General features: G+C 47.9%; 1 protein-coding gene and 1 pseudogene across 1 annotated transcript; one reads left to right on the forward strand and one right to left on the reverse strand.

Moving 5' to 3' along the window:
- The first annotated feature begins 214,470 nt into the window (after positions 1-214,470).
- Positions 214,471-918,834, forward strand: HP1BP3 (heterochromatin protein 1 binding protein 3). The gene is made up of 12 exons (XM_078642573.1): positions 214,471-214,656; positions 260,074-260,186; positions 368,044-368,203; positions 438,573-438,732; positions 503,612-503,755; positions 539,267-539,347; positions 661,437-661,594; positions 762,375-762,465; positions 820,893-821,052; positions 866,771-866,882; positions 876,115-876,252; positions 917,305-918,834. Exons 2-12 carry the CDS (start codon positions 260,093-260,095, stop codon positions 917,636-917,638), a joined length of 1,632 nt encoding a protein of 543 aa, XP_078498699.1. The 5' UTR covers positions 214,471-214,656; positions 260,074-260,092; the 3' UTR covers positions 917,639-918,834.
- Positions 354,818-355,383, reverse strand: LOC144753174 (NALCN channel auxiliary factor 1 pseudogene; annotated as a pseudogene).
- Positions 918,835-1,153,433: the final 234,599 nt, after the last annotated feature.

A 1,153,433-nucleotide genomic window follows, 5' to 3' on the forward strand; every position in this document is an offset into this window, starting at 1 on the left:
ACCTGTAGTGTTGTCGTCTGCAAGGACCTACTCATGTGGTTTGAGTTATGGAAGGGGGACCTGTTTTACATTTAACATGTTGCATGTCCTGCGGACGTCCAAACATTACCACAGTCTGACGTCCTCTCGTGTGGGGCCCAACAAAAGACAGGTGCATTTTTGGTGTGGCCAGTTGATAAACCATACCAGCAGTGATCACCACATTCGTGACAAGGTCGCCCTTAACCCTGTGTACCATTAGCCACCTCCCGTGCCTGTCGGTAGCAGCTTTATGAGGTCTCATCGCGCCTCCCGGCACCCAGAGTGGTGACACATTGTTGGTGAGGCTCTGCTGCTCGATGGCTCTTTTTCAGTACGCCTTTGCGGGCTCAGTGGCCCTTCCCACAGCTTTCTTGTCTACTCCTGAGATGCGTGGGCAAGCGGCGGCTCACACCAAATTTCACTCAGTGGTGGCCCTGCCTAGCAGCGGCCTCGCTAGCGGGCCTCAACGGTCGAACAGACATGTGGCACCTCCGGGCTCATCAGGCCAGCCCATCGCTGCTTCTGGGCCGCATGGGTGCAGAAAGGGTTTTTGCTCAGCCGTCCTGCTATAGTTGCCCCGCCCAACTGAAAGCTGCCTTGTGTGTGGGTCTACACCACAGAGAGACACAGGAGTGCAGAATTTCCAAGCCATCTGCCTGGACTTGGCCCCTTCTTCCCAAGGTGTGTGGCTGGACTGGAGCCTCCGGTTCTGGCTGCATGGGACTACTTAGCGGCCGGCTTCTGGGAGCCTGGTGAGTTGCTCCCTAGCTCTGCATTCCCTCACTGCCCCACGTGACCACTGGCTTTGCTGCCCAACTGCAAACCGCCTTTACTCCTGTGCTGGTAGCTCGTGCTACCGGGGCCTCACCGCCAGCCACCTGCCGACACTTGTGATGGTACCCTTCTGCCCCAGCACACCAGCCCCATCCCCGCTCCAGGGAAGACTACATCCAAACCGGCTCTGGAACACTTTTCTGTGATGTGCCATCCGCCAACTAATGCCGCAAGGTGGAAAGCATGGGTCAAGCGCCTGGAAACACACTTTGAGACTATGGGCACTGCAGATGAGAGGGAGCGGCCACTGATCCTCAATCTGGGAGGGGCAGAGGTGCATAAGATCTCCAAAATGATTGTAGACGTTGGGCCCCCCCTCATTTACTTGACACTCCAAAATGCAATAACTGCCCATACTGAACCGCTTGCAAACCCAGACTACAAATGCTTCCTACTCTGGCAAGAACTCCAAAAACATGATGAATCTGTATATATCTTTTACACCTGTCTGAGAGACCTGGGTAGCACATACACCCTGCCAGATAAAGTCAGAGCGTAATTTATACAAGGGTGTGCCTCAGTAATGCTCAAGGAACAAGTCTTGCAGATGTCAACATGTCGATGAAGGAGACTGTTGGCCTGGAGCGGTCTAATGACATGTCCAAGGCACAAGCGGCACAACTGGAAACAGTCCTGCAACAACCGATCAAGGCAAAGCCAGTAAACGCTGTTAGCAAAGAACCTCAATGACCAAAGTCAGAGACGCCTAAGCCAACCAGCAGGCCCTGTAGATGGCGTGGGGGGGGGCATTTTTCCATCAAGGTGACTGCCCAGCAAGAGGATAAAACTGTGGGGTCTGCGGAAAATTTAACCATTTCTCCAAGGTATTTCATTTGAACCCAGAGCAACCCAGTCCCCAAGCAAACGGAATGTGCGCACCGTCAAGACCCACTCTGAAACAGCGGAAGGGAGTGATATAAACAATGATCAGGGCTCGAAAAAACCCCAAAATGTTACTAGAGCTGCAGGTCTAGTGACTTAAATAATCTACTCGACCTAATTATAATGCTCTTGACCCATAAACTGGTTTCAAATTATGTGATCCTGGGCAAGTATTTTAATTCACTGAGATGCCATTTTCTTCTTTATCACATATTAGCACCTTCAAATAAGCAAGTTCAGGACATCTGCTGTGCCGAAAACGCTTTTGTTTGATTTAATAGACTAAACATTAACTCCATATAGAATGCAAATCTAGCCACATATAATATACACTTGACTGCAGACTTGTCTCTTAGTTCATTAAATTCATTGTCATCAGGCTTGGACAGGAATGTCTCTCACATCATGTTTGAAAACTATCACTATTAATAAATACAGAACTAAAGCATAAAGTAGCAGCCCACTGTTATTTGCAGTCAGCAGATTTTACATTGAAATGGTCACAAAATGTGTCACTGAAATGTGGTGTACAATGTTTGGAAATAAAGTTTCTGCAAATATTTGTCATCTGCACATCAACAAGTAAAGTGTTCTGATTTGTTTTCCTTCAATTTAAATCTTTGTTTGCATCACACTTCTGAATTACAAAAAAAAGTTCTTTCACAATTTCTGATCTACTTGTACTATTAATTTAAAAGCTGTTCAAATGTTGTTTTAGAGAAAAAAAGAGGACATTTTACTGCATTTTGTTTCACAATTATTGTCAAATAGCTCACTTGCCAAAAAAACATTAACGGTAAAAAGAGAAACAAAAGTAAACACCATTTTCCAGGAACACATGAGCAACAATTAGTAAAAAGACAAACTGACATTTGACCTCTGTCCTTGAGCAGTTGGCAAATGTGTCAAGATAAAACAAGATTTAAAGGCATTTTAATTGCTCATTCACTTTCTGAAGAAACAGAACAACTGTTTCTTCCAGCTTCAGTTTACTCAACAGCAGGGTCAAGTAAGTGCTAAAAATAGCTCGACCTGCAATTGCGAATGGATTTTTTGAGGCCTGATGATGAACAGCAAACCATTCACGTAGTACATGCAATAGAGCAGCAATATGCCTCTGCCCATGCCTCCCCCAAGTGCAATGTCAAAATACAGAACCACTCAATCATCGCACTGATCGACACAGGGGCCTCTATCAATCTCATGGCTGCCGATCTTTCCCATGAACTGCCTACAACTCCCAGGCTAGGCTCCACCGAAGTCAAGGTCTAAACTTTTGGCAAGTGATCACCTCTAAGACGCATAAGCAAATGCCACGCAAACTTCGACCCCCACGATGCCTCCACAAAAGCCAAGATCTAATTGTCTTATGAAGGCAGCAGATTTCTTATAAGTTGCTGGACAACCCAAGAACTCGGTTTAGTACGTTTCGCATTCAGTGTCCATGTGCCATTGAGATGGACAATCTCACGCAAGAGTTTACGCCACTGTTCAAGGGAATCAGTGCGCAAAAGGCCAAGCAATCTGACTCCACAATGACAAGCTGGTTGAGCCTGTGGCCCTCCACCACTGATGCGAGGCGTTTCACCTCTGCCCCAAGATGGAGCAGGAACTGCGAAATCTCGAAGCAGCTGGTATTATTGAAAAAATATTCGGCCCACCGCTTGGGTCTCCCTCATTGTTGTCGCCAGGAAGCTCAAATAGCCAGACGCAGTGCGGATCTGCGTAGACATGAGGATGACCAACGTGGCAATCAAGCAAAAATGCTATCTAAGCCCACTATAGACAACATTGTTGGGATACTCGCAGGTTTTCAGTGGTTTTCTAAGATGGATCGAAGGTCGAGATACCACCAGTTTTCCCTCCATCTGGACTCCTGACCCATAACTATCGTCTCAACCCACATTGGCCTCCAGAGGTATTCCAGGCTGAATTTCAGCATCTCGAGTGCTGCAGAAGTTCTCCAGAACATTACAAGAGACATACTGGCTGGCCGCCCTGGTGTCCTCAATCTGAGTGACAATGTTTTAGTTAATGCACCGACCCTTGACAGTCACCTCACACGCCTCTGCACAGTGTTCATGAGACTCCGAGACAAAAGCCTGATGTTAACATTGGGGAAAAATGTGAGTTTCTGCAAAAGAGCATCAGCTTTTTCAGCTATCAGTTTTTAAGGGAAAGAGATCGGACCAGCCCCGGCAAAAGTATAACAGTCACCCCTCTCTTCAGTGTCAGGAGTCTGGAGTTTACTGGGCAAGGTGACATATTGTGACCGTGTTATGCAGAACCTGTCAGACATCATGGGCCCCTCTGTGAATTAACAAAGGTGCCCAGCCCCTTTGTATGAGGCAATGAGCAAGAACTAGCATTCATGAAAGCAAAGACGCATTGTCAGCCAAAACTAACCTCCTAAATTTTGACTTGCAAAAGGAGTCTCAACCGGTGGTGGATGCAAGCCCTACAGGATTGAGAGTGGTGCTGTCGCAACGCCAGAGCTCTGGAAAATGGGCCCCAGTCACCTATGCGAGCAAGACCATAACACCCACGGGACAGCGATACTCACAGCCAGAGAGGGATGCCATTGCGATCAACTGGGGCTGCTTCTATTTCTATGTTTACCTATATGGCCATCCTTTCATTGCCTATACAGACCACAAGCCATTGATCCCACTCTTTAAGGGAACAGTATCCAAACTACCCCCATGGATCGAAAAATGGATCCTTCAGTTGCAAGAATTTTAACTTCACTGTTGTGTACAGACCAGGCACCTAAAACCCAGCAGACTACCTGTCACAACATGCCAGGCCGGCCACCCCAATGGAAACTAGTGAAGCACAGGACACTGAAGAGTATATTAGTTTGGTGGTAGAGAGGACCAAGCAGTTACCTATGTCCCTGTTGGATGTCATAGCAGCTACCAAACAATACGACTGTCTATAACTAGCCATTAGGTGAGTGCAGGCCAGTGAATGGAAGGCGCTAAACAACCGCTCAGCCCTAAGGACTGAAGGTGTCAAACTGACTCTAAAAGCTCTTTACCTAATGAGGCAAGAGCTCTCCATAACCATGGAGGGTTGTCTGATGCAAGGACCATGCCTAGTGTTACCCAGCAGCCTCCAGCAGCTAGCAAATCAATTAGCTAAAGGGGCACACCAAGGAATGGTACAAACAAAGAGCAGCCTCCAACGCTAAGTTTTCTGGGCTGGATCAGAGCGTGGAGAAGGCTGTGAGAGACAGCACTGCATGCCAAGCAAGTAATTCCCCAGAGCCACCCACCCCAGTCCTCACAGAAGATTGTCCAATGACCCTGTGTTGCATGCAAGCGCCGACTTTGGAAGCCTCCCCAATGGCACACACATGCTCATCGTGATAGAGGTCTTCTCCCACTACCAGAAGGTGGAAATTGTGGGCTCCACCTCTGCATCAGAGGTGATACCGAAAATAGAAAAGGCCATGGCGACTCATGGACTAACAGGAAAACTTCGCACAGGCAATGGACCCCCTTCAACAGCCGTGAGTGGGCCTAATATCTTCGGTCATGCAGCAACAAACATAGGCAAATTACGCCAAGATGGCCTCAGGCGATATTTGTAAGAAATGTGACTAAAGTTATCTGGATAGCGACAGCAGAAGACAGAAGAAATGTGGAGGGTGCCATCTACTTGTTTCTACAGGAAGACTGTGTGACCCTGCACTGTACCACGGAGATAGCGCCTAGCAGGCTATGCCTCTGGTAGATGATCAATTACACTATTCTTCACCACCTTATGTGGGTCAAGGACCCAGAGATTTTGTCTCCACGAAGAGGCGTGCAAAACAGCACCAGACCCAACCTGAATCATGCTTGTGCAAGATCGATACCCGGGAGGGGGGAGGGGAATTCAGATTACCTTTTAAAACAGCCCCTTGGATCGTCACCGCTGTGAAGAAGACCACGATCATTGCCAAACAAGGGACCGAAACTGTTACTCAGAACACTTCAGATTTTAGGAAAGTGTAGGGGTCTTCTGGTTGTGGTCTGTCTGACCAGTGTCCTCAGGGAGGCAGCCAGGAAGAGGAGTTAGATTTACATTCCGAACTAACCACTGCATAACAATGCAAAGCAGGTAGCCAGGCAAGGGCGTAACAAAGGCCCCCGCAGCCCCCGCGGTGCGGGGGGGTTCCAGGCTTCACTACATTTGAAGGGGCTCCCTCGGCCCCACACTGAAGTGAGTGCTGAAACACAGGCCTGATTAATGCGCATCAGGTCTGTTTAGCTTCAGCCTTTCTTCCCCGCAGGTTTAATAGCTTTAGTTTCTTGACAGCTAGAGAGGCTGGAGTGCAGAAAGAAACATTCAAGAGAGCGACAAACAGGAGAGGTCAAAGGGCAGTTCAATGGAAGAAGCAATGCAGAGGGGAGAGAGAGATTATAGAACTCTGTGTGAATAGGGGGCACACAGAGGGACTTGGTGCAGGAGGCCTTAGGACCCTTCAGCCTTGCACCTTGCGTGGGGCGTAACAAACACCCCCCCCCCCAGCCCCTGTGGTGGGGGGGCACTCTATAGTAAATGAAGGGGGCCCCCTCAGCTCTTTGGCTTGCTCCTCTCTCTCAAGCAGCCTGCAGCTCTGGCCCAGGACTGAAAAGAAACAAAGTAACAAGTTAAATTGTTTCTCTTCAGTCAGAGAGTACCAGGCCTGGAAAAAGGATGGGGGTGGGGGCCCCAGAGAGAGCATTCCCCACAGAGCACAGCCTCTGAGACAAGAGAGGACAAGGATTGGGGTGGGGGCCCCAGAGAGCAGGAGGCAGCACAGAGGAGAGCTGACAGGGGAAAGGATGGGGGTGGGGACCCCAGAGACAGCATTCATCATCATCAAAGTTTCTTTATTCGGTTAAAAAGTTTAAAACCATCAAAGCACAGTACAGTATTTCAATCAACAGTTTTCACATTTTAGATGATTATATACAGACAACAGGTACCTCTAAATACATTACAAAATTACAAATGTGGCTGAAATAAATACAATTAAAAACACTTAGTCACCCGCAGAAACTTACTCAAAAAGCACCCAAACACAGGGGGGCTGTAGCAAAATTAGGGTAACAATGTTTTGTTTCGGCTCCTGATCGCCCCAATAATGTAACTTGCCACCCCAAAACAGACCACCCGAGACCCAAGCATTTGTAAAAAGGTCAGAGCCGGTCTGACTTGTTCAAAATTTTGGCCCTGAAACAGTGGGACAATGAATTTTTTACGATGGGGTACATAAAACTTGCAAAAAAAATCATATGAAGGGTATTCTGATCAGAACAATTATCACATGAGAAATTCCCCAAAGTCTCAACTTTCGCAAAACCTTTTGGGTAGGATAACAACCATGGGAGCATATTGTACTTAAACCTTATCAGCACATAGCGATGGAACGGCTTGTTTATATAAGTTAAGTACGGCTGAATGTCTTTACATATACTCAACATTATAAAACTCCTCACCGATGGTTTCACCAGTTCCTCTTCTTCTCTCTGTGACTGTGTCCTGTTCAAAAACAGGGCCTTTACAGCCTTAATGGCAGTTTTGCTTAAAGCCGTAGGATTCGTAAACAGTTCGGGACAACCCATTAAATCAGTTTGAGTTTTAATATAACTGATCCAAGGGATGTCCAGGGCCCTGTCTAGAGACAGACAGTCTTGGATAATTAACTGGTTTAAATTCGGAGCTTGCTGCGCCTATACTCTGAGCCACCCCAACAACGGGGCTACAGCAATCTGATCTGAAATATAACCCACCCCTAGATCTTCATGAACATTAAAAGCAGCTACAGTTTGAGGGAGCGACAACAATTTTCTTAAAAAGACATTTTCTGTGGTTTGGATCTCAGACATGTTCAAATAACCCCAGAATTAGTCCCGTAAAGGACCATGGGTACGCACTTGGCATCGTAGATTTTCACAAGAGCCGGTAAGGGCTTACAACCCAATCGTTTTGCAAACCCCAACAGGGCGCCTGTTGCTCTCGCTAATATATTCTTTTTCAATGCACGTAGTGCGACCCACGACCTTCTATCATCAAAGACAACACCTAAATACGGGAATGTAGGTACTTTAGTGAGAACCTGACCTTTACAGAAAAAAGATGCCTTCTTTGCCCGCCCTCCACCAATTGACATAGCGTGTGATTTTTTAAAATTTGTTGTTAAGTCTAGAGAGTCCATAAAATTGATAAAACAATCTAAAAGAGATTGCAAGCCTCTTGCCGTTCTTGCTAGCAAAACAGCGTCATCCACATAAAGTAAAGCTGGAATTATTTATGAACCAACTCTCGGAATGTCTTTATTTACTAGGGTTAAAGCATTACCCAAATTGTTTATATAAAGCGTGAACAACAGGGGCGCCAGAATGCTGTCCTGCCGTACCCCCCCGCTCTACAGGCCATGCATCGGTCAGACTTCCATTCTCGTTGTAGCGGACTGCTGCAGTAGTATTCTCGTGGATTTCTGCTAGGAAGGATATTAATACAGGATCCAGCCCCATGTCACACAAGGAAGTCCATATTTTTTGTCGATTTACAAGATCGAAAGCAGTCGACAGATCCATAAATGCTAGGTGTATGTCCCCCTGCTTTGCGACTGTATATTTCCCTATGACAAGATGTAAATTTTGACATTGGCTAGCAGTACCTCTTCCTTTTCTAAACCCGTACTGCAGGTCCGAGACAACATTATTCTCTTCCAACCAGTCTGACAATCGATTTAAAACAGCTTTTCCCATAATTTTCGCAGCCGAGTCTAAGAGTGAGATCGGCCGATAACATGCCGGATCTTCCCTCGAGCCCTTCTTGAAAATTGGGACAATAACTGCTCTACCCCAGGAAGCTGGTAGGCCAGCATTAACAGCTGCATTAAAAACAGAAGTTAAAATCTTTACCCAGTAATTCGGGTCCGCCTTGTACAAGTCCGCAGGGACCCCATCCGGGCCTGGAGCTTTCCCATTTGCAGTGGACTCAATTGCCTCTAATATTTCCTCCTCGGTGAAAATGATTTTCCCAGCTTGTATATTCACCCGACTAGATGTAACAGAGGATGTGGTTATCTCAGCATAGTGGACTCAATTGCCTCTAATATTTCCTCCTCGGTGAAAATGATTTTCCCAGCTTGTATATTCACCCGACTAGATGTAACAGAGGATGTGGTTATCTCAGCATAAAGACCACTAAAATGCTCCACCCATTTTTCTGGGGGAATGAGACAGTCCTTCTTTTTATTATCTGTCTCATTAAACAATGGACTGTTTATCACTTTCCAAAATTGAGTGCTGCTTTTCAGAACACTCGATTTGGTTAGTTCTTCCCATGCCATATTTTTTAGCTCATTTTTTCTCTGTTAGGTGGCATTTTTATAGGCCCTTCTAGCTACAGCAATCCTATGTGGGTCCCTATTAGACTCTTTCAGAGCCTCTAACAGGGCTACATGCGTGCTACTGCAAGCCTGATCAAACCGACTTTCCAATTTTTTCTTTCTAGGTTTGCTTTTCCTACTTAGCTTTTCTGCTACATGAGTTGTTATACGATTAAAAGCACCCAGAATTTCAATTGGGTCTGAATTTACTCCTATACATACATTCAGTTCCTCCGCATTACACCTATACAGATCCTCTAAAAAGTCCATATAGGTAACCGCTTCCCACCTTATTCTCCTCCCCTGACATATAGAAACTATATTTGAATTTTTAATAGGAGCCAGCGCATTTTCCCCTTTAAGGGCCCTGATATTAATATCCAGACTAAGGGGATTATGATCACTAAATCCATTTTGTATTACACTGAATGAACCTATGCTATCCATCAGAGGGGATGAGACAAAGATATAGTCCACAGTGGTCTGGTGACCTTGACCAACAAAAGTCGGGACAAGGCACAAAACGTCCCCTTGTGATAGGGCAACCAGATAAAACTCAGATAAAAGACTCTCAAGATACATCCCGCTTCTGGTGTGCTCAAAATGAGTACCACCCCACGGGTCAACTTCATAATCAACATTCTGCAAACACTTAAGGGGACAAAAGTGGATATTAAAATCGCCAAGAATTATAAGATTATAATGTACCTCATTACCCGTATTATAATCCTGACAGTGCTCTCAAATGTTCCATTTCATCAATCCTGGTGAAGGAATTATAAAAGTTTACCACCAGAATTTTGGGCAAGTTTTCACCTTCCAATCTAACCGCCAAAATATTTGGGGAGCTTGACACCACTAACTCAGCTCTATACAGTAATTTAAGGCTAAGTAGTAACAGCAGCCCCCCCCTGGATCTCCCCATTGGTGACGGTATTGCAAATGTATTAAATGATTGATAACCGTCCAGATGATAACCTTCTTCGGGGTCCCAAGTTTCTTGCAGTGCAATTATATGAAAAGGAGATAACGTAGCCTCCCAATTTGGGTCCTCCCTTTTTTAGCGCAACCCCGCAATGTTCCAAGATAGAAACGCAATCTTATTCTTATTCAAGTTGGTTCTATACTTCTTAGAGTCACCAGCTTCAACAACCCCCCAATTTAATGTCGCTGAGTTAGTAACTCCATAAACCTCTGTGGACCTTAAGGTCTGAACAGCCATTTCATCAAAAGACCCGTCTCCTACAAATTGCACCTCATGGTTAACTCTTTCAGGAACCACCTCATTTGGTTCAGAAATTTTAAATCTGTCAGGAGAGAAAGTAGTCTTATCTATCATTTGGGTGCGAAATCGATCCTGAAAATCCAGTTCTGTGGATAAGCGCACTTTACGATCATCAACCAAGCTGGTTGATTCTGGGTCTAGGGTCTCCGCACCACAGAGTCAATCATTTGTATTTAAGCCACTTAATGCCTCATACCTATTGGTCAGCTCAATGGGCCCAACGAGGGGAGCTAACTGAGTAATTTCCCTGCATTCCCCATACCCTCCGAAATTCTTTGGGGGATAGAAAAAACCCAGGGGAAAAACATTAACATAATCAGGATTTATCCTATGTGAGCCTGCTTGCTTCAGAATATGGTCAACCAATATTGGGCAGCCAAAACTTACAATTACACAGTCACCACTGAGAATTTTCTTTGTTTTCCCCACCCAGGGTACCCTTCTCACCATTTTAAAATTGTTAAACAGGTCTTCACCCAAAACAGTTTTAACACTCAAATATTGCAGGGCCTTATTTCTAAGGGTGGTCCAGTGTTCCTCTTTACCATCCTTTGTTTTCGGAACATTTGCCAAAAATTATTGAGTAAGGACTGGCTTCTGGGGGGAGGTGCAGCGGTGCTTCGCGAGGAAAGGCCCAAACAGAAGGGCTTATTCTCCCTGACTGGCCTAATGGCCCTTGTTTTGATCCTTGACTGTCCCCCCCACCCACAGCCAACGCAGGAATAGTTGGCACTACAACTTGGGGTACAGTGACCATCATAGAATCTACAAGGTCAGTTACCTTCGCTGTTATTACACTTAAAGAAAGCGTATCATGTTGACTTTCCCCTTGCATTGGAACTTTCTGTTTAGTGAGATGTTTTTCAATAGTATCTAGTCTTCCGCCTATTTTCTCCAATTTAACCATGACTGGGGTAAGAAATACTTTCAGCCGTTCTTCCATTATTGCAATAAAGTGGCCCATATTGTCCCCCGTCTTGTCATTTACATGATTACCTAACTCTGGACCTCCCTTCCTACTATCTTCCATAGTCGGTTTTGCAATTCTTCCAGCCTGTCTACCCATCCCAGACGAAATACCTTTGTTTTTACTGTTCCTGGGCTGTTTAGCTTTTCGCCAAGTACTTTTAAGGGGGTCACTTGCCTTTCTTTTCCCTGGCGCATCATTATTGTTGGTAACTAAGGTAGATCGTAACTGCCTAGTACATGTGACTATGGGAGAGGCTAGTAAGCTAGACACATGAGATGAATTAGAGGCAATAGACAGACTAACATCAACAGCCGCCCCGTTTGTAACATGGCGGATAAGGGGAACATTAGTGTCTGGGGGGCTCTATGGTTACTACGGGCAAAGGTATTTGACAAAGTGGTTCTAACGATAGCCTTCTCTCAACGAGTTCACTTTCTTTGGCCACAACTGTTTCTGCACGTTTCAGGAAAGCGTCCAAAGTTCCAACACCCCCAGATCTTGCTTTAGATAAAGATTTAGCCATCTCAGAGGATATATTATTCCTAGTTTAGAACAAACAGTCTTGTCAACCAAGTATATCAATCCGTAAGCAAAGTCAAAATAATGTTGATGATAATGGCTCACCCCCTGGTAGTGGCGATGTCAGAGAGGGGGCCCAGCCCGGCCTCCTCTGGCCTAAGAGGGCCCGCCCTTTGCCCGGGCTTTGCCCGGCGTCCGGCTCCGCGGGTAGTGCGTGCTTTTAGTAGCGCCTCCGGGGCTGGGAGATGACGTTGGCGGCTCCTGCCGCTATGCCCCCAGGGAGACGTAGTCCTCCTCTCGGTGGCCGCTGGTGGAAAGAGCGGCGGCGGGAGGACTACAGGTGGGGATGAGGCTGGTTGGTGGCGTCTTGGCCGGAGGGAGCAGGAAAAGCCAGGTAGTTCAGACAAAGTATCCCCAAAACGCTAGAAGTTACACCCGCTCCACCGGTAGTGCGTGCTTTTAGTAGCGCCTCCGGGGCCGGGAGATGACGTTGGCGGCTCCTGCCGCTATGCCCCCAGGGAGACATAGTCCTCCTCTCGGCGGCCGCTGATGGAAAGAGCGGCAGCGGGAGGACTACAGGTGGGGATGAGGCTGGTTGGTGGCGTCTTGGCCGGAGGGAGCAGGAAAAGCCAGGTAGTTCAGACAAAGTATCCCCAAAACGCTAGAAGTTACACCCGCTCCACTGGTAGTGCGCGCTTTTAGTAGCGCCTCCGGGGCCGGGAGATGACGTTGGCGGCTCCTGCCGCTATGCCCCCAGGGAGATGTAGTCCTCCTCTTGGCGGCCGCTGATGGAAAGAGCGGCGGCGGGAGGACTACAGGCGGGGATGAGGCTGGTTGGTGGCGTCTTGGCCGGAGGGAGCAGGAAAAGCCAGGTAGTTCAGACAAAGTATCCCCAAAACGCTAGAAGTTACACTCGCTCCACCGGTAGTGCGCGCTTTTAGTAGCGCCTCCGGGGCCGGGAGATGACGTTGGCGGCTCCTGCCGCTATGCCCCCAGGGAGACGTAGTCCTCCTCTCGGCGGCCGCTGATGGAAAGAGCGGCGGCGGGAGGACCACAGGCGGGGATGAGGCTGGTTGGTTGCGTCTTGGCCGGAGGGAGCAGGAAAAGCCAGGTAGTTCAGACAAAGTGTCCCCAAAACGCTAGAAGTTACACCCGCTCCACCGGTAGTGCGCGCTTTTAGTAGCGCCTCCGGGGCCGGGAGATGACGTTGGCGGCTCCTGCTGCTATGCCCCCAGGGAGACGTAGTCCTCCTCTCGGCGGCCGCTGATGGAAAGAGCGGCGGCGGGAGGACTACAGGCGGGGATGAGGCTGGTTGGTGGCGTCTTGGCCGGAGGGAGCAGGAAAAGCCAGGTAGTTCAGACAAAGTATCCCCAAAACGCTAGAAGTTACAGCATTCACCACATGGCAGGGTACTGCTTAGGACGCTGAGAAGGAAGAGGGTGACGGCCCCAGAGACAGCATTCACCACAGGGCAGGGCACTGCTCAGGAGTCAGACCCTGAGAAGGATGGGGGTGGGGGCCCCAGAGACAGCATTCACCACAGGGCAGTGCACTGCTCAGGAGTCAGACATTGAGAAGGATGGGGGTGGGGGCCCCAGAGACAGCATTCACCACAGGGCAGGGCACTGCTCAAGAGTTAGACCCTGAGAAGGGTGGGGGCCCCAGAGACAGCATTCACCACAGGGCATGGCACTGCTCAGGACCCTGACAAGGATGGGGGTGGGGGCCCTCAGAGAGAGAATTCACCACAGGGCACAGCCTCTGAGAAGCTTTGGATAAGGCAGCACAGAGGAGAGTTGACAGGGGCTGGAGAAGGATTGCAGCTTCCTCCAGGAACAGGATCTGCTGGGATGCATTGGAAGGTAAACAAGCATTTGCAATATATGGTTTTGCAATATATGCATTTGCATATATGCAAGTCATATATGGTCTGGATTGGAATAGTTAGCTGTGGAATTGTGTTGTGTAGATTGGATCTGTGTAGTGAAATAATGTGGTATGGTGTGTAGTGTAATTATGTGGATAGTAATTGTGTGGTATTGAGTGTACTAGAATTATGTGGAGTGGTATTGTGTGTCATGGAGTGGGATTGTGTGTCTTGGAGAGAGATTATCTGCAATGGTATTGTGAGCTGGCTGTGGAGTGTAGTGGTGTTTACTTATGTGCTGTGCTGTTAAATATTGTAGCATGATGTGGAATTTTGTGGTGTAGATTAGATGTATGTGGTGTGTTGTGTAATTGTGTCGTTGGTATGAATTATGTAGTTTGTTGAATGATGTGGTGTGGAATGGAAATGTGTAGAGTTCAATTTGTGTGATGTGGAAGTGTGCGGTGTTGAGTGAAAATTATGTTGAGTGGTATTAGGAATGTTGCTACGTGGTGCTGAGTGGTATTATGTGTAGTGTAATTATGTTGTGTGATGAATTGTGTGGGGATGAATTGTGTGACGTGTGGAATTATGTGGCATGGTGTGGTGTATAATTGTGCGGAGTGCAATTATGCAGCATGTTGCAGAGTTGTATTTTGTGCAGGGTAATTATGTGTTTCGTAGTGGAGTGTAAATATGTTGTTTGAAGTATAATTATATAGGTTGAAGTGGAATTCTGTGTAGTTGATTTGTGTTGTGTGGAGTATAATTATGTGGTTTGGAGTGGTATTACGTTGTGTGGAATGTTATTATGTGATGTGGAATTATGTGTTATGGCGTGAAGTGAAAATATGTGTTTTTTAATTTTTAGGATTGCAACTATGTGGTATGGAATGTTGTAGGGTTAAATTATTTATAGTAGAGTTCTGTGGCATGGAATTGTGAGATGTTCATGTGCTGTGTGTGGTAGACTTAGCATAGCGGCCAAGGTTTCAGATTGCGATGTGTGACATTTTCATAATTTCAGTGTAATTACGAGTGACATTTTCAACATGACAGGGGCGTAACTATCAACCACATTCCAAATAAATTAAAGGAAAATGGTATTTAAAAAATGTGTTTAAGAATTACTTAAGATCTTCAGGTTAAGACATAACAGAGCTGGCTCTAAAAGGGGCCCCCTAAAAAGGCTGGGGCCCTGGGCCAGAGCCCACTTTGCCCATGTCTTAAAACGTCTGAGTGGCTGGCACTGTCCCTTGTGGTGATCTGGCTAGAAGTGCTGGTACGGTCCATTTAACGCTCTGGTGTCCCTTGAGAAATGCTGCACTCTCCTTTTAGGCGCTATGGGGTAGGGTTCAGAAGTGTCGCCACTGTCCATGAAATGCTTTAGGACCTGTATGTACTGCATATGAAATGTTACGAAGTCTGCACGGATTTATGTATGTACTGTCCGATTTGTGTATGTACTTCGCATTGGAATGCTGTGTGTCTTTTTAGAAATGCGGTTCTGTCCTATGAAATTGTCTGAGATCTTTTTGGGTGTGCCTATATTATCCCTTGAAACGTTTGGGATTTTCTAATTTGTTTAGATCTTTTTGTACTGCCACATGAAATTCTTTGGAATCTGTTGATACTGTCCAAAGAATTGTTCTGGGAACTGGTTGTACTGCTCCATAAAATGCTCAGGGATATGTTTGTACCCCCTTGGAATTCTCAGGGATATGTTTGTACTGCCCCATGGGATGCTCAGGGATATGTTTGTACTGTCCAATGGAATGCTTAGGGATATGTTTGTTCTGCCACTTGGAATGCTTTTGGATCTGGTGGTGTAACTGACCCGTGGAATGCTCAGGGATCTGCTTTTACTGCCCCATGGAATGGTGTTAGTTTTGTTGGTGCTACTGCCCTGTGGAATGCTCAGGGATCTGTTTGTACTGCCCCGTGGAATGATCTTAGGTCTGGTGGTGCAAGGTTCTCTTTGTAGTGCCTATGGAATGTTCTGGGATACATTTGTATACTGTCCCGTAAAATGCTATAGGATCTGTCTATGCTGTCACACGAAATGCTGTGGAGTCAGTTGGATGTATTGATACTGTCCCATAAAGTTCCGTTGAGAAGTGCTGCTTCGTGTCCTAGAAGATGCTCTTAGACCTGTTTGTGTTTTTACTAGACTCGCAGAGATCGGCATAATTCGTACTGCCCCATCAGCAGTGGCGGATGCCTGCTGAGACTACTGGCTCTGCCTCTGCCCCACTAAATGTAATCAAATTCTTCGGAAAAGTGCTTCTGCCGGTCCGTGGAAAGCATTGCAGGTATATAGAGACATGCCCGGGGTGTTCAGTTAAAAGTGTGCTAAGCGTCAGGCGCGCACTGTCCCTTTGAACGTGATGCACCGTTGTAGATGCTAAGTGCTGCTACTATAACATAACATGTGTATTTGTAAATCACACGTTCACCTGGAGGTATCTTGGCGCTGATTAACAGATGTTTCTTATTACCCAACTCAATGGTACTCATTTTATCAACCTCAGATGGATGAAAGGCTGAGTGGACCCACCGGGATTTGAACCTCTGACCATGAGGTCAAACACTGTCCCATTGGTGCGGGTACAGGTTTTGGTTGTGAATAGCCAGCAATTTGGCTGTTTTATTCTAGATTTTAGTATTTCTACTGGTGATTGTCTAATCTCACATTGGGGCTCTAACGGAGTCAGTATATATTGATGAACATCATGATCCCTGTAATAGGCAATGTTTCCTTATTTCACTTACTGCTTTAATTTGTTTATCTACTTTAGTTGATCATTGTCGTACTAAATCCTATTTTACGTCATCAGTGACATTCTAAAGTCTTTAATGTGTCTTTAAGTTTGGCTGATATAATGTTTGCTGTGCTCTCATTTCTCACGTATGTCTCGGTCATGTATTAGTTATTCTTGGAAGACATTCCGACAGTTTGGCCATTCATCCTCCAAAACTTAGAGCTTCCTTTATCAAATGCCTTAGAGCATTCTGCGAGGAGCAATGTGTATATATACCTATCTGTGATAAACGCGGTACTTCTACCACTTGTGAGTTTAACCTGAGGAATTGATGGACTGAGATATCGAGATGATATACTGTAGGTGGTGGGCCAGGCTGCTGGGGGGGGGGGCCTCCATGAGCTTTGCAGGGGGGCCCTTTCAAGTTTCGTTACGCCACTGCAGCCAGGCTCCCATTTCAGGCAGCCGTCAGGGATTGTTCCGCCCTCTCATCTCCATGCACAAAGCCCCAGATCAGGGTCACACCCTGCTAATTGCACCACGTCCTCATGTTTGATCCAACGAGGGAGGGCTGGACGGTATCACCTCAGGGCAAATCCAATCCTGTGGCAGCGACTCAAGAACTTTGTTTCGGACTAGCAACTGCCACCACATTATTGTCTCTGTGAAGCAGACTGAAGTTTGTTATCAAAGGCCAGATGTAGGAACCCTAATACCGGTCGGTAACGGCCGAAATTACCGAATTTCGGCCGTTACCGACCGGTATTAGGCATTTAGGATGTAGGTGGCTACATTTCAGATTCGGTAATTTACCGAATCGGTATTTAAGAATTCGGTAAATTACCAAATTCTTAAATACCGATTCGGTAAATTACCGAATCTGAAATGTAGGAAGCACTCAAGTGAGTGCTTTTCACCTGCAAGGATTCGTTATTTACCACCAACTATAAGTTGGTGGTAAATAACGAATACCTTTGAAAATACAAATCTGTGCATTTTCAACTGTGCCATGTGGCAGACATGTATGTGTGCCACATCTGCACACAAGCACGATTCAGGGGTATAACAGGGTGTCAAAGTGACACCCTGGCACCCTTGAATGGTTCCCCCATTTTACCGAAAGGGTATTTACCGATTCGGTTCCAGGCCCATAGGAATGAATGGCAATTACCGAATCGGTAAATACCGATTTGGTAAATACCGAATCTTAAATATTCGATAAATTTTACCGAAAATGTATCTACATCCCATTTACCTATTCTTAAATACCGAATCGGTAAAATTTGGTATTTAAGAATAGGTAAATTGGGATTACCTACATCTGGCCCCTAGTGTTGGTTTAGGTTTCGAAAGATATTTGAGTTTTTTGTTACTCCTAAATAAGGGAGGAATGTAATGTGGGCTGCAAGGACTCACTCATGTGGTTTGTGTTGCGGAGGGGGGAACCTGTTTTACATTTAACATGTTGCATGCCCTGGTGGCATCCAGATGTTAGTGCAGTCTGGCATTCTGTTGTGCAGGGCTCAATATAAGGCAGGCGCCTTTTAGGCGTGGCCAGGTGATAAACCATACCAGCGGTGTCCGTGTGTTTATCCCTGCTAGCGAAAACACGGACCACCACAACACACCAATCTCCCTTGACACACTTTTGCCTCAAACACCATAGATCTTCTTGCCAAAGACCTTTCCTCCCTGAAGGCCACCACTCTGTGAAGGCAAATATACGTACTACCTTCCTCTACTGTGTAGTGTTTTACCGAAAGGGTATTTACCGATTCGGTTCCAGGCCCATAGGAATGAATGGCAATTACCGAATCGGTAAATACCGATTTGGTAAATACCGAATCTTAAATATTCGATAATTTTTACCGAAAATGTATCTACATCCCATTTACCTATTCTTAAATACCGAATCGGTAAAATTTGGTATTTAAGAATAGGTAAATTGGGATTACCTACATCTGGCCCCTAGTGTTGGTTTAGGTTTCGAAAGATATTTGAGTTTTTTGTTACTCCTAAATAAGGGAGGAATGTAATGTGGGCTGCAAGGACTCACTCATGTGGTTTGTGTTGCGGAGGGGGGAACCTGTTTTACATTTAACATGTTGCATGCCCTGGTGGCATCCAGATGTAAGTGCAGTCTGGCATTCTGTTGTGCAGGGCTCAATATAAGGCATGCGCCTTTTAGGCGTGGCCAGGTGATAAACCATACCAGCGGTGTCCGTGTGTTTATCCCTGCTAGCGAAAACACGGACCACCACAACACACCAATCTCCCTTGACACACTTTTGCCTCAAACACCATAGATCTTCTTGCCAAAGACCTTTCCTCCCTGAAGGCCACCACTCTGTGAAGGCAAATATACGTACTACCTTCCTCTACTGTGTAGTGTTTTACCGAAAGGGTATTTACCGATTCGGTTCCAGGCCCATAGGAATGAATGGCAATTACCGAATCGGTAAATACCGATTTGGTAAATACCGAATCTTAAATATTCGATAATTTTTACCGAAAATGTATCTACATCCCATTTACCTATTCTTAAATACCGAATCGGTAAAATTTGGTATTTAAGAATAGGTAAATTGGGATTACCTACATCTGGCCCCTAGTGTTGGTTTAGGTTTCGAAAGATATTTGAGTTTTTTGTTACTCCTAAATAAGGGAGGAATGTAATGTGGGCTGCAAGGACTCACTCATGTGGTTTGTGTTGCGGAGGGGGGAACCTGTTTTACATTTAACATGTTGCATGCCCTGGTGGCATCCAGATGTAAGTGCAGTCTGGCATTCTGTTGTGCAGGGCTCAATATAAGGCAGGCGCCTTTTAGGCGTGGCCAGGTGATAAACCATACCAGCGGTGTCCGTGTGTTTATCCCTGCTAGCGAAAACACGGCCCACCACAACACACCAATCTCCCTTGACACACTTTTGCCTCAAACACCATAGATCTTCTTGCCAAAGACCTTTCCTCCCTGAAGGCCACCACTCTGTGAAGGCAAATATACGTACTACCTTCCTCTACTGTGTAGTGTTGTGTAAATAAAGCATGACTGAACTCTTTTGGCTCCTGATAGACTTTGTAAACCCGTGACTTAGTTTTTAAGGGTAATGAAGTTACTGCTGATTTAGAACGTTGAGTTCTTGCTTACACGCTGAAGAATAAAGACATGATTAATTACTCTCTGTGTGTGGCGTACTCATTGGCGAGAACAGGCTGGGTAAGATGCTAGAACTGATGACGAGTAGTGTATAGGGGATAAGTAACCTGTAGATCAACAGTGCCCTCCCAGAAAGTTTGCTGTGGCCCAGAAAACTGCTTGTGCATGCCAAGTGCGCCGCAGTTGAAGTGCAGAATTGACGCTGGCAACTGTGGAGTCTCAGTGGAACGCCAGCCTGTGGAACAGAGCTACTACGCAAATTAATAATATATGTCATACGGAGTGATCATGCTAAAGATGGATGCAATCAGGTTTTGGAAGGTAGTGTATGGTTATGATCCAGTGTAAATGAAGCTGTAATCTGATGTGCTATGAAGCAGAGATCTGCCAGGTGGTTATGAAGAAGCATTTAAGTGCAAAGTCAATTGAATATCATAATGTTATCTGCTTATCAAACCATTTGAATACGAAAAGATGTGTCTACTTACTGAAGCAACTTAAATGAATCCTTGTAATACGACATGCTGTGAAGCAGTCCCAGAGAGAGGATCGGGGTTGTGCTTGAGGAGCTGTCCCTAAACGAATTGGCCCACCAGCAAAGCTGCTGCCTAGGGGCCTAGAACAACTCCTCAGATCTCCATCAAGATAAAGAGCTCTAATGGAGTGCAAGGGTGAGGTCAAAGTTCCTCAATCTGTCAAAGATGACCCTGAAGCCAGCTTGTCGCAAGGACTTATAGATGGGGTGAATGGAATAGGCCCAAGTGAACAGTGCATACTCTCACCGTCAGTAAGAGCCACAACTGATTACACTGCTGCTGCATTTTTGGTTTAAGATCTGTTTATTGTCATCAATAAGTCAAAACAGAACAGTTACTGCTCACCTACATCTGTCACATGGTGGTAATAGAAGCAATTATATGTGCCTGTGAGCTAGACAGGAATAGAACATGTCGAACAATTGAGACGGAAAGAAGAGAGGGGGACATTGGACGGCAAGGAAGAAGAAGGGGTAGAGGGATGTGGTGCCCTGCGGGATGTGGCCTCTGCCTAAAGATGTAGAAAGATAACCAGCCCCTAAAGGGGATCTGTGGAAGAAGATTGCTTCTGTTGGGTCAATCTGAGGACCCGCAAGTATAGGGGGCATGTTAATTCTCGTAACTCACAAAGAGGTATCTAATACAAGGCTCCCATGTCTTGCCAGACTGAGGAAGGATGTGTTTCGCCGCTGCTTTTAGCTTTTCTGAGCCAGAAATCTCCCAAAGTTTGTGTAACCAATGGGAATAATATCACTGCCACATTTGGAGAGAAGGACTTGATTTGCGGCTCCCAAAGCCAATGTAATTGCTCGACCTTTATCTGATTTAAGGAGATAAGTTAAGGGGTTGGGGAGCCCCAAAAGAATATATCTGGGGAATTTGGGAATGTCTGTGTCGAACATCGTGTTTATTGCTCCTAGTACCCCGTCCCAAAAGATGGCAATTCTGGGGCATTGCCATAGTATGTGCGTGAGTGTACCAGTATGCCCACAGTGCCGCCAGCATGTGCTATCTTTATTCATGTTCCATTTAGCAACCCTAGCCGCGATAAAGTACCAGTAGTGAGCAGTTTTCAGGATCATTTCTTTGCCGGGCGTGTTGGGGGCAAAGGCTCGATGGAGAATGTCGCTCCACTCTTTGTCAGTAATTGTGCACTTACACTCCATCGCCCATCTAAACCGCACAGCAGATTTCACTGGTTTCCACTGGGTGACGAGGAAGGTATAGATGTCAGCTAGATATAGTTTGTCTGAAAAATGGGTGATGAGCCACTTCTCAAATGTGTAAGAGCCCGACTAGCATGAGGTCGGAGCCAGGACTGTGTTAGCCAGTGGCGGATAGCGATGTATTGCCAGTAGACCATGAGGGAAGTCCAAACACCAATTGGAGCTGTGGGAAATCCATGAGGCCATCTGCATCCAACAGATCTCCCACACGCTTACAGTTAGCTTCTCGCCAAACCACAAAGGCACTGTGTGCCAGAGGAAAGTCTGGGTTTCCTAATATCGGGGTCTGCGGCGACAAAGGGGTGGACAGGCCGTGTCGTAGCTGTACTTTGGCCTAAACTCCCACAGTGGCATGCAACACTGGGGAATGTACACCCTCTGCAGTCGATGAGATATTGGTAGCCAGGGCACCTTCCAAATCAGAATGCCTGCCACAGCTTGGTCGATTAAGCACTTGGGTGTTTCAGTGCTAGTAGCGACCACTCTACCATGTACCTTAGCTCTGCAGCCTGGTAATAACGTTGCAAAACAGGGACCCTCCCCAACCCACCATCCGCCTGCAGAACATATGTCTAGGATTTAGCCATTCGTGCAATTTTGTTGTCCCCTAAAAAGTCCCACATGAGGGACTGTAGCTTGGTCAGCATCCATGTTGAAGCAGCAGTGTTTGCATTATGTAAAGAGTTTTGGGTAAGTGTCAGCTTAATCCGCGGCTAGGCGACCTAACTGGGAAAAGGCCTTTCCAACGACTCCTTGACAATGAAAGACCTGAACCCCGACTCCTTAAAAACGACCTGAACCTGAATCTTTTACCCACTAATGCATTTACAACTACCAAGTCTAAACAACAAATATTACGTTTCCATTTACCTCATAAGGCCAGTAGAAGGCACACTTGGATTGTATATGACAGATGTATTACTATTGATAATATGGCTGATGCCGTATTTTATATGGTTTTGTAGAGTGGATGTTTTTGTTTTTTTTACAAAATAAGTTTAGGAAACCGTTTTCTAAAATAGTGTTTATTATGTGAAAACTTGTTTGAATTTCGTTGTAAATGCATTAACGGTAAAGGCATACTCGTAATAAAAAAAAATCCATTAAAATGTAAGTATCTTGGTAAGTATTAAAGGTGTTACGTGTAATATATATTCATCAGATGCCTTCTTTAGACCTTATGCTCAGAGTTCACTGGTTTGTACAGAGCGCCTCACTAACGATTGGTAGAGGCACTCTGTCCAGCGTGGAGGGGAGGTTTCTCTGGAACTCGTTGTTCTGAGCTCCTACTGCAGGCACAATCCCGTAAGTACAGACCCAAGTGGGCGGGGTCTGCAGCTTCACTCCATCCACCTGGAACCTTGATGAAAAATCCAAGGTGCGCCTTGTCTAATCCATCGTCCCGCCGCTTTCTGCCACCGCAATCAGGATAACAACAAGTAAGTAGATGTCGCTATCGATGTGAAGTCACATCCCAGGAATGAGCCCGTTTCATTTTTATTGCGGCGGCATGTGGCGGTTCGGCGTACTCCCAAACGGTGAGATAGTCCAACTAACTTTGCCACTGCTACGCCGAACAACTTGAAGGACGGGGGCTCCTGGGTACTCGTGGCCGCACCCTCACATCTTCCACCAAAATCTTTTCAAGAAAAGACCAGAGCCACCTCGGATTTTGACACACGTAGCACCTTTAATTTTCATTCAGCGGCAATGAGCGCGTTTCAGCTTTGTGTGCTTTCATCAGATAATAATAATAATAATAATAATAATCCACATTTGTAAAGCGCACAATCACCCGTAAGGGTCTCTAGGCGCTGGGGGACATCGGGAAGATTAAGCAAGCTATTGCCCAGAGTCACATGGTGCCTGGCTAATCTGCCGCCGGCGCTGGGGATCGAACAGTGATCCCCAGATTCCAACGTCAGTCGCCCTGGCCGCGGCGCCACACCTCTCCCTCCCTGGCCGCGGCGCCACACCTCTCCAGATGCCAGACCACACCAGATGCCTTCTTTAGATCTTATGCTCAGAGTTCACTGATTTGTACAGAACGCCTCAATAACGATTGGTAGAGGCACTCTGTCCAGCGTGGAGGGGAGGTTTCTCTGGAACTCGTTGTTCTGAGCTCCTATATATATCTCTCCAACGAGTTGAGAGAGGTAGAACGCACACTCAAAGGTCCTGGTGCAAGGTAGAATGCTCTTTATTGCTCTTAATGAATGTCTTGATCACACGAAGAGTCATTCGGGAAGTGCGTGCATAAATCAACATAAGAAATGGACAAAGGACTATACTGCGTCACTTTCAAAGAGTAAGTAAACCATGTCGGCCATTTTGTAAAGTGCATTCATCAATACAAATATGAACAGTCTATTATTACTGCGGGCATTGTAATACTTCACAACATCATAATGACAGGAAATCATAATAAACAATTGTCATAATAATGAGACCAGATTTGATATTGCGCTAGTGGCTGGAAGATCAAAGTGCTCTGTTGTACCGAAGGACATCGGGCTACAAACGATTGGTGGGAGTCACGCTCATTACAACGCTATATTGAGGTGGGTCGAATCCCACGTGGCTTGCGCATTTTAACTGCACCAACATATGAGGAACTGAACCCCGACCTCATGCGTGAATGGGCAGAGTGTAACTTAGTTACTCTCATCACGAAAACTCACTCTGATACTCATCAAATATGCTGACATTGATAGAGCACGACTATTAACGGAAATAGATGCCATTAATGAGGAACTTGATACCCTGGGGGTAACTGAGGAAACAACGAAACTACGGACTGAAATGCTTAGCAGGTTGAAAAAGGAGGAAGAAAAAATAAAAGAACGGAAAGCCCATAAGTTTCTTAGAGACAAAAATTATTATGAACTTGGGCAGATTTTCTCTTTTGCCAGAATGTATGACGCTCTAAGGAACTAGAGATCAAAGAATGGAGCCAGTGCTATGGGCAGTCAACACAAGAAACCAGACGCTAACAATGAAGCATCACTCTCAGACCTAAGTTCCGCAGCAGGAAGTGAGTCGGAGCTGGAGTTGCGCGATCTCCACGCTGGTGCACCCTAAAATAAACCCTCACCTGGAGAAAAGTTAAATTTTTTATGCGAGGAAAGAAGGCTCACTCTCAGACCAAGGCCCCAAAGGAAGGTAGCAGGAAAATCGCAAACTTCAAACGAGGGCAAAGGCGCAAAGCCAACAGAAAATGTAGGAGGAAACAACAAAAGGAGCAAAGGTAAATGATGAAGCAAGGTGAGGAACAAGATTTAGTTCAAACTTGCGAAGTTAATCTCCCAACTAATAGGCATGTGGTGAAGTTACTAATCAACTTAGTTTAAAATTACATTCATTGATATACACGGGGAAAACTAATGCGCTTTATGTTGCAAACGCAAAGAGAAAAATAATGTATTAATCTTGTCTATTGTCTTTGTCAGTATTAAATGCGGCTGTTTAACTAATGGCATGTGCTTATGTTAGGTCCTTTCTGTGATCAATGCAAAAAAGAGTTCGCATGATTCCCAAAGGAGAGGTGAATATAAAATCTGCCTGTTTGTGCTTTGCTAGGTAACATAATTAACGGAGTTAATTAGAAAAGGGGGTGGTTAACAGAATGGGTCTCAATTCTTTAAATAATTGATGTCTTGTGTTTGTTTAATAATAGTTTCCGAGGTGAGGCCTAAAGGATGATTTAGAAAATGGCTGGCAGAGCTGCAGACGTGAAAACTTGAGCAGAGTGAAGACTTCACACATGCGCAGATGTGGAGATTTTTGCTGTTCAGTCATCATTAAATGGGGAAACAGTTTTTGGTCGAGTTAAACGTGCTCATGGAGAGAAGGCTCAAGGACAGAAACAATAAGCCTCTGCCAAGATTAGGAAGTAATGTTGAACTCGGGAGAAAGTATCACTTTCGAGGAAGCTAGGAGGATGTAGAAGTTAGGAACAATAGGGCTTATGTGAAGCCGGGACTTGGTCAGAATCGAATGACCTAACGGTGGACTGATATGGCTCAGCCAGTGACAAGCCTGGATTTTCAAGAAAGAATGCAAAATGTAGATAGTTTAGCTAGAAAGAAAGGCATAAAAACTGCCACAAAGGGCAGGGAAAAAACTCTTGCTTTCCGATTCCTGATTGACGTGACATGCTGTTGGACTTTTGGCGCACGTAAGGACAGCAGATTTTAAATGATTTTTCCTTTCTAGGTGGAGTGAGAATTAGACAGGGAAATAGGATTTAGGGAATGGAAACGGTTAATCTACTAATAATTCATGTTCTTGAGCTCGCCTTCATGTTGCCAGAATATTAATTCAATTTCTTAATAAAATGCTGCTTTCTTGATTGCTTATGAAATAAAGACTTTAAATCTTTAATGCTATTCTTCTTTATGAATAAAGTTAATAAAATTAGATTTGAAATGACAAGCTGGTCTTGTTTATTCATGGTCTAGTTTCCATTAGTTGATCCATTCGCCTTTGTGACCTGATTAATATGATGAATGCTTATAAACCAAGGTAAGAATAGATAAACTGCAATTGTGTATATATGTGTAAATAGTTTGTGAATAGTTTAGTTTAATCAGGCCACATGATTCAGTCGCTCAAAAGTTGTCTCATTGGTTTATGGGCCTTTGTAAATGATTCATGATTAATGGTGAGTAATGTGGTGTTAGGTAGCGTTGGTGAGGCAGTTTTTCAATCAGAGCGCTGGATCAATTTCTTGGTAGCAGAGTTTGGTTACTATGGTAACTAACATGTTACATGGTAGTACATAGGATACATGTCTAAAACAGGTTAAGTTTGTTCAGTTGTTATATGTAGTCGAAAGGTTTTTTCCAGCAGTGTGAAAATTCCTGGTTTGCCGGCATAAGAAGTGTGACAAGTGAAGTTACACAGTGCATTTGTTCTGTTTCAAAATAGTGGTATCATCGTATATCACAGGGGTTGTGGATGTACAGCACAAGTTTAGGGATTTTAGGTGTGAAAGGTAGAATGTGATAGTGAGGATTGTCTATGAAATTGTAGCTTTCGAGTATAGGGACTTATGTCCTGCTCTAAAACTCACTGTGAAAAGAGTAGTAGATTTATCTAAGCTTGAGTGAAGGGTAAGGAAGTGTCGTCTATCTTACTGGCGAGTGAGGATTTCTATTGGTGGGTTAAAGTCCTACTTAAGAATTATATATGCATGGTTAGGGATTTTTCTGTATGCATGTGCGTAAATGAATTTGTAATATACGACCGAGTGAAACTCTGAATTGTTTTTATATATGCATTCAGAGAGAAACAAGTTCGTTATTACCTGTTAGAAGGGTAGAGTAGCCTTACTTCATCAACGAATCTAAATATTCTGTGAAAATAGCGTCGTCTATTTCACGTGAAAAGAATACTTGAATGTTTGGGAAAGCTATCACTTTATTTTAGTGAAACAGACAAATGGTTTGTTTTTGTGGAGTTACTAACGGAATCCGATTGAAGGATTTGTAAATATGGCGCTGTGAATTTTTTTTTTAAAGGAGGTGTGAGTTTACGGAGCGAGGGACAGAGAAGCTGCCGCAGCAGCATACGTCACAAGAGCCGCGCTGTGATTGGCTAACATACGTCACAGTAGTCGCGCACTGATTGGTTCACGTGACTAAGACGAGCTGTCAGCTGATTGGCTCATCCTGAAAACAGTAATCCTATTGGTTGAGCAAAATAGTGACGTGGCTTAACCTGATTGGTTTGTTGGTGAGTTTCGAGCACGGATTGGTTGGTGTTGCGGAAAAACAACTTCCTTGTTAAAAGTAGTTACGATCATTACCGAAGTAAGGGAAATTGTTTAAAAACATGGATTATTATTATATGAAAGAGAAAAAGAAGCTTTCATGATTTCAGAAATTGAAAAACAAGATTAAACCTGACAAGAAAATTTCTACGCGAGGTGGAAAATTACTTCATAAGTAAAAAAACACCTGCAGCTTATATGTTAGGAGAATATGGTTATCATACTTGCCTTTGGATTGAAAATTGGATGGAATATACCAAAAATGATGGTGTTTTAGCCTGGCCGGAAGATGGATCATTTAACATAGCGGTTTTGAAAAACTTAAGAGAAAAGATGATGAGATCTGTGCCGAAGCCTAGGCCTACTCAATTTGAAGCTTTAGCTGAATGGGAGGATGAAATGTTTGAATTAGAGCAATAAAATAGAGGAATACCAAGAGGTACTGGATTAAGTCTTCATAGAGAAACACATGAGGATAGAATGCGTCGTTGGAGACGTGCAGATATGTGTGATGGTTTGTACCCAGCAAGATTAGTTGGTGAGGCAACTGGACAAAAGAGTGCCCAAAAGAAAAAGAAAAATAGTGAGGAAAGCGATTCTGAGGATGTGGTTTTGGAAGAAATTTTTATTAGAAAACCACCACCTTATCAACCAGTTTGTACATGGACTTCCCCAAGTGCCCCTCCAAGAGAAATCATTGATGAGACTTCTCCCAAAACAAATTCGAATAATAGAGAAACACCCGAAAGAGTATAAACAAGATGTAATTCTAGTATATCAGGAGAAAATAGAAATTTTATTGAAACTCCTAGAAATAATTCTGAAACCCCGATACAGACAAATGAAACCCCAAGAAATGTAATGAGAACAGAGAGGTGTGAGGAATTACCAAATACTTCAGAATATTTTTGTTCAAAAGATGAATTAATACAGCAGTTAACTAAAAGTATGGAAGCAGTAACAGTACCTGTAACGATTGGACCTGTTCTTCCAGTATTTGATCATAGGGAAGTTAGACATTCAGCTTTAACTGTTCCATTAAATTCAGAAATTCAGAAAGTGGGCAAAAAATGTTATTCAGATTTGTCTGAAGTACATCGAGAAAAAATTATGCCTGATTTAACTTTTAACCAAGGTTCGTCATGTAAAACTCCGTCAGGTGCAGAATCTGACTCCGGAACTCCGGAAAAGAGCCTGAATAAAATAGATTTAACACAAAGCCCAGAATCTAAATTACTTGATGTTGCAAAATTGAAAGCAGATATAGAGGAATTAATAATTGGAACAATTAGAACTGACAGTTTGAAGGCAAATCAGGATGATGAATTATTGTTTATTTGCAAAAGTATAACCTGGAAGACGAAAAACAAATATGATCAATTAGAGGAAATAGCTTTTGAATTAGAAGTAGATTTGAGTAAGCAGAAGAACGTGCAGAAAACTTATAGAGTGGATTTCTCTGAAAAAGACATCGAAAATTTGAATACAATAGGAAGAATAACACATATAAAAGAATTAATTCTGATTTTGAGAAAATGGGGCGAATTAAGCAAATGGAGAATAAAATGGGCAAAGAAAAGAGAGGAAGACAGAACAAGCTTAGCTTTTCCTGCCAGAGAAAAAGGAGAAGTAGTAAATGAGTTTCCAATGAGAGAAATACCGGGAGGAGGGTATGTGCATGTCCCATGGACGAGACAGGACATTTTACTGTTTACAAATAATTTCCCCCGATTGAGAGAAAAACCTGTAGAATGGTATCGACAGGTAGACAGGTTTGTGAAGGTTTCAAAAGTTTTGTCGGTTGATCTTGATGGATTCTTTGACATAGTTGTCCCATCAGATCTATGGACAGAATGTAAAATTTCTATAGATTGGTCTAAAGAAGAACCTCCTCGACATAAGGTGACAGGTGCTCCTTCATCAGATGTAATAAAAGTGTACGAAAAGGTAATTGTGTGGTTGAAAAACAAGATTCCCCCAAAAGAAGTAGATTGGGTTAAAATAGATAGAACAACCCAAGAGCCAAAAGAATCAGTACATTCATTTTATGAAAGATTGCTGTTGGTATTTAAACAATACAGTGGTTATGAAAATTTAAGTGAAAAAGATATGAGCCATTTTATATACAGATTTGTATATGGCTTAAGACCTGAAATTGTTGAAATGATAAGATCTGGAATAGTTGGCTGGCAATCACTTACAGTAGATGATATTTTGAGAAAAGCAAAATATTGTAGTGATGAATTGGATGCTAAACAAAAGAAGCTGAAAGAAAAGGCTATGTGGGCACATGTAAAAGTAGCTGAACAACAAATAGCAACATTAGGAAATAAAAATTTGACCAGAATCAAGGGAAATTTAAAGGTAATTACAATAAACCAAAATCTTTTATTTTTTTATTTTTATTGAAAGAAGAAAAATAAAACAACAAATAAACCAAAATTGATGGGAAATATAGAGGAGTTAAAACAGAAACTCCCATGTTTTAATTGTGGCGAAATTGGACACTGGAAGCGCGAATGTAAGAATTCGCCCAGAAATTTTAAAAATGCATTATTAAATCCAGAGATGCAGGATGAGATAAATCAGCAGCAACAGCTACAGCGACAGGTAGTGAATCAGCAAAGTCAAATTCCACAACCACCACTTCCGAACTGTGTAAATGTGCAGAGATACAGTGCAGAAACAGGATTCAGCGGAGGTGAACAGGTAAACAGATCGCCAAGAGTGAATGTGTCAAATGTTTCTCAACAATATTGGTTGAAAGAAGATGGAGGGAGTGAATCTGAGGATTACTTCTGATGGTGCCTGAGAGAGGAGGAAGAGTGTGTGCTTGGAGCCACTCTTGAGGTAGATCAATCTGGTCCATTTGTAAATGGTAAAGTGAATGATGTAGAAATTACTTTCCTAGTGGATACAGGTGCTACCCGTTCTACTGTTAGATCAGTGGAAATAGAAAACCTCCCTCTCTCTGGTGAAAAAATATCCAAGTAGTAGGTGTAGCTAATCAACAAATTTAACTGAACCAGTTGAAGTCAAAATTGGTAAATTTAAGGATATGCATAGATTTGTAGTTTGTGACAGCAGTCCTGTAAACTTGTTAGGAAGGGATATACTCTGCAAGATGAATTGTAAAATATATTGCTCACCGGATGGTATGGAGCTTCAAACTCCAGAAGAAGATGGGCTTTACAAATTAACAATGTTATTGGTTGAGTCAGAAGAAAGTAAATTATTTCCTGTATTTGATAAAAGTAATCTACCTGAAGAATTAAAAGAGACAGTGAATGTTAAAATTTGGTATTTCACTGGAGATGAAATGGGTTTGATGAAAAATGTAGACCCAGTAAAAATAACAGTAAAACAAGGAGCAGATTATCCAAACATTCCTCAGTATAAGATGAAAGCAGAAGTGATCGAAGGTGTGACTCCTGTAATAGACAAATTCATTAAACAAAGTGTTCTAAAAGAAATTGAGAGTAGCCCATGTAATTCACCGATTATGGGAATTTTAAAGCCAATGGAACGTTCAGGATTGTTCAAGACCTGAGAAAAATTAATACAATTGTTGTTCCATGTTGCCCAGTTGTACCAAACCCAGTGATAATTTTATATCAGATTCTGCATGATGCAGAATGGTATACAGTTATTGATTTATGTAATGCATTCTTTACTGTTCCATTGCATCAAGAAAAGTCAACAAATGTTTGCGTTCCGGTTCAAAGAGCGTATCTTAGCATGGTGTCGCATCCCTCAAGGGTACACAGAAAGTCCATCTAATTTTAATCAGTTGCTAAAGAAATCCTTGGAAAAGCTAGATTTACCTGGAAAATCTATGTTAGTGCAGTACATAGATGATCAAAAACAAGAGATAATTGTGTAACAGATACCATTATTCTTTTGAATCATCTGGCAGATGAGGGACATAAAGTGTCTCCTGCAAAATTACAGTTTTGCAAACAAGAAGTAAAATATCTTGGTCACAGAATTGCAAAAGGAGTCAGACAAGTGACAACTGAAAGAATAAAAATGATTCAGGCAATGCAACCTCCAAAAACACAGAGACAGGTTAGAATGTTTCTAGGAATGGTAGGTTATTGTCGTCAATGGATTAGTGGATTTTCAGTAATTGCAAAGCGACTGCAGAGACTGAAAAAAGCAGACATAAAAGACCCAATTAGTTTAACAGAAACTGAATTGCAAGCTTTTGATCAGTTAAAGAAAAGTTTGTGTGAAGCACCAGCATTGGGAATGCCAGATTATGAAAAGAAATTTGAGCTGTAGTGCAGTGAGAGAGAAGGATGTGCATTATCAGTTCTGATTCAAAGACATGGAAGACTGAGAAAGCCAATAGCATATTTCTCAGCAGTTCTTGACCCTTTTGCAAAAGCATTACCAGGTTGCTTGAAAGCGGTAGCTGCAACAAGTGTAAGTTTGGAACAGAGTGAAGGAATAATAATGGAATTTCCTGTAAAAGTATATGTTCCACACTCAGTTGAAATTCTCCTCACAAGAAGCAAAACACAGCATTTGACAAACAATAGACTAACGAAATATGAGATAGTTATCCTTGGTTCAGATAATGTATCAATTGCGAGATGTGTGAATTTAAATCCTTCCACATTATTGCCTGATGGTACTGAAACAGAAGTCAGGGATGAAGTTGATCATGAATGCCTGGATGTATTAGAATATTACACCAAACCAAGGCAGGACATTAAAGATGTCCCATTACCTGAATCAGATTATGTTTTGTTTGTTGATGGTTCATGTTTGAGAACAGATGGTGGAAATCTAAATGCAGCATATTCAGTCTGCACAGTTGCAGATGTAGTTGAAGCCTCCTGTCTCAAAGGAATTCGTTCAGCTCAAGTAGCAGAATTGATTGCTTTGATTCGTTCATGTGAATTGGGAAAAGAGCAAAGGATTACCATAGTGACTGATAGTCAGTATGGATATGGTGTAGTCCCTGACTATGGCCAGCTCTGGTCTCAAAGAGGTTATTTAACTTCTGCCGGATCACCAATAAGAAATGCCCAATTGATCAAAAGACTAATAGATGGAATTCAGCTCCCAGAAAAAATTGCAGTGGTAAAGTGCACAGCACACAAAAAAGGAGAAGATTACATAACAAAAGGAAATGCATATGCTGACACAATAGCAAAATTTTGTGCAAAAGAAAATGTATCAATTAATCGGGAAAAAGATAATGAACATGTTTTGAACTCACTTATGCTAACATCTGTAGTTGAAACTTGGCAGGGAGTAAAACAGTTGCAGGATGAGGCAGATGATGAGGAAAAGGACATGTGGTTAAAAGCAGGATGCAGGCAGAGAGAAGAAGATGGTTTGGGTTTACAAAGATGACAGAGCAGTAATGCCAGATAGTATGATTTCTGACATGGCACACATGTACCATGGTCCAGGACATATTGGCAGAGATTCAATGATTAGGTTGTTTAGACAGACATGGTACAATCCAAAATTCAGAATAATTGCAGAATCTTTTTGTCAGAGGTGTTTAATCTGCCAGCAGATCAATCCAAACAGAAAAACTGTTGTAAGCATGGGAACCATAGGACGGGAGGGTGGTCCATTTACCAGAATACAGCTTGATTTCATTGGCATGCCACCACACAACAAACTCAGATATGTCTTGGTGATAATCTGTCTGTTTTCAAGATGGGAAGAAGCATTCCCAACACGTCACAATGATTCAGTTACTGTGGCAAAATTGCTTTTAAGAGAGATCATACCGAGGTATGGATTTCCAGTGACGGTCGAGACTGATCGTGGTACACATTTTGAAAACAGGTTGCTAAAATTGATTTGTGAAGCACTGGATATAAAATAAAAACTGCATTGTGCTTACAGACCAGAAGCATCAGGTGTTGTTGAGCAAGTGATTGGTATAATAAAAAACAGAATAGCAAAAATGTGCTTAGCGACAGGAATGAAGTGGACTGATGCACTTCCACTTGTCTTAATGTCTTTGAGAAGTACTCCAGGTAGAAAAACAGGTTTGAGCCCTCATGAGATCCTTATGGGCAGGGTCATGAGGCAAGCATTTGTTCCAGGTGATAAACTGTTGAGCGTTAATGATAGCGTCATTATGGATTACTGCAAAAATCTATCTGATGTGGTAACTTCTGTGTTCCATCAGGTGGGAACTGAAGTAATAACAAAAGAGAAACAACAAGCTCATGATCTGTTACCAGGAGACTGGGTGAGGACAAAAGTTCATCGAAGAAGAAACTGCCAGTACCAAGGTGGCAGAAGGCAAGACAGGTGATATTAGTCACAACAAATGCAGTAAAGTGTAGGGGATTGAAGAGATGGATTCATGCTAGCCACACTATTCGTGTGCCAGCTCCTGAGAATCCCGACGAAGGTGATACAACAGCTGATTCAGATTCTGAAGAAGAACCTGAAAGAAATCCAGATCCTGAAGATCGACAAGAAAGTCGACATCTGGAAAATTCAAATGTGAATGAGGCATTGACTGAAGAAAATGAAGAGATTGTGATACAAGACTCTGAAAATGATGATGGAGATCTGCTAGATCAAGAAGCAGAAAAGGAGTCTGAACAAAGAGTAATTCAAGATCAAGATCAGAAGAGTATTGAAAAGCAGATTGGAAGCTCTGGAAGCAGGAACGAAGATTCTGAAACTGGTAAATTGAAGGTAATTGAAGAAGAAGAAGAAGAAGAAGAAGAAGAAATTCCAAGTACCAGCTATAAGGATGATGTACCTAACAGGGTGAAACTGCCGAGTAAAGAAGTACCTGGATCTAAAGCTGATAACACAGAAAGTGAAACAGATGAAAGTGGAGATGAATCAAAAGTGAAAAGATCAAGAAAACGAGCTTGGAGAGTGGAGTATAATCTAGCAGAACCAAAAAGGAAATTATCAAGAAAAGGAGATAATTGGCCAAATGAAAATGAAGGTCTAAAATTCAAATTAGTGAATAAGGCAAAAGATCAGGTGAACGAGATCACAAGTCAAAAGGAAGAAGACTCAAATAAGAAAAAACAAGCAGGAAAGAAAATCGAAGTGATAAATAGCAGAGCAAAAAGAATAATAAGGCCAAACCAAAAGTACAAGTCCCCTGAGTGGACTTACATCATCATTCCACCAGTAATTGAAGTAAATAGTAGTAGTCAAATAAATTTAGTTGTTGCCAGTGATGATGATAATGATTGATTTTATTCATTAGGTGACACAAGGTTGAAGAAATTGTGTTAGGAGACAAAAGGTCGAAGAAACTGTGTTAGCTGATAAAAACACATTGATGTATGACATAAGGTCGAAGAAAAGTTGTTAGAATCTGTTAAAAATAAAAAATAAAAATAAAAAAGAGGGGAGTATATTAGTAATTTTTTATTTAGTTTTTTTTTCAAAGATGCCTTTTTCTAATAATAATTCGAGATGCTCAATTTTCAGAAGATGTTGCAAATTGTCTTCAATATGTGTAATCTTGTTAATTTTAGTCTAGTTAATTCTAGCTGTCATTTTTCCTTTTGGAATAGATAAAGAGGTGTATAAATCTAACATGACTAGTAAAATTGTGGTTAAAAATGAAAAAGTTGAAAAGACTGATAAAATCATTGTACATAGACCAGAGATTCACCAAGATAGATCTGTAGGTGATTTTTCTAGTAATACCTTTTCAAGACTTTTATCTGAATATGTCAAGGTGATGGATGTAAAAGATTGCTACATTTGTGTAAAGTTACCTACTTCTGTGTCTGAAGGTGTTACATATAATATGCTTCCTCTTACTTATGGCATAACCTGTAGCGTAATAGCTAGTTTGTTTTATCAAACAGGTCGTTTAGAGTATTATTACTCAAATTTTGATGACATTTTTGCTAATTTAAAAGTTGAAAATAGCTTGAATAAATTGAAACATGCTAAACAGATGAGGGAATTTTTCCTAGTAACTAGTGAACTTACTTATGAGTATGCTTTTAGAAATAATTTAACATGTAAATTGAGAACTGAAGAGAAAACGTTCTTAAATATGGTGGAAGAGAGAAGGGCAATCTACAAGCGAAATGAAATGATGAAACATACTAAGTCTAAATTTTGGCAAATTGAAGATGAAAAGCTTAATGGCAAAAATGAAAATGTTGCTATTCATATAGATAGTCCTGTTGGTGGAAAATTTTGCATAAGAAGAGATAATACTTTGTTTGATTATTATTGTGTAGGTGCTAGTCAATGTGAAGACACTTATCGAATTATGGGGGGATGGGGATTTAAAGGAGGCAAAGATCCAATTTTTCCTGGAATATATTTTGTTTGTGGGAATAAAGCTTATTATAATCTTCCTGACCACTGGTATGGGACTTGTTACATAGGTTTAGTTTTTCCAAAAACTTTTCATGTAGATAGAAATGCAAAGGTTTCATTTGAAATTGGCAGTCACCTGAATAGGTTTAGAAGAGAAAGTGTTACAGAAATAATGGTGTAGTGTAGTTCCTATATTCCCAATAGGCTCTGCGCATTGGAATAATATAAACAGCAGTGTAGACGTAGGACTGAGGTCGACTAGGTCTCTACTGACTATATTAGACTTAATTAGTTTTGCCAGCTAGCTCAGAGGTCACTAGAAACTTTCTCGAATGTTCAGGACAGAGTTAACTCTCCTGATTTAGACAAGAAGGGATTAGCTTCTGACAACCGCATAAACATGACAACTTTGCTCCCTCAGAATAAAGAGTGTATCTCTAGAGTCGTGTGAAAACAATAGACGGTTATTTCACTCAGTCAATCGTGCATACTTAGTTTCACCAGAGTGCAGAGAAATAGAGAGATGGGCGTTTTCAATCAAAGGTGTTATTTATTAAGCAGTCTTCTTTCTCATGCAAGAGAAATGAATTGCCACAATTGCAATACTTATCATAAAGTAAAGTGCGTACAGTAAAAGGAGTATTATGAAATAATACTGTAAAAGCATTGATATGGTTTCTTAGCCATATGATACTTTAAATTGGATAAAATATATACATACATAAAAACATTAACTAACGTACTCAACTGGTGCTTCTAATCTACGCCTACCCCGGTGTACCTGACCTAAGCCTAATACGCGGGAAGGAGTAAGTAAGTAGCAGTTTTAAGTTAAGTTGGTTTTTGCCAAGGAATCTGAATCAAGAATTCTCTCAAGGGTTTAGTCAGCTCCGTACCTTGGTAATAGAATGTAGGTGGGCTTGTATCTCTCTCTCTCAGGACTTGATCTCCCAGCAACCCGCAAGGATGACTGGAAACACTGGAGCTGGATTTTCTCGGCTGGAGAAAAAGACAGCGTCTTTCTCAGTGCATCAAAAGGGAGGGGCGGAGCTCTTTGGCTTCTCGCATCAGCTGGGCTTCCGGGCAAGTAGATAGCCGCTCTGCTCCAAACCACCGTGTGTTTGCTTAAGGCAACGTTGCTATATTTATACCTGAAAAGTGCCGGGTTTGACGTAAGGTTGGACATAAGACGTCACCAAGAACTAACAGTTCTTTCTGACTCTAGGAGTTCTTGTGCAAATCAAAACAAGAGCAGGGGGATTTCCCGGGCTGCTGGAGGCTTGGTTTGATTAAAGAACGCGTTGTACTGTCTAGGAGTCTAGGGGAGTAGCCTTGCCGTATTTGGACTGCATGCGCTATTACTAAATATGGATATGATTCTTATGCCTCTATAAGGATATTATTTATTATAGCCATATAAGGGCATAAATCGGGAATATCGAATTAGGGTCCTAGATAGAAACACAACACCCACTCCACGTATTAATGTCCATCATTACTAAAACTAAGCAATATTAAACATATAACGATGCATGTGTGTTTTCCAACCCACCCCAAAATACATAAATCGCATTTGAAATGGTATATGGTAAATACACGAAAATGAGTATTGGTACTGTACGTTTTTCAAGTAGTGGCATCATTCAGTTAAATGCATATATATATCAGCTGTGAAAATTACACATGAAATGGCTCTAAATACAGAAAAGAAGGTCGAGACCATTTCATCACATATTTATACAAATGCTGTACATGTGCTAGAGGCTGAGGTAACATATTGTCTCTAGAGTTCCTAAATTAGAAGCTCTGTTCTCTAAGAATAGTTCTACTTTAAGCAGATTACCATGTGCCAGAAAAAGGTAAATATTTTGGAAGTGAAAAAAAAATAATTTTGCTTTCAGGGGAAAAAATAGTTCCAAATGTTTTCAGTAGTTTTGTTTATCAAAAACTGAAGGCCGAATTCAGAGTACAGGGAACGCTGTGTGCTCGTTGTTTTAAAAGTTATTCTCGTTGACTGGAGAGAACATCATTTCAGACAGACTTGCAAAAAATTGGTCTACGACATCAGGTGAAAGTTCGACCAAGTTTGAAAAAGTTGAAATTGTGCACATGTGAGAATGATTGCTATCATCGATGTCTGGATCAGCAATGCTCACAGAAGGTTGTACCTGTTTGGTGCTGCTTTCCTCTCGTACTTCACCGCCACCTACTCGTAATGGTGAAGTCTCAACGAATGCCGTCATCATAATAGGTAGCCCTGGGGACAACACGATGCATGAGTCGTTACCTAGCAAGGTATCGATATCCATTGGTACTGTTGATGGTAGTGTAAGACAGATGTCCAACGCGCATTCTTCTCCGCATAGCAGACATCGAAGCACAGGTAAGATGCAATTCTGCCAGATTGGTCTGAATGAAAGAAACCATGTTGTATTCAGATCTCTTAGCCGTGCTAATCCGATGACTTTAGTGATTCGGTCTCTGTAGCGTATTGCTAGGATCGTTTCTTCCATCGTAGCGGGAGCTTTGTGTGTGGCTTGGCTTGCCATATCGGAGCAGAAGGATCAAAAATAAAATTCCTGCTACGAGTCCCAAAAGAAGAGGCAGGCCGCCGAAAAATGAATGAACAAAATTCGGGAATATGCCCAGAACTGTTTCAAAGGGTGCTAACAGTCCCGAAAAAATTGTCTTAAATACATGTGCGATGCCACTGGTATCAGACATGTTTAAAATTTGACCTAACATTTCTACAAAATGCACGGGGCAATTTGTTGATAATAGGGAATGTATCTCTGCCGCTGTCCTTGCAACTTGCAGATCATACGTTTCTTTGGACGAGGTTAAAGGCACAGTTGTCTGTAAAAGAACTGACTTCATTCTGCTTAAAGTATCAATTCGAATAGAAGAGATATTCAAAGAAGGCCATATTGCCGCCTCCATGTCTGGATTTCTGTTTGGATACAATACTTGCATACAGCAAGTGACCATGGAACTAACGCTCACGAGATAGGCTTTTCATGGCACCATGCCACAACAGCTGTGGTCACTTATTAGAACGTAGCTGCCGTTGGAAAGCTGTCTGAAAAATGGCTCTATCTGTGTTGCAGGAGTACCATGCAGGTGACAAGAAAGGGTATTTGATGAACCTTTGCATGCTCCATGCAAGTAAATACCTTGACACAGAAGTGTACCGCTTAGTGATTTTTTACAATTGTTACCACTAAGTAATACCTCCTTTTTCCCTTCACTATAACATTTGTGTGTATAAGGTAATTCCCATGTTGACTTGATGTATCCTTTACCCAACCTTTCATACAGGCCTGCTGGTATATATTCTTGGCAATACTTAAACTGGAAAGTTGTTATCGGGATTGTAATTGTTCCGTGTATTATCCATTCAATGACAGGTCTTTCTGACATTGTCAATGGTAACCTCTCAAGTTTTTCAATGCTCAGAATCGTATAGTCTGCTCCTTTTTGTGCCAAACTGATTTGTTTATCAGTAAGGTTAAAGATAGAGAATAATGACGTTGTGTTGATTAAACGCCATGGCACGTAGCCTGAACGCAGATTTTGCAACATCCAGCCAAGTTGTACAATAGAACGCAATTGAGACTGACCATGTTGTAACATTAGTAAGTCCTGCTCTATTATATCAATAGCAGATGATACAATGCTGTCCAGTGAATATATTCTGGAGGACAGAGTCATTAACCCATTGTCCACTACAGAAAGTGATTTTTCCAAATTAATACGATCAATTTCTCGTATTTTTTCAGCTGTTTCAATTTGCGTTACTTTCCAAGCCTCGTTGTAAGCAGCGTATATACCGGCATATATGAAATGTTTTTGACGCTGTTTGCGTGGTCCCAGTATGAAATCACGCAAGTCAGTTTCGTCTTTAAGTAAAGTCAAGTGTTGCTTAATTTCTGCCAGTGTGGATCTTTGTAGCCTTTCAAGGCATAGTTTCCCTACACTGTATGTTGTAACTATCCCTGGATGTTGTCTCTGGGAATATCTTGGGTCTGGCCTGTTCTGTTTGAACCCCTGTATTTTGTTCAGGAATCTATCTTGACAGTTATTTGTGTCTGTGGGCCAGATCAACCATTTTTCCAATCAGGATTTGTTCTGTTTTGGTGAAAAATATGGGATACGTCTATCTCCACATCTGTAGTGCTATTACTATCAGGTATGGGCTTCGGAATAGACGGTTTATTTAAGTCTTTTATCTTGGCTAGACCAAGACAGGTTGTTTGCTGAATGGTGTCATTCAGGAATATTAATTGTTCTGGGATCATGCAGGCTCTAAATAATGCTTCTAAACCTTGGACCTGCCATTCTTTTGTACCCCAGATGGTTTTTGTTTCAATGTTGTTTTTCCAGAATTCAAACCCAAATGTAGTAATTTTTTCATAACATGTTTCTGAATAAATCAATTTAGTATTTGTCAACATTGTTTTCATGCCTGTCTTATTTAACATTTTAAAATAAAAACGTTTCTGCATCACTTGTGTTAAACCCTGAGAAGTATGGGAATTTCTCATAAAATGTGTTCGAGCTGCCTTTAGGCGGTGTTGCACAATGTTCCCATTGGTTATAATTAAAAACATTTCTAGGCTGTGCAGTTTTATGCAAATAGTGATGACCAAAATGATTATAACAATATAACTCTTCATAATTTGACGAACCCTGTAAATAATCATGTTCTATAAATTTAGCTGACATTACTAAATCTGACATCATGTTATTAATATTTTCAAAGTCCCAATCATCAGAGAAAGTACTTGGTTTTACAAAGTCACCTAATGAAACCTTGAACTGGTGTGGATATTTCAAGAGCTCGATCGGGCCATAAATTTCATAATCCGTTTTGTCCCATGCTACCCCACCGGGTATTGGATTGGCCGTGATGTTCACTGATGACAGTTCTCTTTTCTCGATGTGAGATGACTTGTGAGGCTTTAGGACCAAGTTGATGGTCTGACTTGCTGTGTCCATTGTACTGTATTTTCCTTCAATGAATTTTCCCAAACATAGAACCATGATGAGCCAAAGCAAGAGAAAAAGTACACCTAACACAATCCAAAATTCAATCCATGGAGAAATCAGATAGGTTTTTTTAAGTTGATGAAAGAGTTCAGTTACTTTGTCTTTGAAAGTTTTTGTTGCTGGCGTTTCTTCATGTTCACCTGGATCATCAGAAAAGTCATCGAAATTGATGAAGTAGCCAGATGCAGTTCTGTCAATTGTTGGAATTGCTTCCGGATTTTCATTTGTCTTTCGATCTTTCTTTGTTACATTAGTATAGTCTGAAGCTACATCATTGTAGACAGGTGTTTCTTGACGAACTGTTGCAATTTGGGTTTCAAGAGGCACAAGTTCCACGGCTTTGTTGCATAGTCCTTTTTTATTCACTGCAGGTTTATCAAAAGTGATTAGTCTCTCAGTTTGAACCTCTTGGATTGTATCAAGATTTGGTCTTCTGCTATTTCTTGGGAGTCCACTGGGCCTACTACTTATTATTGGCCACATGATTGTGGTTTTACCAGGTCGATGGATACAACTCGGTTCTCCTTTTAACAGCAAGGGGCGGTAGTAGAACTGATCTTGTTCCGCTGACAGCTAAGACAGGTACTGCTTTTCTGTAAGAAGACCCAAATTCCTTCTTTACCGCGATCCTTTCTCTGACCGGATTCCCAATCTTTAGAATCCAGACAGGTCTTGCTGGGACAGGTGGTTTCTCTTCAGTGGCTTTGATATCAAAGGCTTTTTCTTCTACCACTGAAGTGTGACAATCAAGATCCTGAATATGCATTCTAGTACCGAACAATAGTTCGTATGGAGTGAAACCTTTTAGAGAATTTCTTGGCAGATTAATAAGACTACGTTGGACACTTGTTAAATGCTTGACCCACCCATCACCCGAACCTAATACCCTCGCCGTTATAGATTGCTTTATGTCACGTTTATTTCTTTCCACTACCGCATTTCCCTCAGGATGGAATGGAGAAGAGTACCGCAATGCAATGCCCATGCTGGCCATGGCCTCCTTGTAAGCCCTAGAGCTAAACGCAGGAACCTGGTCAGAATGTAGCATGGCAATTGCGTATGTGCCGATAAAGACTCGCAAATCTTTTATAACAGTTCTGGCGTCAGCCGAGTGCTGGTGTCTGCATTTTAAGTGAATCTAGTCTTAATATTTATGGGATCGCATTTCTCCTGCTGGATTTTTGCGTATAGATAGTCTTATGCTTTCTAATAATGGTGTCCTGGCACTAGTCTGGTCCGGTTCACGACTGCGATCTCTGTTGCAGTTTGGACAATCCTTTGCAAATTTATGTTTATGTTTATGTTTATGTTTATTTTTTTATTTTTATTTTTTTTATAGTTTTTATTAAGACCAAAAACAGTCACACAGCGTCATGCCGACAACCCTGGGGCAGGCCGCTATCAAGCAAGAAATCAACATTAAGGATGAATTATTGTCCACAGTATGTAGTGGACAAACAGCAGCAGCATCTCAGAAGCATCAACAATAAGCATATGCAACAGCAGAAACATAATTGTATACAGTTTTCGGTAGATAGGCATGCAGCAGTCAGTTACAATGAAAAGGATAGCAGGTGAACTCTATATATACGAATGCCCAAGGAGCGGAAAACAGCACCTTTCAATTCAAGGGACGTCTATCCACCAATTTCTCCCTCCCCCCTTCCTCTCCCGCCCTCTCCCCAAAAGGAAAAACATTGATAAAACCAAACTCTGGTGCATAGGATAAAACTTCAAACGGGCATTAGGTCAGATGTATGAAAGCATTGATGTCTTTGGGCGGGGCGACACAGGGCGAACATACCGGCATATTCAGTAGGCCACACAGCAAAGGGGACCATGGAGGCGCAGGGGGGGGAGGGGTGCAGTCACACAGGGGGGGGGGAGACACAGTGTTCGGGAGGCGCAGAGCAGACCCCAGACATGCATGACCCCAACATATCAGGAGCACTTACATAAAATGCGGCCACTCTTCAGGGCATGCTGTCACAGAGGAGTACAGCCGCAGGGAAAGTGGGGTCATCCCATATCATCAGATATAGCTCCTGGCAGCGATTGTGCAGAGGCGGGAGAGGACGCACGCTCACGCGTCCATCGCGTAAAGGGCTCCCAGATGTCTCTAGGTCTGGAAGCGGAGGGCATCAATTCCCAGTAGCGCTCAAGCTGTGTGTTTCCGTATGTCACATCTCGAACCCATGCAGCGAAAGAAGGAGTCGCCCGCCTACCCCAGTGCACCGCCACCTGTCGCTTAGCATAAAGGAGTAGTATCGCATGCAGCTTTCTGTGTGTGGGTAATGTGTCATGGACCCAGCCCAGTAGCCCCAGTAGCGGGGACGGTGTGTCTGACCTATGAAGTATCTGGTTAATAGCAGTGAAGATGTCTAGCCAGTATTGCTCTAGATTAGGGCAACTCCATGCAACATGTATAAAGGAGGCATTTTCGTGGCCACATTTCCAACAATCAGAGTTATGTTTATGTTTATTAAATTTGTATTGCGCACAAATACCCGAAGGTGTCTCGGCGCAGAGGATTGTCAATTGACATATTTCATGATGAAGGAAGTCATTGGTCAAAAAGCCAGGTTTTCAGTTGTTTATGGAAAATTAAAAGGGTTGGACTGGTCTTGATGATAAAAGGAAGAGTATTCCAAAGCCTTGCAGTAGCTACTAGAAAACGTATGTCTCCCCAGGCGACTGTTCTAGTGCGAGGGAGAGGCAGAAGGTAATTGGATGCCGAGCGAAGGGGCCTGCTCGGAGTGTAGGTCTTGAAGGCCTTTATTAGAAATAGTGGTCCAGAGTTGTGGATGGCCTTATACGCGATACAGAGGGCTTTACATTTTATGCGGCTTCTGACTCTCAGCCAGTGCAGTTGACGTATGGCTGCAGAGACGGAGTGATGCTTGGGGATGGAAAGTAGTACTCTTGCCGCCGCATTTTGGACCGATTGCAATTTGTCCAAAACCTGCTGCTGGGCATTCAGCATTGCAGTAGTCCAATTTTGAAATTATTAGAGTGGTTATAAGAGTTTTTCCTGCCGCAGGCGGTAAATAAGGGAGTATTTTTTTTATTTTCCTGAGAGTGAAAAAGGAGGATGAGATCACTGTATTAACATGATGGTGAAATGTTAATTTGGTGTCGAATATGACCCCGAGATTTCTGACCTTGGCAACCGGTACTGGCAGGGGGCCCAGGTCGATAGGGCACCAGCTTTCTGGCCATACCGGAGACAAGTTGCCAAAAGTCATCACCTCCGTCTTGTCCGAGTTTAATTTTAAGCAGTTCATCGACATCCAGGACCCTATGGCTAGCATAGCCTCCTGGAATCTCGATGCAACTGCCAATCCATCCTTGTGAACAGCCAACACCAATTGGGTGTCGTCTGCATAGGTGGTTAAACTCAGCCCATATGATTTTATGACCCTCGCCAAGTCCGACACATAGATATTAAATAGTGTCGGACTTAGCGATGATCCCTGGGGCACCCTGCACGGCAACATGGATGTGAGCGAGTAAAAAGTGCCCAATTTCACCGATTGGGAGCGGTTAGCCAAGAACGAGGCTATGAGATCTCTGGCTAGATGGTTGACCCCCAGTGTTGAGACACGGTCGATCAAGGTGGAATGATCGACCGTGTCAAAGGCGGCGGAGAGATCTAACAATATGAGGGCCGCCGCCCCACCATGATCTAGAATTGTCCTGATCTCTTCAGCCGCCATTATAAGTGCCGTTTCTGTCCCATGGCCTTGCCTAAACCCAAACTGGGTATCATCCAGCAAGTGATGTTGGTTGATATATTCTGAAAGCTGATGGTTCATAAGTGATTCAAAAATTTTAGCTGGGAAAGGGAGGCAGGGTATGGGTCTGTAACTGGCTAGTGTTAGAGGGTCTAGAGAAGGTTTTTTTAACAGAGGTTTAATTATTGTTTTTTTCCATATCTCTGGATACTCACCCACGAGAAACATGGAATTACAGATATCAGTAAGAGGCGGAGTGATAGTCTCGCAAAGCAGATTAAGTACCGAAGGTGGGCAAGGGTCTAGGGGGGAGCCTGAAGTGATGGTTGCTGTATATTTACTGATCGTGTCAGCTGAAAAGGGGTGAAAAAGAGGGAAGGTTGAGCCCGCTGGTGTAGGCACAGGTCGAGGGTCCAAGCCTTGTGAGTGAGTTGATGAAGAAAATGTTGAGTAAATATCGGTAACTTTGGTGGCAAAGTAATCCGCCAAGGAGTTGCAGAGGTCTTGAGATGGCTCAATAGCAGAAACTGATGGAGGAATCGATAAGATGTTAACTGTTTGGAACAGTTTTTTGGATGAGTTTTGTGCAAGTTCAATTTGAGATAGATAGTAAGCACTCTTATGAGAGATTATGGCACGTTTGTAAATGGCTATGGCAGCTTTATAGCAATGTTTGTCATGAAGGCTATAATGTTTACGCCAATGTCTCTCGAGGTTCCTGCAGTGCTGCCTCTGCAGTCTGAGTTCCTCCGAAAACCATCTCGCAGACTGGGTGGACCGATTAGGAAAAATTAATTTAGTGGGTACAGCCGTACTGAGTGCGTCCAGGAGCCAATCCTGGTACCTGATAGACGCCTGGGTAGGGGTAATGTTGCAGGCTCATCCCCGGCCACCAGTATTCTGATTGTAATTCTTTTAGAGATTTTCCGATCTCTAAGTGTCTTAGACCCATTCCCATGTGTTCGTCTTCAATCAAGAAGATTCTCCGATTCGTGTTTGGAATTACTCTATCCCCCACTCCTGGGATTTGAGCAAAAGGAACGGAGTTTGCATCTATTATGTATGTATAATTGAGTGGATAGCCGAGAGGTAATGCTGCATAGTCGCCTTTTAATGATGCTTTTACCGCTAGCATGGTTTCTCCGTCTATGTATTTTTTAGAACGCTTTTTTGTGGCTACGGAAGCCGGTTGAACCGCTTCCGCTGTGGCTCTGTTAGCCAATGAATTCCCTGCAACGTGAACGCCATCACGTTGATGACTCAGTGTATGTATCACGTGAGTCTTTCGTAGTTCTTTCTGCAAAAGAACTACTTGTTCCCATAGCTTTTTATGCTTTATTGTGGCACTTGTGTCATCTTTGTAATTGTTTTGAACCCAGTTCTGCAAGTCATTATTGTAAGACTTGACGCAGTATTGCGAATCGCACACTATTAGTGTGGGGAATTCGCGATCGGCATTTTCAAGCGCCATCTTTAAAGATCTTATTTCAGCTCGCTGAGCTGAACAGTTTCTGAGTGATTCAGTTTTGGTTATTATTGGTCTGAATTTACCAAAGCGCCAACGACCTTTAACAATCGCGCACGCTGCGTTGTAGGATTTTTTCTCTACATCGTAGTGTTGTGCAAATCTGTCCATGTAGATTACACATGTGTATTGTTCGAGAGGCAGAATTTCGATTGGCAGAGGATATTCGTCTTCATATTCTAGATCTTCTAGTTTTTTCATTTTCGGGTCAAAATAGTATTTCACGTCTTCTGCAGCAAGAGAATTTTCCCATTGTATCCATTTTGGATCTAATGCCACAGCAGTCAAATTGCGTGGGCTTGTTAATGCCTCAAGGGCTGATTCTGCTGTTAAAACAGTTATCTTCCTGCCTTGGGCTTGGGCTCTTTCTTTTGCTACAGCAGTTTGAACCGCTATTAGAATTTTTTCAGTTGAACTGAATTTCATTTCAGCTTGTGTGTACAAGTGAGATTTGTAAGCTATTGGTACCGTTTCTCCCTCATTAGAGGTTAGGTACGTGAATCCGCATCTTTCTGGGATGACTCGGATTACAAGGTTGCGTACGTTTTCGCGTGTTTGCAATTTTGTTTTAGCTAACATGTCTGTTTGCAATGATCTTAAAATTTCTTTGTGTTTCTGAGTCCAATGTATTGGTTTGAAATCAGGTTTTATTAATTCATAGAGAGGTTTAACCCTCTCTGCATAATTTAGAATGTATGTTCTTCCGAAATTCAGGAAACCTAGTATTGATTGTAAGTTCTTCAGCGTTTTAGGTGCTTGGAGTACAGCACACTTCTCTAAGAAGTTGTCTGCTAGGCTTTTGCCTTCACTTGATAATTCATATCCTAAAAATAGGACAGTTAGATGGGCAATTCGTGACTTTTTAAAGTTGAATTTGTAACCCTCAGCTGCAAACCCAAGTATTATGGTGTTCACTCTTTTCAAGTGTGTCTCCAGGTCATCATCTGTGAGATAGATGTCATCGACATAAGATAATGCCTCATCATCATATATTTGTAGTAACTCTGTTACTCTTGCTGAGAATAATCCTGGGCTATTCTTGAATCCCTGTGGGAGTTGACAGAAGTGTTTATGTGACCCCATTATTGAGAAAGCGGTCAAATACCTGCTTTCAGGTGCAATGTTTTGACAAAAGAATCCATTAGAGATGTCTAATGTCGTTTTATATTTTTTGCGTACAATGTTATTCATTAGTGCTGCACTGTGTGAGTTTTGCACTGCAAATGTTTTGCAACAGGAGTTTAGGTGTCTGTAGTCCAAAACTAGACGATATGAATCGTCTGGCTTGGAGACAGGAAACAAAGGATTGTTCATTTGTGAGGTGCATGTTTCAATCACCCCCTGGTATTCAAGTTGATCTAAAATCTCCCTGACTTGCTTTTTAGCTTCTTGCTTAACTGGGTACTGCCTTTGTGCAGTGGGCTGATTTTTTAACTGGATTTTGTGAGGAGGAGAGTCCTCATCCGATCCTACATGATTTTTGTATAATGCAGGGGCTTGGGCCACTGCCCATTTTCTTGCAAGTGTATATTTTTTATGAATTGGAATATGATTTGAGAAGGCAGGCATAATCATTTCTTCGCCATGAGGGCACTCCCTGACAAACTCTGGTGGCCAGTCTTTCTCAGCTAACAGGATGTCATAGCCTTTTGAAAGGTTATCCCAAAGAAGACCCCTTACTTTCCTAGTCTTGTCCCCCTCTATAAGCAATGTTATTTCTTATAATTTATGGGGTTTGCTAACTCTGGTGTCTGCAGTTTCACTTGAATGTATTCATTCGTGTCCACTGTCTCCAGAAGATTCATCAGGATCTTGCGAGCTATTGTCACTTCTGCTGCGCTGTCTAGCATTGTCTGGGCCCACTCTCCGTTTTTCAGTTGTGTCCTCAGTATCCTCGGCATGTTTTATTATTTTAATACTGGCTACCTTCTTTCTTGGAAATTGTATTTTTTTATTTTGATGAGCAGGTTCCTTGTCTTTGGACTTGACGTGCTCTTCCTTGTGTTCTGACCGTCCTCTTCTTTCCGATTTCTGTGAGGAAGTCTGAAAAGATCGAGAGGGACGTGTATCAATATCTTGATATCTATCAGGTTTTCTCAATTTATCCCTATCTCTAAGGTTGTATCTTTTCTCAGAGGGCTCCCTCTGGGGAGATTTGTGTCCTCGGTCCGGAGATCTTTCTCTCCGTTGAGGAGACCTTCCTCTGGACTGGAATCGTTTTTCTCTGGGAGTGGATTGTTTATTACCATCCCAACTCTTTTTCGGAGTATTTAGATTATTTTTAATAAAGGTTTTTTCAGAATTTTCAGTTAGTTGGGGTTTTACTGGTTTCCCACCCAAACTATCTCTTCCTAGTTCTTCATAGGATTTTCTATGATTCTGGCAAGTTCAAAAGGTTGTTCTGCTATATCTGTTTCTTTCAATTTCTGGAGATATGTTATGTCGTCCATTGCCAATTTAACTAATTCTCTATATGCTTTTGTTAATTCTTTTATTTTTACTAAAAGTTCTTCGCTTGACATTTTTTCTATGTCCGATTCTGGTGTGTAGCTGGCTATGTGGCTCCTGGTCTACCCAGTGGACCGAGCCTGGTAATGTGATTTTGATGTTTTAGGGCGCCATTAAACCAGAGCAGGTGCTCTTGGTAAGTTAGTGGGATTTCAATGTCCTCGAAAGGAGTGTATTCATCCGGAGGTTCCCCTATTCTGTAATAGTGGAATTTGTGTGTCACAGCGTGTGCTGCTGGAAAATTTATCCATGAATAGAATACCTCTTTCTGCCGATATTCATGGGCCTCTACCACGAATATGACTGTACCACCTCGTGATGATACTCCATTTTCTATACGTTTTTTAGTTATAGTTCTTCTTACATTTACCGGAATGATAATAGCATTCGGGTCATTTTCTTGGAGACTTGTGTCAACCGCTAGGAGTTGAGCTGCTATTCTAGCTCTCTCTGTTTCATCATCACTTTCCACCATTTTACTGACAGAAAGTTTTGTTGCAGATCAAGTTTCAAGGAAACAAAGATTAGGTGCACAATATTTTGGAACACTGTATCCTTCAACGTTGACTAAACCAAAAACTATACATAGGAATCTCTTCCTACTAAGTTCCGGCGGATTTTAACCTTTTACCCACTCCAGACGTCTTTTGGAGTTTTTACGGGAAAAGGGTCTGTGTGAAAAAGCACAACTGAGTTACTCTAATGTCTTGCGTTAGATTATCGCCTTACCAAACGTTGGGCGCCATGTAGTGTAGTTCCTATATTCTCAATAGGCTCTGCGCATTGGAATAATAGAATCAGTAGTGTAGACGTAGGACTGAGGTCGACTAGGTCTCTACTGACTATATTAGACTTAATTAGTTTTGCCAGCTAGCTCAGAGGTCACTAGAAACTTTCTCGAATGTTCAGGAAAGAGTTAACTCTCCTGATTTAGACAAGAAGGGATTAGCTTCTGACAACCGCATAAACATGACAACTTTGCTCCCTCAGAATAAAGAGTGTATCTCTAGAGTCGTGTGAAAACAATAGACGGTTATTTCACTCAGTCAATCGTGCATACTTAGTTTCACCAGAGTGCAGAGAAATAGAGAGACAGGCGTTTTCAATAAAAGGTGTTATTTATTGAGCAGTCTTCTTTCTCATGCAAGAGAAATGAATTGCCACAATTGCAATACTTATCATAAAGTAAAGTGCGTACAGTAAAAGGAGTATTATGAAATAATAATGTAAAAGCATTGATATGGTTTCTTAGCCATATGATACTTTAAAATGGATAAAATATATACATACATAAAAACATTAACTAACGTACTCAACTGGTGCTTCTAATCTATGCCTACCCCGGTGTACCTGACCTAAGCCTAATACGTGGGAAGGAGTAAGTAAGTAGCAGTTTTAAGTTAAGTTGGTTTTTGCCAAGGAATCTGAATCAAGAATTCTCTCAAGGGTTTAGTCAGCTCCGTACCTTGGTAATAGAATGTAGGAGGGCTTGTATCTCTCTCTCAGGACTCGATCTCCCAGCAACCCGCAAGGGTGACTGGAAACACCGGAGCTGGATTTTCTCAGCTGGAGAAAAGGACAGCGTCTTTCTCAGTGCGTCAAAAGGGAGGGGCGGCGTCCTTCGGCTCCTTGCATCAGCTGGGCTTCCGGGCAAGTAGATAGCCGCTCTGCTCCAAACCACCGTGTGTTTGCTTAAGGCAACGTTGGTATATTTATACCTGAAAGGTGCCGGGTTTGAGGTAAGGTTGGACATAAGACGTCACCAAGAACTAACAGTTCTTTTTGACTCTAGGAGTTCTTGTCACAATAGGAGGTCCGATAGGAGGCACGGACTGTGAAACTGCGTACAGTCACCTACAGACTCGCATTTTAGGAGCCCTTGATAAAACCGCTCCCATTCGTAATGGGAGAAACTCCAAAAACACGAGGAAAACCACTTTGTGGTATACTCCTGAACTTCAAACATCTAAATCTGCCTGTAAAAAGCTGGAACGTGAATGGCGTGTTAACTTTTGCCCAGTGATTAAAGCACAATATAAAAAAATGCAAAGGGATTATTATAAAGAAGTTCGCATCTCCAAAGCCGCCCACTATAAAAATCGGATTAATGAGGCAGAGAACTCTTCTAAGGAGCTTTTTAAAATCTTTAAAGAGATCTCTGTACTCTCAAATGATAATAGGTCCTCCAACGATTCAGTGGAAACCTGCAATAGTATCGCGAAGTATTTTTCTGGGAAAATCTCGGACATCTATGCCAACTTCTCTGGAAACCTGACCACAAGCCATGATCTCAGGGAAGACAGTGAGGCCAGTTCCACGGGGTCATGTTTACATAGCTTCCTGGTTCCTTCATCTGATATATTAGTAAACGTATGCAAAAGTGTCAAATCTGGCTCCCCTCGAGATCCGGCCCCTCCGAAAGTACTGACTGCTAGTTTAGAAGTACTGGAGCCCTATTTTAGACACATTATCCAGCTATCGTTTTCTTCGGCCTCTCTTCCGGGAGACTGGAAGAAAGCAATAGTGCTGCCAATAAAAAAGAAACCCAATGTAAGCCAGGACATACTGGAGAACCTACGTCCTATCTCCCTCCTACCATACCTTGCGAAAGTGACCGAAAAACTAGCCAACACACAGCTCATGGATCACTTAGAATCTAATAAAGCATTGCACAGCTCCCAATCTGGCTTCCGGAAGAATTATTCGACCGAGACGGCCCTCCTGAGAGCGACCGAAACTCTGCGGATTGGAGCTGATGAAGGTCACACAATGGCTCTTATTATGCTGGACCTCAGCGCTGCGTTCGACACTGTGGCTCATTCCATCTTGCTACAGTGTCTGAGCAGTGCTGGGGTCACCAAGGCGGCACTGGGTTGGCTTAAGGCGTTCCTCTCTGACCGCAGTTTTCAGGTTCAGAGAGGCATGTTTCTTTCAGACAGCGTAGCCTTAGAACAGGGGGTGCCTCAGGGCTCCGCCCTGAGCCCCACCCTGTTCAACCTTTATATGGCTCCGTTGGCAGACGTGGTCCAATCATACGGCATAAAATTAGTATTTTATGCCGATGATACTCAACTGCTCATCTCCCTATCACAGACACCCACTTTAGCAGCTGCCAACTTTAAAACCTGCATGCAGGAGCTTGCAGGCTGGATGAACCAACACTGCCTGAAGCTCAATGGCTCAAAGACCGAGGTTCTAGTGATAGGGGGAAATGATGCCAGTTGGACTCAGGAATGGTGGCCTCCTTGCCTTGGCCCTACACCTATCCCTGGCAAGGAGGCTAAAAACCTGGGGGTCTGGGTGGATCCCAAACTCTCTTTTGAGAGTCACGTTAACAAAGTAGTAGGGAAATGTTTTGGGGTAATGAAGACCTTAAACCGTACGTTGGACCTTCTGCCTCTGGAGGCCAGACGCACCATGACCCAAGCATTAGTCACCTCCCGCATAGACTATGCTAACGTATTGCTACTAGGGACAACTGGAAAGAACATAAGACGGCTCCAGGTGCTACAAAACACGGCAGCACGGCTAGTTCTCAGACTCCCCAAAAGAACGGCATTTAAACCCACTCTGGCTGCCCTTCATTGGCTTCCTATAAAAAAAAGGATCCTATTTAAAGCACTCTTAATCTGCTATAGGATAACCGCTCTGAAAGCCCCTGAATATCTGAAGGACCTAGCCATCCCTTACCAGCCCAACAGAGCACTTCGCTCGATGGGCATGGGTCTTCTTAAAGTACCTCGCATAAAGAAGGCCAGAATGGGTGGCCGCTCCTTCCGAGTGTTAGCAGCCAACCAATGGAACACTCTTCCTGCCGAAATTAGGCTAGCCAAGACTGAAACTAGTTTTAGGAAGCTTTTAAAAACACATCTGTTCACCCTTTAGGCCTGTCAATGCCCCTTCTGCTACTCTCTCCACAGCGCGGGGATACGCCGGGATGGCGTCACCAAGAGCTTTACAAGCCCCTTTATTATTATTATTATTATTATTGTGCAAATCAAAACAAGAGCAGGGGTATTTCCCGGGCTGCTGGAGGCTTGGTTTGTTTAAAGAACGCGTTGTACTTTCTAGGAGTCTAGGGGAGTAGCCTTGCTGTATTTGGACTGCATGGGCTATTACTAAATATGGATATGATTCTTATGCCTCTATAAGGATATTATTTATTATAGCCATATAAGGGCATACATTGGGAATATCGAATCAGGGTCCTAGATAGAAACACAACAATGGGAGACATATTTGGTGCAATAATCCCAATGGTAGGGATAACCCTGAATGCAAACAAAATCAGAAAAGTGTCTACAATTGTTGATAGACTGTCCACAGATACAGCAAGTGGTTTTCAATTAGTGAATACAGAGCTTATTTCTATGAGGACAATGGTTATGCAAAATCGTCTTGCATTAGACATTTTGCTAGCAAAAGAAGGCGGAGTCTGTGGAATTCTGCATGTCCAACATTGTTGTACATATATTCCTGACAAGAGTCAGAATATAGAAATGTATATAAAGAATATTACTGAATTACATAGTGAGATAGAACCTTTAGAAGATGATAGTTTTTCAGAACATCTAAGTAAAAGATTTGCAGCAATCAAACACTGGTTTCTAGAGATTGGTAGTTCAATCATAGGTAAAATAGTTTTTCCTTTAATAGTCATAGTTATAGTGATACTTTTGTTAAAAATTAGTTGCATGATACACAAGAGGAGAAAACACGTCATGGAAAAGAAAAGAATTTACAAGCTGAGAAAAGAAAAAGAAAAGGAAATAGAATTAGAGGAGTTTCGTAGAACTCAATATGAAAGTTGCAGAAATACAGATGAAACTAAAGTTTAGAAACACTAATATTAAGAAAGTCCAAAACATGTTCGAAGGTTGAGAATTTATAAATTTTGGGTATTGTTTGGTGATTTTAAAATCACCAGATGAGGGAGTTGATGAAGCAAGGTGAGAAACAAGATTTTGTTCAAACTTACGAAGTTAATCTCCCATAATAATAATTGAACTAATAGGCATATGGTGAAGTTACTAATCAACTTAGTTTAAAATTACATTCATTGATATACACGGGGGAAACTAATGCGCTTTATGTTGCAAACGCAAAGAGAAAAATAATGTATTAATCTTGTCTATTGTCTTTGTCAGTATTAAATGCGGCTGTTTAACTAATGGCATGTGCTTATGTTATGTCCTTTCTGTGATCAATGCAAAAAAGAGTTCGCATGATTCCCAAAGGAGAGGTGAATATAAAAGCTGCCTGTTTGTGCTTTGCTAGGTAACATAATTAACGGAGTTAATTAGAAAAGGGGGTGGGTAACAGAATGGGTCTCAATTCTTTAATTAATTGATGTCTTGTGTTTGTTTAATAATAGTTTCCGAGGTGAGGCCTAAAGGATGATTTAGAAAATGGCTGGCAGAGCTGCAGACGTGAACACTTGACCAGAGTGAAGACTTCACACATGCGCAGATGTGGAGATTTTTGCTGTTCAGTCATCATTAAATGCGGAAACAGTTTTTGGTCGAGTTAAACGTGCTCATGGAGAGAAGGCTCAAGGACAGAAACAATAAGCCTCTGCCAAGATTAGGAAGTAATGTTCTGAACTCGGGAGAAAGTATCACTTTCGAGGAAGCTAGGAGGATGTAGAAGTTAAGAACAATAGGGCTTATGTGAAGCCCGGACTTGGTCAGAATCGAATGACCTAACGGTGGACTGACATGGCTCAGCCAATGACAAGCCTGGATTTTCAAGAAAGAATGCAAAATGTAGATAGTTTAGCTAGAAAGAAAGGTATAAAAACTGCCACAAAGGGCAGGGAAAAAACTCTTGCTCTCCGATTCCTGATTGACGTGACATGCTGTTGGACTTTTGGCGCACGTAAGGACAGCAGACTTTAAATGATTTTTCCTTTCTAGGTGGAGTGAGAATTAGACAGGGAAATAGGATTTAGGGAATGGAAACTGTTATTCTACTAATAATTCATGTTCTTGAGCTCGCCTTCATGTTGCCAGAATATTAATTCAATTTCTTAATAAAATGCTGCTTTCTTGATTGCTTATGAAATAAAGACTTTAAATCTTTAATGCTATTCTTCTTTATGAATAAAGTTAATAAAATTAGATTTGAAATGACAAGCTGGTCTTGTTTATTCATGGTCTAGTTTCCATTAGTTGATCCATTCGCCTTTGTGACCTGATTAATATGATGAATGCTTATAAACCATGGTAAGAATAGATAAACTGCAGTTGTGTATATATGTGTAAATAGTTTGTGAATAGTTTAGTTTAATCAGGCCACATGATTCAGTCGCTCAAAAGTTGTCTCATTGGTTTATGGGCCTTTGTAAATGATTCATGATTAATGGTGAGTAATGTGGTGTTAGGTACCGTTGGTGAGACAGTTTTTCAATCGGTGTACAGTCATAATATCGAGTCAATTATTTCGACTGGACAGAATATCGAGTAAAAAATATAGAATGGACATAATATCGACTAGACATAATATAGACAACAAAAATATCGACTAGAGAAAATTAATATCGAATAGAATGGACATAATATCGAATCAAAAATATAGAATGGACATAATATCGACTAGACATAATATAGACAACAAAAATATCGAATTTAAGGTAAGTTAATAATAATTTTTATTTTTTGTGTAATATAAGTCTGTAGCGGGTTGTGGGTTTATAGGGGAATAGGGTGGGAAGTAATTTAATTCTAATTAATTAAATATGTTAATTTATTTATTGATATATATTTAGAATTAATTGTTAATTAATTATTAATTGGTAATTAATTAAAATATAATTGGTAATAAATTATAATTGATTAATTGATAAATATTTTAATTTTTGTAATTTATTTTCTGTAGCGGGTTGTGGGTTTATAGGGGAATAGGGTGGGAAGTAATTTAATTATAATTAATTAAATATGTTAATTTATTTATTGATAATAATTTAGAATTAATTGTTAATTAATTATTAATTAAAATATAATTGGTAATTAATTATAATTGATTAATTGATAAATATTTTAATTTTAGTAATTTATTTTCTGTAGCGGGTTGTGGGTTTATAGGGGAATAGGGTGGGAAGTAATTTAATTATAATTAATTAAATATGTTAATTTATTTATTGATATTTTTAAAAAATTAATTGTTAATTAATTATTAATTGGTAATTAATTAAAATATTATTGGTAATTAATTATAATTGATTAATTGATAAATATTTTAATTTTAGGGTTCAGGGTCAGTTGTCAGTTTTTGGGTAAAGGGGTATTTTTAGGGTTCAGGGTCAGTTTTCAGTTTTTGGGTAAAGGGGTATTTTTAGGGTTCAGGGTCAGTTTTCAGTTTTTGGGGTAAAGGGGTATTTTTAGGGTTCAGGGTCAGTTTTCAGTTTGTAGGTAAAGGGGTATTTTTAGGGTTCAGGGTCAGTTTTCAGTTTTTGGGTAAAGGGGTATTTTTAGGGTTCAGGGTCAGTTTTCAGTTTTTGGGTAAAGGGGTATTTTTAGGGTTCAGGGTCAGTTTTCAGTTTTTGGGTAAAGGGGTATTTTTAGGGTTCAGGGTCAGTTTTCAGTTTTTGGGGTAAAGGGGTATTTTTAGGGTTCAGGGTCAGTTTTCAGTTTGTAGGTAAAGGGGTATTTTTAGGGTTCAGGGTCAGTTTTCAGTTTTTGGGTAAAGGGGTATTTTTAGGGTTCAGGGTCAGTTTTCAGTTTTTGGGGTAAAGGGGTATTTTTAGGGTTCAGGGTCAGTTTTCAGTTTGTAGGTAAAGGGGTATTTTTAGGGTTCAGGGTCAGTTTTCAGTTTTTGGGTAAAGGGGTATTTTTAGGGTTCAGGGTCAGTTTTCAGTTTTTGGGGTAAAGGGGTATTTTTAGGGTTCAGGGTCAGTTTTCAGTTTGTAGGTAAAGGGGTATTTTTAGGGTTCAGGGTCAGTTTTCAGTTTTTGGGTAAAGGGGTATTTTTAGGGTTCAGGGTCAGTTTTCAGTTTTCGGGTAAAGGGGTATTTTTAGGGTTCAGGGTCAGTTTTCAGTTTATGGGTAAAGGGGTATTTTTAGGGTTCAGGGTCAGTTTTGGGTTTTTGGGGTACAGGGGTACTTTGTAAAAATAAGGTAAAATTACATTTAAATTACATTTATTTAATAAAATTAAATTATATTAAATTATATTATAATATTTTTTATTAATTTATATTCAAAAAATTATTATATACTTACCAATACTTATGTTGTAATGGTATGCGTTGTAAAGGTATATGCGTTGTAAAATCTTGCGTTGTAAATGTATGCGTTGTAAAAGTTTTTGCGTTGTAAAAGTTTTGTTGTAATGGTAGGCGTTGTAAAAGTATGCGTTGTAACGTCATACATCCCTGGAGTGGGAATAGTAATTTTAACCTCTACGCTATCCAGCGCTTTCCCTACTGTTGCACCCACTGGAGTGGGAGTAGTAAATTTTACCTCTACGCTATCCAACACTTTTGCTAATGTTGAACTCACTATAGTTGTAACAATAAATTTTAAACATTTTCTAAAATGTTATATATGTTTATTTAATAATATGTTTAAATATATATATATATATATATATATATATATATATATATATATATATATATATATATATATATATATATATATATATATATATATATGTGTGTGTGTGTAATTTTTGGTGATATAATTTTTTTAATTATATAAATTATTTATTAAAATTATATTTTTTTAATATTTATTTCTAAGTTTATATTAAATATATTTATTACTATATTAGTTTTAACTTACTTTTAAGACATTTTAAAAAATCGATATTTTGACAGTCTATATTTTTGTAAGTCGATATTTTGGAGTCGATATTTTGGTACTTACCTGTTTGAAGATAGGGAGTCGATATTTTGTCAATCGATATTTTTGACTCGATATTTGTGTATCTCGATATTTGTGTCGTCGATATTATGTCAGTGATCCTTTCAATCAGTGCGCTGGATCAGCAAACAACACTGTTATCAATTTGTCTGCTGTTACTTTGACAGCAGAAGAAACAAAGACCTTACGCCTGGGCCTCTCTTCTGTCCTGCAAACAACTTTGACTATGCCAATACCAGGATGTATATTTACAAGGGAGTACGCAAGCTCAAGCTTAAAAAATTCCATATCCTCAAGAATGCACAAGATAAACAAAATTACAGTAATATCGGAGTGGATACGTCAAGCCAGTCGGAGGGCCCCATGGTGGACTCCTCCCTTGTTCGGGGATTAGAAGACCTTTGGAATGATAACCCAAGCCAAGAATCTAGGTCTACCCTCAATTTGAGCACGACTGGCTCAGTGCCAGAAAAGAGTAATTTACCAACTTCAAACCCAAATCCACCTTCACGCCTATTGCATTATGTGAGATCTGGGGGTCCCTAGTTGGCAATGGAGTTCACCTTTGTCCAAATAAGGACCCTTACTTCTAAGTCAGGATAAGGGGATTACACTCCTTGATAACTCCTGCTCACCCCCTTGGTAGCTTGGCACGAGCAGACAGGCTTTTCTCAGAGGCAGTGTGTTAAGCATTTGTGAATATACACAGTAATACAGTGAAAACACTACAGATGGACACAACACAGGTTTTATAAAAATAAGTATTCTTTATATAGACTTAAACACAAGACCACAAACGACAAAAATCCACAATACTACACTTAAGATTATTTAAAAGATGATTCAAGTTGCTTAGTTCAAGTGGTTGGTAAATGCGACAAAGTTATCAACAAAGTAACTGGATGCGTAACGCAAAGTAAACAAAAGGCTCGCAAAAGGGGAGATGCGTCGGTTCCGTGATCCGGGGGAACGGTTGCGTCCTGCCTCAATGCTTGCGCAGAGTAGGGGACTCGTCGTGAGCCTTACCGGTGCGGAGGTGATGCGTAGATTCTCGGCCTGCGGGCCCGTTGTGGTGCGCAAGATGGCACCTTGATGCGATGCGATGCGAGAAGATGGCGCCCTTGATGCGGCGATGTGATGACGATGACCCCCTGGCAGCCTTGTGACGACTCTGTACTTTGGAGCAGCGACAGGCCCTGCGACACGCTACTCCGGTGATGCGATGGCGTCTCTCATGATGGCGTCACGCTTCTCCGGTGATGCGACGGCAGGCAGCTTCGATGAACACACGTTTTTAGGGAGATGCGGTGAAGGCTCGCTTCTCCGGCGTTGCGATGATTTCAGCTGCGGCGGCGACACCCTTCCTCTCGATGCGTCGCGCTTCTAGCTCCCAGCGGCACGCAAGTGACTGGTATCAGAATTCCCAGCAAGAACATTCAGGAGGGAGCTGGAGGTGAAGTCTTTTGTCCCTGAGACTTCAGCAGGAGGCAAGCACAGTTCAAGCCCTTGGAGAATATTCTGTAGATGAAAGTCCTTACAAAGTTCCTTCTCCTTTCCCTTGGCAATGAAGCAACCACTGCAGGCCAACCCAGCAAACAGCACACTGGCAGAGGGGCAGTACAACTCCTGCAGCTTCCTTGGTTCTTCTCCTTGGCAGAAAGGTTTCTTGTCCAGAAGTGATCTAATTTCTTGGGATCAGGGTCCCAATATTTATACCCCAAAATCCTTTGTTCTCTGAAGGCAGAGAGGCCTCTGCCTGGTGCAAACCAGTTCCTGAGCACTTCGTTTACATGACTCTCTTCTTCCTTTCACTGTGCAGGGCAGCGATATCAGCCGCCCCACAGGAGGTGGAGCCAGCACAGGAGAGGGAAGATACAGCTCTGGAGCACTCTGTTGACATGATCCTCCTCTCCTTTCACAGTACAGGGCAGAGACATCAGACAAGCCACAGGAGGTGGAGCCAGCATTGTAGAGGGAAGGCCCAGTCCTATTCAGGTCCCAGGTGCAACTCCTCCCTCCCCATCTAGATGCAGATCTCTCTATTCACCACCGGGCTGCCCCAGCCTGTCTCCTGGAATCCCCCAGCCCTGTCACTCACAAACCCAGACAAGGAATACACAACCCAGCAGAGGCAGGCCTGGATAGTTAGGCAAGAAAATACCTACTTTCTAAAAGTGGTATTTTCAAACACAGAATATTCAAACCACCTTTACTAAAAGATGTATTTTATTATTCTGAGTTCAGGCATACTAAATTCGAGTTTCTACCGTGTTGCCTGAGTCAGTTAGGATTATAAGAATTTAATAATCTAACTGCCCATTCTGGCCTATGGGAATAGGTAGCCTTCAATAGTGAAAAAACGAAAATGGCTGTAATTCACTATTAGACCATGCTACATACATCAGAGCATGTCCTACCTTATACTTACAATGCACCATGCCCTTGGGCCTATGATAGGGGTGTCTAATATGAAGCAAGGGGAAGGTTTAGCGACTGGAAAGTGGGTGCACTTGGCCAAGTTGACATGGCAGTGCTAGACTGAACACAGGCCTTGCAATGGCAGGCCTGAGACACACTTTACAAGCTGCTTCTGTGGGTGGCACAACCAGTGCTGCAAGCCCACTAGCAGCATTTGATTTACAAGCCCTGGACACACATGGTGCACTGTACTAGGGGCTGACAGATAAATCAAATAACCCAATCATGGAATAACCAATTAGTACATTAATTTAACATAGGGAGCACTTGCACTGTGGCACTGATTAGCAGTGGCACAGTGCCCAAAGCATAAATCCAGCAAAAACATATCAAAACAGAGGAGGCAATCCGTCAAAAATTGAAGGGAGACTCACTCCAAGGATGCCAGGTCTAACAAATTACATGACTCCATCGATGCGTTCCACGAGATAGTGACGAGCAAAGTTAAAAAACTCAACAAGTCAGTCAACATAGCGAACAACATAGCGAAACAACACTATTGTGAAATTTCACAAACTGCTGATTAAATTGAAAACCAAAAAATATCTGGTTATTCGCAACAGCGTCAAAGGGGGCAACATAGTCCTGTGGTCCCAGCAGGACTACAAAACAGAGGCTTTAGGTCAACGATCTTGCTCGCACGAATGCAACAAATCTGAAATCAACATATCAAACATTTCACAATAAACTGACAATGTGGTGGAAAAAGGACCTTATTTGTGAAGACGAGTACAAATTTTTAAAGAAAGATAAACCAACTACTCCATCCATTTATGTATTCCGAAGGTCCACAAAAATGTCCCCAAGCCGCCAGGCCATCCTATTATTATAGCTAGAGATGGCCTTCTAGAAAACACTTCTATTTATGTTGATTTCTTTTTTCAAGATTTTGTGAAAGCACTACATTCATATGTGCGCGACACCAGTGAAGATCAAACATGTGGATTTGTGTACTGATTACTTGTTGATTGCACTTGATGTATCTGCTCTTTACACGAGTATCCGACACTATGATGGCATCAATGCTGTTCAGTTTTATTTGTCCCAAAGGTCCGCACTATATAGGCAACACAATGAGATGCTTATCTAAATGATTGAGTTTTGTCTTCACAACAACATCTTTATGTTTAACAGCCTCCTCTATCAACAAATTAGGGGAGTTGACATGGGGGCCAGCTTCTCCCCCAGCTATGCATGTCTCCATATGGACTGGTGGGAGGAGCTGGTCCTTAAGGCGGAGTACACTCACATTATGGAACACAATGTTAAAATCTGGCTCCACTTCATAGATGACCTGTTTTTAGTGTGGCACGGGACCAAACAACAGGCGGTACAATTTGTTGAAAACATTAACTGTAATTTCTTCAATCTGCATTTCACAGCCACTATCAGTGAGACTAGTGTTAACTTTCTTGACACACAGGTGTTCATGCAGAACAATAAACTTGAAACCCACCTGTATCGTAAAGAAACAGCCTGTAATTCTACTCTGCACGCGACTAGCTCACACCCAGGACACGTAGTGAATAGCATCCCATATGGCGAGATGCTTCGGCTTAAAAAGATTAGCAGTACCGAGGGATATCTCAAGATTGCACAGGAATCGAGCAGGCAGAGGTTTCTAGAAAGAGGTTATTCACCTAAAATTCTTAATCAAGCAATAGCTAAAACCAGGATGCTTGATAGGGGTGATCTTCTCAGAGACAAGCAGGTGGCAAATACTCCCATCGCAGTTGTCTCAGACTCAAACCCCAATGCCATGCAGGAATTCCGCCTCATTATGCGATACAGCAGACAGCACAAAGAAATCAACAAGATTATACAATATAGTTGGCCACTAGTACTGAATGATCCGGTGATAGGACCCCTGCTCCCGCAGAGGGTGTCCCTCAACCACAGTAAAGCTCCCTCCATGAGAGACTGTCTGGTTACCACCATTCCAGAGATTATTGGAAACACTTTCTGGTCACAGACACATAAGGGTTTAATTTTTTGCAAAACATGTAAAGCCTGCACTCATGGTGTCAATACTGTATCCTATACTACCCCTTTCTGCCAAAGAAAATTCAAGATCACGAAACTGTTGACATGCAAAACAGAATATGCAGTATAAGTACTTACATGCTCATGTTGCTTAAAATATATAGGGAGTACAAAACTCCAAGTACACAAGTGTATTCTTCAACACCTACGCGCCATCACAAACCAGGATAGTACCTATCCAGTAGCCAGGCATTTTAGAGAAGTACATCAATCTAACAACAAAGGTTTGAGCTACTATGTGATAGACGCAATCTCTCCTAGCAGAATGGGTGGAGATAGAGATTGTGAACTCAGGAGGTTAGAAACCCGTTATATCCTGCAAGTTAGACACCAAGCATCCTAATGGGCTCAACGTTACAGAAGACCTTCACACATGTTTATAAATCTTTTAAGTGCAAGGAGCAAAGGGTCACTTTGGTACATGTGATCATCAGTGCTTGGTGATGACTATACACCATGTAGTCTGATTACACATGCATGTAACCGACCATAGATAGCAAGTGTACATATTTTGAAAGCTCTATTTTCTGTGGACAATTCTAGCAAAAAATTCAACTATATACGTGTATTTATATATGCATATGTTTCCATATATATTCATACATTCATGCTTAAACATGACATTTTATTCAGAAATGTTATTCACATATATTGTATATTATGTGTATATGAATTATTGTTCATTAATTTATATATTTATGTATTTATATATTTATATATCGAGATATTTCCTCTTTTGATGAGGCAGCATTGCATTTGTGATACACTTTGCCCTTATATTATATATTTTATATGCGTATATATATATGATGCAGGCAACATTTGCACTTTACTATGTACCATTTAGCTACCTTATGCACATGCTATTTTGCACAATCCTTTGACCCGCATATTTGCACACCTATAGATGAGAACCCAACAGCACTAGTACTTTATGTTTACCTGGAGGCAGATTCATGATCTTGTTCAGTAACAAATTCAGTTGAGAGTCTTTTGGGCCATGTTAGCCTACACCTTTATGACTCCTGTTCAGATAAAACTACATTTTCCGCATGCTAGGGAAATACAGGTATTTTACCGTCATAACCCTCATACATATAGAGTAATATACATTACCTAGCGAAAATCTTTTCCATCTTTCCGTGCAGAAAAGCACAATTAGTGAAACCATGTTCAGATAGAAAACACACTTTGGAACATAACACGGAGTTTTAAATATTCCAATGTTTAAATTAATGTTTGGTGCCATTATGGTGAGATTCATAGTCCTCTTTGTAACAGCTGTTATTTATGAAATCATATATTTATTTTGCACTTTGCACATTTTACACTTATGCACTGAATTTGGACCACGTGACTTAATGACATGACTCGGCTTTATCCAAGAGGAACAGGTTATTTAGGTCCTTTGAAATTACGAGTTACATATGAAACAATACGATGTATTTTATTGTCATTTAGTTACCTCCATGTACCATTTTAATCAGCCTGAACGTTTTATTGGAGTTATTTGTATTGCCAACTTCATGCTACCATATTTTACGAACCTACAATGTTTGGAGGCTTTACATAAATGATTTGTATGGTACTTAGCTTTGCGACGATTTTCTCCAGTTCTATTGGTCTGCTGGCCACGTGGCCATTAGATTTCTGTTGCATTGTCACTTTAAAAGCACTGAAAACTGTCTTGCTATGTCGAGTGAACAAGGCTCGTGTGAGCTGAGAAGCGTCTTGACATCAGGAAATAAAAATTACTAAGCACGAATTTGGGTCCGTGTCGGCCGTTTTTTGAATCTGATGATTTGGATTCAGGCTGGAATTTCGTTTCCTATATATATATATATATATATATACATACATATACACAAATGGGTTGCCCCTTGAGAGAAGACGCACTCCAAGGTGAGTTTAGACTCTTCAATGGAAATTGTAGCGAAGTCAGCAGTGTGTATTGGATCCTTTAATCAGCAGCCTGACGCATTTTGGGCCAACGCCCTTGTTCACAGACCTACAATGAGAAAAGCGGCATTATTGCAGTCCTCTGATTTTAAACAGTTCCACCCAAAGTGGGCCTCAATGTGAGTAAGATGCATGATGGTCATAGTGGTTCTGCATTTATAATACCCCAGTGGGTTTGCCGCCGCTTTCCAATTCGTAACAGTTCCTACCTCAGTGAGTTGATTCCAATGCCGCCTTTCTGAGTCTGCTACTTATAATTCTTATTCCATCATGAACTCACTGTTCTGCCTTTAGTTCCATCTCAATGTCCCCACAGATCCGCCATATGGAAGCGGCAAATGCGTCTCCACGGCTGGACCGGCCATTGTAATACTATGGAAATGGGTTACCCCTCGAGAGAAGATGCACTCCCAGGTGAGTTTAGCCTCTTTAATGCAACTTATAGCAAAGTCAGCAGTGCGTACTGGATCCTTTAATCAGCAGCCTGACGCGTTTTGGACCATTGCCCTTGTTCACAGGCCAATGAGAAAAGCATCATTATTGCAGTCACCTGATTTTAAACAGTTCCGCCCACAGTAGCCCTCCTTTTGAAGGAGTGGTCTGAAAGTAATTTGGAAGCATCAATGTGCCTGGTATGTTTGTTGGTAAAATATCTCATAAATCAATTAGAGGGAGGGATCATTTGTCCTGCTAACCTGGGTGTTCAGGTTGGTTGTATGTCCCTTGGTAAAAAACCCTCATGCACGTGAGTTGGTGTTCGTCATAGCGGTATATCTTGGTTCTTCCCTTCTTTACTCGCGTGACTGCATAATCATAGGGTTAGTTGGTATGCAGCCTCCACCTGGAGGTGATTTCCCAAGGTTAAAAGCAGTAGTGTCCAGTGATAAGTGGTGATTGTGAGATTTAAAATAACTCGGACAGCCATATGGATGAACTTATTGTCCTGGATTCGAGTTAAAGGTGAAAATATTACAGATATGCGTGAGGAGAATGATTAAGATTCTTACTCTATCTATTTTCGTGATCTAAAAGGTTGACATGTTTCAGCCCTAATTGCCTAGGTAGGTCGGTTGGGCTTTCTTCAGGACCATGTGATGTATGAGTGGTAAAGTAACGTACTAGTCCTTTATTCCATGGAGGTCAAACTTGTGCCTGTAAATATAAACAATGTGGGTAACCAAGGGGAGGGTTGTGGGACATAAATAAAATAAATTCATATAGTTATGTACTACATTTAGATTCTAAATGCAACACATACGAATGGCAATACTTTATCGATCACTTCGTCCTGCGGTCAGAAACCACATACTTGCACTCCTGGTGACAACACTCGTGTCGTCTAGTTTTAAAAAAAACAACTCATGTAGTTCTCATTATCAATTCTCATTGGTTTGTTGACAAGTTTCCCTACTCATTATCAAATGTATCGTACAAGTTCCAATGCAGATGGTCTACATGTTTAAATACCATGTGACCCGTGTGCATCAGAGGTAGAGTTCTCATATATAGAGGCTATCTGCTTGTTCACGGTGTCACAATGTCAGGCAGATTGACTAACCTTAAGCACAGGTACAGCAGGAGCGATGTCGTTGCTAGTTTCTCTCCTCCTTGGGAACGGCACCCCAAGTGAGTCGTATATATAAACACTCCCCTATGAGGACCTCACCCAGGGAAGGGGAAAAAGTGGAGAAATAAAACATAAAGGACTGGCAGACAGAAACCATCTACAGGGCTCGACAACAGGAGAGACACCATACGTTGGATCTGTGTTCTGATTCCTGCATAGAGACACAATGACACAAATACATGCACTCCTCCTCGGACTACTATATCAGTTATATATTAATGTGTGGAACTACACTTACTCAAATAAGCTGCCACATTCATCCAAGTAGACATGGGCAAAAAAGGAAAAAAAATAAAGCAAATTCAAAATAGGAGCTGCCCAAGCACCACAGTTCTGGAAAGCTAAAGTTTCTTTGTAGAAAATGCTGCACAGTCACATGAATGAAAAAACTACTTAGCTTCACGAAAGTAGTCTCTTCCTGCACAGCAGTGTGGAACACGAAAGGCAATGATTCTTGCTTCCGGTAACTTCCAATGAACTACATGCTGGCGCTCCAATAATCCAATATCCAAAACATCCGAGTTTATGCGCGATACTGTTACCAAGGTCAAGGTAGAAGCATTCGTGGAAGCAGAGAGCCTCTCACCCGGCTCACACAGCGCGGCTCCCAGATGGGGTCAAAGGTTCCCAAACACCGCAGAGACTGCAAACGAAGGCTCAATTCACATTCACTGCTCTTTTCAGCACGTCTCCACGTGATAACGAAACATCCCAAAGCAGAGTAAAACAGAACGCCGATATCAAGATTCCAGGTCCGATCAGAGCTAGTGAAGGGCAACACCACAGGTGACAAGCACCGAGGGCTTACTGAGAGAGACAGATATAGAAAGCAGGAGCGGAATTGAAAGAAGGAAGGGAGGACAGACTACATAGCAGGCATTCTGGGAGATGTAGTCCATAATGAAGCGCCTAAAGCGTGATAGAACCCCCTCTCAATGATCGACGTCTCGGCCGTCTGCCAGGTTTAGAAGGGTACCTGGAGTGGAAACGCCTTAAAAGCCCAGGACAATGTAGATTAGCGAGCGGTTCCCAAGAGCGTTCCTCAGGCCCATACCCCTTCCAGTCAATCAGATACTGTAGGGCACCCCTCACTCGTCTGGAATCAAGCACTGCCCTTACCTCATACTCAACATCCCCTTCTCTTTCCAAAGGCTGAGGTCTTGCTACAGCCCTGGTACCCTGCACATATGGTTTCAGTAGGGACACATGGAACACGGGGTGGATGTGCCAAGACGAGGGAAGTTTCAATTTCATGGCTACGGGATTAACTACCGCCACAATGGAATACGGACCCACAAACTTAGGTTGTAAACGTGTATTCCCCTTAAATTTCAAGTGTTTGGTACTCAACCACACCTTATCTCCCACTGAGTATGCTGGCTCAGGAGTTCTCTTTCTGTCGTCCTGTGCTTTGTCGCGGTTTCTGGCTGCCGCCAGATGCTCTTTGGTATCCTGCAAAACGGAAAGAAGGTGATCATGGTGTTGTATGGTAGGATGAGAAGAAAGACATGGTTGTTCAAAAGGTAGTGAATTGGGGTGATAACCGTTAAGGCAAAAGAAGGGCGAGCATCCCAAAGAAGAATGAGTAGCGTTGTTATAGGCGAACTCCGCCATCCACAACAACGTTCTCCATTCCTCATCCTGCTGGAGGGTAATACACCTTAGATACTGCTCTAGAGTCTGGTTAAGTCTTTCTGTTTTGCCATCCGTCTGCGGATGATAGCTTGTTGATAATCGAGCATCGATTTTCATAATGTCACACAGAGCCTTCCAGAATTTAGAGGTGAACTGTGTTCCTCTATCCGTAATGAGAACAGAAGGAACACCATGTACGCGTACCACGTTTTGCAAAAAGACTATGGCTAATTCACCTGACGTGGGCAACTTAGTTAGTGCAATAAAATGACCCATTTTGGTTAGATGGTCTACAACCACTAAGATGGTGTTGTTGCCGAAACTGAGAGGCATTTCCACGATGAAATCCATGGACACCGTGTGCCATGGTGCTGGAGGTATCGGTATGGGACGTAGTAATCCACTGCTTCGTTGATGCTGTGCTTTAGCTTGAATGCATATGGGGCATCTGGCCATGTACTCTTCGATGTCCTTCCGCATCGATTCCCACCAAAAGTATCTGGAAATGGTCAGTAACGTCTTGTGTACTCCCAGGTGTCCACTCAAGAGTAACCTGCCTCTCAATATTCTCTGTAAGGGTTCTTTGGCTATCCAGGATTGTGCATCTACAGCTTCGCTTTCCTCTTCGACTTGCTTCAGGAATTCTGAGGAACATGTGATGACCGAAACAGATGGATTGAATGAAGCTTTGTGTAGAATGAGGGGAGGGTCTTCAACATCTGATGTTTGATCCCTCAATACCGATTCTGGTCTTGATAAGGCATCTGCTTTGCCGTTTTGTGGGCCTGGACGGTATTTTATCACAAAGTCAAAATCCGAGAAAAACAAAGACCACCGTAACTGGTGTGGTGTTAATGCTTTCACACTTTTCAGGAAAAGGAGATTTTGGTGATCAGTAAAGATTTTAACAGTGTGTCTGGCCCCCAGAAGATGATGTCGCCATTCCTCGCATGCCCGCTTTATGGCCAGCAACTCTTTATCCGTGATGCTATAGTTTATTTCACTGGAGGACAATTTCGTGGAAAAGTAGGCCACAGGATGGAGTTGGCCAGTGTCGGGGTTTCTTTGCGATAGAATGCCTCCAATAGCATAATGAGAGGCATCGGTCTCCATCACGAAAGGCTGACTGGCATCCGGATGCCGTAAGATGGGTGCGGTGATGAAGCGGGCCTTCAGAGCCTGGAAAGCACGTTCGGCAGGGTCAGTCCACTTGAAGACAGCTCCCTTCTTCAATAGATGGGTTAAGAGCTGGATGATCCTGGAGAAGTCTTTAATGAATCGTCGGTAAAAGTTTGCAAAGCCTAGAAAGCTTTGCAAAGCTTTCACCCGAGAAGGAGATTCCCATTGAATGATTGCTTGTATCTTTTTGTGGTCCATCCGTAACCCATTCGGGCCGATGATGTATCCTAGAAATTCCACTTCTGTGGTATGAAACAAGCATTTCTCCAGTTTGGCGAATAGCTCATGGCGTTGCAACCGTTCCAAAACTTCCATCACATGCTTAACATGGTCTTCTCGAGTGGGAAAGTAAATCAAAATATCATCGATATAGACGATGCATGAAACGTCCAGCAAGCCCCTCAACACCTCATCCATAAAGAATTGAAACGCCGCTGGGGCATTGCACAGGCCGTATGGCATGACCTGGTACTCATAGAGCCCGTATTTGGTGCGGAAAGCCGTCTTCCATTCATCTCCACGGCGGATTCTCACAAGATGATACGCACCTCGCAGGTCAAGCTTGGTAAATATTTTTGCGTCCTTCAATTGGTCCAACAGGACTGGTATTAAAGGGAGAGGGTACCTGTTCTTCTGGTTACTCTATTAATGGCTCTATAATCGATGCATGTTCGCAACCCCCCTTCCTTCTTTGAGATGAAGAATAGAGGCGACGATGCAGGGGATGTAGAGGGACGTATGAATCCTGAATCCTCTGTAAGGGCATATATCGTGCTACAGGGAATACTGGCCCCTGGTTCCAACTCTATTACACAGTCATAATCACTGTGTGGGGGTAACTTGCTGGCTTCTTTCTCGTTGAAGACATCCTGGTACCTCCTGTAGACCTCAGGAAGGGTAGTGACAGCGTTAACGCTCAAGGTTCTCCCTCCGCTTGCCAGAGTGTTTGCAGGGGTTTCCATCCGAATTTCCTCATGAATGCAGGGAAGGGTACAATGGTCAGCACAGTAATTCGAACTGAGGGTGATCGTACGAGCAGCCCATTTCACTACGGGATCATGTTGCGTTAACCACGGCATTCCCAGGATTAGCTTAAACTGAGGGGCATCGATTAAATCAAAGGAAATTAGTTCGTAATGGTTTTGTCCTACTTGCATAACCAACTGGCGTGTATGATAACATACCGGTCCTGGCGTTAAATCCGACCCGTCCACAGCTTTCACGCTTCAGGAATTTCCTTCTGGATACACGGGACTGCCAATCTCTTGGCGTATTGAAGATCTATGAAATTGCCTGTAGCTCCGCTATCCAGCATTGCGTGTACCATCACAGGTGTTTCTCCTGGCCATCTTATGGTAACACACAAGTTCATATGGGGCACAGACGGTTGCATCGTGTTCGCTACAGCGTGGTAGACCTCTTTCTCCATGCTTTGGCTCAAACAAGGGGTCTCTGACTTGTTTGAGCATTCTCGTTTCCCAAAGCATTAAAGGGATATTCAACTGCGGGTATGTTTCTTGCACTTTTGTTTTTTGCTCTACAGTCTTTGATAAAGTGCCCAGGCTTTCCACAATACATGCAGAGTTTCTGATTGCGTCTCCGAGTTCGCTCTTCAAGACTCAAAGGACCCCTTATTCCTCCTATTTGCATAGGTTCGGTAGTATCGGTAGATGGAGCACCCTCCGATACAGCTCTAGGTTTGGATGTTGGAAAAAGTAACTCATATCGATGTTTATCGCCTTTTCGTTCCTGCAGTCTGTGATCCAGTTGTACTGTAAGATCAATTAGCTCCTCACAAGTAGTAGGCATAGTCACTACCTGGGCCAAAACATCCTTCAACTCCCCTCTCAATCCTTGGTAGAACAAGGAGACTCTCTTTTTGGAAGGCCAATCAGTTTCAACAACAAGACGGTTAAAATTAGTTATATAGGACAAGTCTTGTGATCCCTGTTTGAGCGTAATCAGCTCCCTATCTAGGGATAGCATGTGAGCCTTGCGGTCAAAATGTTTATGCATTTCTTCACAAAACTCATCAAAATAATTCAATACTGGATCATTTCTATCGATCAGAGGAAACGACCAACTTGCCGCGTTACCTCCTAAATATGACAACATAAACGCCGTCTTGGAATGATCGTCAGGAAAGACAGTGGGTTTGCACATAAAATGCAACTTACACTGTCCCAGAAATGTGCCAAATTTCTTAGGATCCCCTAGAAACCTTTCTGGGGGTGCCAATGGTAACTGCACTGGTTGTATAACCTGAATGGTGGAAGGACCTTGGGCTCCCTGAGTTATAGGGGACTGTGTCTGTACAGGAGGAGGTAAAGTAGCGTCCCGGATGTAATGGGCTCCTCTGGAACTGGTGGGACTGGATCGTGCTATTCCAGCTACCTCATGTCTAAGGGTACTCATTTCGGTCCTCATATCGTGATTCTCAGCTCTCACTGCGTCTACTTCTACACGTAGCGCAGTAAGGGCTTCCAGCACAGACGTCAGGACTGTGTTGGTGTCCATCGCTCAGGCCGTATTAGTACGTGGGCTTGTCACTCTGTCACAATGTCAGGCAGATTGACTAACCTTAAGCATCAGGTACAGCAGGAGCGATATCGTTGCTAGTTTCTCTCCTCCCTGGGAAAGGCACCCCAAGTGAGTCATATATATAAACACTCCCCTATGAGGACCTCACCCAGGGAAGGGGAAAAAGTGGAGAAAGAAAACATAAAGGACTGGCAGCCAGAAACCATCTACAGGGCTCGACAACAGGAGAGACACCATACGTTAGATCTGTGTTCTGATTCCTGCTGTCAGGCTCGGCGTTGGTTCTCTTCGGGGCTGTGTTGAATGTCCTATAACCACCCCCACACGACTCCCCTAGAGCCCGGAATAAGAACCACAGACTGCCAGAAGGGGTCCCGTGAGGGCGGGAAAGGAAGGGGACAGCGGGGAGGGAGATCTGAAACGACAAGCACAAAAGGTTTAGAAAAACACCCTCCCAACAACCCCACAATCAACTACTACACAATCCTTCCTTACTATATACACTTTTCTATCTACTCCCCTACCTGAAAAGGAAATAACAGGAAGCTTTGTATTTCGGGAGGTATGACGGGTGCGATCAGGGATGGAAACCAACTGTAACAACAAATGCGTAAAACCACAATGAGCTACTGTGTCAGGAGAGGCTATAATAATCACCTAGGATACTTTCCACATACCACTCATGTAACTTGTTCTTCTTCAGGTTAGACCGATCCTCAGATCACGTACCCCTTGGCTCCTCTCCCTGTACAGTTAGATACAAAGTGCAGAAAACATGTTGGGGCAAAGGAAATCACAAAGACAGATATGGCAGGCTATGGTACGATCTCCGTTAAGCAGGAGTCCTGCCCCTTTATACTGGTTATCCTAGAAGGAAGGAGTCTGCTTCCGAACACGTCCGTGTCTAAGCCCAGGACAACGTAAATTATACAGTCATAATCCAAACAACTCCAAATCTCTTTCTGCGAGTCAAAACTATACAAGTGTCTTTGTTGAATTATGAAGACCGTTCCGGTCTACCTTGACCGTGAACAAACCTCTCCCCGCATCGAGGACGCGGAACGCCGTCTCGGCCAACAGGGAGAGAACGAGAGAGAGAACCCTTGTTACCTCCAAGGTTCTCCGATGTCAATGATGATGCACGCAGCTGCGTACAAGGACAGTGAATCAATCCTTACTTCCTCCAACCCAGCACGGGAAGAAGTAATGCGGATGGACAGCAAAGAACAGTACAACAGCTTACCGCTATCCGCGTTACCGATCTGACAAGCCTCTTGACTGGAATTATCGGCACCGCTCCCGCGACTCAGCAGAGTCTTAATTTCCGGGTTGGTGCGCGACTGACGTCGCAACGTGACGTCGTCTCCCGGTCTTCTGGGAAATGTGGTCCAGGCCGCTACAGTTGCCATTTGTCCCGCATTAGGCGGACAGCGACCCTACATTGTCGATACTTGACAGTACATCCCCCCTCACAAGGGGCGCTGGCCAGCAGCAGGCTTCTCAGGAAACAAGCGATGGAACTTTGCCACCAGACGAGGAGCATGAACCATACGTGCAGTCTCCCAGGAGTTCTCCTCCTGCCCATAGCCCTTCCAAGAAATCAAGTACTGCAGACGACCCCTCACCCACCGGGAATCAAGAACCCCCTGAACTTCATATTCATTATCATGATGGACCCATAGAGGAGACGGGGTACGTCGAACTGGGCAAAGAGAGGGTTTCAGCAGGGACACGTGAAAAACAGGGTGGATCCTCAAGTGCGCAGGCAGGCGCAGCCGAACCGACACATGGTTCACATAACCTACAACTCTATAAGGACCAATGAACCGAGGATTAAACACGCTGTGCCTCTTGAACCTGATATACCTGGTAGACAACCACACCAGGTCACCCGTCTTATAGACCGGGCAAGGCTTGCGGTGTTTGTCGGTCTGAGCCTTGTACCTACTCTTGGCACGAACAAGATTCTTGCGCGCGTCCATGAGTATTCGGCGCATGCGCAACAACCTGGTTCTGACGTCTGGCAGCCTTACATTGTCACTTGGGAGCAACAAGGGACTAAGCTGAGGATGGTGACCGTAGGAACAAAAGAAAGGGGAATGGAGTGTGGAGGAATGCTGTGAGTTGTTGTATGCCACCTCCGCCACCCATAACCAATCCACCCACGAGTCCGTATTGTTCTGCACATAGCAACGTAGGTATTGCTTCAGGTTCTGGTTCAACCTTTCCGTCTGTCCGTCGGTTTGGGGGTGGTAGCTATTCGACAGGGAGGAGGAGACCCGTAAGGCAGAACACCAAGTTTTCCAAAACCGAGCCGTGAATTGGGCCCCTCTGTCCGACACTATCACCCTCGGGAGACCATGTAACCGAACCACGTTCACAAGAAGAAGGTGTGCCAATTGAGCTGCAGTAGGGACCTGTGTACAAGCTATAAAATGCCCCATTTTGGTCAGATAATCCACCACCACCAGGATAGCTGTCTTTCCCTGATCCTTGGGGAGACCGACAATAAAGTCCACGGAAAACCTTTCCCACTGTGTTTCGGGTGTGGGTAAGGGTTGTAACAAGCCCTGCGTTTCATATATTTCTTTCCCCAAAGAGTCAGGTCAGATCTTATCGACGGCCACCAAAACTGTCTCAAGGCTTTTTCAAGTGTCTTTACCGCTCCCATATGTCCTGCACACGGAGCATCATGACACCACGTGTATACGGTCTTCCGTAGCGCCTTGGTGGGTACCAATACTTGTGACCCCCTCATAGGCACACCGTGTCTTGTTCTCCATTCCGGGTGATGTCGAAGCCAGGTTCTCCACACGCAGGTTTGTACACCCTTGCGGACGCTTTGCAGAAAGTCTTTCATCTGAGTCACACCCACAACATTAGCGGGATTGATGATGGCTCTGTGAGGCGTTAAAGCATGCATGGCAGGGTTTTCTTGTCTTGTCAGAGCGTCAGCCGTCTTATTCTCTATGCCGGGGCGAAACGTGACAATGAATCGGTACTCCTCAAAGAACAACATCCAGCGTAGTTGTCTGGGTGTCAGATGACGAGCCGCTCGTAGAAACTGAAGGTTCCGATGGTCTGTGTAAACCGTGACCCGATGAGTAGCACCCAATAACCAGTGTCTCCACTCCACAAAGGCATCACGTATGGCCAACAGCTCCTTTTCGGCGATCGTGTAGTTTGTCTCAGCGGAACTGAGCTTTCTTGACATAAATGCTATGGGGTGTAGCATTCCAGTGGATCCTTCCCTTTGCGACAACACAGCCCCTATAGCCACTTCGGAGGCGTCAGCTTCCACCAGGAAAGGTAAGTCAGGATTGGCGTGGGTTAGAACAGGAGCCGTGGAAAAAGCGTTTTTCAATCCTTCAAACGCACTTTGTGCCTCAGCATCCCAGACGAAAGGCACGTCTTTCCGTGTGAGACGGGTCAACGGTGTTACCAGAGCAGAGAAACCACGGATAAACCGTCGGTAGAAATTAGCGAATCCTAGTAGACACTGGATGTCCTTCACTGTGTTCGGACACGGCCACTCTTTCACCGCTTTCACTTTCCTCTCGGCCATGATCTGACCGGAGGGAGTGAGCATCACTCCCAAAAATTCGACCGTGGTCATGTGGAACTCACATTTCGTGATTTTACAGTACAGATGATGGAGCAGCAATGCCTACAATACTAGGCTCACATGTTTCGTATGTTCTTCGAAGGTGTTGGAATACACCAGAATGTCGTCTATATATACGACAACGAAACGATCAAGATATTCTCTTAGTACCTCGTTTAGGAAGAACTGGAAGGCGGCCGGGGCATTACATAGCCAGAAGGGCATCACTAGATATTCAAAGAGCCCATACCGCGTCTTGAAGGCCATTTTCCATTCGTCTCCGTGCCGTATTCGGACCAGATGATAGGCCCCACGCAAATCGAGCTTAGTGTACACCGTGGCCGATCGCACCTGTTCTAGCAACACTGGAATCAACGGCAATGGGTATTGATTCTTAATCGTGATGGTGTTTAGGGCACGATAATCGATACAACACCTCTTTCCTCCATTGGCCTTGGGTATAAAAAATAACGGCGAGGCTGCTGGTGATCTTGACGGCCGTATGTATCCTATGGCCAGGTATTTGTCCAAATACGCCTCATTTTCGGGTACCGTAAGGGCATAGAGTCTCCCATTGGGCACCACCGATCCTGAAAGAAGGTCTATCCGACAGTCATAGGCCCTGTGTGGTGGAAGCACTTCGGCCTGTACATCGCTAAAAACCTCTTTATACGCTTTATAGCATGATGGTAACACAACATCTTTTTCAGCAGCTGTGGCTACTTCGTGAATCGAAGCCAGAGCCCTGGAAGGGCCTTCTGAGTCGAGTACACAATGCGTTCGACAGTACTCTGATGTGAATCGCACCGTCTTGGTCGTCCAGTGTATGACAGGTTCATGTTTTTGGAGCCAAGGAAGCCCCAAAATGATGCCATATTGAGGCGCTTGGATTATATTAAACGACAACGTTTCCTGATGGATCCCATTATGGAGAAGGACACATTCGGGCGTATGGGAGGTGATAGGCCCGGCTATAAGCTCACTCCCATCCACGGCATATACCATTTCTGGTTTTTTCTTGGTGATGAGCCGTACCCCCAGTCTCTTTGCTTCAGCAAAATCCTTAAAACATCCCGTTGCACCGGAATCCACCATGGCCTTGATGCCGTGTTCTCTTGAATCTACTATCAGCGTCATGGCCAAAAACAGATGGTTGTTTTCTTGATCTCGACCAGGCGTCACTGAAGGGATGACAATCCTGCTTGATAGGTCCCCTTCTTTCACCTTCAAGCACTGGAGTTTTCCGACTTCTTCTCGCTAGTTCCTGCTGCAGCTAGTCCTGTTCTGGTCTTCCCGGATTTGGGCTTCACAGGACAGTCTCTCAAGTAGTGCCCTTTCTTGCCACAATATAAACAAAGACTGAATTTTCTTCGGTGTTCTTTTTCATTGGCTGTTAGAGCTGCCCTTACCGCTCCGATTTCCATGGTCTCTGTTGAGGAACCTGCTTTCTCCCCGGGTCCCCCTTTCTCATAGGACATAACGAGTTGTTATTTTTTCTTGGTTTCTCCATTTTGCTCTCTTATTCTGTGATCTAATCGTAATGTTAGCTCAATAAGAGCCGAGTAGGAGCGAGGCTGTGGATCAATGTGCGCCAAAACGTCCTTCATCTCCTCGTTTAAGCCTTGGTAAAACAAAGCAGATTGTTTGATTTCTGGCCAGTCAGTTTCTGCTACCAGGCGACGGAAACTGTTTAAGTAGGTTACCAAGTCGGTGTTACCTTGTTTCAGAACCAGCAGTTCCCGGTCAGCAGAGAACGTCTCGGCTCTACGGTTAAATGTCTTTTCGAATTCTGTTCTGAACTCGTCCCAATCGTATAGCAGAGGATCATCGCGCCTAACCACAGGAACCGCCCATTGTGCCGCCTCCCCTCCCAGATAGAAAATAAGAAAAGCAACCCTAGCCTGGTTGTTGGCGAACATCTTGGGCTTACACATGAAATGCAGTAACACCTGTGTCATGAATACCTGAACTTTTTTGTTGTCCCCATAAAACCGCTCAGGAGGTGCCAGGGGTATTTGTGTGGGCATTTCAACCACCACGGAGGTGGAGGGAGGAGGACCCGACCCAGCGTCAAAGGAGTTCCCCTGTATTCGATCAAGTCTGGCCTTTAGTTGAGCGTTCTCAGATCTAGAGGCAGCCACTTCTCTATTGGATGCCGCTAGCTCCGTTTGAACCAAAACCAGGGCCGCCAGAACGTCGTCTAAAGAGGCCATGGTTACTTCAACACAGCCAAGAAGAGAAAGAACAATCGTGGGCAGATAATTCTGTCAGGCTCGGCGTTGGTTCTCTTCGGGGCTGTGTTGAATGTCCTATAACCACCCCACACGACTCCCCTAGAGCCCGGAATAAGAACCACGGACTGCCAGAAGGGGTCCCGTGAGGGCGGGAAAGGAAGGGGACAGCGGGGAGGGAGATCTGAAACGACAAGGACAAAAGGTTTAGAAAAACACCCTCCTAACAACCCCACAATCAACTACTACACAATCCTTCCTTACTATATACACTTTTCTATCTACTCCCCTACCTGAAAAGGAAATAACAGGAAGCTTTGTATTTCGTGAGGTATGACGGGGTTCGATCAGGGATGGAAACCAACTGTAACAACAAATGCGTAAAACCACAATGAGCTACTTTGTCAGGAGAGGCTATAATAATCACCTAGGATACTTTCCACATACCACTCATGTAACGTGTTCTTCTTCAGGTTAGACCGATCCCCAGATCACGTACCCCTTGGCTCCTCTCCCTGTACAGTTAGATACAAAGCGCAGAAAACATGTTGGGGAAAAAGAAATCACAAAGACAGATATGGCAGGCTATGGTACGATCTCCGTTAAGCAGGAGCCTGCCCCTTTATACTGGTTATCCTAGAAGGAAGGAGTCTGCTTCCGAACACGTCCGTGTCTAAGCCCAGGACAACGTAAATTATACAGTCATAATCCAAACGACTCCAAATCTCTTTCTGCGAGTCAAAACTATACAAGTGTCTTTGTTGAATTATGAAGACCGTTCCGGTCTACCTTGACCGTGAACAAACCTCTCCCCGCATCGAGGACGCGGAACGCCGTCTCGGCCAACAGGGAGAGAACGAGAGAGAGAACCCTTGTTACCTCACAAGGTTCTCCGATGTCAATGATGATGCACGCAGCCGCGTACAAGGACAGTGAATCAATCCTTACTTCCTCCAACCCAGCACGGGAAGAAGTAATGCGGATGGACAGCAAAGAACAGTACAACAGCTTACCGCTATCCGCGTTACCGATCTGACAAGCCTCTTGACTGGAATTATCGGCACCGCTCCCGCGACTCAGCAGAGTCTTTATTTCCGGGTTGGTGCACGACTGACGTCGCAACGTGACGTCGTCTCCCGGTCTTCTGGGAAATGTGGTCCAGGCCGCTACAGTTGCCATTTGTCCCGCATTAGGTGGACAGCGACCCTACATTGTCGATACTTGACACCTGCATAGAGACACAAGGACACAAATAAATGCACTCCTCCTCGGACTACTATATCAGTTATATATTAATGTGTGGAACTACACTTACTCAAATAAGCTGCCACATTCATCCAAGTAGACATGGGCAAAAAAGGAAAAAAAATAAAGCAAATTCAAAATAGGAGCTGCCCAAGCACCACAGTTCTGGAAAGCTAAAGTTTCTTTGTAGAAAATGCTGCAGAGTCATATGAATGAAAAAACTACTAAGCTTCACGAAAGTAGTCTCTTCCTGCACAGCAGTGTGGAACACGAAAGGCAATGATTCTTGCTTCCGGTAACTTCCAATGTACAAATCCGAGCTGCTCACCAGCTCTGAAGTAAGCCAAAATATTCAGCGGAAATCCGTGCCCCAGAAAGAAGAAAAAATAAACACAAAATAAAGGAGCATCGAGCATGAACTACATGCGGGCGCTCCAATAATCTAATATCCAAAATATCCGAGTTTATGCGCGATACTGTTACCAAGGTCAAGGTAGAAGCATTCGTGGAAGCAGAGAGCCTCTCACCCGGCTCACACAGCGCGGCTCCCAGATGGGGTCAAAGGTTCCCAAACACTGCAGAGACTGCAAACGAAGGCTCAATTCACATTCACTGCTCTTTTCAGCACGTCTCCACGTGATAACGAAACATCCCAAGGCAGAGTAAAAAAGAACGCCGATATCAAGATTCCAGGTCCGATCAGAGCTAGTGAAGGGCCACACCACAGGTGACAAGCACCAAGGGCTTACTGAGAGAGACCGATATAGAAAGCAGGAGCGGAATTGAAAGAAGGAAGGGAGGACAGACTACATAGCAGGCATTCTGGGAGATGTAGTCCATAATGAAGCGCCTAAAACATGACACCCTGTGACTGTGAACAATGCACTGGAGTGACTTATGTTCAGACATATATGGGGTACTCAGGAGTTATGCTCTCATTGTATGGGCAAGTACCTTTAATTGACTCCATAGTTATGAAGTCAGTTCGTCATGAGGTGTGGGTGCGGGGCTCTAGTTACGCCGCACTATTCAGATTCGATTCAGTATTAGTGAGTACGTTCATATTGATATCAGCTCGGTCTCAACGATTATCTCGCTATGGCCTGAATAGTCTGCACATCCAACTCGTGCATGGTATTTGTGCATTCATACGCATTTACAACATTCGTTGTGTGTACCGGTGTAAGACTCATTCCACATACCTCTGCGCGCTGTCTGGTGCGCTTCTACAGGTGCCAGGGAGTCTGGGGGAGGGGGCGCTTTCTAAGAATAAATGGGTTCAAGTTAGTAAAGGGATGCAATACTTATCCAATACTGAGGCGACTCCGATTCCGCTCCCGCTGCTACCTGTAGCTCGTGGCCTCTCGCACTACTTGTGCTGACTCTGCTGTTCCTGGACCCGGTAGGGGTGTTCACCTCCGGGGCTTGCTATATTGCTTTTAGGCTATGGAAACTAAGAACAGACTGTGGACGTCGCTTATTTATGGATATTTATGCAGAATCTCGTTAAAAAGAATATTATTTACATTCTTACTGTGTTGGAAAATTGACACTTACTCAAAATATCACTAGATGTTTATGAATGCTGTAAGTAATATATTCTTGCGATCGTATAGTTCCATATATTACAGCAGTGTTGTGATGGTGGAGTTCAATCAAAAAGATGTACTGCATAACCTGTACTTGCCGCACTAAGCTTAATGCGTCTCTGCTGAAACGGCTTGTAGATGCTAAACGGCTCCTAGGTGTTATAAACAATAATTTTGGTGGTAGTGTGGAATTTATAAGCTATGTAGCTTATATTAAGCGTGATGAATCTTTTCTATGGTGTTGGTAACTTGCCTTAGGTTTGATCCTGCTCATCTTTCTGGTGCATGTTCAACGATGGTTATAGATAGTCATCTACCTATTCAGGCTTGCCCACGGAATATTCTCATTCAAACCCCTTACATCAGTGCCCAGTCTATGTACCCACCTCTGTTCTTTTTCGAACAGGATGCGTTCCACGTTGTGATCCTTGACATTCAGTGTTTCCAGAATTATCCATTGTAGGTCATTCACTGTATGGCCTTGTTCCAAATAATGGCTCGCCATCTTGGTTGTGGTTTTTCTACATTTTACATTACTACGGTGCTCGCAGATTCTCTGTTTCGTTTTTCTGCAGGTCATGCCTATATAGTTCATATTACATGGACATGTGATCATGTATAGTACATGGCTGGTGTTGCAGTTTGTATGGCTCCTCATAGTCCCTTTCAAGTGCTGCAGGAGTTGTATTTCTTTTGTAGGTCTGGTCAGTGGGCAGACCGAACAGGATCCGCATGGAAAATGACCCATGATCGGTGGGAGGTTCCATAGGGTCATCTGATTTCGTGAAGTGGTGGGACTGGGTCTGGTGTGGACTAAGAGATCTTTCAAATTTCGGGTTCGCTTATTGGCAAAACGTGGCTTGGGCCATGAGATATTCGCAGAGGTTAGGATGCGCCAGTTTTTATTTATGATTTTCTTTACATTGTTCGATGCTGGACTGTACGTCGTAACACACGTAAGTAGATCTTCCTGTGGGGCTCTGGTCACTGTTTCTAATAGGCCTTCACGATTTTGGTTTCTGGATCTCTTTTGGCATTTTTTAATCACCTTCTTAGGGTAATTACGTGCCTCCAGTTTTTTACAGAGGTCCTTTGCTTGTAACTTGTAATCTTCTGTCTTGCTGCAATTCCTCCGTAGACGGAGGAATTGACTGTAGGGGAGATTCTCCCTCAGTGGACGCGGGTGATAGCTATTGAAGGACAGAAGACTGTTTTTGGCAGTGGGTTTAAAAAACGTTTTGGTATGTAGAAGGTCATTCTCTACATAGATGGTTATGTCCAGAAAATCGAGGCTTTTCTTATTAACAGTGTATGTAAATTTTAGCCACTCATCTTGTGTGTTCAGCCATGTATGAAAACTTCTCAGGCTTTCCATTTCTCCTTCCCAAATGAGAAGGATGTCGTCTATGTAACGCTTCCAAAAATAGTTGGTAAGGGTTATCTCTGTTGTTGACAAACATTCTTTCAAAGTTACTGACATATAGCCTGGCCACACTGGGGGCAAATGTACAGCCCATGGAATTCCTGTGGCATTGTCTGTATATGATATATGATATGACCAGGACAGAACAAGAGGCCCTGAATGAATTGAAAAATGATGTTGAACTCGTAATCAAACCGGCGGATAAAGGAGGCGGGATAGTCCTCTTCACAAAAGAAGGCTATCACAAACAATGTTTGGACCTCCTTTCAGACCGGAAGTTCTACCAGATCATAACAACTGATCCGACACCAAGATTACAACGGACTATCACCCTAATGGTAGAGGAGGCGGAAACCAATAATTGGATTTTAAAAAAAGAGGCGACATTCTTAGAAACCAAAACACCTAGAACGCCCTATTTCTACTCCCTACCAAAGACTCACAAAGCACGGACTCCTCCCCCAGGCAGACTAATTGTATCCGGCATAGGATCTGTCCTGGAACCTCTTTCCCAACTTGCCGACGAATACTTGAAACCTCTCACACAAGAAACTCCTACCTACTTGAGAGATACAGAGACCTCCTCAATCAATTGACACAAGTAACTTACTCAGAAAGCACTATGATCCTGGTAGCGATGGATGTAGAGAGCCTCTACACCAGCCTGCCACAAGAAAAGACTCCGAACACCTTAGAGAACCTTCTCTTCAATATGGACTGGCACTACAAAACCCCTCGACATTTCGTCTTGGAGTGCTGTAGGCTTGCATTGACCGAAAACGTTTTTCTGTACGAAACAACCATGTACAGACAATGCCACGGGACTTCCATGGGCAGTACATTTGCCCCCAGTGTGGCCGGGCTATATGTCAGTAACTTTGAAAGAATGTTTGTCAACAACAGAGATAACCCTTACCAACATCACATCTATTTTTGGAAGCGTTACATAGACGACATCCTTCTCATTTGGGAAGAAGACATGGAAAGCCTGAGAAGTTTTCATACATGGCTGAACACACAAGATGAGTGGCTAAAATTTACATACACTGCCAATAAGAAAAGCCTCGATTTTCTGGACATAACCATCTATGTAGAGAATGACCTTCTACATACCAAAACATTTTTTAAACCCAGTGCCAAAAACAGTCTTCTGTCCTTCAATAGCTATCACCCGCGTCCACTGAGGGAGAATCTCCCCTACAGTCAATTCCTCCGTCTACGGAGGAATTGCAGCAAGACTGAAGATTACAAGTTACAAGCAAAGGACCTCTGTAAAAAACTGGAGGCACGTAATTACCCTAAGAAGGTGATTAAAAAATGCCCAAAGAGATCCAGAAACCAAAATCGTGAAGGCCTATTAGAAACAGCCACCAGAGGCCCACAGGAAGATCTACTTACGTGTGTTACGACGTACAGTCCAGCATCGAACAATGTAAAGAAAATCATAAATAAAAACTGGCGCATCCTAACCTCTGCGAATATCTCATGGCCCAAGCCACGTTTTGCCAATAAGCGAACCCGAAATTTGAAAGATCTCTTAGTCCACACCAGACCCAGTCCCACCACTTCACGAAATCAGATGACCCTATGGAACCTCCCACCGATTATGGGTCATTTTCCATGCGGATCCTGTTCGGTCTGTCCACTGACCAGACCTACAAAAGAAATACAACTCCTGCCGCACTTGAAATGGACTATGAGGAGCCATACAAACTGCAACACCAGCCATGTAATATACATGATCACATGTCCATGTAATATGAACTATATAGGCATGACCTGCAGAAAAACAAAACAGAGAATCTGCGAGCACCGTAGTAACGTAAAATGTAGAAAAACCACAACCAAGATGGCGAGCCATTATTTGGAACAAGGCCATACAGTGAATGACCTACAATGGATAATTCTGGAAACACTGAATGTCAAGGATCACAATGTGGAACGCATCCTGTTCGAATAAGAACAGAGGTGGGTACATAGACTGAGCACTGATGTAAGGGGTTTGAATGACAATATTCCGTGGGCAAGCCTGAATAGGTAGATGACTATCTATAACCATTGTTGAACATGCACGAGACAGATGAGCAGGATCAAAACTAAGGCAAGTTACCAACACCATAGAAAAGATTCATCACGCTTAATATAAGCTACATAGCTTATAAATTCCACACTACCACCAAAATTATTGTTTATAACACCTAGGAGCCGTTTAGCATCTACGAGCCGTTTCAGCAGAGACGCATTAAGCTTAGTGCGGCAAGTACAAGTTATGCAGTACATCTTTTTGATTGAACTCCACCATCACGACACTGCTGTAACCTATGGAACTATACGATCGCAAGAATATATTACTTACAGCATTCATAAACATCTAGTGATATTTTGAGTAAGTGTCAATTTTCCAACACAGTAAGAATGTAAATAATATTCTTTTTAACGAGATTCTGCATAAATATCCATAAATAAGCGACGTCCACAGTCTGTTCTTAGTTTCCATAGCCTAAAAGCAATATAGCAAGCCCCGGAGGTGAACACCCCTACCGGGTCCAGGAACGGCAGAGTCAGCACAAGTAGTGCGGGAGGCCACGAGCTACAGGTAGCAGCGGGAGCGGAATCGGAGTCGCCTCAGTATCGGATAAGTATTGCATCCCTTTACTAACTTGAACCCATTTATTCTTAGAAGGCGCCCCCTCCCCCAGACTCCCTGGCACCTGTAGAAGTGCACCAGACAGCGCGCAGAGGTATGTCGAATGAGTCTTACACCGGTACACACGACGAATGTTGTAAATGCGTATGAATGCACAAATACCATACACGAGTTGGATGTGCAGACTATTCAGGCCATAGTGAGATTATCGTTGAGACCGAGCTGATATCAATATGAACGTACTCACTAATACTGAATCGAGTCTGGATAGTGAGGCGTAACTAGAGCCCCGCACCCACACCTCATGACGAACTGACTTCATAACTATGGAGTCAATTAAAGGTTCTTGCCCATACAATGAGAGCATAACTCCTGAGTACCCCATATATGTCTGAACATAAGTCACTCCAGTGCATTGTTCACAGTCACCGTGTGTCACGTTTTAGGCGCTTCATTATGGACTACATCTCCCAGAATGCCTGCTATGTAGTCTGTCCTCCCTTCCTTCTTTCAATTCCGCTCCTGCTTTCTATATCTGTCTCTCTCAGTAAGCCCTCGGTGCTTGTCACCTGTGGTGTTGCCCTTCACTAGCTCTGAACGGACCTGGAATCTTGATATCGGCGTTCTGTTTTACTCTGCCTTGGGATGTTTCGTTATCACGTGGAGACGTGCTGAAAAGAGCAGTGAATGTGAATTGAGCCTTCGTTTGCAGTCTCTGCAGTGTTTGGGAACCTTTGACCCCATCCCTTGAAAGACCAAAATGTATTCCGCCCAATATGATTACTATGTATATTATTCATGTTTATATAAGATGAGATAACAACTTTTTACAAGAAGACCGATGTAAAATGACTTTGCTAACAAAATGAGGGGTATTGTGTAAATTGGACGGTAACAAATGTAATGTTAACTATGTAAATGGGGAAAATGAAAATGTGAGGTATGATCCTATGTTCATCTCTGAATGTGCTAATGCATTACTGTGTAGATAATATTTCCAAACCTTAGTCTAAAACTAACCATTTTATGTATAGGCTGATGAAACGGATCTAAAATCGATTTTGATGTGATTACTTTAAACAATTTGGAGAGAATCGTATATTATTGTACTCTATTTAAAATAGGAGTGGGATAGACGGACGTGTTAGTCCATTTTCGGTGTCTACAACTTGCGGGCCAAAAAATATTGGAACTACAACTATACCTAAAAACTACTATAATGGCGGACCCTATGTTGCGATATGACCAGTAACCGAGTACGATCTATCGAATATATTGAGAGCGTTCTTTAATTAAATTTAACCTGTTCTCGCTCGCACATACATATATGCATAAAAAGTTATGACACGCTGGATGTCTAGATAAAATCTGATACGCGAAGCTTGTATTCGTGGGCGCCATTAAGCATAAGTCCTTTCTTCACTGTGGACTTTGAAATGATATATAAAAACTACAACTATGGCGGCCAGACTCTATCTATATTGTTTAATGGAACTACATCTAACAACTATTAAAATGGTGGACATTATGTTGCGACTTGATCGGCAAACTAAAACTTTCTTTTGAATATAATCATGTTTAACCCGCTCCATTTTTTTCGCATAAAGATATATATATATATATATATATATATATGAAATACCAATAATTCACCGCACACGCCTTGATGTAGGTTGCAGTTTCTTTATTTCAAAACGTGACAAACACCTACGCGTTTCGAACCGTAGTTCGTGTTCACGGTAGCTATACTGTGTGGTCCCTTCATTATTTCAATGCACATTGGCCTATGGCACGCCTCCATTTATTTGAGGCATGCTGGGACATGTAGTGTTAACAAAAATATATGTGCCCATGTACTATTTGTTGGAGTCCTGGGTGTATGCAGTATTGGGGCGACATTCGGCGTCACTGCATTTAAAGCGTGTCCCCAGTTAACTAGGACATTGGCGCTTAGTATCACACGTGATGACACGTGCGTATATAATCAGCTCTCTGTTTACCCGAGAGTTGATTAAAATGCGTGACTATATGGATGCAATTCCATTGTTACAATTATGGGCTGAGTGCCCTACGTCCCCAGTACTGACATTTACCCACGACTTATGTTACTTTAAATTCAATTTCTTGGCACTGTCAGAAGGAAAAGAAATTCTCAATACAATTCAGCTTAGGTAATTGTGAATTGCACAAAATGATTATGAACATTCTTGGTTTGGGTCATTTGTTAGAGTCTTTCATAGTCAAAAGAGGATACCTATATACAGGTTTACTGCTGGGTGCCAATTCAATCTGTGTCATCGTTCTCATAGGTGGACATGAAGTTCCTCATCGCCATTGAGGCCAGCAGGTTGTTTGGTTCTGAACCTCATGATTAATTTCGATTCAAGCCTTCTCAGTTTTTGAATCCGGTTGCCTCCTCTTTCATGTTGAGGTACCATCGCCAATCCAAAGTATCTGACATCAAGCCACGTTTTGTTCTCATGATTGGCTAAATGTTTGGCAATGGCATAGGAGTGGTCACGATTCTGAATGGCTCGAATATGTTGGAGTATGCGGGTTTTGATGGAACACGTTGTGCTGCCGATATAAGATTTTCCACAGTAACACTGGATCATGTACACCACAAAGGAAGAATCACAGTTGATGTTATTTGTGATTGTAAAGTTTTTACCAGCTGCATCTTTGAGATTTTTCATGTTGCGTCCTATTTTGCACGCCTTGCAGACTGCGCATTTGTTAAATCCTTGTTTTCTGATATCAAGCCAGGACTTAGTTTTCTTGATTTCAAAATGACTTTGAGTTAGTTCATCCGCCAAATTACGTGCCCGTCTGTAGGAGACAAGAGGGTAGTTACCTATCGTTGTCCCAATATCTGGGTCTTTGCGTAGTATATGCCAATACTTCATCATCGCTTTCTGTATTTTATAGCTCTCTTTGCTGTAAGTCATTATCATCCTGGGTTGATCAGTGGTTTTGTTATCTTCAACTCCTTGCGTGGCATTAGAACTTTTCTTGATGATTAGAGTTTGTTCTCTTGATTGGCTTCTTGCTCTTGTTTCACATGCGGTTAGATCTGTACGATTGTATCCTCGCTGCTTGAAGCGTGCTTTGGTTTCTTTGAATTTCAATTCCATTTCTTTTTCCTCAGAGCAATTCCTTTTCATCCGTAGGAGCTCACCGTACGGAATGCTTTTTATCAGTTTCTGCGGGTGAAAACTTAGACCGTGGAGAATGCTGTTGGTTGCTGTTTCTTTCCTATGAACGGTCGTCTGAATCTTGCCGTCAGCTATGTACACCTTTGTGTCTAAGAATACAATTTCGTTAGGACTGATGGAATATGTGAATTTTAATCCCACTGAATTCTGATTGAGGATATTGAAGAATGTCAGGAATTCCGTCTCCGTGCCTTTCCACAGGAGGAACAAATCGTCTATAAAGCGTAGCCAAAGGGCTACCTTTGCCATATGATGGTCGTTTTCTTCTCCCCAAGCTACGGTTTTCTCCCACCACCCCATGGTGAGATTCGCGTAGCTTGGAGAGAAGGAAACTCCCATGGCTGTGCCACAACATTGTTTGAAGATGGTTTTGTTGAAGAGAAAAATGTTATTATATAGACACATTGTCATCATTTCCATGATCATTTTTGAATGTTCTCTCCGGGTGATTGGTTGTTGGTCCAAAAAATATTTTATGGCTGTCAGTCCAGTATCATGATTTATTGACGTGTACAACGACACCACATCGATCGTCACTAACATGTAATCCGGTTGCCACTCAGTTCCCATGAGGGTGCGTAGGAAGTCACCCGTGTCCTTTATGTAGGAGCTTAAGGTTGGTACCAGTGGAGCTATAAAATAGTCCACGTAGTTGGAAACGTTTTCATAGAGGCCCCCACAGCTTGAAATTATTGGTCTTCCGGGGGGATTGTGGAGGGTCTTATGTACTTTCGGTAAAAAGTATATGGTTGGAAGGATGGGATTTTCAACCATCAAGAATTTCCTCTCTGTGTCTGTAATTAGACCATTTGCTTGCCATGCACTCAATTTTGTTTCCAGTTCCTGTTTCATTGCTTCTGTTGGGTTTCTATTTAGTACCATGTAGTTGTTGGTGTTGTTTAGCTGTCGCATTGCTTCTTGTACATAAAGTTCTTTGTCCATGATTACAATATTCCCGCCTTTGTCCGCAGGTTTTATTTCTATTTGGACGTTGTTTTTCAGGCTAGATATTGCTTGTCGTTCTCCGATAGTTAGATTTTCTTTTCTTTTTTTATTGTAGTTTTTGGGCATGTCCTCAATCTCATTTATAACCAGTTCATAAAAAGTATCGATTTTATTTCCTGGGTACAAGAACGGGCAGAATTTAGATTTTGGTTTGAAATCCGTCGGTTGTCGTTTATTTGATTCGATGTTCATTTCAGAAAGTACTTGGGTGTCTGTGATTTCGGATTGATCTATTTCATTAGCCAGTTCATAGGCTACTCTTAATTGTGGAACCTCCGATGTCCGGTATTCTAGATTTGTCTCAATTGAAGTGTTTTCTTGTGGCGTTTTGGGTTTGTTGGTTGGTTTCTTGGAAAAGAATTTCTTAAGTTTCAGTTTTCTTGTATATTTATACAAGTCAATTTTTGTTTCCGTTGCATCATGATGGGTTTCAGGACAAAAGGAAAGCCCCTTGTTTAGTAATCTTGTTTCTGTGATTGTTGGATTGTATTTAGACAAATTTATTACTAAATTGGGGGTGTCCGTGCATGCTTGATCTATTTCCTCTTGTTCGTGCGGACCCTGAGGTTGTATCTGCTTCCATCCGCGTTTGCCGCGTCTTGTTTTACGTTTGCGTTTCCTGGAGCTTGTGTTCTTCTTCCTCTCGATCGGTTGCGATATTGCCCTCTGCCCCTGTTGGTACTTTGTGGTGTTTGCTGCACACGATAGAGCAGCTGAATTTCGTCTAAAAAAGACATTTTACGAAGACCAGGGCGTCTTTGCTCTCCTTCACTGAAATCTGATTCAGAACCGCTGGTTAGTTCTCCGGGTGTTAGTGTTCCCGTTGCCCATTGTTGCTTGTATATATCGTATTTCCTCGCAAAGGTTAAAATGGTACCATATTTGTAGTCGTCTTGATCCCTACAAAATTTACGTTGCTTACGGTTCTGTACATCCTCTTCATGATTATCTAAATTCTTTTCCATGTCACTTCTCAGTTTTTTGATGATGCCGGAGTCTTCATTTAAAGCTGTTATTCTCGCTTCCACTTCCGCTATTTTCTTGTGTAATTCTTCAACTTCAATTCTTGCATATTTGATAATTATAAGCATCATATTGTTAGAACAGCCCATGTTGTTGTTGCCCCATTCTTCAAGCATTTCGGGCTTGGTGTCTGGGTGGTTGGGCAGAGTGAAGATACGAAGACCTCTAGGTACCATTTTCAGTTCCACATATTTTTCCAATGTTAGGATTTCCCATTCTCTTGAGATTTCTTTTCTCATTAATTTTTCTAGTTGAGTGAATAACGTTTTACAGGTAGTAGGAATCGTTTGTGGTGTTGTTACAGGTTCCTCTCTGTTTTCCCGGGTTGCATCTGTTTGGAAAATGCTTTCTGCTTTCGTCACTCTTTTGACTCTCCTTTCCTCCATGTTTTGTGCTTACTTATCACAGTCACTGCGTGTTGAGTTGTACTGGATTATTGAGGCTGTTCTCAGGGGCCGGTTTCACTTTAGCTTTAGTTTACGTTTTTTGAAAGGTGGGTAGATTTTTAATGTACCCCTTGTCACTATGAAGTGCTGCTATCAAGGGAGAGAGTCGCTACACAAGTAAGTAAGTCTGTTGATTTCTCTCGTTGTGAGCGTTGCTATTCAATGCACTGCAGACGACTCTTATCACTGCGTCTTCCTCACAAGTATTAATGGCGTGTCTCTTACCTGGGAGACTCCCGGATCGCGCTGGGTCCTCCGACTCGGCGCGTTCGGCGCTCGACCTGGTATGTGCACGCTGCTGTTGTTTGTTCTGCCGATTGGAAAGATTATTGCAGAACCGCTTCTCCGCTTGATGTTGCCTCTTCTGCGGTGTGTGGGAAAAGACGGGCTCTCCGCTGTATGTGAATACTGCATACAACTTGTCCTGTCGCAGCGGGAGCACTCTTCAGTCGGTGCCAGCGAAGGGACCAGGGCAGTGTCCCGTTTTGATGAAATACCAATAATTCACCGCACACGCCTTGATGTAGGTTGCAGTTTCTTTATTTCAAAACGTGACAAACACCTACGCGTTTCGAACCGTAGTTCGTGTTCACGGTAGCTATACTGTGTGGTCCCTTCATTATTTCAATGCACATTGGCCTATGGCACGCCTCCATTTATTTGAGGCATGCTGGGACATGTAGTGTTAACAAAAATATATGTGCCCATGTACTATTTGTTGGAGTCCTGGGTGTATGCAGTATTGGGGCGACATTCGGCGTCACTGCATTTAAAGCGTGTCCCCAGTTAACTAGGACATTGGCGCTTAGTATCACACGTGATGACACGTGCGTATATAATCAGCTCTCTGTTTACCCGAGAGTTGATTAAAATGCGTGACTATATGGATGCAATTCCATTGTTACAATTATGGGCTGAGTGCCCTACGTCCCCAGTACTGACATTTACCCACGACTTATGTTACTTTAAATTCAATTTCTTGGCACTGTCAGAAGGAAAAGAAATTCTCAATACAATTCAGCTTAGGTAATTGTGAATTGCACAAAATGATTATGAACATTCTTGGTTTGGGTCATTTGTTAGAGTCTTTCATAGTCAAAAGAGGATACCTATATACAGGTTTACTGCTGGGTGCCAATTCAATCTGTGTCATCGTTCTCATAGGTGGACATGAAGTTCCTCATCGCCATTGAGGCCAGCAGGTTGTTTGGTTCTGAACCTCATGATTAATTTCGATTCAAGCCTTCTCAGTTTTTGAATCCGGTTGCCTCCTCTTTCATGTTGAGGTACCATCGCCAATCCAAAGTATCTGACATCAAGCCACGTTTTGTTCTCATGATTGGCTAAATGTTTGGCAATGGCATAGGAGTGGTCACGATTCTGAATGGCTCGAATATGTTGGAGTATGCGGGTTTTGATGGAACACGTTGTGCTGCCGATATAAGATTTTCCACAGTAACACTGGATCATGTACACCACAAAGGAAGAATCACAGTTGATGTTATTTGTGATTGTAAAGTTTTTACCAGCTGCATCTTTGAGATTTTTCATGTTGCGTCCTATTTTGCACGCCTTGCAGACTGCGCATTTGTTAAATCCTTGTTTTCTGATATCAAGCCAGGACTTAGTTTTCTTGATTTCAAAATGACTTTGAGTTAGTTCATCCGCCAAATTACGTGCCCGTCTGTAGGAGACAAGAGGGTAGTTACCTATCGTTGTCCCAATATCTGGGTCTTTGCGTAGTATATGCCAATACTTCATCATCGCTTTCTGTATTTTATAGCTCTCTTTGCTGTAAGTCATTATCATCCTGGGTTGATCAGTGGTTTTGTTATCCACGCAAGGAGTTGAAGATAACAAAACCACTGATCAACCCAGGATGATAATGACTTACAGCAAAGAGAGCTATAAAATACAGAAAGCGATGATGAAGTATTGGCATATACTACGCAAAGACCCAGATATTGGGACAACGATAGGTAACTACCCTCTTGTCTCCTACAGACGGGCACGTAATTTGGCGGATGAACTAACTCAAAGTCATTTTGAAATCAAGAAAACTAAGTCCTGGCTTGATATCAGAAAACAAGGATTTAACAAATGCGCAGTCTGCAAGGCGTGCAAAATAGGACGCAACATGAAAAATCTCAAAGATGCAGCTGGTAAAAACTTTACAATCACAAATAACATCAACTGTGATTCTTCCTTTGTGGTGTACATGATCCAGTGTTACTGTGGAAAATCTTATATCGGCAGCACAACGTGTTCCATCAAAACCCGCATACTCCAACATATTCGAGCCATTCAGAATCGTGACCACTCCTATGCCATTGCCAAACATTTAGCCAATCATGAGAACAAAACGTGGCTTGATGTCAGATACTTTGGATTGGCGATGGTACCTCAACATGAAAGAGGAGGCAACCGGATTCAAAAACTGAGAAGGCTTGAATCGAAATTAATCATGAGGTTCAGAACCAAACAACCTGCTGGCCTCAATGGCGATGAGGAACTTCATGTCCACCTATGAGAACGATGACACAGATTGAATTGGCACCCAGCAGTAAACCTGTATATAGGTATCCTCTTTTGACTATGAAAGACTCTAACAAATGACCCAAACCAAGAATGTTCATAATCATTTTGTGCAATTCACAATTACCTAAGCTGAATTGTATTGAGAATTTCTTTTCCTTCTGACAGTGCCAAGAAATTGAATTTAAAGTAACATAAGTCGTGGGTAAATGTCAGTACTGGGGACGTAGGGCACTCAGCCCATAATTGTAACAATGGAATTGCATCCATATAGTCACGCATTTTAATCAACTCTCGGGTAAACAGAGAGCTGATTATATACGCACGTGTCATCACGTGTGATACTAAGCGCCAATGTCCTAGTTAACTGGGGACACGCTTTAAATGCAGTGACGCCGAATGTCGCCCCAATACTGCATACACCCAGGACTCCAACAAATAGTACATGGGCACATATATTTTTGTTAACACTACATGTCCCAGCATGCCTCAAATAAATGGAGGCGTGCCATAGGCCAATGTGCATTGAAATAATGAAGGGACCACACAGTATAGCTACCGTGAACACGAACTACGGTTCGAAACGCGTAGGTGTTTGTCACGTTTTGAAATAAAGAAACTGCAACCTACATCAAGGCGTGTGCGGTGAATTATTGGTATTTCATCAAAACGGGACACTGCCCTGGTCCCTTCGCTGGCACCGACTGAAGAGTGCTCCCGCTGCGACAGGACAAGTTGTATGCAATATATATATATATGTATATATATATATATATATATATATATATATATATAAGAAGTTGGAGCGTGCTAGATGTATGTAAAAAGTTAAAATACGGCAAGTATCATACATTGGGGTGGTAGTTTTCGTAAGTCCGTTTTCCATTGTGAACTACAAGATACACACAAAAACTACAACTATGGCGTTCATATCAAACTAAATACTGTTTGATGGAATTCAGGTGAATGCCATTGTTCGCTAATGATAACCAGATCGGGTATAAAAAGTGAGGGCTCAGTGCAGCATTTATCTGACACGGGCAACCAAGGAGACCGGGCAGGCGGAGCGTTTCGTTCTCTATGAGAGGTAAGACTAACTCGAATCGAAACTCTGGAAGAGGGGTTAACTTGCTGTTGAAGTTCTTTCTCCTTAACTGCCTCTAGATACTTTTGTACTCCATGTAGTTCACCCCATAAGTGGGAGCTGTAAATAATTACTTCAGACGAAGTTAGTTGGCTCGGTAACTAAAAACAGTGTATGCCAGCCACAGAATTTATTTAACAGCTATGTTTAATCGGGAATCAGTAGGGAATCTACCCGTTCACAGACTTTATCTAATATCTCAAATCCGGTTGGGAAACAGCAGGAAATTTATTCGCTTATTTTCTATGTGGATCGCAAGCACTTGCGCAATACAGCATATCCACAAATTTGATTAGGGGTTTAACTGTATGCATTACCTCTAGAATGATACAATATTCCTTCTGATACTACATATTGTTTATTTAGACGCTGCTGATCCCCTCAAATAATAAAGAGGCAGGATCGCTGTGCGAACCCATGAGGAACAAAGGAATCCGATTGGCCAAGTCAAATAAGGAAGCAATAAACCTGAAAGTCTGTGAAAGTACAGCCCTTGCCACGGAGCGTGGTGTTCCTACGCTAAGTACAAGTAAGCGACAATGCAAAAATGTCCCTGTTCATTAAACATTCAATCTAACAATTGTTTATTGAATCTTAAAACCATATCACTTTATGTACAGATTGTCTGATGATATAACAGAGTGGAAGCGGAGGTTCAACACTCATTACAACCCCCGGAATAAATCTGGTACCGCAAAGTAAAATTGTTACGAATGTAAGATATATTCAAGACCTTTCTCTCCAACAGTTTATGAAATTTTTTTTAACTTCCCCGTTCACTATAAATTGACTAATGTTATGTATCTATTTTTAGAAAGAAGATGTTTTTAAAATTGTCCTGAGGAAGGTGTTCTAAAAAACGAAGCACTGAAACGCGTCGACACACGGATTTTTTAATTGTTTTTTGAATGTCTTTTATTATGTACTAAGAAGCTTGTATTGGGATATGGGAAATATGTGTAAAATGTTGTTTTGAAAAAAACTACATGATTTTGTTTTTATTAAATTGTTTATACTGAATATATGAATAACTTTTTTAACAATAAAAAACTATATAGTTACATATAATCTTATGTTTTGATTCTAAGTCAATTTATGGGGAATATGTGGATGAAATTGGTCAAGATAAATGTTGTTGTTTATGAAATAGACTAGTGCCTAATTGATATACACAGAAAGGAATTCTTTTTTGGTTGTGATATTTCCCGGTCCTTTTTGGGTTTATTTGGGAAAACTCTCTCTTTTTAGAGTTATACCTCGGCTCCTGTAGCTGGAGAGTTCCAATTAACAATATGGATACATTACGAACCTTTGGGTTCTCTGAAGACCAATGTAAAAAACTTCTAGGGGGATCTTCGAAAAGTATTAATACCGTAACCCTGTCAAAAGGAGATGATGATAGGTGGAATAAACTGTGGAATCTTAAGAAAAAATTGATTTGAACTGAACTCCATGCAGAATTTATTATCCAGTACTGCAAGAAGGGGGTTATTCCCAAGGGTTTACAAATCACCAATGAACCTGGGTTATTTGTTAAAGATGATAAGTTTAAAGATAATTGGACCCTAATCGCGAACCGATGCAGTCGCGATTGGATGTTATTGATAATCGATACTGCACAAGGACTTTTAATAATCGAACGTGAAGAGATAGAGAAGCTAGAGAAAGAGCTGAATGAATCTACAGCCCTGGATGATGCTATAAAAAAATTTAGCGGAAATAAAAGAAGATATCACTGGATACCAAGAGTATATGATAAACAAAAAAACAAACAAACTGAGAAAAGATATAGCTAATTTCAAGTTTGAATTGGGTTACCCATATCTCCAAAAAGATTATTATGACCAACCTGTTCCTAGTGAATACAATAATCGTCCTTACAAATATAATAGAAACAAATTTTTTAAGAAAAATGTGACCTTCTCAGACACCTCCTATAATACCAGTGACTCAGAAGCAGAAAGAGTGCTAGAAAACCATAAACGCAATGAGTCTAGGGAAGAAAGTGCAGAAGATTTTCATGATTAGCAAGTTTTTTTAGGTCAACAACAAAAGAGACAGACCCGTGGCTTCAGGACGCGGGGGAGGGGCCGTCAGGGCTTCCGCCAAAAGGAGGGAATAATGAGAAGACCCTACATGAGGACTCGCAGTCACAAGGACTGGGAATAAATATTAATATTCAAAAAGCACCAATAATAAACCTATCAGATAAGGTATTAACTAAAGATGAGGTGGCTATTTTAGAAAAAGGATTAGGATTTGCCCCCAGCACTGGAGGTTGTAGGTATTCAATCGAAAAGGATGTACGTGACCTTTTTCGTAAAATTAGAATAAAAAGATTCTTTGAAAATAGAGAAAATAGGCCAAAAGAGAACAAATCAGGTTTGAAACCCCCTTCTACTTGGACACCTGACATTACAATGGTCAGTCAGGAAGTCGATACATTTGAAAAAGTGGTATCCATAGGACTAGAAAAGTTATTAGCAGAAAAAGTCTGGACCGACAACAATCTATCTAAAAGCGAGAGGGAAGCACTTACAAATCTATCAGATTGTGAGGAAATAACAATAAAGCCGGGAGATAAAGGTGGAAGTGTCGTAATCCTCAATACTAAAGATTATAATCAGAAGATTTATTCCCTCCTTAATAACAAATCTCATTATAGGAAATCCAGTTTGGGAGAGTGGAATAACCTAAAAAAGAAAGTAAGAGATGTAGTAACCCTAGCAAAGGAAGATTCAATTATATGTGAGGAAGAATTCAGATTTCTTGTTAATAATCACCCAAAAATACCAGCCCTTTATGGGCTACCGAAAGTCTACAAAGACATGAGGGACCCGCCAATGCGGCCAATAGTATCTGGAATAGATTCGATTACTGAGCCGCTTAGTAAATATGCAGATCACTTTATCCGCCCCCTAGTTGAAAAATTACCTTCTTACATAAAGGATACCACTGACATGATCTCAAAAGTCGAAGGCATTGATTTTGATAATGAAACTCAATGGTTAGTGTGCATGGACATTGAGTCCTTGTACACGAACATACCTCAGCAAGATACAATAACTATGATGAGAAATATTCTGTGTGATGAAGAAGGTGATCTCACGGCACATACATTTTCATTGTTGACTGTATTGAGATTGTTCTTATAAACAACATTTTTTTATTCAATAAGGGTTTTTTTGTCAGATAAAAGGCACAAGCATGGGAGCTACATGTGCTCCGAGCCTAGCCTGCTTGTATGTTGGAAAATTTGAGGAGCAACATATCTACAATGAGGTCAGCCCTTTTTATGAAAATATCAAACACTGGTCTAGATTCATAGACGATGTGTTTTTTATCTGGGAAGGGAGTGAGAATGACCTCAATGTTTTCTTGGACTGGCTCAATTGTGGAGATATAAACCTTAAGTTTACAGCCAACAAGAGTCAAGTGGCAGTTGACTTCTTGGTCATTAAAATCATGGCACATGAGGGCATGTTATGTGTGGAACTATACGTAAAACCTTCGGACAGGAACACACTACTCCATCATACTAGTTATCACCCTAAAAGCCAAAAGGATGGTATCCCTTATAGCCAGTTCATAAGAATCCGACGAAATTGTACGGATAAGACCACTTTTGAGAAACATGCTGAGAATTTGAAAGTTAAATTGCTCCAAAGGGGCTACCCTAAAAGACTAATAAGAGAAAGCTACAAACGGGCCAAATACCAAAATAGAGAAACACTATTTGAACCCAAAAATAGGGTGCAACAACCAGATACCAATATTGTAATGGTGTCGGATTTCAATGGCATGAGCTTTAAACTCAAAAACCTCATTAACAAAAATTGGTCAATCTTAAATAAAGAGGGACAGAAACCTTTACCTAAACCCACCTTTTCATACAGAAGGAATAGAACTATCCGTAACTGTCTAGTTCAATCATACAGAGAGCCTAAAAAAAGTTGCCAACTCAGTATTGATCAGGGCAAACCCATTTGCGGTAATTTACCATGTGGAACTTGCTCTCATTGTAAATCCATCATTAAATCCGACAAGATTGAACTTAACGGTATATCGCATTGGATGAATGAACATGTAAATTGCAGAACATCGAATGTTATATACCTGTTGATATGCCCCTGCCAAAAGGGTTACATTGGAGAAACTGGCCGAGAGGTGCGATTACGTCTATCAGAACACAGATCAGCCCTCAAAAATCAAAAGAAAAATGCCCCATTAGTTGAACATTGGGTGGCAAAAAACCACAAAGAAGACGAATTTAAATGGTTCATAGTGGAAAAAATTAAGACATCTATGAGAGGAGGTGACACTGAAAAAAGACGTAAACAGAGAGAACAATTTTTTATGTCTAAATTTAGAACGTATACCCATGGCCTGAATAGTAGAGAACAATGGGAAAGACTGGTTAGGTAAACTGTATCGGCTGCTAATATATACATTAGATTAACCTTATTAGCTAATAGATGTAAGTAAAAAGATTAGGAAACCATAATGGATAGATAGGACCCTACGTGGGGACTCTATGCATTATTGTAAAATCATTAAATTGAACAAAGTAATGTTTCCTGTGTTATGCATTGTTTAATATTGTCAAATGTGGGAATATGTAAACACAGCACTAAAACACTATTTGAAATTGTAAATATATATATAAAAACAAATAACTGTAACCAAGTGGTTTATGTAATAGAGATAGATGTGTTTTTTTAGAGAGACCGAATGTACTCCCTTGAAAGACCAAAATGTATTCCGCCCAATATGATTACTATGTATATTATTCATGTTTATATAAGATGAGATAACAACTTTTTACAAGAAGACCGATGTAAAATGACTTTGCTAACAAAATGAGGGGTATTGTATAAATTGGACAGTAACAAATGTAATGTTAGCTATGTAAATGGGGAAAATGAAAATGTGAGGTATGATCCTATGTTCATCTCTGAATGTGCTAATGCATTACTGTATAGATAATATTTCCAAACCTTAGTCTAAAACTAACCATTTTATGTATAGGCTGATAAAACGGATCTAAAATCGATTTTGATGTGATTACTTTAACCCCTTCCATGCGGCCGCGATTCTGCGCCTGTGCGGCAGAATCTCGAGTGGGCGGGTTTATGACGGCCCCCAGCCGTCAACAGCACACGAGCCCCGTAGTGCATGACGGCTGGGGGCCGTCATCAGCATAGAAGGGGTTAAACAATTTGGAGAGAATCATATATTATTGTACTCCATTTAAAATAGGAGTGGGATAGATAGACGGACTTGCGGGCCAAAAAATATTGGAACTACAACTATACCTAAAAACTACTATAATGGCGGACCCTATGTTGCGATATGACCAGCAACCGAGTACGATCTATCGAATATATTGAGAGCGTTCTTTAATTAAATTTAACCTGTTCTCGCTCGCACAGACATATATGCATAAAAAGTTATGACACGCTGGATGTCTAGATTAAATCTGATACGCGAAGCTTGTATTCGTGGGCGCCATTAAGCATAAGTCCTTTCTTCACTGTGGACTTTGAAATGATATATAAAAACTACAACTGTGGCGGCCAGACTCTATCTATATTGTTTAATGGAACTACATCTAAAAACTATTAAAATGGTGGACATTATGTTGCGACTTGATCGGCAAACTAAAACTTTCTTTCGAATATAATCATGTTTAACCCGCTCCATTTTTTTCGCATAAAGATATATATATATATATATATATATATATATAAGAAGTTGGAGCGTGCTAGATGTATGTAAAAAGTTAAAATACGGCAAGCATCATACATTGGGGTGGTAGTTTTCGTAAGTCCGTTTTCCATTGTGAACTACAAGATACACACAAAAACTACAACTATGGCGTTCATATCAAACTAAATACTGTTTGATGGAATTCAGGTGAATGCCATTGTTCGCTAATGATAACCAGATCGGGTATAAAAAGTGAGGGCTCAGTGCAGCATTTATCTGACACTGGCAACCAGGGAGACCGGGCAGGCAGAGCGTTTCGTTCTCTATGAGAGGTAAGACTAACTCGAATCGAAACTCTGGAAGAGGGGTTAACTTGCTGTTGAAGTTCTTTCTCCTTAACTGCCTCTAGATACGTTTGTACTCCATGTAGTTCACCCCATAAGTGGGAGCTGTAAATAATTACTTCAGACGAAGTTAGTTGGCTCGGTAACTAAAAACAGTGTATGCCAGCCACAGAATTTATTTAACAGCTATGTTTAATCGGGAATCAGTAGGGAATCTACCCATTCACAGACTTTATCTAATATCTCAAATCCGGTTGGGAAACAGCAGGAAATTTATTCGCTTATTTTCTATGTGGATCGCAAGCATTTGCGCAATACAGCATATCCACAAATTTGATTAGGGGTTTAACTGTATGCATCACCTCTAGAATGATACAATATTCCTTCTGATACTACATATTGTTTATTTAGACGCTGCTGATCCCCTCAAATAATAAAGAGGCAGGATCGCTGTGCGAACCCATGAAGAACAAAGGAATCTGATTGGCCAAGTCAAATAAGGAAGCAATAAACCTAAAAGTCTGTGAAAGTACAGCCCTTGCCACGGAGCGTGGTGTTCCTACGCTAAGTACAAGTAAGCGACAATGCAAAAATGTCCCTGTTCATTAAACATTCAATCTAACAATTGTTTATTGAATCTTAAAACCATATCACTTTATGTACAGATTGTCTGATGATATAACAGAGTGGAAGCGGAGGTTCAACACTCATTACAACCCCCGGAATAAATCTGGTACCGCAAAGTAAAATTGTTACGAATGTAAGATATATTCAAGACCTTTCTCTCCAACAGTTTATGAAAAAAATGTTAACTTCCCCGTTCACTATAAATTGACTAATGTTATGTATCTATTTTTAGAAAGAAGATGTTTTTAAAATTGTCCTGAGGAAGGTGTTCTAAAAAACGAAGCACTGAAATGCGTCGACACACTGATTTTTTAATTGTTTTTTGAATGTCTTTTATTATGTACTAAGAAGCTTGTATTGGGATATGGGAAATATGTGTAAAATGTTGTTTTGAAAAAAACTACATGATTTTGTTTTTATTAAATTGTTTATACTGAGTATATGAATAACTTTTTTAACAATAAAAAACTATATAGTTACATATAATCTTATGTTTTGATTCTAAGTCAATTTATGGGGAATATGTGGATGAAATTGGTCAAGATAAATGTTGTTGTTTATGAAATAGACTAGTGCCTAATTGATATACACAGAAAGGAATTCTTTTTTGGTTGTGATATTTCCCGGTCCTTTCTGGGTTTGTTTGGGAAAACTCTCTCTTTTTAGAGTTATACCTCGGCTCCTGTAGCTGGAGAGTTCCAATTAACAATATGGATACATTACGAACCTTTGGGTTCTCTGAAGACCAATGTAAAAAACTTCTAGGGGGATCTTCGAAAAGTATTAATACCGTAACCCTGTCAAAAGGAGATGATGATAGGTGGAATAAACTGTGGAATCTTAAGAAAAAATTGATTTGAACTGAACTCCATGCAGAATTTATTATCCAGTACTGCAAGAAGGGGGTTATTCCCAAGGGTTTACAAATCACCAATGAACCTGGGTTATTTGTTAAAGATGATAAGTTTAAAGATAATTGGACCCTAATCGCGAACCGATGCAGTCGCGATTGGATGTTATTGATAATCGATACTGCACAAGGACTTTTAATAATCGAACGTGAAGAGATAGAGAAGCTAGAGAAAGAGCTGAATGAATCTACAGCCCTGGATGATGCTATAAAAAAAATAGCGGAAATAAAAGAAGATATCACTGGATACCAAGAGTATATGATAAACAAAAAAACAAACAAACTGAGAAAAGATATAGCTAATTTCAAGTTTGAATTGGGTTACCCATATCTCCAAAAAGATTATTATGACCAACCTGTTCCTAGTGAATACAATAATCGTCCTTACAAATATAATAGAAACAAATTTTTTAAGAAAAATGTGACCTTCTCAGACACCTCCTATAATACCAGTGACTCAGAAGCAGAAAGAGTGCTAGAAAACACTAAACGCAATGAGTCTAGGGAAGAAAGTGCAGAAGATTTTCATGATTAGCAAGTTTTTTTAGGTCAACAACAAAAGAGACAGACCCGTGGCTTCAGGACGCGGGGGAGGGGCCGTCAGGGCTTCCGCCAAAAGGAGGGAATAATGAGAAGACCCTACATGAGGACTCGCAGTCACAAGGACTGGGAATAAATATTAATATTCAAAAAGCACCAATAATAAACCTATCAGATAAGGTATTAACTAAAGATGAGGTGGCTATTTTAGAAAAAGGATTAGGATTTGCCCCCAGCACTGGAGGTTGTAGGTATTCAATCGAAAAGGATGTACGTGACCTTTTTCGTAAAATTAGAATAAAAAGATTCTTTGAAAATAGAGAAAATAGGCCAAAAGAGAACAAATCAGGTTTGAAACCCCCTTCTACTTGGACACCTGACATTACAATGGTCAGTCAGGAAGTCGATACATTTGAAAAAGTGGTATCCATAGGACTAGAAAAGTTATTAGCAGAAAAAGTCTGGACCGACAACAATCTATCTAAAAGCGAGAGGGAAGCACTTACAAATCTATCAGATTGTGAGGAAATAACAATAAAGCCGGGAGATAAAGGTGGAAGTGTCGTAATCCTCAATACTAAAGATTATAATCAGAAGATTTATTCCCTCCTTAATAACAAATCTCATTATAGGAAATCCAGTTTGGGAGAGTGGAATAACCTAAAAAAGAAAGTAAGAGATGTAGTAAGCCTAGCAAAGGAAGATTCAACTATATGTGAGGTATTCAGATTTCTTGTTAATAATCACCCAAAAATACCAGCCCTTTATGGGCTACCGAAAGTCCACAAAGACATGAGGGACCCGCCAATGCGGCCAATAGTATCTGGAATAGATTCGATTACCGAGCCGCTTAGTAAATATGCAGATCACTTTATCCGCCCCCTAGTTGAAAAATTACCTTCTTACATAAAGGATACCACTGACATGATCTCAAAAGTCGAAGGCATTGATTTTGATAATGAAACTCAATGGTTAGTGTGCATGGACATTGAGTCCTTGTACACGAACATACCTCAGCAAGATACAATAACTATGATGAGAAATATTCTGTGTGATGAAGAAGGTGATCTCACGGCACAGAACATTTTCATTGTTGACTGTATTGAGATTGTTCTTATAAACAACATTTTTTTATTCAATAAGGGTTTTTTTGTCAGATAAAAGGCACAAGCATGGGAGCTACATGTGCTCCGAGCCTAGCCTGCTTGTATGTTGGAAAATTTGAGGAGCAACATATCTACAATGAGGTCAGCCCTTTTTATGAAAATATCAAACACTGGTCTGGATTCATAGACGATGTGTTTTTTATCTGGGAAGGGAGTGAGAGTGACCTCAATGTTTTCTTGGACTGGCTCAATTGTGGAGATATAAACCTTAAGTTTACAGCCAACAAGAGTCAAGTGGCAGTTGACTTCTTGGACATTAAAATCATGGCACATGAGGGCAAGTTATGTGTGGAACTGTACGTAAAACCTTCGGACAGGAACACACTACTCCATCATACTAGTTATCACCCTAAAAGCCAAAAGGATGGTATCCCTTATAGCCAGTTCATAAGAATCCGACGAAATTGTACGGATAAGACCACTTTTGAGAAACATGCTGAGAATTTGAAAGTTAAATTGCTCCAAAGGGGCTACCCTAAAAGACTAATAAGAGAAAGCTACAAACGGGCCAAATACCAAAATAGAGAAACACTATTTGAACCCAAAAATAGGATGCAACAACCAGATACCAATATTGTAATGGTGTCGGATTTCAATGGCATGAGCTTTAAACTCAAAAACCTCATTAACAAAAATTGGTCAATCTTAAATAAAGAGGGACAGAAACTTTTACCTAAACCCACCTTTTCATACAGAAGGAATAGAACTATCCGTAACTGTCTAGTTCAATCATACAGAGAGCCTAAAAAAAGTTGCCAACTCAGTATTGATCAGGGCAAACCCATTTGCGGTAATTTACCATGTGGAACTTGCTCTCATTGTAAATCCATCATTAAATCCGACAAGATTGAACTTAACGGTATATCGCATTGGATGAATGAACATGTAAATTGCAGAACATCGAATGTTATATACCTGTTGATATGCCCCTGCCAAAAGGGTTACATTGGAGAAACTGGCCGAGAGGTGCGATTACGTCTATCAGAACACAGATCAGCCCTCAAAAATCAAAAGAAAAATGCCCCATTAGTTGAACATTGGGTGGCAAAAAACCACAAAGAAGACGAATTTAAATGGTTCATAGTGGAAAAAATTAAGACATCTATGAGAGGAGGTGACACTGAAAAAAGACGTAAACAGAGAGAACAATTTTTTATGTCTAAATTTAGAACGTATACCCATTGCCTGAATAGTAGAGAAGAATGGGAAAGACTGGTTAGGTAAACTGTATCGGCTGCTAATATATACATTAGATTAACCTTATTAGCTAATAGATGTAAGTAAAAAGATTAGGAAACCATAATGGATAGATAGGACCCTACGTGGGGACTCTATGCATTATTGTAAAATCATTAAATTGAACAAAGTAATGTTTCCTGTGTTATGCATTGTTTAATATTGTCAAATGTGGGAATATGTAAACACAGCACTAAAACACTATTTGAAATTGTAAATATATATATAAAAACAAATAACTGTAACCAAGTGGTTTATGTAATAGAGATAGATGTGTTTTTTTAGAGAGACCGAATGTACTCCCTTGAAAGACCAAAATGTATTCCGCCCAATATGATTACTATGTATATTATTCATGTTTATATAAGATGAGATAACAACTTTTTACAAGAAGACCGATGTAAAATGACTTTGCTAACAAAATGAGGGGTATTGTATAAATTGGACGGTAACAAATGTAATGTTAACTATGTAAATGAGGAAAATGAAAATGTGAGGTATGATCCTATGTTCATCTCTGAATGTGCTAATGCATTACTGTGTAGATAATATTTCCAAACCTTAGTCTAAAACTAACCATTTTATGTATAGGCTGATGAAACGGATCTAAAATCGATTTTGATGTGATTACTTTAACCCCTTCCATGCGGCCGCGATTCTGCGCCTGTGCGGCAGAATCGCGAGTGGGCGGGTTTATGACGGCCCCCAGCCGTCATCAGCACACGAGCCCCGTAGTGCATGACGGCTGGGGGCCGTCATCACCATGGAAGGGGTTAAACAATTTGGAGAGAATCGTATATTATTGTACTCCATTTAAAATAGGAGTGGGATAGACGGACTTGCGGGTCAAAAAATATTGGAACTACAACTATACCCTAAAACTACTATAATGGCGGACCCTATGTTGCGATATGACCAGCAACCGAGTACGATCTATCGAATATATTGAGAGCGTTCTTTAATTAAATTTAACCTGTTCTCGCTCGCACAGACATATATGCATAAAAAGTTATGACACGCTGGATGTCTAGATTAAATCTGATACGCGAAGCTTGTATTCGTGGGCGCCATTAAGCATAAGTCCTTTCTTCACTGTGGACTTTGAAATGATATATATAAACTACAACTATGGCGGCCAGACTCTATCTATATTGTTTAATGGAACTACATCTAAAAACTATTAAAATGGTGGACATTATGTTGCGACTTGATCGGCAAACTAAAACTTTCTTTCGAATATAATCATGTTTAACCCGCTCCATTTTTTTCGCATAAAGATATATATATATATATATATAAGAAATTGGAGCGTGCTAGATGTATGTAAAAAGTTAAAATACGGCAAGCATCATACATTGGGGTGGTAGTTTTCGTAAGTCCGTTTTTCATTGTGAACTACAAGATACACACAAAAACTACAACTATGGCGTTCATATCAAACTAAATACTGTTTGATGGAATTCAGGTGAATGCCATTGTTCGCTAATGATAACCAGATCGGGTATAAAAAGTGAGGGCTCAGTGCAGCATTTATCTGACACGGGCAACCAGGGAGACCGGGCAGGCAGAGCGTTTCGTTCTCTATGAGAGGTAAGACTAACTCGAATCGAAACTCTGGAAGAGGGGTTAACTTGCTGTTGAAGTTCTTTCTCCTTAACTGCCTCTAGATACGTTTGTACTCCATGTAGTTCACCCCATAAGTGGGAGCTGTCAATAATTACTTCAGACGAAGTTAGTTGGCTTGGTAACTAAAAACAGTGTATGCCAGCCACAGAATTTATTTAACAGCTATGTTTATTCGGGAATCAGTAGGGAATCTACCCGTTCACAGACTTTATCTAATATCTCAAATCCGGTTGGGAAACAGCAGGAAATTTATTCGCTTATTTTCTATGTGGATCGCAAGCATTTGCGCAATACAGCATATCCACAAATTTGATTAGGGGTTTAACTGTATGCATCACCTCTAGAATGATACAATATTCCTTCTGATACTACATATTGTTTATTTAGACGCTGCTGATCCCCTCAAATAATAAAGAGGCAGGATCGCTGTGCGAACCCATGAGGAACAAAGGAATCTGTTTGGCCAAGTCAAAAAAGGAAGCAATAAACCTAAAAGTACAGCCCTTGCCACGGAGCGTGGTGTTCCTACGCTAAGTACAAGTAAGCGACAATGCAAAAATGTCCCTGTTCATTAAACATTCAATCTAACAATTGTTTATTGAATCTTAAAACCCTATCACTTTATGTACAGATTGTCTGATGATATAACAGAGTGGAAGCGGAGGTTCAACACTCATTACAACCCCCGGAATAAATCTGGGACCGCAAAGTAAAATTGTTACGAATGTAAGATATATTCAAGACCTTTCTCTCCAACAGTTTATGAATTTTTTTTTAACTTCCCCGTTCACTATAAATTGAGTAATGTTATGTATCTATTTTTAGAAAGAAGATGTTTTTAAAATTGTCCTGAGGAAGGTGTTCTAAAAAACGAAGCACCGAAACGCGTCGACACACAGATTTTTTTATTGTTTTTTTAATGTCTTTTATTATGTACTAAGAAGCTTGTATTGGGATATGGGAAATATGTGTAAAATGTTGTTTTGAAAAAAACTACATGATTTTGTTTTTATTAAATTGTTTATACTGAGTATATGAATAACTTTTTTAACAATAAAAAACTATATAGTTACATATAATCTTATGTTTTGATTCTAAGTCAATGTATGGGGTATCTGTGGATGAAATTGGTCAAGATAAATGTTTATGAAATAGACTAGTGCCTAATTGATATACACAGAAAGGAATTCTTTTTTGGTTATGAGTCTTACACTGGTACACACGACGAATGTTGTAAATGCGTATGAATGCACAAATACCATACACGAGTTGGATGTGCAGACTATTCAGACCATAGTGAGATTATCGTTGAGACCGAGCTGATATCAATATGAACGTACTCACTAATACTGAATCGAGTCTGAATAGTGCGGCGTAACTAGAGCCCCGCACCCACACCTCATGACGAACTGACTTCATAACTATGGAGTCAATTAAAGGTACTTGCCCATACAATGAGAGCATAACTCCTGCGTACCCCATATATGTCTGAACATAAGTCACTCCAGTGCATTGTTCACAGTCACCGTGAACAAGCAGATAGCCTCTCTATATGAGAACTCTACCTCTGATGCACACGGGTCACATGGTATTTAAACATGTAGACCATCTGCATTGGAACTTGTACGATACATTTGATAATGAGTAGGGAAACTTGTCAACAAACCAATGAGAATTAATAATGAGAACTACATGAGTTGTTTTTTGAAAACTAGACGACACGAGTGTTGTCACCAGGAGTGCAAGTATGTGGTTTCTGACCGCAGGACGAAGTGATCTATAAAGTATTGCCATTCGTATATGTTGCATTTAGAATCTAAATGTAGTACATAACTATATGAATTTATTTTATTTATGTCCCACAACCCTCCCCTTGGTTACCCACATTGTTTATATTTACAGGCACAAGTTTGACCTCCATGGAATAAAGGACTAGTACGTTACTTTACCACTCACACATCACATGGTCCTGAAGAAAGCCCAACCGACCTACCTAGGCAATTAGGGCTGAAACATGTCGACCTTTTAGATCACAAAAATAGATAGCGTAATAATCTTAATCATTCTCCTCACGCATATCTGTAATATTTTCACCTTTAACTCGAATCCAGGACAATAAATTCATCCATCTGGCTGTCCGAGTTATTTTAAATCTCACAATCACCACTTATCACTTGACACTACTGCTTTTAACCTTGGGAAATCACCTCCAGGTGGAGGCTGCATACCAACTAACCCTATGATTATGCAGTCACGTGAGTAAAGAAGCGGAGAACCAAGATATACCGCTATTACGAACACCAACTCACGTGAATGAGGGTTTTTTTACCAAGGGACATACAACCAACCTGAACACCCAGGTTAGCAGGACAAGTGATCCCTCCCCTCTAATTGATTTATGAGATTACATTCCAAGGAAATTGGATGGATCATATTTTTCCTTCTCCCTCCCCAGTGATTCAGGAGTAATTAGCTGCGCACAGCAGTGGGAGTTTTCAATACACTATTTCGATAGGTATCTGTAACATCATATCATTGAGTAACTTTGACTAAACACAATCATGGCGGAAAACTTCGGCCTCAGTTACTCTATAGAAGAAATCGATGCAATACTTGCTAGACCACCGCTCCTAGTGGACAGTAACCTGACCCAAACCCTGGCAAACACTAATGAATGGGACGAACTGACTGAATTAAAGAAAGAACAGGTCAGAACAGCAGTCCATGGAATCATCATGACTGAGTATTTAAGGGTAAATGCGGCACTCAGAGGCCTCTGGGTGACTAACACGCTACGCATCTTTCTAAAAGACCTGGCATTTCGAAAGGATTGGTCCGCGATATCTTGGAAATGCACAAGAGACTATCTGGTCCTCATCATTAAGACAGCGACCAAACTAACAGAGGAACTAACTATCAAAATAAAAGTGATTGAATCCAAACTAAACAATATGGTACACATCACGGTCTACAAGAAGAAGCTAGACAAAATAAATAAGGAAATGAGTGACACACAGGAGTATCTTACCCAGACAAAATTACAAAAACTAGGCAAAGAACTAAAAAGATTCTCCATACAACGGATCCATCCGTATAGTAGTAAAGATTACAAGAGCAATGATAACGCCTCTAATTATGGCTCAAACAGCGGCTCATCAGGAGATGGTACAGACTCCAGCGGGGATGAATACCCCACCTTTGTAAGGAGAGGATACCAGAATAGAAGGGGCAATCGCAGAGGACGTGACATGTGGCCCCATTACCAGATGGGCCCCCCAGGAATCCCATTCCAACCATTTAATCCTCACTTTCAAGGATGGATGAACCCATATTTCCAAGGACCTCCACCAATGAATCACCAACAACAACACCAATCAGGACAGAATTTCCATCAACGTCTTCCTTTTTTAGGAGGAGGCCAGGCCCCACAGAGACAAATACGAAGAGGAGTAACATGGTCAGACCAGACACGACAGGTACAAACCAGGAGTGTCACGAAAGCACAGGCAGGACCGAGTACAACACCCTCATCGTGAACCTAACGGATAAATCACTGTCAGCCGATCAAACAAAAGTCCTAAACAAAGGCTTAGGATATGTACCAACACCCAGTCTAGACATCTTCAAGACTAAATGTGAAATAGAAGAATTCTGCCGTAAACTGAAGCTAAAAGCCTTCTTTAAGAATCAAGAACCCCCATTGACAGATGGAGATACCTCACTATGACAGAAGTCAAAATTCTGCCCTATGAACTCCCAGGTACCTATTGAAATCACAACCTTTGAACAAGCTGTAATAAAGGAACTAGATGACTTGATTGATCATACAGCAAAACCCTTCCAGAATATGACCAGGACAGAACAAAAGGCCCTGAATGAATTGAAAAATGATGATGATATCGTAATCAAACCGGCGGATAAAGGAGGCGGGATAGTCCTCCTCACAAAAGAAGGCTATCACAAACAATGTTTGGACCTCCTTTCAGACCGGAAGTTCCACCAGATCATAACAACTGATCCGACACCAAGATTACAACGGACTATCACCCTAATGGTAGAGGAGGCGGAAACCAATAATTGGATTTAAAAAAAAGAGGCGACATTCTTAGAGACCAAAACACCTAGAACGCCCTATTTCTACTCCCTACCAAAGACTCACAAAGCACGGACCCCTCCCCAGGCAGACCAATTGTATCCGGCATAGGGTCTGTCCTGGAACCTCTTTCCCAATTTGCCGACGAATACTTGAAACCTCTCACACAAGAAACTCCTACCTACTTGAGAGATACCAGAGACCACCTCAATCAATTGACACAAGTAACTTACTCAGAAAGCACTATGATCCTGTTAGGGATGGATGTAGAGAGCCTCTACACCAGCCTGCCACAAGAAAAGACTCTGAACACCTTAGAGAATCTTCTCTTCAATATGGACTGGCACTACAAAACCCCTCGACATTTCGTCTTGGAGTGCTGTAGGCTTGCATTGACCGAAAACTTTTTTCTGTACTGTTGGACCTAGGGGTACCCAGGTTACATAGGGTAGCCTGGCTCAGAGTGGAAACAGCTAACCTCCGAGGCTTTAGTGTAATGCTTACAATTCACTCACAGTGACTCAATGACCTACCACTAAAAATAAAGGACACCACACCAATTTTATAAAAAATACCGGTTCCTTTTATAAAACTCTTTGGTATATGTTTCTTTCCTTTAAGCAGGTTTGCAAATTCAGTTCAATACATCTCCAGCATCTTGGCAACCTCACCATGGATGCTAGCCTTCACCTTGTCGGACAGCCGGTAGGTCTTTGACTTCACTGGTGGGCTGTCCCCTGTGTCCACATCATGGGTACACAGGTGAGTCCTTCCCGGGACAAGGGAGAACAGCCTAGAATATTGCTCCAGTATCTGGCGACAGTCCTCCCGCTGTTCAGGAGTTAGGGTTGGAGAGAGAATCACTCCCTCCACTGACCCATCCTTTTCTTGAGACGAGAACAAGTCTGGGAGAGGTTCGCTTTCCGCTTCCTCTTCCCCATCAGTCACCATCATTAAGATGACCTCGGGCCTCTCATGGTGGAGCTGTCGAGGGGTCTTAAGGTCCACCAGGTATGTGGCCTTACCCTTCTTTTCTAACACCTCAAAGGGGCCTGTCCAGCGATCCTGGAGGGCACTAAGCTCTCCAGGCTCCATCACCCACACTTTCTGGCCAGGCTCCAATTCCACCTGGTGAGCGTTGTGGTCATACCACTCCTTCATCACCGCCTGGCTGGCCTCCAGGTTGTCAGAAGCTTGCTTCCACAACTTCGCCATTTGGCTCCTGAAGGCCAGCATGTAGCTCACCACATCCTGGGGGGGTTTCCTGGGAGACTTCTCCCATCCATCCTTCACCAGGCTGAGAGGACCGCGTACAGGGTGCCCATACAGAAGCTCAAAGGGGCTGAAGCCCACTCCCTTCTGTGGCACTTCCCTGTAGGAGAATAGCAGACAGGGTAGGAGGACGTCCCACTTCCTCCGCAGGCTTTCAGGCAGACTTCTGATCATGCCCTTCAAGGTCTTGTTGAACCTTTCTACCAGTCCATTGGACTGGGGGTGATAGGGAGTGGTGAACCGGTAGGTCACTCCACACTCCTTCCACATTGCCCGCATGTATGCTGACATAAAGTTGGTCCCCCTGTCGGACACAACTTCCTTGGGGAATCCCACTCGGGTAAAGATCCCCATCAGGGCCCTAGCCACCACAGGTGCAGTGACAGTCCTCAGAGGTATTGCCTCTGGGTACCGTGTGGCATGATCCACCAGAACCAGGATAAACCTGTGACCAGCTGTTGTTGGTGGATCCAATGGCCCTACAATGTCGATGCCCACCCTTTCAAAGGGGGTGCTAACGACAGGAAGTGGTTCCAGGGGAGCTTTCAGCTTCACCCCTGTTTTCCCACTGGCTTGGCAGGTTACACACATCCGACAGTAGGTGTTAGACGCCACTTTCATCTGAGGCCAGTAAAAGTGGGGGACAAGCCGAGCAAAGGTCTTTTCCTGACCTAAGTGTCCTGCCAAGGGAATTTCATGAGCCAATTCCAGCAGAAAGGCTCGGTACCGTTGCGGGACTACCAAGGCCCTTGATGAACCAGGTAAGGGTACCTTGGGTTCACTGTAGAGGAGTCCATCCTCCCAGTAAATGTGGTAGTGTCCCGCAACGTCCCCTGCTGCCTGGGCTTCAGCCTGTCGCCTCAGTCCCTTAAGGGTAGGGCACTCCTTCTGGCCCTTACAGAACTCTTCTCTGGTAGGCCCCCCCTCCACATGCCACTCAGCAGGGAGGGGCAGGTCCTCCAGAGAAACTACTCCCCCCTCCACGGACTCCTGGTCCACCACCGCAGGTGGCCGATCTGTCACATGGGGTGTGGAAACCGAAGCAGGCTTCTCCTGTCTTCGGGTCTGTCCCTTTTTGGCAGCGGGTTGGGCCATTGTTCCAGGCTCCAACCCAGGCGAACTCCCTCTCCGGGCAGTCGCAGACCTTGTGCTTACACAGGCCCAGTCAGGTGTACCTAGCATCGCTGAATGCGTCCGGTATTCCACCTCTCTCCAAGCATTTTGCTCCATGTCATTCCCCAGCAGACAATCAACTGGCACGGCAGGGCTTACGGCAACTCGAAGTGAACCTGCAACTCCTTCCCACTCAAAGGGAACCTCAGCCACAGGATAGTGGCCCATTCTGCCGTCAGCCATCGTGGCGGGGTGGAGTACATTGGGAACCACCTGCTCTGGAGACACCAGCTGACTTCTCACCATAGTCATATTGGCTCCTGTATCTCTCAGAGCCTCCCCTCTCTGGCCATTGATGGTGATCCACTGCCCATACTTGGTAGTATTTGGGGGCACCTGGATCTTAGGAACCATCTCCCGTTCTCCCAGGGACACTAAGGGGACACCCGCCCACTCACCCCCCTTATCTAAGGGCAACTCCTCCCGAGCGCTACACTAGCTACTCCCGGGGCTTTTCCTCCGGTGGGAGGGGGTGGTCTCTTCGGGCATCTGACATCTCCCTTATAATGTCCAACACCACCACACTCGAAGCAATGGACAACCCTTGGCTGCTGGCTTTGGCCAGGATGAGGGTTCCGGGGTGGGTTTGCCTTAGGGGTGAAACCTGTTCCCTTTCCCTGGAAACTGTTTTGGGGACCTTTAGAGAACTCCCGCTTTTTATCTCCCCCCTCCTTCCTCTGAGGGGCGCCCTGTCCGGCCTTTTGGGAATCCCCTCCAGTCCCCTTTGAGGACACCCGGGTACTTGCCCAGATGTCCGCCTCCTCTGCAAGCTTCCGGGGGTTGGTCAGCTTGCTGTCCACAAGGTGCTGGCGCAGCTCGGGAAAACATTTCTCGAGTAGATGCTCTTTAAGAAAAAGATCATACAACCCCTCATAATCCCTCACCTCACTGCCCTGTACCCAGCCCTCCAATGCCTTCCTCGCATAATCCAGGAAATCCACCGAGTTCTGGGTGCTTAACTTGTGGCTCCCCCTGAACTTCTGGCGATACTTTTCTGGGGTTAGCCCAAACTTCCTGATCAATGCTAGCTTCATGGGGGGGTAGTTAGTCTGCTCCTCTGGCTCTAAAGCTAACAAGGTGTCTCGACCAGTGAAATGAAATGAAATGAAATGAAAAATTGCATTTGTATAGCGCATAACTGCCCTAGGGCCTCGCAGCGCTTAGGAGGCATATACTTATACAACCCACCCCCCCAGTGTTTTTCCTGGATCCCATGGGCTCTTAAGGAGACCTCATAGGCAGCCAGCCATTTGGCTATATCATCCCCCTGACTATAGCTGGCAATTATATCCTTAGGCAGGTAGGGTCTGGACTCCCTGGTTGGTTCTCTGGTTTCCCTGCCACCATTTGGAGTTGGAAAGGGTCCCCGTTGCAGGGCCTGGAGTTCTAACTCTTTTAGTTTGAATTCATGAGCCATTCTCCGCTCTTCCTTCTCCTGTTCTAATCTGGCTAACTCCCACTTCAGCTTCCTTTTTTCCCTCCTGTCTGTGAGCTCTGCTTCGGTCAAGCTTCCCCCGGAGACACTACTGCCCCTCCTAGAAGAGGTCATTGGTTCGGGGAGTAGGTTTCCCACCTCTGGATGGAACAATCCCTCTACCCCTATGACCGTGGCCCGGTCTGTCTCCTCATCCTCCTCCTTCTCTTCTCTGCGCGCTTCCACCCAAGCCCTCAAACTGGTCTGGAGTTCCCCCTTCTTGGCACCACGCTTAAAGAACACTCCCATTTGTTGACAGAAATCTTTTAGCTGGGCCAATGGATAAGTGTCCAGTTTTTCCAGTGCAAATTCCATTTTGCAAAAGGCAATTCAAGGTCAAGCACACAAAAAGGATAGAGTTGCAAGGGCAACCTGAAGCTACCTCCACCCCACCACCAGGAATAAATTTGGAAAAAGCAAAAGTAAAAATTAGGAAGTCCGCCAGGAGAAAACTCCAGGTGTAGGTCCGTGGTAAACACTGTGTCACTAATAAGTGGTTGTAAGCACAAACCCGTATCCCACCGCTGAAGCACCAATTATGTTGGACCTAGGGGTACCCAGGTTACATAGGGTAGCCTGGCTCAGAGTGGAAACAGCTAACCTCCGAGGCTTTAGTGTAATGCTTACAATTCACTCACAGTGACTCAATGACCTACCACTAAAAATAAAGGACACCACACCAATTTTATAAAAAATACCGGTTCCTTTTATAAAACTCTTTGGTATATGTTTCTTTCCTTTAAGCAGGTTTGCAAATTCAGTTCAATACATCTCCTCACATTCAATTATTAGTTCTTTTCAAAGTTCATATGACAGTTCCAAAACTTCTCTTCCCCCAAATGTAAAGATCACGTAGAAAACCCGTACAATTTAAATGTGCAATATTCATTCACTTCCCCGCTAAGGTATTGATGAACAATCAGGCTTCTTTACAGCAAATCAAACTGATACATTACATTTAATAGGATGCAGCTTTCCCCCACAGTTTCACACCTTCCCGCGAGGCTCTGGTGCAAGCAGTAGAGTAACTGAAGGAGACAAGGAAATTATCACTTTACTGTGGTTCAATTCTTAATACAGGCTACAACCTTGGAAAACTACTGGACCCCGGCGGAGTTTTCATAGGCCCAGATAAGCCTTCCGTTACCAATTACTCCCATCACCAAGGTTGCTTACCGTGACATTAAGGATCTCCCCGCAACCTCCTGTGAACCCAACTTCACTCTTTACCTCAGCTCACGGTTCACTCTCCCTCCCCGGGCTTGGTTTGGGCTATCGATTTCACTTTTGGAGAGCCCCCTCCCCCAAGAGCGGATTGTCTCAGGTTCGATGATTCAAATGGAATTGTCAGTCATATAAGTTTACGGGCTCTTCAACAGTCCCCGCGCCATTCAGTTCGATGAGGGTTACGGCAGGGCAACAGTCTCTCCTCCCCGCCCGACTACTTTCCCTCGCTTACTTGGTTAATGTAGGTCTTCTCGAACCTCTTGCGCTGCTCTTCAAGGTTGCCAACAACCGCTGACACACGCTCGCCTTGCTACCCCGGCTCTGCTACCACATCACGAAGCGTCGAGCCGTCGCTGGATCTGCAAGGGCGTTCTCCTCAGTCACGGTGGGCTCCTCCCACGTCCGGCCTCCTTCTGCAGACTCTCCGCCTCTTCCACCGTCACCTCGGGCGGACTCCGGAATGAAAACACGGATCAGCTGGGCCCGCTTCCTCCGACCCCACGACAGGGTTCTCACACGGCGATCAGGGTTCACTTCTTGATGAGTTGTCAGCTGCTTCTGCTCACTGTGAGTAACTTTTCCTCATACACTGCAGTTGCGGATGATTGGATCTCAGTCCCCTGATTCTTTCTCACTCAAAGGTTCTCAGAGAGGGTAACTGGATTCACTTCAGCCGCGCTCGTGCCCTCAGCGCAATTCCTCACAGTCTCTTAGTAATCACACCGCTAGAGTCACCAACGGTTGTGAAATTCGTCACAGAGTCTTCTGGCCTTCAATCCGAATTCTATGGTAGTGGGGTTTGGTCAGCTCAAGGGGGGTCAATTCTGAGCAGAGAACAGCCGGCCCACAGGTCGATCGTGTCCCCACTAGAGTATTATCCTCCACCTTAAGTCGCCTCCCTCCGCACTGGTCAGTTCTCTCACTGCACAAAATGGCTTCCTTGCCCCTGCCCTATTTATAGGCTGGCCACCCAGGGTCCAGCAGAATCCAGAAGATTCTAGAAGGCCTCAATGCTATCCTATGCGACAGGTCTCAGGTGTGACAGTTGTAACAGTTAAAAACCACCATTTTGTAGATCTGGGTGGATTCTAGTCAGAGAAAAGGCACCTGGGCCTGAGGTAAAAAACTATGAGGGCAAAAGAGCATCTATCCCCCAGGACAACACCCTAAAAATCTAGTGGACTCAAAAAGATAAAAAATGTATGAGGGGCAAAAAGGGGGCAAAATAAATAATTATTAGGAGGGGCTACGCAAAAAGGCCAGACAGGTCTAACACGTACGAAACAACCATGTACAGACAATGCCACGGGACTTCTATGGGCAGTACATTTGCCCCCAGTGTGGCCGGGCTATATGTCATTAACTTTGAAAGAATGTTTGTCAACAACAGAGATAACCCTTACCAACATCACATCTATTTTTGGAAGCGTTACATAGACGACATCCTTCTCATTTGGGAAGGAGACATGGAAAGCCTGAGAAGTTTTCATACATGGCTGAACACACAAGATGAGTGGCTAAAATTTACATACACTGCCAATAAGAAAAGCCTTGATTTTCTGGACATAACCATCTATGTAGAGAATGACCTTCTACATACCAAAACGTTTTTTAAACCCACTGCCAAAAACAGTCTTCTGTCCTTCAATAGCTATCACCCACGTCCACTGAGGGAGAATCTCCCCTACAGTCAATTCCTCTGTCTACGGAGGAATTGCAGCAAGACTGAAGATTACAAGTTACAAGCAAAGGACCTTTGTAAAAAACTGGAGGCACGTAATTACCCTAAGAAGGTGATTAAAAAATGCCAAAAGAGAGCCAGAAACCAAAATCGTGAAGGCCTATTAGAAACAGCCACCAGAGCCCCACAGGAAGATCTACTTACGTGTGTTACGACGTACAGTCCAGCATCGAACAATGTAAAGAAAATCATAAATAAAAACTGGCGCATCCTAACCTCTGCGAATATCATGGCCCAAGCCACATTTTGCCAATAAGCGAACCCGAAATTTGAAAGATCTCTTAGTCCACACCAGACCCAGTCCCACCACTTCACGAAATCAGATGAACCAATGGAACCTCCCACCGATCATGGGTCATTTTTCATGCGGATCCTGTTCGGTCTGCCCACTGACCAGACCTACAAAAGAAATACAACTCCTGCCGCACTTGAAATGGACTATGAGGAGCCATACAAACTGCAACACCAGCCATGTAATATACATGATCACATGTCCATGTAATATGAACTATATAGGCATGACCTGCAGAAAAACGAAATAGAGAATCTGCGAGCACCGTAGTAACGTAAAATGTAGAAAAACCACAATCAAGATGGCGAGCCATTATTTGGAACAAGGCCATACAGTGAATGACCTACAATGGATAATTCTGGAAACACTGAATGTCAAGGATCACAACGCGGAACGCATCCTGTTCGAAAAAGAACAGAGGTGGGTACATACACTGGGCACTGATGTAAGGGGTTTGAATGACAATATTCCGTGGGCAAGCCTGAATAGGTAGATGACTATCATAACCATCGTTTAACATGCACCAGACAGATGAGCAGGATCAAACCTAAGGCAAGTTACCAACACCATAGAAAAGATTCATCACGCTTAATATAAGCTACATAGCTTATAAATTCCACACTACCACCAAAATTATTGTTTATAACACCTAGGAGCCGTTTAGCATCTACGAGCCGTTTCAGCAGAGACGCATTAAGCTTAGTGCGGCAAGTACAAGTTATGCAGTACATCTTTTTGATTGAACTCCACCATCACGACACTGCTGTAACCTATGGAACTATACGATCGCAAGAATATATTACTTACAGCATTCATAAACATCTAGTGATATTTTGAGTAAGTGTCAATTTTCCAACACAGTAAGAATGTAAATAATATTCTTTTTAACGAGATTCTGCATAAATATCCATAAATAAGCGACGTCCACAGTCTGTTCTTAGTTTCCACAGCCTAAAAGCAATATAGCAAGCCCCGGAGGTGAACACCCCTACCGGGTCCAGGAACGGCAGAGTCAGCACAAGTAGTGCGGGAGGCCACGAGCTACAGGTAGCAGCGGGAACGGAATCGGAGTCGCCTCAGTATCGGATAAGTATTGCATCCCTTTACTAACTTGAACCCATTTATTCTTAGAAGGCGCCCCCTCCCCCAGACTCCCTGGCACCTGTAGAAGCGCACCAGACAGCGCGCAGAGGTATGTGGAATGAGTCTTACACCGGTACACACGACGAATGTTGTAAATGCGTATGAATGCACAAATACCATACACGAGTTGGATGTGCAGACTATTCAGGCCATAGCGAGATTATCGTTGAGAAGGAGCTTATATCAATATGAACGTACTCACTAATACTGAATCGAGTCTGAATAGTGCGGCGTAACTAGAGCCCCGCACCCACACCTCATGACAAACTGACTTCATAACTATGGAGTCAATTAAAGGTACTTGCCCATACAATGAGAGCATAACTCCTGAGTACCCCATATATGTCTGAACATAAGTCACTCCAGTGCATTGTTCACAGTCACCGTGAACAAGCAGATAGCCTCTCTATATGAGAACTCTACCTCTGATGCACACGGGTCACATGGTATTTAAACATGTAGACCATCTGCATTGGAACTTGTACGATACATTTGATAATGAGTAGGGAAACTTGTCAACAAACCAATGAGAATTAATAATGAGAACTACATGAGTTTTTTTTTTTAAAACTAGACGACACGAGTGTTGTCACCAGGAGTGCAAGTATGTGGTTTCTGACCGCAGGACGAAGTGATCGATAAAGTATTGCCATTCGTATATGTTGCATTTAGAATCTAAATGTAGTACATAACTATATGAATTTATTTTATTTATGTCCCACAACCCTCCCCTTGGTTACCCACACTGTTTATATTTACAGGCACAAGTTTGACCTCCATGGAGTAAAGGACTAGTACGTTACTTTACCACTCACACATCACATGGTCCTGAAGAAAGCCCAACCGACCTACCTAGGCAATTAGGGCTGAAACATGTCGACCTTTTAGATCACAAAAATAGATAGCGTAAGAATCTTAATCATTCTCCTCACGCATATCTGTAAAATGTTCACCTTTAACTCGAATCCAGGACAATAAATTCATCCATCTGGCTGTCCGAGTTATTTTAAATCTCACAATCACCACTTATCACTGGACACTACTGCTTTTAACCTTGGGAAATCACCTCCAGGTCGAAGCTGCATGCCAACTAACCCTATGATTATGCAGTCACGTGAGTAAAGAAGCGGAGAACCAAGATATACCGCTATTACGAACACCAACTCACGTGCATGAGGGTTTTTTACCAAGGGACATACAACCAACCTGAACACCCAGGTTAGCAGGACAAGTGATCCCTCCCCTCTAATTGATTTATGAGATTACATTCAAAGGAAATTGGATGGATCATATTTTTTCCTTCTCCCTCCCCAGTGATTCAGGAGTGTTGGTAAAATATGCCAAGATAGATCGTGACAAGAATAATAACAATCAACAATGAACTGAGTAAACCGGAACATCAAAGCAGTAAAGAGTACATTTACAAAAGTAATAAAGATATGAAAGACCACCTAAAAAAAACAGGAAAACGTTATAAAAACCAGGAAGGCGTTTAAATTTGCCTGGGATAAAAACGACTACGACCAGGGACACATTTTCTCGTTTGCACGGAAGTTCGATAGTCTGCGGAAATAAAAGGGCAGTTTTACTAACAAATGAGCGGCAAATGCAAGAAAACCAGACTTGGCAGCAAGCGATCCAATATATCTACCTCGGATGCTAGTTTGATCCCAAGTGAGGCGGAGTCTGATATGACAGTAACCCTGGTTCAGAGCGAGGGGATTTGGGCCAACTAACATTAGCAGAGGAGCTGGACTACATCAGAATGGAAAGCAAGCAGTCATTACGGCCGCGCAATCCAAACGCCTCAATTAACAAAGGCGAAATGTAAGGAGGGGCAAGCAAGGGAAATGCTTCAGGAACAAGGGGAAGGTGGCAACACAATCGCTATTGGAAGAAAAACAAATAACAGACGATAATACAATTGTCAACCTCACGAACATCGACCTTGACCAAGCAGAGAAACAACTGAGGCTTTGGGTTTGTCTTTCTGCCCCGAAAGCAACTTTGGATATTGTAACACCCGTATAGATATAAGTTCATTAGAAAAATCAAATTAAGGAAATACTTCACAATAAAAAACAACTTGGAGCATGGAACTAAAAACAGACAAGAGCGCAATGTCAACACAAACATACAAGGACTACAAGTCAAAGACATGTCACTTGTTCAGACCCTACATGCCCTAAATGAAGTAGACATCCAAATAGGTAGCACACAAGAGGTAGCAGAGGCAGAAGGAATCAATATATCTAAACCAGGGCACATTCCTTTTAAGCCAGTTTTGACGTTTGTCCCTACAATGCCACATGATGCAATTGACATCTACCACGATCGTGTCACAAATGAGTTGAAAAAATTGCAACGTAGAACCAAGGCACAACATATTCCGCCCAATGAACAAATGAAACAGTATACGGTATTAATGAACAAATTAAAAAGAATAACACCATTGTCATCAATAAATTGGACAAAGGGGGCAATGTTGTGCTATGGGACAAGAAAGACTACATCAAAGAGTCATATTGACATCTCAATGATGGAGCATGTTACAGCAAAACAAATATGGCACAAGTAAGAGCAAAACAAAAACATTATAAGGATGAATTGAGTACATGGAGAAAAGAAGTTCTCATTTCACGTGATAAGTTTATGTTTCTTTTTTTTTTTTTGTATATATTTTATTTGGAAAACCACAGACATATCACGTTGGAAAGCACAGACAAATGATTACAACCCTTAGGGCCGGCAATAAAGAGCAAATCATACAAACCAAATGAGCACAGCACATTAGCTATCAGTCCTAGGGTGTAGCACATCATAAAATTAGGATTTACATCAAAGTGCGTCTGTGAAACAACCGGATGTGAGAGGATTCCATTTTATAATAAGGGAATGAGGATCTTAAGAACATACAATCTAGCAAGATCTAAATTGAAGCAAATTATGTAACAGGATGAAAGCATTAAACAGGAAACGATAGGGAGGTAATTCAAAGACACTAAAAGCAAGAGATGTAAGCATATATGAAACGCACGTCAACCCAGTGCTCCCCTCGATAGGACGACAATCAATGTAAAAACAAGCAGCGCGCATGGCAAAAACCTCCCAGATCGGACTAAACTCAAACCCCCAACTGAGGAGAAAGGAGAAAAAGGAAAGACAAAAAGAAGAAGGCCATAGAAATAAAGAAGAAAACAAAACCCCATCCCCCCACCCCGCATACCAGCAGAAGGCTACGGCCACCCCCCCCCATAGGCATGCCTGTCGCCCTAACAAAGAAAAACCCCAGACTATAGAGAGAGAGTGGAGGAGGAGCCCTCGCGTCCGCCCCTTGTGCCCGCCCCTCTCCGACCCATTAATCACAGAAGAGAATGTAAACCCTCCCAGAAGAAAGCATCCATTTCAACATTATTCAACACGTCCCCCCCACAGTTGCACTATCAGATCAGGTCCCGCTTCAACACCGGAATCACCAACATAGTAGAGTCATCCTGCCCCGCTCATCCTTGGCCAGTTCGAGCACGAATAAAAACCGTCCCCAGCTCCCCGGTTCCACAGGCAAACAAGTCAGGTGGCCATAACTGCCCCCCATAAGCCACGCCAGTAGTCTGAACGGACAGCCCCACTGTAACGACTACCATATTCCAGCGTTCGCAATCAGACACAGGAAGTATCTGGCTCTGATGGTCAGCAGCGATCAGTTTAATCAGGGAAACAAAGGAGCTGTCCTCCGTGCAAACATGGCCGATGTACGCACTGTCCTCAGGGTGCAGTCCACAGCACCTCCGATAGTCTTCAACCACTACCAATGGAACACAGCCGTCCAAACAGCCCATCCCTGTCTCCTCCACGGCGTCCGGCACCATATCCGAGGCAACAATCACCCGGGAGTCAGGGACGGCCAGCAGTCCATGGCACAGGGAGGTACAACAGTCCTCAATAGCCAGGAGAACGTCCCTCGGGGTACAGTCCCTCTCTCCGCCTTCAGTGGTTGTCACACTCCTCACCCCCGAGGGCCCCCCAGACCGGAGGGTACACATCCTGTCGTGCGCTCCGGGTCGCATTACCCCTCAGCAGTAGACGTTGCAAGTTATACTGGAGCCATGCAGGCCAGTACGCACTTCAGCGCCCCAAACAGCCAAGCAACCGTGTAGAGGGAGGGAGTCAGAACCACGACACTGGAGACTGCCAATCACACCGAGAACCAGGTCTCCTCGGGGCAGCCCAACTGTCCCACGCCTGCGGCCGCCAGCAAAATCGAGCGAGCCGCAACTCACGCCGGAGTTCACCGGTCTTTGTTGCCTAGCCACTACCGCCGCAGTACGTCTCACCACCGGCAGCGCAGCCACTGGAGGCCCTGGAGTACAATCGATTCAGGCCACAGCCCTTGCGCCGACCTTTCTCAGTCATCCGGGGCGAGCGCGAGCTCGGAATTGCGCGGCTGGGCACCGCTTCGTCTCAGCAGCAAGGGGATGGGGGTTTAGCGCAGGATAGATGCCAGGATGTTAGGGAGGGAGAGGGCGAGCGGCGGAGCCGGGCGCCTATGCGGCCATCTTGGTCGACGTCTTGGCTCCTCCCTCAAGTTTATGTTTCTTAATAAGAAATTTCCAGTTTTACCGAATATATATTTCATACCAAAGGTGCATAAAAATGAATTACCTATTCCAGGAAGACCTATTGCTTCATCGATTAACAGCATCTTTAAGAACACATCTAAATATGTTGACTTTTACCTCCAAGAGTTTGCTATCAATTTACCAGCATACATTAAAGACAGTACGTTTTTTTTGTTTCAATTGAGCAGCTTAGAGTGGTCGGAGTAGTACCTTTTCCTTACCATGGATATTACCGCTTTATATACAAGCATTGCCCATCCAGATGGTTTAAGAGCTGTGGAGTATTTTTTGGGCAAGAGACCTATTGAAATGTACTGCCATAATCAAATGTTAATCAAAATGATCGATTGGTGTCTATATAACAATGTGTTTATGTTTGATAATGCAGTATTTCAACAACTAAGAGGAGTGGCTATGGGGGTATGCTTCTCCCCCAGTTACACATGTCTCCATGTGGGCTGGTGGGAGGAGCATATCCTCAGGGCACAATATACTCCAATATGGTCAGCATACAATAGCTAGCATTCCATATGGCGAATGCATTTGCATACATTGGGCATGCAGCACACCAAAAGCCCGGACACATAATCAAATGGAGGCCAAAAAGAGACTGGAAGCCAGGGGACATGAATCCACCAAATTGGATATTGCTATGAGGAAGGCTAACTTTATAAATCGAGCAGCCTTACTTGACCCCAATAGGCATGTAGCACAAGTTAGAATTGTTTCGAGTGAAACCCAAGACAGCGATAATGTAGGACTGAGGCTTATCACAGGCTATTGCAGACAGGCCAAAAGTATTAAGACCAATATTAAAGAGAATGGCCGATTGTCCTGACTGATCAAACTTTGAAAGGGGTTCTCCCGACTACTCCTACAGTTGCTTTATGAAGAGCATATTATACGCACAGTGACTTAGTGATGAACAGCCCAGAAACTAACAAAACAAAACAGAAAATGGGTTTGCTCCTAGAAAGGGTTTCTTCAGGTGTAGTTCATGCAGGGCCTGTAAGTTTAGCACCAATACTGCCACATATTAGACTCCTTTATCTGACAGACCTATCGCACTGAAAGCACATTACACCTGCAGAACTGATTATGCTGTTTACGTATTAAATGTAGCTGCAATTTGTGTTACGTGGGCAGCACGAAACTGCAAGTGTATGTGGGGATCTTACAACATCTTCGTGCGATAGTGAAATCCGACCCAGCCTACCCGGTGGCCAGGCATTTTAAAGCAATACACAACAACAACTTGAATTGCTTGCAGTATTTTGTAATTGATGCCATGGCACAGAACAAGCGGGGAGGCAATAGGAAGAGAATATTGCGCCAGCTCGAATCCCGATACATTGTCGAGCTGGACACCAAGACCCCTATGGGTTTGAATATCGGAGAAGATCTGTACGATTTCCTGTGAGAGAGAGCCCAGTATGATGATGTATCTGGGGGACTGTCTGAGTGATAGGAGTTCATATCAGGATCGCAAATAAGCAATGTCTGGGAGGTGTGCAATAGAGGATTAAAAGATGGATCCTATGAGCACTATCATATCCATTAGGATATGACGATTTGATCTTTAGCAACTAACAGTTGAGCTGGAATAAGGTTAGTGCCATTTATTTTTAGTAGTGTCAGGGGGGTCCCTGTTCACTAACTTCCCTGTGGCCTTGTGGTTCTTTATTGTGGTCCAGAGTCTAGCTGATGAGTATTTATAACAAGCATTTATACCAATAATATATAGATGTAACTCTCAGTTGACTAAAGGATGAGAATAGGGATGTAGTTTATTTATAACAGAAAGAACTGCTGCCACAATACCGGGATTTTTATCGTATTTTTTGCACATATATTGGACAATTTTGCACGCACTTCTATGCGCTTTAGAACTATGACTGGCACTCACACTGGCACTTTTTACTACAGATCTGCTATGGTATTTGTCAATCAATAAATCAATCAATCAATCAATCAAGGGATTTGTAAAGCGCACTACTTACCCGCTAGAGTCTCAAGGCCCTGGGGGGGAGGTGGGCAGCTGCAGCTAGTGGTCGAAGAGCCAGGTCTTGAGCAGTCTTCTGAAGGCCGGGAGGTCTGTGGTGTGTCATAGGTGGAGGGGGAGGGCATTCCAGGACTTGGCGGCACGGTGGGAGAAGGATCTGCACCCCGAAGTGGTTCTGCGAATGCGCGGGACGGCGGCCAGGGACAGGTCGGCGGAACGGAGTTTCCTGTTGGGTACGTGGAAGGCGAGTCTTTTGTTGAGATAGGCAGGGCTGGTCTTGTGGAGTGCTTTGTGTGCGTGGATCATGAGTTTGAATGTGATTCTTTTGTCGGCAGGGAGCCAGTGTAGGTCTCTCAGGTGCGGGGTGATGTGGTACCTGCACGGGACTTCAAGGATCAGGCGTGCTGAGGCGTTCTGTATTCTTTGGAGTCTGTTGATGAGCTTGGACGGGGCTCCGGCGTAGAGGGCGTTTCCGTAGTCAAGTCGGCTGCTGACGAGAGCATGGGTGACGGTTTTCCGTGTGTCCGTCGGGATCCATCTGTAGATCTTGCAGGGCATGCGGAGGGTGTGGAAGCAGGAGGAGGAGACTGCGTTGACTTGGTTGGTCATGCTGAGTTTGGAGTCGAGGATGACTCCTAGGTTGCGTGCATGGTTGGTTGGTGCCGGGGGGGTTCCCAGTGATGCTGGCCACCAGGAGTCGTCCCACGCTGAGGGTTTGGGCCCGAGGATGAGGATCTCCGTCTTGTCCGTATTGAGCTTGAGCCTGCTTGCCTCCATCCAATCGGCGACGCCCTTCATGCCCTGGTGTAGGTTGGCTTTGGCGGTGACGGGGTCCTTGGTGAGGGAGAGGATCAGCTGGGTGTCGTCGGCATAGGAAATTATGTTGAGGTCGTGTAGTCTGGCGATGCGAGCGAGGGGGGCCATGTAGACGTTGAACAGCGTCGAGCTGAGGGAGGATCCCTGGGGGACGCCGCAGATGGTTTTGGTAGTTCCGGAATGGAACGCGGGGAGGAGGATTCTCTGGGTTTTGTCGGTGAGGAAGGAGGTGGTCCAGTCCAGGGCCTTGTCTCGGATTCCTGCGTCGTAGAGGCGTGTGCGTAGTGTGTGGTGGCAGACGGTGTCGAAGGCGGCAGAGAGGTCCAGGAGGATGAGGGCCGCTGTCTTGCCATTGTCGAGTAGGATTCTGATGTCGTTGTGGAGGCAATGAAGGAGGTCTCGGTACTGTGATTGCTGCGAAAGCCTGACTGGGAGGGGTCCAGGATACTAGTGTCTTCTAGGTAGCGGGTGAGTTGGGTGTTTACGATCTTTTCCATGACTTTCGCTGGGAACGGAAGCAGGGAGATGTTCTTGAGGTCGCTCGGGTCAGCCTTGAGTTTCTTCAGGAGGGCGTTGATCTCGGCGTGCTTCCAGCTCTCCGGGAAGGTCACTGTTTCGAAGGAGAGGTTGATGATGTTACGCAGGTGGGGTGCGATGAGGCTGTCGGCTTTGTTGGCGATGTGATGGGGGAGAGGGTCAGACAGGGAGCCTGAGTGGATGGAGCTCATGGTCTTAGTTATGTCTTCGGTGCTCACGTTGGTCCAAGTGGTCAGAGGGTTGTGGTCGGTGGGGCTTGGGGGGTTCATAGTGGCGGGGTCTGTAGGGTGCGTCCGGGGATTGAAGCTGTTTTGGATGTCGGTGATCTTGCGGTGGAAGAAGGCCGCGAGGGTGTCGCACAGGGCTTGCGATGGCGGGATGTCGTTGGTGCAGGAGCTAGGAGTGGAGAGTTCTTTCACGATATTGAATAGCTCTTTGCTGTTGTGGACGTTGTTGTCGAGGCGGTCTTTGAATGAGGCTCTTTTGGTGGTCCTGATGAGGTGGTGGTGGTTGCGGATGGCGTCTTTGTAGGCTGTGCGGTTGGCGGGAGTTCTATCGTTGAGCCAGATGATCTCGAGTTTCCGGCAGGTGCGCTTGGAGGCTAGGAGCTCCGGGGTGAACCAGCTGGCTCTCTGGCTGGTGTCTCTGTCGGTGGGTTGTTTCATAGGTGCTATGGTGTTGGCGCAGTCCTCCATCCAGAGCCTGAGGGTGCGGGCCCCCTCCTCGGGGTCGGTGGGGCTGAGATACATATTGACTTGATTATTGTATTTGCACATGACCAATGCTTTTTTTGCACATATCAATATATTTGCACACTTTACAACAAAAAAATGCCCTTTTTGCTCAAATGCGTTCTTTGCACATATTCAAATGTTTTTTTAATGTAACATATTTATTGGTTTTATCTATCGTTAATAATATCGTTAATAATATCAGATGTTTGTAGTTGATTAATTGAATATTGCACTTTGCACTTTCATTATTGTGGCCTTGGACCTGAAGGCAATAACGATGTGATAGACCTGTATAATATGGCAATACATGAGAATATAAATTATAGCGAGGGAGTAATATAACGGGGCCTATAACATACGAATAGAATGTATTAAAACATATCATATGGTGTGTGATATATAATGTGTATTAGTACACCGACTGAACGCTTTATAATTAAATATTCAAAATTTAAAAATCATGATCAATATGGAAGTTGTTCTGTTCCTGTGAACAGGATACATGTACGATATTTTTTCTATGTTCACCAGTGCCTCAATACGTCATTGTAAGCGCCAAAGTTTCCTTTAAATTCTGTTTCTGATACCTGTTTGTCATGTGATCAAGGACACCGTCTTGTGTCCAAAACGAGCCAGAGACAGCACCGTTTTCTATTCACCGCAATAAAAAAACCTGGCACCAGTTATATACCAAGTCTGTGTTCGTTTTGGATATATATATATATATATATATATATATATATATATATATATATATATATATATATATATATATATATATATATGAGATATCACCAGATGCAGCAAGCGCTCGCTTTCCTCCTCGCGCCACCTGCCGCAAAGTTGGACACAGACCCGGGTTTGGTGCTTAAAGATAATTTATTGAGCTGGCAACGTCAAGACGCGTTTCGCAGCCTCAGCCGCTTGTTCACTCAACCATATATATATATATTCACTAAAAAATCATAGGTTTCACACACGTTATAGTTAGGAAGTAGCATTTAAAAAACCGTAGAAATTCACTGAAAAAAAGATAGGTTTCACACATGTTATAGTTAGCTGGACATTACACTCATACAAAACCATTGAAATTCCTCCGTTATAGTTAGTTCAGCTAACTATAACTTGGGTGCCCGCAATGCACTGCTGATGACGTCACATATAACATCACTCATGACATGGTCAGTGACATCACTCATGACATCACTGATGACATCTCAAATGACATCACTGATGACATCACTGTGAGATAAAAAGCAGTAACTAAATAATAAAGAATAGGTAGAAAAATCAAACAGTCTTATTCAACCAGCGTATAAGCACAGTATGTAGCAATAGCCTCCAAGAGGAAGTCATTGTTCTCTTCTGAAAACATTTTAGCCATCCAATTTAATAGTGGGAATGAACATACATGTTCCTCAACGACCGGAGCCTCTATCACCATCGGAGGAAAACTCGGGTCATCTTCAATGTAACTGCGTGCCAAGAAGTCATGCGCCGCTGCAAAAACATTCCAATGTCCCATTATTCCATTTATCGCTGCTAAGGCCATAATCCTGCCGCCAGAACAGAGCAAGTCATGAACCACTAAGGGGCTCATCAGCTGGTCATAATCCGCATTGGGAGACACCGTACTGCAGAGATACAAATCCAGGGCCCAGTCGAAATCGCAGCTCAGGCAATGGAAGACAGGTTGAACGCATGTGAAAAAGGAGAATCGAAATGTTAATCCATATGCTGTGCTCAATGTAGCCAGAGGCAGCGCTCCGTAATAACTAAACATTCGGTTGCGGACCAGCAACAACCGGGACATATTGTCGTCTGCTGCAAGATGTGCATCCATATTTAAGTAAACAAATTAATACAAGCACACCGGCAACTAATGTGAGCATTAAGGACAATCCACCAAAGATGCTGGAAAAAATCGAATGAAAAAACACCGACAAGACACCAAATTAAGGGGTCCATTAGGATGGCGGAAGGATCGCCACCGCCATGCAGGCGGTGGCGATCCGTCCGCCATCCTTGCCCATCCGCCACCTTTTTTCCCCCCGCCATATTACAATGGCGGGGGGACCGTGGCCTCTTTTCCGCTGGGGTCGGCTTGCGACCGTGGCAGAAAAGCTCTAATATGGTGGCGGTGACAGACACCGCCAGCCATATTAGGATGGCCTGAGGGGAATGACTTTCCGTTGTGGCAATGCTGCCACGAAAAGGCATACGGTTCCTGCTTTGGGGGCCCGTTGCGGGTGAAGGGGGTGGTGGGGGGTGCACATGGTACCTATGGTACCCCCCTGCGTTTCACAGCACAACATGGTAGGCACCGCGCGGTGCCTGTCATGTTGTGCTGTGAAACGCACAACATGTATTTTTCACATTGCGGCGGCAGGTGCTTTATGTACCGTCCGTCGTAATGTTAAAAAGGGCGGAAGAACCGTGCCCCCAATTAGGATGCACCCGCCACAGTAGCGGGTGCATCCTAATTGGGGGCACGGTTCCTCCGCCCTTGTGGCGGACGGTACCTGCCCCAGACAGGATGGTGGACGGACTTTGTCCATCCGCCATCCTATTCGACCCCATAGTTTCTACAGAAGTCACAAGGCCACTGCTTATAACTTTAAAAAAGTAAGCTAACCCCCTACTCGAGGACGCATTAAAGATAGTCTAAATTAACTCCCTAAAATTCCGGGGCACGTCTGTATTTAATAAAGCATGCACTTCTGTGCGGGTGTTTGCTACATGAAGGACAAATGTTTCTCTAGCAGATGTAAGAGCAACCTCTTTTTGAGACAATAGCGCTCTTATACGGCTCATTTGGTTGACTCTGCTTTCAAGGTCGGAAAAGACGGCCAGAGGGAAACATCCAGCTTCCCATGCAGAGGAGTCAACACAACTTTTTTATAGCAAACCACACGCTCAGTTACCGTAATCATGTAAGCGATGCCTGCTAACATCGCACAACAATCTGCATTATTTCAAAGTAAATAACTTCCGTTTGCCAGTAAACTGAACGTTGTTATGATAGCAGGTGTCGGAGTGCCTTTCAAAACTCAGGCCAAGTTAGCCGCATCTTGATTACAAGAGCCATGCAATTGTATGTTTCCACAAAGTAAGGAGTGATCTGGTGCTATTGAGCAATCCTCGCCATTCTGACAAACTTATTTTCCCTCCCTCAAGCACCTATATATGAATGGTAATAACCAACCTTCATGGAGATAAGAGCTCCCTAAAGATCCATATCTGCCTATAGCATAGTATTTCATACAAACCTCAACTTAAACAGTCTTAAAAAGTAACATTATGATACCGTGGATAAGCCACACAGCTGAATCGGATCTCCAATAAGTGACCACTTGTAACAATTCTCATAGCGTGCCTTGTGCTCTGATTTGACAGTGAGAGAGTGATCGCACCATAGTTTGTCTGCTAATCATTCTCAGCATACGCTACGAATACGCTTTCACGTTACGCGTCGCATCAAAGCTTACGTATGACGTCACGTACTGCGCCCCGTACGCAAAAAGACGCAAATGTTTTTAATTGTTTAAAAACATATATTTATGTATTTAATGAACATACTAATAGAATACATTATGTAGGATACTTATGAAAATAGTTTTTTAAAACTTTGAACAATCGTATATTACTTTTAAAAGCAATTACACAAATCGCGCAGAAACGTCATACAAACCCACATCGTAAGCGTACGCAAAGCCATGAGACTTTAAAAGAAGAAATTTCATTGGTTCATAACACTTCCTATTCCAACTGTTGAAAGTTCTGTCCCATTTTAATCATTCTACTTTCACTTTCTAAGAAGAAGCATCTCTTCTGAGAATATTGTCAAATAGAAGGAAAATTACCATAACACCAATGGACTCATCTTCCACCCATTCTTCAGAGGGATATTTAATTCCTAAAGAACCTCCAAAGAAGAGGAAAGAAGCTCTGATTTGCAAGTTTTTTACTTTCCCTGAAGGGCAAAAAAAGGTTAATGCTCCGTTAGTAACCTGTAAAATTTGCCAAACAACTCTTTCAAGGGGTGATCCATCTAAAAAATACTCCTTTGGCACAGCAAATATGGAGCGACACGTGAAGAACTTGCACCCCAACAACTTTGCTTGAGCTGCAACATGGAGGTTGCAGGACAACCCACCTGCTGCAGCACCAACCACATCAACTGCTGCACCAGCAGTTTCAGCAAGCAGTCCACACCCACAAATTAATCCTGATTTTGCTAAACTTAAAATTCTATGAATTTATTGCAATAAACTTTTGTGTTATGGGAACAGTCTATTGACCTGATAAAACGCAGGAAGCAGGAGCATCGCTGTCCTCGACATTAGTTTTTTTTTTTCATTTTTTTGTTCCTGTTGGACATTTTTGGAGTTCCAGTTCAATTTTTTTGCTTTTAAAAAACACTTGTTCACAAAACACAAAAAAAAATAGAAAACTAAAAACACAAAAAAAACAGAATTATAACAATCTCCTCCTAATAACCACACGGACACAGAGATAAGAATTTAAGCATTTAATGTCCCATTGCTAGACTCGCGGCAACTCCCGTGCCCGCCTACATTCCCAGAATGCAGTGGCCGCACGCTCTGGTAAACTAGAGCGCGTCGCCACATGAATGTTTAAGGAGCTACAAAGGGACCCCATCCCCCGGGACTCAAAAAATAACATTTGGGACCGTGTGGGGAACCCCACTACCCCCACGGTCCCAGCCAGCTCCCCGCATCGTTCGAAAGCCGGCATTGCTTTGTCAGAGAGACCAGTTTATATGCTCCTCTCTCTAACAAAAAGCATTCTGCTTTCCTACTTAAAAAAGACAGCATATTAACTTGCTCTCTCTTTCAAATAGAAGAGCTCCAGGAGGGAGGCCGCGCGACCCCTTCCCAACATTAAAAAGCCCCGAAAAATGGTGGTCCCCGCGGCTGGTGGGTCTGTGCCGTCACGGACCCCCCAATTTTAAATATTACTGCCCCAGGAAGGTGGCGGTCCCCGGCGCATGTGGGGGGGCCGTAAACCCCCCCGCATACTTCAAAATAAAACCCCGGGGGTGGCATTCCCTGGGGCTCAGGGGACCTTTCAACCCCACATTATAGAAAAAAATTGCCCCCGGGATTTGGCCTTGCCGGGAGCTAATTAAGAATAAAACGGACTTCTAGTTTTTATTTTTCCTTTTCCACCCTGCGGTTTTTAAAATTTGAAAAAAAATTGGGGGGGGCCTAAAGACCCATGTGCCACCCCCTCAGCAGGCCTAGAGGGTCAACATTTTTCTACCCTGCCCCTTTCCTTATTTTTCAACTTTGTTTTATTGTTTTCTTGTGACTTTGTGCTACCGAGGCACAAGATGGCTGCCAACACTTCCTGGTTTCGAGTGTTGACAGACAGTTGACAGCCAATCAGCATACAGCTCGCGCTTGTAATTGAACGGATCTCCGTCCCCGTATAGAACTCTGTCTCTAGATATCGCTATGATTTTACTTGTAATTTTCTCAGAAACTACTGAACGGATTTACACCATTTAACAAAAAGCACAATCTGCGAACCCAACTCTACCTCTCTGCCAAATTTGGTGTAATTCCGTTCAGCCGTTCGGGCTGTAGCCCTGGCTAAAGGTCCCTATGGAAAATTGCATGGAGAAAACACGTTTTGGGACCCCCCTTTTTTCTCGGCCCCCACTTGACGAATCACCCCCAGGGAAGGAGCGGAACCGAGCAGGCCATTTTCTTGGAGAAATTTGCGAAGATTTCGTCCACCGGCGCCAAAGTTATTCCAAATGGCATGTTGTGGATTTCCTATGGAAAGTAGGCCCTCTCTATAACTACCTACTGGCGAATGCCAGTAGGTAATATATATATATATATATATATATATATATATATATATATATATCAAAGCTCCAAAACTGCCCCCAGGCAGAGATGCACTCAGAAGGAAACTCGCTGCAAAGGCGTTTAAACAGGTAAAACTGATCTGCACACCAAACTCGGCCACAGCAGGATGCCGTCAACAGCCTGACGCGTTTCAGAGCCCTTCGCTCTTTCTTCAGAGGCTCGGCATTACCCTGTGCCCTGACACACCCACATTTTAAATACCCTCCAATTGGGCTAGCTTGAATAAGCAAAACGCACAGTCTTATGGACTTTGTAGTGTGTGTCCTTTATTAACAATCCTGGATGGATGCACTAATAATTTTCGCTGTATCCGATTAAAAGTTCTGAATGAACCTCGGGGTGCTGCACAGTCATAAATCCTTAGTTTCCTTCCCACATGGTGCGCTTGCCTGAATGTCAAACATGTGGCTCCAGTCCTAACGAGGTGGTGCATCTCTCGCGGCGGGACTGCCGCGTAACATCAAAGGTTCTGAAACGCGTCAGGCTGTTGACGGCATCCTGCTGTGGCCGAGTTTGGTGTGCAGATCAGTTTTACCTGTTTAAACGCCTTTGCAGCGAGTTTCCTTCTGAGTGCATCTCTGCCTGGGGGCAGTTTTGGAGCTTTGATGTTACGCGGCAGTCCCGCCACGAGAGATGCACCACCTCGTTAGGACTGAAGCCACGTGTTTGACATTCAGGCAAGCGCACCATGTGGGAAGGAAACTAAGGATTTATGACTGTGCAGCATCCCGAGGTTCATTCAGAACTTTTAATCGGATACAGCGAAAATTATTAGTGCATCCATCCAGGATTGTTAATAAAGGACACACACTACAAAGTCCATAAGACTGTGCGTTTTGCTTATTCAAGCTAGCCCAATTGGAGGGTATTTAAAATGTGGGTGTGTCAGGGCACAGGGTAATGTCGAGCCTCTGAAGAAAGAGCGAAGGGCTCTGAAACGCGTCAGGCTGTTGACAGCATCCTGCTGTGGCCGAGTTTGGTGTGCAGATCAGTTTTACCTGTTTAAACGCCTTTGCAGCGAGTTTCCTTCTGAGTGCATCTCTGCCTGGGGGCAGTTTTGGAGCTTTGATGTTACGCGGCAGTCCCGCCGCGAGAGATGCACCACCTCGTTAGGACTGGAGCCACATGTTTGACATTCAGGCAAGCGCACCATGTGGGAAGGAAACTAAGGATTTATGACTGTGCAGCACCCCGAGGTTCATTCAGAACTTTTAATTGGATACAGCGATAATTATTAGTGCATCCATCCAGGATTGTTAATAAAGGACACACACTACAAAGTCCATAAGACTGTGCGTTTTGCTTATTCAAGCTAGCCCAATTGGAGGGTATTTAAAATGTGGGTGTGTCAGGGCACAGGGTAATGCCGAGCCTCTGAAGAAAGAGCGAAGGGCTCTGAAACGCGTCAGGCTGTTGACGGCATCCTGCTGTGGCCGAGTTTGGTGTGCAGATCAGTTTTACCTGTTTAAACGCCTTTGCAGCGAGTTTCCTTCTGAGTGCATCTCTGCCTGGGGGCAGTTTTGGAGCTTTGATGTTACGCGGCAGTCCCGCCGCGAGAGATGCACCACCTCGTTAGGACTGGAGCCACGTGTTTGACATTCAGGCAAGCGCACCATGTGGGAAGGAAACTAAGGATTTAAGACTGTGCAGCACCCCGAGGTTCATTCAGAACTTTTAATCGGATACAGCGAAAATTATTAGTGCATCCATCCAGGATTGTTAATAAAGGACACACACTACAAAGTCCATAAGACTGTGCGTTTTGCTTATTCAAGCTAGCCCAATTGGAGGGTATTTAAAATGTGGGTGTGTCAGGGCACAGGGTAATGCCGAGCCTCTGAAGAAAGAGCGAAGGGCTCTGAAATGCGTCAGGCTGTTGACGGCATCCTGCTGTGGCCGAGTTTGGTGTGCAGATCAGTTTTACCTGTTTAAATGCCTTTGCAGCGAGTTTCCTTCTGAGTGCATCTCTGCCTGGGGGCAGTTTTGGAGCTTTGATGTTACGCGGCAGTCCCACCGCGAGAGATGCACCACCTCGTTAGGACTGGAGCCACGTGTTTGACATTCAGGCAAGCGCACCATGTGGGAAGGAAACTAAGGATTTATGACAGTGCAGCACCCCGAGGTTCATTCAGAACTTTTAATCGAATACAGCGAAAATTATTAGTGCATCCATCCAGGATTGTTAATAAAGGACACACACTACAAAGTCCATAAGACTGTGCGTTTTGCTTATTCAAGCTAGCCCAATTGGAGGGTATTTAAAATGTGGGTGTGTCAGGGCACAGGGTAATGCCAAACCTCTGAAGAAAGAGCGAAGGGCTCTGAAACGCGTCATGCTGTTGACGGCATCCTGCTGTGGCCGAGTTTGGTGTGCAGATCAGTTTTACCTGTTTAAACGCCTTTGCAGAGAGTTTCCTTCTGAGTGCATCTCTGCCTGGGGGCAGTTTTGGAGCTTTGATGTTACGCGGCAGTCCCGCCGCGAGAGATGCACCACCTCGTTAGGACTGGAGCCACGTGTTTGACATTCAGGAAAGCGCACCATGTGGGAAGGAAACTAAGGATTTATGACTGTGCAGCACCCCGAGGTTCATTCAGAACTTTTAATTGGATACAGCGATAATTATTAGTGCATCCATCCAGGATTGTTAATAAAGGACACACACTACAAAGTCCATAAGACTGTGCGTTTTGCTTATTCAAGCTAGCCCAATTGGAGGGTATTTAAAATGTGGGTGTGTCAGGGCACAGGGTAATGCCGAGCCTCTGAAGAAAGAGCGAAGGGCTCTGAAACGCGTCAGGCTGTTGACGGCATCCTGCTGTGGCCGAGTTTGGTGTGCAGATCAGTTTTACCTGTTTAAACGCCTTTGCAGCGAGTTTCCTTCTGAGTGCATCTCTGCCTGGGGGCAGTTTTGGAGCTTTGATGTTACGCGGCAGTCCCACCGCGAGAGATGCACCACCTCGTTAGGACTGGAGCCACGTGTTTGACATTCAGGCAAGCGCACCATGTGGGAAGGAAACTAAGGATTTATGACAGTGCAGCACCCCGAGGTTCATTCAGAACTTTTAATCGAATGCAGCGAAAATTATTAGTGCATCCATCCAGGATTGTTAATAAAGGACACACACTACAAAGTCCATAAGACTGTGCGTTTTGCTTATTCAAGCTAGCCCAATTGGAGGGTATTTAAAATGTGGGTGTGTCAGGGCACAGGGTAATGCCAAACCTCTGAAGAAAGAGCGAAGGGCTCTGAAACGCGTCATGCTGTTGACGGCATCCTGCTGTGGCCGAGTTTGGTGTGCAGATCAGTTTTACCTGTTTAAACGCCTTTGCAGAGAGTTTCCTTCTGAGTGCATCTCTGCCTGGGGGCAGTTTTGGAGCTTTGATGTTACGCGGCAGTCCCGCCGCGAGAGATGCACCACCTCGTTAGGACTGGAGCCACGTGTTTGACATTCAGGAAAGCGCACCATGTGGGAAGGAAACTAAGGATTTATGACTGTGCAGCACCCCGAGGTTCATTCAGAACTTTTAATTGGATACAGCGATAATTATTAGTGCATCCATCCAGGATTGTTAATAAAGGACACACACTACAAAGTCCATAAGACTGTGCGTTTTGCTTATTCAAGCTAGCCCAATTGGAGGGTATTTAAAATGTGGGTGTGTCAGGGCACAGGGTAATGCCGAGCCTCTGAAGAAAGAGCGAAGGGCTCTGAAACGCGTCAGGCTGTTGACGGCATCCTGCTGTGGCCGAGTTTGGTGTGCAGATCAGTTTTACCTGTTTAAACGCCTTTGCAGCGAGTTTCCTTCTGAGTGCATCTCTGCCTGGGGGCAGTTTTGGAGCTTTGATGTTACGCGGCAGTCCCGCCGCGAGAGATGCACCACCTCGTTAGGACTGGAGCCACGTGTTTGACATTCAGGCAAGCGCACCATGTGGGAAGGAAACTAAGGATTTAAGACTGTGCAGCACCCCGAGGTTCATTCAGAACTTTTAATCGGATACAGCGAAAATTATTAGTGCATCCATCCAGGATTGTTAATAAAGGACACACACTACAAAGTCCATAAGACTGTGCGTTTTGCTTATTCAAGCTAGCCCAATTGGAGGGTATTTAAAATGTGGGTGTGTCAGGGCACAGGGTAATGCCGAGCCTCTGAAGAAAGAGCGAAGGGCTCTGAAATGCGTCAGGCTGTTGACGGCATCCTGCTGTGGCCGAGTTTGGTGTGCAGATCAGTTTTACCTGTTTAAATGCCTTTGCAGCGAGTTTCCTTCTGAGTGCATCTCTGCCTGGGGGCAGTTTTGGAGCTTTGATGTTACGCGGCAGTCCCACCGCGAGAGATGCACCACCTCGTTAGGACTGGAGCCACGTGTTTGACATTCAGGCAAGCGCACCATGTGGGAAGGAAACTAAGGATTTATGACAGTGCAGCACCCCGAGGTTCATTCAGAACTTTTAATCGAATACAGCGAAAATTATTAGTGCATCCATCCAGGATTGTTAATAAAGGACACACACTACAAAGTCCATAAGACTGTGCGTTTTGCTTATTCAAGCTAGCCCAATTGGAGGGTATTTAAAATGTGGGTGTGTCAGGGCACAGGGTAATGCCAAACCTCTGAAGAAAGAGCGAAGGGCTCTGAAACGCGTCATGCTGTTGACGGCATCCTGCTGTGGCCGAGTTTGGTGTGCAGATCAGTTTTACCTGTTTAAACGCCTTTGCAGAGAGTTTCCTTCTGAGTGCATCTCTGCCTGGGGGCAGTTTTGGAGCTTTGATGTTACGCGGCAGTCCCGCCGCGAGAGATGCACCACCTCGTTAGGACTGGAGCCACGTGTTTGACATTCAGGAAAGCGCACCATGTGGGAAGGAAACTAAGGATTTATGACTGTGCAGCACCCCGAGGTTCATTCAGAACTTTTAATCGGATACAGCGAAAATTATTAGTGCATCCATCCAGGATTGTTAATAAAGGACACACACTACAAAGTCCATAAGACTGTGCGTTTTGCTTATTCAAGCTAGCCCAATTGGAGGGTATTTAAAATGTGGGTGTGTCAGGGCACAGGGTAATGCCGAGCCTCTGAAGAAAGAGCGAAGGGCTCTGAAACGCGACAGGCTGTTGACGGCATCCTGCTGTGGCCGAGTTTGGTGTGCAGATCAGTTTTACCTGTGTAAACGCCTTTGCAGCGAGTTTCCTTCTGAGTGCATCTCTGCCTGGGGGCAGGTTTTGGAGCTTTGATGTTACGCGGCAGTCCCGCCGCGAGAGATGCACCACCTCGTTAGGACTGGAGCCACGTGTTTGACATTCAGGCAAGCGCACCATGTGGGAAGGAAACTAAGGATTTATGACTGTGCAGCACCCCGAGGTTCATTCAGAACTTTTAATCGGATACAGCGAAAATTATTAGTGCATCCATCCAGGATTGTTAATAAAGGACACACACTACAAAGTCCATAAGACTGTGCGTTTTGCTTATTCAAGCTAGCCCAATTGGAGGGTATTTAAAATGTGGGTGTGTCAGGGCACAGGGTAATGTCGAGCCTCTGAAGAAAGAGCGAAGGGCTCTGAAACGCGTCAGGATGTTGACAGCATCCTGCTGTGGCCGAGTTTGGTGTGCAGATCAGTTTTACCTGTTTAAACGCCTTTGCAGCGAGTTTCCTTCTGAGTGCATCTCTGCCTGGGGGCAGTTTTGGAGCTTTGATGTTACGCGGCAGTCCTGCCGCGAGAGATGCACCACCTCGTTGGGACTGGAGCCACATGTTTGACATTCAGGCAAGCGCACCATGTGGGAAGGAAACTAAGGATTTATGACTGTGCAGCACCCCGAGGTTCATTCAGAACTTTTAATTGGATACAGCGAAAATTATTAGTGCATCCATCCAGGATTGTTAATAAAGGACACACACTACAAAGTCCATAAGACTGTGCGTTTTGCTTATTCAAGCTAGCCCAATTGGAGGGTATTTAAAATGTGGGTGTGTCAGGGCACAGGGTAATGCCGAGCCTCTGAAGAAAGAGCGAAGGGCTCTGAAACGCGTCAGGCTGTTGACGGCATCCTGCTGTGGCCGAGTTTGGTGTGCAGATCAGTTTTACCTGTTTAAACGCCTTTGCAGCGAGTTTACTTCTGAGTGCATCTCTGCCTGGGGGCAGTTTTGGAGCTTTGATGTTACGCGGCAGTCCCGCCGCGAGAGATGCACCACCTTGTTAGGACTGGAGCCACGTGTTTGACATTCAGGCAAGCGCACCATGTGGGAAGGAAACTAAGGATTTAAGACTGTGCAGCACCCCGAGGTTCATTCAGAACTTTTAATCGGATACAGCGAAAATTATTAGTGCATCCATCCAGGATTGTTAATAAAGGACACACACTACAAAGTCCATAAGACTGTGCGTTTTGCTTATTCAAGCTAGCCCAATTGGAGGGTATTTAAAATGTGGGTGTGTCAGGGCACAGGGTAATGCCGAGCCTCTGAAGAAAGAGCGAAGGGCTCTGAAACGCGTCAGGCTGTTGACGGCATCCTGCTGTGGCCGAGTTTGGTGTGCAGATCAGTTTTACCTGTTTAAATGCCTTTGCAGCGAGTTTCCTTCTGAGTGCATCTCTGCCTGGGGGCAGTTTTGGAGCTTTGATGTTACGCGGCAGTCCCACCGCGAGAGATGCACCACCTCGTTAGGACTGGAGCCACGTGTTTGACATTCAGGCAAGCGCACCATGTGGGAAGGAAACTAAGGATTTATGACAGTGCAGCACCCCGAGGTTCATTCAGAACTTTTAATCGAATACAGCGAAAATTATTAGTGCATCCATCCAGGATTGTTAATAAAGGACACACACTACAAAGTCCATAAGACTGTGCGTTTTGCTTATTCAAGCTAGCCCAATTGGAGGGTATTTAAAATGTGGGTGTGTCAGGGCACAGGGTAATGCCGAACCTCTGAAGAAAGAGCGAAGGGCTCTGAAACGCGTCATGCTGTTGACGGCATCCTGCTGTGGCCGAGTTTGGTGTGCAGATCAGTTTTACCTGTTTAAACGCCTTTGCAGCGAGTTTCCTTCTGAGTGCATCTCTGCCTGGGGGCAGTTTTGGAGCTTTGATGTTACGCGGCAGTCCCGCCGCGAGAGATGCACCACCTCGTTAGGACTGGAGCCACGTGTTTGACATTCAGGCAAGCGCACCATGTGGGAAGGAAACTAAGGATTTATGACTGTGCAGCACCCCGAGGTTCATTCAGAACTTTTAATCGGATACAGCGAAAATTATTAGTGCATCCATCCAGGATTGTTAATAAAGGACACACACTACAAAGTCCATAAGACTGTGCATTTTGCTTATTCAAGCTAGCCCAATTGGAGGGTATTTAAAATGTGGGTGTGTCAGGGCACAGGGTAATGCCGAGCCTCTGAAGAAAGAGCGAAGGGCTCTGAAATGCGACAGGCTGTTGACGGCATCCTGCTGTGGCCGAGTTTGGTGTGCAGATCAGTTTTACCTGTGTAAACGCCTTTGCAGCGAGTTTCCTTCTGAGTGCATCTCTGCCTGGGGCAGTTTTGGAGCTTTGATGTTACGCGGCAGTCCCGCCGCGAGAGATGCACCACCTCGTTAGGACTGGAGCCACGTGTTTGACATTCAGGCAAGCGCACCATGTGGGAAGGAAACTAAGGATTTATGACTGTGCAGCACCCCGAGGTTCATTCAGAACTTTTAATCGGATACAGCGAAAATTATTAGTGCATCCATCCAGGATTGTTAATAAAGGACACACACTACAAAGTCCATAAGACTGTGCGTTTTGCTTATTCAAGCTAGCCCAATTGGAGGGTATTTAAAATGTGGGTGTGTCAGGGCACAGGGTAATGCCGAGCCTCTGAAGAAAGAGCGAAGGGCTCTGAAACGCGTCAGGCTGTTGACGGCATCCTGCTGTGGCCGAGTTTGGTGTGCAGATCAGTTTTACCTGTTTAAACGCCTTTGCAGCGAGTTTCCTTCTGAGTGCATCTCTGCCTGGGGGCAGTTTTGGAGCTTTGATGTTACGCGGCAGTCCCGCCGCGAGAGATGCACCACCTCGTTAGGACTGGAGCCACGTGTTTGACATTCAGGCAAGCGCACCATGTGGGAAGGAAACTAAGGATTTATGACTGTGCAGCACCCCGAGGTTCATTCACAACTTTTAATCGGATACAGCGAAAATTATTAGTGCATCCATCCAGGATTGTTAATAAAGGACACACACTACAAAGTCCATAAGACTGTGTGTTTTGCTTATTCAAGCTAGCCCAATTGGAGGGTATTTAAAATGTGGGTGTGTCAGGGCACAGGGTAATGCCGAGCCTCTGAAGAAAGAGCGAAGGGCTCTGAAACGCGTCAGGCTGTTGACGGCATCCTGCTGTGGCCGAGTTTGGTGTGCAGATCAGTTTTACCTGTTTAAACGCCTTTGCAGTGAGTTTCCTTCTGAGTGCATCTCTGCCTGGGGGCAGTTTTGGAGCTTTGATATATATATATATATATCCACAAACGACCCGGATTACTGAAATCTGTGGCCCATTGACAAGTGGTGAGTCACGCCGGGCAGGTCTCCCGGCAATATTTATCTACACAGACGTCTTCTTCAAATAAGGACTCACTCTCAGAAGATAAACCAGAATTTATTCGTGAAGGTTACGCGTTTCGACAGACATGCTGTCTTGATCACACAAAGTAACACAGAGTCAGGAGGCAATACATATGTGCTGACATAAAAAAACAGACTCAAAATTGACAAGTGGTTGCAATAACCACGGCAGCCATTTCTAAGTGTACAAAAAACCTTAAGCGTTAATACATCTTACCGATTACTCAAGTAAGTAAACTCATGATTAATCAAATAAAAGCATATATATTATATCAAAAGTAAAAAACCCATGTCCATAGATGCTAATCAATACAATAGTTTGTAATCGGTTGCTGTATAGTAGGGTATACATGTGTTGTTGAGCGCGTGAGCCAGTAGCCAGCTTGATTATACAGTAAAGGCAGCGCGTACCTAAAGAGGCCAATACATAGCTGTAAACGGTGGAGACTAACCACCATGGTAAAGGTGCATGTGAATAGTGCGTTTTAAAGTAGATGCAACATAGTGCCATACGTGTAGCCTATACTTGCACATTAGATGTACTACATCCCCAAAGTAGATGATACCCATAGATCATAGATTCAGCAATAGTGCCTAAATGTATCCAAAGGTGAATATTACTATTTACAAATGTGCAGCATGATTGTAGCCGATTGGCAGCAATTGACCAAAAGGGTAGTTGCTCACTAGGGCATGACTTGAGAAACCTTAGTGGTTAAACATTTTCATTACGGTTTGCTTGAGAAACCATGTGCATCGTAAGACCAAAATTAAAGCTGGCTGCAATCGGCCTCCCTTCCTGTGGCTGCAGCAAAACGGGAGGGGTTGATGATGGAGGAAAAGCCCTTCAGAGAGTCGTGTTAATTTCCCACAGAACCCTACCAGAGAGGCCACCTCAGAACGGAGGTCAGCCACCTTGGTGTGGAACCCGGCCACCTCAGTGTGGACCCCACCCACCTCAGTGCATAGACCGCAACCTCAGTGTAGATACCGCCCACCTCCATCTGTATCCCGGCAACCTCCTGGTATGTGCCATTTTGTAGCACTTTCATTTCCCCCATCTCTGTCACGACCTGGCCCAACACACTATGGGAGTCCTGGTATAGTCCCAGGACTTGTGTGATGGTAGGCTGGGTGTCCGTACCCTCAGCGGGCTCCCTCTGGGGGCCCACATTTACCCTTCCACTGTGGCTACCCCCACTTCCCTGTGCCCTAGGCACTGACTGCACCCTTCCACTGGGTCCTGGCTCCTCGCTGACTGGGGTGTGGTGGCGGCCATCTGAGAGGCAAGGACTGGCGGGCAATGGATGGTACTGACGGTGGTAGGTGAACTAGTTGTGGGGCAAGTGATTAGCTGTTTTGTGGTTGTTGTGGTGAGAGGTTACGACCTAGTGAACCCAGCTGTAGGAGTCTGCCCAGGCTGACCACATTGGCCAGTACGGTTGTGGACGTCCACCGCTTAAGGAGCATTGGCATCAAAGAGGGCTGCATCTTGGTCATGGGGCGGAGAGGGACTTTGGTGGCTTTCCTACTTCTGCTCGGATGCAGAGGTGGATTCACCTGTTGAGAAATACAAATCCATGGTCAACAGTTGAATTAAGGTACGTACATCGAAGTTGTTTGTGTCTGGTTAATTGGGGAGCTAAAAGGGCTTAAGAGTAATTACTTCAGCCAGCGATTTGTTCAGAGTTGTTTTTGGTTACTAGACATTAGTTGACATTCAATCTATATATCCGATTTCATCAGCACATTGGTTGTTGTACTATGGGGCCGATTACGATGCAGCACGGAAAGGCTCCGACCAACAGCCGTGCCCTTCTGGGCGGCATCTCGGTTTACTTTCTGACTGCTGCATTAGAGTGCTGGCGGTTGTAAACTAAACCGGCCTGTCATTCTGGCTGGCTTATGATGGGCTCAAGGAGCCCGTCCGCCAGTCGGAGGCCGGCCCGTAATCCCAAAGGGCGGTCTTTCTACCCTTGGGATTATGATGCATGGTTTCTGGCAGGGTTTCCATGCCGGTCTTTCCGACATGGTAACCCTGTCGGAAAACGTGTTTGGGGGCACTAGGCAGGACCCCATGTGTGCGCGGCCTCCGGTTGGGGGCCCCCTGTTAATCCCTGCACGCCATGACAGGCACTTTGAGGTGCCTACCATGGGTGTAAGGACCAACACCACCTCCCATTTCCCTATGGGAGCATGTTCTACGGACGGTTTACTGCCATAATACATGCTCCCATAAGGAAATGTCGAAATGCAATTGAACAGTGTTCGGTGGCATCCTAATCAGGGGGTCGGTCAGTCCCAGTTCCGAGATTGGATCCGCCCGACATCGTAATAGGCCCGTTTATGTTCTTCGGGCTTTGGGGACAGACGTAACATCTCCAACACTCAGCTACACACACAATGTAGCCATATCATGTGTATTTGTCCATTCCAAGGCATCTTTAGGTTGAATTCAGACAAACAGGAAGATTGGTTGTTAAAGTGGCATTGTTCATCTTGTTAGGAATCTATAGTCAAGTGGTCACCTGGCACTGGAAATGAACTGTGTGTCTTTCATAGCTGACATATATTAGAGGTACTCCGTAGTTATGGTTAACTCAGTCCAACAATAATTTGAGTTGATGTGTCCAGGACACCATCAAGCAAAGTTTGTAGATGTGTATTTGTGATGAACATTGTCTGTACTTTACACATTCCATGGCTAGTGTAGCTCAGTATTATGATGTCTGAGAGGGGAGAAGGGGGTAAGGAGTGTTGCCTCCTAGTTGTAATGACACGGTCTCATGGTAGCTGTAGTCAGTGCAATGTGGCTTTAGCCAGACTTGATATTTGCTAAGCTGCATGAGTAGTATAGCTCAGTAGTGAAATGGCCGACAGGTGAGAAGGGGTGTCGCCTATGAGTGACAAGGCCTCATGGTAGCTGTCGTAGCTTAAATAGAAAACACACTTTAGCAACAGTTGAGAAAAGGTAAGCTGCATGACTAGTGTAGATCAAAAGTAAGATGGCCGACAAGTGAGTGGGGCAAAAGGAGTCTAGCTTCTTGTTTCGAGTTGGTGTGACAAGGACTCATGGTAGCTGTAGTTAGTTCTAAGTCACTTTTGCAACACTTTACGAACGTTAAGTGTACCATAGCTGTTTACTAAATGCATTTGTGACGGACCATATATTTCCATATTGCCACATTTCATAGGCCCTGGCTTCTTATCTTGATGATGATGAAATGAACTTACAGACTGCATTGCAACATGTGGCAGTTCAAAGATTTGTAGGCATATGGTGTCATATGCACTAATACTCAATGCCACAGACAAGCAGATATCTCAGATACTTTCTATGTTGCATGTTATGAGAGTAGCTACAGGAGACGATTGCAAAATCAGATTGTTAGTAAACAGGACATTGTGATGTTGTATCACTTCTTGAAATGTAACATACCAGAGTCCAGTCCCCCAGGTATTTCCGACAAGCCTGTAGCATGCAGGATGGCAAGACATTCTCCTCCCAGGGCCACCGCGAGTCCTCTATGCCTTTTGGTGGTAGCTGGTGTACTTGTCATGCACCTTGTGCTTGAGGTCGTTCCACCTCTTCCTAATATCTTCCCGTGTGCGCAGGGTGATACAAGCAGCATTCACTCTGTTGACTATTCTGTCCCACATTTCTACTTTCCTATTGTTAGAAGTTAGCTGGAATAGGGCTCAAAATATTTGGGGTCCTACTCCAAGGATTTCACCCAACATGACTGTCAACTCTTGTTCAGTGAAGGCAGCTTTTTGGGGGCGGGGGGATGGCGATAAAAAAACCAAAATTAAGTGTGAGTGGGTTTAAGGAAGCAATAAAGACAAGGGTTGTCACAAAACGGTGCAACCCCCCAACCCCCCCAATAAAAAATTTAAGTTGTTGGTTGATGCTAAATGGGAAGATGAAAAAAGGGGTGCAAATTTTTGCGAAGTGTCTTTTTCCACAGTCTGTAAATAATCAATTCATTACGAAGGCTTGTGAAACTACCTTGCCTTTACATTGATCCATGTGATTGCTACCGGAACACCTGTTTGTAAAGATTTTTTCTAAATATGGATAAAACTTTACTACTTCCAGATTCTCATTTCCCAAGAACCAATGCAAGTTCTTTCTGACTCTACATCCCGATAGCTAAAAAACCATAACTTTACTCTTTAAAATATATATATATATAATTTTTTTTAAACAAATTTCATTGACAGATCACATACATTTCGCAGAGCTCTGTACCCCAGAGGTATCTGCAGGGCAATTATGGCACAGCAATGAAATTGCAATCTGCTGTTTGTTTTCCCCCCGTAAACAAGAAAATGCAAACTATGCAACGACCAGCCCCCCCATCTCCCCCCCTCCCAAACCCCCCCCACCCCCCACCCCTGCCGCACGATATCCATCTCACTTCTCTTGCTCACCATACATTTATCTGACCATATGCATACACCCGTTATCAGCCCAACGCTTCCAGATTTTAAAATGCTTTCTTGGGCATCCCCGGGCAATACAAATCGGCCGCTCCATACCCATGCAGAAGTCAAGCCCTCTCTTCCACGCTACCACAGAGGGGGCCCGTGTGTCTTTCCATGCTCTAGCCACATCCCTTTTCGCCAATGTAAGTCCCAACAGTAATAGGTGTCTCTTATATATGTTACCCCCTACCCCATCCATTACATGCAATAGACCCAGCTGTGGTGTACGGGGGAGCACCCACCCCAGGGCTCAGACAGACCATCCCACACTCCCTTCCAGAACCTGTCGAGAGAGCTACAGCTCCACACTGTGTGCAAAATCGTCCCCACTTCCTGACCACATCCGAGACAGTCCGGTGAAGCTATGAGTCCTGCCCGCCACAGTCGCTGTCTGGTAAAATATACCCTGTGAAGGTATTTAAATTGGATAAGTCGCAGGCGGATTGCAATGGCAGCACCCCTGGGGGCGGCCAACGCCTCCCTCCAATCCTCTTCTTCTAAAGTTCCAATATCGCTTTTCCAGGCTTCCCGCAATTTCTGTAGTGAAGAGGAACAGTGTGTGACCAGGGACTGATAGATGCACAATATTTTTTTTGTCTCCAAATCCCCCATGAATATCTTCGCTTCCAGGGGGCTAAACTTGGGGAGAGAGTCTAGGCCCTCCAGACTCGGGACAAGGGCGTGGCGAAACTGAAGGTATTTAATAAATTGAGATCGGTGCATATCGTATTCGCTACTCAAGTCTTGAAAGGACTTAAGGGTCACGCCGGACAATGCGTCCCCCAGTGTTGATATCCCTATATTGTCCCATCCCCGGAAGCCCCGCAACGTCGCCAACCCAGGCAGCCGTCCATTTTGCCAAAGGGGGGTTTCCCCTGTCAGAGTGTTCCACCATCCCATTCGACGTAGAGCCTGTTTCCAGATCTCAAAGACTACCTGCGTGACCGGCGGCAGTGCCCTCCGCGTATGTGTCGCATATAGGATGGTGTGTAGCATATGAGGTCTCATTAGGTAGCGCTCCAGGGCATACGCTGGGTCGCCCCTGTCCGCATACCACCACTCATTTAAGACTATGAGGTGAGAAGCTTGATAGTCGGACAGCACGTCCGAGGTCGCCAGACCACCACAATATGTTGACAAAAAACAGGTGCGCAACGCCACTCGGACCGTACCACCCGCCCAGAGGAATTGCCCTAGCACTGAGTCCACCTGTCGGAACTAGTTAGGTGAAATGTGAAAGGGGTGATTCTGCAAATGAGCAGCCTGGGAAGGGCCACCATTTTAAAAATGGCAGACCGACCGTATATCGTCAGGGGCATACGTGACCATGTCTTGATATCCGCTCGGACCCGCTCCCAAACCGGCACTATGTTCCGCTCCCATGAAACCGTCGGAACTTCGGACACGAACACCCCCAAATATTTAATGCCCCCCACTGCTACCTGAAGTGCTGAAGCCCAGCTCGCCACCCTCGACCGCTCGCCCAAGACCCATAAAGTGGATTTGCGTGGGTTCATATATAGTCCTGAAGTCTCTCCAAAGATCTGTAAGATGCGTAGGAGGCGCGGCCCCGACCTATTGAGGTCTGTAAGAAAGAACAGGACATCATCGGCGTATAACGCAATTCTATCCGATGGCCCCTGCTCCCATTCAAGCCCTCGCATCTGCGCATCTATACGAACCCATGCAGCCAGCGGCTCCATAGCTAGAGCAAATAGGTACGGCGAGAGGGGGAAGCCCTGCCGGGTACCCCGCCCAATGGAGAAGCTCAAGGATATAGCCACAGCCACTCTAACCGAGGCAGTCAAATCTGTATATAGTAATCGCAGATATGACATGAAACGGGGTCCAAAATTGAGTCGAGGCAGAAGAGCGAACAGGTAGACCCAGCTCAGGGAGTCAAATGCCCGGTCCATGTCTGCCAATAAAAGTGCCGCTTGCAGCCCCGCTGTCCGCACCGCCGCCACCGCTACATTAGCTCGCCGAATGTTGTGTCTGGTCGCCCTCTGCGGCATAAAACCCGGCTGGTCAGGGTGGATGAGGTCAGTGATATAAGGCAACAACCGATTGGCCAGAGCCTTGGCCAAAATCTTAGCTTCCACATTTAACAGGGAGATCGGACGATATGATGCATGCTGTTCCGGGGCCCGGCCCGGTTTGTGAAAAACTACCACTTCTGCATGCCTCCAGTCTGGGGGGAGGCAAAATATTTATTTTTAAGTAGTATTCTTCTTTATACCTAATCAACTTAGCAAGGTGTCTTTGAAGTCCAATTGGAGTTAAATCCATTAATATGGGATCATCTGCATATAGCAAGCAGCTCAACTTTAAGTTTCCTAGTTTAAGGGAATCCCCTTTGCTGAGCCCCACTCTTCTTGGCAAATCATTAACATAAAAGGAAAAAAGAAGAGGGGCCAGTAGACACCCTTGCTTCAACCCATTTTTAGTTTCTATTTTTCTTAAAAAGGCCCTGTGTTCCCCCCAATAGAACCTGCGTCCAAGTAGAGGAGTGCCATGCAATAACCAATCGTAATAGATTCCCCGGTATCCCCAAGGTGACCAGTTTTCTCCACAACGTCCCCCGATCTACCCGGTCAAATGCCGTTGAGAAATCTATAAAAGCCGCATATAACGGCATTTCCCGGCTCACTGGATATTTTTCAGTTAAAGTTTGCAAGGCGGTGATGTTATCCAGGCTACTACTGTTTTTGCGAAATCCTGTTTGCTCTACGGGGAAGAGATCGTTTCCGAAGGCCCAATCTTGCAGAGGGGTAAGAATGCTCTTCACAAATAATTTACCAGTCGCATCCAGGAAAGAGACCAGTCTAAAAGTGGCAGGGGAATTTTTTTGGACCCTTTTTATATAATGGAACAATTAGAATTCCCTTCCCGGATTGTGAGATGGCGCCTTGGGTATAACAGTGGACAAACAGTGGATGTAAAAATTCCGCCCATGCTTCGCCATCCTGTTTGATTATGGCTATTGGTACATCATCTGGGCCCATCACACTAGGGTATCTTGCCCCTTTAATATAACCCTCTATTTCAATGCACAAAGGTGCTCCATAATCGCTCCCCATGGAAGAGGCAGAGCCAACATCGTGATTCCATCCAACTGTGGATTTTAAAGCATACAGCGGGGAAATATACGTAGACCATTCTGCATCTGAAATCAAAATGGGCTTTGACTTCTCTCTCACATCACAAAATTTTGCTATCAGCGCCCAATAAGTCCTAGTGTCACCAGTTTGAGCGACCTCTCGAAGTTTAACTCAGTTTGAGTCTTTGACCCTTCTATGTTCTGATACCATTTTCCTTTTCCGTACCTGTTTTAGTCTATTGATTTCCCTTTGCATTGGTATTGTGGACAGCCTAAATTGTTCTCTAATTAAGGCATTAATTTCCCAATTTCATTTTTTGATTTCCCATGATTTAGTCTCTGGTGGTGCAGAACTGGCAACTTGCTTTTTTCTTCCGCATGATCTAATTGCAGCCAGGATTCTCTCAAACTTGTCAATAGGGGTTTCTAGAGTGCAAATAAAGGCCATATTTTCAAAGACTCTCTTAAAACTTGGGAGCAAATTATTTGACCAACAAGTGCGCCCATTACTGCAATTATATGAAACCTTTTTGTCCCTATGATTCCAGAGTTCAGGCTTCTCGATTTCTATGTCAACATTAATAGCCAAAATTCTGTGATCACTCATGCTTGTTGGAAGTACCTTACATTTTGTACATACACTAAAAAGTTGGTAAGTGTGACGTGGGTGTATGGAGGGACCGGAGACTTTTCCTGGTTAGATAAGGTTTTATTTTGGACAGAGTCTTTCTTTGGCGTGATGTTAGTCTCTCACGGGCAAGACTGGCGACTCCGTGGTAGTGCCCTCTCTACCAGGTTTTTCTATGCTGTTCGTTCCTTGGCTTCTCTTGGGCCTTCTTTCCCTCTTCGCTCTGGGTTGGCTCCCCTCCAGGCAGGTATGAAACATAAACAAACAGAGGAGACGCCGTCAGGGCTCAAGGTCTCTACTGATTCGCCCAAGAGGAACCGGGAAGTGCAAGGGTCACCACTTCTAAGTGATATATACAGTACAAGGGCTGTGTGGGAGGACAAAAGTGAGGATAGGGCGTTTGGGGAATGCGGTAAGAGAGGGAACGGTTTGGTCTATCTACAGGGGTGTTTACGGATATATACAGGTATATACACAAGGCAGTAGTAGCTCGGTCGCAGCGCTAAGGAGGAGAGTCTCCCCGCCTCCCTACCCAGCCTGCGAATCGCTGCCGTACCTGTTTCAGCCACATTCCTCCCTCGGGAGTGTGGCACGGAGCTCCGCAGGGTCGTTGGCCTCCTGGCTCACCTTCCTTCTCGGTTCTCTCGTTCTTCCGCACTCCGCTCCCGTCTCCGTCTTCCTCGCCTCTCCGCCACGCTCCTTCGCCAAACTCTTCCAGGGTGTCGTCACATGCCGGCTCCTGGTCTTCCCGAGTTTTCACCAATCCGACTGTCCTGACGACATGTGGGGGCACGGCTTCCTCTTCGTCAAAGGCCCCGTTAAAGGCGCCCTCCTCGCATTCTTCCTCTGCCGGGGTTGTCAAGGGATACAAACTCCAGTCGCTCTGGAGGGAAGGAGGGGAGGTAGAGTCAGCGACCCACCAGTCGCAAGAGGGGGAGGGCTCTTCCACCCGCCTGTCTTCCTCCCACCTGGCTTCCCCGTTACACTCCACCCCCCCTGGTTTCTCCCGATCGGGGAGAAAAGAGGTCCTGGACAAATAGTCTGCATTGCCATTCTCCGCTCCCTTCTTGTGTTTTACTATAAACGAAAAGGGTTGGAGAAACAAGAACCATCTGAGGATTCTGGGGTTTTGGGCTTTTGCATCCATTGTAGGGGAGCATGGTCAGTGTACAGTATAAAGGACCGTCCTTCTAAGTAGTATTTCAACTTGTCTATGGCCCAACGAATGGCTAAGCATTCCCTCTCTACCGTGGGATATTTACATTCCCTAGGGTGTAACTTTCTGCTAAGGAACAAAATGGGATGTTCCATCCCATCGTCCCCTTCTTGAGACAAAACAGCTCCTATACCTGTGTTGGAAGCGTCTGTGGCCAGTGTGAAAGGTCTGTTAAAGTTGGGGGAATTAACACTAGACTGATTGTTATGGAGTGTTTTAGGTGTTCAAAGGCCTGCTTCGCACTTTCGGGTGGGTAAAGGATGTGTGCGCTTTTCACATTCTATTTTAGAAGTTCTGTCAGGGGACTGGCTGAAGTTATCTATGAATCTTCTATAGTATCCTATTAGGCCTAAAAAAAGCTCTCAACTCTTGTTTGGTGGATGGAAAGTGGTATGCAGTATGGCTTTGATTTTTTCCTCTTGGGGAGCTATGACTCCTTCGCTTAACATGAAGGCCAGGTACTTTACTTTGGGGTAAGCGGCTCGGGACGTTTTGGCGTTAATGTGTAACCCTGCAGCCTGCAGGGCCTTCAAGATTGCTCTTATGTGTTCTAAGTGTTCACTCCAGGAGGTACTAAAAATTACGATATCGTCCAGGTACACTGAACAATATGCTGTATGTGGAGACAATACGTCATTCATCAGTCTCTGAAAGGTTGCTGGGGCCCCATGGAGGCTGAAAGGGAGGACATTGAATTCAAACAGGCCGTCTTCTGTGGCGAAGGCGGTTTTTCGCTTGTCCTCTTCTCTAAGAGGGACCTGCCAATAGCCCTTAGTCAGGTCTAACGTGGTTATATAGCGGGCTTCTCCTATTCTTTCAATTAACTTGTCCACCCGTGGTATGGGGTAGGCATCAAAAGAAGATATGGCGTTTAAGGCCCGGAAGTTCATACAAAACCTGGTCGTTCCGTCAGGTTTCAGGACCATCACTATAGGGGAGGACCAGTTGCTCCTTGATGGCCTGATAACCCCTAATTTGAGCATATCCTGTATCTCACGTTTGATGTCTGGTCTTCTAGCAGCTGGTATTCAATATGGTTTCTGCTTCACACTTTTCCCTGGTTCGGTCTCAATTTTATGCTCTATTCTATGGGTTCTTCCGGGGGTGTCCGAGAACATTTTGGCAAAGGGCTGTAGGGATTCTAATAGGTCCCTTCTTCTTTCTTCAGGTAAATCTTTGTTTATGGGCAGCTGTTCTAGGGTCGAATGGTCAGCCTTTGTGGGTAGGCCAAAGTGAGTTGACTTCGGTAAGGGTCCTATCCATTTTTTTAGCATGTTTATGTGAAAACATTGTTGTCGCGAAGGAGACATCTGAATCCTGTATGTTGTCTTGCCCAAGGTCTCGTAACAGGGTATGGACCTAACCACTCGCTTTGGAATTTTTTTGATGAAGAGGGAAGAAGTACTAAGACCCAGTCTCCTTTCTCTAACTTCCTCCACCTTTTTCCCTTATCATAATGTTGTTTTTGTCTTTGTTGGTTCTTTTCTAGATTGGAGTAGGCGAGATCTCTTAATTTACCCAACTTCGATCTTAACTGTTGTGTGTATTTATTTATTTATTTATTTATTTGCTGGTTTGTATAGCGCTTGAATCGACTCCTAATGGAGTATCTCTGCGCTTTTGGAGCTGGTCGAAAAAGAGGTATGAATCAGTGGAGGCTAGATCTCATTTCTGAACAGTACGGTTTTCAGGTGTTTTCTGAATGTGAGATGCTCTTTACATTGTCTCAAAGACAGATGGAGTTTGTTCCATAAGGTAGGTCCCGTGATTGACAGTGCTTTGCTCCCATGTCTAGCTTTTTTTGCACGGGGGACCACTAAAAGAAGATTGCTACTTGACCTAAGCGATCGAATTGGGATATAAGGGACACATTTATTTTCAAGGTATGTGGGCCCTTGTCCATTTAGACATTTGTGGATCAGACAGCATATTTTAAATTTAGTTCTCTGCCGGATTGAGAGCCAATGCAGTTGCTCAAGAAGGGGCTTAGATGGAGTTCTAGGGGGGACATTGAGGACAAGGCGAGCTGCCGTGTTCTGAATGACCTGAAGCTAAGCCAACACACCTTCGTTGGCAGAAAGCAGCAGGCCATTACAGTAATCAATCCGACTTAAAACCAGTGCCTGAACAAGAGTTTTCCTAACAGAGTCTGGTAGAAGGGGGAAAACTTTACGTAACAGGCTAATGGTATGGAAACATATTCCTGAAATATAGTTAATATGTTGTTTAAGTGACAAATCTTGGTCCAATCGGATCCCTAGATTCTTCACGACCTGTTTGGGTTCTGGAACTGCTCCCAAGTCGTGCGGCCACAGATCTGGCGTCCATAGCATTTTGGCTTCTCCAAACAGCATTACCTCTGTTTTACTGACGTTGCACTGAAGGTAGTTGGAAGACATCCAATTTGCCACTGCCTTCATGCCTGATGAGAAAGAGCTTCTTACATCAGTATTCTAACAGGGACCTTTGTTCTGCCCCTCCTTCCTGTTCCCAAGCTTCTTTTGTTATCTCCAGCAGAGATCGGGGTTGTCGGCCATACAGCATTTTAAATGCCGAACAGCCAAGGCTACTCTGTACCTGTGCTCTGAGTACATACAAGGCCATGGGTAACAACCTGTCCCAGTCTTTGTTTTCAACCGACAGCATCTTTTTCAAGGTGGCCTTAAGGGTGCGGTTATATCGTTCAACTAGGCCATCCGTTTGAGGATGGTATGACGAAGTGCGTATGTGATGCAGGTCTAACATCTTGCATACCTCTTTCATCATGCGGGACACAAAGGGTGTCCACTGGTCTGTTAATATCTCCCTTGGAAATCCTACTCTTGAGAATAGTTCTAATAGTTTCTCAGCCACGTTCTTGGTTGTAGGGGCACGCAAGGCAAAAGCCTCGCGGAAACGGGTGTTGTAGTCCACTATGACCAGAGCATACGTATGGCCTTTGGACGTCCTCGGAAGAGGGCCACTCAGGTCCATGCCTACCCTTTCGAATGGATTCCCTATTATGGGTAGTGGTTGGAGGGGAACGGCAGGGGGTCTATACAGGTTCCTTTTCTGGCAGATCTTGCATTGCTTACAATACTCCACCGCCTCTTTATATATACTTGGCCAGTAGAAATGTTTTGTTATGTTTTGTGTCGTCTTCTCTGCCCCGGAGTGTCCGGCCGTCAATTGAGTATGCGCATAAAAGAGGATCTGCTCTCTGAAGATTTTCGGTACCACCAGTTGTAGGGGTTCATGGAGTTTCCCTTCCCTATAGAGTAAGTAGTTCTTGATTGAGAATCGAGGGTAGGTTTGGGAAGGGGATGTTTGGGACACATGAGCTGATTCCCAAGCATTGAACAGAGTAGCATCATTGGATTGAGAAAATTTAAAGTTTCGATCCAATAACCACGGCTCTGTAGTTAATAAGGCAGAACGTGGACGGTTATTAACTCCTTTCCCTTCCCCTATTTCTGACCTAAATATTGTCAGGAAGGTAGGATTATCCACCCCTATGATCAGATCTTCAGGAAGAGACTCTACCACTCCTACCTTCACAGAACATGGGGCTCTACCTAGGGGTTGTATAGTGATCTGTGCCAATGGGTAGGGCTTCACGTCTCCGTGTACACACCTTATGTGTACTAGGGCATTAGGGAGTATTTGAGACGTCAGTACTAAACTCCTTTGAATGACGATTGCCTGCAACCTGAATCTAACAGTGCCCTGATACCCTTGTTGTTAACCTGCACATGTACATAGAAGGAGGGTCCCATTTCAGCTGTATACATCACCGCTTTAGGGATATACCCCACTTCCATAGGCTCTTTAGTGTTTTTCCTTCTTGGGACTAGCCGGGCAATATGGCCCCACTCGCCGCATTCAAAGCATTGTGGGCCTCTCATAGGAGTGGGGTCCATACGGAAGGGTTTGGGTTTTGGGGGCTCTGGGGCGCTCTTGATTTTCTTTTCCTGTTTAAGGACAGGGTTCTGTTTGGCTGTTTTCTCAGTGTCCCAAGGAAAAGAGCGCAGTTGGGCCCTTGAATAGTTAGCGGCAATTTCTATGGCTTGGGCGGCAGTGAGCCCGGAGTGCTGCTTTAACCATCGCTGAGTCCCGTAGGGAAGAGCTTCCATAAATTGTTCCAGGTAAATGCTTGTCATGATCTCCTCCTTGCTTCGGGTTTCTGGTTTAAGCCATTTGTCAGGGGCCCTCTTGAGTCGTAGGAACAGAGTCTTTGGATTTTCCACAGTAATTCCTTTTTCTTTTCTGAACCACAATCTATAGGCTTCGGAATCTAGCCCCAAGTGTTAAAGGATAATTTCTTTTATCTCCCTATAAGGGGTATTTCCTGTGCTGTTGGCGACTTGGTAGGCTGCCTGCGCCTCTCCAGACAACAACAGAGCCAAAAAAAACGTCCATTTGTCTTCGGGCCACCCACAAGCCCGGGCTGCCCTCTCGAAATTGGTCAGGATCGCGTCAGGGTCTTCTCCCGTTACATACTTTTGTAGAGATACTCCGGCTGGATGTGATACGGGGATCGTTCTTTCTATCGTTGGAACTGCACCCGGGTCATGGATTACTTTTTGTAGCCCCTCGATTTGTGCGGAGATAGTATTTTTGAACATCTCACGATCAGCATCTGCTGTAGTCATTTGGCATTCTATAGCCCACTCAAGTTTTTCCTGTCCCTTTATCAAATGCTGGATTAGCTGATCCATCTGTCGTTGCTGGATGGAAGTGGAAAATCCCACTTCTGACACCAGTTGTGACGTGGGTGTATGGAGGGACCGGAGACTTTTCCTGGTTAGATAAGGTTTTATTTTGGACAGAGTCTTTCTTTGGCGTGATGTTAGTCTCTCACGGGCAAAACTGGCAGACTCCGTGGTAGTGCCCTCTCTACCAGGTTTTTCTATGCTGTTCGTTCCTTGGCTTCTCTTGGGCCTTCTTTCCGTCTTCGCTCTGGGTTGGCTCCCCTACGGGCAGGTATGAAACATAAACAAACAGAGGAGACGCCGTCAGGGCTCAAGGTCTCTACTGATTCGCCCAAGAGGAACCGGGAAGTGCAAGGGTCACCACTGCTAAGTGATATATACAGTACGAGGGCTGTGTGGGAGGACAAAAGTGAGGATTGGGTGTTTGGGGAATGCGGTAAGAGAGGGAACGGTTTGGTCTATCTACAGGGGTGTTTACAGATATATACAGGTATATACACAAGGCAGTAGTAGCTCGGTCGCAGCGCTAAGGAAGAGTGTCTCCCCGCATCCCTACCCAGCCTGCAAATCGCTGCCGTACCTGTTTGAGCCACACTCTTCCCTCGGGAGTGTGGCACGGCGCTCCGCAGGGTCGTTGGCCTCCTGGCTCAGCTTCCTTCTCGGTTCTCTCGTTCTCCCGCACTCCGCTCCCGTCTCCGTCTTCCTCTCCTCTCCGCCACGCTCCTTCGCCAAACTCCTCCGGGGTGTCATCACACGCCGGCTCCTGGTCTTCCTGAGTTTTCACCAATCCGACTGTACTGACATCATGTGGGGGCGCAACTTCGTCATCGTCAATGGCCCAGTTAAAGGCGCCCTCCTCGCATTCTTCCTCCGCCGCGGTTGTCAAGGGATACGAACTCCAATCGCTCTGGAGGGAAGGAGGGGAGGTAGAGTCAGCGACCCACCAATCGCAAGAGGGGGAGGGCTCTTCCACCCGCCTGTCTTCCGCCCATCTGGCTTTCCCGTTACAGTAAGATACCATTATGTAATCAATTAATGAATGACCATATGGGCCCGGTAAGTATAGGAGGCTGGGGAATCCTCTGGGAATCTGCCATTTAACATTACTAGGTTGAACATTCTCAAATTATGCAAAAGTAACAAGCTTCGTTTATCTGATGATTGGGCAGTAAAGAATCTGGACTGGACCATACTTCCTCCAGCTCGAGATTTGAAAAAGACATGACAGAACTGTTGGATATTTTAGCATTAAAATCACCCACCATCATAATCCGTGAGTGTTGGACCTGGCCTCGTGGCGTGGTTCCCCCCGTTCCTCAGCACCCCGTTAGCTCAGCCCTGCACCCCGAAACCCCTGGTCGTCCCGCTCCCTGTCCGCCCGCTCCCTACACGACCCTACCAACGGACGACCATCCCCGCACGCTCCTCCCGGTACCGGGCGCCCAGAACCTGCATCACCCCACAGGGCCACGGCAGCCATTACCCTTCCTGAGGTCCCTGACTCCATAGCCTTTGCCTGACCCCGGGCCCAGCGAAACTTAGGCTTCAGTCGCACCATGCCCAGCTGGGGGGTAGAGGGCTCCCTGAGTGAGATAGGACCAAAGAGTTTCTATTGCACCTCCGGCCTCACCTGGGAGACTGGTTTCTCTCACACCTCTGGCCTTCCCTTGGGGGCTGGTTTCGATCACACCTCTGGCCTCCCCGAGAGCTGGCTCCAGACCCTGCTGGGCGTCTGGGAATCCCCGTACGCATCTTCTAAAGCATGGGTACTCACAAACTTTCTCTCAGGGGCCAAATTTACAGTTTGGTTTGTGTCCGAGGGCCGCACCGATGGGGGCGGGGTCAGTGGGGGAGGGGGCGGGGCTAGAGCAATAAAAAAAACTGACCATGAGGTTGATCACAGGACCCTGCAGCCGACGCCTCCGTCCACTGAGCCACCAGACCTGGCATACACACATCTCTCGCTCTTTCTCTTTCTCTCTTGGTCTCCCTCTCCCTCTCTCGCTCTAGCTCTCTCTCTCTTTCTGTCTCTCCCTCCCTCCCTCTCTCCCTGTCTCCCTCTGTCTCACTCCCTTTCACTCTCTCTCACTCCCTCTCACTCCCTCTCACTCTCTCTCACTCTCTCCCACTCCCTCCCTCTCACTCTCTCTCACTCTCTCTCTCTCCCTCTCTCCCTCTGTCTCACTCACTCTGTCTCACTCTCTCTCTCCCTCCCTCTCTCTCCCTTTCTCTATCTCTCTCCCTCTCTCTCTCCCTCCCTCTCTCTCTCCCTCTCTCCCTCTCTCTTCCTCTCCCTCCCTCTCTCCCTCTCTCTTCCTCTCCCTCTCTCTCCCTTTCCCTCCCTCTCACTCCCTATCCATCTCCCTCCTGTTCCCTCCCTCTCACTCCGTCTCCCTCCCTCTCCGTCACCCTCCCTTTCCCTCCCTCTCACTCCCTCTCCGTCACCCTCCCTTTCATTCCATCTCACTCCCTCTCCGTCTCCCTCTCCCTCCCTTTCCCACCCTCTCCGTCTCACTCCCTTTCCCTCCCTCTCACTCCCTCTCATTCTCCCTCCCTCGCCGTCCCCCTCCCTCTCATCTCACCCTGCCTGTGTGTCAGCCGGGGCAAACACACACTCACAGCCGCAAACAGGGTTGTGAATAGATAACACCTACAAAAACATAATATTTTTTAAAACAAATATAGCGCATCATTTCTGGAAGCCATAGGGTCAAATCTAGAACTAATAGTCGGCGCTGAATCAATAGTACATACACTACTTTAACCAAATATAAGCTGGGCAATCCTTCTTAGTAAAACCTGACCTGTGCTATAAATGTGTTGCTGAATATGAAAGAGTATTCGAATTCTTACAGGCATCCAGGATAGGGAAAGTGCTAAATTACCTTGTTTGGGTTTAAAACCCGATTACATGCAAGAAGGTTACTCAAAGCTGCAGTAGCATTTGTTAGCGCTCATTATTTTTGGACAAAAATTTAAATCGGAATTTTCTTTTGGGTGGTCTTGCATTCCATGGTAGACCCTGAATGTAGGGCAATAGACTGAGCGAGTGAGAAGCGCCGATTAAGTAGGTAGTTTTCCAGCTAAAGAATGTGCTTTTCTTTTGAGGTGTGCATATGTTTATAAGAAAACATGTGGGAATTCGCCTGCCAACTTCAAGACAGTTATCAGGGCTACAGTGCCTAAGGTAGCTGCTCCGATATTCATACTCGCTAACGAGTGCTTGGCAGCTTTCCTGAGAAGAAATACAGTGTGCGGGAAAATGAAGCACTGGCTTTTCGATTAATTAAAAAAAAGCGTCTTAAAATACTGACTGCCTAATACTTTGAAAATAGTTGGCTGGTGCGTGGTTGGGAACTGTTTTTGCTAATTTCACCTGAGGATTGAATAATTACCAAATACAAAAGGGGTTTCCTCCCTCTCACTCACTCTCCCTCCCTCTCCGTCCCCCTCCCTCTCATCACACCCTGCCTGTGTGTCAGCCGGGGCACACACACACACTCACAGCCGCACCCGAGCACTTAACAGGTCTTTAAAAGACCATTTTCATGTTAATGAGGCCTTGTTGTATTTCACCTCTTCTTAGGCCCCTGCAGCTTTACTCTGGCTATCGCTGGATTCGCCCGGCCCCCACAGAGCAGCAGAGTCTCTCGCGCTGCTGCAGACACTCTTAAACAAAATAATTTCAAACACGGGTATGATGTCTCAAGGTCCGCGGACCGCCACAGAAGGCTTGCCGGGCCGCCACTGGCCCGCGGGCCGTACTATCAGTACCCTTGTTCTAAAGGATCAAAGGGCCTGCCGACAGACACTCCGGCGACCAGCCCCGAGGCATGAGATCTCCACCTGCGAGAATCCGGACATCAAAGGACCACGGTGCTATATCAAGGCCCGCCCAAGAACTAGCAGGCAGCTGTATCCTGGACAAGAGAGCCCTGCTGATCTGATCGCAGCTCAACCCTTGGGGAGAAGACTGAACGTTGGAACTTAGCGAGCCCTGCTGACGCTGTTGCTGCTCATCCTTGAAACTCGAAGGACCTTTCTTGAAGTACCCGGAGCCCTGCTGACCTCGTCGCGGCTCATCCTTGAACTCTAAAGGACATTCGTGGAACACCCTGAGCCCTGCTGACGTGGTCGCGGCTCCTCAAGAACTGACAGACACTCTGTTCACTCCGGATCGAGCCCTGCTGACCTCGTCGCGGCTCGAGGAGTACTCTGGTCCAGCTGGACCATCGACGCTACCAACCCGATCTGGTTCAAGAAGAAGTGAGTAGAGCAGCCAGTACGACTTCCATCTCCCGTATCCCCCGGCTCGAGGATTAAGAGCTGTGCGCAGGGTACGCTTCGTACTGGCCTAAGACTGAGACTGTCCCGCTACCCTATTCCTTCCAACCGAGACTTTACGATCCTTTGATCGCTTGTAAATACGTGTTCATTTTGCTTCAAATTCTACTGCTTGATAAAGAAATTGCTTACTGAATCCTACGGTGTGGTGTCCGTACCTAAGTGTGGTGTGAGCTCAGTATGTACGTTGTTACAACGCATGCTTTTACCACGCATGCTGTTACAACGCAAGTTTTACAACGCAAGCCTTTACAACGCATTGCTTTGGGGGGTTCTGGATAGTGAATAGTTTAATTTACTATTCCAACTCCAGTCCCCGTGGATAGTAGGGAAGGTGTTGAATAGTAAATTAAAACTATTCCCTATCCTGGAGCGCCCCCCAGTGCAATGCGTTGTAATGGTTTTCGTTGTAAAACCTGCGTTGTAAAAGAACTGCGTGGTAAAAGTTGCGTGGTAAAGGATGTTTCCCGTGAGCTCAGTGTGTAGGATCTTAGACCCGGAGTCCTCCCCGGTGAGGACCTCCCGGTAGGACTTGGCTGTATTCCAGGGAGGGGTGGGTCACGGAGTGACTGGGAGAGCATTTCCTGGTCCTCTGGGATCGCCCCTTCTAACATTGGTGGCAAGCGACCGGATAAGAGCCTACGTCTAGAGATCGTACAGTAAAACGACTGACACACTACCTGAACGAAGACACAAGAAAAGAGCAATCATGAGTTCCACCGGAACGAGCGAGAAGCCCACATTCCAAAAGGACCTTTTGGAGGACTACACCCACAGAGAACTAAAACAATTCTGCAAGGAACTTCACATCGCTACCACAGGTTTGAACACCAAGGAAGACTTCCAGAAGGCCCTAACAGCCTGGGTGGATTCCGGGACCCCCAGCCCCCCACCAGAAGGAGACGGAGGAGAAGGGGACCGCCGACCGTACCCAGCGCCCAGGAAGGTGAGAGAACCGACTCCCTGGCACGGAGTCCCAGCACAGAAAGGGGTCTGTCACCAGAAGAGCTGACAGACCGAGAGCGAACCCGGATCCACGAGCTAGAACTAGCACGCCTCAAGATAGAGGGAGAGCTCAAGCTGGCCGAGAAAAAGCTGGCCGTCGAGCAACTACGCTTACAGGGAGAACTAGAAGAAAAGAAGCCCCAGAGGGAGCATGAGGGAAAGAAACTCCAGCTCGAGCACGAGCGCAGCCTAAAGGAAATTGAGCTGAATGCACGGAGTGAAGAGACCCGACCCCCGGGGAACCGAGAGACCCCTTCCCCGGTGGAGGCCAAAGTACACATCCCAAGGATGTAGTCAAAGAGTACTACAAGGGGGACGACATCCAGCAGTGGTTCAAAGCATACGAGGTCGCCATGACCGCCCACCGGGTGCCCGAAAAGGACTGGGGGGCCGGGCTGTGGGGACGCTTCCTCAGCGAGGGAAGAGACACCATGCTGGACCTGCCCTCCACCGTCATGACCTCTTACACACATATGAAGGACGCTCTGCTGTCCCGATATGGGCACACTCCCGAGATGTATCGGCAACGGTTCCGAGACTGCAAGAAGCTTCCCGGCACCACATGGGTAGAATATGTAAATTTCTACAGCCGGGCCTTGGAAGGGTGGATCAAGGCCAGCAAGGTTACCACCTTTGAAGAACTATTCGACTTAATCGCCTATGAACATCTATCCACAAACTGTTTTGTGGAACTAAGACAGCACCTTCTGGACAGAAAATTGACCGACCCACGGAAGTTTGCTGTCGAGGCTGATCGTTGGGTGAACACCCGAGTCCCTAGGGGGCCCATGGGGGACTATGGCCGAAACGAACAAGGATCTTTCCGCCAGAGAGGAGGGGGAGGTCAAGGTAGGCAGCGAGGGTCCCAGTCCGGGACCCAGCGTAGCCCCCCCCCGAAACCAGTCTGGAAGCTCTCCTCCAGTGACTAGAGCAGGGCCCCCCTTAAGCAGGCAGGGACCCCTAGCCAGCATAGCCTGCTACAGATGTCAGCAAACAGGGCATTATGCCTGTGATCCCCAATGCCCCCTGCTTAGGAAACCAGCTGCTGCGAGTCCCCCCGCGCGCCAGATAGCCACAGTGGCCCTAGAAGGGGAAGAGATAGAGGACCCAGAGGGGTGGGAACCCGCAGCCATGTCTTTAGTTTCCCTCTGGGATAGGGAGATGGTCCCAGGAGCTCCCCTGCCCAACAACACTGAGAAGTACCGCCAACAGGTGACCGTCAACGGCCACCACATAGGAGCCCTCCGAGACACAGGAGCAAGCATCACCGCAGTGCGATGTCGCCTAGTCACAGAAGACCAGATTATCCCCCACGCCTCCTGCAGGGTGATCTCAGCCGACAATTCCGTCCGCACCTGCCGAATAGCTCAGGTCCCGTTTGAGTGGGGGGGGGTCTCCGGTGACTTACGGGTAGCAGTCCGCGCCGACATGCCCGTGGACTGTCTACTGGGCAACGATCTGGAGAGCTCCCCGTGGAAGCAGGTGGAGCGAAGGACTCACCTAGAGATGGTGGGCCTGCCAGAATGGGCCTGCGTGAGCACATGAGCCATGACCGCCAGAATGTCCACCCCCAGAGGGGTGGAACCAGAGACCCCTAGCCCGGTCTCTGCCGACCCGAAGGTCAGCGAGCGACCCGAGGTCCTTGAACTACCCCCCGGCGAAGAAATTGACCCCGACGCAGGCCCCCTAGGCCCTCCCGTCGAGCAGACCCCAAACTTGGACGACCTTCCTGAGTTAGCCCAGTGGCGCCAGGAAGGAGGACCTTCCCGAGAGGAATTCTGCCTGGAACAGACCTCCTGTCCTTCTCTAGTTGGGCCGTGGCAGCAGGCCGCCGCCAAGGCAGCCGGCGACTAGTCCGGCTCCCACTTTATCTATTGGGAAATAGCCTTTTGTATAGTGAACAGAAGTCCGCCGAGCTAGGGTCAGCCCGGGTGCTGGTGGTACCCCTATGCTTCCGCGGCTTCCTCCTGAACCTGGCCCATGGCGGGACACCAGGGACAGGAGAAAACCTATCACCGCCTGGTCGCTCATTTTTATTGGCCCCGTATGCGCGCCGATGTGGAGACCCACTTCAAGTCCTGCCCCACGTGCCAGGCCAGCGGGAAGAGCGGGGGGGAAGCGCAAGGCTCCTCTCCAACCCTTCCCCGTTGTCAGTACCCCCTTTGAACGGGTGGGAAGAGACATCGTGGGGCCCTTGGACCCCCGGACCTCTATAGGCCACCAGTTCATCCTCGTCTTAGTGGATCATGCCACCCGGTACCCCGAGGCCATTCCCCTCCGGACGGTGACGGCCCCCGTAGTGGGGCGGGCCCTCATGGGGATCTTCTCCCGGGTGGGATTCCAGACAGAAGTGGTGAGCGACCGAGGAACAAACTTTATTTCCAAATACATAAAGTCCCTGTGGCAACAGTGTGGGGTGACGTACAAGTTCACCACCCCATACCACCCCCAAGGCAATGGCCTGGTTGAACGATTCAACCGTACCCTCAAGGAAATTATCATGGGTCTCGAGGAGCCCCTGAGGCGCAAGTGGGACGTCCTCCTACCCTGCCTCCTGTTCGCCTACCGGGAAGTTCCCCAGAAGTACTTGGGGTTCAGCCCCTTCGAGCTGCTCTACGGGCACCCCGTCCGGGGACCCCTCAGCCTGGTCAAGGAGGGTTGGGAAGCGGCATCCCCGGGTACACCCCCAGATGTATTTCGATACATTCTGGCCCTCCGCAACCAGACCCGGAGGTTCCGGGAGCTTGCCGAGGCAAACCTCGAAGCAAGCCAAGAAGAAATGAAACATTGGTATGACCAGAATGCCACTCTGGTCGAGTTCCAGCCTGGCCAGCAGGTTTGAATGATGGCCCCGGTGGAAACTTGTGCCCTTAAGGACAAGTGGACCGGGCCCTTCAAAGTGGTGGAACGCAAGAGCCAAGTCACCTATCTCATAGACATGTAGTCTCCCCGGAGCCCCTTGAGGGTCCTCCATGTGAACCGCCTCAAACCCCACTTCGTTCGGTCCGAGTTGAGTTTGCTCCTCGCCACCGACGACGGAGCGGAAGAAGACACGGAGCCTCTCCCCGATCTCCTGAGTGCGAAGGAGAAAGATGGCTCCGTAGAGGGAGTGAGCCTCTCCTTCTCCCTCACCCCCGAGCAACGCGAAGACTGTCGCCAGTTACTGGTACAGTTCTCTGACCTGTTCTCTCTTGTCCGCAGCGTCACCAGTTGGTGCGTCCACGATGTGGACACCGGAGACAGCCCTCCGGTACAGCACAGAGCCTACCAGTCCGGGCCTGCATCAAGGCCGAAGTCTCCAAGATGCTAGCTCTGGGAGTGGTCGAGGCCTCTGACAGTCCATGGGCCAGCCCCGTTGGTCCTGGTTCCGAAGGCGGCTGCCCCCTGCGCTGTTCCCGAGCTGAGGTTCTGTGTGGACTACCGGGGGCTCAACGCAGTCACTAGAACCGACGCACACCCCACTCCCCAAGCAGACGAGCTCATTGACCGCCTAGGGTCTGCTCGCTATCTCAGCACCTTCGACTTGACCTGCGGGTACTGGCAAATCGCACTCACGGAGGGAGCCAGGGAGAGATCCGCTTTCTCCACCCCGGATGGCCACTACCACTTCCGGGTGATGCCCTTCGGGATGAAAAATGCCCCCGCCACCTTCCAGAGGCTGGTTAACCAGGTACTGGCTGGGTTGGAAGGATTCAGCGCCGCATATCTCGATGATATCGCGGTGTTCAGCTCCCACTGGACCGAACACCTACAACACCTCTGGGAGGTGTTGATGGCCCTGCGTCGAGCGGGCCTCACCATCAAAGCCAGTAAATGTCAAATCAGACAAGGATCATTGGTCTACCTGGGGCACCAGGTCGGGAGCGGCCTAGTGGCCCCCCTCCAACCCAAGATCGATGCCATCGTTGCCTGGGAAGCCCCCACGACCCAGACGGAAGTGCAGGCTTTCCTAGGGCTCAGTGGGTACTACCGAAGATTCATAAAGGGGTATGGCAGCATCGTAGTCCCCCTCACAGAATTGATCTCCAAAAAGCAGCCGTAGGAAGTTAACTGGACCCCCGCCTGCCAGAAGGCGTTTGAAGCATTAAAAGTTGCCATGTGCACTGCCCCCGTACTACAGGCCCCCGACTACTCCCGAGAGTTCGTGGTTCAGACGGACGCGTCCGAGCATGGCATCAGAGCGATCCTGTCTCAGATGAACGAAAAGGGCCTGGACCAGCCAGTGGCATTCATTAGCCGGAGGTTACTCCCTCGAGAGCAACGGTGGAGCACCATCGAGCGGGAGGCCTTCGCGGTGGTTTGGGCCCTGAAGAAGTTGAGGCCCTACCTGTTCGGTACTCACTTCCGGGTCCAAACCGACCATCGGCCCCTCCGGTGGCTAATGCAAATGAGAGGAGAGAACCCCAAACTGCTACGCTGGTCTATCTCCCTCCAGGGGATGGATTTCTCAGTCGAGCACCGGCCTGGTGCTGACCACGCCAACACGGACGGCCTGTCCCGGTTCTTCCGCCTCAGTAAAGAGATCCCCCAAGGGGATGGGTAGTTCTCTCTGCCTTTCAGCTGGGGGGGACGCGTGATGGACCTGGCCACGTGGCGTGGTTCCCCCCGTTCCTCAGCACCCCGTTAGCTCAGCCCTGCTCCCCGAAACCCCTGGTCGTCCCGCTCCCTGTCCGCCCCGCTCCCTACACGACCCTACCAACGGACGACCATCCCCGCACGCTCCTCCCGGTACCGGGCGCCCAGAACCTGCATCACCCCACAGGGCCCGGGCCGCCATTACCCTTCCCGAGGTCCCTGACTCCATAGCCTTTGCCTGGCCCCAGGCCCAGCGAAACCTAGGCTTCAGTCGCGCCATGCCCGGCCTGGGGGGTAGAGGGCTCCCTGAGTGAGATAGGACCAAAGAGTTTCAATTGCACCTCCGGCCTCCCCTGGGAGACTGGTTTCTCTCACACCTCTGGCCTTCCCTTGGGGGCTGGTTTCGATCGCACCTCTGGCCTCCCCGAGAGCTGGCTCCAGACCCTGCTGGGGGTCTGGGAATCCCCGGACGCATCTTCCAAAGGATCAAAGGGCCAGCCGACAGACACTCCGGCGACCACCCCCGAGGCATGAGATCTCCGCCTGCGAGAGTCCGGACATCAAAGGACCACGGTGCTATATCAAGGCCCGCCCAAGAACTAGCAGGCAGTTGTATCCTGGACAAGAGAGCCCTGCTGATCTGATCGCGGCTCAACCCTTGGGGAGAAGACTGAACGTTGGAACTTAGCGAACCCTGCTGACGCTGTCGCGGCTCATCCTTGAAACTCGAAGGACCTTTCTTGAAGTACCCGGAGCCCTGCTGACGCTGTCGCGGCTCATCCTCGTGAAGAAGGAACTGGAACCTCGGAGCCCTGCTGGCCTCGTCGCGGCTCATCCTTGAACTCTAAAGGACATTCGTGGAACACCCTGAGCCCTGCTGACGTGGTCGCGGCTCCTCAAGAACTGACAGACAGAGGATGAGCCTAGCTCGAGGACGGAATGGCCGCCTTTTAGCTCGGCTCCGTCGGCCCTCCGGCTAACCTCGACTATCCTGTAATATATCCTGCACTGCTACGATACTTCAATACAGAATTTGAAATTTAAAGATCCACTCTTACTCACCGTCTGGTCCGGAGGTTCCTGTGTGCTGTGGGTCCGCAGCTGTGCCCTCGGTGAGATTGGGGCCTCCGGGCACCCGAGACAGGGACCTCGCCTGCGGGACCCGACCGGCGGAGAAGAGATTGCCGGTCCCGGCCGCGAAAGTGAGCCACTGGTGGGAACCGTTCTGCGTGTGCCCCGGAGATCCTGAACCGGCCCCGACGACTGGGCCGTGCGGCTGGAGGGGGACGAGATGTGTTGGGGGCTGACCGTGTGAAGGGGTCCCTTCGCCTTTGTCCTGTCCGGCGGCCCTGAACCCCGCGCCTGGCTCTCGCCTGTGGGGCCTGCCACTGTTCGGAGGGGACCCCCCCATCGGGCGCTCGCCCATCCTGTGCCGGTGAGGCCGTTGTTGGGAGCCTCCGGAGGTCTGTAAAGTCCTCCATTTGGGAACTGTTTGGGGGCCCACGGTGGAGTGTGGGGCGGCGAAACTCACAAGATGGCTACCGACAACGCGGGGGATGCTCCGCTCTGCATCGGCGCTCCTTACCGGTTGGACTGTGCGGAGGCCTGGGTGTGTACTCGAGCGCCCACGCCCGGAGATGTCCTGGACGCCTTGATGTCATTGTACGCTGTCTTGGCCCCCGGTGCCTCTGCCGACCCCATGCGGCTCGCCGCCATTTTGGGCCGCCGCTCTTCCATGCACCCCTATCGTCCTGATGCCGCCATTGCTTCGCCCCCTTCGGCTGCGCCAGGAGTTGCTGTTGTTATTCTTCGGCCGACTGATGGGCCGGTGACTTTTGACCCTCTGCCTTCTCACCGCCTGGATTTCGAGGACTTCCACACGCCGCGGAGATCTGCTCCTTCCCGGGTACCTGGGACTTATGGTGGGCCGCTGTTTGATCCCGCTTCGTTGGATTCGAACTTTTGTCCTGGAGGGGTACCTTTTTATTGTCGAATTGCGCATCTGGACTCCGGCTTGCCTTTGCTTGCCCTGTCGTTGCTACTACAATTGACTTGCTTTATTGACTTTTTGTATTCCCTCCGTACGAAGGCTCTCCCTGATTTATATCACTGCCGTGACTCTGGACAACATTACGATTATTTTGTGCTGGGTGGTCCGCTCCACACTCTCCTTTATTGGGTTGGTTTCGTGGTTAGGTGTTCCTCTAACCTGACTTGCAGCTTGGCTTCCTGCCCGAGGACGGGCTTGTTACCGCGCTTTCCCGCACTTGCCAGCACTTTGCCTGCACCAGTGGAAGGCTGACCGGCCGGGCTTCGCTCCGTCGGTCAGCTAGCAAACTACAGTTCCCAGCTGCCCTTGGGCCACGAGACCCGTCACCGGAGCGCGCCAGGAGGCGCATAAAGCGGTGACCGGTGCGGAGTCCTTTGTGTTCCTCTAACCTGACTTGCAGCTTGGCTTCCTGCCCGAGGACGGGCTTGTTACCGCGCTTTCCCGCACTTGCCAGCACTTTGCCTGCACCAGTGGAAGGCTGACCGGCCGGGCTTCGCTCCGTCGGTCAGCTAGCAAACTACAGTTCCCAGCTGCCCTTGGGCCACGAGACCCGTCACCAGGAGGCGCATAAAGCGGTGACCGGTGCGGAGTCCTTTGTGTTCCTCTAACCTGACTTGCAGCTTGGCTTCCTGCCCGAGGACGGGCTTGTTACCGCGCTTTCCCGCACTTGCCAGCACTTTGCCTGCACCAGTGGAAGGCTGACTGGCCGGGCTTCGCTCCGTCGGTCAGCTAGCAAACTACAGTTCCCAGCTGCCCTTGGGCCACGAGACCCGTCACCGGAGCGCGCCAGGAGGCGCATAAAGCGGTGACCGGTGCGGAGTCCTTTGTGTTCCTCTAACCTGACTTGCAGCTTGGCTTCCTGCCCGAGGACGGGCTTGTTACCGCGCTTTCCCGCACTTGCCAGCACTTTGCCTGCACCAGTGGAAGGCTGACCGGCCGGGCTTCGCTCCGTCGGTCAGCTAGCAAACTACAGTTCCCAGCTGCCCTTGGGCCACGAGACCCATCACAGGAGCGCGCCAGGAGGCGCATAAAGCGGTGACCGGTCCATCGTCCCGCGAGGGCGCGCGCGGGAGCGACCGGGAGAAGCCCGGGACAAGGGCGGGACAGTCTAAGACAGTCCAAGACTGGCCACGACTGGACTGGGCCACAACCCCTGATTGAACACTATTCTTCGTTGTGAGGTATTTAGACAACATTTCCTCCTTCCATCTAAGTGAGTGTACTAGGGGGAAGACGGGTTGAAGTGTTGTATATCAATACTGGTAAGGGTGTTTAGGGGCGTTCTACTCCATCTTGGTACTTGTGTTCATCAGACCCATACATGTCAAAACAGAAGACCCCCATTGCCCCAGCCAACACCATGGACAATTACTTGGTGCAGGTGGTGGCAAAAATTAATAATGAGCGTAGATCTTCTTTGGGTCTTAGTAATTCCTCAATATCATCTCAAGGGGGAAATATATGCATGAATCTCGTAGATATAGATTTAGGAAACACCACAGATCCATTCATTCAGCATTTTGCGGATGATTTAGAGCCGAATGTTTCTGTGGATTTGTTAGCTAAAACTAACCCTGACATAATTGACAAAGGTGGCAGAGAAATAGATACCCTTCAAGAGGACATAGAACTTATTGAGTGCCATTCTTCACCATTGGCCCCCGTCCCCGCCCCTAGAGCAACCGGTGGGGGCTCTAATGTTCTCCCTAGAAGAGAAGGGTTGAGATCAAATAAGAAAAGACCAGCAACTCCTCCTAGAAAGAACCTCGGAAAAGGTAAAGGGGGAGAAGAAACAGGGGACTTAGGCTGGAATGACGCACTCATAAAGAAACTTATGGATCTGATGGATAACAAACTCAACAAGATAGTCAAGCCATTGTTATCTAAAATCGACCACCTCACCGATAAAGTTAATAAAATGGAGATCCTCTTGAAAACCACTAATGATAATGTGGGGGAGATACCACATTTGGTGCTGGATAAAATTAAGGAAATAGAAACAGCAGGTACGATATTTAGGGGAGTAGTAGATGTTGTAGCCCCTACACAGACAACTAGTCTAATTCCTGATACACAAAGACCTCATCCAACCAATCCTGAACTGTCATCCATTCCAGGGAAAACAGTTGACCCAGGCCCAAACATAGAAATAGGACCTGTAGAGCTGGTTATAGAAGCGTCACCTTTGATCCTCGTTCTTGCTAATGTACCACCTCTGAACGAAGGACAGATTGAGCCTCCAGAAACATTGTTAAATAAAGCATTCAATTGGCTGAGTAATAACATGCACATCTCTCCCTGGGGAAAAGAAAAGCTGATAGATGACTTGACTTCAGCTAGAAGAGTGAAGTGGATAGGGAGCAAAGCTAAGAAATTTGCGGGGGACTGTGTGGTGTTAAATTTAAAGGGCCCAGAAGTGTTATCAGAAATTTTGCTTAATCTATACCCACCACAACGAAGAACAGCAGAACTCATACCACTTACACTAGACTTCTTTTATAGTAGAAGAGGTTCAGGGATAAAGCCGAGTGTCTTAAGAACCAAGTGGTCTGTCGTGGGTAACAGAAGTGCTAGGGAGAGCACAAGACATGATTGGGGGCTGCACCTGGAAAACAGATTCTCGGCATTATCCAACTTAAATGAGTGCGATTGACTTACAACGCACGAATATTCCTCAGTTCCTCACAAAGGAAGGCAAAATATGGAAAAGCAAGTTGTTTTCCCATGTATGCAATTGTCCAAACAGCCAATACAGCTCAATGGAACCCAAGATCTAAAATCCGGGGGGGCAGATGAAGACCAGCAGGGGGGAAATATGGTGAGAGCAGAAAATGAGGAGGGTTTGAAGAGGGGTAAAGCAATGAGTAATGTTTGTGTGGAAAATTCTGAGGAGATGAGCCTTTTAGGATGTAAACCAGGAACAACTTCTGTGACCATTATCTCGTGGAACATAGCGGGCATACTTAATAAGATATCATCTTCCGAATGGGCTGATTTCATTGACCAATTCAACATCATTTTGTTGCAAGAAACTTGGGCACTAGAACCAGTCTTTCACCACGGTTATCTAAATTATTTTATACCAGCAACTAGAAATCAGACAGGACGCCCTTCTGGAGGCCTATTAATCTGGATTGACCAGAGGTTGAATTTTCTATAACCCAAAGATCCTCCCCCTCAAATGATATTCTATCAGTGATCATTAGATGGGGCAATGGTCAAGAACTAGCTTTGTTTAATGTATATGCTAGGGGTGTTGGCAGAGGTAAAACCTCAGAAGTGGTAACAACTTTAGAAAATGAACTGGAATTATTGGACCCACATTCCCACGTAATTGTGGGTGGGGATTTTAATTCCACTTTTGAACCTATGGGTGAAGAAGACAGGTTTCTGTCTGAGGAGGAGGACAGTAAATGGGGCATACCCCAGTTGGAGGTGCCAGCAATTAGAAGATGGAGTGCTGTAGCAATACAACTAAAGAGCTTTTGCCTAGCAAGAGGCTTGAGAGCGGCAAATGGGCGTACGCCCTCAGATATAAATGGGAACAACACATTTGACAATGGACGGGCCACCAGCAGAATTGATTACCTTCTGATAGACATAAGGGCATGGAGTAAATTGGTAGATATGTCTGTGGAGACAAGAATGGAAAGTGATCACAATCCCTTGTGTTTGACCCTCCGCACCTATCACAAGACCATGGATGATGTAAATGAAACTGAACGGGTCACCCAAGATGGTGTCTGCTCGAATAACCAGCGCCACTTGAAATGGAGAATGCTGATTGAGGACACATCGAGACTTGAGGACCTTAAAAAAGTAGTGATAGATGAGGTAAATAACATTAAGCCCTACTGTGAGAAACCCAACTTCCAGGCCCACATGATGGAGAGATATAAAAAAAAAATTCCAAACTCCAGGTTTTTTTTGTCAAATCTGTAAATCCCAGAAGAGATAAAAAAGGAACACCCTAGGCAGGGCTGGTATGATACGCATTGTAGACAGGCACGCCAAAATTTAAGCATAGCACTAAGAACGGGCAACCCCACGTTAGTTAGGAAGGCGAGAGACGCCTATAGATTAGCCCAAAAACATGCTAAAAAATGCTGGGACGAAGAAAGCTGGTGCGAGCTGAAGAAGGCTTGCGCAGCAAAGGATTCTAAACTTTTTTGGGCCACAGTTAAATGGGACAGGGGCGGGATAGCTGAACAGCCACAAAATTATGTAGCAAAAAAAGACTGGATTGAGTTTTTTAAACCACAGTACGCATGTAACCCAATTCATGCCGAAAATCCCCCCCCTTTTAACACTTATTTCAAACATAACACATTTACTGAAAGAGATGTCAGCCTGGCCATGGATTGCGTATCAGGGGGAAAAGCACCGGGTATGGACGGAATTCCGGCAGATGTGTTCTTATCTGACAGGAATTCATGGTGCACCTACTTCACATGGTTGGCAAATGCAGTGGCGATGGGAGGGGAAGTGCCCGCTTCATGGAAGGGAGCAGAGATCATCCCTATATTTAAAAAAGGTGACAAAACACTGGCGAAAAATTATAGACCCATCAGTCTTATTGACACAGCGCAAAAGTTAATGGGGCGATTAGTCCAGAATAAGCTGCAGCAATGGATTGATGGAAATAATATACTGTCACCTTACCAAGCAGGGTTTCGCCCATTGACCAGTAGTGTTGATCAAGTTTTCTACTTTATAACAATCTTTTGGAGAAATGTCACTCTAAAAAAGGGCCCATTATATGCTGTCTTTGTAGATCTGAAAGCAGCTTTTGACTTGGTCCCAAGAGGAAAACTTTGGCAGACCCTGGCCGCAAATGGGCTAAGTCAGGAACTTCTTTCACTCCTAGTACGCCTCCATGAAAACAACTTTGCTAAAATCAGATGGGGCAAACAGGGAGAAGTGACTGAGTCCTTTCCAGTGGAGCGAGGGGTGAGGCAAGGCTGCGTCTTGGCCCCAACCTTGTTCTCAATTTACATTAATGGTATTGTTGACCACCTGAAGAAATTTCCTACTGATGCGCCAATTATTGCAGGTTCACGCGTACCCGTATTAATGTTTGCGGATGATACGCTTCTACTCTTGCGTACACCGAGTGGTCTCCAAAAAGTGGTTGGTGCCTTTGGTGAATTTTGTGATGAGAGGGGCCTTGAATTGAATACAACTAAGACCAAATTCATGTGCCTTAATCATCACTCTAAGTTCAAGGGTGTGATCACGTACAAGGGCACCCCACTTGAGGAAGTAGATGCTTTCTCTTATTTAGGAATAATCCTTCAGGGAGACATGAAATGGAAATCACACATTAGCACGGCAGTCCTAAAGTTTAACCAACTAGCAGGGGTGGTAGCCCGTAAACACCGTGCCTCATTGTCAAAACCAATTAATTGTGCTCTTGAAATCTATAACATGAAGGTACTGAGCTCCTGTCTGTATGGCTCCGAGTTATGGGGCTTTTCAAACTTGAGTGACTTGGGGAGAGCAGAAAATAGATTTCTTCGAGGACTTGTAATGGCCCCACAGAGTACAACCACAATTCCTTTAAAATTGGATCTTGGCAGAAAAAATGTAGAGGACATAGCTCGGCTACGGCCTTTGTTATATTGGAGGCGCCTGATGGTGACACCAGAGTTATCCCATTATTTAACAGCATTATTAGATGTAGTAAAGTGTGATCAATTCCATTGTATTACATGGCTAAAAGAACTACGTGCTACTCTTGTAAAGCTGAAATTGGAACATTTGTGGGGCAATATGGATGTGGCTGATTTTCCAACGAAAACCAAATTAAAAGAATTGTATTGGGAGATGGTGTATTCAACAATGTATCAAAAAAGCACTGTATCAAATCTGTCATCTCGCTTTTTGGACATTAAGATGTTTCCATCATGTGAAGATTATTGGGACTTAATCGAACGTCCTTATGACAGGAAACTATATTTTCAATTCCGGATTGGAACACTTCCTGTGAATATCTTTACGAAACACTGGAACCCATTACGGGACGATCACTGTCATTATTGTAAGGACCAATTAGAGCACATATCCCATTTATTATTCTATTGCCCACTATATGCCAGTCCAAGGCGTAAATGGTTAAAGCCAGTCTGTGTAAATATGGGAACTCGTTGTCAATCAACTGCACTAAGAATATTAAAATCTGATTGTTCCGCTTTAGTGGTGATTGCGGTAGCAAAATTTCTTGCTTGGGCTTGGGTAATCCGTTCACGCTGACTACTGTCAAATGTAATACAATGAAATATGGCTGTCCTGTCTATATGGCTCTAATTATATGAAATAGATGTACATTATAACTGTTATTTTAACTGTGTTTTTACAACTTGACAATAATTTTTAAATGTAAAAAGCATTCGACTGTCACTGTTTAATATGTTTTTTAACCGAATTTTTTTTTTTTTTAGCTGTAGTATTTATTGTATAGGATAGGGATTGATGCTTTTATGACAAATGTCGAATAAAGCTTTGAAATTTGAATTTGGTTAGGAAGGGTTTGGGGTGAGTTGTACGACATGATAGTTTGCTGGTTTACCTGCCCGTTGCACTGATGTATGTACTCCCTGATACGGTGAATCGTTACAATCTCTTCCTCCTCCCCCTCCCTGTGATTTTTGCTGTATGTGAAGATGTAGTATTGACTTTGTGGTATATAAATAAATAATACCGGATCTAGGTTTGACTGGACATAGCAATAACAGATAGCTCAATAAATAAGAGTCAAGATTCGAGGTAGTAGGAGTTTGCAGGTTTAATACAGCATAAAGGACAGGAACAGGACAACCTGCACGGGAACAGGATGGCAGGGCCCTGCAGGGGGGACAGGGAATGAGCGCGCTAACTTTAATAACAGTACACAAGCATATATACTAAAACAGTTGCATTACAATACATACGATAGGCGGAGCAGTGGGTGTGGTCAATAGCAGTCGCGAAAGATAAGGGTGAAAGTAGGTGTAACAGGAGGCGTATACATAGACATGTGATGTAAACGTAACAGAATATGTCATAAATAGGGCGGAAACATGGAGGGGGCTACCTAAGGAGCCGGGACCTCTAACCTAATGGTGCGCGCAAACTGACAATGACGTGTTACTAGGAGAAGCTGGGGGCTATGAACTCTGTGCTAGGAGTAGAGACTGAAGTCTGGAGAGTCAGGGCGACATGTACCTAAACCCTATCTAGTATCTAATGTTTAGAGGACATGTTGATATAAACTAAGAGTCAGGAGGGGAGAGGCTAACAGACTCTAAGACTGGAGCATGCATTATTCTACATGTAGTGCGTGCTGAGGAATATTAAATGACCATTAAATACAGTATTTCCCTTACATGGAGACGTAAAGGCTAGACAATGACGGAAACTATTGATGCGATTCAGTAGCTTAGGAATGCAGAGAAGGAGGGTTGGACTGATAACTAGAATCATAACATACTCTTGGCAGACTAACAGGCAGAGCCAGGCCGAGCCGGGCACTGTGGGGCAGGAAGTAAGTGAAGGGTCGAGGATACAGGTGGGGGCTGTATCGCTCCTCAGCGAGGGTTCAGGAGACAGGAGCTGAATCTGGTGTCCGGGCCCTTTTGAGGCCTAGAAACGGGGACTTTTCAATGAAATAACGTGCACACTGGGAAACGTGGCAACGTAACTTTACATAGGCCTGATATTCATAGTATTCACGAGAACTGGAAACTGACATACTAGAGATGGACACAACTGTAATTGCGTCTTTAATCGATCATGGGGAAATACATATGCATATTAATCATGCACACATAACATAGGATGGGGAACACGTAGGGACACAGAACATGGCAAAATTTACTTTTCCACATTCCCTCCTTGTCACTACGTTTCCATCAGGAAACATCAATATTCATGATACCATCTATCATTTCATACAGTATCATTTGCTCGTCTCGAATTTTCTCGGAACGGGATTTAGGACGGGACTTGGGACTAGGAATACAAGAGGTAGCACAAATGCCACAAATCGCAGGGCCACATTGTATACAGAGGCAGCAACTGAATATGATCGCTACTGCAATACCCAGAAATGACAATACTTTCCATCCCCAAGCGGAAATTATATTCCAGAACCAACCGGACCATGTCCAGGTGCCTGGATCTTGGTGTAACATATGGGCAATTTTATGGAGTCTGGTTATAGCTGAATAAACAGACGGCGCGTTATTTGGAATGAAAATGCAGCAACTAGATCCGATGACTCTACATGCCCCGCCCCTATCGGCCAGTATGACGTCAAGGACGAGACGATTCTGGAGCACGACAATTCTCATAAAGGATTGCTCTTCGGTCAAGTTACCTAGAGCAGAGGTAGTCTCAATCACTACTGCTTCAAGGGTTCTGGTTAATCTACGTATCAGTTTACTATTCACGACAGTACCTAAATAGGGAAAGACACCTTTATTGATATCTATGTATTGTTCTAGAGCAGTTTCAGTATAATCGACAATCGGGAGGTCTCTTTTGTGTCTCGTATGTACTAGGTGGGAATTCCTATGATAGTCAGGTGGGGCTAGAAAAACTGGTGGCAGTAGGAAGGCAATGTAACAGGTACCCTCCCACTCGAGGGGCAGACGAACATATGCGGTCTGACCACAAACAAAATAAGAATGACGTGAAGCTTTGAAAATAGATTTCCTACTGTCACTATACTGGACAATAGTAGTACAATCACTATGGCCTACATGTACGGAACCATTCTTTCGGACACATAATTCACCTTTGACTGGTAATACTGACATAGCAGGTAAGTCTGGAGTAGTATCAGACTGAACATTCAGGACCATGAAATTCGAAGAATAATTACCCAAATTGTAAACTTCATTTTCTAGATCTAACCCTGTTCTGTGGGGAAGACCTTGCTTGTCTGGGAAACATGTACTGTTAAGAAAAGACATATCTGTTAAGGATGACGTTAACGTGGACCATGCTCCACACGAACCGTTATGTGAAAATGGATAAGGAAAGAGTGGCAGAACTCCCTTCGGTGTCTGGAAAGGGGGGAGTCGACCACACACCCAACAATTTGTGGCATTGCTGGTCTGGTGTGAGTAATGTAACATGCGGATAAAGGAATTATTACGCATAGCAAGACGATAAGAGAGTTCATGAGGAGGCAGATCACTAAACGTGTGCTCTACTGTAACATTAGAAGACTTATTTACATGAGAAACTGGAAAATACAAATAAAATGCATAACTTGTGCAGGTAATCATAAGGCTGAGATATAGCAGAAAACATAAAATAATAGTGCAACTTTTAGAGTTCTCACTAACTCTCTCTCTGTGGGGGTCTATTATATACATGTCAGGAACCGGTCTAACCGTTTCACCTAGGGGAGGACTTAGACAATCAAACTGGCTGACTTATTTTACTAGACCTTAATTTTAGCTTGTACTCCTGCTGCGGAGTTTTCTCTAACAGGGAGGGATCTGTATCATTGTCTTTTGCGGGACAGTCCTTGAGAATAGTACTTTGGCAATCCTTAAAATCCTCGGAAATGTTCTTGGAGACAGTCTTTAGTCCATAAAATTTTTTCACATGAGACAGGTGGACCCAGCCCTTCCTGCCTTCCAGCTTGACGGCAGTACGGGTGGCCAGGAGGACCTGCTTGGGCTCCTTCCAGCGGGGCTCCAGCGGACTTGAACGATCAAAATTCCGGACAAGAACCATGCATCCGGGAACGATTTCATGCGGTGCCACCTCGGTATTGTCTGGAAATGCGGCGGCAACCTGTGAACGACAAGAGTGTAGGGCAGACATCAAGGAAGCTAGGTAATCTGTCAGCATATTACTTGAAACATCTGTAATACTTCGGGGTCTAGGTGTACCCCACATATTAGGGGGGCGGCCGAATACGACCTCATACGGGGACAGACCTGATCTGGAATGTGCGACCATGCGCATATAAAACAAAGCGACTGGCAGAGCTACTAGCCAGTCCACACCTTTCTCTTTACATATTTTGGCAATGCGGATTTTCAGGGTCTGATTATGTCTCTCTACGAGACCGGCTGCTTCAGGATGGCGTACACAATGGAACTTCCACTGGTACCCTAACAAAAGGGAAACATGTTTCATGAGTTCAGATGAGAATGGCTGGCCGTTGTCAGAATATACGACTCTAGGGAGTCCGTAGCGGGGGAAGAATTCACGAACCAACTGCTTGGCAGTGGTCGCGGCTGTGTAATCTGGGACCGGATATGCTTCTGTCCATCTGGACAAAGCGCATACAACTACAAGGACATACTTGAAACCTCGACATCGCTCCATCTGAATATAATCCATTTGGAGGACTTCAAAAGGGTGGTCAGGGGGCTGGAATCCACCTTGTTCCACCGGGACACTTTTACCTGGATTAAACTGGCAACATATCATACAGGTACTGACTTTCTGCTTGGCTGCAGCTCGTAAATGCTTGTTGAACCAAATGTTCTGGATACTGTCTAACATAGCTTTTTCTCCTAAATGTGCTGGACTATGTGCGGTATTGATAATGACTTGAACCATTGAGTCGGGGAGAAACCATGTGGCTTTTCCCTTCGTTACCCATCCCTGATCTGTCTGGACCCCTCCTTGTTCGGACCATTTCTTAATTTCATCGGGAGTAGCATGTAACTGGATATCTATGACATCTTGAGTAGGGTCCTTAACTGTCATGCATGTAGTCGGATCTGGAGTATGGGTCTGTGTTGGATTAACTGAAATGTCTGGAGTCTGTGCTGTAAGCTTGGCTGTGCGATCTGCTAGATCATTACCTTGAGAAATAATGTCAGTAACTTTCGTATGTGCTTTGCATTTCATGATAGCAATAGATGTCGGTAAGTGTATGGCATCTAACAGAGCTTGAATAAGGAGACCATGCTGAATCTTGGTTCCATGAGAAGTCATGAAACCTCTCTCCTGCCAGAGCACTCCAAAGTCGTGTACGACTCCGAATGCGTAACGTGAATCTGTGTAGACATTGACTTTCAGGTTCTTAGCGTGTATGCAGGCTTGGGTCAGAGCAACTAGCTCTGCTGCTTGAGCAGACAGGGTGTCAATACGGTGTGTTTCTATAACTTCAGTGTCAGTAGTCACTGCATACACGGCTACTAGTTCTCCTGTACTTGTTCTCATACATGAACCATCCACATAAAGTGTCAGGTCGGGATCTGGTAATGGAATATCTGTCAGATCTTGTCTTGGCTTAGTCATAGTGTTAACTACTTCCACACAGTCGTGTGTGGCAGGATTCGAATTAACTGACGGTAACAGTGTAGCAGGATTTAGAACGTTGCAGCGTCTGATTTCTATGTGTGGCTGGAACAGTGTCAGTTCATAACCTGTTAAACGTGCAATTGTCAAGTGTTGAGTCTGTGTACGGTTTAAAAGAACTTCCACAGAGTGTGGAACTTGTACTGTCAAGGAATGTCCTAATACTATGGAATCACTTTGTCTGATAGCTAGTGCTGTGGCTGCAACTGACTTGAGGCACGCAGGCAGAGCCTGGGCTACAGGATCTAGTGTGCTCGAAAAATAAGCACAGGGCTTGTATTGTCCTGCTTGATCTTGTGTGAGAACAGATAATGCTGTACCTTCACGTTCAGTGACGAAAAGTGTAAAAGGCTTACTGTAGTTCGGTGTAGCTAGAACTGGAGCTTGGCATAAAGCTTTCTTTAACTCATTGAAACTAAGTGTATGTTCAGATGTCCAAGGGAGGACAGTCGATACGGCTGCCTCCTGTGTCGTTAACTGTATCAGTGGCTTAGCTAGAAATGCATACTGAGGAATCCATTGTCTGCAATAAGAAGTAAGGCCGATAAAAGCACGTACCTCCTTCTGGGTCTTGGGCTGAGGAAGACTCGCTATTAACTGGATACGGTCGGGTGTCAACTGCCTACCCCTCTTGGACAGTAAGTGGCCTAAATAGATCACTTGCTGGACACAGAATTGAAGCTTCGAAGGGGACACCTTGTGCCCCATCTCGGCAAGGAAATACAGGACTGTAAGTGATGCTCGCTCGCAAGCACGTTCAGAACGGGCTGTGATCAGTAGATCATCGACATACTGGAGCAGGGCAGTGTCAGTTGGCATGTGAATATTGTCTAGTTGTCTCTTAAGCGCTTGACTGTAAATACTAGGACTTTCTGTGAAACCTTGAGGAGCTCGTGTGAATTTATAGCTCCTTCCATTTAAACAAAATCCGAAAAGAAACTGGCTGTCTGGATGAATGGGGACACTGAAAAACGCGTTCTTGAGGTCTATGACTGTAAAAAATGAGGCTTCGGAATCAATGGCTGTCAATAGGGAAGAGATATCTGGGACAACTGGGTACTGGGGAATAATACATTTATTAAGTTCTCGAAGGTCAATCACTAATCGATATACTGGGGGTGCATTTGGATCAGTACGTTTCATGACTGGAATGATCGGAGAATTACATACATTGGAGTCAGTTTCTACAACTACTCCTTGAGCCATGAGCTCGTCAATAATTTTGGATAAGGCTGCTACAGCCTCAGGTGGCAATCTGTACTGTCTGATTCGTGGTAACACTACACCTGATTTGAGAGTCACACGATGGGGTGTGATTTGCATATAACCTACATCAGTTGGACCTTGCGCCCATAGATGCTGCGGAACATTAGACAATCTCGGATCAAAATCTCGTAATACATAGTGACCCTTGAAGTCACGTAGAAACAGGCGTATTCCCTCTGGGGAGCAGCAAATAACTGCACCTAATTCTTTCAGTGTTTTAATACCTAACAGATTTTCTGGACATGACTTCGTAAGTAACAGATCAGTAGTGCGGGACAATGGACCTACTTCTAGAGTAACTGGCTTAGATATCTCGTTTACAATAGGCTTTCCTGAAAATCCAAGGGAAACATTTCTAGAGCCTGAGAGCGGAGCCCCTGGAACTTCGGCGTGACTAATGGTGGTCCTACTTGCCCCTGTATCAATCAGAAACTTTCTGTCTTTCCCTAATACTTGACTGTGAACATAGGGACCCCCTTGATCTACAGGTATCTCGATGAGAGGCAAGCCTACCTCCCTCTCTAGGCTGTTTCATGAATATGGCTGATACTCTGGATACTCGGACTGTGCATACTGGTACATCTGCTGTGTAACATGCTGTGTTGCAGCAATAGGCTGCGGCGCTGGAACTGTCTGTTGTGCATTCTGTGGCTGAGAAGTCTGTGAAACTTGTTCTTGTCTAGGCGGACGTGGTCTTTCTTTAGTCTTACCGGTAGCTATGTTGTGTTTCAGAACTGCACACTCGTTTATAAAATGACCTGGCTGTTTACAATAATTGCAGGTCCCTTTAACGGGAACTGCAGGATGACTGGCTTGATTCGGACCCCTCTTCTGACTGTCTTGAGGAACAGATTGTGCAACTAGTACTTTCATTTTCGTGTCTTTCATACGTTTTCTTTCATGATCTTGCTCTTCTCTGATTCTATTCTGGTGATACTGAAGCATCTGTAACATTTGGGACGGGGTATTAGCTTGCCAGGTACTTTCGACTTTCAAAACTCGATTCTTAACTTGTGGACTTGAATTCTCGACTAATTTAGTAACAAAAAGATGAGGGTATGACTCGCTACTCGTCTTGAGGCCACTGTTTATAATAAAGCATTTCTCAAATCTAGAATAAAAATCACTAGTGTCTTCGTCTTGTTTCTGTTTACAGGCTGAGATTGCATCCCAGTCTTCCTTTTTAGTGGCTAATAATCTTGGCAAAACTTGTATCAATAATTCAGGTAATTCTTTACATTTCTCTCCAAGACCGGTACCTGGTACTCGTATCTTATCTTCAGCTTCTAGAACTGCCCAATCGATCTTTTTCTCTCCCACCTCCCATTCTTTTTCCTTGAGTTTTTCATATGTGCCTGCGGGCAACAGGACTTTTAACATTTTAATTATATCTGGATACGTGTATTCTCCCATACGGAGCATGTCTTTTAATTCTCGGTGGAACCCTGCTGGATCTTTGTCATGACAGGGAATTAGTTTCTTCATCTCTAAGAGTTCCATCTTTGTAATCGGAGTGTAAACAAACACTCGTTGCATTTCACCATCCGCTGTCCTAACTGGGTGTACTTCTCGTAACGGATTCTGTCTGTCTATATAAAAGGGTTTACTTTCTGGAGGTGAGACATGAACAAAATGCGGGTTCAGGAACGTTCTATATTTGTGGCGCTGTTCTAGAATAACACTAATTAAATCGGTACCTAGACCTTTCCATCTATACTGGAGTAACTCGTTCAGGACATCATGTAACGGACCTGGATCGGAATGTTGACCCTCATACAATGTAATAAGGTGCTGGATCATATACATACCCACCAGTCGTTGCTCGGCTGGGGGCAGTTTCAGAAACATTTGTGCCACTATTTCATCTGGAAAAGTGGTAGAATCAGTAATCCATCGGACTGCTGATCGGGCTAGTTCTTGTTCATGCATAGTACTTAACTCACTATAACCGATTCGTGATTTCAGAATGTGATCGGTAGCTTGAAATACTTGTTCTAGGGAACTTTGTTCTGGTGCTGGATGAGGAACAGTTTTCTTGTAGTCTAGACGTGAATGTCGGTCGGAAAGTCTAGTTCTACCTACATACGCTATTCTGGCGGGATTCTCGTCCTCTACCTCTTCAGTAGAAGAGTCATTTTCTTTCTCGCTTACTTGTGCTGCTTTACGTTGTTCATGTAACTTTATTATTTCCTTACGAATTCTCTTGTACATACTCTCTATACTACTGATAGTTCTGTGTTTACCCTCGGCTATATTATCACTCCACCTTGTCAGGATTCTCATTTCGGCCGGATCTTTGGTCGGATAATCTTGTTCCCTTATTAAACAATTAATCAGAAACTTTAATATCATGAGCTGGATCTCAGCTTTCCTTTGAGACATGGCTTCGCCAATACTTTCTGGATCATCCCCTGTACGGATGAAACGATATATTCTGTCTAGATCTTCTTTCATATTCGGTAGGGTGTCCAGATACCCGGTCACCCGTCTTACACGGATGGAATATATGACCGTACTATCATCACCTGTGACTGGATCATAGCGGCATTCAGTAAGAGCTCGTCGGATATCTGCAACGGACTTATATTTGGGCGTACGCTGTAACGCACTTTCATGTAACTCGACTATCGTTACTCGTTGGTGTGGTGGCGGGGTACCAGGAGGACCTCCTCCTGCGGCCCCTATACTGGAATCGTCGACTGATACTCTTCGTGCTGGCGCGGCGGGAAATTGTAATGTGGACTGGACCGGGGGTACCGTAACAGGTACTCCGGTGACTGGAGGAGCAGGATTTACATTATTTACAGGGACTGGCGGAACAGGATTTGCATATTCTGGAACCGTGTCGTCCAAATAGGACGAAATGAAAATATCAGCTGCGGTCGGTTTGTGACGTAGCTTGGTCGGAACTAATGGTGGCGGAAAATTACTAGATGCCTCCGGGGTTGCTTTTGGCAAGCCCTCGGCAAGAAGAGGGTACATACCCTTAATAAGGGCATTCCTCTGTCTGTCTGACTGTTCGGTTTTAACTCGTTCACCTATCTCGATTAGTTCCCTTTCTTGGGCTCGTTCTAAGGATTCTCTACTTAATTCTGACTTTCTGATTTCTTTTTCGGTTCTTTTATGAGATTCTTTGCGCCATAACTCGATGGCATCTTTCTGTGACTGTCTGGCTTTCTTTTTCCATAGTGCTTCTTCTACTCGCATGATGCACTCGGCATCCCATGTGCCTGATACAGGCCATCTATACTTTTCTTCTAACTCTTTGGTGTACTCCACCCATAAATCTAGATATAATATGGCACTTATGCCATGCTTCTGATACATAAAATGACCTGGACTGTCCCTAGGCGGGACAGGAACTGCTGCTTCTAACAGACCTTTTCTAGTTTTTAACTGACGTAATTTAGAAAATAGGGGCATGACTGAACTGTAATCTAGACACAATACAATACAAAATGAACACGATAATTACACCACTTTCATACCACGACATTAAAATACATGAAGAACATTTAAAATAACAGTTCGAACAGAATACCACCTGGAATACTGAATACATGAATTTCCTCGAGAACAGAACTGACTAGAACAGAAACTAGATGCACTGCTAAAACAGTACGAAACTTACCGGTCTCATAAAGAGACACGTCAGGACCCGCATCCACCGAAGTGGACACTTCGTTTTGGGTCTGTGTACCACCAAAACCCACGGACCAGAGACAATTAGATTGACCCTGTCTAGATACTACCCCAGCAACGGTACTCACCGGGCAGCAAGAACGGAAGGCCTCGGACTGGACTGGACTGCTTCGACGCCGGACGGACGAACTTCGGACTTCAGTTACGGGTGGGCCTCCGGATACCTCGGACCTTGGACTCTCGGCTTGGGCTCTGGTCGGGACTCGCCGCATTCCTCCACCGCCTCGTCTGGATGCTGGACCGCCACCTCCGTCTCCTCCGTGGGCCTGAGGGATACTTGAAGCAGAAATATCTGCATGTGCACGGTATGATTCCGTCACGGCTGCAGAGGGTCAGGGGGCCGGCGTGGCTTCACCGGCGCGTGGGGAAAGGGCAAGTCCCTATTCGGGCGCCATTATGTGGTATATAAATAAATAATACCGGATCTAGGTTTGACTGGACATAGCAATAACAGATAGCTCAATAAATAAGAGTCAAGATTCGAGGTAGTAGGAGTTTGCAGGTTTAATACAGCATAAAGGACAGGAACAGGACAACCTGCACGGGAACAGGATGGCAGGGCCCTGCAGGGGGGACAGGGAATGAGCGCGCTAACTTTAATAACAGTACACAAGCATATATACTAAAACAGTTGCATTACAATACATACGATAGGCGGAGCAGTGGGTGTGGTCAATAGCAGTCGCGAAAGATAAGGGTGAAAGTAGGTGTAACAGGAGGCGTATACATAGACATGTGATGTAAACGTAACAGAATATGTCATAAATAGGGCGGAAACATGGAGGGGGCTACCTAAGGAGCCGGGACCTCTAACCTAATGGTGCGCGCAAACTGACAATGACGTGTTACTAGGAGAAGCTGGGGGCTATGAACTCTGTGCTAGGAGTAGAGACTGAAGTCTGGAGAGTCAGGGCGACATGTACCTAAACCCTATCTAGTATCTAATGTTTAGAGGACATGTTGATATAAACTAAGAGTCAGGAGGGGAGAGGCTAACAGACTCTAAGACTGGAGCATGCATTATTCTACATGTAGTGCGTGCTGAGGAATATTAAATGACCATTAAATACAGTATTTCCCTTACATGGAGACGTAAAGGCTAGACAATGACGGAAACTATTGATGCGATTCAGTAGCTTAGGAATGCAGAGAAGGAGGGTTGGACTGATAACTAGAATCATAACATACTCTTGGCAGACTAACAGGCAGAGCCAGGCCGAGCCGGGCACTGTGGGGCAGGAAGTAAGTGAAGGGTCGAGGATACAGGTGGGGCCTGTATCGCTCCTCAGCGAGGGTTCAGGAGACAGGAGCTGAATCTGGTGTCCGGGCCCTTTTGAGGCCTAGAAACGGGGACTTTTCAATGAAATAACGTGCACACTGGGAAACGTGGCAACGTAACTTTACATAGGCCTGATATTCATAGTATTCACGAGAACTGGAAACTGACATACTAGAGATGGACACAACTGTAATTGCGTCTTTAATCGATCATGGGGAAATACATATGCATATTAATCATGCACACATAACATAGGATGGGGAACACGTAGGGACACAGAACATGGCAAAATTTACTTTTCCACAACTTGATGCTTATTCATTCGTTGGTCGGGGGAGGGTCGCGGCCGAATGTATTTGCTCATATCCTCTAGCTCCTCCCTCACATTTATTTTTGTTTTGTATTTCCTCTCCTCCTCTTTTTGTCTTCTTTCTCTACTTTCTTTTTTCACTATATTTCGGGTTTCGGATTAGGGCGACAGGCACGCTGTTTGGAGGGTAGGCCGTAGCCTTCTGCAGGGGTGCGGGGTGGGACGGGTGGGTGGGGTCTTTCAGATGTTTTCTTTTGGTTCTATGGCCCTTTTCTATTCCTTTATAGCGGTGCCGCTTCTGTCCTCGCTTCTCAGGCATGAGTGGGTTGGGGTCTGTTGCTATGCCACTTTTATCGGTTTCGATGCTTCGTCGTGACTGCCATGCCCTTCTTTTCGCCAGCTCTCCACTTTCTTCTGTACTATTAGCCGCGGGTTGCCTGGCCCGGGGTGGCGCCCATCTTGCACGATTGTGTTTCTCCTTTTATATTTTTTTGTTTTGCTCTTTCTCCTTCCTTTCCCCCCCCTTTCTGTCCCCCTCTTTTTGGCTTCCTCCCCTTTGTTTCCCCCCCTATTTTTCCCCCCTTCCCCTTCCCTATCCCCTTCCCTATCCCCTTCCCCCCCCCTTCCCCCCCCCCCCTTTTTTCCCAGGCTCGTATTGTTAGAAGTGGGTTCGGTTCGTACAGTTTATCCGTTCCCCTTGCCTCTGTTAGCGTGTTATTGGGTGGGGGGACATAAGATCTTGGTAGCACTTGTATGCTTATCCACTATATTTTACGTTTATTTTGTGCTGCGATCGACTCGTGCCCTTACATCCTCCTCCCCCCCTAAACCCCCCCCTCCTTTCGTTTCAGCATGGATGTATTCCTGTTTCTGGGTTATCCCTTGTTTGTGAGTCAGTCATGAGCCTTGTCCCCTTATCATAAAATGGACCTCATTGATCCTGATATTGGGCCGTTATTGCCGCTTATCCCATTTCTAGCATTGTTTAATTATGTTTGCTTGCCTGCCAACTGGCCTTGTGTCGCTTATTTTGATTTCTTTGATCGTCTTTGATTTGTGGCCGGCCGGATTGGTTGTAGGCCCGCACATGTTTATCCTAATGATGCAAATAAAGGTCTTCAAAAAAAAAAAAAAAAGAACTGACAGACACTCTGTTCACTCCGGATCGAGCCCTGCTGACCTCGTCGCGGCTCGAGGAGTACTCTAGTCCGGCTGGACCATCGACGCTACCAACCCGATCTGGTTCAAGAAGAAGTGAGTAGAGCAGCCAGTACGACTTCCATCTCCCGTATCCCCCGGCTCGAGGATTGAGAGCTGTGCGGAGGGTACGCTTCGTACTGGCCTAAGACTGAGACTGTCCTGCTACCCTATTCCTTCCAACCGAGACTTTACGATCCTTTGATCGCTTGTAAATACGTGTTCATTTTGCTTCGAATTCTACTGCTTGATAAAGAACTTGCTTACTGAAACCTACGGTGTGGTGTCCGTTCCTAAGTGTGGTGTGAGCTCAGTGTGTACGACCTTAGACCCGGAGTCCTCCCCGGTGAGGACCTCCCGGTAGGACTCGGCTGTATTCCAGGGAGGGGTGGGTCACGGAGTGACTGGGAGAGCATATCCTGGTCCACTGGGATCGCCCCTTCTAACAGTGAGCATTCTTCTGTGCCACTTATCCTTTGCACATAGGTACAGATTGAATTAACCAGTGAGTTGGATGCTCTACCTGGGGGAATGTACAGCTTGCCCTGATTTATCTTCACCCATCCCCAACTTCACTCCCATACAACACTTTGAGGGGTGAATGTAAATCACAGGATCCCATCTTATGGTACAGCTAAGTAAAATAGCTAAACCACAACTAGCATGCCCTTTTACAGACGATTTTGCTGCACAACAGTATACATAGAAATTCTTGAAGTGGAAATCCCCACGATTTCAGGTTTCCTGGAGGACAACTATTTTAGGGTCATATTCTAATAACGATTTGAGCTTACAATTAGTTTTTCCTACCCTCGCTAGATTCCAGGATAGAGTTCTTCCCAGTTGGCTACCTCCGCAACAAGGGCAGTTTTGTAGATTCTTTTGAGCCATTCAGGGTACCGGGCACCCAGCTCCACTGGGCCATCTAATTTCTCTATTTCCTAGGTTTCTCCCTACTGATATTTTAATGCTCAAACGCTCCGTCCATCATCCCCTTTTGTATCGCTTTGTTCGCCCTAAGTGTGGCAGGGTATGCTTAGACGTGAATCCCTTGCTCACTTGGCCACTGGATTCAAGTAAGCCTGGCTGATGAGGATTATGAATCCGAAACCGGTCCCAGGATGCTTGTTTCCGGTCCAGGGAAGACATGGCTTGGCAGTTCGGGCTGGACTGTTCCCATGAGGCACAGGGTCAGACTGATTTGCATATGGCCATGTCTGAACTGGGGTGGCTGAGTGGGCTAAAGAATGGTGATGGATTAAACCCAGATCAGTTGACTGGGGGTGAGTGTTTGATTTGCTCAAACGCTCCGTCCATCAGCCCCTTTTGTATCGCTTTGTTCGCCCTAAGTATGGCAGGGTATGCTCAGACGGGAGTCCCTTGCTTACTTGGCCACTGGATTCAAGATAGCCTGGCTGATGAGGATTATGAATCCGAAACCGGTCCCAGGATGCTTGTTTACGGTCCAGGGAAGACATGGCTTGGCAGTTCGGGCTGGACTGTTCCCATGAGGCACAGGGTCAGACTGATTTGCATATGGCCATGTCTGAACTGGGGTGGCTGAGTGGGCTAAAGAATGGTGATGGATTAAACCCAGATCAGTTGACTGGGGGTGAGTGTTTGATTTGCTCAAACGTTCCGTCCATCATCCCCTTTTGATCGCTTTGTTCGCCCTAAGTGTGGCAGGGTATGCTCAGACGTGAGTCCCTTGCTCACTTGGCCACTGGATTCAAGATAGCCTGGCTGATGAGGATTATGAATCCGAAACCGGTCCCAGGATGCTTGTTTCCGGTCCAGGGAAGACATGGCTTGGCAGTTCGGGCTGGACTGTTCCGATGAGGCACAGGGTCAGACTGATTTGCATATGGCCATGTCTGAACTGGGGTGGCTGGATGGGCTAAAGAATGGTGATGGATTAAACCCAGATCAGTTGACTGGGGGTGAGTGTTTGATTTGCTCAAACGCTCCGTCCATCATCCCCTTTTGTATCGCGATATTTTAATATCTTCAGGATTTATAGGGTTTACAATGTCCATGGGAGTAGGGATCCTGCAACCTGGCACCTGATGGGTCTTCCCTGAGGATTCAGACGGGAGAGGCCAAGGATTTACATAAGAGAGCACGTCTATTCCAACTAGCATTGAAGCTACCCCTGACGTGAATGTGACTCTAGTGTTTGGAGGGTCCCTCTTCAGGTCTAAATAGACCAACTCGAGGTCTTTGTTTGTGTCAAGGTTCGGCTTTAGACTTCCTCGGGGCTGAGTTGAGAGTCCAATACCCGGCCCTACTAAACTACCCCAATGCTCGATATGCAACGACACGAACAAATGAAGTAATTCAACGGGGCGCGGGAAAGGAAGGGAACAGCGGGGAGGGAGATCTGCAACGACAAAGAACACCAGATTAGCACACCCTATCTCCCTCACTCTAACAAGTATTCACAGTGCCCTTTACTAAAACAGTGTACTTCTCTTTATGCTTGAATAATACCTGTAAAGGAAAATACACAAGGCTTTATTCCTAGCGGAGACACTGCTGTGGAGGAGGTATGAGGACTTGTACCCAGCTGGAAAACAAAACATACACGGTATAACATATACTGGTGTAAGGTAACCTGATTAACTGTGGTATACCAGTAAATACCCTACACATACCCTGAATACTGTTTTATATCAGATTGTATGGGTATTACACAAGCCCCTCTCTCATGACCTCTCCTGTCTCCTGCAGAAATGAAAAGAATAGAAGAACCATAAATTTTGCTTCTTGTGGAACCTCCCTTGAATGCACCAAGATACAGGCTCCTATTTCTTGTACGGAACGCAGTGTTGACTTCACACCGCGATCCCCCCGAGTTATTGTGCCCTGTCTCAATAAAGGAGTCGTAGTTATACTCCTACAGGGCTAATGGAATAGCGAGGCTCAGAGTCCTGGTGTAAGTGAGTCCCTTCGCTTTTCCTTGTTCTCAGAATATACAGATATATGCAATAATGTTTGGCTACACAGCAGCGCCAGGTTATTGCTGCTCCAAACTGCCCTTGAAATGACAAACAGAGCTCAGAAACATTGGCTACGCAGCAGCGCCAGGTTATTGCCTCTCCAACCTGCCCTTGAAATGACAAACAGGGCTCAGAAACATTTATCACTGCTGGGAGCTGTTGGAGGCGGCCGGCCGGTGTGCTGTTGGGATCGATGGAACCAACGCCTCACACCGCCGCCTTAAAGCCCCTTACTCACGGTTCTGACGGACTATGAAAACAAGTCAGACACTGCCAAAAGGACCGTAGCTCCGCACTCTCTTCTGGGACTTCGGAATTATCGGCGTTGCACGGCCGTTAGTTCCGCTTCTTTATTTCCTGGCATGCGTGCGCACATGACGTCCTGCGTGCATTACGCGCAGCATGCCGGGAACTGTAGTTTTCGTGCTTCCGTCTCCAGCCCGGGACCCGTGCACACTGATTTACATCGCGGGACATGACAGTTTGTTAGCAGTCGCAAGTCCTCTATTTCTGATGACAACTGAAAAAGAGCGCTTCTATTCAGTAAGATTGAGTCAGTGTCGAACAGGGAAACAAAGAGCAAAGTCCTGTTCACTTGCCCGATACCGAGCCCCGTGTGTGTGCCCTATGTGCCTCTTACCAATTGGCCCCAAGACAGATCCCCTCTCAGACCTAACCCTCTTACTGCTACAAACTGTGATTAAGTCCCCCTCCTCAACTCTCCCCTGGTCGGGATCAAACCGTACTGAGAATGTATCCCGTCCAAAAAGAGGAAGAGGGGCACCTTCGCTAACTAAACCCTGTTCTAACACAGAGACATATGAATTTGTCAGTATATTTCCTGGTGTAGGGTCTCTACTTGGACCTTGATGAGCTAAAATAGTATTGCAGGGGAAACTCTGAATCTCAATGTCACCCATGATGACTTTGGGAGACCCTATTTCCTCCTGACCCTCTTGGCTCCGTGGCTTATTCGGCAGCGAGTCCGAGCAGGTTGGTTAATTACCATTATCTAGCCTTGCGTTATGACCAACATTCAATATAGATTGCCCCATGGGCCCAGGGACCTTCCTTCTTGACGGTGATTATGTAGTATTAAACTCAATTATGGTCGTTTTTTCTGTTTCCATATAGGGATAAGTCGAATCCTGTTCTTCTTCTTCTCCCTCCGACTTTGTTGGGTGTTACTTTCTCTCAGTGGGGCAACCTCCCCTAGGGGTGCAGTGACGAAAATATTAGCAGTATCTTCAGTAAACTGTTGTTTAATTGAGGGACCTGCCATGCGCGAGTTGTTTAAGATACATTTTCTAAAAATAGGGTATACCTGCAATGGGGACGTAACTGGAGTTACATTTAAATTTCCCCCAAAACTAGTGGTCTGGGTACTCTCTCTATGTTGTTTAACTGGGGCTAAACTTACCAGGGGACTACCTCTAGGCGGTGCAGTTATAGAAGCCTCCTTAACTTCCTACTCCTCTAACTTAATTCCCTGTATGGACACCCCGTTATATGTCTGGCATGAGCGACAATCTGTATCAAGGACCTTTGCTAATTTGTTTATTGCTTGATTAACCAAGTTAAGTTCTTGGATCCCCATTAAGATAGGAGAGAGAACCTCCAATATATGATCAGAATTTAAAGTTGTTTTCTCCAACAAGGATAAAATTGATGAGAATTCTCTCCAATGCATAAAACATCTCCAAGATACCCCCGTACATTCGCGACTGAGTTCAGAATGTAATTTCCCCCCTTATCTAGAAATGCTTCTGGAGTCCCCACATCAGACAATTCTAGTGAATGAACATGAGAAAAACTAGTCGGGGTACTACTGTACAGGGCGGGGATATTGGAGCAACCAACTAATAAAACGGGAGACAGTCTCGTTTCCGGGTTCAGATCCATGGTGCTTGATTTTCTAAACTGAGCCTTCAAGACTTTGGGCCAGATGTAGGTAAATATCATTTACCGATTCCAAAATACCGAATTTTACTGATTCGGTATTTTAGAATTGGTTAATGATATGTAGCTAATGATTAGGTAAATTTAACCAAATCGGTAAAATTCGGTAAATACTGATTCAGTATTTACCGATTCGGTATTCCCCATTCATTCCTATGGGCCTGGAGGCCCATAGGAATGAATGAGAATTACCGATTCGTTAAATACCGAATCGGTAATAGGGGGTAGACCTACAAGGGTAGCAGGGTGTCACATTGACACCCTGTTGCACCCCTGTATAGTGCAGGGTGCACATGTGGCACACATACATACCCTAAGGGCATGTATGTCTGCCACATAGCACAGTTGAAAAAAGCACAAAATTGCTTTTTTAAATTTTTTCTATATTTACCACCAACTATTAGTTGGTGGTAAATAACGAAACCTTACAAGTGAAAAGCACTCACTTGAGTGCTTCCTACATTAAGGATTCGGTAATTTACAGAATCGGTATTTAAGAATTCGGTAATTTACAGATTCCTGAAATTACCGATTCGGTAAATTACCGAATCCTTAAATTAGGCCCCTACATCTCAAATGCCTAATACCGGTCGGTAATGGCCGAAATTCGGTAATTTTGGCCGTTACCCACCGGTATTAGGCTTCCTACATCTGGCCCTTTGTTTTTTTCCGGTAGGGTATAGTCCTCAATTTTTACCAGTACAGGGCTACGACCTATAAGCTGTTGCACCTGTGATGCCTGCTCGCACAAGTTCAGCGGGGAAGCACCAGAATGACACTCAATGATTTTTCTGGAGGTGGTTTGGGGTTTATCAAACAAGGATACTAACCCTGCCTATGGGGATAATGATGACAATTCCTTTCTGTCCAAGCTCACAACCGGAAAGACTTCTGCTTTGCCCTCAGCTAGATCCATTTCCATCTTGCTGTCCTCCACTCCTGCTTGTAAAGCATTTCCACCAAGAGGCTGTGTAAATTAGGGTGACTGAGGTTTTTGCCTGTGTTCTGATGGTGAATAATTAGGGTAGGACAAGGAGGCACTTAAACCTCTAGGAGAGCAGACTGAATGCCCTCCACATTCTCCGGTTTTACATGGGTGTCCATCTCCTGGTCATCCTGGGCCTCCTTTGCCCCTTCCTTTGCCACCTTACCCCGGTTGGAGCTCCTTACACCCTTCATAAGCATTGACATCACTGATAGATAGGTTTTCAAATGTGAAAGGTGCTCCCCATTTCTCCTTCGCTTGATAGTTTTTGGGAGTTTTAGGGGACTATGGTGATCCATGGAGCGATGTGCTGAACTTGCAGGTGGCCCTGACCATCCTGTGGCTGAATCTATTGGTGCGTGCGAACGCAAGCACCTGGATGGCATCACAAAAGATTTAAATCCTTCTATGTGTTATTTTTTGGGGACCAGAGAGATTCCGAGTCAACCTAACAACTTAACGAACAGAGTAGCCAGGTGGTTGAAAATTGCTTTGAACTCTGCGGCCCCTTATCTCCTCGCCTTTCCAGACTCCTTGATTCCTATACAGCTCTCCGTTTCTTCCCTCCGCACTCACAGTGGACTGTGCGTAACACTCTGCTCCTGCTGTGTAATTTAACTTTGACTCGACCGCCGACCTCCAGCGTCTCGTGGTAAACACCCGCACCCACAAGATTCTATGTGTGAGAAGTTAGCCTGGCACATGATGTCCACTAGTTCTATTGGGCAACTTGTACCAGTCTAATCGACCCCTATTGATGGTGGTTGTAAAGTCAACCGTATAGAAATCTATCCTAGTGGTAGCGTGAACCAGCAGTCATCAGGCTAAGACTTCAGTAGGCGAGTTAAGCAAGTTGTTTTACCAACTATAATCCTTTGAATACCAAATGAAAGGACACCACACAAGGTATATATCAAATATATATGTATTTAATCTAACCACAACCCCTCTGCACTCTTTATGAGTTCAGAGGTAAAAATACAATACAAGTCACACAATTAATATACGATAAGTTGCACAGTATACGTTATGCCCTAGGGGCCTCACAAACCATATACTAAGTAAGCGGTATAAGAACCACAAGAGAATTAGAAAGCAGGCCTGGGGCCTGTGGAATCACTGGGGCTACTCTAATCGACCAAAGGTTAGGAAGTAGGAGGCCCACGGGAGACGCGTGCAGTGTCTAAACACAGACAGGGGTTACCACTGACTTTCTCTGGTGATCATAAAAGTTACAAATATACAATTTAAGGACACTTCCGGATGGACTAGGATGGAACCCTTTTAAACTAGGACACTTCGAGAGTCAAGACCCACGGGAGCACCAAAGTACTCATGTTACCTCACCCAGGGAAGCCGGGTGCATAGGTGTCTTTACGTGTCGGGTTTTGTCGTTGTTTTCTATGGAGATCTGCAAAGACGTGCTGCAGGCGACCAGAGGAAAAGTGTCCGGGTGGATCGAAGATCTGAAGAACCTGAAAGCAGTAGGAACAGAGTCTGGGTCACTAGCCAGTGACCAGGAAGGCACCAGGCGATGTCGGGTGATTTTAGGTGAAGTAGTCGAACTTGTCTCTTCAGCCACGAGGTCCAGGAGGCATCGACGATGACCAGGTGCGGGATTCGAGCTGTCCCACGATGGATCTAGTTGACTGCGGTGTTGGTATCCGGATTAGACCCAACAAGCCTTGGCAACCGCAACCCACGCAGGATGTCGAGATTGGCTCTGTTGCAGACCAGCAAGGTCTGTGGCGCTTCTCCTTTGCAGGGAAGCTGGAGCAAGCCTGGAGCAACCAGACAAGCAAGTTAAGTTCAAAGAAAAGTCTTCAGGGGGCTCACTAGCCAACGGGCAAGGAACCAGGAAGACGCGTCGAGCTCAAATGCAAAAGCGGGACCCACGGAACACTCGCGGAGTGTGGAGGCCTGGGCTTCGGTGCAAATGGTGCTCAGGGCTGGGGCTTCAAGCACCCCAAAGCACAACTTCGAGATACCTCGTTGAAGGAGTGCAGCTTGCAAAATGCAGGATGTCCAGGAGTTCCGGTCCCAAGTCTCTCGTCTCCGCCACGTGTCTCAGCTTTGCTGTGGATGTGGGTCGGGGTCAGAGATGTCTGGAAGTCCTTTACAATCTACAACTTGGTTTTTCAGCTCCTGCACTAAATAAAATAAGGTGGCAGCTCCACGTCTATCAATAGATCGGTTAGACCAATCAAATCCTCTTAAACAATAGCATGGGTGTATTCAACCAACTTCGAATACTGATCTCTCTAGAACACTGATCTCTCCATTAACGCAATGTTTTTGCATCATGTTGGGGAACCAGTCCTACTTTTTATGTTTAACTGAATTTTTGTTATAGAAAAAGATACATTGCATACATTGGGCACCCTCGCACCCCGATCCCATTATATCCCCCTCCCTCCAGTCCCCGTGAGCAAAGATATCCATGCAGGAGTACCCGAAGGTCTGCGAGGTGCGGTCAGGAGAGTGATCTTCGTCAGAGCAGGATACGAGGTTGGACCCTGCCTAAGCATATAAAAAAACGAACTACCCCGAAACACCCTCCCTCCCCCGAATTGGTGTGCTTAGGGTCTGCCCCTTTAGGTCTCTGGTCAGAGGATTGTCGTTTGACAGCCGATCAGGTAGCCTCAGTTGTTCCCTTTGCCTCTGTGAACCAGAGAAGTTGAAGGTATTTCGGGCAGGTCACCTCACTCAACTCCATTGCCAGTAGGGACATTAGGGGTCACCAGGTAGCCCTGAAGGTCTCTTTAGAATTCGTAAAGGAGGCCTGTATCCATTCCTAGAATGTACCATAGTTTGTGTAACCATCCCATGTATGTCCGTCGGGTCTGCGTGCCTCAGAGTGAGAGGATGTGTTGGACAGCCGCCCCCGGCGCCAAACCCATTTGTTTCCCCCTGATGGATTACAACGGATAAGTGATCGGGTTGGGGAACCCCAGCACTGTGTAGGCCGGGAAGCATGGGATTTCAGTCTTGAACTGTCTATCAATGTCGTCTAAAATCTTGGTCCAGTACCCAGTCAGTTCCTTGCAGTCCCAAAGTAAATGGAGTAGTGTGCCCTCTTCCTTGCAACCTCGCCAACATGTCGGACTGCAGTCCGGGTTCCCTTTATTTAGGCGGGTTGATGTCAGGTACCAATATGTGGCTTATTTGACCGCGGTTCCCCTGCTGGCCGGGTTACGGGCCGTGTGATTAGCTCTATAGTAGATATCTCGCCACTCTTTCTCAGTCAGCTCCCTCCCCAATTCCCGTGCCCATTGTTTCTGGCCCGCTGAGGGCAGTGAAGGAGCAGATGGTCTCAGCATGGTGTACAGTTCAGAGATCATTTTCTTATCCAAGTGTTTTGTCCATAACCATTTTTCGTATTTTGTGAGTTTCCTGTTCACAAGAGGTCTTACTTCTGGCTGAAGGAGCCAGTGACAGAGTTGGAAATATTGGAACGGATTAGATTCCGAAATGGCGTAGGATTGTCGCACTTCTGAGAACGGGAGGATCCCATCCAGATCAAAGATGTGCCCCGCAGCTTTGCAGTTCGAGTCCCGCCATTGTGAGAACGCTCTTTGTCCATCCCCAGTTTAAACTCCTGGTTGTCGAACAAGGGCATCAGCGGTGAGGGGAAAGACGTGAAGCCTCGTCTGACAGCCACCCCATCCCAGACGCGTAGCACGGAGCTCGTATTAGGCGAGCTCCTGAGATTCGATGGCCTGTCCCCTCTCTTCAAGAAAGGAACCTTCCATAGGGAAAGTTTCACCAACGCTCTATCCTGAAACAGCCACTGCTTTTCAGATTCAGGTCGGCTCCATTATACTAGATACCCAAGTTGTGCCGCTCTAAAATACTCCAGTACATTTGGTATACCCATCCCTCCCTCCTCCGGTGATTTGTGGGCAAGATCCCTGCGCATACGAGGTCGCGCCCCCGCCAATATAAATTGTTGTATTGCCAATTGTAGTTTGTGAAGCATCCCTGGTGGGGGCCAGGCCGGTAAGGTCTGAAATATGTATGGTGCCCTGGGTAAGATAGGCATTTTTATGGCTGCGACGTGTCCGAGCAGTGACAGTTGGTGGTGTTGCCATTGCCGGAGGTCCCTCATGATTTGGGAAAGGAGCCTGGAATAATTATGCGTGGCCGTTTGTGCTATGGAAGGGGCTATGTCTAGTCCCAGATATGGGACAGTATCCCGAGCCTGCAGCCCTTCAAAGGACGCCTGTCCCCCCCCTCCTCCCCCGATAGCTCTTCCCGTCGGCCCAACCGTAAGATCATGGACTTACCCACATTCACCCGAAAACAGGAGACCTGTCTAAAGGATTCCAGTTCGTGTAGAAATGCTGGTACGGCCTGCTCAGGTTTCTCCAGGGTTGCTAGGATGTCGTTGGCATTTAAGCTCACGGAGTGTCTCTCCCCGCCAAATGGGATGCCCAGTATATCAGGGTTGTCTCTGATCTTCTGGGCCAATGGTTCCACATAAAGCGCGAAGATGAGGGGGGATAGTGGGCAACCCTGCCTCGTACCCCTCTGGATCTCAAAGGGTCGAGAGGTTATCCCATTGACCCTAATCGTTGCCATGGGCCTATCGTAGCAGCTCGCTACCCAGGCCCGGAACCGGTCACCAATGCCAAAGTGAGCTAAAGTCTAGTCCAAAAAGCCCCAGTCGACTCTGTCAAAGGCCTTCTCGGCATCGACGGACAACAGTAGAGCATCCATTTTCGTACGATGGGCTTTGTCAATAAGGCGAAGAATGCGTTTGGTGTTGTCACTGCTCTGTCGGTTGTGTATGAAGTCGGACTGGTCCTGTTCGATGAGGCCAGGCATCCGTGGACCTAGCCTGGACGCTAAGACCCCCGTGAACAACTTCAGGTTGAGATTAAGGAGGGATATTGGGTGGTAGGAACCGCATTGAGTCGTATCTTTCCCAGGTTTAGGGATTACTACTATGTCGGCTGCCAACATGTTGGGGGGCTCGTACCAGGCCCTGTGAACGAGTTAAAAAGCAGCGTCAGGACAGGGCAAGGAGTGGGCAAAAGGACTTATAAAAACCAGCTGAAAAGCCATCAGGCCCCGGTGATTTCAGGAGCTTGAGGCGAGAAATCGCCCCTATCACCTCATCGATCCTGATCGGTGCATTTAAAGCGCCTGCCCCTACTGTATTCATCGCCCTCGTGTCAGCCCCCTGTAGATAGGAGTCCACCTCTGGACTTAGGTGCAAGTCTTTTCCGTACAGCGCCGAGTAGAAGTCCCGGAAGGCGCCTGCTATTTCAGCGTCGCTTTCGATTGTCTCCCACCTAGCATTCAGGAGAGCTTGGACTTTCATCCGTTGGGTGCGGGCCCTGAATTTACTTGCTAAGAGACGCCCTGTCTTGTCCCCTTCAACATAGTAGGAGTGTTTGAGCCGAAGGGCCGCGTATTCGGCCCTGTCCAGTGCGAGTCCTGTCAGTTGTGCCCTTGTGCCCCCAACCACTATCCGTCGTTCCTGCAAGCTTAGGACCTCCGAGATGGATGTAGTAAGAAATCTCTCCTGGCCTGACATGGGGGCGTAGAGGGAACCCACCACTAGGGGAGAACCCCCCGCCCACAGTTTGTAGGCTAAGAGGCGACCCTTTACTTCTGTCACCTTGTCCCCCACTGTCCCCTGGAAGTTTCTGGAGACCAGTATTGCCGCTTTCTTATCTGATGTGGAGGAGAAGAATTGCTGGGGAAAAGCCCAGGATTTCATCCGGTGCCAATCGTTGGGGAGGAGATGGGTTTCTTGCAGAATACACACCTCTGCCCCAGGTTCTCCAGAAAAGATAGGATGGCTCTCCGTTTTATGGGGCTGTTGAGCCCTTTCACATTGTGCGTAACTATCTGGAGGGTGGACCGTGACATGTGGCAATCGTAGGCCCTATCTGCTGTGTCTGCGTATTCTCATTCCCTACCATTGTGTGTGTATGCTCTGCCGCCCCTATTTCTTGTACCTCTGCTCCTGATCCTTGCCGGTTCTCACCCCATGGTAGCACACCAGTTTGCCCCTCCCTAACCCCAACTGAGAAGCCCCAAACCCCAGAAACTGTCCAGTGCCTGTCACCCGAAAATGCGGGCATTTGGAAAACAGGTCATTCAGGAGCATATACGGTCCAAGTTTCCCGGACTCCCCTCCCCCAGCCACCTCCCTGGGCCAAGGTAATTACCATGCGTAGGTGCCCCTGATGAAAGTCATGGGCTATCTGAGGATGCTGTGTCCTTTATTACTGTTCCTAGGGCAGCCTGTCGCTCATGTGCCATAGTGTTAGGGTCCAGTACCGGCCCTGGAGCGGGTGATCGCCTCCGCCCCACTCTCTGCCATTTTGCGCCTGAGGGTTTTCGCTCTCGAGTACTCGCCTCCTCTGGGCCCTGATGTTCCAGACTGAGGACCCTGCATGTTTGCTGGAGGGAGCGGAGCTGGCACAGCTTGCCGTTCCATTTGAAGATCAGCCAAAAGGGAAGGCCCCACGAGCAAGCCACCCCTTGCTTTCTCAGGTGTGCAGTTACTTCTTTAAACTCCCTTCTTTTCTGCAGTTATGGCGGCCAGGTCTTGGAAGAGGACAATGGAGTGTCACCACTTTTGGGACTCTGTCCAATAAGATCCAGAGAGTGGTTAAACGCCATTGGTCCATTTTGAACTCTGATGAGTCCACAATTCAGATGCCGCTGTTTTCCTTCAAGAGAGGCCCAAACCTGAGGGACCGTTTGATTCACACCAGACCACGCAACAGAGAACCCAGGGCTCTGGGTACATTATGGGACCTTCCTCCGGTGACAGGTCACCACCCATGCGGTTCTTGTCATTCTTGCCCGCAAACGAAAAAATCTACAGAAATTGATATAGGATCAACACGACCGTGGATCCAAAATAAGTTCACAAACTGTAACAGTGACAACTTAATATATCTGATTACATGTCCCTGTGGCTTGAAATATGTGGGGATGACCACTCGGAAGATCAGAGTGAGGATATCGGAACACAAGAGCACCATCAGATGCAAGAGGCAAGCCACTAAACTGACAAATCACTTTCTTGAGGCACGCCATCCATCTACTGCATTCCAGTGGACTGTTATTGAACAGCCCAACATTCCGTCACATATCACCGACATAGGCAGATTTCTGTTTCTGAAGGAACAGAAATGGGTATTGAAATTGGGTACCAACCATGGTGGGCTGAATGATGATATACCATGGGTCAGCTTATGAAGTCTTCCTCAGCGGATGGCACCATCCTTAGCCCAAACGGCGCCTTTTGCTCTGGTTCCTCAGCGGTCATAGACCTAAGAAATCAAACTGTACATACTATTCCCTCTCTTGTCATCTATAGTTTGGGGTACATGGTCGGACATGACATATCTTGAAACTCTCAACACAACACCCAGTATTCAAAACACAAAGCGCTGCCATGGTGGGCTGAATGATGATATACCATGGGTCAGCTTATGAAGTCTTCCTCAGCGGATGGCACCATCCCTAGCCCAAACGGCGCCTTTTGCTCTGGTTCCTCAGCGGTCATAGACCTAAGAAATCAAACTGTACATACTATTCCCTCTCTTGTCATCTATAGTTTGGGGTACATGGTCGGACATGACATATCTTGAAACTCTCAACACAACACCCAGTATTCAAAACACAAAGCGCTATTTCACCAATAATAGTCCTCAGAGTCTTTCTCTGCTGCAAACAGCCAACACCTAAAGCGACATAACACGTGCGTTACTATCTAGGCAACAGTAATGCTATGCGTTGTGTATCCTCTGCCGAACTAGCACGGACTGGGTTGTTCAAATACTGTTTCAAATACTGTTTATATGTGTAAGGAAGAAGGGGTATCCCCGACTAGAGTTCCTAATTCGGGATAGGTATAGTATTTGGAAGGAAAGTAATTAGGAACTGGTTACAAATGGAGGGCAAGGACGGACAAGTGACAGCAAAAACTCTTGAGGGACAGAGTGTATGATACAAAAATATGGCTTTTATTTTACTTTATTCAAATATTGTTCTGATAAAAAGCATCATTAATTTATTACAGGTAATTATTGTGTGCATACCTCCAACATACATGTGACTGTCAATCTACATATATATACACTTATTATTGCATCCTGTACACATTTCAAGATAATGAGTTTGGGTTTGGAGGTTGTGTGGAAAATTGTTTCAGCACACTGTACATAAAAACATGGCTAAATATGACATCTACGCGCGTTTCGGCTGGGGGCCTTCATCAGGGAGCCATGTGAGTATCCAAATGGACCTCAGTGATTAGATGTTGCCGGTTCTCATAGAAGGATAGGGAGATCTTGACCTATAAGGGGTTTGTTTTTGAGACCTGGGCACTGTATTGTAGTTTATTGTGCTTGTTTTATTTCTCTTTCAGTCGGTATCCAGTAAACTGAATGTGGACTTCGGACTTTAAGCTGTAAAGGCGGTCTTGTACAGTTGCTAGGTGGCGTGCTCCTAGCACGGTAGGGGTGTTGTACAGTTAACCTGTCGATGAGGTTAATAGGTGCTCTAAGTCGGGATCTCTGGTCGTTTTCTCGTGGCGCTGACTGTCTTTGGTCTGTGTCCACTGTGTTTACACTGGGGGGTCTATGAGCTTTTGGCTTTTAACCGGCGGTTGTCGTCATATTAGTGGCGGTGCGAGGACACTCTCTTACGGTTATCTTTTCTTCGCTATTCGATCGAGGGGTCTGCCGGCGTCTGAACAGCGTTTCTCGTGGCCGGTAGTTGTCGTCATATTAATGGCGGTGCCAGGCTCTACATGTTCAGACGCCGGCAGACCCCCCGATCGGAAAGCGAAGAAAACATAACCGTCAGAGTGCCTTTGCACCGCCATTAATATGACGACAACTACCGGCTAAAGTCTAGAAGCTCACAGACCCCCCAGCGTAAACATAGTGGACGCAGACCAAAGATAGCCAGCGCCACGAGAAACGCTGTTCAGACGCCGGCAGACCCCTCGATCGAATAGCGAAGAAAAGATAACCGTAAGAGAGTGTCCTCGCACCGCCACTAATATGACGACAACCGCCGGTTAAAAGCCAAAAGCTCATAGACCCCCCAGTGTAAACACAGTGGACACAGACCAAAGACAGTCAGCGCCACGAGAAAACGACCAGAGATCCCGACTTAGAGCACCTATTAACCTCATCGACAGGTTAACTGTACAACACCCCTACCGTGCTAGGAGCACGCCACCTAGCAACTGTACAAGACCGCCTTTACAGCTTAAAGTCCGAAGTCCACATTCAGTTTACTGGATACCGACTGAAAGAGAAATAAAACAAGCACAATAAACTACAATACAGTGCCCAGGTCTCAAAAACAAACCCCTTATAGGTCAAGATCTCCCTATCCTTCTATGAGAACCGGCAACATCTAATCACTGAGGTCCATTTGGATACTCACATGGCTCCCTGATGAAGGCCCCCAGCCGAAACGCGCGTAGATGTCATATTTAGCCATGTTTTTATGTACAGTGTGCTGAAACAATTTTCCACACAACCTCCAAACCCAAACTCATTATCTTGAAATGTGTACAGGATGCAATAATAAGTGTATATATATGTAGATTGACAGTCACATGTATGTTGGAGGTATGCACACAATAATTACCTGTAATAAATTAATGATGCTTTTTATCAGAACAATATTTGAATAAAGTAAAATAAAAGCCATATTTTTGTATCATACACTCTGTCCCTCAAGAGTTTTTGCTGTCACTTGTCCGTCCTTGCCCTCCATTTGTAACCAGTTCCTAATTACTTTCCTTCCAAATATCAAATACTGTTTATATACCACTTTAATAAACATGCCGAGTTTCCCTATGTTTTCATTGTTTACCTTTCGAATCACGAGAATACTTCATTATGATTGGTCCGTAATCTAGCCAATCATGTCTCATGTAGTAACCCACGTGACACGCATCTGTCCAACGATGCACGCCGTTATATACAGCAGCCTAAGCGAACTCCCACACCTCCCCGATCGGCTTGGACGCCGACTCGAAGTACCGACGGATAGGTGAGATGTGTGTGGGTGTCCGTGCGTTATGAGCGCTGCGAGCTGACAATTCTTTGCATACTTTTCTGCATTTACATCCAGCGAGAGCTTTTTTCATTCGAACCAGGTTACGTACTGCGAAGCGCAAGTAAATCTCTGTGCTCCCAGCAAGCTGTAAGGTCTATCTTTTGACTGGGTGCATAATTAACGCTATTATAATTAACGCTATTGCAGTTGAGAATATTTTTATAAAATACGATAGCTCAGTAGAATCCTCCTTAAAGGCCAATCATGATATGTGAGTGGAGCAATAGGCAGCGCCATCGGAGCTTTCATGTGACTGTCTGATAACACTAGAAACAAGTGGCTTTTTCAGCTTGGCTGTTTTTTGCCCTTTTTTCAGAGCGGTGCTTCCCCTTCATCCTGAGCCGTGGCCAGGTGGGGTGAGGTCCATACATCTTCCAAGTGGGGTAAGATGTTAATCTCCTTTGGTTATTTTGAAAATTCATTCGAAGGTTGAGATCAGTGCACTATATATAAAATGGTTCTATGACTGTGCCTGGAAGAACGTTACTTTCCACTAGGATTCTATAAGTGTAACCTAGTATAGATGTACAAGTACAGGAATGCTATGTTTTCTCTAAATGACTACGATATAACAACTTCATGTTCTTACTATTTCTAGCAATATCCTTACTGGAATGGTGAAACTACCGATAAAGACATCTAGTGGACACAGGTGATCTTAGTATCGAGTTTGAAATGTATTTATAATTTTTAGCACTTTTTCGTTAAGAGCACAAGTTCGTAGTAGTAAATATTGTATAGTGGTCCTGATGAAAGCAATGGCAACTTATGTCAATTATTGCAGAAACATGTTGACCCCAGAATACATTAGATGATCCAAGATTAATTGGGTTGTCCTTGTCTACTTTTTAACATTGGCGGAGCGGGTAGCAACAGAATAAAGCTACGTTCAGCACCCCCTCATCCAATTTTATTTCACATACACTTATTCTTGTTTTGTTTCACTAATTTTTGCACTACGAAATCAGTCCCCCCTTATAACATCCTCTCCGCTTGAGAAGTGAGACCACGTTAATCTATCTGACCATGAGAGGGTTTTTTACTATCATAGCCCTCCATGAGAAATAGAATAGATAACATCATCAGTGGTCTCAAGAGGAACCCAAATGATGATGGGCGGTTCCGTGTGGTGACTGATGGGAATCCTCATATGATCACCAGCTAGATTTCATGTGAGGGTGACCCTTATTTCCCTTGTTTGTTTATGAAGGTAGTCACTGTTAGTCCTCTGTAGATGTACATATAGCGCTCCTCTTCTTGTTAATTTAGACCCTCTGACACTCCTGTTCGTCCGACAATGGAGTGTCCCTGCTATTTGATCGGTTATTTTGCCCTAGCCTCACGCAAGATGCGCTCCTTGAGGGTGTAATCAGGAAGAAAGACTAAGATGTCCAGTAGGAGAGGAGGAGCCCATCGCCTCAAACCCACTCGGTGAGCTCGGTCAATGCGGATTTCGAAGTCTTGTTGTGAGAAAGTGGCTCTATATGTACTGGACCAAAGTAAGGTACAGTGTGTATAGAGGCCACCAACCCCAGAGGTATAACAGAGGTTAAAGTCAGGGCTGACCTTACTCTCAAAAGTGGTAGCTTGGTCGAGCAGTAAGGCAGTACCAGAGGACAGTGTAAAGCCTTTGTTGTACACACTCAGTCAGCAAAAGGTTTCACACACTCAAGGACTAAACTCCAGGCCAATTGTTTTAATATCAAAATATATAGTTGTTTTATTTTTAGTACCTACAGGTATCAAAATATACTTTTCTGAATTATGAGTGATCTCAGGTAATTACTTTGCAGAAAGGTAATAACTTTGTAAACACAATAGGTACAGGGGTTGCAGTAGGCAACACAATTCTAAACACAATTTAACATTGAGCATAATGGGTTTTTCTACAAAAATGCAGTTAATTACTTTGTAGATTACTTTTGTAATTCCAGGACTGGATCCTAGATTCAGTCCTGGGGTGTAAGCTGAAAACAGTTTAGTAAAAACGTTTTGGTTATTGCAATGCTTTTTAAGGAATATAAAGGTATTTTAAAAGTTCACACTTAGAAACTTTTAAGTGAAAATCTAGCAATGTTATCCAATGGGAGAATATTCAGGTTACAGGTAAAGTACGTTCTCATTACTTTTGTAATCCAGTACTGGGCTCCTAGGTCCAGTACTGGGATCTCTACTTAAGACAGTTAAGTAATTACGTTTCAGTAGTTGGTACGATTTTTAAGGAATATTTCAAGTTTTCAAAAGTAGACAGAAGAAATTTCACAGAAAAGCAGACAATGGATTCCTATGGAGAATATTCAGGTTACTAGCAAACCCGGCTAGGATTACTTTTGCGGTTCAGTACTGGGCTACAAGGTATAGTACTGGCTTCTCTCCTGATCACAGGTGAGTACTTCGGAATTCGGTATTCGGCTGATTTTATAGGAATATTTTAGAGTTTCAAAACTTCACACTTAGAAGATTTCTCGAGTCAAACCAGTCAATTTTCTCCTATGGCAGGAAAGTGAGTTATCGGTTTTCAGGTGAGTACTCGACCAGTGAGGTTAATGTTCTGGGCACAGACTAAGAAGGGGTCCCCCAGGGTCAGGTAGATTCAGTTGGTACACCCTCAGCGGGCACATGGGCAACCGGGTGCAGAGGTAGTTAGGCCCAATGTTATCCAATGAGAGGCAGGGGGCCTTCGGTTGGTGGCTGCTGGCTAGCAGGCCACGTGGCTGTGGGAGCTGGGCTCCTTTTCACTTGCTCAGGGCAAATGGGGAAGTAGGATAGGACACAGGGTGCACGGCCAGAGACATTGCGGCTGGGTGCAGGGTGCTTTTGAGCCGTTGGGGCGCTCAATGTTATTCAATGGGAAAGGTAACAAGCATTTACAATGCAATGGTCTCGTCTTTGTTAAAGTTAGAGCTATTGGCATTGCAAATGTTTTTTTTTTTTTTAAACCAATAAATATATGGTATTGTCATTTACAATGGCAATAGGTAAGCATTAGAGAGTAGTAGAGGGTATTAGCAGTTATTAATAGTTAGTAGAGAGTGACTAGTTGATTAACCACTTCAGCGCTAATGACAAGGGTAACTCGTCATGGACTTTCCATTGATTTCAATGGAAAGTCAATGGAACCCCTCGCACACCCCTTAGCAGCCAAGTGGTTAATAGAGAGTGTACTTGTATAGAGTACAGTAAGAGTGAATTGTAGGCAATAGTAGTTAGTGAGTAGTGGAGAGTAGTACAGTGTGAGTAGTAGATAGTGTGTAGAGAGTATGTAGGATTTAGTGAGTAGTAGAGACAGTAGTAGTGAGTAATGAAAAGTACTAGATAGAAATAGATGTAGTGTAGTGAGTTATAGATCGTATATGGAGTAGTATATCTATTTAGTAGAGTGAGTAGCGAATTACTTTTAAAATAGAGTATATATTAGAGAGCAGTAGTTAGTTAGTACTTTTTAGTATTAGAGTGTAGTAGAGAGTAGTAGAGTGTGAGTATAAAATTGTGGATAGTGTAATTTAGTGAGTTGTCAGGAGTGTGACTTGTATGTAGTAGAGAGTAGTTAGAGGGTGTATTAGAGTGTGATTAGTTGAGTTAGTAGTAGAGTGTGAATTGAGAGTATTAGAGAGCAACGGTCTCGCCTTTGCAAAAGTTAGAGCTATTGGCATTGTAAATGACAACATTTTGATTTATGTGTTGGTTTTGAAAACAGATAAATAAATGGCATTGTCATTTACAATGCCAATAGCTTAATCTCTCGCAAATGCCACACACAAACACACAGACCCACACAGAGCCCCACACACATACACACCTAGAGTGCCACACACACAGCCACCACAGCCACACACACACACATATAGCCACACACACAGCCACACACACACACACACAGCCACACACATACAGCCACACACACACCCACACACACAGAGCCTAATTCCAAGAGCCAAGCAGAATCCATCCATCCAGTCAACTAGTGGCTGACTCAATCTATGCATCCACCCACTGGCCAGCTCCATGAAACCACCTGTTGACTATATGCACCAACTGACTCTTTCACCCATCCATTGGCCAGCTCCATCTTCTATCCATTCACCCATCCACTTACCACATCCAGACATATACCCACCAACTGAATTGTCCATCCAACATGCAAATCCAGTATCCACCCATCCAACACCTAACTCACTTCAACCATCCACTGGCTCAATCCAACCATAAAACTCCTTGCGGCCACCCAGTGACTTGTGCATTCCACTAACTCTATCAATGTAACCACCATTCAACTCCAACCACCCACTACCTCATGCATCCACTGAACTCCTTCCACCTACTGACTCCATCCACCCAACCACCACTGACCTCCTTCCACCCACTGACTCCATACACCCAACCACCACTCAACTGCGCCCACCCATGACTCATACATCCACCCAACCACCACTCAACTCCACCCACCCACTGATTCATACATCCACTGACTGTTAATTTCTCGATCACAAGCATTGCCTGCAGCAAACACAAACGCATGATGTCTCCTATATCTTGCAGATTGCACAATATCTACGCATTGTGTCTTTACACGTTCACAAGTGGCCCGGTTTGCCTATCTGGGACTCTTTAGTCATCCGGTTCACTAATGGGGGCCACTTTGATTTTAGTGCCCGGGTCTATTTTTTGTCCTAGTCTCACACTGCCCACACCCCCTTCACACTCCCCCCTCACACTCACGACTGAACTCTCCCCATCTAACAGTTTGAGCCCCGCAGCCGCTCCATTCAGTCCCAAAAATTCCCCAACTCACCTTTACCAGTACCCTCTGGGGGGCCCATTGGAACCGCGCAACAAGTTTGGTAAACTTTGCGCACTCCCCGTTCGGCGCCAAAGGGATGACAACTCAGCAAAGCATGTCCTGCCTGCTGTCCTGTGGACGACGGACCAGTGCCTGCAAACATCCACGTTTCACAGTAGTAGCCAGGGCAAGGGAGGTCTGCACTCACCTCATCTGTCCAAGCTGCGCCCCGGCCCCCTCCTGCAACGGGGCTCCTCTCCTCGGCCCCCCTGTCTACCCCCCTTCCCTCCTGTCGCTCCTCCGGGTCGCTCTCCGTGCTCCAGGTGATTCAAATCAAACAGTCTCTCTCACACGCCCTCCCACCCAAAAAAAATGAGCAATAGTAATGTGGTAATCGTTAACTCCTTAAATGCGAAATGTGCTCTTCTTGACTTTTCCAGATTTCAAAGTAAGAAGCCAGGGCAATAATGCACTGGCCGAATGCCCTGCCCCGCCCCTTTAAAAAGGTACGTCCTCCTCCAGCGAGCCTAACAAGTGACGCATCCGTCCGCCGAGTAACGTTTATGACAGCCCTACTGCTGTGTCAGAGGCTGAGCAGGGGCACGTCAAAGGTGACCTTATTTTCTAAAAGTCCTATTAGTGTAAGTAACAAGCATTTACAATGCAACGGTCTCGCCTTTGCAAAAGTTAGAGCTATTGGCACTGTAAATGACAAAATTGTTATTTATGTGTTGGTTTTGAAAAAAGATAAATAAATGGCATTGTCATTTACAATGCCAATAGCTTAATCTCTCGCAAATGCGAGACCTGTTGCATTTACACCCCCACACACAGAGCCACACACACACAGCGCCACACACACGCACACACACACACAGAGCACCACACACACATAGCGCCACACGCACACACCGACACACAGAGAGCGCCGGGTGTGAGGGTGAGGGTGAGGGGATGGGAGGGTAAGTGAGGGTGTGTGAGGGTGAGAGAGGGTGTGTGATGGTGAGAGAGGGTGAGTGAGGGTGGTTGAGGGTGGGTGAGTGAGGGTGTGTGAGGGTGGGTGTGAGGCTGAGGGGGTGTTGAGGCTGAGGGTGTGTGTGAGGGTGAGGGGTGGGTGAGGGGGAGGGTGAGGGTGTGTGTGAGGGTGAGAAGGTTGTGAGGGGGGGTGAGGGTGAAGGGGTGAGGGGGGTACGGGGTTGCGAGGGTGAGGGGTGAGGGGGTGTGAGGGGGTGAGTGAGGATGTGTGAGGGCGAGAGGGTGAGGGGGTGTAAGGGTGAGTGAGGGTGGGTGAGGGGGTGTGAGGGTGAGGGGGTCTGAGGGGGGTGAGGGTGTGTGAGAGGAGGGACAAACTTAAGGGGTGGGATAGCCACAATTTGGGCAAGCCAATGGCTGTCAGGTAAGCGAAACCTAAACATGATTTGTACATTTTGCGACATGATGAAACGTGAATTTGCATGACCTTTTTTTTTTAACTGTCTCCAATACCTGTGGCTTTTAAGCTAATTGTTAACATAAATTGTGCCGAAAAAGTCCCTGTTATACCAGAGCATTTCAGTGTTGTCTTGAGGAGGGTGATAACCCCGGGCTCTTCAAGGGAGGGTCTCAGAGTCTTGTTTAACGCACCATGAATGAAAGTTTTGAAATATTTCAGAAGTGCCCCTTATTAACCTATGGCATTTTAGCAGGTTTTTGGGGTGACAAGCGTGCCTCAAACTGCGTGCTTAAGTCTCTTGGTGAATTCGAGGCTGGCAGCTATTCCACACCGTGTTCAAGGTTCAGAAACTCTGCTCTGTTTTGGCTCACCATTCTCCATGGGACAGTGGTTGAGCGTGGCAAGAGCCCGCATCGAGCCTTGCCTGAGTTGCATATTTCTATTTTAAAGCAGGGGAATATCTCCTTCCTTATTATCGTTGTGAGGGCACTATTCTTGTAGAAGTAGGAATCCACAGGCTGCCCGATCAAGAACTTAAAAGTACCCCCTGCTTTGCGACGAACCTGTTTTACCGGGTCCAGTGGCTCGCACGCATCCATCCTGTCATTATACGAAGCACTTTTGTTACTTGGTAGCGATTACTCACCGTTTTGGGTAGGTTCATGCTGCACAATTGGATAAACATGTTTCCTAAAAGTGCAGGTCTAAGAAGCCCTCTTGCCAGGTGCACTCAGTGTCCCCAAGGAGCCCCTGGCTGCGGCCTGCTCCTCTGGATCTCTGAGGGAGTATGTGGTTTGAGGCTGTGGAGCCTTTCTGGTGGCGTGTTTACACGTGTTGGGAGGCAGCCAGGTGTTTACCTTCCTGCGGCTGCTCGCTCCCTCCTCATGTCTTGTGGTGACGTCTCTGGGGGGAGGGGGGTGCTGCTGGCGCAGTCTCCCCGAGGGGGTCATGCCTGTAGAGGGAGGCATGGCCCGCCAGCTTGCCGCAGAAACAAATAACCAGGCAAGTTCTTGGGACGGCTTCATCTCGGCAACGATTCGGGAAAGATGGAAAGGCACCAGACAGCATCTTACAGCCTTTGTGTAAACTGGCTATTTAAACTGCTCTTATTTTTGACGCATCGTTTAGAATTCTGAGGCTGTGCTCTAAGAGCAGGCACAAGTTGAGCGAGAAAGGCACTAAATAGGACCGGGGGTGGGGGGGGCGGAGAAAACACAACTGGGAGAAAATAAGAAAGAACAAGAGGGTGTAAGAGGGATAAGTAGAGGAAAATGTGGATAAAGACCGAGAGAAGGAGCGGGCCAAAGACTGAGTAAAATTGAGCGAGACAGACAATGCGAGCGAGAATAGGGGGCGGGGAGGGGGTTTACAACCGACAGAGGGACGCTCAGCTGCAGCCCTGCTGCCATTCAGCTCCAGTGGGTGTGAAGTGCCGGCGCCTGTGAGCGGGACTCTCCACGCCCTCGGGACAGCCCCCACCCAGCAGAAGACGGCAACCCCCCGCAATTGCCAAGATAAAACATTTTTTAATCTCGACACTAATAAAAACGACACAGCGGTGTTATGCTCTAGACCTCACTGATGAGCCATAACTCTTCAGTACACGAATGTACACAAAGCAAGCCACATGTCCCCGCAGACGAACACTATCATTTTCCACTTCAAATTTTCAACCGCGCGCAAGAGCTGAAAAACGGCGCATGATTACAGCCAGCCCCGATGTTTTGTAGCCAGAGCGCAACAATTATAAAAATTTGCATTTCGGCATCCTCTGTCGCGTTTCCATTGAGCAGAAAAGAACGAACATTCTAGTACCCGATGACGTGTGTAACCCGCTCCAGCAGTCACCTCGCCGTTTGTTTTTGTCACGCGTTTCACTAAAATAATTGTTCAGTGTGGGCAACCGTGGAAATCTGGATGCAGACTCAGCAAGCAAACTGCACTTTCGCATCATCGACCTTACCTATACTGTCAACAGTCCGCACCTGGATGTTCAAAAGCCTAAATTCTATTATGAGGTAGTCAAGAAAAAGAACGTCAATAGCACCATGAAACACACGTAACCAACACGTCAGCTCTGATACAAGCGCTCGCCGTGCTCTGTAAACCCCGTCCTTTTCGGACTGAGGGGCGTGTTTTCCGAGGAGAGAAAGAAACGAAAAAATCAAGCCCCTCAATCCGAAAAGGACGGGGCTTACAGTGAGACAATGATGTCACAGAGACCTCTTCTCCAATGGCTGGCCGCCGTTTAGGAGGCCAGCCAATGGAGAAGAGGGGCGGGGTTTACCCTCGCTACTCTGAGACATGAAGTCTCGCTGCGAGACTGCGCATGCGCGCAGCCTACGCTAGTCTCGACCTAAAAACAACACATATGGTCCTACTTGAAGGGCAATGCTCGGACTTTCTGCACCAATCCCATTTCTGGTATGGAAAAAGCTCCTGGGAATAGGATTCGGGTGTGCTCGGAGGGAGGAGAAAAAGTAGAGTCAGTGGAGGCGAAAGTGGCCAATGTGCTCCCTGCAAAACCTCTCACGGTTGGGCAGCATGACCCAGAGTAGAGTTAACCAATACTGTTACAACTGAAGGAAGTAGTCGTATGCGTCTGCCAGTTTATGTCAGACACCAAAACACGCGCACGCCTGGAAACAGTAAAATTGAATGAAAGACGCAATAACGGCGAAAAGGAAAAAAATCATTTTGGCTCCGAACGACGCACATGGAGCTGATTCCACAGTCAAAACGAAAGTCGTTAAGTTTGCATGCAATCGGGTTCCGCCATATGCTCGTTAAATAATAACTACTATGCTCCAAAGAGAGGGTCGCCTCGCTATCCCTGCCGAGTTGGAGTGCGTGGCATGACCAGCGTGTTTGAAAGAGCTGACGGGTGTGGGGCTCTGGCCCCTGGCACCGAGGGCAAGCCTCGCAGCGCTCAGAGAAGTAAACAACCTGCTGCTAGGAGCACGGCATCTCCTTTGCATAGGTGAGCGGGCCGGGGGCGCCGGTTCCACCCGCCGCGCACTGTAAGTCTGCCATACGGCGCACGTCAACAGTGCCACCGCCTTCAAGCACGTCTCGCACTCCCAACCCACAGACACGCAAACCACAAACCTGCTGAGGAGAAGCACCGGACTGGCGCAGTTGGGTGTGCAGTGGTGATCACGGCTGCCCCCCGCCCAGGGACATGTTGCACTCTCCTCCCAGGAGGGCAGGAAGCTCGCAAATCCGATGCCAATGACCCTGTAACACGCCCTCAATTCCTCAGGGTTTCAGCCAACAAGCTCCCCCCCCCCAGCAGGAACCTTCCTGTGTGGCTTGTGTTTCCCCCGGAAGCTGTCGAGGTGGAACTAGAACAGAGAGTGAGCGCGGCCTCTGAGGGGCTGAGAGGCTACAAACCGGCAGAGACCCGAGCGGAGCAGCAAGAGGGGCGGGAGCCCGCGAGGTGAGTGGGTGCAGACATGGCGAAGGATAGAAGGGGAGTGCAGACACGGGGGCAGCAAAGGAGGGGAAGAATACCGTGGCCAGTCAAAGCACATCAGCAGTTTAGCAAAAAGTGGGGGCATATCAATTCAAGAAAGATGGCACTTTCTCACACTTGTGGCACTCCTAAGATGTCCCGAAACATCTCTTGTAGATACTTGGCTATGCCAGGCCCCTCTGTGTCCGAAGGCACCCCCCTCACATGGATGTTATTCCACCTCAAGCGGTTTTCGAGGTCTTCGGTATGTGCCTGTAGGTTGATTTGTTGCTCCCGCAGGCGTATCACCACTTGTTGGAGCTACTCCACTTCCTCGTCTCTGGCCTATTCGGGGTCTTATATGGCCACTACTCTTTCGCTGATCGCATCCACATCGCGGCATATCTCTTTTACTTCCCCGGCAACCTCCTTTTTGAGTGTTTGGAAGTCACCTCTTAACGTACTGAAGAGCGACTCCAGAAAAGAGCGAGTGATCGGGATATCCTTTCCTTCCAGATCTATCTGCGAGTACGGTGCTGGGAGCAATCGGCCCTCTTTCTCCACTGATAAGGGGCCTTTAGAGAGCATGTCTTTCAATGTCCGCTCCTTCCTCCCCTTCGCCAAGGACATAGTGCTAATCCGGGTAGGCCGTAGCAAAGATCCGAGGCTCTCCTCCACCAACGTCGTTGTCTGTGCCCTGGGTTATCTCAGGTCTTCTAACTGTTCCCGCCCGTTTGCTTCTGCCCTCCATATCTGGCCGAGTGGTGGCTCTTCAGGGGGGCTCTCGGCGCACCTCCACCAGGTGATATCCCTGGTCGAGACTCAAGCGGCACTATTAGGCGGGAGCCGGCCTTACTCGCCGCTGTTCCCTTTTGGAGCTCCTCCTCATGCTGCCAGGATCGCAGTTTGTACCAGGCCTCACTGCCAGCTGCTCCCCTCGTTATAGGGTTGTCGGTGTAAGGTTCCTGGCGGGCCAGGCGCTAGACGCGGTGGGGGCCCGGTCCGGATGATTGTAGGCCGCCACCAGTCTCTGCAACGCTGTTTCCCCTCCCTTGCACTCACCTATGCGCGGCCATCTACCTGGCGCACTCAAGCAACCCCATAGCTCCGCTAGGGGGTATCCCTGGCCGATTGCGTGCTTCTGTGGGTCGCTGTCCAGGGCCCTTTATGTAGACGCTACTGTGCCAAAATCTAAATCCCTGCAGCCCCCTGGCCCCAGGGAACGCAGGCACACCCGGCTCACCGCAATGGCCCGTTGGGCCTCCAGCCCGGGCAGGCACCGTCGCCTTGCATCTGCCTGGGCTTCTCTCGTTGCCCTCTCGGGCGGGTGAAAGAAGCTGGAGTCTGGTGACCCGTCCGTGGGCTGCTGCTCTACGGTGGTTCTGGCTCTGCCAGGCGAGCCCTCTGGCCGAATTCCTGCTGCGTCTCGGGAAGCCTGGTTGCTCTCGGGGCCTCACCGGTCGCATGGACACCTTGCTGTGCCCGTTGGCTGTTAAGGCGTCCCAGGCATCCTGGGTTTACCCAGTCGCCGCCGCTCCGCTGCCGTAGGTACCATTCACAAGGTAGGGCTCTCTTGTAGCAGGCCGCAGCTAGACGGGGTGGCGGACCTCGGCAGAGTCAGGCGCCATTTTGTCTCTCCACTGCGCAGTTACACCGAGCCGCCTACCGTCGCCGATCCGGCACCCCAGTACATGGTGTGTACCTCTAGGGCTGCCTCATGGAGGTCGCTCGCTGTTGCGCCAGCAAAGGTGACGTTTACGGGGGTGAAAAGCACTGGTTTGACCGGGCAAAGTAGCCGGGAGCCGCCGGGAAGTGCGACTCACCAGTCCGCCATCTTGGCCACACCCCTCAGTAATCCTTTTTGCACAAACCGCTGCAATCGGGTACTGCTGTGAGACCAACAGTATGACTGTGTAGTCGTAATACGCTTAGCAGTAGGACCGCAGACCTGGCGGCGACCGCCAACAAGAAGGCAACATTTTGGACTGTACGGGGTTGTTTTTTTCCCCAGATTTATATAGCCCCAACTCGACCTGAAGGTATTGGATCGCTTTACATGAGCACCAGTTACGTTACACAAGGACACATTCATTATTTGGTAGGCGCTGGGAGGTTAAGTGATTTGCCCAAGATCACAGGATTTTCAGCCGAGACTTGAACCAAGTTCCCCAGCTCCAAAGTCAGCAGCTCTAGCCATAAGGCTATATCCTCTACCCAAGACCGTCTGGGTTTCAGACTACACAACTAATAATATGGCGGTAGGTGGGGCATTGGCGCAGCAGGTCGTGGACACGGCAGCCGGGGTTTGCTGGCAGTCAGACCGCCAAACTCATAATCAGGCCCTTAATCACCACTTTGCAAACTATTTAGCCCCCCTTCAGCACACCTCTATGTTGCCATATACTGTTTAATCCTCTCACAACCGAAAAAATGCACATTTCAAGTGATTTCAAAAGGATCCTCTTCAAAACACATCATCATTCTTGGAAAAGGTTGCGAGATAGGTTAATTAACTTATTGCGGTCTGCTTTTAACATCATTAATTTTGTTTACCTGTGCAATATCTCGAAAAAGATATGCAATCATCAAAATAAATATTTTTTCTTGACAACTAGGACAAAAATAATAAGCCTCGGACGTTTCGGAGGAATATAATTTATGAAAATCCAATATGGTAACTGTGTTTGTGCCTTTTACGTGGGCAGCACCATGCAACTCTGTAGACGTGCGCGCTTGAGCTCGGTTGGAGCCATGTTCAACTGGATTGACAGCTAATTGATCATGCTCGCAAAACGACCACGTTAAAGTCAGGCAAAACGTTCTACACCACTATTTAACGTCTAACGCCCGAACCTATCTGCAGAAAAAAACATATATTTATATATATATATACACAACTATTTTTGCAAGCTTTCAAACTAACCGTCCTAGTCATAAACGCGTAGTTTCGAATTCATATAATGCAGTTGGCTCACTGCGTGAAAGCGCGCACGCGGGAGCTGAGACGCAAACTCGGGAACGCGCGACTCACCTGCACGCGCGCTGAGGGGGCGTGGTGTGGTGTGGTGTACGCGCGCTTGGTACAATCTAGCGAATGTTGAGGGGGCGTGACCGTTTGTTGTAGGCGCGAGCGAGGTGCAGAGCGCTGAGGTACCACGGAGAGAAGCAATACGTACCATAGGATTGTGAGGTGGGCCGTGGACAAGAACGGTGGGACGGACGTATTCCAAATAACGAATAAACGTGAGTTAAGAACGTAAATGCGTCGACGTTTCTAGTCTCGCGCGGGTAATTGAGAAGGGGAAAAGCACCGTATAACACAATTTTTAGTGGGCTTGTGATAGCCGTTGGCTTTGTGATCCGCCTTTTGTACCTTATTTACCCCGAGAGAAAAACGTAACCCCTAAGCGCCATGGTACGTTGTTTTTTCAGTTTGCGCATGCGCCATTCCTGTGCTGGGCTTTCTGTCGACGGTTGTATTGTTTTTTTTTCCTTTCACCGTTCGAAAAATAAAAGATAGATTTGGTTGGTGGTAGTAATGATGGTACATGAATCCGATTGGTTGAGGTGCGCAGCAGGAAAAATGCCGGACGATGCCAATTGGCTGGGAACCGCGGGAGTTTGCGTGTCCCCTCCTCCCCTCTTTGTGTTCACCCCCCCTCGTTCTTAACCCTGATTGGTGGGTTACCCCTGTTGCCATTGTCCTCTTCTGCTCCCGAGATGCTACTAGGTCCATAGAGCTTGCTTTGGGACGGTGAAAGCTCTGGTGGGGGATGGGGTCCAAATAACCCTGCCCTTCAGGTTTCCAAATGGAATGTCAGATTCGCACGGTATCCCATCTTGTTCCACCCAGACACAGACCTCGTACTGAGCTTTGACATTTTGTTGGTACATTGTCATAGCAGTAAAACAGAATTGTATCCACTGGTTATGTGACTATTTGATGTGACAAGAAGAAGGCGCACTGAGTTGCCCTCTGCGGATGGATATAAAACTATCCAGACAAAGGTGCTTGAAGATCGCCAGATTATTCTGAAGTGGGAGTCATGTTGATGCCACAGAAAGGGATGGGTTTTAGCCAGACATTCCCATGCATGTTCTCTGCACATAATATTTTCTACAATAATCTGATCGCACTTCCTCGTTAGTGTCTAACATCCTTCCAGTATGAAATTGTAGTAGAAAATGATTGTGTTGTGGCGCCTTCTGCCCAAAGACAAAAAGTGGTACTGTCTGTTCTAGTGTTCCGAACGGCGTGTCTCCGACACTGGCGTTTTATCGAAATTGTATTTTAAGACCTGACAAATGAGATTCTAGAATCTGTGTATACCCTTGACTCGTGTTCAATGTGGGTGGTTATTTTCCCCATTCTGGTATTAGGAGGTCCAGCCCGTATTAAATCACCAGGGCATGTACTGCATGTGAGTTTATTTCCGACGCACCCACCATTTTGCCTTTCTCGCATTAAAAAGAAATGCATTGCGGGCTACAATGTTTGTTCTTTTGCAATTTTGTGTAGGTATGTGCCCCCCCCCCCCCGTTTATAAGGCTGAAAGTGCAAGTGCCTCGTTTTCAAGTTAAAGATTAGTAAACACCAAGATGATTTGATTTGCTCCTCTGGAGCCAGTACCATCGTCTGATCTAGGTCGGGGTTGATATCGTGAGTCTCACATGCCTTTACCTTTCAGTAGTTAGAGTGAAATGGCGACTCTCTCTAATGGATACTTAATGTTCAGGCCATATCCTGTTAATTTATGCTCTCTGGTACAACAAAAACTAGTAGTTGATGGATGGATGGATAGCTGTTGCAGACTACTTCTGCAGTGACATTGGAGTCCTCTGCACAACCGCCGCAGGACGTTGTAGAAGACTCCACCATCTGTGTATTTGCATCCGCAGAGCTGCAACAGAAGTGGAAGTTCTACCTCCACACTATGGTGTCACTGATTGAAACCAGTGTGCCCCCCTACCACTAAGTATATTTCTAACACAAGTGCACCAAATATAACCAAACTGAATAGTGCTCTGACTGCATATGCCATGGCATTTTTGTTGTGCCTAAATGGTTTTAGTCATACTCCTTGAACACATCACCACATACATTACAAACCAGCCACACATTCTGCCAATTGGTAATCCGCATTTGCGTACAACATGCAATACAACATAGGGAGCTGCGGGGGGGTACTCCTTTACCTACTGATGTGACACCCAAACTGTTGTTGATTCAACATCTATGCTTTGTCCCTGCCGGAGAGCTGGATCTATTTTTGTTACTGCATCTGATTTTAGGAGCCGCCTGTCTTGTCCCATGGGATCCATCAACGTGAGAAGCACAAGAAAAATGAAAAAGAGGAGTCCATGGCGATTTATGGTTATAACACAATGCCAGTAGAGCACAAGCCTTTGTAGAATTCTTGTTCCCTACATTGTGATTGCTCTAACAGATACGTAAACTTTGGTGGACAAACATTGAATAATTTAATTTTGTCTTTTGTTAGCATCAAGATGATTGTCCATAAACAGATGTCTGGTTGCTTTTTCCAATAATGTTTCACACGCTTTTGTATTGTTACAGTATTAGCTTTTCGTAATTACTCACTTTTCTGAGGTTCTCCTTTGGACCGCCACGTGGTTTAAAAGTAGATGAGACAAGTTAGGAGTTTTTACTGTTTGAAGTTTACGTAGATTGAATTGATTGTGAACATTATATGTTTTTGTACAAATAAAATATACACATAGATAACATTTAAAGAAAAGGGTAGCTCTTTAAAGTGTTTTAGGAGTTTGGGGAGACATATTTCGAGAGGTAATTAAGCTGTATGTGTAACTGCACGTTGCAAATTATACAAAAAACACCAGTAACATCAGTAAGAGGGACACCTTTGTGAATCCAGTCTGGATTTTCATTTTATACTGCCAAACTGGTAATCTTTGATTGGGCAGTTATGACATATGCATCATGCGAGCTCCATCTTTGGGTTAAAGTTGTACAGAAGAGACACTTTTGAGATTACTGTGCTTGCAAATAGTGTGTTTTAGGATACATGGTGTGTAAAAAGGCAAGAACTTTACTTTATGAGAAAACAAAGGTGTGAACTTGGAATATGTTGAACATCTTGGAATTCTCAGGGCTGTGGAATTTGATAAACTATCAACTTGACTATGGGACGGGTTGCTTCATAAATCTACTTGCACTGTAACAAAATCCACTTGTCCCTTTCGAGCCATGTAGTGCAGTGAAACCTTATGGCAGCAATCTCATTATATAAGAGCTCTGATATAGCCTCTCTGATTATGCCAGGGCTCAGACCATATTATTGAATACTACCAATTCCCTTATTTTGCCACCTTTCCGCTTATCTGCATCGTGGGGCTGAAGGTAGTGGCAAGCAATAGTTCCAGGATTAGAATGCTCTTATGAGTCTGTGCAAACCTGTTACCTAGCATGTTTTAAGGGTTTTCACCAGTTCTTCTCTAATCTTTTCCCATACTGAGAAACATTGTAAATTTACTCCAGACAATGACAGATGTAAAACTTCCTCCAGGACAATGTTCGAAATTGTATATAGCTTGAAGATGCCTACCTTCACTGTAACCTTATTTGTGCCCATGCCACACTGTACTATGTTTCTTGCAACACTGCTATGTCGTGTATGTGTCTTTGTATAGCTGATTCTTGATTGTCCATGTGCTGCTCCAGGGTTAGGAAAAAAGTGATTGGAGGGAAAGTGAGCCTGCAAACGCTCAACACATTTTTGCATGAGCAAATCTACACATGCTTGTTTGCTTATTCTATAATGCAGTTCACAAATATTCTAGGACTGCGATTTCTTGACCTACTTATGTGAATTCATGAAAGGTGTAAATCTGCACTATGCAAGGACATATGGTTCACTTTTGAGATTTTTTAAATAATTGGGTTCCCAATTAGTCTGGCGTTAACCAAGACCTTTTTTGTTTATTAAAATTCTATCTCTCTCGACTGGCTTCACTATGAGTGACATCATTCTGCTCCTTCACGAGGAGCATATTGGCACACAAAGTAGTTTTGTTCAGTGCCAGTTAACTAATGTGGCAATATGTGGTTTTTGAGACCATAATCTTTTTTGTTGCAGTTAGCCAATGCTTATAATGATGAGGGCTTGGCATCTCCCACGCCAATAAGGTTTTACAAAAACCATGCCAAAACAAGACCCACATTGACAAATCCAAAAGGCTGGCCATCAATTTCAGACTTACTGACTTTGTCAATGCTAGTTAATTTTTATGTTTCCCATAATCTATTTGAAACTGGTTACACCAATTTTCCATTAGGGGTATTTTTTTGGAAATACTAGCATGCATCAACACATTTTATAAATGATGCTGGAAAGAAATGGTACCTACAATTTTACAGTAGTTTAATGTTTTTATCCTAGTTGCTTTTTTTTGTGAACATCTTATTTTGAAAGCATCTTGCGTTCAAGCTTCTGCAAATATTTGCATATAATCAGAGAGCATTCTGGGAGCATTATACAATGCTTCATACTGCTAAACTTTTGAAAGCACATGTTTACACTAGAACCGCTGTCAATAGTGCAGTCCGAGCATACAACAGTCCTTTAGAACTTTCACCCTAATAATAAAGGCTTTGCATTAACAAACCATAAATACAAGTTCGAACAGCATTAACATAGGACTACAAGAAATACCTTAACTGCTGACAGTGGCTTATCTAGATCCATAATGTGGGACTGTAAACTGTCAGCCAAAGAGTTTGTGCTTCAGGGGGTTAGGCTTACTTGTCCCAAGGACAAAATACACATGAAAACGTGTGGTTCTTGACCCCAAACAATATGTCCTGGGTGTCAGGCTATAGGAATTCCACACCCCTTACCGCTACATGTTAAATAATTACATGTTGCCCATAATGCCTTCTATAATGTTGAAATCACTGCACTTCATAACACAAAGTACAACAAACTTTCCATTAACTCCTGCACACTCAAAATATGTTGCTGTGTTAAGCTCAACTACACTGCTCTGTCCACTTGACTCGAGTCCTCTACAATTCCATTCACACTTCAGAACTGTGGAAAGCCATTCTCATGTTTCAATCCTGGAAGGTAAATTGTTTCTTCAACATACCCACCTACAACCTAAAACATCCAGTGCCAAAAACATTAAGCTCTGATTGGTTAGAAGCTATTATTTTACTAGCAAAATATATCAAGTTACTGAACATGTTCTTTAATTATCAAATTGATTACCTCCATTGGATAATTATCATTAAGTGTTTAAAAGCTTGTGAAGGGGAAAGCCAATTCTAAGATGTCTAGAGACATGCGCCTAGGCGCCATGCTTGTTACAGGCGAAACAAAGCCTTTCTGCCTGTGTCCGCTGCATGCCAAATGGCCCCTGCTCAAAGCATGGATGACCACTCTAATGAAGGGTTAAAAATGCACAGCTCAGAAACCTGTAGTGTTGCCCAGCATGTGTGAACCGATGAGCGAAGGTCCCAAAAATGAGCCTGCATCCAGATCACTGTCTGCACCCACCTTTGGCTCTCTGTCTGACCCTCCTGTGCTGCAAGAAGGCTGCCCAGTGGGAACATAAACCACCCTGAAAGGGATGAGAGGAAGACAGCTCCTGAAAGGTACTGCGAGGGCTGAGCAGGAAATACAGGGCATACCCCTGCTGGGATGCTGGGAAGAGGAGACCCGCTCCGGAGGCATCTACCCTATTCCACCATGGCTGTATGAAAGCCCAACAGTAGCCTTGGGGCTGTACCAAAGGGTCTGAGGAGGATGTAGAGAAAGCATGGCTGACCGAATGATGGTTCTTGTCCAACAAAAAACTGGAGCACCTTGAAGGACAGGTCTGCGGTAATAGATGAGGGCGAGTCCCAGGAGGTTACCCACATATGGTACATGGGAGAGGAGTTGGCCTAACCGCTAGGACGGTCGACCTCGAATCTGGGGAACCGGGTTCGAGTCTCGGCAATGCCGCTGAACAGCCTGTGATTCTGAGCAAATCACTTAACCTCCCCGTTCCTAACAAAAATGTATGTGTCCTCATGTAACGCAACTGATGCTATGTAAAGCACTCTGATACCCAATACCGGGTCAAGTTCGCGCTATATAAAACTCCGTTAAAAAAAAAAAGAATACCGTAGACTTGTGGAGGTCCCGGAAACAAATATAGAGAGGTAAACAGTTGAGGCTCTGGGTGTATGCTCTGAGGAACCCTCTGCATATTAGGTTAGATTGAAGAGTGTTGCCAACAAGACCCATAATACTGATAATACCCCTTTACCTCTTCAAATGACAGCCCTCCAAGGTTAGACAGCTGTACGCCACCACGCACAAGACAGGTGACTTGCTCACATCAGATAACTACAAAATTGTGGAGTGGGATAATGGCACTTGTACGCCTCTTTTCGAGAGGCCAGGATAATCCAAGTAAGTGACACCATTCCAAGGGGCACTTATTAGACAAATTACAGCGAAGTCGAACCTCAGGGTCCCCCATCAACACACATCTGAAAATAGTGGCTTAGCGTTTATGGGAGAAACCATCCCACGACAAGACAAAAAGCGTCAACACAAAAGGAAGTGTGAATAAAGAGGGTCAATAAAGGACCTACTGCATCACACTGGAACGGGGGAAGTACGAACAAGGAGGTAGATATGGTAAATGTCCAGATCAAGACTTGCAGATTTTGGTGAACACCTAGGACAAAGGTAATGGTAGGGTAACTAGAAGCTTCATGCAGGAGTTCCTTAAATCCGAAATAGTAGCAGTTTGTGTTGAACTGATTCATAATCTAAGAGACACAAACAATTACATTACAGAACAGGGTGCAGGAGGCAACATGCTTGATGGCACCTTGGATGAAAGAGCCTTGAAGTTGGAGGAATACATGGAATTCATTTGTCGCTTGAGAACAAAAAGTCCTATTGCAAGAGAAGCAAGAAGATTTAGAAACCAGCTCAAGGCAGAACAGTGTCTTCATATACGGAGTCCCATAAGTGGTGGAAGGCAAAGACATTAGAAAATACATGCATATGTGTTTGAAGCTCTGCTAGAAATACAACTAATGTCCAACTGAGCATCAACATACTAGCACCCAGACGAACCAAACACTACCTCCTAGATAACGTAGCCATCCTCCACAGGTATGAAGGCAAAGGGAGTATTTTGCAAATCGTAAGATTTTCCAAACCCGCCTCATACAATGGCATCTAGATTCAAATATTTTAAGACCTTTTTCCTAATGCTGCAGATAAGACCTTGTTTTTTGACCAACTAAGATGAGTGGTGTTGATGGGTACATCGGTTTCCGATCTCCTTTAATTAGTCGATCAGTGGTCAATGAAATCATTGGCTAAAGCAAGCAATATTCTGGATTTAGATGTGGACACAGAGGGAATCAGTAAACCAGCCCAAGTGAGGGGCTTCTACCCTAAATGCACTAAGTGGAAGACGGTGATTAGAGGATAATGTTCTGGAGCTATAAAAAAAGACAATATTCTCGCGGGGCATCAAGAATCTTAAGAACACCCCCAGAAGACCACATCCGCTTCTATTAGATCAGCCTGAGGCCTACTAAGTTGACTCCATTTAGAAGAAGGGTAACGCTAGGGGGCAAATAGGGATAGACTTAGTGTGGAAGCCAGGCATCATCATAGAAAGGGCAAGTATTTGGACCTGAATGGAATATTGATAACCATTTTTTAAAATGTATTAATTTATTTTACAAACACATTAATCAAATGCAGATAATGTTACAGCATAACATCGAGAGGTCAGTTATCATATTTCTGAATCTTAGCATCTATTACAACCGATGGCCATCATTTTCCAAGTTGTATGTTACGTTTGTGCATGGGTTAGCAGCCTCACTTCTGTACAGTTTTACCAACAACTAGCCAGTCAGTCAAAATATCTTTATTCGGCTGACTATCAGCCATAAAAGAATGCATCAAAAAGACATTTAGAACATGAATTAAAAAGGTAATACAGACCATAAAAAAATGTGTTTCGAAGCAATGACAATTCATAATCAGGATTATCATAATAATAATCAGTGAATTAGCACACAGTAGCAGTATAAATTAGGGACAGGGTATAAATATTTATAACAATCCCCTGTCCAAGTAAACAATAGGGCCCAGAGATGAATCATTAAAACAGATAAAATAATTTCTCAGCAATGTCATGCAAACTAACAGCCGAATAAATATATCTATAAATCATTAGACAAGTAAATTCGTCATTTAAAAGCGGGAGATGATATAAAGCTGCCCAACACTTCCTGATGTTTAAAAACTTTACAAGAGGGATGATAAAATCACGCCTTGGCTTAATGTAAAGTTGACAAAAGAACATGAAATGAAGTGTGCTCTGAGTCGACTTGGAATCGCAAGGGCACAGATCCAGTTTGGAGTCACAATAAACTGGCGGGGATAAGGGACCAAAAAATGCGAAATGCCAAACCTGAATCTAATGACGTAAAACCATTTGGTATGACTAAAATAAAAGGAGAGATACGGCTCATTGCCTAAGGAGCGTACTTGGAGCGAGTGTTCTAAGACGCTCTTTTTTTGCCATCTTGAAATTTCCTCTAGTTCAGTTTTGCTTTTGGGATCTTGGCAATATTAGCTTATTATGATAACAATCCAGTTTAAAACAGTCTAAGATAATTGCACGGTTAAGGGCTCGTTCTTCATTCGCCCAGATAGAATGCCACAATAGAGTCAGTGCTATTTGTTTGCGGAAGGACAAAGGGATCAAGCCAAGTTCGCTATGACAGACAGTAGCTGGGGGCGATTGGCGACTGTCAACAAGCGTCTCATAAAGATTTTCTCAGGTCTTTGTAGTCCCACAGGGTTACAGAAACCCCATACTCCAGCCCTATACAATATGACGGAACTAGAGCGAGCCATGTAGATGTTAATTATTGTATTAATCGGTCTTGAACCTAGCTTTTTCGTAAATCTGAACACTGCCTTCAGGTTTTCGTTGAAGCTACTGATCCTTGTTTTCAGCTAGCTGGTGCCAGGTGCTTTTTTAGTCAAACGGGATTCCCAAGTAAGAAAAAGTAGGGACCTAAGAAAGCTTTTCATTTTTGATAAAACAGGATTTTAAAATGGTGGGGGATTTACCTACCACCATACAAGATTTCCCAATATTGGTCTTTAGACCCCGTCCATTCATAAAATCATTAAACCTGGTCACAAGCTTCTGCAAACTCAATGTTCTAGACATTAGGGCACAATCATTTGTGTAAAGTAATGCAGGGAGATTTCTGGTACAGATCTTGGGGGCATCCACATTCTCATGATTAATGTAACTTTCTAAATCATTGATATATAAACAAAATAAAAAAGGGGCAAGGACACAGCCTTGGCGAACCCCACGATTCATTTTTATTGGAGCAAAGAGTTCCCGCCCACTGCATATCTGACCCACCCAGAGGTAAGCCCAGATGTGATTGTTTGGGCAATTCTGTCGCCAAATACACCTTTAAATATCTGGGCATACAAATCTACAGAAACGCACCAGATCTCATAGAGGGAACCCTGAACAAAACCATCCGGACACTCCGGTCACAGATGACACTCTGGATTGGGTGTCGAGGTCCCTTTGATTGGTTTCTTGAGGGAATTATACTCGAATGCCTCCGCGAGGGTACGTTTTGGTGTAAAAGGTGAGCTATCTGAGTCGTTTAGGGTAGAGGGTGGTGTCCGGGAGGGTTGCGTCTTGGCCCCCTTTCTTTTTTCACTTTATACAAATAGATTGGAGGTGGCAATGCTGAAGGGGGGGTCAGGACCTACCGCAAGTTAGAGACCGCCTGATACTCGCTCTGGTCTATGCGGACGACGCCGTGATACTGGCCCGCACTCCACGCGAATTACAGAAGGCTTTGGATAGGTATGCTACTTTCATGGGGTACCTTGATCTGCGAATAAACGTAAAAAAGACATATGTAATGGCAGCAGGCTCAGGGAAAAAAGGGGGAAAAGCTATAATCCTTGATAAGGAAAGACTCGAAGTCACTGGCCAATACCCCTATCTAGGCATCCTAATCGATGATAGATTAAATTGGAAACCCGCAATTGAGGCCAGGAAACATCATTTTATGTGAGCAATTGCTGCGCTCATAAGTTTTTCACAAAAGCTGGGAAAAAGGCAACCCGTAGAATTGTTACATATCTATAGAGCCAAATGCCAAACTATAGCCCTGTATGGGGCTGGATTGTGGGGATATACCAATACTAGTTCCTTACAAGTAGCAGAGAACACTTTTTAAAGATTTCTATTAGCAGCACCTAAATGCGTTTCTACGTTTGCGTGCCATGCGGAACTGGGGATCCCGCATCTGGTGGATTTAGCAAAAATACAACCGCTTTTATTGTGGCGTCGAATTTGGACATCAACAAAAAATTCATTAACTAAGCAAATAGTGGCGGATTGCATGTCATTAGACCACTCAGTTAAAACCAGTTGGCTAAGGTATGTGAAAAAGTTCTTGACCGACATGGGGCTCGGAGACTATTACTCCGATCCTGACAGGATTTCTGAAATATCCAGAAAGGAATTGAAAGTGAGGGCATTGTAGAAGAAATGCGTATCGTCATAGAAGCAAGAAAAGCTTCTGTACAACACTCGATGGCGATACAGATTACCCTTTCAATTCAGCCATATTTAACTTATGTTTTGTCGCAATTTGAGCGTTTTCTGTTGGTAAGATTTAGATTTAACATCTTCCAACGATTGGTGACCTTTCCGGCTCAAAATAATTGGGATCAAATTCTAATACCATGTCCATGTGATAGAACATCAGTACAGTCAACAATCCATACTGTTTTGTTCTGCAAATTCTATGATGGCCACCGTAAGCTTTGGTTGTTGCAGATGTTAAAAAAAATGGGCTTTAGAAGATGTCGCCCAGCCATGCTGCGACTCCAGTTTCTAGAATCTGAATGGATTTGTAAATACATTGTGACATTTCTGAAATGTATTTTTAAAAACAGAGTAAATCTTTGATAAGTTTTTATCACATGGAAAATGTGCGAACTTCAGAAATCATTATTACTAATGTATTAGCTACCACGGCATAGGGCTCCCTAACGTTTCGCATGGATATCACGTTTTCTTATGAATTGTAATAGTTTTTTTATATTGATGTATAATGATGCTTTTTTTTATACTGCTTTTATGGTTTTTATGTACCTTAAAAACCGAATAAAGAATTAACTAACACACACTCTGGACGTCCCTGCCACTCTCAGTGATGGGCTGAGTTGCGATCTTAAAAATGATGGTCCTGCCCCGCCTACTATACTTTTTTTTAACTAACTTACCAATAGTAATTCCAACACATATATGCACCTCTCTTTCAACAAGCGACTGACTGACCTGATTTGGGGCAACACCCGTCACAGAGTGAGCCTTGCTAAATTACAACATGATGCAGATCAGGATGGTCTGGGGGGGGGGGGTCCCAGACTTCCGCGCCTATTGTTGCGCGAGCCAACTGCAGTGGCTATCATACTGACTGGCAAGGCGTAACTTACACAAAATTGAATACACAGCCTCCGAATTTGACCGAGGGGAACTACACACACTATTGCTACCATGGGTCGGCCTTCCCCCAAACGCCCGACACTCCTGTGCACCACGCTCACATATTGGAAAAAATCTCTCCACTACACCCACCGCTGTCCTCCATACTCGGACAACATGCCTCTATTGGGAATCCCTACTCCTACTGGTTTGCTTACCAAACAGAAAATCCTGGCCTTGGCTAAGGGCAGGGTTGTCACGTGGGGGCACTGTTTGACAATGGCACCCTCATGGACCATGGAAACTTCATCCGGCACCACGGGGTCACGGACAGATTATATACATCACACACGCTATGGTTCTCCAATATGTGAAAAAACATTGGACCCCGCACAGGGAAGCACCTGCCCAACACGCATTGGTTCAGATGACATATCTTATGGGGAATAGCCGACACCTCACTAAATGGCTATACAAAGGCATCAAAACACATACTGGTACCCCCCTGACAGACATACAAAGCAAATGTTCCAGGGACCTAGATTAAAGAACTGACAAAGAATGGTGTTAAATTTTAGAATATCCCAGGAAAATCCCACGGAATACCAAATTTAAATTTATCCAGTACATGGTAGTACACAGGGCAAATCTCACCCCACAGTGCATGTACCCGACTACACAACACCATTGCACCAGATGCAGGACAGAAGAGGCGGGCCTAGCCCACATGCTATGGCTATACCCGGTACTTGCAGCAGCGGCAATTGTTGCCTCATCGACAGGCATCCCTGCGCCGAGTACCGCCAGCTTCTGTCTGTTAGGACTGACCTGGAGCTGTAAAGCGCAGAAGGTATGCTTCACTTTGTGGATCTGGCCCTGCTTATGGCTAAATGTTCTATCACCATGCAGTGGAAATCAGCCAAACCTCCACCACTTCATGGCTGGCACGGGGAAGTAGTGAGATGGGGGAAGCGCTGTGATTAGGCGCGCGGAAGCCTGCAAAAAAGTAATTTACATGGAAGGGAGGGGTGGGGTGGGGTGGGAAGAGTTTTAAAGCATAATGTCAACTATTATCGTCCCAGGTTTCCTAGTACAAATGCGACACTGTCAAGTAGCCCGCTGGATACTAAAAACGTACAATTTTAACTATCGGAGCGGCCTAGCACGACTGTGTATTGTTGTATAAAATGTACGATACTGCACCCAAGACCGTCCAAGGATGCATTTACATTTGACTGTACTGAAAACCTGATGAAAAACATATATATATATATATATGCTGGTTTATACATGATGCTAAATGTTTAAAATTAATAAGGTAGGTTTAAAAAATGGGGCATAATTTAATTGTCCCAGAGGGGTCACCAGTTTGAATCTCAATATGAATAGACAGTGGGTAACGATCACTAAAACAGACCGTAAGAATAGAAAAGGTCTCGACTAAGGTTTAAAATGTTCAGAAATGGCAATAAAATCAACTGGAGTCCCTTGGCTCTACCCATGAATGAAATTAGGTCCATTACCTTCTGGTTGAATAAGATCAACTGCGAGAAAAAGAGAATTTAGAGAGCAATTAATTAAAAATATTCCCACAGGGGTTGTGATAAAAGTGGCAACCACCATCCCTGGCCCGCCCTAGCAAATAACATTCAGACTAGACTGCTTTGATAAGGGGCATCATTTACAATTGAAAGCACCCCCCCAGAAAACAATGAGATCTGTATGTATCTACTTTGTGTCTGCATAATGAATTCTCTAGGTCTTTGGCAATGGCGGTATTACTGGGAATAAAATTGTTATGATAAAAATCAACAATGACCAGCGTCACAGTCTGTCTAAAAAGAATGTTAATAATTTGGAAATGTGGTGAATGAAGCTGGGTCTTGCCTACTCTGTCTGATAGTGTTGTCGCCACCAAAGTTAATAGACCACTCATTGTAAATTCTGGCAACATAGCTTGCAGCTCACCAGGTGAGCCCCAGCATTGTATACATCCTGCTCAAACGCCCTATATTGTCTGCTCTTGGGCTACGGGGCTACCATGCTTCTGACTTCCATTGTTTTCCTGTTCTCCTTCAACCTCCCTGTCTCCTTCCACCGACTAAGTAGGTCTCATATGGGCTTTGGGGGGGGGGGGATTTACAATTCACTAGAATCATCTGTCTGTGTGCTGCAAAACACCAGGTCTATATGCCATTCCTTTATGGTGGGTGCTGGACCTTTCTCCCAAACCATTGCTCTTCGGCGCTTGGTTAAGAAAAGTCCTATGGATTCCAGCTTTATATCATTAGCTTTGATCCCCTTGTCGTATTCCAGTAGGGCAAGCATGGGGTCTAACTCTAAGGTTGAACAAATAATGGCTTCCAATTCACAGAACACCCTTCCCTAAAAGTTGGCTAACGGTGGGCAGGTCCATGCCACATGCATGAAGTCTGCCATGTCTGTGTGACATCTAGAGCATTCCTTTGTGTCGCGCAGGCCATATCTGAAAAGCATCTTGGGTGTAGTATGTTCTCTTGATATTTTTTTACTACCCTCCAGACTCCTGACCCAGTGATTGCGTCACAAGAGCTCTGTGATAACATAGCTGTCTTTTTTTCAGTCTGAGATCTTGGACATCTATACCGCCTTGGAGTCACAGAGATCTGGTACCTCCAAGCCCACTGTCCCTGCTGCCCTGGACCTTGCTCTCTCAGAGAAACCTCCGACGGGGTGCCTGGATTCCTTCCCTTCTCTCTCTTTACAGGATGCAGAGATGCTCCTTAACAAAACCAAATCTGGCTCTCCTTTAGATGTCTGCCCGCTTAAGATCCTAAAGCAGTGCAGGAATTCTCTTCTACCCCCCCTTGTAGACATCATGATTAGGGCCATGAGGGAGGGTACTTTTCCTCAGGAGTGGAAAAATGCAGTAGTAAAACCTTTACTCAAGAAACCCTCTCTTGACCCTGGGGTATTAAAGCATTTCCGTCCCATCTCAGTGCTCCCAGCCCCTGCGAAGATGTTAGAGACACATCTGAATAAACATCTCGCTGCCTTTGTGGAAAATTCGGGCTCTCCCAGCATGGATTCAGGAGGGAACATAGCACCGAGTCTGCCCTCACCATAGTACTGGATAATATCCATATGTGTGTGGATGGAGGACAGACCTCCCTCCTGATCCTTTTAGACCTTACAGCCGCCTTCGATACCCTCTCTCCCTCAGTTTTAACATCTCGCCTGAGGGAGATTGGACTTCAGGGGGAGGCACTAGCTCTACTCACCTCTTTCCTCGATCAACGAGAGCAAAGAGTGAAGCTGGGTAAATTTCTATCTCCATCCCTGTCTGTGCAATGTGGGGTCCCACAGGGGTCGGCATTAAGTCCGACCCTCTTCCACATCTATGTGACTCCTCTTGCCAGACTAATTAGATCTTTTGGGATGGAGGTAGTTTCCTATGCGGATGACACGCAGATCCTCGTCTCTCTCTCCCAGTCAGTTATTTCGACTGCCTCCAATTTTAGATCTTGTATGGAGGCAGTCGGACAGTGGATGATTCACAATTCGCTGAAACTGAATGGAGAGAAGACTGAGGTGATGGTGTTTGGAGGTAAGGAGGAGATATGGTCAGCCGACTGGTGGCCAGACTCACTGGGAGCTTGTCCTGCCCCTGCTTCATCAGCCAAAAACCTTGGGGTAGTGATCGATCCTACCCTCAGTATGTGTCAACAGGTAAACAGGACCATCTCTACCTGTTGGGGCATCATGTGCATACTGAGGAAGATCAGGCACTATCTTTCACAGCAGGCTAGGAAACAACTGGCTGTTGCTCTCGTTGGCTCTCGTCTGGACTACTGTAATGCGCTGTATGCTGGACTGAATAAAAGACTGCTGCAGCGCCTACAGGTAGTCCAGAATGCAGCGGCCAGGTTTGCTTTGGATTTACCTCGGCGCACCTCGGCTACTTTGGCCAGAAAACGGCTACACTGGCTCCCTGTGGAGGATCGTATCTTGTTTAAAACCATGTGCCTGATCTATAGGGCCTTGGCAAAAAGTAGTCCCACTGGAATTGGATCTATCTTGTCCCGTTACAGTCCCTGTAGGAACCTACGTTCCTCAAACAAATCTCTGTTATCCGTCCCACGTATTCGAAAAACCAGATGGGGTGGTAAAGCCTTTTCCAACTTGGCACCCATATGGTGGAATGCTCTTCCTTTGGAATTAAGGTCCCTTCCCACCCTGCAGCTATTCAGAAAGGCCCTGAAGACCCGTCTTTTTGTGCGCGCATTTCTGTAGTTTGATTTGCCTTTTTGATCTTTTTTTAGGCGCCATGACACCTTAGGGTTTTAGTTGCGCAATATAAATTATTTTCAATCAATCAATCAAATAGATTATCCTGTGTCTGCCGTTCAGTGATACCATTCGGGTCACAGAACAACAGTGTTTCCATCGTCTATAACCCCATCTAAGTCTCTCTGCCATTCTAGTCTTGTCTTTGTGATCTTTGGCCTGCGAGCTTCCTGTACTACTGCATATATTTTTGATACCAGTCTAGCAGGAGATTCTGCTTGTATTAAGGCAGTCTACGCAGTGATATCTAGGGGTTCTTGCATGTCTTCCCCTAGCAGTTCCCACAAAGAATGCCTGACTCTAAAGTACTTGAAACAAGTTATTGTTTTTTAGGTCGAGTAATTTATTACTCGAAACCTATTACATCTGACCAAAACCTTCTTGAACAAGCCGGATTTGCTACAATGTATGTTAGCTTTTTAAGCGGGACGCTTGGCCAGGCGCGCACTTGGCCTCACTCACACCCCATGCTGGTTCCCTCCACTCACTCGCTCGCCTGCTCCCCCGCCAATCCCCTACCACCCCCATCCGCCTCGCACACCACATCAAAGGGCACACAACATCAAAGGCTGCTGCTCCGCCGGTCACCCCCCCACCCCACACACCTACTCGTGTTGCTGTTTGCCTTGTGTTCTTCTCATTTTCCCCATGTTGTCTCCCTTGTTAGATATGCTGGAAACGCTAGTTCGTTCTACAACTTTTTGTTTTTTTTAATGTATTTATTTATTTGGTATTCTTGGTATTGCGAACAATTGTCACATTTCAAAGTCGCATTCATCCCACAATAATTACATCAGCAATTTGCTGAATTATCACATCCAGTTCTGGCCCCTTCTTTTTCAAATCAATGATCTGCTGTCTCGGTCTATTGGTCAATTAAAAGGAACCAGGACCACAACTTCTAGAATGCACAGAACTCTTAAAAGAAAATCCTGGACCACAGAATTGCGCTCTTGCTGACCAGGCGTAATCTATGGACTTAAACAAAGGTAGGAAAATGCACGTGTACCACTTGGGTCGTATATCCTCGAACTTGCTGCAAACTTGTGACCGAAGAGCTCCTTCCACCTCAAAAAACGTTTCTAATGTCATCTGCGTCACCTTTTTTTTCCCTTCAATTTAACACTGACAAACGTGTAGTGTTGCAAAGTGACTCCATGTCACAGCGTCCCCACTTGTCCTCTGGAGGAGGAGGAGGAGGAGGAGGAGGAGGAGGAGGAGGAGGACGACCCGACAGATAGGCCCTCTCTGATGTAAATGTAATTATAAAATTCAGCCCGCTCCCATTGGACACACTTTCACCCTCTGCACCTCCCTAATCCCCTTCCCCGGGCGCTGCTACCTCGGGTGTGCAGGGCCTGACCTGCACTTTATCTGACTGCGATTGAGCTGCTAATTGCCGAGCCCGGGAGATCAGAAGATCTGGGGGCCATCTGCCGGAATTTCATTATTCCAAAACTGTTTGCTTTTTCCCCTTTCTGCCCCTCTTGCTTCCTGCCCTCCCAGTCCCCGCCCCCCAGTCTTTATTCACCAGCCCCCCGCCCCCCCCCCCCCCCCCCATCGCTGGACCTCTGTCTCTTTGGCTTTGCATGCGAATAGCCTGCTGATGGCAGCAGCTCCTCCGGGTCCTCCGTGATGCCTTGTAGTTTCTGATCTGCAGAGGCTTACAGGGATCCGAGAGGCTCGCTGGCTGAGCCGGGATCGGATGCCAGGGTGCCCGTGTCACCCCTTCCACTTCCCACGGGTGAATTTCAATACAGAGTCCAGGTATTTATATGGACGCTGATACTCCTGGCCCTATAGCATGTGTCCCCTACAGCCATGAGACCCTAGTGGGTATGTAGTGCGCTTTACAAACTCCACCCTCTAACTCAGACTTCGCCCTCAGACTTCGCCCTCAGACTTCGCCCTCAGACTTCGCCCTCAGACTTCGCCCTCAGACTTCGCCCTCAGACTTCGCCCTCAGACTTCGCCCTCAGACTTCGCCCTCAGACTTCGCCCTCAGACTTCGCCCTCAGACTTCGCCCTCAGACTTCGCCCTCAGACTTCGCCCTCAGACTTCGCCCTCAGACTTCGCCCTCAGACTTCGCCCTCAGACTTCGCCCTCAGACTTCGCCCTCAGACTTCGCCCTCAGACTTCGCCCTCAGACTTCGCCCTCAGACTTCGCCCTCAGACTTCGCCCTCAGACTTCGCCCTCAGACTTCGCCCTCAGACTTCGCCCTCAGACTTCGCCCTCAGACTTCGCCCTCAGACTTCGCCCTCAGACTTCGCCCTCAGACTTCGCCCTCAGACTTCGCCCTCAGACTTCGCCCTCAGACTTCGCCCTCAGACTTCGCCCTCAGACTTCGCCCTCAGACTTCGCCCTCAGACTTCGCCCTCAGACTTCGCCCTCAGACTTCGCCCTCAGACTTCGCCCTCAGACTTCGCCCTCAGACTTCGCCCTCAGACTTCGCCCTCAGACTTCGCCCTCAGACTTCGCCCTCAGACTTCGCCCTCAGACTTCGCCCTCAGACTTCGCCCTCAGACTTCGCCCTCAGACTTCGCCCTCAGACTTCGCCCTCAGACTTCGCCCTCAGACTTCGCCCTCAGACTTCGCCCTCAGACTTCGCCCTCAGACTTCGCCCTCAGACTTCGCCCTCAGACTTCGCCCTCAGACTTCGCCCTCAGACTTCGCCCTCAGACTTCGCCCTCAGACTTCGCCCTCAGACTTCGCCCTCAGACTTCGCCCTCAGACTTCGCCCTCAGACTTCGCCCTCAGACTTCGCCCTCAGACTTCGCCCTCAGACTTCGCCCTCAGACTTCGCCCTCAGACTTCGCCCTCAGACTTCGCCCTCAGACTTCGCCCTCAGACTTCGCCCTCAGACTTCGCCCTCAGACTTCGCCCTCAGACTTCGCCCTCAGACTTCGCCCTCAGACTTCGCCCTCAGACTTCGCCCTCAGACTTCGCCCTCAGACTTCGCCCTCAGACTTCGCCCTCAGACTTCGCCCTCAGACTTCCCCCCCTCAGACTTCCCCCTCTCAGACTTCCCCCTCTCTGACTTCCCCCTCTCTGACTTCCCCCTCTCTGACTTCCCCCTCTCTGACTTCCCCCTCTCTGACTTCCCCCTCTGACTCCCCCCCCCTCTGACTTCCCCCTCTGACTCCCCCCCCCTCTGACTCCCCCCCTCTGACTCCCCCCCCTCTGACTCCCCCCCCTCTGACTCCCCCCCCTCTGACTCCCCCCCCTCTGACTCCCCCCTCTGACTCCCCCCTCTGACTCCCCCCTCTGACTCCCCCCCTCTGACTCCCCCCCCCCCCTCTGACTCCCCCCCCTCTGACTCCCCCCCCCTCTGACTCCCCCCCCCTCTGACTCCCCCCCCCCTCTGACTCCCCCCCCTCTGACTCTCCCCCCCTCTCCTACCTCGAAATAACTCTCAAGCCTCGCTCAACGCCGCAGCCTCGCTCAACGCCGCAGCCTCGCTCAACGCCGCAGCCTCGCTCAACGCCGCAGCCTCGCTCAACGCCGCAGCCTCGCTCAGCGCCGCAGCCTCGCTCAGCGCCGCAGCCTCGCTCAGCGCCGCAGCCTCGCTCAGCGCCGCAGCCTCGCTCAGCGCCGCAGCCTCGCTCAGCGCCGCAGCCTCGCTCAGCGCCGCAGCCTCGCTCAGCGCCGCAGCACCACTCAGCACCACTGAAGGCCACAGCATCACTCAGCACCACTGAAGGCCACAGCATCACTCAGCACCACTGAAGGCCACAGCATCACTCAGCACCACTGAAGGCCACAGCATCACTCAGCACCACTGAAGGCCACAGCATCACTCAGCACCACTGAAGGCCACAGCATCACTCAGCACCACTGAAGGCCACAGCATCACTCAGCACCACTGAAGGCCACAGCATCACTCAGCACCACTGAAGGCCACAGCATCACTCAGCACCACTGAAGGCCACAGCATCACTCAGCACCACTGAAGGCCACAGCATCACTCTGTGCAACCATTTAACAACAACTGGTTCTAATATGTTCTCTCAATGTTTCAAGCTTTATTACAAATGTCACAAAAAGATGTTAATATTTCACTGCTGTTCTTCGATTTTCAACACAATAAAATACAATGAACATAATCTTCCCAAAAGTTATTTACAAAAGTTTAAGCTATTGCCATTATAAATTACAATAACTTTTATGTAAGTATTAATTGTTAAAAAAATAAAAGCCATTGTTATTTGTAATATTAATACATCTAAGTCATGTAAATATAACCCATATTGCATTACAAATGCTATAGGTGTCACGTTTGCGAAAGTTAAAATTATTGGCATTGTAAATGACAAAGCTATTAATTTCGCTATTTTAAAAACCAACACATAAATAAAATATTTGTCATTTACAATACCAATAGATCAAACTTTCTTTTTTTTTTTTTTTTTAAAACCTTTATTGATATCAAAAGAAGACAAATCGAGGCCCACAACCAAGCCGGCCGGCCGCAATGTACAAAACAGTCAGGAGTCATCAGGCAAATAGTACATAATCAATCAATACAAAGCAGAGGCCGTACAATCGCAATAGGGGAGAAGAAATACAGAAACTAAAGGGCTAAAACACAGGAGTAAAGAAGGCTTAATTTTACAATAAGGGGAGAGGACGTATGACAGGCACACTTGCAATACGGAGGCATCCGACATCCCGTAATCAACCTCAACAGGAAGAAGGGGGCATGGGGCAAAATATCAGGGGGACAACACAATGCAGTCAAGAAATCAGGATATGTGAGATACAGTCAGCCCCTGAGCATTATCCTCGTAACACGCCCACCACCCGGGACACTACCAAGCCAGAACAGAGGGATCGGAAGACAATGCATGAAAACCCGCCCGTCACAGTACCCTCTGGGACGCAGGAAAGAAAAAGGGAAGGGGGACTAGGTAGGGGGGGGGAGAGGAAGGAAAAGGAGAATGGAGGGAAATAAAACCAAACAATAAAAAGGGGATAAGGAAATATGAAAAAAGAAAGGTAAAAGACACGCCGACCCGGCTCCCCGTGGTGGGAGGACAGGAGACAAAAGGATTAGCGGCCCAAGTGGGGCATGGCAATCGGATGAAAAGACAGCCGAAATGTAGCAGGAGGAGTAACGATGCCATACCCCCACCCGAAACACACCATAGGAGGTCGGGACAGACGCGGCCTCACGAAAAAGAGATACAAAAGGGCCATAGAACCAGAAGACAAACAAAAAAATAGAACCCAACCCACCCGTGCCCACCCTGCACCCCTGTAGAAGGCTACGGCCTACCCTTCAAACAGCGTGCCTGTCGCCCTAAACCAGAACCCGAAATATAGCAAGAAGAAAGAAAGAAAAACGAGACAAAAAGCCACAAAAGCGGAGAAAGAAAACAGGAGGGAGGAGCAGAATAACTATAATACAAACGGTAGGCCACAGCCCTCCGCCCAACCCGACAAGTACAATCAAAAACAGACCAGGACGACACCCCATCACGCGCCACAAAATATTAGGAGAAGGGGACCTCCCACCCCTCTACGATCAGAGACAATTGTGCAACGAAATCGCATACCGGGAATCGAGCAGAAGTCGTACATTTCACCCCCAACCCTTCCGAGCGACAAACCCCACCCACCACATGGCAATGTACAACCACATACTAAATACGAAATCAGCATATAATCGAGTGGAATGGTGACTAGCATAGCTACGTGGGGGGTAGATAGATCGAAAAGTGAGCAGTAGTCCAAACTGAAAGTATCGATGCATCAACAATCGAAGCACGAGCCATGAGAAACAGGAGTTCAGTTGCGCCACTTGAGCGGGCGAGGTGGTCCCAATTTTAAACACAGGCAAAGTCATCGAAGCAGGCGCAGGAGGAAGTCCACCCATAATTACAGGCAACAATGTCGAACAGGGTCGCAGTACAGCATCCGAGTCCCCGGGGTCCGAACCTTGAAAAGCAGGGCGCCCCAAAGTCACCAGCACACTACACGATCTTCGATCAGTGGTGGAGACACTCAGGTCAATCGAGGGGGGTGAGGCAATGGAGACATCGAAACAAGAGGGCGACAAGAAGAAACGGCCGCCCAAAATGGCGGCGGATAGTGGCGGACCCACCGAGACGCCCAGGGCCAGGGAAGCGTGCAGGGATCTGAGGGCTTCCAGGATATCTCTGACTGTCGGCTCACGCCCACCAGATCCGATCCCCACACAATCAGGCAACTCGGGCCCGCCGCCACAGGGCGACTCTCGTTCCAGAGGGCCGGCCGCCATTTCGTGAATCAGCCCAATCGCCGCCCACGAGGACTCCCGGAAATAACAGTTCTCAAATGTAGGACTTTACAAGCGCCGGGGGTCCCAGCAAGGGCGGCTTCGATGCCAAAAGGATGTCCGCCCAAAACGGGTCTCCGCCCGCACCAGCACCGGTGACCCAAACAAGCGGAGTCCGGGCCCCGAGGACCAGGGCCGCCGGACAAAGCAGCGGCGGGGGGGGACCCCCTCTCAGAATCAGGTCCCGGGGCTTCTCACCCACGCTGGCCACGCGACCACCAGGGCAGGTCCGGGTCAGGATCGCCGGGATCTTCGCACATCGGCTCCCAACACTGGTTCTCGCTCTCGGCCGGGGCCGAGAGCCGTCGGATCCCACCGGCCAGGTCCCGGTCCAAGTCTCGCAGAGGCCCCGATCTCTCGGAGGCCAGAACTCCGGAGCCACTGCACGTCGAGACCCCGGGGTCAGATGGTAAGCACAAACAAGCCGTAATGTTTCCAATTCCCCAAAAGTGTGCCGTCCCGGGACAGGATAAAAGACAGGATAGGCAGTCAGGATGGAGGGCTGCGGGAGCCGAGCTAAAGGGCGACCATCACGGCCGCGAGCTAGGCTCCTCCCCCCAGATCAAACTTTCTTAATGCAAGACCTATTGCATTGCAAATGCTTGTTGTATCTTGGTAACCTCTTGGAAGGATTCCTACTCTTACATATCTCCTTGTTTAAATAGGGCTCCCATTTTTGTGTTTCCCAGTGTGCAAAGTCTTCACTCAACTTGAACCAAGAGCGCCTTGTTAGGTCTAAATGTGGTGAATATATAGCAAGGAGCCAGTGTAGTATTCTTGGAACTTTACTGTCTCCAAGCGTGAAACGTGGAGTTGAATGAATCCAAGTCTCCATGGTGTATTGTTGGATTGCGAAATAACGTTCTGGGGAGAGTGTATGGGGTGGCCACGCCCCTCTCAATGTACACGTGTGGTAAGTCGAAGGGTTCTTGTAGCCAATGTAACACTGGTGCTCCTTGTGCTGACCTGTGGTATAACTTCATGTCTGTGGCATTGAGACCTCCAATATCATACAGTAACACCAGGGTATTCCTCTGCACCCTGGGTTGCTTCCCAGCCCATGCCAGTCTAAGCAACAGGGATCACAGGGTTTTGAAAAAAGAACGGGGTAGTGACATTGGTATATTTTGAAAAAGGAATACAAATCTTGTAAGTACTACCATCTTTATGATTGCCACACGCCCCATCATAGATAGTGGTAGTTTGATCCACCTATTGATGTCTTCCTCCAATTTTTGGACCGCTTTGCCATAGTTTTCCCTAAATACCTGGACTGAGTCAGTGTGCATTTGAATTCCTAAGTACCTGACCGAGTCTGTTGACCATTGAAGAGGGAATTAATATCTTATTTGTATCATAGAGGAGGTGAGAGGGAATATGATAGATGTGTCCCAGTTTATATGGAGTGATAGACCCCTAAAATGGACGACCTCTCTCCGCACTGGGGAGAGATTCCTTTCAGGATCATGAATGTATAATAAGGTGCCGTCTGAGTATGATGACATTATAAGTCTATAGCCAGGGAATCGTATATATCTCTATGCCCATGATATTCCCTCTGGGCACAAGCCAGTGGCTCAGCAACAATAGTGTACAGTAGTTGCGTTAGCAAGCATCCTTGTCTGGTGCCTCTGGTAATCTCGATATGGGTTGTTACTATATTTCCTACGCTTATTCTAGCAGTGGGCCTGTTATATAGGACTTCTATTAACTTGAGATATATCCCTTCCACTCCTATTCTGCGAAGCACTGCCATAAGGAATGCTGACTCTACCAAATCAAACACCTTCTCGGCGTCTAAAACACAGCTGCAGCCTTCACGTCTGGATCTATGCACCGGATAGTGCCAAATAGAGTTCCAAGATTATGCATTAATGTTCAGCTGGGGACGAATCCTGCATGTTCCGCTCATACCATTCCTGGCAATAAAAGGGCGAGTCTGTTGGCGAGGACCTTCGCATATATTTTGGTGTCCATATATAACAGAGACAAGGGTCTATACGAGGAGCATTTCTCTTGGTTCCTGCCGGGTTTAAGAAGAGCAACTATTAATGCTTCACGCATTGATGTGGGCATAGTTCCTGTCTCTGCCATTTCTTCATACAGTGTGACTAAAGTGTGGGACAAGGAGATCTTGGAATGCCTTGTAGAAGGCCACTGTTAAGCTGCATGTTCCTGCGCTTTCCCCGCCTGCATTCCGACTAGTACTGCCCCTATTTCAGAGCGGTTCAGAGGCGCCTGTGTTCCGTTGTGGCCAAGTCATCGCTATATGCTCTAGGTAGTCTGATGTTGTGGGTTTGTCTTGAGTGAGGCGTGTGTGATATAGCTCGGCGTAATAACGCCGAAATCTGAATGCGATTTGTTAGGTGTCCGATAGTAAGTCTTCCTCTTCATCTAGTATACCTGTGAGCGCTGTTTGCTCTCTATTTGTGCGGGAGAGTGTCGCTAAGGCGGCGCTGGGCACTCTCCCTCCGTTCTCGCAGTAGTATATTTACCCAGATGTTTAATCTTATTTGCAGTATCTTGATATTCCTCCATTTTAGACTTAATTTCCCCCAGCTCCTTTGTATCATCTGTTTGCTTAAGCTGTAATTCTATTTCGTTGATAACCCATTTTTAATATGTAGACCCCAGATCTCCCCACCCCAAGGGTGAGGACCACACTTCTACTAGAGGGTGAAACCCCCCCTCCTCCAGCACCATGAGTCTCTCCCGGGTGAGTAGTGCGCTTCACAAATCCCTGATTGATTGATTATACTGAGCAGCTGGAGACCGATTATTGTATAGTTAGGGAGGGCTGATACTTGAGGCCCGTTATTTCGTTTTAAGTTTGTTGCAAGTTGTGCAGGTGGCGGGGGGTGGGCTTGAGAGAGGATGGGAAGAATGTTTATCACAACTGACATTAAATTTACATTTTTTGGAACTGGGCCCATAGCCCAACATATTATTATTCTTCGCTTGGCGAGTGATAAATCCAAGGCCACCAGCCGTCTGACATCCTTATTTAGATTTTTAGTATAACCAAATAAAACGAGAAGCAGATCTGGTGTTAGTGAGAGCCCTGTGACTTCGTTAAGCGCGCTAATGACCCTGTCCCAAAACCCAGCTATCTTCGGGCATTGCCAGGCTACGTGTAAGGAACCCAGCCACCCCCCACTGCAGCAGTACAGAGTCAGGAAGGCCATAACGATATAGCCTCTCCAAAGTGTTTTAGACCCTATTAACCACATCGGTGCTCGATGAGGTCCGCTCCTGCGCTGAGTTTTTTAAAAACCCATTATTCATGACGAGCTGGGCTCGTCATGAGCGTGCTGGGAGGCTACTGCATGACGAGCCCAGCTCGTCATGAGCGTCGAAGGGGTTAAGGAATTTAAAATGGATATGGCGATGTCTGCCATTCAGGGAGACTAGTTTAGTTGGTTCACCGCAAAACCTCCAAGTGCTATCATCCAGATCTATCCCCAGATCGCCCTGCCATTCTAGTCTGATTTTAGTGAATTGCGTCCTCCTGGTCTCCTTCACCAAATCGTATATAGTGGTAATATTCTTTGAATGGGAGGCGGAACGCAGTGGAAAAGTGAGGGATAGAAATTCTCGGGGTTCATGCATGTCATCCCCAAATAGCTTGTGTAAAACATGCCGAATTCTGTAAAAGTGGTATTGTGTAAGTGGTGTGACATGTCCCTCAACCTATAGATCATCCTACACACGCATCCTGCTGTCTACAAATAATTCTCCCATCTTGTTAATTCCTAGCTTTGTCATTATTGTATGACTTCTTTGTCCCTACTAACTGTGAGCCAGGGGCACCACTCCATAGGTACCAGGGGAGAGTACAAGAGTGCTCCAGCTTGCCTGTATAATAAGTCATGCCAAGCAGGTACTGTGGAATTAATAGAGTCAACAGTCCCAGGTCTGCTAATGGGGGTTGTGAACAGCTTTTGCAGGAGAGTAAGAGGGTCAGCTGCCACCTTATCAATCTGTAAGTGGGAGATTCTGTGGGCCATGAATCCAGAAAGGTGCATGGGTGCACTGCTCAACTCTATAATATAATTCTAGATCTGGCACATTGAGGCCACCCATGGAATAGGGCAATGTAAGGGTGCTCCATTTTACTCTAAGTTGCTTCCCAGCCTAAGCGAGCCTTATTAATAATGAACAGAAAACCTTGAACAAATGTTACAGGAGTATTATTGGTATGTTTAGGAACAAAAATAGAAACCTAGGTAGGACAATCATTTTCATATGGGAAATGCGGCCTATAAATGATAATGGGAGTCAAATCCAACAATTAATATCGTCGACAATCCTGGAGACTGCTTTTCCCATAGTTCTCATTTAGCACCAGTTCTGAGTTTGTGTGGACTTGTATACCTGGGTATCGGACAGGGTCTGTGGCCCATTGCAATGGGAATTTCAGTGCTATTGGGGACATGGAGGGGGTCAGAGGGAAAATAACGGATTTGGCTCAGTTTACTTTGAGGCCTGATGCAGCGCCAAATCGCTTGACCTCATTAAGTATTGGAGTTAGGTTGGTGTTTCTGTTGGCAAATCTGCATTTTAAAATGTTAATCCTTTGGAGACTTTTTTAACTGTTTGTGTTGTGCCTTGCTATTTTGCACTTGCCATTTGCACCGAGCCTCTTTGCTCTCACCTCTTTGGAACTTTGCTCCCCTGGTAGCGCGTCTTAGAGCTCTGCCTGTGCCCCAGTCCACCGCAGGCTTTCTCTCCAGATGCCATTTCCCGCTGGTTGGGGGCAGAGCCAGGGCTCAGCGCTCCAGTGCACAGTGACTATTTAACAAGCATGGCTTGCTCGTCGCGCAGCGTACGCGCGCAGCGGGCGTGCCAAAGGCAAGCCTGTCTGCGCCCGTCCGCGCCAAGACTGCGCCTTTTGCCAGGGATGCTGGCATTTTCCAGCCAGACTGGCTGGTATGGACTAAATACACTGGGAAGGAACTTCTAGACCTTCCGACGGTAGGGGCTCCTTGCCACCATACTATGCACCTCGAAATCCTAGCTAGGAAACAGTGCCATGCCTGCTCCTCCTGCAGTGTCCACATGACACCAGCAAGTGTTGGGAGCCCCACCGCTAATAAGGAGGTAACCCTGTCCCCTTCTAATGAGCACACAGTTCAGGGCTATCTTATCAACGTAAGATCCCTGAATAAGAACAAGGTGGCCTTCAGAGATTTTGTCTCGTTAAGGAAATCAGACTGGGTTTTCATCACAGAGACATGGGCCTCGGGCTGTTCTGGTCCTGACCTTGCAGAAGCAATCCCTTCCGGGTATAGCCTGGTCAGATTGGATCGGGTAGGCCGGCGGGACGGGGAGGTGGGCATTCTCCATTGGGAGGCTTTTACTTGCCGTTCAGAGCCACCAACCACACTCTATGATCTCTAGCAGGTTCTATACTTTTCAATAAATATTCATCCTACAGAAAGTTTCTCTGGTGTCCTATGCTATCGGCAACCGGGTTCCAGGGCATCTTTCAGCCAGGACTTCAGTAGTCTTTTAGAGCCTTATTTGAAAAGATCTAATCTTACGCTTATGGGTGATTTTAACATCCATCTAAATAAGACACTATGTAACGACACACAAGGTCGTACGCATCTGAGACCCCCACACAGAAAGTCACAACAATATAAAAAAAGAAGAAAAGAAACAAAAAGAATGGAAAATGTATAAATAAAAAGTGAAAGAATCTGAATATTTGACTTTGAAAAATCCATAGGGGACCTTCAGTATTCTTTTTGTTGAATTTATGTCTCATATGTTAGTCTTCGTCTGTTAAGAGGTTGGGTAGTGAGTGTAGAAGTATGTTTGGTGGAATGAGTGAGATGTATTTATGGTGACGTTATGGGGTTCTTCTTATCACAAATAGTTCTTTTATAAAATATATGTCACACAAACTGGTCCATATGAAATGCTGATATAATCTGTGTATATAAAGAAATGAATATGTATAAAATATGACAAATGAAAAAATGGAAAAGTTAAAAAATAACATGTTTAAATAAAACAAAAGTCTTTTCCTATATATTGCATCCCCTGTGAAATATTTTGTGTGATTTAATCATTTGATAAAATTATATAGGTCAGACTAGAGGTATTTGTATTTTACTGTTGTCTCTTTCTCACTCCTCTAGACCTTAAACTGTATTTGGGAGTACTCTTTAGCATTATTGTTCATGACACACAAGGTCTCCTGGAAACTATGAGCTACTGTGGGTTTACGCAGCTGGTCAGGAGTCCCACCCACACGGCGGGGCATATTCTAGATGGCATTTTCTTCAATGATCCACAAATCAAGGTGGGAGAACTGATGCCTCTCGTCTGGTCAGATCATTTTGCCATCCCTTTTGACTTGCGGACTTTGGCATTAGGGTCTGTTTTATCTGGAAATAGGAATTTGAAGGAAAGGAGAAATCTCAGACTTATTAGTAAGGAGGCACTCACTAACCTCTTTAATAACTTTCAGCTCTCCGGGCACCAGGATGCAAATCTGGCAGCAGCTGATCTATCTGAACAGCTGTTAGTAGCCATTGACACCCTGGCGCCTGTGAGCAAGCATTGTTCAGCAAGAAGAAGGCCCTCCGCTTCCTGGTTCTCTGATAGACTCAGAAAATTGAGACAGGTGTGCCGTAAACAGTAGAGGCTTTGGCGTATAAATTTAGCGCTGGCTGGTAGAGAATTGCACAAACAGCGTTTGAAAGAATATAAAGCAGCTATCATGGAGGAAAGGGGAATTTATTCCTCAAAAATAACAGTCAATGAAATCCTCTAGCGATCTTTTTAATGTTATTAATTCCCTCCTCTCTCCCCAGTCACAGATTCTTCAGAGTTTTCTCAGAAGTTCTGTGATAGAATATCAGATTTCTTTCATACCAAAATCACAGATATTTATTCCTTGCTGGAAGCCTTCAACTCTAAAGTGTGGCCGCCTGCTCAGTCTACTTCCCACCTTAACGAAGGTGTGAATATGGAGGAGACACCCAGGCTACTTGCGTTTCCTTGTATGTCGCCAGATGTTATGGATCGGCTACTGGAAATAGTTAAATCTGGTTCCCCTCTGGATTCGTGCTCCCAAAAGGTGCTGAAAATTGGTTGAGAAGTTATTATCCCCCATATTACTTCTGTACTGAATGTAGCTATCTCAGAGGGGCAGTATCCTATTTTGTGGAAGACTGCAGTGGTCGAGCCGCTTTAAAAAAAAAAAAAAAAAAGCCTTCATTGAACCCTCCGGAATTGAAAAATTATCGTCCGATCTCTCTGCTACCAGTCCCAGCCAAGATTTTGGAAACTTATTTAAACTCTCACCTTAGTGTCTACTTAAAGGAGCACCAGCTACTTGATAAGTCACAACATGGCTTTAGAAGCCATCACAGTACGGAAATAGCATTAACCACCGTATTCAATGACATCCGTACTCAGGTGGACGCGGTGCACACCACATTGTTGGTTCTACTTGACCGTACCGCTTCTTTTGATACCCTATCTTCGCTGAGGCTGGTTGAACGTCTCAAAGACATAGGAATCGGGGGCTCAGCTCTGGGGCTTCTTGCTTCCTTTCTCAAGGATCGGGCACAGACTGTCAAATTTGGCTCATTTTACTCGGCCTCAAACCCCCTGTTGGGCTCCTCCCTGAGCCTGACACTTTTTAAAATATTTATGTCGCCCTGTTAGCAAAGGTGGTGAGGTCCTTTGGGTTGGAGGTGTTGTCCTACGCTGAGTTCACCCAAATAATTGTGCCCGTCACTCCCAGTATCAGGGACTCTGCCACTAACATTAGAAACTGTATGCTGGCAGTCTCCTCCTGGATGATGGAAAACTTCATGAAACTGAACGGGGAGAAGAATGAGGTCCTGATCTTTGGCAGCAAACTGGGCATTTGGTCCAACGATTGGTGGCCGGACACGCTTGGCAGCTGCCCCTGCCCTGTATCCCATGTTAAAAATCTAGGGGTCATAGTGTACAACTCTTGCTTTGAGCCTGCAGGGTAGTAGGACAGTGTCCACCTGTTTTGGGATAATCGGGATCCTAAGAAAAATTCCCCCTTCATTTAATTTACCGCACACAAACAGGCTGTTATTGCCATGGTAATGTCCAGATTGGACTATTGTAATGCCCCCTATCTGTGCATTAACAAAGGCTTTGTGCGACGCTTGCAGCTTATGCAGAACGCTGCGGCCAGGCTGATGATGGGGCTCTCGAAATACCACTCAGTCTTAGCTTCTTTCAAGACGCTCCATTGGCTTCCTCTGGACCGTAGGATCCTTTTTAAAACTCTTTACCCGACCCATAATGCCTACTATGGCTTAGACCCTGATGATATTAATGTAATATTCCATCGCTATGTCCCTACTAGGCAGCTCAGGTCCTCAAATACAAATCTATTAATAGTGCAGAGGTTTAAAAAGGTGAAATGGTGAGGTAGAGCTTTTTCTACTGCTGCTAAGTTGTGGTACTCTCTCCCGGAAGATCTTTCTGGTCAGGTGTCATTCTCTCTTCTGTAAAGCCTTGAAGACCTGGCTTTTTACACAGATCCTAGTCTGAGCATATCATCTTGTCTGCACATTTGGTCCCACAATAGCGCTTTGACGCTCTTGGGCAAAGTTTAGCGCTCTACAAGTCGCAGATAGAATGAGATTGTAACTAGATGGAATCGAATTCCCCTATGCCCATGGTACTCCCTCAGAGCACAGTCCAAAGGCTCTGCTACTATGGCATACAGCAGGGGAGACAATGGACAACCCTGTTGCATGCCCCTCGAGATAGCAATGGGAGATGGGACTGCGTCACCAACCCTAACTCTAGCTACTGGCATATTATATAAGGGTGTTACCAATTTGAGGAAGACTTCCCCCACCCGTCGTAGTACTGCCATCATAGACGCCCATTCCACAGAGTCAGATGCTTTCTCCGCGTCTAGAAAGACAGCGACGGCTTTGACGTTTGGACTAAAATGTTGAATGGCCCCGAATACAGTTCTCTAATTATACGTTCGTGTGTGTCCCGGTACGAAGCACACTTGCTCCGAACCGAACAGGTACGGGACCAGCGAAGCAAGTGTGTGTGCAAATATTTTGGTGTCTACATTCAAGAGTGACGGGGGCCTTTAGGACAGGCTTTCTTTTGAGGGCTTCCCCTGCTTCAGCAAGGTCACTATCATCGCCTCCCTCATAGAAGGGGGCATTGCTCCTGCCTCTACCATTTCCTCAAATTGAGTGTCTAAATGTGATATGAGTAAGTCCTGAAATGCTTTATAGAAGGTCACTGTAAGCCATCTTGTCCTGGAGCACTGTCATGTCCCATAGCTCAAAGAGCTTATACAGATTTCATTAGGATCAGGAGGGCCCATACAATGCTCTCTGTGAGTGTTAGTGAGCCAAGGCATTTGTATATGCTCTATGTAGCAACACCATCGGGAACAATCTTAGAGCTAAACAGCTCTGCGTAATACCTGCGGGATCTCTTCGATCTCCCTCAGCTCATGCAATACGGCCGCATCCTCACACCGCAGCTCCACTATCGAGGCGGACTCTGCTTCGCCTCTGCAGATCGGCCAGGACGCTCACCCTCTCCATACACCCTAGCAGTTGCATACTTGCCATGTGCTTCATCTCGCTGTTTGCGACCTCATGATATTCTTCTGAGACCTCCGAGTCCTTACCCTTCAGTAGGTTTTGCTTCATCTGAGCCAATTGCCCTTTGAGTGATGACAGTCCATTCCTCAAAGAACGGAATACCCTTGCATGTTTAGAGATGGTAACTCCTCTAATAGATAGTTTAAACGTTTCCCACACCGTGAAGAAATGGTCAACCGACCCGATATTTGTGGTGAAAGAGTCTTCAATGGATGTGACCAGCTCGGTTTTAAAGACTGAGTCTAATAAAGAATATGTGAAAAACTCCATGTAAAGGGAGTGCGTTTCTTGGGGGGAATGTCAATGTCCAACAGAACCGGGGAGTGATCAGAAAAATTGGTGGGGGAGCGGCTTGCAATAGGTAAAAGCGATTTGGAAATCAACCAGTAATCAATTCTGGTGTGGATGTTGTGTGGTGCCGAATAATGGGTGTAACCCTCTGCTCCAGGAGATCTGGCACGCCATGCACCTATACGGCTTTAATGTGCTGCCGAGGTGCGACGGGAGACATTTTCCCCGGAGCGATCCAGGACACAGTTCAAATCACCCCCACCCCAAATCTGTGGAATATTCGCTATTTTCAACATACGAGCGGGTAGTGCATGATAAAAGAGCTTATCATCGTAGTTTGGGCCATTGATGTTGACTACGTGTGCGTTTCGCCTTGCGCATGACACATTGAAATCACATATCTTCCATTGGGGTCGATGTCTAATCCTTCCAGAGCAATGCCACTCTTTGGCCTACCCATGTTAGGACTCCCCTTGCATGAGGAGTGAACTCTGCTGCATTGAAGTGACCTTGCAGTCTCTTATGTGTAAACATCTTACTTTTGAGGAATAAATGTGTCTCTTGAATGAATGCAACATCCACCGATTGTCGCCTAAGATATGCTACAACTTTACGCACTTTTCGAAAGTCGTTAAGGCCCCTAACGTTCCAGGTCATGAATCAAATACTATTGCATGTGTCGTGCGTTGTTATATAAGTTGTTGTGTAGTTAGCCATCTCCCTATTATCCACCGCCTTTCTCCACCCGACCTCAGACATATCTGAGCTTTACGTATATCCAGGGTAAACACTGAAAAGTTAACAGCAATCCCCCCCAGGCCATGCACACCCCAACTTGGCATAGTCCATACATTACCCACCCTCCATTGACAAAACATTACCATGATTAATACAGAAATAACCGGTAAAAAACCCGACGTCCTGGTCATAAAGTGTGTAACACACAGGGGTGGATGTTATCTGAGACATTTGTTCCATTCTGCCGGCACCAGTCCCATAGTGTAATGAAAGCCTAAATATTTTAACGCAGTACCATGGGGCACTGAGGAGAAGAAGCAGCACCCCGATCCATGGTGAGAACGGGCTATAACTTGTGGTTAATGGAGCAGAATATAAAGGAGGGACTCAATCCCTAGTATATTGTGTAAACACCAACATCGGATAAGCATAAAACTAAGCAATCACTTGCTCTGTCTACGGCTCAGTTCGTACAGGGCAATAGCATAACAACAAATAATTAAACTGCTCCTTTCCTGTATTAGCCCTACATGCCCTGTTACCCAGATAGACAGCTACAGTGATTCAGGCAGGCAGTCCTCTTACAATATACAAAGAAGTTATGTCTGTCAACCCAAAGACAGGAATTGCAGAAATAGGTAATAAACGGTATGCTTGTATGGATTATTGTTCATCTTTGTCCATTCCTTTTGCGGTCCATGCTAGGTCTGTTTTTCCCTTAAGAGGTTTATCATGTTCCTGTTTCTTCAGGAAATGCATTACTTGTTCGGGTCTGTGAAGATATGTGATTTCTCATCTACCTGAATGCATAATTTAGCGGGGTACATCATGTTATAGTCTAGATTCAGGTCACACAGCTTCCTCTTAATAGGCAAAAATTGTCGATGGGCATCCTGGACTTGTTGTGTAAAGTCAGGGTATAATGAGATGGCCATGCCTTCAAATTGCAGCTCTTGAAGTTCCCTGGCCATGCGAAGAGCTGCATTCCGATCCCTGTAATTAAGTAGCTTAGCTATGATTGGTCTCGGTGGTGCCCCTGAAACCGGCCTGGGGCCAATGACCTCCATGAGAAGGTGTCCCTGCCCAGCAGATTGACTAAAAGGTGCTCCAAAATAGTTCCATGCTTGGGATGTTGGTGGATTCTGCAATACTTATTAGCCTAATGTTATTGCGCCTGGATCGCGCCTCCAACATCGTCCCCCTTACTTTGTACGACCTGTAGAATCTTGTTCGTATTTGCCTGGGCGAGCAACCCTGAAGCCACTACATCTTCTGCATCTGAGACCCTTTTTTTAACAGTATCAAGTAGTTCCGTGTGCTTATCGAGGCGTTCAGACATTCTATCCATACGGAATATTGGTGCGTTGATTTTGCCATCATTTTTGGTCAAACTGTGGTGCATTGCGGATAATATATGCTTCATGTCCGGCTCAGCCGTGGCATCCCCTGCCTCAGAGCCAGATTCTGATGCGTTTTTATCCAGCTCTTCCCGTCTAGGCATTTTACGGGGCTCAAATTGTAGCTTAGATTGGGATTTGTCCGTGCGCCCCATCGTATCCCAAGGCAATGCACACCCTTAACGGACAGACCATGCCAAGTTGTGAGGTAGGGGCACACTTGGCAGTTCACGTCCACTAAATCAAGTGATCGATGTGCCTGAATGTCAACTAGTTACCAGTAGGACTCAGAATGGTTATTTCCCAGCGCCAATTGCTGATCTCTTGGCGGCTCTGGCCTGAGCCCCCTGCTGAAGATTTGCACAATAGTCACTCTCTGGACACATCAACAGCACCCTTTATAACAACCAGGAGCTGCCTGTGCGAAGGATGAAGTGTAGAATACACCTATATTCAATGCACCTCTGGGGGTGGGAGGAGAGCGCTCACAGTTCCACTCAGGGTGGCCTCCACGATCCCATTCTCTAGTCCATGCAGTTGATTACCAGGGAACCAACCCCCAACAAGGTTTTTTCCTGACTGTGTCTCACCAGTGACCGGACCTAACTCAGACAGACACCAGCAGTGTTTCCCAGCGCCCCTTAGACCTCAAACAGGATTGCTGGGATCATTGTGTGCCACCAGTGAAGCTCAAAGCACCATATTGGTCGCCTCGTGGCCCTCGCGTTACGCTCCCTTCACAAAGGGACAGAAGTGATGTGCATATTCTGGGCAGGTGTCCGGTTCCGCCGGGCTCCGATCCTTCTGTGGGCCTCTGGGGCGTGGAGGTGGTAGATTTACCTTGATGGCAGCCACCGTCCACGCGGCTCGCAACACCCACTCAGAACCTTGCTAGAATACAGACCCTGATATTCTATGGGACCTAACATAAACAAAGAGGCTATTATAAGTTCTGATATAATGAGCATGATGCCTTAATATGTCACCTCAATGCATGACTCCAAGAGGGACGTAGATATTTATATTTTTTTTAGCGGACTAATTATTTTTGGTCATATTTGAAAACAAAAAAATGCCCCCACCCCTCTCCCCCAGCCCTCCTGAATTTCAGGGTCCGGGGTATTGATGACAGAGGACAAATGCTAGTAAATCCATGTTTTCCTTTAGAACTATAAGACGGCCGTTTGGTATCTGCAACCCTGAAATGTTTTAATTTGAGCAAGGACCTTTTTCCATAAAGTCTCATTCACCACTCATGAAACCTTTCTCATTGGAAATCCCAGTATGTAGCATAAATGAGGCATTTTTGTTTAACAACCAGTAGTTTGACCCAACTCCTTATGCAGCAGCCAGTACAGTTACTGGTAGTGGGACCATAAAAGTAAAAGATACTTGCCTGCACAGGTCGAACTACTACCTCCTGTGTAGCTGCTAAAGGATAACTCCGAGTAGTAGACTGAAAGACAGTGCCTTGGGAAAGGTAGATATTTAATAGCGCTTCATTTATGAACCAGATATTAGTTTACTCTAATATTCTGTTTTAATGGTAAGTGAAATGTGATTTTTAACTGAACCTCGAAGTTCCCTCTCAGCTAGGAGTTTTCTTTCTGTTTAGTTTAGTGTGGTAGAATAGTAGCCCCCGTTAAATCAATGGTGTTCTTACCCCGTCAAAGTAATGGTTCCTCCGTCACCGCCCCGCCCCTCTTTTTTAGGTCTTGCTGAGCCAATGCGCTTGCGCATTGCTCCGGCGAAATTATAGTAAGCGGTCCGAAAAGTCTGCCAAAGCGGCGGATTAGACACAGATCATGTGAGACAGGCGCGTGCACGAGGCCAGCCACGTCAAACACCACCATTTGTCTGTGCCTCGGCATCAGACTTAAAAGGCTGCCGCCCCCCCAATCAGACTTCAAAGGCTGCCGCTCCCCCCCAATCAGACTTGAAAGGAATGCGATCCCGCTCCCCCGCCCCCTCCACAGCAATGCCGAGAGCTTGCTTGTAATTGCTCACATTAGCAAACTCACCGTTTGCACGATTACTGCCCGCACCTAGCCGCAACACTCTCCCTGCTCGCACTAAACTATTACTCCCTCTTAGAATAACCTCACCTTCCACACGATCCCTTTTAGTAAGCTGATTATACAATGCCCATACCTAGCCGTTATTCTTGCACAAATGCGCCTACCATCACGGCACAAAATCCTACCAGCCCAATATTTGACTTGCCCCCTCACAACCCTATTATAGCAGCACCCTTTTGAATTCCTCGTTAAGATACCGCATAACAACCGTCACTCACAAAAATGCACCCATAACACTTACCCAAACAATCTACCACTCTGCTTTGATAATATAACGACAGCTCGTGCATTACTCCTGCACTTATGTGTTTTAAACGTTTGTGATAGTTTTATTACACTATCTCTCTGCCCGCAAGCGCACCGTGGATGCTTGAGTAGTGCTCCCTTTCCTTCTTCGTAAACGGCATATTGTTTACGTATCCCGGCTCATGCATGACTCCTTCACTTATGTGTTGTTATAAACCTTTGTGATAGTTTATTGACACTATCTCTTTGCCCGCAAGTGCATCGTGTACACTGGATTAGTGCTCACTTTCCTCCTTTGTATACGTCATTGTTTTCACGTATCCCCGTCTAAATCAGTCTCGCTCTTCTTCCCCTTCTCCCATCTCGATGCCCACCCTGCCCACCTTTGGATCCTACATCGGGAAAACAACAAACTGTAAATATATGGCTACGTCTGTTTAAATTTCTGCTTGTTATGCCACATGTGGCATCTTTTCTGACATGCTCTTTCTCTGCAACGCTTCTATCTCTTGTCACCAACGTTTTTATTGATTCATTGTAACCAACTGTTGAATGTGATTACTGCCGCATATTGGTTCCCTCTCTTTTTTCCTCATGCTCGGGCACAAATGTTTTATGGCGCCCCTTCCACCCCATGCGCTTGGAAAACCTCTTGAACCTTACATGAAATCTGCCGCACTCCTAAATAATTTCTTTGCGACCACTCGCAACACAAATCTCGGGGATATATATAATCAAAATGCAACCTATCAATGTATAACCTTAATGTAATGCCAATATGGTTTTTCCGTCATGTACTTAGTTGCTGTCCATATACCTCCTTCTGATGTTGTCTATATAACTTCTACATGGTTGAATGCCTATGTCACTCTATCTTCACACCCAATATTCCATCCGATAACGTTTGCACTATCCTGTACCTTCCGTTTCCTATCTAAATTGACCTGATCAAATATGTACTAATATGATACACGTAACGCATCGCTGATCCCAGCTCACCATGTCCAGAGCTGCCTCCCGCCCCCGGAGGGGCCCAACGCCAAGGGACTTGCCGCGTTCCTCTGCTGTGGGGACGACTTAGCACACTGCACGGGACTCCATTGACCAGGAGTCCGTGCGTGATACCACCTGTGCTGAGGACCGCCCTCACACCCACCGGCACCTGATATCTTCTCGCGGAACCCGCTGGCGCGGGTCCCGCATCGCTGATCCCAGCTCACCGTGTCCAGAGCTGCCTCCCGCCCCCAGAGGGGTCCAACGCCAAGGGACTTGCCGCGTTCCTCTGCTGTGGGGACGACTTAGCACGCTGCACGGGACTCCATTGACCAGGAGTCCGTGCGTGATACCACCTGTGCTGAGGACCGCCCTCACACCCACCGGAACTATTTAACATCTTCCGTCTCCCGCGGCGCGGGACGCGCTGGGCGAAGCCCGGGAAAAGGGCGGGCCGTCTGTGGCCGTCCGTTGACGAACGAGGACGGGCCGGGCAACACCACTAACATTTTCACCTGATTTCCCTATCGTACAGTACCTAGAGGGGCTCACGCCATTTAAAAGGTATTGAGCGTATTGCCATTATATATCCATTCAGGTGTGTAGGTTTTACAAGTTGATTTGATTGTGAAAAGGTTGGACAAGGGATGGGCAAACATAAATCTATGAAAGGGAAAGTGGGGGGGTTATTGAGGCTGCCAAGCGCCCAAAGCAGAGCAAAAAGAAGAAAGCAAAGGGAGCGCCTAAACACGCCGCTATGAACTGTATTATGGACAGAATTGCCTCAATTGTTGATGATTGCCAGGAAATTTTGTCTGATGACTTGGGGACCTCTGAGGTGTCGGGTCCCGTTTTGGTGGCTGGGGGCCTGAAGTCTGTCACGCAAGAGACAGAAGTCCCATCTATTACAATCCCTGAAATGTTTCGATCCCAGGCTAAACCACTGGTGATTAGATCTTTACAACCAGGGCAAAAAGGTCGTTCGGGGGGAGGATAGGAAGATTGGTCTTCCAAGTGATGAAAGTGTTGGAAAACCCCCGGCTTCAACTGTAATCGATAATGACCCTATTCTATGTTCTAACAGATTCACGGTATTAGCAGAGATACAGCATGAGGATAAAAATGTTAACCCTAATCGTGAAAATAATATCCCCCTATGCACATGTATAAGAGATGTTTGTGATTCCACAAGCCCCCGAGACAACCCAGGAACTATTAGTGATTTAGTTAACCTAGTCTCTCTACTCAGGGATGAGATTGAGGCTATGAAAAAACTAATTATTAATTTAACTTCAGCTATAAAACCAAACCCGGGTGACCCACGGTCCCAATCGGGGGTTCCTCAAAAGAAAGCTACAGCTTATCCAACTAAATCCACCCAAGGTACCCTCCCACTAGTAGGGAAAAGTGACTCTACAATCAGTAAAACATCCCTGACTTGTTTTGTAGAAGGGAGTGCGAAACGTTCTGCAAATATCCCCACAACCACCAGTAATAGGGCTCAATGCTCCATGAGGGAAAATGAGAAAGTAAATCAGCCTAGCGCTGGCGAGCAGAGGATGCAGAGGGGCCCTAATGGGGGCAGGGGATCGCTAGAGCCTTCTCAAATAAAGGAGACAAGATCGATGGAAGGGGTACAGCACAATGGCATCCCTAAAAATCCAAATAAAGGGCCATTAACCCCTTCCATGCTCATGACGAGCTCAGCTCGTCATTCACTACACTGCTTGTGTGCTCCTGACGAGCTGAGCTCGTCATGAACAATGGGTTTCAAAGTAGTCCAGCACCCAGCAAGAATTGCTGTAGCATTGATAGTGTTAAACTTTAACTTAGAGTCCAGCAGGGGTCAGGCACATACAAAGGGTAATTTTGCTACAAATATAATATTTATGACGAACGTCCTTAAGCATGAAAGGAGGACTGACTGCCCCAGGGAAGGGGTAGACTCTCTGACGAACAAAGCCATTCATTGGCTACGGTACGTCAGAGGGTGTAGATCGGTCATAAGGGACGATATAGTTAAAGCAAGGAGAATGAGCCACCCTGGGGCTACACATGATGCCATCAATCTAACTTTGATCTCTGAAGACCTAGCGGAGAATCTATTCCAGCTAGAATTTAGATCTAGCCCACCCATTCACTCGGGTATACAGCTTAGGAAGATGCCCCCTCTTCCATTCTCGCTTATCTCTGCCATGTCCACAAGTGAAAATAGGCATAGGTATAACAGCTCTAGGCTCGACTTCATAGATTGACCATCAAGTAATGGGACTGGCAAAATATTAATTGAGTACTAGGGGCCTAGAGATAGTGACCATCAACTAATATGTAGTATGGCAGAGGGGACTGATTATATGGGTCTGACAGAGTTTGCCCAGTAAATGATGATGTACCCAGCTATAGTGTTGGGGTAGTATCTGGCGAATCTCACCCAGCGGCATTGAGGGGACTGGAATCCCCAAGTGTAAATGGTTTGAGTACTCATGCTTTAGTCACCCCAGTGCTGTTGTGCGAAGCTAGTAGGGCTGGGGGTAGGATAGTATCCTGGAATATAGCTGGATTGGGCTCTAGATTGCATTCACCTGAATGGGTTTCTTTTATAAACGGCTTTGATGTTTGTATTTTTCAAGAGACCTGGGCCTGCGAGCCCCTGTTCCTCCTGGGTTTTTTGAACTTTTCTGTTCCGGCACTTAAGGGTCTCAAGGGCCGGCCGAAAGGGGGGCTAACTATCTGGGCACGACAAGCACTCTTTGATAGAGCGATAGAGCTCCCAACTGGCAACAGTGATATCCAGCTGATCATGTTAAACATGGGAAAAGGGGATATTTTAGATATCTATAATTTGTACGTGAGAGGGTCAGGTGGTGGGAAATCTCAGGTTCTGGTAGCCCTAGACCACCTGATTGGCTCACAGCCATGTGAGAACAACATAATCGCAGGAGACCTGAATATGACCTTTGAGCCTCTTACAGTAGGTGACTGGTATTCAGGGGAATCCAGCGCTGGGATGCTCAAGAGTAGCCATGCGCTATAGAAGAAGGTATTCATTCAAGAAGAGGATTCTCAGTGGGGGATCCCTAAACTGGACTTTAAACCTATAAACAGATGGACAGCTAGCATAATCCAGATTAATGCAATATGTAGCGAAAGAGGGCTTGACATTAAATGGAAGAACGGTGAGTGACGGTGAAGGTGAAAACACTTTTGACAACGGTCGCTCGCAAAGTAGGATTGATTATGCTATCTGCAATATGGCAATCTGGCATCTGATCAAGGACATGAAGGTAGTCGGTAGGCAATAGAGTGATCATAACCCCCTATGTATCACTCACCTCCTATGGGGTAGGGATCCAGAGGGGCTAATTAATAACGAGGAGGCCCTAGCTGAGATCGTCCCAACAAATGACATGAGGTGGGTGAGGTGGGCCCAAATCGCGATGAAGAGGGAGGTGTTAGAGAGTATCAGCGATGAACTAGATATAACCATTTCTGCTATGGGAACCATAATGAGGTTAGGAAATGAGAATGTAAAAGATCTTGAAGAAATTACTATTTTACACGGTAACGTTTTCGAAACTATAAAGGGGCATTTTTACAGGGTAGCATCTAAACCCATAGGTAATAATATACGTCCAAAAAGAATGGGATGGTATAACGAGGCTTGCAGATTTGCAAGAATATCCCTGGGAACGGCAATCAAAAGAAGAGATCTGACGGCTGTTAGGGAAGCTAGACAGGAATACAAGACTAGTATCTACAGGGCTAAGAAACAATGGGATGAACAGTACTGGCAAGACTTAAAAGCCGCCAGTACTGCAAAGGATTCTAGACTATTTTGGAGTATCGTTAAATGGGGGGGGAGGAGGTCACCCTGAACCACCATCAAACTATGTAACGCAGAGTCGTTGGTTAGACTACTTTGGTCCCCAATATGCATGCCGCCCTGAGGATAAGATCAGAGATTCTGTAGATACTACCATATACTTAGTCCCTCCCTTCAATAATAATGATGTAGTAGTGGCCCTTGATTCAGTCTCGAGGGGGAAAGCACCCGGACCTGATGGGGTCCCTGCGTATGTTGACAAAACGCGATGAGGCCGATATATAATTAACTTGGCCAATGCTGTGGCGCTAGGGGCCCCAGTACCAATATCTTTGCAAGGGGCCGTAATAATCCCTGTGTACAAGAAAGGTGACAAATCACTGCCTGGGAATTACAGGCCAATTAGCCTACTAGAGACGGTACAAAAGGTGATAGGAAAAATGACTTTAGAGAAAATAATGGTCTGGGTAGAAGAAAACATTCTGTCCCTTTTCAAGCAGGCTTCCGCAAGCTAGCTAGCACCACAGACCAGATATTTCGTTTCACTTTACTTAATTGGAAGACGGTACAGCTAGGGAAAGGCAGCCTCTATGCTGCTTTTATCGATTTACGAGCAGCTTTTGACCTAGTCCCTCGGTCCCAGATGTGGAATGTGTTAAGGGAAATGGGTATGCCGTTGGAAATTCTAACGCTAGTGATGAGGCTACACGAGTCAAATTATGCGAAAATACAGTGGGGGAGGCATGGGCAAGTGACCACTGAATTTTCGGTAGAGCGTGGAGTACGCCAAGGCTGTGCCATGGCCCCCACTCTCTTCTCATTGTACATTAACGGATTAGTGGAGCGTATGCTGTTGGGATCCGTAGATGCCCCTACCTTGGCCGGAGTGAGAACTCCGATTTTACTATTTGCAGATGACACCCTCATTATATCCAAAACCCCTAGTGGATTACAGCGAGCTCTGAAGATCTTTGAGGGTTTTTGTGTTGACCGTGGGCTAGAAGTCAAAGTAACAAAGACAAAGCTCATGGTATTCAATCCTCACCCCAGTTTTAAAGGGAATTTTTACATGGACGGTCAAAAGGTGGAAATGGTATCGGACTTTGTCTATCTGGGCATTCATGTAGCAAAGGGCGTAAAATGGGGGAAGCACACAGAAATGGCGGCTCTCAAACTTCGTCAAAATGCAAGTACTATAATTGTCGAGCATAAAAAATCTTTGACTAAGCCGATAAAACCAGCACTCCAAGTGTACGAGGCGAAAGCCCTTAACTCAGCACTTTATGGTGCTGAAATTTGGGGCTACGAAAACCTTGCCTCATTAACAATTGCTGAAAACAAATTTCTGCGAAATCTCATTGGCCTCCCTAAAAGTACACTCATGAAACCATTGCGCTATGAATTAGGCAGGAAAGCCCTATCCGATATGGCCAGACTAAGACCTATTTTATATTGGTGCCGTATCTGGGTTACTCCTGAACTTGCGCACTACGCCCAGGGTTTCTTGGATGTAATTAAAATTGATAAATTCCATAAGATAGGCTGGCTAAAGGAATTGTGCAAAATACTGGGGAAATGAGCATGGAGTTGTGGGAGAACCCAGAGCTAGCTCAGTTCCCATTCAAAGACATTTTAAAAGAAAAGTACTGGGAAATGGTAGCTTACCGGAATTGGAACGATGCTGATCCCTCCTCCATGGAAGGTCGCTATCTGGAAGCGAAAGTCTCGCCCAGTCTAGAGCCCTACTGGGATGTCATTAGTAAGCCTGGGGATAGGAAACTATATTTCCAGCTTAGAGTAGGGTCGCTCCCAATTAGATCGCTAACAGGTAGATGGGCTGAAGCTAATTTTAACGTCTGTCCGGCTTGCAAAAATGAAACTGAGACCATTGCCCATTTTCTTTTTGTTTGTAGGGCCTATTCAATCTCCCGACGTGTTTGGCTGAGAACGATGTGTAAATCGCTAGGCACGAGGGATAGCAAGGTGGCTCTAAGATTAGTTTGCACTAGCACTTTACCGGTCATCTCTGTGGCGGTCGCCAAATTCTTGGGGTGGTCATGGTCCATTAGACAGAAATACTTACTGTGAATGAACTTTTGCTGTGATTAAATTATGCTTCCTGGTTCTTATCTATTTAGATAATCGGAATGCTTAGATTATGCTATTTGGGCACCCATTGGAATCATCTTGCAATTATATGTACTTCGATTGTTTTAATCTTGACTTTTAAAATAGTGTTGTCAAAACGCTTAATCTTAACTATTCTTAGTAAATTGTTTTTTTTGTTTTTTTGTGGTTCCATCAAAAACGATAAGCATTGGAGTTTGTAAATGTATTTTAACACAGAACAACATTGCTTTTTTTAATAATGTATTATGCTTTTATGTGTTTTATCTCGAATAAAGCAAACTTGACCGACTGACTGATACACGTCACTACTGTTCTCATGCTTCCCACCACCACTTCTCCACGTCTCTTTACTCTCCTCACCCCCTCACCCACCTTTGCACCCCCTCACACCCCCTCACACCCCCTCACACACCCTCACACACCCTCACTCACCCTCACCCTCCCACCCACCCACCCACCCACCCACCCCCTCACCCCCCCACCCCCCCACCCCCTCACCCCCCCCCCCACCCACCCCCTCACCCCCCCACCCCCTCACCCCCCCTCCCACCCACCCACCCACCCCCTCTCCCACCCACTCACCCCCTCTCCCACCCACCCCCTCACCCCCTCTCCCACCCACCCACCCACCCCCTCACCCCCCTCCCACCCACCCACCCACCCCTCCCACCCACCCACCCCCTCACCCCCTCACCCCCCCACCCACCCCCTCACCCCCCCACCCCCCCAACCCCTACTCACCCCCCCTCACCCACCCCCCTCCCACCCCCTCTCACCCCCCACCCCCCTCACCCCCAACCCCCCTCCCTCACAAAACATAGCATAACAAAACATAGCATAACATAGCATAGCATAACATAGCATTGCAAAACAAAGCATAGCATAACAAAACATAGCATGTCATAACAAAACATAGCATAACATAACATAGAATAACAAAACACAACAACACATAGCATAACAAAACATAGCAAAACACAACAAAACATAGCATAGCTTAACAAAACACAACAAAACAGCATAGCAAAACAAAACATATAATAGCAAAGCAAAACATAGCATAGCATACCAAACACAACAAAGCATAGCATAGCATAACAAAACATAGCATAGCAAAACAAAGCATAGCATAATACACAACAAAACATAGCATATCATAACAAAACCTAGCATAACAAAGTATAGCATAGCAAAACAAAACACAGCATAGCATAACAAATCAAATCATAGGATAGCAAAACATAGCATAGCAAAAGAAAACATAGGATAGCAAAACAAAACATAGCATAGCATACAGCATCACTCACCACCACCACAGCATCACTCAGGGGCACCGCAACATCACTATGTGCTACCACAGCATCACTCGTTCGCCATCACAGCATTACTCTGCGCCACCACAGCATTACTCTGTGCAACCATTCAACAACAACTGGTTCAAATATGTTCTCTCAATGTTTCAAGCTTTATTGCAAATGTAACAATATTTCACTTCTGTTCTTGGATTTTCGTCACAATAAAATACACTGAACATAATCTTCACAAAAGTTATTTACAAAAGTTTAAGCTATTGCCATTATAAATTACAATAACTTTTATTTAAGTATTAATTGTTAAAAAAAATCAAAAGCCATTGTTATTTGTAATATCAAAACATGTAAGTCACGTAAATACAACACATATTACATTACAAATGCTATAGGTGTCACATTTTGCGAAAGTTATAACTATTAGCATTGTAAATGACAGAGCTATTAATTTAGCTATTTTCAAAAACAAAACATAAATAAAAAATGTCATTTACAATACCAATAGCTCAAACTTTCCTAATGCGAGACCTATTGCATTGCAAATGCTTGTTTTTAAGAGGTATGGTAACTTATGGTTGTCTTGGTGGAGCCTCTACAAGGGCTTCACTGGTGCACAATAAATGAGATCAAGCTTTAAAGTGTTTTTACAATTAATTTCCCCTCTGACAAGAATGTATAGCTATTCTTCGTTTCACCAAAATGAGAGGACTGATGGATTTATTTCACAGGGCACAGTGACATTACATGCATTTGCTCTGTTTGTTATAAAATTTAACACATTTATATGCAACCCTTGTTGATGATCTTTTGTAGATTCTAGAAACCAGGAACCATGCCAATCCGTAGAGCTGTAAACTCCAAGAAGGAGACTGCCCCCAAAAACCGCCCAGCTGAACCAGAAGTTGAACCTGAAGAGGAGAAAAAAGGTAAGGATTAAGATTTATATTGTGTGTCCGAGTGAAAACTTGAGTTTTAAAAAACATTTTTAATGAAATAACATACAATATTAAGCTAGATTTCAAGCTGAAAACCAGTGCAGTCCAGCATCATATTACACAGATACATAAGTTGAGAATGTTTGGCCATCAGACTGGAAATTGGAGAAATTAAATTTTTTATTTTAAAATGTAATTGTACAAAATGTTTTCTTCACTTAACCGCACTTTAAGAACTTTTTTGAAAGTGGGGAATAAAATTCATTGTTTAACACTGCAGCATCCACAAGGAGTGGTTTGCAGCATACAATGGCGGATGCCATATAGGCTACCATGCAGGCACCATCAGTTCGGCAATATTCTGCCCTTGCTGTCAATTATGGGAGCAGCAGTGTATATCCTGGGTGTTGCTATTGCCTGCGATCGGCAACGAGTGGCGAGTGACCGCTGAGGGAAGAAACAAGAAAAGTCGGCTGCACCTCTGTAGTGAACTGGTGTGCCAAGATGATGGCATCTCCTTGCTTCCTAGGAGGCTTGTGACGCTGGCTTTTGCTGCTGTTGTTTGCCTTTGTGACTAGCGGGCAATGAGGAAACGTTACCAGAGTGTCTGGCCAGATTCAGATGGCTGCTGATAGGAAAGTTTAGTGGGGCCTGGTCGGGCGACAGCCTGCAGAACTCCAGGAGGGGGTTTGCATAGATTGGCAGTGTTAAAAGAGACCTACACCTCCCCTGCTCCAGAAAAAGGCGCCACACAAGGTTAAACAAAGTAGACGACAATGCTCAGGTAGATGTGGTGTTGGTAGGAGGTGATTGACTGGACGGTCAAGGTCACACCTGTTGTTGTGACCATGTGAAGAGTGAGTCGCTGGCGTGAGTCCTTCCATCCCCATCCCCGGTTGACTGCACTGATACAGCTGAGTGATACCATTGCCGAGTGGTTGTTTATAATCTCACCTGTCATCCTGAGGTTAATTGATGGCAAGGCTCTGCTGTCCACAAAAGGAGATGAGAGAGTGAAGGCACATGGTGTAACACCACATCTAAGGATTTTGGTGTTGATGTTTTAAGTCCGTATCCGTTGTAGAGCTGAGAACTCTCTCCTCCATCACAATTGATGAATACTCTGCTTCTTTATGTGCACATAACAGACAATGCTGCATGGCTCGTGCCCTTTCTGAATTCGCTCTGCCACAGTGATTGGGGGATACAAAGGAAGGGAAAAATTGGAAATATAATTGCTAGACCTCAAGAATGATTGTGCTGGAAGAGGAAATCTGGATCCCTCAGGCAGTCCTCATAACTAACTTCTTTGTGTGCAAGTCTGTATGCTTTGAATGCGTGGATGGACTACATGTGCGCCTGCACCAGGAGGGGCTTCCGGTCGGTGTCTATTCCTGAATTTATTGCCCAGCCATGCATCACGTAAGAGATTCCTTTATATCAGGACATTTCTTGTAGGTATGTTTAAGGGTCTGCACAGTCTGCTGCTGTTGGGACTGGGCTTCCTTTCCACTTTCTTATGGCAAAAGACAAAGCTGGATTGAAATCCCAACAGGGGAAGATGGACAAATCTTTCAAGGCTCTCTTCTGCACCTGGGCGATGTACCAGTGCCCCCTGTGGACTACCCCATGAGACTATCCAATCATCAAGACAGGTGCTGAAAACTAATCTTAGCGAAGTTTGGCTGAATGTCTTTCTCCTGTGTCAAGGCCTTTATAATGCTGTAGAATGAGTCAGACGTTTGCATCGCTGAAATGGAGCATACTGTGAAGTGGCTAACATCCAAGGTACAGAAACAAAACTGGAGGTCACATCTAATGCAGGTGACACCCGGAAGCAAGCTCTTGATAGGGGACTCTAGAGCTTCCTTTCCAAAATATGATTTTCCCCTGCTTTTTAATTGAATGCTCAGTGTGCTCTATACGCAAAACCTCTCCTGCTAACCTCTGTGGCGGCTAATAACTAGGTTTTGCAGCATGAATCTTTCCTGGATTTGCATGCTGTTCTATGTTCTGCTATTTAATGGTTGCAGCCATCATATTTTCTAAGTCCTCTGACTCTCTCTCTCTCTCTCTCTCTCTCTCTCTCTCTCTCTCTCTCTCTCTCTCTCTCTCTCTCTCTCTCTCTCTCTCTCTCTCTCTCTCTCTCTCTCTCTCTCTCTCTCTCTCTCTCTCTCCTCGCCCCGCTGCTCTCTTTCTCGCTATCTGTCTCTCTCTCTCTCTCTCTCTCTCTCTCTCTCTCTCCTCGCCCCGCTGCTCTCTTTCTCGCTATCTGTCTCTCTCTCTTTCTTTCTCCCCTGCTCCTCTCTCCCTCGCTCTCTCTACCCCCCTCTCTCCCTTCCCTCTCTCTCCCTTCCCTCTTTCCCTCGCTCTCTCTACCCCCCTCTCTCCCTTCCCTCTCTCTCCCTTCCCTCTTTCCCTCCCTCTCTCTACCCCGCGCTCTCTCCCGCCCTCTCTCTCCCTTCCCTCTTTCCCTCCCTCTCTCCCCCGCGCTCTCTCCCGCCCTCTCTCTATTTCCCTCCTTTCACATTTACTGATATGTCCATCCCCATGCTCCAGCTGTTTGGTCTTTAAGCAGCAGCTGGCTCTCCATTGACACTGAAAAAGAAGCAAAAGATTTTGACTGATTGTCAAGAGGTTCTTGAGGAAAAGGAGTCTACAGATGCAATCCGCAGAGAAAAACGTAAAAACCACCTAAGAACACCTAAAAAAATAGGTGGACCACATAGATGACAGACTGTGTAGTTGGATGCACTTTGACTTGACTTGATGTGCCCTGGGTTCCTGCCTATCAGGTTCTCAGGTCCTGTTTTGGAACCTCTCTGGCCACATGCAAGTCCCTTGTAAAAGGTACCATGGGTACCAAAGGCACTGTGTAGGAAGGTTGACCCCTGACTATGGTTGCCCCCAACTTTTTGCCTGGTGTTTTGCTGGTTTTCTGACTTAGTTGACCTGAGGCCCTGCTGTTCAGGACCTCAGGCCCACTGCTCTCTCTGTAAAATGGATTCCATGTACCTTAGGTACATATCTAAATCGGATACTGAGTCACCTTATCAGTCCCTGTACCGTGTACCTTAGGTACCCAGGGCCTAGGTGTACCCAGGGCCTACCAGGGGCTGCAGCATGTATTATGCCACCCCTGGATGGCCATCCAAATCTGACACAACTGGCTGCACGACAGCTGGGGCAAGGTGGTGTACTCACCCTTTGCTTTAGATATAGTATACCTATATCTAACCCTAAAATGGACACACAGATCTCCTATCAGTCACTCCTATGGCAGGCCTTAACAATCCTGAAGGCAGAGTGCTTGGAATCGTGTGAGATGGTGCTCTGGCATGAGCTGAGCCTGTCTGCGGCTTTCGGGATCCATCCCTTAGCCGTTTCCATGATATCGCATACCATATACTCTTAAGTGCATTATAATCCTCGCGGTTATGTGCCAACTCTGGTATCGCTTTATCATACATGCCAACATTTAAGGACAAGGAAGCGGGAGATTTAAAAGAAAAAATCGGGAGAATGAAAATTCCCCATTGACTTCTGTTGTAGAAAATGCAATTTCAGGCGGGAGACTGCTAAAATAAAGCCATTTTTGGCTTTTAAAATCGGTAGTCTCCCGCCTGAATCGGGTCTGTTGGCATGTATGCTTTATCAAAACATGTCGAGTAAGGTGTCATACGAATTGGAATACTAACCCCTCGCCAATTCTGGCGACGGGGTTAGCATTCCACCCTTCTAGAGGGACACGACATGCCTGTAACCTATAACCCGGTTAAAAGTCAGACAGAGCCTTAGCATCCACAAAATGGATGCTGCCACCGAGACACAAGTCTGCCCTCCTGCTGCTGGGAGTCCTCCCAGAGCAGGAGATAAGGACAAAGGGTTTCCTGCCAGGGGCGGTGCCAGCACCGTCCCAGACAGGGTTTTGTGTATTGTAGGTAGGCAGGGCTTTAGAGGAAGGTGACTGCAAGTGGCACCCCGGTGCTCACTGTGCATAGGCTGGCTGGAACCAGTTCCAGGGTCACTCCAGACCCTGTGCTGGGGAAAAGCCCGCCAAGGAAGTGGGTGTAACCACCCCCCTCCTAGTCCCACCCATAGGGCAGGACTTAGTCGCGTGCCAGCCCCTTTTTACAGGATAAAGGTAGAGACTGGCCCCCTTCCAAATCAGATCATCTTTGAATCCTGAAACTACTTTCTGCGAAAGGAACTCAAGACTTCTTCCTAAGATTTCTCCCTTGTGACTAAGGAGTAGTCACCCTGCACCCGCAGGCACCATCTACAGAACACTGCGGTCTGCTGCACGTCCTTCCTCCGGAATCCGACTGCCCAGCTCGACGAGACCCGGCTTCCCTGGCACCTCTGACCTCTACCCACCTCTACAGCACAGCTGAGAACCGTGGGTGCGACGAGACCTCGAGGGACCGGCCATCGCCAAGACTGCACGACTTCTGCACAGCAAGCCCGCCGAGTATTCCACTGGTGAGTGCTTTGGGGTCCGAGAAGCCCCGACTCTGAGCAGCTCCAGCTCCGAAGTGCAGCCCCCCAGCATCTCCACGATCTGCGTGGGGCCCTTCTGCTTTCCGCTGCTCACCGCGTTGTTTGGCTACTAGCCCGTTGGCTTGTGGCCTTCCTGACGACGCCCGACGACAATTCTGCTGCTGGTCTGGTTGCTCCAGACTGGCCCTTGCTCCCTCCCAGAAGAGGAGCACCCTGGACCCTCCTGGTCCACTCAAGACGCCATTTTGAGTCCACCGCGTGGGCTTGAATTAGCCAAGGCTTGTTGCCCAATCCTGGGTAACTTCGACGCCAACGACTTCATCCTTCGTGGGACAGCTCGCACCTCCATCCTGGTCGCCGACAACGCCTCCTGGTCCGAGAGACTGCAGAGCCCAGCAGCGCCCACTCACCTGACTGCGGTGACTTCGCCCGGTGCCATCCTGGTGCCCACTTAATCACTGGCTAGTGATTCAAGAACTTGGTCCCCTCTGCTTTCAGGTTTCTTCTTCCTTGATCCAGGCTTGGATCCATCGAACTTTCCTTCACTGGTCGCCTGCCAGCAACTTCTTCCTTCCAGGCTCCCGGTCCGGCAACGAGATCCCCGACGTCTTTTCAGGCCTATGCAGCTGCAGCCCCTGGGCTAGGTAACTTCGGCACTCCGGTGTCCCAGCATAGCCTCACTATCCAAGGGTCAGGATCCACTGTCGTTTTCTTCCTACCAGGTCGGGTTCGCCCGTGAACACTAACTTTGCCTTTACTAGCCTCCATAGACTTTGTCCCGCATCCCGCGTGAGAGTGCACACTCTGCACCCGAGTCCCCTGGGCCTCCTAGTAGTAATCTAACGATTCCCTAGTCCAGTCCTAGCGATTCCAAAGCCCATTAGAACTGTTACTTACCTGCTAGTAATTCGCATTCCACTTTTAGTGTATATGGTTTTTCGTGCCCCTCGGGCATTTGTGTAACGTGCTAACTTAAAAGTATTTTCGTAAGAGTTTTGTTGTGTGCTTAGCACCCTGTCCTCATAAAGAGTACAGGGTTGTTGTGATCCTAATAAATACATTGTTTATTTTCATAACACTTGTGTGGTGTCCTTTCACTGGGTGTTCAAGGGGTAATGTGATGGTAAAACAGCTGGCTTAACACGCCCTCTAGAGTCTTAGCCTTAGACTGCTCGTATCCATGCTACTAGGATAGCTGGTCTATAAGGTTGACTTACAACCAATCATCAATAAGGGTTGTTTGGACTGATATATAGTGATCACTAGAATAGTGAGCACTGCACATCAGGCCAACTTCTCACATTGGTGAGCAGCGGTTGGGATTTGAGCTTGCTGTTGTTTTACCACACATGCCCTAAGAATATCTTGTGAAAGATCACATAAGTACTAAAGGTACATATAACTTAGCTTAGAATACTCTGAGTTCTACTGAACCAGCTGTTGTAGCTCCTAGGGCCTAGCACACCCTAAACTACAACTCTAGCAAGGGATCAGTAGGCAAACATATAGTGTAGGTAAGTGCACCACTTACACCTCACTAGAAAAGCATGTCGACTCAGGGGGACTCTGCTGAGACTCCCCTGGTCAGTGTTGACCCTCCACAGGTCACTTCAAGATATGCAGCTCTCAATTTTCAGGAGATGAGGCAACTCTGTGTCTCCAGGAAACTGAAACAGGGGTCTAACCCCACCCTACCCTTTCTGATAGGTCTCTTAGAGACATATGATGCCAGAAAGCTCTCTCAGTTACATGAGAGCATGCCAGCCTTAGAGGGAACCTCTGGGGATCCAGACCTCCCCAACACTGATTCAGCAGTTGAGGAGGAGGATGAGGAGGTACTCTCTGGGGATGAGGTAGACAAGGGTCTTGAGGTAGTCAGAAGGCTAACTAGGACCAACTTAGACTTACTTGGGCTAGGATCTGGGGGCCCCCCAGTACTAACCCGAAGTGGGCCTAACCTTGGAGTTAGGAGAGATAGATCTCTTTCTAGGGACTCCAATAGATCTCTGCACTCTAATGCCTCTTCTCAGGGGAGAAGGAATCCTCCACAGAGGAGATTTACTTCCCCTCAGAGAAAGGAGCATGAGGCTAGGATGAGACAAGCTGAACTGAGGATTGAAAGGGAAGAAATTGCCCTGGCCAAAGAGAAGCTTGCCCTGGCAAGAGAGCAGCAGATGAGTGGGCTAGCTCCCACTGGTGGCAGCAATCTCCCAAGAGATAGAGAGAAGGGTTTAGATACTAAACACCTGACTAAAATAGTGCCCCCCTTTAAGCAAGGGGATGACATCCAGAAATGGATGGCTGCTCTGGAGAGGGCCTGCACTGTGCAGTGCATTCCCCAGAGTCAGTGGGCAGCTATACTGTGGCTCTCCTTTGATGGTAAAGGTAGAGATAAGCTCCTCACTACAAGAGTGGAGGATGCTAACAATTACCAGGTCCTGAAAAATGCACTGGTTGATGGGTTTGGTTTAACCACTGAGCAGTACAGGTTGCTGTTCAGAGACACCCAGAAAACTCAGTCTCAGGACTGGTCAGACTTTGTTGATTGTGCCACTAAGGCTTTGGAAGGCTGGCTACTGGGTAGTAAGGTTACTGATTTCAAGGGATTGTATAATCTAATTATGAGAGAGCAAGTCTTAAATAATTGTCAGAACCAGTTATTACACCAGCACCTGGTAGACTCTGATCTGACCTCTCCACAAGAATTGGGTAAGAGGGCAGACAAATGGGTCAGAACCAGGATTAGGCCCAAGAACCAAGGTGGTGACCAGAAAAAGGAATCAACCAAGCCTCAAGAGAAGGGTGGGAATAAATCTACAGATCAAACCACATCAGGGCCCCAAAAATCCTCTGAGGGGGGTGGGTCCCAGAATCCTTCCAACAACCAGAAGAAACCTTATTGTTATCCCTGTAAACAGGTGGGTCATTTAAAAACTGACAGCAGTTGCCCCAAGAATAACAATAAGGAAAACATACCCCCAAGTAACATTCCCAAACCTCCTGTTACTACTAGTAGTAATCCCCCAGGTGGTGGGAGTGCCCCCAAGAATTTGGGTGCATTTACTTTGGGAGTTCCTGGGGACTCTGGCCTAACCAGGTCCCCAAACTTAGATACTCTTGTCTGTGAGACTGGCATGGGGTTTGCCAACTTCACAACTTGTCCCAACACTTTGGGCAAGTACAGACAGGAGCCCCTCATCAATGGTATAAAAGTTGAGGCCTATAGAGATACAGGGGCTAGCATCACTATGGTGACTGAGAGTCTAGTCCCCTCAAGGCAACTTTTACCTGGTGCCACATACCAGGTGACCAATATTGATGGAGTACAGAGAGATCATCCCATGGCAGTGGTCAATCTCAGCTGGGGAGGTGTCACTGGCCACAAGAGAGTGGCAGTGTCACCAAACTTGCCTGTAGATTGCCTACTGGGGAATGATTTAGAGCTCTCAGCCTGGGCTGAAGTAGAGCAAGAGACCCATTCTAGAATGGTGAACATCCATGGTAAGGTTAGTGGGGCAGTGGTAGCCACAGCCCCAGTCCAAGATATCCTCCCTGAACAGGTCAGGAGGGTTGTGCCAGTCACAACCCAATCTCAGACAACTTCCTTCCCAGAACAGGTTGTCAAGGCTGTCATGGTAACAGCCCACACCCAAACTGAGCCCCCTCCTGAAAAGGTTGGGAGAGTTGTGATGGCCACAGCTCAAACTCAGACAGATGATAGTGTTGTGAAGCCTGAAACTATGGATCACTCCACTCAGACAGAGAGCATTGAGGAGGAAGAGAAATCTCCCTCCCACCAGACTTTAGGAACAGATCAGCCTCCTCAGGGAACTGATCTGACCCCTTGTGAAGCAACTGCCACAGAGGTAGTCAGGCCTAGCCTGGCAGAACCCCTGATGTCAGTGGACCCTTCCAAGGTGGGACCCAGTCTGGAGCAGGTAACCTGCCCCTCTCTACCCTGCCTCAGTCAGCCCAGGGCTGTAGAGGTCAGGGAGGCCAGTGTTGGACCCCAAAGGGCCCCCTGTCCAAAAGAATTTCCCAATCAGCAGATTAAGGGCACTGAAGCTAGTAGTCCTAGCCAAGTGAAAATAAAACATACTCCTGAGGGATCCCCCTTAAAATTAGTTAGGGACCTCCCACAGATGGACATTGTTGGGCACAGCCAAACTTGGGACCTGAGGGCCCCAGACCTGACCTGTCCCTCCAGTAAGCCACACAGAGGGACCCAACCTCCAGCTGTAGGTAGCCAGAGGTTGACCCTGAGAGCCCAAAACAACTCAGTCTTGGAAAGAAAGGCCTATATGGTGGAAAATGATTGGAGGAAGCTGAGCCCAAAATTAGTGGAGCCTCACTTCAGTACTCCATTTCAGCACCAGCCTTTTTCTTTGACAAAACACACCACAGGTAGAGATTCCCTATGGTGGAGACCCTCAGACACCCTTAGGGTGAGGGATTGCTTAGTGGACCATGACATAGGGGGTAACCATGCCAGTGCTGGTACTTCCTTAAATGGCCACTTAGGCAATATAGGCTTACCTGGACAAGGATAGCCTTATCTCCTTTCGTTTGGGGGGGGGTTATGTAGGAAGGTTGACCCCTGACTATGGTTGCCCCCAACTTTTTGCCTGGTGTTTTGCTGGTTTTCTGACTTAGTTGACCTGAGGCCCTGCTGTTCAGGACCTCAGGCCCACTGCTCTCTCTGTAAAATGGATTCCATGTACCTTAGGTACATATCTAAATCGGATACTGAGTCACCTTATCAGTCCCTGTACCGTGTACCTTAGGTACCCAGGGCCTACCAGGGGCTGCAGCATGTATTATGCCACCCCTGGATGGCCATCCAAATCTGACACAACTGGCTGCACGACAGCTGGGGCAAGGTGGTGTACTCACCCTTTGCTTTAGATATAGTATACCTATATCTAACCCTAAAATGGACACACAGATCTCCTATCAGTCACTCCTATGGCAGGCCTTAACAATCCTGAAGGCAGAGTGCTTGGAATCGTGTGAGATGGTGCTCTGGCATGAGCTGAGCCTGTCTGCGGCTTTCGGGATCCATCCCTTAGCCGTTTCCATGATATCGCATACCATATACTCTTAAGTGCATTATAATCCTCGCGGTTATGTGCCAACTCTGGTATCGCTTTATCAAAACATGTCGAGTAAGGTGTCATACGAATTGGAATACTAACCCCTCGCCAATTCTGGCGACGGGGTTAGCATTCCACCCTTCTAGAGGGACACGACATGCCTGTAACCTATAACCCGGTTAAAAGTCAGACAGAGCCTTAGCATCCACAAAATGGATGCTGCCACCGAGACACAAGTCTGCCCTCCTGCTGCTGGGAGTCCTCCCAGAGCAGGAGATAAGGACAAAGGGTTTCCTGCCAGGGGCGGTGCCAGCACCGTCCCAGACAGGGTTTTGTGTATTGTAGGTAGGCAGGGCTTTAGAGGAAGGTGACTGCAAGTGGCACCCCGGTGCTCACTGTGCATAGGCTGGCTGGAACCAGTTCCAGGGTCACTCCAGACCCTGTGCTGGGGAAAAGCCCGCCAAGGAAGTGGGTGTAACCACCCCCCTCCTAGTCCCACCCATAGGGCAGGACTTAGTCGCGTGCCAGCCCCTTTTTACAGGATAAAGGTAGAGACTGGCCCCCTTCCAAATCAGATCATCTTTGAATCCTGAAACTACTTTCTGCGAAAGGAACTCAAGACTTCTTCCTAAGATTTCTCCCTTGTGACTAAGGAGTAGTCACCCTGCACCCGCAGGCACCATCTACAGAACACTGCGGTCTGCTGCACGTCCTTCCTCCGGAATCCGACTGCCCAGCTCGACGAGACCCGGCTTCCCTGGCACCTCTGACCTCTACCCACCTCTACAGCACAGCTGAGAACCGTGGGTGCGACGAGACCTCGAGGGACCGGCCATCGCCAAGACTGCACGACTTCTGCACAGCAAGCCCGCCGAGTATTCCACTGGTGAGTGCTTTGGGGTCCGAGAAGCCCCGACTCTGAGCAGCTCCAGCTCCGAAGTGCAGCCCCCCAGCATCTCCACGATCTGCGTGGGGCCCTTCTGCTTTCCGCTGCTCACCGCGTTGTTTGGCTACTAGCCCGTTGGCTTGTGGCCTTCCTGACGACGCCCGACGACAATTCTGCTGCTGGTCTGGTTGCTCCAGACTGGCCCTTGCTCCCTCCCAGAAGAGGAGCACCCTGGACCCTCCTGGTCCACTCAAGACGCCATTTTGAGTCCACCGCGTGGGCTTGAATTAGCCAAGGCTTGTTGCCCAATCCTGGGTAACTTCGACGCCAACGACTTCATCCTTCGTGGGACAGCTCGCACCTCCATCCTGGTCGCCGACAACGCCTCCTGGTCCGAGAGACTGCAGAGCCCAGCAGCGCCCACTCACCTGACTGCGGTGACTTCGCCCGGTGCCATCCTGGTGCCCACTTAATCACTGGCTAGTGATTCAAGAACTTGGTCCCCTCTGCTTTCAGGTTTCTTCTTCCTTGATCCAGGCTTGGATCCATCGAACTTTCCTTCACTGGTCGCCTGCCAGCAACTTCTTCCTTCCAGGCTCCCGGTCCGGCAACGAGATCCCCGACGTCTTTTCAGGCCTATGCAGCTGCAGCCCCTGGGCTAGGTAACTTCGGCACTCCGGTGTCCCAGCATAGCCTCACTATCCAAGGGTCAGGATCCACTGTCGTTTTCTTCCTACCAGGTCGGGTTCGCCCGTGAACACTAACTTTGCCTTTACTAGCCTCCATAGACTTTGTCCCGCATCCCGCGTGAGAGTGCACACTCTGCACCCGAGTCCCCTGGGCCTCCTAGTAGTAATCTAACGATTCCCTAGTCCAGTCCTAGCGATTCCAAAGCCCATTAGAACTGTTACTTACCTGCTAGTAATTCGCATTCCACTTTTAGTGTATATGGTTTTTCGTGCCCCTCGGGCATTTGTGTAACGTGCTAACTTAAAAGTATTTTCGTAAGAGTTTTGTTGTGTGCTTAGCACCCTGTCCTCATAAAGAGTACAGGGTTGTTGTGATCCTAATAAATACATTGTTTATTTTCATAACACTTGTGTGGTGTCCTTTCACTGGGTGTTCAAGGGGTAATGTGATGGTAAAACAGCTGGCTTAACACGCCCTCTAGAGTCTTAGCCTTAGACTGCTCGTATCCATGCTACTAGGATAGCTGGTCTATAAGGTTGACTTACAACCAATCATCAATAAGGGTTGTTTGGACTGATATATAGTGATCACTAGAATAGTGAGCACTGCACATCAGGCCAACTTCTCACACACTGTGACAAATGAAGGCCTCTAAGTGCTGCAGCACACATTGTGCCACCCTTAGATGTACTGTACCTTAACACACACACTGCTATTGCAGGCTGCGTGTTTTGTGCAGAGCAAAGTGAACAGTCGACATTGCACACATCTCTGTGTGCCATGCCTGCAACCCACTGCCTATGGTATAGTCAAGACACCCCTCTAAATGGGTGCACTATACCACTGGTGAGGGTACAGTTTTGTGAGCACTGTACCCCAACACTGTCTGAGTCGATTCTTTTTTTTATAAAATCTTTCTTTTATTAAAAAATCTACATAAAAACATACAACAAAGACAGGTGCAGTAATCAACATTTCCAGGTAGTCGTAATAGAATGGTACAATAATCAAAGCATAGTGCAGGGTCCACAGTGCAATCACATGTTACGCAGTTTCCATAGTATTCCACAAATTAAATGTCTTCTTTATCGATCAACGCTGAAGGGGGATCACTGAAAGGAGTACATAGCAAACCCCTACTTTCATTCCATGGGCCCCAGATTCTCATCCATTTATGCAAGCAGCCCCTGCTTTCGTAAATTACCCTCTGCTTGCATACACCAATCCATACCTGACTCACAGTCAGTGTATCGTAATGGAACCCCTCCCTTCCAAGTTCTGGCTAAATTGCGTTTTACTACCATGCAGCCCAAAGAAACCCATAGCCTCTCAGATCGGAACAAGTCTGTAGCTTCCCAGACATTTAAAAGACAGACGTCAATAGATGCCTTACTGATCCAGGACATAACTGATATAACCTTCTCCCAGTACTTCTGAAGGCTTGGGCATTCCCACCATTGGTGTATGTTGGTGCCGGTGTGACTGCATCCTCGAGGACAGGCCGGGGAGTCTAGTACCCCCATTTGAACTAGTACGGAGCTAGTATAGTAGGCACAATAGAGCAGTTTAAGTTGAATGAGTTTAAAACAAGAGTGGATTGCCACCTCGCGAGGGGAGGCAAGAGCCTCCCGCCAGTCATCACCGTCTATGTCTCCTATTTCATCTACCTATTTTGCGCGATTTTTCTCCTGGGTATCTGGCGTGGTGTTTTTACGGTAGGTCAATGAGATAGGCTCTTGGATGATTATCTCGAGGAGAAGCCTATCTTCTAGGGGCGAGGAGACCGGCAATTCTGTCCCTTTGGGGATTGCTCTTCGAAGAGCATTGCGGGCCTGGAGGTAACGAAAGGTCCCCCCCGCCCACCTGCAACTGGTAATCTCTCTGCAGGTCAGTGAATGGAATCACCCCATCCGTTTTCCACATATCTCCAACCTTCGAGAGGCTGAACAGGTCCCACTTATCCAACCCTGGTTGCTTGGACAGCACCCCCAGTCGACAAGAGTCAAGCAACGGAGTGACATGCATAATTTTATCCTTCTGTCCAAGAGCAGCTGTAGCCTTATGCCATAGGGCGACAGTGGTTGAAGTTGGGGTGAATATGGATTTGTGGTCTGAGTCCATTCTTAGACATTGTAAGTGCAGTAAAGCCGTAAAGAGTATATGGTTTGGGAGTTTGTCATTAAGAACTACACAGCACCATAATGGCTTTATTGAATCCTGGAAAGTTTGATCACCAACTTCTCAGCATAATAAGCCCACACTGATGCGAGTGTGAGATTTATTATACTATGTACTCAGAGGTGATGTTAGAGATGCCCCCTGAAAAATGACCAGCCTATGGTGTCAGGAGTAGGCCCCCTTCCTGTCTCCCCTCCTGTTCGGCGGGAAGATAGGTGGGAAAATTAGAGCAGTCCAGAAGGTGTGTCCACCTCTGCCAACACCACCCCTTAGGTGGGGGAGGTGAGGTGAAGCCCACTCTTCAGTGCTCGCCATCTTGCAGATGGCAGGCACTTTCCAATCAGTGTTAGGGATTGTGCCCCCCTCCCCCATGTGGGGTAAGCACACAAAGGGTGAAGTCACCCTAATGTCAGTTGCCATCGGCGACTGATGTTGAGACCCCTACAACGTCCCCTAAATGTCGTATTCAGGGGGAAGACCTGAACCAAGAAAACAGATTCCCGCAACCTATGAAGAAGGACGAAAGAAGACGCCCAGCAGAGGAGACTGAAGAGAACAACGGAATTGGCCCCAGCCCGTCTGCAGTTTCCAAAGATCCTGCGTCAAAGTCCCCTTGTCATGCAGCCAGCGACCTCCAGAACCCCTGGGTGGACTGACTGCTTTCCAAAAAAGACCAGACCTCCTGTGAACAGCAGCTCTGTTCAAAAGAAACAGCCAAGAAAGACTCCGAGCCTAATAAGGACAAAGAAACCTGACGCCTGAAACCACCACTGCATCCTACGGCCCGAGTCAGAGTGGCCCACCGGGCTCAGCGAGGTCCCCCAGCGTTCCAGAGTCCAAGACCCTCCAGGATTCGCCGACGTCACCTACAGCGTCTGCACAGAGACACCCCCCCCAACTGCGAGTGGCCCAGTAAGGTGAAATCCGACCTCCAAAGACACCCCTGCATCCAGCCGCCCTGCACCCTGGAGAAGAGAACCAGAGGTGCACCTAAGGCTGGCTAGGGAATCTCCTTCTAAACACTGGTTTAATTCGGCCCTTAAAGCTGCGAAGCATGACTGTAAGATTCTTCAGCGGGCTTGGCGCAAGAGTGGTTCTCATCCAGGGGATACTCATCAACAGTCATAATTTATGAATAATCCCCACCCGTGTGCGGGATCATGGAGCATATAGAAAATACATATATATACCTATATATGCATCTGTGAAAACATATATATGCAGCCTAAAATATTTCCACAATAACCAAAATGCTGAAATTACATAGGTTTGTATAGTAGCAGGAAGACAGAGTGCAGTAAACATTTGTCATACAACAATGCTTTATTGCCATAGAGAAACCTGTCATTGGAGGCATTTGCCAGTAGGCTGCACTATAGTATAAAGAAACAAAGAAAACTCACACCCTGCCTTTAAGGCATTAGAGTAGGGGTACCGTGCCTTTCAGACCTGCAGGAGACCCCTTGCTCCCATGATGCACCACAGGTGGCAGTTAGGTCAGTTCTTTTTTCCGGCTCTCTGAGAGGATCCTGGAGCTTGAGCTCTTCAGTTTTGTGACTAAAACTGATTTTTGAGAGATTTTTTCAGAAAATTCGATGTTTTCTGTTTTCTAAAGGCTTCTGCTGCTAGTTTTGTGGAATTCCATACATTTTTTCCAGTCAGAATGCCAGCCTTATTCATGAAATGTCCTTCCTGTGACCAGAAGATGACACAGGCAGATCCACACTCCGTGTGTATTGTGTGTCTTCCATCCTCACACAATCTTGACCAGTGCCACCATTGTCAGAAGTTCTCCAGGCGGACCCTACGCGACAGGGAACGCATAAAACTCCATGCACTGCTGGAAAAGGACAAGTGTCATCAGGGTGGTGGCCATGGAGGCCCCAGGACATCATCTTCCAGCAAACAACATCAAAAGCGGCGACATTCCACCTCTCCTGACCCCAGAAAGAGGAAGGGGACCAGCGATTCACAGTCGACGTCGAGGTCGCCGTCGAAGAGGCCCAGATACTCTTCAGGAACACCATCTCGACGTCGAGAGTCTCTGCCTCCTGCAAGTAAGTCAGCGTCAAGGCACTACACTTCGGGCTCGAAGGCTGTAGGTGCTGAGAGACCTAAGTCTCCGTCGAGGCTTCCATCGACGTCGAGACATTCTCCGCCGCCCTCAAGGGGGGGTCAGCATCGAGAGTCGCGACGGCTAATATCGCGCCACCAGTGGTCGTGCCATCGTAGAGAGGGTCGTTGAGGTCCTACCACTTGACGTCAAGATCGACGTCGACACGTCAGCATGGAGGATCGGTGTCGACACGACGTCATGAAAGATCGCCGTCGACTCAACGCCATGGCAGATCGACGTTGAGTTCTCCAAATCGACAGCCATGGTCGACGGCGAGGTCACCTCATCGCCGTAGGCAATCGACGTCAAGACCACCACCGAGACCTCATTCGACGCCGATGGTGACTCAGACCTCATCGCCGTCGAAGCACTCGACATCGAGGGAAAAGGTTACAGGAGTTACAGAGTCCCCGCGGCAGTCCAGGGAGTAGGCCCCCCCTTCCTGTCTCCCCTCATCGTCATCTGGAGACCAATCATTTTCTCCAGGACTGCATATTGTGGAGATTTCACCAGAAGTATCCACCAAACCTGCAGAGGGGAGGGCCCACGGTCTGTCGCGTCGCTGTCCGCAATGTGCCGGTTCAGGTGGCCGCAGTAGTCCGGACTCGGATTACTCCCGCACGTACTCGCCATCCAGGACCACCCCTCGGAAAAGCACTCCAGCTGGACCCTCGAAGTCTCCCCCTAGGAGACAAAGATCACCTCCCAGACCAAGATCACCTTCTACACGTCTGTCTAGGTCCCGGGGTCGTCACAGCCGTCATCACGACAGGCCCCAAAAGAGGAGGCACACAAGATCACCCACATGGTCTTTCTCTACAACAGAGGTCTTCAAACTTTTGTAGGTTGAGCCCCCCCAGCTGATTTTTTTTTTAGATGTTGGGCCCCCCCCACCACCTGACAAATTTCTGGAATCGACCGCCACGCGCACATTTCGGGCATATCCAGCAAATAATGTTCAATACAATAAGAGTGTTTAGTAAACTGCAGGTTTGTGAGTGAGTGTGGTGAAATGACAGAGGCTTATTACACAGCTCAAAAAACCACTTTCAATGATAAAATGTTCACAAACTGTTTTTACTAAGATGCTTTGTACACAAGACATGGATTGATAATAACACCACCAACATAAGTGTGCCTGATCACTGTGAGTGGAGGGTAAGTGGGTGAATAGTGTGAGTGCAGGGTGATCAGTGTGAGTGCTGGGTGAGGGTGAAAGTGAAGGGCGAGAATGAGGAGTGAGTGGTCTGAATGTAGGGTGCATTACCAGACACTTGAAGTAACTCAGCATGTTATTGGTGGCAGTGTAGGGTTTGAAATGTGTTAAACTATTGCTATTATGGCAGTAACTAGGATCAGGGTGGAGGAAATAATGTACTGATCCCTCAACAAACTTCCAGTCATATGATTAGGGTTGCCAGCTCATTATTTTGATGTCACAGATGGTAAAAAAATAAGCAGTCACCTAAAGCTGTATTTTCAGCACTTGTCTGAGCATACTTTGAACAGCAAATATAAATTGAAAGAACTTTTAATTGATTTCTAGAGCTGCCTAAATGATCCATGACTGATAATAAAAGGGAATAAAGACAGAAAAGTAACATAAAAAAATGAATACATACTTCTTATTTATAACCAGTTTAAACAACACATGGCTGGCTGGCATTTTGAGTGCCTGCCAATTTAATTTTAAAAGAAACTTTCAGGGACGTTATAGGGATTTTGGGGGCTCTCGGCCAAATTTATTTTGGGGGCCCCTGTTCGGACCAGCTTTGATTTAAAGATCCAGTCTCCGCTCTTTCATGACTTCTTTGGTCAAATACTAAATGTGTGTACATCTAATATTCAGGGATAGTGATGTGTGTTTTCAGTAGTAAACACAACAGCAGTTCACTAATATTACTGCAAATAATCTGTCACACCCTCCCATTTCTCATATGTGAGGTCCTGTATTGAGCTAAAAGAAACTTTTTTAATGGATGTTGCATGACACATAAACACATTTTGTCTGCAAAATGTCTGTAATAGACTCTTACATGTTAAAAATGAATAATAGTAAAACGCTATTTCCAACATTGTGTTTGAAAATTATTCAAGGTAATGAGGGCAAGACTGTAGAACAGAGCTGGCTCTTTCAACGCCCCCCCCCCCCTCCCCCCCCCCCCTTGAAAGGCTGGGGCCCTGGGCTGCCTTAAAACTTCTACGGAAACTTTGTCTGCTTTCTGGGAAGATAACTCTCCCAGGAGGGGGTTAATTCTTACAGCTGAAATGCTTCAGCTGCAGTGGGAGCCAAGGGGTCTCCTCTGCTAAAACCGAAGTTTTTAGCAGAGGAGACTCCTTGCCTCCCACTGCAGCTCGAGCCTGTCAGCGACGAATTAAACCCATCCTGGGAGAGTTATCAAGTCAAAAGAACAGGTCGATTTCCCCTCCCTCCCCCCATACCGGCTCTAAGAAGGCTTGCGAGGGACAGATGCAGGAAACAAAGATAAGATTGGTGTGGAGTGAGCGCCCCCCCTTGGTATGGTGTCACGCCCCTCCCCAGGGGGGCGCGCCCCACAGATTGAAGAACGCTGCTCTACAAGATCTTCAGTCCGGGACTACTCCCCGAGCTTCTCCTCAACGCCTCCATCACGGGTGTCGCCCATTGATGACATCTCGACTTTCACAGATGTTTTGGGTAGGTATGCAAAGAAACTCAACATCACTTTGCATACCCCAGTGGTTCCCAAGTCCGTCATCTTTGATACCCTGTATCACCGTACAGCTCCTAGACCGCTGCTACCACTGGTGCCAGGATTTTTGGAACGTCTATGGCCACCTTCTGCACCCCTGCGACGGTGGGTTCCGTTCCATCCAGAATTGGCAAAAAATACAAGGCTCCAGCAGAGGACCCCTTGTTTCTCAGGGCTGACCCACCAGCGGACTCTGTCATTGTGTCAGGTAATCGTAATCATAATCATACGCTCTTGTATAGCGCCTTATCACCGTAAGGTCTCAAGGCGCTTGCTTTGGGAACCCATCCTGGTCTTTCCCTGCGAGATTACCCCTACTGGGCATCCCCAAGGTGAAGACCAGGCATCCCATCGCGGTGGGGCCGTAGTGGAGATTAAGCAAGCTATTGCCCAGAGTTGCAGAGTGTGAACCCACGATTCGAGTAGGCACCGAGGCGAGAATTATCGAGTCCATGGACATTATGAGCTCAAGACCCTGCCGCGTCGGGAATTGAACCCTGGTCCCGGGTCTGACCTCTGCATCAGGGTCTGCCTCCTCTAACCGGTGAGCCACACTTCTCCAGGTTCGACATCATCCTCTGTCCCTCCTGAGAAGGATAGAAAACAGATGGACTCATATGGAAGGAAGATGTGCAATACTTCAGCGTCATCAATGAAGGTTGCGAGTGCCTCTGCCCTTCTCGGGAGATATGACAGATCTCTTTGAGACTCCCTGAAACGATTCACCGAGAAGCTTCCCTAAGAAGACGGCAGGATTTCACAGAAATTCTGCAAGAAGGGGGGCTAGTAGCCAATCCGGTGATAAGTGCTGCAGCGGACGCTTCAGATCTCGCCGCTCATGGCTATTCCCATGGAGTCTGTACACCACATTCAGCCTGGCTGCGCCTCACAGGCCTCAAGCCTGATGCCCAGAAGAAGATTCTGAATCTTCCTTTTAATAGATCGTCTTTGTTTGGGGCTCACGCTGACGACGAGATGACAAAATGAAGGCAGAGATGGACACTGTCAAGGCTGTTGGTCTGGAAAAGCGCAAGGAGTTAAAGAAACGTTTCCGTCAGGGCAAAAACGTTCCTTTCAACAGAGGGTTGAAACCCCTCAATGTCCTCCCAGGACCAACAAAGATCCCAGTTCCAACAAAGGTGCCCTGGAAGAGGAAGAGGCAATAACAAGCAGCAGCCCACTTCTAAGCAGTCTCCCAAGCCTTGAGTCGTTGCTTCCTCCGCAACTCCGGTGGGAGTGAGTGTAGGTTTTCACCTGGAAGAGTGGGAAGCCATAACAAGAGACAAATGGGTGCTGAATATTGTGCAGCATGGTTACTTGCCGACGTTCAAGTCTCCTCCGCAAGTGCCTCCCAAGTTCAAGTGCCTTCCTCATATTCAAAGTCAGCTGTTAAAGGACGAAGTATCTATTCTTCTGGGAAAGGTCCCTCCCCTACAAAGAAATCCGGGGGTATATTCCCGTTACTTCCTAGTACAAAAGTGAGGAGTAGCCAAAGAGTACAGACCTATCCTTGACCTGCGCATGCTGAACAGGTTTATTAGGAAGGAGAAATTTCGTATGCTAGCCCTGCATCAGATCTTCCCGCACCTTCACCAAGGAGCTTGGATGTGTGCCATCGACCTGCAGGACGCCTACTTTCATATACCTGTCTCAGTAAAGCATCGCAAATTTCTCAGGTTCCAGATAGCTCGTCATCAGTATCGAGTGCTTCTGTTCTGCCTCAAATCCACCCTGCGGACATTCTCCAAGTGCATTGCGGTGGTGGCTGCCTTCCTCCACAGACGGAAGATATTAGTCTACCCATATCTAGACGACTGTCTCCTGAAAAGCTCCACACCTGTTCTTCTCCAGAGCCATCTCTCATAGTGCCTCAACCTGATGCATTACTTAGGGTTGCAAGTCAACTACAAAAAGTCGGTCCTCAACCCCACCCAACGAATACACTATCTGGGCGCCTCCCTGGACTCCGCGGAGGCAAGCATGTGTCCTTCAGAGGAGAGGTTGTCATCAATGCTTCTGAAGTGCCGCACCCTTCTCGACACCCAAAGTCCTACAGCTAGACAAGGGTCGTCACTACTGGGATCGATGGCCTCGTGCATCTACATTGTGCCCAATGCACGCCTTCACATGCGACCTCTGCAGCAGGCACTCGAGGATCAATGGTCTCAGAGGTCCGGTCACTGGGAAGATCGTGTCTCTCTCCACCAAGTTGCCAGAGACTCCATCTGATGGGGGATGAAACGCTCTCACCTGCTGCAAGGGGTTCCGTTTCATCAGTTGCCTCCAACGCAGACAGTGGTCACAGATGCTTCAATGCAAGGCTGGGGAGCTCATATGGACCAGCTTCAGGTACAAGGTCTCTGGTCCGAGACAGAAAGAAGTTATATCAACTTCTTGGAGCTGCAGGCGGTCTATCTGGCACTCAAGTCCCTGTACCCGTCTCTTCAGTCCAGCCACATTCAAGTTCAAACAGACAACACAACAACGATGTTCTATCTGAACAAACAAGGAGCCACCAGGTCACGAGTTCTGTCTCTGGAAGCTCAATCCATTTGGCGGTGGCTTCTGGCGAGAGGTCTCTCCATCGTTGCAGTTCACCTTCCAGGGATCCTGAATGTTCCGGCAGGCGGTCTAAGCAGAGACTTCTTAGAAGTGCACGACTGGGTGCTCAACGAAGACGTCGCTCAGGAGGTGTTTCAGCAATGGGGAGTGCCAGACTCGATCTGTTCGCAGACGCGGCAAACGCGAAATGCCCCGTCTTCGCAGCCAGATTCCCCCCAGCAGGGATCATGGGGCAATGCACTTTTGATCAGCTGGTCTCAGACATTGCTGTACGCTTTTCCTTCACTCCCTCTTATCCGGCGGTGATACAGAAGTACCACAGGAACAACACCAGGATGATCCTGGAAGCAACAGAGTGGCCACGCCAGTGGTGGTACCCAGATCTCCTCCAATTGTTAGAGGTCCCTCACCGGAGGCTGCCCTGCCGTCCAGATTTACTGACCAAGGACGAGGGGAGGGTGTTTCATCCCAATCTCCCTTCCCTTCGATTGACCGCATGGCTCCTGAGGTCATCCAGTATGGCCACCTAGACCTTTCGGCTGACGGTATGAACATTCTTAGAGAAGCGAAGAGGCCCTCCACCAGAAAGTCTTATGCTTTCAATTGTAAGAGGTTCTACATTTGGTGTATGGCCAATGCTCTTGATCCGATTCAAGGTCAGGAGCAGGTGATTCTCCCATACTTATTACACTTGGCAAGATCAGGCCTGAAGTACCCCTCGATCAGGGTTCACTTAGTGGCGATCACAGCGTATAGGAAGTCTCCTTCCCAGACCTCATTTTTCCTAATGCCTGTGGTCAAAGATTTCTTAGAAGGGCTTAAGAAAGTGTTTCCTCCAGTGAGGTCCCCCTCTCCTCCCTGGGAGGTTAACATCTTACTTACCAAGTTGATGGGTGCTCCTTTCGGGCCTATTCATAAGGCATCTTTACAGCACTTGACCTGGAAAGCTGCTTTTTTGGTAGCCATCACCTCAACCCGTAAGGTGAGTGAGATTCAAGCCCTGTGTTGCAAGGAGCCTTACACAGTTTTTCACACCAATAGAGTGGTGGTGAGAACACATCCAAGCTTCCTGCCCAAGGTGGTCTCGGATTTCCACATCAATCAGACCATCACACTGCCTACTTTCTTCCCTCAGCCAACCTCTTCCCCCGGAGAGATCTTTCTGTAGTAGGGGATCTCTGTTATAGTCATAATCTAGTGAATAGTCCCGCCCATGTGCGCGGACCCCGGAGCAATAAAAAATAATCTCTTAAGCTGTCAAAACATGCAGACCTGCATAGACACTTAAGAGAATTTAAAGACAGATAATGCAGCCTATATCCACAGGCTACACTGTCCAATACTTCAACTGGAAATTCCACCAAAAACCACAACAGCACAGCCTGTCCAGGGTTTTCCACAGAGAAAAACCTTGCTTTTAACAGCAAAACCCTCTGGAATGATAGAGAGGAAGGAGTGGACAGACAAGCCCCATAGGCTGCCATTATGTGGCTCAAAACAGGATACTGTGCCTTTAAGAGAACCCTCCAGAAGCCTCACAGTATCCCAGAATGCAGTGCAGGTCCCTCTCACCTTCAGTTCTTTTTTCCGGCTCCTGCTAGCAGGACCCTGGAGCATTAGCTCTTCTTTTCTGAGCTTTTTCTATGCTATTTTTGTGATATTTTTGGATTTTTGTAGCTTCACTCGACGTCTTTGGCCTTTATCTGCATTCTGCTGTGGTTTTTTGGCAGACTTTCTGCAGTCTTCTTGTCTTCAGACTATTTGTAGTCTGACATGTGCTTGTCTGCAGCTGAGCTGAAGGCCGAAGCTGAAGCTCACAGGGTTTGTACTCTGTGCTTGCCTGTGTCTTTGGACACCTGTCTTCTCTGTACCTTCTTTTCTAGGGGGCTTCGGCTTCCAGGTTTCAAACAGAGGAGTGTGAAGGCATCTTCAGCCTCTGGGTGAGGTGAGGGTAGGTCCTCTACCGAGTCCCATGCTGTAATCTCTGGGGTTCTCCCCAGTAAGGGCACGTCTGAGCTATGACGCGGTTCCAGTCGGCGTTGGGGCCGTCGTGGAGTGCCTGGACGTCATGTAGTGCCTCGACGTCGACGTCATGTAGTGCCTCGACGTCGACGTCATGGAGTGCTTCGACGTCGACGTCATGGAGTGCTTCGACGTCGACGTCATGGAGTGCTTCGACGTCGACGTCATGGAGTGCTTCGACGTCGACGTCATGGAGTGCTTCGACGTCGACGTCATGGAGTGCTTCGACGTCGACGTCATGGAGTGCTTCGACGTCATGGAGTGCTTCGACGTCGACGTCATGGAGTGCTTCGACGTCATGGAGTGCTTCGACGTCATGGAGTGCTTCGACGTCATGGAGTGCTTCGACGTCATGGAGTGCTTCGACGTCATGGAGTGCTTCGACGTCGACGTCATGGAGTGCTTCGACGTCGACGTCATGGAGTGCTTCGACGTCGACGTCATGGAGTGCTTCGACGTCGACGTCATGGAGTGCTTCGACGTCGACGTCATGGAGTGCTTCGACGTCGACGTCATGGAGTGCTTCGACGTCGACGTCATGGAGTGCTTCGACGTCGACGTCATGGAGTGCTTCGACGTCGACGTCATGGAGTGCTTCGACGTCATGAGGTGCCTCGACGTCATGGAGTGCCTCGACGTCATGGAGTGCCTCGACGTCATGGAGTGCCTCGACGTCATGAGGTGCATCGACGTCGACGTCATGGAGTGTCTCGACGTCGACGTCATGGAGTGTCTCGACGTCGACGTCATGGAGTGTCTCGACGTCGACGTCATGGAGTGTCTCGACGTCATGGGATGTCTCAACGTCGACGTCATGGAGTGTCTCGAGGTCGATGTCATGGGTCAGTGAGGCTAGACGTCATGGAGCGGTGAGGCTCGACGTCATGGAGCGGTGAGGCTCGACGTCATGGAGCAGTGATGCTCCTTTTGGGGCATTGGTCTCTTGGGCTCTGCCCTCTTCCGTTGGGTCCGGCCGTCACCGTTAGGGATGGCTCGGCGTCTCCGTGTTTGACACCTAGTGACATTTTGACGTCTGAGTGTTGGTTGTCGTAGAGACAGTCACTATCTTAGTGATGGTGACGTCGTAGTGAGGTCGGCGTCATGGGTTACAGCCGCAGAGTACTGCCGGCTCTTGACGCCTGGGTCTGGTTCCAGGCCTTGCTCCTTGGTGAGCCTCCCGTCGTAGAGGGGACTTTGTGTTCCCGGCACCTTCCACTCACGACGCAGAGCAGTTGATCAGCGTCGAGGAACCCTTCTGATGGGGAGTTGGTGGTTACTCACCACGTGTACGCGGTGGACGTTTGTCCTTTTGCTTAGTTTTGAGTGCTTGCATGCCTGCACGTCTGCTAGGTCGCCTCCTGCTCATCCACTACTGGTGAGACCACCGGGGATGTTTCAGAATCCTCTCGGTTCCCTCTTCCGTCCACCACCCCAGGGGCCTTTTGCCCCTCAGTCTGCGAACCTCCGTGTCTTGATGCCAGGGATGCATCTGCCATGAGTACGGGGAGTCCCTCTCCGACTCTTTACTGGTTGGCGGGACTTACCTTTCGTCCACTACCGCTTGGCAGGAGGTTCTGGCTCCGACCGTGCTCCTGACTTGGTCGCAGGGGTGGCGGCATGTGGACCTCGCGCTGTGGCCCGCTGTTGTTGGACCGTTGTTGTGAGATCCCTCTGTGGGGGGGTTTTCTTAACCGATTTGTGGTTCCTCTGCCGAGAGACAGGAGGGAAGCCTTACATGAGGTGGTCTAATGGCCTGATAGTTTCGGTTTTAGGCATCGGTGTCGGAGCGAAGTTTTTCTCTCCTGCCGACCCCCAGGTATTGTGGGTTTGTCCTACGTTGCCATACTTTTCTTCGCCTGACGTCCCTGCAGCCTGCGGCTCAGCAGTGTGCTTCTACTCTCCTGTTCTTTGGGCGGCCCTTGGGTTGCCATCAGAGTAGTGAGTGGCCCGCACGAAGTCTGAATCGGAGACTTTTGGACGGCTGTAGGTTTGGGGCGCGGAGAACGGCCTGAGGCCTTCTGCCCTTTCTAGCGGCGTTTTCCTCCCAGGTTTTGCCGGTGGTCCCGGGCCGCCATTTAATGCTTTACAAGTATGTTGTGCGCATATGCGGGAGAGCTTGTGGCTCCTCGGCGAACAAAGGCCGGCTGGGTCTGAGTCAGTCTTCGATTCATCGGCCCTCCTCCAGCACTTCCTCCGGTTGGCTCGCGGTTTCAGCGGTGCGAGCTCTAAGCAGAGGCCGTTGTCCTGTTTAGGACAAGGGCGGTAGAGGGCGTACCTCTGTCCCAAAGGGGGAGAGGTCTGTGCTCCCGGTTCTTCTGGTTCACGAGAAGGACAGGTACGAGTTCAGGCCCATTCTGGATTTGCGACAAGCAAACAAGTGGATTCGCAGTAGAGGAGTTTCGCATGCTGTCGTTGCATCAGGTTTATACTCAGCTGCAACAGGGAGATTGGCTTGGTGCCATAGATCTACGGGATGCATACTCCCATGTGCTCATTGCACACAGGAAGTTCCTGCGATTCCAAGTCGGCGCTCATCATTATCAGTACTCAGTACTGCCAGTCGGGCTGAGGTCTGCGCCCAGACTATTCTCGAAGTGCATGGCAGTGGTAGCTGCACGCCTGTGGAAAAACGAGGTGGCTTCTCTAACCGTGCCTGGACGATTGGTTGGTCAGGGCCTCCTCCTTCTCGGAAGCTCAGGCGCACTTCAAGAGGACGTGCGTTCTCTGGAGCGAGCTGGGGTTGCACATCAACATGTCCAAGTCTGTCCCCATTCCGGTCCAGTGCATACAGTACTTGGGAGCCTCCGTCGATACGCTGTCAGCAAGTATGTCTTCTTCGGAGGAGAGTCGATTATCTCCCCTTGGAAAGGCTCAGGCTCTTGTGACCGCCCCATCTGCGGCAGTGGAGACGGTGTCTTCTCTACTGGGGTCGGTGGCCTCTTGTATATTCCTCACGCCACACGCACGGCTGCTCATGAGACCTTTGCAGGAGTGCTTGGAGGATCAGTGGGATTAGAGGAAAGGATCCTTGGTCGATAAGATACGACTGTCTCTGCGTGCTCTTTAGTCTCTGAAGTGGTGGTGTTCAGCTGAGAATCTCCTAAGAGGGGTTCCCTTTCACAAGGACATTTCCGCACAGACTGTCGTGACGGGTGCGTCTCTCCACGGCTGGGGGGGGGGGCGCTTTCCGGAGACTTGCAGATACAAGGTACGTGGTCCCCGAGGGAGTCCACGTATCACATCATTTTCTGGGAACTCAGAGCTGTTCCCTTGGCATTGAAGGCGTTTCTTCTGTCCCTCCAGACCAACTCTCTGCTTGTACAACGGACAATTTGACCACAATGTATTACCTCAACAAGCAGGGGGGTTCGAGATCGCGCACTCAGTCGCAGGAGGCGCGGGCGATCTGGCGACTGACTCTAACGGCTACCCATCTGCCAGGTGTGCAGAATGTTCAGGCAGACGTGCTGAGCAGACTGATTCAGGAAAGCCACGAATGTGTCATAAACGACGAAGTACTAGGAGAAGTCTTCGGCGAATGCCGAAACTTCGCCTCCAGGTACTGCCTGTGGGGGAGCTGCGGAATGCGTTCTGGATTAACTGGTCGAACAGCTTTCTGTGCGCCTTTCCACCCTTTCCCTTGATTACGGCGGTGTTCATCAAGCTGTCCCAGTCCAGGGCGCGGATGATCCTGATTGCCCCGGAATGGCCCAGACAGTGGTGGTTCACGGACCTGCTTCACCGGTCTCTCCGTCCTCTCCTACGGAAGCCTTGCAGGCCGGACCTTCTCGCAAAGGTCAGGGGGCAGACGTTGCACCCCAATCTCTCGTCTTTGAGTTTGGCTGCATGGCTCTTGAGATAGTGTGATATGGCCATTTGAATCTACCAGAAGTTTGTATGGATATACTGAAGGAGGCTAAGCATCCTTCCACTAGGACTTCTTATGCTTACTAGTGGAAGAAGTTTTTGCTTCTGGTGCAAGTCCAGGGACCATGACCTGTCGACGTGTAAGGAAGATGTCTTCCTTCTGTATCTTCTACGCCTGGCGCAGTCGGGCCTTATGTCTAATCCATTACGGTTCATTTTGCTGCGCTGACTGCCTACAGGAAATGCCCTTCAGACTTCCTTCTTCCAGATCCCTGTGATCAAAGTTTTTTTTTGGAAGGCTGGAAGAAAGCATTCCCTCCTGTCTGGCTTCCTTCGCCTTCATGGGAATTGAATGTGGTGCTGTCCAGATTGATGTAGGAGCCTTTTGAACCTATTCATAGGGCTTCGTTGCAGCATTTGTCCTGGAAGGCGGCGTTCCTCGTGGCCATCACATCGGCCCGCAGGGGGAGTGATATTCAGGCGTTGTGTTGCCAAGGACCTTATACTGTATTTCATACTGCTGAGGTTGTTACGCATACTCACCCTTAATGTCTTCCTAAGGTTATTTCTGGTTTTCATGTCAACCGGACAATAGCTTTGCCTACGTTCGTTCAGAATCCGGCATCTCCAGCGGGAAGGTCCCTACATTCCCTGGATGTTAGGAGGGTGTTGGAATTTTATCTGGCTAAAACCAGAGAGATTCGTGGTTCAGATCTATTGTTTGTCAATTATGGATCAGTCTGGACCGGTCTTGCTACCTCAAAACAGTCCATCTCTAGGTATATTGTGTCCTGTACAATATTGTGTTACCTACAGACTAATACGACCTTAGGAGGTAAACCTAAGGCTCATTCCACCAGGGGCAAAGCTGCCACGACTGCTTTGCTGCTTAATGTTCCGATTGCAGAAATCTGCAAGGCCGCCACTTGGAAGACGGTCCATACCTTGGCTAAGCATTTCTGTCTGGACACTGTTACCAGGGCAGATGCTCAGGTTGGGCAGGCTTCGCTGCGAAATTTGTTCGCACAATAGTGGTGTTATTTCTCGTTTCTCCACCGCCGCTTTGGTGTGGGGATGGGCTTGCCATTCTATTCACTAGATTATGACTATACACAGAGATCCCCTACTACAGAAGGAGTAGTTTCTGTCCTGTAACTCCAGTTCTGTAGTAGGGGTATCTCTGTTATAGTCATAAGCGCCCGCCCTCCTCCCCGGTGGAGAGAGATATTCATGTAAGGAATGCTACAGGTCTGGCGTGTTGCGCCTTCAAAAAGAACTGAAGGTGAGAGGGACCTGCACTGCATTCTGGGATACTGTGAGGCTTCTGGAGGGTTCTCTTAAAGGCACAGTATCCTGTTTTGAGCCACATAATGGCAGCCTATGGGGCTTGTCTGTCCACTCCTTCCTCTCTATCATTCCAGAGGGTTTTGCTGTTAAAAGCAAGGTTTTTCTCTGTGGAAAACCCTGGACAGGCTGTGCTGTTGTGGTTTTTGGTGGAATTTCCAGTTGAAGTATTGGACAGTGTAGCCTGTGGATATAGGCTGCATTATCTGTCTTTAAATTCTCTTAAGTGTCTATGCAGGTCTGCATGTTTTGACAGCTTAAGAGATTATTTTTTATTGCTCCGGGGTCCGCGCACATGGGCGGGACTATTCACTAGATTATGACTATAACAGAGATACCCCTACTACAGAACTGGAGTTACAGGACAGAAACTACTCCTTACGCTCCCTAGATCTCCGGACGGCTTTGATATTTTACCTGGCTAGAACTCTTCCAGAAAGTCTAACATGCTCTTTGTTAATTATGGTTCAACTAATACCGGTCTGTCTGCTTCGAAAAGGTCTAGATGGATAGTCTCCTGTATAGCTCTGTCTTACCAATTAGCTGACAAAGCTTTACAGGGCAAACAACGTGCACATTCCACTAGAGGGAAAGCTTCTACAACAGCTCTCCTTCGCAACATTCAGATATCTGAGATTTGCAAGGCTGCTACATGGCTCTCAGTACATACCTTTACCCACCATTACTGCCTAGATTCAGATGCAGAGGCCGATGCCCAAGTGGGACAGGCCTCTTTGAGGAATTTGTTTGCATAACTGCATTGTAAATGTGATATTGATTCATGTTTTTCTGTGTACTTGGTTGCTCGTCCGCGAGATTTTGGGTATGGGCTTGCTACTCTATTCACAGGTTATGACTCTTGATGAGTATCCCCTGGGTGAGAAGGATTAGTTACTTACCTGTAATCCTAGTTCTCATCCAGGGGTATACTCATCAAAGTCATAAGCGACCCACCCACCTCCCCGGACGAGCATTACTTGAAGCTTATTGTATGATGATTGCGGATTTACTCAGGTGCTTATACACCTCCAAAGAGAACTGACCTAACTGCCACCTGTGGTGCATCCTGGGAGCAAGGGGTCTCATGCAGGTCTTAAAGGCACGGTACCCCTACTCTAATGCCTTAAAGGCAGGGTGTCCGTTTTCTTTGTTTCTTTATACTCTACTGCAGCCTACTAGCAAATGCCTGCAATTACAGGTTTCTCTATGGCAATAAAGCATTGTTGTATGACAAATGTTTACTGCTCTCTGTCTTCCTTAGGGGTTGGGAGAGTATAGGTGCTACTACACAAACCTATGTAATTTCAGCATTTTGGCCATTGTGGAAATATTTTAGGCTGCATATATATATGTTTTCACATATGCATATATAGGTATATATATGTATTTTCTATATGCTCCGGGATCCCGCACATGGGCGGGGATTATTCATAGATTATGACTTTGATGAGTATACCCCTGGATGAGAACTAGGAGTTCGAGGCATGTGGGCTGCTAAATTCATATCTTAGCATTAGATCGCCGCCTAGTGTTGGGCTCGGATGATTGCACATTGTTGTCCTGGAAGAGTCTTCGAAGTATCCTGAGATAGGTGGCTCCTCCCCTGGACTACAGTGCGCATGGGCATCGGCTCCATCCCCAGATTGTTTTTTTCCGCCATTGGGTTCGGATGTGGTCTCGACGTCTTACTGTCGGAACCAAGTAAAACTACCTTTTAGCGGCCAAAAGGCCTCGATTTTCTTGCGTCGGTATTGTCTGCGCACGGTCTCGAGTCTTCCGTCTCTTGGAGCCGGAAAAAGTGGAGTTTTCTTCGCTCTCTGAACTTTGAGGCCTTCTCATCGCGACACGACTGCAAGCCTTTACGGACATGGAGCGGAGCCCGTTTAAGTACTGCCCGCTCTGTGGGTCCAAGTACCCACACATCGATCTACACCCCGTGTGTAACAAGTGCCTTTCGCCGGACCACGACGACGGCAAGTGCAAGGCCTGTGCACAGTTCCGCTCCAAGAAAACTCTCAAGCTTCGGCGCGCGGTGCGCTTGGAAGCTAGGCAAGCGGCCCCGGATCCGGAGAACATCTTCGGCGACCAGGAAGAAGAGGTCCAGGGTCACCATCTACAAATCTCCCCATCACAGACGGAGGTCGAGGCGAATCCGGGAGACGACGACGGAGTCGCGGGTCAAGTCCTCGAATTCGTCGAAGAGGTAGGAGACGACGATGAGATTTATGGGGCCGCGGCAGACAGCTCGGGGGACGAGCTCTGCCCTGAAGGTTACGAAGATACCGACCGGGACACGGGATCGCCTGTCGGCCTTACCCAGGACCCGTTGCCGCAAGCCACAGCCCCGCCTTCAGGCCCGGCTACGGACTCACTTGCTGGGCACGCTGTTTCGAAACCGAAACTGAAACCATCGGGGTCGTCGACACCTAAAATGGCCGACCCGAAATCGAAACTGAAACCTAAGGACTCGAGTGTCCCTAAGATGGCTGCCGTGCCGGTGAAGAAATCGGTGCCCGTCGCCCCATCGGCTCCGTCGACCTCCGGTCCGCAGAAGCCGAGGAAGTCTGTCGATTCCGATGCTCCAAAATCGAAACCGACGCCCGAGGAAGGGGCCTCCAAGAAAGACGGTCGGCACGGATCAGCGGCTACGGCGCCGTCCAAGCCCGCCAAGGTCGGCTCCAAAGAGGCTACGCACAAGAAGTCTGCGCCCCGGCCTCAAGTATCGGAGGTGCCGAAGACTGTTTCCGCGCCCAAACCGCACAAGGCCCACGAAGAAGTCGGATCCGAGGGACCGCTCCATGCATCCTTGTCGGCGTCGAAACCTACTGACAGTGTACCGTCCCCCATTGCGGAGTCACTGCAGTGGATCAGGGAGAAAGCCTTTGCTCCTTCGGCTCCAAAACCATCACCGCAGCCGCAAAAGGACACTCCGGCAAAGCCTTCTGGAAAACTCCTCTTTCTCTTGCCACCTCAGGAGGCGCCGAGAGCGTTTTCGACGAAATCGGCTCCGAAACAGGGTTCCTCGCTGGCTGACCCTCTTCCACGTCGTGTACTCGATTCGGAAGACGATTCAGAGCGTGTCATCGATGCTGCCACCGGCAAGCTGACACTCTATAAAAGGAAGATCACTTCTGAGCCGGTGGACTCCTACATCATCCCACTGAAGAAAAAGAGGGTGCCCCTTGACGCCTCGGGCCTCACGGAACCGATCCAGCCTCCTCCAAGACGGAGCCCCACTCCCTCCCCAGAACACTCTGTGGGTGAGGGGTATGATGAGGATGAGCAGTACAATTTCCCTATCGATGAACCTGATGTACAACCGGATTCATACGATGACACTGGTGACCAGAACACCCAAGGTGTGGGCCAAGACCCGCAGACCTTTAATGCACGTGCATCCCCGACTGAGGACTCATGCACTAATTGAAAGGGCGGCGGCCAATCATGATGTGGACATGCATGCCGACCCGGTTGAGGAAGACTTCCTTTTCGACACATTTGCAATATCTGAAAGGACAGTAAAAACACTTCCTATGCTGAAAGGTGTCCTCAAACATGCTGGGGACATTTTTAAGGAGCCTACTAGGGCGAGAGTGGTCAACCCTCGCATTGAAAAGAAGTACAGGCCTGCTCCTGCGGACCCCGCCTACATCCGGGGACAACTGCCACTGGACTCTCTTGTGGTTGCCAATGCCAGGAAACGTGCCAACTCACAGACGACGGGTGAAGCTCCTCCCCCGGATAAGGAGTCCAAAGTGCTAGAGGCAGGGGGCAAAAGAGTGGCTGCGCAGGCAGCAAACTTTTGGCGCATCGCCAATACACAGGCGCTCCTGGCGCGTTACGATAGGGCGCACTACGACACCCTAGAACAGGTTATACAACACCTGCCCCCACAGTTCCAAGAAGGCACAAAAATGCTTATTGAGGAAGGAAAGCTAATATCAAACGCAGCCATCAAGTGTGCACTTGACGCTGCGGACACAGCTGCTAGGGCTATCAACACTAGCGTTATGCTGAGAAGACAAGCGTGGCTCCGCATCTCAGGGTTTAAGCAGGATATTCAGACTACAATTCTAAATCAGCCAGTCAATCCTGATAGTCTGTTTGGTCCGGATGTTGACACCACCCTAGAGAAAATAAAGAAAGACACAGAAACTGCTAAGTCTATGGGGGCCCTACAGTCCCAACAGTTTCGTGGCAGCAATTTTCGTCGCTCAGGTGCACGTGGCGTCACCAGAGGACAGATGGGCCAACAATCCCAGTTCTCCAAAAGTGGGGCGCAATCCTCGTTCACTAAACAGAACAAGGGAGGTTACAGGAATAACAGCAACAGAGGTCGCGGCAGAGGAAACAACAGCTCCCGCACCTCTACTCCAAGCAAACAGTGACTCTCTGTCACTGCCCCCCGACCACCTAACACCTGTCGGGGGGAGACTGCAGCAGTTCCTGCCCGTCTGGAGAAACATCACCACAGACAGGTGGGTGCGACAACTAGTTCAGTATGGTTATTGCCTAGAGTTGAAATCCACTCCACCCAACATCCCACCAAGGCAAAGGCCTATGTCCGCAGAGCACTTGCACTTATTGCAGCAGGAAGTAGTGGCGATGCTGCAAAAAGGCGCAATCGAGCTCGTGCCGGTGGGGGAGGAAGGCACAGGGGTATATTCCCTGTACTTCCTTATTCCAAAGAAGGACGGTTCTCTCAGGCCCATTCTCGATCTACGTCCCCTCAACCTGTACATACTATCGGAACATTTCCACATGCTTACACTGCAGCAGATTCTTCCCTTGCTAAACCAGGGAGACTTCTTAGCAACCTTAGATCTCAAGGATGCTTATTTCCATATTCCACTACACCCGTCACACAGGAAATACCTCAGGTTCACTATTCAAGGCAGGCACTACCAGTTCAAAGTCCTACCCTTCGGAGTCACAACAGCCCCGAGGGTGTTCACCAAGTGTCTAGCGACAGTGGCGGCGCACCTCAGGAGGCAGAATATCCATGTCTACCCCTACCTAGACGACTGGCTCGTACAAGCCAAGTCGGAGCAACAGTGCGCCGCAGACATGTCGACTACAATTCGCCAGCTTCACGATCTGGGTTTCTCCCTGAACTACCCAAAATCGCATCTTCAGCCGGCACATGTCCGGCAGTTCCTGGGTGCTACGATCAACACCCTGACAGCCATGGCTCAGCCAAACCAAGTCAGAATCGACAGCATTCAGTCGCTGATCCAACGATTCAGACCACGACACTCCCTGCCAGCGAGAGTGTTCATGCAGTTGATAGGCATGATGGCCTCCTGCATCTTCATAGTCCCTCACGCACGGTTGCATATGCGCCCGCTCCAGGAGTGCTTAGCGAATCAGTGGACACAGGCTCGTGGGCAATTGACAGACCTAGTGTTGGTTACCAGTCGGGCATACGACTCTCTGCATTGGTGGACTCCACACAACCTTTGCAAGGGCCGACTGTTCCAAGAGCCTGTGCCGCAGATTATCCTGACAACGGACGCGTCTCTCCAGGGATGGGGAGCTCATGTGCTCACTTACACAGTGCAGGGACTATGGACGACGCAGCAACAAAAGATGCACATCAACTATCTGGAACTGATGGCAATCTTCATGGCGCTCAAGTCCTTCATTGTACATCTGAGCAACAAGGTCGTGCTAGTCCGGACGGACAACATGACCGCAATGTACTACATTCAAAAGCAGGGAGGCACCCACTCGCCACAGCTGTCTCATCTGGCTCAGAGCATGTGGAAGTGGGCCATTCAGAGGAACATTTTCCTCATGGCAGAACACCTCCCAGGAAAGGACAATCAGATGGCGGATCTGCTCAGCAGATACAGCCATCAAATGCACGAGTGGGAGATACACCCTTCTGTTCTCCACCCGTACTTCCAGCAGTGGGGTCATCCGGAGATAGACCTGTTTGCCACAAAGGAGAACGCAAAATGCCGACTCTTTGCCGCCAGGTTCCCTCACCCACAGTCGCAGGGGAATGCGATATGGATGAACTGGTCAGGCAAATTTGCGTACGCTTTTCCGCCAGCCCCTCTAATACCGCTGGTCGCAAGAAAGCTAAGGCAGCACTCCATGACTCTCATCCTGGTTGCTCCAACGTGGGCACGCCAGGCTTGGTACACCACGTTCCTCGAACTCTCAGTGGTGCCGCATCAAAGACTGCGCCTCACGCCCAGTCTTTTGACGCAGAACCATGGAGACATTCAGCATCCAGATCCACGACAGCTCAACCTGGCGATCTGGCTCCTGAAGTCCTAGAGTTTGGATACCTTAACCTGCCTCCGGAATGCATGAGTATCATCAAGGAGGCGAGGAAACCAACTACTAGAGCATGCTATGCTGCTAAATGGAAGCGTTTTGTCATCTACTGTACGTCCAATGACATCAACCCACTAGATGCATCTATCCCCAACATCATCTGCTATCTGCTACATCTCTACAAGTGCAATCTGGCGTACACTTCCATTAGGATACATCTATCAGCCATAGCGGCTTATCTTCAAAACAGGCAGCACCTCTCTGTCTTCAGAGTGCCCGCCATTAAAGCCTTCCTTGAAGGTCTGAAGAGAGTCATTCCCCCAAGGACGCCACCAGCTCCGGTGTGGAACCTCAACGTCGTTCTCACCAGACTGATGGGACCACCATTTGAGCCACTACACTCGTGTGAGCTCCAATTCCTTACGTGGAAGGTGGCTTTTCTTATAGCTATTACGTCTCTGAGGCGTGTCAGTGAGCTGCAAGCGCTCACAATACAAGAGCCATTCATTCAAATTCACCCGAATAGGGTAGTGCTACGCACTAACCCTAAATTCCTTCCTAAGGTGGTGTCACAGTTTCATCTAAATCAGACCATTGACTTACCAGCATTCTTTCAAAACCCGCAAACGGTGGCGGAAAGGATGCTCCATACCTTAGATGTACGAAGGGCGTTGATGTACTACATAGACAGGACACAACCCTTTCGAAAGACAAAGCAACTCTTTGTTGCCTTCGCACCACAACACAAAGGCAACCCAATCTCCAAGGCAGGGATAGCCAGGTGGATTGTTAAGTGCATCCAGATATGTTATCAGAAAGCGAAGCGCACGTTAACAATACCCCCCAGGGCGCACTCCACGCGCAAACTGGGGGCATCCATGGCTTTCCTGGGAAACATTCCTTTGGAGGACATTTGCAGAGCAGCCACGTGGGTCACACCACACACCTTCACAAAACACTACTGTGTTGATGTGCATTCCAAACAGCAAGCTGCTGTAGGACAGGCTGTTCTCAAAACACTTTTTCAGGTTTCTGCAGCTGGCACGGGCAACCGCCGCTGATGGAGGGACTGCTATGTATTCTATGCTAAGATATGAATTTAGCAGCCCACATGCCTCGAACTGAATATGCTACTTACCAGTATGCATCTGTTCTTGGCATGTAGGGCTGCTAACATTCATATCGCCCGCCCTCCTCCCCGGTGCCTGTCGCAGCTGCAGATATACTATTGTATTTATTCATTAGCATGGACATCCTTTACACTTTCACTCCATCTTCTGCCACAATGGCGAAAAACAATCTGGGGATGGAGCCGATGCCCATGCGCACTGTAGTCCAGGGGAGGAGCCACCTATCTCAGGATACTTCGAAGACTCTTCCAGGACAACAATGTGCAATCATCCGAGCCCAACACTAGGCGGCGATCTAATGCTAAGATATGAATGTTAGCAGCCCTACATGCCAAGAACAGATGCATACTGGTAAGTAGCATATTCATTACATGTAAGTAACTAATCCTTACTGCCCAGCAGCCAAGCGGAAGCTCGGAGACATGCAAAAAATATATCATGAAGCCATCGTACTGGCTAAAGGGCAATTCTATGCAGCCTGCATCGAATCTGCCAGTAACCACTCCGAATACATTTTTGCTATAGTTCAGAGCTTCACTTCGCCGTTGGCCCAAGCGAGTGTGACTCCATCTTCACCTACCTGGTGTAACACTCTCCTGCTTCTTTAGGGAGAAGATTCAGACTATCCAGGCGGCGTTCCCACCCTGCGACGGTAGTAGTGGGGGTTCTCCGGTTATGCAACTTGCTGCTTCCGCTCATTCGCTGTCAGTGTTCAGACTGGTTGACCCTTTGGAATCTCTCAAAATTCTCAAGGGGCTTAAGTCTCGTTCGCCCTCGGACCCCTGTTTGGCCAGGCTCCTGGCAGCAGTGGCAGAGAGCACGAACCTAGAAGTGAACTCCATTATCAACATGTCTCTGCAGATAGCTGTTGTACCTCCGGTTTGGAAGTAGGCAAAGATCCTGCCACTCCTTGAAAAGCTTTCTTTGGATCCGCTTAGCCCAGGGAACTACCGGCCTATCTCCCTCCTTCCGGCTCTGGCCAAGGTATGCAGGAAGGTGGCCAATAAACAGCTTACAGACTTTGTGGAAAGAGAGGCACTCCTGCACCCAGCTCAATCAGGGTTTCGAGCTTCTCATAGCACTGAGTCTATTTTAGTGGAGGTGTCGGAGGCCATTCTGGAGTGTCTTGACGCCGGCGGGAGAGTAGCATTAATTTTGCTGGATCTCTTGGCGGCATCCGACACAGTCCCAAATTCACTTCTTCTGACACAACTGGCAGGGATTGGTGTGTCGGGGGCCGTCTGGGGTAGGCTTAGGTCCTTCCTGGAGGAGCAGGCTTAGCAGATTTGGCTTCCTCCGTCCTCCACCTCCCCTCAGTCAGTAACTACTGCAGTTTCGCAGGGATCCTGCCTTAGCCTTTTGCTTTTTAATATCGATGTCACTCCATTGATATATTTGGCAGATGAGCTTGGGGCCAAGGCGATGGACTATGCGGACGATACCCAGCTGCTCTTTACCTGGGACAAAGTAACGGACTCTGTTTCAGTGGCATAACACTGCCTAGCTTCTGTTTTTAAATGGCTGGCGGATGCACAGCTCAAGTGTAATGAACAGAAGTCTGAGATCCTGTTATTTGTTAAATTTCTTCCCAATTTCTGAGAGCAGCTGTGGCCGCCTAATTTTCCACTGTCCACCATCATAGGGAAGCCCGTTAAAAACTTGGGAGTATGGTTCGATGAGTCTTTCTCAACACATATCAAGAAACTCGCCGGTTGCTGCTTTGGCCTTCTCAAGACTCTCAGAATTTGTTTTCCTTTTCTACCTCAGGCAGCGAGGAAAACAGTTTATGTGTGCACTGATTCTGTCGTAGCTGGATTACGCCAATGCCCTTTATGCTGGTATTTCTTGCTACCTGTTGAAAAGGCTACAGGTGGTTCAGAATACGACGGCCAGACTGCTATTGGGCATTTCGGCGAGGAACAGTGTTCACCATCAGCTACGATCTCTCCATTGCCTCCCCTGGCGAACAGAGTTCAATGTAAATCATTGGTTTTGGCCCACCGTGCTCTCCACGGGTGCGGCCCTCTCGATCTGCAGAGACGCACCCTTCGCGAGCCCTTCGATCCATGTCCCTTCGTTTTGCCCAGGTCCCTCGCTTCAAGTATCAGAGGCTAGGGGGCAGCTCCTTTGCGGTGAAGGCCGCTGCGGCTCGGAATGCCCTTCCGTCTATTCAGTATCCAGCTGTGTTTAAAAGGAAATTGAAGACTCACTTCTCTGCCTGATAGTCTCTCTCCATGCCCCTTTTGGCTTCGCGCCAGGACACTCATGAGTACGTGTGCGCTATAAATATATGTAACATAACTTACCTGCCCTGCCGTTGGTCCCTCCTGGAAGTCTTCCTGGACTGCATTCGAACACTCCTTAGCACACATTACAGTATTCAGCACAAGTTTGCATATTTGTATTCCACTCATACATAGGTTACGCAAATTAAACAAAAACTTTTGAGGTCCTTGTAATTAAGGTTGTTCTGCAGGTGTTGTTTATTATTTTGATCGATGTCACAGCCAACACGTGTTTCGTCAGTAGGGAATGTAACCCTTGACTTTTTTCAAGGCTATTTTCCTCGAGTGTTCTTTTTTCTTCCTTGAGGTGATAATTCCAACCCTCGAAGGGGTATCTGTTAGGGGACCTCGGTTTGTTTGTAGATTGATCTTCCGTTATATGCCACAGTATCGGTTTGTTTAGAGGCAGCTTTCGCTTTTCTTATTATCGAGTCCTCGAGTGTCCCCGCTGCTCCGTATTTCGGGTGCACCCGAATTATCACCTCAAGGAAGAAAAAAGAACACTCGAGGAAAATAGCCTTGAAAAAAGTCAAGGGTTACATTCCCTATGCAAACTTGTGCTGAATACTGTAATGTGTGCTAAGGAGTGTTCGAATGCTGTTTAGGCTTGGCCTAATTTAGAAGAGGAAGTGTGGTTCTCTTCTCCTTATAGCACCATTCCCGAGATAGAATCAACAAACACAGTAAGGTGTACAGTCCCCTGAGGCGCCGTATCCTAGTACAATACCACCAACCTAACCTTAACTCTTCCTGGACTGAGCCTGAAACCAAAACCGGCAATCCCCATTGAAAACAACAGGGCACCCGACGCCAAAACAGCACCTTGCACCCGCCCGCCACTGTGGGTGCACTTTGTGTGCTAACTCTGAACCCCCTTTGCCCTGATCTTAAGTCCAGGAGCTTTGCAGCCACCAACCAGAGGCCCCCTATCCCCCATTGAATAACATTTTACTTCCGCACTCCTAATACAATTCTCCATTGGTTTAGGTTACATCCACTCTTTGTTGCACATAGATTCGGCTCTTACATGGAGTTAATTTGCACATAATAAGTACATTGTACATGTCAAACCCTTGGTCATTATGGCTCAGTGCGAGTGGTTCAATGAGTCCACATCCGTGCTGTCATGTGAGCATCAGCTGTGGGGGTGTCTCATCGGTATTGGGCTAGTGCGTGAGTTGTGGGACGGTCTGCTAACTCAGGAGGTGGGTAAGTCTTGTTCGGGACAACAATACACTTTCTAACTCTAACTGGAGCAACCCTTCCCGTTCCCCATTTCAGTGGATGCTTTCTTGCCTCTCTGTCGCGGTCTGCAAGTATACGGTGCCAGGTCCACATCTGGTGCTATCTAGCTGTGAGTCTCAACCCTACACATTGGGTATTAACATGTGTCATCTACTTCTCGCTGTGTGTTGGTTATGTGTGCCAATTTGTCGCCAATGGCAGCATCTTGCCTCTGCAAGTCACACAAATTTGTGCCCCAGTATGTTGCAATGGTAATTTTACGCAGACCTAGTGTGTCCTCCCTGTGCAGCGCAACACTTTCCGCTTTAGCCCATACCTGCAGGGAGCGTTTCCCAGCCAGCGCTTTGGGGGTTCAGGGGACTTCCACATTTTTGTGATTAGCCGTTTTACCACTACTAGCCCTAGTGTGATAAAGCGAGAGGTCACTTTTTGACTTTTGTTCATGTGATAAATGTGCACTCTATGGGTACGGATCGTTCTGTGCAGCGGGTCAGTGCATCAGTTACTATTATCTAGTATTCTCCAAGTCGTGGACAGCTCCACAGCATGTTGTAGGCCCAGTCTGTGGTATGGTATAGTGGGCACCCAGCGTCCGCATGGTTGTAGCATTTAGTAATTTAGGCTTGGGTGAGGTAAACGCTTTATGCGTAATGTAATATTGTATTAATCGGAAGCACATATTTCGCTGTATGCTTATAGGACTTTCTAATACAATGGCCCACTCAGTCTGTGAACGGGCGCTAAAGATACACCTCCTAACTCTGTCGCAAGGACAATAGTGCTATCGCTGTGTGGCACCTAAGGGATGCGGTGAACCACTTTGTGAGATGCTGGCCTTGCCCCATAACATGTTTGTATTTTATGTTCTAGGCATGTGCGCTGCTGAATTCATATCTTAACATAGATCGCCGCCTAGTGTTGGGTCCAGATGTTTGCACCTTGTTGTCTTCGAAGTATCACGAGATAGGTGACTCCTCCCCTGGACTACAGTGCGCATTGGGCATCTTCTCCATCTTCAGATTGTTTTTTTCCGCCATTGGGTTCGGATGCACTTTGGCAGCCCCAACTTCGGGACCGAGGTTTTCCAACTTTCTAACGCTAAAACCTTCTACATTCAACAGTATTGTTTCCGCTCGGTATCCCTCGACTCGACAAAACTTCCATTTCTCTCCGGTCGTCGACGCGGGCCATTAGGCCTTTTCGACGCCACGTGGACCTCCTGCTGATGGAAAGGACCCCGTTTCAAAAATGCCCGGAGTGTGGAGCCAAATTCCCACACAGCGACAAACAATAGAGTATGCAACAGGTGCCTATCTCTGGAGCACAACGAAGAACACTGTCCAGCTTGTGCGCTGTTCCGGTCCAAAAAGACTGTCCGGAACCGAAGAGCTGCTCGACTAGAAATGCAGCGGCAGGCACCAGAAGCGGAAAACATTTTCAACGACAAACATGAACTCCCAGAGGCAGAGGGCTCTGAAGATCTCGAAATAGTCACCGTAGAGGACTAGTCGGACTCCGATGACCAGATTACAGCGGGGCAAACCGTGAGTACCTAAGCCCCTACCCCGCCTCCACCTCCACACAAGGCTCCGGCCAAAGCATCGCCTAAAAGCCTTAGCTGCGACCGAAACACCGCTTCAGAAGCCCCGCCTTCCGGCTCGGCTCCGAAGACCACACCCAAGCCTTCCGGTACCCCGGGACCTAGCAAAGCCAGTCAACCCAAAAGTGTCGTCGACCCCAGTAAGGTCGTCGATCCGAACACTGCAGACGAGCCGAAGAAGGGCGTCGAGCCAAAAAAGGCCTTCGAGCCAAAAAAGGCCTTCGAGCCAAAGAAAGCCGTCGAGCCGAAGAAGGTCGTCGAGACTAAAAAAGCCGTCAAACCGAAAAAGGCCGTCGACCCGAAAAAGGTTGTCGAACCGAAAAAAGGCGTCGAGCCAAAAAAGCCGTCGACCCGAAAAAGGTTGTCGAACCGAAAAAAGGCGTCGAGCCAAAAAAGCCCGTCGAGCAAAAGAAGGCCTCACATCATAAAGACGTCCAGCCTAAAGAGACACTCGACCCGAAAAAAATCCGTCCAGCCGAAAAGGCAAAATCTTCGGCACCACAGCCACTGACAGAGGAGGAAGAACTCTTTCACCCAGATCCACAACAAAGACTATATATGACCCTGAGACAGGACATATAGTCTACAATAAAAACAAAAGAAGACTGGACACTGAAGCCCCTTCTCATGTTCCTCCTAAAAAAAAGGACTTTGGCACATCCCCCTTCAAGACCTTACACACCTCCTCCTTTCACTCCCAACATGCCTTATGTTCCATATTCTCCTTCACTTGTAGATTATGATCCGGAAGAAGACATGGGGGGGAAGATCCTCAGTATGACTTTATACCACCTGACGATCCGGGGAACCCAGATGACACATGGAGTGACCATAATGATCCTGATGACACAGATTATACGCAACCCATACCCGATCCCACTACATTTATTTATTTTAAGACTTTTATATAGCGCTGCTAGACCCGGAGGTATCGGAGCGCTTTACATGAGGAATTTAGCATATTATAAACGTTACAAAATTTACATGAAAGATCGATGCGAGGAAGAGGAAAAACAAGGTTATACAAATACATCTAATGATTAGATCATTACAAAACCAGAAGATATTAAGGAGCAATGGGAGCGAGGGAAAATGGGGGTAAGGGAAAAGAGGGAGAAGGGAAGCGTGGGAATGAGTGGGAGCAGGGAGAAAGGAACTGACAAAGGACGGAACAAGACGGCAGGTCAGGATCAGAGAAGAGGGTGAGAAGGAAGATGGGGACAAGAAAAGGGGTTCTGAGAGAGGGAGAGGAGGTCATCGGAGGAAGATATAAAGAGACAGCAGCAAAAGGACGAGGAGTGCCATGCACCAATGTCCGGCTGGGTAGGTGACGGCCGCGGGCGCCAGACTCCTCTATAGCCGAACCAAGCGGCTCCACCGGGCATCGGCCATGTTGTCTCAACGTCTTTACATAAGTTTCCACAAAATTATAGAATTACACCAGTTACAAGTTACATGAGGAATTTAGAATTTAGCATATTACAAACGTTACAAAATTTACATGAAAGATCGTTGCGAGGAAGAGGAAAAACAAGGTTATACAGATGCATCTAATGATTAGATCATTACAAAAACAAAAGATATTAAGGTACAATGGGAGCGAGGGAAAATAGGGGGCAGGGAAAAGGGGGAGAAGAGAAGGGAAACGTGGGAATGAGTGGGAGCAGGGAGAAAGGAACGGACAAAGGACGGAACAAGATGGCAGGTCAGGATCAGAGGAGAGGGTGAGAAGGAAGATGGGGACAAGAAAAGGGATTCTGAGGGAGGGAGAGGAGGTCCTCGGAGGAAGATATAAAGAGACAGCAGCGAAAGGACGAGGAGTGCCATGCACCAATGTCCGGCTGGGTAGGTGATGGCCGCGGGCGCCAGACTCCTCTATAGCCGAACCTAGCGGCTCCATCGGGCAATGGCCATGTCGTCTCAACGGCTTTACATAAGGTTCCAAAAAAAACAGATGAACATGAAAATCAAGATCAGAAAGAACGGGGAAAGCTGGTAAACCACAGGGGGAGACAGCAGCTGGGAAAAAAACGAGGCAAATGTCCAAAGTCCGGCTGGGTAGGTGACGGCCATAGCGGTGTGCCAGAGCCAGTCTCCCCTATAGCTGTCGGAGCAGCTCCACCGGAAGTCGGTCATGTATGCGTTTCGGACTCCGCCAGAATAGAGTGAGGATCAGGAGGTGATCAAAAAGTCTAGTCTTTGGGGTACCTATGTGAGAGATCAGTCTAAAGCAATGTAATGAGGACATTGCAAGATGGCCGAATCCTTAGTTTGACTTGTTGCCCGGATATATAGTCCTTTGTTAGTGTCCAGCATTGGTGAGTCCTATTACTCTGTTTAGTGATTGTAGGGACTATGGTCCTCTTTCAGTTGTCATAGGGTAGTGGGAACGCACCAGCAAGCAGCCATTTTAAATTAAACAACTATGTTAAGGAGTCCATAGCATTTAAATACATACAGGGCCAGTAAAATAAATAAAGTGAAAGTAAAAAATAAAAGTTACCGACTGAAGTTCGAGTTATCAAAATGCAAGGCAGCCATGGTGGAGAAAAAAAGAAACTTGCCTTAGTTGTCAAAAGTGCCTGTGGTGTGAGCAGGACGGTGATGGCGCTGTGGATCCTCTCTGGGATCTTCGTGAGGGCCCATGAAGTCGGCATAGGTAGGGAACCAGATCTTGACCTGAGTGTCCTTCAGCTGCAGGGAGTTGGCGATCTCGATGCGCCTGGCCCGGGTCAGGTACTTGTTGAAGTGGAACTCCTTCTCCAGCTTGGTCAGCTGCTTGGTGCTGAAGTTTGTGCGCATGGTGCCGGCGGGGCTGAAGAGCCCGTACTCGGCCGCCGTGTTTTTCTTGGGAGGGCTCCTCTTCATTTTCATCCACTCGAAGGTGATGACGGCCTGGGCTTCGTGGGCGGGGGTGTGGGGCCAAATCGCCATGCAATCCATGTTGTTGGAAGACCCCTCGTTTCTTGAAGTTGAACAGAAGCCAGGGCCGTAGAACTTGCGGCCCTTGGTCACGTCGAACACCTTCCAGTTGACCGCTAGTAGGATGCGGCGCTCTCCTACTGACGAGACTGTCGCTTTTAACCAACTAGTGGACAGAGCAGCTCAGTATCATGGTGTACACATGCACACTGACCCTATAGAGGAGGATTTCCTATTTAACACCTTCCCAACATCAGAGAAGAGTGTACGTGTACTCCCTATGCTAAAAGGGGTACTAAAGCACACACCAGACATCTTTAAAGACTCAGCCAGGGCGTGTGTCCTCAATCCAAGGATTGAAAAAATATATAAACCGGCCTCTACAGACCACTCTTATATCGGGTCCCAGCTACCACTAGACTTCCTAGTTGTGTCTAACGCTAGGAAAAGAGCAAACTCACAAACCACGTGTGATGCTCCCCCTCCTGACAAGGAGTCAAAAATTTTAGAAGCATCAGGGAAAAGAGTGGCCTCTCAGGCAACAAATACCTGGAGGATTGCCAATACACAAGCTCTCCTAGCACGCTATGACAGAGCACATTATGATGAACTGGAGGGATTATTACAACACCTACCAGAACCTTATAAGGCAAAAGCAAATGACCTGATACAGGAAGGGAAATTCATCACTAACGCATCCATAAAATACGCCTTTGATGTAGCTGATACAGCCTCAAGGTCTGTCAACAGTAGTGTACTACGACACCGGCATGCCTGGCTTCGCATTTAGGTTTTAAAAATGAAGTGCAATCTTCCATACTCAATCAACCCATTAACGAAGATTTCTTATTTTGCCCTGCTGTGGATACCATCTAATTAAAGATGAATAAAGATACTGACACTGCTAAGTCCATGGGTGCACTTCAATTTAAACAGTCCAGAAGCTCTTTTCTTCGCTCATCCTTTCGAGGCACAGGCAGAGGCAACACATCACAAACATCTTCATCATTCAAAAGCACTACACAAGGCACCTTTAATAGAGGCTCCAATAGAGGAGGTTATAGAGGAAACAATAACAAGGGCAGAGGACATGGTAATAATAACACCCGAGCCTCCACCGCCACCAAACAGTGACTTTCTCACACTCCCTCCAGACCACTTAACACCAGTCGGAGGAAGATTAACACAATTCCTACCAGTCTGGAATGCCATTAATACAGACAGGTGGGTGAGACAAATTATCCAGTGTGGTTACTGCCTGGAACCCACTACTACTCCACCCAACATACCACCCAAGCACCGTCCAATGTCCAAAGAAAACATCACGCTGTTACAACAGGAGGGGACATCCATGCTAGAAAAAGGTGCCATAGAGCCAGTCCCATTACAAAATCAAGGGACAGGGGTATACTTTCTATACTTCCTCATTCCCAAAAAAGACGGCTCCCTCAGACCAATATTGGACCTCAGACCTCTAAACCAAAATATTCACTCAGATCATTTTCATATGATCACTCTACAACAGGTACTCCCACTACTCCAGCAAAACGACTTCCTTGCAACATTAGACCTCAAGGATGCATACTTTCACATACCCATACATCCAGCTCACAGGAAATACCTCAGGTTCATAATAGAAGGTCTGCACTAATAATTCAAAGTCCTCCCCTTCGGGGTAACCACAGCACCAAGGGTGTTTACAAAATGCCTAGCAGTAGTGGCAGCACACCTCAGAAGGCAACACATCCATGTGTTCCCCTACCTCGACGATTGGCTCATAAAAGCCAACTCGTACGTACAGTGTGCCAGCCATACCTCTCAGCCAATCCAGCTACTGCACAATCTAGGATTTTCAATAAATTACCCAAAATCACATCTGCAACCCTCCCATATACAGCAATATCTGGGAGCAACCATAGACACCTCAGTAGCAAAGGCATATCCAAACCCTGCCAGGATAGCCAGCATACAATCTCTCATTCATAAATTTCAGCCACAACACTCCCTGCCAGCTCGTGTGTTCATGCAGCTCATAGGTATGATGGCCTCCTGCATATTCATCGTCCCTCATACTCGGCTTCAAATGCGTCCCTTACAAGAATGCCTAGCACGCCAGTGGAACCAAGCTCAAGGACAATTAAAAGACCTAGTGTTGGTAGACAGTCGCACTTACCGCTCTCTGCATTGGTGGAACCCACAAAACCTTTCCAAGGGGCGACTTTTCCAAGAGCCAGTTCCACAGGTAGTATTAACAGCGGACGCATCACTGACAGGTTGGGGAGCCCATCTCCTTCAATATACAGTCCACGGTCTCTGGACAGCCAAACAACCACTTAGAGTTACTAGCAGTAGTCCTAGCAAGGAGAGCTTTTCAGAAATACTTGCGCAACAAGACTGTCTTAATCCGGACGGACAACATGACAGCCATGTACTACATCCAAAAATAGGGGGGCACACACTTTCTGCAACTATCTCACCTAGCACAGATCATATGGAAGTGGGCAATTCCTCAGAACATTTTTCTCCTGGCAGAACACCTCTCAGGGATAGACAACCAGATAGCAGACCTACTAAGCCGACACAGTTAGCAAATACACAAATGGGAGATTCATCCTCAAGTTCTCCAACCATTCTTCCAAAAGTGGGGACATTCAGACATAGATCTGTTTGCCACAAACGAAAACTCAAAATGCCCGTCCTTCGCCGCCAGGTTCCCACACCCGTTGTCACAAGGCAATGCGATATGGATGAACTGGTCAGGCAGATTTGCGTACGCTTTTCCACCAACCCCAATGATTCCATTAGTGGCACGCAAGCTAAGGCAACAATCACTCACAATGATCCTGGTTGCTCCTACATGGGCAAGACAGCCATGGTACACAACGCTCCTAGAACTCTCAGTAGTTCCTCACCAAAGACTGTGCCTCTCGCCACAACTGCTAACGCAGAACCATGGAAAAATCAGGCACCCAGATCCCAATCAGATGAACCTAGCGATCTGGCTCCTGAAGTCTTAGAGTTCGGATATCTTAACTTGCCTCCAGATTGTATGAACATTATCAAAGAAGCAAGGCGTCCCACTACCAGAGCACGTTACGCAGCTAAATGGAAAAGATTTGTCATTTATTGTAATAATAACCAAATCAATCCATTGGATGCCTCCATCCAAAATTTAATCTGTTACTTGCTACATCTTCAAAGATGTAACTTAGCATACTCATCTATAAGGCTACACCTTGCTGCTTTAGCAGCATATCTTCAAAACAGACAACACGTGTCCCTATTCAGAATCCCACCTATCAAAGCTTTTATGGAGGTGTGGTAAATAAATAAATAATACCCTATTTTTGACTAGACATATATCATAACAGATAGCTCAATAAATAAGAGTCAAGATTCGAGGTAGTAGGAGTTTTGCAGGTTTAATACAGTATAAGGACAGGAACAGGACAACCTGCATAGGAATAGGATGACAGGGCCCAGCAGCTGCTGGGGCTGGATCTGGGATGAGCGCGCTGACTTTTAATAACAATACATGAGCATATATACATAACGCAAACACATAGCATTACATTGCAGTAGGCGTAGCAGTGGGTGGAGCAATAGCGGTGATGCGTAGCAGTCGCGAAAGATAAGGGATAAAGAAGGTGTAACTCAGACATGTGATGCAAACGTAACAGAATATGTCATGAATGGGCGGGAACATAGGAGGGGGCTACCTAAGGAGCCGGGACCTCTAACCTGGTGGTGCGCGCAAACTGGCAATGACGTGTTACGAGGAGAAGCTGGGGGCTATGAACTCTGTGCTAGGAGCAGAGACTAAAGTCTGGAGGGTCGGAGCGACATGTACCTAAACCCTATCTAGTATCTGATGTTTAGGGAACATGTTGATATAAACTAGAAGTCATGAGGGGAAAGGCTAACTTGACTCTAAGACTGGACCATGCGTTATTCTACATGTAGTGCGTGATGAAGAATATTAAATGACCATTAAATACAGTATTTCTCTTATCATGGAGCCGCATAGGCTAGACAATGACGGAAACTATTGATGCAGTTCAGTAGCTTAGGAATGCAGAGAAGGAGGACTAAACTGATAACTGGAATCATAACATAGTCTTGGCAGACTCAGAGACTGAGCCAAGCTGCACCGGGCACTGCGAGGCAGGAAGTAAGTGAAAGGTCGAGGATACAGGTGGGGGCTGGATCGCTCCTCAGCGAGGCTTCAGGAGACAGGAGCTGAATCTGATGTCCGGGCCCTGTTGAGGCCTGGAAACGGGGACTTTATAATGAAATAACGTGCACACTGAGAAGCGTGGCAACATTACTTTACATAGGCCTGATACTCATATTACTCATGGAGACTGGGGAATGACATACCAGAGGTGGACACAACTATAATTGCGTCTTGAATCGGACATGGGGAATAACATATGCATATTGGTCATGCACACATAACATATGATGGATGACACGTAGGGACACAAAACATGGCAAAATTTACTTTTCCACATTCCCTCCTTGTCACTACGTTTCCATCAGGAAACATTAATATTCATGATACCATCTATCATTTCATACAGTACCATTTGTTCATCTCGAATTGTCTTGGAACGAGATTTAGAACGGGGCTTGGGACTAGGAATACAAGAGGTAGCACACATGCCGCAAATCGCAGGGCCACATTGTATACAGAGGCAGCAGCTGAATATGATCGCTACTGCGATACCTAGAAGGGACAGGACTTTCCATCCCCAGGCGGAAATTATATTCCAGAACCAACCGGACCATGTCCAGGTGCCTGGATCTTGGTGTAACAGATGGGCAATTTTGTGAAGTCTGGTTATAGCTGAATAAACAGACGGCGCGTTATTTGGAATGAAAATGCAGCAACTAGATCCGATGACTCTACAGGCCCCGCCCCTATCGGCCAGTATGACGTCAAGGACGAGACGATTCTGGAGCACAACAATTCTCATAAAGGATTGCTCTTCGGTTAAGTTACCTAGAGCGGAGGCAGTCTCATCTACTACTGCTTCAAGGGTTCTTGTTAACCTACGGATTAGCTTACTGTTTACAACTGTACCTAAATAAGGGAACACACCTTTATCAATATCAATGAATTGCTCTGCAGCAGTTTCAGTATAATCGACAATCGGGAGGTTTCTCTTGTGTCTAGTATGTACTAGGTAGGAATTCCTATGGTAGTCAGGTGGGGCTAGAAAAACAGGTGGCAGTAGGAAGGCAATGTAACAGGTTCCCTCCCAATCGAGGGGCAGACGAACATATGCGGTCTGGCCACAAACAAAATAAGAATGACGTGAAGCTTTGAAAATAGATTTCCCACTGTCACTATACTTGATAATAGTAGTACAATCACTATGTCCTACGTGTACAGAACCATAATTACGGACACATAATTCGCCTTTGACTGGTAATACTGAAATAGCAGGTGAGTCTGGAGTAGTATCAGACTGAACATTCAGGACCATGAAATTCGAAGAATAGTTACCTAAATTATACACTTCATTTTCTAGATCTAAACCTGTTCTGTGGGGGAAACCTTGCTTGTCTGGGAAGCATGTGCTGTTAAGAAAAGACATATCTGTTAAGGATGACGTTAACGTGGACCATGCTCCACACGAACCATTATGTGAAAAAGGATAAGGAAAGAGTGGCAGAACTCCCTTCGGGGTCTGGAAAGGGGGGAGTCGACCACACACCCAACAATTAGTGGCATTGCTGGTCTGGTGTGAATAATGCAACATGCGGATGAATGTATTATTTCTCATAGCGAGGCGGTAGGAAAATTCATGAGGGGGCAGATCACTAAACGTGTGCTCTACTGTAACATTAGAAGACTTATATACATGAAGAACTGGAAAACACAGGAAAAATGCGTAACTAGTGCAAGAAATCATTATGCTGATGAATAATATGAAACTTAGAAAAACGATACATCGAATTGAGTTTTGACTGACTCTCTCACTATGGGGGTCTATTTTATACATGTCAGAAACAGTCTAACCGTTTCACCTAGGGGAGGACTTATACAATCAAACTGACTGACTTATTTTACTAGACCTTAGCTTTTGCTTATACTCCTGCTGCGGAGTTTTCTCTACCAAGGGAGGGGTTGTATCAATGTCATTTGCGGGACAGTCCTTGAGAGCAATATTCTGGCAATCCTTCGAATCCTGGGAAATGTTCTTAAAGACGGGTTTCAGTCCTTTAAAAAGTTTAACATGAGAAAGGTGCACCCAGCCCTTGCGTCCTTCCAACTTCACGGCTGTACGGGTGGTGAGGAGGACCTGACGGGGCTCCTTCCAACGTGGCTCCAGCGGACTTGATCTGTCAAAGTTCCGGACGAGCACCATCGAACCTGGAACGATTTCATGCGGTGCCACCTCGGTATTGTCTGGAAATGCGGCGGCAACCTGTGAACGACATGAGTTGAGGGCAGACATCAAGGAAGCTAGGTAATCTGTCAGCATATTACATGAAACATCAGTAATACTTCGGGGTCTAGGAGTACCCCACATGTTAGGGGGGCGGCCGAATACGACCTCATACGGGGACAGACCTGATCTGGAATGTGCGACCATGCGCATATAAAACAAAGCGACTGGCAGAGCTACTAGCCAGTCCACACCCTTGTCTTTACATATTTTAGCAATTCGAATTTTCAGGGTCTGATTATGTCTCTCGACTAGACCGGCTGCTTCAGGATGGCGTACACAATGAAACTTCCACTGGTACCCCAACAACAGGGAAACGTGCTTCATGAGTTCAGATGAGAATGGCTGACCGTTATCAGAATATACGACTCTAGGGAGTCCATATCGAGGGAAGAATTCACGAACCAACTGTTTGGCAGTGGTCGCGGCTGTGTAATCTGGGACTGGATATGCTTCTGTCCATCTGGACAAAGCGCATACAACTACAAGAACATACTTGAAACCTCGACATCGCTCCATCTGAATATAATCCATCTGGAGGACTTCAAAAGGGTGATCAGGAGGCTGGAAACCACCTTGTTCCACCGGGACACTTTTACCTGGATTAAACTGACAACATATCATACAGGTACGGACTTTCTGCTTGGCTGCAGCTCGTAAATGCTTGTTGAACCAAATGTTCTGGATACTGTCTAACATTGCTTTTTCTCCTAAGTGTGCTGGACTATGTGCGGTATTAATAATGACTTGAACCATAGAGTCGGGGAGAAACCATGCGGTTCTTCCCTTCGTCACCCATCCTTGATCTGTCTGGACCCCTCCTTGTTCGGACCATTTCTTCATTTCATCGGGAGTAGCATGTAACTGGATATCTATGATATCCTGGGTGGGGTCCTTAACTGTCATACATGTAGTCAGATCTGGAGTGTGTGTCATGTTAACTGGACTGTCTAGAGCCTGTGCTGTAAGCTTGGCTGTGCGATCTGCTAGATCATTACCTTGAGAAATAATGTCAGTGACTTTCGTATGTGCTTTGCATTTCATGATAGCGATAGATGTCGGTAAATGTATGGCATCTAACAGAGCTTGGATAAGGATACCATGTTGAATCTTGGTTCCATGAGAAGTCATGAAACCTCTCTCCTGCCAGAGCACTCCAAAGTCGTGTACAACTCCAAATGCGTAACGTGAATCTGTGTAAACATTAACTTTCAGGTTCTTGGCGTGTATACAGGCTTGTGTCAGAGCAACTAGCTCTGCTGCTTGAGCGGACAGGGTATCAATACGGTGTGTTTCAATAACTTCAGTGTCAGTAGTCACTGCATACGCGGCTACTAGTTCTCCTGTACTAGTTCTCATACATGAACCATCCACATAAAGTGTCAGGTCGGGATCTGGTAACGGAATGTCTGTCAGGTCTTGTCTTGGCTTTGTCGTAATGTTGACTACTTCCACACAGTCGTGTGTGGCAGAATTTGAACTAACTGATGGTAACAGTGTAGCAGGGTTCAGAACGTTGCAGCGTCTGATTTCTATGTGTGGCTGGAACAGTGTCAATTCATAACCTGTTAAACGTGCAATTGTCAAGTGCTGTGTTTGTGTTCGGTTTAAAAGAACTTCCACGGAGTGTGGAACGTGTACTGTCAGGGAGTGTCCTAAAACTATGGAATCACTTTGTCTGATAGCTAGTGCTGTGGCTGCAACTGACTTGAGGCACGTAGGCAACGCCTGGGCGACTGGATCTAGTGTGCTAGAAAAATAAGCACAGGGCTTGTATTGTCCTGCTTGATCTTGTGTGAGAACAGATAATGCTGTACCTTCACGTTCAGTAACGAAAAGTGTAAAAGGCTTACTGTAGTTCGGTGTCGCTAGAACTGGAGCTTGACATAAAGCTTTCTTTAACTCGTTGAAACTAAGTGTATGTTCAGATGTCCAAGGGAGAACAGTCGATACGGCTGCCTCCTGTGTCGTTAACTGTATCAGTGGCTTGGCTAGAAATGCATACTGAGGAATCCATTGTCGGCAATAAGAAGTAAGGCCGATAAAGGCACGTACCTCCTTCTGGGTCTTGGGCTGAGGAAGACTCGCTATTAACTGGATACGGTCTGGTGTCAACTGCCTACCCCTCTTGGACAGTAAGTGTCCTAAGTAGACCACTTGCTGGACACAGAATCGAAGCTTCGAAGGGGACACCTTGTGCCCCATCTCGGCTAGGAAATACAGAACCGTCAGTGACGCTCGCTCGCAGTCACGTTCAGAACGGGCTGTGATCAATAGATCATCGACATACTGGAGCAGGGCAGTGTCAGTTGGCATGTGAATGTTGTCTAGTTGTCTCTTGAGTGCTTGACTGTAAATACTAGGGCTTTCTGTGAAACCTTGAGGAGCTCGTGTAAACATATAGCTCCTTCCATTTAAACAAAATCCGAAAAGAAACTGGCTGTCTGGATGAATCGGAACACTAAAAAATGCGTTTTTAAGATCGATTACAGTAAAGAACGTGGCTTCAGAATCAATGGCTGTCAATAGGGAAGAGATATCTGGGACAACTGGGTACTGAGGAATAATACATTTGTTAAGCTCTCGTAGGTCGATCACTAATCGATATACTGGGGGTGCATTTGGATCAGTACGTTTCATGACTGGAATGATCGGAGAGTTACATACATTGGAGTCAGTTTCTACAACTACTCCTTGAGCCATGAGCTCGTCAATAATTTTGGACAAGGCTGCTACAGCCTCGCATGGCAATCTATACTGTCTGATTCGTGGTAACACTACACCTGGTTTCAGGGTCACACGATGGGGTGTGATTTGCATATAACCTACATCAGTTGGACCTTGCGCCCATAGATGCTGCGGAACTTTAGACAGTCTGGAATCAAAATCTCGTAAGACATAGTGACCCTTAAAGTCACGTAGGAACAGACGTATTCCCTCTGGGGAACAACATATAACGGCACCTAACTCTTTCAGTGTTTTAATGCCTAATAGATTTTCTGGACATGACTTAGTAAGTAACAGATCAGTAGTGCGGGACAATGGACCTACTTCTAGAGTGACTGGCTTTGAAATCTCATTAATGATAGGCTTTCCTGAAAATCCAAGGGAAACATTTCTTGAGCCTGAGAGCGGAGCCCCTGGAACTTCGGCATGACTAATTGTGGTCCTACTTGCCCCTGTATCAATCAAAAACTTTCTGTCTTTCCCTAATACTTGACTGTGAACATAGGGACCTTCTTGATCTACAGGTATCTCGATGAGAGGCAAGCCTACCTCCCTCTCTAGGCTGTTTCATGAATATGGCTGGTACTCTGGATACTCAGACTGTGCATACTGGTACATCTGCGATGTAACATGCTGTGTTGCAGCAATAGGCTGCGGTACTGTAACTGTCTGTTGTGCATTCTGTGACTGAAGAGTCTGTGAAACTTGCTCCTGTCTAGGCGGACGTGGTCTTTCTTTAGTCTTACCAGTAGCTATGTTATGTTTCAGAACTGCACACTCATTTATAAAATGACCTGGCTGTTTACAATAATTGCAGTTCCCTTTAACGGGAGCTGCAGGATGACTGGCTTGATTCGGACCCCTCTTCTGACTGTCTTGAGGAACAGATTGTGCAACTAGCACTTTCATTTTCGTGTCTTTCATACGTTTTCTCTCGTGTTCTTGTTCTTCCCTGATTCTATTCTGGTGGTACTGGAGCATCTGGAGCATCTGGGACGGAGTATTTGCTTGCCAGGTGCTTTCGACTTTCAAAACTCGGTTTTTAATTGGTGGACTTGAATTCTCGACTAATTTGGTAACGAAAAGGTGAGGGTATGACTCACTACTTGTCTTGAGACCACTGTTGATACTAAAGCACTTTTCAAACCTAGAATAAAAATCACTAATATCTTCATCTTGTTTCTGTTTACAGGCTGAGATTGCATCCCAGTCTTCCTTTTTCGTTGTTAATAATCTGGGTAAAACTTGAATCAATAATTCTGGTAATTCTTTACATTTATCTCCGAGACCAGTACCTGGTACTCGTATCTTATCTTCAGCTTCTAGGACTGCCCAATCTATCTTTTTCTCTCCCACCTCCCATTCTTTTTCTTTAAGCTTTTCATACACCCCTGCGGGCAACAGAACCTTTAACATTTTAATTATATCCGGGTATGTGTATTCTCCCATACGGAGCATGTCCTTTAATTCTCTATGGAACCCTGCTGGATCTTTGTCATGACAGGGAATTAATTTCTTCATTTCGAGGAGTTCCATCTTTGTGATCGGAGTGTATACAAACACTCGTTGCATTTCGCCACCCGTTCCTCTGACTGGGTGGACTTCTCGTAACGGATTCTGTCTGTCTATGTAGAATGATTTACTTTCTGGGGGTGAGACATGAACAAAATGCGGGTTCAAGAATGTTCTATATTTGTGGCGCTGTTCTAGAATGACACTAATTAAATCGGTACCTAGACCTCTCCATCTGTACTGGAGTAACTCGTTCAGGATATCGTGTAACGGACCTGGATCAGAATGTTGACCCTCATACAGTGTAATGAGGTGCTGAATCATATACATACCCACCAGTCGCTGCTCGGCTGGGGGCATTTTCAGGAACATTTGTGCCACTATTTCGTCTGGAAAAGTGGTAGAATCAGTAATCCATCTGACTGCCGATCGGGCTATTTCTTGTTCATGCATAGTACTTAACTCACTATAACCGATTCGTGATTTCAGAATGTGATCGGTAGCTTGAAATACTTGTTCTAGGGAACCTTGTTCTGGTGCTGGATGATGGAAAATTGACTTGTGTTCTAGACGTAAATGGCGATCTGGAAATCTGGGTTTTCCTACATACGCTATTCTGGCAGTATTCTCATCGTCTTCCTCTTCAGGATCAGAGGTACTTTCTTTCTCGCTTACTTGGGCTGCTTTACGCTGTTCGTGTATCTTTATTATCTCTCTACGAATTTTCTTGTACATACTTTCCATGGCACCAATGGTATTGTGCTTTCCTTCGGCTATATTATCACTCCACTTTGTTAGAGTTTTCATTTCTTCCGGGTCTTTAGACGGGTAATCTTGTTCTCTTATTAGACAGTTAATTAAGAACTTTAATATCATACGCTGAATCTCGGCTTTCCTTTGAGACATGGCATCACTAATACTTTGTGGGTCATCTCCTGTACGGATGAACCGATATATCCTGTCTAGATCTTCTTTCATATTCGGCAAGGTGACTAGATACTCGGTCACTCTCCTTACGCGTACGGAATATAAAACCATATTAAACTCGCCTGGAACTGGGTCATAGACACATTCGCCAAGGGTTTGCCTGATTTCTGCAACAGACTTATTACTCTTGGGAGTACGCTGTGATGCTTGAGCATGTAATTCGAGTGCTGATAAACGTTTGTATGGCGGCGGGGTTTGAGGAAGACCTCCTCCCGCGGCCCCTAAACTAGAATCATCAACTGATGCTTTCCGTCCTGGCAGGGTCGGTAATTGTAACGTGGGCTGGACTTGTATGGCGGGCTGACCCGGGGGGGCTGTTAAGGGCACCCCGGTGTCTGGAGGAGCAGAAATTACCTGGTTTACAGGGACTGACGGAGTGCGAACAGGGTTTGCATATTCGGGGACTGTGTCGTCCAGATAGGACGAAATAAAAATATCAGCTGCGGTCGGTTTGTGACGTAGCTTGGTCGGAACTAATGGTGGCGGGAAATTACTGGATGCCTCTGGGGTCGCTTTTGGCAAGCCCTCAGCAAGAAGAGGATACATACCCTTAATGAGGGCATTCCTCTGTCTGTCTGATTGCTCAGTTCTAACTCGTTCACCTATCTCGATTAATTCTCTTTCTTGGGCTCGTTCTTGGGATTCTCTACTTAGTTCTGTCTTTCTGATTTCTTTTTCGGTTCTCTTATGAGCTTCTTTGCGCCATAACTCGATGGCATCTTTCTGTGACTGTCTGGCTTTCTTTTTCCATAATGCTTCTTCTACTCGCATGATGCATTCGGCATCCCATGTACCCGATACGGGCCATCTATACTTTTCTTCTAACTGTTTGGTATACTCTACCCATAAATCTAGATACAATATGGCACTTATGCCATGTTTCTGATACATAAAATGACCTGGACGGTCCCTGGGCGGGACGGGAACTGCTGCTTCCAGCAGACCCTTTCTAGTCTTTAACTGACGTAACTTGGAAAATATGGGCATGACTGAACTGTAATCTAGACACAATACAATACACAATGAACACGATACTTATACTCCATTCATACCACGACATTAGAATACATGAAAAACATTTAAAATAACAGTTCGGACAGAATACTTCCTGGAAGTACTTGAAATTTCTCGAGAACAGAACTGACTAGAACAGAAACTAGATGCACTGCTGAAACAGTACGAAACTTACCGGTCTCTTAAAGAGACACGTCAGGACCCGTATCCACCGAAGTGAATACTTCGTTTGTGGGACTGTGTACCACCAACCCACAGACCAGAGTCAATTAAATTGACCCTGTCTAGATACCACCCCAGTAACGGTACTCACCGGGCAGCAAGAACGGAAGGCCTCGGACTGGACTGGACTGCTACGACGACGAACTTCGGACTTCGGACTTCAGTTACGGGTGGACCTCCGGATACCTCGGACCTTGGACTCTTGGCTTGGGCTCTGGTCGGGACTCGCCGCGTTCCTCCACCGTCTCGTCTGGATGCTGGACCGCCTCTTCCTTCTCCTCCGTGGGCCTGAGGGATACTTGAGCAGAAATATCTGCCACTGCGCAGAAGAGTTCCGTCACGACTGCAGAGGGTCAGGGGGTCGGCGTGGCTTCACCGACGCGTGGGGAAAGGGCAAGTCCCTATTCGGGCGCCATTATGTGGTAAATAAATAAATAATACCCTATTTTTGACTAGACATATATCATAACAGATAGCTCAATAAATAAGAGTCAAGATTCGAGGTAGTAGGAGTTTTGCAGGTTTAATACAGTATAAGGACAGGAACAGGACAACCTGCATAGGAATAGGATGACAGGGCCCAGCAGCTGCTGGGGCTGGATCTGGGATGAGCGCGCTGACTTTTAATAACAATACATGAGCATATATACATAACGCAAACACATAGCATTACATTGCAGTAGGCGTAGCAGTGGGTGGAGCAATAGCGGTGATGCGTAGCAGTCGCGAAAGATAAGGGATAAAGAAGGTGTAACTCAGACATGTGATGCAAACGTAACAGAATATGTCATGAATGGGCGGGAACATAGGAGGGGGCTACCTAAGGAGCCGGGACCTCTAACCTGGTGGTGCGCGCAAACTGGCAATGACGTGTTACGAGGAGAAGCTGGGGGCTATGAACTCTGTGCTAGGAGCAGAGACTAAAGTCTGGAGGGTCGGAGCGACATGTACCTAAACCCTATCTAGTATCTGATGTTTAGGGAACATGTTGATATAAACTAGAAGTCATGAGGGGAAAGGCTAACTTGACTCTAAGACTGGACCATGCGTTATTCTACATGTAGTGCGTGATGAAGAATATTAAATGACCATTAAATACAGTATTTCTCTTATCATGGAGCCGCATAGGCTAGACAATGACGGAAACTATTGATGCAGTTCAGTAGCTTAGGAATGCAGAGAAGGAGGACTAAACTGATAACTGGAATCATAACATAGTCTTGGCAGACTCAGAGACTGAGCCAAGCTGCACCGGGCACTGCGAGGCAGGAAGTAAGTGAAAGGTCGAGGATACAGGTGGGGGCTGGATCGCTCCTCAGCGAGGCTTCAGGAGACAGGAGCTGAATCTGATGTCCGGGCCCTGTTGAGGCCTGGAAACGGGGACTTTATAATGAAATAACGTGCACACTGAGAAGCGTGGCAACATTACTTTACATAGGCCTGATACTCATATTACTCATGGAGACTGGGGAATGACATACCAGAGGTGGACACAACTATAATTGCGTCTTGAATCGGACATGGGGAATAACATATGCATATTGGTCATGCACACATAACATATGATGGATGACACGTAGGGACACAAAACATGGCAAAATTTACTTTTCCACATTGGGACTTAAAAGAATTATCCCTCCAAAGCATCCACCTTCTCCAGTCTGGAACTTAAACATAGTACTTATCAGACTCATGGGACCACCCTTCGAACAACTTCATTCATGTGAACTACAATTCTTAAGATGGAAGGTGGCATTTTTAATTGCTATTACCTCCCTCAGGCGAGCGAGTGAGCTACAGGCACTAACCATTCAGGAACCTTTCATGCAAATACACCACAATAAGGTAGTGCTTCGTACAAACCCTTACATTTATGCCAAAAGTTATATCCACTTTCCTCATCAATCAGTCCATAGAATTGCCAGTTTTCTTTCAAAATCCGCAATCCGTGGCTGAAAGAGCTCTGCACACACTAGACGTTAAAAGAGCTCTGTTATATTATGTTGACAGAACAAAATCATTCAGAAAAACAAAGCAACTATTCGTCGCATTTTCACCACAACATAAGGGTAATCCCATTTCCAAGACAGGAATAGCCAGATGTATAGTTAATTGCATTCAAATATGCTATCAAAAGGCAAGGAGCACTTTAACAGTTCCCCCAAAAGCCCACTCAACACGTAAAATGGGGGCATCCATGGCTTTCCTAGGAAATATTCCCGTAGAAGACATATGTAGGGCAGCTACATGGTCTACCATACACACTTTCACTAAACACTACTGTGTTGACGTGCAAGCTAAGCAACAAGCTGCTGTGGGCCAGGCTGTCCTTAAAACTCTTTTTCAAACCACTGCAGCTGATACAGGCGACCACCGGTAGAGGAGAAACTGCTATACAGTCTATGCTAAGATATGAATTCAGCCGCCCACATGCCTGGAATGGCAAATGCTACTTACCAGTATGCATCTGTTTTTGGCATGTAGGGCTGCTGACATTCATATCGCCCACTCTCCTCTCCGGTGTCTGTCACAGCTGCATGGTTATCTTCTTTACATACATTTACATCTCTTACTTTCCTATACTCCATCTTTGCCACAATGGCGAAAAACAATCTGAAGATGGAGAAGATGCCCATGCACCCTGTAGTCCAGGGGAGGAGTCACCTATCTCGTGATACTTCGAAGACTCTTCCAAGACAACAAGGTGCAAACATCCGGACCCAACACGAGGCAGCGATCTATACTAAGATATGAATGTCAGCAGCCCTACATGCCAAGAACAGATGCATACTGGTAAGTCGCATTTGCCTTATTAAATGCATCAGAGGTTCCCCCCCTCTCAATGTTGTAACTCCAATGATGTGACGGCTGTCACGGTGCCCAGCAGCGGTAACGCAGGTGCATATGGTTTGCTTTGTGTGATGTATAAGCACCTGCTGTAGCAGGAGTATGCTTTGTTGAGTAGTAGTGGGTTTGGCGCTCTCTGTTTCTTACATGGGTGGAACAAAGTGAGGAGAACGCTAAGGGACCATGGCGGGGAGATTTGTTGCTGTGTCAGGCAGTTGATGCCTGGAGAGCCATCGGTCCACCCTTTGCAGCTGCTCAGCAACATAATACTGCTCTAGATTGGGTAGTGCCAGTCCTCCTCAGTTTGTCAGTAGAAAGAGTTTCTGAAGAGCCACTCTGTTACGAGAACTTCCCCGGATGAAACCCATCATTGCTCCCTCGAGGGTTCAGAAGAAGGGCGGTGATATATTTCATGGGTAGATTAGTGAAGTAGGATAGAAGCCGTGGTAAAACACCATTTTAATCAAAGCCTCACAGCCGGTAATCGTCAGGGGGTGTGTGCGCTCCAAAACGACATCTGTGAGCATATATGTGTCATCGCCCTACCCAGGTTGCTGTCAAATAGGTATTCTTGCTGATGGAAGACTCTGAACCCAAGGTATCGAAATGTTTCGGTCTATCATTCTGTGTAAACATTATTGAGCGCGTATCTATGGTTGGGGCACGTTCTATCAAACGGATATTGACACGACCTTGATACGTTCACTTTTTTCCCTGACAGAGCAGCAAACTCCTGCAAAGTGTGTGCCGGTGACTGTGGAATGGACTGTATGTACCTGATGTATACAAGGAGGTCATCTGCGTTCAGTGAGATTGCAGTGTGTCGTCTCCCAACGGGATTCCTTAGTCCACCCCCTGCACTCAAATGGCTGCTGCCAAGGGCGCACTGGCCAGCAAGAACAGCAGCCCTCGTTTTACTCTAATTGAGGCCAAGGTGTAAAGACCTATCTGCACTCTCACAGTCGGTTCCTTATATAACAGTTTAAAGGAAGGTGCCCCAATTCCATAATGCGGTAGCACAGCAAACCAGTATCTCCAATGTAGGGTGTCAAATAGACAGTCGGAATACGGCCATTGACCTACTGAGGTATTTGGCCACCCTGGAGAACCGTTGCAAGTACAATGAATTGCTGCAGGCCGGTACGACCACGTTATGGGCAGCGTGAACTAGGGACGGAACCAGAGGTGCTAACCGGTTAGACAGTAATTTTGCTAATATTTTGTAATGTTTATTTAGTAGGGTTATGATCCTGGTTCTATTGGATCCCTGTCCGGTTTGGGGAAGGAGACCAAGCGGGCCACATTTAGTGACTTGGGGAGAGCGAGTCCCTCTAAGGCCGTGGTATAGAGAGCGTGCAGGTGTGGGGGTCAGAGATACTGCATAGGCTATATAGTATTCTGCAGGTAGGCCATCGGGCCCAGGGGTTTTACCAGTCGCCTGGGCTGCGATGGCTTCCCGGATCTCATCAGGGGCAATCTGGACAGCCATAATTTTGCGCTGCTCCGGTGTTATGACGGACAGGCGCACTGAGTCTAGAAAGGTGTCCACAAGCCCTTGGTCGTGTTGTGTGATAGATTCGTAGAGTGTGGGATAGTGTCTCCTCATTTATGTATGTATCTCATGCTGCGTATGTACTGTGTGAATTGCATGTATGAAGTGTCAAGGTTGCTCCTGGCGTAATAGCCACACCAACAGTTCCCCTGGTCTCTCTGATGCTGCATGTGTGCGTGCTGAGTGCGCAGTGTAGTTTAGGCACCTCCTCCGTTCTAGTAGGGCCACATGTTCTTCATGCACCTCGTGTAATCGCCACATGTCACCGAAGCCACCAGAATTTCATGCTGTTCTCTTCCAGGGGATCCTCATCAGTGGTCATAAGCACTGAATATTCCTGCCCATGTGCGGGGACCCCGGAAATAATTAAAAAAAATAACACACACACACACACACACACCACACACACACCACACACACACACCACACACACACCCCACACACACACACACCACACACACCACACACACACACACACACCACACACACACACACACCACACACACACCACACACACACCACCCACACACCACCCTCTCTCCTCTCTCTCTCTCTCTCTTTCTCTCTCTCTCTCTCTCTTTCTCTCTCTCTCTTTCTCTCTCTCTCTTTTCTCTCTCTTTCTCTCTCTCTCTTTCTCTCTCTCTCTTTCTCTCTCTCTCTTTCTCTCTCTCTCTCTCTCTCTCTCTCTCTCTCTCTCTCTCTCTCTCTCTCTTTCTCTCTCTTTCTTTTTAATAAAAAAATTCTAAGCATATGTTCCAAATCCTCCTTCGTAATAGGCCAAAGTATATCTTCTGCCCATTCCTCCTCTAAGGCTCCTAGCTTAGTCTTGGATTGATTAATTATATCAAGGTATGTACAGACTTGACCGCCATCACTTTAAACAAAATCAACCTAGGGAGGTCGGCACAGTGTGCCAAGTGTGGACCTGATGGAGAAGCTTTTCTGCACCTTGATTGGAGCGGTCAGGGATGGGTCCACAATTTGGTGGGTCGGTCACAGTGCCTACAGACAACAATGAAGATAAGTTGAATTTTTCTTCTAAGCAGTGTCTATTACAGTTGTCATTACTACCAGCTAAGAGACTTGGGGTCATTGGCTGAGTGGGCACAACTTTCTCAGTATTGACACATGGGTCAGATACTTGTTGGAGTGGGCACTAGCAGAAGAGCTGTTTGTCCCAGATTGGCTTCCTCTAGACAAACAGTAACAAAGTGGATAGTATTGTCTCCTGCTGGCAAACCACTAAAAGACCATTTCCAAGAAGTGGAAGGCATTCCCAACTGCTCTCACAAGGACTGTACCTACCCATGCATTTGCTGAATTTTTACCTGGTGATAAGGGTATACATTTCCTCAGTGTAGCTGCAGAGTTTGGTAACAGAATAGTTTGCCCCCCACACCACAAAGGGAGTTTTGGGACTTTCTTGATGCTTTCTTCTGTTGCAAGTAAATTTATTGTATTCATCAAATGATTGCAAAAAGTATAGAATTGTATCAGCTAGGAAGTACGTAAAGACAAATAGTAAATTATATTAAAAATCAGTCTAGATGAGGCATTGTAATGGGTGTAGGAAATGATTGAGAAATTGATTAAAACCCAGTGCAAACAAATACATCAGCTAACTGAATGTAGGAAGCTATTGAGGGTATTATAAACAAGATCTAAAAATGTCATTAATGTGCTGAAACAGTAGTTAGTTGCGTTGTAAAAGTCATATGTCCAAAGATGGGAATTGAATACTTCCTTATTATGTTACACAAAATAAACCTCAGCCAACATCAACAGCTCCTTCTTCTGTTTTTTTCTAATCATATCATGTTCTACTCCTACATTCCAATGAGAGGCTCTAGGAGCCATCATGCGATGATATACTGTAGGAAAGTGCCCCTTTTTGCATGGTCACCCCCTAATATTTTGCCTGATATCTGATGCACTTTGAGTGTGCCCTGGGTCCCTGCCAATCCGGTTCCCAGTGTCTGTGTTTTTCCCCAAAACAGTGCCATTGCTCCCACAAGACAATCTTGGATATGGACACCCTATGAATTAATATTCAAAGACAAGTAATAATCAGCAGTAGTTCAAAAGAATACGGATCAAATAAGGATCACTCATAATCCTGCTGTGATGAGGTGTACCTGTTGAATTAGGAATGCTCCTTAGATAATAGACGATAGAGCATCCATTTAAGTAGTTTGGGCTATTAGAAATAATGAACAAATGTTCAACCTAATTTTCCAATGTTTTGTAGAAATTTGTATGTGTGATTCTTTGTTTGTAAATGGTGTAATATAGATGTTTATACTATACAAAAGAAAGTAAAAAAATGAAACACAAGATACTGTGAAAATACATTAAAGCTCCAAAAAAGGAAGACATATCCGGTGATTTTAATTCATTTATTGAGGGAACGGCGGGTAACAGACATATTTGAATTGTAGAGATTGCTTCTAGAATAAGAAATATGATCGGATAGGTAATTTGTAAACCTGTTTGAGCATTGTTTGAGATACAATTGGTCCCATAGCATCATACTTTTGTTCGTGCATTGCTCCCACAATTGGCACACCCCTGACCCACTTATAAGTCCCTTGTAAAAGGTCAGCTTCAAGGCATAGATCTATTATGTTGAAAAAGGTTTAGATGTCGTGGCAGACTCCTTCGTTGCAGCCCACATGACGGCGCTCAATGTAGAGGCCTAGATCGATGGTTTCAAGAGGTTCGAAGTCGAGAAGACTCTCACCAGCATCTCGTTCGACGTTGAGGCTTACTACTCCGTTGGGTACTCCTCTTCCGACGTCTAAGCACAAGTCGCCGATGGGGCATCGGTCGATGTCGAGGCCAAGATCTCCGTCAGTGGACTCACAGGTCTTAGTGGCGCATAGCCGTTCGACGTCGAGACACTCATAGCTATCGATGTCGACACATCATTCGACCTCAGTGAGGCACCTCTCTGCATCAAAGGGCCTCTCTGAGCCTTCAGTGTCCAGGGCAGGATCTCCACAGGTTATCTCTACATCGAGACTCTCCTCTTCTCCGTCTCCAGAACGTCAAGTGCAGAAATCCACTCCGCAGATCACTGTTCCCCCTTCACAACAAGAAGACCACAGATCTCCTTCTGTTAATTTCTCTCCCAGGTGGCTCCTCCCAGTCCATCACTGGCAGAAAGCGACATCAGCACAGGTGCAACAGCCTTTGGAATTTTCAACTCCTCTCCATAGATCTCCTCTGGCTTGGCAGGCAGTGGATTGTTCACGTACTACTTCATCCATCTCCATCTTCATTGTGTAGTAAATCCACTTCCCATGGCCGTCTGAGACGAAGATCACCTTCTTGGTCGAGCTCCTCGATTCATACCTCCAAGAGGGATTACTCACCTGCATTAACGGACAGTCCACCCTCCAGAGTGTCACCTGTCGAGAGGGGCACAAAAGGTCAACATAGAGATGTCCGCACCTCAAACGTGTATGTCTGTCATTTTTGAGACAGCATCAAAGGCCTTTGTCGAGACCTCTGCTGCCGTTGGTTCCTGGACTTTTGCAACCAGTCATGGACATTTTTCTTACCCTGCAACGATCAAAACGGCTCCTGCAAGGATCTTCAATATTGAACAGCAGAGCAAGATCCCCTGTTCCTCAGGTCAAACCCCCCAACAGATTCAGTGATTATTGCTGTTGCAAAGAAGACCCATGCAGTAGTCTCTTCCTCAGAGGTCCCTCTGGACAAGGAGAGCAGGGCTCAGGATTCTTTGGGAAGGAAAGCTTGCAGCTTTACAGCTGCATCTTTGAAAGTGTCTAGTGCTGCAGCCCTGTTGGGTCGTTATGATAGAGCATTGTCGGATTCGCTAGAAAGTTTCAAAGAAAAAACTGCCCAAAGAGGATCACCAAGATTTTGGGGAGAATCTCCAGGAGGAAGCCCTTGTTACGAATCAGATGATCAGCGTGGCAGCTGATGGAGCATCTCTAGCTGCGCACTCGTACCCTCATGGCATATGCCAAAGAAGATCCTCCTGGTTATGGCTTACAGCCTTGAAGCCGGAAGCCCAACAGCGCACCTTGAAACTACCATTTACTGAAAATTCCCTTTTTGATTCTCACACAGATGAAGAGATAGCCAGGATGAAATCTGAACTCAACACTCTTAAGGCTGTGGGTTTAGAAAAAAGAAAGGAATTCCAACGTCGGTACAGGCCTTTTGATCGTAGAGCGTTCCATCATAGGGTTCAAGCCCCTCAATGGTACCAGAGGCAATACCACCAGTCCAAGTCTCACTATCCGGTACGTCGACCTTTCCTGGGTAGAGGTGGGTCCCGATGGCCCTCTTCCATGGCCAAGAAAACTGGCAAACAATGAACATTCAATTCCTCTATCGCCGTTGCCCACTCCGGTGGGAGGAAGTATCGCCGACCATGTAGAAGAGTGGAACAGCATCACAAACAATCAATGGGTGCTGAATATACTGCAAAATGGATATGCACTATGTTTTTGTTATCCTCTAAAGTGCAACCCCCCCCCCCCCCGTAAAGACCAGAGTTCACTAACTGCCGATGTTGCGTCAAGAGGTATCCACTCTCTTACAGAAATTGGCCATTGAAGAGGTTCCTCCATCACAACGAGGAAACGGAGTGTACTCCAGATACTTCCTGGTACAAAAGAAGGGTCAAAAAGCGAGTTTCAGACCTATTCTGGATCTTCGTTCCCTCAACAGTCATCCAAAAAGAAAAGTTTCATATGGTGGCGCTCCATCAAATATATCCACATCTTCAGAAAGGGTATTGGATGTGCTTGATACACCTCGAGGATGCTTACTTCCATGTTCCAATTGCTCCACAGCACCACAAGTTCCTGCACTTCATGGTAGGCTCAATGCATTATCAGTACAGTCCTTCTTCTGTTCGGTCTAAAATCTGCACCTTGAGTATTCACAAAATGTATGGCAGTGGTAGCTGATGCTCTACATCCCCAAGGTCTGTTCGTCTATCAATACTTCGACGACTGGCTTCTAAAGACCTCATCTCCTCCAACAGTGAAAGACCACTATCGAATCTGCCTGAACGCTTGGGCCTTCAATATAAATATGGAGAAATCAATCCATCAGCCCATTCAAATAATTCACTACCTGGGGGCTTCTCTGGACTCCAGCACAGGAAAAGTGTTTCCTTTGGAGGTGAGACTATTATCAATCGAGCTGAAGTGGAATCTTCTTCAAGTTCATCAGCCCTCAGTTAGGCAGGTTGCATCGCTCCTGGGGTCGATGGCATCTTGCATTTTTCTTGTCCCATACGCCGGACTGAGGATGAGACCTCTGCAGCAGGACTTGGAGGACAAATGGGATCAGACGTCGGCACAATGGGAAGACCGGATTCTTCTTTCCCATTCTGCGAGATCTTCCATCCCATGGTGGACTCATCGAAAAAATCTCTTGGTAGGAGTGCCTTTCCACCAACCTCCTCCGACACAATTTTTTATGTCAGACTCCTTGTAGGAGAGTGGGGTCTGCAATCTCATGGCCACCCCAGATTTTTGCTTTTTGCTTCACTGGTTTATGACTTTCCCTGGCTGTGGGCCTGCTAATCAGACCCACAGCCTAGCTATTCTCTCTCTAAATTACAACCATGTACCTTAGGTGCATTTTACCAATTGGTACTGGGCCACCTTATCAGTCCCTGTACAGCATACCTTAGGTATCCAGAGCATAGGTGTACCCAGGGCCTACCAGGGGCTGAAGCATGTATTATGCCACCCCTGGCTGGCCACCCAAACAGACACAGCTGGCTGCACGACAGCTGGGGCAAGGTGGTGTAAACACCCTTTGCTTTAGATATAGTATTCCTATATCTAACCCTAAAAATGGACACATATATTCCTATCAGTCACTCCTATGGCAGGCCTTATCAATCCTGAAGGCAGAGTGCTTGGAATCATGTGAGATGGTGCTCTGGCATGAGCAGAGCCCATTTGCAGCTTGCGGAACCAAGTCCTGATAGCTGTTCCATGATAACGCTATACCATATACTCTTAAGTGCTTTATAATCCTCGCGGTTAAATGCTAACTTTGGTATAGCATTATCAAAACTTGTCGAGTAAGGTGTCATACGAATTGGAATACTAACCCCTCGCCAATTCTGGCGACGGGGTTAGCATTCCACCCTTCTAGAGGGACACGACATGTATGTAACTGTGAACCCCGGTTAAAGTCAGACACAGCCTCAGCTCCACAAAATGGATGCTGCCACCGAGACACAAGTCTGCCCTCCTGCTGCTGGGAGTCCTTCCAGCAACGGAGGCCTGGACAAAGGGTTTCCTGTCAGGGGCGGTGCTAGCACCATCCCAGACAGGATTTTGTGTATCCCAGGTAGGCAGGGCTGAAAAGAAGGTGACTGCAAGTGGCACCCCGGTGCTCACTGTGCATATGCCGGCTCAAACCAGTTCCTGGGGCACACCAGCCCCTGAGCTGGGGAGAGACCGGACAAAGGAGAGGGGTGTAACTACCCCCCTCCTGGTCCCACCCATAGGGCAGGAACTAGTCGCGTGACAGCCCCTTTTCTTTGGATAAAGGTAGGAGCAGACCCCCTTCCCAAATTAGATCATTCTGAATCTTGAACTACTTTCCACGAAAGGAACTCTTGACTTCTTCTGAAGACTCTCCCTTGTGGCTAAGGAGTAGCCACCCTGCACCAGCAGGCACCATCTAAGCGCTTGCGGTTTGCTGCACGTCCATCCTCCGGATCAAGACTGCCCAGCTCGACGAGACCCGGATTCCCTGACATCTCTGACCTCTACCTGCATCATCAGCCCAGCTGAGATTCGTGGGTGTGACGAGACCTGAGGGACCGGCTATCTTCAGGACCAGCACGACGCTTAACCAGCACGACCACCGAGGGACCCTCGAGTGAGTGCACTGGGGTTTGAGAAGCCCTAACCCTAAGCAGCTCCAGCACCGAAGTCCAGCATCCACGAGGTCTGCGTGGGGCCCTTCTGCTTCTTTGCTGCTTGCCACGTTGTCCGGTCACTTGCCCGTTGGCTAGTGACCCTCTTGACGACGTACCACGACGTTTTCACCGCTGGTCTAGGTCCCCTAGACTGGCCCTTGCTTCTTGCCCAACAAGAAGTGCCCTGGACCCTCCTGGTCCACTCCTGACGCCATCTTGACTCCTCCGCGTGGGCTTGCCTCTGCCAAGGTTTGTTGCTCAAATCCTTAGTCCAGCATCGCCGACAGCCTCGTGGGACAGCTCGCACCTCCAGCCTGGACGCCGACAACGCCTCCTGGCCCGTGTGACTGCAGAGTCCAGCGTCGCCCACTCACCTGGTCGAGGTGACTTCATCCGGTACCATCCTGATGCCCACATAATCACTGGCTAGTGATTAAGAACTAAGTCCCCTCTGCTTTCAGGTCGTCTCCTTCACTGATCCAGCCCTGGATCACACCGAACTTCTTCGCCTGCCAGCAACTTCTTCTTTCAGGCTCCATAGACTTCAACGAGGATTCCCGACGTCTTTTGAACCCTATGCAGCCGCGGCACCTGGGCTAGGTAACTTGAGTATTTCGGTGCTCCAGCACAGGTTCACTATCCAAGTGTCCAGATCCTTTTTCGTTTTTAGTCTACCTAGTCGGATTCGTCCGGAAACAGTGACTTTAGAAACGCTAGCATCCATAGACTTCTTCCCGCATCCCGCGTGAGAGTGCACACTCTGCACCCGATCTCCCTAGGCCTCCTGCTCCTAACCTTAGGGTTCAGTAGTGTAGTCCTAGCGATCCTGAAGCCTCTGGATCTTGTTACTTACCTGCTAGTATTTCGCATTCCACTTTTTGTGTATATGGTTTTTCGTGCCCCTCGGGCATTTGTGTAAATTGTGCAACTTGAAGTATTTTCATAAGAGTTTCGTATTGTGCTTAGCTCCCTGACTCATAAAGAGTTCAGGGTAGACTTGTTATTAATAAATATCCTATATTTTTATAACAACTTGTGTGGTGTCCTTTCACTTGGTGTTCAAGGGGTATATGTGATGGTAAAACAGCTGGCTTAACACGCCCTCTAGAGTTTAGCCTTAGACTGCTCTTGTCCACGCTACTAGGATAGCTGGTCTAATAAGGTTGACTTACAACCAATCATCAATAAGGGTTGTTTGGTATGATATATAGTGCTCACTATTCTAGTCATCACTTTGTATCAGGCCAACTTCTCACACTCCTCATTTCAGGGTTGGGAAGCACGCATGTGTCTTCTGCAGACTCCGGGCAGGTGGTTGAGCAAGGAACAAAACATATCACATAAACATGCTAGAGCCACGGGCAGTGCATCTAGCCCTCAAGGCTTTCTACCCATCCATACAGTCCAAGTCCATTTTAGTACAGATGGACAACACGACCACCATGTACTACCTGAACAAGCAGGGGGGAACTCGCTTGCGACCTCGGTCCCTGGAGGCTCAGGCGATCTGGCATTGGCTTCTGGCCAGGCAGCTCTCAATCACTGCTGTCCATCTGCCAGGGGAGCAAAATTCTCAGGTGTACTCTCTAAGTCGTCATTTCGACGATCAACAAGAGTGGGTATTAAACGATGAAGTGGTGGCGGACATTTTTCAGCAAATGGGTCATACAACCATCGAGCTGTTTGCGGCTGAATCAAACAAAAAATGCCACACCTTTGCGTTAAGGTTTTACCGACCAGGATCGATAGGGAATGCCCTTTTGATGGACTGGTCAGAAGCCTTTGTTTACACTTTTCCGTCTCTTCATCTCATCCTGAAGGTCATAGCCAAACTCACACGCTCCAGGATGAGGATGAGTCTAATAGTACCAGACTGGCCAGGGCAGTGGTGGTACCCGGACCATCTGCATCTCTCGAAGTATCCACACACCAGGCTTCCGTGCAGACCGGACTTTCTGTCCAAAATGAACGGGAGGATCCATCATCCCAAACTTCCCTCGTTCAACTTAGCAGCATGGCTCCTGAGGTTATCCAGTACGGCTACCTAATCCTCCCTCAGGTCTGAATGAACATTTTGAGTGAGTCCAAAAGAACTTCCACAAACCATTCCTATTCTTTAAAATGGAAAAGGTGGGGGCGTGGCCAGGATGAGGAGTGAGGAGTCGCATTCTCCGTGAGCCCCTCCGATGTAAGTCTCCCCGGGCCACCTAATACCACGCATCTCCCCCCCACAGAGCTGCAACGGGGGCGGGAGAACAGAGAGACTTACCCCCGCCGTTCCATGAGCCGGTTCTGCTGCCTCTGAACCAGTGGGACTGCAGCGGCCTGACGTGAGAAGCGAAGGAGAGTTCCGGCGGGCCCGAGACCGCAGCACAGGCAAGGCACGGAGGGACGTCGAGACACGGGATTGCCGTCGCAGCCATAAGGGGTGCTGGGCGGCCCCCGGTGGTGCTGCTGAGAGAGGGGCCTGGCGAATCGACCCAGAAGCGACAGGTGCCCGGTGAGTGGATGCGCTGCACCTCAGTCCGGGGTGCGGCCTACGCAAAGACAAAGTGCGGCCCCCCGCCGAGCCCGACCGGGTGCCCCCGCACTCCACAGTGGCCTGTGCAGAGACTCCCCTGCACTCGGTGGCGCATCAGGCAGAGAGCAGAGAAATCGAGGCCGAGGATCCGGCCCGAGCCAGGGAGCTTTGAGCCCCGCCCACTGGGCCTACACAGCGGCGCGCTGGCGCGGATTACCGGCTAAAAGACTGTGGCTCCCACATCAGAGGGGAAGCAATTGGCCCCACCCAGCGTCAGCGCTACAGCGGCACAACGGACTTCGACCAAGCCGGGGACAGGGGTGCTACCTAGGCCTCGGCCCGCGAGCACCTTGGCAGCTGAACACACGGGTGGACAGGGGCCCCCACGAGATCGGTCCCCCCCACCCCGCGGCTGTGAGGGGCCGCCGCACTGCATGGGCAACGCCGCGAGCCTGAGGAGACACAGGGCACCCGGGAAGGAGGTGAGAGGTGCTTAATCGGCTAGGCTAGAGCCACGGGGGGCCCCTGCGCCCTCCGGTACCGGACACGAGAAGGGAACTTGGGAGGCCCTCTCCCAATCCATCCCCACGTATACCACGGCTGACCGGAAACAGGTTGCCCGACTGAAAAGGGTTCCGTGTCGCGCTCTTCCCTCCCCACCACCTAGGGTCTGGTGCGGCGGCCACTGAGGAGACCGCGGAGAGAGGGGCCCTGGCCGCATCAGGAAGGTCGCGGTGCCTTAATCCCCACCACAAGGAACAAAATGCCGGGCCAAAGAGGGAAAAAGGGAGACCACACCCTCCCTGAAATGTTGGGCAAAGGACAACTGAAAGTGGACAGGGGTCTGTCTTCCTCAGGAACGTTTAAACCCCAACCAGAGGCCAGCGACGAGGCGGCACCCATTACCAAGTCCTTCCTGGAATCCCTATTCAATTCGCTTCGTGAGGACTTTCATACCTTGAAGCAGGAGGTCGCGGGGGAAGTCCGGGAGATCAGAAGAGAAGTTGACGGGCTCGGTGAAAGGGTGTCCACTATCGAAGACGCGGGACGTGCTGGAGATGAAGAAGTGGAACAACTGCAGCAAGAGGTCATACGCCTGAAGGAACAACAAGTAGATCTCCAAGCCCACGCCGAGGATTTGGAAAACAGGTCTCGGTCGAACAACATTCGGGTACGGGGAGTCCCATCAACAGAGGAAGGTGCAGACATCACGGGGTATCTACAGGCCCTGTTCCGAGAAATCCTAGGGGAACTGGCGGACTTTGTCATCAGGATTGACAGGGCACACAGAGTCGCCACCGGACATATTGGCCTTTTTTCCAGATTATCCCGTCAAGGAACGTATCCTCACAGAGGCACGTCGACAGCAGCTCCTGCGGTTTCGGGGTCACCCGGTGGCCCTATTTCAAGACTTGTCAGCGATCACGCTCCAAAAACGCAAGGCCTTAAAGGTGGCGACGGATTTCTTGAGGTCCAAGGAGAGCCCATACGCTTGGGGACACCCGTTTGCCTGATTTTCTGGTGGAACGGCGTCCTGCACCAGATCCGCTCCCTCCAAGAGACTTGCACGCTCCTGAACATTACCCAGCCCGAGGAGGGTGCAGCACCGAGACCCTCTAGGCGGACATCTAGGGATGGCTGGTAGCAAATTGGTAATCAACGGTCGCCGGGAGCTAACTCACGGCCCGATGCGCACACCATCTAGACAGAGATGGACAATGCCATCCATGCGGTGGCCAAAGACACCACTACTGCAGACTGACGTACCTCCGGGGGGTGTTACCACTAGCATCAGTCATTTCGCAAGCCCTGGGAGTGGGTTGGGGGGGGGGGGCAACGGGGAACGATGTGGCAGGACGTCCACACAGGTAATCCACCACAGGCCTGCACTTCAGGGATGCAGGACTGGGACATTGTTCGTTGGTTGGGGCACCGCAAGGGGGTTGCAAGGGGTGGGGGGGTGGAGGTTGAGGTTTGGGGTTCTGGGTGGGAAGGGGACCAGGGGGATTGGGGAGTAGAGGGTCTGTTGGAGTTGGGGAGGGGGGTGATGGGGGGGTGGCCGGGAGGGTTGTTCTGGGGGGAGGGGCTCCCTTTTTCCACTTTTTCAACCTTTTTGTTTTGTTCCCACCCGCTACACAGTGCTTTGGACTACACCCTGGCGCTCTATGGCAATCCACAATCTTAAAATTCTCTCCCTATATGTAAGAGGGCTCAACAACCCAATCAAGCGCTGAGCTGTCCTCTCCCTTCTGGGGCATTCCTCGGCTGATATTTGCCTCCTCTAGGAGACTCACTTGTTGCCCAAGGATCAGCACAGACTTAAAACACAAGCCTTTCCCACGCAACTCTTCTCGTCCTCTCCCAGTAAAAGGTGGCTGGGGTGGCAATACTGGTATCCAAAGCCTTTACAGGCAGGGTCCTTCAGCAGGAGACAGAGTTAAAAGGACGACTTCTGGTGCATCGCTTTCTGATAGCGGGACTGACACTACTGGTGGGCTCCATTTATGCGCCTAACGAGAGACAGGAGCCCTTCCTCCAGACAGCGTTGGCGGCAGCTACAGCCAACACTGAACGACATCTACTACTCGGGGGCGACCTCAACCTAGTCTTCCATAACACGGCTGACCGCTCCTGCCACAGGTCAGACCAGGTGGGAGCCCTCTCCAAATCTGGAAATGCATACCTTCAAGATCTAGGCCTCACAGACTTGTGGCGACACTTTCACCCACGCAGCACCGCTTATACCTACCACTCTGGGGCCCACAAATCCTACGCCAGGCTCGACTACTTCCTATGCGCCTCGGCGATGGTCCCACGTGCGCGAGAGGTAGAAGTATTACCAGCTTTACTATCCTACCACTCACCGATGGTGGCCACGTTCCTCTTCCCAGCTGCATCGACTCCGCAGTGACACTGGCGTCTTCGGGTGAACCTTCTTCATACCCAGTCAACAATAGATCGCATCAAAACCGCCATTACAGACTTCCAGACACACAATAACAACACAGACACTACACGGGCCACTCAGTGGGCAGCCCTTAAAGCAGTCCTACGAGGCGAATTTATCTCCATCGCCACAGCCAACAATCGCGAGAGGGCGCAGAAAAGGGCTGAAATAATGCAACGCGTGACAGAACTGGAGCAAATGCACCAACGCACGGGGGCGGCGCGCGCCTGGCGTCAACTATGCACCGAGCGGAAGATGCTGGCCGTGATAGATCAGGAAGCCACAGAGTATGTGGCCTTCCGTCTCCGGCACGCTTATTACGCAGGGGGGGGGGGGACAGGTGCGGACGACTGCTGGCAAACAAGCTGCGCGAACATCGCCAGAGGCAAGGGGTGCAGGCTATACAAACGGACCAGGGAGAAGTGGTCGCAGATGACGCTGCGATAGCGGAGACCTTCGGGGCCTTCTATAAATCCCTATATGCAGGCGACACTCTCGACCTGCAGGCGAGTCAGTCGTACTTACACGGGGCGCATCTACCGCCCTTGAACCCAGCACAGGCGGAGTTTCTGGATCGGCCCATAGGCCTGGAAGAGGTGGTGTCAGCGATCTCACGCTTGAAACTGGGGAAATCCCCAGGCCCTGATGGGTATCCCGCGCTCTTCTACAAGACGTTCTGTCACCAGGTGGCACCCCTCCTACGCGACCTTTTTAATTCCTTCGCCCAGCCAGGCGCGATCCCCGCAGACCTTCTAGAAGCCGCCATTTCGGTCATACCGAAACCTGGCAGGGATAAGACCCGCTGCAGCTCATACCGGCCGATCTCGCTATTGAATATTGATTTCAAACTGTACACCGGAATCTTAGCGAACCGGCTTGCGCCTTACATGCAGCAGTTGGTGGAGCCAGACCAGGTAGGCTTCATACCGCAGCGGCAGACCAGTGACAACACTAGGAGGGTCCTCCACCTCATTGAAGCGGGATCACGGACGCGGCCAGATTGCATGCTCCTCACTATCGATGCCGAGAAGGCCTTTGATAGGGTGCACTGGCCCTACCTGGAACAGGCCCTACGCCATTTTGGTCTGGGAGACACCCTCTGTACTCGCATCTTAAATTGCTACGGGCTACCCACGGCCACTGGCCGCGTCAACGGGCACACCTCCTCCCACTTCCCGATTGGCAGGGGGACCCGGCAAGGATGTCCCCTCTCCCCGATCTTATTTGCTCTCTACATGGAATCCGGTAGCACGCCCTTATTAAGGTTATTCCGTTCGGAGGGGACGTCCACAAAATCAGCCTTTACGCTGACAATGTCTTACTTTCTCTCACCGATCCGGTCCAATCCCTCCGTGCGCTTTTCATCGAACTCCATGCCTTTGCACTCGCCTCCGGGTTCAAAATCAATGTAGACAAATCGATTGCCCTTAATGTGTCCCTGTCCCCGTAGACGTTGGCAGAGGTTCAAAGTGAACATGATACAATGGTCCTGAACCACGGTCCCCTATCTCGGAGTCCTTCTGGGCCCCACCATTCCTGCCACCATCGAGGCAAATTATACCAGACTCCGCACTCGGCTCCGTGACGAACTCAGGCGATGGAAGCGCCATTCCCTCTCATGGCTTGGGAGGACAGCAGCCATGAAAATGACCCTTCTGCCGCAGATACTATATCTGTTCCAGACCCTCCCTCTACGGCCACCGAAAGGCTGGATCCAACACACAATCAGATCTGGCACGCTTCATCTGGCAGGGACGCCGTCCACGCTTTTGACATGATATCGCGGTCCTCCCACCTGGCCATGGTGGGGTGGGCGTGCCCGATCTCCAACTTTACTTTAACGCCACGCAACTCTGAAGCTTAGTGGAGTGGTATCGACTGGAATCCGGAAAGATCTGGCTATTCCAGGACCAAGCAGTAGCAGGCATGCCCCTTCAGGGGATCCCTTTTCTTCCCAGGCGCCATCGGCCGCCCAACCTTTACGCGTCCCAGATAACAGGCACGGTAATGGAGGTATGGGACAGGGTTGACATCGTTCCCCTCCCCTCTGACGCTGCTCTTTGCCAACCCCGACTTCACCCTGGAACTAGCCCATAAGGCCTTTGCAGCCTGGAGGCAGTCCCCCTGCAAGGCCCTGGGACATCTCTTTAATCTTAGCGGGATCCTCTCATTCCCACAGATAAAGGAGGACTATGGCATCCCGGAGGAAAGCAGGCTATACTATCTACAGGTACGTCATTGGGCGCTCCACCTTGAAGTGCGCCCAGGAGCACAACGACACCTAACCCCCTACGAGAAATGGCTAGTCACATGCACCTCCGAGAAGAAATTGATCTCTGACCTGTATCAACATCTCCTCCTCACGAATACTCACACATACAATGCTGGCAGATGCCGGTGGGAGCGGGAACTGGGGAGGGCCCTCACACATAAAGAATGGGGAGGCATTTATCACAGTGGTCACCTACTGGTATCACACGCCCGAACGCCTGCATTGATTTGACCCCCACATCAGTGATCGCTTCTGGAGAGGATGTGGGGAGTTGGGCACACTAGAACATCTGCTTTGGAGCTGCAACCACATACGGGGCTACTGGGACACGATATTGGATGAAATAGACTCACACTTAGACACCCAACTGCCCCGATTCCCTGCTTACATCCTGCTGGGTTTGCCGAATACCCTGATGTACCCTTTGAAGTCGCGGAGGGGCCGCCTGATCGTCATTGCAGTGGGGGTGGCTATGCAGAACCTCCTAGCACACTGGAGGACATCACAAGCCCCCCCACACACGGGCTGGTTGCATAGGCTGTGGATGGTGCTCTGAATGGAGAAGCTATCCCTGGTTCAGGCTGGGCGAGGGGACGAGTTCCCGGAGCTGTGGACGCCATTCTTGACGCTCCTCGCAGGGGAGTTCCGTGAGCTAAGCTGCCCTCGGTATTTGCGCCTTCTCCGATTGGCAGACACCCCAATTCCGGATCAGAAGGCGCCCAAGCGCAAACAGAAACCACACACTGATGTTACTCTCAATCATTGATTTCCCTTTTGTAAACAGGGTTACCCTTTTGCTTTGTGGACGGGGGGGCGGGGAGGGGAGAGGGCCTGTTTTGTTTTTGGGTGCTGTTAGTGCCCATTGCCGACCTACTCCTTCCAGCACCAAGCTTATTCATTGTCATTGTATTGATGCTTATCGCACCACACATCCTCGACAAAAGGAGGTCATATTGTGTTGATTTTTGTGAAAACTTAATAAAAGATTTAAACCATAAAATGGAAAATGTTTTTTTGGTGGTGTAAACGTAATGGTTTCCAGCCTACCAGGGGGCAAGACGAGGTAATTTTGCCCTATCTACTGCATTAGGCAAGTCCGGTCTAAAGTTTTCATCCATTAAGGTGCACCTGGCGGCTATTACTGCTTACAGAAAGTCTCCAAATCAACGTTCTTTCTTCTAGCTCCAGGTGGTTAAAGATTTTCTTCAGGGTTTAAAGAAAGTTCCACCCCTGTCCGGCCTCCTTTACCTGCTTGGGAGTTTAACCTGGTTCTTTCTAAGCTTATGGGTCCCCCTTTTGAGCCTATTTACAAAGCGACCCTTCAGCACCTTACATGGAGAGCCGCCTTTTTGGTGGCGATTACTTCAGCTCATAGAGTAAGCGAGATTCAAGGGCTCTGTTCCTCCAAAAATTTATCAGGGTTTTCACCACAGAGTGGTTTTAAGAACCCACCCCTCCTTCCTTTCGAAGGTGGTGTCGGATTTTCCTGTCAATTAGAGCTTTTCACTAACTTCTTTCTTTCCAAATACCTCTACTCCAGCTGAAAGGTCCAGGCGTTCCATTTCCAGATGGATAGTGTCTTGCATCAAGCTAGCTTATTAGTTGGCAAATAAACCCCTTATGGCTTCTCCCAAAGCGCATTCCACTAGGGGGAAAGCGGCTACAATAGCTTTTCTACACCGCGTATCGATGGCTCAGATCTGCAAAGCAGCCACTGGAAATCGTTCTATATTTTCACGAGACACTGTTGTCTCGACTCTGATGCCAGAGCAGATACTCACGTAGGCCAAGCCTCCCTAAGGAATTTATTTCAATGCTAAAGTCATTTGAAGTGATTCTTTGATGTTACTGTCATTATGGTACTCATTTAGCGGCAGGAAGAGGGGTTGGGCTTCCTACTCGATTCAAGTGCTTATGACTGTTAATGAGGATCCCCTGGAAGAGAAGGATAAGTTACTTGCCTGTAATCCTATTATGTTTTTTTTTCCTGGGAGGTTGTATTGATTGTTTTAAAAATTATATGGATATATAGAGAGCTGTATACATATGTTTTCATGTTTAATCTTTATATATTTTCCGGGGTCCCGTGCATGGGCCGGAATAGTAAAGTGCTTATGACTTTGAGGATAGTTATTTATCCTTCCTCATTTAAAGCTCCAACAGATTATGGAAATTTAGGTTCTTGGGGTATGATGATGTTATTAAACCGTAGTGTATTATTCACCGGCTAGTTTTCTTTGACAATGAAGTGCAAAATTTTGATCTTGAGCTAAATCCAGTTTGATCAATGGCTATTATGTCGGAATGGGTTGAGTTTGGTCATGCCAAATCAGTCATTAGTGGATTTAAGGTTGGAGATAGGAGATCATTGTTCAAATTTCCCTGATCAAAGTTCTCAAAGGTTTAGTGTGCCACAGCCCTAGAGATTGTAAATCCACTGTCACTGTTGAATGATTAGAATGCTTACTAGTAGAATTTGCAGATTCGTGGTATCTGGTTTTCATGTTATGTGTAGGTGCCCAAGACGTTGCTAAGTGGATAAGTGCATTGGTCCTTTCAGACTGGCTTCCTTTAACTACTCACTGCTGATGTTTAATTGCTCCATACATAAATGTGTGCATGTGTGTGTTCTTGGGGAGGTCGTCAAACTTTGCATAAGATTTTAACCTTCTGCTGTAGTAATGCAGTTAAAAGGCAGCTGGTCAGGGGTAGTGAAACACTTCAGGAGAATTCTACAATAAAATCTCTAAGAAGAGCTCCAGTAGCAAAGTAATGGGGCTAGGTGGAAGACATGGCTAGGTTTACAAACTAAAAAGGAGAAAGTCCAGTAAAGAGCCAAGCTCCCTCTGCCAATTATATAACACTATTGTGCTGCTTAAGGTGGAGTGCAGAACAGCACTACAGCTGGATCTCACACCCACCTGCGCTTTTGGTGCCGTCACCAGTGCCACACTAATCCAACCAAGTAGCTTGGCGTCCCAGCTGTTACAGGTAAGGGGTTAACCCAATACGAGTTTGTGGACCTGGGTACAGTTCGTTTTGCAGCGTGAATCTTTCTGGATTAACTATGCTGTGCATATTCCGCAATCTGGTGGTTGGGTCCGGAATCGTAGTCTTTTTTTCTTTTTTTTTTTTGTCGTAACCCAGGTGAGCGTCGACGTCCCACCATTTGGTGTACCTTCGGTGACGTCGGCGTGCTTCCGGCGGAAGCTACCACCCTCGGGCGCCATCTTCAGATTCTTTTTTCCGCCGTTGGGTCTGGATCGTCGCGTGAAGCTCCAGATCCAGAAGTTTTGGAGGAGGAAAGGAGAAAATACAGCAAATCTTCAACGGTGAAGACCTGAGAAGATCGAGAGAAGAGGACCTTTATAAAAGAGACGACGAAGAAAGGAGAGAACTTCCTTGGAGGAATGCGCACACGGGGCCCCCTGAGCGCAGGGATGTACAAGACGCCCTTTAAATTCTGCAAGAACTGCCACCACAAGTTCGCACAGAAGGACCAGCACCCAGTCTGCAACCTATGCCTGCCAATCGACCGCGAGAGCAGAGACTGCAACGCCTGCTCCGTCTTCAAGCCGAAGACACTCCGAGTTCGAGAAAGACAGAGGACGGCTCACCACACGATGCAGGGCAAGGGTCAAGCCCCGACGCTTTATGAACTTGGCCTCTCCACCGACGACGAGGACAACATCGCCGAAGGCCCAAATGACTTCACGGTCGCTGAGACCGATAAGAAAACGCCTGATAAGGTAGGAGAGTCTACGACCCCGAAAACTCCCACACGGCCTTGAAAACATGAGGCAGACTCTTGAAAGTCTGAGCACAGAGCCTCGAAAGGAGCGCCGGCGCCGAACAAATCGACGACCGAAGCTGCATCCTCCGAAGAAGAGCCCAGCGGATCCTCCGAGAAGGACTCTTGGAGGCCGAAGACCAGCGAAAAGCAAAGGTCATCGAAGCAAGCCTTCGACTTTGACGTCGAAAGAAAAAGAGCCGAAGAAAGCTCCGCCGCCGAAAAGAGCGGCCGAAACGCTCGACGACGAACAGGCCGCAGAGATGCAGAGAAAGAGAAGAAGGCTCGAGGCCGAAATGGAGAACATCCTTCAGAGAAAGAAGGACTTCGATGAAAAGATGAGAAGTAACAAGATCCCCTCGAAGCCGGCACCGACCGTCGCTGAGTTACAGGAGCTAGAGGAGTTCGACGTCGAAGAGCCGCCGAAAACTCCGGAACCTTCGGAGCACGAAGAGGAGGAAGACCTCTACTACACAGAAGGGGATTACGGGGAACAGCAGTCAAGCTACGGCTCAGGTTCCTCGACGGCCCAAGACCAGGAATGGCAGGACATCGAGGCCGAAAACCCAGAGGAGGCGGTGGAAACATACCCCTCGAGGCCTTCGCCACCGGATGACATTGGGGCATACAAGGAGGTGGTAAGAAAGGCGGCAGCAGCTTATGGAGTTAAGCTGGAAGAGGAGAAGCCAAAAGCAGACTTCCTGCTCGAGACATTGCTCCCCATACAGACAAGAAGCCAGTTCCTGCCCAGGCTCAAGAGTATCACAGACCAGGGGAAGGAAGCCTTCAAGGACCCGGCTACATGCAGATCAGTAACGCCGAGGACGGAGAAGAAATACAAATTCTCCTCCCAAGACCCAGCTTACATCAAGGGATCCGTCACAGCAGATTCTATAATCGCTGCAACGGCCAGGAAAAGGGCAAACGTCCCAACAACGTCTGGACCTCCACCTGACAAAGAAAGCAGGAGGATGGATCTAACTGGCAGGAAAATTGAGAGGAACGCCGCAACGCACTGGCGGATGGCGAACTCCAACGCCCTCCTGAATAGGCATCAATACCAGCACTGGGATGAGACGGGACAGTTGCTCAAGCACCTCCCGGAACAATACCGCGAGAGGGCATCACACCTTCTGGAAGAGGGGAAGAGCATCGCCAATTCGTGCCTGAAGACAGCCTTGGATGGGGCAGAAACATCAAGCAGACTGATGGCTATAGGCATCACAGAGAGAAGGCAAGCCTGGCTCAGGATCTCAGGCTTCAAGGCTGAGGTTCAGAACAACATCCTGAACACACCCTTCAACGGCGAAACACTATTCGGAGCCCCAGTTGATGAAAAGCTCACTCAACTGAAGGACAACGAGACGGCAAGGTCCATGGGGGCCCTGCAGTTCAGGGGGATGAGAAGGGGCACTCCTACACGGAGGCCGAACGGCAGAGGTGGAAGTCAGCGAGGAGATTCTCACCAGAGTTTCCACCAGGGGCAACAGGGTGACAACCAAGGCCACCAGGGCCAGCAGAGGCAAAGCTGGAACTACCAAAGCAGGGGCCAGTCCTTTCGGTCAAGAGGAAATGGACGGGGCCAGAGAAGGAGAGGCGGTGAACAACCCCCCTCTAAGTGACTTCACACGGGAGAAGGTGCTCCACCACCCAAACCCTCCGGGGGAGGAGCACGGAAAAACAAAGAGGAGAGGGCTACACGGACAAGACACAAAGGAACATGTGCCGCCGGTAGGAGGAAGATTGAGATTTTTTCTCCAGGAGTGGAGAAAAGTAACAACAGACAAGTGGATACTCAATATTATGCAGTTCGGATACTGCATAGAGTTGGAAAAGAGGCCACCAAACAGAAGACCAAAGAAAAGACAGCACTCGGGAAGAGAGCTGCAACTACTGCAAGAGGAAGCCCAAGAACTCCTCCTCAAAGCGGCCATCGAACGAGTTCCTTTCAAAGAACGGAACAAGGGAGTGTACTCAAACTACTTCCTAGTGCCAAAAGTGGACGAAAGTCTAAGACCCATCCTGGACCTACGGTTCCTAAACAAATACGTCAAAACTCAAAAATTCAAAATGACGTCCCTACAAGAGGTCATCCCACAGATAAAGGCCGGGGACTTCTTGTCCACCATAGACCTCAAAGATGCGTACCTGCACATCCCCATGAACAGGCAGCACAAGCACATGCTAAGGTTCACAGTAAACAAGGATCACTACCAATTCACGACCCTGGCTTTCGGCCTAAAGTCCGCACCAAGGGTGTTCACCAAATGCCTCGCTGCTGTGGCCGCACACCTAAGAAGAAAGGGGATACACGTGTACCCCTACCTCGACGACTGGCTGGTAAAGGCAGGACATGCAAAGAGCATGCAGAACAGGTGACAAGAACGCTAGCAAACCTGGGTTTCTCCATACACTGGGGCAAATGCTCGATGGAACCAGAGCAAGTGAAGATCTGCCTGGGAGCCCAGATAGACCCCGTCCAATGCAGTCTTACAGAGCGAAAAGAGAACGCTCAGCCTACTGAGGGAGAAACGCCACTACCAGAAGGGGCGGGCTCTGACAGTGAGGACTGTGAGCAAGATCTTGGGGATGATGGCATCATGCATACACCTGGTCCCCAATGTACGCCTACAAATGAGACCAATCCAAGAGTGGCTGCAACAGCAATGGTCACAAGCTACAGGAAGTTGGGAGGATCTAGTGGTTGTAACGCACAGGGGGCAGGAAGAGATAAGGTTGTGGACCAAGGAGAGAATAACAGAAGGGAAACCTCTAACACCACCGGACCCAACAGTGACCATCACCACAGACTCATCCCAGAAGGGTTGGGGCGCACACATGAACAGGCTCAGAGTGAGGGGTCTGTGCAGCCCTACAGATGCAGTCAGGCACATCAACTACCTGGAACTGAAAACTGTGTTGCTAGCCCTCAAGGCTTTTCAGAAACACCTGTACAACCTGAAGGTGCTAATACAAACAGACAACACCACAACGATGTTTTACATAAACAAACAGGGGGGAACTCAATCGTTCCCTCTGTCGGACTTGGCACAGGAGATCTGGAAATGGGCTATACCACTAAAAATAGACCTGCTAGCCATACACCTGCCAGGGAAGGACAATGTAGAAGCGGATTGGCTCAGCAGGCAGACTTCAGCGTCCCACGAGTGGGAACTCAACAGTCAGGAAACAGAGAGGCTATTCAGGAAATGGGGCACTCCAACAATAGACCTATTTGCAACACACCGGAATGCAAAATGCCAATACTTTGCATCCAGGCAACCAGAGGCACTGTCCCAGGGGAATGCCCTATGGATAAGCTGGTCAAAAACATTTGCCTACGCTTTTCCCCCCGATACTGCTGATCCCCAGGGTTCTCAACAAATGCATGAAGAGCAACATGACGCTCATCCTTGTGGCACCTCAATGGGCCAGACAGACCTGGTATTCTCAGATAATGGAGATGGCGCAGGGGCCACCCCACAAGTTCTCAAAAAGAAGAGACCTACTCTCCATGGAAAACGGAGAAATTTTACACCCAGAGCCAGAGAGCCTCAACCTCTCAGCCTGGCTCCTGAGGACTTAGAATTCGCACACCTAAAACTACCAGAGAGCACCCTGCGGGTGCTGCGAGAGGCAAGAAGGCCCAGCACACGCAAGTGCTATGGGGAAAAATGGAAAATGGTGTTGCAAGAAACAGCTCCAAAGGAAACTGACCAAGGAATCCACGGTGCTAAGGTACCTCACGCACCTAATTAAGGCTAAACTAAGCTCATCCTCGCTGAGGGTGCACCTGGCAGCGATTGTGGCATACACAAGAGGAGAAACAGGGAGAAGCTTCTTTACATCCCATGTCGTAAAAAGACTCCTGGAAGGAGCTAAAAGAATAGCACCGCCAAAGAGAATGCCGCCACCGGCATGGAACTTAAATGTGGTACTGACGGAGCTCATGAAAGCACCTTTCGAACCCATCCACAAAGCATCACTGCAAATGTTAACAATGAAGACGGGCTTTCTGGTAGCAATCACCTCGCTACGAAGGGTGAGCGAACTGCAGGCACCCACACTGCAGGAACCCTACATCCAGATACAGTGACAGGGTCGTGATGAGAACAGACCCACACTTCATGCCAAAGGTGGTGTCAAGGTTCCACATGAATCAGAGTATTCAGATCCCTAGCTTCTTCCAAAACCCCACCACAAGCGCTGAGAGGTCGCTCCACACCCTAGACGCAAGAAGGGCTGTGATGCACTACATTGAAAGAACGAAGGAACACAGGAAAACAAAACAGTTCTTCGTATCTTTCGCAAACAGTTACATGGGCAAACCAGTGACTAAAAACACCATAGCTCGATGGATCGCACAGACAATACAATTCTGCCACAAACAAGCTGGCCAGGAGCTAACAGGAGGGGCACAGGCCCACTCCACCAGGAAGAAAGGAGCAACAATTGCCTTTCTGGCCAACACACCAATTCAGGACATATGCCTGGCGGCAACATGGGCTTCAGTGCACACCTTCACTAAGCACTATTGCGTGGATGTACAGATGAACAAAGAAGCACAAGTAGGACAAAAAGTGCTTCAACATATTTTCAACAACCAACGCTCATCTTCCACCCAACCGCCACAAAAGTAATGAAAACCGCTACAAAATCTATGCACAGCATAGTGAATCCAGAAAGATTCACGCTGCAAAACGAATAGTTTCTTACCTGTCGGTGTAGTTTTACAGCTTGAATATCTTTCTGGATTCACTAGCGAACCCGCCCACCTCCGCCAGAAAGATGAGGCTGGAGAAGAGGGTGGAAACACATAGGAAAGAAAGCAAGTTTAAGCATTAGAAGATACGTGAAAAAAAAACTATTACAAGTTACGTGAAAAGAATTACGTTGAAAAAACGATTAACAAACATAGCCATGGATTCACTACAAAGACAAAAAAGAAAAAGAGACAGAAAAAAGAATCCGAAGATGGTGCCCGAGGGTGGTAGCTTCCGCCGGAAGCACACCGACTTCACCGAAGGTACACCAAATGGTGGGAGGTCAACGCCCACCTGGGCTACGACAAAAAAAAAAAAAAAAAAAGAGAGAAAAAAAAGACTACGATTCCGGACCCAACCACCAGATTGCGGAATATGCACAGCATAGTGAATCCAGAAAGATCTTCAAGCTGCAAAACTACACCGACAGGTAAGAAACTATTCGATATAGAATAACAATGGTCCTCAAACCAATCAATCATTAAAGTAAAAATAATTACAGTTTCTTTTGTGTTACGAGCGTAAATAAATTCCACGCTCTTGGAGAGAACAATACTTCCACATAAGGAAAAAGGATGTGCAGCAACTGAATTTGTTATGAAACAAGATAGATTTTTTATTCCAAATCATACATTTTAGCAAAAAATGTTTGATAAGGTTGCTCCAAAGGGGAACATGCAAAGGAGAGAAGGTGCTCAAAGCTTGGTGGGTGAGTGGGAAGATAATCCCAGAGTGAAGGTGTAAGAAAATTGGGAAAGTTCAGTGTGGGGTTGATTAAAAGTATCAATCTTATTATCCTGGCCCAACAGTATTTTACATGGTCTATTTACATCAATTCTTTACAATCACAGAGTGTTATGTGAGGCACGTAATAGAGAAGAGGATGGATGGGTCCAGGTGTATGAGTATATATTCGTCGACGTTTCGACTCGGCTTGTGGCACATAGGGAGGTTGAGCCTTGGCCTGCGAGTCTTCTTCAGGACTGGGATGTAGGGGATTAGGAGGCAACCAACACGTGGTTTGAAAACCTCATCCGCACGTGACAACTGGCGGGAGTGATAATTCAATTAGTTGCGCAGGAACAGTCCTTTCACTGCCATGCTATTATTTACATCGGAAGCAACATCTAGGTCAGTTCGGAAGCAACCAAATTGCACAAGTTCTGTGGTACGTCGGCGCGGCCACGGAGCGTCCTCGCGGTCCCAGCTGGCAAGCTTGAGGTTAACTGTAGACACCTGTCACAAGATACTCGAGCCAAGCACCCACCTTAAACTTCTTGGCAGATGATACTGTGGATGCTGTTAACAGAGCAACACCCAAATGCCCAACCGGGGTAATCTGGACGCCTGCCCCTACTTAAGTGCAATGCGGGAATGCTTTGACCTCTAGTCTGGTGACTGCGCCAGCAAGCCAGAGAGCTAGAAAGAAATGACCGCAAATAGAAATCAGGAGGCAGGGCGCAAATGCTCACACACTGTGCTGCTTGATTGCTAAGCGAGTTAACATTGAAACTGAATTGCACTTGCAGCCAAGATAATCCACCATTCCCATAGCTCAAGCTTTTAAAAAAAATGTGTTTATGAATATCAGTGAACCTTCCACAAGGGAGAGATAAATATGTGGATATTGAAGGGGTCGAGCTATTGGGCTTTGCTCTAAAAGGCCAGGGGCACCGGGTGCTGACATGTATTATCTGTTATATGCCCCTTGGAGTAGCCAGCCTTCTTCAACAGAAAACCCTGATTGATGTGTTTAGTAATATGGCTCTCTAACATGCCAGGCTTCTTATATTAGGGGATTTCAACTTATAGGCTAACGGGAGTATGGGCCCAGGGTATTGCAATCTCCTACAATCTTGTATGGATCTGTCCCTTACTCAATGAGTGGTAGAACCTACACATACAGGGGGACATATTCTGGACCTGATATTCGCCAGGGAAGATTCACTGGAAGTGGTGAATGGTTTACCGGTTGGCTGGTCTGATCACCATCTGATAAAATGTGATGTGTTTGATATTAAGCGGAATGATACTGCTAGGAAGGAGATAAGATGCTTTCCTAGAAGGGACTGGAAAGGTCAGCTGAGAAAAGCCAGTACTTCCCCAGTATTCCATCTTGAAGGTTCTTTTGACCCGGGGAAACAGGTGGAGGATAATTATGCCACCTTCTGCTCACACATTAATGATCAACTCGACCTGCTCGCCCCTCGAAAAATGATTAAAAGAGGTGGTAAGCCCTCAGTGCCCTGGTATAACACAGTTTTGCAAAATTTAAAAATGTGGCTGTAGACAGTCAGAGCGGAAGTGGAGGAAGGGGTACTCTGATACAGTGAAAGCTATCTGGAAAGAGAATTTCTAGTTATAAGAAAAGTATTGTCTGTACTAAAGCGGAGTACTTCGCAGATGTAATTCTGAAGGCCCCTAATAGCTCCAAAAGCGTTTTTAAAATACTGAATGATATTGCCAGCCCTGCCTGCACTGAAAATAAAGTCCTCCCCACATAGGACACAAACCACATGTCCTATGCACACTGCAATGAGGTTCAGTAATAGGATTGTATCCTGATAAGTCAAAACATATTTGAAACACAACTGCCAAGAAAATACACAGTTCCTTTAGAGTAATGGAATTTTCATTTAATGATTCTTGCAAGCCAGCGACACGTGTTTCGTCGCAATTGGAATATATCTTCCGCGACTCCTCAGGGCTTCTGGAAAAAGAAAGATTTGTATGGAGGTCGCTAAGCCGGTGATATTTCCGACCCGGCTTTGCCCAAGACCGGGTGCAGTTGGAGAGAGTCCACGTCAAGGACCCTTGGGATCGGGTAACAAGAGCTAGTGTGTAAGATCTTGTTCTCTTCCAGGGGATACTTATTAATAGTCATAAGCACTGAATTATCTCCGCCCATGAGCGGGAAACCGGAACACATAAACAATATACATATATATGTGTAAATATACCAAAAAGTACGTAGTACTAAACTAATTATACACATATACATGTATAAAACCCATAATATGTAGCCTAACATATATACATAGGCTAATAAAGCCAAACTTACACACGTTCTGTAGCATGAAAATATGCTATATATCAATGCAATAAACAGGCATGAGCCTAAAATGCATTTCATAACCATGAAAACCTTTTATTTTCATCAAAGAACCTGTTGTAAAACAGTTATTAGCCTAAAAGGTTGCATATGAAAAATGTCTGTGTACAGAAAATCAGACTGGCACCCTGCCTTTAAGGCCCCAGAGAATCTGCACACTTTGCCTTTAAGGCCTCCAGGAGAACTCTGTTCCCATAATGCCCCACAGGTGACAGTTAGGCCAGTTCTTTTTTCCGGCTTGTTCTGTGAGGAACCTGGAACTTGAGCTCGACTAATTTTTGGCGGTTTTTCTGTCAGAAGTTTGTTTTTTCTTGTCTTTTTTGACAATATACTACTATATTGGTGGTTTAATACCTTTTTCTGACTAAACTGTTGGTGTTTTTTTAGTCAGAATGCCACCTTTATTTTACAAATGTCCTTCCTGTGGGAAGATGTCAAAAACGGACCCACACTCTGTGTGGTTTGTCTTCCAGCTTCTCATAAGGTGGAAGTGTGTTATCACTACCTCAACCTTTCTAATAGGACTTTAAGAGAAAGGGAGAAAATGAGGTTGCTGGGCCTTCTGGAGAGAGAAAGCCGTGGTGAGAAGGGCTCCAAGAGCTTGTTGCCATCTGCTAAGCCATCTTCTCAACCCGAAGAACAGCTTCTCCTGAAGGTAGAACTAAGAAACATCGATTCCAGGGAGCGTCACCGTCAAAAAAGGTGCGCTCAGCGTCGAGATCCAGATCGCCGTCAGCCTTGTCGGCGTTGAAGAAGGCTCCATCGACGTCGAGGACATCGCCGGTGAGGCAAGGTTCAGCGTCTAGACAGTCGCCGTCGAACTCCTTTTCGACGTCGAGACATCTGGTGTCGATTGCAGTAAGGACGACGTCGGGGGTGCAAGGTTCGACGTCGAAGGATCTTAAGAGATCGACGTCGAGGGAAGAGAGGCGTCCGACTTCGAAGTGTCGACGTCGAAGGATCCAGTGTCGACATCGAGAGAGAGTCATCGGTCGACGTCGATGGGGAGACGACGGTCGACGTCGAGAAGCGAAGGAGAGTTCGACGTCGAGACCTAAGAAGAAAAGAAGGTCGAGGTCTCCATCGCGACGTAGGTCGACGTCGAAACATGCTTCGGGCTCGAAGCATGGAGTGTCAGTCTAGGTCTCCCCCACCCGATGAAAGGTCGGTTTCGAGACTATCAAGACCCGCCTCTCGGACCTCACTTAGGTCTTTGTCGAGGTCAGAAATAAGTCCACAACCTTTAGTGGATTCTACACCGTAGGGTCAGCAAAAAGACAGGCTTGCGACGGGTCAAGAGGCAGCGCACCAGGAATCTTCTGTGGTGGCGCATTCTGGCTCAACCTCAGGGCACGTGTCAGATGACAGACAATTGGTGCCCAGACAACGGATTCCATCTGGCTCATCTAAATCTGAGCGGAGTGTAGTCTCCAGAGCCTCCAAGTCTTCAGCAGGACTGCATATTGTGCAGGTTTCACCTGAGGCTTCACCTTAGCGTGCAGAGCGGCCTCTTAACATGTCACTGAGGTGGCTGGAAAGCCTGAGACATTGGAAGATGCGTCCAGATGCAGGACTGATGGGGATGAGGGCACCGGTCCCTCAGACGGAGCTGCATAGAAGATCACGCTCGAGATCCCTCGTGAGAGAGAGATCACGTTCGAGGGAGCGTAGGAGACAGCGATCGGCAACTCCTCAGAGGCGACGTAGAACCCCTTCTCCATCTTCTACGTCATCTTCGTCCTCTTCAAGGTCTTCATATAGAGACTATTCTCCCACTATATCATCTACTCCGCCTTCCAGAGTGTCTCCCGTAGATGATTTGAGCACATTTAATGATGTACTATGTCGTGGGGCGAATAAGTTCAACATCAAGATGGCAGTTCCCCAACTGACAACGTCAGTCATCTTTGAAACCCTGCATCACAAGACGACTGGCAGGCCTCTTATGCCGTTAGTGCCCGGTTTGATAGAAGCAGCAATGAGAACATTCTTGACGCCGGCCACGGTGGGTTCAGGTCCTTCTAGGATTGCAAAAAAGTACAAGGCTCTAGAAGAAGATCCACTATTTTTGCGCTCTGACCCACCTCCAGACTCACTTATTGTGGCGGCAGTCAGAAAAGCGCATTCTGCAGCATCTACCTCATCTGCTCCACCTGAAAAGGATAGCAAGAGTATGGATTCCTTGGGGCGAAGAATGTGTAACACCTCGGGGTCGGTCATGAGAGTGGCCAGTGCGGCAGCCTTACTGGGCCGCTATGATTGTCTGCTATGGGACTCGGTGTCTCGTTTTGCGGATAAACTCCCTAAGGAAGACCAAAAGGATTTCCTGGAGATTGTGGAAGAAGGCGGACTGGTGGCTAGCCAGAGCAATAGCGCGGCTGCTGATTCGGCGGATCTGGCAGCGCATGGCTATGCGCACGGTATTTGTGCTAGGCGTTCAGCTTGGCTGCGCCTTACTGGGCTAAAGCCTGAGGCCCAGAGGAAAATAGTGAATTTACCGTTCAATGGTTTGACTCTGTTTGGATCTCATGCTGACGATGAGATGTCCAAGATGAAAGTGGAGTTGGACACTCTTAAGGCCGTAGGTCTTGAAAAGAAGAAAGAATTTAAACATCGGGGTAATTTTCGACCCTATGACAAGAGATCTTTCCAGCAGAGGAGCCAACAGACGAATTGGTCCTCGCAAAACCAAGGCCAGAATAAACAGAGGTCGCAATTCCAACAGAGGCGACCTGGGCGAGGCAGAGGGAATGGAAATAGGCAGCAGTCATCCGCTACCAAACAGCCTCAAAAACAATGAACGGAGGCTTCCTCCACAACCGTGTGCCACTCCGGTTGGAGGAAGTATTGAGTGGTTTCTGGACGAGTGGAAACAGATCACAAAGGACAGATGGGTGCTAGGTATCATTCAGAGCGGGTACCTTTTGAGATTCAAGAAGCCACCCCCTGTCATGCGTCCTCTAAAGATGTTACAGTGGAATGTAAAATGTTTACAACAGGAAGCGAACATCCTTCTGAAGAAGAAGGCCATAGAACTAGTTCCATCTCAGCAGAGATATCAAGGCCTGTACTCTCGATTTTTTTCTCGTAAAGAAAAAAGGTCCAGCTACAGAGTTCAGACCCATTCAGGATTTAAGACTGTTAAACAGATTCATTCGAAAGGAGAGGTTTCGAATGCTGGCTCTTCATCAGATCTTCCCCCAGTTACATCAGGGGGATTGGATGTGCTCCATCGATCTGAAGGATGCTTATTTTCATATTCCGGTATCCAGAAAACATCGCAAGTTTCTCAGGTTTCAAGTAGCTGCTCATCACTATCAGTACGCAGTACTCCCATTCGACCCGAGATCAGCTCCCAGAACATTTTCCAAATGTATGGCGGTAGTTGCGGCTTGTCTTCGAAAGAGACGGATTTTCATATATCCGTACTTAGACGACTGGCTTCTGAAGAGTTCATCCCTATCTCTACTGGAAGAACATCTATCGATATGCCTCCACCTCATGTGCAAGTTGGGTCTTCAAGTCAATTACAAGTAGTCCATCATGAACCCCACCCAGAAGATCCACTACCTGGGTGCTCAACTGGACACGGAAAAAGAAAACGTGTGTCTTTCGGAGGAGAGGTGGTAATCTATCAAGGCGAAGTGTATTCTTCTCCTCCAGTCTGCACATCCGACAGTTCGGCAAGTGTCCTCTCTCCTGGGGTCCATGGCATCGTGCATCTTCATCGTTCCAAACGCACGTTTGCATATGCGTCCTCTACAACAGTGTCTGGAAGAATAGTGGAAGCAGAGGACGGGATGCTGGGAGGATCGAATTCCATCCGGTGGTGGATGAAGAAGACACACTTGATGAAGGGAGTTCCTTTTCATCAGGACCCACCAACGCAGAATCTGATCACAGACGCCTCTCTCCAAGGTTGGGGGGCGCATATGGGCCCTCTGCAGGTACAAGGGCTATGGTCAGACTTCGAGAAAGGATATCACATCAATCTACTCTAACTCAGAGCGGTCCATCTTGCTCTCAAGTCCCTGGCTCCATCTCTACATACTCTGTCCCTCCTGGTGCAAACAGACAATACAACGACAATGTATTACTTAAACAAGCAGGGGGGTTCCAGGACTCTGTCCATAGAAGCCCAGACCATCTGGCATTGGTTGCTAGCACGAGACCGGTCAATAACAGCGATTCACCTGCCAGGGAGTCTCAACTCACAGGCGGACGACCTCAGCAGAGACTTCGTCGAAGCGCACGACTGGGTTCTCAACGAGGACGTCGCGCACAGCATTTTCCAGGCTTGGGGAACACCAGACGATCTGTTCGCAGACGCGGCAAACACAAAATGCCCTGTCTTCGCGTCCAGGTTTTCCCAGAGAGTGTCTCAAGGGAATGCCCTTTTGATAGACTGGTGTCAAAATTTGCTGTACGCTTTTCCACCGACACCGTTGATACTGACAGTGATCAACCGGATGTACAAGACCGACTCCAGAATGATATTGATTTGCCCAGAGTGGCCACGCCAGTGGTGGTTCCCAGATCTCCTCCAGTTGTCAGAAGTGCCACACAGGAGATTGCCTTGTCGCCCGGATCATCTTTCCAAACAGGAGGGGCGAGTGTTTCATCCCAATCTGCCCTCCCTGCGCTTGGCAGCATGGCTCCTGAAGTCATCCAGTACGGGCACTTGAACATCCTTAAGGAGGCAAAGCGGCCTTCTACAAGACAATCCTACGGATTTAAGTGGAAACGCTTTTACCTTTGGTGTCAGAGTAAGGGTCTTGACCCTATTCATGGTCAAGAACAGGTGATCTTACCTTATCTGCTTTACCTTGCTGAATCTGGTTTGCAGTTTAGTTCCATCAAAGTCCATCATGCTGCAATAACTGCTTATAGAAAATCGCCAACACAGATATCTTTTTCGGATGCCTGTGGTGAAGGATTTTTTGGAAGGTTTAAGGAAGGTGTATCCTCCAGTCAGGTCTCCTTCTCCACCTTGGGAGCTAATGTGGTGTTGACCAAGTTAATGGGTCCCCCCTTTGAACCCATACATAAAGCGTCTTTACAACACTTATCTTGGAAAGTAGCGTTCCTGGTGGCCATCACTTCTGCTCGTAGGGTGAGCGAAATCCAGGCTCTGTGTTGCAAGGAACCGTACACTATGTTTCATGGAAAAAGAGTGGTGCTTAGAACTCATCCTGCTTTCCTGCCCAAGGTGGTGTCGGATTTTCATATTAATCAAACCATAACATTGCCTACTTTCTTCCCAAACCCTTCTAGTCCGGCTGAACGGGCTCTACATTCGTTAGATCTGAAAAGGGTTTTGAAATTTTACTTAGACAGAACAAAGTCTTTGAGGCACACGGACCGTCTGTTTGTGAACTATGGTCCTACGAATACTGGTTTGGCAGCGTCCAAGAGGTCCATTTCTAGATGGATAGTGTCATGTATCCTACTGTCTTATCAGCTAGCCCACAAGTCTTTATCAGGTAGACCTAGGGCGCATTCTACGAGGGGGAAAGCTTCCACCACAGCTCTCCTTAGGAATGTGGCTATGTCAGAGATATGTAAAGCAGCTACTTGGCGTTCAGTGCATACGTTTACACGCCATTACTGTCTAGATTCTGATGCGCAGGTTGATGCACAAGTGGGACAAGCATCCCTCAGAAATTTGTTTGCTAATTCTAGCTGAACACTATGGTTTAAAAGTGTGGTTATGCACTTATCTGTTCGCCCGCTTCTGGTGGGTATGAGCTTGCTACTCTATTCAGTGCTTATGACTATTAATGAGTATCCCCTGGAAGAGAAGGATTAGTTACTTACCTGTAATCCTAGTTCTCTTCCAGGGGTATACTCATTAAAGTCATAAGCACCCTCCCGCCTCCCCGGGCGAGCAGTAGCATTGAGTTTTCGGTAAGTTATTATTGTAAAGGTTTTAAAGTGCAGATTACTGCTAAGTTTAAGGTGCCGTGCAAAAGAACTGGCCTAACTGTCACCTGTGGGGCATTATGGGAACAGAGTTCTCCTGGAGGCCTTAAAGGCAAAGTGTGCAGATTCTCTGGGGCCTTAAAGGCAGGGTGCCAGTCTGATTTTCTGTACACAGACATTTTTTCATATGCAGCCTTTTAGGCTAATAACTGTTTACAACAGGTTCTTTGATGAAAATAAAAGGTTTTCATGGTTATGAAATGCATTTTAGGCTCATGCCTGTTTATTGCATTGATATATAGCATATTTTCATGCTACAGAACGTGTGTAAGTTTGGCTTTATTAGCCTATGTATATATGTTAGGCTGCATGTTATGGGTTTTATACATGTATATGTGTATAATTAGTTTAGTACTATGTACTTTTTGGTATATTTACACATATATATGTATATTGTTTATGTGTTCCGGGTTCCCGCTCATGGGCGGAGATAATTCAGTGCTTATGACTTTAATGAGTATACCCCTGGAAGAGAACTAGGATTACAGGTAAGTAACTAATCCATCCTTGTCTTTGGTTAGAATCCGGGTCGGAATTATCACCGGCTTAGCGACCTCCATACAAATCTTTCTTTTTCCAGAAGCCCTGAGGAGTCGCGGAAGATATATTCCAATTGCGACGAAACACGTGTCGGCTGGCTTGCAAGAATCATTAAATGAAGATTCCATTACTCTAAAGGAACTGTGTATTTTCTTGGCAGTTGTGTTTCAAATATGTTTTGACTTATCAGGATACAATCCTATTACTGAACCTCATTGCAGTGTGCATAGGACATGTCGTTTGTGTAATTTGATGTGTTGGTTTGCAACACATTGAGGGGTTATAGGGCTCATCCCCTTGTCCTTTTTGCACCTCTGCTGAACCACCTTCGCTGACCCTTACTTTGCGAGAAAATAGTTAGCTGAGCGTCCAGTATTTCCCCTAATTACTAAAAACCCTTTTTCTGGTGACCCTCCCCACATAGGAACTTTGTGACAGCTTGGCTGCTTTTTAGGTCGAGCTAGAGGTGCAAGCAATGCGAAGCATTGCTTGCTGTGTGCTCGAAACCTATTGCTGTCCGTTTCTGGGAATGTAGACACGAGTCGGACGCGCGCTTCTCCAGTGTCAGTTTTGTCCGTGTGAGCGCGCATCTGAGACGCGCTTGCGCAGACGCACACACAGCCACACTCACGCATGCGCACATACACAGCCACACGCATACACAGGCACACACACTGCATACACACACGCACCCCCCCTTAAACAGACCCCCGCGCGCACACAGACAGACACACGCACAGACACACTCGAACACACACACAGACACACGCGCGTACACCCCCTCGCCTCCACTTACCGGGCTCTTTCCGCGTGTCCCTCGGCAGCCAGCATTCAGCGTGCAGTGTGCCAGGACGTTCTCCCGGCAGTTCCTTCCTGTTTGTTTGCAGGCCCCGCCCACGTCCCAACGAAGGCTGCCTGACTTCCGCTAGCTCTTTCGGTCACGAAGCAGACAATGCCGGACACGGGTGAGTGACGACAATGGCTGCAGTTAAGTGTCCGGGTTCGAGAGCCCGGCGAATAGATCTGAAAGTGTGTAGGAATTACAAAAGGTATGGTAAAAATCGCTTAGTTCCAGGCGGGTGGCCTTACTGGCCGGCCGCACGTTCAATGTCCTACAGACCTAATCAGCATCGTCCACTCTGAAGCACTAATCAGAATACGGGCTAAGGGGGTAATCGGAGTTTTCTAGCTGACACACAGGTTTGGTAACATTTCTTAGAAAAATATCCTTTTTGCCTATTGTGTGGTTTCTCCGTGAGGAGGAGCTGGGGGTGGGTGGGAGGAGGTGGGCAGCCGCAGGTGCAGGGGGAGAGGGGCTGCCACCCATCGCGGCCAGGGGCCCCTGCTCCTTCTCCTGGGTCCTCGTCAGGTTGCCTCAGCGCAGAACCACAGGTGATCAGATAGCAGGACGGCGAAGAAGAGCAGGGAGGCCAGCGAGAGTCGCCATTTCTGCGCCCTCTCCGAATCAGTGAAGGGCTTCTCGTTTTCCTGCGGTGCGAAACAGATCCGCAGGCCGGCATCGTACTGTCAACACATCCAGACGCCCCTGCCCATATTTTGGGATCGGGCCGACTCCACCGCCAGGGCTACGCTGCTCCCAATGGCTCCACAATATTTATTGGTCCGGGTGTATGTGGCCACCATCTTTGTCCTGAAACTCTTTTTGGGGGGAGCTGCCTCTTCTACGTCATCCCTGGCACCGAGTGCCCTCTGCCCCTGGCGGCTATGCTTCATGCTTGAGGAGGAGAGGGAGAGGGTGGGGGATCGCGGGCAAACACATGTCAGTTGCCTCATCATTTCGGCGTTTCTTTGAAATCCCCCCATTTACATAGTGCGGTGGAACGGCGAGGAACAGAGAGGGTCCCCAGGCATGCGTTAATGGAGTGCTGTGACTGGCAGCGAAGGGGATGGTGGGCAACTCCTGTCTTCATTAAAACCCCAACACAGACCAGGAAACAGGGTGCTGGCGAGTTTTATTCACGCTCACATGCATCAGCTATGACTCTTAGCACCCGCAATTTTATGGTCCCTCTGACCACCACAGTTCCTAAAAAGCGATGACAAAAGCAACGGGATGTGCAGATGAACCAGCCTCGGACCTTTCGAGCATGCAGACACCCACTCAAACATCTGCAACATTTCCCATACAAAAACCTGCATTTGTGCTCTTATTGCCCTTCTGCAGCACGCGTGCCACAAAAGGGGAAGATTTCTAGAAGTTCTTGTGGTCCCATTGTCCTGGTTACCACTGAACCCGTCGTTACTCCCTTGCGCTGTTTTTTTCTGAGCGCCTTTCCCTCGTATAAGTTATAAGTTCACTTCTGCTTTAACCGGTTACTGGTGTATTTCCCTGCTGTAGCCCAGATCTCTGGTGCCCCTTAGTGTTAGCGTTTTGAAGCCCAGCATAACAAACAAAACCAGCATTTGCAATGCAATAGGTCTCGCATTGGCGAGAGTTGGGGCTATTGGCATTGTAAATGACAATGCTTTTTATTAATTTGTTTATAAAACCTGCAATCGGTGCATAAATACGCACTTTGAACGTATAGTCCTTGCTTACGAGAAGCAAGGCTGGTAGTAAAAGACTGCCAGCCTTGCTTTTCATAAGCATGGACTATAAGTACAAAGTGCTTGTTTACGCAGAGCTTGCAAGTTTTCAAACGCATAAATAAAAGGCATTGTCATTTACTATGCCAATAGCTCAAACTTTCGCAAATGCGAGACCTATTGCATTGCAAATGCTTGTTTTGATCGTAAGATCAGTAAAATCATTGATGGGCTAGAGCAGAACAGTATAGTTGTTGAGGCTATTGGCCCCACACAGGATGGGCAGGAGGACCTGAGAGTGATGAGGAAGGCCTAGGTTCAGATGCCTCCTCTAGATTATTTTGATGTTCCTTCTGTTGAGGTTTTTGAGCAAATTGCTCTTGGAGTTTCCTCTGGCTCATTTTCGACCTTTTTCCCCATAGGTGTTGGAAAGCGCTAGACCCTGAACTGTTTCCTCCACTAAGGCAGTTGTGTAATCAATCTCTGCATATTGGGGTGGTTCCCTCTTGTTGGAAGCAAGCGGTTGTTTCCCCCTTATTGAAAAAACCCTCACTTGACCCAGCCTGTTTTAGGAACTACAGGCCTATTTCACTCCTTCCATATCCAGTGAAGATCATTGAGCGCCTTGTGAGCAGGGCACTCTCCCAGTTCCTGGAGGCAAATTATCTATTGGATGATGTTCAGTTTGGATTCGGCCCTGGACTTGGGACGGAGACTGCCCTGTTGACTGTGTTGGATGATCTTCGTTTGCGTGCAGACAAGGGTCATCATGCCATCCTGATCCAATTAGACCTGTCTGCCGCATTCAACACGGTCAATCACAAGGTCCTCCTGGAACGATTGGAAGGAGTGGGGGTAGTTGGTCCGGCACATAAATGGTTCCACTCATATCTATCTGATAGATATCGGGCTGTGGCTCTTCCCCCTTTTCAGTCCGAGTTTACCAAGATCCACCCTAGTGTGCCGCATGGATCTGCAATAAATCCCATTTTATTTAACGTCTATATGCGTCCCATGGTGGATGTCATTAAACCCTACGGCATAGGCCTGGTAAACTATGCAGATGACACCCAGTTGATTTTATAACTGGAGGGAGAAAAGACATCCACACTGGAGAACTTCCATGTCTGCATTCAGAATGTGGTTTATTGGCTAAGAAACAACTCTCTGCAATTTAATGCAGATAAAACTGAAATCCTCTGTATTGAGGGTGGGAGAGTGCCCTATTCCCTTCCGGCCGACTTCTGACCCATTCCTGCTGATCCCTCCCCCCCCATTGGTACCATCCAAGTCGATTTCCAATTTGGGAGTTTCTTTTAATGAGAAGCTGACCTTGGAAACTCACGTTAACAAAATCGCGGGGAGCTGTTTTTCCCTTATTAGCATTTTGAGGAAAAGTCTCCCTCAGCTCCCGGCTCATACACGCTCCTAGGTAGTTAGGAGCGTGATTCTGAGCTGGTTGGATTATTGTAATTCTCTACTGTTGGAGTCTCCCACTTTTTTAGCTGGGAGACTGCAGAGAATTCAGGATATGGCAGCCAAGCTGGCTTTGACGCGTCCTCGCCAATCTTCCTCCTCTCAGGCCCTTGCAGAGCTTCACTGGCTTCCTATAGTGCAGAGGATTCATTTCAAATCCCTCTGTGTTGTGTTTAAGGCACTGTACGATTTGGCGCCCATAACACTGCAAAGTAAATTCTGCTGGTATGTCCACCCGTTGCCTCTGGTCCTCCTCCGCTACTGGGTGAGAGTACCCCTGACTAGAAGAGCTAAGCTGAGGGACAAGCTTTCAGTGTTGCTGCCGCAAGACTTTGTAATAAGCTACCCCCGGAGTTGCGACAGATAAAATACCTTTTGCCTTTTTGTAGAACACTAAACCCCCCCCCCCCCCCAGCCAATGGTACACAAATATTGCTTAGTCGATCTAAATAGACCTTTTCTGGAGCTGACCTTAAAAACTGAGCTACCTGACTAATGCTGTAGTACGTGATGAGTCAAGGTAGCTTTTCTAATTCTTATGTTCGAGGCATGTGGGCTGCTGAATTCATATCTGTGCATAGATCGCCGTCCGGATGATTGCACATTGTTGTCCTGGAAGAGTCTTCGAAGTATCACGAGATAGGTGGCTCCTCCCTCGGACTACAGTGCGCATGGGCATCCTCTCCATCCTCAGATTGTTTTTCTCCGCCATTGGGTTCGGATGTAATTTCCTAATCTCCAAGTTCGAAATCAAGAAAAACTTTCCCAAAGGGCCAAAAGGCCTTCGGTTCCGTCGGTATTGTTCAGCGCTCGGTGCCGCTACACTTTTTTCAAACTTTGTTGCACTCCGGTCGTCGAATCGGGCCGTGAGGCCTTCTCGACACCACGTGGACCGATCGTCGATGGAACGAAGTCCATTCAAGTTCTGCCCGCAGTGCAACTCGAAGTTCCCGCACACAGACAAGCATCCAGTGTGCAACAAATGCCTATCTCCAGATCACAATGAAGATAGTTGCCTAGCCTGCGCTCAGTTCAGATCGAAAAAGACTATTCGGAATAGACGGGCGGCGAGGCAAGAAATGCAACGGTCGGCGCCAGAGCCAGATAACATCTTCGATGACAAAGCAGATCTAGCGAGCGCGGAAGACTCGGATCAAGGCGACAGATAATACTCGGAGCCCGACTCCGAATATTACCCCGAGGAGGGAGAACTGATCGTCGATCTCGAGGCCTATGATCAGGACATCTTAGCAGTTGAAGATGACTCTGATGACGACATTGGGCGAACCGGGAGTACACCGCCCCATATAGACACTGCACCTCTATCAGAGACTCAGGTCAAGGCATCGCCAGCAGGCCTTAGCCGAGATCAACCTCCTCATTCTACAGCCCGCTATACCGCCCGGCTAAGAACATATCAAAAGAGCCCTCTGAGACACATCACAAGACATCGGTTCCACCGAAACGGACCGACAATACAGTCTTCGGACCGAATTAAGTCGAACCGAAAGTATTGACGCCAAAGAGCGTCGAACCGAAGGCCGTAATACCACTACAACCTTCGAAAACAAAGACCGTTGAGTCGACATCGAAGAACAAAGCAGTCGAGTCGAGCTCAAAATCAAAGGCCGTCGAGTCAACCTCGAAGCTGAAATACGTCAAGTCGACACAAAAACAAAAGCACGTCGAATCGACCCCAAAAAAGAACATCGATTCGAGCAAAACAGCCTCAGGTATCGACAAGGGGAAGAAACCGTTCGACGCCAAAACAAGGCCTACGCCCAAAACTAGCGTCAAGCCAAAACCGAAACCGAAGGTGGACGAAAGAAAACTGTCGCGCCGCAGCCCATCGAACCGAAAAGGGGCATCGAGCAAAAACAGCAGGCTCCAAAACAACATAAAGACACTGCCGAACCGACAAAAATACTCGGTCCGAAACAAGTTGTGAAGCCAGCAAAGGACGTTCAAACAACAAAACCTGTTGAAAAATGGCCAAAACCAATCCAACCACTAAAAGCAGTCGATAGCACAAAAAGCATCGACCCAAAGACAACAAAACCAAAGGTTGCAGCGCCAAAAACAAAGACTGTGGAAGAGGTACTTCTTCACCCAGATCCCTCCACAGAAGACCAGTCAAAAATCTACATTGACCCAAAAACTGGCAAAGTGTCTGTCTATACCAAAAAGAAAAGACCTCTAACAACTGAAGATCTTTCTACGATCCCCCTCAAGAAAAAGAGACTGTGCTACCTCTCCCATTTTCTTTGAACCTATCACTCCTGCTATGCCTGCTACTCCTTATACCCCTAACATCACCGGCACGCTCTGACTACGCCCCTGATGAAGATCAGGACGTAGATGTAGGTTTTGGTTATCCACAAAACCCTCTTCAGGAGCCAAACACACAGCCATGGGGTGAAGGAGGGGAACCAGACACTGAAGGGACTCTACCCATTACAGACCCTGCAGTATACCCTACTAAGCCATCGCCCACAGAGGATACTGTAGCATTCAATTCACTACTGGATAGAGCAGCAACCTACCACAATGTAGAGATGCACTCTGATGCTGTGGAGGAAGACTTCCTTTTTGATACACTCACAACGTCTGAGAGACACGTTAATACACTCCCAATGTTAAAAGGGGTCTTAACACATGCAAGTAACATTTTTAAAGACACTATCACATCATTAGGCTGGACAGGTCTCCTGGCAAGACGGGCGGGGGAATTGCATGCATTTTTAGAAGCAACCTCTCCATTACTCAAGTCACCTCCCCCTCCCTTTCCTCCTGTGAACTCCTCTGCCTCGACATCACCAGTGAGGGCAAACAAGTCTGTGCTTTACATATCATCTATCACCCGCCTGGTGACAATCTCATATTCACCCAACAATTCATGGACTTGATCACTTCCAATGCCGGTCGGCAGACCACTCAAGTGGGTGACTTCAATCTCCACTGGAACGATCAGAAAGACACCGTGGTGAATAGTCTCAAAACTTTCCTCAATGCGCTTGACCTCACCCAATTATGCGATAAACCAACACACGACAAAGGCGCGATACTCGATCTCATCATTGCCAAAGAGAACGCTATTCAACTGGAGGCGATTCTACCCTGCGATTGGTCAGATCACCACATTATCACCTTCTTTATCAACGAAAAAGTTAAACCTAACCCTACTCAACCAATCAAATCCAAAACATGGAAAAGGGATTTGAAGAATCTTAACCCCTCCACCCTACCTCCCCACATCGGCAGCCTCCTCCTTCCCCCTTCAGGTGCCTCAGATGTTCAATCACTGACTGACCATTACCTTGACTCTATGAATACAATAGTCAATGAAGTCGCCCCTCTGCAACTGAAGAGAGTCTCCACCAAAATTTCTAACCCCTGGTATGATGACAGACTCAATGACGAAAGGCGTAATATGCGAATGGCAGAGCGCACCTGGAGATCGGACCCTTCAGCACTGCATCTCAAAAAGCTTAAGAACAAGAGAAATGCCTACTTTAGGAAAATAAAACGCACAAAGTCGGACTTCTTCAGCCGCCAGTTGGAACAAGCGAAGAACAGGCCAAGAAAGCTGTTCGAGCTAATCAAGACCCAAACAAAGGCACAACCCACACAATCAAACAGCACAACAAATGACACCCCACACTGTGAAGCCTTCTCTGCTTTCTTTAAACTAAAGACTGACAACATAAGAAATGACCTCATCATGGATGTAAGCCGATACCCCAACCACACCAGAATGGCAGACACTCAGCCTAAAAACAAGGCATCCTGGCAGTACTTCGATACCTATTCGGAAGAAGCAATACACAAACTGCTCTGCACCTTGAAGCCCTCTAATCACCTCACAGACCCTCTACCTGCTAATGCTGTAAAAGACTTTATCCCCTTGCTCCTCCCTCTCTGGACCAAGATCATCAACAGCTCTTTGTAACAAGGACACATTCCAGACTCCCTTAAGGTGGGGCAAGTCACACCTATACTCAAGAAACCTACAGCTGATCCGTCTGACCTAAACAACTATCGGCCCATCACCAATATCCCCACCCTGGCCAAACTGCTGGAGAAATGTGTCCAACTCCAACTAACAAAACACATTGATCAATTTGACCTCCTCAACCCTCATCAATCAGGCTTCAGAGCGAAACATAGCACGGAAACAGCTATGACACACATAATTGATGACGCCCTCCAAATTCTGGATCGCAATGAGTCCTGCCTCCTCATCCTTCTTGACCTCTCGTCAGCATTTGACACGGTCAAACATGAGAACTTGCTGGAGCTGCTAAGTACTAGAATGGGGCTATCGGGAACTGTTCTCAAGTGGTTTTCGTCCTTCCTTCACAACCGGTCTCAGAGGTTCAAGATCGACAATGTGCTATCTACACCTGTGCCTGCAGATCTAGGGGTTCCACAAGGATCCACCCTCTCCCCTACACTGTTCAACCTCGTTATGGAACCGCTCGCCACCTTGCTTCATGCATCCAATGTTCAATTCCATATGTACGCCGATGACACACAACTCTACCTAAAGTTACAATCCCCGGAAGATATCAAACATCTGAATTCCACGCTTATCAACACCCAATCTTGGCTGGCCGATAATCACCTCAAACTAAATGCTCTGAAAACTGAGTTCCTACTCATCTCACCCCCGGCGAAAATCTCCACCACCCAAACCTGGCTCAACAACCTAACAGCACTCAATGTCCAACCTACCATCATGGACTCGGCGAAATCCCTAGGCATCACACTCGACGCCAAGCTCAACATGCAGCAGCACGTCAGCAAAGCCACAAAAGCAGCTAATTTCCAAATTAACACGCTGAGGAAAATTAAACCCTTCCTCCCGGCCAAAGACTTCCAAACTGCTGTACAAGCTTTAGTCATCCCTCGAATAGACTACGGAATTGCGACCCTCAGCGGTCTCCCGCTATCCACAACAGCACCCTTAAGAGCCTCCCTGAACGCTGCCGCGAGACTCATTACTGGCTCTAGAAAGCATTCGCACATATCCCCAGACTTAGTCTCTAAAATGGCTGCCTCTTGAAGCCAGAATACAGCTAAAAATTGCAATTATGACACATGCGGCCGTGCACCACAAGGCACCCAACTACCTCGCTCAAAAGCTGTCTATATCAGGAGGTTCGAGATCCAATAGGAGCACAAAAAATCTACTCCTGAAACCTCGTAGATTCCGGAAAGTGAAAACTTACAAGCGCTCCTTCTCAGGAATGGCACCCAGGATCTGGAATGCGCTCCCTCCTGAAACCAGGCTGATCTCCTCCACTGCACTCTTCAAGAAAGAGGTGAAAACCATCCTTCTGGCCAAGATCTCCTGATCGTTATAGATGTTGGTTCAGAGACTCTGCATTGCTTTGTATCACTGCTCACCCTATCCCCTGGCACTATACTCTACTTGTTGGGGGCACTACTACGCTACTCTCTTACTACCGACCAAGATATGATACACGTTGGTTTACTGATCCACCTGTACACCTCTGTAGTGGGATCAATGACTTGTGCTGTCCTATCTTACTTCCTTACCTGATTGTAATTGGATTGGTTTTATGTATGTTTTTATTATCCATGTTATTACCATGTTATTGACTATTATACTGTTCCCATTATCTCTGTTGACTCCTACTGCCCCTTCCCTGTCTTTGTGAAGCGCTCTGATATCTGTAAGGATCCTGTTCGCGCTATATAAAACTTAGAATAAATAAATAAATAAATAAACCCTAGAATTGAAAAAAAATACAGGGCTGCACCTATAGATCCTACATAATCAAAGGGCAGCTACCCCTAGATTCCTTGGTTGTATCCAACGCATGTAAGCGTGCAAACTCACAGACTACTGGTGAGGCTGCACCACCAGACAAGGAGTCTAAAATCTTTGAGGTATCAGGCAAAAGAGTGGCGGCTCAAGCAGCAAACTCCTGGAGAATAGCCAATACACAGGCCTTGCTAGCCAGATATGATAAAGCGCACTACGACAGTTTGGAAGAAGTTCTCCAACACTTACCTGATCCATATAAACAGCAGGCAGATGAACTCATACAAGCAGGCAAGCTCATCACCAATGCATCCATTAAATGTGCCCTGGACGCAGCAGACACAGCTGCCAGGTCCATCAATACAAGCGTGCTACTAAGGCGCCACGCATGGCTTCGTATATCAGGCTTTAAGAATAAAGTCCAATCTACAATTCTTAATCAGCCAATCAACCCAGACTTTTTATTTGGTCCAGCAGTTGATTCAATCATGGACAAAATGAAAAAGGATGCAGAAACTGCAAAGTCTATGGGAGCTCTTCAGTCCCAACAACACCAGGGCTTCTTTCGTCGCTCCAATTATAGAGGAGGAACACGAGGAACATCACAGCAGTCCTCCAACTACAAGACTAACCCACAATCCACATATAACAAAAACACCAGTAGGGGTGGTTATAGAGGAAACAATACCAAAGGAAGAGGTCGTGGAGGCAATGCAAATAGATCCTCCACTAACACAAAGCAATGACTTCTTCACACTACCCCCAGACCACATAACACCGGTCGGGGGAAGAATACAACAATTTCGACATGCCTGGTTAAATATCACCACAGACAAGTGGGTCAGGCAAATTATCCAACATGGCTATTGCCTAGAACTCACCTCAACTCCACCCAACATACCACCCGTGCACCAAAAGGGGGCCATAGAACCAGTCCCACTGCAACATCAGGGAACAGGAGTATGCTCCCTATACTTCCTAATTCCAAAGAAGGACGGGTCTCTCAGACCAATATTGGACCTCAGGCCCCTCAACATGTACATTCTGTCGGAGCATTTTCACATGCTCACTCTACAGCAAGTCTTACCATTGCTTCGCCAGGGAGACTTCCTAGCAACCCTAGACCTCAAAGACGCATACTTTCATATTCCAATACACCCTGCTCACAGATAGTACTTGAGGTTCACCATTCAAGGGCAACACTACCAGTTCAAGGTCCTGCCATTTGGGGTGACAACAGCTCCAAGAGTGTTCACCAAATGTCTAGCTACAGTGGCAGCACATCTCATAATGCAACACATCCATGTGTACCCTTATCTGGACGACTGGCTAATACAAGCGCCAACAGCCCAGCAGTGTGCCGACAACATGTCAAAAACCATACACCTACTGTACAATTTAGGATTCTCACTAAACTATCCAAAGTCACATCTACAACCCTCCCACGTCCAACAGTACCTGGGAGCAACAATAGATACACTGTCAGCAAAAGCATATCCCAACACAGCACGGGTTCAGGGAAGGAAAACGCTAATACAAAAGTTCAGACCCCAACACTCACTACCAGCTCGAGTGTTTATGCAGCAAATAGGCATGATGGCCTCGTGCATATTCATAGTCCCTCACGCCAGACTACATATGCGTCCACTACAAGAATGCCTAGAGAGGCAGTGGAACCAGGCTCATGGGCAATTAAAAGACCTAGTGTTGGTGAACAGTCGGGCATACAACTCTCTACATTGGTGGAATCCACAAAACCTTTGCAAAGGACGACTGTTCCAAGAGCCTGTTCCACAAATAGTTGTAACAGCGGACGCATCCCTATTAGGATGGGGAGCCCATGTCCTACACTACACAGTACAGGGACTCTGGACTATACAGCAAAAGAAAATGCATATCAACCTCCTAGAGTTGATGGCCATATTTCTAGCACTGAAAGCTTTTGCGACACACTTACGCAACAAAGCTGTGTTGATCCGGACGGACAACATGACAGCTATGTATTACATTCAAAAGCAGGGAGGAACACACTCGCCACAGCTGTCGCACCTGGCTCAAGCAATGTGGAAATGGGCCATTCAGAGGAACATTTTCCTCATGGCAGAACACCTCCCGGGCAAGGACAACCAAGTTGCAGACCTATTAAGCAGGCACAGCCAACAGATGCACGAATAGGAAATTCACCCCAAAGTGCTCCAACCATTCTTCCGGAAGTGGGGACACCCGGAAATAGATCTGTTTGCCACAAGCGAAAACGCAAAATGCCAGTACTTTGCCGCCAGGTTCCCACATCCGCAGTCGCAGGGCAATGCGATATGGATGAACTGGTCAGGCAAATTTGCGTATGCTTTCCCCCCAGCTCCATTAATACCGCTGGTGGCACGCAAAATGCGCCAACATTCCCTGACGCTAATTCTAGTTGCTCCCATGTGGTCGAGGCAACCATGGTACACAACGTTCCTAGAACTATCAGTGGTGCCTCATCAAAGACTGCGACTCACACCCAGTCTTCTAACTCAGAGCCATGGCGAAATCCAACACCCAGATCCGCAACAGCTGAACATGGCGATCTGGCTCCTGAAATCCTAGAATTTGGATACCTCAACTTGCCTCCACACTGCATGAACATTATCAAAGAGGCAAGGAAGCCCACTACCAGAGCATGCTATGCAGCAAAGTGGAAACGTTTCGTCATTTACTGTAACAACAATGACATTAACCCACTTGATGCTTCCACTCAAAACATCATCTGTTACCTATTGCACCTCCAACTGTGCAATTTAGCCTTTTCTTCCATCAGAATACACCTAGCTGCGTTAGCAGCATATCTACAACACAGGCAACACCTTTCACTATTTAGGGTGCCAGCAATTAAAGCGTTTATGGAAGGACTTAAACGCGTAATTCCTCCAAGACACCCACCTTCACCAGTCTGGAATCTACACGTTGTCTTAACCAGACTAATGAGACCACCTTTTGAACCACTACATTCATGCGACCTACAATTTCTTACTTGGAAAGTGGCTTTCCTTATTGCCATTACTTCGCTTCGAAGAGTTAGTGAGATGCAAGCCCTAACTATTCAAGAGCCATTCATCCAAATACATGCAAATAGAGTAGTTCTTAGAACAAACCCTAAATTCATGCCAAAGGTGGTATCTCATTTCCATATAAATCAAACAATAGAACTGCCAGTGTTCTTTCAGAACCCACAAACGGTAGCTGAAAGGGCCTTGCATACCCTAGATGTCAAAAGAGCTCTGCTATATTACATAGACAGAACTAAAAAATTTCGGAAGACAAAACAATTGTTTGTTGCCTTCTCTCCACAACACAAAGGTAATCCTATTTCCAAATCAGGTATAGCCAGATGGATAGTTAAGTGCATCCAAATATGTTATTTGAAGGCAAAACGCACCTTAACAGTTCCCCCTAGGGTGCATTGAACACACAAGCTAGGGGCATCCATGGTTTTCCTAGGAAATATTCCTTCACATGAAATTTGTAGAGCAGCCACACGGTCAACCACACATACATTTACAAAACACTACTGTGTAGATGTACATTCAAAACAGCAAGCTGCTGTAGGACAGACTGTTCTCAAAACTCTTTTCCAGACTGCTGCAGCTGTCACAGGTAGCTACCGCTATGGAAGATACTGCCATACATTCTATGCACAGATATGAATTCAGCAGCCCACATGCCTCGTACGGAATATGCTACTTACCAGTATGCATCTGTTCTGGGCATGTAAGGCTGCTGACATTCATATCGCCCACCCACCTCCCCGGTGCCTGTCGCAGCTGTAGCATTCACTCTTTGCATGGACATCTCTTACTGTACTATACTCCATCTCTGCCACAATGGCGAAAAACAATCTGAGAATGGAGAAGATGCCCATGCGCACTGTAGTCCGAGGGAGGAGCCACCTATCTCGTGATACTTCGAAGACTCTCCAGGACAACAATGTGCAATCATCCGGACGGCGATCTATGCACAGATATGAATGTCAGCAGCCCTACATGCCAATAACAGATGCATACTGGTAAGTAGCATATTCCTTATAGGGGCAGCCTTCATTACAGTTTCATTCAGTTTTTAGTTCACAGTGCTTTTGAGTGGAGTTTTAGCCAAATATACCTTACTATGACCAATGGAGTATGAATTTAGGGTTCCTAATAGTTTGCTATGGTTATAGGTAAGGAATTATTTCTTATTTTGACAATTTGAAGTGTATATGTGTCATGGATGAAAGAGGGGGGCTGAAGAAAGGGTGAGACAGATAATGGACCTAAGGCAATTCTGAAATGTAGGTATATAACATCCGGTCTCATTGTATGTCTGTCACATTTTACATCTGAATTCCTCTCACATTTCTGATCTTAATTTGTATCCATCAGATGCTGAAGTTAGCTCTGAGGAATCTGCTTCCACTGGCGAGGACCAGGAAACTGAAACTCCCCCTGCAACATCAAGTGAGACTGAACAGCCTAAGGACCCAGAGACTGAACCTGGGGAGGGAAAGGATGAAGGCAAGCCCGCCGAGGATACGAAAAAAATGTAGGGCAATGGACATATTTGGTGAATGCTACATTTAACTGTAACTTGCTTGAAAGTCTGATTTTTTTCACCTGGCTCTTAATTTCCTACTGTATACTCTGCTATCTTGCTGCCAAACAACCTTTTTTAGGCTGTAAGTAGCCTATAGGATACAATATTTTGGTTGACTAACAGACACAGCAAAATTTGTTTAACCTGTTTGACTATTACTAGCCACAAACCTGTGTTGTAAAGGCAAGACCAGATCCTCAATAGTATGTGGCAATTGTGTTGCTACTACATAAGCATATTCCTTTCGCGTATTAACACTAGCAGCCCATAGAAGCATGTCAAGTATGAGGATTTTTTTCCTTTTTTTTTTATATTAAACTGCATCGCTTTTGCTTCCTCAAAAGTAAGTTCTAGCATTGGGGCAAAGAAGATTTTACTTGAAAGAGGTGTGTGTGTGTGTGTGTGTAAGGGTGGGGGGGTATGGAGATGTCAGTCAGTGGCAGTCGCCACTGAGTAGTTATGTAGTTATAGTTAGGATCGTGTTTCCATAGGTATTGCCTTTTTTGTATTTCTAATAACTTTACTTTAGAGACGTTTGACAAATCTCCATGAAACTCGCTCAAAAAAGGTGCTTCTTTTTGATTAGTTTGCGCATGGGAAGTTTCGGAGTGATCCGAGAAGGGGGGTGCCCCAAAATACATTTCCCCATTCATTTTTCGATATGAGCTTTAGACACTGCTACTGCCCAACCTGCTTACTAGATTCACACCATATTTGGCAGAAAGCTAGATCTTGGTCCAGAAAGAGGGCTTTTTGTGTTTTGGTGTAAAGCTGTTCAGTTGTTTTGCAAAAATGAAGGTTAAAAAAATTGTAAATATCATGCCGCAGACCTGACAGATCTCATCCTGAGTTCTGATTGGCTGCCACCCCTTGAAACAAAGAAGTGGTGGCAGCTATTTTCAGACTCCGGCGGATAAAAGAAAAAGTTTATTTAAAAGACGCGGGGGAGGGTAGGCATACCCTGACTCCCTAGATCTGATAGTTTTTTTTACCGCAAAGTTGCAGAGGACCTGTGTGAGAGAGTGCCATCTTTCTTGCATTGGTATGCCCCCACTTTTTGCTGAACTGCTGATGTGCTTTGACTGAGTGTGCCCTGGGCTCCTGCCAACCAGGTACCCAGGGCCTGTGTTCCTTCCCTAAAGCTGTGTTCAAACAAAACCCAATTGGCATCTCTGGACACCTATCAGCCCCTAGTAATTGGTACCCTAGGTACTCCGGGCATGGTGACTAGAGAAGGCCCCTAAGGGCTGCAGCACTTATTGTGCCACCCTTAGGGGCCCTGTACCCTGACACCCACAGGCTTTGCAGGCTGAGTGTCTGAGTACAGAACTAAACAGAGAGTCGACATGGCACACATCCCTGTGTCAAATTGTAAGTGACAGCCTGATCACTGTACCCTTCCTGCACTGCTAGTGCTAACCGACAGGTTAGCTCTGTTTTCTTTTTCTCTTGTCTGACAAATTTAACAAATGATAATAATTTATACTCAACCAATTATTCTTTGCATTCTTCCTTTCAGTATTTATTAACCAAATAATAAAAGCATCTGTGCTTTAACCACAAAATCAATTCAGTAACATATGAATGAACATGAAATGTTTCAATCACTGATCATTAACAATATAATGTTGTCAATCCCAATGCATTTCGAGATCCTCCGATCTCTTCTTCAGGGGAACTGCAATGTAAAACGAAATCATATCAACTAAATGTTGTCAAACAAAGTGGAACAATACATTTTGTTCATGACTTTCAATGTATAACAACAGTTACATCTATGAGTCAGTTTATGGTATGTTGGATTGATAATTCTGTCATATAATGTTACGTTAACATAGGTTAGTAACCAGTGTGGAGTTTAGACAGTCAAAAGACCCTTTAATCAGCTTAAAAAATGCCATATGGTGAAAGGGAAGTAAGATGTTGAATGTCACTTACCGATGATGTAAGAGTATTCTAATTGAGATTCTGATAAGGTCCACCTAGATCGCGTAAATGTGGGACTAGGAAAGCTGAGAACAAAAGTGAAAAGAGTATCGTATTCAACATTGCATCTAGAAGCCTTGAAATTGATTAGAGCTGTCTGGCAGAAAAAACAAGCTGAACATGTCTAAAAAACTTGATTAACCAGTCAATCAATTCATAATCTGGCAGTGTCGGTTTAGATTGGAAAAATGAGATTTTGCAGCGTGAATCTTTCTGGATTCACTATGCTGTGCATTATGCCGCGGTCTTGTGGTTGGGTCCGGATTCGTAGTCTTTTCTTTGTTTTTTTTTTTTTTTTTCTTAGCCCAGGTGGGCGTCGGCGTCACACCCCCTTGGGTGTATTTCCGGTGACGTCGGCATGCTTCCTGCGGAAGCTCCCACTCTTGGGCGCCATCTTCAGATTCTTTTTTTCCGCGGTCGGGTCTGGATCGTTCCCGTTTGGGCTCCAGACATTTTTGGAGAAAGAAGAACGAAAATACAGAAAATACGAGGAAAAGTCATCTGAAGACTCCAGGGGACTTCATCGACGAAAAACCAGCAAGGATAAGGCGTTTTCCATCGAGATCTTCGACGACCGTCGACGAACACGCGACCAGAGAGGCCCTGGACGCTCAATGATGGACAACACGCCGTTCAAGTTCTGCCGTAACTGCCACCACAAGTATGCGCAGAAGGACCAGCACCCGGCAAGACCCCGAAAGCGCCGACGCCAAAAAAGGCGGCGTCCGCGACTACTCCCAGGCCCAGCGGATCCTCCGATAAGGAGTCCCCGGCGCCGAGAGCTGCTGATCAGCAGAAAATGTCGAAAATCGTCCCCGAAAAGGATCGATCGACGCCGAGGGAGAAAGACCCAAAACTGACGACGACGACCAGAGACCCAAAATCCGGTTCGACGTCGAAAACTTCGACTCCGAGAGGCACGGCGACAAGCCATCCGCCGAAGAGAGCGGCTGACCCATCCGACGCGGAACACACGGCCGAGATGGAGAAGAAAAGAAGGCGCCTCGAGGCAGAAATGGAGAACATCATGCAGCGGAAGAAAGATTTCGACGCAAAGATGAAAGCCTTCACGATCCCTCACAAGACCAAGCCACCGGTGGTGGAGGCGGTCGAGGAGGAAGAGGAGATCGCCGAAGTCACCGAGGAACAAGACCAGGACGTCGAGGTGATCGACGACCAGGAGGAGTACGAGAATCCCTACGATAGTTACAACTATGGGGAGGAAGAGGATGGCAGGACAGACACAGAGTCGGCACCCTCGGACCTTCAGGAGGTAGATTACATCGATGTCGACACCGACAGCCCGGAGGAGGTGGTCGACACTTACCCCTCGAGGCCCTCGCCGCCGGACGACATCGGGACCTACAACTCGGTGATACAATCTGCCGCAGCAGCTTTCAAGCTCAAGCTCGACGAAGAGAAGCAGAAAGCAGACTTCCTTCTAGAAACAATGCTCCCAACACAAACGAGGAGCCAATTCCTTCCAATGCTCGAAAGCGTCTTGGCTCAGGGGAAGGAAGCATTCAGGGAGCCCGCAACATGCAAAGCAGTAACTCCCAGAACTGAGAAAAAGTACAAACATGCCGCAAGGGACCCGGCCTACATTCAGGGCACGGTCTCCGCAGACTCCATTATCACGGCCACAGCAAGGAGGAGGGCTAACGTACCCACTACCTCGGGCCCGCCACCGGATAAGGAGAGCAAAAGGATGGATCTGGTGGGCAGAAGGATCGAACGGAATGCCGCGACCCACTGGCGTATGGCTAATTCCAACGCCCTGATAAACAGGCACATGTACCAGATCATGGAGGGGCTGGGGCAGTTGGTGAAGGACCTGCCCCAGGAGCCCAGGCAGAAGGCCGAAAAGCTGGTTGAAGAGGGAAAGAACGCAGCTAATTCTTGCCTTAAGACGGCCCTGGATGGGGCAGACACAGCCAGCAGGCTCATGATGATGGGTGTCACGGAAAGGAGGCACGCCTGGCTCAGGATTTCAGGTTTCAAACCGGAGGGGCAACACAGCATCCTGAACACACCGTTCAACGGCAGCACGCTTTTCGGGACAACAGTTGATGAAACGCTCAGCCAACTGGAAAAAGATAACGAAACAGCAAGATCCATGGGAGCATTGCAGTTCAGAGGGAACAAGAGGGGCACCCCGTCACGGAGGCCCGGCGGGAGAGGCGGAAACCAGCCAGGTACATCACACCAGGCTTTCCAGCAAACGCACCAGTCAGACCCGCAAGCTCAGCATGGTCAGCAGAAGCAGTCCTGGCAGTACCAACAAAGAGGCCAGTCCTTTCGAGGGAGAAATGGACGGGGACAAAATAGGAGAGGAGGGCAGCAGCCCACCTCTAAGTGACTTCAATAAACTCCGTGTGCCCGCCCACAAAAAAGGTCCCAGGGGGCAACACGTACAGATGGGTCAAGACAAACTAGACACCTACGACCACATGACACCAGTGGGAGGAAGATTAGGATTTTACCTCCGAGAGTGGAGAGAAATCACATCAGACAAATGGATCCTCAACATTATCCAATTCGGATACTGCATAGAATTGGAGGGGAGACCAATAAGCAGAAAACCAAAAAGAAAGCCACTAGCAGGCAAGCAGCTGCAGTGTCTTCAGGAGGAGGCGAAGGAACTCCTGCGGAAACAGGCCATAGAACGGGTACCCTTCAAGGAAAGAAACACAGGAATATACTCAACGTACTTCCTGGTACCAAAGGTAGACGAGACAATGAGGCCCATTCTAGACTTACGGTTCCTGAACAAATTCATAAGAACGCAAAAATTCAAAATGACCTCCCTGCAAGAGGTGCTCCCACAGTTGCAGACCGGGGACTTCTTGGTCACAATAGACCTCAAAGACGCCTACCTGCACATCCCAATGAACAGAAAGCACAAACACATGCTCAGGTTCACCATTGGAGAAAGCCACTACCAGTTCACGACACTGGCCTTCGGACTAAAATCAGCACCAAGAGTTTTCACAAAGTGCCTCGCAGCAGTCGCAGCGCACCTACGAAGGCAAGGTATACACGTATACCCTTATCTGGACGACTGGCTGGTGAAAGCAAACTCATACCAGAAATGCAAGCAGCACGCACATACAGTGACGAGCACGCTCATAAACCTGGGGTTCTCCATCCATTGGAAAAAATCATCAATGGAGCCGGAACAGGTAAAAATCTTCCTGGGAGCACAGATCAACACCTTACAGGGCAAGGTGTTCCCCAGCGAGAAGAGGGCGAGGGCGCTGGTGAAGGAAACTCGCCTCTACCGGAAGGGACAAGCTCGGACAGTGAGGACTGCGAGCAAGATCATGGGCATGATGGCATCATGCATCCACCTGGTACCAAATGTACGACTCCACATGAGACCCATTCAAGAATGGCTGCAAGAGTAATGGTCACAAGCCACAGGCGGTTGGGAGGATCTAGTGGTTGTAACGCACGCAGTGCAGAAGGAGATGGCATGGTGGACCATGGAGAACATAACAAGGGGAAAGCCTCTAACGCCCCCAACGCCAACAGTGACCATCACCACAGACGCATCCCTGAAGGGATGGGGCGCTCACATGGAGAAGCTCAAGGTGAGGGGACTGTGGACGACAACAGATGCGGCAAAGCACATCAATTACCTAGAACTGAAGACGATCTTCTTTGCGCTGAAAGCCTTTCAAACAAGACTGTACAAACACAAGGTATTGATACAAACAGACAACACCACTGCAATGTTCTACATCAACAAGCAGGGGGGCACACAGTCAGCACCGCTTTCAACGCTGGCGCAGGAGATATGGAGATGGGCCATCCCTCTCAAGATAGACCTGCTAGCCATACACCTACCAGGGAAGGACAACATACAAGCCGATTGGCTCAGCAGGCAGACATCGGCATCCCACGAGTGGGAGCTCAATGCTCAGGAGACAAGGTGCCTGTTCGACAGGTGGGGGACACCATCGGTGGACCTGTTTGCTACACGCCAAAATGCAAAATGCCAAAACTTCGCATCCAGGCAGCCCCAGGAGGGGTCACTGGGGAATGCCCTATGGATAGATTGGTCAAGGACATTTGCTTACGCCTTTCCCCCGATACCACTGATGCACAGAGTGCTGAGCAAGTGCAGAGCGAGCAACATGACACTGATACTGGTCGCACCACAGTGGGCGAGGCAGACATGGTACTCGCAGATCATGGAGATGACACAGTGTGCACCCCACAGATTCAGCAGGAGGAAAGACCTACTCTCCATGCAGAACGGAGAGGTGCTACATCCAGAGCCAGAGAACATGAGCCTAGTGGCGTGGCTTCTGAGGACATAGATTGCGCACATTTGAGACTACCAGAAAGCACCCTGAGAGTACTTAGGGAGGCACGAAGGCCCAGCACTTGAAAGTGCTACGTTGCGAAATGGAAAAGATTCACAATATGGTGCAGACAGGAAAGACTACACAATCGAATGAAGAGGGACTCCACAGTGCTAAGGTACCTGACGCACTTGCTGGAGAAGAACCTTAGCTCGAGTCCACTTGGCAGCGATAGTCGCCTACACAAGGGGAGAAACTTGCAGGAGTTTCTTCACATCACAAGTGGTGAAGAGATTCCTAGAATGAGCGAAAAGGATCGCACCACCCAAGCGGGTGCCGCCACCTGCATGGAACTTGAACACAGTCCTAACGGAACTCATGAAAGAGCCCTTTGAACCACTTCACAAGGCCACCCTAAAATTGCTAACTATGAAAACTGCCTTCCTGGTTGCAATAACGTCCCTACGAAGAGGAAGCGAGCTTCAAGCGCTGACGCTACAAGAACCATACATACAAATACACAACGATAGAGTTGTGATGAGGACTGACCCACACTTCATGCCGAAGGTGGTATCCAAATTTCACATGAACCAGTCTATACAGATACCGAGTTTTTTCCAAAAACCTACAACCAGCGCAGAGCGAGCTCTGCACACCCTGGACGCCAGAAGGGCAGTCATGCACTACATTGAAAGGACAAAGGGACACAGGAAAACAAAACAGTTTTTTGTGTCATTCGCAAACAGCTTCATGGGCAAAGCAGTAACCAAAAAGACCATTGCACGGTGGATCGCACAGACAATTCAACTCTGCCACAAACATGCAGGACAGGAACTGGCTGAGGGGAGACGTGCCCACTCCACCAGGAAGAAGGGCGCTACAATAGCCTTCCTGGCTAACACACCCATAGAGGACATATGCCTGGCGGCAACATGGGCTTCGGTGCACACGTTCACGAAGCACTACTGTGTGGACATACAAATGCTAACAACAAAAGAAGGTGACCAGGTCAAGGGAAGTATGTCGACATGATGATACCAAAAGGATCATAGGGTAGTGTGTGCCAAAGAGTAGAAAGAGTCACTGATGGCTATTAGAATTCCCATCTGACCACCCTCATGGCGGAATTTCTTCATGTGGGAATAGTAAATCGACTTAGGCACCGTCCAAACCATGAGGTAGCGGTGCGGAGGTAAATGTCGATACATTGGCCATATTAGTGCTCAAGGAATCATGTTAATAAAGTGCAGTGCTCAAATGAAAATGTGTGGATAAAATTGGCTACCTAGAACAAAGAAAATATTCAATGTGAACTGTCTAAGTGACAAACATAAAAACCCGCCTGGTTGTCAAAGCATGGGACAACATTATGGCGATGTGAGATGGTCAACATGTTTCAGCCTGATGGAGCATTACTCCGGCTTTCTTCAGGACCTAAATAAATAAAATGCTACTGCAAACAGGTTTCACTAAACACTCAAGGATGTATAAGCATAAAGTTACTATTTGGTATCTGTTATATCTACCAGGACCTCGGAGACCCAATGTCCACTGGAGACAGTAAGAGTTCTTCTCCCCAGCATTGTGTGGGTGACGGCCTCACCTCGCCCGGCAACCGCTCGGGACAACTGAGGCCCCGCTCTGTCCGTCGGTACCTCGCGCTCTCATCGAGCGGAAGTGGACCTCCACTTAGACAGTTCACATTGAATATTTTCTTTGTTCTAGGTAGCCAATTTTATCCACACATTTTCATTTGAGCACTGCACTTTATTAACATGATTCCTTGAGCACTAATATGGCCAATGTATCGACATTTACCTCCGCACCGCTACCTCATGGTTTGGACGGTGCCTAAGTCGATTTACTATTCCCACATGATGAAATTCCGCCATGAGGGTGGTCAGATGGGAATTCTAATAGCCATCAGTGACTCTTTCTACTCTTTGGCACACACTACCCTATGATCCTTTTGGTATCATCATGTCGACATACTTCCCTTGACCTGGTCACCTTCTTTTGTTGTTAGCGTAGTAGTAGGGGCACAAGGTGACAGGTCATTAAACAACACCCCTTGACCCTCCACACACCTGTTTTTGTTGATGGACATACAAATGAACAAGGAAGCTCAAGTGGGACAGAAGGTGCTACAGCACATATTCAACACCCAACACTCATCTTCCACCCAGCCGCCACAGAGATGAGAAACCGCTACAAAATCTATGCACAGCATAGTGAATCCAGAAAGATTCACGCTGCAAAACGAATAGTTTTCTTACCTGTCGGTGTAGTTTTGCAGCTTGAAGATCTTTCTGGATTCACTAGCGAACCCACCCACCTCCGCCAGAAAGATGAGGCTGGAGAGGGAAGAGGTGGTTAACTAAAGAATGGACTTTGAAAGTACAAAGCGGTAAATACAAACTATACAAATACAAACTAAATAGAACATTGCCATTACTTCGGAAACGAAAGAAACACGGAAAAAAAGAACCCGAAGATGGCGCCCAAGAGTGGGAGCTTCCGCAGGAAGCATGCCGACGTCACCGGAAATACACCCAAGGGGGTGTGACGCCGACGCCCACCTGGGCTAAGAAAAGAAAAAAAAAAAACAAAGAAAAGACTACGAATCCGGACCCAACCACAAGACCGCGGAATAATGCACAGCATAGTGAATCCAGAAAGATCTTCAAGCTGCAAAACTACACCGACAGGTAAGAAAACTATTCGATTAAGGTGGTAAAATCGAGCTATCTCATAGAAAAAGCGAGCTGAACAAGTTTAAAACCTAATCAATTAGAAACCTGCGTTATCTATCTGAAAGAGACACGTTAGTGATAGATTCCTTACCTTAGAATATCCCCAGGCGTCAGACTGGATCCGTAAATTTTTTGCGTAGCAGTACCCATGCGCGTCGGTAGGCGTCGTCCGCGGCTTCGCGTCCGTCGTCGTGGCGCCGTGATGACGTTGTCGGAGTACTTAGACGCCGCCTCCGCGTGCTGACGTCAGTTCTTCTTTTTTCCGCACCAGCTAGCGCAGATCTGGAAAAAGTTGTACCCTAGTCACTTTTTGACTAACCTTTTGAGATCCTTTGTGATCCTTTTTCGAAGTCTTTATCGACTCCGACGGTGCCGGTAGGGATGCCGGGGTTCAAGCCCTGCGCCGACTGCAACCGAATGATGTCGGTTACCGACCCCCATCGCCGGTGCCTGCACTGTTTAGGCCTGGACCACGACGACAAGTCCTGCTCCGACTGTCGGGCCCTGACGTCTAAGGCTAGACGGGAGCGGTCATGTAAGCGACTCGAGCTTCGGCAGTCCGCCCCGTGCCGCTCGAGGTCCTGGTCCGAAAGGAGGTCGAGGGACCTGTCGCAGGGCCGGAGCCACCACAGTTCCAGGAGTCATCATCGGTCTTCGGGCTCGAGGTCCTCCGGTAAGAGGCACAAGAAGTTGAAGAGGCATCATCACTCTTCTGACTCCCCCCGACGCTCGCGCGACGCGGCCGGGGCGACACGACCCACGCGGCTCCGCTGGAGCCGCAGGTGTCGCGACCTGCTCCACACCCGCCGGTCCCTGGGCAGGACGCGACGCCGGGGGGAGATTGCAGACTTCCTCATGGCCATGAGGTCGCTCGCTCCTCCCCACGCGGGCCGGGTGCTCCGTCCCCGACTTCGGTCCCGACGCCGCAGGGCCCCTCTGGGTCCGGTTCCGGATCCGGGTCGCCGCCGGTCGACCTCACGACCTCACCGGCGTCGGCCCACGGGTGTCGCCCCTGGCGCCGACCCAGGACGACGTCGTCCCTGCTCCTGCCCTCGATTCGGGTCCGGCGCTGGAGCGGCGCCGCTCTCGACGCCGATGGGAGATTTTTATTTCTATGACCCGGCCCCATCTTTTGAGCCGGAGTACCAGGCGGTGGGTGATGAGGAGGATTGGGAGGGGTCTGAGGACCCTCTGGCACGTGAGTGTCAGTCTTCTGCGGACTGGACAGGAGAGCTTGGGGAGGCCAGTGGTCTGGACACTTCGCCCGACACTGGTTTTGTCTCCCCTCCTAGCGTGACTACGGAGGAGGGGGCTGCTTATAGAGTGGTGCTGATGAGTGCGGCCAAGGACCTGGGCCTTGAGCTCCCCGTCGCGGCCGTGAGGACTAACCTCCTCACTGAGGTCCTTAAACCGCAGTCAAGCTCGGCCGAGCCTCTGCTGCCGTTTAATGAAGCCTTGTCAGACGTTCTTTTGGGCACTTGGTCCAGGCCCGCCACAGGGCAGCCTGTGGATAGGAACGTGGCCAGACGCCACCGCCCGGCTCCGGGTGACCCTTGCTTTCTGTCTACCCACCACACCCCAGAGAGCCTGGTTATCCAGGCCTCCAATTCCCAGACCGCATTCCCGTCGGCTCCCCCCGACCGGGAATCCAAGAGGTACGAGACTTACGGGAAAAAGCTATTCTCCTCTTTGAGTTTGGGATTGCGGTCAGTCAATAACGCGTGCCTCTTGGGCCGCTACATCCACTCTCTTTGGGACACGGTCGCGGCCGTGCTGCCAGAATGCCCGTTGGAGGTACGGGCTAAACTCGGCCAGGCCCTTTTGGAGGGCCGAGATGCGGCACGGTACTCCATCCGATGTGGGCTGGACACTACCGACTCTCTAGGCAGAACGATGGCAATGACGGTGGCGATTCGTCGTCACGCCTGGTTGAGGTCCGCCAATTTCTCGGCCGATGTCCAAAACACACTTATGGACATGCCGTTCGATGGCCGCGCCTTTTTGGTGACAAGGCAGACCATGCGCTTGAGCGCTTTAAGGACTCCAGGGCTACGGCCAAGTCCTTGGGCCTCTCGTCCCCTCGCCAGCAAACGGCTGCTTTTCGCCCCTTTCGTGGCCAAGGAAGGGGCGCCCCCACACGTTCTGCCAGCCACGTGCCGCAGACTACCATCCAGCGCAGTGGCGGACGTGGAAACCACCGTGGCGGCGGTCGGGGACAACGGTGAGGCCAGTCCACACCTGCCCCTGCAGCATCTGCCTCAAAACCCTCCTAGTCCGTGCTTTCAGGCCCATGTGACGCCAGTGGGGGGCAGGGTTCGCCATCATCACCTCCACTGGCGCACTGTCACATCGGACAGGTGGGTGCTGCAAATCGTCCGAAGGGGCTACTCCCTCCCCTTCGAGGCCACCCCTCCAGCCATGCCACCGCGTGTCGGGGGATCACTTGCAACTTCTGCAAGAGGAAGTTACGGCCCTCTTGGCCAAGGGGGCCATCGAGCGCGTTCCTGGGCCAGAAGTAGGTTGTGGTTGTTACTCCCTCTACTTTCTGGTACCCAAGAAGGGCAAAGGGGGCCTACGCCCTATCTTGGACCTACGGAACGTCAACGGCTTCCTCCGGAAGGAGAAGTTCAAGATGCGGACTTCGGCCCAGGTCTTAGCTGCCCTGGACCCCGGAGACTGGATGGTAGCGTTGGACTTTCACCTCCTCGTCCTGCCGGCCCACCGGCATTACTTGCGATTCACGGTAGGCCACGAGCACTTTCAGTTTACCATGCTCCCCTTCGGCCTTACAAGCGCCCCACGGGTGTTCACGAAAGTGATGGCGGTGGTCGCAGCTCATCTGCGCAGGTTAGGGGTGTCAGTCTTCCCCTACCTAGACGACTGGTTGTTGAAGGTGGGCTCGCCCCAGACAGTCGTCTGCCACCTCCAGACAACGGCCGATCTCCTGCACCTGCTGGGTTTCTCCATCAATGTGCCGAAGTCACACCTGTGTCCCTCTCAGAAGCTCCTCTTCATCGGAGCGGTTCTAGACTTGGCGCAGTTTCGGGTTTATCCTCCCGAACAGCGGGTTCAGGATATTCAGGCTCTGATTCCCATCTTTCAGCCTTTATCCCGAGTCTCGGTCAGGTTGACGCTGCGGCTTCTGGGGCTGATGGCCTCCTGCATCTTTCTGGTTCATCATGCCCGGTGGTGAATGCGGGCTCTGCAGTGGGACCTGAAGTTTCAGTGGGCCCAGCATCAGGGCAACTTGTCCGACCATGTCTTGATCTCGGAGGGCACTGCAAGACAGTTGCAGTGGTGGCTCACGGACCGCGATTGGGTCAGCGGCAGATTCCTCTCCCTACCCCAACCGGAGCACGTAGTTGTGACGGACACGTCCCTCCAGGGCTGGGGGGCCACATGGGAGAGGCGGAGATCAGAGGCCTCTGTTTTCCGGCGGAGTCCCAGCTCCACATCAACCTTCTGGAGCTGCGGGCGATCCGTCTTGCACTGAAGGCATTCCTCCCCTATGTCTGGGGGTGTGTAGTGCAGGTGTTCACGGACAACACCAACCGTCAAGTGGTACTGCAACAAAAAGGGCGGGGTGGGGTCGTGGACCCTATGCCAGGAGGCTCTGCGCCTCTGGCAGTGGCTGAAACATCAGGGCGTGACCCTGGTGATTCAACACCTGGCAGGTTCTCTGAACGCCAGGGCGGACGAACTCAGCCGTCGGTGCATGATGGATCACGAATGGCGTCTGAACTCGGACGTGGCGCAAGGTCTCTTTCAGCAGTGGGGAGAGCCTTGGTTAGATCTATTGGCCACACAAGAGAACGCGCAATGTCATCAGTTCTGCGCGTTGGAATTTCTAAGGCGGTACTCGCTCGGCGTCACTTTTCGTCGCGAGTGGAGTTGCGGTCTATTGTACGCCTTTCTGCCTATACCACTTCTGCCAGAGTGCTGAAGAATATCAGGCGCGACCGGGCCCAGGTTATCCTTGTGGCTCCGGACTGGGCACGAAGATACTGGTATCTAGAGCTACTCAGCATGTCTGTCGATCCCCCGATTCATCTGCCTCTTCAGGAGGACCTTCTGTCGCAGCAGCAGGGGACGGTCCTCCACCCGAACCTGTCCAGTCTCCACCTACAAGCTTGGAGATTGAGCGGCGACAGTTGAGGCCATTTGACTTGCCTCCTGAAGTCTGTAATGTCATTCTGGCAGCCAGGCGTCCCTCCACAAAGTCGGTTTACGCCTGCAGGTGGAACAGATTTGTGGCATGGTGCGCAGCAAAGGCTGTGGATCCACTCTCTGCCCCTCTTTCTGAGGTTCTCCTCTTCCTTCTTTCTCTTGCCCAGCAGGGCTCTGCCCTGGGCACTCTCAAGGGCTACCTTTCTGCCCTATCCGCCTTCTTAAGGCTACCTGATCAGCCATCTTTGTTCAAGTCCCCAATTGTAAATAGGTTTTTGAAGGGCATCACTCACATGTTCCCTCCTGTTCCATTCGTGATGCCGCTGTGGGACTTGAACCTTGTACTTACCCATCTCATGTGTGCTCCCTTTGAGCCGCTCCATAACTGTCTACTCCGTCTTCTTACCTTGAAGACTGCTTTCCTGGTTGCCATCACCTCTGCCAGTAGAGTGAGTGAGCTCCAGGCTCTTTCTTCCACATCTCCTTTCCTCTCTGTCCAACCGGACAAGGTTGTGTTGCAGACAGGACCCTCTTTCCTGCCCAAGGTTGTCACGGCCTTCCACATCGGGCAGTCCATCACCTTGCCCACCTTCTTTCCGCCTCCGCACCCCTCTAAAGAGGTAGAGCGGCTCCACGGTCTGGACCCAAAACGTGGGCTCTCTTACTATCTGGATCGCACACGCCAGGTCCGGGTGGATGACCAACTCTTTGTTGGTTATGTGGGCGCGAAGAAGGGACGGGCGGTGCACAAGCGGACCATCTCTCGGTGGATCATCTTGTGCATCAAGGCGTGTTACTCCTTGGCTAAGAAGGAACCTCCTGTTGGGCTGAGGGCTCATTCCACTCGGGCCACGGCGACTACAACTGCCCTGGGCCGAGGTGTGCCCTTGCAGGACATTTGTCAGGCAGCTACGTGGGCCTCGCTGCACACGTTCGCAAGACACTACTGCCTGGACAGCCAAGTCCGGAGGGATGACTTCTTTGGCCGTTCCATCCTCCAGGACTTTCTGGTGTGTTTATTGGTTCGCAGACCCACCACCGGGGTTGGTATTGCTGGGGTATCTATTCTAAGGTAAGGAATCTATCACTAACGTGTGTCTTTCAGATGCACAAGTTACTACTTGTGTAACGATATATCTGTAAGAGACATTAGTTAGTGATGGATTCCTTACCGACCCACCCATCTTCCCTGTTCTGCGAACCGATATCTAGGGTTAAGGTCATCCCCTTTCAGAGCCCTAGTTTCATGGCACCAGTGTTGGTTCTATCATGGCTCTGCGTATCTGGCGCGGAAAAGCTGTGTATAAGAACTGACGTCAGCACGCGGAGGCGGCGTCTAAGTACTCCGACGACGTCATCATGGCGCCACGACGATGCCGACGACGGACGCTGAGCCGCGGACGATGCCTACCGACGCGCATGGGTACTGCTACGCAAAAAATTTCCGGATCCAGTCTAATGCCTGGGGATATTCTAAGGTGAGGAATCTATCACTAACTAATGTCTCTTACAGATATATCGTTACACAAGTAGTAACTTCTGCGTCACCGCCAGTCCTATGTTAGACCCGTGTTTAAAGTAAAAAGACATACCTCTAAATAGTTCCAAGCGATATTGCAATGTGTCAATGACGCTAATAACTATGAGAGCACCCTGCGAGCAAAAAAGGACCTAATTAACAAGGAGCATGAAACCACAACGTAAGGCTTTAAAACTGTACTTTGACTCTGGCTAGTCGAGAGTGAAACGAACAAAAGAACGTTGTAATGAGGTGCTCGACTTGAAGTGGTGGAATACACTATCCGAATGCAACAGTGTTTAAGACCTGTACAGATCAAATAATGCTATTAAGTCCATAGGTAATCTCGGAGATATCGAGTAACTAACAATCTTAAGCGTGCAAAAATGTACCTTGTCGATAATATCTGGATTTCACACGAGTGCTTCAGCGTACCCGGGAACACGAACAATTTCGTGCCGGGTGTGTATTTAATGTGGAGCAAAAAACAGGGGTTATGTCCACATTACCCTCCCATACCTGGACAAGGAGCATCAAAAGATGAAAAAGTAGAACAATCTAGTATAGAGGGATAAATTCAATTTATAATTTTAGAACATGAAAGGTAAATTATCCTGTTCTATATAACTAAATATATAACAAATCAATCACAACATTCAGAGGACGTATAAACAAATACAAAAAGGGGAATGGCGCAAAACAATTATGTATAAAGAGAAACCAAATTCACTATATACACACAAAACAATGCATTATATACAAATCACAAATACAATCAATACATTACATATATATACAAAATACAAAACGTGTACCCAACGATAGATCTCAATAGATGACCTATCACACACTCTATACACACTCCTAACTTCGAGTGATATAACTCTATAATGGAGATCCCAATACGCCTGAGATATCTCTTCTCTCAACGCTCTCTTTTGCATAAGGCGCCTGAATATACAAACAAAGTTAAACTAAGCAGGGACTCCTAATCACAAGGGTGTCGACGCTGTCGCGGTCGTGTTTCAGCCACTGAGGTCTTTAAGGCTTCATCAGGACAAGGGTACTGAAAGCAAAAAACACGCGCTCATCCAACAGGTGGTCACCCAGGGAACAAGGGTGAATTAGATCCACTGGGCACCAGCGCCCATAGAGCACATAACGGGACAAGCCGATGTCCCTCAAGCAGATATCAGGCTTCGGCAGGGGTAGTAGGCTAATCCAAAACCGAGGTCGAGGCTACTGCACTCGTTCAACCAACAGCAAAAGGCGGCCAACGCAAGTTAATGGTCCGTCCACATTGGGAACCGGGGAAGCACTTCTGTGTATTTAAGGCTTCCATATCCTGTCATGAAACCAAAAAGAGGACTAATCTTGCGGGAGATAAGGGATCGGCCATCTTGAAAGTGCTGGATGGTAGATGGAATGAATCCTGAGAAACATGAATGATACGCGAGGACTATCAAAGATGTAAGCAGCACAGTTACATACCGCACTAACCCGTTAAAGTTTTTGATGAAAGATGTAAAAAAAAACAGCCGGTGACTCGGCGTACCCAAGCTTATGACATCAGCTCTTCAAACACACACGTGTGTGGGTCCAAGAAAATGGACTTATATTAAATGATGATCTGAATAGAAGAGAGGCATTTATATGGAAGAAATTGTGATACCGGGAGAGTCGGATCAGATGCAGCGGTGATCAACAACTGCGGTCATTTTGGTACGGTCGACAAAGCAACCTACGATCTATATGAACAAGACAGACCGGTATAGCGCAGCGTTTATGGTTGCTAATTAACGGCATGGGATAAAACTGAATCTCACTCCAAGTGTGTGTTAGTGATGTAATCGAGAAATTGTTCTCTGGAAAAAAGAGTTGAATAAACACTTCTTCAGATAATTGCTTAAGCATATTACATTACAATGGTATCAAGTTTACAGCATTGACATGCCATATTTATCACATATCTAGATGCTAGCAGGTCTATTCTAATACATTTTCAAAATGCGTTGATCTCTTCGTGTATGTGTATGGATCTCGGGACTCTGTGTATGTATGGATCTCTTGGCGATATTGAGAATTCTCTGCTTAAGAACATGTCTGGAATTAGATGGGGAACTGTGTTGGACGATGAGTAGTAAGTGATGGGTCGACTGTCTTTGTAGATAAATGAAACGGACGTGGAATTATAGGTTTGTCAGTGAAAGAATATATTGCCAATGATGGTATGCTTCCACAATCTGCCTGGTTCTGAACTCATTACAAGAAGCAGACCATATCAAGTTTATCATTGAGGCCTTTGGGTATCATAGTGTCCATGTATTTAATCCACCATATTTCTCTTTGCGACAACCATTTGCTGTTGTCCCGGTCTGGAACTTGATTAATTACTTCCAAAACTTTGAATCTTAATTGAGGTATGGTATTCTTCATTTCCGTTCAATGAGACGCTAGACTGGAAGTTGTTTATTTATTGCGGATGCGGCTCTTGTGTTCTGAAATCCTGATTTTGATTTTTCTGTCTGTTTTTCCTATATATAACTTTCCACAAGGGCATTTGATACTGTATACTACATTTGTCGAATTGCAGTCTGCTTGATGACGTATTTTAACGATCTTGCCAGTTTGTGGATGTTGTACAGAATTGCCAACTATTACGTTGTTGCAGTGAACACAATTTGTACAATTTTTCATTCCTGACTGTGTTATGGGTGTCTGTTGTTTGGAAATCTTTGGTTTAGTCACCAGTTCTTTCAAATTCCTGCTGCGTTTATATGCAAACAATGGTTGATCTTTAAATAATCCTTTGAATTCATACTCTGTAACAATTCCCACCTTCCCTGTGTGCCATGCCCACAAACTACACTGCCCTGGCAGACATCAGTCACCCCTCTAGCTGGGTGCCCTATGCCAGTGGTGTGGGCACAGGTGCATGAGCTCTGTGCCCCTACAGTACCCAGGGCCATTCCTGGGCACTGTAAGTGCAGTGCTGCCATTTAAGAGTATATGGTGCTGGGAGGTCGTCATTACGAACTCCACAGCACCATGATGGCTTCACTGAAGACTGAGAAGTTTGGGTTCAAACTGCTCAGCACATTAAACCCGTACTGATGCCAATGTGAGGTTTAATGTAAAATGCATAAGAGGGCATCTTCGAGATGTCCCCTGAAACCTAACCTACAATCCACGTCTGGACTGAGTGGCTGCCCAGGCTGCCACACAGCCGATACGTTGCTGGACCCCTGGGTGGAGAGCCCCTCGCTCTCCTGGGCCTGCAACAATGCACATCCTGGGCGAGGTGCTAGGTCTCCTCCCCCAGGTTGGGCAGGGGGAAGCTTCAAAGGCATGCCGCCTCTGTGAGCTTCTCCAGACCATTTGCTGTACCCAGCAACTAGCCCCCACCAGTTCTGACCCCCACGCTGGCGGGAAGACTGGCGGGAAACCCTACGTCAGGAAGGGGGGGGGGTGCCAGCCTGTGCCAACCCCACCCCTCAGGTTGGAGAGGCGAGGTGAAGCACCACACCGGGCTCCGGCCATCTTGAAGATGGGGAGCCCTGCCCAATCACAGCTAGGTTCCTGCCCGTCTCCCAACGGAGAGGAGCAGGCTAGTGGGTGTACCCACCCCAGAACAGGGACCTATTGGTCCCTGCCCTTGCCCTACCTGTAACGCCCCTAAATTCAGTATTTAGGGGCTCCCTGAACCTTCCTTCCTCAGATCCGTATAAGAAAAGAAGAAAGAAGATCAAGAAGAAGACCCGCCGTGCAGCTGCTCACAACAGGATGACACCCACTGACTTGGCCCCAGCCCTACCGGCCTGTCGATCCTGGAACCTGCTCCTGCTTAATCCCGGCGACTCCTGCGGACAGCAACCTTGGGACCCCCGGAGAACCTGCCTGCATTGACCCTCTTAAAGACTGGGACTCCCATAAGCAGAGGCTCTGCTTCAATAACCAACCCCTGGTGCCAATCAGGAAGCTCAAGACCTGCCCACTCTGCACCCACCAAGCCCAGCCCATGTGACCCAAGACCACGAGGACATCCCCCTGGCGACTGGGACCCGAAGTTCAGCGCCCAAAGACCCGCCTCGACGAACCAGACGACTCCTGCAGCCTCAGAACCAGGGACCCCTCCAACTGCGACCAGCCGAGGGTAAGATTTCCCGACAACCAAAGACAACCCTGCACCGGAGCCCTGCGGCTCCCTGTGCCTCCCTGTGGGGTACCTACCTCTTCTCCAGGATCCCAACTTACCTCTTGAAGTGGTGGTCGCACCTGAAGAATCAATGTCCCCGTGTCTGCAGCTTTTGTTTCCTTTTCACCTTTCCCATTGAATAACATTGAGCGCCCGACGGCTCAAAAGCACCCTGCACCCAGCCGCCCAAGTGCCTCTGGCATAGCAACCTTTGCCCTATCCTACTTCCCCATTTGCCCTGATCAAGTGACCAGGAGCCCAGCTCCCACAGTCGCGTGGCCTGCTAGCCAGCAGCCTCCAACCGAAGGCCCCCTGCCCCTTGTTGGATAACACTGGGTCTAATTACCTCTGCACCCAGTTGCCCCCTGTCCCGCTGAGGGTGAACCAACTGTACCTTCCTGACCCTGGGGTCCCCTGAGTCTATGCCCAGAACCCTAACTTCACCAGTCGAGTACTCACCTGGAAACCGGTATCTCACTTACCTGCCATTGGATAACATTGACTGGTTTGACTCGAAAAATCTAAGTGTGAAGTTTTGAAAACTTAAAATATTCCCATAAGAGGGGGCGTGGCTTCGAGGGCGAAGATGGTGGACGTGGCTTGTTAGAGCTCCCACCAGCCCGCTACAAATCCGTCATATTATCCTGGCCCCCGAACTCGTATACTGACCCACACTTGCGGCGGAGGTAGAGACTGGCGAGGGGTGCCCTCCGGTGTAGGATCCAGATCGCCCGGATCTTTGGTGGCGGAGATAGCGGCGGCAACACCCCGGGGCCTACTCGCGGCGTGGACAGCCGGGGCCTCAATTTTGGCGGTCTCCGGCCGGGAGCTCCCGGAGCCGGCAGGCAGTGGCAGCGGTGGGACCCACAACCTGGGGTCTGGACCTGCGGCGGAGCAGAGGGAGAGGGAGTGGCTGTGCCCCGTGGCTGAGGAGTGAGTGCAAGCTCTGCCGGGACCCTGGAGGAGGACCGCGGCCGGCGTGGAGGCCCGGAGACCGGGGCCTCGATTTTGGCGATACCAGAGGTGAGGCGCGAGGGAGCCCTGGGCCGCGCAGCAGCGGGACGGGCAGTGCTGCGGCCCCCCGGTGTGTGATCCTGCTCGCTCCCCGGCCCGAGAGCTATCAAGCTTGCCTAATCTTCTGGCCGGTGGGGGCCCCCCTGCCTCGGATCTCCCCGGAGGTGGTGCCTGACATCAGGGATGCATATAGACACTGGCGGCGAGGTGGGCAATCGGCCCGTAGGGAGCGGCGACCCTGCCTGAGCAGTGGCTTGACCTGAGGAATCCTGCATGTGCCCCCCCCCCCCCCCCGGTGGCGGTCTGAGGCGGTCTGCTGGTCCGAGACTGTGTGACTCCCTTGGCCGTTACTGGCGACGCGGAATACCTGGCTGAGAGGACCGGTGCCTGCTCCGAGAACAGGGGCCCCGAAGAGAGCATCGCCATGACCAGAGGGGGTGGGGGGGTGGGCCTGCCAAGCAGGGCCCCATCGACAAGTATACTGGACCGAGTGGGGGTCCGGGGGCGTCCAGTGGCCAGGGGTCGGGTCCGGACAACGCGGCGCTCATGGCGGCGATCATCCAGTCTAGGGACATGCTCAATGCCAAGATTGGGGCAGTTGGGGCGGACGTGACCCTATTGCGCCAAGACCTGCGCAACGCTGTTGCGCGAATTACAGAGACCGAATCTAGGATCTCGGTGGTGGAGGACGATGTTGGGACCCTGAAGAGGATATGGCGGCGATGGAAAACATTCAACGGGGCCTGGCGCTTCGTGTCGAGGATGCTGAAGGGCGCGCGCGCATAAATAACCTACGCTTTGTGGGCTTTCCGGAGGGGTGTGAGAGGGTAAAATGGAACAGTTGCTGACCCAGTGGTTGGAGAGTTGGCTCCCCCCGGATGCCCTGTCCTGCTGTTTCGTGATCGAGCGCGCCCATAGGGCCCTGACGCAGAAGCCGCCGGCGGGAGAGAGGCCTGACCTGTGATTGCTAAACTCCTGAACTTTCACGACTGAGATACTATATTGCGGGAAGCGAGGGCCAAAGAATCTCTTTTCGAAAATCAGAAAATGATGATCTTCCCGGACTACACCAGACTTGTACAACAACAGCGGCACTCCTTTATTGCCGCCAAGGCGAAACTTCGTGGTCTGAAGATTCAGTACTCCTTGCTCTACCCAGCCCGCCTACAGGTGGTTTTTCAATCACGAACTCATTTTTTTGATACCCCGGAGGACGTTTTCAAATGGACCGATGAGACGGTGAGAGTCAGGCCGCATGCTCAACCTGGATTGAACCCGGGGCGCTCGAGGGAGCCGTCGCAAGACCGGGGGGGACCAGACTGCCCGAGCCAAAAGGAATAGGAGGTCAAGATCTCGGAAACGATCTGCTTCTCGCAGTGGATCTCCTTCTGCTGCGCCTACTGACTCTGATCATTCTGGAAAAGGCCGCTGAAAGACTGTGAGGACATATGCCCTTAAACGTATATCATGAACTCCGTCTGAGAGGAGCTGTGCCGCTGTGTTCCACTATACCGAAGATTGACTGCTGAGTATACTGCCAAGGCTAGATTTTTCTGTACCATTGTGTGGGGTTGTGGGGAAGGGTTCGGGGTGCTCCTGTATAGGGGCTACCTGCCTCCTACGTAAGTGGGAGTTGTCTAGGGAAGGGGGGGGGAGTTTCTATTGTTTGCAGGGGTAGTTGGGATCCATTGGTATGGTTGGCCTTGGGCGCTCTGTTTTGGGCCCGAGGTTGCCCATGCCGCGACAGATACTTCAGAGTTCAGTGAGGTATAGGGGTGGAGCGCAAGGGGCAGAGGGGGGGTGGGTGTGGGGGGGGTGTAGTTTGGGGCACGGTGGGCAGAGGGGCTGTTGTGGTTTTTGGGGGGCTCGGGGGTGGACGGGGGGATTGCACGTGATTTCAAATGCTTTACCAATGATGGTGCTGTGTGCTTGGGTGTGGCGCCAGGGTGCTGCCAAGATCGTTACCTTCGACTATGGCTGACGCGCCGCTCCAAGGGCTCCCCAGGGAGTCCATGCGTGTGATAACTTGGAATGTCAGGGGGATGCTTGACAAGATCAAACGGGGGCGATTCTGAGATGGAGGAAGAGGGAGGTGGCGGATGTATTATTGTTGCAGGAAACACACATGCTGGGAACGAAAGTGCTTAGCCTGCTGAGGTTTGGCTACCAACAAGTCTACCATGCCGGGTTTTCTAGGGCGTCCAGGGGAGTTGCTGTTTTGGTACATCGCAGGTTGGCCTATATCCACGAGAAACAGTGGACAGATCCACAGGGTCGATACATTTTTATTAAAGGGATGGTGGGTGCTGAACCTGTGGTTTTTGGGAGTGTCTACGCCCCTCCACCATTGCAGTGGTCCTTGTCCGAGAAACTGTTTGCGGTGTGGGCGGATATCCCAGAGTCCTTGGCTGTGCTGGGAGGCGATTGGAATGAGGTGATGGATGTGTGTATGGATCGTTGGCGATTGCAGGGGATGTTGACGGCTGCTGCCCCTACCCGGTTGAATGAGATGGTGGAGGGAATGGGCTGGGTTGATGTGTGGCGTCATATGCATCCCAAGGCCCGAGAATACACCTATGTGTCGGCTGTACATGGTTCCTTCTCGCGCCTGGACTATGATTTTGTGCCCCATGCGTCCCTGGATAGGGTGCGGGAGGCTGGGATCTTGCCTAGAGGGCTATCTGACCACTCTCCGGTAGCCGTTAGGGTTGAACTGCTTACGAAACGTCAGCCGTTCCGGTGGAGGATGTCCTCGTGGCACCTTCAGCAGGCCGGCTACGTCCAACACATGTGGGGTGCGATTGCACATTACTGGCAGGAGAATCTAGTGGAAGATATAGACGCAGTTGTAGTCTGGGAGGCCATGAAGCCCACGATTCGAGGGATAGATATCGCATGGTGTGCAGCGGCCCGTCGGAAACGTAGAGAGGCCATCGCTGCGGCGGCCACACAGGTGGAAACTTTAGAAGAACGGTGCCGGGGAGGGGGGAGATGAAGTGGCATTGAGGTTGCTCCTGCAGGCGCAGCAGTCGTATGCGTCTGTGCTAATCGATGAGGCAAGGCTAGCGTGGCTGGCCACGCGGAGTAGAGTCTATCAGTGGGGGGACAAGTCTTGTACCATGCTCCATAGGTTGTGTCAACGTACTATCCAGCCGCACTCGCTGCCGGGTCTCACTGATGGGGATGGAGTGGCGATCATGGACCTGGCTGCTCTGGCGGCGAACTTCGCCTGGTATTATATGGAGCAGTATGCCCCGCGGGACTGTCTGTCGGCGGACGCGATTGATAAATTCATTGGAGACTTGCCACGGAAGGCGGTCTCTGATGAGACCAAAGCAGCGCTGGACCTTCCCCTGACAGCGGAAGAATTGGGAGAAGCGTTGGGACAGCTCAACACAGGGAAGGCACCTGGGCCAAGTGGTTTCCCAAGTGAATTTTATAAGAAATTCCAACTCCAATTGGGGTCCCATTACCTGAGTGCACTGGAGGCGGCGTGATCACAGGGCAGACTGGCAGCTGACTGGCGACACGCCGAAGTTGTGGTCTTCCAAAAACCCGGCAGGCCCCCGGACAGGCAGGACTCCTATCGCCTGATATCCTTGCTCAATATCGAGGCTAAGCTGCTGGCTAAGGCCTTGGCGAACCGCCTTCTCCCATATGTGACTGACCTGGTCCATCCGGACCAGGCCGGTTTCATGCCACATAGGGCGACGCGGCACAATATCAGGCGGGCGCAGGCGGCGATTGATGCGGTGGGGGACACAGGGGAACGGGCGGCTCTACTGCTAGCGGATATAGATAGGGCATTTGACTCAGTCAGCTGGACGTACCTGTTCGCGCTCCTGCCTCGCCTCAACCTAGGCCCGGTGTTTATTTCCTACATCAAGCTACTCTACACAGATATCACGACATCTGTACGTGTCTCCGGAGCGGTGTCCGAGAAGTTCTCCATCGGTAGGGGGACCCGACAGGGGTGCCCGCTCTCCCCATATTTATTTGCGCTAGTTATGGAGCCCCTGGCCTCCTGGGTGCGTATTGCGCACAGATGCGGGGATTTGAATAGGGCGGTGCACTCACTGATAGAATTGCACTATATGCAGACGATGTCCTCTTCTTCCTTACAGATTTAAACAGATCGGGCCCCCGAGTCTTGGAGATTATGCGTGTCTTCGGGGAGGTTTCGGGCCTCTATCTAAACCCGCGTAAATCCACCCTATGGGTGTTGGGTGGCAGGATAGTGGCGGACTCCTGAGCGTCGGAGTTGCAGGTAGCTGTCTGGGCTTGAAGTACCTGGGAGTGTTCCTCTCCGACTCCGCGGATATTGCATGGGAACGTAACGTGGTTCCGGTGTGGGAGAGGGTGCAGACAGATGTTAAAACGTGGTCCCGGATGCCCTTACTATCTTCGGTCGATCCGCGATCTTCAAGATGGTCGCGCTTCCGCGCCTCCTATACCAACTGCAGAACCACCCACACCTTATCGCTCCCCAGTGGTTTCGGCAGGTTAATTCGGTCCTGGGCCGTTTCCTGTGGGCTGGGGGTGCTGCCAGGGTGGCGCTGCGGACCTGCTTCCTGTCCACGTATTGTGGTGGCCTGGCCACGTCGGACCTATTGTCTTATTACCAGGCCTCCCACCTGCTTGTACTCAACGAATGGTGGTATGGGGACAGAGGAGACCCGGCTTATGCCCTGGAGCGCTCACTGATGGGTGACAGCACGCTGCACACGATTTTATACTCAGCCAAACTACAGAGAAAGCTCCCATGTGCCACGCGCGTGGTTTTTGCTATATGGCGACAGGCGCTGCGTCGCATGGGCTGGTGGGGCAAGTTGACGGCGGAGACTCCGCTGTGGCAGAATGGACGGCTTCCCGGGCTGGCCTCATTGACCGGGTTCGGTGGGTGGGATGCCATCGGGATCTCGTCACTGGGACATGTACTGTCCGGGGTCACCTTAAAATCGTTCCAGGAGCTCAGGACCGAGTTCCAAATGCCCACAACCCAATTCTATCGATACCTCCAATTTCGCCATGCGCTGGCACCTAACATTGCTGGCTTGGAGTCGCTGCCGGAATTCAGTCCGGTGGAGGCGAAAATCTTCATGGGATACCTCGGCGATAAGAACGTATCCTGAATTTATCAAACACTAGTAACTCACTGTTCCTCCTCCCTACTTCCCCTTAAAGATGCCTGGGAGAAAGACATTGGACCCTTAGACGACGATGATTGGTGGGAGGCTCTGGAGTCCCCGCGAGGGACTGCCATTGCGATACGACTCAGACTCATCCAGTTCAAATATCTACACAGAGCCTATTACACCCGGGAGCGGTTGTGGAAGGCGGGCCTGATTGTATCCCCAGAGTGCCTGCGCTGTGGAGTTGAAAGGGGTACGCTGTTGCACACCGTGTGGTCTTGTACTGGCCTCACCAGATTCTGGAGTGGTGTCTGGACTTGTTTGTCTGAGGTATTGGGGTGGGACCTGCCCCGCACCCCTTGATTAGGGATTCTCCATGTACTGGAAGGTGTAGGGGGGGAATATATACAAACGTCATCTCTTACTGCTGGGACTGGTTGTGGCCAAGAGGGACCTGGCACGAGCATGGAAGGGAGTGCGAGCCCCCCCACTGTGTGCATGGAAGGCTGGCTTAGACTACTTTATGGGGCTGGAACGCCCGGTGTTTGAGGCCAGAGGATGCCCCCGTAAGCATTATAAAATCTGGAAAAGGTGGGCGGAGTATAGGGGACTGCACCCAGACCCTCCGACAGAACAGGAGGATGAATGGCAGGAGGAGAGTGACCCGCAGACCTAGGGAGGTGCGCAGTACCGGGCATACTAAGACCAAGTGTTGAAGGTTTACTATGATCACGTGCAAAGGGCTAGGGAGGGATAAGGGGTGGGTAGTTGGGAAGTTGGGTGGTTGGGGATGGGGGTGGAGGAAGGGGGGGGGGGTTTGCCTTACTCTTTTCATTGATTGAGATTTGTGATAATGCTGAAACATGTCATGATATTTGGTGGCACTCTCCTGATTGTGGAGAGCCACCTATATGCTTCTATCTGATCAATCAATAAAAATGTTGTTGTGAAAAAAAAATATTCCCATAAAATCAACCGAATTCCGAAGTACTCACCTGTGATCAAGTGAGAAGCCATTACTGCATCTTGTAGCACAGTTCTGAGCGGCAAAAGTAATCCTATTCGGGTTTACTAGTAACTTGAATTTTCTCCATAGGAATCCGTTGTGTACTTTTCTGTGAAATTTCTTCTAAGTGTCTACTTTTGAAAACTTGAAATATTCTTTAAAAATCAAGCCAAATACTGAAACATAAATACTTACCTGTTTTAAGTTGAGACCCCAGTGCTGGACCTAGGAGCCCAGTACTGGATTACAAAAGTAACGAGATTGTACTTTAACTGCAACCTGAATTTTCTCCCATTGGATAACATTGCCAGATTGTCATTGAAAAGTTTTTAAGTGTGAACTTTTAAAATAGCTTTATACTCTTTAAAAATCACTGCAATAACTAAAACGTTTTTACTAAACTGTTTTCAGCTTAGATCCCAGGACTGAATTTAGGATCCAGTCCTGGAACTACCAGAGTAATCTACAAAGTAATCAGCTGTATTTATATAGAAAAGTCCATTGAGCTCAATGCTAAATTGTGTGTAGAACTGTGCTGCCTATTGCAACCCCTGTACCAATTGTGTTTACAAAGTCATTGCCTTTCTGCAAAGCAATAACCTGATATTACTCATCACTGAGAAAAGTATATTTTGATACATGTTGGTTCTAAAAATAAAACAACTAAATCTTTTGGTATAAAAACAATTGGCCTGGAGTTCAGTCCTTAACCTCTACCACGCTAGCGGGTTTTCCCGCTGTGCGCTGAAATTTGAAAATTGCGCGGTTTGTGACAAAGCCAGCTCGTCATCCGCGTAGCGCAGGTAACGCCCATGACGAGCTGGCTTTGTCATCAGCGCTGAAGGGGTTAAGTGTGTGAAACCTTTTGCTGACTGTGTACAACAACTGCTTTACACTGTCCTTTGGTACTGCCTTACTGCTCGACCAAGCTACCACTTTTGAGAGTAAGGGCAGCCCTGACTTTAACCTCTGGGGTTGGTGGCCTCTATACCCACTGCACCTTACTTTGGTCCAGTACATATAGAGCCACTTTCTCACACGATTCCCATCATTTGTAATGAAGGGCTAAAATTATGAAAACGCCTGCCTCTATACCTGCGGTCCTCCCGCGCATTGAGAAAAAGTACTGTGCTCCTCCGGATACTCCATCTGGTCTGATAGGTCATCCACGACCAGATTCAGTTATAGCACAGGCTGCCCATCAAAGATCCAAAAATACAGCTACGCCAATTTCAACGCCGCCGGATAAGGAAGGAAGGAAGGAGTTTGGACTTAATAGGAAACAAGTTTTCCACTAAAGCAGCAGCCTCCATTAAAGCAGCAAATTTGCTGGCCATTCTCGGTCGTTACGACCGTCAGATGTGGTCAGATTTGACAATTTATGGACCTGATCCTGGAAGACCGTAGACAAGAGGCAAGGAAAATTATTTTGGAAGGGGAGCGAGCCGCATCCGAAATTATAGACTGCACTCTAGATATTGCTAACACGAACTTTAGGCAACTCGCCAGTCCTGCAGTACTTAGATGCAAAGGAAGGCTTAAAGCAACATCTTTTAGGCCAGAGGTACAAACAAAGGTTTTAGACATGGCCTATGACGGTGATTCCTTATTCGGAAAGCACATAGACGAGGCCCTTCTAGCCATTAAGACTGATACTGATACAGCGAAATCATTGGCTGCTCTTCAATACAAGTGTGGATCTTTCGGAGGAGCCAGAGGTCGTGGCTTTGCATCGAGAGGAGGATATCAAAATCAGCAGAATAGACAATATCAGTCACAATATAGACAGCCCTACGGCCAATCGTCTTCCTCAAATAGTTTCTCTCGCCAGGGCGGACGAAGGCGATCAAACAATCAGGGTCACGATACTAACAGGAAACCATGAGTTCAGCAGGACGCCAGTAATCCCTCCCTCCCTCCCTCCCTGTAGGCGCAAAGATCTCAGCCTTTGATCACCAGTGGCACCAGATCGCTTTGGATCGATGGGTTCTCGACCTAGTCAACAATGGTCACACGCTGGAATTCGTCAAACAACCACCCACTACCCCGCCCAAGGGTCTCCCTCCCCCTCGTCTTCACTTACTTTTCAAAGAAGCCTTAAAAATGCTCCACAAGAATGCAATAGTGAAGTTTCCATTATCTCAGAAGGGAACCAGGTTCTACTCTCGTTTCCTCCTCATACAGAAGAAATCAGGGGAGTGGCGCCCGATTCTCGACCTTCACAAGCTCAACAAGTTTCTGAAGAAACAGAGTTTTCGGATGGTGACGCTTGCCAAAGTTTTGAGCTGTCTAAACAAAGGGGATTTTATGGCTTCTCTGGACTTGGAGGACGCATGCTTCCACATCCCAAGCATCTCAAATACATGTGATTCACAGTGGCTGGCGTCCACGATCAGTTCAAGGTGCTTCCGTTCGGACTGAAAATTACACCATGGATCTTCACGAAATGCCTCGCACCAGTGTCCGCAACTCTGAGATCTCAAGGAATACAAATGTTTTCATATCTCGACGATTGATTGCTCAAGGGTCCTTCGGAGCAGGTAACCGAGGATGCTATATAAACATGCCTGCATCTCTTTTCAAGGTTGGGACTCACTCTCAACGAAAACAAGTCACAGTTACGTCCTCTCCAAGTGATTCCTTTTCTGGGAGCAATGCTAGACACCATACAGTGCAAAGCATTCTTGTCAAAAGATCGCCAACTACGTCTGCAAAAAAATTGGCAATATCAATCTCAATAAGAAAGTCAGTTTCTGTCCGGACATTCGCTTCTTTTCTGGGATTGTGCTCGTCTGCAATAAACCTTGTACCGTTGGCACGACTCAGAATGAGACCTCTGCAAGAGGAGTTGCATCTGCAATGGCAGCAAGCCGTAGGGTCATTCGACGACTCCATCAAAGTCACATCGCGCATGATAGACTCTACATTGGTGGTCTCAGAAAGCGAACTGGACTCCTGGTCTTACTTTCCTGCTAACTCCGCCAGAGTTTGTTCTAACAACGGACGCCTCCATGGAGGGTTGGGGAGGCCATCTCCAGGACTTACTGATTCAGGGACGATGGTCCCAAGAATACCGTCTACAGCACATCAACAGATTGGAACTGCGTGCCCTCTTTCTCTCTCTGCAGGCATTCCTCCCGAGGATTGCGGGCTCCTCGTGTTGGTCCGTACAAACAATACGACTGGCATGTATTACATCAACAAACAAGGGGGAACGAGGTCACTGTCTCTGTCACAGGAGGCTCGGGAACTGTGGGAGTGGGTTACAGCCCACAAGATAACCCTAAGAGCAGAACATGTCGAAGGGCTTCAAAACACCTTGGCCGACGCCCTGAGCAAATCTCTCTCGGGTTGTCACAAGCGGGAATTGGAACAGAAGCAAGTGGAGAAGATCTTCCACATTTGGGGCCTACCAAAATTGGATCTGTTTGCGACAAGAGAGAACAGGAAATGCCAATACTACGCCAGCAGGTTCCCTCAAGGGGGAATGCTATGTCAATGCGATGGTCAGGGATTTGTGCGTACGCTTTTCCCCAAATACTGTTGATTCCGAAAGTGCTTCAAAAGATGAAGAGGGAGGGCTGCCGTCTCATCCTAATTGCACCCCGCTGGCCAAGGCAATATTGGTTTCAGGAACTGCTTCTGCTATCCCAGGAGGATCCTTTACGTCTAGTTCCAACACTCACGATGTTGACAAGAGAGAGGGGTCAAATACTTCATCCAGATCCACAGTCGCTGCACTTGCAGGCATGGCTCCTGATTTCTTAGAATTCAAAGATCTGAACATATCTCAGACTGTCGTGAAATTCTAGCCACATCTCGTGCTCAGAGTACAGTTAAAGTGGAAGCGATTTTGTCATTGGTGTGAGGCATCCTATCCAAGCTCCAGTGGAGGATATTCTTCCTTATTTATTATCTCTGGCCAAAGCTGGGCTTGTGTTCTCCTCTATCAAGGTTCATCTTGCTGCGATTTCCAGATTCCGGAAGAGTTCTAACAAACCTTCACTTTGTTCCTCTTCTCTTATCAAACAATTTATGAAAGGACTCGAGTTTTTCCCCCAGTACGTGCACCTCCTCCAGAGTGGGAGTTGAACACAGTGTTGGCTCAATTAATGAGAAGACCGTTTGAACCCATGCACAAGGCTGAGCTCAAATTCCTAACATGGAAAGTGGCACTTTTATTAGCTCTTACATTGGCTCGAAGGGTTAGTGAAATTCAAGCTTTTACTATCTCAGAACCCTTTTGGCATTTCTCCAGGGATTACGTAACTCTACGGACAAATCCCAAATTCATCCCTAAAGTACAGTCTCCATTCCATTTAAATCAGCATGTGAAGCTTAAAACTTTCTTCCCGAATCCAGCTACGTCAGCGGAAAGAGCTTTACACTCACTTGACGTCAAGCGTTGTTTTAAATTCTATTTACAGAAAACTAAGGACATCAGGCGATCCAATCAATTATTAGTCTCCTATGGTCAAGCCACACTTGGGACTGCTGTAACTAAGGTAACAATAGCCAGGTGGCTTGCTTCTACAATTAATTTCTGCCATGACAAATCCAACAAACCTTTGCAGAGAAAGGACAAAGCGCATTCCACCAGAACTGTTTGCTGGAGTTACATTGGAAAATATCTGTCGTGCTGCGACATGGAAAAATGTCCACACGTTCACGAAGCACTACTGTCTGCAATCTGCGTCGCAGGACGATGCAGCTGTAGGACAAGCTGTTCTTCAACATCTTTTTCAATAAGGTTAGAATTACGTATTTATTTATGCTGCATTGTATATGTATGTATCTTATGTTTATGGATTTCAATTTATGCTTATACTTGTATTTCAAACTTGCCTTTCCATAGGTATGGTTTATTTATATGCATTGTTTGATCAGAAACTGTATATACCTTGTTAATGTTCTAACCTTCCTGGATGTGTTTTGGGAGTATATATATATAAACCCTGTTACTTACCTGTAACTACAGTTCTCCAGTATTAGGGGTGTCTTTCATAGATTCACATGCTTGAATATTCCCCGTCGTCGAAGTGGGAGTCCCACGGTACATAAAAATAGCAATATTGCTAATATAACATAAATGATAATATCATAGAATAATAATAATAGAGATAATACACTGTAAAACCTCTAAATGGTAACTTCCATAGTAAGACATTACAAGAGAAAAAACTCATTTGTAACATATCAGTGTCATTATGTTGGTCCAAACTGCAGCCAATCAGGCTCAAGCACCCTCTAGAACCTTCTCCTCAGAAGCTCAAGCCCTCAGATTTTCTACCGCACGTCGTGTGAAGGGAGTCTCCCTGAGCTCTGCTCAGTTTTTTTCTTCAAACTTTGTCTTTTCAACTTATTTCTTCCAGAATGTCAAGTAAGAAGTCTTTGTTTAGAGCTTGCTCTTCATGTGGGAAACTACGGTTGTTTGAGAAGGACCCCCACCAAAAGTGTATTTACTGCCTGTACCCTGACCACAAGGTGGATGAATGTAAATTCTGTAGAGCTCTTCCTTCTAAGACTCTCAGAGACAGGGAAGGTCGTCTTCTTATATGGTTGAAGCGCCTCCAAGATAAAGAAGATGTTCTGTCAGACGCAGTAAGTCTTCAGTCAGGCTGTTCCACTGTCCCTTCCAAGCGTGGGAGTGCTCAGGACTTACCTTCTCCTTTTCTACAGAAGAAGAAAAAGCTGGCTTTACCTGTGGCACAATCTTCAGGTCCTATGACTTCTGTGTCAACGCCCACGAGACCTGGCTCTCAGGCGTCTTGTCCAGGCTCTATCAGTATTCTGACAGTCTTGACTCCCAGGTCGTCGACGGGCTCGTCGACGACCGTTCCGTCCACAAGATTGGCTTTGCTGTCTTCGTCGACGACCTCTGTGACGACGACGTCTGCTTCCTCGTCGTCGACGATGGTGATGTCGACGTCCTCAACGTCGACGAGAGCTCCTACGATTCCGTCGACGATCCCTATTGTCTCGTCGGCGACGAAGTTGCCGTCGACGAAGAAATCCTCTTCGACGTCGAAGGATTCATCGTCGACGAAGGTCCCGTCGACGTCAGCCTCTCCGTCGACCACCTCGTCGACGTCGGCTTCGTCGACGAAGAAAGCAACGGTTCCGACGACGAGATCCCCGTCGACGTCGGGTGCTCCGTCGACCAGCTCCTCGACGACGGCGTCGTCGTCGAAGAAGGCGACGCCGGTTCCATCGACGAAGGTACCGTCGACGAAGGTACAGTCGACGACGATGCCGTCGACTAAAGTATCGTCGACGAAGATACCGTCGACGAAGACACCGTCGACGAGGCTGACGTCTCCGCAGATCCCAGCAAAGAAGTCTCCGTCGACGCACGTTTCGTTGACGACGATACCGTCGACGGCGAATCCCTCAGTGGGCCCTACCTCGTCGACGATGGCGATTTCCTCAGCGGCATGTTCAGATTCCTTCTCAGGATTGGGTTCTTTTGCCACCATGCCTCTGGTACCACTGCCTTCCTTGACCTCTGGCAGGGATTCTTCTCTGCAGTTGCCACCTCCTGATCTCCAATTACCCTCACCTTTGATGGCTACTGATCACGAGACTGGGTCTATGGGGGACGATGTTAACGATGAAGCTCACAGTCCATCGGAGTTAATCATAAAATGTCAAGACTCCAGTTCTGACCAAGAGGAGGTGGAGGAAGTGGTCCAACCGGATGACCAATTTGTCCAGTTTCCTATGGCATCTTTCCCAGTTTCTTTGTTTTCAAACCTCCAGCATATGCTGGATGACTACAATCGAAGGTTTCCGCCTACCCCTCAAGGTACTCCAAGCCACGCTCCTGCGGAGGACTCCGGCCCTGCCACCCATCCGCAGTCTTTGGAGCAGCCTGTTTTGACAGAGCTTCCCCGCCCTAACCCCCCTCTTATTCCGCAACCTGGTGCGCACGGGGTGGATGAGTCGGACAGTGAAGAGGGGGAATTACACCAGGATACTGACGATGAGCAGGATCCAGATGTGGCGGAATACGACGACTATAGGATACAGACACCTTCTCCGCAACAGCCAGAGGCAGGTGATTCGCCTTCCATTGATACAGCAAGCTTCCATGTGCTGATGAATAAAGCGGCGGACCGCTTTAAATTGCCGAGAGAACAGCGGCAAGAAGATTGCTTTCTCTACGATTTCAAGAACAAACCGTACAAACAAATTCACACCATACCAATCATAGAATTTGTATGGAAAGAAGGGATGAGGATTATGCACTCTCCTAACTCCTTGCCGGCACAAGTCCCTCGCCTGGAAAAGAAGTACAAGGCTCCGGCTGGTTCACCTGCTTGTTTGCTGTCACATCCCAAACCAGACTCGGTGGTCACACAGGCGGCACAGCGACGATCCCGTAATCCGGCAACTCCTCTCACTACTCCACCTGATAGAGAGGGTCGACGTTTGGACGCCATTGGGAAGAAATTTTCCACCATGTCCTCTACGTCTGTACGCGCTGCAAATGCATTGGCCATTCTAGGTCGTTTCGACAGGCAAATGTGGTCTGATATTTCCGCATTCGTTTCACTAATACCGGAAGCGTCCAGAGCGGAAGCCCAACAAGTTCTCCAGGATGGCATGAGGGCGAAATGATTGACTGTGCGATTGATGTGGCGAGTACGGGATTTCGCATCCTCGCCAGTGCTGCGGCCCTCCGCCGCCAGGGCTGGCTTAAATCCACTTCTTTCCGGCAAGAGGTCCAGTCGAAGATACTCGACATGCCCTATGACGGTGAATCTCTTTTTGGCGCTCACATTGACGAGGCGCTTGTGTCAATTAAAAAGGACACCGATACAGCAAAATCGCTAGTCTCCTTACAATTTAAGAAGCAGCCCTTTCGTTGCGGCCGTGGAAGAGGTTCGTCTTCCACAACTTTTCGAGGAGGACACACTCAGTACCGCCAATTCAACCAAGGCAATCAACGTTACTCCTCCCAACAGTCTACTCGCCAAAATCAGTCAAGACCCTATAAAGGAAAACCTACTTATAGGGGTGCCAACAACAAACGCCAGTGACTCTCATGTCACACAAGGAGTTGGAGGGAGAATCTCGCAGTTTTATTCCCAATGGTCTCTGATAACATCGGACCAATGGGTATTGGACATTGGTCGCAAGGGTCATGCCTTGGAGTTCACAGAGATTCCTCCTCATTCTCCGCCATCAGGCCCGCCACCTCCCCATTTTCTAGAATTGCAACATCAAGTTCGTCTTCTCATACTAAAAGGTGCAGTCGAAGTGGTTCCTATATCACAACAAGGGACAGGTTTCTACTCACGTTTTTTCCTCATTGCCAAGAAGACGGGAGAGTGGCGGCCTATACTGGATTTGAGGGCGCTCAATTTCTTTCTGAAACAGCAGTCTTTCCGCATGCTCACATTGTCAGAAGTCTTGCGGCTTCTCTGCAGCGGAGATTTCCTGTCCACGATAGATCTGCAAGACGCCTATTTTCATGTGCCGATTCTTCAACAGCATCGCCAATTTCTAAGGTTCAAGGTAGGCACTGTCCATTACCAATTCAAGGTGCTGCCTTTTGGCCTGCGCTCGGCGCCTCGTGTTTTCACGAAGGTCCTGGCCCCAGTCATGGCTTATCTACGTCTTCAAGGAGTGCAGATTTTTCCTTATCTGGACGATTGCCTCCTGAAATCTCCGTCTCCTCTACAGCTGGCTCACGACACAAGTCTCTGCCTACAGACTTTCGAGTCACTGGGGTTGACCATCAACGTGGACAAGTCACATTTAACACCATCACAAAGGAGAAACTTCCTGGGTGCCATTCTCGACACGGAATTATCAAAAGCCTTCGTTTCCCAAGAACGACAGGTGAAGATAGTACGTCTGGTCACCCTCATCCGTTCAAAACAGTCCGTTTCTGTCCGCATGTTGAAGTCCTTTCTAGGGATGGCGTCGTCCTGCATCGCTCTACTCCCGAACTGCAGGCTCCGCACTCGCCCTATTCAGGAGGAACTAGACCTGCAATGGCGCCAAGTGTCAGGATCCTTCAACGATCTAGTGAGAGTCTCGTCTCGCATGAAAGACAGTCTCCTTTGGTGGAGAGAACCATCCAACCTAAACGAAGGAGTTTCCTTTCTGGCCCTTCCTCCGGATCTAACACTGACCACAGATGCATCCATGGAGGGTTGGGGAGCTCATCTCCTAGACCTTTCAATCAAAGGAAAGTGGACACCGTCACAACGAACATGGCATATCAACAGATTGGAGCTGCTGGCGATCTTCCTTGCTCTCAGATCTTTTCTGCCTGTAGTGCAAGGAGAGTCCGTGCTGGTTCAAACGGACAACACAACCAGCATGCACTACATGAACAAACAGGGCGGCACAAGATCTCAGCCCTTGTCTCGGCTAGCTCAGAAGATCTGGAACTGGGCTCTTCGTCATCGAATCTCCCTGACGGCGGTCCATCTGCCGGGGGTTTCAAACATCCTAGCGGATTCGTTGAGCAGGTCCACATCATCGACCCACGAGTGGGAGCTTCATCAACAAACTCTGGACATGGTGTTCCGCCGTTGGGGTCGTCCCCTGATGGACCTTTTTGCCACTCCACTGAATCGGAAGTGCCCCGCCTTTGCGAGCTGGCATCCTCATCCGGGGTCCAGCGGCAACGCCCTTCTCATGGACTGGAGCGGCCTGTTCGCCTATGCATTGGTGCCGAGGACATTGTGGAAGATGCGCAGGCAACCCTGCCACTTGATACTGATCGCACCTCGTTGGCCCAGACAGGCTTGGTTCTCAGAACTTCTTCTGTTGTCCCAATGCACGCCCATTCGTCTACATCCACGTCCAGATCTTCTGTCCATGGACGAGGGCCAAGTCTGCCATCCAGACCCGACCACTCTTCAGTTATGGGCATGGAACCTGAATACCTCGAATTCGCGAATTTAGAGATGCCCCAGGAATGCAGAGAGATTCTGGCTTCTGCTAGAGCTTCCTCAACTGTTCAAACGTACAAACTAAAGTGGAAACGGTTTTGCCATTGGTGCGCAGAAGCAAATGTCCATCCACTCACTTCTGCCCCGGAACAGCTGTTGCCTTTCTTTCTAAGCCTTGCTCAGTCTGGCCTCTCTCATGCCACCTTGAGGGTCTTTCTGGCAGCTATTTCACGTTTCAGACATGATGGCTCAACCTCTCTCTGCTCATCCAGAATTATCCGACAATTCTTTAAAGGTCTCTTCAGGAAGTTTCCTCCTATCCAGACGCCCGCCTCCGGCATGGCAGCTCAACGTGGTATTGTCACAGCTCATGAAGCCTCCTTTTGAGCCAATCCACAGAGCAGACAACAAGTTTCTTACCTGGAAGGTCGTTTTGCTTTTGGCCCTAACATCTTCTCGCCGTGTGAGCGATCTTCATGCTTTTACAATCAAGCCTCCTTATTTGCAATTCAAAGCAGATGGAGTATCTCTTCGTACCAATCCCTCTTTTTTGCCAAAAGTGCCTACAGATTTCCATCTGAACGAACCTGTCTTCTTGAAGACTTTCTTCCCGAATCCACAGTCACCGGCAGAACAACGCCTTCATTCCTTAGACATCAGCCGTTGTCTAAAGTTTTACATTTCAAGAACTGCCCCTTTCCGCAAATCAGATCAACTTTTTGTAGCATATGGAAGAATGCGAAGGGGACATTCAGTGACAAAACAAACACTTGCAAGATGGCTCTCAGCAGCCATATCCTACTGTCATCAACAAGCTGGCAAGCCTTTACAGTGTCCTGTGAAGGCACATTCGACGAGAGCGATGGCGTCTTCCACCGCCTTGTTTGCCGGAGTGCCTCTACACCAGATTTGCCGGGCGGCAACGTGGTCGAATAGGCACACCTTTACCAGACATTACTGTTTGGATTCTATCAACGAGGCGGATACCGCAGTGGGGCAAGCAGTGCTTCGCCATCTCTTTAAATAAGGTGAGCCTCTGTTCCCTCCTCCTTTTTCTTCTGTGATTGCTATATGCTTTTAAGCTATGTGTTTACTTCTTGTGAAGATGCTTGCAATCCCAGTGCTAAGGAGTTACTGCTATCTATTCTATTCAAGCATGTGAATCTATGAAAGACACCCCTAATACTGGAGAAGAACTATTGTTACTTACCTGTAAACAGGTGGTTCTCCAGTATTGGTGTCTTTCATAGATTCACATGCGACCCACCCTTCCTCCCCTCAGAGGCTCTCTTCTCCTCATACGCTATTATTACTAGTGCTACGAAAATCTGAGGGCTTGAGCTTCTGAGGAGAAGGTTCTAGAGGGTGCTTGAGCCTGATTGGCTGCAGTTTGGACCAACATAATGACACTGATATGTTACAAATGAGTTTTTTCTCTTGTAATGTCTTCCTATGGAAGTTACCATTTAGAGGTTTTACAGTGTATTATCTCTATTATTATTATTCTATGATATTATCATTTATGTTATATTAGCAATATTGCTATTTTTATGTACCGTGGGACTCCCACTTTGACGACGGGGAATATTCAAGCATGTGAATCTATGAAAGACACCAATACTGGAGAACCACCTGTTTACAGGTAAGTAACAATAGTTCTTATCCAGTATAGGTATCTTTCATAGATTCACATGCCTGAATCAATCCCCGTCGGCCGGGCGGGAGTCCCACGGTAAAAATATACAAAAGCAGTGCCTTAGTAAAACAGTACTAGGATACAAGAAAAGCCCAAAGGCCTAAAACTTAGTAGCTTGTCTACCTCATTATATGAAAATAACAAAAAAATAGTTCTAACCAATCAACTACCAGCACCCTCTAGAACGTTCCCAGCAGAGGCAGTTCTGCTCAGATTTTCTTAGCACAAGTGGGAAGTAGGGATCCCAAGTAAAGAACTGTCTTGCTGGGGAGGAGGGTGGGTGCATGTGAATTAATGAAAGATACCAATACTGGATAACTGTAGTTACAGGTAAGTAACTTGTTTTTTAATCTCCTCTGGCTCGTTTGGTGCAGGCAATGGATCGTTCCCCTACCGCTCCTTACAGGGGTCACCAATGGAACTGATCCCCATCATGTCAGGAATCCATTTCCCATAGCTGTCACAAGAGGCGAAGACCGCCTTCTTGGTCTTCCTCCTCTACTCATTCTTCCAAGAGGGATTACTCACCCACACTGACAGACAGTCCACCCTCCAGAGTATCACCTGTGGACGACATCAATACCTATCGTGATGTGCTGGCAGAGGGGCACACAAGTTGAATATCGAGATGGCCGCTCCTCAGACGTCTATGTCTGTCATCTTTGAGACGGTTCGTCAGAGGTCAGTGTTGAGGCCTCTGCTGCCATTGATTCTTGGCCTTTTCCAACCAGTCATGGACATTTTTCTTACCCCAACAGCGCTCAAAAAGGCTCTGGCAAGGATCCTAAAGAAGTATAGACCATCGGAGCAAGATCCTCTTTTCCTCAGTAGCCTCTTCCTCAACGGTCCCTCCGGACAAGGAGAGCAGAGCACAAGATTCATGGAGGAGGGAAGCTTGCTTGTGAGAAAGTAGCTCTATATATACTGGACTAGAAGGGAGTACAGTGTGTATAGAGTTCACCAACCCCAGAGGTATAACAGAGATTAAAGTCAGAACTGACCTTACTCTCCAAAGTGGTAGCTTGGTCGGGCAGTAAAGCAGTACCAGAAGACAGTGTAAAGTATTTGAGGTACACACTCAGTCAGCAAAAGGTTTCACACTCTCAAGGACTGAACTCCAGGCCAATTGTTTGTATATCCAGAAATATGGTTGTTTTATTTTTAGAACCAACAGTTATAAAAATATACTTTTAACATTACGAGTACTCTCATGTAAATACTTTGCAGAGGAGCAATAAGTTTGTACACACAATAATCACAGGTTAGCAAATAAGCAATATAGTTCTGAAATATTCTCTAGCATGGAGCTCAATGGGTTTTCATAGGAAAGTACAGTTCATTACTTTCTCCAGTATTAGGGGTGTCTTTCATAGATTCACATGCTTGAATATCCCCCGTCGTCGAAGTGGGAGTCCCACGGTACATAAAATAGCAGTCATATATGCATGTATACATGAAAAATATAACTAATAAAAATATACATACATATAGTGCAGTAAATTGTAAATTCTAAAAGTACCATAGAACACAATAGGCCCATTGAAAAGCCTAAGGGAGAACTCACTTTAGTAGCATATCAGAGTCATTATGTGTTGGATCACATTCCAGCCAATCAGGCTGTAGCCTCCTCTAGAACCTTCTCCTCAGAAGCCCAAGTCCTCAGATTTTCTACCGCACGTCGTGTGAAGGGAGTCTCCCTGAGCTCTGCTCAGTTTTCTTCAACTTTACCTGTTTTTTCTTCAAGAAAATGTCTTCAAACAAGAAATCTCTGTTTAAAGCCTGCCCTTCATGTGGTAAACTGCGCCTTTTCCACGAGGATCCACACAGTAAATGCATTTACTGTCTCTACCCAGACCATGAGGTGAAAAACTGTAAGTACTGTCGCACTTTCCCTCCTAAGACTCTGAGAGATAGAGAGGCCCGTCTCCTTCTGTGGCTACAGAAGTTGAGGACTTCGGAGTCTGTGGTTTCTGATGTGGAGAGCCTGTCATCTTTTGCTTCAAAGTCCTCTCAGAAGCGTGGGTCTGAGACCGAGGCTCCTTCTCCTTTTCTCAAGAAGAGTAGACTGTTGGAGTCCTCTAGGATTGTCTCCCCACAGGATTCGCTTCAGGGCACGTCTACGGGACCTGGTTCTCTGACGTCTGCGCCCAAAGCCTTACCTACCAGTAAGAAATCTGGTTTTGGCTCGTCGACGGGCTCGTCGTCGCGCCCGTCGACGTCTTCAGCGTCGACGAAATCCATTTCTACCACCTCCACGTCGACGACGACATGTTCCATGTCCACCGGCGCTACGTCGACGACGACCACCTCGTCGACGGCGACCTCGAAGGTGAGACCCATCTCTTCAGTGGTGAAGATCTCGTCGACGACCGTCAAGGATAGACCGTCGACGACGAAGCCGTCGACGCATACACCGTCGACGAAGACCAAGCCTCCACTCGGCGCATCCATCGTCGACGAAGACCAAGCCTCCACCCTGCACCCCGTCGACGGGCCCGTCGACGGTCCCCCCGTCGACGACGTCTCTGTCGACCAGCATTACTTCGTCGACGGCCTCGTCGACGACTCTCATACCGTCGACGCCTTCGTCGTCGACGACCAAAGCTCCACTCTCGTCGACGAACAAAGCCCCGCTCCCGTCGACGGGCCCGTCGACGGGCAAGGAATCCTCGTCGACGAAGAAAATCCCGTCAAAGTCGCCTCAGGGCGTTGCTGACGGTGCCGCATTTACGCCAACGGGCTCGTTGGCGTCGCACCAACCTCTACCAAAGACGGCTTCCATCTACACAGTGGTTACTGCTTCTTCTTTGCGGACCATACCACTCATCCAACTGAGTCCTGTGAGGAGTGGTGCTCGTCTTCCAGACAAATTATTCCAGTCTGGTGAGGAAGAATCCGGAAACGATTCGGAAGTGGAAGGCTTATTTAAACAGGCAACAAGTCCTTCGGATTTGAACATTAAGTGCCAGGAATATAGTGACGAGGGTGATGTGGTGGACAATGTCGAAGATGGGACTGACTTGTTTCCTGTTGATACGTCCGAACCGGTGCCTTCAGAGCCTGTTACCCAGATACCTCTGTCCCTGGTGATGAACCTTCAGCACATGCTGGATGATTATAACCGCAGGTTTCCTTCTTCTACTCCTGCTTCTCCAGCACCACTGCCTCCTCCGCAGCCTCAACCGCAACTTCCTCAGGCACCTACACCAGTTTCACCGGCTTCACCGGATGGTACTCGCCCTGACACTGGCGACGAGGATCCGGATCCTCACAACACAGATGACGACGACAATGACGCCGACATGGCTGAGTGGGACGATTATAGGGCTCAAACACCTTCCACTCCGCCCACCTCGCCTCTACATTCGCCCCCAGTGGACATGGCACATTTCCACAATTTGATGATCCGGGCTACAAAACGGTTTCATCTCAAAGTCGAACAACAACAGCATGAAAGTGATTGCTTTCTATACGACTTTAAAGACATCTCACAGAGGCAATCCCACACTATACCAATCGTGGAATATATTTGGAAGGAAGGCCTTAAATTGATGGAACGTCCCAATTCTGTTCCTGCGGTCTTACCCAGATTGGACAGGAAATACAAAGCACCGGCGTCTTCTCCGGCCTGCTTAGTGTCTCAACCGAAGGCAGATTCGGTAATTACTCAGGCTGCGCAAAAAAGATCGCGCAATCCTGCTACGCCACTCACGTCTCCTCCTGATCAGGAAGGCCGCAAATTGGATTCCATAGGGAAGAAATTCACGACCATGGCGGCTACTACAGTGAGGGCGGCAAACACTCTGGCTATACTGGGCCGTTATGACCGCCAGATGTGGTCCGAGATTGCTGCATTGATTCCTCAGCTGCCTGAGGCAATCCGGACAGAAGCACAGGCGATTATTCACGAGGGAGAGCTGATTTCTTCCGAAATCATTGAGTGTGCACTCGATATTTCCTCCACGGGATTTCGACAATTGGCGGGGGCTGCAGTCTTGAGGCGTCAAGGCTGGCTGCGCTCTACCACTTTCCGTCCTGAAGTACAGGCAAGAGTCCTAGATTTACCTTATGACGGAGAATTATTGTTTGGCAAACATGTGGATGATGCCCTTGAGGCGATAAAAAAGGACACTGACACTGCGAAATCCTTGGCGAGCCTACAATACAAGAAACGGCCTTTTCGGGGTGCACGGGGTAGAGGCGGAGGCTCCTCTACTTTTCGTGGCTCAAGTCAATATCGTTCATTCAACACCTACAACGATAACAGACAGCGGGGTGCCTATCAATCTCAAACTCGACAATCCACCTCCAGGCCTTACCAAAGGAAATCCACTTATAGAGGTGGATCAAACACCAAAAAGCAGTGACTGCCTCAGACCCTTCCTTTTGCCGACCGTACATCTTGGAGGTCGCATCTCGAAATACTTTTACAAATGGTCTACAATCACCTCCGACCAATGGGTCCTGGACGTTATATCCAAAGGACATACCCTGGAATTCACAAAATTTCCACCCAATCATCCACCTTCGGGGCCACCACCCCCTCATTTCAAGGACCTTCTGGCCCAGGTGAATTTAATGATCAAAAAAGGAGCCATCGAACTAGTGCCGCAAGACCAACGCGGCAAGGGGTTCTATTCCCGCTTTTTCTTAGTCAAGAAGAAGTCGGGGGAATGGCGTCCAATATTGGATCTACGAGCTCTAAACAAATTTCTAATTTCAAAAACTTTTCAGATGTTAACCCTGATCCAAATTCTGAATTTTCTCAATCCAAGCGAGTTCTATTCCACAATCGACCTTCAGGACGCTTACTTCCATGTGCCAATCCACCCCAGACACAGGAAGTATCTCCGCTTCACGGTCGGGCAGCTACACTTCCAATTCAAAGTCCTGCCATTCGGCCTCCGCTCGGCACCAAGGGTTTTTACCAAGATCTTGGCCCCCGTAGCTGCCTTCCTACGTCTCCAAGGTATCCAATTTTACCCATACCTGGACGACTGCCTCATCAAGGCAAGCACTTTTCACCAGACGGAGCAGCACACTCAAGTTTGCGTCTCCCTTTTCCACGCCTTGGGGCTTTCAATCAATTGCCAGAAGTCACACTTTCAACCTTCGCAACGGAGAAATTTTCTCGGAGCCTTGCTAGATTCTCGGCAGGGAAAAGTGTACGTTTCCCAGGAAAGACAAGACCGCATGTTAATGATGGTGCGCTCCCTCCAATCAAAACTGTCCGTTTCTGTCCGAATGTTCAAATCATTCCTTGGCATGGCATCCTCGTGCATCCACCTCATTCCAAATTGCAGATTGCACATGAGGACTCTCCAGGAGGAACTGGACAGGCAGTGGAAACAGGTGTCGGGGTCCTTCGAGGACAAGGTCCTTTTAACACCTCGCATACAGAAAGCGCTGGAGTGGTGGGCTCACCCTCCACACATATCTGCAGGCCGTTCATTCCAGGACGAACCCCCAACTCTGACGCTTACGACAGACGCGTCTCTCGAAGGCTGGGGAGCGCATCTCGACGGCATGTCTGTGAAAGGGAAGTGGACAGCAATACAACGAACTTGGCACATCAATCGTCTGGAACTCTTGGCGATTTTCTTAGCCCTCAAATCTTTCCAGAGGTTAGTGCGGGGACACACTTTGCTGGTGAGGACGGACAACACCACCAGCATGCACTACCTCAACAAGCAGGGCGGCACGAGGTCTCTTCCACTTTCTCAACTAGCACAAGAAATATGGGATTGGGCGATCCGACGTCAAATTCATCTCACAGCCATTCACGTGCCAGGCGTGGCCAATGTTCTGGCGGATTCACTCAGCCGAGCGTCATCAGACAATCACGAGTGGGAACTCAATCAGCCCACGGTCGAGTACATCTTCCGGCGGTGGGGCCAGCCACGGATGGATCTGTTCGCGACTGCTGTCAACAAGAAATGCCCACGCTTTGCAAGTCGGCATCCCCACAGAGAGTCGAGCGGGAATGCATTTTCGATCGATTGGTCGAACGATTTCATCTATGCTTTCCCTCCACTTCCTCTGATCCCTCGTTTGTTACACAGGATGAGGTTCCAACCTTGTCGCATCATCCTGATCGCACCCAAGTGGCCGAGACGTCCATGGTTCACGGACCTGCTCCTCTTCTCCCAGTCCGATCCGTTGCCACTCCATCCTCTGCCGCACCTCCTCACGATGCAGCAGGGACTAATTTGTCATCCGGATCCAGCATACCTTCAACTCCATGCCTGGAACCTGAGTACAATGAATTTGCACGTTTAACTATTGACAAGGACTGCAGGGAGGTGTTAGCGCGGGCTCGCGCTCCCTCCACCATAAAAACGTACCAACTCAAGTGGAAACGTTTCTGTGTCTGGTGCCGCACCAAGGATTTGGACCCAATGACTGCAAAACCTGAACAAATTTTACCTTTCTTTTTATCCCTGGCAAAATCAGGTCTGTCCCACTCAACTCTTAAAGTGTTTCTGGCGGCGATTTCCCGTTTCCGCCATGATGGTTCCACATCTTTATGTTCTTCAAGGATCATTAAACAATTTTACAAGGGCCTTTTTAGGATGTTTCCACCTATCCGTCGCCCTCCGCCTGCCTGGCGTTTGAATTTGGTCTTGTCTCAACTACTTCTACCACCATTTGAACCTATTCACTCGGCAACTCTTAAATTTCTCACGTGGAAAGTTGCTCTTTTACTCGCCTTAACGTCCTCAAGACGTGTCAGTGACATCCAGGCGTTTACCATACAGCCTCCTTTCCTGAAATTCTCCAAAGAGGCTGTGACATTACGAACTAATCCTAAGTTCATCCCGAAGGTTCCCAGTGACTTTCATCTCAACGAACCTGTAATTCTGAAAACTTTCTTTCCTGCTCCGCAAACTCCAGCTGAGCGGTCATTGCATTCATTAGATTTGAAACGTTGTCTCAAATTCTACATTCAACGAACTGCACCTATCAGAAAATCGGATCAATTGTTTGTGGCATATGGTCCAACTTGCAAAGGACAACCTGTTACCAAGCAGACTATAACCAGGTGGATCTCCTCTACCATATCCTTCTGCCACCAACGGGCTGGAAAGCCCCTTCCTGCTCCTGTTCGAGCTCATTCAACTAGAGCAGTGTCTACTTCGGCTGCCCTTTTTGCGGGGGTACCCTTACGCCAGATCTGCAGAGCTGCTACTTGGTCGAGCAGCCATACTTTTACTAAGCACTACTGCCTGCAATCAACAGACGCCGCGGATGCGGCAGTGGGTCAAGCGGTGCTGCGGAATCTTTTCCAGTAAAGGTGAGCCTCTGTTGCTACCCGCCTCCAGTCATAAAGGTTTTGTTTTTTAATAATAATGTTTTGGTATTTATTGCTTATTGCCATATATATTTACCTTCTTTGCTTGATGTATTACCTTTATGACTTGTGTGATCATTTACTGCTTTCTACTCTATTCAAGCATGTGAATCTATGAAAGACACCCCTAATACTGGAGAAGAACTATAGTTACTTACCTGTAAACTGTGGTTCTCCAGTATTGGTGTCTTTCATAGATTCACATGCGACCCTCCCATCCTCCCCTCAGAGGCTCTCTTCTCCTCAGGCACTTTTATTTACTCTGTGCTACGAAAATCTGAGGACTTGGGCTTCTGAGGAGAAGGTTCTAGAGGAGGCTACAGCCTGATTGGCTGGAATGTGATCCAACACATAATGACTCTGATATGCTACTAAAGTGAGTTCTCCCTTAGGCTTTTCAATGGGCCTATTGTGTTCTATGGTACTTTTAGAATTTACAATTTACTGCACTATATGTATGTATATTTTTATTAGTTATATTTTTCATGTATACATGCATATATGACTGCTATTTTATGTACCGTGGGACTCCCACTTCGACGACGGGGGATATTCAAGCATGTGAATCTATGAAAGACACCAATACTGGAGAACCACAGTTTACAGGTAAGTAACTATAGTTCTTATGGATTACTTTGGTAGTTCCAGGACTAGATCTTGGATTAAGTCCTGGGGGCTAAGCTGAAACCAGATTAGCAAAAACGTTTGTTACAGTGATGATTTTTCCTGAATATAAAGCTGTTTTAAAAGTTCACACTTAGAAACTTTTCGAGGTGATGCTCACAATGTTATTCAATGGGAGGAAATTCAGGTTACAGGTAAAGTACGATTGCGTTACTTTTGTAACCCAGCACTAGTCTCCTAGGGCCAGCACTGGGGGCTTAACTCAAAAAAGGTAGGCAATTGCGTTTCAGTATGTCGTACGATTTTTAAAGAATATTTGCAGTTTTCAAAAGTAGACACTTTGAAGAATTATTATTTTTTTAATTAGTTTATTTATTAGCATATCAAAAAAGGAAAAATAAAAAGGATTACAATCAATTTGGCAATGACATTGACAAACACATTTCGTACGATTTTTAAAGAATATTTGCAGTTTTCAAAAGTAGACACTTTCATAGAAAAGCAGACAGTGGGTTCCTATGGAGAAAATACAGGTTACTAGTAAACCCGCTAGGGATTACTTTTGTGGTTCAGTACTGGGCTGAAAGGTACAGTACTGGCTTCTCTCCTGATCACAGGGGGGTATTTTCAAATTCGGACTTTGGCTGATTTTATAGGAATATTTTCAGTTTTCAAAACTTCACACTAATGGGCCAATGTTATCCAATGGCAGGTAAGTGAATTACCGGTTTCCAGGTGAGTACGTGGTTGGTGAAGTCAGGGTTCTGGGCATAGACTCAGGGGTCCCCCAGGGTCAGGTGAGTACAGTTAGTTCAGTCCCAGCGGCTCAGGGGCGGCCAGGTGCAGAGGTATGTAGGCCCAATGTTATCCAATGAGGGAAAGGGGGCCTTCAGTTGGTGGCTGCTGGCTAGCAGGCCACGCCGCTCTGGGAGCTGGGCTCCTGGTCACTTGCTCTGGGCAAAGGGTGAAGTAGGATAGGGCAAAGAGGTCACAGCCAGCGGCACTCGGGCGACTGGGTGCAGGGTGCTTTTGAGCCGTCGGGCGCTCAATGTTATCCAATGAGGATCTTAAAAAAGGAACAATGGCTGCAGGCTCGGGGACGGTGTCTCTCCAGGGGCGACCAGCACTTCGAGAGGTAAGTTGAGATTTCGGAGCACAGGTAGGTATCCCAAAGGGAGGCACAGCGGGCTCTAGGGCGCCGGGTGCAGGGGTGTTTTTGGGTGTCGGAAAAGCTTACCCACGGCTACTCGCAGTTGGGGGGGGGGGGGGGCTGGTTCTGAGTCTGCAGGCGTCGGCTGGTTCGTCGAGGAGGTTCTTTGGGCACTGGACTTCGGGTCCCAGTCGCCGGGGGGACGTCCTCATGGTCTTGGTTTGTGTTGGCCCAGCCTGGGCTCGGCTGGTGCAGAGTGGGCTGGTCCGGAGCTTCCTGGTGGGCTCCAGGTGGGTTGTTGCAGCAGAGCCTCTGCTGATGGGAGTCCCAATCGTCGAGAGGGTGAAGGCAGGCAGGTCCTCTGGGTGTCCCAAGGTTGCTGTCCGCGGATGTCGCCGGGTTTAGGCAGGCGCAGGTTCCAGGATCAACAGGCCGGTAGGGCTGGAGCCAAGTCAGTTGTTGTCCTGTTGTTAGCAGCTGCACGGCGGGCCTTCTTCTTTTTGATCTTCTTTCTTCTTTTTGATATCTGGATCTGAGGAAGGAAAGGTTCAGGGAGCCCCTAAATACTAAATTTAGGGGCGTTACAGGTCGGGCAAGGGCAGGGACAATGGGTCCCTGTCCTGAGGTGAGTACACCCCCTAGCCTGATCCTCACTTGTGGGAGGGGGGCAGGAGCCTAGCCTAGCTGGGATTGGGCAGGACTCCCCATCTGCAAGATGGCCGGAGCCCGGGGTCGTGCTTCACCTCGCATCCTCCACCTGAGGGGTGGAGTTGGCACACCCTCCTTCCTGACGTAGTTTTTCCCGCCAGTTTTCCCGCCAGAGTGGGTGTAGGGCTGGTGGGGGGCGGGTTGCTGGATACAGCAAATGGTCTGGAGAGGCGGTATGCCTTTGAAGCTTTCCCCTGTCCATCCTGGGGGAGGAGACATAGCACCTCGCCCAGGATGTGCTTTGTTGCAGACCCAGGAGAGCGGGGGGCTCTCCACCCAGGGGTCCAGCAACATGTCTGCTGTGTGGCAGCCTCTGCAGCCACTCAGCCCAGACGTGGAATGTAGGTTCGGGTTTTTGGAGGGCATCTCTAAGATGCCCTCTCGTGCATTTTACATTAAATCCCACACTGGCATCAGTGTGGGTTTAATGTGCTGAGAAGTTTGGTACCAAACTTGTCAGTCTTCAGTGAAGCCCTTATGGTGCTGTGGAGTTCGTGAATGACCACCTCCCAGCATCATATACTCTTAAATGGCACCACTGCTCTTACAGTGCCCAGGAATGGCCCTGGGTACTGTAGGGGCACAGGGCTCATGCACCTGGGCCCTCACATCTGGCATAGGGCACCCAGCTAGAGGGGTGACTGAAGTATGCCAGGGCAGTGGGTTCTGTGGGCATGGCACACAGGGATGTGTGCCATGTCGACTCTTGCTTTAGTTTTGTACTTAGGCACTCAGCCTGCTTCAGGGATCTTCTCTGGTCATCATGCCCTGGGTACCTAGGGTACCATTTACTAGGGGCTGACAGGGACCAGAGATGCCAATTGGATATTTTGTTTCAGCATAGCTTTTCTTTGTAGGGAAGGGAACACAGGCCCTGGGTACCTGATTGGCAGGGACCCAGGGCACACTCAGTCAAAGTACATCAGCAGTTCAGAAAAAAAGTGGGGGCATAACAAGGCAAGAAAGATGGCACTTTCTCACATTGCGGCTCTGCAGCTTCATCCTTAAAAGTATCCAGTACTGTAGCCCTTTTGGGTCATTATGATAGTGCTTTGTGGGAGTCACTAGAGTGTTTCAGAGACAAACTGCCCAAGGAGGGCCTCCAGAATTTCGCAGAGATTCTCCAGGAGGGGGCTCTCATTGCAAATCAGATGATCAGTGCGGCAGCTGATGGAGCGTCTCTAGCTGCGCCCTCGTACTCCCATGGCATCTGCACCAGAAGATCCTCCTGGTTGCAACTTGCAGTTTTGAAGCCGGAGGCCCAGCAGCGCATCTTGAACCTTCCGATTTCTGGGAATTCTCTATTTGGTTCTCACACAGATGAAGAGATGGCCAGGATGAAATCGGAACTGGACACTCTTAAGTTTGTGGGTTTAAAAAAGATTAAGGAATTCAGATGCCGATACAGGCCTTGTGATCGCAGACCGTTTCATCAGAGGTTTCAAGCTCCTCAGTGGTCTCAGAGGCATTATCATCAGTCTAAGAGACGGTATCAAGGACGTCTACCTTCCCGGGGGAGGCGTACAGCCCTCCTCCACGGCCAAGAACACTGCCGAGCAATGAACAATCACTCTACCCTTTACCCTCTCCGGTGGGAGGAAGTATCGCCTACCATGTAGAAGAGTGGCGCAGCTCTCCAAATGATCAATGGGTGCTGAATATACTGCAAAATGGATATGCTCTATGTTTCCGTTCTCCTCCACAATACACTCCTCGGGTGAAGACAAGCAATGACCAACTGGCATTGCGTCAAGAGGTGTCCCCCCTCTTACAGAAATTAGCCATAGAAGAGGTTCCTCCCTCACAATGAGGAAAAGGAGTGTATTCCAGATGCTTTCTGGTACAAAAAATGGGTCAAAAAGCAGGTTTCAGACCTATTCTGGATCTTCGTTTCCTGAACAGCCAATGAAAAAGAAACATGTTCACCAAATGCATGGCAGTAGTAACCGCTGCTCCACCTCGCCAAGGTCTGTTAGTCTATCCATACCTCGACGACTGGCTCCTAAAGATCTCATCTCCACAAATGGTGAAAGAGCACTATCGAATCTGCCTGAACTTCAATGCTTGGGCCTTCATGTCAATATGGAGAAATCAATCCATTAGCCCACTCAAAGAATACATTACCTGGTGCTACTCTAGACTCCAGCACAGGAAAAGTGTCTCCTTCGGAGGAGAGGCTATAGTCAATCAAGCTGAAGTGCAGTCATCTTCTTCAGGTAAGGTCAATACCGATTATCAATTACCTATAGTCAGAAGGGGTAAGGGTCATGCAGAACCCCTCCTCTGTATCACCAGGGATCCCTCAGTTGGATAAGAAGTATAGGGCGCCAAATACAGCACCGGCGTGTTTAACAGGACATCCTAAGCCGGACTCCGTAGTGACACAGGCGTCCCAGAAGAACTCCAGGAATCCTTCGGCCCCTTTGTCGCTTCCTCCTGATGATAAGGAAAAAGAGTGGACAACATTGGGAACAGGTTTTTCTCAATGTCGGCAATGACGATAAAGGCCGTGAACGCTCTAGCGCTCTTGGGACGCTGTCATGGACAATTGTGGGCACACATAGCCCCATACCTGTCGGAATTGCCAAATTCATCCAAAGAGGAAGTAAAAAGGATTCTGCTAGATGGTGAAGCATCGGCGTCAAACTATAGACTGCGCGATGGATATCACTATGACAGGGTTCCGCCAGTTGGCTGGAGCAGCAGTCTTGCGGCTCCAAGGATGGCTAAAGGCAACCTTTTTCAGTCCTGAGGTGCAAACAAAGATTTTGGACATGCCATATGATAGTCAGTTACTATTTGGCAAAAAAAAATTGACGAAGCAGACACTGCGAGAGCTTTGGGCACTCTTCAGTATAAGAACCAGTCCTTTAGTAGAAATAGAGGAAGAGGACAGTCTTCCTACAGAGGAAATTATCAATACAAGTCTTCCTGCTCTTTAGGCCAGAGTAGACCGCAATACCAACAGCGCCAACAACAGCAAAACAAGCAATCCTCTTTTGGGAGGTCATCCTTTCAAGGTACAGGGCAGCGGAAATGACAAAAATCTACGTCTGCTTCTATGACCTATCTCGGTTATGCTAGAGATAGGAGCAATAGGGAGAGTACCTCCATCTCGGAAGGGAAAAGAGTTTTATTCCCGCTTCTTTTGATCCAGAAAAAAGACAAGAAGTGGAGACCAATCTTGGACCTCAGAGCCCTCAAAAAATTCCTAAGAAGCAGTCGTTTCGCATGGTAACCATCCAGGTGGTCTTGCGACTACTGTAAAGAGCAGGATTTTAGGGCGTCCGTAGACATACAGGACGCTTACTTCCATATCCCAATTCACAGGAATCACAACAAGGTACTTGAGATTTGCAGTAGCGGGCAGACACTTGTAGTTTTGCGTTTTGCCCTTGGGGCTCAGGTCAGCACCGAGCATATTCACGAAATGTCGTACCACGGTGGCGGCATATCTCAGACAGTGCCATCACCAAGTCTTTCCGTATCTAAATGACTGGCTGGTCAAGGCTTCATCCTTAAAAGACGCGTCCAGGTCTTCCAACGCCTGTTTAAAGCTTTTAGATTGCTTGGGTCTCACACTCAATCAGGAAAAATCGGTCCTACAACCTTCTCAGTGCATCAGTTTCCTAGGTGCAACCCTGGACACACGGTCGGCAAAAGCTTTCCCATCCAGAGAGAGGATGAACAAGCCCCTTGCACTAGCTGCTATAGTAGCCTCGAAGAAAGTCTTGACAGTCCGCCTCTTCAAATCCCTCCTGGGGATGATGTCAGCGTGTATCCTCCTGATTCGTCACTGTCGACTACAAATGAGTAATCTACAGGAGGCGCTCTCAAAGCAGTGGGTCCAATGCACAGGGTCATTCGAAGGCCACATAAAAGTGAATCCTCAGATGGTCGGAGCCCTTCAATGGTGGATGTCATCTCAAAACCTGTCTCAAGGCTTGTCATTCCTGCTTCCGACTACTCCTCATATTGCCACAACAGGCGCCTCCTTGGAAGGCTGTGGAGCTTTTCTGCAAGAGCTACAAATAAGCGGGTAGTGGTCTCCTATGGAGAAGAAACTACATATCAATCTGCTCGAATTGCGGGCGGTCTTCCTGCCCCTTCATGTTTTCCTGCCAAGAATCAAATATTCCCTGGTGCTCGTCCGGACAGACAACACCACGACTATGCACTACCTCAACAAACAGGGAAGGAACACGCTCGCTGACACTCTCTCGCGAGTCGCAAAAAAATCTGGAATTGGCTCATACTCCACAATGTAACCCTAAGGGCGGAATATGTCCCAGGCGCGGAGAATCTTTTTTCATGGTACTCCACCTCTCGGAGACTACGCTCCTCCTCGGCGTATCTGGCGACGGTTCCCAGAGTTCAGAGGGTAAGGATGGGTGGTCGGTCTTTCAGTTTTGCAGCTGCAAGACTTTGGAACTCTCTCCCGATATCATTGAGGAGTCAGGGTGACTTTTTACCTTTTTAAGAGAGGTCTGAAGACCCAACTGTTCCCGAGAGCAGTGTGATTTCGCATTGGTGGTTTCGGCTTGCTGAATCAAAGCGCCAGGATACCCTTTGGGTGACAGTACAGCGCTATATAAATATGCCAATACATACATACATACATACATACATACATACAATGTGCTCGCTGACGCGTTGAGCTTGCAGAAAACATCGTCACAGAAATGGGAGCTAGATCAACAAATTATCGACCAGATCTTCTCCAGATGGGACACGCCGCAAATCGATCTATTTGCGACGAGAATGAACGCCAAATGCCCACACTTCGCAGGTTGGCATCCCCAGTCAGGGTCTCTAGGGAATGCGTTTTCCATCGCATGGCGCAAGCGTCTTTGCGTACGCCTTTCCGCCGTTCCCGAGGCTTCCTAGAGTCCTTAGGAAAATTTCGGTGGAGCCTTGTACTCTGATTTTAATAGCCCCAACTTGGCGAGGCAACATTAGTTCAGAGCTCCACCGTCTATCCCTGGAGCCGCCGATCCACCTGCGGCAGTATCCATCTCTGCTCACAGTGAACAACATCCGGATCTGAAGTCTCTCAGGTTAGCTACCGGGCTCCTGAGTTCCGAGAGTTCCACAATCTGAATATTCCACAAGACTGTAGGGACATTCTTGCCAGAGCAAGGGCAGATAGAACGACCAAAACGTATTCCCTGAAATAGAAGCGCTTTTGTGTTTGGTGTGCAGATCAAAGCATTCCGCTTTTCTCCTCCTCACCGGAGCAAATCTTACCTTCTCTATTACATCTGGCACAGTAGGGCCTAGCCCACTCCTCCATTAAAGTACACTTAGCAGCAATATCTCGTTATAAAAGAACTTCAACAAGTCAATCTCTCTGGTCAAGCAGGTCGATTAAGCAATTTCTAAAAGGATTATACAGATCTCTCCCGCCAGTAAGTGTGTTGCCACCTGCCTGGCATCTCAATGCAGTTCTTAACCAGCTCATGAAACATCCGTTCGAACCAGTACACAGAGCTGACCTAAAGTATGTCTCGTGGAAAACAACAATCCTCCTGGCGCTCACATCTGCAAGGAGGGTCAGTGAGCTACAGGCGTTTTCAATCCAGGATCCTTTTCTACAGTTTTAAAAACGACCGAGTAATCCTGAGAACCAATCGTAGGTTTATCCCAAAAGTCCCGTCGGACTTCCACCTAAATGAACCTGTGGATCTGCGTTCCTTCTTTCCAAACCCAAGCATGGCAACTGACAGATCGCTGCATTCTAAGGATCTCAACAATGCTTGAAGTTTTACATTGGCAAAACGAAAACATTCAGGTAATCTAACCAGCTCTTCGTAGCTTACAGCAGACCTAGGAAAGGTCTACCACTTACCAAGCAGAGCATCTCCAGATGGTTTTCTGCAGCCATTGCTTTCTGTCATGACCAAGCTGGACAGCTATTGCATTCCAAAGTGAGAGCGCACTCCACGAGAGCTATGTCCACTTCTATGGCCCTCTTTGCAGGGGCGCCAGTCATTGGCATTTACAGGGCGGCAACATGAAAGTCGCCGCATACATTCACTAGGCAATACTGCCTGGATACGGAGCTGAGGAAGGATGCAGTAGTGGGACAAGCAGTGTTCAGCTATATATATTTCAGTAAGGTGAGCCTTCCTCCGTCCCTCCATCCTACTCTGGTATGCACATTTCTTTACTAATACTTATTGTGGATGTCTAATGATGGTTCATGCTCGCATGATGTGTATTATCTAAGGAATAGTATATGCTGTTCCATCAGAAATGTGCACTCTGCATTGCTTGCTACTCTGATTCAGGCATGGGAATCTATGAAAGACACCCATAATACTGGATAAGAAATGCGTTACTTACATGTAACTGCAGTTATCCAGTATTGGTGTCTTTCATAGATTCACATGCAACCCTCCCGCCTCCCCTGGAAGGACTCACCTAACTCTCTGTGTCACGCCTACTTAGCTTAGTGCGTACGAAAATCTGAGGGACTGAGGCTCCTGCCAGGAAGGTTCTAGAGGGAGGTGATAGCTGATTGGCTCTTGTTTAGAGTTTGGTCCTTTTTACAAAAGGACATGGATATGTTACTAAGGTGAGGCCTTTAGGCCTACTATTCTCTATGTATGTCTATAGGACATTACTTTTCTATGTACCGGAGACTCCCGTCTCGACGACGGGGAATGATTCAGGCATGTGAATCTATGAAAGACACCAATACTGGATAACTGCAGTTACAGGTAAGTAACGCATTTCTTTTCCATGGTCCCTGCACATTGGCGGGAATATTCAAGTGCTTATGACTTTGATGAGGATACCTCTGGACGAGAACTAGGCTTACAGGTAAGTAACTTATCCTCTCTAAATATGAATCTACTAGAGGAGCCATCAGGAAGCTACACTGGCTACCAGTTGGGCAACGCTGTAGATTCAAGGCTCTTTGTCTGGCTTATAAATCACTGCATGGACTTGGGCCAACGACTTCAAGGAGAAGTTTAAATGATATGTTCCAGCGAGGATGCTTTGTTCAGGCTCTGCTATGAACCTGGTTGTCCCCCCCCCCCCATTCAGGAGGACTACCTGGGGTGGGAAGAGTTTTTTAGGACCACAGCTGTGCTTTGAACAGTCTGCTATTGACACTAAAAGCTGCCTCCTCTTACCTTCAGAAAAGCCTTAAAGACTTTGCTTTTCACACAGGACTGAGAGGCATTTGCTCACCTCCTTGACTCGTTGCTGACACTGCTGTAGCCAAATCAGTTTTCTAGAGCACCAAGACGCCCCCGGGCATAAGTTTGCACTTTATAAATTATATTTCCATTATATTACATTGGGCCCCCCTTTGTTCTTACCTCAAATACTGAAGATTATTCTCCAAAGCCGCTTTACCTGCCCGTGAGCAGCCTCCAACTTGTGTGCTCCTAGTCCCCATATCTAGCATTGGCACCCCTGCACTCTGCACCCAACCACCCTAGTGCCGCTGGTGGTGCAACTTGAGTGCAGAGTTAAACCTTGGGGAACCTTTGTTCTACCCCCAAAAGGAACACACCAAAAGTCATTGGTCATTGTAGCTACCTGCAAGTACCAACTTTGTTTTTCCCATAAGGTTGCATGGTGTGGCCTTTTTCTGAAAAATGTCCTAGTGTTCACTCTTCCTTACATTGCAATAAAGTAACTTTTGCAGCGTGAATCTTTCTGGATTCACTATGCTGTGCATTATTCCGCGGTCTCGTGGTTGGGTCCGGATTCGTAGTCTTTTCTTTTTTTTTTCTTCTTAGCCCAGGTGGGCGTTGGCGTCACACCCCCTTGGGTGTATTTCCGGTGACGTCGGCATGCTTCCTGCGGAAGCTCCCACTCTTGGGCGCCATCTTCAGATTCTTTTTTTCCGCGGTCGGGTCTGGATCGTTCCCGTTTGGGCTCCAGACATTTTTGGAGAAAGAAGAAAGAAAATACAGAAAAGACGAGGAGAAGTCATCTGAAGACTCCAGGGGACTTCATCGACGAAAATTCAGCAAGGAGAAGGCGTTTTTCATCGAGATCATCGACGACCGTCGACGAACACGCAAACAGAGAGGCCCTGGACGCTCGATGATGGACAACACGCCGTTCAAGTTCTGCCGTAACTGCCACCACAAGTACGCGCAGAAGGACCAACACCCGGCATGCAACCTTTGCCTACCGGTGAACCACGAAAGCGGAGACTGCAACGCCTGTTCCGCCTTCGCCCCGAAGACCCTTCGTGTGAGAGAGAGGCAGAGGGTAGCACACGCCACCCTGCAGGGGAAGGCCCCGACTCCGTCCCTCTACGAGCTGGGGATGTCCTCCGAGGAAGAAGACAACGCTGCCGCCGAAGACGACAGCTACACGGTCGTAGAGACCGATTACACGAAGACTTCTGACAAGGTAGGAGACTGTTCGCCCCCCAAGAACCCGAGAGACTCTGAGTCTAGAAAAATCGAGGGCAAGACCCCGAAAGCGCCGACGCCAAAAACTCCCAGGCCCAGCGGATCCTCCGAGAAGGAGTCCCCGGCGCCGAGAGCTGCTGATCAGCAGAAAACGTCGAAAATCGTCCCCGAAAAGGATCGATCGACGCCGAGGGAGAAAGACCCAAAACTGACGACGACGACCAGAGACCAAAAATCCGGTTCGACGTCGAAAACTTCGACACCGAAAGGCACGGCGACGAGCCATCCGCCGAAAAGAACAGCCGACCCATCCGACGCGGAACACGCGGCCGAGATGGAGAAGAAGAGAAGGCGCCTCGAGGCCGAAATGGAGAACATCATGCAGCGGAACAAAGATTTCGATGCAAAGATGAAAGCCTTCACGATCCCTCACAAGACCAAGCCACCGGTGGTGGAGGCGGTCGAGGAGGAGGAGGAGGAGATCGCCGAAGTCGCCGAGGAACAAGACCAGGACGTCAAGGTGATCGACGACCAGGAGGAGTACGAGAATCCCTACGATACTTACAACTATGGGGAGGAAGAGGGAAGCAGGACGGACACAGAGTCGGCACCCTCTGACCTACAGGAGGTAGATTACATAGATGTCGACACCGACAGCCCGGAGGAGGTGGTCGACACTTACCCCTCGAGGCCCTCGCCGCCGGACGACATCGGGGCCTACAACTCGGTGATACAATCTGCCGCAGCAGCTCTCAAGCTCAAGCTCGACGAAGAGAAGCAGAAAGCAGACTTCCTTCTAGAAACATTGCTCCCAACACAAACGAGGAGCCAGTTCCTTCCAATGCTCGAAAGCGTCCTGGCTCAGGGGAAGGAAGCATTCAGGGAGCCCGCAACATGCAAGGCAGTAACTCCCAGAACTGAGAAGAAGTACAAGCATTCCACAAAGGACCCGGCCTACATTCAGGGCACGGTCTCCGCAGACTCCATTATCACGGCCACAGCAAGGAGGAGGGCTAACGTACCCACTACCTCGGGCCCGCCACCGGATAAGGAGAGCAAAAGGATGGATCTGGTGGGCAGAAGGATCGAACGGAATGCCGCGACCCACTGGTGCATGGCTAATTCCAACGCCCTGATAAACAGGCACATGTACCAGATCATGGAGGGGCTGGGGCAGTTGGTGAAGGACCTGCCCCAGGATGCCAGGCAGAAGGCCGAAAAGCTGGTTGAAGAGGGGAAAAACGCGGCAAATTCTTGCCTTAAGACGGCCCTGGATGGGGCAGACACCGCCAGCAGGCTCATGATGATGGGCGTCACGGAAAGGAGGCACGCCTGGCACAGGATCTCAGGTTTCAAACCGGAGGTGCAACACAGCATCCTGAACACACCGTTCAACGGCAACACGCTTTTCGGAACAACAGTTGATGAAACGCTCAGTCAACTGAAAAAAGATAACGAAACAGCAAGATCCATGGGAGCATTGCAGTTCAGAGGGAACAAGAGGGGTACCCCGTCACGGAGGCCCGGCGGGAGAGGCGGAAACCAGCCAGGTACATCACACCAGGCTTTCCAGCAAACGCACCAGGCAGACTCGCAGGCTCAGCATGGTCAAGAGAAGCAGTCCTGGCAGTACCAACAAAGAGGTCAGTCCTTTCGAGGGAGAAATGGACGGGGACAAAATAGAAGAGGGGGGCAGCAGCCCACCTCTAAGTGACTTCAAAAAACTCAGTGTGCCCGCCCACAAAAAAGATCCCTGGGGGCAGCACGTACAGATGGGTCAAGACAAACTTGACACCTACGACCACATGACACCAGTGGGAGGAAGATTAAGATTTTACCTCCGAGAGTGGAGAGAAATCACATCAGACAAATGGATCCTCAACATTATCCAATTCGGATACTGTATGAGTTGGAGGGGAGGCCAACAAGCAGAAAACCAAAAAGAAAAACACTAGCAAGCAAGCAGCTGCAGTGTCTTCAGGAGGAGGCAAAGGAACTCCTGCGGTAGTCTTTCTATCACTGACAAGGACAGTGTTCAGACCGCAGTTGGTCACTTTGAACAGGTTATTACGGAGGCCTTGAATGAATTGGCCCCAGTTCAGACCCGCCGCCGGGCTAGAAAAAAACCATCTGCCCCTTGGTTTTCTGAATCCCTCAGGCAAGAAGTGAAGAGGATGGAGAGGCTCTGGCACTCAGGCTGGGACCTTAAGAACAAGGAAGCTCACAAACTCCTGGTCAGGAAATACAAGGCTGAGATCGTCCGGGCCAAACAAGATTACTTTGTGGACGTGACAACTTCGCTCTCCTCGCCGAAGGAGCTTTTCAGAATTGTTGACTCTTTAGTCAACCTACAAACCCCTGACCCTGTTGTACCCTCTCAGGACCTTTGTAATAAAATTGCTTCCTTCTTTCACACCAAAATACAGGATATTTATTTGGCTCTTGAGGAACAAAGAGCATCTATCAGGGAGCCCCCTGCTCGGGCTGAGATGAATATGACCACTACAGACATCTCCCCTCGGAGCACCTTGGACTCCTTCCCCCCCTCTGGTCTTACAAGATCTGGAGACCTTGCTTAATAAGACCAAATCCGGCTCCCCTTTGGATACCTGTCCACTGAAAATCATTAAGCAGTGTAGGGAAACCCTCCTACCACCTCTGCTAGAAATTATGAATCTAGCTATGAGAGACGGTGTTTTCCCCACGGAATGGAAGAGTGCAGTAGTGAAATCCCTGCTAAAGAAGGCCTCCCTTGATCCGGAGGTCCTAAAAAACTTCCGTCCGATCTCACTGCTTCCAGCCCCTGCGAAGATGCTTGAGGTACATCTAAACAAGCATCTCGCTGCCTTCGTGGAAGAGTCGGGATGTCTGGACTTCTTCCAGCACGGTTTCAGGAGGGAACGCAGCACTGAGTCGGCCCTCACTATTGTGCTTGATAAGATCCGCACGAAAGTGGATGGTGGCCAGACCACCCTCCTGGTCCTGTTAGATCTAACTGCGGCCTTTGATACCCTCTCCCCCTCAGTACTTACAGCTCGTCTGAGGGAAGTGGGGGTGAGGGACGCAGCTCTAGATCTTCTGATTTCCTTCCTTGACGGAAGGGAACAAAGAGTCAAGCTGGGTGAGTTCCTATCTCCATCCCGACCGGTGCTGTGTGGGGTCCCGCAAGGGTCGGCTCTTAGTCCGACCCTATTTAACATCTACGTGACCCCACTAGCCAGACTAATTAGAACTTTCGGGATGGAGGTAGTTTCCTATGCAGATGACACCCAAATCCTCGTCTCTCTTTCCCATTCAGATGTGCCAACTGCCTCCAAATTTAGATCTTGCATGGAGGCGGTTGGTCAGTGGATGATTCAGAATTCACTTAAACTGAATGGGGAGAAGACTGAGGTGATGGTGTTTGGAGGGAAAGAGAACATCTGGTCAGCCAGTTGGTGGCCTGACTCGTTAGGAGAATGCCCTTCCCCCACGACATCTGCTAAGAATCTTGGGGTGATGATAGACCCTGCCCTGGATATGGGCAGACAGGTTAGTAGAACCATCTCTACCTGCTGGGGCTTAATTCACACCCTTCGAAGAATTAGGAAATATCTCTCCCACCAATCCAGAAAGCAAATAGCTGTTGCATTTATTGGCTCACGACTGGACTACTGTAATGCGCTGTATGCGGGGCTAAACAGGAGCCTGCTGCAGCGCTTGCAGGTAGTCCAGAATGCAGCGGCCAGATTTGTTCTGGATGTCCCCAGACGCTCCTCGGCCACGATGGCTAGGAAATCGCTGCATTGGCTACCGGTAGAGCACCGAGTCCGGTTTAAGGTCCTATGCATGACCTATAGAGCCATTGCAAAGAATTGTGACACGGGAATTGGTTCTATCATCTCCCACTACATTCCTGGAAGGGACTTGCGCTCTTCCAGGAAATTGCTCTTCACAGTCCCCCGTATACGAAGAGCCAAGTGGGGTGGCAGGGCCTTCTCCACCCTGGCCCCTAAGTGGTGGAATGATCTCCCTCTGGATCTTAGGTCCCTACCCTCCCTGCAGAAATTTCGAAGTGCCCTTAAAACCCGCCTCTTCCTGCAAGCCTATGTGTAATGATACATGTCCCCTTTTTAGATGTTATTGTTAGGCGCCTTGATACCTGCGGGTTATTGTTTTGCGCATTATACATTTTTTATCAATCAATCAATCAATCAATCGGAAGCAGGCCATAGAACGGGTACCCTTCAAGGAAAGAAACACAGGAATATACTCAACGTACTTCCTGGTACCAAAGGTAGACGAGACAATGAGACCCATTCTGGACTTACGGTTCCTGAACAAGTTCATAAGAACGCAAACATTCAAAATGACCTCCCTGCAAGAGGTGCTCCCACAATTGCAGACCGGGGACTTCATGGTCACAATAGACCTCAAAGATGCCTACCTGCACATCCCAATGAACAGAAAGCACAAACACATGCTCAGGTTCACCATTGGAGAAAGCCACTACCAGTTCACGACACTGGCCTTCGGACTAAAATCAGCACCAAGAGTTTTCACAAAGTGCCTCGCAGCAGTCGCAGCGCACCTACGAAGGCAAGGAATACACGTATACCCTTACCTGGACGACTGGCTGGTGAAAGCAAACTCATACCAGAAATGCAAGCAGCACGCACATACAGTGACGAGCACGCTCATAAGCCTGGGGTTCTCCATCCATTGGAAGAAATCATCAATGGAGCCGGAACAAGTCAAGATCTTCCTGGGAGCACAGATCAACACCTTGCAGGGCAAGGTGTTCCCCAGCGAGAAGAGGGCGAGGGCGCTGGTGAAGGAAACTCGCCTCTACCGGAAGGGACAAGCTCGGACAGTGAGGACTGCGAGCAAGATCATGGGCATGATGGCATCATGCATCCACCTGGTACCAAATGTACGACTCCACATGAGACCTATTCAGGAATGGCTACAGGAGCAATGGTCACAAGCTACAGGCGGTTGGGAGGATCTAGTGGTTGTAACGCACGCAGTGCAGAAGGAGATGGCATGGTGGACCATGGAGAACATAACAAAGGGAAAGCCTCTAACGCCCCCAACGCCAACAGTGACCATCACCACAGATGCATCCCTGAAGGGATGGGGCGCTCACATGGAGGAGCTCAAGGTGAGGGGACTGTGGACGCCAACAGATGCGGCAAAGCACATCAATTACCTAGAACTGAAGACAATCTTCCTTGCGCTGAAAGCCTTTCAAACAAGACTGTACAAACACAAGGTATTGATACAAACAGACAACACCACTACGATGTTCTACATCAACAAGCAGGGGGGCACACAATCAGCCCCCCTTTCAACGCTGGCGCAGGAGATATGGAGATGGGCCATCCCTTTCAAGATAGACCTGCTAGCCATACACCTAACAGGGAAGGACAACATACAAGCCGATTGGCTCAGCAGGCAGACATCGGCATCCCACGAGTGGGAGCTCAATGCGCAGGAGACAAGGTACCTGTTCGACAGATGGGGGACACCATCGGTAGACCTGTTTGCCACACGCCAGAATGCAAAATGCCAAAACTTTGCATCCAGGCAGCCCGAGGAGGGCTCACTGGGGAATGCCCTATCTATAGATTGGTCAAGGACATTTGCTTACGCCTTTCCCCCGATACCACTGATGTACAGAGTGCTGAGCAAGTGCAGAGCAAGCAACATGACACTGATACTGGTCGCACCACAGTGGGCGAGGCAGACATGGTACTCTCAGATCATGGAGATGACACAGTGTGCACCCCACAGATTCAGCAGGAGGAAAGACCTACTCTCCATGCAGAACGGAGAGGTACTACATCCAGAGCCAGAGAGCATGAGCCTAGTAGCGTGGCTTCTAAGGACATAGAGTTCGCACATTTGAGACTACCAGAAAGCACCCTGAGGGTACTTCGGGCGGCACGAAGGCCCAGCACTCGGAAGTGCTACATTGCGAAATGGAAAAGATTCACAATATGGTGCAGACAGGAAAGACTCCACAATAAAATGAAGAGTGACTCCACAGTGCTAAGGTACCTGACGCACTTGCTGGAGAAGAACCTTAGCTCATCCTCTTTAAGAGTTCACTTGGCAGCGATAGTCGCCTACACAAGGGGAGAAACGTGCAGGAGCTTCTTCACATCACAGGTGGTGAAGAGATTCCTAGAAGGAGCGAAAAGGATCGCACCACCCAAGCGGGTGCCGCCACCTGCATGGAACTTGAACACAGTCCTAACGGAACTCATGAAAGAGCCCTTTGAACCACTTCACAGGGCCTCCCTAAAGATGCTAACTATGAAAACAGCCTTCCTGGTTGCAATAACGTCCTTACGCAGAGTAAGCGAGCTACAAGCGCTGACGCTACAAGAACCCTACATACAAATACACAATGATAGTTGTGATGAGGACTGACCCACACTTCATGCCGAAGGTGGTATCCAAATTTCACATGAACCAGTCTATACAGATACCGAGTTTTTTCCAAAAACCAACAACTAGCGCAGAGCGAGCTGTGCACACCCTGGACGCCAGAAGGGCAGTCATGCACTACATTGAAAGGACAAAGGGACACAGGAAAACTAAACAGTTTTTTGTGTCATTCGCAAACGGCTTCATGGGGAAAGCTGTAACCAAAAAGACCATTGCACGATGGATCGCACAGACAATTCAACTCTGCCACAAGCGTGCAGGACAAGAACTGGCAGAGGGGACACGTGCCCACTCCACCAGGAAGAAGGGCGCTACAATAGCCTTCCTGGCTAACACACCCATAGAGGACATATGCCTGGCGGCAACATGGGCTTCGGTGCACACGTTCACGAAGCACTACTGTGTGGACATACAAATGAACAAGGAAGCTCAAGTGGGACAGAAGGTGCTACAGCACATATTCAACACCCAACGCTCATCTTCCACCCAGCCGCCACAGAGATGAGAAACCGCTACAAAATCTATGCACAGCATAGTGAATCCAGAAAGATTCACGCTGCAAAACGAATAGTTTTCTTACCTGTCGGTGTAGTTTTGCAGCTTGAAGATCTTTCTGGATTCACTAGCGAACCCACCCACCTCCGCCAGAAAGATGAGGCTGGAGAGAGAAGAGGTGGTTAACTAAAGAAAGGACTTTAAAAGTACAAAGCGGTAAAATACCAAATAAATACAACATTGCCATTACTTCGGAAACGAAAGAAACACGGAAAAAAAGAACCCGAAGATGGCTTCCAAGAGTGGGAGCTTCCGCAGGAAGCATGCCGACGTCACCGGAAATACACCCAAGGGGGTGTGACGCCGACGCCCACCTGGGCTAAGAGAAAAAAAAAAAAAAAAAAAATAAAAGACTACAAATCCGGACCCAACCACAAGACCGCGGAATAATGCACAGCATAGTGAATCCAGAAAGATCTTCAAGCTGCAAAACTACACCGACAGGTAAGAAAACTATTCGTTAGTGTCTACAAGTGAGTGGTCCTGCTTACTAACGTACTGCAGTCCCTAACCTGTATTATTTGTTTGTTTTGCACTAAGTCAGAAAAGCAACTGAAAAGTATCTAGAAAGTAATCTGAAGTAACTTCCAGTATTCCAGAGTTTACAACTTATTTCCTATTCTGCGAAGTAACTTGTGTGCTTCTGCAAAACCAGTTCACACCCTATTTTGAACAGTTTTGCTACTTTGAAAGTAACACTTAACTGCAACTAAGTAATTCTTGGTTCTAGTATTAAACCATAACAAAGTAACAACTTTTTTATTCAAACAATTGGTCTGGATTCAGTGTTTGAGTGTATGACATCATTTCTAGTCTGAGTGTGTGCAACAAATGCTTAACACTACCCTCTGATAAGCCTAACTGTTTAGCCCAGCTACCACTAACTTGAGAGTAAGGAATTATCTACTGTAACCTCTGGCTTACCTTTGGGGACTCAGTGGACTCTGTTCACACTATACCTCTTTTTGGTATAGTGTGTACAGAGCCAGCTTTCTTTAGTCCCAATCTACCACAGGAGTACATTTCTAAAGCCCTGCTCCCCAGGACCTCAGGGGAAGCACTAGCAGGGTTGCAGGCAGAGTCCAGTCCAGGTCCATTTGCCACAGATAATTTAGTCAGTGCAAGAAAGGCCTGTTGTAGCGTCCTTGTAGCTTGAACAGGAGAGAGAAAGTCCAGTCCTTCAGGGCTCGTCTCAGTTTGCAGACAGTAGGTTCAGTCCTCTTCTGATCTTCCTCCGGTCCAGAGGTGTTCTGATGTGGGTGCCTGGAAATGCCACATATATGCCTGGTACAACCTTGTGGTGGAAATGACCCTCTGGGGACGCCCTATCCAATGGGGTAGGGTTTCTTGGGCTAACCCTAACTACTTTGGCCATCTTGGAGGCCTGTCAAAAGAGGTTATTTTGATAGGTCAAATTTTCAGTTAAAACCTGCAGAGCCAGTTCACCTGGCGGCATGCTTGCTGTCACCTGTAACATTTAACTTACAGGCCCTGGGTACACCTTGCTTCCATATGGTAGAGGCTTATAGTTAAGTTAAACATGCTGTAAGAAACTGGCTCTATATATATACTGCACCAAAGTGAGGTACAGTGTGTATAGAGTCCAAGGGTCTCCAGAGGTCTGGCAGAGGCTAAAGTTAGATAGAGCCTTACTCTCTAAAGTGGTAGCTTGGTCGAGCAGTAAGGCAGTATCAGAGGACAGTGTAAAGCATGTGATGTACACACTCAGACAGAAAATGGTCTCACACACTCAAGAACTGAACTCTAGGCCAATTGTTTTGTATAAAAAAATATACTGTTGTTTTATTTCTAGAACTAAGCAAGCCTGGTGCAGGTAAGCATAAAAATACTTTTCAGTTTTAAATTACTTGTATGAAAACAGTTCAAAATAGCAGTGTTACTTGTACTGGTTTTGGTTACAGTTTTAAGAAAGCAGTTTGCAACACATTGCAGGTATAGTACATTCAATTGAATGGGCTTTTTTTAAGTAAAATGCAGTTAATTACTTTTCAGATTACTTCTACTAAAACAGGACTGGATCCTGGATTCTGCACTGGGATATTTCCTGAAATCAGTTGAGAAAATGCGTTTTGGTTATTCAGCTGATTTTTAAGGAATATTTGCAGTTTTCAAAAGTCGACATGTGGAAACTTTTTGCGGAGAAAAAGTGTCAATGTTATCCTATGAGGAAATGTGAGTTATCGGTTTCAAGGTAAGTAATCGGTCTTTTGAGTTAGAGTTCTGGGGTTAGACTCTGGGGTCTCCCAGGGTCAGTGATGCACTGTTGCACCCTCAGCGGCACTCGAGCAGCCGGGTGCATTGTTGAGGCCCAGTGTTATCCAATGGGGGATAGGGGGACTTCGGTTGGTAGCGGCTGGCAAGCAGGCCACATGGGTGTGGGAACAAAGCTCCTACGGTTAAGCTCAGGGCTCGTTGGGGACCAAGTTAGCACCAATGGGGCACCCTAAGCGGCGGTAGGGCAGCTGGGTGCAGGGTGCTGTTTTGGGGTCGGGTGCCCTGTTGATTTCAATGGGAAGTCTCCGGGACAAAAACACTGCAGGCTCGGGAACGAGGATCTTCCAGGAGTGACCACCACTTTGAGGGGGATGTTGGAATGTAGAGGGATAGTTAGGCACCGCTGGGTTGGGCACACAAGGCCGTGGGACGTCGGGTGCAGGGGTGCCTTTGGACGTCGGAATTTATTACGCGCTCTGGTTGCAGTAGGGTGACCTACTAGATTGAGGCTGCAGGCTTCGTCTGGAGGCTTGAGGCAGGTCAGGCGTCACTGGATCTCGGGTCAGGATCGCCGGAAGGACCTCCTCGTGGTGTTTGTTCACTCAAACACTGGCCTGGCTCGGCGGGTGCAGAGTGTGCTGGATTCGCGGTTCCTGGCTAGCACCAGAAGCTGCTGTTCAAAAACGTCCAGTGTTCACGGGAGAAACAGCTTGGGAAGTGAATGCAGGCAGGTCCTCTGGAGTTTGTGAGGTGGCTGGCCGCTGGGATTTCGCAGGAGCAGGTTCGAGGGGAGACAGGCCTGTAGGGCTGGGGCCATGTCAGTGGGCGTCGTCCTCTTATTAGCTCTGCGCGGCTTCTCGTCCTTCTTTTCTTGTGGTTGCTGGATCTGAGGAAGGAAGATTCAGGGTGCCCCTAAATACTAAATGTAGGCGTGTTACAAGTAGGTAAAGGTCAGGGACCAATGGGTCCCTTCCCTGGGGTGTGTACACCCCCTATTCTGCCACTCTCCAGTGGGAGGGGGGCAGGAACCTGTCCCTGGTTGGCTGGGTCCCCCCATCCTCAAGATGGCGGGGACTCGAGGTTGTACTTTACCTCGCCTCCCCCCACCCTAGGGGTGGACTTGGCAGAGGTGGGCACACCTCTCTTCCTCACTTTGTTTTTCCTGCTGGGTCCCCCGCCCTACTTGGGAGGGAGAACCAGTGGGGTCTAGTTGCTGAGTACAGCAAGTGGTCTGGAGAGGCTCACAAAGGCGGTATGCCTTTGAAGCTTCTCCTTTGTGAACCCTGCCCATCCTGGGGGAGGAGGCTTGGCACCTCATCCAGGGATGTTTATTGTTTCAGGCCCCTGAGAGCGGCAAGCTCTCAACCCAGGGTTCCAGAAACATGTCTGAGGGTGGCAGTCTTGGCAGCCACTCAGTCAGGTCACTGGGAGTTGGTTGAGTTTCAAGGGGCATCTCTAAAATGCCCTCTGTCCATTTTACATTAAATCCCACACTGGCATCTGTGTGGGTTTAATGTGCTTAGAGGTTTGATACCAAACGTCTCAGTCTTCAGTGTAGACATTATGGAGCTGTGGAGTTCATAATGACAACCTCCCAGCACCATTTGCTCTTAATGACAGCACTTACAGTGCCCAGGAATGAACCTGGGTACTGTAGGGGTACTGGGTACAGGGCTCATGCACCTGTACCTGTACCCTCACCATTGGCATAGGGCACCTGGCTAGAGGGGTGACTGATGTATGCCAGAGCAGTGTTTAGTTCTGCACCAAGGCACGCAGCCTGCCATGTCAGTGTGTGTTGCAGTGCACAGGGGCCTCTAAGGGTGGCACAATAAGTGCTGCAGCCCTTAGGGCCTTCTCTGGTCACAGTGCCCTGGGTACCTAGGGTACCATTTACCAGGGGCTGACATGTGCCCAGAGATGCCAATTGGGCTTAGGCTTCAATGAAGTATTAGGGAAGGAACACAGGCCTTGGGTACCTGATTGGCAGGCGCCCACGGTACACTCAGTCAAAGCGCATCAGCAATTCAGCAAAAAGTGGGGGCATACCATGCAAGAAAGAGGGCACTTTCTCACACGTGCCAATCAAAAGTATACCAATTTCACCTTGTTGAGAGGAGAGGCATAATCACTTTACTATTGGTTAGCAGGATTGCATAACCAGGAAACACTACTCGTAGACATTGTATGCGCCTGAGACCTACTTCTTCCTTCCACATTAATCGCATTTGTAAAAAGAGAAGGCATTCTGTCCGAAAAACATTCCTAGAGTGGGTGAAAACTACTAATGAATGTAAAAAATCTGAGTGAAGATGACTGACATTTCTATCACAAAACTGGAGTGATACCCGACATGCACTCTGGGATCCTACTCACAGGAGCCAGAAAAAAGACAAAACTGGTCCTTGGGTAGCCTTTTTCACAGTTTACACTTCGGCCCCTTTTTTTGTTGCAACAAAGATGCTGTGATGCAGATTTGACATCTGTATTTTTTCAGGTTTAGAAGCTACATTCAAGAAAACCATACAGCTGATCGGCCCCTCAAGGGTTCTGTTCATCATGAATGAGGGGATTTGTATAGTGCACTAGTACTACTCAGGCGTGCGGCCAAAGAAGAGGTTGACATAGTTAATCTTAAAAAAGATGAGTTTTCATTTGTTTCTAGAACAGCCGTTTATCAGGAATGCTTCTGGGGGGATAAGGAAGATTATCGAATGTTAAGTCCCCAGAACCGAGCAGGCTGAACCGCCCCACTTCCTTTTGATGAAGGGGATGGACAGAAGACAGGCCGACTGTGAGCGGAGAGATCTTCCTTGGCAGTGCAAGATTAGTCTTTTGTGTAGGCATGTGGGACGGATGTTCTAAAAAGCTGAGTGTGCTATGGTCAGGGCTTTAAAGATGACCCTTTTCTTCACTGGAAGCCAGTGTAACTGGTTGCAGGGCTGAGTGATTGAGGCAGACTTTGGAAGGATAAATAGTATGCGGACTGCTATAATCTAAATCTTTTGCGGTCTATGAATAAGGTAGTCAGGGAGTCCAATGTATAGGACATTGGTATAGTCCAACCTTTGCAGTATTAGTCCCTGTACTACTATTTTCTGGGCTTCCCATGACATGGATTTTAGGAATAACCTCCACGTTCTTAGGTTCCAACATGCAGACTTGACCTCAGCTGCAATCTGTAATTGGAGGTATAAGCGTGTAACAGTTGGCACCCGTGGTCCTGGCCAATACAGTAGGGGAGGGAGCAGGATGGTACCTGGCTGGTCATGCCCCTGACTATCGGGGAGAGGATTGGCATCAAATAGCTGGATCTCCGTTTTTTCAGGAATGCATTGTATGAAGTTGGTTTTTAGCCATAATTACAGTCCTGCATGCTGCAAATTTAGTCTTACCTTCAAGTTCATTGTTATTATAGGTCAGCAGCAGTTGAGTGTCGTCTGTGTAAGAGGCCACCTAGATGTCAAAGGATTCAATTGGATAAGCCAGTGGGGGGGGGGTCAAGTATATGTTTGAGAATGTGGGGGACAGAGCTGAGCCCTGAGGCACTCCATACTTAATACGTTTGGCTTCAGATAAGAAAGGCTTGAGCCAAACCGCTTTTTCCTTGTGTTCTAAAAAAGAACCTAGCTAGGCCAAAGCTTTTCCCTCTACCCAGATGTCTGCAAGGCAGTGTAACAGAATCTCATGTGAGATTGTTTTGAATGCTGCAGAGAGGTCTAACTAGATTAATGCAGAATTCTGGCCTGCAACCGATGTGAATTTGACGGTGTCTGTGATCTACATAAGTGCTGTCTCAGTACTGTGTAAGGACCTAAAACCGGTCTGACACAGGTGGAGGAGTTTAGACGTTTCCAGGAAAGATGTCAGCTGGGTGTTAACGATTTTTTCCAAAATCTTGGTAATCCTCAGGAGCAAGGAGACTGGTCTAAAATGGGAGTGCTTTTAGCGTTAGGTTTTTTTTCAACAAGGGAATAACATCGGCCCTTTTCAAAGCAGGCGGTAGAATCCGTGAAAGTAATAAAGTAGAAAAAAGCTCCCTATATTTAGGTGCTAGGCTTTTCCCTACTACTCTCATAATTTGAAGACGCTAGTGCCTATATTGCTCTGGGGTCCATGCAGCACAGAATTATTCAAGCTTTTATTATTTCAATGAAGACTGCTATGATGCAGAACCACCAGGGAAAGAAAGTAAGTAACCTTTTCTTCTCCAGCATCATTCAGTGATTCACAAAGGTCAAGCCCTCCTCCCCAGTTGAGGCTCACTTAATGGCTGTGTATGCCTGCTTGCTCATATACTTCAAAATCTGAGCTATGGTGGCATCTAGGGAAATGGTTCTTAACCCTTTGACTTACTGTGAAACCCCACTGATTACCATTGAAAGCCGCCACTTCTCACCCAAGCAATTTCCACGATTTCAACTTCAAACCAATACACAAAAATATGGAAACAAGTATACATAAAAAATTAACACATCATTAAATGTTGTATTTAATTGACTAACAACCACGCAAAATCGAACTTTTAATAGGAACATTGTATATGTAGTTTTATTTGTAAAAGATGGAGCAATATTCTAGCATATTACTTTGTATTTATTCTCCAAATGCATGTTCTTTTTATCGGCTCAATTGCAATACTCTTGCAGCTGCCACGAATCAAGATAAGTTGTCAGCTTTCAGTTTGTTGCGGACTCCCTGAGTAGGCATTAAGAACCGCTGCTCTAAGGGGATAGAGTAAATAACGTTTTAGTTCATTTCCTGACGTTTTGGTCATTTACAATGAAGTAGATGTGCTATTAAATCTAACGCTGTTTAAGTATCTATGGCTACTTTCTGTTCAGCACTACTTTATTTCACCTAGACAACTGGGGATGATTCAAACATGTTAATCTATGAACGCTTCCTAGGCTGTTGAACTGTTGTTACAGATAAGTATATTTATTTCCTTCCGCAGACTATCTTTTTAAATGTTGATAGTAGTTGGTTTTGATGTTAACATTATTGTTAATTAGGTTGGCTTGACACACTCTTATTTAGTTTTTCCTCCTCACTTTATATACTAAATTTGACACATGTATATAATGTGCATTCTACCATGATTATTGCTTTAGTGTACGGTACAAACTAATCCAATCACCAGAAATGTAATAACAAGACATCTTATAATTTTTTTTCATCCTACAGTGAGAAGGACACTTCTAAAGAGAAAGAGAAAAAAGTGAAGAAAACTATACCCGTTTGGGCTACATTAAGTGCCAACCAGTTAGCTCGTGCACGAAAGGTGACACACCTAGCTTCATCTTCACGTCCCAAGATGGATGCGATTCTCATCGATGCCATAAAAGTAAGAGGAAGTGTTTTTCAATTCGTGGTCACTTCTGCTTCTGTGGTTGCCTGCATGCTCTATTTTAAAGACTGAACTGGTTTACAACTAGACTGTTTCACTTGTGATATTTTGTTCCCACAAGTATTTAAGATTTGATAATTTGGTATGTCCTTAAATTGAACCCTGTTATAAAAGTTTTTTACTTTAAATTTCCTGTTTCATGTGATGTTGAAAATATGCATTATAAAAGTAAGATCTCATTTTAATCAAGATGCTTTTAATAATTGCCAAAACTTCAGCTTCCAGTTATACAGCTTTCAAAATCCTCTTTTCCAGGAACAAAGCTCAGTTTTATGTTCCATTCAAACTGAGAGCAACCCTGAACTCTTATCGAAGGTACACTCATAGCACACAATTTCATTACTGTGAAATTTGCTTGTGTAGATCCTTAAAGTTGTGCAGCGTGAATCTTTCTGGATTCACTATGCTGTGCATTATTTCGCCATCTCGTGGTGGGGTCCAGAATTGTCGTATTTTTTTTTCTGGCCCAGGTAGGGTGGGCTTCGACGTACCACCATTTGATGTCCTCTGTGACGTCGGCGTGCTTACGTAGGAAGCTTCCTCCTGTGGTCGCCATTTTCAGATTCTCTTTTCCGCCGTTGGGTCTGGATCGTCAAACTTAGTGACCAGAGGAACAGTCAACTAACCGGGACGTCGAAGAAGGAGAAAAACCAATCCTTCGACATGTCACCGACTATGCGCTCACAGGGGGCCCCTTGAGCACCGTGATGAACAAGACACCGTTCAAATTTTGCGAGAACTTCAGACACAAGTACGTGCAGAAGGACCAGCATCCAGTTTGCAACCTCTGCCTTCCGCTCGACCACCGAAGCGAGGACTGCAACGCCTGCGTGGTTTTTACGCCTAAGACACTTAGGGTGAGAAAGAGAGAGAGAGAGACAGCGGATGGCGAAGCACACCATGCAGGGACAAGAAGCACCTCCATCGCTCTGAGACTTGGGCCTCTACAGTGAAGAAGAGGATAACATTGCTGAAGGGCCAGAAGACTCGACGGACGTCGAGGTTGAAAACAGGAAGGAGGTAAGAGTCTTTGACCCCTAGACCCTTGACGGACACTCGAAGAAATTAGTCCAAATCGTCCCAAAAAGGGCACTGCCGTCTAAGTCCTCGACGCTAGCAGCCGCTCCCAAAGATAAACAGCCCAGCGGATCCTTGGCTAAGGACTCGCAGCCGGCGAAAAACCTGGAAAAGGCAAGGCTGTTGAAAGCGGTTCCAGAAAAGGAATACTAGACATCGAGGCAAGAATCCCAAAAGCAAGGCCCAACGTCCAAGACCGCGACATCGGCGACAACTGCAAAACGGAGGCCGGAGAATCTTGACGCCGAACAAGCGTCCGAGATGGACAAGAAAAGGAGAAGACTCGATGCTGAAATGGCGAGTATTCTCCAGAGAAAGAAGTATTTTGACGAAAAAATGAGCCAGTGCATGATTCCATTGAAACCCGTTCTCGAGGTCGAACACTTCAGAACCCGCCGAAGAGTAGGTCGAAAAAGACCTGTATTACTACGGCGAGGAGGAAGAAGAATTGTACAAGGCCTCGACAATTTCGGAGTCTCAAGATCTTCTGTGGCAGGATCTCGATGCTGAATCGCCGGAAGAGGGCGTAGAGTCCTACACTTCGAGGCCTTCGCCGCCAGACGACATTGGAATGTACAACCAAGTCCTAAAGAGGGCGGCAGAGACATACAAGGTGAAGCTGGAGGAGGAAGAGCCTCAGGTATATTTCCTGCTGGAAACACTTTTGCCAACACAAACAAGGAGCCAGTTCTTGCCAATGCTTCCTAGTGTGCTGGAGAAGGGAGGTGTTCAAAGAACTAGCTATATGCAGATCTGTCACCCCTAGGTGTGAGAAGAAATGCTAACACTCCTCACATGACCCCATGTACATCAGGGGGTCAGTACCATCTGACTCCATCATCGCAGCCACGGCCAGAAAGAGGGCTACCATCCCCACAAATACAGGACCATCTCCTGATTAGGAAAGAAAGAGGCTGGACCTGACAGGGAGGAAGATGGAAAGGAGTGCGGCAATACAGTGGCGTATCACAAACTCCAATGCCCTCATCAATAGGCACGCGTATCAACACTGGGAGGAGGTCAGAGAACTATTCAAGCACCTTCAAGCACCTACCAGACCAATACCAGAAGAGGGCCAGCCACCTGGTAGAGGAGGGGAAAAACATGGCTATACATGGCTAATACATGTTTGAAATCAGCTCTATACGCAGCGGAAACATCAAGTAGACAAATGATGATAGGGGTAACGGAGTGCAGACATGCCAGGCTCCGTATCTCCGGCTTCAATGCCAAAGTACAAAGTAACATCCTTAGCACACCCTTTAATGGTGAACAACTGTTCGGCAGCACAGTGGACGAAAAATTAAACCAACTGAATTACGAAAGTTAGACTGCAAGGTCAATGGGAGCCCTGCAATTCAGGGGAATGAGAAGGGGGGTACCTCGAAGAAGGCCAGCAGGCAGGGGTAACAACCAACCAGCCACTTCTCACTAATCCTTTAACCAAGGCTTCCAAGGGGAAACCAGGGTCAACAGCAGACATGGCAATGCCAGCCTAGGGGCCAGTCCTTTCGTGGGCGCACAAGAGGACGAGGTAGCACACCCAGAGGAGTCCAACAGCCCGCCTCCAAGTGACTCCACAAAAATTTCAACACACACTCAGCCAACATCAACAGGGGTGTGACATATAATAAAAAAACCAAAAGTTTGTCAGTTCCTCCAACATGCAACACCATCAGGAGGCATAATAACGGACTTCCTCCAGGAATGGAGGGAAATTACCACAGACAAGTGGATACTAAACATCATAAAACACGGCTATTGTATAGAACTGAAAGGACATCCCCCACACAGAGAGCCAAACAGAAAGGTTCACTCAAGAAGAGAACTATCACAATTGTTACAGGAAACAAAGGAACTTCTAGACAAACAAGCCATAGAAAGGGTACCAGCACATCAGAAAGGGGAGGGAGTCTACTCCACTTACTTTCTCGTACCAAAGGTGGACGAGACGCTACGTCCAATTCTGGACTTAAGGTACCTAAACAAGCGCAAAAAATTTAAATGACCGCTCTATAAGAAGTAATTCCCCAGATACAACAAGGGGGATTACAGGACAACAATAGATCTAAAGGATGTGTACCTGCACTTACCATTGAACAGAAAACACAAACTCTTACTAAGGTTCGTGGTAAAGCATACACACTACCAGTTCACAGTGCTAGCCTCAGTCTAAATTCAGCGCCAAGGGTGTTCATAAAATGCCTGGCAGCAGTGGCAAAACAACAATGGGTTTGGCTCTAATCAGTAAGGCTGAGCCCATTCAAAACCAAAACAATGAAAATGCCAATACTGATAATTCTTTCTAAAAAAAAGTTATACAATGGCGCATGACCTCTTATCACTGACAGCCGGAAATATTAAATACATTTTATTTTAAAACGTTTTGCTGTATCAAAGTAATCTTTTTTGTGATTTCACAGTTCACCAATTATGTACACAAATTCCAACACCACGACCACATTTCTTCACGAAAAACAATACCTAAACATAAGGCTCAACAATCTGAACTTTTCTCAACAGATTTATTCACAACCAACACTGGTATCATACCACACATACACACTACTACTCAAACACACAACCTTGGCCTCATACCACCTTTATCACTTTCGTGGACCAAGGTACCACACCAAAGAACATCTAATTCAAACTACTACTTACTGTGCATAAACACAAAATGAAATAAACTTCTAATTTAAACAGTGACAATTTTACATTAATGCACAGAACAAATGACTAAACAAGATGTTTGTATGGGAATCAAAGAGCCGCAGTTGCGGCACACTTGAGGAGACCGGGGATACACATATACCCGTATCTAGACGACTGGCTGGTAAAGGCACACTCAAACGACGCCTGCAAAGAAAACACTCAGACAACGATATAAAAACGGTCAAGATTGGGGTTCTCCATCCGCTGGGGAAAATCCTCCGCAGAACCAGAGCAGGTGAAAGTCTTCTTGGGAGCAGAGATCAACACCCTACAGGGCAAGAACCGTGGCAATTCTGAAGGAGACACAGAACTACCGCAAGGGGCAAGCTCTGACAGTGAGGACGGTGGGAAAAATGATAGGCATGATGGTGTCTTGCATACACTTAATTCCCCACATCCGACTACATATGAGACCGTTCCAGTAATGGCTTCAGCAGCAATGGTCACAGGCTACAGGGAGCACAGAGGACCTCGTGGTTGTCACCCAAACAATACATCAAGAGATGACGTGGTGGAACTAGAGAAACCTTACACTGGGAAAACCATTCACACAATCGGCTCAATCAGTGAAAACCACAATGGACGCATCCGAGCTGGGATGGGGAGCACACATGAACAACCTCAAAGTGAGAGGATTGTGGAAGCCCCAGGACACAGTCAAACACATCAACTATCTAGAACTAAGGACAGTCTTCCTAGCGTTAAAGGCATTTCAGGAGCACCTATATGGAAAGAGAGTGTTGGTTCAAACAGACAACACCACAACAATGTTCTACATAAACAAACAGAGATACTCATTCGGCGATCCTGTCATCACTAGCACAGGACATTTAGAAATGGACTATTCCGAAACAAATAGACCTACTAGCAATACATCTCCCAGGAAAGGACAATGTGGAAGCAGACAGGCTGAGCAGACAGTCGTCAGCATCCCACAAGTGGGAGGTCAACCATCAGGAGTTACAGAAAATATTTAACAAATGGGGGACACCGCAAATAGACCTATTTGCAACACTCCAAAATGCCAACACTTCTCATCGTGGCAAACGTGCAGTCAATCCCTGGGGAATACCCTATGGATAAGTTGGTCAGGGACATTTGCCTACACTTTTCCACTGCTACACAGGGTACTTGTGAGAAAGTGCCATCTTTCTTGCCTTGGTATGCCCCCACTTTTTTTCTGAACTGCTGATGTACTTTGACTGAGTGTGCCAACCAGGTACCCAGGGCCTGTGTTCCTTCCCTACAAAGAAAAGCTATGCTGAAACAAAACACCCAATTGGCATCTCTGGCCACCTGTCAGCCCCTTGTAAATGGTACCCAGGGCATGATGACCAGAGAAGCCCTCTGAGGGCTGCATCACTTATTGTGCCACCCTCAGGGACCCTGTTCCCTGGCACCCACACACTGCCTTTGCAGGCTGAGTGCCTAAGTACAGAACTAAAGCAAGAGTCGACATGGCACACATCCCTGTGCCATGCCCACAGAACCCACTGCCCTGGCATACTTCAGTCACCCCTCTAGCTGGGTGCCCTATGCCGAGGTGAGGGCACCGGGGCATGAGCCCTGTGCCCCTACACTACCCAGGGCCATTCCTGGGCACTGTAAGTGCAGTGATGCCATTAAGAGTATATGGTGCTGGGAGGTCGTCTTTATGAACTCCAAAGCACCATAATGGCTACACTGAAGACTGTCAAGTTTGGTACCAAACTTCTCAGCACATTAAACCCGCACTGATGCCAGTGTGGGATTTAATGTAAAATGCACGAGAGGGCATCTTAGAGATGCCCCCCAAAACCCGAACCTACAATCCACGTCTGGGCTGAGTGGCTGCAGAGGCTGCCACACAGCAGACATGTTGCTGGACACCTAGGTGGAGAGCCCCCCGCTCTCCTGGCCCTGCAACAATGCACATCCTGGGCGAGGTGATATGTCTCCTCCCCCAGGATGGACAGGGGGAAGCTTCAAAGGCATACCTCCTCTGAGAGCTTCTCAGGACCATTTGCTGTACCCAGCAACCAGCCCCCACCAGGCCTACCCCCACCCTGGCGGGAACACTGGCGGGAAAAACTACGCCAGGAATGGGGATATGCCAACTTGTTCCAACTCCACCCCTCAGGTGGAGGAGGCGAGGTGAAGCAACGACCCCGGACCCCGGCCATCTTGTAGATGGGGAGTCCTGCCCAATCCCAGCTAGGCTCCTGCCCCCCCTCCCACAGAAGAGGAGCAGGATAGGGGGTGTACTCACCCCAGGACAGGGGCCCATTGGTCCCTGCCCTTGTCCTACCTGCAAGACCCCTAAATTCAGTATTTAGGGGCTCCCTGAACCTTTCTTCCTTAGATCCCGATATCAAAAAGAAGAAAGAAGATCAAGAAGAAGACCCGCCGTGCAGCTGCCAACAACAGGACACCAACAACTGACTTGGCCCCAGCCCTACCGGCCTGTTGATCCTGGAACCTGCTCCTGCCTAAACCCGGCGACCTCCGCGGACAGCAATCTTGGGACACCCAGAGGACCTGCCTGCCTTGACCCTCTCGACGATTGGGACTCCCATCAGCAGAGGCTCTGCTGCAACAACCCACCTTGTGCCCACCAGGAAGCTCCGGACCAGCCCACTCTGCACCAGCCGAGCCCGGGCCAACCCGAACCAAGACCACGAGGACGTCCCCCCGGCGACTGGCACCCGAAGTCCAGTGCCCAAAGACCTTCCTTGACGAACCAGCCGACGCCTGCAGACTCAGAACCAGGGGCCACACCAACCGCGACCAGCCGAGGGTAAGCTTTTCCGACTCCCAAAGACACCCCTGCACCCGGCGCCCTACAGCCCCCTGTGTCTCCCTTTAGGGTACCTGTAGGAGAGTGGGGTCTGCAATCCCATGGCCACCCCAGATTTTTGCTTTTTGCTTCACTGGTTTACGACTTTCCCTGGCTGTGGGCCTGCTAATCAGACCCACAGCCTAGCTGTTCTCTCTCTAAATTGACAAGCATGTACCTTAGGTGCATTTACCAATTGGTACTGGGCCACCTTATCAGTCCCTGTACAGTATACCTTAGGTATCCAGGGCATAGGTGTACCCAGGGCCTACCAGGGGCTGCAGCATGTATTATGCCACCCCTGGCTGGACACCCAAATCTGACACAACTGGCTGCACAACAGCTGGGGCAAGGTGGTGTAATCACCCTTTGCTTTAGATATAGTATTCCTATATCTAACCCTAAAATGGACACATATATTCCTATCAGTCACTCCTATAACAGGCCTTATCAATCCTGAAGGCAGAGTGCTTGGAATTATGTGAGATGGTGCTCTGGCATGAGCTGAGCCCGTTTGCAGCTTGCGGAACCAAGTCCTTATAGCTGTTCCATGATAACGCTATACCATATACTCTTAAGTTTATTTATTTATTTATTTATTTTGAAAGTTTTATATAGCGCGGACAAGATCTTTGCAGATATCAGAGCGCTTTACAAAGAGTAGTACATGAGGGAGTATAGTCAGACACATAAATCAATAGGTCAAAACAGTACAACTAGGTGGCTACAAAGCCAATCATGTGAGTGATAAAACAGCTAATACAGATAATCAAAGGGGTCAAACATGTAGTACAAATCGATGCAGAGTATTAACAGTGTCTGAGATAAAAGCTCAAGTGTATTTAGCCATGAGGATGGCTTTTACTTCAATTGTTCAATGTGTTTAGTCAATTGTAGTTGCGCACATTTTTCCAGCAGTTTGGCGAGAGTGGGAATATTGGTAATGGGACGGTAATTGTTGAGATCAGAGGGGTCGGCTGTAGGTTTCTTTAGCAGTGGTGTGACCTGGCCAACTTTGAGGGAATCAGGTATGCTTCCTTGTTGGAGAGAACTGTTGATAATTTTAGTCCAGAGAGGGAGCAGCAAAGGGGTAAAGTCTTTTACTGCGTGCTGAGCAGTTTGCCAATTTCTTCTTCCGAGTATGTGCCAAAGGTTGACCAAGTAGCATTGTTTTTTGGTTCAGTGGGTGCTAGGCACTGGGGTTTGGAGTAGAGGCTTGCATCAATGAGTAGATCGCTCTTTATGTTGTCAGTTTTTTGGATAAAGAAAGCAGCGAAGTCTTCACAGGAGGGTGCCTCACGCCCAGTGTTGAGTGGTTGGGGTTGATCCTTGGATTGTGTTCTAATTATATCAAACAGTTTTCTCGGGCGGTTTTTTGCTTGGTCGAGCTGGAGGCTGAAGAAGTCTGATTTTGAGCGTTTTATTTTCCTGAAGTAGGCGTTTCTCTTTTTCTTCAGATCTTTTAGGTGCATTGCAGAGGGAGCTGATCTCCAGGTACGCTCTGCCAGTCGCATGTCTCGTCTATCCTCATTGAGACTCCCGTCGTACCATGGATTGGAGATTTTAGTAGAAAGTCTTTTTAGCTGCATAGGTTCAGCCTCATTAATTATTGAGGTCATAGCGTTGAGATAATGGTCAGTCAGGGTTTGAACGTCCGTAGCGCCTGGTGGTGGGAGTAGGAGGTTGCAACTATTAGGGGGCAAACTTCCTGCTTTGAGTTTTTTTCAAGTCTCTTTTCCAGACTTTGGGCTTGGAGAGTTGAGCCGGGTAAGTGCATTATAATCCTCGCGGTTAAATGCTAACTTTGGCATAGCATTATCAAAACATGTCGAGTAAGGTGTCATACGAATTGGAATATTAACCCCTCGCCAATTCTGGCGACGGGGTTAGCATTCCACCCTTCTAAAGGGACACGACATGTATGTAACTGTAAACCCCGGTTAAAGTTAACTCGAGCCTCAGCATCACAAAATGGATGCTGCCACCACAGACACAAGTCTGACCTCCTGCTGCTGGGAGTCCTTACAGCGAGGGCGGCCTGGACAAAGGGTTTCCTGCCTTGGGAGGTGCTAGCACCACCCCTGACAGGATTTTGTGTATTAGGTAGGGCCAGGCTGAAAGGAATGAGACATGCCTGGGGCACACAAGGTGCCCTGTGCATACACCGGTTCCAACCAGTTGCTGGGGCACTCCAGCCCCAGCTCTGGCGGGAAACTGGACAAAGGAAAGGGGGTGTAGCCACCCCCCTTCCTGGTCCCACCCAGGGGAGGGACCTAGTCGTAGTGCAGCCCCCTTTAGCCGGATAAAGGTAGGAGCTGGTCCCATTCCAAGTTAGATTAATCTTGACAACCTTCCACGAAGAAACTCTTGACCTTCGACCTCCTGAACATCAGAAGACTGAAGAATCTCCCTTATGGTCAGGGAGTGACCATCCTGCTTCGCAGGCACCATCAAGCTCCTGTGCGGTTTGCTGTAAAGTCCTTCCATCCCGGAATCCGACGACCCAGCTCGACAAGACCCGGACCTCCAGACCTCTCTGACCTCTACCCACATCCACAGCACAGCTGGGACCCGTGGGTGCGACGAGCAACGTGGAGACGGCCATCTTGAAGAAACCTGCACAGCGCTTCCTGCACGACCCCTGAGGGTTCCTCAAGTGAGTGCATTGGGGACTGAGAAGCCCCACACCGACGCAGCTCCTGCACCAAACACCAGCCCCCCAGCATCCTTGTAAAAGAGGAGCCCCCCGGACCCTCCTGGTCCACTCAAGACGCCATCTTTGTTTCACCGCGTGGCTTGCATTAGCCAAGGCCTGTTGTCCAGATCGACGATCCAACACCGCCAACAGCAGCAGACTACGTGGGACAGCTCGTGCCTCCAGCCTGGTCGTGAAGAACAGCTCCTGGTCCGCGCAGCTACAGAGAGAAGCGACCCTTACTTCACCTGAACGCGGCGACAGCATCTGGTTCCCTCCTGGTTCCAGCACCGTCACTGGCTAGTGACCAAGACTCTGTCCCCTTCCTTTTCAGGTCTTCCTTCTTCCTAGTTCCATCCTTGGAACCACCGGACTCCTCCATCTGGCTGCCTGCCAGCAACTTCTTGTTTCAGGCATCACCGGGATCAACGCAGCAAACCCGACACTACTTCAGCCCTATGCACCCGCAGCCTGTGGGTTAGGTAACTAAAGATTTTAGATCCTGAAAACTGTGTCCACTATCCTAGTGTCCAGGTCCACTGTTGTTTTCCCTCCATCCAGCCGGGTTCGTCCGGAATCCGTAACTTTGTAAACTGTTGCATCCATAGATGTTGGTACGCATCCCGCGTGAGAGTTCCCACTCTGCACATGAGTCCCGTGGGCCTCCTGCTCCTTACTTACCTAGTTTGTAGCGTAGTCCCACCGATCCTCCAGCCTCTGGATCTCCTTACAGTATTTTCTTTCCTCGCATTCCATTGTTTTGAGTATATGGTTTGTCGTGCCCCTAAGGCACTTGTGTAAATATTGTGCGAACTCATATTTCCTTTTTAGTATTGTCATGTGCTTAGCCCTCTGATCTCATAAAGAGTTCAGAGGTGTTATTAATAAATAGACTGTTTATTTTCATAACAACCTGTGTGGTGTCCTTTCACTTGGTATTCAAGGGGTTATACTATGGTAAAACAGCTGGCTTCACATGCCAAAAGAGATTAGCCTAAAAGACTGCTTTTGTCCACGCTACTAGGATAGCTGGTCTATACGGTTGACTTTACAACCAATCACCATAAGGGTTGTTTGGACTGATACAAGGTGAACACTAGAACTAGTGAGCATCATATATTAGGCCAACTTCTCACAGTACCTACCTGTGCTCCAACATCCCAACTTACCTCTCGAAGTGCTGGTTGCCCCTGGAGAGTCACCGTCCCCGAGCCTGCAGCCTTTGTTCCTTTTTCAAGATCCTCATTTGATAACATTGAGCGCCAGACGGCTCAAAAGCACCCTGCACCCAGCCGCCCGAGTGTCGCTGGCTTTGACCTCTTTGCCCTATCCTACCTCCCCCCTCACCCAGAGCAAGTGACCAGGAGCCCAGCTCCCAGAGCAGCATGGCCTGCTAGCCAGCAGCCACCAACCGAAGGCCCCCTTTCCCTCATTGGATAACATTGGGCCTACCTACCTCTGCACCCGGCCGCCCCTGCGCCGCTGGGACTGAACTAACTGTACTCACCTGACCCTGGGGGACCCCTGAGTCCCCTGAGTCTATGCCCAGAACCCTAACTTCACCAACCAAGTACTTACCTGGAAAGCGGTAATTCACTTACCTGCCATTGGATAACAATGACCCATTAGTGTGAAGTTTTGAAAACTGAAAATATTCTTATAAAATCAGCCAAAGTCCGAATTCGAAAATACTCACCTGTGATCAGGAGAGAAGCCAGTACTGAACCTCAAAAGTAATCCCTAGCGGGGTGGCTAGTAACATGTATGTTCGAGGCATGTGGGCTGCTGAATTCATATCTGTGCATAGATCGCCGCCTAGTGTTGGGTCCTGATGATTGCACATTGTTGTCCTGGAAGAGTCTTCGAAGTATCACGAGATAGGTGGCCCCTCCCTCGGACTACAGTGCGCATGGGCATCCTCTCCATCCTCTGATTGTTTTTTTCCGCCATTGGGTACGGATGCATTTTCTTTTACTCGAAGTTCGGAATAGAAACTACACTTTCTAGAGGCGAAAAGGCCTTCGGTATCGTCAGTATTGTCTCGAATCGATGCCGACAGCTTATTTACAAACTTTATTCAACTTGGGACGTCGAATCGGGCCGCGGGCCTTCTCGGCGCCACGCGACCAGTCGTGGATGGAACGGAGCCCATTTAAAAGATGCCCTCTTTGTAACTCTAAATAACCACATATCCATAAACACCCTGTATGTAACAAGTGTTTATCTCCAGAACATAATGAATCCGACTGCCTAGCCTGTGCCCAATTTCGTTCCAAAAAGACACTTCGGACTCGACGGGGCGCTGAACTAACCATGCAGAGACAGGCGCCAGAGCCAGAAAATATCTTCGTCGACGAAGAAGATCTTGTCGAAGCCGGAGAATATAAACAACAGTCGGATCAAGGTTCGGAGCATGATTCCGACTACTACATCGACGAGGAAGAAGACATCGTCGAGGTAGGGGACGACGAACAAGGGATCGGAGCATTAGAGGACGACTATCAGGTGTCAGTAGCGCCAACAATACTAAGCCACTAACCTTCAGAACGGCCAGCAGGAACGACGCCGTGAAGAGTAGTTCCCAATGTCCCCTAAACACTACACCCACCACAATGTAGCTGTGCACTATGGGTAGTGAAGTATTCTAGGGAAAAGGGGAATGGGACAAAATAATAAAAGAAGCCTGTTCCGTCACAGGAATAGGAGACCTTTTTCTATACTCCCTCTGGGACCCCTGCAGTAGGAAGAAAACAAGAACAGAAATGAGTAGTACCGCAATCACTCTCCTAATCCTGCACAGACAAACACCATCCGTACGCACTTACATGAAATTGTCCTGGTTATCGTTCCACAGGACTGTTTTTAGTGCAGAGGGGTGTCTTGTAAGGAGAGCACCGTTAAGCGCTGGTCTTTGCGTGTGGTGAGAAAAGAACGCAGGCAGGCGCAGTCTCTGTCTCTCCAGTGGCTCCTATCTCCGGAGCAACTGCGGTACACGAAGGGTGGCTTGCCAGGTCCTTGGGGTCACCGGTAAATCCAATGGAAGAAATGCGTGCCAAAGAAAACAAATGTCAGCAGTTCAATGTCTCTACGGTTCGGTTCCAGAACCGGGACTGCTAGCTAGAGAAATAATGTCCCGCTGTAGGGAGGTTAACTACCACGCTCCCACACAGCGCAAAGGGTCGGCGTCTCCTGTTCGGCTCCGGGGAACAGAGACGCGGCTCCTCCCTCGGTTCCGCGGAATTGGCCGCGAACAAAGGCAGGAAATCTGAAAGCGCGGTTGCGCTTCAAGGAATGCGTTTTTAATCCAGGCAGAAACGCAAGTCGGCAGGACTTCGGGAAACGTAGCAAGGAAACGGCAATCAGGATCCAAGCTCCGTAGGCAGATTGTCAAGCCCCGTTTCATTTAGAGGCGGGACCTAAATAGGAGTGTGCTCCTTCCTGTCAGTCTGCGATCTGCCTCTTGGCCTTATGGGAGATGTAGTCCCTGATACATTCATACGTGTCAGGCGCAACCGGGAAAGGTGAGGGTTGGGGGCTGCATTCCGACTCGTGACCATGACACGACTCCAGTGATGAAACGGGCCAACCGTGAGTACGGCGCCCCATACCTATACCTCCATGGTTCCACAGGCTCAGGTCGAGGCATCGCCACGAGGCCTTAGCCAAGATCTCGAAAGACTTTCTATAGCCCCGCAATACAGCTCGGCTAAGAATACTACAAAAGAGCCATCGGATCAAAGTACTCCAAAATTGGTAATATATAAACCAAAAGTGGTACAACCAAAACCGAAACTCATCGACTACACGGTCTTCGGACCACACTACTTCGATCCATCGGAGTCGAGACCGAAGAAACTCATCGACAATACGGTCTTCGGGCCAAACTATGTCGATCCATCCGAGTCGACTACAAGGGTCGTCGAGCCGAAAACCAGCGCCCCTATATCTACTCCGAGAAAAAAGGTCGTCGAACCGAAAACATTGGCGTTGACAGCCGCCATCACAAAAAAGGGACTCGATCCGAAGAAGGTCATCGAACCAAAACAAAAAGGCGACAAACCAATGGCTCTGCAAAACAAAACAGCCGAGCCAAAGAAAATCGACCCGAAAAAGGCCATCGAACCGAAACAAAAGGGCGTCGATCCGAAACCACAGGTTCCAAAATCGACACAAGGACACAAAGCCATAATCGAAAACGAAAAAAACTGTCCAAACAGAAAAAACTTCGGCTCCGAAGAAACAGGCACTACCGAAACAGACTGTAGTACCACAGAAGGACATCGGACCGATTTAAGTTTGGCCTCCCACCTTCCTCGAAAACAAAGGCGGTCGACCCAAAAAGCAGCATCGAACCGAAGCAAACCAAATAAGACATTGGCAAAAACACCCAGAACTGCTGATCAGGAAGTCTGACATCCAGACCCTGAACAGTCAAAACTTTACATTGATCCTAACTCTGGAAAACTCACTCTCTACAAAAGGAAGATCAGACCAGAGACTGAGAAAGAAACTTATACTATACCACTCAAAAAGAAAAGGGACTGTTCTACTTCACCTATTCTATTTGAGCCTATTCAATCAACTAGGCCTAACTCATACTCATATACACCCACACACTCAGATGAATAGGTGGATGAGGATTATGATCAGGAATACAACTACCCAGTAGACACTGACCAAGACAGTAACAATCAACCATGGGTTGACCCAGTACATCCCGGTGACTCTCAACCCATTCTTGATACATCTGCATACCCTGCTAGGCCTTCTCCTACAGAGGACACAGCTGTTTTTAATTCACTAATCGAAAGGGCAGTCCACAATCACAATGTAGACATGCATGCAGACCCTGTGGAGGAAGATTTCCTCTTTGACACTTATGCCACATCAGAAAGATCTGTTAAAACACTACTAATGTTAAAAGGGGTACTTAAACATGCAGGAGACATATTTAAAGATACCACTAGGGCAAGGGTCATTAACCCAAGAATAGAGAGGAAATACAGGCCAGCGCCATTAGACCCTACATATATTAAGGGACAACTGCCTTTGGATTCTTTGGTGGTAGCAAATGCACGTAAACGTGCAAACTCTCAAACAACTGGAGAAGCTCCACCGCCTGACAAAGAATCAAAGACCTTCGAGGCATCAGGGAAAAGGGTAGCCACACATGCAGCTAACATATGGAGAATATCTAACACGCAAGCCCTGTTAGCTAGGTATGACAGGACACACTATGACACCTTAGAAACACTTCTCCAGCATTTACGTGACCTTTACAAGCAACAAGCTGAACTACTAGTACAGGAGGGAAAGCTAATCACTAACGCCTCCATTAAATGTGCCTTAGATGTAGCAGACACTGCTGCCAGGTCTATTAACACCAGTGTTATGATCAGGAGACATGCGTGGCTACTTATCTCTGGTTTCAAAAATGAAGTCCAGTCCATTTTGTTAAACCAGCCAGTCAATCCTGACTACTTATTTGGTCCAGGGGTAGATACAATACTGGACAAAATGAAAAAAGACACTGAGACAGTTAAGTCTATGGGAGCCCTACAGTCACAACAACATAGAGGCTCCTTTCGTCGCTCAAATTACAGGGGTGCTGCAAGAGGCAACTCATCACAGCAGACCACAAACTACAAGGGAAACACACAAACCACCTACATTAAAAACAATAGAGGTGGATACCGCGGCAATAACAACAAAGGCAGAGGACGAAGGAATAACACCACCAGATCCTCTACCAACACAAAACAGTGACTCCTTAGCGCTACCCCCAGACCACATAACACCGGTCAGGGGACGATTACAGCAATTCCTACCAGTCTGGCAAAACATCACTACAGACAAATGGGTAAGGCAAATTATCCAGAATGGCTATTGCCTAGAGCTAACCTCCACACCACCCAACATACCTCCAAAACACCGTCCTATGTCTGTAGAACACCTCAACTTATTGCAGCAAGAAGTCATCAGCATGCTGCAAAAAGGGGCCATAGAACTAGTACCATTAGAACATCAAGGTACAGGGGTATATTCACTATACTTCCTCATCCCCAAGAAGGACGGGTCGCTCAGACCAATATTGGACCTCAGGCCCCTAAATCATTACATCTTATCAGAGCATTTTCATATGCTCACTCTACAACAAGTGTTACCACTTTTGCAGCAAGGAGACTTCCTCGCAACCTTGGACCTCAAAGACTCATATTTCCATATCCAGATACATCCTGCTCACAGGAAGTATCTCAGGTTCACGTTACTAAATCAACATTACCAATTCAAAGTCCTTCCATTTGGTGTAACAACAGCTCCAAGAGTGTTCACAAAATGCCTAGCGACAGTGGCTGCACATTTAAGGAGACAACATATTCATGTCTATCCGTACCTGGACGACTGGCTAATACAAGCAAAGTCAGCCCAGCAGTGTGCCAGCCACATGTCAAAAACAATTCACCTACTGCACAGCCTAGGCTTCACGTTGAACTACCAAAAATCCCACCTTCAGCCATCCCATGTACAGCAGTACCTGGGAGCAACAATAAATACTCTAACAGCAAAAGCATACCCAAACGCTGCAAGAATAAACAGTATGCAGCTACTAATCCAAAGGTTCAAGCCCCAACACTTGCTCTCTGCCAGAGTGTTTATGCAACTCATAGACATGATGGCTTCGTGCATCTTCATAGTCCCTCATGCCAGACTACACATGCGTCCGCTACAGGAGTGCCTAGCACGGCAGTGGAACCAGGCTCAAGGACAATTGAAAAACCTAGTGTTGGTCACCAGTCGTGCATACAACTCTCTGCATTGGTGGAATCCACAAAACCTTTGCAAGGGACAACTGTTTCAAGAGCCTGTATCACAAATAGTGTTGACAACGGACGCATCCCTGATAGGATGGGGAGCCCATGTCCTTCAGTACACAGTGCAGGGCCTATGGACAGCACAACAAAAGAAAATGCACATCAACTTGCTAGAAATGATGGAAATTTTTCTGGAAATGAAAGCGTTCAAAGTACATTTATGCAATGTACTACATACTGAAACAGGGAGGAACACACTCTCCACAGCTATCACATCTAGCACAAAGCATGTGGAAGTGGGCCATCCAAAGAACATTTTTCTCATGGCAGAACACCTCCCAGGCAAAGACAACCAAGTAGCGGATCTGCTCAGCAGACACAGTCAACAGCTGCACGAGTGGAAGATTCATCCCACAGTGCTCCAACCATACTTCCAACAGTGGGGACAACCAGAGATAGACCTGTTCGCCACAAAAGAAAACGCAAAATGCCAGTACTTTGCCGCCAGGTTTCCACATCCGCAGTCGCAGGGCAATGCGATATGGATGAACTGGTCAGGCAGATTTGCGTACGCTTTTCCCCCAGCACCGTTAATACCGCTAGTAGCACGCAAACTACGCCAGCATTCACTGACACTAATCCTTGTTGCTCCAACATGGGCAAGGCAACCATGGTACGCAACGTTCCTAGAACTTTCCGTGGTGCCTCATCAAAGACTGCGGCTAACACCCACTCTACTCACTCAGAGCCATGGAGACATACAGCACCCAGATCCGCAACAACTGAACCTTGCAATCTGGCTCCTGAAATCTTAGTGTTTGGGTACCTAAATTTACCTCCTGACTATATGAACATTATCAAGGAGGCAAGAAAACCTACAACCAGAGCTTGTTACGCTGCAAAGTGGAAGCGTTTTGTCATTTACTGCAATAACAATGACATAAACCCACTAGATGCTTCAACGCAAAATATCTTTTGCTATGTTTTGCACCTACATCGTTGCAGTCTAGCATATTCGTCTATAAGAATACACTTAGCTGCCATTGCAGCTTATCTTCAGAACAGACAGCATCTTTCGCTATTCAGAGTACCTGCGATTAAGGCATTCATGGAGGGACTCAAAAGAATAATCCCCCCAAACACCCACCTTCACCTGTCTGGAACCTAAACATCGTTTTAACCAGACTAATGGGACCACCATTTGAACCATTGCATTCGTGTGAATTACAATTTTTAACATGGAAAGTGGCTTTTCTAGTAGCAATTACTTCACTTAGAAGAGTTAGCGAGCTACAAGCCCTAACTATTCAAGAGCCATTCATCCAAATACATGCAAATAGAGTAGTTCTTAGAACAAACCCTAAATTCATGCCAAAAGTGGTATCCCATTTTCATATCAATCAAACAATAGAACTGCCAGTGTTCTTTCCAAATCCACAGTCAGTACCTGAAAGGGCTCTACACACCCTAGATGTCAAGAGAGCACTTCTATACTAGATTGATAGAACTAAGGAATTTCGAAAGACTAAACAACTGTTTGTTGCCTTCTCACTACAACACAACACAAAGGCAACCCCATTTCAAAATCTGGGTTAGCCAGATGGATAGTTAAGTGCATCCAAATATGTTATGTAAAAGCAAAACGCACTTTAACAGTTCCCCAAGAGCGCATTCTACACACAAACTAGGGGCATCCATGGCTTTCCTAGGAAACATTCCCATAGAGGAAATATGTACAGCAGCCACATGGTCAACATACATAGTTTCACAAAACACTATTGTGTAGACAATATAAAACAGAGTTCCTTCTGATCTCACCTCCCGCGAAGATCTCTACCACTCAAATTTGGCTTAAACACCTAACTGCACTTAATGTCCAACCCACCATCGTGGACTCAGCAAAATCTTTAGGCATAACACTTGACACCAATCTCAAGATGCAGCAACATATGAGCAAGGCAACTAAGGGAGCGAACTACCAAATCAATACCCTGAGGAAACTTAAACCCTTCCTCCCAGCCAAAGACTTCCAAACTGCAGTACAAGCACTAGTCATCCCTCGAATAGAATATGGCAGCATCACCCTCTGCGGACTCCACCTAACTACTACCGCACCCCTAAGAGCTTCTCTAAACGCTGCAGCGAGACTCATCACTGGGTCAAAAAAACACTCACATATTTCCCCTGACTTGAAATCCCTGAACTGGCTGTTGTGTTTATTAATAAAGTACTTTCCTCTAATGTATTGCTCTCGTGCCATGTCTCTGCACGAGCGACCTGCCGGTGCATTGTGACGTCAGTGTGTCTAACTGACCACCGGCAGGTTGACAGTTTATTGTCAGTTACTGAGTTATGGTGGCAGCGAACAGATGTGCCCTGGTGTCAGGTTAAGATAATAAAGACCTTACACTTACCTGCTGTGTTAGTCGTCTTTACAACTTGGCGACGAGGCTCCTGACACCACGAAGAACCCACAGGGAGGCCATCTGACCGGTTTGTGTTGGGTACGTCTGGCGCAGATTTGTTCACCAGTTTATCGTTTTCCGCACTCCGCGGAATTTCCAGGATGCAGCTTTTCAATACATGCTCGTTGAGCATGTGGAAGTGAGTCGGGGTTCGGCGGACGGCTTTGCTGTTTTGTGTTCATTTCAGGAACACGCCTGGAAGAAAGGAAGGTCTGGAGGTCTTGCTGAACGCCATTAAACAGGGGTGAGTCAGAGTTTCCCAGCCTTCGGTGCCAGCGCTGTGAGCGTTGTATGTTTGTGGAAGATTCCGCATTTGTGATCTTCGGTGAGAAGTTGAAAAAACGGTCCTTCTCCCACATCCCTGTGCTGTTGTTGATCTGTAGTGCATAGGAGTGCACTTGAGAGGGAGGATCCATAGAACGACTACGTGTGGAGAGTTGAGGAGAGCGAGTCAAGCTTCTGGCGCGTGAGAAGCGCTGGAAGATTTCACCTCAGCGTGTGTGTTCTGCGCAGACACGGTAACCTGAGGAGAGATTCCTGTCAGCCGAAAGTGTGACGTCAGTGGAACGCAACGCAGGACGACGTTGGGCGGCCATTTTGTGCGTGTCAATCATCCGGCAAAGGAGATTCAGTCAGTTTCACGAAGAAAAAAAGAGAAAGGAGGCGTTTTATTAAGCAAATAACACGCCGTTTTCAAAGAATGATTTAATTGCGTGTTACTGACAGCGGTGACACGCACACCATTGAAGGTTATCCTTGGTATAGGCTATGTGAACAGGGAACACATGGGTTTTTGTTAATTGAAGAACTTTAAAAAAAAAAAAAAAAAAACGGAGGACTACTATCCTCATTTAAAAGAGTTTATTGTTCTCCAGCAAAAAGTTAAAATTGGAAATTAAATACTTACCGTCTAATATTAGGTATTGACCATGGCTTCAGGAAATGTTTGGAATCTATCTCCACCTTTACCTTTCATACCGTCTACTGGGGATGACGCCCTAAAATGGGAAGAATGGAGAGAGTATTTTGAAAACTATTTATCCACCTTTGAGGGAGAGGAAGAATTGACTCCTGAAAAGAAAAAAAAGATTCTTCTTCATTGTTTGGGGGCAAAGGCTATGAAAATCTACAATCGCATAAACAAAAGAGCAAGACCAGGAGATGTTTATACTATTGCTCTGGAAGATTTAACGATGTATTTTAAACCTACTATTTCCATTTCTGTGAATAGATTCAAATTTTTTCAACGCAAGCAAACACAGGAAGAGTCTGTAGAGGATTATGTTGCTGCGCTGAAAAGTTTGGCACTGACATGCAGGTTTGGGGCTTTACATGACGAGCTGGTTCGTGACCAGGTCGTTATGAGATCCTCAAATAAACATGTCCAAGAGAAACTGTGGGCGAAGGGAGAATTACCATTGGAGGAGGTTGTGGAGATAGTTAAATGTACAGAATTAACTGGAAGGTGTGCCAAAGCTGTTTTACAAGAGGAAAAATCCTCTACTGAGGATAAGTCCATGGTAGCAAAAGTGATTAGTTCTAAAAAGTCCAGTAGTATGCCGGGTTCAAGGTATGCACAACGTAGGGATTCTAGCAATAAGAGTAAACTCTCAGATGACAGGAGGTGTTACAGATGTGGCAGTAGATACCATTTGGCGAATGACAGGTCGTGTCCAGCAGTGAGACAAAAGTGTTCAAATTGTAGTATAGTGGGGCATTTTGGTGCTATGTGTCCAAAGAAAGAAAAAGGAGGGAGAAATGTAAAAGCTGTAATTTATGAGGAAGAAGATTGTACATCCTCAGATGAAGATGACATGAATTTGTTTGTGTTAAATGTTGAAGACAGTGTTACTAAGAAGAAAAAACCTATTTGTGACATGAACATTGGCGGGGTTGACATGTCAATTGTGGCGGATTCAGGCTCGCCGTATACTATTGTAAATGAAAAAGTGTGGTTAGAGAAATTTGTTCCAACCATTGGAACAAGATTGCAGAAGCCTGCTATTTTCCCTAAGTCATTTAATTACGAACCAATTGAAATGCTAGGTTACAGGGAACTAGAGTTCATATCTAAATCCCGCCAAACTACGGGCAAGCTTTATGTATCCAAGGTCGGTCCATCAGTGTTGGGGTGGATGGACCAAGGGGAACTAGGTATAATACTTGATCCGAACAGTCCTGATCCAGTTCTCATATTACAAACTGAGGAAGAATGTAACAATTTTTTTTAAAAAAGGTATCCTAAGGTGTTTTCAGAATGCATAGGGAAACTAAAAGGGTTTGTACATGAAATCAAGCTAAAGAAAAATGCCATACCTTGCATACACAAGTCTAGAAACATACCATTTTCTATAATTAGTGAGGTGGAGGATGAGTTGAAAAGATTGCAAAGGGAGGGCATCATTGAGCCAGTTGAATCGGCTGAGTGGGTTTCACCTTTAGTTATCGCGAAGAAACCTAACGGCAAGCTCAGGCTATGCATTGATCTTCGCGATCTAAATAAAAACATATTGGTGGATCAATTTCCCTTGCCAAAAATTTATGAGATGCTGTCCCTTACTAATGGTGCAAAGTGGTTTTCAACAATCGATCTTAGCTCTGCTTACCACCAGGTGGCTTTGCATCCCAAGAGCAGAAGCCTAACTACATTTGTAACCCCACTGGGGTGTTTTAGGTTTAAAAGAGTACCTTTTGGACTGGCCTCTGCTGCGGCCATGTTTCAGAGGTTAATGAGTGAAATATTCAAGAAGGAGAAAAACCTACTAATTTTCCAAGATGACATCATGATTACTGGCAAAAGTAGAGGTGAACATGATGCTAAATTAAACAGAGTCCTAGGGTTGCTAGAGCATCATGGACTTACAGCTGATCTGCGTAAGTGCAGGTTTGCGACTAATAAAGTCACATATCTGGGACACGAGATTGATGGGAATGGCATTAAACCAAAAAAAGAACTACTATCAGCCATCAGGGAAGCTCCCTCACCTAAGAATAAGGAGGAAGTTAGAGCATTCCTAGGTTTATCAGAGTTTTATGCCAAATTCGTGAAGAATTTCTCATCTAAGACCTTACACCTCAGAGAACTAATAAAACAGAAAAACAAGTTTGAGTGGAATGTTGTGTGCGAAGAAGCATTCAAAAAGATAAAAGAGGATATGTGTGAGGCTCCACCCCTTCAAGGGTTTAACCCCTCTCTAAAAAGCATAGTGACAACTGATGCAAGTAACAAGGGTTTGGGTGCAGTCCTGTCACAAATTGATGAAAGCGGGAAAGAGGTTACTGTTGCTTTTGCTTCTCGTTCTATCACTACCACAGAGGAAAAATATTCTGTGATTGAGAGAGAAGCACTAGCCTGTGCTTGGGCTTTGAACTATTTCAGGCAATACATTTGGGGGTACAAAATCACCCTTAGAAGTGATCATAAGCCTTTGGTGAAAGTGCTTTCTACCAAGGGTCTTCAGGTTGCTTCTCCTCGCTTGTCCAGAATTTCAATGAAATTGTTAAAATACAACTACGAGGTTGAATACCTTCCGGGTGTGAGAAACAAGGTGGCGGACTGTCTAAGCCGTCTACCTCTTCCAATCAGAGATGACCAGATTCAGGACATTGACACCTTCTGTGTAGCTAATATCACGGAAGAAGTACCATGTATCTCGGGGGCAGAGTGGAGTGAACAGATGGGAAAAGATGTCATTCTAATGGAAGTGAAGGAGAAAATAAGAACAGGGTGGCCAGAAAAGAAAAAATTGTCTCCCCTTTTGCGGCCATTTTGGGAAGTAAGAGATGAGTTATCTGTAGAGGGGGATCTTATCTTGAGAAATGGAAGAGTAGTTCCACCTAAGAATTTACGTGAAAAACTGTTGGAAATTTGCCATGAGGGACATCTTGGCATTGGAAAAACCAAGAGCAGGGTCAGGAATTCTTACTGGTGGCCTGGGTATGACTTGGAAATCGAAAGGGGTGTCAGAGATTGTACAGCTTGTGAAAACTCGGACAAGACAAAACACACGTTGAGACCACCCCTTCAACCGTTGTCATGTCCTGATATGCCTTGGACAAGATTGGGAATTGACATTTGTGGGCCCATTCATGAACATGGTGAGATGCTGTATCTAATAGTGCTAGTAGACCATTTCTCAAAGTGGCCAGAGGTTGAGGTGGTGAAGGAAGCTGATGCTAAAAGTGTTGTAGGATTTTTGAGGAAGCTGTTCCTTAGAGAAGGCCTTCCCAATTGCATGGTGTCAGATAATGGTCCACAATTCAAATCTAAAATTTTTAAAGAGTTCCTGAGAAACCAGGGAATAGAACATAAAACCACGTCTGTGTATCACCCGGCAGGGAACGGAGCAGTAGAAAGGTTTAACCGGGTGATCAAAGGCATAATTCAATTGGCTAATCAGAATGACATGTCATGGAGGAAACAACTTATGAAAAACCTTTGGTCATTCCGAGTTACGCCATGTGTGTCTACTGGTACTAGTCCTTTTGTGATTCTGAGAGGGAGGACCCCCATTACAAAAGATAATGTAGGATGGGCTACTCCTAAAAGAGAAATGTGGTCTCCAGAGGAGATAAAGGAGAATGTAAGAAAGTGTCAAACCATAGGGAAAAAATACTATGACAAAAAACATTCATGTAAAGAGGTTAACATTAAAGCAGGAGACTATGTGAGGGTGAGGAATAACAAAAGTGGCATCAATGGGAGACACCACTACTCACAACCATTGCAAGTTAAGGAAGTGTTTTGTAATTCCGCCCTTTTGAGTGATGGGAAAACTTGGCATTTTTCTGCTTTATCATTATGCAAAGAAGGGAAAGGAATGATTGACTTTCAATCCATTTCTGATGAGGAAGGGGTTTCCGGTTCTCAAGACTGAGTGGATTCTAGACCGAGAGGATAGGGAAAGTTCTCAACCGAGTGGTACCAATATTGTATCTCTGGGTATGAATGAAGTACCTTCGGGTAGTGAGAATTATTCGGATGCCTCTCGGGTAGAAGACAGTGGTAGTAGTCTGAGTAAGGAGGCAGGTGAAGAGTATAGGTACCAGACCAACAGTGAAGCAGATTCTGATTCCGATGACTCAATTTATGAAGATGTTACGGCGCAAGACGCCAGTTGTCAGGATGAACCTTCTATGAGCAAGTATGGAAGGGTGGTGAAACCACCAGCTAAATTACAAGATTACATTTGTGATTAGCAGTGGTCATCCTCCTCTTTCTCATGTTCAATCCGGACATCCTCTTTCTGTCCAGTTGCTTTGGGAAGGGAGATGTGTTGTGTTTATTAATAAAGTACTTTCCTCTAATGTATTGCTCTCGTGCCATGTCTCTGCACGAGCGACCTGCCGGTGCATTGTGACGTCAGTGTGTCTAACTGACCACCGGCAGGTTGACAGTTTATTGTCAGTTACTGAGTTATGGTGGCAGCGAACAGATGTGCCCTGGTGTCAGGTTAAGATAATAAAGACCTTACACTTACCTGCTGTGTTAGTCGTCTTTACACTGGCTGCCTTTTGAAGCCAGAATACATCTGAAAATCGCCTGCATGACGCACAAGGCTGTACACCTGAGCTCACCCGGCTACCTCACTTAGAAAGCTGACAATGTCTGGCGGCTCTAGAATCACTAGAGGCACAAACAATCTTCTGCTGAAACCTCGAAGATTCCGGAAGGAAAAAACTTATAAACGCTCCTTCTCAGGAATGGCACCCAGGATCTGGAACTCACTCCCTCCTGAAACCAGGCTCATCTCCTCCACTACACTTTTTAAGAAAGAAGTAAAAGCTATCCTCATGGCTAAATACACTTGAACTATTATCTTGGACTCTTTAAAGACTCTGCACCGATCTGTACTACTTGTTCGATCCCTTTGCCTTTTTGTATTACTTGTATTATCGACTTACCTGATTGTCTATGCTCCCACTTGTTTGTACTATTGCACTATTGACGTACCTGTTTGACTATGCTCCCTCATGTACCTACCCCACCCATTACCTACAACTACGCTATGCCCAATGGCCTGTTATTTACTTTCCTGTTTGTACCCCTTCTTTGTAAAGCGCTCTGATATCTGCAAAGATCTTGTTCGCGCTATATAAAACTTTCAAAATAAATAAAAATAAATAAATAAATGTGCATTCCAAACAGCAAGCAGCTGTTGGTCAGGCTGTTCTAAAAACTATTTTTCAGACTGCTGCAGCTGGCACAGGTAGCCACTGCTAAGGGAGAGACTGCTATACATTCTATGCACAGATATTAATTCATCAGCCCACATGCCTCGAACGGAATATGCTACTTACCAGTATGCATCTGTTCTTGGCATGTAGGGCAGCTGATATTCATATCGCCCACCCTCCTCCCCGGTGCCTGTCGCAGCTGTAGCATTCATTATTACTTTCTTGCATGGACATCTATTACTGTAACATACTCCATCTCTGCCACAATGGCGATAAACAATCTGAGGATGGAGAGGATGCCCATGCGCACTGTAGTCCGAGGGAGGAGCCACCTATCTCGTGATCCTTCGAAGACTCTTCCAGGACAACAATGTGCAATCATCCGGACCCAACACTAGGCGGCGATCTATGCTCTGATATGAATATCAGCAGCCCTACATGCCAAGAACAGATGCGTACTGGTAAGTAGCATATTCCCTTCACCATAGGAACCCACTGTCTGCTTTTCTATGAAATTTCTTCTAAGTGTCTACCTTTGAAAACTGAAAATATTCTTTAAAAATCGTACAACATACTGAAACGCAATTACCTACCTGTTTTGAGTTAAGCCCCCAGTGCTGGCCCTAGGAGACTAGTGCTGGGTTACAAAAGTAACGTGATCGTACTTTACCTGTAACCTGAATTTCCTCCCATTGAATAACATTGTGAGAATCACCACGAAAAGTTTCTAAGTGTGAACTTTTAAAACAGCTTTATATTCAGGAAAAATCATCACTGTAACTAAAACGTTTTTGCTAATCTGGTTTCAGCTTAGACCCCAGGACTGAATCCAATATCTAGTCCTGGAACTACCAAAGTAATCCATAAAGTAATCAACTTTACTTTCCTATGAAAACCCATTGAGCTCAATGCTACAGTGTGTTTCAGAACTGTATTGCTATTAGCTAACCTGTGATTATTGTGTGTACAAACTTATTGCTCCTCTGCAAAGTATTTACCTGAGAGTACTCGTATCTCAAAGTATATTTTTATAACTGTTGGTTCTAAAAATAAAACTACATCTAAGGATATAATAACAATTGGCCTGGAGTTCAGTTCTTGAGTGTGTGAAACCTTTTGCTGACTGAGTGTGTACAACAAATGCTTTACACCGTCCTCTGGTACTGCCTTACTGCTCGACCAAGCTTCCACTTTGGAGAGTAAAGTCAGTTCTGACTTTAACCTCTGTTAAACCTTTGGGGTTTGTGGACTCTATACACACTGTACTGCCTTATTGTCCAGTATATATAGAGCCACCTTCTCACAGTACTGAACAAGTGCAGAGCCAGCAACATGACTCTGATTCTAATTGCACCGCAGTGGGCCAGACAGACCTGGTTCTCACAAATAATGGAAATGACGCAGGGCCCAGCTCACAAGTTCCCAAAAAGAAAGAATCTGCTAAGCATCCAAAACGGAAAGGTTTTGCACCCAGAGCCGGAGAGCCTCAACCTGGCGGCATGGCTCCTGAAGACTTAGAGCCCACTTAGAGTGCCAGAGAGCACTAGAGCAGTGTTGCGGGAGGCACTAAGACCTACCACAAGAAAATGCTACGCAGCCAAATGGAATAGATTCTCGCTATAGTGCGCCAAGGAGAAACTTCAAAACAGGAGAACAAGGGAATCCACAGTATTAAAGTACCTAACTCAGATACTGCAAAGCAAGCCAAGTTACACCTCTCTCAGGGTGCACTTAGCAGCAATAGTAGCGTACACAAGGGAGAAACAGGGAGAAGTTTCTTCACCTCACTAGTGGTAAAAAGGTTTCTGAAAGGGGCAAAAAGACTAGCGCCCCCCCCCCCCCCCGCCCAAGAGGGTACCACCACGAACATGGAACTTCAACGTGGTACTGGCGCCACTAATGAAGGCGCCGCTCGAACCCATGCACAAGGCCACACTCCATATGCTCACGCTGATGACAGCCTTTCTAGTGGCGATCACGTCACTACCTAGGGTAAGCGAGCCGCAAGCACTCGCATTACTAGAAACCTACTTACAAATACACAGTGACAGGATTGTAATGAGAACGGACCCAATCTTCTTACCAAAGGTGGTTTCTAAGTTCCACATCAATCAATCTATCCAAATTCCAAGTTTTGCAGCGTGAATCTTTCTGGATTCACTATGCTGTGCATTATTCCGCGGTCTAGTGGTTGGGTCCGGAATCGTAGTCTTTTCTTTCTTTATTTTTTTTTCGGTAGCCCATGTGGGCTCTGTGAGAAGTTGGCCTGATATGCAGTGCTCACTATTCTAGTGATCACTATGTATCAGTCCAAACAACCCTTATTGATGATTGGTTGTAAGTCAACCTTATAGACCAGCTATCCTAGTAGCATGGATACGAGCAGTCTAAGGCTAAGACTCTAGAGGGCGTGTTAAGCCAGCTGTTTTACCATCACATTACCCCTTGAACACCAAGTGAAAGGACACCACACAAGTTGTTATGAAAATAAACAGATATTTATTTATAACAAGTCTACCCTGAACTCTTTATGAGTCAGGGAGCTAAGCACACAACAAAACTCTTACGAAAATACTTTAAGTCGCACAATTTACACAAATGCCCGAGGGGCACGAAAAACCCTATATTACAAAAGTGGAATGCGAATTACTAGCAGGTAAGTAACTATTCTCATAGACTTTAGAAACGCTAGGCCTACAATACTAAACCCTTAGATTAGTAGCAGGAGGCCTGTGGATGTCGTGTGCAGAGTGGGAACTCTCACGCGTAAGGCGGGAAAAAGTCCATGGAGGCTAGCAAAGACAAAGTTACTGTTCTCGGGCGAACCCGACTAAGTGGGTCGAAAACAAGAGTGGATCCGAACACTTAGAGTGTTGGACTATGCTGAAGCACCGGAGTACTTGGTTTACCTAGCCCAGGGGCTGCGGCTGCATAGGGTTCAAGTTGCGTCGGAAACCCTCGTTGAAGATCCAGGAGCCTGAAGAAAGAAGTTGCTGGCAGGCGGCCAGTGAAGGAGTTCGTGGTGATCCAAGCCTGGATCAGGGAAGAAGAAACCTGTAAGCAGAGGGGACCAAGTTCTGAATCACTAGCCAGTGATTTGAGTGGGCACCAGGATGGCACCGGACGAAGTCACCTCAGCCAGGTGAGTGGGCGCTGCTGGGCTTGCAGGCTCTCGGACCAGGAGGCGTTGTCGGCGACCAGGATGGAGGTGCGAGCTGTCCCACAAAGGTACTTGCTGTCGACGTCGCTGGACCCAGGATTGGGCAACAAGTCTTGGCAAATGCAAGGCCCACGCGGTGGACCTAAAATGGCGTCTTGAGTGGACCAGGAGGGTCCAGGGTGCTCCTCTTTTGGAGGGGAGCAAGGGCTAGTCTGGAGCAACCAGACCAGCAGTGGTTGTCGTCGTGGAGCGTCGTGAGAGGGCCACTAGCCAACGGGCAAGCGACCTGGACAACGCGGTGAGCAGCAAAGAGCAGAAGGGCCCCACGCAGATCTCGTGGATGCAGGGGAACTGAACTTCGGTGCTGGAGCTGCTCAGGGTCGGGGCTTCTCTTACCCCAAAGCACTCAGTCGAGGGTCACTCGGTGGTTGTGCTGGACAAGCGTCGTGCAGTTCTGAAGATGGCCGGTCCCTCGAGGTCTCGTCGCACCCACGGATCACAGCTGGGCTGATGATGTAGGTTGAGGTCAGAGGTGCCAGGGAAGCCGGTTCTCGTCGTGCTGGAGCAGTCTTGATCCGGAGGAGAGACTGGCAACAAACCGCGATGCTTGGTTGGTGCCTGCTGCTGCAGGGTGACTACTCCTTAGTCACAAGGGAGAATCTTGGGAAGAAGTCTTGAGTTCCTTTCGTGGAAAGTAGTTTCAGGATTCAAAGATGATCTGATTTGGAAGGGGGCCAGTTCCCACCTTTATCCTGCAAAAAGGGGCTGGCACGCGACTAAGTCCTGCCCTATGGGTGGGACCAGGAGGGGGGTGGTTACACCCCTCTCCTTTGGCGGGCTTTCCCCAGATCAGGGGCTGGAGTGCCCCTGGAACTGGTTCAAACCGGCCTATGCTAAGTGAGCACCGGGGTGCCACTTGCAGTCACCTTCCTCTAAAGCCCTGCCTACCTAGAATACACAAAATCCTGTCTGGGACGGTGCTGGCACCGCCCCTGGCAGGAAACCCTTTGTCCTTGCCTCCTGGGCTGGGAGGACTCCCAGCAGCAGGAGGGCAGACTTGTGTCTCGGTGGCAGCATCCATCTTGTGGAGCTAAGGCTCTGTCTGACTTTAACCGGGGTTACAGGTTACATACATGTCGTGTCCCTCTAGAAGGGTGGAATGCTAACCCCGTCGCCAGAATTGGCGAGGGGTTAGTATTCCAATTTGTATGACACCTTACTCGACATTTTTTGATAAAGCGATACCAGAGTTGGCATATAACCGCGAGGATTATAACGCACTTAAGAGTATATGGTATGCGATATCATGGAAACTGCTAAGGGATGGATCCCGAAAGCCGCAGACAGGCTCAGCTCATGCCAGAGCACTATCTCACACGATTCCAAGCACTCTGCCTTCAGGATTGTCAAGGCCTGCCATAGGAGTGACTGATAGGAGATCTGTGTGTCCATTTAGGTTTAGATATAGGAATACTATATCTACAGCAGAGGGTGAGTACACCACTCTGCCCCAGCTGTCAAGCAGCCAGTTGTGTCTGATTTAGTTAGTCAGCCCAGGGGTGGCATAATACATGCTGCAGCCCCTGGGAGACTTCTGGGTGCACCTCAGCCCTGGGTACAGGGACTTGGAGAGAGCCCAGTGCCAATGCAGTACCTGGGTACAATTTGGAGTAGAGAGAACAGCTAGGCTGTGGGTCTGATTAGCAGGCCCACAGCCAGGGAAAGTCGTAAACCAGTGAAGCAAAAAGCAAAAATCTGGGTGATCATAGGATTGCAGACCCTACTCTCCTACAGCGATAGTCGCCTACACAAGGGGAGAAACGTGCAGGAGTTTCTTCACGTCACAGGTGGTGAAGAGATTCCTAGAAGGAGCGAAAAGGATCGCACCACCCAAGCGGGTGCCGCCACCTGCATGGAACTTGAACACAGTCCTAACGGAACTCATGAAAGAGCCCTTTGAACCACTTCACAAGGCCTCCCTAAAGATGCTAACTATGAAAACAGCCTTCCTGGTTGCAATAACGTCCTTACGCAGAGTAAGCGAGCTTCAAGCGCTGACGCTACAAGAACCCTACATACAAATACACAATGATAGGGTTGTGATGAGGACTGACCCACACTTCATGCCGAAGGTGGTATCCAAATTTCACATGAACCAGTCTATACAGATACCGAGTTTTTTCCAAAAACCAACAACTAGTGCAGAGCGAGCTCTGCACACCCTGGACGCCAGAAGGGCAGTCATGCACTACATTGAAAGGACAAAGGGACACAGGAAAACAAAACAGTTCTTTGTGTCATTCGCAAACAGCTTCATGGGGAAAGCAGTAACCAAAAAGACCATTGCACGATGGATCGCACAGACAATTCAACTCTTCCACAAGCGTGCAGGACAAGAGCTGGCAGAGGGGACACGTGCCCACTCCACTAGGAAGAAGGGCGCTACAATAGCCTTCCTGGCTAACACACCCATAGAGATCATATGCCTGGCGGCAACATGGGCTTCGGTGCACACGTTCACGAAGCACTACTGTGTGGATATACAAATGAACAAGGAAGCTCAAATTGGACAGAAGGTGCTACAGCACATATTCAACACCCAACGCTCATCTTCCACCCAGCCGCCACAGAAATGAGAAACCCCCACAAAATCTATGCACAGCATAGTGAATCCAGAAAGATTCACGCTGCAAAACGAATAGTTTTCTTACCTGTCGGTGTAGTTTTGCAGCTTGAAGATCTTTCTGGATTCACTAGCGAACCCACCCACCTCCGCCAGAAAGATGAGGCTGGAGAGAGAAGAGGTGGTTAACAAAAAAGAAAGGATTTTTAAAAAGTACAAAGCAGTAAAATATCAACTAAATAGAACATTGCCATTACTTCGGAGACGATAGAAACACGGAAAAAAAGAACCCGAAGATGGCGCCCAAGAGTGGGAGCTTCCGCAGGAAGCATGCCGACGTCACCGGAAATACACCCAAGGGGGTGTGACGCCGACGACCCAACCACAAGACCGCGGAATAATGCACAGCATAGTGAATCCAGAAAGATCTTCAAGCTGCAAAACTACACCGACAGGTAAGAAAACTATTCGTTCTGTAGTAGGGTATCTCTGTTAGTCATAAGTGCCCGCCCGCCTCCCCGGTGGAGAGAGATATTCATGTAAGGAATGCTACAGGTCTGGCGTGTTACGCCTTCAAAAAGAACTGAAAGTAAAAGGGACCGCAGTGCATTCTGGGATACTGTGAAGTTCTGGAAAGTTCTCTTAAAGGCACAGTATCCTGTTCTGAGCCACATAATGGCAGCCTATGGGGCTTGCCTGTCCATGTCTTCCTCTGTATCATTCCAGAGGGTTTTTTGCTGTTAAAGCAAGGGAAATCTGGACAGGCTTTGCTGTTTGTGGATTTTTGGTGGAATTTCTAGTTGAAGTACTGGACAGTGTAGCCTGTGGATATAGGCTGCATTATCTGTCTTTAATTCTCTCTTAAGTGTCTGTGCAGTTCTGCATTTTTCGACATCTTAAGAGATTATTTTTGATTGCTCCGGGGTCCACGCACATGGGCGGGACAATTCACTAGATTATGACTATAACAGAGATACCCCTACTACAGAACTGGAGTTACAGGACAGAAACTACTCCTTATCACTGTAAAAATAAAGTGTGTCCACGTTGTGTTATGAGCTGTTTGCTGTCGCGGGCACTAGGTCTACCCACACAAGTGAGGTACCATTTTTATCGTGAGACTTTGGGTACACAGAATTGTAGACCAACACGTTGTTACCTATTGACTTTCGATGCATTTCTGCCTTCCAAATGAAAGACCATATGTATAAAAAAAGTCACTTTGAAAAATGTCCTAAAATTCTCATGCTACTATGGGTACTCACAATTTCGGAAATGTGCAAATAGCTACTGTTGCTAAACTCTATAGTTCGAGGCATGTGGGCTGCTGAATTCATATCTATAGCATAGATCGCCGCCTAGTGTTGGGTCCGGATGATTGCACATTGTTGTCCTGGAAGAGTCTTCGAAGTATCACAAGATAGGTTGCTCTTCCCCTGGACTACAGTGCGCATGGGCATCGACTCCATCCCCAGATTTTTTTGTTCCGCCATTGGGTTCGGATGCATATTTGATCACTCAAGATCGGAATCGATAGAAACTTTCCTTCAGGCCCGAAGGCCTTTCCTATAGCGTTGGTATTGTCTTGCGTTCGGTGCCCAGCTCTGTTCCGGCTCAGTTCCCGAGTCGGACATCCAGAGGAGTCGCGTGGCTCTTCGGTGCTCGAGGCCCAGTCAACGCAACCAGACTTATTCGACGACACATCATGGAACGGAGCCCGTTCAAGAGGTGCCACGTGTGCAACTCGAAGTATCCCCACATCGATGTCCACCCGGTGTGCAACAAGTGCCTGTCGCCGGATCACGACGAAGCCAACTGTATGGCTTGTTCCCGTTTTCGCTCCAAGAAGACGATTCGACTTCGGCGCGTGGCGCGCCAGGAGTCCCAGCAGACGGCCCCTGACCCGGTGAACATTTTCGAGGGGGAAGAAGCAGACGAGCAGGAAGATCGGGAGCCGATTTCAACTCCAGCGGTGGAGATCGACTCCAACTACGACGCAGACGTCGAAATGCTCGATACAGAAGACGTCGTCGACCAGGTAGGAGACGACAATGAGGCCTATGGGGCCACGGAAGATAGCTCAGGTGAAGAGCTATGCCCCGTTCGAACAATCACTAAGGCTCACGTCGAGGGATCGCCACATGTCCTTACCCAAGATCTTGCACTGGGATCCACGGTCTCGCCTACGGGCCCGGCTACGGACACTTCTACAGAGCCGACATTGGTCAAATCGAAGCCGAAAGTGAAAGCTTCGGTCTCGACAAAACCGAAAGTGATAGAGACGCCGTCGAAACAGAAGACGCCTGTCGCTTTGGTCGCCTCCACGTCTTCAGACATGTCGGGGCAGCCGAAGAAGGTTGTCGATCCGGTGAAGTCGCTCAAGGGCGTCGAGCCGAAGTCGCACAAGGGCGTTGAGCCAAAGACTGGGGCACCAAAACCGATTGTCAAGGCCGCCGACCCGAAACCGTCGGCGCCGAAGGCCGTCAACACAGACAAAGGACTCGGAGCTCCGAAAGCTGTCGATCCTGCACGTCGGCCGGAAAAGGCCAAAAGTACTGTTACACTCGAGTCAGCACATGCTGGTGGACCGAAAACACCTGTCGGGTCGACGAAACCGTCCGCATCCTTCACGAAGCAGGTGTCTGACTCTTTGCAACGCATCAGGAACAAGGCTTCCGCGGTCGATCCGAAGGATACTTCCACCCTGAAGCCCGCTGCCAAACCGCCAAAGTCGACGGCGCCGATCCAGTTCACGCTGCCGCCGAAAGTGGTGCCGAAGGCGTTCGCGCCCAGGACGGTCGACGACGCGCCCATGAAGGTGTCCACGGGGCCGAAGCCTCCTCGTGCCGTCGTAAGCACAAAACATCGACAACCCCTACTGGAGGAGCAGTCGGAACAATTTATCGACGCCGACACCGGTAAACTTTCCTTCTACAAGCGAAAGATCACGCCGGCACAGCCTATGGAGTCCTACACAATTCCTTTAAAGAGGAAAAAGGCTTCTACGGATTCCCCAGTTCTGGTTGAACCGATTAATCCATGACCTCAGGACACTGCTCCACCCTCACCCACTTACTCGGATGTGGAGGCTGGGGAAGGGGACGATGAGGAGTACAACTTCCCTGCCGACACTGATCCTGAGGATCACCATGACTCATGGGCAGATGCTGGGGACCCATGGGGTCCGCAAACTGCCCCGGTCACTTCAGTATATACTGTCAAAACCTCATCTACTGAGGATTCTGCGGCATTTAATGCTCTAATTGAGAGGGCAGCTAAAAATCATGACGTCCAGCTGCATGCTGGCCCCATTGAAGTGTACTTTCTGTTTGATACCTTTTCCACTTCTGAAAAGACTGTCAAGACTCTGCCAATGCTGAAGGGTGTTTTAAAACATGCTGCAGACATTTTTTAAGAACCCACACGTGCCCCCACACGTGCCAGGGTTATAAACCCCAGAATTGAAAAGAAGTATAAGCCAGCACCTGGCGACCCTACCTACATCAAGGGCCAGTTGCCGTTGGACTCTCTAGTTGTTTCTAATGCCCGGAAGAGGGCGAATTCACAAACTACTGGTGATGCTCCTCCCCCTGACAAGGAATCTAAAGTGCTAGAAACATCAGGGAAGAGGGTGGCGGCTCAAGCGGCCAATATCTGGCGTATTTCAAACACTCAGGCACTCTTGGCCAGATATGACAGGGCACACTATGATACACTTGAGACCCTGTTACAACACTTGCCAGATGAGTATAAAGAGGCAGCGGAGATGCTCATTCAGGAAGGGAAGCTCATCTCAAATGCTTCTATTAAATGTGCACTGGATGCAGCGGACACCGCGGCCAGAGCCATTAACACAAGTGTAATGTTGCGGCGTCAGGCCTGGCTCAGAATCTCCGGGTACAAACCATAGATACAAACCACCATCCTCAATCAGCCTGTAAACCCTGATCACTTATTTGGACCTGAGGTGGATACCACCCTGGAAAAAATAAAGAAAGACACCGAGACTGCAAAGTCCATGGGGGCTCTCCAGTCCCAGCAGTTCAGGGGTAGTACTTTTCGTCGCTCAAGCATTAGAGGTGTTTCCAGAGGCCAGATGTCCCAGCAAACACAATACACTAAAGGTGGTGCGCAAACCTCTTACAACAAACAGAATAGAGGCGGCTATCGCGGCAACAGCACCAAGGGCAGAGGTCGTGGAAACAACAACTCACGATCCTTCGCCACCAACAAACAGTGACGCCTTGTCACTGCCCCCCGACCATACAACACCTGTCGGGAGGAGACTCCAACAGTTCCTGCCAGTCTGGAAATCCATCACCACAGACAGGTGGGTCAGAAAACTTATACAGTACGGTTATTGTCTGGAGTTAACGTCCAATCCACCCAACATCCCACCAAGGCACTGTCCTATGTCAACAGAGCATTTGCACTTATTGCAGCAAGAGGTGCTCGTCATGCTGCGCAAAGGGGCAATTGAGTTTGTGCCAGTGGAGCAAAGAGGCCCGGGAGTGTACTCCCTGTACTTCTTGATCCCAAAGAAAGACGGGTCCCTGCGGCCCATACTGGAACTCAGGCCCCTAAACAAGTACATTCTCTCAGAACACTTTCATATGCTCACGCTGCAGCAGGTTCTTCCGTTGCTTAATCAAGGGGATTTCCTCGCAACATTAGATCTAAAAGATGCATATTTTCACATTCCACTTCATCCGTCACACAGAAAATACCTCAGATTCACCATTCAGAATCAGCATTACCAATTCAAAGTCCTCCCTTTCGGAGTGACCACAGCGCCCAGGGTGTTCACGAAGTGCCTGGCGACAGTGGCTGCGCACCTCAGGAGACAAAACGTTCACGTCTATCCTTATCTGGACGACTGGCTTGTCCAAGCAAAGTCGGCACAGCAGTGCGCTGCCAACATGTCCCACACCATTCACCTTCTTCACGATCTGGGATTCTCACTGAATTATCCAAAGTCGCACCTTCAGCCAGCCCATGTGCGGCAGTATCTGGGCGCGACAATAGATACTCTGAAATTCAGACCGCAACACTCGCTTCCAGCACGAGTGTTCATGCAGTTGATAGGCATGATGGCCTCCTGCATCTTCATTGTCCCGCACGCGAGACTACATATGCGTCCGCTTCAAGAGTGCTTGGCACATAAGTGGAATCAGGCTCAAGGACAGTTGAACGACCTAGTGTTGGTGACCGGTCGGGCATACAACTCTCTGCATTGGTGGAATCCACACAACCTTTGCAAGGGCCGACCGTTCCAGGAGCCTGTTCCACAGATCATCCTAACGACGGACGCGTCTCTCCAGGGTTGGGGAGCTCATGTACTCCACTACACAGTGCAGGGACTATGGACAACACAGCAAAGAAAGATGCACATCAACCACCTAGAGCTGATGGCAATCTTCATGGCAATGAAGGCATTCAAGGTACATCTGTGCAACAAAGTTGTGTTGATCCGGACGGACAACATGACAGCCATGTACTATATTCAAAAGGAGGGAGGTACAAACTCTCCACAGTTGTCTCATCTTGCTCAGGGCATGTGGAAGTGGGCCATTCAGAGGAACATCTTCCTCATGGCGGAACACCTCCCGGGCAAGGACAATCAGATGGCGGATCTGCTCAGCAGGTACAGCCACCAAATGCATTAGTCGGAGCTACATCCATCAGTACTCCACCCGTACTTCCAGCAGTGGGGTCATCCAGAAATAGACCTGTTCGCCACAAGGGAAAACGCCAAATGCCAAAGCTTTGCTGCCAGGTTCCCGCACCCACAGTCGCAGGGCAATGCAATATGGATGAACTGGTCAGGCAGATTTGCGTACGCTTTTCCCCCAGCACCTCTAATACCGCTGGTGGCACGAAAGCTAAAGCAACACTCGATGACACTCATCCTGGTTGCTCCAACGTGGGCACCCATGGTACACCACGTTTCTGGAACTTTCCGTGGTACCGCATCAAAGGCTGCACCTCACACCCAGACTTTTGACGCAGGGCCATGGCGACATTCAGCACCCAGATCCGCAACAGCTCAACCTGGCGATCTGGCTCCTGAGGTCTTAGAATTTGGCTACCTTAACTTGCCTCCCGACTGCATGGATATCATACGGGAGTCGAGAAAGCCCACCACCAGAGCATGCTATGCGGCAAAATGGAAGCGGTTTGTCATTTACTGTGCAGAACACAATATCAACCCGCTAGATGCATCTACTCACAACATCATTTGTTATTTGTTACATCTTTACAAATGTAATCTAGCATATGCTTCCATTCGGATACACTTATCCGCCATAGCGGCTTATCTCCAAAACAGGCAGCATCTCTCAGTTTTCAGAGTGCCTGCCATTAAAGCTTTTCTAGAAGGACTGAAACAATTCATTCCTTCCAGGACCCCGCCAGCTCCTGTATGGAACCTTAATGTGGTCCTCACCAGACTGATGGGTCCACCTTTTGAGCCCCTACATTCATGCGAGATTCAGTTCTTAACGTGGAAAGTGGCTTTCCTAATAGCCATTACGTCACTGCGACGTGTTAGTGAGCTCCAGGCGCTCACCGTACAAGAGCCATTCATACAGGTTCACTCCAACAGGGTGGTGCTGCGCACTAACCCTAAATTTCTTCCTAAGGTGGTTTCACAGTTCCATGTCAATCAGACTATTGAACTGCCTGTGTTCTTTCAAAATCCAGAGACAGTGGCTGAAAGAATGCTCCACACTCTTGACGTTAAACGAGCTTTGATGTACTACATTGATAGGACCAAAGATTTTAGGAAGACGAAACAACTCTTTGTTGCCTTTTCTGCCCAACACAAAGGCAACCCCATTTCCAAAGCAGGTATAGCCAGGTGGATCGTTAAGTGTATTCAAATTTGCTATCAAAAGGCTAAGCGCACTTTACCGATCCCCCCGAGAGCCCACTCCACCCGCAAGTTGGGGGCCTCCATGGCTTTCCTTGGTAATATCCCTTTGGAAGACATTTGTAGAGCAGCCACATGGTCTACCCCACACAGATTTACTAAACACTACGGTGTAGATGTGCACTCCAAACAGCAAGCAGCTGTAGGGCAAGCTGTTCTAAAAACACTTTTTCAAACGTCTGCAGCTGGCACAGGCGGCCGCCGATAATGAAGGAACTTCTATATATTCTATGCTATAGATATGAATTCAGCAGCCCACATGCCTCGAACTGAATATGCTACTTACCAGTATGCATCTGTTCTTGGCATGTAGGGCTGCTGACATTCATATCGCCCGCCCTGCTCCCCGGCGCCTGTAGCGGCTGCAGAATTTACACTTACTCTTAGCATGGCCATCGCTCACACTGTTACACTCCATCTTCACCACAATGGCTAAAAAGAATCTGGGGATGGAGTTGATGCCCATGCGCACTGTAATCCAGGGGAGGAGCCACCTATCTCGTGATACTTCGAAGACTCTTCCAGGACAACAATGTGCAATCATCCGGACCCAACACTAGGCGGCGATCTATGCTATAGATATGAATGTCAGCAGCCCTACATGCCAAGAACAGATGCATACTGGTAAGTAGCATATTCATTATGCCACGTTATTTAAAAAAACATTTTTTGATCCCTCCTTGGACATATATTTGGCTGGTGCTTTTTGGTGTATACCTTTTTATGTCAATTGGTTTTGTGTTTTATTTTTTTCGCCTTATCGAAGGACAATATGTTGAAGAACGATCTTGCATTCGACATCTTAATGGAACATTGACCCCCCTTTCCTCGTCCCATGCAACACATCGTCTGAAGAGAGACTTACATTTTGTTAACATCACAGCTTGGCCTGTTCTTGATGGGATTGTGTGGGATGCGGTTAAATTTCAGATACATGGCCCTACTGAAGTGGTTAATGTCCCAAATGTTCTCTGAGTTAACATGGGAGATGTGGTGAAACAAAACATACGTTCTGATGATTGGGATGTTCAGGCCGTTGAAACATTATTTTCTGATTTGAAATATTATGCTGCCTTTGATGCTGAGGATTTATACTTAGATTCTGCTAATTATGGTGAATTGTTTTGCTTCCAACATTTTGGCAATTATTATCTGCATAAAGCAAATTCCAAAAGGGATACTGTAAATTACACTCAGTGGGAACATTGCCCAGCCCCTTTACAAGGCAGTTCGAGTACTTTTTTGAAAAAGTACACTTATTTTACCGACTTTAATCAGTCCAATCCCGAGTCCTTTTATTTCAAAATGACACAGAAGCCCATGTCCAAGGTTAGACTTACCGATACCAAATTGTTGTATTCGAAGTCCTTTCTAGACGAATTGGCTGTAGAAGGCTACGAGCTATGGAAGGAAACCATTGACCTTAAATCAGTTTGGGGTTCTAAAAATTGGCAGGTACAATGCACTGAGGCTTTGCACAGAGCATGTCTCGTCCCAAATCATATGTTGTTTTTGAATTCTACTATTTCACAGACTACATGCTTTGGATTGGCTACTTCTAAAAAATTAAATACACCTACTGTCCCTGATTTAAAGGAATATTCCGGTTGGAATAATATTACGCAGTTTTCCATTAATGAATTGCAGGCCTTATTGCAAAATGAGTCCTTTAACATTTCCAGTTTGGATCCAAAAGGTTGGCTGATGTGGCACAGAAGTTCAGATTCATGCCAACATCGCTTTCTGGGTTTAGTTGATGGGTTTACACATATTAGGCCTGATCCCCACTTTGGTACAGACCATTCTGTCACCACTTATTCAGTAGGTAAATTATGTCAGAATTGGCTGAAACATTCTACATTGGCTGCAGTCAAACTGCATCTATCAAATCTCACTGATGACGTGGATCTAAATGATTTTATTAAAGGCCCGGCGAGTGGTAGATCTAAAAGAATGATATATGCGATTTACAATGAGATCTGGAAAACTTCACAAATTGAGGCTGCTACACGCCTTAGAGCTATTGATCAAGCTACTTTAGAAAAAGTGCTTGCAGGTGTGGATAACAGTATTAACATGCTTTCTTCCCGCATCTACACGTTAAACAACATTATGTCTTCTGTTGTTGATATTGTGCAAGATGAGGTGTCTGTATTACACCATGGTCAGAATCAGTTGCGTTCTATTATGCAATTTGCTTGGACCCTACAAACGCTTAAGTCTGGGCGGGTGCCTTGGTCTTACATGAATGTCTCCTCTCTCTTTGCCCCTTTTAATTTAACTGACAAGCAGCGCTTGCTTTCGATGCGAGATGCATCTTTTTCCATGTTACACATTGAGAGATTGGAGTCTTTACCGTTCTCTGTGGCAGAAGCCACTGCTGCGACGTGGCTTATCCACGGGTTAATTACATTACCATTTGCTTTATATAAATTTACCAATTGTATGCGCTATATTGCAATAGGTAGAAATGAACCGTTGGGAAGTTCATTTCTCCATGAGGTGTGGTCCCTTCCATTCACATACCGTTTCCTGAAAGACGAAAAAGAGGTTTATCTTAAAGGGGAGGAGTGCACAGAATCACCAGATCACTCATTAATATGTAGACACATTCAGTTGCACGGTTCTTGCAACCAGGACCGGCCTAATTTAGCCTGTGTTTTGAAAGGCACTCCAGTTCCCGCAATCGTTCCTACTTTCACATTACTGGCAAATGGCAGTTATTTACTTTTGAATAACGAAGACTGTTGTGGGTTAATTAGAGGTGTCGCTTATGTGGTAACCGTCTCAGAACGTGTGGTGTGTTGCAAAAACGTTCTGTATCCTCCTACACATGGGAATTCAGATGTTTCCATCTGGCAGCGTATCCCAACCTTGAAAGCAGAGTTCAATGTATGAGTACAATAAGAGCCCTTTTGTCTCAAAAAGAGGTGGCCCTGAGTTCGGCTCGAGAAACATTCGTCCTTCACATAGCTAACACGCGCACAGAGGTGCAAGAGCTATTAAATACTGATTTGCCATTGCATTTCAGCGAGCTGGTCCATCAAATCTTTAATGCCTCCCCCACTTCTGGCCTGCCACATTTTTTAAAAATAGTTAGCAGTGGTCTCGTGACTTCTTTTGAGAAAATATTTGGGGTCATCCCTGCTTTCTTCCACAGTATATTTTCAAGCCTTTTTGGAGGCTTTCCGGTTTTGCTGGCGCTGGCTGCAGGCGTTCTGGTGATATTTTGTTTTATTAAAAATGGATGCCCCTCCTGTGTTAGAGGCCGCTCAGCCAATCCTGGCACTGTTTCGCAACCGGATGCTTTAATACTATGGCACACTGCCGCTTGCGACTTTAAGCACGGCATTTGGATTATCTTTTCGATTTTCCTATTTTACATGTGTCCAGCCTGTGTTTCATTGCCTGAGCTGCGATTTCGACTGGGCCCTTGATTTGTGTCTCTGCAAGACGGTATCTCCTGACGTTGATTTTAATCATCTGATGAGTCCCGTAGTTACTCACGAGTTGGTTTGTTCTGGCGAAAGGATTATGGCCTTGGCAGCGATGCATGGACTAATGGGTCAATGGAACGTACTTGCAGCGGCGCAATATTTCTTGGCACAGAGCTATGTTGAGAACCCCCGAGTTGTCCTCTGATGATGCTAGAGGCTCCGGTGCTGGAGGAGCACGTATGTTCTTTCCCACTAATGAATTGGATGGCTGAACTGTTTTCGGATGATGACAGTGATTTCATGCTGGAGGCTGTTGCTGCATATTTTGCGTATTCAGTCCTGTCCTAAAAAGACTTTTGTAACTTTTATGATGGCCCCTTCATATTTGCAGAATTTTGGAACGATTTTGTGTACAAGATTATATCCACCAAGACCTATTGACTTGAGTTATAGTGAATTTTGGATTGAAATGTTTTAGAACTTTTTCCTTGACCTCCTATTACAGATTTTTCACCGGATGTTATAAATTGACCTGACTAGTTATTATTGAACTCTGTTTTCATGATGTGCCCCTATTCTGGTCTTAGAAATTCCCGCTACATGGTACATGTAGCTACATGGCTACATTCCTTATTTTTTCCGTGCTCGGAACATTGGGGGAGGGTGTCGTATAGATACTGCTTACCTATATACAGTGTTAAGTTAGCATGAGCTTATTAAAGTGTTTAAACGCCATTTTTCCTTTTGCTGCTTTTGCACACGACACATAATTGTTATTTTAGCTTTCAACCTAGAAGAGCGTTGTGATTTACATGACAATAATATGTTATTGCTCTGATATCAGCTTTGTTTGGTAAAATATGTCTGCACAGTGAGTGCTGAAGTTTCCCAGGATAACTCGACACAGTGTTGTAAGGTCTGATCTTCGCACCTTTCTAGACATAACATGAATGCAGCTGCTCCCAAATTCTGGCTTTACGCGCGTTTTATATTGCTTTGCTGAGAACACACGTTAGACAGTGAATGGTGCTTCGCATGCAGAGAGCTGGTGGAAGATGATGTGATCCTCTGCCACTGAGATTTTGAGGTATGGGCCCGCCCTGCTAAAACCCAAAGAGACCCTCATAGATATTATTTTATGCTAGTTAGGGAGGGTGAGAATCAGGTGTTGCTAAAGCCTATTCATTTAAGCATATTAGCATGCTATCACCTTTCGCATTTTATGGACTGTTAACTATGCTGATTACTTTGCTTGTGATTATGTTTGCTAGTATTATCTAAGATACTGCATTTGAGAACCCTGCATTAGTAAATAAATATTTCAAATGTGCACGTGTCCTCTTTTACTCCACGTTCTGGGTTGAAATGATTGCATAACGAAAGTGTGTTCATGTGTTCCACGATGCCTGAGGTATTCTAAGTTCATGTTCTGGTCTGTCTAAACATTGGGAAGTCATACTGACCAGTGAGAAACTGTAGCTAGCTCGGTAAGGGGATTTTGGATACTGAGGTGAGTTTTGGGGCATCCTAATTCACTGAGGTTCCGAATCTCTACGCACAGTTCTGTAGGAGAACGGAATTCCCGCTACAGTATATATTTTCCAAAATTAATTGGTATATACCCAGTACATAATAAGCAAGCATTTACAATGCAATGGTCTCGGCATTGTTAAAGTTAGAGCCATTGGCATTGCTCATGACATTTTTATTTGTTTTTGTTTTGAAAACATAAATAAATTACATTGTCATTTATAATGCCAATAGCTTAATCACTCGCAAATGCGGGACCTATTGCATTTGCACCCACACAGAGCCACCCACACAAAGCCACCCACACACACACACATACAGAGCCGCCCACAGTCATTCACATAGAGCCACCCCCACAGAGCCACCTACACACAGACAGCCACCCACGCACACACAGACCGAGCCACCCACGCACACACAGACCGAGCCACCCACGCACACACAGACCGAGCCACCCACGCACACACAGACCGAGCCACCCACGCACACACAGACCGAGCCACCCACGCACACACAGACCGAGCCACCCACGCACACACAGACCGAGCCACCCACGCACACACAGACCGAGCCACCCACGCACACACAGACCGAGCCACCCACCCACGCACACACAGACCGAGCCACCCACGCACACACAGACCGAGCCACCCACGCACACAAAGACCGAGCCACCCACGCACACAAAGACCGAGCCACCCACGCACACACAGACCGACAGAGCCACCCACGCACACACAGACCGACAGAGCCACCCACGCACACACAGACAGACAGAGCCACCCACACACAGACGCTGGGTGGCATGTAAACCAGCAGTGAGTGCAGCGCACAGTGAACGCATGGCGCGGGGGATAAAATTAACAAACAAGGAGCTTTTTCAGCCAGGCGTAGGGGGTGGAGAAAACATAGAAACAATTAACAGCGCAGCGCGCTGAATATGTATAATTAACAGCGTGGTGCTCGGAACTCATGACGAGCACCGTGCTGAATATGTTTAATTAACATCGCGGTGCTCGTCATCATTTTATTTATTTATTTTAGAGGTTTTATATAGCGCTGGCTGGACCCAGGGGTATCAGCGCTTTACATTTTTGAGACAAGAGGGTCAATAAGACAGGGAATATACAAAGCATCAATGTATATATATATATATATGTAGGAAGGTAGATCCCTGACTATGGTTGCCCCCAACTTTTTGCCTGGTGTTTTGCTGGTTTTCTGACTTAGTTGACCTGGGGCCCTGCTATTCAGGACCCCAGGCCTACTGCTCTCTCTGTAAAATGGATTCCATGTACCTTAGGTACATATCTAATTGGATACTGAGTCACCTTGTCAGTCCCTGTACAGTGTACCTAAGGTACCCAGGGCATAGGTGTACCCAGGACCTACCAGGGGCTGCAGCATGTATTATGCCACCCCTGGCTGGCCATCCAAATCTGACACAACTGGCTGCTTGACAGCTGGGGCAAGGTGGTGTAATCACCCTTTGCTTTAGATATAGTATTCCTATATCTAACCCTAAAATGGACACACAGATCTCCTATCAGTCACTCCTATGGCAGGCCTTAACAATCCTGAAGGCAGAGTGCTTGGAATCGTGTGAGATAGTGCTCTGGCATGAGCTGAGCCTGTCTGCGGCTTTCGGGATCTATCCCTTAGCCGTTTCCATGATATCGCATACCATATACTCTTAAGTGCATTATAATCCTCGCGGTTATATGCCAACTCTGGTATCGCTTTATCAAAACATGTCGAGTAAGGTGTCATACGAATTGGAATACTAACCCCTCGCCAATTCTGGCGACGGGGTTAGCATTCCACCCTTCTAGAGGGACACGACATGTATGTAACCTGTAACCCCGGTTAAAGTCAGACAGAGCCTTAGCATCCACAAAATGGATGCTGCCACCGAGACACAAGTCTGCCCTCCTGCTGCTGGGAGTCCTCCCAGAGCAGGAGGCAAGGACAAAGGGTTTCCTGCCAGGGGCGGTGCCAGCACCGTCCCAGACAGGGTTTTGTGTATTCCAGGTAGGCAGGGCTACAGAGGAAGGTGACTGCAAGTGGCACCCCGGTGCTCACTGTGCATGGGCCGGCTGAAACCAGTTCCAGGGGCACTCCAGCCCCTGGCCTGGGGAAAGCCCGCCAAAGGAGAGGGGTGTAACCACCCCCCTCCTGGTCCCACCCATAGGGCAGGACTTAGTCGCGTGCCAGCCCCCTTTTCCCAGATAAAGGTAGGAGCAGGCCCCCTTCCAAATTAGATCATCTTTGGAATCAAGACACGACTTTCTACGAAAGGACATCAAGATTTCTTCTTCAAGATTCTCCCTTGTGGCTAAGGAGTAGTCACCCTGCATCCGCAGGCACCACCTTAAGAACACTACGGTCTGCTGCAAGTCCTTCCTCCGGAATCCGACTGCCCAGCTCGACAAGACCCGGCTTCCCTGGCACCTCCGACCTCTACTCACCTCTACAGCCAAGCTGAGAACCGTGAGTGCGACGAGACCTCAAGGGACCGACTATTGCCAAGACTGCACGACTTCTTCACAGCAAGCCCGCCGAGTAATCTCCTGGCGAGTGCTTTGGGGTCCGAGAAGCCCCAACCCTGAGCAGCTCCAGCACCGAAGAGCAGCCCCCCAGCATCTCCACGATCGGCGTGGGGCCCTTCTGCTTTTTGCTGCTCACCGCGTTGTTTGGCTACTAGCCCGCTGGCTTGTGGCCTTCTGAACGACGCCCGACGACTTCACTGCTGCTGGTCTGGTTGCTCCAGACTGGCTCTTGCTCCTTTCCAGAAGAGGAGCACCCCGGACCCTCCTGGTCCACTCAAGACGCCATTTTGAGTCCACCGCGTGGGCTTGAACTAGCCAAGGCTTTGTTGCCCAATCCTGGGTTCTTCGACGCCGACAGCTTCATCCATCGTGGGACAGCTCGCCCCTCCATCCTGGTCGCCGACAACGCCTCCTGGTCCGTGAGATCTGCAGAGCACAGCGTCGCCCACTCACCTAGCCGAGGTGACTACCATCCGGTGCCCTCCTGGTGCCACCTGACTACTGGCTAGTAGTCACGAACTTGGTCCCCTCTGCTTTCAGGTATCATCCATCTTCGAGATCCAGGCTTGGATCACTTCGAACTCTCTTCACTGGTCGCCTGCCAGCATCTTTCTTCCAGGCTCCTGGTTCGTCTACGAGGATTCCCGACGTCTTTTGAGACCTATGCAGCTGCAGCCCCTGGGCTAGGTAACTTCGGCATTTCGGTGCCCCAGCATAGCCTCACTATCCAAGGGTCAGGATCCACTGTCGTTTTCTCCCTACCAGGTCGGGTTCGCCCGTGAACACTAACTTTAACTTTACTAGCTATCATAGACTTTGTCCCGCATCCCGCGTGAGAGTGCACACTCTGCACCCGAGTCCCCTGGGCCTCCTAGAAGTAATCTAACGATTCTATAGTCAAGTCCTAGCGATTCCAAAGCCTATTAGTACTGTACTTACCTGCTAGTAATTTCGCATTCCACTTTCAGAGTATATGGTTTTTCGTGCCCCTCGGGCATTTGTGTATACTGTGCTAACTTAAGTATTTTTATAAGAGTTTTGTTGTGTGCTTAGCTCCCTGTCTCATAAAGAGCCAGGGTAGTCTTGTTATAAATAAATACACTGTTTATTTTCATAACAACTTGCGTGGTGTCCTTTCACTGGGTGTTCAAGGGGTAATGTGATGGTAAAACAGCTGGCTTAACACGCCCTCTAGAGTCTTAGCCTTAGACTGCTCGTATCCATGCTACTAGGATAGCTGGTCTATAAGGTTGACTTACAACCAATCATCAATAAGGGTTGTTTGGACTGATATATAGTGATCACTAGAATAGTGAGCACTGCACATCAGGCCAACTTCTCACAATATATATATATATAACATATAAGTCTCAGTCTAACAGATTACAAAACGATAAATATGGGAAGTAAGCATATCAGAATGTGGAAGAAGTGATGATCAAAAACATTTAACTATGCTGGACGTAGCCTGCTAGTCTCCTATAAAAACCTAATAACTAAACTAGGAACCTTTTTCTGCAAGAAGCCCCGGGGGAAATCACGGTTTAACCATGAATCCTCTAAGAGTAACCCCTGGTATACGGCAAATTGTAGGGAAAAAAGGAAAGCGATCACTCTAGCGATAAAAAGCAAGGACCCTGTGGCTGTTCGAGTGGCCGGAGAGGAGTACTCTGATAGTATAACATCAGCAAAGAAATATTGGGAGGAGGAGCAGTGGCAGCAGCTTAAGGCCGCAGCCTGCGGGAAAAATTCCATTAATTTCTGGAAATTAATTAATGCATTTGACAGACGGGGGGCAGCACCAATTTTAAACCATATAACCGAACAGCAATGGTATTCCCATTTTTTAAATTTATATTGTGAGGACAGTTTGAAAAGCTCGACAATATCCCCAGCTAATGAACCACAAAATAAGTTTTGCTTGAAGCCAGGTTCTAAGGTAGACCTATTCTCCCAGCGAGAAGTTCAGGACGCTATCTCAAAAATATTACCAGGGAAGGCAGCCGGGCCAGATGGCCTCCCGGGGGATTTCCTACTGCATGATCCCAAACTATGGGCAGAGTTCATAGCATGTTTGATGAATTTGATTCAGTATGGTCACCCTGTCCCAGAATCCTGGAAGGGCGCAGAGGTCATTACCATACATAAGAAGGGTGAAAGAGATGACCCTGCCAACTACAGACCGTTAAGTCTAATAGATACCATCCAAAAGGTAGTTGGCAGGGTCATCATAAATCGTACCGAAGCCTGGCTTGTGGACAAGGACATTCTGTCCCACTACCAGGCTGGGTTTAGGCGCAGTGTCGGTGCAATGGACCAGTGTTGGAAGTCAGTATTAATTGCCAAGGGTAGTTTATACTTGGCTTTCATAGACTTGAAAACAGCATTCGATGTCATCCCACGCGCCAAACTCTGGTCAGTCCTATTTGATATGGGTTTCCCCAGCTATTTGTTGCAGTTTATTATTAAACTTCACGAGGGGAACTATGCAAGGATTCGTTGGCGAAGTCAGGGCCAACTGACAGAGAGGGTGCCGGTCAATAGAGGAGTGAGGCAGGGATGCGTGATGGCTCCAACCCTGTTCTCCCTCTTTATAAATGGGGTGGTGGACCATTTGAGGGAGGACCCCGCTGATGCCCCCGTCCTTGCAGGCGAGAAAACACCTACACTCCTCTTCGCAGACGATACCCTTTTGATGTCTAAATCCCCCATGGGTTTGCAAAAACTGCTCGATCGTTTTTGTATTTTTTGTAAAGATCGAGAGTTGTCGGTAAATACCTCCAAAACAAAGCTGATGGTATTGTCCGCCAATAAAAAACATAGGAAGGTTAACCTCTCGTTGAGTGGCACTCCTCTTGAGGTGGTGGACGAATTCGATTACCTCGGAGTGAGACTTAGCAATAATATAAGTTGGAATTCCCATATCTCTAAAATGGTTTTAAACCTTAAAACGGTCTCTGGAGTGATATTAAAGAATCAGCGGCTCTCTATTAGCAGACCCATAGCTCCAACCTTAGTAGTCTATGAGGGGAAAGTGTTAGCAGCGGCAGTATATGGCTCCGAACTTTGGGGTGCGGAGAACACTAAAGCATTGGCAGTGGCTGAAAACAAGTTAATAAGAGATATAGTCTCGCTGCCTTTATCGACCCCCCTGAAACCATTATTTTTAGATTTGGGCAAAAGAACGATTACTGACTTAGTCCAAATCCGCCCCTTGTTATATTGGGTACGGCTTAGAAGGACCCCCAAACTTTCCAATTATGCTTTAGTGTTGGATGAGCTAATTAGTTTGAATGTAGCTAATAAAATAAAATGGCTCAACAATTTGAAGAAGTTGGTGGTATGTATAGGTCTAGGGGATTGTTGGACTTCCCAAACCCCCCCGTCAAAACAAATCGTTAAAAAACTTTATTGGGATTGGGTTGTGGCAAAGGAATTAAAGAACCCAAATTGGGGCCCCTTGACGAACATCTTCCTTGACCACAAGCCCCTCAGTAAACTAGAGTCATTTTTGGACTTTATTCAGACCCCCCGTGATAGAACTTTGTTTCTGAAACTAAGATATGGTATCCTGCCCCTTAATTCATTTAAGGGAGGGTGGAAGGGATGGAGGGAATCTGACCAAAAATGTCCAGCCTGCTCTTGTCCGAAAGAATCTCTTGGTCATTTTTTGTTTGCATGTGTTGCATATAAACAGACGAGAGCAAAATGGCTGAAACCTGTTTGTAGGGAGCTTGGAATTAGGGACTATAGATCAGCAATGCGTATAATTTTAACCAACGCTTCTTCAATGTATATTGTTTGTGGGGTAGCCAAATATTTGGCGAGTGCTTGGCTTATCAGGTCGAAATTGCTATCCGATGTTTGATTAGTTCCTCTAAGAAAAGAATCTTTTATCATGTCCCTTTTTAACGTTTTATGGATCTGTAATACTTGTAAACATTGTTTTATGTATTTTGTATGCTTGAATGTTTGTACTTTTATGAAATATCTTTCGAATAAAGTATTACAACATACATGATAATCAAAAATATGATAAGGCACAAATTGAAAAAAAAGACCAGGAAATTGCAGAGTCAGGATAGGGAGGTTAGTGATCAGGTAGGTTGGTAAGGAAGAGAGAGGGAGGGGGAGAAGTAGGGGGGGGGTTTGAGGGGAAATGACGAGAAGGAAGGGCGAGTAAGGATGATAGAGAGAGGGCGGATGCAAATTGGGTAGGACAGGAGTGGCCAGTGGAAGAGAACAGATAGGGATTAGGGTCCCCAGTATTTATTGAGGAGATGTAGTTTGAGTTCTTTTTTGAAGCTAGAGTAGGAAGGGTTGCACCGAAGGGCATTCCAAATGCAAGGAGCGTTGCCGGAAAAGGAACGTGACTGGGTGGTTTTCTTTTTTAGAAGGGGGGGATAAGAAGGAGGGTGTTAGTACTTCTCTGGGAACGGGAGCAACCGGCTTTAGTGAGTTTGTTAGCGAGGTAGGTCGGTGTGTTTTGATGGAGAATTTTATGTGTAATGCAGGCTGTTTTGTAAGTGGACCTACCTTCAATGGGGAGCCATTTAAGGGTTTTAAGGGCAGGGGAGATGTGGTCGAATCGCTTGCAGTCAGTGGTAAGTCTAGCTGCAAGGTGAAGCACAGATTTGAGAGGTGCTAGGTGGATCTTGGGAGTTCCGGTGAGAATGGCATTACCATAGTCGATGCGCGAAAGGACAAGGGATTGTACTGCTAGTTTGAAATCATCGATAGGGATGAAGGGCTTGATTTTCTTAAGGTGGCGGAGAGTGAAGAGGGCTCCTTTGGCAGAGTTGTTGATGTGTGTCTTGAGTGTAAGGAGATTGTCAATGGAGATCCCTAGTGATTTGACTGAGGAGGACAAAGATCAGGAGTAGTTGAGGGCATTAAGGTCAGAAATCCAGTTCTGAATGGGGAGCTTGTTATTTTTGGGGGAAAAAAGAATAATTTCTGTTTTTTAGGGTTGAGTTTGAGGTGGTTAATGTGGAACCAGGCTTGAATCTTGATGAGTGTTGTTGAGGTGAAGGATGTCAGTATGGGTTTTAATCTTATAATAGATTTGTGGGTCATCGGCGTAAAGATGGTAGTTGATCCCGGCTTGTTTAAGAATGAGTGTGAGGGGTTCCATGAAAAAGTTACAGAGAGAGGGAGAGAGGATGGATCCTTGCGGAACTCCTAAGGAGATGGGGGTAGGGTTAGAAAGGCAATTTTGAATTTTAATTTGTTGAGAACGGTGTTGTAGGTATGAGACGAACCATTTGTGTGTCGTACCGTTCAGTCCGAATCGATCTCTAAGAGCATTGAGTAGAGCAGAGTGGTTAACAGTATCAAACGCTGCAGAGAGATCAAGGAGGATCAGAAGGCTAGATTCGCCATTGTCAAGTGAGTGGTGGATGTCGTCAACAATGTTTAGCATGGCGGTTTCAGTGCTGCATCCTTTCCTAAAGCCAGATTGGAGGGGGGTCAAGTAAATTAAAATGTTCAATGTGTTTATCTAGTTGAAGAAGGACACATTTTTCCAGGGCTTTAGTAAGAAGAGGAAGGTTGGAGATGGGACGAAGGTTATTGAGGTCGTTTGTGTCTGCCAAGGGATTTTTTATAATGGGGGTAATTTGGCCTAGTTGCAATGAAGTGGGGACACAGCTGGTCGCAAGGGAGCTGTTGATGATAGAGGTCCAGGAAGGGGTGATGATGTGTTTGAGGTTTTGGACAAGTATGGAGGGGAGAGGGTCTTTGGTGTGGGAGGAAGGCTTGAGTTTGGTAATGATGTTAAAGACGTCTCTTTCAGTGACAGGTTGAAAGTTAAGCCATGCAGCATTGTTTTTAGGAAGAGAATTAAGATTATTGGAGTCCAGGAAATTGGGGGACAACGGGGGGTGAGGGAGATCAGAGTTATGGTGGGTAGTAGTGGGTGTAGAGGGAGTTATGTTGGAGGGGGGATATTAAGAGATGTTCGGATTGGCGGTAGGGATTCCAGTAGAGTGGAAGGTTTGCTCAATTAGTTTAATTTTGTCAGAGAAAAAGAGAGCGATTTCTTCACATCTAGTCGTCGAGGCCAGCGGGACAGGGGGAGCGGAAGCGGTTTGATTGCGCACAATGTTGAATAGTTCTCTAGGCCTGTTCTGAGCTCGATCTAGTTGAGTCCTGAAGAAGGAAGTTTTTTGTCTAAAGATATGTTTTTTGTAGGACGACCTAACAAGTCTGAGTCGGGCCAGGTTAGAAGGGGAGGGGTGCTGTCTCCATAATCTTTCCGTCAGTCTGAGACTGCGTCTTTCATTATTAAGCTCTGTGTTAAACCATGATTTAGAGGGGATATTTCTTTGTTTTTTGAGCTTGAGAGGGGCCAGAAGGTCAAGGGTATCGATGACTGCTTTGTTATATTGTTCGGTAAGTTCATTCGTGTTAAGGGAGGGAGGGATAGCGAGAAGTTGAGCATGAAGTTTGGATTCAAGTAAGTTGGGGGGGGATCTGACTGAGATTTCTAATCTGTTTCATGGGTTTAATAGTTTTGGTAGGAGGGGGGAGGCAGAGGTAGTTATAGAGAACAGGATAAGGTAATGGTCGGACCAGTCAATGGGAATGATGTTAGATAGGAGGGCTAGATCCTTGCTGGTGGTGATAGCGTCGAGGGTGGCTCCTTTGGAATGGGTTGGTGACTGACAGATTTGTTTGAGGTCATTAATTTCGAGAAGGTCAGAGAGGAGGGCGATTGAGGGATCTTTGGAATCATTCCAATGGAGGTTAAAGTCTCCCAGGAAGATGTTTTTAGAATTGGTAATTGAGGATTGGGTAAGAAGGTTGGATAGCTCGTCAATGAATAGGTATTGGTTTCCGGGCGGATTATATATATTGTGAAGGCGGATGGCGGGGGAACCCTGTATTTTGAGTTCAGCTACAAGGTATTCAAAGGAGGCATATTCGGTGTTATTGATAAGGGAGAGCTGTAATTCGTCTTTGAAGATGATAGCTACACCATCGCCTTTTCGGATGGGTCTATCTTTCCTAATGATGGAGTAGCCCGGGGGTAAGAGTATGTCTAAAATGCTTGTAGAGTGGTCATTAAGACAGGATTCTGTAAGGACCGCGATGTCGATGGATTCGCTAAGGATGGTTTCAGAGATTTCTATGGCATGGCGGGCAGCGGAGCGGCAGTTAACAAGCATGCAGGTGAGGGGTTTGGGAGAAGGGAGGGCAAGGATGGAGGTGAGATGAGGAGGGGGGTCTAGGTGAGACAGGTGCGAGGGGAATACGACTAGTCCCCAATATGACTGGGATGTTTGAGAAGGTGGGAGGCGTGTTCATGGTCAAAGAGTATGGAGGGTAGGAATTTTGAATGTCGAAATTTCCCGGTGAGAGAGGGTGAAAGTGGTACGGAGAGGTCTTTGGGCCCGGCAAAGCAAGGGAGTTGTTTTCCACTGTTTGGAGGTGGTGGGGTTTATTTGACCAGGGCTAGCGGTGTTTCTTCGGGGAGGGTGGTCGCTGGATTTGAGGTTGTAGAAATCATTACTAAGACGCGAGAGATCTCTGGTGAGGGTGGAGAGGTTAGGTTCGATGTTGCGCAGGGAGTTTGAGATAAGAGTGAGGGGGGAAATAGGGTGAGGGAGATAGGAGGATAAATGGGGTTCGGAGTTAGCTGCAGAGGGAGATCTACTCTGAGGAGGCAGTGAGCAGATGCAGGCAGGAAGCCTGTTCTGAAGAGGCGATGAGCCGATGCAGGCAGGAGAGCAGGTAGGGCTGTAGTTGAAGGGGAGAAGGATCGGCATGGCGGGATAGGGGGGAGATGAAACCTCTGGGGATGAGTAGTTTGCAGATAGCAAGGAGGTACAGTTGCAGTGTGGTGAAGGAGTGCGGGGTGGGACAATGGGAAGAGGGTGGTTAGGGGGGGAGACAATGAGTTGGGAGAGGAAGGGTGGGGGGTAGTGTGATTCAGAGGGTGTGAGGCTGAGTTAGGAGAGGAGGAATGAGGGGGGAGGAGGAGAAAAGGAAGGGGAATCCAGGTGAGGAGTATTGTGATTTGGAGGGTGTGAGGATGAGTTGGGAGAGGAGGAGTGAGTGAGGGTTGGAGAAGGAATGGAAGGGGTGGCTGTGAAAGAGGGCCAGGAGGGAGGAGTAGAAGGGAGGGGAATGGGTGGGCTGATTGGGTGCAAGGGGGATTGGGGGTGAGGGGAGGGTCATAGTGAGGAAAGAGGGGATGGGTGACAACGTTTGCATAGTTTCATTGGATGTTGAAAGGTCAGGGGCGAAAGAGGTGGACTGGTGGGGCGGGGTAGGTGGGAAGAGAGGAGGTGGAGAGTATGGGGGGCTGTTGGTGGAATTGAAAAGTTGCATGGCCAAGGCTCTGAAATGGAGTTGAAAGGTGTTAAGATGGGGTACGTCCGCTTGGATGAGGATGTTACCCGTTTTGAAAATGGAGATGTTGATTTCCCCATAAAAGGTTGGAGAGGGAGTGGTGGAAAGTTTGTGGCCATGGGGTATTATGGAAGTTTTTGTGACTGGGAGATGTTGAGTGAAAATGCTTTTCTATTTAGAGGGGTGTTTGGAGTAGAAAATATAATTTGTTTTGATGGGGGCGGTAGGGCTGTAGTAGTTGTCAACAATAAGTGTTTCTGGATTTCGAATGAGGAGGTTGTGTTTGAGTTTTTTTCTAGCGTTTTTAGAAAGATTGGGGGGGGGTACGGAATGGTCCAGGAGTAGGGACCATGTTTAGATAGAGAAAGGTCCTGGGTGGGGGAAGAGCTATTGAGAGGAGGCATATTAGGCAGAGAAAATTGTAGGGGGGAGGAAAGTCAGATAGTCACGTGAGTAGTCAAGGTAGGGTAGTGGGTTGGGGCTGTGAAGGAAGACACGTGGAAAGGGAGGAGGGAAGGATGCGGTGTTGGGAAAGGGTAAGGGGAGGATTCGGTAGAGGAAAAGAGCCAAAGAGAGAGCATGTGAGATGATATGAGATAGAGGGTCCAGAGTCAAGAGAGGATGCGTTAAGTAAAATATGAAGAAAGTGAGCAAAAGAAAGAAAGGAGGGGAGATTGGCACAGTCCAGCAAAAACAAACAAAACACAGCACAGCTAGCATATAGGGGAGCTCTATTAAAGCAATGTTAAAAAATCCCCAGCAAAGCAAACAAACAAGCAAGGTTACACAGTGTGAGGTGAGTCATAAAAAACATTCAAAAGTAGAGACCAAAAAGCATATGAGGGGATCATAAAAAGCACATGAGGGGAACAGAACATGTAGGATAAATAAACGTAGGGGGGGCAAAGTTCGAAAAATTAATTAACAGCACTTGTAGGATAAATAAACATAGGGGGGGGGACGAAGTTCAAGATTAGGCCACTGGGTGGAGCTCCAGCCAAAGGAAGGGAGCAGTTTGTAGTTCAAAGGAAAAAAATAGATCCGGAGTGTTTCTGTTTAAAAAGTGGCGCTGTTATTCTAATGGCAACGCGTCCATCTTGAATGGCCTCGAAGTCGTCGGATCTCGGCATTAGCACCATTTTGTAAGGCTGGTTTGATCAAGCCATTTCAGGGCAGCAGTTACAACTCCAATAATGTAGAGTTCCCCTCAAACACAAATACAATACAAGCATTGTCAGAGCCGCCCCCGTGGGAGCACAGGGAGGAAACTGCGAGCGGGCGGGGAGCTGGCACAGACTGACGAAAAAACAGCCCTGGCAAAAAAAAAAAAAAAAAAAAACCAAAAAAAAGGAAACTCCCACAATGGGCCACCTCTTCATGACGAAACAAAGTGGGCGGGGCTTAAAAAACACAAACGCCCACGAATCTGCTCCGAGAATGATTGCCACATCTCTCTTCCAATGGCTAGCCTCCATTTACGGAGCTAGCCAATGGAAGAGAGAGGCGGGTTAAAGCCCCACTGTTGAAGTCATAACATCTTCGGCTCCGCCCACTGCTTCGCAGTGCGACGGTAGCCTCGACCTAAAAACCATTGCATTGATCTTTTGGATCAGGGCACAGAAATATTCTCAGAACCCCTTTGCCGGCGCACTAAGTAGACGCTACTATATCTTCGTCACTCACACAGTCTGAAGTTGATATTTTGTAAGTGTCTGCAGTGAGTACAGGCTACAGCAGGTAGTGATCCATGTTTGCAGTCTTTATTTTTAAGGCGCTGTGTAAGGAGAGGTGGGGGCCAGAGATGAGTGCGTGCCCGTTAGTGCACGGCAGCTGCGTGGGCCTCTCTAGAACAGTGCAGAGGGCCCCACAAACTTTGTTTGGAAGGCCATGGGCATGAGGGGGTTCTCCCGTTTCAACCCTCTTTGCGAATACCGTGCCTGCATGTAGGTAACTCGGTGGGTGCTGTAAACATCCACACATTACAAGTTCAGACCATGACTAGCCTTAGATACTTCCAAAGCCGGTATTCTCAAACTGTGACTCGAGAAATATAGAGGCCTAACCACCACCAATGAAATGCTGAAATTGGCTGAGTCAGTCAGGAAGCATTATCTACACACTCAGGCTAGGATGAAAGAGGGGGGTGGGTGCTAGCGGTGGCAAGGGGAGTTCACATAAGGCCCTGTCTGCTCCATTATCAGTCAGCACTAAATACACCGTGAGTGGCTGCTGATTGAATTACAACCCAGCAGGAATGGCTGGGGAGGTGCCGAAGGCCCGGGCCTTTAAAGATAGCGCTGCGTTTCCTGGAGAACCAGTAGTGGTAACAGAGCACTAATCTCGGTTTCAATTGTGTGATCCTGGCTAAGCGCTGCAGGCCCTGACATTTTACTGCAGCTAAACAAACCTATCGTATTTCCAGTGAAGCTGCCAGGGGGCCTTTAGTAATAACGAGGTGCTGTATAAGGAGAGGTGGGGGCCAGAGATGAGTGCGCGCCCGTAAGTGCACGGCAGCCGCTTGGGCCTCTCTAGAACCGCGCTGAGGGCCCCACGAACTTTGTTTGGAAGGTCATAGGCACGAGGGGGTTCTCCAGTTTCAACCCTCTTTGCGAATACCATTCCTGCTTGTGGGTGATGCGGTTCAACACTGCAAACTTTTGTGTACCATAAATTCACAGAGGAGCTTACTAAAGGGGGAGGCAGGAAAGAGAATTGAGCTCAGCAGGGCAGTCAACTTCATAGCGAATAACGGTTGTGCGGCTTTGGAGCTTAGTGTAGAGCAACCTAGTGCACATCACGCTTATTAAAAGTAAAGAAAACAAGCTTTGAGCAGCAGCAGGTACAACCAATCGGCGCTTTTGTTGCTCAAGTGGGCTGTGCCGTGGATGTCAATGGACGCCATGGTGGGCGTGTCTCCAGGCCCCTGCCAGAGAACCCGGACCCCGGGGGTACGAGAGGCGGTAGCATGGCGGTCGCGGGTATGAGGCTAGGTGATTGTGACCGCAGCAAGAAAACAGCATGCCACCACCCCATCATCGACAGTGCCTCCTGACAAGGAGACGATGTAACCTGTAACTATGATCTGATGCTCATGTAAAGCGCTCTGATACCTCCGGGTCTAGCCAGCGCTATATAGAACTTTTGAAATAAATAAATAAAGGAGGGCCGCTGGATGGATTCGGCAGGCAGGAAGGTCTGCGGGACGGCCTCCACATCGATGAAGGCCGCGAGTGCCTAGGCCTGTTGGGACGTTACGATCGGGCTCTGTGGGTGTCCCTCCAAGAGAGAGTTTGCGGAACACCTTCCCCGGGAGAAGAGGGAAGATTTCCAAGAGATCCTCGCTGAAGGGTCTGCTTCCAACCAGGTGATAAGTTCGGCTGCGGATTCTTCCCTCTTGGCAGCCCACGGGTACTGCCATGGGGTCAACTGAGGCGCCACGCCTGGCCGAGTCTTACATCCTTGAAGCCCGAGGGCGCAGCAGAGAGTTGCTAACCTACCCTTTTCGGGCGAGACACTCTTAGAGAAACATGCGGACGACGAGATGGCCCGCATGAAGGCGGAGGCGGAAACCCTGACGGCTGTCGGGTTGGAAAGGCCTAAGGAACAGAAAAAGACCTTCGCCCGTTCCAGAGGCGGTACGGGGCGCAAGGCAGAGGGCAAGGTCGGCAGGCTGGACAGCAACAACAACAGCAGCAGTTTCAGCGGAAAACGTTCCAAAAGCGCCAGAGGGGCCGAGGGGGTCAACAGTCTTCCTCCGCAACCAAAGGCCCGGCTGGCTCTAGGCCCTGAGGTGCTTCTTCCCCCTCATCCGTTACCCGCTCCGGTGGGGTGAAGCATTCAACATTACCTGGCAGAGTGGAGAAACATTACTCAGGACATGTGGGTGCTGAATATAGGTCTGGATCTTCACCGAGAGGTTCCATAGTTTTTGGAGAAATGAAAAAGATAAAGACTGAAAATAACGAAACATTTTGGAGAATACAACTCGAAAAACAAGACCACTGAACCGGGACAACGAAGAAGGAGGAGAACATCGAACACCACAAATACGCGCAGAAGGACCAGCATCCGGTTTGCAACCTCTGCCTGCCGGGCGACCACGAAAGCAAGGATTGCAACGCCTGCTACGTTTTTACCCCGAAGACGCTCAGGGTAAGAGAAAGACAGAGGAGAGCCAACTACAAAATGCAAGGCCAAGGTCAACCTCCGTCACCCTGGGACTTGGGCCTCTCCAGTGGGGAAGAGGACAACACCGCCGAGGGACCCGATGACTACACGGCCATAGATACCGAAATGAAAACTACAAAGGAGGTAAGAGAGACGTCGCCCCCCTAAGACCCCGACAGACTCTCGAAAATCAGAGTCAGACTCTCGAAAAACAGAGTTTAAGTCCTCGAAAGGAGCACTGGCGCCAAAACATTAGATGGACGCAGCTGAATCTAGGGACAAACAGCCCAGCGGATCCTTTAGAAAGGACTCCCAGTCGGCAAAAACCAAAGACAAGCCGAGGTCGTTGAAGCACGTCCCCGAAAAAGGCATGCTCAACGCCGAAGGACAAGGACCCGAAGGCAACTTCGACATCGACGAGATCGGCCGAATCCCTCGACGCCAAACAGGCTGCCGAGATGGAGAGGAAGAAGAGAAAGCTCGAGGCTGAAATGGATAACATCCTGCAAAGGAAAAGGGATTTCGACGAGCGGATGAAAAGGTTCACCATCCCGTCGAAGCCGACGGCGATCGTCGAGGTTGAGGACGAAGAAGAGTTCGACGCCGAAGAGCCGCCAAAAACTCTGGAGCCCCAGGAACACCAAGAGGAAGAGGGCCTATACTATTACGAGGGAGATGAAGACCAGCAAACAAGTTTGGGGTTGGCATCTTCGGTGGCGCAGGACCTGGATTGGCATGACCTCGATGCCGAAAGCCCGGAAGAGGCCGTGGAAACTTATCCTTCGAGGCCTTCGCCTCCAAATAACATTGGCATCTACAATATGGTCATCGGGAATGCGGCAGCAGCATATGGGGTGAAACTGGAGGAAGAGTACCAAAAGCCTGCTTCCTCTTAGAGACACTACTCCCCACTCACACTAGGAGTCAATTCCCGCCCATGCTCCAAAGTGTCCTGGGCCAGGGAAGGAAAGCATTCAAGGAACTATCAAGCTGCAGGTCTGCCACACCGAGGACAGAGAAGAAGTGCAAACATTCCTCCAAGGATCCAGCATACATCCAGGGATCCGTCACGGCTGACTCCATCATTGCAGCAACAGCCAGAAAGAGGGCCAACGTCCCCACAAACTCGGGCCCACCTCCAGACAAGGAGAGCAAGAGGATAGATCTCACTGGGAGGAAAATAGAGAAATGCAGCAGTACACTGGCGCATTGCCAGCTCTAATGCCCTACTCAACAGACATACGTACCAGCATTGGGAGGAGGTCGGGCAGCTACTCAAATACCTCCCTGAACAGTACCAACAGAGAGCAACACACCTGGTGGAGGAAGGGAAGAACATAGCAAACTCATTCCTAAAATCAGCCCTGGATGCGGCAGACACGTCCAGCAGGCTCATGATGATCGGGTTCACAGAAAGAAGGCATGCCTTGCTGAGGTGCTTCGGTTTCAAGCCGGAAGTCCAGAATAATATTCTGAACACACCCTTCAACGGAGAAACTCTGTTCGGAGCACCAGTGGATGAGAAACTGACGCAACTTAAGAAAGAGAATGAAACTGCAACGTCCAACGTTGCAATTCAGAGGAATGAGAAGGGGCACCCCGACACTGAGACCAAACGGAAGAGGGGGAAACCAGCCGGGAATGTCACATCAGACATTCCAGCAGAACTACCAAGCACAGCAGGGCCAGCAAAAACAAACCTGGCAATACCAGCCTCGGGGCCAGTCCTTTTGCGGGAGAGCAAATGGACGAGGACAAACAAGAAGAGTGGGCCAGCAAACCATCTCTAAGTGACTCCGCTCCACAAAACATGCCCACCCACACAACACCTTTGGGGGAGGGGCACAACAAAATAAGCAAAGAAGTTTTACACGCACTCAAATCAGGGATCAACGAACATGTAACACCAGTAGGAGGCAGACTAAAACACTTCTTCCAGGAGTGGAAGAAAATGATATCAGTCAAATGGATACTGAACATCATACAGTTCGGATACTGTATAGAACTGGAAAAGAAGCCTCCAAACAGGAAACCAAAAAAGGCACGCTCAGCAAAAGAACTTGCTTTACTCCTAAAGGAAGCACAAGAACTACTGCACAAGGAGGCGATAGAAACAGTACCATTCAAAGAAAGAAACAAGGGAGTGTACTCAAACTACTTCCTTGTACCAAAGGTGGACGAAACGTTAAGGCCCATCCTCGATCTACAGTTCCTAAACCAATACATAAAGACTCAAACATTCATAAGACATCCACAAGAAGTCATCCCTCAGATAAGGAACGGAGACTTTATGGCCACCTTAGACCTCAAAGGTGCCTACCTACACATTCCCATGAACAGGCAACACAAACATCTACTGAGATTTGCCATCGACCAGCTCAATACCAGTTCACAGCCCTAGCCTTCGGACTAAAATCCTCACCAAGGGTCTTCACCAAATGCCTCGCAACAGTAGCAGCGCACCTACAGAGCGAAGGGATTCATGTATACCCCTACCTCGACAGCTGGCTGATAAAAGCGAGTTCCTACAAACAATGGCAAATACATGCACAGCAGGTCACAGAGACACTGACCGAACTGGGATTCTCAATACACTGGGGGAAATTCTCGATGGAACCAGAACAAGTCCAAATCTTCCTAGGCACACAGATTAACACCATACAGAGCAAGGTGTTCCCCAGCGACAAGAGAACACTTGCCCTGCTGAAGAATATACGTCAATACCAGAAGGGGCGAGCTCTGACAGTGAGGACAGCAAGCAAGATCATGGGGATGATGGCGTCCTGCATACACCTAGTCCCCAACATAAGACTCCACATGAAGCCATTCCAGGAATGGCGCCAACAACAATGGTCACAAGCTACAGGGAGTTGGGAAAATCTAGTGGTTGTAACTCACGCAGTGCAGGAGGAAATAGCGTGGTGGAACAAGGAGAACATAACAAGGGGGAAGCCTTTAACACCACCAAACCCAACAGTGACCATCACCACAGACGCTTCCCAGAGGGGATGGGGAGCACACATGAACCAGCTCAAGGTGCGGGGTCTGTGGACTCCCACAGATGCGATCAAACACATCAACTACCTGGAACTAAAGACTGTGTTCCTTGCCCTAAAAGCCTTCCAGAAACAACTGTACAGGCAGAGAGTGTTGGTACAAACCGACAACACAACAACAATGTTCTACATCAACAAACAGGGAGGAACACAATCAGTTGCACTATCCAACCTAGCGCAAGAGTTCTGGAGATGGGCCATCCCACTAGAAATAGACCTCCTGGCTATACTCCTACCAGGAAAAGACAACGAGGAGGCAGACGGGCTCAGCAGACAGACATCAGCATCCCTCGAGTGGAGCTCAAAGCACAGGAAACGCAAAAGCTATTCAAAAAGTGGGGGACACCAAAAATAGACCTATTTGCAACACACCAGAATGCAAAATGCCAATACTTCGCATCCAGGCAACCAGGGGAACAATCCCTGGGGAATGCCCTATGGATAAGCTGGTCAAAATCATTTACCTACGGTTTTCCCCCGATACCACTGATACACAGGGTACTCAGCAAATGCAGAACCTGCAACATGACTCTGATTCTGGTGGCACCACAGTGGGCCAGGTAGTCCTGATTCTCTCAAATAGTGGAGATGGCACAGGGACCACCCCACAAGTTCACAAAAAGAAAAGACTTGCTCTCCATACAAAACTGGGAGGTAGTTCACCCAGAGGCAGAGATCCTCTGCCTAGGTGCATGGCTCCTGAAGATGTAGAGTTTGCACACCTAAAACTCCCAGAGAGCACACTGCGGGTGCTACGGGAGGCAAGGAGACCTACCACACAGAGGTGCTATGTAGCGAAATGGAAAAGATTCACACAATGGTGCATCAGGGAAAAACTACTCAAGAAAATGACTAAGGAATCAACAATTGCTAAAATATTTAACACACCTGCTAAAAACAAACCTAAGCTCTTCGTCGCTTAGAGTACACCTAGCAGCGATAGTAGCCTACACAAGAGGGGAGACGGGAAAAAGCTTCTTTACATCACAAATAGTAAAGAGATTGCTTGAAAGGGCTAAAAGGATCGCCCCACCCAAGAGTATGCCGCCACCGGCATGGAACCTTAATTTAGTTCTAACCGAGCTGATGAAAGCACCTTTTGAACCCATCCATAAGGCCTCACTACAAATGCTCACAATGAAGACAGCCTTTCTAGTAGCATTCACCTCGCTACGCAGGGCAAGCGAACTACAAGCGCTGATGCTACAGGAACCCTACATTCAAATACACAATGACCGGGTGGTAATGAGAACGGATCCACCCTTTATGCCAAAGGTGGTGTCAAGGTTCCACAGGAACCAAACAATACAGATACCAAGTTTCTTTCAGAAACCATCCACAAGCGCGGAGAGAGCACTAGACACACTGGACGCTAGAAGGGCAGTAATGCATTACATGGAAAGAGCTAAAGAGCACAGGAAAACAAAGCTGTTCTTTGTGTCTTTCGCAAGCAGTTTCCTAGGAAGACCAGTAACAAAGGGCACCATCGCACGGTGGATCGTACAGCCTAAACAATTCTGTCCCAAGCAGGCAGGTCAAGAACTACTAGGAGGGGCACAAGCCCACTCTACCAGGAAAAAGGGAGTAACAATAGCCTTCCTGGCTAACGCACCCATTCAAGACATCTGCATACCGCAACATGGGCTTCAGTGCACATGTTCACTAAGCACTACTGTGTGGATATACAAATGAACAAGAGCTTCAACATATATTCAACAACCAACGCTCATCTTCCACCCAGCCGCCACAAACATAACAAACCGCTAAAAAGTCTATGCACAGCATAGTGACTACAGAAAGATTCACGCTGCAAAACGAATAGTTTCTTACCTGTCGGTGTAGTTTTGCAGCTTGAAGATCTTTATGGATTCACTAGCGAACCCACCCACCTCCGCCAGAAAGGAGGAGAAGGAAATACAAAGACAATATACAATCAGACATTGTAAAGAGACAAAACTGTAATTCCTTACATTAAGGAAAAGCTTGAAAAGATTGGAAAGTGATGAACAAACATAACACAAAACAAGAAAAGAATAATCCGAAGATGGTGCCCAAGGGTAGGAGCTTCCGCAGGAAATGCGCCGAGGTCACAGGAAGGACACCAAAAGGTGGGATGTCGACGCCCACCTGGGATACGGAAAAAAAAAGAATAAAAAACTACGATTCCGGACCCAACCACTAGGCCGGGGAATAATGCACAGCATAGTGAATCCAGAAAGATCTTCAAGCTGCAAAACTACAACGACAGGTAAGAAACTACTCGTTTTTCCCTAAAGGAAATGGGGCTGCTTCTATACAAGCATTTACAATGCAATAGGTCTTGCTTTACTGAAAGTTTGAGCTATTACCGTTGCAAATGATAATATTTGTTAGTTTTTTTTAGGTCTCGCCTGAGCCAGCGCATGTGCTGCTCTGCGAAACATTTAGTTAGTGGCTTTTCAAAGTGCTACCAGAGGCTTTAGCTGGCCTCAAGCTTGGGGTTACGCGCGCAGCTGCCATCTACCTTTCTTTCATGGCTCATTAAGCCTTACAGCATGCTCCTCCACCCCCCGTGCGCGCTCCTCGCTCTGCCTCTCTTGTGTTGCTAGCCCCTTCCCCATCCCCACCACAGAGCACATCTCGCGGCAGCGCATCTTTTTCTCTTTCCCTTTTGTGTGTCTCTTCAAAGTTCGTTTACCCACGTGTATTCTTTCCTTTTCCATCCCCTATTTCTGTCAGCCCTCCCCATGTGTCTCTCCCGTGTCCCCTTATTGATCACTTTGCCTTCTCTCCCACGTGTGGCCTGTCTGTGTCCTTCTAAATGTCTGCATCCCCAGCTTCCTAGGGTTTCTTCCTCTTGCCTCACCTCCATCCGTATATGTGTGTCTTCTGTGCCCACCTCTAGCCTCTCCAGTTTTACCGTTTCCCCATAGTTTTCACTCTTGTTTTCTTAAGTCTTCTGCATATCCATCTTCTTCCCCTCCATTTCTGTCTCTCCAGTTTCATTCTGCCTACAGATTCAGTCACCCCCACCCCTATCCAAGTGTCTCCTACTCCTCCGCATGCCTCGTCTATCCAGTCTGTTTCTCCCTCCTCGCCATCCCATGTGTACATCTCATTTCCTCTCGCTCTTCAACGTCACCCAGTCTTGCTTTCCAATGCTACTAGTAGCGCACATCTCAGTTACAACTTGATATTTACAGTTGCGGGAGAGAGTGCATCATGTACAGCTTTCATTCAGCCACCTCTTGCTTAAGGGAGCGATCCTTCTCACCTTGCAGTGCACCCAGCAGCCATTTATTAAGCCATCAAAGTCTCTCGTTATGCTGAGGAAAATGTTTTGTTTGCAGCATGTGTGGTATTGCTGAGTAAAAAAGAGGATCACATCACTTGGGATGTGGAAGCATTGACAGAAGTACAGAACTGAAGCCACAAGGTGTGGCCGCCTCACAGTCTGCACGATGTAGTCGCACACACACACACACACACGAGGTGGAGTTTTAAAACTCGTTGCTGGGATGCAATTGGGGACAGACTATTTTTAATTTGCCAGCCTGGGAGCCTTATCACACAGACAACAGATGGCACCAGAGGATGCCCTGTGGCTTGCACGCGCAGATCTGGCGACTACAGAGCTAGAAAACCAGTTCAAATCTAGACGTCGGCACAACATCCTGTGATCTTGAGCAAATCATTTAATCTCCCTGTTTAGACAAAAAGAATGTGTCCTTTGCATAAAGTAACTGGCACTTACGTTAAAGCATTCTTTCGACGTTGGAGCAACATCCTGTGATCTTGGGCAACTCAGCAAATTACTTTATCTCCCTTCTACAAAAAAGAACATGGTCTTGTGCAGAGTAACTGGTGCTCATATAAAGTGCTTTAATAGTACATTGGGGTGGGGTTCACGCTATATAAAACTGCATTAAAAAACAAACCACAAGCACTGTATGGAGTGTCACGAGGCAAAGAAAACAAGCATTTGTATAGCCAATAGGTTTTGCCTTTGGAACCTTATAAGTGTTTACCCATGCAACAGTTGATGTTGTTGCACCAAGGATATTGTGCTGCATAACTAAATACTTATAAGGTCCCAAAAGCGAGACCTATTGGCTCTGCCAATGCTTGTTAGGTGTGGCAGCAAGAAGATGACTAAAACTGGAGATGAAGTGGTATCTCAATTCTTGGAATGAATCTGGTTTTTACATGTTATCTGTCGATTTACAAATCTTCAGACTTCAAACATTAAGTTAAAATGAATTCTGTTTTATAGGCATGTTTCCATAAAGGTGGTGCCTCTGTGGTGGCGATCCGAAAGTATATCATCAAAAAGTATCCATCGCTGGACCTTGAGAGGAGGGGATATCTGTTGAAGCAATCTCTGAAGCGCGAGTTACAGAGGGGCATTATACGACAGGTAATGAATGAGCTTGTTATTGCTTATGCATCTAAAAAAAAAAAAAGTACTGCAAAATGTGTATAGCAGTTTCTTATGTTAGTGGTTGGGTTCCTGTATACATTTCTAAATTCATGATACTTTAAGATAAGATTCTACTCTGCGGCTGAAAAGAATCCTCAAAGCTGTCCAAATTTTTTATACTCTCTACTGCTTGGACTCTTATCCCATAATAGATGCCCACGGCAGTCAAGCATCCATGTGAAACTGTTTTTGATAAATGTGCTCCAATATGTCATTCTTTTTCTCAAATTGTGCTTTCTTTCATACAGTTTAGAACAACCTTGCCATTCTGTTAATTTATTCTGTTAAGTTTTTTACTTGTGATCTTACATCTCCATTGAAATTCTAATAACCTCCCAATTATAATGAAAGTTATAAACATCTGAGAGCTTAAAAATAAATGTCGATTGAGCACAATTCTGTTGGACAGGAAAGGTCAGCCTGAAGTTTTACATTGCAAATCTTTTTTTATTGAAATACATGGAATGCATCAGATACAGCTCATTTTCCTACACCAAGAGTTCTCTTTGATACTCATGAAAGGTTTAATATCCCTGAATATGTGCGAGATTCTGGTGCATATATCAGTAAAATATTCTTTGCAGCGTCAATCTTTTCTGTATTCACATGCTATGGCTTATGATGCCATCTAGAGTTAAGAGCCGGAATGGTCTGTTTTTTTGTTTTTCTTACTATTTGGCGCTTGTCCTTTTTTCTGTGATATCAGATGAACATCTTGTAAGCCCATATGTGTCATCCCCATCTTCAGATTCATCTTTTCATTGTTGGGTCGTGAAGCAAAAGGCTGAGCTAAAGAAGAATCTGGGAATGAGGATAATTAACTAAATAAGGATTCCGATGTTTAGATACAGAGGGGCGTCAAAAAATTCAGAAAGCACAGGGAAAACTAGACCATACACTGAAAACTTAAATTTAAAAAAAAAGGCTGAAAGCCAAAACATGTTTTGAGTTTTAAAAAATACACATTGCTGCAGTTGTCCCAGGCACAGAAGGGATTTCCTTTGTGTCTGGATTTGATCTTGTGAAAGAGAAAAATAGGTCACAGTGAAGTTAGCCAATGGCTGCAGGGGGTCGACCTATTGCCTCGTGCCGTGGTGGGTTGTATGAAAATGTGAATGACACAACAACAGACCAGTAGATGAAAAGTGTGACTGAAGGCCTTTATAAGTATACTATATAAAGTATATATGTGTTGGATGCCATGTGTGGCTGTAGATACGTATGCTTAGCATAAGTCCGCCATCTAGTGTTGGACTCTGAATTGTGCAAGTTGTTTTTCTTCGAAGAAGTCTTTCGAATCACTAGGTTAGTAACTCCTCCTCTTGCATGTAGTGCGCATGGTCATCGACTCAATTGTTAGATTGCTTTTTTTCCGCAATCATGTATGGTCGTGTGCTCCTCTGTTACGGTCGACACAGTCATTAGGATACTTTCTAATACCGTTCATATTGTTTGCGATCGCTGTTTTTGGGAATATTAGATTAACATTGAATTTGTCCAGTGGAGACTATTCGATCCCGCCTTTCATGGCGGAAATTCTCTACCACATTCTTTCTGAAAAAACAACCAAGGGGTGATTGAACGGATACCTTTTAAATAGCCTTTTCATAGCGCGGGGACACGCCGGTGGGCGTACATCCAGGCGCTTTACAAATGCCCAAAATGAAATGAAAAATAAATGGTATCCTTCATATCACGGAAATGTTCCACCCACAGATTTACACATCGTGTGCACTTAGTGTTTTTGCATCATGAATCCATGTCCAAGCATGTGAGCTGTAGATCACATGCTTTGCATACTCCTGCCATCTAGTGTTGGGTCCGGTTGGGTATGTGAGAAGTTGGCCTGGTATATGATGATCACTATTCTAGTGAACACCTTGCACCAGTCCAAACAACCCTTATGGTGATGGTTGTAAGTCAACCTTATAGACCAGCTACCCTAGTGGTAGCGTGGACAGAACAGTCTTAGGCTAAAAGACTCTTGAGGGCGTGTAAAGCCAGCTGTTTTACCTTATGTAACCCCTTGAATATCATATGAAAGGACACCACACAGGATATATATAAAATATATATGTATTTTTGCAGCGTGAATCTTTCTGGATTCACTATGCTGTGCATATTCCGCAATCTGGTGGTTGGGTCCGGAATCGTAGGCTTTTTTTTCTCTTTTTTTTTTTTGTAGCCCAGGTGGGCGTCGACGTCCCACCATTTGTTGTACCTTCGGTGACGTCGGCATGCTTCCGGCGGAAGCTCCCACCCTTGGGCGCCATCTTCATATTCTTTTTTCCGCCGTTGGGTCTGGATCGTCGCGCGAAGCTCCAGAAGTTTTGGAGGAAATACAGCATTTCTTCGACGGTAAAGACCTGAGAAGATCGGGAGAAGAAGACCATCAGAGAAGAGACGACGAAGAAAAGGAAGAACCTCGATCTTCGACTTCCTTGGAGTAATGCGCACACAGGGGGCCCCCTGAGCGCAGGGATGTACAAGACACCCTTTAAATTCTGCAAAAACTGCCACCATAAGTTCGCGCAGAAGGACCAGCACCCGGTCTGCATCCTCTGCCTGCCAATCGACCACGAGAGCAGAGATTGCAACGCCTGCTCCGTCTTCAAGCCGCAGACACTCCGAGTTCGAGAGAGACAGAGGACAGCTCTCCACACGATGCAGGGCAAAGGCCAGGCCCCAACGCTTTCTGAACTGGGCCTCTCCACCGACGACAACATCGCCGAGGGCCCAGATGACTTCACGGTCGCAGAGACCGATAAGAAAACGCCTGACAAGGTAGGAGAGTCTACGACCCCGAAAACCTCCACAGGGCCTCGAAAGCCAGAGGCTGACTCTCGAAAGTCAGAGTCCAGAGCCTCGAAAGGAGCACCGGCGCCGAAAACTTCGACGACCGAAGCTGCATCCTCCGAAAAAGAGCCCAGCGGATCCTTCGAGAAGGACTCCCGGAGGCCGAAGACCGGCGAAAAGCAAAGGTGGTCGAAGCAAGCCCCCGAAAAAGGGTCTTCGAATTCGAAGGAAAAGGAGCCGAAAAAAGCTTAGACGTTGATGACGCCTTCGAAGAGAGCAGCCGAAACGCTCGACGACGAGCAGGCCGCAGAGATGGAGAGAAAGAAAAGAAGGCTCGAGGCCGAGATGGAGAACATCCTTCAGGGAAAGAAAGACTTTGATGAGAAGATGAGAAGTTACAGGATCCTCTCAAAGCCGGCGACGGCCGTCGCTGAGGTGCAGGAGCACGAGGAGTTCGACGTCGAAGAGCCGCCGAAAACTCCGGAGCCCTCGGAGCACGAAGAGGAAGAGGACCTCTATTACACAGAAGGGGATTATGGGGAGCAGCAGTCAAGCTACGGCTCTGGATCCTCGACGGCCCAAGACCAGGAATGGCAGGACATCGAGGCCGAAAACCCGGAGGAGGCTGTGGAGACATACCCCTCGAGGCCTTCGCCGCCGGATGACATTGGGGCATACAATGAGGTCGTCAGGAAGGCAGCAGCAGCTTATGGGGTTAAGCTGGAAGAGGAGAAGCCAAAAGCAGATTTCCTGCTGGAAACACTGCTCCCCACGCAGACAAGAAGCCAATTCTTGCCCATGCTGATAAGTATCACAGACCAGGGGAAGGAAGCTTTCAAGGACCCGGCTACATGCAGATCAGTAACGCGAGGACAGAGAAGAAATACAAATTCTCCTCCCAGGACCCTGCTTACATCAAGGGGTCCGTCACAGCAGATTCAATAACCGCTGCAACGGCCAGAAAAAGGGCCAACGTCCCAACAACATCTGGGCCTCCACCTGACAAGGAAAGCAGGAGGATGGACCTGACGGGCAGAATAATAGAGAGGAACGCCGTAACGCACTGGCGGATGGCTAACTCCAACGCCCTCCTGAATAGACATCAATACCAGCATTGGAATGAGATCGGCCAATTGCTCAAGCACCTCCCGGAGCAATACCGTGAGAGGGCGTCACACCTTGTGGAAGGGGGGAAAAAGCATTGCTAACTCGTGCTTGAAGACAGCCTTGGATGTGGCAGAAACATCCAGCAGACTGATGGCTATAGGCATCACAGAGAGAAGGCAAGCCTGGCTCAGGATCTCAGGCTTCAAAACTGAGGTTCAAAACAACATTCTGAACACACCCTTCAATGGTGAAACACTGTTAGGAGCCCCAGTTGATGAGAAACTCACCCAACTAAAGAAAGACAACGAGACGGCAAGGTCCATGGGGGCCCTGCAATTCAGGGGGATGAGATGGGGCACTCCTACACGGAGGCCGAACGGCATAGATGGAAACCAGCAAGGACAATCGCACCAGACGTTCCACCAGGGGCATCAGAGTGACAACCAAAGCCACCAGGGCCAGCAGAGGCAAAACTGGAACTATCAGAACAGGGGCCAGTCCTTTCGATCAAGAGGAAACGGACGGGGCCAGAGAAGGAGAGGCGGTGAACAACCCCCCTCTAAGTGACTGCACACGGGAAAAGGTACTCACCCACTCGAACCCTCCGGGGGAGGAGCACGGAAAAACAAAGAGAAGAGGGTTACACGGACAAGACACAAAGGCACATGTAACACCAGTAGGAGGCAGACTGAGATTTTTTCTCCAGGAGTGGAGAAAAATAACCACAGACAAGTGGATACTCAACATCATGCAGTTCGGATACTGCATAGAGTTGGAAAAGAGACCACCAAACAGAAAGCCGAAGAAAAGAGAGCACTCGGGAAGAGAGCTGCAATTGCTCCAAGAGGAAGCTCAAGAACTCCTCCTCAAAGAGGCCATCGAACCGGTCCCATTCAAAGAACGGAACAGGGGAGTGTACTAAAGCTACTTCCTGCTGCCAAAAGTGGACGAAAGCCTAAGACCCATCCTGGATCTACGGTTCCTAAACAAATATGTAAAGACCCAAAAATTCAAGATGACGTCCCTACAAGAGGTCATCACACAGATAAAGGCCGGGGACTTCTTGTCCACCATAGACCTCAAAGATGCATACCTGCACATCCCCATGAACAGGCAGCACAAGCACATGCTAAGATTCACAGTAAACAAGGATCACTACCAATTCACAACCCTGGCATTCGGTCTAAAATCCGCACCAAGTGTGTTCACCAAATGCTTAGCAGCAGTGGCCGCACATCTGCGAAGAAAGGGGATACACGTGTACCCCCTACCTCGACGACTGGCTCATAAAGGCAAGCTCTTACAGGACATGCAAGGATCATGCAGAGCAGGTCACAAGAACGCTAACAGGCCTAGGATTCTCCATACACTGGGCAAAATGCTCAATGGAACCGGAGCAGGTGAAGATCTTCCTGGGAGCTCAAATCGACACCATCCAATGCCGGGTGTTACCCAGCGAAAAGAGAACACTCAGCCTACTGAGGGAGAAACGTCACTACCAGAAGTGGCGAGCTCTGACAGTGAGGACAGTGAGCAAGATCTTGGGAATGATGGCGTCATGCATACACCTGGTCCCCAACGTACGCCTACAGATGAGACCACTCCAAGAGTGGCTGCAACAGCAATGGTCACAAGCTACAGGAAGTTGGGAGGATCTGGTGGTTGTAAAGCACAGAGTGCAGGAAGAGATAAAGTGGTGGACCAAGGAAAGGATAACAGTAGGGAAACCTCTATAACCACCGGACCCAACAGTGACCATCACCACAGGCGCATCCCTAAAGGGATGGGGCGCACACATGAACAGGCTCAGAGTGAGGGGTCTGTGGAGCCCTACAGATGCGGTCAGACACATCAATTACCTGGAGCTGAAAACAGTGTTGCTTGCCCTCAAGGCCTTTCAGAAACACCTGTACAGCCAGAAGGTGCTGATACAAACAGACAACACCACAACGATGTTTTACATCAACAAACAGGGGGGAACTCAATCATTCCCTCTGTCAAGCTTGGCACAGGAAATCTGGAGATGGGCAATGCCACTCAAAATAGACCTGCTGGCCATACACCTGCCGGGGAAGGACAATGTAGAAGCGGATTGGCTCAGCAGGCAGACTTCAGCATCCCACGAGTGGGAACTCAACATACAGGAAACAGAGAGACTATTCACGAGGTGGGGCACTCCGACAATAGACCTGTTTGCAACACGCCGGAATGCAAAATGCCAATACTTTGCATCCAGGCAACCAGAGGCACTACCACAGGGAATGCCCTATGGATAAGCTGGTCAAAAACATTTGCCTACGCTTTTCCCCCGATACCACTGATCCCCAGGGTTCTCAACAAATGCCTGACGCTTATCCTGGTGGCACCACAATGGGCCAGGCAGACCTGGTATTCACAGATAATGGAGATGGAACAGGGGGCCCCCCACAAGTTCTCGAAAAGAAGAGACCTACTCTCCATGGAAGACTGAGAAGTTCTACATCCAGAGCCGGAGAGCCTCAACCTCTCAGCCTGGCTCCTGAGGACTTAAGAGTTTGCACATCTAAAACTACCAGAGAGCACCCTGACGGTGCTGCGAGAGGCAAGAAGGCCCAGCACACGCAAGTGCTATGGGGAAAAATGGAAAAGATTCACTCAATGGTGCTGCAAGAAAAATCTCCATAGAAAACTGACCAGGGAATCTACGGTGCTAAGGTACCTCACGCACCTAATAAAAGCTAAGCTAAGCTCATCCTAGCTGAGGGTACACCTGGCAGCGATTGTGGCATACACAAGAGGAGAAACAGGGAGAAGCTTCTTCACATCTCAAGTCGTAAAAAGATTCCTGGAAGTGGCTAAAAGAATAGCGCCACCAAAAAGAATGCCGCCACCGGCTTGGAACCTAAATGTGGTACTGACAGAGCTCATGAAAGCACCTTTCGAAGCCATCCACAAAGCATCACTGCAAATGCTGACAATGAAAGCGGCCTTTCTGGTAGAAATCACCTCGCTACGCAGGGTGAGCGAACTGCAGGCACTAACACTGCAGGAACCCTACACCCAGATACACAGTGACAGGGTGGTGATGAGAACAGACCCGCACTTCATGCCAAAGGTGGTGTCAAGGTTCCACATGAATCAGAGTATCCAGATTCCTAGCTTCTTCCAAGACCCCACGACAAACGCTGAGAGGGCGCTCCACACTCTAGACGCAAGAAGGGCAGTGATGCACTACATTGAAAGTACGAAGGGACACAGGAAGACAAAACAGTTCTTCGTATCCTTCGCAAACAGTTACGTGGGTAAACCAGTGACTAAAAACACTATAGCTCGATGGATCGCACAAACAATACAATTCTGCCACAAGCAAGCAGGCCAGGAGCTAACAGGAGGGGCACAGGCCCACTCGACCAGGAAGAAAGGAGCAACAATTGCCTTTCTGGCCAACACACCAATTCAGGACATATGCCTGGCGGCAACATGGGCTTCAGTGCACACGTTCACTAAGCACTATTGCGTGGATGTACAGATGAACAAGGAAGCACAAGTAGGACAAAGAGTGCTTCAACATATATTCAACAACCAACGCTCATCTTCCACCCAGCCGCCACAAAAATAACAAAACCGCTACAAAATCTATGCACAGCATAGTGAATCCAGAAAGATTCACGCTGCAAAACGAATAGTTTCTTACCTGTCGGTGTAGTTTTGCAGCTTGAAGATCTTTCTGGATTCCCTAGCGAACCCACCCGCCTCCGCCAGAAAGATGAGGCTGGAGAAGAAGGTGGTAACACATATAAAAGAAAGCAAGTTGAAGCTTACAAGATACGGGAAAGAATTACGTTAAAAAAGGATTAACAAACAGAGCCATGGATTCACTACAGACACAGAAAAAAGAGACAGATAAAAGAATCCGAAGATGGCGCCCAAGGGTGGGAGCTTCCGCCGGAAGCATGCCGACATCACCGAAGGTACACCAAATGGTGGGACGTCGACGCCCACCTGGGCTACAAAAAAAAAAAAAAAAGAGAAAAAAAGACTACGATTCCGGACCCAACCACCAGATTGCGGAATATGCACAGCATAGTGAATCCAGAAAGATCTTCAAGCTGCAAAACTACACCGACAGGTAAGAAACTATTCGTTATTTACTAACACACTCCTCTGAACTCTTTATGAGATCAGAGGCTAAAGCACATAACAAGTTACTTAATCAGGATACGTTAAGTTGCACAATTTACAGTTAGGCCCTGTGGGCGAAGCAAACCATATATTAAGAAAGTGGTATAAGTACCACGTCACGAGAAAAGGAAAGGCCTAGGGAATCGCTGGGGCTACACTATCTGAACCTTAGTTTAGAAGTAGGAGGCCCACAGGCGGCGCGTGCAGTGTCTTTACACACACACGTGAGTCAATGTAAAGTCAATGGGAACTTAGAAGTTAGATAAAGAAGGATTTAGGACACTTCCGGTTTAGCTAGGAGGAAACAACTAAAAACCTAGACACTTGGATAGTCAATACCCTTGAGAGCACCGAAGTACTCGCGTTACCTCACCCACAGGAAGCGGGTGCATAGGTGTGAAGATGTGTCGGGTTTCGCCGTTGAAGCCTATGGAGCCTTTGAAGTAAGATGCTGCAGGCGACCAGGAGGAAGATGTCCGGGTGGATCCAAGGGTGGATCGAGGAAGAAGAGGACCTGAAAGCAGAGGGGACAGAGTCTGGGTCACTAGCCAGTGACCGGGTGGAACCAGGATGGAACCTGACGACGCCGAAGAGCAATCATTTGCTGTCTTGAAGCTTGTCTCTTCAGCCACGCGGACCAGGAGGCGTCGAGGACGACCAGGTGCTGGAGGCGAGCTGTCCCACGAAGGTTCTCGCAGATGGAGGGGTCGACTGCCGGATTGGAGTCAACAAGCCTTGGCAAAGGCAACCCATGCAGGATTCAAAGGCTTCTGGTGCAGACCAGCAAGGTCTGAGGTGCCTCACCTTTGCAGGGAGGCAAGGGCCAGTCTGGAGCAACCAGACCAGCGAGTTGGTTCAAAAGGATTGTCGTCACAGAGGCTACTAGCCAACGGGCCAGCAACTGGACAACGCGTCGAGCAGAACACAAGCAGAAGGGCCCCACACAGAACTCATGGAGTGTGGAGGGCAGGTGGAGCTCGGATTCGGGGCTTCTCAATCCCCAGTGCACAGCTTCGAGGATACCTCAGGAGCTGCACAGTTAGCAAGTTGCAGGCTTTTCAAGATGTCCGGTCCCACGTGTCTCGTCGCCTCCACGGATCTCAGTTATGCTGCAGACGTGAAGAGAGGGTCAGAGAGGTCTGGAAGTCTGGGTCTTGTCAGGCTCTGTGCTCGGGTCCCGGCGGGAGCGTCGACAAAGCAAGCCGTTGATTTGCTGGATGGTGCCTGGTTGCCCAGGTTGGTCACTCCTTGGCCACAAGGGAGATTCTTCAGTCTTCAGTCTTCAGCTTCAGCAGAACGTCGAAGGTCCAGAGTTTCGTGTCAAGTTTCGATTCCAGGATTAATCTAAAGCCCTAGGACTCAGCTCCTACCTTTATACAACTAAAAGGGGCTGGATTACTTTCTAGGTCCCTCCTATGGGTGGGACCAGGAAGGGGGTGGTTACACCCCCTCTCCTTTGTCCAGTTTCGCGCCAGAGCTGGGGCTGGAGAGCCCCACCGGTTTGAACTGGGGTATGCATGGAGCACCTAGTGTGCCCCAGGTAGTGTCTCAATCTATTCAGCCCTCCCTGTCCCAATACACAAAGTCCTATCTGGGGTGGTGCTCGCACCTCTCCAGGCAGGAAACCTATTGTCCAAACCTCCGTGACTAGAAGGACTCCCAGCAGCAGGAGGTCAGACTTGTGTCTGTGGCAGCAGCGTCCATTTTGTGACGCTGGGGCTCTGGTTAACTTTAACCGGGAGAGTCAGCAACAACATGTCTTCTCCCTCTAGAAGGTTGGAATGCTACCCCCGTCGCCAGAATTGGCGAGGGGGTAGTATTCCAAACTGTATGACACCTTACACGACATGTTTAGATAAAGCCAAACCAAAGTTACCATTTAACTGCGAGGTTCATAATGCACTTAAGAGTATATGGTATGGCAATATCATAGAACAGCTATAAGGACATGGTTCCGAAAGCTGCAGACAGGCTCAGCTCATGCTAGAGCACCATCTCACACAGAACCAAGCACTCTGCCTCCAGGATTGTCAAGGCCTGCCATTGGAGTGACTTATAGGTTACTGTGTGTCTATATATAAGGGTAGATATATGAATACTATACCTAAGCGAGGGGTGATTACACAACATTGCCACAGCTGAGTGATCAGCCAGTTGTCAGGTTGAGTGGCCAGCCAGGGGTGGCATAATACATGCTGCAACCCCTGGTAGGCCTTGGTTACAGCTATGCCCTGAGTACGTAGGGTACACTTCTACAGGGGTTTACAAGGTGAACCAATTCCCAATGGTGGATGTACCTAGAGTACATGGTGTGAATTTAGAGAGAGTGCATCTGGGCTGTGGGTCTGATTAGCAGGCCCACAGCCACATCTAAGTCGAAAACCAGTAAAGCAAAAGCAAAAAGTGGGGGTGACCATAGGAAGCAGACCCTACTCTCCTACAGAGTACAAAAGAGATAAGGAAGACCGATCAATTGTTTGTTAATTATGGCGCCATGAGAACTGGATTCTCAGCCGCTAAGAGATCCATTTCAAGATGGATTGTTTCATGCATTACCTTAGCTTATCAGCTGGCGAAAAGGCCCTTACCTTTACCTCCCAAGGCTCATTCCACCAGGGGGAAAGCAGCCACCGTTGCATTCTTGCATGACGTCCCTATGTCAGAAATTTGCAAGGCCGCAACCTGGAAATCAGTTCATACTTTTACGAGGCACTACTGCCTAGAGTCTGTTCCAGGACTGATGCTCAAGTAGGCCAGGCCTCTTTGATGAATCTGTTCGGATAGTGGTGTTTTACTCTATCCTAGATTGGTGTTTTTAACTAAGCTTACTGATTATATTTACTGTGTTTTCCTTTGCCCGCAGGGAGATGAGGTGAGGCTCGCTATTCTATTGTAATGCTTATGACTATTGATGAGGATCCCCTGGAAGAGAAGGATTAGTTACTTACCTGTAATCCTAGTTCTCTTCCAGGGGTATCCTCATCAAAGTCATAAGCAACCCTCCCGCCTCCCCGGGCAAAGGACTATTTTAAGTTGGAGATATTGTTAACCTCTTAGTTTTCATGGTTTTTCAGTCTCCGCAAAGAACAACTGACCTAACTGTCACCCCTGAGGCATGATGGGAAGCTGGGGGTCAGGAGTTCCTTAAAGGCACGGTGTCAGTTTATTGCATGCAGCTACAGGTTAGCTTTTCAGTCTTTTTAGACTGTGTGTTTGCACTGCAGCCTGGGAGCTTCCTATGCTTTCAGTGTTTTATAAGAATTTCTACTGTTTTCTGAGCATTAAAACCGTTCCAAAACAAACTTTATTGTTGTTTCTCATGTAGGTTATTCATGTATGGTGGAAATTCTTTACAGCATGATTCAGCTCTAGTGTTTTAGGCTGCAATTGCTGATATATATATATATATATATATATATTTATTGTAGCAAAAGCCCTTGAGCTTTGAGAGGGCACACTACGCTGACTCTCACCTTCCGGCGCTGCTGGCCTCGCAGTAGCTTGGCTGCTGAAGTCTGTGTTTGAAATGATTAGCATCCGACGCGTTTCGAGGCTTGGAACGCCCCGTATTCATGGACAAAGCTTAACTGAGGAAAAGACAACTCTGTGCATTCATTCGTTTTTATTTTGACGAATGGGAACACCCTAAGTGGGTGTGGCTTAATTTGAAGGCTCCAGGAATGCTGGTACATATAGTTCATATTGCACAGAGTGAGTTGAAACCTTGAGTAGGCTCTGTTTCTCAGTGTTCATTTCGCGCTTGTTCCGTGGGGAGGAGCACCAGTCCCTCTTATGACTGCAAGTAGAATGGGGAACGGCTTTGGAGAAGAACCTATCCTTTCCTACAAGCACGCTGACTCAAGGGGGATAATGCAAGGCTGCTGAGCTCTTTTCCTACTTAAGGATGTGAACAAGCGCGAAATGAACACTGAGAAACAGAGCCTACTCAAGGTTTCAACTCACTCTGTGCAATATGAACTATATGTACCAGCATTCCTGGAGCCTTCAAATTAAGCCACACCCACTTAGGGTGTTCCCATTCGTCAAAATAAAAACGAATGAATGCACAGAGTTGTATTTTCCTCAGTTAAGCTTTGTCCATGAATACGGGGCGTTCCAAGCCTCGAAACGCGTCGGATGCTAATCATTTCAAACACAGACTTCAGCAGCCAAGCTACTGCGAGGCCAGCAGCGCCGGAAGGTGAGAGTCAGCGTAGTGTGCCCTCTCAAAGCTCAAGGGCTTTTGCTACAACAAACATTATCGCACGGCTGCCCTGGCCGTGGGGAGGAGCACCAGTCCCTCTTATGACTGCAAGTAGAATGGGGAACGGCTTTGGAGAAGAACCTATCCTTTCCTACTAGCACGCTGACTCAAGGGGGATAATGCAAGGCTGCTGAGCTCTTTTCCTACTTAAGGATGTGAACAAGCGCGAAATGAACACTGAGAAACAGAGCCTACTCAAGGTTTCAACTCACTCTGTGCAATATGAACTATATGTACCAGCATTCCTGGAGCCTTCAAATTAAGCCACACCCACTTAGGGTGTTCCCATTCGTCAAAATAAAAACGAATGAATGCACAGAGTTGTCTTTTCCTCAGTTAAGCTTTGTCCATGAATACGGGGCGTTCCAAGCCTCGAAACGCGTCGGATGCTAATCATTTCAAACACAGACTTCAGCAGCCAAGCTACTGCGAGGCCAGCAGCGCCGGAAGGTGAGAGTCAGCGTAGTGTGCCCTCTCAAAGCTCAAGGGCTTTTGCTACAACAAATATATATATATATATATATATATATATATATATATATATTTCTCCAGTATTAGGGGTGTCTTTCATAGATTCACATGCTTGAATATCGCCCGTCGTCGAAATGGGAGTCCCACGGTACATAAAATAGCAGTAAAATATGATTGTATACATGAAAAATATTATAAATAAAAATATACATACATATAATATAATAAAATGTAAATTTCAAAAGTACCATAGAACATAGTAGGCCCGGTGAAAAGCCTAAGGGAGAACTCACTTTAGTAGCATATTAGTGTCATTATGTGTTGGTTCACATTCCAGCCAATCAGGCTGTAGCCTCCTCTAGAACCTTCTCCTCAGAAGCCCAAGTTCTCAGATTTTCTACCTCACGTCGTGTGAAGGGAGTCTCCCTGAGCTCTGCTCAATTTTCTTCAACTCTAACTGTTTTTTCATCAGAAAATGTCTTCAAATAAGAAATCTTTATTTAAAGCCTGCCCTTCTTGGATCCACACAGTAAATGCATTTACTGTCTCTACCCAGACCACGAGGTGAAAAACTGTAAGTACTGTCGCACTTTCCCTCCCAAGACTCTGAGGGATAGAGAGGCCTGTCTCCTTCTGTGACTACAGAAGTTGAAGACTTCAGAGTCTGTGGTTTCTGACGTAGAAAGTTTATCATCTGGTATTTCTAAATCCTTTCAGAAGCGTGGGTCTGAGACTGAGGTCCATCTCCTTTTCTGAAGAAAAGTAGACTGTTGGAGTCCTCCAGGATTCTCTCCCCACAGGATTTGCTTCAGGGCACGTCTACGGGACCTGGTTCTCTGACGTCTGCGCCCAAAGCCTTGCCTTCCATTAAAAAATCTGGCATTGGCTCGTCGACGGGCTCGTTGACGCGTCCGTCGACGTCTTCAGCGACGACGAAGTCAGTGACTGTAACCTCTACGTCGACGACGATCACCTCCGACGACGATCACCTCGTCGACGGCGGCCCAGAAGGTGAGACCCATCACTTCTATTGTGAAGATCTCGTTGACAAGCGCCAACGCGAACACCGTCGACGAAGATCAAGTCATCTAAAAGCAGCTCGTCGACGGGCCCATCGTCGTCGACGGCGCCTCCGTCGACGACCATCATAACATCGTCGACGGCTTCGTCGACGGCTCTCATCCCGTCGACGTCTACATCATCGTCGACGGCTCCGTCGACGGACAAGAAATCTTCGCCGACGAAGAAAAAGCCTTCAATTTCAGCGCCGATTACCTCTATGGTGACGACGCAGACGCCTCAGGTTGATTCTAACACTGCCACATTTACGTCAACGGGCTCGTTGACGTCTCATCAACCTTTGCCAAAAACAGCTGCCATCTATACAGTGGTTACTGCTTCTTCTTTGAGGAGAGTACCTCTCATTCAACTGAGTCCAGTGAGAAGTGGAACTCATCTCCCAGATCAATTGTTTCAGTCTGGTGAGGAAGAATCCGGAAGCGATTCAGAGGTGGAAGAACTATTTAAACAGGCATCCAGTCCATCTGATTTGCACATTAAGTGCCAGGAGTATAGTGATGAGGGTGATGAAGTGGATAACGTCGAAGATGGGAACGAATTATTTCCTGTTGATGAATCAGAACCAGTTACTTCGGAACCAGTTACACAGATACCTTTATCTTTGGTCACGAACCTACAGCACATGCTAGATGACTATAACCGCAGGTTTCCTCCTTCTACACCTGCCTCTCCAGCACCACCACCTCCTCCACAGCCTCAACCTCAACTTCCTCAGGCACTTGCACCAGTTCCACCCACGTCACCGGGGGCTACTCGTCCTGACACCGGCGACGAGGATCCTGATCCTCACAATACTGATGACGACAATGACGTCGATATGAATGAGTGGGACAATTACAGGGCTCAAACACCTTCCACTCCGCCCACCTCACCTCTAGCATCTCCTCCAGTGGACATTGCAAATTTCCACAATTTGATGATCCGTGCTGCAAAACGTTTTCATCTCACGGTCGAAAAACACCAACATGAAAGTGAATGCTTCTTGTATGATTTTAAGGACCTATCACAAAGGCAATCCCACACAATACCAATCGTTGACTATATTTGGCAGGAGGGCCTTAAATTCATGGAACGTCCAAATTCTGTACCTGCAGTTTTGCCCAGATTGGACAGAAAATATAAGGCTCCGGCGTCTTCCCCGGCCTGTTTGGTGTCACAACCGAAAGCAGATTCGGTTATAACTCAGGCAGCACAGAAAAGATCACGCAATCCTGCTACACCACTCACGTCTCCTCCTGATCAGGAAGGCCGCAAGTTGGACTCTATAGGAAAGAAATTTACAACCATGGCGGCTACTACTGTGAGGGCGGATAATACTTTGGCTATTTTGGGCCGTTACGACTGCCAGATGTGGTCCGAGGTTGCCGCACTGATTCCTCAACTACCTGATGCCATCCGTGCAGAAGCGCAGACCATTATACAAGAGGGGGAGTTAATTTCATCCGAAATTATTGATTGCGCACTCGACATTTCCTCCACGGGTTTTCGTCAATTGGCTGGGGCTGCAGTCTTGAGGCGTCAAGGCTGGTTAAAGTCTACCCCCTTCCGCCCAGAGGTACAGGCAAGAGTCCTGGACTTGCCGTACGACGGAGATTTGTTGTTTGGCAAACATGTTGATGATGCCCTTGAGGCGATAAAAAAGGACACCGACACTGCAAAGTCTTTAGCTACCCTCCAGTACAAGAAGCGGCACTTTCGGGGGGCACGAGGTAGAGGTGGAGGTTCCTCTACTTTTCGAGGATCAGGTCAATATCGTTCGTACAACACCTACAACGATAACCGGCAGAGGGGTTCCTTCCAATCCCAAAATTGTCAGTTCAACACCAGACCATACCAACGAAAAACAACATATAGAGGTGGCTCAAACAACAAAAAGCAGTGACAGTCTCAGTTCCTTTCTTCTGCCGACTGTAAATCTTGGAGGTCGAATCTCAAAGTACTTTTGCAAATGGTCAAAAATCACCTCCGACCAATGGGTCCTGGACGTTATCTCCAAGGGACATACCCTGGAGTTTACAAAATTCCCTCCCACTCGTCCACCTTCGGGGCCACCCTCTCCCCATCTCAAAGAACATTTGGCCCAGGTAAAATTGATGATCAAAAAAGGAGCCATCGAGGTAGTGCCGCAAGGTCAACGCGGCAAGGGGTTCTATTCCCGATTCTTTTTAGTAAAGAAAAAGTCAGGGGAATTTTGGATTTATGGGCCCTGAATAAATTTAGCATTTCGAAAACTTTTCAGATGTTAACTCTGCTTCAAATTCTAAATTATCTCAATCCAAGGGAATTCTTTTCAACGATCGACCTCCAAGACGCATATTTCCATGTGCCAATTCACCCCAGACACAGGAAGTATCTACGCTTCACAGTCGGACAGCTGCACTTTCAATTCAAAGTCCTACCATTCGGCCTTCGATCAGCGCCGAGGGTCTTTACCAAGATCTTGTCCCCAGTAGCTGCCTTCCTGCGTCTGCAAGGCGTCCAATTTTATCCATACCTGGACGACTGCCTCATCAAGGCCAAGACTTTTCAGCTGACGGAACAGCACACTCAGGTCTGCGTCTCCCTCTTCCAAACTTTGGGGCTTTCAATCAATTGCCAGAAGTCACACTTTCATCCGTCGCAAAGGCGAGATTTTCTCGGAGCCTCGCTAGATTCTCGACGAGGGAAAGTGTTCGTTTCCCAAGAAAGACAGGACCGCATGGTAAAGATGGTGCAATTTCTGCAGTCAAAACTGTACGTTTCTGTCCGAATGTTCAAATCATTCCTTGGCATGGCTTCCTCGTGCATCCAGCTTATTCCCAATTGCAGATTGCACATGAGGACTCTACAGGAGGAATTGGACAAACAGTGGAAACAGGTGTCAGGGTCATTCGAGGACAAAGTCCTTCTAACACCTCGCATCCAGAAAGCGCTGGAGTGGTGGGTGTAGGAGAGTGGGGTCTGCAATCCCATGGCCACCCCAGATTTTTGCTTTTTGCTTCACTGGTTTACGACTTTCCCTGGCTCTGGGCCTGCTAATCAGACCCACAGCCTAGCTGTTCTCTCTCTAAATTGACAAGCATGTACCTTAGGTGCATTTACCAATTGGTACTGGGCCACCTTATCAGTCCCTGTACAGTATACCTTAGGTATCCAGGGCATAGGTGTACCCAGGGCCTACCAGGGGCTGCAGCATGTATTATGCCACCCCTGGCTGGCCACCCAAATCTGACACAACTGGCTGCACGACAGCTGGGGCAAGGTGGTGTAATCACCCTTTGTTTTAGATATAGTATTCCTATATCTAACCCTAAAATGGACACATATATTCCTATCAGTTACTCCTATGGCAGGCCTTATCAATCCTGAAGGCAGAGTGCTTGGAATTATGTGAGATGGTGCTCTGGCATGAGCTGAGCCCGTTTGCAGCTTGCGGAACCAAGTCCTTATAGCTGTTCCATGATAACGCTATACCATATACTCTTAAGTGCATTATGAACCTCGCGGTCAAATGCTAACTTTGGCATAGCATTATCAAAACATGTCGAGTAAGGTGTCATACGAATTGGAATACTAACCCCTCGCCAATTCTGGCGACGGGGTTAGCATTCCACCCTTCTAGAGGGGCACGACTTGTGTGTAACTGTGAACCCCGGTTAAAGTTAACTCAAGCCTCAGCATCACAAAATGGATGCTGCCACCACAGACACAAGTCTGACCTCCTGCTGCTGGGAGTCCTTCCAGCGAGGGACGCCTGGACAAAGGGTTTCCTGTCAGGGGCGGTGCCAGCACCATCCCAGACAGGATTTTGTGTATCCCAGGTAGGCAGGGCTGAGAGGAAGGTGACTGCAAGTGGCATCCCCGGTGCTCACTGTGCATATGCCGGCTCAAACCCGTTCCAGGGGCACACCAGCCCCTGAGCTGGGGAGAAACCGGACAAAGGAGAGGGGTGTAACCACCCCCCTCCTGGTCCCACCCATGGGCAGGACCTAGTCGCGTGCCAGCCCCTTTTTTTAGAATAAAGGTAGGAGCGGGCACCCTTCCCAAATTGGATAATCTTGAAACTTGAACTACTTTCCACGAAAGGAACTCTTGTCATTCTCTGAAGACTCTCCCTTGTGGCTAAGGAGTAGCCACCCTGCACCAGCAGGCACCATCTAAGCGCTTGCAGTTTGCTGCACGTCCATCCTCCGGATCAAGACTGCCCAGCTCGACGAGACCCGGACTCCCTGCCATCTCTGACCTCTACCTGCATCATCAGCCCAGCTGAGATTAGTGGGTGCGACGAGACCCGAGGGACCGGCTATCTTCAAGACCTGCACGACGCTTAACCAGCACGACCACCGAGGGATCCTCGAGTGGGTGCACTGGGGTTTGAGAAGCCCCAACCCTGAGCAGCTCCAGCACCGAAGTCCAGCCCCCCAGTATCCACGAGATCTGCGTGGGGCCCTTCTGCTGCCTTGCTGTTTGCCACGTTGTCCGGTCACTTGCCCGTCGGCTAGTGGCCCTCCTGACGACGTACCACGACGTTTTCACCGCTGGTCTAGGTCCTCTAGACTGGCCCTTGCTCCTTGTTCAACAAGAAATGCCCTGGACCCTCCTGGTCCACTCCTGACGCCATTTTGACTCAACCGCGTGGGCTTGCCTTTGCCAAGGTTTCTTGCTCCAATCCTGGATCCAGCATCGCCGACAGCAGACACCATCGTGGGACAGCTCGCACTTCCAGCCTGGACGCCAACAACGCCTCCTGGCCCGTGTGGCTGCAGAGTCCAGCGTCACCCACTCACCTGATCGCGGTGACTTCATCCGGTGCCATCCTGGTGCCCACACAATCACTGGCTAGTGATTGGGAACTGAGTCCCCTCTGCTTTCAGGTCATCTTCTTCACTGATCCAGCCCTGGATCACACCGAACATCTTCACTGGTCGCCTGCCAGCAACATCTTCTTTCAGGCTCCATAGACTACAATGAGGATTCCCGACGTCACTTGAACCCTATGCAGCCGCAGCCCCTGGGCTAGGTAACTCGAGCATTTCGGTGCTCCAGCACAGGTTCACTATCCTAGTGTCCAGATCCTTTTTCGTTTTTAGTCTACCTAGTCGGATTCGTCCGGAAACAGTAACTTTAGAATTACTAGCATCCATAGACTTTGTCCCGCATCCCGCGTAAGAGTTCCCACTCTGCACCCGGGTTCCCTAGGCCTCCTGCTCCTAACCTGAGGGTTCAGTAAGGTAGTCCTAGCGGTCCTGAAGCCTCTGGATCGTGTTACTTACCTGCTAGTATTTCGCCTTCCACTTTTAGAGTATATGGTTTTTCGTGCCCCTCGGGCATTTGTGTTATTTGTGCAACTTGCAGTATTTTCGTAAGAGTTTTGTATTGTGCTTAGCTCCCTGACTCATAAAGAGTTCAGGGTAGACTTGTTATTAATAAATATCTTTTATTTTTATAACAACTTGTGTGGTGTCCTTTCACTTGGTGTTCAAGGGGTATATGTGATGGTAAAACAGCTGGCTTAACACGCCCTCTAGAGTTTAGCCTAAAGACTGCTCGTATCCACGCTACTAGGATAGCTGGTCTAATAAGGTTGACTTACAACCAATCATTGTAGGAAGGTAGATCCCTGACTATGGTTGCCCCCAACGTTTTGCTGGTTTTCTGTCTTAGTTGACCTGGGGCCCTGCTATTCAGGACCCCAGGCCTACTGCTCTCTCTGTAAAATGGATTCCATGTACCTTAGGTACATATCTAATTGGATACTGAGTCACCTTATCAGTCCCTGTACTGTGTACCTTAGGTACCCAGGGCATAGGTGTACCCAGGGCCTACCAGGGGCTGCAGCATGTATTATGCCACCCCTGGCTGGCCATCCAAATTTGACACAACTGGCTGCTTGACAGCTGGGGCAAGGTGGTGTAATCACCCTTTGCTTTAGATATAGTATACCTATATCTAACCCTAAAAATGGACACACAGATCTCCTATCAGTCACTCCTATGGCAGGCCTTAACAATCCTGAAGGCAGAGTGCTTGGAATCGTGTGAGATAGTGCTCTGGCATGAGCTGAGCCTGTCTGCGGCTTTAGGGATCCATCCCTTAGCCGTTTCCATGATATCGCATACCATATACTCTTAAGTGCATTATAATCCTCGCGGTTATATGCCAACTCTGGTATCGCTTTATCAAAACATGTCGAGTAAGGTGTCATACGAATTGGAATACTAACCCCTCGCCAATTCTGGCGACGGGGTTAGCATTCCTCCCTTCTAGAGGGACACGACATGTATGTAACCTGTAACCCCGGTTAAAGTCAGACAGAGCCTTAGCATCCACAAAATGGATGCTGCCACCGAGACACAAGTCTGCCCTCCTGCTGCTGGGAGTCCTCCCAGAGCAGGAGGCAAGGACAAAGGGTTTCCTGCCAGGGGCGGTGCCAGCACCGTCCCAGACAGGGTTTTGTGTATTCCAGGTAGGCAGGGCTACAGAGGAAGGTGACTGCAAGTGGCACCCCGGTGCTCACTGTGCATAGGCCGGCTGAAACCAGTTCCAGGGGCACTCCAGCCCCTGGCCTGGGGAAAGCCCGCCAAAGGAGAGGGGTGTAACCACCCCCCTCCTGGTCCCACCCATAGGGCAGGACTTAGTCGCGTGCCAGCCCCCTTTTCCCAGATAAAGGTAGGAGCAGGCCCCCTTCCAAATTAGATCATCTTTGGAATCAAGACACGACTTTCTGCGAAAGGACCTCAAGATTTCTTCTTCAAGATTCTCCCTTGTGACTAAGGAGTAGTCACCCTGCATCCGCAGGCACCATCCTAAGAACACTGCGGTCTGCTGTAAGTCCTTCCTCCGGAATCCGACTGCCCAGCTCGACAAGACCCGGCTTCCCTGGCACCTCCGACCTCTACTCACCTCTACAGCCAAGCTGAGAACCGTGAGTGCGACGAGACCTCAAGGGACCGACTATTGCCAAGACTGCACGACTTCTTCACAGCAAGCCCGCCGAGTAATCCCCTGGCGAGTGCTTTGGGGTCCGAGAAGCCCCACCCCTGAGCAGCTCCAGCACCGAAGAGCAGCCCCCCAGCATCTCCACGATCGGCGTGGGGCCCTTCTGCTTTTTGCTGCTCACCGCGTTGTTGGGCTACTAGCCCGCTGGCTTGTGGCCTTCTGAACGACGCCCGACGACATCACTGCTGCTGGTCTAGTTGCTCCAGACTGGCTCTTGCTCCCTTCCAGAAGAGGAGCACCCCGGACCCTCCTGGTCCACTCAAGACGCCATTTTGAGTCCACCGCGTGGGCTTGAACTAGCCAAGGCTTTGTTGCCCAATCCTGGGTTCTTCGACGCCGACAGCTTCATCCATCGTGGGACAGCTCGCCCCTCCATCCTGGTCGCCGACAACGCCTCCTGGTCTGTGAGATCTGCAGAGCCCAGCGTCGCCCACTCACCTAGCCGAGGTGACTACCATCCGGTGCCCTCCTGGTGCCACCTGACTACTGGCTAGTAGTCACGAACTTGGTCCCCTCTGCTTTCAGGTGTCATCCATCTTCAAGATCCAGGCTTGGATCAACTCGAACTCTCTTCACTGGTCGCCTGCCAGCATCTTTCTTCCAGGCTCCTGGTTCGTCTACGAGGATTCCCGACGTCTTTTGAGACCTATGCAGCTGCAGCCCCTGGGCTAGGTAACTTCGGCATTTCGGTGCCCCAGCATAGCCTCACTATCCAAGGGTCAGGATCCACTGTCGTTTTCTCCCTACCAGGTCGGGTTCGCCCGTGAACACTAACTTTAACTTTACTAGCTATCATAGACTTTGTCCCGCATCCCGCGTGAGAGTGCACACTCTGCACCCGAGTCCCCTGGGCCTCCTAGAAGTAATCTAACGATTCTATAGTCAAGTCCTAGCGATTCCAAAGCCTATTAGTACTGTACTTACCTGCTAGTAATTTCGCATTCCACTTTCAGAGTATATGGTTTTTCGTGCCCCTCGGGCATTTGTGTATACTGTGCTAACTTAAGTATTTTTATAAGAAATTTGTTGTGTGCTTAGCTCCCTGTCTCATAAAGAGCCAGGGTAGTCTTGTTATAAATAAATACACTGTTTATTTTCATAACAACTTGTGTGGTGTCCTTTCACTGGGTGTTCAAGGAGTAATGTGATGGTAAAACAGCTGGCTTAACACGCCCTCTAGAGTCTTAGCCTTAGACTGCTCGTATCCATGCTACTAGGATAGCTGGTCTATAAGGTTGACTTACAACCAATCATCAATAAGGGTTGTTTGGACTGATATATAGTGATCACTAGAATAGTGAACACTGCACATCAGGCCAACTTCTCACAATCATCAATAAGGGTCGTTTGGAATGATACAGAGTGATCACTAGAATAGTGAACACTATATATCAGGCCAACTTCTCACAGTGGGCTCACCCTCCAAACATATCTGCGGGCCGTTCATTCCAAGACGAACCTCCGACTCTGACGCTTACAACAGACGCCTCTCTCTAGGGATGGGGAGCGCATCTCGACGGCATGTCTGTGAAAGGGAAGTGGACGGCGACCCATCGTACTTGGCATATCAATCGCCTGGAACTCATGGCGATTTTCTTGGCCCTAAAATCTTTTCAGAGGTTAGTGCAGGGACATACTCTGCTGGTGAGGACAGACAACACCACCAGCATGCACTACCTCAACAAGCAGGGCGGCACGAGGTCTCTCCTACTTTCGCAACTGGCACAAGAAATATGGGATTGGGCGATTCAACGTCAAATTCATCTCACAGCCATCCATGTGCCGGGCGCGGCCAATGTTCTGGCGGACTCACTCAGCCGGGCGTCGTCAATCACGAGTGGGAACTCAACCAACCAACCGTCGATTTCATCTTCCGGCGGTGGGGCTAGCCGCAGATGGATCTTTTCGCGACTGCTACCAACAAGAAATGCCTACGCTTTGCAAGTCGGCATCCCCACAGAGAGTCGAGTTGAAATGCATTTTCGATCAATTGGTCGAACAACTTCATCTACGCTTTCCCTCCACTTCCTCTAATTCCTCGCCTGTTACACAGGATGAGGTTTCAACCTTGTCACATCATCCTGATTGCTCCCAAATGGCCGAGGCGTCCATGGTTCACGGACATGCTTCTATTCTCACAGTCCGACCCGATACCGCTTCATCCTCTACCTCACCTCCTCACGATGAAGCAGCGACAAATCTGTCACCCAGATCCGGCATACCTTCAACTCCATGCCTGGAACCTGAATACAATGAATTTGCACGTCTGAATATCGACGAGAACTGCAGGGAGGTTTTAGCATGAGCTCGCACTCCATCCACCATTAGAACCTACCAGTTAAAATGGAAGCGTGAGCACTGCATATCAGGCCAAGTTCTCACAGCATGGACAAAGCTGTCTTAGGCTAAACTCTTTTGGCATGTGAAGCCAGCTGTTTTACCACAATATAACCCCTTGAATACCAGATGAAAGGACACCACACGGGTTGTTATGAAAATAAACAGTCTATTTATTAATAACAACACCTCTGAACTCTTTGAGGTCAGAGGGCTAAGCACATGACAATCTCTTACGAAAAATACGACAAGTTGCACAAAATTACAATGGTGCCCTAGGGGCACGACAAACCATATACTTAGTAAGTGGAATGTGAAAGTCAATAGAAGGAATGGAGCTGTCCAGAGGCTGTAGGATCGTTGGGACCACACTAACACTAGGTAAGTAATAGGAGGCCCACGGAACGCGCGTGCAGAGTGCGAACTCACACGCGAGATGCGTAACAACGTCTATGGACAGTACAGTTCAAGTAAAAGGTAAGTACGGACAATCTTGCCTAGTTAGGACAACAACGACTGTGGAATTGGACACTAGGACAGTTAGACTACCCTTGAGCACCGAAATGCTCTCGTTACCTCACCCACGGGCTGCGGGTGCATAGGTGCCAAAGTGTGTCGGGTTCTCGCGTTGAAGTCAATGGAGCCTGAAAGAAAAGATGCTGCAGGCGACCAGGAGGAAGATGTCCGGTGCAATACAAGGGTGGATTGGTGAAGAAGGAGACCTGAAAGCAGAGGGGACAATGTTCACAGTCACTAGCCAATGACTGGAGTGGAACCAGGAAGGAACCAGATGTCGACGTCGCGATCAGGTGAAGAGTGGACGCTTGACTCTGCAGCCGCGTGGACCAGGAGGTGTGTTCGACGACTAGGATGGAGGCACGAGCTGTCCCACGCAGGCTCTCGCTGTCGGCGGTGTTGGATCCGGAATTGGCGTCAACAGGCCTTGGCAAAGGCAACCCACGCGGTGAGTGAAGAAAGCGTCTGGTGCGGACTAGGAGAGATCGGGGTGCCCCTCTTTTGGAAGGGAGCAAGGGCCAGTCTGGAGCAACCAGACCAGCAGTGAAAGTTCAAAGGTTCGTCGTCTAGGAGGCCACTAGCCAGCCGGCAAGTGACCAGACAACGCGTCGAGCAGGAACCAAGCAGAAGGGCCCCGCGCAGATCTCGTGGATGCTGGAGGGCTGATCTTCGGTGCAGGGGCTGCTCGGGGCTGGGGCTTCTCAGTCCCCAAAGCACTTGGTCGAGTTTACCTCCGGAGTCGTGCTGGAAGCGAAGTGCAGTTTCTTCCAAGATGGCCTGTCCCACGTGTCTCGTCGCACCCACGGGTCTCAGCTTTGCTACAGATGTAAGTTGAGGTCGGAGAGGTCTGGGAATCCGGGTCTCATCAGGCTTTGAAGTCTGGATCCTCGAGGGAAGACGACAAAGGGAAGCCGCTGGACGCTTGATGGTGCCTGCTTGTGCAGGGTGGACACTCCTTGCCCACAAGGGAGATTCTTCAGTCTTCTGTGGAGCAGAACGTCGAAGGCCAGAGTTTCTTCTTGTTGAATAGTTCAGGATAATCTAATTTGGAATGGGACCAGCTGCTACCTTTATCCTGCTAAAGGGGGCTGCCCTACTGACTAGGTCCCTCCCCTGGGTGGGACCAGGAAGGGGGGTGGTTACACCCCCTATCCTTTGTCCGGTTTCCCGCCAGGGCTGGGGCAGGGATGCCCCAGCAACTGGTTTGAACCGCTGTATGCACAGGTGGGACCAGGAAGGGGGGTGGTTACACCCCCTATCCTTTGTCCGGTTTCCCGCCAGGGCTGGGGCAGGGATGCCCCAGCAACTGGTTTGAACCGCTGTATGCACAGGACACCTTGTGTGTCCCGGGCACGTCTCATTCCTTTCAGGCCTCTCTACCTCAATACACAAAATCCTGTCGGGTGGTGCTAGCACCTCCCAAGGCAGGAAACCCTTTGTCCAAGCCGCCCTCACTGGAAGGACTCCCTGCAGCAGGAGGTCAGACTTGTGTCTGTGGTGGCAGCATCCATTTTGTGATGCCAAGGCTCGAGTTAACTTTAACCGGGGTTCTCAGTTATATACATGTCGTGTCCCTCTAGAAGGGTGGAATGCTACCCCCGTCGCCAGAATTGGCGAGGGGGTAGTATTCCAAATCGTATGACACCTTACTCGACATGTTTTGATAATGTTATACCAGAGTTAGCATTTAACCGCGAGGATTATAATGCACTTAAGAGTATATGGTATAGCGTTATCATGGAACAGCTATTAGGACTTGGTTCCGCAAGCTGCAACCGGGCTCAGCTCATGCCAGAGCACCATCTCACATAATTCCAAGCACTATGCCTTCAGGATTGATAAGGCCTGCCATAGGAGTGACTGAAAGGAATATATGTGTCCATTTTAGGGTTAGATATAGGTATACTATATCTATAGCAAAGGGTGTTTACACCACCTTGCCCCAGCTGTCGTGCAGCCAGTTGTGTCAGTTTTGGATGGCCAGCCAGGGGTGGCATAATACATGCTTCAGCCTCTGGTAGGCCCTGTGTACACCTATGCCCTGGATACCTAAGGTATACTGTACAGGGACTGATAAGGTGACTCAGTATCCAATTAGATATGTACCTAGGGTACATGGAGTCCATTTTAACAGAGAGAGCAGGAAGCCTGGGGTCCTGAATAGCAGGATCCCAGGCCAAGTAAGTCAAAAACCAGCAAAACACCAGGCAAAAAGTTGGGGGTAACCATAGTCAGATATCCACCTTCCTACAACTTTCTTGCTCCGCAAACTCCAGCTGAGTGGTCCTTACACTCATTGGATGTGAAACGTTGTCTCAAATTTTACATTCAGCGAACTGCTACCGTCAGAAAGTCAGATCAATTGTTTGTGGCATATGGTCCAACTTGCAAAGGACAACCTGTTACCAAACAGACCATAACCAGGTGGATATCCTCTACCATATCCTTTTGCCACCAACGGGCTGGGAAGCCCCTTCCTGCTCCAGTTCGTGCTTACTCAACTAGAGCGGTGACTTATGTGATGATTTACTGCTTTCTACTCTTATTCAAGCGTGTGAATCTATGAAAGATACCCCTAATACTGGAGAAGAACAAAAGTTACTTACCTGTAAACTGTGGTTCTCCTGTATTGGTGTCTTTCATAGATTCACATGCGACCCTCCCATCCTCCCCTCAGAGGCTCTCTTCTCCTCAGGCACTTTTACTTACTTTGTGCTTCGAAAATCTGAGGACTTGGGCTTCTGAGGAGAAGGTTCTAGAGGAGGCTACCAACACATAATGACACTAATATGCTACTAAAGTGAGTTCTCCCTTAGGCTTTTCAATGGGCCTATTATGTTCTATGGTACTTTTGAAATTTACATTTTAGTATATTATATGTATGTATATTTATAATATTTTTCATGTATACATGCATATTTTACTGCTATTTTATGTACCGTGGGACTCCCACTTCGACGACGGGGGATATTCAAGCATGTGAATCTATGAAAGACACCAATACTGGAGAACCACAGTTTACAGGTAAGTAACTTTTGTGTATGTGTATATATATATATATAGATATATATATATATATGTATATATATGTGTATATATGTGTGTGTGTATATATATATATATGTATATATATATATTCAACAAGAATTGGTATCTGCATTGATAGCCCACTAGGGCAGGACACCTATCAGTCTCTAGTTGAGAAATGGTTATTATTTTCAAAGATTCTGATGTTAGGTACGATGAATCTAAGATATAGTTAGAACATGTGTACAAACCAATTGTGATGTTACCGGCGGTATTCTGGATAAAGTTTTGTTGAATGAAAACCTACAAAGAAATACCGAATGAACAGTATGATGAAAATTAATGGCTAAAGAGAACTCCCAACTCGAAATAAGAGAGAGAGTATAAATGTAAATAATTTAAAAACGCATTGAAGTGTAGTTGAAATAATTCTAATGAGAAAGTCTCTGTTTTCCGTTTGATCGATTCACTTTATGATGTAGCAGCGCTAGTCTGCTTTCTATTGTTGTTTAAAAAACTGTCACATGTTTATTTAAAGCCTATCGAGAATGAAACACTGTTACTCGTGAGCAAGGGAGGAGAGTTCCCGAAACGCGTCGAGTTTTGGTTGCCTTGTCACTGCAATAAAGGCTATTTTTCCCAGAAAAAGGCGTTCGGAGCTCGGCGGCTGCCGAGCCGTATGTATGTATATATGTATATATATATATATATATATATATATATATATATATATATATATATATATATATATATATATAGCACATATAATATAGTGTTTCCGGGGTCCCGCGCATGGGCGGGAATATTCTAATGCTTATGACTTTGATGAGAATACCCCTGGAAGAGAACTAGGATTACAGGTAAGTAACTAATCCTTCTAGCAGGCCTCGCAACCTTACAGCAGGGTGCACCATCACACAGGTGAGGGCATAGCTGCAGTAGCAATATGCTTTTACAGTGTCTTAGCCATTCACAGACATTGTAAGTGCCAATAAACAAATTAAAAAAAACTGCTCTGGGCCCTCTCGCAAATTCCAGCATTGTGATTGGGAAGTGCAGCGGAGAAAGCCCCAGCCGTGCGCCTAATGGGAGGCCCTTTTCTCCATGTAAGCTGCATGCAGCCTACAGAGAAAAAGGAGAGTGCGCATGACTGCTTTTTCCAGACCCAGGCCGACCAAAGCAGTCAGGGCCCAAAGCATCGGGCTAGCCAGTCCCCCCTGCCCTCGAGCCGGACCGCCCACCCTCCCACCCACAACCAGGAAGCTTTTCTCTTCTGCACCACATTGTGAATCTTTTCCACTTCGCAACATAGCACTTCCGAGTGCTGGGTTTTCGTGCCTCCAGAAGAACCCTCAGGGTGCTTTCTGGTAGTTTTAAATGTTCAAACTCTATGTCCTCAGGAGCCATGCCACCAGGCTCAGGCTCTCTGGTTCTGGGTGCAGCACTTCTCCGTTCTGCATGGAGAGCAGGTCTTTTCTTTTGCCAAATCTGTGGGGTGCACACTGTGTCATCTCCCAGTTTCAGAACCTGGCTGTATGCAAATTAGTCTGTCCCTGGCCCAGTGCATCATGGGAACAGGGCAGACCAGACTACAAAAGCCAATTCTTACACTGGGAAGGAAACAAGCTTCCGGGGACCGGTTTCTGGCATTTCAGCCGTCTTCGGCCCGGCTTGCTTGAATCCTGATGGTGCAATGAGCAAGGGACTCACATCTGAGTATACCCTTCCACGCTTAGGGTGGACAAAATAATTTACAACAAGGGGTGGTGATGGACAGAGTCTCTGAATTAAGCAGAGTACTCTCACCCAGTCAAGAGATCAGGGCTAGATCCAACACCGGTTTTTAGCTCATTGCACCATCCCAGTTTCAGAACCTAGCTGTATGCAAATTAGTCTGTCCCTGGCCCAGTGCATCATGGGAACAGGGCAGACCAGACTACAAAAGCCAATTCTTACACTGGGAAGGAAACAAGCTTCCGGGGACCGGTTTCTGGCATTTCAGCCGTCTTCGGCCCGGCTTGCTTGAATCCTGATGGTGCAATGAGCAAGGGACTCACATCTGAGTATACCCTTCCACGCTTAGGGTGGACAAAATAATTTACAACAAGGGGTGGTGATGGACAGAGTCTCTGAATTAAGCAGAGTACTCTCACCCAGTCAAGAGATCAGGGCTAGATCCAACACCGGTTTTTAGCTCATTGCACCATCCCAGTTTCAGAACCTGGCTGTATGCAAATTAGTCTGTCCCTGGCCCAGTGCATCATGGGAACAGGGCAGACCAGACTACAAAAGCCAATTCTTACACTGGGAAGGAAACAAGCTTCCGGGGACCGGTTTCTGGCATTTCAGCCGTCTTCGGCCCGGCTTGCTTGAATCCTGATGGTGCAATGAGCAAGGGACTCACATCTGAGTATACCCTTCCACGCTTAGGGTGGACAAAATAATTTACAACAAGGGGTGGTGATGGACAGAGTCTCTGAATTAAGCAGAGTACTCTCACCCAGTCAAGAGATCAGGGCTAGATCCAACACCGGTTTTTAGCTCATTGCACCATCCCAGTTTCAGAACCTGGCTGTATGCAAATTAGTCTGTCCCTGGCCCAGTGCATCATGGGAACAGGGCAGACCAGACTACAAAAGCCAATTCTTACACTGGGAAGGAAACAAGCTTCCGGGGACCGGTTCCTGGCATTTCAGCCGTCTTCGGCCCGGCTTGCTTGAATCCTGATGGTGCAATGAGCAAGGGACTCACATCTGAGTATACCCTTCCACGCTTAGGGTGGACAAAATAATTTACAACAAGGGGTGGTGATGGACAGAGTCTCTGAATTAAGCAGAGTACTCTCACCCAGTCAAGAGATCAGGGCTAGATCCAACACCGGTTTTTAGCTCAATGCACCATCCCAGTTTCAGAACCTGGCTGTATGCAAATTAGTCTGTCCCTGGCCCAGTGCATCATGGGAACAGGGCAGACCAGACTACAAAAGCCAATTCTTACACTGGGAAGGAAACAAGCTTCCGGCTTGCTTGAATCCTGATGGTGCAAGCCGGGCCGCAGACGGCTGTAATGCCAGAAACCGGTCCCCGGAAGCTTGTTTCCTTTCCAGTGAAGAATTGGCTTGGTAGTTTGGTCTGCCCTGTTCCCATGATGCACTGGGCCAGGGACAGACTAATTTGCATATAGCCAGGTTCTGAACTGGGATGGTGCAGTGAGCTAAAAAACGGTGATGGATCAAGCCCTGATCTGTTGACTGGGTAGGAGTGTTCTGATTAACTCAGATACTCTGTCCATCACCACCCCCTTTTTGTAAATATTTTGGCCACCATGAGTGTGGAAGGGTATGCTCAGACATGAGTCCCTTGCTCATTGCACCATCAGGATTCAAGCAAGCCGGGCCGCAGACGGCTGTAATGCCAGAAACCGGTCCCCGGAAGCTTGTTTCCTTTCCAGTGAAGAATTGGCTTGGTAGTTTGGTCTGCCCTGTTCCCATGATGCACTGGGCCAGGGACAGACTAATTTGCATATAGCCAGGTTCTGAACTGGGATGGTGCAGTGAGCTAAAAAACGGTGATGGATCAAGCCCTGATCTGTTGACTGGGTAGGAGTGTTCTGATTAACTCAGATACTCTGTCCATCACCACCCCCTTTTTGTAATTATTTTGGCCACCATGAGTGTGGAAGGGTATGCTCAGACATGAGTCCCTTGCTCATTGCACCATCAGGATTCAAGCAAGCCGGGCCGCAGACGGCTGTAATGCCAGAAACCGGTCCCCGGAAGCTTGTTTCCTTTCCAGTGAAGAATTGGCTTGGTAGTTTGGTCTGCCCTGTTCCCATGATGCACTGGGCCAGGGACAGACTAATTTGCATATAGCCAGGTTCTGAACTGGGATGGTGCAGTGAGCTAAAAAACGGTGATGGATCAAGCCCTGATCTGTTGACTGGGTAGGAGTGTTCTGATTAACTCAGATACTCTGTCCATCACCACCCCCTTTTTGTAACAATCTATCCATAGGGCATTCCCCAGGTATCCCTCCTCGGGCTGTCTGGAAGCGAAGTTTTGGCATTTTGCATTCTGGCGTGTGGCAAAAAGGTCCACCGATGGTGTTCCCCATCTGTCGAACACCCACCTTGTCTCTTGTGCATTGAGCTCCAACTCGTGGGATGCCGATGTCTGTCTGCTGAGCCAATCTGCTTGTACGTTGTCCTTCCCTGGTAGGTGTATTACTAGAAGGTCTATCTTGAGTGGGATGGCCCATCTCCATACCTCCTGTGCTAGCTTTGAAAGCATGGCTGACTGTGTCCCACCCTGCTTGTTGATGTAGAACATTGCTGTGGTGTTGTCTGTTTGTATCAATACTTTGTGCTTGTACAGCCTCGTTTGGAAAGCTTTCAATGCAAGGAAGATTGTCTTCAATTCCAGGTAATTGATGTGCTTGGTCGCATCTGCTGGTGTCCACAGTCCTCTCACGTTGAGTTCCCCCATGTGAGTGCCCCATCCCTTCAGGGATGCGTCTGTGGTGATGGTCACTGTTGGTGTTGCGGGCGTTAGAGGCTTTCCCCATGTTATGTTCTCCATGTTCCACCATGTCATTTCCTTCTGCACCGAGTGCGTTACAACCACTAGATCTTCCCAACGGCCTGTAGCTTGTGACCATTGCCCCTGTAGCCATTCTTGAATGGGTCTCATGTGGAGGCGTACATTTGGTACTAGGTGGATGCATGATGCCATCATGCCCATGATCTTGCTCGCAGTCCTCACTTTCCGAGCTTGCCCCTTCTGGTAGAGCCGAGTTTCTTTCACTAGCGCTCTTGCCCTCTTCTCGCTGGGGACCACCTTGCCCTGCAAGGTGTTGATCTGTGCTCTCAGGAAAATCTTCACTTGTTCCCGTTCCATTGAGGATTTCTTCTAATGGATGGAAAACCCCAGGTATATGAGCGTGGTCGTCACTGTTTGTGCGTGCCACTTGCATCTCTGGTATGACTTTGCTTTTACTAGCCAGTCGTCCAGGTAAGGATATACGTGTTTTCCTTTCCTTCGTAGGTGTGCTGCGACTGCTGCGAGGCACTTTGTGAAGACCCTTGGTGCTGATTTTAGCCCGAAGGCTAGCGTAATGAACTGGTAGTGGTTTTCTCCGATGATGAATCTGAGCATATGCTTGTGCTTTCTGTTCATTGGGATGTGCAGGTAGGCATCCTTGAGGTTTATTGTGACCATGAAGTCCTCGATTTGCAATTGCGGGAGCACCTCTTGCAGGGAGGTCCTTTTGAACTTTTGCGTTCTTATGAATTTGTTCAGGAACCTTAGGTCCAGAATGGGTCTCATTGTTTCTTCTACTTTTGGTACCAGGAAGTACGTTGAGTATACACCTTTGTTCCTTTCCCTGAAGGGTACTTGTAGGAGAGTGGGGTCTGCAATCCTATGGTCACCCCAGATTTTTGCTTTTTGCTTCACTGGTTTACGACTTTCCCTGGCTGTGGGCCTGCTAATCAGACCCACAGCCTAGCTGTTCTCTCTCTAAATTGACAACCATGTACCTTAGGTGCATTTACCAATTGGTACTGGGCCACCTTATCAGTCCCTGTACAGTATACCTTAGGTATCCAGGGCATAGGTGTACCCAGGGCCTACCAGGGGCTGAAGCATGTATTATGCCACCCCTGGCTGGCCACCTAAAATAGACAACTGGCTGCACGACAGCTGGAGCAAGGTGGTGTAATCACCCTTTGCTGTAGATATAGTATACCTATATCTAAACCTAAAATGGACACATATATTCCTATCAGTCACTCCTATGGCAGGCCTTATCAATCCTGAAGGCAGAGTGCTTGGAATTATGTGAGATGTTGCTCTGGCATGAGCTGAGACCGTTTTGCAGCTTGCGGAACCAAGTCCTTATAACTGTTCCATGATAACGCTATACCATATACTCTTAAGTGCATTATAATCCTCGCGGTTAAATGCTAACTCTGGTATAACATTATCAAAACATGTCGAGTAAGGTGTCATACATACTACCCCCTCGCCAATTCTGGCGACGGGAGTAGCATTCCACCCTTCTAGAGGGACAAGACATGTATGTAACTGAGAACCCCGGTTAAAGTTAACTCGAGCCTTGGCATCACAAAATGGATGCTGCCACCACAGACACAAGTCTGACCTCCTGCTGCTGGGAGTCCTTCCAGCGAGGGAGGCTTGGACAAAGGGTTTCCTGCCTTGGGAGGTGCTAGCACCACCCCAGACAGGATTTTGTGTATTGAGGTAGGGAGGCCTGAAAGGAATGAGACATGCCCGGGGCACACAAGGTGTCCTGTGCATACACCGGTTCAAACCAGTTGCTGGGGCATCCCTGCCCCAGCTCTGGCGGGAAACCGGACAAAGGATAGGGGGTGTAGCCACCCCCCTTCCTGGTCCCACCCAGGGGAGGGACCTAGTCAGTAGTGCAGCCCCCTTTAGCCGGATAAAGGTAGGAGCTGGTCCCATTCCAAGTTAGATTAATCCTTAACTACTCTACAAGAAGAAACTCTGGACTTCGACGTTCTGCTCCACAGAAGACTGAAGAATCTCCCTTGTGGGCAAGGAGTGTCCACCCTGCAACTGCAGGCACCATCAAGCGTCCAGCGGCTTCACTTTGTCGTCTTCCCTCGAGGATCCAGACTTCAGAGCCCGACGAGACCCGGATTCCCAGACCTCTCCTACCTCAACTCACATCTGCAGCACAGCTGAGACCCGTGGGTGCGACGAGACACGTGGGACCGGCCATCTTGAAAGAAACTGCACTTCGCTTCCAGCACGACTCCCGAGGTATACTCGACCAAGTGCGTTGGGCCCTTCTGCCTGTTTGCTGCTCGACGCGTTGTCTGGTCACTTGCCGGCTGGCTAGTGACCTCCTAGACGACGATCCTTGAAATCTTCACTACTGGTCTGGTTGCTCCAGACTGACCCTTGCTCCCTTCCAAAAGAGGAGCACCCTGGACCCTCCTGGTCCACTCCAGACGCCGTTTCCACTCACCGCGTGGGTTGCCTTTGCCAAGGCCTGTTGACTCCAAATCCGGATCCGACACCGCCGACAGCGAGAACCTGCGTGGGACAGCTCGTGCCTCCATCCTGGTCGTCGAAGACACCTCCTGGTCCACGTGGCTGCAGAGACAAGCGTCCACTCTTCACCTGATCGCGACTACAGCATCTGGTTCCCTCCTGGTTCCACTCCGGTCACTGGCTAGTGACTTTGAACACTGTCCCCTCTGCTTTCAGGTCCTCTTCTTCCTTGATCCACCCGTGGATCGCACCGGACATCTTCCACTTGGTCGCCTGCAGCATCTTTCTTCAAGGCTCCATTGACTTCGACGCGGAAACCCGACACACTTTGACACCTATGCACCCGCAGCCCGTGGGTGAGGTAACAAGAGCATTTCGGTGCTCAAGGGTAGATTGACTCCTAGTATCCAGATTTCCAGTCGTTTTAGTCCTAGATAGTAAAGACTGTCCTTACTTACCTTTTTCGTAAACTGTACTGTCCATTGACTTTGTTCTGCAACTCGCGTGTGAGTTCACACTCTGCACACGCGTCCCGTGGGCCTCCTATTACTTACCTGAGGTTAGGATAGTGTAGCCCCAGCGAATCTACAGCCTCTGGACAGCTCCATTTCTTCTATCGATTTCCTTATACCATTTACTTAGTATATGGTTTGTCGTGCCCCTAGGGCACCATTGTAATTTTGTGCAACTTATCGTATTTTTCCTAAGAGATTGGCATGTGCTTAGGCCTCTGATCTCATAAAGAGTTCAGAGGTGTTTGTTATTAATAAATATACTGTTTATTTTCATAACAACCTGTGTGGTGTCCTTTCATCTGGTATTCAAGGGGTTATATTGTGGTAAAACAGCTGGCTTCACATGCCGAAAGAGTTTAGCCTAAGACTGCTTTGTCCATGCTACCATTAGGATAGCTGGTCTATAAGGTTGACTTACAACCAATCACCATAAGGGTTGTTTGGACTGATACAAGGAGATCACTAGAACTAGTGAGCATCATATATCAGGCCAACTTCTCACAACTGTCACCTGTGGTGCATGATGGGAACAGAGTTCCCCTGGAGGCCTTAAAGGCAAAGTGTTCAGATTCTCTGAGGCCTTAAAGGCGAGGTGTCAGTCTGATTTTCTATACAGGGATAGTTTTTCTGTATGCAGCTTTCTTAGGCTAATTGCCTTTTATTACAAATTCTTTGATTAAAATAAAGGTTTTCTGCTGATTATGGAATGCTTTTGAGGCTCATGCCTTTTTATTGCATTATTTATATGATTTATTTTCATACTGCAGAAAATATGTAATTATGGCTTTATTAGCCTATGGGTTATGTTGGGCTGCATTTTATTGGTTATACATATATATGTGTATAAATTATGGCTTTATTAGCCTATGGGTTATGTTGGGCTGCATTTTATTGGTTGTACATATATATGTGTATAATTTGTTTAGTACTATGTACTACTATTATATGTATTTACACATATATATATATATATATTTATTATTATTATATGTTCCGGGTTCCCGCTCATGGGCGGAGATTATTCAGTGTTTATGACTTTAATGAGTATACCCCTGGAAGAGAACTAGGATTACAGGTAAGTAACTAATCCTTACAAACTATTAAGCAGTACTAAATATCATTCTAATCGAAAGTGAACTGTTTTCTTTTGTGTACTTTAGGTAAAAGGAAAGGGAGCTTCTGGGAGCTTTGTTGTTGTTCCAAACGCAGGCAAAGCAGCACCAAAATCCAAAGGCCGAAAGGTAAAATATATCCATCAATTTAGAACATGATTGTACGACATTCTTTAACTCTGTAAATATTATGTTGTTCATGGTAATTTTGAGGAAGGTCTTTGTGTATGTGTTTGTTAAATAGCAATCTGGGTGACATGTGTTTGAAAGGAATATTCATAAGATTGGCTTGGAAAAGATTACAGACCTTCCCTGTCTGTGGGGATACTAACGATGGTATAGCAGTGAATTAGTAGTCAATGGGCAGAGATCTTTTTACTTCTATTCTTGCGGTGAGAATACCTACTATCCCGCATATAGCATGCTTTATTAGAGCTGTGCGATAATTAAAAGATAAAAATATATATTTTTTTCACCTACCCAAGGGAAATCAATTTTCTGTCCTATTCCTTTTCTCTTACTGGTCTGTAAGGCTGCATTGGTTATTTAGTTCGAAAATATGAAAACAATATAAAAAGCGGCATTTGGCACCTTGGGCACACATTAAAATGTCCCAAAACACACAGGGTGATGTCACAAGCTCAAGTACTGTCGTTAGAAATTGTTCTTTCTAATTTGACTCAGTTTGAATTCCCTGTGTGGGGTGTGCCCAAATCTGAATCCAGAGTGATTTGTGATTGAGTAGAGCTGTCATGAGGGTCTCACCGGACTATAAGTCAGCTCATTACGATAATGTGCAGCACAGTAGACACAACTTCCTGAACGCAAACATTCCCTCACAGAGTTTCAAAGTATCTAGGTCATGTTTAATGGGAACATCTCTGGTATATAGCAAGTGTTTAAGGTCCCCCTCTGTGCATGTACAACAGTTTAAATGTATGGTAAGGACAACTCCTTAGCACTCATCGATCTCCTTGTAAGACTGTCACTTTTCACTGGCTACGTGTTGCAGAATCTGCAACCCTATTAAGAACTACAACAAAATTGTAAAAGTTGCAAGCGTTTATTCTAAGAGTCCCATCATTCTCTGTATTGAATTTCTGTGTCTGAGACATTGCTGTCCATTAAACAATAAGTATGTGTTGCAGCCCACTCTGTCTTGTCAGATTTATGGCTTCAGGTTGGGGACGGTGAGTGTTTTTACAAAGTGACTAGGTTTTTACCAGGCACAGCTGACAATTGACCTGCTGACCTTGGCAGTATCTAGATAACCAAGAATACATTAGTGAAGTTAGCGCTAAACAGAGGTACAGCATGCAAATTTGCTGTCACAGCTGTTAGGAGTATGGAATTCCTATCGCCTGACACCCAGGACATATTGTTTGGGGTCAAGGACCTCAAGTTTACATGTTTATTTTATCCTTTAGAAACGTAAGCCCAATCCCTTGCAGCACGCCAGTTGCCAGTTTACAGTACCACTGGTTCTGTGATAGGGCATCATCTGCAGATAAGGTAAGATTTGTATCCATATGTTCATATTTATCAAGCTTGTATTCATGGTTCAATAATTGAACTCCTTTATTAACCTAACTGATAGAGACTTCTAGATGCAGATTCTTTGCCTTTGAATTTCCCAGGCTGGATCTGGAAGCTTTTGCTGAGCAATACCCCTTGTGCGCTCTGTCAGGCGACTCGATTTGGCTTCGTGTGACTTTGTCGGCGTTAGTTATCACGTCGCAGCCACCTATATAGGTGCCACCCAGAAGTCCGTTTTTCTTTCCGTGCTAGTTAACCGCCGATCCGGTAGGAACTACTACTCTGTCACTTTTTGATAGGCCTCTTCTCGACTTTTTGTCAAGTTCGGAATTTTTTCCAACTTTGTGTGCCAGGATGTCTTCGAGGCCGATAGGGTTCAAGCCATGCATGCCTGCCACTGTATGATGTTGGTTACTGACCCCCACTTCGTCTGTCTCTGGTGTCTGGAGTGCGACCACGATTCGTAGTCCTGCTCGGACTGTCGGGCTATGGCTCCGAAGTTCTTGTGGGAGCTGGCTATGAAGCTCCTTGCGGCCCAACAGTCGACACCATTCAGCGAGACTCCGCCGAGGTCCTGGTCCCCGTTGAACAAGAGTAGGTCTCAGGACTGCTCTCAGAGCCCTAAGTCCTCTTCGACCCAATCGAAGTCTTAAGGAAACTTGGGGAAGAGGCACAAGAAGGCGAAGAAGTTGTCCAAGCGGTATTTATCTTCGCCTCTGCTGTTGTCCGTCAACGAAAGAGATAAGGAGCTTTGGTGCTCTAGGCCCAGTTATGCTGAGCCGGAGCCAGTGTCGACTTCGCGCCTCCCTCCCTTTCCGGGAGCCAGAGCGACCCCCGCTCAAATGAAGGAACTTTGAGGCCATGTGCTGTGTGGGGGAGCAGGCTGACCCGTCTGGTGTGCCCTCAGGAACCATGGGGTTGGAAGTTCCCCATCGGATTAGACGTAGTTGACTTCGGCCACGGCCTCAGTGATCCGATCCCCGAACCGTGTCAACGCCGGTCGTACCATTGCGACCTCCTCCGGAGTTTGTGCCTTCGGCACCACCGGTGCCCACCGGCAGTGCCAGCCCCATCCTCATCCTCGACGGCACAGACTCGGAACAGCGTCACTTGACGCATATTCAGATGCTGATTAAACCCACGTGTTCTATGTTGTCGCCTGAACACTTTGAGGATGTGTTAGGCTCTGGAGGGGTCTATGGACCCTTTGGAACACCATGATGACTCTGCAGAGCAGTTGGACTTGTATGGAGAACTTGGGGAAGCCAGTGGACTGGACACTTCTCCAGATACTGACATGATCTCTCCGCCAACTGTTGCAATGGAGAAAAGGTATCTAATGCCATGGTGGTTAAAAGGGCGACCGAGGTCATCGGTCTAGAGCTGCCTTCCATGCAGGGCAGGACTAATCTCCTGACCGAAGTACTCCAGCCTAGGGCTTCCACCTCCGAACCCCTTTTGTCCTTTAATGAAGCACATTTATGTCCTTACAGGCACATGTTCTAAGACTAGCACAAGGGCTCCTGTGAATAGGACAATTGCAAGCCACCATTGCCATGCTCTGGGCAACCCTAAGTTCCTCAGCCAGCACCCCATCTCCGATGGTTTGGTGGTGCTGGCCTCCACATTCTAGGGCCTGCACCATCCCCTTCGTCCCTCCGGATAGGGAATCCAAGAGGCTGGATTCACTTGGTAAGAAGATGTTTTCTTCCTCCAGCCTGGTATTGCAGTCGGTGAATATCGCATGCTTATTGTGCCGTGTCTCCCACTCCCTTTGGGAGACTGTTTCGCAAGTGCTGTCACAAGTCCCGAAGGAGGCCTGGGTGTGCTCTTCCAGGCTGTTAAGGACGGGAGAGATGCAGCAAAATTTGCCATCAGGTGTGGCCTTGAAACATCAGATTTGCTGCACAGATCGATTTCAAACACGGAGGTTTTGGGCTGCCACACCTGGCTTAGGATAACTGGCTTCTTGGGCGATGTCCAGGCAAATTTAATGGACATGCCATTTGATGGAACCAGTCGATTTGGGGAGAAGGAAGATTTGGCCCAAGTGACGTTCAAGGACTCTCAAACTAGGCCCAGATCCAAGGGCCTCTCTTCTACACCTTGTGGCTAGTCTTTCTTTCCCCCTTTCATGGCAACGGAAGAGGTTTCCAGCAGTCTCAGCCCTATCCCAGCCACCGTTCTCTGTAGGCTTCCCAAGCTGTGCAGTGATGTGGTTTTTCGACCTAGAAATGGAAGCCAGAAGTCGTCGGCCACCCTACCCTCAGCGGCCGCAGCCTCCAAACATTCCTAGTATAACTCTGCAAGACCACACCACTCCTGTTGGCGGGAGATTCCTTATCTCCCCCACTGGTGGTCCATAACATTGGACAAGTGGGTCTTGCAGATCATTTAGGAGGGCTATTCTCTGCCTTTACTTTCTTTTACTCCTCCATTTTGCCAAAGCAGTAACGACCGACAGAGGATCATTTAAAATTGCTCCAGGAGGTTTCAGCTCTCTTGGCCAAAGGAGCTATAGCGAGGGGCCTGGTTCAGAGGTAGGCAGTGACTGTTCTTCCCACCACTTTCTTATTCCGTAAAAAAAAAAAAGGGTTGCGGCTCATTTTAGATCTTCGGCCCGTCAGTCCCTTCTTCAAGAAGGAGAAGTTCAAGATGCTCACCCTAGCTCAGGTCTTGTCTGCCCTAGACCAAAAAGACCGGATGGTAGTTTTGAACCTGCAGGATTCGTATTTTACATCCCCATCCTGCCGGGCCACAGGCGTTGCCTGCGCCTCAAGGTAGGCCGTGAGTACTTTTAGTTTACTGTGCTCCCCTTCGGCCTTACCAGTGCCCCTCAAGTGTTCACCGAGGTGATGGCTGTGAGAAGTTGGCCTGATATGCAGTGCTCACTATTCTAGTGAACACTATGTATCATACTGGGGAGAAATCATTCTCCTCTGGGAAGAGGCATGAGAGTGCACAGATCTATTGGAGTCCCTAGAATGAGATCTATCTCTTCTAACTCCAAGGTTAGGCCTCATTAGGGTCAGTACTGGGGGTCCCCCAGATCCTTCCCTATGTAGGTCTAAGTTGGCCCTAGTAAGTCTGCTGACTAACTCAGACCTTTTGTCTGCCTCATCCCCAGAGAGTTCCTCTTCTTCCTCCTCCTCAACTGCATTTTCAGTGTCAAGGAGGTCTGGATCACCAAGGGTACCCTCTAAGGCTGGCATACTCCCATCTGTATGAGAGGCTTTCCTAGCATCATATGTCTCTAAGAGACCTAACAGAAAGGGAGTGGTGGGGTTAGACCCCTGTTTCAATTTCCTGGAGGTACACAAGTGTCTCAACTCCTGGAAATTGAGAGCTGCATATCTTGAGATGACCTGTGGAGGGTCATTAGCCACTAGGGGAGTCTCTGAAGACTCTCCATGGGTAGACATGCTTTTCTAGTGAGGTGTAAGTGGTGCACTTACCTACACTATTTGTTTGCCTACTGATCCCTTGCTAAGAGTTGTAGTTTAGGGTGTGCTAAGCCCTAGGAGCTACAACAGCTGGTTCAGTAGAACTCAGAGTATTCTAAGCTAAGTTATATGTACCTTAGTACTTATGTGATCTTTCAAATGATATTCTTAGGATACGTGTGGTAAAACAACAGCAAGCTCAAATCCCACCGCTGCCACCAATGTGAGAAGTTGGCCTGATATGCAGTGCTCACTATTCTAGTGAACACTATGTATCAGTCCAAACAACCCTTATTGATGTTTGGTTGTAAGTCAACCTGATTTATTTATTTTATTTATTTATTTATTCAAAGTTTTATATAGCGCGAACATGATCCTTACAGATATCGGAGCGCTTCACAGAACAGGGGTAGGGGCAACAGGAATGAACAAGATAATGGGGGCAGCATAGTAATCACTAACATAGTAGGATAACAATCATGTACAGAAACATATCAAAAAACAATCAGGTAAACAAGTAGTATAAGACGGCACTAGTCATTGCTCCCACTACAGAAGGGTTTAGGTAAAGCCTTGGATGTGTAGATGGCTTATACCAATTTCTTAGGATAGAGAAAGCACTGGGTGGGGGCATCGGGAGGGTGAGTCAATACACCAAAGTGTAACATATATTGGTCGGTAGTAAGAGAGTAGCGTAGTAGTGACACCATATGGTAGGAGTATAGTGCCAAAGAACAAGGTGATCAGTGATACAGAGCGATGCAGAGTCTCAGGTTCAGTATCTATAAAGTTCAGGAGATCTTGGCCAGAAGGATTGTTTTCACCTCTTTCTTGAAGAGTGCAGTGGAGGAGATAAGCCTGGTTTCCGGAGGGAGCGCATTCCAGATCCTGGGTGCCATTCCTGAGAAGGAGCGCTTGTATGTTTTCTCTTTCCGGAATCTACGAGGTTTCAGGAGTAGATTTTTTGTACTACGATTGGATCTCGACCCTCCTGATATAGACAACTTTTGCGTGAGGTAGTTGGGTGCCTTGTGGTGCACGGCCGAGTGTGTCATTACTGCAATTTTTAGCTGTATTCTGGCTTCAAAAGGCAGCCATTTTAGAGATTTTAAGTCTGGGGATATATGCGAGTGTTTTCTTGAGCCAGTAATGAGTCTCGCGGCAGCGTTCAGGGAGGCTCTTAGGGGTGCTGTTGTGGATAGCGGGAGTCCGCTGAGGGCTACAATTCCGTAGTCTATGCGAGGGATGACTAAAGCTTGTACAGCAGTTTGGAAGTCTTTGGCAGGGAGGAAGGGTTTAAGTTTCCTCAGTGTGTTGATTTGGAAATTAGCCCCTTTTGTGGCTTTGCTAACGTGCTGTTGCATGTTGAGCTTGGCGTCGACTGTGATGCCTAGTGATTTCGCTGAGTCCACGATGGTTGGTTGGACATTGAGTGGTGTTAGGTTATTGAGCCAAGTTTGGGTGGTGGAAGTTTTCGCCGGGGGTGAGATGAGTAGGAACTCAGTTTTCAGCGCATTTAGTTTGAGGTGATTATCGGCCAACCAAGATTGAGTGTTGCTAAGTGTGGAATTCAGAAGTTTGATATCTTCCGGGGATTGTAGCTTTAGGTAAAGTTGTGTGTCATCGACGTACATATGGAATTGAACATTGGATGCTTGGAGCAAGGTGGCGAGCGGTTCCATGACTAGGTTGAACAGTGTGGGGGAGAGGGAAGATCCTTGTGGAACACCTAGATCTGCAGGCACTGGTTTAGATAGCACATTGTCGATCTAGAACTTCTGCGACCGGTTATGAAGGAAGGAAGAGAACCATTTGAGAACAGTTCCCGATAGACCCATTCTAGTGCTTAGCAGCTCCAATAAGTTCTCATGTTTGACCGTGTCAAATGCTGAAGATAGGTCAAGAAGGATGAGGAGGCAGGACTCATTGCGGTCAAGGATTTGGAGGGCGTCATCAATTATGTGTGTCATAGCTGTTTCCGTGCTATGTTTCGCTCGGAAGCCTGATTGGTGAGGGTTGGTGAATGTGTTTTGTTAGTTGGAGTTGGACACATTTCTCCAGCAGTTTGGCCAGGGTGGGGATATTGGTGATAGATTCCAAAAAATGGGATGGGCAATGCACTGCTGTTGTCAATTGGGAAAGTTGAACTCTTCGTCTTATTTTTAATTGAGTATAAAGGTGCTCCAACTGGAGGCGTAACCGTCCGTTTACGCCGGAGTGTAAACTAAAGATATGTGTGAGCAAATCAATGCGCACATCCCAGTATAGTGGGCACTCCCTCTGGTTCACAAAAAGGACTCCTCTGTTTTTGTTCAAACATTTATTGGTTTGAATTGAAATTCATATTTTCATTAATGGATTGTTTTTCATCCAGGTTTATCCTTTACACAAAAACAACATTGCTCCAATGCATTTCGAGTTGAAAACTCTTTCTCAAGGAGCTCTGTGAAGGAATGAGAACGATCTAAGTTTGTACCAGCATAGCATTAACAGGTAAATCAAGTGAAAACGACATTCTCAACGGTGAATGACAGCAAAATTAAATGAATGTAAACAATCTGTGCATAAAAAGCCAGTGTGACTTTTGAACCAAAAGTGACTTATCACATTGTTTCACATGCGTGATCAAATTATGTAAGAGGATGGTCAGTGCACCCAAAAAGGAAACCAAGATATAAAAGCAGATAGTAGGAGAAAGCGGTAGGCAAATGAAAATTTGCTCACGTGTGTGCCGGGCAGAAACTGCCGTGCTGGATGGGACGGAAAGAAAAAGCAGGTTAGGGGAACGCTCTGTGGGCGGGTACTAGCGCGTTTGAGACACACTCGAAAGTGTTGTCAAAGCTTACCAAAGCTGGATTCTTCAAGGGACTACAAGGGTCTCCGGGTTGGTTAGTAGCGACGTGAAGTCGCTGGCTTGCAATGCGGGGTCTCATGCGAGGCTGACTCTGTTATGAACGCGCGGCGGGCTGACTGATCATGAAGATCAAGGAAGGACTAACTCGGAGCGACTTTGGGCGCCATATTGGAACGGATGTTTGCCGCAAGGGAAAGGATAGTGAAAAGCTAAGAAAAGAGTCGTCAAACAGTGTAAAAAAATGTAAAAAAATGGTAGAGGACACAACAAAGAGTAAGACAAAAGGGTTGGTGCAACAAACCATGAATTAATAATCAAAAATAAGTAGTCAAAAAAATGCAACAATAGATTCATGTGTACACAAATATGTAAACATATATGTAAACTCGCACAATTATTAATGTGTCCTTGTATACCCAGCCGGGTATTTATAGGAAGCAACTCAGTTCAATGCGGTCATTGAGACCGAACGGTTTATAAGATTGCAAACGGTAAATCCATGAAGTCTCTCTTTGGAGAAGGAACTTGCTGTTATCTCTTCCTTCTTTTTTATCCACAATTTCAAGAATCATGAATTTCAACTGTGCCACTGTATGATGGTTTTCCATGAAGTGTACAGCTACACTTGATTTTGCTTGCTTTGTCCTGATATTAGATTTATGTTCATTCAATCTGACTTTCATTTTTCGCTCAGTTTTCCCTATGTAGATTTTCCCACAAGGACACTTGAGAAGATAAATTAGGTTAGACGAGTCGCATGTTGCATTGACTTTTACCTTGATTTCTGTGCCTCTCATTGGGTGGTTGATTTTGTTACCACTGATAATGTTGTTACAATTGTTGCAGTTAAGGCACGGTTTTGTGCCTTTGTAGATGGGTTGAACAGGTGTTGCTTTCGATAGGATTTCCTTGAGGTTGTTGGCACGAGTGTATGCAAAAATTGGAGGATCTTTAAACATATCTTTGAAATCTGGTTCCAAAGCCAAAATTCTCCAATGCTGTAAAATAATCTTCTTGTATCTACCACTTAGTGTGGAATATTTCGAAACAACTACCATCCGGTTTGTTTCTTTTTTCGTTGTCTTTTTAAGAGCTGTTTCACGTGTGATTGCAGATGCTTTTCTTCTTGCTTCCACTGTGGTGTTTGCCGGATAACCTCTGGCTGTGAATCTTAGACTCATTTCGTCAATCCTTTGAATGTATGTATCCGGATTGGATACTATGCGTTTTAATCGTAACATTTGACTGTATGGGAGATGGCGCTTCAATGATTGTTGATGAAAACTTGTGAAATGCAACGTATTATTGCGATCGGTTGGTTTCCTGTAAAGGTCTGTGATTAAACCAGTTTCAGATCTCTTGATCAGTACATCCAAGAAGTTGATTTGTGTATCATCCAGATTCCATGTGATTTGAATTCGATCATCTTTAGTGTTTAGATTGTTGAGTTCATTTTCCAGCATGGTTCTAGTGCCTTTCCACACAAAAAATAAATCATCGATGTACCGAACGTACATCAGTAGGTTGTTGGTCCAAGTTGGGTTTTCATAGATGTACTGTTGTTCAAAATCAGCCATGTAAATATTGGCGTACGCCGGTGCGGCGCAGTTGCCCATAGACATCCCAGATGATTGTTGGAACCAGTTGTTGTTGTGACAAAAATAGCTATGGTATAAAGTATAAATCATGAGCTCCATGAGGAATACTTTCAAAGTTTCTGAGATGTTGCTGTGTGCTAGGCTCTTTTCAATTGCTTCAATTCCACCTCCGTGTGGAATTGAGGTGTACAAACTATTCACATCTGCGGTGCAGAAGAAAATCTTGTCATTTTTATCTATTTTGATTTCCGACAATTTGAGAATGAATTCCGTTGTGTCTTTTACATAACTTTTCAATTCTTTCACGAATGGTTGCAAATGCCGATCTAGAAATTTTCCCACAGGCTCGTGGAGGGATCCCTTGGTGGACACTATTGGCCGCATGGGTGGGTCCATCAGATTTTTGTGGATTTTCGGTAACAGGGTTATGGTGGGACTTCTTGGAAAATCTACCAATAAGAATTTCCTGGTACGATCATCGATGGTTCCTTTGTCGTGGGCTGCGTTGATAATCACTGTTAGTGTGGTTTTATATAGGTTCGTGGGGTTAGAATCTAATGGAATGTAAGTATCGGTTTTCCCGATATGTTCATCCATTTTGGCGTTGTACATGCTAGAATTCATGACGACGAGAGCCCCGCCTTTATCAGCCTTAATACATTTGATCAATTTGTTATTGGCAATTTTTTTCAATGTATCATTATCTTTCTGTGTTAAATTTCTGTTCTTAGTTTTTTTCCTGAAATTGATTTTTCCCAAATCCTGTTTGACTAAAGTCTCAAAAGTGTCTATACTTTTGTGGCTAACGGGTGGTATATATGAACTTGTGGGGCGTAGTCCACAGAGAAGATCCACTTTCTGATCTGATGATGGTGGAATTACATTTTCGAAGAAGTGGCGTAGTCTTAACTTTCTAGTTAATTTGAATGTGCTGGTCTCCAATTCCAGTTGATTGGTAAATGAAGTGGGGATAAAAGACGTGCCTTTCTGTAAGAGTTCAATCTCATGTTGCGATAATTCAATATCCGAGATATTAATGACTAACGATTCTGTTTCTTTTTGTCCTTCTTGGAGCCTCTTGTGTTTGGAACATCTGGTTCCTTGTCTCTTACTTCGCCTGGGTCGTCGGTTGCCGCGGGGCCCTTCTCTAAAAAAGGACCGCTATTGGATGTAGAGGCGCTCTCATTTGCTTGTGCTCTATCTTGTTGTTGACCCCTGGTGGTCTCATGGGGTGTTTTTCTAGGTTGCCTACTCGAGGTATCGCTTCCAGAGGAGGAAGTATCAGTGTTTTGGCTCGTTGGTTTGTTTCGACGACGTTGGGCATAGATGTCAGCCCAGGTATATACCTCATCCAATTGGTAATCCAAAGTGTCACGTTTGAATTTCCTCAGTTTCCTGTCGTTGATTTCTTTTGTGTGTTTTTCTAGTTGCGTTTTGATATCTTCTAACATTTGTGAAATGTCTTCAGTTGATTTGATAGTTTCGAGTTCTTTTTCTACCTCCGAAATCTCAATGGTTAGTTCAATCAGGATGTTGGACAACTCTTCTACGATAAGTAATATAAGGTCCAGGCTACATTTGTTGAGGATAGCGTTCCACTTGGCTTGAAAGTTCTTTGAGTTTTTGCACAAGGAAGGTTTGAGTGCGATCCTCAATCCACGTGGGATGCGGAGGGCTTGATGGTATTTAACCAAAGTTTTTGCATGCAATTGTTGATTAATACGACGTTTGGATAGATATAAGAGATGTTTGACACATTGTTCTCTTGTGCGAGTACTGGATTCTTGTGATACATCATCCTGAATTAATGCGTAGATACGTTCCTTTTCCTCATCTCCATATGCTAGGATGTTGGCTCTTGCTTCAGTAGACTTGGAGATATTGTCGTATTGCATTTTGAATGCGTGCTATTGCCTTTGGGGCGGAAGAACTGTTAGATTCCAAAAAATGGGATGGGCAATGCACTGCTGTTGTCAATTGGGAAAGTTGAACTCTTCGTCTTATTTTTAATTGAGTATAAAGGTGCTCCAACTGGAGGCGTAACCGTCCGTTTACGCCGGAGTGTAAACTAAAGATATGTGTGAGCAAATCAATGCGCACATCCCAGTATAGTGGGCACTCCCTCTGGTTCACAAAAAGGACTCCTCTGTTTTTGTTCAAACATTTATTGGTTTGAATTGAAATTCATATTTTCATTAATGGATTGTTTTTCATCCAGGTTTATCCTTTACACAAAAACAACATTGCTCCAATGCATTTCGAGTTGAAAACTCTTTCTCAAGGAGCTCTGTGAAGGAATGAGAACGATCTAAGTTTGTACCAGCATAGCATTAACAGGTAAATCAAGTGAAAACGACATTCTCAACGGTGAATGACAGCAAAATTAAATGAATGTAAACAATCTGTGCATAAAAAGCCAGTGTGACTTTTGAACCAAAAGTGACTTATCACATTGTTTCACATGCGTGATCAAATTATGTAAGAGGATGGTCAGTGCACCCAAAAAGGAAACCAAGATATAAAAGCAGATAGTAGGAGAAAGCGGTAGGCAAATGAAAATTTGCTCACGTGTGTGCCGGGCAGAAACTGCCGTGCTGGATGGGACGGAAAGAAAAAGCAGGTTAGGGGAACGCTCTGTGGGCGGGTACTAGCGCGTTTGAGACACACTCGAAAGTGTTGTCAAAGCTTACCAAAGCTGGATTCTTCAAGGGACTACAAGGGTCTCCGGGTTGGTTAGTAGCGACGTGAAGTCGCTGGCTTGCAATGCGGGGTCTCATGCGAGGCTGACTCTGTTATGAACGCGCGGCGGGCTGACTGATCATGAAGATCAAGGAAGGACTAACTCGGAGCGACTTTGGGCGCCATATTGGAACGGATGTTTGCCGCAAGGGAAAGGATAGTGAAAAGCTAAGAAAAGAGTCGTCAAACAGTGTAAAAAAATGTAAAAAAATGGTAGAGGACACAACAAAGAGTAAGACAAAAGGGTTGGTGCAACAAACCATGAATTAATAATCAAAAATAAGTAGTCAAAAAAATGCAACAATAGATTCATGTGTACACAAATATGTAAACATATATGTAAACTCGCACAATTATTAATGTGTCCTTGTATACCCAGCCGGGTATTTATAGGAAGCAACTCAGTTCAATGCGGTCATTGAGACCGAACGGTTTATAAGATTGCAAACGGTAAATCCATGAAGTCTCTCTTTGGAGAAGGAACTTGCTGTTATCTCTTCCTTCTTTTTTATCCACAATTTCAAGAATCATGAATTTCAACTGTGCCACTGTATGATGGTTTTCCATGAAGTGTACAGCTACACTTGATTTTGCTTGCTTTGTCCTGATATTAGATTTATGTTCATTCAATCTGACTTTCATTTTTCGCTCAGTTTTCCCTATGTAGATTTTCCCACAAGGACACTTGAGAAGATAAATTAGGTTAGACGAGTCGCATGTTGCATTGACTTTTACCTTGATTTCTGTGCCTCTCATTGGGTGGTTGATTTTGTTACCACTGATAATGTTGTTACAATTGTTGCAGTTAAGGCACGGTTTTGTGCCTTTGTAGATGGGTTGAACAGGTGTTGCTTTCGATAGGATTTCCTTGAGGTTGTTGGCACGAGTGTATGCAAAAATTGGAGGATCTTTAAACATATCTTTGAAATCTGGTTCCAAAGCCAAAATTCTCCAATGCTGTAAAATAATCTTCTTGTATCTACCACTTAGTGTGGAATATTTCGAAACAACTACCATCCGGTTTGTTTCTTTTTTCGTTGTCTTTTTAAGAGCTGTTTCACGTGTGATTGCAGATGCTTTTCTTCTTGCTTCCACTGTGGTGTTTGCCGGATAACCTCTGGCTGTGAATCTTAGACTCATTTCGTCAATCCTTTGAATGTATGTATCCGGATTGGATACTATGCGTTTTAATCGTAACATTTGACTGTATGGGAGATGGCGCTTCAATGATTGTTGATGAAAACTTGTGAAATGCAACGTATTATTGCGATCGGTTGGTTTCCTGTAAAGGTCTGTGATTAAACCAGTTTCAGATCTCTTGATCAGTACATCCAAGAAGTTGATTTGTGTATCATCCAGATTCCATGTGATTTGAATTCGATCATCTTTAGTGTTTAGATTGTTGAGTTCATTTTCCAGCATGGTTCTAGTGCCTTTCCACACAAAAAATAAATCATCGATGTACCGAACGTACATCAGTAGGTTGTTGGTCCAAGTTGGGTTTTCATAGATGTACTGTTGTTCAAAATCAGCCATGTAAATATTGGCGTACGCCGGTGCGGCGCAGTTGCCCATAGACATCCCAGATGATTGTTGGAACCAGTTGTTGTTGTGACAAAAATAGCTATGGTATAAAGTATAAATCATGAGCTCCATGAGGAATACTTTCAAAGTTTCTGAGATGTTGCTGTGTGCTAGGCTCTTTTCAATTGCTTCAATTCCACCTCCGTGTGGAATTGAGGTGTACAAACTATTCACATCTGCGGTGCAGAAGAAAATCTTGTCATTTTTATCTATTTTGATTTCCGACAATTTGAGAATGAATTCCGTTGTGTCTTTTACATAACTTTTCAATTCTTTCACGAATGGTTGCAAATGCCGATCTAGAAATTTTCCCACAGGCTCGTGGAGGGATCCCTTGGTGGACACTATTGGCCGCATGGGTGGGTCCATCAGATTTTTGTGGATTTTCGGTAACAGGGTTATGGTGGGACTTCTTGGAAAATCTACCAATAAGAATTTCCTGGTACGATCATCGATGGTTCCTTTGTCGTGGGCTGCGTTGATAATCACTGTTAGTGTGGTTTTATATAGGTTCGTGGGGTTAGAATCTAATGGAATGTAAGTATCGGTTTTCCCGATATGTTCATCCATTTTGGCGTTGTACATGCTAGAATTCATGACGACGAGAGCCCCGCCTTTATCAGCCTTAATACATTTGATCAATTTGTTATTGGCAATTTTTTTCAATGTATCATTATCTTTCTGTGTTAAATTTCTGTTCTTAGTTTTTTTCCTGAAATTGATTTTTCCCAAATCCTGTTTGACTAAAGTCTCAAAAGTGTCTATACTTTTGTGGCTAACGGGTGGTATATATGAACTTGTGGGGCGTAGTCCACAGAGAAGATCCACTTTCTGATCTGATGATGGTGGAATTACATTTTCGAAGAAGTGGCGTAGTCTTAACTTTCTAGTTAATTTGAATGTGCTGGTCTCCAATTCCAGTTGATTGGTAAATGAAGTGGGGATAAAAGACGTGCCTTTCTGTAAGAGTTCAATCTCATGTTGCGATAATTCAATATCCGAGATATTAATGACTAACGATTCTGTTTCTTTTTGTCCTTCTTGGAGCCTCTTGTGTTTGGAACATCTGGTTCCTTGTCTCTTACTTCGCCTGGGTCGTCGGTTGCCGCGGGGCCCTTCTCTAAAAAAGGACCGCTATTGGATGTAGAGGCGCTCTCATTTGCTTGTGCTCTATCTTGTTGTTGACCCCTGGTGGTCTCATGGGGTGTTTTTCTAGGTTGCCTACTCGAGGTATCGCTTCCAGAGGAGGAAGTATCAGTGTTTTGGCTCGTTGGTTTGTTTCGACGACGTTGGGCATAGATGTCAGCCCAGGTATATACCTCATCCAATTGGTAATCCAAAGTGTCACGTTTGAATTTCCTCAGTTTCCTGTCGTTGATTTCTTTTGTGTGTTTTTCTAGTTGCGTTTTGATATCTTCTAACATTTGTGAAATGTCTTCAGTTGATTTGAAAGTTTCGAGTTCTTTTTCTACCTCCGAAATCTCAATGGTTAGTTCAATCAGGATGTTGGACAACTCTTCTACGATAAGTAATATAAGGTCCAGGCTACATTTGTTCACACGTGAAACAGCTCTTAAAAAGACAACGAAAAAAGAAACAAACCGGATGGTAGTTGTTTCGAAATATTCCACACTAAGTGGTAGATACAAGAAGATTATTTTACAGCATTGGAGAATTTTGGCTTTGGAACCAGATTTCAAAGATATGTTTAAAGATCCTCCAATTTTTGCATACACTCGTGCCAACAACCTCAAGGAAATCCTATCGAAAGCAACACCTGTTCAACCCATCTACAAAGGCACAAAACCGTGCCTTAACTGCAACAATTGTAACAACATTATCAGTGGTAACAAAATCAACCACCCAATGAGAGGCACAGAAATCAAGGTAAAAGTCAATGCAACATGCGACTCGTCTAACCTAATTTATCTTCTCAAGTGTCCTTGTGGGAAAATCTACATAGGGAAAACTGAGCGAAAAATGAAAGTCAGATTGAATGAACATAAATCTAATATCAGGACAAAGCAAGCAAAATCAAGTGTAGCTGTACACTTCATGGAAAACCATCATACAGTGGCACAGTTGAAATTCATGATTCTTGAAATTGTGGATAAAAAAGAAGGAAGAGATAACAGCAAGTTCCTTCTCCAAAGAGAGACTTCATGGATTTACCGTTTGCAATCTTATAAACCGTTCGGTCTCAATGACCGCATTGAACTGAGTTGCTTCCTATAAATACCCGGCTGGGTATACAAGGACACATTAATAATTGTGCGAGTTTACATATATGTTTACATATTTGTGTACACATGAATCTATTGTTGCATTTTTTTGACTACTTATTTTTGATTATTAATTCATGGTTTGTTGCACCAACCCTTTTGTCTTACTCTTTGTTGTGTCCTCTACCATTTTTTTACATTTTTTTACACTGTTTGACGACTCTTTTCTTAGCTTTTCACTATCCTTTCCCTTGCGGCAAACATCCGTTCCAATATGGCGCCCAAAGTCGCTCCGAGTTAGTCCTTCCTTGATCTTCATGATCAGTCAGCCCGCCGCGCGTTCATAACAGAGTCAGCCTCGCATGAGACCCCGCATTGCAAGCCAGCGACTTCACGTCGCTACTAACCAACCCGGAGACCCTTGTAGTCCCTTGAAGAATCCAGCTTTGGTAAGCTTTGACAACACTTTCGAGTGTGTCTCAAACGCGCTAGTACCCGCCCACAGAGCGTTCCCCTAACCTGCTTTTTCTTTCCGTCCCATCCAGCACGGCAGTTTCTGCCCGGCACACACGTGAGCAAATTTTCATTTGCCTACCGCTTTCTCCTACTATCTGCTTTTATATCTTGGTTTCCTTTTTGGGTGCACTGACCATCCTCTTACATAATTTGATCACGCATGTGAAACAATGTGATAAGTCACTTTTGGTTCAAAAGTCACACTGGCTTTTTATGCACAGATTGTTTACATTCATTTAATTTTGCTGTCATTCACCGTTGAGAATGTCGTTTTCACTTGATTTACCTGTTAATGCTATGCTGGTACAAACTTAGATCGTTCTCATTCCTTCACAGAGCTCCTTGAGAAAGAGTTTTCAACTCGAAATGCATTGGAGCAATGTTGTTTTTGTGTAAAGGATAAACCTGGATGAAAAACAATCCATTAATGAAAATATGAATTTCAATTCAAACCAATAAATGTTTGAACAAAAACAGAGGAGTCCTTTTTGTGAACCAGAGGGAGTGCCCACTATACTGGGATGTGCGCATTGATTTGCTCACACATATCTTTAGTTTACACTCCGGCGTAAACGGACGGTTACGCCTCCAGTTGGAGCACCTTTATACTCAATTAAAAATAAGACGAAGAGTTCAACTTTCCCAATTGACAACAGCAGTGCATTGCCCATCCCATTTTTTGGAATCTAACAGTTCTTCCGCCCCAAAGGCAATAGCACGCATTCAAAATGCAATACGACAATATCTCCAAGTCTACTGAAGCAAGAGCCAACATCCTAGCATATGGAGATGAGGAAAAGGAACGTATCTACGCATTAATTCAGGATGATGTATCACAAGAATCCAGTACTCGCACAAGAGAACAATGTGTCAAACATCTCTTATATCTATCCAAACGTCGTATTAATCAACAATTGCATGCAAAAACTTTGGTTAAATACCATCAAGCCCTCCGCATCCCACGTGGATTGAGGATCGCACTCAAACCTTCCTTGTGCAAAAACTCAAAGAACTTTCAAGCCAAGTGGAACGCTATCCTCAACAAATGTAGCCTGGACCTTATATTACTTATCGTAGAAGAGTTGTCCAACATCCTGATTGAACTAACCATTGAGATTTCGGAGGTAGAAAAAGAACTCGAAACTTTCAAATCAACTGAAGACATTTCACAAATGTTAGAAGATATCAAAACGCAACTAGAAAAACACACAAAAGAAATCAACGACAGGAAACTGAGGAAATTCAAACGTGACACTTTGGATTACCAATTGGATGAGGTATATACCTGGGCTGACATCTATGCCCAACGTCGTCGAAACAAACCAACGAGCCAAAACACTGATACTTCCTCCTCTGGAAGCGATACCTCGAGTAGGCAACCTAGAAAAACACCCCATGAGACCACCAGGGGTCAACAACAAGATAGAGCACAAGCAAATGAGAGCGCCTCTACATCCAATAGCGGTCCTTTTTTAGAGAAGGGCCCCGCGGCAACCGACGACCCAGGCGAAGTAAGAGACAAGGAACCAGATGTTCCAAACACAAGAGGCTCCAAGAAGGACAAAAAGAAACAGAATCGTTAGTCATTAATATCTCGGATATTGAATTATCGCAACATGAGATTGAACTCTTACAGAAAGGCACGTCTTTTATCCCCACTTCATTTACCAATCAACTGGAATTGGAGACCAGCACATTCAAATTAACTAGAAAGTTAAGACTACGCCACTTCTTCGAAAATGTAATTCCACCATCATCAGATCAGAAAGTGGATCTTCTCTGTGGACTACGCCCCACAAGTTCATATATACCACCCGTTAGCCACAAAAGTATAGACACTTTTGAGACTTTAGTCAAACAGGATTTGGGAAAAATCAATTTCAGGAAAAAAACTAAGAACAGAAATTTAACACAGAAAGATAATGATACATTGAAAAAAATTGCCAATAACAAATTGATCAAATGTATTAAGGCTGATAAAGGCGGGGCTCTCGTCGTCATGAATTCTAGCATGTACAACGCCAAAATGGATGAACATATCGGGAAAACCGATACTTACATTCCATTAGATTCTAACCCCACGAACCTATATAAAACCACACTAACAGTGATTATCAACGCAGCCCACGACAAAGGAACCATCGATGATCGTACCAGGAAATTCTTATTGGTAGATTTTCCAAGAAGTCCCACCATAACCCTGTTACCGAAAATCCACAAAAATCTGATGGACCCACCCATGCGGCCAATAGTGTCCACCAAGGGATCCCTCCACGAGCCTGTGGGAAAATTTCTAGATCGGCATTTGCAACCATTCGTGAAAGAATTGAAAAGTTATGTAAAAGACACAACGGAATTCATTCTCAAATTGTCGGAAATCAAAATAGATAAAAATGACAAGATTTTCTTCTGCACCGCAGATGTGAATAGTTTGTACACCTCAATTCCACACGGAGGTGGAATTGAAGCAATTGAAAAGAGCCTAGCACACAGCAACATCTCAGAAACTTTGAAAGTATTCCTCATGGAGCTCATGATTTATACTTTATACCATAGCTATTTTTGTCACAACAACAACTGGTTCCAACAATCATCTGGGATGTCTATGGGCAACTGCGCCGCACCGGCGTACGCCAATATTTACATGGCTGATTTTGAACAACAGTACATCTATGAAAACCCAACTTGGACCAACAACCTACTGATGTACGGTCGGTACATCGATGATTTATTTTTTGTGTGGAAAGGCACTAGAACCATGCTGGAAAATGAACTCAACAATCTAAACACTAAAGATGATCGAATTCAAATCACATGGAATCTGGATGATACACAAATCAACTTCTTGGATGTACTGATCAAGAGATCTGAAACTGGTTTAATCACAGACCTTTACAGGAAACCAACCGATCGCAATAATACGTTGCATTTCACAAGTTTTCATCAACAATCATTGAAGCGCCATCTCCCATACAGTCAAATGTTACGATTAAAACGCATAGTATCCAATCCGGATACATACATTCAAAGGATTGACGAAATGAGTCTAAGATTCACAGCCAGAGGTTATCCGGCAAACACCACAGTGGAAGCAAGAAGAAAAGCATCTGCAATCACACGTGAAACAGCTCTTAAAAAGACAACGAAAAAAGAAACAAACCGGATGGTAGTTGTTTCGAAATATTCCACACTAAGTGGTAGATACAAGAAGATTATTTTACAGCATTGGAGAATTTTGGCTTTGGAACCAGATTTCAAAGATATGTTTAAAGATCCTCCAATTTTTGCATACACTCGTGCCAACAACCTCAAGGAAATCCTATCGAAAGCAACACCTGTTCAACCCATCTACAAAGGCACAAAACCGTGCCTTAACTGCAACAATTGTAACAACATTATCAGTGGTAACAAAATCAACCACCCAATGAGAGGCACAGAAATCAAGGTAAAAGTCAATGCAACATGCGACTCGTCTAACCTAATTTATCTTCTCAAGTGTCCTTGTGGGAAAATCTACATAGGGAAAACTGAGCGAAAAATGAAAGTCAGATTGAATGAACATAAATCTAATATCAGGACAAAGCAAGCAAAATCAAGTGTAGCTGTACACTTCATGGAAAACCATCATACAGTGGCACAGTTGAAATTCATGATTCTTGAAATTGTGGATAAAAAAGAAGGAAGAGATAACAGCAAGTTCCTTCTCCAAAGAGAGACTTCATGGATTTACCGTTTGCAATCTTATAAACCGTTCGGTCTCAATGACCGCATTGAACTGAGTTGCTTCCTATAAATACCCGGCTGGGTATACAAGGACACATTAATAATTGTGCGAGTTTACATATATGTTTACATATTTGTGTACACATGAATCTATTGTTGCATTTTTTTGACTACTTATTTTTGATTATTAATTCATGGTTTGTTGCACCAACCCTTTTGTCTTACTCTTTGTTGTGTCCTCTACCATTTTTTTACATTTTTTTACACTGTTTGACGACTCTTTTCTTAGCTTTTCACTATCCTTTCCCTTGCGGCAAACATCCGTTCCAATATGGCGCCCAAAGTCGCTCCGAGTTAGTCCTTCCTTGATCTTCATGATCAGTCAGCCCGCCGCGCGTTCATAACAGAGTCAGCCTCGCATGAGACCCCGCATTGCAAGCCAGCGACTTCACGTCGCTACTAACCAACCCGGAGACCCTTGTAGTCCCTTGAAGAATCCAGCTTTGGTAAGCTTTGACAACACTTTCGAGTGTGTCTCAAACGCGCTAGTACCCGCCCACAGAGCGTTCCCCTAACCTGCTTTTTCTTTCCGTCCCATCCAGCACGGCAGTTTCTGCCCGGCACACACGTGAGCAAATTTTCATTTGCCTACCGCCTTCTCCTACTATCTGCTTTTATATCTTGGTTTCCTTTTTGGGTGCACTGACCATCCTCTTACATAATTTGATCACGCATGTGAAACAATGTGATAAGTCACTTTTGGTTCAAAAGTCACACTGGCTTTTTATGCACAGATTGTTTACATTCATTTAATTTTGCTGTCATTCACCGTTGAGAATGTCGTTTTCACTTGATTTACCTGTTAATGCTATGCTGGTACAAACTTAGATCGTTCTCATTCCTTCACAGAGCTCCTTGAGAAAGAGTTTTCAACTCGAAATGCATTGGAGCAATGTTGTTTTTGTGTAAAGGATAAACCTGGATGAAAAACAATCCATTAATGAAAATATGAATTTCAATTCAAACCAATAAATGTTTGAACAAAAACAGAGGAGTCCTTTTTGTGAACCAGAGGGAGTGCCCACTATACTGGGATGTGCGCATTGATTTGCTCACACATATCTTTAGGATATTGGTGATAGGCCAGTAATTGTTCAGGTCAGACAGGTCAGCTGTGGGTTTCTTGAGTATAGGTGTGACTTGCCCCACCTTGAGGGAGTCTGGGATGAGACCTTGTTGAAGGGAGCTGTTGATGATTTTGGTCCAGAGAGGGAGGAGCAAGGGGATGAAGTCTTTTACTGCATTAGCAGGTAGGGGGTCTGTGAGGTGATTAGAGGGCTTCAAGGTGCAGAGTAGTTTGTGTATTGCTTCTTCCGAGTAGGTGTCGAAGTGCAGCCATGATGCCTTGTTTTTAGGTTGAATGTTAGACATTCTGGTGTGGTTGGGGAATCGGCTTAAGTCCATGACGAGGTCATTTCTTATGTTATCGGTCTTTAGCTTAAAGAAAGCAGAGAAGGCTTCACAGTGTGGGGTGTCGCTTGTTGCGTTGTTTGATTGTAAGGGTTGTGTCTTTGTTTGAGTCTTGATTAGTTCGAACAGTTTTCTTGGCCTGTTTTTTGCTTGGTCCAACTGGCGGCTAAAGAAGTCCGACTTTGTGCACTTTATTTTCCTAAAGTAGGCATTTCTCTTGTTTTTTAGCTTTTTTAGATGCAGTGATGAGGGGTCAGATCTCCAGGTACGCTCTGCCATTCGCATAGTACGCCTGTCGTCATTGAGTCTGCCATCATACCAGGGGTTAGAAATTTTGTTGGAGACTCTCCAGTTGCAACGGAGCGACTTCATTGACTATTAATTTCATAGAGTCAAGGTAGTGGTCAGGTAGTGGTCGGTCAGTGATTGAACATCCGAGACACCTGAAGGGGGAAGGAGGAGACTACCGATGTGGGGAGGCAGGGTAGTGGGGTTAAGATTCTTAATGTCCCTTTTCCAGGTTTTGCATTTGGTGGGTTGAACCGGGTTATGTTTAACTTTTTCGTTAATAAAGAAGGTGATAATGTGGTGATCTGACCAGTCGCAGGGTTGGATCGCCTCGAGTTGGGTAGAGTCCTCTTTGGCGATGATGAGATCGAGTATCGAGCCTTTGTCGTGTGTTGGTCTATTGCATATTTGGGTGAGGTCAAGCGCATTAAGGAAAGTTTTGAGACTATTCACCTCTGTGTCTTTCTGATCATTCCAGTGGAGGTTAAAGTCACCCAGGTAGACTTGGGTGATCTGCCGACCGGCATTGGATGTGATCGTGTCCATGAGTTGTTGGGTGAATGAGATTGTCACCAGGCGGGTGATAGATGAGATGTAAAGCACAAACTTGTTTGCCCTCGCTGGTGATATCGAGGCAGAGGAGTTCACAGGAGGTAAGGTAGGGGGAGGCGGCTTTAGTAACGGAGAGGTTGCTCCTAAAAATGCATGCAATTCCCCCGCCCGTCTTGACAGGCCTGTCCAGTCTAATGATGTGATAATTGGGGGGGACTAATATGTCCATTATCGGGATAGAGGCTTCAGTAAGCCACGTTTCAGTCAGAAAGGCTAGGTCCAGATCCATTGCTGAGACGAGATCAGCGATGTCAGAGGAGTGTCTCTGGGCCGATCTGCAGTTGAGTAGGATGCATTTGAGTTTGGGAGTGAGAAGGGTGGTCGAGCCTTCTAGAGAGAGGGCGACTTTTCTGAGGTTGTTAGGGATGGAACCTCTGTTGCTATGGGTTGGGAGCCTCAGAGGATTTGAGCGAATTGTGGGTATGGGGATGTGTGTGTTGGATATGTGTTTTACCGGACCTGGGCCATAAGAGCGTAGGAGAGAGCATAGGTCGCGGTCAGACAGTGAGTTGAGGACACGGCGGGGGCGGTGGGAGTTATTGCGAACGGGGATAGTCGGCCATCTCGGGGATCGTTGGAGGCGAGGGTATGTAGGGAGGGTGCGTCATTTGTAGGGTAGTGGGATGGTGGGAGGTAGACTGGGCTGTGAGAGGAGAAGGTCTTTGATATCGTGGACATCTTTTTTGACTTGTAGGAGATCCTCTTTGACTTGTTGGAGGGTAGATAAGGTCAGGTCAAGAGGAGGATTGGAGATGGCGTTGGTGGTGAGAGCCATTGGTGAATGGTTGAGTAGTGAGCTAGAGAGCGTGCAGGGTATCGAGGGGGGGGATAAGCTAGCGTTGTTGGAAGGTTCTGCGGTGATAATGAGTGGGAAGGCATTCGAAGTGTGGGCGTATTTGTGGACGAGGGGTGTGGGTGAAGTAGGTGGAGGGTGGGAGACATAAGTAGTGTCGTCAGTGGGAGACGGTGTCGGTGAGTTGAAGAGAGAGTGAAGGCTGCAGACAGTGGGGGTGGCAGGAAGGTAGTGGGGGCTGAGAGTGGGAGGGGGGAGAGGGGGGGATGCTAAGGTAACAGAGGCGGTATGTTCTGCGGGACTAGTTGCGAGGGTGGGGGTGTCGTGAGTGAGAGTGGGGAGGGAGCTGGGGAGGGAGATGGATCTGCCTTGGGGGGGGGGGGAGATAAACTCCGGACGGTGGCGTGTTCAGAAGCGTTCATGGGGGGTGTAGCGTGGGGGGAAGGGGGCGTGGGGGAATCGAGGATGTGGGTGTTTCGAGGATGTATGGGGGGGTGTACTCACATGGGGACTGAGAATGGGGGGGAACAAAGGGTAGGATTTGTCATTGCGCGTGCTGTTCTGGTGCTGATCTAGGTATGAGGTGTTGTGGGTGGGGGTTGTTATGTCAGGGGAGAGAGGGATGAGGGAGGTATGAGTGGGGGTATTGTTAGAGGGGCGGCTAGTGTATGAGGGGGAGAGATTGGTGACTGCGCTTGGGGAGTGTGGGGCGGTAACAGCAGGTGGGCGATTCATTAGGGTGCTGGGGGAAGAGGTGAGGTGCGTGTGGATCCGGCGCTGTGCTATGTTAGTAGTGTTGTGGGTGGGGGCTGCAACGTCAGGGGTGATGATAGTGCTGGTGGAGTTCAGGGTGGAGGTCCGCATCTTGGAAAGGTGCTCTTTGAACTTGGGGAACAGGTTGTCTAGTATTTCCAGGTTCTTGTCCGTGGATTGAATTAGGACAGTCCCATTATTGTAGATGGTGATGGTGGTTCTGCCATGGAAGAGTTGGGAGGGTGTGATAGAGAGGGTTATGCCATGAGCTGTTTTCTTGGTGGTGTCGACGGTGAGTTGGGTTAGAAACGCTTTTCTCCATTGGGCTGTGCGTGAGGTGTGGAAGATGATATCAGTGTTCAGGGCTCCATTGCCCGGTGAGAAGTAGGTGTCGGCAAAGGGTGTTTCAGGGTGCGACCTCAAGAAACTATGTTTAAAGCGTTTAGCTGCTTTTTTGGTGAGAGTGGAAGGGTAGTTGATTCTGTATGTGTGCTTACCGATGAGATCCATGTTAGGATGGCTGTAACGTTGGGTGTGGGAGGAAAGACCACAGTAAACAGTCAGCAGTTGGTTACAGGGCACAGGAGTGACGCTAGTGAATGGCCAAAAGTAGTCAAAAGTATAAGAGGTAGCATTCGATGCAATCCAGGAACAAACAGTGCGTAGATGCAGCTTACACAATGTACAATAAATGAGAGGTAGCAATCAGCTTACATCATGTACAGTATGAGAGGTAGCAACCAGTTAGGTGGAGCCAAATTGACACATCATAATGTACGAAGTAGCAGCGGTGTAGTACAGGTGTAGAAAGTGGCTGGGTGCAGTTTACATGACGTAAACGAAGTAGATGAGGTAGTAATCAGTGCATCATAGTGATAAGTGAGATGGAAGTAGTTTACAATAATAATCAAATAGTTGAGGTAGCTATCAGTGAGTGATAGGGATCAAAGTGAGATAGGTGCAGCTTACCACAAATACAATATACAAATAGGATTAGAACTACTAATGAAATTACTAGGTCCAATATAGGTGCAAACAAATTACAGCAATGAAAAAGTATGGCACTAGTGAGCAGCCAGTAGAATATGAGGTAGCAGTCAGTGCCCTGTCGGTGAGGAACAGTGAAAAAGGGTGTAGGTTACATTAGGTGTAGAGCACCAATAGTCATATAATACTGCAGTAACAGGCAGACACTTAAGCACGTCAAGAACACCAGGTTATATAAAGTGCAAAATACCAATAGTAAAATAATACTGCAATAAGAGGCAGACAGTTAAGCACATAGAGATTTAAATACAGAGCTATGTAGAGTCTGTGGTACCGATAGTAACTGATAGTAAGAAAGACTAATCCATGATGATCGCCACAGAGAGAAAGAGTAGTCTAGCAATGGCCGCCACGTAGGGAGGACCGGGGCTCCAGTGAACAATGACTAGTCCAAGATGGCCACGCGAGAGAGAGACTGGACAAAAATGGCCGCCACATAAGAGTGAGGGAGACAGTAGTCCTCTCTTTGTTGTAGTTGCTCTGTGGACAGTGAGGGCAGTTTCACTTTCAAACTAGCCAGATTCTACATTGCTGTGAGGGCGTCTTATCTTGCAGGAGCCTCGTGGGCATCTGGAGGCACAGGAGGTGATTTATTGCCTTAGTTTTTTGGTTTTTTAGACCCCCGCCATTTTGAACAATGGAAAGGAGTATAGGCGAATTCAAAAGAGTAAATACCTTTTTTACGGTGGATGGCTGTGATTAGCTCTCGCTGTCCGCTGCGAGAGATTGAGTGAGTCCCCTCTGTGTCTGCATCAGGATAGGGAGGGAGGGATGCTGGTGGGGCGTCCACCGCAGCCCAGGTCTGTAGGGCTCCCGGTGCAGCAATCAGCAATTAGCGTCCCCAGGCCCCTCTCAGCCCTACAGACCGCAGGGATTCATCTGCTGTGGTGCGGGCGGGAGGGGGGAGGGGGTGTTCCGTTGTCTTGATTTCGTCCCGCGCTGGTCCCGGTGCAGCAATCAACGCCTCTGCTGCCGACGAGTGGGAGAGGGGTCCGGTGTTCGTCCCGCTTTGGTCCTGGTGCCGGCTGTCCGCTGGGGTGCCTGATAGACCAGCTATCCTAGTAGCATGGACACGTGCAGTCTTTAGGCTACACTCTAGAGGGCGTGTTAAGCCAGCTGTTTTACCATCACATATACCCCTTGAACACCAAGTGAAAGGACACCACACAAGTTGTTATGAAAAATAAAGTATATTTATTTATAACAAGACTACCCTGGCTCTTTATGAGACAGGGAGCTAAGCACACAACAAAACTCTTAAAGAAATACTTAAAGTCCCACAATTTACACAAATGCCCGAGGGGCACGAAAAACCATATACTATACAAGTGGAATGCGAAATACTAGTAGGTAAGTAACTATTCTCATAGGCTTTAGAATCGCTAGGACTGGACTACTGAACCTTTAGATTGCAAGCAGGAGGCCTAGGGACGTCGTGTGCAGAGTGGGAACTCTCACGCGTAAGGCGGGAAAAAGTCTATGGAGGCTAGTAAAAGCAAAGTTAGTGTTTTCGGGCGAACCCGACTAGGTAGGTCAAAAACGAAAGTGGATCTAGACACTTAGAGAGTTGGTCTACGCTGGAGCACCGGAGTACTCGGTTTACCTAGCCCAGGGGCTGCGGCTGCATAGGGTTCAAATGTCGTCGGATTTCTTCGTTGATGAACCAGGAGCCTGAAGGAAGAAGTTGCTGGCAGGCGACCAGTGAAGAAGTTCGTGGGGATCCAAGCCTGGATCGGGGAAGAGGAAGACCTGTAAGCAGAGGGGACCAAGTTCTGAATCACTAGCCAGTGATTTAGGTGGGCACCAGAGTGGCACCGGACGAAGTCACCTCAACCAGGTGAGTGGGCGCTGCTGGGCTCTGCAGTCTCTCGGACCAGGAGGCGTTGTCGGCGACCAGGATGGAGGTGCGAGCTGTCCCACGAAGATATCTGCTGTCGACGTCGCTGGACCCAGGATTGGGGCAACAAGTCTTGGCAAATGCAAGCCCACGCGGTGGACTTAAAATGGCGTCTGGAGTGGACCAGGAGGGTCCAGGGTGCTCCTCTGTTGGAGGGGAGCAAGGGCCAGTCTGGAGCAACCAGACCAGCGGTGTTTGTCGTCGAAATTCGTTGTCAGAGGACCACTAGCCAACGGGCAAGCGACCTGGACAACGCGGTGAGCAGCAAAGAGCAGAAGGGCCCCACGCAGATCTCGTGGATGCAAGGGGGCTGAACTTCGGTGCTGGAGCTGCTCAGGGTTGGGGCTTCTCTTACCCCAAAGCACTCGGTCGAGGGTCACTCGGGAGTCGTGCTGGGCAAGCGTCGTGCAGTCTTGAAGATGGCCGGTCCCTCGAGGTCTCGTCACACCCACGGGTCTCAGCTGGGCTGAAGATGCAGGTAGAGGTCAGAGGTGCCAGGGAAGCCGGTTCTCGTCGAGCTGGGCAGTCTTGATCCGGAGGAGAGACTTACAGCAGACAGCGATGCTTGGATGGTGCCTGCTGCTGCAGGGTGACTACTCCTTAGTCACAAGGGAGAATCTTGGGAAGAAGTCTTGAGTTCCTTTCGTGGAAAGTCGGTTCAGGATTCAAAGATGATCTAATTTGGAAGGGGGCCTGCTCCTACCTTTATCCTGAGAAAGGGGGCTGGCACGCGACTAAGTCCTGCCCTATGGGTGGGACTAGGAGGGGGGTGGTTACACCCCTCTCCTTTGCCGGGCTTTTTCCCAGATCAGGGGCTGGAGTGCCCCTGGAACTGGTTCAAGCCGGCCTATGCATAGTGAGCACCGGGGTGCCACTTGCAGTCACCTTCCTCTAAAGCCCTGCCTACCTGGGATACACAAAAATCCTGTCTGGGATGTTGCTGGCACCGCCCCTGACAGGAAACCCTTTGTCCAGGCCTCCGTTGCTGGAAGGACTCCCAGCAGCAGGAGGGCAGACTTGTGTCTCGGTGGCAGCATCCATTTTGTGGAGCTGAGGCTTGAGTTAACTTTAACCGGGGTTACAGCTACATACATGTCGTGTCCCTCTAGGAGGGTGGAATGCTAACCCCGTGGCCAGAATTGGCGAGGGGTTAGTATTCCAATTCGTATGACACCTTACTCGACATGTTCTGATAAAGCGATACCAGAGTTGGCATATAACCGCGAGGATTATAATGCACTTAAGAGTATATGGTATGCGTTATCATGGAACAGCTATTAGGACTTGGTTCCGCAAGCTGCAAACGGGCTCAGCTCATGCCAGAGCACCATCTCGCATGATTCCAAGCACTCTGCCTTCAGGATTGTTAAGGCCTGCCATAGGAGTGACTGATAGGAATACATGTGTCCATTTTAGGGTTAGATATAGGTATACTATATCTAAAGCAAAGGGTGATTACACCACCTTGCCCCAGCTGTCGTGCAGCCAGTTGTGTCAGATTTGGATGGCCAGCCAGGGGTGGCATAATACATGCTGCAGCCCCTGGTAGGCCCTGGGTACACCTATGCCCTGGGCACCTAAGGTACACTGTACAGGGACTGATAAGGTGACTCAGTATCCAATTAGATATGTACCTAAGGTACATGGAATCCATTTTACAGAGAGAGCAGTAGGCCTGGGGTCCTGAATAGCAGGGCCCCAGGTCAACTAAGTCAGAAAACCAGCAAAACACCAGGCAAAAAGTTGGGGGCAACCATAGTCAGGGATCTACCTTCCTACAATTGCGGTGTTGGCAGCTTATCTGCGAAAGTTAGGGGCGCCGGTCTTCCCCTACCTCGCCACAGGCTGTTGACTCCTACCTTCAGACTAAGGCAAGCCTCCTGCATTCGCTGGGGTTCTCTTTAAACGTGCCGAAGTCACACCGGACTTCTTCTCAGACGCTCCCTTTCATAGGTGCTGTTCTGGACACAGTGCAGTTTTGGCGTGTCAAGAATATTAAGGTTATGAGTGAAGTTTCAGCCTCTACCCTGGACCCTGAAGCTGTTGGGCCTTATGGCCTCCTGCATCCTGTTGGTAAGGCATGCCAGGGGACCTATGCAGGCTCTGCAGTGGGACCTGAAGTTCCAGTGGGCGCAGCATTGAGGAAATCTTTGCGACGTGGTCAAGATCTCGGAAGGAAGTGCAAGAGATCTGCAGTGGTGGTTGACGAACCGCGTTTGGTTCAATGGCAGACCTCTGGTCCTGTCCCAAACACGTCTCACAGTTGTGACAGATGTATCACGTTTGAGATAGTGAGGCCATCCGGTAGAGGTGGAGATCAGGGGACACTGGTCTCCAGCGGAGTCAGGGCCCCACATTGATTTGTTGGAGTTTTGAGCGATTTGGTTGGTATTGAAGGCATTTCTTCCCTCTGTCAAGGGGAAGTTAGTGCAGGTGTTCACGGCGATGTGATACTGCAACACGCAGGGCAAGGTGAGGTCTTGGACCATTTGTTGAGAGGCCCTGCTTCTCTGGATATGGCTGAAACAGCAGGGCATAACCCTGGTGTTTCAACACCTGGCAGGTGTGAGAAAATGCCCTCTTTCTGCATGGTTGCCCCCACTTTTTCCTGAATTGCTCATGCGCTTTGACTGAGTGTACCCTGGGCTCCTGCTAATCAGGTACCCAGGGCCTATGTTCTTTACCTAAAACTGTATTTAAGCCTAAATCCAATTGGCATCTCTGGCCACAGGTCAGCCCTTGCTAAATGGTACCCAGGTCACTGTGACCATAAAAGGCCTCTAAGGGCTGCAGCACTTACTGTGCCACCCTTAGAGGTCCTGTACCCTGACACCCACACACTGCCTTTGCAGGTTGCGTGTTTTGGTGCAGAACAAAGTGAAGTGTCGACATGGCACACCTTTGTGTGCCATGCCTACACGACGAGTCGACCTGCACAGCCTGTGCCTCCTTCCGATCGAAAAAGACCATTCGGGATCGGAGGGCCTGTCGACACGAAATGAGGTCAGCGCCAGCACCGGAGGCCATCTTTGAGGAGGAGATCGTAGAAGAAGACTTCTCCGAGGACGAAGATCCAATCGAAGATATCTCCGAGGACAAGGCTCCACTCGTCGCCGAGGAAGACTCGCCTGATATCCAGATCATATCGGGGGCAGAGGACTCAGACGATTCGATTCCATCTCGACAACCCGTGAGTACCACTGCCCCTGCACAACATACACTACCCAAGACAAAGGCGGCGGTCGGCACTCCGCCCATGGGGCCCAGTCGAGACCGAGATTTACCCTCCGACGCCCCGCCTTCAGACTCTGCTCCGAGGAAAAAGACTACGCCTTCCGGTGCCTCGGCGCCGAAAAAACAACATGTGCCAATTCCACCTCCTCCATTGGCACCGAAACATCCTTCGACACCGAAGGACTCTTCGACACCGAAGCCAAAACACCCTTCGGTGTCCAAAGACAAAGACCCTTCAGCACCCGAACCAAAACACACATCGGTGCCGAAGCCAAGAACCGTACCAGACCCAAAAGCTTTGACTCTGAAACCCTCTGGTTCCAAAAATAAAGAAGGGAAGCCAGATTCCGGCGCCGCAGGCCCAACAAAACCTGTCTCCGTGCCGAAATCTCCAATATCGGTACCAAAGACTCCAAGGCATGATACAGACACACCTAAACCCTCTGACAAGCCTACTAAGCCTAAACCACCTTCGGCACCGAAAAAATTGCCACAGGACTCAATCACTCCTCCTAAGGCAAAGAACACTAAGCAACCCCTATCGGCACAGAAAAAATCGACGCGGAAGAAGATTATAGAACAAGAAGAACTGTTTCGACCAGATCCTAAACAGAAAACTGTCTATATTATTCCAAAAACTGGTCATGTGGAAGCAATTCCTTATAGGAAAAGACCAGCAGACACACCACTTCCACCTGTGGTTCCTGCCAAAAAGAAGGATTGTGCAACTTCTCCAATGCACCCTTCCTCTCCTTCACCTTCTTCCTCGCCTATCCCTCCTCACATTGAACCTATACCTTCTCCTGTTCAATCTCCTGCATCATCACACCACACTGACGAGGAGTATGATTTAGGTGGGGGCAATGACGTAACATACCCTTTAGATGAGGATGTCAACCCCCTATATACCAAGGATGACGAAGCCTATGGTTTTCCACCAAACAATGCACCAGACATCCCTGATCCTCAGTACTACCCAACAAAACCTTCCCCTTCAGAGGATAGTATTGGGTTTAATCATCTATTAAACAGAGCTGCCCTTTACCATGGAGTGTCAATGCACTCTGATGCCATTGAGGAGGATTTCTTACTAGACACATTTGAGCAGTCACAAAGGTCTACTCAAATATTACCCATGATCAAAGGAGTCATTAAACATGCTCCGGACATTTTTAAAGATCCAGTAAGATGTAGGGTGCTAAATCCCAGAATAGAAAAAAAGTATAGACCAGCCCCAGCTGATGCGGTCTATATAAAGGGACATCTGCCACTAGACTCTTTGGTAGTGTCAAATGCACGCAAAAGAGCCAATTCCCAGACTTCTGGTGACACGCCCCCGCCTGACAAAGAATCAAAGATTATTGATGCGTCGGGCAAAAGGATTGCTGCACAAGCAACAAACATATGGCGCATTGCAAACACACAAGCCTTACTTTCACACTACGACACGGCTCACTACGACCAACTAGAAAAATTAATGGAACATCTCCCAGATCGATACAAAGATCAGGCAGCAGAGCTCTTACAAGAAGGCAAACTAATATCTAATGCCTCAATTAAATACGCACTAGATGTAGCTGACACAGCATCCAGAGCAGTGAATACTAGTGTTATTCTCAGACGTCTTGCATGGTTACGCATTTCAGGTTTCAAACCAGACGTACAAACTACCATCCTGAACTAGCCCTTCAATCAGAACCAGTTGTTCGGGCCGGAGGTAGACAACACACTAGAAAAAATGAAAAAAGACACAGACACAGCTAAGTCTATGGGTGCATTACAATTAGGGCTCCCGGTTTTATGGTATTTATTTTTGGGCCAGTTCCGTCTGTATTTATCCATATTTATTTTTTGGGCATTTTTTCTGTATTTATCCACATTTATTTTTGCCACAAAGTAAGACCGACGCTACAGCTAGTATTTTTCCACATTTATTTCAGTCCCAAAAAACACATGTGCAACTGCTTGTAAACGGACACAAGAGCTGAAGGTTTGTCAACTGTGTATTCACCATGGATGGACTGACCATCCAACTATTCATTCATTTATACAACACTTTAGACATGGCTTCAAACAGTGAATATAATTTGCCATGTGATTAAATGAGAGGGACATTTTTTGGGGGTTTGAGGGTAAAAGCGCTGCTGCATTTGTTTTGTCTGTGTTACTGAAGCTTGCACTGCAACCATCTGGCTATGGCTACCCTTTGCCTTTCGAACACCTATGACTGGTGGTGTCCATGCATTCTTTTCTTCTGTGGGCAAATTGTCTGACATTAAAAAAGACAAAAGTACTGCCGGTGGCAACCAGCGTTCAATGTTGCTTACTATTTACTGATGTAATTTCGAGCTTTTAAGCCCCTTTTTTGAGAGACGATATCCCACACAAAGTGTCGGTTCACAGGTGTATTGCACAGCCAGTATACCAACAAACAAGGCCTCTGGACTTTTAACGAACAGAACACAAGCTCTAAAAATATCAACCAGCACCTTTCCTCAGAAACATCGGATCATTAGTTTACTCTGGTGAATTAAAAGTCATGGAGTTGTCTTTTCTTAATCCTGCTATCTGATATTTCCTTGGCAACGCATCCCTGTTCATTTCCCGAACTCTGGACGCCTGGTGTCTGAGGAAGCATTAATAGACATGCACGTAAATGATCAGGTAGTAATGGTGAACAAAACAGGCAGGATGTGAACTGAGCGTTATTTTAAGTGCCAGACTAACAAAACTATTAAATGTATCATCTTGACTATTTGAAAGCACAGCTCGCAAAATACAATGCACAATCCCTGAGCTGCAGTTCTCCTAATCCGTCACATCAGTGAACGTTAATTGCTGTTTTAAACAAACAAAATAACGATACCAACCCCCCCTGGTGCTGCCGGTTCATACGGGTGGGGGGCCGGAGCCAGAGTCCGAAGCTGCAGTGGGACAGACATTATGCGGAGCAGCATTCAAGGGCTAGTGTCCTGGGTCGCTGTGAGGCCGTCATTAATCTGTCCCCTGAGGCCACAGAAAAACACTTAACTTGCGAAATGGCGAGGGGCTGGCACAGAGCTCACACGAGCAGCGGAGCCCTGGAGTAACAAATTCAAAAGAAGGGCTGGGGCAGCAAGAAAAGGAACAGGGGCTTGGCGACTCTGGGCAGAAGCACGGCAGCGCGGTCAAATTTACTAGCATTTTGCCGTTTCTACATATAAATACAGACAACGGAAAAATCATGTTCGAGGCATGTGGGCTGCTAAATTCATATCTTAGCATTAGATCGCCGCCTAGTGTTGGGCTCGGATGATCGCACATTGTTGTCCTGGAAGAGTCTTCGAAGTATCCTGAGATAGGTGGCTCCTCCCCTGGACTACAGTGCGCATGGGCATCGGCTCCATCCCCAGATTGTTTTTTTCCGCCATTGGGTTCGGATGTGGTCTCGACGTCTTACTGTCGGAACCAAGAAAGACTAACTTTTAGCGGCCAAAAGGCCTCGATTTTCTTGCGTCGGTATTGTCTGCGCACGGTCTCGAGTCTTCCGTCTCTTGGAGCCGGAATAAGCGGAGTGTTCGAGGCATGTGGGCTGCTAAATTCATATCTTAGCATTAGATCGCCGCCTAGTGTTGGGCTCGGATGATCGCACATTGTTGTCCTGGAAGAGTCTTCGAAGTATCCTGAGATAGGTGGCTCCTCCCCTGGACTACAGTGCGCATGGGCATCGGCTCCATCCCCAGATTGATTTTTTCCGCCATTGGGTTCGGATGTGGTCTCGACGTCTTACTGTCGGAACCAAGAAAACCTAACTTTTACCGGCCAAAAGGCCTCGATTTTCTTGCGTCGGTATTGTCTGCGCACGGTCTCGAGTCTTCCGTCTCTTGGTGCCGGAATAAGCGGAGTTTTCTTCGCTCTCGGAACTTTGAGGCCTTCTCATCGCGACACGACTGCAAACCTTTTCGGACATGGAGCGGAGCCCGTTTAAGTACTGCCCGCTCTGTGGGTCCAAGTACCCACACATCGATCTACACCCAGTGTGTAACAAATGCCTTTCGCCTGACCACGACGACGGCAAGTGCAAGTTGTGTGCACAGTTCCGCTCAAAGAAGACTCTCAAGCTTCGGCGCGCGATGCGCATGGAAGCTAAACAAGCGGCCCCGGATCCGGAGAACCTCTTCGGCGACCAAGACGAAGAGGAACAGGGTCATCATCTCCAAATCTCCCCACCCGAGACGGAGGTCGAGGCGGATCCGGGAGACGACGACGGAGTCGCGGGTCAAGGCCTTGAATACGTCGACGAGGTAGGAGACGACGATGAGATTTATGGGGCCGCGGCGGATAGCTCAGGGGACGAGCTCTGCCCCGAAGGTTACGAGGATACCAACCGGGACACGGGATCGCCTGTCGGCCTTACCCAAGACCCGTTGCCGCAAGCCACAGCCCCGCCTTCGGGCCCGGCTACGGACTTACTTGCTGAGCAGACTGTTTCGAAACCGAAACCGAAACCATCGGGATCGACAATGCCTAAAATGGCCGACCCGAAAACGAAACCGAAACTTAAGGACTCGAGTGTCCCTAAGATGGCTGCCGTGCCGGTGAAAACGACGGTGCCCGCTACCCCATCGACTCCGTCGACCTCCGGTCCGCAGAAGTCGAAGAAGTCCGTCGATTCCGATGCTGCAAAATCAAAACCGACGCCAGCGGAGGGGTCCTCCAAGAAAGATGGTCGGCACGGGTCAGCGGCTACGACGCCGTCCAAGCCCGCCAAAGTCGGCTCCAAGGAGGCTACGCAGGCACACGGAAAGAAGTCTGCGCCCCGAACACAGGAATCGGAGGCGGTAAAGACGGGATCCGCGCCCAAAGCGCACAAGGCCCACACGGACGTCGGATCCGAGGGGAAGCTCAGACCATTCTCGTCAGCGCCTAAACAAACTGTGAGTGAGCCGTCCCTCATAGCCGAATCGCTGCAAAGAATCAGGGAGAAGGCCTTTGCCCCGTCGGCTCCGATACCGTCGCCGCAGCCGCAAAAGGACACTCCAGCGAAGCCATCTGGGAAACTTCTCTTTATTTTGCCGCCGAAGGAGGCGCCGAAAGCATTTTCAACCAAATCGGCACCGAAACAGGTGATTTCTTCACCGACTGGCCCGCTTCCACGTCGGGTACTCGAATCCGAGGACGATTCAGAGCATTTCATCGACGCTGACACAGGCAAACTGACCCTCTATAAGAGGAAAATCACTTCGGAGCCGGTTGACTCCTATGTCATCCCACTAAAGAAGAAGAGGGTGCCCCTTGACGCCTCAGGCCTCACGGAACCAATCCAGCCTCCTCCGAGACGGAGCCCTACTCCCTCCCCAGAACACTCTGCGGGTGAGGGGTATGATGAGGACGAGCAGTACAATTTCCCAATCAATGAACCTGATGCACAACCGGATTCATATGATGACACTGGTGACCAGAACACCCAGGGTGCGGGACAGGACCCGCAGCTTTTTAATGCACGGGCATCCCCGACTGAGGATTCAGCAGGATTTCATGCACTACTCGAAAGGGCGGCAGCCAATCATGATGTGGACATGCATGCCGACCCGGTTGAGGAAGACTTCCTTTTCGACACTTTTTCAGTCTCAGAAAGGACAGTAAAGACACTGCCTATGCTTAAAGGAGTCCTCAAGCATGCTGGGGACATATTTAAGGAGCCTACAAGAGCGAGAGTGGTCAACCCTCGCATTGAAAAAAAGTACAGACCTGCACCTGCAGACCCCGCATACATTCGGGGACAATTGCCACTGGACTCTCTTGTGGTCGCCAATGCCAGGAAACGTGCCAACTCCCAGACAACGGGTGAAGCTCCTCCCCCGGATAAGGAGTCCAAAGTGCTAGAGGCAGGGGGCAAAAGAGTAGCTGCACAGGCATCAAACTTTTGGCGCATCGCCAATACCCAGGCACTCTTGGCGCGTTACGATAGGGCGCACTACGACACCCTAGAACAGATTGTGCAACACCTGCCTCCACAGTTCCAAGAGGGCACCAAACTGCTTATTGAGGAAGGAAAGCTAATCTCAAACGCAGCCATCAAGTGTGCACGTGACGCTGCGGACACAGCTGCTAGAGCTATCAACACTAGCGTTATGCTGAGACGACAAGCGTGGCTACGCATCTCAGGGTTTAAACCGGATATTCAGACAACAATTCTTAATCAGCCAGTCAATCCTGATAGTCTGTTTGGTCCAGATGTTGACACCACCCTAGAGAAAATAAAGAAAGACACGGAAACTGCTAAGTCTATGGGGGCCCTACAGTCACAACAGTTTCGTGGCAGCAATTTTCGTCGCTCAGGTGCACGTGGAGTCACCAGAGGACAAATGGGTCAACAATCCCAGTTCTCAAAAGGTGGGGCACAATCCTCGTTCACAAAACAGAACAAGGGAGGTTACAGAAATAACAGCAACAGAGGTCGCGGCAGAGGAAACAACAGCTCCCGCTCCTCTGCTCCAAGCAAACAGTGACTCTCTGTCACTGCCCCCCGACCACCTAACACCTGTCGGGGGGAGACTGCAGCAGTTCCTGCCCGTCTGGAGAAACATCACCACAGACAGGTGGGTGCGACAACTAGTCCAGTATGGTTATTGCCTAGAGTTGAAGTCCACTCCACCCAACATCCCGCCAAGGCAAAGGCCTATGTCCGCAGAGCACTTGCTCTTATTGCAGCAGGAAGTAGTGGTGATGCTGCAAAAGGGAGCAATCGAGCTCGTGCCGGTGGGAGAGGAAGGCATGGGGGTATATTCCCTGTACTTCCTTATTCCGAAGAAGGACGGATCTCTCAGACCCATTCTAGATCTACGTCCCCTCAACCTGTACATACTATCAGAACATTTCCACATGCTTACACTGCAACAGATTCTTCCCTTGCTAAACCAGGGAGACTTCTTAGCGACCTTAGATCTCAAGGATGCTTATTTCCACATTCCACTACACCCGTCACACAGGAAATACCTCAGGTTCACTATTCAAGGCAGGCACTACCAGTTCAAGGTCCTACCCTTCGGAGTCACAACAGCCCCGAGGGTGTTCACCAAGTGTCTGGCGACGGTAGCGGCGCACCTCAGGAGGCAGAACATCCATGTCTACCCCTACCTAGACGACTGGCTCGTGCAAGCCAAGTCAGAGCAACAGTGCGCCGCAGACATGTCGACTACAATTCACCTTCTTCACGATCTGGGTTTCTCCCTGAACTACCCAAAATCGCATCTTCAGCCGGCGCATGTCCGGCAGTTTCTAGGTGCGACGATCAACACCCTGACGGCCATGGCTCAGCCAAACCAAGTCAGGATAGACAGCATGCAGGCTCTGATCCAAAAGTTCAGGCCACAACACTCGCTTCCAGCGAGAGTGTTCATGCAGTTGATAGGCATGATGGCCTCCTGCATCTTCATAGTCCCTCACGCACGGCTACATATGCGCCCGCTCCAGGAGTGCTTAGCGAATCAGTGGACACAGGCTCGTGGGCAATTGACAGACCTAGTGTTGGTTACCAGTCGGGCATACGACTCTCTGCATTGGTGGACTCCACACAACCTTTGCAAGGGCCGACTGTTCCAAGAGCCCGTGCCGCAGATTGTCCTGACAACGGACGCATCTCTCCAGGGATGGGGAGCTCATGTGCTCACTTACACAGTGCAGGGACTATGGACGACGCAGCAACAGAAGATGCACATCAACTATCTGGAACTGATGGCAATCTTCATGGCGCTCAAGTCCTTCATTGTACATCTGTGCAACAAAGTCGTGCTAGTCCGGACGGACAACATGACCGCGATGTACTACATTCAAAAGCAGGGAGGCACCCACTCGCCACAGCTGTCTCATCTGGCTCAGAGCATGTGGAAGTGGGCCATTCAGAGGAACATTTTCCTCATGGCAGAACACCTCCCAGGAAAGGACAATCAGATGGCGGATCTGCTCAGCAGATACAGCCATCAAATGCACGAGTGGGAGATACACCCATCTGTTCTCCAACCGTACTTCCAGCAGTGGGGTCATCCGGAGATAGACCTGTTTGCCACAAAAGAGAACGCAAAATGCCAACTCTTTGCCGCCAGGTTCCCTCACCCACAGTCGCAGGGGAATGCGATATGGATGAACTGGTCAGGCAAATTTGCGTACGCTTTTCCGCCAGCCCCTCTAATACCGCTGGTCGCAAGAAAGCTAAGGCAGCACGAGATAACTCTCATCCTAGTTGCTCCAACGTGGGCGCGCCAGGCTTGGTACACCACGTTCCTCGAACTCTCAGTGGTGCCGCATCAAAGACTGCGCCTCACGCCCAGTCTTTTGACGCAGAACCATGGAGACATTCAGCATCCAGATCCGCAACAGCTCAACCTGGCGATCTGGCTCCTGAAGTCCTAGAGTTTGGATACCTTAACCTACCTCCGGAGTGCATGAACATCATCAAGGAGGCGAGGAAACCAACTACTAGAGCATGCTATGCTGCAAAGTTGAAGCGTTTTGTCATTTACTGTACAGCCAATGACATCAACCCGCTAGATGCATCTATCCCCAACATCATCTGCTATCTGTTGCATCTTTACAAGTGCAATCTAGCGTACACTTCCATTCGGATACATCTATCCGCCATAGCGGCTTATCTCCAGAACAGGCAGCACCTCTCTGTCTTCAGAGTGCCTGCCATTAAAGCCTTCCTTGAAGGTCTGAAACGAGTCATTCCCCCAAGAACACCGCCAGCTCCGGTGTGGAACCTCAATGTCGTTCTCACCAGACTGATGGGACCGCCATTTGAGCCACTGCACTCGTGTGAACTCCAGTTCCTTACGTGGAAAGTAGCTTTCCTTGTAGCTATTACGTCTCTGAGGCGTGTCAGTGAGCTGCAGGCGCTCACAATCCAGGAGCCATTCATTCAAATTCATCCAAATAGGGTAGTGCTACGCACTAACCCCAAATTCCTTCCGAAGGTGGTGTCACAGTTTCATCTAAACCAAACTATTGACTTACCAGCGTTCTTTCAAAACCCGCAAACGGTGGCGGAAAGAATGCTCCATACCTTAGATGTACGGAGGGCGTTGATGTACTACATAGACAGAACACAACCCTTTAGAAAAACAAAACAACTCTTTGTTGCCTTCGCACCACAACACAAAGGCAACCCAATTTCCAAGGCAGGGATAGCCAGATGGATTGTTAAGTGCATCCAGATATGTTATCAAAAAGCCAAGCGCACTTTAACAATACCCCCCAGAGCGCACTCCACACGCAAACTGGGGGCATCCATGGCTTTCCTAGGGAACATTCCTTTAGAGGATATTTGCAGAGCAGCCACGTGGGTTACACCACATACCTTTACAAAACACTACTGTGTTGATGTGCATTCCAAGCAGCAAGCTGCTGTAGGACAGGCTGTTCTGAAGACACTTTTTCAGGTTTCTGCAGCTGGCACGGGCAACCGCCGCTGATGGAGGGACTGCTATGTATTCTATGCTAAGATATGAATTTAGCAGCCCACATGCCTCGAACTGAATATGCTACTTACCAGTATGCATCTGTTCTTGGCATGTAGGGCTGCTAACATTCATATCGCCCGCCCTCCTCCCCGGTGCCTGTCGCAGCTGCAGATATACTATTGTATTTATTCATTAGCATGGACATCCTTTACACTTTTCACTCCATCTTCTGCCACAATGGCGAAAAACAATCTGGGGATGGAGCCGATGCCCATGCGCACTGTAGTCCAGGGGAGGAGCCACCTATCTCAGGATACTTCGAAGACTCTTCCAGGACAACAATGTGCGATCATCCGAGCCCAACACTAGGCGGCGATCTAATGCTAAGATATGAATGTTAGCAGCCCTACATGCCAAGAACAGATGCATACTGGTAAGTAGCATATTCATTTCTTCGCTCTCGGAACTTTGAGGCCTTCTCATCGCGACACGACTGCAAAACATTTCGGACATGGAGCGGAGCCCGTTTAAGTACTGCCCGCTCTGTGGGTCCAAGTACCCACACATCGATCTACACCCCGTGTGTAACAAATGCCTTTCGCCTGACCACGACGACGGCAAGTGCAAGTTGTGTGCACAGTTCCGCTCAAAGAAGACTCTCAAGCTTCGGCGCGCGATGCGCATGGACGCTAAACAAGCGGCCCCGGATCCGGAGAACATCTTCGGCGACCAAGACGAAGAGGACCAGGGTCATCATCTCCAAATCTCCCCACCCGAGACGGAGGTCGAGGCGGATCCGGGAGACGACGATGGAGTCGCGGGTCAAGGCCTTGAATACGTCGACGAGGTAGGAGACGACGATGAGATTTATGGGGCCGCGGCAGACAGCTCGGGGGACGAGCTCTGCCCCGAAGGTTACGAGGATACCGACCGGGACACGGGATCGCCTGTCGGCCTTACCCAAGACCCGTTGCCGCAAGCCACAGCCCCGCCTTCGGGCCCGGCCACGGACTTACTTGCTGAGCAGACTGTTTCGAAACCGAAACCATCGGGATCGACAACACCTAAGATGGCCGACCCGAAAACGAAACCGAAACTTAAGGACTCGAGTGTCCCTAAGATGGCTGCCGTGCCGGTGAAAACGACGGTGCCCGCTACCCCATCGACTCCGTCGACCTCCGGTCCGCAGAAGTCGAAGAAGTCCGTCGATTCCGATGCTGCAAAATCGAAACCGACGCCAGAGGAGGGGTCCTCCAAGAAAGATGGTCGGCACGGGTCAGCGGCTACGACGCCGTCCAAGCCCGCCAAAGTCGGCTCCCAGGAGGCTACGCAGGCACACGGAAAGAAGTCTGCGCCCCGAACACAGGAATCGGAGGCGGTAAAGACAGGATCCGCGCCCAAAGCGCACAAGGCCCACAAGGACGTCGGATCCGAGGGAAAGATCAGACCATCCTCGTCAGCGCCGAAACAAACTGTGAGTGAGGCGTCCCCCATAGCCGAATCACTGAAAAGAATCAGGGAGAAGGCCTTTGCCCCGTCGGCTCCGATACCGTCGCCGCAGCCGCAAAAGGACACTCCAGCGAAGCCATCTGGGAAACTTCTCTTTATTTTGCCGCCGAAGGAGGCGCCGAAAGCATTTTCAACCAAATCGGCACCGAAACAGGTGATTTCTTCACCGACTGGCCCATTTCCACGTCGGGTACTCGAATCAGAGGACGATTCAGAGCATTTCATCGACGCTGACACAGGCAAACTGACCCTCTATAAGAGGAGAATCACTTCGGAGCCAGTGGACCCCTATGTCATCCCACTAAAGAAGAAGAGGGTGCCCCTTGACGCCTCAGGCCTCACGGAACCAATCCAGCCTCCTCCGAGACGGAGCCCTACTCCCTCCCCAGAACACTCTGCGGGTGAGGGGTATGATGAGGACGAGCAGTACAATTTCCCAATCAATGAACCTGATGCGCAACCGGATTCATATGATGACACTGGTGACCAGAACACCCAAGGTGCGGGGCAGGACCCGCAGCTTTTTAATGCACGGGCATCCCCGACTGAGGATTCAGCAGGTTTTCATGCACTACTCGAAAGGGCGGCAGCCAATCATGATGTGGACATGCATGCCGACCCGGTTGAGGAAGACTTCCTTTTCGACACTTTTTCAGTCTCTGAAAGGACAGTAAAGACACTGCCTATGCTTAAAGGAGTCCTCAAGCATGCTGGGGACATATTTAAGGAGCCTACAAGAGCGAGAGTGGTCAACCCTCGCATTGAAAAGAAGTACAGACCTGCACCTGCAGACCCCGCATACATTCGGGGACAATTGCCACTGGACTCTCTTGTGGTCGCCAATGCCAGGAAACGTGCCAACTCCCAGACTACGGGTGAAGCTCCTCCCCCGGATAAGGAATCCAAAGTGCTAGAGGCAGGGGGCAAAAGGGTAGCTGCACAGGCATCAAACTTTTGGCGCATCGCCAATACACAGGCGCTCTTGGCGCGTTACGATAGGGCGCACTACGACACCCTAGAACAGATTGTACAACACCTGCCTCCACAGTTCCAAGAGGGCACCAAACTGCTTATTGAGGAAGGAAAGCTAATCTCAAACGCAGCCATCAAGTGTGCACTTGACGCTGCGGACACAGCTGCTAGAGCTATCAACACTAGCGTTATGCTGAGACGACAAGCGTGGCTCCGCATCTCAGAGTTTAAACCGGATATTCAGACGACAATTCTTAATCAGCCAGTCAATCCTGATAGTCTGTTTGGTCCGGATGTTGACACCACCCTAGAGAAAATAAAGAAAGACACAGAAACTGCTAAGTCTATGGGGGCCCTACAGTCACAACAGTTTCGTGGCAGCAATTTTCGTCGCTCAGGTGCGCGTGGAGTCACCAGAGGACAAATGGGTCAACAATCCCAGTTCTCAAAAGGTGGGGCACAATCCTCGTTCACAAAACAGAACAAGGGAGGTTACAGAAATAACAGCAACAGAGGTCGCGGCAGAGGAAACAACAGCTCCCGCTCCTCTACTCCAAGCAAACAGTGACTCTCTGTCACTGCCCCCCGACCACCTAACACCTGTCGGGGGGAGACTGCAGCAGTTCCTGCCCGTCTGGAGAAACATCACCACAGACAGGTGGGTGCGACAACTAGTCCAGTATGGTTATTGCCTAGAGTTGAAGTCCACTCCACCCAACATCCCGCCAAGGCAAAGGCCTATGTCCGCAGAGCACTTGCTCTTATTGCAGCAGGAAGTAGTGGTGATGCTGCAAAAGGGAGCAATCGAGCTCGTGCCGGTGGGAGAGGAAGGCACGGGGGTATATTCCCTGTACTTCCTTATTCCAAAGAAGGACGGATCTCTCAGGCCCATTCTAGATCTACGTCCCCTCAACCTGTACATACTATCAGAACATTTCCACATGCTTACACTGCAACAGATTCTTCCCTTGCTAAACCAGGGAGACTTCTTAGCAACCTTGGATCTCAAGGATGCTTATTTCCACATTCCACTACACCCGTCACACAGGAAATACCTCAGGTTCACTATTCAAGGCAGGCACTACCAGTTCAAAGTCCTACCCTTCGGAGTCACAACAGCCCCGAGGGTGTTCACCAAGTGTCTGGCGACAGTAGCGGCGCACCTCAGGAGGCAGAACATCCATGTCTACCCCTACCTAGACGACTGGCTCGTGCAAGCCAAGTCAGAGCAACAGTGCGCCGCAGACATGTCGACTACAATTCACCTTCTTCACGATCTGGGTTTCTCCCTGAACTACCCAAAATCGCATCTTCAGCCGGCACATGTCCGACAGTTCCTAGGTGCAACGATCAACACCCTGACGGCCATGGCTCAGCCAAACCAAGTCAGGATAGACAGCATGCAGGCTCTGATCCAAAAGTTCAGGCCACAACACTCGCTTCCAGCGAGAGTGTTCATGCAGTTGATAGGCATGATGGCCTCCTGCATCTTCATAGTCCCTCACGCACGGCTACATATGCGCCCGCTCCAGGAGTGCTTAGCGAATCAGTGGACACAGGCTCGTGGGCAATTGACAGACCTAGTGTTGGTTACCAGTCGGGCATACGACTCTCTGCATTGGTGGACTCCACACAACCTTTGCAAGGGCCGACTGTTCCAAGAGCCTGTGCCGCAGATTGTCCTGACAACGGACGCATCTCTCCAGGGATGGGGAGCTCATGTGCTCACTTACACAGTGCAGGGACTATGGACGACGCAGCAACAGAAGATGCACATCAACTATCTGGAACTGATGGCAATCTTCATGGCGCTCAAGTCCTTCATTGTACATCTGTGCAACAAAGTCGTGCTAGTCCGGACGGACAACATGACCGCGATGTACTACATTCAAAAGCAGGGAGGCACCCACTCGCCACAGCTGTCTCATCTGGCTCAGAGCATGTGGAAGTGGGCCATTCAGAGGAACATTTTCCTCATGGCAGAACACCTCCCAGGAAAGGACAATCAGATGGCGGATCTGCTCAGCAGGTACAGCCATCAAATGCACGAGTGGGAGTTACACCCATCTGTCCTCCACCCGTACTTCCGGCAGTGGGGTCATCCGGAGATAGACCTGTTTGCCACAAAAGAGAACGCAAAATGCCAACTCTTTGCCGCCAGGTTCCCTCACCCACAGTCGCAGGGGAATGCGATATGGATGAACTGGTCAGGCAAATTTGCGTACGCTTTTCCGCCAGCCCCTCTCATACCGCTGGTCGCAAGAAAGCTAAGGCAGCACGAGATGACTCTCATCCTAGTTGCTCCAACGTGGGCGCGCCAGGCTTGGTACACCACGTTCCTCGAACTCTCAGTGGTGCCGCATCAAAGACTGCGCCTCACGCCCAGTCTTTTGACGCAGAACCATGGAGACATTCAGCATCCAGATCCGCAACAGCTCAACCTGGCGATCTGGCTCCTGAAGTCCTAGAGTTTGGATACCTTAACCTACCTCCAGAGTGCATGAACATCATCAAGGAGGCGAGGAAACCAACTACTAGAGCATGCTATGCTGCAAAGTGGAAGCGTTTTGTCATTTACTGTACAGCCAATGACATCAACCCGCTAGATGCATCTATCCCCAACATCATCTGCTATCTGTTGCATCTTTACAAGTGCAATCTAGCGTACACTTCCATTCGGATACATCTATCCGCCATAGCGGCTTATCTCCAGAACAGGCAGCACCTCTCTGTCTTCAGAGTGCCCGCCATTAAAGCCTTCCTTGAAGGTCTGAAACGAGTCATTCCCCCAAGAACACCGCCAGCTCCGGTGTGGAACCTCAATGTCGTTCTCACCAGACTGATGGGACCGCCATTTGAGCCACTGCACTCGTGTGAACTCCAGTTCCTTACGTGGAAAGTAGCTTTCCTTGTAGCTATTACGTCTCTGAGGCGTGTCAGTGAGCTGCAGGCGCTCACAATCCAAGAGCCATTCATTCAAATTCATCCAAATAGGGTAGTGCTACGCACTAACCCCAAATTCCTTCCGAAGGTGGTGTCACAGTTTCATCTAAACCAAACTATTGACTTACCGGCATTCTTTCAAAACCCGCAAACGGTGGCAGAAAGAATGCTCCATACCTTAGATGTACGGAGGGCGTTGATGTACTACATAGACAGAACACAACCCTTTAGAAAAACAAAACAACTCTTTGTTGCCTTCGCACCACAACACAAAGGCAACCCGATTTCCAAAGCAGGGATAGCCAGATGGATTGTTAAGTGCATCCAGATATGTTATCAAAAAGCCAAGCGCACTTTAACAATACCCCCCAGAGCGCACTCCACACGCAAACTGGGGGCATCGATGGCTTTCCTAGGGAACATTCCTTTAGAGGATATTTGCAGAGCAGCCACGTGGGTTACACCACATACCTTTACAAAACACTACTGTGTTGATGTGCATTCCAAGCAGCAAGCTGCTGTAGGACAGGCTGTTCTGAAGACACTTTTTCAGGTTTCTGCAGCTGGCACGGGCAACCGCCGCTGATGGAGGGACTGCTATGTATTCTATGCTAAGATATGAATTTAGCAGCCCACATGCCTCGAACTGAATATGCTACTTACCAGTATGCATCTGTTCTTGGCATGTAGGGCTGCTAACATTCATATCGCCCGCCCTCCTCCCCGGTGCCTGTCGCAGCTGCAGATATACTATTGTATTTATTCATTAGCATGGACATCCTTTACACTTTTCACTCCATCTTCTGCCACAATGGCGAAAAACAATCTGGGGATGGAGCCGATGCCCATGCGCACTGTAGTCCAGGGGAGGAGCCACCTATCTCAGGATACTTCGAAGACTCTTCCAGGACAACAATGTGCGATCATCCGAGCCCAACACTAGGCGGCGATCTAATGCTAAGATATGAATGTTAGCAGCCCTACATGCCAAGAACAGATGCATACTGGTAAGTAGCATATTCATTCCCGTCTGTATTTATATGTAAAAATCCGTTTAAACGGAAAACCGGGAGCCCTAATTACAATCCACCCAGACTAGAAGTTCTTTTCGCCGCTCCTTCTATAAAGGAGGCTCCAAGCAGATCGGCACAGATAACACATCATCTTTTAAGACAAATACACAAACCTCCTTTAACAAGGGCTACTTTAGAGGAGGATACAGAGGCAACAACAATAAGGGAAGATGTAGAGGTAATAACAACAACCGCTCCTCTTCCACTCCCAAACAGTGACTGCCCTCTGCCTCCCCTACATCATTCCACTCCTGTAGGGGGCAGACTTTCACAGTTCCTACCTGTCTGGAATTCCATCACAACAGACAGGTGTGTAAGACAAATTATCCAATATGGCTACTGCCTAGAACTCATAGCAACCCCCCCCCCCCAAACATACCACCCATCCATAGAACACATAACTCTGCTTCAACAGGAGGTTCTAGCACTTCTACAAAAAGATGCTATTCAAGTAGTTCCTTAGAGGAACAAGGAACAGGAGTTTACTCCCTGTACTTCCTAATTCCCAAAAAGGACGGGACATTAAGACCAATTCTCGACCTCAGGCCCCTCAACCACTACATACAATCAGATCATTTTCGCATGTTCACTTTACAACAAGTACTCCCATTACTACAACAGGGAGACTTTCTTTCCACACTAGACCTAAAGGACGCCTATTTTCACGTTACTATACATCCTGCGCACAGGAAGTATTTAAGGTTTGTCATACAAGGACAACACTATCAGTTCAAAGTCCTTCCATTCGGGGTCACAACAGCACCACGAGTGTTTACAAAGTGCTTAGCAGTAGTAGCAGCACATCTCAGAAGACAACAAATACATGTCTTCCCTTACCCCGACGACTGGCTCATAAAAGCAAGATCGTTCAACCAGTGTGTACAACACACAAAACAAACAATTCAAACATTGCACAACTTAGGGTTTACAATAAACTACACCAAGTCGCACCTAGAGCCTTCGCACGCTCATCAATATCTAGGAGCTACCATAGACACAGCTGCAGCTCTAGCGTATCCTTATCAAGCCAGGATTCAAAGTATTCAGAACTTAGTTTCCCTTTTTCAATGCCAGCACTCTCTCCAAGCCAGAGTGTTCATGAAACTAATAGGAATGATGGCGTCTTGCATCTTTATAGTTCCTCACGCAAAACTGCAAATGCACCCACTACAAGAATGTCTAGCACAACAGTGGAATCAGGCTCAAGGTCAGCTCACAGACCTGGTGTTGGTAGACAGCCGTACATATCGATCTCTGCAATGGTGGAACACCAAAAACTTAACAAAGGGACGGCCGTTCCTAGACCCTGTTCCACAGATAGTGCTCACGACAGATGCATCCCTCACAGGATGCGGAGCCCATCTCTTGCATTATACCAAACAGGGCAAATGGAACAATCAACAGAAACAGTTCCACATCAACCATTTGGAGTTGCTAGCAATTTTCCTTGCATTCAAAACTTTTCAAGTACAAGTACAAAACAAAGCTGTCCTAATCCGGACGGACAATATAACAGCCATGTATTATATACAAAAACAGGGGGGGACACACTCTTTGCAACTGTCCCAGCTTGCACAGAACATTTGGAGATGGGCCATCCCTCAAAACATACACCTAACAGTAGAACACCTTCCAGGAATTCACAACCAGATAGCAGATCTGTTGAGTCGTCAGTCACAACAGATTCACGAATGGGAGTTGCACCCACAAGTTCTCCAACCATTCTTCCAAATGTGGGGGCATCCACAGATAGACCTGCTTGCCACCCACGAAAACGCAAAATGCCCAACCTTCGCCGCCAGGTTTCCACACCCACGGTCGGAGGGGAATGCAATATGGATGAACTGGTCAGGCAGATTTGCGGACGCTTTTCCGCCTCTCCCACTCCTTCCACTAGTAGTACGCAAGCTCAGACAACAGTCTCTCAAACTAATACTAGTGGCCCCCACATGGGCACTTCAGCCGTGGTTCACCACGCTACTAGATCTCTCACTGGTTCCACATCAGAAATTACGGCTCACGCCATCCCTGTTAACGCAGAACCATGGAGAAATAAGGCACCCAGAACCAAGCCAACTGAATTTGGCGATCTGGCTCGTGAAGTCCTAGAGTTTGGTTACTTAAACTTACCACCAGACTGTATGAATATAATTAAAGAAGCTAGAAGAGCCACTACCAGAGCATGTTATGCTGCTAAGTGGGAAAGAGTTGCGATATACTGTAACAACAATCACATTGATCCACTGGATGTTTCCATCCAAAATATTATCTGCGATCTTCTACACCTACAAAGGTCCAATTTGGCTTATTCTTCCATACGCCTGCATCTAGCAGCAATTGCAGCGTATTTACAATATAGACAGCATCTATCTCTCTTTAGAGTACCTGTAATAAAAGCATTTGTGGAAGGATTAAAACGAATAATCCCACCTAGGTTACCACCTCCTCCAGTATGGAACCTAAATGTGGTCCTTACAAGACTCATGGGTCCCCCTTTTGAGCCTTTACATAAGTGTGAACTGCAATTCCTAACATGGAAAACTGCCTTCCTTGTTGCCATCACCTCTCTCAGAAGAGTTAGTGAAATACAAGCATTCACAATAGAAGAACCATTTTTCCAGATACATCCTAACAAAGTGGTTCTTAGACCCAATCCTAAATTCCTGCCAAAAGTTTAGTCCTTTTCACCTTAACCAGTCAGTAGAGTTACCAGTGTTTTTCCAAAAACCGGACTCTGTTGCAGAAAGGGCTTTACACACCTTAGATGTTAGAAGAGCCTTATTATACTACACAGACAGGACTAAATCCTTCATAAAGACAAAACAACTTTTTGTATCTTTCTCTCCCCCACAAAAAGGTAATCCCATCTCTAAAGGAGGAATTGCCAGATGGATTGTGTAGGAGAGTAGGGTCTGCAATCCTATGATCACCCAGATTTTTGCTTTTTGCTGCACTGGTTTACGACTTTCCCTGGCTGTGGGCCTGCTAATCAGACCCACAGCCTAGCTGTTCTCTCTATCCAAATTGTACCCAGGTACTGAATTGGCACTGGGCCCTCTCCAAGTCCCTGTACCCAGGGCTGAGGTGCACCCAGAAGTCTCCCAGGGGCTGAAGCATGTATTGTGCCACCCCTGGATTGACTAACTAAAACTGACACAACTGGCTGCACGACAGCTGGGGCAAGGTGGTGTACTCACCCTTTGCTTTAGATATAGTATACCTATATCTAACCCTAAAATGGACACACAGATCTCCTATCAGTCACTCCTATGGCAGGCCTTAACAATCCTGAAGGCAGAGTGCTTGGAATCGTGTGAGATGGTGCTCTGGCATGAGCTGAGCCTGTCTGCGGCTTTCGGGATCCATCCCTTAGCCGTTTCCATGATATCGCATACCATATACTCTTAAGTGCATTATAATCCTCGCGGTTATGTGCCAACTCTGGTATCGCTTTATCAAAACATGTCGAGTAAGGTGTCATACGAATTGGAATACTAACCCCTCGCCAATTCTGGCGACGGGGTTAGCATTCCACCCTTCTAGAGGGACACGACATGCCTGTAACCTATAACCCGGTTAAAAGTCAGACAGAGCCTTAGCATCCACAAAATGGATGCTGCCACCGAGACACAAGTCTGCCCTCCTGCTGCTGGGAGTCCTCCCAGAGCAGGAGATAAGGACAAAGGGTTTCCTGCCAGGGGCGGTGCCAGCACCGTCCCAGACAGGGTTTTGTGTATTGTAGGTAGGCAGGGCTTTAGAGGAAGGTGACTGCACGTGGCACCCCGGTGCTCACTGTGCATAGGCTGGCTGGAACCAGTTCCAGGGTCACTCCAGACCCTGTGCTGGGGAAAAGCCCGCCAAGGAAGTGGGTGTAACCACCCCCCTCCTAGTCCCACCCATAGGGCAGGACTTAGTCGCGTGCCAGCCCCTTTTTACAGGATAAAGGTAGAGACTGGCCCCCTTCCAAATCAGATCATCTTTGAATCCTGAAACTACTTTCTGCGAAAGGAACTCAAGACTTCTTCCTAAGATTTCTCCCTTGTGACTAAGGAGTAGTCACCCTGCATCCGCAGGCACCATCCAAGAACACTGCGGTCTGCTGTAAGTCCTTCCTCCGGAATCCGACTGCCCAGCTCGACGAGAACCGGCTTCCCTGGCACCTCTGACCTCTACCCACCTCTACAGCCCAGCTGAGAACCGTGGGTGCGACGAGACCTCAAGGGACCGGCCATCTGCAAGACTGCACGACTTCTTTCCAGCAAGCCCGCCGAGTAATCTACTGGTGAGTGCTTTGGGGTCCGAGAAGCCCCGACTCTGAGCAGCTCCAGCTCCGAAGTGCAGCCCCCCAGCATCTCCACGATCTGCGTGGGGCCCTTCTGCTTTCCGCTGCTCACCGCGTTGTTTGGCTACTAGCCCGTTGGCTTGTGGCCTTCCTGACGACGCCCGACGACATTTCTGCTGCTGGTCTGGTTGCTCCAGACTGGCCCTTGCTCCCTTCCAGAAGAGGAGCACCCTGGACCCTCCTGGTCCACTCAAGACGCCATTTTGAGTCCACCGCGTGGGCTTGAATTAGCCAAGGCTTGTTGCCCAATCCTGGGTAACTTCGACGCCAACGACTTCATCCTTCGTGGGACAGCTCGCACCTCCATCCTGGTCGCCGACAACGCCTCCTGGTCCGAGAGACTGCAGAGCCCAGCAGTGCCCACTCACCTGACTGCGGTGACTTCGTCCGGTGCCATCCTGGTGCCCACTTAATCACTGGCTAGTGATTCAAGAACTTGGTCCCCTCTGCTTTCAGGTTTTCTTCTTCCTTGATCCAGGCTTGGATCCATCGAACTTTCCTTCACTGGTCGCCTGCCAGCAACTTCTTCCTTCCAGGCTCCTGGTCCGGCAACGAGATCCCCGACGTCTTTTCAGACCTATGCAGCTGCAGCCCCTGGGCTAGGTAACTTCGGCACTCCGGTGTCCCAGCATAGCCTCACTATCCAAGGGTCAGGATCCACTGTCGTTTTCTCCCTACCAGGTCGGGTTCGCCCGTGAACACTAACTTTGTGAATTCTAGCTTCCATAGACTTTGTCCCGCATCCCGCGTGAGAGTGCACACTCTGCACCCGAGTCCCCTAGGCCTCCTAGTAGTAATCTAACGATTCCCTAGTCCAGTCCTAGCGATTCCAAAGCCTATTAGAACTGTTACTTACCTGCTAGTAATTCGCATTCCACTTTTAGCGTATATGGTTTTTCGTGCCCCTCGGGCATTTGTGTAACGTGCTAACTTAAAAGTATTTTCGTAAGAGTTTTGTTGTGCGCCTAGCACCCTGTCCTCATAAAGAGTACAGGGTTGTTGTGATTCTAATAAATACATTGGTTATTTTCATAACACTTGTGTGGTGTCCTTTCACTGGGTGTTCAAGGGGTAATGTGATGGTAAAACAGCTGGCTTAACACGCCCTCTAGAGTCTTAGCCTTAGACTGCTCGTATCCATGCTACTAGGATAGCTGGTCTATAAGGTTGACTTACAACCAATCATCGATAAGGGTTGTTTGGACTGATATATAGTGATCACTAGAATAGTGAGCACTGCACATCAGGCCAACTTCTCACAGATTGTAAAGTGTATTCAAATATGCTATCAAAAAGCTAAACGTACACTAACAGTTCCTCCTAGAGCACACTCCACTCGCAAACTAGGAGCCTCTATGGCTTTCTTAGGAAACATACCACTAGAGGACATATGCAAGGTAGCAACATGGTCTACAATACACACCTTCACTAAACACTATTGTGTTGATGTGCAAGCCAAGCAGCAAGCTGCAGTGGGCCAAGCTGTCCTTAAAACACTATTTCAGTATGCTGCAACGGATACAAGCGACCACCGCTAGGGGAGACACTGCTGCACAATCGATGCTAAGTGTAGGATCTGCAGCTAATATGCCTCGAAAGAAAAATGCTACTTACCAGTATGCATCTGTTCTTGGCATGTAGAGCTGCAGAGTCCCACACGCCCTCCCGCCTCCCGGGACTTGTATCTGTTCCAGTACTCATCTTACTTAGATGCACACGCATGGACATCCTTTCTCTTTACTTCTACTAACTCCATCATTTCCCATCATGGCGAAAAACAACAATCTGAGGATGACGTCGATGACCATGCGCAGTATTGTCCAAAGGAGGAGTCACCTATCTCGTGACTACAAAGACTTCTTCCAAGAAGACAACCTGCAATCATCCGAGCCCAACACCAGGTGGCGATCTATTGCTAAGTGTAGGACTCTGCAGCTCTACATGCCAAGAACAGATGCATTCTGGTAAGTAGCATTTTCCATATATATATCCATATATATATATCTATCTATCCATCTATCTATCTATATCCATCTATATCCAAACAACAGTTGCCTGCTGTGAGAAAGTTCCATCTTTCTTGCCTTGGTATGTGAAGTGAGTACAAGCGTCTTTAATCTGTCACCCACTCTCCGCAGATCATGACAAAGCCAACATTCTAATGTGAACTCCCATAGAACATTCCAACAGGCAGGATAATGCGGGGAGGGGGGAAGGTACCAAGTGGAGAGGGAAGAAGGAAAAAGAAGAGGAAAAAGAGAAAGGAGATGAACATAAGTTTTGCAGCGTGAATCTTTCTGGATTCACTATGCTGTGCATTATTCCGCGGTCTTGTGGTTGGGTCCGGATTCGTAGTCTTTTCTTTGTTTTTTTTTTTCTTAGCCCAGGTGGGCGTCGGCGTCACACCCCCTTGGGTGTATTTCCGGTGACGTCGGCATGCTTCCTGCGGAAGCTCCCACTCTTGGGCGCCATCTTCAGATTCTTTTTTTCCGCGGTCGGGTCTGGATCGTTCCCGTTTGGGCTCCAGACATTTTTGGAGAAAGAAGAAAGAAAATACAGAAAATACGAGGAAAAGTCATCTGAAGACTCCAGGGGACTTCATCGACGAAAAACCAGCAAGGATAAGGCGTTTTCCATCGAGATCTTCGACGACCGTCGACGAACACGCGACCAGAGAGGCCCTGGACGCTCGATGATGGACAACACGCCGTTCAAGTTCTGCCGTAACTGCCACCACAAGTACGCGCAGAAGGACCAGCACCCGGTATGCAACCTTTGCCTACCGGTGGACCACGAAAGCGGAGACTGCAACGCCTGTTCCGCCTTCACCCCGAAGACCCTTCGTGTGAGAGAGAGGCAGAGGGTAGCACACGCCGCCCTGCAGGGGAAGGCCCCGACTCCGTCACTCTACGAGCTGGGGATGTCCTCCGAGGAAGAAGACAACGCTGCCGCCGAAGACGACCGCTACACGGTCGTAGAGACCGATTACACGAAGACTTCTGACAAGGTAGGAGACTCTTCGGCCCCCAAGAACCCGAGAGACTCTGAGTCTAGAAAAATCGAGGGCAAGACCCCGAAAGCGCCGACGCCAAAAAAGGCGGCGTCCGCGACTACTCCCAGGCCCAGCGGATCCTCCGAGAAGGAGTCCCCGGCGCCGAGAGCTGCTGATCAGCAGAAAACGTCGAAAATCGTCGCCGAAAAGGATCGATTGACGCCGAGGGAGAAAGACCCAAAACTGACGACGACGACCAGAGACCCAAAATCCGGTTCGACGTCGAAAACTTCGACTCCGAGAGGCACGGCGACGAGCCATCCGCCGAAGAGAGCGGCCGACCCATCCGACGCGGAACACGCGGCCGAGATGGAGAAGAAAAGAAGGCGCCTCGAGGCAGAAATGGAGAACATCATGCAGCGGAAGAAAGATTTCGACGCAAAGATGAAAGCCTTCACGATCCCTCACAAGACCAAGCCACCGGTGGTGGAGGCGGTCGAGGAGGAAGAGGAGATCGCCGAAGTCACCGAGGAACAAGACCAGGACGTCGAGGTGATCGACGACCAGGAGGAGTACGAGAATCCCTACGATAGTTACAACTATGGGGAGGAAGAGGATGGCAGGACAGACACAGAGTCGGCACCCTCGGACCTTCAGGAGGTAGATTACATCGATGTCGACACCGACAGCCCGGAGGAGGTGGTCGACACTTACCCCTTGAGGCCCTCGCCGCCGTACGACATCGGGGCCTACAACTCGGTGATACAATCTGCCGCAGCAGCTTTCAAGCTCAAGCTCGACGAAGAGAAGCAGAAAGCAGACTTCCTTCTAGAAACATTGCTCCCAACACAAACGAGGAGCCAATTCCTTCCAATGCTCGAAAGCGTCTTGGCTCAGGGGAAGGAAGCATTCAGGGAGCCCGCAACATGCAAAGCAGTAACTCCCAGAACTGAGAAAAAGTACAAACATGCCGCAAAGGACCCGGCCTACATTTAGGGCACGGTCTCCGCAGACTCCATTATCACGGCCACAGCAAGGAGGAGGGCTAACGTACCCACTACCTCGGGCCCGCCACCGGATAAGGAGAGCAAAAGGATGGATCTGGTGGGCAGAAGGATCGAACGGAATGCCGCGACCCACTGGCGTATGGCTAATTCCAACGCCCTGATAAACAGGCACATGTACCAGATCATGGAGGGGCTGGGGCAGTTGGTGAAGGACCTGCCCCAGGATGCCAGGCAGAAGGCCGAAAAGCTGGTTGAAGAGGGAAAGAACGCAGCTAATTCTTGCCTTAAGACGGCCCTGGATGGGGCAGACACAGCCAGCAGGCTCATGATGATGGGTGTCACGGAAAGGAGGCACGCCTGGCTCAGGATTTCAGGTTTCAAACCGGAGGTGCAACACAGCATCCTGAACACACCGTTCAACGGCAGCACGCTTTTCGGGACAACAGTTGATGAAACGCTCAGCCAACTGAAAAAAGATAACGAAACAGCAAGATCCATGGGAGCGTTGCAGTTCAGAGGGAACAAGAGGGGCACCCCGTCACGGAGGCCCGGCGGGAGAGGCGGAAACCAGCCAGGTACATCACACCAGGCTTTCCAGCAAACGCACCAGTCAGACCCGCAAGCTCAGCATGGTCAGCAGAATCAGTCCTGGCAGTACCAACAAAGAGGCCAGTCCTTTCGAGGGAGAAATGGACGGGGACAAAATAGGAGAGGAGGGCAGCAGCCCACCTCTAAGTGACTTCAAAAAACTCCGTGTGCCCGCCCACAAAAAAGGTCCCAGGGGGCAACACGTACAGATGGGTCAAGACAAACTAGACACCTACGACCACATGACACCAGTGGGAGGAAGATTAAGATTTTACCTCCGAGAGTGGAGAGAAATCACATCAGACAAATGGATCCTCAACATTATCCAATTCGGATACTGCATAGAATTGGAGGGGAGACCAACAAGCAGAAAACCAAAAAGAAAGCCACTAGCAGGCAAGCAGCTGCAGTGTCTTCAGGAGGAGGCGAAGGAACTCCTGCGGAAACAGGCCATAGAACGGGTACCCTTCAAGGAAAGAAACACAGGAATATACTCAACGTACTTCCTGGTACCAAAGGTAGATGAGACAATGTGGCCCATTCTAGACTTACGGTTCCTGAACAAATTCATAAGAACGCAAAAATTCAAAATGACCTCCCTGCAAGAGGTGCTTCCACAGTTGCAGACCGGGGACTTCATGGTCACAATAGACCTCAAAGACGCCTACCTGCACATCCCAATGAACAGAAAGCACAAACACATGCTCAGGTTCACCATTGGAGAAAGCCACTACCAGTTCACGACACTGGCCTTCGGACTAAAATCAGCACCAAGAGTTTTCACAAAGTGCCTCGCAGCAGTCGCAGCGCACCTACGAAGGCAAGGTATACACGTATACCCTTATCTGGACGACTGGCTGGTGAAAGCAAACTCATACCAGAAATGCAAGCAGCACGCACATACAGTGACGAGCACGCTCATAAGCCTGGGGTTCTCCATCCATTGGAAAAAATCATCAATGGAGCCGGAACAGGTAAAAATCTTCCTGGGAGCACAGATCAACACCTTACAGGGCAAGGTGTTCCCCAGCGAAAAGAGGGCGAGGGCGCTGGTGAAGGAAACTCGCCTCTACCGGAAGGGACAAGCTCGGACAGTGAGGACTGCGAGCAAGATCATGGGCATGATGGCATCATGCATCCACCTGGTACCAAATGTACGACTCCACATGAGACCCATTCAAGAATGGCTGCAAGAGCAATGGTCACAAGCTACAGGCGGTTGGGAGGATCTAGTGGTTGTAACGCACGCAGTGCAGAAGGAGATGGCATGGTGGACCATGGAGAACATAACAAGGGGAAAGCCTCTAACGCCCCCAACGCCAACAGTGACCATCACCACAGACGCATCCCTGAAGGGATGGGGCGCTCACATGGAGGAGCTCAAGGTGAGGGGACTGTGGACGACAACAGATGCGGCAAAGCACATTAATTACCTAGAACTGAAGACGATCTTCTTTGCGCTGAAAGCCTTTCAAACAAGACTGTACAAACACAAGGTATTGATACAAACAGACAACACCACTGCGATGTTCTACATCAACAAGCAGGGGGGCACACAGTCAGCACCGCTTTCAACGCTGGCGCAGGAGATATGGAGATGGGCCATCCCTCTCAAGATAGACCTGCTAGCCATACACCTACCAGGGAAGGACAACATACAAGCCGATTGGTTCAGCAGGCAGACATCGGCATCCCACGAGTGGGAGCTCAATGCACAGGAGACAAGGTGCCTGTTCGACAGGTGGGGGACACCATCGGTGGACCTGTTTGCCACACGCCAAAATGCAAAATGCCAAAACTTCGCATCCAGGCAGCCCCAGGAGGGGTCACTGGGGAATGCCCTATGGATAGATTGGTCAAGGACATTTGCTTACGCCTTTCCCCCGATACCACTGATGCACAGAGTGCTGAGCAAGTGCAGAGCGAGCAACATGACACTGATACTGGTCGCACCACAGTGGGCGAGGCAGACATGGTACTCGCAGATCATGGAGATGACACAGTGTGCACCCCACAGATTCAGCAGGAGGAAAGACCTACTCTCCATGCAGAACGGAGAGGTGCTACATCCAGAGCCAGAGAGCATGAGCCTAGTGGCGTGGCTCCTGAGGACATAGAGTTCGCACATTTGAGACTACCAGAAAGCACCCTGAGAGTACTTAGGGAGGCACAAAGGCCCAGCACTCGAAAGTGCTACGTTGCGAAATGGAAAAGATTCACAATATGGTGCAGACAGGAAAGACTACACAATCGAATGAAGAGGGACTCCACAGTGCTAAGGTACCTGACGCACTTGCTGGAGAAGAACCTTAGCTCATCCTCTTTAAGAGTCCACTTGGCAGCGATAGTCGCCTACACAAGGGGAGAAACTTGCAGGAGTTTCTTCACATCACAAGTGGTGAAGAGATTCCTAGAAGGAGCGAAAAGGATCACACCACCCAAGCGGGTGCCGCCACCTGCATGGAACTTGAACACAGTCCTAACGGAACTCATGAAAGAGCCCTTTGAACCACTTCACAAGGCCACCCTAAAGATGCTAACTATGAAAACTGCCTTCCTGGTTGCAATAACGTCCTTACGCAGAGTAAGCGAGCTTCAAGCGCTGACGCTACAAGAACCATACATACAAATACACAACGATAGAGTTGTGATGAGGACTGACCCACACTTCATGCCGAAGGTGGTATCCAAATTTCACATGAACCAGTCTATACAGATACCGAGTTTTTTCCAAAAACCTACAACCAGCGCAGAGCGAGCTCTGCACACCCTGGACGCCAGAAGGGCAGTCATGCACTACATTGAAAGGACAAAGGGACACAGGAAAACAAAACAGTTTTTTGTGTCATTCGCAAACAGCTTCATGGGCAAAGCAGTAACCAAAAAGACCATTGCACGGTGGATCGCACAGACAATTCAACTCTGCCACAAACGTGCAGGACAGGAACTGGCTGAGGGGACACGTGCCCACTCCACCAGGAAGAAGGGCGCTACAATAGCCTTCCTGGCTAACACACCCATAGAGGACATATGCCTGGCGGCAACATGGGCTTCGGTGCACACGTTCACGAAGCACTACGGTGTGGACATACAAATGAACAAGGAAGCTCAAGTGGGACAGAAGGTGCTACAGCACATATTCAACACCAAACGCTCATCTTCCACCCAGCCGCCACAGAGATGAGAAACCGCTACAAAATCTATGCACAGCATAGTGAATCCAGAAAGATTCACGCTGCAAAACGAATAGTTTTCTTACCTGTCGGTGTAGTTTTGCAGCTTGAAGATCTTTCTGGATTCACTAGCGAACCCACCCACCTCCGCCAGAAAGATGAGGCTGGAGAGGGAAGAGGTGGTTAACTAAAGAATGGACTTTGAAAGTACAAAGCGGTAAATACAAACTAAATAGAACATTGCCATTACTTCGGAAACGAAAGAAACACGGAAAAAAAGAACCCGAAGATGGCGCCCAAGAGTGGGAGCTTCCGCAGGAAGCATGCCGACGTCACCGGAAATACACCCAAGGGGGTGTGACGCCGACGCCCACCTGGGCTAAGAAAAGAAAAAAAAAAAACAAAGAAAAGACTACGAATCCGGACCCAACCACAAGACCGCGGAATAATGCACAGCATAGTGAATCCAGAAAGATCTTCAAGCTGCAAAACTACACAGACAGGTAAGAAAACTATTCGTTACTTACCTGTAAACTGTGGTTCTCCAGTATTGGTGTCTTTCATAGATTCACATGCTTGAATATTCCCCGTCGTCGAAGTTGGAGTCCCACGGTACATAAAATAGCAGTAATATATGCATACATAAGTAAAATTATTATAATTATAAAATACATATACACATAAATATATATATATATATATATATATATATATATATATATATATATATATATATATATATTATATATAAAATATAATAAACTCAAAAGTACCATAGAACTGAATGAATGAATGAAATAAAATGTATACCGCGCAACTAAAACCCGAAGGCATCAAGGCGCCAGCCAATCAGGCTGCAGTTCCCTCTAGAACCTTCTCCTCAGAAGCCCAGGACCTCAGATTTTCGTAGCACAGAGTAACCAAAAGTGCCTGAGGAGAAAAGAGCCTCTGAGGGGAGGAAGGGAGGGTCGCATGTGAATCTATGAAAGACACCAATACTGGCGAACCACAGGTTCGAGGCATGTGGGCTGCTAAATTCATATCTTAGCATTAGATCGCCGCCTAGTGTTGGGCTCGGATGATTGCACATTGTTGTCCTGGAAGAGTCTTCGAAGTATCCTGAGATAGGTGGCTCCTCCCCTGGACTACAGTGCGCATGGGCATCGGCTCCATCCCCAGATTGTTTTTTTCCGCCATTGGGTTCGGATGTGGTCTCGACGTCTTACTGTCGGAACCAAGTAAAACTATCTTTTACCGGCCAAAAGGCCTCGATTTTCTTGCGTCGGTATTGTCTGCGCTCGGTCTCGAGTCTTCCGTCTCTTGAAGCCGGAATAAGCGGAGTTTTCTTCGCTTTCTAAACTTTGAGGCCTTCTCATCGCGACACGACAGCAAGCCTTTACGGACATGGAGCGGAGCCCGTTCAAGTACTGCCCGCTCTGTGGGTCTAAGTACCCACACATCGATCTACACCCTGTGTGTAACAAGTGCCTTTCACCGGACCACGACGACGGCAAGTGCAAGGCCTGTGCACAGTTCCGCTCCAAGAAAACTCTCAAGCTTCGGCGCGCGGTGCGCTTGGAAGCTAGGCAAGCGGCCCCAGATCCGGAGAACATCTTCGGCGACCCGGAGGAAGAGGTCCAGGGTCACCTTCTACAAATCTCCCCATCACAGACGGAGGTCGAGGCGGATCCGGGAGACGACGACGGAGTCGCGGGTCAGGTCCTCGAATACGTCGAAGAGGTAGGAGACGACGATGAGATTTATGGGGCCGCGGCGGACAGCTCTGCGGACGAGCTCTGCCCCGAAAGTTTCGAGGACGACCGGGACACGGGATCGCCTGTCGGCCTTACCCTGGACCCGTTGCCGCAAGCCACAGCCCCGCCTTCGGGCCCGGCTACGGACTCACTTGCTGGGCACAATGTTTCGAAACCGAAACTGAAACCGTCGGGGTCGTCAACACCTAAAATGGCCGACCCGAAATCGAAACTGAAACCAAAGGACTCGAGTGTCCCTAAGATGGCTGCCGTGCCTGTGAAGAAGTCGGTGCCCGTCACCCCGTCGGCTCCGTCGACCTCCGGTCCGCAGAAGCCGAGGAAGTCTGTCGATTCCGATGCTCCGAAATCGAAGCCGACGCCCGAGGAAGGGGCCCCCAAGAAAGATGGTCGGCACGGATCAGCGGCTCCGGCGCCGTCCAAGCCCGCCAAGGTCGGCTCCAAAGAGGCTACGCCCAAGAAGTCGGCGCCCCGGCCTCAAGATTCGGAGGAGCCGAAGAAGGTTTCCGCGCCCAAACCGCACAAGGCCCGCGAGGACGTCGGATCCGAGGGACCGCTCAAAGCATCCTTGTCGGCGACGAAACCCACTGGCAGTGTACCGTCCCCCATTGCGGAGTCACTGCAGAGAATCAGGGAGAAAGCCTTTGCTCCATCGGCTCCGATGCCATCAACGCAGCCGCAAAAGGACGCTCCGGCTAAGCCTTCTGGGAAACTCCTTTTTCTCTTGCCACCTAAGGAGGCGCCGAAAGCGTTTTCGACGAAATCGGCTCCGAAACAGGGTTCCTCGCTGCCTGACCCTCTTCCACGTCGTGTACTCGAATCGGAAGACGATTCAGAGCACTTCATCGATGCTGCCACCGGCAAGCTGACCCTCTATAAACGGAAGATCACTTCGGAGCCGGTGGACCCCTACGTCATCCCGTTGAAGAAGAAGAGGGTGCCCCTTGACGCCTTAGGCCTCACGGAACCGATACAGCCTCCTCCTAGACGGAGCCCTACTCCCTCCCCAGAACACTCTGTGGGTGAGGAAGTTGATGAGGATGAACAGTACAATTTCCCCATCGATGAACCTGATGTACAACCAGATTCATACGACGACACTGGTGACCAGGACACCCAAGGTGCGGGCCAAGACCCACAGACCTTTAATGCACGTGCATCCCCGACTGAGGACTCAGCAGGATTTCATGCACTAATTGAACGGGCGGCGGCCAATCATGATGTGGACATGCATGCCGACCCGGTTGAGGAAGACTTCCTTTTTGACACCTTTGCCATATCTGAAAGGACAGTAAAGACACTTCCTATGCTGAAAGGTGTTCTCAAACATGCTGGAGACATTTTTAAGGAGCCTACGAGGGCTAGAGTGGTCAACCCTCGCATTGAAAAGAAGTACAGGCCTGCTCCTGCGGACCCCGTCTACATCCGGGGACAATTGCCACTGGACTCTCTTGTGGTTGCCAATGCCAGGAAACGTGCCAACTCCCAGACAACGGGTGAAGCTCCTCCCCCGGATAAGGAGTCCAAAGTGCTTGAAGCAGGAGGCAAAAGAGTGGCTGCACAAGCGGCAAACTTTTGGCGCATCGCGAATACACAGGCGCTCCTGGCGCGTTATGATAGGGCGCACTACGACACCCTAGAACAGATTATACAACACCTGCCCCCACAGTTCCAAGAAGGCACCAAGATGCTTATTGAGGAAGGAAAGCTAATATCAAACGCAGCTATCAAGTGTGCACTTGACGCTGCGGACACAGCTGCTAGGGCTATCAACACTAGCGTTATGCTGAGAAGACAAGCCTGGCTCCGCATCTCAGGGTTCAAGCAGGATATTCAGACAACAATTCTGAATCAGCCAGTCAATCCTGATAGTCTGTTTGGTCCGGATGTTGACACCACCCTAGAGAAGATAAAGAAGGACACGGAAACTGCTAAGTCTATGGGGGCCCTGCAGTCCCAACAGTTTCGTGGCAGCAATTTTCGTCGCTCAGGTGCACGTGGAGTCACCAGAGGACAGATGGGTCAACAATCCCAGTTCTCCAAAGGTGGGGCGCAATCCTCGTTCACTAAGCAGAACAAGGGAGGTTATAGGAATAACAGCAACAGAGGTCGCGGCAGAGGAAACAACAGCTCCCGCACCTCGACTCCAAGCAAACAGTGACTTTCTGTCACTGCCCCCCGACCACCTAACACCTGTCGGGGGGAGACTGCAGCAGTTCCTGCCCGTCTGGAGAAACATCACCACAGACAGGTGGGTGCGTCAACTGATCCAAAATGGTTATTGCCTAGAGCTGAAATCCACTCCACCCAACATCCCACCGAGGCAAAGGCCTATGTCCGCAGAGCATTTGCTCTTATTGCAGCAGGAAGTAGTGGCGATGCTGCAAAAAGGCGCAATCGAGCTCGTGCCGGTGGGGGAGGAAGGCACAGGGGTATACTCCCTGTACTTCCTTATTCCAAAGAAGGACGGTTCTCTCAGGCCCATTCTCGATCTACGTCCCCTCAACCTGTACATACTGTCAGAGCATTTCCATATGCTTACACTGCAGCAGATTCTTCCCTTGCTAAACCAGGGAGACTTCTTAGCGACCTTAGATCTCAAGGACGCTTATTTCCACATTCCACTACACCCGTCACACAGGAAATACCTAAGATTCACTATTCAAGGCAGGCACTACCAGTTCAAGGTCCTACCCTTCGGAGTCACTACGGCCCCGAGGGTGTTCACCAAGTGTCTAGCGACAGTGGCGGCGCACCTCAGGAGGCAGAATATCCATGTCTACCCCTACCTAGACGACTGGCTCGTACAAGCCAAGTCAGAGCAACAGTGCGCCGCAGACATGTCAACTACAATTCACCTTCTTCACGATCTGGGTTTCTCCCTAAATTACCCAAAATCGCATCTTCAGCCGGCACATGTCCGGCAGTTCCTGGGTGCTACGATCAACACCCTAACAGCCATGGCTCAGCCAAACCAAGTCAGAATCGACAGCATTCAGTCACTGATCCAACGATTCCGCCCGAGACACTCCCTGCCAGCGAGAGTGTTCATGCAGTTGATCGGCATGATGGCCTCCTGCATCTTCATAGTCCCTCACGCACGGTTGCATATGCGCCCGCTCCAGGAGTGCTTAGCGAATCAGTGGACACAGGCTCGTGGGCAATTGACAGACCTAGTGTTGGTTACCAGTCGGGCATACGACTCTCTGCATTGGTGGACTCCACACAACCTTTGCAAGGGCCGACTGTTCCACGAGCCCGTGCCGCAGATTGTCCTGACGACGGACGCATCCCTCCAGGGATGGGGAGCACATGTGCTCACTTACACGGTGCAGGGACTATGGACGACGCAGCAACAGAAGATGCACATCAACTATCTGGAACTGATGGCAATCTTCATGGCGCTCAAGTCCTTCATTGTACATCTGAGCAACAAGGTCGTGCTAGTCCGGACGGACAACATGACCGCGATGTACTACATTCAAAAGCAGGGAGGCACCCACTCGCCACAGCTGTCTCATCTGGCTCAGAGCATGTGGAAGTGGGCCATTCAGAGGAACATTTTCCTCATGGCAGAACACCTCCCGGGCAAGGACAATCAGATGGCGGATCTGCTCAGCAGATACAGCCATCAGATGCACGAGTGGGAGATACACCCTTCTGTTCTCCACCCGTACTTCCAGCAGTGGGGTCATCCGGAGATAGACCTGTTCGCAACAAAGGAGAACGCAAAATGCCGACTCTTTGCCGCCAGGTTCCCTCACCCACAGTCGCAGGGGAATGCGATATGGATGAACTGGTCAGGCAAATTTGCATACGCTTTTCCGCCAGCCCCTCTGATACCGCTGGTCGCAAGAAAGCTAAGGCAGCACTCCATGACTCTCGTCCTGGTTGCTCCAACGTGGGCACGTCAAGCTTGGTACACCACGTTCCTCGAACTCTCAGTGGTGCCGCATCAAAGACTGCGCCTCACACCCAGTCTTTTGACGCAGAACCATGGAGACATTCAGCATCCAGATCCGCGACAGCTCAACCTGGCGATCTGGCTCCTGAAGTCCTAGAGTTTGGATACCTTAACCTGCCTCCAGAATGCATGAGTATCATCAAGGAGGCGAGGAAACCTACTACTAGAGCATGCTATGCTGCTAAGTGGAAGCGTTTTGTCATCTATTGTACGTCCAATGACATCAACCCGCTAGATGCATCTATTCCCAACATCATCTGCTATCTGTTACATCTCTACAAGTGCAATCTGGCGTACACTTCCATTCGGATACATCTATCCGCCATAGCGGCTTATCTTCAGAACAGGCAGCACCTCTCTGTCTTCAGAGTGCCCGCCATTAAAGCCTTCCTTGAAGGTCTGAAGAGAGTCATTCCCCCAAGAACTCCACCAGCTCCGGTGTGGAACCTCAACGTCGTTCTCACCAGACTGATGGGGCCACCATTTGAGCCACTCCACTCGTGTGAGCTCCAATTCCTTACGTGGAAAGTGGCCTTTCTGATAGCTATTACGTCTCTGAGGCGTGTCAGTGAGTTGCAAGCGCTCACCATACAAGAGCCGTTCATTCAAATTCACCCAAATAGGGTAGTGCTACGCACTAACCCTAAATTCCTCCCTAAGGTGGTGTCACAGTTTCATCTTAACCAAACTATCGACTTACCAGCATTCTTTCAAAACCCGCAAACGGTGGCGGAAAGAATGCTCCATACCTTAGATGTACGGAGGGCGTTGATGTACTACATAGACAGAACACAACCCTTTAGAAAAACAAAACAACTCTTTGTTGCCTTCGCACCACAACACAAAGGCAACCCGATTTCCAAAGCAGGCATAGCCAGATGGATTGTTAAGTGCATCCAGATATGTTATCAAAAAGCCAAACGCACTTTAACAGTACCCCCCAGAGCACACTCCACACGCAAACTGGGGGCATCCATGGCTTTCCTAGGGAACATTCCTTTAGAGGATATTTGCAGAGCAGCCACGTGGGTCACACCACATACCTTCACGAAACACTACTGTGTTGATGTGCATTCCAAACAGCAAGCAGCTGTAGGACAGGCTGTTCTCAAGACACTTTTTCAGGTTTCTGCAGCTGGCACGGGCAACCGCCGCTGATGGAGGGACTGCTATGTATTCTATGCTAAGATATGAATTTAGCAGCCCACATGCCTCGAACTGAATATGCTACTTACCAGTATGCATCTGTTCTTGGCATGTAGGGCTGCTAACATTCATATCGCCCGCCCTCCTCCCCGGTGCCTGTCGCAGCTGCAGATATACTATTGTATTTATTTCATTAGCATGGACATCCTTTACACTTTCACTCCATCTCCTGCCACAATGGCGAAAAACAATCTGGGGATGGAGCCGATGCCCATGCGCACTGTAGTCCAGGGGAGGAGCCACCTATCTCAGGATACTTCGAAGACTCTTCCAGGACAACAATGTGCAATCATCCGAGCCCAACACTAGGCGGCGATCTAATGCTAAGATATGAATGTTAGCAGCCCTACATGCCAAGAACAGATGCATACTGGTAAGTAGCATATTCATTTACAGGTAAGTAACGTATGTTCTTCTCCAGTATTAGGGGTGTCTTTCATAGATTCACATGCTTGAATAAGAGTAGAAAGCAGTAAACACCATATAAGTCATAAAGGTAACAGTAAATTGAAGCATATCATAAATATATATATTTTAAATAGGAAAAACCTTTATGACTGGAGGCGGGTAGCAACAGAGGCTCACCTTCACTGGAAAAGATTCCGCAGCACCGCTTGTCCGACTGCTGCATCAGCGGCGTCTGTTGACTGCAGACAGTAGTGCTTCGTAAAAGTATGGCTGCTCGACCACGTAGCAGCTCTGCAAATGTGTCATAGAGGTACCCCCGCAAAGAGGGCAGTAGAGGCTGACACAGCTCTAGTGGAATGAGCACGTACTGAAGCTGGAAGAGGCTTGCCAGCCCGTTGCTGACAAAAGGTAATGGTGGAGGAAATCCACCTAGTAAAAGTTTGTTTGGTAACAGGTTGTCCTTTGTAGATCGGGCCGTAGGCCACGAACAATTGATCAGATTTCCTGATGGATGCAGTGCGCTGAATGTAAACTTTAAGGCAACGTTTCACATCCAGGGAATGTAATGAACGTTCCGAAGGGGTCTGTGGATTAGGAAAGAAAGTTCTTAAGATGATTGGTTCGTTGAGATGGAAATCACTGGGAACTTTCGGAATAAATGTTGGATTAGTACGTAATGTAACAGTGTCTTTTGAAAACTGAAGAAAAGGAGGCTGAATTGTGAATGCCTGAATGTCACTGACACGCCTAGATGATGTCAAGGCGAGCAATAGGGCAACTTTCCACGTGAGGAATTGTAAGCTTGCTGAATGGATGGGTTCAAAAGGAGGTAGGAGGAGCTGAGACAAAACCAGATTCAAGCGCCAAGCAGGCGGAGGACGCCGAATGGGTGGAAACATACGGAAGAGACCTTTGAAAAACTGTTGGATGATTCTAGATGAATACAGTGAAGTCGAACCATCATGGCGGAAGCGGGAGAGAGCCGCTAAAAATACTTTCAGAGTGGAGTGGGAAAGTCCTGACTTTGCAAGGGATAGGAAGAAAGGCAGGATCTGTTCTGGTTTGGCGGTCATCGGATCCAAGGCTTTGGTGTGACACCAGACACAGAAACGCTTCCACTTCAACTGATAGGTTTTAATGGTGGAAGGAGCACGGGCGTGCACCAACACCTCCCTACAGTCAGCGTCGATGGTCAGACGCGCAAATTCATGGAGTTGAGGTTCCAGGCATGGAGCTGGAGGTATGCCGGATCCGGATGGCAAATCTGCCCCTGCTGCATCGTGAGGAGGTGAGGCAGTGGATGATGCGGAATTGGCTTGTTCTGGGAGAACAAGAGCAGATCCGAGAACCATGGGCGCCGTGGCCATTTGGGTGCAATTAGGATGGTGTGGCAGGGTTGAAGCCTCATTCTGTGTAGTAAGCGTGGTATCAGAGGAAGCGATGTGAGAAGTTGGCCTGATATGCAGTGCTCACTATTCTAGTGATCACTATGTATCAGTCCAGACAATCCTTATTGATGATTGGTTGTAAGTCAACCTGATAGACCAGCTATCCTAGTAGCATGGATACGAGCAGTCTAAGGCTAAGACTCTAGAGGGCGTGTTAAGCCAGCTGTTTCACCATCACATTACCCCTTGAACACCAAGTGAAAGGACACCACACAAGTTATCATCAAAAATAAAGTATATTTATTTATAACAGGACTACCCTGGCTCTTTATGAGACAGGGAGCTAAGCACACAACAAAACTCTTAAAGAATTACTGAAAGTCGCACAATTTACACAAATGCCTGAGGGGCACGAAAAACCATATACACAAGAAGTGGAATGCGAAGTTACTAGCAGGTAAGTAATACTTTTCTAGACTGTAGAAACGCTAGGCCTACAATGCTGAACCCTTGGATTAGAAGCAGGAGGCCTAGGGACGCCGTGTGCAGAGTGGGAACTCTCACGCGTAATGCGGGAACAAGTCTATGGATACTAGCACTTGCAAAGTTACTGTTCTCGGGCGAACCCGACTAGGTGGGTCGAAAACAAGAGTGGATCCGAACACTTAGGGTGTTGGACTATGCTGGAGCACCGGAGTATTCAGTTTACCTAGCCCAGGGGCTGCGGCTGCATAGGGTTCAAGTTGCGTCGGAAACCCTTGTTGAAGATCCAGGAGCCTGAAGAAAGAAGTTGCTGGCAGGCGGCCAGTGAAGAAGTTCGTGGTGATCCAAGCCTGGATCAGGGAAGAAGAAAACCTGTAAGCAGAGGGGACCAAGTTCTGAATCACTAGCCAGTGATTTAGGTGGGCACCAGGATGGCACCGGACAAAGTCACCTCAGCCAGGTGAGTGGGCGCTGCTGGGCTCTGCAGTCTCTCGGACCAGGAGGCGTTGTCGGCGACCAGGATGGAGGTGCGAGCTGTCCCACGAAGGTACTTGCTGTCGACGTCGCTGGACCCAGGATTGGGGCAACAAGTCTTGGCAAATGCAAGGCCCACGCGGTGGACCTAAAATGGCGTCTGGAGTGGACCAGGAGGGTCCAGGGTGCTTCTCTGATGGAGGGAAGCAAGGGCCAGTCTGGAGCAACCAGACCAGCGGTGTTTGTCGTTAGAGTTCGTCGTCAGAGGGTCACTAGCCAACGGGCAAGTGACCTGGACAACGCGGTGAGCAGCAAAAAGCAGAAGGGCCCCACGCAGATCTCGTGGATGCAGGGGGGCTGAACTTAGGTGCTGGAGCTGCTCAGGGTCGGGGCTTCTCTTACCCCAAAGCACTCAGTCGAGGGTCACTCGGTGGTCGTGCTGGACAAGCGTCGTGCAGTCTTCAAAGATGGCCGGTCCCTCGAGGTCTCGTCACACCCACGGATCACAGCTGGGCTAATGATGCAGGTTGAGGTCAGAGGTGCCAGGGAAGCCGGTTCTCGTCGTGCTGGTCAGTCTTGATCCGGAGGAGAGACTTAAAGCAGACCGCGATGCTTGGTTGGTGCCTGCTGCTGCAGGGTGACTACTCCTTAGCCACAAGGGAGAAATCTTGAGAAGAGTCTTGAGGTCCTTTCGTGGAAAGTTGGTTCAGGATTCAAAGATGATCTAATTTGGAAGGGGGCCAGTTCCTACCTTTATCCTGCAAAAAGGGGCTGGCACGCGACTAAGTCCTGCCCTATGGGTGGGACTAGGAGGGGGGGTGGTTACACCCCTCTCCTTTGGCGGGCTTTTCCCCAGATCAGGGGCTGGAGTGCCCCTGGAACTGGTTCAAGCCGGCCTATGCACAGTGAGCACCGGGGTGCCACTTGCAGTCACCTTCCTCTAAAGCCCTGCCTACCTAGAATACACAAAATCCTGTCTGGGACGGTGCTGGCACCGCCCCTGGCAGGAAACCCTTTGTCCTTGCCTCCTGGGCTGGGAGGACTCCCAGCAGCAGGAGGGCAGACTTGTGTCTCGGTGGCAGCATCCATCTTGTGGAGCTGAGGCTATGTCTGACTTTAACCGGGGTTACAGGTTACCAACATGTCGTGTCCCTCAAGAAGGGTGGAATGCTAACCCCGTCGCCAGAATTGGCGAGGGGTTAGTATTCCAATTCGTATGACACCTTACTCGACATGTTTTGATGAAGCGATACCAGAGTTGGCATATAACCGAGAGGATTATAATGCACTTAAGAGTATATGGTATGCGTTATCATGGAACAGCTATTAGGACTTGGTTCCGCAAGCTGCAAACGGGCTCAGCTCATGCCAGAGCACCATTTCACATTATTCCAAGCACTCTGCCTTCATGATTGTTAAGGCCTGCCATAGGAGTGACTGATAGGAATATATGTGTCCATTTTAGGGTTAGATATAGGAATACTATATCTAAAGCAAAGGGTGATTACACCACCTTGCCCCAGCTGTCGTGCAGCCAGTTGTGTCAGATTTGGATGGCCAGCCAGGGGTGGCATAATACATGCTGCAGCCCCTGGTAGGCCCTGGGTACACCTATGCCCTGGGCACCTAAGGTACTCTGTACAGGGACTGATAAGGTGACTCAGTATCCAATTAGGTATGTACCTAAGGTATATGGAATCCATTTTACAGAGAGAGCAGTAGGCCTGGGGTCCTGAATAGCAGGGCCCCAGGTCAACTAAGTCAGAAAACCAGCAAAACACCAGGCAAAAAGTTGGGGGCAACCATAGTCAGGGATCTACCTTCCTACAGCGGAGGAAAAGCGTAGCTGAATGCGTTCAACCAGCTGATCGAAAATGCATTTCCGCTCGACTCTCTGTGGGGATGAAGACTTGCAAAGCGTTGGCATTTCCTGTTGGTGATAGTCGCAAAAAGATCCATTTGCGGCTGGCCCCACTGGCGGAAGATGAACTCGAGAGTTGGTTGATTGAGTTCCCACTCGTGATTGTCCGAGAATGATCTGCTGAGTGAATCCGCCAGAACATTGGAAACACCCGGCACATGGATGGCAGTGAGATGAATTTGATGACAAATCGCCCAATTCCAGATCTCCTGTGCTTGTTGGGAAAGCAAAAGGGACCTGGTGCCGCCCTGCTTGTTCAGGTAATGCATGCTGGTGGTGTTGTCTGTCCTCACCAGTAGAGATTGACCTTGAACAATCCTTTGAAAAGACTTTAGGGCAAGGAAGATCGCCAGAAGCTCCAGGCGGTTTATGTGCCAAGTGCGCTGGACCGCAGTCCATTTTCCTTGTACTGATAGGCCTTCAATATGTGCACCCCAGCCCTCCAAGGATGCATCGGTCCTAAGCGTTAGAGTCGGAGTAGTGTCTTGAAAAGAACGACCCTTTGAAATGTTTGGAGGGTGAGCCCACCACTCTAGAGCCCTTAGGATGCGGGGCGTGAGAAGGATCCTGTCGTTGAATGATCCTGAGATCTGTTTCCACTGCTTGTCCAACTCTTCTTGGATGACCCTCATATGTAGTCTGCAGTGAGGAATCAACTGTATGGCAGAAGAGGCCATGCCAAGGAATGATTTCAACATCTGGACTGAAACGTACAGGTTTGACTGGAGTGATCGTACCATCTGGAGCATACGGTCTTGTCGTTCCCTAGAGACAAAAACCATTGCCAGATGAGAATCTAGCAAGGCTCCTAGAAAATCTCGCCGCTGAGATGGGCGAAAGTGTGACTTCTGGCAATTGATGGAAAGACCCAAGTCTTAAAACAGGGAGAAGCAAGACTGTGTATGCTGGATTGCCAGTTGAAGATTCGGAGCCTTTATGAGACAGTCGTCCAGGTATGGATAGAATTGTATGCCTCGTAGGCGTAGAAAGACAGCTACCGGGGCCATGATCTTGGTAAAGACCCTCGGTGCTGAACGGAGGCCGAATGGTAGGACCTTGAATTGGAAGTGCAGGTGTCCGACTGTGAAGCGCAGATACTTCCTGTGTCTGGGGTGAATTGGCACATGGAAATATGCGTCCTGGAGGTCTATCGTTGAGAAGAATTCCCCTGGATTGAGGTAATTCAGGATTTGAAGCAGAGTTAACATTTGAAAAGTTTTGGAAAGGATGAATTTGTTTAGGGCCCTCAAATCCAAAATTGGACACCATTCTCCCGACTTTTTCTTAATTAAGAAAAAGCGGGAATAGAATCCCTTGCCGCGTTGACCTAGCGGCACTACCTCAATGACTCCTTTCAGGATCATTAATTTCACCTGGGCCAAAAGTTCTTTGAGGTGGGGAGAGGGTGGCCCCGAAGGTGGACGAGTGGGAGGTAATTTTGTGAACTCCAGGGTATGGCCGTTGGAGACAACGTCCAGGACCCATTGGTCGGAGGTGATTTCGGACCATTTGCAAAAGAATTTTGAGATGCGACCTCCAAGATGCACAGTTGGCAGACGAACGGAACTGAAACTGTCACTGTTTTTTGTTGTTTGCACCACCTCTATAAGTTGTTTTCCTTTGATATGGTCTGGAGGAAGACTGACGATTTTGGTTTTGGTATGAACCTCTCTACCGGTTATCGCTGTAGGTATTGTATGAGCGATACTGGCCTGATCCACGAAAAGTAGAGGAGCCCCCGCCTCTACCTCGTGCTCCCCGAAAGGGCCGCTTTTTATATTGGAGAGTAGCTAAGGACTTTGCGGTGTCGGTGTCCTTTTTGATCGCTTCAAGAGCATCGTCCACATGCTTGCCAAACAAAGAATCTCCATCGTACGGCAAGTCAAGGACCTTTGCTTGTACTTCTGGGCGAAAAGTTGTAGATTTCAGCCAGCCTTGACGCCTCAAGACTGCAGCTCCAGCTAATTGGCGAAAGCCCGTGGATGAAATGTCGAGCGCGCATTCGATAATTTCAGACGAGATTACCTGGATAATGGCCTGTGCTTCTGCACGGATGGTCTCAGACATTTGAGGAATCAATGCGGCAATCTCGGACCACATCTGGCGGTCGTAACGGCCCAGAATAGCCAAAGTATTTGCCGCTCTGATAGTAGTGGCCGCCATTGTTGTAAACTTTTTCCCTATAGAGTCCAGCTTGCGGCCTTCCTGATCAGGAGGAGATGTGAGTGGTGTTGCCGGATTACGAGATCTTTTCTGTGCTGCTTGAGTAATAACCGAGTCTGCTTTTGGTTGTGATACCAAACAGGCTGGAGCGGACGCTGGAGCCTTATATTTTTTGTCCAATCTGGGTAAGACTGCAGGCACTGAATTCGGACGTTCCATAAGTTTAAGGCCCTCTGTCCAAATAAAGTCAATAATTGGAATTGTGTGTGATTGTCTTTGCGAAATGTCCTTAAAATCATACAGGAAGCATTCACTCTCATGTTGCTGTTTCTCTGCAGTGAGATGAAAGCGTTTCGCAGCACGGACCATTAAATTATGGAAGTTTGCAATGTCCACTGGGGGCGATGCAAGAGGGGAAGTGGGCGGAGTGGAAGGTGTTTGTGCCCTGTAATTGTCCCACTCATTCATATCGACGTCATCGTCGTCATCAGTGTCTTGAGGAGCAGGATCCTCATTGTCAGTGTCAGGACGAGTTCCTCCCGGTGACGCGGGTGGAACCGTAGCAGGTGCTTGTGGAGGTTGTAGTTGAGGCTGGGGAGGAGGTTGTAATGCCGGGGAGGCAGGTGTAGATGGAGGGAATTTGCGTAACTGGTTCTGAAGTTCCAGTTTCTGCTTCGTCAACAGGAAATAAATCATTCCCACCTTCGACGTATTTCTCTTTGTCACCCTCATCACTGTATTCCTGGCACTTAATGTGCAAATCAGATGGACTAGATGCCTGTCCAAACCGTTGTTCCACTTCAGATTCATGGCCAGATTCTTCTCCACCGGATTGAAACAATTTGTCTGGAAGATGGGCACCACTCCTTATTGGACTTAGTTGAATGAGAGGTACCGTTGTAGGAGAGTGGGGTCTGCAATCCCATGGCCACCCCAGATTTTTGCTTTTTGCTTCACTGATTGACGACTTTCCCTGGCTGTGGGCCTGCCAATCAGACCCACAGCCTAGCTGTTCTCTCTCTAAAAACACAACCATGTACCCTAGGTGCATTTACCAATTGGTACTGAGCCACCCTATCAGTCCCTGTACAGTATACCTTAGGTATCCAGGTCATAGGTGTACCCAGGGCCTACCAGGGGCTGAAGCATGCATTATGCCACCCCTGGCTGGCCATCTAAACAGACACAACTGGCTGCACGACAGCTGGGGCAAGGTGGTGTAATCACCCTTTGCTTTAGATATAGTCCCCTATATCTAAACCTAAAATGGACACATATATTCCTTTCAGTCACTCCTAGAGAAGGCCTTATCAATCCTGAAGGCAGAGTGCTTGGAATTATGTGAGATGGTGCTCTGGCATGAGCTGAGCCCGTTTGCAGCTTGCGGAACCAAGTCCTAATAGCTGTTCCATGATAACGCTATACCATATACTCTTAAGTGCATTATAATCCTCGCGGTTAAATGCGAACTCTGGTATAACATTATCAAAACATGTCGAGTAAGGTGTCATACGAATTGGGATACTACCACCTCGCCAATTCTGGCGACGGGGGTAGTATTCCACCCTTCTAGAGGGACACAACATGTAAGTAACTGTGAACCCCGGTTAAAGTTAACTCGAGCCTCAGCATCACAAGATGGATGCTGCCACCACAGACACAAGTCTGACCTTCTGCTGCTGGGAGTCCTTCCAGCGAGGGAGGCTCAGACAAAGGGTTTCCTGCCTTGGGAGGTGCTAGCACCACCCAGACAGGATTTTGTGTATTAGGTAGGCCAAGGCTGAAAGGAATGAGACATGCCTGGCGCACACAAGGTGCCCTGTGCATACACCGGTTCCAACCAGTTGCTGGGTCACTCCAGCCCCAGCTCTGGCGGGAAACCGGACAAAGGATAGGGGGTGTAACCACCCCCCTTCCTGGTCCCACCCAGGGGAGGGACCTAGTCGTAGTGCAGCCCCCTTTAGCTGAATAAAGGTAGGAGCTGGTCTCATTCCCAGTTAGATTAATCTTGACAACTTCCACGAAGAAACTCTTGACCTTCGACCTCCTGAACATCAGAAGACTGAAGAATCTCCCCTATGGTCAGGGAGTGACCATCCTGCTTCGCAGGCACCATCAAGCTCCTGTGCGGTTTGCTGCAAGTCCTTCCTTCCCGGAATCTGACGACCCAGCTCAACGAGACCCGGACCTCCAGACCCCTCTGACCTCTACCCACATCCACAGCACAGCTGGGACCCGTGGGTGCGACGAGCAACGTGGAGACGGCCATCTTGAATAAACCTGCCCAGTGCTTCCAGCACGACCACCGAGGGACCCTCGAGTAAGTGCATCGGGGACTGAGAGGCCTCACACCGACACAGCACCTGCAACCAAGACCAGCCCCCCGGCCTCCACGAGATCTGTGTGGGGCCCTTTTGCCTGGTTGCTGCTTTTCCTGTTGTCTAATCACTTGCCGGCTGGCTCGTGACCTCTGAGACGACGACCCGAAGATTTCAACACTGCTAGTCTGGTCCCCCAGACTTGCCCTTGCTTCCTTGTGAAAGAGAAGCACCCCGGACCCTCCTGGTCCGCACCAGACGCCATCTTTGTTCCACCGCGTGGCTTGCACTAGCCAAGGCCTGTTGACCAGATCGACGATCCAACACCGCCATCAGCAGCAGACTACGTGGGACAGGTCGTGCCTCCAGCCTGGTCGTAAAGGACAGCTCCGCGCAGCTACAGAGAGAAACGACCCTTCCTTCCCCTGAACGCGGCGACAGCATCTGGTTCCCTCCTGGTTCCAGCACCGTCACTGGCTAGTGACCAAGACTCTGTCCCCTTCCCTTTCAGGACTTCTCCTTCCTAGTTCCATCCTTGGAACCACCGGACTCCTCAATCTGGCTGCCTGCCAGCAACTCTTTGTTTCAGGCATCACAGGGATCAACGCAGCGAACCCGACGCCACTTCAGCCCTATGCACCCGCAGCCTGTGGGTTAGGTAACTAAAGCTTCTAGGTGCTGAAGTCAGTGTTCACTATCCTAGTGTCCAGGTCCACTGTTGTTTTCCCTCCATCCAGCCGGGTTCGTCCGGAATCCGTAACATTGTAAACTGTAGCATCCATAGACGTTGGTACGCATTCCGCGTGAGAGTTTCCACTCTGCACGTGAGTCCCGTGGGCCTCCTGCTCCTTACTTACCTAGTTCGTAGCGTAGTCCCAGCGATCCTCCTGTCTCTGGATCTCCTTACAGTACTTTCCTTCCTCGCATTCCATTGTTTCTAGTATATGGTTTGCTGTGCCCCTAAGCCACACGTGTAAATATTGTGCTAACTCGTATTTCCTTCTTAGTATTGTCATGTGCTTAGCCCTCTGACCTCATAAAGAGTTCAGAGGTGTTGTTATTAATAAATACATTGTTTATTTTCATAACAACCTGTGTGGTGTCCTTTCATCTGGTATTCAAGGGGTTATATTGTGGTAAAACAGCTGGCTTCACATGCCAAAAGAGTTTAGCCTAAGACTGCTTTGTCCATGCTACCATTAGGATAGCTGGTCTATAAGGTTGACTTACAACCAATCACCATAAGGGTTGTTTGGACTGATACAAGGTGATCACTAGAACTAGTGAACATATCAGGCCAACTTATCACAACAGTCTTCAAGGAAGAAGCAGTAACTGTAGGAGAGTAGGGTCTGCAATCCTATGATCACCCAGATTTTTGCTTTTTGCTGCACTGGTTTACGACTTTCCCTGGCTGTGGGCCTGCTAATCAGACCCACAGCCTAGCTGTTCTCTCTATCCAAATTGTACTTAGGTACTGAATTGCCACTGGGCCCTCTCCAAGTCCCTGTACCCAGGGCTGAGGTGCACCCAGAAGTCTCCCAGGGGCTGAAGCATGTATTATGCCACCCCTGGATTGACTAACTAAAACTGACACAACTGGCTGCACGACAGCTGGGGCAAGGTGGTGTACTCACCCTTTGCTTTAGATATAGTATACCTATATCTAACCCTAAAAATGGACACACAGATCTCCTATCAGTCACTCCTATAGCAGGCCTTAACAATCCTGAAGGCAGAGTGCTGGGAATCGTGTGAGATGGTGCTCTAGCATGAGCTGAGCCTGTCTGCGGCTTTCGGGATCCATCCCTTAGCCGTTTCCATGATATCGCATACCATATACTCTTAAGTGCATTATAATCCTCGCGGTTATGTGCCAACTCTGGTATCGCTTTATCAAAACATGTCGAGTAAGGTGTCATACGAATTGGAATACTAACCCCTCGCCAATTCTGGCGACGGGGTTAGCATTCCACCCTTCTAGAGGGACACGACATGCCTGTAACCTATAACCCGGTTAAAAGTCAGACAGAGCCTTAGCATCCACAAAATGGATGCTGCCACCGAGACACAAGTCTGCCCTCCTGCTGCTGGGAGTCCTCCCAGAGCAGGAGATAAGGACAAAGGGTTTCCTGCCAGGGGCGGTGCCAGCACCGTCCCAGACAGGGTTTTGTGTATTGTAGGTAGGCAGGGCTTTAGAGGAAGGTGACTGCACGTGGCACCCCGGTGCTCACTGTGCATAGGCTGGCTGGAACCAGTTCCAGGGTCACTCCAGACCCTGTGCTGGGGAAAAGCCCGCCAAGGAAGTGGGTGTAACCACCCCCCTCCTAGTCCCACCCATAGGGCAGGACTTAGTCGCGTGCCAGCCCCTTTTTACAGGATAAAGGTAGAGACTGGCCCCCTTCCAAATCAGATCATCTTTGAATCCTGAAACTACTTTCTGCGAAAGGAACTCAAGACTTCTTCCTAAGATTTCTCCCTTGTGACTAAGGAGTAGTCACCCTGCATCCGCAGGCACCATCCAAGAACACTGCGGTCTGCTGTAAGTCCTTCCTCCGGAATCCGACTGCCCAGCTCGACGAGAACCGGCTTCCCTGGCACCTCTGACCTCTACCCACCTCTACAGCCCAGCTGAGAACCGTGGGTGCGACGAGACCTCAAGGGACCGGCCATCTGCAAGACTGCACGACTTCTTTCCAGCAAGCCCGCCGAGTAATCTACTGGTGAGTGCTTTGGGGTCCGAGAAGCCCCGACTCTGAGCAGCTCCAGCTCCGAAGTGCAGCCCCCCAGCATCTCCACGATCTGCGTGGGGCCCTTCTGCTTTCCGCTGCTCACCGCGTTGTTTGGCTACTAGCCCGTTGGCTTGTGGCCTCCCTGACGACGCCCGACGACATTTCTGCTGCTGGTCTGGTTGCTCCAGACTGGCCCTTGCCCCCTTCCCGAAGAGGAGCACCCTGGACCCTCCTGGTCCACTCAAGACGCCATTTTAAGTCCACCGCGTGGGCTTGAATTAGCCAAGGCTTGTTGCCCAATCCTGGGTAACTTCGACGCCAACGACTTCATCCTTCGTGGGACAGCTCGCACCTCCATCCTGGTCGCCGACAACGCCTCCTGGTCCGAGAGACTGCAGAGCCCAGCAGCGCCCACTCACCTGACTGCGGTGACTTCGCCCGGTGCCATCCTGGTGCCCACTTAATCACTGGCTAGTGATTCAAGAACTTGGTCCCCTCTGCTTTCAGGTTTCTTCTTCCTCGATCCAGGCTTGGATCCATCGAACTTTCCTTCACTGGTCGCCTGCCAGCAACTTCTTCCTTCCAGGCTCCTGGTCCGGCAACGAGATCCCCGACGTCTTTTCAGACCTATGCAGCTGCAGCCCCTGGGCTAGGTAACTTCGGCACTCCGGTGTCCCAGCATAGCCTCACTATCCAAGGGTCAGGATCCACTGTCATTTTCTCTCTACCAGGTCGGGTTCGCCCGTGAACACTAACTTTGTGAATTCTAGCTTCCATAGACTTTGTCCCGCATCCCGCGTGAGAGTGCACACTCTGCACCCGAGTCCCCTGGGCCTCCTAGTAGTAATCTAACGATTCCCTAGTCCAGTCCTAGCGATTCCAAAGCCTATTAGAACTGTTACTTACCTGCTAGTAATTCGCATTCCACTTTTAGCGTATATGGTTTTTCGTGCCCCTCGGGCATTTGTGTAACGTGCTAACTTAAAAGTATTTTCGTAAGAGTTTTGTTGTGTGCTTAGCACCCTGTCCTCATAAAGAGTACAGGGTTGTTGTGATTCTAATAAATACATTGTTTATTTTCATAACACTTGTGTGGTGTCCTTTCACTGGGTGTTCAAGGGGTAATGTGATGGTAAAACAGCTGGCTTAACACGCCCTCTAGAGTCTTAGCCTTAGACTGCTCGTATCCATGCTACTAGGATAGCTGGTCTATAAGGTTGACTTACAACCAATCATCAATAAGGGTTGTTTGGACTGATATATAGTGATCACTAGAATAGTGAGCACTGCACATCAGGCCAACTTCTCACAGTAACCACTGTATAAATGGTAGCTGAGGTCGGAGGAGGACGAGATGCCGACGAACCCGTTGATGCAACAGCAGTAGTTGTACGACCTACCTGAGGAGTTGAAATTGAAGATTTTTCCATCGTCGACGAAGATGTCTTATCCGTCGACGGGATTTCGGAGCTTTGATCGTTGATGACGAAGTAACCGTCGACGAGATAGCCGTCGACGGAGTCGTCGGCGCTGATGTTACGGCCATCGACTGAGGCGCCGTCGACGAGGCCGTCGACGAGCTTCTTTTAGATGACTTGGTCTTCGTCGTCGGTATTCGCGTCGACGACGGGACCGCCGACGGTGTTCGCGTCGACGAGAGAATCGTTGACGATGATTTCTTCGTCGACGGTACTGACTTGACACTAGTCGACGAGATCCTAACAATCGACGTAATGGGTCTCGTCTCCTGGGCTGCCGTCGACGAGGTGATCGTCGTCGACGCGGCCGTGGATGACATAGAACATGTCGTCGTCGGCGTAGAGGTTACAGACTTCGTCGTTGAAGACGTCGACGGGCGCGTCGACGAGCCCGTCGACGAGCCAATGCCAGATTTTTTAGAGGAAGGCAAGGCTTTGGGCGCAGACGTCAGAGAACCAGGTCCCGTAGACGTGCCCTGAAGCAAATCCTGTGGGGAAACAATCCTGGAGGATTCCAACAGTCTACTCTTCTTAAGAAAAGGAGATGGAACCTCAGTTTCAGACCCACGCTTCTGAGAGGATCTGGAAATACCTGATGAAAAACTTTCCTCATCAGAAACCACAGACTCTGAAGTCTTCAACTTCTGTAGCCACAGAAGGAGACGGGCCTCTCTATCCCTCAGAGTCTTGGGAGGAAAAGTGCGACAGTACTTACAGTTCTTAACCTCGTGGTCTGGGTAGAGACAGTAAATGCATTTACTGTGAGGATCCTCATGGAAAAGACGCAGTTTGCCACAAGAAGGGCAGGCTTTAAACAAAGATTTCTTATTTGAAGACATTTTGAAGAAATAACAGCTAGTAGAAGAAGAAAACTGAGCAGAGCTCAGGGAGACTCCCTTCACACGACGTGCGGTAGAAAATCTGAGGTCTTGGGCTTCTGAGAAGGTTCTAGAGGGAACTGCAGTCTGATTGGCTGGAATATGGACCAAAACATAATGACACTGATATGTTGCTAAGTTGAGTTTCTCCCTTAGGCTTTCTATGGGCCTATTAAGTTCTATGGTACTTTTGAGTTTATTGTATTTTATATATATATATATATTTATGTGTATATGTATTTTATAATTATAATAATTTTACTTATGTATGCATATATTACTGCTATTTTATGTACCGTGGGACTCCCACTTCGACGACGGGGAATATTCAAGCATGTGAATCTATGAAAGACACCCCATATACTGGAAAATACAACACATCTCCCTACGGAGGGAAAGAAAAAGAAAAGACAAGGCTAGGGACCAAGAAGGTAGAGAACTGGGGTGGAGAAAAACAAGGCAAACCGAGGAAAGAAGTAAGGAAAGGAGAAGGAAGTGAGAGCAGAAGAATACAGAGAGGGAAAATGAAACCAAACAAGGAAAAGAAAACCCCTTGAGTGGAGGCGGAGCACGTGCATAAATTGTAAAGGAGGAATAGATACATGAACCATTATGAAGAATACACTTAGCACCAAGGCTGAATGGATGGCAAATCAGGGGGTAAAGATTTGGCAATTTGATCTCTTCCCCTGATGGAACCGAAAGGGGAAACTCCTGTTATCAAGTCGGGAGAGGTGTGATATGCCCAAATATTTTCTCTTAACCTTTTTTCTACATCCATGTTGTTGGTACAAGCTAGTTGAGTGAAATTTTTGATCGAGCATTGCCATCCGCATGGGGTCATTGTCACCTTGACTAGATACCGTAGATTCCACATGCTTGTTGCCCTGCTCACCCAGGAAAGACTTCATTTCCTTGGATGAGAATTTGATGTCCTTGTTAGTGACCATGTAAGCTGGTATTCCTTCACATGCGAACGCGTCTCTTAAGAAGTCAATGAGGATTTTTGTAGATAAACACGAGACACACTTGTATTTAATCCAATGAGATGTGTAGTCCATGAGAACAATCAAAAATGCATTCAGGGTTCCTGAGGAATTATTGAGACATATTATCTCCAACGCCACCTTAGACCATGGAGTATTTGGTACTACTGTGGGGTTATCAGATAAGTTTCCCAAATTCACCACACGACTCTTAACACAATCAGTTCCTGATGTAGGACAATCACTTTCAGGCACCCCCTTTTCAACTGGGATTGTGGTGTTTTGTATGGGAATGATGTTGACACCTGAAAAGGTTACGTCACTAGTACTAGTAGTGCTATGACCTTCTACAGAGCACAACTCCTCACAATTGTTTAAGTCCTTGCTGCTTTCCTCCGTCTCTTCAACTCCGAGAACTTGATTTTTATTGTTGGGGTCAAGTACAATTCCCAGTTCTTTTTCATGCTGCCAGCCTAACAGATTAGAACCTTTGCTTACCATGTACACTTTGCCCCATGTAGATCTACTTTTGAATTTAATACATGCACTCATCATTCCTACTAACGGAATGTTCTCATCGGCATACCCTATAGCTGAGATGTCAGTTATCAACATTTCGAAACTGTGGGCATCACACTTGTTGGTTATGGAGTTGATATTAAGCAAGGTAACCGGGGCACACGAATCAGCAAAAACATCTATGGGTTTACCATTCACCAAGATTGTGCATTTGGGATATTCAGTAGGCCTTAGGTTATTGGATAGCACATGATCCCTAGCTTTTACTTGAAAAACATACTTTTGGGCCAAGTCTTCTTCACTGTGCACTACTTTAACTTGGTAATTTTCACTGTTGTTGCACACTCTACCTAGGTGCCTCTTCTTGTTACACTTCGCACATGTGACATTACGGGCAGTACACCGTACGTCATTTGCAAGGTGATTGGTGCTGCCACATCTATAGCATTTCAACCTTCCCTTTACACTAGTAGACTGGTTATCTTTGTCTTCTCTGGATCTAACCTTAAATACATCCTTGTCAATGGAATTGATCTGTGCCTCCCTGCTATTACAGACATTGGCTACTAAATCATTTGGGGTCTTCATTTCTTTGATACACTTAGCAGTGTGTTCTACAGAAACTGCTATATTGACTGCTTCTTTTAATGTGGTTTTTTTTGCCAGGAGCTTTTCTTGAATACGACTATTGTTTGTACATCTGACAAGTTGGTCCCTGATAAGTGAATCAGTAAGCTCACCAAAATCGCACAGTTGAGTCAGGCCTCTAAGTGCCGCTATGTAATTGATTACAGATTCCTGTTTGCCTTGGATGCGGGTAAAAAACTTATGTCGCTCCAAAACAACATTCACCCTGTCACCAAAATGTGCCTCTAATTTTAAAAGGGTTGTTTTAATCTCATCTGTGTCATCCTCCTCATCATCTAACTCAGGCTCAGGTAATGTGTCCTAAATCTTTCTACCTTGAATACCAAGGTTATGCGACAATATATGCTGTTTGTGAATCGCCCAATACCTTTCACCTCCAATGGCAATGAGGTAGGAGGCAAATATATTTATCCATTCCTTCCAGGGAGTTTCTGGTTCCCCAATCTCGTTAAGGAATGGAGGAGGTTGATTCATAGCTTGCCCCGCCTAAGCTTAACAGATAAGTTATGCTACAGACAACAAGGAGAAAATACCGTGGCTGTAAGGGGAAAGGTAGGACGTTAGCTGGGGAGGGGGAAGAGTCCTCCAGGAGTGGGATAACTAAATTGCTTTCCACAATGCATAAGAATATAGGAACGTTAAGTACAATCTGTGCAGAACAGAGTATGAACGGTAGCAATCCCACAATATACTTTAATACACTCTAAATAAATGAAGCATGCGGGACGACTTTGCTTGTAAGACATACACAGTTAGCATTATACTTTGTATAGACTCTTAATAAATGAAGCATGCAGGCAGTTTGCTTTTAAAGTTGTACCCAGAAGAAAAACACCTCAGAGACTCTAAACATACATGGTAATAGTTTTACAACTTCAAAAACCATTAACCTTAGAGAACATATCAGTAAAGAAGGCTTTCCACAAGCGACTTTAGATTTCGACAGGTTGACACTCATATACTGTAAGGCTGCTAACACCAAACTTTTGCCTGCTAACATCAATGTTGTGCACAATAAAAGTAAAATGTAACACAATTGTAAAAGCCAAAGCTGTAAGTATTATAATGTTCTCTTCCAGGGGATACTCATCAATAGTCATAAGCACTGAATAGTCCCGCCCACGTGCGGGACCCCGGAGCAATAGCCAATAATATGCATATATCTACATATATATATATATATAAATACGCATAAAGTAACCATATATATATAGATAATATGCATATACATATACATATGCAGCCCAAAATAACCATACTAGGCTCAAAAAACTGCCATAATAGCCTGTAAAATCTTTACATTTGCTAAATAAAGACATATAAAACACATTATATGATAATGTAGAGAAGAAAACACTGCCTAGGTTTTCTTTGAAACACAAAACCTTTATTTTCAAAGGTAAAAACAGGCAGGATCATAGAGGCAGCTTTAGCCTAGATAGGCTGCATTGTAACAACAGAAAAATCTGGCGCCGTGCCTTTGAGACCTCTGTGAGCCTCCAGGCTCCCATCATGCACCACAGGTGACAGTTAGGTCAGTTCTTTTTTCCGGCTCCTTCTGTGAGGATCCTGGAGCAGTGAGCTCGCCAGTTGGTGATATATTTTCACTTTCTTCTGTTTTTCTCTAATTTTTTCGTCTTTACTCGACGTCTTTAGTCATTTATCTGACTAATCCAACAATTTTTTGCTGTTTTTTGCCTATTTTTCCAGTCACAATGCCGGCCTTATTTGCTAAGTGTCCGGCCTGTGGTAAAAAAATGGCTAAGACAGACCGTCATTCGGTCTGTGTAGCTTGTCTACCATCCTCTCACAAGCCAGAACTTTGCTACCACTGCAGCAAGCTTTCAGGTAGAACTTTGAGAGAGAGAGAAAAGAGCAGGCTTCAGTCCCTGCATGACAGAGGAGAAACTGTGAGTGGAAGAGAAGATGTTCACTCCAGGAAGCCTTCTTCTCAGCGCAAAGAGCGCAAGGACAAAGGGGAGAAGAGAAAACATCGGTCTCCTTCAACTTCGAGGGACAGATCTTCTTCCAAGGTGCCTGTGTGCTCAAAATCAGCATCGAAATCACCGTCGCGGCATATGTCGACGTCGAAGCATCCCTCGCCGTCAAAGAATACGCCGTCGAAGCAAGGTGAGAAGCGACATGAGTGTAGGCGGTCCCGTTCTGGCTTGCCTATGACTGCAAGAGGACGGGACTCGACGTAGTCTCATCGCCGTCGACGGTCGCCGTCGAGAGGCTCGAAACATCAGTCAAGGTCGCCGTCAAGAGGTGGCATGACGTCAACGTCGAACCGGGCAGTAGAGGTTTCGACGTCGAAGAGCCCCAGTCATGCGACGTCGAGGCACACGACGCCGAGAAAATCATCGCCGTTGAGGCGCCTGATGTCAACGCCGAAGAGGCATTCGTCGTCGAAGAGGTCGCCGAGGAGGTCGTCGCCGAGGAGGTCGCCGTCGAGGAAGTCGCCGTCGAGGAATTCGCCGTCGAGGAAGGAAAAATCGACGTCGAAGAGAATATCGTCGACGTCTCCTGCTGCAAAGAGGCCTAGAACGGTATCCAAAGACCGGTCTAAGGTTTCTGTGTCTTCGGGGAGGTCCTCTTCCTCCCCTGGGCTGCGGATTGTACAAATCTCTCCAGAGCCCTCAAGAGCGCCTTCACCTACAGGGGCTAATATCTCGCCACGATGGCTGGGGGAACTCAGAGACTGGAAGATAAGAAAAATTAACCTTCCAAGGTCGCGTTCCAGGTCTCCGGTGTCTGTAAGATCAAGGTCACCTCTGGTACGGGTGGTACACTCTCCAAAAAGACGTGAGCGTACTCCGCCGAGAAAGTCTCCATCGGAGAGGAGGCGAATTTCACCATCTCCCAAGTCTTCTCGTCATCACTCTTCTAGAAGACGCGATACTAGATGTAGGAGAGTGGGGTCTGCAATCCTATGGTCACCCCAGATTTTTGCTTTTTGCTTCACTGGTTTACGACTTTCCCTGGCTGTGGGCCTGCTAATCAGACCCACAGCCTAGCTGTTCTCTCTCTAAATTGACAACCATGTACCTTAGGTGCATTTACCAATTGGTACTGGGCCACCTTATCAGTCCCTGTACAGTATACCTTAGGTATCCAGGGCATAGGTGTACCCAGGGCCTACCAGGGGCTGAAGCATGTATTATGCCACCCCTGGCTGGCCATCTAAACAGACACAACTGGCTGCACGACAGCTGGGGCAAGGTGGTGTAATCACCCTTTGCTTTAGATATAGTTACCTATATCTAAACCTAAAATGGACACATATATTCCTATCAGTCACTCCTATGGAAGGCCTTATCAATCCTGAAGGCAGAGTGCTTGGAATTATGTGAGATGGTGCTCTGGCATGAGCTGAGCCCGTTTGCAGCTTGCGGAACCAAGTCCTAATAGCTGTTCCATGATAACGCTATACCATATACTCTTAAGTGCATTATAATCCTCGCGGTTAAATGCTAACTCTGGTATAACATTATCAAAACATGTCGAGTAAGGTGTCATACGATTTGGAATACTACCCCCTCGCCAATTCTGGCGACGGGGGTAGCATTCCACCCTTCTAGAGGGACACGACATGTATGTAACTGAGAACCCTGGTTAAAGTTAACTCGAGCCTTGACATCACAAAATGGATGCTGCCACCACAGACACAAGTCTGGCCTCCTGCTGCTGGGAGTCCTTCCAGCGAGGATGGCTTGGACAAAGGGTTTCCTGCCTTGGGAGGTGCTAGCACCACCCCAGACAGGATTTTGTGTATTGAGGTAGGGAGGCCTGAAAGGAATGAGACATACCCGGGGCACACAAGGTGTCCTGTGCATACACCGGTTCAAACCAGTTGCTGGGGCATCCCTGCCCCAGCTCTGGCGGGAAACCGGACAAAGGATAGGGGGTGTAACCACCCCCCCTTCCTGGTCCCACCCAGGGGAGGGACCTAGTCAGTAGTGCAGCCCCCTTTAGCAGGATAAAGGTATGAGCTGGTCCCATTCCAAATTAGATTATCCTGAACTATTCAACAAGAAGAAACTCTGGCCTTCAACGTTCTGCTCCACAGAAGACTGAAGAATCTCCCTTGTGGGCAAGGAGTGTCCACCCTGCACAAGCTGGCACCATCAAGCGTCCAGCAGCTTCCCTTTGTCGTCTTCCCTCGAGGATCCAGACTTCAGAGCCCGACGAGACCCGGATTCCCAGACCTCTCTGACCTCAACTCACATCTGCAGCAAAGCTGAGACCCGTGGGTGCGACGAGACACATGGGACCGGCCATCTTGGAAGAAACTGCACTTCGCTTCCAGCATGACTCCTGAGGTAAACTCGAGCAAGTGCTTTGGGGACCGAGAAGCCCCAGCCCCGAGCAGCCCCTGCACCGAAGATTAGCCCTCCAGCATCCACGAGATCTGCGTGGGGCCCTTCTGCTTGGTTCCTGCTCGACGCGTTGTCTGGTCACTTGCCGGCTGGCTAGTGGCCTCCTAGACGACGAACCATTGAATTTTCACTGCTGGTCTGGTTGCTCCAGACTGGCCCTTGCTCCCTTCCAAAAGAGGGGCACCCCGGACTCTCCTAGTCCGCACTAGACGCTTTCTTCACTCACCGCGTGGGTTGCCTTTGCCAAGGCCTGTTGACGCCGATTCCGGATCCAACACCGCCGTCAGCGGGAGCCTGCGTGGGACAGCTCGTGCCTCCATCCTGGTCGTCGAAGACACCTCCTGGTCCACGTGGCTGCAGAGTCAAGCGTCACTCTTCACCTGATCGCGACGTCGACATCTGGTTCCTTCCTGGTTCCACTCCAGTCACTGGCTAGTGACTGTGAACATTGTCCCCTGTGCTTTTAGGTCTCCTTCACCAATCCACCCTTGGATTGCACCGGACATCTTCCTCCTGGTCGCCTGCAGCATCTTTTCTTTCAGGCTCCATTGACTTCAATGCGAGAACCCGACACACTTTGGCACCTATGCCCGTGGGTAAGGTAACGAGAGCATTTCGGTGCTCAAGGGTAGTCTGTCATAGTGTCCAATTCCACAGTCGTTGTTGTCCTAACTAGTCAGGATTGTCCGTACTTACCTTTTACTTAGAACTGTACTGTCCATAGACGTTGTTGCGCATCTCGCGTGTGAGTTCACACTCTGCACACGCGTTCCATGGGCCTCCTATTACTTACCTAGTGTTAGTGTAGCGTGGTCCCAACGATCCTACAGCTTCTGGACAGCTCCATTCCTTCTATTGACTTTCACATTCCACTTACTTAGTATATGGTTTGTTGGGCCCCTAGGGCACCATTGTAATTTTGTGCAACTTGTCGTATTTTTCGTAAGAGATTGTCATGTGCTTAGCCCTCTGACCTCATAAAGAGTTCAGAGGTGTTGTTATTAATAAATAGACTGTTTATTTTCATAACAACCTGTGTGGTGTCCTTTCATCTGGTATTCAAGGGGTTATATTGTGGTAAAACAGCTGGCTTCACATGCCAAAAGAGTTTAGCCTAAGACTGCTTTGTCCATGCTACCATTAGGATAGCTGGTCTATAAGGTTGACTTACAACCAATCACCATAAGGGTTGTTTGGACTGATACAAGGTGATCACTAGAACTAGTGAACATCATATATCAGGCCAACTTCTCACACTAGATCTTCGACAAGATCTACGAATTCAAAGAGGAACTACTCTCCAACGCTGTCATCAACTCCGAGTAGGATATCACCCATTGATGATGTGATTACTTTTAATGAGGTTCTCTATCGTGGTGCAGCAAAACTTCATATTGAGATGCCTGTCTCTACGGCCAAGACAACGGTCATTTTTGAGACTTTACATCAGAAGTTATCATCAAGACCTTTACTTTCTCTGGTTCCAGGTCTGTTGGAACCTGCGGAGCACAAATTCTTAACCCCGGCATCCTTGGGAGCGGTTCCTTCACGGATCGCAAAGAAATATAAAGCTCCGGACAATGATCCGTTATTTCTAAGGTCTGAGCCACAACCTGATTCAGTCATCGTCTCTGCGGCTCGTAAAAATCAGACGGGAACGGCATCATCCTCTGTGCCTCCCGATAAAGACCACAAAGCTATGGACTCAGTAGGAAAGAAAATGTGTGCCACTTCTGATTCCTACATGAAGGTTGCCAGCGCCTCCGCTTTACTGGGTCGCTATGATCGTTCTCTTTGGGATTCCTTGGCTCGCTTTGCAGAAAAACTTCCAAAAGAAGACAAGCATGATTTTCTGGAAATCCTTCATGAAGGTGGGCTAGTGGCTAACCAGGTGATTAGCGCAGCTGCAGATGCTTCCGACTTGTCTACACATGGCTATGCCCATGGACTCTGTGCAAGACGCTCAGCTTGGCTAAGGCTTACGGGTCTTAAACCTGAAGCTCAACACCGAATTCTGAATTTGCCGTTCAATGGTAAATCGCTCTTTGGGTCTCATGCTGACGATGAGATGTCAAGAATGAAGACGGAGCTCGATACTGTGAGAGCTGTTGGTCTTGAAAAGAGAAAGGACAGCTTTAAGAAAAAATACCGTCCTTATGATCGGAGACAGAACCAGCAGAGGGTTCAAACCCCTCAATGGTAGTCACAGCAGAATCAGGGAAGATCTCCGTTCTCCCAGCGTCGTCCTGGTAGAGGAATAGGGGGCATTTCCAGACAGTCTGCACCTGGAAACAAGCAGCAGCAACAAAAACAGTGAGTGCTTGCTTCCCCTGAGCCAGTTACCCACTCCGGTGGGGGGGAAGTGTTCGTTTTTACCTGGACGAGTGGAAAAACATCACAAACGACAAATGGGTGCTGAATATTGTGCAAAATGGATATGCAATCAGATTCAAGTCTCCTCCACCTTCCATTCCTCCTCAAAAGTCTGTGTTCCATCGACTTCATCTTTTGAAGCAGGAGGTTTCTACGTTAATTTTAAAGAAAGCCATCGAGGAGGTCCCGAGGGCACAGCGTCGACAAGGCATTTACTCCCGATAGTTTCTAGTTCCAAAGAAAGGTCCAAACAAGGAGTTCAGGCCCATACTAGATCTCAGGCGCCTCAATCAGTTCATTCGGCGAGAAAAGTTCAGAATGCTGGCGTTACATCAAATAATTTCACTTCTGCATCAAAGGGACTGGATGTGCTCCATAGATCTTCAAGATGCTTATTTTCACATCCCCATCGCCCCAAAGCATCGGAAATTTCTAAGGTTTTGCATACAAACCAGCCATTACCAGTTCGCAGTCTTGCCCTTCGGGCTAAAGTCAGCTCCTCGCACCTTCTCAAAGTGCATGGCAGTCGTAGCGGCTTTCCTAAGGAAGAGACATATTTTCGTCTATCCCTATCTAGACGATTGGCTGTTAAAGAGTGCGTCCCCGAGTCTGCTTCAACAACATCTCACGTTCTGCATACATCAGCTGCGGATGCTGGGCCTGCACGTGAACTTCAAAAAGTCTATCCTCAATCCCACACAGAGGATACACTATCTGGGCGCACTTCTGGATTCAAAGGACGCAAAAGCGTATCCTTCGGAGGAGAGACTATCCTCTATTCTCCTCAAGTGTCAAACCTTACTAAACAATCCTCGACCAACTGCCAGACAGATCTCGTCTCTCCTAGGGTCCATGGCGTCTTGCATTTTCCTCGTTCCGAACGCCAGGCTGCACATGAGACCTCTGCAGCAGTCGCTGGAGGATCAGTGGTCCCAGTTTTCAAACCGTTGGGAAGACAAGCTGTCACTACCTCTGTCAGTACGGATCTCCATTCAATGGTGGATGCAGCGGAGTCATCTGATAATGGGAGTGCCTTTTCAAGAGGACATGCCCAGACGATCGCTGGTGACAGATGCGTCCCTGCAGGGATGGGGCGCCCATTTGGGGTCCCTTCAAGTTCAAGGAGTGTGGTCAGAGAAAGAAAGACTGTATCACATAAACATGTTGGAACTCAGAGCGGTCCATCTGGCTCTCAAGGCTTTCTTTCCAGCACTCACGTCATCCTCTCTGCTTGTAAAGACGGACAATACAACAACGATGTACTATCTGAACAAGCAGGGCGGAACAAGATCCACACCTCGGTCGCTGGAAGCACAAGCAATCTGGAAGTGGCTTCTGGCTCGGGGTATGACAATTTCAGCTGTCCATCTGCCCGGTGTCCTCAACGTCCAAGCAGACGACCTAAGCAGACACTTCGCAGAAGCACACGACTGGGTCTTAAAAGACGAAGTGATAAGAGATGTCTTCCAGGCCGGGGGATCACCAGAAATCGATCTCTTCGCGGACGCCGACAACGCAAAATGCCACGTCTTCGCGTCCAGGTACCCACAACGAGGGTTCAAGGGGAATGCTCTATGGATGGACTGGTCAGAAAATTACTCTACGTATTTCCACCGATTCCACTCATTCCCTTGGTGATCAAGAAACTGTACAAGTCGAAGACAGACATGATTCTAGTGGCTCCGGATTGGCCTCGCCAATGGTGGTACCCGGATCTCCTGCATCTATCCAAAGTGCCGCACAGGAGGCTTCCTTGTTGTCCGGATCTGCTGACGAGAGAGAACGGCAGGGTGTTCCATCCCAACCTGCCGTCCCTGAAGCTAGCAGTATGGTTCCTGAGTTCGTCCAGTATGGACATCTAGGCCTCTCGCAGGACTGCATGCACATTTTAAGAGAGGCAAGGAGAGCTTCTACAAGAAAGACGTATGCTTTCAAGTGGAAGCGTTTTTTAATGTGGTGTGCTGCTGAATGACATGACCCGATTCGAGGTCAGGAACAGGTACTGTTACCATACTTACTTTCTTTGGCCAAAGCAGGTTTACAGTATTCCTCTATTAAGGTCCATCTGGCAGCAATAACAGCATATCGAAAGTCCCCTACCCAGGGGTCTTTCTTTCAAATGCCAGTTGTGAAGGATTTTCTCAAGGGTCTCAGGAAAGTGTATCCTCCCGTGAGGGCTCCGTCACCTCCTTGGGAACTTAATGTGGTTTTGTCTAAATTGATGGGTCCTCCATTCGAACCTATACATAAGGCTTCCCTTCAACATCTGTCGTGGAAGGTGTCCTTCCTTGTAGCGATCACTTCTGCGTGCAGGGTGAGCGAGATTCAGGCTTTTTGTGCTACAGAACCCTATCTCGTTTTCCATGCGAATAGAGTGGTGCTTCGGACTCATCCCAGATTCCTTCCTAAGGTAGTCTCGGATTTTCAAATTAACCAATCAGTGACTCTACCTAAATTTTTTGCTAATCCGAGCTCTTCAGCTGAAAAAGCTCTACACTCTTTGGATTTGAAAAGAGTTTCGAAGTTTTACCTTTATAAAACTAAGAGTGTTCGAAAGACTGATCATCTGTTTGTGAACTACGGTCCTCTGAATACGGGCTTGCCTGCATCTAAGAGGTCCATTTCTAGATGGATTGTGTCATGCATTTTGTTATGTTATCAGTTGGCACGAAAACAGCTCCCGGGTAGACCGAGAGCGCACTCCACTAGAGGAAAGGCTGCTACTATAGCAATGCTTAAAAATGTTCCTGTTCATGAAATTTGTAAGGCGGCTACATGGCGTTCAGTTCACACCTTTTCTCGCCATTACTGCCTTGATTCTGATGCTCAAGCGGATGCCCAAGTTGGTCAGGCATCCCTGAGGAATTTGTTTGGGTAATATCTATATGAGTGTACCGTTTAGAGAGTCTGGTATTGGTCCGCAGGGTATGGGATGGGCTTGCTACTCTATTCAGTGCTTATGACTATTGAAGAGTATCCCCTGGAAGAGAAGGATTAGTTACTTACCTGTAATCCTAGTTCTCTTCCAGGGGTATACTCCTCAAAGTCATAAGCACACCCACCCTCCTCCCCGGACGAATACCAGAACTGTCTCTTTTACATGTTACCCATGCAGTTATCACACTGTTATACGCCGTCCAAAAGAACTGACCTAACTGTCACATGTGGTGCATGATGGGAGCCTGGAGGCTCACAGAGGTCTTAAAGGCACGGCGCCAGATTTTTCTGTTGTTACAATGCAGCCTATCTAGGCTAAAGCTGCCTCTATGATCCTGCCTGTTTTTACCTTTGAAAATAAAGGTTTTGTGTTTCAAAGAAAACCTAGGCAGTGTTTTCTTCTTTACATTATCATATAATGTGTTTTATATGTCTTTATTTAGCAAATGTAAAGATTTTACAGGCTATTATGGCAGTTTTTTTTAGCCTAGTATGGTTATTTTGGGCTGCATATGTATATGTATATGCATATTATCTATATATATATATATGGTTATTTTATGCGTATTTATATGTATTTATATATATATATATATATGTAGATATATGCATATTATTGGCTATTGCTCCGGGGTCCCGCACGTGGGCGGGACTATTCAGTGCTTATGACTTTGATGAGTATACCCCTGGAAGAGAACTAGGATTACAGGTAAGTAACTAATCCTTATTACTTTGTGTATGGGTAGGAGCACTGGAGATTTATAAGCTGTGCTTGTCAGCGAAGAGATGATAGGATATAGGGTAAACACTCCCTCCTGTGTAAATTGACAAGCAAAGAGATTAAGCTGTGCCTGTCAGCGATGTAAAAGGCTGGCAGGCAAAACGATATGTTTAGCACATGGCCCTAATGTAAAAGCGAAATACTTTGTTGAAGAGATAGTACACACAGCCACGCTTGACTGACCTCAAATTTTACCGTGAAGGACAATGACTCAAAAGATTGCACTGCTGGAGGGAAATTCTCTCCCACTGAATGAAAATGCACACAGGAAAACACAGAACTGAGGCAGTACGCTCCAACTTCAAGTTCCAGCTAAAACATACTGGATAATGGCTTAAGATAAAGGAGCTGAGCAGGAGGAACAGCTGAGGCAGTTCACTAAAAAAAAAACTTCCAGTACACCAGTAATTATGGTAACTGTGCTTGAGCAGGTCTCCTCGCAGAAATGAATACTCTCCCTCGAATGAAATGCCAACAGGAAACAACAAGCATTTACAATGCAATAGGTCTCGGGTTAATTAAGTTTGAGCTATTGGCATTGCTTAATATTGCAACACTAATTGCACTAAAAGTCTATAAATTGTAGGCCAAAAAAATGTGTATGTATTTTTGTAGCAGTGGTGGCATGCTGCGCTTTAGATGAATATGTTTGAAAGTAAAGTGCGCCATACTGCGATTGCTACAATAGTTATTTGTGGATGCGTTAACAATTGATGTGTGCACCGATGGCTGGTGGTGTGTGTGAGAAGTTGGCCTGATATATGATGCTCACTAGTTCTAGTGATCACCTTGTATCAGTCCAAACAACCCTTATGGTGATTGGTTGTAAGTCAACCTTATAGACCAGCTATCCTAATGGTAGCATGGACAAAGCAGTCTTAGGCTAAACTCTTTTGGCATGTGAAGCCAGCTGTTTTACCACAATATAACCCCTTGAATACCAGATGAAAGGACACCACACAGGTTGTTATGAAAATAAACAATATATTTATTAATAACACCTCTGAACTCTTTATGAGGTCAGAGGGCTAAGCACATGACAATACTAAGAAGGAAATACGAGTTAGCACAATATTTACACGTGTGCCTTAGGGGCACGACAAACCATATACTAGAAACAATGGAATGCGAGGAAGGAAAGTACTGTAAGGAGATCCAGAGACTGGAGGATCGCTGGGACTACGCTACGAACTGGGTAAGTAAGGAGCAGGAGGCCCACGGGACTCACGTGCAGAGTGGAAACTCTCACGCGGGATGCGTACCAACGTCTATGGATGCTACAGTTTACAATGTTACAGATTCCGGACGAACCCGGCTGGATGGAGGGAAAACAACAGTGGACCTGGACACTAGGATAGTGAACACTGACTTCAGCACCTAGAAGCTTTAGTTACCTAACCCACAGGCTGAGGGTGCATAGGGCTGAAGTGGCGTCGGGTTCGCTGCGTTGATCTCGGTGATGCCTGAAACAAAGAGTTGCTGGCAGGTAGCCAGATGGAGGAGTCCGGTGGTTCCAAGGATGGAACTAGGAAGAAGGAAGTCCTGAAAAGGAAGGGGACAGAGTCTTGGTCACTAGCCAGTGACGGTGCTGGAACCAGGAGGGAACCAGATGCTGTCGCCGCGTTCAGGGGAAGGAAGGGTCTCTTCTAGTTGCGCGGACCAGGAGCTGTTCTTTACGACCAGGCTGGAGGCACGAGCTGTCCCACGTAGTCTGCTGCTGATGGCGGTGTTGGATCGTCGATCTGGTCAACAGGCCTTGGCTAGTGTAAGCCACGCGGCGGAACAAAGATGGCGTCTGGTGCGGACCAGGAGGGTCCGGGGTGCTTCTCTTTCACAAGGAAGCAAGGGCCAGTCTGGGGGACCAGACTAGCAGTGTTGAAATCTTCGGGTCGTCGTCTCAGAGGTCACGAACCAGCCGGCAAGTGACCAGACAACAGGAAAGGCAGCAACCAGGCAAAAGGGGCCTGTGAGAAGTTGGCCTGATATATAGTGCTCACTATTCTAGTGATCACTCTGTATCATTCCAAACAACCCTTATTGATGATTGGTTGTAAGTCAACCTTATTAGACCAGCTATCCTAGTAGCGTGGACAAGAGCAGTCTTTAGGCTAAACTCTAGAGGGCGTGTTAAGCCAGCTGTTTTACCATCACATATACCCCTTGAACACCAAGTGAAAGGACACCACACAAGTTGTTATAAAAATAAAGGATATGTTCGAGGCATGTGGGCTGCTTTATTAATAACAAGTCTACCCTGTGTCAGGGAGCTAAGCACAATACAAAACTCTTACGAAAATACTGCAAGTTGCACAAATAACGCAAATGCCCGAGGGGCACGAAAAACCATATACTCTAAAAGTGGAATGCGAAATACTAGCAGGTAAGTAACACGATCCAGAGGCTTCCGGACCGCTAGGACTACCTTACTGAACCCTCAGGTTAGGAGCAGGAGGCCTAGGGAACCCGGGTGCAGAGTGGAAACTCTTACGCGGGATGCGGGACAAAGTCTATGGATGCTAGTAATTCTAAAGTTACTGTTTCTGGACGAATCCGACTAGGTAGACTAAAAACGAAAAAGGATCTGGACACTAGGATAGTGAACCTGTGCTGGAGCACCGAAATGCTCGGGTTACCTAGCCCAGGGGCTGCGGCTGCATAGGGTTCAAATGACGTCGGGAATCCTCGTTGTAGTCTATGGAGCCTGAAAGAAGATGTTCGGTGTGATCCAAGGCTGGATCAGTGAAGAAGACGACCTGAAAGCAGAGGGGACTCAGTTCTCAATCACTAGCCAGTGTTTGTGTGGGCACCAGGATGGCACCGGATGAAGTCACCGCGATCAGGTGAGTGGGGGACGCTGGACTCTGCAGCCACACGGGTCAGGAGGCGTTGTCGGCGTCCAGGCTGAAAGTGCGAGCTGTCCCACGATGCTGTCTGCTGTCGGCGATGCTGGATCCAGGATTGGAGCAACAAGCCTTGGCAAAGGCAAGCCCACGCGGTTGTCAAAATGGAGTCTGGAGTGGACCAGGAGGGTCCAGGGCGCTTCTTGTTGAACAAGGAGCAAGGGCCAGTCTAGAGGACCTAGACCAGTGGTGAAAACGTCGTGGTACGTCGTCAGGAGGGCCACTAGCCGACGGGCAAGTGACCGGACAACGTGGCAAACAGCAAGGCAGCAGAAGGGCCCCACGCAGATCTCGTGGATGCTGGGGGGCTGGACTTCGGTGCTGGAGCTGCTCAGGGTTGGGGCTTCTCAAACCCCAGTGCACCCACTCGAGGATCCCTCAGCGGTCGTGCGGGTTAAGCGTCGTGCAGGTCTTGAAGATAGCCGGTCCCTCGGGTCTCGTCGCACCCACTACTCTCAGCTGGGCTGATGATGCAGGTAGAGGTCTGAGATGGCAGGGAATCCGGGTCTCGTCGAGCTGGGCAGTCTTGATCCGGGGGATGGACGTGCAGCAACCCGAAAGCGCTTAGATGGTGCCTGCTGGTACAGGGTGGCTACTCCTTAGCCACAAGGGAGAGTCTTCAGAGAATGACAAGAGTTCCTTTCGTGGAAAGTAGTTCAAGTTTCAAGATTATCCAATTTGGGAAGGGTGCCCGCTCCTACCTTTATTCTAAGAAAAGGGGATGGCACGCGACTAGGTCCTGCCCATGGGTGGGACCAGGAGGGGGGTGGTTACACCCCTCTCCTTTGTCCGGTTTCTCCCCAGCTCAGGGGCTGGTGTGCCCCTGGAACTGGTTTGAGCCGGCATATGCACAGTGAGCACCGGGGTGCCACTTGCAGTCACCTTCCTCTCAGCCCTGCCTACCTGGGATACACAAAATCCTGTCTGGGATGGTGCTGGCACCGCCCCTGACAGGAAACCCTTTGTCCAGGCCTCCCTTGCTGGAAGGACTCCCAGCAGCAGGAGGTCAGACTTGTGTCTGTGGTGGCAGCATCCATTTTGTGATGCTGAGGCTCGAGTTAACTTTAACCGGGGTTCACAGTTAAATGCATGTCGTGTCCCTCTAGAAGGGTGGAATGCTAACCCCGTCACCAGAATTGGCGAGGGGTTAGTATTCCAATTCGTATGACACCTTACTCGACATGTTTTGATAATGCTATGCCAAAGTTAGCATTTGACCGCGAGGTTCATAATGCACTTAAGAGTATATGGTATAGCGTTATCATGGAACAGCTATGAGGACTTGGTTCCGCAAGCTGCAAACGGGCTCAGCTCATGCCAGAGCACCATCTCACATAATTCCAAGCACTCTGCCTTCAGGATTGATAAGGCCTGCCATAGGAGTAACTGATAGGAATATATGTGTCCATTTTTAGGGTTAGATATAGGAATACTATATCTAAAGCAAAGGGTGATTACACCACCTTGCCCCAGCTGTCGTGCAGCCAGTTGTGTCAGATTTGGGTGGCCAGCCAGGGGTGGCATAATACATGCTGCAGCCCCTGGTAGGCCCTGGGTACACCAATGCCCTGGATACCTAAGGTATGCTGTACAGGGACTGATAAGGTGGCCCAGTACCAATTGGTAAATGCACCTAAGGTACATGCTTGTCAATTTAGAGAGCGAACAGCTAGGCTGTGGGTCTGATTAGCAGGCCCACAGCCAGGGAAAGTCATAAACCAGTGAAGCAAAAAGCAAAAATCTGGGGTGGCCATGGGATTGCAGACCCCACTCTCCTACAGGGCCCCACGCAGATCTCGTGGAGGCTGGGGGGCTGGTCTTTGATGCAGGTGCTGCGTCGGTGTGGGGCTTCTCAGTCCCCAATGCACTTACTCGAGGGTCCCTCGGTGGTCGTGCTGGAAGCACTGTGCAGGTTTCTTCAAGTTGGCCGTCTCCGCGTTGCTCGTCGCACCCACGGGTCCCAGCTGTGCTGTGGATGTGGGTAGATGTCAGAGGGGTCTGGAGGTCCGGGTCTTATTGAGCTGGGTCGTCGGATTCCGGGAAGGAAGGACTTGCAGCAAACCGCACAGGAGCTTGATGGTGCCTGCGAAGCAGGATGGTCACTCCCTGACCATAGGGGAGATTCTTCAGTCTTCTGATGTTCAGGAGGTCGAAGGTCAAGAGTTTCTTCGTGGAAGTTGTCAAGATTAATCTAACTGGGAATGGGACCAGCTCCTACCTTTATTCAGCTAAAGGGGGCTGCACTACGACTAGGTCCCTCCCCTGGGTGGGACCAGGAAGGGGGGTGGTTACACCCCCTATCCTTTGTCCGGTTTCCCGCCAGAGCTGGGGCTGGAGTGACCCAGCAACTGGTTGGAACCGGTGTATGCACAGGGCACCTTGTGTGCCCCAGGCATGTCTCGTTCCTTTCAGCCTTGGCCTACCTAATACACAAAATCCTGTCTGGGGTGGTGCTAGCACCTCCCAAGGCAGGAAACCCTTTGTCTGAGCCTCCCTCGCTGGAAGGACTCCCAGCAGCAGGAGGTCAGACTTGTGTCTGTGGTGGCAGCATCCATTTTGTGATGCTGAGGCTCGAGTTAACTTTAACCGGGGTTCACAGTTACATACATGTCATGTCCGTCTAGAAGGGTGGAATGCTACCCCCGTCGCCAGAATTGGCGAGGGGGGTAGTATTCCAATTCGTATGACACCTTACTCGACATGTTTTGATAATGTTATACCAGAGTTAGCATTTAACCGCGAGGATTATAATGCACTTAAGAGTATATGGTATAGCGTTATCATGGAACAGCTATTAGGACTTGGTTCCGCAAGCTGCAAACGGGCTCAGCTCATGCCAGAGCACCATCTCACATAATTCCAAGCACTCTGCCTTCAGGATTGATAAGGCCTTCTCTAGGAGTGACTGATAGGAATATATGTGTCCATTTTAGGTTTAGATATAGGGGACTATATCTAAAGCAAAGGGTGATTACACCACCTTGCCCCAGCTGTCGTGCAGCCAGTTGTGTCTGTTTAGATGGCCAGCCAGGGGAGGCATAATGCATGCTTCAGCCCCTGGTAGGCCCTGGGTACACCTATGCCCTGGATACACCTATGCCCTGGATACCTACGGTATACTGTACAGGGACTGATAAGGTGGCCCAGTACCAATTGGTAAATGCACCTAGCGTACATGGTTGTAATTTTAGAGAGAGAACAGCTAGGCTGTGGGTCTGATTAGCAGGCCCACAGCCAGGGAAAGTCGTAAACCAGTGAAGCAAAAAGCAAAAATCTGGGGTGGCCATGGGATTGCAGACCCCACTCTCCTACAGTGTGTGTGCCTGTAGAAATTGTGCACTGATGGCTGGTGGTGTGTGTGCCTGGTGGAAGTGTGTGTGCCTGGTGGAAGTGTGCACTGCCGGCTGGTGGTGTGTGTGCCTGGTGGAAGCGTGTACTGACGGTTGGTGGTGTGTGTACCTGGTTAAAGTGTGCACTGACGGCTGGTGGTGTGTGTCTGATGAAAGCGTGCACTGACAGCTGGTGGTATTTGGGGCCGGTAAAAGCGTGAACTGATGGCTGGTGGTGTTTGTGCCCAGTGAAAGCGTGCACTGACGACTGATGGTGCCTGTGCCTGGTGTAAGTGTACACTGACAGTGTGGTTGTATGTGTGTGTGTGTGTGTGGTGGTGTGTGGCTGTGTGTGTGTGTGTGGCTGTGTGTGTGTGGCTGTGTGTGTGTGGCTGTGTGTATGTGGCTGTAAGCACTTGAACTTGTTCACCAGCTACACGTTGTTCAAATCTGCTCCCAAAACTTTGTTGTCAGCCGTAAACGAGATCAGAGCCAACGTTGAGTTTTGATCTTAGCCGGTTAATAGGGTGCAGTTTCTGATTATTGTTGGATTGGTGTTGATGGCGACAACCCTGTACTAGCACATCAGTTACTGAGCGATGCACACAAGCAAATGTTCACAACCAGTCCACAATCTGACGCAGATTAACCAGAAGTGCAATGAAAATATACACGCAAAAGTCTGCAGAATCCAGAGCCCTGATTTCATGGTGGCTGCCCAAGACCTGTCAAAATTAAAGTCACTCTCAAACCACATTCCTTACATACCAGCAACTGGAAAGCAACAGAAAATCACCTCTACAAATCAGCCTTCAACTTGACAACCCCTCAACCCGACTGCAAATCTCAGGGTACACACTGCACTCCCTCATCACTAGCTAATAAAATGTAAATGCCCATAACCCACTGATTTAATTCCACAGATACCAGTGTAGTGCATTACATTGCACTATAAAAAGCTACACTGAACAAATAAGTTGTCTTTGTTTTGAAGTACTAATGCACAAATCGACAAAAGACAAATTGCTTTCATATTGTTCTCAGTCACGACTCTAGGTTGAGACTACGTCCTCTCCTGATTTTTCCATGTCTGATGCTTCCTTACTATAAGGCCACATTGGAGAGAAAACCCACAGCTGTTGTACTTGTCCCTCGAGCTAATATAATTCAACAATTGGGGCGGCAAGGGCCTTTCCTATCACATAGGGAGAGAAGAAACCCCCGCAATGCATAAAAGGTGCTGTGTATTATACAGTGGGTTTCAGACAACACAGCAAAAGAAGCGATGTAAGAGGAAATGAATATTACGTGTGTTATCACATACACGTAAGAGTTCAAACAGGTGCCCCATAAGCTATAAAGCCATTGAGGTGCTGACCAAATCTTAAATGCCCCTGCGTACCACTAAAGCAGAAACTGCGTAAAGGTCCTTACTGCCATCAAACTAAATAAGACTTTTAATGCAACCCTTACAATAAGGGAATTTAGAATATAAATTAAGAGCATACGATAATTAGCACCTTCCCTTACATTAAAAGAATTCAAAAGGCAGTATTCCAAATCGTATGGGGGCTGTAAGTGTGGAGACATGTTATAAATGCTGATTATAGAGGGGTTAATGAAGAGGCGTTTTAAGTTTCCATATCAAACTCAATGAAAATATGACAAAAGTGTGCGCGCCGTTGTTACAAAAACGCATTCAGCGGGCCTGTGCAAGGAACTGCTTCTTGTTATGTCACCCTGATTCACCCACCAACAACATGTACATGCGACTAACACAGCATGAAAAGGCAGCAGCGAATCCTGACACAACCTGATTTGCTGCTGGTTCTCCCTAGGGGTAAAGGATGTAGAAGCATCGCATGCTCAGTACGGGTCCCTCTCTTGGGATGCGCGTTGGGTAGGAAGAGGGTGAAAGGACAGGAGGAGGAAGTTTCAGGTCATCACCAACTAACAAGACGACGAAAGAGAAAAAAAAAAATCCAAGCAAGGAATGGGAGGAGGCTGCTCCACCATAGGAGGGCCTTAGACAGAAGCTGAGGGAATGAAGACAGGATGGGCAGACAGGTAGACATTAACAGCAACATGTACTTATTTACAGTACGCTTGCTTCAGGATGAGGGGGGACACATTAAAGCAAAGACTTGCAGTAAACCAGAGATCATTTATAGAGAGGTACGGTTCAGAGCAAAGGTGATGAGCATTTTGGTGGCACTGCACTGAGAGGAGTGGCGCACAGCGAACATGTGCATTAAACAGTAAGTGGTAATTTGTAGGGAGGGACAGAGCATTTGGAAGGTGTACTGGGACGTAAACACGTAAGAATAATGGCATGGGACTATAAGGGGGGGCGTACAGTACACAGTGAGGAGAAACAATACACTGGGAGAGACACGGAACAGCGATAATGCACTGCTTAGGGTGGGGAAGTGGAAAGGAGACGAGTGTATAGGCTGGGGGCAGCAAAGGAGGTCAGTGAAGATGAGAAGATAAAGGTCTGAAAGGAAGGGCAGTGGAAGTGAAAAGGGATACTGCACTGAGGAAGTGGATGTGAAATGTACAACAGAGGGAAGTGGATGTGCTGTGCATAAGGAAGTGAATGTGAAGAGCATGAGTACTCAAGACTGTCGAGCACTTATGGGTCACAGCAAAACACCCACCCCACCGTAGCAATATTTACAACGCTGAGCTCCAACTGACCATAACACCACAGCCCGCACAACTTATGATGGATGGGGAAGGGGGCGGCTGGACGCAGAAATTGTATCGTAAAATGCCTGTCACCATCCCCTCCTTCCGTTCCCCGTGCAACTGACTGTGTACTCACCCATGGTGTCCCCCCGGGTGGAGGGCGGCGGTTCCCGGTGTGCAGAGAGGGCAGCAGAGAATGGCAGCGGCTGGGGAGGAGAAGGAGGAGGTGTGTGATTACTCCAGGCTCTGCTGCGCAGCGAGCACAGACTCAACTGCAGTACACATGATGTCATAACGAACTCGTGCCGAGTGCGTGCAGGGACACAGCAGTGCTACTTACATAGATGAGGTGCTCCTTGAATCGCTTCCGGAGGTTTTCAATGAACGCTGCTTTGCTGGTGAAGTTCTCCAGCAGGACGAAGTCTTGAATTCCGACCCGGTCCCGGGCTGTCAGGGCGCTCTCCATGGTTAGCCGGATCCCGTTACTCGCTGGCACATGCAATCAGGAAGCATGTAAAGTCACAACGGGCCCGGTGGACTTAAACTCCAGCTCTATTCCTAACCCAACAAAGTATCATAACATGTGGAGAGGCCGCATCTTATCCATGCAAGCCTGCACGCTTGGGTGTTAGCAAAGCAACCCGCTTCTCCCCACGTACCGGCGACCTTAAGCCTGCTGCCTCAGCTGCGGGGCCGCGCGCGCAGCCGTGGACGACGGCTGCGCGCGAGCACTGGCACGTGCTCCCATCATGAGGTAAGGGGGAGAAGCTCCAGTTACAGGGCGAGGAGAGCGCGCACGTACGGCTGCGAGAGAGGCAGAGGCGGCACGCGACTGAGGCAAGCCTGGTGTGTTCGGTTGAGAGAGGGTGCCCCTCCTTAGGCGCTTGGGGACTTGTTGGGGGCCTGTAGACGACTGTGCACCTGCCCGTCCTTGTGCAACACAGTCTCCCCAGTGCTCACCCACAAAACAGTGCGGCCCGCCTACTGTTCAATCTCTCCCGTCGGCAGTCGGCGAGGAAGGCTCTGAAAGACCTCCACTGGCTCCCAATGGCTGCCAGAGTGCAGTTTAAAGCTTTGTGCATTATGCACAAATCCTTTCACCGTGTAGGCCCAGCGATTCTGCACCCTTTGGTCACGCCTTATGTCCCAGCACGCCCCCTTCGGTCTGGTACCTTGCAGCTGGCCACCTCCTCTAAAATTAACAAAGCCCGTTGGGGTGGCCGCTCTTTTTCCCATTCGGCGACCAGACTTTGGAATGCCCTCCCCTTTGCCATCCGAGGAAATAGCAACCTCCTCTCATTCAGAAAGGCCTTGAAAACGCATTTGTTTGCTAAATCCTGCTGATCTGCCCCGAGCCTGCGCTAAACCATTTTATCTTCAAGCGCTGCGAGGCCCTAGGGCAGTTATGCGCTATACAAATGCAATTTTTCATTTCATTTCATTTCATTTCATTTCATTTCATTTGGCGAACGTCACCATACTTATATAAGGGAGCGCGAAGACACGCCGAGACGAGGTAGGAAGGGGGGGTCTCTGTGTGTGCGTGCGTGTGTGTATGCGGGGGGGGGTTCTGTGTGTGTGAGTGTGTGTATGCGCGGCGAGGGGGGGTCTGTATGTATGTGTGTGTGTGTGTGTGTGTGTGTGTGCGTGCCCGTGAGTCTGCTTCCAAGGAGCCATTGGAGACAGGAAGCGCGCGCGACCTGATCCCAGTTCCAAGGTTGCGCGTGCACCTCACTTGTCTCCTGTCTCCCTTGACTCCTTGAAAGCAAGAATGATTGCAATAGAGTCTCGGAACGACAGATCGCTTCGCGATCTGTTCGCAGTTCCGAGACCTAAAAATGACTGAGGCAGACGCTCCAAATGAAATTTCAGCTAAAGCAGGCTGGATAATAGCTTGAAGTTTACGAAGAGCTGAGCAGAACAACGTTTGAAGCAATACAAATAAAGAGGCTCCTGTGCATCAGTAATTATGCTGAACAGGTTTCCTCACAGAAATGCAGTGAGAGGAACGTTTGTTTCAGCTGAGGTAATTAACTCCGTAGATACAGAAGCTCCCAGACATGAATCTCGAGGAGCGACGGTGACATAGATGAGGAAATGCCCCTGTGAGAAGTTGGCCTGATGTGCAGTGTTCACTATTCTAGTGATCACTATATATCAGTCCAAACAACCCTTATTGATGATTGGTTGTAAGTCAACCTTATAGACCAGCTATCCTAGTAGCATGGATACGAGCAGTCTAAGGCTAAGACTCTAGAGGGCGTGTTAAGCCAGCTGTTTTACCATCACATTACCCCTTGAACACCCAGTGAAAGGACACCACACAAGTGTTATGAAAATAAACAATGTATTTATTAGAATCACAACAACCCTGTACTCTTTATGAGGACAGGGTGCTAAGCACACAACAAAACTCTTATGAAAATACTTAAGTTAGCACGTTATACACAAATGCCCGAGGGGCACGAAAAACCATATACTCTAAAAGTGGAATGCGAATTACTAGCAGGTAAGTAACAGTACTAATAGGCTTTGGAATCGCTAGGACTGGACTACTGAACCTTTAGATTACTAGCAGGAGGCCTAGGGAACTCGGGTGCAGAGTGTGCACTCTCACGCGGGATGCGGGACAAAGTCTATGGGAGCTAGAATTCACAAAGTTAGTGTTCACGGGCGAACCCGACCTGGTAGGGAGAAAACGACAGTGGATCCTGACCCTTGGTTAGTGAGGCTATGCTGGGACACCGAAGTGCCGAAGTTACCTAGCCCAGGGGCTGCAGCTGCATAGGTCTCAAAAGACGTCGGGAATCCTCGTGCCGGACCAGGAGCCTGGAAGGAAGAAGTGGCTGGCAGGCGACCAGTGAAGGAAAGTTCGATGGATCCAAGCCTGGATCAAGGAAGAAGGAAACCTGAAAGCAGAGGGGACCAAGTTCTTGAATCACTAGCCAGTGATTAAGTGGGCACCAGGATGGCACCGGGCGAAGTCACCGCAGTCAGGTGAGTGGGCGCTGCTGGGCTCTGCAGTCTCTCGGACCAGGAGGCGTTGTCGGCGACCAGGATGGAGGTGCGAGCTGTCCCACGAAGGTTCTTGCCGTCGACGTCGCTGGACCCAGGATTGGGCAACAAGTCTTGGCAAATGCAAGGCCCACGCGGTGGACCTAAAATGGCGTCTTAGCCGGACCAGGAGGGTCCAGAGTACTTCTCCGATGGAGGGAAGCAAGGGCCAGTCTGGAGCAACCAGACCAGCAGCAGTGTTGTCGTCGGGCGTCGTTCGGAAGGCCACAAACCAGCGGGCTAGTAGCCAAACAACGCGGTGAGCAGCAAAAAGCAGAAGGGCCCCACGCCGATCGTGGAGATACTGGGGGGCTGCTCTTCGGTGCTGGAGCTGCTCAGGGTGGGGGCTTCTCGGACCCCAAAGCACTCACCAGGAAATTACTCGGTGGGCTTGCTGTGCAGAAGTCGTGCAGTCTTGGCGATGGCCGGTCCCTCGAGGTCTCGTCGCACCCACGGGTCTCAGCTGTGCTGTAGAGGTGGGTAGAGGTCAGAGGTGCCAGGGAAGCCGGGTCTCGTCGAGCTGGGCAGTCGGATTCCGGAGGAAGGACGTGCAGCAGACCGCAGTGTTCTTGGATGGTGCCTGCGGATGCAGGGTGACTACTCCTTAGCCACAAGGGAGAATCTTGAGGAAGAAATCGTGAAGTCCTTTCGTGGAAAGTGGTATCTTGATTCCAAAGATGATCTGATCTGGAAGGGGGCCTGCTCCTACCTTTATCTGGGAAAAGGGGGCTGGCACGCGACTAGGTCCTGCCCTATGGGTGGGACCAGGAGGGGGGTGGTTACACCCACTTCCTTGGCGGGCTTTCCCCAGGCCAGGGGCTGGAGTGCCCCTGGAACTGGTTTCAGCCGGCCTATGCACAGTGAGCACCGGGGTGCCACTTGCAGTCACCTTCCTCTGTAGCCCTGCCTACCTGGAATACACAAAACCCTGTCTGGGACGGTGCTGGCACCGCCCCTGGCAGGAAACCCTTTGTCCTTATCTCCTGCTCTGGGAGAACTCCCAGCAGCAGGAGGGCAGACTTGTCTCGGTGGCAGCATCCATTTTGTGGATGCTAAGGCTCTGTCTGACTTTAACCGGGGTTAGGGGTTACATACATGTCGTGTCCCTCTAGAAGGGTGGAATGCTAACCCCGTCGCCAGAATTGGCGAGGGGTTAGTATTCCAATTCGTATGACACCTTACTTGACATGTTTTGATAAAGCGATACCAGAGTTGGCATTTAACCGCGAGGATTATAATGCACTTAAGAGTATATGGTATGCGATATCATGGAAACGGCTACGGGATAGATCCCGAAAGCCGCAGACAGGCTCAGCTCATGCCAGAGCACCATCTCACACGATTCCAAGCACTCTGCCTTCAGGATTGTTAAGGCCTGCCATAGGAGTGACTGATAGGAGATCTGTGTGTCCATTTTTAGGGTTAGATATAGGTATACTATATCTAAAGCAAAGGGTGATTACACCACCTTGCCCCAGCTGTCAAGCAGCCAGTTGTGTCAGATTTGGATGGCCAGCCAGGGGTGGCATAATACATGCTGCAGGCCCTGGTAGGCCCTGGGTACACCTATGCCCTGGGTACCTAAGGTACACTGTACAGGGACTGACAAGGTGACTCAGTATCCAATTAGATATGTACCTAAGGTACATGGAATCCATTTTACAGAGAGAGCAGTAGGCCTGGGGTCCTGAATAGCAGGGCCCCAGGTCAACTAAGTCAGAAAACCAGCAAAACACCAGGCAAAAAGTTGGGGGCAACCATAGTCAGGGATCTACCTTCCTACAGCCCCGCGCCCTCTTTAACAAAATAAACTGAGAGGAAAAACTCCCGGTGTCCCCACAGCTGATCTGAGGCGCTGATAGAGTTAAAAATGATTCCTCAGGAGATTGCAGAGAGGAAACATTTCAAAACTTGTGAGGGAAAGAACACGTCCTTTCAGCCCACTTGGAAAGGCAGCTGAGGCACACCAACAAATAGTCATTAACGAGCGGAGACGATCTTTCATAACACTTGATAGGAACAGCGCCTCATGGTGCCCAGTGCAGAGTAATATAGGTGTAGCTTAAAGATCAGCTGCTTTGCCGGAATGAAAAGAAATAGAATGATCCTACCAGAAATATGCAGTCCCGAACAGCGCCAAAGGCAGAATTTTAAACAGGCACTTCCACAGCAACTTGCGGAAAATGGGTTACTCTTGATGAAGCTGAAATCCGTTCTTTAGCTGGTACAATAGCAGGATGGAGAGAGCACTGAAAGGGGAAATGACAGAACTGGCCCCCTTCGCCAATTCATCGCCAGTGTTGAAAAGAAGTACTCTGAGGCAGAAGTGAGTACAGGCGTCTTTAATCTGTCACCCACTCTCCGCAGATCATGACAAAGCCAACATTCTAATGTGAACTCCCATAGAACATTCCCAACAGGCAGGATAATGCGGGGAGGGGGGAAGGTACCAAGTGGAGAGGGAAGAAGGAAAAAGAAGAGGAAAAAGAGAAAGGAGATTACAACAGTATGCCCCCACTTTTTTCTGAACTGCTGATGTGCTTTGACTGAGTGTGCCCTGGGTCCCTGCCAATCAGGTACCCAGGGCCTGTGTTCCTTCCCTAAAAAGAAAAGCTATGCTGAAACAAAATACCCAATTGGCATCTCTGGCCACCTGTCAGCCCCTAGTAAATGGTACCCTAGGTACCCAGGGCATGGTGACCAGAGAAGACCCCTGAGGGCTGCAGCACTTGTGCCACCCTCAGGGGCCCTGTACCCTGGAACCCACTCACTGCCTTTGCAGGCTGAGTGCCTAATTACAGAACTAAAACGAGAGTCAACATGGCACACATCCCTGTGTTCCATGCCCACAGACCCCACTGCCCTGGCATACTTCAGTCACCCCTCTAGCTGGCCGGTTGACGTTGTAGCGGAACAGCACAAGTGCAGCGGGCCTCCTCGCGGCTCAGGCGAGGCCTGCTTGAACATTGCCTTTCCTTCAACTGAATAAAGATGGCAGAAATTGTACCTACCTGCTGTGGGCCTCCTTATTCGCAGGCAACTGTTGTATGGGTATGTTTGCGGCCTCGCCTGAGCCGCGAGGAGAAACCGCTGCACTTGTGCAATTCTGCTACGACGTCAACCGGCGCTTAAGCTTTGGGTCAGGTTCGTCGCCGTTGAAGAAAGTTACAGGCACGTCAGACCACCGCATTGGATTCGCCACCCATTGGGATTATTGCGCTGCAGAGAGGTGATTAGTCACGGCGTTCCACTGTGATCAACAATGTTGGGACTTCAAGTACCATGAGGCCATAGAGATAGACACGCCCACCTGGGCAGGATGAGCACCTTCAAGATGGCTGTGATTCCTCTTTGCAGTAAGGCCCGCTGCCAGTGAGGAAGTGATCGTTGTCACGAAACGCGTAGGGCACAGACTGTAACAGCAGGCAGTTGCCTGTAGGTGGCATAGCATAGCAATAATAAAACAAAGAAAACTGACACCTTGCCTTTAAAGGCTTCAAAGGGTTAGGGTACCTGCTCCCATCATGCACCACAGGTGACAGTTAGGTCAGTTCTTTTTTCCGGCTCCTTCTGAAAGGATCCTGGAGTTTGAGCTCTTCAGTTTTTTGACTGAAATTGATATATTCGACATTTTCTTTGAAAATTCTACATTTCTTGATTCCTAGAACTATATGTTCGAGGCATATGAGCTGCAGATCCTACATTTTGCAATAGATCGCCACCTGGTGTTGGGCTCGGATGATTGCAGGTTATTGTCTTCTTGGAAGAAGTCTTTTGTAGTCACGAGATAGGTGACTCCTCCCTTGGACAATACTGCACATGGTCATCAACTCCATCCTCAGATTGTTTTTTTCCGCCACTGGGTTCGGATGAAAGTTTTCCGCTCCGGCTAGAAAAAGACCTTTTCTGCTTTTTTCGAAACGAGAAACTTCAAACAAACTTCTTTCGACATCGAATAGACTTTCGACGTCACCAGCTACATTCCAGTGCGTCGACGCGGGCCGTTGGGCCCATTGACGCCGTGCGGCCTACGCCTCATGGAAAGAACTCCATTCAAGAGATGCCCGGTATGTCGAGCAAAATTCCCTCATAGCGACCATCACGAGGTTTGTAACCTCTGTCTCTCGCCAGAACACGACGAGTCGACCTGCACAGTCTGTGCCTCCTTCCGATCGAAAAAGACCATTCGGGATCGGAAGGCCCGTCGACACGAAATGAAGAGATCAGCACCTGCACCGGAGGCCATCTTTGAAGAGGAGATCGTCGAAGAAGACGTCTCCGAGGACGAATATCCAATCGAAGATATCTCCGAGGACGAGGCTCCACTCGGCGCAGAGGAGGACTCGCCTGATCTCCAGATAATATCGGGAGCAGAGGATTCGGACGATTCGATCCCATCTCGACAACCCGTGAGTACATCTGCCCCTGCACGACCGACAGTACCCAAACAGAAGGCAACGGTCAGCACTCCGCCCATGGGGCCCAATCGAGACCGACGTTTACCCTCCAACTCCCCGCCTTCGGGCCCGGCTCCGAGGAAAGAGAATATGCCTTCCGGTGCCTCGGCACCGAAGAAACACCATGTGCCAGTTACAGCTCCTCCATTGGCACCCAAAAATCCTTGGACACCGAAGGACTCGTCGGCACTGAAGATAAAACACCCTTCGACGCCCAAAGACACTCCGGCACCCGTACCATCGGTGCCGAAGCCAAAACCTGTACCAAACCCGAAAGCTTCGACTCCGAAACCTTCCGGTTAAAAAAACAAAGAGACAAAGCCATTTTCCGGTGCCACAGGAACAGCGAAACCTGTCTCCACGCCGAAACCTCTAGTATCGGTGCCAAAGACACCAGAAAAGGATAAACAACCTTCGGCACCGAAAACATTGCCAAAAGGCTCAACCACTCCTCATAAGGCAAAAAGCACTAAACAACCTCTATCGGCTCCGAAAAAAATCGACGCCGAAGAAGATTATAGAAGAGGAAGAACTGTTTAGGCCAGATCCTAGACAGAAAAAGGTCTATATTAATCCAAAAACTGGACATGTGGAAGCAATCCCTCATAAGAAAAGACCAGCAGATACACCACTTACACCTGTGGTTTTGCAGCGTGAATCTTTCTGGATTCACTATGCTGTGCATTATTCCGCGGTCTTGTGGTTGGGTCCGGATTCGTAGTCTTTTCTTTGTTTTTTTTTCTTTTTTTTTTCTCATAGCCCAGGTGGGCGTCGGCGTCACACCTCCTTGGGTGCATTTCCGGTGACGTCGGCATGCTTCCTGCGGAAGCTCCCACTCTTGGGCGCCATCTTCAGATTCTTTTTTTCCGCGGTCGAGTCTGGATCGTTCCCGTTTGGGCTCCAGACATTTTTGGAGAAAGAAGAAAGGAAAATTCAGAAATCACAAAGGAAAGTCATCTGAAGACTCCAGGGGACTTCATCGACGAGGAGTCGGCAAAGGAAAAGGCGAATTCATCGAGATCCTCGACGACCGTCGACGAACACGCGACCAGGGAGGCCCTGAGCGCTCGATGATGGACAACACGCCGTTCAAGTTCTGCCGTAACTGCCACCACAAGTACGCGCAGAAGGACCAGCACCCGGTATGCAACCTTTGTCTACCGGTGAATCACGAAAGCGAGGACTGCAACGCCTGCTCCGCCTTCACTCCGAAGACCCTTCGTGCGAGAGAGAGAGACAGAGGGTAGCGCATGCCACCCTGCAGGGGAAGGCCCCGACTCCGTCCCTCTACGATCTGGGGATGTCTTCCAAGGAAGAGGACAACGCTGCCGCCGAAGACGACAGCTACACGGTCGTAGAGACCGATTACACAAAGACTTCTGATAAGGTAGGAGACTCTCCGGCCCCCAAGAACCCGAGAGACTCTGAGTCTCGAAAAAACGAGGGCAAGGCCTCGAAAGCGCCGACGCCGAAGCACCAGGCGTCCGCGAGTACTCACAGGCCCAGCGGATCCTCTGAGAAGGAGTCCGCGGCGCCGAGAGCTGTTGAACAGCAGAAGTCGTCGAAAATCGTCCCCGAAAAGGATCGATCGACGCCGAGGGACAAGGACCCTAAACTACCGACGCCAACCAGAGAACCAAAATCCGGTTCGACGTCGATGTCGAAAACTTCGGCACCGAAAGGCACGGCGCCGAGCCAACCGCCGAAATGAGCGGCCGAACCATCCAACGCGGAACACGCGGCCGAGATGGAGAAAAAGAGAAGTCGCCTCGAAGCCGAAATGGAAAACATCGTGCAGCGGAAGAAAGAATTCGACGCAAAGATGAAAGCTTTCACGATCCCTCACAAGACCAAGCCACCGGTGGTGGAGGTGGTCGAGGAGGAAGACGAGGTCACCGAAGAACAAGACCCGGACGTCGAGGTGGTCGAAGACCAGGAAGAGTACGAGAATCCCTACGATAGTTACAACTATGGGGAGGAAGAGGACAGCAGGACGGACTATGGGGAGGAAGAGGACAGCAGGACGGACGCAGAGTCGGCCCCCTCTGACCTACAGGAGGTGGATTACCTGGATGTCGAGACCGACAGGCCGGAGGAGGCGGACGACACGTATCCCTCGAGGCCCTCGCCGCCGGACGACATCGAGGCCCACAACTCGGTGATAAGGTCTGCCGCAGCGGCATTCAAGCTCGAGCTCAAGCTCGACGAAGAGAAGCAGAAAGCAGACTTCCTTCTAGAGACATTGCTCCCACACAAACAAAGAGCCAGTACCTGCCAATGCTCGACAGCGTCTTGGCCCAGGGGAAGGAAGCATTCAGGGAGCCCGCAACATGCAAGGCAGTAACTCCCAGAACAGAGAAAAAATACAAACATTCCTCAAAAGACCCACCCTACGTTCAGGGGATGGTCTCCGCAGACTCCATTATCACGGCCACAGCAAGGAAGAGGGCTAACGTACCCACTACCTCTGGACCACCACCGGATAAGGAGAGCAAAAGGATGGATCTGGTGGGCAGAAGGATAGAACGGAATGCCGCGACCCACTGGCGCATGGCTAACTCCAACGCCCTGATAAACAGGCACATGTACCAGATCATGGAGGAGCTGGGGCAGTTGGTAAAGGACCTGCCCCAGGATGCCAGGCAGAAGGCCGAAAAACTGGTTGAAGAAGGGAAGAACGCGGCAAATTCTTGCCTTAAGACGGCCCTGGATGGAGCAGACACCTCCAGCAGGCTCATGATGATGGGTGTCACTGAAAGAAGACACGCATGGCTAAGGATCTCAGGTTTCAAACCAGAGGTGCAACACAGCATTCTGAACACACCGTTACACGGCGACACGCTTTTCGGAACAACAGTTGATGAGAAGCTCAGCCAACTGAAGAAGGATAACGAAACAGCAAGGTCCATGGGAGCATTGCAGTTCAGAGGCAACAAAAGGGGCACCCCGTCACGGAGGCCTGGCGGGAGAGATGGAAACCAGCCAGGTACTTCACACCAGGCTTTCCAACAAACGCACCAGACAGACTCGCAGGCCCAGCAGGGTCAGCAGAAGCAGTCCTGGCAATACCAACAAAGAGGCCAGTCCTTTCGAGGGAGAGGAAATGGACGTGGCCAGAATAGAAGAGGGGGACAGCAGCCCGCCTCTAAGTGACTTCAAAAAAACTCTGTGCCCACCCACAGAAAAGATCCCAGGGGGCAGCACGTACAGAGGGATCAAGACAAGCTAGACATCTACGACCACATAACACCAGTGGGAGGAAGGTTAAGATTTTACCTCCAGGAATGGAGAAAAATCACATCAGACAAATGGATCCTCAACATCATCCAATTCGGTTACTGCATAGAGTTGGAGGGGAGGCCAATAAGCAGAAAACCAAAGAGAAAACAACTAGCAAGCAAACAGCTAGAGTGTCTTCAGGAAGAGGCAAAGGAACTCCTGCGGAAGCAGGCCATAGAACGGGTACCCTTCAAGGAAAGAAACACAGGAATATACTCAACGTACTTCCTGGTGCCAAAGGTAGACGAGACAATGAGACCCATTCTGGACCTAAGGTTCCTGAACAAATTCATAAGAACGCAAAAATTCAAAAAGACCTCCCTTGAAGAGGTGCTCCCGCAATTGCAGATTGGGGACTTCACGGTCACAATAGACATCAAGGACGCCTACCTGCACATCCCAATGAACAGAAAGCACAAGCATATGCTCAGGTTCACCATCGGAAGCCACTACCAGTTCACGACACTAGCCTTCGGGCTAAAATCAGCACCAAGGGTCTTCACAAAGTGCCTCGCAGCAGTCGCAGCGCACCTACGAAGGCAAGGAATACACGTATACCCTTACCTGGACGACTGGCTGGTGAAAGCAAATTCATACCAGAAATGCAAGCAGCAGGCACATACAGTGACGAGCACGCTCATAAGCCTGGGGTTCTCCATCCATTGGAAGAAATCATCAATGGAGCCGGAACAAGTGAAGATATTCCTGGGAGCACAGATCAACACCTTACAGGGCAAGGTGTTCCCCAGCGAGAAGAGGGCGAGGGCGCTGGTGAAGGAAACTCGCCTCTACCGGAAGGGACAAGCTCGGACAGTGAGGACTGCGAGCAAGATCATGGGGATGATGGCATCATGCATCCACCTGGTACCCAATGTACGTCTCCACATGAGACCCATTCAAGAATGGCTACAGGAGCAATGGTCACAAGCTACAGGCCGTTGGGAGGATCTAGTGGTTGTGACGCACGCAGTGCAGAAGGAGATGACATGGTGGACCATGGAGAACATAACAAGGGGAAAGCCTCTAACACCCCCAACGCCAACAGTGACCATCACCACAGACGCATCCCTGAAGGGATGGGGCGCTCACATGGAGGAGCTCAAGGTGAGGGGACTGTGGACGCCAACAGATGCGACAAGGCACATCAATTACCTAGAATTGAAGACAATCTTCCTTGCACTGAAAGCTTTCCAAACAAGACTGTACAAACACAAGGTGCTGCTACATCAACAAGCAGGGGGCACACAGTCAGCCCCGCTCTCAACGCTGGTGCAGGAGATATGGAGATGGGCCATCCCTCTCAAAGTAGACCTGCTAGTCATACACCTACCAGGGAAGGACAACATACAGACCGATTGGCTCAGCAGACAGACATCGGCATCCCACAAGTGGGAGCTCAATGCTCAGGTGACAAGGTACCTGTTCGACAGATGGGGGACACCATCGGTGGACCTGTTTGCCACACGCCAGAATGCAAAATGCCAAAACTTCGCATCCAGGCAGCCCGAAGAGGGGTCACTGGGGAATGCCCTATGGATAGATTGGTCCGGGACATTTGCTTATGCCTTTCCTCCGATACCACTGATGCACAGAGTGCTGAGCAAGTGCAGAGCGAGCAACATGACCCTGATACTGGTCGCGCCACAGTGGGCCAGGCAGACATGGTACTCGCAGATCATGGAGATGACACAGTGTGCACCCCACAGATTCGGCAGGAGGAAAGACCTACTCTCCATGCAGAACGGAGAGGTGCTACACCCAGAGCCAGAGAGCCTGAGCCTAGTAGCGTGGCTCCTGAGGACATAGAGTTTGCACATTTGAGATTACCAGAAAGCACCCTGAGGGTCCTTCGGGAGGCACGAAGGCCCAGCACTCGGAAGTGCTACGTTGCGAAATGGAAAAGATTCACAATGTGGTGCAGGAAAGAAATACTTCACAATAAAATGAAGGACTCCACAGTGCTAAAGTACCTGACACACTTGCTGGAAAAGAACCTTAGCTCATCCTCGTTAGGAGTACACTTGGCAGAGATAGTCGCCTACACAAGGGGAGAAACGTGCAGGAGTTCTTCACATCACAGGTGGTGAAAAGATTCCTAGAAGGAGCGAAAAGGATCGCACCACCCAAGCGGGTGCCGCCACCTGCATGGAACTTAAACATAGTCCTAACGGAACTCATGAAGGAACCCTTTGAACCACTTCACAAGGCCTCCCTAAAGATGCTAACTATGAAAACAGCTTTCCTGGTTGCAATAACGTCCTTACGAAGAGTAAGCGAACTTCAGGCGCTAACGCTACAAGAATCCTACATACAGATACACAATGATAGGGTTGTGATGAGGACTGACCCACACTTCATGCCGAAGGTGGTATCCAAATTCCACATGAACCAGTCTATACAGATACCGAGTTTTTTCCAAAAACCAACAACTAGCGCAGAGCGGGCTCTGCACACCCTGGACGCCAGAAGGGCAGTCATGCACTACATTGAGAGGACGAAGGGACAAAGGAAATCAAAACAGTTCTTCGTGTCATTCGCCAACAGTTTCATGGGGAAGGCAGTAACCAAAAAGACTATTGCACGGTGGATCGCACAGACAATTCAACTCTGCCACAAACGTGCAGGACAAGAGCTAGCAGAGGGGACACGTGCCGACTCCACTAGGAAAAAGGGTGCTACAATAGCCTTCCTGGCTAACACACCCATAGAGGACATATGCCTGGCGGCAACATGGGCTTCGGTGCACACGTTCACGAAGCACTACTGTGTGGATATACAGATGAACAAGGAAGCACAAGTCGGACAAAGGGTGCTCCAGCACATATTCAATAACCAACGCTCATCTTCCACCCAGCCGCCACAGAGATGAGAAACCGCTACAAAATCTATGCACAGCATAGTGAATCCAGAAAGATTCACGCTGCAAAACGAATAGTTTTCTTACCTGTCGGTGTAGTTTTGCAGCTTGAAGATCTTTCTGGATTCACTAGCGAACCCACCCACCTCCGCCAGAAAGATGAGGCTGGAGAGAGAAGAGGTGGTTAAAAAAAGAAAGGACTTTAAGAGTACAAAGCGGTAAAATATCACCTAAATAGAACATTGCCATTACTTCGGAAACGAAAGAAACACGGAAAAAAAGAACCCGAAGATGGCGCCCAAGAGTGGGAGCTTCCGCAGGAAGCATGCCGACGTCACCGGAAATGCACCCAAGGAGGTGTGACGCCGACGCCCACCTGGGCTACGAAAAAAAAAAAAAACAAACAAAGAAAAGACTACGAATCCGGACCCAACCACAAGACCGCGGAATAATGCACAGCATAGTAAATCCAGAAAGATCTTCAAGCTGCAAAACTACACCGACAGGTAAGAAAACTATTCGTTCCTGCCAAAAAGGACTGTGCAACTTCTCCAATGCACCCTTCCTCTCCTTCACCTTCTTCCTCTCCTATTACTCCACATGTGGAACCTATAACTTCTCCTATTCACTCTCCTGCATCATCACACCACACTGATGAGGAGTATGACTTGGGTGGGGGGGGGGGATTATGTTCCAGAGACACATACATACCCTTTAAATGATGATGGTAACACAGAATACCCTAAGTATGATGATGCATATAATTATGCACCAAATAACGCACCAGACATCCCTGATCCTCAGTACTACCCAACAAAAGCTTCACCTACAGAGGACAGTATTGGTTTTAATCATTTATTGAACAGAGCTGCACTTTACCATGGGGTTCCTATGCACTCTGATGCCATTGAGGAGGACTTCTTGTTAGACACTTTCGAACAGTCACAAAGATCCACCCAAATATTACCAATGATCAAAGGAGTCATTAAACATGCTCCAGAGGTTTTTAAAGATCCAGTAAGGCGTAGGGTGTTAAATCCTAGAATAGAGAAAAAGTATAGGCCAGCACCAGCTGATCCAGTATACATTAAGGGCCATCTGCCATTAGACTCCTTAGTGGTGTCAAATGCACGCAAGAGGGCTAATTCTCAGACTTCTGGAGACACCCCCCGCCTGACAAAGAGTCCAAAATTATTGATGCGTCAGGAAAACGAATTGCTGCTCAAGCAACAAATATATGGCGCATAGCAAACACACAGGCTTTACTATCACGCTACAACAGGGCTCATTATGATCAACTAGAAAAGTTAGTGGAACACCTACCAGATCAACACAAGGATCTGGCAGCAGAACGTTTACAAGAAGGCAAAGTAATTTCAAATGCCTCAATTAAATGTGCACTAGATGTAGCTGACACAGCATCCAGAGCAGTGAACACTAGTGTTATTCTCAAGCGTCACGCATGGTTACGCATTTTGGGTTTTAAACCAGAGGTACAAACTACCATCCTAAACCAGCCCTTTAATCAGAACGAATTGTTCGGGCCGGAGGTAGATAATACATTAGAAAGGTAGATAATACTTTAGAAAAGATGAAGGACACAGACACCGCTTAGTCTATGGGGGCATTACAATCCACCCAAACTAGAGGTTCTTTTCTCCGCTCCTCCTATAGAGGAGGCTCCAAGCAAACCGGCGTAGACACAACATCATCTTTTAAAACACACACGCAAACCTCCTCTAATAGAGGATATTTTAGAGGAGGATACAGAGGCAATAACAACAAGGGAAGAGGTAGAGGTAGTAACAACAACCGCTCCTCTTCCACTCCTAAACAGTGACTTCCCTCTGCCTCCCCTACAGCATTCCACTCCTGTGGGGGGCAGACTTTCACAGTTCCTACCTGTCTGGAACTCTATCACAACAGACAGGTGGGTAAGACAAATTATCCAACATGGCTACTGCCTAGAACTCACAGCAAGCCCCCCAAACATACCACCCAGGCAGCGTCCAATGTCTGCAGAACACATAACTCTGCTTCAACAGGAAGTTCTAGCACTTCTACAAAAAGATGCTATTCAAGTAGTTCCATTAGAAGAACAAGGAACAGGAATCTACTCCCTGTATTTCCTAATACCAAAGAAGGACGGGAACTTAAGACCAATTCTCGACCTCAGGCCCCTCAACCACTACATACAATCAGATCATTTTCACATGATCACTTTACAACAGGTACTCCCATTACTACAACAGGGAGATTTTCTGTCCACACTAGACCTAAAGGACGCTTACTTTCACATTCCAATACATCCTGCGCACAGGAAGTATTTAAGGTTTGTCATACAAGGACAACACTATCAGTTCAAAGTCCTTCCATTCGGGGTTACAACAGCACCACAAGTGTTTACAAAGTGCTTAGCAGTAGTGGCAGCCATCTCAGAAGACAACTACTTCCCCATCTTAGACGACTGGCTCATAAAAGCAAGATCGTACAACCAGTGTGCACAACACACAAAACAAACAATTCAAGCACTGCACAACTTAGGGTTTACGATAAACTACACCAAGTCGCACCTAGAGCCTTCGCACGTTCATCAATATCTATGAGCTACTATAAACGCATCGGTAGCTCTAGCATATCCCAGTCAAGCCAGGATTCAAAGTATTCAGAACTTAGTCTCCCTTTTTCAATGCCAGCACTCTCTCCAAGCCAGAGTGTTCATGAAACTGATAGGCATGATGGCGTCTTGCATCTTCATAGCTCCCCACGCAAGATTGCAAATGCGCCCGCTTCAAAAATGTCTAGCACAACAGTGGAATCAGGCTCAAGGTCAGCTCACAGACCTGGTGTTGGTAGACAGCCGTACATATCGCTCTCTGCAGTGGTGGAACACCAAAAATTTGACAAAGGGACGGCCGTTCCTAGATCCAGTTCCACAGCTAATGCTCACGACAGATGCATCCCTCACAGGATGGGTAGCCCATCTCTTGCACCATACCACACAAGGTCAATGGAACAATCAACAAAAACAGTTCCACATCAACCATTTGGAGTTACTAGCAATTTTCCTAGCACTCAAAACCTTTCAAGTACAAATACAAAACAACGCTGTACTAGTCCGGATGGACAATATGACATGTATTATATACAAAAACAGGGGGACACACACTCTCTGCAACTGTCCCAACTTGCACAGAACGTTAGAGATGGGCCATCCCTCGAAACATACATCTGACAGTGGAACAGCTTCCAGGGATCCACAACCAGATAGCAGATCTGTTAAGTCGCCAATCACAACAGATTCACGAATGGGAGTTGCACCCACAAGTACTTCAACCATTCTTCCAAATGTGGGGGCATCCACAAATAGACCTGTTTGCCACCCACGAGAACTCAAAATGCCCAACCTTCGCCGCCAGGTTTCAGCACCCACGGTCGGAGGGGAATGCAATATGGATGAACTGGTCAGGCAGATTTGCGTACGCTTTTCCGCCTCTCCCACTCATTCCACTAGTAGTACGCAAGCTCAGACAACAGTCCCTCAAACTAATACTAGTGGCCCCCACATGGGCACGTCAGCCGTGGTTCACCTCGCTACTAGATCTCTCATTGGTTCCACATCAGAAATTACGGCTCACGCCATCCCTGTTCACACAGAACCATGGAGAAATAAGACACCCAGAACCAAGCCAACTGAATTTGGCGATCTGGCTCCTGAAGTCCTAGAGTTTGGTTACTTAAACTTACCAACAGACTGTATGAATATAATTAAAGAAGCTAGAAGACCCACTACCAGAGCATGCTATGCTGCTAAGTGGAAACGATTTGCAATATATTGTAACAACAATCACATTGATCCTTTGGATGTTTCCATCCAAAATATTATTTGCTACCTTCTACATTTACAAAGGTCCAATTTGGCTTACTCTTCCATACGCCTACATCTGGCAGCTATTGCAGCATATTTACAAAATAGACAGCATCTTTCTCTAATTAGGGTACCTGCAATAAAAGCATTTATGAAAGGATTAAAAAGAATAATCCCACCCAGGTTACCACCTGCTCCAGTATGGAACCTAAATGTGGTCCTTACAAGACTCATGGGACCCCCTTTTGAGCCGTTACATAAATGTGAACTGCAATTCCTAACATGGAAAACTGCTTTCCTTGTTGCCATTACCTCTCAGAAGAGTCGGTGAAATCCAAGCATTCACAATAGAAGAACCATTTTTTCAAATACATCCTAACAAAGTGGTTCTTAGACCCAATCCAAAATTCCTGCCAAAAGTGATTACTCCTTTTCACCTAAACCAGTCAGTAGTTACCAGGGCTTTTTTCAAAAACCAGACTCTGTTGCAGAAAGAGCTTTACACACCTTAGATGTTAGAAGAGCTCCGCTATATTACACAGACAGGACTAAATCCTTCAGAAAGACAAAACAACTATTTGTATCTTTCTCTCCCCCACAAAAAGGTAATCCCATCTCTAAAGGAGGAATTGCCAGATGGATTGTAAAGTGTATTCAAATATGCTATCACAAGGCTAAACATACACTAACAGTTCCTCCTAGAGCACACTCCACTCGCAAACTAGGAGCCTCTATGGCTTTCTTAGAAAACATACCATTAGAGGATATATGCAAGGCAGTCACATGGTCTACTATACACACCTTCACTAAACACTATTGTGTTGATGTGCAAGCCAAGCAGCAAGCTGCAGTAGGCCAAGCTGTTTTTAAAACATTATTTCAGTATGCTGCAACGCATACAAGCGACCACCGCTAAGTGAGACACTGCTGCACAATCGTTGCAAAATGTAGGATCTGCAGCTCATATGCCTCCAACGGAAAATGCTAATTACCAGTATGCATCTGTTCTTGGCATGTAGAGCTGCAGAATCCTACGTGACCTCCTGCCTCCCCGGGACTTTTATCCGTTCCAGTACTCATCTTACTTAGATGCACACGCATGGGCATCCTTTCTCTTTACTTCTACTAACTCCATCATTTCCCATCATGGCGAAAAACAACAATCTGAGGATGAAGTCGATGACCATGCGCAGTATTGTCCAAGGGAGGAGTCACCTATCTCGTGACTACAAAAGACTTCTTCCAAGAAGACAACAACCTGCAATCATCCGAGCCCAACACCAGGTGGCGATCTATTGCAAAATGTAGGATTCTGCAGCTCTACATGCCAAGAACAGATGCATACTGGTAAGTAGCATTTTCCTTCATCTTAATCAGTGGAGTTGCCAGTGTTATTTCAAAACCAAAACTCTGTAGCAGAAAGAGCTCTACACAACCTAGATGTGAAAAGAGCCCTTCTTTATTACATTGACAGAACTAAATCATTTCGCAAAACAATTGTTTGTAGCTTTCCCTCCACCACATAAAGGCAATCCCATCTCTAATCTGGTATTGCAAGGTGTATTGTAAAATGTATCCAAATATGCGATCAAAAAGCAAAACGCACATTAACAATTCCTCCTAGAGCGCACTCCACACGCAAACTAGGAACTCTTATGGCTTTCTTAGGGAACATTCCCCTAGAAGAAATCTGTATGGCAGCAACTTGGTCTACAACACACACTTTCACTAAACACTATTGTGTTGATGTGCAAGCCAAGCTGCTGTAGGCCAAGCTGTCCTCAAAACTCTCTTTCAAACTACTGCAACAGATACAGGTGACCACTGCTAGGGGAGATACTGCTGTATAGTCTATGCTGAGTTTGAGATCTGCAGCTCATATGCCTCGAATGGAAAATGCTACTTACCAGTATGCATCTGTTCTTGGCATGTAGAGCTGCAGATTCTCACACGCCCGCCCGTCTCGACGGGACCTGTATCTGTTCCAGTTCTATCTTAATTGGATATACATACATGGACATCTTTTTCTTTCTACCAAATTCATCATTTCCCATCATGGCGAAAAACAATTTAAGGATGGAGTCGATGCCCATGCGCACTTTCATCCAAGGGAGGAGTCGCCTATCTCGTGACTACAAAGACTTCTTGCAAGACAACAACAAGGTGAAACCATCCGAGCCCAACACCAGATGGCGATCTAATGCTAAGTGTGAGAATCTGCAGCTCTACTTGCCAAGAACAGATTCATACTGGTAAGTATCGTTTTCCTTCTCTCCATAGGAATCCATCGACTGTTTTTCTCTGAAAAATATTCTAAGTGTGCAGTTGATTTGAATGGAAACCTGAAAAATAACAATTGTGCAAAACTGACTTTACCTACCTTTTCTTTATGAAATGTCCCAGTGTGATATCTACGCATGTCACACTGAGTAGATAAAGTAATATAAAAAGTAATCTCAAAAGTAACGTTAAAGTAACTTACCTGTAATTTTCATTGCAAGATCAATACAAAGTATATGTACAGCATTTCACAGTTTTGCATTACCCCTTATCCAAAATGTAACCTTACAATTGCATTTCAAACTGTATATTTACTGCAAAGTATTTATCAACTTACCAGTGCCAGGCTTGCTTGGTTCTAGAAACGAAAATAACTTGAAAAATATTTATATACCAAAATCAATTGGTCTGAAGTTTAGTCTTAGAGTGTGTGAACTCATTTGCTGATTGAGTGGGTACAACAAATGCTTAACACTGTCCTCTGATACTGCCTTACTGCTCGACCACACTACCACAAATAGAGAGTGAGGTGCTATCTAACTTTACCTCTGCCTACCTTTGGGGACTCACTGGACTCTGTGCACACTATAACTCACTTTGGTATAGTATATACAGAGCCAGCTACCAACAGGAGTCTTTTCTTAACTGCTGTCACATCAGAAAGTATGCCTAGGTTAAGATTTCATGCTTTCCCACACCAGTTTAGTTTAAAAGTTCCATGTGACTAGTCTCAAAAATAGCGAGTTGGGCGCTCGGCCTGGCTGATTGCTGTGTGCAGCGGGGGTGAGCCTCCCAGGGTGGGTTAAGCGCATGCCTGGGATGCCAGTGGTAAGTTTGACACTGGACCTTGTCAAAAGCCTTGTCCTGTGGCCTAACACATTTGTTCATGGCTGTAGGCCATGTTCTGTGAGGATGGGCTTCCTAAAGCAGTGTGTGCATGAGTCTGGCGAATCTATGGCCTACGCCGGCTGCACACATCAAATCAGTGATATCGTCCGTTATGTCATTTGGAGTGTTATCAGTCATGTCATGAGTTATGTCATTTATCTTGTCATATGAGAGGTCGGAAGCAGTGCATGAATAGGGTGTAAGTTATTGTTATTCTATGGAATCATAACTTGTGAATTTCAGTGGTTTTTAGAGTTTGTTTTGTAGAATAACAAAGCTTTTACTGTGTCACTGACTGGTCTTTTTTTTAGCTCATGTTAAGGTTCTTATAACCAAAGCTAATCATAACTTTATATTCATTTTTCAGGCTGTTCTCCTAAGCATCACATTAATGAAAAAGTATTTGTTTCAGAATGTTTTTATTGTAAATGCACCACTAATTTTTTATGTCCCCTACAGAAGAGCAGTGCATCGACCCTGCCAGAACAGCAAAATGTTAAACTCGAAGATATCCTTCCCCTTGCCTTCACCCGCATCTGTGAACCCAAAGAGGCTTCATACGGCTTGATCAAGAAATATGTGGCTCAGTATTATCCAAAACTGAATGTTGATGCCAGGTAGGTGTGTCTGGTGTGTAGTTTTCTTTTCCTTGTTCGTACGCCCTAAATTACAAGTGTTTGCAGGCGTGCGAGATTACCTGTTATCCAGCTGTTAAGGGCAGCAGCTACTCCTTTGAGTACATAGTGTGCAAGTACCACAGAGGCCATAAATGTGACAGTCGGTGGTGGCAGGGTGATTGTAGTCCACTGGCATAGGTAGGTTCGAGGCATGTGGGCTGCTGACATTCATATCTATTTTTTTTAGGGAAACAAGGGGGACCCGAAAAGTAGCCTAGGACCATGGGTATCAGTTATTTAAAGGAACAAGGGTCCTGAGCAAAGTCAACAAATATCAATAGTTGCAGTATATAGAACACGATGGAAACTATATAGTTCACCTGTCCAGCCGGACCAGGGATTTATTATATGAAGATGACAAGGTAAAATGTGAGTACAAACATTAAGGATAGGGCACAATCCTGTACCGTATTCAGAAGTGAGGACAGTTTGATAAGAAAATAGAAAAGAAAGAAGTTTTCAGGCAAAAGGAGGTGAGCAACCTGGACACTTATTATATACATACGTCAAGTGTGATACCAGGGTAGAACATACACAATATTTACAAAATCGTTTATATGCATGTCTACATATAACAGTCGACGACGTTTCGATCCATAGCTCTAATACATGAGGATCATCTTCAGGACTAAAGAATATATTAATGCCTGAGTTAATTGTTAAGCCGGTCGGAAATCGAGATTTGCAAAATCGGTTTGCAGATTTATCCGTTTTGGGGCGGTTGCGGCTGGTAGAGACTTGATCAGGATGTCATGTGAGCGCGGACCCTTGAGAATCACAGTTACGTGCTCGGCAATCGAGATTTGCAGAATCGCCACGGACCCTGCCTTCTTATCCTGACAACATTCAGTTAAATTGCGGATTTTCCACACCCGGAAACCGCCTTGAAAACGGACAACTATCGAACATCGGGCAACCGCCCCAAAACGGAAAATTCTCCAAACCGATTCTGCAAATCTCGATTGCCGAGCGCGTAACTGTGATTCTCAAGGGTCCGCGCTCACATGACATCCTGATCAAGTCTCTACCAGCCGCAACCTCCCCAAAACGGATAAATCTGCAAACCGATTTTGCAAATCTCGATTTCCGAGCGGCTTAACAATTAACTCAGGCACTAATATATTCTTTAGTCCTGAAGATGATCCTCATGTATTAGAGCTATGGATCGAAACGTCGTCGACTGTTATATGTAGACATGCATATAAACGATTTTGTAAATATTGTGTATGTTCTACCCTGGTATCACACTTGACGTATGTATATAATAAGTGTCCAGGTTGCTCACCTCCTTTTGCCTGAAAACTTCTTTCTTTTCTATTTTCTTATCACTCTGTCCTCACTTCTGAATACGGTACAGGATTGTGCCCTATCCTTAATGTTTGTACTCACATTTTACCTTGTCATCTTAATATAATAAATCCCTGGTCCGGCTGGACAGGTGAACTATATAGTTTCCATCGTGTTCTATATACTGCAACTATTGATATTTGTTGACTTTGCTCAGGACCCTTGTTCTTTTAAATGACATTCATATCTATAGCATAGATCGCCGCCTAGTGTTGGGTCCGGATGATTGCACATTGTTGTCCTGTTAGAGTCTTCGAAGTATCACGAGATAGGTGGCTCCTCCCCTGGACTACAGTGCGCATGGGCATCGACTCCATCCCCAGATTGTTTTTTTCCGCCATTGGGTTCGGATGTATATTAGACATCTCCAGTTCGGAATCGATATAGACTTTTCTTAAGGCCCGAAGGCCTTTGCTTATACCGTCGGTATTGTTTGCGTTCGGTGCCCAGCCCTGTTCCGACTCAGTACCCGAGTCGGACGTCTAGAGGAGTCGCGCGGCTCTTCGGTGCTCGAGGCCCAGTCGACGCAGCAAGACTTTCTACGACATCATGGAACGGAGTCCGTTCAAGAAATGTCCCGTGTGCGGATCTAAGTACCCCCACATCGACGTCCACCCGGTGTGCAACAAGTGCCTGTCGCCGGACCACGATGAAGCCAACTGTATGGCTTGTTCCAGGTTTCGATCAAAGAAAACGATTCGACTTCGGCGCGTGGCGCGTCAGGAGGCCCGGCAGTCGGCCCCGGCAACGGTGGACATCTTCGACAGAGAGGAAGCAGATGAACATGAAGTTCACATGCAGATTTCCCCTCCAGCGGAGGAGATCGACTACGAATACGACGTGGACGTCGAGGTGGTCGATGCAGAAGAAGTTGTCGACGAGGTAGGAGACGACAATGAGGCCTATGGGGCCACGGAAGATAGCTCATGTGAAGAGCTAAGCCCCGCTCAAACAATCACTACGGCTCAGGTCGAGGGATCGCCACATGGCCTTACCCAAGACCTTCCACCCCAATCCACGGCCTCGCCTACGGGCCCGCTACGGACACTTCTGCGGAGCCGCCGTTAGTCAAACCGAAACTGAAACCTTCGGTGTCGACGACAACGAAAGTGATGGAGACGCCATTGACACAGAAGACGTCTGTCCTTCCGGCCGCCTCCTCGTCTTCCGATACGTCGGGGCAGCCGAAGCCGAAGAAGGCTGTCGACACGGGGAAGTCGGTCAAGGGTGCCGAGCCGAAGTCGGTCAAGGGCGCCGAGTCAAAGTCGACCAAGGGCGTCGAACCGAAGTCTGGGACCCCACACCAAGTGGTCAAGGCCCCCGACAAGAAAACGTCGGCGCCGAAGGCCGTCGAAACGAAAGGAGGGCACAGCGCGTCGAAAAGGGCTGATCCTGTGCCTCGGCCGGACAAGAACAAGGCATTGACGCTCGAGTCTTCACTTGCTGGTGGACCGTAAACGTCTGTCGGGTCGACGAAACTGTCCGCTTCCTTTACGAAGCAGGTCTCGGACTCTCTACAACGCATCAAGAACAAGGCTTCCGTGGCCGATCCAAAGGATGCTTCCACACCGAAGCCGGCTGCTGCAACGCCGAAGTCTTCGACGCCACTCCTGTTTACGTTGCCGCCAAAGGTGGCACCGAAGGCCTTCGCACCACGCTTGGTCGCCGAGGCGCCCGTGCCAGTGTCTACAGCGTCAAAGCATTCTCAGCCGCTTGGGAGCTTAAAGCATCGACAACCCTCGGTGGAAGAGCAATCGGAACACTTTATCGACGCCGACACCGGGAAACTTACCCTCTACAAGAGGAAAATCACAGCAACCCAGCCTCTGGAGTCCTACACGATTCCTTTGAAGCGCAAAAAACCTGCTACAGACTCCCCAGTTCTAATGGAGCCGCTTGCTCCACGGACGCCAAGAGTGGCTACACCCTCACCCACGTATTCAGAGGTGGAGGGTGGAGAAGGTGATGATGAGAAGTATAACTTTCCTGCCAATACTGATCCTGAGGATCAGCAAGACTCATGGACAGATGCAGATGACCCAGTGGATCAGCATACTGCCCATGACCCTCAGGTCTACAATATCAAGCCCTCTCCTACTGAGGATTCAGCTGCATTTAATGCTCTAATTGAAAGGGCGGCCAAAAACCACGACGTGGAGCTCCATGCCGACCCTATCGAAGTGGACTTCCTCTATGATACCTTTTCAACAGCAGAATAGACTGTCAAGACTCTCCCCATGCTGAAAGGGGTTCTAAAACATGCTGCAGACATTTTTAAGGAACCCACACGGGCCAGGGTGGTCAACCCTAGGATTGAAAAGAAATATAAGCCGGCACCTGGCGACCCTACCTACATCAAGGGCCAGTTGCCATTGGACTCTCTGGTAGTTTCTAATGCCCGGAAGAGGGTGAACTCCCAGACCACTGGTGATGCTCCTCCCCCTGACAAGGAATCTAAAGTGCTGGAGGCATCGGGGAAGAGGGTGGCAGCTCAAGCAGCCAATATCTGGCGTATTTCGAACACTCAAGCACTCCTAGCCAGATATGACAGGGCGCACTATGACACGCTAGAGACCCTGTTACAACATCTTCCAGACCAGTATAAAGAAGGAGCTGAGATGCTTATTCAGGAAGGAAAGCTTATTTCCAACGCTTCTATTAAATGTGCCCTGGACGTGGCGGACACCTTGGCCAGAGCCATTAACACCACTCTCATGTTGCGACGTCAGGCCTGGCTCAGAATCTCCGGGTTCAAGCCGGAGATACAGACCACCATCCTCAATCAGCCAGTAAACCCAGATAGGTTATTTGGTCCAGAGGTGGATACCACCTTAGAAAAAAAAAAAAAGGATACCGAGACTGCGAAGTCCATGGGGGCTCTACAGTCCCAGCAGTTTCGGGGCAGTACTTTTCGTCGCTCAGGCAATAGAGGTGTTTTCAGAGGCCAGATGTCCCAGCAAACGCAATACAATAAAGGTGGGGCGCAGTCCTCTTACACCAAGCAGAATAGAGGCGGCTATTGGGGCCACAGCGCCAAGGGCAGAGGTCGCGGAAACAACTCCCGCTCGCCGAGGAGCTTTTCACTGTGAGGACCCTGGGATTATTGTGCTGCTTTGCCTAACTGCCAGGAGCCCCGGAGGGCATTGAAGCTGCGTGGGTGTACAGGCGCCGGAGGACGGGACTGCGAGGCCCAACAGGCTGTGCGTGCTACACCGAGCACACCTGTTGCCTCTTCCCGTGTCTCCGCCCCCCTGCCTGCGCCTTCTTACTCCTCGCGGCCCCCGCTCCGCGGGTGACGCTCGCCGAGGAGCTTTTCACTGTGAGGACCCTGGGATTATTGTGCTGCTTTGCCTAACTGCCAGGAGCCCCGGAGGGCATTGAAGCTGCGTGGGTGTACAGGCGCCGGAGGACGGGACTGCGAGGCCCAACAGGCTGTGCGTGCTACACCGAGCACACCTGTTGCCTCTTCCCGTGTCTCCGCCTCTACGTCAGGATTTGTATTTCAGTTGGGCTAACCACGCGTTAGCGGGACGCGTGTGCGGGACCAATCCCGGGACAAAGCCCGGACTAAGGGCGGACCCTCTGAGACCCTCCGAGAACCGAGGAGCCCGGCCCGGGCACATCCCCTTGCCCAAACAGGTATTGGATGTTCTATCATTGCCCCGTACTGTCCTGAACCCTTGTGCTGCCTCCTGTTTGTAAATGTCGACTGTGATTATAGACCAGCCCATGTCTGACAAAGCGGGTGTGTTGTTGAATGGTACTTTGGACAAATACGTTTCCAAGTCGTCCCCTGATATCGCAAGGGAAAACATTTTGGCAGAGAAGCGAGCGGACCGTCGCCGCTCTGTGGAAAGTATGAAGAATGGGTCCATTCTCCTGCCATCATCCCCTGCTCTAGGGCCGATTGACACTGTTACCGAAATGCCACCCAGCGAGTCGATAAGTCCATTAGAAAATCACCCCTTGGAAACAAATGTGGTTGTGCTCACACCCAATATGACAACTATGATAGATGTGAATAGACCAACCTCAACTCCCGAAGCAAATAGTCTTTGTATGCCACAGGGAAATGCGCTGCCATCCGCAACAATACCCCGTAACAGGGTTACAAAACAAATAACCCCTGAGAAAAGTTATGGCCCACCGCCTATTAAGAAACAGCGGAAAAGGAGGGATCCGTTACAACCTAAGCTGAGTTGTCGAGACTTTGGAAAAAAGGCAAATACTGTCATGAAGGGACCCCACACTCCACAAGGGGAACGTGAGGGGATCTCCATAATGCCTCCAGTACCAACCCAGCTAAATTCACTGATGGAAAAAGAGGATAGCATGGACACCAGTGGGGTCGAGAACTTATCAATAGAGCCCAAGGGTACTGTGACACTTCTGGACATAGAGGGTTTGATTAAATCATATTCTGTCAGTATTCTAGAGAGGCTGAGGGAAATGGAAAGTAGACTGTGTAAGATCGAGTATGTATTAGGCAGTAAGGACGTTGTAATTGACCCTGGTCGAAATAATGAAGGTAAAATTAATCAGAACATTATATCAAAAAATATACCGACCATTGTGCAAGCGCCCAAACAGATTCCTAATCATACCACAATTCCTCCTTCAATTGTTCCGTCAGTAAAATCTAAGGGGAATACGATAACAGCAATGGTCCATCACCATCCCCCTCCTAAGCCCCCCCAAGTAAAAACTGTTGATCAATCCACCTTAAATGTCACAAATAAAACCAATGATAACACCAATCCTAATACATCTGTGGGAAAACAAACGAGGATGATGGGAGATAGCGGACATACCTGGGGGAAACCTAGAAGGACCCCCTTGCCCGAACTTCCACCTGAGGCTGTACCCTATGTGGTAATTCTAACGGGGGTGCCTGTGCTCGGCAACAATAAGCGGGAGGGCTTTGCCCAATTAAAAAACAAAATTATGCATTGGCTGAGTATTTACAGGCCAATTGCTAATCACATTAACGGGGAAATTACTCATGTTCGTCGTCTACAATGGTTAGGGGGTAAACCCAAAGACATTGAAGGCGACATTGTGGTTGTGAATTTTAGAGATCCGATTGCGGTACAATTTATTTTGAATTGGCAGATGGGAAACTCTAATAATTCAATAATTCCCAAACCACTAACTTACTTCTACCCCAGGGCATTGGTGTTTTCATCTCAACACCACCCGCCCCAGTATTACCCTCCACAACGCACTCAGCAACCACAGCCAAATAACCATTTTAGTATTTGGGATACTGTGGGTAACCAGTATGCTTTGTACCCCCCTTCTTTCCAAAATGCAAATAACATGTATCAAGCACCGTACCCTGTGGAATCATCAGATCATAGGGTTTGGAATCATGTAATGCCCAAAACATACAATCCCCAGAATGGAAGGATGGATCACCTAAAACCCTTCACCCCTTTAGAAACCTTTAATAGGTTCGACATCTTTAGTGGTCTTGATGACTGTGATTGATGCCATTCGACCCGGGGGGATGAGGGTATAGACAAAATGGCTTTGGGTGATGTGGGCATTTCAGATAAGCTTGTTGTACATGATAACACCATGCTCTCCTGTTTAGATAAAACCGTATACCATGTCAGGAATGAATTTGGAGATGTAAATGTTATGGAAGAACAGGTATTAGCCACGACCATCTTGGGGAGTACCCTAACTGCAGAAGTAACATCTTTGGTACCCCTACCTGTGCCTTTCACTAATCTTGATGAGATGTTTGGGAGTGTTGTTGAGAGGCCATCTAATCTCATTAAGCCGATTAAAATGGTCTGTTGGAATATAGCTAGAGTTGTAAAAAATCGGAGGGATCCCGAGTGGTCAAATTTCATAAAATCTTTCGACTTTTGCTTCCTCCAGGAAACCTGGGCTGTGGAGGCGCCTCATAGGGTGGGTTACAAGACATATGGAATTGGTGCGACTCCCTCTAGAAGTGGAAGGGCATCTGGGGGCCTTTTGACATGGGTGAAAATAAATTTAAAGGTAAAGATTGAGGTTATACCCACTAATTGTGTTGACATATTGGCGCTAAAAGCTACTGTATCCAACGGGAAGAACCTATTTCTTGTAAACATTTACAATAGGCCCTCGCCTTCCTCTGGAGAATCGCCAACTATTGCAAAATTAGACTGCTTTTTGAGTAAATTGGATTCCAGGAATGATCTTGTTATTTTGGCCGGAGATTTAAATTGCAATTTCGAGCCAGTTCAGGGTCTAAGTGAAATTTTTGAGGAGGAAGACCAAGCAAATAAAATCCCCACTCTGGAGAATGTTAAACCAGTTAGATGCTCAACTTTGGGTCTTCAACTGATGAGTTTATGTGTAGAACATTCTCTTAGGGCTTGCAATGGAAGGTTAGGTAAACACACATTACAACGCATTTTTTACAACGCACTACCATTACAACGGAACTTTTACAACGCAAATACCATTACAACGCATTTATTTACAACGCATGTTTTTACAACGCAGGTACTTTTACAACGCATACCATTACAACGTAAGTATTGGTAAGTATATAATTATATTTAAAATGTTATATGTTAGGTTTTTTTTAAAGGGGTATTTTTAGGGTTCAGGGTCAGTTTTAGGTTTTTGGGTAAAGGGGTATTTTTAGGGTTCAGGGTCAGTTTTGGGTTTTTGGGTAATGGGGTATTTTTAGGGTTCAGGGTCAGTTTTCAGTTTTTGGGTAAAGGGGTATTTTTAGGGTTCAGGGTCAGTTTTCAGTTTTTGGGTAAAGGTGTATTTTTAGGGTTCAGGGTCAGTTTTCAGTTTTTTGGTAAAGGGGTATTTTTAGGGTTCAGGGTAAGTTTTGGGTTTTTGGGTAAAGGGTTATTTTTAGGGTTCAGGGTCAGTTTTCAGTTTTTGGGTAAAAGGGTATTTTTAGGGTTCAGGGTCAGTTTTCAGTTTTTGGGTAAAGGGGTATTTTTAGGGTTCAGGGTCAGTTTTCAGTTTTTGGGTAAAGGGGTATTTTTAGGGTTCAGGGTCAGTTTTCAGTTTTTTGGTAAAGGGGTATTTTTAGGGTTCAGGGTAAGTTTTGGGTTTTTGGGTAAAGGGTTATTTTTAGGGTTCAGGGTCAGTTTTCAGTTTTTGGGTAAAAGGGTATTTTTAGGGTTCAGGGTCAGTTTTCAGTTTTTGGGTAAAGGGGTATTTTTAGGGTTCAGGGTCAGTTTTCAGTTTTTGGGTAAAGGGGTATTTTTAGGGTTTAGGGTCAGTTTTCAGTTTTTGGGTAAAGGGGTATTTTTAGGGTTTAGGGTCAGTTTTGGGTTTTTGGGTAAAGGGGTATTTTTAGGGTTTAGGGTCAGTTTTGGGTTTTTGGGTAAAGGGGTATTTTTAGGGTTCAGGGTCAGTTTTGGGTTTTTGGGTAAAGGGGTATTTTTAGGGTTCAGGGTCAGTTTTGGGTTTTTGGGTAAAGGGATACAGGGTAAAAATAAAATAAAATAAAATTAAATTTAAATTAAATTAATTAAATGAAATTAAATTAAATTAAATTAAATACAATTACATTACATTATATTAATTTTAAATAATATACAATTAAAAAAAATATATATACTTACCAATACTTACGTTGTAATGGTATGCGTTGTAAAGGTACCTGCGTTGTAAAAAAATGCGTTGTAAATACATGCGTGGTAATAGTATTGGCGTTGTAAAAGTCCCGTTGTAAAGGTATGCGTTGTAAAAACATGCGTTTTAACGTCATATATCCGGAAGGTTACCATCTGACATCTCTAAGAAGCCAACATTCACCAGAAACACCTATAAAAGTAACTTAGATTTTGTCATTGTTTCCATTTCGCTTTGGCCAAACCTCCTAGACCTTGAAGTAATGGAACGGTTCGAAAGTGATCACTTCCCCCTAACTTTAACTGTAGACGTCTTACTTTTCAATAATATGGTCGAACAAAGTACAATTGATGAAAGGGCCAATACCAACCTCGAGATCCATATTAGTAACAATAGAAGATCTCTGAAATGGCCACTCATATTGGACCATAGTGACATTCTCAGCGAAATATATTTACTTCTGGCCGGGACATTTGGACCCTATCTGGCGACAATGGATGAAGATGTAATAAAAACTACATTTCTACCAATACATCAGAAATTTTTTGATGAAATAAAATTATTAGTCACCAAGATGCCCAAAAAACCCCAACAGAAAATTCAGAATCTGTCCCATAGTAAACCTTGGTATGACAGATCCTGTAGAGAGTCAAAGAGGGAATTATTAACTGCAATCAAAGCTAAATCTCCCTTAGAGGTAAAACAAGCAAGGAATAAATACAAATCTGTTCAAAGAATAGCAAAAATGGCATGGGAGGAAGACAAATGGGCCGATTTGCTGCTAGCCGCCAGGGCGCGTGATAATTTCACTTTCTGGAGGTTGGTGGCAAATGGGAATAACGTGGGCAGGGTGGTCAAGGATGTTTTTCTGGATGAACAAACCTGGGTCACCCATTTCACGAACCTATACAAAAAATATGATGACCCAGATTTGGATATGCATGGAATAAACTGCGAATCCTCGGTAGACCAGTTGTCTTTCACTTTAGGCGAAACAGAGCTGGCAATATCCCAGATTAAACCAGGGAAAGCTCCAGGCTTGGACAAAATTCCGGGGGACCTATACAAGCACGACGTAGCAGTATGGGCACCCTATATTAACTTCTTGTGTAATGTATTTTCCAGCACTTTGGACTTTCCCGAGAGCTGGAAGGGAGCTGAAATCGTTCTAATTTTCAAAAAGGGTGACAGGATGGACCCTTGTAATTATCGGCCAATAAGTTTAATGGACATTTTACAAAAAATTTATTCACGCCATATCTTATTACGAGTGACCAACTGGCTAGATGAAAATGCAATACTCACCAAATTCCAAGCAGGGTTTAGATCTAAAATCAGTACAATAGATCAGATTTTTAGATTCTGCTGCCTCTATTGGAAGTGCGTGGTGATTAAAAGGTGCCATTTATATGTTGCCTTTGTCGATCTAAGGGCAGCATTCGACTTGGTGCCTCGCAATCTCCTATGGAAAACATTGAGTGCAGCAGGTATGCCAAATAATCTTGTCACTCAGATTAAGGAGCTACATGCAGGGAACTTTGCGAAAATCAGATGGGGTCCAAATGGTGAATTAACCCAGAAGATACCCATTGAGCGTGGAGTTTGCCAGGGCTGTGTCCTGGCCCCCACGCTATTCTCTCTTTTCGTAAATGACATTCCCTTATTTCTGGAGAGATGTAAGAACGATTCTCCTAAACTGAATGGCGAGAAGGTGTCATCGCTACTATTTGCTGATGATACCATCCTGATTTCCCAAACGAAAAACGGCTTGCAGACAATAATAGATACTTTTAATGATTACTGCAGCCAGAAGGGGCTGGAAATCAACGTGAAGAAGACCAAATACATGGCCCTAAATCCTATAAAACCAGACAGAGGCTGTCTAACACTAAAAGGCGAAAAGCTGGAATCCGTCCCTCATTTTTCATACTTGGGGGTGACTTTGGATTCAAATTTTACTTGGAAAGCCCAAATGGATAAAAGCAAATTAATTTTTGCCCAGAACGTCAAACCTATTCTTAGGGAGCAAAGTTTAAGTACAAGTAAAGCAGCCTCTCCTGTGATGGAATTATTTAAGGCCAAGGTCCAATCAGCGGTCCTTTATGGGGCAGAAATATGGGGACCCGGCTCAAAGGAAACTTTTAGTCTGCTAGACAATAATTTTATGCGAAGTTTGACAAGGGTTCCTAGAGGTACTCCACTAGTGCCCCTGGAACTTGATCTAAACTTCAAAAGAACCGACCACCAAGTTTTGATCCGACCACTGATGTTGTGGGTCAGACTATGGCATGTCCCTGAACTTCAAGACTATAGAGATGGGATAAAAGAAGTTATGTTACTTGATAGTCAGGTTGACACTCCATGGTTAAGACATATCAAGATTTGGTTGGGCAAAATTGGGCTGAAACATTTTTGGGAGAACCCCGAACAATTACCCACCAACCCCAAAATAATACTGAAAAGGGCCTTTTGGAGCTTCATCCTAAATAGGACCACAAGTAATAGAAGCAATGGGACCCTGGTAACAAGGTTCTTAAACTTCAAGGACGAACCTTTGTATGAGACCTTCATGGATGAAATAGAGCCCCCGCTTGCCAAAACTTTATTTTTAAAGTTTAGATATGGAAATTTACAAATAAAAACCACCTTGGCCCGCTGGGATGGGAACCGTGATGCAGGAACCTCGTCAACGGATGTAAATTGCTCTATGTGTAACTGTAATCAGATTGAAAATGAGCAACATATCCTCCTTTTCTGCCCCTGTTACATTCGGGCAAGAAAGAGATGGATTAAACCCATCTGCCTTCTTTTAGGCGTGAGGTCAAGTTTACAGGCTCTGAGAATCCTAACAACTAATACATCCCAACAAATTATATTTAGTGTTAGTAGATTCCTACTTTACATATTCTATTTAAGGAAAAAAATGGGAAATCGACTGTAATGGCATTGGTTTAATTGGAATTGATGAGATGTTGCCTAACTTGATTTATGAATGAAACGTTTCTGCTCCATACATTTCACAAATTGCTTGTATTTTTGTTTTTTTTTAAAAACTAATGTTTTATCAATTGTAACGTTTTAACATAATGAAATGTAATATGATATATGCATTGCTCTTTTATGGCATTATGTGCCGAAATAAAGATTTAATGAATGAATGAAACTCCCGCTCCTCCGCCACCAACAATCAGTGACGCCCTTACACTGCCCCCCGACCATACTACACCTATCGGGGGGAGACTCCAGCAGTTCCTGCCAGTCTGGAAATCCATCACCACAGACAGATGGGTCAGGAAACTTATCCAGTTCGGTTATTGTCTGGAGTTAACATCCACTCCACCCAACATGCCACCAAAACACCGTCCTATGTCCACAGAGCATTTGCACTTATTGCAGCAGGAGGTACTCGTCATGCTGCAAAAAGGGGCAATCGAGCTCGTGCCGGTGGAGGAAGAAGGCACAGGAGTGTACTCCCTGTTCAGTGTCGTGCTGGTTCTGATGATCGCCGGGTCCTCTGGTCTCGTCGCACCTACGGGTCTCAGCTGTGCTGTAGAGGCAGGTTGAGGTCAGAGAGGGCAGGGAGTCCGGGTCTCGTCGAGCTTGGCAGTCTGGTTCCGGAGGAAGGACGTTTCAGCAAACCGCAAGATACTTAGGTGGTGCCTGCTGCTGCAGGGTGACTACTCCTTAGTCACAAGGGAGAAATCTTGAGAAGAAGTCTTGAGTTCCTTTCGTAGAAAGTAGTTTCAGGATTCAAAGATGATCTAATTTGGAAAGGGGGCCCGCTCCTATCTTTATACTAAGGAAAGGGGCTGGCACGCGACTAGGTCCTGCCCATGGGTGGGACCAGGAAGGGGGGTGGTTACACCCCTCTCCCCTGCCGGACTTTCCCCAGCTCAGGGGCTGGTGTGCCCCTGGAACTGGTTCAAACCGGCCTATGCACAGTGAGCACCTGGGTGCCACTTGCAGTCACCTTCCTCTATAGCCCTGCCTACCTGGGATACACATAACCCTGTCTGGGATGGTGCTAGCACCGCCCCTGACAGGAAACCCTTTGTCCGCGCTGGAAGGACTCCCAGCAGCAGGAGGGCAGACTTGTGTCTCGGTGGCAGCATCCATTTTGTGGAGCTGAGGCTATGTTCAACTTTAACCGGGGTTACAGGCTACCAACATGTCTTCTCCCTCTAGAGGGGTGGAATGCTACCCCCGTCGCCAGAACTGGCGAGGGGGTAGTATTCCAAAGCGTATGACACCTTACACGACATGTTTAGATAATGTCAGACCAAAGTTACCATAACCGCGAGGATTATAAGGCACTTAAGAGTATATGGTCTGACGCTATCATGGAAACGGCTAAGGGATAGATCCCGAAAGCCACAGACAGGCTCAGCTCATGCCAGAGCACCATCTCACACGATTCCAAGCACTCTGCCTTCAGGATTGTTAAGGCCTGCCATAGGAGTGACTGATAGATCTGTGCCCATTTTCGGTTTAGATATAGGTATACTATATCTAGAGCAGGGGTGATTACACCTCCTTGCCCCCAGCTGTCAAGCAGCCAGTTGTGTCTGTTTAGTTAGTCAGCCCAGGGGTGGCATAATACAGGCCCAGTGCCAATTCAGTACCTGGGTACAATTTGGAACAGAGAGAACAGCTAGGCTGTGGGTCTGATTAGCAGGCCCACAGCCAGGGAAAGTCGTAAACCAGTGAAGCAAAAAAGCAAAAATCTGAGTGATCATAGGACTGCAGACCCTACTCTCCTACATTGGCTACCTTGACTTGCCTCCTGAATGCATGGATATCATACGGGAGGCAAGAAAGCCCACCACCAGAGCTTGCTATGCAGCAAAATGGAAGCGGTTTGTCATTTACTGTACTGAACACAACATCAACCCGCTGGATGCATCCACTCCCAACATCATCTGTTATTTGTTACATCTTTACAAATGCAATCTAGCATATGCTTCCATCAGGATACACTTATCCGCCATAGCGGCTTATCTCCAAAACAGGCAGCATCTCTCCGTTTTCAGAGTGCCTGCCATTAAAGCCTTCCTAGAAGGCCTGCAGCGGGTCATCCCTCCCAGGACCCCGCCAGCTCCTGTATGGAACCTCAATGTAGTCCTCACCAGGTTGATGGGCCCACCTTTTGAGCCTCTACATTCATGTGAGATTCAGTTCTTAACATGGAAAGTGGCTTTTCCCATTGCCATTACGTCTCTACGACGTGTTAGTGAGCTACAGGCGCTCACTGTACAAGAGCCATTCATTCAAATTCACTCCCAACAGGGTGGTGCTGCGCACTAACCCTAAATTTCTTCCTAAAGTGGTTTTGCAGTTCCATGTCAATCAGACCATTGAACTGCCCGCGTTCTTTCAAAACCCAGAGACAGTAGCCGAAAGAATGCTCCACACTCTTGATGTCAAACGAGCTTTGATGTACTACATCGATAGGACCAAAGAATTTAGGAAGACACAACAACTCTTTGTTGCCTTTTCAGCCCAGCACAAAGGTAACCCCATTTCCAAAGCAGGTATAGCCAGGGGGATCGTTAAGTGTATTCAGATTTGCTATCACAAGGCTAAGCGCACTTTAACGGTCCCCCCCAGAGCCCACTCCACCCGCAAGTTGGGGGCCTCCATGGCTTTCCTTGGTAATATCCCTTTAGAAGATATTTGTAGAGCAGCCACATGGTCTACACCACACACATTTACTAAACACTACTGTGTAGATGTGCACTCCAAGCAGCTGTGGGGCAGGCTGTTCTTAAGACACTTTTTCAGACGTCTGCAGCTGGCACAGACGGCCGCCGTTAATGGAGGGACTGCTATTTATTCTATGCTATAGATATGAATTCAGCAGCCCACATGCCTCGAACTGAATATGCTACTTACCAGTATGCATCTGTTCTTGGCATGTAGGGCTGCTGACATTCATATCGCCCGCCCTCCTCCCCGGCGCCTGTAGCGGCTGCAGAATTTACACTTACTCTTAGCATGGTCATCGCTCACACTGTTATACTCCATCTTCGCCACAATGGCTAAAAACAATCTGGGGATGGAGTCGATGCCCATGCGCACTGTAGTCCAGGGGAGGAGCCACCTATCTCGTGATACTTCGAAGACTCTTCCAGGACAACAATGTGCTATCATCCGGACCCAACACTAGGCGGCGATCTATGCTATAGATATGAATGTCAGCAGCCCTACATGCCAAGAACAGATGCATACTGGTAAGTAGCATATTCATTTTACTCTACCCATGGAGAGAGGCTGCGAATTAGCTATCCTTTATAAATTTTGGTCTATTCTTTCTTATCTGCCTCTAATAAGGTATAGCACATGTTATAGGGTATATGTTAGTGTTCCACTTTTATAAAAAAAGTATGAATGGTGATATCAGTTGTGACAGAACTGCATATATGAATGAACTAGATAATAGTATGTTCGAGGCATGTGAGCTGTAGATCACATGCTTTGCATACTCCTGCCATCTAGTGTTGGGTCTGGATGTTTGCAGGTTAATTTTCTTCGAAAAAGTTTGAGGCATGAGCGCTGCAGATCGTACACTATGCAATAGATCGCCATCTGGTGTTGGGCTCGGATGTTTGCATGCTGTTTTTGTCTTCGAAGAAGCCTTGTAGTCACGAGGTTGGTGACTCCTTCCGTCGACAGTGTGCATGGGCTTCGGCTCCATCGTTAGATTGTTTTTTTCCGCCATCGGGTTCGGATGTGACTTGCTGCGCTCCGGATCGGTATTGTTATCGAACCCCCTTCGACGGGCAATCGCAGTTAACCTACGGTATTTTTCCGATTGTGTGCCTTGGACGCGCACCCTCGACAACTTTCGATTACACTTCGACGAATGCGAACCTCCATGTGGGCCATTGGGCCTACCTGCGCCGATAGAGACTGACGTGGATGAAACGGATTCCCATTTAAAAAATGTCCACAGTGTAGTGCGAAGTTTCCACACTCTGACCTCCATTCTGTCTGCAATCTGTGCCTCTCCGGAACATCGAGAGGACAATTGTGAAGCTTGCCTCTCATTCAAATCAAAAAAGACCATCCGGAATCGTCGAGGTCGACGCCGTGACAGGCAGCGAGGCACAGGTACCATTCTGGACATCTTCCATCCAGGTCCCGACAACCTTCCGGACTCTGAAGCAGATATCTCCAACGCCGAAGATTACATCACCCCTGCTCAAAGGGACGTGATTACTGAAAACCCAGTTCCAACCATTCCCACACCAATGGCACCAGTAACACCTTTGCCTTAGGGCTCAGGTTCACACCGTACTAAGACTTCGAATGCCCCGCCCTGGTCCCGGCACCGAAGGACAAACAAAAGCGATCCGGCTCGAGCCAACCATCCGCGACCGAAAAAACATCCTCGGCACCGAAAGCTCAGTCGTCCGAGTTGCCACGCCCTCTTCCACCGGCACCAGGAAAACATTCGGCACCGAAGCACTCCGATAAAGCATCAGCACCGAAGATAGCATTGACGCCGAAGCAGCCGGATAAACCATCGGCACCAAAACAGCTGGATAAAACCTCGGCCCCGAAGCAAACAGACAAGTCCTTGGCACCGAAACACACAGGAAAGACTCTAGTGCTATCAAAAGATAAAGCACCGAAAGCTTTGGAATCGGGAAATGATGCTGTACCGAACAATGTCCCAAAACATCCAAAAACAGTTCCCAAAGACAAATCTACGATGCCAAGCAAGCCTATCGATTCCAAGGAGTTTTTTTGCCGGATCCAAATCAGACTACTATCTTTATCCACCCAAAAGCTGGTCACATAGTCACCAAACCACCTACAAAGAGGAAACCAGATCATTTACCACAAATTCCAGTTCCTCCAAAGAAGATTCATATAGCAACTAACACTTTACCACCACCTTCACCTCCACCACTGTTAACCATAATTTAATTATTTCGCCACCACACTCTCCACAATCAGAGGATAGTGACGATTAACAAGGGCATGGGCAATTAGATGAAGACATAATGCCATTAGATCCTGATTCACAACAGGAACCAGACCCATGACATGATTAAAACACTGATCCTGATCTAACAAATGATCCGGAATTCTACCCCTCAAAACCATCCCCACCGGATGACAAGGTGGGATTTGCCCAACTAATCACAACTAAAGCTACAATCCCCGGAAGATATCAAACATCTGAATTCCACGCTTATTAACACTCAATCTTGGTTGGCCGATAATCACCTCAAACTAAATGCTCTGAAAACTGAGTTCCTACTCATCTCACCCCCGGCGAAAATCTCCACCACCCAAACCTGGCTCAATAACCTAACAGCATTCAATGTCCAACCGACCATCGTGGACTCGGCGAAATCCCTAGGCATCACACTCGACGCCAAGCTCAACATGCAGCAGCACGTTAGCAAAGCCACAAAAGGAGCTAATTTCCAAATCAACACACTGAGGAAAATTAAACCCTTCCTCCCTGCCGAAGACTTCCAAACTGCCGTACAAGCTTTAGTCATCCCTAGAATAGACTACGGAATTGTGGCCCTCAGCGGACTCCCGCTATCCACAACAGCACCCTTAAGAGCCTCCCTGAACGCTGCCGCGAGACTCATTACTGGCTCAAGAAAACATTCGCATATAACCCCAGACTTAAAGTCTCTAAAATGGCTGCCTTTTGAAGCCAGAATACAACTAAAAATTGCAGTTATGACACACGCGGCCGTGCACCACAATGCACCCAACTACCTCGCTCAAAAGTTGTCTATATCAGGAGGTTCTAGATCCAATAGAAGTACAAAAAATCTACTCCTGAAACCTTCTAGATTTCGGAAAGAGAAAACATACAAGCGCTCCTTCTCAGGAATGGCACCCAGGATCTGGAATGCGCTCCCTCCTGAAACTAGGCTTATCTCCTCCACTGCACTCTTCAAGAAAGAGGTGAAAACCATCCTTCTGGCCAAGATCTCCTGAACCTTATAGGTGCTGGATCAGAGACTCTGCACTGCTTTGTTTCACTGTTCACCTGTCCTTTGGCACTATACTTCTACTTGATGGGGACACTCCTATGCTACTCTCTTACTACAGACCAATATATGATACACTTTGTTTTACTGATTCGCTCTCCCGATGCCCCCACTTAGGGTTCTCTCTATACTAAGACATTGGTGTTAACCATCCACACACCCAAGGTGTACCTGAACACCTCTGTAGTGGGATCAATGACTTGTGCCGTCTCATACTACTTGTTTACCTGATTGTATATTGATATGTTCTATGTATGTTATTATTATCCTACCATGTTAGCGACTATTATACTGCTCCCATTTTCTCTGTTCTTTCCTATTGCCCCTACCCTGTCTTTGTGAACCGCTCTGATATCTGTAAGGATCTTGTTCGCGCTATATAAAACTTTGAATAAATAAATAAATAAATAAATAAATCAACAGAGCAGCCACATATCACAAGGTCAAACTTCATTCAGACCCTGTCGAAGAATATTTTTTATTTTATTGGTGACTTTTGCCCAACCACAAAAATCTACTCATGTCTTTTCCATGCTACAAGGCCTCCTTAGACATGCTCCTGAGGTGTTCAAAGACCCAGTTAGAGCTAGGGTTCTTAACCCCAGAGTAGATAAAAAATACGAAGCAGCTCCTAGTGACCCTATTTACATAAAGGCCCAACTTCCCTTAGATTCACTAGTAGTTGCCAATGCACGCAAAAGGGCAAACTGCCAAGGGTCAGGTGACACACCACCTCCTGACAAAGAATCAAAGTTATTCGACGCATCAGGTAAACATATGGCGTCTCAGACTGCTAATTCTTGGAAAATAGCAAACACATAAGCCCTTCTAGCAAAATACAATAGGCTCACTATGAAAAGCTCATTCAACATCTGCCCCAAGAATATATGGACAAAGCAAATGACCTTATACAAGAAGGCAACCTTATAACTAATACCTCAATCAAATGTGCGCTCGACGCAGCATTGGTATTGCCCGGAACTCACTTTTACACCCCCGACATTTCTCCAAGATAGTTTCCAATGTCATTAAAACACCTAACACTCCTCAAACAAGAAGTCTTAGCAATGTTACAAAAAGATGCAATAGAGTCAGTTCCTCTAATTCATCAGGGGACAGGAGTCTACTCCCTTTATTTCCTAATCCCAAAAAAAGGAAGGCTCTCTAAGACCAATACTGGACCTCAGACCGCTCAACTTTCACATTCAATCAGACCACTTCCACATGGTTCTTCCACTACTACAGCAAGGCGACTTTCTTTCCACTATAGATCTAAAAGACGCCTACTTCCACATTCCAATACATCCTGCTCACAGGAAGTATCTCAGATTGGTGGTAGATGGTAAACACTACCAGTTTAAGGTGCTCCCATTAGGAGTCACCACAGCACCCAGGGTTTTCACCAAATGCCTCGAGGTAGTTGCAGTCCATCTCAGAAGAAAACAAATTCACATCTTTCCCTACCTAGACGATTGGCTTATAAAAGCAATCTCCCTCAGCACCTGGGTTCAACCCACACTTCGGACAATACAGTTGCTTACATACAAAAACGGGGGAGGACACACTCTGTTCAGTTATCCCATCTAGCACAGAGCATCTGGAGGCGGGCCATTCCACGGAGGATATACCTCCTAGCAGAACGCCTACCAGGAGTACACAATCAAATAGCGGATCTGCTCAGTCGTCAAACACAACAGATCCACGAATGGGAGCTTCATCCTCAAGTTCTTCTTCCATTCTTTCACATGTGGGAACAGCTAGAAATAGATCTGTCCGCCACACACCAAAACGCAAAATGCCCAAGCTTCGCATCCAGGTATCCACACCCATTGTCCAAAGGCAATGCGCTTTGGATGAATTGGTCAGGCAAATTTGCTTACGCTTTTCCGCCTCTCCCACTCATTCCATTGCTAGTGAGGAAACTCCAACAGCATTCCCTCACAATGATCCTCGTTGCTCCAACATGGGCAAGGCAACTGTGGTTTACAACTCTGTTGAAGCTATCAGTAGTACCACATCAAAAGCTGCACCTCTCACCCAAACTTCTCACTCAGAACCATGGAGACATAAGATATCCAGATCCCAATCAGCTCAACCTTGCGATCTGGCTCCTGAAATCCTAGAGTTTGGCTACCTTAGTCTCCCGCTAGACTGTATGAACATTATCAAAGAAGCATATACAGCCCTACAACAAGGGCATGCTATGCAGCAAAATGGAAGAGGTTCATCATTCATTGCTCTCACAACAAAATCGACCCACTGGATGTTTCCATTCAAAACATCATCTGTTACCTTTTGCATCTACAACAATGTAACCTAGCGTATACATCTATAAGACTACATTTAGCGGCCTGCCTGCAAAAGACAACATTTGTCTTTGTTTAGAGTTACAGCGATCAAAGCTTTTATGGAAGGACTTAAAAGAATAATTCCACCTAGAGCTCCACCCTCTCCAGTGTGGAATCTCAATATAGTCCTTACCAGACTAATGGGTCCCCCATTTGAACCTTTACACAAACGTGAACTACAGTACCTTACTTGGAAAGTAGCAGTTTTAGTCGCCATCACATCTCTCGGAAGAGTGAGCGAACTCCAGGCATTAACCATACAAAACCCATTTTTACAAATCCATCAGAACAAACCCAAAAGTATTAACCAAAGTAGTATCTGCCTTCCATTTAAACCAGTCTGTTGAACTACCAGTATTCTTCCTTAAACCAGACTCAGTTGCAGAAAGAGCACTACACACCCTTGATGTTAAAAGAGCATTACTTTACTATATTGAAAGAACAAAAACCTTTAGGAAAACCAAACAACTTTTCGTTGCTTTCTCCCCACCTCATAAGGGCAATCCTATATCGAAAACAGGAATTGCAAGGTGAATTTTAAAATGCATACAAATATGCTACCTTAAAGCCAAACACACGTTAACCGTTCCCCCTAGAGCTCATTCTACACGTAAACTAGGGACATCTATGGCATTCTTGGGGAACATTCCCCTTGGTGACATATGCATAGTAGCAACTTGGGCCACACCACACACCTTCACAAAACACTATTGTGTAGATGTGCAAGCAGAACAACAAGCTAGTGTGGGCCAGGCTGTATTTGAAACACTTTTTCAAACTACTGCAACATTTACAATTATCCACCGTTAACCCCTTGCCTGGTTCTGTCGTCCATTGGCCGACGGCAGCACTACCTCGCTAGTGCTGCCCTGCCGATTTTGCGGAAGTGCCGCAAAATCGCGGCTGCAGGAAAGGGGTTAAGGAGGATACTGCTATATAGTGTATGCATAGTGTACAACCTGCAGCTCAATGCATAGTGTACAATCTGCAGCTCATATGCCTCGAACGGAAAATGCTACTTACCAGTATGCATCTGTTCTTGGCATGTAGAGCTGCACAGTTGTACACGCCTATCCTCCTCCCCGAATACCTCTATCTGATCCAGTATTATCTTAATTAGTTACATCACGCATGGACATCTTTCTATTTCTTAATACTTCATCTAACCCTACTGGCAAAACAATCTAACGATGGAGCCGAAGCCCATGCACACTGTCAACCGAAGGAGGAGTCACCAATCTCGTGACTACAAGACTTCTTCGAAGACAAAAACAACATGCAAACATCCGGGCTTAACACCAGATGGCAATCTATTGCACAGTGTACAACTCTGCAGCTCTACATGCCAAGAACAGATGCATACTGGTAAGTAGCATTTTCCTTTCCATTCACACGGTAGGCGACTCCTACTTTTGGTGATAGTATGCATGGGCATTGACTCCATTGTTAGATTGTTTTTTTCCGCCATCGGGTTCGGATGCGAACTGCTGCTCTCCAGTTTGACACCTTTCTCTGGTTCCCCTTGGTGTGCAATGCACTCACACTCAACAGTATTGTTTACTCCATTTAAGTTCTGCCTTCGGTGCCACGCGAAGTTTCCGCTCACCGACTCACACCAAGTGTGCAACCTGTGCTTGTCTCCGTAGCACAGAGAACAGGACTGCGATGCATGTAAGGCTTTCAGATAGAAGAAAATGCTTTGCGACTGTCGGACTCGAGCCAACACACCGGTTCCATTCTGGACCTCTTCGGAGAAGATTCGGAACAGGAGACCACAGACGCCATAGGAGCCGAGGAATAACCAGACCCGTTCTCCATCTCTGACTACTGCTCCGAGGGGGGCAAAGACATCCCACAAGGGCAATGTACTGTGAGTACACATCCTCCTTGCCCCAAAGTCCACCTCAGCACAAGGAGGCGGCTCCGGTCCAACCCCCGCATCCGGGCCATGGTCGGCACTGAGAACATGTTTCCGATGCCCCGCCTTCCTGCTCGGCACTGAAACTTACCCCAAAGCCTTCCGGCTCCGTAACAGAGCCATGCGAACTCTGGCACCAAGCCGAAATCTTCGGGATCGAAGTCAAAGTTATCATTCGCCCTGTAAGAAGTTGGCCTGATATGCAGTGCTCACTATTCTAGTGAACACTATGTATCAGTCCAAACAACCCTTATTGATGATTGGTTGTAAGTCAACCTGATAGACCAGCTATCCTAGTAGCATGGATACGAGCAGTCTAAGGCTAAGACTCTAGAGGGCGTGTTAAGCCAGCTGTTTTACCATCACATTACCCCTTGAACACCAAGTGAAAGGACACCACACAAGTTGTTATCAAAAATAAAGTATATTTATTTATAACAGGACTACCCTGGCTCTTTATGAGACAGGGAGCTAAGCACACAACAAAACTCTTAAGAAAATACTTTAAGTCGCACAATTTACACAAATGCCCTAGGGGCACGAAAAACCATATACACAGTAAGTGGAAGGCGAACTTGCTAGCAGGTAAGTAATACTTTTCTAGACTTAGGAACCGCTAGGCCTACAATTCTAAACACTGGGATTAGATGCAGGAGGCCTGTGGACGTCGTGTGCAGAGTGGGAACTCTCTCGCGTAAGGCGGGAAAAAGTCTATGGAGGCTAGCAGTTGCAAAGTTACTGTTCTCGGGCGAACCCGACTAGGTGGGTCGAAAACGGGAGTGGATCCGAACACTTAGGGTGTTGGACTATGCTGGAGCACCGGGGTACTCAGGTTACCTAGCCCAGGGGCTGCGGCTGCATAGGGTTGAAGTTGCGTCGGAAACCCTCGTTGAAGATCCAGGAGCCTGAAGAAAGAGTTGCTGGCAGGCGGCCAGTGAAGACAGTTCGGAGTGATCCAAGCCTGGATCAGGGAAGAAGAAACCTGTAAGCAGAGGGGACCAAGTTCTGAATCACTAGCCAGTGATTTGAGTGGGCACCAGGATGGCACCGGACGAAGTCACCTCAGCCAGGTGAGTGGGCGCTGCTGGGCTCTGCAGTCTCTCGGACCAGGAGGCGTTGTCGGCGACCAGGATGGAGGTGCGAGCTGTCCCACGAAGATACTTGCTGTCGACGTCGCTGGACCCAGGATTGGGCAACAAGTCTTTGCAAATGCAAGGCCCACGCGGTGGACCTAAAATGGCGTCTTGAGTGGACCAGGAGGGTCCAGGGTGCTCCTCTTTGGGAGGGGAGCAAGGGCTAGTCTGGAGCAACCAGACCAGCAGTAGTTGTCGTCGTGGAGCGTCGTGAGAGGGCCACTAGCCAACGGGCAAGCGACCTTGACAACGCGGGTGGCAGCAAAGAGCAGAAGGGCCCCACGCAGATCTCGTGGATGCAGGGGGGCTGAACTTCGGTGCTGGAGCTGCTCAGGGTCGGGCTTCTCTTACCCCAAAGCACTCGGTCGAGGGTCACTCGGTGGTCGTGCTGGACAAGTGTCGTGCAGTTCTGAAGATGGCCGGTCCCTCGAGGTCTCGTCACACCCACGGATCACAGCTGGGCTGATGATGTAGGTTGAGGTCAGAGGTGCCAGGGAAGCCGGTTCTCGTCGTGCTGGAGCAGTCTTGATCCGAAGGAGAGACTGGCAACAAACCGCGATGCTTGGTTGGTGCCTGCTGCTGCAGGGTGACTACTCCTTAGTCACAAGGGAGAAATCTTAGGAAGAAGTCTTGAGTTCCTTTCGTGGAAAGTAGTTTCAGGATTCAAAGATTATCTGATTTGGAAGGGGGCCAGGTCCTACCTTTATCCTGCAAAAAGGGGCTGGCACGCGACTAAGTCCTGCCCTATGGGTGGGACTAGGAGGGGGGTGGTTACACCCCTCTCCTTTGGCGGGCTTTCCCCAGATCAGGGGCTGGAGTGCCCCTGGAACTGGTTCAAGCCGGCCTATGCACAGTGAGCACCGGGGTGCCACTTGCAGTCACCTTCCTCTAAAGCCCTGCCTACCTAGAATACACAAAATCCTGTCTGGGACGGTGCTGGCACCGCCCCTGGCAGGAAACCCTTTGTCCTTGCCTCCTGGGCTGGGAGGACTCCCAGCAGCAGGAGGGCAGACTTGTGTCTCGGTGGCAGCATCCATTTTGTGGAGCTAAGGCTCTGTCTGACTTTAACCGGGGTTACAGGTTACATACATGTCGTGTCCCTCTAGAAGGGTGGAATGCTAACCCCGTCGCCAGAATTGGCGAGGGGTTAGTATTCCAATTTGTATGGCACCTTACTCGACATGTTTTGATAAAGCGATACCAGAGTTGGCATATAACCGCGAGGATTATAATGCACTTAAGAGTATATGGTATGCGATATCATGGAAACGGCTAAGGGATGGATCCCGAAAGCCGCAGACAGGCTCAGCTCATGCCAGATCACTATCTCACACGATTCCAAGCACTCTGCCTTCAGGATTGTCAAGGCCTGCCATAGGAGTGACTGATAGGAGATCTGTGTGTCCATTTTAGGGTTAGATATAGGTATACTATATCTAAAGCAAGGGGTGATTACACCATATTGCCCCAGCTGTCAAGCAGCCAGTTGTGTCAGTTTTGGATGGCCAGCCAGGGGTGGCATAATACATGCTTCAGCCCCTGGTAGGCCCTGGGTACACCTATGCCCAGGATACCTAAGGTATACTGTACAGGGTCTGATAAGGTGACTCAGTATCCAATTGGATATGTACCTAGGGTACATGGAATCCATTTTAACAGAGAGAGCAGTGGGCCTGGGGTCCTGAATAGCAGGGCCCCAGGTCAACTAAGTCAGAAAACCAGCAAAACACCAGGCAAAAAGTTGGGGGCAACCATAGTCCGGGATCTACCTTTCTACACGCCCCACCCCCTTCGACGACGAAAACGCCTTTGGATGCGAAATCCTCCGCATCCAAAACACTGGCACGAACCTTCGGCACCGAAAAACAAACAGATGTGCTGATTCCATAAAGAGAGCACAATTTCGATGTTCCGCCCTCCAAACCGAATCCGAAGCACCCCGAGCTCTATATTCATCCAACAACTGGACATATTGCCACAAAGGTAACAATAAAACACACACCTGAGACTGAAGAAGCCTAACACATTCTTTTAAAAAGGAAAAATGTTGGTACTAAACCTTCTCCTCCTCCATCATATCCCTCTCAGTCGTAAACCATTGAAGCAAAAATCTGGGTGATCATAGGATTGCAGACCCTACTCTCCTACATGACCCCCCCCCCCAAACTTTGGGACAATAAGCTAACCTTGACCAGGTGAGTCTTCTTGCTCTAAGTGGAAATACCTGGAGAGCCCATCAGCATTGCCATGATCAGTACCAGGTCTATGCTCCACTGTAAAATCCATCCCCTGTAGGGAAATGGACCACCTAAGTAGTTTGGGGTTTTCACCCTTCATCTGATTTAGCCATAAGAGGGGCTTGTGGTCGGTCTGAATCTTAAAGTGAGTGCCAAACAAATATGACCTCAACTTTTTCAGGGCCCACACCACAGCAAAGGCCTCCCTCTCAATAGCTGACCAATTTTTCCCTCTGGGGGTCAGCCTTCTGCTAATAAAAGCAATGGGCTGGTCGTTGCCATCAAAATTCAGCTGAGATAGAACAGTTCCCACACCCAACTCAGAAGCATCTGTTTGGACAATGAAGGTCTTGGAGTAATCTGGACTCTTTAGGATAGGTGCTGTGCACATGGCCTGCTTTAGGTCATTGAATGCTTTCTGGCAGCTTGCTGTCCACTGAACTTTCTTTGGCATCTTTTTACTTGTCAGGTCATTAAGTGGAGTCACAATGGACCCATAATTCTTGACAAATTTCCTATAGTACCCAGTCAGGCCCAAGAAAGCTCGAACCTGAGTCTGGGTGGTTGGAGGAGCCCAGTCCTTGATGGCCTGTATCTTGCTCTCCAAGGGTTGAACCTGGCCTCCACCTACAAGGTGGCCCAGGTATACAACCTGTGTCTGCCCTATCTGGCACTTAGTGGCCTTGATAGTGAGGCCTGCCTTTTGCAGGGCCTCTAACACTTTCCTCAGGTGGACCAGGTGATCCTCCCAGGTGGAACTAAAGACCGCTATATCATCAAGATATGCTGCACAGAAGTCATCCAACCCAGTGAGAACTTGATTCACCAGCCTTTGGAAGGTGGCAGGTGCATTTTTCAAACCAAAGGGCATTACCACAAATTGATAATGCCCACCAGGGGTAGAAAATGCTGTCTTGGGCTTGGCCTCCTCAGCTAACCTGATTTGCCAATACCCAGCTGTCAGGTCAAATGTACTTAAGTAGTTGGCAGAAGCCAATCTATCTATAAGTTCATCTGCTCTTGGTATTGGGTGGGCATCAGTCTTAGTGACTGCATTGAGTCCTCTGTAGTCTACGCAAAACCTCATCTCTTTCTTACCACCCTGGGTGTGAGGCTTCGGCACTAGAACTACTGGGCTAGCCCAAGGGCTATCTGAGGGTTCAATGACTCCCAGCTCCAACATTTTCTGCACTTCTGTCTTGATGCAGTCTCTGACATGATCAGGCTGTCTGTAGATTTTACTCTTAACAGGCAGACTGTCCCCAGTGTCCACTTCATGGGTACACCAATCAGTTTGACTGGGTTTCAGAGAGAACATATGCCTGAAGGATTGCAGAACTTGTCTACAATCCTGTTGCTGATGTTCAGAGAGGCTGCCACAAAAGACAACACCATCCACTGATCCATCATCAGGATTCTGAGTGAGCAGGTCTGGGAGAGGGTCACTCTCTTCCTCCTGTCCCTCATCTGTGGCCATGAGCAAGCTCATGTCCTTCCTGTCGACATATGCCTTGAGCCTGTTCACATGGAGCACCCTGAGGGGGCTCCTGGGAGTTCCAAGGTCCACCAGGTAGGTAACCTCTCCCTTTTGCTCAATGATGGTGTGGGGCCCAGACCATTTGTCTTTGAGTGCTGCTGGGGCCACTGGCTCCAGCACCCACACCTTCTGTCCAGGCTGGTACACAGTCAGGACAGCCTTCTGGTCATGCCAAGCTTTTTGGAGTTCTTGGCTGGCCTCAAGGTTTTTAGTTGCCTTCTCCATGTATTCAGCCATCCTGGAGCGGAGACCAAGTACATAGTCCACTATGTTGGTTGCAGGCTTTTTGAGAGGTCTCTCCCATCCTTCCTTCACCAAACACAGGGGTCCTCTTACAGGATGCCCATACAGAAGTTCAAAAGGGCTGTAGCCAACCCCCTTCTGTGGGACCTCTCTGTAAGCAAACAAGAGGCAGGGTATCAGGACATCCCATCTACGCCTGAGCTTTTCAGGTAGTCCATGAATCATCCCTTTGAGGGTCCTGTTGAATCTTTCAACAAGCCCATTGCACTGTGGATGATAGGGTGTGGTGAACTTGTAGTTGACACCACATTCCTTCCACATTGCAGTCAGATATCCTGACATGAAGTTTGCACCTCTGTCAGAAACAACCTCCTTAGGGAAGCCCACTCTGGAGAACACTCCAACTAGGGCCCTTGCCACTACAGGTGCTGTAGTGGTCCTAAGTGGAATAGCTTCAGGATACCTGGTGGCATGGTCCACCACCACCAGTATAAACTTGTGCCCTGATGCTGTCTGGGGTTCCATTGGACCAACAATGTCAATCCCCACTCTTTCAAAGTGAACCCCCACCACAGGTAGTGGCATGAGGGGGGCCTTTGTTGTGCCACCTGACTTACCACTGGCTTGGCAAATGACACAGGAGCGACAAAACTCCTTGGTATTGTCACTCATGTGAGGCCAGTGAAAGTGTGAGACAAGCCTGTCCCAAGTCTTTGTCTGGCCTAAGTGACCTGCAAGGGTTATCTCATGGGCCAAGGTGAGAAGGAAACCCCTCTGAGACAAGGGAATGACCAGCCTCCTGGTTGCACCAGGCTTGGGGTCTCTTGACTCAGAGTACAGGAGTCCATCTTCCCAGTATACCCTGTGGGCACCTGTGGCATTCCCTGCAGCCTCAGCAGCAGCCTGCTGTCTGAGGGGTTCAAGGGAAGGGCAGTCTAACTGTGCCTTCCCCAGGTGTTCTCTGGAGGGTCCCCCTGAGCCCAGAAACTCAACTTGATCAAGTTCAAGCTCTTTAGGCTCAGTTTCCCTCAGCTCTCTCAGATCAGCCTCCTCAGAGACTTGATCATCAACCTGGGGCAAGGGGGAAGGCAATGCCTTAACCCATCTGCTCTTCTTCTTGGAAGGTGTCTGGTCCATGGTTCCAGGATCCAGCACCTGTTCAGTGGGGCATCTTCTGGCCTGTGACCTAGTCACAGCAAGCACATGTGCTGGCAAGCCTAACATTTCCATGTGAGTCCTCTGCTCCACTTCTGACCATAGTGATGACTCCAAATCATTGCCCAACAAACAACCCACTGGGAGGTCTGAACTAACCACAACTTTCTTTTGGCCACTTACCCCTCCCCAGGAGAAAGCAACAATCGCCATACTATGACTGGTAGTGACGTTGCTGGCATTGGTCACCAGGAAATCTGTACCTGGCATGATCTGTCCAGGGTCCACAAAGTTAGGTGTCACCATTGTGACACTGGCACAAGTGTCCCTATAGGCCTGAGCCATTTTGCCATTTATCAAAGGTGTCTGCCTGTATTTGCCCAAAGTATTGGGACTTACATCAGGGGACATATCCATATCCCCTGTACAGACAAGGACAGCCTGAGTGAGTGTGCCAACTAAGTTGTCAGACTCCTCAGTTCCCAAGGTTAACCCAACTAGTCCCTTGGGAGGTGCACTACCACTACTGACTGTACTAGGGGGTGCAGTTGCCTTAGGGGCTGTAGTGGTAGGAGTTTGCCCTCCTCTTTTGGTGCACTCACTAAACCAGTGAGACTTACTTTTACAGTACTGGCACCACCTTTTTGACTGGCCTTCTTTTTCTGCTGTGAAGCCTGACCCCCACCCTCTTTGGTTTGTAGGGGACCTGTTGAAGACTTCTGGTCATTTTGTTCACTCTTGGTATTACCCTTCTGGTCTGCTTTCTTCTGACCACCCTGGTTCTGGTTCTGGTTCTGCTTGATCCTTGTTCTGACCCATTTGTCTGCCTTCTTTCCCAATTCTTGGGGAGAGGTCAGATCTGAATCAACAAGGTGCTGGTGCAACAACTGGTTCTGACAATTATTTAAAATCTGCTCTCTCATCATGAGATTATACAACCCTGTGTAATCAGTAACCTTGCTACCCAGCAACCAGCCCTCCAAAGCCTTAGTGGCACAATCCACAAAGTCAGACCAGTCCTGAGACTGAGTTTTCTGGGTGTCTCTGAACAGCAACCTGTACTGCTCATTGGTTAAACCAAACCCATCAACCAGTGTATTTTTCAGGACCTGGTAATTGTTAGCATCCTCCACTCTTGTAGTGAGGAGCTTATCTCTACCTTTGCCATCAAAGGAGAGCCACAGTATAGCTGCCCACTGACTTTGGGGAATGCCCTGCACAGTGCAGGCCCTCTCCAAAGCAGCCATCCATTTCTGGATGTCATCACCTTGTTTAAAGGGGGGCACTATTTTTGTCAGGTGTTTAGTATCTAAACCCTTCTCTTTTTCTCTTGGGAGATTGCTGCCACCAGTGGGAACTGTCCCACTCATCTGCTGCTCTCTAGCAAAGGCAAGCTTTTCTTTGGCCAGGGCAAGTTCTTCCCTTTCAATCCTCAGATTAGCCTGTCTCATCCTTGCTTCATGCTCTATTCTCTGAGGGGAAGTCAGTCTCCTCTGGGGAGAATTCCTCCTCCTCTGAGAAGAGGCATTAGAGTGCAGAGATCTATTGGAGTCCCTAGAAAGAGATCTATCTCTCCTAACTCCAAGGTTAGGCCTCATTAGGGTCAGTACTGGGGGTCCCCCAGATCCTTCCCTAAGTAGGTCTAAGTTGGCCCTAGTAAGTCTGCTGACTAACTCAGTCCTCTTGTCTGCCTCATCCCCAGAGAGTTCCTCTTGATCCTCCTCCTCAACTGCATTTTCAGTGCCAAGGAGGTCTGGATCACCAAGGTGTCCCTCTAAGGCTGGCATATTCCCATCTCCCTGAGATGCTTTCCTAGCATCATATTGTAGGAGAGTAGGGTCTGCAATCCTATGATCACCCAGATTTTTTCTTTTTGCTTCACTGGTTTACGACTTTCCCTGGCTGTGGGCCTGCTAATCAGACCCACAGCCTAGCTGTTCTCTCGAATCCAAATTGTACCCAGGTACTGAATTGGCACTGGGCCCTCTCAAGTCCCTGTACCCAGGGCTGAGGTGCACCCAGAAGTCTCCCAGGGGCTGCAGCATGTATTATGCCACCCCTGGGCTGACTAACTAAATCTGACACAACTGGCTGCACGACAGCTGGGGCAACGTGGTGTAATCACCCTTTGCTATAGATATAGTATTCCTATATCTAAACCTAAATGGGCACACAGATCTCCTATCAGTCACTCCTATGGCAGGCCTTAACAATCCTGAAGGCAGAGTGCTTGGTATCGTGTGAGATGGTGCTCTGGCATGAGCCGAGCCTGTCTGCGGCTTTCGGGATCCATCCCTTAGCCGTTTCCATGATATCGCATACCATATACTCTTAAGTGCACTATAATCCTCGCGGTTATATGCCAACTATGGTATCGCTTTATCAAAACATCTCGAGTAAGGTGTCATACGAATTGGAATACTAACCCCTCGCCAATTCTGGCGACGGGGTTAGCATTCCACCCTTCTAGAGGGACACAACATGTATGTAACCTGTAACCCCGGTTAAAGTCAGACAGAGCCTTAGCTCCACAAAATGGATGCTGCCACCGAGACACAAGTCTGCCCTCCTGCTGCTGGGAGTCCTCCCAGCCCAGGAGGCAAGGACAAAGGGTTTCCTGCCAGGGGCGGTGCCAGCACCGTCCCAGACAGGATTTTGTGTATTCTAGGTAGGCAGGGCTTTAGAGGAAGGTGACTGCAAGTGGCACCCCGGTGCTCACTGTGCATAGGCCGGCTGGAACCAGTTCCAGGGGCACTCCAGCCCCTGGCCTGGGGAAAGCCCGCCAAAGAGAGGGGTGTAACCACCCCCCTCCTAGTCCCACCCATAGGGCAGGACTTAGTCGCGTGCCAGCCCCTTTTTGCAGGATAAAGGTAGGACCTGGCCCCCTTCCAAATCAGATCATCTTTGAATCCTGAAACTAATTTCTTCAAGAAGGAACTCAAGACTCTTCTCAAGATTCTCCCTTGTGACTAAGGAGTAGTCACCCTGCAGCAGCAGGCACCAACCAAGCATCGCGGTTTGTTGCCAGTCTCTCCTTCGGATCAAGACTGCTCCAGCACGACGAGAACCGGCTTCCCTGGCACCTCTGACCTCAACCTACATCATCAGCCCAGCTGTGATCCGTGGGTGTGACGAGACCTCGAGGGACCGGCCATCTTCAGAACTGCACGACGCTTGTCCAGCACGACTCCCGAGTGACCCTCGACTGAGTGCTTTGGGGTAAGAGAAGCCCCGACCCTGAGCAGCTCCAGCACCGAAGTTCAGCCCCCCTGCATCCACGAGATCTGCGTGGGGCCCTTCTGCTTTTTGCTGCTGTGAGAAGTTGGCCTGATGTGCAGTGTTCACTATTCTAGTGATCACTATATATCAGTCCAAACAACCCTTATTGATGATTGGTTGTAAGTCAACCTTATAGACCAGCTATCCTAGTAGCATGGATACGAGCAGTCTAAGGCTAAGACTCTAGAGGGCGTGTTAAGCCAGCTGTTTTACCATCACATTACCCCTTGAACACCCAGTGAAATGACACCACACAAGTTGTTATGAAAATAAACAGTGTATTTATTTATAACAAGACTACCCTGGCTCTTTATGAGACAGGGAGCTAAGCACACAACAAAACTCTTATAAAAATACTTAAGTTAGCACAGTATATACAAATGCCCGAGGGGCACGAAAAACCATATACTCTGAAAGTGGAATGCGAAATTACTAGCAGGTAAGTACAGTACTAATAGGCTTTGGAATCGCTAGGACTTGACTATGGAATCGTTAGATTACTTCTAGGAGGCCCAGGGGACTCGGGTGCAGAGTGTGCACTCTCACGCGGGATGCGTGACAAAGTCTATGATAGCTAGTAAAGTTAAAGTTAGTGTTCACGGGCGAACCCGACCTGGTAGGAAGAAAACGACAGTGGATCCTGACCCTTGGATAGTGAGGCTATGCTGGGGCACCGAAATGCCGAAGTTAACTAGCCCAGGGGCTGCAGCTGCATAGGTCTCAAAAGACGTCGGGAATCCTCGTAGACGAACCAGGAGCCTGGAAGAAAGATGCTGGCAGGCGACCAGTGAAGAGAGTTCGAAGTGATCCAAGCCTGGATCTTGAAGATGGACTATACCTGAAAGCAGAGGGGACCAAGTTGTGACTACTAGCCAGTAGTCAGGGGGCACCAGGAGGGCACCGGATGGTAGTCACCTCGGCTAGGTGAGTGGGCGACGCTGTGCTCTGCAGATCTCACGGACCAGGAAGCGTTGTCGGCGACCAGGATGGAGGGGCGAGCTGTCCCACGATGGATGAAGCTGTCGGCGTCGAAGAACCCAGGATTGGGCAACAAAGCCTTGGCTAATTCAAGCCCACGCGGTGGACTCAAAATGGCGGGTCCGGGGTGCTCCTCTTCTGGAAGGGAGCAAGAGCCAGTCTGGAGCAACCAGACCAGCAGCAGTGATGTCGTCGGGCGTCGTTCAGAAGGCCACAAGCCAGCGGGCTAGTAGCCAAACAACGCGGTGAGCAGCAAAAAGCAGAAGGGCCCCACGCCGATCGTGGAGATGCTGGGGGGCTGCTCTTCGGTGCTGGAGCTGCTCAGGGTTGGGGCTTCTCGGACCCCAAAGCACTCGCCAGGAGATTACTCGGCGGGCTTGCTGTGAAGAAGTCGTGCAGTCTTGGCAATAGTCGGTCCCTTGAGGTCTCGTCGCACTCACGGTTCTCAGCTTGGCTGTAGAGGTGGGTAGAGGTCGGAGGTGCCAGGGAAGCCGGGTCTTGTCGAGCTGGGCAGTCGGATTCCGGAGGAAGGACTTGCAGCAGACCGCAGTGTTCTTAAGGTGGTGCCTGCGGATGCAGGGTGACTACTCCTTAGTCACAAGGGAGAATCTTGAAGAAGAAATCTTGATGTCCTTTCGTAGAAAGTCGTGTCTTGATTCCAAAGATGATCTAATTTGGAAGGGGGCCTGCTCCTACCTTTATCTGGGAAAAGGGGGCTGGCACGCGACTAAGTCCTGCCCTGTGGGTGGGACCAGGAGGGGGGTGGTTACACCCCTCTCCTTTGGCGGGCTTTCCCCAGGCCAGGGGCTGGAGTGCCCCTGGAACTGGTTTCAGCCGGCCTATGCACAGTGAGCACCGGGGTGCCACTTGCAGTCACCTTCCTCTGTAGCCCTGCCTACCTGGAATACACAAAACCCTGTCTGGGACGGTGCTGGCACCGCCTCTGGCAGGAAACCCTTTGTCCTTGCCTCCTGCTCTGGGAGGACTCCCAGCAGCAGGAGGGCAGACTTGTGTCTCGGTGGCAGCATCCATTTTGTGGATGCTAAGGCTCTGTCTGACTTTAACCGGGGTTACAGGTTACATACATGTCGTGTCCCTCTAGAAGGGTGGAATGCTAACCCCGTCGCCAGAATTGGCGAGGGGTTAGTATTCCAATTCGTATGACACCTTACTCGACATGTTTTGATAAAGCGATACCAGAGTTGGCATATAACCGCGAGGATTATAATGCACTTAAGAGTATATGGTATGCGATATCATGGAAACGGCTAAGGGATGGATCCCGAAAGCCGCAGACAGGCTCAGCTCATGCCAGAGCACCATCTCACACGATTCCAAGCACTCTGCCTTCAGGATTGTTAAGGCCTGCCATAGGAGTGACTGATAGGAGATCTGTGTGTCCATTTTGGGGTTAGATATAGGTATACTATATCTAAAGCAAAGGGTGATTACACCACCTTGCCCCAGCTGTCGTGCAGCCAGTTGTGTCAGATTTGGATGGCCAGCCAGGGGTGGCATAATACATGCTGCAGCCCCTGGTAGGCCCTGGGTACACCTATGCCCTGGGTACCTAAGGTACACTGTACAGGGACTGATAAGGTGACCCAGTATCCAATTTAGATATGTACCTAAGGTACATGGAATCCATTTTACAGAGAGAGCAGTAGGCCTGGGGCCCTGAATAGCAGGGTCCCAGGTCAACTAAGTCAGAAAACCAGCAAAACACCAGGCAAAAAGTTGGGGGCAACCATAGTCAGGGATCTACCTTCCTACAGCTGCTCACCGCGTTGTCCAGGTCGCTTGCCCGTTGGCTAGTGACCCTCTCACGACGCTCCACGACAACTACTGCTGGTCTGGTTGCTCCAGACTAGCCCATGCTCCCCTCCAAAAGAGGAGCACCCTGGACCCTCCTGGTCCACTCAAGACGCCATTTTAGGTCCACCGCGTGGGCCTTGCATTTGCCAAGACTTGTTGCCCAATCCTGGGTCCAGCGACGTCGACAGCAAGAACCTTCGTGGGACAGCTCGCACCTCCATCCTGGTCGCCGACAACGCCTCCTGGTCCGAGAGACTGCAGAGCCCAGCAGCTCCCACTCACCTGACTGAGGTGACTTCGTCCGGTGCCATCCTGGTGCCCACTCAAATCACTGGCTAGTGATTCAGAACTTGGTCCCCTCTGCTTACAGGTTTCTTCTTCCCTGATCCAGGCTTTGATCACTCCGAACTTTCTTCACTGGCCGCCTGCCAGCAACTCTTTATTCAGGCTCCTGGATCTTCAACGAGGGTTTCCGACGCAACTTCAACCCTATGCAGCCGCAGCTCCTGGGCTAGGTAACCTGAGTACTCCGGTGCTCCAGCATAGTCCAACACCCTAAGTGTTCGGATCCACTCCCGTTTTCGACCCACCTAGTCGGGTTCGCCCGAGAACAGTAACTTTTGCAACTGCTAGCTTCCATAGACTTTTTCCTGCCTTACGCGTGAGAGTTCCCACTCTGCACACGACGTCCCTAGGTCTCCTGCTAGTAATCTAAAGGTTCAGTAGTCCAGTCCTAGCGATTCTAAAGCCTATGAGAATAGTACTTACCTGCTAGTAATTTCGCATTCCACTTACTGTGTATATGGTTTTTCGTGCCCCTAGGGCATTTGTGTAAATTGTGCGACTTAAAGTATTTTCTTAAGAGTTTTGTTGTGTGCTTAGCTCCCTGACTCATAAAGAGTTCAGGGTAGTCTTGTTATAAATAAATATCTGTTTATTTTCATAACAACTTGTGTGGTGTCCTTTCACTGGGTGTTCAAGGGGTAATGTGATGGTAAAACAGCTGGCTTAACACGCCCTCTAGAGTCTTAGCCTTAGACTGCTCGTATCCATGCTACTAGGATAGCTGGTCTATCAGGTTGACTTACAACCAATCATCAATAAGGGTTGTTTGGACTGATACATAGTGTTCACTAGAATAGTGAGCACTGCATATCAGGCCAACTTCTCACATTGGTGAGCAGCGGTTGGGATTTGAGCTTGCTGTTTGTTTTACCACACATATCCTAGGAATATCTTGTGAAAGATCACATAAGTACTAAAGGTACATATAACTTAGCTTAGAATACTCTGAGTTCTACTGAACCAGCTGTTGTAGCTCCTAGGGCCTAGCACACCCTAAACTACAACTCTAGCAAGGGATCAGTAGGTAAACATATAGTGTAGGTAAGTGCACCACTTACACCTCACTAGAAAAGCATGTCTACCCAGGGAGAGTCCTCAGGGACCCCCCTAGTGGTGATTGACCCTCCACAGGTCAGCTCAAGATATGCAGCTCTCAATTTCCAGGAGTTGAGACACTTGTGTACCTCCAGGAAATTGAAACAGGGGTCTAACCCCACCACTCCCTTTCTGTTAGGTCTCTTAGAGACTTATGATGCTAGGAAAGCATCTCAGGGAGATGGGAATATGCCAGCCTTAGAAGGGCACCTTGGTGATCCAGACCTCCCTAACACTGAAAATGGACTTGAGGAGGAGGATCTTGAGGATCCCTCTGGGGATGAGGCAGACAAGAGGTCTGAGTTAGTCAGCAGACTTACTAGGGCCAACTTAGTCCTACATAGGGAAGGATCTGGGGGACCCCCAGTACTGACCCTAAGTAGGCCTAACCTTGGAGTTAGGAGAGATAGATCTCTTTCTAGGGACTCCAATAGATCTCTGCACTCTAATGCCTCTTCTCAGAGGAGAAGGAACTCTCCCCAGAGGAGATTGACTTCCCCTCAGAGAATGGAGCATGAAGCTAGGATGAGACAGGCTACTCTGAGGATTGAAAGGGAAGAACTTGCCCTGGCCAAAGAAAAGCTTGCCTTTGCTAGAGAGCAGCAGATGAGTGGGTTAGCTCCCACTGGTGGCAGCAATCTCCCAAGAGATAGAGAGAAGGGTTTAGATACTAAACACCTGACAAAAATAGTGCCCCCCTTTAAGCAAGGGGATGACATCCAGAAATGGATGGCTGCTCTGGAGAGGGCCTGCACTGTGCAGGGCATTCCCCAGAGTCAGTGGGCAGCTATACTGTGGCTCTCCTTTGATGGTAAAGGTAGAGATAAGCTCCTCACTACAAGAGTGGAGGATGCTAATGATTACCAGGTCCTGAAAAATACACTGGTTGATGGGTTTGGTTTAACCACTGAGCAGTACAGGTTGCTGTTCAGAGACACCCAGAAAACTCAGTCTCAGGACTGGTCTGACTTTGTGGATAGTGCCACTAAGGCTTTGGAGGGCTGGTTGCTGGGTAGCAAGGTTACTGATTACACAGGATTGTATAATCTGATGATGAGAGAACAAATTTTAAATAATTGTCAGAACCAGTTTTTGCACCAGCACCTTGTTGATTCAGATCTGACCTCTCCCCAAAAATTGGGAAAGAAGGCAGACAAATGGGTCAGAACAAGGATCAAGCAGAACCAGAACCAGGGTGGTCAGAAGAAAGCAGACCAGAAGGGTAACACTAAGAGTGAACAAAATGACCAGAAGTCTTCAACAGGTCCCCAACAAACCAAAGAGGGTGGGGGTCAGGCTTCACAGCAGAAAAAGAAGACTCAAGAAGGCCAGTCAAAAAGGTGGTGCCAGTACTGTAAAAGTAAGTCTCACTGGTTTAGTGAGTGCACCAAAAGAGGAGGGCAAACCTCTACCACTACAGCCCCTAAGGCAACTGCACCCCCTAGTACAGTCAGTAGTGGTAGTGCACCTCCCAAGGGATTAGTTGGGTTAACCTTGGGAACTGAGGAGTCTGACAACTTAGTTGGCACACTCACTCAGGCTGTCCTTGTCTGTACAGGGGATATGGATATATCCCCTGACATAAGTCACAATACTTTGGGCAAATACAGGCAGACACCTTTGATTAATGGCAAAATGGCTCAGGCCTACAGGGACACTTGTGCCAGTGTCACCATGGTGACACCTAACTTTGTGGACCCTGGACAGATCATGCCAGGTACAGATTTCCTGGTGACCAATGCCAGCAACGTCACTACCAGTCATAGTATGGCGATTGTTGCTTTCTCCTGGGGAGGGGTAAGTGGCCAAAAGAAAGTTGTGGTTAGTTCAGACCTCCCAGTGGATTGTTTGTTGGGCAATGATTTGGAGTCATCCCTATGGTCAGAAGTGGAGCAGAGGACTCACATGGAAATGTTAGGCTTGCCAGCACATGTGCTTGCTGTGACTAGGTCACAGGCCAGAAGATGCCCCACTGAACAGGTGCTGGATCCTGGAAGAAAGGACCAGACACCTTCCAAGAAGAAGAGCAGTAAGGGTAAGTCTTTGCCTTCCCCCCTTGCCCCAGGTTGAGGATCAAGTCTCTGAGGAGGCTGATCTGAGAGAGCTGAGGGAAACTGAGCCTAAAGAGCTTGAACTTGATCAAGTTGAGTTTCTGGGCTCAGGGGGGCCCTCCAGAGAAGACCTGGGGAAGGCCCAGTTAGACTGCCCTTCCCTTGAACCCCTCAGACAGCAGGCTGCTGCTGAGGCTGCAGGGAATGCCACAGGTGCCCACAGGGTATACTGGGAAGATGGACTCCTGTACTCTGAGTCAAGAGACCCCAAGCCTGGTGCAACCAGGAGGCTGGTCATCCCCTTGTCTCTGAGAGGTTTCCTTCTCACCTTGGCCCATGAGATTCCCCTTGCAGGTCACTTAGGTCAGACAAAGACTTGGGACAGGCTTGTCTCACACTTTCACTGGCCCCACATGAATGAGAATATCAAGGAGTTTTCTCGCTCCTGTGTCACTTGCCAAGCCAGTGGTAAGTCAGGTGGCACAACAAAGGCCCCCCTCATACCACTACCTGTGGTGGGGGTTCCCTTTGAAAGAGTGGGGATTGACATTGTTGGTCCAATGGAACCCCAGACAGCATCAGGGCACAAGTTTATACTGGTGGTGGTGGACCATGCCACCAGGTATCCTGAAACTATTCCACTTAGGACCACTACAGCACCTGTAGTGGCAAGGGCCCTAGTTGGAGTGTTCGCCAGAGTGGGCTTCCCTAAGGAGGTTGTTTCTGACAGAGGTGCAAACTTCATGTCAGGATATCTGACTGCAATGTGGAAGGAATGTGGTGTTAACTACAAGTTCACCACACCCTATCATCCACAGTGCAATGGGCTTGTTGAGAGATTCAACAGGACCCTCAAAGGGATGATTCATGGACTACCTGAAAAGCTCAGGCGTAGATGGGATGTCCTGATACCCTGCCTCTTGTTTGCTTACAGAGAGGTCCCACAGAAGGGGGTTGGCTACAGCCCTTTTGAACTTCTTTATGGGCATCCTGTAAGAGGACCCCTGTGTTTGGTGAAGGAAGGATGGGAGAGACCTCTCAAAAAGCCTGCAACCAACATAGTGGACTATGTACTTGGTCTCCGCTCCAGGATGGCTGAATACATGGAGAAGGCATCTAAAAACCTAGAGGCCAGCCAAGAACTCCAAAAAGCTTGGCATGACCAGAAGGCTGTCCTGACTGTATACCAGCCTGGACAGAAGGTGTGGGTACTGGAACCAGTGGCTCCAGCAGCCCTCAAAGACAAATGGTCTGGGCCCCACACCATCATTGAGCAAAAGGGAGAGGTCACCTACCTGGTGGACCTTGGAACCCCCAGGAGCCCCCTCAGGGTGCTCCATGTGAACAGGCTCAAGGCATATGTCGACAGGAAGGACATGAGCTTGCTCATGGCCACAGATGAGGGACAGGAGGAAGAGAGTGACCCTCTCCCAGACCTGCTCACTCAGAATCCTGATGATGGATCAGTAGATGGTGTTCTTTTTTGTGGCAGCCTCTCTGAACATCAGCAACAGGATTGCAGGCAAGTTCTGCAATCCTTCAGACATATGTTCTCTCTGACACCCAGTCAAACTGATTGGTGTACCCATGAAGTGGACACTGGGGACAGTCTGCCCGTCAAGAGTAAAATCTACAGACAGCCTGATCATGTCAGAGACTGCATCAAAACAGAAGTGCAGAAAATGTTGGAGTTGGGAGTCATTGAGCCCTCAGATAGCCCTTGGGCTAGCCCAGTAGTTCTAGTGCCAAAGCCTCACACCCAGGGTGGTAAGAAAGAGATGAGGTTTTGCGTAGACTACAGAGGCATCAATGCAGTCACTAAGACTGATGCCCACCCAATACCAAGGGCAGATGAACTTATAGATAGATTGGCTTCTGCCAACTACTTAAGCACATTTGACCTGACAGCTGGGTACTGGCAAATCAGGTTAGCTGAGGAAGCCAGGCCCAAGACAGCATTTTCTACCCCTGGTGGACATTATCAGTTTGTGGTAATGCCCTTTGGGTTGAAAAATGCACCTGCCACCTTCCAAAGGTTGGTGAATCAAGTTCTCACTGGGATGGATGACTTCTGTGCAGCATATCTGGACGATATTGCTGTCTTTAGCTCCACCTGGGAGGATCACCTGGTCCACCTGAGGAAAGTGTTAGAGGCCCTGCAAAAGGCAGGCCTCACTATCAAGGCCACTAAGTGCCAGATAGGGCAGACACAGGTTGTATACCTGGGCCACCTTGTAGGTGGAGGCCAGGTTCAGCCATTGGAGAGTAAGATACAGGCCATCAAGGACTGGGCTCCTCCAATCACCCAGACTCAGGTTCGAGCTTTCTTGGGCCTGACTGGGTACTATAGGAAATTTGTCAGAAATTATGGGTCCATAGTGACCCCCCTTAATGACCTGACAAGCAAGAAGATGCCAAAGAAAGTTCAGTGGACAGAAAGCTGTCAGAAAGCATTTGATGACCTAAAGCAGGCCATGTGCACAGCACCTATCCTAAAGAGTCCAGATTACTCCAAACCATTCATTGTGTGGTAAATAAAATATTACCCTGGCTTAATTTCTAGGCATTAACAATTATCATGCATCAAGTGAGAAGCAGAGTCTGTGGTATCTGAGTTAAAATGGGCTTTATTCCAATAACTCGAGTCAAAGGGAGAATATGTTCCATCACCACTGAGGTTCAGGAAGAGTAATCTAACATTTAATAACAATGAACAGCATATATACATTTTACTCCTTGTACATAGGGAGGAGCGCTCCAGGCAGAGCAAGAAAGAAAGAGATAAGAGCATGTGGGCGTACACTTGATGAGTCATAGGTAGATGATAGGTAGATGTCATAGGTGGGTGGGTACTTAGGGGAGGAGTTTGCATGACCAACTGGAACTCTGCCCTAATTGTGCAACTTTGAGCATGGCGTGCAATTGACGTGTAACTGGGAGGAGAGCTGACTTTCAACCTAGCAGAGACATCTCTTGTGTCAGGGCGAAAAGCACATCTTGTACAATCTGATATGATAGGGGATGTATTGTCTGAAGCAAAAGGTTGTTCACCACTAAGAATCAGAAAAACATATATTTCTCCGTTCATTGCATGGGGGCTGAGACAGAGAGCTAGGCCTTATCTGTCGCGAACGGGTTCTGTTTACATTTCCTCACCGGGCAGGGATGCCACTCTGTACAGCAAAACAGATAACTGTTATTCATAACACTGTCTTGGCAGAAGTTCAGAAAGTGGTTCAACCACAAAAAAATAAAGGGCTCAGTACGATATTTATTTAAAAATGCACAATGCAGAATGCAAAATACATGGGCCTTTATTTTAGCTTAACGTTTGGGAGACTTTGATGACTTGACTTGCAGGACATGTTTGCAGAGGCCTAGTGATTCAGGCCACTATGAGAAATATGCATGGGTGACATGCACATGAATGTAACATAGGGTATATGTAGTGGACATTATTTGGTCAGGCAAAATATCATTTTCCACATTCCCTCCTTGTCACCTACATAACCCTTCAGGATACATCTATATTCATGAGACCGTATAGCTGATCATACAGAATCATTTCTTCATCTTTATCCTTTGTACATATGGATGGGGAACGCAAGCAGTGGCACAAAGGCTGCAAATCGCCAGGCCACACTGCAGACAGTGATAGTATCATGGCAAACTGCTCCTGGATCAAGTCGCCAGGGCAGATGCAGTCACATTCACTACTGCTTTAAGGGTTCTTGTTAATTTGCGTATCAGTTTACTATTTTGGATGGGGCCAACAAAGAAAAAGAAACCTTTGTTGAAATCTGTATATTGCTCCCACGCTGTTTCTGTCTGCTATATAACAAGTTCCACCCTAGTCTAAGGGCAGATGTACATAAGCTGTCTGACCGCAAATGAAATAGGTATGGCGTAACGTTTTGAAAGAAGAAAGTCCTTCTGAGAGTGAAGTTTCCTGTAAATAGCTCCTTGTAAATATGGTTTATGAAGAGCATGTCATTATTATAACTTGCTGAGTTTCTTGTAAATATGGCTTGTGAATAGCGCCATGTGGTCATGGTTTGTGCAGAGTATGTTGTCATTACGTTAGGCAGGAGAGAGCTGGATCTCTTTCAAGTGCTTGGAGAAAACGTTTTGAAGATGTTTTGTTTTAACATGCTGCTTAACAAGGTGTTGAGGGATTTTGGCGTTGTTTGGCGTTTTCGGGGGGGGGGGGGCATGTTTTTGAGCGGAAATTCGTACCCGTTCCAGTGGAGGGATTCGGCTGCTTTTTGGTGAGGATGTAGGGCATCGCTTGGACTACTGTGATGCCAAATTTGAAAAGATTCTGAGCTGTGGAAGTGGAGGAAAAAGCATGTCTTGTGCGGAGGCGCGATTTGCCATGTTATCCAATGGGCGTGTTTTCCTAAATCTATTTCGGCAGAACTCCCTTTGTTTTCTGATAAGGGGGTAGTTGGCCACATACCAAGCACCCAGTTGCATTGCTGGTCTGGCTGGTCACGTATGCATACTGGATGAATGTATATGTGAGGAAATGAAAAAGAAAACATGTAGCAATAAACTAACACCGATTATAACAATGCACAGAATAAAATAATGATCAAGGTAACAATCCATCTGCTGCGTAATGTCTTGCAGTATTATTCCTTTGTTCGAGGCATGTGGGCTGCTAAATTCATATCTTAGCATTAGATCGCCGCCTAGTGTTGGGCTCGGATGATTGCACATTGTTGTCCTGGAAGAGTCTTCGAAGTATCCTGAGATAGGTGGCTCCTCCCCTGGACTACAGTGCGCATGGGCATCGGCTCCATCCCCAGATTGTTTTTTTCCGCCATTGGGTTCGGATGTGGTCTCGACGTCTTACTGTCGGAACCAAGTAAAACTACCTTTTAGCGGCCAAAAGGCCTCGATTTTCTTGCGTCGGTATTGTCTGCGCACGGTCTCGAGTCTTCCGTCTCTTGGAGCCGGAAAAAGCGGAGTTTTCTTCGCTCTCTGAACTTTGAGGCCTTCTCATCGCGACACGACTGCAAGCCTTTACGGACATGGAGCGGAGCCCGTTTAAGTACTGCCCGCTCTGTGGGTCCAAGTACCCACACATCGATCTACACCCCGTGTGTAACAAGTGCCTTTCGCCGGACCACGACGACGGCAAGTGCAAGGCCTGTGCACAGTTCCGCTCCAAGAAAACTCTCAAGCTTCGGCGCGCGGTGCGCTTGGAAGCTAGACAAGCGGCCCCGGATCCGGAGAACATCTTCGGCGACCAGGAAGAAGAGGTCCAGGGTCACCATCTACAAATCTCCCCATCACAGACGGAGGTCGAGGCGGATCCGGGAGACGACGACGGAGTCGCGGGTCAAGTCCTCGAATTCGTCGAAGAGGTAGGAGACGACGATTAGATTTATGGGGCCGCGGCAGACAGCTCGGGGGACGAGCTCTGCCCTGAAGGTTACGAAGATACCGACCGGGACACGGGATCGCCTGTCGGCCTTACCCAGGACCCGTTGCCGCAAGCCACAGCCCCGCCTTCTGGCCCGGCTACGGACTCACTTGCTGGGCACGCTGTTTCGAAACCGAAACTGAAACCATCGGGGTCGTCGACACCTAAAATGGCCGACCCGAAATCGAAACTGAAACCTAAGGACTCGAGTGTCCCTAAGATGGCTGCCGTGCCGGTGAAGAAATCGGTGCCCGTCGCCCCATCGGCTCCGTCGACCTCCGGTCCGCAGAAGCCGAGGAAGTCTGTCGATTCCGATGCTCCAAAATCGAAACCGACGCCCGAGGAAGGGGCCCCCAAGAAAGACGGTCGGCACGGATCAGCGGCTACGGCGCCGTCCAAGCCCGCCAAGGTCGGCTCCAAAGAGGCTACGCACAAGAAGTCTGCGCCCCGGCCTCAAGTATCGGAGGTGCCGAAGACGGTTTCCGCGCCCAAACCGCACAAGGCCCACGAAGAAGTCGGATCCGAGGGACCGCTCCATGCATCCTTGTCGGCGTCGAAACCTACTGACAGTGTACCGTCCCCCATTGCGGAGTCACTGCAGTGGATCAGGGAGAAAGCCTTTGCTCCTTCGGCTCCAAAACCATCACCGCAGCCGCAAAAGGACACTCCGGCAAAGCCTTCTGGAAAACTCCTCTTTCTCTTGCCACCTAAGGAGGCGCCGAGAGCGTTTTCGACGAAATCGGCTCCGAAACAGGGTTCCTCGCTGGCTGACCCTCTTCCACGTCGTGTACTCGATTCGGAAGACGATTCAGAGCGTGTCATCGATGCTGCCACCGGCAAGCTGACACTCTATAAAAGGAAGATCACTTCTGAGCCGGTGGACTCCTACATCATCCCACTGAAGAAAAAGAGGGTGCCCCTTGACGCCTCAGGCCTCACGGAACGGATCCAGCCTCCTCCAAGACGGAGCCCCACTCCCTCCCCAGAACACTCTGTGGGTGAGGGGTATGATGAGGATGAACAGTACAATTTCCCTATCGATTAACCTGATGTACATCCGGATTCATACGATGACACTGGTGACCAGAACACCCAAGGTGTGGGCCAAGACCCGCAGACCTTTAATGCACGTGCATCCCCGACTGAGGACTCAGCAGGCTTTCATGCACTAATTGAAAGGGCGGCGGCCAATCATGATGTGGACATGCATGCCGACCCGGTTGAGGAAGACTTCCTTTTCGACACATTTGCAATATCTGAAAGGACAGTAAAAACACTTCCTATGCTGAAAGGTGTCCTCAAACATGCTGGGGACATTTTTAAGGAGCCTACGAGGGCGAGAGTGGTCAACCCTCGCATTGAAAAGAAGTACAGGCCTGCTCCTGCGGACCCCGCCTACATCCGGGGACAACTGCCACTGGACTCTCTTGTGGTTGCCAATGCCAGGAAACGTGCCAACTCACAGACGACGGGTGAAGCTCCTCCCCCGGATAAGGAGTCCAAAGTGCTAGAGGCAGGGGGCAAAAGAGTGGCTGCGCAGGCAGCAAACTTTTGGCGCATCGCCAATACACAGGCGCTCCTGGCGCGTTACGATAGGGCGCACTACGACACCCTAGAACAGGTTATACAACACCTGCCCCCACAGTTCCAAGAAGGCACAAAAATGCTTATTGAGGAAGGAAAGCTAATATCAAACGCAGCCATCAAGTGTGCACTTGACGCTGCGGACACAGCTGCTAGGGCTATCAACACTAGCGTTATGCTGAGAAGACAAGCGTGGCTCCGCATCTCAGGGTTTAAGCAGGATATTCAGACTACAATTCTTAATCAGCCAGTCAATCCTGATAGTCTGTTTGGTCCGGATGTTGACACCACCCTAGAGAAAATAAAGAAAGACACGGAAACTGCTAAGTCTATGGGGGCCCTACAGTCCCAACAGTTTCGTGGCAGTAATTTTCGTCGCTCAGGTGCACGTGGCGTCACCAGAGGACAGATGGGCCAACAATCCCAGTTCTCCAAAAGTGGGGCGCAATCCTCGTTCACTAAACAGAACAAGGGAGGTTACAGGAATAACAGCAACAGAGGTCGCGGCAGAGGAAACAACAGCTCCCGCACCTCTACTCCAAGCAAACAGTGACTCTCTGTCACTGCCCCCCGACCACCTAACACCTGTCGGGGGGAGACTGCAGCAGTTCCTGCCCGTCTGGAGAAACATCACCACAGACAGGTGGGTGCGACAACTAGTTCAGTATGGTTATTGCCTAGAGTTGAAATCCACTCCACCCAACATCCCACCAAGGCAAAGGCCTATGTCCGCAGAGCACTTGCACTTATTGCAGCAGGAAGTAGTGGCGATGCTGCAAAAAGGCGCAATCGAGCTCGTGCCGGTGGGGGAGGAAGGCACAGGGGTATATTCCCTGTACTTCCTTATTCCAAAGAAGGACGGTTCTCTCAGGCCCATTCTCGATCTACGTCCCCTCAACCTGTACATACTATCGGAACATTTCCACATGCTTACACTGCAGCAGATTCTTCCCTTGCTAAACCAGGGAGACTTCTTAGCAACCTTAGATCTCAAGGATGCTTATTTCCATATTCCACTACACCCGTCACACAGGAAATACCTCAGGTTCACTATTCAAGGCAGGCACTACCAGTTCAAAGTCCTACCCTTCGGAGTCACAACAGCCCCGAGGGTGTTCACCAAGTGTCTAGCGACAGTGGCGGCGCACCTCAGGAGGCAGAATATCCATGTCTACCCCTACCTAGACGACTGGCTCGTACAAGCCAAGTCGGAGCAACAGTGCGCCGCAGACATGTCAACTACAATTCGCCAGCTTCACGATCTGGGTTTCTCCCTGAACTACCCAAAATCGCATCTTCAGCCGGCACATGTCCGGCAGTTCCTGGGTGCTACGATCAACACCCTGACAGCCATGGCTCAGCCAAACCAAGTCAGAATCGACAGCATTCAGTCGCTGATCCAACGATTCAGACCACGACACTCCCTGCCAGCGAGAGTGTTCATGCAGTTGATAGGCATGATGGCCTCCTGCATCTTCATAGTCCCTCACGCACGGTTGCATATGCGCCCGCTCCAGGAGTGCTTAGCGAATCAGTGGACACAGGCTCGTGGGCAATTGACAGACCTAGTGTTGGTTACCAGTCGGGCATACGACTCTCTGCATTGGTGGACTCCACACAACCTTTGCAAGGGCCGACTGTTCCAAAAAGCCTGTGCCGCAGATTATCCTGACAACGGACGCGTCTCTCCAGGGATGGGGAGCTCATGTGCTCACTTACACAGTGCAGGGACTATGGACGACGCAGCAACAAAAGATGCACATCAACTATCTGGAACTGATGGCAATCTTCATGGCGCTCAAGTCCTTCATTGTACATCTGAGCAACAAGGTCGTGCTAGTCCGGACGGACAACATGACCGCGATGTACTACATTCAGAAGCAGGGAGGCACCCACTCGCCACAGCTGTCTCATCTGGCTCAGAGCATGTGGAAGTGGGCCATTCAGAGGAACATTTTCCTCATGGCAGAACACCTCCCAGGAAAGGACAATCAGATGGCGGATCTGCTCAGCAGATACAGCCATCAAATGCACGAGTGGGAGATACACCCTTCTGTTCTCCACCCGTACTTCCAGCAGTGGGGTCATCCGGAGATAGACCTGTTTGCCACAAAGAAGAACGCAAAATGCCGACTCTTTGCCGCCAGGTTCCCTCACCCACAGTCGCAGGGGAATGCGATATGGATGAACTGGTCAGGCAAATTTGCGTACGCTTTTCCGCCAGCCCCTCTAATACCGCTGGTCGCAAGAAAGCTAAGGCAGCACTCCGTGACTCTCATCCTGGTTGCTCCAACGTGGGCGCGCCAGGCTTGGTACACCACGTTCCTCGAACTCTCAGTGGTGCCGCATCAAAGACTGCGCCTCACGCCCAGTCTTTTGACGCAGAACCATGGAGACATTCAGCATCCAGATCCACGACAGCTCAACCTGGCGATCTGGCTCCTGAAGTCCTAGAGTTTGGATACCTTAACCTGCCTCCGGAATGCATGAGTATCATCAAGGAGGCTAGGAAACCAACTACTAGAGCATGCTATGCTGCTAAATGGAAGCGTTTTGTCATCTACTGTACGTCCAATGACATCAACCCACTAGATGCATCTATCCCCAACATCATCTGCTATCTGCTACATCTCTACAAGTGCAATCTGGCGTACACTTCCATTAGGATACATCTATCAGCCATAGCGGCTTATCTTCAAAACAGGCAGCACCTCTCTGTCTTCAGAGTGCCCGCCATTAAAGCCTTCCTTGAAGGTCTGAAGAGAGTCATTCCCCCAAGGACGCCACCAGCTCCGGTGTGGAACCTCAACGTCGTTCTCACCAGACTGATGGGACCACCATTTGAGCCACTACACTCGTGTGAGCTCCAATTCCTTACGTGGAAGGTGGCTTTTCTTATAGCTATTACGTCTCTGAGGCGTGTCAGTGAGCTGCAAGCGCTCACAATACAAGAGCCATTCATTCAAATTCACCCGAATAGGGTAGTGCTACGCACTAACCCTAAATTCCTTCCTAAGGTGGTGTCACAGTTTCATCTAAATCAGACCATTGACTTACCAGCATTCTTTCAAAACCCGCAAACGGTGGCGGAAAGGATGCTCCATACCTTAGATGTACGAAGGGCGTTGATGTACTACATAGACAGGACACAACACTTTCGAAAGACAAAGCAACTCTTTGTTGCCTTCGCACCACAACACAAAGGCAACCCAATCTCCAAGGCAGGGATAGCCAGGTGGATTGTTAAGTGCATCCAGATATGTTATCAGAAAGCGAAGCGCACGCTAACAATACCCCCCAGGGCGCACTCCACGCGCAAACTGGGGGCATCCATGGCTTTCCTGGGAAACATTCCTTTGGAGGACATTTGCAGAGCAGCCACGTGGGTCACACCACACACCTTCACAAAACACTACTGTGTTGATGTGCATTCCAAACAGCAAGCTGCTGTAGGACAGGCTGTTCTCAAAACACTTTTTCAGGTTTCTGCAGCTGGCACGGGCAACCGCCGCTGATGGAGGGACTGCTATGTATTCTATGCTAAGATATGAATTTAGCAGCCCACATGCCTCGAACTGAATATGCTACTTACCAGTATGCATCTGTTCTTGGCATGTAGGGCTGCTAACATTCATATCGCCCGCCCTCCTCCCCGGTGCCTGTCGCAGCTGCAGATATACTATTGTATTTATTCATTAGCATGGACATCCTTTACACTTTCACTCCATCTTCTGCCACAATGGCGAAAAACAATCTGGGGATGGAGCCGATGCCCATGCGCACTGTAGTCCAGGGGAGGAGCCACCTATCTCAGGATACTTCGAAGACTCTTCCAGGACAACAATGTGCAATCATCCGAGCCCAACACTAGGCGGCGATCTAATGCTAAGATATGAATGTTAGCAGCCCTACATGCCAAGAACAGATGCATACTGGTAAGTAGCATATTCATTATCTCTCATCTTGCTATTCTCATATGTGATCTTATACATGTCAGAAACTGGTCTAACCGATTCACCACCGGGTGGGCTTAAACAATTAAACTACGTCTGACTTACTAGATCTAAGTTTAGACCTATACTCTTGCTGAGGGGTCTTTTCAAGCAAAGGCGGCACAAAGTCTGTTGTGTCATTAAAGTCAATGTTCTTTTCGAATGTTCCACATTGTCCAAAATAGCGCTTAACGTGATGGGCATGGATCCAGCCCTTGCGTCCCTCCACTTTCAGTGCGGTCCTCGTGGTAAGAAGCACCATCTTCGGGGTCTTCCAGCCCGGCTCGAGGGGGCTGGAACGATCAAAATTCCGGATGCACACAAAGTCCCCTGGGACTATGGCGTGTTCCTTGACCTGTGTGTTGTCAGGGAAGGCGGCAGCAACCTGTGAACGACAAGAGAGTAGTGCAGACATCAAGGAAGCCAGGTAATCTGTCAGCATGTTACTGTCAACATCAGTTATCTTTCTGGGCATAGGCGTACCCCACATATTTGGCGGTCTACCGAAGACCACTTCATACGGAGATAGGCCTGTTCTGGAATGTGCTACCATACGCATGTAAAAAAGGGCAACCGGCAAGGCTACCATCCAATCCACGCCTTTCTCTGCACAGACCTTTGCTAATTTTGTCTTGAGGGTTTGATTATGTCTCTCTACAAGGCCTGCTGCTTCTGGGTGTCTGACACAATGGAACTTCCATGTGTAACCTAACAGAAGGGACACTTGTTTCATTAATTCAGAGGAGAATGGCTGGCCGTTATCTGAATAGACCACCCGAGGTAATCCATACCTGGGGAAATACTCGCGCACTAACTGTCTGGCTGTTGTTACAGCAGTATAATCTGGAACTGGATAAGCTTCTGTCCATCTAGATAGTGCACACACTACCACCAAGACATACTTGTAACCTCTACATCTGTCCATTTGGATATAACCATCTGGAGAACCTCAAAAGGGTGGTCAGGAGGATGGAATCCGCCTTGTTCCACCGGGATGCCTTTACCTGGATTGAACTGACAACAGATCATACATGTTCGTACTCTCTGCTTCGCTGCGGCACGCATGTGCTTGTTAAACCAGATGTTCTGTAAGCTGTCTAACATTGCTTTTTCTCCCAAGTGTGCTGGACTGTGTGCTGTGTTGATGATTACTTGTACCATAGAATCTGGTAGAAACCATGTGCCTTTTCCCTTAGTCATCCAACCTTGGTCAGTCTGGACCCCTCCTTGTTCAGTCCATTTCTTTATCTCATCTGCAGTGGCATGTGTCTGTATGTCGAGCACGTCTTCCTGACTGTCATACATGTTGTCAGTAATGGTACCTCTGTCCTTGTCGTGTCTGTTGGTGTCTGGGCTGTAAGTCTAGCTGTTCGATCTGCCAGGTCATTACCCTGGGAAATGGTGTCTTTAACTTTGGTGTGAGCTTTGCACTTCAGGATAGCAATGGCTGTAGGTAAATGTATGGCTTCTAACAGGGCTTGAATAAGCTGGCCATGCTGAATCTTGGTCCCATGGGAGGTCAGGAAACCTCTCTCCCTCCATAAGACCCCGAAATCATGAACAACGCCAAAGGCATATTGCGAATCAGTATAAATGTTTACTTTCAAGTGCTTAGCTCTTATGCAGGCTTGTGTCAGAGCGATGAGCTCTGCTGCTTGTGCTGACAATGTGTCTATTTTCTGTGTCTCTATGACTTCTTTATCAGTGGTCACAGCATAGGCCGCTACTAACTCTCCTGCACTCGTTCTCATGCATGATCCATCTACATAGAGCGTTAAGTCTGGGTCTGAAAGTGCAATATCTGTCAGGTCTTGTCTTGGTTTCGTCACTATATTCATTAGTTCCACACAGTCATGTGATGGTGCATTTACTGTACTTGAGGGCAAAAGTGTTGCAGGATTCAGAATATTACAACGTCTGATCTCTTATGTGTGGTTGAAATAATGTCAGTTCATATCCTGTCAGTCTTGCTACAGTCAAGTGTTGTGTTTGTGTTCTGTTTAAGAGAACCTCCACTGCATGTGGAACCTGTACTGTCAGAGGGTGGCCCAATACTATTGAATCACTTTGTCTTATGGCTAGGGCTGTTGCTGCAACTGATTTCAGGCATGCAGGCAGAGCCTGGGCCACTGGGTCTAGCGTGCTAGAAAAATAAGCACAAGGCTTGTGTTTTCCTGCTTGATCTTGTGTGAGAACAGATAACGCTGTTCCTTCTCTTTCAGTTACAAAAAGCATGAAAGGTTTGCTGTAACATGGAGTCGCTAACACTGGCGCTTGACATAAAGCTCTTTTTAATTCCTCAAATGCCAAGGTGTGTTCTTGTGTCCAAGGGAGGACAGTCCCCCCTGCCTCCTGTGTAGTTAACTGTATGAGTGGTTTGGCTAGAAAGGTATACTGGGGAATCCATTGCCTACAGTATGAAGCGAGGCCAATAAAGGCACGTACTTCCTTTTGTGTCTTGGGCTGTGAAAGGTTAGCAATGAGCAGTATACGTGCTTGTGTTAGCTGTCTCCCCTCTTTGGAAAGCAAGTGTCCTAGGTACACTACTTGCTTTTCACAGAACTGCAACTTCGAAGGGGACACCTTGTGCCCCTTGTCAGCCAGAAAATGTAAGACTGTCAGTGATGCATTTTCACATTCTTTTTCTGAACGTGCTGTAATCAGGATATCGTCCACATACTGTAGTAACGCAGTGTTGGAAGGCATGTGAATGCTGTCTAGCTGTCTTTTTAATGCCTGACTGTAAATACTAGGGCTTTCTGTAAAACCTTGAGGAGCCCTTGTAAAGACAAAGCTACGACCTCTTAATGAAAATCCAAACAGGTACTGGCTGTCTGGGTGAATGGGAACACTAAAGAAAGCGTTCTTCAAGTCGATAACAGTAAAGTAAGTAGCCTCTGAATCAATAGCAGTCAACAATGAAGAAATGTCTGGCACCACTGGATATTGCGGTACTACACATTTGTTCAATTCTCGCAGGTCAATAATCAATCGGTACACTGGCAGTACACTAGGATCAGATCTTTTAAGGAATGGAATGACAGGCGAGTTACATACATTTGAGACTGTCTCTACCACTACCCCCCGTGCAATAAATTTGTCAACTATTTTCAGTAATGCTGTTTCGGCGTCTGGTGGTAACTTGTATTGTCTAATACGTGGAAGTACTACTCCTGCTTTGAGTGTGACATGGTGAGGCGTAATGTCCATGTAACCTACGTCAGTCGGTCCTTGTGCCCACAGGATCTGTGGCACGTTCTTGAGTCTGTGGTCAAAATCAGTCAGTACATAATGTCCCTTAAAATCACGTAAGAACAGGCGTACTCCTTCTGGAGAACAGCAGATAACTGCTCCTAGATCTTTTAATGTCTTCATACCAAGTAAGTTTTCTGGACATGACTTAGTAAGTAGCAAGTCAGTGGTACGTGACAGTGGACCAACCCCTAGGGAGACTGGTTTTGATACTTCATTAACAATAGGCTTTCCTGAAAATCCCAGGGAAACATTTTGTGAGCCCGAGAGAGGTGCCCCTGGAACCTCGTCATGACTGATGGTAGTTCTGCTCGCTCCTGTGTCAATCAGAAACTTTCGATCCTGACCTAGAACACGACTATGTACATACGGACCCTCTTGATCTACAGGAACCTCAATAAGGGGCAAGCCTACTTCCCTCTCGAGGCTGTTTCATGAGAACTGTTGATATTCTGGATAGTCAGACTGTGTGTGCTGATACATTTGTGGTGTGGCATGAACAGGCGGTGGTGGAGGATAATTCGCTACTGTCTGTTGCGTGTTCTGTTGCGTGTTATTCTGTCTAGGAGTGTACTGTCGCTCTTTTGTCTTGCCTGTAGCAATGTTGTGTTTCAGAACAGTGCAGTCCTTTACAAAGTGACCTGGTTGTTTGCAATAGTTACAGTTCCCTTTGACAGGTGTCGTGTTATGTTTGTTTGAAGTCGCCGGTACCGTCTGGGCAACCAGCACCTTCATTTTTGTCTCTTTCATGCGTCTCTTTTCATGATCCTGCTCTTCTCTAATCCTATTCTGATGATACTGTAGCATCTGTAACATTTGTGAAGGGCTGTTTGCTTGCCAAGTACTCTCAACCTTCAGTACTCTATTCTTGATCTGGGGTAAGGAATTCTCTACTAATTTGCTCACAAAAAGATGTGGAAATGACTCGCTACCAGGCTTAAGGCCACTATTAATAGTAAAACATTTCTCAAATCTAGAATAGAAATCACTAGTGTCCTCGTCTTGCTTTTGTTTACATGCTGAAATAGCATCCCAATCTTCCTTTTTAGTAATCAATAATCTTGGCAAAACTTGTATCAGGAATTCAGGTAGTTCTCTAGCTCTATCTCCAAGACCAACTCCTGGGAGCCTGCCCTTCTCTTCTGTTTCCAATGCATCCCAACTTAACTTTTTCTCACCCACTTCCCAGTCTTTTTCCTTAAGCTTTTCATAAATCCCTGCAGGTAACAGTACTTTTAATAGCTTCAGAATGTCAGCGTACGTATAATCTCCTATGCGGAGGATGTCTTTTAATTCACGGTGAAATCCCCCTGGGTCTTTATCATGACAAGGCAACATCTTTTTCATTTCAAGAATCTCTAATTTTGTTAAGGGGGTGTAAACGTACACTCGTTGTAACTCATTGGCCGCATTCTTAACGGGATGAACCTCTCGTAGGGGGTTCAGTCTGTCTATGTGTATGTTATGTCTGTCATGGTGTAAGACTGGAGGCATGTATGTAGTCAGAGAATCTATGTACTTATGTCGTTGATCCAGGATTACATTAATTAATTCAGTACCTAAACCTGTCCATCTATCTAGTAAAATGTCGTCAAGTATTTTATGCAAGTGACCAGGATCAGAATGCTGACTTTTATACAACGTTATCAAGTGTTGAACCATGTAAATACCAGCCAAACGCTGTTCGTTCGGTGGAAGGCTTAAGAAAGTCTGAGCCACTATATCACTGCTATATATATTGGCATTGGACACCCACTGGGTGGCTGACCGGGCCAACTCTATTCCGTGTTGTGTGGGAGGTGTCTCTCATTCCCTATCCATTATTTCAGTGCGTTCTCAGTAGCTTGGAATAGAGCTTCAAGGGAATACCTTTCTTTTATAGCTGGCCCTTGTTTACGGTAATCAAGGCACTTGGGTCTGTCAAACTGTCGCGCTTTTCCTACATAATTAATCTTGTCTTTTGGTTCATCTACTTCTTCTGTTGATAACTCACCATTTTCCTCAGACTCTTTTCTGTGCCTTTCTATTATTTCCTTTCGTATTTTCTTGTACATGGCATCTATCTGTCCCTGTTTCTCATGTCTACCGGCATCTATGTGATCACTCCATTCTATCAAACCTGGCTTTACATCTCCGTCTCCTTCGTCTTGTTCCCTGATCAGGCAGTTAATAATAATACGCAAGACATGGTTCTTAACCCCTACTTTTCTCTGTGCCATGGCTTGTGCTATACTATCTGGTCCCTCCCCCGTTCTAATAAAACGATACATGCTATCTAGGTGATCTTTCATGTCTGGTAATGTCTCTAGATATGCAACAGCTTGTCTTAGTCTACGTGAAATCACGACCATTGAACCCTTTCCTGGTTCTGTATCATATACACAAAATAGAATGGCTGCATCTACAGTAGGCACCCCTCCCACTGCCCCGGGACCTACGTCATCTTTTGCTAGCTGCTGCTGAAGTTGCTGGAGCTGATCTGCTGTTGGGGGTGGAGGAAAACCTGCATTAACGTAGTCCGGGAGGGAATCTTCTAGATACGAGGAAATGAATGCTTCAGATGCTGTCGGCTTTATTCTATGTACTCTATATGGTACAGGTGGTGGCGTTCGAGACCTACTGGATCTTTCTGAGGTGGTCACTTTAGCTAGTTCTTCTGACAGAACGGGATAAATACCATTAACAACGGCGTTTCTTTCCCTATCAGTCTGTTCTGTTTTGACACGTTCCCCCTCCTCCCGCAGTTCCTTTTCTCTGGCTTTTTCCCCAGCTTGTCTAGTTCTATCTGCTTTATTCAATTCTTTCTCTGTTCTCCTATGTGACTCTTTGCGCCACAATTCGATGGCATCTTTCTGAGAGGGTCTTGACTTCTTTTTCCATAGCGCTTCCTCCACCCTCATAATACATTCAGGATCCCATGTACCCGAGATTGGCCATCTATACTTTTCCTCCAGGTCCTTGGTGTAGTCTACCCATAAATCTAAAAACAAAATGGCGTCTAGCCCATGCTTATTATACATATAATGACCAGGTGTGTCTCTAGGCGGGATGTTAACTGATTCCTCTAGTATACCTTTTCTGGTCCCTATCTGACGTAACTTTGAAAACAGTGGCATGTTTGAAACCAATATTCACAAAAATAGACTGAAACAATCAACAATCATTCACACACAAACAAATATTAAACACTAAAACAGTTCCAACCTAAACTGATACAGAGAGCTAAACATGTACTTGAAAAACTTTATGCACTGAAATACAGTACAACCATACCGGTCTCAGAAATGAGACACGTCTTGACCGTTCCCACGTTTAACCGTGGGCCCGTACTTTACCGGTCTCACGTGAATGAGACACGTCTTTACCGCACCCACGTTTACCATGGACACGTCTTTAATCTTGATGCATTCCCCATAGTGGTACTCACCGGGAAGCAGAATCTTGAAACTTGAAGGCCTCGGACTTCTACGCATGCGCCTTGGAACAGGTGGACCTCTGGAGACCTCGGACCTTGCTCTCTCATGGGCTGGGCTCTGGGTTGAGACGATCCGCTTTCCTCACCGCCTCACATGGATGCCTGGTCGCAGTCCGTCCTCCTCCTGGGCCTGAGGGAGTAGCGGGTAATCCCAATGGCGTGTACACTTTAAAGTCCGTCACGGCTGTGGAAGGGGGCAAAGACTAGACCTACAAACTCCGGCGAGTGGGGAAAGGGACATAGTCCCTATTCGGGCGCCAAATAATGTGGTAAATAAAATATTACCCTGGCTTAATTTCTAGGCATTAACAATTATCATGCATCAAGTGAGAAGCAGAGTCTGTGGTATCTGAGTTAAAATGGGCTTTATTCCAATAACTCGAGTCAAAGGGAGAATATGTTCCATCACCACTGAGGTTCAGGAAGAGTAATCTAACATTTAATAACAATGACCAGCATATATACATTTTACTCCTTGTACATAGGGAGGAGCGCTCCAGGCAGAGCAAGAAAGAAAGAGATAAGAGCATGTGGGCGTACACTTGATGAGTCATAGGTAGATGATAGGTAGATGTCATAGGTGGGTGGGTACTTAGGGGAGGAGTTTGCATGACCAACTGGAACTCTGCCCTAATTGTGCAACTTTGAGCATGGCGTGCAATTGACGTGTAACTGGGAGGAGAGCTGACTTTCGACCTAGCAGAGACATCTCTTGTGTCAGGGCGAAAAGCACATCTTGTACAATCTGATATGATAGGGGATGTATTGTCTGAAGCAAAAGGTTGTTCACCACTAAGAATCAGAAAAGCATATATTTCTCCGTTCATTGCATGGGGGCTGAGACAGAGAGCTAGGCCTTATCTGTCGCGAACGGGTTCTGTTTACATTTCCTCACCGGGCAGGGATGCCACTCTGTACAGCAAAACAGATAACTGTTATTCATAACACTGTCTTGGCAGAAGTTCAGAAAGTGGTTCAACCACAAAAAAATAAAGGGCTCAGTACGATATTTATTTAAAAATGCACAATGCAGAATGCAAAATACATGGGCCTTTATTTTAGCTTAACGTTTGGGAGACTTTGATGACTTGACTTGCAGGACATGTTTGCAGAGGCCTAGTGATTCAGGCCACTACGAGAAATATGCATGGGTGACATGCACATGAATGTAACATAGGGTATATGTAGTGGACATTATTTGGTCAGGCAAAATATCATTTTCCACAATTGTCCAAACAGATGCTTCTGAGTTGGGTGTGGGAGCTGTTCTATCTCAGCTGAATTTTGATGGCAACGACCAGCCAATTGCTTTCATTAGCAGAAGGCTGACCCCCAGAGAGAAAAATTGGTCAGCTATTGAGAGGGAGGCCTTTGCTGTGGTATGGGCCCTGAAGAAGTTGAGGTCCTACTTGTTTGGAACTCACTTCACAGTTCAGACCGACCATAAGCCCCTCTTATGGCTAAGTCAGATGAAGGGTGAAAACCCCAAACTACTTAGGTGGTCCATTTCCCTACAGGGGATGGATTTTACAGTGGAGCACAGACCTGGTACTGATCATGGCAATGCTGATGGGCTCTCCAGGTATTTCCACTTAGAGCAAGAAGACTCACCTGGTCAAGGTTAGTTTATTGTCCCAAAGTTTGGGGGGGGGGGCATGTAGGAGACTAGGGTCTGCAATCCTATGATCACCCAGATTTTTGCTTTTTGCTTCACTGGTTTACGACTTTCCCTGGCTATGGGTCTGCTAATCAGACCCACAGCCTAGCTGTTCTCTCTAATCCAAATTGTACCCAGGTACTGAATTGGCACTGGGCCCTCTCAAGTCCCTGTACCCAGGGCTGAGGTGCACCCAGAAGTCTCCCAGGAGCTGCAGCATGTATTATGCCACCCCTGGGCTGACTAACTAAATCTGACACAACTGGCTGCACGACAGCTGGGGCAAGGTGGTGTAATCACCCTTTGCTATAGATATAGTATTCCTATATCTAAACCTAAATGGGCACACAGATCTCCTATCAGTCACTCCTATGGCAGGCCTTAACAATCCTGAAGGCAGAGTGCTTGGAATCGTGTGAGATGGTGCTCTGGCATGAGCTGAGCCTGTCTGCGGCTTTCGGGATCCATACCTTAGCCGTTTCCATGATATCGCATACCATATACTCTTAAGTGCATTATAATCCTCGCGGTTATATGCCAACTCTGGTATCGCTTTATCAAAACATGTCGAGTAAGGTGTCATACGAATTGGAATACTAACCCCTCGCCAATTCTGGCGACGGGGTTAGCATTCCACCCTTCTAGAGGGACACGACATGTATGTAACCTGTAACCCCGGTTAAAGTCAGACAGAGCCGTAGCTCCACAAAATGGATGCTGCCACCGAGACACAAGTCTGCCCTCCTGCTGCTGGGAGTCCTCCCAGCCCAGGAGGCAAGGACAAAGGGTTTCCTGCCAGGGGCGGTGCCAGCACCGTCCCAGACAGGATTTTGTGTATTCTAGGTAGGCAGGGCTTTAGAGGAAGGTGACTGCAAGTGGCACCCCGGTGCTCACTGTGCATAGGCCGGCTGGAACCAGTTCCAGGGGCACTCAAGCCCCTGGCCTGGGGAAAGCCCGCCAAAGGAGAGGGGTGTAACCACCCCCCTCCTAGTCCCACCCATAGGGCAGGACTTAGTCGCGTGCCAGCCCCTTTTTGCAGGATAAAGGTAGGACCTGGCCCCCTTCCAAATCAGATCATCTTTGAATCCTGAAACTACTTTCTTCAAGAAGGAACTCAAGACTCTTCTCAAGATTCTCCCTTGTGACTAAGGAGTAGTCACCCTGCAGCAGCAGGCACCAACCAAGCATCGCGGTTTGTTGCCAGTCTCTCCTTCGGATCAAGACTGCTCCAGCACGACGAGAACCGGCTTCCCTGGCACCTCTGACCTCAACCTACCTCATCAGCCCAGCTGTGATCCGTGGGTGTGACGAGACCTCGAGGGACCGGCCATCTTCAGAACTGCACGACGCTTGTCCAGCACGACTCCCGAGTGACCCTCGACTGAGTGCTTTGGGGTAAGAGAAGCCCCGACCCTGAGCAGCTCCAGCACCAAAGTTCAGCCCCCCTGCATCCACGAGATCTGCGTGGGGCCCTTCTGCTTTTTGCTGCTCACCGCGTTGTCCAGGTCGCTTGCCCGTTGGCTAGTGGCCCTCTCACGACGCTCCACGACGACAACTACTGCTGGTCTGGTTGCTCCAGACTAGCCCTTGCTCCCCTCCAAAAGAGGAGCACCCTGGACCCTCCTGGTCCACTCAAGACGCCATTTTAGGTCCACCGCGTGGGCCTTGCATTTGCCAAGACTTGTTGCCCAATCCTGGGTCCAGCGACGTCGACAGCAAGAACCTTCGTGGGACAGCTCGCACCTCCATCCTGGTCGCCGACAACGCCTCCTGGTCCGAGAGACTGCAGAGCCCAGCAGCGCCCACTCACCTGGCTGAGGTGACTTCGTCCGGTGCCATCCTGGTGCCCACTCAAATCACTGGCTAGTGATTCAGAACTTGGTCCCCTCTGCTTACAGGTTTCTTCTTCCCTGATCCAGGCTTGGATCACTCCGAACTTTCTTCACTGGCCGCCTGCCAGCAACTCTTTCTTCAGGCTCCTGGATCTTCAACGAGGGTTTCCGACGCAACTTCAACCCTATGCAGCCGCAGCTCCTGGGCTAGGTAACCTGAGTACTCCCGTGCTCCAGCATAGTCCAACACCCTAAGTGCTCGGATCCACTCCCGTTTTCGACCCACCTAGTCGGGTTCGCCCGAGAACAGTAACTTTTGCAACTGCTAGCTTCCATAGACTTTTTCCCACCTTACGCGTGAGAGTTCCCACTCTGCACACGACGTCCCTAGGTCTCCTGCTAGTAATCTAAAGGTTCAGTAGTCCAGTCCTAGCGATTCTAAAGCCTATGAGAATAGTACTTACCTGCTAGTAATTTCGCATTCCACTTACTGTGTATATGGTTTTTCGTGCCCCTAGGGCATTTGTGTAAATTGTGCGACTTAAAGTATTTTCTTAAGAGTTTTGTTGTGTGCTTAGCTCCCTGACTCATAAAGAGTTCAGGGTAGTCTTGTTATGAATAAATATCTGTTTATTTTCATAACAACTTGTGTGGTGTCCTTTCACTGGGTGTTCAAGAGGTAATGTGATGGTAAAACAGCTGGCTTAACACGCCCTCTAGAGTCTTAGCCTTAGACTGCTCGTATCCATGCTACTAGGATAGCTGGTCTATCAGGTTGACTTACAACCAATCATCAATAAGGGTTGTTTGGACTGATACATAGTGTTCACTAGAATAGTGAGCACTGCATATCAGGCCAACTTCTCACACATATGTCTCTAAGAGACCTATCAGAAAGGGAATGGTGGGGTTAGACCCCTGTTTCAGTTTCCTGGAGGTACACACTTGTCTCATCTCCTGGAAACTGAGAGCTGCATATCTTGATTTGACCTGTGGAGGGTCAATAACCACAAGGGGAGTCTCAGTAGACTCTCCATGGGTAGACATGCTTTTCTAGTGAGGTGTAAGTGGTGCACTTACCTACACTATATGTTTACCTACTGATCCCTTGCTAGAGTTGTAGCTTAGGGTGTGCTAGGCCCTAGGAGCTACAACAGCTGGTTCAGTAGAACTCAGAGTATTCTAAGCTAAGTTATATGTACCTTAGTACTTATGTGATCTTTCAAATGATATTCTTAGGATATGTGTGGTAAAACAACAGCAAGCTCAAATCCCAACCGCTACTCACCAATGTGAGAAGTTGGCCTGATATGCAGTGCTCACTATTCTAGTGATCATTATGTATCAGTCCAGACAACCCTTATTGATGATTGGTTGGAAGTCAACCCGATAGACCAGCTATCCTAGTAGCATGGATACGAGCAGTCTAAGGCTAAGACTCTAGAGGGCGTGTTAAGCCAGCTGTTTTACCATCACATTACCCCTTGAACATCAAGTGAAAGGACACCACACAAGTTGTTATCAAAAATAAAGTATATTTATTTATAACAGGACTACCCTGGCTCTTTATGAGACAGGGAGCTAAGCACACAACAAAACTCTTAAAGAATTACTGAAAGTCGCACAATTTACACAAATGCCCGAGGGGCACGAAAAACCATATACACAAGAAGTGGAATGCGAAATTACTAGCAGGTAAGTAATACTTTTCTAGACTGTGGAAACGCTAGGCCTACAATGCTGAACCCTTGGATTAGAAGCAGGAGGCCTAGGGACGCCGTGTGTAGAGTGGGAACTCTCACGCGTAATGCGGAAACAAGTCTATGGATACTAGCAATTGCAAAGTTACTGTTCTCGGGCGAACCCGACTAGGTGGGTCGAAAACAAGAGTGGATCCGAACACTTAGGGTGTTGGACTATGCTGGAGCACCGGAGTACTCAGTTTACCTAGCCCAGGGGCTGCGGCTGCATAGGGTTCAAGTTGCGTCGGAAACCCTTGTTGAAGATCCAGGAGCCTGAAGAAAGAAGTTGCTGGCAGGCGACCAGTGAAGAAGTTCGTGGTGATCCAAGCCTGGATCAGGGAAGAAGAAAACCTGTAAGCAGAGGGGACCAAGTTCTGAATCACTAGCCAGTGATTTAGGTGGGCACCAGGATGGCACCGGACGAAGTCACCTCGGCCAGGTGAGTGGGCGCTGCTGGGCTCTGCAGTCTCTCGGACCAGGAGGCGTTGTCGGCGACCAGGATGGAGGTGCGAGCTGTCCCACGAAGGTACTTGCTATCGACGTCGCTGGACCCAGGATTGTGGCAACAAGTCTTGGCAAATGCAAGGCCCACGCGGTGGACCTAAAATGGCGTCTGGAGTGGACCAGGAGGGTCCAGGGTGCTTCTCTGATGGAGGGAAGCAAGGGCCAGTCTGGAGCAACCAGTCCAGCGGTGTTTGTCGTTAGAGTTCGTCGTCAGAGGGTCCCTAGCCAACGGGCAAGTGACCTGGACAACGCGGTGACCAGCAAAAAGCAGAAGGGCCCCACGCAGATCTCGTGGATGCAGGGGGGCTGAACTTCGGTGCTGGAGCTGCTCAGGGTCGGGGCTTCTCTTACCCCAAAGCACTCGGTCGAGGGTCACTCGGTGGTCGTGCTGGACAAGCGTCGTGCAGTCTTCAAAGATGGCCGGTCCCTCGAGGTCTCGTCACACCCACGGATCACAGCTGGGCTGATGATGCAGGTTGAGGTCAGAGGTGCCAGTGAAGCCGGTTCTCGTCGTGCTGGTCAGTCTTGATCCGGAGGAGAGACTTAAAGCAGACCGCGATGCTTGGTTGGTGCCTGCTGCTGCAGGGTGACTACTCCTTAGTCACAGGGGAGAAATCTTAGGAAGAAGTCTTGAGTTCCTTTCGTGGAAAGTAGTTTCAGGATTCAAAGATGATCTAATTTGGAAGGGGGCCAGTTCCTACCTTTATCCTGCAAAAAGGGGCTGGCACGCGACTAAGTCCTGCCCTATGGGTGGGACTAGGAGGGGGGTGGTTACACCCCTCTCCTTTGGCGGGCTTTCCCCAGATCAGGGGCTGGAGTGCCCCTGGAACTGGTTCAAGCCTGCCTATGCACAGTGAGCACCGGGGTGCCACTTGCAGTCACCTTCCTCTAAAGTCCTGCCTACCTAGAATACACAAAATCCTGTCTGGGACGGTGCTGGCACCGCCCCTGGCAGGAAACCCTTTGTCCTTGCCTCCTGGGCTGGGAGGACTCCCAGCAGCAGGAGGGCAGACTTGTGTCTCGGTGGCAGCATCCATCTTGTGGAGCTGAGGCTATGTCTGACTTTAACCGGGGTTACAGATTACATACATGTCGCGTCCCTCTAGAAGGGTGGAATGCTAACCCCGTCGCCAGAATTAGCGAGGGGTTAGTATTCCAATTCGTATGACACCTTACTGGACATGTTTTGATAAAGCGATACCAGAGTTGGCATCTAACCGCGAGGATTATAATGCACTTAAGAGTATATGGTATGCGTTATCATGGAACAGCTATTAGGACTTGGTTCCGCAAGCTGCAAACGGGCTCAGCTCATGCCAGAGCACCATTTCACCCTATCCCATGCACTCTGCCTTCAGGATTGTTAAGGCCTGCCATAGGAGTGACTGATAGGAATATAGGTGTCCATTGTAGGTTTAGATATAGGAATACTATATCTAAAGCAAAGGGTGATTACACCACCTTGCCCCAGCTGTCAAGCAGCCAGTTGTGTCTGATTTAGTTAGTCAACCCAGGGGTGGCATAATACATGCTGCAGCCCCTGGGAGACTTCTGGGTACACCTCAGCCCTGGGTACAGGGACTTGGAGAGGGCCCAGTGCCAATTCAGTACCTGGGTACAATTTGGAGTAGAGAGAACAGCTAGGCTGTGGGTCTGATTAGCAGGCCCACAGCCAGGGAAAGTCGTAAACCAGTGAAGCAAAAATCTGGGTGATCATAGGATTGCAGACCCTACTCTCCTACAATATGCAAATCAGCTCTGACCCTGTGCCTCATGGGAACAGTCCAGTCCGAACTACCAAGCCATGTCTTTCCCAGACCGGAATCAAGCATCCAAGGACCGGTTTCTGGCTATCAGCCTTCATCAGCCTGGATAGCTTGACTCCAGTGGTGTGGAGAGCCTGGGACTCACGTCTAAGCATACCCAGCCCACTCGGGGTGAAAATTGCAAAAAACACAGTTGATGGACGGAATGTAGAACAATGTCATACATTCACCCCAGTACAAGGATCTGGGCCTAAATCCATCGTTTTTTTGCACTCCACACCACCCTGGGTTAGACGCTGGCTATATGCAAATCAGCTCTGACCCTGTGCCTCATGGGTCCAGTCCGAACTACCAAGCCATGTCTTTCCCAGACCGGAATAAAGCATCCAAGGAAGGAAGAGCGGTCCATAAGAGGACTTTGTCAAGATGGATCGTCCTCTGTATTAAGATCTGCTTCTCTTTGGCCGGTAAGGAACCTCCAGAGGGTATAAGGGCTCATTCTACGAGAGCTAAATCATCAACCTCAGCGTTGGCTAGAGGTGTGCCTGTTGAGGATATTTGTAGAGCGGCAACTTGGTCTTCCCTCCACACATTCGCAAAGCATTACTGCTTAGATTCCGAGGTGAGGAGGGAAGGTCATTTTGCACGCTCTGTCCTTCAGGATTTCCTGGTCTAGAAGAGTGGACACCCTCCGGGAGTGGGGACTGCTGTGGGACTCTATTCACAAGGTGAAGAATCCACACGGCAGATGTATCTATCAGAAGAACAAGTTACTTACCTTCGGTAACGCTTTTTCTGGTAGATACTTTATCTGCCTGTGGATTCCTCACTGACCCACCCGCCTCCCCATTGTCCACTCTTCTATGCCAGAGTTTCTATAATGTATTATTTTATTGTCAAGGAGTTGTTTATTTCAAATGTTTTATTGCATTTGCTTCACACTGTGTGTGTTACCTTGATTTCTATACTGCGTATACTGTGTATATGTCTACTGTCATCGGTCCGTCCGTGTGCCTCGAAGGCACGGAAAAAAGGGCGGAACTGATGTCATCACGCCGGCGTGGGCCTATTATAGGCGTCGGTGACGTCAGCGGAGTCGCGAGCGGTGCCATGCCTCTGTGACGTCCGGATCCACGTCGGCGCGAAGCTACAAAAAGAATTTCCGAATGTTGCTGACGCAAGGGGATATTCACAAGGTGAGGAATCACAAGGTGAGGAATCCACAGGCAGATATAGTATCTACCAGAAAAAGCGTTACCGAAGGTAAGTAACTTGTTCGTTAGTGTCTCATCATCATTATCGGGCGAGTCCCCGGTCGGGGCGTTCACGCTCGGAGAGGTCCGCATTCAGAGCGTCCTCCCCGAGGCCTGCTCGTAAGAAGAGGAGAGTTCTTAAGTCACCGTACTCTGATTATTCCCGGACCTACTCGTTCTCAAGGCCCAGGACGCCTACTCCTCCTCCTCTTCCGCAACTTCCTCCTCCACCACCTCCGCCTCCTCCTCATCCACCTCCCCTTCCTCCACCACCTCTTCGGCCTCCGCAACCGAACCCTTTGGTTCCGGCTCAACCTCTTCCGTTTCTGCAGCCTCTTGGGCCGGTGGTTCCTGCAAGGCCCAGAAAGTCAAGGTCAAGATCCAGAGGGAGGCATTGCTCTCGCAGTGAGCGTAGATCATCGAGGTCACGTGATCGTCGTCGGAGGGAAAGATCACGGTCCAGGTGTACGGACTCGTCCAGTGACGGGAGATATTCTCCCACTTTGTCGGACTCTCCTCCGACGAAAGTGTCACCAGTGGATTACATTCTGACGTTCCAGGATGTGCTGCTGAGGGGGGCAGCAAAGTTGGGGATCACATTGACTGTGCCCACCCCTTCCACTTCTGTGATTTTTGAGACATTGCAGCGCAGGCACCTCTCTCGCCCTTTGGTGCCCGGACTGGAAGAACCGGAGCTGTTTCTGACGCCGGCCTCGGTTAAGTTGGCGCCATCTAGACTTCAAAAGAAGTACAGGCCCCCGGATTCTGATCCCGCGTTCTTGAGAGCAGATCCTGTGCCGGATTCTGTCATTGTGACAGCGGCCAAGAAGCAGCATTCCACTGCCCCTTCGTCTACGGTCCCGCCAGACAAGGAGAGCCGTCACCTGTATTCGGCAGGAAAAAAAGTCTGCAGTACAGCTTCCACTGCGATGAAAGCGGCTAGTGCATCAGCGCTTTTGGTTCGTATGACCGCTCCTTGTGGGAGTCCCTGCAGCAATTCATTGAGCTCCTCCCGAAGGACAGGAGGGAGGACTTCCAGGAGATCTTGAATGAGGGTATGATGATCTCTAATCAGGTCATCAGTTCAGCGACGGATGCCGCTCTCCTGGCTGCGCATGGGTACTGCCATGGCATAAACTTGAGACGACATTCCTGGTTGCGCCTTACCGCTCTTAAGCCTGAGGCGCAACAGTGGATTGCTAACTTGCCTTTATCGGGATCTACCCTCTTCGGGGCTCAAGTGGACGAAGAGATGGCCGGCATGAAGGTGGAAGTGGAAAGGCTGAAGGTTTGGAGAAACCGAAGGACCAGCGAAAGTCATTCCGTCCCTTCCAGAGGCGTTACTCTTCCCAGAGATATCAGCAGGGGCAAGGTCGCCAAGCTGGCCAACAGCAGCAGCAGCAACAGCAATACCAGCAACAACCCTTCCAGAAACGTCAGAGGGGCAGAGGCGGACAGCAGGCCTCCTCGGCGAATAAGTGCCCGGCCGGTTCTAAGCCCTGAGGAGTTACTTCCCCCTCGTCCGTTACCCGCTCCGGTGGGGCGAAGCATACAGAATTACTTGGCAGTGTGGAGAAAGATTACTCAGGACAAGTGGGTACTGAATATTATTTGCAATGGATACAGTCTTCAGTTTGTCAGCCCTCCTCCAGCTATTCCACCGGTTCCTTCGCACTACCAGCTGCGAGTACTCAAGCGGAGGCCGATACCCTGTTAAGAAAAAGGGCGATAGACGTCCATCTGTCTCAAAGGGGAAAGGGTCTATACTCGGGTTCTTTCTGATACGCAAAAAGGACAAAAACTAGTTCAGGCCCATTCTGGATTTGCGGCAAGCAAACAAATGGATTTGCGGGGAGTAATTTTGCATGCTGTCCTTGCACCAGATTTATCCTCAGCTGCAACAAGGAGACTGGCTTTGCGCAATAGATCTGTAAGGTTGCCTACTTCCATGTGCCCATTGCACGGAAACACAGGAAGTTCCTGCGCTTCCTAGTCGGCACCAATCATTATTAGTACACCGTACTACCGTTTGGTCTGAAGTCTGTACCCAGGACTTTTTAAAAATGCATGGCAGTGGTGGCAGCGCACCTGAGAAAGAACAAGGTGGTTGTCTAACCGTACCTGGACGACTGGTTGATCAAAGCCTCCACCTTCCAGGAAGCACAATTGCATTTCTATAGGACGGCCGTCCTGTTGAATCAGCTGGGTTTGCATATCAGCATGTCAAAGTCCGTCCCGACTCCGGTTCAGTGCCTGCAGTACTTGGGAGCCTCCATCAATACTCTGAGCAAGTGTGTCTCCTTCGGAGGAGCGACGCTTATCGATCCTTCGGAAGGCTCAGGCTCTCATGTCCGTTCCATCAATGACAGTGAGGACGGTGTCTTCTCTTCTGGGGTCGATGGCCTCTGCATCTTCCTCACACCAGATGCACGCCTCCACATGAGACCGCTGCAGGAATGTCTGGAGGATCAATGTAACCAGAAAGGAGGGAGCTGGGATGACAGGATCCACCTGTCGCTACACGCTCAACAGTCCCTCAGATGGTGGTTGTAGGAAGGTAGATCCCTGACTATGGTTGCCCCCAACTTTTTGCCTGGTGTTTTGCTGGTTTTCTGACTTAGTTGACCTGGGGCCCTGCTATTCAGGACCCCAGGCCTACTTCTCTCTCTGTAAAATGGATTCCATGTACCTTAGGTACATATCTAATTGGATACAGAGTCACCTTATCAGTCCCTGTACTGTGTACCTTAGGTACCCAGGGCATAGGTGTGCCCAGGGCCTACCAGGGGCTGCAGCATGTATTATGCCACCCCTGGCTGGCCATCCAAATCTGACACAACTGGCTGCACGACAGCTGGGGCAAGGTGGTGTAATCACCCTTTGCTTTAGATATAGTATTCCTATATCTAACACTAAAATGGACACATATATTCCTATCAGTCACTCCTATGGCAGGCCTTAACAATCCTGAAGGCAGAGTGCTTGGAATCATGTGAGATGGTGCTCTGGCATGAGCTGAGCCCGTTTGCAGCTTGCGGAACCAAGTCCTAATAGCTGTTCCATGATAACGCATACCATATACTCTTAAGTGCATTATAATCTTCGCGGTTATATGCCAACTCTGGTATCGCTTTATCAAAACATGTCGAGTAAGGTGTCATACGAATTGGAATACTAACCCCTCGCCAATTCTGGCGACGGGGTTAGCATTCCACCCTTCTAGAGGGACACGACATGTTGGTAACCTGTAACCCCGGTTAAAGTCAGACATAGCCTCAGCTCCACAAGATGGATGCTGCCACCGAGACACAAGTCTGCCCTCCTGCTGCTGGGAGTCCTCCCAGCCCAGGAGGCAAGGACAAAGGGTTTCCTGCCAGGGGCGGTGCCAGCACCGTCCCAGACAGGATTTTGTGTATCCTAGGTAGGCAGGGCTTTAGAGGAAGGTGACTGCAAGTGGCACCCCGGTGCTCACTGTGCATAGGCCGGCTTGAACCAGTTCCAGGGGCACTCCAGCCCCTGATCTGGGGAAAGCCCGCCAAAGGAGAGGGGTGTAACCACCCCCCTCCTAGTCCCACCCATAGGGCAGGACTTAGTCGCGTGCCAGCCCCTTTTTGCAGGATAAAGGTAGGAACTGGCCCCCTTCCAAATTAGATCATCTTTGAATCCTGAACCAACTTTCCACGAAAGGACCTCAAGACTCTTCTCAAGATTTCTCCCTTGTGACTAAGGAGTAGTCACCCTGCAGCAGCAGGCACCAACCAAGCATCGCGGTCTGCTGTAAGTCTCTCCTCCGGATCAAGACTGCCCAGCACGACGAGAACCGGCTTCCCTGGCACCTCTGACCTCAACCTGCATCATCAGCCCAGCTGTGATCCGTGGGTGTGACGAGACCTCGAGGGACCGGTCATCTTTAAAGACTGCACGACGCTTGTCCAGCACGACCACCGAGTGACCCTCGACTGAGTGCTTTGGGGTAAGAGAAGCCCCGACCCTGAGCAGCTCCAGCACCGAAGTTCAGCCCCCCTGCATCCACGAGATCGGCGTGGGGCCCTTCTGCTCTTTGCTGCCACCCGCGTTGTCCAGGTCGCTTGCCCGTTGGCTAGTGGCCTTCTCACGACGCTTCACGACGACAAACACCGCTGGTCTGGTTGCTCCAGACTAGCCCTTGCTCCCCTCCAAAAGAGGAGCACCCTGGACCCTCCTGGTCCACTCCAGACTCCATTTTAAGGTCCATCGCGTGGGCTTGCATTTGCCAAGACTTGTTGCCCCAATCCTGGGTCCAGCGACGTCGACAGCAGAGACCTTCGTGGGACAGCTCGCTCCTCCATCCTGGTCGCCGACAACGCCTCCTGGTCCGAGAGACTGCAGAGCCCAGCAGCGCCCACTCACCTGGTCGAGGTGACTTCGTCCGGTGCCATCCTGGTGCCCACCTAAATCACTGGCTAGTGATTCAGAACTTGGTCCCCTCTGCTTACAGGTTTTCTTCTTCCCTGATCCAGGCTTGGATCACCACGAACTTCTTCACTGGCCGCCTGCCAGCAACTTCTTTCTTCAGGCTCCTGGATCTTCAACAAGGGTTTCCGACGCAACTTGAACCCTATGCAGCCGCAGCCCCTGGGCTAGGTAAACTGAGTACTCCGGTGCTCCAGCATAGTCCAACACCCTAAGTGTTCGGATCCACTCTTGTTTTCGACCCACCTAGTCGGGTTCGCCCGAGCACAGTAACTTTGTGATTGCTAGTATCCATAGACTTGTTCCTGCATTACGCTTGAGAGTTCCCACTCTGCACACGGCGTCCCTAGGCCTCCTGCTTCTAATCCAAGGGTTCAGCATTGTAGGCCTAGCGTTTCTACAGTCTAGAAAAGTATTACTTACCTGCTAGTAACTTCGTATTCCACTTCTTGTGTATATGGTTTTTCGTGCCCCTTGGGGCATTTGTGTAAATTGTGCGACTTTCAGTAATTCTTTAAGAGTTTTGTTGTGTGCTTAGCTCCCTGTCTCATAAAGAGCCAGGGTAGTCCTGTTATAAATAAATATACTTTATTTTTGATAACAACTTGTGTGGTGTCCTTTCACTTGGTGTTCAAGGGGTAATGTGATGGTAAAACAGCTGGCTTAACACGCCCTCTAGAGTCTTAGCCTTAGACTGCTCGTATCCATGCTACTAGGATAGCTGGTCTATCAGGTTGACTTACAACCAATCATCAATAAGGGTTGTCTGGACTGATACATAGTGATCACTAGAATAGTGAGCACTGCATATCAGGCCAACTTCTCACAGTGGTGTTCAGCAGAGAATCTCCTCCAGGGGGTTCCGTTCCACCAGGACATTCCCAAACAGACTATTGTGACGGATGCTTTTCTCCACAGCTGGGGAACGCATTCAGACCATCTACAGATCCTAGGAACGAGGTCCCAGACGGAATCCACGTACCACATCAACTTTCTGGAACTCAGAGCTGTTCATTTGGCGCTGAAAGCCTTTAATCCGTCCTTCCAGACCAACCCCTTGCTTGTACAGACGGACACTATGACCACAATGTATTACCTCAACAAGCAGGGGGGCTCGAGATCGCGCACACTGTCCCAAGAAGCGCAGGCGATCTGGCACTGGCTGCTAGCCAGTGGACTGACGATTACGGCTACCCATCTATCAGGTGTGCAGAATGCTCAGGCGGACGCACTCAGCAGGCTGGTCCAGGAAAACCACGAGTGGGTCCTAAACGACGAGGTACTAGGAAACATCTTCGGAAGATGGGGCACTCCAGACATAGATCTGTTCGCCACCGCCGAAAACAGACAATGCCTAGACTTCGCATCAAGGTTTTATCAACCGGGACTCTGGGGAATGCGCTATGGATCAGTTGGTCGAACCGCTTTCTGTATGCTTTTCCACCCATTCCCCTGATTCCGGCAGTGCTCATCAAGCTGTCTCAATCCAGAGCACGAATGATCCTCATTGCTCCAGAGTGGCCTCGACAGTGGGGGATCACGGACCTGCTCCACCGGTCTCTCCACCCCACCTACGGCCGGACCTTCTAACGAGGTTCGGGGGGCAGATGGTGTAGGGAGGTGGATACCTGACTATTGTTACCCCAGCTTTTTTGCCTTGTGTTTAGCTGGTTTTCGACTTAGTTGGTCTGGGATCCTGCTAATCAGGGCCCCAGTCTATCTTCTCTCTCTGTAAAATGGACTCCATGTACTGTAGGTACACACCAAATTGTATATTGGGTCACCTTTGTGAGTCCCTGTATAGTGTACCATAGGCACCCAGGGCATAGGTGCACCCCAGGCCTACCAGGGGCTGCAGCATATATTATCCCACCCCTGGCTGGCCACCTAAATTGACACAACTGGCTGATCACTCAGCTGGGGCAAGGTCGTGTAATCACCCCTTGCTTAGGTATAGTATCCCTATACCTACCCTATATATAGACACATAGTAACCTATAAGTCACTCCTATGGCAGGCCTTAACAATCATGGAGGCAGAGTGCTTGGTTATGTGTGAGGTGGTGCTGTAGCATGAGCTGAGCCTGTCTGCAGCTTTCGGAACCATGTCCTTATTGCTGTTCTATGATATTGCCATACCATATACTCTTAAGTGCATTATAATCCTCGCGGTTAATGCTAACTTTGGTTTGGCTTTATCCAAACATGTCGTGTAAGGTGTCATACGCTTTGGAATACTACCCCCTCGCCAATTCTGGCGACGGGGGTAGCATTCCACCCTTCTAGAGGGAGAAGACATGTTGAAACTACTGTACCTGGTTAAAGTTAACCAAAGCCCCAGCATCACAAAATGGATGCTGCTGCCACAGACACAAGTCTGACCTCCTGCTGCTGGGAGTCCTTCCAGTCAGGGAGGCTTGGACAATAGGTTTCCTGCCTGGGGAGGTGCGAGCACCACCCCAGACAGGACTTTGTGTATTGGGACAGGGAGGGCTGAATAGATTGAGACACTGCCTGGGGCACACTAGGTGCTCCATGCATAGTCCAGTTCAAACTGGTGCTGGGGCACTCCAGCCCAAGCTCTGGCGCGAAACTGGACAAAGGAAAGGGGGTGTAACCACCCCGCTTCCTGGTCCCACCCATAGGAGGGACCTAGAAAGTAATCCAGACCCTTTTAGTTGTATAAAGGTAGGAGCTGAACGCCAGGACTTTAGATTAATCCTGGAATCGACTTGAAACAAAACTCTGGACCCTTCGACATTCACCTGAGCTGAAGACTGAAGAATCTCCATTGTGGCCAAGGAGTGACCACCCTGGGCAACCAGGCACCAACCAGCAACTCGACGGCTTGCTTTGTCCCCGTTCCCGCCGGTACCCTGAGCACAGAGCCTGACAAGACCTCGACTCCCGGACCTCTCTGACCCCACTGCACGACTCCAGCACAGCTGAGCCCTGTGGAAGACGTCGGAACCCGTGGAACCAGGCAACTTGGAAAGTCTTCAACTTGCTAACAGCGCAGCTCCTGAAGCATCCTCGAAGCTGTGCCCTGGGGACTGAGACACCCCGACACCGAGCTCCACCTGCTCCGAAGACCAGCCCTCCACACTCCACGAGATCTGCGTGGGGCCCTTCTGCTTGTGTTCTGCTCGACACGTTGTCCCGGTTGCTGGACAGTTGGCTAGTAGCCCGGTGACGACGATCCTTTTGAAAATCCATTGCTGCTCTGGTTGCTCCAGACTGGCCCTTGCTTCCCTGAAGAGGTGAAGTACCTCAGACCCTCCTGGTCTGCACCAGAAGCCTTTTGTGTATCCTGTGTGGGTTGCCTTTGCTTAGGCTTGTTGGCTCCGATCTTAAAGTCGACCCCTCCATCTGCGAGAACCTTCGTGGGACAGCTCCTCTCCAGCACCTGGTCGTCCTTGACGCCTCCTGGTCCGCGTGGCTGCAAAGACAAGCTTCACGACAGCACCTGATTGCTCCTCGACGACGTCTGGTTACTTCCTGGTCCCACCCGGTCACTGGCTAGTGACCTAGACTCTGTCCCCTCTGCTTTTAGATCTTCTTCAACTCCGATCCACCCTTGGATCCACCCGGACATCTTCCTCCTGGTCGCCTGCAGCATCTTCTTCCAAGGCTCCATAAAAATCAACGAGAAAACCCGACACACTTTGACACCTATGCACCCGCAGCCCGTGGGTGAGGTAAGACTGTGATCCATGGTCAAGCCCTCTCTCTGATTGCCGATGCTAAGAAAAGGAAGAATGAGGAGGTAGAAAGATTGGAGGCTGACCTCAGTAGCTTGGAGAGAGAGTTGGAGTCTGGTGCGAAACAAGAAAAACGGCACGCGCTCCACCTTAAACAGTCGGATTATCGTGCCCTAGTGACAGACGCTGCCAAGGCTATGAGCCGGGAGCATTGGGGACGATTGTATGATGTGGGGGATAAAGCGGGAAAGTTGATTGCCTGGTTGGATAAGAAAGAGAGGGTGAGTCGTGTTGTGCCTGTGGTAGAACGTGCTGATGGAGTGCGAGTGGTTGACCCAGTTGACATAGTGGAGAGTTTTGCGTGTTTTTTCCAGAACGTGTATGCACCAGTCTCAGACAGACCGGAGGACGACTCGCATCTGTTGCTTAGGGATATCGCCTTGCCCTGTCTGTCTGATTCGGACAAAGAGCTCATGGAGTCGGAATTCTCCAATGATGAAGTGGCGCTCGCTATCCGCTCCATCCGCTCGGGGAAGGCCTTGGGATCGAATGGTATCCCCATCGAGCTGTATAAGTTACGTCCGGATAAAATGGCGCCTTATCTCCGCGAGATGTTCCTGGAGTCGCGTGAGATTGGGTCACTCCCACGGGACCAGCGACTTGCATCCATCGTTGAGATTCACAAAGAGGGTAAACCCCGGGATTTATGTGCCTCATATAGACCAATATCACTTTTAAATGCCGAACCCAAAGTCTTGGCGAAACTGTTGGCTAATAGCCTCATAAAGGTGATTGGCGACTTGATACACCCGGATCAGTCCGGATTTATTCCGCAACACAGCGCTCAACTTGCGTCGTCTTTATGGCGTCCTGGCGAGGGCGGGGTCCTTACGTGAGCCGGCCATCTTGGTGTCCTTGGATGCCACGATGGCCTTTGATACCGTAGAATGACCGTATTTGTGGGCTGCCTTCGCGAAGTTTGGGTTCGGCCCTGGGTTTATCGGTTGGGTTAAACTCCTGTATGCAGAGCCGCTTGCCCAGGTTGTGGTTAATGGTAGGGTCTCGAAGTCCTTTGTGTTTGGGAGGGGTACACGACAGGGATGCCTGTTGTGAGAAGTTGGAGTGATATGCAGTGCTCACTATTCTAGTGATCACTATGTATCAGTCCAAACAACCCTTATTGATGATTGGTTGTAAGTCAACCTTATAGACCAGCTATCCTAGTAGCATGGATACGAGCAGTCTAAGGCTAAGACTCTAGAGGGCGTGTTAAGCCAGCTGTTTTACCATCACATTACCCCTTGAACACCAAGTGAAAGGACACCACACAAGCTGTTATGAAAATAAACAGATATTTATTTATAACAAGTCTACCCTGAACTCTTTATGAGTCAGGGAGCTAAGCACACAACAAAACTCTTACGAAAATATATTAAGTCGCACAATTTACACAAATGCCCGAGGGGCACGAAAAACCATATATTACAAAAGTGGAATGCGAATTACTAGCAGGTAAGTAACTATTCTCATAGACTTTAGAAACGCTAGGCCTACAATACTAAACCCTTAGATTAGTAGCAGGAGGCCTGTGGACGTCGTGTGCAGAGTGGGAACTCTCACGCGTAAGGCGGGAAAAAGTCTATGGAGGCTAGCAAAGACAAAGTTACTGTTCTCGGGCGAACCCGACTAGGTGGGTCGAAAACAAGAGTGGATCCGAACACTTAGGGTGTTGGACTATGCTGAAGCACCGGAGTACTTGGTTTACCTAGCCCAGGGGCTGCGGCTGCATAGGGTTCAAGTTGCGTCGGAAGCCCTCGTTGAAGATCCAGGAGCCTGAAGAAAGAAGTTGCTGGCAGGCGGCCAGTGACGGAGTTCGTGGTGATCCAAGCCTGGATCAGGGAAGAAGAAACCTGTAAGCAGAGGGGACCAAGTTCTGAATCACTAGCCAGTGATTTGAGTGGGCACCAGGATGGCACCGGACGAAGTCACCTCAGCCAGGTGAGTGGGCGCTGCTGGGCTCTGCAGTCTCTCGGACCAGGAGGCGTTGTCGGCGACCAGGATGGAGGTGCGAGCTGTCCCACGAAGGTTCTTGCTGTCGACGTCGCTGGACCCAGGATTGGGCAACAAGTCTTGGCAAATGCAAGGCCCACGCGGTGGACCTAAGATGGCGTCTCAGCCGGACCAGGAGGGTCCAGGGTACTTCTCCGATGGAGGGAAGCAAGGGCCAGTCTGGAGCAACCAGACCAGCAGCAGTGTTGTCGTCGGGCGTCGTTCGGAAGGCCACAAGCCAGCGGGCTAGTAGCCAAACAACGCGGTGAGCAGCAAAAAGCAGAAGGGCCCCACGCCGATCGTGGAGATGCTGGGGGGCTGCTCTTCGGTGCTGGAGCTGCTCAGGGTGGGGGCTTCTCGGACCCCAAAGCACTCACCAGGAAATTACTCGGTGGGCTTGCTGTGCAGAAGTCGTGCAGTCTTGGCGATGGCCGGTCCCTCGAGGTCTCGTCGCACCCACGGTTCTCAGCTGTGCTGTAGAGGTGGGTAGAGGTCAGAGGTGCCAGGGAAGCCGGGTCTCGTCGAGCTGGGCAGTCGGATTCCGGAGGAAGGACGTGCAGCAGACCGCAGTGTTCTTGGATGGTGCCTGCGGATGCAGGGTGACTACTCCTTAGCCACAAGGGAGAATCTTGAGGAAGAAATCGTGAAGTCCTTTCGTGGAAAGTGGTATCTTGATTCCAAAGATGATCTGTTTTGGAAGGGGGCCAGTCTCTACCTTTATCTTGGAAAAGGGGGCTGGCACGCGACTAAGTCCTTGGCGGACTTTTCCCCAGCACAGGGTCTGGAGTGTCCCTGGAACTGGTTCAAGCCAGCCTATGCACAGTGAGCACCAGGGTGCCACGTGCAGTCACCTTCCTCTGAAGCCCTGCCTACCTACAATACACAAAATCCTGTCTGGGACGGTGCTGGCACCGCCCCTGGCAGGAAACCCTTTGTCCTTATCTCCTGCTCTGGGAGGACTCCCAGCAGCAGGAGGGCAGACTTGTGTCTCGGTGGCAGCATCCATTTTGTGGATGCTAAGGCTCTGTCTGACTTTAACCGGGGTTAGGGGTTACATACATGTCGTGTCCCTCTAGAAGGGTGGAATGCTAACCCCGTCACCAGAATTGGCGAGGGGTTAGTATTCCAATTCGTATGACACCTTACTCGACATGTTTTGATAAAGCGATACCAGAGTTGGCATATAACCGCGAGGATTATAATGCACTTAAGAGTATATGGTATGCGATATCATGGAAACGGCTAAGGGATAGATCCCGAAAGCCGCAGACAGGCTCAGCTCATGCCAGAGCACCATCTCACACGATTCCAAGCACTCTGCCTTCAGGATTGTTAAGGCCTGCCATAGGAGTGACTGATAGGAGATCTGTGTGTCCATTTTAGGGTTAGATATAGGTATACTATATCTAAAGCAAAGGGTGATTACACCACCTTGCCCCAGCTGTCAAGCAGCCAGTTGTGTCAGATTTGGATGGCCAGCCAGGGGTGGCATAATACATGCTGCAGCCCCTGGTAGGCCCTGGGTACACCTATGCCCTGGGTACCTAAGGTACACTGTACAGGGACTGATAAGGTGACTCAGTATCCAATTAGATATGTACCTAAGGTACATGGAATCCATTTTACAGAGAGAGCAGTAGGCCTGGGGCCCTGAATAGCAGGGTCCCAGGTCAACTAAGTCAGAAAACCAGCAAAACACCAGGCAAAAAGTTGGGGGCAACCATAGTCAGGGATCTACCTTCCTACAGTGGCGCAAACGCAATGGGCTACACTTGGCAACATGGTGGCTAAAAGAGACATAGCACAGCTATGGGGGTCCCAGAGGGCACCTACGACTTCTGCGTGGGAAGAAAATATGGACTGGTGCATGTTCAGGGAAAAAATGGTATATGTTGCACGTGGTAGACCCAAGAAGTGGGGTAGGGTCTGGAACCAGTGGAATTCGTATCGTGGGGAGATTTGTGCCCCCCCCCCGTTCGCGGAGGCCCCGGCACTGCCACAGTCCCCGTGACCTGACGTTCCTACCAACATTTAGATTTTCGTATTACATGCCCGATTACCCGGAGGCCCCCCCCTCCCACTTTTCACTTCATCCTTATTTCTACATGTTTGCTTGATATGACTCTTCCCCCATGAGAAGCATATTTGCCGCATTGCCTCTTGTTTCGTGTGTTATTGTTGTTTCTTCTTGTTTTCATAAATGATTAAAATAGTAAGACCTTCACTATTTCCTACACCACTATTCTGCTCCTGTCGAAACGACACGTTGAATTGCTGCTGGGCCTCCGGGCTGTCAGCTGAAAGCTGTGTAAATCGGCACTACCAACTGCTCTATTGTTTTAGCGACGGCCGGCCCCTGTGGTTGTAGGCTCGCAAATGTAATACTGCAATTGAAATAAAGGTTTAAAAAAAAAAAAGGGTTCAGAGGAGTGTGTTAGTCAATAAATACATATATATTTTATATATATCCTGTGTGGTGTCCTTTCATTTGGTATTCAAGGGGTTACATATGGTAAAACAGCTGGCTTTACACGCCCTCAAGAGTCTTTTAGCCTAAGACTATTCTGTCCACGCTACCACTAGGATAGCTGGTCTATAAGGTTGACTTACAACCATCACCATAAGGGTTGTTTGGACTGGTGCAAGGGGTTCACTAGAACAGTGAACATCATATACCAGGCCAACTTCTCACATTGGTGTGCAGTGGTTGGGATTAGAGCTTGCTGTTGTTTTACCACTTGTAATCTTGAGATATCATTTGAAAGATCACATAGGTACCTGTAAGTGCATATAAAAACAAGTCTTAGTATACTTAAGTTCTACTGCACTTAGCTGTTGTAGAGCCTGGGCCTAGCACACCCTGACTACATCTCCTAGAGAGGTTCTGTAGGAAAACATATAATGTAGGTAGGTGCAACACCACACCTCACTGGAAACCATGTCATCCTGAGAACTTCAGTGGTTCTTTGCCTGCAGAAGTAGATCCCTTGAGGACTGCTTCAAGATATGAAGCCTTAGCCTTCCAAGAATTTAGACAATTGTGTACTTCTAGAAGGCTGAAGCAGGGTTCAAACCCTACCCTCAAGTTCCTGGTTGAGCTCTTAGAAGAGTATGATGCCCAACAGCCACCTAAGACAGGTGACATAGGTCGTGCAGATGAAGTCTTTCCCTCTTCTGATGATAATACTGATACTCCTGTACCAGAAGAAGAAGAGGGGTTAGAAGAAGATGATTCTGATCTTTAGGTAAACAGCCAGGTCCCAGTCAGAAGACTTAGCCAGGCTAACTTAAGCATACATGGGAGTCAGTATGGGCAGAAAATGTTCAAAAGAGCAGCACTCCTATTTTAAACTTAATTTTTCTGAGCTTTTAACTAGAATAAGAATTTTTAATTATGCGTGCTACAGTGGTGACACGTTTGTCCTCACGTGCCTACTAACTGAACCTTCCTACCTCGAGTGTGAGCACACTCGACCTCTGTGCACTGTTGCTGGAATGTGTTTTCCAATTGAATTTTCAAGAACACTCTGTAAAAGTACAATAGTAACTTACATTTTTTATTCTGATTTCAAGAATCATTAGGTAACTCTGTAATATTTTCGAGTATTTAGAACTTATACATAGATCCGGCCATAGGTCCGGCCCTTCCAGCCGCATCCTAATTATCGTTTTGCAGCGTGAATCTTTCTGGATTCACTATGCTGTGCATTATTCCGCGGTCTTGTGGTTGGGTCCGGATTCGTAGTCTTTTCTTTGTTTTTTTTTTTTTTTTTTTCTTAGCCCAGGTGGGCGTCGGCGTCACACCCCCTTGGGTGTATTTCCGGTGACGTCGGCATGCTTCCTGCGGAAGCTCCCACTCTTGGGCGCCATCTTCAGATTCTTTTTTTCCGCGGTCGGGTCTGGATCGTTCCCGTTTGGGCTCCAGACATTTTTGGAGAAAGAAGAAAGAAAATACAGAAAAGACGAGGAGAAGTCATCTGAAGACTCCAGGAGACCTCATCGACGAGTAACCAGCAAGGATAAGGCGTTTTCCATCGAGATCTTCGACGACCGTCGACGAACACGCGACCAGAGAGGCCCTGGGCGCTCGAGGATGGACAACACGCCGTTCAAGTTCTGCCGTAACTGCCACCACAAGTACGCGCAGAAGGACCAGCACCCGGTATGCAACCTTTGCCTACCGGTGGACCACGAAAGCGGAGACTGCAACGCCTGTTCCGCCTTCACCCCGAAGACCCTTCGTGTGAGAGAGAGGCAGAGGGTAGCACACGCCGCCCTGCAGGGGAAGGCCCCGACTCCGTCACTCTACGAGCTGGGGATGTCCTCCGAGGAAGAAGACAACGCTGCCGCCGAAGACGACAGCTACACGGTCGTAGAGACCGATTACACGAAGACTTCTGACAAGGTAGGAGACTCTTCGGCCCCCAAGAACCCGAGAGACTCTGAGTCTAGAAAGATCGAGGGCAAGACCCCGAAAGCGCCGACGCCAAAAAAGGCGGCGTCCGCGACTACTCCCAGGCCCAGCGGATCCTCCGAGAAGGAGTTCCCGGCGCCGAGAGCTGCTGAGCAGCACAAAACGTCGAAAATCGTCCCCGAAAAGGATCGATCGACGCCGAGGGAGAAAGACCCAAAACTGACGACGACGACCAGAGAACCGAAATCCGGTTCGACGTCGAAAACTTCGACTCCGAGAGGCACGGCAACGAGCCTTCCGCCGAAGAGAGCGGCCGACCCATCCGACGCGGAACACACGGCCGAGATGGAAAAGAAGAGAAGGCGCCTCGAGGCAGAAATGGAGAACATCATGCAGCGGAAGAAAGATTTCGACGCAAAGATGAAAGCCTTCACGATCCCTCACAAGACCAAGCCACCGGTGATGGAGCCGGTCGAGGAGGAAGAGGAGATCGCCGAAGTCACCGAGGAACAAGACCAGGACGTCGAGGTGATCGACGACCAGGAGGAGTACGAGAACCCCTACGATAGTTACAACTATGGGGAGGAGGAGGAGGGCAGGACAGACACAGAGTCGGCACCCTCGGACCTTCAGGAGGTAGATTACATCGATGTCGACACCGACAGCCCGGAGGAGGTGGTCGACACCTACCCCTCGAGGCCCTCGCCGCCGGACGACATCGGGGCCTACAACTCGTGATACAATCTGCCGCAGCAGCTTTCAAGCTCGACGAAGAGAAGCAGAAAGCAGACTTCCTTCTAGAAACATTGCTCCCAACACAAACGAGGAGCCAGTTCCTTCCAATGCTCGAGAGCGTCTTGGCTCAGGGGAAGGAAGCTTTCAGGGAGCCCGCAACATGCAAGGCAGTAACTCCCAGAACTGAGAAGAAGTACAAGCATGCCACAAAGGACCCGGCCTACATTCAGGGCACGGTCTCCGCAGACTCCATTATCACGGCCACAGCAAGGAGGAGGGCTAACGTACCCACTACCTCGGGGCCACCACCGGATAAGGAGAGCAAAAGGATGGATCTGGTGGGCAGAAGGATCGAACGGAATGCCGCGACCCACTGGCGCATGGCTAATTCCAACGCCCTGATAAACAGGCACATGTACCAAATCATGGAGGGACTAGGGCAGTTGGTGAAGGACTTGCCCCAGGATGCCAGGCAGAAAGCCGAAAAGCTGGTTGAAGAGGGAAAGAATGCGGCAAATTCTTGCCTTAAGACGGCCCTGGATGGGGCAGACACCGCCAGCAGGCTCATGATGATGGGCGTCACGGAAAGGAGACACGCCTGGCTCAGAATATCCGGTTTCAAACCGGAAGTGCAACACAGTATCCTGAACACACCGTTCAACGGCAGCACGCTTTTCGGACCAACAGTGGATGAACAGCTCAGCCAACTGAAGAAGGATAATGAAACCGCAAGATCCATGGGAGCATTGCAGTTCAGAGGGAACAAGAGGGGCACCCCGTCACGGAGGCCCGGCGGGAGAGGTGGAAACCAGCCAGGTACATCACACCAGGCTTTCCAGCAAACGCACCAGGCAGACTCGCAGAGTCAGCAGGGTCATCAGAAGCAGCCCTGGCAGTACCAACAAAGAGGCCAGTCCTTTCGAGGGAGAAATGGACGGGGACAAAATAGAAGAGGGGGCCAGCAGCCCACCTCCAAGTGACTTCAAAAAACTCCGTGTGCCCGCCCGCAAAAAAGACCCCAGGGGGCAGCACGTACAGATGGGTCAAGACAAACTAGACACCTACGACCACAGGACACCAGTGGGAGGAAGACTAAGATTCCACCTCCAGGAGTGGAGAGAAATCACATCAGACAAATGGATCCTCAACATTATCCAATTCGGATACTGCATAGAGTTGGAGGCGAGGCCAACAAGCAGAAAACCAAAAAGAAAGCCACTAGCAAGCAAGCAGCTGCAGTGCCTTCAGGAAGAAGCAAAAGAACTCCTGCAGAAGCAGGCCATAGAACGGGTACCCTTCAAGGAAAGAAACACAGGAATATACTCAACGTACTTCCTGGTACCAAAAGTAGACGAGACAATGAGACCCATTCTCGATTTACGGTTCGTGAACAAATTCATAAGAACGCAAAAATTCAAAATGACCTCCCTGCAAGAAGTGCTCCCACAGTTGCAGACCGGGGACTTCATGGTCACTATAGACCTCAAAGACGCATACCTGCACATCCCAATGAACAGAAAGCACAAGCACATGCTCAGGTTCACCGTCGGAGAAAGCCACTACCAGTTCACGACACTGGCCTTCGGTCTAAAATCGGCACCAAGAGTTTTCACAAAGTGCCTCGCAGCAGTCGCAGCGCACCTAAGAAGGCGGGTGTGAGAAGTTGGCCTGATGTGCAGTGTTCACTATTCTAGTGATCACTATATATCAGTCCAAACAACCCTTATTGATGATTGGTTGTAAGTCAACCTTATAGACCAGCTATCCTAGTAGCATGGATACGAGCAGTCTAAGGCTAAGACTCTAGAGGGCGCGTTAAGCCAGCTGTTTTACCATCACATTACCCCTTGAACACCCAGTGAAAGGACACCACACAAGTGTTATGAAAATAAACAGTGTATTTATTAGAATCACAACAACCCTGTACTCTTTATGAGGACAGGGTGCTAGGCACACAACAAAACTCTTACGAAAATACTTAAGTTAGCACGTTATACACAAATGCCCGAGGGGCACTGTGAGAAGTTGGCCTGATGTGCAGTGCTCACTATTCTAGTGATCACTATATATCAGTCCAAACAACCCTTATTGATGATTGGTTGTAAGTCAACCTTATAGACCAGCTATCCTAGTAGCATGGATACGAGCAGTCTAAGGCTAAGACTCTAGAGGGCGTGTTAAGCCAGCTGTTTTACCATCACATTACCCCTTGAACACCCAGTGAAAGGACACCACACAAGTTGTTATGAAAATAAACAGTGTATTTATTTATAACAAGACTACCCTGGCTCTTTATGAGACAGGGAGCTAAGCACACAACAAAACTCTTACGAAAATACTTTTAAGTTAGCACGTTACACAAATGCCCGAGGGGCACGAAAAACCATATACGCTAAAAGTGGAATGCGAATTACTAGCAGGTAAGTAACAGTTCTAATAGGCTTTGGAATCGCTAGGACTGGACTAGGGAATCGTTAGATTACTACTAGGAGGCCCAGGGGACTCGGGTGCAGAGTGTGCACTCTCACGCGGGATGCGGGACAAAGTCTATGGAAGCTAGAATTCACAAAGTTAGTGTTCACGGGCGAACCCGACCTGGTAGGGAGAAAACGACAGTGGATCCTGACCCTTGGATAGTGAGGCTATGCTGGGACACCGGAGTGCCGAAGTTACCTAGCCCAGGGGCTGCAGCTGCATAGGTCTGAAAAGACGTCGGGGATCTCGTTGCCGGACCAGGAGCCTGGAAGGAAGAAGTTGCTGGCAGGCGACCAGTGAAGAAAAGTTCGATGGATCCAAGCCTGGATCAAGGAAGAAGAAAACCTGAAAGCAGAGGGGACCAAGTTCTTGAATCACTAGCCAGTGATTAAGTGGGCACCAGGATGGCACCGGGCGAAGTCACCGCAGTCAGGTGAGTGGGCACTGCTGGGCTCTGCAGTCTCTCGGACCAGGAGGCGTTGTCGGCGACCAGGATGGAGGTGCGAGCTGTCCCACGAAGGTTGAAGTCGTCGGCGTCGAAGTTACCCAGGAGTGGGCAACAAGCCTTGGCTAATTCAAGCCCACGCGGTGGACTCAAAATGGCGTCTTGAGTGGACCAGGAGGGTCCAGGGTGCTCCTCTTCGGGAAGGGAGCAAGGGCCAGTCTGGAGCAACCAGACCAGCAGCAGAAATGTCGTCGGGCGTCGTCAGGAAGGCCACAAGCCAACGGGCTAGTAGCCAAACAACGCGGTGAGCAGCGGAAAGCAGAAGGGCCCCACGCAGATCGTGGAGATGCTGGGGGGCTGCACTTCGGAGCTGGAGCTGCTCAGAGTCGGGGCTTCTCGGACCCCAAAGCACTCACCAGTAGATTACTCGGCGGGCTTGCTGGAAAGAAGTCGTGCAGTCTTGCAGATGGCCGGTCCCTTGAGGTCTCGTCGCACCCACGGTTCTCAGCTGGGCTGTAGAGGTGGGTAGAGGTCAGAGGTGCCAGGGAAGCCGGTTCTCGTCGAGCTGGGCAGTCGGATTCCGGAGGAAGGACTTACAGCAGACCGCAGTGTTCTTGGATGGTGCCTGCGGATGCAGGGTGACTACTCCTTAGTCACAAGGGAGAAATCTTAGGAAGAAGTCTTGAGTTCCTTTCGCAGAAAGTAGTTTCAGGATTCAAAGATGATCTGATTTGGAAGGGGGCCAGTCTCTACCTTTATCCTGTAAAAAGGGGCTGGCACGCGACTAAGTCCTGCCCTATGGGTGGGACTAGGAGGGGGGTGGTTACACCCACTTCCTTGGCGGGCTTTTCCCCAGCACAGGGTCTGGAGTGACCCTGGAACTGGTTCCAGCCAGCCTATGCACAGTGAGCACCGGGGTGCCACGTGCAGTCACCTTCCTCTAAAGCCCTGCCTACCTACAATACACAAAACCCTGTCTGGGACGGTGCTGGCACCGCCCCTGGCAGGAAACCCTTTGTCCTTATCTCCTGCTCTGGGAGGACTCCCAGCAGCAGGAGGGCAGACTTGTGTCTCGGTGGCAGCATCCATTTTGTGGATGCTAAGGCTCTGTCTGACTTTTAACCGGGTTATAGGTTACAGGCATGTCGTGTCCCTCTAGAAGGGTGGAATGCTAACCCCGTCGCCAGAATTGGCGAGGGGTTAGTATTCCAATTCGTATGACACCTTACTCGACATGTTTTGATAAAGCGATACCAGAGTTGGCACCTAACCGCGAGGATTATAATGCACTTAAGAGTATATGGTATGCGATATCATGGAAACGGCTAAGGGATGGATCCCGAAAGCCGCAGACAGGCTCAGCTCATGCTAGAGCACCATCTCACACGATTCCAAGCACTCTGCCTTCAGGATTGTTAAGGCCTGCCATAGGAGTGACTGATAGGAGATCTGTGTGTCCATTTTAGGGTTAGATATAGGTATACTATATCTAAAGCAAAGGGTGATTACACCACCTTGCCCCAGCTGTCAAGCAGCCAGTTGTGTCAGATTTGGATGGCCAGCCAGGGGTGGCATAATACATGCTGCAGCCCCTGGTAGGCCCTGGGTACACCTATGCCCTGGGTGCCTAAGGTACCCTGTACAGGGACTGATAAGGTGACTCAGTATCCAATTTAGATATGTACCTAAGGTACATGGAATCCATTTTACAGAGAGAGCAGTAGGCCTGGGGCCCTGAATAGCAGGGTCCCAGGTCAACTAAGTCAGAAAACCAGCAAAACACCAGGCAAAAAAGTTGGGGGCAACCATAGTCAGGGTTCTACCTTCCTACATAACCCCCCCCCCCAAACGAAAGGAGATAAGGCTATCCTTGTCCAGGTAAGCCTATATTGCCTAAGTGGCCATTTAAGGAAGTACCAGCACTGGCATGGTTACCCCCTATGTCATGGTCTACTAAGCAATCCCTCACCCTAAGGGTGTCTGAGGGTCTCCACCATAGGGAATCCCTACCTGTGGTGTGTTTTGTCAAAGAAAAAGGCTGGTGCTGAAATGGAGTACTGAAGTGAGGCTCCACTAACTTTGGGCTCAGCTTCCTCCAATCATTATCCACCATAGAGGCCTTTCTTTCCAAGACTGAGTTGTTTTGGGCTCTCAGGGTCAACCTCTGGCTACCTACAGCTGGAGGTTGGGTCCCTCTGTTTGGCTTACTGGAGGGACAGTTCAGGTCTGGGGCCCTCAGGTCCCAAGTTTGGCTGTGCCCAACAGTGTCCATCTGTGGGAGGTCCCTAACTAATTTTAAGGGGGATCCCTCAGGAGTGTGTCTTATTTTCACTTGGCTAGGTCTACTAGCTTCAGTGCCCTTAATCTGCTGATTGGGAAATTCTTTTGGACAGGGGGCCCCTTGGGGTCCAACACTGGCCTCCCTGACCTCTACAGCCCTGGGCTGACTGAGGCAGGGTAGAGAGGGGCAGGTTACCTGCTCCAGACTGGGTCCCACCTTGGAAGGGTCCACTGACATCAGGGGTTCTGCCAGGCTAGGCCTGACTACCTCTGTGGCAGTTTCTTCACAAGGGGTCAGATCAGTTCCCTGAGGAGGCTGATCCTTTCCTAAAGTCTGGTGGGAGGGAGATTTCTCTTCCTCCTCAATACTCTCTGTCTGAGTGGAGTGATCCATAGTTTCAGGCTTCACAACACTGTCATCTGTCTGAGTTTGAGCTGTGGCCATCACAACTCTCCCAACCTTTTCAGGAGGGGGCTCAGTTTGGGTGTGGGCTGTTACCATTACAGCCTTGACAACCTGTTCTGGGAAGGAAGTTGTCTGAGATGGGGTTGTGACTGGCACAACCCTCCTGACCTGTTCAGGGAGGATATCTTGGACTGGGGCTGTGGCTACCACTGCCCCACTAACCTTACCATGGATGTTCACCATTCTAGAATGGGTTTCTTGCTCTACTTCAGCCCAGGCTGAGAGCTCTAAATCATTCCCCAGTAGGCAATCAACAGGCAAGTTTGGTGACACTGCCACTCTCTTGTGGCCAGTGACACCTCCCCAGCTGAGATTGACCACTGCCATGGGATGATCTCTCTGTACTCCATCAATATTGGTCACCTGGTATGTGGCACCAGGTAAAAGTTGCCTTGAGGGGACTAGACTCTCAGTCACCATAGTGATGCTAGCCCCTGTATCTCTATAGGCCTCAACTTTTATACCATTGATGAGGGGCTCCTGTCTGTACTTGCCCAAAGTGTTGGGACAAGTTGTGAAGTTGGCAAACCCCATGCCAGTCTCACAGACAAGAGTATCTAAGTTTGGGGACCTGGTTAGGCCAGAGTCCCCAGGAACTCCCAAAGTAAATGCACCCAAATTCTTGGGGGCACTCCCACCACCTGGGGGATTACTACTAGTAGTAACAGGAGGTTTGGGAATGTTACTTGGGGGTATGTTTTCCTTATTGTTATTCTTGGGGCAACTGCTGTCAGTTTTTAAATGACCCACCTGTTTACAGGGATAACAATAAGGTTTCTTCTGGTTGTTGGAAGGATTCTGGGACCCACCCCCCTCAGAGGATTTTTGGGGCCCTGATGTGGTTTGATCTGTAGATTTATTCCCACCCTTCTCTTGAGGCTTGGTTGATTCCTTTTTCTGGTCACCACCTTGGTTCTTGGGCCTAATCCTGGTTCTGACCCATTTGTCTGCCCTCTTACCCAATTCTTGTGGAGAGGTCAGATCAGAGTCTACCAGGTGCTGGTGTAATAACTGGTTCTGACAATTATTTAAGACTTGCTCTCTCATAATTAGATTATACAATCCTTTGAAATCAGTAACCTTACTACCCAGTAGCCAGCCTTCAAAAGCCTTAGTGGCACAATCAACAAAGTCTGACCAGTCCTGAGACTGAGTTTTCTGGGTGTCTCTGAACAGCAACCTGTACTGCTCAGTGGTTAAACCAAACCCATCAACCAGTGCATTTTTCAGGACCTGGTAATTGTTAGCATCCTCCACTCTTGTAGTGAGGAGCTTATCTCTACCTTTACCATCAAAGGAGAGCCACAGTATAGCTGCCCACTGACTCTGGGGAATGCCCTGCACAGTGCAGGCCCTCTCCAGAGCAGCCATCCATTTCTGGATATCATCCCCTTGCTTAAAGGGGGGCACTATTTTAGTCAGGTGTTTAGTATCTAAACCCTTCTCTCTATCTCTTGGGAGATTGCTGCCACCAGTGGGAGCTAGCCCACTCATCTGCTGCTCTCTTGCCAGGGCAAGCTTCTCTTTGGCCAGGGCAATTTCTTCCCTTTCAATCCTCAGTTCAGCTTGTCTCATCCTAGCCTCATGCTCCTTTCTCTGAGGGGAAGTAAATCTCCTCTGTGGAGGATTCCTTCTCCCCTGAGAAGAGGCATTAGAGTGCAGAGATCTATTGGAGTCCCTAGAAAGAGATCTATCTCTCCTAACTCCAAGGTTAGGCCCACTTCGGGTTAGTACTGGGGGGCCCCCAGATCCTAGCCCAAGTAAGTCTAAGTTGGTCCTAGTTAGCCTTCTGACTACCTCAAGACCCTTGTCTACCTCATCCCCAGAGAGTACCTCCTGATCCTCCTCCTCAACTGCTGAATCAGTGTTGGGGAGGTCTGGATCCCCAGAGGTTCCCTCTAAGGCTGGCATGCTCTCATGTAACTGAGAGAGCTTTCTGGCATCATATGTCTCTAAGAGACCTATCAGAAAGGGAATGGTGGGGTTAGACCCCTGCTTCAGTTTCCTGGAGACACAGATTTGTCTCATCTCCTGAAAACTGAGAGCTGCATATCTTGAAGTGACCTGTGGAGGGTCAACACTGACCAGGGGAGTCTCAGTAGAGTCCCCCTGAGTCGACATGCTTTTCTAGTGAGGTGTAAGTGGTGCACTTACCTACACTATATGTTTGCCTACTGATCCCTTGCTAGAGTTGTAGCTTAGGGTGTGCTAGGCCCTAGGAGCTACAACAGCTGGTTCAGTAGAACTCAGAGTATTCTAAGCTAAGTTATATGTACCTTTAGTACTTATGTGATCTTTCACAAGATATTCTTAGGGCATGTGTGGTAAAACAACAGCAAGCTCAAATCCCAACCGCTGCTCACCAATGTGAGAAGTTGGCCTGATGTGCAGTGCTCACTATTCTAGTGATCACTATATATCAGTCCAAACAACCCTTATTGATGATTGGTTGTAAGTCAACCTTATAGACCAGCTATCCTAGTAGCATGGATACGAGCAGTCTAAGGCTAAGACTCTAGAGGGCGTGTTAAGCCAGCTGTTTTACCATCACATTACCCCTTGAACACCCAGTGAAAGGACACCACACAAGTTGTTATGAAAATAAACAGTGTATTTATTTATAACAAGACTACCCTGGCTCTTTATGAGACAGGGAGCTAAGCACACAACAAAACTCTTACGAAAATACTTTTAAGTTAGCACGTTACACAAATGCCCGAGGGGCACGAAAAACCATATACGCTAAAAGTGGAATGCGAATTACTAGCAGGTAAGTAACAGTTCTAATAGGCTTTGGAATCGCTAGGACTGGACTAGGGAATCGTTAGATTACTACTAGGAGGCCCAGGGGACTCGGGTGCAGAGTGTGCACTCTCACGCGGGATGCGGGACAAAGTCTATGGAAGCTAGAATTCACAAAGTTAGTGTTCACGGGCGAACCCGACCTGGTAGGGAGAAAACGACAGTGGATCCTGACCCTTGGATAGTGAGGCTATGCTGGGACACCGGAGTGCCGAAGTTACCTAGCCCAGGGGCTGCAGCTGCATAGGTCTGAAAAGACGTCGGGGATCTCGTTGCCGGACCAGGAGCCTGGAAGGAAGAAGTTGCTGGCAGGCGACCAGTGAAGAAAAGTTCGATGGATCCAAGCCTGGATCAAGGAAGAAGAAAACCTGAAAGCAGAGGGGACCAAGTTCTTGAATCACTAGCCAGTGATTAAGTGGGCACCAGGATGGCACCGGGCGAAGTCACCGCAGTCAGGTGAGTGGGCACTGCTGGGCTCTGCAGTCTCTCGGACCAGGAGGCGTTGTCGGCGACCAGGATGGAGGTGCGAGCTGTCCCACGAAGGTTGAAGTCGTCGGCGTCGAAGTTACCCAGGAGTGGGCAACAAGCCTTGGCTAATTCAAGCCCACGCGGTGGACTCAAAATGGCGTCTTGAGTGGACCAGGAGGGTCCAGGGTGCTCCTCTTCGGGAAGGGAGCAAGGGCCAGTCTGGAGCAACCAGACCAGCAGCAGAAATGTCGTCGGGCGTCGTCAGGAAGGCCACAAGCCAACGGGCTAGTAGCCAAACAACGCGGTGAGCAGCGGAAAGCAGAAGGGCCCCACGCAGATCGTGGAGATGCTGGGGGGCTGCACTTCGGAGCTGGAGCTGCTCAGAGTCGGGGCTTCTCGGACCCCAAAGCACTCACCAGTAGATTACTCGGCGGGCTTGCTGGAAAGAAGTCGTGCAGTCTTGCAGATGGCCGGTCCCTTGAGGTCTCGTCGCACCCACGGTTCTCAGCTGGGCTGTAGAGGTGGGTAGAGGTCAGAGGTGCCAGGGAAGCCGGTTCTCGTCGAGCTGGGCAGTCGGATTCCGGAGGAAGGACTTACAGCAGACCGCAGTGTTCTTGGATGGTGCCTGCGGATGCAGGGTGACTACTCCTTAGTCACAAGGGAGAAATCTTAGGAAGAAGTCTTGAGTTCCTTTCGCAGAAAGTAGTTTCAGGATTCAAAGATGATCTGATTTGGAAGGGGGCCAGTCTCTACCTTTATCCTGTAAAAAGGGGCTGGCACGCGACTAAGTCCTGCCCTATGGGTGGGACTAGGAGGGGGGTGGTTACACCCACTTCCTTGGCGGGCTTTTCCCCAGCACAGGGTCTGGAGTGACCCTGGAACTGGTTCCAGCCAGCCTATGCACAGTGAGCACCGGGGTGCCACGTGCAGTCACCTTCCTCTAAAGCCCTGCCTACCTACAATACACAAAACCCTGTCTGGGACGGTGCTGGCACCGCCCCTGGCAGGAAACCCTTTGTCCTTATCTCCTGCTCTGGGAGGACTCCCAGCAGCAGGAGGGCAGACTTGTGTCTCGGTGGCAGCATCCATTTTGTGGATGCTAAGGCTCTGTCTGACTTTTAACCGGGTTATAGGTTACAGGCATGTCGTGTCCCTCTAGAAGGGTGGAATGCTAACCCCGTCGCCAGAATTGGCGAGGGGTTAGTATTCCAATTCGTATGACACCTTACTCGACATGTTTTGATAAAGCGATACCAGAGTTGGCACATAACCGCGAGGATTATAATGCACTTAAGAGTATATGGTATGCGATATCATGGAAACGGCTAAGGGATGGATCCCGAAAGCCGCAGACAGGCTCAGCTCATGCTAGAGCACCATCTCACACGATTCCAAGCACTCTGCCTTCAGGATTGTTGAGGCCTGCCATAGGAGTGACTGATAGGAGATCTGTGTGTCCATTTTAGGGTTAGATATAGGTATACTATATCTAAAGCAAAGGGTGATTACACCACCTTGCCCCAGCTGTCAAGCAGCCAGTTGTGTCAGATTTGGATGGCCAGCCAGGAGTGGCATAATACATGCTGCAGCCCCTGGTAGGCCCTGGGTACACCTATGCCCTGGGTGCCTAAGGTACCCTGTACAGGGACTGATAAGGTGACTCAGTATCCAATTTAGATATGTACCTAAGGTACATGGAATCCATTTTACAGAGAGAGCAGTAGGCCTGGGGCCCTGAATAGCAGGGTCCCAGGTCAACTAAGTCAGAAAACCAGCAAAACACCAGGCAAAAAAGTTGGGGGCAACCATAGTCAGGGTTCTACCTTCCTACAGGCACGAAAAACCATATACTTTAAAAGTGGAATGCGAATTTACTAGCAGGTAAGTACAGTACTAATAGGCTTTGGAATCGCTAGGACTTGACTAGGGAATCGTTAGATTACTGCTAGGAGGCCCAGGGGACTCGGGTGCAGAGTGTGCACTCTCACGCGGGATGCGGGACAAAGTCTATGGGAGCTAGTAAATGCAAAGTTAGTGTTCACGGGCGAACCCGACCTGGTAGGAAGAAAACGACAGTGGATCCTGACCCTAGGATAGTGAGGCTATGCTGGGACACCGAAGTGCCGAAGTTACCTAGCCCAGGGGCTGCAGCTGCATAGGTCTGAAAAGACGTCGGGGATCTCGTTGCCGGACCAGGAGCCTGGAAAGAAGAAGTTGCTGGCAGGCGACCAGTGAAGAAAAGTTCGATGGATCCAAGCCTGGATCAAGGAAGAAGAAAACCTGAAAGCAGAGGGGACCAAGTTCTTGAATCACTAGCCAGTGATTAAGTGGGCACCAGGATGGCACCGGGCGAAGTCACCGCAGTCAGGTGAGTGGGCGCTGCTGGGCTCTGCAGTCTCTCGGACCAGGAGGCGTTGTCGGCGACCAGGATGGAGGTGCGAGCTGTCCCACGAAGGTTCTTGCTGTCGACGTCGCTGGACCCAGGATTGGGCAACAAGTCTTGGCAAATGCAAGGCCCACGCGGTGGACCTAAAATGGCGTCTTGAGTGGACCAGGAGGGTCCAGGGTACTTCTCCGATGGAGGGAAGCAAGGGCCAGTCTGGAGCAACCAGACCAGCAGCAGAAATGTCGTCGGGCGTCGTCAGGAAGGCCACAAGCCAGCGGGCTAGTAGCCAAACAACGCGGTGAGCAGCAAAAAGCAGAAGGGCCCCACGCAGATCGTGGAGATGCTGGGGGGCTGCTCTTCGGTGCTGGAGCTGCTCAGGGTGGGGGCTTCTCGGACCCCAAAGCACTCACCAGGAATTCACTCGGCGGGCTTGCTGGAAAGAAGTCGTGCAGTCTTGCAGATGGCCGGTCCCTTGAGGTCTCGTCGCACCCACGGTTCTCAGCTGGGCTGTAGAGGTGGGTAGAGGTCAGAGGTGCCAGGGAAGCCGGTTCTCGTCGAGCTGGGCAGTCGGATTCCGGAGGAAGGACTTGCAGCAGACCGCAGTGTTCTTAGATGGTGCCTGCGGATGCAGGGTGACTACTCCTTAGTCACAAGGGAGAAATCTTAGGAAGAAGTCTTGAGTTCCTTTCGCAGAAAGTAGTTTCAGGATTCAAAGATGATCTGATTTGGAAGGGGGCCAGTTCCTACCTTTATCCTGTAAAAAGGGGCTGGCACGCGACTAAGTCCTGCCCTAGGGGTGGGACTAGGAGGGGGGTGGTTACACCCACTTCCTTGGCGGGCTTTTCCCCAGCACAGGGTCTGGAGTGACCCTGGAACTGGTTCCAGCCAGCCTATGCACAGTGAGCACCGGGGTGCCACGTGCAGTCACCTTCCTCTAAAGCCCTGCCTACCTACAATACACAAAACCCTGTCTGGGACAGTGCTGGCACCGCCCCTGGCAGGAAACCCTTTGTCCTTATCTCCTGCTCTGGGAGGACTCCCAGCAGCAGGAGGGCAGACTTGTGTCTCGGTGGCAGCATCCATTTTGTGGAGCTGAGGCTCTGTTTGACTTTAACCGGGGTTAGGGGTTACATACATGTCGTGTCCCTCTAGAAGGGTGGAATGCTAACCCCGTCGCCAGAATTGGCGAGGGGTTAGTATTCCAATTCGTATGACACCTTACTCGACATGTTTTGATAAAGCGATACCAGAGTTGGCATATAACCGCGAGGATTATAATGCACTTAAGAGTATATGGTATGCGATATCATGGAAACGGCTAAGGGATGGATCCCGAAAGCCGCAGACAGGCTCAGCTCATGCCAGAGCACCATCTCACACGATTCCAAGCACTCTGCCTTCAGGATTGTTAAGGCCTGCCATAGGAGTGACTCATAGGAGATCTGTGTGTCCATTTTAGGGTTAGATATAGGTATACTATATCTAAAGCAAAGGGTGATTACACCACCTTGCCCCAGCTGTCAAGCAGCCAGTTGTGTCAGATTTGGATGGCCAGCCAGGGGTGGCATAATACATGCTGCAGCCCCTGGTAGGCCCTGGGTACACCTATGCCCTGGGTACCTAAGGTACACTGTACAGGGACTGATAAGGTGACTCAGTATCCAATTTAGATATGTACCTAAGGTACATGGAATCCATTTTACAGAGAGAGCAGTAGGCCTGGGGCCCTGAATAGCAGGGTCCCAGGTCAACTAAGTCAGAAAACCAGCAAAACACCAGGCAAAAAAGTTGGGGGCAACCATAGTCAGGGATCTACCTTCCTACAGCGGGGAATACACGTATACCCTTACCTGGACGACTGGCTGGTGAAAGCAAACTCATACCAGAAATGCAAGCTGCACGCACACACAGTGACCAGCACGCTCATAAACCTGGGGTTCTCCATCCATTGGAAGAAATCATCAATGGAGCCGGAACAAGTGAAGATCTTCCTGGGAGCACAGATCAACACCTTACAGGGCAAGGTGTTCCCCAGCGAGAAGAGGGCGAGGGCGCTGGTGAAGGAAACTCGCCTCTACCGGAAGGGACAAGCTCGGACAGTGAGGACTGCGAGCAAGATCATGGGGATGATGGCATCATGCATCCACCTGGTACCGAATGTACGACTCCACATGAGACCCATTCAAGAATGGCTACAGGAGCAATGGTCACAAGCTACAGGCAGTTGGGAGGATCTAGTGGTTGTAACGCACGCAGTGCAGAAGGAGACGACATGGTGGACCATGGAGAACATAGCAAAGGGGAAGCCTCTAACGCCCCCAACGCCAACAGTGACCATCACCACAGACGCATCCCTGAAGGGATGGGGAGCTCACATGGAGGAGCTCAAGGTGAGAGGACTGTGGACACCGACGGAGGCCACAAAGCACATCAATTACTTAGAATTGAAGACGATCTTCCTTGCACTGAAAGCCTTCCAAACAAGACTGTACAAGCACAAGGTGTTGATACAAACAGACAACACCACTGCGATGTTCTACATCAACAAGCAGGGGGGCACCCAGTCGGCCCCGCTTTCAACGCTAGCGCAGGAGATATGGAGATGGGCCATCCCTCTCAAGATAGACCTGCTGGCCATACACCTGCCAGGGAAGGACAACATACAAGCAGATTGGCTCAGCAGGCAGACATCGGCATCCCACGAGTGGGAGCTCAATGCTCAGGAGACAAGGCGCCTATTCGACAGATGGGGAACTCCATCGGTGGACCTGTTTGCCACACGCCAGAATGCAAAATGCCGAAACTTCGCATCCAGGCAGCCCGAGGAAGGGTCACTAGGGAATGCCCTATGGATAGATTGGTCAAGGACATTTGCCTACGCCTTTCCCCCGATACCACTGATGCACAGAGTACTGAGCAAGTGCAGAGCGAGCAACATGACACTGATACTGGTCGCACCACAGTGGGCGAGGCAGACATGGTACTCGCAGATCATGGAGATGACACAGTGTGCACACCACAGATTCAGCAGGCGAAAAGACTTACTCTCCATGCAGAACGGAGAGGTGCTACACCCAGAGCCAGAGAGCATGAGCCTAGTAGCGTGGCTCCTGAGGACATAGAGTTCGCACATTTAAGATTGCCAGAAAGTACACTGAAGGTCCTGCGGGAGGCAAGAAGGCCTAGCACTCGGAAGTGCTATGTGGCAAAATGGAAGAGGTTCACAATATGGTGTAGACAAGAAAGACTTCACAATAAAATGAAGAAGGATTCCACAGTGCTAAAGTACCTGACGCACTTGCTAGAGAAGAACCTTAGCTCATCCTCCTTGAGGGTTCACTTAGCAGCAATAGTCGCCTACACAAGGGGTGAAACTTGCAGGAGTTTCTTCACGTCACAGGTGGTGAAGAGATTCCTAGAAGGGGCGAAAAGGATCGCACCGCCCAAGCGGGTGCCGCCACCGGCATGGAACTTGAACATAGTCCTAACGGAACTCATGAAAGAGCCCTTTGAACCGCTCCACAAGGCGTCCTTAAAGATGTTAACTATGAAAACAGCTTTCCTGGTTGCAATAACGTCCCTACGCAGAGTAAGCGAGCTTCAGGCTCTGACGCTGCAAGAACCCTACATACAAATACACAATGACAGGGTTGTGATGAGGACTGACCCAAACTTCATGCCGAAGGTGGTATCTAAATTTCACATGAACCAGTCTATACAGATACCGAGTTTTTTCCAAAAACCAACAACTGCGGCAGAGCGAGCTCTGCACACCCTGGACGCCAGAAGGGCAGTCATGCACTACATCGAAAGGACGAAGGGACACAGGAAGACAAAACAGTTCTTTGTGTCATTCGCCAACAGTTACATGGGAAAAGCAGTAAGCAAAAAGACCATTGCACGATGGATCGCACAGACAATCCAACTCTGCCACAAGCGGGCAGGACAAGAGCTAGCAGAGGGGACACGTGCCCACTCCACTAGGAAAAAGGGCGCTACAATAGCCTTCCTGGCTAACACACCCATACAAGACATATGCCTGGCGGCAACATGGGCTTCGGTGCACACGTTCACGAAGCACTACTGTGTGGACATACAGATGAACAAGGAAGCTCAAGTTGGACAGAAGGTGCTACAGCACATATTCAATACCCAACGCTCATCTTCCACCCAACCGCCACAGAAATGAGAAACCGCTACAAAATCTATGCACAGCATAGTGAATCCAGAAAGATTCACGCTGCAAAACGAATAGTTTTCTTACCTGTCGGTGTAGTTTTGCAGCTTGAAGATCTTTCTGGATTCACTAGCGAACCCACCCACCTCCGCCAGAAAGATGAGGCTGGAGAGAGAAGAGGTGGTTAACAAAGAAAGGATATTTTAAAAAGTACAAAGCGGTAAAATACCAACTAATTACAACATTGCCATTACTTCGGAAACGAAAGAAACACGGAAAAAAAGAACCCGAAGATGGCGCCCAAGAGTGGGAGCTTCCGCAGGAAGCATGCCGACGTCACCGGAAATACACCCAAGGGGGTGTGACGCCGACGCCCACCTGGGCTAAGAAAAAAAAAAAAAAAAAAACAAAGAAAAGACTACGAATCCGGACCCAACCACAAGACCGCGGAATAATGCACAGCATAGTGAATCCAGAAAGATCTTCAAGCTGCAAAACTACACCGACAGGTAAGAAAACTATTCGTTACCCACCGCAACACCCTGATCACAGCCGTGAACTGGCTCGGACCGCCACTTCTCCCTTGCTCCCTGGGTCCAGCGCAATCCTTTTACTGGGCTCGCAATTCCAGGCAGTACATTGTTTGTCCTGATGATGATTCCTTATTTTTATAGGATCGAAACGCCGTCGACCGTAAACGTAGTTTAAACTATGGTTCTCCACTGTGCGACATAATTATGTTTTTACTACATGAGAAAAGCTATGATATTAGGTTCTATATGTACTAGCTTCTCACAAAAGATATATTGCCTGATGAACCTTTTACTCCCTTGTTTGTCTAATCCTGTTGTATGCTGTGGATACAGGCTTGTGTCCCACTTCATAATTGTTTTGCTGTTATTTTTTTGCATCTTTTTCATTGATTAAATCTAAGGGTCCGGCTGGACACCTTAATTATTATAGCGCATATCGTGGCCTATAATTATTTAACTGCTACATTCTTCCTTGTCAAGGACCACTGTTCTATGATAATACTAATACCCCTGGTCTTTGCTTACCAAGTGGGTTCCCTTGTTTCCCTAAATAACACATTATATCAGAGGCAGGTGGATAATCGTTCCAGTTTTGATTAAACATCAAAAGTTTGTATTATGTACAATTTACGGATCAAATTCTGATGAACCTCATATGATTGATACCGTAGCATTAGAATTGTTAGATTCTCAAGATGAGCTAATTGTTATGGGCGATTTCAATTGTATCCTTGATCCTAAAATAGATTCTACTAATCGGTCGGCCTCAATTAGGATGAGGAAAGTCAGAGCAGCAATCTTAGAGATGGCGCGTCTGCTTAATCTTAAAGATATATGGCGATCATTATTTCCTTTGCTGCCCAGCTACACCTGTTATAGTGCACCTCATAAGCACTATTCCTTGATCGATATGGCCTTTGTTAACAGCAGAGTTCTGAGTATGGCCAGGTGTGAGGTATGCCCTAAAATTGTATCGGATCATAATCCTATTTTACTGTCATTTTTGATAGGCTTCGCCAGTACGCAATCGCGTTTGTTTTCTTTCCCGTGATATCTGCTGGCCGATACTGACTATGTTGTACTTGTTAAAAACAGTATCAGGGATTTTTTGTCGGACAATGAGGACATTGCCTCCCTTTCGGTAGTCTGGGATACACTCGAGGCCCATTTAAGGGAGGTCACTCAACAGTACATCTTTCAGCAGAATCACAGTAAAAACACTTCTTTTAAGCTGGCTAGTGAAGCGATCTTGCAGCTAGAAATAGCTCATGCTGCAGAGGCCAGGATACAAAGGGAGACGCAGTCACATTCGCATACATACCTGTCTTTGATTGAAAAAAGGTCCACGTTGGGGTGGATATTCAAGGAGAAAATATCAGCTTGCTATAATAAAAAATCGGGCTGTGCAATATGAGTATGGGGAACAAGTCGGCATGGTTTTAGCACATCAACTCTGATACAAGTGTGAGGTGTGAGATAAAAGCTATTAAAGGTGAAGGTGGTCAATTGTATACACAACCACAGTTAATAGTAGAAGAATTTGCCCAGTACTATAAAAATGTATATGGTAGCTCCGGCCTTTTTGAAGAAAGTAAATGTCTTGAATACATTGGAAAGTGCGATTTACCTGGGTTTAAGGAAGAACAGGTACGGTCTTTGAACAGGGCTATCACCAGTGAAGAAATACTTGATGCAATAATGTCTCTCCCGTCGGGCAAAGCTGCTGGTGATGATGCAATACCTATTGAGTTTTATAAAACATTTAGGAATTGTATGGTTCCTCTGATGATCAAAGTGATACAGTATATTACTGAGAATAGGGATGCACCCAAGTCTAGGGAGACCACAAATATTGTTTTCTTCTTTAAAAAGAATAAACTATCAGACGAGTGTGGGTCATATCGCCCAATCTCACTCATTAATGCAGATGCTAAGGTATTTGCAAAAGTATTGGCTCAACAAACACAATCTACCTCTTTTGATATTATGGGGCACTCGTCAGGGCTGCCCCCTTTCTCTTCTTGTCGCTTTAAACATTGAACCATTTATAAGGTTACTCCTTGCTAATTCACTCATAATTCCGGTTCAATTAAAATCAGGCAAACTGAAAATAATGGCATATGCAGATAATATAGCAGTCTTCTCTGCAAAGCTTACGGAAGCAGTAGGCTTAATTCAAGCAGGGCCTAAAAGGTTTGGCACCTTCTCCGGCTATAAGCTAAATATAGATTAGACGCAGGTCCTTCTTAATTTTCATCCCAACCAGGTAGTGTCTGGGGCCTGCTCTGTCAGAACATCCTTAAGGGTATAGATTTCTTCGAATACTGAACAAATCAAACGTTAAAATTACGTTCCACTCCTAAAGTTGATTGTTCTAAAGATGAAGAATTGGCATAGATTGCCAATCAGTGTTATAGGGCGCTGTAACATCATTAAAATGATTATTTTGCCCAATCAATGCTGCAGCAAGACTCATAACCGGATCTAAACGTAGCTCCCACATCTCCCCGGATCTTCAATCCCTGAACTGGCTACCCCTAGATGCGAGAATTCAACTGAAAATTGCGTGCATGACGCACAGAGCCTTACATCAAAAGACCCCCAGTTACTTGGAACAGAAACTGACTATCTCCGGTAGTACTAGATCCTCAAGAAATGCAGAAAAATTACTACTGAAACCACAAAAATTCAATAAGAAAAAAACCTATAACAGATCCTTCTCTGGGATGGCACCTAGAATGTGGAATGCCTTACCCCCTGAAATCAGACTTAACCCTTCCACTACTGCTTTTAAAAAAGGAAGTTAAATCCATCCTCATGGCTAAACACACGAGTATGGTCTGCTGAATCAATGTGGCGAAAGGCAGCTATATTCTCAACCACAAGACAGTTAACGATGCCAAATATAACTTTTTTTTGTACCTCTGTGTGAATTTAGCCCTACTGCTTGTATATGTAACTTTTTACTGTTTGTATAGCGCTCTGATATCCGCTAGGATCTTGTTCGCGCTCTATAAAACTTCTCAAATAAATAAATTAAAGGGGGAACTCAGTAATTTTATTTTGGGCTATAAACAGCTGTGCTGCGCAATAAAGTATTTGAAATTCTCATAAAGACGGAGGGCTTCAACTAGCTGATTTCAAATATTATTTCTAGGCCTCCTTTGCTGCGCAACTTCCTAGTCTTCTTTCTGCTGGTACTCAAAGCTGTCTCTACAATGTTGCAATCGGCACCAAGAGTAGAATGTTCCTATATAAGATCAACGATCCTAACTATTTTAAGAGTCCGATTTAAGACTCTTCGAGACATAGCTTATATCTGGCGAGAAATAGTGTTGAATTGCTCCCTACCCGAAGTACATGGTAGTGTCCCATTGTGGGGCAATCCTCAATTTCCAGAAATATTTCATGACACATAAGCAAAACTTTGGGCTAGTTACGGGCTGAGCCAACTAGGGCACTTATGATATAAATGGTTTTCGCACTTTCGATGATTTACAAAGGGGAACTGGCCTCCCAAAACAGATGTTTTATAAATACTTATAAATCAGAGACTATCTTCGAGGACACATGGGTATAAGAACGCATGTGGAATCTGACACAATGACTTACTTACACACATTAACAAAGCTAACTACCAGCCAGGCTTACCAGCTCTTTTCTCAAACCTGGAGCAATGACAACTTGAAGTTGGCATCTATGTGGTGTGAGGCACTGGGGCAGCAGGTTACCCCTGCACATATTGAAAGTGCACTGGGTACGTTGGATGTGGAAGTTTGTTCCACCTATCTAAAATTGCAGCAATTTAAAACCATTTGCATGCTATATTATACCTCTGAACGAATAGCTCGATGGTCAACCTGCAGGGGGACTATCATGAGTGATAAGGCTAAGTACCCCAAATGTGGATTAACATATGCAGATAGCCTGCATATGTTTTTACCTGTCCTGATCGGACACTTTTTGGAAAGAATTTGATCAGATAGCTACAGAACGGCTGGGTCTTAACCTGCAACTAACCAAGGCGGAGAGAATGCTTGGTTATAAGCATATGTCTGATCGGGGGTTAACGCTTTTTCATTCTGTCATTATAGTCACAGCTCGTCTTTGTATTGCAAGAGCATGAATATTGAAGTTGGCACTCTGGGCACCAGAGTGGTGGGTAATGTTGAATGAAATATCTGAAATGGAAAGAGCTATAGCTAAAACTAGGGGAGTCCGATCTGGGCAAAAGTTCCATCGTATTTGGGGACTCATAGTTAATACCGGATAGCTAGAATCCTAGTGTTAATCCTCTCTATAAATAGCTCTGTCTGTTATTTGTTAGCAATTATACTGTTTTCCTGCCTGTTATGGCTATGTTTCTCCTTTTTATTTCTTTATTTCCCCTTCTACTGTTAGTACCTGTATTTTTAATGTTGTAGGGAATCTATAATAGCTTAAGGAGTTGTACGCTTTTGCTTTCTTATAGTTCTGATTTTCGCTTTGTATTACTGGAATAATGTCTTTTATTTTGTCTATTCCCTGAGAGAAGTAAAAAAAATATATAAAAAAGAATGACCTTTACAGGTAAGTAACTTGTTATATGTCTAGCCTGTAGATGCCAGGGTGAGCCAGTCATGTCAAGTAAAACTATAAAATTGCAAAGTGGCAACATTATTGTTACAAGAAACTAACTGGCTTAATTCATTATTACAATAACATTGTAGTGAATTAAAATCTCAATTTAATGTCTCTCTACACTTAGGCCTCACATCTTGAAGAATGCCCTTCAGAGAGCTGTTGAAAAAGGCCAATTAGAACAGATCACAGGCAAAGGAGCAACGGGAACTTTCCAGGTGAGCAATAAATGTCTCAAAAAATTTGAAATATATGATTCTACATCACTGTATTGTCGCATTTGTAGAGAGCTTTGTGTCCCTTCAGGAGACTCCAGAGTGCACATCGGGCAAGGAAAAGTTTTGTTAAGCTACTCAGTATGTTGTGCATTGTGGAAATAGTGAGGGGTTTATAGCGAAGTAAACATGTTGAATGTCTGCTGTCATGCATGATGTTGGGAGGTGTGCTCCATTTGCTTTGCAGCTGGCTCCCTGTAGCATAGATCACTGGAATTTACGCAAATAATTGTGAGAGAAAGGATTGCAGTTGGTATTGTATTGTTACCAAAGTAAGGTATAGTGTGCACAGAGTCCAGTGGATCTCCAGAGGTATATATCTGGGACTTATCCAGTATTATGGGTATCTTTCATAGATTCACATGCCTGAATCATTCCCCGTCGTCGGGGTGGGAGTCCCCGGTAAATAATTATAGTAATGTCACATGGACATATACTTAGTACTAGGCCAGAGGCCTCACATTAGTAGCCTATCTAGGTCCTTATGTAAAAAGGACCAAACTTTGGCCAGTAGCCAATCAGCCCTTATCACCCTCCTGACCTTCCTGGAAGGAGCCCTTGTCCCTCAGATTTTCTACCGCACGTCGTGCTGAAGGGAGTCTCCACTGAGCTCTGCTCAGGTTTTTCCTATATCTTTGGATTTTTTCCTTTTATTCTTCAAGTTTCAGATTAGGAGGGAGTTTTGGTAGTTGATATGTCTACTACTCCTAAAAAAGGGCTTTTTCGACCCTGTGCCTCTTGTAGTAAAATGAGGTTACATATAGAGGACAAGCATGAGGATTGCTTATATTGCCTCTATCCTCAGCATTCTGCCAAGGAATGTAAGATTTGTCGCACTCTCCCGGTCAAGACGTTGAAGGACAGGGAAGGGCGACTGCTCCTATGGCTCCAGAGACTAAAGGACAAAGAGCAGGTAGTCTCCTCAGGTGAGAGCGAGTGTTCCTACAGGAGCTTCCACTCCGCTCCTAAAAGGCCTCGACAGACATCTCCAGATCAGTCTGTTGCGCCTCCTCACAAGAAGCCAAAGTCCATGGAGAGTCATCCTAAGGTCAAGCCTCAGAAACCTTCTCTTCAGATGACAGACTTCAAGAAGCCTGCTATAGTGTCGTCTGGCCTGCCTGTGACCTTGTCGACAGTCTCCATTTCGACATCCACGGCGTCTACTTTCTCCATGGCATCGACTACTTCCACGTCGTCGACGATGGGTAGGTCAATACCTTCTGTCATTCCTGTCACAAACCCGTCGACGTCGCTTTTGACGGCGCTCCCGTCGTCGTCTGCTTCATCGTCGACTAAGGCAAAGCTTCCAGCGTCAACGAAGATTCCATCGTCGACGAAGACTTCCTCGTCGACGAAGATTCCATCGTCGACGAGGATACAGCCGTCAACGAAGATACAGCCGTCGACGAATACTTCCTCGTCGGCGAGGATACCGTCGACGAAGTCGTCGACGCCACCGTCGACGAGACCGTCGACGACGCCATCGTCGACGACGCCACCGTCGTCGACGGCTACAGTGTCGACGCCGCCGTCGACTAAGACATCGTCGTCGACGAAGACGTCATCGTCGTCGTCGACGAGGGCTTCAATGACGACAATTCAGTCGAGGAAAACACCTGCTACATCATCAAAAATGGTGGATGCTCCACCGTCGACGGACACCGCGTCAGCGGATCTACAATCTAAGGGCTCTCCCTCATTGAAGTATACATATACACGATTTAAAATGTCATCATGTTTGGTTACACCAGAGATGACTTCACCCAGCAAGGTCCAACAGCTGTTGCCAACGCAGTTTTTAGAAACAGAAGATCCTGAAGAACAGACCATGTTTCCCATAGCATCCAGTCCCTCTCATCTCAACATCAAAGTTCATGAGAGTTCGGACTATGAAGATTTTGAGGAAATTACAGTTCAGGAGACAGTTCAACAACATACTACTGTTCAGCCTATGGTGTGCCTTCCAGCTTCAATTGTTTCTGACCTCCAATTTCTTATTTCAGACTATAAACAAAGATTTCCATCGTCTTCTCCTGCCTCTGGAGTACAGGTACCACAGGAAACAACAACTCCTACACATAGACAGCGGCCACCCCCGCGAGATGTACGTCAGGAGCAAGAGACATTTCCTCCTCAAATCTCAACTGATGAGGATGAATATGAGGAAGAAGTGAGAAATGATGAGGCCCCAGATGAAGAAGGTGAAATACATGATGATGATTCTGATGATCATGCGGACCCAGATCCACTATCCCCAGACCAAGTACAGGATGATTCAACCCCTGAAGACTTAGGGGGATTCCATAATATCGTAGGAAGAGCGGCTGCAAGGTTCAACATCCAAATAGCATCGGAAACGCAGGACTGTTTTCTTCATGATTTTAAAGAACCCTTCAAGAGATCAGCTCGCTCCATTCCAGTGATCGATTATATATGGGAGCAAGGACTAAAACTAATAAACTCCTTTTTCTCTCATTCCAGTGCCGGCTAGGCTTGAAAAGAAATACAAAGCCCCAGACACTGCACCCGCATGTTTAACTGGACAAACTAAACCTGATTCAGTTATATCTCAGGCGGCTCAGCAGAAGTCCAGCAATCCGTCAGCGGCAATGACAGCGCCTCCTGATAAAGAAGGAAGAAAACTTGATGCCATTGGCAAGAGATTTTCCTCCATGTCCGCCCTATCAATCAGGGCTGCAAATTCTCTGGCATTAATAGGTCGCTACAATCGACAGATATGGGCAGATATAGCCCCATATCTAGGGGCGATCCCAGAAGACCAGAAAGAAGAGGTTAGGAAGATTCTGCTGGAGGGTGAACGCTCTGCCTCAGAGATGATAGAGGTGGCGTTGGATATCGCCTCCACAGGTTTCCGTCAATTGGCGGGAGCAGCAGTTTTAAGGCGCCAGGGCTGGCTTAAAGCCACCGCATTCCGGCCTGAAGTGCAAGCCAAAGTCCTCGACATGCCTTTTGATGGGGAGAGACTTTTCGGTGAACATATTGATGACATGCTACAAGGTATTAAGAAGGATACCGAAACGGCGAAAGCCCTAGGCACCCTACAATACAAGCATAATTCCTTTCGAGGATCCAGAGGTCGAGGACAACACAATCGTGGCAACTATCAAGGTTACAAGTCCTCTTATAACTCTTCCCAGCAGTACAAACCTCAATATCAGCAGAGGCAACAACAACAAGGACAATCCTCATACAATAAGTCGTCCTTTCGAGGAAGAGGAGGAAAGAAAGACAATAACAGACGTCAATGACTGCTTTCTCCAGCTGGCCTCCACCTCTTCTCCGCAATTCGTAGTTAGAGGAAAAATTACCAACTTCCTTCACAATTGGAAGCAAATTACATCAGATCGTTGGGTGTTGCAGTTAGTCCGCTTCGGGCACACGTTGGAATTTGTGGAACATCCTCCTCCGAATCCACCATGTCCTGTGCAGCATAAAAATCTAAACATGCTTCAACAGGAACTCTCACTAATGCTACAGAAAGGAGCAGTGGAAAGAGTTCCTCGAGAACAGAAGGGGAGAGGATTTTATTCCCGTTTCTTCCTGATCAGAAAAAAAGAGAAGAGGCAGTGGAGACCAATACTGGATTTGAGAAACCTAAACAAATACCTCAAGAAGCAGTCTTTCCGTATGGTTACCTTACAGGAAGTATTACACCTACTCAATTCAAAAGACTATATGGTATCCTTGGACCTCCAGGATGCCTATTTTCATATCCTCATTCACAAGAGTCATCGACAATTCTTGAGGTTTGCAGTAGCAGGCAGGCACTACCAGTTCAGAGTATTACCATTCGGCCTGAAGTCAGCTCCCCGCATCTTTACGAAGTGTCTGTCTCCAGTAGCAGCATACCTTCGTCAGCATCATCACCAAGTCTTTCCCTACCTGGACGACTGGCTCATCAAAGCTCCTACTCGGACAGGCGTGGCCAAGTCCTCTACAGCCTGCCTTCATCTTTTCGAGAACCTAGGCCTAACGCTCAACCAGGAAAAATCAAATCTACGACCGTCACAGCGTCTCAATTTCCTAGGAGCATCGTTGGATACACAACAGGAGAAAGCCTTCCCTTCCAGGGAACGTCAGCTCAAGCTGAAGACCCTGGCAGTCCAAATACAGACCAAACTGAGAGTCAAGGTTCGACTCTTCAAGTCATTGCTAGGAATGATGTCTTCCAACATATTTCTCATTCCGCACTGTTGTCTCCACATGCGACCTCTACAGGAAGCTTTGGCAAATCAGTGGATCCAAAGTACAGGATCCTTCGACGACTGGATCAAGATCACTCAGGTCATGAAGAAGGCTCTGAGATGGTGGCTTCTGGGCGACAACTTGAACAAAGGCCTACCTTTTCTACTCCCAGTCTCCCCTTATGTGATAACCACAGACGCGTCACTGGAAGGATGGGGGGCGTTCCTTCAGGAATTGCAAGTACAGGGTCAGTGGTCAGTGGCAGAAAAACAACTCCACATCAATTTGCTAGAGCTACGAGCAGTGCGCTTGGCACTTCGAGCATTTCTGCCCCGAATCAGGAACTTCCCAGTGCTTGTGAGGACGGACAACACCACCACAATGCACTACCTAAACAAACAGGGAGGTACTCGATCCAGGACGTTGTCTCGAGAATCTCAGCAAATTTGGATCTGGCTGCTCCAGCACAACATTTCTCTGCGGGCAGAGTATGTCCCAGGAGTAGACAACACCCTGGCAGACTCACTAAGCAGACAGCGCTCAATTTGCCACGAGTGGGAGCTCGACCAGAAGACGCTCGACTCAGTGTTCTCCCGTTGGGGAAAGCCTCCACTGGATCTCTTTGCGACAGAAACAAATGCGAAATGCCAACATTACGCAAGCTGGGTTCCCCAGAAAAGGTCCCTTGGGAATGCCTTTTCGATGACATGGTGCAAAATCTTTGCTTACGCTTTTCCACCGTTTCCCCTGATCCCCAGGGTTCTCCGGAAATTGAAAGCAGAGAGCTGTACCATGATCCTGATAGCCCCAGCGTGGCCGCGCCAGCACTGGTATACAGAACTGCACCTTCTATCGCTGGAACCTCCTATTCTATTCAGGATATGCCCACATCTCCTCACAATGAACCAGGGTCAAGTCCAACATCCGGATCCAACATCTCTCAAATTATCGGCTTGGCTCCTGAGTTCAGAGAGTTCCAGAATTTAGATCTTCCGCAGGAATGCAGAGTCGTTCTAGCCCGGGCCCGGGCTAAAAGTACTAATAAAACGTATTCCCTTAAGTGGAAAAGGTTCTGTTTGTGGTGTAGGGCTCAGAAATTACACCCGTTCACTTCTACTCCAGCACAAATTCTGCCCTATCTGCTCCACCTAACCAATTCAGGGCTGGCACACGCTTCAATAAAGGTCCACCTGGCGGCCATATCCAGGTTCAGACGTTCTTCATGTGGAGATTCACTATGGACCAACAGACTGGTCAAGCAGTTTCTGAAGGGATTGTTCAGAACTTTCCCTCCAGTACGAGTGTCACCACCTACATGGCAACTAAATGTGGTACTAGCTCAGCTAATGAAACACCCTTTTGAGCCAATTCACAAAACAGATCTTAAATATTTGTCATGGAAAACGGCTCTATTACTGGCGCTCACGTCAGCAAGGAGAGTGAGTGAACTGCAGGCTTTTTCTGTGCAAGACCCTTTCATCCAGTTTAAGAACGACAGGGTCATTCTACGGACTAATCCTAAATTTATTCCAAAGGTTCCGTCCTCTTTCCATCTCAATGAACCTATTGTCCTGAGATCTTTCTTCCCGAATCCATCATCCGCGGCTGAAAGATCTCTACACTCATTGGACCTCAAACGATGTCTCAAACTCTATATACACAGGACAGAGCAATTTCGGAAGTCCAACCAATTGTTTGTGGCATTTAGTAGGCCCAGGAAAGGCCTAGCATTGACAAAACAGAGCATTTCCAGATGGATTTCAGCGGCCATCGCATTCTGTCACCAACAGGCGGGCCATCCTCTGCCTTCAAAGGTTCGAGCACACTCCACTAGAGCGGTGGCCACCTCCATGGCGCTCTTTGCTGGGGTACCCATTGTCGACCTCTGCAGAGCGGCGACATGGAAGACGCCGCATACGTTCACCAAGCACTACTGCTTGGATTCTGAACTTATGAAGGATGCAGCAGTAGGACAGGCTGTCCTACGTCATCTATTTCATTAGAGGTGAGCCTTCTTCCTATCATCCCACCTTCCAGGTAATTTATCGCACATTTCTTATCAGGTTGTGAGTATCATGTAAACTGTGTAACAACTTATGATAAGTTTATTATGTCTTTCAAGATGTATGTGAGAAATGTGCTCATTATTGCTTGCTATTCTGATTCAGGCATGTGAATCTATGAAAGATACCCATAATACTGGATAAGAAATGCGTTACTTACCTGTAACAGCAGTTATCCAGTATTGGTATCTTTCATAGATTCACATGCAACCCACCCGCCTCCCCTGGAAGGGCTCACCTAAATCTTCTCAGTAGGTACTACTTGGCACGGTGCTTACGAAAATCTGAGGGACAAGGGCTCCTTCCAGGAAGGTCAGGAGGGTGATAAGGGCTGATTGGCTACTGGCCAAAGTTTGGTCCTTTTTACATAAGGACCTAGATAGGCTACTAATGTGAGGCCTCTGGCCTAGTACTAAGTATATGTCCATGTGACATTACTATAATTATTTACCGGGGACTCCCACCCCGACGACGGGGAATGATTCAGGCATGTGAATCTATGAAAGATACCAATACTGGATAACTGCTGTTACAGGTAAGTAACGCATTTCTTAAGTAGATAGTACCTTACTCTCTTTTGTGGTAGTGTGGTTTAGCAGCCTGGCTTTTAAAGAGGGTAGTGTTAAGCATTTGTTGTCCATACTCTGGCAAGAAATGATGTCACACACTGACTAAATCCAGACCAATTGTTTGTATAAAAGGTTATTTTGTTATTTTATTTCTAGAACCACGATTCATTTAGTAGCAGGTAAGTTAACCTCTTCATACAATGTTACTTTCAGCAAGATAGTGAAAACTGGATTTGCAGGAGGACTCTGATTACTTTCTGCAATTGAAAAAATAGTTCAAAAATACTTTTCAGTTCTGGTTTGGTATGATACATACTTCTATCCTATCACAGTTTACACAACACAAGACATTTGTAAGCAGCTTAACACTTGTGCATGCAATAGATTACTGTTTGTGCAGTACAAGACAGTTCTATCGGAACACGAAGTGTTAAGTTACAGGTGAGTTAATCGGTTTTGGAATTGGAGTGTTTGCAGGGTAGAACCAAAGTTCCCCAACATTCAGTTTGGCACTCAAGGTGCACCACCAGTGGCACCAGGGCGTCTGGATGGAGGGGGCCAGTGTTAGCCAATAGGGCTAGGGAGCACCTTGGTTGGGGACTGCTCAAGGGTATGCAATTCGGTTTCAGCGGCCAAGCTCCTTGGTTTAAGATCAGGGCAAAGGGGGTCCCAGGGTAGCACCAGGTCCACACCACCAGCGGCGCAGTGGAGGCTGGCTGCAGGGTACTTAAGAGGTGACGGGAATTCAGTGCAATTGAATGGATAACGTTGGTCACAGAAAAGGATTGCAGGCTGCAGCCAAAAGACTGGACGAAGGAAACCAACTACTGTAGGATGAAGATGAAGAGTTGCTGGACACCAGGACACCGTTGGTCGGGCACCTCAGGTCACAGGAGCTGCAGATGCCGGGGTGTACTTCTGTGTCGGGTTCTTCTCCCCAGTTTCCCTTGCGGTTGCGGCACCCTTCAGATTGGGGCTGCAGGCATTGAGGAGGAGGTTGGTGGAGATCGCCCAACACCGAATAACAGGATCACTGGGAGGACCACGCAGGGGTGTTGGGCCACTCTAACTCAAGCTGTGGGCGTCGGTTGCAGATTGGTGAGGATTTGCGGGTATGTAGTCCAGACTTCGGTTGGTTTTGGACAAATTCGGTGTCCACGGGAGATAGGAGTTCTTTGTGAAGGCAGAGCAGGTCTCCAGGTTTCTTGGAGGCTGCTGGCTGCAGGACACGCCGGGTTCAGCTCGCAGGAGTTGTGTGCAGGAGACCGGTTGGTAGGGCTGGGGCTAAAGCAGTTGCCGTCATCGTTTTCTTCTGCAGCACGGCTCTTCTGTCCTTCTTGTTAGGTCGAGTCTAAAGAAGCAAGGTTCAGGGGTGTCCCATAATACTAGATTTAGGGGCATTACATGGGTTTGCTGGTGGGAACCAATAGGCCCCTTCCCTCGTGTGTCTACACCCCCTAGTATGTCACCCTCCAGTGGGAGGGAGGCATAAGCCTCTTCCTGATTGGAGAGGTCCCCCCATCTGCAAGATGGCGGGGACTGAGTTGTGTGCTCCACCTCGCCATCCCCACCTGAGGCGTGGGGTTGGCAAAGTTGGACAACCCCTCCCTTCCTGGCTAGGTTTTCCTGTCGGTTCACGTGCCCAAAATGGGATCAGTACTTTTTGGAAAAACAATGGTTCAGGGATGACCTGATAAGGTCCTAAAAAGGAGTAAAGCGTATGATTAATTAACGCTAGGGAGCTAGAGATGTAGGTTCATATAGAATCTTTTATTCAATTTCTTTTTTTATATATTAACAATTTTCATAATGTTTTCAGGTGCTCAAATGAGTGACAAGGTGCAGAACGTGACACAAGTGAACATAGTGAAAAAACGAAATGTCACACAACAACAAGGATAAAAACCACAGAGATATATACAATGAAGTGGGGGTATTTCCTTGGGTAGGTCGACGACGTTTCGATCTATATGAATTTAGATCATCATCAGGACTGATGAGCCTCCTGAAGCTGCAAATAAGTGATTAAAATTAAAATTAACATGTGAACCTACAGAATCATTTTCTTAGTCTAGTGATTCTTGTGCTCCCAGTGGCATGATTTGTTTCCATGCACATTTCGATTAAAGATAGGTGAGGGGGCGCTTGGCAGTCTCACCCAATGTGTGCTGCGCATATTTATTTATCTTAAAAAAGGGGGTAGCATGTGAAGGCATGCAATGTCCTTATCGTCGTACAGATGACTTACTTTGTACTTTAGAGCAATTGAACTGGACAGAAAAACTTGATTCAGAATAACCGGGTAATCGGTAATTTGCCAGAGAAAATTTCTAAAGGGGACAGAAAACCGGTGTCATTTCAAGCATCCGTTCTGGGGTTTGCAGATAGTTCTTAGTTATTGCAGAGCTCTAATAGTCATAGTAGTAGCTTTCTACAATGGTACAGTCTAGCCTTGGGCCAACGTTAGCCTGACAAGATGTTATCGCTATAGCATATAGAGTGTCAATGACTATGCTCGGTAGCGCTTCTAAAAGTCATAGTAGTGGCTGGTTTTCAGTGGACTACAATAGTCGTGGGGCAAGACATAGTGGGTACAGCGTTAAATTGCCAATGATCAGGCTCAGTTAGCTATGATACAGTATAATTGCCAAAGGAGGAATCAAGATTAATAGTAGAGCAGAGGCTCAATTAATGCTGGACTTACTAGATCTGAAGGAGTATCTGTTTCCGGAGTTAGAGTGGCTGATCAATTTGGCTTAATTGAGGGTCCTTCTGGAACCTACGGGGCAATATTTCAAGCATTTACACAAGGAGCTAGCAGTTTAAAAAGCCTTTGGTAAAGTGAGAAGGCGGGGGGAGGGAACTTACTGAGTATGTTAAAAAACATAGTTTTTCTTGGGGGTCCGATTAGCGCTATAGTCGCTATGGTAGAGGGTAGTTTGTTGGTATAGTCCTTAGCATCAATTGCCGATCTCTCCCTAAACACAGGAGAGATATCTTTGACCTCCTTGAATCATCTAGCCCGGCTGCCATGTTTGTTACAGAAACATGGCTTAACGAGAGCTCCGGCCCTGACATCGCCATGGCCCTCCCCAACAACTACACCTTTGTGGGGAGAAACCGTGCTCTCAAGGAGGGTGGAGGGATTGCTGTTATTTTTAAAAGAGATTTTTCCTGTTCATGGGAAGACCTTGATTTTCCGGGTTGCGAAGCAGGTATCTTTAAACTTCTTCTTTCTCCTTCTTTCACTCTGACAGGAATCCTTATTTACCGTCCCCCTGGGTCAGCCTCTGCATGGGCCTCTGCTCTTCCTGAGCTTATTGCCCCTCTGATTGTACAATCCACTAATCTCCTTATAGTGGGAGATTTAAATATCCATTTTAATCAAGTTTCTTGCCCCATAAGTACACGCCTATTATTGGATTTAGCCGCCTTGGACCTTCACTTACTTAATTCAGGCCCTACCCATAAAGCAGGTAATTTATTAGATCCCCTTATTTCAAATCTCAAGTGTATTATTTACCACTCCTCTTCTCCTGTTATCTGGTCTGATCATTTTATTATTGATTTTTCAATTAGGATTCCCACTTACTACTCTTCCACGAGTTTAGACCCTCATAAGGCTAGTAGGAATTGGAAACGACTAGACAAGGATAAGTTGAACATCTGCCTTGACATTTCCAAACCTACGTGCCCCATTATCACCACGAAGGAAGTGTCCATCGTCAGCTCTTGGTTGACATCAGCCCTAGATTCCTGCCTTCCTACTCAGAAAAATAAATCTCAGATTCATCACCCTCCGGCCCCTTGGTTTAATGACTCACTTCGCTCGGAAAAATCCTGTTGCAAAAAATTGGAACGCATTTGGCGCTCCAATTATTGCACGACTAACAAAACAAGATACAAGGACGCCTTGCGGTCTTACCATTCTGCTTGTGATACCGCCAGAGCTAATCATGCCAACATGACCATACTCAATGCCCAAAATCGACCAAAGGCCTTGTTTAAGGTGGTAAAAGACCTTTCAGGCATGTCCTCTGCGCCTAAAGATCCCTGTCTGGACTTAATCCAATGTAATGCCCTGGCAAAATTTTTCCTGGAGAAAATAGATAAAATTTACGCTATTTTCAATGCTACTTCTACTGTTTCTTCCACTTTCGTGTCCTATTTACCCAATTTTGGTCCTAGCGATACACTTGATCCAACTCCCATGGCCCCTTTTCTTCACTCTTGGGAGCCGATTTCGCTTTCACTTTTACAAAACTATCTTAAAGAAATTAAATCTGGCTCTCCCCTGGACCCCATGCCTCCACAAATACTGCGTACTATGGCTCCAACCACACTCTAAATTATTCTGAACCTTCTAAATGCTTCTTTGATTGAAGCTACGGTCCCCAACGAATGGAAGCATGCGATGGTGGTCCCACTGATAAAAAAGGCCAACGCGGACCCTAATAACCCTGCCAACTTTCGTCCCATTTCTCTTCTTCCCTGTTACTCTAAGATTCCCGGAGAAACACGTTAATTCTCTTCTCACCTCCTATGTTGAATCTTCTAATCTTTTACACTTCTCTCAATCTGGGTTCAGGGCTGGCTTCTCTACCGAGACCACTTTACTTGGTGGGTCTGAGACTATCAGAAGACAAGTGGACTGCGGGGAGACTGTGGCACTCATTCTGCTAGATTTGAGTGCCGCGTTTGACACCGTCTCCCATTCCATCCTGCTGTCCACCTTGAAATCTGTGGGTATTGATGGTGCCGCCCTGGCCTGGATTGCTAGTTTTCTTTCTAATCGTACTTTTCAAGTCTTTTCTTCCTCGTCTGTCTCCTCCATCTTTTCCTCCCCTCACGGTGTGCCCCAGGGGTCTATTCTCAGCCCTCTTTTTTTCAATCTCTATGTGAGACCTCTTGCTTTTCTGGCAGAACAAGCAGGCCTCACAATCTATTCTTACGCAGACGATACACAAATCGTCTATTCGCTATCCACCAATAAACATCTCCCTATGTCCTCCTTACAGTCCGGGCTGGAGCAAATTGCCAACTGGATGCACAGCCATAAATTAAAATTGAATGGCGATAAAACTGAGTTACTTCTATTCGGCCCTCTCACTTCGCTTTGGGGCCCTCAACATTGGCCTCATCAGATGGGTCCCACTCCTACCCCTTCAGCCTCAGTTCGCAACCTCGGGGTCATTTTTGACAACCAGCTGTCTTTTAAGCAACACGTGGTAAAAGTCTCTGCCACCTGCACTACCATCTTAAGGTGGCTGAGAAAAATCAGGTGGATGCTTCCAGCTGATACCCTGAGGATAGTAGTCCAGGCCCTTGTCACCTCACGCTTGGACTACGGGAACATTCTGCTTCTGGGTGCTTGTAAAGAGGTAACAAAGAAACTTCAGGTGGTCCAGAATTTGGCAGTCCGCCTTCTTTGTAACTTGCCTGCCAGGTCATCGGCCTCTATCCATCTGCGCGAGCTGCATTGGTTACGCATTGAGAGCCGAGTAAAGTTTAAAGCGCTCTGCATAATGCACCATATTAAAATGGGTAAAGCTCCTAAATATTTATCTTCCTTAGTCCAGCAGTATGTTCCATCCCGTACACTGAGATCCTCTACACAAAACAAGTTTACGACCCCGCGGGTCAACAGAGCTAAAATGGGCGGCCGCTCGTTTGCTCTATTGGCACCCTCTTTATGGAACTCTATGCCCCAGTCCCTGCGATCTGAAACATGTTACCTGATATTCCGCAAGGGAATAAAGACCTGGCTTTTTAACACTTAATTCTGTATCCTACTCCCACTCAACTCACTCATTCTCTGTTTATCTTTAGCGCCGGGAAACCTTCGGGTAGCTGTGCGCTCAATAAATGTAATTATAATAATAATAATAATATAGTCGGTCGCCTGGAACTGCGGGGCAAGAGTGCAGAAAATTAATTATAGTTCCATCGATTTAACCTATAGACAAAGCGCGGCCGACCGGGGACTTACTGAATCTAGGCGGCTGTAGGAGGGCGTCCGAGTGCCTCGCTGCTTTAGCTGCTTTCACGCTGAATGCCGGGTCGCGACTGCAATAACAATGCTTCCTGGTTGCGCGCGCACGCGCAAGAGCGTCTTGTGTTCGCGCATGTGTGTTAGAAGACCAGCTTAAAGCGCCGGTGTTTTAACGCGCTTCTATATCGTTTGAGCTATTATGAAAGCATTTATTCTGTTTGTAGTGCGCATGGACAGAGCGGGTTATTTTTAAGAAAAGTTACCTTAACGATCATCGGATCGGTATTGTGGGAATTTGTTAGAGATTAATTTTTTATATTAAGGAAGGACTCCTTAAGAGTCAAGGAGTCGAATTTATGGGTTTTATGGAATTAACTAATTGCAAGTATGGTTGGAGATGGGGTACAGATTAGTTCCAACTACTGTATGTTCAAGCATATATTAAACAAACATTACAATTTTGCAATAAACAATAATAAACAGCTCATTTTTGGTCGAGGGGTAGCATGAGAATATCGCACAGATAGTGATCAGATACACATGTTCCATTCGTCAAGGGAATTGAGTCCTTTTTCAATAGTTTTGCAATAGTAAATCCATTTGCATTCCAGGCGATTCAGGATAGTCTGTTGATTTCCACCCCTTGCATTTGGTGCAAGTTTATCGATAACTTGCCACTTGAGGTCATTTTCAGAGTGTCCTAGTTCAAGGAAATGTTCAACAAGGGGAGCTGTTGTCACTTTGCACCGAATCCTGCTCCTATGTTGGGATATCCGTGTCTTAACTTGTTGGGTCGTTTGGCCAATGTGAGCAATTTGCAGGGACATTCAATGCAATAAATGACATTTTTCGAGTTACAATTGGTGAAAAAATTGAGAGTGTGCTTACAACTTTCATACTCGAATACTTTAGTGTTCTTTGTGAATTCGCATGCCATGCAATTATCACATTTGAAATGTCCTAAGACAGGTGGTAGATTAAGGCTTGTTTCAATTGTATTGTTCTTGGTGGGACAAATTGCTGCTCTCACGAGATGGTCTTTAAGGTTTCGGCCTCTTTTAAAAGAGAACAGGGGGAGACCTGTATTTAGCTCTAGAGGGTCTAGTACAGTCCAATGTTTTTTAATTAGCTTGGACAACTTATTGCTGACTGTATTGAAAGTGGTAACACAGGTGATTTTAGATAAGGCTTTTTTGGGGTGGGGTTTCAAGCAGGTGTTCTCTGTGTGTACCACGCTCTTTTCATAGCCCTTCTTACAAGTTTTCTCGGGTAGCCTCTGGATGTTAGTTTTTTGCATAGGATTTCGGCCTCTGTAAAGAAATCGTTTTTATATTTGCAATTTCTTCTGATCCTTAGGAACTGACCGTAGGGAAGGCCGTCCCTCAGAGCCCTTGGGTGTGCGCTGTGGTATTCCAGGAGGGTATTGCGTTCTGTGGGCTTACGGAACAAGGTGGTATATAATTGTTCATCCTCGCATTTAATAGTCACATCTAAGTAATCAACTTGTTGTCTATAATGCCAGTAGGTGAATCTGAGGTCTGTTTGATTTGTATTTAGCCAGGCACAGAAGCTGTGTAATGCCTCCTCCTCGCCACTCCAGATCATAAGGACATCATCGATGTACCTGCGCCATAGTTTAATCTGGTCATGGAACGGGTTGTTTTCGGTAAGGATGATGTTTGACTCTAGGTCGTCCACAAAGAGAATGGCAAAGTTAGGGGCAAAAATTGCCCCCATGGAGGTTCCCTAACCCTAACATGGACACATATATTCCTATCAGTCACTCCTATGGCAGGCCTTATCAATCCTGAAGGCAGAGTGCTTGGAATTATGTGAGATGGTGCTCTGGCATGAGCTGAGCCCGTTTGCAGCTTGCGGAACCAAGTCCAAATAGCTGTTCCATGATAACGCTATACCATATACTCTTAAGTGCATTATAATCCTCGCGGTTAAATGCTAACTTTGGTATAGCATTATCAAAACATGTCGAGTAAGGTGTCATACGAATTGGAATACTAACCCCTCGCCAATTCTGGCGACGGGGTTAGCATTCCACCCTTCTAGAGGGACACGACATGTATGTAACTGTGAACCCCGGTTAAAGTCAGACACAGCCTCAGTTCCACAAAATGGATGCTGCCACCGAGACACAAGTCTGCCCTCCTGCTGCTGGGAGTCCTTCCAGCATCGGAGGCATGGACAAAGGGTTTCCTGTCAGGAGCGGTGCTAGCACCATCCCAGACAGGATTTTGTGTATCCCAGGTAGGCAGGGCTGAAAGGAAGGTGACTGCAAGTGGCACCCCGGTGCTCACTGTGCATATGCCGGCTCAAACCAGTTCCTGGGGCACACCAGCCCCTGAGCTGTGGAGAGACCGGACAAAGGAGAGGGGTGTAACCACCCCCCTCCTGGTCCCACCCATAGGGCAGGACTTAGTCGCGTGCCAGCCCCTTTTCTTTGGATAAAGGTAGGAGCAGGCCCCCTTCCCAAATTAGATCATTCTGAATCTTGAATTACTTTCCACGAAAGGAACTCTTGACTTTTCTGAAGACTCTCCCTTGTGGCTAAGGAGTAGCCACCCTGCACCAGCAGGCACCATCGAAGCTCTTGCGGTTTCCTGCACGTCCATCCTCCGGATCAAGACTGCCCAGCTCGACGAGACCCGGATTCCCTGCCATCTCTGACCTCTACCTACATCATCCAGCCCAGCTGAGATTCGTGGGTGTGACGAGACCCGTGGGACCGGCCATCTTCAAGACCTGCACGACGCTTCACCAGCACGACCCCCGAGGGACCCTCGAGTAAGTGCATTGGGGTTTGAGAAACCCTAACCCTAAGCAGCTCTAGCACCAAAGTCCAGCCCCCCAGCATCCACGAGATCTGCGTGGGGCCCTTCTGCTTCTTTGCTGCTTGCCACGTTGTCCGGTCACTTGCCCGTTGGCTAGTGACCCTCTTGACGACGTACCTCGACGTTTTCACCGCTGGTCTAGGTCCCCTAGACTGGCCCTTGCTTCTTGTCCAACAAGAAGTGCCCTGGACCCTCCTGGTCCACTCCAGACGCCATCTTGACTCCACCGCGTGGGCTTGCCTTTGCCAAGGTTTGTTGCTCAAATCCTGAGTCCAGCATCGCCGACAGCCTCGTGGGACAGCTCGCACCTCCAGCCTGGATGCCGACAACGCCTCCTAGCCCGTGTGACTGCAGAGTCCAGCGTCGCCCACTCACCTGGTCGAGGTGACTTCATCCGGTGCCATCCTGGTGCCCACATAATCACTGTCTAGTGATTAAGAACTGAGTCCCCTCTGCTTTCAGCTAGTCTCCTTCACTGATCCAGCCTTGGATCACACCGAACATCTTCACTGGTCGCCTGCCAGCAACTTCTTCTTTCAGGCTCCATAGACTTCAACGAGGATTCCCGACGTCTTTTGAACCCTATGCAGCCCCGGCCCCTGGGCTAGGTAACTTGAGTATTTCGGTACTCCAGCACAGGTTCACTATCCAAGTGTCCAGATCCTTTGTCGTTTTCAGTCTACCTAGTCGGATTCGTCCGGAAACAGTAACTTTAGAAACGCTAGCATCCATAGACTTCTTCCCGCGTGAGAGTGCACACTCTGCACCCGATCTCCCTAGGCCTCCTGCTCCTAACCTTAGGGTTCAGTAGTGTAGTCCTAGCGATCCTGAAGCCTCTGGATCTTGTTACTTACCTGCTAGTATTTCGCATTCCACTTTTTGTGTATATGGTCTTTCGTGCCCCTCGGGCATTTGTGTAAATTGTGCAACTTGTAGTATTTTCATAAGAGTTTTGTATTGTGCTTAGCTCCCTGACTCATAAAGAGTTCAGGGTAGAACTGTTATTAATAAATATCCTATATTTTCATAACAACTTGTGTAGTGTCCTTTCACTTGGTGTTCAAGGGGTATATGTGATGGTAAAACAGCTGGCTTAACACGCCCTCTAGAGTTTAGCCTGAAGACTGCTCGTGTCCATGCTACTAGGATAGCTGGTCTAATAAGGTTGACTTACAACCAATCATCAATAAGGGTTGTTTGGTATGATACAAAGTGATCACTAGAATAGTGAGCACTACATATCAGGCCAACTTCTCACAGTTGTTCTGCGTCTTTGTGCACTTTCGGGAGTGTGTAGAGTACTGGGGTACGGGGATCTTTGTTGTTCAGGAATAGGAATTCGTTTTTGCTAATGAAGCCTTGGTCAAGTGCTTCTTGGGTGATGAGGAGGATTGTCTCACTTATGCTTTTTACAGGATTGCCCCTTAGTTGTTCATAGTGATCCTTGTTACTAATTTGACGCATAATTTCATTTTCATAAGTAGTGCGATCTTGGATGGCGATCCCGCCTCCTTTGTCACAAGGTTTTATGACAATGCCAGTATTTTGTTTTAGCCTAGCCAGGCTATTTTTCTCCTCTCTCCTGATGTTGTAAGGGGTGAATTTGTAATCTTCTTTTAGCTTATCTAAGTCTCGTAGTACTAGGTGTTCAAAGGTAAGCACTTCTGGCGGCATAGTCCCGCTAGATGGATTAAATGTGGAGGGAGGGCGAAGACCTGTTGCAACAATCTTTTTGGGGCCATCGCGGTCTTTAAAAAAGGTTTGTAGCCTCACCTTTCTAAAGAATTGCATAATTTCTGACTGAATATTAAACCAGTTAGGCTTTTCAGCAATCACAAACGATAGGCCTCTACTAAGCAGAGCTATATCTGTAGAGTTCAATTGGTGCTGAGATAGATTGAATATGGGTATTGTCTCCATATTAGTGTCTGGTCCTGCCGCAGTGTCTAATATTGGTAGCCCCATTGGTAGTGCCTGTTCCTGGTCTGGCGTTCTCCCGGGGGAAAGTTGTACCTGGGCCTGGATCGTCCTCTCCCTCTTCCTCTCCCCCGCGGGGGGTCTGTGTTCCCGGGTTGGCCCCTGCCTAAAAAATTGGGGTTTGTATTGGAGGAGGTACTAGGGCCTTCTGTTCCCTCAGATCCGTCAGACTCCGCTGAAGACTCCGAGAAGGTAACAGGTGCTCTGTTTTTGAACCGGCCCCAGGTGCCTGTGGGAAATCTTTGTTGGTCTTGTGGGCCTACAGTGAAGAAGTCTTCCCGTAGATATGGATATGTCTTTTCTTTATTGTATTGGTTAATGTCTTTAGTGACTTTTGTAGTTTTTTTGTGATGTTCAAAGCTTTCAAAGTCTTTTATAGTACGGTCTATTTTTTCTAAAGCAGACTTAGCGTCCGCTAGGCTGTCTAAATCACGGATCACTTGTTCTAGTGCTGCTATCTCTTCTAGTTCCTTTTTACTGTGTTCTAGAGCGGTATCGATGCCAAGCACCATCCAATGGCGTGAACACGTTGTACCTATGTGGGAAAATCCTAGCTTAAATTTTGGATCTTGGATGAAAATTGCAGGAACGTTGCGTACCTGGAGGCCAATGGGAATGACCTCTGCTCTTAGGTAGTCTGTGAGCATGCGAGCGTGCAGCTCTGTACGTATATGTTTTTTCTTAAGGCGTTCTAGTTCAGCAAGTTTTTCGCTTGCTACATCTAGGGGGGCACTAGGGTTGGTTAGAGGCCCCTGAAAAAGGGATGGACCTGTAAGTTTGCTAGCAATGTATTCTTCCGTGTATGTTGTGCCTATATTTATAGACATTATCTAGGGAGGGAATTCAATAATTCCTAGGTTTTTATTTAGAAATGGGATCAGAACAGGTGGGAGCCAGTTGCTGATAGCAGCAAAAGGCTGGGGGTAGCTAAAAAAGAAGGCGACAGGCCTTTGCCGCTTCCTTTTCGAAGACCTGCTTAACCTGGGGGAGGAGGCATGACACCTCGGCCCAGGATGTGCTTTTTTCCCTGACCCAGAGAGCAGAGGGCTCTCTACCCAGGGGGTCCAGAAACCTGTCTGCGGGTAGCAGATAGCTGGGAGCCAGTCAGGAACAACACCAACGTTGGTGGTTTTTCTCTAGGTTGCTCTTTGTTTGCATTTTTCATTAAATCCAACACTAGCATCAGTGTGGGTTTAATGTGCTGGGAAGTTTGATACCAAACTTTCCAGACTTTACTAAAATAATCATGGAGCAGGGGGGGGGGTTGTGTTGACAAATTCCCTGACCATGTACTCAAAATGGCTTTGCTGTACTTGGTGTCTGTGAATGGCACAGACACTGTAGGGGAACATTGCTCTTGCAGCTATGTCCTCACCTGGACCACTCTTTAGGGCTGTAAGGCCTGCTAGAGGGCTGACTTTCCCATGCCACAGGCAGTGTTGGTGGCCATGTGTACGGGAAGTGGGTTTCTGTTGCAGTAACCCCCCACTTTTTGCCTGATAACTGATGCACTTTTCGTTGGTGTGCCCTGGGTCCCTGCCAATCAGGAACCCGGGGCCTGTGTTTGTTCCCTAAAAACTGTACTAAACCCTAAACCCAATTGGCATCTCTGGCCACAGGTAAGTGCAAGAAAGTGGCTCTGTATATACTGGACCAAAGTAAGGTACAGTGTGCACAGAGTCCACAGTCCCCAGAGGTTTGGCAGAGGCTAAAGTTAGATATAACCTTACTCTCTAAAGTGGTAGCTTGGTCGAGCAGTAAGTGTGAGAAAGTGCCATCTTTCTTGCATGGTATGCCCCCACTTTATGCTGGATTGCTGATGTACTTTGACTGAGTATGCCCTGGGCTCCTGCCAATCAGGTGCGCAGGGCCTGTGTTCCTTCCCTAAGACTGCGTTGAAGCTAAAACCCAATTGGCATCTCTGGCCACATGTCAGCCCCTGGTAAATGATACCATAGGTACCCAGGGCATTGTGACCAGAGAAGACCCCTAAGGGCTGCTGCACTTATTGTGCCACCCTTAGGGGCTCTGCACCCTGAAACACACCCACTGCCTTTGCAGACTGAGTGTCCTGGAGCAGAACTGTGAGAAAGTGGCTCTATATACACTAGACCAAGATAAGGTACAGTGTGTATAGAGTCCACAAACCCCAGAGGTATAACAGAGGTTAAAGCCAGGTGTGACCTTACTCTCTAAAGTGGTAGCTTGGTCGAGCAGTACGGCAGTACCAGAGGACAGTGTAAAGCATCTGTTGTACCAATTCAGTCAGCGAAAGGTTTCACACACTCAAAGACTGAACTCCAGGCCAATTGTTTTTATATCAAAGATATCGTTGTTTTATTTTTAGAACCAACAGGTATCAAAATGTATCCAGTATTATGGGTGTCTTTCATAGATTCACATGCCTGAATCATTCCCCGTCGTCGAGACGGGAGTCTCCGGTATATAGAAAAGTAATGTCCTATAGACATATATAGAGAAAAGTAGGCCTAAGGGCCTCACCTTAGTAGCCTATCTATGTCCTTTTGTAAAAAGGACCAAACTCTCGAAGAGAGCCAATCCGCTAACACCTCCCTCTAGAACCTTCCTGTCAGGAGCCTCAGTCCCTTAGATTTTTTACCGCACGTTGTGCTAAGGGAGTCTCCACCTGAGTTCCCCTCAGGTTTCTTTCTTCAATCTTATCTCTTCCCAATTTTGGATTACTTTAATGAAAAAATAGCTATGGTTGATTCTCAGAAGAAAGGTCTCTTCAGAGCATGTAGTTGTTGTTGTAAAAAGAGGTTACATGTTGAAGACCAGCATAAGACCTGCTTATATTGCCTGTATCCAGACCATTCACCAAAGGATTGCAAAATTTGTAGAACATTTTCTACAAAAACGCTTAAAGACAGAGAAGGACGTCTTTTACTCTGGCTTAACAGGCTCAAGGACAGAGACACTTTGGAATCTTCAGAAGAAGGGGAGAATTCTTCAGTTTCCTCTAAGCTGTCTTTAAAAAGGCCGAGGGTGGCTTCCCCTAGCCCTCAAGACGCTCCTCCAAAGAATGCTACAAAAAAGTCTTCAGAGGCCCAGTCATCAGCGTCTGACAAGGAGGTTCATACCTTCAAAAAGCCTGCGCCGTCGACGACCTTGTTGACGCCATCATCGGTGCCAAAGAAGACTATGTCTCCCGTCTACGTCTCGACGACGACAGTATCGATGACGACGGCATCGTCGAAGTTCACTTCATCGACGACGACTACACCATCATCGACTGCCGGTAAGCCTTTGTCATCGATTATTATTATTAAAAAATCGTCGTCGACGCCCAAGATCTCGTCGACGACATCAGTGACGACGTCAGTGTCGACGTCGAAGCCAGCGCCGTCGAAGTCTTTATCGTCAACGAGAACATCATCGTTGACGAGTGTGCCGGCATCGACGTAGGCATCGGCGACGAAGAAGGCACCGTCGACAGTGACATAGTCGACGAAGACGTCGTCGACGACTCAGTGGAAACAGTCGGCGACGATTCCCCCGTCGACGAGAAAGTTCCAAGAGCTACAATCTGTGGACAATATGTCGTCCACGATCCTGACGTCGACGAGCCCTTCATTGACGACTGAAGCTGAGTCACAACCCGCTTCTCGAAGGGTAAAGATCTCAAAAACGGCAGTCACACCGGAATTGACGTCTCCAAGCAGAGTGCAAGGTTTACCTCCAGGTTGTCTCCTGCAAGATGGGGGGTCGGATGAGGAGGATATAATGCAGGCTCACAGCCCATCTGATCTGGTAGTCAAATGCCAGAGCTCGGACGAAGAAATTGCCCAGGAGCATACTATTCAGACGCAGGTTCAGACGCAGGTTACGCCCATGGTCTGTCTTCCAGCATCTATAGTGTCTGATTTGAGATTTCTAATACAGGACTATAAACAAAGGTTCCAAGAGTCATCAACACCTCCAGCAGCGGGGACTGTTCCGTCTCCACGGCCTAGACCACCAGCCTTGGTGCTCCAACGGGAAAAGGAACCATTGCCTGATCCTCAATCATCTGACGATGAGGAAGAACAGCAAGAAGAGGGTGAGGTCCGTGATGACCAATCTAATCATGATGACTATGATGAGTACATCATTTCTTCTCCAGCATCCCCTGAGCCAGCTACTTCAGATTCTCCTCCTGTGGACATAGGTGGTTTCCACAATCTGGTGGAGAGGGCGGCAAAAAGGTTCCACATGACAATGGAGTCTCAGGAAAAAGACTGTTTCCTATATGACTTTAAGGAGCCGCTCAAGAAAACAGCAAGATCAATTCCGATAATCGATCATATTTGGGATCAGGGTGTGCAGTTGATGCAGACTCCAGCCTCACGCACGGCGGTTGTTCCAAGGCTGGACAAAAAGTACAAGGCCCCAACATCGGCACCAACCTGCCTTACAGGACACCCCAAACCGGACTCTGTGGTGACACAGGCGGTGCAGAAAAATTCAAGGAATCCTTCCTCTCCGTTGACCGCTCCACCAGACAAGGAGGGCAGGAAACTGGACAATATAGGAAAGCGTTTTTCCTCCATGTCTGCAACGACAGTGAAAGTGGCAAATACTATTGCGCTCTTAGGAAGGTATAATAGGCAGTTGTGGGCAGATATTGCTCCGTATTTATCTGAACTGCCAGACGCCACAAAAGAGGAAGTTTAATCTCTTCTTCTGGAGGGTCAAACATCGGCATCTGAATTGATTGACTGTGCTATGGATGTAGCAATGACTGGATTCAGACAGCTGGCAGGAGCAGCGGTATTGCGAAGGCAGGGATGGCTCAAGGCTACCTCATTTCGACACCAGGTGCATTCTAAAGTTTTAGACATGCCATATGATGGACAACACCTGTTTGGAGCCAAAATCGATGAAGCACTTCAAGCAATAAAAAAAGACACGGACACGGCAAGAGCGCTAGGCACGCTACAATTTAAAAACCAGTCCTTTCGAGGGAACAGGGGCAGAGGACAATCCTCTTACAGAAGTAATTTTCCGAACAGATCCTCGTATTCTTACAACCAGGGTAAATCCCAATACCAGCAACGCCAACAACAACAAGGGCGGCAGTCCTCTTATGGGAAGTCCAACTTTAGAGGAAAAAACCAACGGAAGAACACTGGCGGACGCCAATGACCTATTCCTAGAGCCAGTCCATCCCTCATCTCCTTCTTTGAAAATTGGAGGAAAACTGACCCATTTCCTCAATAATTGGAGAAGAATTACAACGGACCGGTGGGTCCTTCAATTGATTCAATTTGGCCATTCCTTAGAATTCGAAAATATCCCTCCAAAAACTCCTCCTCGCCCAATGCGACACAAAAACTTAAGACTACTTCTTCAAGAAATGTCAATTATGCTCAAGAAAGGAGCAATAGAGAGAGTACAGTCGGCTCACCAGGGGAGAGAATTTTACTCCCTTTTCTTCTTGATTCAAAAGAAGCAGAAGAAATGGAGGCCCATTCTAGACCTCAGGGCCCTGAATGCATTCTTAAAGAGGCAGTCGTTCCGCATGGTCACGATTCAGGAGATCTTGGGTCTCCTAGAGGAGGGGGATTTCATGACGTCTTTGGACCTACAAGACGCATACTTTCACGTCCCAATCCACAAAGCTCACAGAAAATTCCTGAGATTTGCAGTGGCGGGCCAACATTTTCAATTCCATGTCCTCCCTTTTGGCCTCAAGTCTGCGCCCCGTATCTTCACCAAGTGTCTTTCCCCGGTGGCAGCATTCCTCAGGCAGCATGGCCACCAAGTCTTCCCATATTTAGACGACTGGCTGGTGAAGGCGCCATCCTTGGCAGGCGCAACCAAATCTTCCAACGCCTGTCTGAATCTCTTCAAACACTTGGGTCTTACACTCAACCAAGAAAAATCCACTTTGCATCCCTCTCGGGTCATCACCTTTCTCGGAGCGACACTAAATACAGAAGAGGCAAAAGCATTCCCATCTCGGGAGAGGAAACGCAAGCTTGTCTCTCTGGCCGCATCAGTGGCTTCAAAGAAAACTTTGCCAGTCCGTACCTTCAAATCCCTCTTGGGAATGATGTCCTCGTGCATGCTGCTCGTACCGCACTGTAGTCTTCGGATGCGTCCGCTTCAGGAGGCTTTGTCCAGACAGTGGACGCAAAGCACAGAATCGTTTGAAGACCGCATAACGATAACAATGCAAATCACCAAGGCATTGCAGTGGTGGCGGTCCATCAAAAACCTCTCGCGGGGATTGCCGTTCCTGCTTCCACCAGCTCCTCACTGTGAGAAGTTGGCCTGATATATAGTGCTCACTATTCTAGTGATCACTTTGTATCATACCAAACAACCCTTATTGATGATTGGTTGTAAGTCAACCTTTCAGACCAGCTATCCTAGTAGCATGGACACGAGCAGTCTTCAGGCTAAACTCTAGAGGGCGTGTTAAGCCAGCTGTTTTACCATCACATATACCCCTTGAACACCAAGTGAAAGGACACCACACAAGTTGTTATAAAAATATAGGATATTTATTAATAACAGTTCTACCCTGAACTCTTTGAGTCAGGGAGCTAAGCACAATACAAAACTCTTCCGAAAATATTTCAAGTTGCACAATTTACACAAATGCCCGAGGGGCACGAAAAACCATATACTACAAAAGTGGAATGCGATATACTAGCAGGTAAGTAACAAGATCCAGAGGCTTCAGGATCGCTAGAACTACACTACTGAACCTTAAGATTACGAGCAGGAGGCCTAGGGAGATTTCGTAAAGTTAGTGTTATCGGACGAATCCGACTAGTTAGGCTGAAAACGAAAAAGGATCTGGACACCTAGACCGTGAACCTACGTTGGAGCACCGAAATGCTCGAGTTACCTAGCCCAGGGGCTGCGGCTGCATATGGTTCAAAGACGTCGGGTATCCTCGTTACAGTCTATGGAGCCTGAAAGAAGAAGTTGCTGGCAGGCGACCAGTGATGAAGTTCGATGGGATCCAAGCCTGGATCGGAGTTGAAGATGACCTGAAAGCAGAGGGGACTCAGTTCTTGATCACTAGCCAGTGATCAGATGGGCACCAGGATGGCACCGTATGAGGGCACCTCGACCAGGTGAGTGGGCGACGCTTGGCTCTGCAGTCTCTCGGACCAGGAGGCGTTGTCGGCGACCAGGATGGAGGGGCGAGCTGTCCCACGAGGGTGTCTGCTGTCGGCGCTGCTGAAACCAGGATTGGAGCAACAAGCCTTGGCAAAGGCAAGCCCACGCGGTGGACTCAAGATGGCGTCTGGAGTGGACCAGGAGGGTCCAGGGTGCTCCTCTGTTGGAGGGGAGCAAGGGCCAGTCTGGAGCAACCAGACCAGCTGTGAAATCGTCGTGGTACGTCGTCAAGAGGGTCACTAGCCAACGGGCAAGTGACCGGACAACGTGGCAAGCAGCAAGGAAGTAGAAGGGCCCCACGCAGATCTCTTGGATGCTGGGGGGCTGGACTTCGGTGCTGGAGCTGCTTAGGGTTAGGGCTTCTCAAACCCCAGTGCACTTACTCGAGGGTCTCTCGGGGGTCGTGCTGGAGAAGCGTCGTGCAGGTCTTGAAGATGGCCGGTCCCACGGGTCTCGTCGCACCCACGAATCTCAGCTGTGCTGGATGATGTAGGTAGAGGTCAGATGGCGGGGAATCCGGGTCTCGACGAGCTGGGCAGTCTGGATCCAGAGGATAGACTTACAGCAAACCGCAAGAGCTTCAATGGTGCCTGCTGGTGCAGGGTGGCTACTCCTTAGCCACAAGGGAGAGTCTTCAGAAGAGTCAAGAGTTCCTTTCGTGGAAAGTAGTTTCAAGATTCAAGATTATCTAATTTGGGAAGGGGGCCTGCTCCTGTCTTTATACTAAGAAAAGGGGCTGGCACGCGACTAAGTCCTGCCCTATGGGTGGGACTAGGAGGGGGGTGGTTACACCCCTCTCCTTTGTCCGTTCTCTCCCCAGTTCAGGGGCTGGTGTGCCCCATGAACTGGTTTGAGCCGGCATATGCACAGTGAGCACTGGGGTGCCACTTGCAGTCACCTTCCTTTCAGCCCTGCCTACCTGGAATACACAAAATCCTGTCTGGGATGGTGCTGGCACCGCCCCTGACAGGAAACCCTTTGTCCATGCCTCCGTTGCTGGAAGGACTCCCAGCAGCAGGAGGGCAGACTTGTGTCTCGGTGGCAGCATCCATTTTGTGGAGCTGAGGCTATGTCTGACTTTAACCGGGGTTCACAGTTACATACATGTCGTGTCCCTCTAGAAGGGTGGAATGCTAACCCCGTCGCCAGAATTGGCGAGGGGTTAGTATTCCAATTCGTATGACACCTTACTCGACATGTTTTGATAATGCTATACCAAAGTTAGCATTTAACCGCGAGGATTATAATGCACTTAAGAGTATATGGTATAGCGTTATCATGGAACAGCTATTTGGACTTGGTTCCGCAAGCTGCAAACGGGCTCAGCTCATGCCAGAGCACCATCTCACATAATTCCAAGCACTCTGCCTTCAGGATTGATAAGGCCTGCCATAGGAGTGACTGATAGGAATATATGTGTCAATTTTAGGGTTAGATATAGGAATACTATATCTAAAGCAAAGGGTGTTTACACCACCTTGCCCCAGCTGTCGTGCAGCCAGTTGTGTCTGTTTGGGTGGCCAGCCAGGGGTGGCATAATACATGCTTCAGCCCCTGGTAGGCCCTGGGTACACCTATGCCCTGGATACCTAAGGTATGCTGTACAGGACTGATAAGGTGGCCCAGTACCAATTGGTAAAATGCACCTAAGGTACATGGTTGTAATTTAGAGAGAGAACAGCTAGGCTGTGGGTCTGATTAGCAGGCCCACAGCCAGGGAAAGTCGTAAATCAGTGAAGAAAAAAGCAAAAATCTGGGGTGGCCATGGGATTGCAGACCCCACTCTCCTACAGTCACGTCATTACAACGGCGCCTCCCTGGAGGGTTGGGGAGCAGTCCTACAGGAATTAAGGATCAGTGGCAGATGGTCAGAGCCGGAAAAGAAGCTCCACATCAACCTGCTGGAGCTGAGGGCCGTTTTCCTGGCCTTGCAGTCCTTCTTGCCAAGGATCAAGAACTCCCTAGTGCTCGTCAGGACCGACAACACTAAGACGATGCACTACCTGAACAAACAGGGAGGGACGCGTTCGCTAACACTCTCTCGCGAATCGCAAAAAATCTGGAATTGGCTCATTCTCCACACCGTATCGTTGAAAGCGGAGTACGCCACAGGCAAGCACAATGTGATCGCAGACGCGCTGAGCAGGCAGAGGACTCTGTCGCACGAATGGGAGCTGGACCAGACGTCCATCGCTCGAATCTTTTCCAAGTGGGGATCGCCGCAAATCGATCTATTTGCGACCAGGGAGAACGACAAATGCCAAAACTTCGCAAGTTGGCATTCCAAGTAAGAGTCTCTCGGGAATGCATTTTCCATTGCATGGCGCAACGTCTTTGCGTACGCATTTCCAATGCTTCCCAGAGTCCTCAGAAAGATGAAAGCGGAGCCTTGCACCTTAATTCTGATAGCCCCATTCTGGCCGAGGCAGCATTGGTTCACAGAACTGCATCGCCTATCGCCGCCGATCCATCTACGTCAACATCCATCTCTGCTCACGATGAGTAACAAGCAGGTTCAACATCCGGATCTGAAGTCTCTCAGGTTATCAGCTTGGCTCCTGAGTGCAGAGAATTTAGCAGTCTAAACATTCCGCAGGATTGTAAGGATATTCTGGCCAAAGCAAGAGCGGACAGCACTAACAAGACGTATTCCCTGAAGTGGAAACGCTTTTGCATCTGGTGTGCGGACAGGGGTCTACGTCCTTTTTCCACCTCTCCAGAACAAATTTTACCATACCTGCTACATCTGGCGCAGTCGGGCCTTGCCCACTCCTCTATAAAGGTACACCTGGCGGCGATATCGAGATATAAAAGATCCTCGAAAGGGCCCCCTCTCTGGTCTAGTAGACATAAAACAATTCCTTAAAGGTCTGTATAGATCTTTCCCTCAAGTACGGATGGTCCCTCCAACATGGCATCTCTATGTGGTTCTTAACCAACTGATGAAACACCCTTTTGAACCCATTCACAGGGCAGACATAAATTACATCTCGTGGAAGACGGCTCTCCTCCTGGCGCTTACATCAGCTAGGAGAGTCAGTGAAATGCAGGCTTTTCCCATCCAAGATCCTTTCCTGCAGTTTAAGGACGACAGGGTAATTTTAAGAACCAATCCTAGGTTTATTCCTAAGGTCCCATCGGACTTCCACTTAAATGAGCCTGTGATTCTCAGAACATTCTTTTCAAATCCCAGCACCGCAGCTGAGAGATCGCTGCATTTATTGGACCTTAAAAGATGTCTAAAGTTTTATAGTGATAAGAGCAAGAATTTCAGAAAGTCTAATCAACTCTTCATAGCTTTTAGTAGACCAAGGAAGGGTCTACCGCTTGCCAAACAAAGCGTCTCCAGATGGATCTCTTCGGCGATTGCTTTTTGTCACGACAGAGCCGGACAACCTTTACACTCTAAAATCAGGGCTCACTCTAAAAGAGCCATGTCTACATCTATGGCACTATTTGCAGGAGTGCCAGTTATCGACATCTGCAGGGCGGCAACATGGAAGTCGCCGCATACCTTCACCAGGCACTACTAACTTGATACAGAGCTGATGAAGGATGCAGCAGTGGGACAGGCAGTGCTACGCCATCTATTCCAGTAAGGTGAGCCTTCCTACATCCCTCCATCCTTTTCTGGTATGCACATTTCTTTGCTGATGCTTATTGTTGATGTCTATTGATGGTTCATAGTCGCATGATATGTATTATCTAAGGACTTGTATATACTGTTCCATCAGAAATTTGCAAAATATATTGCTTGCTACTCTGATTCAGGCATGTGAATCTATGAAAGACACCCATAATACTGGATAAGAAATGCGTTACTTACCTGTAACTGCAGTTATCCAGTATTGGTGTTTTTCATAGATTCACATGCAACCCTCCCGCCTTCCCTGGAAGGACTCACCTCTTTCTATCTCTCTCTACCAATGTCACGGCTACTTAGCTTAGTGCGTACGAAAATCTGAGGGACTGAGGCTCCTGACAGGAAGGTTCTAGGGAGGTGTTAGCTGATTGGCTCTCTTCGAGAGTTTGGTCCTTTTTAGAAAAGGACATAGATAGGCTACTAAGGTGAGGCCCTTAGGCCTACTTTTCTTTATATATGTCTGTAGGACATTACTTTTCTATATACCGGAGACTCCCGTCTCGACAACGGGGAATGATTCAGGCATGTGAATCTATGAAAGACACCAATACTGGATAACTGCAGTTACAGGTAAGTAACGCATTTCATACTGTTTGAGGCATGTAGGCTGCTGAATTCATATCTTTCCATAGATCGCCGCTGTAGGAAGGTAGATCCCTGACTATGGTTGCCCCCAACTTTTTGCCTGGTGTTTTGCTGGTTTTCTGACTTAGTTGACCTGGGGCCCTGCTATTCAGGACCCCAGGCCTACTGCTCTCTCTGTAAAATGGATTCCATGTACCCAAGGTACATATCTAATTGGAAACTGAGTCACCTTATCAGTCCCTGTACAGTGTACCTTAGGTACCCAGGGCATAGGTGTACCCAGGGCCTACCAGGGGCTGCAGCATGTATTATGCCACCCCTGGCTGGCCATCCAAATCTGACACAACTGGCTGCACGACAGCTGGGGCAAGGTGGTGTAATCACCCTTTGCTTTAGATATAGTATACCTATATCTAACCCTAAAATGGACACACAGATCTCCTATCAGTCACTCCTATGGCAGGCCTTGACAATCCTGAAGGCAGAGTGCTTGGAATCGTGTGAGATAGTGCTCTGGCATGAGCTGAGCCTGTCTGCGGCTTTCGGGATCCATCCCTTAGCCGTTTCCATGATATCGCATACCATATACTCTTAAGTGCATTATAATCCTCGCGGGTATATGCCAACTCTGGTATCGCTTTATCAAAACATGTCGAGTAAGGTGTCATACGAATTGGAATACTAACCCCTCGCCAATTCTGGCGACGGGGTTAGCATTCCACCCTTCTAGAGGGACACGACATGTATGTAGCCTGTAACCCCGGTTAAAGTCAAACAGAGCCTTAGCTCCACAAAATGGATGCTGCCACCGAGACACAAGTCTGCCCTTCTGCTGCTGGGAGTCCTCCCAGCCCAGGAGGCAAGGACAAAGGGTTTCCTGCCAGGGGCGGTGCCAGCACCGTCCCAGACAGGATTTTGTGTATCCTAGGTAGGCAGGGCTTTAGAGGAAGGTGACTGCAAGTGGCACCCCGGTGCTCACTGTGCATAGGCCGGCTGAAACCAGTTCCAGGGGCACTCCAGCCCCTGGCCTGGGGAAAGCCCGCCAAAGGAGAGGGGTGTAACCACCCCCCTCCTAGTCCCACCCATAGGGCAGGACTTAGTCGCGTGCCAGCCCCTTTTTGCAGGATAAAGGTAGGAACTGGCCCCCTTCCAAATAAGATCATCTTTGAATCCTGAAACTACTTTCTGCAAGAAGGAACTCAAGACTCTTCTCAAGATTTCTCCCTTGTGACTAAGGAGTAGTCACCCTGCAGCAGCAGGCACCAACCAAGAATCGTGGTTTGTTGCCAGTCTCTCCTTCGGATCAAGACTGCTCCAGCACGACGAGAACCGGCTTCCCTGGCACCTCTGACCTCAACCTACATCATCAGCCCAGCTGTGATCCGTGGGTGTGACGAGACCTCGAGGGACCGGCCATCTTCAGAACTGCCCGACGCTTGTCCAGCACGACTCCCGAGTGACCCTCGACTGAGTGCTTTGGGGTAAGAGAAGCCCCGACCCTGAGCAGCTCCAGCACCGAAATTCAGCCCCCCTGCATCCACGAGATCTGCGTGGGGCCCTTCTGCTTTTTGCTGCTCACCGCGTTGTCCAGGTCGCTTGCCCGTTGGCTAGTGGCCCCCTCACGACGCTCCACGACGACAACTACTGCTGGTCTGGTTGCTCCAGGCTAGCCCTTGCTCCCCTCCAAAAGAGGAGCACCCTGGACCCTCCTGGTCCACTCAAGACGCCATTTTAGGTCCACCGCGTGGGCCTTGCATTTGCGAAGACTTGTTGCCCAATCCTGGGTCCAGCGACGTCGACAGCAAGTACCTTCGTGGGACAGCTCGCACCTCCATCCTGGTCGCCGACAACGCCTCCTGGTCCGAGAGACTGCAGAGCCCAGCAGCGCCCACTCACCTGGCTGAGGTGACTTCGTCCGGTGCCATCCTGGTGCCCACTCAAATCACTGGCTAGTGATTCAGAACTTGGTCCCCTCTGCTTACAGGTTTCTTCTTCCCTGATCCAGGCTTGGATCACCACGAACTCCTTCACTGGCCGCCTGCCAGCAACTTCTCTCTTCAGGCTCCTGGATCTTCAACGAGGGTTTCCGACGCAACTTCAACCCTATGCAGCCGCAGCCCCTGGGCTAGGTAACCTGAGTACTCCGGTGCTCCAGCATAGTCCAACACCCTAAGTGTTCGGATCCACTACCGTTTTCGACCCACCTAGTCGGGTTCGCCCGAGAACAGTAACTTTGTCTTTACTAGCCTCCATAGACTTTTTTCCCGCCTTACGCGTGAGAGTTCCCACTCTGCACACGACGTCCACAGGCCTCCTGCTTCTAATCTAAAGGTTTAGCATTGTAGGCCTAGCGATTCTAAAGTCTATGAGAATAGTTACTTACCTGCTAGTAATTCGCATTCCACTTTTGTAATATATGGTTTTTCGTGCCCCTAGGGCATTTGTGTAAATTGTGCGACTTAAAGTATTTTCGTAAGAGTTTTGTTGTGTGCTTAGCTCCCTGACTCATAAAGAGTACAGGGTAGTCTTGTTATAAATAAATATCTGTTTATTTTCATTACAACTTGTGTGGTGTCCTTTCACTTGGTGTTCAAGGGGTAATGTGATGGTAAAACAGCTGGCTTAACACGCCCTCTAGAGTCTTAGCCTTAGACTGCTCGTATCCATGCTACTAGGATAGCTGGTCTATAAGGTTGACTTACAACCAATCATCAATAAGGGTTGTTTGGACTGATACATAGTGATCACTAGAATAGTGAGCACTGCATATCAGGCCAACTTCTCACAGCCGCCTAGTGTTGGGTCCGGATGATTGCACCTTTTTGTCTTGGAAGAGTCTTCGAAGTATCACGAGATATCGGACTCCTCCCTTGGACTACAGTGCGCATGGGCATCCACTCCATCCTCAGATGGTTTTTTCCGCCATTGGGTTCGGATGTTATTTCCACAAGGCCTTCGAACTCGACGGTATTGTTTTGCAGCGTGAATCTTTCTGGATTCACTATGCTGTACATTATTCCGCGGTCTTGTGGTTGCGTCCGGAATCTTAGTCTTTTCTTTTTTTTTTTTTTTTTTGTAGCCCAGGTGTGCTTCGGCGTCACCCCTCTGTGGGTGTATTTCCAGTGACGTCTGCATGCTTCCTGCGGAAGCTCCCACTCTTGGGCGCCATCTACAGATTCTTTTTTCCACGGTGGGGTCTGGATCGTTCCCGTTTGGGCTCCAGACATTTTTGGGGAAAGTAGACGACGAATACGGAAATTGGACGAAAAACAACTCAGAAGACTTCAAGAGACTTCATCAACCAAGGGCCGACGAAGGAGAAGGAGAAAACTTCGAGAGCTTCGACGCCCGTCGACGAACGCACGACCAGGGGGCCTCCTGAGCGCTCAAGATGGACAACACGCCATTCAAGTTCTGCCGTAACTGCCACCACAAGTACGCGCAGAAGGACGAGCACCCGGTTTGCAACCTTTGCCTATCGGTCGACCACGGGAGCGAGGACTGCAACGCCTGCTCCGTCTTCACCCCGTGGACCCTTCGTGTGAGAGCGAGGCAGAGGGTAGAGCACGCCACCCTGCAGGGCAAAGCCCCGACTCCCTCCCTTCACGAAATGGGGATGTCTTCCGAGGAAGAGGACAACGCCGCCGCCGAAGACGACGGCTACACGGTCGTAGAGACCGATAATACCAAGACTTCTGATAAGGTAGGAGACTCTACGGCCCCTAAACACCTGAGAGACTCTGAGTCTCGAAAGAGCGAGGGCAAAGCCTCGAAAGCGCCGACGCCGAAAACTTCGGCGCCCGCTGCTGTATCCAGGCCCAGCGGATCCTCTGAGAAGGAGTCCCCGGCGCCGAGGGCTGTTGAACAGCGAAAGTCGTCGAAAAACTTTCCCGAAAAGCCAACCGCCGAAAAGAGCGGCCGAGCCATTCGACGCGGAACACGCGGCCGAGATGGAGAAAAAGAAAAGGCGCCTCGAGGCCGAATTGGAAAGCATCTTGCAGCGGAAGAAGGAATTAGACGCCAAGATGAAGGTCTACACGATCCCCCACAAAACCAAGGCACAGGTTGTAAAAGTGGTCGAGGAGGAAGACTATGACGCTACAAAAGGAACTCAAGACTTCTTCCTAAGATTTCTCCCTTGTGACTAAGGAGTAGTCACCCTGCAGCAGCAGGCACCAACCAAGCATCGCGGTTTGCTGCAAGTCTCTCCTCCGGATCAAGACTGCCCAGCTCGACGAGAACCGGCTTCCCTGGCACCTCTGACCTCTACCTGCATCATCAGCCACGCTGAGATTCGTGGGTGTGACGAGACCTCGAGGGACCGGCCATCTTCAAGACTGCACGACGCTTGCCCAGCACGACCACCGAGGGATCCTTGAGTGAGTGCTTTGGGGTTTGAGAAGCCCCAACCCTGAGCAGCTCCAGCACCGAAGTTCAGCCCTCCAGCATCCACGAGATCTGCGTGGGGCCCTTCTGCTCTTTGCTGCTCACCACGTTGTCCAGGACACTTGCCCGTTGGCTAGTGGCCCTTCTGACGACGAACCACGACGACAACACCGCTGGTCTGGTTGCTCCAGACTGGCCCTTGCTCCCCTCCAACAGAGGAGCACCCCGGACCCTCCTGGTCCACTCCAGACGCCATTTTGAGTCCACCGCGTGGGCTTGCATTTGCCAAGACTTGTTGCTCCAATCCTGGGTCCAGCGACGTCGACAGCAGATACCACCGCGGGACAGCTCGCACCTCCATCCTGGTCGGCGACAACGCCCCCTGGTCCGAGAGACTGCAGAGCCCAGCGTCGCCCACTCACCTGGTCGAGGTGACTTCGCCCGGTGCCATCCTGGTGCCCACCTAATCACTGGCTAGTGATTCAGGACTTGGTCCCCTCTGCTTACAGGTATCCATCTTCATCGATCCAGGCTTGGATCACATCGAACTTCATCACTGGTTGCCTGCCAGCAACTTCTTCTTTCAGGCTCCATAGACTGCAACGAGGATTCCCGACGTCTTTTCAGACCTATGCAGCCGCAGCCCCTGGGCTAGGTAACCTAAGCATTTCGGTGCTCCAGCATAGCTTAACTATCTAGGTGTCCGGATCCTTTTTCGTTTCAGCTCTACCTAGTCGGTTTCGTCCGATAACACTAACTTTGCATTTACTGGCCTCCATAGACTTTGTTCCGCATCCCGCGTGAGAGTGCACACTCTGCACCCGATCTCCCTAGGCCTCCTGCTCGTAATCTAAAGGTTCAGTAGTCTAGTCCTAGCGATCCCAAAGCCTCTGAGAATAGTTACTTACCTGCTAGTAATTCGCATTCCACTTTTGTAGTATATGGTTTTTCGTGCCCCTCTGGCATTCGTGTAAATTGTGCGACTTTAAGTATTTTCTTAAGAGTTTTGTGTTGTGCTTAGCTCCCTGACTCATAAAGAGTTCAGGGTAGTACTGTTATAAATAAATATACTTTTATTTTCATAACAACTTGTGTGGTGTCCTTTCACTTGGTGTTCAAAGGGTAAATGTGGTGGTAAACAGCTGGCTTAACACGCCCTCTAGAGTTTAGCCTAAAGACTGCTCTTGTCCATGCTACTAGGATAGCTGGTCTATCAGGTTGACTTACAACCAATCATCAATAAGGGTCGTTTGGAATGATACATAGTGATCACTAGAATAGTGAGCACTGCATATAAGGCCAACTTCTCACAGGGAACACCATCGGGGGACCTTTTTGCCACACGCCAGAATGCAAAATGCCAAAACTAGGCATCCAGACAGCCCGAGGAGGGATCCCTGGGGAATGCCCTATGGATAGATTGGTCCGGGACATTTGCTTACGCTTTTCCCCCGATACCGCTGATGCACAGAGTGCTCAGCAAATGCAGAACGAGCAACATGACCCTGATACTGGTCGCACCGCAGTGGGCCAGACAGACATGGTACTCGCAGATCATTGAGAGGACACAGTGTGCACCCCACAGATTTGGCAAAAGAAAAGACCTACTCTCCATGCAGAACGGAGAAGTGCTGCACCCAGAACCAGAGAGCCTGAGCCTGGTGGCATGGCTCCTCAGGACATAGAGTTTGCACATTTAAAACTACCAGAAAGCAACCGTAGGGTTCTTCGGGAGGCACGAAAACCCAGCACTCGAAAATGCTATGTTGCGAAGTGGAAAAGATTCACAATGTGGTGCAGAAGAGAAAAGCTTCACAATAAAATGAAGAAGGACTCCACAGTGCTATGGTACCTCACGCACCTGCTGGAGAGGAACCTTAGTTCATCCTCGCTAAGAGTTCACTTGGCAGCGATAGTCGCTTACACAAGAGGAGAAACGTGCAAGAGTTTCTTCACATCACAAGTGGTGAAAAGATTCCTGGAAGGAGCAAAGAGGATCGCACCTCCAAAACGGGTGCCACCACCTGCATGGAACTTGAACATAGTCCTAACGGAACTCGTGAAAGAGCCTTTTGAACTACTTCACAAAGCCACCCTAGAGATGCTAACAATGAAAACAGCTTTCCTGGTTGCAATAACGTCCTTAGGCAGAGTAAGCGAACTTCAGGCACTAACGCTACAAGAACCTTACATACAAATACACAATGATAGGGTTGTGATGAGAACAGGCCCACACTTCATGCCAAAGGTGGTGTCCAAGTTCCACATGAACCAGTCTATACAGATACCGAGTTTTTTCCAAAAACCAGCCAGTAGCGCAGAGCGAGCTCTGCACACCCTGGACGCCAGAAGGGCAGTCATGCACTACATTGAGAGAACGAAGGGACACAGGAAAACAAAACAGTTCTTTTTGTCATTCGCCAACAGTTTCATGGGAAAAGCAGTAACCAATGAGACCATTGCACGATGGATCGCACAAACAATACAGCTCTGCCACAAGCGAGCAGGACAAGAACTAGCAGAGGGGACACGTGCCCACTCCACTAGGAAAAAGAGTGCTATAATAGCCTTCCTGGCTAACACACCCATAGAAGACAAATGCCTGGCAGCAACATGGGCTTCGGTGCACACGTTCACGAAGCACTACTGCGTGGATATACAGATGAACAGGGAAGCACAAGTCGGACAAAGGGTGCTTCAACACATATTCAATAACCAATGCTCATCTTCCACCCAGCCACCACAGAAATGAGAAACCGCTAGAAAATCTATGCACAGTATAGTGAATCCAGAAAGATTCACGCTGCAAAACGAATAGTTTTCTTACCTGTCGGTATAGTTTTGCAGCTTGAAGATCTTTCTGGATTCACTAGCGAACCCACCCACCTCCGCCAGAAAGATGAGGCTGGAGAGAGAAAAGGTGGTAAAAACAGAGACAAATACTAAAACTAAACACCTTAAAGGTTAAAAGTAAAAAATGACTTAATGGAAACTTCGGAAACAGAACAAACACGGAAAAAAGAATCTGAAGATGGCGCCCAAGAGTGGGAGCTTCCGCAGGAAGCATGCCGACGTCACCGGAAATACACCCACAGAGGGGTGACGCCGAAGCCCACCTGGGCTACAAAAAAAAAAAAAAAGAAAGAAAAGACTACAATTCCGGACCCAACCACAAGACCGCGGAATAATGCACAGCCTAGTGAATCCAGAAATATCTTCAAGCTGCAAAACAATACCAACAGGTAAGAAAACTATTCGTTTTCGATCGGTACCCCTCGACTCCATCCAACTTTTCATCTTGATCCAGTCGTCGACGCGGGCCATTGGGCCTTATCGACGCCACGTGCGACTGCCGTCTATGGAAAGGAGTCCATTCAAAATGTGCCGACAATGCCACTCGAAGTTCCCTTATACTGACAAACATACAGTATGCAATAAGTGTTTGTCACCTGAACACAAGGGAGAAGATTGCCCGGCGTGTGCCCAATTCCGACACAAAAAAACCATCCGGAATCGACGGGCTGCCAGGCGAGAGATGCAGAAGTCGGCACCGGACCCGGAGAATATCTTCGAGGACGAGCAAGATCTCCCCGACGCTGCCAACTCCGATCTAAAGATCGTCACCGTCGAGGACCAGTCTGACTCTGATGACCGAATCACGCCGGGGCAAACTGTGAGTACTCAGCCTCCTACTCCACACAGCCCAACAAACAAGGCTCCGGTCGAAGCATCGCCGAAAGGCCTTAGCCAAAATCGAGACATTCCTTCGGAGACCTCATCTCTCGGCTCGGCTCCGAAACCTAAACACACGCCCTCCGGTAGCCCAGGCCCGAAGGTCATCGAGCCAAAGCGAGTTTCCCAGCCAAAGGTCGTCGAACCGAAAAAACTTGTAGACCCGAAGGGCGCAGAACCAAAAAAGGTGATCCAACCAAAAGACATCGACCCTAAAACAAAGGCCATCGATCCAAGGGGCTTACACCCAAAGAAGGCTGTCGACGCCAAACTACCCTCGACACCGAAACACTCGACGCCAAAGCGCGTCGAGCTGCAAAAACCATCGGCACCAAAAAGCTTGGCACCGAAGCGCGTCGTCAAGCCCAAAAAGCCATCGGAACCGAAGGAAAACGATCAGCCCAAAAAGGTCGTCGATCCAACCGAAACAAACGAACCAGAAAAGGCTGCTGAACACATAAATAAGGCAATCGACCCGAAAAAACACCTGGAGTCGGACAAAAAACGTACCGAACCAAGAGTCCCAGTCGATCCAAAACCAGTCATCGACCCTAAGAAGGGCGCCGACCCAAAGAAGGACTTGAAAGACAAAAAAGGCGTTGAACCGAAAAAGGTTATCGAACCTAAGAAAGCTGTCGAGCCCAAGGGGGCTCCAACACCAAAAAGCCTTGAGCCACAAACTACAAAGAAAGTCCATAGACCAAAGCCGTCGACGCCAAAGCCACAAACTGTTGAGGAAGAACTATTCCACCCAGATCTGGTGACTGAAGAGCAATCTAAATTATATATTGATCCAGAAACGGGACATGTGGTAGTTTACCACCGAAAGAAGAGACCTTTACCACAAGACACTCCTTCTCCTTTTCCTCCAAAGAAAAAAGACTTTGGCACATCTCCCTCAAGGCCTTTCACTCCTCCTCCTTTTCTTCCTGATATGCCTTTCGTTCCTTAGTCTCCCACACACTCTGATCACAATGAGGGAGAGGACATGGGGGAAGATCCTTAATACACCTATGATGAAACTGGGGAACCTGATCCACAAGATAATACATGGGATGATCAAAATGATCCTGATGAACAACAGCCCATCCCAGATACCTCCCCATACCCTACAAAACCGTCGCCTACAGACGACACAATCATGTTTAATCAGCTTATAGACGGGGCAGCTAAATATCACAACGTAGATATGCACACTGACCCTATAGAGGACTTTTTGTTTGACACTTTCCCCACTTCTGAGAAAAACGTCAGAACTCTTCCAATGCTTAAAGGGGTCCTCAAGCACGCGCCTGATATATTTAAAGATCCTGCTAGGGCGCGGGTGATGATTCCAAGAATAGAGAAAAAATATAAGGCAGCACCAGCAGACCCTACATATATAAAACAGCAGTTGCCTTTAGATTCTTTAGTCGTTGCAAATGCTCGTAAAAGAGCCAATTCACAGACAACAGGAGATGCTCCCCCTCCTGATAAAGAATCTAAAATCCTAGAAGCCTCGGGAAAAAGAGTATCTTCACAGGCCGCTAATTCATGGAGAATCGCTAATACACAAGCCCTATTAGCGAGATATGATAGAGCACACTACGACCAGCTCTAGACTCTAATGCAACACCTACCAGAACCCTTTAAGACACAGGCCAACGACCTCATTCAGGGGCGGCAAGTTCATAACCAATTCCTCCATTAAATGTGCGCTAGACGCAGCCGATACATCGGCCAGATCTATTAATACCAGCATTCTACTGCGCAGACACGCATGGTTACGCATATCTGGATTTAAAACTGAGGTGCAATCCACCATCCTCAATCAGCCAGTAAACCAAGACTTTCTGTTTGGCCCTGCAGTTGACACCATTTTAGATTAAATAAAAAAGGACACTGAAACTGCCAAGTCATTGGGGGCGCTTCAGTACCAACAACACCGGGGGTCCTTTCGTCGCTCCTCATATAGAGGTACAGGAAGGGGCGCAACGCATCGCAAAGCTCCTCTACCTTCAAGTCAAATACCCAGAGCACTTTTAACAAAGGCTCCAATAGAGGAGGTTACAGGGGAAACAATAATAAGGGCAGAGGACGTGGAGGCAATAACACCAGAGCCTCCACTGCCACCAAACAGTGACTTCGCCACACTCCATCCAGACCATATAACACCAGTCGGAGGCAGAATCAACCAATTCCTACCTGTCTGGAACGCAATTACCACAGACAGATGGGTGAGACAAATTATCCAGTATGGTTATTGCCTGGAACTCCCTTCTACTCCACCCAACATACCACCCAAACACCTTCCCATGTCCAAGGAACATATAACACTGTTACAGCAAGAGGTCCAATCCATGCTACAAAAGGGCGCCATAGAGCCAGTCCCTTTTCAACACCAAGGAACAGGAGTATATTCTCTATACTTCCTAATTCCCAATAAGGACGGGTCGCTCAGACCCATATTAGACCTCAGACCTCTGACCCAATACATACTTTCAGAGCACTTCCATATGATAACCTTACAACAGGTACTCCCATTGCTTCAGCAAGGCGACTTCCTTGCCACACTAGACCTCAAGGACGCATACTTCCACATTCCTATTCACCCAGCTCACAGGAAATATCTCAGGTTCACAATACAAGGACAACACTACCAGTTCAAAGTTCTCCCTTTTGGAGCAACTACAGCTCCAAGAGTGTTCACCAAGTGCCTAGCTGTAGTGGCAGCACACCTCAGAAGGCAACACATTCACGTATTTCCCTATCTCGACAATTGGCTCATAAAAGCCAAGTCACACGCCCAATGTGCAAATCACACGTCTCAAACACTCCAGCTGCTGCACAGTCTGGGTTTTTCCATAAATTACCCAAAATCTCATCTGCAACCCTCCCACATACAGCAATATCTGGGAGCTACAATAAATACATCAGTGGCAAAGGCATATCCAAATCCAGTCCGGATAGCCAATATGCAGACTCTGATTCAAAGGTTCCAGCCACAACACTCCTTACCAGCGCAAGTGTTCATGCAACTCATAGGCATGATGGCCTCCTGCATATTCATTGTCCCCCACGCCAGACTACAAATGCGTCCATTACAAGAATGCCTAGCAAGGCAGTGGAACCAAGCTCAAGGACAACTAAAAGACCTAGTGTTGCTAGACAGTCGCACTTACAACTCTCTGCAGTGGTGGAATCCACAAAACCTTTCCAACGGGCGACTGTTCCAAGAGCAAGTTCCACAAGTAGTATTGACAGCGGACGCATCACTGACAGGCTGGGGAGCCCATCTACATCAATACACAGTCCAAGGGCTCTGGACAGCCAAGCAAAAGAAACTGCATATCAACCACTTAGAGTTGCTAGCAGTATTTCTGGCACTGAAAGCATCCCAAAAACATATATACAACAAAACTGTTGATCCGGACGGACAACATGACAGCCATATATTACATCCAGAAACAGAGAGGGACTCACTCTTTACAGCTTTCTCACCTAGCGCAGAGCATATGGAGATGGGCAAAACCAAAGAACATCTTCCTCCTAGCACAACACCTGCCAGGGAAAAACAATCAAATAGTGGATCTGTTAAGCAGACACAGCCAACAAATACACAAATTAGAGATTCACCTTCAAGCTCTCCAGCTATTTTTTCAAAAATGGGGGCATCCAGACATAGATCTGTTTGCCACAAACGAAAACTCAAAATGCCAGTACTTTGCCGCCAGGTTCCCACATCCGTTGTCACAGGGCATTGTGATATGGATAAACTGGTCAGGCAAATTTGTGTACGCTTTTCCAGCGGCCCCACTGATTCCGCTTGTGGCATGCAAACTACGTCAGCTGTCACTGACAATGATCCTGGTTGCTCCAACATGGGCGAGACAACCATGGTACAGAACATTCCTAGAACTCTATGTAGGAGAGTGGGGTCTGCAATCCCATGGCCACCCCAGATTTTTGCTTTTTGCTTCACTGGTTTACGACTTTCCCTGGCTGTGGGCCTGCTAATCAGACCCACAGCCTAGCTGTTCTTTCTCTAAATTACAACCATGTACCCTAGGTGCAATTACCAATTGGTACTGGGCCACCTTATCAGTCCCTGTACAGTATACCTTAGGTATCCAGGGCATAGGTGTACCCAGGGCCTACCAGGGGCTGAAGCATGTACTATGCCACCCCTGGCTGGCCATCTAAATCTGACAGAACTGGCTGCACGACAGCTGGGGCAAGGTGGTGTAAACACCCTTTGCTATAGATATAGTACACCTATATCTAACCCTAAAATGGACACATATATTCCTATCAGTCACTCCTATGGAAGGCCTTATCAATCCTGAAGGCAGAGTGCTTGGAATTATGTGAGATGGTGCTCTGGCATGAGCTGAGCCCGTTTGCAGCTTGCAGTCCTTATATCTGTTCCATGATAACGCTATACCATATACTCTTAAGTGCACCACCCCAGACAGGATTTTGTGTATTAGGTAGGCCAAGGCTGAAAGGAATGAGACATGCCTGGGGCACACAAGGTGCCCTGTGCATACACCGGTTCCAACCAGTTGCTGGGGCACTCTAGCCCCAGCTCTGGCGGGAAACTGGACAAAGGATAGGGGGTGTAACCACCCCCCTTCCTGGTCCCACCCAGGGGAGGGACCTAGTCGTAGTGCAGCCCCCTTTAGCTGAATAAAGGTAGGAGCTGGTCCCATTCCAAATTAGATTACTCTTGACAACTTCCACGAAGAACTCTTGAGCTTCGACCTCCTGAACATCAGAAGACGGAAGAATCTCCCCTATGGTCAGGGAGTGACCATCCTGCTTCTCAGGCACCATCAAGCTCCTGTGCGGTTTGCTGCAAAGTCCTTCCAGCCCGGAATCCGACGACCCAGCTCGACAAGACCCGGACCTCCAGACCTCTCTGACTTCTACCCACATCACCGCTGGGACCCGTGGGTGCGACGAGCAACGTGGAGACGGCCATCTTGAAGAAACCTGCACAGCGCTTCCAGCACGACCCCTGAGGTTTCCTCAAGTGAGTGCATTGGGGACTGAGAAGCCCCACACCGACGCAGCTCCTGCACCAAAGACCAGCATCCCCGTGATCTGCGTGGGGCCTTCTTGCCTGGTTGCTGCCCTTCCTGTTGTCTGGTCACTTGCCGGCTGGCTAGTGACCTCTGAGACGACGACCCGAAGATTTCGACACTGCTAGTCTGGTCCCCCAGACTGGCCCTTGCTTCCTTGTGAAAGAGAAGCACCCCGGACCCTCCTGGTCCACTCCAGACGGCATCTTTGTTCCACCGCGTGGCTTGCATTAGCCAAGGCCTGTTGTCCAGATCGACGATCCGACACCGCCAACAGCAGCAGACTATGTGGGACAGCTCGTGCCTCCAGCCTGGTCGTGAAGAACAGCTCCTGGTCCGTGCAGCTACAGAGAGAAGCGACCCTTCCTTCACCTGAACGCGGCGACAGCACCTGGTTCCCTCCTGGTTCCAGCACCGTCACTGGCTAGTGACCAAGACTCTGTCCCCTTCCTTTTCAGGACTTCCTTCTTCCTAGTTCCATCCTTGGAACCACCGGACTCCTCCATCTGGCTGCCTGCCAGCAACTTCTTGTTTCAGGCATCACCGGGATCAACACAGCAAACCCGACGCAACTTCAGCCCTATGCACCCGCAGCCTGTGGGTTAGGTAACTAAAGCTTCTAGGTGCTAAAGTCTGAGTCCACTATTCTAGTGTCCAGGTCCACTGTTGTTTTCCCTCCATCCAGCCGGGTTCGTCCGGAATCCGTAACTTTGTAAACTGTAGCATCCATAGACGTTGGTACGCATCCCGCGTGAGAGTTTCCACTCTGCACGTGAGTCCCGTGGGCCTCCTGCTCCTTACTTACCTAGTTTGTAGCGTAGTCCCAACGATCCTCCAGCCTCTGGATCTCCTTACAGTATTTTCCTTCCTCGCATTCCATTGTTTTGAGTATATGGTTTGTCGTGCCCCTAAGGCACTTGTGTAGATATTGTGCGAACTCTTATTTCTTTTGTAGTATTGTCATGTGCTTAGCCCTCTGACCTCATAAAGAGTTCAGAGGTGTTGTTATTAATAAATATATCATTTATTTTCATAACAACCTGTGTGGTGTCCTTTCATCTGGTATTCAAGGGGTTATATTGTGGTAAAACAGCTGGCTTCACATGCCAAAAGAGTTTAGCCTAAAGACTGCTTTTGTCCACGCTACTAGGATAGCTGGTCTATAAGGTTGACTTACAACCAATCGCCATAAGGGGTTGTTTGGACTGATACAAGGTGATCACTAGAATTAGTGAGCATCATATATCAGGCCAACTTCTCACACATATGTTGACCTCTTTCCGGAAGACAGTAAACAGGAGGCGAAGAAGATTCTGCAGGAAGGTGAGAGGACTTCAGCTGAAGTCATCGAGTGTGCCATGGACATAGCTACCACAGCCTTTCTTTCCCTAGGAGGAGCAGCAGTTTTACGGCACCAGGGTTAGCTGAGGGCCACTGCCTTTAGACCGGAGGTCCAAAATAAGATTCTGGATCTACCTTTTGATCGGGAGGATTTATTTGGAGGTCTGGTAGATGAGACCCTGCAGAGTATTAAAAAGGACACAGATACGGCGAAGGCCTTGGGTACGTTGCAGTATTGGAAGGTGCCCTTTCGAGACACCCGTGGAAGAGGACAACCATCTTATACAGGGCTCGACGAATCATAAAAAATGCTCTAGACCTGCAGGTCTAGTAAACTACAAAATCTCCTCGACCTAACTTAAATGAACTTGACCTCAAACTCTGAAAACTGAGCAAATGTGACAAGTTAACAAGATTTAAAAGCATTTTTATTGTTCATTTACTTTCTGAGCAATAAAGATGCCTTTAAATCTTCCTATCTTGTCACATTTCCTCTGCTTTCAGAGGCAGAGGTCAAGTGTCAAGTTTGTATTCCTACTCGCCAGAAAGGGCGAGTAGGACCTAAAAATAGCTCGTCCTTAATCAATCTCACTCGCAAATGCGAGCGGTCGAGTGAATTTGTCGAGCCCTGTTATAGATGGATACTATGAGAAGTTGGCCTGATATATAATGTTCACTATTCTAGTGAACACTTTGTATCAGTCCAAACAACCCTTATTGATGTTTGTTTGTAAGTCAACCTGATAGACCAGCTATCCTAGTAGCATGGACACGTGCAGTCTTTAGGCTAAACTCTAGAGGGCGTGTTAAGCCAGCTGTTTTACCATCACATTTACCCCTTGAACACCAAGTGAAAGGACACCACACAAATTGTTATGAAAAATAAAGTATATTTATTTATAACAAGACTACCCTGGCTCTTTATGAGACAGGGAGCTAAGCACACAACAAAACTCTTAAAGAAATACTTAAAGTCGCACAATTTACACAAATGCCCGAGGGGCACGAAAAACCATATACTACACAAGTGGAATGCGAATTACTAGCAGGTAAGTAACTATTCTCATAGGCTTTAGGATCGCTAGGACTGGACTACTGAACCTTTAGATTACAAGCAGGAGGCCTAGGGACGTCGTGTGCAGAGTGGGAACTCTCACGCGTAAGGCGGGAAAAAGTCTATGGAACCTAGTAAAAGCAAAGTTAGTGTTTTCGGGCGAACCCGACTAGGTAGGTCAAAAACGAAAGTGGATCTAGACACTTAGAGAGTTGGTCTACGCTGGAGCACCGGAGTACTCAGTTTACCTAGCCCAGGGGCTGCGGCTGCATAGGGTTCAAATGTCGTCGGGTTTCTTCGTTGATGAACCAGGAGCCTGAAGGAAGAAGTTGCTGGCAGGCGACCAGTGAAGAAGTTCTTGGGGATCCAAGCCTGGATCGGGGAAGAGGAAGACCTGTAAGCAGAGGGGACCAAGTTCTGAATCACTAGCCAGTGATTTAGGTGGGCACCAGAGTGGCACCGGACGAAGTCACCTCAACCAGGTGAGTGGGTGCTGCTGGGCTCTGCAGTCTATCGGACCAGGAGGCGTTGTCGGCGACCAGGATGGAGGTGCAAGCTGTCCCACGAAGATATCTGCTGTCGACGTCGCTGGACCCAGGGTTGGGGCAACAAGTCTTGGCAAATGCAAGCCCACGCGGTGGACTTAAAATGGCGTCTGGAGTGGACCAGGAGGGTCCAGGGCGCTCCTCTGTTGGAGGGGAGCAAGGGCCAGTCTGGAGCAACCAGACCAGCGGTGTTTGTCGTCGAAGTTCGTCGTCAGAGGGCCACTAGCCAACGGGCAAGTGACCTGGACAACGCGGTGAGCAGCAAAGAGCAGAAGGGCCCCACGCAGATCTCGTGGATGCAAGGGGGCTGAACTTCGGTGCTGGAGCTGCTCAGGGTTGGGGCTTCTCTTACCCCAAAGCACTCGGTCGAGGGTCACTCGGGAGTCGTGCTGGGCAAGCGTCGTGCAGTCTTGAAGATGGCCGGTCCCTCGAGGTCTCGTCACACCCACGGGTCTCAGTTGGGCTGAAGATGCAGGTAGAGGTCAGAGGTGCCAGGGAAGCTGGTTCTCGTCGAGCTGGGCAGTCTTGATCCGGAGGAGAGACTTACAGCAGACCGCGATGCTTGGATGGTGCCTGCTGCTGCAGGGTGACTACTCCTTAGTCACAAGGGAGAAATCTTGAGAAGAGTCTTGAGTTCCTTTCGTGGAAAGTCGGTTCAGGATTCAAAGATGATCTATTTTGGAAGGGGGCCTGCTCCTACCTTTATCCTGCAAAAGGGGGCTGGCACGCGACTAAGTCCTGCCCTATGGGTGGGACTAGGAAGGGGGGTGGTAACACCCCTCTCCCATGCCGGGCTTTCCCCAGCTCAGGGGCTGGTGTGCCCCTGGAACTGGTTCAAGCCGGCATATGCACAGTGAGCACCGGGGTGCCACTTGCAGTCACCTTCCTCTAAAGCCCTGCCTACCTAGGATACACAAAATCCTGTCTGGGACGGTGCTGGCACCGCCCCTGGCAGGAAACCCTTTGTCCTTGCCTCCCGCGCTGGGAGGACTCCCAGCAGCAGGAGGGCAGACTTGTGTCTCGGTGGCAGCATCCATCTTGTGGAGCTGAGGCTATGTCTGACTTTAACTGGGGTTACAGGTTACCAACATGTCGTGTCCCTCTAGAAGGGTGGAATGCTAACCCCGTCGCCAGAATTGGCGAGGGGTTAGTATTCCAACTCGTATGACACCTTACTGGACATGTTTTGATAAAGCGATACCAGAGTTGGCATATAACCGCGAGGATTATAATGCACTTAAGAGTATATGGTATGCGTTATCATGGAACAGCTATTAGGACTTGGTTCCGAAAGCTGCAAACGGGCTCAGCTCATGCCAGAGCACCATCTCACATGATTCCAAGCACTCTGCCTTCAGGATTGTTAAGGCCTGCCATAGGAGTGACTGATAGGAATACATGTGTCCATTTTAGGGTTAGATATAGGAATACTATATCTAAAGCAAAGGGTGATTACACCACCTTGCCCCAGCTGTCGTGCAGCCAGTTGTGTCAGATTTGGATGGCCAGCCAGGGGTGGCATAATACATGCTGCAGCCCCTGGTAGGCCCTGGGTACACCTATGCCCTGGGTACCTAAGGTACACTGTACAGGGACTGATAAGGTGACTCAGTATCCAATTAGATATGTACCTAAGGTACATGGAATCCATTTTACAGAGAGAGCAGTAGACCTGGGGTCCTGAATAGCAGGGCCCCAGGTCAACTATTCAGAAAACCAGCAAAACACCAGCAAAAAGTTGGGGGCAACCATAGTCAGGGATCTACCTTCCTACAGATACCAACAAGGAAGATACACCTCCTATTCTACCTCATCACAGCACTACCGGCAGTAATACGGCCAGAGGCAGTCTGGAAACTACTATAAGTCCACTCCCAGAAGACGAGGAGGTCTTCCAGGTAAAGACAACAACAAAAGACAATGACAGCTTTCAAACTCCGGATTTTTATTCTCCTACCCAGTTAAATGTTCCCCTGTGTGGAAGAGTAACTTATTACTTACGTCAGTGGCAGAGAATGACATCGGACAACTGGGTCCTCCACATAGTAAAATTCGGACATACACTAGAATTTCTACACTTCCCTCCTCTCACGCCACCAACGTATCAAGAAGTCAAACACCTACCTCAAATGCGTCTGGAGATATGGGCAATGCTCCGAAAGAGAGCAATAGAACCGGTACCAAACTCCCAAAGAGGGAAAGGATTTTATTCCCGTTTCTTCTTGATCGGAAGGATGCTATCAATTGACGTCCGATCCTGGACTTAAGGTCTCTAAATGCCTGTCTCAAGAAACAGTCATTCAGAATGGTGACCCTCCAAGATATTCTGCTACTCTTAAACCCAGGAGATCAGATGACCTCCCTAGATTTACAGGATGCATACATCCATATCCCCATCCATCCTTCCCACAGAAAATACCTTCGATTTACAGTGGCCCAAAAATATTACCAGTTCAAAGTGCTGCCATTCGGCCTCAAATCTGCCCCGAGAATTTTTACAAAATGTCTGGCACCGTTGGCAGTGTATCTGCGAAGACAAAAACACCAAATATTCCCATACTTAGACGACTGGTTGATAAAGGCACCATCGCAGAAGGAGGCTCAAGCTTCAACTTTGGCTTGCATGGACTTGTTTGCAGATCTGGGTATGACTTTAAATGTAGAAAAATCGTCTCTTCATCCATCCAGAAGGATCACGTTTCTGGGTGCATTCCTAGATGCGTCTCAAAACAAGGCATTCCCATCCATAGAAAGACAATTGGGACTCGTCTCTCTGGCCAAAGAGTTCAGGAGAAGAAAGTGTCTTTCAGTCCGAAAATACAAATCCCTTGTGGGACGATGTCTTCATGCATACCACTCATTCCCCTGTGTCGATTGAGAATGCGTCCGTTACAAGAGGCGCTAGATCTACAGTGGTGCTGAGGAAAAGGGATCCTTGGAGGACGAGGTCAAGGTCACGCAACCAATGTTGCAGGCAATAGCGTGGTGGACTCGCAGAAGCAATATCTTGGTGGGTCTTTAATTCCTGACCAAACCAGCTCCACTAGTGGTTATCACGGATGCCTCTCTCGAAGGATGGGGAGCAGTCCTCCAAGAGTTACAAGTCAGCGGCCGATGGAAACAAAAGGAACAACACCTTCACATAAACCTGCTGGAGTTAAGGACAATAGGATTGGCATTGTTGGCCTTCCTGCCAAGAGTGGAAGGAAGATCGGTGTTAGTGCGGACAGACAACACGACCGCAATGCACTATAACTATATAAACAAACAGGGGGCACAAGATCGCTTTCTCCGTCAAGAGAAGCTCAAAAAATATGGAAATGGGCTATAAATCACAAGGTAGCTCTGAAGGCTGTAAATCTTCCAGGGGATCAGAACCCGACAGCGGACACTCACAGCAGGCAAAAGACGACCTGCCACGAGTGGGAACTCTATCAGGAAACACTACTAACAATCTTTGCCAAATGTGGAGTACCAACAGTGGATCTGTTTGCCACAGCCCAGAACAAGAAATGCCAATTCTTTGCAAGCTGGCATCACCAAAGGGGATTGTGGGGGAATGCGTTTCCGATGGCATGGTCAGGCGTCCTTGCCTACGCTTTTCTGGCGATTCCCCTCCTGCCGCGAGTACTCACGAAGATGAAGAAGGAACTGTGCAGGATAATACTAATAGCCCCTTGGTGGCCCAGGCAGCACTGGTTCACGGAACTGCTCCTTTTACAAGAAAGAGCCAATACCTCTACAGCCAATACCAGAACTATTGACTATGGCTCAGGGACAAGTGCGGCATCCAGACCCGACATGACTGCAATTAGCAGCCTTGCTCCTGAGTACAGAGAATGTAATCGATTAAACATTCCGTCAGAATGTAGAGAGATCCTGGCAAAGGCGAGGGCTCAAAGCACTAATAAGACATGTAGGATGAAATGGAAAAGATTCTGCTTGTGGTGTCAGGAGAACGACTTACATCCTCTGCATCCCATATTTACTAAGGCTGGCAAAGTCTGGATTGGCCCATGCCTCTATTAAAGTGCATTTGACGGCGATCTTTAGATACAGGAGATTCCTGGGCTCCTGCCAATCAGGTGCCCAGGGCATTTGTTCCTTCCATAAAACTGTATTGAAGCTAAAACCCAATTGGCATCTCTGGCCACATGTCAGCCCCTGGTAAATGGTACCATGGGTACCCAGGGCATTGTGACCAGAGAAGACCCTAAGGGCTGCAGCACTTATTGTGCCACCCTTAGGGGGCCTGCACCCTGACACACACACACTGCCTTTGCAGGCTGAATGTCCTGGTGCAGAACTAAACAAAGAGCCGTCCTGGCACACATCCCTGTTTGCCATGCCCACAACCCCACTGCCCTGGCATACCTCCGTCACCCCTCTAGCTGGGTGCCCTGTGCCCCTTCAGTACCCAGGGCCATTCCTGGGCACTGTAAGTGCAGTGATGCCATTAAGAGTATATGATGCTGGGAGGTTGTCATTACGATCTCCACAGCACCATAATGGCTACACTGAAGACTGACAAGTTTGATATCAAACTTCTCAGCACATTAAACCCACACTGATGCCAGTGTGGGATTTAATGTAAAATGCACTATGGAGGGCATCTTAAAGATGCCCCCTGAAACCTAACCTACAATCCACATCTTGTCCTAGAGGCTGCCACACAGCAGACATGTTGCTGGATCCCTGGGTGGAGAGCCCTCGCTCTCCTGGTCTTGCAACAATGCACATCCTGGTACGAGGTGCCAAGTCTCCTCCTCCAGGATGGGCAGGGGAAGCTTCAAAGGCTTCCCCCTTTGTGAGCTTCTCCAGGCCACTTGCTGTACTCAGCAACTGGCCCCCACCAGTTCTGACCCCCACTCTGGCAGGAAACCCTACAACAGGAAGGGGGGTGTGCCAGCCTGTGCCAACTCCACCCCTCAGGTGGTAGAGGCGAGGTGAAGCACGACCCCGGGCTCCGGCCATCTTGAAGATGGGGAGCCCTGCGCAATCACAGCAAGGCTCCTGCCCCCCTCCCACAGGAGAGTAGTAGGCTAGGCCACCCCAGGACAGGAACCCATTGGTCCCTGCCCTTGCCCTAACTTTAACGCCCCTAAATTTAGTATTTACGGGCACCCTGAAACTTCCTTCCTCAGATCCCGATTGCAACAACAAGAAGACCAAGAAACAAGAAGACTTGCAGTGCAGCTGCTAACAAAAGGACGACGCCCACTGACTTGGCCCCTGAACCCTACAGGCCTGTTGATCCGTGAACCTGCTCCTGCGAAACTCCAGCGTCTCCAGCGGACAGCAACCCGGGAGGACCTGCCTGCCTTGAACCTTCCACAAGACTGGGACTCCCATGAGCAGTGGTTCTGCTCCAACAGCAATACCCCTGGTGCCAGCCAGGAACCGCGAATCCAGCCCACTCTGCACCTGCCCGGCCTGTGCCTGAGTGATCCAAGACCACGAGGATGTTCCCCCCGGCGACTGGGACCCGAAGTCCAGTGCCCAAAGACCTTCCTAGACGACCCAGACGACGCCTGCAGCCTCAGAACCAGCGACCCCTCCAACCGGAACCAGCTGAGGGTGATATTTCCTGACGCCAATAGACACCCCTGCACCCGGTGCCCCACCGGCCCCCTGTGCCCTCCTTTGGGGTACCTACCTCTTCTCCAAGATCCCAACTTACCTCTCGAAGTGGTGTTCGCACCTGAAGAATATCTGTCCCCGAGCCTGCAGCCTTTGTTCACTTTTTAACTTTCCCTTTGGATAACATTGAGCGCCCGACGGCTAAAAAGCACCCTGCACCCAGCCGCCCGAGTGCCGCTGGAAGTGCAACTACTACCCTACTCTAATTCTCCACTTGCCCTGAATAAGTGACCAGGAGTGCCTCCATTGGATTGCATTGTGCCTACTCTCTCTGCACCCGGCTGCCCCTGTGCCGCTGAGGGTGTAACATCTGTACCTTTCCGACCCCGGGAGACCCCCGAGTCTATGCTCAGAACCTTAACTCTACCAGTCGAGTACTTACCTAAAAGCTGATAACTCACTTTCCTTCCATAGGTTAACATTGACTGGTTTTCACTTGAAATTTCTTAGAAGTGTGGAGTTTTGAAACTTGAAAATATTCATCTAAAATCAGCCGAATAACGAATTCCGAAACACTCACCTGTGATTAGAAGAGAAGCCAGTACTGTACCTTTTAGCCTAGTACTGAACCTCAAAAGTAATCCTAACTGTACTTACCATTAACTTGAATTTTTTCCATAGGAATCCAGTGTGAGAAGTTGGCCTGATATATGATGCTCACTAGTTCTAGTGATCACCTTGTATCAGTCCAAACAACCCTTATGGTGATTGGTTGTAAGTCAACCTTATAGACCAGCTATCCTAATGGTAGCATGGACAAAGCAGTCTTAGGCTAAACTATTTTGGCATGTGAAGCCAGCTGTTCTACCACATCCAAGCGCTTGAATACCAGATGGAAGGACACCACACAGGTTGTTATGAAAATAAACAATATATTTATTAATAACAAACACCTCTGAACTCTTTATGAGATCAGAGGGCTAAGCACATGACAATACTCTTCAGAAAAATACAATAGTTGCACAAATCACAATGGTGCCCTAGGGGCACGACAAACCATATACTAAGTAAATGGGTTAAGGAAATCGATAGAGGAAATGGAGCTGCCCAGAGGCTGTAGGATCGCTGGGACTACACTACCCTAACCTTAGGTAAGTAGCAGGAGACCCACGGGGGACGCGTGTGCAGAGTTTGAACTCACACGCGAGATGCGGAACAGAGTCAATGGGCAGAACAAATTACGAAAAGGTAAGTACAAGACAGTTCCTACTAGTTACGACTAAAACAACAGGATACCTGGACACTAGGAGAGTCAATCTACCCTTGAGCACCGAAATGCTCTTGTTACCTCACCCACGGGCTGCGGGTGCATAGGTGTCAAAGTGTGTCGGGTTTCTGCGTCGATGTCTATGGAGCCTTGAAGAAAGATGCTGCAGGCGACCAGGAGGAAGACGTCCGGAGCGATCCACGAGTGGATCGAGGAAGATGAAGACCTGAAAGCAGAGGGGACAATGTTCAAAGTCACTAGCCAGTGACCGGTGTGGAACCAGGAAGGAACCAGATGTTGTCGTCGTGATCAGGTGAAGAGTGGACGCTTGACTCTGCAGCCACGTGTCCCACGCAGGCTCTCGCTGTCGGCGGTGTCGGATCTGGATTTGGAGTCAACAGGCCTTGGCAAAGGCAACCCACGCGGTGAGTGGAAACGGCGTCTGGTGCGGACCAGGAGGGTCCGAGGTGCTCCTCTTTTGGAGGGGAGCAAGGGCCAGTCTGGAGCAACCAGACCAGCAGTGTACATTTCGTGGATCGTCGTCTAGGAGGCCACTAGCCAGCCGGCAAGTGACCAGACAGCGCGTCGAGCAGCAACCAAGCAAAAGGGCCCCACGCAGATCTCGTGGATGCTGGAGGGCTGGTCTTCGGTGCAGGAGCTGCTCGGGGCTGGGGATTCTCAATCCCCAAAGCACTTTCTCGAAGATGCCTCTGAAGTCGTGCTGGAAGCGAAGTGCCGTTTCTTCAAGATGGCCGGTCCCGCGTGTCTCGTCGCACGCACGGGTCTTAGTTGTGCTGCAGATGTGGGTAGAGGTCGGAGAGGTCTGCGAATCCAAGTCTCGTCGGGCTCTGAGGTCTGGTTCCGGCAGGAAGGACGACAAAGTGAACCGCTAGGACGCTTGATGGTGCCTGCAGTTGCAGGGTGGACACTCCTTGCCCACAGTCTTCTGTGGAGCAGAACATCAAAGTCCAGAGTTTCTTCTTTATAGAGTTGTTCAGGATAATCTGTCTTGGAATCGGACCAGCTCCTACCTTTATCCTGCTAAAGGGGGCTGCACTAGTGACTAGGTCCCTCCCATGGGTGGGACCAGGAAGGGGGGTTGTTACCCCCCCCTATCCTTTGTCCGGTTTCGCAACTGGTTTGAACCGGGGTATGCACAGGGACGCCTTGTGTGCCCCAGGCATGTCTCATTCCTTTCAGGCCTGTCCTACCTAATACACAAAATCCTGTCTGGGGTGGTGCTAGCACCTCGCAAGGCAGGAAACCCTTTGTCCAGGCCTCCCTTGCTGGAAGGACTCCCAGCAGCAGGAGGTCTGACTTGTGTCTGTGGTGGCAGCATCCATTTTGTGATGCTGCGGCTCTGCTTAACTTTAACCGGGGTTCACAGTTACATACATGTCCCTCTAAAAGGGTGGAATGCTACCCCCGTCGCCAGAACTGGCGAGGGGGTAGTATTCCAATTTGTATGACACCTTACTCGACATGTTTTGATAATGCTATTACCAAAGTTAGCAATAACCGCGAGGATTATAATGCACTTAAGAGTATATGGTATAGCGTTATCATGGAAACAGCTAAAGGACTTGGTTCCGAAAGCTGTAGACAGGCTCAGCTCATGCTAGAGCACCATCTCACATAATTCCAAGCACTCTGCCTTCAGGATTGATAAGGCCTGCCATAGGAGTGACTTATAGGAGTATATGTGTCCATTTTGGGGTTAGATATAGGTATACTATATCTACAGCAAAGGGTGATTACACCACCTTGCCCCAGCTGTCTTAGCAGCCAGTTGTGTCAGTTTGGATGGCCAGCCAGGGCTGGCATAATACATGCTGGAGCCCCTGGTAGGCCCTGGGTACACCTATGCCCTGGGTACCTAAGGTACACTGTACAGGGACTGATAAGGTGACCCAGTATCCAATTAGATATGTACCTAAGGTACATGGAGTCCATTTTAACAGAGAGAGCAGGAAGCCTGGGGTCCTGAATAGCAGGATCCCAGGCCAACTAAGTCAAAAACCAGCAAAACACTAGTAAAAAAGTTGGGGGTAACTGTGAGAAGTTGGCCTGATATATAGTGCTCACTATTCTAGTGATCACTTTGTATCATACCAAACAACCCTTATTGATGATTGGTTGTAAGTCAACCTTATTAGACCAGCTATCCTAGTAGCATGGACACGAGCAGTCTTCAGGCTAAACTCTAGAGGGAGTGTTAAGCCAGCTGTTTTACCATCACAGATACCCCTTGAACACCAAGTGAAAGGACACCACACAAGTTGTTATAAAAATATAGGATATTTATTAATAACAGTTCTACCCTGAACTCTTTGAGTCAGGGAGCTAAGCACAATACAAAACTCTTATGAAAATACTTCAAGTTGCACAATTTACACAAATGCCCGAGGGGCACGAAAAACCATATACACAAAAAGTGGAATGCGAAATACTAGCATGTAAGTAACAAGATCCAGAGGCTTCAGGATCGCTAGGACTACACTACTGAACCCTAAGGTTAGGAGCAGGAGGCCTAGGGAGATCGGGTGCAGAGTGTGCACTCTCACGCGGGAAGAAGTCTATGGATGCTAGCGTTTCTAAAGTTACTGTTTCCGGACGAATCCGACTAGGTAGACTGAAAACGACAAAGGATCTGGACACTTGGATAGTGAACCTGTGCTGGAGTACCGAAATACTTAAGTTACCTAGCCCAGGGGCCGCGGCTGCATAGGGTTCAAAAGACGTCGGGAATCCTCGTTGAAGTCTATGAAGCCTGAAAGAAGATGTTGCTGGCAGGTCGACCAGTGAAGATGTTCGGTGTGATCCAAGGCTGGATCAATGAAGGAGACGACCTGAAAGCAGAGGGGACTCAGTTCTTAATCACTAGCCAGTGATTATGTGGGCACCAGGATGGCACCAGATGAAGTCACCTCGACCAGGTGAGTGGGCGACGCTGGACTCCGCAGTCACACGGGCTAGGAGGCGTTGTCGGCGTCCAGGCTGGAGGTGCGAGCTGTCCCACGAGGCTGTCGGCGATGCTGGACTCAGGATTTGAGCAACAAACCTTGGCAAAGGCAAGCCCACGCGGTGGAGTCAAGATGGCGTCTGGAGTGGACCAGGAGGGTCCAGGGCACTTCTTGTTGGACAAGAAGCAAGGGCCAGTCTAGGGGACCTAGACCAGCGGTGAAAACGTCGTGGTACGTCGTCAAGAGGGTCACTAGCCAACGGGCAAGTGACCGGACAACGTGGCAAGCAGCAAAGAAGCAGAAGGGCCCCACGCAGATCTCGTGGATGCTGGGGGGCTGGACTTCGGTGCTGGAGCTGCTTAGGGTTAGGGCTTCTCAAACCCCAATGCACTTACTCGAGGGTCTCTCGGGGGTCGTGCTGGCGAAGCGTCGTGCAGGTCTTGAAGATGGCCGGTCCCGCGGGTCTCGTCACACCCACGAATCTCAGCTGGGCTGGATGATGTAGGTAGAGGTCAGAGATGGCAGGGAATCCGGGTCTCGTCGAGCTGGGCAGTCTTGATCCGGAGGATGGACGTGCAGCAAACCGCAAGAGCTTCAATGGTGCCTGCTGGTGTAGGGTGGCTACTCCTTAGCCACAAGGGAGAGTCTTCAGAAAAGTCAAGAGTTCCTTTCGTGGAAAGTAGTTCAAGATTCAGAATGATCTAATTTGGGAAGGGGGCCTGCTCCTACCTTTATCCTAAGAAAAGGGGCTGGCACGCGACTAAGTCCTGCCCTATGGGTGGGACCAGGAGGGGGGTTGGTTACACCCCTCTCCTTTGTCCGGTCTCTCCCCAGCTCAGGGGCTGGTGTGCCCCAGGAACTGGTTTGAGCCGGCATATGCACAGTGAGCACCGGGGTGCCACTTGCAGTCACCTTCCTTTCAGCCCTGCCTACCTGGGATACACAAAATCCTGTCTGGGATGGTGCTAGCACCGCCCCTGACAGGAAACCCTTTGTCCAGGCCTCCGTTGCTGGAAGGACTCCCAGCAGCAGGAGGGCAGACTTGTGTCTCGGTGGCAGCATCCATTTTGTGGAGCTGAGGCTGTGTCTGACTTTAACCGGGGTTCACAGTTACATACATGTCGTGTCCCTCTAGAACAGTGGAATGCTAACCCCGTCGCCAGAATTGGCGAGGGGTTAGTATTCCAATTCGTATGACACCTTACTCGACATGTTTTGATAATGCTATACCAAAGTTAGCATTTAACCGCGAGGATTATAATGCACTTAAGAGTATATGGTATAGCGTTATCATGGAACAGCTATTTGGACTTGGTTCCGCAAGCTGCAAACGGGCTCAGCTCATGCCGGAGCACCATCTCACATAATTCCAAGCACTCTGCCTTCAGGATTGATAAGGCCTGCCATAGGAGTGACTGATAGGAATATATGTGTCCATTTTAGGGTTAGATATAGGAATACTATATCTAAAGCAAAGGGTGTTTACACCACCTTGCCCCAGCTGTCATGCAGCCAGTTGTGTCTGTTTGGGTGGCCAGCCAGGGGTGGCATAATACATCCTTCCGCCCCTGGTAGGCCCTGGGTACACCTATGCCCTGGATACCTAAGGTATGCTGTACAGGGACTGATAAGGTGGCCCAGTACCAATTGGTAAAATGCACCTAAGGTACATGGTTGTAATTTAGAGAGAGAACAGCTAGGTTGTGGGTCTGATTAGCAGGCCCACAGCCAGGGAAAGTCGTAAACCAGTGAAGCAAAAAGCAAAAATCTGGGGTGGCCATGGGATTGCAGACCCCACTCTCCTACAGTAACCATAGTCCGATATCCACCTTCCTACATCCAGTGACTGTTTTTCTCTGAAATTTCTTCTAAGTGTTGATTTTTGCAAAGTAGAAATATTCCTTAAAAATCGTACCAACTACGAAAACGTTATTACTTACCTGTCTTAGGTAGAGACCCCAGTGCTGAACTTAGGAGCCCAGTACTGGGTTACAAAAGTAACAAGAACGTACTTTACCTGTGACTTGAATTTCCTCCCAAAGGATAACATTGGTGGGTTTTCACTGAAAAGTTTTCAAGTGTCAACTTTGAAAATACATTTACATTCTTTAAAAATCACAACTGTAACTAAAACGCTTTTACTTAACTGTTTACAGCTTCTGTCCCGGGACTGAATCCAGGATCCAGTCCTGTGGTTAGAAAAGTAATCCTTAAAGTAATCAACTGCATTTATGTAGAAAAACCTATTGAGCTCAATGTTAAATTGTGTTGCCTATTACAACTACTGTAGCTATTGTTCTTACAGTCTATTGCCTCTTTGCAAAGTAATTACCTAAAGTCACTCATATTGAGAAAAGTATATTTTGATACCTGTTGGTTCTAAAATAAAACCACTATATCTTTTGATATAAAACAATTGGCCTAGAGTTCAGTTCTTGAGTGTGTGAAACCTTTTGCTGACTGAGTGTGTACAACAAATGCTTTACAGTGTCCTCTGATACTGCCTTACTGCTCGACCAAGCTACCACTTTAGAGAGTAGGGTCATATCTGACTTTAATCTGTTATACCTCTGGAGACAGGGGACTCTATACACACACTGGACCTTACTTTGGTCCAGGATATATAGAGCCACTATCTTACAACTTTCTGTTGGATACTCTGACTTCCCACAGATTTCTTACCACCCATCCTTCCTCTTATGAGGAATGATAGTTGTAGATGGGTTCCTGAACAGATTCCCTTTCTGCATTTATTTGTTCCACTTAGAAGTTCAGTTTTTATGCCTGATTTTATTGATTTCTGATCTTTTTTTATGCTTAATGACACGGAAAAGGTGCCGGCACTGATGTTAATGATAGTGGCATCTTATAATGGGTACATGTTATGTCCTGAGACGATGCAAGGCTATAGATGAAGGCTGCATGAAAGCACCCAGTGGTGGTGCGGCTATTGCTTTATGAAGACTTTTCTAATCCAGTAATGTGCCTGATAAGGTGTAGAATCAATGGAAAGCTAGTCTACATCAGGAAGAATTATTACCCAAGGTAAGCAGTTTAATCATTGTTTTAAATCAACTTTAGATTTAGGCAGTAAAAAAACATTCAAATTTAAATAAGTGACTGCAATCAGTATATGAAATTTCAACGACATTCCTCATTGTGGGCCAAATATAGCTGTTTCTGCTTTTACAAGGAAATGTTGATATCCTGTTTTACATGAAAAGAGAAGTTAAAATCATTACTTAAAATGCTCAATGTGTCTGACTTTGCAAAAGTTTGGTTTACTTCGGCATTTTATACTGTATGAGCATGCAGTTTTAATTTTTTCTGCTTTGATGTCTTATCCTCATGGACAAGGCAGGTTTGGAGCTTTTGAACACCTGGAGCTGTATATGTTAACCCTCTTCCTCCTTGGTAACAGCTGAAGCGATCTGGTGACAAACCCCTGCTGGGTGGTAGTTTGTTTGAAGATGCTATTCTGTCTGCCATCACTGCCATGAATGAGCCCAAGACTTGCTCCACAACTGCAATAAAGAAGTACGTTCTAGAGAAACATCCTGCAACCAACTCAAGCTTTCAGGGTAAGTCGATTACACATGGCGGCGTTTTATTTATCAAATGCTATTGTCGAAGTTTCAGGGAGGGATACTTGACCATGGCATGTATCACAAGTTGTCCTAGAGTTATTGTGCTAAGTTGTTTTCTAATGATTTCTATTGGCATCTGTTTTCCTTTGCTATGTGCATTACGATGTCCATCCTCTCTGGTATTCTCAGCCTGTGGGGTGTTCATTCACTCGGTGACAAGACAAGGATCTACGTTTCAGAACACTGGTTCTTCATTAAGGCAGGCTACTGGACAGCAATTGGGTCCTCTGTATACATCTCTCCCTTCCCCACATAGAGCTGATAGTGGTGACCGATGCATCACTTTTGAGTTGGGGCGATCCAATGAAGTAGGTGCTGTCCTTGTAACTCGCCCATGTTTTCTGCCTTTTTGATCACCTTTTTTTTGGGGCTTTTTAGCTTGGTTAAGCATCACAACTCACCCACAGTAATCACAGTAAACGGCCTGCATGTGTTTACCGCCAGTGGCTCTTTAAGATAAAGCTGCTGTGATGCAGCAGGGGTAAGGGGCAGTTGGCTGGTCAGCTGTGCAGAGGTAGGTAGCCTGGTGTTGACTTGACTCTTCAGTGTTAGATATTGACCTGGGTAGGCCTTAAAATAATTATGGACACTTGTAGGGAAGGTCAGTATAGTTCTCCAGTATTAGGGGTGTCTTTCATAGATTCACATGCCTGAATCATTCCCCGTCGTCGGAGTGGGAGTCCCACGGTATATATAAATGCCATAAAACTTATAGCAAATATCAGAGATACCAAACCAGGAAGTAAAGTAGCACCAGCTACAGTAGAAAAAACTTCCACATTAGTGACTATCCTAGTCGTTATGTATTAGTCCAAACTGCGGCCAATCAGGCGACAGCACCCACCAGAATGTCCTCCCCAGAGGCTCAGGCTCTCAGATTTTCTACCGCACGTCGTGTGAAGGGAGTCTCCCTGTGCTCTGCTCAGTTTTTCTTCTAAATTATTAGTTTCTTCAAGTTTCACTGATGTCTTCTTCAAAATCCCTGTTCAGGGCCTGGGATTCTTGTGGGAAGCCTAGACTTTTCAAGGAAGATCCCCACAAGAAATGTTTATATTGCCTTTATCCAGACCATAAGGCAAAAGAGTGCAAGATCTGCCGGACCTTCCCCCCTAAGACCATCAGGGATAGAGAAGGACGTCTGCTACTGTGGCTCAACAGGCTCAAGGACAAGGATGACCCTTTGTCAGAGGTAGGAAGCTTTGCCTCTGGTTCTTCATCTCTTTCTACTAAGAGGAAGGCTGAAACAGAAGTTTCATCTCTAAGGGCGAAGGTGGCTAAGAAGGCTAAATCCTCTCAGGATGAGGGTCCTAGTACTTCAAGTAAACCTCTCCCTCCTACTATAGGGGATAGTACGCCCTCTAAGAAGTCTGGGAAAATACAGTTCCCAAGAAATCTTCAAAATCTGCGCCTCCTCAGTTGCCACCATTGACAATTTCAACGTCAAAAAAGGACTGTTTCCTCTCATGTGGCCACGTCTACTACCTGCACTATGACTTTCTCCTCACCAAAACCTACTCTTGTCATGTCTTCAGCTTCATCGCCTACACTGGTTCATGTCTGTAGGAAGGTAGATCCCTGACTATGGTTGCCCCCAACTTTTTGCCTGGTGTTTTGCTGGTTTTCTGACTTAGTTGACCTGGGGCCCTGCTATTCAGGACCCCAGGCCTACTGCTCTCTCTGTAAAATGGATTCCATGTACCTTAGGTACATATCTAATTGGACACTGAGTCACCTTATCAGTCCCTGTACAGTGCACCTTAGGTACCCAGGGCATAGGTGTACCCAGGGCCTACCAGGGGCTGCAGCATGTATTATGCCACCCCTGGCTGGCCATCCAAATCTGACACAACTGGCTGCATGACAGCTGGGGCAAGGTGGTGTAATCACCCTTTGCTTTAGATATAGTATTCCTATATCTAACCCTAAAATGGACACATATATTCCTATCAGTCACTCCTATGGCAGGCCTTAACAATCCTGAAGGCAGAGTGTTTGGAATAATGTGAAATGGTGCTCTGGCATGAGCTGAGCCCGTTTTCAGCTTGCGGAACCAAGTCCTAATAGCTGTTCCATGATAACGCATACCATATACTCTTAAGTGCATTATAATCCTCGCGGTTATATGCCAACTCTGGTATCGCTTTATCAAAACATGTCGAGTAAGGTGTCATACGAATTGGAATACTAACCCCTCGCCAATTCTGGCGACGGGGTTAGCATTCCACCCTTCTAGAGGGACACGACATGTATGTAACCTGTAACCCCGGTTAAAGTCAGACAGAGCCGTAGCTCCACAAAATGGATGCTGCCACCGAGACACAAGTCTGCCCTCCTGCTGCTGGGAGTCCTCCCAGCCCAGGAGGCAAGGACAAAGGGTTTCCTGCCAGGGGCGGTGCCAGCACCGTCCCAGACAGGATTTTGTGTATTCTAGGTAGGCAGGGCTTTAGAGGAAGGTGACTGCAAGTGGCACCCCGGTGCTCACTGTGCATAGGCCGGCTTGAACCAGTTCCAGGGGCACTCCAGCCCCTGATCTGGGGAAAGCCCGCCAAAGGAGAGGGGTGTAACCACCCCCCTCCTAGTCCCACCCATAGGGCAGGACTTAGTCGCGTGTGTAGGAAGGTAGATCCCTGACTATGGTTGCCCCCAACTTTTTGCCTGGTGTTTTGCTTGTTTTCTGACTTAGTTGACCTGGGGCCCTGCTATTCAGGACCCCAGGCCTACTGCTCTCTCTGTAAAATGGATTCCATGTACCTTAGGTACATATCTAATTGGATACTGAGTCACCTTATCAGTCCCTGTACAGAGTACCTTAGGTACCCAGGGCATAGGTGTACCCAGGGCCTACCAGGGGCTGCAGCATGTATTATGCCACCCCTGGCTGGCCATCCAAATCTGACACAACTGGCTGCACGACAGCTGGGGCAAGGTGGTGTAATCACCCTTTGCTATAGATATAGTATTCCTATATCTAAACCTAAATGGGCACACAGATCTCCTATCAGTCACTCCTATGGCAGGCCTTGACAATCCTGAAGGCAGAGTGCTTGGAATCGTGTGAGATAGTGCTCTGGCATGAGCTGAGCCTGTCTGCGGCTTTCGGGATCCATCCCTTAGCCGTTTCCATGATATCGCATACCATATACTCTTAAGTGCATTATAATCCTCGCGGTTATGTGCCAACTCTGGTATCGCTTTATCAATACATGTCGAGTAAGGTGTCATACGAATTGGAATACTAACCCCTCGCCAATTCTGGCGACGGGGTTAGCATTCCACCCTTCTAGAGGGACACGACATGTGTGTAACCTGTAACCCCGGTTAAAGTCAGACAGAGCCTTAGCTCCACAAAATAGATGCTGCCACCGAGACACAAGTCTGCCCTCCTGCTGCTGGGAGTCCTCCCAGCCCAGGAGGCAAGGACAAAGGGTTTCCTGCCAGGGGCGGTGCCAGCACCGTCCCAGACAGGATTTTGTGTATTCTAGGTAGGCAGGGCTTTAGAGGAAGGTGACTGCAAGTGGCACCCCGGTGCTCACTGTGCATAGGCCGTCTTGAACCAGTTCCAGGGGCACTCCAGCCCCTGATCTGGGGAAAGCCCGCCAAAGGAGAGGGGTGTAACCACCCCCCTCCTAGTCCCACCCATAGGGCAGGACTTAGTCGCGTGCCAGCCCCTTTTTACAGGATAAAGGTAGGAACTGGCCCCCTTCCAAATCAGATCATCTTTGAATCCTGAAACTACTTTCCACGAAAGGAACTCAAGACTTCTTCCCAAGATTCTCCCTTGTGACTAAGGAGTAGTCACCCTGCAGCAGCAGGCACCAACCAAGCATCGCGGTTTGTTGCCAGTCTCTCCTTCGGATCAAGACTGCTCCAGCACGACGAGAACCGGCTTCCCTGGCACCTCTGACCTCAACCTACATCATCAGCCCAGCTGTGATCCGTGGTTGTGACGAGACCTCGAGGGACCGGCCATCTTCAGAACTGCACGACGCTTGTCCAGCACGACCACCGAGTGACCCTCGACCGAGTGCTTTGGGGTAAGAGAAGCCCCGACCCTGAGCAGCTCCAGCACCGAAGTTCAGCCCCCCTGCATCCACGAGATCTGCGTGGGGCCCTTCTGCTTTTTGCTGCTCACCGCGTTGTCCAGGTCGCTTGCCCGTTGGCTAGTGGCCCTCTCACGACGCTCCACGACGACAACTACTGCTGGTCTGGTTGCTCCAGACTAGGCCTTGCTCCCCTCCAAAAGAGGAGCACCCTGGACCCTCCTGGTCCACTCAAGACGCCATTTTAGGTCCACCGCGTGGGCCTTGCATTTGCCAAGACTTGTTGCCCAATCCTGGGTCCAGCGACGTCGACAGCAAGTACCTTCGTGGGACAGCTCGCACCTCCATCCTGGTTGCCGACAACGCCTCCTGGTCCGAGAGACTGCAGAGCCCAGCAGCGCCCACTCACCTGGCTGAGGTGACTTCGTCCGGTGCCATCCTGGTGCCCACTCAAATCACTGGCTAGTGATTTAGAACTTGGTCCCCTCTGCTTACAGGTTTCTTCTTCCCTGATCCAGGCTTGGATCACCACGAACTCCTTCACTGGCCGCCTGCCAGCAACTTCTTTCTTCAGGCTCCTGGATCTTCAACGAGGGTTTCCGACGCAACTTCAACCCTATGCAGCCGCAGCCCCTGGGCTAGGTAACCTGAGTACTCCGGTGCTCCAGCATAGTCCAACACCCTAAGTGTTCGGATCCACTCTTGTTTTCGACCCACCTAGTCGGGTTCGCCCGAGAACAGTAACTTTGCAACTGCTAGCCTCCATAGACTTTTTCCCGCCTTACGCGTGAGAGTTCCCACTCTGCACACTGTGAGAGGTTGGCCTGATATGCAGTGCTCACTATTCTAGTGAACCCTATGTATCAGTCCAAACAACCCTTATTGATGATTGGTTGTAAGTCAACCTTATAGACCAGCTATCCTAGTAGCATGGATACGAGCAGTCTAAGGCTAAGACTCTAGAGGGCGTGTTAAGCCAGCTGTTTTACCATCACATTACCCCTTGAACACCAAGTGAAAGGACACCACACAAGTTGTTATGAAAATAAACAGATATTTATTCATAACAAGACTACCCTGAACTCTTTATGAGTCAGGGAGCTAAGCACACAACAAAACTCTTACGAAAATACTTTAAGTCGCACAATTTACACAAATGCCCTAGGGGCACGAAAAACCATATACTCAGTAAGTGGAATGCGAACTTGCTAGCAGGTAAGTAATACTTTTCTAGACTCAGGAATCGCTAGGCCTACAATTCTAAACACTGGGATTAGATGCAGGAGGCCTGTGGACGTCGTGTGCAGAGTGGGAACTCTCACGCGTAAGGCGGGAAAAAGTCTATGGAGGCTAGCAGTTACAAAGTTACTGTTCTCGGGCGAACCCGACTAGGTGGGTCGAAAACGGGAGTGGATCCGAGCACTTAGGGTGTTGGACTATGCTGGAGCACCGGAGTACTCAGGTTACCTAGCCCAGGGGCTGCGGCTGCATAGGGTTGAAGTTGCGTCGGAAACCCTCGTTGAAGATCCAGGAGCCTGAAGAAAGAAGTTGCTGGCAGGCGACCAGTGAAGAAGTTCGTGGTGATCCAAGCCTGGATCAGGGAAGAAGAAACCTGTAAGCAGAGGGGACCAAGTTCTGAATCACTAGCCAGTGATTTGAGTGGGCACCAGGATGGCACCGGACGAAGTCACCTCAGCCAGGTGAGTGGGCGCTGCTGGGCTCTGCAGTCTCTCGGACCAGGAGGCGTTGTCTGCGACCAGGATGGAGGTGCGAGCTGTCCCACGAAGGTTCTTGCTGTCGACGTCGCTGGACCCAGGATTGGGCAACAAGTCTTGGCAAATGCAAGGCCCACGCGGTGGACCTAAAATGGCGTCTTGAGTGGACCAGGAGGGTCCAGGGTGCTCCTCTTTTGGAGGGGAGCAAGGGCTAGTCTGGAGCAACCAGACCAGCAGTGTTCGTCGTCGTGGAGCGTCGTGAGAGGGCCACTAGCCAACGGGCAAGCGACCTGGACAACGCGGTTGGCAGCAAAGAGCAGAAGGGCCCCACGCAGATCTCGTGGATGCAGGGGGGCTGAATTTCGGTGCTGGAGCTGCTCAGGGTCGGGGCTTCTCTTACCCCAAAGCACTCAGTCGAGGGTCACTCGGGAGTCGTGCTGGACAAGCGTCGGGCAGTTCTGAAGATGGCCGGTCCCTCGAGGTCTCGTCACACCCACGGATCACAGCTGGGCTGATGATGTAGGTTGAGGTCAGAGGTGCCAGGGAAGCCGGTTCTCGTCGTGCTGGAGCAGTCTTGATCCGAAGGAGAGACTGGCAACAAACCACGATTCTTGGTTGGTGCCTGCTGCTGCAGGGTGACTACTCCTTAGTCACAAGGGAGAAATCTTGAGAAGAGTCTTGAGTTCCTTCTTGCAGAAAGTAGTTTCAGGATTCAAAGATGATCTTATTTGGAAGGGGGCCAGTTCCTACCTTTATCCTGCAAAAAGGGGCTGGCACGCGACTAAGTCCTGCCCTATGGGTGGGACTAGGAGGGGGGTGGTTACACCCCTCTCCTTTGGCGGGCTTTCCCCAGGCCAGGGGCTGGAGTGCCCCTGGAACTGGTTTCAGCCGGCCTATGCACAGTGAGCACCGGGGTGCCACTTGCAGTCACCTTCCTCTAAAGCCCTGCCTACCTAGGATACACAAAATCCTGTCTGGGACGGTGCTGGCACCGCCCCTGGCAGGAAACCCTTTGTCCTTGCCTCCTGGGCTGGGAGGACTCCCAGCAGCAGGAGGGCAGACTTGTGTCTCGGTGGCAGCATCCATTTTGTGGAGCTAAGGCTCTGTTTGACTTTAACCGGGGTTACAGGCTACATACATGTCGTGTCCCTCTAGAAGGGTGGAATGCTAACCCCGTCGCCAGAATTGGCGAGGGGTTAGTATTCCAATTCGTATGACACCTTACTCGACATGTTTTGATAAAGCGATACCAGAGTTGGCATATAACCGCGAGGATTATAATGCACTTAAGAGTATATGGTATGCGATATCATGGAAACGGCTAAGGGATGGATCCCGAAAGCCGCAGACAGGCTCAGCTCATGCCAGAGCACTATCTCGCACGATTCCAAGCACTCTGCCTTCAGGATTGTTAAGGCCTGCCATAGGAGTGACTGATAGGAGATCTGTGTGTCCATTTTTAGGGTTAGATATAGGTATACTATATCTAAAGCAAAGGGTGATTACACCACCTTGCCCCAGCTGCCGTGCAGCCAGTTGTGTCAGATCTGGATGGCCAGCCAGGGGTGGCATAATACATGCTGCAGCCCCTGGTAGGCCCTGGTTACACCTATGCCCTGGGTACCTAAGGTACACTGTACAGGGACTGATAAGGTGACTCAGTATCCAATTAGATATGTACCTAGGGTACATGGAATCCATTTTACAGAGAGAGCAGTAGGCCTGGGGTCCTGAATAGCAGGGCCCCAGGTCAACTAAGTCAGAAAACCAGCAAAACACCAGGCAAAAAGTTGGGGGCAACCATAGTCAGGGATCTGCCTTCCTACATAACCCCCCCCCCCCCCCCCCAAACCAAAGGAGATAAGGCTATCCTTGCCAGGTAAGCCTATATTGCCTGAGTGGCCATATAAGGAAGTACCAGCACTGGCATGGTTACCCCCTATCTCATGGTCCACTAAGCAATCCCTCACCCTAAGGGTGTCTGAGGGTCTCCGAGGGTCTCCACTATAGGGAATCTCTACCTGTGGTGTGTTTTGGCAAAGTAAAAGGCTGGTGCTGAAATGGAGTACTGAAGTGAGGCTCCACTAATTTTGGGCTCAGCTTCCTCCAATCATTCTCCACCATAGAGGCCTTTCTTTCCAAGACTGAGTTGTTTTGGGCTCTCGGGGTCAACCTCTGGCTACCTACAGCTGGAGGTTGGGTCCCTCTGTTTGGCTTACTGGAGGGACAGGTCAGGTTTGGGGCCCTCAGGTCCCAGGTTTGGCTGTGCCCAACAGTGTCCATCTGTGGGAGGTCCCTAACTAAATTTAAGGGGGATCCCTCAGGAGTCTGTTTTATTTTCACTTGGCTAGGATTACTAGCTTCAGTGCCCTTAATCTGTTGATTGGGAAGTTCTTTTGGACAGGGGGCCCTTTGGGGTCCACCACTGGCCTCCCTGACCTCTACAGCCCTGGGCTGACTGAGGCAGGGTAGAGAGGGGCAGGTTACCTGCTCCAGACTGGGTCCCACCTTGGAAGGGTCCACTGACATCAGGGGTTCTGCCAGGCTAGGCCTGACTACCTCTGTGGCAGTTTCTTCACAAGGGGTCAGATCAGTTCCCTGAGGAGGCTGACCCTTTCCTAAAGTCTGGTGGGAGGGAGATTTCTCTTCCTCCTCAATGCTCTCTGTCTGAGTGGAGTGATCCATAGTTTCAGGCTTCACAACACTATCATCTGTCTGAGTTTGAGCTGTGGCCATCACAACTCTCCCAACCTTTTCAGGAGGGGGCTCAGTTTGGGTGTGGGCTGTGACCATCACAGCCTTGACAACCTGTTCTGGGAAGGAAGTTGTCTGAGATTGGGCTGTGACTGGCACAGCCCTCCTGACCTGTTCAGGGAGGACAGGACATCTTGGACTGGGGCTGTGGCTATCACTGCCCCACTAACCTTACCATGGAAGTTTACCATTTTAGAATGGGTTTCTTGCTCTACTTCAGCCCAGGCTGAGAGCTCTAAATCATTCCCCAGTAGGCAATCTACAGGCAAGTTTGATGACACTGCCACTCTCTTGTGGCCAGTGACACCTCCCCAGCTGAGATTGACCACTGCCATGGGATGATCTCTCTGCACTCCATCAATATTGGTCACCTGGTATGTGGCACCAGGTAAAAGTTGCCTTGAGGGGACTAGACTCTCAGTCACCATAGTGATGCTAGCCCCTGTATCTCTATAGGCCTCAACTTTTATACCATTGATGAGGGGCTCCTGTCTGTACTTGCCCAAAGTGTTGGGACAAGTTGTGAAGTTGGCAAACCCCATGCCAGTCTCACAGACAAGAGTATCTAAGTTTGGGGACCTGGTTAGGCCAGAGTCCCCAGGAACTCCCAAAGTAAATGCACCCAAATTCTTGGGGGCACTCCCACCACCTGGGGGATTACTACTAGTAGTAACAGGAGGTTTGGGAATGTTACTTGGGGGTATATTCTCCTTATTGTTATTCTTTGGGCAACTGCTGTCATTTTTCAAATGACCCACCTGTTTACAGGGATAACAATAAGGTTTCTTCTGGTTATTAGAAGGATTCTGGGACCCACCCCCCTTAGAGGATTTTTGGGGGCCTGATGTGGTTTGATCTGGAGATTTATTCCCACCCTTCTCTTGAGGCTTGGTTGATTCCTTTTTCTGGTCACCACCTTGGTTCTTGGGCCTAATCCTGGTTCTGACCCATTTGTCTGCCCTCTTACCCAATTCTTGTGGAGAGGTCAGATCAGAGTCTACCAGGTGCTGGTGTAATAACTGGTTCTGACAATTATTTAAGACTTGCTCTCTCATAATAAGATTATATAATCCTGTGAAGTCAGTAACCTTGCTACCCAGTAGCCAGCCTTCCAAAGCCTTAGTGGCACAATCAACAAAGTCAGACCAGTCCTGAGACGGAGTTTTCTGGGTGTCTCTGAACAACAACCTGTACTGCTCAGTGGTTAAGCCAAACCCATCAACCAGTGCATTTTTCAGGACCTGGTAATTATTAGCATCCTCAACTCTAGTAGTGAGGAGCTTATCTCTACCTTTGCCATCAAAGGAGAGCCACAGTATAGCTGCCCACTGACTTTGGGGGATGCACTGTACAGTGCAGGCCCTCTCCAAAGCAGCCATCCATTTCTGGATGTCATCCCCTTGTTTAAAGGGGGGCACTATCTTTGTCAGGTGTTTAGTATCTAATCCCTTCTCTTTTTCTCTTGGGAGATTGCTGCCACCAGTGGGAGCTAACCCACTCATCTGCTGCTCTCTAGCAAAGGCAAGCTTCTCTTTGGCCAGGGCAAGTTCTTCCCTTTCAATCCTCAGTTTAGCTGGTCTCATCCTTGCTTCATGCTCTCTTCTCTGAGGGGAAGTCAATCTCCTTTGTGGAGAGTTCCCTCTCCTCTGAGAAGAGGCATTAGAGTGCAGAGATCTAATGGAGTCCCTAGAAAGAGATCTATCTCTCCTAACTCCAAGGTTAGGCCTCATCAGGGTCAGTACTGGGGGTCCCCCAGATCCTTCCCCAAGTAGGTCTAAGTTGGCCCTAGTGAGTCTGCTGACTAACTCAGGACCCTTGTTTGCCTCACCCTCAGAGAGTTCCTCTAGATCCTCCTCCTCAACTGCATTTACAGTGTTGTGGAGGTCTGGATCCCCAGTGGTACCCTCTAAGGCTGGCATATTCCCATCTAGCTGAGAAATCTTTCTCGCATCATATGTCTCTAAGAGACCTATCAGAAAGGGAATGGTGGGGTTAGACCCCTGTTTCAGTTTCCTGGAGGTACACACCTGTCTCATCTCCTGGAAACTGAGAGCTGCATATCTTGAAGTGACCTGTGGAGGGTCAACTGCCACAAGGGGAGTCTCAGTAGACTCTCCCTGGGTAGACATACTTTTCTAGTGAGGTGTAAGTGGTGCACTTACCTACACTATATGTTTGCCTACTGATCCCTTGCTAGAGTTGTAGTTTAGGGTGTGCTAGGCCCTAGGAGCTACAACAGCTGGTTCAGTAGAACTCAGAGTATTCTAAGCTAAGTTATATGTACCTTAGTACTTATGTGATCTTTCACAAGATATTCTTAGGATATGTGTGGTAAAACAAACAGCAAGCTCAAATCCCAACCGCTGCTCACCAATGTGAGAAGTTGGCCTGATATGCAGTGCTCACTATTCTAGTGATCACTATGTATCAGTCCAAACAACCCTTATTGATGATTGGTTGTAAGTCAACCTTATAGACCAGCTATCCTAGTAGCATGGATACAAGCAGTCTAAGGCTAAGACTCTAGAGGGCGTGTTAAGCCAGGTGTTTTACCATCACATTACCCCTTGAACACCAAGTGAAAGGACACCACACAAGTTGTTATGAAAATAAATGTATATTTATTTCTAACAAGTCTACCCTGAACTCTTTATGAGTCAGGGAGCTAAGCACAATACAAAACTCTTGAGAAAATACTTTAAGTCGCACAATTTACACAAATGCCCTAGGGGCACGAAAAACCATATATTAAAAAAGTGGAATGCGAATTACTAGCAGGTAAGTAACTATTCTCAATGACTTTAGGAACGCTAGTCCTACAATGCTAAACACTTAGATTAGTTGCAGAAGGCCTGTGGACGTCGTGTGCAGAGTGGAAACTCTCACGCGTAAGGCGGGAAAAAGTCTATGGAGGCTAGTAAAGACAAAGTTCTCTTCCAGGGGATCCTCATCAATAGTCATAAGCATTAGAATATTCCCGCCCATGCGCGGGACCCCGGAAACAATATATTATATGTGCCCCACATATATATAGACATATATATATATAAATATATATATATATAAAAATAAGCAATTGCAGCCAAATAAAACAATAGAGCTGGAATATGCCGTGAAGAATTTCCACCATACAGTGTATTTAGCATTAGAAACATGAGAAACAACACCAATGCTTGTTTAGAAACTGTTTTAATGCTTAGAAAACAGTAGAAATTCTCATAACACACTGTAAGCATATACAGCTCCCAGGCTGCATTGCAAATTCCCAGTCTAAAAAGACTGAAAAGCTAACCTGTAGCTGAATGTACTAAAACTGACGCTGTGCCTTTAAGGCACCTCTGCCCCTAGCTTCCCATCATGCCTCAGGGGTTACAGTTAGGTCAGTTGTTCTTTCCGGCTCCTTCAGGAAGGACCCTGGATACACAGCTCCACACTTTTCTGCCTTTTTCAGTCAGAAAATCTTCTATAGAACAATTTTTTGATTTACTTTGACTTTTAACATCAGGGTCAAGTAAATAGCTGCTTAGCAGTCGATTTTTTTGTGAGATTTTCCTGTCAGGATGCCCTCATTATTTGATGATTGCCCTGCTTGTGGCCACAAGAAGGCAAGAACAGACTCTCATGAGGTCTGTATTTTATGTTTGCCAGAGGATCATGATCTTCACATTGTAAAAATCTGTCTGACAGGACTCTTAAAGACAGAGAGAGGAACAGGCTCTTTTGTCTGGCCCAGAGATCCATGAGAGGAAGATCTACAGAGAGGAAGAGTTCAAAGAGACCCAGAACTCCCTCCAAAGGCAAGTCAGAGCGTCCATCAACCTCAGCGCCGGGCTCGGCGCTGAAAAAACGACATCTGATGGACAGTTCGAGAGAAAAAGCTCCGTCGACGTCGGGACCGGCGTCGATGAGGGAGTCGTCGTCGAAAAGTTCACCGACGACGAAGAAAGCTCCGCCGTCGTCAACTAGGCGACGATCGGCGTCGAGAGAAGCCACGAGATCGCCGTCGACGAGAAGATCGGCGTCAAGATTTAAATCACCTCCGCCGTCGTCATTCAGGCGACGATCGGCGTCGAGGCACAGATCACACCCGCCGTCGTCTCAACGTCGACAGGCTTCTAAGAGTGTGACACCTCCGCCGACGTCTCCACGGAGGCGCTCGGCGTCGAGGAGTAGGAGCCCCCTCGGACGCTCGCCGTCGAGGAAGGGATCGTCATCGACGGCACGTCGGCGCTCGACGTCGCATGTCAGGTCAACGTCGAGGGCATCGTCGACGACAGGACAACGTCGATTGACTTTTCCGTCGCCGACAGACCAAGGTCGGTCGACGTCGAGACCTCCGTCGACGGCAGGGCAACGCCGTTCGACGTAGAGACCTCCGTCGACGGCAGAACGACGCCGTTCGACGTCGAGGGAGAAGACTCCGTCGTCGGCTCGTCATCGCCGATCGACGTCGAGGGACCACAGGTCAACGTCGAAGCATTCAACGTCGAAGGTGATCACTCCGTCGACTCCGCAGAGGCGTTTGACTTCGAGGGAAAGGCTTTTGAGGCGTCCTCCAACACCGGTGAGACGGAGATCTCCTTCAGTGCCTTCAACAGTCCTAGTGACACAATCTGCTTCGCTCCATTCCTCCTTAAGTGCCTCTGGTTCATCGAGGTCCTCTTCTAGGAGTAGGAGTCCTGTGCAAAAGAGTCCCCAGCGGCGGTACATCACACAGGCAAGACTCTCGCCAAGATGGTATGGTCCGTTAAGTAAATGGAAGGATTCTGGAGCAACGGAGAGACTACAAAGGTACTTGAGTCCAGTCCACAGGTCCCCTCTTCAGCAGCTGGCAGAAGAGGCAGATGGACAGAGTCCTGCCATTCACCGATCACGCTCACGAGAGAGAAGAGCGGACAGATCGCATACCCCCAGGGTCTCCCGATCACCAAGGAGGGAACAACCCAGATCTCGAACACCGAGAAAGGAGGTACGGACTGAGAGATCGAGACGTTCTCCTCGAAGGGAGGAACGACCTAGGACACCAGTGAGGAAGGGGAATTCTCACCACAGGAGAAGAAGAACTCCATCATCCTCCTCTTCTTCTTCATCTAGATCTTCTAAAGGGGATTACTCTCCAACGCTGGCAGACAGTCCTCGCTCAAGAGCTTCCCCTCTTGACGACGTCAACACGTATCTGGACGTCTTGCAAAGGGGTGCTCACAAACTTAATATAGAGATGGCTATTCCAGAGGTGTCCACTACTGTGATTTTTGAGACCCTTCATCACAAATCATATACACGGCCTTTGCTCCCATTGGTTCCAGGGATAATGGACCCAATCAAAGAGGTTTTCCTCACGCCAGCAGCGATCAGGGCAGTACCGGCACGTATCCAGAAGAAATATAGGCCGGCCGACTCAGATCCTATCTTTGTTAAAGGAGAGCCTGCGGCGGACTCAGTTATAGTAGCCTCAGCTAGGAAGAATCACACAGTCGCTCCTTCTTCGTCAGTTCCTCCTGACAAAGACAGCAAGACGCAAGATTCTTGGGGTCGCAAGGTATGCAGCACAGCAGCTTCATCCCTGAAAGTCTCTAGTGCATCAGCCCTTCTGGGAAGGTACGATAGAGCCCTATGGGACTCCATGGAACGATTCAAAGGGAAATTGCCCAAGGAGGACCAGAAGGACTTTGAGGAGACGATGACGGAGGGCTGTTTGGTGGCAAACCAAATGATTAGTTCATCAGCGGATAACGCCCTTCTAGCAGGACATGCCTACTCACATGGGATATGTGCGAGGAGATCCTCTTGGCTACGTTTAACTGGACTCAAACCAGATGCCCAGCAGCGCATCCTCAATCTACCTTTTTCCGGATCTTCACTCTTCGGGGAGCATGCCGATCAGGAAATGACCCGCATGAAAACTGAGTTAGACACAGTGAAGGCAGTTGGTCTGGAAAAACAGAAAGGGCCGTTCAAACGACGCTTCAAGACCAACAAGAACCGGGGAGGCCAACAGAGGGTTCAAACCCCTCAATGGTCTCAAAGCAAGCCACAAGGAAAGCCGCAATACAGAGGAGGAAGGTCGAGCAGAGGCAGAGGCGGACATCATCAGTCCTCTACCACGCCTAGAGGAGGCAAGGCCTGAGCAGTGGCTTCCTCTGGCGCCGTTACCCACTCCAGTGGGAGGAAGTGCTGCACAACACCTGGCAGAGTGGGTCAGCATCACAAAAGATCGGTGGGTGCTGAATATACTGCGCAATGGATATGCGCTACGTTTCTGGAAGAAACCACAACCGATTCCTCCAAAAAAGTCTCGCTCGTACCAACTAGAGCTCCTCAAAAGGGAAGTGAGCGTCCTCTGAAAGAAAAACGCAATCGAAGAGGTACCCCTATCCCAAAGGGGGAAAGGAGTGTACTCAAGATATTTCCTTGTCCCCAAAAAAGACCAAGAAGGAAAATTCAGACCGATTTTGGATCTTCGACTCCTCAACAAAGTGGTGGTCAAAGAGAAGTTTCGCATGTTGGCACTCCACCAAATATGTCCTCATCTACAAACCGGAGATTGGATGTGTTCGGTGGATTTACAAGACGCGTACTTCCACATTCCTATTACACCAGGTCATCGAACGTACTTGAGGTTCCTGGTAGGGACCAAGCATTACCAGTTCAAAGTGCTTCCTTTCGGACTCAAATCCGCACCAAGGGTCTTCACCAAGTGCATGGCAGTGGTAGCGGCGTGTCTACACAAAAAAGGTCTCTTTGTGTACCCATATCTAGACGACTGGCTCCTGAAGAGTCCGTCCCCTCGTCAAGCCACCAAAGACTGTCACCTGTGTCTCCCAACAACTACACAGGCTCGGCCTCCACGTGAACATAGAAAAATCGGTCCTGCAGCCCACGCAAACTATCCACTATCTGGGAGCAGTTCTAGACACAAAGTTAGGAAGAGCGTTTCCTTCGCAGGAGAGACTGTCTTCCATGGGGCACAAATACAAAAAGTTACTTCAGTTTCCTCGTCCAAAGGTGCGAGAAGTAGCGTCTCTATTGGGCTCCATGGCGTCCTGCATCTTCCTAATACCGAACGCCAGGTTGAGGATGCGGCCTCTACAAGAGTCTGTGGAGGATCAGTGGGACCAAGCGTCTGGAGATTGGGAGGATCGAATCATCCTGTCTCAAGCAGCACTGACCTCAATACAGTGGTGGACTCGCCCTCGGAATGTCCTGCAGGGAGTCCCTTTTCAGCAACCTCTTCCTTCGCTGTCTGTGGTAACGGACGCATCTCTAGAAGGCTGGGGTGCGCACATGGGTCATCTTCAGATTCAGGGTCGCTGGTCGACCAAACTTCAGACATGCCACATCAACATGCTGGAGCTTCGAGCAGTTCATCTGGCGCTCAAAGCGTTCTTTCCAGCAATAACAACGGACAAAATCCTGGTTCAGACGGACAACACTACAACTATGTTCTATCTGAACAAGCAGGGAGGAACTCGATCTCGCCCTCTGTCTCTAGAGGCCCAGACAATCTGGCACTGGCTTCTGGCTCGGGGACTGTCGGTGGTGGCAGTACACCTTCCAGGCGAGCTAAACACAAAAGCGGACGCACTCAGCAGGCACTTCGAAGATCAGCCAGACTGGGTGCTAAACGACGAAGTAGTCGAAGAACTCTTCCGTTGCTGGGGTCGTCCAGACATAGACTTATTTGCGGACGACGAAAACGCCAAATGCCACGCCTTCGCGTCCAGGTTCCACCGGCCAGGGACGCAAGGGAACGCTCTCCTGCTGGAGTGGACAGGAATGTTCGCTTATGCTTTTCCCCCTCTGGCACTGATTCCGAAGGTGGTGGCCAAGCTCATCAGATCGAGCATGGACATGATCCTAATTGCTCCGGATTGGCCGCGACAATGGTGGTATCCAGACCTGTTACATCTGTCGCTGTGTTCACACAGACGTCTGCCGTGCAGGCCAGACCTGCTGAGCAAGATGAACGGGAGGATCCTGCATCCCAACCTCCCGTCGCTGAACCTGACTGCATGGCTCCTGAGGTCTTGCAATATGGACACTTAAATCTGCCTCCAGAATGTATGAATATTTTAAGAGAGGCAAAGAGACCTTCCACAAGGGCGTCTTATGCGTTCAAGTGGAAAAGATTTTTCATTTGGTGTAAGGACCATGGCTTTGATCCCACCAAAGGACAAGAAGAGGTAGTCCTTCCATACCTCCTATACTTAGCGGCATCAGGGTTGAAATACGCTTCTATTAGGGTTCATCTATCCGCTATAGTAGCGTACAGAAAATCTCCTACACAAACATGGTTTTTTCAAGTTCCAGTGGTGAAAGATTTCCTTCAGGGATTAAAGGTGGTCTATCCCCCTGTGAGAGATCCTTCTCCTCCCTGGGAGTTGAACCTGGTTCTCTCCAGACTGATGTCTACACCGTTAGAGCCTATACACAAGGCCTCCTTGCAGCATCTCACTTGGAAGGCGGCCTTCTTGGTGGCAATAACCTCTGCGCGCAGGGTTAGCGAGATACAAGCACTCTGCACCAAGGAACCTTACACTGTGTTTCACCACAACAGAGTAGTAATGAGGGCTCACCCATCTTTTCTTCCGAAGGTGGTATCGGATTTTCATATAAATCAAACGATTACCCTTCCTTCGTTCTTTCCTAACCCATCGACCCCAGCTGAGAGGTCGTTGCACTCGTTAGATCTTAAACGGGTGCTAAAGTTTTACCTAGAAAGAACGAAGGGCACCAGAAAGACAGACCAACTCTTTGTCAATTATGGTGCTATGAGGACCGGGTTTGCAGAAGCCAAAAGATCCATCTCCAGATGGATTGTCTCTTGTATCAAACTAGCATACCAGCTGGCTGGCAAACCTTTGTTGCAATCACCCAAAGCTCATTCCACTAGAGGGAAAGCAGCCACAATAGCTTTTTTGCATGACATTCCTATGTCAGAAATATGCAAGGCTGCGACATGGAAATCAGTCCATACCTTTACAAGGCATTATTGCCTAGAGTCTGATTCCAGAGCGGATTCTCAAGTAGGTCAAGCCTCCTTGAGAAACCTATTTGGGTAGAATAAGGCCTATTTTTGGGGCCTACGGATATGAATGTTATCTGTTGATTCCTTTGCCCGCATGGGATGAGGTGAGGCTCGCTACTCTATTCTAATGCTTATGACTATTGATGAGGATCCCCTGGAAGAGAAGGATTAGTTACTTACCTGTAATCCTAGTTCTCTTCCAGGGGTATCCTCATCAAAGTCATAAGCAACCCTCCCGCCTCCCCGGGCAAAGGACTTTGTTTATTACATAGGAGATGGTTTTTAACCTGTTATTACCATGGTTTGGTTTTCAGTCTCCGAAAAGAACAACTGACCTAACTGTAACCCCTGAGGCATGATGGGAAGCTAGGGTCAGAGGTGCCTTAAAGGCACAGCGTCAGTTTTAGTACATTCAGCTACAGGTTAGCTTTTCAGTCTTTTTAGACTGGGAATTTGCAATGCAGCCTGGGAGCTGTATATGCTTACAGTGTGTTATGAGAATTTCTACTGTTTTCTAAGCATTAAAACAGTTTCTAAACAAGCATTGGTGTTGTTTCTCATGTTTCTAATGCTAAATACACTGTATGGTGGAAATTCTTCACGGCATATTCCAGCTCTATTGTTTTATTTGGCTGCAATTGCTTATTTTTATATATATATATTTATATATATATGTCTATATATATGTGGGGCACATATAATATATTGTTTCCGGGGTCCCGCGCATGGGCGGGAATATTCTAATGCTTATGACTTTGATGAGGATACCCCTGGAAGAGAACTAGGATTACAGGTAAGTAACTAATCCTTACTGTTCTCGGGCGAACCCGACTAGGTGGGTCGAAAACGGGAGTGGATCCGAACACTTAGGGTGTTGGACTATGCTGGAGCACCGGAGTACTCAGGTTACCTAGCCCAGGGGCTGCGGCTGCATAGGGTTGAAGTTGCGTCGGAAACCCACGTTGAAGATCCAGGAGCCTGAAGAAAGAGTTGCTGGCAGGCGGCCAGTGAAGAAAGTTCGGAGTGATCCAAGCCTGGATCAGGGAAGAAGCAACCTGTAAGCAGAGGGGACCAAGTTCTGAATCACTAGCCAGTGATTGGAGTGGGCACCAGGATGGCACCGGACGAAGTCACCTCAGCCAGGTGAGTGGGCGCTGCTGGGCTCTGCAGTCTCTCGGACCAGGAGGCGTTGTCGGCGACCAGGATGGAGGTGCGAGCTGTCCCACGAAGGTACTTGCTGTCGACGTCGCTGGACCCAGGATTGGGCAACAAGTCTTGGCAAATGCAAGGCCCACGCGGTGGACCTAAAATGGCGTCTTGAGTGGACCAGGAGGGTCCAGGGTGCTCCTCTTTTGGAGGGGAGCAAGGGCTAGTCTGGAGCAACCAGACCAGCAGTAGTTGTCGTCGTGGAGCGTCGTGAGGGGGCCACTAGCCAACGGGCAAGCGACCTGGACAACGCGGTGAGCAGCAAAAAGCAGAAGGGCCCCACGCAGATCTCGTGGATGCAGGGGGGCTGAACTTCGGTGCTGGAGCTGCTCAGGGTCGGGGCTTCTCTTACCCCAAAGCACTCAGTCGAGGGTCACTCGGGAGTCGTGCTGGACAAGCGTCGTGCAGTTCTGAAGATGGCCGGTCCCTCGAGGTCTCGTCACACCCACGGATCACAGCTGGGCTGATGATGTAGGTTGAGGTCAGAGGTGCCAGGGAAGCCGGTTCTCGTCGTGCTGGAGCAGTCTTGATCCGAAGGAGAGACTGGCAACAAACCGCGATGCTTGGTTGGTGCCTGCTGCTGCAGGGTGACTACTCCTTAGTCACAAGGGAGAAATCTTGAGAAGAGTCTTGAGATCCTTCTTGAAGAAAGTAGTTTCAGGATTCAAAGATGATCTGATTTGGAAGGGGGCCAGGTCCTACCTTTATCCTGCAAAAAGGGGCTGGCACGCGACTAAGTCCTGCCCTATGGGTGGGACTAGGAGGGGGGTGGTTACACCCCTCTCCTTTGGCGGGCTTTCCCCAGGCCAGGGGCTGGAGTGCCCCTGGAACTGGTTTCAGCCGGCCTATGCACAGTGAGCACCGGGGTGCCTTCCTCTAAAGCCCTGCCTACCTAGGATACACAAAATCCTGTCTGGGACGGTGCTGGCACCGCCCCTGGCAGGAAACCCTTTGTCCTTGCCTCCTGGGCTGGGAGGACTCCCAGCAGCAGGAGGGCAGACTTGTGTCTCGGTGGCAGCATCCATTTTGTGGAGCTAAGGCTCTGTTTGACTTTAACCGGGGTTACAGGCTACATACATGTCGTGTCCCTCTAGAAGGGTGGAATGCTAACCCCGTCGCCAGAATTGGCGAGGGGTTAGTATTCCAATTCGTATGACACCTTACTTGACATGTTTTGATAAAGCGATACCAGAGTTGGCATATAACTGCGAGGATTATAATGCACTTAAGAGTATATGGTATGCGATATCATGGAAACGGCTAAGGGATGGATCCCGAAAGCCGCAGACAGGCTCAGCTCATGCCAGAGCACTATCTCACACGATTCCAAGCACTCTGCCTTCAGGATTGTTAAGGCCTGCCATAGGAGTGACTGATAGGAGATCTGTGTGTCCATTTTTAGGGTTAGATATAGGTATACTATATCTAAAGCAAAGGGTGATTACACCACCTTGCCCCAGCTGTCGTGCAGCCAGTTGTGTCAGATCTGGATGGCCAGCCAGGGGTGGCATAATACATGCTGCAGCCCCTGGTAGGCCCTGGTTACACCTATGCCCTGGGTACCTAAGGTACACTGTACAGGGACTGATAAGGTGACTCAGTATCCAATTAGATATGTACCTAGGGTACATGGAATCCATTTTACAGAGAGAGCAGTAGGCCTGGGGTCCTGAATAGCAGGGCCCCAGGTCAACTAAGTCAGAAAACCAGCAAAACACCAGGCAAAAAGTTGGGGGCAACCATAGTCAGGGATCTACCTTCCTACACCGACCTCCTGCACTTGCTGGGGTTTTCCATCAATGTGCCGAAGTCACACCTGTGTCCCTCTCAAAGGCTCCTCTTCATCGGAGCGGTTCTGGATTCGGCGCAGTTTCGAGTTTATCCTCCCGAACAGCAGGTTCGGGATATTCAGGCTCTGATTCCGATCTTTCAGCCTTTATCCCGGGTCTCGGTCAGGTTGACGCTGCGGCTTCTGGGGCTGATGCCCTCCTGCATCCTTCTGGTGCATCACGCCAGGTGGCGGATGCGGGCTCTGCAGTGGAACCTGAAGTTTAGGTGGGCCCAGCATCAGGGCAAACTGTCCGACCATGTCCAGATCTCGGAGGGCACTGCGAGACAGTTGCAGTGGTGGCTCACGGACCGGGATTGGGTCAGCGTCTGATCCCTCTCCCTTCCCCAACCGTAGCATGTTGTTGTGACGGATGCGTCCCTCCTGGGCTGGGGGGGCCACATGGGAGAGGCGGAGATCAGAGGCCTCTGGTCTCCGGCGGAGTCCCGGCTCCACATCCACCTTCTGGAGCTGCTGGCGATTCGGCTTGCACTGAAGGCATTCCTTCCCTCTGTCCGGGGAAGTGTAGTGCAGGTGTTCACGGACAGCACCACCGCCATGTGGTACTCCAACAAACAGGGCGGGGTGGGGTCGTGGACCCTATGCCAGGAGGCTCTGTGCCTCTGGCAGTGGCTGGAACATCAGTGCGTGACCCTGGTAGTTCAACACCTGGCAGGTTCCCTGAACGCCAGGGCGGACGAACTCGGCCGTCGGTGCATGATGGATCACAAATGGCGTCGGACAAGGTCTCTTTCAGCAGTGGGGAGAGCCTTGGTTAGATCTATTCGCCACAGAAGAGAACGCGCAATGTCATCAGTTCTGCGCGTTGGAATTTCCATGGCGACACTCGCTCGGAGACGCTTTTCGTCGCGAGTGAAGTTGCGGTCTGTTGTACGCCTTTCCCCCTATACCACTACTGCCCAGAGTGCTGAAGAAGATCAGGTGCGACCGGGCCCAAGTCATCCTTGTGGCTCTGGACTGGGCACGAAGATACTGGTATCCCGAGCTACTCAGCATGTCAGTCGATCCCCCGATTCGTCTGCTTCTTCAGGAGGACCTTCTGTCGCAGCAGTAGGGGACGGTCCTCCACCCGAACCTGTCCAGTCTCCACCTCCATGCGTGAAGATTGAGCGGCTGCAGTTGAGGCCATTTGACTTGCCTCCTGAAGTCTGCGATATTCTGGCAGCCAGGCGTCCCTCCACAAAATCGGTATAGGCCTGCAGGTGGAACAAATTTGTGGCATGGTGCACAGCAAAGGCTGTGGATCCACTCTCTGCCACTCTTTCTGAGGTTCTCCTCTTGCCAAGCAGGGCTCTGCTCTGGGCACTATTAAGGGCGACCTCTCTGCCATTTCCGCCTTCATAAGGCTACCTGATCAGCCCTCTTTGTTCAAGTCCCCCGTTGTAAATCGGTTCTTGAAGGGCATCACTCATTTATTTCCTCCTATTCCTTTCGTGATGCCGCAGTGGGACTTGATCCTTGTTCTAACTTATCTGATGTGCGCTCCTTATGAGCCACTTCATAACTGTCCTCTTCGTCACTCTTAATACTGCATTCCTGGTTGCCATCACCTCTGCCAGGAGAGTGAGTGAGCTCCAGGCCCTTTCTTCACAACCTCCCTTCCTTTCTGTCCATCCGGACAAAGTTGTTTTGCGGACGCGACCCTCTTTCCTGCCCAAGGTAGTCACAGCCTTCCACATCGGGCAGTACATAACCTTGCCCACCTTTTTTCTGCCTCCACATCCCTCGAAAGAGGAAGAGAGGCTCCACCGTCTGGACCCAAAACGTGCGCTCTCATTCTATCTGGATCGCACACGCCAGTTCCGGGTGGATGACCAACTCTTTTTTGGTTACGTGGGCACTAAGAAGGGACGGGCGGTGCACAAACTAAGCATCTCTCGGTGGGTCATCTTGTGCATCAAGATTTGCTACTCTTTGGCGAGAAAGGAGCCTCATGTTGGGCTGAGGGCCATTTCCACTCGGGCCATGGCAGCTACTACTGCCCTGGGCCGGGGAGTTCCCTTGCAGGACATCTGTCAGGCAGCTACGTTAGCCTCACTGCACACGTTCTCAAGACACTACTGCCTGGACAGCCAAGTCCGGAGAGATGGCTTCTTTGGCCGTTTGGTTCTCCAGGACTTTCTGGTGTGATCTTGGTTCGCAGACCCACCACCGGGGTTGGTATTGCTGGCGTATCTACTCTAAGGTAAGGAATCTAACTAACGTGTTTCTTTCAGATGAACAAGTTACTTATCTTCGGTAACGATATATCTGTAAGAAACATTGGTTAGTTAGATTCCTTCCCAACCCACCCATCCGCCCCGTTCTGCGAACCGATATCTAGGGTTAAGGTCATCCCTTTCAGGGCCCTAGTTTCATGGCACCAGTATCGGTTTTTATTATGGCTCTGCGTTTCTGGCACGGAAAAGCTGTGTATAAGAACTGATGTCAGGGCGCGAGGGCGGTGTCTAAGTACTCCGACGTCATCCTGGCGGCAACGACCGTGGACAACGCCTACTGACGCGCAGGGGTGTACTGCTACGCAAAATCTTCCCGATCCAGTCTGACGCCTGGGCGTTATTCTAAGGCAAGGAATCTAACTAACTAATGTTTCTTGCAGATATATGGTTATCGAAGGTAAGTAACTTGTTCATCAGGGCTCGAGTCCTCAACCCCCGCATTGAGAAAAAATACAAAGCTGCCCCTACAGATCCAGCTTACATTAGAGGCCCAGCACCCCTAGATTCCTTATTAGTTTCTAACGCGCGTAAACGTGCCAATTCATAAACATCAGGTGAGGCCTCACCACCAGACAAGGAATCTAAACTCCTTGACGCCTCCTGCAAATGAACAGCGTCACAGGCAGCTAACATATGGTGTTTTGCCAATACCCGAGCGCTATTGGCAAGATATGACAGGGCACATTATGATGAACTGGAGTCCATAATGCAGCATCTACCAGACAAATATAAAAATAGGGCCAATTAACTCATACAAGAAGGTAAAAATATCACTAATACTTCCATCTGTTGTGCCCTAGATGCTACAGATACTGCCTCAAGGGCAATCAATACTAGTGTCCTTTTGCGTAGGCATGCCTGGCTACGTATTTCAGGTTTTAAACCTGAGGTACAAAATTCCATCCTCAATCAGCCATTTGATGAGAAACACTTATTTGGCCCGAATTTCGATGTATCTTTAGAGAAAATGAAAAAAGACACTGACACAGCTAAATCTATGGGAGCCTTGCAGCTGCAAGCTCCCAGGCGTTCTTTTCGTCGCGCATCATATAGAGGCAACACAAGAGGCTACTCCTCCGAAAGCCCCTCTACTTCCGACAAGACCCCTAGCCAATCTACATTCACTAGGGGCTACCAAAGAGGGGGTTACAGGGGTAACAACAATAAAGGCAGAGGCAAAACCAACAACTCCCGCTCTGCCTCCACCCCTACCCAATGACTTTCCTCCCCTTCCCCCCTAACATTCCACTCCTGTGGGGGGAAGACTGCAACAATTCCTTCTTGCCTGGACCGACATCACATCAGACAGGTGGGTGCTACAAATTATTCAGTCAGGTTACTGTCTAGAACTAACATCTACCCCCCCAAACATACCACCCAAACAGCGTCCAATATCACAAGAACATCTATCACTGTTAAAGCAAGAAGTAATATCTTTGCTAGAAAAAAGTGCAATAGAACCAATTCCTCTGCACCAACAAAACAAAAGGGTTTACTCCCTATACTTTCTTATCCCAAAGAAGGACGGCTCTCGAATGCCTATTCTAGACCTCAGACCGCTAAACATATACATACAGTCAGACCATTTTCACATGGTCACACCGCAACAAGTCCTTCCTCTCCTGTTACAAAACGACTTACTTGCTACTCTAGATCTCAAGGACGCATACTTCCACATTCCCATTCACAAAGCTCACAGGAAGTATCTCATATTTGTAATAGATGGGCAGCACTATCAATTCAAATTACTCCCATTCTGAGTCACAACAGCACCAAGAGTATTCACCAAGTGCCTAGCACTAGTGGCACCACATTTACGAAGACAGCAAATCCACATCTTCCTGTACCTCGACGACTGGCTCATAAAAGCCAGCTCATACAACCAATGTGCGGAACACACTCATCCCACAATCCAACTGCTCCACAACTTGGGGTTCACAATAAACCACACCAAGTCTCATCTGCAACCATCCAAAGTACAACAGTACCTCGGTGCCACAATAAACACCTCAACAGCGCTAGCTTATCCCACTCCAGTAAGGATAGCCAGCATGCAAACTCTTCTCACAAAATTTCCGCCACAACACTCCCTTCCAGCACGAGTGTTCATGCAGCTCATTGGTATGGTGGCCTCTTGCATTTTCATAGTGCCCCATGCAAGACTTCAAATGTGTCCTCTACAAGAGTTCTTATCACGTCAATGGAACCAGGCTCAAGGTCAATTAACATACCTAGGGCCCGATGTAGGTAATCTCGATTTACCTACTCTTAAATACCGAATCATACCGATTCGGAAGTAGGAAGATGTAGGTAATTTTTCTTTTTCAATTACCGAATCTGTAAGATTCGGTATTTACCGATTCGGTAAATACCGAATCAGTATTTGCCATTGATTCCTATGGGCCTTGAAGCCCTTAGGAATCAATGGCAAATACCGATTCGGTAATTACCGAATCAGTAAATACCGAATCCTGCCAGGGGGAACGGGGTGTCACTTTGACACCCTGTAGCACCCCAATGTCAGGCTTGTGTGCCATGTGGTACACATACATGCCCTGAGGGCATGTCTGTGTGTCACATGGCACAGGTGTACATGCACAGATGTGCATGTACACCTGAATTCGCTATTTACCATGCAATAGTATTACATGGTAAATAACGAATTCTTAGGGGTCTGTGGCACTGTTTAGAGCGCCACCTACATCTGCATTTACAGATTCTGTATTTTTACCGAGTCTGTATTTACCAATTCGGTAATTTTACCGATTTGGTAAATACAGATTCGGTAAAAATACAGAATCTGTAAATACATGCCCCCTACATTGGAAAAGGCATTTACCGGTCGGTAACGGCCGAATTACTGACCGGTAAATGCCTACCTACATCGGGCCCCTAGTGTTGGTAGACGGTCAGACTCATCTGGTGGAACACCAAAAACCTTTCCAAAGGGCGACCGTTCCTAGAGCCAGGTCCTCAAATAGTCTTGACAGCGGACGCATCGCTCTCCGGCTGGGGAGCCCACCTACTGCAACACACCATGCAAGGCAGGTGGACACCGCAACAAAAGTTACTCCACATCAATCACCTGGAGTTGCTAGCTATGTTCCTAGCACTGAAAGCTTTCCAAAGGCAAGTACCAAACAAAGCTGTTTGTCCTCACGGACAACATGACAGCCATGTATTACATACAGAAACAGGGCGGAACACACTCCCTGCAACTCTCTCAGCTAGCACAAAACATATGGTGGTGGGCTATACCTCAAAACATATTCCTCTTAGCCCAGCATGTCCCAGGAGTACAAAATCCCATGGCAGATCTGTTAAGTAGTCACACACAACAGATCCACGAGTGGGAACTTCATCCGCAAGTTCTTCAACCATTCTTTCAGATGTGGGGACAACCTCAGATAGACCTCTTTGCCACCCACAAACGCCAAATGCCCAAGCTTCGCCGCCAGATATCCACACCCACTGTCCAAAGGCAATGCAATATGGATCAACTGGTCAAACAAATTTGCTTACGCTTTTCCACCTCTACCACTCATGCCACTAGTAGTACGCAAACTACAGCAGCATTCTCTGGCCCTCATCCTAGTTGCTCCAACGTGGGCCAGACAGCCGTGACACACCACACTGCTACAACTGTCTGTAGTACCGCACCAAAAACTATTCCTGTCTCCACGCCTTTTAACACAGAACCGTGGAGAGATCAGGCACCAGGACCCAGCTCAGATCAACCTTGCAATCTGGCTCCTGAAATCCTAGAATTTGGATATCTTAACCTTCCTCTAGACTGCATGAATGCCATAAAAGAAGCTAGACGTCCAACCACTAGAGCATGCTATGCAGCCAAGTGGAAATGCTTTGTGATATATTGTCACAACAACAATATTAATCCCCTAGACGTGTCTATTCAACACATCATAGGATACTTACTACACCTCCAAAGATGTAACTTAGCCTTTTGCAGCGTGAATCTTTCTGGATTCACTATGCTGTGCATTATTCCGCGGTCTTGTGGTTGGGTCCGGATTCGTAGTCTTTTCTTTGTTTTTTTTTTTTTTTTTTTCTCTTTGCCCAGGTGGGCGTCGGCGTCACACCCCCTTTGGGTGTATTTCCGGTGACGTCGGCATGCTTCCTGCGGAAGCTCCCACTCTTGGGCGCCATCTTCAGATTCTTTTTTTCCGCGGTCGGGTCTGGATCGTTCCCGTTTGGGCTCCAGACATTTTTGGAGAAAGAAGAAAGAAAATACAGAAAAGACGAGGAGAAGTCATCTGAAGACTCCAGGGGACTTCACCGACGAAAGACAAGCAAAGATAAGGCGTTTTCCATCCAGATCTTCGACGACCGTCGACGAACACGCGACCAGAGAGGCCCTGGACGCTCGAGGATGGACAACACGCCGTTCAAGTTCTGCCGTAACTGCCACCACAAGTACGCGCAGAAGGACCAGCACCCGGTATGCAACCTTTGCCTACCGGTGGACCACGAAAGCGGAGACTGCAACGCCTGTTCCGCCTTCACCCCGAAGACCCTTCGTGTGAGAGAGAGGCAGAGGGTAGCACACGCCGCCCTGCAGGGGAAGGCCCCGACCCCGTCGCTCTACGAGCTGGGGATGTCCTCCGAGGAAGAAGACAACGCTGCCGCCGAAGACGACAGCTACACGGTCGTAGAGACCGATTACACGAAGACTTCTGACAAGGTAGGAGACTCTTCGGCCCCCAAGAACCCGAGAGACTCTGAGTCTCGAAAAATCGAGGGCAAGACCCCGAAAGCGCCGACGCCAAAAAAGGCGGCGTCCGCGACTACTCCCAGGCCCAGCGGATCCTCAGAGAAGGAGTCCCCGGCGCCGAGAGCTGCTGATCAGCAGAAGACGTCGAAAATCGTCCCCGAAAAGGATCGATCGACGAGGGAGAAAGACCCGAAACTGTCGACGACGACCAGAGACCCGATATCCGGTTCGACGTCGAAAACTTCGACTCCGAGAGGCACGGCGACGAGCCATCCGTCGAAGAGAGCGGCGGAACCATCCGACGCGGAACACGCGGCCGAGATGGAAAAGAAAAGAAGGCGCCTCGAGGCAGAAATGGAGAACTTCATGCAGCGGAAAAAAGATTTCGACGCAAGGATGAAGGCCTTCACGATCCCTCACAAGACCAAGCCACCAGTGCTGGAGGCGGTCGAGGAGGAAGAAGAAGAGGTCGCCGAAGTCACCGAGCAAGACCAGGACGTCGAGGTGTTCGACGACCAGGAGGAGTACGAGAATCCCCACGAGAGCTACAGCTATGGGGAGGAAGATGAGGGCAGGACAGACACAGAGTCGGCGCCCTATGACCTTCAGGAGGTAGATTACATCGATGTCGACACCGACAGCCCGGAGGAGGTGGTCGACACCTACCCCTCGAGGCCCTCGCCGCCGGACGACATCGGGGCCTACAACGCGGTGATACAATCTGCCGCAGCAGCTTTCAAGCTCAAGCTCGACGAAGAGAAGCAGAAAGCAGACTTCCTTCTGGAAACATTGCTCCCAACACAAACGAGGAGCCAGTTCCTCCCGATGCTCGAGAGCGTCTTGGCTCAGGGGAAGGAAGCTTTCAGGGAGCCCGCAACATGCAAGGCAGTAACTCCCAGAACTGAGAAGAAGTACAAGCATGCCGCAAAGGACCCGGCCTACATTCAGGGCACGGTCTCCGCAGACTCCATTATCACGGCCACAGCAAGGAGGAGGGCTAACGTACCCACTACCTCGGGCCCGCCACCGGATAAAGAGAGCAAAAGGATGGATCTGGTGGGCAGAAGGATCGAACGGAATGCCGCGACCCACTGGCGCATGGCTAATTCCAACGCCCTGGTAAACAGACACATGTACCAAATCATGGAGGGACTGGGGCAGTTGGTGAAGGACTTGCCCCAGGATGCCAAGCAGAAAGCCGAAAAGCTAATTGAAGAGGGGAAGAATGCTGCAAATTCTTGCCTTAAGACGGCCCTGGATGGGGCAGACACCGCCAGCAGGCTCATGATGATGGGCGTCACGGAAAGGAGACACGCCTGGCTCAGGATATCCGGTTTCAAACCGGAGGTGCAACACAGCATCCTGAACACACCATTCAACGGCAGTACGCTTTTCGGACAAACAGTTGATGAGCAACTCAGCCAACTTAAGAAGGATAACGAAACAGCAAGATCCATGGGAGCATTGCAGTTCAGAGGGAACAAGAGGGGCACCCCGTCACGGAGGCCCGGCGGGAGAGGCGGAAACCAGCCAGGTACATCACACCAGGCTTTCCAGCAAACGCACCAGGCAGACTCGCAGGGTCAGCAGGGCCATCAGAAACAGCCCTGGCAGTACCAACAAAGAGGCCAGTCCTTTCGAGGGAGAAATGGACGGGGACAAAATAGAAGAGGGGGCCAGCAGCCCACCTCCAAGTGACTTCAAAAAAAATCCGTGTGCCCACCCACAAAAAAGATCCCAGGGGGCAGCACGTACAGATGGGTCAAGACAAACTAGACACCTACGACCACAGGACACCAGTGGGAGGAAGATTAAGATTCCACCTCCAGGAGTGGAGAGGAATCACATCAGACAAATGGATCCTCAACATTATCCAATTCGGATACTGCATAGAGTTGGAGGCGAGGCCAACAAACAGAAAACCAAGAAGAAAGCCGCTAGCAAGCAAGCAGCTGCAGTGCCTTCAGGAAGAAGCAAAAGAACTCCTGCAGAAGCAGGCCATAGAAAGGGTACCCTTCAAGGAAAGAAACACAGGAGTATACTCAACATACTTCCTGGTACCAAAAGTAGACGAGACAATGAGGCCCATTCTCGATTTACGGTTCGTGAACAAATTCATAAGAACGCAAAAATTCAAAATGACCTCCCTGCAAGAGGTGCTCCCACAGTTGCAGACCGGGGACTTCATGGTCACTATAGACCTCAAAGACGCATACCTGCACATCCCAATGAACAGGAAGCACAAGCACATGCTCAGGTTCACCGTCGGAGAAAGCCACTACCAGTTCACGACACTGGCCTTCGGTCTAAAATCGGCACCAAGAGTTTTCACAAAGTGCCTCGCAGCAGTCGCAGCGCACCTAAGAAGGCAGGGAATACATGTATACCCTTACCTGGACGACTGGCTGGTGAAAGCAAACTCATACCAGAAATGCAAGCTGCACGCACATACAGTGACCAGCACGCTCATAAACCTGGGGTTCTCCATCCATTGGAAGAAATCATCAATGGAGCCGGAACAAGTGAAGATCTTCCTGGGAGCACAGATCAACACCTTACAGGGCAAGGTGTTCCCCAGCGAGAAGAGGGCGAGGGCGCTGGTGAAGGAAACTCGCCTCTACCGGAAGGGACAAGCTCGGACAGTGAGGACGGCGAGCAAGATCATGGGGATGATGGCATCATGCATCCACCTGGTACCGAATGTACGACTCCACATGAGACCCATTCAAGAATGGCTACAGGAGCAATGGTCACAAGCTACAGGCAGTTGGGAGGATCTAGTGGTTGTAACGCACGCAGTGCAGAAGGAGATGACATGGTGGACCATGGAGAACATAGCAAGGGGAAAGCCTCTAACGCCCCCAACGCCAACAGTGACCATCACCACAGACGCATCCCTGAAGGGATGGGGCGCTCACATGGAGGAGCTCAAGGTGAGGGGACTGTGGACACCGACGGATGCCACAAAGCACATCAATTACTTAGAATTGAAGACAATCTTCCTTGCACTGAAGGCCTTTCAAACAAGACTGTACAAGCACAGGGTATTGATACAAACAGACAACACCACTGCGATGTTCTACATCAACAAGCAGGGGGGCACACAGTCCGCACCGCTTTCAACGCTGGCGCAGGAGATATGGAGATGGGCCATCCCTCTCAAGATAGACCTGCTAGCCATACACCTACCAGGGAAGGACAACATACAAGCCGATTGGCTCAGCAGGCAGACATCGGCATCCCACGAGTGGGAGCTCAATGCTCAGGAGACAAGATACCTGTTCGACAGGTGGGGGACACCATCGGTGGACCTGTTTGCCACACGCCAGAATGCAAAATGCCAAAACTTCGCATCCAGGCAGCCCGAGGAGGGGACACTGGGGAATGCCCTATGGATAGATTGGTCAAGGACATTTGCCTACGCCTTTCCCCCGATACCACTGATGCACAGAGTACTGAGCAAGTGCAGAGCGAGCAACATGACACTGATACTGGTCGCACCGCAGTGGGCGAGGCAGACCTGGTACTCGCAGATCATGGAGATGACACAGTGTGCACCCCACAGATTCAGCAGGAGGAAAGATCTACTGTCCATGCAGAACGGAGAGGTACTGCATCCAGAGCCAGAGAGCATGAGCCTAGTAGCGTGGCTCCTGAGGACATAGAGTTCGCACATTTGAGACTACCAGAAAGCACCCTGAGGGTACTTCGGGAGGCACGAAGGCCCAGCACTCGAAAGTGCTACGTTGCGAAATGGAAAAGATTCACAATATGGTGCAGACAGGAAAGACTCCACAATAAGATGAAGAGGGACTCCACAGTGCTAAGGTACCTGACGCACTTACTGGAGAAGAACCTTAGCTCATCCTCGTTAAGAGTTCACTTGGCAGCGATAGTAGCCTACACAAGGGGAGAAACGTGCAGGAGCTTCTTCACATCACAGGTGGTGAAGAGATTCCTAGAAGGAGCGAAAAGGATCGCACCACCCAAGCGGGTGCCGCCACCTGCATGGAACTTGAACACAGTCCTAACGGAACTCATGAAAGAGCCCTTTGAACCACTTCACAAGGCCTCCCTAAAGATGCTAACTATGAAAACAGCCTTCCTGGTTGCGATAACGTCCTTACGCAGAGTAAGCGAGCTTCAAGCGCTGACGCTACAAGAACCATACATACAAATACACAACGATAGAGTTGTGATGAGGACTGACCCACACTTCATGCCGAAGGTGGTATCCAATTTTCACATGAACCAGTCTATACAGATACCGAGTTTTTTCCAAAAACCCACAACCAGCGCAGAGAGAGCTCTGCACACCCTGGACGCCAGAAGGGCAGTCATGCACTACATTGAAAGGACAAAGGGGCACAGGAAAACGAAACAGTTTTTTGTGTCCTTCGCAAACAGCTTCATGGGCAAAGCAGTAACCAAAAGGACCATTGCACGATGGATCGCACAAACAATCCAACTCTGCCACAAACGGGCAGGACAGGAACTGGCTGAGGGGACACGTGCCCACTCCACCAGGAAGAAGGGCGCTACAATAGCCTTCCTGGCTAACACACCCATAGAGGACATATGCCTGGCGGCAACATGGGCTTCGGTGCACACGTTCACGAAGCACTACTGTGTGGACATACAAATGAACAAGGAAGCTCAAGTGGGACAGAAGGTGCTACAGCACATATTCAACACCCAACGCTCATCTTCCACCCAGCCGCCACAGAGATGAGAAACCGCTACAAAATCTATGCACAGCATAGTGAATCCAGAAAGATTCACGCTGCAAAACGAATAGTTTTCTTACCTGTCGGTGTAGTTTTGCAGCTTGAAGATCTTTCTGGATTCACTAGCGAACCCACCCACCTCCGCCAGAAAGATGAGGCTGGAGAGAGAAGAGGTGGTTAACTAAAGAATAGACTTTGAAAATACAAAGCGGTAAATACAAACTAAGAAGAACATTGCCATTACTTCGGAAACGAAAGAAACACGGAAAAAAAGAACCCGAAGATGGCGCCCAAGAGTGGGAGCTTCCGCAGGAAGCATGCCGACGTCACCGGAAATACACCCAAAGGGGGTGTGACGCCGACGCCCACCTGGGCAAAGAGAAAAAAAAAAAAAAAAAAACAAAGAAAAGACTACGAATCCGGACCCAACCACAAGACCGCGGAATAATGCACAGCATAGTGAATCCAGAAAGATCTTCAAGCTGCAAAACTACACCGACAGGTAAGAAAACTATTCGTACACGTCAATTGGACTACATCTTGCGGCCATAGCAGCATATCTTCAAAACAGACAGCATCTATCTCTGTTCAGAGTGCCTGCTATTAAGGCCTTTATGGAAGGCCTTAAGAGAATAATTCCTCCTAGAGGACCACCTTCACTAGTGTGGAATTCAAACATTGTTCTCACAAGGCTAATGGGTCGTCCCTTCGAACCTTTACATAAATGTGAACTACAATTTTTAACATGGAAGGTTGCGTTCCTAGTAGCTATTACTTCTCTACGGCGAGTTAGTGAACTACAAGCACTAACCATTGAAGAACCTTTCTTGCAAATGTATCTTAATAAGGTCGTTCTCTGTACTAATCCAAAATTCCTGCCCAAGTTCATTTCTCCCTTCCACCTCAATCAATCTGTGGAACTGCCAGTTTTGCAACGTGAATCTTTCTGGATTCACTATGCTGTGCATTAGTCCGCGGTCTAGTGGTTGAGTCCGGAATCGTAGTCCTTTTTTTTTTTTTTTTTTTTTCCTCGTCGCCCAGGTGGGCGTCGACGTCCCACCTTTTGGTGCACTTCCTGTGACATCGTCATGCTTCCTGCGGAAGCTCCCACCTTTGGGCGCCATCTTCAGATTATTTTTTCCGCCGTTGGGTCTGGATCGTTCCCGAAAGGAGTCCAGAGTTTTGGAGAAAAGAAGACGCCAAAAAGTCGATTTTTGCACGAAAAAGATTGATAAGACGCCGAGAAACTACACCATCGAGCTGGACGACGACTAAGAAGGAGAACTTCGAGAACTTCGACGTCCAACGAAGAATGCGCACACAGGGGGCCCCCTGAGTGCAAGAAATGGACAAGACACCCTTTAAATTCTGCCGTAACTGCCACCACAAATACGCGCAGAAGGACCAGCACCCGGTTTGTAACCTCTGCCTACCGGTCAACCACGAGAGCAAGGACTGCAACGCCTGCTCCGCCTTCACACTGAAGACTCTCCGGGTGAGAGAGCGACAGAGAAGGGCCAACTACAACATGCAGGGCAAGGACCAACCGCTGTCCCTTCGAGACCTGGGCTCTCGACCGACGAGGAAGACCACGTCGCTGGAGAAGACCATGACTACACGGTCGTAGAGACCAATAAGATGACTTCTAAAGAGGTAGGAGACTCAACAGCCCCTAAAGCCCCGACAGACCCTCGAAAGTCTGAGCCAGACTCTCGAAAATCAGAGTCTAAGTCCTCGAATGGAGCACCGGCGCAGAAAATTACGACGGCCACAGCTGCATCCAAGGACAAACATCCCAGCGGATCCTTCGAAAAGGACTCCTAGGCGGCGAAGACCGGCGAAAAGCCAAGGTCGTCCAAGCAAGTCCCTGAAAAGGAACGTTCGGCTTCGAGAGAGAATGACCAGAAGGTCGCTTCGACGTCGACAAAGGACTTGAAGCCCGTTTCGACGTATACGTCGAAGAGAACAGTTAAACCATTCGACGCCGAGCAGGCCGCCGAAATGGAGAGAAAGAAAAGACTGCTTGAGGTTGAGATGGATAACATCCTGCAAAGGAAAAAGGAGTTCGACTAGAAAATGAAGACATTCTCAATTCCGTTGATGTGAGAAGTTGGCCTGGTATATGATGTTCACTATTCTAGTGAACACCTTGCACCAGTCCAAACAACCCTTATGGTGATGGTTGTAAGTCAACCTTATAGACCAGCTATCCTAGAGGTGGCGTGGACAGAACAGTCTTAGGCTAAAAGACTCTTGAGGGCGTTTAAAGCTAGCTGTTTTACCATATGTAACCCCTTGAATATCAAATGAAAGGACACCACACAGGATATATATACATAAAATATATATGTATTTATTTACTAACACACTCCTCTGAACTCTTTATGAGATCAGAGGCAAAAGCACATAACAAGTTATACTCAGAAATACTTTAAATAGCACAATTTACAGTTAGGCCCTGGGGGCGCGTAAAACCATGTTCGAGGCATGTGGGCTGCTGAATCCATATCTGTGCATAGATCGCCGCCTAGTGTTGGGTCCGTATGATTGCACATTGTTGTCCTGGAAGAGTCTTCGAAGTATCACGAGATAGGTGGCTCCTCTCTCGGACTACAGTGTGCATGGGCATCCTCTCCATCCTCAGATTGTTTTTTTCCGCCATTGGGTTCGGATGTACTTTCCTACACTCAGTTCGGAATCAAGAAAACTTTTTCTAAAGGCCAAAAGGCCTTCGGATCCGTCGGTATTGTTCAAGCGCTCGGTACCGATATACTTTTTGAACATCTGTTGCACTCCGGTCGTCGAATCGGGCCGTGAGGCCTTCTCGACACCCCGTGGGACGACCGTCGATGGAACGAAGTCCATTCAAGTTCTGCCCGCAGTGCAACTCAAAGTTCCCGCACACAGATAAGCATCCAGTGTGCAACAAATGCCTATCTCCAGATCACAATGAAGATAGTTGCCTAGCCTATGCCCAGTTCCGATCTAAAAAGACTATCCGGAATTGACGGGCGGCGAGGCAAGAAATGCAGAGGTCGGCGCCAGAACCCGAAAATATCTTCGACGATGAGGAAGATCTAGCTAGCGCCGAAGACTCGGATCACGACGAAGAACAATACTCGGAGCACGACTCCGAATATTACCTCGAAGCGGAGGAACTAATCGTCGATCTCGAGGAATACGATTAGGACAATTTGGTTGAAGACGACTCCGATGACGGCGAGGGGCGAACCGTGAGTACACCGCCCCATATAGACACTACACCTCTATCAGAGACTCAGGTCGAGGCATCGCCATCCGGCCTTCGCCAAGATCAACAACCTCGTTCTACTGCCCCGCAATACCGCCCGGCTAAGAACATTAAAAAAGAGCCCTCTGAGACACAACATACAACACCGGTTCCATCGAAACCAAAAGTCGTCGACAATACCGTCTTCGGACCGAAAGTCGTCGAACCGATGCTCATTAAGCAGAAGGGCGTCGACCCGAAGGTCACAGTCCCAATACAACCTTCGAAACAAAAAAACGTCGAGTCGACATCGAAGACCAAAGCTGTCGAGTCGACCTCGAAGTCTAAAGCCGTCGAGTCAACCTCGAGGCCGAAGCACGTCGAATCGACCCCCAAAACAAAGCACGTCGACTCGAGCAAAGCAGCCTCAATTATCGACAAGGGGATAAGACCGGTCGACGAAACTACAAAGCCTACGCCCAAAAGTACCGTCGAACTGAAAGCGAAACCTAAGGTGGACCAAAGGAAATCGGTCGAGCCGAGGCCCATCGATCCGAAAAAGGGCATCGAGCCAACACCGCAGGCTCCAAAAACACCGAAGAACACTATCGAATCGACAAAACCGCTCGGTCCGAAACCGGTGGTGAAGCCAGCCAAAGACGTTCAACCGACAAAAGTTGTCGAAAAACATAAAGCACCGATCCATCCACCAAAAGCGGTCGACCCCAAAACAGGCACCGACCCAAAAAAGGTAAAACCGAAGGCTACAGCACCAAGGCCAAAAACTGTGGAGGAAGAGATTATTCATCCAGATCCCTCCACAGAAGACCAGTCAAAACTGTATATTGACCCAAACACTGGTAAAGTGACTGTTTACACAAAAAAGAAAAGAACTCTGCCAACTGAAGACTTTTCTGGACTTCCACTAAAGAAGAAAAGGGACTCTGCTACCTCTCCTATTCTCTTTGAGCCTATCACTCCAGCTATGCCTGCTACTCCTTATGCCCCAACCTCACCTGTACGCTCTGACTACAACCTAGATGAAGATCACGACGTAGATGTGGGGTTTGGTTATCCACAAAACCCAAACTCACAGCCATGGGGAGGAGAACCAAATACTGAAGGGATTCTGCCCATTACAGACCCTGCAGTATACCCATCTAAGCCATCACCCACAGAAGATACAGTAGCCTTTAATTCACTATTAGATAGAGCAGCAACCTACCATAACGTAGATATGCACTCTGATGCTGTTGAGGAAGACTTCCTCTTTGATACACTGACAACATCTGAGAGACATGTTAAAACACTCCCCATGTTAAAGGGCGTTTTAAAGCACGCAGGTGACATTTTTAAGGACACTGCTAGGGCACGGGTCATAAACCCAAGAATTGAAAAGAAATATAGGGCTGCACCTATAGATCCTACATACATCAGGGGGCAACTACCCCTAGACTCCCTAGTGGTATCCAACACACATAAACGTGCAAATTCCCAGACTACTGGGGAGGCTGCTCCTCCAGACAAGGAGTAAAAAATATTTGAGGCATCAGGCAAGAGAGTGGCAGCTCAAGCAGCAAACTCGTGGAGAATAGCCAATACACAGGCCTTGCTGGCCAGATATGACAGGGCGCAGTACGATAGTTTGGAAGAAATTCTCCAACACTTACCTGATCCTTACAAACAGCAGGCAGATGAACTTCTACAAGAGGGAAAGCTCATCACTAATGCGTCAATTAAATGTGCCCTGGACGCGGCAGACACAGCTGCCAGATCCGTCAATACAAGCGTGCTGCTAAGGCGCCACGCTTGGCTTCGCATATCAGGCTTCAAGAATGAGGTTCAATCCACAATTCTTAATCAGCCCATCAACCCAGACTTTTTGTTTGGTCCAGCAGTTGATTCAATTCTGGACAAAATGAAAAAGGATGCGGAAACAGCAAAGTCTATGGGAGCTCTCCAGTCCCAACAACACCGGGGCTCCTTTCGTCGCCCCAATTATAGAGGAGGAGCGCGAAGTAATGCATCACAGCAAACCTCCACTTACAAAAGTAACACACAATCCACATACAACAAAAACACCAACAGGGGTGGATACAGAGGAAATAATACCAAGGGAAGAGGTCGTGGAGGCAATGCAAAAAGATCCTCCACTAACACCAAACAGTGACTTCTTGGCACTACTCCAGACCATATAACACCGGTCGGGGGAAGAATACAACATTTTCTGCCAGTCTGGTTAAATATCACTACGTACAAGTGGGTCAGGCAAATTTTCCAACATGGCTATTGCCTCGAACTCACCTCAACACCACCCAACATACCACCCGTGCACCGTCCAATGTCACAGGAACATATAACGCTACTGCAGCAAGAGGTCATCAGTATGCTGCAAAAGGGGGCCATAGAACCAGTCCCACTACAACATCAAGGAACAGGAGTATACTCCCTATACTTCCTTATTCCAAAGAAGGACGGGTCGCTCAGACCAATATTGGACCTCAGGCCCCTCAACCTGTACATTTTATCAAAGCATTTCCATATGCTCACTCTCCAGCAAGTCTTACCATTGCTTCACCAGGGAGACTTCCTAGCAACTCTAGACCTCAAGGACGCACACTTTCATATACCAATACACCCTGCTCACAGAAAGTATCTAAGGTTCACCATTCAAGGACAGCACTACCAGTTCAAAGTCCTACCATTTGGTGTCACAACAGCTCCAAGAGTGTTCACCAAATGTCTAGCGACAGTGGTGGCACATCTCAGAAGGCAACACATCCACGTGTACCCTTATCTGGACGATTGGCTAATACACGCGCCATCAGCCCAGCAATGTACCAACCATATGTCAAAGACCATACATCTCCTGCACAGTTTAGGATTCTCACTAAACTGCCCAAAATCACATCTGCAACCCTCCCACGTCCAACAGTACCTGGGAGCGACAATAGATACACTGGCAGCAAAAGCATATCCCAACGCAGCACAGATCAAGGGAATGCAAACACTGATCCAAAAATTCAAACCCCAACACTCATTACCAGCTCGAGTGTTTATGCAACTAATAGGCATGATGGCCTCATGCATATTCATAGTACCTCATGCCAGGCTACACATGCGTCCGCTCCAGGAGTGCCTAGCAAGGCAGTGGAACCAGGCTCACAGGCAATTAAAAGACCTAGTGTTGGTGACCAGTCGAGCATACAACTCTCTGCATTGGTGGAATCCACAAAACCTTTGCAAAGGACGACTGTTCCAGTAGCCTGTCCCACAAATAGTGATAACAGCGGACGCATCCCTAATAGGATGGAGAGCCCATGTTCTACACTACACAGTACAGGGACTATGGACCGTACAGCAAAAGAAAATGCATATCAACCTTCTAGAGTTGATGGCGGTTTTTCTAGCCCTAAAAGCTTTCAAAACACACTTATGCAACAAAGCTGTGTTGATCCGGACGGACAACATGACAGCTATGTATTACATTCAAAAACAGGGAGGAACGCACTCACCACAGCTGTCACACCTTGCTCAAGCAATGTGGAAATGGGCCATTCAGAGGAACATGTTTCTCATGGCAGAACAACTCCCAGGCAAGGACAATCAAGTAGCCGACCTGCTCAGCAGGCACAGCCAACAAATGCACAAATGGGAAATTCACCCCAAAGTGCTCCACCCATTCTTCCGGAAGTATGGACAACCGGAGATAGATCTGTTTGCCACAAGCGAAAACGCAAAATGCCAGTACTTTGCCGCCAGGTTCCCACATCCGCAGTCGCAGGGCAATGCGATACCGATGAACTGGTCAGGCAAATTTGCGTACCCTTTTCCCCCAGCTCCGTTAATACCGTTAATTGTGTTGTGCTTAGCTCCCTGACTCATAAAGAGTTCAGGGTAGTACTGTTATAAATAAATATACTTTTATTTTCATAACAACTTGTGTGGTGTCCTTTCACTTCGTGTTCAAAGGGTAAATGTGGTGGTAAAACAGCTGGCTTAACGCGCCCTCTAGAGTTTAGCCTAAAGACTGCTCTTGTCCATGCTACTAGGATAGCTGGTCTATCAGGTTGAGTTACAACCAATCATCAATAAGGGTAGTTTGGAATGATACATAGTGATCACTAGAATAGTGAGCACTGCATATAAGGCCAACTTCTCACACGAACTACAATTTCTTACTTGGAAGGTGGCTTTCCTTATTGCCATTACTTCACTTCGAAGAGTTAGCGAGCTGCAAGCCGTCACTATTCAAGAGCCATTCATTCAAGTACATGCAAATAGAGTAGTTCTCAGAACAAACCATAAATTCATGCCAAAGGTGGTATCCCATTTAAATATAAATCAAACTATAGAACTGCCGGTGTTCTTTCAAAACCCACAGACCGTAGCTGAAAGGGCTTTGCATACTCTAGATGTCAAGAGAGCTCTGCTATACTATATTGATAGAACTAAGCCATTTCGAAAAACAAAGCAGTTGTTTTTTGCTTTCTCACCACAACACAAGGGTAACCCTATTTCAAAATCAGGTATAGCCAGATGGATAGTTAAGTGCATCCAAATATGTTACTTAAAAGCAAAACGCACCTTAACAGTACCCCCTAGGGCGCATTCCACACGCAAGCTAGGGGCATCTATGGCTTTCCTAGGGAATATTCCTTTACACGAAATCTGTAGAGCAGCCACATGGTCAACTACACATATATTTAACAAACACTATTGTGTAGACGTGCATTCAAAACAGCAAGCTGCTGTAGGACAGGCTGTTCTCAAAACTCTTTTCCAGACTGCTGCAGCTGACACAGGTAGCCACCGCTAAGGGAGATACTGCTATACATTCTATGCACAGATATGAATTCAGCAGCCCACATGCCTCGAACGGAATATGCTACTTACCAGTATGCATCTGTTCTTGGCATGTAGGGCTGCTGATATTCATATCCCCCACACACCTCCCCAGTGCCTATCGCAGCTGCAGCTTTCACTCTTTGCATGGACATCTCTTACTGTACTATACTCCATCTCTGCCACAATGGCGAAAAACAATCTGAGGATGGAGAGGATGCCCATGCGCACTGTAGTCCGAGGAAGGAGCCACCTATCTCGTGATACTTCGAAGACTCTAACAGGACAACAATGTGCAATCATCCGGACCCAACACTAGGCGGCGATCTATGCACAGATATGAATATCAGCAGCCCTACATGCCAAGAACAGATGCATACTGGTAAGTAGCATATTCCATACTAAGTAAGTGGTATAAGAACCACGACTCGGAAAAAGGAAAGGCCTAGGGTCTAGAGGATCGCTGGGGCTACACTATCTGACCCTTCGGTTAGGAGTAGGAGGCCCACAGGCGGCGCGTGCAGAGTCCGTACTCTCACGCGAGAGTCAATAGAAAGTCAATAGGAACGTAAAAAGGTAAGTAGTGAAGTTTTAGGACACTTCCGGTCTAACTAGGATTACACAACTAGCAAAACTGGACACTAGGATAGTCAATCGCTACAGGAGCACCGAAGTACTCTCGTTGCCTCACCCACGGGCTGCGGGTGCATAGGTGTCAAAGTGTGTTGGGTTTTCTCGTTGTTTCCTATTGAGCCTTGGAAGAAGATGCCGCAGGCGACCAGGAGGAAGATGTCCGGGTGGATCCATGGATGGATCGGAGTTGAAGAAGACCTGAAAGCAGAGGGGGCAGAGTCTAGGTCACTAGCCAGTGACCGGGTGGAACTAGGGAGGAACCAGATGTCTTCGAGGAGCAATCAGGTGCAGATGGGAAGCTTCTTGTCGTTGCAGCCTTGCGGACCAGGAGGCGTCGAGGACGACCAGGTGCTGGAGAGGAGCTGTCCCACGAAGGTTCTCCCAGATGGAGGGGTCGGCTTCAAGATTGGAGCCACCAAGCCTAAGCAAAGGCAACCGACGCAGGATACACAAAAGGCTTCTGGTGCAGGCCAGGGGGGTCTGAGATACTTCACCTTTTCAGTGAAGCGAGGCCAGTCTGGAGCAACCAGACCAGCGATGGATTTTCACAAGGATCGTCGTCAGAGGGCTACTAGCCAACGGGCCAGCAACCGGACAACGCGTCGAACAGAACACAAGCAGAAGGGCCCCACGCAGATCTCGTGGAGTGTGGAAGGCTGGTCTTCGGTGCAGGTGGAGCTCGGTGTTGGGGTGTCTCAGTCCCCAGGGCACAGCTTCGAGGACGCCTCAGGAGCTGCGCTGTTAGCAAGTTGAAGACTTTCCAAGTTGCCTGCTTCCACGAATTCCGACCCCTTCCTCGGAGCTCAGCTGTGCTGGAGTCGTGCAGTGGGGGTCAGAGGAGTCCGGAAGTCGAGGTCTTGTCAGGCTCTGTGCTCAGGTTCCGGCAGGAACGGGGACAAAGCAAGCCGTTGAGTTGCTTGATAGTGCCTGGTTGCCCAGGGTGGTCACTCCTTGGCCACAAGGGAGATGCTTCCGTTGAATGTCGAAGGGTCCAGAGTTTCATCTTCAGTTCGATTCCAGGATTAATCTAAAGTCTCCTGGGTCAGCTCCTACCTTTATACAACTAAAGGGGGCTGGTTTACTCACTAGGTCCAGGTCTAGTTCCAGGGACCAGGAAGGGGGGTGGTTACACCCCCTTTCCATTGTGCAGTTTCGCGCCAGAGCTGAGGCTGGAGTGCCCCAGCAACCGGTTTGAAATGGGGTATGCATGGAGCACCTAGTGTGCCCCAGGCATGTCTCATTCTATTCAGCCCTCCCTGTCCCAATACACAAAGTCCTGTCTGGGTGGTGCTCGCACCTCTCCAGGCAGGAAACCTATTGTCCAAACCTCAGTGACTGGAAGCGCTCCCAGCAGCAGGAGGTCAGGCTTGTGTCCATGGCAGCAGCGTCCATTTTGTGACGCTGGGGCTCTGGTTAACTTTAACCGGGATAGTCAGCAACAACATGTCTTCTCCCTCTAGAAGGATGGAATGCTACCCCCGTCGCCAGAATTAACGAGGGGGTAGTATTCCAAAGCGTATTACACCTTACACAACATGTTTTGATAAAGCCAAACCAGAGTTCGCATTTAACCGCGAGGTTCATAATGCACTTACGTGTATATGGTATGGCAATATCATAGAACAGCTATAAGGACATGGTTCCGAAAGCTGCAGACAGGCTCAGCTCATGCTAGAGCACCATCTCACACATAACCAAGCACTCTGCCTCCAGGATTGTTAAGGCCTGCCATAGGAGTGACTTATAGGTTACTATGTGTCTATATATAGGGTAGGTATAGGGATACTATACCTAAGCAAGGGGTGATTACACAACCTTGCCCCAGCTGAGTGATCAGCCAGTTGTGTCAATTTAGGGGGCCAGCCAGGGGTGGCATAATACATGCTGCAGACCCTGGTAGGCCTTGGTTGCACCTATGCCCTGGGTACCTAAAGTACACTGTACAGGGGCTCACAAGGTGACCCAATTCTCAATTGGAGATGTACCTAAGGTACATGGAGTCCATTTTACAGAGAGAGCAGATAGCCTGGGACCCTGATTAGCAGGATCCCAGGCCAACTAGGTCGAAAACCAGCTAAACACAAGGCACAAAATCTGGGGTAACCATAGTCCGGTATCCACCTTCCTACAGGGAACACCGGCAATAGACCAATTTGCAACACGCCAGAATGCAAAATGCCAAAACTTCGCATCCAGGCAGCCAGGGGAAGGGTCCCTGGGGAATGCACTATAGATAAGCTGGTCGAAAACATTTGCTTGCGCTTCCCCCCCCCCCCCACCCCCCCCCTCCCCCCCCCCCCCTGATACCTCTGATACACAGAGTACTCAACAAGTGCAGAACCAGCAACATGACTCTGATCCTGGTGGCACCGCAGTGGGCCAGGCAGACCTGGTACTCACACATAATGGAAATGGCACAGGGTGCACCCCACAAGTTCGGATAAAGGAAAGACTTACTCCCCATGCAAAATGGAGAAGTACTACACCCAGAGCCAGAGAGCCTCAAACTAGCAGCATGTCTCCTGAAGACATAGAGTTTGCACAGCTGAAGTTACCTGAAAGCACCCTGAGGGTACTACGAGAGGCAAGGAGACCTAGCACACGAAGGTGCTATGTGGCAAAATGGAAAAGGTTTACACAATGGTGCAGCAAGAAAAAGCTACACAAGAACATGGCAAGGGAATCAACGGTGCTAAGATATCTCACGCACCTACTGAAGGCAAAACTAAGTTATTCCTCGCTAAGAGTACACCTAGCTGCGATAGTGGCATACACATGAGTAGAAACAGGGAAGAGCTTCTTTACTTCACAGATCGTAAAAAGATTCCTGGAAGGGGCAAAGAGGATTGCACCACCAAAGAGGTGAATGTAGGAATCGCTATAAAAATAGTGATTCTTACACATTCCTTATTTGCGACTCACAAATTGCGAGTCGCAAATAAGGAATGGCTTCCCATTCATTCCTAAGGGCCTACAGGCCTATAGGAATGAATGGGAAATTGCATGCGCAATTTGCGAGTACCAATAGGTCCTCGCAAATTGCGCATGCAATTTCAGGGTGGAAGGGTGTCAAAAGGACACCCTGTTGCACCCCTGAAATTGATCTGTGCACATATGTTGCGCACACATGCCCTAAGGGCATGTGTGTGCGCAACATGAAACTTTGAAAAAGTTTTTGCAAATTACCATGAACTTCATGGTAATTTGCAACACCTATTAGCAAAATCGCTAATTTTTTTACTTTAATGCATTGCATTCAAGGAATCCCAATTTGCTATTCCTTAAAATGCAATCGCAATTTCAGTAATTTCAATTGAGAGAATACTTAAATTGCGATTTTTGCATTTGGGATGATGCACCCAAATGCAAAAATACCAGTTGCAAAGGGCAGATTCTGAGAATCTGCCCGTTTGCGATCGGTTTTTCTTTTGATGCATGTGCCTGTAAGTGCATAGACCATTACAAATCCAAACTGCATTACAACTGTATATTTACTGCAAAGTTTTTATAACTTACCTGTGCCAGGCTGGCTGGCTTGGTTCTAGGAAATAAAATAACTAAAAGGGTATTTTTATACAAAAACAATTGGTCCAAAGTTCAGTCTTTGAGTGTGTGAAATCATTTCTGATTGAGTGTGTGCAGCAAATGCTTAACACTGTCCTCTTGATACTGCCTTACTGCTCTACCACACTACCCCAAATAGAGAGTAAGGTTCTAACTACTTTTACCTCTGCCTACCTTTTGTGTTCCACTGGTCTCTGTGCACACTATACCTCACTTTGGTATAGTATACACAGAGCCAGCTTCCTACATCCCACACCAGAGTGGCCTACTCGTCAACAGTCCCTAACTGAAGGCCCCTTTGGCTAATGGGCCCCTGCACTCTGCACTGGTGGTGCAACTTTAGTGCCCATATAGACCTTTGGGAACATTGGTCCTAACTTCCAGCCCCCCCCCCCTCCTATGAATTGTGTACTTAACTTTGAAACCACTAACACTTTTCCCCCATAGTAAGCCATATGAAGAGATTTTGGGCCTAAAAAAATGTCTTGTGTTGAACTGTTGTTATATTAAGAAAATAGAACTAAATTGCCAAGTATAAAAAGCTGTACTTATTTTGTATTGAGAGATCCTAAGGTGTGGTCTCTAGGCATACCACCCCAGTACTTAAAGTAATCCAGATGTAATGAAGAGTAATCACTGTAATTTAAACTGTTTCTAAAGCGTATACAAACCTGTAAGAATTGCAGTCTCAAGCACAACTGCCTTTCCTTACACAGTCTTGCATTTGATAGTATATTTTACTTACCTGTGCCAAGTCCTGCTTGGTTCTGAAATAAAACATAAGTATTTCTGTTTTTTAACTTGCGTATTTGGTCTGGATTCTGTCTCGGAGTGTGTGTATCAGTCCTTGATCGAGTGAATACAATAAATACTTAGCACACCCTCTGCATTAGTCTAACTGCTCGCCCACACTACCACAAAGAAAGCTGTTAGTATTTACCTAATTTAGCCTCTAATATACCTCTGGGGACTCCCTGGACTCTGTGTATACTATATCTTACTTTGGTATAGTAAATAGAGAGTCGGCTTCCTACAGGTAGCAGTGCATTTATTTTTGGCAGCAAAAAGAGTGAACTGTTTTATATGTTTTAACCAGTTTTTTATCTAACAGTGCACCTGCTGAAAAGGACACTGCAAAAGTGCGAAAAGAATGGCTGGTTGGAACAGATCTCTGGAAAAGGTTTCAGTGGCACCTATATGCTTAGCTTCCCCTATTATCCAAAGTAAGGATTTTACACATTATTAAGTTGTGCATGTTGTCATTGTGAATGCACTGATTCAGATTTTTGGTATTGTAATACACAATATTTCATAGGACTACATTGAGATCCCTTCTATTTAATGTGTTGGAGATCAGTACACACTTTTACAAGACACTACTGTTTTGACTCAGATACCAGAGCGGACACTCAAATAGGGCAAGCCTCCTTGAGAAATCTGTTCAATAGCTGATTTTTCGGTTGTTGTGGCCTAAATCACTCTGTGTTCTCATTTGTCTGCATGTGGTTGATGGGCTTGCTATTCTATTCAATGCTTATGACTATTGATGAGGATGCCCTGGAAGAGAAGAATAAGTTACTTACCTTTAATCCTAGTTGTCTTCCAAGGGTATCCTCATCAAAGTCATAAGCAACCCACCCACCTCCCCAGACAAATGTGTTCTTATTTCTGAAGTGTTAAAAGATATCTTTGAGCCCTGATCTTAGGGTTATGCAAAGAACAACTGACCCAACTGTCACCCCTGAGGCATGATGGGAAGCTAGGGGTCATGGCTGCCTTAAAGGCACGGTGCCAGTTTTTGTTGAAAATGCTTTCATTTTCCATGCTATTGTTTTGCAATGCAGCCTGTAGGCTAACAACGTCTGCTATGTGCGGGTTTTACCCATTATGAGTGTTTTACTCATGAAAAGACTGTTTAAGTTATAATTGCTCTCATGTGTCTTTTATGTATTGGCAAATGCAATTCTTATGTATGCAACTACATTGTTTAGCCTCCATTTAGGGGCTGCATTGATATGGGGAAAAATGATATATGTTTATATATGTGTAGAACTGTACATATATGGTTTCCATATATCATTTTTATTATTTCCTGGGTCCCCGCACATGGGCGGAAATATTCAGTGCTTATGACTTTGATGAGGATACCTCTGGAAGAGAACTAGGATTACAGGTAAGTAACACATTAAAACCACATTGATGCCAGTGTGGGATTTAGTAAAAAATGCACTAAGAGGGCATCTTGGAGATGCCCCCTAAAAACCGACAAGCCTCTGGTGGGTTCCTCCGACTGGTACACACCAGCCTGCCACCATGGGACATGTTTCTAGAACCCTGGGGTGGGAGCCTTCGCTCCCTAAGCTCAGAAACAAAGCTTTTCTTGGCAGGTGGTCACACCTCCCCCAGACCAGGAAGAGCCATCTGTGGTAGAGGAGCTTCAAAGTTCTTGCAGCCTTTGTAATGCGACCCCCAGCCTCTCCTGCTATCAGGAGCAGGCCCCCTTCCGGTCTCCCTTCCTTTTTGGCGGGAAGACAGACAGGGAAAATTAGCCATCCCTAAAGGTTTGCCACTTCTGCCAACCCCACCCCTCAGGTGTGGGAGGCTAGGTGAAGCCCGCTCCTGAGTGCCCGCCATCTTTCAGATGGCAGGCATTCCCCAATCAGGATTAGGGATTGTACTCACTCCCCCGCGTGGGGTGAGCACACCAAGTGTATAGTCACCCTAATGTCAGTAGCCCATTGGCTACTGAACTTGAGACCCCTAAAATGCCCCTTAAATACAGTATTTAGGGGGAAGCCCTGAACCAAGAAGACAGATTCCTGCAACCTACGAAGACGGACAAAAGAAGACGCCCAACAGAGGAGACTGCAGAAAACAACTGACTTGGCCCCAGCCCTACCTGCCCGTCTGCAGCTTTCAGAGATCCTGCGCTAGAAGTCGCCCTGTCCTTCAGTCCACGACCTCCAGAACCCTGGGAGGACTGACTGCCTCTAACAAAGACCGGATCTCCTGTGAACAGCAGCTCTGTTCAAAAGAAAGAGCCAAGAAAGTCTCCGAGCCTGCTGAGGACAAAGAAACCTGACCCCTGGAACCACCATTGCACCCGATGCCTATGGCCCGAGTGGCAGACCAGTCTCAGCGAAGAGCCCCAGTGCTCCAGAGTCTGAGTCCACCATGGGTTTCCCCTGCTGAACCCCCGATGTCGCCTGCAGCCTCTGCACAGAGCCCTCCCCTGTCTCTCCTCCCCGTTCCCCCCACCACAAGTGGCCCAGCAAGGTGAAATCCGACCTCAAAAGGCACCCCTGCACCCAGCTGCCCTGTGCCCTGGAGAATAGAACCCGAGGTGCACCTACGTCACGGGCCCTTCAACTTACCTCCCCAGCTGTTGGTTCCTCCTGGAAGTCTTCCTGGTCCGAGCTTGCAGCTAAAAACCAAAAATCCTCATTGAAAACAACAGAGCACCCGATTCCAAAACCCCACCCTGCACCCAGCTGCAGGTGCAACTTGGGTGCTAACTCGAATCCCCCTTTGCCCCCAGCCTAACACCAGGAGCTTTGCTCCCACAACCCCGTAGCCTGCTTGTGAGCAGCCACCAACCGGAGGCCTCCTATCCCCAAGTGGATAACATTGGACCTCGGCACTCTGCGCCCGGCCGCCCTAGTGCCACTGAGGGTGTAACAAGAGTGCATCCTTGACCCTGGGAGAACCCTTGTTCTAACCCCAGAAACTCAACCCCAGAGACCGATTACTTACCTAGTAACCGATAACTTCATGTTCGAGGCATATGAGCTGCAGATTACACACTGTGCATAGATGGCCACCTAGTCTTGGGCCCGGATGTTTGCAGTTTGTTTTGTTGTAGAGCATTCTTTGGAAGTCACGGGATAGGGGACTCCTCCTTTGGATGATACTGCGCATGGGCATCGGCTCCATCCCCAGATTGTTTTTTCCCGCCACCGAGCTCGGATGTGTTTCCGTCGGCACGCAATCCTCACCAACTTATAGGAAAAAAGTTTCGAACGCTTTTCTACTCAACGCTATTCCTCAACATTGAATACTTCGATTCCAGTCGTCGTCGACGGCCTTCGGGCCTAGCTAGGCCTCAACTCCAGCTCATGGAAAGGACGCCATTCAAGAGGTGTCCTCGATGTCGGTCGAAGTTTCCCGACGCCGACCTTCATGAAGTGTGTAACCTTTGCCTTTCCCCGGAGCACGAGGCCAAAGACTGTTCCGCTTGTGCCTCTTTCCGTTCCAAAAAGACTATCCGGGACCGAAGAGCAAGAAGAACAATGGCTCGATGTTCAACTTCCATTCCGGACGACATCTTTGAAGAAGGCGTCAATGTCCCAGAACAACACAACGTCGACCGCGGTTCCGAACAGGAAGAAGATTCCGATGTCGAGGACATCACTCCAGCGCAGCGGGTCGTAAGTAAGACCGTCGACCCCGACCCTTCCTCGACACACCCAAAGAAGGCCCCGGTAACACCCTCGCCCTCGGGTGCACACCGACACTCTGCTTCTACTGCCCCACCTTTGGGCCCGGCTAAGAAGCCAATTAAGCCTTCAGGCAACTCGGGCTCGAGTCAGCCTTCGCATGGTGCCGGCGCACACCTACCGGCACCAAAACAGACTACAACACCGGCTACGTCGACATCCAAACCATCGGCGCCGAAATATACCACTACTCCTTCTGCACCGAAACCCAGGTCGGAACCAAGCAAACCGAAAAAGCAACAGGTACCGAAAAAACCATCGGATCCAAAACTACTGGAACCGAAAAAAGTTTTGGAGCAGAAAAAGACTCCTTCCCCAGTAAAGGACATTGTTAAAAAACCAAAACAAGCCGCTTCGGTGCCGAAACCTTCCTCCGCACCAAAACAACAAACTCCTACAGCTGATTTGCCGTATCCAGACCCTGCTCAAAAGACTCTAGCTAAAGACCCAATCACTGGACAGTTGATTTTGGCCTCAAAAAAGCGACTACTGGACACTCCAGCTCCAGCTCCTCATCCAAAGAAGGACATGGCTACCTCTCCATTAAGACTGCCTTCCCCTTCTCCTCCACCTATGCCATCACCACATCATCCCATACCACAGCATTCCCCAGCATCCTCTATTGTATCAGACGATGACAACAGGGATGATAGCTCCGATGATATGGGGGGGTAACATACCTGATCCAGCCACTCCTGCAGGATCACCTGATCCATGGGATGATTATACCACTCCAGATGTCCCAAATGTCCCTAGGGATGACTTATACCCCTCAAGGCCTTCCCCATCAGAAGACACTATAGGGTTTAATGAGTTAATACACAGGGCTGCACAATATCATGGGGTAGACATACATACAGACCCTGTATAGGAAGACTTCTTAATGGATACCTTCGACAATGCACAAAGATCTGCATCCATTTTACCAATGCTTAAAGGAGTGATTAAGCACGCTCCTGAAGTCTTCAAAGACCCAGTCAGAACTCGGGTCATTAACCCTCGTATAGAGAAAAAATATAAAGTTGCCCCCTCGGACCCAGCATATATTAAAGGTCCGGTACCACTAGACTCACATGTAGTTTCCAACGCACGCAAGAGAGCAAACTCGCAAACATCAGGTGATGCTGCACCACCGAAAAGAACTGCGTCTCAAGCAGCAAACATGTGGCGTATCGCTAACACACAGGCATTATTAGCCAATATGATAGGGCACATTATGACGAGTTAGTCATTAATGACACACCTCCCTGACAGGTACATGGATAGACCAAACAAGCTTATCCAAGAGGGTAAAAACATTACGAACACCTCCATTCGGTGTGCCCTCGATACAGCAGATACTCCATCTAGAGCAGTTAACACCACCGTTTTATTACTCAGACACGCTTGGCTACGTATATCAGGATTCAAACCTGATGTGCAAACTGCCATTCTTGATCAACCCTTTGATGAGCAACACCTATTCGGACCCAATGTAGATATATCTCTTGAGAAAATGAAAAAAGATACAGACACCACCAAATCTATGGGAGCCCTGCAATCGCAGGCTCCCAGACGTTCATTTTGTCGCTCATCCTATAGAGGTGCCACCAGGGGATACTCCTCAGACACAGCTTCCACCTCATACAAAGCCCCTACACAGTCCACTTACAGCAGGGGCCATCAAAGGGGTGGCTACAGGGGTAACAATAACAAAGGCAGAGGTAAGAATAACAACTCCCGCTCCACCTCTACCCCTGCCCAATGACTCTCTTCCCCCGTCCCATTCCACTCCTGTCGGGGGAAGACTCCAACAATACCTGCCAGCCTGGGAAAACATCACTTCAGACAGGTGGGTGCTTCAAAGTATTCAATCAGGTCATTGAACTAACATCTACCCCCCAAGCATACCACCCAAGCAGCGTCCAATGTCGCAGGAACATTTAACATTGCTCAGACAGGAGGTAATGTCTCTTATGCAAAAAAATGCAATAGAGATAGTTCCAGACCATCAGAAAAACAAAGGGGTATACTCCCTGTATTTCCCAATTCCAAAAAAGGAAGGATCTCTAAGACCCATCCTAGACCTCAGCCTCAAAACATTTACATACAGTCTGATCATTTCCATATGGTCACACTCCAACAAGTCCTTCCACTGCTAGTACTAAACGACTTCCTTGTCACTCTAGATCTCAAGGACGCCTACTTCCATATTCCCATCCACACAGCGCACAGAAAAATATCGTAGATTTGTGCTAGACGGGCAGCACTACCAATTCAAAGTGCTTCCATTCGGAGTCACAACAGCACAAAGGGTGTTTACCAAATGCCTAGCAGTAGTAGCTACACACTTAAGAAGACAACATATTTACGTATTCCCGTATCTGGACGACTGGCTCATAAAAGCCAACTCATACAGCCAGTGTGTAAAACACACGCACGCTACCATTCAACTGCTTCACGACTTAGGATTCACAGTAAATTACACCAAGTCGCATCTACAACCCTCGCACATACAACAGTATCTCTGCGCTACAATAAACACCCAACTAACACTAGCTTATCCCTCTCCAGCCAGGATAACAAGTGTACAAACTCTCCTAACAAAATTCAAACTGCAATACTCGCTACCAGCTCAAGTGTTCATGCAACTCATAGGAATGATGGCATCTTGCATATTTATAGTACCTCACGCAAGATTGCAAATGCGTCCACTTCAAGAGTGCCTAGCACGCCAATGGAACCAGGCTCAAGGTCAATTAAAAGACCTAGTGTTGGTAGACGGTCGGACTCCTTGTTCTCTGCAATTGTGGAACACCAAAAACCTTTCCAAAGGGCGACCGTTTCTAGAGCCAGTTCCTCAAATAGTCATGACAGCGGACGCATCGCTCTTCGGCTGGGGAGCTCACCTACTGCATCACACCATGCAAGGCAGGTGGACGCCGCATTAAAAGCTACTCCAAATCAACCACCTAGAGTTGCTAGCTGCGTTTCTAGCCCTAAAAGCTTTTCAAACTCAAGTGTCAGGCAAAGCTGTCTTAGTCCACACAGACAATATGACAGCCATGTACTACATAAACAAACAAGGAGGGACACACTCTCTGCAGCTCTCTCAATTAGTACAGCAAATATGGAGATCGGCCATACCACAAAAGGTCTTTCTAATTTAGCCCAACACATCCCAGGAGTACAAAACACTATGGCAGATCTGCTAAGTCGACACACACAGCAGATACACGAGTGGGAACTTCACAAGTTCTTCATCCGTTCTTTCAAATGTGGGGACAACCTCAAATAGACCTCTTTGCCACCCACGAAAACGCAAAATGCCCAAACTTTGCCGCCAGATACCCACACCCATTGTCCAAAGGCAATGCAATATGGATGAACTGGTCAGAACTATATGTGCACGCTTTTCCTCCTCTCCCACTACTTCCGTTAGTGGTACGCAAACTACAGCAACATTCCCTGACGCTCATACTAGTCGCTCCAACTTCGGCCAGACAACCGTGGTATACCACGCTGTTGCAAATGTCTGTAGTACCTCACCAAAAACTACACTTATCTCCACACCTATTAACGCAGAACCATGGAGAGATCAGACTCTCGGACCCAGCTCAGCTAACCCTAGCGATCTGGCTCCTGAGGTCATAGAGTTTGGTTACCTCAACCTTCCCACAGAATGTATGAATGTAATCAAAGAAGCTAGTCGCCCCACTACTAGAGCATGTTATGCTGCTAAGTGGAAAAGGTTTGTCCTATACTGCCAAAACAACCAAATTAATCCATTAGACATGTCTATTCAACACATCATCGGATATTTATTACACCTTCAAAAGTGTAATTTAGCCTATACATCTATCAGGCTACACCTTGCAGCCATTGCGACATACTTACAAAATAGACATCTATCTCTTTTTAGAGTACCAGCTATTAAAGCTTTCATGGAAGGACACAAAAGAATAATTCCTCCCAGAACACCACCTGCACCAGTGTGGAATTTAAATGTAGTCCTCACATGGTTAATGGGACCTCCCTTTGAACCATTACACAAATATGAATTACAATTCCTAACCTGGAAAGTAGCTTTCCTAGTAGCAATTACTTCTCTCAGAAGAGTTAGTGAACTACAAGCATTTACCATTCAAGAACATTTTCTGCAAATGCATCATAACAAAGTGGTTCTTCGTACCAATCCAAAATTCCTTCCTAAAGTCATTTCACCATTCCATCTAAACCAATCTGTTGAGCTGCCCGTATTTTTCTTGCAGCCTCAAACAGTCTCAGAAAGAGCTCTACACACCTTAGACGTCAAAAGAGCATTACTGTACTACATCGAAAGGACACAAGCTTTTCGTAAAACAAAGAAACTTTTTTTGTCTTTCTCACCGCCACATAAAGGCAATCCCATATCAAAATCAGGGATCGCTAGGTGGATTGTTAAATGCATACAAATATGTTATGAAAAAGCCAAACGTGCATTAACAATCCCTCCAAAAGCCCATTCTACAAGGAAAATAGGGGCTTCAGTGGCATTCTTAGGGAACATTCCCCTAGATGATATCTGCAAAGCAGCCACATGGTCTACACCGCACACATTCACAAAGCATTACTGTGTAGATGTGCAAACTAAACAACAAGCCACTGTGGGCCAGGCTGTTCTAAAAACTCTGTTTCAAACTACTGCAACAGATACTGGTGGTCGCCGCTAGGTGTGGGAACTGCTATGTAATCTATGCACAGTGTGTAATCTGCAGCTCATTTGCCTCGAACGGAAAATGCTACTTACCAGTATGCATCTGTTCTTGGCATGTAGAGCTTCAGAGTTACACACGCCCACCCGCCTCCCCAGCTACCTTTATCTGTTCCAGTATTATCTAATTAGATACAAATCACATGGACATCACTATCTCTTGTACAGCTCCATCACTTCCCTAATGGCGAAAAACAATCTGGGGATGGAGCCGATGCCCATGCGCAGTATCATCCAAAGGAGGAGTCACCTATCCCGTGACTTCCAAAGACTTTTCTACAACAAAACAAACTGCAAACATCCGGGCCCAACACTAGGTGGCCATCTATGCACAGTGTGTAACACTGCAGCTCTACATGCCAAGAACAGATGCATACTGGTAGGTAGCATTTTCCTTCTCTCTATAGGAAGCCGTTGGCTGCTTTTCTCTGAAAAATGTTCGAAGTGTGGAGTTGATTTGTATGAAACCTCGTGTAAGTCAGTAAGAAAAATAACAGTTGTGCAAAACTGACTTCACTTAGCTGAACTCTAGGAATATCCCACTGTGATATCTAGGCATATCACACAGAGTAGAAAAAGTAACTTAAAAAGTCATCTAGAAAGTAATCTGTACAATAATTTCAATACCTTGACTTACCTGTATCTCAAACAACTGCATTTGAACTTGTATTCACTTGTAAACACTGCATAATATTTTGCAAAACATTTATTTCACTTACCTGTGCCAGGTTTGGCTTGGTTCTAGAAATAAAATAACTATTTTTATACAAATAAAATTAGTCTGAGTTCAGTCTTTGAGCGTGTGACATCATTTGCTGATTGAGTGTGTACAATAAATGGTTAACAGTACCCTCTGATAAAGCCTTACTGCTTGCCCACACTACCACAAATAGAGAGTAAGGTGCTTTCTACTTGTACCGCTGCCTACCTTTCGGGTTCCACTGGACTCTGCACACTATACCTCATTTTAGTATGCTATATACAGAGCCAGCTTCCTACAAAATACAAAAACATTTCCCTTCTTTTCAGCTTGGGGTATGGATTTGGCTGGTAGAAAGTTCAGAGTAGCAACCTATGTGCTGCAAAGCTCTTTGAACAATACGTACAGTAAAGAAACTTCTTTCTGTTTTACCCAAAGATTGTAATATTATGAAAAGTTAGGATTTGCCTAAGGTATCTTTTGCATTGGCCCTGAAGTTGTATTTTATTTGACTTTTTCCTTTGCAGCCCAGATGTTCTGTTTCCAGACAGACGTCGTGCTGAAGAGGAGTCATCGGAGGATGAAGGTTCTGAAGATGAGTCCTCTGAGGAAGAAGAGTCTTTATCTGAGGAGTCGGAGGATGACGAGCCACCTCCAAAGAAAAGGTGAGACATCCAGATTAATTATTGCATTTTACTTGACAATTGATAGGTCTTCTCATACTGCGTATGTGAGATAGGAGGTTCTGATTTGTAAAGCCTGCGCGCAGGTTTCCTCGCTTTCTACTGAATGAGACATCTGAGTTCTTTGTGTTTGTTAACCTGGACATCTGACTCTTCTGAAGTTTATATGGGAGGCCAATAAGTACATCAGAGCTAGCATACTCAAATCTAATGTAAACTTCCAATTTCGTACGATAAAAACTGCTATTTCTGATCGATACGTTTACCTGAAGATTCCTCATCTTTAGAGTATCCCAGGCATCAGACTGAACTTCATTACTTTTCAATAGGTCGCCACGCTGCTAGGGGATGCTGGCTCACCTTTAGCACCATAAGCAACACCATTGTGACAGCACTGGAGCCTTAACCCCTTCACAGCTGGGCAAATTCCCCTGCTGTGCTGGGGGGCGCGCACAGCGCCCCCGTGCTCATGACGAGCTGAGCTCATCATGAGCCACGGTGGTCGTGTGCTCATGACGAGCTGAGCTCGTCATGACCACACCCGTTTCTTTAGAACGCTCGCACAGCTGGGGAATTTGCCCAGCATATGAGCGTTCTAACTGAGATCGTCAGGAGACTCGAAGGTGTTAAGGCACCCCTCTGGTGCCCTGACTTTAGCTCCTCTTTTCCGCGTCATTTGCGCAAATCCAGAGCCATACACAATGTCATCCCTAAAACAGCAGTGTTTAACACCTTGCAGGGACTGTGAGGGAAAAATGTTCATCACAGGCCTGCACAATATCTGTCTTGAGGTTGTGCCTGCCGGAGTATACACCCCAAAGCCATCAAGGAGCAGAAGGTCTAGCTTATCCAGTATTGGGGTATCTTTCATAGATTCACATGCCTGAATCATTCCCCGTCACCGTGGCGGGAGTTGCACGGTAATAATATATACAAAAGCAGTGCCTTAGAGTTTTTTTTGTAGTAGGCTGACAAGACTATAGGCCCCAATAGGCCCAAAACTTAGCCTATCTGCCTCTTTATATGAAAAGAACTGAAAGCAGTTCCAACCAATCAGCTGTCAGCACCCTCCAGATCCAGAGATACCTCACAAATCCTCTCATAGAGCTTCAGAACCCACAAGGAGGTCATCGTCTCCTCCTCTTGGATCTCCATCTTCTCCGCCCTAAGGATCGTCAACTAAAACTGAGTAAAGCCCAGGCGCAAAAACTGTTTCTCTGGTGTCTTCTCACTCAGTATCTGTGACTTCTACCACCTCAAGCTCTTCTGCTACGGTGTCTACTTCTTCTATCACCTCACCTATTGTGTCAGCCAAGGTTTCCTCAAAGAAATCTTCTGGGGCTAAGGAAATTTCTTCAATTTTCTCAAAATCATGGTCAACGACTATCCCATCGACGACGGTACCATCGTCGACGAAAGCCCCGTCGAAGTCATCGTCGACGAACGGCCCGTCGACGACTAAGATCTCGTCGACGAAGAGCCCGTCGACGACTGAATCATCAAACAGGAGCCCCGGCGACGACAGTCCCGTCGACGAAGAATCCATTGACAACAGCCCCGTCGACGGCGGTCCCGTCGACAGTACCACCGCCGACGACGAGCTCGTCTACGGCAATTCCGTCAATGAGCCTGCCGCCTCCAGCGCATCTTATCAAGACGCCTAAATCAATAGAGTCCAATTATTACCAAGACGCCACCTGCAAGAGCCTGGCCTACTCTACCGCAAGTGTCTCATGCCTCACCTGTGGCATACACTCACTTTCAGTTGAAGACCTATCATAGGCAGGACTACTCTAATATTTCCCCGCTACTACCATCGCACATTTTGGAAACATATGTAGAGGAGGAGGAATCGGATGAGGATGATGGAGACGAAGAAGGTACCTTTGGAATTGCACACCATCCATCAGAATTACGAATAAAATGTCAGGAAGAGGATGAAGAAGAAGATATGCAGGAGCATTTCTATCAGGAGAAGTTGTCTACACCTTTCTATTGACAACCATACAGAGCTCCACGTTCGGAGGAGACAAGTCATCTCCCTCCTTCTTTGGTTCAGGACTTACAGGCCATGTTGGCAGACTATCGCTAAAGGTTCCCGCCTACACCGTCCACACCAGCTGTGCCTTCGGTACCAGCAGACGTACCCATGCCTCCAACACCGCAGGCTCCAGTGTCGCCAAGACACACTGTGGACCCCACAAGAGGATCAGGATACTTCCTCTTCGGATGAAGATGGAAGAGAGGAAGGCAAGCTGCCTAATGACAACACACCTGCAGATCCTTGGGATGAATACATAATCCCTATGCCTTCACCTCCTTTGCCGCAACCCTCGGATTCTCCACCGGAGGACATTGGCGGTTTCACAATATCATGCAAAGGGCTGCTACAAGATTTGAACTGCCAGTTACTATTGAGCAGTCGGATTGCTTTTTACTCGACTTCAAAGAGGGGTATAGGAAGATCACCAGGGCTATACCCATGATAGATTTCATTTCGAAGGAAGGTCTTAAGATTATGAAGACTCCCGCTTCTATCCCTGCAGTCCTTCCTCGTATTGAGAAAAAGTATAGAGCACCGCCAGAAACTCCATCTTGTCTGGTGGGCCATCCACGTCCGGACTCTGTAATATCTCAAGCTTCCCAACAGAGGTCCAAAAATCCATCCACTTAAATCTCAACACCACCGGACAAAGAGGGCAGGAAATTGGACCTCTTAGGAAAAAAGTTATCCACCAATGCTGCAGCTTCCAATAAAGCAGCGAATTCCCTGGCAATCCTTGCCCGCTATGACCGACAGATGTGGTCGGAGCTTTCGGAATTCATAGATTTGATACCGGAAGATCGTCAACAGGAAGCAGGTAAAATAGTGCTGGGAGGAGAGAGGTCGGCATCAGAAATAATAGACTGTGCCCTAGACATCGCAAACACTAACTTTAGACAGTTAGCAGGTGCTGCGGTCCTCAGACGACAGGGCTGGCTCAGAGCAACATCCTTCAGACCGGAAGTGCAAACAAAGATCCTTGATATGGCTTACGACGGGGATTCACTCTTCGGTAAGCACATAGATGACGCCTTATTTACCATCAAGACGGATACCGACACCGCAAAATCACTTAGTACCCTGCAATATGAGTGGCTCTTTTAGAGGAGCAAGGGGTCGTGGTTTTTCTTCTAGGGGAAATTACCACAACCAACCGCACAGGCAATACCAATCTCAGTACAAACCGCTGTATTACCAGTCTTCATACAGGCAATCTACCTCCAGCAATTTCTCTCGTCAGGGAGGAAGACGAAGATCAAATATTCAGGGACGAGATTCCAACAAATGTCAATGAGCTATGCCGGACGCCAGTCCAACATCCTCCTTTCCCTGTGGGCGCAAAGATATCCGCCTTTTACCAACAATGGCGGAACATTACATCAGATCAGTGGGTCCTCGACCTAGTGGAAAAAGGACACACTCTGGAGTTCTTAAAGAAACCGCCTACAACCCCGCCCCAGGGTCCCCCTCGTCTTCACTTACTGTTCAAAGAAGCCTTAAACATGTTTCGCAAGAATGCGATAGAGAAGGTTCCCATCTCACGAAAAGGATTCTACTCTTGCTTCTTCCTCATAAAGAAGAAGTCAGGAGAGTGGCGCCCGATTGTGGATTTCCGCAAACTCAACAAATTCTTGAGTTTTCGCATGGTGACGTTGGCAGATGTGCTCAATTGTCTCAACGAAGGGGATTTTATGGCTTCTCTAGACTTGGAAGACGCTTGCTTCCATATCCCTATACACCCCAAACATCGCAAATACCTGCGGTTCACAGTGGCTGGCGTCCACTTTAAATTCAAGGTGCTCCCATTCTGGCTGAAATCGGCACCAAGAATATTTCCAAAATGTTTAGCCCCAGTTTCTGCAGCACTGAGGTCGCAGGGAATACAAGTCTTCCCATACCTCGACGACTGGCTGCTCAAAGGACCATCAAAACAGGCTACAAGACAAGCGGTCAAAAGCTCCCTCCGTCTATTCTCAAACCTAGGGCTCACTCTCAATGCAAAGAAATCACAACTGTAACCCCTTCAAGTGTTAACCTTTCTGGGAGCTTCACTGGACACCCAACAGTGCAAGGCGTTATTGTCTCAGGAACGGCAGAACAAACTTCAAAAACTAGCAAGACTAATCTCAACAAAAAAGTCACTTTCTGTCCGAACATATGCGTCCCTTCTAGGGATGTGCTCTTCAGCGATCAGTCTAGTCCCATTGGCAAGACTCAGGATGAGGCCGCTGCAAGAAGAATTGCACCGATAATGGCAACAAATGGAAGGGTCTTTCGACGATCACATAAAGGTGACATCCAGAATGAGGCAAGCTCTTCAATGGTGGTCAAAAGAAAACAATCTGTCTCCGGGCCTCACATTTCTCCAAACCCTTCCGGAGTTCATCCTGATCACGGACGCATCTATGGAAGGATGGGGAGGTCATCTCCAGGACCTCCAAATTCAAGGGTGATGATCTCACCAATATCGGCAGAGACACAACAGTCTAGAGTTAAGAGCCATTTTCCTGTCTCTGCAGGCGTTCCTGCAGAGAATTGCAAATTCCTCAGTGCTGGTGCGTACGGACAATACCACCAGCATGTTTTACATCAACAAGCAAGGGGGGACGAGATCTCTCTCCCTCTCGCTGGAGGCTCAAGAGATGTGGAAGTGGGTTATACAACACGGCATAACCCTCCGAGCGGAGCATGTAAAAGGGGTTCAAAACTCTCTAGTCGACAACCTCAGCAGATCTCTCGCAGGTTGCCACGAATGGGAACTGAAACAGGATCAGGTGAACAGGATCTTTCGGAGATGGGGCACGCCAACTCTAGATCTGTGTGCAACGCAACAGAACAGCAAATGCCTTTACTACGCCAGCAGATTTCCTCAACGGGGGTCAAGAGGAAATGCCCTGTCCATGAGATGGTCCGGAATCTATGCATACGCTTTTCCCCCAATTCCTTTAATACTGAGGATACAGCAAAAGATGAAGAGGGAACATTGCACTCTTCTCCTCATTGCTCCTCGCTGGCCAAGGCAGTACTGGTTCCAAGAACTGATCCTGCTATCTCAGCAGCCTCCAATTAGTCTCAAACCGACAATTTCAATGTTGACAAGGGAAGGAGGTCCGATTTTACACCCGGATCCACAATCGCTTCTCTTGCACGCCTGGCTCCTGACTTCTTAGAGTTTAAGGATCTCACGATTCCTGCAGACTGTAGAGAAATTCTGTCTCAAGCCTGTGCTCAGAGTACTAGCAGAACGTACCGTTTTAAATGGAGACGATTCTGTTGTTGGTGTGAAGCAAATTATATTTATCCGCTCCAGGCTCCCCCTGAGGATATCCTTTCTTACTTGCTATCGCTAGCCAAAGCAGGTCTAGTATTCTCTTCTATCAAAGTACATCTGGCCGCTATATCCAGATTCAAAAAAAGTTCAAACAAGCAATCACTATGCTCATTGATAAAGCAATTTCTCAAAGGATTGTTTTGGGCTTTTCCTCCAATACGACCTCCACCTCCTGAATGGGATCTCAATATCGTTTTGTCCCTGTTAATGAGGAGGCCCTTCAAACCTATTCACAAAGCTGAACTAAAGTTTTTAACCTGGAAAGTGGCTATTTTACTAGCTCTCACTTCAGCCCGGAGAGTTAGTGAGATTCAAGCTTTCACGATTTCAGAGCCTTTCCATCATTTCTCTAAGGACTATGTCACCCTGAGAACCAATCCAAAGTTCATTTCTAAAGTACCATCTCAATTTCATATAAACCAGCCGGTAAAGTTAAAGACTTTTTTCCCGGATCCTGTCACACCGGCAGAAAAGGCCCTGCACTCTGTTGAAGTGAAACGATGTCTAAAGTTCTATCTTCAAAAAACAAAAGACATAAGAAAATCTAACCAGTTATTTGTTGCTTATGGTCAGGTCACGCTGGGACAAGCCGTGACGAAAGCAACGATAGCCAGATGGTTATCCTCAGTAATACAATTCTGTCACAAAAAAGCTAACAGACCTTTAGTCAGAAAGGTTAAAGCACATTCCACCAGGATGATGTCTGCGTCGACAGCCTTATTTGCTGGGGTCACACTGGAGGACATTTGCCGAGCTGCTACATGGAAGAGTGTCCATACATTTACAAAGCAGTACTGCTTGTAGTCGGCATCACAGGATGATACAGCAGTGGGACAAGCGGTGCTGCAGCATCTATTTCATTAAGGTTAGACTTTTAAAAGGTCTCTCACATTATATTCATGACATAAGAGTATGCATGATATACTGTAATGTTTTGCTTGTCAAATGCTGTCTTTAATATGAACTATGTTATCTGAATATAATTATTTTCTTTCAGAAGGTTTCTGCATATATGTATATTTACATTTTCAGTGCTCTATAAACCTTCCGGTTGAGTGGGGTATATGTAGAATTACGCTTTGTTTCCCACCTTCCGCAAACGACAGATATGGTTTTACTGCTTGCTATTCTGATTCAGGCATGTGAATCTATGAACGATACCCCAATACTGGATAAGAAAACAAGTTACTTACCTGTAACTACGGTTATCCAGTATTGGTATCTTTCATAGATTCACATGCACCCTCCCTCCTCCCCGGCAGAGCAGTTCTTTATTAGGGATACATACTTCTCACTTGTGCTGGGAAAATCTGAGGAGAACTGCCTCTGCTGGGAAGGTTCTAGAGGGTGCTGACAGCTGATTGGTTGAAACTGCTTTCAGTTCTTTTCATATAATGAGGTAGATAGGCTGCTAAGTTTTGGGCCTTTTGGGGCCTATAGTCTTGTCAACCTACTACTAAAAATTTCTAAGGCACTGCTTGTGTATGTATTATTACCGTGTGACTCCCGCCTCGGCGACGGGGAATGATTCAGGCATGTGAATCTATGAAAGATACCAATACTGGATAACCGTAGTTACAGGTAAGTAACTGGTTTTCTTTTCATGACCCAGGCACTGGACAAACATTGGATTAAAAGCAAGTCTAGACCTTGATTGAGGTCCCTGGAGTTGCTGCTTTCACTGAAGTTGTCCTAGCAAAAACATAAGTGATATCTGTGAGAAGTTGGCCTGATATATGATGCTCACTAGTTCTAGTGATCAACTTGTATCAGTCCAAACAACCCTTATGGTGATTGGTTGTAAGTCAACCTTATAGACCAGCTATCCTAATGGTAGCATGGACAAAGCAGTCTTAGGCTAAACTCTTTTGGCATGTGAAGCCAGCTGTTTTACCACAATATAACCCCTTGAATACCAGATGAAAGGACACCACACAGGTTGTTATGAAAATAAACAGTATATTTATTAATAACAAACACCTCTGAACTCTTTATGAGGTCAGAGGGCTAAGCACATGACAATCTCTTGGGAAAAATACGATAAGTTGCACAAATTTACAATGGTGCCCTAGGGGCACAGCAAACCATATACTAAGTAAATTGTATAAGGAAATCGATAGAAGGAATGGAGCTGTCCAGAGGCTGTAGGTTCGCTGGGACTACACTATCCTAACCTCAGGTAAGTAATAGGAGGCCCACGGGACGCGTGTGCAGAGTGTGAACTCACACGCGAAATGCGGAACAAAGTCAATGGACAGTACAGTTTACGAAAAAGGTAAGTACGGACAGTCTTTACTATCTAGGACTAAAACGACTGGAAATCTGGACACTAGGAGAGTCAATCTACCCTTGAGCACTGAAATGCTCTTGTTACCTCACCCACGGGCTGTGGGTGCATAGGTGTCAAAGTGTGTCGGGTTTCCGCTTCGAAGTCAGTGGAGCCTTGAAGAAAGATGCTGCAGGCGACCAAGTGGAAGATGTCCGGTGCGATCCAAGGGTGGATCGGGGAAAAAGAGGACCTGAAAGCAGAGGGGACAGTGTTCAAATCACTAGCGAGTGACCAGAATGGAACCAGGAGGGAACCAGATGCTGTCGTCGCGATCAGGTGAAGAGTGGACGCTTGTCTCTGCAGCCACATGGACCAGGAGGTGTCTTCGAGGACCAGGATGGAGGCACGAGCTGTCCCACGCAGGCTCTCGCTGTCGGCGGTGTCGGATCCGGATTTGGAGTCAACAGGCCTTGGCAAAGGCAACCCACGTGGTGAGTGGAAACGGCGTCTGGAGTGGACCAGGAGGGTCCAGGGTGCTCCTCTTTTGGAAGGGAGCAAGGGCCAGTCTGGAGCAACCAGACCAGCAGTGAAGATTTCAAGGTTCGTCGTCTAGGAGGCCACTAGCCAGCCGGCAAGTGACCAGACAACGCGTCGAGCAGCAAACAGGCAGAAGGGCCCCACGCAGATCTCGTGGATGCTGGAGGGCTGATCTTCGGTGCAGGAGCTGCTCCGGGCTGGGGCTTCTCAATCCCCAAAGCACTTGGTCGAGTTTACCTCGGGAGTCGTGCTGAAAGCGAAGTGCAGGTTCTTTCAAGATAGCCGGTCCCACGTGTCTCGTCGCACCCACGGGTCTCAGCTGTGCTGCAGATGTGAGTTGAGGTCGGAGAGGTCTGGGAATCCGGGTCTCGTCGGGCTCTGAAGTCTGGATCCTCGAGGGAAGACGACAAAGTAAAGCCGCTGGACGATTGATGGTGCCTGCAGTTGCAGGGTGGACACTCCTTGCCCACAAGGGAGATTCTTCAGTCTTCTGTGGAGCAGAACGTCGAAGTCCAGAGTTTCTTCTTATAAAGTTGTTCAGGATAATCTAATTTGGAATGGGACCAGCTCCTACCTTTATCCTGCTAAAGGGGGCTGTACTATGACTAGGTCCCTCCTATGGGTGGGACCAGGAAGGGGGGTGCTACCCAATACACAAAATCCTGTCTGGGGTGGTGCTAGCACCTCCCAAGGCAGGAAACCCTTTGTCCAAGCCTCCCTCGCTGGAAGGACTCCCAGCAGCAGGAGGTCAGACTTGTGTCTGTGGTGGCAGCATCCATTTTGTGATGCCAAGGCTCGAATGAACTTTTACCGGGGTTTACAGTTACATACATGTCGTGTCCCTCTAGAAGGGTGGAATGCTACCCCCGTCGCCACAATTGGCGAGGCGGTAGTATTCCAAATCGTATGACACCTTACTCGACATGTTTTGATAATGCTATACCAAAGTTAGCATTCAACCGCGAGGATGATAATGCACTTAAGAGTATATGGTATTGCGGTATCATGGAACAGCTATTAGGACTTGGTTCCGCAAGCTGCAGACGGGCTCAGCTCATGCCAGAGCACCACCTCCCATAATTCCAAGCACTCTGCCTTCAGGATTGATAAGACATGCCATAGGAGTGACTGATAGGAATGTATGTGTCCATTTTGGGGTTAGATATAGGTATACTATATCTACAGCAAAGGGTGATTACACCACCTTGCCCCAGCTGTCTTAGCAGCCAGTTGTGTCTGTTTAGATGGCCAGCCAGGGGTGGCATAATACATGCTTCAGCCCCTGGTAGGCCCTGGGTACACCTATGCCCTGGGTACCTAAGGTACACTGTACAGGGACTGATAAGGTGGCCCAGTACCAATTGGTAAATGCACCTAAAGTACATGGATGTCAGTTTAGAGAGAGAACAGCTCGGCTGTGGGTCTGATTAGCAGGCCCACAGCCAGGGAAAGTCGTAAACCAGTGAAGCACAAAGCAAAAATCTGGGGTGAGCATAGGACTGCAGACCCTACTCTCCTACAATATCACAACTCCAATCCTCTAAAACGTAAGCTGCTGAAACGTTCCCGCTCCGCAGGACTTCTCTTCATACCCAGATATCTTGGAACTTCCAATGGAGGTCCCGACGCCAGCAGATCCATTGGACCCGGCACAGACTCTGGATCCACTACCACGTATGGTGTAAACACCAAGGTCCCTAGCCTGGTCACAATTGCCCTGAATTCCACAGTCCCGAAACTGATCTGGTACTGTTCCTAACCCTAATGTTCGAGGCAAATGAGCTGTGGATCGTATACTTGTGCATAGATTGCCATCTGGTGTTGGGCGTGGATGTTTGCACATTGTTTTTGTCTTGGAAGAAGTCTTTCTAGTCACGAGGTAGGTGACTCCTCTTTAGGACGATAGTACGCATGGGCATCGACTCCATCTGCAGATTGTTTTTTTCCGCCATTGGTTTCAGATGTGATTTGCTGCGCTCCGGGTAGGTGTTGTTTTCGAACCCCCTTCGAAGTGCAATCCCTCTCCACTCGATGGTATTGTCTCGATCGCGTTTCCATTTCGACGCGTATCTTCAACATATATAAAATCCTCAACCTCGCTCTTCGGCGCGGGCCGTTGGGCCTATCTGCGCTGACCATGCCAGCAGTCAATGGAAATGACTCCTTTCAAAAAATGCCCCGGGTGTGGTGCGAGGTTCCCACACAAGGACTTACACGAGGTTTGCAACCTCTGCCTCTCCCCGGAGCACGAAGACAAGAACTGCGAGGCCTGTTCATCTTTCAGGTCAAATAAAACCATTGTGGCTGTCTGGCTCGACGTCACGAAATGTCTTGCGGAAGCAGCTTGCTTCCGGACATCTTCAGAGCAGATCCCAATCTCGAGCTGGAACGTCAAGATGATGGAGAGATCTCCATCTCCGAAGCCGACGAGGAAGACCAGGCACTCACCCCGGCTCAGCGGTCCGCGAGTACTGAAACCCCTCTCCCAACCAAACCTAAGGATCTGGTAACACCTTCGCCCTCAGGCTCAGTTCAACACCGGCAACACACGCCCCGCCCTCGGGCCCAGCAATGAAACAAACATAAGCCTTCCAGCCTGGGTTCGAGCCAACCCCATTCCGGTGCCGATAAATCACCTTTGGCCCCAAAGTCTAAAACCAAGGAGGTGCCACGCCCTTCTTCGCCTGCACCGAAAACAACCTCGACGCGGAAACTCTCGGCTTTGAAAGAAACAAAAGACCAGCATCCGGAACCGAAAAAATCTAAGGAGCCGAAAAAGTCTTGGGAGCCGAAAAAACCTTCGGAGCCGAAAAAACTCTTGGAGCCACAATCTCCTATATTAAAAGCTAGGGAGTCCAAGACCCACAGAAGGCTTCAAAGACATGGGCTATACAACATTCTGACCCTAAGTCTTCGGCACCGACAAGGGACATTGTACCCGCTCAACAGCTTACAACACAATTTTCGGATCCTAAACAAAAGGTTCTATACATTGACCCAGAGACTGTCAAAGTTGTCGCCAAACCTCCTAAAAAAATAGAAAATTGGACACTTAAGAAGAACCTGAAATACCCATGAAACGAATACTACTCCACCTCTCTCTCCTCCTCCAGCTGATCCAAATCTGCTAATTTCTCCAGCACACTACCCACAACATACATTTTCACCTCGACCCAAGATGATGAAGAGGATTACAGTTATAAGGGTGGGGATGGAGATCCCGAAAAGATGACGCACATACCATTCCACAAAAGCCAGACCCTTGAGATGATTACAAATCATCAATCAAAAGATGGGCAAATCACTTAATCCCCCCCGAGCCTAAAATGAGAGTGTTTCCTCATGTAACGTAACTGGAAAATATGTAAAGCGCTCTGATACCTGATACGGTTCGGGTCTAGTTCGCGCTATATAAAACTCTACAAAAAAAAAAATATGACAATATTGGGTTTGCGCAACTCATTAACAGAGCTGCTCAGAACCACGGAGTACAGCTACACTTTGACCCTTTAGAGGAAGATTTTTTACTGGGAACATTTACTCCCGCACAAAAATCCACACATACCCTGCCAATGTTAAAAGGCATGTTAAAACATGCACCAGAAGTTTTTAAGGACACAGTCAGAACCAGGATTCTTAACAACAGGGTAGACAAAAAATATAAGGCAGCTCCCAATGACCCAGTGTACATTAAAGGTCAGGTCCCTTTGGCTTCTCTCGTAGTGTCTAATGTACGCAAGAGAGCAAACTCACAAAGCACATGCAACACCCCTCCTCCTGATAAGTAATCCAAACTCAGACACATCTGGAAAATGTATTGTGTCACAGGCTGCAAATCATTGGCGGATTGCCAATGCCCAAGCTTTGTTGGCCAGATATGACAGAGCTCACTACGATGAGCTTGAAAAGCAAATGCAACATCTTCCTGACCAATTTAAAGACAAAGCCAATGACTTTATAGAGGAGGGAAAATTAATAACAAATACATCAATCAAATGTGCTCTTGATGCAGCGGATACTGCCTCTCGTGCTATTAATAGCAGCGTTTTGCTACGCAGGCACGCTTGGCTCAGAATCTCAGGATTCAAACATGAAAGTGCAGTCCGCTATTCCTAACTAGCCCTTTGACCAAGAACATCCTTTTGGGCCCACAGTTGATGCATCTTTAGAAAAGATGAAAAAGGATACGGAGACTGCCAAGTCCATGGGGCCCTTGCAATCCCCTAGGGGTTCATTTTGTCACTCCTTTTACAGGGCCGGCTCCAAAATCATGAGCTCGGAGCATCCCTCTTCTTTCTATAAGAGCCCCAATCAAAACAATTCCTCCAGAGGATACTTTAGTGGAGGGTACAGAGGCAACAATGGTAAAGGAAGAGGTCACGGTAACAATACCCACAACTTTCCTACTGCCAAGCAGTGACTTCCCTTCACTTCCCCCCGACCATCCCATTCCTGTCGGAGGACACCTCTCACAGTTCCCTCCTGTCTGGAATTCCATCACCACAGACAAGTGGGTAAGACAAATTATCCAGTATGGTTATTGCCTGGAACTTACTTCAACTCCCCCAAATATCCCTCCCAGATAACGTCCAGTGTCCCCGGAACACCTGACTCTCCTGAAACAAGAGGTTCTCCTCTATTACTAAAAACATGCAATAGAACCAGCTCCCTTACATCGCCAAGGAACAGGAGTTTACCCACTCTACTTTCTAATTCCAAAAAAGGGCGGCTCTCTGAGGCCAATCCTGGACCTCAGACCTTTAAATCTCTACATTCAGTCAGACCACTTCCACACACTCCAACAGGTGCTCCCACTGCTTCAGCAAGGCGCCTTTCTCTCCACTCTAGATTTAAAGGATTCCTACTTTTATATTCCCATTCACCCCGCTCACAGAAAATATTTTAGGTTTGTGGTGGACGGCCAACACTATCAATTCAAAGTCTTCCGTTCGGAGTGACTACTGCACCCAGATTCTTCACCAAGTGCCTCGCAGTAGTGCAGGTCACTTACAAAGACAACACATTCACATGTTGTCTTATCTGGACGACTGACTCATAAAAGCCAAATCACACAACAGCTGCGTGCGACATACACACAAAACAATCCAGCTGCTTCACAACTTTGGCTTCACGGTGAATCTCACCAAATTCCACCTCCAACCGTCCAACACACAACAATATCCAGGGGCTACAATAAACACTTCAAAAGCTTTAGCATACCCCAACCCTCTCTAATATTCAAATTTCAGCCTCAACACTCGTTTACCAGCTTGAGTGTTCATGCTGTTGATATATACAAGACTCAAGATGCGTCCCCTACAGGAGTGTTTGGCACGTCGGTGGAACCAGGCTCACGGTCAGCTCATCTTCGAAACCACACCATTCAGGGCATGTGGACCCCTCAGCAAAAACAACTCCACATAAGTGGTCGGTGGAACCAGGCTCACGGTCAGCTAACAGATCTGCTGTTGGTGGACAGCCACACCCTTTGCTCTCTGCAGTGGTGGAACACACAAAACCTTTCCAAAGGGCGGCTGTTCCTCGACTAGGTTCCACAGATGGTGATAACAGACGCATCGCTCACCCGCTGGAGAGCTCATCTTCGAAACCACACCATTCAGGGCATGTGGACCCCTCAGCAAAAACAACTCCACATAAGTGACCTGGAATTGTTGGCAATTCTTCTAGTGTTAAAATCCTTTCATCTCCGTCACATAGGCAAAGCTGGCCTGGTCCATACAGACAACATGACAGCAATGTACCACATACAGAAACAAGGACGAACACACTCTCTACAGCTTTCACACCTAGCTCAAAGCATATGGAGTTGGACCATTCCGCAAATCCTATATCTCCCTGCAGAACACCTCCCAGGAGTACACAATCAGATTGCAGATCTGCTCAGTCGTCAAACACAGCAGATTCACAAATGGGAACTTCGTCCTCGAGTTCTTCTTCCATTTTTTCACATGTGGGGCCAGCCACAAATAGATCTGTTCGCCACACTTCAAAACACAAAATGCCCAAGCTTCGCGTCCAGGTATCCACACCCATTCTCCAAAGGCAATGCGCTATGGATGAATTGGTCAGGCAAATTTGCTTATGCTTTTCCGCCTCTCCCACTAATTCCATTAGTGGTTCGGAAGCTCAAACCACATTCCCTCACAATGATCCTAGTCGCTCCAACATGGGCCCGGCAACCATGGTTCACAACCCTCTTGGAACTATCAGTTTCTCATCAAAAACTGCGCCTCTCACCCAAGCTCCTTACCCAGAACCATGGAGAAATAAGACATCCAGACCCCAATCAACTCAACCTTGCGATCTAAGTCTTAGAGTTTGGTTACTTAAATCTCCCACCAGACAGCATGAACATCATTAAAGAGGCTACACGTCCTATCACCAGAGCATGTTACGCCACAAAGTGTCAACAATTTGTAATTTACTGTACAACTAACAAAATCAATCCACTGGATGCTTCTATTCAAAACATTATATGTTATCTCTTACACTAACAAAAAAGAACACTTTTTCAAATCACTGCAACAGATACAGGTAGCGACCGCTAAGGAGGTAACTGCTGTATAGTCCATGCACAAGTATACGATCTACAGCTCATATGCCTCGACCTGAAAATGCTACTTACCAGTAGGCATCTGTTCTTCGCATGTAGAGCTGCAGATTCGTATACCCACCCGCCTCCCCGGGTACCTTTGTCTGTTCCAGTACTATCTTACTTAGATACATTACGCATGGACATCTTTCTATTTCTTACTAACTCCATCATAACCCTCCATGGCAAAACAATCTGCAGATGGAGTTGATGCCCATGCGCACTATCGTCCTAAGGAGGAGTCACTTACCTCATGATTACAAAGACTTGTTCCAAGACAAAAACAAAGTGCAAACATCCGAGCCCAACACCAGATTGCAATCTATGCACAAGTATATAAATTTACAGCTCTTCATGCAAAGAACAGATGCATACTGGTAAGTAGCATTTTCCTTTTGATGGTTTTTGCTGAGGTATGGTCCCCTCTGGAACGCCTTCTGGCTCCATGGGATACACCTTTGGAGCACTTCTGACACTGTACCCTGCAGCCCTTTTTGCCCTGTTCCTGCTAGTGCTGCCGGTAACATTGGCTTGAGCTTGAATGCCCATCCCCACCTCTAGCTCAGTGCCAGGGTCAACACCCCTCCCCACAGCATAACTTTGGGGTTTTCTCCTTTAGCACCATGTCTATGCTAGACATAAACAATGCATATTTTCACATCCCAATTCATCGAGCACATCACACATATCTCAGATTTGCGATAGCAGGCAAACACTATCAGTTCAAAGTACTCCCATTTGGAGTAAATACAGTTCCCAGGGTGTGAGAAGTTGGCCTGATGTGCAGTGTTCACTATTCTAGTGATCACTATATATCAGTCCAAACAACCCTTATTGATGATTGGTTGTAAGTCAACCTTATAGACCAGCTATCCTAGTAGCATGGATACGAGCAGTCTAAGGCTAAGACTCTAGAGGGCGTGTTAAGCCAGCTGTTTTACCATCACATTACCCCTTGAACACCCAGTGAAAGGACACCACACAAGTGTTATGAAAATAAACAGTGTATTTATTAGAATCACAACAGCCCTGTACTCTTTATGAGGACAGGGTGCTAGGCACACAACAAAACTCTTACGAAAATACTTAAGTTAGCACGTTATACACAAATGCCCGAGGGGCACGAAAAACCATATACTTTAAAAGTGGAATGCGAAATTACTAGCAGGTAAGTACAGTACTAATAGGCTTTGGAATCGCTAGGACTTGACTATAGAATCGTTAGATTACTTCTAGGAGACCTAGGGGACTCGGGTGCAGAGTGTGCACTCTCACGCGGGATGCGGGACAAAGTCTATGGAAGCTAGTAAAGGCAAAGTTAGTGTTCACGGGCGAACCCGACCTGGTAGGAAGAAAACGACAGTGGATCCTGACCCTAGGATAGTGAGGCTATGCTGGGACACCGAAGTGCCGAAGTTACCTAGCCCAGGGGCTGCAGCTGCATAGGTCTGAAAAGACGTCGGGAATCTCGTTGCCGGACCAGGAGCCTGGAAGAAGGAAGTTGCTGGCAGGCGACCAGTGTAGAAAAGTTCGATGGATCCAAGCCTGGATCAAGGAAGAAGAAAACCTGAAAGCAGAGGGGACCAAGTTCTTGAATCACTAGCCAGTGATTAAGTGGGCACCAGGATGGCACCGGGCGAAGTCACCTCGACTAGGTGAGTGGGCGACGCTGGCTCTGCAGATCTCACGGACCAGGAGGCGTTGTCGGCGACCAGGATGGAGAGGCGAGCTGTCCCACGATGGAGGAAGCTGTCGGCGTCGAAGTTACCCAGGATTGGGCAACAAGCCTTGGCTAATTCAAGCCCACGCGGTGGACTAAAAATGGCGTCTTGAGTGGACCAGGAGGGTCCGGAGTGCTCCTCTTCTGGAAGGGAGCAAGGGCCAGTCTGGAGCAACCAGACTAGCAGCAGTGATGTCGTCGGGCGTCGTTCAGGGGGCCACAAGCCAGCGGGCTAGTAGCCAAACAGCGCGGTGAGCAGCAAAAAGCAGAAGGGCCCCACGCCGATCGTGGAGATGCTGGGGGGCTACTCTTCGGTGCTGGAGCTGCTCAGGGTCGGGGCTTCTCGGACCCCAAAGCACTCACCAGGAAATTACTCGGCGGGCTTGCTGTGCAGAAGTCGTGCAGTCTTGAAGATGGCCGGTCCCTCGAGGTCTCGTCACACCCACGAATCTCAGCGTGACTGATGATGTAGGTAGAGGTCAGAGGTGCCAGGGAAGCCGGTTCTCGTCGAGCTGGGCAGTCTTGATCCGGAGGAGAGACTTGCAGCAGACCGCAGTGTTCTTAAGATGGTGCCTGCGGATGCAGGGTGACTACTCCTTAGTCACAAGGGAGAAATCTTAGGAAGAAGTCTTGAGTTCCTTTCGTGGAAAGTAGTTTCAGGATTCAAAGATGATCTGATTTGGAAGGGGGCCAGTTCCTACCTTTATCCTGTAAAAAGGGGCTGGCACGCGACTAAGTCCTGCCCTAGGGGTGGGACTAGGAGGGGGGTGGTTACACCCACTTCCTTGGCGGGCTTTTCCCCAGCACAGGGTCTGGAGTGACCCTGGAACTGGTTCCAGCCAGCCTATGCACAGTGAGCACCGGGGTGCCACGTGCAGTCACCTTCCTCTGAAGCCCTGCCTACCTATAATACACAAAACCCTGTCTGGGACGGTGCTGGCACCGCCCCTGGCAGGAAACCCTTTGTCCTTATCTCCTGCTCTGGGAGGACTCCCAGCAGCAGGAGGGCAGACTTGTGTCTCGGTGGCAGCATCCATTTTGTGGAGCTGAGGCTCTGTTTGACTTTAACCGGGGTTAGGGGTTACATACATGTCGTGTCCCTCTAGAAGGGTGGAATGCTAACCCCGTCGCCAGAATTGGCGTGGGGTTAGTATTCCAATTCGTATGACACCTTACTCGACATGTTTTGATAAAGCGATACCAGAGTTGGCATATAACCGCGAGGATTATAATGCACTTAAGAGTATATGGTATGCGATATCATGGAAACGGCTAAGGGATGGATCCCAAAAGCCGCAGACAGGCTCAGCTCATGCCAGAGCACCATCTCACACGATTCCAAGCACTCTGCCTTCAGGATTGTTAAGGCCTGCCATAGGAGTGACTGATAGGAGATCTGTGTGTCCATTTTAGGGTTAGATATAGGTATACTATATCTAAAGCAAAGGGTGAGTACACCACCTTGCCCCAGCTGTCGTGCAGCCAGTTGTGTCAGTTTAGTTAGTCAGCCCAGGGGTGGCACAATACATGCTTCAGCCCCTGGGAGACTTCTGGGTACACCTCAGCCCTGGGTACAGGGACTTGGAGAGGGCCCAGTGCCAATTCAGTACCTGAGTACAATTTGGATAGAGAGAACAGCTAGGCTGTGGGTCTGATTAGCAGGCCCACAGCCAGGGAAAGTCGTAAACCAGTGCAGCAAAAAGCAAAAATCTGGGTGATCATAGGATTGCAGACCCTACTCTCCTACATGACCCCCCCCCCAAACTTTGGGACAATAAACTAACCTTGACCAGGTGAGTCTTCTTGCTCTAAGTGGAAATACCTGGAGAGCCCATCAGCATTGCTGTGATCAGTACCAGGTCTATGCTCCACTGTAAAATCCATCCCCTGTAGGGAAATGGACCACCTAAGCAGTTTGGGGTTTTCACCCTTCATCTGATTTAGCCACAAGAGGGGCTTATGGTCTGTCTGAATGGTGAAGTGAGTGCCAAACAAGTAGGCCCTCAGCTTCTTCAGGGCCCAGACCACAGCAAAGGCCTCCCTCTCAATAGCTGACCAATTTTTCTCTCTGGGTGTCAACCTCCTACTAATGAAAGCAATAGGCTGATCATTACCATCAAAATTCAGTTGAGACAGAACAGCCCCCACACCCAACTCAGAAGCATCTGTTTGGACAATGAATGGCTTGGAGTAATCTGGACTCTTTAGGATAGGTGCTGTGCACATGGCCTGCTTTAGGTCATTGAATGCTTTCTGACAGCTTGCTGTCCACTGAACTTTCTTTGGCATCTTTTTGCTTGTCAGGTCATTAAGAGGGGTCACTATGGACCCATAATTTCTGACAAACTTCCTATAGTACCCAGTCAGGCCCAAGAAAGCTCGAACCTGAGTCTGGGTGATTGGAGGAGTCCAGTCCTTGATGGCCTGTATCTTACTCTCCAGTGGCTGAACCTGGCCTCCACCTACAAGGTGGCCCAGGTACACAACCTGTGTCTGCCCTATCTGGCACTTTGTGGCCTTGATAGTGAGGCCTGCCTTTTGCAGGGCCTCTAACACTTTCCTCAGGTGGACCAGGTGATCCTCCCAGGTGGAGCTAAAGACAGCAATATCGTCTAGATATGCTGCACAGAAGTCATCCAGCCCAGTGAGGACTTGATTCACCAACCTTTGGAAGGTGGCAGGTGCATTTTTCAGTCCAAAGGGCATTACCACAAATTGATAATGCCCTCCAGGGGTAGAAAATGCTGTCTTGGGTTTGGCCTCCTCAGCTAACCTGATTTGCCAATACCCAGCTGTCAAATCAAATGTACTTAAGAAGTTGGCAGAAGCCAATTTATCTATAAGTTCATCTGCTCTTGGTATTGGGTGGGCATCAGTCTTAGTGACTGCATTGAGGCCTCTGTAGTCTACGCAAAACCTCATCTCTCTCTTACCACCCTGGGTGTGAGGCTTTGGCACTAGAACTACTGGGCTAGCCCAAGGGCTATCTGAGGGCTCAATGACTCCCAGCTCCAACATTTTCTGCACTTCAGTTTTGATGCAGTCTCTAACATGATCAGGCTGTCTGTAGATTTTACTCTTGACAGGCAGACTGTCTCCAGTGTCAACATCATGGGTACACCAATCAGTTTGGCTGGGTGTCAGAGAGAACATATGTCTGTAGGATTGCAGAACTTGCCTGCAATCCTGTTGCTGATGTTCAGTGAGGCTGCCACAAAAGACAACACCATCAACTGATCCATCATCAGGATTCTGAGTGAGCAGGTCTGGGAGAGGGTCACTCTCTTCCTCCTGTCCCTCATCTGTGGCCATGAGCAAGCTCATGTCCTTCCTGTCAACATATGCCTTGAGCCTGTTAACATGGAGCACTCTGAGAGGGCTCCTGGGAGTTCCAAGGTCCACCAAGTAGGTAACCTCTCCCTTTTGCTCAATGATGGTGTGGGGCCCAGACCATTTGTCTTTCAGAGCTGCTGGGGCCACTGGCTCCAGCACCCACACCTTCTGTCCTGGCTGGTACACAGTCAGAACAGCCTTTTGGTCATGCCAAGCTTTTTGAAGTTCCTGGCTGGCCTCAAGGTTTTTAGATGCCTTTTCCATGTACTCAGCCATCCTGGAGCGGAGACCAAGTACATAGTCCACTATGTTGGTTGCAGGCTTTTTGAGAGGTCTCTCCCATCCTTCCTTCACCAAACACAGGGATCCTCTTACAGGATGCCCATACAGAAGCTCAAAAGGGCTGTAGCCAACCCCCTTCTGTGGGACCTCTCTGTAAGCAAACAAGAGGCAGGGGATCAGGACATCCCATCTTCTCCTAAGAGTTTCAGGTAGCCCATGAATCATCCCTTTGAGGGTCCTGTTGAATCTCTCAACAAGCCCATTGCATTGTGGGTGGTAGGGTGTGGTGAACTTGTAGTTCACACCACACTCCTTCCACATTGCAGTCAGATATCCTGACATGAAGTTTGTACCTCTGTCAGAAACAACCTCCTTAGGGAAGCCCACTCTGGAGAACACTCCAACTAGGGCCCTTGCCACTACAGGTGCTGTAGTGGTCCTAAGTGGAATAGCTTCAGGATACCTGGTGGCATGATCCACTACCACCAGTATAAACTTGTGCCCTGATGCTGTCTGGGGTTCCATTGGACCAACAATATCAATCCCCACTCTTTCAAAGGGAACCCCCACCACAGGTGGTGGTATGAGGGGGGCCTTTGTTGTGCCACCTGACTTACCACTGGCGTGACACAGGAGCGACAAAACTCCTTGGTATTCTCATTCATATGGGGCCAGTGAAAGTGTGAGACAAGCCTGTCCCAAGTCTTTGTCTGACCTAAGTGACCTGCAAGGGGAATCTCATGGGCCAAGGTGAGAAGGAAACCTCTCAGAGACAAGGGGATGACCAGCCTCCTGGTTGCACCAGGCTTGGGGTCTCTTGACTCAGAGTACAGGAGTCCATCTTCCCAGTATACCCTGTGGGCACCTGTGGCATTCCCTGCAGCCTCAGCAGCAGCCTGCTGTCTGAGGGGTTCAAGGGAAGGGCAGCTCAACTGTTCCTTCCCCAGGTCTGCTCTGGAGGGTCCCCCTGAGCCCAGAAACTCAACTTGATCAAGTTCAAGCTCTTTAGGCTCAGTTTCCCTCAGTTCTCTCAGATCAGCCTCCTCAGAGACTTGATCCTCAACCTGGGGCAAGGGGGAAGGCAAAGCCTTACCCTTACTGCTCTTCTTCTTGGAAGGTGTCTGGTCCATCATTTCAGGATCCAGCACCTGTTCAGTGGGGCATTTCCTGGCCTGTGACCTAGTCACAGCAAGCACATGTGCTGGCAAGCCTAACATTTCCATGTGAGTCCTCTGCTCCACTTCTGACCATTGTGATGACTCCAAATCATTGCCCAACAAACAATCAACTGGGAGGTCTGAACTGACTACAACTTTCTTTTGTCCCTTCACTCCACCCCAGGAGAAAGCCACAATTGCCACACTATGACTAGTAGTGACATTGCTGGCATTGGTCACCAGGAAATCAGTACCTGGCATGATCTGTCCAGGGTCCACAAAGTTAGGTGTCACCATGGTGACACTGGCACAAGTGTCCCTATAGGCCTGAGCCATTTTGCCATTAATCAAAGGCGTCTGCCTGTATTTGCCCAAAGTATTGGGACTTATCTCAGGGGTTATATCCATATCCCCTGTACAGACAAGGACAGCCTGAGTGAGTGTGCCAACTAAGTTGTCAGACCCCTCAGTTCCCAAGGTTAACCCAACTAATGCCTTGGGAGGTACACTACCACTACTGACTGTACTAGGGGGTGCAGTTGCCTTAGGGGCTGTAGTGGCAGGAGTTTGTCCTCCTCTTTTGGTGCACTCACTAAACCAGTGAGATTTACTTTTGCAGTACTGGCACCACCTTTTTGACTGGCCTTCTTGAGTCTTCTTCTTCTGGGAAGCCTGACCCCCACCCTCTTTGGTTTGTTGGGGACCTGGTGAAGACTTCTGGTCATTTTGTTCACTCTTTGCATTACCCTTCTGGTCTGCTTTCTTCTGACCACCCTGGTTCTGGTTCTGGTTCTGCTTGATCCTTGTCCTGACCCATTCGTCTGCCTTCTTTCCCAATTCTTGGGGAGAGGTCAGATCTGAATCAACAAGGTGCTGGTGCAACAACTGGTTCTGACAATTGTTTAAAGTTTGTTCTCTCATCATTAGATTATACAATCCTGTGTAATCTGTAACCTTGCTACCCAGCAACCAGCCCTCCAAAGCCTTAGTGGCACAATCCACAAAGTCAGACCAGTCCTGAGACTGAGTTTTCTGGGTGTCTCTGAACAGCAACCTGTACTGCTCAGTGGTTAAACCAAACCCATCAACCAGTGTATTCTTCAGGACCTGGTAATTGTTAGCATCCTCTACTCTTGTAGTGAGGAACTTATCTCTACCTTTACCATCAAAGGAGAGCCACAGTATAGCTGCCCACTGACTCTGGGGAATGCACTGCACAGTGCAGGCCCTCTCCAGAGCAGCCATCCATTTCTGGATATCATCCCCTTGCTTAAAGGGGGGCACTATTTTAGTCAGGTGTTTAGTATCTAAACCCTTCTCTCTATCTCTTGGGAGATTGCTGCCACCAGTGGGAGCTAACCCACTCATCTGCTGCTCTCTTGCCAGGGCAAGCTTCTCTTTGGCTAGGGCGATTTCTTCCCTTTCAATCCTCAGTTCAGCTTGTCTCATCCTAGCTTCATGCTCCCTTCTCTGAGGGGAAGTAAATCTCCTCTGTGGAGGATTCCTTCTCCCCTGAGAAGAGGCATTAGAGTGCAGAGATCTATTGGAGTCCCTAGAAAGAGATCTATCTCTCCTAACTCCAAGGTTAGGCCCACTTCGGGTTAGTACTGGAGGTCCCCCAGATCCTAGCCCAAGTAAGTCTAAGTTGGCCCTGGTTAGCCTTCTGACTACCTCAAGACCTTTGTCTACCTCATCCCCAGAGAGTTCCTCTTGATCCTCCTCCTCAACTGCAGTAGCAATGTTGGGGAGATCTGGATCCCCAGAGGTTCCCTCTAAGGCTGGCATGTTCTCATGTAACTGAGAAAGCTTTCTGGCATCATATGTCTCTAAGAGACCTATCAGAAAGGGAATGGTGGGGTTAGACCCCTGCTTCAGTTTTCTGGAGACACAGATTTGTCTCATCTCCTGGAAACTGAGAGCTGCATATCTTGAAGTGACCTGTGGAGGGTCAACACTGACCAGGGGAGTCTCAGTAGATTCTCCCTGGGTAGACATGCTTTTCTAGTGAGGTGTAAGTGGTGCACTTACCTACACTATATGTTTGCCTACTGATCCCTTGCTAGAGTTGTAGTTTAGGGTGTGCTACGCCCTAGGAGCTACAACAGCTGGTTCAGTAGAACTCAGAGTATTCTAAGCTAAGTTATATGTACCTTTAGTACTTATGTGATCTTTCACAAGATATTCTTAGGGCATGTGTGGTAAAACAACAGCAAGCTCAAATCCCAACCGCTGCTCACCAATGTGAGAAGTTGGCCTGATGTGCAGTGTTCACTATTCTAGTGATCACTATATATCAGTCCAAACAACCCTTATTGATGATTGGTTGTAAGTCAACCTTATAGACCAGCTATCCTAGTAGCATGGATACGAGCAGTCTAAGGCTAAGACTCTAGAGGGCGTGTTAAGCCAGCTGTTTTACCATCACATTACCCCTTGAACACCCAGTGAAAGGACACCACACAAGTGTTATGAAAATAAACAGTGTATTTATTAGAATCACAACAGCCCTGTACTCTTTATGAGGACAGGGTGCTAGGCACACAACAAAACTCTTACGAAAATACTTAAGTTAGCACGTTATACACAAATGCCCGAGGGGCACGAAAAACCATATACTTTAAAAGTGGAATGCGAAATTACTAGCAGGTAAGTACAGTACTAATAGGCTTTGGAATCGCTAGGACTTGACTATAGAATCGTTAGATTACTTCTAGGAGACCTAGGGGACTCGGGTGCAGAGTGTGCACTCTCACGCGGGATGCGGGACAAAGTCTATGGAAGCTAGTAAAGGCAAAGTTAGTGTTCACGGGCGAACCCGACCTGGTAGGAAGAAAACGACAGTGGATCCTGACCCTAGGATAGTGAGGCTATGCTGGGACACCGAAGTGCCGAAGTTACCTAGCCCAGGGGCTGCAGCTGCATAGGTCTGAAAAGACGTCGGGAATCTCGTTGCCGGACCAGGAGCCTGGAAGAAGGAAGTTGCTGGCAGGCGACCAGTGTAGAAAAGTTCGATGGATCCAAGCCTGGATCAAGGAAGAAGAAAACCTGAAAGCAGAGGGGACCAAGTTCTTGAATCACTAGCCAGTGATTAAGTGGGCACCAGGATGGCACCGGGCGAAGTCACCTCGACTAGGTGAGTGGGCGACGCTGGCTCTGCAGATCTCACGGACCAGGAGGCGTTGTCGGCGACCAGGATGGAGAGGCGAGCTGTCCCACGATGGAGGAAGCTGTCGGCGTCGAAGTTACCCAGGATTGGGCAACAAGCCTTGGCTAATTCAAGCCCACGCGGTGGACTAAAAATGGCGTCTTGAGTGGACCAGGAGGGTCCGGAGTGCTCCTCTTCTGGAAGGGAGCAAGGGCCAGTCTGGAGCAACCAGACTAGCAGCAGTGATGTCGTCGGGCGTCGTTCAGGGGGCCACAAGCCAGCGGGCTAGTAGCCAAACAACGCGGTGAGCAGCAAAAAGCAGAAGGGCCCCACGCCGATCGTGGAGATGCTGGGGGGCTACTCTTCGGTGCTGGAGCTGCTCAGGGTCTGGGCTTCTCGGACCCCAAAGCACTCACCAGGAAATTACTCGGCGGGCTTGCTGTGCAGAAGTCGTGCAGTCTTGAAGATGGCCGGTCCCTCGAGGTCTCGTCACACCCACGAATCTCAGCGTGACTGATGATGTAGGTAGAGGTCAGAGGTGCCAGGGAAGCCGGTTCTCGTCGAGCTGGGCAGTCTTGATCCGGAGGAGAGACTTGCAGCAGACCGCAGTGTTCTTAAGATGGTGCCTGCGGATGCAGGGTGACTACTCCTTAGTCACAAGGGAGAAATCTTAGGAAGAAGTCTTGAGTTCCTTTCGTGGAAAGTAGTTTCAGGATTCAAAGATGATCTGATTTGGAAGGGGGCCAGTTCCTACCGTTATCCTGTAAAAAGGGGCTGGCACGCGACTAAGTCCTGCCCTAGGGGTGGGACTAGGAGGGGGGTGGTTACACCCACTTCCTTGGCGGGCTTTTCCCCAGCACAGGGTCTGGAGTGACCCTGGAACTGGTTCCAGCCAGCCTATGCACAGTGAGCACCGGGGTGCCACGTGCAGTCACCTTCCTCTGAAGCCCTGCCTACCTATAATACACAAAACCCTGTCTGGGACGGTGCTGGCACCGCCCCTGGCAGGAAACCCTTTGTCCTTATCTCCTGCTCTGGGAGGACTCCCAGCAGCAGGAGGGCAGACTTGTGTCTCGGTGGCAGCATCCATTTTGTGGAGCTGAGGCTCTGTTTGACTTTAACCGGGGTTAGGGGTTACATACATGTCGTGTCCCTCTAGAAGGGTGGAATGCTAACCCCGTCGCCAGAATTGGCGAGGGGTTAGTATTCCAATTCGTATGACACCTTACTCGACATGTTTTGATAAAGCGATACCAGAGTTGGCATATAACCGCGAGGATTATAATGCACTTAAGAGTATATGGTATGCGATATCATGGAAACGGCTAAGGGATGGATCCCGAAAGCCGCAGACAGGCTCAGCTCATGCCAGAGCACCATCTCACACGATTCCAAGCACTCTGCCTTCAGGATTGTTAAGGCCTGCCATAGGAGTGACTGATAGGAGATCTGTGTGTCCATTTTAGGGTTAGATATAGGTATACTATATCTAAAGCAAAGGGTGAGTACACCACCTTGCCCCAGCTGTCGTGCAGCCAGTTGTGTCAGTTTAGTTAGTCAGCCCAGGGGTGGCACAATACATGCTTCAGCCCCTGGGAGACTTCTGGGTACACCTCAGCCCTGGGTACAGGGACTTGGAGAGGGCCCAGTGCCAATTCAGTACCTGAGTACAATTTGGATAGAGAGAACAGCTAGGCTGTGGGTCTGATTAGCAGGCCCACAGCCAGGGAAAGTCGTAAACCAGTGCAGCAAAAAGCAAAAATCTGGGTGATCATAGGATTGCAGACCCTACTCTCCTACACAGGGTGTTTACCAAATGTATAGCTTTAGTTGTAACTCATCTCAGAAGGCAACAAATTCACGTCTTCCCATACCTAGACGACTGGCTCATCTAAGCCAGCACACACCAAAAGTGTCTAGAACACACTCTGACAACATTAATCCTACTCCACTGTGAGAAAGTGCCATCTTTCTTGCATTGTTATGCCCCCACTTTTTTCTGAACTGCTGATGTGCTTTGACTGAGTGTGCCCTGGGTTCCTGCCAACCAGGTACCCAGGGCCTGTGTTCCTTCACTAAAACTAAGTTGCAACTAAAACCTAATTGGCATCTCTGGCCACCTGTCAGTCCTTAGTAAATGGTACCCTAGGTACCTATGGCATGGTGACCAGAGAAGACCCCTGAGGGCTGCAGCATTCATTGTGCCACTCTCAGGGGCCCTGTACCCTGACACCCACACATTGCCTTTGCAGGCTGTGTCTGAGTACAGAACCAAACAAAGAGTCGACATGGCACACATCCCTTTGTGCCCTGGTCATAGAAACCACTGCCCTGGCATACCTCAGTCACCCCTCTAGCGGTTCATGAGCCCTGTGCCCCTAGAGTACCCAGGGCCATTCCCGGGCACTGTAAGTGCAGTGATGCCATTAAGAGTATATGGTACTGGGAGGTTGTCATTACGAACTACACAGCACCATAATGGCTACACTGAAGACTGACAAGTCTGGTACCAAACTTCTCATCACATTAAACCCGCACTGATGCCAGTGTGGGATTTAATGTAAAATGCACCAGAGGGCATCTTAGAGATGCCCCCTGAAATCCTAACCTACAATCCACGTCTGGGCTGAGTGGCTGCAGAGGCTGCCACAGCAGACATGTTGCTGTACCCCTGGGTAGGAGAGCCCCCGCTCTCCTGGGCCTGCAACAATGCACATCCTGGGCGAGGTGCTAGGTCTCCTCCCCCAGGATGTGTAGGGGGAAGCTTCAAAGGCATGCCGCCTATGTGAGCTTCCCCAGACCATTTGCTGTACCCAGCAACCAGCCCCCAGCAGCCTGGACCCCCACTCTGGTGGGCAAAACTACGTCAGGAAGGGGGGTGCGCCAGCCTATGCCAACACCACCCCTCAGGTGGGGGAGACGAGGTGAAGCACAACCCCGGGCCCTGGATATCTTGAAGATGGGGAGACCTGCCCAATCTCAGCTAGGCTCCTGCCCCCCTCCCACAGAAGAGGAGCAGGCTAGGGGGTGTACTCACCCCATGGCAGGGACCCATTGGTCCCTGTCCTTGCCCTACCTGTAACACCCCTAAATTCAGTATTTAGGGGCTCCCTGAACCCTCCTTCCAGAGATCCTGATAGAAAAAAGAAGAAAGAAGATCAAGAAGAAGACCCGCCGCGCAGCTGCTAACAACAGGACAACAACAACTGACTTGGCCCCAGCCCTACCGGCCTGTTGATCCTGGAACCTGCTCCTGCCTAATCCCGGCGACTCCTGCGGACAGCAACCTTGGGACACCCGGAGGACCTGCCTACCTTGACCCTCTGGAAGATTGGGACTCCCCACAGCAGAGGCTCTGCTGCAACAACCCCCCTGGTGCCAGCCAGGAAGCCCCGGACCAGCCCACTCTGCATCGGCCGGGCCCAACCGAACCAAGACCACGAGGACGTCCCCCCGGCGACTGGGACCCGAAGTCCAGTGTCCAAAGACCCTCCTCGACGAACCAGACGACACCTGCAGACTCAGAACCAGAGGCCACCCCAACCGCGACCAGCTGAGGGTAAGCTTTTCCGACACCTAAAGACACCCCTGCACCCGGCGCCCCTGTGTGAGAAGTTGGCCTGATATGCAGTGCTCACTATTCTATTGATCACTATGTATCAGTCCAAACAACCCTTATTGATGATTGGTTGTAAGTCAACCTTATAGACCAGCTATCCTAGTAGCATGGATACGAGCAGTCTAAGGCTAAGACTCTAGAGGGCGCGTTAAGCCAGCTGTTTTACCATCACATTACCCCTTGAACACCAAGTGAAAGGACACCACACAAGTTGTTATGAAAATAAACAGATATTTATTTATAACAAGTCTACCCTGAACTCTTTATGAGTCAGGGAGCTAAGCACACAACAAAACTCTTACGAAAATACTTTAAGTCGCACAATTTACACAAATGCCCGAGGGGCACGAAAAACCATATATTACTAAAGTGGAATGCGAATTACTAGCAGGTAAGTAACTATTCTCATAGACTTTAGAAACGCTAGGCCTACAATACTAAACCCTTAGATTAGTAGCAGGAGGCCTGTGGACGTCGTGTGCAGAGTGGGAACTCTCACGCGTAAGGCGGGAAAAAGTCTATGGAGGCTAGCAAAGACAAAGTTACTGTTCTCGGGCGAACCCGACTAGGTGGGTCGAAAACAAGAGTGGATCCGAACACTTAGAGTGTTGGACTATGCTGAAGCACCGGAGTACTTGGTTTACCTAGCCCAGGGGCTGCGGCTGCATAGGGTTCAAGTTGCGTCGGAAACCCTCGTTGAAGATCCAGGAGCCTGAAGAAAGAAGTTGCTGGCAGGCGGCCAGTGAAGGAGTTCGTGGTGATCCAAGCCTGGATCAGGGAAGAAGAAACCTGTAAGCAGAGGGGACCAAGTTCTGAATCACTAGCCAGTGATTTGAGTGGGCACCAGGATGGCACCAGACGAAGTCACCTCAGCCAGGTGAGTGGGCGCTGCTGGGCTCTGCAGTCTCTCGGACCAGGAGGCGTTGTCGGCGACCAGGATGGAGGTGCGAGCTGTCCCACGAAGGTACTTGCTGTCGACGTCGCTGGACCCAGGATTGGGCAACAAGTCTTGGCAAATGCAAGGCCCACGCGGTGGACCTAAAATGGCGTCTTGAGTGGACCAGGAGGGTCCAGGGTGCTCCTCTTTTGGAGGGGAGCAAGGGCTAGTCCGGAGCAACCAGACCAGCAGTAGTTGTCGTCGTGGAGCGTCGTGAGAGGGCCACTAGCCAACGGGCAAGCGACCTGGACAACGCGGTGAGCAGCAAAAAGCAGAAGGGCCCCACGCAGATCTCGTGGATGCAGGGGGGCTGAACTTCGGTGCTGGAGCTGCTCAGGGTCGGGGCTTCTCTTACCCCAAAGCACTCGGTCGAGGGTCACTCAGCGGTCGTGCTGGACAAGCGTCGTGCAGTTCTGAAGATGGCCGGTCCCTCGAGGTCTCGTCACACCCACGGATCACAGCTGGGCTGATGATGTAGGTTGAGGTCAGAGGTGCCAGGGAAGCCGGTTCTCGTCGTGCTGGAGCAGTCTTGATCCGAAGGAGAGACTGGCAACAAACCGCGATGCTTGGTTGGTGCCTGCTGCTGCAGGGTGACTACTCCTTAGTCACAAGGGAGAATCTTGGGAAGAGTCTTGAGTTCCTTTCGTGGAAAGTAGTTTCAGGATTCAAAGATGATCTGATTTGGAAGGGGGCCAGGTCCTACCTTTATCCTGCAAAAAGGGGCTGGCACGCGACTAAGTCCTGCCCTAGGGGTGGGACTAGGAGGGGGGTGGTTACACCCCTCTCCTTTGGCGGGCTTTCCCCAGATCAGGGGCTGGAGTGCCCCTGGAACTGGTTCAAGCCGGCCTATGCACAGTGAGCACCGGGGTGCCACTTGCAGTCACCTTCCTCTAAAGCCCTGCCTACCTAGAATACACAAAATCCTGTCTGGGACGGTGCTGGCACCGCCCCTGGCAGGAAACCCTTTGTCCTTGCCTCCTGGGCTGGGAGGACTCCCAGCAGCAGGAGGGCAGACTTGTGTCTCGGTGGCAGCATCCATTTTGTGGAGCTAAGGCTCTGTCTGACTTTAACCGGGGTTACAGGTTACACACATGTCGTGTCCCTCTAGAAGGGTGGAATGCTAACCCCGTCGCCAGAATTGGCGAGGGGTTAGTATTCCAATTCGTATGACACCTTGCTCGACATGTTTGATAAAGCGATACCAGAGTTGGCATATAACCGCGAGGATTATAATGCACTTAAGAGTATATGGTATGCGTTATCATGGAACAGCTATTAGGACTTGGTTCCGCAAGCTGCAAACGGGCTCAGCTCATGCCAGAGCACCATTTCACATTATTCCAAGCACTCTGCCTTCAGGATTGTTAAGGCCTACCATAGGAGTGACTGATAGGAATATATGTGTCCATTTTAGGGTTAGATAAAGGAATACTATATCTAAAGCAAAGGGTGATTACACCACCTTGCCCCAGCTGTCGTGCAGCCAGTTGTCAGATTTGGATGGCCAGCCAGGGGTGGCATAATACATGCTGCAGCCCCTGGTAGGCCCTGGGTACACCTATGCCCTGGGCACCTAAGGTACTCTGTACAGGGACTGATAAGGTGACTCAGTATCCAATTAGATATGTACCTAAGGTACATGGAATCCATTTTACAGAGAGAGCAGTAGGCCTGGGGTCCTGAATAGCAGGGCCCCAGGTCAACTAAGTCAGAAAACCAGCAAAACACCAGGCAAAAAGTTGGGGGCAACCATAGTCCGGGATCTACCTTGCTACAGTCTATAAATCTGAAAGAAACAGGTTAGTATTAGATTCCTTACCTTAGAATATCCCCAGGCGTCAGTCTGGATCCGGAAACTTTTGCGTAGCAGTACCCCTGCGCGTAGGTAGGTGTCGTCTGCAGGCGTCCTCTGCGGCTCCGCGTCCGTCGTTGGCGTCGTGCGCCGTGATGACGTCGCTGGAGTATATAGACGCCGCCTCCGCGCGCTGACGTCAGTTCTTCTTTTTTCCGCGCCAGTTAGCGCAGATCCGAGAAGTGCAGTACTCCTGTCTTTTGACCAACGTTTTTTGTGAATCCTTGATTCTTCTTACGGTGCCGGTAGGATGCCGGGTTTAAGAACTGTGACGACTGTGACCGCACAATGTCGGTCACGGATCATCACCGACTCTGCCTCCGGTGCCTGGGCCCCGACCACGCCGTGGACGACTGTGTCGACTGCCGGGCCCTGACGAGTAAAGCTAGGCGGGAGCGGTCCCGCAAGCTACTCGAGCTGCGGGTGTTGGCCCCGCGTCGAGAGCGGTCCCGGTCTGGCCGGAGGTCGAGGGAGCGGTCGCGGAGCCGCCACGAGCGCTCCGGAAGTCGTCACCATTCCTCTGGTTCCTCAGGTAGGAAACACAAGAAGTCGGGGCGTCGTCATCGTACCCCCGACTCCCCCCGACGCTCGCGCGATGCGGCCGGGGGTTCGGGTGGCCGCGGCTCCGCGTGAGTCGCCGGCGCGGCCTGCTCCATACCCTACGGTCCCTGGGCAAGGCGCGACGCCTGGGGAGATAGAGGAGTTCCTCATGGCCATGAGGGCACTGTCTCCTCCGACGGGGCCTACGGCGCCTTCGGGCCCTGTGCTTCCGTCCGGGGGCCCTAGCGGTTCGGGTGCTCCTGCCTCGACGCCGTCGGGTGCTCCGGCGCCGGCTCCGACCCCGGCGCCGCAGGGACCCTCAGGGTCGACGCCGGCTGGTCTACCGGCCTCTCCGGCGCCGATTCCATCGGGGTTGCCCCCGACGCCGCCCCCGCGCGGCGCCGGTGCTCCGGCGCCAGCTCCGTGCGGCGCCGCCCCCATACCCTCTCCGGACGCGGAGTCGGACCGGCGTCGCCCGACGCCGATGGGGCTTGTGGACCCCGGGGAGCCGGTCTACATTGTTGATTCCGAATATGGTGAATATGTAGATTACGGAGAGGGTTGGGAGGGGTCTGAGGACCCTCTGTCACGCGAGTGTCAGTACAATGTGGACTGGACAGGTGATTTGGGTGACGCCAGTGGTCTGGACGCCTCTCCTAACCCTGGCTTTGTCTCGCCTCCTACCGTGGCTTCGGAGGAGGGGGCTGCTTATTCAGTGGTGCTGATGAGGGCTGCCAAGGCCTTACACCTTGAGCTCCCCGTCGCGGCCGTGAGGCCTAACATCCTCACTGAGGTCTTCAAACCGCAGTCATGCCCACAGGAGCCACTGCTGCCGTTCAACGAAGCCTTGTCTGACGTTCTTTTGGGCACGTGGTCCAGGCCCGCTTCAGGTTCGCCTGTTGATAGGAACGTGGCCAGACGCCACCGTCCGTGTAAGGATGACCCCAAGTTCCTGTCCACCCATCCCACCCCTGAGAGTCTGGTGATCCAGGCCTCGACTTCCCAGACCGCATTCCCGTCGGCCCCGCCCGACCGGGAATCCAAGAGGTACGACCAGTATGGAAAAAAGGTCTTCTCGTCCCTGAGTTTGGGACTGCGGTCTTGCAACACCGCATGCCTCTTGGGCCGCTACTCCCACTCTCTGTGGAATACGGTCGCGGACCTGCTGCCAGAATGCCCGCAGGAGGTACGGGCAAAGCTCGGCAAGGCTATGATTGAAGGCCGAGACGCAGCAAAATACTCCATCAGGTGTGGGCTTGATACGACCGACTCGCTGGGCAGAGCAATGTCCACGACGGTGGCGATTCGTCGCCACGCCTGGCTGAGGTCCGCCAACTTTTCGGCAGATGTCCAGAATGCCTTGATGGACATGCCGTTCGATGGCAGTCGCCTGTTTGGCGACAAAGCGGACCACGCGCTGGAGCGCTTCAAGGACTCCAGTGTCACGGCCAAGTCCTTGGGTCTCTCGACCCAGCGCCAGCAAACTGGTTCGTTTCGCTCCTTTCGTGGCCAAGGAAGGGGCGGTCCCACACGTGCTGCCAGCCACGCGCCGCAACACATTTCTCAACGCGGTGGCGGCCGTGGAATCCGCCGTGGAGGCGGTCGGGGACAACGGCGAGGTCAGACCACACCTCCCCCCGCAGCATCGGCCTCCAAATCCTCCTAGTCCGTGCTTTCAGGCCCATGTGACGCCAGTGGGTGGCAGGGTTCGCCATCACCACTCCCGCTGGCGCGCAATCACATCGGACAGGTGGGTGCTGCAGCTCGTCCGAAGGGGCTACTCCCTCCCCTTCGAGACCACTCCTCCAGCCATGCCACCGCAGAACCACCATGTGTCGGGGGACCACTTGACACTTCTGCAGGAGGAAGTTACGGCCCTCTTGGCCAAGGGGGCCGTCGAGCACGTTCCTGGGCCAGAAGTAGGGCGTGGTTGCTATTCCCACTACTTTCTGGTACCCAAGAAGGACAAAGGGGGCCTACGTCCTATCTTGGATCTACGGAACGTCAACGGCTTCCTCCGGAAGGAGAAGTTCAAGATGTTGACTTTGGCTCAGGTCTTGGCTGCTCTAGACCCGCTAGACTGGATGGTAGCGTTGGACTTGCAGGATGCGTATTTTCACATCCCCGTCCTGCCGGCCCACCGGCGTTACCTGCGGTTCACGGTAGGCCACGAGCACTTTCAGTTTATCGTGCTCCCATTCGGCCTTACCAGCGCCCCACGGGTGTTCACAAAGGTGATGGCGGTGGTCGCAGCCCATCTGCGCCGGTTGGGGGTTTCAGTCTTCCCCTACCTGGACGACTGGTTGTTGAAGGCGGGCTCGCCCCAGACAGTCGTCCACCACCTTCAGATGACGGCAGACCTCCTGCACGAGCTGGGGTTTTCCATCAATGTGCCGAAATCACACCTGTGTCCCTCTCAAAAGCTCCTTTTCATCGGAGCGGTTCTCGACTTGGCGCAGTTTCGGGTTTATCCTCCGGAACGGCGAGTCCGGGATATACAGGCTTTGATTCCCATCTTTCAGCCGTTATCCCGGGTTTCGGTCAGGTTGACGCTGCGGCTGCTGGGGCTGATGGCTTCCTGCATCCTTCTGGTGCATCACGCCCGGTGGGGGATGCGGGCTCTGCAGTGGGACCTGAAGTTTCAGTGGGCCCAGCATCAGGGCAACTTGTCCGACCATGTCTTGATCTCGGAGGGCACTGCGAGACAACTGCAGTGGTGGCTTACGGACCGCGATTGGGTCAGAGGCAGATCCCTCTCCCTTCCCCAACCGGAGCACGTGGTTGTGACGGACGCGTCCCTCCAGGGCTGGGGAGGCCACTTGGGAGATGCGGAGATCAGAGGCATCTGGTCTCCGGCGGAGTCCCGGCTCCATATAAACCTGTTGGAGCTGCGGGCGATCCGTCTAGCACTGAAGGCATTCCTCCCCTTTGTCAATGGGAGTGTAGTGCAGGTGTTCACGGACAACACCACCGCCATGTGGTACTGCAACAAGTAGAGCGGAGTGGGGTCGTAGACCCTTTGCCAGGAGGCTCTGCGTCTCTGGCAATGGCTGGAACGTCAGAGCGTGACTCTGACGGTTCAACACCTGGCAGGTTCTCTGAACGCCAGGGCGGACGAACTCAGCCGTCGGTGCTCGGTGGATCACGAATGGCGTCTGAACTCGGACGTGGCGCAAGGCCTCTTTCTGAAATGGGGAGAGCCTTGGTTAGATCTATTCGCCACAGAAGAGAACGCGCAATGTCATCAGTTCTGCGCGTTGGAGTTTCCAAGACGGCACTCGCACGGCGACGCCTTTCGGTGCGCGTGGAGTTGCGGTCTATTGGACGCCTATACCACTTCTGCCCAGAGTGCAGAAGAAGATCAGGCGCGACCGGGCCCAAGTTATCCTTGTGGCTCCGGACTGGGCTCGAAGGTACTGGTATCCCGAGCTACTCAGCATGTCAGTCGGTCCCTCGATCCGCCTGCCCCTTCGGGAGGACCTTCTGTCGCAGCAGCAGGGGATGGTCCTCCACCCGAACCTGTCCAGTCTCCACCTCCATGCGTGGAGATTGAGCGGCGACAGTTGAGGCCATTTGACTTGCCTCCTGAAGTTTGTGATGTGATTCTGGCAGCCAGGCGTCCCTCCACAAAGTCGGTATACGCCTGCTGGTGGAACAGATTTGTGGCATGGTGCACAGCAAAGGCTGTGGACCCTCTTTCTGCCCCTCTCTCCGAGGTTCTCCTCTTTCTTCTCTCTCTTGCCCCGCAGGGCTCTGCTCTGGGCACTATCAAGGGCTACCTCTCTGCCCTTTCGGCCTTTCTAAGGCTGCCTGATCAACCTTCTTTGTTCAAGTCCCCTATTGTAACGAGATTCTTGAAAGGCATCACGCACATGTATCCACCTGTTCCGTTTGTGATGCCTCAGTGGGACTTGAACCTGGTTCTGACCTTCTTGATGTGTGCTCCCTTTGAGCCACTTCATTCCTGTCCGCTCTGTCTCCTGACTTTAAAGACGGCCTTCCTGGTTGCCATCACCTCTGCCAGGAGAGTGAGTGAGCTCCAGGCTCTTTCTGTCAAACCTCCTTTCATGTCCATTCATCCAGACAAGGTGGTTCTGAGAACTAGACCTTCTTTCCTGCCCAAAGTAGTCTCTGCTTTTCACATCGGGCAGTCCATCACCTTACCCTCCTTCTTCCCGCCTCCGCATCCTTCAAAGGATGAAGAGCGGCTCCATCGTCTGGACCCAAAACGTGCGCTTTCATTTTATATGGATCGCACTCGCCAGTTCCGGGTGGATGACCAACTGTTTGTTGGCTACGTGGGTGCGAAGAAGGGACGGGCGGTGCATAAGCGGACCATCTCTCGGTGGGTCGTCCTGTGCATCAAAGCGTGCTACTCTTTGGCTCGGAAGGAGCCTCCTGTTTGGCTGAGGGCCCATTCCACTCGGGCCACGGCGGCTACTACTGCCTGGGCCGGGGAGTCCCCTTGCGGGACATTTGTCAGGCGGCTACGTGGGCCTCGCTGCACACGTTTGCAAGGCACTACTGCCTGGACAGTCAAGTCCGGAGGGATGGCTTCTTTGGCCGTTCTGTCCTCCAGGACTTTCTGGTGTAAGCTGTATTGGTTCGCAGACCCACCACCGGGGTTGGTATTGCTGGGGTATCTATTCTAAGGTAAGGAATCTAATACTAACCTGTTTCTTTCAGATGAACAAGTTACTTACCTTCGGTAACGATATATCTGTAAAAAACAGTAGTTAGTATTAGATTCCTTACCGCCCCACCCATCCTCCCCGTTCTGCGAACTGATACATAGGGTTAAGGTCATCCCCTTCAGGGCCCTAGTTTTGCATGGCACCAGTGTTGGTTCTTACATGGCTCTGCGTGTTGTGGCGCGGAAAAGCTGTGTGCAAAGAACTGATGTCAGCGCGCGGAGGCGGCGTCTATATACTCCAGCGACGTCATCACGACGCCAACGACGGACGCGGAGCCGCAGGGGACGCCTGCAGACGACGCCTACCGACGCGCAGGGGTACTGCTACGCAAAAGTTTCCGGATCCAGACTGACGCCTGGGGATATTCTAAGGTATGGAATCTAATACTAACTACTGTTTCTTACAGATATATCGTTACCGAAGGTAAGTAACTTGTTCGGTTGACTTACAACCTATCACCATACGGGTTGTTTGGACTGATACAAGGTGATCACTAGAACTAGTGAGCATCATATATCAGGCCAACTTCTCACAAAGCCCGTCTGCGCCCGTCAGCGTTCTGGAGGCGGACGGGCTGGGGCTCTCCCGGTGCACTCTTCGGGGATGTTACTCAGCTACTCCTCAGCATATCTGTTGAGTTTGAGGTAACCTTAACAGCGGGTGTTTAGGTGAGTACAACTGCTCGGGGAATAGTTTTCATTGCCATAATTGTGGCTGGAATTCAGAGAAGGGCCTAATTAATAAAACCTTCACGGAGCAGGATTTTCAGTGTGCCACAAAGAATGGCAAGGGAACTGCGGACAGTAATTTCGCATGTGCGTTGCTGAACACCCGCTCGGTGAGCAAACATGCTATGGATCTTTTCAATCTTTTGTTAGAGCGTAAACCCAAATGTCTCTTTTTGACAGAAACCTGGCTGGGCGAGCTTTCAGGTCCGGACATTACTAATGCCCTTCCTCCGAATTATTTTATGATTCGGAAAGATCGAGGATCTGGTAGAGGCGGTGGAGTGGCTTTAGTGGTCGACAGGCGCTACAGTTGCTCCGTCGTCCCGACGGAAGGTATTGATGGAGCAGAGGCCCTGGGCTTCTGCCTGACTCTTTTACCCTACCAATCATGTGCAGGATTGTTCATCTATAGACACCCGGGTTCTATCGGGGCCTTTCATGAGGAGTTGTATACTGTGCTATCTTCTCTCAGTGTGAAGTTCAAACTCTGCCTTTTGTTGGGTGATTTCAATATCCACATGGATCAGGCAGATGCGGTAGACACCATTAAATTATTGGATATTACTAACCCGTTGGGCCGGCTGCCCTATTTAGTGTCCCCCACCCACAATAAGGGCCACATCCTCGATCAAATATTCTCTAGGGTGCCTATTTTAGCAGCTGTGCCTGAACCAGTACTGTGGTCTGACCACATGCTGGTAAGCTTTGACATCCTGGGTAAGTGCAGGTCCTACAAGAGGGGACCCGGCTTCTATTCTCAGCCCTTGCGTGCTTTTGGCCGGATTTCGGTTGATATGGTGACGCAGCACTTTCTGTTTCATCCTTGCGAGCTCACAGGCAGTTTCGAGGACGATTTAGAGCGGTTTCAATCATGGTTGATGCGTTGCCTCGATGAATGAACTCCTATCCAACCGGCCCATAAGAACTCGGCGCGAACCTCGGCACCTTGGTTCACGCCGGCACTTAACACCTGCCGGAGGCATTGTAAGAAGGCTGAAAGAGCATGGAGATCGAATTACGAATAGTCTCTTAAAGTAGCTTATAGACAGTGTGTTAAGGCCTATCACAAAGACATCTACTCAGACTAGAAGGCTTATTTTTCCAAGAGGATAGAGGAGGCATCCAATACGAGTAAAGAAATCTTCACGATTGTGAAGGAATTCACACCTCCAGCCTCGGCGACGACCAAGAGTTCCTTTTCTGAGCCATGGGTCGTGGAATTAGCAGTTTTTTTTTGCTAATAAAGTCTGCAGCATCCAGGCCTCGTTTGCCCTGGCTGGGCTAGAGGTGACTGCTAATGCCGCCTCCCTCGTACCAGACTGAATAGATCTACGCTGTCAGAGTTTCCGCCTATCGGCCACGCAACCTCACTGGACCTCCTATCCAAAATGAAATCAGGCTCCCCGCTGGACCACTGTCCTGCCAAGTTCTTAGCCAAAATTGCGAAGGCCATGAATCCAATTATTAATCAGATTTTAAAACACTCCCTAGAGTCGGGGGTGGTACCGCAGGCATGGAAACAGGCTCTGGTGCTACCTCTCCTGAAAAAGCCAACTCTCGACCCTAAAAGCCACTCCAATTACCGGCCCATTTCCCTGCTCCCGGTCTTGGCGAAGATCGTGGAAAAACACGTTCCGTCAGCTCTTTCGGACTTTGTTGAGACTCATGGTGTCCTTCATCAGACTCAGTCGGGTTTCAGGGCCAATATGAGCACCGAAACAGCACTGTTGGAGGTTTCGGAGGCCATCAAGGAGGGAAAGCTCTGTTGGTGATGTTGGACCTGTCTGCGGCATTTGACACCGTCCCCCACAACCATCTCCTTGATAGACTTTCGGAGATGGGGGTTGAGGGGACGGTGTTCAGATGGTTCAGATCATTCCTTTCGGACCGTCAACAGACAGTCTGCCCCCCCCCCCCCCCCTGTACTCAGCCGTGGTGCCGCCTTTGGAGGTGGGAGTTCCTCAAGGTTCCATTCTGAGCCCCACTCTTTTTAATATCTATATGTCCCCTCTGGTGGCGCTGGCTGAGTCCTGTGGTGCCCAGATTGAATCCTACGCTGACGATACTCAAATCCTCTTCACCTGTGAGAAGAACATCGATTTTGATGGGGAGCGGATCAGGAACTGCCTGAATACCGTCTTCGCCTGGTTCCATCTTAATCAGCTGAAGTGTAACTCCGACAAATCGGAGATTCTTTTCTTTGGCTGTTCCCCGGACCTTGGTTGGAAATCGTGGTGGCCGGCTGACATGTTTCCTCTGACCACAGATACTTCTGTGGCGAAAAAACTCGGAGTGAAAATGGACAATGGTCTCTCCTCTAAACCTCAGATCACGAGCCTGGTCGGACAGTGTTTTGGCCTGCTCAAAATGCTGAAGAAATTTCTTCCACTCCTATCTATTTCTCATAGAAGGACGATTGTCCAGGCTCTGATAGGATCCAGGCTGGACTATGCGAATGTGCTCTATCTTGGACTCCCTGACTATCTCCTGTCCCGCTTGCAGGTGGTACAGAATTCTGCAGTGCGGCCAATTTTTGGTCTTGGCCGGAGATCCCATGCTTCAGGGATCCTGCAATCGCTCCACTGGTTGCCCATTCGACAGCGTATTGTTTTTAAGACCCTCACAATCGCATTCAAGGCCCTTCATGGCAAGGGCGCGCAATACCTGAGGAACAGGATTGGCTTTCAGCATCCAGCCTGGACCCTTCGCTCAGCTTCACGGGCCTTGGCCAAAACACCGGCCATAAAAAGGGCCCGAACAGGAGGGCGCTCTTTTAAATATCTGGCGCCTAAGGCCTGGAATGCGTTACCAGTGACACTAAGGAGGATCGACAATCTCTTATCATTCAGAAAAGAGCTTAAGACATGGCTGTTCAGCCAACAATTTCACCTGTGTCTTTAGTTTTGTGCCTGGACGGGTCTGTCAGCGCCGGGACACTCTGTCTGAGTAGCTGAGCGCTATACAAATCCCCCAATAACATAACATAACATAGGGACAGATCGCAGTTGAAACAGCGAGAACCTCAGACGATAAGTAAGTCGGCGTCGAGGCATACTACTTCTGACTCGAAGTATGTTGGACATAAAAGATCTAAATCAACGTCAAAGCATCTGTCGACGTCAAAACACCGGTCGCATCGACATCTCCGCCTCCTTCATGAAGGTCGGCGTTGAGAGGATTGTCGACAAGGAAACCCTGACAGACCCACAGACGGTCGACGTCAAGGGCACAATCACTGTCAAGGAAGTAGACGTCAAAGACACTGCAAACCAACAGGCGGTCCGTGTCGAGAACTCCTTCACGTTCAACGGCGAAGAGACCGACGTCAAGGACATCGCCGCATAGACAGGAATCCTCAAGTGTGTCTCCATAGCAGCGGTCGACGTCAATGGTGGCCCAGTCAGTGTCGTCATCAAGGCAGGGGTCGACGTAGAGGGAGAAAGATCTCCCCACCCCTTCAGGAGACGTACCAGGAAAGCCAAGGTGAAGAACCATACGTTCAACGTCGTTGGAAGGTTCATCTTCACCTGGCATTAACATTATTTAGGTTACACCGGAGGGATCTCCGGCTCCTAGAGAAAAGACTTCTCCTATTAACATGTCTCCAAGATGGCTTGAAAGCATAAGACACTGGAATGTCCCACCCAGAGTTCTGAGCTACGAATTCTCCAGAACTCTCTCTCTCCATCCAGAGTCTCTGTGGGACCTCCTCCTACGCAATCCTCGAGGCCCCCTCCACACAGGCCTCCGAGAAGATCTAGGTCCCCATCAGCACTTTCCTACAGTGGGCCGTTATATTGGCGGTAAGCATACACCGTTTCAGTTGAGACTAAGTATGCTTTCTACCTATATGCAAACCAGACCTGTAATTGAGAAAAAGTCTTGAATTTTTAACCCAACTACTACATGGTAGTACTATGCATATTATTTGAATCTGTACCACATCAAGGAGCAACACTGTTGTTACAGACAAATTGGTTTCTTAATTATTTATAACAAAGCAGTGTTCACCAGATTCATAGCTAATTGCTCCTTCATGGGGGAGAGGGAAATCTTTAGAGCTAAAAAAATATATAAATAGCAATAATTTTGAGTTTATTTTATAACTGTTAGAAGGTTTTTTGTATCCATTTGTCTTATGATATCATTTTAAAAATAGAAATAATTGTTATTGTGTGTATTTTGTGTGGTTCTGTTCATTTTATCCAGTGCTGCATATATTCTCCTTCACAGGATGCAGAAAAAGTCTGCTTCCAGAGGCCGTGCCACTGCCCCTCCAAAACGGCTAGTGACCAAACCTAAGCCGAAAAGAGGACCCCCCAAACCACGTGGAAACGTCAAGAGCACCCCAAAGAAAGCCCTCCCAACTCCATTAAAGAAAGCAAAGACGGCCCCTTCGCCAGCAAAGAAACCCAATGCTGTCAGTACTCCTGCCAAGAAACCAAGGCCAGCACCTGCTAAGAAACCTGCAGCAAGTGCATCTAAGAAACATGCAGATGCCGGAAAGGCATCCAAGCAGTCTTCAAAGGGTAAAACCAATATGCGGAAATCCGTGCGGGGGAAGTAAAGTAAAATGTGTATGTATAGTCAGAAAATAAAAGTAAAAAATGTGTTGAGGGAGTAAGAAAATCATGTTTTATAAAGGTCAATTAATGTTAGTTTTTAAGGCCAGACTTTCCTTCACATTTTTGAAGAAGCATTCAGTAAAATAAAAATATTGTGTGTTCTATTTAGACATAGAATTTGTTTTTCTGCTTACCCAAATGCTATGAGGGGAGGATACGGTCCCTTCCAAAAGTTATCTTTCTTATGATGTGTTTTCTGTACATTGCTTTACCATTATTTTCCCTTAACGTCCCCACCCCCTCTGCCCCTCTCGATATGAAACAGCAGCAGAAGAGTTCATGCGATTATGACTCAGACATGTTTCTGTCAGGAAGAAACATATATCAGTTTTGTCAATTTTATACTGTATTTTTTATCCCTTATAAGTAAAATTCTAATCTTCCTTGTTCTTGTGGCAAAATAGTTATGGACTGTGTTCTGTGTTGTATGGTTTAAGGGGAACTTTTGTTTTACCTAAAGCTGTAAAAAGAGCTCCGGACAGAATTTGTTTTTCGCATTTGTCTGCATTCCCTATTGAACTGTTACTTTGCACACCTTCATAGCTCCCCAGACTTAGTTTAATTGGAGTGCTTAAAAATGCAGCCCACATTAAATTATGCACCTGCTTTTTAGAAATAGAGTTTAGAAACTATTTAGTATGCTTTTTAATTTAAGGCGGTGTTTGGGTGTAGACTTTGTGGTTTTTAAACTTCCAATATATAAGGAGCACAAATAGTAGCTAAATTTTGTAGGTGCTATTTGTTGACGGGCTTCCTTTTAACCCTCCTTTGCCTTTACTGTCTGACTGCCCTCCCCACTCAGCCTGACATCAGTACCCCCAAACGCTGGAAAGAATTTGGAATTTATTCAAATTCCATGGGTGCTTTTTCAGCCATGGCAGCCCTTTTTCTGTTGGTGCTGAACAGATGCTGAACCTGTGCTGAGACATGTAAACAATACGTAAAATAATCAGTATGTGATAAAGATAGGAACTGCTCAAGGAAACTGAATCTGTGGTTTTAATTAATGTCTTTTATCACATTGATGTTGTTTTACTGAAGTCAGTTTATCACTTTGTTTTGCCTTTTATAATTGTGGAGAGTGTCAATTGCTAATTTAGGGATGTTAACCAATAAAAATGCTCTTTGCTAAAATATACCTGATTCGTTTGTTGATTCAGTAGTTTTCCTGTCACCCCAAATTCTCATCTCTATTCTTCTGGCTTTTGCATTACTCTATGCCTTGGGATTTGATTAGAACTTAAGGATGTTTATTGTTAAAACAGCTGTAGCTTCAGTCCAAATGCTGAGATAGATTGTTGCGCTTCTGGGGTCCAGGTGGTAGTTCAGTCCCCATTTCGACTAATTGAATGTCCCATATGTGATTTTAAACCCATCATAAAACAAGTTGGCGAAAAGAAGCCACGTATATGGCTGATCATCTTGCTGTCCTGGGTCCACTATTAGGCATGTTGTTGAAATTTTATAGAGACAGCTTCATTAAGAACTTAAAACCTGTTCTGTACAATTGTGAGGGAAGAGGTAGGGTTTTGATAAGAACTGAACCAGGACATCTAGCTTTAGACAGAAGAGAGTGCAGTGGAAACAGAGCATAATAACCAAAACCAATATTTTGAAAGTGTCTCTACAGATATAGGAAAGCTATTGTATCACTACCACATTAGGTTCTTAATAAATTAAGCTATGGGAACTGAGAGGTGAGTCAAATGTGTTAAGTTTATCAAGAACTCAAGTAATGTGGGGTGGACCACATCATACCAGATGGATATTGCACAAAAACTGGGAATCAGAATCACTAACTTGTATAGAAAACTCATACCTGAGACCAGATTATTTCAAGAAGGAGTAGTACAGAGACAATGTACTTGAACTTGTCAGAAGTAAAGCTTGATATTGCTGATAATGTGGTGCAAATGGTTGTATCTCAGAAGCATTAAGATTTAAATACCAAAGATTTGTGGCCTCTCTTTCTGTGTGTCTCCTTTCTGTACTCCATGTAATGCTGACTGCATACTATGTAAATTGTCCTTATACTTATACCTTTTGGGATATTGTTTTACCTCTATACTCAGCACCCTAATCCCGATTGGTTTATGGGTAATACTCCTGTTCTTTCTACAAGATTGTGAGCAGCTGCTGAGCTGCGAGAGTTTGTACCTCCTGGTATATTACTCTAGATCCAAGTAAATTGATCTTTTCGATGTGTCATTAATCAGGACACTTACGATGTCTAAGGAGAGCTTATCCTATTCAGAAGAATACATTCAATCATTGATGGTCGGTCCCTCCCTTTTGTCTGGGACAATCACCCCATCCACGTCCACACCCACACCCAATACCTCTAGGGCAAACTTAGATAAGCTTGAACAATTGAAGAAAAAACAAATCCGTACAGACTTACATGCACGTATGTTGACAGACTACCTCAGATCAGGAGTGATTCCGTTGGGATTACAGATACGCAATACCCCAGCCATTTTCACCACAGACCCTGTATTCCGTACAAAATTTAGCCATCTAGCTACCACCAGCTCCAGACATTGGATGGTCCTTGGTATAGACACGGCCATTGAACATAGTCGTCGTGAGCTGCAAGAAATAGCTGAATTAGAAAAACTCATCCTAACTGACCCTGCCCTGACAGATGCCAAGAACTTACTGGAAAAGATTACATCAACTATTGCAACCTTTAATACATTTGAAGTCAATAAAAAGGTGAATAAAATTGAGAAGGACATCAAATATTATAAGGTGGAACAAACGTATCCATATCTAAAAGACGAATTTTACAACACCCCGTTCACCCCAGCTAGAACTCGCAACTGGGGACGATTCCGGAATAATCAACGGATTACATTTTCCGATTCTTCTAATACATCTGCAGAAGATTCAGACCCGGGACAGGGCCCCAGTACATCCGGAACAAATACCAGACTGCAACCCCTTCTACCAAACGGTTTTTTAGGCCGAGGCCGCGGGCGCGGCCAGCCTCCACCACAAAACCGTCCAGTCAGAAATCGACAATATCAACCAACCTTTGCGGGGGACCGACAAACCCGCAAACGGTACTACCAATGGGGGCCCCCACAATAAATCAGGGTGCCGCAGAAGCTAATGGCGATCTTTCAATACCCATCTTCAATCTGTCTGACTACCGACTCAGCCAAGAAGAAACCACACTCCTCTCTAGAGGCCTTACATTTGTGCCCACCGAACGCACAGACTTCTTGGAACTACAAATGAATTTACTAAAATTCTTTAGAAGGATCAGATTAAAACAATTCTTTATTGACAAACAGGATTCTACATACTCCACTGGGTCAGCATTTCGACCCCTTCTACATTTAACCCTCCCACTCATTCCATGCCTCCAGAGATCCTCACATTTGAACACCTGGTGATGAGGGATGTCATGAATCTTAAATCTAAACCATATTTCACACCCTATAATATCCCGCTGGCGGAAAAACAAGCCCTTATGTCCCTCAAAAACAATGCAGAGATTGTTATAAAACCAGTGGGGATCGTGGGATCGTGGTACTTGGACATGACAAATACGATCTGGAAATACAGAGACAACTGATGAACCGCAATCATTATAAACCACTCTCTAAGGATCCATTGGAGGATATCAGACAGTAAATACTCACAGTCACTAATGAAGCTAAAGAACTTAATATCATTACAAAAAAAGAATTTGAATTTCTGAACAACTCCAGCCCGAGAACCCCTGTGATGTATGTCTTGCCCAAGATCCACAAAGACCAGCAGAATCCACCAGGACGCCCAATAATATCTGGGTGCAGTTCGATCCTAGAACCTCTGGGCAAATATATTGACGCTGTTATCAAAGAATTTGTTCCTGGCACTGATACCTTCATCCGTGACACCACTGACTTAATAAATACCATCGAAGATACTGAATTCGATACGACCTCTCACTTATTAGTCAGTATGGATATTGAATCCCTTTATACGAACATTCCACATGATGAGGGCCTACAAGTGATCCGGAACCTCCTCCTGACAGGACCACAACCCTGGAAAATACCCACTGATTTCATTATGGCATTATTACGCATCGGCCTTCAAAACAACTATTTCTTATACAAAGACACCTTTTTCCTACAAGTTAAAGGCGTCGCTATTGGCGCTTGCTTTGCCCCAAATTTTGCGATTCTATTCGTACATGACCTGGAGAAAACTGTGATCCTGAACTCTGTCAATCCACATCTCTCCCACATTTCCTTGTGGCGTCGCTATATAGACGACGTTTTACTGATTTGGAATGGGGATCACCTCACGCTAAATGATTTTACTACATGGCTCAACCAAGCCCAGGAGCATCTAAAATTCACCAGTGAGTATAAAACTAACGATCTTCCGTTTCTGGATGTCATCATCCACGCTGAAGACGGAATATTGGGTACAACCCTTTTCCGAAAACCTACGGAGAAGAACACTCTCTTGGAGTATTCCAGCTACCATCCTCGAGGCCTCCGGGATGGACTACCCTATGGACAATTCTTACGAATTAGACGGAATTGTAAATGGCGTAAGGATTATTTCAGGGAAGCTGAAGTCCTCACGAAAAAACTTATCCATAGAGGCTACCCACGACGCTTGGTCTCCCAAGCCAGGAAAAGAGCCTGGTATTGTCACAGAGACACGCTCCTTTCACCGCAGCCCAAAAAGACTTTGAACAGGATTCCTTTTGTGTCAAAGTTCAGCCCACATAGTAATGAAGTCAGCAAAATCATCAGAAAAAACTGGCCAATACTTCGGGCACATGAACCCTTCACTGAGTTACCCCTTTTCTCTTATCAACGGGGCAGAAACATCGCCAGCCATTTGGTACATGCCATTACATGGCCACAACAAGACAGCGAAAGACATACTATTACATCAGCATGGGGATTAGATCCAGTGATCGGACACTACAGATGCCAAAACTGTAGTGTCTGTGATTTGACACAAAACACCAAGGTTTTCCTTTATCACGACCATACCTACAAACTAAAAAGCCATACTAACTGCAGAATGCAGAATGTTATCTATGCCATTACATGCCCTTGCAAACTAATCTGTATAGGGAAACCAACCCAAATGATCAAACAAAGGGTCATCCAACATAGAAGTAGGATTAACTGTCAAGTACTCACTGCCCCTTTGGTCCCACACTTCCTCGAACTGGGCCACTAAGATGTCGACCTAAGGTGGCAAGTGATCGAAAAACTCTCTCTCCCTGTCCGTGGAGGAGATATCAAGACTCTACTAAATAAAGCAGAATGCAAGTGGATGACCTTGTGTAACTCTGTTGCTTCTGGCTTGAATAGTCTTGATGAATGGAACAATACCATCAGTCTTTAACTATCCCTTCTATCCTGTTATATACTGGTTACTCTCAATGTCTGTACCTATGGATTGTCCCTATTATGTGACCTTTTTAAGACCCTTGTAATCGAGTGGTCCTTTGCCTCCTCAATTCTATTTGAGATCCAGCTTGCTCTAACTGCTTGTTAATGTGAATGTGATTTCTCATTTCGTAAGCTATGTCCGAATTGGGTCCCTCCTGTCAAACGTTTATGAAGTATACTGATTTGCATGACCTACTATGATTGTTCCTTGTCATATTTTGCCCGTGTACCCAAAGAAATGTCTAGCCGATTACATGATTTGCTGTTAACTGACCTTGAATACACCCGGGGTTTACAGGGTTAATCTCGGAATACTGTCACTGGGTTTTGCCCCCGCCCTGTCACCTACTTTTGGTCATGTGACACCCTTCCCTGTTTACTTCCGCCTTCCCCTGCGCCCTCTCCGATGCAAACGCCATGAAGCAGCCGCCGGGATCAGTGACCGGCGAAGTCTGACTACATTTAGTGTGTCCGCGCCTCTCCCCAAAAATACAGGTACGACAGAAGTACGCCTTCCGTTCTATCACCACAGACCTTCTGGTTAGACTGGTCCTGAATATTTTTTCTTAAATTTCAGGAGCTTGGCCGCCATTGTTTCTCGCCAACGTGACTCCTCCACGATTATTCGCTCTGGGAACCCTCCATAATTAACAGGTAATCCCTGATGGTGGGGCCTTTACTCTTTCTCTGCTTGATATATAACACAATAGCCCTTATGACCCCCCCCCCCCCTTCTAATTATAGGTTCCCTGGTGCGGAATCCTTCAAATTGAACACAGGCACTGAGAGATGCCGATTGAAAAAAATTCAGGTACTGAGCATTTATGATACCGCGGTTTTCCTCTTGCTGGCTCAACTAACTTTAGATTGACCTCCATTCCACTGCATGTCTTACAGGTCCTTGACCGCAGATATCACATCAATGTTCGAATCCCCTGAGACGCCCATTCTATCAAACATCTAATTCAGGTATATACCTTCCTATACTTGGATCTAACGGGGCCCGACCCAATTATGGCTCGATACACTTACCCCGGTTTTCCTTGAATTGCAGTCCCTGGGCGGCCAGACACAACGTGCCGGATCTCCCTGATCTCGGCCATGATTTCGTCATACTCAGGTAAGACCAATTTTGGCCTTCCTCTCGACCCCTTGTCCCCTCCACAGATTCCGGTCTGGATTAGGCATATATGACTCCTCACATATATACCCCAGTGTATATACCTATGTTTCCCACCCTTCGTCCCCTTGCTTCCCCGTCCTTCTGTCTTACATCCTTTCCCTCCGTGGCTCTCCTTGTATTTACTATTTCATTTTCCATGGTCCCCCCCCCCCCCTCGCCCCTCCCTGTCCGCCCCCTCCCATACCCTGCCCAGTCTGACAGTCTACAGATCCTTTCCCCCCCCCCCCCCCCCCCCCCCCGGCACCATCCCCCAGCCTGCCCCTTTTTCCACCTGACATTGTTTTCCTGGGTGCCTAAATTCCTTATTTTTCACCCCACAGCACTCTTAATCGAGACAACCCTGTCCTGAAGATGGTCCACATTGGCTAAGGACCGAAACGTTGTCGACCTTCCAGCGCAAATTTTAGGCGCATATTATTGTGACCCCAATTGAATTTTTGAAACTATAGACTGTATTATAGATTGTCACTGATCTCATGTCACTGTTGAGCTACTCACTGTAAATACTTCACTTTGCGCCGTCCGCCGCTGCACACGCCTTCACTTGAGTTGCTACACCTCACTTGTACATATAGTGCACCAAGTTTTTCTTTGGGTTGTCACCCTAAGTTTCGGTTCATGTGCTGTATATAACTTTGTGTATCGAAAATAATTCTTGCTGAAATATCAAAAACTAAAAATGTATTTTTCTAAAACTAACTGAATAGGTGTCTCCTTTCTGTACTACATGTAATGCTGACTGCATACTATGTAAATTGTCCTTATACTTATACCTTTTGGGATATTGTTTTACCTCTATACTTTTCTGTTAAGGAGCATACTTTGTGTAACAGTTTGCAATATACAACTGCTAACTCTGGAGTCCTGTATCTCATTGTATGAGGGAGGGCCAAAACCACTAGTTAGTAATAACTAGGTGTTTCCACTGGGGCCATGAGTGGCCAGCAGGTGTCTTAGTAAGTGTTACATCAGTGGAGCTGAACTCACACACTCCAAGTGGGTTATAAGTAGTTTACTAAATCTTCGTCTTATTATGATAATTTTCTGGCGTGCGGGAAGTTATCATCTTGTGATCATAGACATGTTAGAATACTTGAAAGTTGGCTATGCTCATGTGGGAGCGTCCCTTAGGTGCACTGCAAAAGTTCCCAATGGAAATCACTGTTCAAACTTAAATGTATTTATAAATTCAAATCCTATTCAGATTTTAAATTCTGAGACTTTTCTTATTTGGAATTAATTATTCCAACATGACTTTAGTATGTGTTCAATGCTCAACATAATCCTTGTAGATGCTTCATTCATGCGTGTCCATAACCAGGACTGTTTTAATTTAATTTTAATACATGAAAATCCCCTACGAGAAAATAAACAGTTTTGTACCTGTAACTACAGTTCTCTGGTAGGAATATTTCCATAAGTGATAAGCAGCCATCCCGCCTCTGCTGTGGAATAGACAGAGGTGTCCCTACAATCTGCATAGATCTCACATTGCCTTAAAAAATAACTGAAGTGACTGCCACCAGCTGTGCATAATGGAATACTGGTGGTCTGTGGATCCTTAAAGGCACAGCTTCTAATTTTGAACCATATAATGGCAGCCCATGGGGTTACTCAGTCATGCTCTCATTCATTTCTATCACGAAAAAGGGTTTTGTGTAGGGGATTAATTCTGTGTTAATACATTTCAAATACCTCTCAAGTATAGTATACTGGCACCTTTTCATATCATGATGAAGACAGGCCAGTGTAGCCTATGTACTTAGGCTGCATTATTTGTCTCTCTAGCTCTTTAGTTTCTTTACAGGCCTTCCTGAAGAAAAGCGAAGAATATCCACTTGAGAAGATATATCTAAAAGAAGTGCTCCGGGGTCCCCACACATGGGCGGGACTATTCACTGCTTATGACTTGCGGGAGAACTGGAGTTACAGGTAAGAAACTTACTTTACTCTCATTTTAGTGGCATCAACCTGGGCACCTCAACCATGGTACACCACCCAGTTCAAGATTTTTCAAGTGCCTCACAAGAAGTTCCCCAGCAGACAACCTTCTCACACAACACCAAAGAAATCTCAAACATCCCGACCATCAGCAGCACAACCATGTGATTGGTAGGTGGGTATCTTAATAGAAAAGTGGACCCCGCTTACAGTTCACCAAGTCTGGCCGGACACCCACGGGAGATATGTTGCCCTCACGGGGAGTTGGGAAAGGATGACTATTAATATCAGCTCTGTCTATGTCTCATGGCGCCTACATAACGTCACGCTACCTGAGTTGAGAACCCTACTACTGAGCCTGCCTTACGGAAAGTTGCTCATGGTGGGAGGTGAATTTAACCTGACGCTGTGTGAGAACCGAGACCGCTGGACCCCAAACAGGCGGGATCCTCCTGCTGCCCACTGTTTGATTTCCTTACAGTCCTTCGGTTGACTGACTAAGGCAGGCCCACAATCCCAGGGACCCACAATTCACATTCCAATTGTGCACATGGCAAGGTTAGAATAGTTTTTAAAAACAGCAACGGAACACTATTTTGACGAAAACGAGATATCAGTTGACTCTTCTCAGACTCTCTGGGAGATGTACTAGGTGGCAATTAAAGGCCAGGCACACTCCTTGATCATGGGGCATAGTAAAGACAAAAAGGCGAGGATTAAGACACAAACAGGAAATTCAGATGCTGAAAGGGAGACTTATTTTGCGTGATTCTACAGATGCAAACATGCACTCCTACTGAAACAGAAATAATAAAGTAATGCAGCAACAAACGCTGCCCAAATGAGCCATAGGGCCACGCAACACCACTTGCATGAGGTTTGTAACAAGGCGGACAACCTGTTTTCCTGGTTAGACAGAAAGGGAGCAAGCTGGTTGCTGGGTGTTAGAGGTGAAAATGAGGGATGGTATGCTACTGAGAGACAGACAGGGTTTGGCGAATGCGCTTGCTGCTTACTACACTCAGGTATACTCCCCATCCGTGACAGTCACGGCGGAGGAGTCCCTAGCGTTCCTGTCTGGTACCTTCTTACCGAGACTCTAATTCGGAACTCGATCTCCTTAGAAAGGAGATCACCGAAGACAAATAGTAAGAGCTATACGTGATTTGAATTCAGTTAAAGCGGTTGGCCCTAAAGGGATACTGTACAATTGACGGCCCAGAAACTAGCTCCTCATATGTTGAAAATGCTTCAAGAGAGAAGGCAGTGTGGCTGCTGCCCAAAGAAAAGAGGTTGCCCACTATTGTGTTCATCATTAAAGAGGGGAAACAGCTTGAGGATTGCACCTCAAATAGGCCAATATCACTCATTAGTGCTAAAGCTAAAATCTTGGCCAAAGTCTTGACCTCCCACCTGATCAAGGTGATTGCAGACCTGGTCCACCAGGACCAGTTGGGCTTCATCCCCTATCGCAGCACTACCCTTAACCTGAGACTGCTTCATGGCGTACTAAATCAGACGCATTATCTGCAGGAACACTCGCTGGTGCTTTCTTGGATGCCTGAATGGCGTTTGATTTGGGTGAGTGGTTTATATGTTTGTGGTGCTGGCTGGACTGGGCTTTGGCCTGTGTTTTGTATGTTGGGTGCGACTCCTATACACTGATCCATAAGCACGGGCGAGAGTAAATTGGGGGGGTGGGGGGGACGTCCTGTAAATTTAAGCTCTAGAGAGGGACTAGAGTTAGACAGTGCTGCCCCTTGTCTGTGCTTCTTCCAGGATCTTCACCAGACCTGTGGGCATCAAGGACACCCGAAGTAATCTCCCTTGGAGTGAAGGAGTCACTCCCCTGCATCTACAGGCACCACAACGAAGCTGACTGGTTTGCTGCTCTTGACGTCCCACTGACTTCCAAAGCCTCACACACGCAGGTGGTGGTTCTGCAACTCCTTCGAGGCTTGACCTGTCCTCTTTGCAATTTTGAGTCTAGTATCCCTCATTGGAACTGCTGGTGAACCCTTGTGCACTGCATCGACTTGCTATTGCCAAGGCATGTTGGCTCTGCACACTGTGAAATTCCTAGGGCAACTTCAAAACTTTTTCAATTACCCATAAATGATAACAATGGATAAGAGAGAAAATCTGGCACTCTAAATTAGAAAAATACATTAATATTTGTTATTATTTTCTTATATTAAATCATTATATATACGGTTCATAACAGAGAAGTAAATATTTGAATCACTTACATGCTGCATTCATCCACCTATCCATACATACGTATCATTCAAATGTTTAGATTATTCACACTAATAAATTGTTTGAAACTTCCTGATACACCATAATTTACCCAAAAGGAACAATAATCGAAGTTATGTCAACACGATTAAATGTTGTTATGACGTTCCAAAGAATAGATACAACAACAAGCTGAAGAGGTAGTTATCTGTGTCATAAGGCAATGTAATTGACTGGTGGTTTTCATATCATCTCTACACACGTTGCGGCAAAGACCTGCCTTCTTCATAAATGCCACCTCCAAATGACTTCTCCAAAAGATGTATGTGTCACAGTTAACAGTAAATCTTCACAGAACAGCAATGATAAAAGGACTTGCCAATGATCTCTCTTGTTTAAAGATCTGTATCAATATTAAAACTTGTAGCACCGCTCATGGTGAGCTGCACCTCCAGATGACATGATTGGTAATCTCAATCTCAATCACGAGATCAATTGGAAAGGTTGATGTTTCACCTTTGTGATGGTATCACACCATTCACGGCCCTTGGAAATAACACCATAACTCTTGCTGCAGTTACCCGGAGGAGCTGCTGGGGCGGGATACCATCACGAAGGTGAAACATCAACCTTTTGTTTACCGTTAACTTTGACCTATACATCTTTTGGAGAAGTCATTTGGAGGTGGCATTCCTGTTGCAGGTACTTCCGAAACGAGTGAGGCACCGTTTTTATCAGCAGACCTGGGGGGACGCTGGTTGGTAGGAAATTTGTGTCAGCCTGGTGATGCCACAACTTGCCCCAGTATTGGAACTTTCATAGATTCCCATGCTTTTGTATCACTCCCCGTCGTCGGAATGGGAGTCTCGGTAACAAAAATATCATAGCAGTAGGTACAAAAGAGAAAGAAAAAGGCCTAGGCCTCATTCCCTTTTGTAGCATATCACCCTCTTTTTGTAAAAGAGACCAAACTCTAGGTGTCAGCCAATCAGACGTGCCTCACCCCTTAGAACCCTCCAGAAGGAACCTCAGAGCCTCAGATTTTCTACTGCACGTTGTGCTAGGGAGTCTCCATTGAGCTCTGCTCTATTCAACTCTTTAAAAAGGATTTCTACAGTTTTTTCTCTTCAGAATTTCTTCAGGATCTCTTAAATTTGACTTCAGGGTGGAGGACAAGGAGAAGAAGCCCCTTTTCAAACCCTGTTCGACCTGTGGCAGGAGAACGTTGTTTGTTGAAGACAAACACAAGGACTGCATCTACTGCTTGTACCCAGATCATAAGGCAGAAGACTGCAAGATTTGCCGCACGCTTTCTACCAAGACACTTCAAGATCGGGCTGGTAGGCTGTTGACCTGGCTGCAGAGGCAAAAGGAAAGGAAGCATGGAGTTTCCAGTGACAGTGAGGAGTCTTCCTCAGCTGTTTCCTCAAAAAGGTCAGTTAAAAGGGGTAGAGGTTCTCCATCTTCCTCTGTAGAACACCCCTCTAAGGCTTCTAAAAAGACCCCCAGAGAGTCTAAGAGCCTAAGTCCAGAAAAATCTCCTCACCTCGGTGTACAGGAGAAGGCAGGACCAGCTGCAGCTTTTAAGGGTGAGAAGACGGACCCAGCCTTCAAAAAACACTCTTCACAATCTTCAGAGAGGAGTTCTAAATGCTCTACGACGAAGACGTCGTCGACGAAGAAAATGAAGCCGGAATTGAAATTGGTCCCGTCGACGGGAGAGTCGTTGACGAAGATGTCGTCGAGGAAGGCGTCCACGGAACACTCTTCATCGTCGACGGGAGGTATGCCGACGACATCGTCGACGAAGGCTTTGTCGACGGGTACAATGACGTCGTCGACGAGGAAGACCTCACCGTCGACGATGGTGACGACGACGTCGACGATTTTGACGGCGGCAGAGACTTTGACGACGACGACGGCAGGCTCGACTACGGTTTCATCGTCGAGGACATCAACCACGCCAATCTCGTCAACGACAGTAATACCATCGTCGACGGAGCCGTCGACGGTGATTGCTACGGAGAGAAGAGTGACAGTCTCACTTACAAGGATAACGCCAGAGATTACGTCTCCAGGGAGAGTGACTCCTTTACCTCCAACTTTACTGTTTGAACAGGGGGAGTCAGATGAGGATGGCCAGGACTTTTTTGAATATGCCAATAGTCCATCCCAACTTATGGTCAAGTGTCAGGACACAGATTCAGAGGGGGCATATGACCAAGGCGAAGAAGAGCATAGTCAAGGGGCCCACTTGTGAGAAGTTGGCCTGATATATGATGCTCACTAATTCTAGTGATCACCTTGTATCAGTCCAAACAACCCCTTATGGTGATTGGTTGTAAGTCAACCTGATAGACCAGCTATCCTAGTAGCGTGGACAAAAGCAGTCTTTAGGCTAAACTCTTTTGGCATGTGAAGCCAGCTGTTTTACCACAATATAACCCCTTGAATACCAGATGAAAGGACACCACCCAGGTTGTTATGAAAATAAACGATATATTTATTAATAACAACACCTCTGAACTCTTTGAGGTCAGAGGGCTAAGCACATGACAATACTACAAAACAAATACGAGTTCGCACAATATCTACACAAGTGCCTTAGGGGCACGACAAACCCTATACTCAAAACAATGGAATGCGAGGAAGGAAAATACTGTAAGGAGATCCAGAGGCTGGAGGATCGGTGGGACTACGCTACAAACTAGGTAAGTAAGGAGTAGGAGGCCCACGGGACTCACGTGCAGAGTGAGAACTCTCACGCGGGATGCGTACCAACGTCTATGGATGCTACAGTTTACAAAGTTACGGATTCCGGACGAACCCGGCTGGATGGAGGGAAAACAACAGTGGACCTGGACACTAGAATAGTGGACTCAGACTTCAGCACCTAGAAGCTTTAGTTACCTAACCCACAGGCTGCGGGTGCATAGGGCTGAAGTTGCGTCGGGTTTGCTGTGTTGATCCCGGTGATGCCTGAAACAAGAAGTTGCTGGCAGGCAGCCAGATGGAGGAGTCCGGTGGTTCCAAAGATGGAACTAGGAAGAAGGAAGTCCTGAAAAGGAAGGGGACAGAGTCTTGGTCACTAGCCAGTGACGGTGCTGGAACCAGGAGGGAACCAGATGCTGTCGCCGCGTTCAGGTGGAAGAAGGGTCGCTTCTCTCTGTAGCTGCGCGGACCAGGAGCTGTTCTTCACGACCAGGCTGGAGGCACGAGCTGTCCCACGTAGTCTGCTGCTGTTGGCGGTGTCATATCGTCGATCTGGACAACAGGCCTTGGCTAATGCAAGCCACGCGGTGGAACAAAGATGGCGTCTGGTGTGGACCAGGAGGGTCCGGGGTGCTTCTCTTTTACAAGGAAGCAAAGGCCAGTCTGGGGGACCAGACTAGCAGTGTCGAAATCTTCGGGTCGTCGTCTCAGAGGTCACTAGCCAGCCGGCAAGTGACCAGACAACAGGAAGGGCAGCAACCAGGCAAAAGGGCCCCACGCAGATCACGGGGATGCTGGGGGGCTGGTCTTTGGTGCAGGAGCTGCGTCGGTGTGGGGCTTCTCAGTCCCCAATGCACTCACTCGAGGAACCCTCAGGGGTCGTGCTGGAAGCGTTGTGCAGGTTTCTTCAAGATGGCCGTCTCCACGTTGCTCGTCGCACCCACGGGTCCCAGCTGTGCTGTGGATGTGGGTAGAGGTCAGAGAGGTCTGGAGGTCCGGGTCTTGTCGAGCTGGGTCGTCGGATTCCGGGATGGAAGGACTTTGCAGCAAACCGCACAGGAGCTTGATGGTGCCTGTGAAGCAGGATGGTCACTCCCTGACCATAGGGGAGATTCTTCAGTCTTCTGATGTTCAGGAGGTTGAAGGTCAAGAGTTCTTCGTGGAAGTTGTCAAGAGTAATCTAATTTGGAATGGGACCAGCTCCTACCTTTATTCAGCTAAAGGGGGCTGCACTACGACTAGGTCCCTCCCCTGGGTGGGACCAGGAAGGGGGGTGGTTACACCCCCTATCCTTTGTCCAGTTTCCCGCCAGAGCTGGGGCTGGAGTGCCCCAGCAACTGGTTGGAACCGGTGTATGCACAGGGCACCTTGTGTGCCCCAGGCATGTCTCATTCCTTTCAGCCTTGGCCTACCTAATACACAAAATCCTGTCTGGGGTGTTGCTAGCACCTCCCAAGGCAGGAAACCCTTTGTCTGAGTCTCCCTTGCTGGAAGGACTCCCAGCAGCAGGAGGTCAGACTTGTGTCTGTGGTGGCAGCATCCATTTTGTGATGCTGAGGCTCGAGTTAACTTTAACCGGGGTTTACAGTTACATACATGTCGTGTCCCTCTAGAAGGGTGGAATGCTAACCCCGTCGCCAGAATTGGCGAGGGGTTAGTATTCCAATTCGTATGACACCTTACTCGACATGTTTTGATCATGCTATGCCAAAGTTAGCATTTAACCGCGAGGATTATAATGCACTTAAGAGTATATGGTATAGCGTTATCATGGAACAGCTATAAGGACTTGGTTCCGCAAGCTGCAAACGGGCTCAGCTCAGGCCAGAGCACCATCTCACATAATTCCAAGCACTCTGCCTTCAGGATTGATAAGGCCTGCCATAGGAGTGACTGATAGGAATATATGTGTCCATTTTAGGGTTAGATATAGGAATACTATATCTAAAGCAAAGGGTGATTACACCACCTTGCCCCAGCTGTCGTGCAGCCAGTTGTCAGATTTGGGTGGCTAGCCAGGGGTGGCATAATACATGCTGCAGCCCCTGGTAGGCCCTGGGTACACCTATGCCCTGGATACCTAAGGTATACTGTACAGGGACTGATAAGGTGGCCCAGTACCAATTGGTAAATGCACCTAGGGTACATGGTTGTAATTTAGAGAGAGAACAGCTAGGCTGTGGGTCTGATTAGCAGGCCCACAGCCAGAGAAAGTCGTAAACCAGTGAAGCAAAAAGCAAAAATCTGGGGTGGCCATGGGATTGCAGACCCCACTCTCCTACACCACTCACAGGGATTTACAGAGCAGGAGATGGTTTCAGTACCAACTTCATTCCTGCAGGACCTCCATAAGATGTTGCAGGACTGCAAATCCAAGGCATCTGGGCCAGTTCAACGTCCAGCGACACCTACGGATCCTGCCTCTACGGCTATTCCGGTGATAGCGGTTCATGCATCCCCATAGCCGCAGCCTTCAGTTCCACAAGCTCCTTCAAGGCCGGCAGATAACCAGGATGAGGACGAATCCTCGGATGAGGATCAAGAGTCAGACCATTACACTGATGAATATAATGACTACGTCATCTCGGACCCGGCATCTCCAGTTGCGGATCCGGTGGACTCCCCTCCTGTAGACATAGGGGGTTTTCACCAGTTGATGGAGAGGGCAGCAGGAAGATTCAAGTTGGCAATGCCTGCGCAGACAGCAGATTGTTTTCTTTATGATTTTAAAGAAACTCACCGAAAAACGACAAGGTCTATACCAATTGTTGACTATTTATGGGAGGAAGGCGTTAAGGCGATGAAGAATCCAGCGACGGTGGTCCCTGTGCTACCGCGTCTGGATAAAAAGTACAAAGCACCGGATGACGGACCAGCTGCCTTAACGGGCCACCCTAAACCAGATTCAGTCATTTCGCAGGCAGCACAGAGTAAATCACGAAATCCCTCTGCTCCAATGACGGCTCCTCCGGATAAGGAAGGACGGAGACTGGATAACGCTGGCAAACGGTTCTCGTCAATGGCTAGCCTTTTAGTGCGAGCTGCCAACGCTCTGGCAATATTGGGGAGATACGCCCACCAGCTCTGGTGTGATCTAGCCCCGTTCCTGGAACAGCTTCCTCCGGAATCCACTGCGAAGGCAAAGAAAATCTTGCAGGAAGGGGAGGCAACTTCCATGGAGATAATAGACTGCGCCATGGACATCGCGACAATGGCTTTTCGTACTTTGGCTGGAGCGGCAGTCCTGCGTCGCCAGGGGTGGTTGAAGGCTACCTGGTTTCGACCAGAAATACAGAACAAGGTCCTGGATCTTCCCTTCGATGGAGAGGCGTAATTTGGTAAACTAATAGATGACACTCTCCAAGAGATTAAAAAGGACACGGAGACAGCCAAGTCCTTGGGCACTCTCCAGTACCGCAAGTTCCCCTTTAGGGGCTCAAGAGGCAGAGGAAATAGTTACAGGGGATCTTACCAGCAACAACGCTATTCCTCTAATGGATCTGGTTATGAGCAGAACCGCCAGTCTTACCAACAAAGACAAGACCAGTCTTCAAATTACTTTAGGCCCTACAACAAGGGCAAACAGGCTCAACGAGGACGGGATACGTCCAAACGCCATTAGCGGCCTCCTGGCTCTGCCTACTGTTCCCTCCTTCAGGAAATCATCAGTTGGAGGCAGTGTAACCAAATACCTTCAAAATTGGTCCAAAATTACATTGGACCGTTGGGTGATCAACATCATAAAACGAGGACATACTTTGGAGTTTACGGAAGTCCCACCACCCAGGCCACCCGCAACCATTCCATCAAAAAAGCTGCGCCTCCTAAGGCTCGAAGTTCAACAGATGCTCCGGAAGGGAGCAATAGAGTCGGTCCCCACCAACCAAAAGGGACAAGGATTTTATTCCAGGTTTTTCCTGGTAAAAAAGACGCTGGAAACATGGCGCCCCATTTTAGACCTCAGGGAGCTAAACACCTATCTCATCTCCTTGTCCTTCCGGATGGTATCCCTTCAGGGCATATTACGGATGATCAGCCCGGGGGATTTTATGGCCACGCTCGATCTGGAGGACGCGTACTTTCATGTCCCGATCCACCCAGCACACAGAAGGTTTCTACGATTCACAGTAGCCAAGAGCCACTTTCAATTCAGGGTTCTACCCTTTGGTCTTCGCTCTGCACCAAGAATTTTCACAAAGGTGCTGGCACCGGTGGCAGCATTTCTGCGAAGAAACCATTACCAAGTTTTCCCCTACCTGGACGACTGATTACTGAAGGCCCCGTCCAAAGGAGCGGCGCAGGACGCCGTTCGGGCTTGCACCAATTTGTTTCGGAATCTGGGGCTCACTCTGAACAGAGGAAAGTCCTCCCTGGTTCCCTCCAGAAGGGCTCGGTTCCTAGGGCCAGTTTTGGATTCAAAGCTGTCAAAAGCTTTTCCGACCCGGGAAAGGAGGGAGAAACTGGAAAGACTAGCTCGAAACTTTCAAGGAAAAAGGTGTCTTTCAGTACGCCACTACAAATCTCTGCTGGGGGTAATGTCATCTTGTATTCCCCTAATTCCTCACTGCAGGCTCCGGATGCGTCCTCTGCAGGAACAACTAGACCTCCAATGGAAGCAAGTTCACGGATCCTTCGAGGACAAAGTGACCGTCACTGCAAGGATGAAAGACGCAGCATTATGGTGGACACATCAAAACAACTTGTCCCAAGGTCTATTCTTCGCAAACGTTCCATCTCCTCAAATGGTAACGACGGGTGCATCATTGGAGGGTTGGGGAGCAGTGATGCAAGATCTGCATGTCAGCGGCCATTGGTCTCCTCGCAAGCAGAAGCTCCATATCAACCTTTTGGAGCTAAGAGCGATCATGCTAGCTCTGCAAGCCTTCCTTCCACGACTTAAAGGTTCACAAGTGCTGGTCAGGACGGACAACACCACAGCCATGCATTATGTGAACAAAGAGGGAGGAACCAGATCTCTTCTATTATCGCAGGAAGCGCAGCGGATCTGGGAATGGGCAATTCATCACGAAATCTCACTGAAAGCAGAGCACTTACCAGGAGAGCTGAACGAAGACGCAGACAAGCTGAGCAGGTCATCTTCAGTAAGCCACGAGTGGGAGTTAAACCAGCAGGTTTTGGAACAGCTCTTCTGCAAATGGGGCAGACCGGAAGTAGATGTCTTTGCCACACCGACCAACAAGAAATGCCGGTCTTACGCCAGCAGATGTCACCAACAAGGGTCGTTAGGGAATGCCCTTTCGATAGCCTGGTCGAGGACATTTGTTTACGCTTTTCCTCCCATTCCCCTGATCCCGCGCCTCATCAGGACGATGAAGATCGAGCCATGCAGAATGATCTTGGTAGCCCCGGCTTGGCCAAGACAATTCTGGTACACAGAACTCCATCTGATGTCACTAGTTACTTCTTTGCCGCTGGAGGATATTCCGGATCTTCTCACAATGTCCGAAGGACAAGTTTGGCATCCAGATCCACAGTCGTTACACCTGACAGCATGGCTCCTGAGCAGCGAGAGTTCATGAATCTTCCCCTTTCCAGTGAGATCAAAGACGTTCTCTCCCAGGCAAGAGCCCCTTCTACAAACAAAACTTACAGATTGAAATGGAAAAGGTTTTGTGTTTGGTGTAGGAAGGAAAAGATAGACCCTTTTACTTCAAAGCCTCATCAACTTCTGCCTTATCTGTTGTCACTGGCTAAATCAAATTTGGCCCATTCATCAATTAAAGTTCATTTAGCGGCCATTTCGAGGTACAGGAGGTCTGGATCTGGACCTTCATTATGGTCGTCCAGGATAGTCAAGCAATTTCTTAAAGGCTTGTTCAGAATCTACCCACCAGTGAGGCCTCTGCCACTGACTTGGCATTTAAATTTAGTCCTTTCTCAGCTCATGAAAGCTCCATTTGAGCCGATTCATCGTTCTGACTTGAAATTCCTATCTTGGAAGTTGGCTCTCCTCTTGGCCCTTACATCAGCTAGGAGAATTGGAGAGTTACAGTCCCTCACCATCCAGGAGCCATTCCTACAATTCAAGAGAAACACTGTAATCTTGAGAATGAACCCAAAATTCATTCCCAAAGTACCATCGGACTTTCACTTAAACGAGCCGGTGATTCTGAAAAGTTTTTTCCTAACCCAGTTACTCCGGTGGAGAAAACACTTCACGCTCTGGATGTGCAACGGTGCTTAAAATTCTACTTGGATAGCACTAAGGGGTTTAGGAGATCTTCACAGTTGTTGGTTGCCTTTGGTGGTCCAGGCAAGGGTCTTCCACTGTCTAAACAGGGGATCGCAAGATGGATCACAGGTGCCATTCTTCATTGCCACGCTGCAGCAGGGAAACCTCTGGCTGGCAGGATTCGTGCTCATTCGACAAGATCAGTGGCATCTTCAACGGCCCTCTTTGCGGGGGTGCAAATTAAAGACATTTGCAGGGCTGCTACCTGGAGCAGCGTGCACACCTTTACTAAGCATTACTGCTTGGAGTCTTTACAGCAAGACGATGCGGCTGTGGGCCAGGCTGTCCTAAGGAACCTCTTCCAGTGATTGGTGAGCTTTCCCTTCTATCCCACCTTCCGTTGATTGCACAGTTGTATTTCTTGTATCGTATTGACTGCTGCAATGTATTATTATACAAAATGTATTTGTGGTGTCTAACTGCTTGCTATTCTGATACAAAAGCATGGGAATCTATGAAAGTTCCAATGCTGGGACAAGAAAACAAGTTACTTACCTGTAACTTTGGTTCCCCAGTATTGGTAACTTTCATAGATTCCCATGCGCCCACCCACCTCCCCAAGGAAAGCTCAGCCTTTAGCAGATATGGTGTCGGATATACAACGGCTACGAAAATCTGAGGCTCTAAGGTTCCTTCTGGAGGGTTCTAAGGGGTGAGGCACGTCTGATTGGCTGGCGCCTAGAGTTTGGTCTCTTTTACAAAAAGAGGGTGATATGCTACAAAAGGGAATGAGGCCTAGGCCTTTTTCTTTCTCTTTTGTACCTACTGCTATGATATTTTTGTTACCGAGACTCCCATTCCGACGACGGGGAATGATACAAAAGCATGGGAATCTATGAAAGTTACCAATACTGGGGAACCAAAAATACAAGTAAGTAACTTGTTTTCTTTCCCACAAACAAATCTGTGAAGAAAGTGATTTTTTTCAGCTAAATTTGAGGTTTGCAGGGGATTCTAGGTAAGAAATCGTTTGGGGATCCACGCAAGCCATACCTCCCTGGAATCCCCCGGGTGTCTGGTTTTCTGAAATGTGTGGGTTTGGTAGGTTTCCCTAGCTGGCCGCCGAGCACTGGGCCAAAAGTCCAGGTGACTCCTCCCTTGCAAAACCAGGTCGTTTTGTGATAGGCAATTTTGGTGTCGCCTCAGTACTTTTTGGGGCCTTTCCTGTTGCCGGTACTTGGGCCTCCGACACGAGTGATGCACCATTTTTATCGGGAGATCTGCGGGAACGCTGGGTGGTAGGAAATTTGTGTCAGCCCGGTGATGCCACAACTTTCCCACACAAAAATATGCGGGAAAAGTGATTTTTTTTACAGCTTAATGGGAGGTTTGCAGGGGATTCTGGGTAGGAAAACGTTGGGGGATCCATGCAAGCCTTACCTTTCTGGAATTCTCCGAGTGTCAAGATTTCAGTAATGTGTGGATTTGGTAGGTTTCCCTAGCTGGCCGCCGAGCAGGGGCCAAAAACCCAGGTGAACCTCTCCCCCCCCCCTTGCAAAACCAGGTCTTTTTGTGATAGGCAGTTTTGGTGTCGCCTCAATACATTTTGTGCCCTTGCCTGTTGCGGGTACTTGGGCCTCCCACACGAGTGAGGCACCATTTCTATCGACCAACAAATTTTACCACATACGTATCGGGCCCATAAACATCAATTTTCTATATATATTAATCGGGTAACCTTACACTCTACTATCAGTAACCCTTGTTTCCTTCCTATTAATTCCTACTGTACCCGACTTACCAATCCACCGTTACGGGTACCTATGATCACAATGGATCAGGGAGCTAGCTGTAAAAGAAAGGCAGACAACAAAATACCCACTATTGTACTTTCTTTGCACTCTCATAAAGACCACAGACTCCAGAAAAGTTTTAAAACCTTTATCTAAGCTTCATCAGATTGAGAGAACATAAGATTTGCAGTAAGTAAGCAATCGATAACTAATATTACAAAAAGCACATATCCATATAGGAAATAAATCAAGCCCACCATTTATGAGTCTGAAGGAGGGTAAAAACAGGGAACATGCTAATATGAAATTTCAGAGTATGGAAAATAGAATAACTAAGATGAGGAAGATTATGAAACTTACTAGAATGTCACAGTTGAAAAATACCCTTACTAATTGGAAATGGAGAAAGAACTTTAGTTTATCTAATGAGAACTCTGGGATACCATATGACTATGGGAAAAATGGAACACGCTAGAGAATCAGAACCATCATTTAGTCAGTAGAAAGATAAGACAAGACACATCTATATTTCATGAACAGTCTCGAGGATTGTACTTAAAGGAAGGGAAAAAAATAGGAACATGCTAGAAAACAATCAATAATGTATGAGCTTTTCATTTAGTAGTTTGCGGAAAAAAACATGGAAAATCAATATATGCAAAGGTATGTCTTTATTAAAGCAAAAGACAGAAAAATAGAAGGTGCAGAATAGAGTTTTCAGCACTATATTTACCTAGTATGGTGTGAAGACCAACCCTGGCCACAGGTCAGTCAAGGACGGGAGAAACCCCAAGGAAGGACAGTCATCAGTAGGACAGCAGGTGCAGAATGGACACCCCAGGACAGGACAGGAAACCCAGATTAGGATCAGGACAGGACCACCAAGGTAAGACCAGCACCCGCAGTTCGGAAGCAACGCCTGCGCTCCACCCTCTCTGCAGCTATCAGTCAGAACCCCGATTGGGTTATCGATTTCACCAGCAAAGTGCTCCGCCAGCACTTGAGGTTTCTCAGCAAAACCCTCTGAGTCTATGGAAATTTCGGACAGAGTGCTCCGCAGCCCTCTCTATCGGTCACCTATTGAGTGCGTTGGGTCAGTGACAGGTCAGCTATTCGGACAAGTTGGCCAATTTCTCTAGCTAAACCTAGGCTAGGTATACTGTTTTTGGGTCAGTGTACCACCCCCCAAATGTTGCAAGTGTAAGAATCCCCAATTTCGATTGGTCCCCAAGTAGGATAGGTCAACACACCAATCACATTTCATTTCTACAAGCTCACATTTACATGGTCTGGGACCGCCTATTGAATTTGGGGTTCCCATGACCTAACTTTCTACATTACAATAGTACATCTATGAATTATGATACATTGAAAGCAATTCAGCTTCTTCTGCTAGGCGAAGGTGCATCTTCCCAGGCGCCTCTTGGCAGGGACCTCCAGTTGGCAAACTGTCAATGCCACCGGCAGAAGACTGTCATGCGCAGAAAGGCTGTTCAATATGGAATCACGAGTGTTCCTCAGACCCCCAAGAACGCGGTACATGAAAAGTAAGCGAAAACAATTTAGAAATACAGGAAAAAATGAATACACTGTATACCATGAATAGCTACTCTATACCCCTTACTTTATAATAACTATAGCATTAGGATTAATGCAGAACAAACAACTTTGCGAAAGCAGCTTGGCAAGCACGGAGCATATGAGAAGACAAAGCGGCCATATTAGCTGTATTGCGCATGAGCAAACATTTCCCACCAGAACTGCGAGTACGTCACGTGAGTGTGACTAACGCATGCGCAGACTAAATTCCCGCCAAGCAGCGGCCATTTTAGTGGCAAGCTTTGTTAAGGTTAATAAACACATAAGCAAGCATCTCTCGGATACCCCAGATGTCAGAATAAAAGGCAAGTTAGTAAGACAAACATGTTGGGTTATTCTATTATAGTTATTTGAGGTTCATGAGTTCAAGCAAGTCGCGTAACGTGCGAATCCTTGCTCCATCAGTAGGACATTCATGTCAGCCCGGTGATGCCACAACTTTCCCACACAAAAATGTGTGGAAAACGTGATTTTTTTCAGCTAAATCTGAGGTTTGCAGGGGATTCTGGGTAAGAAAACGTTGGGGGATCCAGCAAAGCCATACCTCCCTGGAATCCCCCGGATGTCTGATTTTCAGAAATGTGTGGGTTTGCTAGGTTTCCCTTGGGGCTGGCAGAGCTATAGTTCAAAATCGACAGCTAGGCACGTTGCAAAAAAAGGGTCAGTTCCACTGCGAAAATGTGGTGTGTCCCGTTGCATTTTTGGCCGTTTCCTGTCGCAGGCACTAGGCCTACCCACACAAGTGAGGTACCATTTTTCTCGAAAGACTTTGGGGAACTCGGGTGGGTGGAATTTTGTGGATCCACGCAGATTCCAGAACTTTCCACCACAGAAATGTGAGGAAAATGTGGGGGTGTTATATACAAATTATGAGGTTTGCAAGGGATTCTGGGTAACAGAACCTGGTGAGAGCCAGGTAAGTCACCCCATCCTGGATTCCCCTGGGTGTCTAGTTTTCAAAAATGTATAGGTTTGCTAGGTTTCCCTGGGTGCCGGCAGAGCTAGGGTTCAAAAACTGCAGCTAGGCACTTTGTAAAACAAAAGGGTCATTTTTCACTGTGAAATTGTGGTGTGTCCACGTTGCGTTTTGCACCGTTTTTGCGATTGTGCCACCCTCAGGGGCCCTGTACCCTGGCACCCACACACTGCCTTGCAAGCTGAGTGCCTAAGTACAGAACCGAAACAAGAGTCGACATGGCACACATCCCTGTGTGCCCTGCCCACAGAACCCACTGCCCTGGCATACCTCAGTCACCCCTCTAGCTGGGTGCCCTATGCCAGAGGCGAGGGCACAGGTGCATGAGCCCTGTGCCCCTACAGTACCCAGGGCCATTCCTGGGCCCTGTAAGTGCAGTGATGCCATTAAGAGTATATGGTGCTGGGAGGTTGTCATTACGAACTCCACCGCACCATAATGGCTACACTGTAGACTGACAAGTTTGGTATCAAACTTCTCAGCACATTAAAACCGTACTGATGCCAGTGTGGGATTTAATGTAACATGCACGAGAGAGCATCTTAGAGATGCCCTCCAAAGCCCGAACCTACCATCCACGTGTGTGCTGAGTGGCTGCAGAGGCTGCCACACAGCATACATGTTGCTGGACCCCTGGGTGGAGAGCCCCCCCCGCTCTCCTGGGTCTGCAACAAAGCACATCCTGGGTGAGGTGCTATGTCTCCTCCCCCAGGATGGACAGGGGGAAGCTTCAAAGGCATACCGCCTCTGAGAGCTTTTCCAGGCCATTTGCTGTACCCAGCAACCAGCCCCCCCACCAGTCCTACCCCCATTCTGGCGGGAAGACTGGTGGGAAAAACTACGTCAGGAAGGGGGGGGGTGCCAACTCCACCCCTCAGGTGGAGGAGGCGAGGTGAAGCACGACCCCGGGCTCCGGCCATCTTGTAGATAGGGAGCCCTGCCCAATCCCAGCTAGGCTCCTGCCCCCCTCCCACAGGAGAGGAGCAAGCCAGGGGGTGTACTCACCCCAGGACAGGGACCCATTGGTCCCTGCCCTTGCCCTACCTGTAACGCCCCTAAAATTAGTATTTAGGGGCTCCCTGAACCTTCCTTCCTTAGATCCTGATATCAAAAAGAAGAAAGAAGATCAAGAAGAAGACCCGCCGTGCAGCTGCTAACAGGACAACAACAACTGACTTGGCCCCAGCCCTACCGGCCTGTTGATCCTGGAACCTGCTCCTGCCTAAACCCAGCGACCTCTGCCGACAGAAACCTTGGGACACCCAGAGGACCTGCCTGCCTTGACCCTCTCGACGATTGGGACTCCCGTCAGCAGAGGCTCTGCTGCACCAACCCACTTGGTGCCCACCAGAAAGCTCCGGACCTGCCCACTTTGCACCAGCCGAGCCCGGGCCGGGCCAACCCGAACGAAGACCACGAAGACTTCCCCCTGGCGACTGGGACCCGAAGTCCAGTGCCCAAAGACCCTCCTCCACGAACCAGCCAACGCCTGCAGACTCAGAACCCGGGGCCACCGCGACCAGCCGACGGTAAGCTTTTCCGACACCCAAAGACACCCCTGCACCCGGCGCCCTACAGCCCCCTTTGCCTCCCTTTGGGGTACCTACCTGTGCTCCAACATCCCAACTTACCTCTCGAAGTGCTGGTCGCCCCTGGAGAATCACCGTCCCCGAGCCTGCAGCCTTTGTTCCTTTTTCAAGATCCTCATTGGATAACATTGAGCGCCTGACGGCTCAAAAGCACCCTGCACCCAGCCGCCCGAGTCCCGCTGGCTGTGACCTCTTTGCCCTATCCTACTTCCCCCCTTGCCCAGAGCAAGTGACCAGGAGCCCAGCTCCCAGAGCCGCGTCGCCTGCTAGCCAGCAGCCACACTGTACTGCCTTATTGTCCAGTATATATAGAGCCACCTTCTCACAGGCACTTGCAAAAAAAGGGTAATTTTTCACTGTGAAATTGTGGTGTGTCCACGTTGCATTTTGCGCCGTTTCCTGTCGCGGGCACTAGCCCTACCTACACAAGTGAGTTACCATTTTTCTCGGAAGACTTTTGGGAACGCGGGGTGTGTGGAAATTTGTGGTTCCACGCAGATTCCAGAACTTTGCACCACAGAGATGTGAGGAAAATGTTTTTTTGTCAAGTTGTTGGGTTTTCAAGGGATTCTGGGTAACAGAACTTGGTGGGAGCCAGTCAAGTCACCCCATCCTGGATTCCCCTGGGTGTCTAGTTTAAAAAAATGTATAGGTTGCTAGGTTTCCCTGGGTGCCGGCAAAGCTTGGGTTAAAAACTACAGCTAGGCGCTGTGCAAACAAAGGGTAATTTTTCACTGTGAAATTGTGGTGTGTTCACGTTGCGTTTTGAGCCGTTTCCTGTCGTGGGTACCATTTTTATTGGGAGACTTAGGGTAACAGATTTGTAGAGCAACTGCTATTACCTATTGACTTTCGATGCATTCTGCCTTCCAAATGAAAGACCATGTGTAAAAAAGAAGTCATTTTCCCAATTTCAGAAATGTGCAAATATCTACTGTTTCTAAACTTTATATTTTGTTTCCATTTCAGAAATACATAGGTTTCTTTCATATCGATTATTCCATGTATATATTTTACCAGAATAATTGCTATATACCCGGTACATAATAAAAAACCATTGCAAGTCACTGCTCAGTTTTTGGCTCTGGGTTCGTCTGGTTCTTGGTGAACCTACAAGTCCAATATACCACCAGAAAGGTCCAGCGGATGTAACGTTATATTGGTTTCAAACATCTGTCATTATTAGAAGAAGTTACAGGTGAAAACGTTGACACAAATGGCTGTTTTTTTTTCCAACTAATTTTCAATTTTTCCTATATTTAACTGTTAAGTTTCTATAAAGAAACCTTGAAGGATTTACACAAATGACCCCTTGCTGAATTCAGAACTTTTTCTACTGTTCTAAAATGTATAGCTTTCCTGGATCCATTATTGCTTTCATACCCATTTCTACCATTAACTGGAAAAATGCCAAAACTTTGTAAAATATTTTGTCTTCTGACAAAAGTCTGTCATTCCCTAAAAGCTGGGAAAATTGTGAATTCAGCCCCACAAACCCTTTTTAGGTTTCGCCTGTCGAAAGCTGCGCAAGCAGCGTTTCGCACAGGTGAAAACTTTTGTTTAGAGTATGCTGTGTGTAGTCCCGCCCCTCTGTTCCATTGACTAGCTCCATAAATGGAGGCTAGCCATTGGAACAGAGATCTGTCCGTCAATGCCGGAGCAGATTCGTGGGCGTTCCCGCGATTTTTACTTATCCCGCCCCTTTGCAATCGTCATGCGGCGGTGGGCGGTGGTTTATTGTATTTTTTAAAGCTTTGTTTTCGCCGCACTTCCAAAATGTCGTTTTCAGGGGTGGGTTGCGCGATTTCCCGCTGTCCGTTCCCGCCCCCCCTCCCGCTGTCCGTGTGCCCGTTCCTGCCCCCCTCACGCTGTCCGTGTGCCAGTTACCGCCCCCCTCCCGCTGTCCGTGTGCCCGTTCCCGCCCCCCTCCCGCTGTCCGTGTGCCCGTAGGTGCTTGTTTACTTCTGGCATCCTTCCAGATGCGCGGATGTGCTCGCTGCTGACAGCCTCAGATGGGTGGGATACACTACACCACTGATAGTGGTAGCTTGGGAGGATAAGTAGCTCTTAGTACTGAAGAGGTTGGAGCCCCCTGTATTGGAGGGTGCTGAAAGGACCGACCCCCTGGGTGATGAAAGTCCGAGAAGCCCAGAAGGGTGCCGTGGGAGCAGCAGTCGTGTAGGGGCAGTACGTTAGGTGGTCCCAGATGGAAGGATGGGCAGCACAGATGCCCCCGTCTGTCTGAAGGAGTCACAGCCTGGTGTTGCACGTGCGCTTCCGGTGCCCTCGGCTTGTAAACAGACTCGGTGTCACTTTCCCTCCCTCGGACATCACAGGGACTCCCCCGCTGCGGGCTCTGCTAATAGACTCCTTCCTGCTCTGTATCCACTTCTGCAAAGCCCCGGGAGGGGGGAGGAAGGGGCCTCTCTCCACTCTGGTGCAACAGGCCACCTTACCTCTTGTCTACACTGAGCCCCCATCGGCTGCTTTGTCAGCTTTGTGTGCAGTTGCTGTTTTGCGCATGTTTTTAGTACACAGCCCACGGCCTCCATTGTGCGCGGCCTGTGGCTGCGTTTTGTTTTCCTCCACGGGGGCTGAGTGGGTGTACAAAGCGGCAGCAGCACGAGGAGTTTATGGTCTAAAACGGGCCTGTTCCTAAAGTAAGGGCAGTGTTTGGAATGCGTCGAGCCCCGTGCCTCTGCTGCTCGCAGAAGCGGTACCTGCAATGTACAAAGTTGAAAGGCCGCCCTGCGAAAGTATACATGTTATTTTGCCTGTAAAGAGTTAAATGACCCTCTCACCACCCGTGTTTGCCAGTGCAGTTGCATAAGACTTTGGGGAAGGGTATCTCATTCAAAAATCCCTCTGTTCCCATACACAGGGGTCTACTGGAAGTGTCAAAACAAATATAATGTTGCAAACAATCAAGGGTCTTCGGGGAGCTGGCCAGTTTGGTATACATTTTAGTCATTTTCTTCCCTCGGTGTCTTTAGTTCTAGACATATCTACTAACGAGTAATAAACGTCGCAGCCTTGTAAAGCGCCGTGTAAGGCACCCGATGGCTCCTCTTGGCCCTGAAATGGTTAACTGTGAAATGCATCACGAGTATGTGGACTGGTGAAGAAACAGGCGGGGCTCAGGGGTCTTCCGAAAGGTCAGATCTAATTCAAGAGCTTTCAGACCCGGACCTGGCGCTTAAATAGCGCCAAGAGGAGGCGTACCGCTTAAACCATGCCAGGCTGGCTTGCATTGGACTCAATCTTGCAGACTTCGTCTGCACCCGGGCCCGTGTCTAGAGATGGCCCCGAGGCCTTAGACTTGGCAGACGAGTGCAGAACCCCGCCCTGACCCGGGGTGGCTTGTTTCACAGGGCCCAGGACACTGCACGAGCAGGAAGACCCCTCATCCGAGCTCCGCAGAGTGGGCTGGACCTGGGGCCCTAGTGCATTTCAGAGTCCGTGGGGTGTAGGCCTGGCCGCAGAGGACGGGAGACCACTATGTTGTCTTAGCTGAGACAGCTTGGTTCAAAGGCGGCACTGCCTGCCGCGTGCATCACTATCTCCATTCATCTGTCATCGCTGCCCCTTCTCTGCCCTCTGTCTCTACAACCGCGATCTGCCCGCTTTTCCTCTCTCACCCTCTTTGGTTATTTTACTTCGTCCTTGCCTTCTCTTTATTGCCTTTTTCTCTCCCACTCCTTCTTTTCCCTCTTTGTTTGCCTGCAGTCATTCTGTTCTCTTCTCTCTCCTGCCTCCCCTCTCGCGCTTTTCTTTGCCTCCTACTTTATTCCTCTCTTTCTCCCTCTCTCACTGCCACACAGGCCTGTGCCTCCTTGAAGGGCCCTGCTTGACACACGGCTCTTCCGGTTGCAACACACAAAACCTCCCCCTTTCAGTGGAAAAGACTAAGGTTGTGTTCCTGAAGCAGAAGGGGGGGTCTCAAATCTATGATTTCGCTTTTATTTTTTGCAAGCGTAATATAGTCAGCGGGGTGGGGTGACGCCGGCCTCCTAAAAACGGGCCCTGAAATGATAGCTCTGTTCTGTGGCCGAGGCCACCTGATTTGCATGAAAACGCCTTGTGGGTTTTAAGGAGTGTCTGGGCTCGCGGGCCTCAGCCCTGGAAACCCCACAGTGCACATACATCTTGTAAGGGGGGGGATGCTGTTCTCTTCTCCGTGGAGCTGCCATAAACCAGAACGTGTGTCAGTGACGCCTTATCTTCCTTTATAGCGCCTTGTCATCGTCACATGATGCGTTCAATGACATAACTTTTGTATCTTGCGATTGGGCTTCAAGCGCTATATCCTGTTTCAGAGCAGGCCTTCCGGAGTGGGAAGTACTGGACATGCACTGTGTGGTCACCCAGCAGTGATGGCGTGTACTCCCGGTTAAGAACATCACAGCCCGAGCCAGCCTTTACTGTAGCATTTATATAGTGTTTAATGTAAAGCTGACAAGGGCGGCGAAGCGCTTAAATTCCCATCATCTGCAGTGAACAGGTACCTGCGTGGAATCATGAGGTTCTACAGAACAATGTGAGTAGGAGCAGGGGCGTATCTACCTGGAGCTGACCCTACGACTTGCATCAGCCCTGCCAAGTACCACGCATCAGCCGTTAGAATAACACATTTCAGTGTGGTGGTCCGCATCCTTGCACTGAAATACAAAGTCACGCGTTCTAGCGCCGCCTCAGCTGTCCAGCCGAGTGCTGCTATAATGCACCCTATTGAGTAAAAGCTGTGGCAGCGCGCTACTCCCAGCTGGCCAAGGGGGTTCGCCCCCCCTCCCACTCTCCATGTGCCGTTAACCCGCCCCCCTCCCGCTGTCCGTGAGCCCGTCCCTCCTCCCGCTGTCCGTGTGCACGTGCTTCTTGTTTTAAAGTGCAATTGCATAACAGAGATTAAGTGGCCATTACTTGAACGCACATGCCTCTAGGGAGACAGATGTGCACCAAGAAGTTGAGATGATGTGTCAGATTACCATTCTGAGAAATATCGTCTGTAATAAATATAGTTTCCCAATTATCGTTTGTAGCTGTTCTCTTGTTACCTCCAGTACAGTGATATTTTAGTAAACGGTTTCTAGGAGACGATATTCATGTCAGTTTGTCAGTTGATATTCTGACAATGTATTCTACTGCTACCATGCCTGTGTGTCTAAGCACTAATTTTTAGGCGCATGCTTGGTTGTGCTCTGTTTATGCCGGAATCTTGCTGTTGTGCAGTTGCGCCCTGAACCTCAAACTTGTATGCCATTTCCAGGGGCCGATGTCTGGAACAGCCAAGGATACCAGCTGCTGTGGTATAAATTGAGGGCAGGGGCCTGGATATTTATACCCAGAGACAGTCCCAGTTTTTGCTTCTCAAAATCTGGCCACCATACTTAGCTGTGTTCCAAGTTTATACCACTGTGTTCACCCTCATTCTTTCTCTATTCACGTCTCCTCTTTTTATTCTTCCCTGACCCTTTCTTCCTTCCCTCGCTTCAATCTTCATCCTGCCATTTCCTCTCTTCCTTTCCTCTTCCATTACTTCCCAGGAAACTTTGCGCCTGTCTACCCTTCAGATGACATTTATGAGTGCCTGTGAGCCATAAAGCACATTTCTTGTGCTTCATGCAAAACGGTCAACCACCAACCAGCCCTTTGATAAAGCTCTTGTTGAGTGTAGGTGCTTGTATTGCCCACATTAGGATAATTACTTTACATATATACATGGCTCTGGGTGTGTGTGTGTGTGTGTGTGTGTGTGAGAGGTTCTGGGTGTGTGTGTGTGTGGCTCTGGGGGTGTGTGTGTGTGTGTGTGTGTGGCTCTGGGTGTGTGTGTGTGTGGCTCTGGGTGTGTGTGTGTGGTAGTAATTGCTGTCTGCTGAGCTCGTCCGTAGGGTACAATAGGTCTCACATTTGCGAGAGATTAAGCTAATGGCAATGTAAATGACAATGCCATTTATTTATCCGTTTTCAAAACCAACACATAAATACAAATTTTGTCCTTTACAATGCCAATAGCTCTAACTTTTCCAAAGGCGAAACCATTGCATTGTAAATGCTTGTTAGGTCTTGCACCTGGCGATTACAGCGCAAAAGCGCTGTCTCGCCTGCGAGACCTATAGTCACCGGTTCTGCTTCCCAGGAGACAGGAGATGGGCATGTGCATCCGGAATCGGATCAGGTCGCGTGCGGACAGCATGCCGGAAACACACACACACGCGCGCGCACACACACAAACACACGTGCACACCCACAAACACACGTGCACACCCACAGACACGCGCACACACACACACAAACCCCCCACCCCCACTCACCGGGCTCTTTCTGCTACAGGCTCAGTCACTCCGCCTCATACCCCCTCAGCCGTCGGCTCCAGTCAACGCGCCCCGAAGTGCTCCTTTTCGCAACAGCATAATTGCATTTTACTTGTAATTACTTCCGGGTCTGACAGCAGAAAGGACCCGCCCCACAGACCCAAACTCGTGCTCAAGGCTTCAGCTACTGGCTGGCCACCCACTCACTCGGGCTGTGGAAGGAGCGAAGACCTCGGCGCTGCCCGGGTGTCACTTGGCAGCCTCTCTCAGCAGGTAATCTCCTGGGGCAGCCTCTTTCCACGGGCGGGAGGGAGTCTGTCGCACTCACAGCGACCACCACGGCTGCTAAGAGCGCACACAGGAATCCGGGGAGATGAGACTGCACGCGCATGGTCACGGGACAGCAGCGAGCCAGAGGCAATGCACAGAACTGGAGAGGTTGGCAAGGCGACGTTACTCGGTAGAGGCCGGGTGGCTCTTAACCCACGGGTTGCGCCACAGAGAAGGTGCTGCGTAGTGAAATTAGACTCATTTTACTTGTTTTTCTTCTTCATTCCAGGCGATGTGCACGCGAAGGGCACAACGCGCGCATGGCGTGCTTGTTTTCTCAGGCCTCGCTGCGCCGACAGCTTCTCCTCGTTTTTTTTTGGTGGCTGGCTGTAGCTCTCCATTGATGGGGCTGCGGAAGTCTCTCCTCACGCTAGAACTTTTTTGGGACAAAAGTAGTAATTTTAACAAGTTATTAATTCACTGTTTTATATATTTTATTTTAAGTATTTTGTATAGCTCTTTGCCAGCTAACACTGAATAGGTAGTACCCTGTCCGCAAGTGCACACTAAAGAAATTGTGTGCGTCCTGCCAATGTGCTCAGAGGATACAGCACCCCCCCCTGCCAAAGCGTAGAGGGGAGACAGGGTACGCTATGCCACCCACTAGCAGTCTAAAAGCAGAGCCCGCATTTGCTAAGCGCAGCGGGGAGACAGCGTCCCGGATACCAGCACGTCCCCACGAGGTAGCGCCCACCCTGTTGACGTGCACAGAGGAGTCGGAGCCCACCCTGCCAACGCGCACTGGTGAGACAGTTCGCACCCTGCCAGCTCGTATCCAGGAAGCAGTGCCCCACCAGTTGGCGCACACCAGGAATGCCGTGCACTGTCTGCCCGTGCACGGTGGTGACACCGTACACTGCCTCCTTGTGGCCGGCGGGGGCCAGTGCACGGGTGGAGCATGGTACACAGTGCGGACTTGGTGCACTGCCTGCCAGCCTATGCCGTGCCAGCCCCCTGCAGAGCATGCTCCATGCCCGGGCGAGCACCTGGGAGTGCAGTGCCGCTGCACGGCGGGGGCTCAGGACACTGCCTCCTTGGCCCCGCCCCCTGCAGGCTGTGCTCCCTGGCGGGGCGGGGGCTGGTTTCATTACCTGCAGATTCTCTTCTTGCTGAGATAAACCCCCAAATCAGTCTTTCATGTTCCCAAAGTCCGTTTCCTATCCCCATTACCTTCTAAGTCCGTCAACATAACCTAGTCTTTTTTCTGTTTATTACAGGAGTTCTTCTTCTGTATCACAAGCCTCTGAAATTCGAAAAAAGGGGAGTTGTTGCTGGGGTAAACCTATGTAGCCCAGTGGACCTATACTCTACATTTAAACTCAGCTGGCCAGAGGAACATCCTAAGCCTGGTATATGAGGTCACTATGAACATCTCTAAATCACAAGAGCCTACAACAGGCTGTCCGTGGAGTACCAAGCAGTGCATACTCTGGTACACCGACAAACGTTTTTGTAATGGGCCATGAATAGCGTTGAAGACCATCAATTGTTATGTGACTTGTGTTATATAATTGTATGTTGGTTCTTTTTTTTTGTGTTATAGCATTTTTAGGTCGAGCTAGAACAGCTCTTGCTCGACTTATAGTAAAGGGGCTTTTCAGAGTGCGACCCACTGGCCTAAAGCTTATGTTCATGTGGCCTAAAGCTTGTGTTCATGTGCGCGTGAATGCGCGCAGATGCCATCTGCCTTAAACAGCCTGCAGGCTCCTCTGCTGCTGGCAATTCCCCCTCCCTTCTCGCCCAGTTCTTCACCTCGGCGTGCACTCACCCCTCCTTTCTCCCATTTCGGCTGCTTAAATGGCTTTCAGTTAGCCGTGCGCTCTCAGTCTCCTCTCTGCCTTTTACCTCCATATTGCTTGCTCTAGGTCCATTCCTTTCTCCCCATCGTTTCCTTCCTCACTGACTTTATCTGCATCTTTCTCCCTATCCTTCCATCCTTCCTCTTTCTCCACCTTTCTTCCTCCGTCTTTCTCCTCCTCCCTCTCGTGTGTGCTTTCACCACGTGCTTCTGTCTCCTCCATAGTTGATTTCCCACTCCCTGCCTCTGCCGCCTTCTGCTTGTAGTGGCAGACTGTCTGTGTCCTCTCTGCCAGTGTCTGCTTGCTAAATATTGCACCTGCTGGTTTTATACCACCAGCCGAGGTGGGGTGTCTGCAGTGGGGTATGACCTAGCCAACATTCCTCTGCCAGGCTTGGACCTCGTTTATGGCTCTGTTTACACAAGCAGTGTGCAGCCCTGCCGCTCCCGCCCCTTCCTGCAACGGGCACACTTGAAGAAGCAGGGCGCACTGAGCCCTTCTGCACTTGGCGCAGCCCCTGGGCTGGTGACATTTCTTGCCTCTGAAGTCTGTGTTATATTTTTTTTCTTGCTGTTGCCGTGCTCCCCCGGGTGTAATGAACTTTGTACTAACAGGCCTATCACCTTCCGATACCCACGCACAGCGAGGCATTGCCCAAGCATTCCATGGACTGCACTAGTGTTTCTGCGCAAGCACATCCCAGCTCAGTTTCTGGTGCCTGCAGAGCCAGCTCACCAGGCTCTGCTCAAAGTGCCCACAGCCTCTCGGTGTATCTATGCTCCCCGACGTAAGCTCATGTGCCATGGCACATTTGAGCTCTGCTCCAGTTGCTTACTCTGCCTGGCACCTCCTGATATGATCAGGTGGTGAAAGTGTCAAAGTACACCCAGACTTCGACTAGGGTGCCAGGGCACACAAAGGGCGTTCCTCTGGTGCTGACACTTCCCGATGTGCCTGGGCACTGTCACCTCTCAAGACACCTCTTTGTGAAGTGACTTCTCCTGAAACCTCTTAGCGTTGTTTTTAACATGAATCTGTCATATTGCACCCAGGTACAATAAAGCTCCTCTTAGTGCAGAAGTGAGGTCTTCTGTGCGCTTTGTATCGGTAACTTCCATTGATGTTCAGATCACTAACGTTGCTGCAAGTTTTCCAGGACCCCGTGGTAGTGCTGCATTCTGGTGCTGTTAGCTTCGGCGCTTGATGCGACTGCTGCCAGCCTCCGTGCTCAGGTGTTCTGGTCTGTTCTTCTGATCGGAGTCCATTGCTTAGTGTGATACTAGCTGGGGGGCTCCATTGTAGTGCCATGTACCACAGGTGCCAGTGCTCATTGGTGGTTCATTGTACAGTCGGCCCAAGTTCTTAGTGCTAGTGCCACAGAGCGCAAAGTTAGTGTTGTGTGATACTAGTCATGGGACTCTAATGCTGATGGCTCTAGGGATCAGTGGTGGTGGTGCTGTGTGTTGTCGACTCCACTGCCTCTTGGTGTGGTGTGTACTTCTCTTCCAGGGGATACTCATAAATAGTCATAAGCACTGAATAGTCCTGCGTGCGGGACCCCGGAGCAATAGCCAATAATATGCATATATCTACATATATATATATATATATATATATATATATATATATATATATATATATATATATACATATAAATACGCATAAAATAACCATATATATATAGATAATATACATATACATATGCAGCCCAATATAACCATACTAGGCTTAAAAACTGCCATTATTGCCTGTAAAATCTTTACATTTGCTAAATAAAGACATATAAATTATATTATATGATAATGCAAAGAAGAAAACACTGCCTTGGTTTTCTTTGAAACACACAACCTTTATTTTCAAAGGTAAAAACAGGCAGGATCATAGAGGCAGCTTTAGCCTAGATAGGCTGCATTGTAACAACAGAAAAATCTGGCGCCGTGCCTTTAAGACCTCTGTGAGCCTCCAGGCTCCCATCATGCACCACAGGTGACAGGTCAGTTCTTTTTTCCGGCTCCTTCTGTGAGGATCCTGGAGCATTGAGCTCGCCAGTTGGTGATATTTTTTCACTTTCTTCTGGTATTTCTCTAATTTTTCGTCTTTAGTCATTATCTGACTAATCCACCAATTTTGTGCTGTTTTTTGGCTATTTTTCCAGACATAATGCCGGCCTTATTTGTCAAGTGTCCGGCCTGTGGTAAAAAAATGGCCAAGACAGACCCTCATTCGGTCTGTGTACCTTGTCTACCATCTTCTCACAAGCCAGAACTCTGCTACCACTGCAGCAAGCTTTCAAATAGGACTTTGAGAGAGAGAGAGAAGAGCAGGCTTCAGTCCCTGCATGACAGAGGAGAAACTGTGAGTGGAAGAGAAGAATTATATTCCAGGAAGCCTTCTTCTCAGCACAAAGAGCGCAAGGACAGAGAGGGAGAAGAGAAAACATCGGTATCCTTCAACTTCGAGGGACAGATCTTCTTCTAAGGTACCTGTGTGCTCAAAATCGACATCGAAATCACCATCGCGGCTTCCGTCGACGTCGAAGCATCCCTCGCCGCCGAAGAAGAATTCGCCGTCGAAGCAAGGTGAGAAGCGACATGAGCGTAGGCGGTCCAGGTCTGGCTCGCCTACGACTGCAAGAGGGCGGGACTCGACGTCGTCTCATCGACGTCGACGGTCGCCGTCGAGAGGCTCGAAACATCAGTCAAGGTCGCCGTCAAGAGGTGCCATGACGTTGAACCGGGCAGTAGAGGTTTCGACTTCGAAGAGCCCAAGCCATGCGACGTCGAGGCACACGACGCCGAGAAAATCATCGCCGTCGAAGCGCATGACGTCAACAACGAAGAGGCAATCGTCGCCGAGGAGGTCGCCGCCGAGGAGGTCGCCGCAGAGGAAGTCACCGCCGAGGAGAACGCCGCCGAGGAAGTAGTCGTCGAGGAAGTCGCCGTCGAGGAAGTCGCTGTTGGAAAAATCGACATCGAGGAGGCGGTCGTCAACGTCTCCTGCAGCAAAAAGGCCTAGAACGGTGTCCAAAGACCGGTCTAAGGTTTCTGTGGTGTCTTCTGGGAGTTCCTCTTCCTCCCCTGGGCTGCGGATTGTACAAATCTCTCCAGAGCCCTCAAGAGCACCTTCACCTACAGGGGCTAATATCTCGCCACGATGGTTAGGGGAGATCAGAGACTGGAAGATAAGAAAGATCAATCTTCCAAGGTCTTATTCCAGGTCTCCTGTGTCGGCAAGGCCTGCTTCGAGATCAAGGTCACCTGTTGTACAGTTGGTGCACTCTCCGAGAAGACGTGAGCGTACTCCTCCGAGAAAGTGTCCATCGGAGAGGAGGCGAACTTCACCCTCTCCTAGGTCTTCGCGTCATCACTCTTCTAGACGACGCGATGCTAGATCTTCGACAAGGTCTACAAATTCGAAGAGGGACTACTCGCCAACGCTGTCATCAACTCCTCCGAGTAGGATTTGACCGATTGCTGACGTGATTACTTTTTTTTTTTGCCAAAAACTTTTATTGCACCTTCAAGTTCACACAGCTGTAGACCTACAACCCACAGGGCCGGCCGCCATCACATTCTTGTCGTCAATATGCGGTGAAATCAAACTGGGTTCTGCAAGACATTTTATGCTCCGCCACATTGACTGCATCATTTAAAAAGGTACAGTACATTCTATATTCTGCCCAGTAGTACATGTTCTTGGTTTTCTATTTTTAAACAACAACAGCACAAAACAAAAACTCGAGGAATCACATTATGGTCAGGCATTTTGTCTAATTGGTCGCATAACTAAGTGCAGAGGCCCCTCCCCAGAGTCCCCACCGTCTGGCCCCATCACCCCCCCATTAGCACCTGTTCGTGGGATTAGTCAGGCTCCCTCGGACGCTAATCTCCTGGTACCTTACTTACCAACCCTCGGACCTATCCTATAGTATCTTGGTGTATCTAATTCCCGTAGTCCCCCTGCCCCTTTGTATCCATTATGCGTGCTACACCTCTTCCCCCTCTTCATCTGACAAGTCCTGATCATCTACTGGTAGGGGATCACAAATCTCCCCTCTGTATTCATTCCACTTGGTCCAGATTTTATTCCACTTCCCTGGACACGCTCTGCCAGAGTGCACCGCTCTCTCCGTCACCATAACTCTGTCCATGTTAAGGCACCATTGTGTCTTTGTTGGTACGTCCGCCGCCCCCCACTTCTGTGCTATGTCTCGTTTCGCTATAATCAAGCCCACTGTGACCCAAATTCGACCGTGCCTGGACAAATCAGTAGGTTCCCATACGTTTAACAGGCACCTTCGTGGTTCGGGCAGCAATGAGATCTCCAGCGCATGTGACAGCGTACGCATTATTTGCCTCCAGAACTCCTGGATGAGAGGGCAGTCCCATATAGTGTGGAAAAATGTGCCCTCCTCCCCGCACCCACGCAGGCAGTAAGGGTGTTGTGCTCTATTAATGCGGTGTAACAGTGTCCTAGTGTAATATATCCTATGTAAAACTTTTAATTGCACTAGCCTCAGTCTTGCGGAGATGCCTACTTCCTTGGGCGATGCCATCGCCTCGTTCCATTCCTGTTCGTCCATCTCACATGTGTCACCCTCCCATTTCTCCTTCAGTAGGGTCATTGGGTCCGGTATGTTGTTGAGTATTTTACGGTACGTAAGTGATGTCGCACGTTCTGTCATAAACTCCGTGAGAAGGCGGTCTTCGAGCGGGGAGGATTCTGGCAACTCATTGCCGGGGGGTATGACTGCGAGCAATGCATGTTTTATCTGTATGTACCTGTACAATTCCCTCTCTCCCATGCCGTACAACTCCCTCAACCTATCAAAAGGTATCACACCTCCCCTTTCTCAGAGGTCCCCCACCGTGGATATCCCTATAGTATCCCAGTGTGAAAAACCCTTGCTGTTTCTCATGTTACCCAGGGCTCGAGAGTCCCACAGTGGAGTAAGTTTGGTCAGTCTCCCCTTCCATCCTAGTGCCGCTGTTGCCGTATGCCACAACGTCGCAGTCAGTCTAGTGGGCCCCACCAATTTGCTTAGTTTGCTACGATCGTACAACGGAGCCAGTAGACTAACCGCACCCAGTTGTGCCCTGTTTGCTCGAAAAAGCCGGTTCATTTTGCAGAGTATGCAACCAATGGTTGATGGGTTTCAGTTGCGCCGCCCAATAATACAATTTCAGATTAGGCAACGCGATTCCACCATCATACCAGCCCCTATGTAGCTTGGTTTGCGCAATGCGTGCCGGGAGGTTCCCCCATAGCAGGGTCGAAACCAATGCTGCGACTTTCTGAAAGAATCTCGGAGTCACCGGGTAGGGAGTATTTTCGAGTATATACAAAAATCGGGGCAAGGACATCATTTTGTATAGTGCTGCCCTCCCCAGCAGCGTTAGGGGCAGTCCAGCCCAAAACTGAACATCTTGTTTGAGTCGCGCCATAGGAGGTCCCAGATTTTTATCCATAAATTCCGCTGGGTCCCTCGTAACATGGATACCTAAGTATTTAAAGGAGGATCCCGCAGCCCTTAGGGGGCAGTCCAACGGTTGCGCTGGAGCCGGACCCTTCAGGACATACATCTCTGACTTGTTCCAGTTTAGCGCATACCCCGACACTGCACCATGGCTGTCACAGAGACGTAGGAGCGCCGGTATCCCCCTGTTTCGGGTTTGTTTAGTAAACTAGCATGTCATCTGCATAGAGGGAAAGCCGGTCCTCCCAGCCCTCCTCCCAACGTATTCCCGTCAGTAGCGGGGAAGTCCTTATTAAAGTGGCTAGTGGTTCCAGGGATATTGCAAAGAGCAACGGCGAGAGGGGGAAGCCCTGTCGAGTGCCTCTCCCCAGAGGGAACAATCGTGAGATATGGCCATTCGCTACCACCTGCGCTTCCGGGTCTGCATATAGCAACTTAATCCAAGCAATGAACTTAGGGCCGAACCCCAGACAGGACCTCAAACAAGTAGTTCCACTCTACGAGGTCAAAGGCCATTCTGGCGTCCAGGGTCAGGATCACCGCTTGTGTTGATAACGAGTCCGCCCTAGCCAGCGCCCCATGTAGTCTGCGCAGATTCAGCGCCGTGTTTCTGTGTGGCATAAAGCCGGATTGGTCCGGATGTATGAGGTCCGGCAGATGCGGCAGAATTCTGGTCTCTGCATTAAGCAACGAGATGGGCCGGTATGAGGAGCATTCCTCCGGTGGTTTCCCTGGCTTGGGGATAGCTATGATCGTGGCCAATCTCTGATCTGGTGGAAGTATTCCCTTCTCTAAACAGTCCTTGAACATCGCTAGTAGGTGCCTACTTAGGCTCTCCGATGCCGATTGATACCATTCTATAGGTATGCCGTTCGGTCCGAGCGCCTTGCCCGGGTTCAAGGCATTTATAGCCCGTTGGATCTCGTCTTCCGTGATGTCTGCGTCTAATTCTGTTGCCACCTCCGAAGATAGTGTCTGGACCTCAATTCGCTCTAAAGCCGCTCTGGCCGTCTCAGGTGTTATGTGCTCAAGGGTGTAGACCCCTTCGAAGTGGGTCGCGAGCGTCTCTACTATTTGTTCCGGTTTCGTGTGCAACACTCCCCGGCCATCCCTCACTCGTTGGATTCCTCTAGAGCTGCCTCCTCTCTTATCAAGCCATGCCAGTATCTTGCCCGCCTTGTCCCCAACCTCGTAAATCCTAGTCTGGGTGTCGGCTATATGCCCCTTAACCTGGGTCCTCAAATGGTCTGTGTAAAGCTGCTGTTGGATGTTAAGTGTGTGTAGCGAGGTCGGGGTTGGGTGCAGTTCATGTGCTATTGTCAATTCCCGTAGCGTTAATTCCAATTTGGTCAGCACTTGAGCTTGTTCCCGTTTGTAGCCTGTAATTGAGTTCATGGCTTGGCCCCTTAGTACCGTCTTGTATGCCTCCCATATGATTTCTGAGGAGCTTACTGAACCCGTGTTTTCAGTGAAATACAGTGTCGTCATCTTCTTGAGTGCCTTGCGGACTTGAGGAATCCTGAGGTATGTAGCGTGTATGGGGTAAACCCGTGTACGTGCCTTCTCTTGTGTGGATATCGTCAGTGTGACCGGGGAGTGGTCCGAGATGCCCCTGGGGTGAATTTCTATGGTGTCTATGTGTTGGATGCCGTTTCCTAGGGCCAGGAGGTGGTCAATTCTCGACATGCTGCCGTGCACTGCAGAGTGAAAGGTGTACTGCTTAGCCTGAGGGTGGGTGTGTCTCCATATATCGATTAGGCCCATAGCTGGCAGAAAGCGTTGGAAGCGTGAGGGCCCCCCTGCAGGAGGTGTCGCCGGGAATCTATCTAATTGTGTGTCTATGATGGCATTAAAGTCTCCCCCAAGAATAGCATCCCCCTCAGGGAGGGTCAGTAAAAAGTCTGCTAGTTTCGGTAGCTGCACTGAGTGGAGTGCGGGGGGGATGTATACAGAAACCAAATTAAGGAGCCTACCCTCCCACTGTCCCTGCAGCGCCGCGAAGCATCCCAGGTCATCAGTCTTAGTTTGCAATGGAATGAACTTGGAGGACTTTTGGAGTAGGATACCCGTCCCCCTAGATCCTGATGTAAAGTCGGAGTGTATTACCATTTTATACCCTTTCCTATCCATTGCCTTGGAAGCCCCCCCTGTTAAGTGCGTCTCTTGTAGTAGTGCTATCGTGGGTTTCTGCCTTTTCAGCGCGGTAAGCACTAGACCCCTTTTCACCTTATCACCCAACCCTCGCACATTCCATGTCAGTATTTTTATGGACAGGTCTCGCGGGCCCGGGTCAGCCCCATTCGTATTGAGTGGTGTGTCTCCCGCCATTCGTGGGTATGAAAGTGTTGGTGTAACCAACCTGACACAAAGCACAAAAGCTATCTATACAGCCATTCAGTAAATTGCATAGGATCCTCATAGAGGAGCGAGACCTTCTTCGTGAATATCCAATCATAGTTAAATCGCCCACGTGCAACATAATGTTCCTCGACCAAACCTGTGTGTTCCAAACAACTTCAAAACAGTCCCCCCCATACCCCCCCTCCCTGCCTCCCTGCTTAACGGACTTCCAACTGCCCGCCTCCCCAACTGAGCAGAGTGCTTAACCCATCCCAAAACCAGAATACTTGCGTGTAGGGGGGAGAGCGTCTCCCCGAGCAGGCGGCATCCCTGCTCACATCTGGGGCTAACCAGGCCAGCGTCCATCTGTAACTGTAATACTCTATCTCTATGGACAAGAGACAGCAGCCTTAAGTGTCCTTTCTATTCCGGGTCATTCTCCTCCATCAGCCTCCGTGAGTTCCTGGGTCGGAGACCTTCCCGCTCCCCCTCTGCCCGATGTTTGCGACCCTGTCCGGCTGTCATCTCGGCGTCCGTGATTCGGTCTATTAGTCCTCCGCGGCTGGTCCGTAGTGTGCCAACCCTCAAGCCAGTCTCTGGCCGCATCTGGGGAATCGAAGAACCAGACCTTTTTGTCGGCCACTACTCGGAGCCGGGCTGGGAAGAGCATTGAGTAAGGCAGTTCTTTTTCTCTCAATGTTTTTTTCACTTCAAGGAACGTTCTCCTTCTCCGTGAGACCTCCGCCGTGTAGTCTGGGAAAAAGGACACTCTGGAATTCTGAATCTGGATGGCTGGGGCCACTCTGGCCGCCTGTAGAATGGCGTCCCGATCCCTGAAGTTGAAAAGTCTTGCTAGTATCGGTCTCGGTGGGCCTCCAGTCTTCGGCTTCCCCCCTGGCACCCTGTGTGCCCTCTCCACTGAGAAGAAATGTGAAAAGCCTTTGGGCTGGAGCTGATTTTTGATCATATCCTCCACATACAGGTCCATCGCTCCAGTAGTTTCAGATTCCGGCACACCTAAGATGCGGACGTTGTTCCTCCGTGAGCGCCCTTCCTGATCGTCCAGTTTTTCTCTTAGTATCTTGTTGTCCGCTTGCAGTTTGCCCATTTCGATTTGTAGGTCCGAAACATCCTCGACTAAGGATTTGGTTACTACTTCGACTTGCTTTACTCTCTCGTTCATTTTCTGGAGGTCCGCACGACTTCAGTCGCTGTCGCCCCCACCGTTTCCTGTACCTGCGCCAATGCTGCCAGCACATCGTCCAGCGTAGCCTTCTTTGACCCTTCGGCTTCCGCCATTTTCCCCACGGGCTTGCGTTGTTCTTGAGGAGGAGTCTGTCTATCATAGGTGAATTTGTCGAGTTTACCCTGTGTGGAGCCGTGCCTGGGGCCTCTGTTCGCCATGCTGTACAACCAGCGACTGCGCTATTCACCAACAGGGGCGTGCCACCTGATCCGGGAAGGGATTCCACTCGTGACTCCTGTGTGGTATCTGTGTCGCAGTCGCAGTAATCACTTCGTGACGTGTGATAGTGGTCCCTCCTCGTGTGCACCCGGTCTCCGGTCCCTCCGCTATTGGCGGGGCAGGCTCTGTCAGGATCCTGTGCAGGTCTTTGGCACTCGGGGTGTCACTCCCGCCCTCTTTCACGTGTTGAACACCATACACCCCTTTCCACTGCCTCCGAACAATTTCACAGCGTAGCAATCCTTCTTACTCAGTGAGGAGACACAGGGTAATGGCCGGTCTTAATGAGAGCCCACGGTGCCCCCGGTGCTACCCAGCGTGCCGGTATGTTACAGGGCCAGAGCGTACTCTTCCAGCACCACGTGGCAAATGCTCAGGCTGCCGTGTGTTGTCCCAGTTCCAGTCATAAGAAGGGGGGGGGGGATCCCGTCACTCACGGTTCGTCGGCCCGGTATTCACCGAGTCCCGCAGTATTGTTCCCCGGAGGCCTGCAGAGCTCGCTGATCACCCCCTTTACCCCCGGTGAGTTCCTCCCGGTCCCCGCACCACTGGCGTACCTGCACAGGGGACCCGCTCTTGCTTCGTGGAGTTGCTGCTGTCGGGTCAAGTCCGCCGCTCAAGATGGCGGTCCCGCCCCTCGAGCTGCGATGTCCTCCGTGGTGGTTTCGTGCACACGCGTCTCGTGGCAGTGTCCGGTATGTGAACCATCCGCCAGTCCGCATAAGTAGTGCGGGAGCCCCTCGGTTAGATGTCGGCGAGTTGGTCGGAGGTCCGACACTTCCGGTCAACGACACCCGCCAATGCACCACTTCCGCCCGGATTCAGATTGCCTGCAACTCCGCTGCGTCGAGGAGGACAGTAGGCCCCTCCTCTCGTCTGTCCCGGATGCCGATCGCCGGGCTTCCGCTGCCTCAGAACTGCTTCGGCTGGTGCCGCACGGTTACCGGACCCGGTCCGCCCCAACAGAATGATAAATTTAGCGGATATTATCGGCGGATTTATGTGGGATGCCGCCTCGCTGTGGGAGCCTCCCTAAGCTGCGGCCGCCATCGTTGGCTGCTAGCCACGCCCTTTTCTGACGTGATTACTTTTAATGAAGTTCTCTGTCGTGGTGCAGCGAAACTTCATATCGAGATGCCTGTCTCTACTGCCAAGACAACGGTCATTTTCGAAACATTGCATCAGAAATTATCATCAAGGCCTTTACTTCCTCTGGTTCCAGGTCTGTTGGAGCCTGCGGAGCACAAGTTCTTAACTCCTGCATCTTTGGGAGCGGTTCCTTCGCGGATCGCAAAAAAGTATAAGGCTCCGGACAATGATCCGTTGTTTCTGAGGTCTGAGCCACAACCTGATTCGGTCATCGTCTCAGCGGCACGTAAGAATCAGACAGGAGCGGCATCATCCTCTGTGCCTCCTGATAAAGACAGCAAAGCTATGGACTCTGTAGGAAAGAAAATGTGTGCCACCTCTGCTTCCTACATGAAGGTCGCCAGCGCCTCTGCTTTACTGGGCCGCTATGACCGCGCACTATGGGATTCCTTGTCTAGGTTTGCGGAAAAACTTCCCAAAGAAGACAAACATGATTATCTTGAAATCCTTCATGAAGGTGGGCTAGTGGCTAACCAGGTGATTAGCGCAGCTGCGGATGCTTCCGACCTGTCGAAACATGGCTATGCTCATGGACTCTGTGCAAGACGTTCAGCTTGGCTAAGGCTTACGGGTCTTAAACCTGAAGCGCAACACCGTATTCTGAATCTGCCGTTCAATGGAAAGTCTCTATTTGGTTCTCATGCTGACGATGAGATGTCAAGAATGAAGACGGAGCTTGATACGGTGAGAGCTGTTGGTCTCGAAAAGAGAAAGGACTTTAAGAAAAAATACGGTCCTTACGATCGGAGACAGAACCAACAGAGGGTTCAAACCCCTCAATGGTCGTCACAGCAGAATTAGGGAAGATCTCAGTTCTCCCAGCGTCGTCCTAGTAGAGGAAGGGGTGGCATTTCCAGACAGTCTGCACCTGGAAACAAGCAGCAGCAACAAAAACAGTGAGTGTTTGCTTCCCCTGAGCCTGTTACCCACTCCGGTGGGGGGGAAGTGTTCGTTTTTACCTGGAAGAGTGGAAAAACATCACAAACGACAAATGGGTGCTGAATATTGTGCAAAATGGATATGCAATCAGATTCAAGTCTCCTCCACCTTCCATTCCTCCTCAAAAGACTGTGTTCCATCGACTTCATCTTTTGAAGCAGGAGGTGTCTACGTTAATCTTAAAGAAAGCCATCGAGGAGGTCCCGAGGGCACAGCGTCGGCAAGGCATTTACTCCCGATACTTTCTAGTTCCAAAGAAAGGTCCAAACAAGGAGTTCAGGCCCATACTAGATCTCAGGCGCCTCAATCAGTTCATTCGGCGAGAAAAGTTCAGAATGCTGGCGTTACATCAAATAATTCCACTTCTGCATCAAAGGGACTGGATGTGCTCCATAGATCTTCAAGATGCTTATATTCACATCCCCATCGCCCCAAAGCATCGAAAATTTCTAAGGTTTTGCATACAAACCAGCCATTACCAGTTCGCAGTCTTGCCCTTCGGGCTAAAGTCAGCTCCTCGCACCTTCTCAAAGTGCATGGCAGTCGTAGCGGCTTTCCTAAGGAAGAGACATATTTTCGTCTATCCCTATCTAAACGATTGGCTGCTAAAGAGTGCGTCTCCGACTCTGCTTCAGCAACATCTCACGTACTGCATACATCAGCTGCGGAGGCTGGGCCTGCACGTGAACTTCAAGAAGTCTATCCTCAACCCCACACAGAGGATACACTATCTGGGAGCACTGCTAGATTCAGAGGACGCAAAAGCGTATCCTTCGGAGGAGAGACTATCCTCCATTCTCGTCAAGTGTCAAACCTTACTACAGACTCCTCGACCAACGGCCAGACAGATCTCGTCTCTGCTAGGGTCCATGGCGTCTTGCATTTTCCTCGTACCGAACGCCAGACTGCACATGAGACCTCTGCAGCAGTCGCTGGAGGATCAGTGGTCCCAGTTTTCAAACCGTTGGGAAGACAAACTGTCCCTACCTTTGTCAGTGCGATTGTCCATTCGATGGTGGATGCAGCAGAGTCATCTGGTGGTGGGAGTGCCTTTTCAAGAGGACATGCCCAGACGATCGCTGGTGACAGATGCGTCCCTGCAGGGATGTGGCGCCCATCTGGGGTCCCTTCAAGTTCAAGGAGTGTGGTCAGAGAAAGAAAGGCTGTACCACATAAACATGTTGGAACTCAGAGCTGTCCATCTAGCTCTCAAGGCTTTCTTTCCAGCGATCAAGACATCCTCTCTGCTTGTTCAGACGAACAATACAACAACGATGTACTATCTGAACAAGCAGGGCGGAACGAGATCCAGACCTCTGTCGCTGGAAGCGCAAGCAATCTGGAAGTGGCTTCTGGCTCGGGGCAGGACATTTTCAGCTGTCCATCTGCCCGGTGTCCTCAGCGTCCAAGCAGACGACCTAAGCAGACACTTCGCAGAAGCACACGACTGGGTCTTAAAAGACGAAGTGATAAGAGATGTCTTCCAGGCCTGGGGGTCACCAGAAATCGATCTCTTTGCGGACGCCGAAAACGCAAAATGCCGCGTCTTCGCGTCCAGGTACCCACAACGAGGGTCCTAGGGGAATGCTCTATGGATGGACTGGTCAGAGACATTACTCTACGCTTTTCCTCCGATTCCACTCATTCCCTTGGTGATCAAGAAGCTGTACAAGTCCAAGACAGACATGATTCTGGTAGCTCCGGATTGGCCTCGCCAATGGTGGTACCCGGATCTCCTGTATCTATCCAAAGTACCGCACAGGAGGCTTCCTTGCTGTCCGGATCTGTTGTCCAGAGAGAACGGCAGGGTGTTCCATCCCAACCTGCCGTCCCTGAAGCTAGCAGTATGGTTCCTGAGTTCGTCCAGTATGGACATCTAGGCCTCTCGCAGGACTATATGCACATTTTAAGTGAGGCAAGGAGAGCTTCTACAAGAAAGTCGTATGCTTTCAAGTGGAAGCGGTTTTTCATGTGGTGTGCTGCTGAAGGTCATGACCCGATTCGAGGTCAAGAACCGGTACTGTTACCATACTTACTTTCTTTGGCCAAAGCAGGTTTACAGGATTCCTCTATTAAGGTCCATCTAGCAGCAATAACAGCATATCGAAAGTCCCCTACTCAGGTTTCTTTCTTTCAAATGCCAATCCTTGTGAAGGATTTTCTGGAGGGTCTCAGGAAAGTGTATCCTCCCGTGAGGGCTCCCTCACCTCCTTGGGAGCTTAATGTGGTTTTGTCCAAATTGATGGGTCCTCCATTCGAACCTATACATAAGGCCTCCCTTCAACATCTGTCATGGAAGGTGTCCTTTCTTGTAGCTATCACTTCTGCGCGCAGGGTGAGCGAGATTCAGGCTTTTTGTGCTACAGAACCCTATCTCGTTTTTCCATGCGAATAGAGTGGTGCTTCGGACTCATCCAAGGTTCCTTCCTAAGGTAGTCTCGGATTTTCACATCAACCAGTCAGTGACACTGCCTACTTTTTTTGCTAATCCGAGCACTCCAGCTGAAAAAACTCAACACTCTTTGGATTTGAAAAGAGTTTTGAAGTTTTGTCTTGATAAAACTAAGAGTGTTAGAAAGACTGATCATCTGTTTGTGAACTACGGTCCTCTGAATACGGGCTTGCCTGCTTCTAAGAGGTCCATTTCTAGATGGATTGTGTCATGCATTACGTTGTCTTATCAGTTGGCACGGAAACAGCTCCCGGGCAAACCGAGAGCTCACTCCACTAGAGGAAAGGCTGCTACTATAGCAATGCTTAAAAATGTTCCTGTTCATGAGATTTGTAAGGCAGCTACGTGGCGTTCGGTTTATACCTTTGCTCGCCATTACTGCCTTGATCCTGATACTCAGGCGGATGCTCAAGTTGGTCAGGCATCCCTGAGGAATTTGTTTGGGTAATATATATGTTAGTATACTGTTTAGAGAGTCTGGTATTCGTCCGCAGGGTATGGGATAGGCTTGCTACTCTATTCAGTGCTTATGACTATTGATGAGTATCCCCTGGAAGAGAAGGATTAGTTACTTACCTGTAATCCTAGTTCTCTTCCAGGGGTACACTCATCAAAGTCATAAGCACACCCACCCGCCTCCCCGGGCAAATACCAGAACTGTCTATTTTACATGGGCGGGACTATTCAGTGCTTATGACTTTGATGAGTATACCCCTGGAAGAGAACTAGGATTACAGGTAAGTAACTAATCCTTGTGGCTTAGGAGTTGATGGTAGTGTAATGTAAAGTAAATGCTGTTTTAGAAAATTAAGACCTGAAATTACTTCGCCCCACTAATGCAGACTGTAGGCTGTAGTATGTGAAATAATTATGGTGGTACTTAAGGGACTATCACTAATTTCATCTGAAATGACGCGGTACCCTGAAATGGGTGCACTGTCCACCAGGCAGCTAGTATATGGAGTTGAGAACTACTCAGTGCGCATGTTAATTATGAAAAGCATGCAATTGGCGTCTGTGGGACACACACACCACCAGCCGTCACTGCACGGTTTCAGCAGGCACACACACATCACCGGCCGTCAGTGCACACTTTCACCAGGCACACACACATCACCGGCCGTCAGTGCACACTTTCACCAGGGACACACACGGCCAGCCATCAGTGCACACTTCCACCAGGCATACACACCACCAGCCTTCAGTGCACGCTTCCAGACACACACTCCACCAACCGTTAGTGCACGCTTTGCCAACAGGCACACACACCACCAGACGTCAGTGCACGCTTTCAACAGGCACAAACACACCACCAGCCGTCAGTGCCCGCTTTCACCAGAGATACACACCACCGTCAGTGCACGCTTTCACCAGGCACACACCCCACCAGCCTTCAGTGCATGCTTCCACCAGACACCAAACCACCAGCCGAGAGTGCACACTTCCACCAGGCACACACACCACAAGCCATCAGTGCACAATTTCTACAGGCACACACACCACCAGCGCACGCATCAATTATTAACGCATCCACAATTAACTATTGTAGCTCTCGCAGTATGGCACACTTTACTTTTAAACATGTCAATGCATGCTTTTCCACCAGGCACACACACACCACCAGCCTTCAGTGCAGGCTTCCAGACACACACACCACCAGCAGTCAGTGCACGCTTTTACCAGGCATACACACCACCGGCCGTCAGTGCACACTTTCACCAGGCACAGACACCATCAGTCATCCATGCACGCTTTCACCGGGCACAAACACCACCAGCCATCAGTGTACAATTTCTTCTGATAAATACATCTGCCTTGTGGATTCCTCACCTTGTGAATATTCCCCTTGCTTCAGCAACGTTCGGAAAATTCTTTGTAGCACGCCGGCGTGGATGACGTCATAGGAGCACGGCATCGCGCGCGACTCCGTCTGACGTCATCGACTCCTTATTAGACCCACGTCGGCGTGATGACGTCAGTTCCCTTTTTTCCGCGTCGTCAACGCTAACGGTTTCTGGGATCTTCTGTGATTCAGATAGTAACTTGTTGCTATTTTGTGTTACTGTTTCTCTGTCGAGTGTCTGTTCTTCGTCGAGGATGTCGTCGAGGAAGACGGGGTTCAAGCAATGCGGATCGTGTGCTCGGAAGATGTCTATTACCGATCCGCACGACGATTGTTTGTGGTGTCTTGGTTCGGACCATGATGTCAAGAACTGTCGATCTTGCTTCAAGATGAACCCAAAGGCTTTACTAGAACGTGAGGCGAAACTTCTGCTGGCCAATGTGAAAGGAAAAGAGGCTGGAAGGTCTTCGAGGTCAACATCTAGACGTTCGAGGTCGAGGCAGAAGTCACGATCGAAGTCGAGGTCCAGAGTAAGGTTGAGGTCCAGAGTGAGGTCGAGGTCTGGATCGAAGTCGGCTTCGGGTCATGCTTCGGGCTCCTCGAGGAAGAAGCACAAGAGGAAGAAGCATAGCTCAAGACATCACTCTGGTAAAGAGTCTTCGGACTCGAAGAGGAAGTCTTCGTCTCGAAAACATCACAAGGACTTCGTGTCACCTTCACCTATGCGATCTCGTGAGGGTTCCCGAGCAAGAACCGAATCCGGAGTTGCACCATTCTTCGGAGCATGAAAGAGATGGGGAGATTCCACGGTCACTGACTCCGGTGGAAGACCCTGAGAATCAAGAGGGCCGAGATGAACCGATGCCGGAGCAGCCTCCTTCGGAGCAGCCGATGGGTTCGTACCCTCCCTTTCCTGGTCCTGGACAGGACCCCTCGCATTTCCTTAATGCCATGTTTGGCGTTTATGCGAGGGCAATGTACCCCACTGGTGTACCGGCTGGTCCCATGGGTCCGTTGTCTTTTAACTTGGGTGTCCCTCAAGCTTACGCTCCGGCACCTTTTATGCCGTTTATGCTGACGCCTTATACACCTTGGCTCGGTACGGCGCCGCCGAGGTCATCGACTCCGCACACGGCTTTGCCGGCTCCGCACACGGCTTCGCCGGCTCCGGGGCGACCTCGAGAACTGGATCGAGGTACAACGCCGGTTCGAGATTCTCGTCCTCCAGCTGTCCCGGCTCCTCGTTCGACGCCGGCTCCTGCTACGTCGGAGTCGTTACCGGATCCGACGACTTCGATTAGTTTGGAGTGGTCGAGGCGCAGAGCTCAGCGCCTCTTGGAGGAAAAGGAGTGTGAAGATCCTGAAGTAGAGGAAGGAGAACTTCTGGATCAAGGGGACTGTTTTGAGGCCCTGCATAGTGCTAGTGGCCTGGAACTCTCTCCTGAGTGGGGTTTGCCATCAGTTTCTGATGCACCATCTAAGGACGTGGCACCCTACCATGTCGTCATTAAGAAGGCTGCGGATCTGCTCAATCTGACTTTACCTACCGTTGAGGTCAAGCCTAACATCCTCACGGAGGTTTTGCATTCGCCTTCATCTATTATAGAGCCTACACTCCCATTCACTGAGGCTTTGACTGAGCCAATAATGGAGGTCTGGAAGAGACCATTGACTGCTCCTGCGGGGTCCAGGTCGGTGGCAAGACGTTATAGGGTGGCACCTGGTGACCCTGAGTTTCTCTCTTCGCATCCTTCTCCGGAAAGTCTGGTTGTGCAGGCCGCTTGTTCCAACAGGTCTGCAGGTTCTTTTCCACAGGTGCCAGCAGATAAAGACTCTACAAAATTGGACCAGTCTGCGAAAAAGATTTTCTCCTTGGGTAGCATGGCTCTTAAATCTACCAATGCTACTTGCCTGCTAGGGAGATATGTTCATGCATTGATGAATTCTGTGAAACAATTGTCAACTAAGCTTCCGGAGGAAGATAAATAGAACTTCAATGAAGTAGTCTCTGATACTCAAGCTGCAGCCCCCCTAGTAATTCAGAGTGGCATGGACACGGCGAACTGTGGCCAGGATAATGGGCTCTACTGTTGCCACGAGAAGGGCCGCATGGCTAAAGTCTTCTGAATTTTCAGCAGATGTACAATCTACTCTAATGGACTTACCATTTGACGGAACAGGCCTCTTTGGAAAAAAAGCGGATGTAGCTTTGGAGAGGTTCAAAGATAGCCGGGCAACGGCAAGGTCTTTGGGCCTGCAGGCTAGAGGCTCGGCCACTAGGAAGTTTAGGGGATTTGGTAGATCCACTTTTCGTTCCTATAAACAAGGCCAGCAGCAGCAGCAGCAGCAAAACCCTTTGTATAGATCATACAGAGGTAAACAAAGGGGTCGTGCTCGTGGACGCCAAGCCTCCTCCTCCTCTACTTCCTCCTCTAACAATCATCCCCCACCCGCAGCAGCAAAGCAGCCCTAGATCCACCATTCCGGATCATGCGGGTCCGGTAGGGGGTCGGCTTACTCATTTTCTACGGGATTGGGAATCGGTTACATCAGATCTTTGGGTTCTCAATCTCTTAGAAAATGGGTATGCACTTCCTTTTCAGGAGTTCCCTCCCAATTACCCTCCTTGCCAAGGGTATTGTTTGGAGGACCACCTGCTTCTCCTGCAGGAAGAAGTCCTGACTTTGTTCAGAAAAGGTGTGATAGAGGTGGTTCCAGAGCAGGAAAGGGGTCAGGGGTGCTACTCCCGGTATTTCCTGATCCCCAAGAAGGATGGCAGGTTACGTCCAATCCTAGACCTCAGGATTTTGAACCTCTATCTCAAACAGGAGAAGTTCAAAATGCTCACACTTGCACAGGTTCTTCAGACGCTGATGGAAGAAGACTGGATGGTGTCGAACGACTTGCAGGATGTGTATTTTCACATCCCCATTCTGAAGTCGAACAGAAAGTATCTCCGTTTTACGGTGGGATCGCAACACTACCAGTTTGCGGTCCTTCCGTTTGGGCTTACTACTGCGCCTCGAGTCTTCACCAAGGTGATGGCAGTGGTGGCTGCGCATCTCAGAAGGTTGGGGGTTCCTGTGTTCCCCTATCTGGACGACTGGCTGATCAAAGCAGAGTCGCCGGAGAAGGTGCTCCATCATCTGCAAGAGACAACTCAGTTGTTGCACAGGTTGGGTGTTTCGATAAATGTACCCAAGTCTCACCTGGTGCCCTCCAAGCGCAACCTGTTCATAGGTGCGGTACTGGACACTTCTGTATGTCGTTCATTCCCTCCACCTCAAAGGATTGGCGACATACAAGAAATGATTCCTTTATTCTACAATGGAGCGGTTGTTCCAGTCCTGAAGGTCCTTCGTGTGCTCGGTCTGATGGCTTCCTGCAATCTGTTGGTCAACCATGCACGCTGGCACATGAGGGCTCTCCAGTGGTGCCTCCGCAGGCAGTGGTATCAGCACAAGGGAGATCTCAGGGAGTCAGTGAGGATCTCCAGAGAAACTGCGGCGGATCTGTCTTGGTGGAGTGTGGAAGGCAATTTGTCTCAAGGAAAGCCTTTCCAACTGCCTCCATCGGTTGCCAAGTGATAACGGATGCATCCACTCTCGGGTGGGGTGCTCATCTGGGGGATCTGGAGGTCAAAGGTCTTTAGTCTTCAGAGGAAAGGTTACTTCACATCAATCTTCTAGAGTTGCGGGCGATACGTCTGGCGCTCAAGGCCTTCCTCCCTTCCCTTCGCGGTCAGTCGGTTCAAGTCCTGGCGGACAACACGACCGCGATGTGGTATATCAACAAGCAGGGAGGAGTAGGGTCGCAGTGTCTCTGCAGAGAGGCTCTGCGTCTCTGGTCCTGGGTTCAGGACCATCAGATTTGTCTGATGGCAAATCATCTGGCCGGAGTTCTGAATGTACGTGCAGACGTTCTCAGTCGGCAGTTCTCTGCCAACCACGAGTGGAGGCTCCATCCGGAGGTTGTTCACGACATCTTTCAGATGTGGGGGACTCCTCGGGTGGACCTGTTCGCCACTCGCGAGAATGCTCTCTGCCTGTCATTCTGCAGTCTCCAGTATCCGATGCAAGGTGCTTTGGGGGACGCGTTTCAGTTGAGTTGGGGAAATCGACTCCTTTACGCGTTTCCCCCCATACCCTTGATTCCTCGGGTTCTGAGGAAGATTCGCCAGGACCGGGTCCAAGTCATATTGGTCGCCCCGGATTGGCCAAGAAGGCTGTGGTACACGGACCTACTCCACCTCTCCTCTAACCCGCCGCTCCGTCTCCCTCTCAGGGCAGACCTCCTCTCTCAGATGGAGGGGCAGGTTCTACACCCCCACCTCCAGACATTACACCTTCATGCCTGGAGATTGAACGGGGCAACTTGAATTCCTTTTCTCTCCCTCACGATGTGGTGGATGTCATTCTTTCTGCCAGGCATGACTCCACTAAGTCCATCTATTCTTATAGGTGGTCTAAATTTGTCTCTTGGTGTGAGGAGAGGGCTGTTGACCCTTTGAAGGCTCATTTGTCTGACATTTTACAGTTTGCTCTTTCTCTGGCGCAGCAAGGATTTGCTGTTGCCACAGTTAAGGGTTATCTTTCGGCCTTGTCGGCATTTCTCTGTTTGCCGGATCAGCCCTCTCTTTTTAAGTCTCCTGTGGTTTTAAGATTTTTGAATGGTCTCACTAATAAGTTCCCTCCTACTCCTTTTATTGTTCCTCATTGGGATTTGAATCTTGTGTTAACCTATTTGATGGGTTCTCCCTTCGAACCCTTGCACAAGTGTCCCTTGAGGCTTCTTTCTTTTAAAACGGTCTTCTTGGTTGCAATTACCTCGGCAAGGAGGGTAAGTGAGCTTCAGGCTCTTAGTTCCAAGCCCCCATTCTTGACTATTCATGCTGAAAGAATGGTTCTCAGGACCAGGGCTGTTTTTCTCTCTAAGGTGGTAACTCCCTTCCATCTAGGACAATCCATTACCCTTCCTACCTTTTATCCTCCCCCTCACCCTTCCAAGGAGGAGGAGAGGCTTCATCGCTTGGACCCTAAGAGAACAGTAAGTTTCTATCTTGATAGGACTAAAGACTATCGTGTTGATGATCAGCTCTTCGTGGGTTTTGCTGGCTGCAAAAAGGGCAGAGCGGTGCACAAGCGCACACATTCCAGATGGATAATCCTGTGCATCAAGATTTGCTACTCTCTGGCGGGTAAGGACCCTCCTGAGGGTATCAGAGCACATTCAACTAGAGCAAAGTCTGCAACATCCGCTTTGTCTAGAGGTGTTCCTGTTGAGGACATTTGCAGAGCCGCGACTTGGGCCTCCCTCCACACTTTCGCGAAGCACTACTGCTTGGATACAGAGGTGAGGAGGGACGGACACTTCGCGCGCTCTGTCCTCCAAGATTTCCTGGTATAGCAGAGTGGACACCCTCCTCCGGGAGTGGGGACTGCTGTGGGACTCTATTCACAAGGTGAGGAATCCACAAGGCAGCTGTATCTATCAGAAGAACAAGTTACTTACCTTCGGTAACGCTTTTTCTGGCAGATACAGTATCTGCCTGTGGATTCCTCACTGACCCACCCGCCTCCCCGTTGTCTGCTCTGCTATGCCTGAGTTTATGTATTTATTTTTGTATGTATTTTGGGTTTTTGATACCTTTGCTACACACTATGTGTGCAGTTTTGATTTGTATGTACTATGTACACTGTATATATGTATATTTGCTGTCATTGGTCCGTCCGGGTGCCTCGAAGGCACGGAAAAGAGGGCGGAACTGACGTCATCACGCCGACGTGGGTCTAATAAGGAGTCGGTGACGTCAGACGGAGTCGCGCGCGATGCCGTGCTCCTATGACGTCGTCCACGTCGGCGTGCTACAAAGAATTTTCCGAACGTTGCTGACGCAAGGGGGATATTCACAAGGTGGGAATCCACAGGCAGATACTGTATCTACCAGAAAAAGCTTTACCGAAGGTAAGTAACTTGTTCTACAGGCACACACACCACCAGCCATCAGTGCACACATCAATCGCAGTATGGGGCACTTTACTTTCAAACATATTCATCTAAAGCGCAGCATGCCACCATTGCCACAAAAATAAATACACATTTTTTTTTACCTACAATTTATGGGCTTTTGTTGCAATTGGTGTTGCAATATTTAGCAAATCTAATAGCTCAAACGTAATTAATGCGAGACCTATTGCATTGCAAATGCTTGTTTGATACCATTTGCTGGCAAAAAAAACAGACGCTTTCATTTGCAGCACTTTTCCCCCAAAAAAACACAATTTAGCTGTATTTTGGCTAATTTCGGGGTCCTTTCCAGGGGAATCCATAAACTCTGGGTACCTTTAGAATCCCAATAATGTTGGAAGAAAAGGACGCAAATTTGGTGTGGATACCTTATGTGGTCAAAAAGTTATAGTGGCCTAAGCGCGAACTACCCCAAATAGCCAAAAAAGGCTTAGCACAGGGGGGAAAAGGCCTGACAGCAAAGGGGTTAACTGGAGTGGTTATAGTAAACCCGACTTCTCCAAAGTCCAACACCTTCCCTACTTTTCTGTAAATTGGAGTGGGAATAGTAAATTAAACCCCTCCAAACTCCCACAGTTTCCCTAATGTTTGTTTGAGTGCATTTATATACTTTTTTTCTTATTGTTTATTTGTATTTGTTTTTCATTTTTTTTGTTTATATTTTTTTAACAATTTTTTTTATTTTTAAAACTTTAATATGTATACATACTTTTTATTGTGTTGTTCCTGTTAATAGTTTTGTAAATTGTTACATTTTTGTTGTGTTTTTAATGCATGTGTAGATTTCTATATTTTGTATACAGTGTTCAATACAACTATTTTTCATGTGTTTGTGTTACATTTTAAATTGGGGTTTGTGGAGTATGTTTGCTAACACTTTCAGTGAATATTACTGTTAATATTTGAAATTAAATGTGTTTTAAAAATTTTATATTTTTAAGTGTATGTATGTGTATATACTTTAAAATGTGTTTACATGTCTATAAAAAAATGTAACATATTATTTGTAACTAATTAACTATTTAAACTAAATAACTTTAAAGTCTATATTAAAGAAAAAACATAATAAAATATATATATATATTTTTTTTTTGTGTCCTCATTTCGCCCTTGGTAAATCCCATAGGAGCACTAGGAGAGGGAAATGAACTGTACTGTCACAGATAAACTGGTAGTGCCGTCAACCAGCTTGTGCGGTATTGACACTCAGTATTGTTCAATCTCTCAAAAAATGTGCCGCGAGATGTTAACCATAAAGGAGCAAGGTTGCTGCTATTCAATACCCATTAAGAAGGATCGGGGGGACCCTGACATTGGGTAAATCTAGGGAGGAGAGTAGACCAGGCAGCGTTAATTATCGGACGGGGGGGCCGGGGTGTCACCCACGGTCAAGAGAAAAATCACCTAAACCCAATTTAATAGGTGCCAAAAGTCGCGTTTATCGGGGTTACCAGATCTTGCTAGATCGATTTTAGACGTTTGCAGAACTGATATACGCCAATCTAACAATGTGGGAGGCTGTGGAAAAGTAAATTTTGCCATGTTCTGTGTCCCTACGTGTCATCCATCATATGTTATGTGTGCATGATTAAATATGCATATGCATTCCCTATGTTCGATTAATGACGCAATTACAGTTGTGTCCACCTCTAGTATGTCAGTTCCAGTTCTCGTGAATACTACGAATATCAGGCCTATGTAAAGCTACGTTGCCACGTTTCTCAGTGTGCACGTTATTCTATTGAAAAGTCCCCGTTTCTAGGCCTCAAAAGGGCCCGGACACCAGATCCGGCTTCTGTCTCCTGAACCCTCACTGAGGAGCGATACAGCCCCCACCTGTATCCTCGACCCTTCCCTTACTTCCTGCCTCGCAGTGCCCGGCTCACCCTGGCTCTGCCTCTGAGTCTGCCAAGAATATGTTATGATTCCAGTTATCAGTTCAGTCCTCCTTCTCTGCATTCCTAAAGCTACTGAATCGCATCGATAGTTTCCGTCATTGTCTAGCCTTCACGTCTCCACGTTAGAGAAATACTGCATTTAATGGTCATTTAATATTCTTCATCACGCACTACATGTAGAATAATGCATGGTCCAGTCTTAGAATCAAGTTAGCCTTTCCCCTCCTGACTTCTAGTTTATATCAACATGTTCTCTAAACATCAGATACTAGATACTGCTTAGGTACATGTCGCTCTGACTCTCCAGACTTCAGTCTCTGCTCCTAGCGCAGAGTTCATAGCCCCCAGCTTCTCCTAGTGATACGTCATTGCTAGTTTGCGCGCACCATCAGGTTAGAGGTCCCGGCTCCTCAGGTAGCCCCCTCCATGGTTTCCGCCCCATTCATGACATATTCTGTTACGTTTGCATCACATGTCTATGTATACGCCCTGTTACACCTCTTTTCACCCTTATCTTTCGCGACTGCTACGCGTCACGCCTTTTGCTCCACCCACTGCTACGCCTATTGCAATGTAATGCTATGTGTTTGCGTTATGTATATATGCTCATGCACTGTTATTAAGAAATGATTTCCCCTTGTCCCGATCCTGACCCCGGCAGCGCTGCTGGGCCTTGCCATCCTATTCCTGTGCAGGTGGTCCTGTTCCTGTCCTTATGCTGTATTAAACCTGCAAAACTCCTACTACCTCGAATCTTGACTCTTATTTATTGAGCTATCTGTTATTCATTTATTCATTCAAAAATAGGGTATTATTTATTTATTTACCACATAATGGCGCCCGAATAGGGACTTGCCCTTTCCCCACGCGTCGGTGAAGCCACGCCGACCCCCTGACCCTCTGCAGTCGTGACGGAACTCTTCTGCGCACCGGCAGATATTTCTGCTTCAAGTATCCCTCAGGCCCACGGAGGAGACGGTCCAGCATCCAAACGAGACGGTGGAGGAACGCGGCGAGTCCCGACCAGAGCCCAAGCCGAGAGTCCAAGGTCCGAGGTATCCGGAGGTCCACCCGTAACTGAAGTCCGAAGTTCGTCGTCCGTCGTCGAAGCGGTCCAGTCCAGTCTGAGGCCTTCCGTTCTTGCTGCCCGGTGAGTACCGTTACTGGGGTAGTATCTAGACAGGGTCAATTTAATTGACTCTGGTCCGTGGGTTGGTGGTACACAGACCCACAAACGAAGTGTCCACTTCGGTGGATGCGGGTCCTGACGTGTCTCTTTATGAGACCGGTAAGTTTCGTACTGTTTCAGCTGTGCATCTAGTTCCTGTTCTAGTCAGTTCTGTTCTCGAGAAAATTCATGTATTCTGTGTTCCGTATTCCAGGTAGTATTCTGTTCGAACTGTTATTTTTTAATGTTCTTCATGTATTTTAATGTCGTGGTATGAATGGGGAATAAGTATCGTGTTCATTGTGTATTGTATTGTGTCTAGATTACAGTCCAGTCATGCCCTTGTTTTCTAAGTTACGTCAGTTAAAAACTAGAAAGGGTCTGCTGGAAGCAGCAGTTCCGGTTCCGCCTAGGGACAGTCCAGGTCATTTTATGTATCAGAAGCATGGCATAAGCGCCATACTGTATCTAGATTTATGGGTAGAGTATACCAAACAGTTAGAAGAAAAGTATAGATGGCCCGTATCGGGTACATGGGATGCCGAGTGCATCATGCGAGTAGAAGAGGCATTATGGAAAAAGAAAGCCAGACAGTCACAGAAAGATGCCATCGAGTTATGGCGCAAAGAAGCTCATAAAAGAACTGAAAAAGAAATCAGAAAGTCAGAATTAAGTAGAGAATCCTTGGAACGAGCACAAGAAAAAGAACTAATCGAGATAGGTGAACAAGTCAAAGCCGAACAGTCAGACAGACAGAGGCATGCCCTTATTAGGGGTATGTATCCTCTCCTTGCCGAGGGCTTGCCAAAAGCGACCCCAGAGGCATCCAGTAATTTCCCGCCACCATTAGTTCCGACCAAGCTACGTCACACACAGACCGCAGCTGATATTTTTATTTCGTCCTATTTGGACGACACAGTCCCAGAATATGCAAATCCTGTTCGCGCTCCGCCAGTCCCTGTAAATCAGGCACTTCCCGCTCCTCCAGACACCGGAGTACCTGTTACGGTACCCCCGGTCCAGCCCGCCATACAAGTCCAGCCTACATTTCCATTTCCCACTCTGCCAGGACGAAGAGCCTCAGTAGACGACTCTAGTTTAGGGGCCGCAGGGGGAGGTACTCCTCAAACCCCGCCGCCACACAAGCGTTTAACGACAGCCGAATTACATATGCAAGCATCACAGCGTACGCCCAGACATCAGACTGTAGCAGAAATAAGAAAATCCCTTGCCGAATGCTGCTATGACCCAGTCCCAGGCGAGGATGATATGGTTTTATATTCATTCCGCGTAAGAAAGGTGGCCGAGTATCTAGTCACCTTACCGAATATGAAAGAAGATCTAGACAGAATATATCGTGTCATCCGTACAGGGGATGATCCAGAAAGTATTAGCGAGGCCATGTCTCAACGGAAAGCTGAGACCCAGCTCATGATATTAAAGTTTCTGATCAATTGTCTAATAAGAGAACAAGATTACCCGTCTAAAGATCCGGCTGAAATGAAAACCCTGACAAGGTGGAGTGATAATATAGCCGAGGGTAAGCACAAGACCGTCGGTGCTATGGAGAGTATGTACAAGAAAATCCGTAAAGAAATAATAAAGTTACACGAACAGCGTAAAGCAGCACAAGTAAGCGAGAAAGAAAGTAACTCTGATCCTGAAGAGGTAGAGGACGAGAATCCCGACAGAATAGCGTATGTAGGAAAATCTAGATTTCCAGATCGCCATTTACGCCTAGAACACAAGTCTATTTTTCATCATCCAGCACCAGAACAAGGTTCTCTAGAACAAGTGTTTCAAGCTACCGATCACATTCTGAAATCACGAATCGGTTACAGTGAGTTGAGTACCATGCATGAACAAGAACTAGTCCGATCAGCAGTCCGATGGATTACTGATTCTACCACTTTTCCAGACGAAATAGTGGCACAAATGTTTCTGAAAATGCCCCCAGCCGAGCAACGACTGGCGGGTATGTATATGATTCAGCACCTCATTACATTGTATGAGGGTCAGCACTCTGATCCAGGCCCGTTACATGATATCCTGAACGAGTTACTCCAGTATAGATGGAAAGGTTTAGGTACCGATTTAATTAGTGTCATTCTAGAACAGCGTCACAAATATAGAACGTTTTTGAACCCGCATTTTGTTCATGTCTCACCCCCAGAAAGTAAACCATTTTACATAGAGAGACAGAATCCGTTACGAGAAGTCCACCCAGTTAGAGGAACGGGTGGCGAACTAGAACGAGTGTTTGTTTACACTCCGATTACAAAGATGGAACTCCTAGAGATGAAGAAATTAATCCCCTGTCATGATAAAGATCCAGCAGGGTTCCATCGAGAATTAAAAGACATGCTCCGTATGGGAGAATACACGTATCCAGATATAATTAAAATGTTAAAGGTTCTGCTGCCCGCAGGGGTGTATGAAAAGCTCAAGGAAAAAGAATGGGAGGTGGGAGAGAAAAAGATCGATTGGGCAGTTCTAGAAGCTGAAGATAAGGCACGAGTACCAGGTACCGGTCTTGGAGCGAAATGTAAAGAATTACCAGAATTATTAATACAAGTTTTACCTAGATTATTGACAACTAGAAAAGAAGACTGGGATGCAATCTCAGCCTGTAAACAGAAACAAGACGAAGATATTAGTGATTTTTATTCTAGATTTGAGAAATGTTTTAGCATCAACAGTGGCCTCAAGACAAGTAGTGAGTCATACCCTCACCTTTTTGTTACTAAATTAGTCGAGAATTCAAGCCCACAAATTAAAAATCGAGTTTTGAAAGTCGAAAGTACCTGGCAAGCTAATACCCCGTCCCAGATGTTGCAGATGCTCCAATACCACCAGAATAGGATCAGGGAAGAACAAGAACACGAGAGAAAACGTATGAAAGACACGAAAATGAAAGTACTAGTTGCCCAATCTGTTCCTCAAGACAGTCAGAAGAGGGGTCCGAATCAAGCCAGTCATCCTGCAGCTCCCGTTAAAGGGAATTGCAATTATTGTAAACAGCCAGGTCATTTTATAAATGAGTGTGCAGTTCTGAAACATAATATAGCTACTGGTAAGACTAAAGAAAGACCACGTCCGCCTAGACAAGAACAAGTTTCACAGATTCCTCAGCCACAGAATGCACCACAGACAGTTACCGCACCGCAGCCCATCGCTGCAACACAGCACGTTACACAGCAGATGTACCAGTATGCACAGTCTGAGTATCCAGAGTACCCACAGTATTCATGAAACAGCCTAGAGAGGGAGGTAGGCTTGCCTCTCATCGAGATACCTGTAGATCAAGAAGGTCCCTATGTTCACAGTCAAGTATTAGGGAAAGACAGAACGTTTTTGATTGATACAGGGGCAAGTAGGACCACAATTAGTCACGCCGAAGTTCCAGGGGCTCCGCTCTCAGGCTCAAGAAATGTTTCCCTTGGATTTTCAGGAAAACCCATTGTAAATGAAATATCAAAGCCAGTTACTCTAGAAGTAGGTCCATTGTCCCGCACTACTGATCTGTTACTTACTAAGTCATGTCCAGAAAACCTATTAGGTATTAAAACACTGAAAGAGTTAGGTGCAGTTATATGCTGTTCCCCAGAGGGAATACGATTGTTTCTACGTGACTTTAAGGGTCACTATGTATTACGAGATTTTGATCCCAGATTGTCTAATGTTCCGCAGCATTTATGGGCGCAAGGTCCAACTGATGTTGGTTATATGCAAATCACACCCTATCGTGTGACTCTTAAGCCAGGTGTAGTGTTACCACGAATCAGACAGTACAGATTGCCACCTGAGGCTGTAGCAGCCTTATCCAAAATTATTGACGAGCTCATGGCTCAAGGAGTAGTTGTAGAAACTGACTCCAATGTATGCAATTCCCCGATCATTCCAGTCATGAAACGTACTGATCCAAATGCACCCCCAGTATATCGATTAGTGATTGACCTACGAGAGCTTAATAAATGTATCATTCCCCAGTATCCAGTTGTTCCAGATATCTCTTCCCTATTGACAGCCATTGATTCCGAAGCCACGTTCTTTACTGTAATCGACCTCAAGAACGCATTTTTCAGTGTCCCCATTCATCCAGACAGCCAGTTTCTTTTCGGATTCTGTTTACATGGAAGGAGCTATATGTTCACACGAGCTCCTCAAGGTTTCACAGAAAGTCCTAGTATTTACAGTCAAGCACTCAAGAGACAACTAGACAACATTCACATGCCAACTGACACTGCCCTGCTCCAGTATGTCGATGATCTCCTGATCACAGCCCGTTCTGAACGTGCTTGCGAGCGAGCATCCCTTACAGTCTTGTATTTCCTAGCCGAGATGGGGCACAAGGTGTCCCCTTCTAAGCTTCAATTCTGTGTCCAGCAAGTGGTCTACTTAGGACACTTACTGTCCAAGAGGGGTAGGCAGTTGACACCAGACCGTATCCAGTTAATAGCGAGTCTTCCTCAGCCCAAGACCCAGAAGGAGGTACGTGCTTTTATCGGCCTTACTTCTTACTGCAGACAATGGATTCCTCAGTATGCATTTCTAGCCAAGCCACTGATACAGTTAACGACACAGGAGGCGGCCGTATCGACTGTCCTCCCTTGGACATCTGAACATACACTCAGTTTCAATGAGTTAAAGAAAGCCCTATGCCAAGCTCCAGTTCTAGCGACACCGAACTACAGTAAGCCTTTTACACTTTTCGTAACTGAACGGGAAGGTACAGCATTATCTGTTCTCACACAAGATCAAGCAGGACAATACAAGCCATGTGCTTATTTTTCGAGCACATTAGATCCTGTAGCCCAGGCTCTGCCTGCGTGCCTCAAGTCAGTTGCAGCCACAGCACTAGCTATCAGACAAAGTGATTCCATAGTATTAGGACATTCCTTGACAGTACAAGTTCCACATTCCGTGGAAGTTCTTTTAAACCGAACACAGACTCAGCACTTGACAATTGCACGTTTAACAGGTTATGAATTGACACTGTTCCAGCCACACATAGAAATCAGACGCTGCAACATCCTGAACCCTGCTACATTGTTACCATCAGTTACTCCGAATTCTGCCACACATGACTGCGTGGAAGTAGTTAACATTACGACAAAGCCAAGACAAGATCTGACAGATGTTCCGTTACCAGACCCCGACCTGACACTTTATGTGGATGGTTCATGTATGAGAACAAGTACAGGAGAACTAGTCGCCGCGTATGCAGTGACTACTGACACTGAAGTTATTGAAACACACCGTATTGACACCCTGTCCGCTCAAGCAGCAGAGCTAGTTGCTCTGACACAAGCCTGCATACACGCCAAGAACTTGAAAGTTAATGTTTACACAGATTCACGTTACGCATTTGGAGTTGTACACGACTTTGGAGTGCTCTGGCAGGAGAGAGGTTTCATGACTTCTCATGGAACCAAGATTCAGCATGGTCTCCTTATTCAAGCTCTGTTAGATGCCATACATTTACCGACATCTATCGCTATCATGAAGTGCAAAGCACATACGAAAGTTACTGACACCATTTCTCAAGGTAACGATCTAGCAGATCGCACAGCCAAGCTTACAGCACAGACTCCAGACATTCCAGTTAACATAATACACACTCCAGATCCGACTACATGCATGACAGTTAAGGACCCTACTCAAGATGTCATAGATATCCAGTTACACGCTACTCCCGATGAAATCAAGAAATGGTCCGAACAAGGAGGGGTCCAGACAGATCAAGGATGGTTAACGAAGGGTAGAGCCACATGGTTTCTCCCCGACTCTATGGTTCAAGTCATTATCAATACCGCACATAGTCCAGCACATTTAGGAGAAAAAGCTATGTTAGACAGTATCCAGAACATTTGGTTCAACAAGCATTTACGAGCTGCAGCCAAACAGAAAGTCCGTACCTGTATGATATGTTGTCAGTTTAATCCAGGTAAAAGTGTCCCGGTGGAACAAGGTGGATTCCAGCCTCCTGACCACCCTTTTGAAGTCCTCCAGATGGATTATATTCAGATGGAGCGATGTCGAGGTTTCAAGTATGTCCTTGTAGTTGTATGCGCTTTGTCCAGGTGGACAGAAGCATATCCAGTCCCAGATTACACAGCCGCGACCACTGCCAAGCAGTTGGTTCGTGAGTTCTTCCCCCGTTATGGACTCCCTAGAGTCGTATATTCTGACAACGGCCAGCCATTCTCATCCGAGTTGATGAAGCATGTTTCCCTTTTGTTGGGGTACCAGTGGAAGTTTCATTGTGTACGCCATCCTGAAGCAGCCGGTCTCGTAGAGAGACATAACCAGACTCTGAAAATCCGAATCGCCAAAGTATGTAAAGAGAAAGGTGTGGACTGGCTAGTAGCTCTGCCAGTTGCCTTGTTCTATATGCGCATGGTCGCACATTCCAGATCAGGTCTGTCCCCGTATGAGGTCGTTTTCGGCCGCCCCCCTAACATGTGGGGTACTCCTAGACCCCGAAGTATTACCGATGTTTCAAGTAATATGCTGACAGATTACCTAGCTTCCTTGATGTCTGCCCTCAACTCTTGTCGTTCACAGGTTGCCGCCGCATTTCCAGACAATACCGAGGTGGCACCGCATGAAATCGTTCCAGGATCCATGGTCCTTGTCCGCAATTTTGACCGCTCAAGTCCGCTGGAGCCACGCTGGAAGGAGCCCCGACAGGTCCTCCTCACCACCCGTACAGCCGTGAAGTTGGAAGGTCGCAAAGGCTGGGTGCACCTTTCGCATGTAAAGCAGTTTTATGGACTGAAACCCGTCTCAAAGAACATTTCCCAGGATTTGAAGGATTGCCAAAATATTGTTCTCAAGGACTGTCCCGCAAAAGACATTGCTACAAACCCTCCCCTGTTAGAGAAAACTCCGCAACAGGAGTATAAGGTGAAACTCCGGTCTAGTAAAATAAGTCAGCCAGTTTGATTGTCTAAGTCCTCCCCTAGGTGAAACGGTTAAACTGTTTCTGACATGTATAAAATAGACCCCCATAGTGAGAGAGTTAGTCAAAACTCAATTCGATGTATCGTTTTTCTATGTTTCATATTGTTTCTCAGCATTATGATTTCCTGCACCAGTTATGCATTTTTCTTGTATTTCCCAGTTCTTCATGTAAATAAGTCTGCTAATGCTACAGTAGAGCACACGTTTAGTGATCTGCCTCCTCATGAACTCTCTTACCGCCTCGCTATGAAAAATAATTCTTTCATCCGCATGTTACATTACTCACATCAGACCAGCAATGCCACTAATTGTTGGGTGTGTGGTCGACTCCCCCCTTTCCAGACACCGAAGGGAGTTCTGCCACTTTTTCCTTATCCATTTTCACATAATGGTTCGTGTGGAGCATGGTCCACGTTAACGTCATCCTCAACAGATTTGTCTTTTCTTAATAGTACATGTTTCCCAGACAAGCAAGGTCTTCCCCACAGAACCGGGTTAGATCTAGAAAATGAGGTGTATAATTTAGGTAACTATTCTTCGAATTTCATGGTCTTGAATGTTCAGTCTGATACTACTCCAGACTTACCTGCTATTTCAGTACTACCAGTCAAAGGTGAATTATGTGTCCGAAATAATGGTTCCGTACATGTAGGACATAGTGATTGTACTACTATTGTCAAGTATAGTGACAGTGGGAAATCCATTTTCAAAGCTTCACGTCATTCTTATTTTATTTGTGGTCAAACTGCATATGTTCGTCTGCCCCTCGATTGGGAGGGAACCTGTTACATTGCCTTCCTACTGCCACCAGTTTTCCTAGCCCCACCTGATTACCATAGAAACACACATCTAGTACACATTAGACATAGAAGGGAGTCCCCAATTGTCGATTATACTGAAACTGCTCTAGAACAGTATACAGATTTCAACAGAGGTTTCTTTTTCTTTATAGGACCTATCCAGAATAGTAAGCTAATCCGTAGGTTAACCAGAACCCTCGAAGCTGTAGTAAATGAGACTGCCTCTGCTTTAGGTAACTTAACTGAAGAGCAATCTGCTATGAGATTTGTCGTTTTACAGAATCGTCTCGTCCTTGACGTCATACTGGCCGATAGGGGCGGGGCCTGTAGAGTCATCGGATCTAGTTGCTGCATTTTCATTCCAAATAACGCGCCGTCTGTTTATTCAGCTATAACCAGACTCCATAAAATTGCCCATCTGTTACACCAAGATCCAGGCACCTGGACATGGTCCGGTTGGTTCTGGAATATAATTTCCGCCTGGGGATGGAAAGTCTTGTCCTTTCTAGGTATTGCAGTAGCGATCATATTCAGCTGCTGCCTCTGTATACAATGTGGCCCTGCGATTTGCGGCATTTGTGCTACCTCTTGTATTCCTAGTCCCAAGCCCCGTTCTAAATCCCGTTCCAGGATAATTCGAGACGAACAAATGATACTGTATGAAATGATAGATGGTATCATGAATATTGATGTTTCCTGATGGAAACGTAGTGACAAGGAGGGAATGTGGAAAAGTAAATTTTGCCATGTTCTGTGTCCCTACGTGTCATCCATCATATGTTATGTGTGCATGATTAAATATGCATATGCATTCCCTATGTTCGATTAATGACGCAATTACAGTTGTGTCCACCTCTAGTATGTCAGTTCCAGTTCTCGTGAATACTACGAATATCAGGCCTATGTAAAGCTACGTTGCCACGTTTCTCAGTGTGCACGTTATTCTATTGAAAAGTCCCCGTTTCTAGGCCTCAAAAGGGCCCGGACACCAGATCCGGCTTCTGTCTCCTGAACCCTCGCTGAGGAGCGATACAGCCCCCACCTGTATCCTCGACCCTTCCCTTACTTCCTGCCTCGCAGTGCCCGGCTCACCCTGGCTCTGCCTCTGAGTCTGCCAAGAATATGTTATGATTCCAGTTATCAGTTCAGTCCTCCTTCTCTGCATTCCTAAAGCTACTGAATCGCATCGATAGTTTCCGTCATTGTCTAGCCTTCACGTCTCCACGTTAGAGAAATACTGCATTTAATGGTCATTTAATATTCTTCATCACGCACTACATGTAGAATAATGCATGGTCCAGTCTTAGAATCAAGTTAGCCTTTCCCCTCCTGACTTCTAGTTTATATCAACATGTTCTCTAAACATCAGATACTAGATACTGCTTAGGTACATGTCGCTCTGACTCTCCAGACTTCAGTCTCTGCTCCTAGCGCAGAGTTCATAGCCCCCAGCTTCTCCTAGTGATACGTCATTGCTAGTTTGCGCGCACCATCAGGTTAGAGGTCCCGGCTCCTCAGGTAGCCCCCTCCATGGTTTCCGCCCCATTCATGACATATTCTGTTACGTTTGCATCACATGTCTATGTATACGCCCTGTTACACCTCTTTTCACCCTTATCTTTCGCGACTGCTACGCGTCACGCCTTTTGCTCCACCCACTGCTACGCCTATTGCAATGTAATGCTATGTGTTTGCGTTATGTATATATGCTCATGCACTGTTATTAAGAAATGATTTCCCCTTGTCCCGATCCTGACCCCGGCAGCGCTGCTGGGCCTTGCCATCCTATTCCTGTGCAGGTGGTCCTGTTCCTGTCCTTATGCTGTATTAAACCTGCAAAACTCCTACTACCTCGAATCTTGACTCTTATTTATTGAGCTATCTGTTATTCATTTATTCATTCAAAAATAGGGTATTATTTATTTATTTACCACAAGGCAGTGGTTCCTTCCATTTCCTGCAGATTTCTCTCCTGGCCAGTAGGATGCAATAGAAAAGGAGTTTTTTGACAGGACCTTGTACTTCCAATGATGTTCCGAAGATTACGAGCAATGCGTTAATTGGGATTTCATAACCCAAAGATGTTGTCAACAGGGTACTGATAGAGTCCCAATAAGGTAACAGCAATGGACATTCAAAGAACATGTGTAAATCAGAAGCTGCTAGCAACCCACACTTAGGGCATGCCACAGTGGAGTCAATTGAAAACTTCGATAACCGCTGTGGGGAGTAGTACGCCCTATGTAGCGTAAAAAGATGGTTCCTATGCAACCACGCCGGCTTCACTGTATCCCCCAAGATCTTAAAGGAGGAGTACCAAATATTCTCGAGATCTATTCCAATAAAAGAAGAGCTCCACAATGTCTCGGGAAGGATGAAATCCCCGTTGACCTCTTCTCGTAACAGATTGTACCAGAATGAGATCTCCTTAGTTATCGGGGGTTTGTCCATCATCAGGGTCAATATACTGCTATCACCTCCCATTTAGAATCTACCCCTAACAGAACTGTGTATGGGCCCAGCTCACCATCGGTAGGTATTTGAATCTAGAAAGACCCAACCCCACTCTAGCTGATAAGTAGTCCCAAGGTAGCAAGGAGCCATCTAAAAAAAGATCCCCCCGAACCTCCAGGCCAGCCTCTCTCAAGGGTGTTGCCAAGCTATCAAGGAGCCACGCTGGACAACCCGGAGAGTCCCACAGTGGCGACCTGTCTGCAAAATACCCCACCTTTATGGCACCTCTTAATTTAACCCATGTTTTTGTGAAACCCAACAAAATCTTCAACTTAACCTTTTAAAAAAACGTAGGATCCCCGAATTTAAGCAAAAAACCCTGCTGGCCTACTCCCTCTCCTCTAAGTAGTGCAGCAAACATGCTACCTATTCCCACGTTTGTCGGCATTTTAAGCAGCATCCTGGCATGGGAAAATTGAAAAGCCCAAGCGTATATTTGTAAGTCAGGTGCTGCAAGACCCCCCTTTTCTCTAAGGCGCCATGCTATCCGTGGTATGCGATCATTCCAAATAAAAGAACTAATATGGCCTTGAAGTTTTGTTAGGGTAGAGGGTTCAAAATGCAACGGGACAGTATTAAACAAAAAGGAGATTTTGGGTAAAATAGACATTTTAACCAGGTTAGCTCTACCCAGAATGGTAAGGGGGAGCGACGACCAAGACTTCATAAGTTTTCTACAGTCTCTCGCCACAATGTCGATATTCAACGGTGCAATTTTGTATATATCCTTAACGATGGTGAGACCGAGATAGCGCATAGAATGACTTAGCTGAGCCCCTGCCACTGGCTCAGCCTCATTCCACAGCATCATCTCCGTTTTGGATGCATTGATTTGATATCCAGATATCTCACCATAGTTATGAGCCAGTGCAATGACCAAGGGGAGTGCTGCACGCAGATCTGAGGTGAAAATGAGAATGTCATCCGCGTACAGGGCTACTTTCCTCTCCCATCCCCTATAGATAAAAGGCTTGATGTTAATGTCGTCCCTCAGCCATTGGGCAAAGGGTTCAATATATAAATCAAATAGGAGAGGGGAGAGGGGGCAGCCCTGCCTGGTACCCCGAGTGATGTTGAAAGGGTCTGACAATTCACCGTTGACCAACAAAGAAGCTGTGGGGTTCCGATACAGTAGGCTCTTCGCTCTGCGGAAACCCTCCCCGATGTTGAACTTCCCCAAGACCCCCGACAGGAATGTCCAATTCACCCTGTCGAAGGCCTTGGTGGCATCCAACGTGATAACAGCTAGGGGCAAAGAGTCTGCAGTCGCCATGTCAATGGCTCCCAACAGACCATAAGTCAGCTCGAAGAGCTGGCGACCCTTCACAAAGCCTCGTTGGTCCTGATGTAGCATACAAGGTGCCACCTCCCCCAATCTTCTGGCAAGGATAGATGTAAAGAGCTTATAGTCCGAGTTTAGAATGAAAATCGGTCAGTATGAGCCGCAGCGATCGGCTGGTTTACCAGGCTTCAATATCAGAGTGATTGAAGCGTCATTCCATGAGTCAAGGGGGGGACAACCCCACCTGCAAGATCTGATTGAACAACTGGGTTAGGGAGGGGACTATTGTTGGTAATAGGGCCAGGTATACCTCCGAGGGGAAGCCATCGGGTCCTGATGCCTTACCCTTCTTACTATCTGCGATGGCTCTAATAACCTCTTCATTCGTAATAGGTCTGTCTAAGGTAGCTTTCTGGTCAGGCGAAAGAGAAGGGAGGGATACTCCGATCAACCAATCGTCCATTTGCCTCACATTGATAGTCCTGTCCTCTTAATAGATGTCCTTAAAATAATCACGGAAGGCACTTCTGATATCGCTATCTGCCGAGTGAGCCACTCCTTCAACCTTGATATGGTCTATGTTGTTTCTGACTCGATCTGTTTTTACTTTCCAAGCCAGGAGCTTCCCTGCACATTTTCCGTATTCAAAATGGGCCATCTTACTGGCCTCCCATCTCTGGAGAACTCGTGCATTCAGGGTTGAACCCAGTTCCCCTTTTAATGTGAGTATCTTATTTTGCCAATCTTTCAAAATTTCTGGTGAAGCGCCGGGATGTAGCAAGATATTCTCCTGCACCCTAGCCATATCGGCTTCCAACGAGGTGACCGTTTCTCTATAGATCTTCCTTCTATACGAGACCTTGTTGGTGATTAGGCCTCGCAAAAAAGCCTTAAATGCATCCCAGACGCAACCTGGGGAAGCGACCCGGTATTATTATCGAAAAAACACTGTGCGTCAGATTTTAAAAAGGTAATGTCGTCTGGAGCATTAAGGAGGGAGCTGTCGAACGACCATGTTCCAGGCACACAGCTGCATGGTCAGATAAATGGAAAGGGAGATAATAGACATTTTGCACTAGTTTAACTAATTCCTGACTGACCAGAGCTAAATCTATTCTCAACTGGTGATGGTGCTTATAATTACGAAATGAGATGCCCTGTTTTAGCCCCGATCTTAGTCTCCATATGTCCACATACCCAAACTCCTTCATTTTGTCGAGTAGAAAGGCCCTAGTTTTAGATGGAGGTATTGGTCTATTAGACGGAGATTTATCCAGATTAGGGTCCAAGACCACAGTGAAATCTCCGGCCAAAATGATTGGTTCCGGGTAGAGAAGGAGATGAGAAAACACTAAAATTAAAGCTGATGGATCGTCCTGGTTAGGCCCATTGTAGCCCACTATGGTAACTGGAGCCCCAGCTATGACTACCGAGACAATGAGCCACCTGCCCCCAGAGTCTGCGAGTTTATCGACTAGCTTTGCTTTTAAGGATTTTTTAAAGATGATCGCCACTCCTCGGGTATTGGAGTTTTGTGTGGTGGATACGCAGAAGTGGACCGACCTATTTTTTTTTAACGAGAGAAAGAATCAAATTTTCTGTGAGATGGGTCTCTTGAAGTATGAGTACCTGAGCATCCGAGTCGCGAAGGTACTGCATTATCTTCCACTTTCTTGGACTAGAACGCAGGCCGTTTATGTTCCAGGAAAGAACTTTTAGCTTATCCATAGGCGCATCCATAGCAGTTTCCCCTCCCCCCCCCCCACCCAGGTACTAACACCTAAGAAAATAGCAGCGAGCAAAAAAATGTTAACATTTTTACTTGCACCCCCCCCCCTCGTGCCCCCCTGGACCTCCCCCCACCCCATGGGAAACCCTTGCTCTATCTATCTGGAATTACCAGAAGATGGCGCCCCTGCTGAGTTCCTGTCCTAACTAACCATTACCTTTTACATGTGCATAGGTGAGAGAAAGAAAAAAGCGGAAAAAGCAGAAAAAAAAGAATAAGTTACCCTGCAGGAAGAGAAACAGACATAGGTTTTTATAATTTTACAGTTATTCTTAGATTTTTTACGGATTTCCTAATCCAATATTTTATCACTTTAAGTTACTCTACTAATTGCTCTAATAACACCAAATAACCTTTTTTACCTGTTAACCTTTTTTTTTTCCTTTTTTCCCTTTTTTTTCCCCCTTTCCTTCTCTTTCCTCCTTCCCCTCCCCTATCTCCTTTAACGTTACTCGTGGCTTTTATCTAAACTTTTTTTTTTCCATAACGCAATATTCTACTGCTTTAACTTGAGGTCCCCTTGTTTTTATCCTTACCTCTTACCCTCCCCAAAGAGATTAATAGTTCATCAGCTGCCTGCACCGATCGAATATTATGCATTGTATTATTGTGCATAACCTTCAAAGCAGCTGGGAAGACTAACTGGGCTACCGCCCCAAGGCTCCTAAAGGCATCTAACCTCCTCCCAAACTCCCCCTGCTTATCCAGCGTGGCCCTTGAGAGGTCTGATCTAATCTGGAAGTTGAAACCCTTCCCGCTCAAGGACTTCTGCTTTAAGGCCAAACTGAGGATGGTCTCTTTAAGAGTATAAGTGTGGAAGTTCACTAGTATTTTCCTCGGCTTTGTTCGTTGGGGGTTCCTCCTGAAGGGGTCTCTATGGACACCTTGGATGTCCAGAGACAACTCCTCGACCGATTGATCCAATCTCAGGGAATCTTTTAACAGTTGGGTGATGTATTGCTTGATATCCGACCCCTCACTACCTTCTGGGATGTTAAGAATGCGGAGGTTACTGCGGCGCGAGTTATTCTCCAAGGACTGCATCCTCTCCGCCAGCATCAGGTCATCCTTTTTGAGCTTAACAATATCCGTCTTGGCTTCGTCCAGGTGCAGAGACATACCTGTCACTGTATCCTCCAATCTTTCCGTTCTTGTGGCAAGGCTGTCTACTTTGCTATCTAAGGACTCACAAAAATTCCGAATTTCGGATTGGATAGTTGCCGACGCCTCAAAGCCTTTCTTGATGTCTGCCGATAAGGATAAGAACATCGACTGAAGATATGAGGCAAGAGATGGATCAACCCCGCTACCCAGATATGTATCAGAGGCCGTAGCCCCCTGTAAGTCCTCCTGTAGTAGCTCAATGTAATGTAACAACTCTGATGACAACGACCCTGGATTAGGCGCCAATGTCAATGACGCTGTAGCCAGGTGTGTTGAGGGGGACAAGCGAGTCGATGACTCCGTGGAGTGCGATAAGTCTTGGATTTTGTACAAGGGTGGCGGGAGGAATGACAATCGATGGTTCCATAGAATGTGATGAGTCTGTTGGATTTTGTACCGGGGTGTCAGGAGGGATGACAATCGGCGGCCCCCGAGGGTTCACACTCTGGACTGGAGGGCCATCCACATTAACCTCATCCTCGGCCCCGACCTTCAAACCATGATAACCACCCATATCTCACAAGACTCATTTATGATATCAACTGTATTTGTCTCTGTATTTGTATCCACCTCCTCAACCTCAGCTAGATCCTGCAGGGTGTTTGCTGTAGCAGGAACAGCCCCTATGATAAAAATGTTCAAGTCTGTGGCTGGTGCGGTAAACTCAGGGTGTTACAGCGATGCCATCGCAAGAGAGGTGTCTTCAAGTAGTTGCTGGTCGGAAAGGCGCAGGATTTGCGGGACAACCTTAAAGTAAGACCGCAAAGACGGCGTTATCCTCGACCCTGTGTTACTAACTGCCTTGGTGTTTTGGGCGGGTTTGGAACCCCTTGCTGTTTTGCAAGTAAAAGCACGTTTAGCTTTAACCTCACCAGATAGATATGAGGAGACTTTTTTCTTCAAGGAAGCACCCTGTGCTATCTGGCTTAAATCCAGTGTCAGGAGACCATCGCCTCTGGGCTCCAATTCTACCTCTAACTCCACACCAGGATCAATGGCCCCCCCAGCAGTTTTGGACTTTCTGCTAAGAGTATCTCTCCCCCTCCTTCTGGCTGTATGCCTTGTATTTGTATTTGGGGTACTCACTTTTGAACCACTTTCTGGGGGAAGCGACAAACCGGGGGTAGGGCTGGGGCCAGGAGGCTCCTGACTTACGGGTGCAGATATTGCGCTGTGTACCTCCAGACTCCCCAACCTGCTTTGAGCCCCCTGTGATATTTCTACAGCCTCAGCCTTGACAGCCTCCGTGCCGGGCTCTACACCCCTTTGTGCCTCATTTATGTCCTTCTCCTCCTCCACCCCTCCCCTACACCTCCTACCAGATACAGAGGAGATGCCGGAGCTGGAGCAGGATCCGACTAAGCTTCCTCGAGGTCCTAGAAGAAGGCTGCGGATCTTCCTCCCGCGACAGAGCTCCAGCGCGGCCAAACTCCAAAGCTGCAAGCTGGGAACAGCCTGCCACAGACTTGACCGAAATGCTTGAAAATCGAGCAGCAAGCTTGACCGCCTCTGCGTTACAGCCAGCTTGGGGTCAGAGGGCGGAGTAAGCACAGCTGCACCCGCAGTAGTACCCCCGGCGGCAAAATCGCCATGAGAGCCAGCCACTCCAGTAATGGCCCCCGAGCCGAACAGGCACTCCCCATCTCTGCACATCGAACGCCAAGTTTTGCCGAACAGACTCAGAGAAGGATTGATGCACAGCAGTAGAACGCTCACTCTCTCACCCGCTGCGCTGTGAGTCGACGCTCACACGCAGACCATTACGCACAGGAACTCCGGTCAGAGCACCGCGACAGCTCAGCTAGCTGCCGCCATGTTTCCCCCTTTTATAATAAAATATTCTTACATGTTTTTGGTCGATAGCTTGTTCCACAATATGTTTGACCCAATATTTTGATTGTTCCCAATATAAGTATTAAAATACAATATTATGAAAAACTACATTTTTTATTTGATATTTGTGTCTCAATATTTTTGACAATGATATTCTGTCTGGCAACTTGTGGCAGGGCATAAAGAGAGCTGTGTTTTAACAAATGGCCTACTGTATCACTACCCTTAACCGGTTTTGTTTAGAGTAGTGGACCGAAATTCTTCCCAGTCAATATAAATGGCTAACAAAGTCTTACAGGGAACATTTTCTCCAAGGTATGGCTCTTAAAGGAGGTTCCACTTACTATTGACACACTGGATGCACTCACCTTTTCCCAGACTGAGTATTGGCTCATTTTGTGTTTAATAATGGCAAAGGGAAATGTGTGTGTTGCATCAATTGGATTTATCTACTGTTACGACTTGGTGGGAATCAGATAAAGCTCAGATACATCTTAAAAATGTTATACCTTAAAATCTCAAGAGGGGATGGAATACTGTTTTTTAAACATTACTGTATATACCAGAACCCATTATCTAAAAAAATAATAATTACAGAGCTCATAAAAAACTACTTGATAGTAAACAATGCATAGAGCTGTTCAATTTCCCATGATTTGTGTATCGTAGAGCCATGTGGATAAGATTTGTACTTAAAAGTTGCTGTGCCTATAACAGTTTATTTAATCTGATAGAGACTTCTAGCCGCACAGTTCTTACCTTCTAACTATCCCCAGGCTTCAGACGGGTTCTGCAGTGCCAGGCTGGTGGAAGAAAATATTTTCTTTCCTAAGGTGTCCAACCTCTTGGCTTGCCTATCCGGTTGTGGGGTAAGGAATGCACCAGAATTTACACAGGTGGTAATGGCTTGGACCATCAAGCTCCCTGGGGTAGGGTGTTTCATGAGGAAATAGGGGTTCCTTGTGGCGGGGCAGTGGCAGCAGGCAATTGTCCTGTTAAGAGGAGCCCATGTGTAGGGTTTGGACCAAGTGCCCAGAAGGACTTCCACGAGGGCTTCATTAAATGGCTCCCGGCTGATGCACCTCGGTCAAGACTGCCACTGAGGGTAGGCTTAAGACCAGGACCTCTGACACCCTCCTCACCATTATAGCGAGAAAAGCCCCCTTCTCCGTAGCCACGATAGGAAGAGAGCGCTAGTCAGTATCTTTAGAGGTATCCAGTTTGCTGCAGTTTGCCAATTCCCCACACCAGTCCATGTAGGGGTCTAGTGCTGGTATTCTTTAGGGACCAGCAACCCTGCCCAGTCCTCCACAAGTCCCAGCTCATAAGAATAGGGCTCCAGCCGTGAAGTCATGGCTCCAGACAGCGCCGCATTTGGCATCTGATGACATCCCTCCGACTCCGTGTCAGAGTTGTGGATGAGAATAGGGATGGTGCTGGCAGCGCCAGGAGCGTCTGCATTGGGACTGGCACCAGAGAAGTTCATGGGCTCTCTCTGGATCTGTGCTCACAATTGTGGAGAGAAAAGAGCTGACGCAGCGAGCTGGGGAGGCGTCTATATAGACATCTCACTTGTCCTTTCCGGTGCGGGCGGAGCGGCACAGAACTGAACAACGCCATCTACTGGCGCACAAGGGCCACCTGTCGGCCCCTAGTAAATGGTACCCTAGGTGCCCAGGGCATGGTGACCAGATAAGACCCCTAAAGGTTGCAGCACTCATTGTGCCACCCTTAGGGGCCCTGTACCCTGACACTCACACACTGCCTTTGCAGGCTGAGTGTTGAAGTACAGAACTAAACAGAGGATCGACATGTCACACATCCCTGTGTGCCATGCCCACAAGCTCACTGCCCTGGCATCCATCAGTCACCCCTCTAGCTGGGTGCCCTATGCCAGTGGTGTGGGCACAGGTGCATGAGCCCTGTGCCCCTACAGTACCCAGGGCCATTCCTGGGTACTGTAAGTACAGTGCTGCCATTAAGAGAATATGGTGCTGGGAGGTTGTCATTACGAACTCCACAGCCCCATGATGGCTTCACTGAAGACTGAGAAGTTTGATAATCAAACTTCTCAGCACATTAAACCCACACTGATGCCAGTGTGGGATTTAATGTAAAATGCACTACAGAGGGCATCTTAGAGATGTCCCCTGAAACCTAACCTTCAATCCATGTCTTGTCTGAGAGGTTGCCACACAGCAGACATGTTGCTGGACCCCTGGGTGGAGAGCCCCCGCTCTCCTGGGCCTGCAACAATGCACATCCTGGGACGAGGTGCCAAGCCTCCTCCCCCAGGATGGGCGGAGGAAGTTTTTTTTTTTTTGCACAGTTTTATATAGCGCGAACTAGACCCGAACCGAATCAGGTATCAGAGCGCTTGACATATTTTCCAGTTACGTTACATGAGGACACACTTTCATTTTAGACACGGGGAGATTAAGTGATTTGCCCATTTTTTGATTGATGATTTGTAATCACCTCAAGGGTCTGGCTTTTGTGGAATGGTATGTGCGTCATCATCTTTTCTGGATCTCCATCCCCACCCTTATAACTATAATCATCTTCATCATCTTGTGGTCGAGGTGAAAATGTATGTTGTGGGTAGTGTGCTGGAGAAATTAGCAGATTTGGATCAGCTGGAGGAGGAGAGAGAGGTGGAGTAGTATTAGTGCCCATCTCCTTTCGTTTCATGGGTATTTCAGGTTCTTCTTAAGTGTCCAATTTTAAATTTTTTAGGAGGCTTGGCGACAACTTTGACAGTCTCTGGGTCAATGTATAGAACCTTTTGTTTTGGATCCGAAAATTGTGTTGTAAGCTGTTGCGCGGGTACAATGTCCCTTGTCTGTGTCGAAGACTTAGGGTCAGAATGTTGTATAGCCCATGTCTTTGAAGCCTTCTGTGGGTCTTGGACTCCCTAGCTTTTAATATAGGAGATTGTGGCTCCAAGAGTTTTTTCGGCTCCGAAGGTTTTTTCGGCTCCCAAGACTTTTTCGGCTCCTTAGATTTTTTCGGTTCCGGATGCTGGTCTTTTGTTTCTTTCAAAGCCGAGAGTTTCCGCGTCGAGGTTGTTTTCGGTGCAGGCGAAGAAGGGCGTGGCACCTCCTTGGTTTTAGACTTTGGGGCCAAAGGTGATTTATCGGCACCGGAATGGGGTTGGCTCGAACCCAGGCTGGAAGGCTTATGTTTGTTTCATTGCCGGGCCCGAGGGCGGGGCGTATGTTGCCGGTGTTGACCTGAGCCTGAGGGCGAAGGTGTTACCAGAGCCTTAGGTTTGGTTGGGAGAGGGGTTTCAGTACTCACGGACCGCTGAGCCGGGGTGACTGCCTGGTCTTCCTCGTCTGCTTCGGAGACGGAGATCTCTCCATCATCTTGACGTTCCAGCTGGAGATTGGGATCTGCTCCGAAGATGTCCGGAAGCAAGCTGCTTCCGCAAGACATTTCGTGACGTCGAGCCCGACGGCCAGGATGGTTTTATTTGACCTGAAAGATGAACAGGCCTCGCAGTTCTTGTCTTCGTGCTCCGGGGAGAGGCAGAGGTTGCAAACCTTGTGTAAGTCTTTGTGTGGGAACCTCGCACCACACCCGGGGCATTTTTTGAAAGAGTCATTTCCATTGACTGCTGGCATGGTCAGCGCGGATAGGCCCAACGGCCCGCGCCGAAGAGCGAGGTTGAGGATTTTATATATGTTGAAGATACGCGTCGAAATGGAAACGCGATCAAGACAATACCATCGAGTGGAGAGGGATTGCACTTCGAAGGGGGTTCGAAAACAACACCTACCCGGAGCGCAGCAAATCACATCTGAAACCAATGGCGGAAAAAAACAATCTGCAGATGGAGTCGATGCCCATGCGCACCATCATCCCAAAGAGGAGTCACCCACCTCGTGACCAGAAAGACTCCTTCCAAGACAAAAACAATGTGCAAACATCCACGCCCAACACCAGATGGCAATCTATGCACAAGTATACGATCCACAGCTCATTTCCCTCGAACATTAGGGTTAGGAAGAGTACCAGATCAGTTTCGGGACTGTGGAATTCAGGGCAATTGTGACCAGGCTAGGGACCTTGGTGTTTACACCATACGTGGTAGTGGATCCAGAGTCTGTGCCAGGTCCAATGGATCTGCTGGCGTCGGGACCTCCATTGGAAGTTCCAAGATATCTGGGTATGAAGAGAAGTCCTGCGGAGCGGGAACGTTTCGGCAGCTTACGTTTTAGAGGATTGGAGTTGTGATATCACTTATGTTTTTGCTAGGACAACTTCAGTGAAAGCAGCAACTCCAGGGATCTCAATCTCGGTCTAGACTTGCTTTTAATCTAATGTTTGTCCAGAGCCTAGCTTCAAAGGCATTCCGCCTTTGTGAGCTTCTCCAGACCACTTGCTGAACTCAGCAACTGGCCCCCACCAGTTCTGACACCCACTCTGGCGGGAAGACTGGCGGGAAATCCTGCGTCAGGAAGGAGGGGTGCCGCCCTGTGCCAACTCCACCCCTCAGGTGGAAGGGGCGAGGTGAAGCGTAATCCCGGGCTCCGGCCATCTTGAAGATGGGGAGCCCTGCCCAACCACTGCTAGGCTCCTGCCCCCTCCCACAGGAGAGGAACAGGTTAGGGTGTGTACCCACCCCAGGACAGGGACCCATTGGTCCCTGCCCTTGCCCTACCTGTAACACCCCTAAATTTAGTATTTAGGGGCACCCTGAACCTTCCTTAGTCAGATCCTGATTGCAACAAGAAGACCTGCCGTGCAGCTGCTAACAAAAGGAAGATGCCCACTGACTTGACCCCATATGCCTACAGGCCTGTTGATTTTTGAACCTGCTCCTGTGAAACTCCGGCGTCTCCTGCGGACAGCAACCTCGAAAACCCCGGAGGACCTGCCTGCCTTGAACCTTCCAAAAGACTGGGACTCCAACGAGCAGTGGTTCTGCTCAAACAGCAATACCCCTGGTGCCAGCCAGGATCCGCGAATCCAGCCCACTCTGCAGCCGCCAAGGCCGGCCTGTGCCTGAGTGACCAAAGACCACGAGGACGTCCCGCGACTGGGACCCAAAGTCCAGTGTCCAAAGGCCCTCCTCGACGAACCAGACGACGCCTGCAGCCTCAGAACCAGGGACCCCTCCAACCGCGACCAGCTGAGGGTAAGATTTCCCAACGCCAAAAGACACCACGGCGCCCTGCGGCCCCCTGTGCCTTCCTTTGGGGTACCTACCTCATCTCCAAGATCCCAACTTACATCTCGAAGTGGTGGTTGCACCTGAAGAATCTCCATCCCCGAGTCTGCAGCCTTTGTTCCTTTTTTAACTTTTCAATTGGATAACATTGAGCTCCCAATGGCTCAAAAGCACCCTTCACCCAGCCGCCCGAGTGCCACTGGAATGTAACACCTACCCTACTATATTTCCCCACTTGCCCTGTGTAAGTGACCAGTAGCCCAGCTCCCACAGCCGCGTTGCCTGCTTGCTTGCAGCCACCAACCAAAGGCCCCCTACCCTCCATTGGATTGCATTGGGTCTACTCTCTCTGCACCCGGCTGTGCCGCTGAGGGTGTAACTATTGTACCTTTCCGACCATGGGAGACCCCCGAGTCTACACCCAGAACCTTAACTCCACCAGTCGAGTACTTACCTCACAGCCGATAACTCACTGTTTGAGGCATATGAGCTGCAGATTGCACACTGTGCATAGATCGCCACCTAGTGTTGGGCCCGGATGTTTGCAGTTTGTTGTGGTCCTGAAAAGTTCTTTGGAAGTCACAAGATAGGTGACTCCTCCTCAGGACCACATTGCACATGGGCATCGACTCCATCCCCAGATTGTTGTTTCCGCCATCATGCTCGGATGTGTTTCCTAATCCTCACCCAGTTCGACGGTATTGATTAGATTGCGCTACATCGACGCGATTCTCTACCACTTCGAAGTCTTCGATTCCAGTCGTCGACGAAGGCCTTCAGGCCTACCTAGGCCTTGCTTTCTGGCTCATGGAAAGAACGCCATTCAAGAAGTGTCCTGAATGTGGGTCGAAGTTTCCCCACACCGACCTACATGAGGTGCGCAACCTTTGCCTCTCACCGAGCACGAGGCAAAAAACTGTTCGGCGTGTGCCTCATTCCGCTTCAAGAAAACCATTCGGGACCGACGAGCTCGAAGAACAATGGCTCGCTCGTCAGCTTCGATCTCCAATGAAATCTTCGAAGAGGGCGTCGAAGTGTCAGAACACCAGCATGTCGAAGAGAGTATCGGATCCTCAGATGCCGAAGACTCCGACGTGGAGGACATCACCCCAGCACAACGGGTCGTAAGTAAGACAGTCAACACCAACCCTTCGTCGACACCCTCAAAAAATGCTTCGGTCACAACCTCACCTTCGGGCCCGGGTGCACACCGAGACACTGCTTCCCGCGCCCCGCCTTCGGGCCCGGCAAAGAAGCCCACTAAACCTTCAGGCGGCTCTGGCTCGAGCCAGCCTATTCCCGGTGCCAGCAATATACGACACCGAAAAAGAAGCCATCTTCCTCTACTACGTCGACCGTTGCTCCAACACCTAAGCACATGGCGCCGAAGACTGGCAGCGGCTCATCGATGCCGAAACCACTCTCTGAGCCGAGTAAAAAAACGCCCAAAGCGCCAGATTCATACGTGTCGGAGCCGAAAAAACACCCGGAACCGAAAAAACAAGTTCCGGTGAAAGACATTGCAAAAGGGCACACTCCTAAGCCAAAAGACTCGACACCAGCTACCGACTCGGTGCCGAAAAAACCTACAGAGCCGAAAACTTCGACGCCGAAGGATTTGCCCCACGGAGAAGAACTTTTTACACCGGATCCCAATCAGAAAACTCTTGTAAAGGATCCTAAAACCGGACAACTGAAGAGACCACTTGAGGCGCCAGCACCTCCTCCCCCTCCTAAGAAGGACACTGCAACCTCTCCATTAAGGGTTTCTCTACACCACCTCCCCATATTGTTCCTCCTCCTACACCTCCTCCACCACATCATTCACCTACACCATCTACTAATCCAGATGATGATGCAGACACAGATTCTGACGATATAGGAGTCGGTACACATGACCCAGCAGGCACCAATAGTCCCCCTCAGTCACCTAATCCATGGGATTATTGCAACACCCCTGATGTGCCTTACGTCCCACAAGATGATGTATACCCTTCCAGACCTTCCCCACCAGAGGACACTATAGGGTTTAACCTACTAGTCCACTAGACACTTTTGATAACACTTAAAGGTCTACTGCCATTTTACCAATGCTTTAAGGGTGTCATCAAGCACTCAACAGAGGTTTTTAAGGATCCTGTCAGGGCTAGGGTCCTCAATCCTCGCATTGATTGAAAATATAAAGCTGCCCCTGACAGATCCAGTTTATATTAAAGGTCCAGCACAATTAGATTCTCTAGTAGTGTCTAATGCACTTAAACGTGCTAATTCCCAGCCATCAGGTGAGGCCTCATCACCAGACAAAGAATCTAAGCTCCTTGACGCCTCCAGCAAGCGAACAGCGCCACAAGCAGCTAAAATCTGGTGCATTGCCAACACCCAAGCGTTGCTGGCAAGATACGACAGGGCACATTATGACGAACTGGAGTCCATAATGCAGCACCTACCAGACAAATACAAAAACAGGGCTAATGAACTTATACAGGAAGGTAAAAATATCACTAATACTTCCATCCGTTGTGCCCTAGACACTGCAGATACCGCCTCAAGGGCACTCAATACCAGCACCCTACTACGTAGACATGCCTGGCTACGTATTTCAGGTTTTAAACCTGAGGTACAAAACTCCATCCTTAATCAGCCATTTGATGAGACACATTTATTTGGCCCAAATGTTGACGTGTCGTTAGAGAAAATGAAAAAAGACACCGATACAGCAACATCTATGGGAGCCTTGCAGCAGCAAGCTCCCAGACGTTCCTTTCGTCGCTCATCATACAGAGGCAACACAAGAGGCTACTCCTCAGAAAGTCCCTCCACTTCCTACAAAACCCCTGGTCAATCTACATTCACCAAGGGCTGCCAGAGAGGGGGTAACAACAACAAAGGCAGAGGCAAAAACAACAACTCACGCTCTGCCTCTACCGCTACCCAATGACTTTCCTCCCCTTCCCCCCCCATCATTCCACTCATGTGGGGGGAAGACTTCAACAATTCCTGCCTGCCTGGATCAACATCACGTCAGACAGGTGGGTGCGACAAATTATTCAGTCAGGTTACTGTCTAGAACTAACTTCTACCCCCCCCAAACATACCACCCAAACAGCGTCCAATGTTACAAGAACATTTATCACTGTTAAAGCAAGAAGTAGTATCCCTGCTAGAAAAAGTGCAATAGAACCAGTTCCTCTGCACCAACAAAACAAGGGTGTTTACTCTCTATATTTTCTGATTCCAAAGAAGGACGGCTCTCTAAGGCCTATTTTAGACCTCAGACCGCTAAATATATACATTAAGTCAGACCATTTTCACATGGTCACACTCCAACAGGTCCTTCCGCTCCTGCTGCAAAACGACTTCCTGGCTACTCCAGATCTCAAGGACGCATACTTCCACATTCCCATTCACAAGGCTCACAGGAAGTATCTCAGATTTGTAATAGACGGGCAGCACTATCAATTCAAAGTACTCCCATTCGGAGTTACAACAGCACCAAGAGTATTCACCAAGTGCTTAGCAGTAGTGGCAGCGCATTTACGAAGACAACACATCCATGTCTTCCCGTACCTCGACGACTGGCTCATAAAAGCCAGCTCATACAATCAATACGTGGAACACACTAATACCACCATCCAACTGCTCCACAACTTGGGGTTCACAATAAAACTCACCAAGTCTCATCTACAGCCATCCAAATTACAACAGTACCTCGTGCCACAATAAACACCTCAACAGCGCTAGCTTATCCCACTCCAGCAAGGATAGCCAGCATGCAAACTCTTCTAACAAAGTTTCAGCCACAACACTCCCTCCCAGCAAGACTGTTCATGCAACTCATAGGGATGATGGCGTCTTGCATCTTCATAGTACCTCATGCAAGACTTCAAATGCGTCCTCTCCAAGAATGCTTATCACGTCAATGGAACCAGGCTCAAGGTCACTTAACAGACCTAGTGTTGGTAGACGGTCGAACTCATCGCTCTCTGCAGTGGTGGAACACCAAAAACCTTTCCAAGGGACGACCGTTACTAGAGCCAGTTCCTCAGATAATCTTGACTGCGGACGCGTCGCTCTCCGGCTGGGGAGCCCACCTACTGCAACACACCATGCAAGGCAGGTGGACACCGCAACAAAAATTACTCCACATCAATCATCTGGAGTTACTAGCCATATTCCTAGCACTAAGAGCTTTCCAGAAGCAAGTAGCAAACAAAGCTGTGTTAGTCCGCACAGACAACATGACAGCAATGTACTACATACAGAAGCAGGGAGACACACACTCCCTGCAACTCTCTCAACTAGCACAGGACATATGGAGGTGGGCTATACCTCAAAACATATTCCTCTTAGCCCAGTATGTTCCGGGAGTACAAAATACTATAGCGGATCTGTTAAGTCGTCAAACGCAACAGACACACGAGTGGGAACTTCATATGCAAGTTCTTCAACCATTCTTTCAGATGCGGGTACAACCTCAAATAGACTTATTTGCCACCCACGAAAATGCAAAATGCCCAAGCTTCGCCGCCAGATATCCACACCCACTGTCAAAAGGCAATGCGATATTGATGAATAGTCAAACAGATTTGCGTACGCTTTTCCACCTCTACCACTCATGCCACTAGTAGTATGCAAACTACAGCAGCTTTCTCTGACCCTCATCCTAGTTGCTCCAACGTGTGGCAGACAACCGTGGTACACCACACTGCTACAACTGTCTGTGGTACCGCACCATAAACTGCCCCCGTTTCCACACCTCTTAACACAGAACCGTGGAGAGATCAGACACCCGGACCCTGCTCAGCTCAACCGTGTGATCTGGCTCCTGAAGTCCTAGAATTTGGATATCTGAACCTTCCTCCAGACTGCATGAATGTCATTAAAGAAGCTAGACGTCCAACCACTAGGGCATGTTAAGCGGCCAAGTGGAAACGATATGTGATATATTGTCACAACAACAATATTGATCCCCTAAATGTGTCTATTCAACACATCATAGGATACTTACTGCATCTCCAAAGATGTAACAGCCTATACGTCTATTAGACTACATCTTGCTGCAATAGCAGCATATCTGCAAAACAGACAACATCTATCTCTGTTAAGAGTGCCTTCCATTCAAGCCTTTATGGAAGGCCTTAAAAGAATAATCCCTCCCAGAGTACCACCTTCGCCTGTGTGGAATGTAAACGTTGTTCTCACACGGTTAATGGGACCTCCCTTTGAACCTTTACACTGATGTGAATTACAATTTTTAACATGGAAAGTTGCTTTCCTAGTAGCTATTACTTCTCTGCAGAGAGTTAGTGAACTACAAGCACTAACCATCCAAGCACCCTTCTTGCAAATGCATCAAAATAAGTTAGTTCTACGTACTAATCCAAAATTCCTGCCCAAAGTCATTTCTCCATTCCATCTCAATCATTCTGTGGAACTGCCCGTTTTCTTCTCGCAACCACAGTCAGTAGCAGAAAGAGCTCTTCACATATTAGATGTCAAAAGAGCATTGCTATACTACATAGAAAGAACTCAACCTTTTCATAAGACAAAACAACTTTTTGTGTCTTTCTCACCACCACACAAAGGTAATCCCATTTCAAAATCTGGGATAGCTAGATGGATTGTCAAATGCATACAGATTTGTTACCACAAAGCTAAACATATGGTTCGAGGCATGTGGGCTGCTGAATTCATATCTTAGCATAGATCGCCGCCTAGTGTTGGGTCTGGATGTTTGCACCTTGTTGTCTTGGAAGAGTCTTCGAAGTGTCACAAGATAGGTGACTCCTCCCCTGGACTACAGTGCGCATGGGCATCTTCTCCATCTTCAGATTGTTTTTCTATGGCATTGGATTCGGATGCACTTCGACAACTCCAACTTCGGGACCGAAGTTTTCCAACTTTCGAAGTCCAAAAAACGTATACTTGCGACGGTATTGTTTCCGCTCAGTTTCCCTCGACTCGACCACCCTTTCCATCTATCTCTGGCAGTCTTCGCGGGCTGTTGGGCCTTTTCGACGCCACGTTGGCCTCCTGCCGATGGAAAGTTCCCCCTTCAAAAGATGCCCACAATGTCGATCCAAGTTTCCACATAGCGATAAGCATACAGTATGCAACAGGTGCCTATCTCCGGAGCACAACGAAGAAAACTGTCCAGCTTCTGCCCAGTTCCGGTCGAAGAAAACTATCCGGAACCGAAGAGCTGCTCGACAAGAGATGCAGCGACAGGCACCAGAACCGGATAACATTTTCGACGACGAACATGAACTACCAGAGGCAGTGGACTCTGACCTAGAGGTAGTCACAGTAGAAGACCAGTCAGACTCCGATCAAGACATCCCACCGGGGCAAACCGTGAGTACCAAAGCCCCTACCCTGCCTCCACCTCCAGACAAGGCTCCGGTCAAAGCATCGCCTAAAAGCCTTAGCCGCGATCGACACACCGCTTCAGAAGCCCCGCCTTCCGGCTTGGCTCCGAAGACCATACCAAAGCCTTCCGGTACCCCGGGACCGAGCAAAACACTTCCCAAAAAGGCCGTCGACTCAAAAACGGCCGCAGAGCCGAGAACGGGCGCCGACACCAAAAAAGTCGCAGATCCGAAAAAGGCCGTCCAGCCAAAGAAGGTCGTCAATCCGGAAAAGACCGTCCACCCAAAGAAGGTCGTCGATCCAAAGAACACTGTCGTCCCAAAGAAGGGCGTCAATCCAAAGAAGACCTTCGACCCGAAAAAGGTCATCGACCCGAAAAAGGGAATCGACCCAAAGAAAGTTGTCGATCCGAAGACTGCCACCGAGCCGAAGAAGGCTGTCGAGCCGAAAAAGGCAGTCAAACCGAAAAAAGTCGTCGACCCGAAAAAACATCTTGAGCCGAAAAAGGCAGTCGAGCCGAAAAAGACCATCAAACTGAAGAAGGTCGTCGAGTCAAACAAGGCCTTCGAGCAGAAAAGAGCCGTCGAGCCGACAAAGGACGTCGAGACGAAAAAAGCTCCACAGAAAAATAAAAACAAACAAGCGCCCGATCCAAAAACCTCGGTGCCAAAGCCACAGACAGTGGAAGAAGAACTTTTTCATCCTGATCCAGTGAGCCCAGACCAAAACAGACTGTAAATAGAACCTGATACAGGACATATATCAGTTTTCAATAGGAACAAGAGAAGACTGGACACTGAAGCACCTTCTTCTGTTCCTCCTAAGAAAAAGAACTTTGGGACATCCCCTTCTAGACCTTTCACACCTCCTCCTTTCATTCCTAACATGCCTTATGTTCCATATTCTCCTACACCTCCACACTATTATGACGTAGAAGACATGAGTGAAGATCCTCAACAGGACTTTATAGAACCTGATGCTCAAGGAAACCAGGATAACACATGGGACGATCCATATGATACACAACCCATACCCGATACCTCGCCATACCCCACAAAGCTGTCTCCTACTGATGACGCTGTCGCTTTTAACCAGCTAGTAGACCGAGCAGCTCAGTACCATGGTGTAAACATGCACACTGACCCTATCGAGGAGGATTTCCTATTTAACACCTTCCCAACATCAGAGAAGAGTGTACGTATACTCCCTGTGCTGAAGGGAGTATTGAAGCACGCACCAGACATCTTTAAAGACCCAGCCAGGGCGCGTGTCCTCAATCCAAGAATAGAAAAGAAATACAAACCAGCCCCTACAGACCCCTCTTATATCAGGTCTCAGCTACCACTAGACTCCCCAGTTGTATCTAATGCTAGGAAAAGGACAAATTCGCAAACAGGTGATGCCCCCCTCCTGACAAGGAGTCAAAAAGTTTAGAAGCCTCAGGGAAAAGAGTGGCCTCTCAGGCAGCAAATACCTGGAGAATTGCCAATACACAATCTCTCCTAGCACGCTATGACAGAGCACACTATGATGAACTGGAGGGATTATTACAACACCTACCAGAACCCTATAAGGCAAAAGCAAATGACCTAATACAGGAAGGAAAATTCATCACTAACTCATCCATAAAATGCGCCCTTGATGCAGCTGATACAGCCGCTAGGTCTGTCAGCACTAGCGTGTTGCTACGCCGGCATGCCTGGCTCCGCGGTGAACAACACTTACAACGCAACTTTTACATCGCAGAGCCTTTACAACGCAACCATTACAACGCAAACTATTACAACGCATTGCTCTGGGGGGCGCTCTAGGATAGGGAATAGGTTAATTTACTATCCAATAACCTTCCCTAGTGTCCACGGGGACTGGAGTTGGAATAGTAAATTAAACTATTCACTATCCAGCGCCCCAAAGCACTATGCGTTGTAATGGACTACGTTGTAATAATTGCGTTGTAAAGGCATGCGATGTAAATGCATGCGTTGTAATGTCATACATCCTGGCTCCGCATCTCTGGTTTTAAAAATGAAGTGCAATCCACAATACTCAATCAACCCATTAACCAAGATTTCTTATTTGACCCTGCAGTTGATACCATCTTAGAAAAGATGAAAAAGATACTGACACCGCTAAGTCCATGGGTGCACTTCAATTTCAACAGTCTAGGAGCTCCTTTCATCGCTCCTCTTTTCGAGGCTCAGGCAGAGGCAACACATCTCAAACCTCTTCATCATTTAAAACTAATACACAAGGCACCTTTAATAAAGGTTCCAATAGAGGAGGCTATAGAGGAAACAATAACAAGGGCAGAGGATGTGGTGGTAATAACACCAGAGCCTTCACCGCCACCAAACAGTGACTTGTTCACGCTCCCTCCAGACCACCTAACACCAGGCGGAGGCAGAATAACACAATTCCTACCAGTCTGGAACGCCATTACAACAGACAGGTGGGTGAGACTAATTATCCATTATGGTTACTGCCTGGAACTCACTTCTACTCCACCCAACATACCACCCAAACACTGTCCAATGTCCAAAGAACACATTACGCTGTTACAACAAGAGGTGCTATCCATGCTGGAAAAGGGTGTCATAGAGCCAGTCCCATTTCAACATCAAGGGAAAGGAGTATACTCTCTATACTTCCTCATTCCCAAAAAATACGGGTCCCTCAGACCAATATTAGACCTCAGACCTCTGAACCAATACATACTCTCAGAGCATTTCCATATCATCACTCTACAACAAGTACTCCCACTACTCCAGCAAGGGGACTTCCTTGATACATTAGACCTCAAAGATGCATACTTTCACATCCCTATGCATCCAGCTCACAGAAGATACCTCAGGTTCACAATAGAAGGTCACCACTATTAATTCAAAGTTCTCCCCTTCGGAGTAACTACAGCACCAAGGGTTTTTACAAAATGCCTAGCAGTAGTAGCAGCACACCTCAGAAGACAACACATCCATGTGCTCCCCTACCTCGACGATTGGCTCATAAAAGCCAACTCATACGCACAGTGTGCCAGCCATACCTCACAGACAATCCAGCTACTACACAGTCTAGGATTTTCCATAAATACCCAGAATCACGTCTGCAACCCTCCCACATACAACAATATCTGGGAGCAACTATAGATACCTCAGTGGCGAAGGCATATCCAAATCCAAACAGGATAGCCAACATACAGTCTCTCACTCAAAGATTCCTGCCACAACACTCCCTGCCAGCTCGAGTGTTTATGCACCTTATAGGCGTGATGGCCTCCTGCATATTCATCGTCCCTCATGCTCTGCTTCAAATGCGTCCCTTACAAGAATGCCTAGCACGGCAGTGGAACCAAGCTCAAGGACAACTAAAAGACCTAGTGTTGGTAGACAGTCGCACTTACAACTCTCTGCAGTGGTGGAACCCACAAAACCTTTCCAAGGGGCGACTGTTCCAAGAGCCAGTTCCACAAGTAGTATTAACAGCGGACGCATCACTGACAGGTTGGGGAGCCCATCTCCTTCAATATACAGTCCAAGGTCTCTGGATAGTCAAACAAAAGACACTACATATAAACCACTTAGAGTTACTAGCAGTATTTCTAGCAATGAAAGCCTTTCAGAAATACTTGTGCAACAAGGCTGTGTTAATCCGGATGGACAACATGACAGCCATGTACTACATCCAAAAACACGGAGGGACACGCTCTCTGCAGCTATCTCACCTAGCACAGAGCATATGGAAGTGGGCAATTCCACAAAACATTTACCTCCTGGCAGAGCACCTCCCAGGAATAGACAATCCGATAGCACATCTACTAAGTCGACACAGTCAACAAATACACGAATGGGAGATTCACCCTCAAGTTCTCCAACCATTCTTCCAAAAGTGGGGACATCCAGAAATAGATCTGTTTGCCACAAACGAAAACTCAAAATGCCCGTCCTTTGCCGCCAGGTTCCCACACCCGTTGTCACAAGGGAATGCGAAATGAACTGGTCTGGCAGATTTGGGTACGCTTTTCCACCAACCCCACTGATTCCATTAGTGGCACGCAAACTAAGGCAACAGTCACTCACAATTATCCTGGTTGCTCCCACATGGGCAAGACAGCCATGGTAGACGACGCTCCTAGAACTCTCAATAGCTCCTCACCAAAGACTGCATCTTTCGCCACAATTGCTAACACAGAACCATGGAGAAATCAGGCACCCAGATCCCAATCAGATGAACCTAGCGATCTGGCTCCTGAGGTCTTAGAGTTCGGATATCTTAACTTGCCTCCAGACTGCATGAACATTATCAAGAAAGCAAGGCGCCCCACTACCAGAGCATGCTACGCAGCTAAATGGAAAAGATTTGTAATTTATTGTAATAATAACCAAATCAATCCATTAGATGCCTCCATCCAAAACTTAATCTGTTACCTGCTATGTCTTCAAAGATGTAACCTAGCATACTCATCCATATGGCTACACCTTGCTGCTATAGCAGCATATCTTCAAAACAGACAACATGTGTCCCTATTCAGAATAACACCTATCAAAGCTTTTATGGAAGGACTTAAAAGAATTGGATCCCTGATCAAATATCGATAACAAAAACACCGACCTACAAAAATATCGGCCCAATAATATCGTTAACAAAAATATCGTCAATATATACTTAAACAAGGAATTACACAAATATCGATAATTTATTATCGACTAAAAAAATATCGTTTTTAATTATATCGACTACTAAAATATCGACTACTAAATTATCGAAAATACTTTAAATATTGTGAAACAGTTCAAAAATATCGACACCACTATTATCGACTTACATACAGCATATTTACGAATACAAAAAATATTGACATTTTACTTTAACATTAAATACACAATCCTCTCAAAAAATAACTATTTAATTTTTAATTCCTTTAAAATAAATACTGAATAAACATCTATTATATTATAAAATATATATATTATATTATAAAAGGTACTGGTCGTACCTCTTGGATTCCCGGTCGGGCGGGGCCGACGGGAATGCGGTCTGGGAAGTCGAGGCCTGGATCACCAGACTCTCAGGGGTGGGATGGGTGGACAGGAACTTGGGGTCATCCGGACACGGACGGTGGCGTCTGGCCACGTTACTATCAACAGGCGAACCTGAAGCGGGCCTGGACCACGTGCCCAAAAGAACGTCAGACAAGGCTTCGTTGAACGGCAGCAGTGGCTCCTGTGGGCATGACTGCGGTTTGAAGACCTCAGTGAGGATGTTAGGCCTCACGGCCGCGACGGGGAGCTCAAGGTGTAAGGCCTTGGCAGCCCTCATCAACACCACTGAATAAGCAGCCCCCTCCTCCGAAGCCACGGTAGGAGGCGAGACAAAGCCAGGGTTAGGAGAGTCGTCCAGACCACTGGCGTCACCCAAATCACCTGTCCAGTCCACATTGTACTGACACTCGCGTGACAGAGGGTCCTCAGACCCCTCCCAACCCTCTCCGTAATCTACATCTTCACCATATTCGGAATCAACAATGTAGACCGGCTCCCCAGGGTCCACAGGCCCCATCGGCGTCGAACTCTGCGTCGGGCGACGCCGGTCCGACTCCGGAGTCGGAGAGGGTATGGGGGCGGCGCCGCCCAGAGCCGGCGCCGCCCAGAGCCGGCGCCGCCCAGAGCCGGCGCCGGAGCACCGGCGGCGTCGGGGGCAACCCCGATGGAATCGGCGCCGGAGAGGCCGGTAGACCAGCCGGCGTCGACCCGGAGGGTCCCTGCGGCGCCGGGGTCGGAGCCGTCAGCGGCACCGGGGCCGGAGCACCCACCGGGGTCGAGGCAGGAGCACCCGAACCGCTAGGGCCCCCGGACGGGAGCACAGGGCCCGAAGGCGCCGTAGGCCCCGTCGGAGGAGACAGTGCCCTCATGGCCATGAGGAACTCCTCTATCTCCCCGGGCGTCGTGACTTGCCAAGGGACCGTAGGGTATGGAGCAGGCCGCGCCGGCGACTCACGCGGAGCCGGGGCCACCCGAACCCCCGGCCGCATCGCGCGAGCGTCGGGGGGAGTCGGGGGTACGATGATGACGCCCCGACTTCTTGTGTTTCCTACCTGAGGAACCAGAGGAATGGTGACGACTTCCGGAGCGCTCGTGGCGGCTCCGTGACCGCTCCCTCGACCTCCGGCCGGACCGGGACTGCTCTCGACGCGGGGCCGACACCCGCAGCTCGAGTAGCTTGTGGGACCGATCCCGCCTAGCTTTATTAGTCAGAGCCCGGCAGTCGACACAGTCGTCCACGGCGTGGTCGGGGCCCAGGCACCGGAGGCAGAGTCGGTGATGATCCGTGACCGACATCGTGCGGTCACAGTCGTCACAGTTCTTAAAACCTATATATGTGTTTTTAGTAAATATGTAATACATTTATTTCAATGTCTAGGTTTAATTAGTAAATTTAAAAATATACTTACGTTGTTTTTTCTGTTTTTCTGATGTCTTTATTTCTTTTTCTTTGAGTTTCACTGTTGTAATTCCTGTTGTTGTGGTAGAGAACAGTTGTAATTAATAATATTGTTTGATACTTAGTTGTTTCTCTTTTGTTATCATTTATTTAAACTGTGAGTATACTTACTTAATTTTGTAGAAGCTGTTTGCTTAGATGTAGTATGGTAGATGAAGTTTGTTGAAGCTGAAAAATTAAGTATTTGTATTAGTTGTGTATTATATTTGTATTTATTTTTAGCTCAGACAATGTAATTTATTTTAAAACTTTAGTTTGCTATATCTTGATTTATTCGTTACATTTCTATGTAGGCATTGGTAAGGCAGCTCATTTTGTAGTACATTTATTCATTGTGGCTGTTGTTGGTATGTATTTTTTCTTTAAATAAAAAAGAGCACATTTATTTAGTTTAGGGAGTTTAGCTAAGTTTTTTGAGGCTTTAATAGTATATGAAATGGGAGTTTACTTACTTGTGTTGTAGTATAATCTGTTGTAGTAGTTGTTCTAAGTGAGTATTCTTTTCTCTTCAGCAAAGTAACCGTTTTTCTTCGAGTTTCTTCCAAAAATGGTAATTTTAGTTAATTATGTAATTGTTTTTATAGTAGTTAGTTAAGTATTTCTGCATTTTGATTGGTTTGACAACATTTATTTTAAATATATTGGTTGAGCACTTTAATTTGAATTTGGTATCCGTTATTTTTTAATGAGGCAGTTTTATTTGTTATTTAGTAGTAGTATATAATTAAAGATGTTTTTATGTGTTTTATATTTATGGTTTATATTTGTAAAAATGTTTATATATGTAATGTGTTTTTAAAAAATGTATTAATTGAGTATATTAGAATTATTAAGTATGTTTATATTTATTAGTGTATTAATATATAATTGATACATATTTCAAGTATATAGTATATTTATATATATTGGGGTATACGGTCGCAGACCTGCTGCAAGAATGCCCGCAGGAGGTACGGGCAAAGCTCGGCAAGGCTATGATTGAAGGCCCAGACGCAGCAAAATACTCCATCAGGTGTGGTCTTGAGACGACCGACTCGCTGGGCAGAGCGATGTCCACGACGGTGGCGATTCGTCGCCACGCCTGGCTGAGGTCCGCCAACTTTTCGGCAGATATCCAGAATGCCTTGATGGACATGCCGTTCGATGGCAGTCGCCTGTTTGGCGACAAAGCGGACCACGCGCTAGAGCGCTTCAAGGACTCCAGGGTCACGGCCAAGTCCTTGGGTCTCTCGACCCAGCGCCAGCAAACGGGTTCGTTTCGCTCCTTTCGTGGCCAAGGAAGGGGCGGTCCCACACGTGCTGCCAGCCACGCGCCGCAACACATTTCTCAACGCGGTGGCGGCCGTGGAGTCCGCCGTGGACAACGGCGAGGTCAGACCACACCTCCCCCCGCAGCATCGGCCTCCAAATCCTCCTAGTCCGTGCTTTCAGGCCCATGTGACGCCAGTGGGTGGCAGGGTTCGCCATTACCACTCCCGCTGGCGCGCAATCACATCGGACAGGTGGGTGCTGCAGCTCGTCCGAAGGGGCTACTCCCTCCCCTTCGAGACCACTCCTCCAGCCATGCCACCGCAGAACCACCGTGTGTCGGGGGACCACTTGACACTTCAGCAGGAGGAACTTACGGCCCTCTTGGCCAAGGGGGCCGTCGAGCGCGTTCCTGGGCCAGAAGTAGGGCGTGGTTGCTATTCCCACTACTTTCTGGTACCCAAGAAGGACAAAGGGGGCCTACGTCCTATCTTGGATCTACGGAACGTCAACGGCTTCCTCCGGAAGGAGAAGTTCAAGATGTTGACTTTGGCTCAGGTCTTGGCTGCTCTAGACCCGCTAGACTGGATGGTAGCGTTGGACTTGCAGGATGCGTATTTTCACATCCCCGTCCTGCCGGCCCACCGGCATTACCTGCGGTTCACGGTAGGCCACGAGCACTTTCAGATTATCGTGCTCCCATTCGGCCTTACCAGCGCCCCACGGGTGTTCACAAAGGTGATGGCGGTGGTCGCAGCCCATCTGCGCCGGTTGGGGGTTTCAGTCTTCCCCTACCTGGACGACTGGTTGTTGAAGGCGGGCTCGCCCCAGACAGTCGTCCACCACCCTCAGATGACGGCAGACCTTCTGCACGAGCTGGGGTTTTCCATCAATGTGCCGAAATCACACCTGTGTCCCTCTCAAAAGCTCCTTTTCATCGGAGCGGTTCTCGACTCGGCGCAGTTTCGGGTTTATCCTCCGGAACGGCGAGTCCGGGATATACAGGCTTTGATTCCCATCTTTCAGCCGTTATCCCGGGTTTCGGTCAGGTTGACGCTGCGGCTGCTGGGGCTGATGGCTTCCTGCATCCTTCTGGTGCATCACGCCCGGTGGCGGATGCGGGCTCTGCAGTGGGACCTGAAGTTTCAGTGGGCCCAGCATCAGGGCAACTCGTCCGACCATGTCTTGATCTCGGAGGGCACTGCGAGACAACTGCAGTGGTGGCTTACGGACCGCGATTGGGTCAGAGGCAGATCCCTCTCCCTTCCCCAACCGGAGCACGTGGTTGTGACGGACGCGTCCCTCCAGGGCTGGGGAGGCCACTTGGGAGAGGCGGAGATCAGAGGCATCTGGTCTCCGGCGGAGTCCCGGCTCCATATAAACCTGTTGGAGCTGCGGGCGATCCGTCTAGCACTGAAGGCATTCCTCCCCTTTGTCAACGGGAGTGTAGTGCAGGTGTTCACGGACAACACCACCGCCATGTGGTACTGCAACAAGCAGGGCGGAGTGGGGTCGTGGACCCTTTGCCAGGAGGCTCTGCGTCTCTGGCAATGGCTGGAACGTCAGAGCGTGACTCTGAGGGTTCAACACCTGGCAGGTTCTCTGAACGCCAGGGCGGACGAACTCAGCCGTCGGTGCTCGGTGGATCACGAATGGCGTCTGAACTCGGACGTGGCGAAAGGCCTCTTTCTGCAATGGGGAGAGCCTTGGTTAGATCTATTCGCCACAGAAGAGAACGTGCAATGTCATCAGTTCTGCGCGTTGGAGTTTCCAAGACGGCACTCGCACGGCGACGCCTTTCGGCGCGAGTGGAGTTGCGGTCTATTGTACGCCTTTCCGCCTATACCACTTCTGCCCAGAGTGCTGAAGAAGATCAGGCGCAACCGGGCCCAAGTTATCCTTGTGGCTCCGGACTGGGCTCGAAGGTACTGGTATCCCGAGCTACTCAGCATGTCAGTCGGTCCCTCGATCCGCCTGCCCCTTCTGGAGGGCCTTCTGTCGCAGCAGCAGGGGACGGTCCTCCACCCGAACCTGTCCAGTCTCCACCTCCATGCGTGGAGATTGAGCGGTGACAGTTGAGGCCATTTGACTTGCCTCCTGAAGTTAGTGATGTGATTCTGGCAGCCAGGCGTCCCTCCACAAAGTCGGAATACGCCTGCCGGTGGAACAGATTTGTGGCATGGTGCACAGCAAAGGCTGTGGACCCTCTTTCTGCCCCTCTCTCCGAGGTTCTTCTCTCAGGGCTCTGCTCTGGGCACTATCAAGGGCTACCTTTCTGCCCTTTCGGCCTTTCTAAGGCTGCCTGATCAACCTTCTTTGTTCAAGTCCCCTATTGTAACGAGATTCTTGAAGGGCATCACGCACATGTATCCACCTGTTCCGTTTGTGATGCCTCAGTGGGACTTGAACCTGGTTCTGACCTTCTTGATGTGTGCTCCCTTTGAGCCACTTCATTCCTGTCCTCTCCGTCTCCTGACTTTAAAGACGGCCTTCCTGGTTGCCATCACCTCTGCCAGGAGAGTGAGTGAGCTCCAGGCTCTTTCTGTCAAACCTCCTTTCATGTCCATTCATCCAGACAAGGTGGTTCTGAGAACTAGACCTTCTTTCCTGCCCAAAGTAGTCTCTGCTTTTCACATCGGGCAGTCCATCACCTTACCCTCTTTCTTCCCGCCTCCGCATCCTTCAAAGGATGAAGAGCGGCTCCATCGTCTGGACCCAAAACGTGCGTTTTCATTTTATATGGATCGCACTCGCCAGTTCCGGGTGGATGACCAACTGTTTGTTGGCTACGTGGGTGCGAAGAAGGGACGGGCGGTGCATAAACGGACCATCTCTCGGTGGGTCGTCCTGTGCATCAAAGCGTGCTACTCTTTGGCTCGGAAGGAGCCTCCTGTTGGGCTGAGGGCCCATTCCACTCGGGCAACGGCGGCTACTACTGCCCTGGGCCGGGGAGTCCCCTTGCAGGACATTTGTCAGGCGGCTACGTGGGCCTCGCTGCACACGTTTGCAAGGCACTACTGCCTGGACAGTCAAGTCCGGAGGGATGGCTTCTTTGGCCGTTCTGTCCTCCAGGACTTTCTGGTGTAAGCTGTATTGGTTCGCAGACCCACCACCGGGGTTGGTATTGCTGGGGTATCTATTCTAAGGTAAGGAATCTAATACTAACCTGTTTCTTTCAGATGAACAAGTTACTTACCTTCGGTAACGATATATCTGTAAGAAACAGTAGTTAGTATTAGATTCCTTACCGCCCCACCCATCCTCCCCGTTCTGTGAACTGATACATAGGGTTAAGGTCATCCCCTTCAGAGCCCTAGTTTCGCATGGCACCAGTGTTGGTTCTTACATGGCTCTGCGTGTTCTGGCGCGGAAAAGCTGTGTGCAAAGAACTGACGTCAGCGCGCGGAGGCGGCGTCTATATACTCCAGCGACGTCATCACGGCGCACGACGCCGACGACGGACGCGGAGCCGCAGGGGACGCCTGCAGACGACGCCTACCGACGCGCAGGGGTACTGCTACGCAAAAGTTTCCGGATCCAGACTGACGCCTGGGGATATTCTAAGGTAAGGAATCTAATACTAACTACTGTTTCTTACAGATATATCGTTACCGAAGGTAAGTAACTTGTTCGTTATAAATGTACGAGAGCATAACCACCCACCCAATGTGACCGAAGTAGAAGTAAAGGAAGCATTAGAAACACTTAGAGAAGCAAGTACAGGCTCCCAACAAACACGCACTACAATTTTGAAAAATGTATTGACCAAAGTCCCAGAACACGTAACGGGACAGTTACCCTCAATCCCCAACTTGAAAAGATTAATAGCTAAAACTAAAAGAGCATCAGATCCAACTCCACCTCCACCTCAAACTTTTCAAGAAACTAAAATATATCCTGAATATACTGTTACCCATAAAAAAGACAAAATCTTGATGTATGATAACCAAAGCCATGATAAAAGAATTCTACTTTTTGCAACTAATAACTTGCAAAAATGAAAAAATTGTGAAACATGGATGATGGACGGAACTTTTAAAGTGTGTCCAAAACCTTTTTATCAACTTTATACCATCCACGGTGAATACCAGGAAACTAATATCCCCTTAATGTATACATTGCTGCCAAATAAAACAAATGCAACCTACATAGAAATCTTAACAACAATCAAAGATTTAACAGAAAATTACTATCCACAAAGAATCATAGTAGACTTTGAAATAGCTATGATACAAGCTATACTAAAAAGTATACCCATACACTGCAATTCAAGGGTGTTATTATCACTACAATCAAAGTATATGGAGACACTTACAAAAATCTACCTTAAGTATAGAATACACTACAAACAGCAACTTTGCTTACCATATCAAAAAATTAATAACACTAGCATACGTCCCAACAACAGAAGTCGCAAATTACTACAATTTATTAATTGACAGTCCTTTCTACCGCACTAATGACAAAAAATTAACTCCCTTCTTAGACTATTTCGAAGAGACCTGGGTAGGAAGATTACATCGTTCAGGTCACCGCAGAAAACCTAAATTCCAAATTCCCTGGTGGAATGTCTACGCTAGCACTATAGCACAAAAAGCCAAAACAAACAACGCGGTAGAAGGATGGCATAATGCCTTCCAAGCCACAATAGGAAGAGCACAACCAACACTTCACAAACTAATCCAATGCATCAAAAAAGAACAAAGCTACCAAGAACTAAGAATAGAACAATCTCCAACAAAAATAGGACCAAAACTGAGCAAACAAACAATAAATATGTACGAATACCTCCAACAAAAAACAAGAATGTACCCAAGTATCCAAGGTCTAGAATACATAGATCTAATAGCAAAATCCATCCTTTAAAAAAATACAAATAGCAAAGCATAAAAACATATATAACACAGACCTTTTTTTTAATATTAGTTAAATTGTCATGTAATATAAATTTGAAATTAATATCACAAGACATAATATAACTAATTAAAATACAAACTCACCAATAAACATAACCCACCCCAAAAAATTAATAATTAATTACTTACGGTTCTGTAGCTGTAGAATCTTTCCGAAATAGATGCTTTAAAAACCAATCCAAGCAAAAAACAATCCACATAGTGAAAACAAACCCCAAAAAATGAAAAAATACAACTGTATAAAAATATTCCAACGTAGCAATCCTCTCGAGAACGGAACCATAAAAACCCGAAAAATATTCACGATAAACGCACCAAAATCCCCCAAAAAAAGGAAATGTATATAAACTAGTAAAATACACTAGTAACAACATTTTCCTTTATTTAAAAAAAAAAAACGAGAGCAATTCCATCCGTTAACCAAAACCGGCACCTGTAAATAAAGAACATACAGAACCCACCCACAACAAATAATAACCCCACAAAGCGAATAAACAACATATAAAAGGTATTAAAATACATACAGTAATACTTAAATGCAAAACATTAACATTACATTCATATTAGATAGTAAACAAAGTACGCTATCACTAACATGCTTAAATAACATGTACATTTTACATAAACAGGTAAATAATACACACAGCAACACATATACACTACTACTAACTAAATAATTAATTAAAAGTAAGGTTAAAGTAATAAAAAAGAAACTTACATTAACAAACACGAAGCAGCTCCCAACCGCGAGGATCCGTCTTCACAAATGACCCAAACAACGATGTAGATAGTCAAAAAAGTGAACCAAAGAATACAAAATGGCAGCATAATTAAAAAAAAATAGGACTTAATCCCCATAAAAATGAATAAAAACAAAACAAAAAATATTCACATTTTTGAATAAAAATTGTTATGATTTTTTAAATGTTTAAAATAAACATGACTATTGTAAAATATACATTACTTATTTTATGTTAAAATATATATAACAAAAATAATAATGTATATTAAAAAATATGTTTATAAAATTAACTCTTCATTTTCTTATAATAGACAAATGTTAACAATTTAATGTATATACTTTTGTAAATGCAAAATATTTCTAAATTAATTAACATTACATTTTATTAAATAAAATAAATTGTAATATGCTAATTAAAAAAAATGTACAATGTATATATTAGATTTTCTGCAATGTTATACATCACTAAATACAAATGTAATTTTTTTTATGTATAAATATTTCCATCTACAAACAGAACTAACACAATAAAGACTGTTTATTGTACAAGAAATTATTACTATGGTACTTTATAATTTACAAGCATGTGATATAAATAATAAAATGTTAAAAAAATGTCAATCATTTTTATACATATGTTATTAAACATAATGTTAAATACTTCAACATACATTACAAAATATTTACAAAATATCAATAATAAAAAATATATATATTTATTTTTAATATTACTAACTCCAAATCTAACATAACTCATGGAAAGTGCTGGACAGTAAACCATAATAATTTACTATTCTAACTCCAAATCTAACATAACTCAGGGAAAGTGCTGGACAGTAAACCATAATAATTTACTATTCTAACCGCAAACCTAACATAACTCAGGGAAAGTGCTGGACAGTAAACCATAATAATTTTCTATTCTAACTCCAAATCCAACATAACTCAGAGAAAGTGCTGGACAGTAAACCATAATAATTTACTATTCTAACTCCAAATCTAACATAACTCATGGAAAGTGCTGGACAGTAAACCATAATAATTTACTATTCTAACTCCAAATCCAACATAACTCAGGGAAAGTGCTGGACATTAAACCATAATAATTTACTATTCTAACTCCAAATCTAACATAACTCAGGGAAAGTGCTGGACATTAAACCATAACAATTTACTAATCTGACTCCAAATCCAACATAACTCCGGGAAAGTGCTGGACAGTAAACAATAATAATTTACTATTCTAACTCCAAATCCAACATAACTCAGGGAAAGTGCTAGACAGTAAACCATAATAATTTACCATACTAACTCCAAATCTAACATAACTCAGGGAAAGTGCTGGACAGTAAACCATAATAATTTAGTATTCTAACTCCAAACCTAACATAACTCAGGGAAAGTGCTGGACAGTAAACCATACTAATTTACTATTCTAACTTCAAACCTAACATAACTCAAGGAAAGTGCTGGACAGTAAACCATAATAATTTACTATTCTAACTCCAAATCTAACATAACTCTTGGAAAGTGCTGGACAGTAAACCATAATAATTTACTATTCTAACTCCAAACCTAACATAACTCAGGGAAAGTGCTGGACAGTAAACCATAATAATTTACTATTCTAACTCCAAATCCCACATAACTCAGGGAAAGTGCTGGACAGTAAACCATAATAATTTACTATTCTAACTCCAAATCTAACATAACTCAGGGAAAGTGCTGGACAGTAAAACATAATAATTTACTATTCTAACTCCAAATCTAACATAACTCAGCGAAAGTGCTGGACTGTAAACCATAATAATTTACTATTCTAACTCCAAATCCAACATAAGTCAGGGAAATTGCAGGACATTAAACCATAATAATTTATTATTCTAACTCCAAATCTAACATAACTCAGGGAAAGTGCTGGACATTAAACCATAACAATTTTCTATTCTGACTCCAAATCCAACATAACTCAGGGAAAGTGCTGGACAGTAAACCATAATAATTTACTATTCAAACTCCAAATCTAACATAACTCATGGAAAGTGCTGGACAGTAAACCATAATAATTAACTATTCTAACTCCAAATACAACATAACTCAGGGAAAGTGCTGGACAGTAAACCATAATAATTTACTATTCTAACTCCAAATCTAACATAACTCAGGGAAAGTGCTGGACAGTAAACCATACTAATTTACTATTCTAACTCCAAACCGAACATAACTCAGGGAAAGTGCTGGACAGTAAACCATAATAATTTACTATTCTAACTCCAAATCTAACATAACTCATGGAAAGTGCTGGACAGTAAACCATAATAATTTACTATTCTAACTCCAATTCCAACATAACTCGGGGAAAGTGCTGGACAGTAAACCATAATAATTTACTATTCTAACTCCAAATCCAACATAACTCAGAGAAAGTGCTGAACAGTAAACCATTTCTACTTTCAATTGTAAAATTTCTAAATTAAATTTTTTTTAAACTTATAGTTAAAAAAGTTAAAAATTTAAAGAAAAAAAATTCTTATTAACTAACCAGCCTTCTCCCCTATATAACAAACAATCCACTCATAAAATATTCACACATAGTATTTAATATAAAAATGTTAAATATATTAATTTATTTGAATTTTCAAATTTTAAATTTCGATTTTTAAAATATTTTTCATTTAAATTGTAAATTTTCAAATAAAATTTGCAAACATAAATTTTAAATTACTACCCACCCTTATCCCCTATATAACCAACAACCCGCTACTAAAACATTCACACATTTTATTCAATATAAAAATTATAAATATATTAATTATTTTCGAATTTCGAATTTAAAATTTGTTTTCATTAAATTTTAACACACAAATTTAAAATACTACCCACCCTTATTCCCTATATAACCAACAACCCGCTACTAAAACATTCACACATTTTATTTAATATAAAAATTATAAATATATTAATTAATTTTGAATTTCGATTTTCAAATTTCGAAATTAATATTTATTTTCATTAAAATTGTAAATTTAAAATAAAAATTTAAATTACTACCCACCCTTATCCCCTATATAACCAACAACCCGCTACTAAAACATTCACACATTTTATTTAAAAAAAATAATAAATATATTAAATTATTTCGAATTTCAAAATTCAAATGTAACATTTATTTTCATTAAAATAGTAAAATTTAAAAACTGTTTTTAACACACGAATTATAAATTACTACCCACCCTTATCCCCTAAAAAACCCAAGAACCCGCTCCTAAAATATTTACTAAAAAATAGTAAAAAATATTATATTGTTAAATGTATTACTCACATAAAAACATTAAAAATCAAAATTTAATTTATAGAACTATTAAAAAATATCCTAAATATACCACTAAAAATATAATATCGACATTATTTACATCGATATTTATATCAACTATATTAACTACAATGATATTTTAAAATGACAATATTTCTGCTATTCTAAACAAACAATATTTACTACATCGATATTAAATTCGTCGATATTTAACAAAGTCGATATTCTTACCTCGATATTTCTGCTTGTCGATATTTCCACGTCGATATTCAAGCTGTATACCAAAAGAATTATCCCTCCAAGGCATCCACCTTCTCCAGTCTGGAACTTAAACGTAGTACTTACCAGACTCATGGGACCCCCCTCTTCGAACCACTTCATTCACGTCAACTACTGTTCTTAACATGGAAGGTGGCATTTATAATTGCCATTACCTCCCTCAGGCGGGTGAGTGAGCTACAGGCACTAACCATTCAGGAACCTTTCATGCAAATACACCACAACAAGGTAGTGCTTCTTACAAACCCTAAATTTATGCCAAAAGTTATCTCCACTTTCCACATCAATCAGTCCCTAGAATTGCCAGTTTTCTTTCAAAACCCGCAGTCCGTGGCTGAACGAGCTCTACACACACTAGACGTTAAAAGAGCTCTGCTATATTACATTGACAGAACAAAATCATTTAGAAAGACAAAGCAACTATTTGTTGCTTTTTCACCACAACATAAGGGCAATCCCATTTCCAAGACAGGAATGGCCAGATGGATAGTTAAATGCATTCAAATATGCTATCAAAGGGCAAAGCGCACTTTAACAGTTCCCCCAAAAGCCCACTCAACGCGCAAAATGGGGGCATCCATGGCTTTCATAGGAAATATTCCCTTAGAAGACATATGTAGGGCAGCTACATGGTCTACTTACAGAAAACAACCTGGGGGTCTAGAAGGGAGCTAATTGATGATCCCTAGGTACACTAAACTCCTATAGAAGTGAGCAAGTGACTAAGGTGCTAGATCAAACTTACTACCTATAATAAAGATGGAAATACAACCTCACAGTCATATGACTCACTGCGATTGTATGAACAGCCCCATACAGAGAAACATAGGATTTCCATCAATAGTGTGTAGATCAAATATTTATCATTTGGTCATCCTGATAGGGCTGGCGTGTCTCTTGATCAGTAAGACCATGCCATGCCTCAAACTCATCCAGGTCACACCCTCAATCGCCGTGATGACCATAGAACTATAATCTGAATGGGAACTGTGCAGTGCAAAAAGGAAAAAGTGGTGTATTTAAAAAAGGATAGAGCAACAATAGAAACAAACTTTAATCAGCATTGTTCTCTCCCTTATTAAAACCAAGCAAGTAACGCAGTTTAACCAAATAGCTGCATGTTAAAAGGCCAACATGTTTCAACCAAACTGGACTAATTCCAAAGGCTTTCATCAGGGCCACAGTTCTAAATACTTGCTACTGCATTTTAAAGGTGCAACAAAAAGGATATAAGTGTGCAAACGAATATCAGTTTTCCTCTGTATCAACTTGGTGTATCAGCCATCTGTGTCGAACAAACAATACAATGAAACATATTGGAAAAAGTAAGACCATAACTAACCCCAAATCCGTGAGTTTATATTCAGAAAATAAATCGTACTCACCCGCATTGTACAGGGATTATGCCTCACCTCTCCTGGAAACCTTGCTCAGGAATAGGAGGTCCTGCTCTACAAAAGGTAAGGAAGGGGTGCATGTGAAGAGGAGTGGGAAGACCAATTTGTACTATCCTTGCCTCTACACCTGTGCTCACCCCTGTTTAATCAAAACCTCTTGGAGTGCAGTTAAAAGTCTCAGAAAACAGGGACAGACCAGGTTAAGAACCACCTGAGTGTCCAAAGTGCCTCTTACATAATGACTGCCAGATATAGTATTAAATTACCAACCCCTTCGGAAGAGGAAGAGAAACTCAGTCCAAAAGTAAAATGAAAATTTGAAAAGCCCTTAGTTCTATGGACTCACCTGTCCGTCGTGTGTATGGTCTACCATACACACTTTCACTAAACACTACTGTGTTGACGTGCAAGCTAAGCAACAAGCTGCTGTAGGCCAGGCTGTCCTTAAAACTCTTTTTCAAACCACTGCAGCTGATACAGGAGACCACCGCTAGAGGAGAAACTGCTATACAGTCTATGCTAAGATATGAATTCAGCAGCCCACATGCCTCGAACGGAAAATGCTACTTACCAGTATGCATCTGTTCTTGGCATGTAGGGCTGCTGACATTCATATCGCCCACCCTCCTCCCCGGTGCCTGTCACAGCTGCAGGGTTATCTTTTTACATACATTTACATGGTCATCTCTTACTTTCCTATACTCCATCTTTGCCACAATGGCGAAAACAATCTGAAGATGGAGAAGATGCCCATGCGCACTGTAGTCCAGGGGAGGAGTCACCTATCTCGTGATACTTCGAAGACTCTTCCAAGACAACAAGGTCAAACATCCGGACCCAACACTAGGCGGCGATCTATGCTAAGATATGAATGTCAGCAGCCCTACATGCCAAGAACAGCATTTTCCTTATCTGTTCTTCCTAAAGCCCACTCTACAAGAAAAATAGGGGCTTCAATGGCATTTTTAGGGAACATTCCCCTAGATGACATCTGCAGAGCAGCTACATGGGCTACACCGCACACATTCATAAAACACTATTGTGTAGATGTGCAACCAAAACAACAAGCTAATGTGGGCCAGGCTGTTCTCAAAACATTCTTCCAAACGACTGCAACAGATAGGGTTAGTCGCCGCTAACAGTGGGTACTGCTACACAATCTATGCACAGTGTGCAATCTGCAACTCATATGCCTCGAACGGAAAATGCTACTTACCAGTATGCATCTGTTCTTGGCATGTAGAGCTGCAGAGTTGCACACGCCCACCCGCCTCCCCGGCTACCCTTGTCTGTTCCAGTATTATCTTAATTAGATACAAATTACATGAACATCCTTCCTTTTCTTGCAAAGCTCCATCATTTCCCTAATGGCGAAAAACAATCTGGGGATGAAGCCGATGCCCATGCGCAATGTGGTCCTGAGGAGGAGTCACCTATCTTGTGACTTCCAAAGAACTTTTCAGGACAACAACAAACTGCAAACATCCGGGCCCAACACTAGGTGGCGATCTATGCACAGTGTGCAACTCTTCAGCTCTACATGCCAAGAACAGATGCATACTGGTAAGTAGCAGTTTCCTTCCTTCTATAGGTTAACATTGACTGGTTTTCACTTGAAATTACTTCTAAGCGTGGAGTTTTGAAACTATAAAATATTCATCTAAAATCAGCCGAATAATGAATTCCGAATTACTCACCTGTGATCAGGAGAGAAGCCAGTGCTGTACCTTTTAGCCCAGTACTGAACCTCAAAAGTAATCCTAACTGTACTTACCAGTTACCTGCATTTTCTTCCGTAGATAACCATTGACTGTTTTTCTGTGAAATTTCTTGTCGATTTTGGCAAACTACAAATATTCTTTAAAAATCGTACCAAATACCAAAACGTAATTACTTACCTGTCTTAGGTAGAGGTCCCAGTGCTGAAAGTAACGAGAACCTACTTTACCTGACTTGAATTTCCTCCCATAGGATAACATTGCTTGGTTTTCACTGAAAAGTTTCAAAGTGTCAACTTTGAAAATACATTTATATTCTTCAAAAATCACAACTGTAACCAAAACGCTTTTACTTAACTGTTTACAGCTTATGTCCCGGGACTGAATCCAGGATCCAGTCCTCTGGTTAGAAAAGTAATCCTTAAAGTAATCAACTGCATTTATGTAGAAAACCCATTGAACTCAATGTTAAATTGTGTTTGAAATTGTGTTGCCTACTACAATCACTGTAGCTATTGTACTTACAAAGTCTATTGCCTTTTTGCAAAGTAATAACCTAAAGTCACTCTTATTGAGAAAAGTATATTTTGCTACCTCTTGGTTCTAGAAATAAAACAACTATATCTTTTGATATAAAACAATTGGCCTAGAGTTCAGTTCCAGTATATATAGAGCCACTTTCTTACAGTATGTTAATCCTGTTATGTCCCTCACGTGCAGGGGACCTTTCTAAGAATCCTCATGTATATTAAATGAGGCTAATCTGAAAAAAACAGTTTAGTGTTAGATTCCTTACCTTAGAATATCCCCAGGCATCAAGCTGAATCCGGAAAGTTTTCATCAGCAGTACCCTTGCGCGTTGGTAGGAGTTGTCTGCAGCGCCGCATCCGTCGTCGGCGTCGTGATCGCCAGAATGACGTTGTCAGAGTACCTAGACGCCGCCCTCGCTCGCTGACGTCAGTACTTCTTTTTTCTGCGCCAGCTAGCGCAGATCCGGGAAGAGCAGTACTCTTAGTCATTTTTTGACTAACTTTTTGGTCTATTTTGGATCTCTTTTTTGAGTTGACTTCGACTCCTGGTGCCGTAGGGATGCCTGTCTTCAAGCCGTGCGATGCCTGTCACCGCCTGGTGTCGGTGACCGACCCCCGCCATTGGTGTCTCTACTGCCTTGGGCCGTCCACGACGACAAGTCGTGCCCTGACTGCCGGGCCTTGACCTCGAAAGCTAGGCGGGAGAGGTCCTGCAAGCTACTCGATATCCGGCAGTCGGCTCCGTGCCACTCCAGAACCCGGTCGAGGAGGAAGTCGAGGGACCGGTTGCGGAGCCGCAGTAGTCGCTCGTCGAGTCATCGCCAGCACTCGTCGGGCTCCAAGTCCTCCGGTAAGTCGAGGCACTCCAAGAAGTCGTCGAAGAGGCGACATCGTTCTTCAGACTCCCCTCGTTCGATGCGGCTGAGGGTCCGGGCGACACGGCCAGCGCGGCTCCATCTGATCAGCAGGCGCTGACCCCAGGCCCATACCCTCCGGTCCCTGGCCTGCGAGCGATGCTGGAGGAGATTCGTGATTTCCTCTTTGCCATGAGGACTCACTTCCCCCCGTTGAGGCCTGCCGGTACGCCTTCGGGCCCCACAGACACGATTTGGGGCCTTGGCGGGCCGATGGTTACGGCCCCGGCACCGTCGGGTGCTTCAGTGCCGTCGTCCACTTCGGTCCCGACGCCGCCGGCCCCCGTGGGATCCGTACCTGGATCCCAGCCGACACCAGTTGACCTTATGACTCCTCCGTTGGAGCCGACCCCAATGGTGTCGCTCCCGGCGCCGTGCTCGGACGACGTCTGCCCCAGTTTCAGCCCCGGTCCGGGTCCTGCGTCGGAATGGCGCAGTCTCCGGCGTAGATGGGTGAGGCGTTCACCTACGACCCGGCTCCGTCATTCCAGCCTGTTTACCAGGGCACGGATGAAGGGGAGGACTGGGAGGGGTCTGAGGACCCTCTGGCACAGCAGTGCCAATTGAGCCAGGACTGGGCAGATGAGCTAGGGGAGGCCAGTGGTTTGGTACCATTGCCCGACACTGGATTCATCTCTCCTCCCTCCGTGGCTATGGAGGAGGGTGCTACGTATGCTGTGGTGTTGTGCAGGGCAGTCAAGGCCTTGGCTTTCAAACTTCCTGCTGCGGCCGTGAGGACTAACCTCCTCACTGAAGTGCTTCAGCCTCCAGTAAGCTCCTTGGAGCCTCTACTGCCGTTCAATGAGGCCCTCACAGACGTTCTGATGGGCACCTGGTCCAAGCCCTCCACAGTGCCCTCTGTGGATCGGAACGTGGCCTGACGCCACCGCCCGGCTCCGGGCGACCCTAGCTTTCTGTCCGCGCACCCCACCCCCGAGAGCCTGGTGATCCAGGCTTCTACGTCCCAGACTGCATTCCCGACCGCTCCCCTGGATCGGGAATCCAAAAGGTTTGATCAGTTTAGTAAGAAACTGTTCTCATTGAGTTTGGGGTTGCGGTCTAACACCGCTTGCCTTTTGGGCCGTTATACCCACTCTTTGTGGGACACGGTTGCGAACGTGCTTCCCCAGTGCCTGGAGGAGGCCCGGCTCCCACTCGCTCAAGCCCTTGCGGAGGGGCGGGATGCTGCGCGTTATTCCATCAGGTGTGGACTGGATACCACAGATTCGCTGGGAAGGGCGATTTCCAGGAGGTCCGCCAAAATCTCGGGTGATGTCCAGGCCACGCCCTTTGAGGCCCGGCTCCCACTCGCCCAAGCCCTTGCGGAGGGGCGGGATGCTGCGCGTTATTCCATCAGGTGTGGACTGGATACCACAGATTCGCTGGGAAGGGCGATTTCCAGGAGGTCCGCCAAATTCTCGGGTGATGTCCAGGCCACGCCCTTTGATGGCCATCGCCTCTTTGGGGACAAAGCAGACAGTGGGCTTGAGCGTTTTAAGGACTCCAGGGCTACGGCCAAGTTCTTGGGCCTGTCTGGCCAGCCCCAGCAAACTTCTGCTTTTCGCCCCTTTCGTGGCCAAGGAAGGGGCACCCCCACACGTCCTGCCAGCCATACGCCGCAGAACCAGCTTCAACGTGGCCACAGACGTGGTAACCGCCGTCAGTCCACATCCGCTCTCGCAGCATCTGCCTCAAAGCCTTCTTAGTCCAAGCTTTCAGGCCCATTCGATGCCAGTGGGGGGCAGGGTCCGCCATCACCTCCTCCACTGGCGCTCCATCATGTCGGACAGGTGGGTGCTGCAAATCGTCCGAAGGGGCTACTCCCCTTCGAGGCGACCCCTCCAGCCATGCCACCGCAGTACCAGCGCATGTCGAGGGATCACTTACAACTTCTGCAGGAGGAAGGTTTGGCCCTCTTGGCCAAGGGGGCCATTGAGTGCGTTCCTGGGCCAGAAATAGGATGTGGTTGCTATTCCCACTACTTTCTGGTACCCAAGAAGGGCAAAGGAGGCGTACGCCGTATCTTGGACCTCCGGAGCGCCAACGGCTTCTTCCGGAAGGAGAAGTTCAAGATGCTGACTTTAGCTCAGGCCCTAGCTGCCCTAGACCCTGGAGACTGGATGGTAGCGTTGGACTTGCAGGACGCATATTTCCACATCCCCGTCCTGTCGGCGCTCCTGCGGTTCACGGTAGGCCACGAGCACTTTTAGTTTACCGTGTTCCCCTTCGGCCTTACCAGCGCCCCTCGGGTGTTCACGAACGTGATGGCGGTAGTCGCTGCTCATCTGCGTAGATCAGGGGATTCAGTCTTCCCCTATCTCGCCCCAAACAGTAGTCTCCCACCTCCAGACTACGGCCGACCTCCGGCACTCGTGGGGGTTCTCCATCAACGTGCCGAAGTTGCACCTGTGCCCCTCAGAAGCTCCTTTTCATCAGAGCAGTTCTGGACTCAGCGCAGTTTCTGGTTTATCCCCCCGAACAGCGGGTTCTGGATATTCAGGGTCTGATTCCGATCTTTCAGCCTTTATCCCGAGTTTCGGTCAAGTTGATGCTGCGGCTCCTGGGGCTGATGGCCTCCTGCATCCTTCTGGTGCATCATGCCAGGATGCCGGCTCTGCAGTGGGACCTGAAGTTTCAGTGGGCACAGCATCAGGGCAACCTGTCCGACCATGTCCTGGTCTCGGAGGGCACTGTGAGTCAGTTGCAGTGGTGGCTTACGAACCGCGATTGGGTCAGCGGCAGATCCCTCTCCCTACCCCAACCGGAGCACGTAGTAGTGACGAATGCTTCCCTCCTGGGATGGGGGTCCACATGGAAGAGGCGGAGAGCAGAGGCCTCTGGTCTCCGGCGGAGTCCCGGTTCCATATCAACCTTCTGGAGCTGCGGTCGATCCGTCTTGCATTGAAGGCATTCCTTCCCTCTGTCCATGGAAGTGTTGTGCAGGTGTTCACGTACAACACCACCGGCATGTGGTACTGCAACAAAGAAGGCAGGGTGGGGTCGTGGACCCTTTGTCAGGAGGCTCTGTGCCTCTGGACATGGCTGGAACACCAGGGTGTCACCCTGGTGGTTCAATACCTGGCAGGTTCCCTGAACGCCAGGGTGGACAAATTCAGCCGTCGGTGCATGATGGATCACGGATGGCGTCTCCACTCGGACGTGGCGCAAGTTCTCGTTCAGCAATGGGGGGAGCTTTGGTTAGATCTATTCGCCACCGAATAGAACACGCAATGTCAGCAGTTCTGCTTGTTGGAATTTCCAAGGCGGCACTCGCTAAGCGACGCTTTTCGTCACAAGTGGAGTTGCGGTCTGTTGTACGCCTTTCCGCCTATACCACTTCTGCCCAGAGTGCTGAAGAAGATCAGGCGCGACCGGGCCCAAATTATCCTTGTGGCTCCGGATTGGACACGAAGATACTGGTATCCCAAGCTACTCAGCAAGACCATCGATCCCCCGATCCGACTGCCTCTTCGGGAGGATCCTCTGTCGCAGCAGCAGGGGACGGTCCTCCACCCAAACCTGTCCAGCCTCCACCTTCATGCGTGGAGATTGAGCGGCAGCAGTTGATGTCTTTCGACCTTCCTTCCGAAGTCTATGATGTCATTCTGGCAGCCAGGCGTCCCTCCACTAAAACGGTATTTAGCCTGCAGGTGGAACAAACTTGTGGCATGGTGCACAGCAAAGGCTGTGGATCCTCTTTCTGCCCCTCTTTCAGAGGTTCTTCTGTTCCTTCTTTCTTTGGCCCAGCAGGGCTCTGCTCTGGACACTGTCAAGGGCTATCTTTCGGCCATTTCAGCCTTTCTAAGGATTACAGATCAACCTTCTCTTTTCGAGTCCCCTGTTGTAAATAGATTCTAGAAAGGAATTATGCACTGTGTAGGAGAGTAGGGTCTGCTTCCTATGGTCACCCCCACTTTTTGCTTTTGCTTCACTGGTTTTCGACGTAGATGTGGCTGTGGGCCTGCTAATCACACCCACAGCCCAGATGCACTCTCTCTAAATTCATACCATGTACTCTAGGCACATCCACAATTATTGGGAATTGGTTCACCTTATCAGCCCCTGTAGAAGTGTACCCTAGGTACTCAGGGCATAGGTGCAACCAAGGCCTACCAGGGGCTGCAGCATGTATTATGCCACCCCTGGTTGTCCACTCAAACTGACACAACTGGCTGATCACTCAGCTGGGGCAAGGTTGTGTAATCACCCCTTGCTTAGGTATAGTATTCCTATATCTACCCTTAAATATAGACACACAGTAACCTATAAGTCACTCCTATGGCAGGTCTTAACAATCCTGGAGGCAGAGTGCTTGGTTATGTGTGAGATGGTGCTCTAGCATGAGCTGAGCCTGTCTGCAGCTTTCGGAACCATGTCCTTATAGCTGTTCTATGATATCGCCATACCATATACTCTTAAGCGCATTATAATCCTCGCGGTTGAATGCTAACTTTGGTTTGGCTTTATCTAAACATGTTGTGTAAGGTGTCATACACTTTGGAATACTACCCCCTCACCAATTCTGGCGACGGGGGTAGCATTCCACCCTTCTAGAGGGAGAAGACATGTTGTTGCTGACTGTGAGAAGTTGGCCTGATATATGATGCTCACTAGTTCTAGTGATCACCTTGTATCAGTCCAAACAACCCTTATGGTGATTGGTTGTAAGTCAACCTTATAGACCAGCTATCCTAATGGTAGCATGGACAAAGCAGTGTTAGGCTAAACTCTTTTGGCATGTGAAGCCAGCTGTTTTACCCCATATAACCCCTTGAATACCAGATGAAAGGACACCACACAGGTTGTTATGAAAATAAACAGTCTATTTATTAATAACAAACACCTCTGAACTCTTTGAGATCAGAGGGCTAAGCACATAACAATCTCTTTAAGAAAAATACAATAGTCGTACAAATTACAATGGTGCCCTAGGGGCACGACAAACCATATACTAAGTAAATGGAATAAGTAGAACGATTTAGGAAATGAAGATGCCCAGAGGCTGTAGGGTCGCTGGGACTACACTACCCTAACCTTAGGTAAGTAGCAGGAGGCCCACGGGACGCGTGTGCAGAGTGTGAACTCGCACGCAAGATGCGGAACAATGTCAATGGGCAGAACAAATTACGAAAAAGTAAGTAAAAGACAGTTCCTACTAGTTACGACTAAAACGACAGGATACCTGGACACTAGGGGTCGATTCCGATCCGGTAAAAAGCGCTCCGAATCGTCGTACGGAGCATTTTTTTCCATACGAATCGTACCCGTAACCGTCCCCGTACGAACGACGTAGTACGATCCACACCCCATGCAGCTATCCGTCCGAATCGTACCAGGGACCGTACGAATGAAATTCCCGTACGAATCGCCCTCGGAAGCCGCTGTACGCGACGTTCATACGTTTCGCGGCTGCTTTTTACGACCCGGCAAGTACGATCCGTGTTGGGTACGCTCCGTTCGACCCTTTTTCTACGGGAGCTGGAAACTGTCGTACAGTCAGAGTTCGCCCCGAAACAGGTACGGAACAGCCCCCCCGGGTACGGCACGTACCCCCCATAATCGCAGGGGTACGTGCCCTACCCCAGCGATCATGGGGGTACGTGCCGTACACCCAGCGTACATGGGGTACGTGCCGTACCCCATGTACGCTGGGTGTACGGCACGTACCCCCCATGTACGCTGGGTGTACGACACGTATCCCCATGATCGCAGGGGTACGTGCCGTACCCCTGCGATCATGGGGGGTACGCGCCGTACGGTGTGTAGGTGATCGTACGCTTTTCCGTACGAATCGACGTGGACCGTACGAATGGCGTCCGGGTCGCCCGATCGGGATCGGAATCGTCCGGTCGTACGGCGTCCGTACGAGTCGTACGGAAACGGCTCCGGATGCGAGTCGTACGGACGGTGATTTTACCGGATCGGAATCGAACCCTTATTATTATTATTATTAGGAGAGTCAATCTACCCTTGAGCACCGAAATGCTCTTGTTACCTCACCCACGGGCTGCGGGTGCATAGGTGTCAAAGTGTCGGGTTTCCGCGTCGAAGTCAATGGAGCCTTGAAGAAAAATGCTGCAGGCGACCAGGAGGAAGATGTCTGGTGCGATCCACGGGTGGATCGAGGAAGAAGAGGACCTGAAAGCAGAGGGGACAGTGTTCAAAGTCACTAGCCAGTGACCGGTGTGGAACCAGGAGGGAACCTGATGCTGTCGTCGCGATCAGGTGAAGAGTGGACGCTTGTCTCTGCAGCCACGTGGACCAGGAGGTGTCTTCGACGACCAGGATGGAGGCACGAGCTGTCCCACGCAGGTTCTCGCTGTCGGCGGTGTCTGATCCGGATTTGGAATCAACAGGCCTTGGCAAAGGCAACCCACGCGGTGAGTGGAAACGGCGCCTGGTGTGGACCAGGAGGGTCCGGGATGCTCCTCTTTTGGAGGGGAGCAAGGGCCAGTCTGGAGCAACCAGACCAGCAGTGTAGATTTCGTGGATCGTCATCTAGGAGGCCACTAGCCAGCCGGAAAGTGACCAGACAACGCGTAGGGCAGCAACCAAGCAAAAGGGCCCCACGCAGATCTCGTGGATGCTGGAGGGCTGGTCTTCGGTGCAGGGGCTGCTCGGGGCTGGGGCTTCTCAATCTCCAAAGCACTTACTCGAGGATGCCTCTGAAGTCGTGCTGGAAGCGAAGTGCAGTTTCTTCAAGATGGCCGGTCCCACGTGTCTCGTCACACCCACGGGTCTCAGCTGTGCTGCAGATGTGGGTAGAGGTCGGAGAGGTCTGGGAGTCCGGGTCTCGTCGGACTTTGAAGTCTGGATCCGGCAGGAAGGACGACAAAGTAAACCGCTAGGACGCTTGATGGTGCCTGCAGTTGCAGGGTGGACACTCCTTGCCCACAAGGGAGATTCTTCAGTCTTCTGTGGAGCAGAACGTCGAAGTCCAGAGTTTCTTCTTTGTAGAGTTGTTCAGGATAATCTAACTTGGAATGGGACCAGCTCCTACCTTTATCCTGCTAAAGGGGGCTGTACTATGACTAGGTCCCTCCTATGGGTGGGACCAGGAAGGGGGATGGTTACACCCCCTATCCTTTGTCCAGTTTCGCACCAGAGCTGGGGCTGGAGTGCCCCAGCAACTGGTTTGAACCGGGGTATGCACAGGGACACCTTGTGTGCCCCAGGCATGTCTCATTCCTTTCAGCCTGTCCTACCTCAATACACAAAATCCTGTCTGGGGTGGTGCTAGCACCTCCCAAGGCAGGAAACCCTTTGTCCAGGCCTCCCTCGCTGGAAGGACTCCCAGCAGCAGGAGGTCAGACTTGTGTCTGTGGTGGCAGCATCCATTTTGTGATGCTGAGGCTCTGTTTAACTTTAACCTGGGTTCACAGTTACATACATGTCGTGTCCCTCTAAAAGGGTGGAATGCTACCCCCGTCGCCAGAACTGGCGAGGGGGTAGTATTCCAATTTGTATGACACCTTACTAGACATGTTTTGATAATGCTATACCAAAGTTAGCAATAACCGCAAGGATTATAATGCCCTTAAGAGTATATGGTATAGCGTTATCATGGAAACAGCTAAAGGACTTGGTTCCGAAAGCTGCAGACAGGCTCAGCTCATGCTAGAGCACCATCTCACATAATTCCAAGCACTCTGCCTCCAGGATTGATAAGGCCTGCCATAGGAGTGACTTATAGGAATATATGTGTCCATTTTGGGGTTAGATATAGGTATACTATATCTACAGCAAAGGGTGATTACACCACCTTGCCCCAGCTGTCTTAGCAGCCAGTTGTGTCAGTTTGGATGGCCAGCCAGGGGTGGCATAATACATGCTGCAGCCCTTGGCAGGCCCTGGGTACACCTATGCCCTGGGTACCTAAGGTACACTGTACAGGGGCTGACAAGGTGACCCAGCATCCAATTAGGTATGTACCTAAGATACATGAGTCCATTTTACAGAGAGAGCAATTAGTCTGGGGTCCTGAATAGCAGGGCCCCAGGCCAACTAGGTCGAAAACCAGCTAAACACTAGGCAAAAAGTTGGGGGTAACCATAGTCAGATATCCACCTTCCTACACTGACTATCCCGGTTAAAGTTGACCAGAGCCCCAGCGTCACAAAATGGACGCTGCTGCCACAGACAACAGTCTGACCTCCTGCTGCTGGGAGTCCTTCCAGTCACGGAGGTTTGGACAATAGGTTTCCTGTCACAGGGAGGTGCTAGCACCACCCCAGACAGGAGATAGTGGATTGGGGCAGGGAGGTGTGGTATATAAATAAATAATACCGGATCTAGGTTTTACTGGACATAGTAATAACAGATAGCTCAATAAATAAGAGTCAAGATTCGAGGTAGTAGGAGTTTGCAGGTTTAATACAGCATAAAGGACAGGAACAGGACAACCTGCACAGGAATAGGATGACAGGGCCCTGCAGGGGGGACAGGGAATGAGCGCGCTAACTTTAATAACAGTACACAAACATATATACTAAAACAGTTGCATTGCAATACATATGATAGGCGGAGCAGTGGGTGTGGTCAATAGCAGTCGCGAAAGATAAGGGTGAAAGTAGGTGTAACAGGAGGCGTATACATAGACATGTGATGTAAACGTAACAGAATATGTCATAAATGGGGCGGAAACATGGAGGGGGCTACCTAAGGAGCCGGGACCTCTAACCTAATGGTGCGCGCAAACTGACAATGACGTGTTACTAGGAGAAGCTGGGGGCTATGAACTCTGTGCTAGGAGTAGAGACTGAAGTCTGGAGAGTCAGGGCGACATGTACCTAAACCCTATCTAGTATCTGATGTTTAGAGGACATGTTGATATAAACTAAGAGTCAGGAGGGGAGAGGCTAACGGACTCTAAGACTGGAGCATGCATTATTCTACATGTAGTGCGTGATGAAGAATATGAAATGACCATTAAATGCAGTATTTCTCTTACATGGAGACGTAAAGGCTAGACAATGACGGAAACTATTGATGCGATTCAGTAGCTTAGGAATGCAGAGAAGGAGGGCTGGACTGATAACTAGAATCATAACATACTCTTGGCAGACTAACAGGCAGAGCCAGGCTGAGCCGGGCACTGTGAGGCAGGAAGTAAGTGAAGGGTCGAGGATACAGGTGGGGGCTGTATCGCTCCTCAGCGAGGGTTCAGGAGACAGGAGCTGAATCTGGTGTCCGGGCCCTTTTGAGGCCTAGAAACGGGGACTTTACAATGAAATAACGTGCACACTGAGAAACGTGGCAACGTAACTTTACATAGGCCTGATATTCGTAGCTTTCACGAGAACTGGAAACTGGCATACTAGAGATGGACACAACTATAATTGCATCTTAAATCGAACAGGGGGAATACATATGCATATTAATCATGCACACATAACATAAGATGGGGAACACGTAGGGACACAGAACATGGCAAAATTTACTTTTCCACATTCCCTCCTTGTCACTACGTTTCCATCAGGAAACATCAATATTCATGATACCATCTATCATTTCATCCAGTATCATTTGCTCGTCTCGAATTTTCTTGGAACGGGATTTAGAACGGGACTTGGGACTAGGAATACAAGAGGTAGCACAAATGCCGCAAATCGCAGGGCCACATTGTATACAGAGGCAGCAACTGAATATGATCGCTACTGCAATACCCAGAAATGACAATACTTTCCATCCCCAGGCGGAAATTATATTCCAGAACCAACCGGACCATGTCCAGGTGCCTGGATCTTGGTGTAACATATGGGCAATTTTATGGAGTCTGGTTATAGCTGAATAAACAGACGGCGCGTTATTAGGAATGAAAATGCAGCAACTAGATCCGATGACTCTACAGGCCCCGCCCCTATCGGCCAGTATGACGTCAAGGACGAGACGATTCTGGAGCACGACAATTCTCATAAAGGATTGCTCTTTGGTTAAGTTACCTAGAGCAGAAGTAGTCTCAATCACTACTGCTTCAGGGGTTCTGGTTAATCTACGTATCAGTTTACTATTCACGACAGTACCTAAGTAGGGGAAGACACCTTTATTGATATCTATATATTGTTCTAGAGCAGTTTCAGTATAATCGACAATCGGGAGATCTCTTTTGTGTCTAGTATGTACTAGGTGGGAATTCCTATGGTAGTCGGGTGGGGCTAGAAAAACTGGTGGCAGTAGGAAGGCAATGTAACAGGTTCCCTCCCAATCGAGGGGCAGACGAACATATGCGGTCTGACCACAAACAAAATAAGAATGACGTGAAGCTTTGAAAATAGATTTCCTACTGTCACTATACTTGACAATAGTAGTACAATCACTATGGCCTACATGTACGGAACCATTCTTTCGGACACATAATTCGCCTTTAACTGGTAATACTGAAATAGCAGGTAAGTCTGGAGTAGTATCAGACTGAACATTCAGGACCATGAAATTCGAAGAATAATTACCTAAATTATAAACTTCATTTTCTAGATCTAACCCTGTTCTGTGGGGAAGACCTTGCTTGTCTGGAAAACATGTACTGTTAAGAAAAGATATATCTGTTGAGGATGACGTTAACGTGGACCATGCTCCACACGAACCATTATGTGAAAATGGATAAGGAAAGAGTGGCAGAACTCCCTTCGGTGTCTGGAAAGGGGGGAGTCGACCACACACCCAACAATTAGTGGCATTGCTGGTCTGGTGTGAATAATGTAACATGCGGATAAAAGAATTATTTCGCATAGCGAGACGATATGAGAGTTCATGAGGAGGCAGATCACTAAACATGTGCTCTACTGTAGCATTAGCAGACTTATTTACATGAGAAACTGGAAAATACAAATAAAATGCATAACTGGTGCAGGTAGTCATAAGGCTGAAAAACAATATGAAACTTAGAAAAACGATACATCGGATTGAGTTTTGACTAACTCTCTCACTATGGGGGTCTATTATATACATGTCAGAAACCGGTCTAACCGTTTCACCTAGGGGAGGACTTAGACAATCAAACTGGCTGACTTATTTTACTAGACCTTAATTTGAGCTTATACTCCTGTTGCGGAGTTTTCTCTAACGGGGAGGGTTCAATATCATTGTCTTTTGCGGGACAGTCCTTAAGAATAGTACTTTGGCAGTCTTTAAGATCCTCGGAAATGTTCTTTGAAACAGGCTTCAATCCAAAAAATCTTTTCACATGTGACAGGTGGACCCAGCCCTTCCTGCCTTCCAGCTTGACGGCAGTACGGGTGGCCAGGAGGACCTGTCGGGGTTCCTTCCAGCGAGGCTCCAGCGGACTTGAACGATCAAAGTTCCGGACAAGAACCATGCATCCGGGAACGATGTCATGCGGTGCCACCTCGGTATTGTCTGGAAATGCGGCAGCAACCTGTGAACGACAAGAGTTGAGGGCAGACATCAAGGAAGCTAGGTAATCTGTCAGCATATTACTTGAAACATCGGTAATACTTCGAGGTCTAGGTGTACCCCACATGTTAGGGGGGCGGCCGAATACGACCTCATACGGGGACAGACCTGATCTGGAGTGTGCGACCATGCACATATAAAATAAAGCGACTGGCAGAGCTACTAGCCAGTCCACACCTTTCTCTTTACAAATCTTGGCAATACAGATTTTCAGGGTCTGGTTATGTCTCTCTACGAGACCGGCTGCTTCTGGATGGCGTACACAATGGAACTTCCATTGGTACCCTAACAAAAGGGAAACATGTTTCATCAACTCAGATGAGAATGGCTGGCCGTTGTCAGAATATACGACTCTAGGGAGTCCGTAGCGGGGGAAGAATTCACGAACCAACTGCTTGGCAGTGGTCGCGGCTGTGTAATCTGGGACTGGATATGCCTCTGTCCATCTGGACAAAGCACATACAGGAGGTGGATCTTTCCATTTTTTGGCCCCCTCCCTGTGGAACTCTTTGCCATTGCCGTTAAGGCTCCATGAAGATCTGTTAGCCTTCAGACAGGCTTTTAAAACTTGGCTCTTCAAGCAAGCTTACCCTTAGTTAATCCCGTTTTCTTTTTTCTGTTACATGTTATGTTGTGCCAGTTTTCCACAGCGCCATGAAGCCTATGGGCGTACGTGCGCTTAATAAATTTAATTTAACATAACATAACATAACAACTACAAGGACATACTTGAAACCTCGACATCGCTCCATCTGAATATAATCCATTTGGAGGACTTCAAAAGGGTGGTCAGGGGGCTGGAATCCACCTTGTTCCACCGGGACACTTTTACCTGGATTAAACTGGCAACATATCATACAGGTGCGGACTTTCTGCTTGGCTGCAGCTCGTAAATGCTTGTTGAACCAAATGTTCTGGACACTGTCTAACATAGCTTTTTCTCCTAAATGTGCTGGACTATGTGCGGTATTGATAATGACTTGAACCATAGAGTCGGGGAGAAACCATGTGGCTTTACCCTTCGTTACCCATCCCTGATCTGTCTGGACCCCTCCTTGTTCGGACCATTTCTTGATTTCATCGGGAGTAGCATGTAACTGGATATCTATGACATCTTGAGTAGGGTCCTTAACTGTCATACATGTAGTCTGATCTGGAGTATGTGTCTGTGTCGGGTTGACTGAAATGTCTGGAGTCTGTGCTGTAAGCTTGGCTGTGCGATCTGCTAGATCATTACCTTGGGAAATAATGTCAGTAACTTTCGTATGTGCTTTGCATTTCATAATAGCAATAGATGTCGGTAAATGTATGGCATCTAACAGAGCCTGAATAAGGAGACCATGCTGAATCTTGGTTCCATGAGAAGTCATGAAACCTCTCTCCTGCCAGAGCACTCCGAAGTCGTGTACAACTCCAAATGCGTAGCGTGAATCTGTGTAAACATTAACTTTCAGGTTCTTGGCGTGTATGCAGGCTTGTGTCAGAGCAACTAGCTCTGCTGCTTGAGCAGACAGGGTGTCAATACGGTGTGTTTCTATAACGTCAGTGTCAGTAGTCACTGCATACGCGGCTACTAGTTCTCCTGTACTTGTTCTCATACATGAACCATCCACATAAAGTGTCAGGTCGGGATCTGGTAATGGAATATCTGTCAGATCTTGTCTTGGCTTAGTCATAATGTTAACTACTTCCACACAGTCGTGTGTGGCAGGATTTGAATTAACTGATGGTAACAGTGTAGCAGGATTTAGAACGTTGCAGCGTCTGATTTCTATGTGTGGCTGGAACAGTGTCAATTCATAACCTGTTAAACGTGCAATTGTCAAGTGCTGAGTTTGTGTTCGGTTCAAAAGAACTTCCACGGAGTGTGGAACTTGTACTGTCAAGGAATGTCCTAATACTATGGAATCACTTTGTCTGATAGCTAGAGCTGTGGCTGCAACTGACTTGAGGCACACAGGCAGAGCCTGGGCTACAGGATCTAACGTGCTCGAAAAATAAGCACAGGGCTTGTATTGTCCTGCTTGATCTTGTGTGAGAACAGATAATGCTGTACCTTCGCGTTCTGTGACGAAAAGTGTAAAAGGCTTACTGTAGTTCGGTGTAGCTAGAACTGGAGCTTGGCATAAAGCTTTCTTTAACTCATTGAAACTAAGTGTATGTTCAGATGTCCAAGGGAGGACAGTCGATACGGCTGCCTCCTGTGTCGTTAACTGTATCAGTGGTTTAGCTAGAAATGCATACTGAGGAATCCATTGTCTACAATAAGAAGTAAGGCCGATAAAAGCACGTACCTCCTTCTGTGTCTTGGGCTGAGGAAGACTCGCTATTAACTGGATACGGTCTGGTGTCAACTGCCTACCCCACTTGGACAGCAAGTGGCCTAAATAGATCACTTGCTGGACACAGAATTTAAGCTTCGAAGGGGACACCTTGTGCCCCATCTCGGCGAGAAAATACAAGACTGTAAGTGATGCTCGCTCGCAAGCACGTTCAGAACGGGCTGTGATCAGTAGATCATCGACATACTGGAGCAGGGCAGTGTCAGTTGGCATGTGAATGTTGTCTAGTTGTCTCTTAAGTGCTTGACTGTAAATGCTAGGACTTTCTGTGAAACCTTGAGGAGCTCGTGTGAACATATAGCTCCTTCCATTTAAACAAAATCCGAAAAGAAACTGGCTGTCTGGATGAATGGGGACACTGAAAAACGCGTTCTTGAGGTCTATGACTGTAAAAAATGAGGCTTCGGAATCAATGGCTGTCAATAGGGAAGAGATATCTGGGACAACTGGATACTGGGGAATAATACATTTATTAAGTTCTCGTAGGTCAATCACTAATCGATATACTGGGGGTGCATTTGGATCAGTACGTTTCATGACTGGAATGATCGGAGAATTACATACATTGGAGTCAGTTTCTACAACTACTCCTTGAGCCATGAGCTCGTCAATAATTTTGGATAAGGCTGCTACAGCCTCAGGTGGCAATCTGTACTGTCTAATTCGTGGTAACACTACACCTGGCTTGAGAGTCACACGATGGGGTGTGATTTGCATATAACCTACATCAGTTGGACCTTGCGCCCATAGATGCTGCGGAACATTGGACAATCTCGGATCAAAATCTCGTAATACATAGTGACCCTTGAAGTCACGTAGAAACAGTCGTATTCCCTCTGGGGAACAGCAAATAACTGCACCTAATTCTTTCAGTGTCTTAATGCCTAACACATTTTCTGGACACGACTTTGTAAGTAACAGATCAGTAGTGCGGGACAATGGACCTACTTCTAGAGTAACTGGCTTAGATATCTCGTTTACAATAGGCTTTCCTGAAAATCCAAGGGAAACATTTCTAGAGCCTGAGAGCGGAGCCCCTGGAACTTCGGCGTGACTAATGGTGGTCCTACTTGCCCCTGTATCAATCAGAAACTTTCTGTCTTTCCCTAGTACTTGACTATGAACATAGGGACCCTCTTGATCTACAGGAATCTCGATGAGAGGCAAGCCTACCTCCCTCTCTAGGCTGTTTCATGAATACGGTTGATACTCTGGATACTCGGACTGTGCATACTGATACATCTGCTGTGTAACATGCTGTGTTGCAGCAATAGGCTGCGGTACTGGAACTGTCTGTTGTGCATTCTGTGGCTGAGAAGTCTGTGAAACTTGTTCTTGTCTAGGCGGACGTGGTCTTTCTTTAGTCTTACCGGTAGCTATGTTGTGTTTCAGAACTGCACACTCGTTTATATAATGACCTGGCTGTTTACAATAATTGCATGTCCCTTTAACGGGAACTGCAGGATGACTTGCTTGATTCGGACCCCTCTTCTGACTGTCTTGAGGAACAGATTGTGCAACTAGTACTTTCATTTTTGTGTCTTTCATACGTTTTCTTTCATGATCTTGCTCTTCTCTGATTCTATTCTGGTGGTACTGAAGCATCTGTAACATCTGGGACGGGGTATTAGCTTGCCATGTACTTTCAAAACTCGATTCTTAACTTGTGGACTCGAATTCTCGACTAAGTTAGTAACAAAAAGATGAGGGTATGACTCGCTACTCGTCTTGAGGCCACTGTTTATAATAAAACATTTTTCAAATCTAGAATAAAAATCACTAATGTCTTCATCTTGTTTCTGTTTACAGGCTGAGATTGCATCCCAGTCTTCCTTTTTAGTGGCTAATAATCTTGGCAAAACTTGTATCAATAATTCAGGTAATTCTTTACATTTCTCTCCAAGACCGGTACCTGGTACTCGTATCTTATCTTCAGCTTCTAGAACTGCCCAATCAATCTTTTTCTCTCCCACCTCCCATTCTTTTTCCTTGAGTTTTTCATATACCCCTGCGGGCAACAGGACTTTTAGCATTTTAATTATATCTGGATACGTGTATTCTCCCATACGGAGCATGTCCTTTAATTCTCGGTGGAACCCTGCTGGATCTTTGTCATGACAGGGAATTAATTTCTTCATCTCTAAGAGTTCCATCTTGGTAATCGGAGTGTAAACAAACACTCGTTGCATTTCACCATCTGTTGTCCTGACTGGGTGTACTTCTCGTAACGGATTCTGTCTATCTATGTAAAAGGGTTTACTTTCTGGGGGTGAGACATGAACAAAATGCGGGTTCAGGAACGTTCTATGTTTGTGGCGCTGTTCTAGAATGACACTAATTAAATCGGTACCTAAACCTTTCCATCTATACTGGAGTAACTCGTTCAGGACATCATGTAACGGACCTGGATCTGAATGTTGACCCTCATACAGAGTAATGAGGTGTTGGATCATATACATACCCACCAGTCGCTGCTCGGCTGGGGGCAATTTCAGAAACATTTGTGCCACTATTTCGTCTGGAAAAGTGGTAGAATCAGTAATCCATCGGACTGCTGATCGGACTAGTTCTTGTTCATGCATAGTACTTAACTCACTGTAACCGATTCGTGATTTCAGAATATGATCGGTAGCTTGAAATACTTGTTCTAGAGAACCTTGTTCTGGTGCTGGATGAGGAACAGTTTTCTTGTAGTCTAGACGTGAATGTCGGTCTGGAAATCTAGATTTTCCTACATACGCTATTCTGACAGGATTCTCGTCGTCTACCTCTTCAGTAGAAGAGTCATTCTCTTTCTCGCTTACTTGTGCTGCTTTACGTTGTTCATGTAACTTTATTATTTCTTTACGGATTTTCTTGTACATACTCTCTATACTACTGATAGTCTTGTGCTTACCCTCGGCTATATTATCACTCCACCTTGTCAGGATTCTCATTTCGGCCGGATCTTTAGTCGGGTAGTCTTGTTCTCTTATTAGACAATTAATCAGAAACTTTAATATCATGAGCTGGATCTCAGCTTTCCTTTGAGACATGGCTTCGCCAATACTTTCTGGATCATTCCCTGTACGGATGAAACGATATATTCTGTCTAGATCTCCTTTCATATCTGGTAGGGTGTCTAAATACCTGGTCACCCGTCTTACACGGATGGAATATATTACTGTACTATCATCACCTGCGACTGGATCATAGCGGCATTCAGTGAGAGCTCGTCGGATATCTGCAACGGACTTAAATTTGGGCGTACGCTGTAACGCACATTCATGTAACTCGGCCAACGTTCTACGTTGGTGTGGTGGCGGGGTACCAGGGGGACCTCCTTCTGCGGCCCCTAAACTGGAATCGTCGACTGATACTCTTCGTGCTGGCAGAGTGGGAAATTGTAATGCAGGCTGAACCGGGGGTACCGTAACAGGTACTCCGGTGTCTGGAGGAGCAGGAATGGCATGATTTACAGGGACTGGCGGAACAGGATTTGCATATTCTGGGACTGTGTCGTCCAAGTAGGACGAGATGAAAATATCAGCTGCGGTCGGTTTGTGACGTAGCTTAGTCGGAACTAATGGTGGCGGAAAATTACTGGATGCCTCCGGGGTCGCTTTTGGCAAGCCCTCGGCAAGAAGAGGATACATACCCTTAATGAGGGCATGCCTCTGTCTATCTGACTGTTCAGTTTTGACCCGTTCACCTATCTCGATTAGTTCCCTTTCTTGGGCTCGTTCTAAGGATTCTCTACTTAATTCTGACCTTCTGATTTCTTTTTCGGTTCTTTTATGAGATTCTTTGCGCCATAACTCGATGGCATCTTTCTGTGACTGTCTGGCTTTCTTTTTCCATAATGCTTCTTCTACTCGCATGATGCACTCGGCATCCCATGTGCCTGATACAGGCCATCTATACTTTTCCTCTAACTGTTTGGTATACTCTACCCATAAATCTAGATATAATATGGCGCTTATGCCATGCTTTTGATACATAAAATGACCTGGACTGTCCCTAGGCGGGACAGGAACTGCTGCTTCTAGCAGACCTTTTCTGGTTTTTAACTGACGTAGTTTAGAAAATAAGGGCATGACTGAACTGTAACCTAGACACAATACGTAATTACAATACACAATTAACACGATAAATACTCCACATTCATACCACGACATTACAATACATGAAAAACATTTAAAATAACAGTTCGAACAGAATACTACCTGGAATACTGGAAACAGAATACATGAATTTCTCGAGAACAGAACTGACTAGAACAGAAACTAGATGTACTGCTAAAACAGTACGAAACTCACCGGTCTCATAAAGAGACACGTTAGGACCCGCATCCACCAAAGTGGACACTTCGTTTTTGGGTCTGTGTACCACCAACCCACGGACCAGAGTCAATTTAGATTGACCCTGTCTAGATACTACCCCAGCAATGGTAGTCACCGGGCAGCAAGAACGGAAGGCCTCGGACTGGACTGGACTGCTTCGACGCCGGACGGACGAACTTCGGACTTCTGTTACGGGTGGGCCTCCGGATACCTCGGACCTTGGACTCTCGGCTTGGGCTCTGGTCTGGACTCGCCGCGTTCCTCCACCGCCTCGTCTGGATGCTGGACCGCCACCTCCGTCTCCTCCGTGGGCCTGAGGGATACTTGAAGCAGAAATATCTGCCGGTGCGCAGAAGAGTTCCGTCACGGCTGCAGAGGGTCAGGGGGCCGGCGTGGCTTCACCGGCGCGTGGGGAAAGGGCAAGTCCCTATTCGGGCGCCATTATGTGGTATATAAATAAATAATACCGGATCTAGGTTTTACTGGACATAGTAATAACAGATAGCTCAATAAATAAGAGTCAAGATTCGAGGTAGTAGGAGTTTGCAGGTTTAATACAGCATAAAGGACAGGAACAGGACAACCTGCACAGGAATAGGATGACAGGGCCCTGCAGGGGGGACAGGGAATGAGCGCGCTAACTTTAATAACAGTACACAAACATATATACTAAAACAGTTGCATTGCAATACATATGATAGGCGGAGCAGTGGGTGTGGTCAATAGCAGTCGCGAAAGATAAGGGTGAAAGTACGTGTAACAGGAGGCGTATACATAGACATGTGATGTAAACGTAACAGAATATGTCATAAATGGGGCGGAAACATGGAGGGGGCTACCTAAGGAGCCGGGACCTCTAACCTAATGGTGCGCGCAAACTGACAATGACGTGTTACTAGGAGAAGCTGGGGGCTATGAACTCTGTGCTAGGAGTAGAGACTGAAGTCTGGAGAGTCAGGGCGACATGTACCTAAACCCTATCTAGTATCTGATGTTTAGAGGACATGTTGATATAAACTAAGAGTCAGGAGGGGAGAGGCTAACGGACTCTAAGACTGGAGCATGCATTATTCTACATGTAGTGCGTGATGAAGAATATGAAATGACCATTAAATGCAGTATTTCTCTTACATGGAGACGTAAAGGCTAGACAATGACGGAAACTATTGATGCGATTCAGTAGCTTAGGAATGCAGAGAAGGAGGGCTGGACTGATAACTAGAATCATAACATACTCTTGGCAGACTAACAGGCAGAGCCAGGCTGAGCCGGGCACTGTGAGGCAGGAAGTAAGTGAAGGGTCGAGGATACAGGTGGGGGCTGTATCGCTCCTCAGCGAGGGTTCAGGAGACAGGAGCTGAATCTGGTGTCCGGGCCCTTTTGAGGCCTAGAAACGGGGACTTTACAATGAAATAACGTGCACACTGAGAAACGTGGCAACGTAACTTTACATAGGCCTGATATTCGTAGCTTTCACGAGAACTGGAAACTGGCATACTAGAGATGGACACAACTATAATTGCATCTTAAATCGAACAGGGGGAATACATATGCATATTAATCATGCACACATAACATAAGATGGGGAACACGTAGGGACACAGAACATGGCAAAATTTACTTTTCCACAGAGGGCTGAATGAAACGAGACACTGCCTTGGGCACACAAGGTGTCCCATGCATAGGCCAGTTCAAACCGGTGCTGGAGCACTCCAGCTCCAGCTCTGGCGCGAAACTGGACAAAGGAAAGGGGGTGTAACCACCCCCCTTCCTGGTCCCACCCGTAGGAGGGACCTAGTGAGTAAACCAGCCCCCTTTAGTTGTATAAAGGTAAGGAGCTGACCCATGAGACTTTAGATTAATCCTGGAATCGACTTGAAACGAAACTCTGGACCCTTCGACATTCACCTGAGCTGAAGACTGAAGAATCTCCCTTGTGGCCGAGGAGTGACCACCCTGGGCAACCAGGCACCATCCAGTAACTTGACGGCTTGCTCTGTCCCCATTCCCTCCGGAACCCGAGCACAGAGTCTGACAAGACTTCGACTCCGGGACCTCTCCGACCCCACTGCACGACTCCAGCATAACTGAGCCCCGTGGAAGGCGTCGGAACCCGTGGAATCAGGCCACTTGGAAAGTCCTCAACTTGCTAACAGCGCAGCTCCTGAGGCATCCTCGAAGCTGTGCACTGGGGACTGAGACACACCGAGCTCCACCTGCACCGAAGACCAGCCCTCCACACTCCACGAGATCTGCGTGGGGCCCTTCTGCTTGTGTTCTGCTCGACGCATTGTCCCGGTTGCTGGCCTGTTGGCTAGTAGCCCTGTGACGACGATCCTTTTGAAAATCCATCGCTGGTCTGGTTGCTCCAGACTGGCCCTTGCTTCCCTGAAAAGGTGAAGTACCTCAGACCCTCCTAGTCTGCACCAGAATCCTTTTGTGTATCCTGCGTGGGTTGCCTTTGCTTAGGCTTGTTGGCTCCGATCTTGAAGTCGACCCCTCCATCTGCGAGAACCTTCGTGGGACAGCTCCTCTCCAGCACCTGGTCGTTCTCGACGCCTCCTGGTCCTCGTGGCTGCAACGACAAGCTTCCCAACAGCACCTGATTGCTCCTCGACGACATCTGGTTCCTCCCTGGCTCCACCCGGTCACTGGCTAGTGACCTGGACTCTGTCCCCTCTGCTTTCAGGTCTTCTTCAACTCCAATCCACCCTTGGATCCCTACGGACATCTTCCTCCTGGTCGCCTGCAGCATCTTCTTCCGAGGCTCCATAGGAATCAATGAGAAAACCCGACACACTTTGACACCTATGCACCCGCTGCCCGTGGGTGAGGTAACGCGAGTACTTTGGTGCTCCTGTAGGGATTGACTATCCTAGTGTCCAGTTTTGTTAGTTGTATATTCCTAGTTAGACCGGAAGTGTCCTAAATCTTCGATTACTTACCTTTTAAGTTCCCATTGACTTTCTATTGTCTCTCGCGTGAGTGTACTGACACTGCACGCGCCGCCTGTGGGCCTCCTACTCCTAACCTAAGGGTCAGATAGTGTAGCCCCAGCGATTCTCTAGGCCCTAGGCCTTTCCTTTTCCCGAGTCGTGGTTCTTATACCACTTACTTAGTATATGGTTTTACGCACCCCTAGGGCCTAACTGTAAATTGTGCTATAATGTAAATGTAAGTTTCATGGTACTTATAGAGCGCACTGTCACCAGACGGTGTCGCCTATTCGGCTTCCTGGCGCTGATACTCATACCGCTGTGGAACCCCTCCTGGCTTTCCCTGTGAAGTGTCCACTCCTGGGCACCCCCAGGGTGAAGCCAGGCATCCTTAGCGCTGTTGGGTCGGTGTGGAGGCTAAGCAAGCTATTGCCCAGAGTTGCAGCGTGGGGCCCGTGATTAGAATAGGCACCGAGGCAAGAATTAACAGGTCCGAGGAAATTGAGCCCAAAACCCCGCCGAGGCGGGAATCAAACCCTGGTCCCTGGCCAGAACTCTGCATCAGGGTCTGCCGCTCTAACCATTGAGCCACACTCCTCCCTAAAGTATTTCTAAGTGTAACTTGTTATGTGCTTATGCCTCTGATCTCATAAAGAGTTCAGAGGTGTGTTATGGTAAATAAATACATATATATTTTATATATATCCTGTGTGGTGTCCTTTCATTTGGTATTCAAGGGGTTACATATGGTAAAACAGCTAGCTTTACACGCCCTCAAGAGTCTTTTAGCCTAAGACTGTTCTGTCCACGCTACCTCTAGGATAGCTGGTCTATAAGGTTGACTTTACAACCATCACCATAAGGGTTGTTTGGACTGGTGCAAGGTGTTCACTAGAATAGTGAACATCATATACCAGGCCAACTTCTCACATTGGTGTGCAGCGGTTGGGATTAGAGCATGCTGTTGTTTTACCACTTGTAATCTTGAGATAACATTTGAAAGATCACATAGGTACATATAAAAACAAGTCTTAGTATACTTAAGTTCTACTGAACTTAGCTGTTGTAGAGCCTGGGCCTAGCACACCCTGACTACAACTCCTAGAAAGGTTCTGTAGGAAAGCACATAGTGTAGGTAGGTGCAACACCCCACCTCACTAGAAAACATGTCTCAGACAGTGAACCCCAGTGGTTCTCTGTCTGCAGAAGTGGATCCCCTGGGTACTGCTTCAAGATATGCAGCCTTAGCCTTCCAATAATTGAGACAACTGTGTACTTCTAGAAGGCTAAAACAGGGTTCAAACCCTACCCTCAAATTCCTAGTTGAGCTCTTAAAAGAATATGATGCGCAAAAGACACCTGACTCAGGTGCTTCAGGTAGTGCAGAAGAAGTCCTTCCCTCCACAGAAGATACCACTGATACTATTGTGCCAGATGAAGAAGAGGGGGTAGAAGAAGATGATTCTGATATTGAGGTAAACAGCCAGGTCCCAGTCAGAACACTTAGCCAGGCTACCTTAAGCATACATGGAAGTCAGTATGGGCAGCCCTCATACAGGCCTCCAAGTGGGCTTAACCAGAGGCAGAGAAGAGGGAGATCCCACTCCAGGGGCTCTCTCCACTCTCAGGCTTCAAATGGCTCTCATGGCCTTACTCAGAGAGGGATGACTTCCCCTCAGAGAAGGGAGCATGAGGCAAAGATGAGAGAAGCTGCTCTTAGGATTGAAAGACAGGAACTCGAGGTTGCCCTGGCCAAAGAGAAGCGTGCTCGTGCTAGAGAGCATAGAGAGAGTGGGTTAGAACCCACTGGTGCCAGCGATATCCCTAAGGATAAATATAGGTCCTATGAGAATAGACACCTAAGCAAGATTGTGCCCGCCTATAAAGAAGGGGATGACATCCACAAATGGATTACTGCTTTGGAGAGGGCCTGCAAAGTGCAGCAGGTACCCCAAAGTCAGTGGGCAGCAATCTTATGGCTCTCCTTTTCTGAAAAAGGTAGAGATAAGCTCCTCACAGTTAGTGATGGGGATGCTAACAACTACTCTGTCCTGAAGATTGCTCTAATTGATGGGTTTGGCCTAACCACTGAACAGTATATGGTGATGTTCAGAGATACCCAGAAGACACAGACTCAGGACTGGACTGATTTTGTTGATTGTGCCACTAAGGCTCTGAAAGTCTGGTTATTCGGAAGTCAAGTTATGGACTAGACAGGATTGTATAATTTGATCATTAGCAACTGTCAAAACCAGCTATTGCATCAGTACCTGATTGACTCTGATCTGACCTCTCCCCAAGAATTGGGAAAGAAGGCAGACAAATGGGTCAGAACCAGGATTAAGCAGAAAAACTAGAACCAAGGGGGTGATCAGAAAAAGGCAGACCAGAAGGGTAATGAGCAGAAACAAAAAGACCAGAAGCCTTCACCAGGCCCCCAAAATGCACAGGGGGAGGGTGGCTCCAAAAAGAACCAACAAAAACAAGAAGGTCCAAAGAAGCCCTGGTGTGGATACTGTAAGTCAGTCTCTCTCTGGTTTAGTGTGTGCACCAAGAAGGGCACAGCACCAACCACCATTGCCCCTAAGGCAACTGTTCCCCCTAGTCCAGCTGTTAGTGGTGGTTCCCAGCAAAATGGTGTAGCAGGGTTGACCCTGGGAACTGAGGTGGACTCTGGCCTAGTCAGAGTACCAACTCAGGCTGTTCTTGTCTGTGATGGGGACATAGCAATGTCCTCTACTGTAAGTCCCAGTAATCTGAGCAAGTACAGACAGACACCTTTTATTAATGACAAGATGACTCAGGCCTACAGGGACACATGTGTCAGTGTCACTATGGTGACACCTAACTTTGTGAACCCTGATCAGATCATACTAGGTGAAACCTACCTAGTGACCAACGCTAGCAATGCCACTACCTCCCATAGTATGGCAGTTGTTAACTTCTCCTGGGGAGGGGTAACTGGCCTCAAAAGAGTTGTTGTGAGCTCAGACCTTCCAGTAGAGTGTCTGTTAGGTAATGATCTTGAAACCTCAGTCTGGTCTGAGGTGGAGTATAGGACCCATGCATAAATGCTGGGAATTTCAGCACATGTCCTTGCTGTGACCAGGTCACAGGCCAAAAAGTGCTTACCTGAACAATTGCTGGATCTTGGAACAATAGACCAGACACTACCCAAGAGAAAGAGCAAGAGGGTAAAGGCAGTGCGCCCCCCCCCCCCCGCCTCAGGTTGAGGATCAGCACTCCCAGGAGGATGATTCAGAGATCCAAGAGGGAACTGTCCTAGAAGAGCTTGAGCCTGATCAGGTTGAGTTTCTTGGGACAGGGGGACCCTCATGGGCAGATCTGAGGCAGGCACAATTAGATTGTTCCTCTCTTGAACCCCTCAAACAGCAGGCTGCTGCTGAGGCTGCTGGGAATGCTCAAGGTACCCATAAAGTGTATTGGGATGATGGGCTCCTTTATTCAGAGGTTAGAGACCCCAAGCCTGGTGCTTCCAGGAGGTTGGTTATACCTCTGTAATTTAGGGGCTTCCTTCTTACCTTGGCCCATGATATTCCATTAGCAGGACACTTGGGCCAGAACAAGACTTGGGACAGGCTTGTCCCTCACTTTCACTGGCCCCATATGTCAGAAGATACCAAGGAGTTTTGTCGCTCCTGTGTTACTTGCCAAGCCGGTGGCAAATCAGGTGGCACAACAAAGGCCCCCCTCATACCACTACCTGTGGTGGGGTTACCCTTTGAAAGAGTGGGGATAGACATTGTAGGACCAATGGACCCCCAAACAGCATCTGGGCACAGATTTATACTGGTGGTAGTGGATCATGCCACCAGGTATCCAGAAGCTATTCCCCTGAGGACCACAACAGCTCATGTTGTGGCTAGGGCCCCCCTACTTGGAGTAATCTCCAGAGTGGGGTTTCCAAAGGAGGTTGTCTCTGACAGAGGTGCAAACTTCATGTCAGGATATTTAACTGCAATGTGGAAGGAGTGGGGTGTCAACTATAAGTTCACCACCCCCTATCACCCACAGTGTAATGGGCTTGTGGAAAGATTCAACAAGACCCTCAAAGGGATGATAAAAGGGTTACCTGAAAAGCTGAGGCGAAGATGGGACATCCTTTTACCCTGCCTTCTGTTTGCTTACAGAGAGGTCCCACAAAAGGGGGTTGGCTACAGCCCTTTTGAGCTTTTGTTTGGGCATCCTGTAAGAGGACCCCTATGTCTTGTGAAGGAAGGATGGGAGTTACCTCTCAAAATGCCTAAACTTGACATAGTAGACTATGTACTTGGTCTCCGCTCCAGGATGGCTGAGTTTATGGAGAGGGCTTCCAAAAACCTTGAGGCCAGCCAAGAACTTCAGAAAGCTTGGCATGACCAAAAGGCTGTGCTGACTGTGAACCAGCCAGGACAGAAAGTATGGGTGTTGGAGCCAGTGGCCCCAGCAGCACTCCAGGACAAGTGGTCTGGACCCCATACAATAGTTGGACAGAAGGGAGATGTCACCTACTTGGTGGACCTTGGGACTCCCAGAAGCCCCCACAGGGTGCTTCATGTCAACAGACTAAAAGCATTTGTTGACAGGGAGGACATGGGCTTGCTCATGGCCACAGATGAGGGGCAGGAGGAAGAGAGTGACCCTCTCCCAGACCTGCTTACTCAGAACCCTGATGATGGGTCAGTGGATGGTGTAGTCTTTGCAGACAGCCTCTCTGAACATCAGCAACAGGACTGCAGACAAGTTCTTCAGTCCTTCAGACATCTGTTTTCTCTGACCCCAAGTCAGACAAGCTGGTGCACCCATGAGGTGGACACTGGTGACAGTCTGCCTGTCAAGAGTAAAATCTACAGGCAACCTGACCATGTCAGGGACTGCATTAGGACAGAGGTCCAAAAGATGTTGGAGCTGGGAGTTATTGAGCCCTCAGAGAGCCCTTGGGCCAGTCCAGTAGTCCAAGTGCCAACACCTCACACCCAAGATGGTAAGAGAGAGATGAGGTTTTGTGTGGACTACAGAGGTCTCAATGCTGTCACTAGAACAGATGCCCACCCCATCCCCAGGGCATATGAGCTCAATGATAGATTGACTTCTGCCAAGCTCTTGAGCACAGTTGACCTGACAGCAGGCTACTGGCAAATCAGACTAGCTGAGGATGCAAAAGCCAAGACAGCATTTTCGACCCCAGGAGGACATTATCAATTTGTGGTAATGCCCTTTGGTTTGAAAAATGCACCTGCCACTTTCCAAAGGTTGGTGAATCAAGTTCTCTCAGGACTGGATGACTATTGTGCAGCTTATCTAGATGATATTGCTGTCTTTAGCTACACCTGGGAGGATCACCTGGTCCACCTGAGGAATGTTTTAGAGGCTCTGCAAAAGGCAGGCCTCACTATCAAGGCTACAAAGTGCCAGATAGGGCAGAGCAAGGTTGTGTACCTGGGCCACCTGGTAGGTGGGGGTCAGGTTCAACCACTGGAGAGTAAGATCCAGACCATCAGAAACTGGACTCCTCCAATCACCCAGACACAGGTCAGAGCTTTCTTGGGCCTGTCTGGGTACTACAGGAAGTTTGTGAAAAACTATGGGTCCATTGTGACACCACTGAATGACCTCACTTCCAAAAAGATGCCAAAGAAAGTTCAGTGGACAGTTAGCTGTCAAAAGGCATTTGATGACCTGAAGCAGGCCATGTGTACTGCACCTATTCTGAAAAGTCCAGATTACTGCAAAGAGTTCATAGTCCAAACAGATGCTTCTGAGTTGGGTGTGGGAGCTGTACTTTCACAACTGAATATAGATGGTCAAGACCAGCCCATTGCTTTCATAAGGCTGACCCCTAGAGAGAAACGTTGGTCAGCTATAGAGAGGGAGGCCTTTGCTGTGGTTTGGGCCCTGAAGAAGCTGAGGCCATACTTGTTTGGCACTCACTTCAAGATTTAGACAGACCACAAACCCCTCCTATGGTTAAATCAGATGAAGGGTGAAAATCCCAAACTTCTTAGGTGGTCCATTTCACTACAGGGGATGGACTTTACAGTGGAACATAGACCTGGGACTGACCATGCCAATGCAGATGGACTCTCCCGATATTTTCACTTAGAACATGAAGACTCAACTGGTCAAGGTTAGTTTAATGTCCCTAGGTTTGGGGGGTTGTGTAGGAGAGTAGAGTCTGCTTCCTATGGTCACCCCCACTTTTTGCTTTTGCTTCACTGGTTTTCGACTTAGATGTGGCTGTGGGCCTCCTAATCAGACCCACAGCCCAGATGCACTCTCTCTAAATCCACACCATGTACTCTAGGTACATCCACAATTGGGAATTGGTTCACCTTATCAGCCCCTGTAGAAGTGCACCCTAGGTACTCAGAGCATAGGTGTAACCAAGGCCTACCAGTGGCTGCAGCATGTATTATGCCACCCCTGGCTGGCCACTCAAACTGACACAACTGGCTGATCACTCAGCTGGGGCAAGGTTGTGTAATCACCCCTTGCTTAGGTATAGTATTCCTATATCTACCCTTAAATATAGACACACAGTAACCTATAAGTCACTCCTATGGCAGGTCAGAACAATCCTGGAGGCAGAGTGCTTGGTTATGTGTGAGATGGTGCTCTAGCATGAGCTGAGCCTGTCTGCAGCTTTCGGAACCATGTCCTTATAGCTGTTCTATGATATCGCCATACCATATACTCTTAAGTGCATTATAATCCTCGCGGTTGAATGCTAACTTTGGTTTGGCTTTATCTAAACATGTCGTGTAAGGTGTCATACGCTTTGGAATACTACCTCCTCGCCAATTCTGGCGACGGGGGTAGCATTCCACCCTTCTAGAGGGAGAAGACATGTTGTTGCTGACTAACCCGGTTAAAGTTGACCAGAGCCCAGCGTCACAAAATGGACGCTGCTGCCACAGACACCAGTCTGACCTCCTGCTGCTGGGAGTCCTTCCAGTCACGGAAGTTTGGACAATAGGTTTCCTGTCACAGGGAGGTGCTAGCACCACCCCAGACAGGAGATAGTGGATTGGGGCAGGGAGGGCTGAATGAAACGAGACACTGCCTGGGGCACACAAGGTGTCCCATGCATAGGCCAGTTCAAACCGGTGCTGGGGCACTCCAGCCCCAGCTCTGGCGCGAAACTGGACAAAGGAAAGGGGGTGTAACCATCCCCCTTCCTGGTCCCACCCATTGGAGGGACCTAGTGAGTAAACCAGCCCCCTTTAGTTGTATAAAGTTAGGAGCTGACCCAGGAGACTTTAGATTAATCCTGGAATCGACTTGAAACTAAACTCTGGACCCTTCGACATTCACCTGAGCTGAAGACTGAAGAATCTCCCTTGTGGCCAAGGAGTGACCACCCTGGGCAACCAGGCACCATCCAGCAACTCGACGGCTTGCTTTGTCCCCGTTCCCGCCGGAACCCGAGCACAGAGCCTGACAAGACCGCGACTCCCGGACCTCTCTGACCCCACTGCACGACTCCAGCACTGCTGAGCCCCGTGGAAGGCATCGGAACCCGTGGAACCAGGCCACTTGGAAAGTCTTCAACTTGCTAACAGCGCAGCTCCTGAAGCTGTGCACTGGGGACTGAGACACCCCGACACCGAGCTCCACCTGCACCGAAGCCCAGCCCTCCACACTCCATGAGATCTGCGTGTGGCCTTTCTGCTTGTGTTCTGCTCGACGCGTTGTCCCGGTTGCTGGCCAGTTGGCTAGTAGCCCTGTAACGACGATCCTTTTGAAAATCCATCGCTGGTCTGGTTGCTCCAGACTGGCCCTTGCTTCCCTGAAAAGGTTAAGTACCTCAGACCCTCCTGGTCTGCACCAGAGGCATTTTGTGTATCCTGCATGGGTTGCCTTTGCTTAGGCTTGTTGGCTCCGATCTTGAAGTCGCCCCTCCATCTGCGAGAACCTTCATGGGACAGCTCCTCTCCAGCACCTGGTCGTCCTCGACGCCTCCTGGTCCGCGTGGCTGCAACGACTAGCTTCACGACAGCACCTGATTGCTCCTCGACGACATCTGGTTCCTCCCTGGTTCCACCCGGTCACTGGCTAGTGACCTAGACTCTGTCCCCTCTGCTTTCAGGTCTTCTTCAACTCTGATCCACCCTTGGATCCCTATGGACATCTTCCTCCTGGTCGCCTGCAGCATCTTCTTCTGAGGCGCCATAGGAATCAACGAGAAAACCCGACACACTTTGACACCTATGCACCCGCAGCCCGTGGGTGAGGTAACGCGAGTACTTCGGTGCTCCTGTAGGGATTGACTATCCTAGTGTCCAGTTTTGTTAGTTGTATATTCCTAGTTAGACCGGAAGTGTCCTAAATCTTCGATTACTTACCTTTTAAGTTCCCATTGACTTTCTATTGACTCTCGCCTGAGTGTTCTGACACTGCACGCGCCGCCTGTGGGCCTCCTACTCCTAACCTAAGGGTCAGATAGTGTAGCCCCAGCGTTTCTCTAGGCCCTAGGCCTTTCCTTTTCCCGAGTCGTGGTTCTTATACCACTTACTTAGTATATGGTTGTACGCGCCCCTAGGGCCTAACTGTAAATTGTGCTATTTAAAGTATTTCTAAGTGTAACTTGTTATGTGCTTATGCCTTGATCTCAAAAAGAGTTCAGATGAGTGTGTTAGTAAATAAATACATATATATTTTATATATATCCTGTGTGGTGTCTTTTCATTTGGTATTCAAGGGGTTACATATGGTAAAACAGCTGGCTTTACACGCCCTCAAGAGTCTTTTAGCCTAAGACTGTTCTGTCCACGCTACCTCTAGGATAGCTGGTCTATAAGGTTGACTTTACAACCATCACCATAAGGGTTGTTTGGAGTGGTGCAAGGTGTTCAATTGAATATTGAACATCATATACCAGGCCAACTTCTCACACACGTTTCCTCCTTTCCCTTTCGTGCTGCCTCAGTAGGACTTAAATCTTGTTCCGACTTATCTGATGTGTGCTCCTATTGAGCCACTTCACAACTGTCCTCTTCGTCTTCTCACGCTAAAGACTGCTTTCCTGGTTGCCATCACCTTTGCCAGAAGAGTGAGTGAGCTCCAGGCTCTTTCTTCTAAACCTCCTTTTCTTTCTGTCCATCCGGACAAAGTTGTCCTAAGAACACGTTCATCTTTTCTGTCCAATGTTGTCACTGCCTTTCACATCGGGCAGACCATCACTGTGCTCACCTTCTTTCCACCTCCCTATCCCTCAAAAAAGGAAGTGAGGCTCCACCGTCTGAACCCAAAACGTGCGCTCTCATTCTATCTGAACCGCACACAACATTTCTGGGTGGATGATCAGCTCTTTGTTGGCTACGTCAGCGCCAAGAAAGGTCAGGCTGTGCACAAGCGGACCATCTCTTGGTGGGTCGTTCTGTGCATCAAAGCATGCTACTCTTTGGCTAGAAAGGAGCCTCCAGTGGGGCTAGGTGCCCATTCTACCAGGGCGACGGCCGCCGCTACTGCTTTGGGTGGGGTGTCCCCTTGCATGACATCTGTCAGGCAGCTACATGGACCTCGCTGCACACGTTTACCAAGCACTGCTGCCTGGACAGCCATGTCCGGAGAGACGGCTTCTTTGGCTGTTTTGATCTCCGGGACTTGTGTGATCTTGGTTCACAGACCCACCTCCGGGGTTGGCATTGCTGGGGTATCTATTTTAAGGTAAGGAATCTATCACTGACGTGTTTCTTTCAGATGCACAAGTTACTTACCTTTGGTAACAATATATCTGTAAGAAACATCAGTTAGTGATAAATTCCTTACCGCCACACCCATCCTCCCTGTTCTGTGAACTGATTTCTAGGGTTAAGGTCATCCCTTTCACTGCCCTAGTTTCATTGCACCAGTGGTCAGTTTCTTGTGTGGCTCTGCATTCCTGGTACGGAATGTCGTGTACAGAACTGACGTCGGTGCGTGAGGGCAGCGTCTAAGTAGCTGCTGCGACGTCATCCCGGCGACCACGACGCCAATGACTGACACGGAGCCGCACGACGCCACCTTCCGACAGGCAGGGGTACTGCTGACGAAAACTTTCCGGATCCTGTCTGACGCCTGGGGGTAATTCTAAGGTAAGGAATCTTTCACTAACTAATGTTTCTCACAGATATATTGTTACTGAAGGTAAGTAACTTGTGCAACGGCTGCAATAGAAGGAACGGCTGAGCATCTTGCACTCTCAGACTATGATTTCCTGATTTTTGTGCACGGTCTTCGACCCCAAGCCAGGCAAGGGCTTCTTGCTCCCACATCATGTGAAACACCCTCCGACCAGGCCCTACCAGTCTTCTAAAGACTGCTTTGGCACATGGCACTTTTTGCATTGAACTGTAGCACATGCCCCCCTTCCCTTGAAGGGCTGATTCGAATTTTCTTGCACTTTCGCACTGGCACTTTTAGAACAAGAAAGACTTCTGCTTGCAGCACGTGAAATATGTTTCAATATTGATTTTATGGTTTTTAGAACGGTTATTACAATGTTTTTTGTGGTGTTTGTTTTAGTAATTTTCACTGGTTTTAGTGTATGAGCAGGATTTTTCTTTAACGTGTAATACAGCATTATGTATGTATTCAATGTTTTTTCATTGGTGTTATTATTGCAATGGTTTTAAGTTGCTATGCAAATAAAATAAACTTGAAACCACCATGTGCCCAGAAGTCAGTTCGTTCTTTGATGTGTCCTTGTCAAATAGGATCCAGAGCTCCCTCTATTTTACTGTGGTTTTGATAATTTTCAATAATTTTTTTTCTAGGATAGTCATGATACCACCTCCCCTACCCCTAAAAATTGTCAGGCTTTAAGTGCTGCTGTGTTTGCAGGAAACAAAAGTAGTTTGACAGCTTGATTCTCGTCTAGATGAAAATGCTGTGCATATTCCACCATGTAGTGTAATGTAATTAAGTGGTGTGGTGTTGAATATTGTGGCATGATGTTGAATTCTATGGTGTGGATTGGGTGTATGGGGTGTGGAGTGGAATTATGTTGTCTCTTTTGTCCACTGCGAGAATGACTGTGTACAAGACAGCTACAGAATGGGTGAAAGGCAGCATTGTACAGATGCCTGCGGCTATTACACACACATGGGTAACGGAAAAAACCATGGCAGAATTAACTTTCAATCAATCATGCAATAGCTGAGTCCATGACGAAAAGGAATCCTGTGGCCAGCCTAAGACGGTGATCTCTACATACTCAACTCCTAGGATAAGTACAGTTTCAGGTTACAGCTGCCTGGGGCCAGACAATGCAGAACACAGGCTACAAACTAGAACACAATCAATCAATCAATCAATCAATCATAACACTTGTATAGCGCACTAGACACCCATGAGGTTCTCAAGGCGCTGGGGGTGTGGGGGGGTCCTGCTAGTGATCGAAAAGCCAGGTGTTGAGGAGTATCCAGAAGGCCAGTAGGTCCTGGGTCTGCCTTAGGTTGGTGGGGAGAGTGTTCCATGTCTTGGCGGCGAGGTGGGAGAAGGATCTGCCGCCGGTGGTCGCTCTTCGGATGCGGGGGACTGTGGTGAGGGCGAGGCTTGTGGAGAGGAGCTGGCGAGTGGGGGTGTAGAAGTTGAGTTGAGGTATGCTGGGCCGGTCTTGTGGAGAGATTTGTGTGTGTGAATGAGGAGCTTGAACTTTATCCTCATGTTGACGGGGAGCCAGTGCAGGTCTCTCAGGTGTGGTGTGATGTGGCTGCGGCGGGGGATGTCGAGGATCAGACGCGCTGACGCATTCTCGATGCGTTGCAATCGCCTCAGCAGCTTGGCCGACGTTCCTGCGTAGAGGGCGTTTCCGTAGTTCAGCCTGCTGATGACGAGGGCCTGGGTGACTGATCTTCTTGTCTCGGTGGGGATCCACTTGAAGATCCTGCGGAGCATTCGGAGGGTGTTGAAGCAGGATGAGGAGACGGCGTTGACCTGTTTGGTCATGGAGAGGGTGGAGTCGAGGATGACCCCTAGGTTGCGTGCGTTGTCGGTGGGTGTCGGGGCTGTTCCTAGGGTTGCAGGCCACCAGGAGTCATCCCAGGCTGAGGGGGAGAGCCGAGGATGAGGACCTCCGTCTTTTCCGAGTTGAGCTTCAGTCTGCTGTTCCTCATCCATTCGGCGACAGCCTTCATTCCTTCGTGGAGGTTGGTCTTGGCGGTGTGAGGGTCTTTGGTGAGGGATATGATCAGCTGGGTGTCATCGGCGTAGGAGATGATGTTGAGGTCGTGCTGTCGGGCGACGTGGGCGAGGGGTGCCATGTAGACGTTGAACAGCGTTGGGCTGAGGGAGGAGCCCTGGGGTACGCCGCAGATGATTTCGGTGGCCGTGGAGCGGAAGGGGGAGGCAGACGCTCTGAGTTCTGCCAGAGAGGAAGGATGTTGTCCAGGCCAGGGCCTTCTCTTGGATCCCGGCGTCGTGTAGGTGTGTGCGTAGTGTGTGGTGGTAGACCTTGTCGAAGGCGTCTGACAGGTCCAGGAGGATGAAGGCTGCTGTTTCTCCGTTGTCAAGCAGGATCCTGATGTCGTCCGTGACAGTGATGAAGGCGGTCTCGGTGCTGTGGTTGCTGTGGAACCCGGACTGGGACGGGTCAAGGATGTGGTTATCCTCGAGGAAGCGGGTCAGTTGTTTGTTGACGATTTTCAATTGTGACCTTAGCCGGGAATAGGAGCAGGGAGATGGGTCGGAAGTTCTTGAGGTCCTTGGGGTCCGCCTTGGGTTTCTTGAGTAAGGCGTTGATCTTGGCATGCTTCCAGCTTTCTGGGAAGGTTGCTGTCTCGAAGGAGGTATTGATTTTTTTCCGAAGATGGGGTGCGATGGCTGTGCTGGCTTTGTTGAAGATGTGGTGGGGGCATGGTTCCAGTGGTGATCCGGAGTGGATGGTGTTCATGGTCTCGCTGGTTTCCTCGTCGTTGACGTTGGTCTAGGAGAGCAGGCAGTTGGTGCAGGTGGTGGTCGTGGGGGCGGTGGTTGTCGGGGTGATCGTGGCGTTGAAGCTGTCGTGGATGTTGGTGATCTTGCGGTGGAAGAAAGTGGTCAGTGAATCGCACAGGTCTTGCGAAGGCGGAATGTCGTTGGTGTTGGAGCTTGGGTTGGAGAGTTCCTTCACGATTTTGAAGAGCTCTTTGCTGTTGTGTGCGTTGTTATCTAGGCGTTTTTTTTTTTTTTAACGCAAGATTTTATTGACATTTTCGATAAATACAATAGCATGCCTACAACCCTGGGGCCGGCTACAACCAACACTTTTCTGCAAGGCGAGGATTACACAGCTATTCAGCCGACAACCATCGGTCCCGCAGCACAACTTCTAATATATATGACAATTTTATGCATTACTTATATATCCAAAATAAGTGTCATCTTGCTTTTGTATTTTCTAATAACATAACTCAACTTTTGACTCAATAGCCAGGCGAATGACCTCATGTGCTCTCCACCGTCTTTCTTGCCTTGTGGCAGTCACAGTTTCCCTCATAGTTATCCCACACACCCCCCTCCCCGACCCGGTTCCACGCTAATAATCTGGTCTACGACCCGGCATTCCCCCCCCTAACATCTTCATTAGTCCGTACCCCCAAACACTTAATTGTCTTCCATCTCGTCCCCCGAACTATCAATATCCTCCTCCTCTAAAGGTTCACAGAGATCGCCCCTGTAGGTGTTCCAAGGCATCCATACTTTGTTCCATTTGCGGGGATTCGCTCTCAGCTTATATACCGCCCGCTCTGTCACCATAAGTGCATCCATATTTCTACACCATTGCGACAGTGTTGGTAACTCCGCCGCCCCCCATCTCTGAGCTATGTCTCTTTTGGCTGTCATTGTACCTATCGTGACCCATAGTCTACCTTGATGCGTTAGGTCATTCGGGCCCCATATATTCAGCAGGCACACACGGGGGTCGGGCGCTAGGGATACTTCTAGCGTTTGCGAAATGGTGCGCATAACCTGTTGCCAGTACCCTACCAGAGCCGGGCACTCCCAGAGTGTATGCATGAAAGTACCCTCTATTCCGCAGCCCCTTAGACAGAGTGGGTGTGTCGCTCTGTGCAGTTTGAACAGTGTAGTTCTGGTGTAGTATATTCTATGTAGAATTTTTAGCTGTACCAGGCGCAACCTAGCTGAGATACCCGCCTCACGCGGAGACGCTAGCGCCGCGTTCCAGTTCGAGTCATCTATGTCCCCTATCTCCTCCACCCATTTTTTCCGCAACTTTACTAGTGGGTCTGGCAAGTTATTCAGCAGTTTACGATATGTAAGGGATGTCGCGCCCTCCTGCATGAAGTCAGTGAGCAGGCGATCCTCAAGCGGCGAGGCCTCCGGGACTGTAGTATCTGCTGGGATAGCCGCCATTAGAGCATGCCTAATTTGCACATATCTGTATGTTTCTGTAGGACCTAGGTTGTAGTGTAGCTGAAGGTGTGAGAACGGGACCACCCCCTCCCTTGTCCACATATCTCCTACCGTTGAAATTCCTATATTGTCCCATTGGGTGAATCCTTTGGTGTGGCGGAGTTGCCTCAGAGCCCTAGTGTCCCATAACGGTGTTAGCTTTGTTATGACTCCCCCCCACTTCAGTCTCACCTGCACCCTGTGCCACAGCGATACCGTGTGCCTGGTAGGCCCTATTAATTTAGCCGCTGTTCCTTTGTGATACAACGGTGCCAGCAAACTGTGCGTGCCTAACTGGGCCCTGTCTGCCAAATAGGCCGGATCGTCCTGTGGGGCATACAACCATTGATTAATAATCTTGAGCTGTGATGCCCAGTAGTACAACTGCATATTTGGCAGGGCGATTCCACCATCGTACCAGCTTCTATTAAGTTTTACATGCGCTATACGAGCTGGGCGATCTCCCCACAGCAGGCCTGTCATCGTCCTGGTAACTTTCCGGAAATAACTTGGAGGTATTAGGGTTGGTGCGTTTTCGAGCACATAAAGGAAGCGCGGCAGCGCCATCATTTTAAATAATGCCGCTCTCCCTAGCAGCGTCAGTGGAAGGGCTTTCCAGTGCTGTACATCGCTCCGCAGCCTAGCGAGCGGGGGTTGCAGATTACACTCAAAGAATTCAGTAGCATCTTGTGTGACATAGATCCCTAGATACTTAAAGGAGGTAGTCGCCACCGTCAAGGGGCACGCATCAGGAAGAGTCAGCGGTGCGCTATTTAGCCCGTAGATGACCGACTTCGCCCAGTTTATGGTGTACCCAGATGCACGTCCGTGTGTGTCACACACTTCCAACAAGTTTGGGACTCCTTTCACCGGGTCCGTCAGATAAATCAGCATGTCGTTGGCGTACAGGGAGACTCTATCTTCCCAGGTATCGTTCCAGCAGATCCCCTTCAGTAGTGGGGTTTTCCTGATTGTCACAGCCAATGGCTCCAGAACCAGCGCGAATAGCAGTGGAGAGAGCGGGCATCCCTGCCTGGTCCCCCTCGCCAGTGGTATTTCACGGGAGATATGTCCATTCGCCACCACACGGGCTACCGGGCTCGTGTAAAGCAATCTCACCCAGGAGATGAATTTAGAGCCGAATCCCATGTGGGCCAGCACTGCGAAGAGGTTTTTCCACTCCACCATATCAAACGCCATTTTGGCATCTAGGGATAGTATAACCGCCGGCTCCTTCAATAACGGTGCACGCGCCAGTTTGCTCTGCCTACGTAGGTTGAGCGCCGTGCTTCTGCGTGGCATAAAGCCCGACTGGTCTGGATGGATCAGGTGTTCCAGGTGGGGCATCAACCTATTCGCTAATACTTTCGCTAGTATTTTAGCCTCTGCGTTAAGAAGCGATATCGGTCGATAGGAAGTGCAGTCACCAGGTGGTTTACCTGGTTTCGGGATTACCACAATAGTTGCCACTCGTTGATCGGGGGGCAAGAATCCTACCTCCCGACTTTCCTCGTACATTGCCAACAAGGGCTCACACAAGGAATCTGACATTGTTTTGTACCATTCGATTGGTATCCCATTAGGCCCAGGTGCCTTACCTGACCGTACCGCATTTATAGCCAACTGAATCTCCTCCGTCGTCAAGTAAGAATCTAGTTCTGCCGCTGCGTCCGTCGACAAAGTCGGCGTTTGCACGTCGCGGAGAGCTGCTGTCGCCATGTCCTCTGTAACCTCTACAGTCGGGGAATATACCCCTTGGAAATGATCGGCCAGTGTGTCTACAATGTCTTCCGGACGCGTGTGCAGCACACCGTTCGCATCCGCTATCTGCAATATAGTCCTGTTACCCCCTTTTTTTTGTCTAGCCAAGCCAGGAGCTTACTGGCCTTGTCCCCTATGTCATAAACCCTATGAGCAGTAGCCGCCACATCCGCCACCGTCTGGCGTCTCAGGTGGTCATCATGGAGCCGCTGATGCAGCTGAAGAGAATGTAGTGTGTCGTCTGATGGGTCTGCCGTGTGGGCCGCGTTTGCTCTGCCGAGTTCCAGCTCGAGCTCCACCAATTCCTTCCTTTGAGTGTGTTTGTGGCTCGTTATGCTAGAAATAGCCTGCCCCCTCAGGACTGTCTTGTAGGCCTCCCACAATATCGAGGGAGATTCAACCGAGGTCCGGTTTTCTGCAAAGTAGTTCCGGGTTGCCTTTGTATCCAGGCGTTTTTTGAAGGAGGCCCTCTTGGCGGTTCTGATGAGTTGATGGTCTCTGTGGGTGGTATCCTTGTGGGCTGCGTAGTTGTCCAGTGTTCGTTCGCGAAGCCAGTTCTTCTCCAGTTTTCGGCAGGTTCGTTTGGAGGCCTGGAGGTCTTCGGTGAACCAGGTGGCTTTCTTGCTGGTGTGGTTGTTGGAGGGTGTCTTGAGCGGGGCGAGGGTGTTGGCGCAGTTGTCGATCCTGTCTACGGTTGCAGGCAGCGGTGTTGGGGTCGGCGGAGTCGGCAGGTGGGTTCTGGGCGAGGGTGTTGGTTAGCTGATCTTCTGTGATCTTGCTCCAGCAGCGTCGGGGCATTTGTTGGGTGCGGTGGTGTGTGGTGGGTTTCCTGAAGGTGAAGTGGATGCAGTGGTGGTCAGTCTAGTGGGGTTCGGTTGTGTGGCTGAAGGAAGGAGATGTGGGGGCTTTCGGTGAAGATGGGGTCCAGCGTGTGGCCGGCGGCGTGGGTTGGTGTTGTCACAAGCTGTCTAAGTCCGAGGTTGGCAAGGTTGTCTATCAGGGTGGTGGAGTTGGTGTCGTTGTTGTTCTCTAGGTGGAAGTTCAGGTCCCCAAGGAGGATGTAGTCTGTGGAGGCGAGGGCGTGTATGCTGATGAAGTCGGCGATCGAGTCGCTGAACTGTGGTCGGGGTCCGGGGGGTCTGTAGACGAGGGTTCCTCTGAGGGTGGTATTGGGGTCGGTGTGGATCTGGAAATGCATGTGTTCGGTGGTGCTGAGGGTGTCGTCGGTGTTGGTCGAGACTCTGAGGGTGTTTCTGTGGACTATGGCGGTCCCTCCTCCGATGCCGTTGGTACGGTGCCTGCGGGTGATCTTGTAGTTTTCCCGGATGGCTATGGCGATGTCGGGGGCTGAGGTGTTGGGTTCAGCCAGGTCTCCGTCAGTAAGGCGATGTCTGGGGAGGTAGAGTCGAGAAGGTCCCAGAGTTTGATGGCATGTTTGCGGGCGGAGCGGGTGTTGAGGAGGATGCATCTGAGGTAGTTGGGTTCTTTTGTTGGAGGTTTGGCTGGCCGGATGCTGGTGAAGCTGCAGTTCCGGCAGGAGAAGGGTCCGTGGGTGCGCTTCGGGGAGGCCCGGAAGCAGGTGTGTTTTCGTCCGGGGTTGAGGGCGTGGAGGGTGCTGGCATCGTAGCGGAGTCGGGCGTCGTGGCGTTCGTGGGGGCCAGGGGTTCTGGCGCTTGGCGCGATCCGGCACAGACGGGCGCAGATGGGCATGCCTTAGGCGCGCCCGCTGCGCGCGACCGCCATAAATCGAGAGGTGGGAGGGAGGTGCGGCTGGGAGGCGGGAGCGGGGTGGCCAATGGGGGACAAGGGGGCGGGGCTGCGGGGGACGCAGCAGTGGGAACCGGGGATAAGAGGGGGTGGCGAGGGAGAGCAGAGGACAGGTGGACAGTGGGGGCAGAAAACAATACTACAGATAGAGAGTGGCATAATAAACACAGCGAACAATCACAATAAGGAGAGAAACCAAAAAAAAAATCAAAAGAAGGACCAACGATGGGCAGAGCCTAGCGTGCTTCAAACCCTGGCAGGAGCTGGCTGGGAGCACAGACGCCTGGCAGGTGGAGCTGCGCGGTGCATGAAGCGATCTGCCAGCAGGCAGGGGGAAGATCGCACTCACTGCCGCACGCGGCCGCATAAATGGAGAGGTGGGAGGGAGGTGCAGCTGGGAGGCGGGAGCGGGGTGGCCAATGGGGGATGCAGCGGCGGGAACCGGGGATGGGAGGGGGTGGCGAAGGAGAGCAGAGGACAGGGGGACAGTGGGGGCAGAAAACAATACTACGGATAGAGAGTGGCACAATAAACACAGCGAACAATTACAATGAGGAGAGAAACCAAAAAAAGAATCAAAAGAAGGACCAACGATGGGCAGAGCCTAGCGGGCTTTGAACCCTGGCAGGAGCTGGCTGGGAGCACAGGCGCCTAGTAGGTGGAGCTGCGCGGTGCGTGAAGCGATCTGCCTGGAGGCAGGGGGTAGATCGAACACAGTAATGAGTTATAATGGAAACTCATCAAGGGAGTTGGAGAAGCGAGAGAGTATCAATCCTGCTTTTTCCACTGTATGAAAAACGGTAGAACAGTGAAAATCAAAGCAGTAATCTAAAGAGTGTCACTATCAAATCAAGTGAAATCTGGGTCTTATCACTATATTTCTTTTACCCTACCTAGACACTTCGCTCCTCTTTCAAAATATAAACTTCCCTTGCTAGACAGCAACTTCCAATTCCTAAGTGGGTGGTGGCAAGACAGAAAGCTTGTATTGCATAAGAGGTTAAGTAGAAGGAAAGAGGTAGGATAGAGATGAGCTCCAAAAATAAGTTTGGTAGGAGCATAAATTAGACCTATTCTTCCTATTGGAAAGAGACTGTTTAGTGCACAATATTAAAATGAAACCTATCCAGATCACGCTTTGAGTGCCAGTGTTTGATATCTGATGGGACCTGGATTTGTTTTATTTGCGGTTTTATTATACCGCTAGAGATGAAACCCCAAAAAGAGAAAGACAGACGTACAGGAGGTAGGGAACAGAGGCAAACATGCAGTAGAATATTCCAAGTTAGTGTGTTAGATGAGGAGGAGGGAGCAGATGCGAAACAGAGAACATATGGAATCTGGTATGCCTGAACTCTGAATTTAATAACACCTGTTTTAGTGAGGGTGGTTTTTAAATTCTAAGTTTGGAAATAGCACTTTTAGAAAGTGGCTATTTTCTTGTTCAGCCTTTCCGTGTGCCTCTGCCTGTTTGTGGATTGACTGTCTGGTTTGTGAGTGTCGGGGGCTGGGGTAGCTCCAGGAGACTGGGTGAGTCAGCACTAGGCTGAATAGACCCATCTGCATGTAGAGTGGTGGAGAGGAGTAGCACCTGGGTCTGAATAGGGCTGTGCCTGCCTGCCGCAATGCTGGCTCCACCTCCTGCTGTGCGTCTGATGACCCTGGCCCACACTCACAAAGGAAGAAGATGTGCTCTGGCACAGTGCACCCAGAACTGGTTTGAACTGAGTTCAGGACCCCTCACACAAGAAGAACAAATACTTTTGTGTTATAAAAGTAGAGCTGAGACCCCTGTAAAATTAGATTAGGAAAACTTTGTGATCAAGAAGGAATCCCTGCCAAAGAAGAAGAGCCAGGAAGACTGAGAAGACTGAGGAACAGTATAGCCATTGCTGAGTGTCTGGAAGCTGACCTGCAGTTGCTGTGATTGCTGAGGAAGAGGACCAATGGACTGTCTGCTGTGTCCCCCTTGCTTGAAGAGGCGCTGTGCTGTGTCCTTTGCCCCCTCTGAAGTCCACCTATCTCCAAGGGCCTGGGAAGATTGGCCTCCTGTTGAAACTCGGGGAAATACAAGTTTGCTCAAACTCGCCCTACATTTTGCTCCGCTGTCCCTGTCTCTGGGCTGACCTGTGTGACCCCAGGACGTCGCCGAGGCTCTTCGTGCAGCCTGCCTGACGTGCACAGTAATTATTTTGCCCAGCGTGAGACACGGGAGGCAGGTACTTTATCTCCACTGGCCCCCATTTTGCCTACATTGCCGATCTCTTTGTTTGATTTGCGGGCATTTTGGGATCACCAGCCGTGGTATCTCCTGCATTACCGATCTCTTAGATTTGCGGGCATTTCTTGATCACCGCCGCCGGCCCGGGAGACGCGAGTACTCTGGGTCGGCATTCACCACCGCTGGCCCGGAGGCAGGAAAACGTCACTACTGAGACGTGCTGGGATTGGTTCAAGCGCCGAGGGTTTCCCAGCAACCGAGGGGCTCATCCAGGCAGAGCCGCGTCACGTCGTTGGAAGCGCGAGGCGTCACCTAGCAACCGGGGCTGCCTCACGCCCATGCACAGAAGCTGAGTTCTGTCTGAAGCCGGAGGAGCGCCAGTGCAGAGGAGAGCTGCCCCGCTGGAGATCAGCACGAGGTGCCCAACCTTCTCCCGCTCTACATACCAAGGTAACCGGCCACATTAGTGGAACCAGCCGGCCCCGCCGGAAATAGTTCAGAAGTATGAACTGCTGGTGATAGACGCACGCACACGCTACAGCGGGGGCAGTACTGCTTATAGGAGAACCAGTTTGGGAGAAAAGTGAACCGTGTTACAGAAACAAAAGAACGTTACTATAGTGAACAGTTTTCTCACCACAAGAGCATTGCTACAGTGAACTTTGACATTCCAAAGAGCATTTCTAAAGAGATTCCTAGTATGTGATTTTTATGTAGTTTTGATCTGCCTAATCTATATAAAGTGATTTATATTTTTATAAATAACTTGTGTAGTGTCCATTTGTGGTGTTTCACTATATTACTGTGAGTGTTGGTACAAATACTTTACACATTGCCCTGGGGATACGTGTGAGCAGTGGTTATCAACAGTGTGTTTCACCCTTACCCTGACTAGAAGCAAGGGTCCCTATTTGGACAAAGGTACTTACCTCTGCCAACTAGAGACCCCCAGATCTAACAGAGCAAAAAAGCTGTCTTTATGCTACGCATGAAACGAGTGCCCCCTCATTAATTTTGAAGGAAGAGCCTAGGTTGAAGAGGTCTGGGTTGGTTGAAACAGCTCTTTTTTTCTAAATGTGGAAACGAAAATATATGATATCCTGCTTTTTTTCACCTTCTGCTCATAATTGACAATGAAGGATCTGTGCGGTCTTTAGAGGCAGAACAGGCTCTTGAGAAATGCCTCGATGTCGATGGTGAATGTCTCGATGTCGAACCGCTATGCAATAATAGTACTGAGGAGCCTTTCGAAAGAGATCTTCGCTTCGACGTCGACCTTTCTGTCTGTCTCAACGTCGACTGATGCTCCGCCGATGGAGCCAACCTTCACGACGTTGAACCCTTCGACCTCACTGACCTCGTTTTCAACGTTGAGCATCTAGGTGACCGCAACGGAGTGTGCATCGACGGAGAAAACCTTGCCGACATGTGCATGGACATCGGAGTTCCTCTCGAGGTCGTAGATTGCTGTCTCGACGTTGAACGTCGTCTCGACGACGAATCCATCTTCGCTCCCAACGTAGATCTGGACCTAGACATCAATTGCCGCCTAATTGGCGCGGACGGAGATGCTCGCTTCGACGTCGATCGCCGTTCCACTGGTGACGACGGAGCATGTCTCAACGCCGAATGCCGTACTGTCAGCGGTGGTGGAGAGGTATGCCTCAACGTGGTGCGATCCCGCACCATTGGAGAACGACTCCTCGCCGACGATCGTCGCCGGGTTGATGACTGCAGAGGATCAGATTACGTACCTTTCTTCTTTGACGACGACCGCTGTTCTCTCGACGGCGAGCCCACTGCCGATGGTCTTTTCCTCAACGTTTTCTTTGCTGGTGAAGGCTTTGTCGGCGCCGATGCCGATGGAGAGCAGATCAGAATCTTGCTTCTGGAGGAAGATCTGGCTTTCTCCTTTCTCTGCCTCACCGGGGACCTGCCTCTAGAGGAAGATTTTATTTTCTCAGCCAGTCCATAGAGGCGAATCCTCTCTCTGTCCTTCAGAGTATGTTTAGACAAGGACTGACAATGGTGGCAAGTCTCAGGAAGATGAGATTCAGGAAGGCAAATAATACAGACAGGATGGGAGTCTAGTTTAGCCTTCTTTTTGCCACATGAAGAGTAAGAGTGAAACAGAGATCATTTCTGAGTGGAAAAATATGCTCAACTCTCTGAAAATGAGCAGAAAATCAGTCCAACAAGTAAAAAAATGTCAAAGTAACAAAAAACTTAAATTATTTCTGACAGAATAACAGAAAAAAAAGAGAGCTGATTAACCAGGGTTCTGACTGAAGGAGCTGGAAAAAACAACTGACCTAACTGTCATCCCTGAGGCATGATGGGAAGCCAGGGGCCATGGCTGCCTTAAAGGCACAGTGCCAGTTTTTCTGTGTTGTTTCTATGGGTTAGCTTTTTAGCTTTCTATTCTAATGGTTTTTACAATGCAGCCTGTGGGCTGGCGATGCCCTCATTCCTCTTTGCAGGATTATGGTTATCTACTGTGCATTAAAACTGTTTTCAAATGTGCATTGTTTCCCTGCTTTTCTTTTGTTTATATATATATGTGCAAAAGAGGTTCTTATGGCATTGCTCAGCCCTTAGTTTATGGGAGGCTGCAATATTTGTTATTTTTTTATATATATATATATATATAGCTTTATATATGTTGTCACATATATTTTTATCTGTTTTTTGTGTCCCTCCCCCCCCCGCATGGGCAGGAATATTCATGTGCATATGACTATGACGAGGATACTCCTGGAAGAGAACGAGGATTACAGGTAAGTAACTTATACAAACTGTGCGAACACTGCAAAATTCCACAAAATCTACTGAGCTCACTGTATTTTTGGAAAATGAGCAAATTAACGTTTACAAGCGATTTGTTTTCCACTCGCATGCCTCAAGAATGTTTTTCCCTTCACTAGTTCCGTAGTTAAAGGTGCCTGTCCACAGTAAGGCGTTGCTTCAGTACTTTGTCTTCGCTAATTAAAACACCAGCGCTCCTAATGTGTGGTGGGAATGTCACCCATTTTCAAATATAAAAAAGTAGTCCCAAAACAGTACATGAAAATGACAGCTGCAGATGTTTAGCAGTAATTGACTGGTGCGCTTGGGGAGGGCTAAACACCTGTAGAGGCATAACGTATGCAAGCGGAGAATGCAAAATGGAACGAAGATGGTGCCAGCAAATGGGAAGCCGTTGGCAGGCTGAATCCCACAACAGTAAATACAGCATGTCTCGGTTTGAGACAGCGTATGCCCCCCATCTAGAGCTAAGACCTACAAAATGTATGAAGATATTCAGCATGATGTGATTTCAGTGGATGGAGATAGTATAGTTATACATTATTGTTGTCAAACACTTCATAAAACCTCCAGTAGCAGTTGCAGTGAGGGAAATTTAAGGGGCATGTCATATAAATCATAAATTTTCCAAACCACAATTCTTAAAGTGTGAAATTCTAGCATGTGCATGCTTTACAAGGCATGCGCTGTTACCTTACACTGTGTTTAGTTCACATCACCGTCTTTACAAATTATATTAATAGCTATGTAAGGAAAGGGTTACATCGAAGTGCTAAGGATATTGTTACAAAAAATAAATACAAAGATAGCATGTTAAAGAAATTAACCAATGGCCCCCTCTCACATGTGCTATACTTTCAGTTAACGTGAGTAAGCAGGCTCTACATACAACATATCTCTTCATTGTGATGCCATACTGTGATGTGTTGGAACTTTTAATTTGAAATATGTTCTGGGTCACTCTTGCTTTCTACTCTTCCTGAGCAGGAAAGCATGCGTTCAAGTCATGTGTGCTGTAGATACACATGCTTTGCATAAGTCCGCCATCTAGTGGTGGGCTCAGATGCTTACAAGTTGTTTTTGTTCCAAGAAGTTTTCGAGTCACAAGACTAAGTGACTCCTCCTCTTGATAATACTGCACATAGTCATCGACGCCATCTTCAGATTGTTTTTTTCCTCCGACAGGTTCGGATGTAGTATCTCGCACACCGATTCGAGTCTCCTTTGGCCTGTTATATCTCTACGGTATTGACTCAATCGGTGTCTTATTCCCTCCTTTAATTGGACTTAAATAGCCGGTTTTTAACTCGTTCCCTTGGCCCTCAGGCCACGCCCAGCTGGGCAACACTTCTCCATTTCCAATGAGCTAGAGAATGACCTGCTAATAGAACACACTCCGTTCCGCTTCTGTCTGAAGTGCCACTCCAAATACCCTCACACCGACCAACATCCCGTTTGCACTTTATGCCGCTCGCCAGAACATCGAGAAGACACCTGTGAGGCCTGTAAGTCTTTCCGGTCTTAAAAGACTCTTCGAGACCGAAGGGCTAGACGACAAGCAATGCAGCGCGAGCAAATGGATGATGTCCCAGACATCTTCGGTCGGCATGCAGGGGCGTAACACAGGCCCCCACAGGGGGGGGAGGGGGGAGGGGGGAGGAGGGGGGGGGCCTGCAGGCCAGGGGGCTCCCCTGGCCTCACTAGTCTCAGCAGAGGAAGACCGAAGAAGACGGCTGCAAGCAAGGCAGCATTGCAAAGCTAGCAGACAGTAGCGGGTTAAATGAAACACTCTGACTGGCCTGGGGCGTATTAACACAGGCCCCACCCCCCCCCCCCTCCCCCCGGCAGGCCCAGGGGCCCCACGCTCCAAGGGTCCCCTCACGCCTCTTCGTATGGTGCCGGCCTGTATTTAAATATTAGGGGCGTATTAATACAGGCCCCCGCAGGAAACTAAGACGCAGCACGGCAAGCCAGTTAGCCAGGCCAAACAGTGCGCGCACCGACGGTGACACAAACATGCCTCTATTTTTTTTAACTCTAATTATGATGTCGTGCGTGCGCAAGCCCTGCCGGCCTGCCCGAGCCTTTAAATTAATTAAATAGTTGGCACGCGTGCACTGCGCTGGCAGGACGGCTCTTTGTCTTCACAACAACTGAACAACATCATTTAAAATAAAATAAATGGTCCGTGCTCGTGGCCGTGGCCCGTGCGGTGCGCAGTTGTCTATGTGCGTCTGCGCACCGCGGTGCCGCGGTCTTTAGGGTGGGGGCGGTGCTCGCCTCGTGACTAATAGTGCCAATTTTGTTATGCGCATTGTAGTGCGTGCAGCGCGTGACTTTCGAAGAACAAAAAAGCAAGAACCAGAAGAAGGGTGCGGACGCCGTGGTACTAAAGAGTAGTACCACTAGTACTACTAGCCCATGCCGGGCCCTGGTCTGGTGGCTAGCCCCTCGCCAAGTCAGTCGCCCCCTCTCTTCTGCTGCCCAGTGTGTCCGCCCCTCTCGCCTTAGCTGCAGGCCAGCCAGGCCTAATGTGAGCGAGTATGTCTTCGTGTGTGTCCTGCTCAGGACTCTGAGTCGGACGGAAGCGGAGGATCAATGATAAGGAAGCCTGCCCTGCCCGTCAGTGCCCGCAATGCACTCAGCCTCAGGGCAGGGCGCAGGCAGCATTGGTCATTGGTGGCAGGGGGTATAGAAATATCCCTTGTCTTAGCACTGGCAGGGCTGGGCTCAGGGCTGTAGTGGAGAGCCTCAGCCAGGATGTCGATGAGAGATGTCATGGAAGGGAGGGGCAGGGGGGGGGGGGGGGGGCGAACGAGTACCTGTCCGGACCGGTAGTACTGGTGCTGAGCCTGAGTGAACGAGGGACACAGTAATGAAATAGTGCATTTAAAAGGGTCAAACTAAAAGATGGATGTTTACACTAATGACAAGCATGCAGAAGCAAATCGGGTGGGGGGCAGGTTGTACATTGTTTATTGGCGCCTCTTCTTGAATTCATTTTACATATACATATTTGCAACTTTGAAGCACAGGTGCTGGAAACTAGGTGAAAAGAAGTCTCAAGAGAAGGGCGCCATGAAAGTCAGAGCATCAGTTCAGGGTGAATACTACTGGTCATACCTGTAACCTAGCTGCATCTGTAATGTTTCTGTTGGATGCTGTCTGTAATTTTGTGGTCCTAATTATAGCGTAGATCGCAGTGGAGTAGGTGGGTGGAGGGACCTTGGAGGGGCGGGCGGCCAGCTAAGCTTCGAAAGTGTTTTCTTGTATAGAAGGGCCCCTGAGCTCTGACCTTCCCTTGATGTATTTTATTCCAGGAGCAGGAGAGGGTGAAAGGAGGTGAACAGGGGTGCACATGGGATGCCCATGCTGTGACAGACCCAGAGTAGTGAGGGGAGTCGTGGCGCTCTCTCTAGACAAATCTTTCTACCGTTAACATTAAATGCAGAGAGGGAAAGGAAAACTCTTACATAAGCCCCATTATAACATGCTTAAAAGTCAGCGTTAGCTTAGTTTTGTTTCTGTATAATTTGGCCGCTGGAGTCTATGAACTGTTCGCTGGTGACTATATAGACAGACATCCTTGTTCACATTTACAGGCTCATTGTGTTTGAAATATGTGATTTTGTCAGGCACATAATTCAATGTGATTTAAAAAATGTTTGGGGCCTGGGAAAGACATATTTTAAGCACCCATGTTATGAACAACTTTGGATTTTATTACTCATTTTCTCTGCTATTTCAAGCTTAGCCTGCATGATTCCAAGCAAATTTGCAGAAAAGAGGTAACTCAAATAAAGTTCAAATATGGCTGACCCATTTAAGGACGAAAATGTTTACAATTCTTATTGCCAATAACCAAAACTAATTAAAAAAGTGTTAATAAAAATAAAAAGAAAGATGCCTTGTCCCCAAAAATACTTAAGATGATCGAGGGCAAAGATAGACACAGTAAGAGAGACAGAGAAGAGAAATGTTTACATACAAAGATAGATAAAGGTTGCACCTACACAATCATTATGGGTGTCTCCTGGGGCACAGAAACGTGCGAGAATTCTGCTACCACAAATTCTTCAAAATTAAATCAGAAGGACTATACGAATGAGTCTTCGAAGTATTTCAATCATACTTCTTTTTATTTCCACGTAATCTTTTTCAATTCCATGATTGGACATATATTATGATGATCAAAAGCAATTTAGATAAACATCATTCCATGGTTTGATTTCATAACTTTATATTCCAATGCATTTCGGCAATAGATGCCTTCATCAGGGAAATCTACAAGGGAGAAATAAATAAACATTCTAATGTTCCACCTCTAGAATTCATAATGTCAGGTATGTACTTTCACATTCGTAAATAATCAATTAAACAGTAGAAAATGCATGCACATTAGTACTATCGGTTTCCGTGCCACAGTATTCTGATATATAAATTATAAATGAAACCTAATAACATAAATGAGTGATAACAAAGACATATGTTGAAATGTATTCAACCTGTACACAAGGAAAATTTGAACTAAATCAAAATGAGGCTTTAACACAGTGGCGGGTGTAGTTATCTGATTCAGATTATCAACATTTCATTAGTGGAATCGTAATCGCTGATGGCGTAAAATCCCAACTCACTCATACCTGGTAACACAGAATCGCTTCACAAACGAAGGACACGGTATAATGTTACGCATAGCGCTTAACTCGTGAAACGGTATTCAACTAAATTTCTTCATGCTGTATTATTAAAGCCGCTCATTGTGTGCTAACGCTTACCGCTATGAATCAATGTGTCTCCAACACGCCTGGATACGTGCCGTACGTTGATCCAGTCTGTAACGGCAAGTAACCGGCAAGGATTCTCTTGTCGTTTGAAGTTAGCGTGTGACGCGAGAGGGGGAGTGGCTAAATACATGATACTACGATGCTCCGGGTTAATTAAAGGAGAAGCGTGGAAAAATGGGTGGTGTGTTCTCTGTAAACGAACAATAAAGTGAAAAACATTCAAAACGTTGCTGCAGCAGCGTGGTATAAACATTCTAGGAGATGAGAAGAAGATTCTCTACATGTGAATCCTCACGGCTAACTAAATATAGGTAACTAGAGTGTAACAGACTAAATTAAGAATGAGTATGACATTGTAACTGAGTGATCAACAGCAGCGCTGAAAGGCAATGGTTAGTAAGCACAGGGTATAAGCAGTCACAGGAAACTAAGAGGCCATTATAAGTAACAGTTAAATTCAGTCCTTTCGTTCAACCCTGTAGGTTTCAGGGTTTGTAAATTATATATCCAGTAATTCTCTCTTTTTAACAACGTTTTTTTATTGTCTCTGTCCGCTCGTTTCTCCACTGTTTCCAAAGCGCAAGTTTTGATTTGGCTGATTTGATGGTTGGCTTCAATAAAATGGGTTACCACGACTGATTTCAAGGCCCTTGTTCTGATGTTGCTCTTATGTTCGTTCAATCGTATTTTGAGTTTACGTTCAGTTTGGCCAATATAGGCCTTACCACACGGGCATTTGATCATGTAGATGATGTTAGTAGTGTTGCATGTAGCATTTACTTTCAAACTGATCTTATTACCCCTCATGGGATGGGTGATGGTATTACCTTGTAAAATGTTGTTACAATTCCCACAATTCCTGCATGGGATAGTGCCTTTATACTTTTGTGCTCCAGTTGGCATGACTGATCGTTTAATTATTTCACCCAAATTTCTTCCCCTGTTGAACGCAAAGATGGGCATTTCATTGAAAATTTCTTTAAAGTCTGGTTCAACTTGTAACATCGGCCAATGTTTTTTGATGATACTTTTGTATTGTGGAGAAATGGTGGAGAATTTGCTCACACATGTTATTTTTGGATCTTTGACAGTTTTCTTAGAAGACAATAGGTTCTCTCTGTCTCGACTGTTTACTCTATCTACGGCTTGTTTCAGTATTCCATCCGGGTATCCTCTCTGTTTGAAACGTAGTACCATTTTCTCTGATTGTTTGGTGAATTCCTCGGGATCAGAAACGGTCCTTTTTACTCGTAGCAGTTGCGAGTAAGGTAAGTGTTGTCTAAGTGCTTGTGGGTGAAAGCTCTTGTAGGCCAAAAGATTATTCCGATCTGTTTTTTTGGTAAACAAGGTAGTTTGAAACTTATTGGAGTTTTTCTTTACGGTGACATCCAAGTAGTTAATACTGTTTTCATGAATCTCAAATGTGAACTGTATCCTCGGGTCATGAGTATTAAGTTCCTTGATGTTATTGGTCAACTCTTCTTTTGAACCTTTCCACAATATAAATATATCGTCAATGTATCTGAGGTACAAACGTAATTGATTTTGCCATTTAATATTTTGTAAGATGTGATCCTTTTCAAATTGATACATAAAGATATTGGCGTACGCCGGTGCCGCCGAATTGCCCATGGATGTACCACTTTTTTGGAGGAACCAACGATTCACCCATGTAAAGTAACTGTGCATCAGAGTGAAATTCAACAATTCTAATAAGAATACCTTCATGGATTCCTCATAGTTCATTGTTAGTAAGGCTTTCTCTACTGCTTCAATTCCAGCCAGGTGGGGTATTGAAGTGTACAATGCCTGTACGTCGATGCTGCACAAGATGATGTCTTCTTCGTCAGACAGTTTTATGGCATACAATTTATTCAAAAAATCTGTGGTGTCTTTCACAAATGAACTCATAGTGATCACAAACGGCTGCAGATATTTATCAATTAGTTTACCAACGGGTTCATGTAAACTACCACACGTGGACACAATTGGCCGACAGGGAGGTCTCTTCAAGTCTTTGTGAATTTTAGGTGTCATATAAAATTGTGGTGGTTTCGGGTACTCAGTGGTGAGAAATCTTTTCATTTTTTCATCGATGGCACCTTTATCCATGGCTTCTTGGATGATTCTTTGTAAGGTCATTTGAATTTCCATGGTTGGGTTGAAGTCAAGTTCCATGTATGTGTTTACATCTGGCAGATGTGACCTAATCTGAGTTTGGTAGTATTCAATGTTTAAAATAACAAGAGCTCCACCTTTATCTGCTTTTTGACAAACAATAGATTTATATTCAGCTATAGATTTTAGAGTAGCTAGCTCCTTTTCTGTCATATTTTTAGCTTTGGATGATTTGCGAAAATTGATTTTGGCTATATCTTTTTTCACCAGTTGTTTTGTGACTTATTGGAGCCATGTATGAGCTTTTGCTTGTGAGGCCTTTCAACATATCTTCTTTGGATTCTTTGCGTTCAGTAATGATATTCTCAAAAAAATGACGAAGACGGAGTTTTCTCATCAGTTTAAAAAAACTAATGTCTAACTCATGGTGGTTAGTGCTGGAAGTTGGAACAAAGGACGTGCCTTTCTGTAGTGTAGCAATTTGGAATTTTGATAATTTAACATCAGAAATATTAATGACCAAATTGTTCATTATCTGTTCTTCTTCTTGTCCTTCTTGGACGTGGCATTCCGTGTTTGTGGAGGGTCCTTCTCTTTCTCTATGATATCTTCTTCTCTTTGACCTCCTGGGTCGCCCCCTCCTGGTGGGCCTGATTCTAAAAAAGGCTGTGATGCCGAACTTGTGTTTGGTTGCATTCTAGAGCTGATTGTTGTTCTTCTTGTTGTTTCTGATGTGTCGGTATCAGTGGAAGAGGTATCCGTTTGTGTTGTGTATGGGCGATTTTGACGTTTGTTTGCGTATACTTCAGCCCAGGTATAGACCGGAGTCTATGAACTGTTCGCTGGTGACTATATAGACAGACATCCTTGTTCACATTTACAGGCTCATTGTGTTTAAAATATGTGATTTTGTCAGGCACATAATTCAATGTGATTTAAAAAATGTTTGGGGTCTGGGAAAGACATATTTTAAGCACCCATGTTATGAACAACTTTGGATTTTATTACTCATTTTCTCTGCTATTTCAAGCCTAGCCTGCATGATTCCAAGCAAATTTGCAGAAAAGAGGTCACTCAAATAAAGTTCAAATATGGCTGACCCATTTAAGGACAAAAATGTTTACAATTCTTGTTGCCAATAACCAAAACTAATTAAAAAAGTGTTAATAAAAATAAAAAGAAAGATGCCTTGTCCCCAAAAATACTTAAGATGATCGAGGGCAAAGATAGACACAGTAAGAGAGACAGAGAAGAGAAATGTTTACATACAAAGATAGACAGAAATAAAGCAGAGAGCAGTTCACTTTCCCCTTTTAAGGTGGGGGTCTGGGACATTCGCCCAATTTGCCATTGCATTAAAACTCATGAAGTATGCTATGTAGGTTTTCACAAAACTGACACTCACCTTTGAGGGTTATGTGCAGTATCTCCTGGATGGTTCAGACTCCCTCTGTTTATTTAGATGCAATTTTATATAGAAACCATACAAAAAGTGATGGGAGGAATGTTTGCATGGTGAGCACAAAAACGATGATTTGGAATGCATTCACTCCAGAGATCTGTTTGACCTCATTGTCAAAGGTTGGAATCCCCTTCATGTTCACTCAGCTTTATATCCTCGTGTAGATAAAATGAGTACTAATGAGTTGGGTATCGATAACGATCTGTTATGTCAGCATCAAGAGACCCCAGGGTGAACGAGCATTCTACAAATACACATGTTGTGTAATGTTATCTTAGAGTTTCTGGGCTGCCCAGATGTTATGAGTTTAGTGGAATGTTGGGAAAAGATGGAGAAGGGCATGATGAAGTGGTCAGACTATTCCACAGGGTACAGACGGTCAATCTTAGTATTCCCTTCGTTTGTAATGAGCAAGTTTAGAATGGAGACTTTTGTTTGATTGGTAGTTGTACCTGATTGAGTAAGACTGAGGAAAAGGACTTAATCCTGCTCTATGACTGAGCTTGTGGTAATATGGTCTGATGATCAAGGGACCAACCACGTTGAGACGACTAACCATATGAGAGGACTGATCACGAAGTTCGTTTGATGGTAATCCATATACGAGTCATTGGGATCTAGACTACTGGCACTGTATGTATAAGATTCCATGCATGTACACCCATCATCATCATAAGGTATTTTGTCTGATAAGCTATCTATAGTGACTAGGGCACCTCTTCACAATCTTTATTGGAATTGAGGATAGCAAGCCACAATTGGTGGCCTTTAGACCTCCTGGGTTCTTTTGTGGATAGTATACATTTCAGATATGCATTTTATGGAATTATTGTGCATTGCCGCTAACCCACAGTTGCATTTTACGTTTTCAAAGAACCCCCTGAGCCTGTGCGTCGATATGTATGGAATCGGATCGAACAGATGCACTGTTGCAAGTTAGGACAAGTACTGGTGATGCAACGTAGTACTGGCCCTTGAGTTAACATTCAAACTGAGAGAGAGGAGTGGAAAAGTGTTTTTTGTGTGATCAGTTAGTGCAAATTTCATCTATGCACAAGGGCCCACCAGTTGAATTGCAGAATTGCACCACGAGTGACGCAATCTTTTAAAGTGGCCTTTGCTGCAGGCACAGGCAGTGAATTTATCACACACACGCCACCGCCTCTCATTTCAGTTTCGTTTTTAGTAAAATGTCAGCCACTCGCTGTGAGGTAAGGAGGAGTTTTTGAACTATCGTTGTGATCCATTTCTTTCAAAACATAGTACTATATTGGTCTTCATATAGCTATTTCTATTACACTTTGCGAGTCCTATAGCACTTTTCTGCAATATTTCAATAGTGCTGCATACCCCTGACATGGCCATGAACCACTCCAATTTCTATTGGATTCCTGGTGTCCTTGGGGTGCATTGTTGGAAGGTGTTCATACTTTGGCCTGTATAAGACATGTAGAGTAACACTCATGAGGGTAGACAGCGTGGTGGAAGCATAGTGCACCTAATATCGCTGTGTATAGGCATGGGTCTACCAGAGATTGTGGGAATAGATGGTGTCGTCCATGCAGGTACTTAACAACTTTATTGCATGATAGTATGAAATGTGATGGTGTACATGGTGGGCCACGCCGCCAGGGGGGTGGGGGGGGCCTCCTTGTGCTTTGCAGGGGGGCCCCCTCAAGTTTCGTTACGCCCCTGGCGGCATGATGAGGAAGAAGAGACTTCAGCGGTACAGGAGGAATCACTTTCCATCCATGATTCTGAGTCTCAGTCAGAAGAGCATTCAGCCACTCTTCAGCCAGCGCAGAAACAACATACCGTGAGTTCTTCTACCCCTGCTCTGAGAACCAAATCCTCGCTTCCACCCCAAAAAACTGCTCACTAGCTGCTGCTGCACACAAGCCATGGCGCACACCGAAAACATGGCTCGGAAGCCTGCCCTCCAGCTTGGCTCCGAACGTTGGCCGCAGCAGGGGCCTCCATATCCCTTCCATCTGAGACCAAAACACCTCACTCTTCGGTCTTGGCACTGCACAAAGGACTTATTTCGGAATTGAATCATCCTCTATCGGAGACAAAGCATCCACCACTGAAATGCTTTGTCTTTGGCCTGAAATCTCATTCAGAGCCAATCCTCGAACAATTTCATCAAAAGTCGATCCGAAACAGAAAACAATTCAAATGCAGCTTGAAACAAGGAAAATCATGGTACAGCCTCCAAAACATCATACTCCTAAAACGCAGTTGAGTTTTGAGGAAGTTTTTGACCTTCCTGTTCAACCCCTTACTTAAGAAGAGAAACAAGCATTTGCAATGCAATGGGTCTCGCATTTCCGAAACTTTGACTTATTGGTATTGTAAGTGACAATGCCTTTTATTATTGCAGGTTTTTTAAACTCATAAAAGGCATTGTCATTTACAATGCGAATAGCTCCAAATCTCACAATTGCAAGATCTATAGCATTGGAAAGCTGAAACTGAGAGCCTGGTGTCCCTGAAGTGGGCGCCGCACTTAGCATTAAAGTTAAACCAGCATTTACAATGCAACGGTTTCGCCTTTGGAAAAGTTAGAGCTATTGGCATTGTAAATGACAAAATTTGTATTTATGTGTTGGTTTTGAAAACAGATAAATAAATGGCATTGTCATTTACATTGCCAATAGCTTAATCTCTCGCAAATGTGAGACCTATTGTACCCTACGGACGAGCTCAGCAGACAGCAATTACTACCACACACACACACACACACACACACACACACACACACACACACACAGAGCCACACACACACACCCAGAGCCAGCCACACACACCCAGAGCCAGTCACACACACCCAGAGCCACACACACCCAGAGCCACACACACACACCCAGAGCCCCACACACATACATACACCCAGAGCAGTCACATACACACACACACTGGAGCAGTCACATACACACACACACTGGAGCAGTCACACACACACACTCTGGAGCAGTCACATACACACACACACACACACACTGGAGCAGTCACATACACACACACACACACACTCTGGAGCAGTCACATACACACACACTCTGGAGCAGTCACACACACACACACCCTGGAGCAGTCACATACACACACACACCCTGGAGCAGTCACACACACACACTCTGGAGCAGTCACATGCACACACACACTGGAGCAGTCACACACGCACACACTCTGGAGCAGTCACATACACACACACTGGAGCAGTCACACACACGGGATCAGTCACATACACACACACACTGGAGCAGTCACACACACACACACACTCTGGAGCAGTCACATACACACACACACACACACACTGGAGCAGTCATACACACACACACTGGAGCAGTCACATACACACACACACCCTGGAGCAGTCACACACACACACACTCTGGAGCAGTCACATGCACACACACACTGGAGCAGTCACACACGCACACACTCTGGAGCAGTCACATACACACACACTGGAGCAGTCACACACACACACGGGATCAGTCACATACACACACACACTCTGGAGCAGTCACACACACACACACTGGAGCAGTCATACACACACACACTGGAGCAGTCACATACACACACACACTGGAGCAGTCACACACACACACTCTGAAGCAGTCACATACACACACACACACACACACACACACACACTCTGGAGCAGTCACACACACACACTTGAGCAGTCACACACAAACACACACACACTCTGGAGCAGTCACATACGCGCACACACACACACACACTGGAGCAGTCACACACACACACACACTCTGGAGCAGTCACATAAACACACACACACACACACTGGAGCAGTCATACACACACCCACTGGAGCAGTCACATACACACACACACACACACACACATTGGGGCAGTCACATACACACTCTGGAGCAGTCACACACACACACACACACACTTGAGCAGTCACACACAAACACACACACACTCTGGAGCAGTCACATACACACACACTGGAACAGTCACACACACACACACTCTGGAGCAGTCACATACACACATACACACGCTGGAGCAGTCATACACACACCCACAGGAGCAGTCACATACACACACACACACACACACACACATTGGGGCAGTCACACACACACTCTGGAGCAGTCACACACACACACACACACACACTTGAGCAGTCACACACACACACACACACACACTTGAGCAGTCACACACAAACACACACACACTCTGGAGCAGTCACATACACACACACTGGAGCAGTCACACACACACACACACTCTGGAGTAGTCACATACACTCACACACACACACACTGGAGCAGTCATACACACACACACTGGAGCAGTCACATACACACACACACACACACATTGGAGCAGTCACACACACACTGGAGCAGTTGTGTGGCCCCCAGAGCTCTCATTGGGTGCACTATCTCCTTCTCTTGAGTTTCCCTGCAGCCATGGGTGCTTCAGACCCTAGTGTGTGGCTCAGTGGCTCCCACAATGCCCTGCGGCAGTGAGCTATAGTGAGGTTGCTGATGGCAGTGCACTGATTTGTGATGACACGCTCACTGGTTAAATCTCAAATGGGGTCAACCCAGTATCCCTAAGAACCTGGGCAATTAATCAATATTATAACAATTGGTTCCTTCGGGTGTACAACATTTCTTTTACTCACTCATAATGAATGTAGTGTATATAAAGCAAAGATCAAAATCCACACCATCTATGTATTTATGCACTATTTTATGAATTATATTCATTCATAACTACTCTTTATAAGTTGCAAGGTAGGCTGTACAAAAAAAGTGATACAAAAGTGCAAATGGTGACTTAAGTGCTCAGTGCTGGCGGCGCAAAAGTGACCAAACAACTGCACAATGTTTATATACAAGGGGGATACAAACAATAATTTAACTTGGTCTGTACTGTTTCAATTATACCATTGTATATTGCATATGTCAATATTAAATACAGGATATTGATATGACAGATCCAAACATTCGTCGACATTTCGACCCTCTACAAGCGCATATGGGGCGTCAGACACGGGTCTTCATCAGGACTGGGGGGGGGAAATTGAACAGCCTAAGTGATTTAAAAAAAGGGATGGATTTAATTGGTGGATTATAGAACTGGCAATGAGCTTCTAATGCCTATGCTAACAATAACTGCACTCACCTTCATGTAAACCCAACCGGGTTCAAGGTGGAGCTTGAACTGTGTTCATCTGTTCTAATAGAAAAGGACCTAGTTAGTGCCTTAATTCTGTAGATGGGGTTGGGACAGTGTAAGTCAGCCCACCTTCCCTATGTTTCTTACCTGTCGGCGTTGCAGAAAATGCTCCCCCGACGATTATTCTATTTACCAGCTTGCTACTGTTATATGCCAAGCCTTTCTCCTAACTGAAAAAATAGGGGGCATGCGTTTAGTGGTATATAAATTAATACGTCACACCTATTTGTCTAAATCACAGTACACAAGCTGTGCAACTCACCTGGGTATTGAAGTTAGTATTGTACCCAGTTGTGGTTCAAGAGTCGTTCAGAATAAGATTTATCGACTCGGAATTGCCTTTATCCTAGGTCCCACTAAAGCCGAAAGAGAAAGATTCCCATTATAAATTGTGGTGGAGACATGGGTATTTTCTCGTTGGTAAACTACTATTTACATGCGCCGGAACATGACCGGTCTTACCTTTGCTGATACTGTACTTGGCAAAGGATGCTTCACGCTGAAGGAGAGTTCGCTTCCTACTCGGCGTAGCCCCAACAAAGTTTTAGCACAAAAGGCGGGTAATCACTATTATACGTCAGCGGTTGCGTGTATAAGCCGCGCCGGTCGCTGGTGACCTCGAACCTACGTCATGGAGCAGTTGTGTGGTCGGCAGTGCCTGGAATGGATGTCCTTGGGCCTACCACAATGCCCTGCAGCAGTGACCAAGCAGAAGATCGAAAGATGATGCATCACGAACACTTTACTACATTGACCAGAGTCCTTGGGGGCGACTCCGCCGGTGTGTGAGTAGTGTGCGACCCCACCCCCATTTGTAACTTTAAAGCTCCCGTGAGCAGTGGGCTGACGAGCCTGGGATCCCGCACCTACGCGCCTGAGTGGTACTATACCTGGCAGATATTGGCAGCCATCGGCAACCCCAGTATACGGCCTATCCCTGCTGACGAGGGGTGATACCCCAAAACACGTGTCCAGGGATGGCGAAGATAGCAGAAGATCGAAAGATGATGCATCGCGAACACTTTACTACATTGACCAGAGTCCTTAGGGGCGACTCCGCCGGTGTGTGAGTAGTGTACGACCCCACCCCCGTTTGTAACTTTAAAGCTCCCGTGAGCAGTGGGCTGACGAGCCTGGGATCCCGCACCTACGTGCCTGAGTGGTACTATACCTGGCAGATATTAGCAGCCATCGGCAACCCCAGTACACGGCCTATCCCTGCTGACGAGGGGTGATACCCCGAAACACGTGTCCAGGGATGGCAAAGATAGCGAAGATAGCAGAAGATCGAAAGATGATGCATCGCGAACACTTTACTACATTGACCAGAGTCCTTAGGGGCGACTCCGCCGGTGTGTGAGTAGTGTGTGACCCCACCCCCATTTGCCCTGCAGCAGTGAGTTGTGATGGTAATGTACTCACCAGGCTGCGGTCGGTGCCCCGCACACACTGGAGCAGTTGTGTGGCCGGCAGTGCATGGTTTGGCTGCCTCCCACAATGCCCCGCGGCAGTGAGTTGTGATGGCATTGCACTGGCTGCTGTCACTGCCCCGCACACACTGGAGCAGTTGTGTGGCCGGCAGTGCCTGGGGTGGGGTGGCCTTGTGCCTCCCACAATGCCCTGCGGCAGTGAGTTGTGATAGCAGTGCACTGAATGGTGACACACATACACACTGGAGCAGTTGTGTGGCCGGCAGTGCCTGGTTTGGGTGCCTCCCACAATGCCCCGCGGCAGTGAGTTGTGATGTCAGTGCACTCACTGTCTGCGGTTGGTGCCCCGCACACACTGGAGCAGTTGTGTGCCTGCCGGTGCCCTCAGTGCCTTGGAATGCCCGCCTTGGCACGGCTGCCTGCAGCCCTGCGCAGACGCTGCTGTGATCTTGGCCGCACGCAGGTGAGTGGGCGGCGCTGCTGGTGCATTCACGGGGCACTCTTGGGGCACTCACGCTGCCGGGGATTTGTGCACATTGTTCTGCTGGGGGGTCTCACAGGGAGGCGTGTCTGCCTCCTCTGGCCCTAGCTGCTGTCAGCGGAGGGCCCCGGGCCCGCATCCGCCTTCTTGCCACATTCCTTCTCCTCCTGGCAGCCAATGAATGGAATGTCTGACATAGCGCCGCGACGGGACTCAATGGCTGCAAGGCGCTTCCTGCTGGAAGAGTGGGTGCGCGGAGCATCCGGGGAAGGTGAGATGGATTCATTCGCTGTGATCAGGCAGGAGGAGAAGGGGTTAAGAAGCGGGTAATGCAGAGCTGGCTCCCGCGCCGGAGGAGTAACTCGGTCCTACTCGGAGCTGTAATAGGGCTGTGCGGGGATTATTGGAGCACAAGGAGGGAGGGACGGACGGAGAGTGGGAGAGGGAGAGAGAGCCGCTGCGGCAGCCAGAGACGAGTCAAACTGCAAGGAGCGCAGGCTGGATCTGCATCTGCAGCAGCACGCCCTATTGTCATGTTGGGTATACTCTAAAGGAGATAGCATATGTATACAAGTCAGGTCCCGGGCCAGCAGCCAATCACAGCGCGGCCCAGGGAATGACGTCACGGGGTGTCCCGGGCCGGCAGCCAATCACAGTGCGGCCCGGGAAATGACATCACGGGGGTGTCCCGGCCGGCAGCCAATCACAGCGCGGCCCGGGGAAGGACGTCAGGGGGTTGTCCCGGGCCGACCGGCGGTGATTTTCACACGGCAATAGATGAGGGGTGGGCTCCCTCAAAATAAATAAATAAAACGGGACTAAGCTAATTAAAAGAAGCGCTCCTCAGCTCGGACCTCGGCGAGAGGGAGGGTGTGGGGGCGGGACTTAAAAAAAGAGACAGAAACGCCCACGGATCGCATCAAGACGCGGACCTCGGCGAGAGGGAGGGTGTGGGGGGTGGGACTTAAAAAAAGAGACAGAAACGCCCCCGAATCGCCTCGTGACGGGGAAAGAGTAATTGACAACCATCTCTTCCAATGGCTAGCCTCCATTTATGGAGCTAGCCAATGGAAGAGAAGGCGGGACAAAGCCCCACACTGTAGGATCATAAGATTTCGCCTGCGTGCGAGCACTGCTGCGCAGTGCTACGGCCAGGCGAAACCTAAAAACAAAGCTGAAACAGAGAGCGCAGGCCGGCAGGCGCCATACAGTGTCGCATTTCAGACTGTGCATGATAGCTGCTACAATCACTAGTGGCCATCTGCCGGACGGCTACACTACGCAAGGCCAGTGGCTTGGGCCTCGTGTCACTGGCGGGAGCTGCCAAAACTGCTTGGTGAGACGGGACACCCGATTGTCGGATCCAGCTGCTGGATGGATCAAGTGGCATGGACTCTAAAGCTGAACAGGCGAGAGTGTGATGTGTTCAGAACTTGTGCGTAGGGGCGAGAGGCCCTGTGGCACACATGCAATAGCAGCGAGCGGTCGGGAGTAGCGGTGGAGCCCAGATCGGCGGCGCTGAATAGCCCCGCTAATTGGCATCGGTGGCGTGGAACTTACTAGCGAACACTTGCACACTTGCTGGAGGTTTGCGTCTCTATAGGGCTGATATGGTATTGAATGCAGTGCCCTATGGAGCTGCGAGATGCCATATTGTTCCGATTCCCTCCCTCCAAGCGATAGGATGGATTGTGAAGGCCACTGCGAGCAGCGGAATGCTGGACTGACCAAGCTGTGTCGCATTGCTAAGCATCGGCAGGGGAGAATGGTGGGGACATAGATGAGATCCCCCCTCCTGCAGTGTAATTGGATATTAATGTGCCATATGTTATCCAGCGTGTACAGTGGGTGCTGCCATTGCGGAGTATATATTAAAAGTCTGGGACAACTCACACTCTACTGGTGTGAGTGCTGTGGCCTGCTTCTCATACGAAGTGCTGGATTCAATGGGACCTGCGCACAGAGGGCGTGTAGATATTGGCGCAATACCACAAAAGCAACAATACGTGGTGGAGTGTTGTATGCAGCCTACTGATTTCATGGCATGGACTGCCTCTACTCCCGCTCTCTGGCATCAAGAGTGTGACTGCGCAGTGAGAAAAGCATGCCACACTCCCTTGTTACTCATGGAGCCACTGCCAGAAGTGGTCATCTTACATGCCTGGGCAAGAGAAGATGGGTAGACAGAAGGGAAAGCAAGCTGAGCAGGGGCCACCTAGCAACACTAACACAAATTCTACTAATGACTCACCTCAGTCCTCTGGTGTGATCCCAGACACCCCTGTCGATGCACATTCACCTACGGACAAACTGGACATTATACTGAAGGAAATACGGGAATCCAGAGCTGTGATGGAGCATCAACTAGACACACTCACAACAGATGTAAGCCTTCTGCGAGCTAATCACAAAAATCTCTCAGAAAAAGTCCAGAAGCATGCACTAAACCTGTCAGAGATGACTTCATGGCGCAAAGCCATCACAAAATTGGACGACGCAAAGGGCAGCGCACAAAGAAATAACATATGAATTGTGGGTATGCCAGAAAAATGCAAAGGTTGTGACCCAACACTATTTATAGAACACTGGTTCTGTATTGTGGTAGAGGGCCTGTTGGACATGTTTAGTGTAGAAAGGGCCCATAGAGTGCCCACTGGAAATCGTCCAACTGGGGCGCCGCCAAGATCAATGGTGGCGAAAATTCTAAACTATAAGGACCGGGACACACTCCTTAGAAACGCACGTGAATGCGCCCCACTACAGTATGAAAATACTAGAATTTCCCTATTTCCAGATTACACTATACAAGTCCAGAGGCAAAGGGAAACTTTCTTCGGGGTAAAGAAACATCTTCAGCAGCTTAACCTGCGATATGCGCCAATATTCCCCGCTAAACTAAACTAAAAATTTGGCACGGGGACACTGGTCATTTCTTTGACGACACGCAGGCTGCGTGGTCGTGGATAGAGACTAAGTTCCCAGATTTGGAGATCCTGGAAGAGCATAGCCAACCCCGGAGGATGAGCCAAAGATGACGACGCATGGGACAGAGGAACACCGGAAGACCACGCTGGGGCACAGAGAAAGTACCTACACTGGAAGCAAAGATAGCAAGTAAGAGGTCGGCGTTGAGGACGGCGGCGGCTTTGGGAACGTCTGGTGGAGCCAGCAGGCATGACACAATCTGAAAGAGACACGTTAATGATAGATTCCTTACCTTAGAATATCCCCAGGCGTCAGACTGGATCCGGAATTTTTTTGCGTAGCAATACTCCTGCGCGCCGGCAGGCATCGTCCGCGACTCCGCGTCCGTCGTCGGCGTCGTTAGCGCCGGAATGACGTCGTCGGAATACTTAGACGCCGCCCATGCCCGCTGACATCAGTTCTTCTTTTTTCCGCGCCAGCTAGCGCAGATCCGGAGAAGCTCTTTTCCCCTTAGTCTTTTTTGACTAAACTTTTCGATCTTTTTGATCATTTTTCTACTCGAGTCTTCGACTCCGACGGTGCCGGTAGGGATGCCCGGGTTCAAACCCTGTTCCAAGTGCGACTGAGTTACCGACCCCCATCGCCGGTGCCTGAAGTGTTTAGGCCTCGACCACGACGACCGTACCTGCTCCGACTGCCGGGCCCTGACGTTGAAAGCTAGGCGGGAGCGGTCCCGCAAGCGGCTTGAGCTCCGGCAGTCGGCTCCGCGCCGCTCCAGGTCCCGGTCCCACCGGAGGTCGAGGGACCAGTCGCGGGGTCGGAGTCCTCGCAGCTCCGGGAGTGGACATCGGTCATCAGGATCCAAGTGCTCAGGAAAAAGGCATGAGAGGTCAGAGAGGCGTTATCGTTCTTCCGACCCACCCCGACGCTCGCGCGATGCGGCCGGGGGTTCGGGTGACACCACCCACGCGGCCCGACAGAGTCGCAGGCGTTGCCACCTGCGCCACACCTTCGGGTCCCTGGGCATGGCGCGACGCCGGAGGAGATCGACCGGTACCTCATGGCCATGAGGTCCCTCCCTCCTCAGCCGGGTCCCGTGGCGCCTTCGGGTGCTTCGGCCTCGACGCCGTCGGGTGCTTCAGCCCTGGCGCCGCCGGCGACTTCGGTCCCGGCGCTGCAGGACCTCACCGGATCCGCTTCCGGATCCGGGTCGTCGCCGGTCGACCTCACGACCTCACCGGCGCCGGCCCCGCGGGTGTCACCCCCGGCGCCCCTTGTGGACGCCGTCCCCAATGTTCCCTACGGTCCGACTCTGGCGCCGGAACGGCGCCGCTGGGCGCCGCTTCCGACGGCCTTTGGAGATTTTTATTTCCATGAGGAGTCCCCGTCTGTTGAACCTGTTCTGCAGGAGATGGGTGACAAGGGTGATTGGGAGGGCTCTGCTGACCCTCTGGCAGAGGAGTGCCAGTCTCAAGAAGACTGGACATATGAGCTTGGGGAGGCCAGTGGTATTGACACTTCGCCAGACACTGGATTTGTCTCCCCTCCAACCGTGGCTATGGAGGAGGGGGCTGCTTACAGTGTAGTGTTGATGAGGGCAGCCAAGGCCTTAAATCTTGAGCTCCCCGTCGCGGCCGTGAGGACTAACCTCCTCACTGAGGTCCTTAAACCGCAGGCAATCTCCAGTGAGCCACTGCTGCCGTTTAATGAGGCCTTGTGTGACGTTCTTGTGGGCACTTGGTCCAAGCCCGCCTCGGGTCCGCCTGTGGATAGGAACGTGGCCAGACGCTAGCGCCCGACTCCGGGCGACCCTTGCTTTTTGTCCACCCATCCCACCCCCGAGAGCTTGGTCATCCAGGCCTCTACTTCCCAGACCGCATTCCCGACGGCCCCGCCCGATCGGGAATCCAAGAGGTACGAGCAGTTCGGGAAGAAGGTGTTCTCGTCCCTCAGTTTGGGACTGCGGTCTGTCAATATCGCATGCCTCTTGGGCCGCTACACCCACACTCTGTGGGATACGGTCGCCGACGTGCTGCCACAATGCCCGGAGGAGGTCCGGGCTAAACTCGCCCAAGCCCTTGCGGAGGGTCGAGATGCAGCGCGATATTCCATCCGGTGTGGGCTGGATACCACGGACTCACTGGGCAGGGCGATGGCAACGATGGTGGCGGTTCGACGCCATGCCTGGTTGAGGCCGCCAACTTTTCGGCCGATGTCCAGTCCACTCTTCTGGACATTCCGTTCGATGGCCGTCGCCTCTTTGGCGACAAGGCAGACCATGCGCTTGAGCGTTTTAAGGACTCCAGGGCTACGGCCAAGTCCTTGGGCCTCTCGGTCCCACGCCAGCAATCGGGTGCCTTTCGCTCCTTTCGTGGCCACGGAAGGGGCGCCCCCACACGAGCTGCCAGCCACGCACGGCAAAATGTTCAACAGCGCGGTGGTGGCCGTGGAAACCGCCGTAATGGCGGTCGGGGACAGCGGCGAACCCAGTCCACACCTCCCTCCGCAGCACCTGCCTCAAAACCTTCCTAGTCTGTGTTTTCAGGCCCATGTGACGCCAGTGGGTGGCAGGGTTCGCCATCACCTCTTCCACTGGCGCAATGTCACGTCGGACGGGTGGGTGCTGCAAATCGTCCAAAGGGGCTACTCCCTCCCCTTCGAGGCGTCCCCTCCAGCCATGCCACCGAGTATCGGGGGATCATTTGCGACTTCTGCAGGAGGAAGTTACGGCCCTCTTGGCCAAGGGGGCCATCGAGCGTGTTCCTGGGCCAGAAGTAGGGTGTGGTTGCTACTCCCACTACTTTCTGGTACCCAAGAAGGGCAAAGGGGGCCTACGCCCTATCTTGGACCTACGGAACATCAACGGCTTCCTCCGGAAGGAGAAGTTCAAAATGCTGACACTAGCTCAGGTCCTAGCTGCCCTGGACCCAGGAGACTGGATGGTAGCGTTGGACTTGCAGGACGCTTATTTCCACATCCCCGTCCTGCCGGCCCACCGGCGCTACCTGCGGTTCACGGTTGGCCATGAGCACTTTCAGTTTACCGTGCTCCCCTTCGGCCTTACCAGCACTCCACGGGTGTTCACAAAGGTGATGGTGGTGGTCGCAGCTCATCTGCGCAGGTTAGGGGTTTCAGTCTTCCCCTACCTCGACGACTGGTTGTTGAAGGCGGGCTCGCCCCGGACAGTCGCCAGCCACCTCCAGACGACGGCAGACCTCCTGCATCAGCTGGGGTTCTCCATCAATGTGCCAAAGTCACACCTGTGCCCCTCTCCAGAAGCTCCTCTTCATCGGAGCGGTTCTCAACTCGGCCCAGTTTCGGGTTTATCCTCCCGAACAGCGGGTCCAGGATATTCAGGCTCTGATTCCACTCTTTCAGCCTTTATCCCGGGTATCGGTCAGGTTGACGCTGCGGCTTCTGGGGCTGATGGCCTCCTGCATCCTTCTGTTGCATCACGCTCGGTGGCGGATGCGGGCTCTGCAGTGGGACCTGAAGTTTCAGTGGGCCCAGCATCAAGGCAACCTCTCCGACCATGTCATGATCTCGGAGGGCACTGCGAGACAGCTGCAGTGGTGGCTCATGGACCGCGATTGGGTCAGTGGCAGATCCCTCTCCCTTCCCCAGCCGGAGCACGTAGTTGTGACGGACGCATCCCTCCAGGGCTGGGGAGGCAACATGGGAGAGGCGGAGATTAGAGGCCTCTGGTCTCCGGCGGTGTCCCAGCTCCATATCAACCTTTTGGAGCGGCGGGCGATTCGTCTAGCACTGAAGGCATTCCTCCCCTCTGTCCGGGGGAGTGTAGTGCAGGTGTTCACGGACAACTCCACCGCCATGTGGTACTGTAACAAACAGGGCAGGGTGGGGTCGTGGACCCTTTGCTGGGAGGCTTTGCGCCTCTGGCAGTGGCTGGAACAGCAGGGAGTGACCCTGGTGGTTCAACACCTGGCAGGTTCTCTGAACGCCAGGGCGGACGAACTCAGCCGTCGGTGCATGATGGATCACGAATGGCGTCTGAACTCGGACGTAGCGCAAGGCCTCTTTCAGCAATGGGGAGAGCCTAGGTTAGATCTATTCGCCACCGAAGAGAACGCGCAATGTCATCAGTTCTGCGCGTTGGAATTTCCAAGGCGGCACTCGCTCGGCAACGCTTTTCATCGCGTGTGGAGTTGCGGTCTGTTATACGCCTTTCGCCTATACCACTTCTGCCCAGAGTGCTGAAGAAGATCAAGCGCGACCGGGCACAAGTCATCCTTGTGGCTCCGGACTGGGCACGAAGGTACTGGTATCCAGAGCTACTCAGTATGTCAGTCGATCCCCCGGTTTGTCTGCCTCTTCAGGAGGACCTTCTGTCGCAGCAGCCGGGGACGGTCCTCCACCCGAACCTGTCCAGTCTCCACCTCCATGCTTGGAGATTGAGCGGCGACAGTTGAGGCCATTTGACTTGCCTCCTGAAGTCTGTAATGTCATTCTGGCAGCCAGGCGTCCCTCCACTAAGTCGGTATATGCCTGCAGGTGGAACAGATTTGTGGCATGGTGCACAGCAAAGGCTGTGGATCCTCTTGCTGCCCCTCTTTCTGAGGTTCTTCTCTTCCTTCTTTCTCTTGCCCAGCATGCTCTGGGCACTATCAAGGGCTACCTTTCTGCCCTTTCAGCCTTTCTAAGGCTGCCTAATCACCCTTCTTTGTTCAAGTCCCCTATTGTAAATTGATTTCTGAAGGGCATCACACACACTTTCCCTCCTGTTCCGTTTGTGATGCCTCAGTGGGACTTGAACCTTGTTCTTACGTTTCTGATGTGCGCTCCCTTTGAGCCACTTCACAACTGTCCTCTCCGTCTTCTTACCTTGAAGACTGCCTTCCTGGTTGCCATCACCTCTGCCAGGAGAGTGAGTGAGCTCCAGGCTCTTTCTTGTACTCTTCCTTTCCTTTCTGTCCATCCGGACAAGGTTGTGTTACGTACTAAGCCATCTTTCCTGCCCAAGGTTGTCACGGCCTTCCATATCGGGCAGTCTATCACCTTGCCCACCTTCTTTCTGCCACCGCATCCCTCTAAAGAGGAAGAGCGGCTCCAGCGTCTGGACCCAAAATGTGCGCTTTCATTCTATTTGGATCGCACACGCCAGTTCCGGGTGGATGACCAACTCTTTGTTGGTTACGTGGGTGCTAAGAAGGGAAAAGCGGTGCACAAGCGGACCATCTCGCGGTGGATCATCTTGTGTATCCAGGCATGTTACTCCTTGGCTAAGAAGGAGCCCCCTGTTGGTTTGAGGGCTCATTCCACTCGGGCCACGGCGACTACCACTGCCCTGGGCCGGGGAGTGCCCTTGCAGGACATTTGCCAGGCAGCTACGTGGGCCTCGCTGCACAGGTTTGCACGACATTACTGCCTGGACAGCCAAGTCCGGAGGGATGGCTTCTTTGGCCGTTCCATCTTCCAGGACTTTCTGGTGTGATTATTGGTTCGCAGACCCACCCCTGGGGTTGGTATTGCTGGGGTATCTATTCTAAGGTAAGGAATCTATCACTAACGTGTCTCTTTCAGATGCACAAGTTACTACTTGTGTAACGATACATCTGTAAGAGACATTAGTTAGTGATAGATTCCTTACCGACTCACCCATTCTGCGAACCGATATCTAGGGTTAAGGTCATCCCCTTTCAGGGCCCTAGTTTCATGGCACCAGTGTTGGTTCTATCATGGCTCTGCGTATCTGGCGCGGAAAAGCTGTGTATTAGAACTGACGTCAGCGCGCATGGGCGGCGTCTAAGTACTCCGACGACGTCATTCCGGCGCTAACGACGCCGACGACGGACGCGGAGCCACGGACGACGCCTGCCGGCGCCCAGGGGTATTGCTACGCAAAAAAATTCCGGATCCAGTCTAACGCCTGGGGATATTCTAAGGTAAGGAATCTATCACTAACTAATGTCTCTTACAGATATATCGTTACACAAGTAGTAACTTGTGCTTCTTGTATGGACTGCCATTGACTGACTCTGAGAATAGTCAGCTGCTGTTCCCGTCTATGACCCTGCAGATAGCACGAGAGATGCTGGAATAAGACGTAAAACTGCCCGAACAGTGCCCAAGTAGCAGAATTGTATGCGCAGCAGAGCAGATTAAACCTGGTTGTTATCATTGTCAGTCTGCAATAGCTGCAAATAGCGATTGTGCCAAGATGGCGCACTATGTTAAGCACTGTGTAGAGCTGTGGTCACACTGATTGCCACGGACGTCATTTGATAAGTACATAATGTGCTTTTTGTGGGCTGGGGAGGATCTAGGCCCGGGGCCGTGTGGAAGTGAAAATTTCGTCTCACTCTGGCTTTCTCTCTCTACTTTTCACAATTTTTCTCTTTTATTATCTGTTTCCTATCTTTTTTTTGTTGTAACTTTTTTATTATAATAAAAACCATAGAAAAACAGACAAGGCAATATAACAGTAGTACATCAATCGGGCGAGTGCTCAAGGAGGAAGGGAGATACACAGTAGTATGATACAGGAGTTGTTGTACACAGATGAGGGGGCCGGAAGCAGGAAATGCAAAATCAAGAACAAAATACGCTACACTACATCAGGAATGTCGGGTCAGTGAGACTGGAGGGGACTAGAGATCTCTGTGAGAGGGGGCGTACATATATCTCCCCAATACAAATTCCATTGATTCCAAATTTTCCCCCATTTTCCGGGTCTGCCTCTCGCCACATATACAGTCTTCTCTCTAAACATGCACCAGTCCATGTTCTCTTTCCAGGCCGTCACTGTGGGGGGCCTCTGGGACCCCCATATCTGTGCAATGTCTCTCTTAGCAATCATATTACCAAGGGTCGTCCATCGTAGCTGTGACACATCATAGTCATTTGGCCCCCATACATTCAACAAACATCGTCGGGCCTCTGGCAACATCACAACACCTGTTACTTCATTCATCACCTCATGTACACGGTTCCAGAAAAGCACCATCCAGGACATTCCCAAATTATGTGGAGAAAGGTACCAAGCAGACCACAATCACGCCTACATAAGCCATCCGTTGAATAGCCCATATGGATCAGGCGGGGGCCGGTAACATAAATCCGATGAAGGATTTTAAGCTGGACCAGGCGGAGACGGGCCGGGGTTGCGACCTCCTTGGGAGAGGAGATCGCAGATTGCCAGTCCTCGTCGTCTAATTCAATACCATCCGCAATCCAGGTCGCCCTGAGGTGCTCGAGCAAGCTTGAGCGATCATTGATCATCTTTTTGTAGATCAAAGAAATAGTACTATCCGGCACGTGACCATCTAATATACGATCTTCGAGGGGGGGAGGATTCCGGACCGTCGCTACCCACGGGGAAAACCGAATTCAACGCGTGGCGAACTTGAGCATAGCGGAAGAATTCCCTATCACCTAGCTTATATTCCGCCTGTAGTTCTGCGAAAGTCTTTATCCTGCCCTTAACCCAAAGATCACGCACTTTACTGATGCCAATCGTATCCCATTTCTCGAATCCTTTCGTTCTCCACAGGCAACCCAGTCTCGCAGAAGCATAAAGCGGAGTCGCGCGGGTCAATCGATCCCTCCAGCCCATAGCCGCGGTCGCACTATGCCACACTCGTACGGCTATCCCGGTGGGACCCGAAAACTGTAAGCGAGATGATCCAGAATAGAGCGCCCTGTTATAGTCTCCCCCCGGCAACAGCCATCTATCCATTTCAAACGCTGGATTCAACGCCGGGTCATACATCCCATGGTTAATTGCAGCAAGCTGGGAAGCCCAATAATACCGCCTGATATCCGGAAGTGCTACACCGCCGTCATACCAGGGAAGCGTTAACTTTGGAAGAGCGATACGCGTATGCCCGCCCCATATCAATTGCCTCTGTAAGGATTCTATCTCTCGGAAATACCTCGACGGAATCACATCAAATGTATTCTGGAGTGCATATAAAAACCTCGGTAAGGACATCATTTTAAAAAGAGACGCTCGCCCTAGTGGAGACAACGGTAATTTACGCCAACTCACTACGTCCGATCGTAAACGCTGAAGCGGAGGAAGTAGATTACGCTCGTAGCGGACCGCAGGGTCCAATGATATAAAAACTCCCAGATATTTAAAACCAGACTGCGACACCTGGATAGGACATCCACGCGGCAGGAGGGGGACACCACCTGTGAACACGTATATATGAGACTTGGTCCAGTTAATGACAAGGCCTTAGTTTTTCCGGAACGAGTTAAGCACGTCGAACAATACATGTAGCGATTTTTTGGCGACGTGAGGTACAGCAAAATATCGTCCGCATATAGCGATACGCGGTCCTCGAAGTTCGGAGTCCAGCGTATACCTCTCATCGAGGGCTCCCACCGTAGCCAGGCCGCAAGAGGTTCCAAAGCGAGGGCAAAGAGAAGCGGAGACAGAGGGCAACCCTGCCGCGTGCCTCTCCCAAGAACAAAGGGCCCGGAGACCCGGTCATTTACCACAACTTGTGCCAGTGGTGTCTCATACAGAAGTTTTACCCAACTAATAAATCCCGCGCCAAAACCAAACTTTGCAAGTGCAGCCCAAAGATACGGCCATTCGATTGTATCAAAGGCCATCGTGGCATCCAGGGACGCCAAGATGGCCGGTTCACGCAGTGACGTCGCCCTCGCGAGAACACCATGCAAGCGCCGCAAATTCAATGCTGTGTTACGATTTAGGATAAAGCCCGACTGATCCGGATGGATCAGCTCACTGACTACTTTTATCAGGCGAATGGCGAGCAGCATGGCAAGAATCTTAGGCTCGGCATTCGGGAGTGAGATAGGCCTGTAGGACGCACAGCGGTCCCGTGGCTTCCCCTCCTTATGGATCACCACAATGGTCGCAAGACGCTGATCACGAGGAAGGGAGCCAGTTTACCGCGCCGCCAAAAACATATCTCGGAGATATGGCGCTAGCGTGTCAGGGCGCAGCTTATACAGTTCGATGGGAAGACCATTAGGGCCCAGAGCCTTTCCGGAATGAATAGAGAGCGCACTGCGAGAGATACCTCGTCAATTGAGGGTGCAGCATCCAACCAGTCCCTGTCAGACTCAGACAAACAAGGCAACGCAATATCCCTTAGCAACAAATGAGAATCCTCCTCGGGCCTGTCAGATACTGGAGAATAAACTTCTCGGAAATAATCAGCAAAGCATTCAACAATGTCAACCGAGTCAGTCACTCGCATGCCATCAGATCTCTCAATCACTGGAATCACACGGCTTGCACTCTCCTTTCTATCCAGCCAAGCAATCAATTTCCCCGTCTTATCGCCCACATCATACAGTCGTCCCTGCTGTTCCCTACTCATCATCTTAGCTGCATCGGTAACCAAATTCTTATATTCGAGTTGCTTGAGACTGAGGACGTGAAGCGTGTCTTGGGTAACATTCCGCTCCAAGGCACTCTCCAACTCAGTAATTTCAGTCTCAAGACGGACAACTGCCTCATTTCTACTTTTCTTAGCACACCCAATTAACGACAATGCTTGTCCCCGGATGACCATCTTAAACGCTTCTCATAGTGAGACAGGCGAAGACACAGACCCCACGTTCTCAGCGAAGTACAGATCCAATGACTTAATCAGTTCAGTACGAGTTTTGGGGTTGTGAAGATACCATGGTTTAATCGGGCCACCCTCCCTTCAGCGCCTATATTCATATTTAACTGAAACCATAGAGGGGAGTGGTGTGATATACCTCGAGCTAGATGTCTAATCTCCCCAATTGACGAAGACTGGGCCGCCGGTATCAGGATATAATCCAATCTAGAATGACTACCATGAGCGCCTGAGTGGAAAGTGTACTGCGCCTGTTCTGGATGCATCAACCTCCAACAATCCACGAGCCCCAACGCTTCTAAAAATTCACCCAACCAAGATTGTGCATTCATGAGGTCCCTGGGGGGATAGCGATCCTCCCTCCCGGAGACAACTGAATTAAAGTCACCACCCAGTATCAGGACACCATCTGGGAGACCCAAAACAACTCGTCCCAAGTCTGCAAATGTAGTGGTTTGTAAGCCAGGTGGGACGTACACCGATATCAGTGAGATAGTTTCCCCCTCCCACCTGCCTGTGAGTGCAGCATATTGCCCCCTAGCGTCCAGAACTATGTCATCGATTTCCAGGGGAAGAGAAGTCCTGACCAAGATACCCACCCCTCTAGAACTAGAGGTGAACCCAGAATGAGCAGCGAGACGATATCCCAGCCTGTTCAGAGCGTAGTAAGCATTTCCAATCAAATGAGTCTCTTGTAGCAGCACGACATCAGGGGAAAGGCGTCGCAACATCTGCAAGACCACCCCCCTCTTTATCCGGTCTCCCAACCCATTCACATTCCAGCACAGTAGTTTCAACCCCCTACCCCCCATCCGAACCCACGATGATCTCCCACCTTATAACGAGCACCACACCAAAGTCCAAAGTCGTAACAGTTCGTTGCCTTGAAGAAAAAGGAAAATGAAACACCCCAAACATACTTTCCCCCTCCCCCCAACAATACCCCTGCGCAACTTCCCACACCCTGCACCCCTGCATAGACTCAAAAGCCACCCCAACTTGCAGTGTGCCTGTCGCCCTAGCAAAAAACTAATCTACACAAAGAAACCCAGAGGAGGAAAGGGTCCCTCTTTCCCCGCCGCCTCTGGGGATGCACTTAAAAGCAGACGATCACAGAAGTCAGCTAGCCACAGTTGTCTATTGTGTTCATTGTTCGGGACTTGGGCGCCATGGTTCATTCTTGTTCCAATAGTTCCCCTTCAGCACCACCGGTTTGTTCCCTGCATTCACGACAGGTAGGCAACGTATCTAGCCAGTCACTCACTCCCTCCGGGCGATCAAAAAAGAGTGTCCAATCCTCATATTCCACACGCAGCCGGGCCGGGAACAGCATCGCATACTTTTTTTTTTTTTTTTTGAAAGTATGTTTTTATTGCAGAATTACAGACAAAACATCGAGAGTATCAACCATCAGCCCCGTCCCCATACAAGACACCACATTGAACTTCAGTAGTACACAGCCCATCAGCCCACATCCCGGAGGCAGGGCGGCGTTAAGTCAGTGTGCAAGAGAAGTCTCCCCGCCTGGCACATAGGGACGGTAGGCCAACAACACAATCCTGGTTCCGCATTTTCTGTACCCTCAACAACAACTCCCCCCCCCCCAGATGCCCCCTAGAGGGGCCGTACCCACCACTCTAACACCATCCCAGCGCAGTAGATCCTCAGAGCCTAACCCGCTCCTACTGCCACAGGCCAACCCGCCCGGTGGATACTCTGCACCATCTACCTCTATGCTCTAACAGGGCAGTCTACGTACTCCTCTATCCCTCCCTCCCTCTAACTGCTGCTGGTGTGGGTGGCGATGATATGCGTTGGATATAATAGTGCGTCGTCAATACTGATCAAACGTTCGTGCTACCAGTTCTCTGGAACTCAGCCTCCGAGAGTCTTTCCTCTGTATCTACCGTTAAGCGGTCCCTCAAAGCCTGCACAATCGTTTCCCAAGCTCTAGCTGCCTCTAAGCCCTTCTCTTTCCCCAGTTTCGTGGCCTGCCGCAGTCTCAATACACTCTCGCACCTCGACCACTTCAACAACTCATTCGTCCATCGTCCCACAGCCGGGCCTTCTTTGTTTTTCCAACGCCAGGTGATCTCCCTCTGCGCTAACATGAGCCCCAAATCAATGAACTTGCTCGTGACTTTCGTTTTTGCCGTGTGGGGAAACCACAGCAGGAGGCAAGCCGCCATGTCAAAGTCCACCTCCCTATCCGTAACCGCATTCAGAAGGGCGCCCACCTCAGGCCAATACGTACCCAACTTTGGGCAACCCCACATCATGTGGTCCAGTTCAACCTCACCGGCCAGGCATCTCGGGCATGCCGCGTCTCGCACCTTAAAGTGCCGGTGGAGTTTTCCCGGGGTCAGATATGCTCTATGCAAAAGGAAGAAATGTATTTGTTGGAACCTGGCATTCCTGCTACCTTTCCATGTCCGAGCCAGAATGTGGCCCCACTCAGTATCCGGAATAGGCTTGCCCACACTGTCCTCCCATGTAGCTTTCAGTGCCGTGAGTGGTTCCAGCCCTTCGTTCAACATCCGTGAGTGGAGACAGGTCACCGCCTTGATTGTACCCGCGGCCATCACCACATATTGGCAGGCCATGGTCGTGCTCGGCTCCATCAGTCCCCCCTTCCAGTGCTTCCGTATTGCTGCAGTTACCGCAGCGTGCAGGAGAAAATCCCCATCCGGGAGACCAAACTGCTCCCGGAGCACCGCAAACGGGGCCAACACCCCCTCCACAAACAGATCTCCCACCACCTGTAGCCCCAGCTCTTCCCACACCGCCAGCGGAGACCAATCACCCCCATGCGGGAGAGCCGTCAGCATCCCAATGGGAATCTCCGGGGCATACGGCCGCACCGCTCGCGCCCGCCTCAGGCTCCTATTCCAACAGAGTCGGAGGGTTTTTTCCTCTAAGGTAAGCCCCCGCAATGCCAACCCCTGCTGCATAACAATGTAGGAGAGGACGTGTCTCTTGATACCCATCCCCCGGACCCGGTCAGGACCCCTAAACTCCCTAGCCACATTCTGCGTCAGAATCTGGAGCTGGGCTGCCAGATAATAGAATTCAAAATCCGGCACTGCCAGCCCCCCCTCAAGTTTGGGCCGAGTCATGGTGTGCAACGCCACCCTGCGTCTACCCTGTCCCCATAGGAACTCAATAATCATTGATCGCAGCTCCTGAAAAACCCGCTGCGGGATCCAGATAGGCAAGGTCCTGAAATAATACAACAGTCGAGGGAGTGCCACCATTTTCAACAGTGCTACCCTTCCCTGCACCGACAAAGGTAGAGTAGCCCAGAAGGCCATGCTGCCGCGCAATCCTCTGATACACCGCCCCACATTCCCCTCCAGTAGGCTCTCCGCATCATGGTAGATCCGGACTCCCAGGTACGTAAAGCACCTGTCCTCCCATACCACGTTCGCCGCAAGAGTAGGGCGCTGAGCTTCCGCTCTCAGCGGGAAAACACAGGTCTTACCCCAATTCACTTTGAGCCCTGATAATTCACCAAAGGAAGAGAGCAGTCTCACGGCTCCACGCAAGGCCACCTCCGTGTCCTCCAAGTATAACAACAGGTCGTCGGCATATAATGAAATGTGGTGGGTACTCTCGCCGCAGCGGATACCAAGAAAGGATTCCCCCGTCCTGGCCTGTGCCGCCAGTGGTTCCATCGCAAGGGCGAACAGAAGGGGAGAGAGCGAGCAGCCCTGTCTAGTTCCTCTACGCACCGGGTAAGCTGATGATATAAGCGGCCCCACTCGCACCCTGGCCGTGGCCGACGAATATAATATCTTCGTCCAGCTCACAAACCCCTCACCGAGTCCGAACCTCTCCAGCACCGCATCCAGGTAACACCACTCAAGGCTGTCAAAGGCTTTCTCGATATCCACCGACAGAACAGCCGACGCACCGTCCGAGCCCGAGGCATCCTGCAGTATACCAATCAGCCTGCGCGTGTTAATGGCCGTGTTCCTAGTAGGGATAAACCCCGCCTGGTCACCGTGCACCAACATGGTCATATGCGGGAGCAGTCGGGTAGCCAATATACGGCTCAAGATTTTGTAGTCTACTGTCAGCATGGACAGTGGCCTGTAGGACGTCACCTCCAGTGCATCCTTACCCGGTTTCAGAAGCGGGATGACCAGCGCCTCTCTCATGGAAAGGGGAGGCGCCCCAGTGTCATCGCCTCTGAGTACACCGCCAACAATCTGGGCGCCAGTACATCTGCGTATTTTGCATAAAACTCAACAGGCAGCCCATCAACCCCCGGCGTCTTGTTCCTGGCCATCTGTTTAATAGCCCCACGGATTTCCAGTAGAGTAATTGGACCCCCCAGATCCTTCGCCGGCTCCCCGTCTAGCACTGGGAGCTGAATCTCGTGTAAATAATCACTGATATCCGAGGGACCCGCCTCCAACCGAGTATCATACAGGCCCATGTAATACCGCTGAAAACGCTGTAAAACGGCCTCTGGGGAATGGACCACCTCCCCCGTTTCGGTTCTGATGCACAGAATCGGGCCACTCCTCGGCACTGGGTCAGCAATCTTCGCCAACAACGTGCCCACCTTGTCCCGCTCCGCATGGACCTTTATGATGTATAGCTTATAATCATAACATCTCAACCTTTCCGTTTCCCTTGCCACCACTTCCTTCGCTTCCAGCAGTCGTTCCTGCAAATCCGGTCGTTCCGGCCTAACCCTCTCAATGTCTCTCAACACACATTCCGCTTTCCCCAAATCCGCCAGAACGGACGTCCGTACATTCGAGAAGCTGCCCATGCACACACCTCGCACCACCACCTTCGTTGCATCCCATTCCAGCGATCTCGTTGCAGTCGAGCTCTCATTCTCATCAAAATACAGCGTTAAGCCCTGGCTAATCGTTTCACCAAACACCTGGTCCTCTAAAGTGTCCGGCCGTAACCTCCAGGTAGGGATCTCAGATCTTGCCCTCTGCCATCTGATCGCCACCAACAAAGGGTTATGGTCTGAGATGGTCCTAGCAAGATACTCAGTATGGGTCACCATGGTCGCCATATGGGCGTCACACAATATAGAATCAATTCTGACATGTAGATCGTGCAGCGCCGAATGAAAGGAATAATCCCTATCAGTAGGATGCTGCCTCCTCCACACATCCAGCAATCCCCACCTGTCCTGCCAGTCCCTTCTACGTTCCGACAGCTTACGCACCGGGGATTCCGCTAGCGGCGGGTGGGACCTATCCCACACTATATCTGTGATAGAGTTAAAGTCCCCCCCCCCAGGATAATGGGACACGTCAGATATTGGGCCAAGGAGCCCGACAGGACATCAAAATAACGGGCCTGGTCAACATTAGGGGCATAAACACTACATAACACCACCTCAGAACCATGCAGCCTCCCTCTCACTGCCACATATCGACCACCGGGGTCCACCACCGGATCCGTGACCTGGAATGGGACCCCCGCCCTGACCCATATCAGCACCCCCCTCGCAAACGCCGAATAAGAGGTGCCAAACACTTGGCCCCGCCACCTCTTCTGCAATGCATCACATTCAAGTTTGGTTAAGTGAGTTTCCTGTAACATGGCAATTTGAACACCCCGCCTCACTAAATAAGCATGCACCTTGTATCTCTTAGACATTGTTCTGAGACCCCGAACATTCCATGTTAAGCATTTCACATCAGGTAACGACCCCATCGCTGCTGTTTCTCCTCCCCTCCACCTGCATCAACCAACCCATCACAGCATTGCAGCCACACCCACCCCCCCCAACACCCCAAAAAACTACCCCAACCCCACTCCCCAGGACAGGACCTAACAACGGCGCTACAGCCTCCATCCAAACCCACAACAATACACACAGTTCACTAATCTGTGGCAGCCGCCACAGGAGCCGTAAGGGCAATAGGGGGGTAACTCAACACCAACCCACGGCAGGTCAACCCATACCCCACGCCCAAGATCCCATGTGAAAATTACAACATAGTACCTGCTAAACGCTGGCCACCTGGATAAATGTTCACCATTGTAGAGCCTCCAGTGCACCCCCACATTTACACATTAAACAGCCCATCCGCCGTTTGCGGCGTGACCGACGGTCCCACAGAGCTGTCCGCTTCTGAAAGTTCTCCACCCGATTTGCGGCCTCCGCTTTCCGAATCCGAGTCCTCCTCCAACTCCCTGAGCAGCGAGCCCGTGATCGTCGCCGTGGCAGCCAACGCTCCTCTCCGTTCCGCTGCCAGTGCTTCCTCCTTCATCGCCTGCTTTAGCCTGTCGCGTTTGCGTATCCTCTGAGACTTACGGATCTGCGTTGGCCTCTTCTTCTCCTTCCCATCCTTGTGTTGGCGGTCAGTTCCCATCCTATACCTTTCTAGCCATGACCAGGCCTCATCAGGGGTGTGGAAAAAGTGAGTCTGTCCATCCAGTATCACTCTCAGCCGGGCCGGAAAGAGCAACGAATATTGAATACCCTCTTCTCTAAGCTCTTTCTTGACCGCAATGAAGGTCGCTCTATTCCGCTGAACTTCCTGGGTGTAATCCGGGAAAATAGTCACTCGGCTATTGTCCACCTGGAAGGGTCCCGCCGATCTCGCCCTCTGTATCAACAGGTCCCTGTCCCTGAAATGCAGAAGCCTGGCCACCATTGGCCGGAGGGGACGGCCCTGCATGGGAGGACGAGACAGGACCCTATGCGCCCTCTCAACGGAAAAGAACGGGGACAAGCCTTCAGGAGCAACCGTGGATCTGAACCAGTCCTCCATGTACCGCACAGCATCCTCCCCTTCAATTTTTTCTGGCAGGCCCACCACCCTAACGTTGTTCCGGCGGTTGCGACCTTCGGAGTCCTCCGCTCTTTTCTCCAGCGTCGCCAGTCGGGCCAGGATATCAGAAAGTTTATGTTCCGCGGTGACCACCGCAGGTTTAAGCTCCTGAAGAAGCGACTCATTGTCTTTCACCCTATCAGACAGTTTGGCGTGATCCGCCCTCAGGAGCCCCAGCCCCGTAGCCACCTGCCCTATGTCCTGGTGCAGTGACTCTTTGGTCGCCGAAATCGCCTCCAATATGCCATCTAGGCGAGCATTCAACCTGCGTTCCTGCGCCGAGGTATCCGGGCATTCTTGTCGGGCGTCAACCCCGCCCGGCCCAGCTGTCGCGCCCTGGCTCCCTCCAGCCGCCATATTGCCATCCACGTCCGCCATCTGAGAGAGCCCCCAAACGTACGACACAGCACTGGAGGGTGAACTGTACCGCTGCAGCCCCCGATCCGCAGGCCGGATTATCGCCTTATGTTAGCACCGCTCCTGTGTCTGGAGCAGGCGCGCTGCACTCCACCGAGGGACGTCCTGCTCAAGGAAGCACCACCGATGACAAAGAAGGAGCAGCGTCCATGCGTGTCCCCAGGAGCAGCAGAGCCCCGCGCCTCCTGCAGGTCCCAGCTATACTGTAGCACTGGGCCGCATCCCACTGCGCCCCTGTGGTAGTGGGCGGCTCTCCGCCACTCGGTATTCCGTTGCCGGCCCACGCCGGAGGCTCAAAAGTGGGGGAAAGGAGCGGGCCCGCGAGCTCGCCACCTCCGCAGACCCCTCAACGCAGCCCTCCGGGTCAGGCCCTGTGAGAGCCCCCAGCGTCCTGAGACAACGGCCTCCGTCGTCCACTCTGGTCGTGCACCTGATCCCTATGGAGAGCCGCCCCACTGCGTGCACGCAGCGTCTCCTGCAACCCCTTAGTCCCCGCCGAAGGTCGGGCGCAGCCCGGGGCCCGGGGCCTCCCTCCAAGCAGCTGCTCCGCCACAGCACAGGGGTCCACTGCAGCGCGCCGGCACCCGGCAGCCTCCGGGACGACCGCCCCCTCCTCCTCTCTGCAATCGCCAGCTATGGCCCCGACCTCTAAGGGCAGCCCGCTGCTCAGATCTGCACCGCAGTGGGGGAAGGGCCACCAGCCCTCCCGTCGCCGACCCAGCGAGCGCTCCCCTCAGCGCGGATGTCGCCGGCCCCTCTTGTGCTGGCAGGTCGCCGTCCCGCCGGGCGTCCGCCGGCAGCCGCCTCTCCCTCACCACCGTCAGGCAGCTTCGCCGACCTCCGTCACCTCAGCCTCGGGGCCGCCGCCGCCATCTTAGGCGCTGGATCGCGACCCCGCAGGAGCTCCGTGTAGGCTTTCCCCGTCGCCGCTGGACCTCCGCCTTTCCCGCAACGTTCGCCTCCGGGTGTCGGGTGCGGGGGGCGAGCTCTCCGGTCGTCGCACCAGCTCCGATGCAGGGATTTTCAGGATAATTACGGGATCCTGGCAGGAGCTCCGGGCTCTCGCCGCCATCACAGTCGGCGCCCAAGCCACGCCTCAACAGCATCGCATACTTCAAGTCCATATGCCTGAGACGCCTTTTCACCCCCTGAAATCCCATTCTTTGCTTCTGGACGGACTGGGAAAAATCCGGATAAAAGTTCACCGTGGTGTTTTCGAACTGCGTAGGACCACCCGTCCGTGCAGCCTGCAAAATGGCGTCCCGGTCTCTGAAGTTAAAAATGTTGGCGATGATCGGCCGCGGGGGGGGGGGGGGAGACCTGGCTTCGCTTGTCCTCCCGGCACTCTGTGTGCGCGTTCCACCGCAAAGAATTTACTCAGTCCCTTGGGTGTGAGATGATTGAGGATGAGGTCTTCGAGACGAAGATCAGTGGACAATGATCCAGAGTCCCCCGGGACCCCAATAATACGCACGTTATTGCGCCTTGCACGGCCCTCAAAATCCTCCAGACGACGAACAAAGAAATCGTTGGCGGACCTCAAATTGCGTACTTCCGTTTGCAAGTCAGACATATCCGTCGTGATCCTGGAGGTCTTCAAATCTAGAGATTTGACCTTCTCATTCGTCTTCGCCAAATCCGTTCTGATAAGATTAACGTCGATGGCCACTGTGTCTAGCTTCAGGGCCAGGGCCTCGTACTTCTGGCCGATAGATGTCTTGATGCCAGCAATGGCGCCCATGACGTCTTTTATTGTTAGATCCGCCGACATAGTAGGGTCATCAGTCGCCTCCTCCCGGACCTTCGGTGTGCCACTAGGGGATCCTTTAGGATGAGTGTAACGGTCCATAACATTCGTCTGGGTTGCACCTCCTCGGAAGGTGGTCTTGACTTTCCGTTTATCACCCTCGTGCTTGCCTGTCATGGCGGGCTGGGTGCCCCGGAGGGGCGCTTGAGATCTGGTCCAAATGGCTCCTCAGAGTTCACCCACGGGATCACCAAAGGCAGATAAAAGCCAATATAATTCCACAGCCAAGCACTCGCTGGCCCCAGGCCCAGGAGAGGAGCACGGGAGCCAGCCGCGCCCAGTGTCTGTCTCGGTGAGGAGGAACGCCAGGCAGCAAAAACGAAACCGAAAGTTAATTCGGGCCGTGATCTGGACCCCTTTAGCCGGTGTTGTTGAATTACTGCCCGGGTACAGCCGCGACTCAAGGCCCAGGTAGCTCCACGGAGTAGGCCACAAAAGTGCAGGATGGCGTAGCTCAGGAGCCGGAAGTCCAAATCAATTCCTGAAAGCAGCTAGTACATCAGCTGGGCTGCGTCTTCAATAACCCATCTTCGGAATTAGGATATTATTCAGGATAGATGCGGGAGGCGGCGAGGGTCTGGGGAGCCCTGTGCTCACGCGGCCATCTCGGATGCGCGCGAAGCTCCTCCCCCTCTGTTTCCTATCTTAAGGTTCCTTACAAGAGACAATTCGTAAGCACAGATCAGAACTATGCAGGACTGAAGTGTTACACGGCTGGAATGCTTCCCCAAATGCGATTGCAAGTATTTTTCAAATGTTGGTCGAGCATAGTTATTGGTATTGGTATTTTTGGGGTATGTATATTGTGGGATAGTAAGGACACACACTTGGATACTGCATTGCACCTGCATAATAATAGCACGACACACCAGAAGATGTCAATAATGTTAATAAGCCAGAAACTTGATGACTCAGGCGTCATATAAGAATGTACGGGGTATGGGTTCTGTCCCTAAAAGATATCGTATCCACGCACAGCTAATTAGGTGTAAGGCACAAATAGTATTTATACAGGAAACACACCTGCATGTTGCTGAAGCAGGCAAAATCCAAAGAAAATGGAGAGGGCAACTGTACAATACCACATATTCTGCATTTGCTAGGGGTGCAGCGATATGCATAAGGGTGGGTGCTCCTTTTAAACTGTCTGAACAACGTATTGATGGTGAAGGCAGATATGTGCTGTTGCAGGGTGAGTTAGATGGATTGGCAGTAGTACTGGGCAGTATATATGCCCCCAACTCAGAGCAAGACCCTTTTATGCAGAAAAAAGAGCTGCCCTAGCGGACTGGGTCAATTACCCATGGATCCTAGGGGGTGATTATAATGCAGTCTTAAATGTCCAAATGGATAGATTACACCCTCTACTGAATGGGGCAATATCTACACGACAAGCCAAGCACTGAAAACCTGGGTGGAAGGGTGGGCCTTGATAGATGTATGGTGCAATAAAAACACAGCAGTACCAGAAAATTCCTTCTGTTCCCAGATGCATGCATTATACACACGTATAGACTGCATATTCTGCTCTCCTGCATTACTAGCTCAAGTCCTGGAAATTACATACTTGAGAAAAACATTATCAGATCACAGCTCACTGATACTTACTCTACAATGGGGGCGAGTCCCCACGCCAGTCCCAACGTGGAGGCTTAACCCACAACACCTCGAGGATAACGTTTTTAAAACACAGATGCTGGGCACAATAAATGATTACTTCGCTAATAATACTAATACAGCATCGTCGTCCCTCGCAGAATGGGAGGCGTTTAAGGTGGTGCTGCGGGGCACAGCAATAGGCGCAACGGGGGCGCGTTTAAGGCGATGGTATGTGATATAACCGAAATAGAGTCTCAGCTTGGTACACTGGAGAAAGAGGCTTTGACATCATCAGATAGTGCTGGTAAATTGCAGACCTGTCAGTACAACTGATGGCGCACTTCCCTCGTGGTTCAACAGAAAATGTTATAAATTTTCCAAAAACCTTGTAAATCATTGCCTTGAACCACCAGATTCACTGTACATACTTGTTTGTTCAAGTTTGCACCTTGCGCGGTTTTTCCCTGATAACACATTGTCACTTGCGTCGCCACCTTTGTGTCACGTACACAACCGAGCACCAAGTCCAATTCGGGTTGTTCACGCAATTTTTTGCCTACAGTGCTGTCACAACTGTACCTCTTCTTTTTCAAATTTGTCCTTAATTATATGACGCTATGTGCACATTAAAAAAAAAAAACTGTCTCCTTTTTCTTTTTTTTCTTTCGTGTAATGTATTTTACATATGTGTCTAACTGTCCTGTCTAAATGATACCAGTTGAGATATTGTTGTTCTTTTTCAGGTAAATTGCAGAAAGCGCATGTGGACTATGCAGACCTACTTGAAAGACAGCGCATAATGGATCATCGGACATATATTCAGAGAGGGCATGCAGAGGTTAAGGGCTGGCACAATATTAGCCTAAATAATATGAGACCCCACTCCAGCAGTCCCAATGACCATGATTTGTCCCCCCTTGTGGGCTACGGTAACTAAGCAGTTGGCGGTAAACCAGACGTTTCAGGAATACTATGAGCATTTATATAGAGCACCATTGCGTATGTCCACGCAGGCAACTCATGACTTCCTACTAGAAGTGCAACTCCCCACATTGTCAAATACGGCGCAGGAAGCGTTGAAATTGCCGATTACTATTGCTGAAATCCAGGAAGCCATTAGAGACCTCCCACAACATCAAACCCCTGGGCTGGACGGTTTACCCATAGAAGTATATGCAGCATATGCTAAGGAGCTAAGGCCCCACCTGCTGAAGTTATATAAAACAGCTCTGGACATTGGCAGATTACCTGCTAGCCTAGCGCTAGTGATATCCTTGCCTAAACCGAGTAGAGACCACGCAGACATCTCATCATGTAGACCCTCTCACTCCTGAACACTGAGTACAAAATACTGAGCAAGATCGTGGCGACTCTCGCCTACTACCGTATTTCAACAAACTCATACACACTGATCAATGTGGGTTTGTTCCCAGGAGGAGCACTGCTCACAACGTGCGCCGACTATATCAAGTAATGTGGGCCTGCCCCGATCGTTGCCCGAATGCAGGGTGCCTATCCTTAGATCTCAGACAGGCCTTTGATACGCTAAACTGGGAAAATATGCTTGCAGCTCTGGGTAAATTTAGGATTCCTTTGGAATATGCAAAATGGATAAAACTACTTTACACTGCCCGACAGCCCACGCGCGAACACAGGCATATATCTCTAGTGACTACATGATCCACAGAGGGACAAGGCAGGGATGCCCGCACTCCCCCATGCTCTTTATTTTAGCCTTAGAACGCTTGGCTCAAAATTACGTCAGTCAGCCCGGGAACGGGGTGTGCAAATTGGGCAGACCTTGTACTCAATCTCATAATACGCTGATGATATGCTATACGTCAGGGACTTGTGAAGTGGACTCTGTCCTGTAGCACCACATTTTACATCATTTGGTGACTGGTCTGGTCTGTATATTAATTTTGAGAAGTCTATTGTGTTTCCCTTTAGAAATGTTAATATACCCCAGGAAATAGGATTTGGGGATAAGATCTTAAAAACATCTCAGTCCATTTTCAAATATTTGGGAGTGAAAATTTATAGGACACACTGGATGGCAATTTGCAGCGCACGCTTGCCTCACTAGGATCGCAAGAAGCATTCTGGACTACTCTTCCGCTGTCAGTTACAGGCTGATTAGGGATAGCTAAAATGGTGATGCTGCCATGGGTATGGTACTATTTTACTACACTTCCAATATTAATCCCCCTAAGGGTATTTAAATAGTTGGGGGTATTTAAATAGTTGTATTAGTCGTTAATGATAGACCTAATATGGGGTAAAGGCAGACGCAGAGTCGGTTTGAAAAAATTGCACCTCTCAAAAGCTGCTGGGGGATTGGTGGCCCCAGACTTCAGGGCTTATTGTATGGCGAGCCAGCTGCAGTGGCTCTCATACTGGCTGGCCAGCCGTAATATCCACGAAATCGATTATACGCCCAACATGATGGCTAGTGTGAAACTGCACAGTCTGTTGTACGATACGCGGAGTAACGCAAGTGCTCTGTTGCCATTATTACTGGTTGCCTTACAGTATTGAAAGCAGGCATTGAAATACACAGCCAACAGGCACCCAACATTCCATTCCACTGCTTGGTCTTCCCATCCCCAAGGACATAGCAACTTGTCACCACTTGACAAAATGGGTGGAAGAAGGGTGTAACTGCAGTGGTGCGCTATTTAGTGATGGAACGTTGTTGTCACACACAGATTTCAGGCACGTGCAGGGGCTATCAAATGAATTGTTTCTGCTGACCGCCGGTATTACTAGCTTCATTAGCAGTGTATAGGCCCCGGATGGAATGGAATCTGTGGCGAATGAGTTGGTACACATGCTACACCTGATGAGAACGGGGAGGCATTTGACGAAATGGTTATATACAGGTATATGTGCATCAATGTCCCACCCCTATACCCTTTGAGCGCAAAATGGAATAGGGACCTAGGTGAAGACCTGCGGGATAGCGGATGGGTTTCTTTTATAGCTTACTTAAAGGCGATCTCGCGCAAAGTACGTTTTAAGTTTATCCAATACATGATCATCCAAGGAGCATACCTTACCTCACACCACTTCCACTAGATGTTTTCTGCGGTCACATCAAACTGTCCTAGATGTACGGAGACAGATGCTAACTTTATTCACATGCTCTGGGCTTGCCCTGCACTGGCAGCCTACAGGGCACAAATAGCGCGGACACTCACTGGGGTAGTGGGTGGAAAAGCATGGTATACAGTTAAAAGCTGTCTGTTGACATTATATCCACACCCAAAAGAGTTTAAGGTGCAGGCACACTTTGAATATCTGGCATTGATAACTGCAAAAAGATTGATAACTAGGCGTTGGAAAGCGAAGAAACCACCAACAATTGCTATATGGAGGGAGAAAGTGCTAAGATGGGGAGCAGCTGAAAGCTATGAAATCCGTAGAGAAGAAGCAAGCAAGAGTGCTCCGCTAGATCCCAATAGCTATGTCCTGGGACATGATGCTGGAAGCATTTAAATTATGGGAAGAGGAGGAACAATCCGGCGGGGAATCTTACGGGACTGCCATGGGGTCGGCAGTATGACCCAAATACTTAACTAAAAATATGCAGATGTGGATAATATACCACCCGGTACTAAACAGTAGATATGGGCAGAATTGTAATATGCTAGATGTCAACACTGGTGATTATCAAAACAACTGTGTAAGCGCAAAAGGTACAATACATGGATATTATTGCAGGTAGTAGTTCATATTTGTATATACTGTTGATTTTCTTACAGGTATGACACAGTTAGTAGTGGTGTGGGAGGGGGGTATAATGTTGTTAGATAAAGTTTTTTTTTTTTTTTTTTTTTTTTAAACCTTTATTATATGCGTTCAACACAAAGGCATGACAGTTACAGCATCTGCAATTCAATATGGCAATATGTTTGGTACATTCATTAGAGAGAAAGAAAAAGATGAGCATTAGGTTCACCATCAATACTGCGGCCAGCGCAATGTATACACACTTCCCAACGTCCCACAGTGGGCGGTCAAGTGGCTAGAGTCCTTTCATCCTATCCAACCGGGGGGAGGGCACACGGAAAAGGGAAACCACCTCTCCCCGCGTACAGTTGGGACATTAGTCAAATAGGTACGTTATTGCGGTCCATCCCAATCCTGTATCGTCGTTGTCTGTATCAGTCAGCTAACTGCGTAGCCTTGTGCAGTGGAACGCTCCTTGTGTATCTAGTGTGCGCATCCCCGCTCTGTACCTCAGCGTGTGATATGTATATGAGTGTAGAACATGATATTCAACTGAGGACGGTATGCTGTACTTTCCCACCACTGTGTCGCCCTTCGCTCCATGCTATTGCAGTATACATTGTGTATACATTCCCACCATCCCTTAGTGCCACGATGATGGGAGGGTTAGCGGAATTCTGTCACTAGAGCCGTATCTCATGGACCACAATTACCCAAGTCTCCCCCACAGCACTCCACCAACAGGCTCGTCGTCTTATCCCGAGTTAGGTGGCACTATGCTCAGCATGTAGTGTGGGGTGTAGTGGGGTGTATGAAGTGTAAAGTACCGATACGCTCATGGGCCCGGGACCGGCTCGTCGTCTCCAGAGGAGTCACTTTACGTCGCCTGAGCCAGCCAGTATACCTGTAAGGGGGACCAGAAGTCACCGGGAGCACAGCGGGCGGGTAGCAGTTCCGCATACACGCCATGTTGTTCCTGACAGTATTGGAGGTCGTCCAACCATTCCTTAGACTTTGGCGCCCTCCCCCTTCCCCATCTGCAAGCAATCCTCCGCTTAGCGAGGAGTAACGCAATGTCAACAAATTTACGATCCGATTTGGGCACATTCCTGGTATATCCTAGCAGCATCACTATCGGGTCCATAGGGAGAGGGCCAGCAATCATAACTTGGAGGGCGGCATGTACCTGGCTCCAGTAAGTCTGAATTGCTCCACAGTCCCAGGCAAGATGCAGGAAACCCGCGCCTTCCATCCGACATCTAGCGCACCTATCATCCGCCGAAAGGCGAAACCTCAATTTTCTGACTGGTGTATAATAATATCTTTGTACAAACTTATAATGAATAATTTTCATTCGGCAACTGGAGGATATTCTAGCCGTGACCGAGCAGCAGTACCTCCACTGTTCATCCGTGAGTGCGACTGGTAGTTCCGATTCCCAGTCAGTCCGTGCTTTAGACAGGACAACCGGGCGCTGCTCACGAACGGCAGCATAGATTTTAGACACCAAGTGCGTGCCATCCGATACGAGCATGACATGCAATGGTAATATCGTCCCTGGTTCCTCCGGGAAGTTAGGGAGAATATCTCGCATACCCTGTCGGAGGCGGATGTAGTAGAACACCTCCATAGGAGTCGGGGGAGCATTCTGGAACATCTGATCCTTGGTGCGGAACAGTCCATCCTGAAATAGGTCTCCCCACGTATTGAGGTGTATGCGGTGGCACATCGATCGGAAACCTCCCTCCAGTAAGAGTGATAGTCTCGGATGGTATGCCAGAGGCAATGCCGGCGAGTAGAGCATGGGGGCGTCCAGCAGTTTGGTCACTCTCCGCCAGGCATCAATTGTACAGGTCACAGTAGCGGCGGGCGTCTCAACATCCCCAACCAGTCCCATCAGCATGCCCTTGAGCGGGAGCGGATGCACGATCCAGTCCTCCGCAGCGACCTGTGGCATAAAGGGAACGGGACGAATCCAGTGATAAGCATGCTGCGCCTGCGCACTGAGATAGTATACTTCCAAGTCGGGCACATCGAATCCACCCCTATCATACGGCTGCATCAAGACCGACCAACTAAGGCGTGGTTGTTTAGCTCCCCAGAAAAGGCGAAGCAGCTCAGAGCGAAGTCTTTTGAAAAACTAAGCGCCTGGGTAGTATGGTATGTTTTGAAATAGATATAAGAAGCGTGGGAGGACGACCATCTTGATCAGGGAGGCTCTGCCTGCCATCGAGAGCGGGAGTGCCAGCCAGCGAGTCACATTGTCAGCCAGTCGTGTAATGGCTACACCATAGTTTAAGCGGATAGTGTCCTCCTTATTAAGCGATACTTCAATCCCCAGATATTTCAAGTCAGAATTGCACCATTCCAAGGGGTAATCCAGCGGAAATCGGGTGACCGAGGCCGTGAGGGGGAAGAATTGCGACTTTTGCCAATTAATATGTACACCGGATATGCCTCCAAACGCTACGAATTCCCTCAGAAGCGGATTGAGGTTGTCTCGTGGATGGCGCACATATAGGGTGACATCGTCTGCATAGAGGGAGATGCCAATCTGCCGCTGGTTACAGTTAAAGGCCTTGTCTTTGTGTAACTGTCGTATTCTGCAGGCCAGCGGTTCTATAGCCAGGGCGAATAGTAAGGGCGACAAGGGGCACCCCTGCCTAGTCCCTCTCGTGATCGGCATCTGTGCCGAAAGCACCCCGTTGACGACGACCCTGGCGACTGGGGAAGTGTATAGCAATGTCACCCAGGCAATAAATATCCGGGGGAACCCCATTCTGCCCAAGATAGCCAGCAGATCACCCCACTCCACTGAGTCGAACGCCTTGGTGGCGTCCAGAAACACAGCAGCAACCGGCAATTCGGGTGCAATGGAAGGAATTAGAGAAAATAACGTGCGCAGATTGTGAGATGTGGCTCTCCCCGGGACAAAGCCAGATTGGTCCGGCAGTACAAGAGTAGTCATAAGTAGGGACAGTCTAGTTGCCAACACTTTCGCAAGAATCTTCGCGTCACAGTTCAGCAACGACAGGGGTCTATAGGCATCAGTGTCCGTTGGGTCCTTTCCCGGCTTCAACAGCGAGGTGATCGCCACCTCCCTCATGGATCCCGGCAGTATCCCCACCTCCAGCGATTCCTCGAAGACCTCTTTCAGTACCGGCGCCATGATATCGATGTAACATTTATAGAATTCGGCCGGTAGGCCGTCTAGTCCTGCTGCTTTGCCATTACTGAGGGACATGATCGCTTCTCTAATCTCGTCCAGTTCGAAAGGGCACCCTAAGAATTCCCTGTTACCATCACTTAACCAGCAAAGCGCTATGTCTTCCAGGTAATTACCGAACTCTACCTCACCTTCCTGCTGTGTGGAGTATAGGCGTTTGTAGTGTTGTAGGAAGGTGTCTTGAATCCCCTTAGAGTCCTGATGGATCCTCCCCTCCTTATCAGAGATTTCTAGGATATGGGAGGCAAAGCGCTGGTGCCTCGTGAGTGCCGCCAGTACCTTCCCCGGTCGGTCCCCCTCGCAATAGCGCCTAGCTGTCCAGTATTTACCCCGGAATTTTACCTCCCTGGCTGCTTCCTCCTCATAGGTCATCAGTTTAGCTCTGAATCGTGCCGCCAGGTCAGGGCTGGGATTCCCTACCATCTCCGCCTCCAGTGCCCTAAGCTCCCCCTCTAGTGTAGTTAACGTGCGCACTATGCTTCTCAATATTCCACAGCTTTTGGAGATCGTGACTCCCCTCACAGTGACTTTAAAAGCTTCCCAAATGGTTTCGACCTTATCCACAGACCCCTTGTTCCTAGGGAAGAAGGCCTCGATCTCTTCTCCGAGTTCGTGTTTAAAGACAGGGTCCAGTAAGGCCGAGGGGAAAAGCCGCCATGGTGGCCTTACCCTAGTATGCCCTGGCACTTCGAGGACGGTCAGTATCGGGCAATGGTCCGAGTACGTGCGAGGCAGGTGTTTCACTTGAACTATCCCCCCAGCGAGGCCCCGTGAGACAAAGCAGTAGTCGATCCTTGCCCATGAGCGTGCATGTGTTGTGAAGTGAGTGCCTTCCCTAGCCGCTGGATGTGTGTGCCTCCAACTGTCCACTAGTCCTGCCTCCGTAAGTATCCCCTGAAGAGGGTCTCTGGCCTTCGTGTTGTAATGTCCACTACCGTCCGATCTATCCATCGTGGTACGTAGCGATAAGTTGAAGTCCCCCACCCAGACAATGTGCGTGGCTTCGGTCTCCAACATGTGGCCCCATAATGACAAGAAAAAACCAGGAGTATCGACGTTAGGTGCATAGCAATTCACAAGCATTATCACATCGGTTCCCAGCCTCCCCCAAAGGATGACATACCTCCCCTCCTTATCCACTCGCACACCCAACTTTTGAAATGGCAGCCTCTTATTGACCAATATTACCGTCCCCCTAGAATATGTGGAATAGGAGGAAAACTCTCTCACACATGCCCATCTGCTCGCAAACCTGGGGGCACTCCCCGGGCTAAGGTGGGTTTCCTGGAGCATCGCTATTTGCACATGGTGCCGATCTAGATATGCAAGTACATTCCTGCATTTCCGGGGGTCATTGAGTCCCCGGACATTCCAAGACATTACGGTGACTGTATCCAAAGTATCATCACTTACATGCGTTACCATTTCCCTGAATGAAGCCAACAGCTGGTGTTCCAGCTCTCAATCGAAATGTACCAATTGTCAATCTCTCCGCTGCCCAGTACAGTCTCGCCAATCGAACAACCATATTCACACACATGCACCCCACAGTACCTGTATTCCTGCCAAAAACGCCATACGCATCAAACTCGCCACTTCCAACAACTAGCAGCGCAACACACGAACAACCCCTCATACTCCATGCACAGCCACCCAACCCTGGCTGTCCATGCCCTCCCCCCTCCCACTGAAGCAACCCAAACTTGCCAGTACCATGATCCCCCCCCCGCCCCAGCCCGCGTTTTCAAGAACAATAGAAAAACCATGTGGGGAATTCCCTCTTGGGAACATCAGAGGTACGCACAGAAACACCCCAACTCTCCCCCCCCGACCCGCATGTAACATACGGGAAAGACAGAGAAGGTGGGGTGGTGCCTGGCATGTATCGTCCCTGCAGGTCAAAGCCCTCCCGCCATCCCAGTGTCCCTCATCACCACCCTTTAATCCGGAGGACGGGCAAATGTCCTGGGGCGAGTTCCATCAGTGCAGCGACGGTACAGTAATCAATCGTTCATGAGGGCTTCATCACCCCGGCCTCCTTCTAGGCCATCAGTGTACTATACAAGAAAAAACCTTGACGCCTGTAAGCCTTCCGCTGCCCACATGTCCTCCTGCTGCGACAGACATCCGCTCGATCTCAGCACCACAGTTGCATTGGGATAAGATGTTCAAAAGCCATTTATCGGTCAGCAGTCCCTTCAGGATGCAAGGCAGCCCTCAGTGGTGTCTCCGCAGGTAGTGCAAGGCAGTTCCAGCATCCAAAGCATACAGTTTCTGAATTAGTATCCGTAGTGCATCCAGGAGCTATCGACCAGACGAGCATAAGCACCCCATCATGAGTCCTCCTGCTCGACTGGGTTTCCTGCGGCCTCTTCCTCCTCATCGTTGCGCCTGTCCCTCCTAGTAGCGCGAAGTTTTTTTATGTAGTCCTCAGCCTGTTGCGGGTTCGTAAAGAAGTGCTGTTTGCCCTGATGGGTCACCCTGAGGCGTGCCGGGTATAGAAGGGCGTAGTCCACCTGCATGTCCCTTAGTTTCTTTTTCACATCCAGAAATTTTCTCCTCTGGTCCTGTACCATGGGTGTGAAGTCCGGGTATAAGGAGAACTGCACCCCATCACAGGTCAAGTTCCGCTTTGTTCGGGCCGCTCTCAGCGCCGCGTCTCTGTCGCGGTAATTGAGTAACCGGGCAATAATGGGATGTGGCTGCGCCCCTGGTTTGGGGACCGGGCCCAGGGAGCGGTGTGCCCGCTCCACAATGAACTGATTAGAGAAGGCCTCCTTCCCTACTGCGGTGATCAGTATGCGCTCCACGTAGTCCTCCATCCGTCCGGTGTTGGTGGATTCTGGAACTCCCGTGACGCGTATGTTATTGCGTCTACTCCGCGCCTCCAACTCCTCATTCTTAGCTGCGATTACTCTGAGGACATTATCCATTCGGGTTAGGCGCGATTCGTGAGTGTTGGATGTGTCCTCAGCAGTGGAGATGCGCCGTTCCGCCTCCGAGAGCCGCTCTTCGTGGACTTCTATCTTTTGTGCAACTCCGTCCATTCTGGAAGATAAGCGGTCAACCTTATCTACGATTGTTGCGAAGCCCTGGCGCATCTCGTCGATAAGCAGTCGCAATTCTGGAGCCACTGGTGTAGGGGCCGCCTCAGCGTTCGATGGTCCTGGGGCTCCGTTGGATGCCGTGGTGCCTCGCTGCGGTTTTTTGGTGGCTGGGGGCTCGAAAGACAGTTTCGCCTGTTTAGCGTCATTTTTGCCCATGGTGCCCAGTCTGTTGGTGCCAATCGGGGCCGGTAACTGACGAGCAGCTAGTTGGTGTCCCTCCGCCAGTAAAAGGCACTCAAGCCGGCAGCCCACAACGTGACGAATCCCCCCAGGGCAGTAGAAGGCAATGAGCAGGTCGGCAAAGTCTCGCCCTAATTATAATGTCCAGGGCGCCTAAGGAGCGTACGCGCTGGCAGCCAGGCCTCAGCACGTCCAAGTAGGCACGAGCAGTCGTAACCGGCTGGGGCACACAGGAAGCGGAGGGCAGTGCAGTGATGTTGGGCCCACCCCGCCCCTACAATCGACCGTAAGTCCGACCTTCCGGATGGTCCTCCGGGTCCTTAGTCGCTATGCCTGGTGGCAGCAGTGTCCCCCAGGTAAATCAGGGAGGCCGGCGGGGAAGCGCGGAGCAGGGCCGGGTGCACCGCTTTCTCCTCCGGCAGGGCCAGGCGAGGTGTGCCGTGTATACCGGGAGTGTCACCCGGTCTCAGATACAGTGATCCGGCACGCCACTCGTCGCAGCACTTTTAGGGGTGGCAAGACTCACCTCCACCAGCCCCCGAAGATCCGTCTGTCAGTTGCCCGCCTCTCAGGCCGTGGTCGGAGCTTTCGAGGCCTAGCAGCCTCGTGGGGAGCCGCGGCCTCGCGTAGGCCAGTGTCCAGTGCGCCGCTGCAGCCCTCCGTGGTGTCTTCTCCCGGCGGACGCTCACCGCGCCGTATCTCGGGCGCCGGACCTCCGATCCTCACCAAAGTTGGGCAGAACCAGCAGCACAGGTATTTCCACACTCGGTGCGAGTTTCAGGCTTCAACTCACTGGGGAAGCATATATTTGCAGGATGTTTCTGGCCAGGCAGCCAGAGCCTCACAGAAGTGCGGCCATTAGCGTGTGCGCCCTCTAGCGCCCCCTTGTTAGATAAAGTTAACTGTATTTCAATAAGATCACCACAGGGGATCCTGGATTGTGTTGTAACTGTTGTAACAACAAATAAAGTGTTAGACAATAATCATGCGCTTCGGCGCACCGAAACATACAACTTATGAATGTTACCACAATGGTACTCTCGATATTATAATTCATGTAAAAACAAGTCATAGGTAAACAAATGTACTTTGTATATGGGAAAACATGTGCTCTGTGACATGACTTAATAAAAATGTTTAAAAAAACAAAAAACCCAAGTGGTTGGTTTAATAGAGGTTTCCTATCCACTGCGGGTTCCACATGCATGTTATGTTCTTGGTTGGGTATTTTACATGCACCATATTCATAGATCAATCTGGTGAATGACTATGGCTCAGAGCTATACTGAGCATTGACACTAATAATATCAGATTACTTTCTGGTGTTAAAATAAAAAAGTCTCTAAAACCATCACCCAATGAACGACTATGATTGTTTTTCTCAGCCAATTGCAAACCAACACTTTGACTCAGTGTAGATTTACTCAATGAACAACAAACAATTATTCTGTCCCTAGTTGTAATTACTCAGACAATCCAAAGTGACCTCGCTTTGCAACAATCGATAGACTGTTTTGTCATTTAAGAAAGGACAAGGTGCACCACTTAAACGTTTGTAGAGACTGTTTTCTCTAATAGCAAAAACAGCAATGATCACAATCAAATGTTTCTTGTATTTTTGGTGATTCTTTTTTTTTTTTTTTTTTTTTAAAACCTTTATTGAGAAACACATATCAGTACAAGCGCAGGCCTACAACCACAGGGGCCGGCCGCTAAATCAGGAGATTCAAAAAAGGAGCAACATCAATGTGTACGGTAGAATGAATACAGGATAGACGTAGAATAAAGTCGTTACACAGTAGGCGCCAGGATAAGAAAGGTTTCATTTTATGATTTATAGAGGAGGCAGGAGCCATATCTACCAGGGTGTCATGCAACATATACAGAAAAAGAGGGGGGGGACGGGAGGGATACAGCCCCCCACGCAATCAAATAACCACAATAGGGCGAGGCCCAGAGACATCCTATGCCCATCAAAGGTTCAAAAATAAAGAACAAATCATAGCAAACAAATAAATGGGACACCACATAAACAGCCCTCCCGCCCCGAAAAAGGAGAAAGTGCAGACACTTACGAAACGAAGGAGAAAAAACAAAGGGACATAGCCCACCCCCTGGAAAGAAAGCAAAAAGGGACCATAGAATAAAACAAACTAAAATAACAAACACCCCCCCCCACCCTACATCACTGTAATGGCTATGGCCTACCCCACTAAACAGCGTGCCTGTCGCCCAGAGTCACCCGAAATATAGAAGAAAGAGAAAGGAAATAACGACTAATGAGAAAAGAGAAAGAAAGAAAAGGAGAGGAAAAAGAGGGAAGAGAGGAGAGGAGAGAAGAGAGGAGGGGAGCCGGCGATCGAAATACAGAACACCACCCCACCCGCAATAACGGATCACTAATCGAGGTCAAAAAGGGATACAGAAAAAAGCCTACACAAAGGATGGGAACAGGAACTGTCCAAACAATGAGGCTCGGAGACGCCAATTAACAAAACAAAAGTCCCGCAGGCACCCAGGCACGATCACCCCTGTCCACTTCTATGAAGAGCAGAGCTGCCAGACCCCGCCACGGCCAAGAAACAGCATGATACAGTGGGTCCATACCAGTCAGGGAAAGCAAGTGGGATCTTCGCGGAACACCGTCCCGGCGAACAAGAAGCAACCAGGAGAACTCGGCAGCAGTCAGAATGCAAAGTTACCCCAAAGATCCACATGGCCAAGCGCAAAATCTGGGCTGTCCAGCACGAAACAAAGAAATCAGGATGTAGGAAACACTGCAGCATCGGCACCGGGTCCACTTGATCCCATAGAATCGAACACCCAGCCGGAGATCTCAGCACTGCCGCTGGAGAAGTCTCAACAATACCAACTCGGGGAGACGACACCGCGTCACAAAATGGCGGAGCAACCATGGCGGCGATCCGCAACTCCAAGTCCCGACTTTGCAAGGACAGGTCGATCCGCAGAGCAGCCAGGGCAAACAAGACAGCACTCCGTGTAGGGGCCGTCCGAATCAAACGAGGGCTGGGGAGAGCAAATGCAGCAACGTCCCTGTCTCCAGGAGGAAGACACTCCGAGGGGCCATCCGCCATCTTGAGCACATCGCCCGCCGCCATTGTCGCCTCCGCCTCCAAGTCCACCAGGAGTGCCGGAGGCCCAGGACACACAGCTGATCCGCGGCGGATGGCGCTCGGCGGAGAAAGGAGAGTCACCAGAAGAACGGGCGTGCTCCCCACAACACTCGGGGGAGCCCTGCAGCGGATCCCAGGCGGGACAATCAACAGGAGTGGGCTTCTCACCCGAGGGGCGCCGGACACCACGGCTTCTCTTCTTCGGGCCGGCAGGCAATCAGGCATGCGGGGTGGCCCACCATCGGGGGTGGGTCCGCTCCGGCGCTTCCGGCTCGCGGCTCTCAGGCTCCCACCATCGGGTCTCTCCACCGGTTCCGGACCGCCGGCACTCCGAACACCTCCGGGCAGACACAGCACTCGGGGCCCCGGCGTCAGGGCCGGGAAGGTCAGCAAGGCGACAAGGGCAGAACGCAGAAACCACTGCACGCCAGAGCCCCGGAAAAAGACGGTAAGTGAAGGCTCTTCCTTGGTAACCGAATTCGGAACACCCCGAACAGGATTAAAGACAGGATAGGTGGCGGGGAGGAAGGGATCTCGGAGCGAGGCGTTTATGCGACTGTTCCGATCGCCATCTTGGCTCCTCCATTTTTGGTGATTCTTTATTCAATTCCTTTTGAAAAAACGGTTGTACACAGGATCTACAGCCGACCCGTTTCGTCCTCAAGGGACTTCTTCAGGGCTGTTACAAAAAAGACAATATACAAAACATACAATTAAAACTTTAGACATAGATATTTTAAAAGGCAACTAAGCTAGTGCATAAAAATGCCGGGCTTCAACAACAGTTCATCTCATGAACTTAATCTTGTTCAGATCATGCATTTTCTATACCCACATGTCTAGGTGTAGTTACCACCAACTTTGGGAGGTTGTTATACAAAACAATGGTTAACAACTTCATACAAAATAATGTGATTGTGAAAGAAAAACAACAATCTCTGAGTTTATATGTTTGGTTACACAGTGACGCAAGTTGTGAAATATGAACCATACTTGCAGTGATCACAGCAAACATTATTATTTTAAAACCAACACCCACTTCGGGCATCTCACTAGTTCTTGCATATTATTTTCCATGTCAGTCTGTAACGGTTTGCCCCCATATCCTCGGTACACAATACACCACGGGAGTCTTAGGACCGGAAAAGAACCCCAAATGATAAGAGAGTAGGAACTCAGGAAAAGAAAATGACAAAGTCTATATAATATAAACCCTTAATCATACCATGAAAATCACTAACGATGACGCCCCTGGATCCTCTCACGTAGTTAAAGGATGCGTGAATTTATCCATGCAGTTATATGGTGGACCAGTGGCAACTGTAAATGGTTAACGAGAAAACATCGGTGAAAGAACAGCTAAGAGACAGATGAGCCACATGTACAGACATTATTGGAGGCCACAGATGTAACTAATAGCCTAGATGCAATTGGGAAGGTAAAACCTACCACGTTTTTTGGGCACCTGTCCGTTTACGGATTTCAGTCCTGACAGATCACTTGGTCAAAGTCGACTAAAACCGGGTCACACCCATAATATTAGGTTTTTAGATATCGTATGTTCGTGGTCACCTATAGAATTTGGGTATAGAAAATGCATGATCTGAACAAGATTAAGTTCATGAGATGAACTGTTGTTGAAGCCCGGCATTTTTATGCACTAGCTTAGTTGCCTTTTAAAATATCTATGTCTAAAGTTTTAATTGTATGTTTTGTATATTGTCTTTTTTGTAACAGCCCTGAAGAAGTCCCTTGAGGACGAAACGCGTCGGCTGTAGATCCTGTGTACAACCGTTTTTTCAAAAGGAATTGAATAAAGAATCACCAAAAATACAAGAAACATTTGATTGTGATCATTGCTGTTTTTGCTATTAGAGAAAACAGTCTCTACAAACGTTTAAGTGGTGCACCTTGTCCTTTCTTAAATCTTCTTAGTTCATGTTTTTGAACCTATACTGTAACAGTGGGTATTTTTGGAGTGTGCACACATACCGCCCCTAGGATCAGAGGGTGGGCCCAATACGGAAAAAAAAAAAAAAATCTGGGAGAAATTTTGACTAGGTGCTGTTTATTTGGGAATTTTCCACTGTTGTTTTCTGTCTGTAATAGACTGTTTTGTCATACCTGCTCGTGGTACCGCTGCTTATGGCTTCTGCTGCCAAGTAGTGGGGGACTGGGTCAGGGGTTCATGTGAGTCCGGGGTCACAGTAGTGCTGGAAGGCACAGAGCGCGTCTGATACAAAGAAAATGAAAGCGTGGTATGCCGCACTGTTAAAAAGTATGAAATCAATCTAAGTAAAGTTTTTGGTGAGCTGCGCATCAGAAAACAAAAGCACGGCCACCACTTTTATTTAGCACGGTATGCACACTATTATGAAAGTGAAACCAGGCATGGCCCACTGCTAATAATAAAAACAATGAACAAAAGAAAAGCACATCCGCCATTATCCCATCTGAGCGGTACAAAAGGGGGTGGTCGTGCTGCTTACATTTTTTTTTAAAAAGCGTATTGAGAGAGAGCGTGTCCTAACAGCAGGCAGAAGAAAGCCAATTAAGAAAATAGTGCTCCCAGGCTCTAATTAAAGCATACGTGTAACAAACCGAAGTAAAAAGGCCAGTCCTCATGGGAGGTTACAAATGAGACAAGGCGGACTAAGGAGGGACTAACCAGTCTATTAACCAATCAGAAACCAGGATTTCCCAGGACAATGACACAAGCCAATGACAAATATGGGCAGAGAGTGGGCGAGTCTTCAAGTACATACTCCAATACGGCATGCCTCGCAGAGCAACGCATGCGCTGCCTAGGCTCGACCTAAAAAGGATGCTGCAACTAGTCCATTGCACATTTCCATTCCTACTTCACCTGTACCACAATCAACACCACCACCTCACTCACCACAATTATCTGAATCAGGTAAAATGTCTCACCAGTCAACAGTAGAGGATGATCAGAATCTCCCAGATGACACACAACCAAGGGATCCCTGGGATGAGATTGTCAATGAAGGCAAGCTTATCACCAACAATTCCATTAAGTGTGCACTAGATGCAGCCAGCACTGCTGCTGGAGGTATAAATACCAGTGTCCTAATACGAAGGCATGCATGGTTAAAGGTATCGGGTTTCAAACCTGAAGTACAACAAACTATGTTAAATCTACCATTTGATAAGAAACATCTTTTCGGCCCTCAAGTGAACACAGCTCTTTAGAAAATGAAAAAGGACACTGAGCTAGCAAAATCCTTTTGTAGGCCCAATTACAAACAAGAGGCAAGGACAGGATTCACAGATACCGCTGGGTCACAATATAAAAGTCAGGGACAAACCTCAACAACAAAAACATTCTACAGAGGTTCTTATAGAGGTAACAATTTGAAAGGAAGAGGCAGAGGAAATAATACCCGTTCCTCAAATACCAATACTAAACAATGACTCCTTTACCATTCCCCCACAACACTAAACACCTGTTGGGGGTTGTCTTCAACAATTTCTCAAAAATTGGAATTTCATTACCAAATGTCTTAGACATTATCCAACATGGTTACAGTCTGGATTCTATAACAACTCCTCCAAATATTTCACCTCGCAAACACAAACTATCCATGCAACAGCAAATCCTTCTGCAACAAGAAATAACAGCTCTGTTACAAAAAGAAGCAATAGAACCATTTCCACCACAATTTCATGGGACAGGAGTATATTCACTATACTTCCTTATGCCCAAAAAAAGATGGTTCCCTCTGGCCCGTTCTAGATCACAGACCACTTAATCAATATATAATATCAGAACATTTTAACATGGTCACTCTTCAAGAGATCATTACTACAAAAAGGAGACTTTATGGCAACCTTAGATCTAAAGGACGTCTATTTCCATGTACCAATTCGTCCTGCACACAGAAAATACCTCAGATTTCTATTACAGGGAAAATGTTATCAGTTCAAAGTTCTTTCCTTCAGGATCACTACAGCACCAAGAGTATTCACAAAATGTTTAGTAGTTGTGGCAGCACATCTGCGCAGAAAATACATTCATGTCTTCCCTTATCTAGACGACTGGCTAATCTATGCAAACACATTCCCACTTTGCAAACAAATCACTCAAAAGACACTATATTTACTATATCAACTAGGGTTTACCGTCAAGCTACAAAAATCTCATCCACAGTCTGCTGCTACTCAGGCAATTCTAGGGGCCATGCTCAACACAAATCTAAAGTTAGCATCCACAAACACAGACATAATACACAACATACTAACATTTATTCAACAATTTTCATACAGGAACTCACATTCCTGCCAAAACATTTCTCAGACTTCTGGGCATGATGTCATCTTCTATTTACATAGTCCCGTATGCCAGACTAAATATGAGACCTCTACAACAATGTCTCTCTCAACAATGGACTCGGTCAACTTCACGATCTAGTGTTGGTAAACAGCCGCTCGTATCACTCTGTAGTGGTGGAATCCACAAAATCTATCCAACTGGTTATTTCAAAACCTAGTTCCCCGAATAATTCTAACAACAGATGCTTCCCTCATAGGATGGGGAGCACATCTCCACAACCTCACTATTCAGGGACTTTGGGATTCCAAACATAAGAACCTCCATATCAATTACCTAGCTGCAGTCTGTTCATCAAGCGATCAATACCTTCCTACCTCACCTACAGCACAAAGTTGTCCTCATTTGAACAGACAGTATGACAGCTAGGTATCCTTTACAAAAATGGGGGGACACACTCTCTCCAATGACCTCACTTGGCTCGGAAAATATGAAAGTTAGCAATACACCACAACATTCATCTGTTCGCAGAACACGTCCCAGAGACAAGCAATCAGATTGCCGACTTTCTGAGCAGATCACAACAACAAATCCACAAATGGGATATTCACCCCAATGTTCTTCAACCATACTTTCACAAGCTGGTTTTCCAGGGATCGACCTGTTTGCAACAAAAGAGGTATCGCCACCATCAATTCAAAGGCAATGCTCTATTAATGAATGATCAGGGCCATTTACCTATGCTTTCCACCTCTCCCACTACTTCCATTAGTGATCAGGAAACTCAGACAAACATCTCTCATGATGATACTAATCGCTCCCACATGGGCTCGACAACCATGGTTTTCAACTCTCATGGAACTGTCTCTAGTCCCACACGAGAGAGCTGCACATCAACCCAGACCTTCTCACACAAAACCATGGGACATTAAGACATCCCAATCCCAAAGAAATGAATATTGCAATTTGGCTCCTGAATTCTTAAGAGTTTGGATACTTAAATTTACTTCAAGACTGTATGAACATTCATGAAGAGGCTCGTAAACCTACCACAAGGCAATGCTCTGCTACAAAATGGAAACGTTTTGTAATCTTCTGTCACAAACAAGACATCAACCCTCTTCATGCAAGGGTACAAACTATTATTCTCTAGCTATTGCATTTATAAACTGCAGGGTTAGCATACACTTCTATAAGATTACATCTTGCAGCTATAGCAGCATCCCTGCAGAGCAGGCAACACATCAATCCTTAAAGTTCCAGTTATCAAAGCATTTATGGAGGGGCTTAAGAGGGTAATTCCTCATAGAATTCCACCTGCCCCAGCATGGAATTTAAACATTGTCATCACAAGACTAATGGGTCCTCCTTTTGAACCATTACACTAGTCAATTGCAAATCTTTCATGGAAACTTGCATTTTTAATTGCTATCACTTCTCTTAGAAGAGTCAGTGAAATTCAGTTGTTGACTCTTGAAAAGCCTTTCTTTCAACTACATCATGATGGAGTAGTGCTTAGAACTAATCCAAAATTCTTATCAAAGGTAGCTTCTAATTTTCATATTAATAAATCCATTGATTTACCTGTTTTTTTTTCAGCAACCAGACACAGTTTCAGAAAGAGCATTACACACATTAGATGTAAAAAGGGCACATATGTATTATATTGACAGGACTAAATTATCTAGAAAGACAAAATTGTTTTTTATTGCCTTTACTCCTCCTCGTATAGGAAAGGCAATTTCAAATTCAAGCATTTCAAGATGTCCTTCTGGGAGCCCACTGCGATTAAGCTGAAATTTATTTCATCTGTGTACACATTGCTGTAACTGTTTATTATAAATGGTCAACTGAGCAAAGTTAATAAAAAAGATTTATATAAAAAAAACATTTCAAGATAGATAGTTAAATGTTTCCAAACATGCTATATAAAAGCTCAAAGACTTTTACCTGTTTCCCCCAAACCTCACTCTATTAGAAAAGTTGGATCTTCCATGGCTTTATTGGGAACATACCTATTGCTGAAATTTGTAAAGCAGCAACATGGTCTAATCAGCATACTTTCACAAAACAATATTGTGTGGATGTATTTGCGTGCCAACAAGCTAATGTTGGCCAAACTGTACTAAGAACTCTTTTTCAAACAATTGTAAACCCCACAACTTAACCACTGCCATGGGAGAGGGGCTGCTATATAGTCTATGCAAAACATGTGTATCTACAGCACACATGCCTCGAACAGGTTATGTTACTTACCCTGTTAGCATTTGTTCTTGGCATGTACTGCTATAGATTCACATGCGCCAACTCTCCTCCCCTGAAAAGCTTCTGTAGGTTGTAGTTTATACTCTTAATTTCCTATCAAATGCATTGCCTTCTCATTGAGCACATATTTACTATTATCACATTTTCACCTACTCGGGGCAAAACAATATGAAGATGGCGTTGATGACCTTGCACAGAATTACCAAGAGGAGGTGTAATTCGGTCTTGTGACTCGAAAAAAACGTCTAGGAACAAAAACAACTTGCAATCATCCGAGCCCAACACTAGATGGTGCCTTATGCAAAACATGTGAATCTACAGCACTACATGCCAAGAACAGATGCTTACAGGGTAAGTAACATAATCCTTTGTTAATAACTCACTGTCAGCACGACCCTGGAAAAACCCTACCTGCCAAACTGCAATTTTTTCAGTTGTGGTTAATAAGAAAATTATACATTAACGTTGTCTCACTATTTAAAAGCGACACATTGTGGGTAATGTTCTCCTCCTTACAACTCATTCTCAGAACATTTCACTCGAAAACTGATTAACCAGCAGTGCACTTAAAATACCTATGTTCAAAGCCTTTTTGCACTGCTTTCATTTAAACAGAAAGAAAGGTGCACTAATTTCTTTTAAAATACAACTGTGGTTTCAATTTTTTGCCTATAATTTTGCAAAAGGCATTAACATTGGGACATTTTGCCCTCCTCGAAGGCGTAGGGGAGGGACAACATATCACTAACACGTTATTCTGACTTCTGCTAGTACCCTCGTGGGATGAGATTGCCTTCCAGACAAAGCGAAGCTCAAAGGTGTTTGGGACTGTATAACTACATGACTCACTTAAATGCTAAAGTTTAAAGTATTTATAACAAAGGCAATCACAGGTTCAAATATAAACTGTAATAGCCAATAATATGCTTCATCAGTAGAACGTTAGTGGTAAAAAAATTAATGTTTAACAATGTTACCCCTACTACACACTACCTAACGGACAATGTTGTCACCTCAGGAAAATACAACTAAAACCCTCTACAACAAAGGGCGTTATGGGTTGATGTATAGTCCAGAACACTATCATACTCCAAAGCAACAGAATTACGATCAGCGTGTTTAAAAACTGCCTTACAGGTCAGCTAAAAGAGGTCCCTGCAGCTCCGCTTCTGAGGACAATAGAGTTTGTGTAAAAGTAGTCCACGACAATTAAGTATGTGTTGAAGGGACCACATGACAACCTCCAAGCAAGGTGACAATGGAGGGACTAATCATACAAAATTACTTTAAAAAAATCAGTCCACTTCGAATGCGTCTCAGAAGACAATCCGGGCCAGATGTACGACCATTTCAAATTGCGACTTGCAATTTGCGCTCAATTGCGAGTCGCAATTTGAAATGTACAGCAGTGTCAGAGACACTGACTGCGATTCCCAATGGGGTCGCAAAATGCGAGGCTCATGAATATTAATGAACCCATCGCAATTTGCAACCCCATTGGGAATGGCTGGCCCTCCCAGGTATGGTGGCCTGCTGGGCTCAGCAGACCTCCATGTGTGGGATTGCTTGTTAATAAAGCAGTTTTTTAAATTTAAATGCAGCCCGTTTTCCTTAAAGAAAAACGGGATGCATTTTTTAAAAAAATGAAACATTTTTATTTAATTTTTTAAGGGCAGGTAGTGGTCCCTGAGACCACTGCCTGCCCTTAAAAATGTTTTTGGAGCCAGTCACAAAGGGTAAGGGATCTCCTGGGGACCCCTTCCCATTTGTGAATCCATTACCACCCTCTTGAAGAGGGCGGTAAAATGCGAGTGTTTTGCAACAGTAGTTGTGGTCGCAAAACATTCATACATGGTTAGAAAGTCACTAATAGGAAGGGAACACCCCTTCCTAATACTCTTTTGCGATTTTTTTTCGAGTCGCAAAATAGTGTGTGTACATGGCCATGTAGGTTTTTGCGTGCGCTAACGGGTCACAAATCCATTTGCGCATGCAAAAACTGGTCGTACATCTGGCCCTAAGTTTCAAGAAGCCCTAATCTGAAAGAAACACGTTAGTGATGGATTCCCTACCTTAGAATTACCCCCAGGCATCTGACTGAATCTGGAAAGTTTTCGTCAGTAGTACCCCTGTGCGTCGGAAGGTAGCATGGTGCGGCTCTGCGTCCGTCGTTGGCACCGTGGTTGCCGGGATGACGTCGCAGCAGCTACTTAGACACCGCCCTCGCATGCTGACGTCTGTTCTTTCTTTTTCCGCACCAACAAGTACAGATCCGGTAAGAGCAAGTACCCCCAGTCCCTTTTTGATTGAGTTTTGGAGATTGTTTGTCTCCATTTTTCGAGTCTATCACCTCCTGGTGCCGAGTAGGGATGCCCGGGTTTAAGTCCTGTGGTGCCTGCCGCACTGTTAAAAAGTATGAAATCAATCTAAGTAAAGTTTTTGGTGAGCTGCGCATCAGAAAACAAAAGCACGGCCACCACTTTTATTTAGCACGGTATGCACACTATTATGAAAGTGAAACCAGGCATGGCCCACTGCTAATAATAAAAACAATGAACAAAAGAAAAGCACATCCGCCATTATCCCATCTGAGCGGTACAAAAGGGGGTGGTCGTGCTGCTTACATTTTTTTTTAAAAAGCGTATTGAGAGAGAGCGTGTCCTAACAGCAGGCAGAAGAAAGCCAATTAAGAAAATAGTGCTCCCAGGCTCTAATTAAAGCATACGTGTAACAAACCGAAGTAAAAAGGCCAGTCCTCATGGGAGGTTACAAATGAGACAAGGCGGACTAAGGAGGGACTAACCAGTCTATTAACCAATCAGAAACCAGGATTTCCCAGGACAATGACACAAGCCAATGACAAATATGGGCAGAGAGTGGGCGAGTCTTCAAGTACATACTCCAATACGGCATGCCTCGCAGAGCAACGCATGCGCTGCCTAGGCTCGACCTAAAAAGGATGCTGCAACTAGTCCATTGCACATTTCCATTCCTACTTCACCTGTACCACAATCAACACCACCACCTCACTCACCACAATTATCTGAATCAGGTAAAATGTCTCACCAGTCAACAGTAGAGGATGATCAGAATCTCCCAGATGACACACAACCAAGGGATCCCTGGGATGAGATTGTCAATGAAGGCAAGCTTATCACCAACAATTCCATTAAGTGTGCACTAGATGCAGCCAGCACTGCTGCTGGAGGTATAAATACCAGTGTCCTAATACGAAGGCATGCATGGTTAAAGGTATCGGGTTTCAAACCTGAAGTACAACAAACTATGTTAAATCTACCATTTGATAAGAAACATCTTTTCGGCCCTCAAGTGAACACAGCTCTTTAGAAAATGAAAAAGGACACTGAGCTAACAAAATCCTTTTGTAGGCCCAATTACAAACAAGAGGCAAGGACAGGATTCACAGATACCGCTGGGTCACAATATAAAAGTCAGGGACAAACCTCAACAACAAAAACATTCTACAGAGGTTCTTATAGAGGTAACAATTTGAAAGGAAGAGGCAGAGGAAATAATACCCGTTCCTCAAATACCAATACTAAACAATGACTCCTTTACCATTCCCCCACAACACTAAACACCTGTTGGGGGTTGTCTTCAACAATTTCTCAAAAATTGGAATTTCATTACCAAATGTCTTAGACATTATCCAACATGGTTACAGTCTGGATTCTATAACAACTCCTCCAAATATTTCACCTCGCAAACACAAACTATCCATGCAACAGCAAATCCTTCTGCAACAAGAAATAACAGCTCTGTTACAAAAAGAAGCAATAGAACCATTTCCACCACAATTTCATGGGACAGGAGTATATTCACTATACTTCCTTATGCCCAAAAAAAGATGGTTCCCTCTGGCCCGTTCTAGATCACAGACCACTTAATCAATATATAATATCAGAACATTTTAACATGGTCACTCTTCAAGAGATCATTACTACAAAAAGGAGACTTTATGGCAACCTTAGATCTAAAGGACGTCTATTTCCATGTACCAATTCGTCCTGCACACAGAAAATACCTCAGATTTCTATTACAGGGAAAATGTTATCAGTTCAAAGTTCTTTCCTTCAGGATCACTACAGCACCAAGAGTATTCACAAAATGTTTAGTAGTTGTGGCAGCACATCTGCGCAGAAAATACATTCATGTCTTCCCTTATCTAGACGACTGGCTAATCTATGCAAACACATTCCCACTTTGCAAACAAATCACTCAAAAGACACTATATTTACTATATCAACTAGGGTTTACCGTCAAGCTACAAAAATCTCATCCACAGTCTGCTGCTACTCAGGCAATTCTAGGGGCCATGCTCAACACAAATCTAAAGTTAGCATCCACAAACACAGACATAATACACAACATACTAACATTAATTCAACAATTTTCATACAGGAACTCACATTCCTGCCAAAACATTTCTCAGACTTCTGGGCATGATGTCATCTTCTATTTACATAGTCCCGTATGCCAGACTAAATATGAGACCTCTACAACAATGTCTCTCTCAACAATGGACTCGGTCAACTTCACGATCTAGTGTTGGTAAACAGCCGCTCGTATCACTCTGTAGTGGTGGAATCCACAAAATCTATCCAACTGGTTATTTCAAAACCTAGTTCCCCGAATAATTCTAACAACAGATGCTTCCCTCATAGGATGGGGAGCACATCTCCACAACCTCACTATTCAGGGACTTTGGGATTCCAAACATAAGAACCTCCATATCAATTACCTAGCTGCAGTCTGTTCATCAAGCGATCAATACCTTCCTACCTCACCTACAGCACAAAGTTGTCCTCATTTGAACAGACAGTATGACAGCTAGGTATCCTTTACAAAAATGGGGGGACACACTCTCTCCAATGACCTCACTTGGCTCGGAAAATATGAAAGTTAGCAATACACCACAACATTCATCTGTTCGCAGAACACGTCCCAGAGACAAGCAATCAGATTGCCGACTTTCTGAGCAGATCACAACAACAAATCCACAAATGGGATATTCACCCCAATGTTCTTCAACCATACTTTCACAAGCTGGTTTTCCAGGGATCGACCTGTTTGCAACAAAAGAGGTATCGCCACCATCAATTCAAAGGCAATGCTCTATTAATGAATGATCAGGGCCATTTACCTATGCTTTCCACCTCTCCCACAACTTCCATTAGTGATCAGGAAACTCAGACAAACATCTCTCATGATGATACTAATCGCTCCCACATGGGCTCGACAACCATGGTTTTCAACTCTCATGGAACTGTCTCTAGTCCCACACGAGAAGCTGCACATCAACCCAGACCTTCTCACACTAAACCATGGGACATTAAGACATCCCAATCCCAAAGAAATGAATATTGCAATTTGGCTCCTGAATTCTTAAGAGTTTGGATACTTAAATTTACTTCAAGACTGTATGAACATTCATGAAGAGGCTCGTAAACCTACCACAAGGCAATGCTCTGCTACAAAATGGAAACGTTTTGTAATCTTCTGTCACAAACAAGACATCAACCCTCTTCATGCAAGGGTACAAACTATTATTCTCTAGCTATTGCATTTATAAACTGCAGGGTTAGCATACACTTCTATAAGATTACATCTTGCAGCTATAGCAGCTTCCCTGCAGAGCAGGCAACACATCAATCCTTAAAGTTCCAGTTATCAAAGCATTTATGGAGGGGCTTAAGAGGGTAATTCCTCATAGAATTCCACCTGCCCCAGCATGGAATTTAAACATTGTCATCACAAGACTAATGGGTCCTCCTTTTGAACCATTACACTAGTCAATTGCAAATCTTTCATGGAAACTTGCATTTTTAATTGCTATCACTTCTCTTAGAAGAGTCAGTGAAATTCAGTTGTTGACTCTTGAAAAGCCTTTCTTTCAACTACATCATGATGGAGTAGTGCTTAGAACTAATCCAAAATTCTTATCAAAGGTGGCTTCTAATTTTCATATTAATAAATCCATTGATTTACCTGTTTTTTCCCAGCAACCAGACACAGTTTCAGAAAGAGCATTACACACATTAGATGTAAAAAGGGCACATATGTATTATATTGACAGGACTAAATTATCTAGAAAGACAAAATTGTTTTTTATTGCCTTTACTCCTCCTCGTATAGGAAAGGCAATTTCAAATTCAAGCATTTCAAGATGTCCTTCTGGGAGCCCACTGCGATTAAGCTGAAATTTATTTCATCTGTGTACACATTGCTGTAACTGTTTATTATAAATGGTCAACTGAGCAAAGTTAATAAAAAAGATTTATATAAAAAAAACATTTCAAGATAGATAGTTAAATGTTTCCAAACATGCTATATAAAAGCTCAAAGACTTTTACCTGTTTCCCCCAAACCTCACTCTATTAGAAAAGTTGGATCTTCCATGGCTTTATTGGGAACATACCTATTGCTGAAATTTGTAAAGCAGCAACATGGTCTAATCAGCATACTTTCACAAAACAATATTGTGTGGATGTATTTGCGTGCCAACAAGCTAATGTTGGCCAAACTGTACTAAGAACTCTTTTTCAAACAATTGTAAACCCCACAACTTAACCACTGCCATGGGAGAGGGGCTGCTATATAGTCTATGCAAAACATGTGTATCTACAGCACACATGCCTCGAACAGGTTATGTTACTTACCCTGTTAGCATTTGTTCTTGGCATGTACTGCTATAGATTCACATGCGCCAACTCTCCTCCCCTGAAAAGCTTCTGTAGGTTGTAGTTTATACTCTTAATTTCCTATCAAATGCATTGCCTTCTCATTGAGCACATATTTACTATTATCACATTTTCACCTACTCGGGGCAAAACAATATGAAGATGGCGTTGATGACCTTGCACAGAATTACCAAGAGGAGGTGTAATTCGGTCTTGTGACTCGAAAAAAACGTCTAGGAACAAAAACAACTTGCAATCATCCGAGCCCAACACTAGATGGTGCCTTATGCAAAACATGTGAATCTACAGCACTACATGCCAAGAACAGATGCTTACAGGGTAAGTAACATAATCCTTTGTTAATAACTCACTGTCAGCACGACCCTGGAAAAACCCTACCTGCCAAACTGCAATTTTTTCAGTTGTGGTTAATAAGAAAATTATACATTAACGTTGTCTCACTATTTAAAATCGACACATTGTGGGTAATGTTCTCCTCCTTACAACTCATTCTCAGAACATTTCACTCGAAAACTGATTAACCAGCAGTGCACTTAAAATACCTATGTTCAAAGCCTTTTTGCACTGCTTTCATTTAAACAGAAAGAAAGGTGCACTAATTTCTTTTAAAATACAACTGTGGTTTCAATTTTTTGCCTATAATTTTGCAAAAGGCATTAACATTGGGACATTTTGCCCTCCTCGAAGGCGTAGGGGAGGGGCAACATATCACTAACACGTTATTCTGACTTCTGCTAGTACCCTCGTGGGATGAGATTGCCTTCCAGACAAAGCGAAGCTCAAAGGTGTTTGGGACTGTATAACTACATGACTCACTTAAATGCTAAAGTTTAAAGTATTTATAACAAAGGCAATCACAGGTTCAAATATAAACTGTAATAGCCATTAATATGCTTCATCAGTAGAACGTTAGTGGTAAAAAAATTAATGTTTAACAATGTTACCCCTACTACACACTACCTAACGGACAATGTTGTCACCTCAGGAAAATACAACTAAAACCCTCTACAACAAAGGGCGTTATGGGTTGATGTATAGTCCAGAACACTATCATACTCCAAAGCAACAGAATTACGATCAGCGTGTTTAAAAACGGCCTTACAGGTCAGCTAAAAGAGGACCCTGCAGCTCCGCTTCTGAGGACAATAGAGTTTGTGTAAAAGTAGTCCACGACAATTAAGTATGTGTTGAAGGGACCACATGACAACCTCCAAGCAAGGTGACAATGGAGGAACTAATCATACAAAATTACTTAAAAAAATCAGTCCACTTCGAATGCGTCTCAGAAGACAATCCGGTCCAGATGTACGACCATTTCAAATTGCGACTTGCAATTTGCGCTCAATTGCGAGTCGCAATTTGAAATGTACAGCAGTGTCAGAGACACTGACTGCGATTCCCAATGGGGTCGCAAAATGCGAGGCTCATGAATATTAATGAACCCATCGCAATTTGCAACCCCATTGGGAATGGCTGGCCCTCCCAGGTATGGTGGCCTGCTGGGCTCAGCAGACCTCCATGTGTGGGATTGCTTGTCAATAAAGCAGTTTTTTAAATTTAAATGCAGCCCGTTTTCCTTAAAGAAAAACGGGATGCATTTTTTTAAAAAATGAAACATTTTTATTTAATTTTTTAAGGGCAGGTAGTGGTCCCTGAGACCACTGCCTGCCCTTAAAAATGTTTTTGGAGCCAGTCACAAAGGGTAAGGGATCTCCTGGGGACCCCTTCCCATTTGTGAATCCATTACCACCCTCTTGAAGAGGGCGGTAAAATGCGAGTGTTTTGCAACAGTAGTTGTGGTCGGAAAACATTCATACATGGTTAGAAAGTCACTAATAGGAAGGGAACACCCCTTCCTAATACTCTTTTGCGATTTTTTTTCGAGTCGCAAAATAGTGTGTGTACATGGCCATGTAGGTTTTTGCGTGCGCTAACGGGTCACAAATCCATTTGCGCATGCAAAAACTGGTCGTACATCTGGCCCTAAGTTTCAAGAAGCCCTTATCTGAAAGAAACACGTTAGTGATGGATTCCCTACCTTAGAATTACCCCCAGGCATCTGACTGAATCTGGAAAGTTTTCATCAGTAGTACCCCTGTGCGTCGGAAGGTAGCATGGTGCGGCTCTGCGTCCGTCGTTGGCACCGTAGTTGCCGGGATGACGTCGCAGCAGCTACTTAGACACCGCCCTCGCATGCTGACGTCTGTTCTTTCTTTTTCCGCACCAACAAGTACAGATCCGGTAAGAGTAAGTACCCCCAGTCCCTTTTTGATTGAGTTTTGGAGATTGTTTGTCTCCATTTTTCGAGTCTATCACCTCCTGGTGCCGAGTAGGGATGCCCGGGTTTAAGTCCTGTGGTGCCTGTCGCTGCATAATGTTGGTGACTGACACCCACGACGTGTGTCTCTACTGCCTGGAGCGCGACGATGACCCCAGGTCGTGCTCCGACTGGCAAGCCATGGTGCTGAAAACTTTGCAGGAGCGGTCCCGAAAGTTGCTAGAAGTCCGGCAGTTGGCTCTGCGTCGTTCGAGGTCCCAGTCGAGGAGGAAGACGAGGGGCCGCGCGCCGAGCCACCATCACCATTCTTCTGGTTCAAAGTCCTCGCACTCAGGTAATTTGACGACTCGAAGAAGAAGCCGAAAAAGCGTCATCGCTCTCCGACTTCACCTCGCTGGTCACGCGACGCGTCTGAGGGTGCAGGCGGTACCACCCTTGCGGCTCCGACGGAGCCTGTGCAGTTGAACCCGGCCTACACTCCCTTTCCGGGTCCGGGAGCAACTCCGGTCCAGGTGCAAGACTTTCTTGCAGCCATGGCTGCCCTTTATGGGCAGTCAGCCCCGCCAGTGCGCCTTCGGGCCCCGCTGGCCTGACTGGGGGTGCTTGCCCTGTGCTGCCAGCGGCTTCGACCACGCCGCCGCCGCCGACATCGGTCCCGGCATTGCAGGATCCCCTTGGATCTAGGCCTGGATCCCGGTCGACGCCTGTTGACCTTACGACTCCTCCGCCAGCCTCGACTCCCCCAGTACCGCCTGTGACGTCGTCCGGTCCCTCGGAATACGTTAGCCCCGGTTTCAGCCCCAAACTGAACACGGCACCGGTCCGGCTTCGTTCGACACCGATGGGGGATTTCTATCCCTATGTTCAGCCTCCATCATTTTGACCTGTTCCTCAGGCCATGGAGGAAGGGGAGGACTGGGAGGGGTCTGAGGACCTTCTCACACAGCAGTGTGAGTTGGATCAGGACTGGGGAGAAGAGTTAGGGGATGCCAGCGGTCTTGACCAATTGCCTGAACTTGGCTTCCTGTCTCCTCCCTCTGTGGCTTCGGAGGAGGGAGCAGGCTATGGTGTGGTTTTGCGTAGGGCAGCTGAGGCCCTTGACCTCGAACTCCCTCCGGTGGCCCTGAGGACTAACCTCCTCATTGAGGTGCTCCAGCCGACAGTATGCTCTTCGGAGCCTCTGCTGCTGTACAATGAAGCACTTACTGATGTTCTTATGGGCACTTGGTCCAGGCCCACCACAGGGTCTCCTGTGGACAGGAACGTGGCCAGACACCACCGCCTGGCTCTGGGCTAACCTGCTTTTCTGTCCACCCACCCAGAGAGTCTGGTTATCCAGGCCTCTACTTCCCAGAGCGCATTCCCTACCGCCCCTCCGGATAGGGAATCCAAGAAGTTGGATCAGTTTGGTAACTATTCATCTGCCAGCTTAGCGCTGCAGTCGGTGAACACCGCATGCCTCTTGGGCCAATATTTTCACTCCGTGTGGGATATGGTTGCGTGAATGCTGCCTCAGTGTCCAGAGGAGGCCCGGACACTGCTCTCCCAGGCTGTTGCCAAGGGGAGGGATGCAGCCAAGTTCACCATTTGATGTGAACTGGATACAGCGGACTCGCTGGGCAGAGTGATTTCCATGGTGGTGGCGCTCCACCGCAAAGCCGGTCCACTGGCTTTTCAGGGCATGTCCAAAACTCCCTTATGAACATCCCCTTTGATGGCCGTCGCCTTTTCGGCGATAAAGCAGATCATGCGCTGGAGCGCTTTAAGGACTCCCGGGCTACGTCCAAGTCCTTAGGCCTTTCCACCATGCGCACGGCCACTTCTGCTTTTCGGCCCTTTAATGGCCAAGGACGCCCGACACGTTCCTTCAGCCATTATGCCGCAGAACCTACCTAGAGGCAGCCGCGGACGTAAGCCCCGCCGTGGCGGGGCAGGGGGCCAGCGGGCAGGTCAGTCCACCTCTACCCTGCAGCATCCGCCTCAAAGCCTTCCTAGTCTGAGCTTTCAGGCCCATCAAACAACAGTGGGAGGCAGGATTCGCCATCACCTCCCCCACTGGCTCACCATCACATCGGACAGGTGGGTGCTGCAAATTGTCTGAAGGGGCTACTCCCTCCCCTTTGAGACTACCCCTCCAGCCATGCCACCCCAGTACCACCGCAAAGCTCTTACTTTTCTATTAAGGGTGGCATTGGCCATACTCTGTTACATGGGCTACTGCTTAATTAATTTAACTTTCACCCTGCCCCTGACTACTACAAAAGGAAAATGAAGAAGATAAATAATATGATCATCTATCCCTTCACAGGATATTTGCTTACATATGGGATGACATTTAAGTGCTTTGTGTTTGATTAAGTGAACACCGATAGGCCACACATGAATGACAGAGTTGTAAAAGAATTATTAACAGAGGTAGTGAGTGGGTGGTCACCGTAATCGCAAGATAGATTTCTGCTTGCAAACTACTGTTACTAATCATGGTAGTATTCTGAAAAATTACAACTTCTACTTTCCTCGGCTTTGCTACTCTGGCACGGACGTGCGGTGTTACATGCTCTTCAAAGTAAGACTCTTCATCCAGTGACCGTCTACTCTGTCTACATACACCTATGCTAACTATGAGTAAGATACCATCCTCCAGGCATCCATCCATTCAAAGTAAATTCCAATCATTCTTCTTAATGTCTGACTCTCAACTGGACAAACCTTACTTTTTCTCACCAAAAAACAACCTTTTTATTTTATTTTGTAAACCGCCAGCCATGCATCCGTGCTTGACTTGCATTTGAATTTGAACCAAAGGATATATTGCGCACACATACAGTTTTCTGTTTCACCCACCCAGGCAGTCCTCTTTTGTTTCTCCTTTCATCCATCCTTGCTTCAGCCTTCAACCGGCCATGCATCAAATTCCCAGCCACCTCGGGCAGCATTCAAAAACAAGTATCATTCTTTGCCAGTCATTAATTTTCACTTGCTCGTCCTTCCTTACACCCTTCGTTCCCTTTTCGTTCATCCCATCCATCAAGTTCATCTCTGATCTGACTTGGCTTCGCGATAAAGAGCTTTCACTTTCACAGCTGAGTTGAAGTCAAATTTAGAGGAGGCCATTGGTTACTCGTCAACTCCCGCCGCTATTGCTAATGAGAAGTCAAGGGTGACTGTCTTCTACCTGGTTGACAAAAACTTAGTTCTAAATTTGTAAGTCTTCTTAACAGTAAAGTGTACTTGTACTGTACAACAAATACACCCCTGCAGAGAGCCCACTCTGCAATCTCAATAAGTAAGGAATATAATAGCTTACCACTGCCCGCCACTACCGTGGCATGCCCCAAAGCAGTTCCTGCTGGCTGTGGCACCGCATCCGCCCCTCGAGTTTCCACCTCTGCGCTGGCCCCGGCACTGGTGGTTGGCTGTGCCGATGGTGTTACGCCTAGAAAATACATTTAATATATTTAGATACCATATAAACCACTCCCTATTTTGTCTAGGAATGAAAAAAAGTTACTAGTACTACATAAACAAATTTAATAATTTGTGACTCTCTAGTATAAACTAAAAATTTCCCTTTCTTCAGGGAAGGGTGTTTTTTATTTATGCTTAGCCATAACGTGTGATGCTACACTTTTTGACACAACTGATGAATGCTTGCTTTTTAACATGCACCATTTTTCTCATAACTGACAGAAGTTTCCCTTCTACGAACAAGAGCAAGATCATCATCATATGTTAGTCGGAGTCGTCAACGATTCATCCCCACCAAGACTTTAAGTTCCAACCAGGTGAGGGCTCTCCCACAATTAATGTGTGAAATCAGCCACTTTTCAGTCGTTCACCGTTTATCTTACATGACATTGATTTCAATAAATGTTTTTATATAATGCACAATTTAAATTTTTACAGAGTACACATAGAGCTAGATGTTTTACTTTTAATAAAGCTTTAAAACTTACATAGACTCTGTGGTTTTTGATCATGAGTGAGTGAGTGAAAGGGTTTGCAATTTGCAAGCATGAGTCTGTGACTCTGAGAGGTCGAGACTCTGACTCCGTAGTCTTATGTTCTGGGTTTTATAATCTTTGGGGATCATTGCTGCATTCGGGAGCTAAATAATGACTCTGACACACTAGCTAGTCAGTAAGGAGATTGGGGGTTCAACTTCTGTTATGACTGAGGTATGTGGAAAGTCTAACTGTGCCTATTATCACCAATGCCCTATTTCTTGTCCATAGTTCTGTATGTGCAGAATAGTCCCCGCAACAGTAGGAGTATGTCCTCCTATTCAATCAAAAAGTAAACTAGTATCTTATTCTTGGTGGCCATTGACATTTTATTGTTGGGAATTGTCAAAGCATAAACATTTAAGAAGACTTCAATAGACATTATGGACAACCCAGAGGACTGCACTCAGTGCCTAGAGCTATTGCTGAATAGGAGTTTTGTTTAACACCTTTTGCCAACTGTGCAAGATTAGCTAGCTACACAGACAGACTAATATTAATCTAGTAGTAGCACAGAGAGTCATAATAGGGGCAGGATAAGAATTTAGAAACAGTCTACAAGAAGATCAAAGACGATTCAGGAAAAAATAGAATTATGAGGAATGTTTGGAATAAATAGGTGCTGTAAAAGATAGGGAAGTATAATTAATAATATTAACAGGAAAACGTACTGGGGCCAGCAGAGGAGCCCTCGGCGGACCTATCCTGGCCTTCCTGGTGTTCCTGGCCTTCCTGTTGTTCCTGCTCCGCCGGCGCCGCTACCTCCTCCTCTGTCCTCTTGCCCCTGGGGGAAGCTGATGTACAACATGAAAGAAAGACACAAACGTGGATGATTGTTGTGAACCAAATCAAACATGTAAAAAAAAGAATACCAAATTATTTCGAGGAAATAGACAACAATTGCCCTAATTTATTGACCTATCTGATGTGGTCTACTAGGATATTAGTATTGCTGGATTCGCGGACCGCCTACTTGGAAAGTTATGTAACTCCCTAAACCAACGGGGGAGGAGAAGATGGCGGCTGACTAACAGCTCAGTCGCGAGCCCCCTATCTCGAAGAGCAATTCATATGGTATTCCTATCAGAAGCGCTGAAATGAGCAGGCAATAACGTACGGCAAGGAACCTACCGTCGAGCCGAGTCGGAGTTGGTGGAGCTGATTTGGAGCCGTCAGAGTGCTGGAAGCAGGTGGTAGCAGTGAGAGAGAACCAGGAATCGGACCACAGGATAGAGAGCATGGACTACAGAGCCTGTCGGGGGTGGCAGCAGTCGCAGCCAGCTAGGGGTGCTCGGTTTCCCAAGAGTGAGCCAAGCGGAGCCAAACGGAGCTAGACGGAGGACGGGAGGACGAGGCTGCAGATCGCGGATTGCCGAGAGTTGTGGAGCCGTGGACTACAGAGCAACAGATGCACAGCATACGGAAGCAGGGAACAGGAGCAGAGATCGCGAGCAGGTAGAGTGAAAAGGAAAGGAGGGGGCTGAGAGCACACAGAAACTGAGTAAGAGAACAAATCGTGCTAAGATCATAGCGGCAGTCACAGTCACAGCCGGTAACAGCAACCAACAGCTCAGTTTCATAGAAGGGAGACCACAGAATACGGAGATACACGGCGGGTGCGACTGGGTCCCAAAAGTTAGGCTCTCACTGGTGAGCTTCTGGCTGGCGTTTTTTTTTTACCCTTATTTACCCCTGCAGCCCTTCACAGAAATATATTGAGGCCTCCCATCACATTATTCTCGGGGCACAGAAACGGAGCAACGGAGCAGAAAGGGAGCAGAGTTTAGGATAAAGCAGCAAGAAGACAGCGAGAAGTCTACACCACCACAGCCATACAATTATAGCGTCACAGCAAGGAGAGGTACACTGGAGGGCTCGGAGATACAGTATTCAGCAGATGGTGTCTACAGAGTCAGGGGGAGCTCACTGGTAATATGGGCAGAGGCAGCTCATGCACGTCTGATAAATAATAAAATAGCCCATCGTGTCAGAGGAGGTATAACACCGTTCTACAATATTGTGGTAAGGAAATGTGGTTCATCTGAAGACATTTATACAATCTCGCCACAGAACTGCAGCAGTGAAGGAGAGAAAGGGCCAAAGAAAGCAGGACACTCACTAATAATGCTTCCTCGTGTGCTACTTTAAGTACTGGAGGCTCGGAGGGTAGCGTAAAGGTTGACACAGTGTGCAGCAAAGCTGTTTGCACAGGGGGTAACCCACCAAGAGACTTCTAATCAGTAAAACTGGATAAGACCAAAATCCCCCCCTCAGAAAACAGTATCTCAGAGGAAGGGAGAGCCACAGGAGGGGGTTATAGCCCGAGGAGTCTGAAAAGTGGCTATTTGGGACATAAAGATATTAAGGTTTCAAGGGCCACTGAAGACCAAAAAATTGCTAGCGTACCTAGGGTCGAAGACATTGGTAGAGGGAAAGGCAAGGCCTGTGCCACACTCGCACCCGCATCCAAAGCTTCCAGAGGGAGGAACAAAAAAAGCGCTGCACCTATACCACATGCGACCCGGCTTAGTCTAACAAAGCCAGGTGGAAAAAGCACCCAAAAAATTACCCCATCTCTCCGCTCTTTCTTTAAAGTACAAGAGAAGAAAGGTCCGAGTGAGGAGAAGGAGGAGAGACCTAGAGAATCCCAAAGAGAAAATAATACACAAAAAGGCTCAACGATGGCAGGGAAATCAAATTTGGGTAGCATTGGAGTAGCAACGAGTAATAAGTATCAAGCCCTGGAAAATCTTGAAATGCAGGAGGCAGCAGAGGGCAGTCAGATACCAGAAACATCAAATCAACTTAAACAACCCAAACAAGTACAAGCCCAAGTATCTACTTCCAAAACAGTTTTTGACTTAGAGCCAACCCACTTGAAGGGGAGAAATGACCTAAATTCATAGGAGACAGGAGGGTCTCAAGTAGAAAAGATCCTGGGGGAAATGGGAGAGATGATGAAGGAGCTAAGCGACAAATTTGCAACATCTGAATGGAACCAGGTTAAGATACATGAGTCATGTGAAACGCTGGACAAAAAGATGAACACCTTGATAGAAAGAGTCACGCATGTGGAAGAGGAAATAGAAGTTCTAAACAAAAAAACAGAAGCAAACTGCAAAGAAATAAATAAACTGAAGTTGAGAGAATCAGAAATGAGTGAGAGGATGGAGTCCTTAGAAAACCATGCTCGAAGAAATAATCTCAAGATTCTAAATATCCCAGAAGGTTTGGAAGGAGAGGATATAAAAGGTTTCACAATTCACCTTCTGGATGAACTGATGCCCTGGACTAAATCAATAAACCTTGCTGAAGATGTCCAAAGGATACATCGTGACCCTTTCAGAAAAAGTAACCAAAGGAAAAATCCCAGGAAAATATTGATTAACTTTCTGACCTACGCGCTAAAGGAGAAGATCTTAAGCGAAGGCTTAAAAGCAGCGTCATTTTCCAAAGATGGGTGGACTTGTAGGATCAGATCCGAAATCTCCCGAACCACACAAGACAGGCAGTGGGAGCTGGGCCAACTTATGCCACAACTTAAGGCATTAGGAGCAAATGTTCAAATGCGCTTTCCAGCTTCCCTGAGGATTATGTGGAACAATTAAATGTTTAATATAAGGGATCTAAAGGAGGTGGAAAGATTAATGGAGCAAATTAAGGCTCAGCAGGAAGATGATACTCATACCAGTACGCACCCGTAATTAAGATACATTCTCCTAAAAGAAAAAAAAAATTTGTTCAAGACGCTCGATGGATTTAACGGATTAGATGTAACCATAAGGTAGGAATACAAAGAAACACTTTAAGTAAATTCGCACTAAAGAGATAGGGAGCTTAAACAAGGGGCATTTTTGCCCAAAGGAAGAAAGAAGAGGGAGGCTTCTCCGCGGGGGGGGGGGGGTACACAACATAGGTATGCTCACCAAAAAAAAACTTGGAAAAAATAAAAAACTTTCACTGGGTGGGGAGCAAATTGGGGGAAATAAAAAAAAACAAAGTCCTAATTACAAGCCAAGAGGAGTTCAGGGGCCGCCAAGCAAGATACAAAGAGTGACCAAGAATGAGTAATACAAATATAGGAGGGAAAGAAAAATAGCTTAACATACTGACCTGGAACGTAAATGGGCTGAGATTAAGAAAACGAAGATCAAAAATCCTGGAATACTTAAAAAATGTTGACTGTGAGATATTAATCATCCAAGAATCACACTTAACCCCTTCCATGCTCATGACGAGCTGGGCTCGTCATGCAGTAGCCTCCTGCTACGCTGATGACGAGCCCAGCTCGTCATGAATAGTGGTATCTGCAAAATTCCAGCACAGGAGAAAAATCCCCATAGCGTTCAAGGTGTTAACAAGAGAAGAATGGGAACCTATATGGAAGAAGCAAAGCTGGATAGAACATTGTATCTGCACAAATCAAAATTGCAATGTTAAAGGAGTGGCGATTATATTTAAGAAGTCTCTCAAAGCATCAATAGAGAGATCAGTAGTAGATAAGAAAGGAAGATGGGCAAGTGTGACAGCAAAAATACTAAATAATCTATATACAGTGGTGGGCTACTATGGACCAAATGTGGACGATCCAGAGCCAATACAAGATCTGTACTCACATTTACTTACAGTAAACTCGCCTATAATAATGGGAGGTGATTTTAATTTACTATTAAACCCAAAAGAGGATAGATACCCTTTAGGGAAACTACCAGTAACCCCAAAAACAAGAGAATGGGTTGGAATTTGCATGAAGGATCTAGGGATAATGGATATTTGGAATGAGAAAGGGAACAAGAACATAAATTCACTTTTAAAAACAAAAGGCTAGGTCATGAATCTAGAATTGACTTTTTCCTTCTCAGTCATAAACTTGTCGAGATCACAAGAGAGGTGGAACACGTACCAGAACATTTGTCTGACCATTCCGCAGTAAAACTAAACTTGGTACTGTCTGAGTTACCCACGCCCCAAAGGTGGACTGTAGATAAGAGGATACTCCTAGATGAATCAAGAGTGGCCAACTTAGCAGAGGAGACACAACAGTTCTTTTTTTTTTTTTTTTAAACCTTTATTGTGCATTACGTTAATACACAGCCAGTGGCCTACAACCCTTCGGGCCGGCCGCAATCATGTACTGATAAATAATCTGCCCCCGAGAGGGCCTCTTACGGAGTACAGCAGTGATCAGCCAAAATGGTAAGTCAAAGGTAAATTGAAAGGCACATTACGAAAGAGAAAAAGCGGATCAGTAAAGGTTCTTGTTTTCTGTTTTTTAGAAAAATAACAAAAACGACAAACAACAAGGAAATCACATTGCGGTCATCCTGAAGTAAGTAGCGTGACGTTTAGCTGAGTATTTGGACTGCCCCCTGTGTCCATAGTTGTCAATACCTGCTGAGTAAAGTAAGCATAATTGGTTTTGGAATAGCCCAGACTTTCTTACACGTGGCTGTCCACGGGTCCCGCCCTTATCCTCCCTCACTCCCAGTTCCCTGATCATGGCCCTCTTCCCCACGTCATTCCCGGACATTCCCTCATCTCGTTCCCAAGGCCTATCAGTCCTCTTCCCCTTCTTCATCAGACCCTAAGGGGTCCTCCTCTGGCAGTGGTTCACAGATTTCTCCCCGGTACGCATTCCAGGGGGTCCATATTTTGTTCCATTTCCTTGGGCACACGCGGCCTAAGTATACTACCCTCTCTGTCACCATCGCCCTGTCCATATTCTTGCACCATTGTGTTTTTGTCGGCAGGTCCGCCACTCCCCAGCGCTGCGCTACATCACGTTTGGCCACCATCATGCCCAACGTGACCCAAAGTTGGCCATATCTGGACAAATCGTTTGGTCCCCATATGTTTAGCAGACATGTTCGCGGCTCAGGGAGAAGTGAGGTCCCTAGGGTCCGTGACACTGTGCGCATTATTTGCCTCCAATACTCCTGGATGTGTGGGCAATCCCATATCGTGTGGTAAAATGAACACTCTTCCCCACAGCCTCGAAGACAATAAGGGTGCTGTGCTCTGTGAATGCGGTGTAACGTTGTTCTTGTGTAGTACACTCTATGTAAAATTTTGAGTTGCTCAAGCCTCAGTCGAGCAGAGATGGCCACCTTCCGCGGGGACGCAAGTGCATCATTCCATTCATGTTCGTCCATCTCGCCTATCTCTCCCTCCCATTTATCCTTCAATGGAGTCATTGGGTCAGGCAAGTTATTAATGAGCTTGCGGTACGTCAACGACGTCGCTCGCTCAACCATGAAGTCGGTGAGGAGACGATCCTCAATCGGGGATGCCTCCGGTATGTCTTCCCCGGGGGGTACGGCAGCGAGCAATGCGTGCCGTATCTGTACGTTTCGGTACGATTCCTGCGGTCCCATCTTGTGCAGTTCCCTCAAGCGGTCGAACGCTATAACCTCTCCTCTTTCCCATAGGTACCCCACCGTTGATATCCTGATGGCGTCCCATTGGGAGAAACCCTTACTGTTTCTCAAGTTTCCCAAGGATCGAGAGTCCCAAAGTGGGGTGAGCTTTGTTATTTTCCCTTTCCAGCCCAGTGTCGCCAGTGCCGTATGCCACAACGCTGCGGTGAGTCTCATGGGGCCTACTAATTTTTGCACGTGGCGTTGATCATAAAGCGGGGCTAACACACTAGCAGTGCCCAGTTGTGCCCAATCTGCCTGGAAGGCCGGGTCGGTCCGTGGGACGTGGATCCACTGATTAATGGGCTTAAGATGGGCCGCCCAGTAATAGAGCCTGAGATTCGGCAGCGCTATCCCACCGTCATACCATCCCCTGTGCATTTTGGCCTGCGCAATTCGCGCCGGGCGGTTACTCCACAGCAAGGCTGACACCTTCTTAAAGTATCCCGGAGATACTGGGTATGGCGTATTCTCCAATATATATAAAAAACGGGGAAGGGACATCATCTTATAAAGCGCCGCTTTACCTAGCATCGTCAAAGGCAATCCGGCCCAGAATTTGACGTCCTGTTTCAATCGTTCCAAAGGTGGTGCCAGATTCACGCGTGCGAACTCCGCAGGATCCATTGTAACGTGGATCCCCAAATATTTAAAGGAGGAGCCAGCCACCCTCAGTGGGCAGTCTATGCCCAACTCTGGGAGCGGGCCTTTCAAAACATATATTTCTGATTTATTCCAGTTTGTCGTGTACCCCGATACTTTACCATGATCGTTACAGAGGTCTAGAAGAGCCGGCACCCCATGTTCAGGGTCAGTTAAATACACCAGCATATCGTCAGCATAGAGGGAGAGTCGGTCCTCCCACCCCTCCTTCCACCTTATTCCTGTAAGTAGCGGAGTCTGCCGTATCAGGATCGCCAGAGGCTCCAGGGCGAGCGCAAAGAGCAAGGGTGAGAGGGGGCAACCCTGACGGGTGCCCCTCCCCAAGGGGAACGTCCGCGAGATATGTCCGTTCGCGACCACGTGAGCAACCGGCTTCGTGTACAGTAGTTTGATCCAAGAGATGAAGATTGGGCCAAAGCCCATGCGAGCTAGGACCTCAAAGAGATAATTCCATTCAACTAGGTCAAAGGCCATTTTGGCATCCAGGGCCAGTATGACCGCCCGATCTGGGATCTTATCTGCCCTTGCAAGCACACCGTGCACCCTGCGGAGGTTCATCGCCGTGTTCCTGTGAGGCATAAATCCGAACTGATCCGGATGTATAAGGTCTGGCAGATGTGACAGCAACCGGGAAGCCAGGAGCTTGGCCAGGATTTTAACCTCCGCATTCAGCAATGAGATAGGGCGGTAAGAGGAGCAGTCCTCCTGCGGCTTCCCAGGCTTGGGAATCGCCACTATAGTAGCTATCCTCTGGTCAAGCGGAAGTTCGCCCTGCCCCAGACAGTCTTTATACATGGCCAACAGATGGCCACTTAGGTTCTCGGACTCGGCCTGATACCATTCTATTGGGATGCCATTTGGACCGAGCGCCTTGCCAGGCTTCAGCGCTCGTATAGCCATTTGTATTTCGTCCCTGGTAAATGTCCACGTCCATTTCAGCTTTCGCCTCCGGGTTCAATGTCAGGGTTACTATCTGGTCCAAAGCTGCTCCCGCCAGATCGGTGGAAATAATCCGGTCGGGGTGTAGACCTCTTCAAAGTGTTCCGCCAGTATCTCCACTAACTGTTCAGCGCTCGACTGAGTTACACCTCGGCTGTCCTTCACCTGCTGGATACCTCTTGCGCTACCCCCTCTCTTGTCTAGCCAGGCCAGCATCCTACCCGCCTTATCTCCGACGTCATAAATCCTGTTCTGTGTGTCTGCTATTTGATCCTTCACTTGGTGCCGGAGGTGATCTGTGTATAACTGCTGTTGCAGTGAAAGGGTGTGTGCCGTGTCCAGTGTTGGGTGTGCCTCGTGTAGTGTCGTTGCGTCGCTAAGAGCCAATTCGAGTCTGGTCAGCTCAGCAGCCCCTTCTCGTTTGTGACCCGTGATTGAGTTTATGGCCTGCCCACGCAGAACAGCCTTGTACGCCTCCCACAGAACCCCGGAAGATCCCACAGAGTCGACATTTTCTTCAAAGTACTGTGGGTTGCTTTTCGGAGGGCCTTCCTGACCTTCGGAACCCTGAGATATGCAGCTTGTATGGGATAGATACGTCTGCGTGACTTTTCTTGCGTAGAGGTTGTTAGGGTTATCGGAGAGTGATCTGATATGCCTCTAGGGTGTATGTCAATGGTATCTATGTGCTGTAGTCCGTCACCTAGTGACAGAAAGTAATCTATCCGTGATAGGCTGTTGTGGACTGTGGAGTGGTATGTGTACTGCTGATCCTGAGGGTGGACGTGTCGTCAGACATCTACTAGACCCATTGCCGTTAGGAATCTGTGAAACCGGGAGGGACCCCCAGACGGGGTCGTCGCCGGGAATTTATCGAGTCATGTGTCTATTGTAGCGTTAAAGTCACCCCCAAGAATGACATCTCCCTCGGGAAGGGTCAGCAAGAAGTCACCCAGCGCCGGAAGTTTTAGTGAGTGAAGTGACGGTGGGATGTAGACCGACACCACATTAAGAAGCCGCCCCTCCCACTGTCCCTGTACCGCTGCGAAGCAGCCCTGTCCGTCAGTCATTGTGCCTAGGGGGATAAATTGTGAGGATTTCTTAATCAGGATGCCGGTACCCCGGGATCCCGAAGAGAATTCCGAGTGAACTAACATTCTATAGCCTCTCCTGTCTAAGGCCTTAGTCGCCCCTCCAGTTAAATGTGTCTCTTGTAGCAGTGCTAGGCTAGGCTTTTGCCTCTTTAATGCCGTCAATACCAGGCCACGTTTCACCTTGTCCCTCTTACATTCCATGTCAGTATTCGTAGGGGGGAGCCACGTGAGCATGACCCGGCCTCCTCCGAGCTACGTATCGGACCAGCCGCCATTGCTAGACTTATGGGCGTATTGAAGTGTATCCAGGTTACGGACCCGAACCCCTGGGACTAGCCTATCCGCTAGAGTAATCATCCATAACATTCCATTCCTTGACCGTCTTTGTGAATTCCTAACAAACAACCAACAACCCCCCCTCCCCTCCCCCTCCCTGCCTCCCTGCTTAACGGACCTTCAACTGCCCGCCTCCCCAACTGAGCAGAGCGCTTTACCCATCCCAAAACTTGAATACTTGCACGTTGGGGGAGAGTGTCTCCCCGGGCAGGCGGCATCCCTGCTCTCTTCAGGGTCACCCCGGCCAGCGTCCACCCACGACTCTCATGTAATGACAGTTAAGAAAAGGAGTCAGCGTCTATTGTTCAGGCGGATTTTCCGAACGAGTCCCCTCATTCAGCCTCTGGTAGGTCATGTGACGGTGATCTGTTTGCGTCGCCTCTGCCAGATGATTGTGACCCAGGCTGGCTATCCTCGCGATGTCCGTGGTTCATTCTGTTGGACCTACGTGGAGGTCCTGCGGTGCGCCATCCTTCGAGCCAGTCTCTGGCCGCCTCCGGGGATTCGAAGAACCAGACTTTTTGTCGGCGACCACTCGAAGCCGGGCTGGAAACAACATGGAGTAGGGAAGTTCCTTCTCTCGCAGTGTCCTCTTTACTTCCAGAAATGTCCTCCTCTGACGCGAAACCTCGGCCGTATAGTCCGGAAAGAAAGATATTCTTGAGTTCTGGATTTGGATGGCCGGAGCCACCCTCGCCGCTTGTAAAATGGCGTCCCGATCGCGAAAATTGAAAAGTCTCGCCAAGATTGGTCTCGGCGGGGCCCCTGGTTTCGGCTGGCCTCCTGGTACCCTGTGGGCCCTTTCCACCGAAAAAAAGTTCGAGAGGCCCTTGGGATTAAGCTGGGTCTTGATCAAGTCTTCCACATACAAATCCATGGCGCCTTTTGTGTCCGATTCCGGAACTCCTAGGATGCGAACGTTGTTCCTCCTGGAGCGTCCTTCATGGTCGTCCAGCTTCTCCTTAAGTACCTTGTTGTCCGCTTGCAGTTTCTCCATGTCCCTCTGTAGGTCCGACACATCCTCCACCAGGGATTTGGCGACCACCTCCACTTACTTCACCCTTTCACTCATTTTCTGGAGGTCAGCCCGAATGAGCGTTACTTCCGTTGCCGTCGCCCCCACCGTCGCTTGCACCTGGGCCAGGGCGCTGAGTATGTCATCCAGCGTGGCTTTCATTGCGCCGTCACCCTCCGACCCTTTGGGCAATGACTTGCGTTGCTCCGGCACAGGGAGAGATTGTTTTTCGTAAGCAAATTTGGCAAGCTTAGCCTGGGTGGAATTATGCTTAGGCCCCCTGCCCGCCATTGTCGTGTGCCGATGAGGTGTTCACTATCAGGCGCACCTAGTGGGGTTTCGCCAGGTGGAGATCGACGGGGCCTCTTAAGTCTCAAACGTATCCCGATTATGGGGTCACGCGCGATGATCGTGCTGAGTAGGGCTCAATTTCACGGGTGGGCCAACACCTCTACTCCGGTCACAGCGCTGGTGGAAGCTATCGTTGTCAGGCCCGATGAGGCCGTGGCGTGTGCCAGCTGGACCTGCGCTGGTGGGAGGCTCGCTTCCAAAGTGGCGTGGGCTATGGAAAATGGCGGCGGTGTCGCATCAATTCCTGGCTCTGTTCCCAGTCCGCACTGCCGTTGTCTGTGGCACCGTGGATGCTTTGGGCGAAGTACTGCACCTCCGGAGGGACTGTGTGAATGACGGGTTCTTTACCGCCTGTGTCGCTCAAGTCGTATCGCACTGCGAGCACTTCCGGTCGGCGCACTCCGCCTAGGCTGTACTTCCGCCCGGGCGCCCCTTCAACCAGCGTTCGCTGCTTTCCGAGCGCCACTAGGCCGCCTTCGGGAGTCGTGTTGTCCGCCGATTTCCGGCGCGTCGCTGCTCCGAAACTTCTCTGCTGAAGGCCGTATGGTCACCGCACTTGGGCCACCCCGTCCGAGATTGTTGATGAGCGGATAGACATGCGGATTGATGCGGGATGCCGCCTTACTCCGGGAGCCTCTCTAGTTTACTGCCGCCATCGCCGGCTGCTAGCCACACCCCTCACACAACAGTTCTTTGACTTAAACAGAGAAGGAACCTCGAAACAAACAACGTGGGACACATATAAAGCCTACATAAGAGGGAAAAGAGAAAAGAATCTATATAAAAAGCATTGAAAGGGACCTAGTGGGACTTAACATAGAATTAAAAAGGGCCACAAACACTCAAGAAAGCGAAGTGCTGAGAGAAAGGGTAAGAACAAAGAAAATAGAACTGTCCGACTACCTGGAAATAATAGTTAGCGAAAGATGGGAGGTTAGTAAATTGTCAAACTATGAATACGGCGAGGGTTGTGGAAAAATTATCGCCTGGAAAACAAGAACGGAGCGAGCCAGAAACCGTGTGCATAAAATATAAAGAGAAGATCATATTGGATATGTCTCTGATAACATGGAAATAAGAAAATAATTTGCTCACTTCTTTGCAAAGCTAT

This window comes from Lissotriton helveticus, chromosome 5_1, assembly GCF_964261635.1.
Source record: "Lissotriton helveticus chromosome 5_1, aLisHel1.1, whole genome shotgun sequence".
Classification (NCBI taxonomy): Eukaryota; Metazoa; Chordata; class Amphibia; order Caudata; family Salamandridae; genus Lissotriton; species Lissotriton helveticus.

Bases quoted from the DNA above. Each gene is read 5' to 3' on its own strand.
- HP1BP3 (XM_078642573.1), top strand. From the start codon at position 260,093: ATGCCAATCCGTAGAGCTGTAAACTCCAAGAAGGAGACTGCCCCCAAA. The intron at 438,733-503,611 runs GTAAGAGGAAGT...TCTGTTTTATAG, and splicing joins TTCTCATCGATGCCATAAAA to GCATGTTTCCATAAAGGTGG. The intron at 661,595-762,374 runs GTAGGTGTGTCT...CTCTACACTTAG, and splicing joins AAACTGAATGTTGATGCCAG to GCCTCACATCTTGAAGAATG.